Raw genomic sequence first — 1,081,547 nt, 5'->3', positions numbered from 1 at the left:
GCAAATAAGACACTGCCAGAGAAGGTGGGAGTTTTGTTTGGGGTGGGATAGGTATGTGTGGCTTGATACAGGAAAAGAGGAAGCTAAGGCAGAAAAGAAACCACATCTCAGTGATCCAGAGAACTTTGGCTAAGAAGAGAATTGCAGAGGAATGGGAGGCTGTGGTCCTGGGAGAGAAGTGGGAGAGAAGAGTGGAGAGGTAAGATCCTCCCCAAACCTCTGATTCTACATTATTCTTGCTTATTCCTTGTTATTTCCCCTAACCTTTTTATTCAGAGAGCTTCCACATAACAGGGTAAAAGTTGTATCTAAACTTGGGCTGTTGTTAACTTTAACCTAACATATGTAGTTTCCCTTAGGATTTCTACTTACAAATGGAATGCATAGGATGTAGAGCAGACAAGGCCATCCCCCCAAAGTTATTACAGTCGTTTCCTTACCTAGATGATCCTCAGAATCCCTTTGGGTGCTTTACAAATATATAGGCCCCACCCCTGGAGGTTCTAGTTTAGTAGGTCTTTCATGGGACCTGGGAATTTGATATTTAAAAAACTTCACCAGTGGTTCTGATTTAGGGTTAGGTTTATGAACCACTGATACAATGCAGAGAGAGTGGACTGTAAATGAGGTCAGATCTGGTCCTAGAGCTACCACTTAGTAACTAAGTAGCTTGTGTGATTCTGATAATGTTACTTAACTAACTTCTGAGCATTGCTCTATTTATTTGCAGTGTTGAAATAGTTAAATAAGGTGTAATATTAAAGTATCTTATAATTAATGCAAAGCAGTTATTTTTATATGGGCCTTTACCATTACATATATATATATATATATATATATATATATATATAGACACACACACACACACACACATATAGCTGTACATATATATGTACAAGCTGACCACGTGGGTAATCTGGCTGTCCTTTGATGTCTAGGTCATCCCATACTCACTTTTATCATCTACCTTTTCCACTTTGAATTTGGACAAGTCCAGTTCAAGGCCTGTAGACCTCACAGCAGCTGTGAATAAGCTGGTGATGGCTTCTTCAGCCTCTGCTCAGCTTTATTGGATATAAGTCATTATTTCAGTCAACACAGCCATCTTTGGTACCTCAGATACATTCACAGCCATAATTCTACCTATTTCTAAAAATTTTATTTATTTATTTATTTATTTATAGCTGCGTTGGGTCTTCGTTGCTGCACGCGGGCTTTCTCTAGTTGCAGTGAGCAGGGGCTACTCTTCGTTGCAGTGCGTGGGCTTCTCATTGCGGTGGCTTCTTTTGTTGTGGAGCACAGGCTCTAGGCACGCAAGTTTCAGTAGTTGTGGCACGCAGGCTTCAGTAGTTTTGGCTCGTGGGCTCTAGAGCGCAGGCTCAGTAGTTGTGGCGCACGGGCTTAGTTGCTCCGTGACATGTGGGATCTTCCTGGACCAGGGCTCAAACCTGTGTCCCCTACATTGGCAGGCGGGTTCTTAACCACTGCGCCACCGGGGAAGCCCATAATTCTACCTATTTTTTGAAGTTGTCTGAATTACAGTTGGTAGCAGTTGCTACAATGTGAGTATAACTTCTTCCCTTGCTCCACTTTCCATACCCCACTCCCCCTACCCATGATGCTGAGAACAGATCTGTAGGAATAAAGAGGAATAAGAGAACCAGACTGAAATCTCAACAGAAAAAGTTTACTGGGGGCTTCAGTAATGACTAGAGCTAGAATGACTACCTCCTTTTTGAAATACTTCACTTGCTATAGACATGTATGGAATGGGGAAGAAGACAAAATTTGAATCTACATGACTTTGGTATTTTTGGCTGCCAGTATCCAATCCCGATTTTCTCGATAATTCCATCCCTGCACCTTGCAGTCCATGCTTCTAAGGAAGTTAACTTTCTCCTCATTCCTGTCTTTCTGTGCCAGCTATGTCTCAGGCCTAACTAATGAACATGGTCTCTTCCTCTCTGGCCATGATGACTTATTTGAAAATGGTTCCATAACCTATGACAGTCCTATCACACTGCAAACCTGGACTTCTCAGATGGTTCAGGGAAGAGATGTGCTCTTTTCCACTGCATAGAGACAAGAGTGCATGTGGCAGCCATCTTAGGATCACAAAGGTAGTTTTCTCAGAATGGAGCCAAATTTGATAAATCAGTGCTGAGAAGTAGAGACAGTGATTGTGTCTTGGCCACAGTGCTTTGAAAAGATTGAGCCTTGTTTGAAAACACGATTTACTTTTGTTTCTTACTGGTTTAAAGACAGATTATGCCAGGTTTTCTATTTTCTGTCATTTACAGTGGATAGCATCTTATATACAAATATTTATACAATTTCTTTAAGAGATGTGGGTCATCTGAATTGAAGTACTGAATGCTACCAAGGAACATAAAACACTTTCAAAAGCCAAATGGTCAGGTATAGGATATGTAAGGCATGCCTTAAAACGGCATGTGTGGAAAAACCTACGCATAAGTAGATAGGAAGTGGATGTTATTATTTTGGCTACATTAATATACATATAGTTCATAGAAAAGATAAGGGATAATTCTACCAGAGTCCTAAAACCTCACTTTAGGTATGAAGTTAAACCCTGTGCACAAACCCTTGCCAAAGGATAAAGACAATTTGGAGAGAATTCAAAATAACCATGATGGGGAGGAGACTGCAATATGTCTTATGGCGGTGGGTGAAAGGAAATGGAATGTTTAACTCAAGTTTCAGGGGACACAGGGCAATTGTCTTCAATTACTTTAAGATATGTGTAGTAGACATTTGGTTTTTGGCAACTCAGTGTCACGACTTCACATAACAGCCATATGTATTTGGTGATTCATTTGTTCCTTCAAATTTATCTGAAATTAGTGCTGCCCCTGGACTATTAAATTACATCATTCATTATATTTTCATTTTTGCTTAGGTCAGTTTAGCTGAGTTTTTTGATTTGCAATTAAGAGTTTTAACTAATACAAAATGTCATCTCTAAAAAGCATTAGATCTTTGAAGTCCCTAAGGACAGACCAAAATGTGTAAACTACACGCTAGAAGTCTTCAGTTAAATGGCAGAAACAAATTTTATTTTTTTAATAAATTTATTTTTGGCTGCATTGGGTCTTCGTCGCTGCGCGCGGGCTTTTTCTGGTTGTGGCAAGCGGGGGCTACTCTTCGCTGTGGTACGCAGGTTTCTCATTGCGGTGGCTTCTCTTGTTGCAGAGCTCAGGCTCTAGGCGTGCGGGCTTCCGTAGTTGTGGCTCACGGGCTCTGGAGTACAGGCTCAGTAGTCGTGGCGCACAGGCTTAGTTGCTCCGCGGCACGTGGGATCTTTCTGGACCAGGGATCTAACCCGTGTCCCCTGCATTGGCAGGTGGATTCTTAACCACTGCACCACTAGGGAAGTCCCAAATTTCTAAGAATAAGGACTATCTGAAGACAAAAATTATCGTTTAGGAAGATAATTCAACCTTCAAATTTTGATGGTTAATTAATAAAGGTGAATTTTGAGGTCTTTTTTAAACTGAAGAGTCTATGAAAGTATCTCTAAATAAAGTTTAGGAAGGCAAGCACAATACTGACAAAATTTAAAGTTATTATAAATATTAATTTTAGTTCAACTTATATAGTTGTATTATTCATATGCTGATTTTATACTTTCTTAGTGTTATGCTTCTTATATATTTCAATATTTTAATATCTAGTGGATTTTAAAATCACTTAATAGACCTTAAAGTCTAATGTTTAAATAGAGAGGCTTGTATAGTTGTATCTTTGTTTTGATATCACAACGGTAATTTTATCGCATATGAAGTCTCTACTTGGGAACATAACCTTAATCGTAACATTATTCCCAATGGGAGAAAATGACTTGCTGCAAAATAAGCTATTTGCTGCAAAACAGGACAAATGCTTCTACTGATAGGTTAGGACTTCAGTCCTGAATTACTGAAATACTTAAAGATCATTCCCTTGCCTGTTCTTAATTCTTGAATAAACAAGTGAAATCAGCGAAATAAATAAAACCAGCAGGGAGATAAGTAAAACGAACCTTAAAAAAAATTTAATTCATGAGATACACTGCAGTATTTATGTATGTTTGAATATGCTGAGAAAAAAATATCTGGAGGGATACCTATCAAATTATTAACAGTTTACCTTGGGCATGTGGAACTGGGGTAGGGCGAAGGAAGTGCTCTTTTAAATTCATATACTTTAGTATTGTTTGAAATTTTACAATGAGAGTTCACTACTTCTATAATAATCAAAACTATAATAGAAATTTAAAAAATAAAAATAGTAACAAAAAGTAAAAAACACAGTAGTTTTAGGAGGTATGGAGAATATATACAGTATATATTACAGTAGTTTTAAGAGCTACATTGAAGGTATGGAGAATTAAATCATATGGCATATTTTTCCACTAACACTGTGGTGGTAAATATAATTGTGTAGTCTATAATCAAGGAAACAACATTAAAGAAGCCACTTTTAGCAACATCCCGATTTAAAAAGTCCTCTGGGGTAAAAGCCCTTAAGCAGTGACCCTTCAAAGTGGATATTAAAACTGAAAACAGGGCTTAACTATTCCTAGAGGATCTACAGGAAAACATGTCAATCTGAAAACTTCAGACAAAAGGAAAAGCTTCATAGAAGTAACTTTGGAATACTAAAACAGTTAACCAAAGGCCAGAAATTGTGTGGATGAGAATTCCAACCAGTCCAGACCCAAAACTAAATCACTGAAATCTTGGTAATCTGGGGATGTAGGTTAGGGGCATCTACTTTACCCATTTGTTTATCATTTCTCCCAACTTCTCAATTGGTCCGCTTTTTATCTCAATGATTTTAACCTAAAAATACTGCAATTTTAATTGGAAGGAATAAAATTAATTCCATCTAGATTAACTTTAGGTTTATTCTTCTAGTTAAAAGAACTAGAAAAATTTGAAACTAATGATTTTCCATTATCCATTTTTTTCCTCATCACTATTTCTAGCTACTTAATGAATATTTTGGGAGGTAATACTTTGGATTTCTCATGGGTCCCTGAAGTTCTGTATATGGGGAAATCTTTTTTCTCATGTTCTAGTGTTTTCTCCTTTTATTGAAGTCATCAGGGATGACAAACTTCTATTATAAACTTTTTTCTTCCAACAAAGAGGATTCTTTAGGTAACTATCATGTTGATGGTTAAATATCCTCAAAGTTGGAACATCTGTAACTAGAGGTTTCCGTCTTTTGCAAGCTACATAGTTAAGTGCTTAACTAATATAATTTTGCACTCCTTAAAAGACTGTTCCTGACGTAGGTGTCAAAGGCATGTGTAGGATTATACTCGCAGCATAAGGAAGTGATATGGAAAACTTCACAAAATCTAATCAGAAAATTATTATAAATAGCAGAGATAAAGGATATAAAGTCATAATGACCATACTTTATAAAGTTACAACAGCTGGAATTTTGCTGTTTCTCAATGGATTACTGTATTTTAATTAAAAAAAAGATTCATCATAACTAAATATATAAAGTATTTAGCATGATGCCAGATACAAAATAACAATTCAATAAAACTTAGCTCTATAATGAACAATGGATTAAAACAATAAAGAAAAATATAAGAAACCAAAATGGAGGAAAAAAGCTTAGAACTAATTTCCTGGAGTATGTATTTAAATGGAAAGTCGAAGCTCACAGAGAGCAGTAAGAAATTCTGCATTTTCTGGATCTATCTTTTGGGCCCTTTCATAGTACTCAGCAGCTTGCCTCTTTTCTCCCTCCAGCTTGTAAACAAACCCTAGGGCACTTAAACTCTGCACATCTGAATCATTGTGACCAAGTCTCTTGGAAGCCAATTTCTTTAGAGCACTTGTCAGTTTAGTACGCAGAGATGACCTGTCTTTGACCTTTAAGGCTTCTAAATAATGGTGGATGGCAGTATTTTCTGATTTACAGTGAAATTCCTGAAAGCGGCCATAGTGGTAGTGGATCTGATGTTTGTGGTCATCAGTTATGTTCTCCAGACGAAGAGCTTTCTGAAAAATGTCTTCAGCGTTGCCATACTGGCCTCCCTCAGCATACATGTTGGCCAGGTCCGTGTAGGCAAATGCAAACATAGAATCTCGCTCCACAGCTTCTTTGAAATGAAATATAGCTGACGTAATCAGCTCATCAACTTTCAGTTTATCCTTTCCTTTAGGTCTGTTGCGAGTGGCCTTCTTGATTTGGATCATTTGTGCCCTATAGCAAAGTCCCATTTGGTGATGCAGGAAAGAAGAGGTTGGTGTTGCCTCTAAGGCCTTTTTCAAAAGTTCAAGAGCTTTGTCCCAGGAATTTTTTCTCCTATAGAATTTGGCTGCATAACGAAGAACGTAAGGTTGGGATGATATTTGGTCCAGGATTTCTTCAATATACTTTTCCCCTTCGGCTTCTGCATGTACATCTTGAAGCTTCAGCGCCAGAAAAACCTTAATATAGGAATTATCTGGGTTCAGGGTAACAGCTTTCCGCAGGGGGCCCAGAGAAAAGCTCTTTATAGAGCCTTCTCTGTCAGAATCATCCAGGCGATACACCGTGATGGCATAGCCGATGTTAAATTCTGGATTGTCGGGTTCTGCTTCCAGAGCCTTCTCAAAAGCTGCTTTAGCCTTTTGGTAATACTTTCCTCCAAATTTCAAGAGTGCCCACCCTTTCTCACAGTCAATCTCTGGACGCTCCAACTTGTAGTCAGAAGGACTGGACAATTTCTTGCAGACGTTCCTTACCTTGTCTATATACTTCTGAGCTTCTTTAAGCTGGTCCATGTGATAATAAACCCAGGCGTAGTTTCCCCAAGTGACCAGACTTTGTACTTCTTCTTTGTCCGAGTGTTCTCGCTGTATTATTTCTTCTGCTTGTTTCAAGCACTCTAGAGCATCTTTATTTTGGCCCTTCAGGTGTTTCACATAGGCCAACAGGTTATAAAGAGTGAGTCTGGATTTTGTGGTAAGAAATTCAAGCTGTTGCCCAATTGTATCTTCTACATCAAACAGATCAATGTCTTCCTTAAGTAAGTTCCATGTGAAGTGACATTCTAACTCCAACAGAATGGCCTTCAATGAGTCCTTAGGAATTTCACTGTCAAAGATAAAATCCTTTTTAATTTTTGAAGAAATAAAGGAAATAATAAATTTTTAAAGCTTAAACAGGTTGTTAAGCAAAGAACTGTATTTTATCTATTTGATCTTACAGTTAAAGCACTAGGTTTCTATAACTCTATACACAGAGGAAACTAGTATAGTTATGTCCTAAAATATTTCATTAAATTCACATTATTTATTGCAAAACCAATTCTGGAGAGATGACAGCATTTTCTATGTTATAGGGTATCTATTTCCTTTTGGCAGTCACTAACCCACAAGGACCACCTATTTTTAGAGAGGGGAATTTAAAATATCGTATTTACTAGTTCTGAAAATTAATAATAATAGATATATACACAGTTAATAAACAACATAAAAATTTCTTTTCTGTATTATGAGTAGTGAAGGGAAAGAGGAGAAGGTGAGAAATAAGAAAAATAAGTACACTGAAGGAGAGAGAAGCCACATGAATATATAATTTTTGCAGAGAAATAAAGAAACAAACAAAGGAAACCCCACAGAGAAAAAAAAGACACAGAGTCAGAAAGGAACAGGAACAGGAACACCAAGAGACGGGAAGAAGTATAAGTTTGAGATATAACAAAGATTTAGAGAAAATGGGGAAAAAGCAAAGGCAGGGTTAGTAGGTTTTGATGTTATGTGGAATATCCTTCTGACCTTTAGGATTGTGGGCATAAATAAAGGCTACCACCTATTATTAACTTAACATTACCCTTAATGTTCACTTCACAAATATTTGTTGAACTCCCTTTGTGTGAAGCACAGTGTTATCTCTGCAGGGCCTAGTTTCATCTCTGAAACTAGGAAGCTGAAAGGGAAAGGAAGGGACAGGAAGTATTTATTCATTACCGAAAGACTTTTATGTGCAAGATGTTCTGAATAACCCTGGGGATGTAACTGTGAATAAGACACAGCCCTGCTTATACAGAGCTTATAAGTACACTAAGTACACAGTCAATTACAACTCAGCATTCCAGTAAAGTTCCATGGAAGTGACTCAGGAAGGGCACATAGTCCAGTGTTGTGGACATCTGGGGCCTTCATTTGGTGGAACATCTCCCCCTACTCTCAGTCCCTGTGATCTGAGACAGGCTGTCTACACTTTCTTCCAGTCTGTAGGAAAGCACACATATTCCAGCCATTCCTTGGACCCAGTGATATATTCAGAGATAACCCAATTAAAATATAATTTTGCTGAAATGGGGCTTTGCTGGAACTCTCTTCCAAAAATTTTAAGCTTGTAGAATATAAGCTGGAGTTGCTGGTGGCCATCTTTCCAAACTCTTGGGGACAGCCTGCCTGAGAAAGAATCAAGCATAGAGGAAAGCAGGGCTTAGACAGGAATAAAGACAGATTGCTTGTGGTGCTGATTAAATACCTGGATCACCCACCCTATCCCTCCCTGGACCTCTACGTTTTTAAGGAAATAATCTCTCTTTTCGCTTAAGCCAGTTTGAACTGGGTTTCTCCTGTCTGCAACTGACAAAATCCTGATTAATATACCTAGTTTTGCTGATGGTAGTGGCGAGGCAGCCAGGAAAGACTTTCTAAATCTACAATCGGCCACAATTAAGGGTTGAAAGAAATTTACAGAAAAAAAAAGCTACTTAAGGCTTCTCTCAAAGAGGGAAATATTCTAATTATCGGATGAATAATGTACAGTGTGTGTGTATTTCCCTTTATGCTGTGCACAGGACTCTCCTCCTTATATGTATGTATGCATATTTGTATAAATGTTTACGGGAACTATAGTATTTCTATCAAGAAACATTTATTGGGGACTTTCCTGGTGGTCCAGTGGTTAATAATCCGCCTTCCAATGCAGGGGATGCGGGTTCGATCCCTGGTTGGGGAACTAAGATCTCACATGCCACGGGGCAACTAAGCCCGCACGCCGCAGCTACTGAGCCCGCACACTCTGGAGCCCACGCACCACAACTAGAGAGAAACCCGCACGCCGCAATAAAGAGCCCACGTGCCACAACGAAAGATCCCGTATGCTCAAACGAGGATCCCGTGTGCCGCAACTAAGACCCAATGCAGCCAAATAAATGAAAAAAAGAAGGAAACATTTATTGATCACCTCATGTCATACGTGCCAGGCAATATGCTGGTTGTAGTGAATACAGTAATGAGCAAGATAGAAAAAGGCCTTTTCTTCATGGTAATTCTATTATAGGAGAGGAGGGAACAAAAGGGGTTGACAGAAAATAAACATGTAAACAAATCAACAGACAACATAATTCCAGACAGTAATAAGTGTTAAGAAAAAAAAAAATCAGAGTAATGGGATTATGTGGTGGTGGTGGTAGTGGTGGTGTACTTTACTTATGATTGTCAAGGAATTCTTTTAGTTGGGGCTGACCTGTGCACTGCAGGATATTTAGTAGCATCCCTGGTCTTGACCCAGTAGATGTAACTAGCATTCCTCCGGTGGTGACAGCCAAAACTGTCTCCAGACATCACCAAATGTCCCCTGGGGGAGCAAAAATCACCCTGGTTGAGAAGCACTGGCTTAGACCATTCTGCCCTCAGATCTTTTATGACTTCCTCCTTTTCATTGTTGAGATCTTACTTCAACTCAATTGCCCCTTTCTAATCTTAATAATCAGTAGGGGAGCAGATAAACCAAGAAATCTGGTGTCATGAAAGCCTAAGGAAGAAAATGTTGATTTCGAAAAAAGAGAGAAATGTTTAATGTGCACAATGATCCTAAGAGGTTGAGAAAATGAGGACAGAGATCACTGTTTGGGGAGGAGTAAAGTTGTGGGGGAACTTGTTGTTTTAACAGAACGGTAGGGATGAAAATATTACTGGGGTGGGTTGAGGGGATAATGGGAAGAGGAGAAGAAGTGGATATGGGGAATATAGGTCACTCCTTCAAGGAATTTTACTATGAAGGGAGTAGAGAAGAAACAGAGGCAAATCTGAGGAAATTGTCAAAAATTTTTTCATATTTTTAATGACTTAATGATATGTCAAAGGGAAATGATCCAGTATTAAGGGAGAAAATGATTCTTGTGGGAGAGATGGGGATAATTGTGAGAAGGACGGAATACGAAGCAGAGTGAAACTATACACTGTTAATACTACTCAAATCTTTATCTCCAGCCCCAAACTCCTAACCATGGTTACTATGCCCTTTACCATCTGGCCCATGTCTACTTCTCTAACCTCATTTTGTACCACTTTCCTCATGCTCACTGCACTCCAGTCATACAAGCCTTTACAAAATTTTATTGTTTATTATTTCTTATGCCAAGTATGCACCTACGTCAGGGCATTTGTACCTGCTTTTTATTCCCTCACTCTGTGAATTCTTCCTAAGAGAGTACTAGGGTTTACTTATTCTCATAATTCTGGGCTTGGCTCAAATCTCAGCTCTTGAAAGAAGGCTACCCCTGACCACTTTAGCTCAAGCTGCATCTCCACCTTGCCCTGCCATCCTACAGTCTAGTCTATCACATTTTCCTATTCTTCACAGCACCTTTATCAATATTTTCTGGGAGTTGGGAAGGAAGAGAAGAGTGCTTTGAATCAAATATGAGATTGAGGTTTTAAAATGAATTGGGCTGGGTCTTTAGGAACTGGAAAGAGGCTGTCCTAATAGCCAAAAGTGGCAGAAGAGTCAGAGAACTGGACTAAGTACACAATTAGCAGTAGTGACTAGAAAAATAAAACCACTTCATATTTATAATCTAATCATATACTTCATGACATGTTTTCTAATTTTATAAATACTAAATTTAAACATTAATAGCTAACTTAGTATTATATTTAGTAGACATTTACATTCACTTATAATTACTAATTTTAATTTTATAAATTTTTCGTATTTATTCTCTTGTGTGGTCTGTATATACATATAAACACATATATACAGGTCCCACATTTTAGTGATTGTAGGTTCTAGACCAGAACTTTCTAACAGAACTTCCTGCCACGATGGGAATGTTCTTATCTGTGCTGCACAATGTGATAGACACTAGCCACATGTGACCACTGATCACATGAAATGTGGCTAGGATGACCAATGAACTGCTTTTTATATTTTATTTACTTTTAATTAATTTGAATAGTCACGTATGACTAGTGGTTACTGCATGGGACAGGACAGTTGAAGACACTGGGCCTATACAGCTTAATGTATAAAAAAGCCTCAAGCCCAACAGGCTAGACCTCTACTCTAACTTGAAATTTTCCCTATTTTATTCACAGTGAGGGCTAAATTAAATGGCAAACAAGGATATATATGAGAAAACAACTTTATGCATAAGACCTAGGTTCACTACAGATTCAGCTCAATAGTATAAATGTTACACGTGTACAATATATTTCTAGAATCAGATGAGAGGTCAAAAAAAACACCCCCCAAAACCATTCACTTGCCACACTGCACATGTCAGGCAGTCTGCCAAGCACTTTACACAAATTACATTTAATTTTTATAACAATGTCTTATTATTTTCACAATTTTATGGATGAGGGCTGGGAAACAGAGTTTAAATTACATGTCCAAGGTTACACAGCTATAAAGTGTCCAAGCACAGATTCAAACCTAGTTCTGCCTGACTTAAACAAAAGGTTATGCCTTTTAACCATAATGCTATACTACCCCTTTCACATAAAAATTGGAGTTGTTTTTAAGAATAGTTCGCTTTAAAATATAGGATATGTCTAATGTATGTAAAATTCACTTTGCCTGGGAAGGACTTAAAAGAAAACAAGAGATTTTAGGGCAGCTTAAAGAGCAGGTAAGAGGTTGTGTAACTGCCCATTGGAAAGGACATGTCAGACAGTTAAAGGTCTCAGGATAAGAAAACAATGGTTTCAAATACGAGCCCTCAATCTAAAGTCATAGCATTCTGCATTGTTGGAGCTGTTTTGAGATGGAGCTGCTTCTCACTAGGACACGCTGTGGAGGGGCAGAGAGGGTGATTAATGATTCTTTCAAATAACAAAAGAGCTGGGTGGAAATGTATTAAAAGTGATCTGAAGGAAGGACAAAAATCTTAGTTATCAAAGATATAATTATCATCATTATTCATGTAAGGGAATTAAAATACCTTTTTTTCCATAATCCAAAGATATGCTGATGATCTTCCAAGGTATTTCTTCTATCTCTGATCTCTCCCCTGAATTCCAGACTTATCTAACTTTTAGTTTACACCTTCAATTAGAAGTTCAGTTGGCATCTCAAGTAAATATAGAAATTATAGAAATCTGGGTTCCTTGAGCCTGTTCCTCCCTTGGTTTTCCCCACCTTGTTCGGTACCTCTTAGTTCCACAGGCCAAATAACCTAGGAGTCATCTTTGATTCCTATTCTTCAATAGGAAGTCCTGTTAATTCTATCACCCAAATACATCTCAAATCCATCCACTTTTTTCCATTTCCACTGCTAGTCTAGGAAAATAGGAAAGACTATTACCTTTCCTTTGAGCTGTGGCAAAAATCTGGTCTCTGTTTCCACTCTTGGTCCCCATACAGTATTAGTAAACTTTTAAAAATGTAAACCAGATTACGTCAGTCTTCTGGTTTAAAATCTCCCAATAGCTTCCCAACACCCTTAGATTTTAATCTAGCCTTTGCCATGTCTTACAAGTCCCTAAAGGAACTGGACTTGTCTACCCACCCAACCTTGTCTTCTCCTACTCTCCTCCTCATTAACTGTGTTTTAGACATACTGACCTTCTTCCTATCTTGAACATATCAAGTTCAAGGCCTTTTACACCTGTTGTTTTTACTCTACTTAAAAAGCTCTGCTCCTAAATCTTTGTATGACTAGCTCCTTCCTTTAACTCAGCTCAAATATTCCTTACCCAAGAGGCCGCCTGTGGTAGAGCTATCTAAAATCACCCCCTCCATTCTAGGTCACTCTCTTAGCACTATTTTATTTTCCTTATAGCTGTTATCACTTTCTGAATTATGTTGATTATTTACTCATTCATTCTTGGTTGTCTATTTCCCCCATTTAAATGAGAATAAGGACCTTACTCCAGTTTTATGTTTTTCACCTCTGTGTCCCCAGCATCTGTGATTTCAGGCATATAAGAGAAATTCAATAAATATTTGTTGAGTGAATGCAGTTATATACTGGTAGCTTCTGGCATTTCCAGCCCAGAGGCATGAGCCTAGCATTAAAAAAAAAAAAGCACCTGAATTTCAGATGAGGGAATTCCTGCTAGCTCTTCCCATCTTGCTAATGGCTCCAAACTTTCTGCCACTTCAGTCTCCCCTATCCAACATGGGCTTACCAGCCCTCTGCCCAACCACAGAGTAAAATGAACATCTGCCTCTGCACAAGGACGATGAGGACGGAGGGCTGCCCCAGGCATTATGATGTGGCTGTGAGATCTCCAAGGGACATTCAGTTAGCCGTGTAAGTGCTTTGCCCACACTCTGGAATTTATGCACAACTGGACACTTATGACAAGTTTTACTTTTTCAACTATGTCTACTTAATTTTTAAACTTTGTCTCTGGGGAGCTGGCAGAGAGAGGCTATTGTGTCTCAAGAGGCAACATCTATCTTCAGGTAATTTTGTGTGTGTGTGGGGGGGGGTGTTTTTTGTTTTTTGCCAGGAAGGAGTAGTCTTTCATTTTTCTTGGGAGACAGTTAGTGCCCAATGGGGTCCACCCCTCTTCCACACCAACCTGCATCTACATACTGTGCACCCGCCTTTCCTTCCCTATTTCTTCAGGCTCCTTCCTGATACTTCCCACCTCCCTCCCTTCTTACAAATGGTAGAAGTGAGGCATTTATTAAATATTTTTAGTCAACATTTGCAAATATTATGTGTCCCCTTCTACAGTCCTAAGAGATGGATGCTATCAATTTCTACAGGTAAGAAACAGACCCACCGAACTGAAGAAACTTTGCTTTGGGTCACCCAACTCGTAGGTGGTCAAAGTCAGGATTTAGAACAAAGGGCTCTACGGGCTTCAGGGGCCCAAGGTCGGAATCTCCCACTCCTCAGCTTCCCGATGGAGACCGTTAACTACCCACGTGCAGGGCAGGGGACCGGATTACATGGGTCAGCCTAGGACCACCCACCACACGCCAGTCAAGGAGACGAGAAAGAAAGCCTCATAAAACGGTGGATGGGGTGGAACTAGAGCAATCTGTCCACGGTACAAAGGAGGGGGAGAAGTCAGACCCAGGAATCAGAAGGCAAAATGGCAGGAACGGACGCGTGTGACGCCGGGCGCTGAGGCCTGCGGGGACCGGCCACGCAGAAGCCGCCCGCACCGGTCCGGGGCCGGCGACGACCAAAGCCGCAGGGAGGTGACAGGCCCGCGGGAGGCGTCGCCCGGCACCCCCAGCCCCGCCGCCCCCCGGCCCGACAGTCCCGACCGCGGACGCCCGGGGCTCCAAAGAAGGGTCCGCTCGGCCACCCTCCCCAGCAGGCCCGCCTTCAGCCGTCCCGGGCCCGGACGGGGATCCCGGGGAGCGCCGCCAACGCAGATGCCTGGCGGCCGGGCTCGGCCCCTTCAAAGGCCGCAGCGCTGCGCTGGAAATGGAATACGCGAGAAACGCGGGTGTGCCACAAAGGCCCCACGGAGTTGGGGAGAAGAAGCGGGCAGAAGCCCTCACCTCATGGTGCCTGGGCTCTGAGTCCGTCTTGGGAGGCGCCGGTCCCCTCCGCTTCTCCCCTCAGCGCTCGGCTGCTGCGCGGACTGAGCGGCCCCGTGCGTGTGCGCGCGCGCGCGAGCAAGATGACCGCAGCGCTACTCCGCGCGCGCGCGGGGGCGTCCGCTTTGTTCAAGGCAGGACCCGAGCGGGAAGAGGAAACTAGAAAGTGAATCTGATCCCCGACTAGGCGGAGTCCAGCCCCGGAAAACAGAAACTTCTGGAAGAGCTAATTGAGTGGGCCCCGGAGCCGGCTGAGGAGTCTCAGTGAGAGGTTTGCGCAGCGCGGGGTCATTCGGGGTGGAATTTACAGCTGGGCCTCGAGACTTCGGTATTGGCTCTCACCTATCTCGCTGAGGCCACTTGCCTCAAGATTAGCTTTCTTGGGGGTGGTTGTTTGTTGTTGTTGTTGTTTTAACTAAAATGACAGGAGATTGCTCAGCGTTATTTTGGTTGGGTGGAGGCGATGCTCTTTACAGCTTTCTGCGTCCTAGGCTGGAACTCAAGTCTTGATTCAGCCAACACAGGTGCAGTGCCGTGCACTTGTGCCATGATTTCCATTGGGTAAATCTAGAGAAACTTGGGGGCCAAAATGTGTATACATTCAACATTTTGGTAGCTATTGCCGAATAGCTTTGAAAAGATGTTTATACACCCCCCACCCACAATTGTATGAAAGTTCCCTTGCCTTCCATGCCCTTGCCAACCGAGCTTCCTATAATAAGGTCCCAATAAAGATGAGGTGGTATTAGGAATCTTAGCAGAAAATAGCGAACGCCAATACACTAAAAATTTTGTCCCCTTCGAATTCAATCATTCATTTCTTCAACAAGTTTTATTAAATAACTCCTAAGAGCCAGACATTGCTGAAGGCCCTGTCAATATAGCTGGGAATAAAAGAGGCAAGGGGCAAGCCCTACCCCGTTCACCATCTTCTGCATTTTGTTCCTGGTTGTGCACAGAGAGGGGAGATAATTCTCAAACTTTGAGAAAACGTGTTCATCATCGAAACGTTTCAAAGGCACCAGCTTATCACTTTTATACCATCCTAGTCACTTTGCTTTCAAATGAATGGGCAGTGATGTACAGTTTTTACTGTGTGGTCACTAGTTTTAAAAGTGCTGACTTTTTCATTCAGTTTTGCTGGAAAAGGGGCCTGTAGATAAAGTCAGTTCTTGCTTCCCCAGAATCACGGCAAACATGGCTAACAGTGTAGGTACAGAAGTGTAGTTAGTTGTGCGTTTGTGATTTTATTGCTCTCCTATTTGTTTGGAGATAATTTTTAGTGTGAGAGGTAAAGATAAAGAACATATAAAACATTTTTTGTTAGGTGGTGCTATGGAGAAAAAGCAGAGAGAAGGTTGGAGTGCAAAGTGTTTTGCTGTTATAAATACCTTGGTGAGGGAAGGTTTCACTGAGAACGTGACAGTTGAGCAAAGATCTGAAGGGGGTGAACGAATGAGCACTGTAGATATGGGGCTAAGGAAGAGCGTTCCAGGCTGGGGGAACGGTAAGTGCAAGGCCTGGAGGTGCAAGCATACTTGGCAAGCGCAGATGGTGTGGTTGGAGTGCAGAGAGCAGGGAAAACGTCCTAAGAAATGAGGCCGGAGCGGTAATGTGGATGCAGTGGGTGTGTAGTCTGTTGTAATGTTTAAGTGGGAAGCCACATTTTAGAAAAAGTACTGAATGGTTTATTTGGAGGTAGAAAAATAAGCCCAGAATTTCCTCCTTCCTAAGGATGTAGAACATTTAATAGAGCTCTGTTTGAAAAAATTTCCAGTGCGTAGGTAGTGTTTTTTCTTCCTTGTTCGTACTCCTTTCCTTTCCTTTCTTTTAGCTGTATCTGGGCCAAGAGATAGTCTTTGCTTATTAAGGTTTGCGTGGACAGCAACTAAACAATCAATGATAAAAACCAAAAGGGAAAAAAGGATCCTGGTTATCATCTTATATTGTTTAGGAATTCAAATTCAGAAAGACAAAAACCGTCTATAAAAATTTTAAAGGAATATACACTTTCAGGATTGGGAAGAAGCAAAGACCCGACTGTTGAGTAGGTGTTGAACATGCTGAAAGTACTGGATGGAATTTGAATCTCAGTCTTTTTTTCACAGACTGTTGGATTGGGTGGATTCTTGGGAAAATTAATCGTGTATTACCTTCTGAATTTATTCTCATCAACCTGTGAAACACAGCAACTAGAGAAAAAGAGAAATAGAACATGAAACATGGCAGCTGATCAAAAATCTGCTTGGGAAACTGAAACTTAAGTAATAACTCTTCCAAGAAATAGATATAAGCCAGAGTTTCTCAACCTTGACACTATTGACAGTTTAGGATGTTTAAGCAGCAATCTTACATCTCTCCACTAGATGTCAGTAGCACCCTGCAGTTGTGACAAATGAAATTGTCTCCATATAATGCCAAATCCAACTTTTTTTGTTTTTTGTTTTTGTCCCGAGGGGCAAAATCCTCCTCTTCCCTCTTCCCCACAGTTGAGAATCATGTAAGTAATACCCTCATGTATATACCTAATTTATTTGAATTAGTCTTCCAGCACAGCCCGAAAGAAAGAGGAGGTGGACTTTAGGTAGGAGAGGGAAAGTGGATACAGATGAAGGGAAGTTGGGGGTGATACTGGAGTTCAAGAGATGGCCTGGGTGAGAGGATTGATATCCAGGGGAATAGCAGTAAAGGCCTACTCCCTTCAGCATGGGCTTCAAAGTGGAGGTGCCTGTATCACATTTGGTCTGGCTGGGGACAAGATACAGAGCTATGGACACAGACTGAGGGTGGGCAGTTCAAGCTGGGGCAGGCTGTAGGGTAGAGGCTTTTAGTCCCAATGCAGTTCCAGCTCTAGCAGCATCGTGAGAATGGAGACATTGGTGGCCAGGATGATCCTCAAGGAGGCAGAGCCAGTGGTGGTGGGTAGACAGCAGTTAGCAAGGACTTGGGCTGGGGCACCTATAATAGTAGTGAATGGCAGGAGGTATGGCTTGGCTTGATTCAGGGTACATGAGAGACCCCCGCTGGGCACCTGGGGGGAACTCTAAATAAGGACACCGACTGAGGTTCTGTCAGTCATTTCCATGGGAGTAACAAGCTCCTGAAATTCAGCTGTCAATCTAAAGCCATCAGTTACCGCTTGGTAATCCCTGGATATATTCATTTGTAAGCTTGGCAATAGTATCTTTAGTACCAAAGAGCATCTGTTTTCCTGGATTTGCTGCTTGTTGTTTTCCTCTGCAAACATCCAGGCTGTCACACATTTTAGTTTTACTGAGCTCCGGGAAGTGCAGAGATCTCTTCCAGAGTTGGGAAGGATGGGAGAGAGAGGTGGTATTAGGTTATAAGTTATACACACTTAAGTAAATGTGATCTCTGAAGGTTGTCAAACACATCTCACACAAACACCTTACATAATCCAGAGATTTATTTTACTTTATTTATTTTATTTTATTTTATTTATTTTATTTTACTTTATTTTAATTTAATTTATTTTATTTTATTTTTAATTTATTATTTAATTTTTAATTTATTTATTTTATTTTTAATTTATTTAATTATTTATTTTAATTTATTTTATTTTAATTTATTTTAATGAGCTCTGCTTTCTGGGTACAAACGATGTATAACAATACCTGGGAAAAACTGCCTAGTTGAGAATTGACCACTTATCCAATAATTATTTACTTTTAATATTTCTGACTCGGGGAGTTGGCAGTGAGTTAGACTTATTTTAGTACCTTACAGCCTCCTCCCACCAACACAAGCACTTTAAGTTATGTTTTTGTTAATCTAATAAATCTCTTGTTTTAGTGATAAGGAAATTGTGAAGATTGCTTCTATGTAACTCTGATGCCTGCCCCTCAATGATATAAATTTTGCTCACTTCATTTCCTATAGAATTTCAGTAGAAATCCAAAGCCTTGCCCAATATTTCTGGGAATCCCCTGGGGACTTGTATTTTCTGTGGATTAGGGGTCCGCACCAGGAAATACAGGCAGTCTCCAGAATCTGGAAAAAGGTACCAAAAGAATTGTCCCCTAGAGCCTCTGGAGGGAATTTGTGCCAACACCTTGATTTCAGGCCAATGAAACCAATTTCAGACTTCTCATCTCTAGAACCGTAAGATAATAAATTAGTGTGGTTTTAAGCCACCAAGTTTGTGGTAATTTATTAGAGCCACGACAGGAAATTAATACATCCTCCCCCCCAGACACACACAAGAATGAAAAAACAATAACATTGCTTCCTTAATTTTCCTTTTAAAAACATTATTTGTTGTGCATTGTCTATCAATAAAATGTCATAATCAAAGATGATTGCTACAGACGGTCTCTCAGATCCTTTAGCATCCTTTTAATATTTCTTTTTTCTTTTTTTTAACATCTTTATTGTTAAAGAGTATAATTGCTTATTGCTTATTGTTAAAGAGTATAATTGCTTTACAATGGTGTGTTAGTTTCTGCTTTATAACAAAGTGAATCAGCTATACATATACATATATCCCCATATCTCTTCCCTCTTGTGTCTCCCTCACTCCCACCCACCCTCCCTATCCCACCCCTCTAGGTGGTCACAAAGCACCGAGCTGATCTCCCTGTGCCATGCAACTGCTTCCCACTAGCTATCTGTTTTACATTTGGTAGTGTATATATGTCAGTGCTACTCTCTCACTTCGTCCCAGCTTACCCTTCCCCCTCCCCATATCCTCAGGTCCATTCTCTACATCTGAGTCTTTATTCCTGTCCTGCCCCTAGGTTCTTCAGAACCATTTTTTTGTTTTAGATTCCATATATATGTGTTAGAATATGGTATTTGCTTTTCTCTTTCTGACTTACTTCACTCTGTATGACAGACTCTAGGTCCATCCGCCTCACTACAAATAACTCAATTTCATTTCTTTTTATGGCTTAGTAATATTCCATTGTGTATATGTGCCACATCTTCTTTATCCATTCATCTGTCGATGGACACTTAGGTTGCTTGCATGTCCTGGCTCTTGTAAATAGACCTGCAATGAACATTGGGGTGCATGTGTCTTTGAATTATGGTTTTCTCTGAGTATATGCCCAGTAGTGTGATTCCTGGGTCATATGGTAGTTCTATTTTTAGTTTTTTAAGGAAACTCCACACTGTTCTCCATAGTGGCTGTATCAATTTACATTCCCACCAACAGTGCAAGAGGGTTCCCCTTTCTCCACACCCTCTCCAGCATTTATTGTTTGTAGATTTTTTGATGATGGCCATTCTGACGGGCGTGAGGTGATACCTTACTGCAGTTTTGATTTGCATTTCTCTAATGATTAGTGATGTTGAGCATCCTTTCATGTGTTTGTTGGTAATCTGTATATCTTCTTTGGAGAAAGGTCAATACCAGCAAATGACTGAATCAATAACACTTCAAACAAAATGGCATAAAACAAGAGAAACTACTTGGCACAGTTTGACAATGAATTAAATTTCAAACATCTTCATGGGGAAAGCTGACCTTTAATTGACTGTGTATTTGTTTTACTGTCTTTCTCACTAGATTGTAAGCTGCATGGGGTTTGGGGAAAATGTCTGCTTTGTTTCACTGAAGGGTAGCAGAATATGCCACCCCCAAATATGCCACCTTGCCATAGGATTATTTTGAGCTAAAGGCAGTTGAAAAGAAGCAGATATAAGGAAAGCTGTCTGCTCTCCCCCGTCTTCCTGAAAAAAATGTCTCTCCTCCTCTACCGGGAAGGAGAGAAGTTGATCACCTGAGACAACTCTAGTCCCTAATCAACCCAGAGACACAAACAGAAAAATATACATAACAAACCTGATAAGCAGGCTATTATCTTCCATTAGTTTCCCTCATATATTTGCCTTCCTATAATTTGCCACTTAGAAACTAAAGTTCTTTGCCTTTGCCTTATCACTTCTCTAAAAATGTATTGTTTGTTTGTTAGGATGCTATGTAAACCCACCCCTTTGAATTACTCATCACTGGGTACTCCCCTGGGTATGCCCAATGCATGTGTTAATAAACTTGTTTGTTTTTCTCTTGTTAATCTGTCTTTTTTCAGTTTAAGGCCCAAGCCAATGAACCTAAGATGGGTACAGGAAAAAGAATTTTCCCTCCCCTACATCACCATAGTATTTTTGGTATCTAGCACTGAAAACTATTTATTGATAAAATGAATGAATTGAACATTTTATTTTACGTAAGTCCAGTGGGTTTTTTTTTAATAGATCTTTATTGGAGTATAATTGCTTCACAATACTGTGTTAGTTTCTGTTGTACACCAAAGTGAATCAGCCATATGCATACACATGTCCCCATATCCCCTCCCTCTTGAGCCTCCCTCCCATCCTCTGTATCCCACCCCTCTAGGTCATCACAAAGCACCGAGCTGATCTTCCTGTTCTCTGCAGCTGCTTCCCACTAGCTATTTTACAATCAGTGGTGTATATATGTCGATGCTACTCTCACTTTACCCCAGCTTCCCCCTCCCACCCCATGTCCTCAAGTCCATTCTCTATGTCTACATCTTTATTCCTGCCCTGCAACTAGGTTCATCAGTATCATTTTTTTGTTTTAGAGTCCATATATAGTTAGCATACAGTATTTGTTTTTCTCTTTCTTACTTACTTCACTCTATATGACAGACTCTAGGTCCATCCACCTCACTACAGATAACACAATTTCATTTCTTTTTATGGCTGAGTAATATTCCATTGTTTATATGTGCCACATCTTCTTTATCCATTCATCTGTCGATGGACATTTAGGTTGGTTCCATGTCAAGGCCAGTGTTTTACTTGCTACAAATCTACTCAACAAACTTTTTTTTTCTACTATATAACATTCACAGAGAAATGGTTCTTCTCTCTCTTCCTCTCTCTCTTTCACACACAGAGACCTGTATAGTCTGTTTCACTATTTTCCCAATACAACCAATGTTTTATCAGGTTTGAGTAACTGTTCAAAGATTACATCATTGCAGTGAATTACATGTTTCTGAAAGCAGCAAGCAGAAAAGATGATTAGTATATGTTGATGTAAAATCAAATGATATGTAAGAGTGGTCCATATTTCAGTGCGTACAGGTCACAAACACAGAGTTCTCCAAGACAGGATCCAGCCTCAGGGCCTGCTCGTAGTACTCCAGGGCTTCATTCATTTCTCCTTGTACTTTGTGGATGAACCCAAGGATGCACAAGCTTTCTATATCGGATGCATCTCTCTGAAGTTTCTTTAAAGCAAATTTCTTCAAAGAACTGATACTTTTATTCCTTGCTAATGATGCCATTTCTATTTTTACTGCTTTTAAATAATGGCTGATTGCATCAACTTCAGATTTTTTGTGAAATTCCAGAAATTGGCCATAGTGGAAATGTACCTGTTGCAGCATATATTTGCTGAGTGATTCCATGCATAACACCTGTTGATAAGCATCTTCAGCTTTTTTGTGGTCACCTGCTTCTGTGTACATTTCTGCCAGGTCTATGTAAGCAAACTCAAATGTGGGCTTTTGTTGCACAGCAAATGCAAAATGAGATATGGCTGATTGTATTATTCTGTTGATGTTTTCTTTATCCTGTCCTTTAGGCTGCCAGTTTGTAGCTCTCTTTATTTGGATCATTTGTGACTTGTAGCAAAGCCCCATCTGGTGATGCAGCGTGACAGAGGAGGGTGTTGCTTTCAAGGCCAGTTTTAAGAACTGAAGAGCTTCATCCGGAGAGCCTTTTCTTCGGTAAAACGTGGCAGTATATCGGAAGACATAGATCTTTGAGGACCCGTTGGTCAGTGCTTCTTTAATGTATTCTTCTCCTTCAGCTTCTCGTCCTACACCTTGAAGCTCCAGGGCAAGGAGAGCCTTAATATATGCATCTTTTGGGTTTAGCCTGACAGCCTGTTGTAGGGTATTCAGACAAAATTCCCCAGTACGCTTTGCTGCTTTGTTAAAGCTCTCCAGGCGATAGACGGTGATTGCATACCCAGCGCTGAATTCAGGGTTTTCAGGGTCCACTTCCAGAGCCTTTTCAAAGCAGACCTTGGCCCGTTCATAATTCTTTCCTCCACATTTCAGCAAGGCCCATCCTTCCTCACAGTCCATATAAGGACACTCCATTCTATAGCTGGAGGAATTTGCAAGCTTCCTGCGAGTGTTCTTCACCTTGTCCAGGTAAATCTGGGCTTCTGCATGTCGGCCCATGTGGTAATGCAGCCAGGCATAGTCGCCCCAGGTAACCAGACTTCTCATGTCTGAGTGGTTGGCATGTTCTTGCTGGGTTAAGTCTTCAGCTTCTTTCAAACTCTTCAAGGCTTCCTCATTCTGGCCTCTCAGGTGTTTCACATAGGCCAGTAAGTTGTATATTCCCACTTTGTATGTGTTGTCTAGGAACTCAATCTCCTCCAAGACCCTGTTTTCTAATTCAGGTATTTCAGTGTCGTCAATGACCAACTCCCATGTAAAGTGACATCTCAACTGTTCCAGTTTATCCTTGATCTGATCTTCATCAGCATTAGTACTATAAAAACAAAAGCAGATTTTCTTTGTTAGGTGACAAACAGCCAATAGAAATAAGCTAGACAAAACACTGCGTATTTAGAGCTTAGCCTTGAAAAGGGCACGCCTGCTTTGATCTTCCTCTGAGTTCCTGTATTTCTAAGATCCCTGTGGCCTTTAAATGCAGTTTGCTTGGCTTCATACACTGGCCCCAGCACTTTCTACCCATGCAGCCTCTCTGTGCTTCAGAGTCTCTTTTGTAAAGTGGGGAAAATAATAGACTTATCACACAGGATTTGGTGAGAATTAATAAGCCTATCTATGGAAAGCACTTAGAGCATACAGATTTCATGCTATGTAAGAGTTTCCTAGGAGACTGGTTCAAGATGGCAGAGTCGAAGGACATGCGCTCACTCCCTCTTGCAAGAGCACCGGAATCACAACTAACTGCTGAACAATCATCGACAGGAGGACACTGGAACTCACCAAAAAAGACACCCCACACCCAAAGACAAAGGGGAAGCCACAGTGAGACGGTAGGAGGGCCACAATCATAATAAAGTAAAATCCCATAACCGCTGGGTGGGTGACTCAGAATCTGGAGAACAATTATACCACCGAAGTCCACCCACTGGAGTGAAGGTTCTGAGCCTCACGTCAGGCTTCCCAACCTGGGGGTCCGACAAGGGAGGAGGAATTCCCAGAGAATCAGACTTTGAAAGCTAGCGGGATTTGATTGCAGGACCTTGACAGGACTGGGGGAAACAGAGACTCCACTCTTGGAGGGCACACACAAAGTAGTGTGTGCATCAGGACCCAGGGGAAGGAGCAGTGACCCCATAGGAGACTGAACCAGACCTACCTGCTAGTGTTGGAGGGTCTCCTGAAGAGCCCAGGGACAGCTGTGGCTCACCGCGGGGACAAGAACACTGACAGCAGAAGTTCTGGTAAGTACTCCTTGGCGTGAGCCCTCCCAGAGTCTGCCATTAGCCCCACCAAACAGCCGGTAGGCTCCAGTGCTGGGTCACCTCAGGCCAAACAACCAACTGGGAGGGAACTCAGCCCCATTCATCAGCAGACAAGTAGATTAAAGTTTTACTGAGCTCTGCCCACCAGAGCAACACCCAGCTCTACCCCCCACCAGTCCCTCCCATCAGGAAACTTGCACAAGCCTCTTAGATAGCCTCATCCACCAGAGGACAGTCAGCAGAAGCAAGAAGAACTAAATCCTGCAACCTGTGAAAGGAAAACCACATTCACAGAAAGATAGACAAAATGAAAGGCAGAGGACTATGTACCAGATGAAGGAACAAGATAAAATCCCAGAAAAACAACTAAATGAAGTGGAGATAGGCAACTTTCCAGAAAAAGAATTCAGAATAATGATAGTGAAGGTGATCCAGGACCTTGGAAAAAGAATGGAGGCAAAGATCGAGAAGATGCAACAAATGTTTAACAAAGACCTAGACGAATTAACCAACCACTAGAAGAATTAAAGAACAAACAAACAGAGACGAACAATACAATAACTGAAATGAAAAATATACTAGAAGGAATCAGTAGCAGAATAACTGAGGCAGAAGAACGGATAAGTGACCTAGAAGACAGGTTGGTGGAATTCACTGCCATGGAACAGAATAAAGAAAAAAGAATGAAAAGAAATGAAGACAGCCTAAGAGACGTCTGGGACAACATTAAATGCACCAACATTCACATTATAGGGGTTGCAGAAGGAGAAGACAGAAAGAAAGGACCCAAGAAAATATTTGAAGAGATTATAGTCAGAAACTTCCCTAACATGGGAAAGGAAACAGCCACCCAAGTCCAGGAAGCGCAGAGAGTCCCAGGCAGGATAAACCCAAGGAGAAACACTCCGAGACACATAGTAATCAAATTGACAAAAATTAAAGACAAAGAAAAATTATTGAAAGCAACAAGGGAAAAACAACAAATAACATACAAGGGAACTCCCATAAGGTTAACAGCTGATTTCTCAGCAGAAACTCTACAGGCCAGAAGGGAGTGGCACAGTATATTTAAAGTAATGAAAGGGAAGAACCTACAACCAAGATTACTCTACCCAGCAAGGATCTCATTCAGATTTCATGGAGAAATCAAAAGCTTTACAGACAAGCAAAAGCTAAGAGGATTCAGCACCACCAAACCAGCTCTACAACAAATGCTAAAGGAACTTCTCTAAGTGGGAAACACAAGAGAAGGAAAGGACCTACAAAAACAAGCCCATAACAATTAAGAAAATGGTAATAGGAACATACATATTGATAATTACCTTAAACATGAATGGATTAAAGGCTCCAATCAAAAGACACAGGCTCGGTGAATGGATACTAAAACAAGACCCATATACATGCTGTCTACAAGAGACTCACTTCAAGCCTAGGGACACATACAGACTGAAACTGAGGGGATGTAAAAAGATATTCCATGCAAATGGAAATCAAGAGAAAGCTGGAGTAGCAATACTCATATCAGATAAAATAGACTTTAAAATAAAGAATGTTACAAAAGACAAGGAAGGACACTATATAATGACCAAGGGATCAATCCAAGAAGAAGATACAACAATTATAAATATATACACACCCGACATAGGAGCACCTCAATACATAAGGCAACTTCTAACAGCTATAAAAGAGGAAATCAACAGAAACACAATAATAGTGAGGGACTTTAATACCTCACTTACACCAATGGACAGACCATCCAGACAGAAAATAAGGAAACAGAAGCTTTAAATGACACAGTAAACCAGATAGATTTAATTGATATTTATAGGACATTCCATCCCAAAACAGCAGATTACACTTTCTTCTCAAGTGCACACGGAACATTCTTCAGGATAGATCACAACTTGGGTCACAAATCAAGCCTTAGTAAATTTAAGGAAATTGAAATCATATCAAGCAATTTTTCCGACCACAACGCTATGAGATTAGAAATCAATTACAGTGAAAAAAAACGTAAAAAACACAAACACATGGAGGCTAAACAATAGGTTACTAAATAACCAAGAGATCACTGAAGAAGTCAAAGAGGAAATCAAAAAATACCTAGAGACAAGTGACAACGAGAACATGACAATCCAAAACCTATGGGATGCAGTGAAACTAGTCCTAAGAGGGAAGCTTACAGCAATACAATCCTAACTCAAGAAACAACAAATATCTCAAATAAAGAATCTAACTTTACACCTAAACGAACTAGAGAAAGAACAAACAAAACCCAAAATTAGTAGACCTACGGACCTATGGACAAATTTAGTAGAAGGAAAGAAATCATAAAGATCAGAGCAGAAATAAATGAAATAGAAACAAAGGAAACAATAGCAAAGATCAATAAAACTAAACGCTGGTTCTTTGAGAAGATAAACAAAATTGATAAACCATTAGGCAGACTCATCAAGTAAAAGAGGGAGAGGACTCAAATCAATAAAATTGAAATGAAAAAGGAGAAGTTACAACAGACACTGCAGAAATACAAAGCATCCTAAGAAACTACTACAAGCAACTCTATGCCAATAAAATGGACAACCTGGAAGAAATGGACATATTCTTAGATGGGTATAACTTTCCAAGACTGAACCAGGAAGAAATAGAAAATATGAACAGACCAATCACAAGTAATGAAATTGAAACTGTGATTTAAAATCTTCCAACAAACAAAAGTCCAGGACCAGATGGCTTCACAGGTGAATTCTATCAAACATTTAGAGAAGAGCTAACACCCATCCTTCTCAAACTCTTCCAAAAAATTGCAGAGGAAGGAACACTCCCAAACTCATTCTATGAGGCCACCATCACCCTGATTAGAAAAACTGCACAAAGATACTACAAAAAAAGAAAATTACACACCAATATCACTGATGAATGTAGATGTAAAAATCCTCAACAAGATACTAGCAAACAGAATCCAACAGCACATTAAAAGGATCATACACCGTGATCAAGTGGGATTTATCCCAGGGATGCAAGGATTCTTCAATATATGCAAATCAATCAATGTGATACACCATATTAACAAACTGAAGAAGAAAAACCATATCATCATCTCAATAGATGCATAAAAATCTTTTGACAAAATTCAACACCCATTTAGGATAAAAACTCTCCAGAAAGTGGGCATAGAGGGAACCTACCTCAACATAATAAAGGCCATATATGACAAACCCACAGCAAACATCATTCTCAATGGTGAAAAACTGAAAGCATTTCCTCAAAGATCAGGAAAAAGACAAGGATGTCCATGCTCACCACTATTATTCAACACAGTTTTGGAAGTCCTAGCCATGGCAATCAGAAAAGAAGAAAGAAATAAAAGGAATACAAATTGGAAAAGAAGAAGTAAAACTGTCACTGTTTGCAGATGACATGATACTATATATAGAGAATCCTAAAGATGCCACCAGAAGACTACTAGAGCTAATCAATGAATTTGGTAAAGTTGCAGGATAAAAAATTAATGCACAGAAATTTCTTGCATTCCTGTACACTAACAACAAAAGATCAGAAAGAGAAATTAAGGTAACAATCCCATTCACCATTACAACAAAAAGAATAAAATACCTAGGAATAAACCTACCTAAGTAGGTGAAAGACTTGTACTCAGAAAACTATAAGACACTGATGAAAGAAATCAGAGATGACACAAACAGATGGAGATATATACCATGTTCTTGGATTGGAAGAATCAATATTGTGAAAATGACTGTACTACCCAAAGCAATCTACAGATTCAATGCAATCCCTATCAAACTACCAATGGCATTTTTTTCAGAACTAGAAAAAAAATCTTAAGATTTGTATGGAGACACAAAAGACCCCAAATAGGCAAAGCAATCTTGAGGGAAAAAAACGGAGCTGGAGGAATCAGACTCCCTGACTTCAGACTATACTACAAAGCTACAGTAATCAAGACAATATGGTACTGGCACAAAAACAGAAATATAGATCAATGGAACAGGATAGAAAGCCCAGGGATAAACCCACACACCTATGGTCAACTAATCTATGACAAAGGGGACAAAGATATACAATGGAGAGAAGACAGTCTCTTCAATAAGTGGTGCTGGGAAAACTGGACAGCTACGTGTAAAAGAATGAAATTAGAATGTTCCCTAACACTATACACAAAAATAAACTCAAAATGGATTAAAAACCTAAATGTAAGACTGGACACTATAAAACTCTTAGAGGAAAATTTAGGAAGAACACTCTTTGACATAAATCACAGCAAGATCTTTTTTGATCCACCTCCTAGAGTAATGGAAAGAAAAACAAAAATAAACAAATGGGACCTAATGAAACTTAAAAGCTTTTGCACAGCAGAGGAAACTACAAACAAGACAAAAAGACAACCCTCAGAATGGGAGAAAATATTTGCAAATGAATCAACGGACAAAGGATTAATCTCCAAAATATATAAACAGCTCATACAGCTCAATATCAAAAAGCAAACAAACCAGGCTTCCCTGGTGGCACAGTGGTTGAGAGTCCGCCTGCCAATGCAGGGGACACGGGTTCGTGACCCGGTCCAGGAAGATCCCACATGCCGCGGAGCGGCTAGGCCTGTGAGCCATGGCCGCTGAACCTGTGTGTCCATAGCCTGTGCTCCGCAATGGGAGAGGCCACAACAGTGAGAGGCCTGCGTACCGCAAAAAAAAAAAAGCAAACAACCCAATCAAAAAATGGGCAGAAGACCTAAATAGACATTTCTCCACAGAAGACATACAGATGGCCAAGAGGCACATGAAAAGTTGCTCAACATCACTAATTATCAGAGAAATGCAAATTAAAACTACAATGAGGTATCACCTCACACCAGTTAGAATGGGCATCATCAGAAAATCTACAAACAACAAATGCTGGAGAGGGTGTGGAGAAAATGGAACCCTCTTGCACTGTTGGTGGGAATGTAAATTGATACAGCCACTATGGAGAACAGTATGGATGTTCCTTAAAAAACTAAAAATAGAATTACCGTATGACCCAGCAATCCCACTACTGGGCATATATACCCAGAGGAAACCATAATTCAAAAAGTCTCATGCACCCCCATGTTCACTGCAGCACTATTTACAATAACCAAGTCATGGAAGCAACCTAAATGCCCATCGACAGATGAATGGATAAAGAAGATGTGGTACATATTACTCAGCCATAGAAAGGAACGAAATTGGGTCATTTGTAGAGACGTGAATGGACCTAGAGATTGTCATACAGAGTGAAGTAAGTCAGAAGGAGAAAAACAAATATTGTATATTAACGCATATATGTGGAATCTAGTAAAATGGTACAGCTGAACCGGTTTGCAAGGCAGAAATAGAGACACAGATCTAGAGAGCAAACATATGGACACCAAGGGGGGAAAGTGGGGGTGGGGGGGTGGCGGGGTGGGATGAATTGGGAGATTGGGATTGACATGCATATACTAATATGTATAAAAATAGGTAACTAATAAGAACCTGCTGTATAAAAAATAAAGTCAAAGCACAGGTTCCTGAGATCACACAGCTGCATGAGTGGCAAAATCAGGACTCAGGCCATTAAAAAAAAAAAAAAATGTTTCCTATTTTTGTAATTAGGATAGAGACCAGTAAGAAATGCAGAGCCTTAGGAAACATTATTGACCTTAGGAACTTAGTCTGCAGATTATGCAACAAATTAAGACCACCTAAAAGCAATAATATTTGGCCCATTTATTTGGAAATAATAATGGATTCACAGAAATTTGCAAAGATTGTACATAGGTCCAGTGTATCCTTCACCCAGTTTCTCCCAAAGATTATATCTTATCTAACTATGTCAAAACTAGGAAATTGGCAGTGGTACAATATGCATACAGTTCTGTCATTCTATCACATGTGTAAATCCATGGAACCATCATTTGATCAAGTTAGAGAACTACTCCATCATCACAAACATCTCTCTCATGCTGTTTCTTTAGAGTCAAAACTGTTGCCTCCCTCCATTTCCAAACATTTCTAGCTTCTGGTAACTACTAACATGTTTTTCATCTCTATAATTTTGTCATTTCATGAGTGTCATATACATGGAGTCATATATTATGTAATCTTTGGAGATTGCCCTTTTCACTCATCATAATGCCCTTGACATACATCCAAGTTGTTGAGTTTTATCAACAGTTCATTCCTTTCTACTGGGGGGTCATTTGCCATGGTATGGGAGTATCACAGTTAACTATTCATCTGTTGTAGGACATTTCAATTGTTTCTGGTTTTGGCTTATTACAAATAAAAGTGCTATGAAGAGTTGTATACAGGCCTTTACATGGACATACGTTTTCATTTCTCTGGGATAAATGTTGAGGAGTGCAATTGCTAGGTCATGTGGTAAGTGTATGCTTATGTTTTTAAGAAGCTGCCACACTGTTTTCCAGATGAATAGTATCATTTTTCATTCCTACTAGTAATGTATGAATGATCTAGTTCTTTGCATTCTTACCAGAATTTGGTATTTTCACTTTTTTTTTTAATGTTAGCCCTTTTAATAGACATGTAGTGGTATCTCCTTGTGGTCTTAATTTGCATTTCCCTAATGGCTAGTGGTGTTGAACATATTTTTATGTGCTTATTTGCCATCTACATATCCTCTTTCATGAAATATCTCTTCATATCCTTTGCCTATTTTCTAATTAGGTTTTTTTTATTGTTGGGTTTCAATAACTCTTTATAGATTCTAGATATGAGTGCTTTGTGATGTTTTCAAATATTTTCTCTCAGTGTGTGGCTTGTCTTATTATCCTTTAATAAGGTCTTTTGAAGAGCAAAAGTTTTTACTTTTGATGAAGTATAATTTATTGATTTTTTTTCTCTTATGGGTCATGTGTTTGGTATCATGTCCAGGAACTCTTCACCAGGCCCTAAGTCCTGAAGATTTTCTCCTGTATTTTCTTCTACAAGTTTTATAATTTTACATTTAAATCTGTGATCCATTTTGAGTTAATTTTTGCATAATGTATGAAGATTAGGTCAGTGTCTCATTTTTCAGCCTATGGATATCCAGTTGCTCCAGCGGCATTTGTTGAAGACTGTTCATCCTCTATTGAATTACTTTTGCACCTTTGTCAAAAATCAGTTGGCTGTGCTCGTGTGGGATTATTTCTGGGTTCCTTATTCTGTTCCACTGATCTGTGTGTTTATCCTTCCACCAATACCATACAATCTTGTTTACTGTGTGTAATCAATCTTAAAACTGGGTAGGGTGATTCCTTTCTATTTTTCTTTTCCAAAATTGTTATTCTAGTTCCTTTGCTTTTCCATATAAATTTTAGATTAATATTTTCTATATCTATAAAAAATCTTGCTGGAGTTTTGATAGGAATTTTATATCAGTTGGGGGAGAATTGACATTGTTGCTATGCTGAGTCTTCTAATCCATGAACATTCTGTATCTGTTTATTTAGATATTCTTTAATTTCTTTCATTAGCATTTTAATAGTTTATAGGCATTGAAGTCCTATGCATGTTATGTTAGATTTACACTTAAGTACACTTATGTGTTTCTTTTTGTGCAATTTAAAATTATATTGTGTTTTTAACTTAATTTTTACATGTTCCTTGCTAGTATATAGAAATACAATTGACTTTTGTATGTAAATCTTGTATTCTGTAACCTCGATGAACCCACTTTTTAGTTCTAGGAATTGTTTTATAGATACCTTGGGATATTCTATGTAGACCATCATGGCATCTATAAATAGGGACAGTTTTATTTTTTCTTTCTGATCTGTATACCTTTTATTTCCTTTTTTGCTCACTGGAAAAATTTCTTTAGCTATTCCTTAAGGGTAGGTCTGTTGGTGCCAAATTCTCTTAGCTTTCCTTCATTTGAGAATGTCTTAATTTCCTATTTATTCCAGAAGGATATTTTTGCTGGATATAGGATTCTAGGTTGAAAATTCTTTTCTTTCAGCACTTGAAAAATGTTATGCCCCTTTCTTCTCAACTCCATGGTTTCTAACGAGAAATAACTTGCCATTAGACTTGTGTGTATGTTTTTCCCTTCCTTATAGCTGAGGTGTCATTTCTCTCTACTGCTTTCATGGGTTTTCTTTTTGTCTTTAGTCTTCAGAATTTTAACTGTGACGTGTCTTGGATTTCTTTGGGTTTATCATCTTTGGACTTTGGTCAGCTACTTGAAATTAGAATCACATTGGATAATTTCTATCATTCTGTCTTCAAGTTCATGAATTCTTTCCTCTGTCCTCTCCATCCTGTTTTTGAGCCCACCCACTGGGTTTTCATTTTGGTTATTGTACTTTTCAATTCTAAAATTCCCATTTGGTTCTTCTTTATATCTCCTTTTCTTTGCTGAGACTTTTTATATTTTCATTTGTTTCAAGTGTGTTTGCAATTGCCCATTGAACCATTTTTACGATGGCAGCTTTAAAATCCTGGTTAGACAATGCTAATATCTGTGTCATCTCAGTGTTGTTGTCTGATGATTATTCTTTCTCATTCAAGTTGAGATTTTCCTGGTTCTTGGCATGATAAGCAATTTTTAATGAAAACCTGGGCATTTGGGTATTATTATATATTATAGGACTCTGAGTTACATATAAATCTGTTTTAGCAGGCCTCCTCTAATACTGTTGTTCTAGGGAAAGGGGAAGGACACCTCATTCCACACTGCCAGATCAAGGTGGAATCCTGTTTACTCACTTGTCTTTCATTAACACTTTATGGGGAGCCTGGGCTCCTCATTACTGCTGGATGGGGGTGGGAGTTCAGGATCCCCCAGGCCTCTGCTGATACCACCCTGGCTTGAAGGGGTAGGTGTGCCTTGTTACTCTTCTCCATGTGGCCTTTACTGATGCTGGGAAGGGAGGTGAGTGGGGAAGAGTGACCTTATTACCTCTGGATGGTGGTGAAAGTCCTGAACTCCACTAGGCCTCTCTGATACCACCTCAGTGGGGAGTGGGAGGATACCTCATTACCACTAGGTGGGGGCTGATGTCCACACCTCCTTTGTGGTCTTCACTCCCTCACTGCAGAGAGAGGGACTCTTGTTACCACCCTGGTGGGGATGGAAGTCTTTGCATTCCACTTGCCCTTCTCTGGCATCATCCATGGGGGTAGGGGGAGGGGGAGAGTTGGGATGCCTAGCTATAGCCTGGTGAGGGTAGAAGTCTAGGCTACCCACTCAGCCTTTGCTGGCAAAGTTCGGAATGGGGCTTTAGTTTTTATTTGATTTTTTCCTGTGTATTTGGCTGGAGTAGAATGGTTGTTCATAAATTTTTTGTCTTGCTAGGCTGTCCCCTCCTTGGTCCTTTGGCTAGAGATAGCAGGCTTTTCATGGGACTTTTCTGTCTATGCCTGCTGGCATTTCTAGGTTGCTGGCTTCTCCAGCACTCAGTCTGGGATATATGCAGAAAAGAGGAATATCCATATACAAGAGAATGAAGTTGGACCCCTACCTTATACCGTATACAAAAAATGAAATCAAAATGCATCAAAGATCTAAATGTAAGACCTAAAACTATAAAAATCTTGAAAGAAACAGGGAAGAAACTCCATGACATTGGATTTGGCAACAATTTCTTGGATATGACACCAAAAGCACAAGTAACAAAAGTAAGAATAAATAAGTTGAACTTCATCAAAATTAAAAACTTTTGTGGCTCAAAGGGCACTATCAATAGAATGAAGAGACAACCCACAGAATGGGAGAAAATATTTGCAAATCATGTACCTGATAAGGGATTAATATCTAGACTATATAAGCAATTCCTACAACTCAACAGCAAGAAAAAAACAACTGATTAAAAAATGGGTAAAGGACTTGAATAGATATTTCCCCCCAAAGAATATACAAATGGCCGGTAAGCAGATGAAAAGATGTTCAACATCACCAATGTTAGTGAAATGCAAATCAAAACCATAAGATATCTCTTCACACCAATTGTGATAGCTGTTATCAAAAACACAGAAAATAACAAGTGTCGCTGAGGATGTGGAGAAATTAGAACCCTTGTGCACTTCTAGTGAGAATGTCAAATGGGGCAGCTGCTGAGGAAAATGGTGGTGATTCCTCAAAAAATTAAACATAGAATTACCATATTATTCAGCAATTCCACTTTTGGGTATATACCTAAAATAAATGAAAGCACAGACTTGAGTAGATATTCATAGCATTATTCACAATAGTCAAAAGGTGGAAGCAACCCAAGTGTCCATCAGTGGAAGAATGGATAAACAAAATGTGATCTATACATACAATGATATATTATTCAGCCTTAAAATGGAAGGACGTTCTGACACATGCTTCAAAATGGATGAACCTCGAAGACATTATGAAAAGTGAAATAAGCCAGTCACAAAAGGCCATGTGTTGTATGCTTCCATTTACATGAAATATCAATGATAGGCAAATCCATAGAGACAAAAAGCAGATTAATGGTTGCCAGGCCTAGGGTGAAGGATGAGTGGGGAATGGCTGCTCAGAGTGACAAAAATGTTCTTGAAGTAGATAGTGGTGATGGTTGCACAACACTGTGGTTGTATTAAATACCACAAAATTGTATACTTAAAAATAGTTAAAATGGTAAATTTTGTCTTACGTGTATTTTATCACACAAATAATCATATTACTAACTTGAATAGAAATTCTACAAATTATATATGTCTGTGTGTGTATATATATATATATTTCTAGTACATGTTGAAATAAACACAAAAGCATTAAAACATAAAAGCTAATTACCATGCCATCTGAAATGAGCTCATGAACCTCCACTGGTACCCTTTAAGAAACATTTGTTTAAAGATTAAATAAGATATCATTGAATAGAGACTCTGGTTCATGTCTCAGCTCTATCACTTATTATCTGTGTAGCCTCAACATTTCTTAATTTAAAATTCGTATTGCAAAATAAGTATAATAGGAGTACCTGCCTCATAGGTTTCTTTTGTAAATGTAGTAATTTACGTAATACTTTGGAAGCCAGGTTGGCCCTTGATAAGCATTCAGGAAGTGATATCTACTTTATCATTATTATTACTATTTTCTTAATTATCAGTGATAGTCCACTCTTATCTGTCTGTGGACCAAAGGAGGGGAGAAGGGTTGATAATAGGCCCATAATTATATGCATTTTCTGAAGCTGTTGCCCCTTCAAAATTTTGCCCACTGGAGCACTGAGGGGGAATTTGCAGGTTGATACAAATTAATGTTTTTTTGATCTGCTGATATCAAGAGTTATTTGAATGAAGATTCAGTTTGGGTAATATAGAAATGTTCACATTAGGCCCTTTACCTAAGGAAGATGAGGGAGTTCCCAAGCACAGAACTCTAGCCAAGCCAGGAGGCTGTCAAACATCTGCAGACCACATGGCTTCCCCAGAGGACACGTAATCTGCTAATCTTAAATCCAGTCAGGTTGAGAAGGCCCAACATAGGAACCCGGCAGTGCAGATAGTGAGACCAGAAGCCAACAGAGAAAGGTCTTATTCTCTAAGCAGTGAGCTTCTCCTACTCTTCCCACACAATATTTCCCTCAAGACATCTGAGCCATGACTATGGCTCACACAGCTGTGTGGGTCCTACTTTTTTCCCTGTTGTGGAGCCAGAGAGCAATATTTCTATCCAGACAAACTGTCCATTCCCTCCCTAGGTCAGACAGAAGTGAGGTTGGTGAAAAATTACTTCAGAGATTGGGATCATTTTCTCCTTTCCTCCCTTCCCATTTCCCTCCCCTTCTTTGGGTTTTAACATCTTCCTCAGGGAGTTGCTAAGAAAAATAAAGATGTCTGAACTAATAAAACAGTTTATGTGTGTGTATGAATGTGCATGTGTGTGAGCACACACGTGTGCGCGTGCGCGCGCGCACACACACACACACACACACACACATTCAGTCCAAAGCAGATGATCAGATAGAAGAATAAGGGAATGTCATCACTGAAACTAAGTTTGTTGAGATAGTATGATTAACATTTTTTCCAGAAACTTTACACAGAAAGTAGAAAGTGAAATTAAAGTAGGCAGAGCGGTAGAAAACGAAACTTAAACAGTTATTGCTTCCTTTGTTCTGTATTGAAAACGGATTGAGAAAAGGCTGGTGGAAAGCAGTTTTATTGATGTGCTAATTCCTCTCTCAGACTCCATAAGGCCTTACAGAAACCCAGGAACCAAGAGATGCCAGTAATGTAGAGTCCACTGAACCTACAGCCAGGGAGACCTGTGAAAATTGGCTCTGTGAACTTGCCAAGGTCATGCCCCCAATCTGTGCCTTGTTTGCTCATCTGGAAACAGAAATTCTTCTTTTTATGGTATAAAATTCTGCAAATCACTAAACTAGAGCCTTAACTCAAATTTGTTCCAATTCTCTGAGAGGTTGTATCTTACTAATTATTTTGTGCCTTTGCATACCCTTCTTTCTGGAGAATGGTCAAGGATAAAAAGAGTTCTATAACTTCTTCTTTATTCATAGGAACAAAGAAAGTGTAAGTGCTAGCATCTTGAGACATCAAACAAAACATGTTGGGCCTTAACGAAAACATTTCCTTATTCTTAATGCTCTCTCTTGTAGTCATCTAAAGTGTTCTCATTAACCAGACATGATTACCATACCTGTGCAAGAGAGTATCCTCTTGGTGCCCGTGGCATCCAGTTCTACCCCATCCTGACCCATACAGTCTTCTGTAGTCGTGGTGCTTGTGTTAAGAGGTTGGGAAGAATAAGTGCTGAGACTATGGTCCTGGGTACAGATTACGCTCCTATTACTGGTGTTCTCTGAACTCTTGTTTTCCCTACTTTGTATTGGAAATTGCCCTACTCTCCTGATACGTGTAGTAAAGTGGTGATTCCAGCAGATTTTGCAAAGCAAATTTCTCCCCAATCACAGTTAATTTAATCACTGGAAGGCCCCTTATTGAGAGGAGACAATTAGACTTGCTTCCCTGAGAAGCTGAATCTGTTGAGCTTGGCATATATATATTTGGCTACCATTGTTAGCTATGTTTTTCCATGGCACCTGACAATAATAAAAACAGAGGAAGTTTATTCACAGAGAAGAATATCAAGTGGTTGAGAGGAGTGAAACAGAATTTGAGATAAGCGATGGAAGGTTTTGATGACGCCTTCTGTCCATAGCTTCACCGTGAAGAGTCAAGGGGCAAGGAGTATCTTATGGGATTTCAGGGTGTGTACCGAGTTGTATGAACCCAGATTACCAACGACTGTGGACCTGGGACCATACTGAGGGTTGTTCCTAGTGCTGCAAAAACCCAGGGACTGGCAAGGGTTTGGAACCAGATCTGCCTCCTACCCTAAAGGAGAGCGTCAGCCCATTGTTACCTATCATGAAGGTTGGTGGCTGGGTTCTCGATGACTGCGTAGAAAAGGGAGAGTTGAGGGAGGTAGCCTCATTTTTAGTTACTCTCCTGTATATAGAAGGCTATGAAATATAAAAACCTACTCCTAATGAAGTGGCCAGGATTCTGGTCATTACTTTTGGTTTCAGATTGACAGAAATAAACAATCCACCTAGTTCAGAAACGAAGGAAATATGCCAGATACCAAGAAAGCCTCCTGATCTTTGATCACTTGAGCAGAAGGTAAAAGTAAGATGCTCTGGAATAGAGAGCTCTCTGATGCTGCAGAATGACACCTCAGTCAAATTCCAACTCAACTGTAGTTCATGGAACTTGAATTTAAATACTTAGCAACTACCTGGCACATAGAAGCATGCAAATAAAAGGTGACTATTGGGAGACTGGGATTGACACATATATACTAATATGTATGAAATGGATAACTAATAAGAACCTTCTGTATAAAAGATAAAAAAAATAAAATTCAAAAATTTTAAAAAAAGGTGACTGTTGGTGGTAGCAGTAGTAGCAGCAGCAGCTGCAGCAGTATTTTCAGTCATCAAGTTTAAATAGTGCTTTCTTTAAAAAAAAAAAAGCTTCCTATACTTTTTCTTTTAAAATAAGAAACAGAAAAGGAGCAGCTGCAAGAACGTTTTCCTCTTAGAAACACTTCATCAGACACCCTGTCAGATCCAAAAAGTTTCTGCTCAGCCCCTCCTGCCCAGCTCATCTCCCATGCCAGCCCTCACCAATGCTATAAGCTTCCACTGAGACATCCTGAACTGGTTAGAAAGTTCTACACAAATAAAAATTTCTGAATAAATAATACAGGTTTATCTGTGTATTCTGATAAATGTTCAGGCTATAAGCAAACGCTGAAATAAATGAATTAGAAAAGCTCTCTTTTTGGGGAGCAGGGTGTCTTTGGAATCCTTGTGGAGAAAAGTAGTTGGGTTTGTAATTTTCCAATGTACTAGATAGAATGTAGAGAAGCAGACGAAGTGTTTATCTTGTCATTGCCATGAACTTGCCAGCAGTTCTGGTTCTATGGGGCTCTGGCTTGGGCTGATTAGGTATTCAGAATCTTGCCTACTGTCTCTGTGGATTAAACAGAGCTGTGAGCAATACAAGACAGAGCAGTAGAGAGGAAACAGCCAAGAGTGTGTGTGTGTGTGTGTGTGTGTGTGTGTGTGTGTGTGTCCCCAAACATGTGCTTACAGTTAGGAAAACAAAACAAGAACTGGAGAAAATGATGCTTATAGAAAATGAAATTTCAGCACTATGCTGTAAGTCCATCCCCAGGAGTCTAGGACCAGCTAGCTCCCTGAGTGATTGGCCAACTATGATAAGCTACTTCACCTCTATAAGCCTCAATTTCCTCAACTGATACATAAGTGATTTGGAATAGATTGTCGAATCTCTACCCTCACTGCACACTAGAATCATCTAGGGAGGCTCCAAGAATAATGCCAATCAGGCCCTGTCCCAGACCAATTGAATACACCCCTGGGAATGGGCCCCGCGTCTCAGTATTAAAACGGAATGCTCAGGTGATTTTGATGTGCACCTGGGCTGGAACCAGGACCTTGATGATCCCTGGTGTCTGTTGTTTGACAGAAATTCTCTGACTGAGTGATCTGGGACTCAGTCCCTGGACCTACTTCCCTTTCTGTGAGTCCCGGGTTCAGTCTCTTCATTACTCTGCGCCTTGTTTCCCCACCTGCACGGTGGGCAATGAGCTCCTCAGTCTCTTCCTGATCCACAGGATGGATGGAAAAAGAATGGGATTCTGAGTGCTTTGGCCACTACCAGAGGGGAAGGGGGATCGGGGGAGGGCAAAATGGGTAAGGGGGGAACTCTGTGGTGACAGATGGAAACTAAACATTTGGTGGTGAGTACACTGTAGTATGTACAGAAGTTGAAATATAATATTGTACATATAAAACTTATATAATGTTATAAACCAACAACAAAAAAATGTGTGTTCCTTTTGAGATTATTTCTAAATACTTCTGATCACATCCATGGAGAAGAACTCAGAGACAACAGAAGTCCTTTGTAGTGAATGGTCTGATGATTTTCACATTTTCTCATGGGTTTTCAAGGGTCCACTCAGCCCACCTTAACCCACAGTTTGGCTTATTGCAACACAGTCAAGTACTGAGTTTTTATCATTTCCTCCTTTACATTTCAGGCTTATTTTGAAATAATTACAGACTCACAGGAAGTTGCAGGAAGAGTCTTGTGCAGCCAACCCCTGACCCCCCCAGTAGCAACATCTTGTGTAACTGTAGTACAATATCAAAACCAGGAAAATGACATTGGTACTGTGTGTATATTTTAAAGATAAAATATATTATGATTTCATCTTACAAATTCAAATTTACAGGATTTTTACTTAACCTAATCGATCCTACATCTGTGTATTTTTTCCTCCCAAATTGAATATCTCTTTTCTATGTGATACCAGCGTACATATGATCTATTCCACAATACACTGACAACAGTCTCAGAATAACAAACTCAGAACACCTTCAAAATGATTGCTGAGTAGAGTTTAGCGGTTTTGTTTTTGTTTTTGTTTTTTTGCTGTTCTTTCATCGTAAGATATAACCTTCTAAAGATGTAGAGTCGAATTACAATGTATTAAAAAAATCACTTGGAATACTTCTCTGTGCGGTTTTATCCTTTATCTCACATATATTTTGGTTCATTTGCCTCATTTTGATTTACTTCTAGAATACTTCTTTTTTTTTACTTTTTTATCCTAACATTTTATTATGAACATTGTTAAACATAGAGTTCAGAGAATTTTCCAACAAACACTAATACACTCACCACCTAGATTCTACAGTTAACATTTTACCATATTTGCTTTATTACGTATCTATTCAGCCATCAATTTCTCTATCCACCCATGAATTTATCTTATTTTTTTGTTGTGTAAGAAGGTAATCAGTGCAATTAATTGATAAAACATTTCAGCATGCATATTGTTGTAACTTTAGTCAGACCTTGTTTACAAGGAAAAGACGATATTCCTGCTCTAGTAGTTTTCTTCTGGTTAAATCTAATAAATCTGCTCTTAGTTTAGTATCAAAGTTGAAATGGGTGTTACTTGTGTGTTCCCCAGGTATCATCTGAATGACCCCACTCAAAACTCCCTTACCCTCTGCCATTGGTCAATTCCAGCTCTCAGGGATCAGGTAGCATAAGTCAACCTTTTAATTCCATGGCCTGTAGAAGTAAATCCACCCCCACTCCCAATATTTAAAAAAATTCTTGGTAGGGTTTATATTCCCATGGCTTCCTTGCCTCAGGTCTTCTACTGCTATGTAAATTGCCTCTGTGTTTTTCTACTTCTACCCAAACAAAGAATATACAAAAAGCATACAATCTTTTAAAAATCTCACCAGTAAAATACATGCAGAGACTTTATTAGCTTATTGAGTTGTTAACTTTATTGAATGTTTTTGGAGAAAATATTTTAGGGAGAGAAAGGAGAAGATTATATCACATACCACAAAGCAAACACTTAAAAGATACATGAAGGTATTTGTGTCATTTTTAGCTTGCACATCCTAAACAGGTTTTTCCCTTACTTTGCCTTTTCACAGTACATTTTAACTTTTCTTAGGTGTGAATAAATGTCCAGCCAAGTGTTTGGAGCACATAGGTCTCTCATGATTGCCAGTAGCTGGACAAATGTAAATTTTAAAGTTTGAATTTATTTTGAGGTTATAGACTTGGCTCACTAACCAGCAAATCTGGGAACTCAATCACATCTGAACCCTGTTTTCTAAATCAGATATTTGTGTCTTCAATTAGCAACTCCCATGTAAAGTGACATCTCAATTGACCCAGGCTATGTTCCATGAGATTTCCATTTGATTCATCACTGTATTTGTATTTTTTAGGAGGATTCAATCTAATGGAAATGAAGCCAGTACTTTGAATACTCAAATATTATCCGTCCCCCGTGTCCTTGCCTTCTTTATCTGTTGCCTCCCAGGATTCTATGGTCACGTCATTAGGACAAAAAGCACGTTGGTGTAAAAACCCTGAGGAAATGCTAATTACTTCATGGTGCCAACAGGCAGGTAATATGAAGTCTAAAAGGCAGCTGGAAAGAAATTAATTCTGCTAATGTTAAAATGATTTCAGCATCACCCTCAACACTGCAAACCCCTTCCTTCCTTCTGCCCCCTCTCAGCATTGTAGTACACCACTAATGCTGTCAGAAGAAATGTGGAGAGAGGGTTCACAGAAGTGTAGATTCCTAACTCATCTTTTCCATATTCCCAACACATAAACATGTTTTGGTTTTCTCACTTCCCAGGAAGGGTTCTGAGTGAAACATGAGAGCCAAATATGCAGGGCCTAGTAATTTGCGTTCTAATAGAGCACTCAGGTCGGGTGTGGTACAGGGAATATGCCACGCAGTTTGAGAGACTCTGTGACACTTACTCCCTGTTTATAGTTCACACGGGAAGTCTAGCAGGTCGGTAAGAAGACGGTTCACGTAGACATATCCCCCAGTCCTGTCAGAGCATATTTCAAGGCAAAAGCGACTTCATTATGAAGTTTCATAGTGCTGAACTAATCCTTAGCACGTTTGCTGAGAAGTAAGCGTGCTTTTAAAATAACCACAGCAACCATAACAAAACACACAAAGCTCTGATTTTGTCCTTTCAAATATAAGAAACAAAAGGGGGACCGGGACCTGCAGCAACTTTCCTCCAGGCCCCAGCTCTCATTGACCAGATTTTGCCTGAAAGGATCTGAGCATGCCCTCCTAGGCTCTCTCAACATCCCTTCCCAGCTGCCAGCTGCCAGCTCTGCTGGGAGCACCTCCCTCAGCACCTGACTCTGTAAATCGGGAAGAGCCACAGAAATAAAAGTGCATGAATTGGTAACATAGATCAGATAGATGATTAGTGAAATGCATATTTAATCTACTAGCAAAAACTGACTCAGCATAATTCAGGAAGTTGCACTCAAGAACAAGATTTGGGAGAGATTCTCAACTTCCTATCAGAGAACCAGGGAACATTTACCTCATGATGGCTATTTCCCTGCAATTCTGAAAAGCTGGGGTTCAGGCAGATTTTATTTTCTGCTGTGGGTTGCAAGCAAATGCAGAGGAGGTTTCCACTCAGGATGCTAGCTGTTAGGTCTGTGCTTTTATAAAATAGAAAAGGAAAACAAAACTGAGGGAATGCTATCAAGATTCCTGCTGAGGAGAAACTGCAACTGAACATGCAGAGCTGAGCTCAATTCTCCACTGGGAGTACCATTCTACACAGATTCTGCAACTGTGCTTGAGAATTTGAAAGAAGGCATTGTCGATGCCATGCACATTATAGGCCCTCCTCCCAGAGATTCAGATGCAACCTAGGGGCGGGCTTGGGCTCCGGACTCTGCATTTTAACAAGCACCCTGGAAATTCTGTTGCAGAAGTCCCTGTATTGTGTTTTGAGAAGCATAGTCCTGGAGGTATTTTGTTTTCTGTTTTGTTTTGTTTTTTTTGGCAGTACAGTATGCGGGATCTTAGTTCCCCCACCAGGGGATTGGACTCATGCCCGCTGCAATGGAAGTGAAGAGTATTAACCACTGGACTGCCAGGGAAGTCCCTGGAGGTATTTTGAAAAGCAGTTTCCCATTTACTTGTAGGAGATCATGTAAGTATCAAACAGTGAGTCAGACATCTAGAAGAAAGGAAAATAACCACAGAAAGCCTGGACTTCGGTTTTCTCTTTGACCAGCTCTGGGGTATTTCTTGAATCACATCACAGCCTCATTTCCTCACTTCTAAAATGGCCTGGAATAAATTTCCTTTTTTCTTCCATCCAAATGATAGGAAACTGTGCTGTAGGGAGATGCACTTTTACCTTCATCTCAGGTGTGGCTCTGGGCACTCTAAGGACTGATCTTCCCTCTCCAAATAGGGACCCGAGGGTCCAGACCTCCCAGTCCCTGCCCCTCCTCTCTAATGTGAGCATAATTAAAAGCATTAATACATTTCACCCGTTTGGCCTTTGTACCCAGAAGAAGCCCAGCCCTGGAGTTTGGCACCTTAGTAACGACCCTGCTCTGACACACTCTCTATATGACTTCTTGGCCAAGTAATTTGCCCTCTGAGGCCCATTTTTCTCATCTAGAAAGTGAAGCTAATAAAAAATAATAGCGTTCCCTTCCTAGGGCTACTGGGAGGATGTTGATAGCTAATGCGTGTAGAGCCCTGGACAGAGTGCACTTCCAACTACAAGGAAACTGTTACTGCCATGATAACTGGCATATCAGTGTTATCATTTTAAGTGAATTCTGAGTGTGCAAAGGGGCCAACAGATTTCCTCAGTGGATGGGGCAGAGGAGGGCACTCATTAGCCAGCCAGCAGGTATGAGGTGTTTCCCCAGGTGGCTTCCCCGTTTGGAAATTTTTAGCACAGCCGAGAAGGAACAGCCTAACTTGCCCCTGTCCCTACAGCCTCTGGGAACAGGGCACCTTGATGTGGGCCTCAGTCCAGCATAGTCCAGAGAGCCTCCCTCAGAATTCCTCAGGTCCGTGGCTCTGGACACACCCAAGCACAGATCACTGCCAAACTTCTTAGGCAGACTGGCTACCAAGGCACTGGGCAGGGCTAGGTTTTTCTGGTCAACTCACTCATGCAGACATGATTCACATCACTCATGCCTGGGAGCCCATCACATAGGGGAAGTGACCTGAGGCATTTAGCAGTGAATTCCTCATATCCACCCCATCCCCAGATATAAGCCTGCAGAGCATTTGGGAGCCCTTGGGTCGCCCTGTCCTCATTCCCTGAATGGTCACTAGGGTGCTCCCTCCCCAGCCAGTCAACCCCTCGATCCCTTCCCAGGTGTTTGATGGGAAAGTTTTCCTTTTCTCTCAGCTGTTTTCTTCCTGAGGCTCTAACTGATGTTAGAACTCAAGCAGGTCTATATGAATCTTTGAAAATCAAATTTACTAAGATTATGCTTTACATTTAATAAAATGAACCCATTTAAAGTGTAGTTTGATGAATTTTGACAAACATATATACCCATGTAACCACCACCACTATCTCTCTATAGACTATTTGCATCATCCCCTGTGTACCCTCCTCGTCAAGCCCAGTCTCACCCTCCACCAACCCCAGGCAACCGTTGCTCTGCTTTCCTTCATTAGAAATTAGATCAGTATTAGGAAAGAGAGTAGGTCATTATGTTTTGAAGAGAAATTATTTTCTGCTGCTCACAAGTTCTCATTACAGCAATAAAAATAAACTCCCAGCTTCCAGTTTGTTTTCCTATAAGAAATGGGAAAAATGTCCATCTGTAAGGATTGTTTTTTCCACTTCTCACCTTGAAGTGATCAAACTTTCAGGGCAAAATTACCAACATGAGTTGCCTTTTTACTACCAATTTCATCTTTAATAACATCTGCTGAAAAGAAATGCTTCCTTTTAAAATGACAAGAAGAAAGCCTCTTAGTTCTTTCCAAGAAAACAACAGAAAAAACCTCAAAAGAGTAATTTGCTTAGATCTGACTTTGAACCAGCAAACTTTGTAGCTGATTGGATCTAACCACTCCTGCCAAGCCTCCCTCACATCCGGCTCCTGGCTCCCAGCTCCACCCGTGAAGCTTAGGGAGTCGGAGTGCACACACCAGAAAAAGTCACAGAAATAAAAAGTACCCATATTGGTAAAGGCATGTTTAGTCCACAAGCAACAGGACAACTCTGGAACTTGCCTGCACCCAAGAAGCTCAGCTTACAATTTGGTTTCAAGATCGAGGGTGCTTGCAAGGTATCTCACTGACCTCATGATGGTGATCTGTTCTCTGCTGTTCTGAAAAGCTGGGGTCCAAGCTGATTTGCTCTTCAGAAATCTTTCACGTCTGCCTCAAGTAAATACTGAGGGGGCTATAAAAGAGGGATGTGGGGTAGGGAGAATGCATCAGCTGATATTTTCTCCCAATCTCTGAGTGACTGCCTTTATGAAACCGAAGAGGATTTGGAAAGTGAAACTGATTTAAAATCAAGAGGAGGAAAAAGAAACTTAAGAATCTGTCATGACTCAGTAGAAGTAAATCGTTTAAAAATCATGACTGGGGACTTCCCTGGCGGTCCAGTGGTTAAGACTCTGTGCTTCCACTGCAGGGGGCGTGGGTTCCATCCCTGGTGGGGGAACTAAGATCCCACAAGCCTCGGGGCACAGCAAAAAAAAAAAAAAAAATCGCACTCCCAGGAATCTGACCCTAACTCTAGGGTGGGTCCCAGGAAATTGCTTTTTTAATGAAGTCTGTAGGAGATTCTGGTGTAGGGGTTTCTGGGAGCACATATTGTGAAAGACTGCTCCAGAAATATGTTGTAAAAAGTAACTTCGTCAAGTCAATTTACTTGTGGGAGACAATTTGCACCTTGAGACCTGGATTTAATTCTGTGTGTTATTTACTAGCTCTGGGATTATCCATGAGTCAAATCACTGAGCCTGATTTTTTTTCCCCCATGCTAAATGTAAGAAGCCAAGCCCTGGGGTAAACCCTGAGCACTTTCAATCTCTGAGGTCTAAGGCAATCGTTCAGTTCTTCCAGCTATAAAATGGGAAATAGTAACACATATAATATTGTTGGCAAGCTGCCTAGCTGATAAATTTACATATTTATGCTTTAAGCTCTGAAGGAGTGATAATACCCTGAGAGATTTTTTTAAATAAAATTTTCTATGATGTAAATATCCGTGAAAATATAGGGAATATAGTTCTCATGGCTGATTTGAAGATGCAAGAATCGTCAGTTGCGTAGGAGAAAGGCTCCCTCCATTCTGAAGCTGCAGAAGGTGAGAGAGAGAGATGCTTGTGTAACAAAACTGACACCTGTTTGTCTTTTCCCAACAATGGGAGCACCATAAGATACTTCGAGTTCAGAGACTGTGTTATGTCCAGCCAAAGTAACCTGCAACTGGGAAAGTCTATAATTCTGTTGGTTGTCTGACTTAACTATTTGTTATCCTGGTAGTGATAAAGTGACATCCCTTTATATCTTTTATAGTGTCACCCAGGTAAGAGGGGCCCCTGCTTTTGGCCCACATACCACAGACACACAAGATGTAAATTTGTGAAGGAACACATGGCATCTCTGTTACTGAGAATCCAGTGCTTAATCCTGGCATAGCGAGACTTGAAACCTTAAACGTCCCACATGCCACAGACACACAAAATGTAAATTTTTTAAGGAACACATGGCATCTCTGTTACTGAGAAGCTGGTGCTTAATCCTGGCATAGCGAGACCTGAAACCTTAAACATCCAGCCCAGGGAAAATGTGTCTCTATCTCTTGCCTTCTTTGCTCAAAGAGAAAGGAAATTGTGTCATAAAAATGTCTGTGTGGTGAGGGTGCTGATTTTAGGGATAGACACTGCTTTGAAGTGCGGAAATGATCGGAAGTGATTAGATCAGAGAAAAGGCAAAGTTACTGAACTGGCCAAAGCCTTCCTCTCAGCCTGAATGCAATAGATCTTACATTATGAAGTTATTTTCCAGTACAGTTGCACCAGCTGCCCATTTCTTGCTGCTTTTCTTGTTCTAATTCCTGGCTTACGCAGCACTCATGAATTAGCATGGTATTTGCAACAGCTGCCTATGGTAGTTGAATAACATTCTGTGTGTTAAGAAATTCATAGTGTGCTTAAATTTGTACACATGTACATTTAGACTTACACGGTGAATCACATTTTCTTCTGCTTTTAAACTCTTCCTTTGTGCCAATTTGCTGATGAATGGTTCCTGAGAATGGGTATTTAAAAATAAAACAAGTGGGACCAGATTTTCATACCCACACCCTACTCAGAAAATAGAATATAGAATTTCTCCAGCATGTCTCTTGGGTGCAAAAGTAATGATGGTACTTAAAATGTTAGTAATAAGAAGGGCACAACACAGTGCCAACAAACTTAGAGGTTAAAAATAGAAGGTGATGAAAGGAAAGCTTGCTTTCTTTATATACATTTATAACAAGAGTAGTCATTCTTTTTTTAAATAGCCATATTGAAATATAATCCACATACCGTACAATTCACCCATTTAAACTATACAGTTCAGTAGTTTCAGCATTTCACAGAGCTGTGCAACCGTCACCACAGTCAATTTTAGAATATTCTCATTACCCCAAAAAGAAGCCCTACCCCCCTTTGCTGTCACCTCCAGTCCTTCCATCCCTCCCAGGCCTAGGCAACCACCAATCTACTTTCTGTCTCTTATAGATTCACCTACTTTGGACATTTCGTATAAATAGAATCATACAATATGTGACCTTTTGTGACTGGCTTCTTTCATTTAGCATAATATTTTCAAATTTCATCCATGTTGTAGCATGTATCAGTAAGGACTTTATTTTTATTGCTGAATAATATTCCACTGTACGGAGATACTTTATTTAATACATCAGTTCATCAGTGGATGGATCCACCTTTCGGCTACTGTGAATACTACTATAAACATTCATGTACAGATTTATGTGAATGTGCGTTTCCATTTCTCTTGGGTATATACCTAGGAATAAAATGGCTGGGTCCTGTGGTAATTTTCTGTGTCTAACCATTTGAGGAGCTGCCAAACTGTTTTTCCAAAGGCACTGTACCATTTTTACAGAGAAGATTTTAGTCAGTTTCCCTCTTTGTGGCCTCCCAAGAAGGTATAGATTACCTTCTTGGGAGGCAACTATGCTGTAAATCATAAGGAAATTTTGTAATTAGTCAAAGCAAGTTACTTCTCCCCAAAAGAGCTGATGGGGGAAATGGTGGAGGAAGGGAGGGAACAGGAGTACATGGTCTCTAGTTGGAACCCACATTTTCCACACTGGCATCCAGGGTTGACCCTGCACATGGTAGGGACCCTATCTGCGTTTATCTTCAGGATTCTCACACGTCCATGCTTCCAGTGGCCCCGGACACACATTGTGCAAGTCAGCTGACATGAAGTGGAAAGAAAGATGGAAGTTCTGTGGAAAAGGGGGCTGGGGGCAGAGGCTGATGAATCTTTTGCTGAGGACTCTGAGGCTGAGGAATAATAAGTATCACTTAGAACCCAAGCAGGATGAGAGAAATTCTCCTCATGCCTTCCTGGGCATCAACACACTTGAGAACGTCTTTGGCAGGGATATCAGTACTCCCCAGGTGACAATCAGATACAGAGAATGACGAGCTGTATTGAAGCAGTTTTGTGGGCAGAGGACATTGTGGGTGCTGGAGCCATGCAAGAAGCAGATGTTATCAGATAAGTCTGACAGACTTGTTCATCCACACTTAGGAGACACCTGCTGGGGGCTTGTTATTTATCTGGTGAGTATCTGAGGGGAGGGAAATGCACTGAGAGATACGGTTAAGAGCCAGGGAATTACAAGTCATTCCAATTAATGTGGCTCCATTTGTTATTTCTGGATAGTGAGATTTCAGGAAACAAGAGCTACATACATAATTGTTTTGATTGTTTTCGAATCATGTCTCTTAGCTTTAAGTCCTCGAATAAATATTAAGTGTAATGTGACATACATCTCTTCCCTACCCTTTCTACCTTTTTTCGTTTCGGGCTCCTGTTCCAGCTAGGGTTTTGGTGGCATGACATGAAAGGACAAGGTCACGTACACCTGGGGTACCTTCTTTAGCACTCTGCAGGCACCGATGGTCCTCTCTCAAGGTCAGCATGCCTGCCCATCTTACCCTCCACTCAGGACACTCGCAGTTTTTCTCCCCAGGCACCAGATCCGATAATAAGTTACTCAGGCCAAGTTAGCTAAATCTTCGCCTGCAACGGACACTTGTCCAAGTCAGTGCCATCGAATAAGTTTACCTTTGCGGCTGGTGTGAATTGTATTTTCCACCGGAGGCCTCTTGAGAAACAAGAGAGACTTCACGGCGTCCTGTCTCTCTCTGTTCTTTACTTAACAGAAAAAATTCTCCCACGTGTGTTTAGATTGCCTCCAGGGTGGGGCCTACCACAGAATTGGAGATACTCCTCCTTTCTCGTAATGGACATCAGAAGAGGAGAGAGAATGTGGGTGGAAGCACAAGATGTTAACAAGATCTAGCAGAGAGAAGGGCAGCAGGCCACCTGCTTCCCTATGGGGGCAGGGTGTTTATGTACACGGGGTGCTTGGTGGTGGTGTCAGGGTGTAAGCTGAAGCCCTGGACTCTTACAGCTGTAGAAGAAATGGTGGTTCTATTCAGTGGTCATGAAGTTAGACCACTCTGTGTTACATGGAGCCAGTTCATGCTCAGTGTAACATTGTATTTATCAGTAGTGGAGTCTGGAAGATTTAAGGTACAGTAAAATTTCAGAAAAACCAGAACACGCCTTTATGTCCCATCACACCTAAGTGATTTATTAATTAAATCGATGACTTTTTCAGGCATTCACGCCATGTATACTGATGATCTCAAGTGCACACCACGCTGTTTTTAAAACAAAAAATATTCACTATACTGTGCATTAAACCTCCAGGTCTTATTTATCTACCAGTTGGAAGCTTATACCCTTAAACTACATCTCTCCTATTCCCCCCCACACCCCAGCCCCTGACAACCACCATGTAAATTTAAATTAATTCCAACAGGCAATCATTTTGCAACCCAGAGGGTGACGGGTGGTCTCATGCTGGGTCAGCTGACTGTTTTGATTCACACCAACCTTGATGTCTGTCCCTGGCCATTCAATATTTACCCAGAAAATCCCAACTGCCCCAGGCGTACCATGACTTTTGTGGTTTCCCTCAAGATTTTCAGGGTTAAATGACGTTTTATATCACCTAATATACAATATTTCTAATGGGGGAAAAAAACCTCCATTATTATTTCCTAAGACCTTTCACTAGGTCCTTAACCACCAAATAATTCCTCTGTCCAGCCGCTTTCCTATCATCTTGAACCTGCGCTCATCAAAGCATTTTTGAATAAAGCAAGTCTTCATGTTATAAAGAAATTTTCCCAATAGTGGCTAAGAAAATGAAATTCTCTCCGTATGATTATAATCTACAATGACAACCCAGCATTCTTCTCTCCTTCTCTTTTGTCTACTCTTTCCCCATTCCTACTGGTAAGACATTTTTCCATATAAGTTTTAAAGAAAAGTATTATTTTGGTTTCTAGCATATTGTACAGAATCTACTTTTTAATCCTTCACATGCTGTGTTATGATTACGGGGCGGGGGGCAGAAAGGAGGTGAAATCTCCCCACATGCCTCCTGAAACTCTTGTATTGTGGTTGCCTGACCCCATTTCTTTTAGATATGTTCCTTCTAGATTTGACCTGTTCTCTGCTCTCTTTTTCTAAAAACTCTCCTCCCCCTTCAGTTAATGGGACAGTTGAACTCATGTTGTTTGTAGAGTTTGTAGAGACAATCCTAGATGGAGGCTTTTCTGAGGAGATGGGGGGAAAAGGCAGAAGGTAGAGAGAGAGGACAGCCAGCCCTCTCTAGGCTTTGGTCCCCCAGCCTTTGGATGGACACAACACATTCGTGTCTATGCAGGGTGTCGGGGAGGGGAAATTTCGCCTTACCCTTTGGGGTTCCTCTGGCTGATCTAATAATTAAATTGACACAAGACAAATGAACAGGAGAAAATCTAAGTTAATTTCATACATATGGAGTCTCATAGATACAGCCTAAGAAGTGACCAAAGCAAGCAGCTTTTATATCTTTTAGGCAAAGAAATAATAAATTTGTGAGGAATTGACAAGGCAAAGAAACTTGGGCTTGGGGACTAATTAGTGGAGAATCTAAGCAGACCTGGTTTACATAGCCTTCTCAGCCCTCAATTCCCTATCTCTGGCGACAAGGATGTCTCGCCACCTCCTGCTACAGTGAGGGTACCTTTCACGTGGGAGATTTATTTCCTGCTTTCAGAGGAGGGTCAGCGTGTTCTTCTTGCACTGGCTGTTTTCTCAAGCAACAAATTCAAAATAATCAATATGCCACTGGCATATTTTGGGGCAGCCTGCGTTGAACTGTATCACAGGGCCAATCTGTACAGGATCTAAAATGACTCCAAGGATGGAAAAAAACATTGCTAAAAAGGACCACAGCGTTACAGGTGTGAGGTATCTGACTGCTTTATAGAAACATAGAAAAAAACCCCAAGACATCACCCCACAGAGGGAATGTCACAGTGCCAACTGCTCCCAAGAGGTCAATCGGGAAATAGCCCCTTTACTGAGCCCCAGGACCTGCCCCCAGTCTAGTCCCCCTCCCAGAACTCCCTGAGCAATTCAAGTGTTAACACTTGCCTAGCAGAGTTTCTCCTTAACCCTGATCCAGTACTGTGGCCAGGGTCTAAGTCCATGCCTATCCCATACCAGTTGTTAAATATTTTGAATACCAACTTGGTGGAAGGGTGTCAGCTCCCTTCCAGCAGTAGCCCTATGGGTACCACATTCCGATTCCTTATTCCTCAGCTAAAGATGCTAAAGGGATGAGGTTTCCAGAGTCCAAACCCCTCTCAGAGTTTTTCTCTGCTGGCTGCATTTCTCCATTCAGTTCCTGAAGAAACGCCAAGAGATGCAAAGCCTTGGGATCTGCTCCGTTTTTTGAGAGCTTGATTTTGGCAAATTTTTGCAGTCTGTTTTACATTTTTTCTCTCTCCTTTGACTCCTGGTTTATTTTCACACCCGTCGTAAAATGGTGGATGGCCTTGTCTTCACACTTCATTTGATACAGCTGAAAGTTGCCATATCGCAGATGGAGCGCTTGTTTGGCTACAGGAGGAAGCTCTTTGCTGAATTCTTTTTGAAAGTAATACTCTGCTTCTTCATACCGACCGGCTTGTGAAGAGAGGCAGGCGAGATAGAAGCAGATGTGGAAGAAATTTCCATCGCTCTCATCAGCTCTCTTTAAATGACCTAGAGCGTGTCCTATTAGTTCCTGTAACTTCTCCCTTTTCCCACCCATTTTCTGTATTTCAAGGACTTTGGCCCTATAGTAGCACCCAATGTGGCAATGCAGGTAGGTGTTGTTTGGCACGCATTTTAGAGCCTTTCTCAGGAGTTCTATAGCTTGGTCCAGGTCACCTTTTCTTCAATACAGCTTTGCTGCCCCACGAAGCACATGTGTTGCCAATGGGGCTTTCTCCAAAGCTTCTTTGACTAACCTCTCTCCTTCACCTTCTTTATTAATCTTTTGAAGTTTCAGGGCCAGGAGGACTTTGACATACTGGTTGTCAGGATTCAGCTGAATGGCTTGCCTCAAAGGGTCAACGGGATTCTGAGACGGTGGCCAGTTATCCAGACGGTAGCTCGCGATGGCCCGTCCAGAGGAGAATTCTGGGTTCTTGGGTTTCTTTTCCAGAGCCTTCTCAAAACACACCTTGGCCCTTTCATTTTGGTTTCCTCCACACCTTAACCGTGTCCACCCTCCCTCACAATCCATCTCAGGACTCTCAGTTCTGTAGGGGCTGAAATACTTCCGGCATACTTGTTGCACCTTGTCTACATAAACCTGAGCTTCTGAGAATCTTCCCAGGTGGTAGTAGACCCAGGCGTAGTTCCCCCAGGTGACCAGGCTTCTGATCTCTGCCTGGTCAGCGTGCTCTCGCTGGATGAACTCTTTAGCCTGCTGTAAGCATCCCAGGGCTGCCTTGTGCTGGCCTCTGCAGTGTTTTATGTAGGCCAATATGTTGCACATTGTGGCTTGGAATTCGCTGTTCTGAAACTCAATCAGGTTACACACTCTGTCTTCAAAATCATCCAAGGAATTTTCTCCCTCTACCAAGTTCCAGGTGAAATGGCATTTTAGTTGCCGTAGGCTGCTGTCCAAGGAGTTCTTTGTGGTCTCTCTGTGGGGGGAAAAAACAGAAAGATGAACACTCTGAGACATAGCACAGATTCACCAGACAAGAAATGGGGAGCCTGACAAATAGCATTCTCCTTCTCCTAAAGGGTGTCAACCCCAATCAAAAAAGAATATTCTATTGGAAGACTGGGATTGAAACATATACACTATTGATACTATGTATAAGATAGACAACTGATGGGAACACACTGTATAGCACAGGGAACTCTACATAATGCACTGTGGTAACCTAAGTGGGAGGGAAGTCCAAAAGGGAGGGGATATCTGTATGTGTCTGGCTGATTCATTTTGTTGGGCAGTAGAGGCTAACACAACATTGTAAAGCAACCATACTCCAATAAAAGTTAATTTAAAAATTTTTTTTTAAGGAATATCCTTTCCAGGCTTCCCTGGTGGCGCAGTGGTTGAGAGTCCGCCTGCCGATGCAGGGGACATGGGTTCGTGCCCCGGTCCGGGAAGATCCCGCATGCCACGGAGCGGCTGGGCCCATGAGCCATGGCCGCTGAGCCTGCGCGTCCGGAGCCTGTGCCCCGCAACGGGAGAGGCCACAACAGTGAGAGGCCCGCGTACCACAAACAAACAAACAAAAGTGATGAAGTAAATGCTCCTTTGGGATGAGTTGAGAAAACAAGAAGTGAGGAGATAGTTCCTCTGAGAAGTTTCGCTGTAAAGGCAGGAAGTAGGGTGGCTATGGCTGGAGATGGCTGAGGGGAGATTATTTTTGAAAGTGGGTGATATTAGTGAATGTTTATGTGCTGATGAGAGTGATGCAGTAGGGATGGAAAAACTGATACCAAAGAGCTGATAATTGCTGTAGAGAAGTCTTTAACGAGGTGAAATGGGATGTGAACTAGAACAAAATTATGATGCTCAACCATTTTTTTTAAAACACTAGGGATAATTCATCCAAACTATGGAGGGGAAGGCAGGCTGAAGGCATAGATTTAGGCAGGTAGAAGATTTGGTAGTGACATGTGAGGGTGGTTCTTTAAGTTTGCTGCTTAGGGAAGGTACACCAAAATGTTAGCAATACTTTTTATCTTTATTTATTTCTCTGTGTTTCCTTCTCCTCTACCTTTAAGTTTTTGCTTTTGAGCATGCATTTTGTAAACCAAGAAATGTAGGCATTATGACTCCATGGAGTCAGGACTCGATAGTTTCCACTTGCCCCTTCAGATCCACTCTGCAACCTTCCCCACCAGACTGTCACCATCAGAGAGGGAGCTCCATGGTCTCTGGCTTCCCAGTGGGTTTGGCCAAAGGGAGACACAAGAGCTCAGAGGGAGGGAGTGGTATCCTCGAGTATTCACTTCTGGGGCTTCCACCCTGCAGAACGTTCCTCTCCTGAAGCCCACAGGTGCTGTCAGTTGGCCTTCTGTTTACAATTCTTTTTTCAGGTTCCTATAACTTCTCCTTTCTCTTGCGGCTTGGGAACCTAGTGTGTTATTAGCCCCAGGGTATTACATCATCTCTTCTTATCTCTGAACCCAAACCACTTCTTATTCAACTTTCTTTAATTACTCAGCTTGAGTTCAACATCAGTTTCCTGCCAGGAACCTGATTTACACAGAAAAAGAAAGGAAACCTTAAAAACCAGGACTCAGGACCTGAGAACTAATTGGCAGATGAAATTAGCACATTCTTTTTGTGACCTTGTACAAGTTGTTTAGCCTTTCTGAGCTTAGATTTCTTATATCTTTTGTGAGGATTAAATGAGATACATATGAAGTGCCTGTAACATTGCCTGGCACATGGAAAGCATCTGAAAATGTTATTTGTTACTACTGTTATCATTATGGGCAACAACAAGCTACATTAATCAAGTGAGGCCATTCACAGGGATCATCTTATTTGATATTCACAACAGGCCCAGGAGGTAGGTGGTCAATAACCCATTTTCACATGAGGAACTGAAAGAGCTAGTTTCTTACACAGTATCACACAGCAAATACACTGCCATTTCAGCCAACCAAATGTGTGTGTGTGTGTGTGTGTGTGTGTGTGTGTACAGGAAAAGAAACGTCATTGTTGAGCAATGCATTCTTGATTTCTGGGATGATGACAGAAGTTGTAGCACCAGAAGCCTCTGCTAATAATAGCAGCAGCACCAAGAAATGAAACCATTCTGCATCGATCCTCAGGGAAGTCACCTCCCTTCCATCAGACATAGAAATGACAGTTCTTGCTGGGAGCCCCAGACCCCATCCTTACCCATAGTCTCTTGTCACGGTCCAAGGATCAGGGGAAATTTTCTTCATCTTGCCAGATTTCAGTAGCATAAACAGTATTGTTGTTTGAGTCAATGAATACAAGATCCAGGATGCTAAGGGACAGACATCAGTCAAAAATGATTTTTTTTAAAAAATCCCTTTATTGCCTAATTAAGAATCTATGAAGACATGATCTGCCCTGGTTAGCTGTCCAACACAGAGGTCTCTCTTTTTAACTTGTGGGCTGCTTCTGGGGACTGAGCAGAGCAGAGACTTGAGCATCCCCCCTTTTAAGAGGACCCACACCAAAGGCTGCCTGGAATCAGGCACTGTGGACCTATCCTATGTCCGTGGATATGGTCCTTTCCCTCAAGATCATCTGTCTCCTTCTCTAATTATCCCCAAATGACTGGCAATGACGACATCCATATATGTCTCTCATTTTCACTTGGGTTTCCATTCTCTCTTCTCTAACAAAGACAGTTCAAAGCAACAAGTGTGCAAATATTCTTACAGCAGAATGCAAGACCAGAGGCAATCCTTTGCTCTATTTTAGATTCTTGTTATTATTTAATTAAAGTATGTCTCATAGGAAGCATTGAAACATTTCAAATAACCAAAAAGTACCCCAGAGGGTGTCTGCACTTTTGTCCAGGGGTCCCTGGCACACCATCAGCAGTTTCTACCATCTGGTGAGTCTCAAGGATCCCAGGAATGGTAATCACAGCTATAATAATGTTCTCTAGCAGAGATTGCTAACATTTTTAAAGGGCCAGATAGTAACTATTTTCAGCATTGTGGGCAACACAGTCTCTGTCTCAACCCCTTAACTCTGCTGTTACACTACAAAAGCAGTCATAGACAATACATGTTCCAGTAAGACATATTTATGAAAGCAACTGGCAGTAGGGTGTTAGTCCTTGCTCTATGGCCCAATACATTCTTCATATTCACAGAGCATCTTGAGGAAATGGCACATAGTGTTATTCACTCTACCTCCTTTTACTTCAAATTTCTGTTATTTTTTTTTAATTTATTATTATTATTATTGTGGTATTTTTTGGCTGCGCCGCACGACATACAGGATGGTTCCCTGACCAGGGATCGAACCTGGGCCTCTGCAGTGAAAGCGCCACATCCTCACCACTAGGCCACCAGGGAACTCCCAAATTCCTGTAATTACAACAAATGACCTACAGGAATATCTCATTGAACATCCCAAACATACCATCTCTGTCTATACATTGGCTAAATCTTTTGACTAAGTGATCGATAAAGTCCTGACAATTGTGGCCTGGTCCTCTCCTTAGCAGGCTCCTCGCTGCTCCCCACTTTACAGTATTTTTCCTAGCAGACTTCTTTCCTGGCTGTCAAAAATGTGATCTGATTGATACTTAGGTAAATTGGGGCAGACTTGGTTTCTTAAACAGGAAACAAAAAGCAGTAACCATGGAAGAAGTCTTGGTGGCAAAACACTTGCTAGGGTTTTACTAAAAGGTGCAGAGTGCTGTGAAGATTTAAATGAAGAAGTGATCACATAAAATTCTCTGAGGCATAAATGGTTAGAAGACTTGCTGCAGAAGCAGCTCTTGGATGCTTGCTGAGGGATGCTGGAATGTTATTGAGGTGGGAGCACTGCTGGAGACTTCCAAAGACTTACCAAGTAATACAAGAACAGTGAAGGCTTTATTGGGCAACAGAGAGCATTCCATTTGATGGCATGTCGTTGTTTAGAGCTAGAGAGAAGAGTTGGAGGCAAATGTGGGAAGCCTTGAATCAAAGGCATTATAAGAGGATTGTCCTCTCTAGAATGGGTATTATGGTTACGCCAAGATGAGCAGAAAGTTTCTTCTTGAGTATCAGCTCCCATGAATTGGTAGCTGATGTCGCCCGTGGTCACTGGAAGGAGTAGTGGTGTATTGATACATACATATATATATAATAACAGCATTATTCCAGTGGTATATTTCTAGCATGACACAATAACCCAGCCAGATGTTTTCCTTTCCCCAGATTTCCAGGTATAGCTGACTCACCCCTGTCAATCCACCACAGACTGTCGATGTCCAAATGCCTGAAGTCCAAAGCTCCAGATTTCTGCAGCTTCACGTGGGTTTCTGTGTTCAGGGCCTCCTGAGTTCCCTCTTCCCAGACTCCATGTTTATGGTGTTTTGACCTAGATGTGAAATTAACACCTCCGCACAGCACCCCTAAAATACCCATTCACACAGTGCAACAAACGATTTTGCATTTGTTGCCAAAAAAAAGCCAGGTCACCCAGCTTCCTCCCAGCTCTGAATCCCTTTTGTCAGAGGACACCCGGTCCCCACACCCCATCTCTTTCCTTCCTGTATCCAGGGACAAGATGTCCTCCCACTCTGAACACAGAAAATGAACCAGTTTATTTTTCTCAAAAAAAGAAAAAAAAACATGAAGAAAGAAAATAGAACCCCACACACACAAAAGGAATTGAGATGCCAGTTGCTACTTTAAAAAGGAAAAGTCAACTCATTCCACACTAAAATGCTAGGGGAATCCCAGTGTTCTGAGACTGTGGATAAATTTTCTTTGTGGTTTTCTGTATTTTCTTAATTTTATGAGTAGTCCTTTTCAAGAACTACAAAAGAAAAATGGTGTTTTTCAAGCACTCACTTCTGAAGGGGCTGTGGAAACCTTTGCGGGGAAAGAAGATGGACAGGCCACCACCGCCCAGCTCACGAGGGGCCAGTGAGGTGGCCAAGCCCGCCCCCTAGTGGGGAAACCTGACAGCGCTCTCCACCCCTCCAGGGTCCGTTAAAATTGTTCTTGCAGAGAAAGCTCCTTGACATCCGTCTTGACAATGATTTTTTTGGATATGACACCAGAAGCACAAGCACTAAAAGCAAAAGTAAACAAATGAGACTACATCAGGACATGAACACTACATGACACTGTCCTTCTGTTGCTTTCTTCTCTCTTCCTTTTCTAATTTCAGTGTGTTCACTCTCCCCAAACACTCCTAAGGGTGAAGGCGGTGTGTGGAGCCCTGCAGATTTCCCCACTCTGCCTAACACAGCGCCTTGCCCATGGTAACCACAGTACTTGATTGAAAAGCAGAACACTTCACCACAATTAAAGGTGACCCAGTGGGAGTCCCTATCCCCAGGATTCCTAGCTGCTCTTCCGGGAGAAGCTGCTGGGTGAGTGGAGACCTGAGTGTAGATGCTGAGATGCTCCCAGATACTGGACACCTCCTGATTGACAGGCCTGACATGGCTAAGAGAGACTGAGGGGAGAGAGGAGGACCATACGACCACAAGTTTTTGATGCAAATAGGATATGATAGCCTTAATAGGTTCTAATCTTGGAGATTTTTTTCATTTGTTTGTTATCCACATCTATGCAAAGTAAATTCTTTTTATTGATCAATTTCACTAAATTATAACAAGTCTTACAAGTTCTTTTCATTGGCTTTGTAAAATAAGCTTGTTTTCAATGAGTTCCAGCAATGACAGGCTTTCAATAAGTGTAACTGGTTTCATACCCCTACTGTCACCAGTGATTCCCAGGTCATTCCAGCCTGGAGTCAAAACCGGCATCTCCATGAGAGAAACAGAAGAGAGAAGTAAAACCCTGTTTCTCTGGCTCCATTTCCACCCACAAGAGCAGAATCCAGCCCTGCCCTAGTCTACCCCCAACTCCCAAATATGTCTGGGAGCTCCATGGAATCTCCATGGTGCTTCTCCTCCCTGCTTCCCATGCCACTCCTGTCACTGCTCTCTCCAAAGCCCAAGCTGAGCCTGGTGTCCTTGGCCAGGCCACGTGCTCCCCAGTGAACTGGCAGAAAGGTTTGCCTTGACTCCCTGCATGTAGCTGGGTTACCACATATGGAAACTGTAGTGACAGAAGAGCTTTAATGTACTTTTACCTACACAAGTAAGAGCCTAGGCTGGGCAGGAAGGGAAGGCAGATCTAGAATGAAAAATACTCCCCAAACCTCCCCTCCCTTTCACACTGAGTCACGTTCCTCACACCAAATCTGTGTTCCCATTTTCTCTTCCGTTACCTTAAAATCTATCCAAGACACTCCTAGTCATTTCTGCAAATGGCCCCCAGAAGGGCACCACCCCATACAGCGACACACCAGTAACAATTAACCCCTGAATGCCCCCAGTGGCATGGTGGGGTCAGACTCAGCTTAGTACCACTTAAGTTTTTAAGCCACGATCCTGCTTCTCTTGCCTGGACGCACACACACTAATCATACACATCAGCCCACACACATACACACACGAGCACATACACATGTACACACACTGATTTGTCTCCTATTTGAAATATTTCTATCTCCAATCACTCTTTTTTTTTAGTTTTTATTTTATGTTTTTATACAGCAGGTTCTTATTAGTTATCCATTTTATACATATTAGTGTATACATGTCAATCCCAATCTGCCAGTTCATCTCACCACCACCCCCACCTCCCCCACCACCACTTTCCCCCCTTGCTGTCCGTATGTTTGTTCTCTACATCTGTGTCTCAATTTCTGCCCTGCACACTGGTTCATCTGTACCATTTTCCTAGGTTCCACATATATGCGTTAATGAACGATATTTGTTTTTCTCTTTCTGACTTACTTCACTCTGTATGACAATCTCTAGATCCATCCGCGTCTCTACAGATGACCCAATTTCGTTACTTTTTAATGGCCTAGTAATATTCCATTGTATATATGTACCATTTCTTCTTTATCCATTTGTCTGTCGATGGGCATTTAGGTTGCTTCCATGAACTGGCTATTGTAAATAGTGCTGCAATGAACATGGGGGTGCATGTGACTTTTTTTGTTTGTTTGTTTTTTTGTGGTACATGGGCCTCTCACTGTTGTGGCCTCTCCCGTTGCGGAGCACAGGCTCCGGACGCGCAGGCTCAGTGGCCATGGCTCACGGGCCCAGCCGCTCCGCGGCATATGGGATCTTCCTGGGACACGAACCCGTGTCCCCTGCATCGGCAGGTGGACTCTCAACCACTGCGCCACCAGGGAAGCCCTGCATGTGTCTTTTTGAATTAGGGTTTTCTCTGGGTATATGCCCAGTAGTGGGATTGCTGGGTCATATGGTAATTCTATTTTTAGCTTTTTAAGGAACCTCCATACTGTTCTCCATAGTGGCTGTATCAATTTACATTCCCACCAACAGTGCAAGAGGGTTCCCTTTTCTCCACACCCTCTCCAGCATTTGTCGTTTGTAGATTTTCTGTTGATGCCCATTCTGACTGGTGTGAGGTGATACCTCATTCTAGTTTTGATTTGCATTTCTGATAATTAGTGATGTTGAGCAGCTTTTCATGTGCTTCTTGGCCATCTGTATGTCTTCTTTGGAGAAATGTCTATTTAGGTCTTCTGCCCATTTTTGGATTGTGTTGTTTGTATTTTTAATATTGAGCTGCATGAGCTGTTTATATATTTTGGAGATTAATCCTTTGTCCATTAATTCATTTGCAAATATTTTCTCCCATTCTGAGGGTTGTCTTTTCATCTTGTTTGTAGTTTCCTTTGCTGTGCAAAAACTTTTAAGTTTCATTAGGTCCCATTTGTTTATTTTTGTTTTTCTTTCCATTACTCTAGGAGGTGGATCAAAAAAGATCTTGCTGTGTTTTATGTCAAAGAGTGTTCTTCCTATGTTTTCTTCTAAGAGTTTTATAGTGTCCGGTCTTACATTTAGGTTTTTAATCCATTTTGAGTTTATTTTTGTGTATAGTGTTACGGAACGTTCTAATTTCATTCTTTTACATGTAGCTGTCCAGTTTTCCCAGCACCACTTATTGAAGAGACTGTCTTGTCTCCATTGTATATCCTTGCCTCCTTTGTTATAGATTAGTTGACCATAGGTGTGTGGGTTTATCCCTGGGCTTTCTATCCTGTTCCATTGATCTATATTTCTGTTTTTGTGCCAGTACCATATTGTCTTGATTACTGTAGCTTTGTAGTATAGTTTGAAGTCAGGGAGTCTGATTCCTCCAGCTCCGTTTTTTTTCCTCAAGACCGCTTTGTCTATTCAGGGTCTTTTGTGTCTCCATACAAATCTTAAGATTTTTTGTTCTAGTTCTGTAAAAAATGCCATTGGTAATTTGATAGGGATTGCATTGAATCTGTAGATTGCTTTGGGTAGTATAGTCATTTTCACAATGTTGATTCTTCCAATCCAAGAACATGGTATATCTCTCCATCTGTTTGTATCATCTTTAATTTCTTTCATCAGTGTCTTATAGTTTTCTGCATACAGGTCTTTTGTCTCCCTAGGTAGGATTATTCCTAGGTATTTTATTCTTTTTGTTGCAGTGGTAAATGAGAGCGTTTCCTTAATTTCTCTTTCAGATTTTTCATCATTCTTGTATAGGAATGCAAGAGATTTCTGTGCATTAATTTTGTAACCTGCAACTTTACCAAATTCATTGATTAGCTCTAGTAGTTTTCTGGTGGCATCTTTAGGATTCTCTAGGTATAGTATCATGTCATCTGCAAACAGTGACAGTTTTATTTCTTCTTTTCCAATTTGTATTCCTTTTATTTCTTTTTCTTCTCTGATTGCCATGGCTAGGGGTTCCAAAACTATGTTGAATAATAGTGGTGAGAGTGGACAACCTTGTCTTGTTCCTGATCTTAGGAATGCTTTCAGTTTTTCACCATTGAGAATGATGTTTGCTGTGGGTTTGTCATATATGGCCTTTATTGTGTTGAGGTAGGTTCCCTTTATGCCCACATTCTGGAAAGCTTTTATCCTAAATGGGTGTTGAATTTTGTCAAAAGCTTTTTCTGCATCTATTGAGATGATGATATGGTTTTTCTTCTTCAGTTTGTTAATATGGTGTATCACATTGATTGATTTGCATATATTGAAGAATCCTTTCATCCCTGGGATAAATCCCACTTGATTGTGGTGTATGATCCTTTTAATGTGTTGTTGGATTCTGTTTGCTAGTATTTTGTTGAGAATTTTTGCATCTACATTCATCAGTGATATTGGTCTGTAATTTTCTTTTTTTGTAGTATCTTTGTCTGGTTTTGGTATCAGAGTGATGGTGGCCTCATAGAATGAGTTTGGGAGTCCTTCCTCTGCAATTTTTTGGAAGAGTTCGAGAAGGATGGGTATTAGCTCTTCTCTAAATGTTTGATAGAATTCACCTGTGAAACCATCTGGTCCTGGACTTTTGTTTGCTGGAAGATTTTTAATCACAGTTTCAATTTCATTACTTGTGATTGGTCTGTTCATATTTTCTATTTCTTCCTGGTTCAGTCTTGGAAGGTTATACCTTTCTAAGAATTTGTCAGTTTCTTCCAGGTTGTCCATTTTATTGGCATAGAGTTGCTTGTAGTAGTCTCTTAGGATGTTTTGTATTTCTGCGGTGTCCACTGTAACTTCTTTTTCATTTCTAATTTTATTGATTTGAGTCCTCTCCCTCTTTTTCTTGATGAGTCTGGCTAATGGTTTATCAATTTTGTTTATCTTCTCAAAGAACCAGCTTTTAGTTTTATTGATCTTTGCTATTGTTTTCTTTGTTTCTATTTCATTTATTTCTGCTCTGATCTTTATGATTTATTTCCTTCTACTAACTTTGGGGTTTTTTTGTTCTTCTTTCTCTAGTTCGTTTAGGTGTAAAGTTAGATTGTTTATTTGAGATGTTTGTTGTTTCTTTAGGTAGGATTGTATTTCTGTAAACTTCCCTCTTAGAACTGCTTTTGCTGCATCCCATAGGTTTTGGATCGTCGTGTTTTGTCCTTTGTCTCTAGGTATTTTTTGATTTCCTCTTTGATTTCTTCAGTGATCTCTTGGTTATTTAGTAATATACTGTTTAGCCTCCATGTGCTTGTGTTTTTTATGTTTTTTTCCCCTGTAATTGATTTCTAATCTCATAGCATTGTGGTCAGAAAAGATACTTGATATGATTTCAATTTTCTTAAATTTACTGAGGCTTGATTTGTGACCCAAGATGTGATCTATCCTGGAGAATATTCTGTGTGCACTTGAGAAGAAAGTGTAATCTGCTGTTCTGGTATGGAATGTCCTATTAATATCAATAAATCTATCTGGTCTACTGTGTCATTTAAAGCTTCTGTTTCCTTATTAATTTTCTGTTTGGATGATCTGTCCATTGTTGTAAGTGAGGTGTTAAAGTCCCCCATTATTATTGTGTTACTGTCGATTTCCTCTTTTATAGCTGTTAGCATTTGCCTTATGTATTGAGGTGCTCCTATGTTGGGTGCATATATATTTACAATTTTTATATCTTCTTCTTGGATTGATCCCTTGATCATTATGTAGTGTCCTTCCTGTCTGTTGTAACATTCTTTATTTTAAAGTCTATTTTATCTGATATGAGTATTGCTACCCCAGCTTTCTTCTGATTTCCATTTGCTTGGAATATCTTTTTCCATCCCCTCACTTTCAGTCTCTGTGTGTCCCTAGGTCTGAACTGGGTCTCTTGTAGGCAGCATATATATGAGTCTTGTTTTGGTATCCATTCAGTGAGCCTGTGTCTTTTGGTTGGAGCATTTAATCCATTCACGTTTAAGGTAATTATAGATATGTATGATCCTATTACCATTTTCTTAATTGTTTGGGGTTTGTTTTTGTAGGTCCTTTTCTTTTCTTGTGTTTCCCACTTAGAGAAGTTCCTTTAGCATTTGTTGTAGAGCTGGTTTGGTGGTGCCTAATTCTCTCAGCTTTTGCTTGTCTGTAAAGCTTTTGATTTTTCTGTCAAATCTGAATTAGATCCTTGCCAGGTAGAGTAATCTTGGTTGTAGATTCTTCCCTTTCATTACTTTAAATATATTGTGCCACTCCCTTCTGGCCTGTAGAGTTTCTGCTGAGAAATCAGCTGTTAACCTTATGGGAGTTCCCTTGTATGTTATTTGTCATTTTTCCGTTGTTGCTTTCAATAATTTTTCCTTGTCTTTAATTTTTGCCAATTTGATTACTATGTGTCTGGGCATATTTCTCCTTGGGTTTATCCTGCCTGGGACTCTTTGTGCTTCCTGGACTTGGGTGGCTATTTCCTTTCCCATGTTAGGGAAGTTTTCAACTATAATCTCTTCAAATATTTTCTCTGGTCCTTTCTCTCACTCTTCTCCTTCTGGGACCCCTATAATGTGAATGTTGTTGTACTTAATGTTGTCTCAGAGGTTTCTTAGGCTGTCTTCATTTTCATTCTTTTTTCTTTATTATGTTCCATGGCAGTGAATTCCACCATTCTGTCTTCCAGGTCACTTATCCATTTTTCTGCCTCAGTTATTCTCCTGTTGATTCCTTCTAGTGTATTTTTCATTTCAGTTATTGTACTGTTCATCTCTGTTTGTTTGTTCTTTAATTCTTCTAGGTCTTTGTTAAGCACTTGTTGCATCTTCTAGATCTTTGCCTCCATTCTTTTTCCAAGGTCCCTGATCATCTTCACTATCATTATTCTGAATTCTTTTTCTGGAAGGTTGTCTATCTCCACTTCATTTAGTTGTTTTTCTGGGGGTTTATCTTGTTTCTTCATCTGGTACATAGCCCTCTGCCTTTTCATCTTGTCTGTCTTTCTGTGAATGTGGTTTTCGTTCCACAGGCTGCACGGTTGTAGTTCTTCTTGCTTCTGCTGTCTGCCCTTTCCTTATGCCTTTGTTAAATCATCCTCCAAACTCCAGAACTCCATACTCCAGAGGCCTTCCTTTCCACATGCTGCCTCTCCCATTCTGTGCAGGCCCTCTCCAATCACTCTTGATGTTTCTATTTGTCCCACCTTCCTGACCTTTCGTAGGATGATGGAAAATGTATTTGTACAGCATCAGATCACATAAGTAGAGACCCTCCAGTTGATATTTGTCCCACTGTCACAACTCTCTGAACAAGCCAGAAATAAATCATTAGATCTTTTGGTGCCTCTGAGTTCATCATAAAAGTAGGAGAGTGGAGGTGGGAGTTGGGGGAGATATATTGAGAATAGTGACAGAGAGAGAGAGAGAGAGAGAGATAAATGAAGACTGAGAACCAGTTTGGCCTGAACTTCAAATCCGTTGAAAATATGGTGAACATGCTCCAAACCATTGGATTGGTTGAGCCCAGGCACAGTACTCCCAAACTTGGTGTAAGACAGAAATCCCCAAACAACAGAAATTTGTTCTCCACTGTTCTGGAGGCTAGAAATCCAAAATCAACGTGTTGGCAGGGCCACACTCCCTCTGAAGGCTGTAGGGGAGAATCCATTCTTGCCTCTTCTAGCTTCTGATGGGTCCTGTGTTACTTGGTTTGTGGCTGCATTACTCTAGTCTCTGCTTCTGTCTTCATATGTCTTCTTACCTGTGTGTCCCTGTGTCTTCTTTTCTGTCATAAGGACACTGTCATAGGATTTAGGGCTAATCCTAATCCAGGATGATCTCATCTCAAGATCTGTAACTTAATGAAAGATATAAATAGTAGCCTCATTGAGGGTGTACTACATGCCAGGCACTGTACGCATATTTTCCTTGTTTCTCACAAGACTGCAGCCCTGCAATCAGTTCTGCAAAGTGGGTGTTATTAGTCCCACTTTACAGATGGGAAAACCAAGGCTCAGAAAAGTTGCTCAAAGTTTTAGAGATAGAACAGATCTGACCAGGTTTAGACAGCATACCCCTTGATTGTCACATCCTTGTTGCCAATTCCATTCATTCCACAAACATTTATTGAACGCCTACTGCATGTGAAAGCCATTCTAGGGGCTGAAGATACCTAGAACAAAGGACAAAACAAAAATCTCTGTTTGTTCAAAGTTGAAATTCTAATGGGAGATACAGACAGGAAGCAGATATGTAAAATATGTAGTATTTTAAGTGGTGACATAGCTATGGAAAAATTATAAAGCAATATATGTACCTTGTCAAACATATCAACTGTAACAAGACGTCTTTGAGATAACCGGGAGACTTGAATATATACTGGTATATGATAATGTTAGTTTCTTAGATTTGATAATGGCATGGTAGCAGTGTCTCTAAAATACATTTATTTAAAGATGCAGACTGAAGTGTTTATGTATAAACTAAGATTGCAAAAATGTTGCAAATTATTGATATTGGATGATAGATACATGAGGAAGATACTTTAAAAATTTTTTGTAAGTTTAAAAAATTTCCATGATACATAGTTTGGAATAGGGGTGGCAGATAAGACATGCAATGGGTTTTGTAAGACCAAATAGGTAAATCAGGGAAGGTCGCACTGAGAAGGTGACATTGGAGCAAAGACTTGAATGAGGTTGGGGAGGAAACCATATGGATCTCTGAGAATGGTCCAGCCAGAAGTAGGAGTTAGTACAGAGCCCTGAGGAAAGAGAGAAAGAGAGAAAGAGTGTGGAAAGAGAAATGTACTCCAAAGAAACTGGGCAGAACTGTGAATAAGAAATCAAACTATGATACCTGCTAGTTTCCCTTCAGCTTTAGAGTTATTAATAATGTTCTTTACTGTGTCTTATGCAACAGAACATTTCAGACAGTATCATAATGCCAATTAAGTTGTGACATTATTTTGAGCCGAATCATTCAGGTTTTAAAGGATATTGAATATTTTAAGTGTAGACATTATGAGGTTTTCAAAAGCCAGAAATGATCACACCTTTCCAAACTAGAAAAGCCCACTGAAGCATACTACAGGTTTCCATTTCTAATAAGGTAATGTCACTTGCTATAACCCATACAAAAAGCTCCCTGAGGCCCTTAATATTTTTTTTAAAAGAGTAAGGGGGTTTTGAGATCAAAAACTGAGAAAATCACAATGGATTATCCCCAGTCTTGTTGGTAGATTCATTTCTTCCCATGACCTCATGCAAAACTATTGCTTTGGAGTTCCTAGCACTTATCCAAGTCCCTGGCTGGGCCTAAATTGTCAGTCCTTCTGGCTCAGGAAGCTGCTTTTCAGTTACCTGAGAGACTTTGACCAAAGGTACCCTGTTTCCTCCTTGGCATTTTTGTGTATTTCATTTGTTACTTTCTTTTTCTCACTTTTTTCTTTTTCTCATTTTTACTTTTTATTCTCTTTTTTTTCTTTATTCTTTTTATCACTCCTTTTTCAGTTTTTCTTATTAGTTTAGTTTATTTTCATTTTTGTCTGGCATTGTGTTTTGATTCAGTCATAAAGACCAGTTCATGGGGTGAACTTCGAACTGGTTTTCTTTTGATTTGGACCAAGCTTCTCACCAGCTCTTCCCAGATGTAAGCCGACGTTAGGACGCCTCGACTCCAAGCGCAGCAGTGAGTCCAGTGTGCTGCGGGGCCTCTGAGCCGTCTCTGTTGAGAAGAGACCCAGATTCACATGGCCTCCACCAGACCCTCGAGACCGTTGGCAAGGGAGACTGGGCTACGGTGAAGTTGGCCGGCACATCCTGGCTGGGAAAGCGAGAGCCGTGAAGATCGTTGATGAGACTCAGCGGAACTCCTCCAGCCTCCGGAGACTGTCCCGCAAAGCAGGAATCATGAAGGTTTGGATCATCTCAACATAGTGAAGTATTTGAAGTGACGGAGGCTGAGGAAACTCTCCGCCTTGTTAGGAGGACGCTAGTGGAGGAGAGGTGTTTGAGTACCTCGTGGCTCATGGCAGTAGGAAAGCAAAGCAGCTGAGAGCAGAGTCCACCAGGAGGGTATTGTCCACAGAGATTTAAAGGCAGAAAACCTGCTCTTGGATGTGAACATCACACTTTGGCTTCAGCAACAAATGCACCTTTTACAACAAGCTGGACACCTTCTGGGGTGGTCCCCCTCATGCTGCCCGGAACTCTTCCAGGGAAGAAGCACAGGAAGTCACCCTGTCTACACTGGCCAATGGATTCCTGCCTCTTGATGGACAGAACTTCAAGGACTGCCAGACGGGTACTAGGACAGAATATATTATATTCTCTTCTGCATGTTTATGGAATGAAAATCTGTTTAAGAAATCTCTGATTCTCAGTAAGAAGTAAGAGCAAATCATGAAGGATCCGTGGATTACTGTGGGTCATGGATATGAGGAACTAAAGCTCTACATGGAGCCGCTCTCTGACTACCAGAAACCCCCAGCAGACTGAATTCATGGTATCCATGGTTACACGTGGAGACAGAGATCCAGGACTCACTGACAGGCCGGAAAGACAAGGTAATGTTCCAATATCTGCTCCTGGGTTATAAGAGATCTGAGCCAGAGGGCTACCGGGTCACCCTGAAGCCTCAGCCTTCAGCGGATCTAACCGCAGCGCTCCTTCCCCGCCCCCAGGAAAGGCACAGGGTCCCCGCCAGCTGCAAGCAGCACATTCCCACCTCTAACTGCTGCTCTGAGAACACTCCGCCGGGGAGGAACGCAGATGTGGCGGAGGATCAGGGCGCAGGGCGGAGGCCACAGCACAGCCAGCGAGCGGCAGCGGAAGAAGACCGCCTCTGCCGCCCACCCCCAGCGCCCTCTCCACCGGCACAAATCAGAGCAGGAATCCCCCGCGCTGGGAGAGCGCCAGCCTCGGCCAGCCTCCGTGCGGAACGGCCAAGGCAGCCTAACCGTGCGGGTCCGGGGCCCCCTTGGCTTCGGCTTCGGCCACAGTCTAACCCGGCCCCGCCTGCACCAGGAATCCAAGTGCAGCCCACGGGGACCTCCGGCCCCGTCCCGCGGAGAGTACCTGTGAGGAGCCCAAGCCCAGCACAGCCCCCACCTGTCCCCGAGTCCACCCGTCTACCTGCAGGGTCAGTAGGGAGTGGAGCCCCGGCTCTGTCCAAAGGGAACTTCTCCCACAGGGGCAGCCCGACAGGTGCCAGACCCAGACATTCTGCCCTGAGGTGAGACTCCAGCCTCCGCCAGCGGCAAAAGCCACGATCGGCTCCACCGGGAGCTTCTTCAGGAAGTTCAAGTCGAAATCGAGGTTTGCCGGAGGAACCTGAATGAAGCTGAAAGCCAAGACAGAGGGATGACACTCCTCACTCACGTGGTGAGCAGCCGAGGCAGAGATGAAACGTGAGCCGCGCTCACTACACTTGAGATGGACGATGGAGACCACGAGCTCCGTGGAGCGGGAGGAGAGGATGCGGGGGCAGGAGAGGATGCGGGGGCAGGAGAGGATGCGGGGGCAGGAGAGGATGCGGGGCAAGGCGATGCTCCACGTGAGCAGCTGCCGGTGCAGCAGAACCAGGACCAGCCGCTGTGCGGGCAGCCGGGACTCGCGAGCAGGGAGGGCGGCCTCCCGACCTAGGGGATTGAAACGCGAACCCCCATCTCCACGCCTCCAGAAGCATCGCCTCCAGAACCCCCGCCCGGGGATTAGAGGAGGCCCTGTTCCAAGTTGAGGCCGCGCTCCCCCACCTGGAGCCAAACCGCAGCCAGGCCCGGCGCCTCCCTGGAACCCTGCTCTTCTTCTTTTCTACCTGCTGGGGAGGCGCGATGCCCTGTAAGATAAACACAGGCGACGCCAGTGAGAACACACAGCTGTTTACTCAGAGGTGCCCAGAGGAGTCGCCACCATCACTTGCATTTGGCGGGGACCCCAGGCAGACAGAGCAGTGGGAAGCTCCCAGGTGGAAAGGGAAGGCTCCAGGAGCCCAGACTGGGGGCTGCTGGCACCGGGAAGCTGGAGGAGGACTAACTAAAGATGGACATCTTATGTGATTGGTTTAAGAAACGTATTTGGCTTTCTCTGCTTGGACCTGAGTTGGAAGGGGAGTATAGATGTGGGGAGGAAAAAAAAAAAAGGAAGCTGGCAATCATTGACCCAAGTTCTGATGCCTGTTGCATTACTGGAATAAGGAGCCCAAAGTGGTGACTTAGGTATTTCAGCTTCCAGGTTAAAGGAGCCACAGTCAACGTAGATCCATTAATTCTGGACATCTTTCCTTCTTGGAAAGATTAACATGCAGGTTAACTGTTCAAAGCTCTTCCACTGGGGGAAATTCCCATAACCACTGTCCTTTGGAACCACCCCTAAATGGGGCTAGAGTGCTACAGTTGTCTACTTTGGGGAGGTACCAAGCATATCATACAGAACCATGTATAAACTGGTCCAAATAATCTCTTCCTCAGTCAGCTAGTCACATGGAACTCCCCATGAGGCCATAGGTGAGGACTGAGAGCGAAAAGGCAATGTAGAAAGAATATGGGTCATGGGAATCTTGCTTGTGGGACTTCCTTGCGTCTTTAGGTCCTACATGGGCTCAGTTTCATCTACAGAACTTCTTGATGATGGAGAGCTCCTGTGCACACCCAACTTTATAGTTTAATTGGTCAGGCTACACCCAATTCATCATGGGTAGTCAATCACATATAGCTTGATGGCCTATTGTCAAGTATTCATTCAATCTCTACTAAGAGTCCTGAACAAGCCAGACACTGTTCCTCAAAGGAGAATAGTAATTCGCAGAGGATGACATAGCTATGCTCCAAGATCCTAAAGGTGTGTTCTGTGATTCACCTGACAAAGGCTCCATAGAGCATCACTATCTGTCACAGGCACTTTGGGCCTCTCAAATCTGTTGGGTCATGTGGCACAAGTAGCAGAGCAGCTTGCCTGCAGCTCAGACCTGTTGCAGACCCTTCTCTTGCTCTGTGGGCACTCAAAACTGGCAGCCTTTAGGATAATTCAGAAAATGGGTCAAAGTAGCAGGCTCAAACGGGGTACACATTGTCTCAGACTCCAAGGAGGCCCACTAGGCTTGGTACCTCTTTATCAGTAGGAGAAGGGAGCAGATGCAACAACTTGTATTCCACATTGGAAAGTACATGTCAACATGCCCCAGACACTGGACTCCTAGAAACGTCACTAAGGTGGCAGACCTCTGAAATGTTAAGGGGCTTATTTCCACCCACTGATATGCATGAGTCTTATCAAGGTGTCTAGAATGGTTGCAACTTCCTGCTTACCATGTCCAAATCAGCAGCATACCATCAGCATCACAGTGGACCAGCATGATGTCTTGGGAAATGAAGAAATATCAGTCTCTGTGAAGGAAACAGTGACAGAGGGCTGTATCCCTGAGATAAGATAGGGAAGGTGAATTTCTGGTCTGGCCAGCTGGAAGCAAACTGCTTCTATTGGTCTTTACTAACATGAATAGATAATACAGCATTTACCAGTTGCATAGCTGCATACCACCTGCCCCAGAATGGGTCAATTTTCTCCAACAATGAAAAGCAGGAACAGCAGCTAAACTGAAGTGACCATCTCATTAAGTTGACTAAAATCCACTGTCCCCAAGATCCATCTGCCCTTTGCATAGACATAGTTAAGCAATCCTTTAAAGAGAAAGAAATTGGCACTGAGACCACACAACGAACAAATGACAGACCAAGAATTCTGACTCCAAAGTCTAAGCCCAGGTCCTCACATCTTAACACCTCAGCAACTCTGTAATCACATCCAGTCGCCATCACAAATTGGACCTGCAGATTCATTACTAGGACTTAGTCTCAATTTTTGGTAAAGAAATTTTTAAAAATTCGTCCTCTCTCAAATATGAAATAGATTGCAAAATAGGTGCCCCAAATAGGATCCAATCCTGCAATAACTGATCTCTGATGGAAGTTTAACTCGTGACTGGCTTTCTAGATGGCGGTTTTGTAATGAATCAACATCCTTTTTTTTTTAACATCTTTATTGGAGTATAATTGCTTTACAATGGTGTGTTAGTTTCTGCTTTATAACAAAGTGAATCAGTTATACATATACATATGTCCCCATATCTCTTCCCTCTTGCGTCTCCCTCCCTCCCACCCTCCCTATCCCACCCCTCTAGGTGGTCACAAAGCACCGAGCTGATCTCCCTGTGCTATGCAGCTGCTTCTCACTAGCTATCGATTTTACGTTTGGTAGTGTATACATGTCCATGCCACTCTCTCACCCCGTCACAGCTTAACCTTCCCCCTCCCCATATCCTCAAGTCCATTCTCTAGTAGGTCTGTGTCTTTATTCCCGTCTTACCCCTAGGTTCTTCATGACATTTTTTTTTCTTAGATTCCATATATATGTGTTAGCATACGGTATTTGTCTTTCTCGGCAGCGATGGGCGCGAGCGGCGGGACTGCCGGGGGACCGAGTTGTACGTCGCCCTCCAGCCTCGCGCCCGTGTACCCGCTTGGAGCCCCAGCTCCTGGGACTCGGGCCGCCGAGTCCGGCAGAGCTCGGGGAGGCGCTGAAGCGCTAGGCGAGGCTTTGACAACTACAAGGTCACTTACAAATTGCCCGCCGAGGGTGAAAAGAGCTTCAACTCTGTGGCCAAATTGCACAACGTGAGGAGCTTGGAGGAAACACGAACTGTTTCATCCCGTAGACCGTGCACCAAGGCGAAAAGCCACTGCGGGAGAGGATGTGGACCCGGCTAAGGCCCAGAATTCTGACAGTGATTCGCGACATTTTATGACCCGTTCCTGGCTGTTCCTCCGCAGATAACAGCAGGTCATCTAAAGCAGCCTCACACAAACAGGGACCACTCGTCCCCTTCACGAACGGTGGAGAGACTTCAAAAGCGAGTCCTCAGCGGGAGAGAGCCGGCCTTCCAGCTGCAGGGCCCGCGCGCCTTCCTCTTCCGAAGCTAGTGAGTACCTCCCTCAGCATCGACATTCAAGTGAAGCAGAAGATACTCCAGCTCTGACAACCTGTTTATTGATAGGTTACAAAGGATCACAAGGTAAAAAATCACTCAGAGGAAAACACAAGTACTGTACCTGTGGCTAGGCGTTCACAGTGGAACTCAGAAGGAGCCTCATTCATGGAAGTGCTAGGAATTTGGGCCAAAAACCCAGCGCCCTCACCACAAAAACTTAAAACAAATGTATTCCCTTTTGTCATTATGCGAGAAGAGAGCCTCCTGTTTCCTCTGAAGAAGGAGGCACAAGGATAAGAAGCATCTTAATGGCATCACAGCAGCTGGACATCTACCACGTCACTGTACACCTACACGGCTGCTTTCCTGGAAGGATATTTGGTACTTCAGAAAGAGCAGAAACAGTTGTGAGGAGATGCAAGCCAAGATCCCAGGACAAAGATTAGCTGAAAGACCGAACATTAAAATGCATACCTATAATCCAGAGGGTAGACTTTGGGGGAAATACCAAGAAGTAAGGGATGAAGATGGTGATCAGTTCTCTGATGATGTATTCTGAAGACGGGCATTAGGATGTTCTCCTAAATCTCTCACTGTTGAGATGTGGTTGTCTTATATCAGACTTTTGAACAAGTATCAAGACACCAGACACTTTTGAAGGCAAGAATTTTATAAAGTTACACTAAGGAAACTATTGAAAAAATGCCCAGTTCATCTGTCAGAAGATGACCTTCATGTGCTTGAATATTGTGTTTAACCACATTGTATTAAAATTTTGCACTGTATCATGCATTGGTCTGAGTATTGCTTATAATAGAGTGCTTTCTTTAAGCCAAATGAAAGCAAGTGAGTCCTTTTTGTCTTATTCTCATCTCTATCAGATATTACTTATTACCTGTCTTTCAGGGAGATACTTAGTTGTGCCAGGAGTCACCTAAAATGAATTAGAAAGATATAACATCCTGCTTTTTTGGATAAAGAAGTGAGCAGTCTAGAGAATTTTATGCATATTTGCAAGGGGTTATTGAGATATTGGATGTGAAGTACTTAGGAAGACACTTACAGGAAATGCTTAACAAATGTGTTTCCTCCTTCTGCCTTCCCTTAGGAAGAATGTTATCTTTCATCTTGTTCGGAATAAGGAGTACTTTTAGCATGAGCTAGAGGTGAAGGGTCTTTCTAGGTGACCAGAATTTCCTGGAGCAGCCTGGGGTCTAAGAAAGGTCTAAGATGATGCACGGAGGTGAAGGGAGTACCCATGCTTGTGCTTTTCCTGTTGAGTTCTTTGATCTAACAGGGGATATGTTCATTTACCGGATGTTAACGTTTGGAAAGGAAATATTTTCAAAAGCTACGGTTGAGGGACTTCCCTGGTGATCCAGTGGGTAAGACTCTGCGCTACCAATGCAGGGGGCCGGGGTTCAGTCCCTGGTCAGGGAACTAGATCTGCATGCATGCTGCAGCTAAGAGTTCGCATACTGCAACTAAAGATCCCGCGTGCTGCAACTGAGACCCAGCACAGCCAAAATAAATAAATAAAGTGCTTACCCATTAAAAAAAAAAAAGCTACAGTTGAATTATTGTCTTGCCAATATGTCACTTTAAATTTACCCCCAAAGAGAGGGAAACCTCTAGGCTGCAGAAACCTCAGTGTCACTTATACACACTTTCATGTCATCTTAAAGGATTGTATGGTTGTCTCCAGAGAAGTTAACACTTACATTACCAAAGATTTGTTTGTCTAATATGTTGGCATCTCTTCTTTTCTGAATTAATTTATTTTTATTTATTTATTTTTGGCTGCGTTGAGTCTTCGTTGCTGTGCGCGGGCTTTCTCTAGTTGCGGTGAGTGGGGGCTACTCTTCGTTGCAGTGCACGGGCTTCTCATTGTGGTGGCTTCTCTTGTTGCGGAGCACGGGCTCTAGGCGCGCGGGCATCAGTAGTTGTGGCTCACAGGCTCTAGAGCGCAGGCTCAGTAGTTGTGGCGCACGGGCTTAGTTGCTCCATGGCATGTGGGATCTCCCTGGACCAGGGATCGAACCTGTGTCCCTGGCATTGGCAGGTGGATTCTTAACCACTGTGCCATCAGGGAAGTCCCTATGTTGGCATCTTTAAACAATGTTGAAAGAAGAATAAAATATTAGAACAAATAAGAAAAATCCTTAAAGGAGAACCTTTGTTAGACCTATAAATTTTATTTCAAAGACTTTATCCTAATGGAATTACCATGCATAATAGCTGATATTGTTTTTTTTATAAATTTATTTATTTATTTGGCTGCGTTGGGTCTTCGTTGCTGCACGCGGGCTTTCTCTAGTTGCGGTGAGCGGGGGCTACTCTTCGCTGTGGTGCACAGGCTTCTCATTGCGGTGGCTTCTCTTGTTGTGGAGGCTTCTCTTGTTGCGGAGCATGGGCTCTAGGCACGCGGGCTTCAGTAGTTGTGGCTTGTGGGCTCTCTAGTGCAGGCTCAGTAGTTGTGGTGCACGAGCTTAGTTGCTCCGTGGCATGTGGGATCTTCCCTGACCAGGGATCGAACCCGTGTCCCCGGCATTGGCAGGTGGATTCTTAACCACTGCGCCACCAGGGAAGTCCCTGATATTGGTTTTTAAAAATGGAAATAACTTAAACATCCAACAAAGGGGATTTGTTAGTAAATTATTGTACCTCCAAATGACAAAATCATACATGCAACCATTAAAAGTGATTTTTAAAATGTTGAATGACATAGAAAGATTTCCAATATTAAGTGGGAATAAAGTAGACAACTAAATAATATGTATAGTATGAGGCCATTTTTGTAAAATTAGGTATGCAGAGGAGAATTGTGTTAGATATATACACACGAAAGTGGGAATTATATTGAACCTATATGATAACGAAAAGCCATTAATAATAAGCAAATAAACTGAATTTATAGAAAGGAATTTACTGTAAGGAAAAATGTTAAAAAAAACAAACAAACAATTAACCAACATTTATCGAGTGCTATATGCCAGACCTATTATAAGTGCTTTTTTTTTTTAACATCTTTATTGGAGTATAATTGCTTTACAATGGTGTGTTAGTTTCTGCTTTATAACGAAGTGAATCAGCTATACATATATATATATCCCCATATATCTTCCCTCTTGTGTCTCCCTCCCTCCCACCCTCCCTATCCCACCCCTCTAGGTGGTCACAAAGCACCGAGCTGATCTCCCTGTGCTATGCGGCTGCTTCCCACTAGCTATCGATTTTACGTTTGGTAGTGTATATATGTCCATGCCACTCTCTCACTTTGTCCCAGCTTACCCTTCCCCCTCCCCATATCCTCAAGTCCATTCTCTAGTAGGTCTGCATCTTTATTCCCATCCTGCCCCTAGGTTCTTCATGACCAATTTTTTTTTTTTTAGATTCCGTATATATGTGTTAGCATACGGTATTTGTTTTTCTCTTTCTGACTTACTTCACTCTGTATGACAGAGTCTAGGTCCATCCACCTCACTACAAATAACTCTTAAGTGCTTTTACACATTTTATCTTGTCTAAACTTTGAAATGGTCTTAGACACTACTAATTTTATTTTAGAGATGCGGAAACAGGCAGAAAGAAGTTAAAAATCTTCCCCAAGTTTGCATAGCTAACAAGTTGTAGATACTGGCTTGAACTTGGGAGGTCTGATCCCTGAGTCCGCATTGTTAACCACAATTCTGGCCTTCCTCCTACTTCCCTCTGCCAGCATAGAGTGTAGAAAGATCATGTGAACATTATCTTGAATTTCCCCAATCTAGCTCCATTTTTCATCTTTTTCCATCCTGCCCTGTGAAGTGGAAGGATTATGGAATAGACTATATTAACAGGCTCCTATGTCCTCCAGCTACTGATTGAGTTTTGTCAATGGGGAGCACTTTGGAGAAGAAGGGAGAGAGACAGTGATGGTAGAGGGTTTATTTCTCTGGTTCTCTCCCTGCTGAGAGGCTAAGTGCTATGTCAGTCTACTGAAGGGTACTGTTCCTTTCAAGGGGCCTTCGATGAGACTCTTTCCTTCTGTTTTCCAGTAGCCATCTCATCTCTTTGGGCCTAGTGATGGCTAACTGCTGTGCTGTCTTGTGATTCCCCTACCCAACAACTGTTAAATAGTCCCTTTGTAAATCAGCTCTCTCAATCATCCCATTTTAAGTGTCCTAGTTAGAATCCAAACTGATACAAGTCGTGATACCTGTTTTCAAAAACCTGACATTGAGCGTTTCGGGTATACACCACATGAACAGGAAGGTTTAAGCTAGTATAAGAATAGATCCTCTGTAGGAGTAAGGTTGATGGTTACAAACTAAGATATTTTAAGTTGCACGTTCATGGCCACCTGCACATTATTCTATTCTCCATTCCTTATTTTCCTCTTTTAGACAGATTAGCTGTAGAGATATCTGTAAAGCATGCTGCAGGGTGATCAAAATGCTCTCTGAAGTTTTGCAATCTTGCTGTCATAAGTAATTATATCAAAGTAATTCTCACAGCAGTTTTCAGAGCAATTTACAGACCTTGTGACACACATGGTCATCGAACCATAGAGCATTTTATAGACAGCTCTTCATCTGGAACAGATTTATGAGGTCATTAGATAGGCCCCCTATAGAAACTGAGAAACAGAAAATAGAAGCTGAGACAGACTTGAGTCAAAACATTTGTATAAGGCTTCCCTGGTGGTGCAGTGGTTGAGAGTCTGCCTGCTGATGCAGGGGACATGGGTTCGTGCCCAGGTCCAGGGAGATCCCACATGCCGCGGAGCGGCTGGGCCCGTGAGCCATGGCCGCTGAGCCTGAGTGTCCGGAGCCTGTGCTCCGCAACGAGAGAGGCCACAAGAGTGAGAGGCCCGCATCCCGCAAAAACAAAAAAAACAAAAACAAACAAACAAACAAAAAAACAGACTTGTATAGACTCCTTATCTTCCACTCAAGATAACATAAAGCATAATATAATAACACAGTTCTTTCCCTGCTTTCTCAGTCCTCTAATATTGAGGCCCTTCTCGTTAACTGTTGAACTATTTCACAAGTCTGAGCAGAACAGACATTTGAGGACTTGCAGAAAAGGTGTGTCTATAGTCAAGCATCACAAGTCATGACCGGGTCACTCTTCCACTCCCTTGAGGCAGCTGCCTTCTTCTTTTGTACCCAACATGATTGATGGTGATAACATATAAAAGTTTCATAAAAACAAAAAATAAATATATATTTTTCTAAATTTGAGGCAAGGAGAGAGGCTTTCATTTTCTGCTCTGACAGCTCAGTTCTGACTCACATAGGAAGGGAAAGGGTTGGAGGAGGAGGTGGAGAATAAGGAGAAATTCTAGAAAGTTGCCTACACAAAAAAGGAACAAGCCAGCAGATATAAAGGTACAGAACATCTTTTAAAGCTAATGCTGCATCTGCTAGTTCTGTCTATAGTTGCTTCCTTAACTACATTCAGATCTGTGCTTTCTATAAAATGCAAATAAATTCTGCAATACTTGGAAAGACTGATCTTATGAGAGTAACTGTTAGACTGGCCTGGCTGTCTACAATTGGTTGGCACTTAGTATTGACACTGATTTCCATATTCCTAGGGTTTACAGGGTAACCAGGATCTTGTGGGAGAACCCAGCACTGCTGACCACTGTGGCCTTTCCTCAGGTCTCAGTCTGCTCCCTTTCAGGCCTTCTTTTCTCCTAAAGATCCCAGGGATTTAGCCTGGTTCTTCTCTTCTTTGGAAGATTCCTTCTCTGTAATGAAACGAATGGTACAGACAAAAAGTGTAATTGCCCTCTCTCTCTCTACTTTAATAGCTCCTCTGAGTTTTTTTTTTTTTGTTTGTTTGTTTTTTCATTTGTCTGTTTTTTGTTTTGTTTTGAACCATGAATCATTTTTAAAATGATATGTTATAGAACTCCAACAGAAATTTGTGGATTATAATGTTACAAGGGGTATAGAAGTCACTGCAAACAAATTGTTTAAAGACATAAGCACAATTTCATTGTTTTAAAATATCATGTAAGTGTATCACAGAACAACCACAAACTCAATAATAAGCAATATTAAAATAAAACAACAAAAGCATTTTCAAATCAGTAAAAGCCAAAGTTCTCGCAAGGATTTATGTAGCCATACATGATGGACTTCCCCATCCTTACCTCTACCCCTGCCACCCTCTGAGTCTCCACCTGGAAGGCTCCCCTGTCCCAATATTGACAGGGCAAGCTCCCCCATTTCCTTCAGGACTCAATTGGCCCCTTCTTTGTGACAAAGTGAAAAATGGCCGGCTGGCAGTTAAACTATTAAGAGGGAATGGAATAGAGAGCCCAGAAATAAGCCCACGCACCTATGGCCAATTAATCTATGACAAAGGAAGCAAAAATATACAATGGAGAAAAGACACTTCAACAAGTGGTGCTGGGAAAACTGGACAGCTATATGCAAAACAATGAGATTAGAACATTTCCTCACACCATATACAAAAATAAACTCAAAATGGATTGAAGACCTAAATGTAAGACCTGAAACCATAAAACTCCTAGACGAGAACATAGGCAGAACATTCTTTGACATAAATCATAGTAATATATACATATATTTTTAGATCTGTCTCCAAAGGCAAAGGAAACAAAAGCAAAAAAGGGGGAGGGGGAATCTAGTTACACTTAAAAGCTTTTGCACAGCAAAGGACATCACTGACAAAAGAAAAAGACAACCTATGGAATGGGGAAAAATATTTACAAATGATATGACTGGCAAGGTTTTGTTGCCTTTCTCCTGAAAACCTTCCAATGGCTTCTTATCTTGGTCAGAAGAAATAGCAGAGTCGTTACAATTGGCCCCCAAGGCACCTCTAGGACTTCAGGTTCTACCACTCTCACCACGTGCATTCTGTTCCAGCCATGCTGACCGAATTTCGCTTACTAGAACCTAGTAAGAATATTCCTGCCTCAGGACCTTTGCATTTGCTATTCTCTCATCTCAGAATACTCCTTCCCCAGTATCCACATGGCTCTGAGTCACCTCCTTTTTGTTTGTGCTCCGGTGTCACTTCATCAGAGAGTCCTTTCCTGATTACCTTGTACATAACATAGCACCCACCTTCTTTATCCCTTTAGTTTTTTATTGCTCTTCATAGCACTTTCCATTACCTCATTTTTTAATTTATTCATGGTGTTTCTTCCCATTAGAATGTAAGCAGGAGAAGAGGGCTCTTGTTTGGCTACTATACCCCTAGTGTCTTAATAATGCTAGGCATCTTAGCAATAAAAATAAAATGTACAGTAAGATTACTTTGCAGCAGGCACACCGCTAAGGGCTTTATACGTAGCATATAATTTCTTTTCATCTGTAGAGCCTATGTTTTCCGTGCTAGGCGCAGAGAGTGGCGGCCCTGCAAGAGCCCCTGGGGCAGAGCCGGGGGCAGCCGCTAGGAGACCGGGCGGGTGCGGCCTGCAGGTGTAGCTGGTAATCGACTCCGCCGGGGAGGAGGCCGCAGGGCGCCGCACCTCTTGGTCCATGGCGCATGCTCCGCTTCAGCGGAGGACCCTCTCAGAAGCGGCGGCGGCGCTAGGCCTGGGCGGTGTCTCCGCGGCACTTCCCGGCGGCCGGCTGCTCTGATTGGGGGCGCTGGTAGCCGGAGGCGGGAGCTGGCCCTGGCGTCCAGCCGTCACCGCCTCCTCCAGGTCCCAGCCGGGGACCCAGTCCCGCGAGCTGGCACTGCGGCTGTGGACAGCGGCCCGGGAGGATTGCTCCAGGTGAGTGCCGGCCCCGTTGCGCTGCCAGGTGCGGGTGCCGCAGCTTCGGCTTCCCCCCACGGGCTCTGAGGCCAGGGCCCCGCACCGCTTCCAAGGCTCATTCCAGCCGGCCCTGAGCCTCCGCACGCCGGCAGGACTCTCTGCGCTGGTCTCCGGCGCGTCTTACCTGGAGCACCTGTGGATGCCTCTTCTGCAGGTGGTCGCCCGAGGCATCTCGCGGTGACCCAGGAATTGAGGGCTGTCTTGAATTTGCCTGCTCTTTCCCAGGTGCCCTCGGGTTTCCTGGGCAGGCGCGGTCACCTCTGGGCTGCAGCGACACCCAGGATTTCTGATTCCCAGCTTCCCTCACCTCCTGCCTCCTTGTCCTTTACTCCTATTAACTCCCCCAGGCAGCCTGCAGACCACTCTAACTTGTTAGTCAAGGTGTGGTCGATAACGGTTTGACATCGGTCCTGGTGAATATCTTGGCGATACTATTTAACCAGTTGGCATTTTGCTTCCAGTACTTGGGTGAGGCTCAGTTTCCTGGAAAAAGGACCTAACGGTACTGCAGAGAGTTGTCGGAGGCGTAATTAACATAGTAGGTCGGAAGCGCTGCCTGCGGAAGTCTGGAGCATAGCAGGAGATTAAATGGGAGCGGAAATTATTAGTGGTGTTGTTATTATTAGAAAGCTGAATGACAAGCTGCTTTGGAGCTTTTCTTCAGCCACTGAACTCTGGACTGCCCCAATCCCATTTTTCAAAATCTGTCTTGTGCACCTACACTTTGCTAGGTCCTGGGGGTTCAGAGTTGACTCAGATGCTGGCTCTGCCCTTGGGCTGGGGTAAAATGAAGACAGACAAGTACTTAATTGGATTGTTACAGTATAAAAAGGGTTGAGATAAAAGTTGCTAAGAGAGCCCAGCAAAGCACATTGCATGCATCCTGGAGGAGGCTTTTTCTCTTTTGAACTTCTCAATCCTCATCCTTATGACAATTACTGGACTAGTAGGTTGAAAAACTAGTGTTTTGTTGGAAGGAAAAATCAGCTGGGTGACATTTCCAGTTGAGTGGCTTCAGCTGTTATCTTCCTGGAGCTTCCATTGTGGACAGCTGGTCCAGGTCCCGGAGGATAGGCCTGAGTGGAAACGCAGGTACTGCCAGAGGCTTCACTGTTTCAAATTGTGGTTACAGACTTTCACTTTTCTTTTCAATATACTCCTTATTCCCGAGAAATAATGGGCTTTTGGAAGGTTATATTTATAATAAAAGGTAGCCCGGAACTGTACAGCCCTTCCCAACCACTGTAGAGAAATACAAACTTATGAGTAAGCACAGTGGGCTTGCTTTGCCAGTAGAGACTCAAGATAACATCCCCTCCTGTCTAGAATTTCCAGGTTCACCACTGCTGGGAGAAATCACTGTAGCACCATCAAGAGATGCACCGACAGAAGGGAGTCAGTTCACTTTTGCAATCTTCTGAGAACCAATTTCTTAAGACTTGTGGAATACTCAGTTTAAGCCCAAGACTTAAAAACAGCTGTATTAAAAAAAAAAAAACAGCTGTATTGTATTACTGACGTACAATAGCAGGGCATATTTAGAATGTACAATTTTATGTTTTGATATGTATACACATGTGAAACTGTGATACGTTCAATATCATTAACCTGTTCATCACCCCCAAAAGATTTCCCTTTGCAATGCTTAGCTCCTGGCCCTCGTCTCCCCAGGCAGCCATTGATCTGCTTTACGTCAATAGAGATAAGGTTGCATTTTCTAGAGTTTTATAGACATGAAATCGTACATATTTATTTATATGGTCTGGCTTCTTTCACTCACCATAGTTGTTTTGAGATTCATCCATGTTATTTTATGTGCATTCCTTTTTATTGCTGAGTAGTGTGTATATATCGCAATATGTTGACCCACTCACCCATTGGGGCATTTGGGTTTTTCCAGTGTTTGGCTGTTGGGCAAGTCTTTGTATGGGTATACACTCATGCATCTTTTTTTTTTGTTTGTTTGTTTTTGTTTTTGTTTTTGCGGTACGCGGGCCTCTCACTGTTGTGGCCTTTCCCGTTGCGGAGCACAGGCTCCGGACGCGCAGGCTCAGCGGCCATGGCTCACGGGCCCAGCCGCTCCGCGGCACGTGGGATCTTCCCGGACCGGGGCACGAACCCATGTCCCCTGCATCGGCAGGCGGACTCTCAACCACTGCGCCACCAGGGAAGCCCCGTTCATGCATCTTTTTGAATGATTATATTTATTTTGAAAAATGTGGGGGGCCTGGGCTGTTGTCCCAGCTTTGCCTCTAACCATCTGGGCGTCCTTGGAAGAGTCACTTCATTTTGCCTTTCACATCCATCTTCAAGGTCTTTGCTACACTATGATTTTGTGCCATCACTGCCAGAAACTAGATGGTCTTTGGTGATGGCTGGAGGGTCTCAGAAGCAAAGAGGGGTGGTCTTCTTTCCCTCTATTGCTCTTGCAAGCTCTCTTTTCTTTCATGACACTTTTTCCCTTGGGTGTAATTTTATGCAGGAAGGGAAGTGAATAGCTAGTGGGAGCAAGAACTCATATTGCTGAACTTAAAAGGGTTTAAATTACAATTAGGAAAAGGTGGGAGGTTAACAGGCTCTGGAATTTGGGGGATCTTCCTTTTTCTCAACCTGTTCTCTTCTGAGTCCTTCTTTCTGCTATTTCTCTGGGAACATTATGTTTAACCACCTGGTGAGGAGGTGAGTGGGTGTTCTGGGCTCCAAATGTCACATATTAACTGGGGGTGGCGGGTGGGAGGTTTCCCAGTAAAAGAGAATTCCTCAATTTTTGCTTCGAGGTATGGCTTGAGTCATTTGTTCTATATTTGCCCTTTACCTAACTTTTACCTGACCTAAACCTGGTTCAGAACTTTGTATGGGAGCATTATTTACTAACATAATTTTGTGTAGTAAAACTTTGTGTAGACAAGTAACAGCAGACTGTTTTATACAGAATGAAAATGTGGCTCTGGTGTTTGGTGGTCTGTTTGGTCCTTGGGACCCTGCATTCCGAGGTATCTAGAGGGAATCTGGCACCTGTGGATCCTGAAACAAATATGAATGTGGTAAGTTTCTCAAAGTCATCTGTTTTTAAAAACGCATCTGTGATCAATGTTAATTATTTTCTGAAATCCAGTTATGTACCTACACGAAGCCACAAACTCTATTCTCTTTATATCACATTATGTTTTTCCTGTTCTCCGAATCTTAGATTCAGCTAGCTGGACTTTACCTAAAAGGTAATGTGTATTTTACAAACCTCATTTGCTGTTAAAACATATACTTCTTAGTAAGATAAGTGATATTTTTATACATTCATTTCATTTTTAAGTCTCACTGAATTTGTTTAAACAATAAAAAAAAGTGTCAAAACTTTGAAAGAATGTTAATACTCAATGTGCTGAACAAGGACGGATTACCAATGTCCATAGTTCAATACAAAAATCAAAGTATCTGAAAAAAAATTTGTTAGAACAAATAAGCAAAAATAGTCCCTCGAGTAATGAAAACATTTCAAAGTTATTAATCTTAAGTAAACAATTAAATCTGGCGATACCTTATTTAGGCATAAAATATCAGGAAAGTACATGTTGCTACAGAAAACAGCAGCTTTAAAACAGATGATGCAGTGACGCAACTGAAGAATCAGGCAACCTTGGAGATGGAGATAAATTTATAGTCAGCCAAGAGAGTATGACCTGATATCTGGGTCTTAAGGTTACATTTTATTTCTTGTCCCAGATCTTTTCTTTTTAAGTTTTTTTAAAATTGAAAGCATTTTTATTTTAAAATTTTTTTCCTGTAAGAATGATAAACTTAAATCCTTTCAAGTGTTTGTGGTAGAGAGAATAATGAGTACTTATTTACACTAAGTCTTCTGGATAATTGAGTTATCCATATGCCACTGAGCTCCCAATTAACAATTGCCCCATGGATTAATTGGTACAAACTGTTAATGTATAAAATAGATAAACGAGGATATGTTGTACAACACAGGGAATGTAGCCAATATTTTATAATAACTATAAATGGAATTTAACCTTTAAAAATTGTGAATCACTGTGTTGCACACCTGAAACATATAATATTGTACATCAGCTATAACCTCAGTTTAAAAAAAAAGAAAACAAAAAACAATTAATTGCCCCATGGATCTTTCCTTATGGAGTAGTGAATTTGATCATAATTCCTTACTTTTCCTCTTTTCCCTCCAGTTTTATTGAGATATAATTGACATATAACATTGTATTAGTTTAAGGTGTACAACATAATGATTTGCACTATGTATATATTGTAAAATGATTACCACAATCATTTAATTAATTTATTTATTTAACATCTTTATTGGAATATAATTGCTTTACAATGGTGTGTTCGTTTCTGCTTTATAACAAAGTGAATCAGCTATACATATACATATATCCCCATATCTCCTCCCTCTTGTGTCTCCCTCCCACCCTCCCTATCCCACCCCTATTTACAATAGCCAGGACATGGAAGCAACCTAAGCGTCCATCGACAGATGAATGGATAAAGAAGATGTGGTACATATATACAATGGAACATTACTCAGCCATAAAAAGAAACGCAGTTGAGTTATTTGTAGTGAGGTGGATGGACCTAGAGTCTGTCATACAGAGTGAAGTAAGTCAGAAAGAGAAAAACAAATAGCGTATGCTATCACAATCATTTTTTCTTTTCTTGTTCAACTCTACCTTGACATTCTAGTGTAGTTTTATTCGTCCATTGGTTAAAAACAGATTAATACTTTTTATGCTTCATTTCCCGGGATGGGGTCTCTTAAAACAAGGAAAATGGTAGATTACAGTATTACCTGGCATATCTAGAAAAGAAAGAAAGAAGTGTTTATTTGTACCTGGGAGCCAGGATGGAAACAAAGAAGCCCAAAGCTATGGTAAAATAAAACACACTTGGCGTAGAACATGTTAAAATGGTTTAGCTGAACATCTATGAGTAGAACACAGAGGTGAAACAAGGGGAAGATTTACTTTTGCGATGGGATGTTGGCTGCTAGATTGAGCAGACTGCAATTTCAGTAACAATTCATTTCTTAAGGAAAACCTGGAGAATGTCATTGACACTTTGTCTTCTCCTTTGCTCCACAGAGTGAAATTATCTCTCACTGGGGATTCCCTAGTGAGGAACACCTAGTTGTGACAGAAGATGGATATATTCTTTGCCTTAACCGAATCCCCCACGGGAGGAAGAACCATTCTGACAGAGGTATGGGTGTTTTCTGTGGTGAGAAAGGAAAGCTCTGAAAATTTAACAGCATTGCTGGAATTTGGTTCTTTTTTTATGTCAGTAACCAAGTTCAGATTTAACTTGAAAACATTGAAATGGGATTATTTTTTAGACCAAAGTACTCAACATGTTACATTTATGCAAGGTGTATAAAAAACACTTCTTTGGGCTTCCCTGGTGGCGCAATGGTTGAGAATCTGCCTGCCAATGCAGGGGACACGGGTTCGAGCCCTGGTCTGGGAGGATCCCACATGCCGCGGAGCAACTAGCCCCGTGAGCCACAGTTACTGAGCCTGCGCATCTGGAGCCTGTGCTCTGCAACAAGAGAGGCCGCGATAGTGAGAGGCCCGCGCACCGCGTTGAGGAGTGGCCCCCACTTGCTGCAACTAGAGAAAGCCCTCGCACAGAAGCGAAGAGCCAACACAGCCATAAATAAATAAATAAAATTAAAAAAAAAAAAGGCAAAATTCCTTTAAAAAAAAAAACACTTCTTCTTTTAAAGAAATAAGGACAAGAGTCATCTAATTTCATATTTCGCTTAAAGGTTCGAAGGTCAGGTTTGTTTGAGGATATGCTAAAATCTCTGCTTTGTTTGTTATAAGGAAGCATTTCATTTAATAAAATGGTTTGAGCATTAAGTAGATAGCTCTTGCTGATTGAAATTACTTAATTTTTTGAATAGGTAGTGTATTCCCATAGTTCAAAAATCAAAGAGGATAAAAAGATACACAGTGAAATACCTCCCTCCCATCTCATTCTCCACCTCCCCAGTTTTTTATGTATCTTTCCAAAATCTCTTTATTTTAAATTTCTTTATCTCTAAAAAAATCTCTTTAGAAGCAAACATAAATTATTCTTTTTCCTTGCTTCCCTTTTAATATAAAATGTGGCTTATAATGCACATTCTTTTGTTCCTTGAATTTTTTACTTAATATTTTGGAGATTTTTCCATACAATACAGAGAGCACTTCATCATTTATCTCTGCTGATACATAGTATTCCACTGTATAACTACCATGATTGATTTAACAAGTGTCCTATTGATGGGCATTTAGACTATTTCTAGTCTTCGATTAACAAATATTGCTGCTGTAAGTAACCTTGTATGTGTGCAAGTTTATTTATAAGATACATTTTCAGAAATAGAATTTTTGGGTCAGGATATATGGATTTGTGATTTTGATAGATATTGTTAAATTGCTTTTCATGTGGTCTTGTTCTGGTAATTACTCATAAGCAATATATGAAAGTTCTTATAGTTTTGGCTTAAAATATATACATATTTTTTCTTTTTCTTATAGCTCAAGCAAAACTGGTTTCCAATGCGGATTGAGGAATTTCTAGATAGATTACTTGAAATTGTTAGATATCAGAATAAGGATCTGATCCTTAGTCAATCATCTCTCCAGATGTAGCTTATTTTTTTTCTTTTAACATTTTCTGATTTTAGAAACTTAGGAAATTAAGGTGAGATTAAGGTAATTGGATAACTGTCTCTTCTTCAATTAAAATTTTATGTGAGTAGAAAATTTTTATTCAAAGCAAACTTAAAAGCCCTCTGTGTTAATGTGAGCTTTGTATCATTATCTGTTTTTCTCTTAATATAATCTGATTTATCCATGTTGTTCTGCCATAAATTCTAGCTATAATGAGCCTTTCAGTAATGTTACCTGGTCAAGACAGCCAATGCTGTTTTTGAAATTTAATTTCTAACTCTTGAGAGTTTTATGATTTACAGATCCTGTTAAAAGCATGTTACAAAATGAGCAATGAGTTACAGCAAGGGCTTCTATTTTTTCTTCTGCTCAAGACACACAAAACATATTTTATTTCAGAGTGAACATATGATCTTGATTTCCTTCCCTTTTTTAAAAAGAAGTAAACCCTGTATACAGATTTCGGATACCATATAAAGAAAAATAGGTATTGATATTATTTCTCTTAAAAGTGGTTAGTTGACTAATAATTAGTAGTGTGAGCCATTGTTAAAAAAATGCAGGGAACCACAGTAAAAACATGCTTAGAGAATGTGCCTCCTTTCTTTTTCTATATCCACCTCTAGGCTTCTCTTTCCTACAGCAATTAAAGCATATAGTGCCAGATGCCCTATGGTATGTATCTCAGCCACTGCAGGTGAAGGTGCTATGCCCTGGGAAGTGAGCATCCTTTTTTTTTTTTTTTTGTGGTACGCGGACCTCTCACTGTTGTGGTCTCTCCCGTTGCGGAGCACAGGCTCCGGACGCGCAGGCTCAGCGGCCATGGCTCACGGGCCTAGCCGCTCCGCGGCATGTGGGATCTTCCCGGACCGGGACATGAACCCGCGTCCCCTGCATCGGCAGGCGGACCCTCAACCACTGCGCCACCAGGGGAGCCCAGCATCCTTTTTGATTTGCTCTCAGGTGGTAGGAAGAAGAATCAGGAGAAGTCTGCCTGCCCCTAAATACTTCTGTGCTTTCTCCTCTGTAGGCCTTGGATTCTTCATCTGTAAAAACAGTTGATTGGCTGGGATGATCTCAAAGTTCCCCATTAGTCTTTATCACTCTCTGGTTCTACGGGTTATATTCTATATTCATTCATTTATTGGCAGGGGTGTGTGGATTGGGGCAGTGGATACCCTTGGTTTTCAGAATGGGGAACAGACTGAATGCACTCTAAACCAAGTCTGGTGATAGCATTAAGTCCCCACCCTTTTCCCCTGTAGAGGATCAGTGGTATGTATATAACACCTGCTGTGAGCTAAGCTCAGAGGCGAGTTTTGGAGGAAATCTGTGACAAGTGACTTAGTTATCTAAAGGAATTTGTGATTCTCCTGAAAACTGCATAGGTGTTTCTCTGATGGTTTGCATTTCCATGGTCCAAGGCAGAGCACGGAGCTGAGGCTCTGCACTGTCCTTCACTCCCATTCAGGAGCAGTGTTGTTAGTGGTACTAATTTGGCTTATTTAAGCCAGATAGACAAAAAGAATACACACAATCCTTCACACCCAACATGGAACCCAGCTCATCCATGCCCCTTCCCCTCCTGACTCCCCCTCTATTAATCACACCCTTGTCCTCCTGGACCTAGACCAGAAACTGCATAGTCACTCTTGACTCCCATCCTGGAGGAGCTGTCAGGTCCTCTCTAGGCTCCCCTGTTATAAGGCTTCAGTTCAGCCCTTTCTTCTCTTCGCCAGGCCACCATCGTACCTTATGCTCTTGTGACCATTTACTTGGCCATCTGAAATAAGCTTAGAACCTGAGAGAGAGAAAGAATTTCAAAACAGGAATAGGGAAATTCAGTCTGCTTATCTTTTAAGAAATTAATGCTTTTAAGAAAATAATGCCGTACATCTGTACTATTTATAAGTCATTACAAGATATGTTAAAACATTATTCATTTATCAAGGATGAAGTGAAGCTATTCCTCTTACCCTTCTTAATGTAGTTTTTCTCAGTTTTTGTGTTCTTCTGTGATGCTGTGACCTTACCCCTGGGTTCAGGGGTGCTAACAAAGGCATTCTTGTCTGTGGATACTTGCTAAGTTGGAGTTTCTGTGAGGGGGCTAGAGCTGGGGATCTCCTATTCTGCCATCTTGCCGATGTCACCTCCGTTATTTACTTATAGGTACCACATTCCTTGTGGAACCTTAGTTTAAAGCTGTGTGGTGAGGGCTTCCCTGGTGGCGCAGTGGTTGAGAGTCCGCCTGCCGATGCAGGGGACACAGGTTCGTGCCCCGGTCCGGGAAGATCCCACATGCTGCCGAGCGGCTGGGCCCGTGAGCCATGGCTGCTGAGCCTGCGCGTCCGGCGCCTGTGCTCCGCAACGGGAGACGCCACAGTGGTGAGAGGCCCGCGTACCGCAGGGAAAAAAAAAAAAAAAAGCTGTGTGGTGAGCATCTTTAAGTCCTGTCTCAGTGACCCCCTCTGATTGTATGTAGAGCCTCACTTGGGAATCACTGGAAGTTTTTTATGATCACAAGACTTGGCCACATGGCTCCTCTACCCATGCCAACTGCTCTCCTTTCTGCCAACCTCCCTGTTCTCATCCGTCTTACGTAGTTTTGCAGGATTAAGCTTCGTGGAGCGCAGGTATAATTATATGATATGGCCACTCAGCAATCTTCATGAGCCTCATAAATGAAGATAACACCATTCCTTAATATTTTGTCCTAGCTGTTGTCTTTACTGTTCACCCTCATTTTATACAGCAGTGGACCTTTGAAGTTCACCATGGATATGTGCAAGAACTTCATGATTCCTCAAACTAGTGATTACAGTTACAGGCTGTGATGTCTACAGTGACTTCCTCTGTAGAATGGGATAGAATACCTCTTTCACAAGGTTTATGAGGAGTGCTTGAGAACCACTGGTTGCCAGCTGTGTTTACCCATCATCTAAGAAACATTTATCATTTATCAACTGCACAGGTTTAAATTGGCACCATAGCCAAATTGCAAATGGTATAACTGAAGTTGTATCTGTGATAAGTATCAAAGAACTGCTCTCTCACATGCTGAAATCCAAATGAGTTATTTCCCTTTTGCTAAATTCTCCCTGGGCCTCAGCTGGTGACACAACCCTCTGGATTGGTGTTCACCCTGCCCACCATCTTTATTTCTATGCATTCCTAAAAACATTTTATTTTTTTCTGTCCTTCCAGCCCCACCCAGCTTAACTGCCAACTCTCCATGCTGCTTGAGCATGAAGGAGACACACTTCCTCCAAACTCCCAGATGCCTTGCTAACACCCCTCCTGAGGTGTTTTTCTTCCTCTGCTTCGGGGTTAACTCACGTGTGTACTTCCCTCTCCCCGCCATCCCTCCCTGCAACCACTCTTTGAAGGCAGAGGCTGTGTCTTTGTCACCTCTGTGTTCCTCACAGCAACCAGCAGCACCAGGTTGCCTGCGTGGGTGGCCTAATTAAGAGATATATCGGGCAGTCTTCAGAATTGGGATTCTGAAGTGCATGAAGGCAATGGATCCTCTCTCTAGTAAAATAAAACAGACATTTGTGCACACACAGATTTTATATTAAGATGCAGAGGTTGTGTGGACTCAGTAAAGAATCCCCTGATTTATTTTTATTTAAAAAAATTTTCTTTATTGAAGTAGAGTTGATTTACAGTGTTGTGCCAGTCTCTGCTGTACAGCACAGTGACTCAGTTATACACATATAGACATTCTTTTTTCATATTCTTTTCCATTATGGTTTATCACAAGATACTGAATATAGTTCCCTGTGCTCTACAGTAGGTCCTTGTTGTTTATCCATTCTAAATGTAATAGTTTGCATCTGCCAGCCCCAAAGTCCCAGTCCATCCCTCTCCCTCCCCTTCTCCCCCTTGGCAACCACAAGTCTGTTCTCTATGTCTATGAGTCTGTTTCTGTTTTGTAGACAGGTTCATTTGTGCCATATTTTAGATTCCACATATAAGTGATATCATATGGTATTTGTCTTTCTCTTTCTGACTTACTTCACTTAGTATGATAATCTCTAGTCGCATCCATGTTGCTGCAAATGGCATTATTTCATTCTTTTTTATTCCATTGTATATATGCACCACATCTTCTTTATCCATTCATCTGTCGATGGACATTCAGGTTGTTTCCACGTTTTGGCTATTGTGAACAGTGCCACTATGAACATACGGGTGCATGGATCTTTTTGAATTATAGTTTTGTCCGGGTATATTCCCAGGAGTGGGATTGCTGGGTCATATGGTAATTCTATTTTTAGTTTTCTGAGGAACCTCCATACTGTTTTCCATAGTGGCTCTACCAATTTACATTCCCACCAAGAGTGTAGGAGGGTTCCCTTTTCTCCACACCCTCTCCAGCACTTGTTATTTGTAGACTTTTTAATGATGGGCATTCTGACCGGTGTGAGGTGGTACCTCATTGTGGTTTTGATTTGCATTTCTCTAATAATTAGCGATGTTGAGCATCTTTTCATGTGCCTACCGGCCATCTGTATGTCTTCTTTGGAGAAATGTCTTATTAAGGTCTTCTGCCCATTTTTCAATTGGGTTGTTTGTTTTTTTGCTGTTGAGTCGTATGAGCTGTTTGTATATTTTGGAGATTAAGCCTTTGTCTATTGCATCATTTGCAAATATTCTCTCCCATTCCGTAGGTTGTCTTTTCATTTTTTTATGGTTTCCTTTGCTGTGCAAAAGCTTGTAAGTTTGATTAGGTCCCATTTGTTTATTTTTGTTTTTAATTCTATTGCCTTGGGAGACTGACGTAAGAAAACAGTGGTACAATTTATGTCAATGTTTTGCCTGTGCTCTCTTCTAGGAGTTTTATGGTGTCATGTCTTGTGTTTAAGTCTTTAAGCCATTTTGAGTTTATTTTTGTGTATGGTGTGAGGATGTGTTCTGACTTCATCGATTTACATGCAGCTGTCCAGCTTTCCCAATACCACTTGCTGAAGAGACTGTCTTTTTCCCATTTTATAATCTTGCCTCCTTTATCAAAGATTAATTGACCATAGGTGTGTGGGTTTATTTTTGGGCTCTCTGTTCTGTTCCATTGATCCATATGCCTGTTTTTGTACCAATTCCACACTGTTTTAAAGAATCCCCTGATTTAGGCAATCCTTTGTCTGTCTGGTCAGACCTCTACTAATTAGGAAGCTTGAAATGTGTATTTAGAAAACTGTTAGTGACCTGTGGAGTGTATGTGGGCTGTTTCTCAATGTTAAGCAAACTTCTCTATCAAGTGTTGAGCTACCCCTACTTTGCACTAACTCCAATAAGGGAATTGAAATTCAGAAATCCATCCTTTATAGGGAAGTGGTTATATTTTAATCTGCTCAGCCTTATTTCAGAAAGTCACGGGATGCTGGCACTAGAAGGATCTCAGAGTCCTGCCTGGGCCGGCAGTTTGGAGAACTTGCATTTTTTTTTTTGCAGTACGTGGGCCTCTCACTGTTGTGGCCTCTCCCGTTGCGGAGCACAGGCTCCGGACGCGCAGGCTCAGCGGCCATGGCTCACGGGCCCAGCCGCTCCGCGGCATGTGGGATCTTCCCAGACCAGGGTACGAACCCGTGTCCCCTGCATCGGCAGGCGGACTCTCAACCACTACGCCACCAGAGAAGCCCGAACTTGCATTTTTAACATAACTCTCTAGTGGATTCCAAGGGAAAATCCTTGGGTTTGGGAACCCAGGTTCTAGAGCAACACTCTTATTTTACTGGGCGTGACTGTTAGGTTCAAAGAGGGAAGGGGATTTGCTTTAGGTCAAAAGTTAGTGGCCCAGCCAGTTTGACTCCGGGTTCAGTGTCCTTTGAACTGGAGTGTGCGGCCTTACGTAGTAAGTATTGAGCAACTTGATCCTATGATAGTCAGCGTATTTATTTGTTGGTTAAAACAAAGAAATAGAGAAAGGCCTTGCCTAAAATACATAAAATAGCAACAGTAACAGCGAGGCCGACTTACTTCTGCCTAACTAGGAAATAAACTGTAAAATAAAGCAATCATCAAAAAAAGCACCAACCGTGGAACATTTATGTCTGAAAAGCAGTATGTGTCTGATGGCCTGGTGAGTGAGTTCATTCTGGAGTGTGAGTAATTGCCTTCGTGCACAAACAGGGTTTTTGAACTTTGCCGTGGGGTTGCCCATTGAACTTTTTGAGTCATAATTGAAAATTCACAACGTGGCTTGTGAGTTAGGTTTCGGGGGGAAAGACCATCAGGCTATGGTTTAAAAAAAAACCTTGGTTTTGACTATACGTTTTAGGTTTCTGACCAATTTCTGGGTTTTCTGTTCTTCTCTTGTACGTGGTTCCTAAGGAAACCATTTCCTAAACGCAGTGCTCTAACAAGCTAAACAGAGGCCTTGATCAGCTGGGATGTAATTCCTCGCCTCCCAGTGGCACTGGACAGACGTAGGGCCATTAATCAGTGCCCGGACTTGTTGACTCTAGCTCCCTGAGCTCACTCCCAGGCTCACTTGGACCTTGATGGTACACGGGGCAGGGGGCTGTATTCAGACCCTCTGCATAACGGAGCATCATGAGGCAGCGTCAGCTGCATAGCACAGCTTGTCTCGTATTGGCCGGTGGGAGCTGGGGCTAAGAGTCAGAGTGGAAGGGAGGAGAGCGCTGTGCCCGGCACCCCTCCCTCCTCCAGTACTCCCTCCCTGCCTGCTGCCTAACCTCGATGTCGCTTCAGGGAGGAGTTCCCCAGCTCTCACACCTGCTCAGGCTGACCCCTGGCCACGTATTCTCATCGCTCTTTGTGTGTTTCCTTCATGGCAGTTAAGACAGGTAAGACAATAAATAATAGCGTATTCTGTCAGGGGTGATGCTTATAACCTCGGTCCTCCCCACTAGACCATGAGCTCTCAGAGAGCCCAAACCTTTTCTGATTACTCGATGATCTCTCCCGCCCAAGGCTTCAGTCTACCTGCTTCTACAGTCCTGGTCCTCCTGGGGACTGGGTTGACCAAAGCATCCGCACTTTCTAGTGTTCCTTGCCCAAGAGCACGTTGAATTAAGGATCCTCCTGAGCTCAGAGGCACCGTGCCTCTGTTTGAAGGCAGGCTGTGGTAGCAGAGAAGGGCAGGGGAAGCAGAAAGGCAGTTTGGCATGGAGATAACAAGCACTTTGGTGTCACGTAATCACATGGTTCCCAGTTCCACCATATACTAATTGTATTTGCATCCTTGGGCAAATCATTTCTTTTTTCTATGCCTCAGGGTCCCTGTCTGTAACGTAGGAAGGATAACATAAATGGCGTAGTGCCATCCTGGGTACACAGTAAACTCTAATTAAGGCAGTGCCCTGGAAAGTGCACATGGTATATGTGGGGTGGGTATCTCTGTGTGTGTGAATATGCGCTGTTGGGTGTTTTTTTATTTCTTTCCTTCCTTTATTCCTTCATTATTGCTTTCATTCATCAAATTTGCCTGGAGCGAGCACCACGTGGCAGACTCAGCATTGGGTGCCACGGAGGCTGCAGTGAATGAGACGGACCGATTGCTGCCTTCTTGTTGCTTAGCGATCAAAGTGACCACCACTGCGGCTGGTGGGGCGAATGGCATCCCGAGGATGGGGTGTTTTTCTTCCCTGCTCTGTGATCCCGGCACTATTGTGTTTCCTTCTGCCGCGGGTCACCCCCTTTCCAGCAGGGTGACTGTGAAATGTGAGTGCAGTGATCTGGGCAGTGGCAAGGTCTGCATGCCTTTCTGAACGCTTCCTGTGGTTGGGCCGTGTGCTGCACTCTGTGTGAACTGTCACATGACTTGTCACACAGCTTGGATGTAAGGGCTCTTATTACCCCCTGTTACAGAGGAGGAAACCAAGGTTACAGAGGTTAATTAACTTGCTTATTATAAAGTAGCTGGTGGTTGGTAGTAGAGGCAGGATTCCCATGGCTTGTGATGGCATGTCTGCCCCTTGGGCTCTTAGCACTGCAGCAATGTCTCTGATCAAGGGACAGCGTGCAAAGTGCTTGATTTAGATAACCTGCGTACCAGCTTCCATTGCTTAAGTTCCTGGTGATGAGTGCTTTGGAGATAAGCCTCTCCTTATTTCTCCCTCCAGTGAATATAAGGTGTTGTGGCCGAGCCTTCCCACTAATGTTATTTGTTGACAGTGTTTTGGGCTGTCTTTGAGGCCAATTCTTCAAATTAGAATTAGACTACAGAAATTCACCCAGTCGTCCCCTGTTGTGGATAAATAAAAGTCTGCTCTTGATTATTCTGGAGTCGGAGGCCCTAGAGCTGCCTTCAGGGGCCTCTTGGATGCAGGACCCGGGATCTTCGCGTCTGGTTGGCCTCTTCTCTGGGCCAGCCTGGTGCAGCAGAGGACTGGACATGCTCCCCTTTTAATGAATCCACTTTGAGCACAGCTATGGATGGGCTACGTCAGAAGAGCTGAGGGAGCTTGCCGAAAATAAATATTTCCAGGCTCCGTCTCTGGACTTCCTGATTCCCTAAATCAGGACCAAGGGCAGAAATGTGCGTGGAGTGCCCCCAGATGACTTTGAGATGTAGCCACTTCTAGGAAATAGTGCTTGGCTTGATTTGAAGTGGCCACGTACAAACGGCATATTTATAAGCGCTCCCCCTGTCCCCTACCTCTTTATTTTTGAATGAAGTTTTCTTTAGAGTCATGGTTACAAGCAAGGACTTTAGCATGTGGCTGACTTGGGTTTCAATTCTGGCTCACTGCTTAGGTGATTGTTTCAGAGCAGGTTACCTATCCTCTCTCTCCGGGCATCAGTTACCTCATCTGTAACATGGGGGTGGATCTTAACAGCTCTCTTGGCAACACTGTAATCCATGTGAAACGTGGTGCGTGATAGGTAGCTGTTACTGACGAATAGTAATAATAACAACAAATCCACCAGGTGCCACAATGCTGGCTAGAGTTTGTCTTAAGTAGTCGGGGCAGATTCAGGAAGCCCGCTGGGCCCTGGCTCTTTGGGTGATCGACAGCCTGTCTTTGGCGTGGTTGAACCAGCCCTTGGACTTTGGCTTTGTGCAGTCCCATGGATGGCTGCAGGGAGGTCTAAAGTGAGGGGTGATCCCGACTTTGCATTACTCAGTATGGGGTGAAGGGATGCATGTGCACCATAAGCCAGGTCCTTGTTGCCATTTTGTCTAGAACCTGCCTTTGCAGAAGGAGATGGGGGGCCCTTATGCCACTTACAGCCCGTCTTCTAAGCTTTTCTAGAAGATTTTAGGTCATGCAGGCTCCTGCCAAACTAGCAAGCAGCCAGGTCTCTCTCTTCTTCAGGCCCAGGAGACATCCTGCCCGCCTCTGAGTCCTGGTTTGGGATTGGTGGCTGTGCAACTCTGCACAGGTTACTTAGCCACACTGCCTCAGAGTCCTTATCTGAAAAATGGGGGTGAAAACTCGTCCCCAAATGTATTAGTTTCCTACTGCTGCTGTAACAAACTACCACGAACTTAGTGGCTGAAAACAGCATAAATTTATTACCTTACTCTTCTGGAGGCCAGAAGTCCTAAGATCAAGGTGTTCGTAGGGCTGCCTTTTGGAGGCACTTGGGGAAGATCCATTCACTTGCCTTTTCCAGCATCTGGACGCTGCCCACATTCCTCGGCTTCTGGCCCCATCCTCCATCTTCAAAGCCAGTAGGGTAGCATTTTCCAGTCTCTCTCTGATTCTGACCCTCTTAGAAGGAGCCTTGTGATTATGCAGGGCCCACCGGATAATCTCGGATGCTACCCCATCTCAAGATCCTTAATCACGTCTGCCAAGTTCCTTTTGCCATTAGCCTTTTCTCGGCTAAAGAATGCCACTTCATGTTGTCTTTCTTCACAGAGCTTGCATTCTAGTAATGATTTATTACATTTGTACATTTATTATTATTGTGAGTCACTCTTATTTATCAGCCATTGTACCATCCCCACTTTAGAAAAGGACATCGATACTCCAGAGAGATTGAGTAAATTCTAAAGGGTTACATATCCAGTAAGAACCAAAGTCTATTTCATGCCAACGCGCTGATCTTTGTGATCTCCTCCTCTCTTCCTCCTTCTTTTGGTTCTTTGTTGGACCTCAGCTGATGTCTCACACCATTTTTGAGCAAGGTGGAGGCCTGTCCAGACACCGCCCTGGTAGAGAAGGCCAGTGCTTGGGAGGCAGGAGGAACTTGCCCGTGCACCCAGTCATCTTCCTCTTGTGAGGCTGTGGGCTCAGCAGATTCATTTTTGGAGGCTGAGTAATCCCCTCCTGGCTTCCACCCACGTTTGGCCCCATCAGGCAGGCAGCGCCGTGGCGGCCTGTCACCGGGCTGCATTTCTTTGCTGGCTCTGTGCTAACTACGTAGGTGACTGTGAAGAAGTCACTTGCCCTCTCTGGGCCAAGGTACTTTTAGGCCTTTCCCTCAGCCCCCAGCCCTCGTACAGCCAGTTTGGACAAGCTAATTGCAGGGCACAGCAGGAAAGGCAGCCCTTGTCCTGACCTGTTGGTTTGTTGCTCAAAGACAGACCAGGCTGCAGGTGCTGGAGTGTGTGGACTAGGCTGGTCCTTGGAAGAATTGCCTGAGCGGGCAAGGTTGCATATCGCGGCCTGGCCTCCTGTTCTCTGTCTCCTCCATCCATCTACTAGAGATTCCTTTCTTCCAAGCACTTGGTCCAACTCCCTCCAAAATAGCGTTCTGTCTTTGGCTTGTCATTCCCTGAGGGCCTCTGTATGTTGTGGAATGACTCTCTGTTGTTAGCCTTTCCCATAGCTGTACGTTGTAGAATGACTCTGTTGTTAGCCTTTCCCGTAGCAAAACCGCTAAGAGCATGGACCCTGGCATTAGCCTTATGTAGATTCGAACCCCAGCTCCCCCACTTTTTAGCTCTTATCCAATCTTGTGCAAATTACTTGACTTCTGTTAGCCACAATTTCTTGTTCTGTTAAATGGAGATAGTACTAACTTCATAGGATTTTCAGCACAGTGCCTTAGAGCACAGGGGTGCATAATAATATAGCTAGCTGTTAATTCAATCGGCTTCTCTCAGCAGGATGAAAAGAAATCTGATTAAAGTAATTCACTGGCTCTCTCTCGCCCTGTCACAGAGAGAGTCATGGACATATACACACTAACAAACGTAGTAAAATAGATAGCTAGTGGGAAGCAGCCGCATAGCACAGGGATATCGGCTCAGTGCTTTGTGACAGCCTGGAGGGGTGGGATAGGGAGGGTGGGAGGGAGGGAGACGCAAGAGGGAAGACATATGGGAACATATGTATATGTATAACTGATTCACTTTGTTATAAAGCAGAAACTAACACACCATTGTAAAGCAATTATACCCCAATAAAGATGTTAAAAAAAAAAAAAAGTAATTCACTGGAAGGTGTGAATGGCAGTAGGTTTAACCCTCCTAGAGAGAAACTTCTTTTTCCTGCAAATCCTTAAATCCTTGATTGGTGGCGGGATGGGAAAGATGACATAATGCCTTCCTTTCTCCCCACTCGCCCCCTCTTAGGAGCAGGTGGGAGAAGCTGGCAGACATGTGGGTAGGCCCGTCACAGTGCCCTTGTCTATTCTGCTGCCCTTTTGCATTCGCTAAATGCCAGAGGGAAGGGACAAGCAGTTTAGCACCCATTTTCCATCCCAGGACGGGATTTGTTAATATTTTCTCTTTGTTGGTGGCCCATCGTGTCTAATGGAATCACGGGCATGGGAAGCCCAGTGGGTTGTATCCTCTGCAGCTTCCTCCTTAGAGGCCCCTTTTGTTCTGGGAGGAAAGGGAGCTGGCCACACCTGCAAGGATGTGCAGCCCTGAAGGAAGTCCTTCATATCCCCTCTATGCGCAGGTCAGACAAGGCACCATGCCCTCCCAGCGGTTCCCCAAGCTGCCTGTGCATCAGACTCCTGTAGGGAGCGTTTACATTTTACAGTACACTCTGGGGTCCCATCGGGCTGAGGCCTGGGATGCGGTGCCAGTTCTCTGCCAATCCAGGCTGCCGTTTCTTCACCCGAACCCTTTGTGGGGCAGTCTGTCTCTTACTTAAGAACCGGCTCGAATATTACTCCCCTGGCTGAGTACTTTTCTCTTTCCTCTGGGCTTTCCTGCGTGGTGGTCTGACCTTTTCCACACTGGGCTAGAAGGTAATCGTGTGTCTGTCTCCTTCACTAGAATGGAGCTCCGTTGGGGAGGGAGCATGGCTTACCCACTTTCGTGTCCCTGAATCTAACACAGTGACTAACACATAGTAGGTACCAGGACGGGTTTATACAAGATGTAACGTGTGTTCTGAATCACTCGATTTCTTTTGACTTCTAGTGCACTGCTTATTATACAGTAGAATTCTCAGTAAAAACTCTTCCGATGAATGAGTAGGACGCAGCTGAGAGGCTGAGGTTGCTGAAATGCCGTTTCTCAGCATGTGCCTTTCCATGCCAGCCCCTTTCCTCCCCTGCTGGCATTTCCCACGAGAAAGCCGTGGGGTCTGCCATATGCTTTGAGTTCTTGGCCCAGATCCTCCAGATTTGGAAACACCTGGCTTTCCAAGAACAGATTCACTGTTTTCTTCCTGGGTGCCACCTCTTCTGTCTGTTCATTGAGCTTTTCATATTCAGCTTGAAGTGAGGGATGGGGGAATCCCAACACACAAGAAGAGAATTAGAAAAACAAGCGACTTCGATCCGCTCCCTTCCCCCGTGACAGGTGTCTTAACAAATCACTGAGTTTTCTCCACCACCCCTCCCCCGACACACACTGGATGGCTTTGCTGTCACCCTGGGGTCTGCATGGTCTGGTTGTGCGCGCGTGTGTGTGTGTGTGTGTGTGTGTAGGTGTGTTCTCTTTGTCCTTGTGCAGTTACTTTCATTTTGTAGGTACCCAGCTGATTGTGGCATAGAGTTAATGGATGTCCACAGATTACCCTTTAATGTAAACAGTTTATTTAAATTCCAAAGTAATTAAACATATTTTCTTTGTTTCTTTTTCTATTAAACAGAGACTCTTTATAACCTGGATTGCAGTAGTGGTTGTTTTAGGCAAAGCCAAGTCCATGGAAGTTCAATGTACAGGGAGAATATAGGAACTTTGGGAAACCCTTCCATGGAGTGTAGGGCGAGGGGTCTGGGAATGTTTTAAGCCTCGTGCAGGGGTGAATGGTAGGTACGGGCTGCAGTGGGGGTATTTGCAGGTATTGTTGGAAGCCCCTCAGCCACCATAATTGGCACACGTGCATGGTGGGCACACATGCATGGTGGGCACACATGCATGGTGGGCACATGCCTGAGTTGGCCGCCTGCACTTTCCTGGGCTTCACGCTCACCTCCTGGGAAAGTGTTAGTGGCTCCTAATTGCCTGTGGGAATCCAGAAGTTATTTGTTGGTGATGCTTAAAGAGTTTCCTGGTATATCTTCAACTTGCCAACTCCTAAACTTCTCCCTTGAAGCCTTCTGTGGGGTTAGGGAGGGAAGTGCAGAGAGATTTCAGGGGAATTTGACATATTCCCCATCTAGAAAAGGTAGGCAGAGAAAAACAAATACCGTGTGCTGACACATATGTATGGCATCTAAAAAAAAATGGTTCTGAAGAACCTAGGGGTAGGACAGGAATAAAGACGCAGATGTAGAGAATGGACTTGAGGACACGGGGAGGGGGAAGGGTAAGCTGGGACAAAGTGAGAGAGTGGCACGGACATATATACACTCCCAAATGTAAAACAGATAGCTAGTGGGAAGCAGCCACCTAGCACAGGGAGATCAGCTCCGTGCTTTGTGACCACCTAGACGGGTGGGATAGGGAGGGTGGGAGGGAGATGCAAGAGGGAGGGGATGTGGGGATATATGTATACATATAGCTGAAACTAACTTTGTGATACAGCAGAAAGTAACACGACATTGTAAAGCAATTATACTCCAATAAAGATGTTAAAGAAAAAAAAAGAAAGAAAAGGTAGGCAGCTGACTCCTGGTCCCTGAAAACTGGCACCTGACCCCCCTTCCAGCTCAGTCCTGGCCTGGCTGCCCCACTCTCTATCCTGCTCTCCCCTCCTCGGTTCTCCCACCCCCACTGAAACCCGTCCGTCTTTCTCAGGACTCTGCCCTGTGAAGTTGGCTGCACAGCCTCAGGTTTCACTAAGTGTCTGAAGAGGCACAGGTTGGAACCAGCACAAGGAATCTGGCCCCCATCGTGCTCTCCTTCTGCCTCGCTCTAACTCTCCTTTCCCCAGCAGGGGCCACCGCAGTGCCCACGCTCCTTCTCTCTGACTGGTGACCAGCAGCAGCACCTCTTGGAACAAGGCAGTCCTGCCCCACTGCTCCCCATATGTTGCCAAGGTCTTTTCTTGCTTAGCCTGACTTCCTGGTCTTTTAAGGTCCAGTCTTCTTCCTCATGGCCCAGCCCCAGAGCAACTTGGGTGTGTGAGAAGTGTCTTAATGTGCCCAAGGAAAGCATACAGCTCCCAAGCGCCCTTCACACAAGTACATATAGTACAGTTACCACGGAATGATAATGCTACCTCAGTCTTGTTTCTGTTTCCTTATTTGCTTTGTGATCTTTTGTGACTTTTCTGATTAGCAAGATATCATGTTTGTTTTGAAGCTTAGTGCTGCTAACTCCTAAACATGATTGCTTTCCAGGTCCCAAACCAGTTGTGTTCCTGCAGCATGGCTTGCTGGCAGATTCCAGTAACTGGGTCACAAACCTGCCCAACAGCAGCCTGGGCTTCATTCTGGCAGACGCGGGTTTTGATGTGTGGATGGGGAACAGCAGGGGAAACACCTGGTCTCGGAAACACAAGACCCTCTCCATAGACCAAGATGAGTTCTGGGCCTTCAGGTATCTTTGAATTGATTATGACGGGGGGGTCTTTTTCCTTGGTACCCTCAACATAGACACTGGGGAGGCAAATAGACAGGAAACTCAAGATCATATGATGGGAAACTAATGGTTTATGAAAGGTTTTATGCCTTGTTAGGAATTTAATAAATAGCAGTAAGGTAAATTATAAATAAATGATTACATTTATGGGTTACATTCAATAAGGGATTTTTAGTTATTTTGACATTCCTGGTGGTGCGGGTGTCGCTGTGTAAATTGTGTACCATACCCTCTCCCTTCCTCCATAAACACGTCCTGCAAGTATTCACTCCTCTTATTTCTAGAAGTTCTCCTCTTCTCTCTCTTACTTCTGGCTCTACCAGTTGATCACTGCATGATATTAGGCATGTGGCATAAGCCCTGTGTCTGTTGCCTTTTTGTAAAGTGGGGATAATAAATACCTTTCTCATAAGGTCACTGGGGGCTTAAAGGAGAGGATACAAGGAAAGAGGCTGGCACAGAGCCTGGCACAGCGCAAGTGGTGGTTACAGTCAGTACACATGCGTACAGGTTCAGGGCTGTGTCTCTGTACCAGGCATTAGAGAAAGTCAGCACCATGACTCCTTCAGGCTTGCTTCCCCATTTGTAAAACCAGAACCTACCCGAGGCCGTGAAACACAGGAATGAGAGCTTCTACCAAAGGCATCTCCAAGAATATACTCGTTGTTACACTGTTTGTAATAGCGAGAAATTGGAAACTACCAAATGCCCATCAGCAGTGAGTGAACAAATAAAGTGTCATGTATTTACACGATGACCAGCCGACAGCTGTATGTGACGGCAAAGATGAAGTCAGATGCAGAATGATACACGCTGTTTGATCCCATTCATAGAAAAGTTCCCACATGGATCAAACTAATTTAGGGCTTAAGAAAGGAGGATAGTGGTTATTTGGGGAGGCATGGTTAGCAAGGAGCCCAGGGAGGCTTCTGCAGCGCTGGTAACGTTCAGTTCCCTGTGCTCAGGGCTGGTTTACCCAGCTGTGTTCAGTTTGTGATAACTCGTCAAGCAGCACACTTGTATGCTGTCGTAGTTGCATGCAATGTCTCAATGAAAAATTTCCTTGTTTGGATTACAGTTACGATGAGATGGCAAATTATGACCTACCAGCTTCAATTAACTTCATTCTGAATAAAACTGGCCAAGAGCAAGTGTATTATGTGGGCCATTCTCAAGGCACCACGATAGGTATGTATAAAATAAAGATGGGAGGTTGATATAATGTTTTATTACAGTTTGTTCCTTCTTAAAAGTGAAATATAAAAAAAATAATGTTCAGATAGAGTTTTGTGTTTGTTTTTTAATGCCAGGCAGAAATAATGAATAGGGCAAAGAATTTTGGTAATATTGAGTCTTCTCTGGAAATTCAGACAAACATAAATAGATGAACATGGTGTATGGTTCCCTTGATTGAAGGAATCAATGTAAACCACAGCCTATTACATATTTTCCTAGTTAAGTGATACGGGGATGTGAGAGAGTGGAAAACAGGAAGTTGTATAAGTGCAGAGACTTTTATAAAGAAAACAAGGAAATACACTGATTTTTTAAAGTGAAGTGGAATAAAGCTAGCTCCAAGGATGCCATAGTACACTCTATTTACAAATAATTTTTTAAAGTCATATATATTTTTAATTTATGCTGATGATAAAAGTATTATGTGTTCATTGTAAACAGAAACAGAAAAGTTAGCAAAGTTTTAAAAAAATAAAAATTGCCAGGAGTTCTCTGGTGGCCTAGTGGTTAGGACTTTGAGCTTTCACTGCCTCGTCCTGGGTTCAATCCCTGGTCAGGCAACTGAGATCCTTTAAGCCACGCGTCGTGGCCTACCCCCCGCCCCCCCAAAAAAAATGATCGTAATTCGAGCAAACAAGAGCTCCTCTGATTAGGGACTAGAGACCTGTCCCGTAATTTATTTAATTCCCCTGTTAGTGTTTCCTATGACTCATATCTTTGTGTTCCTATCACACAATCTTCTTAGAATACATTCCTAGAAGACAGCTATGATGTGAAAGGTATGAATGCTTTGAAGTGTCTCCTTATGCGTGGTTAAGCTGCCTTGTCCTCACTACCACTCCTCTTGGTCACCTTGAGAGCCTTCAAGCAACAAGTAACATGGACGTAATTGCCCTCCTTATTGATGGACTTAAGCATTTCTTGCATCTATATTCGTTCTTCCATGACTTGTCCATTGGTGTCCTTTGCCCCACTGCTTTCAAAATTGACATTCTGGGGCCAAGTTTAAGGCAAGAAGTGACCTGAGAGGAAGCTAAAAGATATTTTAAAGCTAGAGGATTCTAAATGTGTAAGTTCCTTTCGAGTCCTTGGCGACTGCGTTGAGCACCTTCGTACATCATTCTTGGTGATGGAGGGTGGGGGGCAGTAGGGGATGGACACAGTGCGGTGGAGCTGTTAGGAATAGTCTTCGATTCCCTGGCTTACATCATTAAAGGAACGGAAAACATCTTCTGGTTCTAGCAACCCGGATTTCTTCCAGTGCATATGTAGGCTGAAAATCAAAACAAGCACTTAGCAAAACTTGATTTACTGGTTTAACCAAATTCAGTGTTTTTGCACGTAGGAGTTCAGAGGCCCTTGTTTCAGGAGTTTTGCCTCCTGGCATTGCTTGCACAGGTCTCAGATTGCCACTAGAAGGCGACACGCATGCCTGCCCTTGCCTTTTCAGAGAAGAGTCCCAGAAGATGGAATTCTCTTATTTTCCTTTTGTTCCCACAGGTTTCATAGCATTTTCACGGATCCCGGAGCTGGCCAAAAAGATTAAAATGTTTTTTGCCCTGGCTCCCGTGACCTCAGCCCAGTTCGCTACTAGCCCTCTAGTTAAATTAGGACGATTTTCAGATCTTCTCATTAAGGTACTTGGATTCCCCCCACCTCCACTCCCTTCCCTCACAGATTTCCTTTCTGGTTCTGAAGAATTGGCCTTTAGAGGAAGAAGGTGTGTCTTCCTCCCCTGTGTTTTGCTATCAATGGAACAGTGGGTTTTCCTCTCTCTGTGGTTTTTCTTTCCCCTTTCACCCCTACTTCCAGATCCAGGGGAGCCAGGGAAGGTGTCCTTAACTCCACACTGGAGCTCCCTGTTCTCATGGCTAACACGTCAGTGCAGATCCCCACCCACCTTACAAAGAGAGCATAGCTTAAACTTTAAACCTCCCTGAAGTTGCCCTTTATTCCATAGGGTGGGTCTGTGCCTAGGAGTAGGCAGCAGATGGGAGACAGGCGATGTGCTATTCCACATGCCCGACCCTGACCACACTGAGGGTGATCTATTATATTTTATTATATGGCCCCTAAGCAGAGGCCAGTAACTTCATCGGAATTCAATGTGTGAACCCTCCAGGATTTGCTCAAGGAGGAAGCAGGTTTTTTTTGTTTTCTTTGTTTTTTTGCGGTACGCGGGCCTCTCACTATTGCGGCCTCTCCCATTGCGGAGCACAGGCTCCGGACGCGCAGGCTCAGCGGCCATGGCTCACGGGCCCAGCCACTCCGCGGCATGTGGGATCTTCCTGGACCGGGGCACGAACCTGTGTCCCCTGCATCAGCAGGCGGACTCTCAACCACTGCGCCCCCAGGGAAGCCCAAGAAGCAGTTTTTATGAGGAGTTGAGAGCCAGCTGAGGCCAGATGGTCCGTTACGCACGCACTATGTTTTATGTATGATAGGTGTGTACACACACATATGAAATCCTATACAGAAATATATACTTAACTTATACATATCTCTTGGCCATTTAAGAAATACGTTCACAGGACATACAGACTATACTCTGACCTCAGAATCTGACTCTCACCTAAGATGGGATTCTCTGTACCAGTGATCAGACAGGCAAGTAAGATGTGGGCCCCTCTAACCACATTTATTTTAAATACCTTGGATAACAGAACCTTCGATTTTCATTATAAACAATTCAGAGATTACAAATAAAGTACCCTTCAACTACCAAGGCTTCTCCTAGCGCCTTCCTCAGAATTAAGCACCGTGCTCAGCCTGGGGTCTTTTCCTATAGACCTTGTGTGTGAATTTGTATACCTATATAGGTCCAGAGAGAAATGTATTGTTTTGTTTCACTGTAGACAGTATCCAACTATGTAACTTGAGTACCTTGATAAAGACCCTATTTCCAAATAATGTCACATGCTGAGATACAGGGAATTAGGACTTCCACATATCTTTTTCGGGAGGGACACAATTCAACCCATAAAACTGCCTTTGTAGGCATTTGAATTTTTCACTCTGCTTGTCCCTCCAGAGGGTAGGCATCGGCGAAAGTGTAAATTATAAGGAGACAAATTTGGGTTCACTATAAAGAAGATCTTTTTCCTAGTTCCTATTACACATGTACACGACGATCTGCCTTGAGGGCATAGTGATTGCCCCAGAAATACTTGAGCACAGGTCCAGGGGCCATTGGTCAGGTCTGATGTACACCAGGAGTCAGCAGATGTTTTCTGTTAAAGGTCCAGATAATAAATATTTTTGGCTTTGTGGGTCATATGGTTTCTGTTTCAACTACTGAACTCTGCCTTTGTCTTCTTTTTTTTTGGCTGCGTTGGGTCTCCGTTGCTGTGCGTGGGCTTTCTCTAGTTGCGGTGAGCGGGGACTACTCTTCGTTGCGGTGCCCGGGCTTTTCATCACGGTGGCTTCTCTTGTTGCGGAGCACGGGCTGTAGGCGCGTGGCTTCAGTAGTTGTGGCACATGTGCTCAGTAGTTGTGGCTCGCGGGCCCTAGAGCACGTGGGCTTCAGTAGTTGTGGTGCACGGGCTTAGTTGCTCCGTGGCATGTGGGATCTTCCCGGACTAGGGCTCGAACCCATGTCCCCTGCATTGGCAGGTGGATTCTTAACCACTGCACCACCAGGGAAGTCCTCTGCCTTTGTCTTATGAAAACAGCCAGAGACAATGTGTCTAGAGAAAAGCATGGCCGTGTTCCAATAAACTTTATAAAAACAGGCAGTGCTGGCAGAAGAGGCATGGGGAGTTATTGTTTAAACGGGTACAGAGTTTCAGTCTGAGATGTTGAAAGAGTTCTGGAGATGGATGGATAGCAGTGATGGTTGCACAACAATGTGAATGTACTAATGCTTCTGATCTGAACCCTTAAAAATGGTTAAAATGGTAAATTTTGTATTAAGTATTAAAAAAACCCCAAAGGCAGTGGGCAGGATTTGGCCCACTGGCCAATAGCGTCGGATCAGATGTATGTGTCCTAAGCAGACACATTGCTGACCAACCACAGTTTCAACTGTTTCTCAGAAGTCACTAGCAGGCAGATGAAACTTTGGGGATGGCCCTGGGATCAGGGATCATTCAGGCCCCCTCCCACTGTAAAAGTCTTCTGTGGACCTATGTGATTTTTTGCCTTCTTTTTTTCGTTTGAGACTTTAAATACACGTCTGTAACATCTGCTATTGCCTTAGTAAACGTATCACACAGGTGTCCTAGTTTGAATGCCCACTGGTTGCCATTTCTCTTCTGAGGCCATCCGTGGACACGGTTGGCATGTGTCTGCTTGTGAGGTGGGACGTGGAGGGCATACACCAGAAGGAAATGCTGAGATATTCTTTTTATTTTGCAGGACTTATTTGGGGTTAAAGAATTTCTTCCCCAGAGTATGTTTGTGAAGTGGCTGAGTACACATGTTTGTACTCATGTCATTCTGAAGGAGCTTTGCGGAAATGTCTTTTTTGTTATGTGTGGATTTAATGAGAGAAATTTAAATATGGTATGTATGTTTACAATAACACTTGCTTTAAACTGTCAGTGATTTTATTTTATCTGTGAATGTGCTTCTTTGTGTTGGAGGGTATGGGAGAGGCAGGAATGACCTCATTAGAGCTCTAAAGGCTCTTTCATTTAACGGGTATAAGAATCCACCTTGGCAGGTACCTGGAACACCATTTGCGGCTAGCCTCAGGCCAGCCATTGTCAGCTTCCTACATTGTACCTATGTGGAAACTATGGAATGAGGGAGATCGGTCATCATTTAAATTGCAATATTTATATTTATTATAGTGATCTTTTTCTTCAAAATAATTACTATAAATGTGTTTAAATTTGGAATGGCCATTTACACACACACACAGGCACATACCCACCCATGTATATATACATTTATTTATTTATTTTATAAAATGTAAACCCTTGGCCAGCAATGTGCTGGTGTTTCTAAATACATTCGTAGTTTGTCATGTTGTATTTTGAAAACAGGTCTTAAAATTCTGGAATGAAGGCTCTAGGGAATTTTTAAGGGATGTTAATTTTTCTTGTTTCTGATGAATAAAAGCAAGGTATGATTGTTATATAAAATTTTGGAAATTCAGAAAAATATGAAGAAGAAAATAGAAATGAGCAGTAATCTCAACCAATACAGCCGCACGGTTACCATGTTGCTGTATATCCTTCATGTGTATTCTGTGTGTGTATGTGTGGTTATTCATATTTTTACAGGACGTATTTGTAGTCAAAGAATTTTTTTTCCTGCTCTTAATCTCACGTATTTGAGATTGTGGCTCTGTAGTTTTTAATGCTTCAAGGTGCAAACTGTGTTTATTATCAATGCCTCCTTCAGGCTGTTTTCATTCTTTATTTCCATGTGTTTATTTTGCAGTCTAGAGTGGCTGTGTATGCCACACACTGTCCTGCCGGAACTTCTGTGCAAAATATGTTACACTGGAGCCAGGTACGCATTCCAGGAGTACAGTGGGGGGTTTGTGGAACATCGGCCTTAGAAAGTTCTGTGCATTCCATGAAGCAAATAGAAAGGTAGTCTGCTTACACATCTGAGCTGCTTTCCTTCCTGAGTCCTGGGCTCCTGTCACTATGTTTATCTCGCTTGTGTTATCGTCCCTGGGGCAGACTGTACTACGGTATGAGTTCACCAAACAGCTATTGGGGTTGACTTGTTTGTTCTTTTCTTCCCCCTCCCCTCTGTCAGTTTTTCATTGAGTTCCAGATTTATTTTATTTCTGTGTTGCTCCAGAAAGCAAGATTTTAGAGCAGCTTTGGAGATAGAAGCTGCTATTTCAGCATTAACCTATGAACACTGTATGCCTGAAACATCAGTGGAGAAACAGAGCTAAATCAGTCAAGGATATAAGTAAGAGACACTAAATTTTAAAATAGAGTTTTGATTGTATGATCACACATCACGAAAGTATGCATGTTCATTCTAGAAAATGTATAAATTACATACGAGTATAATAATAAAAATTCTCATAAGGTGAAAAATAAAATTGTTCTGTAATCCCACACAGAGATAGAGAATGTGTACCAGGGATATAAAATGTCTCTGCATTCTACTCCATATCTCTTGCTGCGTATCATTTCAGAAAGAAGTGGTTAAAGATATAGATAGAAATCATAATTGTAGAAATAGGTTGTTTACTTTTCTTCTTACTCTTTTATAGCTGTTTTTTTTCACCTGACAATATGTCAGGGACTTTTTCTACCTCAGGACATGTTTTTGTATAACTTTTCCCCCCAAATTCTTTTTAAATATGAAATAACTCACCATTTAAGCATCAGACCAAGATGCAGTGAGTGCCTTGGATAGCAATCTTCAAACAACTGGCAGTCACTGCCTGTATCAGAATCATGTGAGTTGCCTTTAAAAGTACACTTTTTAATATAATATTATTTTTAAACAGTAAGGGATATTGGGTTTGTGGTAGAGCTGTTGGATTAGCTACAATCCAGGCTTTTAAACACAAAGACTCCTGTGTCCCATCCCTAGAGATTCTAATTCATTCAGAATGCAGTGTGTATATCTTTACTTTTTTTAAACATCTTTGCCGAGGTATAAGTGACATACAATATTTGAAGTGTACAATGTAGTATGTTTTGCCATAGATATACACCTGCAAAGCCATCACCACAATCAAACCAGTGAACGTATCTGTCACCCCCAGAAGCCCCCTTGAGTACCCCCTCCACCCTCTCCCATCTGCAGCGACCCATCTGCTTTCTGTCACTATAGGTTACTTTGAATTTTCCAGAGTTTTGTCTAAATATAATCATACAGTATATATTTGTTTTTGTCTGGCTTCTCTCAGCATCATTATTTTGAGATTCACCCAAGTTGTCATGTGCATCAGTACTTCATTTCTTTCTGGTGCTGAGTGGTGAGAATTTATATTTTTTTAAAAATTCTGCCCATTAGATTCTTCTGCCCAACTGGATTTGGGAACCTCTGATCCGGGACATCACTGGTGCTTTGGTATCCTTCCTCAGTTGTCCCAGGAACGCTGTCAGTTGCGAGTGCTATCGGTTACCTCTCCTTGGGCTTATCCCTATGGAACCAGGCAGGACCCGGCCTGAGGCTTTTAGCCCCGTAGTGACTGTAAGGCCTAGTGTTAAGCGTCAGGGATTCAGTACCAGAGTTTGGCCTAGAAGAGGGGCATCTGGAAGGCAGGTAGCTCATGACATGCTGAGGAGCACACCTTTACTTCTGAAGGGATGTCCCGAAACCTTCAGAAGTCCTCAGATGTTCACCCCCAAGCGTCCCCTCAGTCCCCTACTTTTCTCCCCAGACACTTCTCCATCTAGAGCCGCTTGTTCTCTCTGTATGCCCTGCCGTCAGAAGAGCCTTATCTTTCTGAGCATTTTTACCCTCTTACCTAATGGACATTTTCCAGTAAGGTCCAGTTTCTGTCACCTCAAGAGTCAGCGCTCCCCTGTGTGGAGGACGACTGAGCCGAGCTGCAGGCTGATGCTGAGCGGCCCACGCTGGCAGCCCCATGCCTCAGCAGAGCACAGGGGACCGCCAGCCCTAGCCTTTCAGGTACCCTTGGGAATGTGGTGCATGTCACAGCACGGTAGTCCTCCAGCCTTCTGTGCTGCAGGCCCCCACTGGCGCTGGGTTTGCCTAGAGCTCTTGGATTGCCTGCAATCCAGGCTCCTGCTCTTGTTCCAGCCCTTTTTCTTTGTGGTACGCAGGCCTCTCACTGCTGTGGCCTCTCCCGTTGCGGAGCACAGGCTCCGGGCGTGCAGGCTCAGCGGCCACGGCTCACGGGCCCAGCCGCTCCGTGGCACGTGGGATCTTCCCGGACTGGGACACGAACCCGTGTCCCCTGCATCGGCAGGCGGACTCTCAACCACTGCGCCACCAGGGAAGCCCATTCCAGCCCTTTTGTCAAGCAGCTGACTGGGGTCAGGGGCTGCTGGCTGTGGATCAGAGCACTGCTCTCAGGCCCAGTGGTGACCACGTGGTTTTAGGTCCTCACTGCATTGCAATGTGCACCACCAACGTTTCTGAAGGCCAGATTCCCTGCAGCAGTCAGCCCTGCCCTTTGTTCTTCTGCTCCCTGTGTCATCCCTTTGTTAAGAAAATGGTTGCTTTGTGCAGCTGTTTCATAGGATCTTCTTGACTCTCCCTCCTCTGGGCTGTTGGCCAAGGGCTGCCGGCCAGGGACTGCCACTCTCTGCCTACCCAGGACGTGCTGGGGCAGCAGCCCTGGTCCCTGCTGGGAGAGGCTTCCACTGAGGGTGTGCGGGGCCTGGATCCTGGCAGGCTTGAGGGCTACAATTCAGATGTGAAGTTGGGAGGTTTCCATGGCAGGAATTTGGGGGTGCCCTTAAAGGCCGTTCTATTCATAGTAAATTTTGAAATGGATCTTTTGTATAAGTAATTAGCATTCAGTTCTCGAAGTTCGAAAACTTAGTTCTTCACTGGTTTGTTTTAATTTAGCTTAGAAATCTTCTTCTTCTCTTATAAGCCTCACACGTTTCAGAGACCCTCCGGAATCTCTAGCCCCTTTGCCAGCTATGCCCAGAGCCCAGCTACTTACTCCTGTTTGAAGAAGGCCGGTCCTAACATATCTTTACAGTGCTGTTCAGAATTACTTAGGGTGCTATAAAAAAATACAGTTGCTTGGGTCTACCCAAGACTTGTTGAGAATCAGAATTCCTGAGGGTATGGCTCTGGGATCTGCATTTTAATAAGCACCTTGTAAGATCTGATGTTCTCTATCGTTTGAAACCTGCTGCTTAAAAAAAAAATGCAAAATATACATTAGCTAGGCTCTTCAAAACACTCTAAGAGACATTTAGTAAAATTTTTGTTATACATATATGTTCATTATGAAATTTTAAAAATATGTGAGTACAAGAAGAAAATACATTACCTGTATGTCTACCACCAGGGATAATAACTACGATTAGTATTTGCGTATTATAGGGGAGGTAAAATTTTTCCTTTACTCTCTTCGGGTTTCTGACTGGGACTGACATAGGACAAATTAACTGGAGAAAAGCGTATGGATTTCATTTACGTGTACATGGGAGCCCTCACAAAAATGAAGACCCAAAGAAGTAACTAGGCCTAAGTGCTTATATACTAGGTTGAACAAAGGGTAGCAGTTTTAGAAAAGTAACTAAAATATATGGGGAGACTTACAAGACATGAGAGTTATTTTCACAAGGTCTTTTTGTATAGATTTCTGTCAGCCTCCTCTTTTAGACTCTGGTGATGAGCACGCTTCTTCCTCCTGGTGTAGGGAGGGCTTCTTTCACATGGGAGTTTTGTGTTCTCCTTTTAGAAAGAAAAAGGAAGGTCAGCGTCCTCTTCACATCTTCTGTTTTTCAAGTTCCTTTAACTCAAAATAATCATTATGCCAAAGCGGCATATTTTGGGGTGGCATGTCCTGAACTCTTACACTGTAATCTTATAATTTTTTTTGGTATAATTGTTTCCATTACAGAAGGAGGATTATGCTACATGCACTTTTTAATAATTTTATTTTTTATTTGATCAAACAGCATTGTATTTCTGAGGTACAGGCTAAGTTGCTGTATCAAAGACCCTAAAATACAGCATCTAAATAAATAGTTTCCTTCCTCAGAATCCAGTCCAGACATCAGTGGCACACAGTTGTGGAGGAGTTGTGACCGGTTTGGGAAGTCATGCAGTGACCCAGTCCCCTCTGCACTATAGCTTGGCCATCTCTGGGGCGCTGGCCTCTTCTGCCTGGTTGAAACTGGGTCACGTTCATGGCAGTTCCAGCCCCCAGGAAGAAGGCACATGAGGGATATGGTTCCTACCCTGGCAGCCATGTGCTTAGCAAAAACTTTAGAAATTTTATTACTGAAAGGAAGAAGGCAGGAATGGGTACTGGGGGGCAGATAGCAGCCTCTGCCATGATCAGAAATGCTTTTCCAGGTCAGTAACTACACTTAAAAATATTTGTAACTGAGGACAACTTTTTATTGTTCGAATTTATTATTATTATTATTACTATGATAGTTTTATTGGCAATAAAACATTCTGGGATAAGTATTCTTGAATTAGAGATCTGTCCTTATACATTAGGCAGATGACTTCCTTAGGATACAGTCTTAGTAGACTTAGTGATCAGAGGGTAGGCATCTCTTTAAGACTTCCAAATATGTATGGTACTTTAGAAAGGTTGAACCTATTTACATTTTCATTACCAACAAGATGTTAAAATAATTTTTTAAATAGTTTAAAATTAACTTAAACTTAAAATATTCATATGTGGATAAAGGTCAGGTGGAAATGCTTATAATATTAGGAGAGACTTTAAAAACTGTCTCTCCTAGTATTATAAGCATTTTCACCTGACCTTTATCCACATAAGATTACCACTTAAGTATAGCCATAGTGCATGTTCAATTTTACTTTCTGACTTTTCTCCACTTAGTATTATTTATAAACAGTTTTTCTTTCTATTGTATTATATTTGTATTTACGACAGCGGCATACCATGTGTATATTGATGTAATATAATGTATTTAACCAAGTATCTGTCATTGGATGTTAGCTTATTCGCAGGTTTTTGTTACTATGAATAGTCTTCTTCACATTTCCCTCCTTCTGAGATGCCCTTTCAAGGGCGTAGTTTGAAGTCCTATGACGCTGAGCACAAAAGTCAAATCTGAAGTTTAGCCTGAACTCTCGGCACGTCTTTCCTTTGTTTTTACACTCACTCTGGGTGCTTTATATAAAAGCCAAAGACATATGTGAGAAAGTGACAAGCTGGTGTCTGTCTATGGGGGCAGAACAACTTGCATTGATATATTTTCACTGGCATTTAGAGCTAGGGAAGAGATGCACTAACAGGTGCTGTAAATTCATATCTTATTGTGCTTGTTAAATGTGCTGCAGGTATTAATATCTGTCATTTGCAATGGCAAATGCAGATGCTAAACATTCCCCCTGTAGTACCTCATCTCACACTGTTGTTTATTGTATAAACCAGTAGACTTTTATGCAATTGATAAGAACTGAAGCCAAAGGCAGTTGTGACAAAGAATGCCTAGGTTTTTCCTGTTTACCAGACGCCACCCTCTGGCCAAAGCTTATTAAACAGTTTCCAATTCATTTGGTTCGCCAATTTTGGATTTAATTCTTGACATATTTTTAATTGGGGGATATAGAGGAGGTATGGATTTGCATTATTTAAAAATTTATGAATAAGTGACTTTTTGTTCATATTTTTCTATCATGCTATCCTAAATAAGCATACATTTAAATTTCATATACAATATCATTTCATGGCTCTAGTATCCTCAACTGATTAGAATTGTTCAGTGTACAGTACAATTTGGTGATTTTACTGGTACTGGTACTCAATAAAAAGTGTTAAATGAATTAAATTCGTAAAATATTAAATAATATAACTAGTCAAATTGGATGGATATATAGGAAATATGATGGAGATTATATGTAATATAATTACATATACAATTAATGTATTTACATACTAATATAAATACACATTAATATATTAATCCATTGTTATATGTAATATGTATTTCTTTCCCAAGTGAGATAGTGAACTCTTTGGAAAAGTTTAAGATTCAAATTCCAATAAAAAAACATCAGCGTAAAGTTTATCCAACGGGTGCAATGCTGATCCAGGATCATTTACAGCACATATGTGTAGCTGCTTTATTGTGTCATGTAATAGCTACTTTCCAATCATACAGTGAGAAATTGAGTCATTTAGGAAAGGAGAGCAAAATTATGCCGTTTTATTTTAAATTGCAGTTTGGAAATTAAGAGTGAATCTGGGTATCGGTGGAAACTTGGTATCTGAGGGGGTGGCTTAACTCTTGCAACCTGTGATGCTATATCAGATTTCTGTGTTAGATAACTTTATTTCTCCCCCAATTATCTTCTGTCTAGCTTGTTAAATTGCAGAAGTTTCAAGCCTTCGACTGGGGAAGTAGTGCCAAGAATTATTTTCATTACAACCAGGTAAAGTCTTCAGAGTCTTTAGAATTAAAATGGGCCCTGAAAACTCATCAAGGAAGCCAGCCTGAGTTATGAGGATTCTGGCTGGGTTCAGGTGCCAGGGGAAATGGTCGGGAGGGTTGACTAGGTAGCCTTTGTTTCCCCCCAGTCAGTTCTAGAACAACCTAAGCATCCTGGTTCGTGCTTTGGACCTTGTCCTTTCCCTGGCTCTGTATAGTCATCTCTGTCATCGGTCATGGATAGTGATCAGGCAGGCACACAGACCTTAAGAGTCAGACAAGCCTATAGGGCTGTTATCTGGTGGTTGGGGGGCCTTGGCCAAATTACGTTGCCTAAACCTTTTCTTCCATATACACATGAATTGACCACTTTTTGGGTGCTAAGGGCTCTAAAATGGGAGGCACTCTGCTCATGTTTTTCTTATTTAATTCTCAGAATATCCCTGTGACATAGATGTGATGATGATTAAAGAGGAAGAAACAGAGGCTTAGGGAATTTCTATGACTTGGGTCACACCCCAGAGGGAAGGGAGGTGTGGATATGACTCCAAAGCCCCTTCCCAACCACTTGGTTTGGTTCTACAGCTTGGCATCAACTACCTGGGAGAATGACGCCTTCCTCCCAGGGGATGAAACTCGTTACCTTGCCCAACACAGGGTGACAACTCGATAGCTAGCAGTGGTAACGGCTAGCATTCTTTTCTTGTGGGTTAGGCTTCTTTTTGTTCTGGTAATAGCAACCTGAAAAGTAACTAGAGTGATTTTCAAACTTTAGTCTTTGATTCTCAGATCAGATTGACTAATCAGTGTTTACTGGGGATTGTATTTTTGTCAATTAAAACAACAAAGACAAAGCTTTCTATGGGTTTTCATTACAGAGTTACCCTCCCTCTTACAATGTGAGAGACATGCCGGTGCGGACCGCTGTCTGGAGTGGGGGGCAGGACTGGCTCGCAGACGTCAGCGACGTCAGTGTCTTACTGACCCAGATCTCCAACTTGGTGTACCACAAGCACATTCCTGAGTGGGAGCATCTCGACTTCATCTGGGGCTTGGATGCCCCGTGGCGGCTCTATAATGAAATAATAAGTCTAATGAGGAAGTATCAGTGAACGCCAGGCTGGAGACATTTACTGTCAAGTCATGTTAAATCTGTTTGCTTAATTTCTCTAAATATACTTGTTTTCCTTTCCCAGGTGTTTCGTATTTTTATATTCAAGAAAATGATGCCGTTGAAGATGCCCAGTTCTCTCCAGTTAGGATAAGAAACGCTTTTGCTTTTTTTGTTTAATCAAACAAACTGCCCGCCCACCTTTGATCCTCTCCCATGGGGAGGAGAGTGGTCTTAAACCTAAGGAGGGGTGGGTGGTGGTTTGGAAATCCGCAGTTTCCACTGAGCGAGGCTGTGAGTGGTGTCTGAGCCCTGATTAACCCCATTTGCAGGTAGTGGCTGCAGGTGCGACCCTGGATTCAAGGACTGTCCATCCAATGCTCTCCTTGGACAAATGAAGCAACCAAAGCTGGCAGAGACAATGCCATAGGGCTCCCAAAACATAGATTTAGGAGTCTAATGTGATCTCTCCCACTACTCTGTAAGCTTGAAGATATATCTTACTTATCTCTGTATGCCCAGAATCTAACACAATAACCTGGAATATTAGTGAGTTAATAAATATATGCGGACTGACAGAATGTGTGACAAGCGATGGACTTTGTCATTTAGCTATATGAAATTAGATGCACAAGTAACATCTGGGCGGGTCTGAAGTGGAATCTGATTTTTCATGGCAACTAAAGTGAAATCATAAAGAAAAGAGTAAAACTGTACTAGATGCGAAGGATCTACGTCCCCAGGAGGATGCCACTCTCCCCACTGGCCTTATGTCCCCCTCAAGAAAGAACAATGCTTTCTCCTTTGACGAAGGCAAACTGGTTTGGCCAACCAGGTACAAGATTCTTGGGTCAGGGCCAGAAAGAACAGGACAGTGAGTGGCTGTTTTTGTTTGTTGTTTTCCAGCAGCAGTGGGAGAGAGCTCATCAGAGAATGGCTTCTGTGTCCTGGGTGACTTGGTTTCCCTTCTTTGGTTGCTGCCGTGGAGTCTCCTTCAGATGCCCTTGAGAACTTGTGGTCAGTCAATCTGCCACTCAGACCACGGGAATGAATGAGCAGGGGCTACATTCTATAGAGTCCACCTGTTGGAGTGTTTTTCTCTTCACCTCCTTCCCAAACTGTTCTTTGGGGATTTTTCTTCAGTATGTGGGCCAGTCCAGAGGTGGAGATGTTGCATGGTGGTTTTTACTACAGTTGGGCTACACGGTGCATTTGCCTTTGTTGCTGGCCTCTTGCTCCTGATGCAGCTGTGTAGGCTCTTATATCCTTACAACCCTAGCTGCATTCATGTAGCTTTATTTTACCGTTGGCTGACAGTACAGAACAAGATTGGACCTTGTACCTTGAGAAGTCCTGTAACAGGTTGGGAGGAGTTCTGACTCTCTTCTTTTCCACTGGGTTTGCTATATATTCTTTTGAGCAGAGCACAGAGATCTCCACAGACCTCTAGGGCAAGGAGAAGACTAGTTAATATTCCGTCAACTTGGAACTCCAAGATCTTGTGTTTACTTGGGTAAAGCCACTGCATGAAGTCACAATTGAGAATGAAGTCATTTTTTTCATTCGCCATAAGGGGGCGCTCTTGGCTCTGCTTCTTAACCTTTTCTGGGCTAGGCAGAGAACTTTGCTGATTTAGGAGGCAACTGGTAATTTGAGGACTGATAAGACCAACCATGTCTGTGGTCATTTCTGTCCAGGATTATAACTAATTCTTGCCTAATTCGTAATATCTGAAAAATGTTCTCAAAGAATAACTGTGCCCCAAATGGGACATGAAAATAAAAACTTGCCTAATAGCTAAGAGTGGTCAGAACCTCAGACATGAGGAGGAAGTGGGGAATGCTTTAACCAAGGCTTCACACTTATTAAGACTGTTGATATTATCTCCAAACAATGATTATTTTGTGTTTGTGGGTATGAAATGTGTTAATTTGTTAAATGTATGCCTTTAAAGTATCCTGTAATTTTAACTCGTCATTTTTTTTTGATATATGGAGAGATTTTCAAAATGTGACCCCTGAAAGACAACATCAAGTTATCATAACTCTGATTTTAAAAAGTTTGTCAGTGATTCATTCAAGAGTATTTATTGAGTATTTATTGTACTGTGCAAGGTACAGATTTCAAGATCAATTCCAAACTAAACAAGTAAAACCTTCTCTACCAACTTGGTTTAGTAGTACTAAAACAAATACTTTGCATTTTTACACTGTGCCTTCCGGGGTTTTGAAGCCTTCTCATAAGGCTTTGATCTTTACAGCACCCCTTTGACGGGTAAGGTGAGTATTTTCTCTGCTTTACAGGCAACGGTATGCCTTTTAATGGGGATGATTTTATATGCTTTAAATATTTTAAGCAGGTTTTTGAGAGTTCCAACAATGTTAGTAGAAGCACCCACTTACATGTGACACAGATGGATCAAAATATAAAGAGAACACTTTTAAAACCAAGTATGTCTCAGCATCTGTGTCAAATAAGGCCATCAAGGACTCTCTTGGGGGAGCTTATACCCTCCCCCCACCAAGTTCTTCATCAGCATCCCCTACTGTTTTGGTGTTGATAATTATTGTTTTCTGAGTCTCTTGTAAACTGCCCTATAAGTGGAACTTCGATGCCGCACTCCAACACCAAACTCCTCCTGTAGAGGTACCTACCTTGAAATTGACACTGACCAAGTTCTGCTCTCAGTTTGGCTCTTACTTCCTATTGAACCCTAGCTAGTCTTGACTTTTCTGAGACTGAGTCTTCATGTTTACAAGGAGGGATTAGATTTTGATCTTTGAGTTTGCTCCAGCCTCTATGAGTTTTACGTGTTACAGCTGTAAAACGTTAAAACACTTCTCATCTCTGATACCCAGGAATAATCGTTTCGGCTAGACAGATGCCAACACAGTCTCACCTAATTATGGAAAGAAAAAATAATCGTAAAGGCCATGCAAAAAAAAGAAATTGTGTCATTGGTAAAGGGTTTTTCCAGCTACATCTTCTATTTTTTTCTTGTGGGGAGGTGGGGGCATTACACGTTGTCTTTTGGTGAGTTGGTACCAAAGAGCTTTGAGATTGTGTTAAACAGGCACAGACCCGATTGGTGTACTCTCAGAAGAGTGATTGGATCTCTGTCAGAAAGACCACGCCAAGATAAAAATACACAGAAGTCGAAACCAACTGGAGAAGCACAAGAAATAGTGTGGCCAAAATCCTAATACCATCACAAGTCAGTAAACACCCCCTTCTATGGAAAACCATCCCAGTAATCCCAGTAAGTAAATAGACTTAAATGATATCAACCAGTGCCCCAGAAAAAATTCCTTTTTAAGCCTCTATTTAAAGCCAATATCTTCTAAAATGAGCATTGAGTTCACAGATATCTTTTGAACCTCATATGATGCTTGACACTGTGGGAAAAAAATCCTAGACGATAGACTCTGTGCCCTAAAAAGACCTATTCATCTAGCAAGCCATTAACTAAATTTTGTGTAAGTTTAAAGTGTTTAAAGGTGCATGTTTGCCAGTGCAGGAAGTGGCATTACTTAAGGCTAAATAGGGCTCAATTTTATTTGGGTCCATTAAGTGGGGTGCTGGTTTTGATTGGTCAAAATGTTGTGCCTACTATTTCAGCATCCTCTGTGAGAGAGAGTGGACAACTGATGAGATTTTAACTGACCACTTTCCCCGAGACAATTGCATTTGTAGATAGGAGGACACAGACTTCTGTCCTGGGGCGGGGGGTGCTTCATGGGCTGGAAAGGCAGAGAAGCTGGTGGCTATTCTTCAAAGTGCTGCTGCGAGTAAGAGGGGAGAGCCTGGGCCAAGCAGGCAGAAGCTGTGGCTTCAGGTCTTGCTGCTCAGGGTTTTATGGAGCATATTCTAACAGGCTTAGGGATAGAGGATGGAAGAACCAAGTAAGGAAAAGAACGTGATGGTTGAGGCTGGGGTCTCAGAGGAGGCAGTCCTGATAGCAATCTATTAGCTAAATCCAAATTAAGCAAATGAAGCCACCTACTTAAATCTGAGAGATTCCAAAGCATTCAAGCATGAAAGCTGAAGCCAAAGAAAAGAACAGCATGTGCTGAACGGAAATTTGAAGGTTGACTTAATGTCTGTGGAGGGCAAATCTGAGTGACATCGTACTTCTGAGCAGAATTCATTTGGAAGTGTGAGAAAGTGAGCTTTGATGGTCCCTCTGGAGCACTGAGGAGCCCAAGAGTGAAGGCTTAGTAAATGGCATAAGAGACATTCAATAGTGTGGTGTAATTCTCAAACTACTTCTTAAAAATCACCCCCCCACACACACCCCCAAAAAAGTAAAGGAGAGAAAGCCCTCCTCTTCTCTCTGAGTTGCTGCATGAGTTATACAAAATTCAAAGGTAGGGTGATGTCTGCCAGGAATGGGAAAGAAGTGGTGCCTGGGTTGTCCTAAAGGTGAACTGCAAAGAGCAGTGGAGGAGGGGGAAGATTGAAGAGGAGCCTAGAAAGGACAGGCTGTCTAACTGGGAGAAACCCCCCCAGCAGGGAAGCCAAGGGCCTGCATGGTACCTGTCTCTGCTACCATCCAGATATCCAAGCAACATTAGAAAATTCACCCCCTTTCCTTTTTCGCATTGGCTGTCAAGAAGCTCAAAGCTGCTTCTGAACATTTATCTGATCAAGACACAAGCAGAATATCGTAATATTCTTATGGCCAACTGAGTTTAAAAAAAATAAAAAAGGCTGCAGTAGGGCCAGATGCTGGGGGTTCCAGAGAATGGGCATCTAAGGAATATCCATATTCCATTAGTGGCAGTTCAAGGAGGTTCTGAATTATGAATTGACCTGTTATAGGGGTGTGTGTGTGTATACATACACATAAAACATCCCATATATATCTTATATATTAATATATATGTTATGAATTGGACTATTACATATCATCTATTTTGGGCCCATATATTGGTCTATATTTTTGTTGTACTTATTTCCTCATAGTATATGGCTTTTTATCTTTTATTTCTCTTTACATAACTTTATTTGATGTTAAATGAAAACTTCCTCAGTTATTCTTTAGGTAAAATGTGGAGTACACATTTAAAATAATATGTCTCATTCTGTAACTCTGTTCCAGGCACTATACTTTTCCTTCTGTAAGACCATGGCAATAATAATCTTGGCCGTGTGGCAAACCCTGCTCTTTTAAGGACTGGATGAAATCACTTCAAGTAAAACACTTAGTTAATGCCTGGCAGACGTTACATAGTAACTTTAACATTATTGTTATTGTTTTCTCATTTAATGCTTGCAGTAGCCTCATGCGGTGGCTACTATTGTTATTTCCCTTTGGAAAGGAAGGGGTGATAAGAATACGCAAAGCTTCATGGAGAGAGGCTCTGGCCCCATCCTCATTGTGAGGCAAGAAGAGGCAAAGCTAGGGTTAGGAGCGATCCCTGGCTTCGAAGTTTCCGTCCCAAACTTCTATCCTCTAGGCGCCCCTTGTGTCTGGCTCCCGGGGTCAAACGCGGAGGTTGCTTTTCATGCAAGTTCTGGGGTCACCCCCTGCCCCCGCCCCGACCCAGCACAGCTCTCTTAGTACCGAATTCCTCAGGCTCAGTCCAGGCCAGTCGACTCCAGCTGATGGTGGAGAAACGCAGAGGTGAGCGTGGCCTCGCCGGTGGGCTCTCTGAGCCTGGGATGGTTTGGGGAAATAGGCGTCAAGGACGTGGGGCAAGTTGGCTTCGCGAAGCCAGCAAGGGAAAGGTAGGGAGGGCGTGACATCATCTGTTCAATTAACAGCCTCCCCTGAGGCTTCCAGAATGCAAAAATATTCCCTTGATTCTCAAAGTGGGTGGTTTACTGATTTCACTGCTTCCACCCCAAACTGAGATGCAGCGGCTTTTAGCCAGATCTGGGCAGGCTCTGGATGTTAAATCCAGCCCTTGACTTATTTTTTTCTTTTTTTTTTGTAAAGTGAAGGATAACAGTCGCGGTCCCCTCTCATCCCTCCGTGCCTCCAGGTTCCCGTCGCTGGTCTGGGCGACCCCGGCGCGCCGCGAAGGGACGACCCGCCCGCCAGGTTTGGGGGCTTCTCCGGGGGAGTCTGCGTGAGGTGGGATCTGGAGCAGTCCGCGAGCTGGCGGGCATAGCTCCTCACCGGAGACACTGAAACTGGAGGAGGTTCCCGTCCCGCCAATCTGATTTCCTGCGCTGCTCGCCGCCGCGCGCCGCTCAAGACCCGCGGTTAACTGCAAAAGGGTAGTTTGCTGATCACTGCTGGTTAGATCAATACGGCGAGAGCAGAAAGAAAAGATCCGAAATACGAAAGGTACGTGGCTTTTAAAAGTTTTTTAATGCAGTTACACTTGTATCTTTATTAAAACACATAGACGCAATTTTACGTATGCATGAAAAAACACAAGTAATTCTGCACTGGTTGCAAAGGAGCTCTTTCCGGTGATGATGGAAATATTCTTCATCTTGTTTGGGAATGGTGATGATCCATGAATTGAGTTGTCAGAACTCGTAGAAACTCTACACTGAAGATCTGTGCATGGTATCGTGTGTAAATTGTACGTCAATTAGAAAATCAGAACGTAATCTTGCATGCATAGAAAGTACTGCGTGCCGTTGCGTAACTGCATACATGAATGCCGATTAAATGCAGCTGTAGATGAGTATTTATAGCAACTAAGCGCAACTCTGTTGGATTATTTAATTATGCAAGCTCCCCGAAGCCGGGAAGGGGAGAAAAACGGCGGCTGACATCACTCGGGGCGGGGCCGAAAGCCCTAAGAAAAGTCGGTAGGACCCGAGCGGCAGCCGCAGCCAGACACCACCTCATCATGAGCAGCCGCAACGGCTCCGAGCTCCACGTCCTCTGCAGCTCCGGCCAGCTGTTCTTGCAGCCCCTCTGGGACCGCCTCAGGACCTGGGAGGCCCTCATACAGTCGCCCTTCTTCCCCGTCTTCTTCTCCATCACCACCTACGTGGGCTTCTGCCTGCCCTTCGTGGTGCTGGACGTCCTGTGCCCCTGGGTGCCCGCGCTACGGCGCTACAAGATCCACCCGGACTTCTCGCCGTCGGCTTGGCAGCAGCTGCCCTGTCTGGGGCAGACGCTCTACCAGCACGTGGTGTTCGTGTTCCCCATGACACTGCTGCACTGGGCGGCCAGCCCCGCCCTCCTGCCCCCCGAAGCCCCCGAGCTGCTCCAGCTGGTCCGCCACGTCGTGCTCTGCCTGCTGCTCTTCGACACCGAGTTCTTCGTGTGGCACGTGCTGCACCACAAGGTGCCCTGGCTGTACCGGACCTTCCACAAGATGCACCACCAGAACTCGGCCCCGTTCGCGCTGGCCACGCAATACATGAGCGTCGGGGAGCTGTTTTCCTTGGGTTTCTTTGACATGATGAACGTCTTGCTGCTCCAGTGCCACCCGCTCACTGTCCTGACCTTCCACGTGGTCAACATCTGGCTGTCGGTGGAGGACCACTCGGGCTACGACTTCCCCTGGTCCACGCACAAACTGGTACCTTTCGGGTGGTATGGGGGCGTGGAACACCACGACCTGCATCACTCCCAGTTTACCTGCAACTTCGCCCCTTACTTCACACACTGGGACAAAATACTGGGAACTCTGCGGTCTGCTAGCGCCAAGTGACATGCAGGCACCGCTCCCGGCGTAGTAGTGTGTGCTGTGGTGAGGGGTGGGTGTACCTCAGACATTGTGCATTTCACCCTTGAATCGGGAGAGACGCCCTTGAGGTTGCTTTTTTGTTTTATTTGCTGGAAACTTACAGAGAAAATCTGATGTATTTTTCACAATCTAGTAATTTATGTAATGTTTGTATATCAACAATTATATTTTTGATGTGGAATTTCAGCTCACTTCAATAGCCTTGATATCTGGGTACAAAGTATCCAAAATCAGTGGCGTATTTAAATAATCTCTGAAAGGGTTTGTTTGAAGAACAAGGAGTTTTACTCTGTTTGAAGGTGTCCTAGAAGTAGGCTAGAATAATATATTTTTATGGAGAATCTGATCTGTGACTCTGTAAACAATGAAACATGTTCCTGCTGGACAGTGACTAAGATTATTGTGCCTTTTTTCTTTGTTTTCATAGAGCTGTATATTTATATCGAAGGAAACGTTATTTATGCTTGAAAAAAAGTTTTAAAAAAGGACATAAACCAAACAAGTACTGGCTTCTGGCATTTTCACTGGCATTTTGACTGATAGAAACTGGAATGAGAAGAGGGAGCTGGGATGGCAGGTGCTCTTCAGAGTCTGCGTCAGCCCAGCTGTGGGAAGAGGAATCTGGTGGTGGCAGGTTTGGGGGAGGGGAAGCTTGTAGGAAAGGAGGTCAGAGAAGGGATCTGTTTGTTGGTTTGGGTCTAGAGATTTCACAGAGGGAAAAACACTGTTGTTCTGGATGTGTTTTAGTTGATTTCTGTGTAACAGAAAACTGATAAAACTTACTCTGTAAAGTTTTACAGAGAGATTAACACTGGGCCACCATTGCATTATTTGGGGGGGAAAGGGTGGTGTTGGGGGATGAGTAGAATTAGTGAAGTGCCTTGCTTTGCAAAACGGGTAAGTCAAGTGTGTGCTTTAAAGGGGCTGATAGGTAGGGGAGGGATTATGAGTGAGCCCCCCCTTTTCATAAAGCCATCTAATACAAATGACCATCACACATTGTCTCTGCAATCTGAGATTTTTGTATGTTCACTTTTCTTTATGAAGACTTACATGCAAACTGCATACTCGTTTCTCAAAGAAAGAAAAAAGTGAAATTTGGCCCTAGATCCCTAGTTCCTCACTTGCAAAAGGAGATTGATTGTGTCCCAGATGTTCTCATAGATTACTTGTGACAGTAAATGTGCCTATAACTGACTGCACACCTGTCACCCATCAGGTACCCCATTCTGCTGCTGCATAATTGTTTTAATTTTATCTTTGGAACACCGTTTAGATAGATAGGGTAAAGGCAAACAATCAAGACACTTTAGACAGAAGATCTAAAGAGAGGCAGCTTTGCATGGAATTCTAGGCTCATAATATATGCACCAAACTATCTTGTTTAAAGATGAAAAAAATCCATCTAAAGACTTGATATCCATACTCTGCCAAATGAACCTCCCTAGAAATATGTTGCGGTGCTCCAAACCTTTGCAAGATGCAATCAGAGTGCCTGGCTGCCCCTCTGATTTTCTCACATTCCCTCCCAATGGGCGTGCCCTCTTGGCTTCTGCTGAAGTCACCTCCTCCTCTGTCCGCAGCAGGACCATGCTGGGACTTAAAGATTATATCAAGAATAAAAAGTGAAATTCGCAAGCACAGGTAGTGAGGGGAAAATGCCTCACTGGAGGTAGTGTGTTATTATCATGAGCCAAACGGTGAGCAGAGAAAGAAAAGGGGGATGAACAGGCTGGGGTAGAATATATACTATTAGTTGCTTTGAGCAGCTTTAGGCATGCAAAAGCAGTCTGCAAATCTTGGATAATGACAATTTGTTACAGCTCCCTCCCAGAGAATTTTTGAAATGGGTCATAATGCCTCACTGTGTAAGGGAATTTCCCATTTAGGACAAATTGTACACGTGGAAATTACTTGGGTTCAGAACACTTTCTCAGAGTTGGATGTCTTAGCAGTTTCTGATACCTTGGGGGGTGGAACTAGGGGGGTGAAGAGGATGAGCAATTTCTTGGATAGTTTTGAGAGAAGAAGAACAATGATAACGAAATAATGCACATTTGCATGAATTTTCTCACATTGTTTCACTTGTTCCTTACACTCTAAGGGATGTAGAGTAGTTATTATTTTTTAAATTTTAATTATTATTATAATTAAAATAATATAAAAATATAATATATTTTAATATAATATAATATATATAATAATATAATATAAATTATATATATAATAATATAATATAAAAAATAATTATCATTATTTTTTCATGATATGGATGGAGACTTGGTATCTGCACCGGTCAAGTGACTTGCTCCAGATGATAAAGTACTAGGATTTGGAGCTGGTTCTTGAACTTAGGTCTTGTAGTGTATACTGTACCTGTCTTTGGGTGGCGCTTATGGTAATCTTCACAACTGCCAGTGAGCTACAAACCCTGCAACACCAACAAATGGCCTCCCTCTGCTATTCCTCCCCTGTCAAACACAGCGTCCGCCATGAATTCAAAGCCTCTGCTTGGCAGGGGAGAAAGCCAGATTAATCTCAGCAGGGCTTGGGAAAGCATGAAGCAGGTCAGAGGCTCTGTTTTCTGTACCCTCGTTGCACATCAGGGAAGAGTACACATGCTGAAGCCAGATTGCCCCGGGAGGGGTGTGGGGGGAAACTTGACTTGGGACTTAACAAACTGAGTGACTCTGGACAAGTTACTTAACCTCTCTGTGCTTGGCTTCCTCATCTGTAAAATGTAGTTAATTATAGAACCTACCTCCTAGAGCTGTTGTGAGAGATTTTGAGCTACTCTGTGTGAGTGCTAGGTGGGTTGGAGGTCTGGACTGTATTTGTGTTTGCTACAAATGATGCTTCACGATGTGAGCTCCAGGACTGTACCAGGATCGTAATCTTCTGTCCACACAGATGTTTGAGCTCTCCTGTCTACAGGGAACCAAAAAAAGTGTTGGAAAGAGCCAGAGGTCTGTGTTTGTCTGATTCTGTTTCCTCACCTCTGAGTCATCCCACTCCCACCTCTTCCTGAGACTTTCACTCCCTATTCACTGCTATCTTCCTAATGATCAAATCCAACGATTTCCCACCCTTGATTTTCCATCTCCTTGGCTTTTTTTTTTTTTTTTTTGCAGTACGCGGGCCTCTCACTGTTGTGGCCTCTCCCGTTGCAGAGCACAGGCTCCAGACGCGCAGGCCCAGCGGCCACGGCTCACGGGCCCAGCTTCTCCACAGCATGTGGGATCTTCCCGGACCGGGGCACGAACCCGTGACCCCTGCATCGGCAGGCGGACTCTCAACCACTGCGCCACCAGGGAAGCCCCTTGGCTTTGTTTTTAAGGTATTTGTTTCTGCTCACCAGCCTCTTAGAATGTGGTTCTTGCTTGGTTTTAGTGACGCTTCTCTGTTGTTTTCCTTCCCAATTCTCCAGCTGTTTCTCCTTCCTTCAGTGGCTGCACACTCTCCTCAGCAGGGAGGCCAGCCTCAAGGTGCTTCTCATTTTATTAAAAAGTATCTATGTTGTGTGTAATGACGATCCTTCCTACCATCTTCTGGTGCACCCTCTAAATTTCTGCTTGCATTGCATTCCAGTGCACACGTGGGCACTTCTACGTGCACAGGCCATGTGAATGTGTATAAGTGCACGACATATGTATACACACTGTCTATGTACCTACCATGTACAAACTATATGTCCACACACTGTTATACGGACACAGACATGCATTTGCCCAGTATATATGTGTATGTGAACATACACAGTATATGTATGAACACTATATATGTACAAACATACTTTATACACCCTATACATGTATATATGTACCCATAATATATATACACTATATATATACATGTTCAAACGTGACATATATGTGTACATATATAGAGACATTATATACGTACATCTACCATATATTATATATGTGTATGTAATATGCATATGTATATGTATATATACAGATATATGTGTATATGTATATATATACATATGTATATTCAGGTATATGTGTATATATACGGATATGTGTATATATATATATATACTCCTCTCTCTAACTACACACACACACTACTATTTCGGTCCTGTTTAACATTCATCTGTGCCCCTAGTACTATGCCTCGTTCTTGATAAATACTGGTTCAGTGTTGTGTGAATCCTGGAAGCAGTAGAAACACAGATTTGCCATTAATCATGTTTTTCTTCATTTATTCCATCTTCCATCACTAGTCCATCCTAGCTTCCTAACTAAGGCCATGCCCACAACCCATAATCTCTGTTCTAGAGAAGTTCACAGTCTACTGGGAAGGAGCATCAGGCAAGCAAATGCATCTAATCTAATGTAGTTAGTGCAACACTGGGGGTGTGTTAACAGGTTGTTAAGGGAGCCCAAAGAAAGACAGGTCCTTTGAACACTAGAAATCATGAAAAATTTGTATGCATTCACTGGGCGGGGTAAAGGGCATACCTGGAAGAAGAAACAGCACGTAAATCAGAGAGGGATGAAATAACAGGATATGCCAGAAACATGGTGGGAAGCTCCAAGCACTGGGCGACCAAGGAAGGAACGTCAAGGCGTGTTGTCTCACCACTTGACAAGCTACTGAAGCTGCTTTGAACCGCTTGCTCGTTTGCCTATGTCACAGGGATTTGGGAGATGGTGTGGAAAATTGCTTTGAAATGAACATTAGGCCTTGCTATTATTTGTTGTTTTATAATGAGTACATGGATGAATTGAAAACTGGACTTGGAAATGACATGCTAATAAGCTTAGGTTGTATTTTTTAGGCAATGGTGGGGGACAGGGGTGAGAGTTCCACAGACCTTAAGCAAAGGGGTGATGTGATCAGATCTGGTGGAAGAAGTTAAGTGGCAGCAGAGGATGGTAGTGGTGATTCCAGTTAGGACCGTTGCAGGTTCTGCCTGGATTCTAATCCTGCCTCCACCATTTATGAACTTTGTGTGTTTGAGCAGATTACTTCATCTAAGGCTCAGATTCTTCATCTGGAAAAACAGGGCGATAATACCTACTTGTAGAATTATGGTGAGGAATAAGGAGGATATTTAGAGAATTTAGCACTCTGCCCCACATAGAGCAAAAACTGTAAAGAGTAGCTCTTTTGTTAGAAGTTGTTACAAAAGGGTTATAATTGCAAGTGTGAGATGATAAGCCTGCAGCAAAACAAGCTGAGAGAGAGGTGGAGACTGAGACATAGATTTCTCTTTTAACATAAAAGTAACATACGGTCATGGAAAAATTTCAAACCTAGAGAACAGTGTAAGGTAAAAAGTAACAACAATCCCCATTCAATGAATTTACTTCCACCACAGATATAATCAAAGTTAACCCTTTTTTGGATGCCAAACGGAAAGTCAGTCATTCAGTGTCTTTTTCTCTCTTTCTCCCTCTCAGCTGGGATGCATTAAGTGGTTTGCATTGAATGAATGCATTAAAATAAAAGGAAGTTAATGTGAACAGAAGTTCTCTGGACAAAGGCCCAAGAGCATTTCCTCCTTCTAAATATCTTTTGCTTATTTCTTTTTTCTATTCCTTTTGATCACTACTCAAAACAAGAAGAGAAACTCAAGTTGTCTCTCTTCACAGTGCACAGAACTGCCCGGGGCCAGAGGAAAAGCGAGGTTTTCCTTGCTTCCCCTTCTCACGCCTAGAGCGTTTCTTTGGTGCCTCTTACCGTGACTTTACTTTCTGCCTTCCAGCGAAGCAGTTGCCTTCTCTGCCGGGGAGAAAGGTCTCTGAAAGAAGAGGTCATGTCTTACAGATCTTTGATTCCTTCAAGGATCTTGCACTTGAAAAATGCTCAATAAATGTCTCTGGAGGGGAGGCTCCAGGGCTTGGAGGCCGAAGAGCCTGAGGTTGAGCTGCCTGATTTTCTGTTTGGGGAGAAATCATTGAATCACGCTGAACATCAGTTTCTCTCTCTGTGAAATGGGTGGAGGTTGGAGTGATAATAACTGGCATTGCCTACTTCCTCAGGCTGCTGGGATGCCCCAATGAGATAGAGCAGTGAGTGGCTGAGTGGGTGTGGGACGATGTGGACCTTCGGCAGCTGGGAGGCACCAAGGTGCTATGGCTGCCGTCTCCCTCCATCTCTGCCACGACCACACTCCTCCAGGGATGGAGGGCTTCCTCCATCCAGCCCCTGCCTCTTGCGCTCCATACCTTCTGTGACTTGTATTCCCCTCCTCTGCATGCCCTGGCTCTTGCTGCCCTGCTGAATCTCAGGAGAATATAGGAAGAGAGGCGAGCTTCAGAGGGACCAGGAGTGGAGGAAGCTGGCCCCAGGGTAGCGCAGTTTGCAGAAGTAGCCGGAGCGGTAGTATTTGTCCAGAGTCAGAAGTCGTGTCAACCTGAGACACGCCAGGAGAGGGCTCTTCTTTCTGTACCAAGGACCGGCTCCAAGCCAGGAGCTGCAGCCTGCTGGATAAGTGGGATTTGGCCGCAAAAGGCTTTTGAAAGAAGCCCCTTGGAGTTGGACAGTAACTGAAAAGAAGTCACCCTTCACTAGGCAGTTTGAGTTCCTTGTCATGAGGTGAAAAGGAAGAGTGACCCACGCTTGGCAGTGGGTTTGATCTGCCTGAGATCCAGCATCGCCTAGGGAAGATAGCTCACATGCTGACACTGTCAAGCTCGGAGATTCTACAAATGCTAAGGCTGAGACACCACTGTCCAGTTTCCCTATTTTATGAATAAGGAAACTGAGGCTCAGAGATGGGAAGTAACTTTCCCGGGGTCACACAGCTGGGTTAGAACTCAAAGACCCGTGCTCTTCCTGCTTTTCCCTTCTGCTTTCCTCCCACCCTCTGGGTCCTCAGAGCCACTGGGAGCTGTCTCCTGCTGAGCAGCAGAAATGCAGTTAGGGGACACTGCTTAGGAATTGTTGTGATCCATATTCTTCATTAATCATTTGCATAAACACAACATAAACAGCTCTGCTGATTTGTAGGAACTTGAGTGAAGCATTTATTTCAAATTTTGCTGAGGTCTGTTTTGCATACCTTCATGCAGAGCTGGTGTGAACTTTTCTTTCATTCCTGTGAACTCTGAAAATCTTGTTTTAGAAAATGTTTAAGAAAGCCTCCATGCAATGGACTACAACTCAGCAATAAGCAAAAATGAACTCGATGCATACAACAACAAAGATGAATAATTATGCTGAGTAAAGGAAGCCAGACCAAAAAAATGTGTACTATATGGTTCCATGTATATAAAATTCCAGGAAATGTAAATGAATTCATATGACAGAAATTCATATGACTGCAGTTGTTTGGGGGAGGAAGAGTGGCTGCAAAGATGGATCACTAAGGGGCACAAGAAAACTTTTAGGAATGATGAATATGTTCAGTACCTTTGGTTGTGGGACTGGTTTCATAGGTGTATACATATGTCAAAATTTATTGAATTTTATACTTTAAATATGTGTAGTTTATTGGATATCAGTTATACTAGATGATGACGATGATGGTGATAAGTTAATCCAGGACCTCATGTTTTTTTGTTGGTTTTGGGTTTTTTTGGTTTTGTTTTTTGCAGTATGCGGGCCTCTCACTGTTGTGGCCTCTCCCGTTGCGGAGCACAGGCTCCGGACACACAGGCTCAGCGGCCATGGCTCACGGGCCCAGCCGCTCCGCGGCATGTGGGATCTTCCCGGACCGGGGCACGAACTCTGTCCCCTGCATCGGCAGGCGGACTCTCAACCACTGCGCCACCAGGGAAGCCTTCAGTGTAGTTTTAATATACTATTCTTTTATTATGAGTGAGGTTATGTATTCTTTCATAGGCTTGAAAGTTATTTGTATCTTTATTCCCATAAACTGTTTGTATTCTTTATCCATTTTCTCTTGTGTTGTTGTTCTCTTTCTTAAAAATTTCTGGGGATTATATATTTTAGAGTGATTAGGCTTTTGCTGGGATGAATCGTTAATAGTTTTCCCAGCTTGTTAATTTATTTTTTGATTTGTTTATGGTGAGTTTTACCCAAGTAAAGTCATTAATTTTTTTTTAAAGAATTGAACTTAGTTTTTTAATGGTTTTTTGATTTTGAGTCAAATAATAAAGGCCTTCTCCACTACCCTAAGGTTATAAAGAATTCTTGTTTCTTGAGGCCATTTGTGGTTTAATATTTTATACATATATACATATAATATACACTGACATTTTGTGAGAGGTGAAGCCAATTATAGTTTTTTCCCAATAGCCATGCAGTTATCTGGACTCCACTTATTGAATTCATTATTTCTTTTATTTGCCTGTCAGCCTATTTAGTACCTGTTAGTTATTGGAGCTTCATAATATGTTTTATTATCTGGTAGGGCTAGTCACCTCTCATTGCTACTTTTTTTTTTTCCCCCCAAAGAATTTTTAACCAGTCTTGTTTGTTTATCTTTCTTTATAAAATTTCAAATGATTTGTTCTGGGTCCCTTCAGTCTCCCCCAAACCCCGTTGGTTTTATTTACTGCTACTACAATAAATTTATAAATTAGCTTAATTAGAACCGATATCTTTATTATGTTGAAACTTTCTATTAAGAACATGGTGTAGGAGGACAAAATTTGCCACCCCAAAATGTCTCTTTGGCATGTGGATTATTTGAGCTGAAAACAATCAAGGCCCAAAAGACTCAGGAAGAAACTTCAGTCTTCTAGTTCACTCTATGTCCTACTGTCTCTGCAGTCCCAGCAAACACTTGTTTACCAAACTTTTCTTCTTCCCTCTCCATGTGAATTACCTTCCTCCTCTGTGATGTCCTAAACCACTGCCCCCAAGGTTCCCTTTTGTCTTTAGCTGAAGATGGTATATTTCAGGTGAGGGTTTCAGCCATTTTGGTGAGTTACTCCATTTTACTGGGTCTTTTGTTTGATTTTCTCCTGTTAATCTGTCTCTCATCAGTTTAATTCTTAGACCAGCCAGAAGAACCTAGAAGGGTAGAGGAATGTTTCTTCCTGCCCAACAATGGTATGTCTTTCCAGTGTTTTACATCTCTCTTTACATAGAATTGATGAAATAAAAATTCACATTTTAAGGCAAGACAAGAAACATTTAAACATAAAGCTTTTTTCTCTGCCTTTTGGCCTCTTCCTTCCCCTCTAGTGTGCATATCATGCATCTGCATTATGTGTTAACCAGACCTCCCCAATGGCAGAAATACCTACTCAACCATAAAGGTCAATTTTTCTTCTTCTGGCGCCGACCATGTAACTCCTTAGAAGATAAAATTCCTTTCTCAGTCTTTTAAGGCAGGATGACCCAGTCCTCATCTACATAAAGTTCACCAAAGATATATGTGCAGACATCTTCAGCGAACTTTATGCACAATGCCAGTACATCATTCCCCTTAAAGATAACAATTGGGGGCTTCCCTGGTGGCACAGTGGTTGAGAGTCCACCTGCCAATGCAGGGGACACGGGTTCGTGCCCCGGTCTGGGAAGATCCCACATGCCGCGGAGCAGCTGGGCCCGTGAGCCATGGCCACTGAGCCTGCGCGTCTGGAGCCTGTGCTCCACAATGGGAGAGGCCACAGCAGTGAGAGGCCCGTGTACCGCAAAAAAAAAAAAAAAAAAAAAAGCAATTGGTGCAGAACAGATGGGTCAGACTACCTGGGAAGAAACCGTGCAGCACCTAATGGAAGTTCTTAGCTTAAGTACTTACTTGTGACCTTATAAATGTACTCTGCCTATTTTATAAGATTATTGTTTCTTGCATTACCAAGTGTGTGACTGAGCCTCAGATAAAATCAGTGATGACTTGATACAATTGATCAAAAATATAGTTCTATGAAATTAATGATTATAATAGTGTAACTCTAAATATGGGCAGAAGCAACAAGAGGAAACCGTTTCCTGGACCATAACAGACTAGTAAGACGGGTGGCCCAGAGGCATTTGGTTGCTGTTAACAGGGTCTAGACCAGAGTGCACAGTGAGTGGCCTATCAACGAAATCCTCACCTGACCTGGGAATGAGCATTCCTAGCTCCATGAGACAAATTGGTTACAAAATGCCTCTCAAACTTTGGTTGAAATTAAGACAGAAAGAGAAGGGATCGTAGAATAAAGAATGTTTGCCACTGTCCAGTTCTACAAGATGATTCATTAGTCACTGAGTTGCTGACCTACCATATACCCTAACAGGAATTCAGGGCAAAGATCAGGATGAGGTACTTTGTTGTCTGGGAAAACTGACAGAACTGTTACTTAGATAATTAGATATTTCTAGAAGAAGATTTTGTAAACCCCGTTTCTTGCATCTTCCCATGCGCAGAAAAGCCCTAAAACCATTAACCAAGGTATCTGTTCCTTGAGAAGAGCAGTAACTTTCCACCGAGATGTGTGCTTGACTCACGCACTCCTTCACTAAAATCACATATTTACTGGACCGCCTTTTACCTCTTCAGAACAGTTCTCAGAGCTCTGTGAGAGACTGTCTCCTGGGTTATAATCCTCAGGTTGGCTCAAATCAAATGTTTCATTTCTTTCTTAGATTGATGACTGATGAATTATTTTGTTGACAAGATCATACACAATTTTTGTAATCTTATTCCTATTTTACCGTTTCTTTTGCTACTTTTAATGTTTTTTCCACCTCTCTTTATATCTTTCTATGAGTCTTGTTTGTATTGATGAAAGATACTGATTTTTAAACAAATGCATCCCCATCGCTGTACCAAATTCTTATTCTTTTAGTTTTTTAATTTTTATTTATTTATTTACTTATTTATGGCCGCGTTGGGTCTTCGTCGCTGTGCGCGGGCTTTCTCTAGTTGTGGCGAGCGGGGGCTATTCTTCACTGCAGTGCGCAGGCTTCTCATTGCGGTGGCTTCTCTTGTTGCGAAGCACAGGCTCTAGGGCACACAGGCTTCAGTAGTTGTGGCATGCGAGCTCAGTAATTGTGGCTTGCGGGCTCTAGAGCGCAGGCTCAGTAGTTGCGGCACATGGGCTTAGTTGCTCTGTGGCATGTGGGATCTTCCGGGACCAGGGCTCGAACCTGTGTCCCCTGTATTGGCAGGCAGATTCTTAACCACTGTGCCACCAGGGAAGTCCCTTATTTCTTATTCTTAAGCATGCATTTGCTTTTCAATTTATTCTCTTAGGTTTTTTAATATTTACAATGATATTATCTGCAAGTGACTATAGTTTTACCTCCTGCTTTCTAAATTGTCTGTAATTTTTCCTTGTATCATGGATTTACTGGTACCTCTAGTAAAATATTGAATAATAGTGGTGAAGGAAGACATTCTTGTCCACCTGCTGACTCTTGTAGGAAGTTCTCCAGTTTTCCTTACAATAAGCATGATACTAGTTGGCCTGAGATAGATTTTCTTTTATCGTATTGAGGAATGATTCATCTTTTCCCATTATTATTATTATTATTATTATTTTTAGTATTTATTTATTTATTATTTATGGCTGTGTTGGGTCTTCGTTTCTGTGCGAGGGCTTTCTCCAGTTGTGGCAAGCGGGGGCCACTCTTCATCGCGTTGCGCGGGCCTCTCACTATTGTGGCCTCTCTTGTTGCGGAGCACAGGCTCCAGATGCGCAGGCTCAGTAGTTGTGGCTCACGGGCCTAGTTGCTCTGCGGCATATGGGATCTTCCCAGACCAGGCTCGAACCCGTGTCCCCTGCATTGGCAGGCAGATTCTCAACCACTGCGCCACCAGGGAAGCCCCCATTATTATTTTTAATAAAGAAAGGTTATTGAATTTGTCAAATGCCCTTTAGTGTCTACAGAGATGATATGACCTATTAATGCGATCTATTAAAAACCCTTCATTAGTGTGATCTCATAGTCTGATAAATTAAATTAATAGATTTCATCATCAAACTATTCTTACATAGCTGGAATAAAAACTGTTTGGTACTCTTGGTATTATTCTTGCAGTATGCTGCTGGATTTGCTTTGCCAACATTTTTTTTTAGAATTTTCCCCCAATATTCATTACTGAGTTTGAATATTGTGGTGTGGATGCATGTCAGAATGGGGGAGGGGGGAGCAAGAGGAAAGAGAGAGAGACGGGAGGGAGAAAGGCAGAAGAAGGAGGAGACAGAGGAGGAGGTCAGTCAGGAGGTGTTTATCAAGTTTTTGTATTGAGGTTACATTCATTTCATAAAAAGAATATGAGAGCTTCCCTTCTCTCTCTGTGCTCTGAGACAAGTAACATTGAAATACCCTGCTCTTTAAAATCATTGTACCCTGTGAAATGTCTGATCCTGGTGTATTTTGGGATGGAAGGTAGAGCAGTTCTTCTCTGCTTGCTGTATGCATACCTATCAATTTCCTAAATTATATTTTAAATTATATTTTCCTAGAAAAATACTCATTTCAGCCATGTTTGCAAATTTATTTGTATTAAGTTCAGCAAAAAAACTTTTTTATGATTGTCTTATTGTTTCTGTACTTATTCTTTCTTATTTTGTATGTCAAACACCCCTTCTTATTTGGAAGGAAAGTTTGAATGGTTATAAAAATTTTGGTTCCCATTTTCTTAAACATCTTGCCATCTTGCTCTACCCTATCCTGGAGTTGAATGTCGCTATGGACAAATTTAAGGCCAAACTGATTTTTTTCTCTCTTAGGAACTTGATCTTGGCTGGGATGTCTGAAAGGATGTTTATCTTTCAAGTATAATAACTTTATTAGGATATGTCTTCACATCCAAATAAATTCTGAGTCATTTTCCAGGGCATATGGTATTCTTTCAATATGAAGATTTGGAACTTCTTTTATTTCAGGAATTTTTTTTAATTATAATTTTTATAATATATCTTTGTAAATATTTGTTCTGATCCATTGTTCCTGTCTTCTTTGGATTTCCTTCTCCTATTTCTATATCTGTTTATCCCGCAAATCTTGTTGAAGACAAGGGATATAGCGTCTGCCTTTCAAAGTGAACTCTTCTCTTTTAGAAAATTTATTTGCTGGCACATTCTAAGATCTGCCACTGATCAGCCTTCCTACAATTCTTTATGCTTCCTTTTGTGTGACTTCTTACCGACCTCATGTATATTTCAAGACCCTACACATATGGAGTGTTTTAAAATCTCCTAGTTCTACTGAAAAGATACTTTTGTTGTTGTTATTCTTGTTGTCCTTTCTCCTCCTCCTCTTTTCTCTGTGTGATTTCAGGAGTAGAAGAAAATGCTGCCTTAACAATTCATTTTCATGTGGCAAAATTATATTAATTAAAAATACAATATACATACAATAATCTTCAAAACTCTCACCGCTGTGGCCTCTCCCGTTGCAGAGCACAGGCTCCAGACGCGCAGGCTCAGTGGCCAGGGCTCACGGGCCCAGCCGCTCCGTGGCATGTGGGATCTTCCCGGACCGGGGCACGAACCCTGTCCCCTGCATCGGCAGGCGGACTCTCAACCACTGTGCCACCAGGGAAGCCCTACTTTTCCATTTTAATCTTCTAGGGACATTTGTTGATAATGATGTGTCTCATATTGTGGCCTCTAACTTCACAAATTTCTCTTTTCTCTGCTTTCCTCCTTCTCCTCCTTCTTCTTCTTCTAAATCTTGTGTTCTGTTCACACCCTTCAGCCACATAGCCACTGAGATCTTGACTTTGGAGTAAGACAGACCTGGGTTCAAGGGCAAGTGCTTGCAGTCCTGACCCCTTACTGTCTCAGCTCTTCTTAGCCCCTTTCTCCTCTCTCCATCATCAAAGGCACCACAGTAGACATGCTATGTGGTTACCACTGTTGTTTGGTCCGCCCAACAGTCATTCCCATTCCTTTTGGTTCCATGCGTACCTCTCACTATGAGGTTAAAAAAATTCTAGATGTTCACCTCTCTCTTTCTCTCTCAGCTGCTGCAAGTTGTTTTTCTAATAAGCTGATCATGCCAGAGATGGGAACTCTCTGACCTTTCCAGTAGTTGTTTTAACTTACATCCAAATTTTAAGAAAATACACAACCCATGTATGATTTCAATTTGCCTTACTCTTTTGATCCTTGTTTTTTATTGGCAAATAAAGGGTGTTATTCCTCTTCTTTTTGTGCAGTAATTACTCGAGAAACTCTGTTCTAGTCAGTGGTAAGTTCAAGAAGAGAAGGATATGAGCCCTAGAATTTAAAAAATCAGAGTTAACCCATTTCCTTTGGAATCACCCACCAGCAACCCTTCAGTAACTCATCAATAACCATGAGGGCTTTGTTTTCAAACCCTCAAAGAGAAAGGGTGGGGAGAGGCGGGGATTTAAAACACCAGAACTGGGTGCCTGCAGTGGGTGTGGTGGATTCCTGAAGCCATTTAGTTACATCCGTTTTCTTCACCTTCTCACCCCAGATGGGCTTGTGCTCTGCTGTGATTTTATTTCCAAAGGCTCCTGCATCCATGCTCTTGCCATTGTTGCAGATTTCTGCAGAGAGGAATCCCACAGGCAATGATTGTCCTAAGATGATGGAGGGGGAAAGGCAAGAGCAGAACTTACTCTGCTTTTCTCCAACTGATCTTTTCACAGTGCCAGCCACCCTCCACCGAGGCTGTAGCCATTACTCAGTGCATTGGCCAAAACACACACACACACACACACACACGCACGCACACACACCAGTTCAAAATAGTCTTCCATCTCCCAAGGGGCTTCTTCTCTTCTGCTCTGCTCCTCCCCCTTTCTTCCTCCTCTACTCCCCTCCCCTCTCTTCCTCCTTTTTCTTCATCTCCTCTTCCTTTTTAGCCTCCTTCTTTCTCCTCTTTAATTCCTAAAGTCTATATATTCTTCTGTAGAAGAATATATAGTTTCTTTGGGTCTGATTTTGCTGAAGGAGCCAGCATCCTGTGAAAATTCACCATCTTTGCTGGCATCCTGCCTATTATGGTGACAGCAATAATTAGGCTGTCTGGAGTGTTGTTTACTTCAGTGAATATCACGCAATCAATCCTTTGAAGATCAGTAGAGTTTTGAGCAGTGTCTCTGCAAACAGTAAAAACATAACTTTTGTTCTGTTTCTTTTTTCTGGCTAACTTCACTTGTTACATTTTACTGAAAAAGTCCCTGAGGGATATTTGACTTTGTTTGGAACTACTGCTGAAAAATGTAAAACAATAATGTAACCAAAGACTTCAGTTAAGTCACAGAAAGCTCTGGCTACTTAAGAGGTTGTGATAGTTAATTTTATAAGCCAATGGTGATAGTTAATTTTATAAGCCAATGGCTATGGTGCCCAGTTGTTTGGTCGAGCTGTTGCTGTTCAAGGTGTTTCGCAGATGTGATTACTACCATCACTTGACTTCAGGTGAAGGAGATTTCCCTCCATAGTGTGGGTGGGCCTCATCCAATCAGCTGAAGGCCTCAGAGCAAAAACAGATTTCTCAGAGAAGGAATTCTGTAACATAGAAATCTTGCCTGAGTTTCCAGACAGCCAGCTTGCCTTACAGGTTTAAAACTTGGTAGTGTCTACAATCACATGAACCAATTCCTTAAAACAAAGCTCTCTCTATAAATACCTACATACAGGTAGCTCCTGCTTTTCAAAAGTTTGCTTGATGCCACTTTGCTCTTGTGGAAGACCTACATTAGAACCTGTAGGTTCAAACGAAATCGAAAAATTTTTGCTTTTCAGAAAAAAGGCAAAAAGTAAAAATAGTGTTCAGCGTTTGTTTTCCAGTTATTTTGGAGAGGCAGTGCACGGGCAGGGCAGTGGGAGTGGTGTCACCAAGCTCCTTTCCCAGGAACTACACTCAGCATCTCAGCATACAGCCACCATAGCTTTGAACTCTGTGAACATCTGTGCTTTATCTCGATTTATTTTGTGCATCTGTTAACAAGATGTGTCCTAAGGTAATTGCTTCTTCACTGTATGCCATTTTGACTCACAAAAGGTTTCACAGGAATGCTCTGCTTTCAGAGAGCAGGAGAAACCTGTATCCTGTTGGTTCTGTTTCTCTGGAGAACCCTGACTGATACAGAGGTCATATCACATCTTTTCTTGAAAGTGAAAAAGGCTTTTAAATCAAAGTTGGTTAGATAAATTTCTCAGGTGTCAGTTTACCGGGGGTAAGTAGAAGCAGGTGGTAACTGCTGCTTGATTAGACCTGCCCCATTAGACAGAGGCATGATAGAATAGCTTCCTTTGGAGCAGAACTCAAAACCAAATTTACCCGAGGTAAATGGACACTTAGATGGGAAATAATGAGGTAATCAAATGCTTTTTCCCAGAAATATATATATGTTTGTTTGTTTTTGCCAAAGTGCACATCTCTTGAACCAGAGCCAGCAGCCCTTTAGGCCCTGCACGTCTTTAGCTGTATTCATTAATTCTTACATTCATTCATTCATGCTTGAAACATTTACTGAATAGGGCAGGGACTCTCTCTGTCCTGTTCACCACTGTATCGCCAGCATGTAACACAGTGCCTGGGATGTGGCAAACATTCATGGAGTTTTTGTTGACTGAATGATAGACATCTTTTTTTTAACATATTTACTGGTGTATAATTGCTTTACATTGTCGTATTAGTTTCTGCTGTATAACAGAGTGAATCAGCTATACATATACATATATCCCCTCCCTCTTGCGTCTCCCTCCCACCCTCCCTATCCCACCCCTCTATGCGGTCACAAAGCACCGAGCTGATCTCCCTGTGCTATGCGGCTGCTTCCCACTAGCTATCTATTTTACATTTGGTAGTGTATCTATGTCCACGCCACTCTCACTTCGTCCCAGCTTACCCTTCCCCCTCCCCATGTCTCCAAGTCCATTCTCTACGTCTGCGTCTTTATTCCTGTCCTGCCCCTAGGTTACGTGTCAACTGAATGAATAATTAAGCTGGAATATCTGTAGAGGGTTTTCAGCTTCTTTGCTCCAAGTCGCCTTCTGTTGTTAAGTATTCAGGATGACCCGCCTTGTTCCCCGCAGTAGAAACCCTTCAAGTCGAAGGCCCTGGGGTCCCATCTGCTGCCTAATACTGACGCCAGGTTTGGGTCCAGGTTTGAAAAGCGGTGCTTAAGCAGGTTTAATTCAGCAGCTTGTTCCTGTGCATGCCCTGCCCTTGGACTTCTGTGCCTGTAAGAGGGCATTTGAAGTCCACTTGGTTAGGGTGTGCTTCCTCTCTTTACCACGGATGATTAAGGCCATGGTACAAAGGCAGGGGTGGTGCAGTATAATGTCCTGAGCTTTGGGCTCCCTTGGATGTGGGTTCAAATTGAAGTCCTGCCTTGAGCCCTGGTTTCCTCATCCGAAGAAACGCATGTGATAAGACCCCTCTTGCAGAGTTGTTGTTCTAAGTGTGCTTTAACACTAAAAAGCACATAGGGGACACTCAGTACATGTTGATTCCTTCCTCATTCTGGGATCTAGGTCTATCTTGCTTTTCCTTGTGCTTACAGTGAATGCCATGACTTGGCAAGCCAGTGTACATCTGCGGGGAAACATTTTCTCACTATCCAAGAAAATGTTGAAACTGGGTATTATATTCCAAACATGCCACAAGAGACGTTGTTTCAACAATTTATTCACAAGCACTTACTGAGTGTTAAATTTGCACCAGACACTTCAATGCACTAGGGATTCAATGATGAACAGGAAGAAAAGTTCATGCTTGCGTGGAGCTTATGTAATACAAGGAAAATTAAAATGTGTCATTAAAATATGATAGAGAGGGCTGATGGCTGGTTTAAATTTGGTGGTCAGGAAAGTTTCTCTGAAAAAGCTTCATTTAACCTGAGATCCTAGGAACAAGAAGGAGGCAGTCATGTGATGATTAGAAAGAAGAGGATTCTGGGCAGAAGGAATCACTCCTTCAACAACCTAAGATATGTTGGTGTGGTTAAAGAACAGAACGAAGGCCATTGTGAGTCAAGAGTAGTAATTGAAGGAAGAGCCTTAATGCACTCCTGTGCAATGTGAATGTTCAAAAGGGGTGATTTTGTTTGCAATATTTCTCAAGTTTATTGGACCAGAAAACCATTTTTACATAGGGTATCTATTAACATTTCTTGGGAAATAATGTTCCTACACCAGTTTCTGATTTATTTCTGCTTCTAGACTTCCCTGCCCTTGATCCAGTTACAATTCCGACTAAACATTATTTGGAGAGAAGTCATGCGATGCCAGGCGTTGAACAGATTTCTTGTCTCTCCCTATGGCGGGTGCTAGTCCCAGTTTTCCTAGCTGAGAGTTCTGAGGCTCTGGTCTGGTCCAGTCAGGAGTCATTACAGGCTCCTTCCACAAGTGCACTGAGAAGGCATCTTTTCTTCAGTAACAGCAGCCTCTAAGGCTTTCTTTCCAAGTATAGATTGCTGTTCATGTTTGACTCCTGTGATTAATTTGAGGGATGCCTGGGGAAGGTCTTTGAATTGAAAGAGTTTTGATTGAGGCCATGGTAATCTACTTCTCTCCTTATCTCAACCCCATGCAACTGTCCAGACTCATTCTCACAGTAATTATCCTAACAGAGAAGAAGATTTACTGTTATTCTTGTGTAAGTAAAATGGCTATTTAAGTTTAAGTACAAGGTATTTGCAGATGAAGAAATACATCCTCCACAAAAGCTATAATGCCACAGTTAATAATGTTGTACCTGGGTCTTAAGCCAGGACTTTTAATTCCAAAGTTTATTTCCCTTTACACTATACTCTGCTACCTTCCTAAAACTTAAGAGTTCTGTTACCAGTGAGACTCATGGTCTATCCCTAGTTTGCAAACTCTTTTTTTATGCCTCCACATTCCTTATATGTCCAATACATCCACAAGCAGTAACTTCTAGTTATTTTTATTTTACTATTTTCATTACACAAAATAAAGGATGATGGCATGCTTTCATGCCGATTTTATTTGTGAAAATAAATGTTTATTTCAAGTATGAAAAGTAATGTTTAAACATTATCCAAAAATTCTGTTCAGTTCAACAAGTATAAAGCAAGACTTCTGACAAAATTTCTGATACAATCTCACCAGGAAAGCATGCCATCATCTTTTATTTTGTGTGAAATGTGAGTAAGCCCCTATTGACAATCCCTGGTGTATCCAGTCCCATATTCCATTTCTCTGCATTAAGAGATGTGGCACATGGGATCTTAGTTCCCTAACCAGGGATCAAACCCGCTCCCCCTGCAGTGGAAGCACAGAGTCTTAACCTCCGGACCACCAGGGAAGTCCCAAGAGATGTTTAAAGAGAAGATACACTGTGTTTCTTGAAATCAACCACCAAAGGAAGTTGCTGTTTCTCCCTCAACCCCCATCCCACCTCACCTCAGGAGCTTCTTGTAGACTCATCAACTGGGATCAGGGCTGATACATTTATTTCCTCCAATCTCTTCTCGAAGGAAGTTATCTTTTTTCTTGTGCCAGTGGCTTAGGGCTATAAAATATCATACACTTACCACCTGCCATATAAAAGAGCTCTCTGTGAAGTAGGAGAGTGTAATCTGGCTTCTTATGACTGACCTCTAATGGGTTGTCAGTGCCCTGGGAATTTTAAACATACTTAACACTTTTGGGGTGTCTGAAAGATGTTTGGTCTATCAAGGTTGTTTGGGGAGGCAACTGGCTGCCTACGAAGAAATCCTACAGGATAAAATTGAATTGCAGGCTCCATGAGAACAGGATCTTTGTCTTGTCCATCACTGTTCTCAGAACCTGCCATGATGCTGGAAATACAATGCTTGTATTTGCCAAGTCAAATTTTTGCCAAGTCAAAGTGAGTCACCATCGCACGGCATCCAATATGCAGCCCAGACTCTGGTCTTAAACTGTATACCCAGACTCTTAGCTTTACTGACAACCCCCATGGATTAAGTAGCCAACTTTTTATTTAACAAGCGGGGGACATCCCTTGCCCAGGATGCAGTTTCCAGTATTTTGGTATCTAGGGAGCTGACCTAGGTGCCAGGTGGTTGCTTGTTTAATTCTGAGCCCCCTTAGCTACATTGACCCTAATGAGCCTCCTTGCCTCATCTGTGCTTCTCCAAACTGCACTTCTCTAAATTTTCCAGCACATTAGTTGTTACATTCTTGCTTTACTTGAATTGTAATCCCTCCTTCATCAAGATAGCCGTTCCCACAGAAGTAGTTATTTTTATGACTTAGAATATTTTTTTCGTCTTCATCTTAAAAGTGAAGTTCATCCTCAAAGGGCAACTTAATTTCCCTTATTTCCTAGTCCTTGGGGAGAATGGAATTTTTGCATTCACGTATCTCTAAAATCACCCTGAAGAAACCACCAATGTTCTTCATTTTTGGCATTAAGCAGAGACCTTTACTTATATGGTTTGTTTCTTGGCTCTATCATAGCAAAAATGCTAATTGCTTCCTCATTTATTATAATTGTTCTCAGGTTTTTTTTTTCAGGATTTCAAGTCTTGATTCTTAGTATCTTTCATGCTTATAAGAAAGCCTTTCTCAGGAATATGAGATTCACGTAGGAGAATAGGACATGCTGCTCTATCCTCTGAGTCATGTTGGCCATGTTGTGTTAGAACAGCCTGAAGACATTTGGAGAAAATGAAAGAGTCTATTTCATCTATCTGAGTCATTCAAGCACAGACTTTTTTCCCATAAATTTAAACTCAAGCTAAGGTGCCAAAGTTCATAGAGTTTCACTTGCCTAAGGGTTCATGTTACATACAAATTAGGCTAAACCATATTAAAAATACAATTTTCAACTTAAACTCAGCAAACATGAATGTAAAGCTCTTTCTGTATGTAAATGGAGGACCAGAAAAGGACCTTAGAAGTATGTTCTCCTTAGGTGCAGAATAGAGTGATAGGTTAGTCTCTTCCATTGAAGTATGATGTTTGTCTTTACACACTTGAGTTGTTGGAACCAAGTGTGGGAGCGAGCTTACACTTACTCTTTTATATTATATCCCTTAAATTTGACCTTTTCCTCCAGTGGACTAGGATCTTTTTGGATTCTACTCAACTTGGCTTTTTGTCTCCTGTACATTTTGATAGGCAGGTTCTCTCTGACTGCATATTAGTCACTGGAGAAGAAGTGTAAAACAGGATAGCAAGGAGGACAGGTCCCAGTAATGGACAAGTGTCAGTGATAGGGCTCCTCAATTCTCCTACATCTGTAGAGCAACTGTTCCCTCCCAGTTCGTTCTTCTTGATCCAGCTGTCTGAAAAAAAAAATAAGAAAAATAAACCCTCTGTGCAACCAAGAGGGAGAAAGCAAACAGATGTTTGTTGAGTGACTGCTACATGCTAGGAGCCTACTGGTCTGGAAGCTTTATGCTAATTGATGTTATCTAATAGCATCTTCGTTACAACCTAAAGAAAAATGTGTTATTATGACTACTTTATAGGCAGGGAAACTGAGGCTACAGGAAATGCAATAATTTGCTAAAGCCCACTTGGCATGTAAGTGAGGGAGCTAGGATTCCAACCTAGGTCACCAGGTGCCATATTGGTCCTCTAGCTCCTTAAGTTTCCTCCCTTCAAACCTCATTGTCCCTCAAACTCTTCTGAGGGTGTGATCTGCTCAATTTCAAATTCAACATTGAGTTTTTAGAATTTACCTTGTCCATCCTCCATTCTTGTAGCACTTCTTCCATTCTCCATAATTTCTCAATAGTGTATAAACACCAGTTCAATAATTACATCTATACTTTCTTTTAGCATCCTGGGACCTATTTCAACTCCGTTAGAAAACTTGGCTCATTTTGAATATTTATGTGCTTTCTAAAGGCCTTAAACCTCTCTTTAGCCATTTTTCTTCTATTTTCCTTGCCTAAAAATCCTTCTCTTTGAAAGAGAGAAGTAAAATCAGTGTCAGTAGTTTCATGGTCACTTCATAATCTTTTCCCATTTGCCATGTGTCTCCAGCTGAGAGGCTTACACTTTTTTTTTTTAGTATCTTCTTGTTCTAAATACAACTTTAAAGGCTCATTTGAGGACAGAAACTTTCTGGAATATATTTTGGCACTTCAAGTGTGATATACCCTTTGATCAAACAATATCACTTCAAAGGTTGGTCAATGAGATAATCACACATGTGACAAGCTTTCACTTCAAGGATGTTCATTGCAGTGTTACGTATAATATTAAAAAATTACAAACAACTCAAAAGTTCAATAGTATGATATTTGTTAATTAATATGGTAAAGCCATAACATAATAATGATCAGTAATTTAAATTCACTTTGATACTTGATGACAAAAGGTAAGATATACAATGTGTTACTGGATGAAAAAGAACTTGAAAAGCTATTTAGAATAAAATTACATTATTTGTAAAAACGTACATAGAAAGAAAACTTGTAGGAGAGACATCAAAATGTTCACTGTGGTTATTGATGGGCTATAGGAGTGTGAGATAATTTTGTTTTCCATTTTGCTTATATGCATATTCAAAATTTTCTATGAAGAACTTGTGTTACTTTACAATTAATAAAATTTGTTTTAAAATTTATTTTTAAAAAGAAATTTCTTTTTTTTTCCTGAGCTTTAGCTTTTTGAGACTCTTCTTAAGAAGTCCATTATGTACCTTTGACAAGCATTTTCCTTTCATATTTTCTACCTGCCCTCTAAAATAAGAACATAGTAAAGAGCTTCCTATCTAACCCCAGAGCTTTCTTTAGCTGCCTTCTCCGTTATTTCTCACATGACTTTATTGTCTGAATTCCCTTAAGAATGTTCCGTCTTGCTAGAACAGCTTACATTTCAGAGTCTCAGGTCATGAGATTTCCCTATCTTTCGTTCCCACTTTATTTTTTGGCTTTTTTAAAAAACACACTTTATCTTTTAGAACAGTTTTAGTTCACAGCACAACTGAGAGAAAAGTACAAGAGCATTCCCATATACTCCCTGCCTCCTCACCCAGTCTCCCCATCCATCAACATCCCACGCCAGATTGGTACATTTGTTACAATCAGTGATCTACGCTGACACATCATGATCACCCAAATTCCGTAGTTTGCATTATGTGCACTCTTGGTGTTGTACATTCTATGGGTTTTGCCAACTGTATAATGACACGCGTCCACCATTATAGTATCATACAGAGTAGTTTCATTGGTCTAAAAATCCTCTCTGCTCTGCCTATTCATCCTTCCCTCCCCTCACACCCCATGGTAATCCCTGATCCTTTAATGGTCTCCATAATTTTGGCTTTTCCAGAATGTAATAGAGTTGGAAACATAAAATATGTAGCCTTTCAGATTGGTTTCTCTCACTTAGAAATGTGAAAATGAGGTTCCTCCATGTTTTTTCATGGCTTTCTAGCTCATTTCTTTCTCGTGCTGAATAGTATTCTGTTGTCTGAATGTACCACAGTTTATTTATCCATTCACTTACTGAAGGGTATCTTCATGCTTCCAAGTTTTGGTAATTATGAATAAAGCTGCTGTAAGCATCCAGTTTAGGTTTTTGTGTGGACATAAGTTTTCAGCTTATTTGGGTAAACATCAAGGGGCATGAGTATGTTTAGTTTTGTAAGAAACAGCCAAACTATCTTCCCAAGTGGCTGTACCATTTTGCATTCTCACTAGCAATTAGTTCTTGTTGCTCTACATCCCCATCAGCATTTGGTGTTGTCAGTGTTTTGGATTTTGACCATTTTAAAAGGTGTGTAGTGGTATCTCATTATTATTATATTTGCAATTCCCTAATGAAATATGATGTTGAACATCTTTTCATGTACTTAATTGCCATCTGTATAAATTCTTTGGTGGAGTGTCTATTCAGGTCTTTGATTCATTCTTTAATCAGGTTGTTTGTTCTCTTATTGTTGAGTTTTATGAGTTTTTGGCATATTTAGGTAACAGTCCTTTATCAGATATGTCTTCTGCAAATATTTTCTTCCAGTGTCTATGACTTGTCTTCCCATTCTCTGGATAGTGTTTTTGCAGAGCAGAAGTTTTAAAATTTTAATGAAGTCCATCTTACCAATGATTTCTTTCATGGATTGTGCCTTTGGTGTTGTACTGAAATACCATCACCATCCCCAAGATTATCTAGATTTCTCCTCTGAAACCTAGGGGTTTTATATTTTTACATTTGACATTTAGGTCTATGATCTATTTGGAATTAAAATTTGTGAAGCGTGTAAAGTCTGTATACGGATTCACTATTTTTTGCTAGGTGGATGTCCAATTGTTCTAGCACCAATTGTTGAAAAGACCATCTTTTCTTTATTGTATTACTTTTGTTCCCTTGTCAAAGGTTAGTTAACTATATTTATGTGGGTCTGTTTCCCCTTTGTGGATAATTCAACCTGGAAATAGCTTTCACTTTCTTTAGTTTTACTTTCTTTGAAGCTGAAACTAAGCTTCAAAACTAAGGTCACAAATGTATTCAGTTCTCTAATTTTGGCTAATTTAATCAGATATCCAGATAGGAGAGGTTTTCTGTTGCTACTATATTTCATTCTGTGCTGATTTAGTTATCTTTGTCAGGAATACACTTTTATGTCCTTTGTCTAGTAAGTGGGAATTCTAGAACTTATTCACTAATCATTATTTCTATACTTTCGCATTTTCTCTAATTCCCCACCATCAGATTTATGCATTTCTTCTGGGTCTACAAACATTTATAATTTACCATCTTTATATCAGCACCAACATCTTTCAGAGATTGAGAGAGGCCCAAGCCATTAAAGTATTTTTGAAGTTAACCGATTATTTAAAAATGATAAAAAATAAGAATACAGTGTTAAAAATCACGGTATATTTTAATTATATATTTTTAAATACAGTTTTTCATAGAGAAAAAAATTCAATTTAATTACTAAATAATAATTATAAGATTTTATTTAAAATGTTAATTCCTATCATGATACTCAGTTTGTCTGCCTAGTCGCGAGGATTGTGGGATCTTAGTTCCCCGAGCAGGGATCCAACCCGGGCCCCCTGCAGTGGAAGCGCAGAGTCCTAACTGCTGGACTGCCAGGGAATTCCCCTCCTTATCCTCCTTTACTAAGATAATAATTTTTTTTTCAGAGCTGAAATGAGACCAGCTGAACAATTAGATTTCTTGGCAGTAAGGGGTGGTCTATGACAGTGTCCTATTCAGGGGAGATAGCAGCCAGCCCTGGGGGAAGGAGTCCCCTTCTAAATAAAACAAGCAGCAACCTTTGCAACTGGCCTGCAACAATCCTCATCAGACCAATGCTTCTGAAAAAGGAATATTCTTCTTCTATTATTGCATTTTGAGTGTGAATTCCATTTAATAAAATAGTATTGATTATTGATATTTATCGTATTAGGCTTGCGTCTTTATGTTAAGAACTCAAATGCACTGTCTTTATGTCCCTTGTTCTGTGCCTTAGCAGACGGACATCTGCAGCGGGAGGATGTTTCTAACTCTATTCGTTTTCATTCGATAAATGCCTCCCAGTGATTTCTTTCTGTGGTGACTTCCTAGAGTTTCTTCCACTGATAACCTCCTTCTCCATGAGTGACCCTTAAAGTTCTCCACACCACCATCCTCAGCCTAGATTATATAGCCCCTTCTTTATCCTGTAACACAGAAGATATAATGACCAGAATCTTCTTTCTCTCCTTTTTTTCCCCCTTCTCTCCTTTTCTTTTAAAACTCTTCTCCTGCATTTCCCTGTTAAATTTTTTTTCCCATTCTTCTTCTATTTCTGGTATTCATTTATAGGAGTCACCAATCCCTGGCATAATCCAGGGAAAACTCTCCTAGGCTCAGATGGCTCAACCCAGCCCCCAACTCCCATCGGTTATGCGCTGGCTGCAATGGCTCTTAACAGTTAGTTCTTCTCTCTACCAGGTTCTACTTGGCTGGTGCCCACACCTGTCCTCTGCCTCCTGTACTTTCTGGGATGCCTCCTTGAGAGTCACGGGCAGCCCTCTGCCCCTTCTAATCACCTTGAGTAGCCATGATGCCTCCTTTCCACCATACCCTTCCCTCTCACATAGACAAAATTTATTTTTTCCTTAAACTCTCTTTAAGGTTGGCTTTGCAGACATATTATTCCCAGAGAAGTTAAAAGACTCCTAATACCACAAAGTTACTGGAAAAACCACAGGTAGAATTTCCAATCTAGAATGTTTGAATAGATGACATGAAACCAAACTTAACATTGCTACTGATTCAAATTCATGTCTGTGCAAAGCTAGGCAATTATGTATGTTGGGAAGCTGACAGAGCAATGTTGGGACATGCTATCTGGTGAGCGGCCTCTCTCGTTTGGTTGCAAGTTTCCACTTCCTGACAAGTCTTGTTTTGCTGCACAGCTGGTACAAACGCACAGCAGGGAGCCAGGATAAGCAGAAAGCCAGAACATACAGAAAAATATAACTCATCTTGCAGGTGGTGTTAGTTTTTCAGACACCTACTCACTTTTTCCTTTCTGCACCTAGGTTAGAACCTATTTGTCAACCTATTGGAGAGTTGACCACCAGCCAGATTGCAATTCCGATCCAATTTGCAGAGAGTAAGTCTTGATTACTTGCACAGAGGGAAGACGAGTGTCGATTTTAGCTTCTCAAGGCCACACATAGTTTGTTGTCTAATTTATGTAAAGGAAACCACTAAGATTGGACTTACTAGAAAGCATCCTGGGTGGTTGCCCCTGAGTAGTGCCAAGCTGTGACCCTCACTTCCTACATATACCTCTCCCAGGGCCAGTCATGCATCTGCTACCAGCACTAAAGATATCAAGGCTCTGGTTTAGGTCATGCATATCTTCAGTCTTCAGTTCATCAACTCTGGACTCAATTTCTTCATCTTTGAAATGAGAATATTACCACTTATCTTGCAAGATTGTGCTAAAAATTAAATTATTTCAAAGTATACGTTAGATGTACAACAGAAATTCTATTCATTATTTATGGAATATTTATTGAGCATCTACAGTGAGCCAGACACTATACTAGGGATGGAGTCTCTGTCCTTAGAATGCTTATAGTAATCTAGTGGAGGAGACAAAAATTTTACAGATAATCTTACAAATAATGCTATAATTACAATAAAAACTAAGAAAATAAACAGGATGCTATGTTAGTTCCTGCCATCACTTAACCCTACGTGTGGTACAATACTGGAAATCAGCAGTTTTTAATATAAGCAAGATAGAAAACATTTTAGCATCCATTTCTTAGTAGAAAATTGGAGCTATTACATAATGGGTTTTATGATATATACCAGAAAAGTTGAAAGAGTTGTCCCATAGATAATAATTTGTTTTGCCTTAATCTTCTCAAAAAGGAAATGAAAATCAATCCAATTCAAACCAAACAAGCAAAGCAACTAACTCAACAGCAAATCCATCAACCAACAAACATAAAATAATTAAACAGCAAGAGGTTTCTAACATTACAGAAATTGATTGCAGTGACACATTTCAAAATAAAATAATAATAATGAGAGTAGCTGATATTTATTCAGTTCTTCTCATGTCCCAGTCCTGTGCTAACTGCTTTCCTGGATGCCCTCATTTATTCTTCATAACTCTTCCAGGTATGCAGTGTAATATTCACATTTTACAGATGAAAGAATTACAAGTTAGAAAATAACCTGCCAGGAGTCTCACTGTACCAGAAAGACTGAGTTGGGTCTCCAGTAAAGATCCTTGTGACCAAAAACCCTTGTGCTATTAACCATCACACAATAAAGCATTTATCTAAAAATAAAATGATTGATGAACCAATTTTGGAAAGAATTAGACTCTCAGACCATTCATGAATAAATTCCAGGTAGGTAAAATATCTAAATAAAAAATACAAAACTCCATGAAAAGATAAAATGTAGAAAGTATTTTTATATTATTAAGGGTGGAGAAGGCTTTGCTAAGTATGGCATCAGCCCATAATTTATAAAAGAAAGTAAAGACTGATAGGACTAATTTAAAATGTTGTTAGGGCAAAAGAAAACACAAACAAAGTTAAAAAGGAAACAACAACTGAGAAAAAAATTTGTAATCTAGGTAACAAAGAGTAGAGGTCTATAAAGAAATCAATAAACCAAATAAAGAAAACAAGTGGAAAATAAATAGATTAATAATATGAATATAACTGTCACGGTAAGATTAACTTTACTGATCATTAAATAGCAAATCAAAACTGTAATTATTATTTCTTAAATATTTTCAAATTAAAAAATTCAATCAAATGTCAAACACAAATAAATACCAACAATTTGTCAAATATTAAAAAGCTATTATAATTTTAACTGTTTCATCTCTTGATCTCTTTTAGTTCTAAGATGTATCCTAACAAATATTTCCACATCTGTGCAGAAATTCAGGTATGAAACTTAAATATTACATTTCATGAAATAGAGAAAAATAGAAAAAACTACTGTCCATGTAATTTAGTGGAAACAGGTTCTTCAGGAAGAATGCAGGTGTTACCATATGATGGACTTGGCAGTTATTAAAAAAATGTTGACCTATATATTCTGATAAGAAGGGTATGATTTGTTACAAAATAGGAAAGCACATTGTTGAACAGTATTATTTCATTTGTTTTATAAAACTGTATCTCTGTATACACAGAAAAATAGCTGAGACATAAGTACTCAAATATTAGTAACAGTTACCTCTAGGAAATAGAAAGAAGAAGCTTCAGTATCTACTTTTGTATTGTTTAAATTTTCAACACACACACACACACACGTATTTCTTCAAAAGTTTGAGACAAGTCAGAAATAAAACATTTAGTCATCTCATAAAGTACAAAAAGAGATTATTTATTTAAGATCCAACTGACCAAAATGTGATTTTATTCTAAGGATGATGGTTGGATGGTCACTTTCATTCTGCTGTAGCTATTTTGGGGAATCTCTCAAGATTGTTTTCTTTTTCTTTCTGAGGATTTCAGTGGTTCTTTCTGGATTTTTTCCCCCTGGAGGAAAGAAAAAGACTGTTCTATCTAAGTGGTGATGTGGACCTGTCTATTGGCTTGGAGAGGTAACCAAGTGTAAGCAGCACCTTTGTTCTCACTGCACACACAGCCGCCACCCTCAGTGCTGAGGCTACTGTTTACACATAGGACCACGTCTCTAATTCTTCACCTTCATTAACTCCCAAAGGAAATCCCAGTTCTTGTGAGCAGCTCCCAAGTTTTTTAACTGCCAAGCCTGAGACAGAAGAGTTGTGCCTTTTTAAGTAGATAATGTTGTTCATTAAAAGACAACAGAATTTGATCAACTTTGGGCTGGATGGTCATCAGCTGGGATAGGAGGTTCTGATAACAGCGGGGCTATCATTCACACTGGCCACAGGGGCACTCATGGGATTCCTAAACGGAAGTCATTAAAAACTATCTCATCATTAAGTTCAAGATGTTAAAAGTAGCCTATGAAATGGAAAAAGTTAATGGAATTTGGTTAGAATGAATGCTGAAGAGAGATGATTAATAAGTGAATCCTTCCTTCCTTCCTTCCTTCCTTCCTTCCTTCCTTTCTTATCAATTGAACAAAATTTAAATACTTGCTTAATCTTGCAAGAAAATATCTGAGGTGTGCTCGGACACACAAACGATCAGGCGATATTTCCTTAAAGTTTTCTTGAGTCATCCCTCGCACCCTCAAAGTCTTTTCAGAAGTCTCCTTTTACTTACTTTCCATTGCTCTCCAGTTGTTCTGGCCTCCAGCATGATGTTTTCCTTCCTCCCTGCCTGTCTTCTTTCCTTGCTTAATTACTAAATGTAAATTTCACCTTACTGTTAATTATATAAGTAATTCCTATAGAATTTACATGATATAAATTCAAATAATTCAGATAATCAGAAGGTCCCTTTGGAAAAAAAAGTCCCCTTGAGCACTGATCCCTAGTCTCACTCCCATTCCCAGAGGTAACCATTGTTATTAGTTGATATGTATCCTTCCATATCTTTTCTTCTACAATTACTAGGTTGGATCACATGAAATTGTTTTTTTGTTTTTGTTTTGTAGAACACAGATGGTTGAATATCAGCAATTTTATATGATGTACCCTTCTCTCTCTCTCTCTCTTTCTCTAGATATATGTATATATACACACACACATAGACACACACGGAGGTGTAGAGTAATATTTTGTGGATTAAAAAAACATTAATAGGGCTTCCCTGGTGGCGCAGTGGTTGAGAGTCCGCCTGCCGATGCAGGGGACACGGGTTCGTGCCCCGGTCTGGGAGGATCCCACATGCCGCGGAGCGGCTGGGCCCGTGAGACATGGCCGCTGAGCCTGCGCGTCCGGAGCCTGTGCTCCGCAACGGGAGAGGCCACAGCAGTGAGAGGCCCGCGTAACGCAAAAAAAAAAAAAAAAAAAAAAAAAAAAAAAACATTAATAGAATCATTTCATACTATACATATTTTATTGCAATTTTTCACATAGATCCTGGAGATCTTCTAGGTCCATGCATGTAGCTCTACCCTATTCTTTTTAACTGCAAGTAAAATTCTTTAGTATAGATCATTTATTTACCTTTTCCATTCCTCTCTCTCTCTAACTTATCTATTTATTTCTTGCTATTATAAATCCTGTAATACCTGCACATGCCTCTTTGCTTATGTGAGAATATTAAACATTTTATTTTTGAAAGCAAATGTCTATGTAAGGAAACAAGTTAGGAATAAGTTTGGTATTATTCCAATAGAGTCAGTGCATAGCATGGGGTTAGAGTAGTCAATATTGGGTCCACTCTTTTATTTTTCCAACTGGAAAATTGGAGATTTAAGCTTGAGATAGTGGTGGTAAGGTGAGTGATACTTTGAAATTCTCTTTGTCTAAGAGTGTCCTATATGGGTTCAACATTTTTCAGTCTGGCTTTGAGGGTCTTCCAGTTCTGTGTGTCTCCTCTGCTATTTGGCCCTTAGGAAGTTCTCCTTGAGGTCGCAAGTGGGTCATCCTTTTTATTGTAAACACAGAAACAGAATTTCAACAGCCAGATTCTGTGCTTCTTAATTTACTAATCTGTTCCATGGTGCCATGGGGTTTAAAAGATGTAACCGTATGGCTCCAAACTTGTTTACCACCAATGCGCTCCCCTCTTTGTAGTTTTCCTAACTATGGACCTCAGAACTTAAAAGATTTCCTTTTGGCCCCCAAATAGCATTTATTAATCAATACATTTTATTTTGTAAGTATTTACCACAGATAGAGAAATATATCCATCATTTGAGCCGCATGAGGGTACAAGTGTGGTTGCACTGAGTTACTATGATTCAAAGTGAGGATATCTAATATTTGAATCTGTCTCAGACCCTTTTTGAAGGTTGATGTATCATTTCATTAGGCTATTCGAGAGACTGAAAAAAGATTTGGGCCTCGTTACTACTCATATAAAATGAATAAAAGCCAGGGAGGGGGCTTCCCTGATGGCGCAGTGGTTGAGGGTCCGCCTGCCAGTGCAGGGGACACGGGTCCGTGCCCCGGTCCAGGAGGATCCCACATGCCGCGGAGCGGCTGGGCCCGTGAGCCATGGCCGCTGAGCCTGCGGGTCCGGAGCCTGTGCTCCGCAACAGGAGAGGCCACAACAGTGAGAGGTCCGCGTACCGCAAAACAAAAACAAAAACAAAAACAAAAGCTAGGGAGGGGCGGGGGGGAGGATTCACAATGTCTAGTATAGAATCTCACTCAAAGAAATAGTCTGCCAAATGAAAGTGATTCGAAGCATTTCAAATGTTTATTAGAACTTCCTGTAGAACATCTATGAGGACTCAATTTATATCCTGTGGTAAGATTCTCATTTCCCATTCCTTCATAAAATTCTTGTTTCTCATCTCTCTTGCTCTCAAGATCTCTGTCAACCTATCACTACCATGGAGATTCTCTGTTTACCTTTCAATTTCACTTCAATAAAAACTTCCTCCAAACCCAGCCTTGCATGGTTCTTGACTTCCTGCCCTGCATCTCTCTCTTTCATTTATTTTTTACCCTAAAAGTTGCCCTCCTTCTCCTGTTACCTGATCATCTCAGACTTCTAAGTTAAGACATTCTTGATTTAGAAGATTCTCAGGGTGGAAGAGAGGAAGATGTAGGAAGCAGAGAGAAAGATGGCTCCTCCGTCTCTCCTGGAGGTTGTAGTTTTAGGAGAAGAAGCTGGGACATGTGAGGCTGTAGTGATTCTTTAATTTTTAGTACCTGAAAATAACGTGTGTAATAAACTTTTTGACTATTTTCTTGGCGCTTTGGAGGAAACAAACAGAATTCTATGTGTATTCTCTGGAAGGTACCTAACCATTTCCTCCTTCTTGATCTGCCAAAGAAATACTGTGTGTTTCCTAGGAGGGCAGGGCCAACCTACTTCTGCAGAGGACTTCGGGTTCCTTCTTGGGGGCAAGAAGAAGAGAATGAAAGGACTAGTGACTGTGGAAGCTTAAGCTTCTGGGCACAGATTGATGAGAAACTGAATGATGGTTTGGGGTCACTGCTGGTATTTCTCTTACCCTTGCCTCTGCTCTGTCTGAAGTCCTAGGAGAGAACTGTTGGAACATGAGAAAACAATATTAAAACTTTTATTCTTAGTAGCTTTTTCATCTCAGTCTTTTTAGTTTCTGTTTTGGTGTGTGTTTTCTAGTGTACATAATATATAGTAATAAAATGGTTTACAAATGTAATAACTAAATATGTTCATGTATATATACTAGGGGTGCTTGCTCAAATGTTTTTACCCATAGAAGCATACTGTCAAAAAGTGCGTTTGTCCATTTATTCATTATTGAATTCCTGCTGTGTGTCAGTATTTCCTAGGTGATGGGGATGCAACAGTGAACAAAGTTTAAGAATTATTGCTTTGTAGGGATGGTCCAACCACCCTTCCATCAGTAATACTGATTAATAGTTCAAGCAATAACTAACGAGACTCTTGCTTTCAACTACTTTTGATAGATGGATTAGAAACAGAGTCAACCCCAAACTGCATGAAAACTGTTAGAAAATGTGAGTGAAATCTCCATGAGAGAAAGCATCTAAGTCTAAACATTTGGATTTGAACAGTGTAAATAGAGGATCACTTCCCTTCCCAGAAGAAAGAGAAACCTAAGAGTAAAGGGAGGGAAAATGCTCAGAGATGTTCAGAAGGCTGTAAGCTTTTGGACTGCAGAGTGGGGAGAAATCTTCCTTCTAAATCTCCTTTGGCATCTGTATCAAAGCACAAAGCAAATTTATATAAATTATTCTGTCAAATTACACTTGGTGCAGGCATACTAAGTGAGAGAAACGGGATTAAGCTATTTCCATCCTTCATCTCAATACCAGGTCGCTATTATTATTCCAGTTCTCTAGAAGAGAGCCCTGAGATTCAGTTAAACAAACTTCCCAAGACCCCGGCAACTAATTAGGGAAGGTGCCTTTACACCCAAGTCTGATGCCAAATCCATCTCTTCCCCATTATGCCGTTATCACCCAAGGCACAGGGAAAAGCTGGAGGGATTAGAACAGAGATGGAGAAGGAAATCCAGAAGAGGCAAAAGCAAGGAGCATTGTGATTCCTGATCCTTTTCCTCCTGAGATGTCCTCTTCTTTTCTTGTTTTGGTCCTTCTTGTTTTTGGTCCTTACATAAGAATAGACTTCAAAGAATGCCAGGAATATTCACAGTTAAGTTCATGGTTAGCATGCCATAAAATTTATAAGGATACTGTATGGTGAGGGGAGGGTTTTGGGGGGCCTGTGGATGTGCTGTTCTGGTACAAATGATGGGCTTTTTGGAGTCGGGCTTGCATTGGAATCCTCATTCTGCTGCTTACTGATTATACAAGTCAGAGCCTTTCCTTTACCATCTCTGAACCTGAGTTTCCACATCTCTGAGATGGAGCTAATTTCACTTACCTTACAGAGTCACTGATAATGTGTGCCACTTGGCCCACATCAGAGCTCTTTTCTTCTTCCCCAGGGAAGCCAATCCATGTGCTTTACCACTGGAGTGAATAAGCAGCCATAGTCCCACAAAGAAGGTTTCTTTTACCGCAGTCAGAAACAAGTAGCCTGTCATAAAGGCTTGTAAGCTTTGCCCTAAGCACCCGGGTGTATTATCGCTAATACTCGCAGGAGCCCTCTAAGTAGTGCTGTTATTTCTGTTTTAGAGATAAGAAAAGTGAAACTCAGAGAAGTTCTGATTGAACACTGGAAAATGGCAGAGCTAAGAGTAATACTTCTGCATAAATTCCGCTCCCATTCACCAGCCCTAATCCTGCGGCTACAGTGACGGGAGAGGCAAGGACATTGACTTCTAACTGTCTAGTCAGAGAAAAGAATCAAGCATGTTTCCTGATATTCTAAACCAGACCTTATTTTTTAGGGGAGCCATGGAACGTGATAAGGCTTTACTTCCTATGCTCGTCCCGTGGGAAGACTATCCTCAAACTGGAGGCAGAGGAAGGAGGGGGTGGCAGGAAGGAATGAAGCAGAAGCATTACACATTTCCCTTTTAGCTCTGAATCAAATTCTCTGAAACAGGACCACTTGGAAGCACGACGCCTCACGCAAGATGTCATCCTGACACTTCCTTATTGTTTGACTACGTTTTAACATATCTTGGTAGAGAATGCAGTCCTGTTCAGGAGGAGAGCACTGAGTCCCCCCAGACACATCAATTACCAAAATGAAAGCTGAAGAATTAAAGCGATCATATAAAACTCTTTCAAAAAGAAGCAGTCTATGACATTGATTAATAGTAAGAGAAATCTCTTACCATTGGTAAGAGATAGTGTTGGATAGACTAGCATTCCGCACAGCTTTGCAGTTTACTAGCTCTGTGACCATGGGAACTTGTGTTCCTGAATTCCTGTTCCTTCAACTAGAAAATGGTAGCAGACATTCATTCAGTGATTATTGAGCAACAACTATATGCTATGCACTATTTTAGACATGAGGGATATAGTAGAGAACAAAGCAAACAGAAACACTTGCCTCTCAGAGCTTACCTTCAAGGCAAGGGAGGGAAATAATAAGTAAGATCTATAAATAAAGATACATTAGAGGGTCTTCCCTGGTGGCGCAGTGGTTGGGAGTCTGCCTGCCGATGCAGGAGACACGGGTTCGCGCCCCAGTCCGGGAAGATCCCACATGCAGCGGAGCGGCTGGGCCTGTGAGCCATGGCCGCTGGGCCTGCGCGTCCGGAGCCTGTGCTCCGCAACGGGAGAGGCCACAACAGTGAGAGGCCCGCGTACCGCAAAGGAAAAAAAAAAAAAAAAAGATCCACTAATGAGGTTTTCAATTTTGGCTGCACATTTATGTCACCCAAAGAGCTTTCAGAAATACTGATGCCTGGGTGGCACTCCCAAAGATTCTGATAAAAATGCTCTGGCTTGTGGCCTGGGAATCTGTGTTATTAGAAATTCCTCAGGTGATTTGATCCAGCCAAGGCTGAGAACTATTCTCCCAGACAGAGCCACAACTTTCTAGCCCTGTTCTCTGTATGCCTGGCCTGCATTCCATGGCCAATGGACATGTTAACAATGGGCTATGGTCATCAAATAATAGGATGAAATAAACATTTTGCCTTGCGTGGAGCAAAGGGAAAGTGTTCCTTAATATGGTCCCTAGGGAATAAGACTAATTATTGGAATTTTAGGCATCTAACTGGCTTGAGGCAACCAAAACAAAACTACTCATTATTATTTTCTTCAAAATGGAAGAACTGATTATTCTTTTAAAGCCAACCTTCTTATATCTGCAACTTCTGAGATCCATTGATTACTGAAATGATGCTCTATTTGCTTTCCTAAACTTCCGGAGTCTATGTTATGATTAGGATTCTCAAATTTGCTTTAGACTTGGGAGTTTATTCTTGAATCTTCCACCCACCATTTTTATGAGTTTGGGCAAACACTTAACCTCCCTCTTTTAAAAAAAATGTTGCTTTTAAAAAAAAGTTTCCAGGCTTCCCTGGTGGCACAGTGGTTGAGAGTCCGCCTGCCGATGCAGGGGACACGGGTTCGTGCCCCGGTCCGGGAAGACCCCACATGCCGCGGAGCGGTGGGGCCTGTGAGCCACGGCCGCTGAGCCTGCGCGTCCGGAGCCTGTGCTCTCGCAGAGGCCACAGCAGTGAGAGGCCCGCGTACCGCAAAAAAAAAAAAAAAAAAAAGTTTCCATTTTTTTTAAATCGGGAGAATTATTTTAATCATTTCTGCCTTACTGCTCTCATAGTATTGTTGGATGAGACTTTTAAATTATAACAAAACATGAAACTGGTTACAGGACACCCAACCCTCTCAGAAGCTCCCTAATTCAATTTCATGCAGCCAGGTGGTGTACCTTTATGGAACACTGACTACACCTCAGCCACTACTTTATTTTATTTTATTTATTTATTTATTTTAACATCTTTATTGGAGTATAATTGCTTTACAATGATGTGTTAGCTTCTGCTTTATAACAAAGTGAATCAGCTATACATATACATATATCCCCATATCTCCTCCCTCTTGTGTCTCCCTCCCTCCCACCCTCCCTATCCCACCCCTCTAGGTGGTCACAAAGCACCGAGCTGATCTCCCTGTGAGCTGATCTCCCTGTGCTATGCGGCTGCTTCCCACTAGCTATCGATTTTACATTTGGCATCGACATATATACACTATCAGCCACTATTTTAGAAACTGGATTACAAAGATAAATAGGTCCCCACCCTTACTGCCAAGTTGTTCACAAATGGAACAATAGACAGGAAAACAATGGCAATACAAGATGGTATCTGCCAGACCAGCGTCTTTTTCTGACACAATGGAGTGACGGGAATGTACCCTGAGTTTCTTTGGCAGCGTCACTGAAGTTTCCCATGGACGCCTGTTCAGAGGTGGTAAAGATTGATCTGATCACACTGATCTCACCCCACACACTAATTTGAGTGCTGAAGCTGAGCTGCAGTCAGTATACTTTTCTTTTTTCCTATTATCTACCTTATCTGGAGGGGATTTTTCTTCCACCACTGTGTTTTCATCAGAACCACATTGCAGTTCTAAACCATTATCTAATTTTTTAATCTTAGATACTTTAAACAAACTAGCAATGTCTTTTCTGGCAGGGATAATGACTTCTTAAAGCAGAGGAGGAGGGTATGTGACCAAATGCTCTCTCTCCTTTTCTAGGCCATCTCATTCCAGGATGTTGTCTTTTGGCTTTCAACCCACTCTACGAGTGGAGTTTAATCAAGCCAGTTGTGCTTCCACATAATAAAAGATAACTGTATTAAGTATAACAGACCAAACAGTAATAAAACTTGTCTAGAAGGACTTTATTTAAAGACAAGCTATTACATAAACAATTTATAATTCTCCACAGAATTTAGTTTAACTCTCCTTGGAGTATCTGTATGAGGTATAAGGTTGCTTTCATAAAACTTGTTTTTCAGATATTGATTTGAGATTGGGGCCTGTGGGATGTCATTTGACTAGAAGACTCAGATATAACTAAAGCCTAGCTTCTAAGTAACAGAGATTGAATTATAGTTGAGGACCAAGGGCATAGCACTTCTACGTACAAACATTTATTATAAATCTTAGTGATATAAAGGATATGTAGCACACAATTTACAAATAACAATAAAATATACAATACCCTTTTTTTCGGGTGTACAGCAAAGTGATTCAGTTATATATTTTTTTCAGATTCTATTCCGTTGTAAATTCTACATAAGCAATTGATTCTCAAAGAATGCCTTCAATGATTTTGGCTGAAACCTTGTAACTCTAGTCCAACTATAGTTACAACTGACAAAGTAATGTAGTTCTGATAGGGATGCTTATTGATACTTTCATAGGTGTTAATGAGTAAGGTGAAAATGAAGCAGCAAAGACAAACACTGGAACCTCACTCATTCATCAGTTACGTGATTGATTTCATTGCTGAATTGGATAATAGTTTTAGAACACTAGAAGAATAATCCTCAAATTTTGATACTACGCATAATATAACCGTTATGATGCTGTTTCAACTTTTAAGTTGAATTTGCAATGTTAACATTTCTCCATTGTTTTCCTAAGTCTAGACCAAGCAACCAAATCTACTCCACCATCCCCAAACACCTTGATTTTACTTAAAAGAATATTTTATTGGAACACAAGCATACTCATTTGTTTCCATGTTGTGTACGGCTGCTTTTAAGCTGTAGCCTGAGTTGATTAGTTGTGACTGGGATGGCTTGTAAAGTCTAAAGTGTTTATAATCTGGCTCTTCACAGAAAAGGGTCACTGACCTCTAGTCTAGACAATCAGCAAAACAGCAAATCACACACTGTTCTGTAGTGTTTGCCAATTTCCATGTTGTAAGACTCGAAGGCTCATTTCAAGCTTCCAACGTGACATCACTGAACGTGGAGCTGGGAAGAGATGCACAGTAGTGGCACATGATTATATAATACTTGTACTGTACAGTTAAAATTGACATAAAGAATTTCAAGGGCATGGATAATCAAAACATACAGTAAAATAATTAGGAAGTGATGAGTTTCAAGTTTATTATCTTTATTTTTAATATAATTTATTTAATTTCAAGTTTATGTAATTTACTCAAGTTTAACAGCTGACTTGCTAAGTTCCTGAACATTTTGTAATGGACTTTCAGGATCTGGTATGAGATGACTCCAGCACACCATTGTAAATAGCACCCTTGTGCACGGTGCGGAGGGTAGGGGTGTGTTCTACATTTGTCTGGCTAGTGAATAGGAAAGACTTCAAAAGGGGGAAAAGGTGGAAGTGTAGCATGGGAGATCCTTGAAGAATGAGTAGGAGTTTGACTGAATAAATCATTTTTATAAACATTTACTGAAAACCTACAAGTATTGGTTCAGAGTTGGAGCTACAGGGCTGAGGAAGACACAGACTCGGCCACAGACTCCACAGCTAATGAGAGAGGTAGTCATTCAGTCAGTTAATCAATAGTTTCTCCTACTGTGAGCCCTGTGCCACAGATTTAATAGTCAACAAGGTATCGCAAACATATAATTATGATGCAAAGTTAAAGGCTAAAACAGAAATATGGAAAAAATATCCGGAAAGAGGGAGAAGAGGTTTCATAGAACATTTAGGGTGGCTTCCACATTTGCATAACACTCTTTCTTTCCAAATTAGTTGTCTCACTGCCTCAGAAAACGCTACGGGCTTCTTATCTTTCGTGTTTTTTACCCTTCCTTTGACCTGGCTTCTCTTACCCTATCTGCCTTTCCAAATCCAGCCATCCCTTAAGACTCGGTTTAAATCTGACCTCCTTCAGACCATGGTTCTATCTGCCCTCTCTGAGCTTCTGTAACATTTACTACCTGTAAATTCTCTTGCATATTTTTAAAAATTTATTTATTTATTTATTTTTGGCTGCATTGGGTCTTTGTTGCTGTGCGTGGGCTTTCTCTAGTTGCAGTGAGCGGGGGCAACTCTTTGTTGCAGTGAGCGAGCTTCTCATTGCAGTGGCTTCTCTTGTTGCAGAGCACGGCCTCTAGGCGCGCAGGCTTCAGTAGTTGTGGCACGGGGGCTCCAGTAGCTGTGGCTCACGGGCTCAGTAGTTGTGGCTCACGGGCTCTAGAGCGCAGGCTCAGTAGTTGTGGTGCACAGGCTTAGTTGCTCCACGGCATGTGGGATCTTCCCAGACCAGGGATTGATCCCGTGTTCCCTGCATTGGCAGGCGGATTCTTAACCACTGCACCACCAGGGAAGTCCCTCTTGCATATTTTTAAAATTGTTAACTATATGCATCAGTATAAGGTGGAAAGAGTACACCACAACCACAATTGACAGGAGAGTCAGTGAATTTCAGAATTACAGGGCCATATTACCTAAGACTGATGGAAAGAACAAACTTGTAAATTTTTGCAGTCATGAGCCCTTTTTATTTTAGTGAATATAAAATTTGATAGAATATGAGCAAAAAATGGCAAGGTATAAAGTATTTTTTATAAAAGTGTTTGAGTCCAGAGGAAAGCCACATAGTGGAAAGAAAAATAGGTCTTACCCTTAGATGGATGTGCATTCAAATGCCTGCCCTGTCATTTCTTAGCTGAATGACTTTGGATGAGTTATTCAACCTTTTTGAGACTTTATTCTTTTACCTGAAAGTTGGTAAGGGTCCATCTAACTCACATAATTATTGTGAAGATTACTTAACCACGACATCCTTGACACTATGGATTAAATGTCATTTTTCTGTCCTTAGCACCTGGCACTAAGTTGGTCTGCAATATCTATTTGTTGAAAGAATGATTGAGTCAGCCATTATGAAGTAATTTAAAAATATCATTACTTCTCACTGCAATGAAATATATCCATAGACATTTTCTTCATCCATGTGACCAAACTGACAACTTACATTGAGAATTTATGAAGGAAATAAAAAAAAATCCACTCATGTAAAAGGAGAAGTGAAATTAAGTACTCAGTGCATTTGTTAACATGATCCAGTTCCTTCTGTGGTCACTTACTGTAGGTATGTCTGTACCATTTCCTAAAGTCTCAGTTTTCCATTCTGAACAAAGTACTTCAGTTTTCCATTCACTGGCAATCCTACCCTTTCCAGGTTATTTACACCTGCAGAATTTCTAAGTGCTAGACCAGTCTGAATTGCCTTTGGTGGGCCCATGGTATTCTCTTCTAGGTTGCTGGTTTCTAGAGTTGATATGTGTATCAGAAACACAGAGATGTACCAAAAGCAGTCATTATAAGGAATGAAGCCTGTTATATTTTCCTGTTTAACATCTTTACTTTATCATCAAATTTTAAAAGCTGACAGTGATTTACTGATTCAGGGCTAGGATTAAGTCACCGTTCCATATGTGGTAGGCAGACTAATGCTCCCCCCAAAGTGTTCACATCCTATCCACAGAACCTACAAGTATGCTACCTTTCATGGTAAAAGGGGCTGTGCATATGTGATAAAGTTAAGGGTCTTAAAATAGGGAAAGTATTCTGGATTATCCAGATGAGCCCAGGATACAGTAAGTCCCCTACATACGAACCTTCAAGTTGTGAGGTTTCAAAGGTGTGAACATGTGTTCACATGTCCAATCACGTAAGTTCACATGTCTGGCGTACATTGTCACTTGCCTGCATCCTCTACAAGTGGTTGTGCTTCTGTGTACTTTACTGTATAGTACTGTATAGAGTACAGTAGTACAGTATCTTTATTTCCAGCTAGATCTTCAAGAGAACGACTTCATTGAACTCCTTGCTATGCAACATGAGGAGCTTACTAATGAAGACCTGATGGAATTGGAGGCCCAGAGGAAGGACGAAGAGAGACAAGAGGAAGAAGAAGTAACTGAAGTACCAAAGAGATTCACAATGCAGGAAATGGCAAGGGATTTTCTTTATCTGAGGAGGCACTGTTAGTTTTTGAGGCACAGAACCTGAATGTAGAACAGTACATGAAGGATGCAGTAGCCTTTCAAAATGCAATCCTGTGCTACCATGTTATCTATGATGAGAAAAAAAGAGACTACCCGGACATCACTGGATTGGTTTTCCAAAGGGTAGATAGAATTGAATCCGGCCAGGGACCAGAACCTGTGCCATCCACGTCAGGCGTGAGTGAAATTGCAGCTCGTCCTCCGTCTCCCACTGCCGAAAATCCTTCAGCTCTACCACCTCCCATCTCCTCTCCCCACTCTAGTCAGTAACTCTTCTTGCCTGTTCACTTGATGCCAGCCCCTGTATGCCACCTGTTGTACTGTACTATTGTATTTTTCAAGGTACTGTACGGTACAATTAAAAATGTTTTCTTTATTTTTGTGTTTGTTTTTTATGTGTTATTTGTGTGAAAAGTATTATAAACCCATTACAGTACAGTACTATATAGCCAATTGTTTTAGTTGAGTACCTAGGCTAATGTTGTTGGACTTAACGAACAAACTGGACTTATAAACAGTCTCTCGGAATGGAACTCATTCGTATGTGGGGGACTTACTGTAATCACACAGACCTTTAAAAGGTGGAAGATAAAGGCAGAAGAGTCAGAGAAGGAGATGTAGGGGTGGAAGTAGAGGTTGGAGTGATATGATTGCTGGTTTTGAAGATGGAAGAAGGGGCAACAAGCCAAGGAATGTAGGCAGCCTCTAGAAGCTGGAGAAGGCAAAGCAACGGATTCTTTCCTAGAGCCTCCAGAAAGAATAGAGCACTGTGTAAACCTTGATTTTAGCCCAGTATGCCCCATTTGGGATTAGTAATTTCTAGAGCTGTAAGATCATAAAGTTGTGTTGTTTTAAAGCCACTGTGTTTGTGGTAATTTGTTACAGCAGCCATCGGAAGGTAACACATCATATCTTTCTCCTACCCAGTGAATTATACTGACTCATTGCTCCCTCCCTTACCAAGTGTCGAGCCTTCTGCCTTGTCTCCCAGGGCCTCTTTCATCTGAACCTACCTCTCTATAAAAGCCTGAGCACTATTTATTTCTTCTAGTCAAATCAGTGCCATTATGGTACCTCTAAAACCCATAGAACACAATACATGAAAACACACCACACACACACACACACACACACACACACACACACACACAGAGAGAGAGAGAGCCCGTTCCCGAATAGTTTCCTTCTCTTTACACATCCAAATAACCAAATTCTACCAGTTCTTCCAGCCTCATATCTGTTCCAAAAAGCCTTTCCTATTTCACCCTCTGTTACTGATCACTTATAACTGTTCTATGCAGTTTGATATTTGATAACCAAAACTATGTGAGAGGAAAAAAAAAAAAAACTGTGTGAGAGGGATAGGACACAGGCCTTATTATTCTCTTACTACAGAGCTAGATAAACAATCAAACTCAAAAAAACACTTGTTGCCCTAGTCATTCTTCTGAGTGAGCTGAGCTGTCAAACCTTGGTTTTGGGGTCCTTGTTGAGCCTTAGATCCTATCAAATTGTTAAAACTTCAAATGTCATAAAACTAAGTATTGTGCTTTCTAAATCCATCACGTCACAAAAGTAAGTATATGGTTTTAAAGAATTTTGATTCTTGTATATGATTCTGAGTGGTGGCCCAGGCTGTGAGTTTCTGGCTAGCTTGATAACATGGGAAGTCCAAAGTCATGCACCAATTCTGTACACACTGTGCCACCAAAAATATTTGTTCTCTATTCTGTCTGAATTGATTGCATCAGGCTTGTTATCTCCCTAAAACTGAGTGGTAATCCTAATCTGGTTTAGTGTTGACTTGCAAAATAGCGCCAACTGATTTTGCTTCTGTAAGTAGCATTTTCCTTATTTGGAATGATGTTCTGAATATACTTGCATAACTATTTCTCTCTCTCTCTTTCTCTCTCCCTCTTTATCTCTGTTTCTCAGGAAAGTCAAGTATCATGTTCCGCATTCTTTATTTATATCTCATCAGTATTTTCCTTGAAATCCGACGTTTGCAGATGTGAGGCATGAACCTAATACTTTACTGTTGATGGATGAATCCTTATAATAGAATTATTTTTCAACAGAGTAAAAATAAATGAAGTGGAGGCGTTGGTAACAGTCCCTGCTGACTACCTCAAAATTCTTACACGAAACACTTCCTCTATGTGACTCACCGAATGTCTTTGCTCAACTTCAGCTATCACCATTTGGGATCCTACTGTCTCTAAAAGAGGAATAACTGCAGAAATTTGCCTCTTATGATGAAACAAAACTCTCCAGTTCTGACCTGATTGGATCAGTCATCTTCAAAAAGCATATACAAAGGAAGCCAAAGGTTTTAATTAGTTAAAATGATTCTGACTTCTTTAGAAGGCAACAAATGTTGCATTTGATTCAAAACAATTCCTGTGTTTAAAGAGCAAATGAGAAGATGAACAGTCTAGCCATTCAGAGATGGAATGACGAAAGGCAGCCCAATCTCAAGGGGCCCCTTTACTCACCTACAGAGGGACTGCTCTCACGGAGAGCTGAGCGGGTGTGTCTGTGTCACTGGATTTGAGGATGGAAGGAAGGGACAGAGGGAGTTCCAGAGTTTTGCATGTGGACCTCTGTTAAGCCTCTTGCTTATAAGTGACAGAAACTCAATTTAAACTAGGCTCGAGAAAAACAATTTTGTAAGGGTTTATTGGATATCTTAGTCAAAAAAGTCAGCGGTAAGATGGATCAGACCAGCCTGAATACACTCAAAGGTATATTAAAAGGTATGTCAAAACAAGGTATGCATGCTTGCCAAGTCCTGGAATACATAGTCTTGGGATACACACGTATTTCATTTGATTGGGCTCTTTCTAGCTTTCTGGATACTAATCGTTTCATTGTCTGGATCCCAGGGCTTCTCTTTTATTTTTAAGTGCTACTCTTGTCAAAACAAGACTCACCCCATATTCTTTCAATACTATTTTCTGACTCATTTTCCTTCTCCTCTCACTCCAGACATTTGAGTTCCTTTGCCCTTCACCCCTATTGTTCTCTATTCTAGATTTAAAAATTTTTATTTTAATCTTGAAGATTAATAGATTCTTTGGGGAGGGTCATTAAAAAATCATTTCCTTTCAGACTTGACATGGCTTTTTATTCCCAAGTCCAGAAAATTTCAAATTGTGCTATTGTGTGTGTGATTAGCAACATATTTACTTATCTGTCTTCCCCAGTAACTAAACCAGTTTCCTTGAGGACAGGCGGTAGGCTTTCATCTCCCTGTTTCTAGAGGCTGGCACAGTTCCCAACACAAAGTAGGAAGAGTTAACTGAATGAATAAATTTCATAAACATTCAGACACATTCGGTAGAGATCTATCTGTTACATTTGTTAAAAAATTGGCGGAATAAATTGGTGAAAAAATAGTGAAATTTTAATATGGGCATATTAGGGTTCAGTTAAGTCTTGGTACTTATTTACGGAAAGACCTTTGTTTGCGTTATCCCTTAAAGCCTGGATTTTCATTCCGATAGCTCCTCTACAAATAGTAGAAATTTCTTCAATGTGCAGCTCAAGTGCACCTAGATTCTTCCTTGATCACTCCAAATATAGGTGGTCTCTCTTCCTTCTTTGAACTCCTATCGCTCCTTGTACTCCTTTTGTGACTATTACCAACACATCAATGAACCTACCATACTGCCCTGGATTCCTGTCATCGGTGAACTCACTTTATTATAAATTTAAGATTGTAAACTTCTTGTGTAGCACACAGATCTGTTTAATTTACTTTTGTAGCCTGTCTCTCCCCAAACACAGAGCTTTGATCTGTGTTAGTGATGAGTAGATGTTTGATGAATATATAACATCTAGTTAGATTTGTTCTGTTACCCAACTGCACCCTAGGCAACTGCACATATAATACTGCTTCCAGATGAAAAGCGGTGTTGAATTTGAGGAGGGCTTAAGTTTACTCTTACCCTTTCATCTTCTGAAGATGATAGTGTATGCTAAATAGGGTTCTTTATCCCTTGAAAAGTCTATGTTATTTTCTCAGGTACAGCTTCTGTCAGAGTCAGATGGAGATCCATTAGCCAAGGTTTTATACTCCAGTTTGGAAATTTAGGCAATGTCTATCCAATGCTTAGCAGTATAAAGACTGAGTTTCTGGCAGGAAGCTGGATGTCTTCCAACAAGGCTTACTCGTTGAGTTTTCTGATGTTCAAACCAATGTTTTGGTGTAGCCATAGGCTTGGTGGACACACCTAACTTATGCTCTTCCTCTTCCAGAAGCTTTTACCTCTCTAATTAGCTGGAATAATAACATGGGGGTTAGGAGACATAATATATAGATTAAGAGCACACACTCTGGAGCTAGACAGACTTGAGTTCAAAATTTTACTCTGCCACTCACTAATTGTGTGACTAAGGATAAATTACAAATCTCTACATGCTTCAGTTTTCACATCTCTAAAATAGAAATAACCTAGTACTAATTTCATGGAGTTCTGGTAAGGATTTAATGAGATTATTTATGTAAAGAGCATAGGACAATGCCTGGCACTGTGTAAATACCCCAAAATTATTTACCATTATCTTAGTCAAATTTAGGCAGAGCAGAGGGTTAGAAATGAAAGTTTCTTGAATGTCTATCACATTCCAGCCTCTACACAACGCTCGTGCATAGAATACTTCATTTGAATTTTCATTACCAGAGGAAAAAATTTTCATTTCCTGTAGGTTTTCATAAAAGTTATCCTTTTGGAGAATTAAACATCCTGTGCCATTGGAATTACATTTTTTTTTTAGACAAAAGTACTTTCCTCCATTAAACATTAAACATATCCTTTTAGTATCCTCAATTTACTTTCTGCTTTAAAAATTACTTTAAATTAAAGAATTAAATTTAAATTCGAATACATTGGCACTAATAAAAGAATTTTTTCCACTTTCTATAACTGAAATACATGAAAAGGAATTCTCTCTTAGGGCAAAGGCACATGACTCATAGCCAGATTTCCCTTTTGAATTTCTAGATAAAGTTTCATATGTATGGTATTAATTAGTTATATTTAGAATTATTTTTGAAGTTTCACACTTTTACATCTTGGGAGTTTAAAGACTTGAAGGGCTTTGTCCAGGACTAGCAGAAGACCTATTATATTAGGAATGGGTTCATGTCAGGAAAAGGAACTGGTAGAAACAAATCATGACTCTTTCTTTATAGGAAAGAAAGGACAGTTTGTTGTGAGACTAATTCTAAGGAATTAGGTGTGGAAAGGCAGAAGGGAAATAGGGGTGATATCCTAATCTGATGAACAATCTACCACATCAATTAAACAAATGCAAGGTATAGCAGGGAATCCTTTAATGATGATAACTATCCTACATGAACCAATTTGTGTATGTATGTTGGGAATAAAACAAAAAATTCTAGGAATACTAGAACTACAGAGACTTAAATCCGATGATTTTTTTTTTTTTTTTTTTTTGCGGTATGCGGGCCTCTCAGCGCTGCTGCCTCTCCCGTCGCGGAGCACAGGCTCCGGACGCGCAGGCCCAGCGGCCATGGCCCACGGGCCCAGCCGCTCCGCGGCACGTGGGATCCTCCCGGACCGGGGCACGAACCCACGTCCCCTGCATCGGCAGGCGGACTCCCAACCACTGCGCCACCAGGGAAGCCCTAAATCCAATGGTTTTTGTATTCAATATTATTTTTCTGATTATTTTCAATTCAATAAAAACAAACAAATAAACAACAAAAGCAATTATTGGGCATGATCTTATGGCAGACATTATTACAAGGTTGAGGATATAAAATTGAATAAGACATAGATAGACATCGCTTTAAGAAAGCTTGCAGTCTGGTGGTATGAGGGTGATTCTCCCCCCAAGTTCAGTGGGACAATTATTTTTGTAAGATATTAATAAAGAGTTATACCCTAGAGATATAAACAAAATGCTATATGACTACAGGGACAACTTTCAGGAAAAGAACTTGAAGCTCCTCAGTGACAGAATGGATGTATTATTCATCTTCATATCCTAAGACCAGACATGAAGAAGGCCTTCAAAAATGATCATTGAACTGAAGAGAGCATTGGCAGTGAAGAATGGATAGTTAGAGATTTAGGGGCTAGAGATTAAGGTTAAAGTAAGATTTGGATGAATCCTTCCACTTAGCATTCTTCCTCATGGGACACTTGAGAGCTAAATGGAATAAAAAGGCTACTATATTAATTGCTTGGTAAACATCTTCTCAATAATTCTGTGAATACATGTTTTAAGCTCTGTTTTACAGAATAGGAATATGAGGCCCAGAGAAGGAAATGGCATGATTATTAAGATCAGAATTTCGGGCTTCCCTGGTGGCGCAGTGGTTGAGAGTCCGCCTGCCGATGCAGGGGACATGGGTTCGTGCCCCGGTCCGGGAAGATCCCACATGCCAGGAAGCAGCTGGGCCTGTGAGCCATGGCCGCTGAACCTGCGCGTCCGGAGCCTGTGCTCCACAACGGGAGAGGCCACAGCAGTGAGAGGCCCGCGTACCACAAAACAAAAGAAAACAAAACAAAAACAAAAAAAACACTAAAGGCTAAGGAGTTCTTGGGTGATCCCAGGGTTGTCTTTTGGAATCATGGCTTTGATATTTAAACAGAGGTGCATTTCCTTGCCACATCTCTGGTGACAACATTTCATCACACAGAATCCAGCCAGGTGTATGCCTTCACCATGACAGCCAAAGTGTTGGACCTGAGGGTCCAACATGGGCTGTGATGGTCTGCAGATTGTTATAGAGCTTCTAGCTGTCAAGGTGGTCACTTAGGGCAAAGAACCAAACTGAAAGTGACAATCAAGGCTTTAGACACTTACTGTGATAGCACAAGCAAGAGGCCCAAAAGAGAAGCACTGGCTTCCCAGTTTTTCTTTTTTTTCCCTGGAACGGTACTGGGCACGGATCAGGTGACATGACATGTAGTACAGATGAGAAGAGTTGTCTCACTGCTGAAGGACCCTAAACTAAGGGGTTCTTCTCTTCATGAACCTGGGGGTCAGGGGTAGGAAAATGGGGAAGAGATAGGAGTGGAAAAATTACTGGATCAGAGTGGAGAAAAGTGCCCGGATAAGGAAGGCACCTAGGAAGTGCCTCGGCCGAGGCCCCAGTAAGGAGACGTCTGGGCTGGGGATGCAGATGTGAGTATAAACGTGGTTGCCCTGGGGGTAAGGCGTGAGGCCTGCGTCCTTGACTGCAACTCCCTTCAGAAAACTGCAGTGCGTTGGCTGAGCACCTCATTTAGTGTGGGGAGGACGGCTACCCCCAGGAAGCCTGCCGTGCAGAGCTTCATCATCATCTGAGGTTTAGGGCCTGAAGGACCACACGTGGGATTATCGTCTCTGGCTGGACTCCCCAAACACTGCATCAGTGATGGACAGGAGTTGTGGAAGGTACTCTGCAATAGGCAGTACAGCCCTTGAGGGAAGCATCAGAAGAAGGTAAATGCAGCCTCACATGAGAATAAGAAGAATGTCTAAGAAACTCGTGAGAGAAAGGCCAGAAGTGGGCATTCTTTCCAGCCTTCGTGTACAAACCTTTTATCAAGGACCTGGAACCTTTCTTGGTTGAAGGCAGGTACGCTTGTGCTGGTTCATGGTCTTTTTGTTTTTTACCTGACAAAATAGGAATTACTGGTGATCAGGTGAACCATTGGTATAGAGAGTGCTCTCAGTCATTCACTGGAAACCCTAGTCAAGGCTACATGCTGCCAGAAACCATAGACCGCTGGGTATTGTAGTTCCTGATCCTAAGGAGAATGATTTGGGTTGTGGTAAGGACAGGTCCCAGACTTGCCTGGGATCTGTCTTCGTTTGAGTACTCTTTAGAGCAAACCCAGAGATAAGGATTTCAGTGTAAATTTGTTTTGAAGGTGATCCCAGAAAGCATGCCAACAACATGAGGAAGGCAGACAGGGTAGGGAGAAAAACCAGGGAAGGGTGAGTTCATCATCAGGTGATGGCTAAGGGTCACTGGGGTTCAATCCCACAGGGGACCCTCTGAGAAACTGTGCAGAACACACTTCAGAATTGTCCAAAGAGGGACAAGGAATCTTTCCTTCCTCAATAGGCAAGAATCCTTCCTGACACCTTACTATTTGGCATTTCCTGCCTGTTCTAAGCACAGGCTGAATATAAGTTGAACAGATGCTCTAAGGTATAAAGCTTCAGGAAACCATTGCTCTGAATGGAAACTGTCTGCAGGGGTCCTTCATGAGGAGCAATGTACAGATAGCATCTGCCATAGGGTACCTGGCCTTGGAGATCGAGAAACAAAGGCTGTCAATTACTCCATGACTTTCCCGGTCCAGCCTTAAGAATTATAAGTCGTCGTGACAGTGTAAATGACTGTGCCTTTTTGGGATAAAACCTGGTAGCACTGCAAAAGTTATTGGTGGTTGGTGATGTATATAGTTACTGGGATTTGTATGCTGGCCACATATGCAGAGGAAAGGGAAAGCCTTACACAATTGTTAAGACTTCTGTGAAGAAACATACCACGAAATGCTATGAGGTGCAGTTTGGGAAATCAGACCCAACTGGCACTTGAAAGGATCATATGGCTACTTCTCCCTTCAACGTGCCAGTGATTTGGCTATAAATAAAAATACTTCAAGAGGAAGAAGAGAGAAAAAATGAAGCAATGTTAGAGAACAAGACCAAAGAGGGAAGTCAGGTTCGGAGATGCCTATTTCAATCCAGTGACCGGAGGCTCCTGTGAGTGTGACCCAACTCTTCAAGTTGGGGCATTCCCAAATAGGATCCTAGGGATGGGAGATGGAGACCCCAATTTCGGTCACGGGCACCAAAATAAGTCAGAACTCATGCCTTTTAATTTGCTTCCAAATTCAAAGGGATAAACAGGAACAGTGTGCTCTCTAGCACAGTAAAGCCCAGTATGTTTGGTGTGGAAACAGCAGACAGTTAAAAAAAAAAAAAAAAAAAAGAGCACTGAATGAGGTAGAAACATTTACCCAACTGTTCTGGTTGTTAAAAGGAATAGCATCTTGTGGCAGGTTGTATATGTGAAAGAAACTATTTTGTCCCTCAAAAAAAGACCATGAAATGCTGCAGGGGGTGGGAGTAACTGCATCCCCACGAGAGAGGAGCTGAGGTAGGGAGGGCCACCCCTAAACGATGCTTCTTCCAGATACGAGGGTCAGTGGCCCGCAGCAGGGCCTTGGCTGTGAGGATATAAATGTGGCAGAAGAAATTCAACCTGCCTTTAGGTCACTTGGGAACCTCTTCTACCTCAATTGATGAAATAACAACTCCCCACTCCTCAGCCTCTGAGGGGCCCCACTAACATGCACTGGTGCCGTCAGCCCCATGTGTGGCTAGGTTAGAGTGGTGGTGACCCACTTCAGGAAGCCGAGGAGATACTGTCCCCCCGTCCAAGCCACAAGGCTGAGTGAGAGAATGGCCCTTCCAAATGTTCTACAGTTGTAGAAACCCCAGAGGATGTCTAAGTTTTAAATTAATAATTATTTTCAGAGATGGGTAGCCTGGGAGCTTATGGACTTAGCATCCCCCCAATTTATGGTTGACGGTCTTTTACTCAGGCTTGTCTCGTATTTGAGGAATTACCAAGCCTGCCTGAGCTGAAACATCTAAATTATGCAGGTGGATGTGTCTCGTAGACTCAAGCTGAATCTTGTTTTCTGTCCAATTCACAGAATTCTTCTCCCATAGGTAAAAGGGAGAATCAGGACCATCGATATAAAAAAATCAACTAGATATTGTTGTTAGGATCATTTTCTGTGTGTTCTTTCCGGACAGTAAAGTTAGAGATTAACCTACAGGTTTACCTGGATGGACAAAAGGTTGTGTTCAACTGCTTTGTATAAACAGCCCAAACTCCTCCTTTAAGAAGTATATCTAAATGATTTGTATTTAGTTGGAAAATCATTTGCTCCTTTCTTGATAAGGCAAAATGCCACATTTCCTTGAAAAAACAAAAGAATATTCTTGGTACAGAGGAAATAGGTACTAAGAAAGTGTTCTGTTCTGCTTTTTCGAGTCCAGTTTTTCCAGTACCGGAGAACTGAAGGTCCTGTAATTAGGGAACTAAGCATCAAACTAATTGTAAAATATGTGAACTTAAATCAAGCAGTGGACCAGAGTTAGACTCTTAGAAACATGATCATAGCCATCTGGTGATGGTCTCTCTGTTGTTCCTGAGTTCTTAATTGGTTCATCTGATTTAAGCATTGCTTGTCCTTTCTTTCCTAACAATACCCAGACCAAGCAGCCAAGTACTAACAGAAATCGGTGCATCCCCAAATACCTCAAATCCTTGTATCAAACCAATTGCGGTTTCCTGAATATTCTATGTTTTTTCACATCTCCCGGCTGTTCCTTCTGCCAGGAATGTCTTCTCTCTTCTCACGCCGACTCTCTAGAAGCTGACTGATTCCTCAGGAGTCGGTTCGAGCGATACCACCCCTGTCATTCCCTGAAGGAGTCTCTGTTATGACACCTATTACCTGATATTCACAGTTATTGAGGGATTTCTTTTGGTGAGTTGGCTGTTAGATATTTTCTTCTAGGCGAGAATTTCTCAAAGTATAATTCTTGGATCAGAGGCATCAGAATATCCGGTGACTGGAGCAAGTCACCTATTCCTAAGCCCCACTCCCAACATTTTCAGTCAGAATCTCTGGGATCTCTAGAGAGTGAATCCCAGAATCTGCATTTTTACTAAGCTCCTTAGGTGATTCTTAGGCAAATGAAAATTTGAGAACCACTGGAATATACTATAAGAACAGTAAAGACTACATTTATATTCATCTTTGTGTCCCTAGTTTCTAGCATGTAACCAGGCATGCAGTTGGAGCTTAATAAATGTTGAGCAATAAATAAATGTCTGATGAATACTGATTCTTCATGCCTTCCTGCATGTTTTCATTTAGTCACTTATTCATTAACCAGTTATTCAACAAATATTTATTAAGAGCCTACTATAGGCAACACATTCTTCTAGGAACTAAGACTATAGTGGTGAACAAGTTCCATTCATCCAGAGTTTATTGTCACATGATTTATTCAAAAATCTATGTTACTGTTGTCAATTGCACAGACAACAAGATCCTTATTCAGATGTTACACTGGGCCTCCATCATTACATTTCCACACTTTAGTTCTCACTTTACACAATGCCTGCTCCTGTTCTTGTCCTTCAAATTCTGCCACCACTTACACACTGAATTTAAGTTTCATTTCTCTCTCGAAGCCTTCCTCCTAACGCCTTAGTCCTATGTTTATTTTTCCTCTTCTTGACCACTCAAAGATCTCTCCCCTCAACTGCATTAACAACTGCTTTAGCCATTAATTTTTTTAACACCTTTATTGGAGTATAATTGCTTTACAATGGTGTGTTAGCTTCTGCTCCACAACAAAGTGAATCAGCCATATGTATACATATATCCCCATATCTCCTCCCTCTTGCATCTCGTTAAATTTTTTTGAGGGAGGATGTCCCATGTTATTTTCTAATTGTGCCATGGATCTATATCATGCGACTCTCACATGAGCTTATAAATGCCATGAATGCGGGAGTCAGACTGTATCTTTTCCTGAATGTTTCATGACACTCCGCATTTCATTTACTTTCCCACTTCCGCATTCAATCGACAAAACATCAGTGAGCACCAGCTACGTGTGAGACTCTATTGGTCAGGCCCTGAGAGCACAAAAAAGCTGGGGACGTCTGCATCAAGAATTCCCAGTCATCGGGCTTCCCTGGTGCCGCAGTGGTTGGGGGTCCGCCTGCCGATGCAGGAGGCGCGGGTTCGTGCCCCGGTCCGGGAGGATCCCACGTGCCGCGGAGGGGCTAGACCCGTGAGCCATGGCCGCTGAGCCTGCGCATCCGGAGCCTGTGCTCCGCAGCGGGAGGGGCCACAGCGGTGAGAGGCCCACGCACCGGAAAAAAAAAAAAAGAATTCCCAGTCCTGGGAGCAGCAAACATGTTGGGAAAGAATTACAATCAGTGGACAGCTAGAGTGGAGGTATTAACAAAGAGCTCTTAGCATCACCAAGGGACATAGTAGATGCTGACTCAGTAACCATTGATTTGAATTGATGGTACACAGAAGCAATGATTTCGTATGATTTAATTAAATGAATGCACTTTCAATTGTTTTATGCTATTTCCGTGCAGGTTTTTGCATTCATATGTATTTACTAATGTTATGTTATTCCTTGACCCATCTCTGCCTGGAAATACATTACCTTTTTCTTCCAGCGCTTATCTCAAGTTCTATATGAGCATTACCTTAGGAGCTTTGAAGAAGAAGAGGAGGAAGAAGAAGGGGGAGAAAAAGAATAAGAAGAAGGAGAAGGAGAAGTCAAAACATGAATGCCCTAAATTTGGACTTCACCCAAACCAACTGAACCAGAATCTATGGAGCTGGCACCCTGGCATTGGCATTCGTTTTTTTGAATTTTTGTTTTTTAAAGTTCTTCAAGTGATTCCCCTAAGTAGACAGGTAGCCAGCTAATGCTAAAGGTAAATATTTATATTAATAGGTGTTTTTTGGCTGCAAAGCCCATATTAGATGTATTCCACCACACCTCAGCAAATAAATAAGTCTGAAAAAAAAAATTCCATAACCCCCTGAGTGATGAGTGTCTGCTATTTCTACAAAGAGTAGAGATGAGGAAGAGAGAAATGGAGGGTAAAAAGGGATTGGGATCAGCAGCAGATGAGGCGAACGTAGAAAGGGGTGTAGGGTATGAGGAGACAGAATTGTGTCATGTGACTTTCACAAGCCATAAGTAAGCCTGGCTCTCCCTCGACAAAAATATGTACACACATACATATGTGAAGACACAAGCATGCACACACATGCACACACACATGCACACAGCCCTCCACTTGGCTTGCTTTTATACTTTTGTATGTGGCTGGAAGCAGAGTGTCCTGAGAGAGAAAAGCAAAATAAAAGAGAAAGTGATACAGGCTATTCTGTCATATAGTTTGTGAGGTTTACCTTTCACTGAAAAAAAAAAATTCATTTGACTAACGAATTCCATGCTTCATCTTGAGTTGAGGCGGTCATCCTAATTATAAAAGAAAATACAAATAAATTAGTACTACTAAAATCAATACATTTAAACAATGTTCTGTCTCCCAATGTCTTATACAAATATTTACTGAATGAATCAGTGAACTCAAGCGGAATAACATTAATATAAACAAACTTCTTTTCTGTAATGGCTCTTGGGTAGATACTAGCCTCAAACAGCAGTTTCCAAACTTTGCTGTACATTAGAATCATCTGCGAAAAACCCCAGGCTCAGGTCAAATCCTGTATCAATTAAGTCGTAACGTCTGGAAGTGGCAAAGAAAAGCCTGGATATTTTTTTAAGACTCCCAAGTAATACCAGTGAGAGGCAAAATTTGAGAACTACTGTCCTACTAGATTTTTAATGCATAAATGAAGAATATTTAGAGGATAATTAATCATAATAAGTAAATATCTTTTTTGGGTACATCATGCTTGGATTTCTAAAGGAATGAGATTACATGATCCTTTAAGGAACCAGTCTTATATATATCTACCTTTGTATTGAGTTAATCTATGCATGTGAAGGGTAATTTCAAAAGAGTGAATGATTCAAAAATGCTTAGGTGTGCAGTGTATGAGTTTGACCATGATTTAATATCTAGCATTCTTATTAGGGTTTCCAGAATCTAGTATTCCAAAGAGTTTGTCTTTCCACAGTAAATACCATCTAATGACAGGAGATGGAATCCAGAATAATGCAAGGAGGTAGAACTCATTGGAAAAAAGTAACAGTGGAAGAGTATAAACGCCAACTTGCAGGAAAAAATTATGAGTTTATTGCAGTCTTAGGAATTCAATAGCAGAATATAAGATGACACATTATGTTCTGCACTGTCACAGACCCCAGGACATGGCACTTATGTAAGTAAAAAAAAGTGGTAAGGGGGAGCAAGTGAACTTATTACCTGATCATGTACTACTATTCACCAAGTTTTATACATGTCATCATAATTAATCCTGCCATAGACTGTGTAAAGTTGATATTATCGTCTCCTTTTTCCAGATGAAGAAATTGAGGCTCAAAAAAGGTTCATTTTCTAAGGTGATGAAGCTATCAGTGACAAAGCCAGGATTCAAATTCAGATTGACCTGGCTCCCGGCTTCACAACCTTTCCATTGCACTGAGCCATAAAATACGGTCTTCTCTTCCATCCTCTCTCTCCTGCTGTATCTTACCTGGATTTATAGCTGGTGTGCTCTGCAGCAACAGGCTGTAACTTTAAAAGAATGCCAAACACTGTTCTAAGAGATGTATATGTATTAACTCAGCAAGGTAGGTAGTAGTATTATTCTCATTTTACAGATAAGGAAGCTGAGTGTGGTAGATAAAATAATGCCTGCCCCAACGCAAGGTGTTTGTGCTCTAATCCTTGGAATCTGTGAATAAGTTACATTATGCAACAAAAGGAATTTTGCTGATGAGTATTGATGCTAACAAATGGGAACTGACAGCATCCGCCCCTGAGGGCTGCCTGGTATAGCTGGGTGGAGACAGGCGTGTGGGAGAGATTTGATCTCCCACGTTTGAGGAAACTGGAAAAGCTTAACAAAAAGCTTGCCCTGATTTCAATGAACTCTAATGACTGGAGAAAATCAGAGTCTCTGATGCCAGCATCTCCCAAGATGAAAGCAGTTTAGTCTTAGAACGTTCTTCCGGAGGCCAGAGAAGATGTTTGTTCCCACATTTCCAGAAACACTTAGGGAGAGAGGCTGTCTTCAGAGCTGTGTCCCTTCTCGGACGCTTTTAGAACTTCCACCAGCCCCAGCTGAGGGCAGGTGGCGAGATCCTGCCGGTCTTTTATGAAGCGTTGCCATGACTCACTTCTGTGCTCTCAGCTGTGCTCCAGCTGCTCTACCTGCGTCCTTGACCGCATCATTAGCTTTCCTCATTCATGAGGGTTGAAGATGCACCAGCCTCTCAGCTCCCACTCCACTCTCTTTGCATTATATCATCTTATTGGTTTATGGGGAGGATGCTGTCTATTTCACTGAGACAAGTCCATTCTGCTACTCTGTGCCATCAGCTGGTAGCTTACGTTCTGCTTGTAGGCAGGGTGGAGACCCTTTTGCTTTGTGTAGATAAGATGGCAGTGCAATTACTCAGGTAGCTCCCTCACTTCAAAATTCCTTGATATTCTCTATGCAGTGGCCTTTGTTTCCACCTTGCTCTATGTACCTGTGGTCATACCTGTCCTTTACACCAACTGGGAATGTTCTATGGCAGAAATGAGTGTGCCATTCTCTGATCACAGCCTCCTTTTCCTTTCACTCCCTGACTCACGTGACACCACTTTAATCGAGACTGCTATTCCTTCTGCCAGTTCCTTTTCTCCCCATATGATGGTGAATTATGTCTCACGTTGACCTCACTCTTCTCTATTTATTCCTTTATTCTCATTTCCTAGCATGTCTTTCCTCTCCTCTTTCCCCAGTCCATAGAGGATTTTCTTGGTCTGGGAGATTATAGGAGAAGGAGAAAACAATTCCTCTATTTTCCAAATCTTTCAGTTTCACCACTTCCTCTCAGTTTTTAAGTTCACAGCCCAGAGACGCTTCTTTGGTGGTTTTGCCCTGAGACCTTCCCCTCAGGAAATGGCTGACACATAAATGGTTTCCTGAACAAGGAAAGGGCTGGGCCAACCTCAGACTTTGAAGGGGAGGGGGTGTAGGAAGTGGGGCATACATCTATTAAGTACTCTGGAATAAATTTCTGCCACATGTGCAAATAGCTGTAAGACAAAGTGACACGTGCTATAAGAGAGGCATGAGAGAAACCCAACTGGAATATTACTGAGGGAACCAGGAAACATTTACAATGATGTTTTTAACTTACGTCTCCTAACACTCACCCCATGCTACATATTAGGTCAAGCTTCAAGATTAACAGGCACACTCAAGGGTAAGACTAGGGGCCGCTGATTCACCTAATGCAGATTTATCTTCCTTTTTATTGATTGATTTGGTGGTTCGTTGATTTGGGTCTTTGTCAGAGAGTGAAGGTGCCTTGTGTATTTAAAATTTGCTCATCAAGCTTCCTCATAAGCCTCTCTAAATGGATGGAATGTCAGAAGACATTTTTTGAACAAATTTATTTGGAGTTGACTTTTCCCTGGGAACTTGGAAATTGAAGTTAAATTTAAAATTAGGCTTAGGGGTTAGACATCTTGGGAATCTTGTTGAAGGGGGATACATTTTTTTTTCCATTTCTTCAAAAAGAATTTGATTAATCTGCTCAAATAACGTTTACATGATTCCACACATGTAGAGGGAAAATGGGAAATGCACTAAATCATCTCGATGTTTTCTTGGCATGGAAAATAAAATCTAGATTTATTTAAGCATCTGGATGGTTGAGAGCACTCACTATTGAGCTCCACCCCATGGATAGTCACAATTATTCAGGTTATTCTGTCCTTTTACCACTATTTCAAATTATATTCAGAGCCCAAGAAAAAGGGACAAAAATGTATTAAGAGCCTTCTTCATGATTACAGTGGGTATAACTTACTTTATTTTTTTTATTTTTTATTTATTTATTTTTTACAGGTAAAACAGATAACTTTTAATGAAATGGGTGAATTCCAAAAGGGTATAACTTACTTTAGGAAGGGGAGAAGATAGGATGTCTGTACTTCTGACTTTGCATCGATGCACCCGGGCCACTTTTTGTTGCCAAGATTGGTTCCCAGCTCTGCTTTTGGAGACTTTCCCTTGTGCCCCCTCCCCCTTATTATTTATTTATTTAAAATTTTTGGCCTCGATGATCCCAGCTTCTTGATCTTGGATGTCCTTTTTTGGTTCAATAATTTCATTTAAAAATCTAGCCATAATGATTTTCGATCATTTGTTTGTTTTGGTCTGACCTGAAGCCATTCTGATGCCAACCAGGGTTCTTGGCCTTCCCCAATCAATAGAAATTGACTAGAGGCCAGACAAGAAATTCAGCCAAGGCTTAACTGGGGGTCCTACAGCCACAGAAGGGAGCAAATACAAGTAACAGGTTCCCTTGATCACTCCCTGAGGTGGGTGGGTCCAGCTGCTTCCTCACAGGGAGTGAGGGTAGGGGTGTGTCCAGGGGTGGGGCCGGAGGGGGCTTAGGTGGTCTGCCCACCCCTCTGGTGGTGTTGAGTGCAGGGGGCATGCACAGTACCCTGCTTTTGCTCCCAACACTCAGGTTTTGCTCCCAGCTCTTCAGAAGTGGCATTTGGGTTTTTTGGTCTTTTTGTACCTTTTGTCCAGAATTTGCCCCAACTGTGCATGCACGCAGTTATTTTTAGTCCCTTATAGTGTCATTGTATTTTGTAGCTTGAGGAGATATTTGTCCAGGTGCAAGCATCGCAGCAAAGGGTCCCAGGTCTCAGGTGCCAGCCTGTCTCAATTCCTCCGTGTGTGTTGCACACACAGACAGTTCCATGGGCAAGGCCTGCCCTGGGGTGGGCCCAGGAATAGATTGAACTGTGCTTCCAGGCCCACCACAAATCATTTTCAGCTCCATGGGGGCAGCTCCTTGACCATGTTCCAGGCCATGAACCACACCCATGAACTGACTTTCACATGTTAGCTATTGTTTAACAGAGAAAACTGAACCTATGAGTGTGGTAAAAAAAAGTGCAAATTTATGTCCACTTCTGGGAAAAATAAGTCATAGCATGCACACTACTGAATATAGGTCAGTGTCTGAACTTTGGGGTTTTCTTTAATTATTGCTAAAGGAAAAAAAGGAGTAAATTATAAGCTTTAAATTATTTTTTAGGGGCTAAAAAGTTAAGATGCACATAAAAGCACCTCCCCAATGTAAGGAAGTGACATTGATTCTGGGAGGAAGAGAAGACCATCTTCCTAGATGTTTTAGACGTGCTAATTGCTTAGATGTGCATGTAGTCTAAGTTTAGCGGTCATGACTTTCACCTCTGGTTTTCAGCCGGAGACAATGACTATCCACAACGTGTAGTAATGAAAATTTTGAATAATATGGTCACTCAGCTCTGGAGAGCCTGGCCCATTTCACAATCTGAGCAGCTTAAGTATCCAATAGAAGGTAAGTTCTTCCAGGGCACAAACGGATTCTATCTTGGTTACAGTTGTATCCCTGGCACCCAACACAGTGTTTGACACGATAAATGCTTGTTGGAAAGAAAAGTGAATGAATCTCACTCTCTGCTCACTACTCATCACTATTAACTCTTGTCACCAAATAAACGACCTGTTATGAAAATGGTGATGGGGTGAAAGAGAAAACTTGATAAAAGCAATTAACCTTGTTGTGAAACTGCCCAGGAAACCAAAGCTACTCCATGGAAATATGACGCTGCAAAAAGTCCACATTTAGACTCTATGTTTAGACTCTATTTATGAATTTGTCATAATTTATTCAAGATTTTTTTTCTCTGGATGCCTCCTCTGTGATAGATATTACACTAGAAAGTGGGAAAACAATGGTGAGTGCATTGATGATCTGTTATAATCTAAAAATCAGCAGGTCACGGATTTCTTCTTTGCTTAACTTTATACCCGAAGGTTGTCTTCGCGTTTGCGTTGGGGTAGGAGTTGGGGAATGGGGCATGGGTAGAGCTGGCAAATGGGAAAATCTTTCCAAATATTGCAGTTTATCTGTTCAAATGCATTCGTTATCTGCGGTAGAGACACATTGGCTCCCAATGAGATTTAATTTCTAGAGAACACAGATGGACTTGTGAGTTAAGCCTGGTGGGAGTCAACTGAACACAGCCCTTTCCTTCCTTCAGAGAAAAGACAAAGGAGGGAGAAGAAAGAGGAAAAAGGGAAAGAAGAAGGATAAGAGGAGGGAGGGAGTGGGGAGAGAAGAAGGAAGAAAACCACAGAAGGGCAGAGGGAGAGAGAAAGGAGCAATGGCTTTATTTCAATAGGTCAAAATTCCCACTTTCTTCATTTCATCAGCATCACAGAAACCTTTTCATTGTGCTTCAGGAATCAGTATTACAACTGACCATTCATCTGGAGCAAAACCAGAAGTCCAAGTGAGCCAAGATCATTTTCTGCACTATTTTTCCTCAGAATTATTTCTCATCCTCCTGTTCTTTTTCAGTTGAGTGCTCAGCGGACTTTCCCTCCACCACCCACCAGGCTGCTTATCTTCATGGAGAGGCCTTATTGCCCTTGGTGTTTGTCTTTTCTCTGTCTCAGGAACAGCCACCTTCCCAGGGGGCTTCCCCTTGAATACTCTGCTATTTCCCAATCCTTTACAGAGAACTGAGCTTCCTCTTTTGAACGAAAGGCGAACAAGTTTATTCCCTGTTTTCCTTCATTCTTTCTCCTACTCCAAACAACCAGAAGCAACCCAGACTATTTTTTAAAATAAGTAACAATTTACATAAGCAAGGTATAACAGTAACTGAGATGTCAGCTTCCTAGAACTTTTAGTGCGCAACCTGCCATTTTGGGAATCCATGTGACTAGGTCATTGGTGTAACCAATATGAAAGGAGGCATAAAACGCTTAAACTAATATTTCCAGGGAGAATGGGAAACCAGCAAAGACTCTGTGATTCCTACCCAATTTTAGGTATGACACAAACTAGAAATTGCCATTTTATTAAAAAGCCAAGAGCTTGTATGCAAGTCCACGCATGGCTGCTTTGAAATGTGGTTATAATGGTGATCATTTTCATTTTGCAGAGTATATGGAAGCAGAATAAACATTCTTAAAGCTTAGCATCACATGAAACTCTGCTGTAGCCAGACACTAAGCATGCAGATGCTTTATTTCTCATCTGGCATGGCTGTGTCATTTGTGGAAGCATTGAAATACTACCTTTATAGCTTGGGTAGGTAGATACTGTCCTGAACCTGAATCCTCCCATCATCCCGCCCCTGCAGCCCCCTCCCCAGGACCTTTCTCAGAATTTCTTCATAATCCAGTGTCTAAAGAGATTACATCCAGAATAACAAGGGACACCCAGATCTGGGCTTCAGCACCACGACCTGTGTCAGGTTGTTGCCTGAACTATGCTGGTTGTAAAACATATTTGAATGTTACCCTTGAAAAGAATTATTTCAATGCACATGGCTTGACCAAAAATAGAGAGAGAGAAAATACAAAGAGGATTAGAAGAAAGAGAAGCAGAATTATTATAGATGAAAAAGGGATCATTTCCAAAGTTGGAGCTCTCACTATTTCCCACTCATGAGGAAAAGGGGTCATGCAATTCCAGAGCCAGACTGCATATCGTTTGTTGTCTTTTTAAAATAAATGACAATGCTCCAGATATCACTTACATTTCAGAAATAATCTCATAATTTGCCTTCCTCCAAAGTGAGTTTGTCTGCTCACCGCTGGATCCACAGAGCCCAGCGCAGGCTCTGGCATATAATAGGTGCTCAAAAAGTATTTGTGGAGTGAAAGCAGCTTCACGTGCATTATTCCGAAGGGTGATCTCCCAGGGCTTTTTATAGTCTAACAGAATAAGAAGACATTTTATAACGTAGATGAGATACATGTTTATTCAGTAATCTATTTAAGAAACAGTTATTGTTAATTTACTATAGTATGAGTGCTGAGACTAAAATGCGGGGCAAATTTCATTCACTCCTTTTACAGATGACTTGCCCACGTTTATGTGTCTAGCAAGTGAGAAAATAGAACTGGAGCTTCAGTCTTCAAGTCTTTTTTGAAAAGTGGCTGTATGTATCATCTGCCTATTTATGTGTGCTCAACTTCATTTGCAAAGGTAAGACATACTCTCTACATAGGTAAGTGATAGGTTCTGAGTGCTTTTTGTTTGTTTGTTTGACTCTAGAGGTACAGAGCTGTAAGGAACAGATATATTCCTGGCAAGTAAAATGTACACAGAAATGTTATGAAATGAGTCATGTTTTTAGTGTAAAAGAAAAATGCCCTTTTTGCAAAGATGTTGTGCCTTGTTTATCTTTTGATCCTCAACACCTGGGACACTAACATGAAGATGCTCAGCAAATTACTTAATTAAATAATAGACACCTGCTTTCATGAATGAACCAGGATTCCCAAAGAACCTTCTCTGGATGCTTCTAGCCCCTGAATTTGGGTATGATTTGCTCTGGTTGTGAGAAGTGGAGGGTGTAGGTATCAGGACGTGAACGTGCTGATCGGAGACATCACTGCGCCAAACTACATGTTATCAATGTTATCAATTACCTTTCAACATTTACGGCAACTCACTGAGCACCTTGGGCAGAGCAGGGAATGCAAAGATGATGCAGACTGAACCCATCCTTCAAAGGGTTTATATTTAGATGTTTTATACTGACTTAGGTGGTGAAGTGTGGACTAGTGATATAATAGTACTCAAAGAACACCATAGAGTTCCATAGTTTTCAATACCTCTGAGATCCCACTCCTTTACAAGAATTTTGGTTCAGATTCTCTTGAGGTATAAAGAGCTTCACTGAAACTTCTTTGGGACAAGGGAAATGCAATAAATACACCGTGAGGACCCCTGAAAGAGGCTTTTCTTGTGCATCTTTCTTCCAAAACACAACCATTCATTAGAGAAAGAAGCAAATCCCATGATACATTCAGTCCTTCCTTGTCCCATTCAGAAATATAAGGGAAAACTTAATTTTACTAGCAGCCATGTGATCTCCTTCCCTGGTCACTATCCCTCAAGCAACACTTCCAGATCTACTCTGACCTCCACCGTCCTCTCCAGCTCCAAAAATTTACAATGCCACAATTCCAAGCAAACTTCTGAAAAACAGAAACTCTGAAGTCTTAGCAGAATCCTTTCCTAAATGAAACAACGCTTATGAATGCAGTAGAGAGTCACCCTCAAAATCATTTATTCTCCAACTGAAAAATGTCACACTGCATTTCTTAAAGTAACTCACAGTTTGCAAGAGAACTTTTTACATGTTATTCATGCTTTCCTGCATCACATTCTGGCCAGAGTTAGAAGTGATCAAGGAATCATTTTCTTCTCTCCCTGAAAAATTCATTGGCCCATGTCCCTTTTTTCTATGTCTTTGCTAGCACTACTGGATGATTATCTGAACACCAGCTGTGGCTTCCTTTGAAACTTTTTGGATGTAACTATAGCAAGTATGAGTCCAAACGAAATTACCCTTATCTTCTGTTTCCTGTCCTCTAACCAAATGTTTTGACCATGTGTTTAGCTTAGAAGGGAGAAGCTGCTGTTTCACTCGTTAATAATGCATTTTTGCTAGGATCATAGCAAGTGTTCCCAAGGTTCGTGAGACAGTTTGCCAGGTGTCATGTGCAGAGTCGTTGTCTCCTTTCCAGGGATGTGATGCAAACTTGGCTCTTGAATCATGTATCTTTTTTGAAACAATATTTTTAAATTTAGGGAAACAGATGAAAGGGTACATGTCATTTCAGTAAATATTCTTTTTCTTTCCTCTAACCCCAAACAATAACTTAGTGTGGAAGTCCCAGGCCAAAACTTTTACCCTGAATACCCCTGCATTAGGAAAAAAATCACGATATTGTGGCAAATGTTTAAGGTTCTAAAAATCTTGCCCAGGCATCCGTGTCTACGATGCTGTCCAATATCATAAGGCTATGACGCTCTCTTTGGCAAGGCTCTTTTTTATTTGAGTCAGACTCATGCCTTTTAACCACCAAGATGTTCTCCTGATGGCCCTAACCCTTGGACTTAACCCACAAGAAATCATTGCGTTTTCTCCCGGATGTGACATTTCATTTCCTTTTTTTTTCAGTTTCTTGAGTCCAGCTACCCATCTTCTGGGTCTTTCCCCTACTCTGCTCTTTGAATGATCTGTAACACTTGCTGTCCTTGAATTTAATGACAATAGCTACCATTCATTAAACTCTTCTCTGGAAGAGTTTAGCACTGGAGGTTAAGATCATGGTCTTGGGTTCAGATTATCATGTTTCAAGGGCTGAGGATGCTACACAGTAATGTTGGGACTCTGCCACAGTTTCCTCATCTATTAAATGAGGCTAATAATTCTATTTCCCTCAAAGTACTGTGTGAGAATTGAATACATAATACATATAAAGTATTTTACTGGCGGGCAGTAAACCATGTTTAATGTTAGCGTATTATTATTACCATATTCAGGCACTGTGGTAGGCAGCCTCTAAGACAGCCCCACTGATCCCTGTCACCCCACCTTTATGCCCTTATGAAATCTCCTCCTCTTGAGTGTGAGATGGACCCAATAGCTCACTTCTAACAAACAGAATATGGCTAAGTGATGGTATATCACTTCTGAAATTAGATTATAAAAAGACTGTGACTTGTCCTGAGCTCTCTCTAGCTTTCTCTTGGATTGCTCACTGTGAGAGATGCCAGCTGCCATGTTATGAGACAGCCCTCAGAGAGGTTCATGGGTGAGCTTGGAAGTGGAACCCCCAAGATGAGCCTGGAGGTGGTTGCAGCCTTTGCTAACATCTCAATCGCAGCCTTGTAAGAGACCTGGCTTAGCACTTCCCAGATTCCTGATCCACAGAACTGGTGAAATAATATATGTTCCTTGTTTCCAGTTGTCATGTTTTGGGATACAGTGACCCTGGAACATCACTGGGGGTTAGTGGCATCTACTTTCTGCTCATTGGAAAACCCGAGTATAATTAATAGTCCTCCTTATCCATGGTTCTTCCATATCCACGGATCGTGTGGTGCTGTAGCACATATTTAGTGGGGAAAAAAAATCCACGTATATGGCTGCTGAGCCTGCGCGTCCAGGGCCTGTGCTCCGCAACGGGAGAGGCCACAACAGTGAGAGGTCTGTGTACAGCAAAAATAAAAAAAAAAAAAATCCGTGTATAAGGGGACTCACGCAGTTCAAACATGTGTTATTCAAGAATCAGCTGTAATTTGTTACACAGCAATAGGTAACTAATACAAATACTATGATAATCACGCCACACAAAATATCTCCTTTATCTTCACAACCACTGAAAAGGGTACCCAATTTATAGATGAGGCAATGGAGGGTCAGAGAAATTGAGTCACTTGGTCACACATAGCCAGTACTTGTTGGACACCACATCTGAATACAAATCTTCCAGTCTGCTGTCTCATCCATTATGTTCTTTCTTTTTTTTTTTTAATTGGGATGTATTTGTTTTACAATGTTGTGTTAGTTTCTATTGTACAGCGAAGTGGCGTCCCCTGTGCTTTACAGCAGGTTCCCATTAGTTATCTATTTTATATATATTAGTGTATATATGCTAATCCCAATCTCCCAATGCATCCCATCCTCCCCTTTCCCCCTTGGTGTCCATACGTTTGTTCTCTACGACTGTCTCTCTATTTTGCCTTGCAAACAGTTTTATTTGTACCATTTTTCTAGATTCCACATATACATGTTAATATACAATATTTGTTTTTCTCTTTCTGACTTACTTCATTCTTTACGATGGTCTCTAGGTCCATCCAAGTCTCTACAAATGACCCGATTTTGTTCCTTTTTATGGCTGAGTGATATTCCATTGTATATATGTACCCCATCTTCTTTATCCTTTTGTCTGTCGATGGGCATTTAGGTTGCTTCCATGACCTGGCTATTGTAAATAGTGTTGCCATGAACATCAGGGTGCATGTGTCTTTTTGAGTTACGGTTTTCTCTGGGTATATGCCCAGGAGTGGGATTACTGGGTCATACGGTAATTCTATTTTTAGTTTTTTAAGGAACCTCCATATTGTTCTCCATAGTGGCTCTATCAATTAACATTCCCACCAACAGTGCAAGAGGGTTCCCTTTTCTTCATACCCTCTCCAGCATTTACTGTTTGTAGATTTTTTGATGATGACCATTCTGACCAGTGTGAGGTGATACCTCATTCTAGTTTTGATTTGCATTTCTCTAATAATTAGTGACACTGAGCAGCTTTTCATGTGCTTCTTGGCCATCTGTATGTCTTCTGTGGAGAAATGTCTATTTAAACCTTCCACCCATTTTTGGATTGGGTTGTTTGTTTTTTCGATATTGAGCTGCATGAGCTGTTTGTATATTTTGGAGGTTAATCCTTTGTCCATTGATTCGTTTGCAGTTATTTTCTCCAGTTCTGAGGGTTGTCTTTTCATCTTGTTTATGGTTTCCTTTGCTGTGCAGGAGCTTTTAAGTTTCATTAGGTCCCATTTGTTTATTTTTGTTTTTATTTCCATTACTCTAGAAGGTGGGTCAAAAAAGATCTTTCTGTGATTTATGTCAAAGAGTGTTCTAACTATGTTTTCCGCTAAGAGTTTTATAGTGTCCAGTCTTACATTTAGGTCTCTAATCCATTTTGAGTTTATTTTTGTGTATGGTGTTAGGGAGTGTTCTAATTTCATTCTTTTCCATGTAGCTGTCCAGTTTCCCCAGCATCACTTACTGAAGAGACTGTCTTTTCTCCATTGTATATCCTTGCTTCCGTTTTCATAGATTAGTTGACCATAGGTGCGTGGGTTTATCTCTGGGCTTTCTATCCTATGCCATTGATCTATATTTCTGTTTTCATACCAGTACCTCATTCATTATGTTCTACTGCTTCTCCCCTGAAGCAAATCAGTTCTTTCAGTTTTTCATTCCTTCAGTCAACTAATCAATCTATCATTCAACAATTACGTGCTGGGCACCTCTTTGAGGATTAGAGTGATGAAAAAGATCGACAGGGTTACTGCCCTCATGGAGTTCGCAGCCCAGTGAGGAGAAGTAAAAGACATGTAAATAATAAATTCACATCATGGTAAGTGCTATGGCTGATGTAAACAGTGTGACAGGACAAAGGTCAATGGTGGGAGGGGAGAGAGAACTTGGACTGGAAAGCTGGTCAAAGCCTGACATCTGAAGGGTGAGATCAAGCCAGCCTTGGGAAGCCTTTCAGAAAGAACCATCTAGGAAAACGGGCCTCTTGCTCTTTCATTTCCTACTCCTTGGTTTTCCACTATACCTTTACTGGTTCTTACGACCTCCAACCTTGGAACCTTACCAGACTCACCTTGGAGTTGCTTACTGCTTGGAGTCATATTATGTTCTTCCTAGATGAATTCAAATTGTTCACATTGGCATCAGCCCTTCAAGGTTGTACCATATTCTCCTTCGTGAATTTGAAAATATTTACCCAAATTAAATAGACCACCATATCCCCTCAAGCTTGTTTTCTTTCCACATGTGCCAGCCCCCAACTTTATATTGGCGTTGTCCCTCCACTCATAAAGGGATTATCATTGTAATTTTACAAATGTAATATGTGTTGCCTGGCACATAGAATGTTCTAGAATGACTTGTTAATGTTTGCTGTATAGTCATTAAAGTCCATAGTAATAATATTTGAATTATAGGGGGAAATTCAAGTATCTATTAAGTAGTAAGAAATAACTCCTTGTTCTCATGGGAGCTTACATTCTGGCCAGAGTCCTAGCTCTCATCCTAACTATGAAGAATAGCATATTAATGAAGCTATATTTTAGCTAACATTCCATTTCCTGAACATAGTCTTTTCGAGTGGACAGTTTATAACATAGACTGTTTGAAATATGGATGGCTTTTATTTTAATCAATTTGAAAATGCTAATAAGTAGGACCCATCCTACATATTGAAGATGAGAAAAGCTATGAGGGGCTGGTGGAGGAGACAGTAGGAGAAAAAGGCGGGTAAGAAGAGAAAGGATAGAAGGAGCAGTGATCCAAAGGGAGCTTGTCATGAATTATATTCTTGTATTAACAGCTGCAAAGACAGATGAAGTGGTGCTTAAAACAAAACGTGGATGCCTTCAAAACAAATTTTAAATATTGGCTCAATAAAGAAAAATTGGCACTTATTTGCTGCTTTAATATTACTCATGATTTTCATGGAAATTTGGCTACAAAATTCAAGCTTAAATTGTACACTCAACATGGTCATTCCTTATGTAGTAATTAAAGCCCTTTTAGCTGAAATTGAATCTATCCTTGCAATATCTTCTGTTGGCTAGAGTACTAAATAGAATGAGTATTGTCTTTAATACAAATTGAGACCTTAAAAAAGGTTTATAAATGAGACTAAAATGTAAGCAATCTGGTCTGAAAATAACGAGTAAGGTAGTGCAGCTGTTTAAGCAGCTATACTACATGGAGTCTACAACTGGTCTTTTAATTGCTGGTTAAATAACTCAATGTTAAATTTACTAAGGTGATTTGTTTAATCATGGCCGAAAACAGCTCTGACTGAAATGGTGGCACTTTCAGTCTCATTCAACAAATTTACCTTCAGTGAACTTACAAATTACAAGTGAATTATTGAGTTTCCCACAGGGAAGTCCCATTACGCGTGCATCCTAAGAATTCAGACATGTTTGAAGGGATCTCTTTCAATAAGCAACAGTAAATTTTTCCTTGAACACTGCATGAGATGCATCTATTTCACAATTTAAGGTTTACCTTTTAATCAGACTTATCAGGCTTCTTTCATTGACTGTATCAGCAAATTAAGAGCAGGAAGGTCTGTAACTGAGATTTTTTTTAGAATCATTTGTGATAGAAATTGACCTTTTTTTTTTTTTTATGTCGACAAATACAGTTGACCAAATGCAGATTTAAAGAAGGGGCAGGGTTCCAGAATTATTTAGAAGTTTTATTTGTAAAAGTAGAAAATCTTCATGAGGTTATGGAATGATTATCAAAATATTAAGAAATAGCCTCTTTTGGTCGAACAGTAATGTCTGATGAGAATCAAATAAGTCTTTGTTAGACCGGGAATGAGTTCGTGCTTATTCATCAGCTCTCTGTCGTCTGGGGACCAACCTTTCTAAAGTTGAGCATTTCCAACTTCCAGGCAGGTGTTGAAGATACATTCTTTAACCATTTCAAAGAGTTTTCCTTTGTGCAAATTATTTGTCTTTTCTGAGGCTTGGATTCAAAGCAGATTTTAGCTACGTTATTTCTATGCACTGTCAGACAGAAGCAACCCACCCAGACTATCAATTTTTCCTTACCTACGAAAGTAAAAAAGGTGTTGTTTTAATCATTTATAACACTCATGTTTAATCCTCACAGCCCAGTGGAGAGGTATTATAGCCATCATTTTACAGGTAAGGAGACCAGGGTCATATAGCTTCTAAATGATTGAATTGGAATTAATCAAAAGAAATGACAAAATAAATGGACCTAGAAGGTATTATGCTATGTGAAATAAAGTCAGACTGAGAAAAACAAATACTGTATATTTTCACATATAGGTGGATTCTAAAACACAAAACAAATGAACAGATTTAACAAAACAGAAACAGGCTCACAGATACAAAGAACCAACTAGTGGTCGCCAAGGGGGAGGGAGGTGGGTCAAATAGGTGAAGGCGGGCTTCCCTGGTGGCACAGTGGTTGAGAGTCCGCCTGCCGATGCAGGGGACACGGGTTCGTGCCCCGGTCTGGGAGGATCCCACGTGCCGCGGAGCGGCTGGGCCCGTGAGCCATGGCCGCGGAGCCTGCGCGTCCGGAGTGACGGGAGAGGCCACAACATTGAGAGGCCCGTATACTGCAAAAAAAAAAAAAAAAAAAAAAAAAAAAAAAAAAAGGTGAAGGGGATTAAGAGGTACAAACTACCATTATAAAAAAAATAAGTCACAGGGGTGTGACGCAAAGCACAGGGAATACAGTCGATAATACGGTATGAGCTTTGTATGGTATGTAATCTATAAAAGTATTGAATCACTATATTGTACACCTGAAACTAATATAATATTGTAAGTCAACTATATGTCAAAAATTAAAAGATAGAGAAATAAATAAATAAAGTTAACATACCCTATGTTAAATATCTTATAATGACAAAAAGAGAGAAAGAAAAAGGAAAAGAAAGCAAAAGAAAGAAGAAAAAGAAGTATCACAATGGTTGAAGGTGCTGATTCATCCAGTCCTAAATGTAGACCAGATACTAAGTACAAGGGATACCCCGGACTTTCCAATTTTCCAAGGGTGATTTTTGAATGTATTTATACTTTTAAACCTATTTACTTATTCATTAATTCATTCTTTGTTTCTTCTTCTCTTTTCTTTTATATCCCTTGAGTGTAACAGACTCCTTGTATATACTGCCTGCTGTGACAAGTTGTCCTTTCTTTTATTTGTCCCAAATGACTAGTATTATATCTTATAAAAATGTCTAACTCTCCTCTTTGACAAGGTTTTGAGTGATTTGTCTAATGATGTGGTTAATTTCAACTGCGTCATCCATGTTCTTTCATCTGGGTTTTTTGGTCTCTCACGAACAGTTCTTTGAAATTCTGATTTCACACAGCCTTGGGCTAATACTTGAAGGTTTATTTAGTGCAATAGAGTCTCTTCATTATCTAGTCTGTTATGGTTTTTTTTATTAGAGTATAGTTGATTCACAATGTTGTGTTAATTTCTGTTGTACAGCCAAGTGATTCAGTTATACATATATATATATGTACATTATTTTTTAAAGTAGTTTTTCTGTCATGGTTTTTGACCAAAGTCATACTGTACTCAGGCTTTATCTTTCCAAAATAAAAGTTTGTTTTTTGTAGACTAGCACAGTGCCTAGCATATAGTTAGTACTTAACAATATTAAATAATATCTTTATGTTCATTATCAATCAATCAATCAGATATGTAGTAGGGATATGCCAGGAATATGCCATGTGCAAGATGTGGCACTAAGCCTTGTGTAGACAGAGATGAATAAAAGAATACTAACACCCTTGTGGATTTTTTAGTCTAGAAGTGCTATCCAGTAGCACTTTCTGCAGTGAAGGAAATAGTGTATACCTGCACTGCCTGCTACAGTAGTCTCTAGATACATGCAGCTATTGAACACGTGAAATGGGACCAGCATGACTAAAGGACGGACGTTTAAATGTCAATTTAACTTAAGTAGCCTCATGTAATAGTACAAATCTAGGCCACAGAGACAATATATAAACAATCTTAATACAGTAAATTAAGTGCTATATTAGAGGTATATAGAGATTGCTACGAAACAGGCAGAGGTGACTCTTCTGGGGAAAAAATCAGGAAAGGTTTTATATAAGTGATGACATTTAAATTGGGTGTTAAAGGATGCATGAGAGTTTGCTATGAGGAAAGGTGGAGGGGAGGGCATTCTGGACACAGGGCACTCCATGTATAAAGGCAGAGAGCCTAGAAAGGGTCTGGCATACTCAGGATACTTTGAGTTATGTTTATTTAACTCTAAAAGCAATTAGAGTTAATGCTTAGCATTAGAGTCAATGCCCATTTTTAAACAAATCTGCAATTTTTTTACCTACTCGTCAATATAGCAGTCTTTCTACATACAGTTTATTCTCAGCCTATGTGTTTTACAACGAGAATAGGTTCATAGTCAGCAGATTGGAGGGTTCCTCCACTCTTCAATCTTCATTCTCTCCTCCAAATTATTTTATGAACAGGTTAAATAAAACTGGCCTCAGGTATGATCTTTATGGGACTCCAATTCTTACCCTTCTCTTTATTTCTTGTTGCTAAGACATTTCCTTGCTTTTTCCATAATGTGATTTCATTGTACCTTCCCTTCTCAATTCCCATGGCCAAATTAATAATATGGCCTCCTTTGATTATGTGAACATCATTTTATCTCCACCTATACCCATATTTATTCCACACCTCCCCAAACATAGCAGCTTTGAGATTTTGGGATGGTTTACCTTATACCAAATTCCGGACTGTACTCTGGTTGTACTAGATCAATTAGATCATTGCTATCCTCTTCAGCATAGCTCTTGCCTCAGAGTCAGTCTCTCAGGTCCAGTTGTGGTACTGCCTAGGACTTTGGTGTAATGATGTTGGGAAGAGATCCTCTTTCTGTCTTTGTATGTGAACCAGAAAGCATGTAGCCGTGATTCTGCTGGCAGTCATCTTAAGGCATGGAGGAGGGCATTGCTGAAACAATGTGCCTGAAACCTGACTATCCACACACACTGAATTTTCCTTTATCATTGGGCAGTTTTAAGTTGGTTTTTTTATTATTATCAACAATGCATCCTAACACACACAGCTTCTTAGCTAGACTAACCTTTATTTCTTGACTGACTTCTAGATAAGTTCCTCTAAGGTACTTAGGGTATTGATCTTCTCTATCTTGCCTATTTCATCCTTGAAATAGGCAAGAAGTTTCAAGATTAAAAGATTAGCAAGCTCAAATATTAAGACATCTCTTATTTCAATACTTACTTCTTGGCCCCGTTTCAGAACTAGAGAATCTAACAGATGCAAGAGATCCCAAAAGTCATACTGATCAGCATGGTTGACTTGATAATTCATGACTCCTGACTTGGTCTAAGGCTGGTAACTTCTCCTCTTTGGCCATGGACTACTCTAGAAGGAGAATCTGTCCACGTATGATGCCAGGTTTTAAGAACTATTGGAGGGTTATCTTAGGTGATGGGGCACAGTTTCATGACATAATACTATGAAATAATGGCAAATATTTGCATAATGCCTACCATGTGCTAAGCACTGTTCTAAGCACTTCATTAACTCATTTAACTCATGTAATCTTCATGACTACACTGTTAGTATATACTATTATTTCCACATTTTCCATATGAGGAAACTGGGGAACAGGGAGGCTAAAACACTTGGGCAAGGTGAGACAGCTAGTAAATAGGAGAATCAGGAGTCAGATCCTTGCAGCCTGGTTCCAGACTCTATGCTTAACAAGTACCTCAATATAGTAAAAGCAATTCTTTTATCAAGTAATGATAAATTTATAGAGGTACCATTGGAAAAGCCCGTAAATTTGAGCTTTTCTGATCTCCCTAAAGGCTTTGTGGTGATCCATCCACTCACTCTTTTTCATTGCCCTTGGGAATGACCAACATCTATGTACAAAGTTGCTAGCAAACATTAAGTGTGCCACTTCTGGACAGGAAGAGTATTACTTTGGGAAAGCTACCCAGCTCATTTGTGGCTTCAATACATCTGAGCCTTGGTCTCAAAAACTGTAAGCTATGACCAATAGCGCACAACTATACTATGGTCAAATGTGTCTGTACTTTGTGAAGAATATGTAGGCAGCTCATCTCTGTGGAAGTGTGATTCTTGATCCTAAAAATGACTTCTCCAACTATACTTCTTCAGGGCAAGGATGATATATCATTTTCCTTTATAGAAATCAGTTTGTTTCTAAATACACATGTGATTTCCATATAATAACTACACACTCAGAAGAATGCCTAATATAAAAAGGCTGACAATACCAAGTGTTGATGAGGATGTGGGTCAATCAGAATTCCCATATACTGCTGATGAGAGTAGATTTTGGCACCGCCATTTTGGATGGCTGTTTGGCATTATCTGCAAAGATAAAGATATGCTTATTTTTTAATTTTTAAATATTACTTCTAGGTATATAAACAACAGAAATACATACATATGTTCCCCAAAATGCAAGCACTAGAAAGCTTTTTACAGCACTATTTGTAAAAGCCAAAAACTAGAAGGAAAAAAAACCCCAAATATCCATCAGCACAGTAGGCAAACCAACTGTGATATATTCACGCAATGAAATACTACATTGATCTACGGATATGTGCAAAAATATGAATCAATCTCACAAACATAATGTTGAGTAAAAGAAGCCAGACCAAAAAAAGCATATATACTATATGAGTCATTTTGTATAATGTATAAAAACTGGCAAAATTTCTGTGTGCTATCAGGTTACCCTTGGACGGGCAGAGCTGCGGTGGGGGCACCAGGGGGTTTCTGACATGCTGGTTTTGTTTTGTTTTTTAATTTGGGTGCTGGCTGCACGGGTGTAATCAGTTTATTAAATTCAGCTGAGCTATACCCTTATGATGTACACACTTTTTTGTAGGTACGTTGTATGTCAATAAAGATTTTTTAAAAAAACGAATTACACCCATGCAGTTTCCCTGCATAGTCTGGTGAATAGTATAGATGTTCAGTGTTTCAAGACAGTGAGTGGGTTTGATCTTCCTCGGAGAATGACTCTTGATTCTGGGGAAAAAAATGCCTGGCCAGATCCCATAACCCTTTAACCAAATAGACCCAAATAAACCAAAAGTGAGCATTTAAAATATAACCAACGTACTTTTCAGATTTGTAAAATGTTTAGATTAAAAACTAAACAGGATTTTCAAATAGAAAAATTGTCCTGTTTTGACCTTTATATTAATTTTCTGGATAGTTGGATTTGGAATTGCAAACTTTTATGTGTTCATTTGTGGGGAAAAAATGTGTTTGATTTGTTACGTGCTAGTGTTCCTAGCAGCATAATTTGGAGACTGTGTATGTTCTGAAAAATATACGTGATTAGTTTAGTAAAATTCTAGAGTATTTGGGCTTTTTCAAACCAATAAAAGAGACATATATTGATAAATAATTCAGGTTGACCATTCTCTTAGGGTTTTGTGAATAATATACAATATTGTGATCAATGTTCAAGATGCCATTTTTCTTAGGAGTTCAAATTCAATTGCCACAAGATACCATTCTGGATATTTCATATTCTTCATTTAATTTTTACTGCAACTACAGATATGGGTATAGATATTTATTCCCATTATACAAGTAAGAAAACAGAAGCCATTGAAATTGTCTCGTCCAGCTAGAATTCTGACTCCAAATGTAAGACTTTTCCATCCTACTAGTGACCCTCAGAGATTGTCTTCTTCTAGAGACGTCACTGCTAAGAAGTCTAGGAGACAAGAAGCCTTATGCTGTGCTCACCAAGGCACCATCCTATGCCCGTAAATCAGCATATGTTAGGCTAGAAGAAGCGGGTATGGAGAAAGGAATATGGGCCTGGGAAGGAATATGGGCAGACAGAATTTGCCAAGCATTTCCATTCCTTTCTATTGAGGATGAGGTCTAGGCAAACAAAATCCAATGCAAGGTTTTTTTTTTTTGTTCTTTTCCCGACTCAGACATGATTTTGACTACCTTAATGCAGGGGATTCTAAAAATCCTTTCTCTTCTGCACAAAATGTTAAGAAGGAACAAACCACGGGGCCCCTTTTGTCCTATGGTCTTGACCTTGTAATTGCTAAAGAATGTGTTCATATTCCTTGGTCACAAGCTCTCTTGGAACTAAAGGGAGAAGAAATTAAATTCTGTAAACAAAGTTCAGAAAGACGCCGTTTGGTTCCAGGAAAGAATTCACTTCGGGTCTGCATTCAATCAGGGTTGAATTGGCAGCTGCAACATCTTTGGGAAGCCCCTGAGTAGCTTGGAGAACTGATGTTACATAAAAGAGTAATTTCTGTCATTTGAATTAATTAATGTTTGAGTCCTCGGGTGGTATTGTGAGAAGCAAAATATTTATTAAAGACTGGCTTGTGTATGTAAGGAAAAACTAGACCCCGGAGACAGTAACAATAACAAAAAAAAAGAGTAGTGATCTCGACTCTCCTCCTATTAGAGAAAGAAGAAAAAAAAGGCCATTGGGATGACAGACATTTTATTCTTTATGCCTTTTTCTTTAAAAGAAATAAACTGGGACGTAGAACAGCAGGATCACTGAGGTACTATGTCATTTTGCCCTTGATCTCTCCTTAGCTCTTAGAATAGTAGCTCTAACTGCTATTTCCGCTTTGAAATATCATTCTGCGTGAATTAACTTATTTAACTGTGTGTCTAGTGAAACTTTTCTCTATCTTCTGTTTCGCTCTTTTGAATTTGAATTGAGCAGTGGCTAGACTTTGGTTTGAAAGGTCAGCCTTCAAGAGGCTTTTAGAGTCCTTCTAGACTCTAGGACTAACCTCTAAGTAACTACCATAAAAGCTGATGCCAAAAAGCTTTCCCAGAGAGGGGTCATGGTTTCTGAATTTTAAGTCCAGGCCTATCATTTGACCAAAAGTTTTTCTGGTTTGTGCCTTTGCTTATATTTGGTTGTCTACTTCAAAATAATTAAATAATTCTAATTGAGCCAAATTGAAGTACATCTGGGGAGTAGCTGCCCATTAACTACTCACTGTGTGAATGAATAAATGAATGAACTGCCTTACCTACCTAAACCTGGTTCTGTCTCTGGAACTGAGAAAGAAGGCTTGACATTGACCCTTAATTCTTTGTCGAAAACTTGTATGCAGCACCCAGATCTCTAGTTATTTTCATCATGAGTATTTCTCTGAAATTTCTTCAATGAAGGGATGAATTTAATGAATATGCAACCAGCTCATAAGAAGGGTAACAAAATAACAATCCATTAGCCAAATCCAGCCCCAAAACACTTTTTATTTGACTTACACAGTCTTTTTTTTTTTAATTAAAATTTAGGAATTGGGAGATTTTACCTAAAAATATAGGTTCTATCTCTTCTTGCAGTATGACTATATCTCTTGCAGCATCACATGGTGGACCAGAATATCACTCACTACCTGTTTTAGACAAGGCATGAGCCCTACGCTTTGCTACAGTACATGTCTGACCTAAGAGGAGTTGCCCTGAATGATTGTATTTGCTCTGTTAATCTTCAAATGTATAGTAAATGCGTATTTCCCTGTACCACAAATTTAGACTGAGAGCTGTATAATTTTAGAAAAATGGAAATGAGCGTGTATTTTTCTCTTAATAGGAAAATGAGGTTTTTTACAGAAATTTAATCATTTTTAATCTGCCTGGCCCCTTTGGGTATTTGATTTTACAACTCTTGCCTTACTGTCTTTTTTCTGTGATGAAGATTCTACGCTTTTCGTTTCTCAGAGCTTTACGAAAGCCAGAAGAGAGAGAGGGAGAACTGTTGTTTTCTGTAAAATAAATCTTTAGTATTTTTATTTTTCCTATCAGTGTATATCTGAATAGTGATAAACTCAAGCTGTAAGCTTATCAGAGACTGCTGACGTAGGGGTGAAAATCAAGGAGATGGAGTCCTAGACAGGACATGAACGAAGCCAGTCCCTGGCGTGAGGACCTGGGCTCACGTGTGGGGCTGAGCCGAGTTGGAGGCTGGCAGGAAGCTGTGAATCGGAGCGCAAAGATCAGAGAGCAGCCAAGAGGGGCCAAGTCCAGCCCTTACTGGAAGAGCCAAGTCAGAGCTCAGGAAACTCAAAGAGGAAAACATGTTTGGAACCTGTGTCCTGCCTAGGTTTCAAGACTTGAGCACACATAGAAACTTGAGGCCAGGTTGGGTGGCTTACCTTTAATCTTTAAAAAAAAAAATCGTATTCTAACACCTTTCCACCAAATAACTTAATATGACGTAGAAATGGTTTCTTTAGCAATTTTTCTTAAAGTATACATTTTATGAAAGCGTAACACATACAAGTGTGCAGTTTAAGGACTTCTTTTTATAAGTGAACATACCATGTAATCAGCATCCAGATCAAAAAATAAAACATTGCCAACACCTTCATGGTCTTCACAGACATTATCCTTCTAAGGCTAACCGCTAACCTTACATGACACATAGATGACTTTTTCTTGTTTTGTAATTAATATGTAACTGGAATCACGCAGTACATACTGGCTTTTTTGGTTCAATATTATATTTGTGAAAATCACACATTGTTGCACATAGCCTTGTTTTACTGCTGTTGTATGAAAACACCGTAATTTATATATTCATTCTATTAGATGTGCATTTGAGTTGGTTTCCTTGTCTTTTTCATTTTAGCCATTCATGTAATTGTGAATTGGTACTTAAATTGTTTTTAATTAGCATTTCCCTAATAACCTGTAAAGTTGAGCACCATTTCTTATGTTGATTGGCCATTTGAGTACTCCCTTTTAAAAAGCATTTTTTCATGTCTTTTGTCCACTTTTTCCTATTACATTATTTGCTTTTTTCCCTTTCTATGAGTTTTAAAAATATATGTTTTCTGTATATGAACCCTTTCGTGATACCTGTTTTGCAGGTATCTTCTCCCATTCTGAAGCTCGTCTTTTCACTAGTGATGTCTTTTGATGAACTGATATTTTAAATTATAATGTAGTCCAATGTATCTGGGTTTTTTTTTTATGGTAAGTGCTTTTTAACTTATTTTATTTAGGAAATCTTTGCCTACTTCAAAGTCATAAAGACATTCTTCTATACTTTAAGCTTGAAGCTTTAATTATTTTATCTGTCATAACATCTGTGTATCTGGAATTAATTTTGTTTACAGTGAGAAGTAGGGGTGAAATTTTTTGTCATATGGCTATCCACTTGACACAGCGTCATTTATTAAGACCAACCTTTCCCCAGTGCACTGCAGTAATCAAGTGACCATATGTGATTTGTTTCTGGACTCTCCTTTCTGTTCCACTGGTCTATTTGTCTGTTCTTGCACCAGTGCCCCGCTGAAACTGATTAACTGCTCTATAACAAGTCTTTGTATCTAGTAGTTTAAGACCTTCAGGTTTATGTTTCTTCTGCAATATTGACTTAGTTATTCTTGGATCTTTTCACTTCTCACATAAATTATACAGACATCTTATTAATTTCTATATGTCCACACACACACCGACTTGCTTGGAATTTGACTGGATTTGCATTAAATTTATAGATCACTTTGGGGAGAAGTGACATTTTTACAGCAGTGAGTCACTTTATCCATTAACATGATTTCAGTACCTGTTTTTTAGGCCTTCAGCTTTCTTTCAAACTTATTTATATTTCTCAAAAAGACCACACCGTCCTTCTCACAAGATTTTATTTTTTATTTATCACTATTTTATTAATATACAGTTTTCTGATTACCTACATAATAATTATTCAATGTACAAAAAATGTTCAACTACAAAAAAGGGGAGAGAAAATCAATAATTCATGATTTCTACCTTCTGGTAAAATCACTGTGAATATTTTCATGTAAATATCTTCCATATATGCCATAAAATGAGGACCATGCTATATATAATCTTTTCTATCTTCCTTTGTCTCCTAACATATTTCAGAGATATTTTCTCCCTTGAATAAATTTCTATATATTATATAATAAATTTATATATAATAATAAAATTATTATATATGATAAATTTCTATGACTTTAAAAATAATTAAATAGTACTCTTCCAACATATTGGCATCAAATAAACAATTTAACAGAACCATTATTATTGGTAATTTCAGGTTTCTTTGGATTTTTTCTCTGTTCTGAATCATACTGGAGCAAACATTCTTGTAAATTAATATTTGGTTTTATGCCTGACTCTAGGATTCTATGAAACTGTTGGGGTCCCTCTTGCCAGGTGTCCTCATGAGAATGAAATCATCTTTAAACCCTACATGACAATCTCTGATGCACCACCAGCTTGCCCAGGGAAGACAGCATGACCTGGGAATCCAACTGCTTCCTTAAGATCATCCAGGTATTGGATGATTATCCAAAATGCTTCATTGTGGGAGCAGAAAATGTGGGCTACAAACAGGCATAGCCAAACCACACGCCCCTGCATGTAAAGACTGTGGTGCTGATGGGCAGGACCGCATGATGTGGGAGGCCGCCGAGGATATCTGGCAGGCAACCCATCCTCCACGTCTCCTGTCTTCACTGACACCAAATGGTATTAAACCACATTTGGTAGTTTCCCACAGAGACATCTGGTGCATTTCCCCAATGCCCTCAGAAGCTCCAGAAGTGGTATGCACAGAGCCCCAGAGGACATTTAGAAGACATTGCTTCACAGTGAGTTTTCCCCCGGTGTGTTTCTCATACTATAGGAACTTCCCCCCCACCCTTCCTCTCTTCTTTATGCCTCTCCTCCTTTGAGGAGGAAAAAGCACTGGAGAGGGCAAAGGAAGTGGGCAAGCCAAAGTCCTACAACTGCTGTGGTCAAGTGTGTCTGGTTTTGTTTAGAATCTGGTGTTCATCTCTGTGGGAGTTTGATTCTTGATCCTAAAATTTACTTTTCTGGTTGCCCTTCATCAGGGCTAGGGTGACAAGGCTTATCATTTGTTCAGCACTACTCTTCTGGGAGTGATTTACCATTTATTTGTATCCCATTGTGAAAAATCATTCCAGAGAGATTTGTCTGTAATGGCATATAGGTTTAATGCCTGTATCAATTCCTCTTGTTTGGTAATGGGTAACTGGAGAACTAGGTGGAGAAACAGATTCCTAGTTTAGAAGAAAAGAATGCTAGAATAGTTTACCAATATTCATTAGGAATGTGTGTGTTGGGGGGAGTATGTTTCTGAGTCTATGTTCTCATTGCTTAGGATGTTACATTAGGGAAGGTATAGGAGGCTGCTGATAATGACCATTAGGAAACAACTAGAGGTAAAAATTAGTTGAAAAGTATTAGCAGAGAGCTCCTGATTGGCACCTTGGCTGATGGGTCTAAATAATGTTTCCCTGAACCAACCCATTTCTCATCCTGTGAGAGGGCTTTTCTCCCAGCCCTAAATATGTGTCCTTAAATTGCTCCTGATTTTTTCATAACTTCACTCTCACTTTCACCTCTACTCTCCTCTCTTCTAAGAAGTTTTTTTTCCTTCAAAAACAAAAACAAAAACAAAAACAAAAACAAAAGTTCCTTTAGGGCTTCCCTGGTGGCGCAGTGGTTGAGAGTCCGCCTGCCGATGCAGGGGACGCGGGTTCGTGCCCCGGTCCGGGAGGATCCCACATGCCGCGGAGCGGCTGGGCCCGTGAGCCATGGCCGCTGAGCCTGCGCGTCTGGAGCCTGTGCTCCGCAACGGGAAAGGCCACAGCAGTGAGAGGCCCGGGTACCCGCAAAACAAAGTTCCTTTAGCAGGAGGATTTGCAAATAATAGTAACTGAATTCAATTCAGTGCAACATATTAAGTCTTCAGTTCAGTTGAGGGCCACCAAATTCCTCTAATGATAATTGTTTCACTGAATCACATGAGGTACATATACAAGCAAAAACACAAAAACGGTCACTTACTTCCAGGGGGGTTATCACAATATAAACTGAGTATTGGAGATGACTAATACTATGATAAAAAGAGTTAACAGGGAGGCCACTTATCAAGAACTGTGATGGATCAGAGCTTTCACCCTCCTTGCAAGCTAACAAATTAGTCTAACACAGTTTCATGGAAACTGTGAATTTCATGTTTGTGTCACTTCCTCTTGCCCAGCAATTCCCACAGAGGTGACTGGGAGAGACCCATCTGGCTGCTTGCTTCATAGCTGAGGTCCCCTTGAGTTTAAGGAACCTGAATCTAGTATGAAAGTACTACTCCCTCCTCCTCAGAGGGAGACATTGTATCTATCTTCCAAGGCTGCTTGCTGTATAAATATCCTTAAAAAGGCCGCCAGAAACAAAAGGACGCTTTGTGTCCCACTCACAAGACATGCAGAATCACAAGAGACCCATGGAGAATTAGCTCTGCCTGGAAATCAAGGAGGGCTTCCTAGAAGAGTTGTCTAATTTTAACAATAAATAGGAGGTCACCAGGCAGAGAAGTAAGAGAAAAGACACTTCAGAGAGTGGAAACCGAGTGAGCAAAGACCTGGAGCAAAGACCTGGAGATGGGATGAGGAAAGTACCAGGACAATTTCCAATGACTAGGGACTAAAGTACTTTTCTCAGCTTCAAAGATTTAATCAAATTTTGATCATTATTTAAATTTATTTTTGCTCTAAGTTGATGTAATCATGATCCCAGGTATGTTTGTGAGACAGATCATTGAGTTGAATGCGCTGAGGGGTGGGGTACAGGTCAGGATACAATCTGCTGGGATAAATATATTTTACCTTCTGGAGCCACACAGAATAAACGCCCCTCCACTCACCCCAGATTATGACAGCAGTGTTACAGCTATCTGAAGACAGCTCCTTCCCCAAAGCCTTCAGCATCCTCAGGTCTTTCAGCCACCCCACAGATGTCATGGTTTTTCAACTCTTCCCCAACTTAATCTTTTTCTGGATATATCTCAGAACACTCTAAGAGTGTATCATCTGGAACTGGACAGAATTTTGGGGTCCTGAGTTCATCTTTTAAACTGCTGAGTATCTAAATTACTAACTCCATTGATTGCTTCTGGTTCTACTAGAATTCATGTTGCCAAAGCAACCAACTGAGCAGTAAAGGTATCATCCTATCAGCCCAATTGGTATTATATGGGGCTTTTGGACAAACCTGGCCCTGCGAAGGAAGGTGCTGACCAATCTGGAGAAAAGAAATTTTGGGAGCCTAACAAACTTTCCTGAATTGGGGCCAGAAGACCATCTGCATCAATATAATGGGGAGGGGGGGAGAGTCGTGACTGATAAATGCAGATTTCTGGGCACTACCCCTAACAAATTAGTCTCCCAGCAGATGAGACCTGGGAAATCTGCATTTTTAATAAACTCCTTTGGTGATATTTATGCACTCAAATAATTTTATACACTTGAATATTTTTATGCACTAGAATATTAGAAAATTCCTGCTTAAGAAAGTCCTTAGGAAATGAGTCATTTTGTCCTGAAGGAGTTAATAGACCTCCTTCAGGAGCCAATGCACTTCCCAGCCCAAGGGAGAAATTTCCCACCTTTTCCTGCCAGTGTGTCTCCAACATCCCTCAGAGGAAAGGATAATTTATTCTCCTAGCTCATTATTAGGGGCAGAGTGGGAGCAGAGATTGTTTCCTTTTGTCCTGAGGGTGACTCACACAAGTGAGTGTACCCTGTGTTATGCAGCTCAGACTTGATAATCCTCAGAAGAAGTTCCAAATGGGTATTGTCAGGCTCAGTGTAAGGCACACATAGGTCATAGAGGTGAACAATACATGGTGCGCTTGGATGTCTAGAGAAAGATACTAAAAATAAGGCGGCGGGCACACCAAAAAACATGCATCATAATTAGTGCCGTGAATGAAATAAGTGGAGTACAGTGAGAGAAGGAATAAAAGATGAACTGGGCTTGTTTTCCTTCAAAGGCAAAGAAAAAATGTAAAGAAAACACACTACGTCTATGGGAAACCAAAAGGCAGGCATATGCCAATGATATGTCCTGAAATATACATTTTCTGTTATATATGGTTACATTTAACACATTATGTCTTTTAGTCCTTACAATAATTCTTCTAGGTTAGATCCAATTACACCTGTTTGATAGATGAAAAAACTGAGAGCAGGAGGGTTATTTAATTTATTCCACAAATTTATTCCAGGCATGGCATCATATAACCTGTATGATTAGGGTCCTATAACAAGTTTGTGTCTGGCCTCTGACTTCAAGATGCAGACTTTCTGTGATCTCTAGTCAAATTGCTCATAGCATGTGCCAAAGTATAAACGTGAAAATGTAAGTTACAATATAACTTAAATGTAAGTATAATGTACTATATAAACTAAAATATGAGTTATTCCCCTATAAGAACTGTAATAAAACATTCATGTACTCGCCACTTTCTATCAAAAGTCAATGACAAAGAAAGAATTTTGAAGGCAGACAGGGAAAAAAGGCAGTAACCTGCAAAGGAAACCCCATTAGGCAATCAGCAGACTTCTCAGCAGAGACTTTACAGGCCAGGAGACAGTGGAATGACATACTTAAAATACTGAAAGATAAGAACTGTCTGCCAAGAATACTCTAACCAGCAAAGTTATCATTCAGATATAAAGGAGAAATAGTTTTTTGGATCTGCCTCCTCAGGCAAGGGAGACAAAAGCAAAAATAAACAAATGGAACGACATCAAGCTAAAAAGCTTCTGCACAGCAAACTATCAACAAAATGAAAAGACAACCTACTGAATGGGAGAAGATATTTGCACATCATATATCCAATAAGGGGTTAATATTCAACTATGTAAAGAATTCAAACAACAACAAAAAAACAAACAACCCAATTAAAAATGGGCAGAAGATTTGAATAGACATTTTTCTAAAGAAGACATACAGATGGCCAACAGGCACATGAAAAGATGTTCAATGTTACTGTATTAGGGAAATGCAAATCAAATCTATAATTAGAATTATAAAGGCTATTGTCAAAAAGAATAGAAATAACAAATGTTGGAGAGAATGTGGAGAAAAAAGCACACTTATACACTGTTGCTGGGATTGTAAATTGGTACAGCCACTGTGGAAAACAGTAAGGAGATTCCTCAAAAAATTAAGAATAGAACTACCATATGATCCAGCCAATTAATATCCACCTCTGGGTATTTATCTGAAGAATACAAAAACACTAGTTCAAAACAACATACACACCCCTATGTTCATTGCAGCATTGTTTACAATAGCCAAGAGATGGAAACAACTTAAGTGCCCATGGATAAATGAATACAGAAGATGTAGTTAGTACACACACACACACACACACACACACACACACACACAGAGTAGAATACTACTCAGTGATAAAAAAGATAAAATCTTTCCATTTGCAAAAACATGGATAGACCTTGAAAATATTATGCAAAGTGAAATAAATCAGATGGAGAAAGACAAATACCGTATGATTTCATTCATATGTGAAATATAAAACAAATAAATAAATTAACAAACAAAACCAAACACATAGATACAGAGAAAAGAGTAGTGGTTACCAGGGTGGGCGAGGTGGAAGGGGGAAGGCAAAATGGGTAAAGAAATTCAACTGTTAACATGATGGGTGGAAAATGTATACAGAAGTTGAAATATAATGTTGTACACATGAAACATATAATGTTATAAACCAATGTTGCCTCAATTAAAAAATAGGGGAAATGGGGTACTAGGTATATGGAAACGCCCTGTATCATCATCTCAATTTTTCTGTAAACCTCTAACTCTGTTCTAGAAAACAAAGTCCATTAAAAAAAATGCACTGTCTTCCAAACACAAAACTTTCAAAAATGGAAACACTTCCACCAACTATTCTGATGGAAGTCCAGGTCCAACTGGAAAACTTATGTGCTATGATTTGAGAGTGACTCCCAGGAAGCCTGTGCCCCCAAACTATTATGCAACGAGCCAGTCACTTCATTTCTTGAGTTCCTAAGGCCTTTTCTTTTTCTTTTTTTTTTTTTTTGCGGTACGCGGGCCTCTCACTGCTGTGGCCTCTCCCGTTGCGGAGCACAGGCTCCGGACGCGCAGGCGCAGCGGCCACGGCTCACGGGCCCAGCCGCTCCGCGGTATGTGGGATCTTCCCGGACCAGGGCACGAACCCGTGTCCCCTGCATCTGCAGGCGGACTCTCAACCACTGCGCCACCAGGGAAGCCCCCTAAGGCCTTTTCTTAATTTGAGATATAAATACCTTGTGTGTTTGGAAGCCTTAGAGGGAGGTAGAGAAGAGGGATAGTGAAAAATGTGGAATTATACCATTTCTCTTTTTGTTCTCTGGGTGGTGCGTTTTACCTCTATCACAATTTGATTTCGTAAAACTGAAGTTAGAGCTTCGCCTTCCCCTTTGTATTAAAACAGTTTTGTATCTGTCAGCCCAAGCTAATCTTTTCCACCTTCCTCCTTCTTGCTGTGTTGGACTTAAGTTATGCTGGGGTTTGCCTCATTTGTTGATGCTGGATGTTGGATTGTAGCAGTGAGCTGTATTCCTAGTGCCAAGAATTTGGGAGTACTGTAACTGGGCAAAACATTTGTTTCTATTTTGAAAAATTTAAATATAGTATAATGCAATATATATGGTACAGATAAATATAATACAATATTACACAGTGTGATACAATAATAAAACATTCATGTACTCACTACCTAAGTGTAACAAATAACAGTTCTTGTAAGTGTTTCAAATATTTTAATAAAAGAAAAAAATTAAAAATATATGCCCAGGAAAAAACTATAAAAACTACAAAAATTCCATTCTAAGAATTCTGTATTGTACCTTGAATATAGTAGGAAGTTAAGATGTACAGCCTCAGCAAAAGAAAAGTACAGTACAAAGTTCTGAGAAAAAGGAAATTAATAGAAATCTGTACCCTTAAGAGGAGGGGGAAAATATCACAAGTTTCCTCTTATAGTGTCAGGAAGTAACTTACCTCAAAAAGGATACAGAAGGGAAAAAGGGAAAAAAAAAAGATACAGAAAGACTAAAACACAACCTTGAGTTTATCTTTCCTGGAAAAATACAATCATGTACACACACATACACACACACACACACACACTAATTTGTCTCAGGGTTTTTTCTTTCTGGAACTTCCAAAATCACTGAGAGGTCAGATTTACTTTATTTCTAATTTCTTTGCCTCTTACTGTCTAAACAACCATCACCTTATCATCTGCTATCATATTCCTTGATTTAGACAGTTGAGTGATCTATTACATAACTCCATAATGCTGTTAGTTCTTATCACTAATCATTTTGTTTATAATTTTATAACTTATCTCCCCAAGTGGATTGTAAATTCTTTTTTTTTAAACTTATTTATTTTATTTATGTTTGGCTGTGTTGGGTCTTCGTTGCTGTGCGCAGGTTTTACCTAGTTGCAGTGAGTGGGGGCTACTCTTCATTGCGGTGAGCGGGCTTCTCATTTCAGTGGCTTCTCTTGTTGCGGAGCACAGGCTCTAGGCGCCTGGGCTTCAGTAGTTGTGGCTCACGGGCTCAGCAGTTGTGGCTCACAGGCTCTAGAGAACAGGTTTAGTAGTTGTGGCACACGGGCTTAGTTGCTCCAAGGCATGTGGAGCCTCGGATCATGTGGGATCATGTGGGATCTTCCTGGACCAGGGCTCGAACCCATGTCCCCTGCATTGGTAGGCAGATTCTTAACCACTGGGAAGCCACCCGGGAAGTCCTGGACTGTAAATTCTTGAACAAGAGCTTGGTGTTATGATTTTGGAGTCCCTGAGCTCAGTGACTTGAGAAGTTGTGCACCTTGTAAATCTTCAACAAGAACATGCTGCTTGCTTGAGTGAACTGGTATTTTTAATGTGTATAATTAGTGGTTTGTTTGCATTTTTCAACTTCATTGAAAACCTCAATGAAGGTTGCATTGTGTAACCTTAGCAAATGCCCTCTATTCCTGAGACCATCACTAAATCCTATTAACATTTTTTTTTTTTTTTTTTTTTTTTTGCGATACGCGGGCCTCTCACTGTTGTGGCCTCTCCCGCTGTGGAGCACAGGCTCCGGACGCGCAGGCTCAGCGGCCATGTCTCACGGGCCCAGCCGCTCCGCGGCATGCGGGATCTTCCCGGACCGGGGCACGAACCTGTGTCCCCTGCATCGGCAGGCAGACTCTCAACCACTGCGCCACCAGGGAAGCCCCATATCCTACTCTTTGGAAGGAAGTCACCCTAAACAGCTCACACGTAGAGATTAGGGAGTATCTGCATCAATTATTTGGAAGTTTTCTGCATGGGAGACTTGTCTCTTCTCCCTTCTTTGTTAATTTAATCAAACATTTGTTTATATCAGTATGGACTTGTGGATATTTCTTTTATACTTTGGGTTATAATCCAATACTATGTTATTTTGTTGCTCAAATTGTTCCAGCTTCGGCCATTGAGAGCTCTTTCTGTTGGTTCCCTGTGGTCATATATTCTTATGTAAGTATGACTATCTTATTTGGTATTTAGAACATTGTATATGTCATTTAAATTTAAAAAAATTTGTTCTAATTAGATATATTTATGAGAGATAATTTTAACAATACAAAGTGCATAGGAAGCTAATCACACAGAATATAGTACTCAGAGTTAGAAGTTTTAGCATATAAATTTATATGTTTATATGAATATTTAGAGATCTTACTGATAACTTAAGCTTACTTAACACATTCTTTGGCCTTCAGAAGAATACAATATGGAAAACTTCTTGATGAAAGAGAATTTTTGTCTCTGAATAGTTTACTAGTTTCTTCCCAATTAAAAAAGGAAATAGAATGATAAAGGACTCAAATCAATGTAACTTTTTTGTCATAAAAATAATTTTGCAAGTTCCTTGGCAATTAAACTTATGAGCTTCTTCTTTGTAATTCATACAGATCAGTACCTGAGGTTATATATAGAACTAAGCCATTGTTGGTATAGAGCTACTTAATAGACTCTTACCACTAGGATTATTATGTTATACTCAAAAAATGGTGAGGGATTCAAACTAGTTAATGGAATGAAGAATGTGGTGCCAGAAACACATTTCAGTACTGAGAATAAAGTAGAAATAGAATAGAAACTTCCAAACACTGCTAGTCCCACATTTCAGCTCTTTATCCCCTAAATTTTATTAATATGTTTAATTTAGTCATGTGCGATATTACTTTGATTCCAATTGTACTGGTTAACTTATTAAAGTAAAAATTTAGAAACCTAGTTTTCTTTAAGACTTTATACATCTTTTGTCAATCTTGTATATTTACTAATTGAGTACAGGTTATGTAAAACAAGAGCTATTATTTCTGGGGGAGGTTTTGATTAACGTTCGATAACCTCATTTCTAACATATTAAATTATCTACAAACTTAGTAAATTAAATTATGTGACATTTTAAATGCATTTATAATTTTTATATTCAATTTTCTTGTTAAATACTTCAAAATTTGCAATAGCTTTTGGTTTCTGGGTCGACAATTGATAACTTGAATACGATTATGTGTCAGTCAAAAGCTTGGGACCAGTATGAAGAACTGGAGGCTACATAATTCTAAGATGAGTCTTCTTGAGCCACAGACAGAAACACTAACACCCTCCCACTCCACCTGCCTACACACACATTCTTTCTGAGTTTTTATGAAGGCAATGGGAGATTCCAAGTTAATACTCATTTTATGAGATTAGTTTTAAAACCCTGACCTCTGGGTTCTTTCAAATTTGTCACATGATATGGTTAGATGATACTCTGTAAACCCTTCCTAGGTTGTTTTATTAATTAATTGGATGAAATAAATCCATAAATCTATTTAATGTTTGAGTATATTAACCACAACTCTAAAGTCATTTTAATGACAAATATTTGTCATCTTCTCCTTTTATTCACTCTTTCAAATCATTTTTTTCACCTCTACATTCAGAATTTTTCCTTTCCCATTAAATTGATTTGATTTTTTTTCATTGTAATTAGAGTATCTTAAATTGAATGTGCATTATTAACCTCCTCTGCCCTATGAAATTTTTTGTAAAATAGCTACTTTTCACTAGTGTCCATGAATATATGTTGTTGTTGTTGAATCACAAAAAGAACTGATAATCTCTCTCATGTGGTTAGAGCTGTGTTTCTCCTGGGGAATTTGTAACATCTGATTTAAATCTGACAGAATTCTGTCTCTAGACCACCTTCAGACTCAAAACTGTAATGTAGATTCCTGCCTACCTGCCCTGCAAATTGCAGGCATGTCAGCCCCATGATTGCATGAGCCAATCCCTTAAAACTCTCTCTCTTATTATATATATCTTGTTGGTTCTGTTTCTGTGGAGAACTATGTATGACAAATACAATTTTTTTGTTTTATTTTGTGTTTTCTTTTGTTTAGGATACGAGGTGCAATGTAGAAATGACTCTATATGATTGCTAAGGCTAGGTTATAAAGGCGATGGAACTTCTCCTTGCTTCTTTTGGAGTGCTTGCTGTTGAGAGCCAGTGACCATGCTGTGAGGAAGGTAAATCAAAAAACTGCATGTTGGTGTTCTGACCAGAGTCCAGCTGAGATCCCAGGTGGTAGCCAACCTCAACCACCAGACACAGGAGGGAGAGAGGGAGGGAGCAAGTGAGCCATCTTGTGGTTCCAACCCTCAGCCACTGAACTGCACTAGTTTATACTGCAGGGAACAGAAAGACACTACTCAACTCTCCCTAGCCCCAAGCTCCGCCTAAGTTGTAGATTTGTAAGCAAACAAAATGATTATTGCTGTTTTAAGCCATTAATTTTAGGCTTATCAACAACAATTGATAACTGAAACACCTTGTCTGTGAACATGAGGATCAGCTTAGACTAGGTTTTACTACAGGAACGACTCCCCAAATCCCAGAGACTTAGTAACAGCAAAAGTTTACTTCTCGCTCATTTCACTTGTCCATTGTGGGTCAGCTGCAGTTCTACTCCAAATAATCCTTGCTCTGGACCCAGATGAAAGAGCAACCTCAATCTGCAGCATAATGATGTCATAGTAAAGGGCAAAAAGGAAATGAAGGAACCACACTAGGGCTCTGAAAGCTGCTACTCAGAAGAGGCACATATTTCCACTCACACGTCATTGGGCAAAGAAATCAAGTGGCCCAGACTGACAACGTTTCAAATGGGGCAGGAAAGGGTGATCCTCCTGCAAGAAGGAGCAGAAGTTGTATGTCCAGCCACACTGGGGCCTGCATGCATCACCCTTTCACAGGGAGGAGTGGGGAACACTCTGGACAATGATGTGATCTGCCAGAGTGAACATCCTTATGTAGGAGAAAGAACGGTAAAGAGTCAATGGTTAGACACTTTTTAAATCTAGTTTCCAAAAAAACATTGCTCAAATATCAACACATTTCTTAAAACGTTGCCCACTATCCCAACCAGCGTGTAAGATTGTTTCCCTGTTCTCATAGCACTTAGTATTTCCCTCCTCAATATTTATAATACTCTTGTAATTACTCCATACTGGTGGGCAGGTGGTCACACAATGAGTTTAACCTGAAGGCTTTCTCTAAAAGACGGTGAGGAATTATTGAGGATTTGTGAGCAGAAGAGCAAAGCAATCTGCCTTATATTTTAGAAAGACTGATCTGGGGACTTCCCTGGTGGTCCAGTGGTAAAGAATCCACCTTCCAGTGCAGGGGCACTGGGTTTGATCCCTGGATGGGAAACTAAGATCCCACATGCCGTGGGACAACTAAGTCTGTGTGCCACCACTGTTGAGCTCGCGCGCCTCAACGAGAGAGCCTGTGTGCTGCAAACTACAGAGCCCATGCGCCCTGGAGCCCTCACACCACAACTAGAGAGAGAAAACCTCACTCCACAACCAGAGAGAAGCCCGAGCACTGCAACGAAGAGACCACGTGCCGTAACAGGAGATCCTGCATGCCTCAACGAAGATCCCGTGTGCCGCAACTAAGACCCGACGCAGCCAAAAAAAAAATAAGGAAAATTTTTAAATGAAATAAATAAATATTAAAAACACAGTGTTTAAAAGAAAAGAAAGAAAGATGGATCTGGTGGCAATTTGGAAAATGGGTTCAAGTAGGGTGATACTGGAGGCTGGCTAACCAGCAACTCTGAGGATTTTGTCTAGAAGTGTGGTGAGTAGAGGCTGAGTAAATTGATAATGGGACAAAGACCAAGGACATTGTTAAAAAATTAGTAATAAGTTCCATTGACTCGCATGGGAGATAGATAGGCTGTGGGAAGTGAGGGAGAAAAAGAAGATGATGATGCTTGAGTTTTAAAGCTTAAATGATTTCTCCTTAAGACAGAACAGCTGGAATGTTTCCTTTCTATTGTTATCATTTCCGACTTTTCCAGAGAACCTGATCTGCAAAAGTCTTCCAGGAACTTATGTTCAGGGCACGAGTTTTCTACTAGTTTATCAATGATTGTGTCATAGCTCTTAGATATTTCTTACTCAAAATCTACATGAAAAAAATTCTTAAAAGAAAATTCTTACACCAAAAAAGGAAGAAATGGCAATAAAATTTAGAACTGAACTCTGCTGAAATGTGTATCTGAGAATTCCTGGCAAGGAAGGATGTGAAGCCATCAGAAATGATGCTGTCTACTGCTCCATGACAAGTCATGAAAAGACACAGAGTGTTGCTCAGCAGGCATCTCTGTCTACTTGGATGTTCTCCAATTGAGTGGCAAGGAGAAACTATCCTTTGAGGAAAGAGGAGGGAGAGAGGATTTATCTGCCTAGATTCCTCCCAATGGCTGTTTTCCAATGGTCAAAATTTTCCCCACAAGGAGAAAATGCCCCTGTACTTCTGGGTTGTGTCATCTAGTCTTTTCAGTAACCTCTTGGGATGCTAGACTCCAAACCCTGATATGGGGCATTCTGTCTAAACCCAGAAATGATGATCAGAACCAGAAATGCCAAGAGCGCGGGTGGTCAGTCAAGGCTGAGTCAACACACTCAGTGCGAGTTACCGGGTGGCCTTAGGTGGCAGATGACAGGGATAAGCAGAGTTTAGGGGACTGTACTTGATAGGTGGGGTAGTAGTTGGGGCCCTGGGAGATAGGCGGAGTTGAAGGAATCTGAAAGGACTCAGAAGATTTGTGCTCCATACATAACCTATTCTTCTTATCTATGTCATTGCTGCACACTAAGTGCTCTGTTCACATCATCTAATCTTTTTAACCTTATAGACATTTTACAGGTGAGGAAATTAAGATCCAGAGAGGTTACATGTGTTGGCCAAGGCCACACTGCTAGAAATGCAGAACGATTTGGAAGGAATTTACGGGTCACAGTACTAAACTGGCAGGCTTGGAGGAAAGCTTCCTGCACTTGACTGTCAGCGTCGTGAAGTTGAGACCTTGTCTGTTCTGTTGCCACAGATGGTACGTGTTCAGTTAGCATTGCTTAAATGAATTTAATAAACAAGACACTCATTACTAGAAAAAGTATTATATTTGCAATTCTTTCTCCTTAACTTTCCTGTTATGTAATTTTTCAAAATCATAGGATTCTGGGCCCTTTTTTGAATGCCGAAAAATATAGTTTAGAAGAAAAAAAAAGAGAGTCTTAATTATATACAACGTGAATTTTCATTGGTAGGAATACTTCTCTCACCTACAGTATATTATTTATGGAAAAGTGCTCACCTAGAGCAGAATGGAATCCCCATCTCATCATTTAGAAACAAATTGTTAAATTTTAACAATATACCAGCAGATTTTCTTTATCTCAAATGTTATACTTTAAGCATGTAACCTTAACTCCTATATAGTAATCAGTCATCAACAGATAAAAGCCTTTGAAGCACAACACTTAGTAAGTTATTAAGATCCCATAGCTTTGAAAGCCCATAATATTACAGATATTTTGGGTTTCCCTTCTTTGACAGCTATAATTAAGTTTGTGTTTGATGATAGTTTGGTGAAAATTGAATACGGAAACATTATTTAATAACACAGCATCTTGAATAGCATATATGTCTGCCAATGACATATATATTCTGGGTCTAATATCAAGAAAGAAGAGGGAGGGGCTTCCCTGGTGGCGCAGTGGTTGCCGATGCAGGGGTTCGTGCCCCGGTCCGGGAAGATCCCACATGCCGCGGAGCGGCTGAGCCCGTGAGCCATGGCCGCTGAGCTGAGCCTGGGTGTCCAGAGCCTGTGCTCCGCAACGGGAGAGGCCACAACAGTGAGAGGCCCGCGTACCACAAAAAAAAAGAAAGAAGAGGGAGATAATGTATAAAATGTGGTTTGCAGTTACATGGCTTTTTTATTTCTCACAAATGTAAAAACTGATCCTAAAATTTATATGGAAATGCAAGAGACCTCAAATAGCCAAAGCAATCTTGAAAAGAAAGAATAAAGCTAGAACTCGTATTTTCTTGTTTCAAAACGTCCTGGCATAAGGATAGATATATGGATTGATGGAGTAGAATTAAGAGTTCATATATAAACGCTTATATTTATCGTCAATTGATTTTTGACAAGGGTGCCAAGGCAGTTCAATGGGGAAAGAACAGTCTCCTCAACAAATGGTTCTGGGACAACTGGGTATCCACATGCCAATAAATCAAGTTGGGCGCCTATCTCACACCATATAACAAAATTATCTTGAAATAGACATAAACCTAAAGGTATAAAACTATGAAATTGTTAGAGGAAAACATAAGTATAAATCTTTGTGACGTTGGGTTAAACAATGGGTTCATAGATATAATACCAAAAGCACAAGTGACAAGATAAGAAGATAGATAAAGTGGACTGTATTAAAATTAAAAAGTTTTGGACCGCAAATGATATCATTAAGAAAGTGAAAAGTCAACCCAAAGAACAGGAGAAATATTGCAAATTGTATATCTGTATCCAGAATGTATAAAGAACACTAACAATTCAGTAATAAAAAAGACAAATAAGCCAAAAAAAATGGGCAGTGGAGATGAATAGGCATATCTCCACAGAAGATGTACAAATGGCCTATAGGCTCATAAATGATAAGTCGACATCATTAGTCATTACTGAGTTGCAAATCAAAACCACAGTGCGATATCATTTCACATCCCCGTGGGATGGCTATAATCAAAAAGGCAGACAGTAACAAGTACTAGGGACAATGTGGAGAAATTGGAGCCCACATTCATTGCAGCTGAAAATGTAAAGTGGCATAGCCACTTTGCAGAAAAGTTTGACAGTTCATCAAAATGTAAACCATAGAGTTACCATATGATCCAGCAACTCTAGGTATATACCCAAGAGAAATAACAACATATGTCCACACAAAAACTAGTACACGAATGTGCATAGCAGCATTATTTATAATAGCCAAGAAGTTTAAGCCACCCAAATATCCATCCACTGATAAATAAACTGTGATACATCTATACAATGTATATTGTATACAGTATTCACCTGTAAAACGGAGTGAAGTACTGGTACATAGTATAACATGGATGAACTTTGAAAATATTATGCTAAGTGGAAAGAAGCCAGTCACAAAAGGTAACATATTGCATGATTCCATTGACATCCAAGGTCCAGAATATAGAGACAGAAAGTAGATTAGTAGTTACCTAGGGCTGGAGGTGGGGAAATGTGGACTCATTGGTAATGGGTATGGGTTTTTTTTGGTGAGGTGATGAAAATGTTCTAAATTTAGATTATAGTGATGGCTGCACAATTCCATGAATATTTTAAAAACTACTGAACTACACACTTTATTTTTTTTAACATCTTTATTGGAGTATAATTGCTTTACAGTGGTGTGTTAGTTTCTGCTTTATAACAAAGTGAATCAGTTTTACATATACATATATCCCCATATCCCCTCCTTCTTGTGTCTCCCTCCCACCCTCCCTGAACTATACACTTTAAATGGGTGAATTGTACAGGGGTGTTGAGGAGGTGGAGGGAACAGTTAACTTCTCTGAGCTTCAGTTTCGTCATTTGTAAAATACTTAGTCCATACTTTTTTTTTTTTTTTTTTGCGGTACTTGGGCCTCTCACTGCCGTGGCCTCTCCCGTTGCGGAGCACAGGCTCCGGACGTGCAGGCTCAGCAGCCATGGCTCACGGGCCCAGCCGCTCCGCGGCATGTGGGATCTTCCCGGGCTGGGGCACGAACCCGTGTCCCCTGCATCGGCAGGCGGACTCTCAACCACTGCGCCACCAGGGAAGCCCCCAGTCCATACGTTTTTGTTGGAGTGAAGTGAAATGCCTGATGAGCATCTGGCCCTTGAGAAGTGCACGGCAATCAATACTCTTCAAGGAGGTGATTTGTAACCCATTTTCAGCGTGGATTTTAGAGACGATGATGAACAGGATGGGCTGTTTCCTAGACAAATTTACATGCAACCTCAATTTAATACATAATTTTAGAGGATTCAAGGCTCCTTGAAGCCCATCTACAGGTCCTCTAGGTCAGTATTTCTCAGGGGGTCTTCACTGGAATTCACTAATGGGGAACCACGTTAGGAATTCAGATGTCAGCTCTGCTCCTCCGCATTAGAATCTACACGAGAACAGTCCTCTACGTTTTAAACTCACCCCACAAGGTGATTCATGTGCCCTCATTACCATACAGATTAAATGACCACAGTCAATATGTCCTGCCTGACATTTTGGGTTATTTGCAGGAATAAGAGAATGCAGCCCATGTGCACTCAGAATGTGCTTTTATGTGATTGGCTTGTCTTTCCCACAAGACAGCAAGCTCCCGAGTACTGGAAACTCTGCCCAGTAGCCTCCTTCACATACCCACCCAGCAAAGGTGCTGTGACCTGAGTGAGTTCGTCACAAAGAAGGCTCACTGCCTGGTGTTACAGGAAAATTAGCCCCGTGTGATGGCTTCAATTAGGGTCCAGCAGACACTGTCATTATTTGAGTTTGTAATACCTATTTTGCAATCCAATTCTCGGAAACATAAAACATCTGAGATTTCCTAAGTTTCTCTATGAACATCAAATAGCTCCTTATTTAGTAAAAGTTACAAAGTCAAAGATACAAAATCAGCAGAGATTAAACCAGCTTTTGATTTGATGGTGCTTAAACCTAACTTTCAACAAATGTGTATGTACTTTATCTGCATAGGAAATGCCTTAAAAAATAACTTTTGTTTCATATATGTGTGTGTGTGCAAAAGAATAATCCCACATCATTCCAATGCTCACTGCCCGGAGGTAATCATGTTTTAATTTTTCATGAATATCTGTTCGTATCTATATAGAGATACATTTAGATATGGAAAAATACACAGTCGGACATCATTTCCTTGAGAAGCCCTTCCCTAATCTTCTAGCCCCATCCCAGTCTAGATTAGGTTTCCCTGTTACACCAATTCATAGCACCTGTACTTTTTTCTTGATATCCCTCATTAGAGAAGAAATTATTTAGTTAATTAGTATAGATGTTTTCTGCTATATATTTCCACCATGAGATAAACTCAAGAATATATATATATTCCTGAAATATATATATTTCTTGAGTTAACAAGGGGTAATATTAAAGGTCTGTGTGTATGTGTGTGCTTCTAAAGCCAGTTAGCTGCCATCTCAAACATTTTGTCAGGAGCAATCATGAAAGCATCACATGGAAACAAAGAATGCTACTATAGCTCTCATTAGGAACCACTGCCTTTGGTAGACTTGAAACAGAATAGGGAATTCACACATACACACACACTCTCACACACACACACACACACACACACACACACACACAGAGTTTGTGAAAAGCGGTATGAGGCATAGAGGATACCTGGCTGAATTCAGCCTGGTCTGGTCATCTTTACTGAGTGTCACCGAGAGCCTTCTCTAGGTGGGGGCAGGCACCCTCTCATCTAACTCTAAATCTTATGTCAGACCCATGTTGGTTTTCAATGAAAGTTCATTAGGCTTCTGGTGAGGGTACTAAGAGTTCCAGGAAATGACACTGCTCATTATTTTAGAACTTTCTCTAGAGTATAAAAACTCAGTCTCAGTTGTCAGCAGAAAGATGTATACATTTGTACAAAGCTTTAGCTTCTTAAAGCCTCAGTTTCTTCATCCTTAAAATGGGTGTAATAATACCTACCTCAAAGTCTGGGAATAACATGCATTGATGGAGTTAAAACTGAAAAGGATTCTTGAGGGGCCCATTGATATTTCTCCATAAATAGAAGAGTAAGACTACCTCGAAGCTCTCCACATCTGAGACCCTCCATCCTCACTCCCTGCAGGAAAACATTTCACTGAACTTCCCTACTGAAACATTTGCTCTTATTGACAGTAAGGGCAGAAATTGAGGTAAGGCTATGAAATGATCTATCAAAGCTATTACCATTGTCACCTTATTCCGGATTTTTAAAAAAAATTTTTTACTGGAGTATAGTTGATTTACAATGTTGTGTTAGTTTCAGGTGTTATTCTAGATCTTTACCCAAAGAAAACTTGCCCTAGAAAATAGAAGTCTGACAATCATTGTATATGTCACCTTCTGAAGCTGAAGAAATCAGAAAAGCCTTTGATTGTTACTATCAGATAAGAACTAGCTGGCATTACACTTCCTTTTCTGACTGTGCAGAATTAAAATATGCAACTTCACTTGAATGTTTTTTGGAAATACTGCTTCACGAAAGAAGCTGGACATAAAAGACCACACATTATATGTTTCCATTTATATGAAATGTCCAGAAAAGTTAAATCCTTAGGGACAGAAATCAGACTGGTGGTTTCCAGGGGCTGGAGGGAGAAGACGGGGAGAAGTGACTCCTTAATGGATACAGGGTTTTCTTTGGGAGTGATGAAACTGTTTTGGAACTAGATAGAGGGGGTGCTTGCACAACACTGCAAATGTACTAGATGCCATTGAACTGTACACTTTCAAGTGGGTAATCTTATGTGAATTTCATCTCAATTAAAAACAAAAAGGGAGGGGTGAAGAAAGGGACTTTCCAAATGCTGTGTTCTTAAGAAGTCCTGTCTCAGTGAAAAGATGACTAAGGTGTGAGGCATAGGTCAATCCCTAGAACAGCTGGCAGAGTGAAGAAAATGCCCAAGGGCAGAGTGTACTCTGCACAAGGACTTGGCGGGATGGGGTGTGGAAAGTGCTGCGTTGAGATCCCCCCTCATTTACTGATTCAGGGTTCCACCAATTCAACAAATGGTCCTTACAAAGACCAAGTGCAACCAAGTCCACTTATTGTTAATTGTGTGTCTCCTGTTGTTAGAATCTCAGCTCCAGAGTCTCTGGATATTTTATTAACATTTTAGTGAAAGGCTTAAAATGGTGCTGGCTCAAAAACAGTTGCTCAACAAGGATTTTCTAGAAGACTAAAAATTCTGTAGTTCTGTTTAAGCACGTTCCTTTCTGTAGCAGTGTGAAGTCTGAACAAGGTCCAAGTGAAGCAAAATTCTATAGCCCTTTCGGAAAACTTCGCTATCTCCTGTTGCCTAAGGTGAAACTAGAAACACCCACGTCCAGGTGCTGGGGTTGTCATGTCTGAGCTATCCCACCCTAGCCCCGCACCCAAGGGGCCAGACTGCATAGCTCTCCTGCTCTGTTCATCCTTTGAGTGGGACCTTCTCTGCTGGGGCAACAGCCCACTGGAGGAGTATCCTTGGAAGAGTAGGGGGGCCGAGGCTTTGCGTAGAAATTGTGAAAATGCTGCCAGTACTGGTCAAAAAATCCTGGTGGTCTGTGATAGTCATAGTGATAGAGCACTCCAGGAGATTCCTGAAACTTCATTGCTAAACTTCCTGCACATCTGCTTCTCTCGGCAGGGTGAAGCCCATGATCCAGCCATTACCAGAAGGCACTGGGTCAGTTATTTGGAAGCAAAGATAAGCCCATGGGAGTCCAAAAGCAAAGCTAAGACAATTCTGTTGAGTCTGTCAAGTCCTGTTACCCAAATATACCCATAAATGGGGTAAAACTTTTAGGGATGCTCTACAGACTGTCCTAGATCTGATTATCACACAATAAATATTTCCAAATACTTGCTGTGAACATGAAAGGATGAACAAAATGCATATTTCTGCTTTGATTAATCTATGAGGAGAGGGGATTTCATAAAATTTTATTCAAAATAGAAAATAATACGTGCCATTACAAAGGGAGTTAAGAATAACTTCTGTGCCTTAATCTCTCTTTCTACTCGTATGTATTTGTATAATGCGGTTTCTTAAATTACGGTCCAAGGGCCTTCAGCATGATGATTATCAAGGGTGCTTGGTAATATGCACATTCCCAGGCACGGCCCTGGATCTACGGAACATCTCTGGGAGCAAGACCTGGGAAATATGCAGTTTCAAAATTTCCTCAGGTGATTCTTATGCACATTAATAGTTAACAACTCGTTCCATAGTACATTATAATTTATTACACTTGCCCATGTATTTTCTTCTTGTTCCTCTCCAAGTCACAAGAAGGGTAAGCCAGATGTGTCTTTCATCTTCTAGATGAGGAAACAGAAACTTGGAGATGTTCAGTTCAAGGTTGTAAGTTAGTTTGTGGCAGAGCCAGAAATTGAACTTGGATTTGCCTGATTCCAGACTGCGTCTTGACCTACTACTCCAGGCTGTGCTTGGCCTCTACTAGGAAAAAAAAAAAAAGAATCAAAATATGAGATGACTGGGATATGTTTTGGTAGGGATAAGTCTTTTATACAAGGAGGGCAGTTAGTACTAGGAGAAACACTGCCATCTTGTGGCCAACTGAGAGCAAAGTGTAGCCTTGTTATTTATTTATTTTATTTTATTTGAATTAATTAATTAATTAATCCTCTATGTAACTGAAAACAACTTGAGTGCTAGTTGTAACTTAAAAATGTAAAACAAAACATTGTTTCTGATCATCTAATGACAAAATTGGGGCCTTGGGGTTAATATAGAATTGTAAGTGCACTTCTTGAGGGCCACCGCCTCTCAATCTGACCAAACAGCAGTGACACACAACACATTTTAAAAGGAAAACTAAAAGGCACAGCCGGGCTAAAGAATAAGAAATCCTTCCTTGCTAGAAGAATGGAAAACAGCAAGATAATTAAAGACCTGGACAGAAGCCAAAGCCTTGTGAGATCAATGCCTGGAAGGAAAGCAGAGTTTGCTGCTGGGTTTAGCCAAGAATAAATGGGCCCACCTGAGGCAGAGGACAAGAGCCAGTCTCCCTTCTTAAAATCGGGGACTGAGGCAGAGCTTTCTGACTGGTGAAAGACAGCTAAACAGAACTTCTGCCAAACACTGCCTGGGACTATGGCTTATATGCTGCTGTGGGGCTTGGGATCCGGGAAGACCTAGGCACAACCTCATGACATAGAACTGAGCCAAGCTGCCCCCAGATACATGACTGAATATGTGACAGCCCCAGTGTCACCAAGGGCTGTGAGTTGCAAAACGCATCTATAAATCCAGGCTCAGAACTGGGGACTCTGAAAGCCCTGGTAAAAGAAGCCACAAAACTACTAGATAGAGGTGAGTGAAGAGAAATAAGAAAAAAAAAAATCTATTATTCAAGATGAACCTACAGAGTTCAAAAATACAAGAAGAAAATCACACCAGAAAAGCCACACTACAAAATCAGCATGAAATCACTGCAGTTAAGGTTAAGATAACAAAGCAATTCTAAAACAGACTTTAAAATAACTGTAAGATCCTGAAAGAGATAGACGGTAGAATAAAATCTATTGAACTCTAATAAATTGCCAGTGAAAACCAAGCAGAAATGAAACAGGTACAAGTGAACGTGTGAAAGAAGCCCTTAGAAATGTTAAGAATGAAAAATGTAGACAACGAACTATATACCTCAGTGGATGTAATACTCCAGCCTGATTAGTAAGAAAGAAAAGAGTTAATTTGAAGAGAATGAAGAGGAATTCCCCCAAATGCAATATATAGAGACAATTATACTAAAAAATTAAAAAAATAAAAGTAAGAGACCTGAAGAATAAGCCAAGAAGCTTCGCCAGATAATACTAAGAGTTTCAAAAGAAACTCTTCTGAAAGAGAAAATAGCTGAGAATTTTCCAGACAGGACAGAAGCTACAGCCCTATCTTTCTGATTAAAAATTTACTCTTATTAAATAAGTTCAGTAAAAATAAATCTACATCAAAGCTCGTTGTAGTGAAACAGCAGAACACCAAGGAAAAGGTAGGGGAAACTTTAAAACGTATCAGAATTTAAAAATAAACATTACCTTTGAAGGAATGATATTTAGACCAACAGCAGACATTCCATCAGCAGCGATAAATGTAAGAAGACAGTAGATTAACATTTTCAAAGTGATGAGGGAAAACTGCAAGTATTCTGGCATAAAATTCTATACTCAGATACATTACCTTTCAGGAGCGAGGATGGACAAAATTCTAAGTTGCATTGATTATATACCTTATCCAGACAGCTCTACAGAAACTGATGATTCAATAGCTAAAAAGTTTCTGATCAAATCGACGTTGGGAGAACTCCGTATGCAAACCAATGAGGAAGACCAAGATGTCTGAGTAAGCAAGTCTCACCATATGATCTACAACCTCTTTCTACAAATAACCTTTTTTCTACAGCTCACGGGTGACACTCTTACCCAGGATGTCCGCCACAAAGAGGACCAGACCAGGTTCACCACAATAAGGGTGATCTTGAACCAAGGGCCACCTCAAGCTCTGGATCATGGCTGTGATTATTGGGAACAGTCACACTCAAGTGAAACTATGAGGGAAAAAGCCATACCACCAAGTCCCAAGACCTTCTCAACTTCCCTCGTCCTCCCAAAGGAACCTGAAATTCTCGGATTGGAACTTACCAGAATAGGTACAGGATGTTCTCTAACTCAACTTCACCTTGCAAAGTACAAGGTGAAGATACTGTGGATTCTGTTCTAGACCACCGCAATAAAGCAAATATCGCAATAAAGCGAGTCACACAAATTTTTTGGTCGCCCGCTGCATATAAAAGTTATGTTTATACTATACTGCAGTCTATTTAGTGTGTAATAGCGTTATGTCAAAAAAATGTACATACCTTAATTTAAAAATGCTTTAGTGCTAAAAAATTCTAACCATCATCTGAACCTTCAGCAAGTTGTAATTTTTTTTGCAACAGTACCATCAAAGATCACTGATCACAGATCACCATAACAAATATAATCATAATGAGAAAGTCTGAAAGATTGCGAGAATTACCAAAATGTGCATGAAGTAAGCAGATGGAGAAAAAAATGGCGCTGATAGACTTGCTCGATGCAAGGTTGCCACAAAACCTGTTTGTAGAAAACACAGTATCTGTGAAATGCAATAAAGCGAAGCACAATAAAATGAGGTGTGCCTGTAGGACTTCCGCTTCTGGCCGTGAAGATTAACTAGTATCAGACTTGCCCCCCTGCTGTCTAGAACCAGAAAACCAGGTAACAGATAGTGCGGACTATCCCTCAGAAAAGAGAAACTAAGGAGGTGATCTCTATGACCACTCAGCCTTCCTGCCCACAAGCCCTTTCCCGATCCTAGTACCGGAGGAACTCTAAGCAGAGAACAGTCATCTTGTCAAGTTGAGGGGCAGAAGGTTAAGTTTAGGAGGCGGAGGCTGCCAGGCTTTTCGGAACAGAATACTGAAAAGAAGGAAGCTACACAGAAAAAGAGTTCCAGAAATCGGTACAGAGATTCTCTGGAGTCTTTGGATGATACTACGCGCACATGCAGGGATAAGACTCCAAGACCAGCAAAGAACAGCTACAGGTGCTGTAAGCAGAACAATTCCCAAGGCTGACATAGGAGTAGCAGACTGTTGATGCTCCAACCAACCAGAGTGAAGAGATCCCATTGAAAAGCCACAGAGAGTACTGGACTTTAGTAGTAGGGCTAAACCAGCCATAGACTCACGGTTGCCAGATCTGCCCTAACAAAGATATAGACCTGAACTATCAATGCCGTAACCAGTCCAAACTGAGATGTGCTTGTAAGTATAAATAAAATACAAACCAGATTTTGTGGGCTTTACTATGAAAGAAAAATGTAAATTATATCATTAATAGTTTTTATACTGCTTACATTTGAAATGATAATACTTGGGAAATGATGGGTTAAACAAAATATATTATTAAAATTAAGTTTTAAAAAAGAGAGATAGTCCAGTGGTCACTACGTAGCCAGAAATGGAAAGTATGCAGGAAGGATTATTTCAAAATCCCCAATTTAGCTTTCTTACCAGTAAAACCAACCCTTTGAAATATTTACTTTCTTAACCACACGTTCAGTGCCTGATATATAATCCTGTTATAGTAAATCCTCACATAATAACTAATTACGTGTTTAGGAGAGGGGTATTTTTGAGAGTAACAGCCTATGGAGGAAATTATTTAACTACTAAAGGGCTTTAAAAAGGAAATACCTCCTAAGAGACCAAAGGAAGGATGAAAGATTTATAAACAGGTTACATTTAGCAATAGATGGAAAAAAGAAAACAAAAACAAAAAGCAAGGCCCCACCAAAAAAAGAGATAACCACAGATACCAAAAACATGATTTTAATTAAATAGTTTTACCTATATTTTCTATTTCCAAACATAAGAGGAAAACACCTTCCCTCAATGGAAGCTCTTTAGGTAGTTCTGAGTATCTGTTTCAGCTTATAACTGTCTTCAGCTTACAACTATATAAATATTAATAGTATTTATTAACATTCACATTTAGTATAAACTTTCAAAAGTGTTTAATGTAAAAGTAAGGAAGTGGTAGTGGGGAAAGGGGCTTGTTTGTCTAAGAAGCTACAGGAAATAACAAGAGCAATTCCTGAAACCTGACATGATTTCACTTTTGCTCTGTATAAGCTGCCTTTGCATCAAGAGAGAACACATGGGGAGTTACTGAACATTTTGTGGCGGGTGGAGCAAAATAAGAATCTACCTTATCAGCTTTGGTGGTAGACATGGGTTCGTGCTATGCCACAAAGCTACCTTCCGTAAGACCAGTTAGTCTCTCCAAACTAAGCTAGGTGTTTCCAAGGGCAGTCCCAGCTTTGCATGAATCAGTTAAGTGTTTCTTAGGCAGTCCTTCCAAGTCTGGGGGTGCACAGGCCACCAAGACGCACATCAAGGAGAAAATGGAGAGGTGCCAATGATCTAGTAATTCTTTCCTGATCAAAATGTTTTGACACCTGAGAAAGAAGTGGATTATTTTGATCCAAAGTGACAAACAAATATAAAATAGCCAAGCATTATAACTGAGTCTGCATTTTCTATGTGAATTCAAAATTGAAATATTTCACCATGAAATGCCAATAATCTGTGCAAAGACCTTTGAGGTAGAACTTTATTATAGTCTACATTCAGATGTATGTGTAAGTTTTCCCTGAGTACGCTCCTCTCAAAACTGTAAACAAAATTTACAAATATGGTAAAATCTCTAGAATTATCAGTGGAGCTGGGGAGGTAATTTAGAGCCAGTTGATTGTGACAGGACAACAAAAGATCACATCTACTGATTTATGGAATGAGGTCAGCCTGTGGATAGGCATTTGTATTTACATATGTTAATTACATTCATACTTACAGAATCATATGTTAGATACTTGAACATGATCTGAAATCTTTTGTCCTTTGCATACGTTCTTTTTTGCGCACTTGACATGCCCCTGTATTTACTCTTAACTGTGTCCGTCTTCCCAGCTAGATTTTAAACATCCTTGAAGGCAGAACCATGAGATGCTCAAAGCCTGTAAACATATTAGCTCTACAAATCTAATAAATGAAAAAAGAAAACACACCCCGTAAAAAAAAAAAAGCCAAGCAATATTTATAGCTTGCAGCTACCCAGAACTTATTCGAACATTAATCTTTCTTTAGTATATTCTTAGAACTGAGTTAGTTGTTTTTCACTTTAAGCCAAGCTTTCATTTTCATTTTGCAAGTCTGCATTTTCATGTTCACTAGTAATGTCCTTCTGGACTATATCTTGAATTTTCTCTGCAAGGGCATGAAGTTTGGCTTTTCTGAGACTTTTAATCAAAGTGCAATATGCATCTTTCTTCCCATGACTTTGATACCAATTACGGAGCAGTTGGACTTTCTGTTCAGCTGTATCTTGGGGATTGTCGTGCTTGATCTCATCTATTTTAGTTTCCTCCATACCATTCTTCCGAACAAATTCTTTAACTTCAGTTATTTTCATTTGTTCAGCAATACTAATGATATGTTTTCCCAAGTCAATGTCTGAAAAATAGAGAATAGTCTCTGAAAATTTGTTTTTCTAAACAAAATTCCCACTTCTGAAAACCATGTTTATTTCTCCTCTTACAGTACTTAAGAATATGGGTAAGTCCTAGAGATCTAAAGAGCCAGTCAGGGAAAAACAAAAACAGAAACAACCTTGAGTTCTAATCCCCATTCTTCCTGTGTCCCCAGTAATTTGCTCTATTACCTGGGCAAGATACATAACATCTCTGTGCCTTCTTTTCTCATCTATAAAGTAAGAGGGCTGGAAAAGATCACCTCTAACGTCCGTATGGATTTGATGATCAATGACCCACACATCTAAAAGGCTGGCCAAGAGTTTATATGACCATCTTATCACTGACTCACAGGTCGAAGAACAGAACAGAATAGAATCATGAATGTTGTTACGGAACTAGGATACACCAATAATAACTGAGTCTACAATTCAGATTAGCCTCCGAGTCAATGTAGGCAGGAGTTCTATACTACACCTAACTGCTTGTGAAGGGAAATTAAGCCTTCAGAATACAGCATCTTGTTACCTGAGTATTGGTTATACATTTAAACTGCTTAATAAACCCTTTTTGGTGAGCAGGAAGAACTGGAACCTCAAGAAACGGCAAGACCCCACTATATGTTACTGAAATTCACAAAATTATTTAACTCTAAGATTAGCCTGTGACTCCTAAGGAAGCCAACTCGATGAAATAAAATGATAAAAGTTTTACCTGTGAAATTCACTGGCATCATTTCCTGGGGAGAAAAATAATGGAGGGAAGGAGAAAGATAAAATATATTTAGAATACTCTAAATGTAACAGAATACTCTAAACGTAATAAAATACTCTAAATGTATAAATTTAGACTAAGTGACTAAGGAGGATTCTTTCACCATTCAAATTTTTATTCTGAAAGTTTCCAGCCTAACCAGAAACTAAGGAATATTGGCTTTTTTTTTTTTTTTTTTTTTTTTTACGGAGGCAAGGAACCTAAGTAATTTGTGGAATGTGCTGAGATTATTCTTTATATAGACTCATGAAAATAGACATAATAACCATAATCATTCTAAAATTTTCTTTACTGTAACTATTCTAATTTTTGACACGACAACATAGTTTAAGTTGGAATGATTTTGTACCATATTGATTTAAAGAACCCTAAGCCTCACTGGCCCCAAATGAGAAAATCGTTATTCATCAAGTGAACTGGTTACTCTCCCCAGTGTATCTTTTGCTATATGTGTGTGGGGGTTTTTTTTTTTTTGGCCGCTCTGTGTGTGGCTTGTGGGATCTCAGTTCCCCGACCAGGGATTGAATCCTGGCCACGGCAGTGAAAGCCACTAGGCTACCAGGGAACTCCCTCTTTTGCTATTTGAAATGCTTTGATTCCATGTTGTAAAAAGATATGGTGACAAATAAGGTAACAAGTGTCTGGAGAGAGCTGAGTTGTACCTTTACAATGGCTTTAAGTGTTATCTCTGTGCCTGGACTTGGATACGGAATCCCTGCTCTGGTAAAGGATGTCTCTCTGCATTTCTCTTCAGGATAATACCAACACGAAACATGGAAGCTTGGCCACATCCTTTTCTCAACTCCCTTTGTGTAAGTGAGAATTTATTACTAAGAATTAATTCTTGTTATTTGTATAGAAGCTTCTTATCAACTGGGAACCATATCTTAATTCATTTTTGATGCCCCTCTAACCCATGCACACACAGGCATCATAAATGTTTGTTTTTAAAAAAGTAAAAGTAAAAAGCTGAAGGACTACCTTCTCTATTTTTTTAAGAAGGCTGATGCATGTTTCAACACTTACAGTATTTGAGGCTATAGATTTCTGGTGACCATTCTTTCTATTCCTGCGCCGTCTTTTCACCTCTGAAAGATCCAAGAAATTTCTATCAGACTCAGGTCTCAGCCTTGTAGGAAGCATGTGAGAATATACTCTCATACTAAGAGAAGTGTGAGAAGAAAGGAAAAACTCATTCATTGAAATTTAAAGCAACCGAGCACCATAGAGGCAGATTCGTCCTGATTTTGAAAATTCCATCCCACCGAGTCAAGTGGTCTAGAGATACGCCACACCTTAATGGAGCCATCCAGTTACCACACACTGGCCTAGCCTGAAGCTGGCTTTTGACTTATTGTATGGCCATCACCACTCCCTCTCTCTGGCTTGAAGCTGGGCACAGAAGCCATAGGCTATGGAAAGTCGACATCAGTTTGCCATGAAGTGGCATTCAATGCCCCAAAACTCAAGTACACACACTCACAAATAATTCAAATATATATACTCAATAAGTGTATGCCTTGAAGTCAGCATGAGGTGGAAGAAAGAAATCTAGAAGTCTCCAAGCACAATTTAAGTGTTTATATTTTTAGTTAAACAATCTCTAATGGCAAGGCAATCTCTTTATCTTCAGCTGACCTGGAGAAATAGTGATTTGTTCCAACAGAAAAAGAAAAATTGGATGTTTCAGAGTTATTGAAAGTTGGCATCACCATGTGTTGTATGAATGATCTAAAGGGATTTTTCTAGAGTAATTATAAGTACAGCCAATTTTGGTTTACGTGCTGACTTTACTAAGTAACCCTTGCATAAAAGGTATTGCCACAGTATTTTAAGTTAAGGTGGAGAAATAATCAAAAAGCATGGAGTCTGGACAAGAGAAAGGAGGCACAGACAGGGGTGAATTTATCAAGCGTCCCCTGCAATGCCTTCGCTCCTTGAATTCTCTTTGTGCATGGGATGATCTCAATGTAGACTGAAGGACTACTTCCGATTCTTGGCCAACTCAGCTACTGCCTAAATACAAATACCCTTGTTCATGGGGAGGGTGGGAACACCCAATCAGTGCCCCAGAATGGTTGCTCAAAAACAGTAGCTGAGAGATAACATCATCTGTTCTTACCAGCTCTCAGGGGTGCATTTAGAAACAGCAATTTAACACCATACCAGAGCTGCCTACCTGGTAGGAGCTTTCTTTCTCCTGGTAGGTAGGAGACAGGAGGGAATTCTTGTGAACAACTACTTCCCAAGTTACTTCAATCTACAGTTTGAACAAAGTAAGAACTTACCCCTGTATATTAGTGCAGATATTGGAATGAGGATCAGGGGGGCCCATAAACTGTGTAAGTTAGATCTGGATCCTGTAGATTGGAAAACTGGACATGGTAAATGAAAGTAAGCAATTTTTAAGATTAAAACGAAGTACTCTCAAAGAATCAAAAGTTTTGGATTGGCTTTTCTTCATGTTTTACAGTGGGGTTGGAAGAAAGGAGAATATAATCATAAAAAGAAATAATCACCTTCTCTGCATTTGGTGTTGCTGGTCGGTGTGCATTTCTCAATGATTCCATGTTCACACCTAGAAAAAAATACAGAGGGAATTCAGAAAGCCTGGTGGACTGATTCCTTGATCGTTTTCAATGACACACTATAAATCCAGGGCCATTTTATTCATTTTTGCATTTTTGGCAAACATATTCCCTCAAATATTTCTAAATTAGCATCTACACTGGTGCAAATTCATAACATAATTTGGTTGTTTAGATGAAAAATATCCCAAAAAATGACTATGGTTTAAAATGCCTTGAGGTAAAAGAAGGTATTGAAACAACAACATAGAAGAAAAAGGATGAAATAGACACAAAAGTAAAGTTTAATTTGGTCATAAACTGTGCTCTTAAAATCATAAATTTCCAAAAGCAATTTCCAAACTGTCCCATAGAACAATAAAATGGCCAGACAATAGCTACTGCCCAGGCTGCTGCTTAGGGAGTCTACCTAGGTGGTCCTTAAAGGTTACCCATTTTAGCATCAAGTGGTGATTACAGCACTCAAGAGGTTCCTGTGGGATTTTCTTCAGACAGCCAAACACTGACAAATTGTCTGAACTATAACCTGGCTCTGCCTATTACTTAACTAGGTGAGCTTGGGCAAGTCACTTAACCACCATGAGCCTGTTTTCTCATCAATAACAAGGAGATAATATTACTTGCCTCAAAGGGTTACTGTGAAAAGAAAATTAAATCAAGATTATGAGGTATTTAGAATTATTATTATTTTACCATTATTTTACTACATTAGTTCCCCTCCCAATCCCCACTTACACTGTCACCATGACCGTACTCTCAGACACTTAGGCTAGAAAGGAGAGTCTAGGTTAACTGCACATAATTTAACATTTTCTAGTAAATAAGAGACATAAGGCATTGTGTCCCTACTTTTCAAGTCTACTAAGTGAACTCCTAAAAATTTCCCAAGGTGAATTACAAGTTTAAGGAGAGGCACATGAATATAATCCTAAATATTTATATTTATACAAAACAACATCTTACAAAGCGAAAGCTGTTTTTACAACACATATTACCCAGTCTGATCTTCACAGAAATTAGGCTGATAAGACAAATGAATATTATCTGCATCTATGAATGAGGAAACTGAAGCTCAGAGAGGTTAAGTGATTTGCTCAAAATCACCCAATTAATCAGAAGAAAAGTGAAATCTATAATCAGGTGTTCTATCTTTGGGTCAAAACCAAGCTCTTTTAGCATGAAAGACAGGCCTTTCATGATCTGATCCTGGCTCCTTCTCAGTCTTTCCTACACTCCAGCCAGGTCGTCTGTTCTCCAGAGCTTCCTTTTATCTCTTTGCAGTGGCTGTTCCCCTGCCTGGAATGTCCCTTCCATCCGTGTACACCTGGTAAGGCTCTTTCTTTCCTTCAAGACTCAAGCCATGTGTCATATCTTTACCCATCTCCCCAGGCAGAGTTGAAAGCTTTTCCTATATAATTCAACACCCTGAGTACAAGTCTCTTCTTGCCAGGTGGTGTGAACACAATAACCACTGCTTTTCTTGACACTCTCTGCCTCTAGCCTTAGACCTTCAAAGCCTGGCCCATGTCTGTTCATATCGTTGGCTTGAGCAGCCAGCACAGTATCAAGCACATAGGAGGTGTTCAATAAATGTTTAGATATAGGATGTTTGGGTGAAGAAATGGTTATCTACTTGCTTGGAGGCTTCCCTTTAGGAAATCATTCTCTCTCAAGATATACCTAGTGTTTTAACCAGAGAAAGACTAAAACTTACGTGGTACAAGGGTTACAGTGTTCACACAGAGATACGTTACAAAAAAAGTTTGGTTTACATCTGCACTTGGTATTCTGGGTCCGGGTACAGTTTTTTTCCACTTCTAGGCCTAGAAAAACAATTTGCAGACTATTAATTAGAGCAGCTAGTTATAAATGGACAATGAAAAGGATGGGCAGGAGCTGCATGGATTTTTGAGTTCCAGCGCTTGTTAGCAGTCACACCATCACACCTTTAGTAACACAACTAGCATTTAAATGCCAAATACGCAACCCCAGGTTGAAAGAGTTGAAATCGTTTAGCAGAGTTTTAAGTAAACAGACAATCCAGCAACCTAGACAACCCCACCTGTACTTAAATGGCTCCCTTTTTCTCATCTAGAGCCTGGCTACTCCAAGTATGGCTTAGAGACCAGCAACATCAGCATCACCTGGGAGCTTGTTAGAAATGCAGAGTGTCAGGCCCTGACCCAGACCTACTCAATCAGACCAATGCCAAAACCCTCACTTAGAGATTCTGATTTTATTGCTCTGAGACGGGACCTAGGTGTTGGCATTTTTCGGAGCTTCCTGTTTGATTCTAATGTACAGCTAGGGTTGAGAAACACTGCTTTAGAGCCTAAATAGGGAGAAGAAAAGCTTTACATCCAGAGAGTTCTTGATGTCTAACAAAACTGGGAATACTTCCGTTTTATTTTAATCTGAACCCTCAAGATAGATTGGGATATTCATGAAAATTCAGGTCCCCAATTGGAATTATCAGGACAAACCAGATCCCCAAAGAAGGGGGAGCAAACCACCCACCTCTTGGGTTCCTCTGTCCTTGTATCTGAAGGAGTCTGAGCTCTTTCTGGCTAAGAACAAAAGCCATTATACAAGCATAAATCAAAGCAGGAAAAAAAAAGTCCCCGCAGTTTTGATTGGAGCTCGTGGACCCTGTTCACCATGTTTACGTTTAGTCATTCTCCTACATCTGGGAGAATTGCCTAGACTTGACTCATAAATGTCACTCAGTACCTGGTCCTGCTTCACCCCAGCCAGGCCCATCCTGTCCCTCCTGTATGCTGACATAGTGCCAGAATAGGTCCCAATTTCAGACTGTATTATACATGGTGATACATGCAGTACCATGATTGGTCCCTTTTGATTGTTTATTAAGACACTTACCATGTTCTCCATCACAAACTCTACATCTTCTGCAGTTAAAAGAATGATGGTTCTTGTCTGTGTACTCCACCCCCTCTGCACAGAGTACACATTCTGGTTCACCTCCATCAATTTTGCAATCATCACTTTTCCGTTTGCCTGCCCAAGAAAAAAAATGGAGCAAGTGTTTAAATGCAAGGTAGTCATGCAACAGCAAGGGAAGTCTGAAGGGATGATAATAAAACAGGAGTGGAGGGGCTAAGCTAATGAAATATAAATATAGTAGGGGAGAAAGTTGTTGTAAAAATCGTGGCAAGAGACAGAATTTGTCCCAAGACAAAAGCTAAAAGAGTCACTAAGGAATATGCCTACAGAAGTAGGATGATTAAAAATAGGAGCATATAAAACAGAGGTTAGAATGACCAAAAAAGCACTAGAAGAGACGCCTTTACCAACTTTGGGGGGAGGAGAAAAGAAGGTTGCTAGGTATATATTCATGGTAGAGATGACTGCCACTGGCCACTGAGGTTACCTAGTTAATTCTTGTTTCTCTGACTTATTTTACTTTCCAAAGTCCACAAATCCTGACAAGGACAGTATTGTTTAAGGAAGAGAACATTTGAAGTTCTAAAGACTTTGGTCAAATATTTAATAGCAACAATATCTTTAACAAAGTGCTTAATCTGGGACTTCCCTGGTGATCCAGTGGTTGAGAATCCACCTTCCAATGCAGGGGATGCAGGTTCGATCCCTGGTCAGGGAACTAAGATCCCACATGCAGTAGGGCAACTAAGCCTGCGTGCCACAACTACTGAGCCTGAGCACTACAACTAGAGAGCCTGCATGCCGCAACTACAGAGCCCTTGTGCTGCAACTACTGAGCCCATGTGCCACAACTAGAGAGAAGTCAGTGCACTGCAACAAAAGATCCCACGTGCCTCAACTAAGACCCAACACAGCCAAATAAAACAAAAGAAAACAAACAAAAATAAGTGCTTAATCTCTCTAAGCCTAACTTCCTCATGCATATGATGGAGATAATCATACTTCTCTTGCATGACTAACATTACTGCACAGGACCTGCCTAGTAATTGCTCACAGTTCCCTTTTCACTCCCCTTTCTTTCTATTCCTTTGCCGTTAAGGGACAGAATATGTTATGATGTGCAGGCATGAACGTATTTACAACAAAATTTATTACCAGGTTTGCTATCTTAATACGCAAAAGTTTAAATCATGTTCGCATTTACTTTTATTTACTTTAAAAATAAAATGAGTCATTGGATTTCTATTAGTAAGTATTATACAACAATGCCTTCTGGAAAATTCATTTATTTAAGAAGTGTTTATTAAATACCTATTGTGTGCCAGGCACTTTCTAGGAGCTGGAGATACTGCAGGAAATAAGACAAAGCCTGGTCTCCAAAGGCTTCACATCGTCAAGGTAGAAGCAGGCAATGAACAAATAAATACAAGACGGCAAGTGGTGATTAGTGCTGTGGGGAAAGCTAGTTTAGGGCAAGTGAATAGAGAATGAAGATGAAAGAGATAGAAAATATAAAGGGAAATCTAAGAGAAAAGCCTGACTAGTAACTGTAATTATTATGTTATAACTAATTTAAAAGAATAGGCAAAATCTAATCTGCCCCCCTCGCATGTACAGCAAAAATAATTTATGCTCTTTCCCCAGGTACATGACTTTCTTAATAACCTCATAGCATTCTTTTTTTTTTGTCTTTTAAAAGAAAATTTATTGTAACATTTCAGACAATTACTTTACATGACTGTTCAGAAAATATTCTCATTTTAGATCCCATGACAACAACAAAAAAAGATTAGTAGAACAACAACAAAAAAGATTAGTATACAGAGAAGGTGAAAGAAGGAACACTGGAGATCTATATTAAATTTGAAAAGAAAATTCCTCAGTAACAGTAGCTCCTTGCCATTCATGAGCAATATGTTATAAAACCAACACAAATACTCAGTTTCACTTATTCCAGTACAGCATGTAGTTTCCATCCAGAAGAATGCAAGTAAAATGTACGTGCACCCATCAGATCCATAACAATTCTTACAATGGTAACAATAAATGATAATATTAACACTCATTAAGCCAAGGACTCTGCTAAACACTATTAACACATTTCCATTTAATGTTCACAATAATCATAAAAGGTCAGAACTATTATTATGTCCATTTTACAGTTAAAGAACCAGACTCAAAGAAGTCAAGTAACTTGCCAAAGGACATGAAGCTTGTTAATAGCTAGGAGGACCAACCATCCCTGTTTGCCCAGGATGTGGGACTTTTAGTGCTAAAATTGGGGACGTCTCAGGCAAACCAAAATATGTTGGTCATCCTCTAAGTGTCAGATGGAGGATTTGAAAGCAGGGACTGATGCCAGAACTTGAGCTATTAAACATTATTCAATATCTGCTTGGTAAAGATTTCAGCTACCATGTTACAAACTAAGACAAAACTTTTGAAGTGTTACCACAGCTGGTAAAGTGTAGGAGTTTACATTCCAAGACTGGAAGCTCCCTGAAGTCAGGGGCTCTGTCCTGTTTCTCTGCCTTCATCTCACAGTCCCCATGGCTTGTCTGCTGCACTGGAGAATGTGTGCCCTGGGACATTCTTCACTTGCTTTGCCTTTTCCTTTTTAACACTGTCCCATAACTCTCTCTCTGAAGTCAAAGCTTCCCCATTTGCCTTCCTGGGATCACTCTATGGAGGAATTATTTACTTGGTATGCCCACTCTGGATGCCAAAAACCTAACTGCAAATGGTGATTAGTACACAGTTCAGCACATTACAATGTCTTTACGTTTTCCCTAATTTAGGACTTTGAAAAGGATTAGTCAATGTGGCAGAGATTCCTGATTGTCACCCAATATCCATTTTCCCTTCTCCCATAGGAGTAGGATATTTACCAGGGGACATGGCTGCCCTGAGTCAAGACTACATCTCCCAGCCTCCTTTGCATGGCCATGTGACTAAGTCCCAGCCAATGGGATGTTAGCAGAAGTGTCCAGTAATACCTTCCAGGATGTCAGGATGTTTCCCAGAGCTGGTGTGCAGTTTAAGTCTGAAGTTTCATCTGCTGTATGTGCATGAACAGCAAAAATAAGGTAAGCTGCCTCTCCTAGGAACATGACTTTCTTAATGATTTCATAGCATTCTTTTTGATAAAACAAAATACTACATAAACAAATTATGAAATTTAAACATATACAATATTTTAGTAAACAAAGGCAATGATAGGTCAATAGAAAAAAAAATACATTGTGGAAGCTCAGAACCAAATTTAAATACAGTGCATAAGGGTTCTATACCATTGCAGCAGTATGTTTAAGAAAACCGAGCCAAAGTACAACTTTAATTGCTTGTCAGTGGAATTATACTGCTTTCTAAGTGAATTGGCCTCTTTAATGAATTACCTTGCAGAATGTGCCTGGCACAATGCCTACAGCATGACAGGGATACAATATCACAAGTTCTTTCTTTTTTCCAATGTATACAACCTAAATTTATCAAAATATTTAAAAAGTAGTTGTTTTCTTGAAAATAATATTTTAATATATATTTGTTTCTGAGTATAATAGTACATATGCTCATTGTAGAAAATTTGGAAAATTTAGGAAAGTGTAAAAATCACCTATACATCAACCACTCTGAGATACTGTTTTCATTTTGGTGCATTCCTATGCATATAAACACACACATATATACATGTGAGTATATGTGTGTGTGTGCATATATATGTGTGTATGTGTATATATATATATATTTATATATATATATAATGTATGCAGTGTACCATAGAATCCTTCTTATTGGATATGGTGATGTGATGAGGACTTTTTTGATTAAAAATGTCAGTTCACATAAGGGATCATTGAAAAAAATACTGTCAATATTTCAATTTATAAAATATAACTATATAATTATTTGCCACTCTTGTGATGTAGAAACAAGTTATTAGAATTCTACAGTCTTTCTCACTTAAGTCACATCCAAAATGCATCGCCTATGATTTCCTTTTTCTTTTTTGGGGGCAAAATCTGACTTCATCTTTATTTTATTTATCTATTTATCTTTGGCTGCGTTGGGTCTTAGTTGCAGCACATGGGATCTTCGTTGCAGTGCACAGGCTCTGTAGTTTGCAGCACACGGGCTCTCTAGTTGAGGTGCATGGGCTCCGTAGTTGCGGCATGTGGGCTTAGTTGCCCCGTGGCATGTGGGATCTTAATTCCCCGACCAGGGATCGAACCCGAGTCCTCTGCATTGGAAGGCGGATTCTTAACCACTCGACTACCAGGGAAGTCCCTGATTTCCTTTCTCCCTTTCTTTCTTTCTTTTCTCCTCCTTCTTTCTTTTCTTTCTTCCTTTCTCTTTGATGGAAAGAAAACTTAAAGACACCAATAATCTGTATGAAAGGCGTTAACATTTTTGTGATTTTTCCGTGTATTTTGCCTCCACCTAATACATTAACATTTTTTTTAGTAACCCGACTTTACTGAAATTCTCCAAAGCATTCAAAATAATTTTCATAGAAATAAAGTCTGTTTTTTCTGTGTATTCATATATTGGTTTATGTAATATTTAATTAAATTACATATTAATATCACAACACCAATGAGCATAAACAAATTTGGAAGCAATCTGAATATTGATAAGTTTAAATTTTAAAAAAAAAGGAATAGAAGTGGAAAGAGTGTTTAGTATATATTGGACACCATCCAGGATCTTTTAGAGATGGAGCAGAGAGAATTAGTTAATCCAGCCAGCAGATCAGTTAGAAATCTCTTAAGGGAATTTATATACATTGAGGCTTATATCAGAAATATATCAGAAAACATGACTTTGATTGATACATAATATTCCAGTCTTTGAATACTCCAAAATTTACTTAATCTTACATCATTGGGTATCATAGTGAAATGTCATGCATACAATATTTTCTTTTATTTTTGACTATTTTCTTAAGACATTTTTCTATAAACCTATTACTGTATCAGTGTATTTTCAAAGTTTTGATCCACATATCCAAATTTCCTTCTTAAAAGGTTTTTTAACAATTTACATTCCAAGAATGACATATGAGAGTTATCTCACAAGCAAACTCACCAGGACTGAGATCACTTCTAAAACTAAAATAAAACAAAGCAAAACAAACAAACAAAAAGCAAACAAAGTCCTTAACAGTTTGATATTCAAAGCTTATTATCTTCTTTTTAATTTGCATTTTAGGTTTTAAAAATAAGAGTAAAGGTCTCAATTCACAGGAAAAATAGATGGTGTTTAGCAAGTTACAAAAAAGCCAGAAAGCCATTCTTCATTCTCATTTGGAGAAGAGTAAATGTGAATATGCTTAAATGTAAATGGGTTAGATTATAAGAGATTTTCCATAAGGGTTATTAAAACCTGGAGAGAAGGCCAAGATGGACTGTTAGAATCCTTTTATAAACAGGGCCCGTGCCTGTTTAGCAGCTAGAGTGCTGGAGGCCTGGAGAGCCAAACATGAAACTTACCACCGTCCTTTATGGTTCTATTAATCTATCGCATATGCCCATGTGTTGTTTTCCTTTATCTTCCTGTTTTCCTTCACAATGCAACTGGGAGATCCATATCTGTATAAAATAGTAGTCAACTCTACTCCATGTTGAAAAAAAAGTCTGCCCAATTGCATTTTGCTTAGCTTCCAATTTGCTACTGTTTGAAGGATTTCCAATCTGAAATTGGTTTTCATTTCAAAAATACTGATTTTAAAAAATGGTTGGTTTTTCTCCATTGCTTTCCTAGCTTATCTAGTTATTTGGTTGTAAAATGCAAATGTATTTTGCAGGCTTCAGTGCTAGGACAAACAGCTTTCTCAGAGACTTTCTGATCGAAGGGAAGTGTTGAGACATCTCTTAAGGATAGAAGTCCCTTGCTTTCAGAGCTCCACAATTATTATGATATATTCTCATCAGTCTGATGTGCTAAGTTTTAATATCCACAAATTAGTCTGCTTTTGCTATTGAAAAATGGAGCTAAATAAATAAATCCTCTCATTTCTGAGGTACATGTCATTTATAAATTATATTTACTTATTCTCACATCAAACCAGTGTGATAAAGATGACATAAGCTGGTCTTCGGAAAATAATGTCATATTTTTTTTCCTTCCCAGTCAGGCCATAATGCAGGAGAACTAAACGCTATAAAAACACTCTCTTCATTATTATTATATGCTACTCCTCACCCTGATTTTCATTCTGATCGCTAGACTTTTTTTGTATAACATACCAGGAGGACACGGCTGACAACAAAATTCGTGCTCACGATACAGGCCTTCATCGCAGCTCTCCCTTTTAGTAATATTCTTACTCAATTTCAGCATCTCAGAGTTGCTATCAGCCACATGGGCATTATCACCTTTAGACAATGGTCCAGCAATGGAGGTAAATATCTGTAAATGAAAAACATGAAGAGAATTTTACTGACTTCTGAACTAAGCAACTTGGTAAACAGGTGTAAGTCGCCCCAAATGGCTGTATTTTATTTGCCATGCACAGGCAAAATCAACGTGCGTTCCATCCTTCCACTGACTCATCTCCAAAAAAGGAGCAGATCAATTGCATGACAGTCCAGACCTCGGGTTCTCCAAACTACCCGAGAAACAGCATCACGGATGGTAGGAGCCACAGCTCTGGGCTCAAAAGTCACGGCTCCCACTTAGCAGCCCTATGATTGAGGGGAAAGTCACTTAAATTCTCCACGTCTCTGTTTTGTTATCTATAAGGTGGACATAAGCTCTTCTTCATAGGTTTGCTGTGATGATTAAATAAAATAATGCACTTCAAGTTCTTAGCACAATTCCTCACACATAATAAATAGGTGGCTGGTAAGCAGTATTATTATTATTATTAAGTTCCAGTGAGGGACAACATAGCAGAGTAGGAAAAAACATGAAATTTCAAAACGACTGTGGTTTGAATCCCAGCTCTGCTGCCAACACTGACTTTGGGCAAGTTAAAGGGCCTCACTGATCCTCAGTTTCCTGATCTGTAAGTGACAACAGTACTTTCTGTCTTGAAGGGTTATTGTGAGGATAAAAAGTGATAATTTCTCCCAAACCTGGTACTTAGCTTACAGCATGTTCCGTTTCTTCCTTTTTTATATATAGCAATAGAATCTACAGTTTTGATGAACTCCTTCCTGGTTATCTAACCATACAATAAATCCAACAGGATTTTCTTCACTTTTATTCAGGAAAAATGAACTTCTCTTAATAGAGAACCAATCTTTATTATTTGTTCCTTTTTTCTGGAGACAAAACCCATAGGTCCAAGTGACACTGTGTCAAATTCATCTTAGTTAGGCTTGAGTTCCTTAGAAAAATGAGCCTCTAAAACGTATGGAAACATTTGGAGGTAATGTCTGTTTGATTCCTTTCTCAGGTTTTCTAAACATTTATTGTTTGTCTCTCTAAATACAAATACAAATAATTTTTCATCTTATGTGGAATATGTAAATTCATTGCTAAGCATCAAAAAATTTTAAACTACTGGTTCTGAGGATTTTTCCCTCAAGGTCATTTTTCATAGTTTTCATGGTATACTTTTTCCTTCTACTTTATGGCATCTTCTGGGTCAAGGGAACTAAATATTCTTCACGTATAAATCACTGCCACAGGAGTCCCCACATCTTCCCTTTTAGCCCTTCCCCCTTTGTCACCAAAGCCTGCATCCCTTCTAAGTCACAAGATACCATGGGACCTCCAAGGAAGGAGGGACGAAGGAGATGCGGTTGCCATTTTTTCCTCCTGGGATGGATGTATTGATGTATTGAAAAATACATTTCTAACATCCAGACTCCAGGAGGGAATATCACACCAAAATATCAAGAAAATACTTATCCAGGGTCACTCATGAGCAAAAGGTAGAGAGCTAGGACTTGTCTGAGTCTCCTCACTCTTATTACAGTGTTTTTTCCCCTACACCCACCTCACCATAAAATACAGCTTACTTCCTCTATATGAACAATTCTATGTAAAGAATAATTGGAAATGGTAAACAGATCAGAGGAATTATGCCTAAATGTACTGGCTTCACTATCAAACCACTGCCTTTTCAACCCAACAGACATTTCACTAGCACCTTCTATGTGCCAGGTTCTGTGAACACAGAGACAAGTAACATTGATTATAATCGAAAATCAATGTTAAGTTTCCAAAAGCAGATTTACACATGGGCATATTATTTGTAATGTATTAATCATTGGGGGATTTTTTAATGTTATATTTGCATGACTCTTACTTTTTAAAACACATTTGAATCTATGATCTGCTTCTAAAGCAGCTTTGAACAAAAAGTATTTATTAGTATCAGTTTCTCTTTTCAAGATGACAGTTCCCCACTTCTTACCTTTTCTACAGAAGGTCATCCTGTCATCCTGTTAATATTAGTCCCTCTTCTAGATCAGAGCATCAATAGCTAATGAACAGTAACTGAATTGGGCACTTTAGGAAATAATAATGTGATTGAAATCACACCAAAGGGTTAACTGCTAAGATGGGAAGGGCTTTCAAATGAAAGTCATTCACCTTTTAGGATCCTTATTCTATAACAAACTTTGTTCTATTTGACAGTCAGAAATTAAATATACTAACCATGTAACATTCCAGACATTGCCAGCACATGAAAATTCTCAAACAAATGTAAAAATCTCTGTAGCTAGAAGAAATCAGTAAGTCCTTTTTGCAAGAGATAATGGAAAACAGAATCTAAGCAACCAAACTGAGTAGACGCAACTCCTTTCTGTTATCAGCCACCTCTGTTGCTGGGAAGAGGGAGTTAACAGTGAGATGTTACTTGCTCTCCTTCTCTTTCAATTCTGGTTTCTCACCAGAAACTGAAGAAAATGACACAGATTTAAACTCAAAGAGATCTGAGTCAAAATTGGGTAGCCAAAATTGACAAGTCAAAGGTGCTCAAAGTTGATACCCAATAGTGTGTGGATGTGTGTGTGTGTGTCCCCTACAGCTATAGGTCCCATCCTTTCCTTGGTAAGCTAATTTCATCCAGCAGTCATGTGACAATATTACAAGCAGGTCCACAATTCCTGGTTTAAATGATCAAGCACTCAGAGAGTGCTTAACATTTATGTAATGTAACATTTATGAATTGTTACCTTAGTGTTATTTCTAAAAAAAACTGTGCATATACTAAACATTCTGGAGATGTCTAAGAGAAATGTACTTTCTAATTTTGCTTTAGTTTTGAAGTTTTTGACTGGAAATCAAAACCCACTGTTCAAAAATACATTCAGAATTTGAGAAATGTGAATCTTGGAGTAGAACAGTGAAAGACATAAACAACACTGGCCACGGAGCAGATACCAGCGCCAAACTCATCTCATATTTGATCACACCTGCTTCACAGAGCTGAATTTCTGGAAACATTTCCTACTTAGTTCAGCATCAAAGAATTATGTCAAGGATAAAAAAAGAAAGATGGGTCTAAAGAGCATGTTCTAACTCTTACAAGATATTATGTAAGCAGTGTTCCACACAGCTTGTGTTTTTTTAAGTTTTTGCATTAGCTCAAGTTTGTAGTATGCAAAGATTTAACCCAAACTTTCCAGGCAGAAACTGGGGTGTTTTTGACTGTGACAAGGCAGGAAACCCACAAAGAACTAAGTGATCAGAATGCTCAAAAAATTTTTTTTTCAAAAAAGCTGAAAAGGCCAGAAAATCAGTTAAATCAAAGATGTGAAAAGTGGATAAACTAAGGCAAATGATAACCAAATGGGAAAAAAAGGAATACAATTAATTTAAAATTTCCATCATGACAAAGATTAAAAAGTCAGAGAGACCTCAATTTTATATTCTGCTGGGAATAATATTAGCTAACACATTAATCAATTACTTAAATGAGTAAATACTTTGTTGAGTACCTACTGTGTGCCAGACAGACATCCAAGAACAGAGCAATAAACAGATAAAGACTTAGCTCTCATAGAGTTTATATGTAAATGAAGTGTACTGTATTAGTCAGGGTTCTTGAGAGAAACAGGACCAATAGTGCTTGTGTGTGTGTGCACACACACGTGTGTGTGTGTGTGTGTGTGAAGAGAGAGAGATTGATTTATTTTAAGGAATTGGCTCACACAACTGTAAAGGCTTGGCAAGTCCAAATTCTGCTGATGGGGTAGGCCAGTATGCTGAGGAGTCAGGGAAGAGCTGCAGCTCAAGTCCAAAGGCAGTCTGGCAGAACTCCTTCTTCCTTAGGGAATCTCAGTCTTCATTCTATTAAGGCATTCAACTGACTGAATGAGGCCCACTCACTTACAGAGGGTATCTAACTTACTCAAAGCTTACCAATTTAAATGTACAAATCAACCAAAACAAAAAAACAAGCAAAACTGTCGCAGAAACATCCAGAATAATGTTTGAGCAAATATCTGGGTGCCATGGTCCAGTCATGTCGACACATAATATTAAGCATCATGTGGAGGGAAATGATAAAGAAACAAAGAAATATGTCAAGGAGGAATAAGTGCTATTTAAAGGAATAAAGCAAGCTTGGGGGCATGGAGAGTTTGAAGGGTGAGGTAGTGATGTTTTAGGAAGAGTGGTCTGGGAAGGCCACAGAATAAGAAGACATTTGGGCAGTGACTTGTTGCAAGTGGATGACCAGCTGGGAAGGGCTTTCCAGGCAGGTCACACCTAGAGGAACTTGGCTTAGCCCAAATGGGGACATACCTGAGGACCTCAGCAAAAGCATTATTAGCAGCTAGCTATTAAGAGAGTTAAAGGTAAATGTCTCCTGAATCACACTGGTAATTAACATGTTGACCACTGAAGCCACAGTGGGATCATACAGCCAATCAGAACCATAGATGCTGCAGTCTCGTAGCATCCTGGAACGTCAAAGCAGAAAGGGACCATATGAGCATCTGCTCAGCTTCAATATAGATTTTAAAAATGGATCTCCTTGCATCTTTCATTATCTACAGGATTTTAATATTTTCTGCAAATCAGAAAACTTGCTTCTCTCTCTCCTTCTGAATTGTTTGTGAAAATGTTAAGTCAGGAAACCAAACCCTAGACATTTGCCTAGCTTTTTACAAAGTTCATTCACACACATCACCTCGTGGTCATCGCAATAAATCTACACATGAGGAATTATTACGGCCTTATTTTATAGCCGAGGAAGCTGAGCACAGAGTATATGAAATGACTCGTCCAATAACCCACAGTTAGGACTGGCCAAGGGAGGACTCGACAACTCTGGCCCAAACACCTCTGGGCTGTTTCAGGTTTACAAATTACTGTCCTAGTTGCTTTCTCCACGTAGGCACACAAACAACTCAATTTGTTTTCAGACAATTGTTCGCAAGACGCCTGTGTGTTAATTATACAATGAACCTTCAAAGCAAATGCATGTTGAAGGTGGAGGCAGTCTGGCAGGAACTTCCTGGAACCCAGAAGTCAGTCCCCTGCCCTCTAGTCTGGGAAAACTGTAGCAGGACTGTCCAGGTTGCGGTTCTGGCTGGCAGGGAAGGTGAAACTTCCCAGCCCTGGTCTGCAGCTTGAAAGGAAGGGGAGTTTAGGTTTCCCTTCCTCCAGCCTGAGTGCCATCACACCCACTGTGAGTCCCTTGCAGGGGTGGGGATCTGCAATGCACAAATAGGAATCAGAAGTCTTCCTATCCTCCAATCTTTGCATTTGCTCCATTTGAAACTCTCAGAAACAGGGTGACGTGAGACTTTGTCCCTTGTATCAGATGATGAGAAACTGAAAGAACAGCTGGATTTTTATTAATTATCTGCAGCAGTGATGAATCACTTTTCATAGTCAACCTGGTTACTACGTAGAAGAAACAAAGCAGGAATGGAGCAGGAATGGCCAGACCCAGAAACTGATGGCTACCCTTGAGGTATATCACTTCACTTTGACAAGCTCTCCACACTTTCCCAGGAATCATAAACACCCAAGATTTAACATGGCAATTACAAATAGAGTAACATTGCAGTGACTGAATTAAACAAACTACTGGAAGAAACTGAGAATCCCATTAGCATTACTTCAAAGAAGCAGTGCGGCAATTGGCCCTAAGAGATGAGCTAGGGTTTGAAAAGGAAGTTTAAAAAATCACCTTTTTTTCTGTTCTTAGTGAAGTTCAAAGCAAACAGGAAAAGAATTTTAAAAAGCAGAGGCAAAAAAAAAAAAAAAAGGTGTCTGGTGGTGAAAAATGGCAGCAAGAATAAGTAGACATCTCTGGAACAGTCAGCGAGATTTTTCAATACTGAGCACACACTTCAGGCTGATTATAGATATTCAAGCTGACTAGAAGCTCTCCAGTAATCATGGTGAAGAGTTTTAGAGATGACCCAACCCAAGCCCTTCACCTTATAGGAGAAGCTATGCCCCAAACGGGTGGTGGGGTGACTGGTCCATGTCACACAGCTAGCTCAAGAGATTCAGACTCCTATGGGCTGAATTGTATCTCCCTCACATCCATATTCCTATGGTGAAGTCCTAACCCCAAGTAGCCCAGAATGTCACCATGTTTGGAGATAGGGTCTTTAAAGAGGAAATTAGTTAAAATGAGGTCCTTGGGTGCACCTTAATCCGATATGACTGGTGTCCCTATAAGAAGAAACTTGGACACAGGCACAGACAAGGGGAAGATGACGTGAAGACACAGGGCCATTGACAAGCCAAGGAGAGAGGCGAGGAAGAGATCATTGCCTCAGAGTCTAGGCTTCTTCTAACCTCCAGAACTGAGAGAAAATAAATTTCTGTTGTTTAAGCCACCCAGTCTGTGGTGCTGTGTTACGGCAGCCATGGGAAATGAATACAGGCCCAAACCACCATCTCTTGATTCCCTCAGATTCTGGATTTGAGGGAGGTCAGTGGTGCATACACACTTGGGAACTCCTCATAGCTGAGCACTAGGATTTCCCATCTTGAACTATCACTGAACTAAACAGACAAGAGATGGCAAACAGTCTTCAGAACCGGAATCATCAGGGGCCCCTAGGAACCTGAACTTCTTCCCAGTCTTACAGGCCCCACTAGGGGGTTGAAATCTCACTGTCCCCTACTGTCCAGGACACAACTGGAACAAGAGGCTAGTTCTGGTCATTCGCTCTTTAGACTTTTAATTACTTATCAATACTTTAGGAAAAAGGAATTCTAAAAAGACCATTAATAGTTCACCATTTCCGATTGTATAATGCATCTCGAATATATTTGTGTAAAGGGTAAGGAAATAGTAATGACATTTTGTAGTAGGTGCATTATTGAAAAACTGAAATAAAAACAAATAAAAGAAAATTTTCTATATTAAAGAGATAAGTGAAGATCCCGTTCGTTCTTACTTTTTTCAAAATGAGTAAATAAAATTACACAAGGTAATCTTATTCCAGTAATGTTTTCATTCTTTCTTAAGGCTAGTTTCTTGGGAAGACCAGGAGAGAGATAGCTGAGGCAGTGGGAGTACGGGACTGGTTAGACCCCTGACTGAATCAAGCCATAAATAAAACAAAATGAGGAAACCCAGAGAATTTCATCTGGGATTAGATTTTGAGTTTAGTGCTAGAGTTAGAAAAATCATTTTCAAAACCCTGAAAGACATTAGAATCATGTAGTGATGGATTAAAAATTTAAAAAATGCTTAGGTCCCAACACAGACCTAAAGAATCTGGATCTCTGAGAATGGGGTCTCCTTATGATTATGTTCTGTTACTTAATATTTAATAACCCTGGTGGTTATTTTGATGCTCCTCCCAGCTGAAGACCAACTGGAGGAAGCACAATTTGAGGTTAGCAGGCGACCACATTTACATGTGAGAAGATAAGAGTGTTACAGAGTAACAGCATCTGTGCTCTGCACTTGCAAATCAGAATTTGACTTTTCATGGAGAAATAATGACCCTTCTAAAAATAAGCCCGAAAAGAAAAGAAGTCATCTTTGGTGGAGGAAATGGGTGATGGGAGGGCTACCAAGTCCTAAACTAGAACCCTAGAGTCCTTAAATGCCCAGAGGGGTCCCAGGGCTATCACAGGAGTAAAGCATCCAGGTGGAACAGACAACAAAGTGTAGGAGGGGCTGGTCAAATGGAGAGGTGCACGTGGACCAAAGGGGCAGCCATTTGATCCAGGGGAGTGGGGGTCAGGTGGCATGTGGGTCCAGATCTTCCAGTTTTCAAGAGAAACCAAAATCTTCCAACATTTAAGGGGTGGCAGCTAATATTAAAAATATATACCTGCACACATACATACTGTTTGTGTCAGTACTGTGCAGGGTAGACAAAACATAGCCTGGGGCAGTGTAAGCCCAATTTTTGAAATCAGGCCTAAATCCACACAGACATCCATGTGAAAAAACAGTCCATCAGGAACAAGGATCCTTTTGTGAGGATGGCTAAAAACCATAGCTCAATCCTCAGCAAGGGGCAAGAGCCTTACACCACAGGTTCTGAGTTCATTTTCTCTCTCTGTCTCCCCTCTTTTTTCTAAGATCTCTGACCTCAGAAATCAAAAGTGTTGATGTTTCTCACATCTTATATTTTTATGGCCTCCCAGAACACAGAGGAGACTAAATCCAGAATGCTGCATCACTTGACTGTAGGACAGACTGACGTTAATGACTCCGAAGCAAAGTTTATTCTAATTTTCCAAGTTTATCCCAGTTCACAGCTTAACAAAACCTACCTACGGTAGGCTTGCTTGCCTCGCTGGGCTGAGTACATCTGACGATTGAATCTGTAGTCAGATTTGCTAACTTACAAGATTGGCCTTACTCAAAATGTACAATTTCATACGAAAGTCACTATCATCCCGCACTTAGTGGATCTCGGGCCAGGTGTCCAAGAGAGCAATGGCTGCTGTTTCTAACTGCCCAAAGATGGGGATGGCTTGGTCGCACAAAAGCTCATTCCAAATCAGAAAGGGAGCTGTGATCAAAGAGGAGAACTAGCCCATTTCCTTCTGAGGAAGGTGAAGTTAACAATCTTACAATGATCAACTTTCTAATTTGGGCCTTACAACTCATAGTCTCACTTCAAAGAAAATAGTATGAAAGTAGGCAAGTACTTTTGAATTATTTGTTCCTGTTTAAGACTGAATGGAAGATAGTTAATTGGTGTTAGGAGTCCAACTACATAAGAAGCTAAAGATACATTGTTTTATTTCATTTTGTTTGTTTATTTATTCATTTTATTTCTTTCATTTTAAAGCAAGGGTCTTCCAGAAAATGAAAGGACTTATTAGCTAGTTAAATGCTGTTTTCCCACTTTTGTGAATAGATACACACACACAGCAAAAAGAATACAATACTATCCATTAAGGTACTTACAATGGTCCTATAAATAATTTTTTGGTAATAAGCTATATACGGTATTATCTTTACATGATTACTTATTATTTTTCATCATAAGTCAATAAGTCTTTAGTACCTATTACAAAACATGTGCTCATTTAAGGGACTTTTGGAACCTAAGATAATTCACCAAAAGGCACTTAACTCACTAGGGGTTTTCAAGTGGGGGATTTCCTTATTCAGGTTTTTGATCATCTCTTAGAAAATGATTACTCTGTCCTTGGCAGTTGTGGTAGCCTTCAGAGAGATTCCTTTGAACTACTGACATTTCCACCACTAAGAACTATTTAGAAGTAAATTACTTGTTTAGTGTCCCAAAGAAACTTACTTAGAGACAACATCCAAATCCTGAGTCCTCTTTGTCTTTCACCTTTTGCCTTCTCTAAACTCAACGCAAGAATAAAAATTGCTTTTTCTAAATTAAACTCTAATTTTGCCACCAAGGGTGGTAATTGTATTATGGAGACAGACAATAGAAGATTTTTCATTCACCCAATTGTAGCTAGTCATGAAGGACCCAAAGATTTCCATATATCAATTTCATTTTTCCTTTCCAATCTTGCCATCTTTTATAAATTTCTGTTTTTCCATCCTGGTTGTTAATGTTTTAAATTACATTTCATAATTTATTTTATTCGTAAGAATTTTCAAGTTTTTTATGATTTAAGGAAAACCTGTTAAAAACAACAATAAACAGAAACACATTGCAACCTATTTCATGTCTCTTAGGCTGGTTTAAGAAAAATTATTAAATTATAAACTAAACAACTGTCCTTTATTTTGTCCCTGAAACTCTTCTGTATGATTACTTATAAATACACCGACTTCTTTTTCAGCGGCCCTCTCCTTGTCCTCGACCATAATTTTGAGAAGTGCTCTAAGAAATAAAGGAGAGGAAAATGGCTAATCTAGTAACTGCCTAACCATAGACCTAAACAGTACAAGACAAAGCCTATCAGGACTATGTGCTATTAAAAGAAGCAGCAGCAGTCCTCACAGCTATTTCTCACACAAATTTCTAAAGTAAGTTTGCCTCTTTTTCTGTATCCTTTAGACACTTGTGAATTGTTTGGGGCTTTCAAACTTACTTATCGTAGGTCCCATGGAAATGACACCCAGAAACTAGGGGAGAGAAAACTAACTCCAAGAGGGAAGAAAGAAGGGAGGAGAAGCAAAGAGGTAAAGGATGGGATATTTGCTGACCATAGATTGCGCTAGACACAAGAGGACTGGAGGAAGAAAGAGGAAAAGAGAAAATATGGCCGCTCCCTCCCATCCACTTCCAGCCCACTGACATGATTAAACCAAACTTGCTTCTGTGTTCCATGTAATTAGCACTCGAGCCCCCATTTAATTTATTTGCACACTAGTAAATAAAGCCCTACTAAGTGCGAAGTCATAAAAGCAAGCATTTTCTAGAGACACACAAGGTGACATAATGGTGTGGAAACTTCTTTAAGAATAGAGGCGTGATATTGTGCCAGTGATGGGGGCAGGGCAGCATTCTGTGTAACTAAATTTAAGAGTCATATTAGAAAAGAGAAATAGAGGATATACTACAAAATGCAAACAATGATTATCTAGGTGATAGGGTTATGTCAGATTTTTTCTTTTTACACCTCTGTATTGATAAATTTTATTTGATAAATGTTAATTTCTTAGGCCACATATCATATATAACAGTAATAAGCAAATTATGTTTAATATATATTATAGATATTATAACATGTATATATAAATAAATATGTATGTATACATACATGCATATATGTGTGTGTATGAATGTGTGTGCATTCTTTCAGAAAAGCAGTTTCCTTGGTGCTTTAAACATGCACCTCTGGTAAAGATGCTATAGTATAAAAGTTAAGCATAGCTCTGGGCCTTGATAATTTTGCTACACTTATTAGTATTGTTGTTCCAAGAGCTAAGAGACTGTCAAAGCAACTAACACTGCAATAAGGCAGTGGTTAATGATAAGGAAGAGAAGAGTGTGATCTGAGGTTGTATAAATGGTTTCTCAATTTTGAATCCTAAATTTTCTCGAAGAAAATTCCTAAAGGAGCCCAAATATTGTACATTATTTCTGAAAGGATCAGGGAAATTTTTTTTTTTCCAATCATAAGATTGTTCCAGACATCAGTGCTTTCTTCCTTTCAACTCTTGTCATCTGGACATCAGGTGCAATCAACGAACCGCCCGGGCTTTGGAACTGGATCTAAATTAAATCCCCGCCCTGCCGCTTACTGTTTGGACTCGGTCTAATTACTTAAGCTTACTGAACCCCATTTCGCCATCTGTAAAATGGAGATGAGGACATCTTCCTTCCTGCGCAGCTGCGAATGAACTGAGATCACATTCGTAGACATTCTGATCACAGTGCCTGGCACTTTGATGGGGACCAACAAAGTAAGAATCCGTTGGCTTTCAGAGAATTCGGAACTCACATGAACCTCTGGAGGCCCAGTGTCTTCGATCAGCCATCACCACGCTGGCATTGCTGAGGCAGGGACTCTCCAAAAGAGGTGGCCGCTGCTTAGGCTTCTAGGCCAAGTACAGGCTCCCCAGCGCGTGCGCGGTGGCAGCAGGTACCACCGCCTGAGCAGTGAGGCCCAGGTTCCCTACCGCCCCGGAGTTCAGCAAGCAATGAAAGATAACAAGAAAGAAAATGGAGAGAAGAAAATTAAAAAAAAAAAAAAAGACCAAACCTGAGATAGTGACTCACGGTCTTAAGGAGAGGGATTACCGGAAGGGAAACAAAACAGTTTCTTTTTCTGTGTAGCGATAAGAAGGTAAACAAGTCTCTTAAGGCGCATTCAGCCCCAAGATAACTTTTTCAAGAAAGAAACGGTGCAGTCCAAAGCCTCAGGTTTAACCACCGCCTCGGGGCTGATTTATTCCCTAAAGTTGGGAACTGCCGGAAAACCTGTATTACCAGTGCAGGGAGTGCAGGTTCTCACCGCCCCGCGGCGCGCACATCCACCAGCACAGCAGCGGTGCTTCGGCGTGACTTGTAAGGACTTGTCCAGAAGATCCCCTCCAGTCTCCGGTCCCTCCAGCGACACTCAAATCTCGCACGCCCCGGCCTGCCCCCCGCGCCCACCCCTCTCTGGGCCGCGAACAGCGTCCCCGGGGAGCACCCGGAGCTGTTCCGCCTGCCCCGCGGGCTTACCGCTCTATATCCAGCCCCAAGAAAAACGAGTTCCCCGGTTTCCTGAGATCCCGCCCTCAGGGAAAGTCCTGGCAGCCCTGGTGAGCCAGCCTGTCAGAGGCCGGACAAGCCCGCCGCCCACGCGCGCGTCCCCCTGACGCCCCCGGAGCTAGTCCAGCGCCCGCCCAGTGGCCGAGCTGGGAGAGGCTCCCGCCCGGGCAGGAAAACACTCACCAGTGGCCAGAGAACCCAGATCTCGGACATGGCTGTGGAGCAATCGCCAAAGTGAATGAGCCTCTCCAACTGGCACCCGAGCGGGTCACACACCCCGTGAGAAGTGCCAGCCCCGCCGGGCCCCTCCCCGCGCTCCAGCCAGCCTGAGAGAGTGTTCCCGCCGGGACCCGCCCCGGGGCGCTCACGCACAGTTACTCCGGTAGCGCTTTTCTCTTTCTCCAGCAGCGTCTCCGAGCACCTGCGTGTCTCTTCTGAGAGACCCGAAAAGACTTAAAGAAAGGTCCCCGGGCCCGGGGGCGGGGGGAGCCGAGGTTGGAGGAGGAAGCTTTGCTGCGGAACGCCTGGGTGGGGGAGGGCGCCGTCGATTCAGCCTGCGCGCGCACGGGGCGGGGTGGGGGGGTGACGGGGTTGTAGAGCCGGGAGTGGGGATTTGTTACACAAGCGGGCATTACCCGTGGCGGGCGTTTCCGCAGTCGGCTGGCATGCTTAGCTCAGGTGAGGATCTTGAGAGCGGGCTTGATGTACTTTCTAAACTCTTCCGCAGTTTAAACTGGGAAGGCTGGGGAGGGCTGGGGTGCAGAGCGCAGACATCCTGCCTCCGTGCAGAAGCCTCGGCTAACTGCTGGGATTCTCAGAAAAGACCCAGTCTTCCCTCAGCTCCACGTGTTGTGGTGGTGACCTGAGAGGCTCACAGGAGTCCCCGGACTAGTGTATGTAGTGAGAGTTACCGAACGAAAAGTTTCAGATATTGTGCTATGGGGATTCCGAAGAGGACGGACCCCTTACCTTTTATTTCTCAAGAGGCGTACAAAGCTAACTCCCAAGACAAATCACACAGCTCCAGCTGTGTTAGAAGTTCACAATTACTTCCCCTCCTTTGTTACTCATTATTTCCTGGCGAATTTTCTTAAAAAAAAAAAAAAAAGTAGTACTTTAGTGCTTTGGTTAACAGCTCGAAGTCACTATTGTTTTGGAAAAGTTGATCTGTCTGTTTAGCCAGTTCTGCAAGAATTTTACAGAAGAAAGTTTGTATAATGACATCATCAAGGAGCATGACTCTGAAAGTAGTTCCTAGGCTGGGCACCAGTGAAGCGGTATTTCCTCGGCATCCTTCACTAAGCTTTACACCCTCACTCAGGTACTCTTCTTCCTTCCCAGATGGCTGTATCCCATTAGGAACACTCTCCTTTCCCTCCCTTTGCCTGGCTCATTCCTCATCCATCAGACTCCCTCTCTGTGGACATTTTCTTCTGGTAGCCTTTCCAGGCTCCCAAGTCTGGGTGAGGTCACCCTCCTAAATGCTTTCACTCACCTGGTGTTTTGCACTGCCCTCATGGCCCAGTCTTGTAGGTATGGATTTACCTGTCTCTGCTCATCTCCCTGCAGATTGATAGTGCTGTGAAGAAGACCCTGGCTGGCCAGTCCGGTTCCTAGTTCCCAGCCCAAAACAGACACAAAAAGAAGTGAATGGTGGGGGGCTGGAGCCAGGAAGTTGGGGGTGTGTGTGGGATGTGGAGAGACTGTGTATTATCTTTGCAACTTTTCTGTAAACCTAAAACTGTTCTGAAATTTAAAAGTTTATTGAAATTAAAAAAGAATCATAAAAGGAAGGAAGGGAAGAAAGGAGGGAGGAAGGGAGGGAGGATAGAGAGAAAGAGAGAGACAGAGAGAACAGTTGACAAAATCAGCATCTCATGAGTGAATCATGAGCCAGCAACTTTTACAAATGGTTCTTCCTTACTTAATATTTACCATTTTAACCCAGTGAGGTAGGTGATTATTAAACTTACTTTATAAATAAAGAATTGTAGCCAAAAAAGTTTAAGCAACATTGACCATTTGGTTAGTTAATAAATAGCAGATCCAGGAATTAAACTTCGATATTCTTGTTCCTGAGGCCCTGCTCTTTCTAACCCGCTCTGCCCCCCTCCACCCAATTACCCTCAAGTTCAATGAAATAATTATAGATGCTTTGTGGGGAGGAATGTGTTTCATGATGAAATGATTTTAGAAAATTCTGGGTTAATTTAAACAGGTCTCTTAATCCAAGACTTCTCAGAGCCTTCAATATGCTAATATGCACTGTGACTGTCTAAGAGGGGGCTATGATATATACTGTTCCCCAGCCTCTGTCTTCTTTATAGAGTCCTTTGAAGAACACCTTCTGAATGACCACCTTAGGAACGCTGGTGTTCTGCGAGAAACAGTTCAGACATCTCTAACGGTTATTTTTATTTAACAATGTATTCCTACGGGCCTCCAAGCCTTCAAGGGCAAAGAAATACAATTTTGATAACAGAATTTCTGGCACTCTACCAGATGCGGGAGATACTCTGGACAACCGTCCTGATTTTACTGAAACCACACCATATGAGTTAAAGCCTGTTCTACTCTAAAGATATCCTTGCCATTGAACATTTCCTTCTGAATAACATTTAAACACACATCTGCCTATTTGAAAAAGCTGGGAGGAAGAAAACCCCCAATACCTTTTTACCATCAAGACTACTTTTATTTCTTCTCCACGAATGTTTTAAAAATTGTTATCAAAAAAACTGCTCTCACTAAATGGCAACAAATTGATTTTAATAATCCCCACTTGCAGTGCACATTCATGATTGTTTATCCTACATCTTTCCCCCTTCTCCCTGGTAACAGCATCTCTAAGTTGCCTTTGTTCCTCTTCCCTCTTCTTAGCTATTTGATGTGGGTGGTTGTACTTGTCAGGATTCTCTAGAAAAACAAACACAATGGGATATATATAGACAGATATCAAGATCTATATAGCTAGATCTATCTATTTATCTATCTATCTACCTATAGATGATAGATAGATAGACCTATGTGTATATATATATAGAGAGAGAGATGTAAGGCATTGTTTTATTTGATTATGTAGGCTGGCAAGTCCAAAATGTGCAGGGCAGGTTAAGCAGGCTGGAAACCCAGGGAAGAATTGCAGTTCTCGTCCAAAGACCATCTGCTGGCAGAATTCCCTTTCTCTCAAGAGAGGTCACTCCTTTTCTTAAGGCCTTCCATTGACTGGAGGAGGCCTACCCACACTATGGAGGGCACCTGCTTTACTCAAAGTCTATTGATTTAAATATTAATCCCATTCAAGAAATACACCTAGAAACACCTCAGATAGTACCAACTGTTTGGGTACTGTGGCCTAGTCAGAGTGACACATCATCCTATGTGTCAACATAGGATTAACCATCACAGTGGCATTGACACCAATCCCAGGGCCTGTGTGTGTATGTAGTGAGGGGAGAGGAAGACAGGGAATCCCAGTTGGTTAAGGCAACCAGCATATCACATTCTGTCGTGAGCTTTCCTGGAAACAGTGGGACACAAACTCTTTTTGTTTTTTCTCCACTGCATTTGAAGTGGGAATATTTGAAGTGTGGAACTGGTGAGGTGTTCCTGCCAGAGCTGGAGACAGAGTCAACCCACGCTGAGAGAAAACCACCCTGAGAGGCTGAGCCTAGGAGTGTCGCCTGAGTCCTGGATTGATTTAGTCCTGAAATTGAAACCTAGACTACCCACAGTTACCTGGCTCAGTACATTCTCAGTGTTTGCTTCTTACAGCTAAAAGAATCTTAACTACTATGTCATCAGAGCTTATAATCAGTGTAAGAAACTCTCTGTTATCAAAATTAGTTGTTACAAATGGACTGTTGCAGTTTCAGGCTCAAGTAAGGATAAAGGCCTAAATAAGCCTGCAGAGATGGCCGAAGATCTAGTGCATCACTTCTACCAAAGAATTTTTCTATAGCTAGAGGGCACCAGATACCACATCAGCCAAGTGATGAAGAAAATTGAATACTGTTTCCATCCATGGATAGAAATATATTTGAGTTCTTGGGAAATGGAAGAAAGAAGAGGGAATGTTTTGATTTGGGTATGTAATCTGTGAACCTGATCACTGAGACATTTTCATCTCCCAAAGAAGATCTTATTTCTCTCAGAGTTAAAGAAATGACGTATCCAAAGGACCTAGCACACTCAATAAATACTACTTACTACTTTGGCACTGCTCTTCCTAAATGAGGTGCCGTCACAGGACAGGTTGCTAACTGGGGTCACAGTTCAGGTAGAAAGAAAGACAAGTTTAGTAGCTTACAACCACTTTCCTGTATTATTTCCTATATGAGTGTGTTCATGGGCCCAAAGGTACAGGAAGGTACTTTTCCTTTTTCTCCAAGGAAAAATGCTTGGAGCCTGGCTGACAGAAGCTGGAAAGCTTGGCCCTGGGATGTGGAGCAAGTTACTCAATCTCCCAAAGTCTTCCACCGTGAAAACTGGTATATTAACCTACCTCTTTAGCAAGAACTTGAAAAAGACAATGGATTAGAGAGCATTTAGACTGCAGTGACTAGGACGCAGAGAGCACCCTGAGAAGCCAGTAGTTGGAGAAAACAGCTCTTCTGTAGGGCCTGAGTTTGTAATCCAGTTGGGCACTCCTCCCCTGAGTGCCCTGAAAGCACAGATTTTCTATGAATCCACACGCGAAAAGTGGGCCCGGGCCCACCCAAGGTGTTCAGAACCGACACACGAAAAGGTAGGGACCACTTTTCAAGAAGTGCTAATCTGGGGCAGATGAGATTTAAGGCTTATTTTAAGGCTGTATTTCTTAAGCCTCAGTCTACATTTTGCCATATCTGTGGTCCACTTGTACTTTCATTTAACTAATATATATGTTTAAGTCAACTTGCTTTGTTTCTTAAGTAATTTATTTTTAAAAGCAAAGCATTACTTTGTAACTATAAATGGAAAATCAGCATTCCTTACCAAAGGTAGAAGGTATCCATAAAAATAAATACACAACTATTGAAACAAAATATTTGCCTGCGTACCACTAAAAATGTTTCCCAAACCACCTGTGGTAAGGGTACCACTACACTTCTGGAAAGGTTGGCCTAAGACATGAAAGTCTCTGCTTTAGCCTTCCTCTCTGCCTCCAGAATGACAGCCAGAGAAAAGACCAGCAAACCTGGACCTCAGGCCCATCTCTAGGTAATGTCAACAGCAAGAGATGTCAGAGCAGCATGGGGTTAGGGACAGTCATTGCCTGTTAAGCCCCATCTAGTGCTGGAGGAGTGTGATTGGGGGCAACCCTCCACCAGGGCACAAACCTTTCCCTATTAGAACAGGCTGAGTGACAGATCAAGGGAGATGATGGATGCGGAAGAGGGGAGGGTTACAGCAAGTCCTGTAAAGCTAGAGAGAAAATGCAGAGTGAGGTATTAGAGGAGAGATGATAGGGGAACAGGAGGCTAATTTAGAGCACAGAGCACCTGGAGAGAAGGAAGAAGTAGATGGTTTTCTGCAGAGGATGGCCTTAGTCAACTAATACAGAAGAGTCAGGAGGATAGACCCGTGGATTTAAATCCTAGTTCAGTTACTTCACTAGCTCTGAGAAGCTTTGCATAATATTTAACCTCGTTCGGCCTCAGTTTTCTCACCTGGCAAACCTAAGTGCTTGCAGTGATAATGATTTGTCTGGGAGTTGGTCTTGTATTTTGTAATATTATTTTAATCTTTGCAATGTGCAAATGTCCTCTCAAGACTACGTGATCACCAACACCTTTCGTAGGTAACAACCTATGTGGCCTTGGCCCAAAGTTACCAACATTGGTGCCCTTTTATTTATCTGTACTGCTTTTCCTTCTTCACCAGGTCAGAGAGCATAAACATTGCCTGCAGCCCCTCATCTTGGCTTCTCCACAAAGGAAACAGTATATTTTAAACTTTTTGGAAAAGAAATAAAAAGAAATCATTGGCTCAGGCTCCTCGTTCTCATGATCATCTATTGTTGGCTCTGATCAGGTCTCTCTCTTCATATGTGACTTGACCATTTAGACAGGCCCAAAGGTTTCATGAAGAACTAAATGCAAATTGCATGCCCAGTTTGTGCTATGTCTGTGGTTCATTTGCTGGTTCAAGTCCACCAAATGGGTATTGACAAAGAACAAAGATCTTAATAACTTGCTTTGTGACGTGCCTCAGTGATTATTACAAAGTTGTTCAAACCCATAATGAGAAATGCCCAAAAAGGGAGGGTGTCATGGATATATGATTTAAAATTGTTTTAAATTTCTAAGCATCCTCTCCTCCCATATACACACCACCTCCTAGGAAGGATGGTTCTCTAGAAGACTCTCCCAAGTGTTGTAGTGGGTATGAGTCTGCTGGGTTTGGAGAGGCTGAGACTGAGCAAAGATACAAAGCAGGCATCGCCCACTCACCTGGCTTTGAAATCTTGGAATTTCCAAGTCATCCAAGGGGCTTTAAAATTTTTCTTCAAACTTATTTTTATTTAAACCATGAAAATATGTTGGGGAGAATTGTTTAAGGAGAAAGGAATGTGAAATCCAACAAAACTAAGGTATTATTCATAATAATATCCAATAATATTAATTAGATTTTTTTAACATCTTTATTGGAGTATAATTGCTTTACAATGGTGTGTTAGTTTCTGCTGTATAACAAAGTGAATCAGCTATACATAAATAGATGTTAATAGTAATGTCTAACGCTTAATAATAACTAATCTTAACACAGACATTTGTGCGTTCTTCGCCTTCCTATTAACTCATCTAAGCCTCATAACTACCCCATGAAGTAGGACCTGTTACCATCCCATTTCATAGACAAGAAACTTGTTATAGCAACTTACCCAAAGTCATACGGTTATGTGGTAGCCGAGGTGAAGTTCTGAAGTCCATGCTGAATCTACTTCCTCTTCAAACAAGTTACATCAATGGCCTTATGATCAAGACATAAACTCTCTAAGCAAGTACAGAACCTGATTGTTTTGTGGTTCCGTTGAACACACGGTTTCCCATTGATTAATGTCATACTTTTATCATTTTATTTTCTTCAATTTCAGGCTTTATTTCCTAAGACTTCATGAGTTAAGGGTACTCTTTATTGTACTGAGCGATTCTACCAAGTAAGAAATTTTGCTGTCTTTATATCCATTCGCCCCTTCTAAGAATCATAGCTCTTGTCCATGTCAATTGGATTGAAATGAAGACTGTGATGATTAAGATTGTGTGGCCATAACTCCACACTCGAACTCAATGCTTTCCAAACCTTCATATGGAGATAAATCTCCTGGTGATTTTATTAAAATTCAGATTCTGATGCAGTAGGTCTGAAGAGGAGCATGAGATTCTGCATTTCTCACAAGCTCCCACAAGATGTAGATGGTACAGCTGGAGAGGACCCTTGCGTTGGCAAGGTAATCAGCTCAGGGAAACCAGCCATCAGTCCAGTTGTCTGATCTCATACAGATACAAACAAGCTGACTCCACTTTTAACATTTTGACCAGGTGTATTATTATTTGAGGATTTCTTTTATGGTGTTAGGTAGGGAATGTAGGGAAGTCAACAAACCAAATAATGTCATAATAAACGTATTTTTATCCGGTTTCCATTTAGCTTATTCTTATACTCCCTAGGCCAAATTTTCACTTAGCAGAAACAAGTCTGCCCTGACTACATAAATAAATAGTTTCTATCAAGAGAAAGAAGGGAAAAAAAAAACTTAGTTCATTTTCAAACACACTGAGCTTTTATTTCCGTGAACAGAAAGAAAACTGGCAAGAAGCCTGCTGATCCCCTCAGCCAATCAGAATAATATGACCATAAATGTCCATAAATTCCCCCCTCAGTGAATCTCTGCCTTCTTTATTTCTGTCATGGGGACATGTATCTCACAGTTCGGTGCCACATACTCTGCCTTTTATGTCTTACTTTCCCCTTCTCAAAAAAAAACAAAAAACCCACATTGGATCTCCCATGTAAAAATTTTTTTATGTTAAACTTAGTACACGTGCAGCTTTTGATTACCTTTTAATGATAATATCTAACACATTTAGAGCATTTAATATGAGCCAGGTACTATTCTAAGGGTTTTATAAATATCATGTCATTTAATGCTAATAAAAATCCCGAGAGAGGTCTTTCTTATACCCATCATATAGGTGCAATAAAGTGAGGCCCCAAGTGGTTAAGGATCTTGCACTTGTCACATAGTGAGTAAATTGTAGAGCTGGAATATGAACCAAACAATTGCTTCTTACATTTAACAGTGTGCTGCCCTCTTCCTGAGCCAGCACATACTAGCTAACTGAGCATTTGCTATGCATCAGACCCTTTTCCATATATTATCTCATTTAATTCTACCCACATCTACAAGGAAAGACTAACTTTTTAAAAATTTTTGATTTATTTACTTTTATTGTATTGGAGTATAGTTGATTTACAATGTTGTGTTAGTTTCAGGTGTACAGCAAAGTGATTCAGTTATACATATACATATATTCATTCTTTTCTTATTCACATAAGCAGGTACCTTGATCAAATTCTCAAGTCAAGTAAGGGACCCAGGTCTGTCTGACTCTAAAGCCTGTGCTCTTTGCACAATATCTTGATATCTACCACCTTTTTAGTGAATGAGAGTTTGCCTCTTGCTTTTTTTTGTTGTTGTTGTTAATGTAGGGCCAATTGGAAACCTTTGCATACACCAGAGCACAGACTAGAACATATATTATCTGGTTCTGGGACTCTTTCTGAAAGGGTCTAAAATACCTTGCCTAAGTTTTTCCTACCCTTTTCCCCACCTCACCTTTCCTACCTCTCTCACAGTTCCCTCTTCCTATGACCTCATGTCTCTCATCTCTGCCCATCTACCTCTTTGTGGCCTTATTAACAAAGTAGACATTGGATGGAATTGGAAAATATCCCTCCCTTGCTTTCGCTTGGGGCTTCCCCACAGTGTGGGATTGCATCTCTTCATTTTGCTTTCTTTTCCTTAGATACTAGTCTAGCCCTCATGCAAAATAGAATTTCCTATCTTCTTTTCATGTTTGTCAGTAGAGCGAAAGTTCATAAACCACAATGATGAAGGATAAAGCATTGGCCAATTTCTTCAAAAGAAGCATTTCCTCTCTCAGCCCAATGATTGACACATTACTAACATTTATGAAGAGTTTAACTGCACTAGAAAGCGTTTTATGCACAATCTCATTTGATCCTAATATCTTACTATTTAAGATTATCCTCATTTTACAGGTTAAGAACCTTAGGTGTGGTGAATTTAAGTAACTTGCCTGAGTATCGCACGCCAGTGTATGTTAGAGCTGGGTTGGACCACCTGTCTTACCCCTCTGTCAACTGACCCCACTCCCTCTTTGATGGTGTATTGTCTTTTGCCCTTTGCTTTTGCTGACTTCCTGGCAGTTGGCCTCCCCACACCCTCTCCCCACCCTGTCATCAAACTGCCCCTCTGGAAGGACCCTCTTCCTCCACTTTGACAATCCAAATCCCACTCCTCACATAAGAAAAAATTGAAAACTCGTAGCCTTCCCTGACTTGCTTCACCCCATTGGGACCTTTCCAAATGTAGAACTTTCTCAGCACTTTCTTTTCTTTTTCATTGTTTTATTTATTTATTTTTAACATCTTTATTGGAGTATAATTGCTTTACAGTGTTGCATTAGTTTCTGCTGTATAACAAAATGAATCAGCTATATGCATATGTATAGCCCCATATCCCCTCCCTCTTGCGTCTCCCTCCATCCCACCCTCCCTATCCCACCCCTCCAGGTGGTTGCAAAGCACCGAGCTGATCTCCCTGTGCCATGCAGCTGCTTCCCACTAGCTATCTACTTTACGTTTGGTAGGGTATATATGTCCATGCCACTCTCTCACTTTGTCCCAGCTTACCCTTCCCCCTCCCCGTGTCCTCAAGTCCATTCTCTACGTCTGCGTCTTTATTCCTGTCCTGCCCCTAGGTTCATCAGAACCAGTTTTTTTAGATGCCATATTTATGTGTTAGCATACAATATTTGTTTTTCTCTTTCTTACTTACTTCACTCTGTACGACAGACTCTAGGTCCATCCACCTCACTACAGGTAATTCAATTTCATTTCTTTTTATGACTGAGTAATATTCCATTGTGTATATGTGCCACATCTTTATCCATTCATCTGTCGATGGACACTTGGGTTGCTTCCATGTCCTGACTATTGTAAACAGTGCTGCAATGAACATTGTAGTACATGACTCTTTTTGAATTATGGTTTTCTCAGGGTATATGCCCAGTAGTGGGATTTCTGGGTCATATGGTAGTTCTATTTTTAGTTTTTTAAGGAACCTCCATACTGTTCTCCATAGTGGCTGTACCAATTTACATTCCCACCAACAGTGCAAGAGGGTTCCCTTTTCTCCACACCCTCTCCTGCATTTATTGTTTGTAGATTTTTTGATGATGGTCATTCTGACTGGTGTGAGGTGATACCTCATTCTAATTTTGATTTGCATTTCTCTAATGATTAGTGATGATGAGCATCTGTTCATGTGTTTGTTGGCAGTTTGTGTATCTTCTTTGGAGAAATGTCTACTTAGGTCTTCTGCCCATTTTTGGATTGGGTTGTTTTTTTGATATTGAGCTGCATGAGCTGTTTGTATATTTTGGAGATTAATCCTTTGTCAATTGCTTCGTTTGCAAATATTTTCTCCCATTCTGAGGCTTGTCTTTTTGTCTTCTTTATGGTTTCCTTTGCTGTGCAAAAGTTTTTAAGATTCATTAGGTCCCATTTGTTTATTTTTGTTTTTATTTCCATTTTTCAAGGAGGTGGGTCAAAAGGATCATGCTGTGATTTATGTCATAGAGTATTCTGCCTATGTTTTCTTCTAAGAGTTTTATAGTGTCTGGCCTTACATTTAGGTCTTTAATCCATTTTGAGTTTATTTTTGTATACGGTGTTATGGAGTGTTCTCATTTCATTCTTTTGCATGTAGCTTTCCCAGCACTAATTATTGAAGAGGCTTTCTTTTCTCCATGGTATATTCTTGCCTCCTTTATCAAAGATAAAGTGACCATATGTGCATGGGTTTATCTCTGGGCTTTCTATCCTGTCCCATTGATCTATATTTCTGTTTTTGTGCCAGTACCATACTGTCTTGATTACTGTAGCTCTGTAGTATAGTCTGAAGTCAGGGAGCCTGATTCCTTCAGCTCCGTTTTTCTTTCTCAAGATTGCTTTGGCTATTCGGGGTCTTTTGTGTTTCCATACAAATTGTGAAATTTTTTGTTCTATCTTTGTGAAAAATGCCATTGGTAGTTTGATAGGGATTGCACTGAATCTGTAGATAGCTTTGGGTAGTATAGTCATTTTCACAATGTTGATTCTTCCAATCCAAGAACATGGTATATCACTCCATCTGTTTGTATCTTCTTTAATTTCCTTCATCAGTGTCATAGTTTTCTGCATACAGGTCTTTTGTCTCCTTAGGTAGGTTTATTCCTAGGTATTTTATTCCTTTTGCTGCAGTGGTAAGGGGGAGTGTTTCTTAAAAATTTCTCTTTCAGATTTTTCATCATTAGTGTAAAGGAATGCAAAAGATTTCTGTGCATTAATTATGTATCCTGCTACTTTACCAAATTCATTGATTAGCTATTTTAGTTTTCTGGTAATGTCTTTAGGATTCTCTGTGTATAATATCATGTCATCTGCAAACAGTGACAGCCTTACTGTCTTCTTTTCCAATTTCAATTCCTTTTATTTCTTTTTCTTCTCTGATTGCTGTGGCTAAAACTTCCAAAACTATGTTGAATAGTAGTGGTGAGAGTGGGCAACCTTGTCTTGTTCCTGATCTTAGTGGAAATGGTTTCAGTTTTTCACCATTGAGGACAGTGTTGGCTGTGGGTTTGTCATATATGGCCTTTAGTATGTTGAGGGATGTTCCCTCTATGCCCACCTTCTGGAGAGTTTTTATCATAAATGGGTGTTGAATTTTGTCAAAAGCTTTTTCTGCATCTATTGAGATTATAATATGGTTTTTATCCTTCAATTTGTTAATATGGTGTATCACATTGATTGATTTGCGTATATTGAAGAATCCTTGCATTCCTGGGATAGACTCCACTTGATCATGGTGTATGATCCTTTTAATGTGCTGTTGGATTCTGTTTGCTAGTATTTTGTTGAGGATTTTTGCATCTATGTTCATCAGTGATATTGGCCTGTTGTTTTCTTTCTTTGTGACATCTTTGTCTGGTTTTGGTATCAGGGTGATGGTGGCCTTGTAGAATGAGTTTGGGAGTGTTCCTCCCTCTGCTACATTTTGGAAGAGTTTGAGAAGGATAGGTGTTAGCGCTCCTCTAAATGTTTGATAGAATTCGCCTGTGAGCCATCTGGTCCTGGGCTTTTGTTTGTTGGAAGATTTTTTGTCACAGTTTCAATTTCAGTGCTTGTGATTCGTCTGTTTATCTTTTCTATTTCTTCCTGGTTCAGTCTCGGAAGGTTGTGCTTTTCTAAGAATTTGTCCATTTCTTCCACGTTGTCCATTTTATTGGCATATAGTTGTTTGTAGAAATCTCTCATGATCCTTTGTATTTCTGCAACATCAGTTGTTACTTCTCCTTTTTCATTTCTAATTCTGTTGATTTGAGTCTTCTCCCTTTTTTTCTTGATGAGTCTGGCTATTGGTTTATCAATTTTGTTTATCTTCTCAAAGAACCAGCTTTTAGTTTTATTGATCTTTGCTATTGTTTCCTTCATTTCTTTTTCACTTATTTCTGATCTGATCTTTATGATTTCTTTCCTTCTGCTAACTTTGGGGTTTTTTTGGTTGTTGTTCTTCTTCTTTCTCTATTTGCTTTAGGTGTAAGGTTAGATTGTTTATTTGAGATTTTTCTTGTTTCTTGAGGTAGGATTGTATTGCTATAAACTTCCTTCTTAGAACTGCTTTTGCTGCATCCCATAGGTTTTGGGTCATCATGTTTTCATTGTCATTTATTTCTAGGTATTTTTTGATTTCCTTTTTGATTTCTTCAGTGATCTCTTGGTTATTTAGTAGCATATTGTTTAGTCTCCGTGTGTTTATATTTTTTACAGATTTTTCCCTGTAATTGATATGTAGTCTCATAGTGTTGTGGTCAGAAAAGATACTTGATACAATTTCAATTTTCTTAAATTTACCAAGGCTTGATTTGTGACCCAAGATATGATCTATCCTGGAGAATGTTCCATGAGCACTTGAGAAGAAAGTGTATTCTGTTGTTTTTGATAGAATGTCCTATAAATATCAATTAAGTCTATCTTTTTTAATGTGTCACTTAAAGCTTGTGTTTCCTTATTTGTTTTCATTTTGGGTGATCTATCCATTCGTGAAAGTGAGGTGTTAAAGTCCCCTACTATTATTGTGTTACTGTCGATTTCCCCTTTTATGGCTGTTAGCGTTTGCCTTATGTATTGAGGTGCTCCTATATTGGGTGAATAAATATTTACAATTGTTATATCTTCTTCTTGGATTGATCCCTTGATCATTGTGTAGTGTCCTCTTTGTCTCTTGTAATAGTCTTTATGTTAAAGTCTATTTTGTCTGATATAAGAATTGCTACTCTCACTTTCTTTTGATTTCCATTTGCATGGAATATCTTTTTCCATCCCCTCACTTTCAGTCTGTATGTGTCCCTAGGTCTGAAGTGGGAGTCTTATAGACAGCATATATATGGGTCTTGTTTCTGTATCCATTCAGCAAGTCTATGTCTTTTGGTTGGAGCCTGCCTTCTCCAGCTTAGGGGCTCTGGAAAACCCTTTCCTGCCCCAATCCACAGTTGTCTGAGAAGAGCTTAAAAATCAGACTCCATCACTCTGGAATATGTCTACTATTTGTCCCTTTTATGGATAAGAGTAAGCAAAGACAAAGTTTGTCATTACATTTTGCTGTGTTTTGGTGGTAAAATCCCAGTGTCAGACACAAATTCAGACATATCTCTTTGTCAGGTTTTTGGATTCATAAATACCAAGTGGAAAATTCTAAAGCTGCACAAAGTATCTAATTTCAGGACTATCTAAATGCAATATTAATATTCTGGTATGATGTCCTTCTTCCCACCCCCTAATACTCACTGCTAGGGCTGAGTTGTTTTTAGCTGGAAATAGCTCTATTCAGATGGTCCCCGCATTCCTAACTGAATGCCCTCTCTTAGGAACAGGGACCTGAGCTCCAAGGAAACCTTGGGATAAAAGTGGGGATGGAAGTCAGAGAACACTCAGCAATTTGCTGCATTCAAAAGGGAACTCAGAGGAGAGGACAGTCAGGTCAGCAAGACTTTTCTGGGATTTCAGAGTGTTTCTGGAGAGTGGAATAGGATGTGGAGATTGGAGTGATGCTTCTTGGAGAAATAGATCTACTTGAATGGAGTGGTGACTTTGCCTGTGAGTGGAGAAAGAGCTGGTAAGCTGCAAGCTTTACTTTTTTACATAAAAGTAAAAATTTTTCTTAAGCATCGTATCCTGCAGTTTAACATTAAACGTGAGGAATTTATGCATTCCCTGAATACTGAAAACACTGTTCTATCACTAGAAATGCATTTAAATTCATCTTTCTTTAGTTATTAGTGTGGTCTGCTATCAGCATATTTTGCATAAAGTGCCTATTTCCTGAAGGATTAGAGGCATTCATTCATCATCAAAGTCCAGGCAGAGTTGATCATTTACCAACATTCACGTGAGAGACGTTTACTGAGCACCTGCTATGCCCTTGGCACTTAATAGACACTGGAGATACCGTGGTGAACAGTCAGGGTCCCTGCCCTAGCCTAGTGAGAAAGGTGGGTATAATGAAAGAATCATACACTATCACAAATACTGATAAGTACTACGAGGTGAAGTTTGAGTGCTCTTAAATTACATACTGAGATCTAGTTGGGAGGGAGTGTGGTGTTCAGGAAAGGCTTCCAAGAAGTTGATCATCTCAGAGATCTGAAAATTCTGAGTGGGAGTAAACCAGCCAGAAAAGGATGATGAGAGATGAAACCAAAAGGTCTGAAAGTTTCCTTTGCACAATAAGACAATACGCCATTCTGGGCGGGTTGTTTCCCTTCAAATAGAGACATCAAAGTCATATCAAGGCAGAGTGACGCTCAGGTTACAACATGTGTTTAGGCACAGTTGATGCCCCAAACATACCAGAATGTGGAAATATTTGTTTCTTACAAAGCAGTTTTTTTTTTTAAAAAAAAAAAAAAGATGGAATATTGACACTAAAGTCAAGAAAGTTTTTCGGGAGATGAGAGAAGTGGCAGGGCAAACAAGGCATTGGAAAAAGCTATTTTAATTTTATGGAAATAATGTGTCCCAATTTCCCCCACTCCCATCACTTAGGATTACACTTGTTGATTCAACCATCAAGATCCTACTTTTAAATTGTCTTGAGTACCGTTCAATGCGAGGGAAAAGATCTTAATGCAACGTAGATAGTAATTTTCCAAGCCCCTACACCTTTATGTTTTCTGGGATGTTTCTTTTTATTCAGAAGGATCTTCTACCCAGACACATTTTCCATCTGTATGTAGTCTGGGAAAAAAATAAAACAATGTGGTGTTTTACCACCAAATGCCAAACCCATATAAAGTTCTGATAGACAGAAACTTTTCCTTCTGTATGTCTGGGAAATCTTCCATCCACATCCACTTTCCAAGAAAAAGACTTTAAAAGGGGTGAATGAGGTATAGGGGTCTGTAGAATTTCCACAACACATACACATTTCGTTACTAGAAAAGAGGACAGAAATTCCTAAATCAGCAGTTGCCTGAAACATTTTTAGCAGAGCCTCATTCCAGGCCAGCCAGTGAGAATTAAGCAGGAAAAGACTTTGTGACTCAGAAGCTGCCTTCCCTTATAAAGTCAAGGTTCTCCCGAGTGGTATTTTGACTACTTTTGGAGGAGGGGTTGCCTGCATCCAGTTCTCTGAAGAAGCCAGAATTTTTTGTTCCTCTCTACCAAAAAAGTACTCCATCAACAAATATGTGCGCAAGATACAGACCCTGCCTGCATTCTTTCAGGTCAGCGGAGTGCCTGTAATACCAGCATCCGCAGCTGGTTTTTGGGTAAAGTCTTCGTTGTCATGGGTTCAGGAAAACAAACATGTTTTATTGCTCTATTAGGAATTTTAAACCCAAGGTGACCAAAGACCCTGCCTGAAGTCTTCCTGGGTTCCTGTGCCTGTGAGGAATCACCTACATTACATATAAGAAAATTACTGCAAAATAAAGAATTTCATTAATGCATAGGTGGGACCATTATGGAAACATAATTAAATATTGTGATTAGTCAGATAGTCTGGATAAATGAGAGTTGCTAAATCTAACATATCTGAGTTATAAGTTTTCAAAGACTTACATATAGATTTATTATACAACATGCAAGCTGTCCACAAATAATTATCTATACAACCCTACTGAATTGAATACTTTATTTCTGAAGAACTGTCAGGACCATGCCACACCTTCAGGTCACAAGTGAAAAATCTCAATTATTGTTATATGTTACACCAAAAAAAAAATTGTTATTTGGACACTATAGTTTGAATTCTGGATAAAATATAAGAGTGCAGTATGATGATAATACCAACAAAATCTTGAGATTCATTTAAAAACCTCAAATTTATATTTATTTCTAGTAAGGTCCCAAGTTAGGGGATGGGGGAAGACTTGTCAACCATCTTCCTATTTTTTAATTTAGTGATGATTAAAATGGGTTCAGAGTATAACCTTTAAAAATTGTGAATCACTATGTTGCACACCTATAACTTACAGAACATTGTACATCAATTATACTTTAATAAAAGAAAAAGAATAAATGCATAAGGTAATCAGATATATCACCAGAAAAATAAAATAAACTGGATTCAGGGATGTGAACTTCATGGCTTCTGGACTGGCTGAAGTATTCACAGAGATTCAGCCCGTTTTTTTTTTTATTGGCCTTTACAAGACATGGCCTATGATAAGAAAACTATGAAACAATTTGTTCTACTTTATACATTTATCTTTAATCTTTGAAAGTTTAAGATACAAGGGTTCTTAGGCTTATTTTTGTTTGTGTTTGAAGGTTGCCAAGATGAGCTGCATTTGCAATTTGGGTTCAGGTAATGTGGAGTGTGATCAAATGCATGTAAGAATGGAACAGTGCTGAGGAACATTCTATTGCAAATCACCAGAATTCAGTATTCCGCTGCGTTCTCCTGTCAGTACTCACAACAATTTGATGGAGTAGATGTTATAATATTACTGTTTTACAGATGAGAAAACTGAGGAGCTGAGATGCTGGATAATTTGCCCAATGACTCAAATTAGGTTGAGTTTGAGTCACAACTGCCTGGTGTTTGAATCCAACTTAATTCCGAAGCCCATATGCTTTCTCCTACTTTATGAAGCTTTTCATCACATACAGTGAGAGTTTTGGCCTGTTCCAACTATCTCAAATTCCAATCAGGTTTTAAAGAATTGGGAGTTCCTCAGCCTGAAATTACCCTATAGGGTCTCAATTTTGTTGGAAAAGGAAGTGAATGCCTTGAATTCCAAATTGTAGCATTTAGACTTCTTGAAGCATCCAAAGATATCTCATGGGACCCTTCCTGTTCACTTTCTTTTCTAGGGACTAAAAGTGTGTCTGATGCTAGAGAGAGAGTGTTGTGTAAGCTCCCGGCCGATCTCAGCACACAGCCTGCCCTCCCTCAACGCCAATCAGGCCACATTTGCTCTCTATGGAATCATCTCACTCAAACCTTAGCATCATCTAACAGAACCCTAAGTTTCCAAAGCTTCCCATGGCACTCTGGACAACAAACATTTAAGCATCTCCCGACACCTGATATTCAGCTGAATTAATCCTCCTTTAGGTGACAGCTTATAATATGCCCCCTGGATTAGCATTTTATAGTTTTCAAGACACTCGAGCAGTTTATGTCTTTCTGTAAAGTCTACCAGCTCAGGAACCCGGTGCAGTGGTTGAGCCAGTATCGTTGTCATTTTGCAAATGAGGAGACTGGGGTGCAAGTCATACACAGCCAGTGGATAATAAGGTACCAGGTCTTGGGGCAGAATTTCAGCCACTGTATCTGGGTCACACTTTCCTTCTGTGAAAACTATCAACCTCTTTAGCCTATTACCTCATAGATGCCACCAGGCCAGTTTATACTATATATTTTCAGATTTAATATTTCAATCAGAGGTAAGTGGAAGTAAAAAGGACATTAAAATATATAGGCCCACACACTTATAGTTATGGATGACGAAACCAAGGCCACAGGGGTTAGTGAACTGTTCAAAGCCACGCAGACACTTAGTGACAGAGCCTAAAATAGAGCAAAGCCTTCGGGTCTTGCCTAGTTGCCTTCCCCTGTCTCTGTGTCCGCTCTCTGGAGACATGTGCCTGGGACCTGTAATCTAACTAGAGATGACAATGATAATAATGAACCGACCTACACAATTTTCCTATACTTTTGATAGTTCTATGTCACATTATCTCCCTACACTCTGCTCCAGTGCTTCTGGGTTGCTCTTGTTTAAATGCACATCTTCAAGCCCCACCCCAAAGCATCTGTTTCAGGTGAACCCCAGGAATGTTCATTTTGAGAAACTAATGAGTAATTCCAATGGCTAAGGTTTTATAAACTTAGGCCACGCTTTAAGAAACTCTGCTCTAACTCACTATTTTCAACGACTGGGTTGGGAAATGCATTGGTTAACTACATTTAAGCCTTACTTTTTGTAAGGCTGTCCCAGAGACCAGTTATAATGGTGGTCAGTAATCGATTAGCAGAAAGTCAACCCAAACCAGTGGTGTATCATAAAATAGAGACTCCTCCAATGAGTCTGTTGTTCCTTTAGTAAAAAGTTCCTCTGCTCAGAAATCCTGGGAAAATCTGCCCCTTGCAGCAGAAGTGCAAAGAGAAGCCTAATGGCCACCCTTGGCTGCTTTGCTGAGTAACCTGACCTCCCAAACTGTGTGGTCCAGCCTGCTTGGCCGAGGGCTCTGTTCTGGGCATTGGTGTATACTGATGCAGCTAGTGTGCCTGACCTCCTAAGGCTTCGATACTAGACAGCCACACTGTTTAAGAGAAGGAGGGCAATGCTAGAATGTTGTAATAACCCTGAAATGTGCTAAAGAAAGCCTAGAGCCAGAGCACTTCCTTATCGTATGCATCTTATCTGTTCTTTTCTTAAAATACATTAGGAAAACTTTCTGAAAATAACAATGTTATTTTCAATGTCTGAGATGGTCATTGCCACTCTTTTAAGGTTTGGGAGAAATAGGAAGTTGCTTAACTGCATTCCTGAGTTCCCACTCTGTGTGGAAGGGCTCTGTGCCCTCAGGGAATAACGAACACACAGGCTGCCTGTAAAAGTTGGCAACCTAATGGTGGGCGCAGGGCACACATGAGAAAATGTAGAGGCTTATAACAAGGAAAGGTAATGAGGGAATCACTGGAGTGATAGAACATTCTCCACGTGGAAAAATTAATCTAAGAAGCTTTATTTGAGCAGGCTTTTGAAATAAGGCAGGAACCTGATTTAGCAGAATAAGAAGTAGGAAGGTATCTCAGGCTCTGGAAATTGGATGCATGAGGGCTCTGAGGCAGAACGGCCTAAATTTGAAGGAAAGGGGAAACTCAGGACATTAAAAATGTTTGTAAAGCTTGAAGTGGAAATTGCAAGGGGGCAGCAAATGGGAGGTGTGGAAGGAAGCCTCCTTTGAATGTTCTCGCTCTCCTGATAGTTGAATTCTTACAGCAACATAGAAGGAAAGAGGTCTATTGGTACAAGATATATAGATACTATACGTATATATGAAATATTCCTAATTGAGACCACCTCCTTCACTGGATTTGTTGCCCTTTGGCCTGCTCTTCTGTGTATCATGTAAAGTATTGTTTTAAACAAACCCTTGATAGCAATCCACACTTCTGCTCCTCCCCTTTTAAAATTAATAATCTATTGAAATACTGTAGGATGGAGTCCCAGGGAGCACTGGAATTGTGATTGGACTGGTTGTTATTATTTTGTACCTCAGTTTACAAACTGAAGTCCCCCAGAAAGGACTTAACCTCCTTAAATTTTTTCTTAATGTGAATTAATTGCCATCGTTGAAAAATCAGGGGATTGTCCATAAAAATTGCAATTTGCCTTCTCTTAAAAAGTGGAAAACCAAGCAACTCTGAACTAGCATATCAACAACAGATGAGAGTTGAATGGGGGAGGACCCCTTTACAGGATACCTGGGTTCCCTGTTCATCAAAGTTATCACTTGACTTTTTCAGTCATTTTTGCCTCTCTAGGCATTTAGATTTGCAAAACTTGCTGTAGATTTTGGGACATAGATGACCGACACATGGCAAAAATGTCATATATAAGATTGTGCACACCTAAAAAAATTAGGAAGTAGAGAGGTCAATCAATGCAGAAGTTGTTCTGTTGTTAATTCTGTTGTTCATACCTTCTGCAGCATCATCAGTAAAACCTAGTCTCAAAGCTTGTGATTTTTATGGACTGGTAATGCCTAGTACTTTCTCACTGAGATTTAGCAAACACTGTCTAAAGATAAAGGCAAAGAGGATATGGAAGAGAATGTCAGAACTAGAAGAAAACCGAGAGGCAAAAGAGCTCAAACTTTCATTTCAGAAATAAGTTCTTGAGATTCGGCGATGCAGAGATCTTGTCCCCAGTCACAGTAGCTTCTTCGTGGCAGAGTCAGAACTGTGGAATTCCCATATCAGAGGTCTTTCTTTTGCACTGTGGCTACTCCCGGCTTGCCTGCACTAAGTTTTCTTCTGAAGTGTGTAAATCAGCCACTATAAGAGCTGCATGTTGCGTATTTGTAACAGGAGATATTATTATTGATCTTTCTCATTTTTTAAGGAACAGAGGTGGACAGTATCATTCATCCAAGAAACTTAGTATGGTGTCACTCATACTGCAGCGAAAGACTGGAGAGCCAAACAGTAAATGGGTACTTAAAAATCTCTTCAAATTTCCCACATAGTACAGGAATCCATTCTACAATAGCCCTGAAACCATCTGGCTTCCAATTAATTCATTCAATGGACAAGGTGTTCTCTACCCCATAAGGCAATTTGTCCTCCGTGCTATTGGGTTGTTAGAAATTTTAACCTAAGTTTCTAGGTAAGGGGGAATGAAATCTGTTTTCTCGTAGATGTGACCCATAGTTGCTAGTTATATTTTCTCAAGAAACATGTAGACACCCACTCTCCTCCCTGATATCACTTCAGGCCTTTAGGCAAACCTCACGTCTCCCCAAGAGCCTTTCTTTTGACTAAGCGTTCTTGGGTACTCAGAGCCATTCCTGTCTGTGGCCAGACTTCTGGGTCACTCACAATCCTCACCATCATGAGGATTCTCACCGGCCATTTCCTTGATAATTTACATGTAACACTCTGCCGATCAATGCCTTGAGAAACCAACAGGTTGAGTTTCTAACTGCAGTTTGCTAAAGCCAAACTGGGATCCAGGTTGCAGAGACTTTCTCTGGTTTATAAACAGCAATAATAAAAGACTTTCCTCTTGGTGTAGCAGTTTGTTACTAGCTCAAGGCTTCTGTTAAGGACAAATGAGTCTCTGAATTACCTTTTACACCATAAACTCTCTCAACAGTTCATGTGCCCAAACTCTTGCTATTGGTTTCATCTTCAGCTTGCCTTCCCTGTATAGTTTTTCTGAAGTCAGTGACTTTCATAGATGTACTTCCCAAGTAGGAGCATGGTTGCTTCTCACCTGTTGTATGTGTACTACGGCCTTCAGATAACTTTGGGAATGACTCCTTCCTCTAAGAATACAGCTTACCTAATCCTTTGCTTTAACCTCAGGTCCAAAGTCATACACACTTGTATTTGAATCCTAAATCCGTCACTCAGTAATGGTGTGACCTTGGGTTAAGCTCAGCTGCAGTTTCCTAATTTAAAGAATGGATATATTAGTAGTACAACTGAAGCCTGATACATGCCAGTAGCTTAATAAATGTTCGTCATTGTTGTTGTTAATGCTATTGTAGCTCTGAGGTGCCCTGTATTGCTCGTGTGCCACGTGACCCTCTTCCCACAGCCTTATATATCCCAGGATCCTGGGCCCCCATGATACCATTCCTCTGGTTGACATAGCTGATACTTTCTCTTCTTTAGCTGACTCCTCAGCAGTGTCCAGCACTCCCATCCAAAGTGCTGTAAATATTCTCCTTGGTATGGCTTTTTTCTCCTCCAGCATGCTGGGTTCCAATTCCAAAACACTCCACGCTGGTAATATCAACAATTCTATGTTTATCCACTGTTTTGTGTCTAGAGGATCCAAGACTCGGTTTCTAGACTAAATAAGTGACTATCAGTCAGTCTCCACAGAAGTCCAGCAAATCCAACCATCCACCACGTCATCCACACTCAGACAATCAGAGAGTCATCAAGCTGGAAGGAACCCCAGGACATCAGGTGATTCTGCCCTTCGGCCCAGTGATTCCCAAATTTCGGTTTGGATAAGCATCATTGGAGGTCCTATCAAAAATAGATTTCATGGGCTTCCCTGGTGGCGCAGTGGTTGAGAGTCTGCCTGCCGATGCAGGGAACACGGGTTCGTGCCCCGGTCTGGGAAGATCCCACATGCCGCGGAGCGGCTGGGCCCGTAAGCCATGGCCGCTGAGCCTGTGCTCCGCAACGGGAGAGGCCACAACAGTGAGAGGCCTGCGTACCTCAAAGCAAAACAAAACAAAACAAAAAAACAAAAACAAGAAACATTTACTGCATGTTTTAGATTCTAGGAATACAAAGATGAAATGCATTTAGTCTTTGCCCTCTAGCCTGGAATTTAGGTGCACTGTAGAAGAGCAATGCTGTGGGTCCCAGAGGAAAGGTGAACATGGTATGGTATGGGCAAATGGAGGAGGGGCACTTAAACAAAATGGGGCTTAGTGTCACCTAGCTGAGTTGAGGAGGTCGCGTAGAAGAAGAACTGGATGTGTGGGAGGAGTTAGAGTGGTAAATGGGGAAAAACTGTTCCAGGCAGAGGAACAGCAAGAGCAGAGATCCTAAGCTGTGAGCTAGTCTGATTTGTTAGTGGAAAAGTCCATTGTTCAGGATTATTGGGGCAATGTTGGAGCATACTACTTCTGAGTGGGGGTAGATAAGGTGGAAGATACAGGCAAAACACAAGTGCTGTTAGCAGAGGGATATTAGTGTCCTTCTGCTCCAGGAATTCAACTCAGCTTGTGGAGCTCTCGATCCTTCATGATTAACCCTAATCTCCCAAGTTATCTTTTGGTGACAGCGAGAATATTAAAAGCTGTTCTGCCTCCAAAATCTAACAGGGTGTTATTCTGCAAGCCAGAATGCATTTTCTTCTTTTACAAATAAAATAAAATATAGTAAAGCACTGGAATCATCTTGAAATACATTATATAGTCTAGACACTCTGAGAAGCTTAAAGGAGTGCACAAGTTTATTCCACTTTCCTAGTTGGCCTTTATGGCATTGTGGACAGACAGCTTTAGGGTTTTCTGATCCCTTTCCTAACACAGGACTTGTGCATTATCTCTAAACGTCTATTGGATGTTAGTCAGTATATCTAATGTCAACGCCATTGGTGGAAATTTTCTTTCTATCTGAGAAACTGTTACAAATGTATTGATGTGCAACAGGAAATACATTTGTGTGTGATTGAATAAACATATATGATATGCAGAATAATGGCCTCCCCAACACGTCCATATCCTAATCCCCCAAACCTGTGAATTTGCAGATGTGATTAAGTTAATCATCTTAAAATATGAAGATTACCCTGGATTATCCAGCAGGGCCCAATGTAATCACAAAGGTCCTTCTAAGAGGGAGGCAGGATGGTCAGAGTCAGAAAGAGAGATTTGAAGATGCTACAAAGCTGGCTTTGAAGATAGGGGAAGGGGCCACGAGCCAAGAAATGCAGCGGCCCCTAGAATAGAAACGACAAGAAAACACATTCTCCCCCAGAGCTTCCAGAAGAAAGATAACTATCTTGATTTTAAACCAGTGAAACCTATTTTGGACTTCTGACCTCAAGATCTGTAATATAATAAATTTTGTTGTTTGTAGCAGGTTTGTTGCAATTTGGTAAAGCAGCAAAAGGAAACTAACACAGAGTGTCACATTCTTTTGGTTAAACGTTTAAGTCTGTGCTTGTTTTTTTGTCTGATAAACTGTCTCACCTCTAGATCTAACTTTCGCTCATAGAACACTGGATGATAATAATAGCTAATAATCCCATAGTATTCTCCACGGGCGAGGCAGTATTCCAGGCACTTCTCATTTATTAACTCTTCACATCCCACTACCACCTTGTGATAAGATATGATTATTAACCCTATTTTCATATAAGAAATCTAAGAGTCAGAGCGAGGACACGTTATGGTTACCAGGGGGGAAAGCTGGTGCGGGGGGAGGGATAGTTAGGGAGTTTGAGATTGACATGTACACACTGCTGTATTTAAAATGGATAGCCAACAAGGATCTACTGTATAGCACAGGGAACTCTGCCTAGTATTCTGTAACAACCTAACTGGGAAAAGAATTTGAAAAAGAATAGATACATGTATATGTATAACTGAATCACTTGGTTGTACACCTGAAACTGACATAACATTGTTAATCAACTGTACTCCAATATATAATAAAAAGGTTTTTAAAAAGGGAGAGAGAGAGAGAGAGAGAGAGGACACAGAGCTAGTGGTAGCTCTAGAACTTGAACTCTGAATCAAAATCCCTTGTGTATTGCTCTAAAATTTTTTGCCTTTGTACAAAGACAAGGACTGAAGGCTGATTTTCACTGCATTTCCTCCTTATGCTTCAGGTTGTTTCTCTCACATTTAGTGTGCCAAGTGTCTTCTCTTATGGGACATTCCTTCAAACTTCTCAGATTTTGAAATAAATAAGAGCACTGTGAAAATAAACACTATCTATTGAGTATTAGCATATCCCCCAAATACCTGCATTTACCTTCCCATAGGAGGTGTCAGATCAAATTAGCAATAAAAAACTTCTGATTTGCTCAAGCAAAGAACAGAACGGAGTCCAGCAAATCCCTGCAGATGTGGCTGGAATGGCCATTGTGCCAGCATGGGCTGGGTGAGTTTGTCTGCTGGGGCTGTCTTAGGAGAACTCAGCCTTTGATTCTGACAATTCCAGAACCTGGAGAATTCTGAGAATTAGAAACAGAAAGGATGCCTTGCTCTCACTGAGTCTCCTCAGGCAAAATGATTTCTATGAGCTGAACAAAATAGTTAATGAGTGTGATCAGTCTAGAGAAAACAATTTCTACAGCCCAAATTTTCAACTGCAGCAGAAAATCATTTTCCTTGCCAGACATCCATATTATATGGCTGTTTGCCAATACTGACGCGGCCAAGTGAAATCCACATGGTACTGGGGGTAAAGATTAATCAAGAAATCATTAGGCAATTAGTGAGCACTCACTGCTTGCTCAGCTCTGGACTGAGGATTAAAATTGTCCCAGATCTCAAGGAATTTACAATAAATCATCATTGGATAATGCTACCAAGATGGTGTGTGCTGTTTGTAGAACCACACGTCTGGGCATGATTCTTGAATGTGCTTATAGCCTGGAATTTATTTTATAGTTTTCCTGAATGGCAACCAAGTCATCAGACACTACTGTTTTTCTAATTGCTCCATAACTTCTTGGATACATGGCTGAGAGCTGCAGAAGATATCTGGCCACTTGACTGGAGATGTCTCTGTACACACACACATACTCATCCAGCACTGTTTTCTCTCACTGAGGAGACTTGGATGGGATATGAAAGTATAAATCTCAAACCCAGACAATGAGACCATTTAATCACTGGTTCAGAAATTTATTTTCAGTTAGAGGTCCTCCCTGGTTAGTGTCATAAATTTTAAAAAAGAAGGAAAGGGGCTTCCTTGGTGGCGCAGTGGTTGAGAGTCCGCCTGCCGATGCAGGTGACACGGGTTCGTGCCCCGGTCCGGGAAGATCCCACATGCCGCGGAGTGGCTGGGCCCGTGAGTCATGGCCGCTGAGCCTGCGCGTCCGGAGCCTGTGCTCCGCAACGGGAGAGGCCACAACAGTGAGAGGCCCGCGTACCGGAAAAAAAAAAAAAAAAAAAGAAGGAAGGAAAGAAGGAAGGAAGGAAGGAAGGAAAAAGGAAAAAAAACTTGTAAGAAAAACTGAACCTGAATCATCGTTTTGTATGTCTGTTCGTGTCGTCATAGTCTGATTGCTATCAGGGCTGTGAATGCACACTGGTAGAATCAAGGGAGAAAATGACATAAGAATCAGGAAGGGGAACATCAAAACTCTTATTTTCGGTATTTAAAGAAACATTCACTACATAAACTGTCAGGGACTACACAGACACTGCTTGAGACAGAAGTGGGAAGAGGCAGGATCCTACCTCTGCTCAAATTGCCCTCCCAATGAAGAAAATATGGAATTTTTGCTTCACGTGTTCCCTGTGATAAAAACCACTAGATTAATTCCAAATGCCCAACTTTATGTTATATTGCATAGTCTTCAAGTTTGAACATTCACACAATTGTGTTTTCTGGTTGACAAAAACTAGAAACGGTTGACAAATCCTTGAAAAATACAGAGCAATCTGTTATCATTTAGTCTTAAGCCATATAAAATTACATAATCATCGATGGTGCAATGTCTCAAAGATAAATGTGTGCGCGCGTGTGTACCATAAATCAAATGGGTCAGACACAGTAACATGAGTGAAGGGCTGGCCACAGCCGTAAAACAGAGACATTCATCCTGGGATTTTTCTCATATGTCAGCAGAAATGCTCATGGTAGCTGTCAAAAATATTTCTACCATGAGTTTAGTTAGAACCTTGGCTTGGCAAAGAGGAACAGGCAAATGTAAAACCATTGAAGTTATTTGTTGTCACCTGGGAATGAGAGCTTAAGGTCAGACTGGTGTTTACTCACTACCTTCCTCTGAGGAATGCCTGGGTCACCTGTTATCTGTCACCTGTCAGGTGCATCAGCGGGGCAAGAGGAGGCTCAGAGAGGCTTCCCTTAAACACGCCCTTTGCTCTCAGACTGCTTCTGTGACAGGTGCCTGCATGGACTCTGCTTGAAGGACAGCCCCTATCATGCTGCTACATCGCTCAGGACAAATTAGCAGACACAGCTAATGAACCAGGGCACCAAAACGGTCAAGGTCGTGCTGACTTCCAAGCACCTCTGTGAAAACACGGGCCTTCAAACCTGTCTCCACTTCAATTCCTACTTCCATCACCCCCCACCCCGCCCCAGACTTGATTCATAAACCCAGCACTGACGACCACAAAGTTCTCACTCCCTCTCTAAACTTATGGACCATTGCAGCATCTCTTTCTTCATTGCAGACCCCGCTTTTAGGGGAATTTTTAAAAGTCCCTGCTCCTCATAGGCAGCTTCTTTCTGTGCTCGGTTCATGAGGAAATGACCCGAAATGCTAGCAAGACAGCCGGCTGGCATCTCCTGAGGAATGTGCGAACCGTGCCTGCATCTGCCCCATGAGGCTCACTCAGTATCTCTGGGCATTTCAGCAATTGTTCTGAAGGCTTGGGGTGTTTATCTCCCACAGGCAGCTGAGCTGCCTGCCTTTTCATGAGCAGAGCAGTGGAATGCGGTGGAAGAGACCCAGACCTCCGGCCACCCAGATTAGAGAGTTTTGTGCTGAGGTCCCTATATGGTTGTGTTAGACTGAACGGAGGGCTGAAGCCTGTCTTTGTTCCTTGTTTGGGAAGCAAGTGGGAGGGGAGCAGACCAAGGAGCTATATAACCCTTCAGCGTTCAGCTTCCCCGAACACCAGCCAGAGGAGAGGAGCCCAGCCGAGCACTTTCAGGGTAAGTGGCACCGGCCCAGGGATGTGACTTAGATTCCAGCGGCTCTGACATTCCCCAGCATAATCAGATGTCATCTCTGGGGATTCTGGCCAGGCTCACACACTCTGAAAGTTTTGAATGAAGATTGTACTACTAACACGATTGTAGCTTTTAGCTCTAATTATCTAACCTTAAAATCCAAGCTAAGACGCAGCCTGGTGTGGGAAAGGGTGGGGAGAGCAAGACGGAATGAAATCTATGTGTGTCACCTGCAACATCTGTTTATACTAAACCAACTGCCCGGGTCTTGCAGTGCATTTCAGAGACGCAGTCAAGCTGTCTGCAGTAAGTTACATGATGATTTATATTTAGGCACTGGAAACTCCAGTATCTGCTTGTGGTTCAGATTTGGTGTGGGGATTTTTCACTGGACTGTACTTTTGGTGCAGCTACGGTGTCTGGAAGTGGATTTTAGAATTGAACCGAGGTTGCCTAGCCTTTGATATTGGCTCTTTGTGTATTTGCATCTGGGCTTCTCTGGCTCTCATTGGTAGTGTCTTCTGTGGGAAAGTCTCTTGAGTGTAACTGTGAGCTTACACTTCAAGATATACGCGTCTCAGTGAAGTAAGCCAGAAAGAGAAAAACAAATACCGTATGCTAACAGATAGATATATGGAATCTAAGAAAGAAGAAAAAGGTCATGAAGAACCTAGGGGTAAGACGGGAATAAAGATACAGACCTACTAGAGAATGGACTTGAGGACACGGGGAGTGGGAAGGGTAAGCTGGGACAAAGTGAGAGAGTGGCATGGACATGTATACACTACCAAACGTAAAATAGATACCTAGTGGGAAGCAGCCGCATAGCACAGGGAGATCAGCTCGGTGCTTTGTGACCACCTAGAGGGGTGGGATAGGGAGGGTGGGAGGGAGGGAGACGCAGGAGGGAAGAGATATGGGAACATATGTAGATGTATAACTGCTTCACTTTGTTATAAAGCAGAAACTAACACACCATTGTAAAGCAATTATACTCCAATAAAGATGTTAAAAAAAAAAAGATATATGCGTCTCGGTTGGTTGGTCGTCTGCAGCAGAGCGCAGCAGGCGCCCCGCTGAATCTCTGTGAATAAAGAGAGAGGGAGCCGGGTGTGCGTCTGACAGCTGTTTGCGTCTCAGCCTGTGCGATGTCTGGTTTGCATTTCTCAGCCGGGCGGGACCTGGGAGCCAGCCCTGCCACCACAGGCTGCTCTTTGCTGTAAATCAACAGTTGGCAGCTTCAGCCCGGACTGGAGTTTTCACACTGAGATTTTCCTTCCATTTTGTGATTCATGACTAAATATGGTTTGTGTTTCAAGACTGTCGAGCTGGGACCTGGAGCGTTCCCCTCCCACTAACTCCTCATTTTTGGCACAAGATGCACTCGAGTCGGTTAGAGCAAACCCCCTGACCCGGGTGCTGTTCCAAAAGCAGACATTCGAGTGTGTTTTACCTAATTAGGAAATGCTTTGCTCCAAATCCAGCTGCTCATCAGGTTAGGTAAGAGTTGCAAACCACTGAGCTGGGTCCTTTCTGGGGACACAGATTTCTCTAACGACAGTGCTCCTTTTAGAGATTTTAAAATTCTTCCTGGACGTTTTCTTTCTTTCTTTTTTTGCCAAATAAAAACACATTTACCAAATGTTGAGATCTTTTTATTTTCCGCAGGCTTGCTGATCTGAGCGTTAAGTCTACTTTGTCTGCAGTGCATTCTAACACTCCCCCAAACCCTTCCTGCCCCAGGAAAGGGTTACTAAGGACATGTGTATTCACAGTGACCACACCATCACATTTTTAGAGCCTCCTAATTCCAAATATTTTATCCTGTTTTCAGCCCTTACTTTTGTTTTGGCAAGTCTGCTTAGCACATCCAGAGAGGCCGCTGATCCAGTCTGCTTAGCACATCCAGACAGCCTCTGACACATGCCTCCGACGCCGACTGCTTTTCCGCCTTCTCTCTCTTACATTTCTCATCTCTCTTTTTGCTTCTTAATCTGCTAGGAAGGAAGCCAAATCACATGACTGCCAAACAGAATTCAGTGTCTGGAAAGGGAAGGGAAGGGTGGGAAAAGAAAGCGTAGGCCATTGATAAACCTCATTTTCCATTCTCACAAGTAGAGTCCACAAGTTGAAGGTTTCTGTGGTAGGCCTAGAGGGAGTGTGGAGAGAAAGCAAAGACTAGAAGTGAAAAGATCTGGGTAATGATAATCATCACATAATGATGCTAAAAATTTTAAAATAATATTTATTCATAATGTATATGCCACCATAAATTATTTTTAATGCCTTTTAGAAAATCTAATCCCCATAAGAACTCTATGGGCTACATACAGATTTTACTGCTGGTTCATAGATAAAGAAACTGATTTAGAGATGTTACATAACTTACTAAGTCACATAGCTTCTAAGCGGTGAAGGCCACACTCAAATCCAGAGTGAAACTCCAGAATCCAAGCCCATAATCATCACGTGCTGTGATTTTTAGTGTCCTAACTCTGCCAGTTTGGGATCTTGGACAAATCATTCCAACTTGAGTCTTGATTCCCTGGTTTGTCAGTTGGCGATAACAGTACGTGTCCTGGATTTTAAGATATGTTCTCTCAGTTGAGGTTCATGCTCTTTGCAAAGGGTTATGTTGTATGAGACACTGCCGTGGAAGTTCTAGGCATTTGGAAAGACAGAGCATTGGTTTCATGGGAATGGTCTAGCACAACTCAAACTGTAATAGCTTTTTTTTCTTTTCTTAGGTCCCAGAAATTTCCTTAAAAGAGTTACCTTTTATATCTAGGCCTGGGGGTGCAATGAGTTCACCAACTGAGAAGACTCTTCCTGAACCTTAAATCCTATCATCTCAAAGTCAGGCAGAGAACTCTGGGTGTCCTTCTCTTTAAAAACTATTTTTCACCTAATTCTGCTTAGAAAAGGGAAGGGGTCTAGATTGAAAGCTGAAGGGTAGCCAAGGGGACCTGATCTCTGGTTCAACTTTGCCCGTAAGGCCCTGTGCGCCCTTGAGCAAATCACTTCCCCTGAGTTTTCTCATTTGAGAAACGAGGGCATTAAATGAAAACGTTCTCTAATAAGCCTTCAATTTCCCAGATCTCTAAGTTGTTACTTGTGCTCCAGCCTTCCAAATTTTGCCGTAGGATACAAGCTTAACAACGGGATATTTGAAATATTGCTTTCTTACTAAAAGAATACATGCTCAATTTATTTAGAAAATATTACAGAACCCAGGGATGATCATTTAAAACACCTAGAAAACCCACCACTTCACAAATAACCCCCATCAACATCATGGTAAATATGATTAATCTTCTTCTAGTGCATAAAAATACATTTTTAATGGGATCGTACAATGTTAATTTCTCTAACCTAGTATCACATAAGAATATACCTGTAACTTATCCTTTTATTTATCTTTTTTAATGGCAACAAAGCATTCTACTGCATGATGTGTAAGGTTTTGGATTCACCCTGGCTTGTTGGACTTACAGGGTAGCAGTGGTTTTTATTAATGGAGTAACTGTGGTCCCTAAAATTTAAAGCACCTTCTTAGAAAGTTTTGATTGGTTCTAATGTTTTTCCAAGGGTAAAATTTAAAGTCTTCAGGATCCAAAAGAGAATTTTCTTTTAAACATTTTACATTAAATGTCTCAATATATCCAAATTTTCACATGCTGCCCATTCCTCAAAATCTACGTTTTTGAAAAAAATTTGAAGTTATAACATACCTAGAAAAATGTGAAGATGGTTGGATACAGACAGCAAATTCCAGATACTTCTTTAACAAATGACTTGTCCCTGTGAATATCTGATCTCATGGTCTGATATTCCATATGTGCTCTGCAGTAGTTCATTCATTCACTTACTTAGTCAGTCTTGAAAGTGCTTGTGAGCACATGTGACGTGCCAGCCACGGTGCTAGAGACCTGTTGTATGAACATGGAAATCAGAGTTTTAGTTATAAAAAGTTTTCAGTCTAATGAAAGTACTTTGAGGTAAATGCTGTGTTAGATAAGAATCAGCAGAAGGCACTCTAGGAGTGCACAGGAGGGGTCTCAACCCAGCCTCGAAGGTGGGAGTGGTCAGGTTAAGTGCCAAGACTGTTGGATAACAGCGGGGTGGCTTCCTCCCTGTTCCCTGCAGGACCCTGTGTCGCAGCTCCAGCCAAGATGTGTGAAGAAGAGGACAGCACCGCCCTGGTGTGTGACAATGGCTCTGGGCTCTGTAAGGCTGGCTTTGCTGGGGACGATGCTCCCAGGGCTGTTTTCCCGTCCATTGTGGGACGTCCCAGACATCAGGTGAGGAAAATTTTCTCTGGAACAGAGAGAAACAAGGCTATAGATTTGGTCCCTCTATGTCTCTGGTACCCGTTATGGGTATTCATAGATTGTCTGTTGCTCTCTGCCCGGGAATTATGTAACCATGTTAAAAATGTACCTCTGATGATTGACGTCTAGAAATAAGTACCAATTTAATACACAATGTTGATAGATTATCTATTGGGTGTCTATCAGATACAAAGACTGGCTCTTTTTCGTAAATCCTTTTTGTCTAAATGTAATCATTGTCATCAGCATCAGAAACATTTATGAGTTTATGAGTTATCTGATGTATTCCATAGCTACTCTTTGGAAAGAAACTAAAATAAAAGCCCAGGTCACTCACTCTCACAGAACCTAATGTTAGATGAAAATCAGCATTGTTACCAAATGTAATTTTCCATCTGTTAGCTGTCAACAAAATACATGCGGACAGCCACACGGTAATTTTACATAGCATTATGTAGAAACAAAATGTGGATGGCAGCCACAGGGTAAAAACTGAGAGTTTCATCTCAGAAATTCTCCTTCACAGCAGAAATGTATTTTGCACATGGAGCCTATCTGATGGATATTTAAGCTTTCAATTTGGCATACATTCACAAGAGCAAATAATAGAAACCTCTCCCCATGAATGAACTCTGTCCCTTTGTTGAACTTCTGGGATGGAGATATTTTGCATAAATCACTACTTATGGAACTATAGTAGCCACGACTGTTTTGCAATTTTAAGTCACTCCAGTGCAATTTTAAATTTTAGTAATGAGAATTCTCTCTTTTTTAAAGCTTCACCATATTGATTAAAAAATACATCCCACTACTTTAGGCAGATGTCAGTGTTGATTGGTATGAATTTATCTATGAGAAATCAAGCACAGAGTGATCATTTGTAGAAAAAATGTTTTTGCTCATAACGGTTAGATATACTCTTGCGTAGGTGGCAAGTTCAAAAGTACAGTTTAAAGGATTTATAAGGGGCAAAATGCCATTTAATTAATATGTAAAATTTTACATATCCATTCAACAAATAATGATTGAGTGCCGAATGTGTGCCAGGCAATTTGTCATAGTGTAGAACAAGACAGATACAATCTTTGCCTTAAGAGAGCTCATCAAGCGATGTAGAAGATAAATGACACAAAGTTGCCTTACCCCCAGGGTTCTCTGCTATTTGAGAGAACTAGTCAGGCCTGTTTCCAATCAACTAAGGCTGTTTCGTAAGAACTTAGTGACAGTAGGATTCAGCAAATCATTGTTGGTACCGGAAGGAACTTTCTATCGCAATGATTTAACCCTTTGTGTTTGGACTGTAATCAGTTCACAAGTTCTGAGAGAGGCTGGCTCGTGATGTGTTGAACCTTTTTTAGGGGGTGATGGTGGGAATGGGACAAAAAGACAGCTACGTGGGTGATGAAGCACAAAGCAAAAGAGGAATCCTGACCCTGAAGTACCCGATAGAACACGGCATCATCACCAACTGGGACGACATGGAGAAGGTACCGGGAGATTCATGCATAATTCCTGGGGCTCCTGTTTCCAAACATCTTGCTACTGCTGGGGAAAAGAACTGGCTCACTTTGCCCAATTGTACTTTTACTTGTTGATGTTCCTTCTAGATTATTACTAACTGGAAAAAAGAAAATCCTGAACTGTTTCTTTAAATAAAAAAAAAAAAGCAAATCCTTTGCCTAACAGGGTTTATAAACCAATTAGAGTGAGCTAGCTCTGCAGATGAGAACAGTAGCCCTTAGACAATGGTGAGTATTAATAGACTTGCTCAGTCCACTGGCTTGCCCTCAAGGACAAGCATTATATGAGTAGCAGCCAGGAGAACAAAGGGTTGCCTTCACCCACCCATTCTTGAAAGTTTTTCATTAACTCACCCTAAACATTTAAAATATATATATATATATTTTAGTTTTCACTATAGAAAGCTATACATTCATACATTCCTGAATGTTCCTCAACATATTGAAGCCCAAGCACATGACAAAAATTTTTAAATAAATATTTTTAAAAGTATCTCCCTGTGTTGCCTTAAGTGAAGTCTTTATCTCCCAGACCCATATAGAAGAGCTAATGAGGAGAAGAGTTAAATCCTAGGATTTTGATGTTTGTTATTAGGCATTATGGAAACACAAGTGATCAGAGAAAAAGCAGAAGAAATAATGAGAAAGTGACTTAAATTTTTAAAATGCAGCAAATATATTAGAACCAGAACATCTGGACTTTTATATATCTGTCAGCTCCATACACACACACACACACACACACACACACACACACACACACACACACACACAAACTCTCTCTCTCTCTCTCTCCCACTAGTGTAAAAGAAAATAGTGTTGCTAGGATTTATCAGTAATAATGCTGAAACTTCTGCTTCTCTACAAAAATTGTGTTTCCTTAGGTTTACTGAGTCTAAGATTCTGGATTTGTTTAAGACTGCAGTTTTCACTGTGAAGAAGATATTAATAGTAGGAAAATACTCTTTTAAGAGATTCTCCATGGAGCTGGCAGCGTCTCAGAGGGACGCACCTGGAGAAAGATCCTTGGAATAAATAAAGCATTCCATAATTTTTAAAATTTAAATTCAAAGGGTCTTCGAGAGAGAGAGAGAGAGAGAGAGAGAGAGAGAAGAATAAGAGAGAGAGAGAGAGAGAGAGAGGGATTGGGTGGTTTTTAAACGATGCTTCAGAGTATCCGTAGTATATAATACGATCGGTAGAATTTCTTTTCTTCATTTTTTTTTTTTTTTTTGATTTCTTGAACACTGTGCTGCTTTTACTCCATCAAAGGAATAGAACTTTCAGGAGTCTCATTTCCTTTCTAGAAACAACAAATTCAAAACCAAAGTAACTGCGATAAGATAAACACTCTTTAAAGTCGATCTAGCTTTTATTAGTGTATGAGCTTTCGCTAGCAGTTCTTGTTTTATTTTGTTTTAATTCTGAATGAATTTAATATTTCTGGTGCTAGTGGAGAATTTTCAGGCTTTTAAAAATAACTAGTTAACTGAACCTTTTTCACAATGGTTTGCTCTTTACGGCATCCAGGGATTAAAGGGGATGCTCACAGGGAACTCTACTTAATACTCTGTAATAACCTATATGGGAAAAGAATCTGAAAAAGTATGGATATACATATATGTATAACTGAATCACTTTGCTGTACATCTGAAACGAACACAACGTTGTGAATCAACTATACTCCAATATAAAATAAAAATTAAATTAAAAAAAGAAACAGCTCAAAAATAAAAATAAAAAAGAGGATGCTCAACCATGAAGCAAACACAAGTATGTCCAAAGTACATCGCACGGACATGCTAGAAATAGACACTGGCTTTTTTTGGAAACACCTGAAGGCCAAATGTCTGCCCATGAACGAAAAGTCCAGAGTGTGCTGACCAAGGCAGGCTTCTCTCAGCCCTGGGGAACAAAGAGGGGAATGGAGTGGAGGAAAATTTCCCTCAAATATTAAAAGTGGCAATTAGGCAATTAGGTCAGCTTCATTCAACCTTTCATATATTCATTCATTTGTCCTTTTACTTGCTACTCTAAGTCATTTGCCCATGAATATTAACTAAAGTGGAAATAGCAGGTAAAGAAGATATTGTTGAATAATAGTAACATTTACTCTGGGCTAAATAGCAACTCTAGGGTTCCCTGACTTAAGTCTCACAAAGACATACAAATTTTTTTTTTTTTTCGGTATGCGGGCCTCTCACTGTTGTGGCCTCTCCCGTTGCGGAGCACAGGCTCCGGACGCGCAGGCTCAGCGGCCATGGCTCACGGGCTCACCCGCTCCGCGGCATGTGGGATCTTCCCGGACCAGGGCACGAACCGGTGTCCCCTGCATCGGCAGGCGGACTCTCAACCACTGCGCCACCAGGGAAGCCCACAAATTATTTTTATATTACCCATGGAAAGATTGTGGCTGAGAAGGGTTAAAATTTGCCTAAGCTCACATAACCAAGAAGTGGTTAAGCCAGGATTTGAACCCAGGTTTGATGCCAGAGCCTGTACCCTTAACCACTACTCCATCCTGCCTCATAGGCCTGGGTTTGCGTTTTTGCTCATTCACCTACTAGCTGTGAATCCTCAGCAAGTTATTTACAGTCCTTGAGTTTCAGTCTCTGCATCTGTAAAACGGTGGACACATAATGAGTACTTCTAGCATTTTATTTGAACCTGGTTCCCTTAGCCCATTCTGATGGCGTTTTGAGGACTGCAGTGCCCCTACAGCGTCACATCATTGTGCTTTTCCTCGGTCCCCCTGCTAGATCTGGCACCACTCTTTCTACAATGAGCTTCGCGTTGCCCCTGAAGAGCATCCAACCCTGCTCACCGAGGCACCCTTGAACCCCAAAGCCAACCGGGAGAAAATGACCCAGGTAAATATGCACTCCAGGGCCCAGCACTTTGGTGTCTGGGGAAAGTCCTGTGTTAAAGGGGTTGTGCAGGACAGCAGCGAGAAGGCCCACCAAACAGTCCACTCACAGGCTGATAACTTTCCAGAATTCCGAAGGCCAGGAGCATCCTGGTGGCGCTGACATCCTTACTGCAGGAACAGCCCCTTGGTTCCAAGAGCAGCAGGAAATTTCCAAGATTTAACTGAAAAGGTGACATGTTTAGGTTAAAACCTTCTAAGGAGAAGTCATTTCAAAGGGCAGGATAACATAAAATGGGGAATTTTGGTTCTGGAGTCCAACAGATCCCGGTTTGAAAACTCGATCTGTCACTTAATCAGTTATGTGACTTTAAAGAATCCACTTAGTTTCTCAGAGCCCCAGTTTCCTTGTCCATATGTTGGGAGTAATATTAGTACTATTATTTTTCAAAGGATTGATGTGAAGATGAATGAGGTAAATGCTAAATGTGTTTCATGGTACCTGGTATGATAACCTTCAACAAATAGTTATTATTGTCGTTATTGTCACTTGTCTGAAGCTCAAAAGTTTTGGATCAGGAGACCATCCATTCCACCAGCCAGACAAGATTTCCAGTTTGGATGAGCTGCTAAATAAATACACCTAGTGTCAATTTCATGCTTGCTATGGTTAGGCACTGGGCTAAGCATTTTATACGCATTGTCTCTTTAAATCTTAACAACGTAAAGCAGGAGCTATTCGTATGCTGATCATATAAATGAAGAAATCGAGGCTCAAGGACATTAGGTGATTGTCCCAAGGTCACACAGCTAGAAGTGGCAGAGCTTGGATTTGGCCCATGATCTTTTGACCTCGGAGAATAATAAATGTAAACACTGCAGGGTCTTTTTCTCGGAAGAGTTCTAGGCGCTACACCAACACACTAGCAGCTGTTCTCTACAGGGGAACGTCTGTGTGCCTGGGAAGTGCTCATGTAGCAAGAGATGTTGTTTCTTATGGGGGCTATTTTTCCTGTGAATGGTGAAAAATATAGTTGGGAATTATGGCCGTCTAGCAAATGATGCTAGATATTCACTCTGGTGAATAGACCAGGGAGGGTTTTGCAGATGGAGAAATGGTGGTCTGTGGGCATCTCCGTGGGCACAGATTTCTAATGCTTGACCCAGAGGGACTCTCGTTCTAATCGTGTCCCTAGACTGCATGAGCTGCCACATTGACATTCATACTTGGTCCTCTGTTACCAGCAGGCGGTTCTTTTCTTCCAGGAATCAGGGCTCCTTCACTGCAGCCAGAGTGGCCTCAGATTCTAGGGCTGCAACTACATAAAAAAGTGGAACAGATTAAACGAACCTCAGACCACAGAACAGGGCTCATTCAACCAGTCTGAGCTTCAGGTTTAAAAGGCCTTTTTCGGGAATTCCCTGGCGGTCCAGTGGTTAGGACTCTTGAGTTTTCACTGCAGAGGGCCTGGGTTCAATCCCTGGTCAGGGAACTAAGATCTGCAAGCCGCGTGGCCAAAAAAAAAAAAAAAAAAAAGGGGGCTCTTTCATACACCAGAGAAGTATAGATGCTGTCTTTTGTTTCTTTTGGCTTTGATAACAGTATTAAGTCCTGGGCTGTTCACACTGGAGGACACTTAGAACCCTTCTCATCCAAACTCCTCCTCCATTTGTAATCAAGAGACCTGGAATGAAGCCCACGTTATTCAGCTGTTAGTTTGGTGAATTCTCCCAGGTCATGTTCAACTCAGGGCCAGGGCCAGGGCCAGAAGCTAGACCCTCCTTATACCTGTCTGGTCATGTATCCCCCTCTCCATGCCATCAGGCCTCTGGTATAATGGTTTCTTCATTTACACCTTCATTTCTCCTTGACTAGTAACCAAGGCTGCCCTGGCCCTCCTTTACCTTAGTTTCCTCTACCCAGAACCACGTGGGCCCTCTGCATTCCTCAACAAGATGCTGTCTTGTGCATTCTTGGTAAGACTGGCAGCATCACTAACTCAGCTCTTTGAATTGCTTTGCAGATCATGTTTGAGACTTTCAATGTCCCAGCCATGTACGTGGCTATTCAGGCGGTGCTGTCCCTCTACGCCTCTGGACGTACAACTGGTAAGTGGTTGGGAGGGGTGAGAGCCTCAGTTAAATACACCATCAGTTACAGGATTTAATGGTTCATAAACATGCGGGTTGTGATGGATTGGGGTTTAGTTCAAATTGACAGGGTTAATTCCAACCCTCAGAGGTCTTCTTCTCACCTTTAAAATTAAGTCCTTTAACTTGTATTTCCAGGAAGACTTCTCCTATTGTTTCCCTCTTCCTGTTCTTTCCTTTTTTTGTCTTTATCCAGCCTTGCCCCACTTCTCCTATCAAATGCCTTCCTTCCTTTCAAATAAGAGGCTTAGAGATTCCCCTTCTACTAGACCAGTAAGTGATCACATACCAGCTGCCCTGGTGACTTTTATTGTGTACAACTGTCCCCCAGGCATTGTGCTGGACTCTGGAGATGGTGTTACCCACAATGTGCCCATCTATGAGGGCTATGCCCTGCCCCATGCCATCATGCGTCTGGACCTGGCTGGCCGAGATCTCACCGACTACCTCATGAAGATCCTGACCGAGCGAGGCTATTCCTTCGTGACCACAGGTGAGGCCTACGGGAGATAAAGGGAGGGGGTGTAAGGGCGCGGTGTTCTTCCGGAACTTGGTGATTATCCAAGGAAACAATGGGAGGCAGCCTTGCAGGTATCAAGGCCTGATTCTAATGCCCAGGGCAAAGCAGTGCGTATTTTGCTACGTGAAATCGCTAAACGATTACACTATTTCTTCAAGAAGAGCAGTTATAACCATCTGGTATTATGAGCTAGTCAGAGCTGCACTATTTGAACATTTTTTAATCCCTTCCTTTCACACATAGAGACTGAAGTTGGTATGGCGTGGTGACGGGCAGTCTTTGGAGACATCTCAGTAGGACTTGGGTCCCAATTCTGCCACTCACTAGCTGTGTGACCTTGGACTAGATGCCCAAGTTCACTAAGCCATAGCCTCTTCATCTGTAAAATGGGAGTAATCATAGACCCTTTCTCACAAGGATGTTGTGAGTAGTAAATGAGATCATGCACGTCGAATTCCTGGCCCTGAGGAAGCATGCAGCACTTGTTAGTGACTATTAATACCAACCTGCAGGCAGCGACACATTTGTCTTCAGACTATAAACTGGTGTTCTGCTGCCCAGAGGCAGACTATACTAGAGATGTCGGGACGTTCTCAGTGCCCTTGACCCTGGCCGCCCGCCCTCCCTTGGCCAGTTTGGTCTTGTCCAAATGTTTAGGTTTCTGGACATCCCTGAGGCTTATTCTAGACTCCAAGTTTGAGCCCTGAAGATGTTAAACTCTCCTTTTGCAGTAGGCAGTTGAGTGACTTCTGTTCCTCCTCTACTCCCTATGAAGAATTCCAAGATGCTTCCAGAAGGTTCCCAGGGGCCCAGATGGAACCAATAGCTTAGAACTTCAGAGGGCAGGGGTCTGAAAGTGGTCTGCCTGCCCACTTCTTCCAGGCACCACTGGGCCTTCTCAACTGGGACTTGTCCCGAGCCAGGGCCTGCCTTTTTCTGGAAGGTGATGAATTTTCCAAGGGTTTGAGCTAGAATCGACCTGGCCCAGATGACACGGGTCTCTGGAGCTTTTGAAACTGTAGGGGCCTCTAAGGGGGGGCTTCGGCACGCGTCTTCCTGGTCAACTGAAAATCCAATATAACAAACTGTTATAAAGCACTTATAATGGAGATTCATTAGTTAATCGTGCAAAAAAGTTAATGTATTAAGGCTTTCCTGCTCTTTGCCTGTTTCTAGCCAGCTCATTTTCATCCTGTCCTGAACTTTCCAGACAATATTTGCTAAGAACCTTCTGTGTGAGGCACTCCGCTGGGAACAGAAGCGGTTCAATAGTGGATTTGTAACTTAATTGCCCTGATGGATTTGGGGGTGCGGAATGTAATGTCAAACTTATACACTTTGTGGATGGAGCCTGTATTGCAGGAGAGCCTGCAGTAGGGCAGGTGGATTTTGTGTGTGTGTGTGGTACGCGGGCCTCTCACTGTTGTGGCCTCTCCCATTGCGGAGCACAGGCTCCAGACGCGCAGGCTCAGCGGCCATGGCTCACGGGCCCACCCACTCCGCGGCATGTGGGATTTTCCCAGACCGGGGCACGAACCCGTGTCCCCTGCAACAGCAGGCGGACTCTCAACCACTGAGCCACCAGGGAAGCCCGGGCAGGTGGATTTTTACCGCCTGTGCAAACCATGTTTGTATCTCGCTGACAGCTGAGCGTGAGATTGTCCGGGACATCAAGGAGAAACTGTGCTATGTAGCCCTGGACTTTGAAAACGAGATGGCCACTGCTGCATCCTCCTCTTCCCTCGAGAAGAGCTACGAGCTGCCTGACGGGCAGGTGATCACCATCGGTAACGAGCGGTTCCGCTGCCCAGAGACCCTGTTCCAGCCCTCGTTCATCGGTAGGCAGCACACCCTGCTCCTGCTTCTGGGGAGACCACCCTCTCCTCCTGCACCCAGCCAACCCTCAGCCCCCAGCACCCTTCTGTGTGTGGGGACATGTGACAGGGGCCACAAAACCAAGTGCATTTCTAAACCAGGGCAAAGGAAAGAATGTCACATTTTTAAGAGTTAAGGAGACCAGAAAAGGAGTTTTCTTTTTAAGAAAACATTGTCTATGTTGTAGTCAAGCCCAGAGCATTCTTGGTGCGTGGTTTACAGTGAATGAATCAGATACTCTCTGTGCTTAGGACACAGTGGAGCCGCCCGATGGATGGATGGGAAGGATAGGTTGAATGCTGAGTTTGGGAATAACAGGGGGAGAGAAAAATGGAAATGCCCAATCCTACATTAGCACTGACCTTGGGAGATGGGTTAGCATAGATGTTTACAGAGGGCAGGCTCTGGGAGGGGTGAGCCTGGGTTTGAGTCTTAATTCTCTATTCATGACCTTGGACCCTGAAGTCTCAGGGTCCTCCTCTGTAAAATGAGGGCTGTCATAGAGGACTGTCATCCATATTTCATAGGGTGGCTGTGAGGATTACACGAGCTGTGGGGGGGGCACTTAGCCCAGGACTTGGCCGAAATGAGCATTCAATGCTTATTAGATATTGGCTGTAATTAATCACTAAGCGTTATTAGTATTGCATCACAAAACTGCAAAGATTGAAGAAAAGCGAGTCTTTGTCCGAATAAAATGAAGCTTTTTTTTTTTTGGATGATTCAGCATCATAAAGCTTTGAGGAGTAAAAACAAGGCAGCAGCCAAAGAGAGACTTGGGGAAAGTTCTGAGCAACGGCTGCAACATTGGCTCAGCATGGAAGCTTCTGCTGGCAATCTGAAGATTTTGCTTCTTATTTGAATCATTTATAGTAGTGAGTCTATTAAAAATTAGGGATACGATGTTGTAGCGCCCCACCCTCCCAGAGATGCTGAGGCAGGGCTTCCTCCCTAGACAAGAGGTAGGAGGACATGGGGCATTCGAGGACCTTTCAGTCCTGAGATGGCTGGTTCCCAGAGCATCATGCCTGCCTAGCTTCGGTCCAGTGTAAGATCATCCAGTTGCTCGCATCGTCTTCCACGTCAACCTGGGCTTTATTCACCACCCAAGGACCATGGCCTGTGTCTCTTTTCCAGGGATGGAGTCTGCTGGCATCCATGAAACCACCTACAATAGCATCATGAAATGCGATATTGACATCAGGAAGGACCTCTATGCTAACAACGTCCTGTCCGGGGGCACCACCATGTACCCCGGCATTGCCGACCGCATGCAGAAGGAGATCACGGCCCTGGCGCCCAGCACCATGAAGATCAAGGTACAGTTTGGTGACGGACCCATGTATGCTGCTGGCAATGCCAGCCCTACAGCCAAGAGGTGAAGGACTCTTCAGAGGCTGCCTCTTGGTCACACGCACTCACGGGTTTTAGAGCTAGGCAGTGGTTAAAAGTCCACAAGTCCCATACTTTAAACGATATAGGTCAGTTCAGTTCATAAAGAAGTTGAATTATCTTGTACAAAATTTAATATGTACTTATCCTTGTCAATCAGCTACTTTCAGCAGCTGCAGTGAAGGTCCATAGAGCCCCCCACGTGTCCATATCTCACTAAAATACACATTTTGTTGTTTTTCCTCATCACAAAAATAGTGCATGTCATGTGTAGAGCATTACAAATATTACAGATGAGCCAGACTTATTTCTGAAGAGGTGTAAACCCTTTAGATTCAATAGTGTATACTCCTCCTCTGGTACTAAATGTGACTCCATCTCAGTGGCCAGGAGTTAGAATTTTATCTTCAACTCTCTGTCTGACATACCCTTTGATACAAGTGCTCAAAAGCGCAGCATGACCCCAGGATGACCAAGCTCAGTCCTTGAGCCATCAGAGCCCCTACACTGTGTGAGTTTTGAGTCACAGTCAAAGAAACTCAGATTAAAAGGCCATCATTCTTTGGAGGCAAACTTACACGTGGCTGGTGACTTCTCAAAGGCTGTTATCACTCTGAAATCAGGAGGCCAGGCTGGGACCTTCTGATCCACGTCCCAGGGAGCAGGAGAAGGGGCCCCCTGGGGGCAGTTCACACACACGAGAGGTGTTCAGACAAGTTCTCTGTGATTTGCACTCCTTGTTTGAAAGGGTCTGCAGCTAACATGACAGGGAGGGATAGACGGAAGCCTGCTCTCTCTCCACCTTAGAGGCTCGGAATTCTGCGGGTTAAGAGGAGAGAGACTGTTTTCTGAGGATTTGTGATTCTCGGATGCCCCGCCGATGGGCACTTACCACCTCATCTTCCCACCCTGGAGGGAGGGACATGAAACCAGCTGCTAGGGTTTCTGACAAAGACAACCTAGGTTGGGGGTATATGACAGACACTCAGCTAGAGTTGGGTAGTTTCTAGTTCTTCAAACTTGGAGCGTTGAATAGAAATGAAGGTAGAACTTTGAGCTCCAGTGTGATGAGAGCAAACCATTAAAAACCTGGCACAGTAAGATGGTGACATTAGGGGAAACTGACACTGAATGGGGGTGGGGGGTGGTCTATAGGAACTCTCTGTACTGTCTTTACCACTTTTCTGTAAAACCAAAATTATACAAAAATGAAAAGTTATTTCTAAAACAAAACAAAAACATACCTGGGAGAGGTCCAGGTTTGCATACTGGGTCTGATACGTACCAACCGGTGTGATCAAGGTCAATTACTTAAACCTCTCTCAGCCTCTGTGTCCTCCTTTGGAATATGGGAGTAATTCAGTACTTACTCTTCAAAGTGGTTATGAGGATTAAATGAGATAGTACATGTGCTCGGCACATGGTAAGTGCTCGGTAAAGATCACGTACTTGTATTAAAAATAAATGTTCAACCAGAGCTCAAGGGATAAACAGAAATTAAACCCTTTCACCACCGTTTCAGAAATACCTTATCTGTTGGCCGAAGTGTCCATATTCATTTCTACCCAAGTATCCAAGTCTGATGTGGAATTTGGAATTACTCAACTATAGCTATGTTTAGAGTTGCTGTAGGGAGACATACCCTGCTCTTTGAGCCTAAACCATTCATTGATTTAAGAAATGTCAACATGTCCTTACATGTCAGGCCTATGCAGTGGGTAGGGCCAGCCAATGCAGCCTAACCCGGACCTATCCCAGGGGAATGTTCATCCCAGTGGGGGACGCTCGGGTCCCTCTGTGTTAAACAGTGCATCTCAGGGTACTTAATCAGGTCTACAGTAAGTTCCTGTGTGGTAAGCTCTGGCACAATCAAAACTTCTCCTCGAAGTTGCTGGTGTTTGTGTCCACAGAGCGTATGTGTCGTGCTGAGTGCTGAAGAACAGCTTATGAAAGTCGGGGACATTGTCAGGGCTTAAGTGGAGGCCGTGCAGGATTTGGGGCCAACTTTCAGTTTGCCCAGTATTAGACTGAATGCAGCAGGGGTGTCATAGATGCTTTGGAATAGATTGTGTAAAAAGAAGCTGGGAAACGAAATGTGCTCATTGAAGAATATTTAAATCCACAACTTATTCACACCCCATGGGTTAGGGTTCAGGTTCGGGTTCAGCATCTAACAGCCAAGACTGTCCCTGTTGCCCATGAAGCTTCAGCAGGGGTCACCAAATTCGGACCGTGCTGGAATGCCCAGGCCCCGTTCTAGTGCATTAACGGCCCTTCTTCCTCATCCTGACCAACAGATCATTGCCCCTCCCGAGCGCAAATACTCTGTCTGGATTGGCGGCTCCATCCTGGCCTCTCTGTCCACCTTCCAGCAGATGTGGATCAGCAAACAGGAGTACGACGAGGCCGGGCCCTCCATCGTCCACCGCAAATGCTTCTAGAACACTTCCCTGCTCTCTGTCTGTAGCACACACTGTGAATGTTTTGTGGAATAATGCCTTCAATTCTTTTCCAGATCATTCCTAGCCAAAGCTCTGACTTGTTACCTATGTGTTTTTTAATAAACCTGAAATATGTTACCTGTAACCTGTCGCCTTGGCCTCTGATCAGCACCGGGCTGATCACGTTATTTGTTAGGCTGACCTCACCCATTACAGAGTGGCTCCCTCTAGTGGTACGGCCGAGGACATGACAACCAGGATGTGTAAGCTTCCCAGAAAAGGGTGGAACCACATTAACACGGGAAGTGCCAACCAATGCCGTAAGTGGGAAGAATTTGAAAACACACAGGAGATAAACATAAACATGGGTTAAAGTGTATCAACAAGATAATCCACACTGACTCACAACTTGCTGAGTCATTATATAACGTTGCTCTCTATAACTTCCTGACTGGTAGCCTGGTGGGTGAAAATAAAACAACAACAACTCTGCGTGTGTATGTGTGTGCTTGTACACACACATACATACATATATTATACATGCACATATATATGACTTTTTATATATAACATATTAAACTTAAATATATATTAAAAGAAAGTATGACTTAAGTTTACCAGGGGAAACATAGATTTTTAAAAAACAGAAACAGTGCTCTAAAATCTCACTACACATCTAAATCATCTGTTTCCCTTCTCCTAATCAATATCTGTCTCTGAAAATGATACTACAGTTACTTTCACACCAGAAGGGATGGGAAAAATAACAATACTTTCCAAGGACCACTGGTGTCAATCATCACCACTAAGGGATTCACACATATCTTCACTCATTTGTTCTTCAGAACACTTTGGGGAAAATATTATTATCATGTCCATTTTATTGTACTTTATTTTGACATTAATTTTTTATTGAAGTATAGATTTACAATGCTGTGTTAGTTTCATGTGTACAGAAAAGTGATTCAGTTATACACACATACATATTTATTTTTTCAGATTCTTTTCCCTTATAGGTTATTACAAAATACTGAGTAGAGATCCCTGTGCTATACAGTAGGTCCTTGTGGGTTATCTTTTTTTTTTTTTTCCCGGCCGCACCACGCGGCATGCAGTATCTAGGTTCCACGACCAGGGATGGAACCTGTGGCCCCTGCAGTGGAAGTGTGAAGTGTTAACCACTGGACCACCAGGGAAGTCCCGGTTATCTATTTGTTATATAACAGTGTGTGTATGTTAATCCCAAACATTTTATAGAGGAAGAAACAGAAGTGTTCCCTTAATATCATTATATAGGAGAGCTGCCAACTTCTCTTTTACCCAACTGGCCCAGGAGGTACAAAGATGTATAAAAATACTTTCCCTGCCCTAAAGCATCTTTGTCTCAAAGCACTTTTCTGCCCAGGCTGTTTAGCATCCTCGCAGCTCCCCGGCTGGGTGCCACTTGTCCTCCTGGGTGTAAATATCTGAGTGCGGTCAGCAGCCACTGGCTGTCCTTGGGAGTTAGGAGGTGGATCTCCATGGAAGCATCTCACTGCAGAGACCTCAGAGTCAAAGATTTAATGCCTGTTTGGTCCAGAAAATCCAAGCTTCCCCTGGTCTCCTCTTCCCTGTAGCTTCAGCCAATTAAGATTAATACTACAAATAATAAGAGCTGGCATGTGCTGAGTAACTGTCATGACCAGATCCTGCCAAGCCTTTTATATTAGGATCCCATTTTATCCTACAACAGCCCTATGGATTGGATAGTCTCACGGCCTTTTTACGGACGGAGCAACCGAGGCTACGAGTGGTTAAGGAACATACCCAATGTTATACTACTGGCAGAGATGGGACTTGGGCTTGCTTCCAAATCCATACTCTTAGCCTTGAAGCCAGCATTTCTCAGAGCAGGTCACAGAGGTCAACCTCATCGGGACCTCATTTTAAATGGACAGATTTCTGGGAAACCCAAAGCCTGCCAAACTAGGAGGTCTGAAGCTGTGGCTGGGAACTTGAGCTCTAATCAGATTTCTCTGGTGATTCTTCTGCACGTCAAAATTTGAGAACCACTGTTAACGTGCTATGATTGAAATTTTCCAGTTGCAAGTTTATGCTTACCAGGCAAGGCACTCCATGCCAACTAAATTGAAACTTAAGGATTAGTGTACAAATACTTGGAAACAGATTACTTTCAAAATTGAGGCAAAGATCACCAAGCATTCCCGTTGTAGTCCCTGCAGGGTTTTAGGTAAAGCGAACCAAGTTGACTGTAGTGTTGTACTTCACATTCACCACCAGAGGGCGCGAGCTCTCCGGTAAAGAAAAGGACGTTTCGAACACTCTCATCTGGAAACTGGCGTGGCCCGAGGCAAAAATCAGGAAAACCTGAACCACCCACCGAATGTGCATTAGTGAAATGTTCTTTCCTTGTGAGCACCCAGCCGCAGTGCCTAGGCACCTTCTCCCAGTCATAGATCAGTGACTCCTCCCCTTCATGCCACAGATGCCCATGACTTGGAGGACTGGACAGGTGGCAGCATCTCTCGATGAGCCTCACATGAATCTCCAGAGGAGGTAAACCCAGCAACAGACAGGTTTGGCTGCTTCATGAGTCCTCTTCTCTCCCCTAACAATAGCAAACCAAACTCTATCTGACACTTCTCCTATGACCACCAATTTTCCCAGAACGGGCCCATAGAGCCCCTGAAGATGACATGAGTTTTTAATAACATTGATCCACATCAGGCAACCTTTGCTGCGAGCATATGAGCAAAAGGAAGCACTATTTTTTAAAAACGAATAATTCTCCGTTGTCTGTGTGGCATCATTTGTGTAGTCAGGCCGAGCTTGAGTACTTTTAGCAGGATTTCAAACAAAGAACAGCCTGGAAAAGAATCTGCAGTTCCTGCAAGGGAGGGGGCTGTCTGGGCCAACACAGTCACTGACTGCAACTAAGCTTATTCAAAAAGATCGGACACAAGAGGGAAGACATATGGGAACATAAGTTTATGTATGACTGATTCACTTTGTTATAAAGCAGAAACTAACACACCATTGTAAAGCAATTATACCCCAATAAATATGTTTAAAAAAAAAAAAGATCGGACAAAAAAAAAGAGAGAAGGAGATGGGACAGCTGGGGACGTGGTTCTTCTGCATCAGAGTAGGAAAACCAGATGTTTAAGTAATGTTTATTCCTGGGACAACCAAGTCAATTCAGGTAATGTTTGAAGGGCATATACTAGAGATACAAAGAACAAGGTTCTGTCTGCATGGGACTTACAATCTGTGGGGAAAATGGACATTAAACAAGTAGCTAGGGTGCATCGTGAGGATTACAAAAGTGGAAATATACGGGGTAGGAGCTCTTATGACCTCAGGGGAGGCCTCCCTGAGGAAGTAGTGCTTAAGCAGAGGTTTACAGAGTAAGAGATAACTAGGAAAAAAAGCGGGGGGGGGGGGGGGTAGTGAGAGGATTGAGGCTGGACAAGAGGAAGTAGGGCATATAGGGAATGTGTTCCAGGCAGAGGCCCAGAGATGGGACAGGGTGCTGCAGAAAAGAGAACACAAAGAATTGAACCCACACATAGACTTTAGAAGTACGACTATACTTGACTATAATTTTCCAAAGTAGAGTTCATAACATTTTCTCTGTGAAATATCTGTCTTGAAATCAGACACCGATTACAAGCTATTAAGGCAACGCTGAGTGAGAACTTTGTTATCTCTGATTCGCTTGCCATTCCCGAGCATTTTCTTACAGGTTAAATCAATTCCTCATCTCAATTTCAGAAATGTATCTGGGAAACGAACACCCTAAAACCACCATCTCTCACTCTGATTTGTTCCTGATGGCTCCAGCTATTCCTGACTGTTCTTTACGTGGCAACTTCATGCCCCTTAAAGATGGAAGGGAATATAAATGATTACCATTTGCCTGATTGGTTTTGTAACATGTTATCTTCAAGGAAAACAGATGATGACACAGGCTCCTCTGTAGCATAGTTCATGACAGTTTTCAGTGGCCTAAAGCTCAGGGGTCCTTAAGCAGATTTCCTCTTGTTGGAGAAAAAGCACTGTAGTCACACCAAATTAAAAGATGTCCTTTTCACATTCTCATATTCCTCTTAGATCCCGTCTTCTATTTCTTTCCCTCCTCATTCAGTTTTTGAACCTTATTCCTCAGTCCTCTCCTTGGATCCCTTCTTTCCTCCCCCACTTTAGATCTCTCTGCATCTGCTACAAAGTAAAACTCCTTAAGAAATGGGCTAAAATCATTTAACTTCAACCTTCCTTTACAAAATGGCATCACCTAATATATTAAGCAGGTGAATCGTATCCTCCAAATTTAGAACTAGCCCTCATTCTTAAAAACAGAAGAAGTTGTGATTTCAGATGGATGTTCTGATGTAATATTCTTGTGAATTCATACACCACTGCATTTAATGAAAAGCAAAAGTAGTATTTTAGAGCGCTATCACTGTGGCTCTAGTTGGTTGCAGCCCAAATAGTTGACCATCCTTGATAAAATAAAATTCTGCTTCTGAATTTGGTTCTAGTGAACTTGATAAAGGCCTGGGACTGGTCACCCACAACAATAAGACTGTGATGAGAGTGTGTTCTAGAAACCTCAGGCGCCTTCATCATCACCTCTGATTTTATTATTAAAAGTTGGCTTTAAAAGAATTAACTTAATAATGTATTGCTCTGTCAAAACTACAATGAGATATCACATCACACCTACTAGGATGGCTATAATAATAAAAAAATAAGTGTTGGCAAGGATGTGAAGAAATTGGAACTTTGTACATTGTTGGTGGGAATATAAAATGGTTTAGCTGTTGTGGAAAAGGTAAGCGTAGAACTACCATGTGACCCTGCAATTCTACCGCTAAATATATACCCAGCAGAATTGAAAACATACACTGAAACAAGTACACGTTTGCACTTGTACAAACAAATAAGTACATGCATGCTTATAGCAGTGCTATTCACAATAGCCAAAAGGTGGAAACAACCCAAATGTCCATTGATGAATGAATGGATAAACAAATTGTTGTATACACATACAATGGATGAAAAGGAATGCACTGATATATATGTTAAAATGTGGATAGACCTGTAAAAGTTTACGTTAAGTGAAAGAAGCCAGACTCAAAAGTTCACATATTTTATGATTTCAATTATATGAAATCTCTAGATAGAAAAACCCATAGAAACAGAATGCAGATTGATGATAGCCAGGGGGTGGGGGAGGGGAATGGGGATAAATGGCTTAATGGGTAAGAGGTTTTACTTTGGAGAGATGGAAATGTTTTGGAACAAGAAAGAGGTGATGGGGCTTCCCTGGTGGCGCAGTGGTTGAGAGTCCGCCTGCCGATGCAGGGGACAGGTCGTGCACCGGTCTGGGAAGATCCCACATGCCGCGGAGCGGCTGGGCCCGTGAGCCATGGCCGCTGAGCCTGCGCGTCCGGAGCCTGTGCTCCACAACGGGAGAGGCCACAGCAGTGAGGCCTGCGTACCGCAAAAAAAAAAAAAAAAAAAAAAAAAAAAAAAGATAGAGGTGATGGTTGTACAACACTGTGAATGTCCTAAATGTCACTGAATTGTTCACTTTAAAATGGTTAATTTTATGTTATGTGAATTTCACCCCAATAAATTACTTTTTAATAAAAAAATTAAGATTATGTATTGCCCTGGAAAAAATGTCAGTAAGTACAAAGCTTTATTGCTGAAAAAAACCTGCTACATCGGTTAATTCACACACCTCATTTCTGTAGGTAATGAAACCTCGCCCAAAGTCAAGAATAGAGTAAATTCCTTCTGGTTGTTTGTTTTTCTTGTTCATCAGCCTTTATATTAGGGGGACACAAAATGGAGCTTATTTTTTGAACAACCTATAAATGCTTTTTCTTGAAAAATTGAAGAGAGGAATTTTAAACATCCTCTTGGGACTCAAGAATACAGATTCACCACTCATTACATTGACACGTCTGGGACGCACCCAGATCGTGACTAATTTGAGTACACAATTTTAGTTTTTCACGGTCAATGCTGGTTAACTCGATGCAGATGAATAGTTAATCCTCCTTGACAGAGGTAAAACAAGACAAAACTAAACTAAACTATTTGTCTCCATTTGGTTTTAGAATGTCTTTTGGTCTAGATAATGCCCAAGACATTGACTTCAAACAAATTAAGTAAAGCCGGTCTGCGGTCTACAGTATTCTAATTCTACCCTCTCTCCCCCAGGGTCCTTCTCCATTTTCCTGTTTTCTCTCCCTCATCCTCTGCATCTCCCCAGACTAACTAAACTAATATTTTTGTCAGCTGCCCCCAAGAAAAATATATTCTTGCCTCGTGAAAAGCCAAGATGCTAGAAAAGGAAACAAGTTTCTTAAAAAAACAGAAGAGTTCTTTGCATATTGGTGTCTTCACAATAAACAACAAGCTAATGTCTTCTAAGAATAAGGAGCTGAAAGTTTACCTTTCTTCCTTTATCTCTGCCAAATACATGACATTTCTCAAGCATCCTTTTCACAGAAGACATTCGCCTGCTAGAAAATTCTGCAAGACATGCTGGAAGAGAAACGTCTGCTTTCCACATTTGGGACAACTGTAGCTGGTTTTGCAACAGAAATTTCGATATAAATCCAAACCATTATAATAAGGCAGTTTCCAGCACGACCAAAGTGGGTGCAGCAGGGGATGAATTGGGGGGAAAAATACTGAACCAATTCTAGGATGTGGCCTTAACTGATACTGTATCTCAAATATAATGCCACTTTTTCCACAAGTAAAATTCTACTAAAAAGAAACCAAGAATAACTTCAGTAGCTGAGAATAATCCACAGACATCCTGCTTTGCTCCAAGGTCTATGGAGAAGAGAACGATTTCTGCATGACAACAAAGAAAGTCATTTCCATTCCATCTCTGAGAAAAAAAGAAAACAAATTCAGTAAATATTTTTTGAGTATTATATTAGTGTGCTAGGGTGGCCATAACAAAATACCACAGACTGGTTGGCTTAAACAACAGAAATTTATTTTCTCACAGTTCTGGAGGCTGGAAGTAAGAGATCAAGGTGTTGGCAGATTTGGTTTCCTCTAAGGCCTCTCTCCCCATAGACGGCCATCTTCTCCCTGTGTCATCACAGAATCTTCCCTCTGTGTCTGTGTCCTGATCTCTTCTTCTTGTAAGGACACCAGTCACATTGGATTAGGGCCCCCTCTAGTGGCCAAATTTTAATTCAATTACTTCTCTAAAGGTTCTTTCTCCAAATACATACACATTCTGAGGTACTGGGGGCTGGGACTTCAACACGTGAATTCTGCGGGGGGGACACAACTCAGCCCATAACAAGTACATACCAGGTGTCAGGCACTGAGTACAAACAGACCAGCATTCAAAACCAAAGGAAATTCTCAATACTCTGTAATGACCTATATGGGAAAAGAATCTAAAAAAGAGTGGGGCCATATATATATATATATATATATATATATATATATATATATATATATATATATATAACTGATACACTTTGCTGTACAGCAGAAACTAACACAACATCGTAATCAGCTATAGTCCAATAAAAATTAAAAAAAAATACAAAGGAAGCTCAGGCGTAATTGGTTCATTTTCTACAGAAGCACAAATCTGAAAAGAAATGAACTAGCTTTGCCTTCGAAGGTAAGGAAGTGGCAAATGGGGCTCTGGAATGGATTCATATTCAAAAGAGGGAGCTGCACTGCCTGCTGGGAATGAGATCTTCCAGAGGAAGCTCTTCCAGGGAACGTCTATGGTCACACACCCACCCACTCACGCACACACACACACACTCACACTCATACGGGCCTCCACGGTGACTCACGTGGGCTCTGCTCCCGGCCAGCTCAGCCCTCCGCGGCGTGGCCACATCTCTGATGGTTCCTCTTTCAGACACAGAACATCAGGAACTCATTCTTCCACGCAGAGCGAGTCATAGGTTTGCAGCCTCCAGGAGTCCTTCAGCTCTGTGACAAGGTCCTCCTGGGAAGTCTGGTTAGTTGGGTTTGCACCTGGCAATAAGAAAACCATACGCCCTTCAAGAGCAGCTTTTCAAACTTCGTCTCAGGCCTGAGATTCTGCATCCCCTTGCAAGGGAATAAAAATGCCAAGAATACCCCACTCCCTTAGGGAATATGATATATCTTTTTAATGAAAAATGAGTTCCCTTCTAATTCGCTGTTCAGAAGCGATATAATTGGCTCTGAATGCTCAGAGTAGCTCTTTCTATTCTCTCCAGAAATCTAAGAAGCCAAATGTTCTTGGCTTTCAATTGAGTCCTTTCTATCTCTAGGTACCATTCAATGCATCGTTTTTTCATCAGATAGATACCTCTCATTGGACACCCTCTTGGTCTACTACTGTATCTTTGGTTTCCACTCTCAGGATATCATTCATTTCTCAATTCTTCCTAGTCCCAACAGTCATTGTTACTTGAATAAATTACATAATCTTTTCCTGTGATCAAGTATGTCAGAATATCATGCTGTCCTTAAATGCTAAGACGTCGAGGACAGCGTCACTCGGGGGAAAGTGGGCTGTCCGTGGAGCCAGGCTCGCAGAGCTAATAAATATGCCCTTAGCTGTGGGAGACTATAGACTCAAGTCCCCGTGCATTGGGCAAGCAAAGCTCTTGCTTCTGGAGTCTGGGACCTGAACTCTCCAAGCCTACAAGTTGTCATAGGCAGAAACGAGTCACTGAGCTGCCCACAGTAGGCTCTTTATGAATGAGAACTAGAGTAGAAGCTAGGTGACATGATACCTGTATCAGGGAAGAGACAAGTGGGAGCGGAATGTTATCTCGTCCAAGCACAGAGTGCAGGGAATATTCCTCCTAGGAATACAGAAATCCTTGAACTAAAAAGTGGATGCTAGTACATGCAAACAAGATCATTTAGGCAACTCAGATATAATGCCAGGAGGACAGCAAAGTCTGGGAAAGCTGAGGTTGGCACAAAAAACATTGCGAAGAGAGAAGGTTAGATCAGATTAGATTGACTTCCATTCTCTCCTTTTATTGGGGCTACATTTTCTTCATAATGTTTTCCTACCAATTCAACTTGCCAACATACTCCGTCAGTCCCCCATTCCTTCTATTAATCTATTATCTTTTCATCCAGGTAAATGCCTTTATTATCTGGGTACCAGTCACAAATTCCATTCCAAGCCTTGGTCATATTATAACTCGGTATTCATGATACCCTATTCAGTTTAAATATATTTTTCTTCCTATTCCCTGTGCCTTGGTTTATATAGATACTTTAATTATGAATGTTCTTTCCAAATGATTTTATTTATTCTTTTTGGTTGAGAATTATCAGTATTTCCTATACCTCATTTTTTCTCCCTGTCATCCCTATTGACTTTCACAGAAATAGGCTTTACATTTCCATCTGAGCCTTTTTTTATTCCTCTCTCAAGTGTCTCTGCTTTTAGTCCTCTAAATCAAGTTAATGAATCATCGGCTATCTCAGGTCCTCTGACACCTGATCCCTGAGTAGCAGCTCAGGGCTCTGGTCTCCTACACTAAGATTGACTACAGACTCTGAGCCAGGATTCGCTGACACTGAAAACACACGATGGGCTCAGCTGTCTGCAGCCGTGTTTCTTCTCACATCCTTCTTTGACCACCGCAGGGAAAAGTCTCAGAAACGTATGGCCTGTCTTGGAAACCCCCTGGTACTCAGAATTTCTTATGTGGAACTACATTTTACAGGAATAAAAATAATACAGCAAAACATCTAAAGCTCTGAAAACACATGCAGAGACCTCTAAAAATACAACAGTATAACTTTTAAAAATTGCGAATCACTACGTTGTACACTTAGAACTTATATAATATTGTACACCCACTATACGTCAAAAAAAAAGTTTAAAAATTCCAGACATATTGTTGTTTGCGGCACAATTTATTATCTGGTCATAGTATTTGGGCACATTAATAGGTATTGATTTAACTCCATTGTAACCTCTCTTGAGACAAAGCAACCCAAAAAGAAAGCTTCAAAATGTGCAAAAGTAATAAATATCAAACTTTCTGATCTAAAATGTATAAATATAAAATGTCAGTCATTTCCGGAAACATCTTAAGAAAATCCAGCAACCACAGGTCCATGGGTAAGTGTCTGGCGTGGACGGTGCTAATCTTCGGAACATATCACCTCAGATCCAGTACGATTATTTTTATGTCTTTTACCAACACATGTTTGCATATCTAGGAAAGAAAAAATTGGCTTTACCTCATGATGTTTAACATGATTCTCTTTAGGGAGGGAGTATGGATTTCCTAATATAAAATGTTTCTAATTTTAAAAATATTTCCACTCAGAACAAATACAATCGTATGTATTCATTTTCAACAAGAAGAAAATGTTTACAAAAGGTGCAAGTAATTTTCATTTTAAATAAATTCTAAGTTCAAAATACTTTCTCTGACGTCACAGCCAGGGAACAGCCAAGCAAACAGAAAGGACTCAAATAATGTTACTTTGGGGCTATACAAAGCTAATCAAAAAAATAGGATTACAGTTTTCATTGAACTGTTATGAAAAACTAATTTGGCCATATCAAGCAGAAATAATTCAGGACACATTTAATATCATTTTCTTTAATAATCGTTTGCTTGCTGGGACCCTGGAGAAAACTGTTAATTGTTTAAGTATCACACAGATATGTAAATGGAAAGGAAACTTTATGTATAATCAACTCTGCTACAGAAATACTGTCATTCTTTTGTAAGTAAAATAGTAATGACAAGAAATCAGAAGAAAATACAAAGATTGCTTAATTTTATGATAAGAAAATTCCAAAGTAAGCAATAAAGTGTTTTATCCTATATTATATTGCTACTATTTCTCTCCTTAAAAAAAAAAAAAAAAAGAGGCTTATGTGTTTTATAGCTGGAAGTCTCTACCTCTTAATCTCCTTCACCTATTTCACCTGCAAACCCCCTTCCCTCTGGCAACCGCGCATTTGCTCTATTTATGACTCTGTTTTGTTTTGTCTTAGATTCCACATATAAGTGAAATCGTATGGTACTTGTCTCTCTCTGTCTGACTTATTTCACTTAGCATAATACCCTCTAGATTCATCCACATTGTTGCAAATGACAAGATTTCATTTTTTTATGGTTAATATTTCATTGTGTGTATGTATATATCTCACATCTTTTTAAGCCACAGGGGTGTAATATATAGCGTAAGGAATATGGTCAATAATATTTTAATAACTTAGTATGGGGACAGATGGTTACTAGACTTACCATGGTGATCATTTCATAAGGTATGAAAATGTCACTATATTGTATACCTGAAAGTAACATATTACATCAACTATATTTCAATCAAAAAAAAAAGGAGGGGGTGAAAAATAAACACTATGTGCAAAAAATAACCAACGTTGTCTACTCACACTGAACAGCCTGGGGTCCTTGGTGTGTGGATGAAAGCCCTTCTTTTTACAAGCGGAAACCTCAAGCATGCCCGCACTGGTGAGCCTGAAGATGCCGGTGCTAAGTTTCAGAGTGAAAAAAAGGTACAAAAATTAAGGATCATTTGGGCTTTCCAGATGCTTTAATTTGAATGGTACAAGCATACATATTCTTCAGATGGAATGGAGAAAGAAACGACACACTAAAAATTTTACAGTGATTTTTTTAAACTAGTGTTGTGCTGATGGCCTAGAGGAAGACTGAAGAGACCAATGCTACTGCCAAGTGCCTGAACCGCTGTGTGAGACCTTGGGAGAAAAGCTGAGACCCCACAGGAGGAAATTACAGGTGATGGATATTTCTAATTTCTCTAATACATGCATATCTCATTTTATTGTACTTCACTTTATTGCACTTCGAAGATACTGCATTTTTACAAATTGAAGGTTTGTGGCAACACTGCATTGAGCAAGTCTACTGGAGCCATTTTCCAGTATTTGCTCACTTCACATCTCTTTGTCACATTTTGGTAATTCTCACAATATTTCAAACTTTTCCATTATTATATTTGTTATGGTAAAGTGTGATCAGCGATCTATGACTCGCTGAAGACTCAGATGATAATTCGCATTTCTGAGCAATAAAGTATTTTTAAATTAAGGTATGTACATTGTTTTTTTAGACATAATGCTACTGCACACTTAATAGTCTGCAATGTAAACATAACTTTTATATGCACTGGGGAACCAAAACATTCATGTGACTCACTTTATTGTGTCAGTTGCTTTATTGTGGTGATCTGGAACTGAACCTGCAATATTTCTGAGAAATAAATAGTATTTATAGCTGCAGCAAATATTTACTGAGTGCTGGCTGTAGTGCCAGGCACTATGCTAAGCCCTTTATGTAGACTATCATCTAGTTTCACCTTCACATCAATCTGTGATGGATAAGTATCCGGGATGAAGAGACTGAGGGTCACAGTGGTCAGGTATCAAACCGGGATCCCAGTATCAGTTTGTCTGATTCCTCTGCTCATAATCGTGCTATGATAGTCACTGTCCTCCACATTTAGGAAAGTTTTGGAGATAATTAAGCTAAGGCTGGGAATTTCCTTCTCTCTTTTTTTTTTTTTTTTTTTTTTTTGGGCCAAACGATTCAGCATGTGGGATCTCAGTTCCCGGACCAGGGATGGAACCTGTGCCCCCTGCAGTGGAAGCGCAGAGTCCTAACCACTGGACCGCTAGGGAAGTCTCCAAGGCTGGAAATTTTCTCACAGCAGAAATCATACAATAGAACTAAGATCTCAGACGGCAAACTGGAATAACATCTGCTTTATCCACTTCAAGGTCATGTAAAGAAGGAAAACCAGTAATTCTACCACGGAGAGGACCTTTAAAAGCAAAAGATGTCAGACCTACAAGTTATGGAAGCCAGCAGGCACCAGTCTCTTTTTCCCAAGGGCATGGTTTGCCTACTTATCCAAGTGCTACAACCTGGTGTGTGGACACACTTGAACCTAGCAGACCCAGACAAAGCCTTACTTGAACCCTCTCAATAGCCACACTTACTCTTTATGCTTCGGTGAACAGACAATGGCAATGGCCTCTGGCAACATGAGCTGATAAGAACAGTGAGTGTGGAGGTCAACACTGGATAAGAACGCAGTTTGGGTTGGATGTGTCTATAAAAAGAAAAGAGGACACTCTTATTGGACAATCCTATTGGACAATCAATGGCTGAGTGCTGGCCAAAGTCAGAGCCCATGCCAAGAAAAAACTCTAGTTATTTGCTTTTTCTTTTTTACCATCATTAATCAAATGAGGATTCTGAAAATGTCTTGCTGACATAATCCTTCCCTTTATGCAACTATAGAATAACTACAACTTTGAGAAGAGGCTCTTGGGAGCGTTTATGTACTTTCTGCTTATTAGGATAACATAAAACTGAAAATTTGCCAAAGCCTTTACATAGATCTTCATTTAATCATCACAACTCATCTGGGAGATATTTAGATAGATATTTACAAGGAACCTGAGACTCCTTTAAGGAACTTGCTTGCAAGGAGCACAACTGTGACTGGAAACCCAGAGACACTTATATACAACACCGTGGACATAAAAGGAAAAGTTTCGCTGAATGTTCCACACTATGCTGTTATCCCTTCATGGATTCCCCATTCCCTACAGATGAGGGAACAGAGCTCTCCAAGGTGTTGAAGATGTTTGGGACTCATCTCGCATGACGGGAGGGAAGGGGAGACTATAAATTAAAAGAGCTGTCTTCCAGGTTTGGGGCTATATACAGACCTGTGTTTAGGAGAGACAAACACATGCACCCACATGATTTGTAATTCACAGTAAACCCCAACCACCCTTGAAAAAGGGATGCAACCACTTAAATCATGTTTCCAACATCCCCGTCATGCTGGGTCCTGGCTCCATCACTCCCTAGTTGTATGACACTGCAAAGATTCCATAACCTCCTCATGCCTATTTCAGCAATTGTAAAATAAGGATAATAATCATTTTCTTCATGGGATTGTTATGAAACTTAAATGAGACAATCCATGTAAAATTCTTAAAACAGTGTCTAGCACAGAGATAGGAATCAAAATCATTAGCTTTTATGATTGCTGTTGTTATTGCTGTTTTTATTGTAATGTTGTCATTTTTTTAATTTAAGTTTTATTTTATATCGAAATATAGTTGATTTACAATGTTGTGTTAGTTTCAGATGTACAACAAAGTGATTCGGTTATACATATACAGATATCCATTCTTTTTCAAATTCTTTTCCTATATAGGTCATTACAGAATACTGAGGAGAGTTCCCTGTGCTATACAGTAGGTCCTTGTTGATTATTTTATATATAGTAGTATGTATGTGTTAATCCCAAACTCCAAGTTTATCCCTCTCCCCCTTTCCTCTTTGGTAACCATAAGTTTGTTTTCTATGTCTGTGGGTCTATTTCTATTTTGTATATAAGTTCATTTGTATCATTTTCTTTTAGATTCCATGTATGTGATATCATATGATATTTGTCTTTCTCTGTCTGGCTTACTTCACTTAGTATGATAATGTCTAGGTCCATCCATGTTGCTGTAAATGGCATTATTTCCTTCTTTTTCATGGCTGAGTAATATTCCATTGTATATATGAACCATATCTTCTTTATCTATTCCTCTGTCGATGGACATTTAGGTTGCTTCCATGTCCTGGCTATTGTAAATAGTGCTGCAATGAACATTGGGGTGCATGTATCTTTTTGAATTATGGTTTTCTCCAGATATATGCCCAGGAGTGGGACTGCTAGATCATATGGTAGTTCTATTTGTAGTTTTTTAAGGAACCTCCATACTGTTCTCCATAGCAGTTGTACCAATTTACATTCCCACCAACAGTGCAGGAGGGCTCCCTGTCTCCACACCCTCTCTAGCATTTACTGTTTGTAGACTTTCTGATGATGCCCGTTCTGACTGGTGTGAGGTGATACTGCATTGTAGCTTTGACTTGCATTTCTCTAATTTAGCAATGTTAAACATCTTTTCATGTGCTTTTGGCCATCTGTATGTCTTCATTGGAGAAATGTCTACTTAGATCTTCTGCCCATTTTTTGATTAGGTTGCTTGTTTTCTTGATATTAAGCTACATGAGCTGTTTGTATATTTTAGAGATTAATCTCTTGTCAGTTGCTTCATTTGCAAAAATTTTCTTCCATTCTGTGGGTTGTCTTTCCTTTTGTTTATGGTTTCCTTTGTTGTGCAAAAGCTTTTAAGTTTAATTAGGTCCCATTTGTTTATTATTTATTTATTTATTATCTTTTTTTTTTTCCATTACTCTAAGTGGTGGATCGAAAAAGATCTTGCTGTAATTTATGTCAGAGAGGGTTCTGCCTATGTTTTCCTCTAAGAGTTTTATAGTATCCCATCTTACATTTAGGTCTTTAATCCATATTGAGTTTATTTTTGTGTATGGTGTTACAGAGTGTTCTAATTTCATTCTTCTACATGTAGCTGTTTTACACTTTTGCCAGCATGTCTTATTGAAGAGACTGTCTAATGTTGTCATTATTAACTAGAGAGCATAGGCCCATAGAAACCGCTTCATGCCTTTACACATAACTATGATCTGTTGAAGAAATGCAAGATTTCAAAACCCCTTTCTACTTTATTTAATAAAATGAAGGTAAAATCCATTGATATCTATTTATAGAAAGATAAATGTCCGGCAGGGAAAAAATAACTATTGGTCTGCATAGACCTAGATCAACTGAAGAACAGAAATTAACTTTTAAGGCCCAAATCTTTAGTGAGGGCATGAGTGGGAGAGTCTGACTGCCTGTTACCTGATTCAGTGAAAACCTTCTATTCATACATAGAGCCTTCTATGCCTTGATGAAAAAGTAAGAAGTGTTCAAAGAAGCTCTAGTGCTATGGAGGCAGCAAGCAGATTGTCAAACAGATGAATCACTTTCCCTTCAACGTATTTCCAGACTGAATGCACACCGTTAAGACCTTCTGTTGTTTGTTTGTTTTTTCATTGTTTCTGTTTTGTGTCTTTGTGTTGCACCTTAAGATATTCTGAGTCCTTCATTTCTGCCAAGAGGAATCACTCCAGCTCCAATAAGGACAGCTCTCCCATGGGAGAATGGTGCTCCAATCCCATGCCCCCATTCTATGGAGATAAAAATGATGATGATGATGGTAATGACGATGATGACAACATCAGCAGCTGATGCCATTTATCACAATTGAATAACATGCCAGGCACTGAACTAATCACTTTTCCATGAATTAATTTTACAAGATGAGATGAGTGCTGTTATTATCCCCATTTTACCAGATGAGGAAACTGAGCTAAGCAGAAGAGTAAATAACATGCTTAAGGGCATAGAACTAGTTAAGCTGAGACGTCTAAATTGAAATCCAGATCCGTCTGATTCTGATTCAACCTTTCTTTCCTATGACCAATTTATATCCAAAAAATGTTAGCTCTGGAATTTGTTGCTATCGTTATGCCAATAAAGACCATCACAAAAAGTCATTACAACCACTGAAGTTTAGAAATACAACATGTTACTGATTTCATTGAACCACAACAATCTGACATGGTAAAATTTAAAAGAAGCAAAGTCTTAGGATTCTAAAATTATGCTAAATTCATTATTTAAATGATTTCATTGTTGCATATATTATATGTACATGTCATAAAGGAAAATCTTTTGTTTCTGATCTGGGAAATGTTTTATGAGATAAACTAACACTGACTTTTCAACATAAGCGTAGTTTAACTGTCATTCTTTCTCAGTTTATGTTACAATTGCTTTGCTACAATTTGTTTTCCTTTAAAATGCATTCTTGTTACATCAAACTAAATAATGCCTTTAAAATGACCCAATTTCTAAGCAAACGGTAAGGCGCATACTGGTAAGGAAAACAAACAGACATACAGAAAATTTTTGCAAAGTCTTCATTATAAATAATTTCTTGTATTTGAGAGGTGATTTATAGTTTTCAAAGGGCTTTCACATCTAGTATGTTGCTTACAGCTCACACAAATCGGTGAGGGAGAGAAGGCATTCATTAGCTCTACTGGATCAATGAGGGAACCTGGAAACAGGACGCTAAGAGTCCTGATCGAAGGACTGTACAGGCACACAGTAATTTGCAGGTGGAGCTAGGACTAGTCTCCTCTGCCCTCCTGAATTACAAAAACCAAAAGCTTGGTGATTGTGTGTGTGTGTGTGTGTGTGTGTGTGTGTGTGTGTGTGTTGAGGTGTGGGTGAGGATGTGTGTCCTGCCCCTCCTCAATACTTCTCTATAAAGCAAGTAAAATAAAAAGTGGCTCCTCACTCTTCAGAGGCCCTTGGAGGTCCCTAGGATGTGCCCTGGAAACCCTGACTAGCATCTCATGCCGTGAGATGACTTGTTCCTACCCCAGGTCCAGATGTGTGAGACTGAATGGAAAAATGTCCCCAGATAGATGAAACCATGGATAGGAAAAGTACACAATCATCACCAAATATCATCAGCTACAATATTCTGAGCTCCTAGAAAAAATGTGCTAAGAAGTTCACTGACATTATCTCACTATCACATGAAGTCCATTATTATGGTCCCCATTTTATGGATGATAAGCTGATGCTTAAATAACTTGCCAACATTCCTACAGTGAATTCCTAGCAGAGCTGATATTTAAACTCATGTCTTTCGATTTGTAAGCCCTTTCCTGCTCCTATGGTGGCCTGGTGGATGTTGGAACCCAATGTTTTTGGCCCTACTCCGTGGCTGTTTATACAGCGACGCATACACCCTTGGCCTGTAGGGGAGGTGAAGTGGAGGGTAAGGTCCCTATTTGATATGTACAAACACCTTTTTAAAAGAGACCTTTTCAGAAATTTTCTTAAAATAATTTACTTTAGACCCACAGCCATGGGAAAGAGAATGTTAATAATTGTCTAATCGTATTAGTTAAAAATCTGCCTAGGTCTCCATTAGACTACATAAAATCATCAAAACAAGTCAGCTGATTTCCAAATGTTTATCTCTCTTTCAACTTGGGATGGTAGGAAAGAGCATGCTATAGCCCTCCCCAAATCTGGATTTGACAGATGTAGACACGGCCTAACATTGAAGAAAATGCTTTAAAACGATGACATTTATTCCACTTGAAAATTTTAAAAATAAGACACTATTTCTTAAGCTAAACTTCCTCCAGAAGGAGAACAGCCCGCCAAAAAATAAATAAATAAACTGAAACCCCAAATGTGAAACATACATGGATCCACCCCAGAGTGAGGAGATTGTGTTGATCCTGAACACCGAATAATTCTTCTACATTCTCCACGTCACAATAGTCTGGTCCTGCAGACTGTTTTGGCACGATTAAGTGGGTAATAGTAAATTCATTATGCGTCTGCAAAACAAATAGCAAAGAGAATAATAAGCACCTGACAGGAAAAAAAAAGCCTGAGTAGGAAGTATAATGTTTTAACAAGACTAGAAAGGGCCCACCACTTACATCATCATCCTCTCACCGCGACCCATCACAATTCAAAAGCAAAGCCCCACACCTGAACACGGACCATCTGCCCAAAATTTGAGAGTCAGTTGTTTGGAGCCTGAAACCCATTTTCACAATATAAAATGTATCATGAATAGGAATTCGCATCCTGGGCCGGTCCCTGGAAGTTTAGCTAGTAAATAATGGTGTGTTACAGTACATCTGCAGTGGAAAAAATCAGAACAAAACAATAGCAGGTTTATTTGGCAGGGAGATGCTAAGTAAATAATCTTGTGGTTTTACTGAAGGACATTTCTAAGGTTTGTGAAGGTTGATGGTCTTGTTTTTAGTTTATTGTTATTTAATTTCGCGTGAAGATTTACGACTTTCTTCTACTATGGGGGGAGGGGTTGGGGGTGGAATTCACTGGGATTTTCCATAATTAAGGTAATGTTTTGGATTGGCAATTAGATAAAGAGAAAGGAAAAACAAATTGCCCCCCTTAGGTAAAAGATAAGAGTTGAAAGGAAGAGGGCTGTAAAGTAGTGATAGGATCCTCAGAAAAAAGAAGTTTGTGTGCTGAGGAGCTGTCCATCCTTGCCCAGCGCCATCTTGTCTCTAGTCTTAGGGCACTTCTGCAAACTGGACCCTATTCCTTTGGCCTTGATTACAACACTTCTCTCCATCCCAGCTCCTCCTTTCAAGGCTAACTTTATGTATTCTAAACGTATGTAGTATAAACATCGGCTTTTAAGGAACCCCTTCTTGACCCTCCCAGGCAGGGTTTCCCAGTTACACCTTCCCATGATACCCTGCACTTCCACTGAGAGCACCCAGCTCCATTTATAATTAATCATCTCTCTGGTTCTTTATAAGCATCACACGGCAAAGACTGAGGCTGTCGTAGGTGATTGAATGCCTGTCTGATGAAGGAATGAATGAAGAATGAATCAATGAATGAGTGAATCAAACTAAGTACAAAATGTGGTGTTGGGGAAGAAGCGTCCATAGCATACTGCCCCCTGCAGGGCAAAGAAGGTGGCTGTGGGGAGGAGATGGCAGGTCACTCTCCTTTGCTTGTCTCCTGTGTTTCTTCTGCCCTGGGGGAAACGTGATGATGCAACACTGGAATACAGTAGGAGAATGTGTGTTGAATGAAACATCCTATTCAGTTAAATAACAGTTTCCAAGTAAATGTTTAGGGATGAAAATGTGTCTGGACTTAGAAACATAAACGGATACCCCACAGAGGGTACAAAGGCACTTCCAAAGAAACATTGTTCCTCTTTCTTGAAGTAGGAAATTAAATGTATCTTCTCTCTTTTATCTCCTTCTAGTTTGATATTGTCTTTCATCACTTATTTCTGATAAAATCTTCCATACTTAAATATGACCTGTGCTATAAGATTGCAGTTTGTTGAAACTACTGCCTTAAAGAAAACAACAAAACCCTAGCTTTATTCTGCATGTATCTGAAAAAGGGTGGCGAGATTATACCTACCACAGACAAAAGCAGGTTGAGTTAATCATAGGAATATATGTGAAACTAACAATTGCAACGGAAATTTGATTCAGGAAACTAGATGGTTCTGGAAATCTGAAAGCCACCCTTTTTCTAAACAAAGATTTAACTTATGGTTTGATTAGTTAGTTCTTTACAATAAACTTTCATAGTATCTCTGAAATTTTACAATCCATTTTCTAGAAGGATAATTCCATTAATAATGACAGTAGTTTTATGAAATTAATCTATATTAAGTTAATTTCATAATGTTTACAAAACTTAGGATGCTTTTGCTCTGCTCAGCTTATCACAAGAAAGCCAGCTCTACTGAAAGTATCCTGTGCAGGGAAGATATGAAACAAACACCATACCAGTTTCCCACAGAGTATTCCACAGGTTTCTATTCCTCTCACTGTATTAGATTCTGCCAGGAGCAGAAATCTGTGGCAAAGATCTCTTGATAAAACGACGTATCTCAGTCCTTCAACCACTAAATCTAAGAAACAGAAAAGGGAGAAAAGACAAAAAGAAGAAACCTTACATCCCATCCTTCAAAACTGTTTTTAGCAAGTGACTGCAGGTAAATATAAATTTCAAAAATGAAATAATCAGGTGCTCCACTTTCTGTATTTCATTTTAAAACTTGTAAAAGTGAACATTGACTAGAAGGAAGGTAAAATTACCCCTTGCATATAAATTATTCATATACAAGTGGGAAGGTGCAAGCACGTTTACATCTTTGTGCCTTGTATCAACTATTTACATGTACGTGTGTGTTTTCTTTTGGCACAAAGCGCACAGGCTGCATAGACTACATCTCATATTCTATAAGTGGTAGGATTAATCTTTTTGTGTGTTTGCCATGTGTTACTTATATCTTATGAAAGTTGGTGATCATTAGTTAAGAGCACCATGTTTTTTGAGATTATTGGCAGTAGAGTAATTTATAAAATGGTTGCTTATCATAACTCTTTCAAAATAAATGGAAATATAAATTCCACTTAACAGTGTCTGCTGGGAAATTTTCCCGTTTGGTTTTGGAAAGCTGCCAGCACTGATGTAGCAGTCCAGGCAGCACTAACTTTTGGCAGAAACACATAACCCCTTTGGAGGTTAACACCCATGTGTACAGATCCTCCTGGGCCAGGGCAACGCTAACTATTTAAATTTAATGACTGAACAAGGTTCTGAACAAACAAGTTTTCCAGCATCTCCTTTCCTCTCCAGTGTGTTTACCTTTAGGATTCAGTGCTTCTTGGTCAAAATACGTGAAGGAAAAAAAAAAATGCTTGGAATTTTTCTCTCTTAGGATCTCTGTACCACGATCAAATACAGTGCTGTTTATCATGGAGCCTCTGTTCTACCAGGGGGTAAATCACGTTTCCGGAATTCTGAGGTTACATATAGCAAAAGTCAGGTGATATTGTCATTCACACCACATCATGTAGGGGAACTACCACAACTAACAATAAAATGAGGGGACCCCTCCCAGATGTCACAGAAATATGGTTCCGTTAGAGGAGATTCCACGTCTTGTGGGGTGCATTTCCTCACTTACTCTGAACAGCACTTAGAGTTGCAGCTGGCTTTAAGGCCCTGTTTACGGGAGGCGAGTGGCCAGCGTAATTGGTTGCATCACTTTTATTAGGCTGATCTGCAAATACATTCAGCAAGGAATTGTTCTGGTGTGTGGAAAAGCAGGACAAAGCACTCCCATCAATCTGCTCTGACTGCGCTGGAGTTTCCTGGCTTCGCATCTGACTCCGGGCTAATTCTTGCTTCTTGAGCTGATCTTCGAAAAACAAGAACTGCTCCGATTCTAGCTGCTGCTGGCGCATCTGAGCGATCCGCTTCCTTTCTGCCTCTATCAATCTCTGATGCTCCAGTTTTTTGAGAATTTCAGCTTTATATTTGTTCTAAAAAAATGTGGTTGCCAGAAGAAAAGGTTAGTTTCCAAGGCAAAAGCATCAAACTGGGATTAGACAGTTTCAATCTTCTAGGAGACGGAGAGACACAGCTAGATACTGCGATATGCCCACAGGGACACTCCTGAGACTGCCAGGAAAATATGTAACATCGTGGCAAAAGCCCCTTAATCTGATTACAGGAGCAGTTCTAAATCCACTCATATTTTACCAGAGACGGGCCAGGACAATCAAGTTCCCTCCACCCTCCGGTGCTTTTAAATATTAGTAATCAAAGTCAGGATTGTCTGCACAGCCTGACTGATCAGACCATACCTCAGAAATAGTTATATCACCCTGGACTGCACTGTCCAATATAGTAGCCACTAGCTACATGTGACTACCTAAGTTTAATTCAAATGAAATGAAATTAGAAATTCAACTCCTCAGTTCTCACTAGCCACACGTAAAGTACCACGGGCTAGTGCCTCCCGTATCAGAGAGTGCCAAATAGAGCATTTCCGTCATCATACAAAGTTCTGTGGGACAGTGCCACCCTAGAAGCTTTTGCATTTGACTCTATAACTCATACTGCTGGAACTTTATGGAGAAGGGGGAATCACTAACAAATGGTTCTCAGAATGTGGTCCAATCAACTCTATCAAAACAAACTACTAGGGCTTCCCTGGTGGCGCAGTGGTTGAGAGTCCGCCTGCCAATGCAGGGGACGCGGGTTCGTGCCCCGGTCCGGGAGGATCCTGCATGCCGCGGAGTGGCTGGGTCCGTGGGCCATGGCCGCTGGGCCTGCGCGTCCGGAGCCTGTGCTCCGCGACGGGAGAGGCCACAGCTGTGAGAGGCCCGCTTACGGCAAAAAAAAAAAAAAAAAAAAAAAAAAAAAAAAAAAAACTACTAGGAGTTGTGTTAAAAATGAAGATTCCCAAGCTCCCCAGTCTTAACAAAAATATCCAGGCATTATTAGGTCAAAGAATAAATCTTTAACAAGCTTCCCAAATAATTCTGATGAAAACTAGACTTTGGGAGCTACTATAAGGCAGGGGTGAGGTGGGGGACAGAGCTTACAGCAGTGTAAGCTGACATCAAAACAGCTTACACTTTGATATGCACTCTGGGTCTTGTTATAGAGCAGACTGGCCTTCAGCGGGTCTGGGGTGGGGCCTGAGAATCTGCATTCCAACAGGCTCTCCGGTGATGTGAGTGTTGCCTGTAGCAAAGGCTTAGCAGTGTGTCTGTTCATCTGTCCAAGGCATAAAGCCTGCCATTCCATCCCCCAAAGATTTCTACAGGTCATATACTTGGGATCCTACTGTGGACTAGGAAGTAACTGGTGCCACCAAAGGCAGACCAGGTAACAACTGCTGAGGCCGCTCCTCCCAGAGCGCTCCTGAGAGGACCAGCATGCACATTGCTGAGTAGGGAAGGGAGCTTAACTGGGCTGTTAAATTAAATCCCTTCCTGCTGTTCTGTCCAAGCCGCCAAAATCACTTTTTTTTTTTTTTTTTTTTTTTTTAGTTCAAATCAAATCATCAGTAACCACACTGGAGGAAATCTTCTCATCTCAACATTCCTTCTGTCACTCAGTGCAAACAGCTCACTCAAACCTGCCTTCTAGCTATACCAAAGGAAGCAGAGAAGGCCTGTGACCACACTCCGAGGTAACAAGATTGGACTGAACTGAGAGTCGGTAAAAGTGACAACTTCCAAAGCACATAAACACATAGCCAAACAAAAAAGCAAAACAACCTATATCATTATGCTGTAAACATTAAGAGTTCAAGTGTTGAACTGGAGTATCTTACAGACTGACTGGTCAGCTTCTTCTTTCAATGCCCTTCAGTCTCAGACATCATTTTCATTTTCACTCTCTATTTAATAAGAATCCAGGAGCCATCACCCCTTGGTGATATGATTACATTTCACTCATATGGTTAGCCATTATTCCATCTGATGTTATACTGATTACAATATTAAAGAATCAAATTCACACTTCCAAGGCATACGTAATTAGACACATCAGAAACTATATACTGTTCTCCCTACCGCTCTTACTGTCTCCTTTCATTGCTAAAACACAGCCATCTGGCTCAAGATTACATTGGCAAGAGTTGGTCAAAAAGCTCTGCTTAAATCACTGTAAGAAGTCTATTTCCTAATGCTTCACTTTATTAGATGTTGACAGGAAATAAAAATACCACAGCCTTGGTGCAAGTGCTTAACCAGGATATCAACATGAATTTTTTATGGGTTTTACGTCACTGTATTTTTAATTTTTAATTTGAATGCATACGACATTTGAAAAACTCATTAAAATGAAATTCAAAAAATATTTGCACAGAAAACATTCATGCAATAAATGTATCAACTGAACTTACTTCGCTTTGCAAATATTCTTGGTATTCTATGTTATATTTCTTTAAAAGGTCCTTTTTCAATTCATCTGTCCTTGGGAATGCAATCTCCTTCAGTTTCTTTTAAAAAATATATATATACATATTGATTAGTGGGATTTTCAGTATAGTCAGCTTTCAGATCATCAGCTGAGAAAGAAAAACAGCTGGTATGTGCATTAGAAATCAAGACACAAGTAACCAAAGATGATCGCGGAAAAATCAATCTTTTCTAGGGCTCCAAAATATAACTTTTCAGTAGAGAAGAGAAAAAATTATCCCCTTTGTAAGACCTTTATCGACTTCACTGGTTAGATAAGCATTTTGTTTAGTAGGTACCTCATTTTTAGGTAGTGGGTTTGTAACCGCACATTCCATGGTAGGTAAATTTTATGGCATCATAGTTAGAAGGGACCTCAGAGAACACCGTAAGTAGGGATCCCTAGTCTTAACAGACTGTAAAAAGGAGCTAAGGCACTTTTTATAAAAATATAGATTCCCAGGCCTAACCCAAGACCTACTGAGACAACATGTTTAGAGAAGGGTTTGGGATCTGGATCTCAAACAATTTCCCAGTGATCATAATTTAGGAAAATCTGATACAGTCCAAGCACCCACCAGCCCCGCCTTTGTAGAGATGAGGAAACAAAGGCCTAGAGGGATTGAAAGGCTTGTCCAATGTCATATACCTAGCTAATGGCCTCATTAGGACTAAAACTCCTAACTCTAGCCAATCTTTTGTCATCCATCCATCCATCCATCCATCTATCCATCCATCCATTTATTCAAGCACAAACAGAAAATGTATATGCTTTTGGAGAATTCTTTCCCTACAAGTAAAAATAAGAATAACCCTAAATTAGAGTAAAAGATTCACCTTGGCAGCCTAAGACCTTGGTTTCCATACAGAATTTTCTGAGTTTACGTGAACAAGAGAATTGAGGGGAAATGCTACTCAAAGGCCTGATAATGAATGACCCTTCAGATAGTGTAAAGAAATTTTAAAATGTAGATGACCATTTGACAAAAATTTGTGTTCTGCTTACAGACACCCCCAGGCCTGACATAGCTGGTAAGAAAGCTTTTATTCTGTTATGTGGTAAAAAGGTTTTTGAGAGTAATTTAAAATGTCATACTGTGATTGACTTTGTACATTGTTTTACCTTCCATCATATAAAATCAATCCAAACTACTTAAGACAAATGGAAAACATTTAAAAATGTTATCTAAAAGGATATATTCTTAGCTAATGATATTTGGAACTATATATGCAGCAAATGTTGATGGTAAATAAATACATTTCAACAACCTTCTTTTTCCTTTGGAATATTTCAGGCCACTCACTAAACACTTTGTTGTCTCATAGGCTAGTACTATAAGAAGAAAATGACTAGAACTTTGTGGCTGCCTTAATAATCAACACTGATATTCAAATAGGTTTTGGGTTCAGAATTGTATGGAATAATCAAAACCAGCCAAAATGACTGTCTCAAATAAGTATGGGGAAATAGACAACCATTCTCTCAATCTCTGGGAGGAATCATAAAATAATTCCTTCTTCACGTCTTAATATGATTAAGTACATTCTTGATCTTTTTCTTTTTTTTTTTTTTTCTCGTTTCAAGTAGACATCCCACAGTAATGATGATTAAAGGTCTAGGAAGAGATCGAAACATCATAGCTAATGGAATGAATCTTTTGTGCTTAAACTCTTGAGAGGATGAGACAGAGGAGGAGAGGAAGGGGATGAATCAATAATGGATACTTGTGGAACATTTGAACTCCCCGGGGGAGAGTCTATCCCACAATACCTTCATAATATCCTGCTTTTCGGGTACTGCACATTGCTGGTAATCTCGATGGTTAGGAAGCTTTTCTACAAACAAACTGCAGAAAAAGAAAACACGTCCTTAGCATTAAATGACAGAAAAAGCTCAATGATGGCTTCTAATTTGAGAATGAGCCTCCTTTTCAAAAAGGACATGGTTAATAACATTATTTAACCTATATTCTTTCCATTTGCCTTTCCATCAAAGGTTGGCCCAAGTATGATTTTGGCATTACAGGGTAGTTAACTGTAAGCACTGAGGTTAAGAGAGTTAAAGTTGGGATGCTCCCTGAAGAGACCACATCACTTTGGTTTTTCTGGGGTCTTTGGCACTATATCCCACTTGAGCATCATTTTACTTATGTGTAGTGCTGGCAACACTGAGGATCACGTGAAAATTTAAGAGTTTGGAAAGATGGATGTAACCCCTTCTCACCATTGAAAGACTCAAAGGGCCACTGATGAATCAGTAGTGCCATGGTGTCTATGTTAAAAACTCTTAAATGAAAATTCATAACTCAGAGAAATGTCAGCCAGAATCCTTAATGGATTAGGAGGTGCTAATTAAGAGTTAATTATTTTTCATCACCTTTTGAGGAACAAGGGACAATAAAAATGAAGGGAAATCAGTACAGCAAACCAGATACGTTGCTTCCAGGTAAAGTGAAGATATTACTTCCACGAGGGCAGGAAATTCTGTTTTTGTTTTTTCCTTATTGATGTATTCTTAGCCTGTAGAATGGTGCCCCTCTCATAATGAATGTTCAATAAATATTTGTTAAATGAATGAAAAGCTCTTAGAGCAAATAGTTTTTGATCAACTAATATGTTATAACTACTGATGTTCTGTTGTTTACAAATCACACATACATTCATCATCTCATCTATAGAATACAGAGGAATGGTATTATAACTCTTATCTCTCAAATAAGAAAATTAAAGCCTAAAGAAATTACATAAGGTGTGTCAGTTGCCTAGGGCTTTTGTAAGAAGCATAAAGTCGTAGACATTTAGAGTTGAAGAGACCTCAGAGATTTTCACCCATAAGTCTTTCATTTATGTAGATGAGGAACTGAACTCACAGAGGAAAACTGAATTACCTATGGTTATATCGTTAATGACAGGAGAGAATTCAAATATTCTGATTACTCAGTAACTCAGAGAGTGTAGTGGCCCTTTACCACACTTACGTGTGTGTGTGCAAAACCCAGAAGGTGAAAAAAATATTATCAATTAGTAACTTATAGTTCAGAAACTAAAATGGAAAATGTGTGCTATCAATGACAGTTTATAACGTCCAATTTCATGGTTATTGTTTAACTTTATAGAAACTTGATTTTTCCCAGGTAGGATGAATGTTGCCAACCAGTCTCTAAATTTCCAAGAAGTTAATTAACTTGAATAAAGTGCAGAGCCCACTTTGCACACCATATTAACTGCCTTTAATTTCGCCCATGGTAGAATCATGGATGCGGTATTTAAAACAGTTGATCTTTTCAGCTTCTCAAATGTTCTCAGGTTAAGTCCCCAACTAAACTAATACAATTAATCAATGTGTGATTTCCAGCTAAAACAAAAATAAGGGGTTCAGCTCAGATGAAATAATTTTTGGTAACAGGAGATCCTCCCAATCAGTAAGCTGGCAAATTGGTATAGAAAACCCAAATCCCATTTCTTTTAGTTCAAACTAGGATATCTTACTAACAAATATCTATCTAATGTGAAGTGTGATTTTTTTTTTTTTTTTTTTTTTTGCGGTACGCGGGCCTCTCACTGTTGTGGCCTCTCCCGTTGTGGAGCACAGGCTCCGGACGCGCAGGCTCAGCGGCCATGGCTCACGGGCCCAGCCGCTCCGCGGCATGTGGGATCTTCCCGGACCGGGGCCCGAACCCGCGTCCCCTACATCGGCAGGCGGACTCTCAACCACTGCGCCACCAGGGAAGCCCGGTGAAGTGTGATATTTTTACATGGCTGTTTTGATGGAGCCACTTTCACTCAATATTTTGGAAGCTCTTTTATACATACAATTCTTACACAGCTAAATAATTGCCTTAAAAAAAATACTAACTACAATGTGAAACCAACTACTACACTCTGTCCCGGAATCAGTTCCTTCCTAGGATCGTCAATTTATCCCCTAGTCGCAACCCATCAAATTAAATATTTAAAATGTTAATGGCACATTCCAGGTATTGTAGATGGAGCTACAATATGATGTCTGCTTTCATAAAGCTTGCATTCCTGTGAAGGAAGAATGACACAAAACAAGAAATTTTATTTGTGAAGAGAGGGAAGGGGCATGCTGGTTACTGCGCTGGCCTGTTGAAAGGTGTCTGACATCCCTAAGCTTCGCGACATCCCTAAGCTTCGCCCCATCCCTGATCGTTCATCCCTAAGCCTCAGAGATGGTGTAAGGCCGCCTTTGAGTACATTACTTGGTAACTTAAAAACCTGGACATCTCATGCTTTGGGAGATTGTAAATTCAGTCTGAATATGAAAACATGCCGGCATCTAAGCGGTCTCACCAAAATACCATGTAAATATTTTCCCCAATTTTCTCACTTTGAAGACCTCCAAAATAAAACACTTACGTTATAAATTTATTATAAAGAACAAAAGCATTTTCCAAATTTCCTTCTTCCAAATACACGGACGCCATTCTCTCCATTTCTACTCCGGATCTAAAGTAGCGGCGCGGAGTGATATCTTCATTGATGGTGATATTACAACCCAGCTTGCTTAGGGCGCGGACTCGCTCTTCTGGGCTGAGGGAAACATCCCTGTGGTCCGGCATGGCAGCTAACTTTTTCTGCAAAGTCGAATTTGAATCTCTGGTTATAAGAAGAAATGAACATGACTGAAATTATACATGTATTTTCTGTACTAAATACCTGACATCAATACCTAAGGAAAGTTTTTCATAAAAGTTAATGGTACGATAAAAATAATTCTTTTTGCTTAAACGTGTGGTCTACACACCAAAAAGATACACATCTCCAGGGTAAACATACACTCTTTTGGACTAAGACCTCTTATAGGTTTCAGCTACAATTACGTGGCAGTTTCTGGGTATGCAAATGTTTTAGGTCACTTTAGGTAAAATATCATTGACCCTTATATCCTCATGGAAGCAAACCAAGAGATGGATTCCTACCAGGGTAGGGATCATGTCATTATACTTGAAGGGCCTCCAAGAGATGGCTTGGATTCGAAGTTACTATCAGGATTCAATTCTATTCCAAAACACATCTGGTTTTATGAGTAGCTTTCAGGGCCTCCCTGTATCTTTACCAAGTGAATAAAACCCCACCAGTAATTCCAGGAAAAACTTTTTCAAACATATGGCCATTCCCCCCACCCCTTTTTCAACATAAAGACACTCTCAGAGCTTGACATAATAGTAACTACACCATTAATTATTCCCTGACTGAGAAAATAATAATGATTACTAAAAAAAAGTCTGTGATATTAATATATTTGTATTTTATTAATAAAAACAACATCTATACACATCTGAAAAACATGGAACATATACATTCAGGATAATTGTTCAATTCTTCAGTAAAAAGTCAGTGCTTCTGAAAGGTGAAAAAGCCAATTTTTTTCTCTTAAAGGCAGTTTCTTAGCCTCAGTGGGACATATAGTCTCCATGGCAGCTACTCAGCCCCGCTGGTGTGAAAGCCGCCATAACCCCACGTAAACAAATAATCCTGACTGTGTTCCAAAAATATTGTTATTTGACCACAGGTAAATGTTTCAATGACATCATAAAGTTACTGGAAAAAAAAAATCTATGGAAATTAGGACATTTTCTAAAGCAGACTTCTAGCCTCCTGTGTGCACAAAAGTAACTCGTCCGTTTTTTATTACTATACAGTCTACCCTGAATTATAATTATTTGTATACAAGTTTGTTTGTTTGTTTGTTTTACGGTACGCGGGCCTCTCACTGTTGTGGCCTCTCCCGTTGCGGAGCAACAGGCTCCGGATGCGCAGGCTCAGCGGCCATGGCTCACGGGCCCAGCCGCTCCGCGGCATGTGGGATCTTCCCAGACCGGGGCACGAACCCGTGTCCCCTGCATCGGCAGGCAGACTCTCAACCACTGCGCCACCAGGGAAGCCCTGTATACAAGTATTTTTGACTCCTTATGAACTCCATGAGGGAAAGGAATCATTTTACACTCATCTCTGTCCTCTGGAATGTAGTATATTCCCTGCAACACAGATGATAACCAATAAATGTATCAAATAAAGGAGGAAGAGAGACAGGGAGCAACATGATTATAATTAGATTATCTTTTTATCTGAAGGAAAAAAATAAGATTTATTTTCCCTTTATGGGAATGGTGCTGCCTTTCCTAAGTTTAAAATTGATTTCAGAGATAAACTGGGAAATAGCCTAAACTCTTCATCAATCTGTAGTGTTTCATTTGCATATGAACTTCTTAGATGTAAATAAATTTTCCAGAGGAAAAAGCCTTAGTGTTCATTTTTACATTGACATGTCCACTAAAATTTTAGTTATTCCTACATAATGTTCTAGAAAAACACACAAGGCACTCCATAAGGATGACTCCTTCCTCTGCAGAGGTGGAAATGGGTCAGCCTTTATTATCCCACAGTGCCTTGACAATATGGGGTCAGAAAGTGAAAAGTTCCTACAATTTTCTGCTCCTCAAACATACTCTCAAAAGCAACTGAGCATCTGTGAAGGACTTTTTCCTCAGAGAGAGAACACTAACCTATTTCAGAGCAAGAACCAGGCTCTATTTCTTTATGTTCTGGTGCTAAGCTTTGTGTGTGTAGGGTATTCAGTATACCGCTGCTCCCAGGGCTACAGGGGTAGTGAGTGGGTTTGGGAGGGTCATCAGGAGGAAGGGGAGGGTAATGACAGCTTTCGTTTAGCAAGTCCCAAGGACAGGCTGGCAACATTAAAACTACGGTTTCCAAAAGTTGTAAGGCACAAAGTACAAAAACAGGGCCATGGATATTATATAACGTTCCTATATTCACATTCAGAGACTGATCTGGGACACACAATAAGCTCATGGGATCCCAAGGCCCCTGTTATTTCCTCTCCAGCACGTTATTTCTTCTAAGATGTAGCTCAAGAAGGTGTGTACTATGTTGGCTGTAAGGGGAAAAGATGAAAAGGATGAGAGTTTCAAGTATTCACACATTTACACAAAGATCCCAGAGCAGCATCTAGGTGTTAAATAGAAAGTTATTTCCTCGGTCATTACCACACAAGGTAAGCCTCTAATTTTTATCTGGGAAGAAGCTGAGGCACAAAGAAGTTGAAGTACCTGCTACAATGTCATCTGTGAAATTCTTCTCCCCGGTGTTGTGCTAAAGGACTACACTCCTGGAATCGAACCAGATAAATTAACATTTCACACTTTCATGGAAAAAAAAGCATTATTTTTAATTCTAGCAAAGATGGGTTTATTAATCACTTCCTCAAAGGAGAGGACCACACAGATGGATGAAAACGGCAAATGCTCAACTTCTTGAATTGTGACTCATTTCACATTCAGTGTGTTTCTGTTCTTCTTTTTGGGTTTTCAGACCACATGTAAAATATTGGTTGGTGCCACCTACCAGGGAATTCACCGTTAACGGCTGATCCATGTTGTCCTGTCTACAAAATGATGGTGTTTATTGTTTCTTCTCAATCACTTCATCTGTTTCAAAGACAAAAAGCAGAGCTAAGGTTATTTCTTGAGAACTCAAGTCTCAAATCCCAAATGCCAGGCTTATTTCTGCCTCAGAAAATATATGAACAAATTGAAAGAACTTATATTATCTGAGACGACTGGAAATCTCTTCCTGAAAATACAAAACTGCAGGTGGTTATAAGGTTTCTTGAAGCAGACTTTTAAAACAGGAAGTGTGAAGAGAATTAGTTATTGCCTAGTACCCAGTATGAATCTGCTGGGTGTTATCTTACTTAGAATACTATGCAAGGTTATAAAGTGGATTTACTTGCTTCGAAAGGAGAAAGAAGGTCATTGTGATTGAGAGCATGGACTCAGACCTGGAGCCCATCTGGGCTTACACTAAGTCTTACTGGCTGTGGTAGGTAGAATTCTAAGAGAGTGCTGTGATTCCCGCCCCTTGGGATCCACAGGTTTGTGTAATCCCCTTCCCTTGAGTGTGGCCAAGACCTATAACTGGCTTCTCATCTCAGCAGAACATAGCAAAGGTGATGGGCGATTACTCCCATGTTTATTATATTCTGTCACATGGCAAAGACGAAGAGATTCTGCAGATATATTAAGGCCCCTAATCATTTGAGGTTCAGTTAATCAGAAGGGAGATTATCCTGAGTGGGAGACCTCTCCTGCTGACCTGGAAGACTCAGCCATCCTGAGTTCCACAGCAGTAGGGAGATGAATTCTGCCAAGAATGACGTGCTCTTGGAAGAGGACTCCAAGCCTCAGATCAGATCCTTACCCTGGTCGACGCCTCCATTGCTGCCTTGTGAGACCCTGAGCAGCGGACCTAGTTGTGCTGTGCCTAGACTCCTGACCCACAAAACTGTGAGATAACAAATGTATGTTGTCTTAACACATGAAGCTTGGGGTGATTTGCAGTGCAGCAATAGAAAATGAATACTCTAGCTGGGTGACTGCAGGTAAATATCTAACCTTTCTGTGCACCTGAATAAAGGGGGAAAATAAGAGTACCTATGTCGTGTCATTGTGGTAAGGATTAAATGACTTAGCACATAAAGTGCTTAGAACAGTTCCCAGCACATAGTCAATATCATATCAATGTCCACTATTACTAGAATCTTGATTTTGCAGTTGAGGAAACTGAGGCTCAGGGATGTTAAGTGAATGTACCCAAGTTCAAATAATCACTCGATAAATGTTAGTCTCCTTCCTTTGTATGCTAGTTTAGGTCGAGCTCTGCATGATCACTTCCCACTTCTAAATTTATGTCGGCTTATATATTCCACTAATCACTTATGCGACGCTGAACACATATTTTCTCCTCAGTTCCTCATTCATGAAATGAGGCGGTTAAGCTACACTCTTTCAAGTTACAACATTCTGTGATTCTCAAAAACTTCAGAAGTAGATTATTCAATCCTTCCGTGCTATTTTCTGACCTGAATCCATGGCTGGACAATCCTTCCAAGGAAAGTCACTTAGTGTGTTCTGATCTTTCCCCTTCATCCTCTCCAGTGATCCCTGGAGTACACATCAAGCTGTCGGCCTGCAGGTTGCAGAAATGCCCAAGAAAGAAAGGACCTACAGAGAGCCCCAGTCACAGTGTAGTTTTAAAATCCAAATTAATCCTGGGACCACTGAATGTAGGCAATCCCTTTGGGGGAATTACCACTTCTCGGTGAGAATAAAACGGAAAAAAAAAAAGACGTTAAAAGAGTTAAGGAGACAGAACAAAGAGGCTTATGGAGAATTTGAGGCTGGGTGGGGAGAGAACAGGACAAGGAAATACTAGGTACTCATTGATTAGGGTCTCCTAAAAGCCAAAGATGAATTCTTTTAGGGGTTACTCAGATCCTTAAACAGAGCACAAATAATTTAAAAAGTTGGAAACATTAGCACAGCACTTCTAAAATCATATAACCCTGAGACTTGTTTAAAATGCAGATTCCTGGAACTCAAAAGGATTTTGGATCCCCTAGTTTTAAGCCCACCAATAGCATTGTTAGGATGTGGTGCAGGTGATTTTCATACATGAGACTTCCAAACAACGCTTTGAAAGACACTGCATCTGAGAATGTATCAAGCAGGATTCTTAGTTGCAAGCAAAGGCACTGACTCTTGAATCCACAGAATGATAATGGAAAGGTCACAAATTTCCAAGGCCAGAGAAATTGGGCCTGGAGGCTACATACCCAGCAACATGACCCCAAATCACACAGCAGCACTGGTCTGCTGCCTGTCACTGATGGGCAGGGGAGCCAGTGGCTTCCATCACCGACACCAGCTGCTGTCTGGGAAACCACCTGTGGAGATGCCACATATTTTTTCATGTCACTAGTTTCTATTTCAAAATATGAGATGGAGGTGCCTGACTGGCAGAACCTAGGTCACACGCCTGCAGCCAGGCTGCAAAGGTGGTTAAAAACGCAAATATCTAGCACTTCACACTTCCATACGAGGCAAAGTGGGATGTGCCAGGTGAGAAAAGGTAGATTCAGGGCTGGGCGGCCAAAAACAATGGTAAGTGCACAGAAAAATCAAACTTTTCCACAATGAGCTTCTAGACATACAAAATGCTTAATTCAATATATCTTGAACACCAGAATTTATTAAATTCCTATAGATGAAAACCAATAGTTAAATCTCTCTTTAACTCTATTAACTCCCACACACAAATTTATTTATAATTCAGAAACAGAAACCAACTCCCCTCAAATCTAATAAGAAAGAAGTTTATACATTGGTCAGTTAACTGCTTCTTTTTGGACCATTAACTACTCAGTGGCAGTGGTCCTACCTTAATTCCTTTATTTTTCAATCTGCAGTCCTAGCACTTATCCCCTGCAATATAAACAATTACCCATGTCAGCATAAACAGGTTATGTTCTCAAGACCAGTAGATGTCAAAGTGTGATACAGCATCCCCACGGGGTCTGCAAGGTCAATATTATTTTCGTAATATTACTAAAACATTATTTGCTTTTTTTTACCATCCATCTGTATAGTGGAGAGTTCCATAGGGTACAAGTTAATGGCTATGCTCACTTGTATCTTCTTGTAAATGTCTGCTACAATTTTTAATATGATAAATATAAATAGATATAATCCACAGAAACAAAGCTTTTTAGTGCCCTTAGTAATTTTTAAGAGTGTAAAGTGGTCTCATGACCAAAAAATTTGAAAACCCGCTGCTCTAGATCAACTACGCAAACAAACAAAACAAAACCTCGCCATGCTACTTCAATCTAACCAGAAATACAGTGGGCCATGAGAATCTAAAAGATGAAAAAATAATGGTCAAGTATCACCTTCCATTTGTACTACTAAGGTCTCACTAAAATAATTAGAAAACTGAGGGCACAATAAGAGATACCTTACCTCACAGAACCCAAGACCCACAAGAGCAAATGTGGCAGACTGCTATATAATCTGCAATACTCATTCTCTTTTTCTAATATAAAAATATAAATTTTTAGTTGATACATAGCCTGGATGTCTCTATGCCTCAACTGCCCCCAAGGAAATATGGAAGCAGCTCTATGATTCTGCCCTTTAAAACCAGCATCAAGTAATGCCAAGAACAATATCTAATCTGTTAACACAGTGTTTCTTTTGTGACCTTTTTAGCCTAAATTATTAATTCCCTTAATTTTCCTTCTCTTTCTTTTTTTTTTCTTAAATACTTTTTTTTGGGGGGGCAGGGGTGCTAAGCTCAGAATCCTGACTTACTTGCATACACAGAGCCAGATTTTCCAGAATACAAAAGACTAACCAGGCAGGAAAGAGTCTCCTGAGAGACCGGGCACACAGGACAGCCAGTGAGACCACCGCCCAAATGTGTCGTTTTCTCACTGGTACTCCTTTCAGGCTGAGTGCTGTAGGGAACTGGATAAGCAGGGGCGGCAGATGAGAGAGGCCAGAACACCTCATGCCACACGCTGCAGTCTCATTTCTAATTGGCCAAAAGCAGCCTTTCTTCTCCCCACTGGGTTAGAGTTCAGGTTTTCCTGGAAGAACATGGTGCAATTTACTTAGCTGGAGATAAAGCAAATGATCATAACCTAGACTGTGGGCTGCAGTGACCTAATCTGATTTAGATAAAAGGAGGTTAAAGGGTCACTCCCATGCTTTAAATGACAGAGGCAGAAAGGAGTATCTCCTGAGTGACAGGAGGCTTACAGATTGGGACTTGCTTCAGGAAAAAAAAAATGACCTAAGCTCATCCTTGCTTTTCATTTGGAAGGATTCAGATGTTAAAACCAAAGATTATTTTTTTATACTCAAGAGATTATTTTTATACAATATTTGTAAATCAGAAATTATCATCTGCTGTGACCCAGATGATAACATTATTTGTACTAAAATATTGAAAAATATGAAACTTGATCTGAATATTAGAAATAGCTTTTATTGTCTTTTTTATATACTTGTAAGTACTACATGTGAGTACCTGCTAGGTATCAGGCATTTGTCTCTTATTCCTAGAAGGATATCCCAAGTTAAACATACCTCAGCAGTGTGGTTAAGATTAGATCAATCAGCAAGAATGCAGTTGCTACAGGAAAGATTATTAAATAAAACACCATGCCCAATATAGGTTTTGTATTTGTTGTTTTTTTTTTGCGATACGTGGGCCTCTCACTGTTGTGGCCTCTCCCGTTGTGGAGCACAGGCTCCGGACGCACAGGCTCAGCGGCCATGGCTCATGGGCCCAGCCACTCTGCAGCATGTGGGATCTTCCCAGACCGGGGCACGAACCCGTGTCCCCTGCATCGGCAGGCAGACTCTCAACCACTGCGCCACCAGGGAAGCCCCCAATATATGTTTTAAATTACTTTTAGGTAAGTCTAGGCTACCCTGAGGGCAATCAAGTTGCACTTTGGGCCAGAAAAGAATTATTTCTCATAGTGCAGTACAATTTTTATTCTGACACCAGGTGAGATGGTTGGGCACCCTTAACCCAGCAGCTCAGGGTTTGGGGCTGTATATGTGTAGGAGAAACCAGCTTCTACCACTTGTGAGGTGGGAGTGCTATGGTGTCTTATTTAACCCTTTTGTGTACTTTATCTTCATCTATTAAATGGGGGGAAATAACACCCTTCCAGAAGAACTCAGTGGAAGCTTACATGAGGTTAAAAAAAAAAAAAAACACAAAAAAGAGAATTTCCTGGCGGTCCAGTGGTTAGGACTCTACGCTTCCACTGCAGGGGGCATCCACTTCCATCCCCAGTTGGGGAACTAAGATCCCGCATGCCACGCAGCATGACCAAATTAAATAAAGATCATTAAAACACACACACACAAATTCTATTACAGTTCCTGGCATGCAGTAGAAAACTCAAAGAAAATCAGTCCCTTTTCACATCAAATGGTTAGAAAAGTAAGATGATGTACGTAGGCTTCTATTATACATAGCAGAGATGACTAATGTTTAACTACTTGCTTCATTGCAATTAGTCTTTGACAGTCGCTGTCAGTTGTCTATCCAACAGCCGCCCACTATCCCCACCCCCGCTTCTTCCTGCCAGCAGGGCCCAGCCTCACTAGAGATATTCATGTTTCCAGACTCCCTGGCACTCAGGACTTGACTAGTTGGCAAGTGACCAAATCTTGGACAATGGGACCAGAAGGGAGAAATCTATTGGGAGGACTCTGAGATACTTTCATCTCTAACACAAAGAGATAGTCTGGAGAATATGTGCCTTTTCATCAGCTGGACATGTGTCTTCATGTAAGACTTGAAATGCAGCAGCTGTCTTGCAACCCAGACGGGTCAAGCCTAAGACCCAGCTGGATGGCAGAGGTGGAGGGTAGAGGGAGCCTGGCTCCTTGCAGACACTGTTGAGCTGCTGAGCTTACCTTGAAACCATTCTCCTCTGAACTGTTACTGTGTAAGACATAAGTACCATTGTTTAAGGCACTCTTAGGATTCTGTAATCTGCTGCCTAATTGATACAGGATTCCTCTGGCAACATAAGGAAATGTTTACCTATGTGAATCCAATGGTGAAAGTGGTAATTCTGAATACTAATACTAATATTAAGAAGAAGAAGAAGAAGGGGAAGAAGTTTGTGAGATTTAACAATTTTTGAAGGAAATATTTCTATAATATTACATTCTTCTTTGATTAAAATATAAATATTATTTAACTCTTTCTTCATGATTCAGTTTTATTTCAATGTACCTGCCAACAGCAACGCTTCCCTCCAGTTCTAATTTGCTTTCATCTAGAAAATCACTTAAAAAACAACTTCTTTACTAAACTTCTCTGACTTCACTCTTTCTCTCCTTTTAGTCTATCTTGATTACTGATAAAATAATTTAAATTTATTTGTAAAATTAAAGTTTAACTGGACATGGGTCTGAAAGGATCTCCTGTGAATAAACTATATGCTGATTACAGTGACTGCTACCTGATTTCTAATTTGGCTGCTCAAATATCATTTTTCTTACCTTTTCTTTCCTCTACTGTCTTCTACATAAGAGCAAGTTGAGTTCTGGGCAGGTGAGGTAGGACTATGTATATCACCTTTAATTCAGCAAAAGAGCTATCGTAATAATAATTATATTATTATGATAATATAATATCATATCATATTATAGTAATGGGTTACTAATTATATACTAACCAAAAGCTTTCCTTCCCTGGTTATCTGAAGTAATGCATTGACCTCCATTCTCAGCCCCCACAACCGCCTTATCAAATAGGAAGCAGTTGAGTCTAGAGATTAGACATGCAGCCTCCAGGGTCAGACCACATGGGTTCAAAGCCTGACTCCAAGCAATAACTGCAGAATCACAACTACCCAGACTGCAAAGTGCGGTTGATAACAGTAACTAAGGAAAGACCTGTTGAGAAGATGAAGTGAGAAAATGCTTGTGAAACCAACAGCGAGATGCTTGGTGTCAGGAAGCACTCAGCAAATGATAATGACCATTATCTCCATTTTACAGGGGAGGAAACTTGAGCCTAGACTAGACAAGCAACTTAAGTAAGTGGTGGAGCAAGGACTCAAAATTAGGTGTGTAATATCCCAGAGTTCATACTCGTAGTCACACAGCGATACTCGCAATTAATATTTAATAGCTGATGGTGAAATCAGGGGAAGGTCAAATTCTTGGACTTTGGACAAGAGTGATAGGATTTATTGCAGAAATGAGACTTCAGTTCAGCATTACATCTGTTTCATAGTCTTCCGGCCAAAGAAATAAAAGGGCATCCATTCCCTCCACTTGCTTCTTAGGCAGAGTGATGCGATGTCTGTGGACTGACCACCTGGAATATGTAGTGAAGAAATTCAAATGCATAATTATTTGACCAAGACACAGTTTAATTCAAAATATGTGCTGGTTTTTAATGTAACTTCTAAATTGTGGTACTCAAATTACTTGGCCATAAAAAAGAATGAAATAAATGTCTCTGTAGCTACATGGATGGACCTAGATATTATCATACTGAGTGAAGTAAGTCAAAGACAAATAACATATATCACTTATGTGGAATCTAAAACATAATACAAATGAACTTATTTATAAAACAGAAACAGGGCTTCCCTGGTGGCGCAGTGGTTGAGAGTCCGCCTGCCAATGCAGGGGACACAGGTTCGTGCCCCGGTCCGGGAAGATCCCACATGCTGCAGAGCGGTTGGGCCCGTGAGCCATGGCCGCTGAGCCTGTGCTCCGCAACGGGAAAGGCCACAGCAGTGAGAGGCCCGCGTACCACAAAAAAAAAAAAACAGAAACAGACCCACAGACATAGAAAACAAAGTTATGGTTACTGAAGGGGGAACGGGGGAGAGGGATAAATTAGGAGTATGGGATTAACAGATATATGCTACTATATATAAAATAGCTAAACAACATGTATTTACTGTATAGCACAGGGAACTATAGCCAATGTCTTGTAATAACCTATAATGGAAAAGAATTGGAAACAATATATATATATGTATAACTGAATCAGTTTGCTGTACACCTGAAACTGACACAATATTGTAAATCAACTATACTTCAATAAAAAAATAAAATAAATTCTGGTATTCAAAAGGCATTTCATATGCTCACAAGTATACTAATTTATGATTCTGTTGTACTTTTTAAATGAGGTGCTTCAATTACTATCTTCATAAAACAATTAAAAATTCATAAAACATTTGGAAAATGAATTTGAAGTGTTGGGGAGAAATTCAGTTAATTTGCCAAGATAGATTCATATGAGCTTAATTGTGTTATCTTGCTGTTGAAATACTAAAATTTCATGGAAATTATGCATTCTAAAGATAAGCCACCCATAAGCCACTAAACTCTAACATCCACTTGAACATACTTCCCTTTTTATTGCAATTTGCTTTTAAGAAAATACTATCCAAGGTAACACTCTTGCACTGTTGGTGGGAATGTAAATTGATACAGCCACTATGGAGAACAGTATGGAGGTTCCTTAAAATACTAAAAATAGAACTACCATATGACCCAGCAATCCCACTACTGGGCATATACCCTGATAAAATCATAATTCAAAAAGAGTCATGTATCACATGTATCACATGTATCATTGCAGCACTATTTACAATAGCCAGGACATGGAAGCAACCTAAGGTGTCCATCGACAGATGAATAGATAAAGATGTGGTACATATATACAATGGAATATTACTCAGCCATAAAGAGAAATGAAATTGAGTTATTTGTAGTGAGGTGGATGGACCTACAGTCTGTCATACAGAGTGAAGTAAGTCAGAAGGAGAAAGACAAATACCATATGCTAACACATATATATGGAATCTTAAAAAAAAAAAGGTTCTGAAGAACCTAGGGGTAGGACAGGAATAAAGATGCAGAGGTAGAGAATGGACTTTAGAACATGGGGAGGGGTAAGGGTAAGCTGGGACGAAGTGAGAGAGTGGCATGGACATATATATACTACCAAATGTAAAATAGCTAGTGGGAAGCAGCCACATAGCACAGGGAGATCAGCTCGGTGCTTTGTGACCACCTAGAGGGGTGGGATAGGGAGGGTGGGAGGGAGACTCAAGAGGGAGGGGATGTGGGGATATATGTATATGTATAGCTGATTCACTTTGTTATAAAGCAGAAACTAACACACCACTGTAAAGCAATTATACTCCAATAAAGATGTTAAAAAAGAAAAGAAAATACTATACACAAGTTATCTAATTCAATGAAGCATAATGAGTCAGAAATACATTTTTTAAATAACATCATCTTCTTGCCTGCCAGATGCCTGAAGCCCAGAGATGAGGTCAGTCCTTGGGCATTATTAATCAATTTTATCTAATTTTCATAAATTTCCTAAGGGCAGTGCTTGAAAGGCATGAATTTAGTCCAGCACTACTTTCTTTCTTTCTTTCTTTCTTTTTTTTTTTTTTTTTTTTGCGTTACGTGGGCCTCTCACTGTTGTGGCCTCTCCCGTTGCGGGGCACAGGCCCCGGACACACAGGCTCAGAGGCCATGGCTCACGGGCCCAGCCGCTCCGCGGCATGTGGGATCTTGCCGGACCGGGGCACGAACCCGTGTCCCCTGCATCAGCAGGCGGACTCTCAACCACTGCGCCACCAGGGAAGCCCCAGCACTACTTTCAAAAGCAAAAGCTGTCCCAGAATACCTCTCATACGCTGCTTCTCCAGTGTTCCTCAACCAAAGGAAATATTCTAACTGTTCAACATATTTCAATAGACAGCTGCAGTCACATTTTTGGTTTTGAACTAGACAATCTCTTCAACGAGGTGGACAAAACCAAAACAGGCTGTGTCCCTTCATAACTTTCCCTGGCAGGTTACTTTTAAATGTTTAAAGAGCCCCCTCCCTATACTGCCAAAGTCGTTAGCAAGTGGCCATCCACTGTTTCTCTTTGTTCGCCCCACTCACTTCCTTCTTATTTTCCTTCACTGCAGCTTATACTCCTCTACTCTGATGTAAAGTTTCCTCTGAGTGTGGTTCCTGGGCCACCTGCACCATAATTACTCAGTGGAGGAGGAGGGTGGTTGTTAATAAGAAACAGATTTCTATGCCCCATCAAGTCAGAATTTCTGCCAAGGGTGCCCCACAGAGCTCTATTTTTATCAAGCAGCCTAGGAGATCTTTATGCACATTGAAACTTGAGACTCACTGCATCAGATAAAACTGCTCTAAGACAGTTACAAATAACCCCCTAAATACCTGCCTTGATCCGCTGAACAGTACCTACTTTAGAACAAACTCCTGCTTTGCTCTAAATGAAGTAGAGGCATTTCCTTTTCCCTCCCACTTCCCTCACCTTGCATCTTACCTATTAATTTTCTGTCTTTTAACATACTTTTATTCCATGGGACACATTTCTTTCAAGGCTTCATTTAAGGCTTAATCTGAGCACTGTGTCTACACTCCATCCACTTTCACCAGGGTATCCGACTGTGATTTCTCACTCAGTAGTTCCAAGGCTAATAACTACTGTATATCTTTCCCACAAGTATCAGCTCCAAGTAAATTCATTCATTCATTCATTTATTCAACATTATTTATGAAGCTCCTACTTCCTGCTAGGAACTAGTGAGCAAAGACACAGAGGATATTGATCTTTTGAAATTTACCTTCTGCTAGAGGCAGGAGGTTGAGCACAGAGGTACTAAGATACTAAACAACTAACTGCACAAATATATCATTAAAACTGCAGTAAGTGCTACAAATACGAAATACAACAGAGGTGGTTATGCATTTTTTGGCAAAAAAAATCTCAGAAGTGGTGGTGTGTCCTTCTCAGTACATCAGGAGACACTGATTTACCCTGTTATCAGCGATGTTTACTCTGATCACCTAAGTTATGTCTGCCATGTTTCTCCCCTGTAAAGATACTATTTTTCCTTTTGTAATTACAAAGTGTCTTATAGGGAATTACTTTGCCAATATGCAAGTATACTTTTGCCCATTCATTTTAGCATCCAAAGATTATTCTTTTCTGAAGTGATTATTACTGTGGTGTTTGAAAATGGTGAATTTTCTATTTCTATCCTTCTTTCTATATTTATTAGTTTAGTTGGAGCTTTTGTTGAAGGTTGTTTAATTTTTTGTACAAAATTTTAAAATTTTAGGCTGTCAAATGGATCTATTTTTTTCTTTTATGATATCTGGATTTTTCATCATTCTTTAAAAGGTCTTCAAACTGACTGATGATAAAAATTTTTTTTAAATATGTCTACCAATCTTTTCTCCTAGTAATTTTATGGTTATTTTTGAATAAATACCGTTGATCTGTGTGGAATTTATTTTTATGTAAGTAGTATGACAAGGATACAGATTGTTTTTATCATTAGGCAAAAAGACCCTGAATCTCTTCAATTTTGCTTAGCTTCTTATTTAATTCTCAACTCTGCTCAATAAGGTGATCTGCCCAAACTAGGAACTAAGTACATATTTATTAAATTGAAGTAGTCTGTTAATTGTACCTCAATGAAGCTGAAAAATAAAAGTCTGGGAGTGATGGATAAACTTACATAGAGAAGAGATATCGGCAATTCAGAGAGGAGGCAAGTATGCAACTGTGTTTGAGATACCCCAGGACTGGACTGAGAGTGGTAAAAAGAATGTAGAAGGATAAATAGCTATTGGGAGCGATTCTGAGGGGAAAAAAAACATAGAACCTGGAAGTTAAGTGGACAGACAGGGATATAGGAGCGTAAGTAGGCAAAGATACTGCAAATGTTGGCATCTAAGGGAAGTGGAGATGGTGATGCTTCTGACTTCAACAGAGAAAACTTCTCCTGTATCTCAGTGAATGGCATCAACACCCAATTACACACAACCTGGCAAAACCTGGAAACAGTCACCATGCATCTTCTCCCTCCCTCAACTCCACATCCATTCTACCACTTATAGTTGCTGAGTCACCCTCCAAGATATCTCTCAAATCTGCATTTTCTAACCGTCTTTCCTTACAGTACCCAATCCGTGTCACCCTTTACTCTGTCTGCATCGCTCGAATAGCCTTCTAATTGGTCTATTTGTTTCCATCATGCTCCCCTTTGTTTAATTCTATATACAACAGGTATGCTATTCAGATATTGTCATTTCTTCACTTAAAACCCTTTAATAGCTTTCCATCACTGTCAATATCATGCATCTTTAATAGGTCCCACAAAGCTGGGTCTGATCCAGCTGCCAACCCACCAGCCTTCTATTCACCCTCATTTCACACTTCTACTTCCTCTGTATCTTTCCAGTGTTAGTTTAAGCTTCTCTTCCTCAGGCAGATATTTTTGACCACTTCCAAACTAAGTCACACTCTTGGTCATATACTCATGAAGAAATACCATACAAACCCAAACTGAGGGATTTTCTACAAAAAAAAACTGGCCAGTGTTCTTAAAAAGTGTCAAGATGATGAAAGACAGAAAGACTGAAGGAATGTTTCAGATCAAAAGGGACTCAGGAGACATGACAAAAAATGCCATGTGTGATCCTGTATGGGGTCCTGGACCAGAAGGAGGACACTGGTGAAATGTGAATAAGATCTGTAGATGAGACAATATAGTATTGTAACAATGTTAGTATCCTGATTTTGATAACTACCGTGATTATATTAACTGTTAATATTTGGGGAAACAGGTAAAAAGGATATACAGAAATTCTGTGTACTATTTTTGCAATTTTCTGGAATTCTGAAATTATTTTAAAATTAAATATTTTAAAAATGTTCAGTTAGTACCTTAACAATCCCTTCAACAAGTAAAATGACAACAAAAGGAAAAAAGTTTGCATCATATGCAACATATATAATATTGATTATGTCTAAACTATAGGGCATATTTGCAAAACAGTAAGAAAGAGATACAAAGTTGAATAAAAATCGGCAAATGGAATGAACACGTCATGAGAGAAATATAAATGGCTAAGCAGCACGTGAAAAATATTAATTTCACTAGTAATTAAGAAACTATGGATTTGAAATGGTATTTCCACTTATTTGATTGATAAAATTTACATGATTGGTCATACTTAATATTGATGAAGACTGGAAGAGAAATTGGCAATTAAAAAAAATAATACGATTCCTGTTGACCAAGCAATTCTAAGTTTCCCCCATAGACTGTCCTGCCCAAATAATACACTAATACACACACACACACACACACACACACACACTCTCACACACACACTTGCTCCCACTTTAGCATGGCTTAAAAATATTACAATTTTGGAAATTAAAATACACAGCCATCAAAAGGAGGTTATTTGAAATAAAGAATCTGTACAGGAAATGAAGCCATTAGAAAAGACTTACATCTATACGTGCTGAACCAGGAAGTTGTCCGCGTTACAGCATTAAGTGAAAAAAAAAGCAAGTTGTAAAAAGCATATAACGTATGACTCCCACATATGTATTTAATGTATGTTGGCATTTGCAAGAAAGGTATCTGAACAACATGCACTAGATTTTTCTCAGCTGTTCTCTCAAGGATGAAATCATGAAGGATTTCATATTTAACTTATTCATTTCGGTACAATTTGTTACAAGTATGTATCACTTCATTATGACAAATTATACTGTTTTTAAAGCCTATAAATTCTCAGTAGGTAGCTCCAGATTTGAAGCCTAGCCCTGCCAGTTTCTAGATGTGTGGATTTTGATCAATTACTCCCTGAGTCTGTTTCCCTTGTCTAACGTGAGACCCTTGCCTCACAACGTTATGAAGGTAGTGGTAGTTGAAACAGTTATTCAAGGGCTTTCTAAACCCAGAGAGGCTATCTGGCCTGATGACTGGGCAGCCTTGGTGTCACACCATAACATGCAGCTGCTGGAGAGCAGTTTATTGGCTATAGACCTTCAGGAAAACAGCACGGGAGAACACTGCTGCATGAACCCTTCAGTCAGTCCTGCCAAATTCAAAGCCCCAAGTGCTCACCCTGCTCCCTTCTGCCTTTCCTTAATCCTCTCTTCTGGACCACGTACCATGTGTCCCTAGCACAAGAGTAAGGTTTGTTTGCATCAGGTTAGTCCCCTGCTCAAAAAAGCAACTGATAACCTAGTGTCTACCCGAAGAGGTCTAAACACCCTTGCTGGCCCTCAGTGCTGTGCACTATTAGACTTTGCTTTCCACTGCTTCCCAATATAGAAGTCTTGCCCTACTTTTCTTTTTGATCAAACCCTCTCTGCCCTATCCCAACATCTGTCATTCAGAAGGAGGTGCAACATTCTTTCCTGCCAACTCTGTGGTTTTCTGATTTCTTCCACCTGAAAACAGGTATTAATAAGAAAATTAAACACAGTGTTGGGTGCCATTATAAAAACTCCAAGGCAGCCTTGATGGCTATGTTATTCCATAAAAATGTATATGAAAATCAGAGGAATAAATGCATCAAGCTTAAAAACAGAAGCACAAATTTGCATATAAAATTAGATTTAGCTCCTAAATACGTTTTTCTCTAAGTATGGTTTATTGACCACCTGCATCAGAATCCTCTGAAAAGGCTGTTAAAAGAAGGCTCCCAGGCCCCGCCCAAACTTACTGAATAATAACCTACGGGGGTGTCACGGAAGTGATTCTGGTTTTTTGAGACTAGTTTGAGATGCACTGCCCTAGTTACCTTTCTAAGTCTTTCAATAATATTACACTTGACAAAAGACAAAGAACCTTGATGCCATAAGAGTGTGATGGTCATTTACATTTCTTTCAAAAGCCACATTTGAATTTCTTGAACTTTTCAATACTTGGACAAAAAAAGTTCCACACCCACCAATGATTGTAAGTGATTTTCATCTTTTCTTTTTTCCTTAAAGTACTATATTGATTCAGTAAGGAGTTTCTCTGCCCCATTTTTACAAAAACAGGAACATATGAAGGATTTATTCCAGGCTTCTCTTTTCTAATCTCATTCCATCTACCACTTCCAATTGTTCCTCTTGTTAAAGAAAATTTATCCTGTGGAACAGTTTATAAACCAACCTCTCAAGGACAAAACAGATTGGAAAAGGAACTGAAGTCAATCTATCAGAAGATTGAAGCATGAACCCACAGGCATAAAGGCCTCTCCATATTTCTTCTCAGTGGTTGAAATGCATACTTCCGGTGTTAAAAGACAGGGCTCCAGCAACAGGTTAAATAAAATTATAGGGTCCTTAGATGAGCTGAATTTAAACTTGATCACCATCACTGACTGCAGTTTTCTTTATGCCTTTAATGAAAAGGTGCACAGTTGATTACTGTCCTAGCCACTCAAGTTTGAAGTAACACTCCCAAAAAAGACCCACAGTGGAGTTTCCCCGAGTACCTGCAAAGGCAAAACAGGCAGGCAGCGTTAACTGGGGACTGGAAGGGTTAAAAATGAGTCATCACTGGCCTCCTGTTTCCAATAAACCAGGGTCAAATCAAGTCAAGCAATCAAAATGAATAATTTGTGATGAGTCCCTGAACAGCTATCTCTTGTATGAGGCTGGGCTGAATCTTTGGTTCATTTACGGTGAAAGCACTGAAACCTAAGTATAGCAAAAGTTTAAAAACAAAAGACCAAATTCACCAAAACTCAAACTTAATCAAGTTTAAACTCACAAAATTTTAAAATAGTTCCTTTAAAAGAAACTGGACTTTAGTTAAATAATTATGAAATTTGCACAAAAGGGTAAAATCAAACAATGCAGACTGTATTTTTAAAAATGAGATTTAAAAAATTTTCCTCAACTGAATAGTATCTGTGAACTTTACACAAGACCAAGAAAATTTTTTGCCTCCTTAGAAAAAAATAATACTAGTTACAGATTTCTGAAATTTATTTATGAGAATAAAGAATTATAAGGACTAATGTAATGTTAAAATATTGAAATCAGTGATGATATACTCCTTGCTAAAGAAGTTCTGGAGGAATGCAGAATTTTTGATTCTTTGTTGCTACAGCAGTCTTCCCACCTATAATTAAAATCTGGCCTCTTTTTTTTTTTTTTTTTTTAATTGAGGTATAGTCGAAGTATAATATGTTAATGGCAGGTCCAATAATAAAAGCGCCTGGCCTTTTATAATTACACGTAATTATGTCAAGTCAAAGAACAGCTAAAATTTACTCTGCTTTTACTCTATAAAATATTCTGAATAAAAATGGTTATGAAATGTCATCATAACTTCACCATGGCTTCTGAATGGGAGATATATAAGACTCTGAGAGTGTGGACAAAGGTGGATGGCATAGAAGTTTTTCAGAATACTGATACCTTTCCAATAATATAATGTACACATAATTATTCGTAACATCTCTCTTCTCCAGTGATTCTTTACATCTAACGTAAATGTCTCCCTAATATGTGTTATACAGTATATATTATATTACATATAATATGTAGTATAATGTATATATTTTATAATACATACCTTATATATAATGTATACATTATATTATGTATACACGACATACACTGTATAAAATGCATCTAATATATATTATATAGCTAAATAATATTACATCACACAATATATATAAAACATATAATGTATATATTATACATTATATTAGGGAGACATATCCTGCTGCCTCCAGCGAAGGATCACTAGGTACAAGGAAAGATATTACAAATGAATATAATATGTATTGCATATGTCAACTGTTAGGCAAAAACAAAAAATAACCTACTTTTAAAGCATATGTGAAAACACAAATTGGACCCCTTCTTAAAGTATTTAATGAAACACATTTACAAAATACCCAAGCATCAAGGAAAAACAGCAAACGTTTTGTACAATAATCTGGGTACTAATTCTATCTATATAGGAGATGACAATCTCTGCAGTGGAAATGACTGGAGCCCTGGATCTCATTAGGACAAGCCCCCACTTTTCTCTCCCCAGTCAGTGTCCCCAGCACCTGGTATGTGATCAGGGATACACACAAGTTAGGCAAGCAAACACCGGAGTCGGATTGTCTGGGTTTGATGCCCAGCTCTATCACTCTATCCCAGCCTATGGCCCCGAGTGAATTACCTGGCCTTTTTGTGCCTCAATTTTTTAATCTGCAAAATGGCACCTATTCCATAAGGTTGTTTTATGAATTAATAACAATGGTAACAACTAATACATGTAGCAGTTAACCTTGTGCCAGACACTTCTCAGTACTTTTCATTTATACCTATTTATTCATTTAATCCTTCCCCAAACCTTATGAGACAGAAACTAATATCCCAATTGAAAGATGAAGAAACTGAAGCTCAGAGAAGTTAGTAACTTAATCAAGGACCCACAACTCGTAAATGGCAAAAAGAATTCATGTTCCCAACCACTCCATCACCCTTGAGATAACAAATGTAAAGGCTGAGTACAGTGCCTGGCATATAGCACATGTTTAATAACTAGTATTTATTAATAAGTATTTGTCAAACGTTTGCAAGATTCTGAGGTTACACCAGGGCTCGGCAGGAAAGAATGCTGTGATCAACTGGTGAGGTGTTCCGTGGATGTGGAATACGTGTGTGATCACACTATGCCCCAGGTTTACGATTCCTCTTCCACATAAAACAAAGAATCCTGATGTCTGGCTGTCTGAAGTTTTCCCTTCTTCATCTCAGTGTCTCTGGGATCTTATGTCAGGCTGTCATTATCTGACATCACATTTCACCTCCACTCTCTCCTTCTGTTAACCCACTCACTCCCCATCCAACTGCCAAAGTGCTCTTCCGAAAAGATGCTTTCATTACATACTCCTTTCAAGGAACCTACCTTGAATTGGCTACTTGATCTAAATCAAAATTCCACCCCCTTGCTTTCAAGGGACTTAATGAGACATGGAAGGAACATGCCTTTAACTCTAGTTCAAGGGCTCGGGTGCCTACTTATCAAATGAATACTTGATAAGAATGGCCATGTTTCATTATGCAGAGAATAGCAGTAGTGTTTGTGTTACTTCACAACAGTAATAAGCAATTTTTAAATTTTATTTATTTTGGACACCGCCCAACAGGAAAACCTTTTGAAATGTTTAAGGATCTCATTTGATTTTTATTCAGGATGAAACAAGCTTGATTGGAGGACAAAAAGGGAAGAATATCAGAGAAAAATCTGCATTATTATATGCACCATAATGTTAATATCCAGACAAATTTCAGTCAGCTTTCTAATCATTCATCCTGAAATTAGATCATGAATCATAATCACAGGGTAAACCTCCAATGACTGGGGACGTTAAGTCAGAACTATTTAAAAAAAAAAAAAAACGGAAGGCATAACACTCTTCATATTCAAGATCATACAATGCACTCATTTATTTTGAAAGGCTAGCTAGAGCTAATCAAAACATACGAATTACTGGTGTTTATATCAAGGGGCTGCTTTTAATAAATAGAAGTTACTAAGTAGCCAGTGGTCTGAATTAATGTCTGTAAGCCAACCACATCAATGGACAAACATAACATGGATTTAATTTAAAATTTAGAAAGAAAATCAAATATGAACTTTGAAGACTTAGCAATTTGCCAAAAGTTTAACTGGCTTTTCTACTCAACATGAGGAGATGAAGGATTGTACTAGAAGTTCGTCTAATTTGCTTAGAAATGCAACTAATTTCTGACAAAAGGCATATCCAGATGTAGCTACATCTAGATCGTTCCTGAGTTGAACATTACGATGTCAACTCAGGATTTCTGAATGTACACTCAACACATCCAACTGGACAATTCACATGTTCAGATAGCTGAAATAAGCAAGTCAGTAAGTACCAATACAGTGGTTTTTTCTTTGTTTGGTTTTGTTTTGTTTTAGCGGGATCGTTATTGTTCCTTCAGTTGAGGAAGTTGGTCTTAGTTGACTATATCAATTGGCTCCAATTTAATGTTTGATGTTTGATGATTCATATAAAGTTATGGCTAAAAATAATCAATACTAGAAGAGGTGATGTAGTAAGGTTGGGAAGATTCTAGAATTGGTATTCATTTAACAAATATTTAATGGGCAGCTGAGATCCATTAGCCCTCAGGGGTAGAGAACTGACTCTCACATTTTCAAGGATGACCATGAGTCATTTCTCGTAGTTTCAATTGAAGCTACTCCTAAAGCTTTCACAGGGGAGAGAAAAAAATGCTAGGATTAGACAGAATCACAAACCCAGTGGTTTATAAGTGTGTCTAATTGGTAAATGTATCCTCCCTGAAGGCACATGGCATTTTCTGGGCAGCATCTACTATTTCTTCTACCCCTCCGATCCTGAGCAAGAATTACCAGGTTTTGCTTCTCTATAAAAGGCAACCTCGCTCTCTGGATTGTAGCTGTAAGTAGTCTTGGGAAGAGTCCTTAAAGGAGGAATGTGATCGAACTGTGTTAAGACCTTTGTGCCGAAAGTAAACAGAGGTAACTATTACTAACAATTCTTTATTTTTTATCAGTCCTTCTCAGAAGCTAATCCCCAAAACAGTCTCCTCTCCAGGAAATAATCTCTCTGCTGAGGACACCCTTGGGACCACGATGCTCCCACTTCTCCCTCCAAGCCTTTCAATGGGAATGAGTCCTATAAAACAGAGCAAAAGTATGCAAGAAACTGGCCCTGAAGACCACAATATGGGTAAAGGACTTGGATTCTCTGCCTGCTGATTTAAATGGTGCTTATGTTACAAAAGACTGTAAGAAAACACGTTTCTTCTTAAAATTCCCAAGAACCAGCTAATACATAAATTACAGGTGAAGTAGTATGTTCAAGAGCAGATTCCCAAGAGGCAAGCAATTTGCTGTATACACGCTTGAACAGAAAACAAGCAGCCTGTTCATTTTCCAGGGAGATTCTAATAACATTTCATGCCTTTGAATGAAGATGTAATGGAGCAAACGGTAAACAAGAGGTACCTACTTCCCAGTGCCTTCCCAAAGGCACTGACTCAGTATTAAAAAGAAACATAGATATTTACAGTGTAGCTATAAAATGTCTACAATAATAGAGTCACAGAGTACATTTTTTATACGTATATATTTTAAAACAGAGTACCTTTTTGAAGTTCAATTTAGCATCCATCCCACAAACATAAGACTGCCAACTGAAACAAGATCTGGAAAAGCATAGAAGATAGTGGCTTAAACTCTGTGTAAAACAACCATAGAAAACTACTCCCCGAAACTTGAAACAGAAAATCAAACATTCACGTGTAATTGAACGGCTGGAACAAATCTGCCATATTGACCTTGACAGGGCCTTGAATCATGAGATCATAAATCAGCATCCTGGTGATATCCATTATAAACTTAGAAATGCCTTAAAACCTAAGACTTCATTTTATTCTCAGTGATTAGCAGGATGTTTGGAAAGCACTGTGCTCTCTGGAGCTTACTTTGAAAGATTCAAAGATTCGAACACCGATTTCCAGAAGGCCACCCCCAAGCCACCCAGACACTTAAGATTTTCTTCAATCCTCTCGATCAGGTTCTGTTTCCTGAATTACTTATTGTTTATTTATTTATTTTCAAATTTCAGTATTTACAGCACCTTAGGCTCTTGGCTATCAGCGGTGTGGCTTGTTTCAGAGAGTTCTGGAAAATTATGTTTTAGTGACATTCCACTTCTTTGTGTGTTTCATTAAAGGCTCTCCGTGAAGGCTTTTAAATTATTCAGGTGAGGGAAAATGCCTTATGAGTGGCTCATAAACGGCGTAACAGTAAGCATCATCTAGAAAGGCATGACACACGGTCCTGCAAGGACGCCTGTTTTTCCAACCGCCGCCCCTTCCCTCCCCACACCACGCACCCCCAAAGACAATGCGGGGGGTCTCTCTGAACGCCGACACCATCTCCGAGGCCGCACCCCAAGCCTAAACCAGAAACACCCGCGTGGAGGTAGATCACTGCGGGCGTCCCACCCTGCCCCCAGGAGCCACGGCTTCCTGCTTTCCCCATCAAGGTGAAACTAACCCCTCGGAGCCCGCTGGGGGGCGGACAGAGGCAACGCAGGTTGAGGCAGCCGACCGCAGGACTCGCAGGAAGGAAGTGAGCGGCCGCAAAGCGCATTTTCCTCCCGCGGAGCAAGCCCGGGACAGGACGTCGCCAGCGGAAGAGGGGCCGGCGCGCGCCAGGCCACCGGGCACACGCGTCCGCCGTGCACACTTGCCTGTGCCGGTGCGCGCACACACACACAGACACACACACACACGCGCGCGCGCGCGCGCGCGCCTACTCACCAGCAGCCCCTGATGTCCGGAGCCCGCGTGGGATGGCGACTGCAGCGGCTGTCCCCGCGCCTGCCGTGTGGCCTTGGCATCCGTCTGGCCGCTGCAGCCCGGGCCGCGGTGGCTTTTGCTAGAAGGCACTGCAGTAGGGTGATAGGGCACCCAGCGAGCAGGCGCCTGCTCCCTTCACTCTGCCGACCCTCCTCCGCTTCTCTGCGGACTGATGGACCTTTGCTACCTTCACTCGTTTGGCTTCTGTGCGTTCCTCTCTTCCTCCTCCCCTTCGCTGCCGTAGCTCCCCAGCGCCCAGCGCAGAGAGCTCCCTCGAAAACCCACGCGCAGGCCTGGCGATCCCGAGCCTGCAGCAGCCGTCCCTGATGCCGCCGCCGCCGCAGGAAAATAAACTGTCACTGCGATGGTCCCGGCCTCCTCTGCCCCGGCCCCTGGGTGCCGCCTCCGCCTCTGCCTCCGCCCCTTCCTCGGCGGCGGCCTCCCGTGTTCCGCAGAAAACGCTCGCGGGTGGAAGCAGGTCCCCGCGGTTCGGCCTAGAGCGAATGTGAAACAATCGGGTGCGACTCTCTCTTCTGAAACCCTGCCCGTCCCCTTCTCAGCCCAGAACCACGTGAACTCTCATTTCGCTCCACCATCAGTTTCACTGAGGGGGACCAGAGTGGGTGCCTTTTAAGTGCACACGTGAGGTGATACAGCTGGATTTGACCGTGAACTCGCATCGCAGTCAGAGGAAGGATAGGGATTTCGTGAAAATCCCACTTACACCGTATTAGGAATTCCACCTTGCGATTTATCCATAACCCCCCACACACCGTGAAACAGTTTAGTCCTCTTCCCCTCTCCCCGCTCTGTGTCCTGGGGTAACGCAGGCTATTATGATATCTTTGGGATATTATATTATTATCATGTGCAGTATATTTTTAGTATGGTCCTGGCACTGAGCCAGGCACTCTACATGAAATCTTATTTCATCCCCTCCACAGCCCTTATAAAGGGTACTCTTACTTTTCCCATGACTGAGGCACAGAGGAGCAAGGTAATTTGTCCCAGGTGACCCACCTGGAAAGTTGTAGAAGTTAAGATTTAAATTCTGATCAGACACCAAAGGCTATTCCTATTGGCTTTTAATGTGTAAATCTCTGAATGTGTAAACATTATACAAACACTACTACTTCTGAGTGAAATGCAGACTTTTTTTTACTTTTTCTGAGTTTGGTTGGGAGGTTACTTCCAAGAGAGGGAAGTGACTGCAGAGAGAGGAAATGGAACATGAACTTTTTCTAACCTGCTTTTCTTCAGGAGACCAAACTTCTAGCCCTGGTTCTGTCACCAAATGAGCTGTTTGGCCTAAGGCATTTCACCCTCTTAGGCCTCATCTCCCTGCACTGGTTTTTGAAATGGAGAGGTCTGGCTATTACAGGCAGCCTGCAGCCTTGATTTTTAAGAAGCAGTGGTATCATTGTTTTTTCTAATTTTGAATTTGAGTCTAAATTTTAACAAAAATTCAGACTTTGGGCATGTGCTGGAAAGTTGGAAGGACTGGCAACTTTTGCTTCATGGTGGGTTCTAGCAGCCATCAGCTAGAACTAAGTAGTAGGTGTATCCTTTAGACTGGGAAGATGCTCTTCAGTTTTCCCCAGTTCCCACCACTCCTATATGCCCCATCCCCTGACATTGAGGATATGGTAGACTTTTGAGTGTGTAGTTCAGAACTAGATAATCTCATGACCTACTAGACAATCTAAAATTCAGTGATAATTAAGAAGATTAATCAGGGGCTTCCCCAGTGGCCCAGTGGTAAAGAATCCACCTTCCAATGCAAGGGAGGCGAGTTAGATCCCTGGTTGGGGAACTAAGATCCCACATGCTGCAGGGCAACTAAGCCTGCATGCCACAACTACTGAGCCTGCACGCCTCAACTAGAGAGACCACGTGCTGCAAAACTACAGAGCCCACATGCTCTGGAGCCTGCGTGCCACAACTAGAGAGAGAAAAACACGCATGCCACAACTAGAGAGAAGCCCGTGTGCTGCAACGAAAGGTCCCATGTGCAGCAATGAAGATCCCGCGTGCAGCAACTAAGACCCCAGGCAGCCAAAAAAAAAAAAAAAAAAAGATTAATCAGATTCCTAAAAAGTATTATGAAACAAAGAATGCACATAAATATTTATAGTGGTCATTGATCATAGTCTTGTTGCCTAGAATCCCAAACTCTCATAAAAGGCAAAATAGCTCAGCACTCACTGTCTCCTCCCCTTAGCAGCTAGCATCATGGGACCTAAGTTCAGCCAATCAGAGTCTCCTACCCAAGTCTCTGAATCTGCAGTCTGATTCAAAGGGACCTTTTAGAAATAATACCATTATCTGTGGAGTAGCTGTCGTGCCCATAGACAGCAGTGCCAGCAGTCAGAGGTGGGACTGTCCAATGGCAGTACCAGTGGTGTCCTAAGTGGGCTGCTTGGGTGGTGTGGCCTGTTCTGATTCCAGCTACCAAGCTGCCCTGCCTGTTTCATGAGCCGGATTCTCCAACCTTTCTGTCTCTTTGGTATTCTATGTAATGGCCTTCCAAGACATTTCTCTTCTGCTTAAGTTAACCAGAATTGGTTTTAGTGTTTGCCATGAGAACTCTGACACAGTGAGGTTGGGTTGATCCAAGCTCTGCCTCCCTTTCATTAACTGAATTAGTGAAAAGTGGGCACAGAAATATTTATACATCTTTTATCTTAGAGAATTTTAAAGTGTTCTATAATTTTGCTTGCACTTTTAAAGATTCTATTTCAATATAAATCCCTTTAAAAGATAGATTTTTTTTGCCTTTATCAATTATATTAACAAAGATTGTATATAAATAAACATTGCCCATCAATACTGGTGAGGATGCAATGAAATGAGCCCCCTCATCTGGTGGTATAATTTGGATACGCTGCCAGGGAAGGAATTTATCAGTATGTTAACAGAAGCTGTAAAATACACACATCCCTTTGCCCAAAGTAATTTCACTTCCAGGAAGCAATGTATCCTAAGGAAGTCTGAAATGAGGAATCAGATTTTTCCACTGGGATATTTATCACCAACTTTGGGCATTAGAGTTATGTTTATGATGAAGCTGCTTATGATACAATGTTAAATAAATAAGAACGATACAAAACTGCAAAAACATATAATCTCAAATAGGTAAAAACACAGGGAAAACATCTAGGAGAATTTATTAAAATTATCCCTAGAGATTTGTTATAGGCAATTATAATTGCCTTCTTTATACTTTACTGTAATTTAAATTTTCTATAAAGGGCATGATTTCATCTTCTTTAAGGAAAAAAAGATTTAATAATTAAAAATAAACAATATTGGAAGCCAGAAAAATATAAGGTTGTATCTATCACAGTGCCTCATTCAAAACAGGTACATAATAAATGTTTGAGAAAAGGACAAAGGTAGGAATAAAGAAGAGAGAGAGGAAAAAATGAAGGACACACTATTTCACAAAGAAGAGTGATGAATTAAGGGACTCCCCTGTCTTTTGTTTAGTTGATGGTACATATAGAAACAAGACATTACATTCTAAATTGCTTTATTAAGTAATGCTGCATTTGAGTATTTCCCAAATGTGATAAGTGGCAAAACATTAATACCTTTCTCACTGTATAAGTAACAGGGAGTCAGCACTCAGAATTTTCTCCCGTTCCACAACATCAGAGATAGATCTGTTCAGAGAAGCTGGATGAGCACAGGGTGCTGGTATTCAAGAAAAAGAGGCAACCTCTTGCCTCTGATTGGCCATCACATGGAGGTCTGCCACTCTCCTTGGGGCACCCAAAAGTCCACGAGTTTGGAGTAGTCTTTATTCTCCCCATCAGTCGACATCCTAAGAGAATCTTATTTGTTGGAACTGACAGTACCAGGAGAAAGTAGGCAGTGTTGAATTTACATTGATTGAGGAACTGAAATTAATTTGTACCCTCCTGTAATTGTTTGGTGTTTGCACATAAAATGGTGCTCCTTGGGGAAATAATCGCCCTTACAGGAGGTCCTTGCTGAGACCAGATGGACTGGAGTTCTTGTTCTTTGTTTCACAGATTTACAGTTTCCTGGCTCTGGATTATCTTTAAAATCAAGGGGGAAGGGCTTCCCTGGTGGCGCAGTGGTTGAGAGTCCGCCTGCCGATGCAGGGGACGCGGGTTCATGCGCCGGTCCGGGAAGATCCCACATGCCGCGGAGCAGCTGGGCCTGTGAGCCATGGCCGCTGAGCCTGCGCGTCCGGAGCCTGTGGTCCGCAACGGGAGAGGCCACAACAGTGAGAGGTCCGCGTACCGCCAAAAAAAAAAAAAAAAAATCAAGGGGGCGAATGAATTAAAATACCCAACTCATTCTATTAGAAGAAAAATTCATCTCATAGGTTGTGTACTTAAAAGCATGTACCTCAGAAATTACTATATTCTTAAAAACATGTGTTCTTAAAACTCTGGGGTTTGCTTTTGTTTATACCAATAATTCTCAAAGTATGGAAGTGACCCTTGAAATCTTTTCAGACAGTCAAAACTATCCAGTCTACTCAGCAAGGTCAAAACTGTTTTCATGAAAACACAAATCCATTCTTTGACTTTTTTTTTCATTCTCTCATGAGTTTGCAGTGGACTTTTCCAGAGCTACATGGATGATATCGCCACAGCTAGAATGCAGGTGCAAGTGTGAGAATCCAGTCATCTCTTATGAAGCCAGATGTGAAAGAGATTTGTAATAATATAAAGCTGTGCCAATTTTCTCACTAGTTTTTGTTGTGTCTGGGAAAAATATCATTATATTGTAATGGAAATGAGATGTTTAGTTTAACGTGTAATCAGTTTATTATTTTTAATAGATTGATAAATATTTTAAGTTTCTCTATATTATTTTCTAGTATAGTAAAAAATGGATAGATATAACTCACTTAAATGAAAGCTCTCTAGAGTCCATGATAGTTTTTAAGATTAAGACTGTATAGGTGCACACCTGAAACTAACACAACACTGTAAATCAACTATACTTCAATAAAAAATAAATTTAAAAGAAAAAGACTGGGGGCTTCCCTGGTGGCGCAGTGGTTGAGAGTCCGCCTGCCGATGCAGGGGACGCGGGTTCGTGCCCCGCTCCGGGAGGATCCGACATGCCGCGGAGCGGCGGGGCCCGTGCGTGAGCCATGGCCACTGAGCCTGTGCGTCCGGAGCCTATGCTCCGCAACGGGAGAGGCCACAACAGTGAGAGCCTCGCGTACCACACACACACACACAAAAATAATAATAATTTAAAAAAAGAAGAAGACTGTATAGAATCCTGAGACTAAAAAGTTTGCAAAAACCACTAATCTGTGCCATTAAGGAACTAATAAGCTCTGAATAACCTATTTTTTCCTCAAACCTCGTTGAGGAATTATAACTGTGGCAACTAGCCTGTGTCAGCAAATGCAGGAAGCAAGTGCTTCAAAAAATGGAAAGTGCAGGCACGTTTGACGTTTTCCACTCCTGAGATTTATTTTGCTGCTCTCTTCCTGTTAATTACTTAGGCTTGGAGAATTCTATGTCCATTATGTTCTCATATCCAGCATACTGGATATGAGGTGAGGTTTCAGAATTCCTGGAACCTCATCCCACTGAGCCTAGTGTTTCCATCAAAACGTGGGAATGTTGGCCATGTTACAAAGGTAGCTGGGAAGCTCTTAAGGTAGTTATGAACCTGATAAATATGAAAGCATTTTGGAAATTACAATGTGCTTTACAGATATAAGGCTTACTACTATTTAACATTTCAACAACCAGACAGACATTTGATGAAAATGTGAACTCTCTCTTCAGCTGACATTATTTAATCTCTTGGATTTAGGTACATAAGATATTGATAAATGCGGAACAAATAGTAGTAGCGTTTGGAGCAATAGATTTTTTTCTAAAGACCTTTTTTTGCAGTCTGACTTACAGATAAAAAGGATGTGTGGGGAGGGACAGACAGGTGGAGCGAGAGCGGGAAGGAGGTGATAGAAAAGCATCTGACCCTCACCCTCACTGTCAAAACATATACTGTGATGGTCACATCTCCCCTGGGGCTACTTCATGCAATAGAAATCCTTCTGTGGTAAGCTTTGACTATTATTTAACAGCTATTCAGTAGGTTTGAGCAGAAACAGTGCAAAACACACAAGATAGCACTGTACTTGTTATTTAAATTTAAAATGTCTTTGGTCAACAGAAAAAGAGTACCTTCTGTTTATAGAAAAATGTGCCCACTGGAGTTTTCACTGGACTGAATAATACCTTCCTAAAATACAACTATTAAACTTATCTATTGCTGTGTAAGCAAAGACATGACCTTTTCCAAGGACAAATAGTAAAAATAGCAGATCTCTAAATATACATTTAGGCATGTGCTGCTGGGCTTAAAGCTTAGGCTCATAATGTAGATAAACACTAATATCTTTGTCTGCTCGGGCTGCTGTGACAAAATACCACAGACTGGGTGGCTTAACAACAGAACTTTTTCTCATAGTTCTGGGAACTGGGAAGTTCATATCAAGGTTCTGGCCGACTGGGTTCCTGGTGAGAGCTCTCTTCCTGGCTTGCAGACACCCACCTTCTCACTGTGTCCTCATATGGGGGTAGAGGGGAGAAAGAAATCTCTCTCTCTCTTCCTCTTCTTATAAGACCACCAGTCCTGTAGGATTAGGACCCTACAATTATGACTTTATTTAACCTTAATCACTCCCTAAAAGTCCTGTCTTTAAGTACGGTCATATTGAGTCACATCTGGGGAGACCCAATTCAGTTGCTAGCAACCTATTTGCCGTTTGAAGTAAGTCCAAAATAGACCTTGAATGAAGCCACACAGTTTCATACAAGTCTCATCAAAACTGCAGGGTTCTTTGACTCCAAGGCACAAAATAATCATGACTCTGTCATTGTCATACACTCATTTATTCAGTTTCTCTGACTAAATGTCAAACTTTGCCATCACAGGTCACTCTGTCATAATCCATTATGTTTTCAGAGACTCGAATAAACACAAAACACACTCTGCCCTCCAAAAAGGGAAGGGAGAAATTCTAAGAGGTTGTTGTTATTGCCTTTCTTTGACTTAGTCATGTTTTTTTACTCAGAAAGATCTTTATCGTTCTTTGAGGTGGAAAATAGGGTACATTTTCCTGAAGAAGCAGAGTTTTCAAATTTGAGAATCAGAAGTTACCACAGATATCACCTAGTCCAACTTTCTTACTTCACAGAGGAGGAAACTGAGATCGTGAAAGTGACGTCGACTTGTCAAGGTCACTGTAGACTGCAGCACCACAGCCGCGTCTTGAGTCTGTTCCATTACAGTCAGGAAACGTGGTTAGCTCGCCACTAGCTAGTGTTGTTGGATTTTACCTTTACCGACTGTACATTCCTTTCCCAGACATGATGCCAATTGGTTCTCTGAACCCTGTGAAACCAGAAGGCCATATGTGAGGCCAGAGGGTAAAGGGTTATGCTTCTAGAAGGGGTACAATCTAAAAGTGTGGAGGACAGAAGACTGCAAATCTGCAAAACATATGACAGTAAGGGTCAGAATTAAAGTGGAACTCAAATGCCACATAGAAACAAATGGGTATCTGTTACATAGTATAAAGGATAAATGAATTTCTGAAATTGGATATGAAGTGGCAGGGTAGTTGAGCACAAAAAATGGGTACTTTTAGTTGGACAAATTGTAATCAAAGGCAAGTTGGTTAATTTCTCTAAGCCTCAGTTTCTTGATGGGTAAATATAATAGAATTTTTTTTTTCTTTTTTGGCTGCACCACAAGGCATGTGGGATCTTAGTTCCCAGACCAGGGATTGAACCCGCGCCCCCTGCAGTGGAAGCACAAAGTCTTAATCACTGGACAGCCAGGGAAGTCCCAATGGAATTCTTATGAAGAGTAAATAAAATCGTATCTTTAAAGCATCTAGCACTATGTGTAAGGCAGGAAGGGGTTGAAGGAGGTTTTGAAGCCTGGACTACAAAAAGAATGGTGTTATTGTTAACCTAAAGCAATAAAATAGCCAGTTATTTTTATGGTAAAACGGGTTTACTTGGGAGCAGCAAAGAATTGCAATTCAGGACATGCAGCTATGGCAAACCACATGCAAGTCTGATGAAGCAAAAGAGAGGAAACTCTACTTTTATAGAGGAGACTGGGAAGGTGGGAGGGGCTGTTATAAAAAAAGAAGTCCAGGGCTTCCCTGGTGGCGCAGTGGTTGAGAGTCCGCCTGCCAATGCAGGGGACACGGATTCGTGCCCCGGTCCGGGAAGATCCCACGTGCCGCAGAGCGGCTGGGCCTGTGAGCCATGGCCGCTGAACCTGCGCGTCCGGAGCCTGTGCTCCGCAACGGGATAGGCCACAACAGTGAGAGGCCCGCGTACCGCAAAAACAAAACAAAACAAAACAAAAGTCCAGTGGAAGAGACTGGGAGGAGTTCAAAGTACAGTGGCTTTTCATTGGCTGAGTTGTGACAGTCTCTCATTAGCTGAGCTATTACCAGGCAAGGAGAAAATTTTCCTTCCTTCTGCTGGTGGTAGTAAAGTACTGTCTTTTCCCGCCAGAGGTGCAAGGTACGCCTCTTTCTGTTGGAATCTGTATTTTTTTTTAAATATTTATTTATTTGCACTGGCCCTTAGTGGCAGCAGGCTCCTTAGTTGCAGCACGTGGGCTCCTTAATTGTGGCATGCAAACTCTTAGTCGAGGCATACATGTGGGATCTAGTTCCCTGACCAGGGATCAAACCTGGGTCCCCTGCATTGGGAGCACGGAGCCTTAACCACTGCACCACCAGGGAAGTCCCTGTTGGAATCTGTATTGATGGCAAGTGGTATGTGTGGGAGAGCTCGCTCTTCTGGCCCCTCAATTCAATTTTTGTGAGATTTCCCTTTATTATTTTTCACATTATTACTGCTAGAAAAAAATCAAGCAATAATATAGGCTATATGAGATGGTGATGTGTTGGAGATGATGAAGAGCAGTCAAGTGGAAATGCCTAGTAATCCTGGGAAGTTAACCTTAACGTGTAGATTTGGAGGACATTTGCTGAGTGGTAATAAGTAAAAGCCAGAAAATGGATGAAAGCCTCAAGGATGAATGGGGAAGGCCTGGGCACCACGGATTGAACCTTAACAAATGTCCACATGTACTGGGCTGCAGAAGGAAGAAGAGCCAGAAAAGGGCAATCTTAGAAGAGAGCCAGGCGTAACTGAGTGTGGGGAATATTAATTACAAAACCGCCACCCTTTACTGGCCCTTCTCTGAGCCAGGCCCTGTGCTGAGTGATTTGCTTACATCACCTCACTTTATCCACACAACCCAGCAAGGTAGGTCATATCATCACCTTCTTTATTTCCAGGTGAGAATATGGAGTGATGCAGCCATGATGAGAGCTGGCATTCTGAACCACAGGGACAGAGGATCTCAAGAAGTAAGGGATGGTGAACAGGGCCACATGCTGCAGAGATGGCAAGGAGAACAAAGTCTGAAAGAAGGCAATTGGATTTTCCCGTTTATGTCACTGGTCATGAAGAGTACATTTTCAGAAGAGGGGTGGGCACATCCACCATGTTACAGGGACGTGAAGAGGGGGTATTGGGAAAGGAATGGGGAGCCAGCTGTGCACCAGTTACCCCAAAGGAAAGCAAGGACTAGATTGGTAATCAGGGGGTAACAAGAGCCCAGTAGCTTCTTCCTCCAGGCAGGGAAGCTGGTGGCAAAAGGAAGATAGAAGACTGTGGAATATGGACAAAGTTAATGAAGACAGTAAGATCCTGAAGGATGGGATCAGTAATGCAGGCGTGAGGACTTGTTTTCAGAACAAGAGAACAAAACTTCCCATGTTCTACTGCCTTGGAACTCTTTCTTAGCACACTCTTGTATTCAAAGAAACATCCATTCAGCATCCAGGCTTTAGATAGCAAGTTAAAACTTTGCTGTGTGACCCAAAGATGCCAAAGGACTTGTTTTCATGGCTAAATGGGTTTTTTTCCCTCATTAATTAGTATCTTGTTAATGGCAGTTACTCCAGGGTTTTTGTTGTGTTCCTTTTCTACTCCAAGCCCCTTGTCTGTATTGTGAAATCTACATAGCTTCCTAGACTCTTTCCAATGACTTATTCTCACATTATTCAGATTCCCTACAAGGAGAGACCAGGAATTAACCTATAAGCAAGAAGCCTCTCACCGCCTCCTGCTACCTCTCCAAGTCCAAGAAGAGAGCGGAAAATTGAGAACATATATGAACATGTATTCTTGTCACATGCAAGTCATCTGTGGCAGAAGGAAAGGATGAAAAGAAAAGTATAGGGTCGAAGGCCTGTGGTATCCATCCCAAAACAAAGTTCTTTGATTTAACATCCCATCAGGTAGAGGCGCTTCAGGGAGATAGGAACAGACATCAGCCATGCAGTAATTACTGACCCCTGAGTGTTCAATTATAGGTTTCCAGGTGGGATCTAAGGAGTTAAGGTTTGAGTGGAAGACCCTTTACACAATCTTGGTTCAGCATTTTCCTCCGTACTTGGATCATCAGAACCATGAACATGGACCATGTCTGCAAAAAGTGAGGACATTTACTGCAATGATTAAGAGAAAGGGCTTTGGAGTCAGCAGACCTGGGTTTGAATCTTAATGCTGCCACTTTGCAGCTGTGTGACCTTCGAGCCGTGAATTAACTTCTCTGAATGTTAGTTTCCTCATCTATAAAACAGGGATAATAATATACTTCAAAGGGAGTTTGTAACTATTCACTGAGCTGTTGTAGTAAAGTACTTAGCACAGTGATCAGCACCCTGTGGGCCCTCAATAAATAGTCACCAATACAGTTGGTAGTGAAAGAGGAGTCCCGGTTAGCAGGGCAGTCAGATGGGCGGAGTCAGATGGAGAGACATCCCTGAGCCATCCTGCAAGTTCTTTAGCCACAGAATAGTGTGTGTATGGAGTGGGGTCTGAGGGCTGGGGGCACAGAGTCTGCCTATCTACCTACAGGCCATTTAGCATGCAAATATCTAAGCTTACTTTCCTGGAAAGTGGTGTGCTCTACTTGTAAGCATTTGGATACTCTTTCAGCCCTGATATCTGAGCCCAAAAGAGATATCTGCAATGCAGGCTAGAGTAAGGAGTCAAAATGCATCTGTCAGCAGATGTTTCATTAAGATCTGATTCAACTTGATTAAAATCGGTATAGACTTAGCCTAAGGAAGCTGTTGCAATAGGAATAACTACTCTAGCATTGTGTCAGTGCCTAGAGAATGATTTGAATTCTGGAAGCTCTTGGATGACAGGGGATGGATTTATATGCGATTTTTAGTTTCTTCTTTTTTTGTAGTTTTTCTAATTGTATGATTTTTCTATTTTTTCAATATTTCTGCCAAGAACACCTATTACAAGTATAATAATAAATTTCTTAAAGGTATTAAGGAAATACATCTCTCTCACTAAACACACCAGTGTGAAAAACCAGTCTGAAAGGGGAATCGGGCCACTCTGTTCAAGATGGTTTGGAAGGAATTCCCTGGCGGTCCAGTGGTTAGGACTCAGTGCTTTCACTGACGGGGCCAGGTTCGATCCCTGCTTGGGGAAATAAGATCCCACAAGCCAAGCGGAGTGGCCCAAAAAAAAAGAAAAAAAAATGGTTTGGAGAGGAGAGGGCTTGGAGGTAAGCATCTGGGAGTAAGATGGAAAACTTTGGATTTATCCCCAATATGTTCTTTCCTTTTTTTTTTTTTTTTGGTCTTCCTGGTAATGGAAAAGAAAATCTGTCACTGAAGGACAGGGATATCTGAAGCTGCCAGAGGGGTTGAGGGTGGAGGGTGAGGCTGGGATATAGCCTTTGTTTCAGGAGACAGACCTGGTTGATCGGAAGGTTTTATAAAAGCTAAGGCCTCCAGTGAGTCTTCTGCTGAGGGTATCTAGGCTATGCCCCTGAGGCCCTGCCTTAAACTAAGAACTCCCAGTGGGTTCTTTATAGAGTAAATCTAGGATGAGACTGAGGCTTGGCTTAGATACCCTTGGTATCCACATCTGCTTGCATACTGGCCTGTTTATGACGATAACACATTCCTCCCCTCTTACCCCAGGCTTGGTAGGATACAGTTTGTGATGGCTAATGTTATGTGTTAAGTTGATGAGGCTTAGAGATGCTCAGATAGTTGGGAAAACATTATTTCTGGATGTGTCTGTGAGGATGTTTCTGGAAGAGATGGCATTTGAATTGGTAGCTTGAGTAAAGAAGATCACCTTCACCAATGTAAGTGGGCATTATCCAATTCAAAGAGAGCATGAAGAGAACAAAAAGGCAGTGGAAGGGCGAAATTGCTCCCTCTGTTTGAAATGGTACATTCACCTTCTCCCGCCCTCAAACATAGGTAGGTGATCCCAGTTCTTAGGCCTTTGGGCTTAGACTGGGACTACACCATCAGCATTCCTGGGCCTGTAGCTTACAGATGGCATATCATGGGACTTCTCAGCCTCCATAACAGTGGGAGCAAACCCTCCCCATAATACATCTCTCTATATACATCTCTCTATATCCTCATTGATTCCATCTCTCTGGAAAACTTTGACTAATATACCATTTAACCAATTACTCAACCAACATTTTGAGGCAAACTGCACACGATCTGCTTCTTATTATTATAAAACTAGACTATTTCTAAAATAGAGACCTCAAAGAGGAAAATAAAAATCATTGGTGATCTAACTACGCAGAAAAAACCAACACATTGTTCTATTTGTTCTCAGATTCATCTATACACACACACACACGTGTACGTGCATATATACACTCCATATATCACTCTATATACTTATTTTACCAAATTAGTATTAGAATATACATTAGAGTATTTTAAATAACCTTTTCTTCTTGACATATTGTGAACATTTTCCCACATCTATGTTTTTTTTGGCAGTGCCACATGACTTGAGGGATCTTAGTTCCCCGACCAGGGATCAAACCCAGGCCCATGGCAGTGAAAGCACAGAGTCCTAACCACTGGAATTCCCCCTACATCTTTAAATATATTCCTAAAATATAATGTTTACATCCAACTATGTCAGCTCAACAGATCATTACTGGATGACTTTTTTTAATATATTTTTTTAATGTTACATTTATTTTATTTTTATTTATTTTTGGCTGCGTTGGGTCTTCGTTGCTGCGTGCGGGCTTTCTCTAGTCGCGGCGAGCAAGGGCTACTCTTCATTGCAGTGCACAGCCTTCTCATTTTGGTGGCTTCTCTTGTTGGGGAGCACGGGCTTCTCTCTAGTCGCGTGGGCTTCAGTAGTTGTGGCTTGTGGGATCTAGAGTGCAGGCTCAGTAGTTGTGGCACACAGGCTTAGTTGCTCCGCGGCATGTGGGGTCATACCGGACCAGGGCTCGAACCCATGTCCCCTGCATTGGCAGGCGGATTCTTAACCACTGCGCCACCAGGGAAGCCCTACTGGATGACTTCTAAATGCCTAGCACCAAGAGAGATGCTTCAAGAGTCTTGATTCTGTCACTTACAAACTCTTCACCCTTAGATAAGTTACTGAACCTCTCTATGCCTCAATTTTCAGATCTCTAAAATAGTAATGATAATAATATCTACTTTGATGTTTGTGTGATGATTAAGTAAGACAGTGCCTTTAAGGTATGGTTCCTAGCGTATAGCAAACTCTCAGTCAATATAAAATAACATTATTACCATTATTAATAATGTTATTTAGCTTGTTCTGACCACACTTTTCAATGACATCTGTTATCCTGATCTTGCACAGCTATTCCATTTCCCAGCAGGAATTCCCACATTCTTTTCTCTTCTTCGGGGTCATATAGCTCCAGGACACATAAGTGCCCATGTTGGTTTAGAAAGAACCAGCACAGTCTTCACTTACATCAGGGCACATAAATCTACCTTTACCTTTTATCATAGTCACGTACACTACAGTTTACCATCCCATTTAAACCTAAAGAAGCCCTTCAATTCAAAATTACTTTTGGGAAGAGATTATTTTAACAACAGACTATGTATATAAAATGAAAAATAAATTAGAAAGCAACTTAATATCTGAAAACTGTTTCATAAAACTGTTAACTTTCCTCATCATTTGGGCAAAAAGGTAGGACATCTTTAAGAAGCACTGGCACTTTAAGAAAAAAGTGATGTGAACTAGTGGGAAAATAACCAAGATATAAATGAAATACACATTGTAATTTAAGGTGTGTGAAAATATACATACAGGGAGAACTAAAGAGCTTGGGAAAAATGCATGTAGACACTGATAATGAATTTTCTCTGGGTGACTTTTAAAAAACTGGTTTCTTTATTTTCCAACTAAAAAAAATAAGCAAGTATTACTTTATTGCTTCAAATGAAATATAGCAAATGGTATGTTTTTAAAAGAAATAGAAAGGGTATTAAAATTTATAGCGGGTAGGATTCCCTCCTTCTTTTAAAATTAAGCAGTAAACCAGAAGATGACTTCTAAGGCCCCTTCCTTCTCTATCAGTCCATGATTCTTTAAATTAAGAGGGAGTATTATGTGACATTTAATTAACTTGAAATGTAGAGTTGGAATATAATCAAAGTAGCTGGTCTTGGAGGGAAGATGATGCAATATACACAATCCTTCTTGGAAAATTGTTAGAAAAGTATTTTTCACTATCAAGACAATAGTGAAACTTTGAATAACTTTTTTAGATAAGAAAGTCAATATCAAATTGTGAACTGTTTGAGAAGTAAACCTTCAAGCCTAAGTTTTTTTTTTTTTATGATTCTCAGCAATGATAGTATATGCTAATCAAGAAATATTAAAACTAAGACCATTATTCAACAATCAATAAACAAAAATTATAACCATGAAACACTATCTTAGGGAGCATTGCTGTGGAGAAAGAGAACAATTGAAAAAACTCATCAATGGTCCTCATGAAGCTGAGTTTCTCTATATTCTTGATTAAGACAAAATCTCTAGGGTTCTAGCAATTTGCAGGCCAGAGATCCAGCAGCTTCAGAAACTGTATTATCCGGGGATTTTAACTAGGTCCAGGATCTTGAGGTGATACAGATACCACTTCCTTTTTTCTTTAAGACTGGACCGAGGAGAGAGCTTATACCTGCTTTGGGGGATTAGAAGGCAGATGATTTACCCAACACCTAAGAGACTAAATGAACCAACCAAAATAAAGGACCAGAAATGGTTATGTATAGGCATTTTCTCACCACTTCTTTAATATATCAGTCAGCATTGATAGGTGTGAGTGAAAGAAATCAAGCAGAAAATATTGGCCAGAGCTCACTAACTGCAGATGGGTCCAAGAATCAGATTTGGAGACAGTGCAGCCTGGGCCAGTGCTGAAAATAATGCTGCAGAACTGGTCTGGTAAAGGTACCACTGACACCATTGTTCAGCTGAGTCACTGCAATTAACACCCCCAGTTCCATCAACACTGGTCCTTGAAGTGTTAGAAGACACTTCTTCATTGGCGTCTTGCATTTCTGCCTGTCTTGCAAGCAGAGGCACTGGTTGCCTTCGTTTCAGATTATCTTTCAAGGATGTTTGCACAGCAGAAGCCTTAGAAGAGATAGTATTTCCCTCCAGAGCAAAGAGTAGACATGCTCACTGCCCATTATAAAAGATCCAGGTTCTTCTCCTGTAACACAACCACTGCGTGTTCAGGCATCTATCTGGCCCATTTGCATTGCTCCCATGAAAATTAGAATCAAGTGCATATGCTAATATTCATCCAGCTTGATGTGCCATGATTAATAGAGTCCCTTTGTCTTTGACCAAGGGTTTAGTGTCTTCTACTAGCATCCACCCAACTGTGGCACGTGAACCTATTAAAGTAGGGCAAAACCTCATACCCATCAGTTTTTGCACCTTGCTGCTAGAATTACTCCCATTGCTGTCTTAAGAAACTGTAGGCCACCACTAGAATGGAAATGGCAGTCTCAGCCTTTTTTCTCTTCCAAACTTCCAATTCTAAGCTCAGGTGACAGTTGTTTCTAATCAGTGGACCCTAGGTCATATGTCCATGTCTGAGGTGAACAGGAGTCCAGGAAATCCAATATTTGTCTTTCTACAGTTTTCACAGTGGGAAGGTCTCCAAACATAGCTTTTAGGAACACAGGAAAAAGTACAGACAAGTATTCACTACATCAGTAGTTATTCTATATTTCTCAAATTGATACACAGCAGGAATTCTTAGGACTCTGTCCATGGTTAGATCTAAAGAAAGAGGTCTATAATATCCCTCAGGGAAAGGCTTTAAATTCCATGGCTCTTGGCAGTGATGTTTATGACACATGGCAAAAAATACACCAGATGGCACTCTAAGTGGTAATGATACTTCTGCTTTCTTCGAACTGTTTTGGATGATTTGGGGGATTTTTTGTTTTGTTTTTATTTGTTTTATGACTTGTTCATAGAAAGGCAAGCCGGGATACACCAGAATCCTTCCAAGAGAAGAAGAGAGATATGGCCAAATTCCAGTGTTTCCTTTCATATATCTCAAATAAGATGGTTTCCTATGGAGCCATGGATTATTCAGAGCTAGGATGAGGCAAGTTACAGGTGACCAAGGCCTGCCAGAACCATAGGTGGAAGCCAGTCACCACCACTTGGGATAACAAGGAAAGAGGCAAGACTGAAGATGGGAAGATTCTCTAAGAGAACAGCGAGTTGCTAGGAGTGGGCAAGCAGCACTGGGGGAGAGGGTCCTAGAAGATCATATTTGTTACGTCCCTTTATCATGTAGAAGCCTTGACCTTGGTGTATGTATGTGTGTTTTATTTTTAATTTTAGAGTAGCATACATACAGAAACATGTGCAGATCATAAGCTCAATTAATTATCCTAAAGCAAATATATTTGTGAAATCATAACCCAGATCAAGAAATAGAACATTGCAAATACCCCAGAAATTCTCTCAAGTGCCTTCCAAATTACTCCCTTTCTCTTCCCCAAAGGTAAACACTACTCTGATCCTGACATCATATATTAGCTTGCTCTTTTGAATTTTATAAAAATGGAATTATAAGTATATACACTTTTGTGTCTGACTTCTTTGTTCAACATTATTTTTGTGTGATTTATCCATGTTTTTGCATGTAACAATAGTCTGTTCCTTTTTATTGCTGTGTAGTATTCCATTATATTACCATATCAAATTTTATTTATCCATTCTACAGTTGATGGAATTTGGGTTGAGTCCAACTTTTGTCTATTATAAATAATGCTGCTTGAACATCTTTGTATGTCTTTGGTACTTACATTTTGCTTAAGTATATACCTAAGAGTAGAATTTACTGGTCATGGGATAGTCATGTGCAGAATTTTAATAAATACTTCCAGACAATTTTACGGAGGGGCTATAGCAATCTATACTCCCACCTGCACTGGGGCTAAACTTTGAGGGACATCAAGCTCTGAAGCTGTATAGAATCTTCCATCTTGGATCATCATATGTCTTTGAGTCGTTAACAGAATTTTGGATGGAATGTAGGTAAATGTTATTTATATACATAATGTTTTATTAATCCCAGAGCAACCCTCTGAGGTACGAACTGTTAAAACCTCCATTTTATAGGTGAAGAAATAGAGGAATAAATTCCATGAGGCCAGAGACATTATCATTCTTTTCTGCTACTGGTTTTGAGCATTTAAAATAGTGCCTTGGGACTTCCCTGGTGGCGCAGTAGTTAAGAATCCGCCTGCCGATGCAGGGGATGTGGGTTCGAGCCCTGGTCTGGGAAGATCCCCACATGCCATGGAGCAACGAAGCCCATGCGCCACAACTACTGAGCCTGTGCTCTGGAGCCCATGAGCCACAACTACTGAGCCCCTGTGCCACAACTACTGAAGCCCGCGTGCCTAGAGCTCGTGCTCTACAACAAGAGAGGACACCGCAGTGAGAAGCCTGTGCACCGCAACGAAGAATAGCCCTTGCTCATCGCAACTAGAGAAAACCCAGGCGCAGCAACAAAGACCCAATGAAGCCAAAAATAAATAAATAAATAAATTTATTAAAATAAAATAAAATAGCGCCTTGCACATGGTAGGTAATCAATATATATTTATTGACTAAATAAATAAAAGTAATATGAAGGTTTTTTGAGCAAGTCAATCCATCTCTGAGTCCAGAGCATGTGCTCTTAACTTTTACTACTGAAAAGAGATGCACTCCATTCAGTGATCACACTAACTGCATGTCACTGTATGGCTCTACCGACGGCAAGATGCAAAAAGAGCTACTGAACCCAGAGATGAAAGGAGGTTGGAGGGAGGTAAGATTTATCAAAAGAGGAGTCCAAATGTTTTCTTCAATCTTTTGATCCCTGATATTTTTGATGCAAATGTATCACCAGTCATTCCAACAAGCATATCTGACCCAGCATCTAATTCTGGCTACACCGTATAACTAACCCAGCTCTTAATGTAAGGAATCAGAGAATCAGGAGCTGGAAGGAACATTTAGGGTCAATGAATTACCCTGCCCAAAACTGGTTTCTTCTAAATCAAGCCAGGCCTATCCTCTTCTGGAGTCCAGAGAGCTCATATTAAGTGCATTTTGCCATCTTGCATTCTCCCTTTGTTTCCAGGGGAAATTCTATCTATGGAGAAACTCTGACTATATACACTGCAGTCATATTCCTATGTTATGTAGTCTGATTATAAGGAGAGAAGTGGGAGGACAGAGAATACTAATCAGTGGAAGCAGTCAGCTTAAAAAACATGAATTTCCAGTGAAAACAAAGTAGCAAAGAATTAGAGATCAAAACATATTAACTAATATTCATATCAGTTATGAATTGTTGTGTTCATTGTTTCAGTTATCTCTTACAGTGTAACAAACCACTCCAAAATTTACTTAGTGAATCAAAAAAACTTATCTCATGATTCTGAGAGTTGGCTGAGCTCTGCTAGGAGGTGCCTTTATCTCACATTGTGTTTGCTGGGATCACTCATGTGGTTGCATTCAGCTGGGAGCTCCTGGCACTGGAACATCCAAGATACTGTCACTCAAATGTCTGGTGCCTCAGCTGGGTAGCTGAAGCCACCGGAGGTTGGGTGGGATTCTCTCTGCGGCGCCCCATCATGTGGTAGTCTAGCCTACGTTGTTGGGTTTTTTTTTGTTTTTCTTTGCGGTACACGGGCCTCTCACTGTTGTGGCCTCTCCCGTTGCGGAGCACAGGCTCCGGACGCGCAGGCTCAGCGGCCATGGTTCACGGGCCCAGCCGCTCCACGGCATGTGGGATCTTCCCGGACCGGGGCACGAAAGCGTGTCCCCTGCATCGGCAGGCGGACTCTCAACCACTGCGCCACCAGGGAAGCCCTAGCCTACGTTTTGTAAACATGGCTAGATCCCAAGAGAAGGTGAAAAATAAACTGGCCTAGGTACAGAATCGGCATAGCATCCCTTCTGTCACATCCTGTTAATCAAACAAATCACAGGGTTGTCCCATATTGATGGGAAGAGCAATATGCGTGCACAGGAATGGGAGGAACTGATGACTGTCTTTACAATTTCCTACGTTTGCTATGATTCAGACACTTCTAATCATTAGCTCATTTAATTTTGATGATTACCTTTTCAATTCTCTGATGAAGAAACCAGTAGTCAGAAAAGTTGTCTGAAGTCATCAGCCTTTTAGTAACAAAGCCAGGAATAGAACCTCTGTTGCTTAGATCCCAAAGCCCGAGTTCATTTCAATTACGCCACAGCATCTCTCATTTTTGAAATATTTAGTTAGGACACCATTTCGGCATAAACTTAAACAACTCTGAACTCAGAGACTTGAGAAATAATCTTGTCTAGCCCCTTCACTTCACAGATGAGGAAAGTGAAGTCTAAGTATGTTCAAATTCACATAGAAAATCAGAGCAGGAATTGGAAATCTGGTGTCCTAACATTTCATACCACCGTCCAAGCCAAGGTCCAGCACTGTCCTTAGGGGTTGGAAGCCCATGGCAGTGCCTGCTGTGTGAGCTCACCAGACTACCCAGCTGTGTTGACTGCATTTCCCCATTCTCTCGTCTGAGTGTTAGGGGCTGCCAACTGTTGGGCTCCAAGATGTGCTCAGTCATGCAGGAGGCAGAAGTGAACCAATAGACATTTCTCACCTGCCCTATGTGACAAGGAGCTACAGGGAGAAGAGGAGCCGTGAGGCGAGGGGCTGGGAAATTGTATAGGAAACCTGACCCTAGCTCCTAGCTAATTCAGCCTTCTGTTTGACCACCTGAAAATGAGGCTGTTAGCCTCAGAGCTCACGTCAGGAGGGCCTGCTCTGAGAGGGGAACATTCTAAGAGTTGTGGATTTCTCTTCTGACTATTTATTTGGTCAGAGTTAATAAGGCCTGTGTTGAAATGCAACAGGACAATAGCTGGTTGAGTTGGATTCTTTTTTTTTTAATTTAATTTGTTTATTTTTGGCTGCATTGGGTCTTCGTCGCTGAGCGTGGGCTTTCTCTAGTTGCAGCAAGTGGGCTTCTCATTGTGGTGGCTTCTCTTGCTGCGGAGCATGCGGGCTCTAGGCGCACGGACTCAGTAGTTGTGGCTCATGGGCTCTAGAGCGCGGGCTCCGTAGTTGTGCCGCACAGGCTTAGTTGCTCCGCGGCATGTGGGGTGTTCCTGGACCAGGGCTCGAACCAGTGTCCCCTGCATTGGCAGGCAGATTCTTAAGCACTGAGCCATGAAGGAAGTCCCCGAGTTGGATTCTTAAAAGTTCAGGGAATCCAGGCTCATGACAAGCAATATGGAGTTTCTGTGGTCTAGTGGTGTCTGGGGATCTGAACAGATGTTTGCTCACAAACATCTGGAAACCAAAAAACTGTCATAACGGCAAGAAGTCTACTTGCCTCTGAGGTCTAAAGCACGTTAAGATCAAATGCACTACAGTCTCTTAGAGGTAGCAGGAGAGCACAGTAGCTCAAGGGAAGGCTTTTGGCTATGCTCAGCCACTTGCCGGCTGCTGGCTTTGAGCAGGTAACCCTACCTCTCAAAGTCTTAGTTCCCTCATCAGTAAAAATGGTGATAATACTACTAACCTCATAGGGTTATTGTAAAAGAGCACTGAGTGAGGTAATGTTGATGAGGTTCTTGAGGTCTGCCCAGTAAGCACTCAATAAAGGCTAGCCATTATTTTTTATTATTATCTCAAGGGATTACTACAGGGATTGAACTTGACAATATATGATAAGCAGCTGACAGTGGGCTCAATCCATGGTAAGTGCTAAATAAATGAGAGCTGTTATCTTTGATATCAAGGAAATGCTAGGTAGTCACTAAAAATGATATTAAAGACTATTTAGTAACATGGAAGGGTGTCAATATGTACTGTTGAAGGGCAAACATAAGATGCAAAAAAATCATGCCAAAAATCTCATTTTTTTCAAATAAATAAAGTGTACATTTCCATAGGAAAAAGATTGAAGGGTATATACCAGAAAAACACTTTATTATAAACTAGAGCCAACCAAACAAAATCCCATAAAAACTTGAGACTGCATTTCATAGGCTTGGAGCTGAATCTGATCCAATGAACATTAGGATCTCATAAGGGAGTAGACATAAATCATCTCTTTTTTAAGCCCCGAAGACGTCAGGAATAAAAGAAAATTATAGGTCACACAGTAAAGTGGGCTACATTCTTCATCGTGGGTCAGAGTGGTAAACTCACACCCTGAAGTGTATACCTCGTCTCATACTGTGCAACTGGCTTTACTGCGAAATTGAAAGAGACTTACAATTTAAGTCATCCAGCAGATTCTTGAGTCAGTGGAGAAATAGTGGAATGTTTGCAGAAGTAGGTGGCTGTATCTTGAAACAGCCATCCAGTGTAACAGGATTTGTCAGTAATATATTTACTTCCTAGTTTTATTTTCTGTTTTTACCAAGAAATAAAAATTAACTCTCTTGTCTCAGATATGTTAAATTATCTAACAAAATTAAGAAACAAAAATCTCAGCATTCCAATGACTATGGGACCACGAGCATGATATTTACTCTTTGTGTTTCCATTAAAGCACATGATAATAACTAATTCTGTAAGCACATGGTAAAGGATGACACAGAAATAGAACACACTGTGGAATTAATCATTGCGTAAGAGCTAAACCGTTAAATAACCTATTTTAAATTTAAACTTGCAGTGCCGGTATTTTTTTTTTATTTTAAGGGTTGGCTGACCCCATTTCCTTCTCCATTACCATAAATTTCTGTATTTACTGGAAAATTCAAAAGTGATTTCAAATCTGACAATATTTTTTAATTCTTGAAGTAAAAACCCTATATTAGTACAAAACAAGAAGTATTACTGCTGTTTGGCTTCTGAATCCTGGACTTAATTTTAAGTGAACAAATGATATAAAAAGCACTGACAGAACAAGAGAGAATTACAGAATGAGATGGCAGGGCTCCAACGCATAAAACTCAGAAACACAAACATTCTGATTAGCAAAAGTACTTATATGATTAAATAGCAATTCTTAGCATTAAAAAGGTGCTCAAATGAAAAGCCAATGTCCTTGCGTTAGTTAAAGAAGAAATAACCCTATACAACCGAGGAATTTATACAGGCTGCAGATGAGAAAAAAAGTCTATAATAGGTATCTAAACTCTCTCATTTCTTACACTGAAAACTACTGGTGATATGCTAATAATTCTCAAAATCTTTATCTCTAGAACAACTCTTACTCCAAAGTTCTGAAACCACATAACAAACTTACTTTTGGATATCTCTCCTTACCTGTGCTACACTTGTGTCCCTTACTCACATCTTATGCAAACTGGAACAAATCATCTCTCCCCAGCCCTTCCTTAGTCTGACTCCTCTTCCAGTGTTTTGACTTTCAGTGAAAGGTATCAAAATCTACCAGATTTCCCAAGGAGCAAACATGCATGTCATCCTTGATATGCTATTTCCCATGTATCTTATGTCAGAGTAAGAATTCCTGCTATTTCTAATGTCTAAACATCTCTAGAATATTATATCAGCCAGGGTCCAGTAAGGAAAACCACACTAGTTATTTCAACAGAAAGATTTAATATAAGGACTCAGTTCAGTGGGTGTTGGACGGTTGAAAAGGGAAAGAGAGAACCTCGAGGTAACGGAGAGAGGATTGCAGGGGGCAGCCACCACTTCTTGGACTGGAGAAGCAGAGAGCAGAGATTGGGGTTATCAGAATTTAGGAACTTGGGGGAAGGACCCTGAAATTCTTCGGACCCAGGCTTGAAGAGGGGCCACTGTCTGGCTGTCGCTAATGCTGCAGGAGCTCAGCAGAGGAGTTGCATCAAGTTGGCAGTGGGAGGGGAGACAGCTGGTGCTGGGGCCTCTCGGGGGATGATTAGGCCGGTTCAGGCAGTGTGAAATGAAGCTGGACCAAGGGACTTCCCTGGCGGTCCAGTGGTTAAGACTCCACGCTTCCACTGCAGGGGGCACGGGTTCCATCCCTGATCGGAGAACTGAGATTCCACATGCAGCATGCGACTGGGCCAAAATATCTAAAAAAAAAAAAAAAAGTTGGACCAATGGCTGTTTCTAGGGTGAAAAACTATTGCTGGGCTTAAACTGATAGGATCAGCAAACATGGAATGAGCGGCTCTCTTTCTCCTTCCTTAGCCTGTAGTCTCCTTTGAGGGCTCCCTATTGGGAGAACCTAACATGAGGTCAGTGGGGAGAAAAGAAATATAGTCCACAGAGAGCTAGTGTCAGCATCACAGAACAAAATATAAACAAGTGTGTTTGGTGCCGGGAGATGGTAGCTGTCAAATGACGAAAATAAAACCGTTTAGTTTTATGTCCTTTATTTAAGGGGAAACAATCAATGGATTGGAGGAGCACAGTGCCTCAGAAGCAGTGGAGTACTCTTTCCAAGGATGTTTGGGCAGGAGTGAGTTGTATAGGTTGTTAGAAGCAGCAACACAGAAATAGGGCATGATTGGTTAGGAGGTTGGAGAGTTCTTCATAAGGCTACCAGGTCAATTAGGGCATAAGGAAAATGTATTTGTCTTAAATTGATTACCCTGGGGTTGCATATCTGACCTTATTTAGAACAAGGATATCAGAACAGATTCTTGGTGTTTGAGGACTGACTGGCTGGAAATACTGTGTTTCTGGTCAAGCAGAGCATTTACAAGGACACGAAAGTTATGTAAGTTTGGGTTTGCTGACGTGGCACCCTACGTCCTTCAGAGTTCCTCCTTTTCTCTCCATCCCCACTGCTGCTCTTCTGCCTTTGTGTGGTACCATAATCTCTCAGTTGACCTAATGCAGTAGCCTCCTAACTGGTCTTGCTGTTTTCTCTCTTGTCTGCCTCAAATCCACTCTCCACACATTGGCCAGAGTATTGGCTTTATTATATAAATGAAATTCTGATCATGACACTCCTTTAATCAGATGCTTCTAGTGGGAGCCATTAGACAATGTGGTGAGTTAAGATCCCTAGGTATGCTCTACTGAACCTCTCTTGGGGGTCAAGTCTTTGGGCTACACCTTGAAGGAGCCTCTTTTCCCTCACAGGGAGTTAGGTGCTGGTCAGCTGGGGCTGGCTATAAACACAGCCATAGGAAATGGACGTCTTTAATTTTAAGCCTGTAGTGTCTGACTCAAATATTATTTCTTGATAGATGTTCATGTGTGAAAATAGTTTCCTAGAACTTTTTCTCTTCTGTTTTTGTAATTATGGCTCAGTTTGCCATCTAGTGAACCTTAAACAATTTAAAAAAATTATCTGTTTCTCAGACCTCATTAGGACAGTGTTTCACCATGAGGGGTATGAGAACACGCTAACCCCAAATATGTCTCTTTGGCATATGGATTATTTTTTTGAGCCAAAGTCCATTGAGAACCAGCAGATGCAAGACAAGATTTAAAAACAGGGTACAAGTTTTCCTTTTGTAAAGGAAATTTATATCTATAAAGGAAATTGACATTAGTAGAAGACACTGAACAACTTGTAGCAATAAAGGGGGCATTGACTTAAATCTGCCTGACAAACTTTATTATTCAACCCTTGTTTACCTCACTTTTCCTGCCACCTCTCCATAACTTGCCCCCGCTCCCCTTCCAACCTTCCCCAGAAGCCCCAAACACCTTTCCTTTAGCCTAAGATGGTATCTAGTCGTAAATTCTAAACACCTCTTGGAGTTCCACATCCCCTGAGTTTCTCTCATGTATATATAAGATATATATGCTAACAAAGTTCCCTTTGCTGTTCTCTTGTTGGTCTGTCTTTTGTTGAACCCCAGCAAGAACCTAGAAGGGTAGGAAGAAAAAGGTTTTCTTTCCTCCTCTACGACTATATTCCATTCTCACAGTATAAGTGATCCAAGTCCTCTTTCTTCACCTTTAATTCTCCTGTTGGTCTAGAAGAGGTTTTTTCTACCTTAGCACTACTTTGGGCAGGATAATTCTTGTCTGTGAGAGGCTGACCTGTACACTGTAGGACGTTTAGCAGCATCCCTGGCATCCATCTTCTAGATGCCAGTATCATGCCCACACCTGGTTGTGACAACCAAAAATGTCTCCAGAGAGTGCCCTGTATTTTTATTTGCTAGATCTGGCAGTCTTACCTGGGGAGAAAAATCATCCCTGGTCAGTGTTCACTGGCCTAGAGACAAGTGTTTCGCCACTTGCAATGAATCAACTGCTTTTTTATTACTTTGTTTTTAGTGTCATCCATCCATTCAAACATTTCATGTTTCACAATTATAATGAGTATTGTGCCTTTAGAACCAGACTGTAGGGCAGGAAAAAGAATTTTCCCTCTACGCTTCTAGGTTCTATGGCTGAGAATCCGCCTGTAATAAAGACAGATTAACAAGAGGAAATCAAACAGAAGTTTAATAACATGTTTACCTCATGTACACATGGGAGAGACCCAAGAAAACTCTTGGAGATATCCAAGCCACCACCTTAAATACCTCCTTCAGCTAAAGAGAAAAGAAGATGTTGGGGGAGGGGCAGTTATGGGAGGTGACCAAGAAAAGCACAGAAAACAAGGGTAAGGGTGTTATGCAGATCATTGGGTTCTCCACTGATAAATTTCCAGAAGTCATCCTTTTCTTCCTGGTACAGTGAGGGAGACACTTTTACAAATGGAGAATTCCCTCATAAATGTAAATCTCCCTTACAAAAGGGTAAATTCTACTGCTTTCAGAGATCTGCAGTTTTTCAAGAATAATCAATTCAAAATAATCCTTTTGCTAAAAAGACATATTTTAGGGTGACACATTCTGCTACCCTTTGTCAGGAAGGAAAAAAACCTTTCCTCTACCCATCTAGGTTCTTCTGGTTGGTCTAAGAATTAAATTGACAGAAGACAGATTAACAGGAAAAAATCAGATTAAATTTTGTACAGATAGGAACCCAACATACATGAGAGCTTCAGTGACAGAAAAGTAAAATAAGGTATGTGTGCTATCCTGAGCTAGGGAATGGGACAGGGGCCTGGGGCTTCCAAGGACAGGAAGTTCACTCATGGGATAATAATAAAAAGAGGACATGTTTAGTAATTAAATATTTGTCCTGCCATATTAATTGGGCCACTTAGATAAAATTTACCTCCAGTAATAACATTTTTCTGGGAAAAAACCCCAACTTAAGTTCTTCTAGGTAGTTAAGGGAGGGGCAGTAGTTTCCCTTGAACCCACAGGATCTTGATTGCCTTTAGTTCGAAATAATCCTCATGCCAAAGTGGCACATTTTGGGGAAGCTTGTCCTGAACCCTTACACCTTCAAGGGAGAGATGCAGAATCCAAACAGAGGAGTTGCGGTCCTGATAAGAAATTAGAGAAGACTCTTTTTTTTTTTTTGGCCTCACCACATGGCAGGCGGGATTTTAGTTCCCTGACCAGGGATTGAACCCGTGTCCCCTGCAGTGGTAGCGCAGAGTACTAACCACTGGACTGGCTGACAGGGAATTCCCTAAAGACTTTTGAGTTCAGTTAGGGTGAAAAGAGTTTGCAGAAACTACAAATTAGTTAGAAGAGGTTACAAAGAAAGCTAAAGGGGATTACGAGAGATTTGCATAAGAGAGTGAAAGATTTAAGTCAGTGGGAAAGACACTTAAATGTCTTAGGAAATAAAGAAATGCAAAATGAAACTAAGCCAAAGAGGAAGTCAGCTGCAATCTTAGTGGGTATTGCAGGCTTCCGTCTCCAACAGAAGAATTATCTAATTCTTAAAACTCCTGGGAGGTTGGCCCCAAAGCTAAGTCATATATACATATAGGCTCATATATATAGGCTCAGGCCTTGGATCCTGGCACCAAATCTTGGCCACAAAGAACCTTAACTGATCACATCAGTTTGCTTGGGATGGTTGAACGCTTTCTCTCACGGGTGTGTGCATGGGTGTTTTAATTCTGGGAAAGTTTAGCACTTTGCTGTGATTGTGTTAAGTTCAGAGAAAATGTGTGAATATTTGGTATCATGTTTGGTATATAAAATATCTTGGATGTTTAAGAGACTTGGCATGTTAGCACGTTTGACCAAGTGGCCTGGTGTTTCCATTTAAAATGTATAAGAGAGTAATTGATGTATAATAGAATAATTGATTTTAGACTTATGATTTTAAAATGGAATGTTATAAATTGACTAAATTCGAAAACAGTATCAGAATGTTTAGGATGACTTAATATTTATTATATTAGAGTAAGTTTAGTTTATTAGATTTACAAGATTGTTTAGCTGGGAAAATATTACTCTAGGCTCAGAATTAAAGTGCTTATAAAGGAAAATCAAATATGGTAATACTATAAGTGTAATTTAAACCTTTTAGTATAATTGAATTCACTAGAATGTAAATGGGACTGATATTTCAAAAAGTTTAGGTGTTTTTTTGGTAAGTTTAGGTTTTTTTTTTCGGTACGCAGGCCTTGCACCACTGTGGCCTCTCCCGTTGCGGAGCACAGGCTCCGAACGCGCAGGCTCAGCGGCCATGGCTCACGGGCCCAGCCGCTCCGCGGCATGTGGGATCTTCCCGGACCGGGGCACGAACCCGCGTCCCCTGCATCGGCAGGCGGACTCTCAACCACTGTGCCACCAGGGAAGCCCAAGTTTAGGTTTTTTAAATTTGAGTTGCTCAAACTTTACTCAAAGATGCCCTTGAATGTGATTATGAGCACATTTATGTATATAAAATACTATAGCTCATAAATTGACTTTATTATTTTAATTAGTCTATATTAATAAAAAATATCAAGGAATAATAAATAAACTTATGTGTGCATAAAGATAGCAATAATCCATCCGTTTTAAAGATTATTTTTCATGAAGGTCAAGTCCTGTGCAGACATATATGGTTCTAACAAGCGAGTTTGTTTGCACTTAGCCTTTGGCAATAGCCACTGAAAACCAGATTTCAATTAGGAAATGTCCTAAGCACAATATCCTGTTTTGAGCCCTGAGTCCTTTCTGCCCGTGTGAGAACTTTTCTTCCCCCCTCGTCTTTGCTTCCTTTTTTTCCACATGTCACCACTGGCAGAGTAGGTATGACTCAGAAACCGGTTCCTCGGGGTTGTAACATTAGATGATGCGCAACTTGGGTGATTCATTACACAGTAAACTAATGCCCTTGTTTCATTGGGTTGGGCTCTCTGGAAGGTGTGTTGCTGTGTAGGTGGCTGGAAGAACACTCACAGGTGTGGAAAGAAAGGACTTGCCACCGACCTGGGCTTCTAGGGACCTTTCTCTTGACTGGGAAGGATTTTGATGTTAATTGAAAATACCTCCAGAAGATTCAAGAAGCTGTGAAATAAGTCTGTGAAGGACCAGCATGGGAATCCTATACTCTGAGGTATGTAACTTCTCTGGAAATAAGATTCCCAAGATGTTAAAAATCGCTCATGCTTTTCAAATGGAATTTCCTATCCCCATTAATGCCTCCTTTTCGTCTAACTTTCTGTAAGAGCATTAAGTTAAAACAAAGTCCAGTGTGCTCGTTTTTTTGATGTTTTAACATTTTAAGGCAAATTATTTTGCAATCCTAAAACTTTAGCTAGATAGTAGCTTGTAGAGAGCCATATAGTATACATGTCATGATGTCCAGATGTTTGAGGGGGTAATCTGGATCTGTAAAATGAAATTTATGAAAAGAGAGTTAATGGAGTTGTGTTTTCTGATGTCAAACATCTAGAGGACAAGTAAAAATTGTCTTCAACTGGATTTTCTGAACAGACTAAAGATAGCCTGGCTCTTTTATGGAAATGTGTGTATAGAGTAATGCCTTTCCGCTTGATATTTGAAAGGAGATTTTCACCTCTAACAATTACTAATAAAGTCTATCCCTGTATAGAAGAAGGATAAAAACAGAATGTAGTTTTGATATTTTGAGATTTTTCTTTTCACAGCTGATGGATACAGAAATGCTTTTTCCTGTATTGAGAGTAACGTATTAGAATCAAATAGATTGTTAACAACGTTTCAAAGGAGTACAACAGGGTGATGTTTCAACAAGAGTCCAAGAGGTGTGATGACGTTATTATTCATGATTTGCTCCCTTTCCTCTCTGACACAAATAACTGGTCGGTCTGCATTTCATTGCAGATGCTCAACAGAACCTCTCTGGGTGCTTCTTCTAATACTAAAGGCAGTTTCTCAGTGTTGGCAGTTATGTCTAATGCCAGGGGTGTGTGTGTGTGTGTGTGTGTGTGTGTGTGTGTCTTTCTGTAGTCAACTTTTCTTTGATTAGTTTATATTTCTAGATATGTCTTGCCCAATGACTTTAGGCTAGTAAAGAACTCACATATATGAAAATGTCAACTCATGTAATGTTCTAAAATACTACTCTGCCCTTTTTTTTTTTTTTTTTGCGGTACGCGGGCCCTTCACTGCTGTGGCCTCTCCCGTTGCAGAGCACAGGCTCCGGACGCGCAGGCTCAGCGGCCATGGCTCACGGGCCCAGCCGCTCCGCGGCATGTGGGATCTTCCCGGACCGGGGCACGAACCCGTGTCCCCTGCATCGGCCGGAGGACTGTCAACCACTGCGCCACCAGGGAAGCCCCTCTGGCCTTTCTTAAGCCCTAGATTGCCTAAGCACCAGGAAGTGGAACTTGTTGAAAATGCAGTTTCAAGGGCCCCTACCCCAGAGAGTCTGTTTCACTCAGTTTGAGGTACGGTTCAGAAACCTGCTTTTTAGCGGAGCCTCCCAAGTGATTCTGATGTAGGTGATCAGTTTACCACCCCTGGGAGAGAAACACTGCTCTCGGCTAGTGCTTTTCAAATTTAAATGTGCATACAGAGCACTCAAAGATCTTGTTCAAATGCAGATTATTATTCTATAGGTCTGGGTGGGGCATAAGATAATGCATTTCAGCTCTGCAATACGCTGCTGGCCCTGGACCATGCTGTGTGAAGCCAGACTGTAGTCTACAGTCTAGGTCCTGGAAATAATTACTTAAGGAAGTCTTTGCGTGTAATTGTTTGTTGATGGGGTGTGGATTTGGCAAGTGGTTGAGTCAAGGCAAGGCATTGATACTTATAAGTATCAGTGAGAATATCCCTGGAAGTGGAATGAACTTTACACTTTTCAGATATATTGAGGACAAAGCAAGGTGGAATCTACTATGATATTTGAAAGCAAATACAACAATCACACACACACGCATACACACACCCCTAAAAGACCCTAACTTATCTAGAAGCTCATAAGTAATTATTCAAAGCTCATAATTAACATTGAATCAAAGATAGTGTCAACTAAAATAATATATGCACAACCTAAAAATTGAGAGTAGTGTTTTATTCAGCGGACACACTGAGGACTTCAACCCCGGGAGGCAGCATCTCAAATAACCCTGAGAAAACTGCTCCAAGGAGGCGAGGGTGAACTAGGACAGATAGGAGTTTTGCAGCAAAGGGCAGGTAGTAGGAAGAAAAAGTTACTGTTAATAAAAGAAAACTAGATATGTCAAGCTAAGGAATTTACTGCTTTTCTATGTATGGGAAGATGCAAGAGTCTGGGCTCACTAAAATCACTCCTTTGATGTGCACCTCAGCTATATGGGGCCAGGATCCTGTGTTTTCATATCCTGAGCTTCCACAGGGCTCACCTTTGGAGTGGCTGCAGTCTGATGGCTGCTAGATGGCAGGTATTCTTTGTTTCCTTCCTAAATTCCCTCGGGGCTCACCGGCTCACGTTTGGCGGCTGGTGGTGACCGCAATTGCTGATGACTGTGACATCCTTTGTTTACTGATATGACAGGCAATATTTTATTTCTCAATAATCTTAAGTAGTGTTGGGATAAATGGTGTTTCCATGCAACTCAGTATCACAAGTGATACTACTTTGCGTAACTCAAAGAGGTACTTAGAACTTGGGCTCGCATAGCATCTTAACAAAAGAAAAATAAATTTTTAGAGGAATGGCAAGACAAAGGAAAAGTGCTTTGAGTTCCTAAGGCAGCAAATTGAGGGAAGGCAAATATGTAGGGGAGCTAATGGAAGACAAGGGCTAGTTAGAAATGTTACTCTGTAGATTACTTCGGTGACTTCTCTGGGCTGACAAAGGTAATTTTGTCCTTCCTGGTAGACAGAGAAGGGGCAACACCTTCACATATTTATGTCCTGCTTTTAGCTAAAGAGGGGGAAGGCAGAGAACATTCTTTGTATCTGCTTCTTCTCAATTGCCTTTAGTTCAAAATAACTGTTACGCTAAGAGGTGTAGATTGGGATGCATATTCTGCTACCCTCTGGAGGCTTGCATTGCTAATAGTTATGCTATTATATATATAGCATATATATATATTTATTGAGGTATAATTGACATAACATTATATTAGTTTCAGGTGTACAAAGGAATGATTCAATATTTGTATATACTGCAAAATGATCACCACAATAAGTCCATTAACATCTGTCATCACATATAGTTACAATTTTTTTTTTTTTTTTTTTTTTTGCGGTACGCGGGCCTCTCACTGTCGTGGCCTCTCCCGTTGTGGAGCACAGGCTCCGGACGTGCAGGCTCAGCAGCCATGGCACATGGGCCCAGCCGCTCCGGGGCATGTGGGATCCTCCCGGATCAGGGCAGGAACCTGTGTCCCCTGCAACGGCAGGCGGACTCCCAACCACTGCGCTACCAGGGAGGCCCACAAATTTTTTTTTTTTTGATGATAACTTTCAAGATCCACATTCCTAGCTGCTTTCAAACATGCAATGCAGTATTATTAACTACAGTCACCATGCTGTACATTACATCCCAATGACTTATTTATTTTATAACTAGAAATTTGCACCTTTTGACCCCCTTCACCCATTTCTCACACCTCCGACCTGCTGCCCTGTCTCAGGCAACCACCAATCTAGTCCCTATATTCATGTGCTTTTGTGTGTGTGTGTGTGTGTGTGTGTGTGCTTGTTTGTTTGTCGTTTTTCATTGTTGTTGTTTAGATTCCACATAAAAGTGAGAGCACGTGGTATTTATCTTTTTCTGTCTGACTTACTTCACTTAACATAATACCCTTAAGGCCCATCTTTGTTTTTGCAAATGGTAAAATTTTGTTCCTTCTATGGCTGAATAATATTCCATTGTGTATATGTACCACATCTTCTTTATCCATGTGTTCATCGATGGACATTTAGGTTGTTTCTAATATATGTGTAAGAAAGAAGGAGAGAATGAGGGGGTGTCCCAGAGTGGGTCCTAACCTCTGCAGTAGAGGATATGCTTAGAGCTCAGTGAGAGAACTAAGCTTGGATTGATCACCCCCAGCTATGCAGGCCAGACGTTTAAACAGGGCTGATTCATTTAAACCAGGGATCCCCAACTCCTGTTAGGAACCAGACCGCACAGCAGGAGGTGAGCTGCCAGCAGGCAGGCGAGCGAGGGAAGCTTCATCTGTATTTACAGCCGCTCCCCATGGCTCACATTACTGCCTGAGCTCCGCCTCCTGTCACATCAGCGGCTGCATTAGATTCTCATAGGAGCACGAACCCTACTGTGAACTGCACATGTGAGGGATCTAGGCTGTGCACTCCTTATGAGAATCTAATGCTTGATGATCTGAGGTGAAGCTAGTGCTGGGGAGCAGCTGCAAATACAGATTATCATTAGCAGAGAGGTTTGACTGCACAGAGACCATAATAAATCAATTGCTTTCAGACTCATATCAAAACCCTATCTGTGAGTGGCAAGTGCCAATTAAGCCGTATCTTACGGAGCAGACTGGACATAAGCAACACACTTCAGGTGTCATTGTCTCCCATCACCCCCAGATGGGACCATCTAGTTGCAGGAAAACAAGTTCAGGGCCCCCACTGACTCTGCATTATGGTGAGTTGTATGATTACTTCATTATATATTACAATGTAATAATAATAGAAATAAAGTGCACAATAAATGTAATGTACTTGAATCATCCCGAAAACATCCCCCCCTCCCCCGGTCCACAGAAAAATTGTCTTCCATGAAACGGGTCCCTGGTGCCAAAAAGGTTGGGGACCGCTGATTTAAACCCTTATCACACATACCTGTTCATACTATTTACAATAATAACAAGTATTTAATTAGGCCTTTATTATGTGCCTGGCTGTGTTCTAAACATTTTAAGTGTATTAACTCGTTTAATACTCACCCAACCATATAAGAGAGTCACTATGATTATCCTTATTTTACAAGTGAAAAAACTGAGGCAAAGATAGTTTCAGGAACTGGCCTAGAGTTATGCAGCTAAAAAGTACTTACTGGCTAGAGACCTGTGTACATTCAGGGAAGTTGTGCTCATGTCCTGATGAACATGCTAAGTTCTTTCCCTAAAGCTCTCTCAACAGGCATGTCACCCTCCATAAATAAGCCGGTCTTAACCACTCTGCTCTTTTGCCAGCACTCTTCCCCACGAAGTTACACTATTGTCCTTTTCCCTTTGTTAGAAGAATAGGGTAAACTAAATCCAGGTTCCAATGAGGTACATTTTACTCCCAACCTGTAGAGAAGTGTTGCACACTGCAAAGTATTACAAAAATTAGAAAGAAGGAAGTTGTATAAGAACTTAAAGAGCTCAAGAATTTGTGCTTAGGAGATCTACAGAATCTTCTCCAGGCTCTTGTCCTTGTCAACTGGGGAAACAAGGCCTTAAAAGGAATATCTAGAAAATTATATTACAATCATGTATCCCTTTAAACTTGGGGAAAGTCTAATGTTAAAGTTACCTATGAACAGTGGTACCCACACACACACATACACACACTCTTAATATTAATGTTTTAGGAATATATCTGTTTTTCAGACAGGAAGATGTTACCATAGAAAAAGAGCATATGGTTTAAAGAAGAAGGGGATCATATTGAAATATACAGTGTCCAGAGAAAGCAATTTAGGCTGAGCAGGGCTTTTTGGGAGAGCTGGTACCATCGAAGAGGAGAACTCAGGGGGAACAAGAATAAAGATGCAATGAATGGGAAGGCCATTGGACTGGAAACCCAGGAAACCTAGAATTTAGTCCCTATTGTGCCAGAAACTCGGGGCAATTGGGATAAATCACTTAACCTCTTCTGGTCACAGTTTTGATATATAAAACAGGATAGTTGGGTGAGATCCGGTTCAGCATGAAACATTGTGTCCTTCCATGATAAGGGAAAAGGAAAGGCAAAAGCAAATGAAAAAAATGCCCCCCTCACAATCTCTATCTACTTAGTTTGTGTATTGAATCCTTTGAAGATTTTGGCATTGTATATTTATTTATTTATTTATTTATTTTAAAAAATTATTTTATTTTATTTATTTTTGGCTGTGTTGGGTCTTCGTTGCTGTGCACAGGCTTTCTCTAGTTGCGGCGAGCGGGGGCCACTCTGCACTTTGGTGTGCAGGCTTCTCATTGCGGTGGCCTCTCCTGTTGCGGAGCATGGGCTCTAGGTGCGCAGGCTTCAGTAGTTGTGGCCTGCAGGCTCAGTAGTTGTGGCTCGTGGGCTTAGTTGCTCTGCAGCATGTGGGATCTTCCCAGACCAGGGCTCGAACCCGTGTCCCCTGCATTGGCAGGCGGATTCTTAACCACTGCACCACCAGGGAAGCCCTGGCATTGTATATTTAAAAAAGAGTACCAAATAGCTTCTATCCCAATTGATTTCTTGATTCTTTCCTTGTATATTTTAAGTATTTTACAAGTGATAATGTGGTACTAAATCACATTTTAAAAAGGAAATGATAACTTCAATGTATGAACAGAAACCATCACTAAACATTTGTAAATATTTATTCATTCACTCAGTCATCCATTTATTTAATCAACAATATTTATTGATCACATACTATATTCCAGGCACATGTTAGCTCCTGGTACATAGTGATAAATGAATAAGAGTAGATCTTGACCTCTTGGAGCTACCAATGTAAAATGAATATACAAATTAAAAAAAATAATTGTAAGTAGTGAAAGAGAAATCAAGGAAGCAACAGGATAAAGAGAGAGTATATAAGAGGGGTGTGTATATGTAATTAGATTTGACTTGAAAGGCCCCAGTGAGGTAATGACATTCGAGCTGAACTCTGAGGAATACGAATCTAGTCTTGGGAATCTTGGGGAGCGTGTTCCGGACAAGGGGTGTATGTATGGAGAATCTGAAGCATGGGAAGTTGGGCCAGTTGGAATAACTGAGTGGTATATGAAAGGTATGGGTGAGAGCAGTTCATCTAGGTACAGGCAGTAAGAAGTTTTATTGTCTATTCCAAATTTAGAGACTAATATTACTGACTAAAGATAGATTTGCTTTTTGTCATCACGGTGCTCCAGTAATTCTAAATAATGTCAGTTTAACATGGTCATCCTCACCCTTGGGCAGCCATTGTTTGGCAGAAAGTCCTGGAGCCCAGGAGGCAGTGAGAGTGACACTACTGCTTCCTCAAAGCCCTGCATTTACCTCTTTGGTGGTCTGAGGTAGTAGGGAGATATCAGGGCCTCCAATTTGCTAGATCAAGCAGCTAGAAGCCACCCTTCCTCTGCCCTTTCTCCTCATGATTGGAGGCAAAGACTTTCTTGCCCTGCCCTGGCCTCAGAACTTCTCAGGTCTCAAGTGTGGTAACGAAGCTTCTTTAACTTCCTGGCCGTGAAGACATCATGTTCTCAGAAAGACCTTGTTGGAGAAGGAATAGAAAATAGGTAAATGTGTGTCCTTCCTTGATTTCCCCTTCACTGTTACTATCCTCATAATCCAACAACTGCTGGGACTGTCCTTTATGTCACATAAAGGCTAAGTGGACCTAAGACAAAAAAAAAAAAATTCCTGTGCCTTTTTTATTTATCTGAAAGAAAGAATTTACTAAGAAATTTAAATCACATTATGTGAAGAAATGAGTCATCAGAAGGAAAGCCTTGAGATTTATTGTACGAATAAAATAAAGCCTTCATTATCATTCCCTAAGATTTCCTAAGTTGAAGAGGAAGAAAACATCTTCTTGCCTTTTCTGGGAAGATATTTCATTAGTGTACACGTTTATCTTGTACACTATCTGAACCGTGTTGCATCAAAAACCACAGATTCTCCTCAGAAATTGTGAGGGGACATTTTATTGTCTTTTTAATTTATTTATTTATTTATTTTTGCGGTACGCGGGTCTCTCACTGTTGTGGCCTCTCCCATTGCGGAGCACAGGCTCCGGACGCGCAGGCTCAGCGGCCATGGCTCACGGGCCCAGCTGCTCTGCGGCATGTGGGATCTTCCCGGACCGGGGCACGAACCCGTGTCCCCTGCACCAGCAGGCGGACTCTCAACCACTGCGCCACCAGGGAAGCCCAGGGAACATTTTAAATGGGGGGAGCTTCCGCATGGAGATGGTTAATAAGCAACTTATCAAGGCAGAGTTCCAAAGTCTCTTTCTTTAGACTGACAATTAGGGAGGATCCACTATACTTCAGGGGAAGCAATACTGAAAGTGGGGATGGTGGGGAAACTTTGCTTTTCAAGACCTCTATTACAGTGCAAGCAGCTCAGATTCCTCCATGGTACTAAAATAATGTGAAATATTTTTCCAGCTGTGATATCTATTTTACTTGGAGCAGTGTAAGACACGGTTATGTTAAATAACCCATACAGAATAGTTTAGTTAATCATCAACAAACTAAACGTGTCTTGTGCTCCCCAGAGGCACTTAAATTTTAGGGCCTGGAAAAGGGAGATACAAAGTGGGACTGGGGTGGGCCTCTAGCACCCAGTTATCAGCTATTTTGAAAGCCAGGCACGTACCTTTCCTCTTCTTCTGGCTGGTCTATGAATTAAATGGACAGGAGAAAGATTAATAGGAGAAAATCAAACAAAATTTTAATAACATGTATACTTGGGAGAGACCCAGGAAAACTGAATAACTCACCAAAATGGCTGAAACCCTCACGTTAAATACCATCTTCAGCTAAAGACGGAGAGGGTGTTGGGGGTAGTGATTTGGGACTTTGAAGGGGAGGAATATAATTCACAAAAGATGAAAAAGCAAATGTTTGGTAACTAAATGTTTGCTGGGCCTGCAGAGACAATGGGACACAGAGTGGACTCTGATCTTTAGGCCCTGCTGGGTTTCCCCCATACTCTTTGCAGAGATCTCTGCTGAAAGCTCTATTCCAGAACAGGGCTCCCTCACCCCCACTTTTTTTTTAATTGAAGTAGAGTTGATTTACAATGTTGTGCCAGTCTCTGCTGTACAGCAAAGTGAATCAGTTTTACACATGTATACATTCTTATTTTTAATATTCTTTTCCATTATGGTTTACTCCAGGAGATTGGATATAGTTCCCTGTGCTCTACAGTAGGACCTTGTTGTTTATTCATTCTAAATGTGATAGTTTGCATCTACAAACCCCAAATTCCCAGTCCATCCCTCTCCTCCCCCCCCCCCCGCCCCTTGGCAACCACAGTCTGATCTCAACCAACAGTCTGTGAGTCTGCTTCTGTTTTGTAGACAGGTTCATTTTTGCCATATTTTAGATTCCACATATAAGTGATATCATATGGTATTTGTCTTCCTCTTTCTGACTTACTTCACTTAGTATGATAATCTCTAGTTGCATCCATGTTGCTACAAATGGCATTATTTTGTTCTTTTTTAATGGTTGAGTAGTATTCTATTGTATATATGTATCATGTCTTCTTTATCCATTCATCTGTCGGTGGACATTTAGGTTGTTTCCACGTTTTGGCTGTTGTGAACAGTGCCGCTATGAACATAGGGGTGTATGTATCTTTTTGAATTATAGTTTTGTCCAGGTATATGCCCAGGAGTGGGATTGCTGGGTCATATGGTAGTTCTATTTTTAGTTTTCTGAGGAACCTCCGTACTGTTCTTCATAGTGGCTGCACCAACTTACATTCCCACCAACAGTGTAGGAGGGTTCCCTTTTCTCCACACCCTCTCCAGCATTTGCTATTTGTAGACTTTTCAAAAAACAAATTATTTATTTATTTGGCTGAGCCAGGCCTTAGTTGCAGCACACAGGATCTTCGTTGCCGCATGCAGGATCTTTTAGTTGCGGCATGTGAGATCTTTAGTTGCAGCATGCGAACTCTTAGTTTCGGCATGCAGGATGTAGTTCTCTGACCAGGGATCGAACCCAGGCCCCCTGCATTGGGAGCTCAGAGTCTTAGCCACTGGACCACAGGGGAAGTCCCTATTTGTAGACTATTTAATGATGGCCATTCTGACCGGTGTGAGGTGGTACCTCATTGTAGTTTTGATTTGCATTTCTCTGATAATTAGTGATTTTTAAAAATTAATTTTTATTGAAGTATAGTTGATTTACAATGTTGTGTTAGTTTCTGCTGTACAGCAAAGTGAATCAGTTATACATATATGTATATCCACTCATTTTTAGATTCTATTCCCATATAGGTCATCACAGAGTATTGAGTAGAGTTCCCTGTGCTATACAGTAGGTTCTTATTAGTTACTTATTATATATAGAGTAGTGTGTATGTGTCAATCCCAATCTCCCAATTTATCCCTCCCCCAGTAATTAGTGATGTTGAGCATCTTTTCATGTGTCCACTGGCCATCTGTATGTCTTCTCTGGAGAAATGTATATTAAGGTCTTCTGCCCATTTTTCAATTGGGTTGTTTGTTTTTTTGCTGTTGAGTCGTATGAGCTGTTTGTATATTTTGGAGATTAAGCCCTTGTCAGTTGCATCATTTGCAAATATTTTCTCCCATTCTGTAGGCTCTCTCTTTTTTTTATATGATGGTTTCCTCTGCTGTGCAAAAGCTTGTAAATTTGATTAGGTCTCATTTGTTTATTTTTGTTCTTATTTCTATTGCCTTGGGAGACTGACCTAAGAAAACATTGGTAGGATTTATGTCAGAGAATCTTTTATATAAATTCTTTAGGCAGCTGAGGGGGAGGTAAAAAGACTTTCTGAGTCTTCAGTTTCTTAAAAATAATCAGCCTAAATTAATCCTCATGCCAAAGAGGCACATTTTGGGGTGGCAAATTTTGCTCCCCTACATCATTAACCCATTCATGTATTTAAACATAACTGCTGTTTATTGAATATCTATGTCTATCTATTTATTGATGATAAATACATGTTAGCATAAGGCATGAAGATCAAACCTCAGACTTTCTGGCAAAAAATTCAGCTAATGTAAAGTTCTCTCTATCCTGAATATTTATCTTTCCTCCCTTGCTTTGGCTTTAGAATCAAACTGTCATTGTTTAGTAAGGTTAATTCTTCCGACTTTTGTTCACTATCCTATCATCTCTTCATTCTCTTTCGGTAATTATTTATTTGATAACCACCTCTGCCCATCTTCACTGGCTGCTATGTTTTTTAAAAATAACTGTAAGAATAGCTTACATTAATTGAGGGTTTATTATGAGTCAGACCTGAGTTATGTGCTTCATCTATACAGTCACGCTTAATCCTTTCTGTAACCTGATAAAGAAGATGTGATTATTAAATGGAGAAAGAAACTGAGCACAAATTGTTTAAGTAAGTTGTCCAAATAACATAACTGTTTCGTGGCAGAGTTGAGATTGGAACCAGAAAGTTTGTGTCCAGTGCCTGTATTTATAACCACTTGAAGCCACCACTTTGCCTATAAACATGCAGAACTTTGGCTGGACGCTGCTACACCCCTCTGGGTACTCACTAGCTCCCGCTTAGCTTTCACTACCAAACTTACCACGAATTCCTCTCTGATCACACTCCAATTCTTCATAGACCGCGAACCCAGGCCCCTGTATTCTGCCTTTTGTCTGACACTGTATGAAATTCATCTCTGAATGGTCATGAGTGATCAAATCCAGCAATCTTACCTTGCACTTGATTCTCTTAACTCTATCTTCCTTCTGGAAACTTTTAAACTTTTTTTTTTAGCAGGTACTGCTAAGCACAGAAACTGTGTGTCTAGGAAATAGGCAGCCTAAGAAAGATGGAAAAATAAGGTCAGGTTAATATTGGAAGTAATATTGCTCAAGTGGGATTGAGAAACACTCCAAGACCCCGTGCGACTCTTGCAGGAAAACTCTCCACTTTTCCTCTCCTCTTATGCTTAACTCTCAGGGAAGATTTTGAGGCGCCCGAGCAGAGCGAGCTTTGTGAGGTGTCCTGTGTGCATGTGGGCCCAGTGTTGCCAAATCTTTCAATTTTTAAAGAGAATCTGGAAAGCCAGATCACTACATGAAAAACTCCAGCTTTTGAAATACTGTAAGTTAAAATGCTAGGAAAAGAAGAATTAACAATTTGTATGTGATGTCTAAGTAAGCCAGGAAGGCATTTTACTTTTTAGCAGAAAAATTAACCCTATAGCCGCCTGTTTTCAAGTTCTGCGTAGAAGACCATCAGTTCCCAAGTGCTAGCCCGTGAGTAGTAGTCATCAGTGGCAAATTTTCATTGGTGTATGTGAAATTTTTTAAAAAATGAAGTAGATTTTTGCATAGAGCTAATTCTAACAGACTTTTTCCCGTCCCCTCGGATTATAGACTTACGTTGTCAGTGCCTTTATGACCCTGAGCTGCCCCCTAGTGGAGACAGCGTTTATAACAGCATAGAACCTTTTCAGCTGCTTTTACCTCATGCAACAAAACACTATGTGATGTCTAGTAATTTAATTTAATTTTCTAACTTTTAAAAAAAACTTTGCCTCCTTTGCATCTGGACCATGTCTTTTTCTGATTTCTCCTGCAACCGGTCTGACCATCACTTCTTTACCTCTTGGCAGATATCGCTAATTAATTTAATTAATACTTAATAAGCAATTATAAGAACCTCCATAAACTGAGCATCATCCGTGTGTCAGGTATTCTAAGTGCTTTTGTATACTGTCTAATTAAAATCAATCTGAAACTATTTAATGTGTGCCTACCATGTGCCCAGCACTGTGTTATATATATGTTGGGGCTATGGCAGTGAATGGAGTGAAGTAGCCTCTATTCATGTGGAATTTATAGCCTGAACTTCAGTGCTTTCCCTCACTCACTGTGGCCTCAACCCCTCCTCGTTCACAGTAGCTTTCAACACACAATTATAAATAATTAAGAAAAGAGGTATAGTTTTGTCAGTTGCTGTGAAGGAATGCTGGACTCAGGAAAGACAGATAAAATGAAAATAAGTTTTGACATGAAGGATGAGCTAGCAGTTAGCCAGGTGAAGAGAGAAGTGAAAAAGTGGCTGTTTTTTTGGTTTTTTGTTTGTTTTGTAGAGTAAGGGCAGAGGCCCCAGTAGAAGAAACTAAACATGAGATATTGGAAAAAAGAGAGAAATCCAGGGCTTCCCTGGTGTTGCAGTGGTTGAGAGTCCGCCTGCCGATGCAGGGAACACGGGTTCGTGCCCCGGTCCGGGAAGATCCCACATGCCACGGAGCGGCTGGGCCTGTGAACCATGGCCGCTGAGCCTGCGAGTCCGGAGCCTGTGCTCCGCAATGGGAGAGGCCACAACAGTGAGAGGCCCGCATACCGCAAAAAAAAAAAAAAAAAGAGAGAGAGAGAAAAGTCCAGAGGGAGAGAAGAGAGGGAAAGTAGGCAAGATGATGTCTGCTCAGATCGTGCTGTTAAACTCCCATCGTGCTTTGCAAAATTCCTTATAATGCTTTCTAAAATAAAAAGCATCTAGTTGCAGCTAATTGCATAATTCGTTATTTGTATATTATTTGTCTAAAATAGCTCTTTCCCACTGTGCAGATTTCCTTGAGTACAGGGGGCCGTGCGTCTTTGTCCCATTACTTAGTGTCCCATTACTAAACTCCTCTGATATGCAGATTTTGTCTTGAGTAGAATCCTGCTTTTCTAACAGGCATCATTTATCCATGAACTCAACACACACTTTCCTTACTGAGTTGGCAATATTGCATCCATCTTTTCACTAATTCGTCCATTCAGTGAACATTCCTGTGTGCCAAGCAATTTAGGGAATAGTAAGGGATCCCTGGTGGCCCTACCCTTGTTCTAGACTTATGGCTAGACATAACTGAGACCCCAAATCTCATCAACAAAGCAGTAGATTACAATTGGGAAACACGGGATTTTAAGGTGTCGGGTGATTTTTTTTTCTTGGTGTGGTTTAATTATTCCTATATTTCAAAACCTGCTTTTGTTTTCCTCTCCTCAGCCCATCTGCCAGGCAGCCTATCAGAATGACTTGGGTCAAGTGTGGCAGTGGGTGAAGGAAGACGGCAACAGTATCAACGTTCAAGATGGCTTTAATGGAGACACCCCTCTGATCTGCGCTTGCAGGCGAGGGCACCTGAGAATCGTTTCCTTCCTTCTCAGAAGAAACGCTGATGTGAACCTCAAAAACCGGGTGAGGCCATGACCATGGTAGTTCCTTTCTCCTCGCACCAATGGAAGCAGTGGATGTCATTTGCTTACTGTTTGTAGCTCCTAACACCAACAGTTTTGGGGGGCCTTACTTTAGAGAGACTGACACACACTGAGGCCATATTACCAGGCTAAAAAGCAAAATAAAACATAGGTCAAAAACAGACATATTTTGTGGGTTTCATGTCTGATTATGTCCTTGTATTTCTAAAAAAAAAAAAAAAAAATGGTTCACTCATTTGTCTGGATAGAGCGTCTTCCTTTCTTTTCCTCCTCCCCCCCCCATGCTTTTCTTTGCCCTTCCTCTCTCCCTACTCCTCTTCCTCACTATTACAGAAGTAAAAGGAAAGATTTCCTGGAGAACAAGTATTGACCTGGTGGTGCTATTTCATTAGTTAGATTTTTACCTACTCTGTCAATGTTCTGATCTCCAGAAGGTCCTATAATTTGCTTGTGGAATAAAAGAATTTCAGTGAGAAATTTGCCAAGAACAAATATGCGCACGAACCAGAGGCTACTTGAAACCAGACAGAAAGGCATGAAGAATATACTTACATATGTATTATTAGCTGACTTGGAGTCTTCAGAACTAAGGAAGAGCAGGACGTGCCGTGAACATCCTTTCAGAACCCCTTGGGAACATCCAGTGTCTGCATCATAGTAAAGGCAACATTTAAAGTACACTAAGTAAATATAAAAAGTCACTCTTTGTAATAATTATGAACGCCCTGTACCCACTCAAGTACATTCAATGAGGGAAAATAGCCTGTAGGGCCCCACTTCTCCCTTCCAAGTCAGTTTAAAGTCTAGCTCATTGGGAGTAATAATATATTATCAGAAAATGGATCACTACTGGACTTTCTTTTAATTTTTTTATTTTTAAAATTTTATTTATTGGCTGCATTGGGTCTTCATTGCTGTCCGTGGGCTTTCTCTAGTTGCCACCAGAAGGGGCTATTCTTCGTTGTGGTGCACAGGCTTCTCATTGCGGTGGCTTCTTTTGTTGCAGAGCGTGGGCTCTAGGCCCGCAGGCTTCACTAGTTGTGGTACGTGGGCTCAGTAGTTGTGGCTCATGGGCTCTAGAGTGCAGGCGCAGTAGTTGTGGCGCGTGGGCTTAGTTGCTCCGTGGCATGTGGGATCTTCCTGGACCAGGGCTCAAACCCGTGTCCCCTGCACTGGCAGGCAGATTCTTAACCACTGTGCCACCAGGGAATTCCACTACTGGATTTTCTTGTTTGTGCTTCCTATTTTTTGTGGGTTGGGTTTAAAAGCAAGTCATGGCTGTGTTAATCTAACAGATAGGCTGCTTAGTGGAGTGTGACATGATTGCCCCAGCACCCAGCTGAAGAACCAGGTGTCTGGCCTTGTGGTGAGATGGGGTGGCCAAGACAGATGTCTCTGGGTTTGTGCCCTCTCAGGAGACTTGCTGGTTAGGAAGCTGAGGGAGGGAGATGTTTGTCAACACAGGGACAGGGCTGAGGCGGCATGCTTATCTCTGTTTTGCAGAGAACCTGAGCCAGGCTGCTTATGGAAATCCTGGGAAGGACTTCAGTGGATACCTTAGCAGAGATTTTATGAGAAGTGTTTGGTTTGCAACTGTCCATTTAAAAGATATTTTCAATGGTTTTTAAAGGTTTAATCTTTTCCATTTTCCCCAATACTAATCCTTGTACATTAATAATCTGAATTGGTGCTTTCCCGTTTCTTTAGTCTATATTTGAGTTCTCTTCAGAAGTACTAAACAGAGGCCTTAAAAGCAAGCAAACAAAAAGCTCTGGTGTTGGTACAGATGTACATACATGCCTAACAGAGTGACGGATTGTATGGAAAGCAAATTAAACTAAAACATAGAGATATCTTTTCGTTGTGTTGTTTGTTTGTTTGTTTTGGTGTGCCAGATTGACCAGGATTAAGACAGAAAATCTAATGCTGATCAGGAAGGAAGTTTAAATCATTATCATTTTACCAGAGCACAATTTAGCAGTACAGTGTGAGGGGCATCAATGCCTTCCTTGTATTCCAGGAATTCTATCTTTTGAAACTTATGCTAAGGACACATTTAGAAATGTTGACAAAGCTTTATACATGAGGATTCAAGCAATGTTATTTGTGAAAATGAAAAGTTAAAATTACTTGAAATGTTCAACAGGTAGGGTGTGGCTAAATAAATTCGAACAGCTCCATAGAACAGTAAACAGTGCAGCCATAACAGTTACATGTTTAAAAATATTAAATGGCATAGGAAGATGCACATATTCTACATGTTAATTGAAAAAAGAAAGCAGGTATAATTTTGCATGTGCAGTATGATCCTACACTGAAAAATTCCACATATATGCATTTTAAAGACTGGAAGAAGATACAGCAAACTATCAACAGTTAACTCTGGGCTGTTGGATAATGGGTGATTTTAAATTCTATCCTTATACGCTTGTCTAGTTTACAAAATTTTTACAGAGAACAAAGATACCATTAGAAAAACAAAAATATTCTTATTTAAGAAGAGTAGAAATGAACTTCTCTTTTCTTCCTGACTTTCCTCTCTTCTCATTGATTTGTTTGGAATTCCAGTCACCATAGCTTGTTTTGCATTACACTTATTTGTGCGTGTTTCGGTCTACCTTTGCTTTGATTATGAGGCCCTGAGGTTTTATAACCCCCGCAATTCCTAGAAGCTTAAATCTGTCACCTGATAATTATTCATGTATTTGAAGAATTAAACTGAGTTATTTCCATTCATCCGGCACTGCTTGTGTTCATGTAGGAACATGGAAAAATTGCCATGTGGTTAAAATTTTCCTATAAACAAACCACAAAATAAATAATTGTGTACCATAGATGATTAAGGAGTAACTATAGGTTTTCATACTAAATTGTCCTATGTTTATATCTCCATGTATTTTTTTCCCCAAACCAAAATGAATGTGAGAATCTGTCTTTTGATGATTTGTAAAATGTACATTTCACTTGTCTTTCTATGGCCCAACTTTTCCTTTAGACTGTACTGTGTTCAATATTCTGGTCAATGGAATTCTGGGTTTATTAATTAGATTTATTCCACAGAAAGAGATGCCATGGATACCACAAAAACAAAAAGTGTGGACTAAATTTTTTGATAGGGTAATCTAAAAATATGCAATTTAAAACAATATTTTATTAATAAATAGTCCTTTTCTTAATTTTTTAGAAACAGAGAACCTGCTTGCATTATGCTGTGAAGAAAAGATTTACCTTCTTTGATTATCTACTCATTATCCTCTTAATGCCTGTCCTGCTTATTGGCTATTTCCTCATGGTGAGTACAACACTCGTGAGAGCAAAAGATAAATGAGTACAAATGAGTAAGAGATCGACAGCATGAGTCATTAAATTTTGCCAAGTTGCTGAGATGTAAATAAAAAGTAACAAAGTAAGCTCTTCGTTTGTATTCTACAAATGGCATCTCTAACATACATGCAATGCTATGACTGAAGTAAAGCAAGAAGAAAGGTAGCCCGGTAAATCAGTCAATGGTAAAATCATCTGTGCAATGTTTATTAGGAAAAATAAATTAAATTTGTTTAAGAATCTTCTGAAGGAAAAGCAAAAATCCTGAATATTAAAAAGAATCCCCTCCCTACTATTTCTTTTCTTTCTTTAAAATTTATTTATCTATTTATCTATCTATTTATTTATCTATCGATCTATCTATTTATTTATTTATTTATTTATATGGCTGCATTGGTCCTCGCTGCTGCACGGGGGCTTTCTCTAGTTGCGCTGAGTGGGGTCTTCTCTTCACTGAGGTGCGTGGGCTTCTCACTGCAGTGGCTTCTCTTGTTGCGGAGCATGGGCTCTAGGCGCTCGGGCTTCAGTAGTTGTGGCTTGCGGGCTCTAGAGCGCAGGCTCAGTAGCGCACGGGCTTAGTTGTTCCACGGCATGTGGGATCTTCCTGGATCAGGGCTCCAACCCGTGTCCCCTGCACTGGCAGGCGGATTCTTAACTACTGTGCCACTTATTCTTCCATTGTGAAGAATAAGTCATTAATCCAATAGTGACAGAACACATGTGAAGTTCCTATGAGGTAGTTGGTAGAGAGAGGTGGTCAGTGTTAGGAGAGCCCAGAGGAGAGGGATGTCACCTGGACAGGTAGGTTAGGGACAGTCTCCTGGAGGGAGAGGGGCCTGGGCTGAGATATTAAAGATGAACTTACCAGGCAAAGAGGAGAGAGGAGGCTTCTAGGCAGAAGAAACATTCAGGGCAGCTCTTCTATGGCACGGGGGAGCCTGGTGGGAATGAAAGACTAACCGAGGCCAAGGTGAGCCGGGGCTGTGGATGAGATGCCTGGGGCCATAAGCAGAGGGAAAAATATATGGCACCTTGTCACAGGCTGAAGACTTTGCTTTAGCCCCTGGAGCAATGGGATGATAGAAGGGTTTTGACCAAGGAAGGGAAAGACCGGCCACTGGACTCCATCCTCAGTAGGATTTGGCAGGAGTGGGGTAGGGCCCCAGATTTTGCATTTTTAAGTCCCAAGGTGCTGATACTGTTACTCCAGGGCCACACTCTGACAACCATGGCTTTACCTAATTAATATTAAAGAGCAGTGAGGAGGTGGGGGAGAGTTTAAGAAAGATGCATAGACGCGTAGGGGTGTTGGGATTAAAATGAAGCCTATTGATTGGAGTAGTCCAGACGTAAGAGGGAGACAATGTTTGTAAATAAACCTCTCTTGTTCTTGTGCTTGCTGTTTGTCATAGGTATCAAAGACAAAGCAGAATGAGTCTCTTGTACGAATGCTACTTAACGCTGGTGCCGAAGTTAATGCTACAGATTGTGTAAGTTTATATTTTTAGTCACTTTGAAATAACATTGCAAATGGTATTTGTGGGTAGTGTACTTGTCAACTATAAAGTTGCTCGCTTTATTTTCCGAAACACTTGTACATTTAGTTTCTGCTTCCTTCCCCTCCTTCCTTCTTTCCTTTTTACTGCGGCAGGCAACCTTGATATTGTTTATATTCTGTCACTGAACTCATGGGAATAACATTTTTATTGAATATAGAACATTTTTAAAAGAACTGCCCCGCCACTGGTGGGGAGTTAAGAAAAATGCAGGCTCTGATTACAAAATTCCAGCGTCAGTAGTTAAGCTGGAGTCAGAATGCCTATGTGTAAACCTAGGCTTGCCACTTTTTACCTATGTGAGTTTTGGCAAGTTTTAAACATACTGGACTCTCGGTTTCCTCATCTGTAAAATGGGAACATCACTAGTCCTTACTTATAGGGATCATACGGTATTTGTTTTTCTCTTTCTGACTTACTTCACTCTGTATGACAGACTCTAGGTCCATCCACCTCACTACAAATAACTCAATTTCGTTTCTTTTTATGGCTGAGTAATATTCTGCTGTATATACGTGCCACATCTTCTTTATCCATTCATCTGTTGATGGACACTTAGGTTGCTTCCATGTCCTGGGTATTGTAAATAGAGCTGTAATGAACATTTTGGTACATGACTCTTTTTGAATTATGGTTTCCTCAGGGTATATGCCCAGTAGTGGAATTACTGGGTCATATGGTAATTCTATTTTTAGTTTTTTAAGACACCTCCATACTGTTCTCCACAGTGGCTGAATCAATTTACATTCCCACCAACAGTGCAAGAGGGCTCCCTTTTCTCCACACCCTCTCCAGCATTTATTGTTTGTAGATTTTTTAATGATGGCCATTCTGACCGGTGTGAGATGATGTCTCACTGTAGTTTTGATTTGCATTTCTCTAATGATTAATGATGTTGAGCATTCTTTCATGTGTTTGTTGGCAATCTTATAGGGATCATTATGTGAAGCGTTGGGCAGAGTGCCTGGCACATAGTAAGTGCTCAATGAATCCTAACAGCTGCTGCTGCAGCCAAGATCCCAACCCACTGGTGAGAAGGGCCCCATCTGCAAACTAAGGAAAGATAAGGACAAAGGTCAAAGAGAAATCCAAATGACAGTAAGAACAGCGATAACAGGAGTACCATTGGCTAACTTCTCCCTGTTTATAAGGTTTTGTCTTCACCTTTGGCCCCAAACCTTTGCACTCATTTTCTTCCCTCAAAAGTTTACTTGCATGAAATAGTTCCACAAAAATGGTTTTCAGACTGTTTGTTTGGCTTAGCTGTACATTACAAAATATGAAAAGTGCTTGCTAAAGAAGCCATATGCTGCAGTGTGTAAGGATTCCGACTGATGTCGATCCTCTGTGTTTCAGTATGGCTGCACTGCGCTACATTATGCCTGCGAAATGAAAAACCAGACTCTCATCCCTCTGCTCCTTGCAGCCCGTGCAGACCCCATGATAAAGAACAAGGTAAGGATCTTTGGACCTTGGTCTGAGGTTCTTCTATCATCATAACCTTCTAACTCTGGCTTTGTGTTGACATAAATTAATTGCCTCTGAAGTTGTTAAGAGCAAATCAATTGTCCTCATTAAGGAATCAAGTTATCCTATTAATGCTAGAACCGAATGACAGTCAACATCGTCTGTCATTCGGTTCTAGCATTAATAGGATGACATTGTCATTGCATTGACATTTGACTTTCTTGGAGATAAATAGCTATGATTTCTTTTTCTCCTCAGCATGGTGAGAGTTCCCTGGATATTGCACAGAGATTAAAATTTTCCCAGATTGAATTACTGCTAAGGAAAGCGTCATAATCATTATGACCTCATATGAAGAAGTACAAAAAGGACTGGATTCTATTTCCATCTTGGACTGTTGGTCTGTGGACCACTCAATCTGGAGGTCACCATGGTATGAGGATAACTATGGTTGCCATGGGTAATGTTTTGGAAGAGCTTTGTATTTCTAATGTTTTTTTTTGCTCAGTGGAGTTCACTGTGGTCAAAATCCTTCTAGAGGAAACACTAGAGCTGTCGGATTCTCCACTGCAGTCAAAAAAGGGTGATGTTTCAAACTCAGTCTCTCCTAAAGGAGAGGATCAGCGTTATCCATGTTATCTGTTTTCAGTTGTGTTGCTCTTATAAAGAGGCTGTCCCATCCATATCCTGCCCCAGGAGAAAAACTGTTCTTCTGAGGCTCCTTTGAGGAAGAATCAAAGCACGCACATTTGTATAGAATGGTGTGCGTATGTGTGCCGGTTTAGAGATTCGTATATAAATATTCCAGCCTCAACAAAATCGTCTATCAGTTGTCACCACAGATATTGGCAAACGCTACAAGTCAGAGCCTTGTTTTCCTTTCCAAGGAGCCAGTGTACCAGCATACCTCTAGATGTTTTGCTATCAATTTACAAATAAGAGCCGTCTTGATTTTGAAAAACATTATGTAACTATCAAGTTGTTTATTGAAAAATTGCTTTATGATTCTCTTGTGAATGCAAAGCAGTTACTAATCTTGTTAGTACTGTTTATTTTTTATTCATAAAATTAAAACTATTACTGTAAATTATTTGTATAAAGTAATTCTTTACAAGAAATAGAGCTATATGATGAGGTAGTGTCTGGATTATACTTCTAGAGGAGAGATTGTGAATATCAATATATCTCTCTCAAGTCCTTTGTCAGTGACACAGAGCAGAAACAAGCACATGTAAAAATGACTGAGGGGGCTTCCCTGGTGGCACAGTGGTTAAGAATCCGCCTGCCAAGGCAGGGGACACAGGTTCAAGCCCTGGTCTGGAAGATCCCACATGCCGTGGAGCAACTAAGTCCGTGCGCCACAACTACTGAGCCTGCGCTCTAGAGCCCGCGAGCCACAACTACTGAAACCCGTATGCCTAGAGCCCGTGCTCCGCAACAAGAGAAGCCACCGCAGTGAGAAGTCTGTGCACTGCAAGGAAGAGTAGGCCCCGCTCGCTGCAGCTAGAGAAAGCCTGCGCACAGCAACAAAGACCCAACTCAGCCAAAAATAAATAAATAAATTTATTTAAAAAAAAAAAAACAGACTGAATTTTGCAAAGCAAGACTGAATCATGAATATTTTTAGACATGGACTAAGCCACACCATGTGGTAACAAATATAGTCTAAGAATGAAAGATTTACCATCCTTGAACAGAACAAAGGTCTAATAAAAATCAAATCCAGGAATATTTATTGAACTATGCACAGTGTCTTAAGGTACATATTTTGTGAGGGAAGTAGTTGTATGTAGATACAGATTCTGAAGCCCTTAAACATCTCTTTCTACATTATTTAAGATCCATTCACATTGAACTGAGTTATCAGGTGACTGAGGATTGAAAGAAAAAACAAGTGAAACGTCACACATCAGTATACTTTCAACACATTGCCAGTATACCTTCACTTTGGTGTCAGAGTTTCGCAAAATTACCATGCCATGTAATTTATAAGTGTTGTCTTTGAAACTGTGTGAAAATTGGACAATTTTCTAAAGAAATAAATCCAGATTTATAAATGAGTTGGGTGATTGTCTAATAGTACCTTTGTCAAGATCAAAGCATAATGTTTTATTATGCTCATGACATTTTAAAACTTTCTTCCCAGCATTTAATTTTTGAAGACAGAAACCTGGGCCAGACATTTGAAACCAGAAGGTCTCCTAGCGGCAAGCTGTAAACTCTCAAACAAGCTTGGACTAGAACCTAGGTACTGAAATACACATGCATGCTTTACGCAATGCATATTGCATTAATTAGAAAACTCAAAATACCCTACAAAATTATCTTCTCTGACACTCAGCTACAAAACTTGGCCTTTTCATCTCTATTTGTACATTGATTTTTCTTTTTCTTTTTTTTTAAAGATTTTTTTTTTTGATGTGGACCATTTTTAAAGTCTTTATTGAATTTGTTACAATACTGCTTCTGATTAATGTTTCAGATTCTTGGCTGCGAGGCACGTGGGATCTTAGCTCCCCGGCCAGGGAATGAACCCGCACCCGCGGCATTGGAAGGCGAAATCTTAACCACGGCACTGCCAGGGAAGTCCCTTCTTTTTCTTTTTTGGTTAAAGCAGCTTGGCTTCCTGAGGTAGTGTTATGTATCTGTAGCAATAAGGTGAAAACATCTAGCTTATTTTGTCAAATTCAACAACAATCCAGAGGTTTAAGGTCTGTGACCCCAATTTGTCATTTTATTTTATTGTTCCAAAAATGTGGCTCATAGACAAAAAAATAAATGTTTTAAGGAAATTTACCTGAATGACATAAAGAATGTCTAGATAATTTCTAGCTGTCAGGTAAAACCTACCCTTCAAGACGGCAGAACACATAATAGCACATGAAAAGTGTGTTCACCCAATGAGTAATTTAATTAATTGAAAAAATTAAATGCCAGTTTTAGTGCCAAATGTAGAAAATCTAAAGGAATGTATACTGTATTTCTGCCTTCCCTTCTACTAATATGGTAGGTTTCCAATGCTGGAAATCTTTAAAGTCCTCCGTTCATGTACGCCGGCCCCATCTTTCATGAGGTTTTTCCTAAGACTTGTCATTATCAGATGCTTCACAAGCTGACACTGACAGTTCCCTAGGAAATACTTGTCTCTTCCTGCTTCATCAGATGTATTATTTCATTGTACATACGGTGAGGAGCATCCAGACCCCAGATGAAATCCACGTGAGCCCATTCAGGAATGTTCTTATGGTAGATGATGTTGGTCGCCTCGGAGAGCAGTATTCTCACGTCTTCTGGATTTGAAAGCCAGTCCTGACCCCCAGTCCACATTGCTGTAGGGACCGTCATGTCTCTAACTTTGTACCTTGCAGGAGCTGTCTAGAATAAAGGAATAGTTTTTAACTGTAGATAACATTTGGACTTCCAGACTCATAATTTACTTTTCTAATAAACACAGTAAATATGCCTTGTGTTGTAATGAAAGGTGCGTGGGCACTAAAGCCATATAGAACTGCATTAAGCGTTTCTGCTCCAACCTCTACTTGAAGGAAAAAAATTGACTTAGCCTCACTGAACCTCAGTTTCTTCATCTGTGAAATGGGGATGATATCTGAAATAATTTACTAGATTAAATGAGAAAAACATCTCAATTGCCTAGCACTTTAGGCGTTACATGTTCAATTCTTTTCCTTCCTATTAATAAATATTTAACACACAAAGTGCCTTTTAAAAGTTAACGCTCCTATATTTTTCAAAGATAATTTCACAAAGTTTCATGAGGCCAGATTTGGAGATACTCTACAGAGAAAGGCAAGAGGATGGAACCTACTGAAAAGGACTTGGGTGTTCACAGGGGTTTTCTGTCCTAACAGAAAGCCCTTGGGGCACACCCAGCTTGACTGTGTCTCCAGAAACATGGGGAAGTCCATGGCACTGGAACTCAGGGAGTTGGATCAAGAGGAGATAAAAATTAGATTCGGAGTCCAGTCCCACATCACCCAAAGAAGGTTATCTAGGATTCCTAATTCTTGAGAACTTCCCTTATTCAAACAGATCTGCTAGATCAAGTTGGCTGACTGAGAGCCCTTGAGGTTAACCAACACTCAGAACTTTCAACAGACATGTCAAGGTCCACTTCTCACTCAGGAAATCCACCTGGAAGCCGGGGTTCCAATCCCGGCAGTCCTTGTTTCTCTTTGTGGCTTTTAAGAATTTGAAGTTATAGCGTCTGATACTGTGAGTTATAATAAGACATATGTATGTGGTCTTCATCCACATTTGTGGTACAGAGCTCCTAATAACCCTCGGAGTTTCCTAAGTGACAGGAGCCATAAAGGTGTGTTTTGTGACTTTAATGAGGTGATTTTTTGAACAGGATGGGGGCTGAGCTCCAGAAGTGGAGCCAAGCAAGTGATTAGAGAGTTGGAAATTTCAGTCCCATTCATGACCTCTGGAGAGGGGAGATGGGCTGGAGATTGAGTTCAATCGCCAGTGGCCAATGATTTAACCAGTTGGACCTCTCTAAGGAAGCCTCCACAAAACCGCAGAAGGACAGGGTTCAGAGCCTCCAGGTTGGTGAACACGTGCAAATGTGGGGAGAGTGGCCCCATGGAGAAGACATGGAAGCTCTGCTCCCCTTCCCTTGCTCAGTGCAACTCTTTTATCTGGCTGATCCTGAGTTATATCCTTTTATAATAAACCAATAATCTAGTAAGTAAAGTGTTTCTCTGAGCCAATCTAGCAAATTAATCAAACCTCAGCCTGAGAAGGGGGTCATGGGAACCTCTGAATTATAGCCAGTGGGTCAGACACACAGGTGACAGCCTGGGCTTGCGATTGGCATCCGAACTGGAGGATAGTCTTGTGGGCCCGAGCCCTCAACCTGTGGGATCTGATGTTATCTCTGGGTAGACAGTGTCAGAATTGAGTTAAACTCTAAGTCACCCAACTGGTGTTGGAGAATTGCTTGTTCATGTGGAGAAACTCCCCTCCACACACATATACTGGAATTTGGTGGTCAGAGTAGAGTAACTTAGATACGAAGTTTTTTATAGAGTAACTTAGATACGAAAGGTTGGAATATTCGATGGAGCCTGTAATATGTTTTTCTCATCTAACAGGAGAAAAGACTGAACTGAAAGTCAGGTGTAGCTCTGTGAGTCTATGACACCTTTTTGCATGTGTGTTTTCTCTTTCTTTCCATGACCATTTTCTGGCACCTGCTCTGCACAAGTCACTTTCTCTCTAACTCATGACCTTAAATGTTAATAAATTAAATCTTATCTTGGAACTAGGATGCTTTCTCTAAAGATATATTTTAGGAAACAATGAAGAAGGATCTTAAAAATGTAGCTGGTACCTGTGATTGAGGGTTTGCTATTCAGAGGCACGACAGTGGTCTGTCCAATTTCCGAGACTTTTATATCTAGATATACAGAAGTACGTCTACAGAAGCGGATGTTAAGTGTGATATGAGACTCTCAAAGATTAGCCTGTGTGTGTTTTCTGCTCCCTCCAGCTTTATGTGTGTAGTCAATATTTGCTTACATTCTCACACAAGCTAACCAATAATCTTCAGTGAAGGTTTTATGCTTAGAAAAGTTTAATACTCATTTCTAATTCTCCATAACTTTTGTTTTAAATTTTATTCCACAACATTGGTTACACACATAGATTTTCTTGGGTAATATTGTTTTATATTTTTCACTTGCAAATTACAGATTCATTAAAAGTGTGACCAGGGAGAACTCTTACATGTAATCTAGTCCAGTAATTTTTATTTTAAAGAGAAAGAGATTGAGCCCTGAAGAATCAAAGCAGCCTAGCCATGATCATACAAATTTGTAGTGCAGAGGCAAAACTAATAGAGTAATTCTCACTTGTCATTAATACTCTTTTTACTGTACCATGAGCCAACCTCACCCCTGCCATCCGCATTTGTGGTTTTCTTCTGTTGTTTTTGTTGTTTTTAATCTTGAAAGATCCTCTAGCAGCCACCACAGACTACACCCTTCCCTTCACTAAATCTACCCAGCTTGTTCCTAAGAAGCCCCGTGCCTTGTTCATGGAGGCAGCCTCATCAAAAAAGTCCTCCTACTGCATTATAAAAGTGGTTCTCTTTAACCCTTAAAAGTCTCTTGGCTGGGCTTCCCTGGTAGCTCAGTGGTTGGGAATCTGCCTGCTAAGGCAGGGGACACAGGTTCAAGCCCTGGTCCAGGAAGATCCCACATGCCGTGGAGCAACTAAGCCCGTGCACCACAACTACTGAGCCTGCCCACCACAACTACTGAGCCTGCGCACCTAGAGCCCGTGATCCGCAACAAGAGAAGCCACAGCGGTGAGAAGCCCATGCACCGCAACAAAGAGTAGCCCCTGCTCATCTCAACTAGAGAAAGCCCTCGAAGAGCAACAAAGACCCAACACAGCCAAAAAAAAAAAAAGTCTCTTGGCTAAGCTTTGAACTTTTCCATTTTCAAATGAAGTCGAACCAGAACTAATTACTTTTTACTTGAATTCTTTCTTTTTCATATTCTTTTCCATTGTATTCCCTGTGCTGTATAGTAGGACACATTGTTGTTTATCCATGCTATATATAATAGTTTGCATCTGCTAATCCCAAACTCCCAATCTATCCCTCCCCCATCCCCTTCCCCCCTTGGCAACTACAAGTCTGTTCTCTATGTCTGTGAGTCTGTTTCATAGATAAGTTCATTTGTGTCATATTTTAGATTCCACATATAAGTGATGTCATATGGTGTTTGTCTTTCTCTTTCTGACGTACTTCACTTAGTATGATGATCTCTATTGTCCATCCATGTTGCTGCAAATGGCATTATTTCATTCTTTTTTATGCCTGAGTAGTATTCCATTCTACTTGAATTCTTGTATTTTACTCCTATTTCTAGAATAAACGGCCAGTATAACTTCCCTCTCACACATTTCAAAAGGATATATTTTCAGCAGATGGTATTTGCTTTCGTTACCTGATTTCCTTTTTCCAGATTCTTGGTCTCACTGCCCCAGTCAAATGCCTGAAGTTCCCCAGAATTCACTGCCTAAAAGGAAATAAAAATTTACATGACATTCAAATGTGTCACGGGATAACGGTGGAAGGAGGGGTGAAAATGTGCTACCAAGTCTGCAATTGTGAGGGAAGCAGAGAACAAAGGCTGAGGCTGCTCTATGGTTCAACTTTAGGATAATCTTCGGGAGAGTGTAAAGGCAAGAATAAGGTCCTTTCAGGGAGAAAAATGTGCTATAGAAATACTTGACCACCATATTATACAACTCCAAAAAGTGTATCCCCATTGTAGTCTATGTAGGGGGATATCCTGCACAACTCTGTAGGCTACAATGGGAGAGCAACCCCTAGAGTTGTGCAACGTGGTGATTCTGGGAGAAGATGACCAACATTTAATCCAGTGTAGAATTCTTGTTTGGTTTTGATTATAAAATCTCTCTCTCTCTCTCTCTGTGTGTGTGTGTGTCTCTCTCTCTCCCTCTCTGTCTCTTTCTCTCTCTTTCACACATGTACTAAAACATAACAATGACATTTGAAGAAAAATTTGACTAGGTTCTAAGTTGTTAGAAAAACAGATAGAACCAATATTTATGATTCATAGGTGTCATCATCACTATGAAAACTTTTTGCTCGAGTTAAAAGTCTCCCCCTTTTTTTTTAACAAAGTTGTAGTTTTAGTAGGCGAGAATCTAAGGTTAGTGATGCTTAGCTCTCTGTCCTATGTACATTCTTATTTCCACAGCCAATTGGGGTCACTCTATAGTATCATCTATAATGAGCAATATTAGGTTCAGTGCTTCATCACATGTGAAAGAATAATTAGCAGTCACATTGTCCTTGAGCTAATTCTGAAGGAACCCACCACACAGCGCCTAGAGACAGTTCCTGTGACTGGTAATCAAGACATTCCCTCCTGTGACCTCAGGTGAAATCTGCAGCACAAAGGACTCCTGTGAAAATCTCCTTGGGTAATTAGGTCCACATGTGCATTTTTATGACTACTTGGCCACACTGTCTTGCTGGAAGAGCCGAAAGGAGAATGTGGAAACGTGACCTCCAGCCTCATCTTTGAGATGGCTAAAGACTGAGAAAGGTCTCACTTGAACCATCTGAATTCACACTTTTAAGGTCCACTAGAGATGTCCTAGGGCCAATCCTTTCCTCCCATATCCTGAAAAGTTTCAGTGTTCGAGATCAAGCTCACAGTCGAAAAAGCGTTGACAGAATCACAAGTTATCTTGGAATAAATGTGAAATAACCCCAGGGCTGTCCAAAGGGCCTCCTCTAACTATTCCAGGCAAACTGCACAAAGACCCTTAACAAAGACCACAAATTCAGCATCCTTACCTGGCTCCAGTGCAGGATATTTTGCACAGATGTTCCAGCAGGTGTGTGAGCGACATATACATTTGCTTGGCTCTGTAATAAAGCATGAGTAGTTTGTGGGACGTGGAAAAACTCACAAGATGTGCACCTTGTCAAGACCAAATCTGCAGGTTATCAGACTAAGAAATGGGAACATCATTAAAGTATCAGCAGTTATCTATGAAACAGGAATATACACATGCACATAAGTAAAAAAATGCCACTAAATGTATCCTATATTCTTCATCAGAGAAAAGCTTCTCATTAGACATCTTGACTTCGTCTTTTAAAAAACTTCCTTAGATTAATTAAAGATGAAGGCTCAGGAGCTGGGCCTGTATTCAAATCTCACCTCTGCTATATAACTTTTAGGTGAAATTGGGAACATTACTTAATCCACTAAGTCTAATCTATAAAGTGGGAATATTGATAATACCTGTGTCATAGGGTTGTTACGGGGACTAACAGCCTGGCATATAATAAAATGCTTATCAAAAGGTAGCTATTAATCATATCATTAATTAAAGAGAAAAAAATCCTCAGGAATTAAAAACATGCTCCTCCAGCTGTTGGCAGATAGCTCCAACTATCTGGTGTCCTTGGGGGTATTCCTCCCTCTGCAGAGAGCTGCTCTGCCCAATATCTCCCGATTACTGGTGTTGTCTGCATTAAATGACTAGTTGATATGGGGGTATAAAGACACAGCGCTCTGATGCTAACTTGGGACAATTCTGAAGGGTCATCCCATTTTCATAGGTCCCTAGAGGATCAACTGAGATTCCCACTGGGACTGCATCACAGCTGGACTTTTTTTTAATCCACCAAATCCCATTTCCTTCCCTTCTCTAGATGTTATCCCAAGGACCTAACCCCAAATCATTCTGCACATGAATCTCCATCTCACAGTATGCTTCCTGGGGAACCCACTGTCACACTCACCAAGTCGTAGCTATGCCTTAGCCAAACCGAAACTCCCAGACAGCCTATCACAGGACTTAAGCTACGAACTGGAAGCACCCGAGTAGGAAGAAGAAGTAAGTGACGCATGGCAGTTTTCTCTTTTGACTTCTGGGTTCTAATCATATTTTTTTGCATCTGTTGATTCACTGTAGTAAAGCTGCTTTCAGACCTCTTCGATCTTTAATCTATGAAGTTAATATGTAGTCATGCCCTTGTGTTAACCTTGACTCAGACCATGTTGAAGCATTTTCCACATATTATTACGATTTGAAGAAAACGGAGCTTCTTGGAGTATCGTTTCTCTAAGTCTTCCCTGGCATTAGCTCACCCTCAAGGAGTGAGACTAATAACTCCTCACTTTGCTTTGGGACAGTGAGAATTCACTAGGCTCTCACTTACCATGTTCATGTTGTTCGTGTTAAATCCTCCCAGGAGTAACATGATGTTGCTACAGATCTGATCAATAATCACCTGGCCGCAAAGGTAAATAACAAACAGTCTGAGAAATCTGGTCTGGTAGAGAAATTCTTTTTTACCAAACAATCCCTGTAAAAATATGAAATGGAATAGTCATTACATTACAGTCAAAAGAAGTGTCTCTAACGTAAAAGTGTATGTCCTAGCAAATGGGTTGGAATACTCTTGTGCATAGACAAGGAATTTTCTGAGGAGTCACACACCTTGATCATCACATCTGGCAGCAACAAAAATTTGGCCCCAGGGCTTTTTGCATGTTTAACAGTAGCTATGGGTGCTAAAGCAAAATACATTCTTATTTTCTGAGCCAGCTCTGGCATGGTGGAAAACGCAATAAAGCCTGCAAAAGAGAAATATGTCAGCATGGATATTGAATATCCTAGAACTAATAAAGTGCTTATTTTACTTTTATCAAGATATTTCAGCAATTACATGTGACTGTGTTTTAACTCTCCTTTGAAACTATAAGCTCCTTGACAGGGAAAAGCAACAGCAGCAACAAATGCTCTGTGTTCCCTCTGACATTTAGATACTTGCTGCCCAGTACTAGGTTCTCAGTGAATTATTAAATTAAATTAGTCAGTCCAATAACATGGACTTTGAGAGGTAACTATATGTTAGACACTTTGCAGGAGTCTTTCATGGTTCTTGTTTAATTCTCAGATTCTTGGGGGTATTTTTTTTTTTTTTTTTTTTTGCGGTACGCGGGCCTCTCACTGTTGTGAGAGCACAGGCTCCGGACGCTCAGGCTCAGCGGCCATGGCTCACGGGCCCAGCCACTCCGCGGCATGTGGGATCCTTCTGGACCGGGGCATGAACCCGTGTCCCCTGCATCGGCAGGCGGACTCTCAACCACTGCGCCACCAGGGAAGCCCCTTGGGGGTATTTTTTTTTTTCCTTGGGGGTATTTTTAATAAATCTTTACAGTGAGAGAAATCGAGAGTTAAAGAAATAGTCTTGTTTATTGATAAGAAGTATGTTCTGTAACATAATGGGTGTTGAGATAGCAGAGTTTTGCTTGTTTTCCTGGATCTCTAACTTTTCTGGAACCCAAATTGGAACATAATCTAGTGGACAAGTTGTCTAATGAACTGGATTCCAACTCTTATTTCTGCCATAGACTAGGTATGGGACACTGGTTAAGTCAAGGTATAGGCTTCTATACCTGTAAAATAGAGACTAATTCTCCCAATTACAAAGGGACAATCTCTTTGGAGCCTTTGGGAGGAAAAGGCTATCATATACAGCCAGGGCATGCCCACTATATTTGAAATACTATGTGTCTATTTCAAAAGAGCCTGTGCACTCTCTGTTTAAGCTGATATTTGCAGGTTGTGGAGAAGACCTAGAAGACCTAGAGAGAAGCTAGAATCCCGTGACCCTGAAGGGGTATATCTCCGGATAAGGCCGGATCAGAGAGAAGCGTGCGAGGCCTGATCCCAGGCTTGGCTGTGCGCCATTTGCTCACATTTCTTCTGAGTATACAAACCTGATTTTTTTGGAACCTACCCATGGTGGTACCCTGTGAATAGCCGACATAATAGATATTTTCCTGGCCCGTTTTCTGCAAAATAAAGTCTATGACTGCAGGAAGGTCAAACCTAGCCATCTCATCATAACTGCAAGGGGAAAAGACAAAGTTATATGAAAAATTATAATCAGAACAAACAAAAGCAGCCCCCATGGTTTACAAACAATGCCTTGAATTGTTGACCCCATCAGCTTGTTACTGTGCCCCTTACAAGACTCAGAATGGACTTGTTTCAAACCTGTGACGCATGGGTGCCTCTGGGGTCACAGGCTGTTAGCAAACTGCTGTTTTCTCTAGATATTATCATAGAGAAATAACCATCTTAATGAACATTTAGTGAGCATAAGCTCCACCCGCTGGTGGAGGTGTCCTCTTATTCTATCAGCAGAACAGCACAGGGCCATTCAGATTCTTTATATGAAAAGTATTAAAGATGCTGCAGGGGCCTTTCTCTGGTGAAATGGATAAAGAGAAAGTTGAATATCAATAGGTAATTTAAATAAAAACACTAAAAAACTTTTGTAAGAGTGTGAGAGATGTGTTAATCAAATTGATGGTCCCTAAGGCTTATTAGTTCCTCATATATTTTTAATACTGCCTGGCCTCGTCTCCTTCTGGGGTTACTAGTCCTTTCCTTGTCATCACTCAGGGAAGAGTTAGTCCCAGGATATTCATCTGAAAGGAAAGGAACCTACACTTCTCCCATTGCAGTCTCAATCACCTAACACCAACCACTATTCTCATCCCATTCACCAGACTATCCTTCTACTTGGGGAACCCAATTTACATAATCCAAAGAATCACTAGTCAGTTAAGCCAATTGGGAGATATTACGTTGGGATCCTGATGAGCCAACCAAAGTAAATTATCTACATACCAGAAGCCGTAATTCTTTTTTTTTTTAACATCTTTATTGGAGTATAATTGCTTTACAATGGTGTGTTAGTTTCTGCTTTATAACAAAGTGAATCAGCTATACATATACATATATCCCCATATCTCCTCCTTCTTGCGTCTCCCTCCCTCCCACCTCCCTATCCCACCCCTCTAGGTGGTCACAAAGCACCGAGCTGATCTCTCTGTGCTATGCGGCTGCTTCCCACTAGCTAGCTATTTTACGTTTGGTAGTGTATATATGTCCGTGCCACTCTCTCACTTCGTCCCAGCTTACACTTCCCCCTCCCCATATCCTCAAGTCCATGCTCTAGTAGGTCTGTGTCTTTATTCCCGTCTTACCCCTAGGTTCTTCACGACATTCTTTTTTTTTTCTTAGATTCCATATATATGTGTTAGCATACGCTATTTGTCTTTCTCCTTCTGACTTACTTCACTCTGTATGACAGACTCTAGGTCTATCCACCTCACTACAAATACCTCAATTTCATTTCTTTTTATCAGAAGCCATAATTCTTTACCCAGTTCTCCCAAAGCCATCCATGTCCACCTCCACTCTCAAGATTTTCATATACCTGAAAGCCCAGAACTCATCTTGGTCTATGGAGAGGGTCTTGTGTTTCCGAGACCAGGTGTTTCCCCTGCTGTTCCCCATCCACACATCAAAACCCGAATCTGCCAGAATGAAGCCCAGGCTGTTGTTGGGCAGGTTGGAAATCCAGCTGCTAGCATCTCCAAGCAGGCCATGCTGCAGTAACACCACAGGCCTGGGACCTACAAAGAAGGGAATTTCAACAGCGTGAAATATTCTATGCCTTTCTCGTTATCCCTTAAGGTGCGAAAGATTTCAAGTTAGACAAACCTGTGTTCGAATCTTGATTCATCTGCTTGTTAGCTTGATTATCTTGGCCAGTTACTTAAACTTTCTGTGCCTTGATTGCCTCGTGAAAAAAATAGTATTTTTGTTATGATTAAATAAAATAATACACAAGAAGCAGATGGCACAACGTATGGACACCAAGGGGGGAAGCGGGGGTGGGAGTGGTGGTGGTGGTGGTGGGATGAATTGGGATATTGGGATTGATGTATATACACTAACATGTATAAGATAGATAAGTAATAAGAACCTGCTGTATAAAAAATAATAAAATTTTAAAAAAAAGCAGATGGCACAATGCCTGGCACAGAGAAAGAATCAATAAAGTTTGGCCTCTATTGTTGCTTTTGTGTAGTTATTATTATTACTAGACATGTCTGGGATCAGAGAAAATTGGAAGTGCCCCAGGAGGTAGTATAATATAATGATTAAGATAATTATATATGATAATCATAGCTACTATATATTAATAAAAAGAAATTATGTTATTATATATTAATATATTATTTATATATTATAGAATTATACATGAATATATGTGTATATATTAATGTTACAATATAAATAATATATACTATATAACATTTCTATTAACATAAAATTAATATACAATATAAAATTAATATATATTATATAGTATTATAGAGTATATATACTTATTGACATACTGTTAATATACACACATATATACACACTTATAAAAATACATATATACACAAATATATTTAATATATTATATATTTGCTATATTAATAATAAATAAACATATATTATATATAATTAATATTGCCATATATATACAGATATGTGTATATATATGTGTGTGTATATATATTACCACACATATACATATATATGTGTATATATGTTAATATTACCATATATATACATATATATGTGTTTGAGTGTATACATATATATGTGTGTGTGTGTGTATATATATATATATATGTATATATATGTAATGGTTTGATGATTACGGGCCCTCATGTGAAAAGGACCCACAAGCCAACCTGATAAAATAAAAGTTTAAAAAGTATTATTTTTTTAAAAAATTATTTGTTTTGTTTTTGGCTGTGTTGAGTCTTCATTGCCGCACGTGGGCTTTCTCTAGTTGCGGCGAGTTGGGACTACCCTTTGTTGTGACGTGCAGGCTTCAAACTGCGGTGGCTTCTCTTGTTGCAGAGCACGGACTCTAGGCACAAGGGCTTCAGTAGTTGTGGCTCGCAGGCTCAGTAGCTGTGGCTCACAGGCTCTAGAGCACAGGCGCATGGGCTTAGTTGTTCCGCGTCATGTGGGATCTTCCAGGACCAGAGCTCAAACCCATGTCCCCTGCATTGGCAGGAGGATTCTTAACCACTGAGACACCAGGCAAGTACGTAAAAAGTCTTTTGTCACAAGCTTATAGACATCTTTCAGTTGTTTTCAGGATGAATTTCACTGGCCCTCTTTTTTTTTTTAACAGCTTTATTGGAGTATAATTGCTTTACAATGTTGTGTTAGTTCCTGCTATATAACAGAGTGAATCAGCTATACATATACATATATCCCCATATCCCCTCCCTCTTGCATCTTCCTCCAACCCTCCCTATCCCATCCCTCTAAGTGGTCACAAAGCACCAAGCTGATCTCCCTGTGCTATGTGGCTGCTTCCCACTAGCTATCTAGTTTACATTTGGTAGTATATATATGTCCATGCCACTCTCTCACTTCGTGCCAGCTTACACTTGCCCTTTCCCGTGTCCTCAAGTCCATTCTCTACATCTGTGTCTTTATTCCTGTCCCACCCCTAGGTTCTTTAGAACCTTTTTTTTTTTAATTCCATATATATGTGTTAGTAAATGGTATTTGTTTTTCTCTTTCTGACTTACTTCACTCTGTACGACAGTCTCTAGGTCCATCCACCTCACTACATAAAACTCAAGTTCGTTTCTTTTTATGGCTGAGTAATATTCCATTTTATGTATGTGAGCATCTTCTTTATCCATTCATCTGTTGATGGACACTTAGGTTGCTTCCATGCCCTGGCTATTGTAAATAGTGCTGCAATGAACACTGTGGTACATGACTCTTTTTTTTTTTTTTTTTGTGGTACGCGGGCCTCTCACTGTTGTGGCCTCTTCCGTTGCGCAGCACAGGCTCCAGACGTGCAGGCTCAGCAGCCATGGCTCACGGGCCTAGTTGCTCCGTATCATGTGGGATCTTCCCAGACCGGGGCACGAACCCATGTCCCCTGCATCAGCAGGGGGACTCTCAACCACTGCACCACTAGGGAAGCCCCATGACTCTTTTTGAATTATGGTTTTCTCAGGGTATATACCCAGTAGTGGGATTTCTGGGTCATATGGTAATTCTATTTTTAGTTTTTTAAGGAACCTCCGTACTGTTCTCCATAGTGGCTGTATCAATTTACATTCCCACCAACAGTGCAAGAGGGTTCCCTTTTCTCCACACTGTCTCCAGCATTTATTGTTTGTAGATTTTTTGATGATGGCCATTCTGACCTGTGTGAGGTGATACCTCATTGTAGTTTTGACTTGCATATCTCCAATGATTAGTGATGTTGAGCATCTTTTCATGTATTTGTTGGCCATCTGTATGTCTTCTTTGGAGAAATGTCTATTTAGGTCTTCAGCCCATTTTTGGATTGGGTTGTTTGTTTTTTTGATATTGAGCTGCATGAGCTGCTTGTATATTTTGGAGATTAATCCTTTGTCAGTTGCTTTTTTTGCAAATATTTTCTCCCATTCTGGGGGTTGTCTTTTATTCTTCTTTATGGTTTCCTTTGCTGTGCAAAAGGTTTTAAGTTTCATTAGGTCCCATTTGTTTATTTTTGTCTGTATTTCCATTTCTCTAGGAGGTGGGTCAAAAAGAATCTTGCTGTGATTTATGTCATAGAGTGTTCTGCCTATGTTTTCCTCTAAGAGTTTTATAGTGTCTGCCCTTACATTCAGGTCTTTAATCCATTTTGAGTTTATTTTTGTGTATGGTGTTAGGGAGTATTCTAATTTCATTCTTTTACATGTAGCTGTCCAGTTTTTCCAGCACCACTTATTGAAACGGCTGCCTTTTCTCCATTGTATATTCTTGCCTCCTTTATCAAAGATAAGGTGACCATATGTATGTGGGTTTTTCTCTGGGCTTTCTATCTTGATCCACTGATCTGTATTTCTGTTTTTGTACTAGTACCATACTGTCTTGATTACTGTAGCTTCGCAGTATGGTCTGAAGTCAGGGAGCCTGATTCCTCCAGCTCTGTTTTTCTTTCTCAATTGCTTTGGCTATTCGTGGTCTTTTGTGTTTCCATACAAATTGTGAAAATTTTTGTTCTAGTTCTGTGAAAAATGCCATTGGTAGTTTGATAGGGATTGAGTTGAACCTGTAGATTGCTTTGGGTAGTATAGTCATTTTCACAATGTTGATTCTTCAAATCCAAAAACATGGTATATCTATCCATCTGTTTCTATCTTCTTTAATTTCTTTCATCAGTGTCTTATAGTTTTCTGCATACAGGTCTTTTGTCTCCTTCAGTAGGTAGGTATTTTATTTTTTTTGTTGCAATAGTAAATGGGAGTGTTTCCTTAATTTCTCTTTTATATTTTTCATCATTAGTGTATAGCAATGCAAGAGATTTCTCTGCATTAATTTTGTATCCTGCTACTTTACCAAATTCATTCATTAGGTCTAGTAGTTTTCTGGTAGAGTCTTTAGGATTCTCTATGTATAGTATCATGTCATCTGCAAACAGTGACAGCTTTACTTCTTCTTTTCTGATTTGGATTCCGTTTATTTCTTTTTATTCTCTGATTGCTGTGGCTAAAATTTCCAAAACTATGTTGAATAACAGTGGTGAGAGTGGGCAGCCATGTCTTGTTCCTGATCTTAGTGGAAAGTGTTTCAGTTTTTCACCACTGAGAATGATGTTGGCTGTGGGTTTGTCAGATATGGCCTTTATTATGCTGAGGTAAGTTCCCTCTATGCCTACTTTTGGAGAGTTTTTATCATAAATGGGTACTGAATTTTGTCAAAAGCTTTTTCTGCATTTATTGAGATGATATATGGTTTTTATCCTTCACTTTGTTAATATGGTGTATCACATTGATTGATTTGCATATATTGAAGAATCCTTGCATTCCTGGGAGAAACCGCACTTGATCATGATGTATGATCCTTTTAATGTGCTGTTGGATTCTGTTTGCTAGTATTTTGTTGAGAATTTTTGCATCTATGTTCATCAGTGATATTGGCATGTAGAAAGCTGGAGTAGCAATTCCCATATCAGATGAAATAGACTTTAAAATAAAGACTATTACAAGAGACAAAGAAGGACACTACATAATGATCAAGGGATCAATCCAGGAAGAAGATATAACAATTGTAAATATTTATGCACCCAACATAGGAGCACCTCAATACATAAGGCAAATGCTAACAGCCATAAAAGGGGAATCAACAGTAACACAATCATAGTAGGAGACTTTAACACCTCACTTACACCAATGGACAGATCATCCAAAATGAAAATAAATAAGGAAAAACAAGCTTTAAAGGACACATTAAACAAAATGGACTTAATTGATATTTATAGTACATTCCATCCAAAAATAACAGAATACACTTTCTTCTTAAGTGCTCATGGAACATTCTCCAGGATAGATCATATCTTGGGTCACAAATCAAGCCTTGGTAAATTTAAGAAAATTCAAATTGTATCAAGCATTTTTTCCAACCACAATGCCATGACAGTAGCTATCAATAACAGGAAAAAAAACTGTAAAAAATACAAACACATGGAGGCTAAAAATTATGCTACTAAATAACCAAGAGATCACTGAAGAAATCAGAGAGGAAATCAAAAAATACCTAGAAACAGATGACAATGGAAACACGACGACCCAAAACCTATGGAATGTAGCAAAAGCAGTTCTAAGAGGGAAGTTTATAGCAATACAATCCTACCTCAAGAAACAAGAAAAATCTCAAGTAAACAACCTAACCTTATACCTAAAGCAATTAGAGAAAGAAGAGCAAAAAAAAAAAAAAACCCCAAAGTCAGCAGAAGAAAAGAAATAATAAAAATCAGATCAGAAATAAATGAAAAAGAAATGAAGGAAATGATAGCAAAGATCAATAAAACTAAAAGCTGGTTCTTTGAGAAGATAAACAAAATTGATAAACCATTAGCCAGATTCATCAAGAAAAAAAGGGAAAAGACTCAAATCAACAGAATTAGAAATGAAAAAGGAGAAGTAACAACTGACACTGCAGAAATACAAAGGATCATGAGAGATTACTACAAGCAACTCTATGCCACTAAAATGGACAACCTGGAAGAAATGGACAAATTCTTAGAAAAGCACAACCTTCCAAGACTGAACCAGGAAGAAATAGAAAATATAAACAGACCAATCACCAGCACTGAAATTGAGACTGTGATTAAAAATCTTCCAACAAACAAAAGCCCAGGACCAGATGGCTTCACAGGCAAGTTCTATCAAACATTTAGAGAAGAGATAACACCCATCCTTCTCAAACTCTTCCAAAATATTGCAGAGGGAGGAACAGTACCACACTCATTCTACGAGACCACCATCACCCTGATACCAAAACCAGACAAAGATGTCACAAAAAAAAGAAAACATTGGCCCTCTTTTTGAAGAGACGGTTAGAAATCTTTTTTTCCTTCATGGCTGGGAGATTTCTTCCTTAAAGAGACCAACGGGTGCTGCAAGAACAACATCAGACACTAGAGGGGAGTATTCGGCACCGACTGGACCTTAAAGGCTGATACCTTGAACTCCAATCGCCTGGGCAATGAGTGAACAGTCTAAATAAACAGGACGTGAGAAAACAAAACTCCTTCCATGAATAGGCGCTGCAGGTGACCCCTAAGCTTATGAACTGCCACAGTATTCCGATTTGTGGAGCTTAGTGAAAAAGTTCTCTCTGTGTCTCCAGGCTATACATGTATTTATATAAAATTCATTCATTCATTCCACATATATTTATTCACACCTGCCATGTGCTTGGCACTCTTTTAGGTACTTTTTATAGCCTTGAACAAAATCGATAAATTTTCTGTGCCTTCTGAGTTTACATTCTGGTTGGGAGAGACAGATAATAAACAAACAAGCAAATATCTATCATATCAGTGGTGCTATAAGGAAAATTAAGCAGGATTAGGGGCTAAATTTCAGTAGCTGGCAAGGGCTTACAATTTTGAATAGGGTGGTCGAAGGAAGAATGGGAAAGAGAAGGCCTGAAAGAGGGGCCAAGGCAAACTGCGTGGATATCTGATGAAACAGTGGTGCAGAAGGAGAACTGCAAGTTCAAAGGCACTGAGATAAGGGCATGCTGGACATATATAAGGCATGGCTGTTCAGCTGGTGTAAAAATAGCTGGTTTTCAAAAAGCTGCACAAATATAAATTGGAATAAAATAGAACCCTGCAGCTTCTTTATACCAAAGCCCAATAGCATTCACCCAGCATTTTCTGGTCCTAGGTAAGAGCATGGGCTACACTGGCTGACAAATCTTAATTTGAGCGCAGATTTTGCAGCGTACTAGCAAGGACTAGCAAAGACTCTCTGGGCAAGTTACTTAACTTCTGTGAGTGGCAGTTTCTCAGGATTATTGTGAAACTTATATGAGACTAATACAAATAAAGCACTTAGCACTGCACCTGGCATACAGAAAGAACGCAATAAAGAGTTACATTATCTGTACACATGACAGATAATGTAGTTGCTGCTATAAACATAGAGCTAGAGTATTAAAAGGAATAGAGCCAAATAGAGATGAAGGATGGGCGATAGTGTACTATTACACTTTAATAGTAATGAATTTCTTAAAAGCCAACAATAGCCAAAAATCCCATACAGGGAAAAAACAGGATTATATGGAAACACGTACCAAAAATTTTAAATGTACACATAGTGCCCAATTCTTTAAAAGACTTTAGTGAAAAGCTGGGCAATGTCTTAAATATTTAAAGGGCTGTCTGGATGGGGAATATAGAGTGTGCTGGGGTGGGCGTCAGATGCCATGGCAGAGTCTGCATTCTTCATGAGCAAGGGTTGGCGTCATCTGCTTAAGAGATCATCAGTGGATATTCTAGAATATCTATATTGGAGGGGTTTGGGGAATGAATTAAATACTAGAAGGGATCAAGAAATGAGCTTTTCTTGAAGGTGTTTTTTGAAAAGCAAACACTATGTTTATTTGAAATAATTGGGGATAGGGCAGTGGTGATGGGGACGGTGAGGTAGCTGAAGGCATCTTTTGGCTGGAACAATGGGCCCAGTCTGTACCAAGAGCCCAGGCTCCCTCTACACACTCAAATCACAAGGAGGTGTTTAATGTAGGAAGGATTGCTATGTTGGGGTAACATAGGGTGAACCATACCTGTCTTCTTAAGTGGCACTAGGCCCTGAGGAATCCTGTTAACAGAAAGGATATACCCATCTTCTGTTGCAACTTCATACTCCTCACAGGGATAACCTTTATGTTGGATGATTTCACTCTATGGAAAAAACACAATTTTTTTTGAGTTCAGTTCTGTATGGTTATGTTCTCAATGATTATAAGGTAAAAAGTAGATTCCTTGATGCTGGAAGAGATAGACAAGAAATTCCTTGCTTTTCACTAGCTAATTATGTTATTGTAAAAAAAATTCGCAAACCCTCTCCAGTGCTCATTTTCTTTGTCTTTAATGTAGAGATTGAACTAGAAGGGTAGTTCTTAATGTGGGCTCTGGACCAAGAGCATAGCATCACTTGGGCACTTGGTAACAATAGCAAATGGTCAGTCTCCACTCAAACCTATTGAACTGGGAACTCTGGGGCTGGGGCCCAGCAATTTGTGTCTTAACAAGCTCCTTAGAAAATTCTGATGCACTCTAATATTTGAGAACCACTGGAAAAGAACACTGATTCCAAAACCTGGGTGTATGTCAGAAACATCTGGGACACTTAAACATAGATATTCCTGGACCCACTTCGGGTTAGGAATCAGGGAATTCCAGTGCAGCCAGAGGGACAGGACAGCTTATGAGAACCCCTGGTCCATGTATTCCTTAAGGTTCCTTTCAGCTCTAAAACCACAGACTCAAGAGCAGTACAGTCATTCCTCAGTATCTGTGAGGAATTGGTTCCAAGACACCCCATGTCTAGACACCAACATCTGAGGATGGTCAAGTCCCTTACATAAAATGGGGTAGTATGTCAGTCCTCCGTATTGGCGAATTCCGCATTCACGGATACGGAGGGTTGACTGTAGTTCCTAACACTTTTAGGTTAAGGATCCCTCAGTGAATTTGAGGAAAATATAGAAATGGATATACACATGAACACATTATATACTTTCAGTGGTTTCAGATTTCCTGTTTCCTATATATGGACTCCTGGTTAAGGACCCCTACTCCATACAGTTGTTACATACAGAAACTCTTTGTAAAATATAAAGCTGCTGGTCTTCCCTGGTGGCGCAGTGGTTGAGAGTCCGCCTGCCAATGCAGGGAACACGAGTTTGTGCCCCGGTCCGGGAAGATCCCACATGCCGAGGAGCGGCTGGGCCCGTGAGCCATGGCCGCTGAGCCTGCGCGTCCGGAGCCTGTGCTCCGCAACGGGAGACGCCGCAACAGTGAGAGGCCCATGTACCATAAAAATAAATAAATTTTATATATATATATATATAGCTGCTGCGATCTCCTCAGTATCCTTAGTTTCTGTCTACTGTAGTTACTTAGAGAAGGAGGGAATTATTTCTATTAGCTGCTGCTTTTAAAGGAACAAAAGAGGAGAAAGCTAAATGCCCAGTGTAGTATACAAGACAAAAGGGCATAATAGTTAAGAGAAAGGCCCTGGGGTCTCACTGCTTGGGTTTTTAAATCCTGGCTCTCACACTAATGCATAAACTAACTGTGTGATCTTAGGAAATTTAGTTAACTTGTCCCTATTCCTCAGTTTATTCGTCTGTAAAGTAGGTATACCAGTGGTTTATACTCCTTGGGATTATTGCAAAGAATGTAAAAAGATAACGCACATATGACACTAACAAGATTGGCTGGCACGTGGTAGGGACTCAAGGAGCATTAGCTACTACTATAATTAAAAATCACCCCCACCCTCCCTTTCAAGTAACTCCTATTCACCTTTCAGAATTCAGGTTAAGAAACCTTTCTTCAGAAAAACTTTCCTAAATTCCCTAAGTCCCCCTATTTTATGTTTTCTTCTTTGATTTCACTTCTCTTGTGATTAGTTTTGAGTGATTAGGAATTGAGTGTCTGTCTTCTCTGCTGGATTGTAAACTCCATGAAATCAGGGCACTTAGATCTCTCTGTAACCTCAGTGCATAACACAGTATCAGGGCCAAATAGGTGCTCAACTAACACTAGCTAGAAAAATACCTGAATGAGGACAGTTGTATACCAAAATACAGAATAAATTATATCCATATATATTAGTACTCAGAGTCAAACCCATTCAGACTCTGAAGCACTTTTTATTCTACTTCATTTAATTTATATGAGAGATTACAAGAATTTTCTATCTTACTTTGCCTCTCCATGTATGACTGCTAAATAGCAGAGTGAATTCATTGGATTTTAGTCTTAGAGCTCCTGAAGCCCAAACAGTGTGTAGGTGCTGGCCACGCCCAGTGGGTGAGGCCCAGGGAGATTGGCTCTACCTACAACTAAAGAGATCCCCTTCACTTAACGACCTAGAGGGATTTGTATGGGAACTTCTCAGGGCCAGAAGGATGGCCCTTAAGGATCTACACCAATTTGCTAACTATCTGGACAAACCATCAAAAGACAGTCAATCGTTGGAATGGTCAAAAGAAACCTGATATTTGGCATTCATGTAGATGCAGAATATTTCTATAGCCTGTCAGAGTTTTAGAATTCACTCAAGGAGGCTTCTGTAAACAAGGTCTTAAATCTGTATAAAAGCATGTTAAATCTATGATAAATGTATGGAGCATGAACATTACACAAAGTCACCTCACTCAGGTGGAGGTAGCCTCTCCTCCCCTGGGAGGGTTTATTGCATAGTTGTCACAATTATAAGCTTTGTGTTCTGGCAGACTCGGATTTAAATTCTAGATCTACCACCTACCAGGGGTGTGGCCTGATTTGAGTTGTTTAACCTCTTTAATCTCAGTTCCTTGATTGGAAAAATGCGTATGGTCCTATCTATGGAATAGGGCAGTGAAGATAAAAATCAAAAGCTTTTTCTGACCTATTGAGATGATCAAAAAAAAAAAAAAAAAAAGAGAGAGATAAAATCAAACAGTATCTCTACAGCTTTCATCACAATGTCTGCTATGGGATAAATATGACTATATGGTGGACATTGTTACAATTCAACTAAGAATGTGAAAGTAAGCCAAAAAGTGTTCTCTGAGATACCTAGAAATTTCACTTCATTCATGAAATTTACTCATAGGAGGACCTCTCTAACATTCATAGGGGTCCTTTTACTTCTAGACCACAGAGTTACCAGCTCAAACCAGGATTAGATAGATTAGGGTGGCACAGGGTGTTACTAGAAGTGACTGTCCTGAGAGTATGAAAGGAGATCTAACATCTTTCTAATATTGGAAGAAGTAGAAAAAGAACAGAAAGCACAGACAACGTGGAAATAATCATGGGTCTGAGCTTGACCCAAGATACTGCAATGATTTAACCGCTCCTGGAATGAGCCTAAGAATTCAAGAAAAAGTTAAACTGTGTTTGAAGCTCAAAGGGATTAAGTCATTTGCCTAAGTTTACTGAAACTGTTGAAGATGAACCCATGTTTACCCACACCCAACTTAGTGTTCTTTCCAATACAATATGTTAATTTACAACTATGTTCTACTAGCAGAAATCACCACCACATATAAATATAATATATAATGCAGATAATACACAGAGACAAACAATAACATGTAAGGTACTTTGTTTCCCCCCAAAATATGGAAAATCCCAACTTACAACATTCATGAATGCTTCTGGGTCCACAGCTTTAGCTGGCATATGTCCCGAATTCACATTTCTCTGGAACAAATGTGCCACCAGAATCAGAAGCCAATCTCGTTTCTGTGTGAAACAACCCACTCTCTTGACAAGATTTTTGACATGGTCCAACATCTGCACTTATCTGTTCTTGGTAGTATAACAACTGATTCTAAAGTCAGAAGAATCTGTAGGTTTAAAAACTCTTTCATATATTTTCCAGCTGTAATTGCTTCTCCAAATTCCGAAGCAAGGTAAACAAGTTTGGTTGACAGGAACAAAAGAACATAAAGTAGAATTGGAACAACATCCAGGATGTCCCAATACTGTCTGGCTCCGCCCACTCCCTCAAACAGCTTGGTGTGTAGAAAGAACTTTCTTTGATGCAACCTGGAGTTATGTGATATGATACAACTCATAAAATCCCTGTTCATCAACAGGTAATATGCACCATAGGAAGCATCATTTTCTTTTTTTCCTAGTTCTTTAAAAAAAAATTGTTTTCTTGGAGTATAGTTGATTTACAATGTGGTATCAGTTTCAGGTGTTCAGCAAAGTGAATCTGTTATACATATACATATATCCACCCTTTTTTAGATTCTTTTCCCATATAAGCCATTATGGAGTATTGAGTAGAGTTCCCTGTGCTATACAGTATGTCCTTATTAATTATCTATTTTATATACAGTAGTGTGTATATGTCAATCCCAATCTTCCAATTTATCTCCCCCCTTTATCCCCTGGTAACCATAAATTTATTTTTTACACCTGTAGAAAATTGTAACTCTATTTCTGTTTTGTAAATAGGTACAAATATCATATGATATTGCTTATATGTGGAATCTGAAAAAAAGGTTACAAATGAACTTTTTCTAGTTCTTATCTATCTTTTATAGGTAGAAAGGTATGAAGTCTGCAGAAAACTTTACGACCCTTTAGAGTCACAGTCTGGGGCTTCAATGATCACTGACCTTTGGCTGAAGGTCAATGTAGTGATAAGCATTTTTACTTATCAAGAATATCAAAAAATTTTAGGACATTTTCTATTTTTAGTTATGGGTAAGAACATTGATTGGAAGAAAATGAATCTTCCATGTTTAGGCCATTTCTAGGTAGCTCAGCTAAATAGACATGAAACGTTTTATTTGGGTTTGTAATCACTAGTTAATTGCTGAGAGATTACTTTGATGGATACCTGGTCATTAAATCATCTGCAATAACTAAAAGGAGTTGCAGCCTAGTTATTTTCATGAACTAAATGCCCCAATTCAATCAACTATGTGGCCATGTGAGCAATTCCTTAGCCTCCTAATATTTAAGCAGGCCAGGAGAATAGTTATTGTCATTTTAAGTAAAGAATGTGTTAGAATTTAAGAAAAAACACTATTTAAAGTAAAATATTTCTTTACTTTTACATCAGCTCTTCAGAACTGAGCTACCAGCAGCCACACTAATTGAGAGACTTTTGGAATGTGGGTTGGTGAAGGAGGTGAAGCCAGAACAGGAATGGTGAGTCTGTGTGTAGACAGCCGCCCACACTCTCAAGCCTCACCCACCCTGGGCCGCCTGCATAGATGTCATGAGGTGAGCTTGCAACTCTAATCTGGAGCAGTCTCAACATTCCCACCACTAGTCATCTGATGTGTGCTAAGGAGTAGCGATCTGACCTACTTTAGGAGAGCAGAGGAAGCCTTTGCCCAACACCTGGCAGAGCCCCAGGTCCTCAGCCCCCACTGAGCTCACTCCGAAGTTATGCAAAATAAAATTTGGGAAAAGAACTTGGGCTCCCAGTGTTGACATTTTAGGATTGTACAATGTTCATCAGCCAGACATATACACACTACTATATATAAAATAGGTAAATGACAAGGACCTACTGTATAGCACAGGGAGCTGTACTGACTATCTTGTAAAAACGTATAATGGAAAAGAATCTGGAAAAGAATACATGTATAATATACATATATGTGTGTGTGTATATATATATATATATATATAACTGAATCACTTTACTATATACTTAAAACTAACACAACATTGTAAATGAACTATACTTCAATTAAAAAAAAAGTTACATAGCCAGAAGGAAAGAAAATCTCATTCTGCCCTTTCATTTTCATTTGGGAAGATATGTTAAAAAGCCTTGCCCAATATTACGTAGCTAGATTGTGGCAAGACCATAACTAAAATCCAGGTGTTTTAATTCATCATTGAATATTATTAACGCATTTGAATAAAATGTAACATTTCCATGTTCTGCATTCAAGGACAAAGGCTCACCTACGATCGAAAGCAATTACATCAGTTTCTGTGAATTGTCTCTTTAAAAGTTCTCTCTGGATTTAAAATTCAAAACAATTCTCAATAATTTCATTATAAATTTGGGACATATAATCTCACATTGTTCCAATATATTCAGGTAAGGTCAACTCTCACATAATGTACATGTGAATACTGTATAGACGTATTATTGTTGAAAGAACTGATGCCAAAAAACTGATTAGTTCTGAAAAACTCCTAGGTTTTTGATAGTAGGACTACTTCCCTTCAACACGGGCTCTTTTACAGCCTTTAGAAACTGTGCCCTCCCTACATACAAGCAAATGTAGAGAAAATAGAGTTCAATTTGGCTATCAAATTCTTGGGTGACTTTATGAGCTCACAACTGTCATTTTGGAAGCAAGAAAGTGACATGCAAGGTCCAGCTCAAAGAGCTACATTTTGAACAAATATGAAATAAGTGTAGCTCTTCCACACTGCAGAATTTTAACAATGCCCTCAACGCCTGAGCAATCCACAGCTTGTGGAAATTATCATTAGAGAGAACAGGGGATCCAAATGTGCCAGTGTGACCTCCAACTTGGAATTGTTTATCTTGTTTTTGTTTTTTGTTTTTTTTTTTTTGCGGTACGCGGACCTCTCACTGTTGTGGCCTCTCCCGTTGCGGAGCACAGGCTCCGGACGCGCAGGCTCAGCGGCCATGGCTCACGGGCCCAGCCGCTCCGCGGCATGTAGGATCCTCCCGGACCGGGGCACGAACCCGTGTCCCCTGCATCGGCAGGCTGACTCTCAACCACTGCGCCACCAGGGAAGCCCTGGAATTGTTTATCTTGAGAGATTTATCTTTAGAAGGTTCTATCAAGGAACGCTGTGATATTTTAAAATGGTTTTTTTGCCATCTCAATACACAAAGGAGGATCTGAAGTACCCTGAAACTAAGAAAATACATCTCCCCTAATGAGCACTATCTATAAATCAGTTGAATATCAAAATTACATAAAAAAGGACAGGTCAAATAGGAGAGAGATTAAGGAAAAGCTAAGAAAAAAGTGAATAGAGGATCATTACCTATAGATGTACTGTGTGTAAAAATTATAAAAAATTGAATCAGTTAAACAAAACAGGACACCCCGACCTCCACACACACACCAGTAACACAAGAGTATAAAAAAAAGCAAAACTGGGAGTGAATTCCTCTTTTCTATTTGAGTTGCAGGTTAAAGGGCTCTCAAGTGCTGCTTTCCCCCAAGGTTGAATTGAGCTTTATTAAAACAATTCTTTCAGGTTCTATAATCCAAAACCTCAAGTCCAGTGAAGACTGTGCCGTGGAATCTGCCTGAAGGTCCAAGTCAGTGCTCTCGTCAGAATCACTCTATGATCAAATGACCAAAACTTTTGTACAAACGGATGCCCTATTCCTTCTCTCAATATGAATTATCTCACAAGAGACTCAGGGCCATCAGGCAAATGCTCTCTTTGTTTATCTGCCCTCCCAGTTTGTTAGACATACCTAAAAATATACGATTGTCATTTTGACACCAGTCAATATCTCTCAGCTGCACTAATCAACATGTGATGATTCTTTTTTTAAAATATAAATTGTTTTGTCTTAAAATAAAGTTATTAATCTCTAAAATAAGTTGTAGTTAAATTTAAAAAATTTAGATCTTTGGGAAAACATTTTAAAGATTATTGAAAAATAAGACAACAGAATGTACTTATGTTTATGCTGAAGGACAAGGAAAACTACAGGATTTTAAAATAACCACGGCACAATGTTGAGGTTGCTGGTATTATAGAAGGTATAACCTTTGTAGGTGAGTTGGTTTCTAAAAACACAAATATTCATATCTAAACTTATCACCTTATGAAGTTCTAGAAAATTCAAGAATATACGGTACTGGTCCATTAACATCATGATGTTTCTGGGAATTTATCCCTTTCTTCTAGGTTATCCAATTTGTTGGCATGCAGTTGTTCATAGTAGTTTCATGTGATCCTTTGTATTTCTGTGGTATCAGTTGTAATGTTGCCTTTTTCTAATTTCTAGTTTTATTTATTTGAGTCCTCTATCTTTTTTTTCATAGTCTAGCTAACAGTTTGTCAATTTTGATTATATACTCAAAAAACTAATTCAGTGTTCCATTGAGTTTTTCTACCATTTTTCTTTCTTTTTTTTTTTTTTTTTTTTTTTGCGGTACGTGGGCCTCTCGCTGTTGTGGCCTCTCCCGTTGCAGAACACGGGCTCCGGATGCGCAGGCTCAGCGGCCATGGCGGGAGCAGCCGTTCCGCCGCATGTGGGATTTTCCCAGACCGGGGTACGAACCCGTGTCCCCTGCATCTGCAGGCGGACTCTCAACCACTGCGCTACCAGGGAAGCCCCTATCGTTTTTCTTGTTACAGTTTTATTATAACGTATCTTGGAGAAAGTCATTTTGAATTGATATTTTGGGGCAAACTATTAGCTTCATGAACTTGGATGTCCAAATTGCTCCCCAGATTTGGGAATTTCTCCTTTTTCTTCTGGGACTCTAGTGATGTGTACATTGTTTCCATTAATTTATCCTGTAAGTCCTGTAGACTCTCTTTGTTCCTTTTCTTTATCTTTTGTTTTCTGTTCCTCTGACTGAATAATTTCAATTGATTTGTCTTCGTGCTCATTGATTCATTGTTTTGTTTGTTTCAGTCTGCCTTTGAAATTCTCTATTATTCAGTACCAGTCATTGTATTCTTCAGCTTCAAAATTTCTGTTTGGCTCTTTATATGTTTTCTATCTCTTTGTTGAACTTCTCATCTTGTTCTTGTATTTTCCTGATACCATCAAATTGTTTATTTGTGTTCTCCTGTAGCTGAGTATCTTTAGAACAATTGTTTATAATTCTTTGTTGAACAATTCCTGGTTCTCCATTTCTCTGGGGCCAGTTCCTGTAGGTTTACTGTATTCCTCATTCTTCGTGATCCTTGTGTAGGTGTCTGTATTTGGAGACACACAGTCATCTCTTCCAGACTTTATAGTCTGACTGTGGTAAAGGAAGACTTTTACCTGTGGATGGGGCATGCTGAAGTGTGCTATGGCCTCAGGTCTAGTTGTGCAGCGCACCAAGGGCAGGAGTGTGTGGTGGCACCAGGGAGTGATGTCTCGTGGGCTCAGATTGCTGGGATCCACAGCATCGACAGCTATGTGGTCCTTGGTGAGTGCTACAGGGCTCACAGTGACTGCAAGTGTTCTTGGGGCCCTCAGTAGTGCCTTCAGGTCCACCAGCTAGGGATCGGGGACTGATTGCAGACACACACATCATGGTGGGGACTGGGGAGAGAGAAAGAACCAGCCCAACTGTGGGCACACTGGCTCTTGTGGAGTCATGGCCCTCTGTGCTTTGATCTGACTTTTGTAAGGTAAGCCAGAGTGTGTTCATCAACTAGTGAAACTATGAAACCTCTGATGTAGAAAGCAGCAATCGTATCCCCCACAGACTGGTCCAGGTGTGAATCCTGACTCCGCCCCTTCCTGGCCCTGTGAGTTTTGTTAAACCACTTAACCTCTCAGAGTCTCGGTAAAAATGAGGTGTTATCAGGATAAATGGGAAAATGTATGCAAATGGAATAAGCACATAGTGGGTGCTTAAAGAACTGTCTTTCCTTTCCCTTTATCTTTTCTTCTTAAAGGGTCCTGTGATATGGACACAAGCTTGGTGGCTTAAGTTTTCAGATTTAGTTCTAAACCAGGATTAAGTCATAGTTTGTTAGAGCCCAAATCATACACTTCTGAAATCATTTAGTTCAACTTTACCACTTTTCTTAAAAATTTACATAGTATGTGGAATACTTCAAACACTATGAAACACATAGAATGAGATGTACCTCCTACTTTTCTTCTTGGAATTAATTCCCATTGATAGTTTGATGTGTGTCTTTTATGACACTTTTTATAAGTTTACAAATACAAAAGTATTCATAACATGCTTTAATGGGGAAAATGAAGGCTACTACATAGTATTTATTGACTATTTTTTAAGTTATAAGCAGACATGAGTAGAAATGAGACCAGAGAAAAATCTATCAAAATACTAATCAAGTAGTTTTCTCTGGGGGCTGAAGTTACTGGTTAGTTATTATTTTCTTTGTTAGCTTTTCTCTATGTTTAAAAATGTCTGTACTAAACAATTTTACTTTTACAATGGTACAAAAACACAGTAAGTCTTTTTTTTTTTTAACTTGAGAAAATATTCCCAAACCTATTTTAATCTAAGAGAAAGGCAGTGTAATTTAGGAGCAGAAGGAACTCTAGCTAGACCTACGTCATTACAGAGTCCATTCACTGAAGGAAGGCTGATTCAGGCATGCTGTCTGCTCAGGCTCAGGTGCTACAGTATAAAGGGAGGCCAAAGCAGAGGATGAAGCAGGACACCGACCACACAGAGCTTCCCCTATAATCAGCTACCATTTTAGTAACCAGCTTCACTGCCTCAGGCCTAAATTCTTCTACAGTTGCTTTAATCTGTGGCTACCATTTTCCCCGATGCCCTAGTGGAGTTCATTAGGCAGTGTTTCCCAAGTGTAGGTATACACCACTGGGGCTATGGAAGATTTTAACTGGTACATGTGCATGGTATTAAATAACGTTGAATCACACGATGTGAGGGTTAGTCTCTATATTAGTTTTCTGCTGCTGCTGTAACAAATGACCACAAACCTAGTGGCTCACAATCATATAAGTTTATTCTCTTACAGTTCTGAAGGTTAGAAATCTAAGATCAGGAGGTTGATAGGGCTGTATTCCTCCTGGAGACTTCAGGGGAAAATCTGTTTCCTTACCTTTTCTGGCTTCTAGAGGCTGCCTGCATTCCGTGGCTCCTAGTGTATCATGTCAACTTCTGGTTGTTCCATTGTCATATTTCCTTTTTCTAACTTTGACCTTCTTGCCTCCCTCTTATAAGGACCTTTGTGATGACATTGGACCCATGCAGATAACCCAGAATAAACTCCGCACCTCGAGTATCCTAACTTAATCACGTCTGTAAAGTCTCTCTTGCCATGTAAGGTAACATATTCACAGGTTTCTGGGATTAGGACATGGGCATCTTTGCGGGGGGCATTATTCATCCTACCATAGTCTTCCTCTCAAATTTCTTTCAATCTTTTGAGTGCATCAAGAAGAAAGTCTAACTTTGGTTTATGTCTTTGTTTCTAGCACTCGCTAATCTCTCTTTCAAACAAAGAGCACATATTTAACAAAAAGAAGGCAGTTCTGAAACTCAAGTGTCCTGACTAGTCATCTAATTTATTATTAATTATCTCCTTTTTATTGTTTTTATGCTTATGGTTATCCTCAAATTTTGGCAAATAATACTTTTTCCTCTCATTTTCAGTAACTGTAGAAAGTTTCTTTTAAAAAGTTATTTAATTAAATAGGCAAATTGATTTTGAGATTTTTAAATAAGCAGTATTATAGGTGGCATACAGATGGGGCAAACATTGTGAATGAGGAATGTGAATGACTAAAGTTTGGGAAATATTGCCTTAGTAGAACACCACCCTACTTAAAATTAGGGAAGAATCAGGGAATCCAGGGATGACTCTGCCCCTCACTTTGTTTTGCATAAGGCCTCCTCTGGTGAACTGACAAAATTTCCTTTCTGCCTCTGTTGACAGTTGGTTCTGTAGATGGTAGAGGGTGAGTCAGCAAGACAGGGAAAAAAACCTTCCTTCTCATTCATGAAGAATGCAAATCTTCACGGAAAATCTGTGGGATATCATGCATTGGGCATCGGATCAGTGCAAATCTCCTTGCGAGTCTTTCTGAGGGGTAAAGGAAAGTCCCTGCATGCAGGTGGTCTTGCTTTGGTCGATGACTATAAATCAGGGCAACTTAAGGTAGGAAAGGGCCAGGTCCATAGGACAAGGAGCAATAAAGAACTACAGAGTTTAGACAGGGAGATGTCTAAACTCAGCTTGAAGGTAGAGGGGATGGGTGAAAATGGAACAGAGGGGGAATGGGGAGGATCAAGGAACTCTTCATCGTGAAGACAGTTTTTCTTCAGGGACTTTACCAGGAATTTCCCCAGGAGGCATTTGAGGTGGCGGCTTCATCATTGTCAACACTTTAGGTTTTCCCTTGATGTCATCCTCAGTATTAGAAAAGTTTCCTGAGTACCTTGCCAGACTTGCTCATAATGTGCTGATACAAAACTAGAGTTTAATTTCCTCTTTGTTAAAATCATAAGATATCTTAGATTATGGGTCTTCTGTTATTAAAAGCTTATAAAAGTTTTTTCTTTGCCTTTTATGTAATCTGCCTAAGAAGCAAAGATTCTATGTCTTATTAAATATTTCCTGTACTTCATACTGTCGTTATCAGATCTTTGCTTACTTAGAAAAACTAAGTCTTTTCAGTAAAAGAATGGTTTTTTAAGAACTTGTAATTTTCTGTATTTGCCTTTCAAACCTTAAATAACTGGCTATACGGATACGCATTACACCAATGTCACGCCTCCCCCCAAATCTATTTAAAGAAATTACCTAGTATTAAACAATTTTAATAACATTTGCATTTCCTAATTTTCCATCATACATGTATATTATTTTTATAGTATGAATAGTATTGTTTCATTATAACTATAAACATAAAGTTTATCACCACATAGCCTTATGATAAGTCTTGTACAGTATGTAGTTAATAATTTCCCCTTTGCTCCACCCCAATTCTGATTTGCTGGATTCTGTTTCCAATGTGCAGAGCTTCTCCATCCCACACTGTTGATGACACGCTTTGACAGTCTGGGACCAGGTATTCATTACCTATAGCAGAGTTTCCAGGAATCTTTTCTTGGGGGAGGAGGAAGTGTCAGCGTGTGGAAGATATTTTTTTTTTAAAGTGCTAATTTTGATGACGCTTACTGAGGATGCATAGTATTCCAAATAAATTAACTTTCTCAGCTCAGTTGACTGGTTTGGTTAGGAGAGCAGTTGGCACACAAAAAAAAATTGGTGCTTTTATTAATACTTTATATAATGTTTTTAATGATTGCACAATATTGTTTTCATTATGATTATTATTTGGATTTGGATTGGCTCTGTGGGAGATGTGATGATGCTGATGAAATTTTTGTTTGTTTTATTTTAAAAGTGACTGAAGTTCTGATGGGACTAAAACCCTGTCACACCTTGACACTGGCTATGGAAAGTATTTCTTAACCTATCAAGAATACCAGCGATCTGTTTTCACTCTACCCCAAAGCACTTAAATCACGTTAGAACTCTAAAATGTAATAAGAACCACATCAATATCTTGTAATCTCTAAATGTCAGATTAAAATATGAGTGGAGAATGGTGTAGTAAGTCAATGGAAGCTTTTAGAGAACTGATATTTCCCCCTAGGTCCGTATACATGTTAGAGATGGTATCAGCACAGAATTCAGCTTTGGGTGAGACTAGGAGTTCATTCAAATTAATGAATCCTAACTGAGCGCTTTCTGTTTTCAAGTCCCCTTGCTGAAAGCAATGAAAAGTTAAAACATAAAGCTAAAACTTGGAAACAACTTAGAGGTACTCCAGTGGGTGAATGGTTAAATAAACCATAGCTGATCCATACTGTAGGATATTACTCAGCAATAAAAATGAACAAACATACAGGTTAACAATTTGGATGGATCTCAAGGGCATGGCTTTGAGAGAAAAAGCCAACATCAAAAGGTCACACATTGCATGATTCCATTTATACAACATTATAGAGATGAAGAACAGATTAGTGGTTGCCAGGGGTTAGGTTCAAGGAGGGATGGGGGGTGATGGGAGTGGTTGTTGACTATAAATGGATAGCATGAGGGAAATTTTTGTGGTAATGGACAGCTCTATGTCTTAATTGCAATAGTGGTTACACAGCCTACACATAAGATTACACTGAACTGTACACACCCACACACACGCTTACATGCACACGTGCACACGAGTGCATATAAAACTGGTGAAATCTGAATAGACTCTGGATTGTATCAAGGTCAGTTTCATGGCTTTGAGAGTGTGCTATAGTTATGTAAGATATTACCTTTGGGGGAAACAGTGAAGAGTACGTGGCACCTCTCTATACTATTTCTGCAATTTCCCATCAATCTATATCATTTCAAATAAAAAGTTTTTAAAAAGTTAAAAGATAAGAAAGACGTCACTCCTGTCCTCTTCCTAAAATTTATTAGGAAGATAGATTTACACAAAACTCTTCCATGCGATAATTCTGGAACATAACAAAAAAGATTTATTAAGAGGCACTATTAATTTTGGAGCATGAGGTTCAGGAAAAGCTTTTCAGATATGGTGGTGTTTTGGCCAGACCTTGGAAGATGTGGGTAAGCTTCCCATGGGAGGAGAATGGGGAAGTGGTTGGAGCTGAGCAAGGCCCTTGATGGTCAAATATCTTCCTAGCTTTTGGATTAATGAGTCTCAGAAAGCCATTATTTTATTCTGGTTTCACCTCTCTGAAACTGATTACACTTCCTGAAAGACATTCACCAAAGAATTTACATTTGACATGAATTTGCATTGATTGAAATTAATGTTATCACTTACCTGTTCCATTAAAAAATATCAATGAGACGTCTAAGCTTGGGAAACTATAGTAATATAATGAGCCTGTTACGGGGTTGTGAGCATGAGTTTCTTGCTTCGCATAAATGCAAGGTTAAGACAAAAAGGAGAAACGTTGCCAAAATTTCCATAAATTTGTATTACAAAGTCTGTAGCCAAATTCCTCATCCGTGGTGGATTGCTAGACTCTATGCCTACTTGTAAGGATACTGATATTTCGGATAAAACAATGAAAATGTGTTATAATTGGCTTGCCTGGAAATCTTACACTCATCTCAATTTTTTACCAGCTTTATTGAGATACAGTTGACATTTAACATTGTGTAAGTTTAAGGTATACATTGTGATGATTTGATATGCCTATATATTGTGAAATGTTCACAAATAAGGTTAGCTAACACATCCTTCACCTCACATAATTACCATTTTGTTGCTACAGTGAGAACATTAAAGCTCTGCTCTCATATCAACTTTCAAGTGCACAACACAGTGTTGTTAACGATAGTCACCATCCATGCTGTATATTAGATCCTCAGAACTTGTTCATCTTATAATTGAAAGTTTGTACCCTTTGATCAACATCTCCCCATTCCTGCCACCCCTCAGCCCCTGGCAACCACCATTCTACTCTCTGTTTCTACGGGTTTGATGTTTTTAGATTTCACACATAAGTGAGGTCATACAGTATTTGTCTTTCTCAGTCTGACTTATGTCACTTAGTATAGTGTCCTCAAGGTCCATCCATGTCGTCACAAATGGTAGGATTTCCAAAAAGGCTGCATATTATTCCATTGTATATACATATATGCACATATATGTATGTGTGTTTGTATATATGCATACATACATACATCACGTTCTCATTACCTAAGTGTCATAGTCAATAGACACTTAGGTTGTTTCAGGTCTTGGCTATTGCAAATAATGCTGCAATGAACGTGAGTGTACAGATATTCCTTCAAGGTAGTGATTTCATTTTCTTTGGATGTTTACCCAGAAGTGGGATTGATAGATCATATGGTACTTCTATCCACTCATCTCAATTTGAAAGTTAGAGTTTGCAAAACAAAAAATTTAAAAATAAAAAACCATTTTCCCATCTCCTGCCTTAATTTTCCAAGTAATTTTAGTCTAGAGTAATGCAAGTATGACCTCTATGGTGTTCCATATACCATTTGAGCCCAGTTGTACAAGTATATGCTGCAGTGTGGGTTTTGGGATGTCAGACTTCCTGGGTTAAAACCATGACTCCTTCACTTACACAATCTTAGGCAAATTGACTTTTATGCCTCAGTTTTCTTTGTGTCTCAGTTTTCTCATCTGTAAAGACGACCATACCATAGTACTATCTCATGGGGTTATAAGTTTTAAAAGAGATATTTTAGGTAGAACTCTTAACCAAGAGTAAACTCTCAGTCTGACCTATAATCATCAATATACTTGCTATCATATGCAGAGCTAAAGTATAAAATATGTAAAAAAGCAGTAGTATTGGTAAGAGTGGGGCATTCTTCTATATGTCTCAGCTTATTGATTTAAAGTAGAAAAGCTTAAATTAAAAAAAAATTTTATGGAAATATATATAAGAGGAAAAATGCACACATTATAAATATAAAGCTTAATAATTTTTTATTGTGGTGAGAACATTTAACATGAAATTTACCCTCCTAACATGTTTTTTAAGTATACAGTACAGTATTCTTATCCATAGGCACAATGTACAGCAGCTCTCTACACTTATTCATATGGCAAACCGCAGCTTTATACCTGTGATTAATAACTCCCCATTGTCCCCTACCCCCAGCTCCTGGCAATCACCATTCTGGTCTCAGCATCTATGAGTTTAACTATTTTAGCTACCTCATGTATGTGGAATCATGCAGTAGCTGTCTTTCTGTGACTGCCTTATTTCACTTAGCATAAAGTCCTCATGTTTCATCGATGTTATTGAATATGACAGGATTTCCTTCTTTTTGAAAGCTGAATAAAATTCCATTGTGAGATATCTATATCTACATCTATATCTATATCTATATCTATCTATCAATCACATTTTTTAATCCTTTCATCTGTCGATGGACATTTAGTTTGCTTCTCTACATTGGCTATTGTGAATAGTGCTGCATTGAACATGAGAGTACTGATACCTCTTTGATATCCTGATTTCATTTCTTCTGGATAAATGCCCAGAAGTGGGATTGCTGGATTATAAAGTAGTTCTATTTTTAACTTTCTGAGGAACCTCCATACTGCTTTCTATAGAGACTGCACCATTTTGTATTCCCACTAACAATGTACAAGGGTTCCAATTTCTCCACTTCTTTGTCAACACTAGTTGTCTTTTGTTTTAATGATAATGGCCACCCTAACAGCTATGATTTGTGATTTCATGTCAACCAACGAAGTTAAAAAATATTTTCATCCAAAATTAAAATTCTACATGCTCTTTGAACCAGAATTACTGGTTCAAAGATAATTTATCCTCTAGGTATAAATGATATTTGTATAAAGTATAAACTGATGTTTGTACAATATTTTCTACAACACTGTGTGTAATTACAAAAAAATCCTAATTCATCTTAATCTCTGTTAATAATGAATTTCCATGTAACCTTTAATAGTGTTCCATATGAACTGATGGGGAATGATCTCCAAGATATACTAAGCAATCAAAGCAAGACGTGGAAAAGTATGAATAGTACAGTACATATAGGAGAAAAAACTACATGGGTATCTGTGGATCCATTAGAATATGCATGGCATAGTCTGTAGAAGGATACACAAAATATTGGTAAGAGTTATGTGTCTTTGAAGTGGAGAGTGTATGACAAGAGTTGGGAGAAAGAGGAAGACTTACTTTTTATTGTATTCCTTATTTTTGTCTTTTGAATTTTATGCCTATATATGGTAGAATGGAGTATCTTCCCCAGTTCTGCACTCCTGTATAATAGCATTGTATATCCACACTCTCTGCCATGTGGTTTGCAGCTTCACACTGCAGGTGAAGCAGACTATTCTACCCCACTGAGGTAAGGCTTGGTCATGTGATCTGAATTAGCCAAAGGCATGTGAACAAGCAGAGGTTCAAATATGCTAGCATGATCTAGCTAGCCCTTTTGTGCTCTTGGCATCTGTCATGCAAAGAACATAACCCTGAGAGCTGCTAGTTCCAGAATGAAGAGAAGATGTAGAGCAGACCTGGACCCAACCCACAGCTTTGAGCCAAACCCAGGTGATTTCAGTGTAAAATAGAATCACACCAGCCAGACTGTGGACTTGTGAGCATAAAAAAATAAACGTTTGCTGTTGTAAGCCACTGAGTTGTTTATTACAAAGCATTGTTGTAGCAGTAGCTGAATAAGACAAATCCCATAGGAGCTCTCTTAACTGACCCCCACTTAACCAGATTCTTATATTAACCAATGCCTTCTTTTCTCTCTGTAAACATATCAACCACCGTCCAATGCCTCTTAAATGTTCATAACTAGTAGGCTAATCTATTACAGCCACATCCTTCCACTCCTTCCAGTTGAGTCATATGCTTACTAAGAGTTAGTTTTTCCCCTAGCTTGTAACAGTAAAACAAACTCCTGGAATACTTTAATTTGGTTAGTTTTCCATTCTGCTAATTTTTTCATGCTTGATGTGGGTCAGGCTTGTTTCATAGCTTGTCTATAGATGACCATATGACTATTGCCCTAATTGTGATTTCAAGAAAGCCACAAGATCACAGCCACCCAAAACATATTGCCACATGACTCCCTTGACAAGGTTTATCTAGGCCAGGGGACGGGGAGTGAGTATCATTTGCATGAAACCACTATATATATTTGAAATAAGAAAGAGAAAGGCCTCTTTTAACTCCTCCCTGAAGTGTACAGTTAGCAGAGAAGAGTTTACTAGGGCTTAGATTTAAAAATAGACCTAGCCCTTGACTGAGGGGAAGATTCTAAGATTTCAGATGTGGACATTTCCGAAAGAGCAGCACAGTACAAATAATTCCTAGCTGGGATGCCGTGATAAGGGAACACCTCAGCGACAGCAACAAGGTGAAGGATGCTGGAGTAGACCTCATTGCTGATTAGTATTTTGCCCAAAGCCTCTTATGGGCTTGGAAACAACTTTTAACTGAAGAGTAGATGTATTGCAGTCAGGGAAATGACTTCATCAAATCTATGATTTTACTGTACACCCGTTGAGCAGCATCGAGGCCCCAGATGAAATCAAAGTGGTTCCAATCTGGCAATAGGTTGAAGTAATGGAGATTCCTGATTTGGGGGAGTACCCTGGTTACATCCTGGGGTGTTATAAGGACATCACTTCCACCAACCCAAATAGCAGTAGGCACTTTCATGGCAGTCAGGTCATATAGTGGGGGACGACTCTATGGAAGAGAGAGAAAGTACATTCATGAGAGGAAGCTCCTCAGAGCAACAACTGACTTCAAATAAATAGAGACTACTGAATATTTACTATGACCACAGGAAGAAAGCATGCAATGGGCTCTATATTCAAGGAGTGTGAAGGAACAAGGCAAGATGGCTAAATAAACTTTTGTAAACAAAGTAGGGTATATTCAATGCTATAAAACATTTGTCTTCTTTGAAGACAAAGAAGAAATTATTTCCAACTGGGGCTTCATATAAAGAGCAGTCATTTGAAATGACTCTTGAGGAATGGTTGGATTTTACAGACAAGGATGAAGGTGGCAGGCCTTTCCAGCAGGCAGGAATAACATGTATGCCATGGTCAGGAATGCCAAGCTGTCCAGTGTACCCAGAAAAGAAAATATGTAAGGGAATACTGTAGGGTATACGATTGGAGACAGTCAAGGTCTAAATGAAAGGCTGAAGCAGCTAGGCATCTTTCAGAAGTTTTGAAGACAAGGCAAGGTCATTTCTCAGAGCTCTGTCTTAGCATGATTGCATAGGCATCAGTTTGTGGGATGACTTGAAGAAGAAATAGGTTGGAAATGGGTCCTGAACAAAATCTAGACAAGCAGTTTGGATGACCCACATAAGGGGGTAACTGAAGCCACAGGGATGGCTAAGTTCTCCAAAGACAAAGGGGAGAGAGATTTGAAGAATTTTGGAGGAATTCTGACAATTTGAGAGCAGTGGGGGACAGAGAGTAGCCAGTCAGAGGACAAAGGGAGCAATCAAAAGGGGAAGGAAAAAAATCAGAGATGGTTATATTACGGAAGTCCAAATCAGGGGGGTGAGTTGCAAGGAGACTGTGGTAACTAACACAAGATATAGGTGAGAATAGGCAATTATATTTGGCAATTAAAAGCCACAAGCAACTTTACATAGAGTAGCTCTAATAAGAAGATGAAGACCAAAACTACATTTTCCAGGGTTCAGGAGTGAGTGGAGAAGTGGAAATACTTCTCCACTTCGCTTTTAAATATTAAAAAATGTTGATAAAAACAGAGTGATGGTAGGATGACTTGATAGAATTGATGGGTTGAGGGAAGGTTTTTTTTTTTTTGAGGGAAGGTTTTTTATTTGTTTTTCATAAGGGATAGGGATTCGTTTAAGATAATAAGAGAAGCCAGTAAGAAGATATGAGAAGAGATGGGGTCGAGGGCACAAGATCAGGATAACTTGCATAATAAGAGGACCTTCATTTTCTGAGAGTGAAAGGAAGGAGAGAATCAAGAAGACAGAGATTTTAAGATGGATTAGAGGGAAGTTAACAAATTTCATTCGTGCAACAAATAAGTATTAAGGGGCCAGTAAGTTCCACATACTCTGCCAGGTGAGACAATACTGGTGAACAAAAGAGAAGGAAATTCCTACTGTCATGAGGCTTACATGGGTTAATCCTCTTATTCTTAAAAAAACATAGAGTGGACACAGAGATTGTGCTGGGAACTTAAGGAGAAGACAAACTGTTGATACTTCTGAATGTAATGAAAATTGACTTCCAATGATCTAAAATTACAAACAAATAAAACAGGATTGGCCTGGAGTAGGGTAGGAGCAGCTAGCTAACTGTGTGTAAATTCTGAGGACATTTACACCCTCAATACTTGTCATCATGTTGTACACTTCAATCTTAAATATTTTTTGGTCAGTTTTACCTCAATAAAGCTGAACTTGACAATAATGGTCTTACGTGTGTGTGTGTTTTGTTTTATTTTTTTGTAAATGTAAACAATATGTAACATGCTCATTACAATAATGAAAAAAGACAAATGTATGTAAAATCCAAAATGAGAGCCTCCTTTTCTCTTTCATGTCCATCCACTTCACTCTTCCTTTCTTCCCCTTTTTGAAAGTTATCACTTTAACATTTGCTGTTTATTTATTTTATGGCCTTTTTCTAAGCATTTGCAAATATATGCATTTGTAAATATACATTGTCTGAGGAGCAGGAAAAAACCTTTGCGGGTAATGAAAATATTCAATATCTTGCTTGTGATGTGGCTACATGAATGAATATATTTTTCAAAACTCACTGAGTTAGACACATAAAATCAGTGAATTTTACCGTATGTAAATCACACCTTAAGCTGATTAAAAATAATAATAAAATTATATATAGCTCTCTTTGTCTTAAGGGCTAGTAGAATCATTTCTCTAATAATTCAATCCATTACTGAGAAATTGACTGGTCTGATTGACTGATTTGATGTTCAGAAACAATTTCATCAATCTATGTTTGCACTAATAGCCTTAAATATGTCAGTCTGGGAAAACATCAGAAAAACGTGCTTAGTTCATACTGAGAAGCCCAGCCCCTGACTTAGAGAAAGGAAGGTGGCAGCAGCATTGATTAAAAGTATACGAAGCCTAAATGAGTCTATAAATTTTGGTGCATAAAGTTAGAGGGAAAAAGTTGCCTTAAGATTCAACACTGCATGGGTGGAAAATTCTCTTAACTTTTACGTGTAATCCTAATTTTCTTCTGTTGCTATCAAGAAGCGTGTATTCATTTACTCTGTAAATTTTTATAAAGCAATGTTCATTATTATGCAGCCATTAAAAATAATGTTAAAAAAACCCCTCAGTAACATTGGTTATGTTTTGCTATGACTGTAAATAAAAAAGCAAGATTGAAAGTTGTGGAAAAGCAGTGATGTTGAGATTGGAATAAATGTAATAAAATATCGATACATCTACTATAGTTATCTCTGGGTGGAGGGATTATAAATGACTTAACTCCCTTAGCATATAATTCTTTTATTTCTAGATTTTCTGAAATGAATACATATTAAAACTAGACTTGAAAAAAAACTCTATCAACCAATGTGAATGAGACCTATTGCCAGCTAGGATTCTTTTTACTCTCAAATAATTTATCATTGTAAGTTTTCAAAGCCACCCTCCTGGGGTCACTCTGAATAGCTCACCTGATTGTAATGATGCATGTTCTCTGCTTCACTTCCCCAGTCATAAGCTCTGAATTCATCAGATCCGTAAAGCTGAATTAAATGTTTTATAGAAAAGTAATATTCACGGTAAGAATCATGATTGTTAACAGCAAATCTTAGAAAAGCACTGTACGCTGGGAAGAAAATAAGGCTTCGGGATGAGCAGAAAGATATAAATAAATTTTACCAGTATGAAAAACAAGGTCGACAGAAAGTGATGCAATGATCTCCTTGGTTTGAAGGAAAAGCTAGTGGAAAACCAAGCCTCATTAAGGGGAAATCAAATCGCAGGTATTTCTCTCTCTGGGGAAGGCTCAGTTCTGAGGCTCTCCCAGTTTACCTTTTGTTTCAGCTCAGGGCCTATTTTACAAGCTCTGATTTAAGATGGGGTTCATTTATGTCACCGACTTGGTCTGCCCCATCCCTTGTTCTTTCTCTTAAAATCCAGGGAAATCAAACCATAAAGATGGTGACAAGGGCAAAAAGGAAGCCAGCTGCTAAGTTTCTTAGAACAGACATGCTAACTCTGTCCTTCCCTTATATAAAGAAAATTAAGGGAATAGTTTTCCATGACAAAGACCCTACCTGTTTTATATGCAGGATGTTCTGTATTGACGATCCAGTGGGAGCATGGGACATATACACATCCATCCGGCTCTGAAGGAAAAAGGACACTTACTACAGCATTAACCACCCAATGAAAAAACTATGCCTTTCAGAAGCAGATCATAATTATGCTAAGAACTAATAAACAAATATTGCGGTTTTGAAAGTGGCAAGGAAGAATCATCTAGATAATTGCAAATTCATGTCAGGCACTTGAACGTGGGTGAACCATGGGCTGACTGGTGGCATGGGCTGCTTGAGAGCAAACTTGCATCAGCTCTGAAGCTGTAGGATAATTTCCTTATTTTGAAGCAGAAGCAACAATGGACATCACGGAGCAAAGCAACCAAGAAAGGTACTCTGTGCAAGTGTGTGTGTGGGGGAGCTGGGTGTGTGTGTGTGTGTACAGATGTGATGGTCACAGATCAATAGATCAAAAATCCTGGAGTTCAGGACCTAACTTTGTTAATGATAAGCTTTGTGACTTTGAGCAAGTTATTTATCATCTCTGAGTTTCTGTATTTTCATCTATTAAATGGACATGCTAAAAATCATACTACAGTTTGCTGTGCTCTTGTAAGGATAAAATAAAATACTACAAAAAAAAAGCTAAAAATCAGTCACTTCCATGTGTACTGTACTTTAGTCTTCATAAATATAATAGAGATGAAAATTGTAGACATAAAATAGTACTGATAATTGTATGTCTTAGAATATAATGGAACAAATCAAGGAAACTATTAAAAATCTTTACTTTTGAAGAAGCAGGCTTTGAACAATTGTTCCTCAAGGTTTTTGGTCTAACACAACTTATCCTCTTGAAGAATGGGGGTAGGGTGGCTGGCCAAGAAAAGCTATTTTGGAACTAGCTTCACTGTAACAGTCTCACTGGCTGCCATCTGGAATATGACAGAGATAACTACTCAACCACACGGGTCTGTAGTCTGAACTCCTCGTCCTCCTTAAATTCTCAGCAACAGGAATCAAGGAGTTGATGAAACAGGACTTCTGCTCTTTCATAGGAAAGGGATTACACTCCATTCCATTCTGTCTTGTATGTTCCAAGTTAAATGATGAATTTTATTTGAGGTTAAATTCACACAACAAGTGAAGGCATACATGGAATAAATTTAATGCTTGTATGTACTTGTTTTCTATGATTTTATTTTATTTTTTAATGCACTGTGTTGTACTGAAATAAAATCAAGTTGACTGTAGTAAGTGGTAGCTGATTGTGAACATGTGAAACCACTACCTATTGTGGAACAACTATTTTCTTAAATTTGGCCAGGTATGAAAAGATGAAGCTGCCTATTGTCTTCCTCAGTCTTCACAGTCATGGTCCATTGAATATCTAATCTTCTATGCATAGCAAATCTCTGCCCTTAAGTTTAGAATACCACATTAATTTATGTAGTATAATAGATACATCAAAATTAATCAAAGAAAAGCTGGAATTTCTAAAAGCGTCGAATGGCCCCAGAATCATTATACATACCACGTTCACATTTTTCATGTTGAATCCGGCCCATAAAGACATAAATTCAATACATATCACCCATAATATTTTATTGTTGCAGATTTTGGTAGAAGGTGACTTGCCTGTTTTATCTCCTAAAAAGAAACCTTTGGTACCAAAAATCCTCTGTAAAAATAAAAAATAATTATTCTTTTGAGGACCATTTTCAGACTTCTTGACATTCCCTTCATCCCAGGAATGAGAATTCTCGGGGCTCTACTTATATTTTTATATTTATTTGCTGTTTTGGTCAAGGAGACCAAGTCATTCAGGAAAAGTTACTATTTATGAATCGGTCTCCACCCAGCTAATATCATCAAACATAATTTACAAGGAGACTGCAGTAAGGACCCTCAACCTCAAATTAGCTAATTTCTCCACAGTGAAGCTCTCCCACATTCTGTCCAATCAGCGATTGCCTATATTTCTCATTAAATGGCAAGAAAGGTAGAGCAGTTTCTCCTTAAGGTCAAATATTGCCTTGAATAGGAAGGAAAAGAAGGGTTTTCCCCTATTACCCGTGTACACATCACGTTTCTGGTAGTGTTCCAGAGTAGCCAGCTTTTATGCTGAAAGGTAGAGGATGGAGTACTGAAGGGAGGGTGCCACTGGACAGAAAAAAAAATGATGTCTTGGGAGGCAGCGTAGTTAAAACTTCTAGGGCTTTTGGAAAAGCAAGCTTGGGTGGGCATCTCTGACGGGAGGACTGGAGCTTCTAGGGGCAATGGATATTATGAAATGGTGGGTGGGCCAGAGAATGGGACTTAAAGTGGCGGGAAGTTTGACAGTAGAGGATAAGAAACTGAGATAAGTCAGGGACAATATGTGCCTCAGACCCGACCTATGTAGGCAAAGCCACACATATGCAAAACTGGTGTATTTAGAAATAGATGTGTCTATCTCTGAATTTAATTCAACTAATTTGTCTGCTCAACTCTGCCCAAATGTAGTAAACATCCAAAACTAACTGATGTCAGCACACTTTAAAATAGAACTATCACCTCCTAGAGAACGGACTTGAGGTTATGGGGAGGGGGAAGGGTGAGCTGTGACAGGGCGAGAGAGAGTCATGGGCATATACACACTAACAAACGTAGTAAGGTAGATAGCTAGTGGGAAGCAGCCGCATGGCACAGGGATATTGGCTCGGTGCTTTGTGACAGCCTGGAGGGGTGGGATAGGGAGGGTGGGAGGGAGGGAGACGCAAGAGGGGAGACATATGGGAACATATGTTTATGTATGACTGATTCACTTTGTTATAAAGCAGAAACTAACACACCATTGTAAAGCAATTATACCCCAATAAAGATGTTAAAAAAAAAAAAATAGAACTATCAACGACAAAAAAGGGAAGTTATATCACTTGAGCTTACTAAACAATACCAAAAAACTACTATCAAACCAATCATTAGGCCTCATGGAAGTTCTTCCTTGTGTTAGCTCACAAATACTTTTTTTCCCATTTCTACCTCTTCACCTCAGACCAGGACCTCACTATATATATGAATTATTGTGATACCCTAATTGGTCTCCTTGACTTCATTTTGGTCAAAATTTATTCTATCCTTCTCTCCAAATTTGAGGGGCAATCTTGATAAAATACTGTGTTCATTGTGGCAATGACCTTTTTAGAGAAACAAAAAGCAAACAGAAAAAAACTTTCAAAGAATAAAATCCCAAACTCACAATTGACCATCAACTACTTTTCCAACCATTGGAAAATAACCAATAAATACTTGAATGAATAATTCAGCTGTAAGACATTTACTCTTTGGAATCTTAGCTTTAGTAAATTAGAGCAAGCTCCCATATGGGAAGGGTTATATTATTCAGGCTTTTCTAACATCAAAGTCAGGGATATCAGTGATCCCATGTAACTTGGAAAATGTCTTCCATTTGGGCACTGTGAATTCACTGACATGCCCAGGGGAATAAGAATGGAACAAGGAAACTTGTGAGTAGATCTTAAACTGACACGGCAGTCAGCTCAGTTAGAAATTCTGATTTATACTCAGGTCTGTTAATAACTGAGTATATAGTGAATTGCATATGGGAGCTGTAGACATTGTGGCATAGACAAACACACACAAGGACACATCCACTCCAAGCACATGATCCCAGAGTCTGGTTTCTACAGATTTCATCTAAATGTGCTACTTTTGTTTCATAATAGATTTTAAAAGAATAAGGATCTATCATCCAAAAGGAGATCCTCATATACTTTTTGGCACAAGGAAGAGCCTACCTTGACTGAGGAACTTGGAAGTAGGAAAAAACTGGTAAAAATGCCCGTGGGGTATTTGAATGAGATCACAGGACTCAAGGCAAAATTCATTTTGATTCTTTGTGCCAGTTCAGGCATGGTGGCAAAGGCTGCAAACCCTGAGAGAACAGGAGACAAGACGATCTTGTAAAAATTAGAAGTATTTAGGCAATGTTTCTACTAACAAAAGTGGGACTCTGCTTTGTCATTTTTATCCTTTTACTGCACTCATCTTGGAGATGAATTGGGAAACTCTTCTAAGTTATCCTGCAGAGTTAATCTGCCTTCAGCCCTCTCTGCTCTCAAGTCTCCATTTTTCTCTTATTCTGGACAATTTAACTGGGTTGGGGAAAGTGAAGGATACGTTGCTGAAGCAACTCCTGCCGAGTAAACTGGGGACACCTTCACTTCCCAAGCGTGGGGTAAGTGCTGGCAGTATTGTCACTTTACCACCAACTCTGAGATGTCAGAGTGAGTCACAGAGCCTGTAGAAATAATCAGTTTGTGGGAGGTGAATCAATCAGCTCTTTCTGCACTATCGTCCAGTTATCCCACAGTTTTTCTTTCTCACAGTTGATGAGATTTCATTGCTCTCAGTGCTTCATTGGATGCTTACCAAAACCTCTGGAATCTTCCCCGCATCCGAAAGGGAACGGGCTTTCCCTCAGTCCACCATGGTCCCAGTAAGGACCATATGTCTCCACTTGCTCTGACTGTTCAGGAATAGCATTGCATCCATATCCAGCACTATGAGGATGAGGGTGGGGGTCAGCCTCACACACGAAAGGCTATGTGGAGGATCTCCGTGTTTGGGATCCCCGAGGTACTTTCCTGGGCCCCCCTCCACTGTGTGTGTGTGTGTGTGCGTGTGTGTGTGTGTGTGTGTGTGTGTGTACGTAGCCATAGCAGGGGTTTTTTTCTTCTGAACTTCTTGTTGAAATATTGAAACTGTCTTAGCCAGAAAAGGAACTGGCTGAGTAATTGATACAAAGACTGAAACAGGCATAATTGTTCCCCCAGAAGATGTCTAGAAATGTGTGGAGGTGAGTTTTTTTGTTTGTTTGTTTGTTTGTTTTTGCGGTACGCGGGCCTCTCACTGCTGTGACCTCTCCCGTTGCGGAGCACAGGCTGCGGACGCGCAGGCTCAGCGGCCGTGGCTCACGGGGCCCAGCCGCTCCGCGGCATGTGGGATCTTCCCAGACCGGGGCACGAACCCGTGTCCCCTGCATCAGCAGTTGGACTCTCAACCACTGCGCCACCAGGGAAGCCCTGGAGGTGAGTTTTTGATTGCCATGCTGACTGGGGGAGCCCAAGTGTTATTTAAGGGGCTAGGACCTGGCTTGTTAAATGTCCTATAGAGAGTGGGTCCTTCCCACATAACAAAAATTTCTCTGCTCAAAAGGCAAATAGCGCTCACTGAAAAATGTCATGCCCTAAATGCAACGCAGGGCCCTGATGATGAAATTTACCGTTTTCTCTGCTAATCAGATATGAGAGCATATCTGAGTCCTCTCCACTTTTCTAGACGCCACTCAAGTCATCCTTCTCCCTGCAGTTTCTCCACGGCGCCCAAGCACCCCGTCGGTGAAGGCAGAGTGACCTGGTTTGAATTAATGTGCCACCGTTTATGTATTAAGAGACCTTGAAGGAGCCACTTAATTTCTTTGAACTTCTGTTTCCTTTTCTATGAGATGGAAATAATAATGGTAGGATTGTTCTGAAGCTTAGACAGAGATTGTAGGAAAGGTCCTGAACAGAGGACCCTAAACATAGTAAAGGTTCCTAAGTGTTAGCTATTATGGTGTAATTATTTTCCTGTTAGTGACAGTTTTTTGGGGGGTGGGGTTGGGTCCCCTTATTAGTTCTTTGATCCTCTTTTAGTGTATTCGCTCTCATGTTCACTGCCTAGTCTAAATTTGTAAGCTGCCTATCAGTACAAAGCACTGGTAAACACCTATTTGCTCTTGATGATAATGGTGATAATAAGACTACTGTAGGAATATTTATTGTCTCTTGCACAGTTTCACCCAAACTAAAATACTGCATTTTCATATAACCCAGTCTCTTAAAACTGGAAACTTTAATGGAAGATTACTAACAAATTTATATTTTTAATAGTATGGGTTCCTTTAAATTTTTATGTGGAGCTAGACTATTGATTTCTTAGAAAAAAATCTAGGAACCACACATTCAAAGTACATTTCCTGGACTTTAAAAAAAATCTATATAGTGCTTACAATTAATTGCTACTCCATAAATATTAAATCATACACTAAACGGATAAGCCCAGTTGATTTACTGTAGTAAGCTTATGTGGTCTGATTCACAAACAAAATGTTACCACATCTTTTCAATTTGTTCAAATATGAGTATAAGCCTCTCTTTTTTATTTTTTAAAATTCCATGTGGGTTGTGAGGAAGGTATGATTGATGCATAGTTAACGTTCTTCAAGGATATTTCATGGCATTTGGCTTTACTTTTTCAGCTTGGAGGTGATCTAGAGACTTACCCTTTGGAAATACCTGTTTGGATTTTGAGCACACATTATTCCTGGGAAATTACGTCACCATTACAAATGTGTTGCGGTGACCGGAAATAGATGAAAGGCTCATCCTACATACTCACAGTCTCTGGAATTCAGGTTCACAGCCACTTAGGGAACTAGGGTTATGTGCCCAACACAGGACAGAGAATTAAGGACACTGTAAATGTAAAACAGTTACTCTGTTCCAATTCAAAGGTGAACTTTTGCATGGCTCTGACCCTTGTAAAGTGTTGACCCTTGTAAACATACCTATTGTAGTACCAAGTGAATGTCCAATGAAATACAACTTCTCTTGACCAGTTTTGTTTACAATGAAGTCTATTATTCCTGGGAGATCGTATTTGGCCATTTCATCAAAGCTGAAAAATAAAACAGGGACTTATAAATATTCCCAACTAAGTTCAAAACTCAGAGCACTTGCTTGTTTATTTTTTACACACAGAATTCTGTGCTGTCCACTTACATGGTTTGTATTTCATTATTTATTCATTTACACATAGGCTATTGTAGCTTTTCTTTGCTGCACTTATATGTGTTACTTTCTATTAACAGGAATGATTTTGAGACTTGTGTAAACTACATTATCTGAAGTTTAATCTTGTCATTCTTCCTTTTCGTTCCCTTCTCTTGCATTTCTTTTGCTGTCCTTTCCCTACCTGGTTTGCATGCCTCTACTTCAGTCTCCGCCAGGGAACTTCAAGACTCTTAGGGCCACTTAATACCCGGCTTTGGAAACAGAACTGGTTGTAAATCATGATTCTACCATGTACTAGCTGAGTAACTTTTCATAAGTTACTTAAATGCTCTGAGCTTAAGTTTCCTTATCTGTGAAATGAACATGATAATACTATACGGCAGGGCTGCTATAGGGGTTGGAGAGTATTAAAGGAATGACTCTGGCTGCTATCAGACACTCAGTCAGATGTTACTATTATTAATATTTCTGTCCATATAGAGATATATTCAATATATACCAAAATCCTATAGTACCAGTTCGACCAACATTAATGCAAGAGAACAAAAAAGGCCTAAGTAACATATAGTAGAATTCAGTACCTCAGGAACTAAGGGCCTGCTTATTAGAAGAACATGAGAGGAAATATAGATTGGTACTCACCAGTATAAGAGAACGGTTGTGATGCCTTATAGTAAATAAACTCCAAGCTCCCAGCTGAGGACCAACCGCACAAAATATTTCCCAATGCTTGCCCTGGGGCAAAAGGTCGGACCCTAACGATTTCATCTATTCTTTCTTTCCTTCCACCTTGTCAGTGGGCACTGAATATTTCATTAACGTGGTTTTGCTCTAGCAGCAGGCTTTAAACCAACAGGGAGTTTAAGCCTGAGAAAGGATGTCCACTGTTGGCATCAGCCTGTCCTTTGGTGACAGCAGAAAACACTTTCATTAAAAGAAGCCGTCAGCATATCAAAAGATTCTTTTCTCTTGCCTATTAACAAGGTTAACAAGGTTTTGTTTTCCTGAAAATGGTATTCTATACATGCTCGACCACAGTTTCTGTAGGTAAAATATGGCACTGATACACATCTTCTTTGCAAAACTGATTGGCTGTCCAAGAGAAAAAACTTGTAATAGCATCACTAGGATAAACATAAGCTTCATGAGGGCAGAGACTTTGTCCACTCTTGAATGCTCAGGGCCTAGAACAGTGCATAGAGTAGGCACTCAATAAACACTGGTTGAATGAGTGCATACTCTGGTCACAGGAATTTCCTAAGCTGTCCCTTGGGACATACTTATAATGTATAGTATTGGATAGAATTGTATGTTAAAATGACCCTGTTGAGATGATATAATTCGTTTGTGGGAGAATCAATGGAAATCAGAGCTTCTTGCTGTTTATTTCCTTCGAGATGTTAATAGAAATTACGAGGAGCTGTGTGACTCCAAGTATCATGCATTATTGTTAATACCACCCACACTATTATATTTAAAGGACTTGTCTCAAATTGCCTTCGTGAGCTTTCATAGATATAGTTTACCTAAAGGCCCAGAATTCCTCTTCATTCACTGAGAGTGTTTTGTGTCTCCTTGACCAAGTGTTGCCCCGACTGTTTCCCATCCATACATCGTAACCTGCATCTGCTAGAAGGAATCCAAGGCTGCCATTGGCGTAATTCTCAAGCCAGGAGGCACTGTCTGCAAACAGAGCATGCTGCAAGTATACAACTGGCTGGGCACCTGGAAGGAGGGAGGAAGGAAGAGAGAGAAATTTATAATAAATAGAGCATCTCGGGAACATGATAGAAACACACACACACACACACACACACACACACACACACACACACACTGGGAAAAGCAAAAACCAAAAACAGCATTCACTTTTCCCCTTGTCATTAGTGTAGAGTGTTGTAATCACAGAACAAGTTTTTTGAGCACATACTTTGTACCTGGTGTTACGCTGATTGGTTGACATGCATGAGCTTATTAAATTCTTACAATAACTCTATAAAGTAGGTCCTACTTTGAGGATCCTCATTTTATACATGTGGAGACTTAAGGTAGTTAAGTAACTTTCCTAAGGGGTCATTCAGCTAATAAGGTACATGGGTAGGACTCAAGCCTGGTTTTGTTTCGTGCCAAAGCGTGTGCTTGTAACTGCTCTGCACTATGTATTCACTTTTACATGTATCTCCTGGGTTTGACTTACAGAGAGATGAAGATGCTCATGTTTGATGGAGTCTTATGCCTCCTCCAGGAGGAGCGGGAGGTGAGCATAAATGTACAATGACTATTTCCTCACCAAACTTCCAGTCAAACCCCCAGCCTCTGCCCCCTGAAGAGTATTTGAAAACTATAGCAGTAAAATCAGCTCAACGCCCTCTTGTGAACTCTCAAGTTTCTGAGGAAAAGAACCAGGACAGAAGATTCTATAACTTAGTAGTTAAGAGCACAGGCTCTGGAGTCCGGCTTTCTGGGTTTGAATTCTGGTTCTGTCATTTGCCATTTGTGTGACTTGAAGCCTATTACATAACCTGTTTTACCTCAGTTTCATGATCTGTAAAATGGTAACTCTTAATAGTGCCAACTTCATAGGGTTTCTGGGAGGTTTAATTCATTTAATTCATTTAAAGCATTTAGAAAGATACACCTAATAAATGTCTTTTAACTCCAAATCTTCCCCAAATTCTCCCTCCTTAAGTAAAGCCTTTCTTGTAAAAGTTTTCTCCTTTTATGTTTCATAGCACCTCCCTACCCCACCCCTCGCCATGCCTAATATTGCAAGATTTAGCGAAAACCAAAACAAAGATAAACAAAACAACCCAGGATGCCCTGTTAAATTTGAATTTCAGATTAACAATGAATAACTTTGTCATATAAGTATATCATAAAGTGAGATTTACATGAAAAACTCATCTGCTGTTTATCAGAAATTCAACTTTAACTGGGCATCTCATATTTTAGATAGTAATCCTACCCATGTCCCACTCGCAGTTTTTCTTGTGAAACTCTTGAATTCTTGAACTACATGACTTTAGCTGCCTCTGAATGTGGATGGGAGATGAGATGATTCATGGGGGGGGATGAGATGATTCATGGTAAATGGTCTCATTTACCATGAATCATCTCATGGTAAATGATTTGGTAGGTAAAGGCCACTGGGCCTTTGCAGATATTTTGCTTGCTCTTCTCTCTCCCTCCTCAGGGACTTTGCAGTTATATTTCACCCCCCCCCCATTTTTTTTTTTTTTTTTTTTTTTTGCGGTACGCAGGCCTCTCACTGCTGTGGCCTCTCCCGCCGCGGAGCACAGGCTCCGGACATGCAGGCTCAGCAGCCGTGGCTCACGGGCCCAGCAGCTCGGCGGCACGCAGGATCCTCCCGGACCGGGGCACGAACCCACGTCCCCTGCATCGGCAGGCAGACTCTCAACCACTGCGCCACCAGGGAAGCCCTATATTTCCCCTTTTAAAGAGTGTAATTTGTCTGCTTTTGCATGGCTCGTTCCTCATTCTAGAATGGAGCCTTAGTAACCCCATGCTCTTTCATTGCATAAACTGTCTGTTCGTCAGGTCAAAGCATACATGAATGTTAAAGTTTTCCTTCCTGGAAAAAGTTTCAGAAATGCCACTGTCATTTAATTGGGTTTTTTTAATCCTGCAGAGGGAGGCCTGTTGATTCTAGAGGGGGCAGGAGAGACTCTTTTGGGATACCCTGCAGCCAGCTTCATACAACCCAGCCAATCTCTTTCCAACAGTGAGGAAATCCACTATTCGGAATACAGCAATTTTCCACATGAGAAATCAGTAATGAGCTAACAAAATGTAGGCTCCACCTCTGCATTTACTCCCTAAGAAGAAAGCCTGATGGCAGTCAAGAAGATCAGTCTTGCTCTTTGTAATTGTAGGTTCTTGCCTGTCTTCAGAGAATTGGAAAAGAATGAGACTCCCTGTTAACAATGTAAAGACTAATCCAAAATTCAAACCAATTTTGATAAATCAGTCATTGTCTTAATGAACAGCCAGCAATAAACTTTAGTCATATGCAATTCTCCTTCTCAGGAGAGACACATCTTCCACCTGTGCTCCTATTGTCTCTTCGTCCATGGGGGATTCTGTTGACACTGAGTATGTACCCATCTTGAGTGGTGACTTCGTACTCCTCACTGGGGTAGCCATTGTAGGTGATGATTTCACTCTGCCCAGTAAAAATATGAGCGTTAGCTAAACATCTTCTCTAAAGGTTATCGAAAGGAACTAGAAAAAAGCAACTAGTGTGTGCTTTTTGGGGCAAATTATCTGAAATCTGTAGCCCCAGGTAACTGTAAAATTAATTTACTGCATAAAGTCTTGATAGAAAAATAAGTAGACTATTAGAAAATGTCTGCTAGTGTAAATTTTTGGGGGGGTTGGAGATAATATCTAGCATTGACCCACTCTTCTGACAAAACTATATTCTCAAGTCATTTGTCTTTTTTTTTTAAAGTATATATATATATATTTGATTGAAGTATAGTTGATTTACAAAGTTGTGTTAGTTTCTGGTGTATAGCAAAGTAATTCAGTTTTATATATATATATACACACACATATATGTATTATATATATTCTTTTTCATATTCTTTCCATTATGGTTTATTACAGGATATTGAATATAGTTCCCTGTGCTAGACAATAGAACCTTGTTGTTTATCCATTCTATATGTAATAGTTTGCATCTGCTAGTCCCAAACCCTCCCCTGCCCCACCCCCCAGCAACCACAAGTCTGTTCTCTACGTCTGTGAGTTTGTTTCTGTTTTGTAGATAAGTTCATTTGTGTCATATTTTAGATTCCACATATAAGTGACATCATATGGTATTTGTCCTTCTCTTTCTGACTTACTTCACTTAGTATGATAATCTCTATGTCCATCAATGTAGCTGCAAATGGCATTATTTTATTCTTTTTTATGGCTGAGTAAAATTCCATTGTGTGTGTGTGTGTGTGTGTATACCACTTTTTTTAAACTTTTTGTTTTATATTGGAGTACAGTTGATTAACAATGTTGTGTTCATTTCAGGTATAGGACAAAGTGATTAAGTTATACATATATATGTGTCAACTGTCTTTTGAGACCCCTCTTGGTTTAAAGATAATAAAACCATAGTCCAGTAGAGGGCAGTCCTATATATCATCCAGAGGGCTTAAAATAGAAATTCTTAATATTCTTAAAAATGTAAATTCAAAAGAGGAAGTTATCTATAAAAAATATAATTCTGCTTTATATTGCTAGAAAGTATTACTTATTCAGCCAAAAAAGAAGATCTACCTAGCTTAACTCTTGGAGAACTGTTAAAAATCACCATGTTTTATGTTTTCTTATCAGAGATTTTTCTGCCATACAGGAGCTTTAATATCTCACAATCAATTAATCTGCTTTATTTGATGGTCTTGGGAATTTTCCATCACTTACAATATTCATCCACACTTCAGGATTTGCTTCTTTCTCCAAATTAAAGAATCCGCCAGCATTTAAAGTTCCACAAATCAAATAGGTTGTTGTTAGAAACAGCCACATCACGCGAATGCCTGGCGTAAAACATTTAATAACCACAGATTAATGTCATATGTCAAAGCAGATTCACGAAATTAAAATAGAGAAAGCTGAGACAGCGCGGAAGGGAGCAAATACAGTGAGCTAACTCCGAGCACTATTCATCTATTTTTTTCACATAGAAATTGCCCTGACATAGTCCACTTCCAGAAATGAAATGAATTCAATCTAGTATGAAGCCTTATTTTTTGTTTTATTTTAATCCAATCTTTTCAATTAATTTAAATCTTTGCTCACCTGTGAGTTGTCAGAACACATGAAGATTCAGAGGACAAATTTCCATACCATGGCAAAGCTAAAAGTGGAGTTATCCTCTAGTCTCATCCAGCAACCCACCAAAAAAACAAGAGCCATGAACAAGGAAGCTTCAGACAGGCTTATGATCAGTTTTAAGTGATGTGATTATTTTTCTTGTGGACACCCAAAGGCAAATTTGGCACATTTAAATGTGCAGTGTCTCTTCCTTGGCATGGCTTAAAAGCATGTCTCCTCAAACCAGCCTGACCATAATCTCCAGGCAGATTACTCATCATAGGGGAGTTGCAGTCCAATGCCCTGAGTTCGAAGTCCAGCCTCACCATGAACAAGATTTCTGACCTTGGGTAAGTTATTCAGTAGCTTTGTCTCCTGGTTTTCTCGCTGGTAGCATTAGGATAATAATGTAACTTACCTTACAGGGCTGTAGGGAGGATTAAGTGACACACAAAGCACTAAGCCCAGTGTGAGTTTTCACTATTTTTTTAAAATCTAAGAATGAACAAGAGAATAACATCAGAGAGGCTTTACTGTAACAAATTAATGACAGACTTCTAGAAATTCAGAATTTACTTTTGAAGTTAAATAGCTTTCCATAAATTTGCTATCTGGATGAAGACGATTTTACTTTTGTAAATGTTATATAATTAAAAACATTTAGAAACTAATAACTATTTAGGGCTTAGCTTGTGTCAGACACTATTCTAAATGCTTCACATTGTGTTATTTAAACCTCAGAGAAATGCCATAAAGCAGCTACTGTTATCATTCTCGTTTTTGTCAATGAAATTAACAATGGCTTAGAGAGATGAAAGATCTGCCCAAGGTTACAGAACAGAGAGGTGACAGAACTAGGACAGGAACAAAGGCAGCCTCAGCACAGAGCCCTTACACCTGGCTACCACTCCCAACCTGTCTCCCGATTGTGATAAATTTTGGTCTTACCTAGTTATGTGAGCTTCCCTTGTTCCTGAGGACTCTTAGTGATGAAGAACTTCTGAACTTTTGCATGTGACAAATGAAGAATGAGATACGATTGCAGTTAGAAACCAGAGACATGAGAGACAGGAAGCCCATGGAAGTGAAGAAACCCTGGACAGTGACACATGCCCAGGGACAAATAACCAGTCTGACTGAATCCTCCACGTTTCCACTGAGCGTCTGTCACCGTTGGGAGGGTTCAGCCACATTTTCAAAACAAGGTGTCAAAAGTGGAAGTATGTACTCAGTATCCTAAGACAAAATCAGACTTAACAATATCTATCTTCTCAACACCAGAGTTCATTATTAGAGTCGACTGAAGCAATGTTTGTGAAACTACTGATGTCAACCATGTAATGTGCAGGAAAGTGATTGATTATAACTCCGTTGAGAAGTTGAGGCCAGCCTGACTCACTTTTGAGGCCAAAAAGGGTTTGGAACTAGTAGAGGAAACAAAATCCTTAGGCCATAGGGATTCGACCTGCTGTTAACTTTGGCATAGAGACCTGAGGAGAATGAAGACATTTTAGCTCTAAATGTTGCCAACAAATTCTGGCTCCCTGTGCACTGATGCCGAATAGAAATATGGAGACAGAGATTTGGAGGATAAGAAATAGAGAGGCTTTTTATTTTCCTTGCCAGGCAAAGGGAAGACACAGTAGGCTAGCACCTCAAGAACTGTGCCCCCTTTTCCTGAGGAATTACAGGGATTCTTATAGGGAAGTTTTCAGTCCGAAGTGAGTGATAAAGATCAAAATGGTGAACGTCTAGCAGTCTTCTTCTTGCATTATTTCAAAACAGTCACTGCTGGAGTCGGGCAACCCAGTAATTGGGTCCGGTAGTCTCTGGATTAACAGTCTGCGACCTCCTTTCTGAAATGCAAACAGCTACAAGGGGTGATTTGCTACAAGAGATTACAGGGGGAGCAAATACCAGGGGCAGAATGCAAATTGCCTAAATTACACAGGATTAGAGGTGACAGGTTAGCTTTGTGAAGGACAAATCTAACTACAGACGCTACAGATTAGTAACAGTTAAAACTAGGATTGATTAACTCAGGCCAGTTTATGTTTCTTCTCTAGCCTGTTCACTGGTCCCTTTATTTTCCTTGTTCTCAGGAGAGGGAAAACTTCATTTCTATTTTTTGCTGCAACATAAGCTCCACCAGAAATACTGGATAATGGAGGCAGAAATGCCACCATTTTCTCCTTCACAATTTTTTTGCGGTACGCGGGCTTCTCACTGTTGTGGCCTCTCCCATTGCGGAGCACAGGCTCCAGACGCGCAGGCTCAGCGGCCATGGCCCGCGGGCCCAGCCGCTCTGCGGCATGTGGGATCCTCCTGGACCGGGGCACGAGCCCGCGTCCCCTTCATCGGCAGGCAGACTCTCAACCACTGCGCCACCAGGGAAAGCCCTCTACTTCGTTTTTTTATGCCGGTAAAGCCCAAGGAGTAACTGAATCTCTTTCATCTCCCAGTGGGAAGAAGGGTCAGTTGCTACCCAGCATGAAGAAGTTTCAGTTCTATTAGTCTGGACTCAACCCCTTGCAAAAACAAACATTCATATTTGTCCAAATCCTAAGATCGGTTCCAGTTGAGCCAATTAAACAAATATGGAGTGAAAGGAAGCACTCAGCTTGCTGGAATAGGTGGAAAGCTTATGTACCAGTCCAAACTCATTCTGTCTTTTTGATGAAAGACGAACCACGCTTTGCCCTGAATGACAACGCGCAAAGGTATGTGTCAATGGCAGAGGGGTGTGGACTTGCCTGGATCCTCTCATGGGTGAGGACTTTAAAAACAATCCCTTCCAAGAAAATTTCAGTGGACTCTTTGGAGAGTTCTAGGAAGCACAATGTTAAGATTATTAATGTTGCTTTGTTGTCATGAGTTTATGTGGAAATAGAATGACTATAGTTAAACTTCTCAGGGCTTTATGGACTGTAGACTAGCTTAAAACTCAGAAGAATTTCTACACCATTGCCTTCTCATAGTCTTACTCAACTTTGAGGTTTATCTAAATAATCTGGAGAATTCTTTCAATCTGTTTTCTTGTACAGACACAGAGTTGTCTCAAATAAATGAAGCTAGTCTTTTCCAAATGCTTTCCTCATTCTTCTTATGTAACCTTGCTATTTGAATAAGTAGTCAATATGTTGAAATGAATTAAAACAAAAGACATTGAAACTTCTTCCTTCGTGCTGCGAAATGTAAAATGATAACTCCTATTCTCTAGAGGGTCAAATTTTCCCTGCTTTTTTTTTCTTTTTCATAAAACTGGATGATCTTAGAACTGGAAAGGGATCTTGAGCAAAATGTAGATTAAGGGACAACCTTTCAGAAGGCCTGTGGTATTTCTGATATCTTGACCCAAGGATCATATCACAAATTGTTAACGGTGGCTGCCCAGTTCATTAGCAAGATGGCTGAAAATAGACTGTTGAACATAAATCTTTGAACTTGGTGTCTTATTTATGAAAATGATTGTTATTTTCTTTCCAATGCTCTAATTCAAAATACATTTGCTATTACAATGTCTCATTTTTTTGTTTACTAGTTTGCTTCTTTCTCCCCAAAGACTGCTTTTCCTTAACACATGACTTTGTATCAAAAGGGGCATAATTTCCCCTTGAAAACAATGTAATTAGGCTATAACCAACAAAATAGAAACTAAGGAGAATTTTGGAAAAGAAATAATTTAAAATCTTACACCTTTGAGACAAATTTTGCCCTGAGTAAAATACCTTGCATGAACAGGAACATGGAACTTGTCACTTGTCCACTAGATAATTTATCTAATCCACTATGCATCCTAAAATTCAGACAGGGCTCAAGAAAGCCATAAATGGGGTGTGTGTGTGTGTGTGTGTGTGTGTGTGTAAAATGATAGATTAGCACACTTTGGCTTTAGAAAAGGCACTTTAAATTACATTTAAAAATTTTGTTTACTCATAAAGCAAGGTTGGCAGTGTTTATGATATCTATGAGAAATGATGTTTGTTTTTCAGATTACCTACTAGAGTAGAACATGTTCTCTTCAGGGTTGGTGTCAATGAATCCCCATTTCAGCTCCACTTTATTACACCCGCCTTCAAACACAGTATGGCTATGACAAAGAGGCACAGAGAGAAATGGCAAAGTTCTATCTGTCATAAATGACTGAAATATTAAGGTTTTTGAAAAGAGGCCATAATAAGCTAATCCAGCGTACACCCATCCCAATCCAAAATGCTCAAAGGAAAGATCACTTACGTTTAAAGAGAAGTTAATACCAAAAGCCAAAAGTCCAGGAGGTTGTCTTTAAGGACATCCAGGTCCTGGAGTGGCAGGATCAGAACTTAATTGGTGGCCAAGGTCAAAGCTTGTGAGAATGGAGAGGAAGGGTCCTATGACTGAATAGAAGGAAATTTATACCATCCATTCCTCCAAGTAGGTTTAACTGCTTAACTGCTTACTTAATGTGCAGAGTTTATGTATGGTATGCTCTACAGCTCATTTTGTATTTGAATTCCTGTAGGAGGTATATTCAAATAGAGATTTTCTTTTTAAACACACACAGAATGCTTACCGAGAATTCCAGTTGAATCTAGTTTTAGATATATTAATAGTTTCATCAATTTATGTAGGTAAATAAATGATGATTAGAGTATGTAAAAAGGTAACACTGGCTATTTTGATATATGCTCCTGTTTCTTTCCTGAATTTTTATTTGGTTAAATTACAGTTAAATTACCTCAAATCTCCCCAGCACTGCTGAAAAATGGGTAAATGGCTTTTAATATCATAGTATCTGTGTTTCATCATTTTCCTAATCACCATCAACATCAAAAATTTGCTGAGTAAATAAATGAATTAGTGGGTAAATCTAGGCGTCCAGAGAATGTTGCTTAGTTACTGAGGAATGTGATAAAGTTATTACTAACAATTCTTAATTATTTATTGAGTATTTACTTCATGTCAGATGTTTTACTTTGAGACACTGCCAGCTTGGCTGCAAACTCTACTAGGTCTCTTTCCTTTTAATTATGTTTCAAAGGACATTTTTCTTAACATCAATATATAGTAATTAATAGTAATTTAATATAAATATAGTAAATTTTATACAAGCTACATAATAAATTTTACAGTAAATTCATAGGAATGAACAATCTTGCTTTGTGCTAATCTGGAATAAATCCGCTATTATTCATAAATTGCATTGCACACTAATACAATAACAGATTATTACTCAATAATAATTTTTCTGCTGTTCAGTCTCCAAATTATCCTTAAACTTGGTAAGTGCTGTGGCACAATCTGATCTCTTTCACACAATCTATATTCTCTCATTTTCTCTATATATTTAGAAAAATCTTATAAATGCAGAATTATTTAAAATTTTCTACAAATAACCAGATTTCTTTGGGGATAATTACCTTTACTCTTTTCTCTGTACCAGTGCTGTTCAATAGAAATGTAATGTGAACTACATATACAATTTAAAATTTCTTACAGCCACATTTTTTAAAGCATAAAGGACAGATGAAATCAAATTTTTATTTATAATTCATTTTATAAATAAAATTTAATTCTATTTTTATTTCTTTTAAACCAATAGATCCAAAATATTATCATTTTAACATGTAATCAATATTATTATTAATGAGAGATTTTCCATTCTTTTTTTTGCACTAAGTCTTTGAAATCTGAATATTATGTTACAGTGATAGCACATCTCCATTAGTATTAACCACATTTCAAGTGCTAAACAGCCACATCTGACAAATGGCATGTATTGGAGAGTGTAGCTGTGTGCTCTCAGCCTTATGCTGCTTTTTCTTTTTGTTGTTGAAATGTTTCTTCAACCACATTCTTTATTGTTTCATACAGTACTCATCCCAAATATATAACTTTGTATCATAAATTGACCTGAATTGAATATCTGCCTATCAAACTTCCTACTATTTGAACCATCAAACGTACCTTCTCAAGTGCTTGACCTCTGCTCCCCAAATGAGCTTTGAGTTCTTATTGTCCAGCAAAAAGACATATGCACAACTATTTAGCTATAGTCCTTTATCAAAAGCATGATATCCACCACTGTTCTTGAAGTTGCTAAACCTGGAAGGATGGCTTGTTACACTGACTCTATCCAATAACAAATGCCAAACTATTATTTAAAAGTTTTTTTTTGATGATTTAACATTTCCTAGAGAAATGTTAAATAGAGAAAATGTCACCAAAATAATTGTTATTTTTTAAAATCATTTACACGTTCGACAGCTTCCTGGATCTAATGCTTCTGAGAGTGTTGATTGAATAAAGAGCAACAGATACATATGTGTATAAGTAACATAGCAGCTTACTTGAGAGATTTTGCTTTGAGACCATAGGTATCAACACAAATTGTCCCCAAAAGAGCGCTGATTCCTCAATATTGAACTATTTGTTCATGGTTAGTTCAATAGCCACATAATAGCCCAAGCTATCTTCATCACTAGCTGGACCACTGCAACCTTCCAACTAGATTCCCCACAACCACCTCATTCATTCTCCATATTGTACCTATTGTCATCATTTTATTTTATTTTATATATATATTTTTTAAATTAATTAATTTATTTATTTTGGCTGCGTTGGGTCTTTGGTGCTGTGCGCAGGCTTTCTCCGGTTGTGGCGAGCAGGGGCTACTCTTCGTTGCTGTGTGCGGGCTTCTCGTTGCAGTGGCTTCTCTTGTTGCAGAGCATGGGCTCTAGGCGCACGGGCTTCAGTAGTTGCAGCACGTGGGCTCAGTAGTTGTGGTTCGCGGACTCTAGAGCACAGGCTCAGTAGTTATGGCGCACGGGCTTAGTTGCTCCGCGGCATGTGGGATCTTCCCGGACCAGGGCTCGAACCCTTGTCCCCTGCATTGGCAGGCGGATTCTTAACCACGGCGCCACCAGGGAAGCCCTGTCATCATTTTAAATCACAGATCTGATTCTGTTTTAAGCGCTTTTGAGATTAAAATTCTTTAATGGCTTAACATTCAAAATTCTGTGAGTGGCTAGAAAGGTGTAAAACTAGGCTCTACCTCTTCAAACTCATCTCGTCCCATTTCCAACCTGGCTCCCTGTGCTTCTTTAGTTTCCTTTGGTAAATCTAGCTCCTTGCCACCTGAGCTAGCCCCCTGCCTGTAGTCCCATCTGGCAGATTTTACAGATCTCAGCCAAAATTTCATTTCCTCAAAGAATAATTCCCTGTCCCCCTTGATGAGAGTGGTCTTCTTATTGGTGGATTCATTACAATTATAATTAAAGATTTCATTATGTGAGTAAGCAGCTGTAGAATATCTGCCTTTTTCATTAGTCTGTAAGTTCCACTTGGGAAGGAACAGTGTCTACCTTATTATTCTTCATGTTCTGAATGCCTAGCTACTTCATAATAAATACTCACAACATTATAGCATAAAGATTAAGAGCTTGGCATCTAAAGTCAAGATTCCAGAATTAGAGAATGATATTTTGGGGCAAGTGGCCCAATATCTCCAAACTTCAATTCCTCAATCTATACAGTAGGGATAAGAAAGGTACCGTTTTATAAAGCTATTGTTAAGATTAAATAAGATAATTCGTGTAAAGTGCTTACACTGTTATTTCCTTATGGAAAAAGGCTCGGTGTACTTGAATGATTGTGTAGGTGATGATTTTTGTTAAACCACATACTTCCTCTGTGTTTTATTCCCTTGCACAAGCAAGTAACATTTTTATACTAGAACTTCCCACGTGTTTTATTAAAGGGAAAGAATGAACTATTTTGGTAAAAAAAATTGATATAGTTCTCGTAACAATTATAGTTTTAAATGTAAATTATAAAGACATGCTTTGGTTTATGCTTTGCAGCTTCCTGTAAGCTTCAGTTATATGACTCAGCATGTGTAAGTGCAATTTATTTCTAGGACACTGACAAGGTCAAGCGTTGGGATTGGCCAGTCTGGTATGCTGTAGTCACCGAAGAGGTGCTTTCCTGTGAAGCCCTTCGGTGCCCTGCCAGCCAGCATTCCCCTGTCAAGGCTCAGATCTTATTTAATACCCTCCGCCTCACTTCTACAGCCCCTTTATTTATGTATGCTAGGAAAATTTTGAGAAATGAGTCTTAGCCAAATATATATTAATTACATGTGTTAAAAGTATTCCAGTTTCCATAGGACCCAATCAAGTGTCTGGAGGACAAAGATGGCATTCCCAGCCACTCAACAACTATTTTTTGATCACATCATTGGATAAAATATTAGAGGTTATTTAACTGATTGTGTGAATAAATGGAGAATAATTGTCTAACAAATACTAATATTCTGGCAATACTGCATTGTGAGAAGTAGTATAGCATCATGGTTAATTAACAGCACTGGCCCCTATAGTGATGCAGCTTTGGAGTTATTCCCCCCCCCAAAAAAAGTGGGTCTACCACTTCAGGAAGTTATTAACTTTTCAAAGATTCAGTCTCTTACGTGTAAAATGGAGGCTACATGGAGTTCATCTTCAGGACTATTAGGAGAATCCAACAAGATAATGTATAGAAAGCACGTAGTATGATGCCTGGCAAATGTTAAGTGTTTCAAAATAATAGGTAGAGATGATTTCTATTTTTAATGTTATTCAGATAAATATATCAAAGTCTCAAGAGGGCAAGAAAATAGGACTTATGATTAAATATGACTTTGCATATGTCATTTAATGTCTTAGAATACTTAATTCCTATGTAAATTAAGTTACTATTTTTCCGTATGGGAATTTGTTCATGAATAAAATTTCAAGCAGTTATCTTTATATAGCATTTTATAAAAATATTCATTAACCTCTTTCTATGTAACTGGCATTATGTTAAATCTTTTTAATGCATTATCTCATAACAACTCAATAATAAAGGTACTAACATTATCTCCATTTCACAGATAGGAAAATTTGGATTAGAGTGATTAATTAACTTGTCTATGGATATAAAGATAATAATGGAGCTAGGAGCCAAACTTAAACAGTGTGACTTCAAGGCCCATGTGCTGGGCTATGCAAATATGATTCATGTACATCTTTGGTCTCCATAACAGAAGATGGGGTAGGCAGAAAAGAGTGTCACCATTTTGTAGAAAAGGAAATTGCTGGAATCAGTGATAAATGATTTTTTCGGGGTCACATGGCTAATCAGTTGTGGAGCTAGATCTGGAACTTCCAATGGCTAATGCTAACATGAGCATTTATACATAGCCATTCCTTGTTACCTCTCAAAAATAAAAAGGAAGGTAATTATAGCTGTGAAAGCACTTTGAATAGAACATGAAGTGGTTCAGAAATGAGAGTGATTTTTGTTATGATTATCTTTATAACTATTGGTATTATCCTTGATGTCCTTTAAAGGAAGGGCTAACAGATGAACAAATGAACAGAGCTAGTTCATTTCACTAAGTCAAATGTATCCATCTAACACCATATTGGTGTGCAGGACGCATTGGTTGGAACCAACGCTGAAAGGACTAGATCTGGAGGATGGAACTTAAAAAGTGTGAAATGTTCAGCCTCATGGAGGAAATCTCAGGTCTGAAGACAAAGGAAAGGCCTTTTCTTACAAAGAATAGTGACTTTCCAAAATTTCTGATTCTACTAAATATAGAAAGGAGGATTGTTATGCTGAGGGTTGGGTAATTCTCCAGTGTTGCAGGACGGGCTTCATTGATATGAATTACATTGGGTAGGGTCAAATGCATGACTCTGCTCCTTAAAGTGTTGTGACTATGGAAAAGCTATAACAACACATCTATCAACAGATTGTCAGATAAATAGCAACCAGGCTGCCAGACCTGGCTTTGCTCTGGGCCAACCTGGTTTTGACTCAGCTTGGGTAGCCTGTTTCACATACTCACCCACATTCCTCTTCTGTCCTGACATTACCCATCTCATACCCTGTCCCTGTTTCTGGTTCAACCACTCCTTTCTGTTGCTCTGGTGATTTTGCTTTAGTGTCCCTATTTACTATAAAAATGTATTAAATTCTGGCCTTACCCACTGTACAGAGCCTCAGAAATTCTCTAACAAGCAGGACCTTGCCCAACCAGGACAATCTATGTTGGGTTTCCTCATCTATATCTTTAGGGGGAACAAAACAAAGAAGTAACGAGTTAGAATTTGGATTCAGGTAACTCTGGGCTCAAGATCCAGATTTGATTCTAATTCTTAAATATTTGACCTTAGCTAGTATTTAAGTCTTCTGAGCATCAGTGGTATTCCTTAAAATAAGATAAACATGGTACCTGTATCACAGAGATGTGGGCAGAAATAGATGGCTTTGGCCTTGCCTTTGATAAATGCTAAACAAGTTAACCAGTGCCAAATAATGTTAGTTATTTTTATTACATCTCTGTTGGGTTGAAATTCCCCAGCATATTTTCAACTCAATATAAATTTAAAGGGTAAGAACCATGTTTTCCTTGTTTCATCAGATATCTCCAGCCTCTAACACACAAAAGGTGCAGAGTAAATTTTTTTATATTAACGACTGGTAAGGATTACAAAGACACCCTATCACCAAGGAGACTGTGACTCCCCAAGTCCTGTGCAAAGTGGGCTTATAGTGGAACTGAAAAATGGTTCCATGTTAAAGTGTTCTCCCCTCTAGAAGCTGCTAGTTCAGATTCCTGAACATGAAATACAAAATCAAAGTAAAAGTATTAAATTGATATGATTGGTGAGAATGATGGTGATGTACCTTGAGACTCCTACTGAAAATAAATTATAAATTAAGATAGAATATTTTTAAGATGTAGGAATAAAAACAAGAAAACCCTACCTGATTAAGAAATACAATGTTGTAGGGGGGAGTGACCCAGATAGCCGAGTAGGAAGACCCTGAGCTCTACTCTTCCCACGGGCACACCAAAATACAACTATTTATAGAACAACTGTCAATGATAATGACCTGAAAACTACCAGAAAATATTTTCCACAAATAAAGATATAAAAAAGGAACAAGACAAGAAGGAGGGGGGAAGATGCAGTATAGTCAAGGCCTGCACCCCTGGGTAGAGGACCCACTTAAAAATATATTAAGAGGGTAAATCTCACGTTGTGTCCTTACTACAATAATAAGAAAGAAAGAAAGAAAGAAAGAAAGAAAGAAAGAAAGAAAGAAAGAAAGAAAGAAAGAAAGAAAGAAAGAAAGAAAGAAGGAAAGAAAAAGAAAGAAAGAAAGAAAGAAAGGAAGGAAGAAAGGAAGAAAGAAAATGCAAAATTGACTCTTAGACAAAACACTGAGAGAATGGAGCATTAGCGATCTGCAAAACAAGAAATATTCAAGGAAGTTCATCAGGACAAGAGAAATAAGACACAGAGAAATAATGTAAATAAGAAGCTGGGTTTCTCAAGCTTCTAACCAGAGGTACAATAATAATAATGATATTAATAATAATTTATTATTAATAATAATTGTAGTAGTTTATTACCATTGTGGATAACAAATTACCACAAATTTAGTGGTTTAAAACAACATATATTTATTATCTCACTTTCCATGGGTCAGTAGTCCAAGCATGGCATAGCTAGGTCCTCTGTTCAGGGTCTCACCAGGCTGCAATTCAGGTGTTAGACAGGCTGCTTTCTCAACTGGAGGCTTTACTAGGAAAGAATGGGCTTCCAAGCTCATCCAGGTTTTAGGCAGAATTAATTTTCTCATAGGTGTATGACTGAGAGTCCCAATGTTTTGCAGGTTATCAGCTGGAGGCCACCTGCAGATCCTAGAAGTCACACACTGTTCCTTCTCATGTGGGTTTCCTCAACATATCTGTTTGCCTTTTCAAGCCAACAAGGAGAATCTCTTGCTCCAGTCTGCTAAGATGGATTCTTACATAATAGAGTGTAATCAGTGGGTGACATCCCATCACCTTTGCCAATTCTCTTGTCTAGAAGCAAGTCTCAGGTCCCTCCCATACTCAAGGGGAGAGGATTACACAAATTCATGGACACTGGGAGGTGAAAATTATTGGAGGGGTCACCTTAGGGTCTGTGCTCCACATTCTTATGACAAAAACCTGCTTCCTTAGGGAAAGGAAAATATATTTAATTTTGCAAACATTCCTCCATCAATCTAATTAGGTCTTGGTAAACTTCATAGGGTGCATCCTGTCCAAGGTAAAAATCCACATGATTGTAGTGTGGAATCAACTTGAAATAGATAAGCCTGGTAATTTTAGGAAGTAAATTCTCAACATCTTTGAGATCAGCCACAGGGTCCTGTCCACCGCTCCACACTGCTGTTGGAACTTCCATCTTAGAAACGTTGTATAGGGGAGGTGTACGCTAAATAAAATTGAAGAGAGAGAAAAATAGTTTTCACAGAAAACCACACTATAGAAGTAACGTTAACTGTCAGTTGTTAAGCAAGTTCTTCAAATGCTAAAAATGTGCAATTAGTACATACTTAATGATATATAAAATTAACATGTTAAAAATACTTGAAAGTACTTTTGTGCTATAATATGAATTGTGGATTAAAAAAAGACAATCATTATATTCCTGATTTTCACTTTTGGGAAAAAAGAAAAGAATCCCAGAGTAAGAGAGGCTCTCATTTCTATGGGGGACCATCTTTCTAGTAGCACTTGGGTTGAGAGTGTATCCATTTCAAACAAAATATTGGATAGGATAAATATAAATACCCCTTCTTATATGCAGAAATCGGGGCTCAGTGGAGTTAGTAACACTTGAGAAGACTCTTTAGGGGGCATTGAGACTAATGTACAAAAAAGACATTTGAAAATAATGTTTAAAAGGAGCCAACCCGTTACAGAGAAATAGAGTGGCTATGATGCTAATCCCCTGGCAAGTTTCCCTTCTTTCTGGTAACACAACCTTTCTTGTGCTGATTCAACAAATCCCAAAACCCCAGTTCCAGAGTGGTCCAGGGTTATCAGTCCTGGTCAATTAGTCCTTCATTCTTCTGGCCGCAGTATAATTGTACGAGCAATGGGCACATTACTAAAATTGGGTCAGAGTTCTCTCGGGAACTTTTTACCAGAGCTATTGAGAAAATATTGCCATTTTCTTTGAGTTTGCAGTTAAAAAAAAGCTTCATGATATGCATTTTCACTATTGTAGTTATTATGGTGGCACTGAAATTGATTTTTTAAAAGTTTCCAAATTTCCGTCCATATCCTTGATTTGAAAAACCCATGTATCTTTGATGACTATTTGTTTAATTTAAGCTCAGTCTATCAGCAAGAGGCCAAAGCCATCATTGGATTTCCTTACATACTGAAAATAATAATAATAATAATAATAACAACAACACCTATTTGCTTTAATATAGAGTTTTTGCTCCAAAAGTCTTCATGTATAATGTCAAGAAATATTTTGACATATCATTATCTGGCAGATAGGACTGCTTCTCCTTAAAGGTGATATTCCTGTCTGGAATATCTCTAATAATTCATGTACTTTTAAAAAATGACTAGTAAATGACATCCCAAAGAATTATTAGGAAAATGTTAGTTCATTTTATGAGAGACAGTTAAGAAGCCAGAGAATATGCTTCAGAAACAAAATTATGTATCTTTAATTCTTTCTTTAAAATATGGTCTTAATTAAGTGCTGAGAATTTCTATTTTTTGAAAAGGAATAAGTGTAGTGGAAGAAGAACGGACTTTTGATCCACGAACTCCTGTGTCATATTCTGGTTCTTTATAAGCTAAATAATTTTGACAATTTACCTAAAACTCTCTGAGCTTCTGGAAGAATAGAGACAATAATATTTACCTTGGAAGGTCATTCTGAGGATCAAAAATAATGTTATGGCACATGGTAAGAACCCAATAAACAACATCTGATCTATACAAAATATCTGGCATAGTGAATGGGGCCTAGTAGGTGCTTGATGAGTAGATACTATTTTTTAAATTCACTTGCAGTATGCAATTGTTTGATTATTGTTGATATTATACCTGGTGGAAGTGCCTCATGTTCTGATCAGGGTTTCCCCAATCAAAAGCTTGGAACTGACCAGAATTAATAGCCTATAATAAGATAAAAATAATAAACATGTTAAAATGATGCAAGAAAACAACATACATTTAAAGACAGTTAACAAAAAATTTATAAAATGGTTTGACATAATGTCCCACTCTTTAGCACATGAGCTAAAAGTCAATAAAGTTTAATAAGTCAAATAATAAAAATGATAAAAATTGATACTAATTCACAGAACTGACTTACAATCCTTTCTTCCCCTCTATACTTTTCCAACAAAAATCCTCAAGCAGTGATGGCTTTAAATATTACAATGTTGTATACATAGAAAATGTTTGAAAGATGCTAAATTGAATGATTCTTGAATATCCTGGCTTCAGGAATTTATATATATATATATATATTTTTTAAAAAGGCACCAACTATACATTTGCTACATTAAAAAATGACTGCTATTATTATTTAAAAACTTTATGCCGTATCATTCTTGTCAGATGGTCTAGGATATTATGATTATATTCCTTATTCTTAAACTTTTTTGTTACTTTTGAAAGGAATGCTCACTCAAAGAACACCCTCAGGGCTTTCTGAGGTATAGCCTCTGTCTGTCTGTCTCCTGTCTGTAGAGCCAAGCAGCCCGCCATGTTGTCAGTAATTTGGCCATGGACTGAGTGTCTGAGACAGCGTATGTAACCTGTTTTCATTTTAAATTTTAGACTTCAGATATTAGAGTAGAAGCATTAATACTTCTAGGGGATCCTTTTTCTGTTATTTGCTACCCATGTTGGATTGAGGAGACAGATAATTTTTACCTTTACCTCAAGCACTTCATTAAATTATTCTCAGACTACTCCAAGGATTTTTTTTTTCCCCTTAATTTGAATCTCAGACTTTTTTTCACATTGATTTCGTTCTGATTTTGTGTTTGAAATGGTTCCCATCGTGATTTATATTGACAGAGGCAGTAGTCTGCAGCTGTTGAAATTCTGTAGGTTTTCAGCAATGAGAGGCAATAGAGTGTACAGTTAGGAACTTGGGTTCTAGCATCAAACAGACCTTGTTTGAATCCAAGCTTAATGGATTATTAAGTCTGTGATCCAGGCAAGATATGTAACTTCTATAAACCTATTGTCTCATCTGTGCAATGGAAATGACAATAACATTCTTCTTATAGGGTTGTGAAGATTAAATATGGTAATGCATAAAAAGCATGTAGCACCTGGGAATGGTCAAGAAATCACTCTTTTTATTAATATTACTACCATCATCACTATCATCATCATCTGTGCCTTAGCTCTCTACGTAACTTATGACCAAGTGTTTTATCTCCCCACGCCCAGTTATTTCTATTCTGAAGAGAACTTTCTGTCAAAGGAGAAGAGATATCTTTAAGAAGAGTCAGCTGTGAGATGTGTAAGGGGTTGGTTATGACATCTGTAGAATGGGAAAATCAATGCCTTCATTGAAAGATTGTTATGAGAATTCATAAGAAAGAATGAGACAGAATTAAATCGTATATTTGGACAACAAGGACACATAGTAAGTGCTCAATAAATGTGAAATTGAAGTTGTATTTCCTGGAAAGGCATGCCTATCAGAGTCTACCTGTTTCCTCACCAGTAGGAGGCTCTGTGTCCAGAATATCTTTCTTCCTGTAGGAACTTGAAGGCTTATCTTCTGGGGGTGGAACTCTTCAAAGAATTTCAGAAATCCTCAACTAGTATTTCAGACTATCTATAGCAGTGATTCTCAACTTTAAAGCATGGAACAAATTTATCAGGGTGTAGGTTAAAATTCAAATTCCTAGGGATCTCAGATCCCTATTAAATGTTTTAAAGTATTTAAAACTCAAAATGTGTAATTAAATATTAAAACTTTGGGAAGACCTTTCTCCCCATACACACACTCATACATACTTGGCTCAGAAAGCTATACCAACAGAATTTGACTTGCCAAATATTGAGTAATATAGTAACAAAAAAAAACATAACCCTTAAACTGAGAGTAAAAACAGAAACAATCTATTTTAATCCCTCTCTAACATTTAATTTCCTCTGAATTAAGCAATATTTCCACACTCTGAAATCGCCCATATCCCAATTAGAGGATAAACAGATCTTTTTGGAATAGCCTGTATCATGTTATATAAAGCTCTATTAGAGCTAATGATTTTGCAAAAGAGGAAACACAAGCTTTTCCTAAAAAAGGCAATTCAGAGTAATCTAAAGGTCAGAATTTAGTCAGAATACCTGGGAACCCAAACACCAGATACAGAGGACATGGAGAATAGACGTGAGTAAAGGAAATCAACATGAGTTGATGCTGATTCCAGAAACATCCACCGGACAGTAGCAGAACCTGCAAAACCCTGCAGCGAGCTCTCTTGGGAGTGCTCCTCAGGGATCTTGCAGAGATATGTGCGTGTCATATCAGGAACAGGGAGCACGTACCTGGGCCCAGTGCAGCATATTCTGAACAGATGTTCCCGCAGGGCTTTGTGACAAATAAACATCTAAGCGACTCTGCAAAGTAAAAAGATTCTTACCTGAAGGCTAATCATATAATCACAACACAAGTAAATCTGAGTATTTTTTTCTCTCTCTTTCTCTCCTCTCTCTCTCAAGGAATAAACATGTACCATACCCTCTAAAGACATATTAACCAAAGAAGAAGCCCATCTTTAAGAACTTTTTTCTCCCTCATTTCCATACTTCTGTCCTGGGCGTATCTTTGTAAAGCCCACAGAGGGCATCCTGCTGGTCAAAGACAAAAGGTAATGTACCTTTTCTTTCCAGCCTCACCTCAGACAGGTCTAAGAATATAGACAGTCAAGAGATAAAATCCCCAGTGATCTTCTCCTTCACCCTGTGACAAGTCCTAAGGGACATTCCCAGAAAGTTGTTCATCATGAAAGATTGAGAACAGATCTGAATGTTTTATCATGCCTTCTTAAAAATTTGGTAAATGTTCTGCAGGACTCTTTGACAGTTTGTGGGACATAATCCATCCAGTATTTAAACCTCTATTAATGATTAGATTTCTTTTTGAATCAAAAAAATCTTAATTTTTAAATATTTCCAACAGCATTTTGTTTGCTTTAGTATACAAGAGAGTTATTTTCCACCAGAGTGAGTATCTGAAAGATCTTGGAGCTTTAAAAAATATAGCTACTTATGAGCTACGCAAACCTATGAAACAATACCAAAATCTCTAGGGTTGAGTTCTAGACATGTGTAATTTTTGAAAGCTCTACAAACTTTACTTATGTATCCCTGGTTATGCTCCACTAAAGTAAACATCCTTGCAGGCACAGTAATATTCTATAATCCAGTCCACAACAGCGAGAGAAAATGGGCAATCTGACTATATAAATGTACAACGAGGGCATCCAACGAATGTTCTAGGATGTCATTTTGTGAAGTCTTTCTTTAGCAAACTCTTAGGCCATGTTGAGAGGGTGTTTTTTGAAATTGTCTCTATTGAGTTTGCTTAAAGGTCTTTTTCCTTAGCTCTACATGGTACACTTCCATCTAAGTGAAAGGCAAGCATGGTTTCCCTAGTAAATTGAGAAAGTAAGAAAGTCATGTGAAAGGCAGTGGCTAAGGCATGCTTTGCATAAACAGCCTTTTATAAATCTTGCTTGAAATCAAGGAAAATATTAATCACCACTAGCCACTGAGGGAGGCAAGGGTCTAGGCAGAAGTCTGTGAGACAGACGGAGACCAACTTCAACTTTGTCCCACCCCTGGTTTCAAACCTGTCTGCACTCTAGCTGGGGACAGTAGCTTCGTCTTTTTCTCCCTCCCACCCCTTCGGGTCAGTTAGAGGTAGCTAAGAAAGGAAAGGCTCTCAGTTAAGTTGGAAAGGACTTGATAAGAACCTCAACAATTATCCCTCTCAATATCACTTGAACAGTGAGTCTGTAGCTGTTATTGAAGAGCCATTCCTTTACCCCTTTGGATAAAAGACATAAGTCGTTCACAAAATGACTATGTCCAAATCACCTATGAAAGTAGAAAATTGGTTAAAAATTAGATGGCTGGGCTCACTCCCTGAAATTCTGCGTCAGTAGGTCTGAGATAGGGCTCAGGCATAGCAAGATAAATTTCAAAACCATAGCCTAAGTGAAGGACTCTTTAATGGTGACACTTTGTCCAACAACAAGAATTGGTGAGAATTTTCAGCGGCAGAGACTACTCAAATCCTCCTATTAAAGCAGGTGGACTCTCAGCTTTGGTTGGAAGCCGTAAACATGCTAGCTACATTCCAGGAGACAAAAAGGAGACTTTGAAATGTGGTTTCCATGCAATGTAGAATGAACTCTCCTTACCTCTGTGCAACAAAACAATTGCTTTCCTGGATCTGACTACTTACACGTACCATGTTTAAGTTTTTTGGGTCAAATCCACTCCAAGTAAATAGAAAGTTGCTGCAAATATGATGAAATATCTTCTGGTTACACACCTTGGTGGCAATGAATCGGTCAAAAAATATGTGAGGATAGAACATCTTGTCACCAAACAACATCTGCAAGATCGATTTAAGACACCATCAAGCTTTTTCCCAAGATCTTTTACTTGGAGTGTTTTTTGGGACTTCCCCTAAAAAACTAGTCCCCGTAGGAAATTGGTAAGCCTTTGGAGTCAGGTTGCCTTGGTTTGATTCTAGACTCTGTCTCTTATACCTTAGGAAAGTATTTAATTTCTATTATTTAATAGAAATTAATTGAATAGAAATTAATTAAAATCTATTAAATAAATTTAATTTCTATTATCTTGAATTTCTTCAACTATAAAATAGAAAATTAATATGCACTAAGTAGAACTGCTGTGTAGATAATAGGTCACATTTAAAACGCACTAGTGCAGAGGGGAGTAGGCAAAATAGTGGAGTAGGGAGACCCTGAGTTCATTTCTACCCACAGGCACCCTAAAATCACATGCTGTGATCTCAACCACTACACTATACTGTCCTTGATAAACTAGGGGGCACCAGAGAGAAATTTAACCTACTAGATTAAACCAATCAATCAATCAAATCAGCTCTTGCTGTATCTGTGACTGAGGAATGACATGAGAGACAAGCCCCTAAGTTAAAAATGAAGACAGCAGGGTAGAATGGCAGCAGAGTGAGCACCCTGAACCCTGTTGGCAAAATTGTACATCATCAGTAAACCTACATGTGTACCTCGAGCATTCCTAGATGTTTGTAAAATGTTATTTGTCTCAAGCTGTCTTCTCTGGAAATCAATGGAAATAGGGCTAGTTTTAGTAACTACAGATTTAAACTTGGGGGAAAGTTGTCACATACCTTGATTACTTTTCTGGAAAGAGTTGTTAATTTTTTTATAGGAGTTTGGGTGTATTTCACAGTGGTGACTGGAGCCAATGCAAAAAATATCTTAATCCTTTTGGCCAGCTCTGGATTAGTAGAGAATGCTATGAAAGCTGAAAGGGAAGAAGATACTAATTCATAGATTTAGAACAATTCTTAATTCACTTTAAATTATAGTAAAAGTAGTTCTATTTAAAAAATAAAACAAAGAAACTCAGAGTAAGTACCATTTTTAGGGAAGGATTTTTGAATTTCTGAAGGTGGAACTGGCTAATTCGGAATAAAGTGAGTTTCCTGTCCCTGAAGGATGCAAATCTACTTATAGAGAATGTTGCAGAAAGGGTTCAAACATACAGTGTGGGGGCTTCCCTGGTGGCGCAGTGGTTGAGAGTCCGCCTGCCGATGCAGGGGACACGGGTTCATGCCCCGGTCTGGGAAGATCCCACATGCCGCGGAGCGGCTGGGCCCGTGAGCCATGGCCGCTGAGCTTGCGCGTCCAGAGCCTGTTGCTCCGCAACGGGAGAGGCCACAACAGTGAGAGGCCCGCGTACCGCAAAAAATAAAAATAAAAAATAACATACAGTGTGGGGCATGTCTAGGTAAACTCCAAGGGCCATTCTAGCTTGACGATAGTCTTTGGTATCAGACAAAACTGGGCTATAATTTTGGCTTCCCATTTGCTAGCTATGTGAAAACTTGGTCAACTTAACCTCCCCTGTATAAGTCTCAGTTTTCTCTATCTATAAATATGGAAAATAGAATCCTTATAGAATAATTCTTTTGAAGGTTAGATTATATATATATATATATATATACACACACACTTTCTAACTGGCTTTATCACCATTAGAAAGGATTCCTAAGTCCAGCCATTTGTAAAATATGGATGACAATGCTCTCAAATAACTGGTGTAAATGCTGTTGGTATTGTCAAGGTCTCTAGCTGAACAGAGAACAGTGAAGAGAATGGAGTGCCTTATGGCACTGCCAACGTAGCCCACCCACACACATCTAGCCTATCCCAGCACCCACTGGGAACTGACTAAAAGTCGCACTGGCTGTGACATATAATCACTGAGATTTGTAATTCTCTGCTTTTTTTTTAGTGTCCCTCACTAGACTGTGAGCTCTTTAAGGGAAAGATACATACCATATTTATTTATCTTTTGTTCCCCAGTATCTAACCTGGTGTCTGTCAAGTGTTGTTGGGTACACAAATGAATAGATAAATAATTGTTTCTCTTTCAGGCTTATCCATCAATCTCCAGATCTAGTCCTGGGGGGAAAATCCCTAAGTCATCCACACTTTATTTATTTCCTCTTTAGAAGCCAGCCAGACAAGATTGTTTCCTAGCTCAGAGTCCCCAAGCTAGAGACTGCACAGAGGGAAGAAATCCTGACCCCTTTGGTGAATATGAAGAAGATCCCCTGACACTCTCAGATCACACCTGCCCCAAACACACCAGTGGTGGTGCCTTGGGAGTGGCCCACATAGTAGAGTCGCTCCTGTCCAGTTTTCTCTATGATAAAATTGATTGTGGCTGGAAGGTCATATTTAGCCATCTCATCCAAACTGCCAAAGAAAAAGAACAACATTGGAAAAAAAACCCATCTCATTTTTAGGCTTGCAATACTTAAACATATTCATTGCAGACCTAGATGTTTAGCTTTTGTTAAATGTAATACCGGAATCAATACGTGATATCATGCGTCTGTGCAACTTTTGAGGATATCACCTTGATTGCAAGAATAACTTTGTTAAGAGACTGAAATCAGAAAAATCTGACTTGCAAAAGCCTCCAGAGGCTTTTCACTTAATTCTATAGCAGATTTACCAAACTCCCTTGAAAAGAAAAGTTACCTGGAATGCTTATTTTAAAAACAGAATAAAACAAAGAGACTTGCAGACTTCAGCCCACACAGACTGAATCAAAATGTCCAGGGAAGAGGCCTGGTCATCTGCATATTTATCAAGCGCTTCAGGTGCTTCTTTCCTGTATGTAGTTGGGAAAACACTCATCTAGGGAATCATGATGTTATTTGCAATTGTGCTATGACACAACTGCCCTGGAGTGTGGAATTAGGGAATGCAAATTGGCTTCCCAGAATGAGGCCAAGGAACAAACAGCTTTAGTGACCTTCAAGGAATGGTTCTTAGCTCCACTACAGGTGCCGGGTTTGCCTCTGTGACTCAGCTGGCCTAACTTGTAAGGAAGACAGCGTCCACAGGGGCTGCTGGCAACTCAGCTCCAGGGACAGATTTCAGCACCACCAGCCTATGGAGGGTAGAGTTCCTTTACTACTCAGTGAATTGGAGTGTCATCTATGCTAAAGGGCTTGGCTCATCTTGGCTTATCATGAATGTCTGTTTCCCAGGATTTTCAACCAGACCCTTGTTTCTGGTCCCATTTCTTGATCAGTTTCATTTTTCCTCTTTAGTAAGGGTACCAAGTAAATTTCTGGGGTGCCCACTGACAATATGATGGTCCTGGAATTAACCTTTCTAAAGTTGACCTTTACATTTTGATTTTTTTTCTTGCGTATATACTTTACATACACACACACCAAGTGGAGTATTTAAAACAACTCTCGATGCAATAATAAGGGCATTTCTTCAGAGCTTGTGAAGAAAACCTGCGTAGAAAAAGAAATGTCCATTTCCTTCTTGTAGATTCCATAGTGTGCATTTGGACGGAAAGGGAAAATTCAAAGAGCAGTCATCCATATAAATGAGCAACGTACACACTTTATTCATTGGTAGTAGTCCCCTTACCTGAAGGCCCAGTATTCTGGTGATGTGGTTGACAATTTCACGTGTCTTCTGGACCAGATGTTTCCCCGGCTGTTCCCCATCCATACATCATAACAAACATCTGCCAGAAGGAAAGCCAAGCTGTTGTTGGGCAGGTTGCAAATCCAGTTACTGGCAGATGCAATTAAGCCATGCTGCAGATACACAGCAGGCTTTGCAGCTGCAAAATACAAGTAACAGGAGGTTTTTTTTTTTTTTTTTTTTGCGGTACGCGGGCCTCTCACTGTTGTGGCCTCTCCCGTTGTGGAGCACAGGCTCTGGACGCGCAGGCTCAGCGGCCATGGCTCACGGGCCCAGCCGCTCCGCGGCATGTGGGATCCTCCCGGACCGGGGCACGAACCCGTGTCCCCTGCATCGGCAGGCGGACTCTCAACCACTGCGCCACCAGGGAAGCCCCGTAACAGGAGTTTTTTATATGAACTTCCTTAGTGCTTACAAGAAAATTCTTTTTCCTGACTCCCTGCAATACAGAAGGAAAGTTAAGAGATGAAATTTGGCACCAGGCAAGCCGAGGTTCTAGGGTTTTGAACTACTTCTGAAGCTGGGCAAGTTATTTATCTTCTCTGTGTCTTGTTTTTCTCTTTGCAAAATCGGAATTATGTGCAGTGTATTGTATTGTTATACAGCTATTGGAGTCAGATTGCCCTGATTTAAAATCTCTTCTGCTACATGTTAACCTCTTTGTGCCTTAGTTAACTTATTTTGTAATGGGGAATAATAAAAATTGCTATCTTATAGTGTAGTTATAAGAATTAAATTAGAATTAAAATACATAAAATTCTGTCCAGCACAATAAATATCTGCTCTACAATTATTCACATTAAGGACATTTTATTTCTCAAAAAGCATCTGGTGACAAAACTAAACTTTTTCCAAGATAATAACAAAGACAATAAAAGTGCCATTTATTGAATGTTTCCTGAATGCCCGGCATTATGCTAGTTAATTTGCATTGTCAGAAAGCAAAATGCAAGGTTTTAAGTGAAATTTACACAAGGTAAAATTGTTAATTTGACGTAAAAATCCTACTCACAAGTAGAATTGGAACAATTTGACTAAAGAAAGAGAAAAAAAGAAAGAAACGGGGAAGTGGTGCTGAAAACACAGAGAAGAGAAAGAGAAGTGACTAGGATATTTCTGTCTTTTATAAATGGTCTGTGATGCTGTGTTGGTACCCCAGGACTTTCCCTTAGGTCACCTTTGGAGCTAGACCAGTTTCCTGAGATTGAGTAGGCTAGATTGGCCTCTCAGAAAGCCTCCGCCGTCTGGAAGTGAGGATAAAGTTTATATCCATTAATCCATCTTTTGAGGAAAAAGAGAAAGAAGAGGTGTTACTAATTCTGCTAAATTACAGCCAAAGAGCTGTCACGATCCATAGCCCCTTTCTAATCTGAGCCCTTAGGCAGCTTCTCATTGCAGAGACAGCTTTCATCGCATGCCTTTTGGCAGCGACCCGGCAGAACTGATAAGATAAAAGTTTGTGGAAACAAAGTTCTTGTGAGTATTTCCAAAGGTAATGGAGTCATTTTAGGGGATGGTCAGTTCTATAAAGTGAACAGCACCACCTCTCTCTCTTTTTTAAAATCTAGATTGTCTCTTTAAATAACTAACCCTTCTGATACTGGAAATTTTCGTGATACAATTCTCCAGAGAAAAAAAGGAGCTAAGAAATGAGAGAAGAAAGCAAACAGTTCTTGCTAAGTGGATTCCTCTCTTCTCTATAGGTATCAACCTATATGGTAGGGAGCTAGAAATGGCTCTAACTGCACTGAAGTATAGAACTAATAGGGTTAGATTTACTTTAAAAAATAAAATCCCAGTGACTTGCATAGAGAACTAATTACAAATGAAATAATCCCAGTGAGAAAGTTGTTGTGGTAGCTGGAGCACAAGATAATGGTGAAGTTGAAGCCTGGACTTGAGCAATATTGAAGCTGAGAGTTTTCAGATTAGAGAGAAGTTTGGAAGGCAAAATTGATAAGTCTTGGTTATTGGCTGTGTATAGGAAGTGTGGGAGAGAAAAGTACCAAAATGACCCTAGAGTTTTGGTTTTTAAGCCTGGAAAGTGGTATCTCTAGAGTAAGACCAAGTTTTCTTTTGTTTCTGTGTTTGTTTGGAAAGAGGACAAAGTGATGGAGGAAAGGAAAGAGTAAATAGTGTATGTGAAAATGCTTTAAAAACTCCAAAGTGTTACGCAAATGAAATAGTAGAGGTGGTGGTGATGATTTGCCTCCACTTATGGAAGAGAATAGGCTCTATTTCAGAATAAAAGCTTCCCTGCTGCTATCGTCGCATCCAGGAATCTCTCCTTAGGCACTATTGCTTTCATAATGAAATAAATCCCACCTGTTCTTGGACATGCTCTTCCATGAGGAATCCTGTAAATTCCGAGGATATAACCATCTTTTGTCACAATGTCGTATTTTTCATAAGGATAACCCCAGTAGGAAATAATCTGGCTCTAAAAAGAGGAAACGGAAAGGTATACTTCATGATGTAATCTCCTGATTTTTATACCCACATTTCAATATAGTACTTTAAGTCACAACCTACTGTTCATCTCTGTATCGGAACAGAATGTAGCAGGAAAATCAGGATAACTTGAGGAGGGTTTTAAAAGGAGGATGCATGCAAAGGCATGGGTAAGGCAAGGTGGTGGGTTTCCATACATGCTGGTTTTCTTGGCCTGGTATTATTAATGCACTCTAGTTCACTCTCCAAATGTTTGATGGAAAATGGCATGTTCATCTTACGAAGGAAACCATACGGCATTGTGCAGAACCCTATGGCTAGTAACAAGTGAGTTGTTATCAACCTTAGACCTGAAGGGAGATGGGAGAGAGTGGTTACAAGACCCTGAATGAGAAAGTCAAGTAAAGAGGACCATATTGAGAGGGGCTGTGACCTTTAGCAGAGGGAGGCAACTTGCCCAAGATGACCTTATGGGCGGAACCAGGGCAGTAAACCATCTGGTCTCACTCCTCTCCCACCTTCTGATCTCCTGCTCAATATGTCCATTGGCTGAACTGAACTGAAAACCAAAGGTCAAAGGAATTTAACTGACCTAGTTCTTACAGGGCAGAAAGAAAGGTGTAAAGACTAGAGAGTGGATCTAAAGGGGTAAAAACAGAAGATACCTCATCCACAGATATACAAGGAAGAGGGGAACTACCGTTTATTGGTCATCTTCCACATAGAAGATGGTTAATACCCCTTGTTTTATTAATCCATATAACAGGTCTTTGAGATAGAATTATATCCATTTTATAGTTGAGAAAACTGAATTTCAGGGAGAATAATAATCTGTCCAAGACTGAACACTAGGAAGAGATAAAGACAAAATTTAAGTCAAAGTTAGTTTAGCACCAAAGCATATGCTTTTATGATAGGATTATGCATTTTCCCAGGCCGGGCACTCACAAGAGGTGTGCACATATTGTGCAGCTATATAAAGCACTGGTTATGAGAGCCCAGACTCTAGAGACAAGCTGTATGGCATTGAATTCCAGCTCTTCCTCTTATTAGCTGTGCAGCTTTGGGCAAGTTACTTAACTCCTTTGTGCTTCATTTACTTGAACTGCAAAATAAAGATAATAATAGTATCTCTTCACAGATATGTTGTGATGATTATACACACAGTAAGTGCTCTATAAATGTTTATTATTCTTCTTATCATTAGAGAATAGCCAAAAAGCAGCCAGACCAGGGAGGAAGAAAGTGTCTGTGAATGTGGAAGGAGGAGGAAAATATTTTCATGGAATGTGAGCTCAGTACTGTGGTAGAAGCTTAGGAGTACCTGCTGGATACTTTGGAGAGAGAAACAAGAAGAGACACTAATTAAAAAGCATCGACAGTTCCATTCTTAAAGTTCTAATACAAACTTGGGTATGGGTGAGGACTTCAGGGTGCACAACGTACACAAGAAATTGTACATTTCCATTGGAATGAAGCATTTAGCAAACATTTGTCATTTGTCTTGTTTTTGTTTTTTGCCTAGATCTGTTCCGTTTCACTTTATTCCAGTCCACTTCTGGTATGAATTCCTGCATGTTAAGACACTTTTGTTTATAAGCAACCCAAACCAAATCTGGCTTACTAAACTGAAAATGTACATGGATATAGTTCACAAATTAAAGGAACTGCTCTAGAAAGAGCCTCCGGAAGAGCTCAAGTATACTCCGTAGAGATCATCAGTAGGAACTCATGAACCTTCTCTTCAGGAAACCACCATGAGATGGTAGTTCAAACTACCAGGAAAGGAAGTATTACTGCCCCAATTTGGGTCAGGTCTTTCAATTCTTTGGTTAGTTAGCTATGCCAAGGGACAAGGGAGGAAACACAGATTTAATCAGTTTAGAATTTTTAAAAACTAGACAGGCATACCAATTGCATCTAAAATGACAATAGCTTAATAATTCCTTCTCTTAGTTTTTTTCCTTAATGAGTGACTTACAATATTCATATTAGCTTCCGGATTTGTTGAGCTTCCTTCATTTTGACTACCATATATAGGTCCAAGAAGAAGCATCCAGCATGTTGCTGTTAAAAGCTGCCACATTTGGAATCTGCCTGGGAAAGGAAATATTAATATATTTGTCATCAAAGAGAATTCTACAAGTGAAACTCAGTGTAATCTTTCTATAACACTACTGAGAGAGGGAGTAGAAAGATGTTTCTAGGTTGTGTCTTAACAAGTAATATACTTAATTATTCAAGACTCATCCCATGAAAAATCTGAAATGGTGAATTTTTAGTAAGAAAAAAATGAAAGAAGAAAACGAGGAAAGAAGAAATGAAGAAACCAACATCAATTAAATCTCCAATAGATAATCAAACAAAAGGAGATTTATAATTCACAGAAAAATGTAATGGCAAATGTATTAATCAAAGCACCTTTAGTATCTCTAGTTATCAGATAAATTAGTACTCTTCTGATGGTGGGAGTGAGCATTGGCACAACCTTAATGGAAAGAGATTTATTAACATGCATTGTGAATTTTAAAATATTTATACCCCTCACTCAGTATAATTCTATTTCCAAAAGTCTATCCAAAAGAAAAAAATATATATACAAGCATCATTTATAAAATTATCCCTTATTGTCTATCTTAACATAGGGAAATTTGCCAAAATAAGACATTGATAAAATAAATTATGGGGAAAGAAGAAAGGAATTATTCAGCCACCAAGTATTATGTTTTTGTGTGATATGTGAATTCCTATCATATAATATTAAGGGCAAAACAATGTCACTTGTACATACATTTTGATAACAAAATATAACGAGAAAAAAAAGGACTAAGCATCAAATTTTAATTATGGTTATATCTAGGTGGTAACTATTTGGGTGATTATTTTCTCATTTTTAAAGAATTCTCCATACTTTCTAATTTTCTATATCCAGTATTTATTTATCATAAGAAGGAAGTTATTTTTCAAATAGAAAATTGTGAAAATTATGGGGGGAAAAAGATGACATGTATTCCTCATTTGGCTTTTTTTTTTTTCCTCATTTGGCTTTGAAACTACTTCAGTTTAAAAACAAACAACTACTTTGTTGTAAGGCAGAAGCTAGCACACCATTGTAGAGCAATTATACCCCAATAAAGATGTTAAAAACAAACAAACAAACAAAAAAAAAACAAACAACTGCAAAAGTAACAGAGGGGGACATTTTGCAGGAGACTTCCCATTAACTACTATATAAAATGAAGATCTTCAAATTATGTTAGAAAACACGCTATCTGCTAATCTGTTTTATTTTCCTCTAGAAAGAGATAAAGACAAAATTTAAGCCAAAGTAAGTTTAGCTCCAAAGCAAATGCCCTTATGACAGGATTATGCGTTTGCTTAGGCCAGGCAAATAAGAATTGTGTATATACGTAGTCTTCTCTTGGTATCCGGGTGAGATCAGTTCCAGAACTCCCCCACTTTCCTCCCCCATGGAAACCAAAATCCACAGATGCTCAAGTCCCTTATGTAATTGTCATAGTATTTGCATATAACCTATCCACATCCTCCTGATATTTTAAATTATCTCTTTATTACTTATAATATGTAAGTATTATAATGCAATGTAAATGCTATATAAATGGTTGTAAATATAGTGTAAATGCTATGTAAATAGTTGTAACACATGGAAAATTCAAGTTTTGCTTTTTGGAACTTTCTGAAATTATTTTTCTGAATATTTTCTATGTGGAGCTCACAGATACGAAGCGCTTAATGTCTACTGTGGGGTTCTGTAAAGCAGAATAGTCACTTCTCTCTCTTCTCTGTGCTTTCAACACCACTTCCCCTACTTCCTTTTTTTCTTTTCTCTTTCTTTGTCAAATTGCTCCAATTCTACATTTTGAATAGATTTTTATATCAAATTAACATATAAGAGAGATGGCAAATCTCACCCTGTAGGAAATGGAAGGATTTTTCAGACTATGCTTTCACTATTCTGTTACAGAAAATTCCATGAGCTCCTCTCTTGGATTTATCATAATCTCTGTTGACTATATGTATTAACATAATTAATTTATACCATAATTAATATGATTAACTATATATGAATTAGGTAGTACATATGTAATTTTATATTAATGTAATATATTTATATATAACTAATATTGATTAATATAGCCAAATTCTGGTGAAACTCTATTATAATATGGTAGTGATAATAATACCACCACAATAATTATTGTTACTATTACAACTTGTTTTGAGCACCTATTATGTGCCAAGTAAAGTATCAGACATGATTGTGATTATCTCATTTTATTCTCAAAATAATCCCAAGGGATAAGAAATATCATTCCAATTTTATTTCCAATGAAACCTGGTCTTGAGTTCAAGTCATTTGCCTGAGGTCAAAGAGGTAGTGATGGAGGCAGGATCTGAACTCAGGTTGTCTGACTCTAAAGGAAATGCTCTGAATCGTCATGCTCTTAACCACTCAGTCCATTCAGAATAGACATACTAGGGTTCTCTGCTAAGCACCTGGTTAGTGTTACCTGTGGCCTATACACCACAGCGATCATAATCACCATTAAAATCAATATAGACTTTTAGAACCCACCCCAGCCAAACCGGATGAGCATCTATGGGGGTGTGGCCAGGGATCTGCATTTTAAACCCTCATTTCAAGGGATTCATGTGCATTCCCAACCTGTGAAAGACAGACTGACTGGATTCCTTGAGAGGAGAAAATGTTTCATTCTCACTTTTGTCTCTCTGAGACCCAGCATGAAGGTTTTGAGAAATGAAGTATTATTGCCTGCCATATCAGTAAACAAAGGATGTCACAGTCATCAGCGACTGCAGCCCTTCAATGGCAAGCAGGTGAGTCCTGAGGGAACTCAGGAAGGAAACAAAGAATACCTGCCATCTAGCAGGCATCAGACTGCAGCCACTCCAAAAGTGAGCCCTGAGGAAACTCAGCATGTGAAAACACAGGATCCTGGCCCCAGATAGCTGAGGTGCATATCAAAGGAATGATTTCAGTGAGTCCAGACTCTTGCATCTTCCCATAAATAGAAACGTTCTAAATTCCTTAACTTGAGAGGTCTAGTTTTCTTTCATTAACAGTTTCTTTTGTTCCTACTACCTGCTCTTTGTTGCAAAACTCCTATATATCCTACCTCCCCCCTTGCCTCCTAGGAGCAGTTTTCTCAGGGTTACTTGATATGCTGCCTCCTGGGCTTGAAGTCCTCAGTATGCCCACTCAATAAAACATAACTCTCAACTTTTAGGTTGTGTATATATCTTTTAGTCGACACTTCCTATAAATGTTTGCCAAATAGACAGATGGATGAAAGAGAGAATGAGTACATCATTTAATCTTAAAGACTATCCCAAATTGACTCACTATTTTGTATCATATCTTTCTTGCCTGCTTTCATTTTACCCCACTGCATTGCTACTCTCTTTTTGACAGCGAGAGCTGATTAATACCTTAGTTCAGGTCTGTATATTACAGGAAGGTAGTAGGGCAATTTAAAAAAATTAGTCTTTTCTCTCAAGACATTTACAATTTAGATGCTCCAACATCTGTTGAGTGATTGATACTTGAGGCCTCTGGGTTACAATCATTGGCAAGTGACCCTGGGACCCCTGAGTTAGAGCAGATCTGACCCTCGAAGGGCAGGCTGGAGAGCTTGTGTGGTTTGTAATGATGCAGGGAGGAGGGCTGTGTGCTGCTTATAGGAAGAGCTGAAGTCTAGTCCCCAGCGATGGAACAAGAATGTGTACTAGTCATGACACTTTGTATTTTGCAGCCATGACATAAAGCCCATTCAGCTACCTTTGTTTTGTTCTTCTGTGTAATGGATCTGGGTGTGGAAAGGTGACACACCCAGGCAAGAGGTGTCTCTGTGTTATATTTTCTAAAGAGTAGCATGTTCTAACCAAACAGGCTTTGTTCAAGCACTTCTCACCAGGGCTGTGCTTACCTGTGCTTTCTAGGCGTGTGTTTGTAATAGGGAAGAACAAATCTGACTCCATGTTGGATCTGTTTCTTTTACTTTAACCTTTGCTTTCTGTTGCTTTTGTTGCAAGTTACTGTAATCACTGAAAGGATGTTGTCTATAGCTATAAGCATGCATAATGACCTGTCTCAGGGAACCCTGCCCCCTCTGCCTGAATGTTAAACTAAACTACCTTTGTTCACCTCACAGGGAAACATCCTGACCCTGCCCACCTGTGAATGGCTGCAGGAAAGAAGAAATTAACACATCCCCTCCCTGAGTCTGGTGAAACCAGGAGATATTATGCAAGACTTATGGCCTTTTTACTTTACCTGCTCACCTCCCCCATCTCTGTTCTATAAAAGAAGCTAGCATCCAGACCCTGGTAAGATGGTTCTCTAGGACTCTAGTCTACCATCTTCTCAGATGCCTGGCTTTCTGAATAAAGTCGCTGTTCCTTGCCTCAATACCTTGGCTCCCGATTTATTGGCCTGTCGTGTGGCGAGCAGTGAGCTTGGACTCTGTAACATGTTTACCTGCTCTGCCTGATCCGAGCCTCACAATATTTATTATCATTGTTGGGTAAATCCACCTGATTCCGGCACTTCTACTTAATGATACTCCAACAATCCTCTAATCTCTTTGACCTGTTTCTAGGATAGCTTCCTGATGAATGCATCCTACATTGACCTCCTGCTGATTCACACTAATGTATATATGGATGTTTGACTAAGAAGAGAGAAGACGTCGTAAATTCCAGGGGACTTTTAGTCCTTAAAGAGGAGACCCTTATCTTCAAGAACCCAGACTAAATCAATATAGATTTATTTATTATAGGTTTATATATATATCTATATATATAATCTACACAGACTATATTGCTTTATTACTCTAAAGCATTTCACATTGCTTTCCTATAAAACATGACTCTCATAAGATGCTATTTGTAAAAAGAACTCATGGAAAACATACATTACAATATTTAGACATAAATATATGTTTTTTAGACTATATATATGTATATATACAAGCTATATACATGACTTGCTTGGAGAGTCTTAAATTACAATATCATAATTAAGGCTCAATATGGTCCTGCAATCAAGACTCTGTTTAACTTATTTAATTTACTTTTCCATAGTTTTATTTGCTCTTAGAATTTTATCATTTGAATAACACCAATTAAACATAACTTGACCCATATTTTCCAAAGAATACACTTGGGAAATTCTAGTTTGATATTTATTTCTTTTTCTATTCATTATACACTGTGATGAAAGTGAATTAAAAGGACTTCCCTGGTGGCGTGGTGCTTAAGAAACCTCCTGCCAATGCAGTGGACACGGGTTCGAGCCCTGGTCCGGAAGATCCCACATGTCACGGAGCAACTAAGCCCGTGTGCCACAACTACTAAGCCTGCACTCTAGACCCCACAAGCCACAACTACTGAGCCCACGTGCCACAACTACTGAAGCCCATGCACCTAGAGCCCATGCTCTGCAACAAGAGAAGCCACTGCAATGAGAAGCCCACACACCACAAGGAAGAGTAGCCCCTGCTCGCCGCAACTAGAGAAAGCCTGCAGGCAGCAACAAAGACCCAACACAGCCAAAAATAAATAAATAAATTTATTTTAAAAATATTTAAGGAAGAAATTGTTACAATTAAGAAAAAAAAAACACCAAAATACTAAGAACAGTGTTGTTATATTTACAGAGTTTTTAAGAACATCCTTATCTTATGTCCCAGAGGTTCTGCTCAATAAGTTTATACTAAGAGGATAAATTCTCAGTTTGAATGTGGAGGAGAGCCCTTTGTATAAAATTACTTTAATGCTTGTTATTTATCATAAAAAATTAAAAACAGATTTTTAGTTATAAAGTGTTGCTTAAATAAACTATGTTAATTAACTTTTGTAGATAAAGCCATTAAAATGTATATGAAGACTATATAATAACATGAAAACAAACTTGTAATAGTATGTTAAATGGGGAAAAAAATTATTGTTTGGAGGAAGGGTTAGTCTTCATGCTAGGGTATGCAAAGACTTTCCACAAATACATACACACATAACTAGTTTTTAAAAAATCAAATTCTAGATCTTTTACTCTCATATATATTCTCTCCTAAAATTCATATGGCCCGAGATTTCTAACTTCAAGGAGGTTCTCGTTTTCTAACTACTTTACAAAGGTAAGGTGAAGCTCTCTCCTCTTTTGAATCTTAACTATGGTGAATTGTCCCAGGTTGTAAAAAATTCCGAGGCCCCTCACAAAGGAACACTTCACAATATTGACATGGGTATTGGGAAAAGGAGAGTTTAATCAAGTATCAATCCTTTTTCAAAAGCAACTATCTCTGCAAATCTTGTAGTTTCTAATTCTTTGCTTTCAAAACACTGAAAAAAGATCTACTTGAGTTGTTAGGAGGTAAATCATTAAAAATTGTTTTTGCAGATGCATCACTGTGATTTGTGATACAGAGCTTCGAAAAGTTCAGAGCTGAATGGCATTAGGTAAACATGGTTTTTCAGCAATTTACATCTGTCAAATAAATGGAAAAGAATTGATTCTAAATTTTGTGTCATCTGTGAATAAATAATAATTGTCATTGGGTGTATGAATTAAAAGGAAATGTTTCATTCATGTCATTAAGAGATTCATTGCTACTAAAATTTGATTTTAATGCTTAATAATTATTCATTGAACTTTTAATATATTTATGATCCTTTGACCAACTGTATTCTAATAAAAATTACAAAGACAAATCATTAAAAAATTAAAAGAAAAATGCAACCTTATAAGAAGTGAAAACAATTTAAATTTTAATGTATATCCACTTTTTAGTTCCAGAGAAGAAAGATCAATTGATCAATAAAAGACTTTTTAAGCATATAAATAAATGACACTAGAATATATATTTACGGAAATATATAAAACACCTGTAAGAAAAAAGTGGAATGGAAATATGAATTCAATAAGAAAGCAAAAGATATAAAATTTTAATCCATTAATTAAAATATTTTTTCAATGGATAATCTTGGATATTAAAAAACTACTCTATTGAATATATTTTTTAAATTGTATAACAATTTCAATTTAAACTGGCAATATTTGTGAGGTACCTTAAAGTACATTCTTTGAAACTATTTAGAATTATGATAAAAATTTTTCATACGTCAGCCTAAAAATATGTAAACATTTATAGAGTTTTGCAAAATTTGTTTGGGCCTATAGTAGTAAAACCAAATTTTAAGCAACTACAATTTTATTTTTTGAATATCTCAAACAAATAAGCAAATCAAAAAAGTATGATCTTCAGAAACTCTGGAAGAATTACTGCAAAATGATAATGGTTATATCCAAATAGTAGGAATAACAATTTTCCTTCTTCTACTAATTTACTTCTTGGTTACATATTTTCCTCAATGACTTTATTAGTTTGAATTATTCTCACAATAAAAATATACTAAAATATTTATTATAGTGAATATTTATGATATAAAATATAATAATATACTTACACTAAATAAGAATACTTAGAAATAATTAGCTGTAAATTTAAATGCAGTGAACTCTGAATAAAGGTTCTAGATGCTTATGGGGCAAAGTCCACAAGTTTTAGTATTTCCACCTTGTTATAACCATTTTGGCAGTTCCTCATAGTTTTTCTTAATAATGAGATTTTTGTCAGTGACACAAATAACTGGGTTTGCCAGAAGCCTGCTGTCTGTCATTTAAAATATCTTGGCCTCTGACACAATTTCTCTTTCTAGCTGACACTTTTAATCTAAAACTGATTAGGGTGTTTACAAACATTTAGATTCTGTCTTGCCCTTACCTCAGCATCCTTCACAAAACTCTGATATTCTCATCTGTTACCAAAGTATAGTGACTCACAAGGTTACACAACTATTGGTAGCAAAGTTAATCAGAATCTAGATTTAAATTACTTCTCTGTTTTCTGAATTCCCCCACCCACAGAGTGAAGGAGTTAATGAATCAGGAAGATTAATGAGGCTATGAACAAGTGAAAGAAAGGAAATGATTGCACAATCAGATGTCCAGGCCTGAAAATTTCAGATTTGAGGATTAAGTATTTTTGTGTCAAAGGAAGAAGGAGTAGGCAGCTGTGATAGGATCTTCAAATAGCACTGAGAGACTTTTTAGAGCCCAGAGCTATTGCTCTGTGCTCCAAGCCCAGAGGCATCAGAAGACAAAGGAGTACCAGGGTGAATGGGGAAGAACAGACACAAAAGAGAAAAGAAAAATAAATAGCAAATATCTAGAAGGCACTAATTTTCATGGCTCTTCTACAATATTAAGGAAGAAGCATTTGTTCTGCTTGGCAAAATAGCCTCTGAAAGATTGCTGCGTTAAAAATTTTAATATAAAATAAATAGCAAAAGAAAAGCTGTGGAGGAAATAAAATTTCCTTCAATTTTTTTTAGACGTAAGATAGGCCAATGAAGAAATATTAAAGCAAGCTGCTTTATAGTAAAATGACTCCTTTAATATCATATTCCTATCCCCAAATTTAATTCCACACTATCATATTTCCTGCCTGAAGTGTTGTGTGCTAAAATGACTATATATTTGATATATGTGATTATATATCTTTTTCAGACATGAGGAAAATCTGGCGACAACTTCTTTCTTAATTCTGGAAACAGAAAATAAAGAATAAGTATTAAAAAAAAAAAAAGGGCTTCTCTGGTGGCGCAGTGGTTGAGAGTCCGCCTGCCGATGCAGGGGACATGGGTTCGTGCCCCGGTCCGGGAGGATCCCATATGCCGCAGAGCAGCTAGACCCGTGAGCCATGGCCGCTGAGCCTACGTGTCCGGAGCCTGTGCTCCTCAGCGGGAGAGGCCACAACAGTGAGAGGCCCACGTACCACAAAAAAAAAAAAAAAAAATTTTTAAATAATAATAATAAAAAAAAGAATAAGTGTATTGTAAAAGCAACCAAACAAAAAATAACAACCTTTTGACTTTGATATATAGAATTAAAGGACAATCATTTGATCTCTCAACGTCTTGGCCGGGGGAAATTAGTCCATCAGGTTGGCTCATCCTCATCTCCCTAGACTTGAATGCAGGTCTGCAATTATGAGGACTGGAAGAGCATGTACTCTTAAATAACATCAACATTAATATGAACCACTTTTTCACACAACACTCAGCAAGGCTATTCATTATGAAGCAGGGGGAAGGAAACTGCAGGTACTTCACAAATTATAAGGGTCTATCAGCAGGCATATCACTTAGTACAGTGATTCCTGCCAATTCCTGCCACATTTCCCTGCAGATGACCTTGCTCCTAAGAAAGAATATTCAGGCTCAAGGCCATTGGAATGAGACAATAAAGGGCTTTTTGAAAACGCTAAACATTTTTAAAAACATTATTTAAATATTATTTCCCAAAGTCCTAGATGCAATCCCAAAGAAAGATCTCTTAAATTCTTAAAAGTATCTTTCACTAGTATTTCCAGGTATCGATATGTGATATCACCTCTCACTGAGATTCAAAAATAGCAACGTCTGCTTTGTTAACTGCTACAGCTTTCTGAAAGGGAAAACTCATCTTAACATGCCTGGAAAACTCTCCAGTATATCTTCTCCATCTGGAGTGGTCACATTCTACTCTTGCTATGTTTTGCTATCAAAACACGATGTTCCTCACAAACAAAGTTCTGTACCTCCAAATATTTTCCATGTCTCACAGACTCTGCAAATAGATCAATAGTCATTACCCAATCTCTGAAGTCTCCGGGCATCTGTCTTCAAGTCCTGGGAGCTTCAGATAGATTTCAGCTCCTTTCAGAGACAGCTGTCAATAGAGCATGGTCTGTTTGATACAGCCCAGAACGTGTTGCAACCAGGAATTTCTCAACTGGAGGCAGATTAATCATGACTTGAAAACCAGAAATTTCTCAACTGGAGGCACATTAATCATGACTTGAAATGCAACACATGCTACCCAGACAACATTGTTAGGTGAGTTCTTAGTCAGTGATGAAAAAAGAGTTGTAACGGACCAAAGTCCCTGCTCCTGCCAAGCCAGTCCCTGAGTTGTGTGCTTCAAGGGCTAAATGGATTGAAAGCTTCTCAGCAGAATGTAGACTCTCCATTCAGAAAATGATTTTCACCCAACAATGGTTGCAATGACCCAGTCATATAAGCATCTCTATAAAGCACCTAAACCCCCTGCATCACCCAACTACAACACCTGTAATGCTATTCATTCCCAATTACTGTTTTAGCTTTCCTAAATTTTCTCTACCTTGTTCTATAAATTGCATATTAGAACTGGCAGGAAACACAGAACATGTTGTTTCCAATCCTTTCAACTAGAACCTAGAAAAACAATGTCTCATTTAAGATCTCCACCTAGCTAAAGGCAAAAAACAACCAAACACGAAACAAAACAAAACAAAACAAACAAACAAGAAGAGTTTTTCTCTTACTCTCTAACCAGTCTCTTTCCTACCATGTAAGCAGCCCCTGTGTCTGCACTGGGCAGAGGAGGTTTGGTGTTAGATAACCTGTAAAAAATTTTAGAATTGCATAGATTTCTATTTTCCACTTTCATAATTACAAGAGTGCAGATCTAATTTGCTTAAAATAAACCAACCAAACTGCTAAAATGATCCAAAATTAACATTTGACATGTGTAAAATCATCTGAAGAGGAGGAAGAGAATTCCGGAATTATTTCCTGAATTTTCATCATTGATTCAGGAATATCTATGTCAACTTAACTCATAGGAGATGGCTGCAAATAGTCTCAGAAGTTGCATTTTGGTCAGGCAGCCAGAACTTAGTGGGAAGAGGCTGATTTAAAACATCTTCAAGTTTTTCTAGATTGTATCAATTTGTAATTAGATTGGAGTCGATTTGATTCAAAATTGTAGTTGGAATTGCTTTTGTTACTCTAATAGTTTCAGCACTTTAATTAAAATTGTTTAGAGATTTATTTGCTTTATTAGAAAAGTTTTGTACCCCTATGGTTTTAACAGTCAATTACACTTTCAAGTAATACCTTCTGCTAACATGTCATTTTGAGTCTCTAAAAGAAAAACAAAACCAAATGGAAAGATAATACATATGTTGGCAATTCATAAGCAACTGGAATCCAGTCTATGCTAGAAAATCAGATTATTCTTGAGCAAAAGAAATGGGAAGGTAAGGTTTCCAAGTATTGCATAGTTGATGTTGAACATCTTACCAAAAATTTTCTGCAGTGCATCCTTTGGCAAAGGAAATCCAGATCATTGTCATTAGGAAATTTTTATAGTGAATGAGTTATTTATCCATGTAAGGGCACTCTACTGTTTTGTTCACTCTTATCTCGTATAATTTGCCTTTAATCTTTGTCTCCGATCTCCACTCCTACATTTTCAACCTCCGTTTTATGCAAAAGAGTCATTGTAACATAGCATTGTATATGAGCTTTTCATATGGTATTTTGTAATAAATCTCATTCTGTCCCCTGCTTTTCTTACTCTGTACTATGCTTGTGAATGGGATGGGCTGCAGTGTCCAGTTAAAACACCTGCATGCTTTGGCATATCATGAAGTGAAATCACCTAGGATTTTGCAAGCCCCAAATATCTCTTCTTTAAATTTTATAGGGGCATTTTTATAAACAACTTTCCTTTTTGATGATAGCCATTCTGGCAGGTGTGCAGTGATAGCTCATTGTAGTTTTGATTTTCACTTCTCTGATCATGAACTATGTTGAGTGTGCCTGTTGGCCATCTGTATGTCTTGTTTGGAAGAATGTCTGTTTAGGTCTTCTGCTCATTTTATTTTTACATCAGTTTTTTTTTTTTTTTTTTTGGATGTTGAGTTGTATAAGTGGTTTACATATTCTGGATATGAACCAGTCATATCATTTGCAAATATTTTCTCGCATTCAAGCCTATGATGACTGTCTCTCCTTTGCCCACATCTATCCCACTTCTTCTTTCCTAGCTTAAAGTGCAGCCAGTCAGGAAATCTCTAGATCTTTAGCCTTCCAGGTGGAGTCAGACATCAGGCTGCTGTTTCCCAAAGTGCAGGGTATATACATTACCCTCTCCAAGTTGCCCTGTTGAAGTTCTTTCCTTGGTCCTGAACTGAGAGACAGGCACTTACATCTTTTAAAATGTGTTTTAAGGTTATTAATTTTTTAAAAAGTGTAGCATAGTATAAGAATTGACCACAGATTTACAAAGCAGAACAGACAGACTAAAAGCAATTATAAAATAGAAAAACATAATGTATAATACATTGTAAGATATGTAATAAAAATAATATACATTCAGTGGAGAATAAAAGGTACATGTATGTTAAAGGCTAAAATGGCAAAACAAATTGGATAGGTCTTGGGATCTTAGAGGAAAATCATCACACTTAGAAAGAATCATTATACAACATTCTCAAATTTTGAGATGATAGAAAACCTATCCAAAATTGACACTGAGGGGGAGAAAAAATACTTTTCCCTCTAACCTTGTAGGTTCCTGGCTGAGAGACCCCTGTAATAAAAGACAGATTAACAAGAGAAAAAACAAACAAGTTTCATAACATGTATACCTCCTGTATACAACATAGGAGAGACCCTGGAAAGCTGAGTAACTCCCAAAATGGCCCAAGCCACGACCTTAAATACCACCTCAAGCTAAGGACAAAACAAGATCTTGGAAGTGGGGAGGAATTATGAGAGGTGAATAGCAAAACACAGTAACAAGGGGAAGGTAGTTATGCACAGTTAAGTTGTTGTCTTCTCCATACCTAAGAGTGTCTAGAGATTTAGAGTTATTCTTCTCTTTCTAGTACTACAGAGAGGGAGACTGCCTTACCAATGGAGATTTCCCTTATAAATGTAAATGTCTCGTACAAAATGGTAATTTCTACTCAGTTTTTAGAGCCTTTCCTATGTGTACTGTTTCTTAAAAATAATCAGCCTAGGGCTTCCCTGGTGGCGCAGTGGCTGGGAGTCCACCTGCCAATGCAGGGGACACGGGTTCGTGCCCCGGTCCAGGAAGATCCCACATGCCGTGGAGCGGCTGGGCCCGTGAGCCATAGCCGCTGAGCCTGCGCGTCCGGAGCCTGTGCTCCGCAGCGGGAGAGGCCACAGCAGTGAGAGGCCCGTGTAGCGCAAAAAAAAAAAAATAATAATAATCAGCCTAAAATAATCATTATGCCAAAGAGTCATATTTGGGGTGACAAATTTTGCTCCCCTTTGACACCGTTAGTCACAAATCAGAATCTGGATTTGGGCCCAGCTCTAAAGCATATGTTCTAATATTCTGCCTTGCAATAAAGAAAAAAATATATGGATTAAACAGCGGGGAAAAAAATCTTCTCATGAGCCTATGTTTATGTCTTCTGTATAAACTAACCAAGACTTTAAGATCAGTATGCATTTAAAAATATTTTAATGGTCAAAATACTTTTATTAGGAGCTCAAATGTTTGGCTGTGCTATTTGGCTCAATCACTTCAGACTGACAGCACAGTTATCCCCCAAAGTGCTCCGTAATCAGCCTAAATGCATTTCCCTAATTGTGGAATGCACTGAGTTCAACTTTAAAATACAGGAAGAACTATACCTTGGATCATTTGCAACTTGGGCTCAGGAAATACTTTTGAATGAGGACATTTGCCTTAATAACTTGAGAACACATAAGAATGACTTTGTACTGGAATCTTGCAGCAATTGCAGAACAAGTGGCAGGTATTTTTAACCACCTTCCTATATCCCTGATGATCAGGGCTCCTCTGGAAAGATTTGTCTTTCTGATTCCACCATGCTGTTTATTCAATGGATATAATAAAGATTCCAGAAAGAGCGTTTTTTTTTTTTTTTTCAGAAAGAGCTTTTAATTGTTAATAAGAATAGTTGGCTCATAGGTGATGTAAATGAAATCAAATTCTGACATGGGTAAAGGAGTAACCAAACAAGTCCAGGAAGAAAAGCTCTTCATTACATCCTAATTATTCCTGAAAGCATATCTCGTTATTTTGATGAGAGGGTGGAAATTCAGGGAACGACAACAACTTCTTAAATATTGTTAAAAACAAAATTTAACTGAGTAAATTTGAAGATCTAATTGGGTTTATTCAATGATTTATGAATCAGCATCATCTTCCCTAGAAAATAGAAAGGATCTCCAAAGAGCTGCAGAATGGGAAATGCTTTTAAGGGCAGAAAGGGGATGGAACAAGAAAGTCTTAAAAATGAAAGAATTATTTCCCCAGGCAAGGCCACTTTCCTTTGGGGGAAGGCAGGGGTCTATCAGGTGGATTACCTCATTAATGCTGGCCATGTAATTCCAGATGGTCTGGTTAAATTTCACATTCCTGGGAAAGGTTGAAACTGCAATTAAGTCTTAGTTTGCTGACTGACATGAGACTTGGCACAAGTGACTTCATTTTGAGCCTTTTTTAAAAACACTTCCCGACTTTTGATCAGATTCTCAAACGAATTGAGAGATGTGATCAAAATTTAAGATACCAGTGCCACTTGCAGCTACTGCTCTGGAGTTCTCCCAGTTTTTGATGATCCTCAGTGTGGTATTCACAGGTCATGGCTTTTTTTGTTGAATCTCTGTTGTAGTCCCAGGTCACAGTTTCAGGTTGACTCTTGTTTTAGTTGATCATTCTCTTCATTCCATTTTTGATGTTCCTGTCTTAAGGAGACCATATGCTTCAGCTTAGTGGCTGTAACATGCATTTAAAGCCTTTGAAAGAGTACATTGCACCGGTAGAACTACCATGATTATTATAAACAGAATAATTCCTGATGTCTGGAGTGCACTTGGAGGCTATGGTTGCCAAGACCCAATCCAATCAAAATCAGATAAGTCAAAGAAAGAACCCACTGAGGGAGTAGTCTTTTTAAGCTAACTGGTTTGCTCAGTGATCTTATGTAACTGAATTTCAACATCCCCAGAAGTGTCAATCCAGGTACAGCAGGCGATATTGATCACAGCAGAGACAACTCTTTGCTCAGCTAAAAGATAATTCAGGGCTAGGGTATTACAAGAACAACTTTGGCCAGTGAGTCTAAGGATTTTCGATGAGCAGCTATTGTTTTAACTATCACCAGTACTTTCAAGAGTTAAGGAAGGTTTCCTGATTATAGTATATTTGCAGGCATACCTCAGAGGTATTGTGGGTTCAGTTTCAGATCACTTGCAATAAAGTGAATATTACAATACACCAAGTCACATGATTTTATTTGCTTTCCCAGTGCATATAAAAGTTATGTTTACTCTATACTGTAGCCTATTAAGTGTGCAATAGCATTATGTCTGAAAAAAATGGACATACCTAAATTTAAAAATCTTTTATTGCTGAAAAGTGCTAACCATCACCTGAGCCTTCAGTGAGTTGTAATATTTTTGCAATAGTAACATAGTTTCATTTTAGGTTATGGGAAAAGGCCAAAAATTTAAATGAAATTCTTTTAAATATCGTGTCAGTTTTCAGCTGGGACAAATAATAAATATTTCTGCAGTATTGAGCAACTTTTTTTTTGAATTTTATTTTATTTGTTTTTTATACAGCAGGTTCTTATTAGTTATCTATTTTATACATATTAGTGTATATATGTCAATCCCAATCTCCCAACTCATCAACCCTGCCTCCCCTAGCCCCTGCCACTTTCCCCGCCTTGGTGTCCATACGTTTGTTTCTCTACATCTGTGTCTCTATTTCTGCCCTGCAAACCAGTAGTATTGAACAACATCTTGAACTCAAGTGATATCCCCAGTAAGGGTGCAAAAGATATTTTATTTTCCTCTTTCTACCTGGTACTACAGACAGAGATCTGGGAGAGCTGACTCTGGTAAGAATTCTAACCCTTTGCGAGCTTCTGCTAGTTTTCCCAGGATACCATCTGCAGCTTAAGTACCCACCAAAATTTGGAAAGGTTTTTTTTTTTTTTTTTTGTGGTACGCAGGCCTCTCACTGTTGTGGCCTCTCCCGTTGCGGAGCACAGGCTCCGGATGCGCAGACTCAGCGGCCATGGCTCACGGGTCCAGCCGCTCCGCGGCATGTGGGATCTTCCCGGACCGGGGCACGAACCCGTGTCCCCTGCATCGGCAGGCGAACTCTGAACCACTGCGCCACCAGGGAAGCCCTGGAAAGGTTTTTTAAATTAATTTTAATTTTAGTTTTCTTTTGACTATTTCAGGAAATAACTAGCAGTTTACTAGAAAATCCTTCAGAGTCCTGTTGACCCTTGGAGGGACCATACAGTGGCTGTCCTTTAAGGTTAGATATGAGGGTGCCTTTAAGGGTAGATATGACTGTCACTAATTAGGCGACCTTTTATTTACAATATTGTGGTCTCTTTATAATGGAAAGACAATTTAGACAGAGAATTACTGGAATGTGTACTCAAATGAAAGAGGAGAGAGGAGAGCAGTAGGAGTGACGTCAGTCTCTTGTTTTTTGTTTTGGGTACTTCTTGTGTCTTTAATTTTCATTAGCCTTTGCAACAATTTTTTTAATGAAGCAATTTCAATTATGAAGAATCCCATTCAGTTTGTTACTTTGGGAATCTTATTTTCAAGTGTGCTTTTAAAATGATCTTATTTAATTGGAATGTTCCTCATAACGGCCATGGTAATCCCTGAGGGCTGCCGGTAGTTTGGTAGGACCCTTAGCTGCAAATAAGGAGAACCCATATGTCTGTCCAGCCACATCTTGGGGCCCCCAACCTGATGGTTACCAAGCTAAGTTCTGAGGAAACAAAACAAAGATCTTGTCTAAAATCTGATGCTCTGAGTAAGATTTTGTCACTTTCATAGACATTTATACCTTCTAGGACCATAGTTCTTAGACATAAAATAAGCAGGTGTGCTGGAAGGTGGCATGCTTAACTCTTGAGAATTTAAGGGTCCCATCTTTTATTATTTATTTATTTATCTATTTTAGTGAAGTTTTGGGGGCTCTCAGAGCCAAACTGATACTTAAAAGGTATGCGCTACTGGGCTGGAAATTGTGTGATGTTTTGCAGTGTAACCTGTTGCACAAAATTTTTCTTGAGGTTGGTGGGTTACCTAGTGTCAATCTAGCCCACTCTGTGACCAATATATCCTAACACAGGAGTCTTTAGATTAGGTGGTGAGTGCTCTAACAGCTTCTAAATAGTCAATCCATGCTCATCAATTTTTGTGGCTTTTTGGGTTTTAAGATTCCCATTGGCAGTAGCCTTTAACTATACAAAAGAAAGCAAATGAACATGTGCATCTTAATATATCAGGTAACCAAGAGATGTTGCTACATCCTGGCCAAGAGAAGGCTCTGGGTTTACCACCAACAACTCCCACCATGGAAACTTGGACTGGGGAAAGGATGGATTGGGGACTGCGAACTGGGGTCTCTACATTAATGGGGAACTGTGAACTGCCACTAACAGTTTCCAAGTGGATCTTGGGACAGAATTAAGGGCTAAGAGTTTTCATTAATTAAATTACAATTGTGATCTGGAATAAAGGTTAAGGGCTTGGGCTCCAATCAGAACCATCTGTCAGCTCAAGCTGACCTGCCCTGTGTTGGAAAGTCAATTAAATCAGAAGCTCCATGCAAAGAGAGTGGACCTCAGAAACGAAAGGAACTTACATACGGCCCTTGGAAATGGGGAGAAGACAAAGAACTCAAAAGGGTTCATGGGTGCCATATCTGTGTTTAACAAAATCTGTTAAAAAAACAATATTCAACTAAGTAAATTTGAAGATTTAATTGGCTTTATTCAACAATTCATGAATTGAACAGCATCCCATCTAGGAAATAGAAAGGAGCTCCAAAGAGCGGCAGAAAAGGAAAGGTTTTTATAGTCAGAAAGGGATTGGGGCAAGGAAGTCATAAACAAAAGAAAGGATTATTTCAGGCAAGATGATCTTCCTTTGGGAGATGGCAGGGGTTTATCGGATGGATTACCTCATTAGTGCTGGCCAGGTAATTCCAGACTGACTGGTTAAACGTCTTATTCCTGGGTGAGGCTGCAACTGCAATTAGGTCTTCGTTGCAGACATGGGGCTTAACACAACTGACTCCATTTTGAGCCTGTTGCTTCTTTTTTAAAAATGTACAGGCATACCCTTGTTTTATTGCACTTGGCTTTATTGTGCTTTTCAGATATGGTGTTTTTTACAAATTGCAGGTTTGTGGCAATCCTGCATTGTCAGATGATGGTTAACATTTTTTTTGCAATAATGTATTTTAAAATTAAGGAATGTACATTGTCTTTTTGGATATAATGTTACTGCACACATAATGGACTACAGTATAGTGTAAACATAACTTTTTTATGCCCTGGGAAACAAACAAACAAACAAAATGTGTGATTCACTCTATTGTGGTATTCACTTTATTGCAGTGGTCTGGAACCAAATCCACAATATCTCTGAGGTATGCTTGTATAAGGATATTATTAATATTACAGGTCTGTCATATCATGAGGGAAAAGACTTTTTTAAAAGAAACTCAGAAATCAACTTGATTCTGATTTAGGAATTAAGCCTCTGTTGGTTAAATCAAAAGCTGGAAATTGTGAGAGGCTTCTTATGTTGGATTCAATCAGGAGAGATGGAGTCAAAAAACTAAGGGTTCAATAGTCCAACTCTAGCATGAGGTTGAGGATGAGCCTAATAGTATTGATGTTATATGGTAGGAAAATGTGTTTAAGAGGGGCTGGGGAGTGGAATTTTGTTAGGAGTATAGCACTTGCATAGATTGAACTTAACGTGGCCATTTTTGGAAAAAAATAAAAGGGAACATTAAAAAGTAAAATGGGATTATAAATTGGTTATACCTTGCTGTCTTAGAGGAAAAGGATCGCACTTGGTAAAAGAAAAGAATTAATATAAAGTATTCTCAAGGATGGATTATATTATTGGGATTGGAGAATACCATCAGTAAATATATGGCAAGAAAGAAATAAGAAAACAGGAAGGAAGAACTGGGATAAACAGTGTCTTGAGATACTTATAAACCAAATACAGTGTACAGGAGTGTTTATGTCCTGATTTGGACAAACTAATTGTAAAAAACACATTTATGAGACAATCATGGAGAGGTGAACATTGCCTGAATATATGATAATATTAAGGAATTTTTGATTTGCTTGGTGCTTAGGTGTGATATTGATATTGTGGTTATGTTTTTAAATTGTCTTATGTCTTAAAGTTATATAATAAGATATTTCTAGATGAAATGATATGATGTCTGGAAGTTTGCTTTTAAACAATCTGTTGGGCTTCCCTGGTGGCGCAGTGGTTGAGAGTCTGCCTGCCTATTCAGGGGACACGGGTTCGTGCCCTGGTCCGGGAGGATCCCACATGCCGGGGAGCGGCTGGGCCCGTGAGCCATGGCCGCTGAGCCTGCGCGTCCGGAGGTTGTGCTCCGCAACGGACAGGCCACAACAGTGAGAGGCCCACATACCGCAAACAAAACAAAACAAAACAATCTGTTGCTGGGTGTGGTGGGATATAAATGAAACAAAATTGGCTATATACTAATAATGATTTATGCTGGACTATAGATATTTGGGGGTTAAAGTATTTTCTCAGTTGTTACATTTGAAAACTTCAAAACTAAAATTTAAAAAAATAACGAATAAGAGATGAAGTAAATCAAACTCAGAGAATTGTAAGTTTCTGTTTTTTTTTTTAATAAATTTATTTATTTACTTTTGGCTGTGTTGGGTCTTCGTTTCTGTGCGAGGGCTTTCTCCAGTTACGGAGAGCGGGGGCCACTCTTCATCGCGGTGCGCAGGCCTCTCACTGTCGCGGCCCCTCCCGTCGCGGAGCACAGGCTCCAGACGCGCAGGCTCAGTAGTTGTGGCTCACAGGCCCAGTTGCTCCGCGGCATGTGGCATCCTCCCAGACCACGAGCTCAAACCCATGTCCCCTGCATTGGCAGGCAGATTCCCAACCACTGCGCCACCAGGGAAGCCTTGAGAGAATTGTAAGTTTTATATTAAGTTTAGGAATAAGTGCTGTAATGATTGTTTGCTATTATATGTGATTTGCTATTATACATGTAAATATATGTTATTTATATGTTTGCTATTTATATGTGATTTTAAGAGAATCTGGCACATTAAAGAAATGGACAGATTAGGCACATGGAGAAAAATGTGTTCAATTCTTTGTTACACAAAATTAGTAAAGGCATTAATTACAGATGCACATAATGATAAGCTTCAATAATTAAAACCAAAGCTCCTATGTTTCTGCCTGTGCCATGCAGAAGAGAAGATATAAAAAGAAGCAAACTGGGTTCCCTGAATTTATAGACTTTATAAACATAGAAGAAGTGATTAAAAACACGTCAAACATACCTACTGTGCAAAACAAAATGGTAAGAACCATAACAGAGGTAAAAATATACCTTGTAGCATGGTATCATGTGAAAGATTTATTTGTATTAGGACTTGATTTGGAGTGTAGAATTTGGTTGTGTGGAATATTGAACAAACTTGGGTTTTCGAGTCAGGCAGAACTGAATTAAAATTACCTTTCCACTATTTGCTGCGAGATTTTGCACACAAAATTTATCTTCAGCATTCTTACTTCTTAAGATTGGTATAATATTGTCACTTTTGTAGTATTTTTGCAGGAATTGTGATGCCATTATCAAGTATTAATACTTAGCAAAGTGCTTATTTTCCCTACCTTAAGTTTGTGAACTTCTCTAAAACTCAATTCCTATTTTTTAAGATAAATTTTCCACAATTTTTACACAGGGTCTTAACATACTACATAAAATGAGCATAACCACTATTGATAAAATGTATATACCCTGGATTAAGAGGAAAAACAGAAGCAAATTTCCAAATCTTCCCTCTAGTGTCAAATTTGGGTAATTGCATAGTTCCTACACATTTCTTCTGAAAATAGATTGTGAATATGAAAATACTATTTTAAATAACAGTAAGTGTTTTTCTCTTAAGATTAATAGCTGCATGTTCCCTTCTGGCCACTTAAGGAATTTATTTCATAAAACAGTTAAATTTTAGAGCTGTAAAACAAAAAACACTGCCAGATCTGCAGGAATTCTCATGTAACCATTAAGCATATTTTTATATTAATGGCATAGGTTTCCGGATCTGTGTGTAATCTGAAATATCTAAATACGATTGAGGCAGGAGATAGACGGGCCCCAAGCTAGGCATTTACAACTGGCCTCCCGTTTACATTTCATGGGGCAGGAAAAAGTGGGCTTCAGGTTGGACAGCTACAACTAGTCTCCTGTTTGCATTTCCTGAGACAGGAGATAGGTGGGATCCAGGTTAGACATTTAAAATCAGCCTCCTGTTTGCTCACCGAAATGGAAGTAACAACAGAAGCAGGTTAAATAGCCAGGCTTTGTGTCCTGTGTACCTCTTAAGAAAATAGTCATGGCAGGAACGAGAGGGGCTAACCCTTGTTTGAGTAAAGGACCAACAGGTCCCATCCTTGGGGCCAGGGACACACTGCACCTGTGCATAAAGGCTGTTCGGGGGTCAAAAAGGAGGGGGCACCACCCCATAATATGTGATGCTAAGACCATCCCTTAGACCTCTGGGCTGGAATCCATCTTGGAAAAAAGTTGTGCACGCATGTTGGGGAGGCTAGGGCGGGTCAGGTGGAAAAAGAAACCAGATAATTGGCCAAAGGTAAACAAAGAACCAGAAGAACTGACCTATATAAGTGACTTAACCGCCTCTTCACTGCGCTACTCCTTATTAGGACGGATGCCCACACCCTTTCTCTCTGGGTGTGCATCTCTGCCTTGCTTCTGTCTTAACTAAACAAGCTGTTTCTCTGTGTGCTCTCCCACTTGTTGTTGCGCTATGTCTCTAATAATAAATTTTGCACCTGTTTCTACAGATTTTGCCTCCTTGAGAAATGCATTTTTCACTGGGGGCAAGGGCCAGAGGGTCTGGTGGCTAGGATTCCTGGTTTTCATCCAGGCTACCCAGGTTCAATTCCTGGGCCGGGAAATAAGATCTGCTGCCTTTCCGAGATCATTATTATGTTATTTAAAACTCAATTTTGACTTCAAAATGTTTTTATAGGTGAAGAAACCAAGAATAGGTTATAGTAGATGGAAAATGATCATCACTCTTGAAAGAATTTGAAGAGGTTCAGAACAAGCCTCCCCAAATATGCCACTTTGTTATGCAGACTATTTTGAGCTGAAGGCAGCCACACCCAGCAGACTGTAACAAGGTAAAACAATTTAGATAGGGGGTCTAACTCAGAAAGAGAGCTATTACCAAGAGATAACTTTTTATCTGAATGATCTATCTGTGTGGCAGGACAAACATCAAATTACCAAACATCTGCCCTCCTTGCCCTGTGAGTCACCTCTTCCCGTTGAAGCCCCAGGCCCCTATCCTGTTCCTTAGCCCAAGATAGCATATAAGCCTCAATTGTCTGCCTTGTCCTTCGGTTTCATTGTCTTTGTGGGGTCCCCATATGTACATAATTAAATTTGGTTTTCTCCTGTTTATATGTCTTATGTCAGTTTAATTATTAGACCAGTCAAAGAACATAGAAGGGTAGAGGAAATTTTTTTATTTCCTGCAGTTCTGTGCTTCAATCAGTGCATCTTGTAGTTATAGACTGGAATGTCATTATATCAACTTTAGGCATGAAATTACCATTAAGATCATTAAGATAATATCACAGGCAAAAATTTTTCTCTTTTATTTCAACTGTTTCTTTGTTTCATATCTGGATAAACTGAAGTTGATAATGAAACCGAGCAGGACCCCGTGGGGCTCCTGGGCATGGAAGCCTTTCTGTACACCATTTCTTGTTTGCTGGAAATAGGCTTTAGCCTCCATGACCTTCCCTGAGTTCCAAAGGGCAAGTTCAAACAGTTGTTAATCAGGGAAGGGAGGGGATGCAGAGACAAGGGAGGGGCAGTCAAGAAACAATAGTGCAGCCTTGGGACAGGATCCTGGTCCTGCCTCAAGGGATACATATAACAATATCTTTGAACTCTTCTGCAGAACTAAAACCCTGAACAAATGGAAGATGTTAACTACTTGAAGCATTCTTCATTCCAGAGGGAAGGTCACAGCTTGATAACCTTGAGAACCACAGAAGCTCATCAGGAGACCACCTGAGTCCAGATTAAAGGAGTGAAGCCCTGCAGGCACCCTGATCCTTATCAGCAACCCCGCCCTCAAACCATTGCTATAAAGCTCCTCACCAAATCCTCCCCCCACATCTGGACACACAGTTTTGAGGGCACAAGCCCACTCTTTCCCCCTTTTGTAACCAAGCGGGACCCTATGGGGCCTTCCCGGGACAGGCCTTCCCCCGTATCCTCTGTTAGCTCCTCTCTGAAGTACCTAGATAATAGTATTTGATGCACAATTCCTGAGTTGTTTTGCAGATGTGAACCGCCCCCCCCCAAATAAAATGTAAGATGTTAACTACTTGATGACCATGAGCATATAGCCCCAGGCCTCCTGGAACCTAAGGATTGATAATGTTAACCCCTGTGACACCACCCTGTTATCTCACCATCAGCCAATCAGAGAATTGTGTCCAAGCTGATCCCATACCCTGCCACCCGCTTCCCTCACCTAAAAGTGCTTTGCCGAACCCCTTCGGGGAGTTTGGGGCTTTTAGGGCATGAACCACCCATTTCCTTGCATGGCCTTGCAATAAACCTTTCTCTGCTCCAAATTCCTACGTTTCAGTTTGTTTGGTCTCAGTGTACATTGAGCACACGAACTTGCGTTAACACTTTGCCTGGCAAAGCAATAAAGTTATTCTTTCTACTTCACCCAAAACTCTGTCTCAGAGATTCAATTTGGCACCGGTGCACAGAAGCCGAGTTTTCGGCATCAATAACAGCTAAGGTTTGTCTGAAATAGAAGTATAAAAGCCACAAAGCTGAACCACATTATAAGATATGAGAAGTGTCTCTAATAAGAAATAATGTTACTTACCAGAGTCAATGACAAAGATTACAATAGGTATAAGTATTTAGAAATGTGAGTTTCTGATTATAAAGCCTAGCCAAAGGAAAGCAAATCAACAACAGCATAACACAAGGTGTCTTCTTAATAGATTTAGAACAGAGATTCTCAAAGTAAGTATTTGTGGGTTTTTTTTTTTTTTTTTTTGTGGTACGCAGGCCTCTCACTGTTGTGGCCTCTCCCATTGCGGAGCACAGGCTCCGGACGCGCAGGCTCAGCGGCCACGGTTCACGGGCCCAGCCTCTCCGCGGCATGTGGGATCTTTCCGGACCGGGGCACGAACCCGTGTCCCCTGCATCAGCAGGCGGACTCTCAACCACTGCGCCACCAGGGAAGCCCTCAAAGTAAGTATTTCTGACCAGAAGCATCAGTGTCACCTGGGAAATTGTTAGAAATGCAGATTTTTAGACTCACCCCAGACCTACTGAATCAGGAACACTGGGGTTTAATCCTAGCAATTTGTGGTTGTAAAGGCCTTTCAGGTGATTCTGATGTACACTAAATGTGGATGTTGAGAGACTATTCTCCAGAGTATTTCTGTACGTCTCAGATCAGTTTTTTCCAGACTTTTCAAGGATGTTTGTAAAGCAAACAGCCTGGAAACACAGAAGTACTGTCTCTCTCCAGGGTAGAGGGCAGGTTTGTTCTTGACGAGTATGATAAAGAAAATGTCTCTCTCTGTGGGCAGAGACTGGACAGGTTTGCTAACAGCCGCCTTTATAAGACTGGGGGCTTCCTAAGCATCACTGTGACATAGATACACTATATGTCCAATGTTCATCTAGGCCTGCTTTCACATTATCCCTATGGATCTTGAAGATCGAGGGGAATGTGAAGGTCATGAAGTCTGTGTGTTACGAGTAATAGAGTCTTTTATCTTTGAAATGGGGGTTTCCTCTCTTCTGCCAGCATCCATGAAATTGTGGCAGGTTACCTTGCCAGCTTGCAAGACTAGTCACATCTGTGACAGATCAGAGCTACTGGACCAGGACACTCAAACACATTGGAATTCTTTCACTTTAGTCAGTTCTCTGCTCAGGTGTCACTTCTCAAAGAGACCTTTCCTGATCATTCTATTTAACATAGTGCCTTGTGTGCTTCCTACTCACCTATCTACTGTATTTTTATTATCAGTGGTTCTATTAACCGATAACATAATATACATACATACATTTATCTGTTTATATTTTATCATCAACCTTCACCACTAAAATATAAGTTCTATGAGGGCAAAAGATTTGTCTTTTGTTCTGCAACCAGAACAGTGTCTAGCTTGATAAATATTTATTAAATGAATATCAATATAGTGTATTCTATACAACTTAAGCTTACTAAATGGATATAAATATTTTCCACAAGAAGGGCAGATATACTAGACCAAGAAGTTTTTTTAAAATATTGAACCCAATTGATTAATTTTACCCTGTTTTGATAATAAGTTCAGCCATATTTTATATCATTGCTTGGACAGGCATTTAGCAGAAGGCATATAAAATAACTCTGGGATATCATTTCCACATCTTCTCACCTCTTTTTTTGGTTTGAACTTGCTCTAGAGCCAAATCATTTGCAGATCTTCTAATCTTTTGATTTCCTTTGGTGATTTGAGCTGTTTTAAATTCAATCAGCCTTTAGAATTCTGAAGAATAGTAAATGTATGCTATGAGATGTTTCAAAGTGAAACGTGTGAAACATAGAGTCCTAAACTCATTAAAATGAAAAATCTAAAGCTCTCAGAAAGGGTATATTAATGCTTCAGTGATTAAAATTGTTTGGCAGTATATTTATTCAAGGAAAAATAATTCTTGTTCTGACTGTGTACCTGGCTGACTGTGTACTCATATTCTCAGCAAATCATGTATGTTTGTGCATAAATGTGTGCATAATTTTATATGTATAATATTATACATGATGTATTGTGTATATACTTATACACATAAAATATATAATATGCATTTGTAAAAATATGTATGTATACCTGTACATAATGGACATATATTCTTCAGTGTTCTATAACCTAATCTAACATCTTTATGATGAAGACATAAGGATTCACCAGCAGAGTCACCCGACTCCCAGTAAATAATCCTGTATCATAAATCTCCACCTAGTAGGTATTGGCCTTGCTATAGTGACATAAGTTGAACAATAAAATAGTAAGCTAAGTAATCTGGTGCTACTGAGTGTGCTGACATACATGGATTGTGTTCTCTCCAGTAAGGAGCAGTAGATTGTTGGGACTTGTAGAGAGACCCTGAATTAAGGACATTTAAAAAAGCATAAGTGTTTCACTGAAACCTCAAGCTCACAGATACGGCAAGTTAAGCAGCCCTGGTTTGGAGAGCCAACTGGATGATACGATAGATGAGATGAAAACTTTGGAAGAATGAGTAGGCAAACCGCATGAATATGAGAAGAAGAAAGTATTTTTCAAATGCTTTTTCAGTCTCAGAAATAAACCTTGAAATAATTAGATGAGGGTTAACATTCAGAGAAATATAATTCATTAAGCTCCAAAATGTATAGTAAGATAAAATCTTTAGATGGAAGCTAACTGGTCCCTCAGATTGGGTCTAACTTGGATCCATAATTATGTGTCAACTTTGGCTTTCTGTGTTTTTTAATATGACTTCAGTACTTAAAGATAGTCGGGTTTGAGGAACTGCTTTATACCAACCAAAATCACAAGAAGGGCTCAATGAACCAGAATATCAATGCTTTATGTGTGCAGAGAAATTACCTGCTGTTCAGTAGATCATACACTTAATATTGACTGTTCTATGAACTTCTCACTTAGTAGGTTAGTCCAGCTTGAAGCTAAGATTGTCTGGTATGTAAGAACAACAAAATTAACTTAATAGATAGTGCCTTGGAGCTATAAAAGTAATAATGGGTCATATTGGTTGAGTGCTATCATGAATCATACACTAATTATATTAAACTCTCTGGCACAGAGTAGCCATTCAATACATAGCCGTTCAAAATGAATATGGAAATCCTCACAAAAACCCTTTGAGGTTGAAACATAGATCCATACTTACTGTAGAGCTTACTATGACATCTCCTTTTTATGATGCTTTGACTTGTTTTACAGTTTATTTCAGCTATAATTTAATATCCTTGATGAGGTTTTGGATTTACTGCTATTATGAGCAACCCATCTGAAAACTACTTAGGGTGGGGTTATTTAAGCAGACATTTCATCTCATCTATATTTTAATTTGCTTTCCTAAGTGCTATTTTCAAAAGGAAATTCTACAGTGGCATCCTCCTTGTATGCCTTAAACATTTTTCCCTGTTTGGCTAAGATTATATATGGCTTTTGCAATCTGATCTCTTTGAGTAGGGCTACAACAATGACCAACTGAGACACAACAAAGCAGATGAGGATGAGGTTTGCATCTGAAAGCACTAATCCCTTCCTGTACCTTCTTTTTTTCTTTTTTTTTTTGAATTTTATTTTATTTATTTATTTTTATACAGCAGGTTCTTATTAGTTACCTATTTTATACATATTAGTGTGTATATGTCAATACCTTCTAATATTTTCCATTCTTTACTTTTCTTCTCACCTCTATTCCTTCTTTCTCATTCTAACATCTATCTAGCTACTTCTACTTTCTTTCACACTAGCAGAGAAAGCTCACATTCAACCGGCATTTTTCTCATACTAGATATCTGTGTAGAGCCTAGGAACTCAGATATCCAATATTACTCCGAATAATGCTTTAGAAAAACCTCAGCACCACCTCACCCCATTGCCTCCTTCAGATAACTCTATAAATATTTAATTTGAAAGTACAACAGAGCTATGTACATCAGCTTTGTGCAGCAGAAAGAGAAGAGTACTTGGGCTAGAATGTGTGGATTTTAACAATGCCAGTTGTACATCCTTTATTAAGGTGCTCAACCTTTATGAACTTTAATATCCTCAATTGGAAAATGATGGGGTTAAACTAGGTAATGCTTAGGCATCTTTTAATTTTAGAATATCTTGACTTTTAAAAATGTGAATCGTATTATATCTAGTAGGCTTGAGATTACAACACAGTTCTCTGTTCAGATATATTGGTCTTCCTATGAGTTATGCACAGAGCATGGATACATACTTGTAAACCCAAAATAAATTAAGAATTTTGGAGGGGAATGTGAGCAACAGTATGATGGTGCAAGTTAAGAGGTATATATGAGGCACAGCTTGGGGGGTGTGCGTACTCAAGGCATCTGGTAAGTAGAAGCCAGGGATGATGCTAAATATCATCCCAGGACAATAAAAAAATTATCTGTCCAAAAATGTCAATAATGTTGAGGTTAAGAAATCCTTTACCTCCCACCTTCCTGAACTGGGGGTTGCCTGTTGCTCCCTAAGCTACCCTTGTTCTTTTCTCCCTAGAAAGGGAAAGTGAGCTGACCTCAATTCAATTTACAGTCTAATTTGCCTTTTCATGGAGTTTAACAAGCAAAAGAGCAAGTGATATCCCCATAGCACAGATGGAGACACTGAGCTTTAGCAACAACAGACAATAGGAAGAAAACAATTTACTCAATCTCAAGTGTGCATACGAGGTATCAATACTCGACCCCAAGACTGTCTTTTGGCAACACCCATGATTCATGGCTCATTATCTACCTGGAGTTTAGAAGATAAACTGAATGGGAGGATTGGAAGGGAAGTTTCACCTCCCCAAGACTGTGTTCTCTCAAGAGTTTCTAGATAAATTTTCAAGTGAAAACAATCTAATTAAAAAAAATTCTTTTCAATTAAAAATGACCAATGAAAAGTTTGTTGATGCTAATATATTTTGAAAGTCAGAATTACAGAAAGAAACATTGCATTTAAAACAGTACAGAAAACTATGTGGAAGAGAATAAATCATTTTGGGAAAAGTACATGAATAATTCTTTAAATCCAGCACTACTTTTTATCTTCTGCCATCATAGAAATGATTTCATTGTAAACTTCTTGAGGTGCATCCATTGCCCAGATAAAGTCCAAGTGATTGTAAGTAGGAATTTCCTTGTGGTAAATGAGATTAGACAGTTTTGGAAGCAAAAGACCAACATCCTGAGGGTCAGCCAACAGGTCATGGTCACCACTCCATACTGCAATTGGTACATCCATGGCTGTCACATTGTAGTTGGGAGGTGTGGCCTAAAACACCAGAGGAAAAGAATCAGAGTTTTAAGAATCAGAGTTTTTATAAGTAACTGCTCTTGAAACTCAATACTTACTCAGTGGGTAGATTAGATACCATTAACCTAGTTTTTTAAAAACTGAGATATAATTGATATATAGCATTATACTAGTTGCAGGTGCACTACAATGATTCCATACACGTATACATTGTGAAATGATGACCACAATAAATCTAGTTAACATCTACCAGCACATGTAGTTTTTTTATATATATATTTGTAATGAGACCTTTTTTTTTTTTTTTTTGCGGTATGCGGGCCTCTCACTGCGGAGCACAGGCTCCGGACCCGCGGGCTCAGCGGCCATGGCTCACGGGCTCAGCTGCTCCACGACATGGGGGATCTTCCCAGACCGGGGCACGAACCCATGTCCCCTGCATCGGCAGGCGGACTCTCAACCACTGCGCCACCAGGGAAGCCCAATGAGCGCTTTTAAGATATACTCTCTTGGCAACTTTCAAATATACAGTACGGTATTATTATCTATAGTCACCATGCTGTACATTACATCTCCAGGTCGTACTTATTTTATAACTGGAAGTTCATACTTTTTGACCACCTTTACCCATTTTGCCCACGCCTCTGACAACCACCAATCTGTTTTCCGTATCTATGAGGTTTTTAAATTTTTTTTTTTTAGATTCCACATGTAAGTGACATCATACAATAGTTATCTGTCTGTGTCTAACTTATTTCATGTAGCATAATATCCTCTAGGTCCATCCACGTTGTCACAAGTGGCATGACCCAGTTTCATAAGTAAATCTTAACAATTATTGCTCAGAGTTACCTTTATCCACAGAGGAACGTGGATGCAATGTTTTAAATCAGTGCTTCTCAAATTCTAAAGGCCCTGTGAATCACTAGGAGATCTTAATAAAATGAAGAATCTGATCCAGTATATCTGGAGGAAGAGCCTAGATTCTGCATTCCCAGATGATGCTGAGGCTGCTGGTCCTGGACCATGCTTTGAATAGGTGGGCTTTAGTATATGTGCTGCCGAAGTGAGCACATGAATAGGTGGGCTTTAGATAATAATTCTTACAAAGTAAAAACTTAGATTTCGACTCAAGCTGAAGGAAGTGAATGTGACTGAATTTTAACTGTGATAGATAGTTTCTATACAAATAGTTACTCAAAATGTCCTGAGTCATTTATTTTGGCTTTGTATGGCCTCCAGTATAGTCATTCCATAGGTAATCATTTCATTTAAGGAGCTGTATTTGTTAAATACTTGCCTGATTTTACTAAATATATGTTCAAATTCTGAGAAAATCTATCAGTAGCCCCATTTCCTATTTCTACAAAATCTCCATTCACACAAAGATTTTAAAGAGATTCATAAAGCAGGCCAAGGGGACAAGAGAATCACTGCTAACTTTCCCACAGTTCACAGAGAATTTTGTTAGTTTTTAAAGATGATATTCTCAAGAATTCTAATATGAATATTTTCTTTATCCTTATGTAATAGCCAATTCACCAAAGAAAAATATTTTATTATATGCAATTTTTCATAGTATTTTAATACTTTACTATATTCCTTTATATGTTGAAGAAAAGGGAAAATTGTGGAGAATATCTATAAGAATAAACCTACTTTTCTTTACTCATATTCCACTATTCAAAGTGTTTTCCAGAACCTAGCTTCTGGCTCTTAAATTAGTGTCACTCCCTCAGTCAGTTGAAACCATCCTGAGTTTGGCTTGGTTGAAGGGAGAATGGAATTGGGAGTGGGTGTTTCATGCCCCACTTGGCCCTTCAAGACGGAGTCTCTGATTACTGTTATTAGAGCCCAGTATAAAGATAGAGTCTGTGTCTGGGGGGTTTGAGGTTGTGATGGTTGGGGGGAAAAGTCTTTATAACAAATGTTTGATCTGATTGTGTTCAGAAAACCTCTTTAAAGACATCAGAGATGTAAAAACAAGGAGGCTGGGCCATCTTTTTCACACAAAAGACATTGTGGTGAAAAGATATAAATCCCTTGTAGATATTGAGTCATTGAAGCAGACAAAAATTAATAGGGTTGTTACTTGGTTGGAAAATTGGACGTGGGGTGAAGTAGAAGGGGAAAGAATTACCAAAAAAACACAGAGCAATTCTCTCATTCAAAATTAGCCTGTGACAATCTGAGAGTTTATCCTGAGCTGACATTACCCATTAATTACTGTCAATAACTCCCTGAGTCTGGGTGGAGAGATGAAAAGTTATTGTCTCAACTTATATTAACTTCAGGTACGATGGACTCCAAAGCCTGGCTTCTTTGTACTACAAGTAGGAGGAATGCTCAGTATATCTACCTGCGTACAAGGCTCTTGTCTGCTGAAAAATATTTCCAGCCTTGAACTGCAAGCATACCATCCTTCTTTTATGTCTGGGAATATGGTGAGAAAACTTCTCTGGCCATCAACAAAGGATAGGAAATTGTTTAAGAAGACCAGAGATTCCAGCTCTATCCCATGAACAGTTAGAGTTATTGGTTTAGGGAATTCCCTGGCGGTGCTGTGGTTAAGACTCTGCACTGTCACTGCCTGGAGCCTGGGTTTGATCACTGGTCGGGGAACTAAGATCTGGTAAGCCTCGCAGAGCAGCCAAAAAAAAAAAAAAAGAAGTTATTGGTTTATTATAACAGTTAGTTGCACTTTGGAAAGGAGAAGACAGCATGCCGGGGGTCTGGGATACAGGGCAGATCTGTCTAATGCAGCGAGGGGTGACAAGATCGAGAAGGTTCTCACTGCAGTGGTGTGGTACTTTGAGGGCAGCTTGAATGAGCACAGACACTGGAGCGTGAAGGCTCAGTGGAAGAATTAGAGACCAGTGTGATGTTCCACATGACAAAAAGACTCAAAGGATAGAGTCATCTACTTTATAATTTCCTTAAGGCTAGGTCTAGGCAACAGCATTCCTTTGGAAAATACCTGCAAAGTTATCGTAATTTCATCTTTAACTTTTTATATCTTTGTCTTTCAAAATGCAAATAACCTCAACTTAAGATGCTTACCTGGTTATAATGCAGTATGTTCTGAGTTGGGGTTCCCCAGTCAAAAGCTTGGAATTTCCCAGACTTAACAGCCTAATGTAGAGAAATTAAAGACACAAGGAAATTAAAAAGTCACTTGGCTATGTAAATAATAAAATGCCAACTTTTCCAAGTAGTTTACTTTTAATTTAAATATTATTTAAAAATTTTTTCTCATTCCAAAAATAGACTATTAATCCTCCGCAACAATTTATTCAATTTAAATGCAGCTTTGCTTGAAATAATTTCAAGTCATAATCATCATTTATTTCTTGTTACCCAAAGCACTTGTTTTTTGTAGGATTTTCATTCACACGGATTGATAGATATTTTCATCTGGTAGTCACGTGCCAGAAAAATTCCCTTTTAGAAGCATTTGACAGAATATTTTAAGACTGTGCTTTAGGTAAATTGTTAATGGTTTAGGCCCACAAAAAGTTTGAGCAGCTTGAAATGATACCTGACTCCAGTGGAGGGCGTCTTGAACTGAAGTTCCTGCTGGATTATGTCCTAGATACACATCTAAGCGAGTCTAGAAAGCAAACACACAAGCACACACATGCGCACTTAGATGTATGTTCAGTTTCTCACAAACATCTAAGACTTAACTTTTTCTGATCTAGATCAAGTTTTATGGGCAGCATTACTGGCAGGATACGAGCAAAAAAGTTGTACATCACTTTATGGCTTGCAAACTGTGATTATATGGGCTAATTTCGAGGGTATATAACAAAACTAAACAATTTTGAGGGAGAATAGGTGTCAGTGTATCATACTATTAGTAGCAAAACATGATATACTATGAGCATTGCTTTGTACTATGTTCTATATACTTTACATATGTTAGCTCATTTAATCTTCACAACAACTCATTTCATGGATAAGGAAATCAAGATGGAGGAGTTCAAGTGCGCTGCAAAGATAGGATTTGAATTTAGGCTTTTACCCTGAATCCATATTCTTAACTACTTTCTGATACCGCGTTTTGTCATATGTGCTTTTAAACATCCACTTGGTGCAAAGCAAATGAAATAGAAGGTAAAGAGTGTGGACAAGATCTTACATAAATGCTCTGAAACAAGTTTTAGAAAGTTTATGGAGATGACTATCAGCATTAAAAATATTTAAAGTAATATTCAATATCTAGACATATTTTTCCTACAGAGGAACCTGACAACTTGGTTCAATGCCTCCACTCACAGAATTTAAATGTCACACCAATTATTCAGGTGATCAGAAGTGAGTAGGGAGTTTTTTGTTTTGTTTTGTTTTTCCTACAAGCTGTTTACTTCAGGGCACAGTGAGGTGATGGAAGAAATGTGGAGGCAACAAAACTGCGAGCAATGACTTGTGATTTCTCGTGGGCTTATCTGCATATCATGGACAGAATTCTGAAGTGACTCCTGGTTCTAATAAAGTACCATTCCTAATTGATGATGAGACAAGTAATCATGAGGGTTGCTCAAAATATTCAGAATAGAAATTTCAATGCATACAAACCATGTTCAAATTTTTCTTATCAAATCCAGTCATGGCAAACAAGGCATTCCTACAAATGACATTCAGCATCTCACGGGAGCACACTTCAGCACCAAGAAATTTTTCCAAATAATTGTGTGGGTAGAACAATTTGTTACCAAATAGAATCTGAAAAATAAAAGCATCATTAAAGATTTGCAAATAACAAGCTGCAGAAAAGACATTAATTTGTCTTGTTTACTGGTACAAATGGGAATAGACATTATATTTTCATACTTCTATATGTTGTCTTAAGAGGTTTAAATACTCTCTCTCATTGAATCCCCACAATAAAGATATGGAATGGACAGTGCAGGTATGAGTATTGAGTATTAATTGCTGCATTGAGAACTGCATTGGGTGCTGAGAAGTATAAGACACAGAGTTACAGTCTAGTTGGGGTCATAGGAGTTAGGGAATAAACTCATAAAACAACATGGCAGAATATCATAATTAAGTGCCAAGATGTGTGATTTCGGCAATAAATAAAAAAAAAAATCAGGAGAGGAAATGGTGACTTCTAAACCATATTTTCAGCAAAATCTTTAAGAAGACAAAGAGGCTTGGTAGTTTAAAAATTGAAAGGACACACCCTAATTGTTCTTAAAATAAGTAGACACTTTGTTATCCCCATTTTATTTAATTTATTGAAGTATAGTTGACTTACAATATTATGTTAGTTTCAGGTATACGACATAGAGACTCCATATTTTCAAAATTATACCCCATACAAAGTTATTATAAAGTATTAACTCTATTCCTTGTGCTATACATTATATCCATGTGACTTACTTATTTTTTAACTGGTAGTTTGTACCCTGTTATCCCCATTTTATACGTGAGAACAGAAGGCTAATGAATAGTCAGGATCTTGGTCTAGTGAGAACTGGATTACAGCTAGAATCTTGATCTGAGCCTCAAGCCTCTGACCTAAGGTCTAATGCTTTTTTAAAAACCTCTCTCTACATTGCCTGTCAGAAAATCTGAATATGAGTAAGAAACAAACAATTTCTGAATCAATGCAACCTGTAAACATACTCAGGGTCATCACACAATTTTACATTTTGAGTAAAAGCTTTACAAATGTAGTTGGTCTGTAGGTAAAATCTCTTAGATTTTAGGCATGCGTGTTAACTGAGTGAAAAAAAAAAAAAGAATAGCACTCAACCACAGAAGAAAATGGCATCATTAAATTTTGTAGCCTGAGGTAAACTGTTCTCCTAAAGGAGACTGTGTATGTGTGTGTATGTGTTAGTTTCGGTGGGTGGGAGAAGTCAGTGATTAAACACTGGAAAAAGGAAAGATTATTAATTCCCTACCATGTATGCCTCCATAATATTTACAGTTTATTGAAATCTATGCTACTGCCCTATGAAATCCCTATCTAAAGAGGAAGGAACTCTTAGGAAAAGGCTTGGAAAGCCAAGGATATATGATAAGTGGTCTCCGAGTCCTTGCCTCACTTCACCTTTGCTATCTTCCCCCTCTCTCTCCTTTTCCCTTTCCTTCCTTTTCTTTCCTATCCTTCTTCCCACTTTTCTTGGACCAGGTGGTTTAGGCTTCTCATTTGACTCTTTTGCTTTTATTTCCCTTTCCCTGGTCTTGGGGGGGAAATCACAGCCTTGAAGACCTGTGTGGGTGCTTAGTAAAGAAACATCCATGGAAGGAGCAAAAACTCTCCCAGGCATTGCTAATCCACACAAGGTAATCAAGAATAAAGAAATCGGTGGGGATCTCATAAACTCTAATGGGGATTCAACCATGGTCAGTGCTATTCAAGAAATAATATAAACATGTTAATTTCCATCCTTGAATATAAACATGATTGTCCACCAGGGGTTTGTTCTCTTTCCATCACTTTGAAATACACGAACAATTTAACATCTTAGACCCAGTTAAAGGGAATCACATACCTTGAAGAGGAAGGGAGGAATGAGTGCAAGTTTATTCAACAGACTTTTGGTATACTTCACTGTGGCAACTGGGGCTAATGCATAGAAGGCTTTGATTTTTTTAGCCAGCGTGGGATTTGTAGAAAAGGCGATAAAACCTGAAAAAGAACAACAAAAGGTGAAAGGTGTGTGTGTGCGTGTGTGCTTTACAATGTGACATTACTTTGGATTTACTACGGGTGCCATCTGGGACAACCTGAAATCGACAGAATGATCAGATTTTAGTATATTTGTTTTATTTTCATAGATTCTCTCTGGGAACATGAGGGTAGAACTTTTTGAAAGTATAATAAACTGTTTTATCTGATTTTAGAAAATAGGCCTACTTTAGAACAATCATGTGGTAACAAAAACGTTATATTACAACAGGTTTGGTTCAGTTTAAAATGATCTAATCTCATAACAATGAGATAATTAACATTTAATATGAGTAGGGTGTATACGTGGAAAGGTTAAAGCACAAATTTGAAATGTGTCCAAACAGAGTCTGAAACCTGGTTCTGTGATTTATTAGCTTTGTGACATTGGAAAAGTCACCTAAACTCTAAGAGCCTTAGTTTCCTCATCTAAAAATGCATGTAATAATGAATGCTTCCTTGGGTTGTTTAGGAAGTACTTGAGGTGAATCATGTAAAGTATTTACCAGGAACTAGTCACATGGTAAATGCTTGACAAATGAGAAGCCGAGATAATTCCAACATCTATATACAATAAACATTCTCAGCCCGTCTGCTTTTAATTGTTTTCAAGAACAGTAGCATATAAATAGACTTATCAACTTAAATTCTTTTTTTTTTTTTTTCTGCGGTATGTGGGCCTCTCACTGTTGTGGCCTCTCCTGTTGCGGATCACAGGCTCCAGACGCGCAGGCTTAACGGCCATGGCTCACGGGCCCAGCCGCTCCGCGGCATGTGGGATCTTCCCGGACCGGGGCACGAACCTGTGTCCCCTGCATCGGCAGGTGGACTCTCTACCACTGCGCCACCAGGGAAGCCCTCAACTTAAATTGTTTACAGTTGAATTACATAGGACAATCTCTCCCTACTGTTAATAATGACATATTGACAAGACTCAATAATGCCCTGAAACAAAATTTTTCTGACTTATACAATGGCCTCAGTTACATAATATCCAGCCTGATCCCAATGGAGGAAGAATGGTCTTTCCAAGAGCACTCTGTTTATTAAGGGATTCTTTCTCTGGTTGCCTAACTCTGCAGACATCAGCCAACAGATCACCCAGAGTAAGCAAGAATCACACGCAAGGAGCCTGAGTGGGTGTCCACGGGTCCACATAGTCAGGACAGGTGACTTCTCAGAATAAACTTAATCCCACTTTAGACACAATTCTATCAAGGATACTTATCTAACTTTCAAGTACACAGCAGATTGATTGGAAGATGTAAATTAGAAGGCAGAAAAAAATTTCCTAAAATTTATGAGTATGGTGACATAATGACAAACTATCCAGTGGTGAAAATGAAGAATGAAAAGAAGTTCAAATGAAAGAAAGGCAAAATTTAAATACTCAAGAGACTGGTAGGTTGGAGTTATTTTGTGTCAGGACAAGCAGTTCTATTGATATCAATAACTCCTAAGGAAATTGTGGCATTTCAGCTAAATGCAATCATTTTATAGCCCTATATCATTGAAAAAAAGTTAAGCTATGTTCAACATGTTCTATTTAAAAAAGCATGGGCATCGGTCATAAGTTGAGGTAGATTTCCATCCAAAAGGGTTAAATTTTGGATAGTTTGGGAAACTAAAGGAGTAAATTTTAGGAATCTAGAAGATTTCTCACTTTTTAACAAAGAATTTGAATCCGTGGTTAACCATGTGTTTTGTTGCTGTTCTTCATTGCCCTGATTTCTCTTCGAGTCCAAGGCATTTATTCAGCTGAAGCTGCAGGGAGACTTTTGATTTTGCATTTGCTCAAGAGAACCCAAGGTCCCTTCCTGGGCCATCCTGCATTGAATGACTGGTCAACAAATGGGTAAAGGACCAGCCAGCTAGTCCCACTGATGAAGACTCTGAAGAGCCATGTCATACAGAGCTGGCTGAGGACTTTTGGGGACTGCATCACTGCCCAACTTCTCCCTCTGCCTAGTCCTGCTTTTTTGCCCTTTCCTCTAAAAGTGCTTTTATTAAAAAAAAAAAAAAATAGCACAAATCCTCATCTCCTTGGGCCCATAACATATTACACAATGACAGAAACATTGGGAAGCTCTTCCTCACTGACCCTTTTTTCTGTCTAAAATTCTACCAGTGGGATCCATGCTTTACGATGAACAAGCAGTGGGAAGAGAACTTCCACAGGCTTCTACCAAGTATTTCATCCACTTTCCTGAATATGCCCATATATGGACATTCGGATTGTTTAGAATTGTAGTAGGAAGTAATGTCACTGGCTGACAGTGAGGATCAACATAAAAAATACACCATTATTTCTCCCATATAATCCCCTATTCCCCCTTCTGCTTTCATCCTTTCTCTTCCCTTTACAGTTTCTCTCATGGTCTCTTAAATTTCCTTGATTATGCTTTTGTCCCAACCATTCCACCAAAGTTGCTGTTAGAAAGGTTCCCTTATAGCTTCTAGGTTGCCAGAACCAAGGGTCAGTTCTCAGACTTCATTTCACACGATTGATCAAAGCCTCTTCCACAGTTGACTGCAGTATTTTCCTAATAATACTTTCTCTACTTGCCTTCCAGAACACTAGACATTCCTGGCTTCCCTTACACCACAGTCACCATTATTTTCCAGTTTAGTCACTTGATTCGTCCTCATCTTCCAAATCAATTGTGGCCCAGGCCTTAGGGCTTGGACCCCTCCTCTTTTCTGTCTGAGCTCAATTCTTTGCTTATTGCATCCTGTCTCATGTACTGATGATTCACATTTTGTATTTTCAGCCCAATCTTCCCTCCTAAACTCCAGATTTGTATCTACAGTTGACTGCTTGACGTTCCACTTGGATCTCCAATAGCACCTAACACTTGGGTCCAGAACTGAGCCCCTGCTCTCCCCACCACCTCAGCTGTTCTTACTGTCTCCCTCGTCTTCGCTAATGGCATCTCCATCATCCCAGTGCTCTGGCCATAAATCGTGGTGTCATCCTTGACTCCTCTTTCTCTTACACTCCATATCCATTACATAAGCAAATTCTGCTGGTCCCTCCCACCCCCCCACCCCCATATATAGAAAATACGTCTAGAACCTAACCAGGTATCTTTACCAGCCCCTCTTCTGGGTCACTATCATCTCTCCCCTGGGTTACAGGAAGAGTTCAGTGACTGCTTTCTCTGCTCCAGCCCTGTTTTCCTTCAACAACCGGAAGGATCCTGCTAACAAGTCAGATCATGTAACTCCTCTACTCAAAATTTCTATGGTTTCCTTTTCACTCAGAGAGAAAGCAAAAATCCCTACAACAGCCTCAAAAGCCCTGAAGAGTCGGCCCTCCTCACCACTCCCACCCAACTCATCTTTGTCTCTCTCAATCTGATTCATCCACACAATGAACAGCCCCATTGCTCTTCCTTGAATGTGCTGCGTGTGCTGTAGCATCAGATCTTTTGGGCTATCTGTTCCCTCCTCCTGAAATATCAGTCTTCCAGGTATGAGCTTGGCTCACTGACTTCCTTCACGTTTACTTAGAAAGTATTTGGTGGTGTTCCTGGTATAAAATTTCTGTGTACCCCTCTGATGCTCCCTAATCTGACCCCCTGATTTATTTTTCTCTTCATAGTATTATCATTATCTAGCATAGTACGTATTTTACTTTTTAATTTTTATTATTTTCTCTACCTTCTCCTGCTAGAGTATAAGTAGTAGGAAGACAGAGATTTTAAACTATTTCATTTTTGCTGTATTCTTAGGATACATTATAGGTGCCCCATAAATATGGTTGAATGAATGGAATAAACTGAGACCAGAGCCTGTGTGGTACAAAGTTTCAGAGCATTGGCTTGGGCGTCAGATTTCCTGACCTGGTATCTGAGCTACCCTATTTGTAATAACTGTGTTACCTTACACGAACTATTTATTTACCTGCTCTTTAGTTTCACTATATATACAGTAGGAATAATAATGGTCTTATATCACTGGGTTGCTGTAGACATTATATAATGAATGGAAAGCAATTAGCATGATGACCAGCATGTCTGCATAACCACTGGAAAGGGGTCTGTATGAACTAAACTACCTGCTAACTGCTGTTACCTACCAATGGTGGTGCCCTGGGAATGGCCAACATAGTGTAGCTTCTCCTGTCCAGTTTTACTTAAAATGAAGTTGATTGTGGATACAAGGTCATATTTAGCCATTTCATCAAAGCTGCAAGAAAAAAAGACAAAATAAAAATGAATACATTTCCTTGCTCTACTTTCTATAAGTCAACCTATTTAAGGTAAGGTTTCCTTTGAAAAATAGAAAACTAGATTCTCTAAGCATTGTTGCTTATAGACTGTTAGTGAGTGTCAGGGGCTCTTTGGGGTGGCTTCTCATAAACAGCTGACATCATTTCTGAAGCACAGCACATCATTTCTGAAGCACAGCTACAATTTAATCCAAACACAATAGTAGCTGTAGCTGGGGAATACTTCTACCCTTGAACCTGAATGTCAGATTTAATAATCATTTGTATGTTGTGTTCCACTGCCATGTAATATGAACAGAAAAATCAGCCAGAAAAACCCTTTGAAAACGAGAACAGGCTATGCCACTCCCCTGTTGAAAACTTTCCAGAAGCTTCTCATTACACTTAGAATGAGCTCCAAGGCCTTAACCAAGACCTATGCAGCCTGGCCTGATTTGACCCTTGTCAGCATCTCTAGTCTCCTCTCCTCTCACTCGCCCTCTTCCTCGCTACACTCGGGACACACAAGCTTCTTTCACTTCCTGGAACTTCTAAGAGCACCTTTGCACCTCATCGTCATCAGGCAAATTCTCTTTTCCACTTCCATTAGTAATTTCTAGGAATAAGGCACAAGAGGGCCAGTGAGAGGAAATCTTTGATAATCTCCCCATGGTGTCAGAATTTCATTATCTTCCCCACCCCCACTTGAATACTGATGATGACAGGTGCTGTTCATGAACCCCAACTGGGTTTAACCTTCTAGTAATCCTTGTGGATGTTCCTTCAGAATCTGCTGGGGGCAGCAAATTTCCTTGCTTCAGTCATTTCGCTCATTCCTTGTGGAAAAGCATATTTAGGGAATCCTGTAACAATGGTTACTGGGATCACAGACAGTTTGGAGGAAAGGCTACCCTTGGAATGAGGTGTAAGGAAGAATCCAAAAATGTATTAGAATGAAGATGACATCCTTCTCCTCCTATTTGGAGTGTAATTTGTTAAAATGAGGCTAGGCTGGAAGCAGTGAATACCCATGCTTTTTAACTCAATATTTATTTTCAATCGTCCCTTTTCTTTACCTGAAAGCCCAGAATTCAGCTGAGTCTGGTGAATAGTATAAATTTTTCCTGGCCCAGGTATTTCCTCTGCTGTTTCCCAGCCACACATCATATCCAGCATCCGCCAGGAGGAAGCCCAGGCTGTTGCTGGGTAGGTTGGAAATCCAATTTGTGGCCGATGCTAGGAAACCATGCTGCAGAAGCACAGCAGGTCTCTGACCTAAAGAAGATAATTGTTAAAATCTTTATAAACTCACTCCTTATTCTCAGATAAACATGAAGATAGAAACAGGCTTTTATATGAATAGAATTAAAAACGTTTGCTTGGTGAGGTGAATATTTCTGAATACGTGATCTTAATTGTGGTGACAGTTTCTCAGATGAAAAAACATGTCAAATTGTACACTTTAAATATGTGCAGTTGATTGTATGCCAATTAAACCTCAAAAACCTATTGAAAAAATTATATTCTAAGGAAATTCAGCATTATGTTAATTAAGTGGGTCTTCTATTCAGGGGCCCTGAGTTTCCACCCAGCACGACAAACTAAAATCATGGGCCAGTGTGCTTCACATCAGAGAAACCAATGTAAATCTGGTATCACTCAGACCCTCAGCTTAATCTCAGAGACCAAGGTGGTTCAGGTTTTTTTTTTAGTAACTTAATCTAGTGTTTTATGATTAGAATATTTTTGACTGGAATGTATTTGATTCAGGATTTGAGACACCCATTTTTTCCCCTCACACCAATCCTACCCAAATGATTAGCATCATTCTTCCCATGAGGAATCCGATAGAGCTGAAGGATGTAACCATCTGCAGTTATAACTTTATGCATTTCACTTCGGTAACCCCAGTAGGAAATCATCTGACTCTGAATGCAGAAAAGACAAAACATTTAGCTTCATGAGTATACTTGGCCACTTTGGATTCTTAAAATAAAATTTCTTATTGGTTGGGGTAACATGTACTTTGTAAAGAAATCTTTCAGACTTTATAATAAATCATAAAGGATTAATGAGAGCAATGGTGTCAATATCTTTGGAAGTGTTTTTTAAATATTAGTGATATGAATAACTTACAATATTCATGTTGGCTTCAGGGTTCACCGCTTTTTTTCCAAGGAAACAAAATGAATTTCCAGACATGTGGATGAAACACATTGTTACAAGTAGCCACCACATTTTCAACCTATTAGAGGAAAAAAGTTATTGCATGATGTTTGTGTTTAAGGAGAGCCTGAGAACAAGGACTCGCCGCAGAGGGATCAAGGTTGGCAGATGGCAGGAGAAGCTGTGTCCGAGGATCCAGTGCTTGGTATATGAGATCCAACAGGGTCTTGTCTTCAGAGAACTCACCACATCGTGAGGGGAGAGACAGATGTGTAAAGAATCCTGCAGTGGAGTACATCATGTGCTCAGATGAAGACCAAAGCCCAGAAAAGGGCATGTCCAGTCCAGGATCCCTCATCAAGGAAGGACTTTGATTTCTGTCTGGAACCTGTGGATTCCCGTGTGATCAAAACCACGGGAAGGACACTCTCAGGCCTGCCTGTCACAGGGAGAGGGCTGGGGAGCTGGGGCATGGGGCGGGTGGAGGGCAGGAGTCCAGCCCCACATTGTGCCCCATCATAATGGACTCAGCAGTGTAGTCCTGTCTGCTCACCTCCCCAGGATTGTCTGTCCTTCCAACCCATTTCTCAAACCAGGTTTCTAGCCTTAGTCATGAGTGTCTGCAAAATCTCTACCTGAGTTTCAAAATGTTGTACCTTCACTTTAATAATAATCTAAACAAATTGACAGGAGAATAAAAAAATTTGCATGTAGTAAATGTTACGATATAACATAAAGTCATGATATTGAGCTGCCTTGCTATTTGCTTCATAGATTTTCCATTTATTACCTTATTTGTCCTATTGTTCTCCTTGTTTCTCACCACTTTGTCAATTAGTAGGTTTTTATAATACTTCTGCTATTCTGGTACTCTATTCAGCTTTGTACATGATTCTATTTTCCCAAAGGACCTTTTATTTATCAACCTACCCTTGTAGCCTTGATGTCAGAGCTACCATTTACCATCTGTTTTGGTTTGAGTTGGTTTCCCCCTGACAACCCGAAAAATAGATATGTTCAGGTCCTCAGCTCAATACCTCCGAATGTCACTGCATTTAGAAATAGGGTTATTAAAGACATAATTTAAGTTAAGATGAGGAAATACAAGACTAGGGTGAACACTTAATCCAATATGAGTGGTCTCCTTTTAAGAAGATAGCCATGTGAAGACAGAGACACACTGAGAGAATACCGTGTGACAATAAAGGCAGAGATTGAAGCTATTCAGCTGCGAGCCAAGGGGCAAAAGAGTCTGCTGGACAACCGCCGGAAACCAGGAAGCAGCAATGAAGGATTCCTCCACATGTTCCGGAGGGAACATGGCCCTTCAGACACCTTGATTTTAGATTTATAGACTCCCCAAATGTAAGACAATAATTTTCTGTTATTTTAAGCCACCCAGTTGTGGTACTTTGTTCTGGCAGTCCTAGGAAACTGATACACCATCTGTCAGAAAAGGGAGAGAAAATTAATACCTGGAATGATCGTATTTTTTGAAACTGTGAATAAAACAGGGAAGTCTGTCTGTTTTGTACGTAAGAACTTCCTTTAATTCCCGCAGAATGGCAGACTAAATGTTACTCAGATGATGACAATACAGAGAAATTTTTATATTATTGCCTTAAAGTACCTGGATTCAGAGATGACCTAATAAATAACTCTTGTTCACTCGCTATACTACACATGATGCATACTACTTAATCAATGACCATTGCTCTGTTTTGAACTTCTAGGTGTCCTGATTCCTCTCAATTCCTACTGCAAAGATCTCCGTCAACTTTTCCCCTCTCCCTAATGGATACTTTTCCTAAGGGATGCCTGCACTAGCATAATCCTGCTCCCACCCTGACCTTGGAAATGCTCCACTGTATTCCATTTGCAACCTTGTAATGTTTTCAAAGTTTCAGACTTTTATTTTCCCCTACTCTCTATTTGAAGCCATCATATCCAAATGTGGCTGTAGTTTCCACAGCTGCAGTCTTCTGCTCTAAACTTGACATGTTTATTCGACAAGGAAAAGGTTAGCCTGAGGGATACATGAAGGAATGGCATGTTCTCTGCCTTCAAGAGACTTACAATGTAATGATAGTTCAGCAGTACCAACTCTTTATACTTGCTCTCTTACCTGTACTGTCCATGCATTTCTCATTCCCTTCTACTTCAGGTCTACTCAGGACCTATGTGCTTGCTCTTAAAATCCCATAGATAAACTGCTTTAGATATAGTCAAACAGAAGGATGACTAGGTACCAAAGCAGCTATACAGCACCCTGCTCAATCCTTGGCTCCATAAACATTTGCTGCTCAATAAATGAAAATTAATTATACTATTAGTAGTACTCCTGAAACCTAATAAGTCTCTTTGTTAGCCTCCTACTTTCTAACTAACAGCTAAAATTAAATTTAAATTGACTTACCCCACTATTCCTAACAGCCGCCTATGGCCCGTTATCTTTTATCAAAAATTAAAATAAAAATTGTTTCTCATTCACTATATGAACCTCAGCAAGGCTTATTAGGATTATTTGTTCCCTAAGAAACAAATTTGTGTATGTTGTTTTGACCAAGGTTGTAAAAAGCTCAATTCAAAGCTCTCAGGTTTTGACGGTAGAGGAAGACTAGGAGAGAAGGCAGGAAGGAAGGTAGGAGGTAGGGGTGAGAGGGGGAGAGTGAAGGAGAGTGATATTTATATAAGATACTAGGATTGGTGACTGTGAGGGACCTAATCTGGCCAAGTCTGCCAAACTGGCCTTTTTTCATAACTATAAACACCATAAACACTCCTTGAATGTTATTTGAATTACTAAAATAAATGATTTTTTCCAAAATACCCCACATACATTGTTAATAAATACTGAATAGTTAATAAATACTGAATATGTTTTCAAACTCCTTGCCACTTCCCATAGAGATCGTGAATAGAGTACCATTCTACCCATATTGGTTTGAGAAACAGTCAGGTTTGATTTCAAGTTAGAAACTGCATAGTGAGGAGGTAGAGCCCGTTGGTAATACAGCTTGTTCTTGTCATACATTCAGAGCATTGCTTGTTCTTTCTTTTTTTCAAATGTCCTGAAATCAATCACCAAAGGAGAAAAAGAGAGAAGAAACTTCCTAGAAAAAAAATTTTATATACATATAATCAAGGTTAAAAAATTCAATGGAAGATTATATTTTACCTAAGGTAGAAATAAAGTTCACAAAACATATCAATATATTAATTTTGAAGTATATTAAGTCAACTTTATAACACCAGAGAGTCATACTCACTGTCACCACACTGAATGCTTTCTTGAAGGTAAATGAAAAACTTAATTCTCTTCTTCCTTCTCTCTCTCACTAAATACCCATATATATATAGGCGTACATGTGTGTGTTTTGGGTGACCTTTCCTAAAAATGTGAAGTCACTGCATTTCCAGTGAACTCTCATATTTGCCAAATGGCAAGTCAAATATTGCATAAGCAGTAAATTCACAAGAGGATATGGTTCCAATATGTCCTTAGAGATTCATTCTTTTTGATTTGTCACCTCCTGAAACTGCCTCCAACATCCTCATTCTCTGAGTTTTCTTGATTCTGGCAGGAATCAATTTTTTCCCCATACTTGGGTAGGAGCGCTTGAACCCATAAAGAATCATATTTACCTTAAAACAGTCAGTATGACCCCCTGGTATACTTTTCAAAATTTGAGAGAAAAACAACTTTTATCAAAAGGTTTTGATGGTTGTTTTTGCCTAAATTATGAAATAACTAATACAAAGTATTGCACATGTGAAAAAATGAAGTTTTATTTATTTATTTATTGAAATATTGCTTTATTAAGAACACTTAATAGGAGGTCTACCACCTTAACCAAAATGTTATGTGTACAATACAGTAGAGGGGCAGCACTGGTATACTGGGATCCTCTCTAGTGTGTTCAAACTCGTATTTTTCTTTTCTCCAGTGGTGTGCTGGAATCTCCCTTCCAGATGGCTGGACTTCTATAAAGCCTTTCTCATCCACAGGTGTCGGACCACATCGGCATTCCCCAGGTTTTCCTAGTTGCAGCTATGAAGAGTTGGGACAGTTTCAATGGCTTCTGCTGGTTCCACAGCCCATACGGAGGTGTGTCTGCCTACCAGCTGCACAGGTGGGTTAGACTTTTCTTGGGTTGCTGGTAATATGGTACTGGATTCCACAACTCCCAAAGAGATTTTCTTGTTTGTGATGGATATTGATTTTTAGTTGTTAAAAAGGGGAACGAAAAGAAGGGACATTTTATATCACCTTGATGCTGATGTCACTTTAGTATTGTTAAAATGTCAACTTTTCTTAAATTTTTCTAGTTTTTTCTATGTTCAGTAGAATCCCAGTAAAAATTTTATCAAACTTTTTGGTAGAAATTGACAAGCTAATACTAAATATAAAAAACAAAGTACTAGAATATTCAAAGAAAATAAAAGAAAAAAACCAAGTCAGAGTATTTCTCTCTGATTTCAAGACTTAAGTTACTGTAAAGGTACTATAAGCAAGACAGTGTGGTAAACAAAGTATTTCTATAACCATACAATGGAATTCTACTCAGTAATAAAAATGAGTAAACTACTATTACATGCAACAACATGGATGAATCTCAAAATCATTCTATGGAGTGAATAAAAGAAACAGGCATCCAAATCATAAAAGAAGAAGTAAAACTTTCACTATTTGCAGATGACGTGATATTAAATATAGAAAACCCTAAAGACTCCATCAAAAAAATTAGAATAAACAAATTCAGTAAAGTTTCAGAATACAAAATCAATATACAAAAGTGTTACATTTCTATTCACTAAAAATGAACTGTCAGAAATGGAAATGAAAAAAAAAATCCCTCTTACAATAGCATTGAAAAGAAGAAAATACCTAGAAATAAAGGTAACCAAGGAGGTGAAAGACCTATACACTGAAAACTATAAGACATTAATGAAAGATATTGAAGAAGACACAAATATACATCAAGATATTCTGTGCTCATGATTGAAAGAATTAATATTGTTAAATTCTCAATATTACCCAAAGCAGTCTGTAGGATCAATGCAGTCTCTATCAAAATTCCAATGGCATTTTCCCCAGAAATAAACTATCCTAAAATTTGTATGAAAACATAAAAGACCACAAAGAGCCAAAGCAATCTTGAGAAAGAAGAACAAAGCAGGAGGCATCTCACGTTCTGATTTCTAACTATATTAAAAAGATATAGTAGTCATAACAGTATGGTATTGACATAAAACCAGACACATAGATCAGTGGAAGAGAATAGAGAGCCCAGAAACAAATGCACACATATATGCTCAATTAGTTCACAACAAAAGAGCTAAGAACATACAGTGGAAAAAAGAGAGTCTCTTCAATAAATGGTGTTGGAAAAACTGGATAGCCACATGCAAAAGAATGAGACTGGACCACTATATTATACCATGCACAAAAATTAACTCAAAATGGATTAAAGACTTTAATGTAAGATCTGAAACCATAAAACACCTAGAAGAAAAATAGGGAATAAGCCCCTTGACATCAATCTTGGCAATGATGTTTTTGTATTTAACACCAAAAGGGCAAGCAAAAAAAGCTAAAATAAACAAGCAGAACTACATCAAACTTAAAAGCGTCTGCACAGCAAAGGAAACCATTAACAGAATGAAGTCAATCTACCAAACGGGAGAAAATATTTGCAAATTATATCTCATAGAGAGTTAATATCCAAAATATATAAAGAACTCGCACAACTCAATAACAAGAAAACGGTTCTTGGCCAGAGGACCTGGATGGACATTTTCCCAAAGAAGACAAACAAATGACCAACAGGTACATGAAAAGGTGCTCAATATCACTAATCATCAGGTAAATGTAAATTATAACCCCAATGAGATATCAACTTATACCTTTTAGAATGGCTATTATCAAAAGACTAGAAATAACAAGTTTTGGCAAAGATGTGGAGAAAAGGGAACACTTATGCACCATTGGTGGGGATATAAATTGGTACAGCCAGTATGGAAAACAGTAAGGAGGTTTCTCAAAATATTAAAAACAGAAGTATTAATGATCCTGTAATTCTGCTTCTGGATATTCATCTAAAGAAAAGGAAAACAGGGCTTCCCTGGTGGCACAGTGGTTGAGAGTCCGCCTGCCAATGCAGGGGACACGGGTTCATGCCCTGGTCCGGGAAGATCCCACATGCCGTGGAGCGGCTAGGCCCATGAGCCATGGCCACTGAGCCTGCGCGTCCGGAGCCTGTGCTCTGCAACGGGAGAGGCCACAGCAGTGAGAGGCCCGCGTACCGCAAAAAAAAAAAAAAATAGCATCAGTTTAAGAAAAGTTCGTTTCGACTTCACAACTTATAGTTTAGTAATACCATGAGTTTTTTTTTTATCATTGCCGTCAAATCTGGAAAGCCCTCTGTCAAGGTTTTGTCATATGTGTGCTTCAAAATTTCAGGACAGTTCAAGTCACCCTAAATACTTAAGTACTCTCTAAACTGACTACATTTTTCCTAGAAGCCTTTCAAGACTGTTATAAATAATTTACCTACACAGAAATTACTGCAAACTACAAAAATATATTACCCTATATTTAGACTATATATATTCTCAGCTAAGTGTCCATAGGCAAATTCCAAAACTTCCATTGGCCATGCCAGCACTAGCAAACCAAAGGGGAACAGTGACAAAGAGGAAATGAGAGTGGAAACATCCAATGGTCCTCATCAATTGTGGTTACTATATATTGATTTTCAAATTTTGTAAAAATATATCACCTTGTGAGTCAGAGAGCCCTGGAAGGGACTTATGCAAGTGAGGGTTTTGAAGCTTAAGTTTTGTGACTTTCACAGTCACTCCAGGTTGGCTTGGAGAGGAGCAATCAGATTTCGAGAGGAGCAGGGGAAAAGGTGGATCTGAGAGAACTGAATGATCTGAAAGAAAATATGTAAATTTAAAATACATGCAATCTATTATAATGGACAAATGTTACCATCCTGGAATAAATTTATTACTCTGTATTGGCCTCCACCACCTTCCTTTGCCCAAACACTCAGGAGTGTGTGTGTGTGTGTGTGTGTGTGTGTGTGTGTGTGTGTGTGTGTGTATGTGTGTGTTTGTGGAGGTGGGGGGGCGCCTCAGGTGAACGTTGCATCCGTAAATTGAAAATAAAGAAACTCTGTTTTCTTTGTGCTTCTGAATATAATACGAATAAACGTAGGACATTGTTTTTAAAAAGACAAAAAAATACCTCTGTGTTATTCAATTTATATAAAATTATAGCAGTGAAAACTGATCTATGATGACTAAAATTAGATCAGTGTTTGGCTGCAGACAATTATAAAGGGATAAATTAGTAAGGAGCATGAGGAAACTTTTTGGGGCTGATGACAATGTTTGGTATCTTGATTAGGATATTAGTTTTCTGGATGTATACATGTAGTAAACTCATAAAACTGTGCCTTTTAAATATGTGTAAATTAATACATATAGCTGATTCACTTCGCTGTACAGCAGAAACTAACACAACATTGTAAAGCAGTTATACTCCAATAAAAAAAAGAGAAAAAAATGTATAAATTAATGTATTTCAATTATATTTCAAGGTAGACAGAATAAGGGAGAGGCCTTTTTTCAGAATGATCTTTGCACTCATTCCAAAGGTGTAATTCAAGCAGATGGGGTGGGTGTTATGAAGCTTGGACCTTGGTTTTATCTTTCTTTGGAATTCCTGGTCTTGATCTTGTTTTTCCTGAATCAGTGCCTATTGATACCATCTGACTTAACTGGCCCTAGCAGAGGCATCACTCACTTGGTTTTGAAGATTATGACCCCTCCCACTCTCTGAAGTTTATCTTAGCATAACTCCTAAACATCTATTATGGTGATCTTTCTAGACCTAGTTTACACATGACATATTTTCATATAATCTCCCAATATAAATAGACTACATTTTTCATGAAATCCATTGAACTTATTCATTCTTTTTTTTTTTTATTCATTCATTTTTAAAAGAATAAGCCTACGGAGAAAATATTTTACTGAGCCACAGATAGCAATATACCTATGAACTCTAAAGACATTATAGTTTGTATTGTGTGACTTGCAGATACATTATAATGGTAATTAATTTAAAGTTCTGTCAAGGAATAAATAACGTGAGAAAACTATTATTTTGGGAGAGAAGTTAACATATCATTTTTTCATTTATCCATATTCTTGTTTATAGAAGAGATGCTTAGCAGAAAGGTGAGGTGTGACATATATGTCCTTACAAAATGCTAGACCTGTGTAATCTGCACTACCTGGTATAGAACTCAGTATTGTGGCCTGATAGTGCTCAGTAGATGAAGATTAAGTTGCTTCTCAGATTTAAAAGTAGTATCTGGAGATTGTAGTTAACTTATCTCTGACCTAATATATCTATGGCTGTCTGATCCTATACTCAAGTTTACTCGGTGTACACAAGGTACTTTGCAGAAATGAATATTTTAATATTTCTGCCTAGTTAGTACTTTCTGAGCAAATAAATCTTCAACTTGAATTAAAGGACAAGCCTTGGAAGTTAAAAAGTGTTAGACCTAGAATGATTTGCTCCCATTCAAAGAGTAATAAATCTTATTTCCCTGGAATCAGTTGCTTTCATTCTGTGGTAGGGACTTTCCCTTTTCTCTTCCTGAGAAAATTTGTTCACATTCAAAGACGGATGAAACTCTGGGTCATGGAGCCAGCCATTTACATTCCAGTGGAGCAGTTTTCTTTCCCTCTCCCAGGAGGTGAGGTGGCAACTAAACAACTGTCCTATTACTATTTAAACTGCTGGATTCATAAGTCTAGGGTTCTTCTCCTATGGCACAAGAGAAATCCTTTGTGCCATGGGCCTAATCATAATACAGCTTCAGAAGGGGAACAGATTGAGGCATGAGGAACTGATGTGTTTATTGCTACAATAGTCTTGCTGATCCAGAAACTTTACGTTTACTTGTAGGATAAAATAAATGCATAAAGATATTAAAAACTTATCAGGATAGTTCCAATTAATATCTAGTCAGAAAACAAGTACACTAACAATCACTTCCATAGTTAAGTTCAATAGACGTACAATTTTCAGATTTCCAGAAAATGCCGACTAGGGAAAACATTGTAGTATGTGGGAACGACCTCACTGTATCTCAGTGAGATCACGTGCAATTTTTCTAAAGAAGCTATTGCCATACAAAATAAACAAATGGATTACCAGTAATATGAAGAGTCTTTGTACTGTGTAGATTTGGACAACAGTGTCTTTAGGAGCTAAAGGTTAGGATGCTCACAAACGCATGGAAATATCCGGGAGACTTTTACAACTGTTCAAACAACTACTGAATAGCTAATAAGAGTTCCTGCCAGTGCTGCCATCCATGGGGATGCATAATGCGTGAAGTGCATCCCGGAGCTGTTGAAAGAGGGAACCAGAGGTAGGGAAGAGTAAAATAGAAGGTGACATAGAAAATACAAAAGGTTGAAAGGTGACATAGAAAATACAAAAGGTTGAAAGGTGACATAGAAAATACAAAAGGTTGAAAGAAAATTTTCCAAGCACCTGTGGGGCAGGGTCTAGAAAAGTAAAATGAAATGTTCTCAACTGCTTTAGTTAAATAAAAAGTAGTTAATGACAATGCGATACAAGATAATATTGTCAGCTTATATAACATTTTGGCATATCTGATATGTTTTGACATGAATTCTTTGTTGGCAGAGGTGAAGTTACACAATCCCTTTGGGAAAAATGATACCTAACTGAATGTAAGAATAAAGATATAGTATGTATGCAATTCGAGTGTTTACATTTCATGGGACATAGTTACAAGTTAGACAAGACCTAATATTTGTGGCCCATCTTGGCTAAGTTTTTATCTTCCATGGACAGATGGTGTTGGGTAGTGGAGGGCAGAGTGGAAAAGGAGGCAAGTGTCTCAGAAAGCAAGGAGACTTAAGGTGGACCCCTGATGGCAATCTTCTCCAGGCCCAATTTCTTCAAACTGAGAAAAGGAAACATGTATAAACCAATGAGGAGATTCTGGATTTTTATACATGGGCTTAAAATCCTAGCTAGCCATGGGACCCCGAATCGCTCTCATGGCTACATAAGGTAGAATGGCCAACCAGCACCAAGTGATTTAAACCATTAGCTTGGATCTTGATGTTTTTGGTTTTTAAAGCTAGACCCTTGATGTTTGGCCTGATAGCTACACACGCTTGTCCGATCCATTACATTAACTTCACAAAAAGACAACACCACATTTGGGCTTGATTTAGCATTTTATGATTGAATTTTACTAGTTTTATAGCACAATTTCTATAGGAATAAGCTTTTCATTGTCCTAACATTTCATGATAAAGATATGATTGTGAGTTGGTGTATTTAAGTGAATTATACTGATATGATATTTTAACTTGATATATTTAAGATACATACTTTAAAATATGTAGGGAATGATTTGAAATGAATAAAGTTATATACATTTGAAAGTTTTTGCCTACAGCAGTGCTGGGGAAATTAGTTTTATGATGTGTAAAAGTCACTTTAATTCATTTCTTATTTCATTATACAAAAGTTTTTAAGTTTTTTTTTTTTTTTTTGGCTGCATCACAGATCTTAGTTCCCCAACCAGGGATCAAACCTGTGTCCCTTGCAGTGGAAGAGTGGAGACCTAACCACTGGAGCACCAGGGAATTCCACAAAGTTTTAAAGCTTTATTTACTCAGAGAAGAGAAGGAAGGGAGGAGAGCAAGGATAAGGAAATGAAGAAATTTTGAAATTTTCTTTGAAAAGAAAATGGAAGAAGAAGTTTCCAATTAATATTTTTCCTTCCAGATCTTTTGAGATATAATTCATATATAGCACTGTGTAAGTTTAAGGTGCACAGCATAATGATTTGACTTACATGCATCATGAAGTGGTTACCACAATAAATTTAGTGAACACCTATCAACTCCTACAGATTCAAAACAAAAGAAATAGAAAAACAAATGTGCCTTGTGATGAGAACTCTTAGGATTTAACTTCTTAATACTTTCCTGTATAACACAGAGCAGTATTAGTTATATTGATAATGTTTGGCATTACATTCCTAGTATTTATTTAGCTTATAACTGGATGCTTTTCCCTTTTGACTATTTTACATTGTTGGCGCTTACTCAAGCAGTGCCCCAGAAGCAGCCCAGACTTCTGATGGCAGCAGGGTGCCAGATTTTCCATGACTGCCTTGCTGTAAAGCCCCAGCCCAAGCAACATGGGCACGCTCACTCCACTCCACAGCGCAGCACTAGATCTGGGGCAGTTCTGACTAGGGAAATGATGTGCTCGTGGGCTGCATCTGAGCAGAACCACAGACACCTACACAGGCAGATCATCAGACCTCTGTAAGCACACACACTCCAATTGCTTCAGCACTCTTCTCCTTTGGGGCAAAGGTCCCAGTACAGGGAGAAGAAAAAACACACACTTAAAGGGGACAAAACCAGCTCAAGCCCAACCCTCAGCAACTTGAGAGTAGACCCTGTCCCCGATAGGGCAGTGACAGCCACTGAGCAGAGAGGAAGTCCTGCTTCATTCTCTACACAGCCTTTAGCTTCTCTATCACCAGCCACACACGGTACCAGGGTGATAACTGCCAGCACTTCCTGAGGAAAGATATGACTGGTGTCCACATCAAATCTAGCTCTCCCACCAAAGGCATTGGGCACATGCAGTCTGCATATAGGTACTCCCACATAAGAACACTCCCTCAAGACCACAGTAGGTAACTGTTCCCACAAAATTCATAGAGACAGAGAAAGTAAGGTAAATGAAAAGGCAGAGGAAATATTCACAATTGAAAGGGCAAAGAAAACCCCTGAAAAAATAATGAAACACCAATAAACAATTTACAAGATAAAGAATTATCTTGTGGTAACAAAAATGCTAACCGAATTAGGGAAGAGAATTGATCTAAACACAGATCTTTTTTTTTTTTTTTTTTTTTTTTGTGTGTGTGTGTGGTACGCGGGCTTCTCACTGCTGTGGCCTCTCCCGTTGCGGAGCACAGGCTCCGGACGCGCAGGCCCAGCGGCCATGGCTCACGGGCCCAGCCGCTCCGCGGCACGCGGGATCCCCCCGGACCGGGGCACGAACCCCTGTCCCCTGCATCCGCAGGCGGACTCCCAACCACTGCGCCACCAGGGAAGCCCCACAGATCATTTTAACAAGGAACTAGACAGTATTAAAAAGACCCAATCAAAAATAGATGATTCAATATCTGAAATAAGAAACACTATAGAAGCAATGAATAGCAGACTAAATGAAACAGAACACATAAGTGATCTGGAAGATAGAATAATGGAAATCACCCAATCAGAATGGCAGACAGAAAGACAAATGAAAAAAAAAATGAAAGCAACATATGATATCTCTGGGATAACATTAAATATGCCAACTTTCACACTTACAGGGGTTCCAGAAGAAGAGAAAGAAAAGAGTATCGAAAGTATATTTGAAGACATTATGGTTGAAAACTTTCCAATCTTAAAGAAGGAAACAGATATCTAGGTCCAGGAAGCACAGAGTCTTAACAGACACACACCAAGACATATCATAGTTAAAATGGCAAAAGTTAAAGACAGAATTCTAAAGGCACCAAGAGAAAAGCAAAGAGTCATATACAAGGGAACTCCTGTAAGGTTATCAGCTGATTTCTCTGTAGCCTCAGCAAATTTAAGGGGATTGAAATTATATCCAGCATTTTTTCCTATCACAATGGTATCAAACTAGAAATCCATTACAAAAAGAAAAATGGGAAAAGAAGAAACACATGGAGACTAAATATGCTACCAAAAAAACCCACAATGGGACAATAAAGAAATCAAAGAGGGAATAAGAAAATACCCCAAGACAAATGAAAATGGAAACTCAACACTTCACAATTTATGGGCTGCAACAAGAAGTTCTAAGAGGGAATTTAATAGTGATGCAGGCCCTTCTTCATAAAACCAACAAAAATATCTCAAATAAATAACATAACCTTACACTTAAAGGAACCAGAAAAAGAACAATTAAATTTCATGTAGACAGTTTCCATCTGTAGTATATCTATAATAAATATCGCTCTATTCCTATTTTATAAATCAATAAAAATGTTACACAAACAAGTTTTAACTTCAAACATTCTTGCTTCAGTTGGCAAATTCTATACGAAGCTGCATTGGAAGGGAACTTCTAGATCTAGACAAAATTCTAGTTTGAGAAGAACACTAAAAACAAGTCCCCTTAATTCTCAGAAGCCCTATATTATGGTTAGTGCCTTCAGAATATCTTCACAATTCTACCAATTACTATATATTGAATATATAATGTAGGATAGATACTTTCACAATCAGTATTAAGTTGCATCACACAATGCAGCTTCTTTGAGGGTATTTGCATATTTCCTGTGAGGATCTATAAAAATTAAGACTCTATCATTTTGGAAAGGCTTTCAACACCTGAGTCAGTGGCAATGACAAACAACTTGAATTTTTCTGGCAGTATTTTCCAGTCCTTTCCAACTGATATTATAAACCATCTATTCTTTTTCTCCTTCTTTTGTGGGATTTTTTTTGTGGAATGTTCTAAACCTTGATAACTCTACTGTTTACAGTTCTCATGTTTTGCTCTCTTCCTTTTCCAGAGCTCTTCAATAGAACTTTCTGCAACAAGGAAATGTTATCTATCTGTGCTTTCCAATATGGTACCCAGTAGCCACATATGGCTATTGAGTACTTGAAATGCAGCTAGTGAGACTGAGAAACTGAACATTTAATTTAATTTAATTAATTTCGATTTAAATTTAAATAGCTACATGTGGCTGTTAGACATCTACCTTACTGGACAGCTCTCTGCGACAGATAAATGAAAGAGACAAAAGTATTTTGGTAAGTCAGATTAATCTTGGGCTTTGAACACATGAGGAATGACTCAATCCTACAGCATCATATGTTAATGACTCAGATTCTTTTAGATCAATTTATGACTGAAAATGAATGCAACCCTGGCAGTCAATAAAACATATCTTTTTGGCTTTTGACACTTTATGTTAATTACCAACTGGCAAACTTCTCTCTGGAACTACTGGTCCTAAGGCAAGCATTATCCATAATAAAAAATGATTCTTAAAATTTTTTCCTCTTTTCCATATGAGAGAATACTAATATATTCAGTTTCTTCAAAACAGGTCCTGGTTCATATAGAAGGTGGGACAGGAGAAGTCCTGGTCCAGTCCAGTCCAGCCAAGAGGACTAACTGAAAAAGTTCTCATTTGGCTTCTTGGCCAGAAAGTATGACAAGCATCTTTACAGTCCTTTTTCCAGACACCGTATCACTCCTCCTATCCCCAACCAAAAAAGCATATCATACAACTCAGTTCATTCCTGCCCAAATATTTCAAGATTGTTTCATTGCTAGTAAGACGTATGTTTATGTTTCAAAGAGCTCTCTTCTTGTCAAAAATATCAAAATCACCATGGCATGGAAAGCATCCATGAGATGAATAAAATATTTTGTTAGTACTCGCACTTTTTTTTTAACATCTTTATGGAGTATAATTGCTTTACAATAGTGTGTTAGTTTCTGCTTCACAACAAAGTGAATCAGCTATGCATATACATATATCCCCATATCTCCTCCCTCTTGTGTGTCCCTCCCACCCTCCTTATCCCACCCCTCCAGGCGGTCACAAAGCACTGAGCTGATCTCCCTGTGCTATGTGGCTGCTTCCCACTAGCTATCTGTTTTACATTTTGTAGTGTATATAAGTCCATGGCACTCTCTCACTTCATCCCAGCTTACCCTTCCCCCTCCCTGTGTCCTCAAGTCCATTCTCTACATCCATGTCTTTATTCCTGTCCTGCCCCTAGATTCTTCAGAACATTTTTTGTTTGTTTGTTTTAGATTCCATATATATGCGTTAGCATACGGTATTTGTTTTTCTCTTTCTGACTTACTTCACTCTGTATGACAGACTCTAGGTGCTGGGGTTTTTTTTGGTTTTTGTTTTTCTCCAGTGGTGTGCTGGACTCTCCCTTCCAGATGGCTGGACTTTTACAAAGTCTTTCTCAACTGTGGGTATCTTCCCAAGACAGCATTCCCAGGTTTTCCCAACCTGGGCTTAGAGAGACTGTGGAAGGTTTGCTGGCTTCTGCTAGTTCTGTAGTCCATATGGAGGTATGTCTGTCTATTACCAGATGAACAGTGGGTGGGACTTCTCCTGGGTCCCTGGGTCCCTTGTGCTGGATTTCACAACTCCCAAAGGAGTATTTTGTTTGTGTGTGGGTGCCATTTGTTAGCTGTTAAAAAGGAGGACAAAAACGAGGCATATCTTTCACCACCTTGATCCTGACATTACCTCAGTATTTTACGAAGTCAATTTTCCTCAAATTTTTCCATATGTTGAATATTGTCACAGTAAACATTTCAGCAGACTTTTTGGTAGAAGCTGACAAGCTAATACTAAAATTTATATGAATGACGAAGAACCTAGACTATTCAAAAATTTTAAGAAAGAAGAATAAGTTGGAGGACTTTTCCCTGACTTCCAGATTTAATCAAGTTACTGTAATCAAGAAAGTGTGGTAGGGCTTCCCTGGTGGCGCAGTGGTTGAGAGTCTGCCTGCCAATGCAGGGGACACGGGTTCGTGCCCCGGTCCGGGAAGATCCCACATGCCGTGGAGCGGCTGGGCCCGTGAGCCATGGCCGCTGAGCCTGCGCGTCCGGAGGCTGTGCTCTGCAACGGGAGAGGTCACAGCAGTGAGAGGCCCGCGTACCGCAAAAACAAACAAACAAACAAACAAAAAACCAGAAATGAAACTCTGCCATTTGAAGCAATCTGGATGAACCTAGAGCAGGGGCCCCCAACCCCCAGGCTGTGGACTGGTACTGGTCCAGGGCCTGTTAGGAACTGGGCCACACAGCAGGAGGTGAGTGGCGAGTGAGTGAAGCTACATCTGCCACTCCCTATTGCTCCCCATTGCTTACATTACCACCTGAACCATTCCCTCCCTCACCCACCGCCCCATCTGTGGGAAAACTGTCTTCCATGAAACCTAGAGCATATTAGGTTTAGTGAAATAAGTCAGACACAGAAAGACAAATACTCTCTGTTATCAGTTACATGTGGAATCTAAAAAATAAAACAAACTAATGAGTATAATAAAACAGAAACAGTATCACAAATATAGGGAAAAACTAGTGGTTACCAGTGGGGAGAGGAAAGGGGGAGTGGCAAGATAAGGGTAGTGGATTAAGGGATACAAATTACTGTGTACAAAATATAAAAGCAACAAGAATATACAGCACAGGGAAATATAGCCATTATTTTGAAATAACTTTAAATGGGATATAATCTATAAAAATATTGAATCACTATGTTGTACATCTGAAACTAATATTGTTAATCAATTATACTTCAATAAAAAATTATCTAAAGATTTTCTATAATAAGGTGTGAAACTTTCATCTTTCATATGCTCCAAAAATTTGTTTACTATTTGTATTTTGTCTTGTATATTTTGAACATAATTTGTAAATGATTATGTATTCGATGTTTTTCTCTTCAGTTCCATTTTTATGTTCAGTTTTATTTTTATGCTTAGGAATGTCTTGTTAGGTTACATATGTTCATCTGTATCTTCTAGTTCTATTATCTTTTATTAGATATATGCAATATTAATCTATCACCAACTTGATGCCTGGTAATTGCTTCATGATGTGTACATAAAGTAAAACTTCTAATTTTTAATGTTTCCGTTGTAATTGGCTACCACTGTCAACTTTCTTATAATTCTGATAGCTATTCAAGTTTCTCTGGTTTCCAGGTAATAGTTTATCTGCAATTCAGGGTAACTTAGTTTTTTTTATCTTTTAATAGTTCAGTCTTATCCTTGCTTTTTATCGTTTCCTTGAGAACCTCTAGGGCAACGTTAGAAAAAACAAAGACTAGTGGTAATGGCATGAATCCTTGTCTTGCTCATCTTCATGTCCCTTTATAGCATTTGGAATGTGTTTTGACATAAAACTTAATATCTACTGAAGAGATGAGTGATGTAAAATTTTCTGGTGAACCAAGTATCTTTAATTTTCAACGACTTGGAATGTAGAATTTTTTGGCCCCCTTTCACAGATGGCGAAATTGAGGTTCAAAAACGTTATATCCCTTACACAAAGCCCGAGGGCTAGTTTAAGAAAATCTCTCCCAAACTCTTTTCCTATTATGTGAATAGTGGCCATTAAGGTCTATTGAAAAAAGCTGGCTCTGGCATCGCTGGTAAGTTCCGTTCGGACTTAGAATACTAAGCTAGCGAAGGTTCCAGCAAGGCATAGCTACCCTAGTAAGTTACCTTGGGCTGGGTCTCAGCAGTAGTCAACACCAGCCCTGTGGCGAGGCGGGGTCTCACACTCTAACCTACATGATTTACAGGTTTACAGGGGGCGAGGGGCAGGCTGGAATTCACAGCTTATCGGATGGGGCCAGCCTGTCTTGGAAGCCAGCTGCTGGCCCTCAAACCAAGGGGGAAGCCAAGGTTTGCTGGTCTTCAGCGCTTATCATCCCCTCAGCCCCGGTCGCCTCCTCTCCGCCCCCTGCAGGCCAGCCGAGGAACTGCTCAAGGACCGGGTGGGGCCCGGAGCGCGGAGCCGACATCTCTAACCCGCTGAGCTTTGGCTGTTCCACCTACTGCAGGCTGGCCACCCCGCCGCGGAGACAGCGGGCCATGGCGCGGGTGCTGATCGTGGGCGCCGGGCTGACGGGAAGCCTGTGCGCAGCGCTGCTGAGGAAGGCGGCGACCCGTCCTTTGCACCTCGCTGTGTGGGACAAGGCCGGGGACTCAGGTGGGTCGTCTCCCGGCCGAAACGGGGGGGAAAAGAAGCCGGCGGGGACCATAGCTTCTGAGGTGGCGTGGGCCCTCCCGGGGTAAGTCTGTGAAGAAAATCCAGCAGCTCGGCGGGCGTCTGGTCACGTGATCGGAGACTTCCGGCGCCCGTAAGGCCTGAGAGGGCGCGCGGGTGGAAGCGGCGACCCCGGCTGGGCTGGGGGGTGGGGCGGGAGTGCCGAGAGCGCTTCAGAGGGCGGCCTGAGCGGCCTGGGAGGGATCCTGACTGGAGTTTGCAAATCCTGGGCCTGCCGCTGTCGCTAAGAAATGGATTTTTTTCTTGGCCGCTCTGTGCCTTGGAGGCTTATCTCTAGATTGTGAGAATCCTCAAGTGCTCATTGACCAAGACTTTACGAAGATTTAGTTGACAGCATCCTGTCCATCTCCTGAAATCTGACTGCAAGAGGGAAAGCATTCGTTGATTCGTTCATTCTGACGTTTCATTCATTATTTTGTTTTCTTTTGTCCGTTCGTTCATTCCTTTTACTCAGATAGGTAAATAGATGCCTCAGTCACAGTGCTGAAGGTGGCGCATTATTCATGTGTTCTTTTAAAAAAAAATCTCACACTCAGTGACCAAATTGTCTCTTAATTACTTCCTGACAATGTTAGATGACAAAAATCTTCAGTATAAAAAAACGTTTTCTAGATGTCTGTAATCTGGAGAAAACAGAATATTTAAAAATATATTAACTATTATGAAAGTAAAAAATTTTTTAAAAAAATTTAAAATGTTTCCTAAAATAGTTCTAAGTAATCTATTTGTGGTAACCTGGGGTGAATAGCGTCAACTGCAAAAGGTTCATTCTAATGCACTAAGACATTTTCCTGGGGACTAATTCCAGGGGGAAGAATGACCACAGCCAGCAGTCCTCATAATCCACAGAGCACAGTGGACTTGGGTGCCCAGTACATCACCTGCACTCCTCATTATGCCAAAAAACACCAGAGGTGAGTCAGGTGAAAGGGGTGGAATCAGTCTTACTGGTTGTAGGATGTAAAAAGATACAAATCATCCATTTTTAGCAGGGTTAAACTTTGACCCTTGTAATATAGTGAAATTTTATTATCATCATTGATCATATTAGCAGTAAAAGGTTAACCTGAGTAAAGCGGGGAGATTGTAATACATACCTCATCCAATTGTTGTGACCATCAGATGAGATGTTGCATGGAACATAGTAAGGGCTCAATAAATAAGAGTTCATATGTTGGTGCTGAGGAAGAGGACAGATAGCTGTGATGGAAGTCAGTCTTAACCAGATTTAAACCTGGTGTATTGAATATCTTTCTTTTTATTTTCACTGTCTTTAATTTTGAAATATAGGAGAAAACAGACCTTTGACTAAGATTAGCAAAAGACTATGGATTCTCAAAACATTTCCATTCTTCACCTGAATTATAGTTTTTATTAACATAAAACATATGTTGAGTTGTTCATAGAAGATTTCTAGTTATTATTTAGGATTGTAATCTCTAAGAATTCTTGGAAGAGAATATAGTATTTAGAGCTAAGTATAGCTTATAGTTATGTTATACATATTGATTTATTTCAGTTTTTATGATGAACTGTTAGCTCCTGGTGTTTTGAAGCCTCTGACCTCTCCTATTGAAGGAATGGTGATAAAAGAAGGAGATTGTAACTTTGTGGCACCTGACGGAGTTTCTTCAATTATTAACCATTACTTGAAAGAATCAGGTGAGAAGAGAATTTTTTCTGCCTTCTTTTAAAGTTAGCATTTTAAAATAAAAGTTATACACATAAGTAAATATTAATGCTATAAAGAAAGTTATAAAATAAAGTAAATGTTCTCCTACTCACCACTCAATAGCTAGTTGTCTTCGCCTAAAGTAATCATTGTTTCCAATAATATGCTTCCAGAAAAATGTTTATGCATCTATCTATTGTTCTCCGTGGCTGTCTCTATTTACCTATTCATATATTTGTATATATTCTTTTTTAAAACAGAAACGAGATTATTTTACATAAGCCATTCTATACTTTTCTCATCTATGTTTATAATAAATCAATATCTCTATCTATGTCTATATATATCCTATTGGTTCTATTTCTCTGGAGATTCCTGACTGATGCATAATCATAGAGTGAATCATATCTTGGGTCTATTTTCATATCAGCAAATTCAGTGTGCTTCATTCTTTTCAATGCCTGTTCAGTATTACATGGTATGTGTGTATTGTTATTTAGTTAACTGTTAACTTTCTGGTAAGCATGTGGATTGTTTGGGGGGGATGAGGGGTTGTTTTGGTTTATGCTAATACAAATATTACTGCAATGTTTAACCCTGACATACTTTTGAAAGCATATCTGTAGGATCAGTTCCTAGCAGTACAGTAGGTGTGTCAATGGTATGTGCATTTTTTATTTAACTAGGTCGTGCCATCTCTTCCTCTTAAAGAATATCTCATCAATAGTGAAGGAGAACATCTCTTTCCACACATCCTGATATTATGGAAATTTAAAAGTTTTGCCCATGTGATGGGTTAAAATGGTATCTCCTTGTGTTTTGATTTGCATTTACTTAATTATGAGTGAGTTTATGCATCTTCGTTTTGCTAACCACATCTGTGCTTTTTTTTCTTGTGAATGTCTTATTCATAACCTTTGCCCATTTTCTATGAGGATTTTCATTTGTTCTTTATGTTTATTTTATAATATGTTTATTTTATAAGTATTTTAAAATGGACTTTTTTGAAAAAGATGATAAATCATCTTGGATGATAAATGATTTATTTTTTAAAACAGAAATAAGCTTCTTGATGAATCATAAATAATTGCCCAACTGAAGAGCACTGAGGAAAGGTATAAGGCTGAGTATTTGTTTTGTTTCATAAGCTATTTCTAGAATAATTACTGTTTTTTTTGGTCTCCTTCATCAAATATTACTAATTGGGAACCCTGAGAATCCTTGATACTGGGCATGGGAGGGGCCAGTGAGATTGAATATACAACATGAGGACATAGTAAATACCATTCTGGGTGAAGCCATTTCTCCATCTAGGATTTAGTCTATGATGGTGTATTCATCAGGATTTTCCAGAAAAACAGAATCAAAAGGATATATATATACGATATATATGATAAAGATTTATCGTATAGAATTAGCTTATGTGATTTTGGAGGCTGGCAAGTCTGAAGATCTGCTGGAGACCCAGGAGAGTTGATGGTTTAGTTTCAGTCCAAAAGCCTGAGACCCCAGAGAGCTAAAGGTACTGTTCCAGTCCAAAGGTTGGTGAGCCTGAGACCCAGGAAGAGCAGATGTTTCAGTTCAAGTCTGAAGGCAGGAGAATAAAACAATGTCCCAGTTCAAAGGCTATCATCTTCGAACTGAACAGAACAGAACATAGGTCTGTTTTCATTTATTGTCTCATGTGTTCACATTAAGCTTATTACAAAGAAAACTGCGTTTATTGACATCAGTTTTACCTACTGCCTGTCTTACTCCTGGGAGGGTCAGCCTTTCTGTTTTATTCAGGCCTTTGATTGATTGGATGATACCCACCTATGTTAGGGAGGGCAACCTGATTTATTCAGTCTACCAATTTAAATATTAATCTCTTCTAAAAACACCCTCACAGACATACCCAGAATAATGTTTGCCAAATATATGGGAACCCCCATGACTCAGTCAAGTTGACACATAAAATTAACCATCACAGATGGTGACACCATTTGGACATTTTGTAGAATGTCACCATCAGCTTCATATATTGCCACCATACAACTTTAAAAAAAATCTCATTTCCATCATGATTTTTACTTAACCCAAATTAGATGTGCATACTTACTAAAATTTCCAAGTACTTACTAATTATATTATATATCTAGCCATCCATGCATGCATACATCCATTCATTCAATAAACATTTACTGAGTGCTTACTATATACTGTTTTAGGCACTAATGATACATGAACCAAAGTCCCTGCCTCATATAGCTGAGGGACACTCCTTGAATATATTGTACTTACACCCTTTTGTGTTACGTGTTTGGGGGAATATATGCTTTATTTTCCAATTTTGCTTTGGAAACTCTTGGCAGAAGAGGTCATATTTAATTATTTGTAGCTCAAACAGAATCTAATAGTACCTTGTACATAGTAGGTAGGTATAGTGATATAGATTTAGATTTCTAAGATATATAAATACACATATATTCATTCTAATTTAGCCAATTCTTAGTAAAAACCTATTTATTCTTTCAATTTTTACAGTCTGTTCAGAGTGTGAGTACTTTAGATTTTCTTATCACTATGTAAAATATTTATTTCAAAAGTAACTTTTAAAAAAGAATTACATACTACTGGTAGAAAATTTGGAAAATACAGAAAAATAGCAGGGGAAAGTGTCACTATGATATATAAATCAACAATAAGTCCATTTTGTGACATACTTTCTGCTTTTTTTTAAAATGAGTTTTTATATAATTGAGTTCAAGGTCTACATATTTTGAGTGTATATAAACTTTTTCTTAGTTTATTTAAATATTATCTTTGTACTGCTTCAAGAGGTCTTTCCACCCTCTACCCAGATCCATTATTATAGGCTTTGTAGACCCTATCTATACCATTTAAAATTTTATAATTATATCCATTTAAGCATTCTTTAAACTTCTTTAAAGCTTTCTGTGCTATAAATGGTTTCTATCTTATTTTAGTTGTTTCCACAATATAAGTCGAGAGAGTCCCTGTAATCAGAATGACCTGGATTCAAATTCACATTCTACCACCATTTCCTAGCTATGTAATATTAGGAAAGTTTTAAAATCTATACCTTGGTTCTTTCATTGGAAAAATGAGAGCAATAACAGTACCTAGTACTAAGTTTTGTGAGGAATAAAGGATATAATGCACTCATTGTCAATTTAAGCAAATAATAGGCCATGCACATAGAAATCTCTTGATAAATGTTAGTTTAAAAAATAGTCTACTTGAATGAAGCTGACCTTTGCATGTGCTCAGCGCATAAGAATCCAAATTGCCAAGTCATTCCAAAAAATACTCTACATTTTGGGATCAGTTGAGTTCACAACCCCACAGTCTGATGGTCCAACCAGTTTTATTTAGTTTGGGACTAGACTTCCAGGGAAATTATCTGTATTGGGTATGTCTAATCAGGTATGCTTTAGAATAGGTTCAACTCTCTAAAGCCAATATTTAAGTAGACCAGTTTCCCAGAATAAGTAGTAAAGGGCAGGAGGAAATAGGCACATGCCTCTTCACCTTATGGTCTGTTCTCATTTATTGTCTCATGTGTTCACATTAAGCTTATTACAGAGAAAACTGAGTTTATTGACATCAGTTTTACCTACTGCCTGTCTTCCCAATTAATACAATCTTCTTGAGTAAGTAAAATGTGCTTTTTCTGTTGTTTTACTTTTTTGGTTGTCATTGTTGGGGGTGGGAGAAATTCAAAAGAACAAAAGCTACTCTATCATTTGTTAAGTGCTATTTATCTGATACTATGTTAGGCTCTTAACGTACATCATTTCTAATTCTCATATAGCCATTCAAGGTGGTTATCATTCTCCCCATGTGCTAATGAGAAAAATGAGACTCCAGGAGGTTAAGTACTTTGCTTATGGTGGCTTAACTAGTAAGTAAGAGACCAGCACTCTCTTTAAGCTGACCCTGTTGTCATTTCCTTTTAATGATCTCATGGAGGACAATGAAAGGGTCTCATACCTATGATTTAACATCTTTTCCTTTCCAGGTTTTCCCCTACAGTATGAGAGACTGCTCCCATCCTACCCTGGTTCTACATGTCAATGGACACCTGGCTCAAGAGAACAAACTCATAGTGCCCTTCCCCTAGTCCCCCTCTTTCATTGGTTAGTCCCTGCCCCAGGGGGAAGGGGCTACTAAGGAGTAATGCCATTTTACTTCTTTATGCAAACAGGAAGATCAATCACCTGCTGGTTCCTGCCTATGACCTTTAGACAGTGATGAACCAAGTCCTTTTGCTTTTGAATAAGGCCCATGTTATTAAATCATTCATAGGAGGATGAATTTAGTTTCCAGGACAGGGTGAGCATCTTTTATTTAGTTTGGCCTACCATAGGAAGAACTGTTGCTGCATTTATTTGTTTTTATTTTACTGTCTACTTCAAAAGGGACATTGACTAACAATCAAAAGTCAACATGGGCAATGTAACTTGTCAAAGTTGACAGGATCGATTTATTAGAAAAGATGGTTTACTTTGCAGATACTATCAGCTAGTGTGATTTCTTTCTAATAATATATAATTTTTATCATTTTCTCCCTTTTAACTTTTGTGTTTACTTTCTTTCTAAAATTGATGTAAGACAATTAAGGCTGGGCAGTTCTGTCTCAAAATTTCTCCTAGGCGGGTGATCATGGCACTCATCCGTAACAGTGTCTGTCAGAGAGAAGGTAGAAGATAGCCCAGGAGCCTTGGTTAAGCACTCTGCAGTTTAAGCAGTGCATTTAGTTAGACATTGCTTACATCTCTTCAGGTCCATCTCAGCAGTTCTGAACTGAAACCTTTTGTAGGAAATTATTGGAGGAAAATGAATTTAGATTCTCTCTCTAAAATGGAAGAAGGCAGGGGATACACATTGAATAAATAAATAACAGAAACATATTTGCCTTTGTAAAATGGCTAAAACTTCTTTGTGTTCTGATATCTTTGTAGTTATCTGCAGACTTTTTTATTTTTATGAAATATGTGCTGGGGAAATAGCAGTAAATAAAACACATGGACCTTGCCTTTGTTAATATAGTGTAGTGGGGGGAAAAGACAAAAACTAATTTCACACACATAAAAAGGGTACATAATAAATGCTAAGAAGAAAGAGTGAGAGCCTTGTGAGAGAGCTATAATAATAGGACCTAAACTAATGTGAGTTTGAGAGGAGTCAGGTATGGGAAATGTGTCAGGGAAAGCATCTCTGAGGAGCTAATGTTTCCATGGGTACCTGAAAGGTGAGCAAGAGTGAACTAGGCCAACAGCTGAGTGGTGAGAATTGCATGCAGTGGGCATATCAAGTTGCAACTGTTCTAAAGTAGGAGGAAGATGGTGCATTTATGGAATGAAAAGGTCATCATGACTGGAGCGTAGTGAATGAGGGAGAAAACAGTAAGAGGTGAAGTTTAAGAGTGAAGCAGGAGCTGGATCATAAGGGGCTTTGTAAGCAATGTTAAGATTTTATACTTTATCCTAAATGCAGTGGGAAACCACTGAAGGATTTTATGCAAGAGAGGGACATGGTCAAATTTACTAAGCTCAGATTGAGAGATATTATCTAGTTCTCTAAGCGTTTAAAAATGATTTTCCAGAGCCTATAGATTTGGTCATGTGGTCCTTTCAAAAGTTACTAGTTACTTTCACAAGGAAATGCCACTTTCCCTGAAACTGACTCCTAGCAATTGGACAGGAAAACTTCCTGGTTAGTCAGAGCAGCTATACCATTGCCCCTAACTCTTGGAAAATGCTATTTTTTGAGTGACTTTGCCAGTGGTGGTGTTAGATTTGGGTCTATCTATCTACCCCAGTGGTCTCACACTTTAAAGTACATAGTAACAAACCTGGGGGCTTGTTAAATGCAGGCTACTGGGCCTGATCCCCAGATTCTGATTCGGTAGGTCTGGGTTGGGACCTGAGAATTTGCATTTCTAACAAGTTCCAAGGTGCTGCTGGTGCTGACTGATATACATCTTGCAGAACACTTTGGGACCCCTGGGATATATGTCCAAGACGTTTGACTGGATATGGAGAATTTCTAGTTAGTGGACTTCAATTCTGTTAAACACACACACCTACTTACCACCAAAAACAAACCCAATGTATTGCTGTTTTCAAAGGGAATATTATGTGAAAACACAACTGAATGAAACATATAAAGTCAGTTGACTTAGTTGAGGTCCCAGTCAGGGCCAGGACTAGAGTGAGGTAAGTGAGGGGTGAGACATCCTAAATCAATAGAACAGAGGGAAGTGGAGCCATTCTGGTTGGAGTAAAGGGGATGGTGGGTGTGAGTTGAAAGCTCCAGTTATTTGTGCCTTCCCAGAGGAGGGGCCTTAGAGAAACCCTCAGGCAAGTTGAAGCACTATTTAGAAGCCCTTGCTCTAATCTTTGAGCAGAATGATGCTAATTGCCTCAAAGAGATTGACCCCTGGGCCTCGTTCCTTCTACCATATTTGCATTTGATTTAAAAAAGTTGTAATTACTATGTTGTAGAGTTATTCAAGGAAATGTGAAAGATGTAAAGGTATATGAGATCTGGAGACTTGACATGGAGGAGCCCGAGAGAGTATTTTGGGATAGATAAGACACACCTAAAGCATAGAGATACTTTGGATCAATGTCAGAAGGAGTGGTAAAGGCAGTGATTGTCGAGATGAGAAGGATCACATTGAGCTGGAGTAGCCGCGGACAGGAAGCTTCATGGCAAAGGTTGGATTTAAGCTGGATGTTTAGTGGCTAGGAGCACGAGGTGTCCCATGCAGTGATGGACAGGATCTTTCATTGTGCTTTTTCCCCCTTATTCCATTTTTATTTACTTCTTTTCTATTCACGAGGCCAAATAAAAGTAGATTTGCTTTAACATCAAATTTTTCTCACAACTGGAATGTGAGGTAAGTACTAGTATACCAAGGAGACTTAATGATCCAATTATATTTTCCTATCTTTCAGTTTATGGTTCATAATTCATTCTCTTAAACAAATATTGATTAAATACCTAGTACATGCCAAGTACAATACTTTATATGCTATATGCTATATATAGAAAAGGCAGGCATAATTTGTGGCTTATGGAGCTTACAAATTAAAAGGGAAGAAAATATTAATCATATAACTACTCAAATAATTATTAAAATATCTTTGTGATAAATGCAAATAAGGGAAATGCTATGAGAGGATATTCCAGATTGTATTTCTCTTCATTTTGATTCTTTGTCATAAAGGTAGTTGATCCATCGATGAGACTTGGATTTCTCTTCAGAGTTTTTTTTTCAGGTTTAATAGGGAATATTGATACTTTTAATAGGTAATATTGCTCTTTCTTGGTATTACTAGAGAGAATTCTTTATAGCTTTACTAAGATGTATACTTGCTCTACAAAGATAATGAACTTTAGAGTCAGGTGGATGTGGATTTAAATCATGGCGTGACATTTCTAAATCTGTTTCCTTATCTGGGAAATGAATTGGTATAATGTATATCAAGTGTTTGGCATAGTCTTGACATACAGTAGATGATTAATGAAAGATATCTATGGTTTCTATTATTATTAATTGTAGTAGTATTATTATTTTTTTCCCAGAGCAGGCATTGTTAGGGAGGTCCAAGGGTGCCAGAAGGGAGGGATTCCCATTAAACGAGATGGAAAGTAAAGAAAGTGAAGCCCAGGGGCTGTACAAGAAGAACTTTTCCATTTTATTCATCTGAGTGGATCCAGTTTGTGACTCTTCTCTTCCCTCTCATTCGTATGGAAAATCCTGATTATGTGAATATGATTTTGCTTTTGGAACAGGTGCTGATGTCTACTTCAGACAATGTGTGACCCAGATCAACCTGAGAAATGACAAGTGGGAAGTCCTCAGGGAAACAGGCTCCCCTGAGCTGTTTGATATTGCTGTCCTCACGATGCCAGCTCCCCAGATTCTGCAGCTTCAAGGTGACATCGTCAACTGTGAGTCTCAGCCTGCACTGTTTACCTTAGGGAATGGGCTCCCTTTGAGAGAGCGTGAATTCAGTTTAACTGACTTAGCAAAGGGTCTATTAGGGATTCTACTGATTTGCATGTTTTAAAAACTGACACTATGGTCTGGTTCATTATATTAGTCTAGGTCAAATTGAAATCCAGAGTTTTAAAAACCCAGTTAAAAATGGAATATTTCTCTTTTTTTCCTTGCCTTTAAGAAGTAAGTATTTTTGATGGAGATGTAGTAGTTTGGCCCAAAAGAAGAACAGTCTCTGTGGCCATTCTGGAAAAAAGAAGGTTTTTATGATATAAGCATTGATTGTGTGACAAGCCTGGTAAACCTTACCGTGGATCGTTCTTGAGTGTGAGTCTCATGTTCTTCCCTGATTGTGATTTGTTGACTCACCTTTCACCTGGCTTCTCCCACCTCCTTTTTAAAAAAACAACTTTGAGACTAATTCACATACCATACAACTCATCCATTTGAAGTGTATATTTCAATGGTATTTAGTATATCCAACGACATACTGCAACCATTCCCACACTCAATTTTGGAATATTTTCATCACCTCAGAAAGACACCCCATATCCTAAAGCTCTCACCTCCGTCCCTCCATCCCCCATCTCTGCCTCCAACTCTAAGCAAACAGTAATCTATTTTGTCTCTATAGATTTCCCTGTTACCTGGATTCTTAAGAAAAGCTTTTCTATAGCTCTGCTTTGTATCTACCTATGCCAGGTTTAACTGATTATTCTCCTCCCTTTCATCATGTCCGACTGACCCTGACACATCAAAGTCATTGATTTCTGGAGGATACCTCATCTTGCTTTGAAGTCCATGAGTTATAGCAAAGCAGAGTCTGGTGATGGTGGCAAGGCTTTGGGAATGTGACATGCCTGTAGCTTTTGACTTGGTGGCATGACTGAAGGTGATATTGGATTTGATTGAGAAATAGCCTTTTATGCCACTGTTAGAAAGAAAACTGGTAATGAATATCATTTATAGATCCTAGATTTAGAACTGTAATAGAGATTGTTCTCTGAGGAAGAATGTAGCTGCATATTACATCTTGAAAGCAGTTTGACTATCAGTTCTGCCATGCAGTAGCAATATATAGCTTCTTTTGTTGTACAGTCTGAGACATATAGAAAGGATTGGAATGTTTATTAGATAGCTATAGGCAAAGTAAAAAACGAATTTCAAAGATCTCTTTCATGAGTCTACCTCTAGTGTGTTGCCAAAGTCACTTTAAAGTAGGATAATTTATTGCCTCGGATTCTGTAATAATTGGATTGATTTTGAGAGTGTTAAATAACATACTGTAACTTAACTAAAACACAGTTATTGGTTAGTATATTCAGTGGTACTGTAAATTACATATTCCAATTTTTAAAAGCTACATAGTTTTGTATGTGGAGACCCTTCAATGTTGCATTTTGAAGGTATTTCTCAATATTTGTATTGAATGACATATAAAATATAATACCATGGCATAGACTGAGTCCTAAGATGTTTAAGGGCCTGCTAATTAACAATGTTATTTAGATCATCTTTATCCTTATTTTTTGAGTAGCTGAACTGTGTTGGTCTAAGAGAGATAACTTAAATTCTTCTACTATTATTGTATTTCTGTCTTTCCTGGGGTTTTGGGAAACAAATTTTGCTTTATGATTTTTTTTATACCACATTATTTGATTCATAATATTTCTTCATTAAAATTTACCCTTTAACTTAAGTTCTTTCTTTAGTGTCATTTTCATTTTATTTTGCTTTCGTATCATTCTTGACTGATAAATGAGATGCTCATTGTTTTATTTTCATTTGTCTGGTGCATCCTTTTTACTTTTAGCCTTTCAGAGATATTTTATTTTAGAAGTACCTCTTTTGTATTTGGTTATCTTTGAGTCAAGTAATTTCATAAAGATATATCTTATTGTTAATAGTTTTGTGTCAGTTTTTCATGAATCGTGTTGTGCATTTTGTATTTGAAGATTCAGCTTTTCCCTTATTTTCAGCTGTTTCCTTCTAATACTTAACACAACCATCTATCTATATCTGTTCCATTTATTATGATCTCAGAGTATCTTAAAAACTTCAAAGTATCTCCCTTCCATATCTGCTGTTTGTCTCAACTCACTGTCAGTTTTGGTCTTTGCATTATTTTTATTTTCTATTTCTAGCCTTCCTCTATGTCACTCATGTAGTTTTCAAATGTGTTCCTTTTGCTCCGTTCCTTGAGATTGTTTCAAAGAGGTCATATATTCCTTCACTGTTTTCAAGTCATTGCCTAAGTGTTTGTTGAACTAATCTGCTTCCTGGAAAAATTTTTCTGCTATGTATTTTTCATCAGCTCATTTGTTAGGTTCTGTATGTTCTGTTGTCTTCCTCATTTTCTCTGCATAGGTCCCTGTCTAATCATTACTCATCTTTAAATGGGGCCATTTCTGTCAATTTGTGAAGGAAAGTGTTGTTGCAGAGGCCAGACATTTTGGTCAAAGTATATTGAATAAAATTTGTAAATATTTAGCTGTGAACTATTAAATGCTAGTGATCATTAATATATTTACTAACATGGGAAGATTTAAAAATATTTTTAATTTAAAAAAGATAAAAGAATGCATTGCTATTTCTTTTCTATCTACCCAAAATAGTTTAATAACATTGTTATTGCTTGAAGATGATTTTCATCTTCTTTGATACAATTTTTTGAACTGTCGTAACTTTAAAAATAAGGATAGTTTACTCTTACTATAAAAAATGATAATGGTGACACCATTTGAAAAAGTGTATCGTGCTGAAGAGGAAATAGATCTTTTTTCCTTTTCTTTTTTAGTGGTGGGATATGTAGGCTCTTTATGATGAAAAAGTTTAAGAATGATTGACTTGGTACTTTTGACTAAGAGTAAGGATCTTTGGGGGGTTTTACTGGCTCAGTGCAGAATTGGACCTCATGCAAGCAATTCTTTGTTTGTTTCGTTGTTATGAAATAACCCATTTTAGCAGTAAAGGTTTAAAACAGAATGTCCTAACATGACCCTTGAATACCTGTGGGTCTAAAACAAAGGGATTAAAAACATATGATTTCTATTTATCTTATAAATCTCAATAAGGACCTCAGTATGAGGAATTAGTGTCATCTCTCTGTTTCTCAAGAACCTTAAATACACTCTTGCTTGCTTATTAGACATCTTCCGTTTCTGTGAAAGACCTCCATTTACAAAGCTATCTATTGCCATCTAGTGGACGCAGTATATATTGCAGTTCCCCTCCAAATTTTTTTAACTAGAGAGAACTATGAAGATGACCGAAATATAGGCTGTAAAACTATCTGTAATATAATTCACAAAACTCCATTCACACAAGGAAATAAATTTAGGTCCATGATAATTAACTTACCCAAAAGTTCATAGCTAATTAGTGACAGAACTAGGGCTGTGCTACAGGTCTCACATTCATACAAACTATAAGCAGCCCTGTGTCTTTGGCTTTCTTTGTGCTCGTCTTTTCATTCTCTCTGTCTCTCTTTTTAAATCATGTCTACCCCTTAGAATCAATATAGTACCATCTCTTACATGAAAGACTTCCCTTTTGATTACAGTGTGGTCTGGATTTTCCCTTATCCATCCTCCCTTTCCCTATTTTCCTTTTTACAAAAGAAACAGAACTAGGTTTTTTTTGGCAATTACTTATTACACTTACTACATTCTCCCAGTTAGGAGAACAGGGAAGCTTTATGAACTATATAGTGAACCTCTTATGGTTCATGATTTGCCATCTGGTTCTATAACAGTGCTACTCTCTATATATTAATATTATAAAAACTAGCTCACTTAATCCTCACAACAATCCTAATTACTGTTATTTCCATTCTTGGTGGTGATGCTGAGATATGAGCCTTAGTAGTGTGACTCCAGAGCCCATACATGTAACCACCGTTATACACGGTGTCAGACTACCCTAATACTGATTGTTTCATGTATTTGTGAGTTCCCACAGTGTCCCGCTCATTTTTGATCACCATGTTTTTCAAACTTGCCTAATGAAGGTTGAGAGTTGAAAACACTTAAGGGGCACCTTTGAGAGGGTTTTGATTGCTAGGGTTTGGGTCAGGCCCAGGAATCCATACCTTTAACAAGCACCTTATGGGAATTTTTTCCTCCCAGTTAAGGCTGTTTGGGACATTCTGCCTTATCATTATACTCATCAGATTTTATTATGATTCTTATATTCCGGTAAGTTTCTTTCCCACTAAACCATAAAATCCAGGCGGAAAGAGCTCCTATAGACCACCGCATCCCCACCCAGCATCAAGTACCAAGGTGCATGCAGACCCACACACTACTATTATTGTTCAGTCAATATGTGCCAAATGACTGAGCATCTGTCTTGTTTCCCAACTTGATTATAAGCTCCTAGAATTCAGCTAATCTTAGAGTCTACTGGTCCTGGCTTGGTCCCTGAGTCACGGTACTAGGATGAAAGCGTGAACCTTGGATGGATCATAGAATTTTAGGACTAGGAGGAAGCTTGAGGCTCCTTGCTTCTTCCACCCCGATGAGGAATTTAAGACAGCATCTGCCCTGTACAAGTTCATACAATTTATTAGGGGCTGGACAGGAGAAAGTATGGTCAAGAAAAAAGCAGGCGCCTTTCAAATATCATTATTGTCTTGATTACATGTTTCCTACACACTTAAATAGAGCTCTTCATCAACTGTAATGGAACATCTGGGCCTGAAATCCACAAACCTGACTTTCCTGCCATAGTTCTTTCATACTCCTGCTAGGAAAGTGGCAGAGGCAGTGGAAAGGATGTGGGGTAAACAATGTATGGAAGATTTCTTTCCTCTACATCAGACTGCCTCTGACATGGGGCTCCTCAGGTTTTCTCCCACATGCTTATATTAAAGGAATGCTTTTTTTTTTTTTTGCGGTACACGGGCCTCTCACTGTTGTGGCCTCTCCCGTTGCGGAGCACAGGCTCCGGACGCGCAGGCTCAGCGGCCATGGCTCACGGGCCCAGCCGCTCCGTGGCATGTGGGATCTTCCCGGACCGGGGCACGAACCCGTGTCCCCTGCATCGGCAGGCAGACTCTCAACCACTGCGCCACCAGGGGAGCCCAGGAATGCATATTTTTAAAGGTCTCCTAATGAATAATCTTCCTTTATAGTTTGGTATGCTATCTCACATCCTTAAAACCAGAAGGCTAATTTTTTTTTTTTTTAATGAAACGAAAGGAAAGAAGGAAGGAATGAAGGAAAGGGAGGGGAAAGGAAGGAAGGAAAAGAGAAAGAAAGAGAGACAGAGACAGAGGCAGAGAGACACAGAGAGAGAAGGAGACAGACTGGGTCTGGAGCTGGACTCTCCGTGTGAGAGCCACTCCTCCTATCCCCCTGTAGACTCACGTGCATTCCTGCTCTGACCAGATGAATCCACAGAGGTGAGAACCATATTCATCTGAGCAGAAGCATGTCAGTAACCCTCCGGGGAGAAAATGTGCTAGTCCTGCCCTACCCTCACCCCGTAAAACACTGCTAATTTTGGACCAAAGCCCTCAAGCCCCCTAACATTACTTCAGAAAGCAGACAAAAGTGTGGTCCATGCTGAGCATGTGGCCACAGATCAGGAGAGTTGCCAAAAAGAGAGTTGAGAGAGGCAAGGAGAGTCATCTAGCTGGCCTCCTTTCTAGAGGAATCCTGGTCTCCTCTGGGTTCCACACATTCTTCATCTGTGCGTTTACTCACGAAGCTCCCGTTGCCTAGAACAATTTGACACATCCTTTTTGTTCTCTGTCCTTCAGGATTCAGCTCTGGGCCTCTGAGTTCTTCAGAGCTTCCTGGGGACTCTGTGCTTCAGGGAAAGCATTCAGAACCTTCTCTAGCACTTGGGCTTTATACTACTTATTTAGCGTTGGCTACTCTGTGGAGGGAGTGAAGAACGTAGACTGACAAAGCCAGGATTCGTAACCCAGCTCTGCCACTTACTGTCTGGGTGATTTGGGGCAAGTTGCTTAACCTCTCTGAGCTTCGATTTCCATGTTCCTAAAATGAGGGTAAATAACATTATCTAACCACATAGGATTACAGTGAAGATTACATGAGGTAATCTGAGTAGAGGATTTAGAAGTATTAAAGTTAATGTTCCCAGTAACTTTTTAGTGTTTGTGACTTTTTACCATTAAGGAAAAGGTCTGAGATGTCTATTTAAAGGGTTGTATGCTTGGTGTTGGGGATTAAACAAAGGTGGCTATTTTATTTTCAGGGTTTTACAAGTAGGATACATTACAGACATATTCCTTGTTGTGAAAGAACATGACAACTGCCTTGAAAACTCTATATTAATTAACTTTAATTAACGAACTGATCACTTTTTTAAGAGGAGTAAGTCATTATTGGAGCTTTTTCACAAGTCAACAGCGACATTTTTATGAAAGCCACCTCTTTTAGAGGGAGGTACAACCTCACTCCCTCCTTCACCTCTTCACCCCACACCCCCAAACCTGTACCAGAGTAAGAGAATAAACACCTTGTCATAACATCTACCCCCACCTGCGTGACTTCCATGCACACTGTTCATAGGATCACCCATACCTCTGAGGAAGCATCATTATGGGAATATTTCTTAAGTGTCCCCATGTTCCTGACATTTTTCTAAATGCTAACTCAAGTAATTTAGAAGATGCCATGCCCATTGGCCAGGTGTTCTCATGAAGCTGTGTGTGGGCACAAAAATAAGAGATGAGCTTTACTTCTGACAAGTGTAAAACTTCTGTGTTAGGGGAAACTGATGTGAAAGCATTTTTATAAGATGATGTGGTCTGAGCTCTTGGTTATGAATAAGCAAATGGTAGTGGGGAGATATCTCTGTAGATGATTCATTATTATCAGTCAAATGTGTGCCCACAAAAAGGCAGCCAGAAAAATCCTAGTAAGGATTTTGGATATCAGTAATAAGGATATTGGAAACACAGTGAGAAACATTACTTTGCCCTTGTGCAAAACAATGGTGTATTTGTATCCAGAATATCGTATGGTCATCTTGAGTTAAAATTTACAACACTAGGGTACAAAGGATCGTCTGTTCCTTCATTTCTCTAAATATACAGATTATCTGCTTAGAGCATCTTTTTATCCACCTGATAGGAAACCCACCCTCAGTCATCATTAGAGCTGCCTCCCTTCCCTTTGGGATCACACAGGAGCCCCAGGCTTTTGTAGTGCCAGAAAACAGGGGAGGTGTGGGGCGTAAGTCCATAAGGTTGCCATCATTATTGCTTCTCCTCTGCTGTGTGGGGCGCGGCCAGCCCTGGTCCTCTGACATGGGTTAGACACATTGCCTTGTGTGGACTCAGGGATGCCTTTCTAGGGATAACACTGTACTGACACTGAGATCTTTCCACTGCTCTCCAGGATGAGAGACATGCTTCAAAGGCATTCTGCAGCAAGATCCCAGCTGGGCTGGGTATACAAGTGAGAGCCAGGTCTCTCTCTCTCTCCCCCAAACCCCTGTCCCTTAAACATTTCATCTCCACTCCCTACCCACTCCCACTTTCAGGAATCCACTAGCTGAATACACCTTAAGACTCTGAAAAAGAAAGACACTTCCCTTTCGCGTGTCTGTATGTGAGGCGGGAGGCATCCCAACCTTTAGAAACACAACAGTGAGCATCTCTTTCATAGATTGGAGGGTGGAGAAAGGAGAGTTGATTTTCCCTAAATGACTTATTTTGGTGAGTTCTTTAATTTCTGGTTGCTATATTATAGCAAAGATGTAATAAACCTATAGGTCTCAAGAATGCAAACTATAATAACTAAAGGATGCATACATGAATATAGTCTAAAAGAAATGAAAAATCCTTTATCTAGAAATATAAAACTCCACAGCTGTACAATGGAGATTTACAATGGCAATAGAGATATATGTATACATATACATGTATATTTAATTATAAATTAGGAGAATCTGAAATTGTTATTAAAATTCTAGAATACAACCACCAAAGGAAGAACAGAAACCTTCAAGCCTTAAGGTACACAGTTTTAGACTAAGGAAATGCCACTTTACTTCAGAGTACAGAAGTTTTCAATCCAATAAAATATTATTTATTTGACTGCATCTAAAAAATGCTTACTTGGCTTACATTTTAAAAATTGAAACACTTGTTCGCCTGAAGTGTAGTCATTTAAAAGTTTCAGTAAATTCACAGATGGTAGGTTTTTAATGAACTATTAAAAATCCTAGGGGTACATTTTTAACTTTCTAAAGATGTCCTAGTAAATAACCACTTTCTCAGTAGTCACCTATGTAACTCTCCCCCTCTTTTCTCACATCGGTGCTCTAGCAAGCAAAACAGAGCTCCTCAAGCTGTCACCTCACTCTGTTTTCCTTTCTAACCTCTGGCTACATACTCTGGTTTCAGATATTCTACCACCAATTTGCACCTTAATACTGTACTTGACATACACAAAATTGTTCAGTATCTTTCTTCTTTTAATGTTATGTGATTTTTATTTTATAATTAATACACTTTATTGATGAAAAACTTGAAACTAAAAAGAAAATAAAATGCATTCATAATTCCAGCCCCATGGATCTTAACCCAGTTTATATATATTTCTAGGTATTTTTAAGGTAGAAATAAAATATTTTTTTTACTTTATAATATCTTAGGAAAAATTTTTCAATGCCAGTGAATGTTCACATTTGTCATAATTTTTACTATATAGTGTTCTATTCTTTGTATTTACCTTTATGTATTAAACCAGTTTGCTGAACATTTAGGAGGTTTCCAAGTTTGCAAAGTGTAGCTTTGATAGTGCAAATCTGAAACAAAAATTTTCTGCACTAAACTCCATACTGGATGCAAACAGTTATTTTCATATAGAGTAGAATAAGGTCCTCTTGATGACTTTTGTTCTAAGTTTTCTTTGTTAATCTAATGTTTTATTTCTCTCTGTGTGCCTTAGAATAAGGTTTCATTAAAAAATCCTGTTGGAGTACTGATTTGAATTGCTTTAAATTTGAGTGTTAATTTAGGAAGAATTTATGTCTTTACAGTACTGCATCTTCTCATCCAAGAAAGTCAAAGTTCTCTATTTAGGTATTTTTACATCCTTCAGAAAAATTTTGTAGCTTTTATCTTAAGAACTTACACATTTCTTATTAGGCGTATTGGGGAATCTTTTATATTTGTAGAGATTGTGAGTAATATCACTTTTGTTGTTTTATGTTTATTTAGGTATTTACAGAGAACACCACCTAGCTGAATTTTTAAATCTAACATGAAAAGTCTGTTTCTTTTGATAGGAGAATTCAACACTTTTACATTTATTGGAATAATAACTATATTGTATTTATCCTTCACATCTATGTCTACTTACTTATTTTACTTTTTTTTCCACGTTTTTCCACTTTCTTACTTGCCAGCTTTATCAAGTATTTCTTATTCCTTTCCTCACATTATTTATAGGATCTACAGTGCTTTGTCATCCCATTAATGGTCATCTTCTTATCCCTTACAAACACACTTAAATTTAAACATATTCCATCTCCTTCCTATTTCTCTCTACCTCATTCCACAAATATTTTTTGAATGTCTACTGTATTACATTTTGTTGGGTAAGTTAAAAAAATTAAGTAGTCCTACTTTTTCCTCTCCCCAAGTATATTTTTTTTATTACTTTAAATGACAAAGCTGATTAGTAATCTTATAAAAAATGAAGGAATCCAAAGGTGAATTAGTAATTCATTCCCTGTGCTGTCTTCCTTTCCCACTCCCTGGAGGTAACTGATGTTAACAGTTTAGTGAGTGCCCTTCCACACCTTGCTTCAGGCATACGGGCACCTTCTAAATGTATTGCTTTGAAATTGGCATTTTAAATTAATTCCTTTGGATAAATACTTCTAATTTATTTCTGTTTAACAGCTGCATGATTTTCTCTAGTTTGGGAGTACCAGAATTCAGTTTTTCATCTCATTATTTATTGATAGCATTCATGTGGTTTCTCTTTTTTTCCTATTTATTCCTGTTTATTGCTAAATTGGGTGATAAAATACCAACATTGGAATTTGGGGGTCAAAAGCTCTGTATGTTTTAATACATACTGCCATATTACTTTCCAAAAATTTTGTGATGATTCTCATTCTTAATGTTTGAGAATGCCTGTTTTTCTATATACTCATTTGCACTGGACGTTTTTAATGTTTTATTAATCTTTTTAAGATTTCTGCCAAATTGATAAATGAAAACAGGTACATCATTCTTGCTTGAATTTGCATTTACCTTGACTGAAAGTGAGATTGAGCCTCATTTCTTAAGTTTATTGGACATTTAGATTTCCTCTTTTGTAAATGTCCTGGTCATTTCCTACACTTTCTTTTCTAGTGGGCTATTTGTCTTTTAGGAGCATTTTATATATGAGACATTAAAGTTTTTCATATGGTATTACAGATATCTACCAGACTACCATTTATTTGTATTTTGCTCTTGTTTATGTCATTTGCCATAATAATTTGTTAAGATTTTTATTTAGTCAAGTCTATCTTTTCTTTTATAGATTTCCTGGATTTCCTGACTTGCTAAGAACTGTTTCTCTCACTCTAAAGTCATATAAATATTATAAATTATATTTTAATAAATTTAATTCTTATGCTTTACATTTAAATCTTTATCTATTGACATAATATGTGTTTTAGAAGGTATGAGATATGGATCTAGCTTTGTGGGCATTTTTCCCCATAGTGGTACCAATTTTACCAGTACCATTTATTTAATAAGAGTTTCTTTTTCCCACTAAATTGAAATTCCACATTTGCTATATGATAAGTTCCTTATATACTTGCATCTGTTTCTGGATATCTATTCTGTTCCATTTATTTACTCCTTTGCCAAACCATCACTATTTTCTTTATAATCACTTTGTGGTCATAACTCATTTTTGAGGAGTCTGAACTATATGGGTGTAAACATGAGGAAGTTTTATTTTTTCCTGGAACTGCCCTCACACTTCCCTATTTGAAATCCGTGTCTTTCTAGAGAGTGAGTGCCTTAATGACATCTTGATCATTTGCTCCAACTTTCTAGTCACTTTTGGCCGTTGGAATAGTCTCATTTTGGTTTTTAAGACACAGCTGTGTTTATTTTTGAACTTCAGTGCCAGGTAGACCTGTATGTGGTACTAGGGGTTTGTGGCAGAGTGAATTGTGGGGTCTGTTTTATACACACACCCCTTCAGTCTCTCTTTGAATATCTACCCACCCCCACCTTCAGACTAGATTCTCCAGGAGACATTGATTGCTCCTATGACTGGCAGCTTGTTGGTGGTAAGAAGGTAGCCTTGGCTTCCCTGCACTTCATTCTTGTTGTCTGATGCTTAGTGTTGGTTCCATGTAGACAGTGTGTGGTGTGTTTTCTTGGCCCAGTGGGCAGATTTCAGCTTCACACTGAGCCTTTCTGGGGCTGTTAACAAACCCCTCCTATAGCCTAGAGGCAGTGAAGTCAGCACACCAGCAGAGCTTTGCCCCAGCCCCTGTAGGTTCTGCAGTTCAGCAAGTACGTAGTCGGAAAACATGGTCCTTGTCAAACCTTCCTGGAGCTCCCTCCCCAGGGTTTGTTTCTGAATTATCCTCTGGGGACTTCCTAGGAAGGGGAATCACCTCCTCCCAGCTCACAGGATTTGGGGAAAAAACTTATCTCCAGGAATATGACATTCCTGAGAGAGCTTTCATATCCCCTTGAGTCTTCTTCCTATATTGACTGGGTAGTGGGGCTCAGAGCAGTAAGGCCAGTTCTTACTGGTAATTTCTCAGAACTCTGAGAGCAGATGGCCAGGTCCTTCTCCAGTGGCTTCTTTATTGCTTTTTATCCCTAACTTTACAGAGAGCCAGGATAAAGGAGCAAAAATACTATTACAGTTTTAATGTCTGGAAGGCAAGAATTTCCTTACTATGCTTTTATTAATATATCCCAATTTAATAATAACCATGCCCCCATCAAATAATTTGCTTGTTGACCTCCCTCTGCCCCACTTTAGCCCTCTGCCCGGCCTTCAAATTCAATTTAAAACTGCTTCCACAATAATATCTTCCCAACCACCAAGACCAGGCTATTTCTCCCATTACGTGTTAGCCTAGTTTCCTGAGCCTCATGTTTTAACACTATCACAATTGTAATTAACTAATGGCTTAATCCATTGTGCAATGTGTGTCTTTCCTGGTAGAATTTAAGAATATAAAGCATAAGAAGACAGGAGCTGGTTCTGACTTACCTACTGCTTGTGAGTGCCTCACACATGTACACCTCAGTCTCTATTTACTCAGTGGATACTGACCAGTCTGAAATACATCATGAAGGACAGGCAGAGGGAGAGGAAGAGGAGGCTTTGGAGAGAAAACAGGTCTTAGCAAAAAGTTGGAAGTAGAAACACTTGTTTTATATATTGGAGCCTGAAAATAGATTGGCTTAGTGGGAGTAAAGGCTTTGCAGTGGGGAATTTGGGGGAGATAAAGCTGGAAATGTGGATTTGGGGCAGAATGCAGTGAACATTTGTTGAACAAACAACAGAGGTCCTAGTTCATCAAAAAATATGGCATCTACCTTTTAAAACCTGACTAGATACATTGAGATGGGAAACGACTTTACCTAATTGGATTGGGAGGAAAAAAACATTTGAGGACTTGGGGAACACTGTTCAAAAGGCTTCTAATCTTAACACATACACTCTCCTTAAACAGACACTTAACTTAGAACTTTGGTAATCTATACTACAAAAATGCATAATTCAGAACTTATTATGTACCATAGAATATAATGATAAAATATTACTCATAATGAATACCTTCAACCTTCTTCCTAGAACTTCTAGAATCTCCCATCATCCTTGATGGAATAATGAGAACCAGTTCTTTTTACTGAAAGAAGTTTAAATTCTTCATTCTTCCTTGAGATTTTGATGAAAAGATTTTGATTACAAGCACAGGAAACAAAAGTCCTTTATTCATCGAATAATATGCTTAATTGCTTTTTCCAGCAGACCATCTCCATAGGAGGGGAAATAATTCAATTTCTAAACTTCTTTAGATATTAGCTGTTCTGTTGGGCTTCCTGCAAGCTTATGAACTGAGATCTCAATTTTAGACCAAAAAAATAATTATTACTATTAAATTCCTTTTATTTATTATATCTTGATCTTCACCTTTCGTATCTGCCTCATCTACTTGTCCTTATTATTATTTAAAAAATATTAGACACGGAGAGTTGGTTCCACTTAATCTTATATTCTCTCTCTAAGTGCCTGAGAGGGAACCCAAGCTAATCTTTGCCTCTCTTCCACCCTCCCAAAACTTGAGAATCAGCAGAAATGGCAGAGACTTTCATTCACCTTGGAGCTTAGAGTGATCTGGCACTGATATTATCAATACTTGTGCTTATTACACACTCCAGGTCCTGACAGGACAGAGGGAGTTTTCCTACTTAAATGTCCTTCTGAGGAACGAGTTACTTGTGTTGGGAAAAAAAAAAGAGCAAGAGAATTAACTTCGTGATGATGATGATAACCAACATCAAACAGAGTTTTTGTGAATTTCTATTATTAAGCATTTTACCTACAGTATATCTTTTACTCTTTACAGTCACCTTATGAGCATTATTTTATCCCATTTTATACAAGGGGAAAGTGAGACTCAGGGAAACTAAGATAACTTGTCTGATGTCACATAGCTTTTGGGTGGCAGATCTGGAATCCAGATTTTCTCTAGGCTCTAGTAATTGGGGCAAGGTACCTTTTGGCCTCTTTATCTGGCACTAATGTGTATGATCTCCCCATGCTTGATATAAATGCATCTATGATGTAAATATTTGGACTTTTTTGTTCTTGTACACATGCTGTCAATAGATGTATGATGTTTGAAACTAGGCCAGAAGGTTGCTTCTCTAAAGGAAGAAAAGATTCCTTCTTAATGCTGTCTTACTGCTGTGTACTTCCTTCCAAACTTAGAACTCTATTTTTCATTCAGAGTTCTTCGATAACAGAAAGGCTTTAAAAAGAAATGTCAAAACTAGAGATGGGGTGAGATGAAAGAGCAGAGAGCTATAATTCATTGAATTGCGTCATTATCACCAACTGAGTCACCAACTGAATTGAATTAAACTTTTCCCCATCTGAGCTGGCAAAGACATTTTAAAGAGAGAATAAATTTGAGAACTAAGATTCTTAGCTTTCTGGCTGACAGAGACATTTTAAAGAGAGAAGAAATTTGAGAACTAAGATTCTTAGCTTTCTGGTAGAAAAATCTGAAGATTCAAATAAAATGTGCTAAACACAAATAAGAACGTATTACCACAATCAACTACTAATTTTAAAACAGGGAATTTTTTTTTTTTTTTTTTTTTTTTTGCGGTACACGGGCCTCTCACTGTTGTGGCCTCTCCCGTTGTGCAGCACAGGCTCCAGATGCGCAGGCTCAGCGGCCATGGCTCACGGGCCCAGCCGCTCCGCCGCATGTGGGTGGGATCTTCCCGGACCGGGGCACGATCCCGTGTCCCCTGCATCGGCAGGTGGACTCTCACCACTGCGCCACCAGGGAAGCCCAAAACAGGGAATTTTAAACATTTAAGATTAAAAGAGAGCAAGAGAGTAATAGAAGAATACCAACATTCTACATTGGATAATGTTTTTCTCAAATTTGTTTTTCTTTTCCACCAATGTATCTAATTTAAGAAGTTTCTTATTCTGTTGCATCAGATCTATGAGATATGGCTATCTGCTGACCAGACATTCTGGTCTTCTATCACTCTTCTGAAATCTAGTTTCCAGAGTCTGACATTTTTCATTCTGACCTGAATGTTTGCTTCTAGAAAAGAATGAGAGGGAGAATCTAAAAAAATACTTGAGTAGCTAGCACAGAACATTTTATGTTTACCAGTGTAGAATTCTCTGTTGGTTTGAAGAAGCTATTTAAATATCAGTCTCTCCCAAAATTTCTTCCATGAAATAGACAAAGAAAATTACTATATCCAAGGCAGAGTTTGCTTTCCATTTCTGTGAGCTCTTATAATTTTACTTGCCACAGGCATATGAGATTATAAAATTTTATTCCAAGGAGAGAAATTAAAATTCCAGTTTTATTTTTTTAAATGGCAATTGTAATATTTTATTCAGATGTTGAATTTATTTTTTCATTATATAAATATTTATTGAACATCTACTGTGTGCTAGAAACTGTTCTAGACACCCTGAATACAGCAGTGAGCCAAACAATAAAAGTTCTAAGGAACTTCTGTTCCAGTGGTAGGAGGCATAATATTCTATAATATTCTATTCCAGTGGGAGGAGGAAAAATAAGTAAAATATCTATGTGAGATAATAGTAAGTACTGGGAAAGAAAATGAAGCTGCTATATGGAAATAAAAAGTGACCAGGAGTACTTTTGTGTATAGTATGAGCAGACCTGTGACAAAGTGATTTTTGAGCAGCAGAGACTTCAAGGTAGTGAATATATGAGCCGTGAGATTACCTGGAGGGATATCCTAGCAGAAGTAGCTGCAAGTAGAAAAGCCCCAAGGAATGAGGAGTTTCACAAGGGGGCCATTGTTGCTGGTTTACAGTGCATAAGGAGGGGCAGTGGTAGGAGGTTAGAGCAGAGAGGAAGCAGGAGGCCCAATTATATAGGGCTTTGTGGACTGTGATAAAGACGTTGGATTTTACTCCACATGAGATAGAAAGCCATTGAAGGAATGACGTGATCTAACTTAGATTTGAGGAGGTGTTTTCCTGCTGTTGTGTGGAATTTAGACTGTAAGAGAGTTGAGTTGACCAGATGGACTGATACTATAAAAATACAGGGCAGAAATGAGGGTAGCTTGGGTTGTAGCAGGTGGTGTGTTGAAAAATGGTTGCAAGCCAGATGTACAATAATCAATAGTTTTTGCATCAGTTCTCTTCCTGATATAGGATCTCAAGTGTTCAGATAGTTAGGGAGAAAACTAAGGCTTCAGTGGTGCCAAGAAAACGTTTGAAGGAAGAGGAAGTGATAAGCTATACAAATGCTGCCTATAGTTTCATGTAAGAGTTGGCCATTGGATTTAGCAATATGGAAAGCATAGGTGACATTGACAGTAGTAGTTTCTATGGGGTATTAGGAATGAAAAACAGATTGGAGAAGGCTCAAGAAGAAACAGGAAGAGAGGACATTGAGATAGTGGGTGAGACCAGTGTTTCTCAATTGGTTTTTTCATTATCATCTCCCTAAAGAGTTTTTTAGACACTTTCTCCTAATTGTCCTCCACCCACCCCAATGGAATTATAATATCATAGATATACTTTATATTTGCTACATATTTTATGTATATATATATGCTTTATATATATATGCTTTATATATAAAAAGAGTAAGAATTGTTTGTCCTTCAAGAGTCAATTTTTGCCCTTTGAGGGTGATATTACTCCTACTGAGAATGTCATGGTTTAGACAATCCTTTAGAGGAGTTTTTCTGTGAAGGGGGACAAAGAATTGGGCTGGTAGCTAGAGAAGGAGGTTGGATCATGTTTTTATTGTTTTATATTTTTAAGATGGGATGCATTATAACATGTTTGTGTGCTGTTGGAAAGAATATAATAGAAAGGGGGAAATTGATGTTGTAGACCACGATTTGACAGTTACAGGAGTCATGGTCTTGAGGAGGAGATAGAGGATGGGGGCTTAGATGGGAGCCAGACAGTTCTCCCACTATAACAGGAGGGAAGTCAGAGCACATGAGCACAGGTGGGGACGGGATGATATATTTGGAGATGAGAGCCTGTGGATGTCCTTTTCTGAACGATTTGTTTTCTCAGTGAAAAAAGAAGCAAGATCACCAGCTGAGATTGGGGAGGGGCAGGAGGTTTTGAAGGTTTAAAGGGAGAGGAGAGGTGTGACATAGTCATCTAGGGGAGTGAACTGAGCAGAATGAAGGAGGGTAGCCTGGCAGCATTAAGATCCACTTGAAGTTAGTGATTATGACTTTAAAATGAGACCAGTGAATATTTTTTCCCTCTAGCACTTGATCTCCTCTAAGCACATTAGATATTTTAAGTATTTGAATTAATGAATAAATGACTAAAGTGAGTGAATACTGAGTTTATGCTGTTGCTACCTAAGATTTTTTCAATTTACTAAACTGACATGTTTTTAATTGGAATGTTTTATACTTGATTTTGTTAAAATTAAGGCCTTTAGACAAGAACATAGTATAGCACACCCTGGTTCAAGTTTTCTGACCGAAGTAGCTAAGATCAGCAAGGATATTTAGTGCCTTTGTTTTAGCTGATGCTGTTGCTGAATATGGGAAGAGGATGTAAAAATGACAACTTGTTTGAATCTCTTTCTAAATATATTATTTTTATAAAAAGGAAACAAGAAGTCAATGGTAGTTTCTTTGAGGATGTGGTAGTCATTTGCTAGAAATTTCTGAAATTCTGAACTATGCTTATTCATTCATCCCTTTATTAATTTAACAAGCATTTTCTCAGAGTCTCCTCTTTCATCAGCCACAAGAAGAACAAAACTGAATATAACATGATTTCTACCTTGAAGTACATTACAGGCATCTGGATGTTTACTACTTTTAGAAGAGGTGTATATAATTTACTTTAGACTACAAAAGATATACTCAAACTAATATATTTAGTGAACATGGTTCCTATGTAGTACCACATGCAATTAGAACTGATAAAGAATGTAATGATATTTGTAAAATAAAAAATTCAAACACATTAGTGAATTCAATACATTATCTATAAAATCTGTTTAACAGAAAACAGCGTGCTCACAGAGAGTGCTGTCATGACTACAATTGCGTGCTTCATAGAATCTTAATTAGAAATTACTAATTCTTAAAGAATTACTAATTCTCAAGATTGTTATACTTTCCTTTTTCAAGATCAGTTGGTGCTTTTGAAGAGTTAACAGCTTCATAAATTTGGCGTATGATTCATTCTTCTGTTGGGGCCAGGCTGGTGCCCACAGGCTGCAGGATACACAGATGAACAGCATGTGGCAGTGTTTAAATGCTGTTCGGAAAGCCAATGCCACAGGCCTAAGACAATTTAGAACACTTCTCTGCAATGATTGCACATGCATATTGGGATTATATTTTTCTTTTATATTGCTATGTGTCATGCTTTGTTTGCCAAACAGAATATAGAAAATGAATAGGCAGTTTTCTGGCACAAGTCTTAGTAGATAAATTGTCAGAACGAACTCTGTTGCTTAAGAAAAGCATAAACATAATTTAGTCACTGGATGTGGCTGTATGTAGGTTGTTGCTGTGGGGAATTTTGGTTTGGCCAGAGTGTTATTTTCTTTGAAAATTTTGATAGACTGAGGTTCTCTTTGTTTTCATAATACTCCCATTCCACCCCACCCACCAAAAGAGCAAGCTATCCAATTACTGAGGTTACACTTGTATAAATGTAGTTGCCCAAATCTAACATAATCATGAGTTTATCTTGTCATGACTTAAAATTATAGATATTATTTGAAAAAAAGAGAATTAAGCTCTTGATTCATTTTTTAAATTTTTTTTTTTTTTTTTTTTTTTTTTCGGTACGCGGGCCTCTCACTGTTGTGGCCTCTCCCGTTGCGGAGCACAGGCTCTGGACGCGCAGGCTCAGCGGCCATGGCTCACGGGCCCAGCCGCTCTGCGGCATGTGGGATCCTTCTGGACCGGGGCATGAACCCGTGTCCCCTGCATCGACAGGTGGACTCTCAACCACTGCGCCACCAGGGAAGCCCCATTTTTTAAATTTTTACAGAGAGTTTTCTTTCATTTGGACTTTTTTCCCATATATAATGGAGTGAATTTTAGGCTACCCCCAAAATACAGATGTGTGTTTGTGTGTGTGTATGTGTGTGTGTATATATCCTCCTCATTGCCCTACACACTTTAAGATAATACTACTCGTAGTGATTGAAATCTTTATATAATAATATAATGGGGGAAAAGCTCTATGGATAGACAGTAGTCATTATCAGACAGTAGATGTATAAAGATATTTTTAGTTGGTGACTATTGTCCTTATGCATGAATGTTCTCGTTACTCTACCTTTTATATTTACTGTCATCCCAAAGACTTTGCTTTGAGACACTGTGATATCTTATTGCCCCCATTGCCAATTGCTTTCCAATTAACTCTCATACACATACATCTAATGAGCACTCACTGTATTCCAGGAATTGTCCCATTGTCCCAGATTCTGAGTTCACCTAGGTTAATGAGCCCTAGCCCCAGTTCTTAAGGAGCTTATAGTGGGAATATTTGTTGCATTTCTCTTCTCGTTGCTTCTGAAATATGTATTTTTTAATATATAATTAGGCTTAAGAGCAACTTCTGACCATTTCTTCTGCCCTTCTTCCTAGTCTGGGCTCTGCTGCTTATCTATGTGTCCTTGGGCTCACTACTTAACCTCTCTAACTCCCTGATTCCTATTCTATACAATTGAGGTGATAATTCCTACCTCATCAGGGCACTGGGGGAGATTAAATAAGATAATGTATTAAAGCACCTAATAAATTGCTGGCACACGATCAGTGGTCAATGAAAGGAAACTGCTGCTGCTGTTGTTTAACTTGTATTTGTCACATGTCTGGCACTTATTGCTAAGGTTTAGTTCCCTTTCATTCCCTTGCTGTTATCCGTTCTTCAAACATTTGGCCAGTGGGAATTTAAAACTAAAGTAAATAGCAATAGGTCCAATTTATGAGCAACTTTTATGTGCTAGATATTTTATATCTTGTCAATAATCCTGAAAACAACCCAGTATTATTATTCCTACTATATAGGAGAAGACAAGGGAGATAAAAATTACTTTTTTAAGTGATGAAACTGACCACGCACCCCACGCAACCCAGCCAGCTCGTGGCCTCCTGAGAGCAAGCTGTGTGGCTGACAGGGTCTTGGTGCTCCGACCAGGTGTCAGGCCTGAGCCTCTGAGGTGGGAGAGCTGAGTTCAGGATATTGGACCACCAGAGACCTCCTGGCCCCACGTAGTATCAATTGGCAAGAGCTCTCCCAGAGATCTCCATCTCAACACTAAGACCCAGCTCCACTCAATGACCAGCAAGCTCCAGTGCTGGACACCCCATGCCAAACAACTAGCAAGACAGGAACACAACCGCACCCATTAGCAGAGAGGCTGCCTAAAATCATAATAAATTCACAGACACCCCAAAACACACCACCGGATGCGGTCCTGCCCACCAGAAAGACAAGATCCAGCCTCATCCACCAGAACACATGCACCAGTCCCCTCCACCAGGAACCCTACACAACCCACTGAAACAACCTTACCCACTGGGGCAGACACCAAAAACAACGGGAACTATGAACCTGCAGCCTACATAAAGGACCCCCCCAAACACAGTAAGTTAAGCATAATGAGAAGACAGAGAAATACGCAGCAGATGAAGGAGCAAAGTAAAAACCCACCAGACCAAACAAATGAAGAGGAAATAGGCAGTCTACCTGAAAAAGAATTCAGAGTAATGATAGTAAAGATATCCAAAATCTTAGAAACAGAATGGAGAAAAGACAAGAAACGTTTAGGACCTAGAAGAACTAAAGAGCAAACAAACAATGATGAACAACACAATAGATGAAATTAAAAATTCTCTAGAAGGAATCAATAGCAGAATAACTGAGACAGAAGAATGGATAAGTGACCTGGAAAATAAAATAGTGGAAATAACTACTGCAGAGCAGAGTAAAGAAAAAAGAATGAAAAGAATTGAGGACAGTCTCAGAGACCTCTGGGACAACATTAAATGCACCAACATTCAAATTAAAGGGGTACCAGAAGAGGAAGAGAAAAAGAAAGGGACTGAGAAAATATTTGAAGAGATTATGCTTGAAAACTTCCCTAATATGGGAAAGGAAATAGTCAGTCAAGTCCAGGAAGTGCAGAGAGTCCCATACAGGATAAATCCAAGGAGAAACAGGCCAAGACACATATTAATCAAACTATCAAAAATTAAATACAAAGGAAAAATATTAAAAGCAACAAGGGAAAAGCAACAAATAACATACAAGGGAATCCCCATAAGGTTAACAGCTGATCTTTCAGCAGAAACTCTGCAAGCCAGAAGGGAGTGGCAGGATATATTTAAAGTGATGAAAGGGAAAAACCTACAACCAAGATTACTCTACCTAGCAAGGATCTCATTCAAATTTGGCAGAGAAATTAAAACCTTTACAGACAAGCAAAAGCTAAGAATTCAGCACCACCAAACAAGCTTTACAACAAATGCTAAAGGGACTTCTCTAGGTAGGAAACATAAGAGAAGGAAAAGACATACAATAACAAACCCAAAGCAATTAAGAAAATGCTAATAGGTACATACATATCGATAATTACCTTAAACGTGAATGGATTAAATGCTCCAACCAAAAGACACAGGCTTGCTGAATAGATACAAAAACAAGACCCATATATATGCTGTCTACAGGAGACCCACTTCAGACCTAGGGACACACACAGACTGAAAGTGAGGGGTTGGAAAAAGATACTCCATGCAAATGGAAATCAAAAGAAAGCTGGAGTAGCAATTCTCATATCAGACAAAATAGACTTTAAAATAAAGACTATTACAAGAGACAAAGAAGGACACTACATAATGATCAAGGGATCAATCCAAGAAGAAGATATAACACTTGTAAATATTTATGCACCCAACATAGGAGCACCTCAATACATAAGGCAACTGCTAACAGCCATAAAAGGGGAAATTGACAGTAACACAATCATAGTAGGGGACTTTAACACCCCACTTTCACCAATGGACAGATCATCCAAAATGAAAATAAATAAGGAAACACAAGCTTTAAATGACACATTAAACAAGATGGACTTAATTGGTATTTATAGGACATTCTATCCAAAAACAACAGAATATACTTTCTTCTCAAGTGCTCATGGAACATTCTCCAGCATAGATCATATCTTGGGTCACAAATCATAAACCATAAACAAGACGAAAAGACAACCCTCAGAATGGGAGAAAATATTTGCAAATGAAGCAACTAACAAAGGATTAGTCTCCAAAATATACAAGCAGCTCATGCAGCTCAATATCAAAAAAACAAACAGCCCAATATGAAAATGGGGCAGAAGACCTAAATAGACATTTCTCCAAAGAAGATATACAGATTGCCAACAAACACATGAAAGGATGCTCAACATCACTAATCATTAGAGAAATGCAAATCAAACCTACAATGAGGAAAACAAAACAAAGCAAAAACTACAATGAGGTATCACCTAACACCAGTCAGAATGGCCATCATCAAAAAATCTACAAACAATAAATGCTGGAGAGGGTGTGGAGAAAAGGGAACCCTCTTGCACTGTTGGTGGGAATGTAAATTGATACAGCCACTATGGAGAACAGTTTAGAGGTTCCTTAAAAAACTAAAAATAGAACTACCATATGACCCAGCAATCCCACTACTGGGCATATACCCTGAGAAAACCATAATTCAAAAAGAGTCATGTACCACAATGTTCATTGCAGCTCTATTTACAATAGCCAGGACATGGAAGCAACCTAAGTGTCCATCGACAGATGATTGGATAAAGAAGGTGTGGTACATATATACAATGGAATATTACTCAGCCACAAAAAGAAACGAAATGGAGTTATTTGTAATGAGGTGGATGGACCTAGAGTCTGTCATACAGAGTGATGTAAGTCAGAAAGAGAAAAACAAATACCATATGCTAACACATAAGTATGGAATCTAAAAAGAAAAAAAAATGGTTATGAAGAACCTAGCATCAAGACAGGAATAAAGATGCAGACCTACTAGAGAATGGACTTGAGGACACGGTGGGGAAGGGTAAGCTGGGAGAAAGTGAGAGAGTGGTAGTGTATATATAGACATATATACACTACCAGATGTAAAATAGATAGCTAGTGGGAAGCAGTCGCATAGCACAGGGAGATCAGCTCAGTGCTTTGTGAACAGCTAGAAGGGTGGGATAGGGAGGGTGGGAGGGAGGGAGAGGAAAGAGGGAAGAGATATGGGGACATATGTATATGTATAACTGATTCACTTTGTTATAAACAGAAACTAACACACCATTGTAAAGCAATTATACTCCAATAAAAATGTTAAAAAAAATCTACAAACTAACTGCTGGGGAGGGTGTGGAGAAAAGACAACCTTCTTGCACTGTTGGTGGGAATGTAAATTGATATAGCCACTATGGAGAACAGTATGGAGGTTCCTTAAAAAGCTAAAAATAGAACTACCACATGACCCAGCAATCCCACTACTGGGCATATACCCTGCGAAAACCATAATTCAAAAAGAGTCATATATATACCACAATGTTCATTGCAGCACTATTTATAATAGCCAGGACATGGAAGCAACCTGAGTGTCCATCGACAGATGAATGGATAAAGAAGATGTGGCACATATATACAATGGAATATTACTCAGCCATAAAAAGAAACAAAATTGAGTTATTTGTAGTGAGGTGGATGGACCTAGAGTCTGTCATACATAGTGAAGTAAGTCAGAAAGAGAAAAACAAATACCGTATGCTAACACTTATATATGGAATCAAAAAAAAAAAACATTGGTTCTGAAGAGCCTAGGGGCAGGACAGGAATAAAGACGCAGATGTAGAGAATGGACTTGAGGACACGGGGAGGGGGAAGTGTAAGTTGGGATGAAGTGAAAGAGTGGCATTGACATATATACACTACCAAATGTAAACTAGATAGCTAGTGGGAAGCAGCTGCATAGCACAGGGAGATCAGCTCCGTGCTTTGTGACCACCTAGAGGGGTGGGATAAGGAGGGTGGGAGAGAGACGTAAGAGGGAGGGGATATGGGGATATATGTATACGTATAGATGATTCACTTTGTTATACAGCAGAAACTAACACACCATTGTAAAGCAATTATACGCCAATAAAGATGTTAAAAAAAGTAAAGTGATGAAACTACCTGCTAGAAGAATGAAAATACTGACTCCAAAGCCTATCATTTTACTACCACACATCCTTTCCAAGATCCGTTCTAATTCTGAATGCTTTAAAAATTTTTTTGTGAAAAATGGATGTGCATTTTGATCATAAGCAGTAGAAGTTTTCATTTGAGCACAATCTCAAACTCTCAAAATCTGGATGCCCGATGATGTCATTAACAAGCTAAGATATAGAGATCTACATTTTTATAAGTAAGTATGACTGATAGTCCATGGACAGACCAAAGTTCCCCCAAACTTCTCAGATCTTGTCGTCTGCATCAGTTAATTTTTCTGTGTCATCTGAAAGTAGAATTCTTTTTAAGGGGAGGGATACTGGGGAGAGTGCTTTCCTTCTTTAGGCTTTTGGAAATATTTTTAAAATTTTGATAAAAATTTATCACTGATTTTTAATAAAAGACTTGTTTTGATATTTTGACTTTTCTTTAATCATAAGTGGTAAACATTGACAATCTGTGCTTGCTTTGGTAGAGTAGTTCTCTGTCTTTATTTAGTGCTTTGTGGTCTCTGGTAGCTTGAGGACATCAGGCATAAAGAGATGATGCAATGAAGGAGATGTACAGCTGGCCCATATGGCTCAGTTGCTGAGCCATTGCCTTCCGAGTTCAGTGTAGCAAGAGTTCCTGATTTGAGAAAGAGGAACTTATGGGTATGTATTTTCCATGGAGAAACTGAACAAACTCTTAAATTGAATTAGAATAATTAGAATGTAGAATTCTATGTAGAATTCTCAGTATCAGCTTCTAAATGGTTACTTTGGGCGAATGCCAGTCTATCTGGACTTCATTTTCCTCCTCTGTAAAATGAGACCATTGACCTCTAGAACTCTAAGATCCCTTCTCAATCTAAATCTAATCCAAAATGATTCTGTAAAAAGGCAGATGTGTGTGTGTGCTCACTGTTTGACATGTGAGTTATTTGAACATGAGTTCATAGAATATTGATGTCAGAAAGTATGTTTAGAAAATGTTAATGTGGGTGAGTGAGAGAGAAATACTTCATCATTGCTTACAAACACCTTGGTTAACAAGCTTGCACCTTTCCTGAGCACATTAGATTTTGGGGGAGGAAAAAAAAGGCTTGTATTTAAACCAAGGTTCAATTATTATTATTATTATTTTAGATAATGGTTAGTTTGCCTTTTTTATCCATTAAACTTGAGTTTCTTGAGTCTTATACTATCTCTGCCACCTTACACTGCCCCAAGCAATATTTCTTGAATGAATGAATTAATCGAATTATAAAATTCTCAGTGTACCTGACTACCACTATGGACAACTGTGAAAAAATAAGACTTCAATTTGCACTCTCTTTAGCCTCAACTATCTCATCACCTACTATGTACCTACATTATGTTGAAGGGAAAAAAAAAATCAGTTACCAAAGGAAAAAAAGAATCCTCTACTTACCCTGTTCCTTCACTGAACTCTCATTAAAGAAAAGCAAACTACTATATTTTTGATGGCTAGCTGGAGTTTTATAAACATAAATAATTTTTATTTCTATAAGCAGTTCTACTTGTACAATGAAACCACTGAATGAAATACAGCAGAAATTTGGGTAGGGCTTTTCTCCCATTTGCAAAATGGTATATCCAAAGCAACAACGAAACATAGCAACAACAACAAAAAAAGAAAATGTTTGGGAATTGTGTGTGTGGACGGGGAGGGATGGGTGTGACTGGATATTGTATTGAAGGAGGAATGGAATTTAAAGACGTTGTTATTTGGCTATATTCTGAAGCAACTCATGAGTTTAGAACCAACTCTAACAATAATCAGTTTCGGGCTTCGCTGGTGGCGCAGTGGTTGAGAGTCCGCCTGCCGATGCAGGGAACACGGTCTCATGCCCCGGTCCGGGAAGATCCCACATGCCGCGGAGCGTTTGGGCCCATGAGCCATGGCCGCTGAGCCTGCGCGTCCGGAGCCTGTGCTCCGCAATGGGAGAGGCCACAGCAGTGAGAGGCCTGCGTACCGAAAAAAAAAAAAAATAAGTTTCAGTATTAGTTGTTTTCAAATCTGATAATGTTTTATACATGAAGAAGTTTAAAAACTGGATTTCAATTTGCAATTATACAAAATAAAACAAAACAAAACACCATTTCTTTTTCTGGGCCTTAATCTCCTTAACCATGACATGAAAGGATTGGGATAAATGATGTTTAAGGTTCTTTCAGCACCAAACATTCACTGATTTTGTAAATCAGTTGATCAATTGGCTGTAACACTGGCTTTCCAGCTTGACTCTAGAGTGGCATTCATTTCTCTACCTCTTTAAATTCATCTCTCCTACACTGCTTTTTCACTCCCTTCTGTTTATCTCCTCTAAACAAGATTTTTTTTAGTCCCCTATTTTGTAGCTTGTATTATGAAAAAAAATTAAATAATAGGCACCTTGGATATTTTTCAAATATAGTTTTACATGATGGACAATATTTTTTATTTTGTTATATATGGGACCAAGTTTTAGGAGATGAGATAGTATCAGGCTACAAGTATATGACAAAAACTCTAGCTTTTCCTGTGTTCCTGTGTCCAAGTGTGCATGGGAGCATTCACCGGGATTTTTCACATTGAATACAATCTATTACGCATTTAATACACTGAATCTAATCATTCAGTGCTGCCAGTATCTCTCCCCTAATTGTGAAACTAGAGTTATGCCATACATTCATGTGTATCAGTTCACTCTCCTTATTAATGATTCTGAATAACCATATCTTAATGCATGATTGATGCTATTAATGTGGCACCTTTTTGACAGCCAGGAGTGTGCCTTTATTCTTGTATTCTGAAGCCTAGCACAATGCTAGATACTATAGGTGTGTTAAATGAATGCTTCTATAATGTTGATCTTGGAATGTGTAGACTTTTAAAAATATATAATGTTCTCATAAATATGTAGGAATGTATTTATAATGCTGTAAAAATGTAATAAAACTAGTTATCTCATGATGTGTACCTAAGTAATTTTTAAAAATTTACTTAGTTTATCTTTTAAATTAGTTAATGTTGGACTCATTGTAGTGATGCTGCCTCCTCAAGCATTTTCAGAATTCTTCTTCCACGATTGTAGTTTTGCCTACTCTTATATTAACTTCGGAGGTAATAGGTCATCACCCTTTGATATTTCAAGACAGGCCCACAGTCTTGACTGATGACTAAGTAAAGTGAACTTTTCCAAGCCAGGGGAAACTGGTTTTGGGTCATAAATAAAATATGGTTGGAAAGTAATAAGAGAAATTTTGTTAGAAGTCACAAAATCTGAAATGGAGATTATGCCAAGAAATTCCAGAAATGTTTTGAGGATTCTGGGATTAGGGAGTGTATTGATAAATATACTTTGGCTTTTGGAGACATTTCTCTGGAGGCTTTGTTTTTATTTCCACAATGTTGTTCATAGTAGCTTACTCATAAAATTTTTTTAAACTTCTAATGAAATGTACTATATAAATTATTGAAATTATTGGAGGGGGGACTGACACGATATTTAACATTTATCAAATGTCTGTATTTTGAACACACATATTGTATGTCATATATTTAAATATAGTCTCTGTCCTTAAAAACAGCACAGTAAAGAAGAGTCACAAAACAATTGATCCAGGTATAAAAAGAAACAAATGTTTATAACTGTGTAATTTATCAGGGCTCAGAAACTTACCTTCCTCACCAGTCACTCTTCTGTATTCAAGTATAAGGAAATTGTGAGCCAATGTGATCTGTTTTAAGAGATTTGGAGATATTTTAAAATAAGGTAGTTAATAAGAAAAGGAACCTCATTCTCTGATTCAACTTTAAATTTTCATGATCATATTCAATATTGCAGTTCTTAGTTTCTCAGGCTACTACCAAAGCATATGATGGTTATTTGGAATTTGCACTAAAATCTCAAGTTATTCCTGGTAAAACTGGTGTCCTACGTAGGTAACTCAAATGATTCCATACCTTCAACATGAGCAAAAATTTTGAACTATTATAACAGTTCCTCTGACCTGAAACCCTGAAAGAAAGATCTAAGTATGTTTAACAATAAAAGATAATATAGGTATTTTGATATTATATACTTCTGATATGACAGTGTTTTAAAAATGGTAAGTAACTTAGTTTTTGGGTTTTTTTTTTTTTTAGTAACTTAGTTTTTACAGCAACATTTAGAGATAGGTACAATTACCCCAATTTAAAGATGAAGAAATTGAGATTTAGGTAATTTGCCCAAGGTGACAGAGTTAATGAGTGAGCTGGGATTGGAACACCAGGCAGGCTGAACCCAGGGGCCAGGCCTTAACCACTACACTGTACTCCTTCTCACTATTCCTGCTTTTTATACTGCACAAATGAACCATGAGTTTACAAGTATAGTAGAACCATGGTAGAAAGGCATGATGGACAATCTTTCACTTCCCATATTTTGATATCCAGTGTATTAGGCAGAAAATAATGACCCCTTAAAGATGTCCACTTCCTAATCTCTGGAACCTTACATGGAAAAAGGGACTTTGCATATATGATTAAGTTAAGGATCTTGAGATGGGAAGTTTATCCTGGATTATCTGGTGGGCCCAATGTAATCTCGGAGGTCCTTACAAGTGAAAGCTAGAGGGAAGAATCAGAAGCCAATAAGGAGATGTGATGACATGAGCAAAGTTCAGAAAGATATGATTGCTGGATTTGAAGATGAAAAGGGGCTACAAACCAAGGACTGTGGGCAGCCTTTAGAAGTTTGAAAAGGCAAGAAACAGATTCCCCTCCAGAGTTTCAAGAAGGAACACAGCCCTGTGGACACCATGATTTTAGCCTAAGATCCATTTCAGACTTCCGACCTCCAGCATTGTAAGATAATACATTGTGTTATTTTAAGCCACTGTGTTTGCAGTAATTTGTTACGGCAGCAAGAGAAAACTAATAAACCCAGTAATTGTTTTCATTAGTAATAATGTTTTTCATGAAACTAGCTCATCTAATCTAAGAATGATAGTCATATTGAACATCATATCCATTTCTAACTGAATACTCTATGTAGGAATTAGAGGAATTTGCCTCTCTTCTCTCATAAATAATTCCAGTTGACTGCTTTCTCTGAAAGTTTGGAATAAGTAATCTTTACATCCTTACAGTTTTGCTAGGTGAAGTTCTAAGAGTCTAACTTGTTTAAAAGAACTTTTGAGCAATTCACTTGCAAATGACTAGGAATTTACTTAGGCATAGACCTTGAATAAGATAATTCTCTTGCCCCTTCATAGAAGATTACTTATATTCTAACCCATAATTGGAAAAGCCAAAATTGCTTTGAAGTTTCAAAATGCTGATATTTTAGAAAGATATTTACTTTGAGATAAAATCTACTTTATCTGCAATTAGTTTCACTTAGCATGTTGCAAGGATGTGTCTGTTAGTAAATTTTGTAAAAACCCTACTAATTATTTGAAGAGAAGAGTGCTTTTCAAATTCAAAAAGTTCAAGATAGCATACCAGTATTAACATGCACGTGCCAGGACAGGCAGATGGAAGGAAGCCCTTCCATATCAACTTCTGCTTTGAGCTCAGTGATCATGTACTTGGATCATTAGTGTTCTCATAAACCAGTGTAAAAAGAGGAAAAACAATTTAAAAGTAAATAGGAAAAGGAAGTCTTGAACTAAGGACTTGATATCTCTGAAGATTATCTCAAGGTGTTGATATCCCCTGCAGGACCATTGCTTTAGAATAATGAAATGAAAAAGCTCACACTCACTTCTCCTCAACCTTTCATTCTCAACACACTAATGCACACAGCCACATACAATAAACTTAGTTCAGTAAGTATTTATTAGACATCTGTTGTTGGTCCAGCATAATCCTTCTATCATTCTTTTCTTGTCATTTACATGGTACAGTCTGTTGTCTAACCATTATTTTTGTTTCTTGGTAAGCAATCAGTTTATGATTTGAAAATTCTTGTTGTCTTTGAAGTAATATTGTTGGATTTTCTAACACTTATTATCCTGAAATTTTATTTAGCCTGCTCAATAATAAGTTTATGACTAGTTAAGAAAGATTTCAACATTCTTTGCCTGGATAATTTCTTGTTTAATCATTGACATATGACATAAATTTTCTGATTCATGGATTAGACTACAAAATTTCTATTTAATCCCTAACATAAAGCCAATAACCGAATATTTTTAACCACTATCATTATCAGAAGTTTCTTTAGTGGTGGTGTTCATTGACTTATTATTTCTCATATGAAAGTAAGAAAAACTGTGTCTATCTGCAATAAAAACAAAGGTCAATGATTAATTTTTTTACTTAGTTGCTCTCAACTTAAACCAGTGAGCTCTATCTTTAACTGTTGAGAGTTTTTAAAAGTCACCATTCTTTATTTTAGAATTTTATTCTTTTCATATCTGGTTCAAGTAGGTGGAAAGATCAGCAAAGCATGTTTTTTCCTTTTATAACAATTTAAAATGTTCTGACCAAGCAACAGTGTCAAAATAGTCCTTTGCGTTTACAAATGACTTCACAATAGGTATATATAAAAAGTGAATATGAAATTTGATCTATTAATATGAATATGCCACAGACAGATATACTTACAATACTTGGATAATTATGTGGTTGGATTTTAGTTTTCATTCTTGATGTGGAAGTAATTGCAGAATTTTTCTGCCATTAAAATACATAAATATTGAATATATTCTCCATTCTTTATAATTACTTCTCAATGGCATTGTACTTATCATATATATTTTTTCTCAATACCACCCCCAAATTTAGGACACTTCCTTTCATGTGACCATATACGTAATTTTTTATTTAATAATTATTTATTGAATGAGTGAATAGGTGATTGAAATTTTTGAAATACTTCAGAATGATCATCTTAGCTAACTGTTATCATTTATTAGTGCTGCTGATAAAGAAATTTTTATATAAAATTTCCAGTTAATCGAAGTGTATCCATTTGAGTATTTTTTTCCTGAAACAGCAAGTCTCATATTGTCTCTAATTAGATATAGACATAGATAGATGTATCATGGCAGAAACTGACAAAAACTGATTTTTTTGTGGTTGTCAGGATATTAATTTATTGTTTTGAAACAAATTTTCTATTAAATGCTACTTTAGTGAAACAGCAGGATTGTATAAATTAGTAAAATCATCCTCAAAATGTTCTAATGTGGTATAGATGAAGAAAGAAAAAGGAAAACACCAGTATTAAATTTCCTCCTCATAAATGGGCTTTCTATTCTGCCATCGACCTTTTAACCATCCTATGTCCAATACCACACTTTCTTAATTACTATGGATTTACAAAGTGTAAAACTCTAAATACCTGATAACATCCATCTTCCTTCTTGCTTGATACAAGTCATCTTGACTATTCTTGATTCTGCCTTTGAATACCAATTTGTAGGCTTTTTCTTAGAACTTCATTAGATTTGTAGATTGATTTTGGGGAGAATGGAAAAACTGATGTTTTTGACAAAATGAAGTTCCTGGGAACTAAAGTGTCAGCCCTTTAACAGAATAGCAGTATAATGCTGACTTGTGCTGTTAAATTTATACTGACTCTACATTGTTACTTTTCCCTTCTTAAAAAAAAGTCTTTCTCTGTTTACTTTAAGTTTTTGGTGAGTGTTCTAGAAAAGTGAAGTTTGAGATAAGATACAGGGTGCCTCTTAGTGGTTTACTGCATTGAAAATAGAGATTATGTTGTGAAATGCTTGAGAAACAATGAGTTCGGACGGACAGCTCTAGCTAATAAGAAGGGGGCTTCTACAGTCAGACGATGCTGCAGCAAAGGACCTTATCAGACAAGGTGCTAATGGTAGAGACCCAAAAAAGCAGAGGTATCCAGGATAGCACACCCTGGAGTGTTACTGCCTTTATCAGACAGCTGCCAAATGGGGATTAACCAGTCACGACCGACTGTATAGGTCGTGAGATTGGAATGTTAATTCTGCATTCTGCACCGTACATCACAAGCAGCATGCTTATTTAAAAAAATCAAACTCAAAATTCTGTCTTCTATATAAGAGTATCCTTTCCGTGGTGATATTTCCCACCTAAATCATGAAAGAAGACTGAAAAGTCACCATTCATGTAAGTACACTTAAGGAATGGAAGGCTTGTCTCATGGAGTGGTGTATGTTATTCAGGCATCCATGGTGGTTTGTTATTTCAAAATTAAGCAAAGCAGAGCATCCATTCTTCTCAGAGTTGTTTATTTATATGCCACATTTGACATTTTAAGTTGAAGTCATTTCTGGATTGTCAGAGTGCAGAAGGACCCTGAAAAGATTCTTGTAAATCAAAACTTTTAGTTTGATAGCAAAATAATTAGACAAACCTTGTCAGGTTTTTCCCTGACTGTTGTGCCTTGAATTTTTCAGACTTAACAGAAAATAAATATTTTGGATAAAATGCTATCTCCATAATCACACTATTAATATCCGCTAACTTTATCCAATTACAAGCAAAACTCTTACGGTGTCTCAAACAAAGCAAATAATATATATTTTATTTAGGGGGGTTTAATTCCTTTTTGGTCATTCAGATTTCATATGATCAGTTGGCCACTGAGACCTATTTTAGGAACTGGTTCTCATGTAGATTAGCTTATAGGAACCCAGTGGTTAAGGTGCCTTCTGTTGTCATTTGAAGCCATTGAAAATCTTTGCAGTTGGCATGTCTTGCATTTTATTATGATTAATTTATAAATATTTTATAAGGTGTATAAAGTGTTTTCGTGTAGTACCTTTTAACCAATTGTTTCTGATAAATAAATGTCTTTGTGAATTTTAGGTTTGCTTTTCCAGAGACATTTTATCTAAACTTCTTCATCTCCTATGTGTTTTTCTTAACTAGATACAATTTCTTAAAAAGATAATTTGGATTGTACTAGGCAGCCACCAGATGACCTATTGGTCCATCTGAATTTTAAAATATATAAGGAGAAAGTATGAAGTGACATTTAAGAAGTTTCAGAAGAAAATGGGAACTCCTAGATAACCAGTTTTAGAAAGTTTTTAAAAAAAAAAATATTGAAATGAATTTCTTCACATGTAGGGTTTTGTTGTTGTTTTTTTCTTTCTGACAGTTATTAGTGTCTGGATTTTCCACTTCACAAATGACAGGAGAGAGACCTTGGGCAAGACCTAGGGTGGGAATATGGGGAGCTGGGTATGAGAATGGGGGAGGGGGTAGAGGATGGAGGGAAGGTGGGGGTTGGGAGAAACCTGGCAGCCACATCAGTTCATCAAATATGAGGAATTAGGCTGGAAATATTGAGCAAAAGGATTGTATAACTGAGACTTGAGGATAAAGGGAACATACGTTGGGTCAATTTAAATAAGTCCACCTCTTTTAAAATCAGTTTTAAAAGACTCCTCATGGAGTTGTCTGTGTCATGAACTAGACTTTGCCTCAGTTTGGGGGTAACTTTGTCTTCATCATTGTGTATTAGGAATGGAATGGTTTTATACCACTCAAGGGAGATGTTCTTGCAGGTCCTATGAGAGCTCAGAGCACTTTTATTATGTTTTATGATTACAGTTGGAGATGCTGTTTATCTTACTTCTTGTAAAACTCAGAGGGAAGCCTTCCAAGGGCTTTACTTCTCTTGGGTCCCTCCATAATCAAATATGCTTCTTCAGCAGTAATTTTAGCATCTATTACCATGCTTGAGCCTTTGGCAGCCCTGCAGCCTCGCAGCTTTGACATCACTTGTGGTTTGCAGAGCATCATGCAGTGCTGTCTAGTGCTCCTGATAATAGTTTCTAAATGCATAGCTGATTTATACTGCCTGGAATTGTCCCATCTCTTCCTAGCAATTGAATTTGGCAAATTAATCATTTAACCTTTTCTGCCCCATGCCCAGGCCTCACTATGAGGTCATTGGTGTCACACTGAGTAAAGCTTCACATTGACAGAAGAAAGTTTGTGCTGGATTTGTGAATGTCACCCTCTCCAGAAGATGTACCTGTTGTCTTTTCAAATGAAGAAATGAAAGCAAACGGGAGCATATTTTTTCAAGTGCACTTAATGAGTCCACAACAGAACTGAAAAGGGAGATCCATGCCCCTCACTCCCAGTCACATGCTTGGCTCCTTGGGCTTCCTTCAATTCTCACCAGAATTCCTGTGCCTGCAGCATAGAATAATCATGCTTGAATGTAGCCTCAGGCTTAAGTTCCAGAGCTGATTCCAAGATGCTAGGTTTAAGGACTTAGGGCAGAACTATAAAATGAGCCTGCATTAATCTGATGTGCTAGCTCTCCATTCACTGTAACCTTGGATTTTTATGTCACAGGGATCCATCTTTAATCAAGGCTTGTAATTAAGCAGAAACTCAGTGGAAAGACTTTGATAGTCCCATGACTGGTTCCCCAAGCAAAATGCAAAGGTGTCTCTCCCCAGTTTAGCCCCCCTACCCTCAGAAATGGCTCATTATGTCCTTGGGTGAGCTGTGGAGGGTTCCATTTAATACTCCTATCACTCCTACCCCTTTGTCCCTCAAACCTCCCCCCCTCACCAGATAGACACTTCAGCCGCTGAGCCTTCCTCCTCCATAAAGTATCCTCAAGTAAACATCAAAGGTAGGAAGTTCTTGTTAGTACTATATGTTGACTCAAAGTGGCACAACAAGTATATTTCTCCTTGTCTCGGGTCAACTTGACCCACACCTGGATCTGACCAGGATATAGAAATATAAATTGTAAGGCCGAAGAAGGAGCTGTTGTTAGGGTCAGTTGTCTTCTCAAGCTAAAAAAGGTTAGAATTATTTTCTTTTGTAACCATAATCTTCCCACGCTGATTTCCTGATTTCTGGTGCACCATAGTACAATGTGTTCTCAAGACTAATTCTTGGAACAGTCTAGAAAGTTTCATGTGCTTCTTATTTTGTTGCTACTTGTCGAAGTCCAAAGGGGTTGAATGTGTCAGACACAGTGGGTCATTTGTATGACATACTACATATTAATAAAAAAGGATATGTGGGAATTCGAGGATATGCTTTATCATGTTTCAGCATTTAATTTCAGAACATGGCCAAGTATCTGTTTTCATTGAGAAAAGCCAGAATTCGCCAAAATCAACATGAAGCAAATGAATTGCATTGTGATGAAAAAGAGCTAAGACGTACACAGACACGTTGTTCCTTTCAATTGTTATCGAAGTAGCTTTGTTTTTTTAAAAAAGTATTAAATTTTTTTTTTTTGTGGTACGCGGGCCTCTCACTGTTGTGGCCTCTCCCGTTGCGGAGCACAGGCTCCGGACACGCAGGCTCAGCGGCCATGGCTCACGGGCCTAGACGCTCCGCGGCATGTGGGATCTTCCCAGACCAGGGCACGAACACGTGTCCCCTGCATTGGCAGGCAGACTCTCAACCACTGCGCCACTAGGGAAGCCCAAAGTATTAAACTTTTGATTGCAATTTAGAAAACTTAGTTAGAGAATTCAATTTGTGTATTGATTTATAGTGCATTCTGAAACTGCTCACAAAGTGTAAATATTCCCTCTCTGTGTAATGGAAATACTCAGACTACAGTTTTCACAGTCAGCAACCTTATCATGGGAGGCAACTGGTAGAAGTTGGCATTTCTTTTATTGAAACCATATTCTAGAATTTTACTTTCAAGCTAGTTAAGAAATGCAGTAAGAAGAGACCTGTAGTGACCACACTATATCAGAATGTGATTCCTGATCATGAGAGAGCAACCTGTAGTTTCTAAAACTCTGTTTCAGATTGAGGATAAGAAATTATCCTTCTGTTTAGCAAATTACCACACACATTGCTTAATCTAGATTTGACATGTGAAGAAACTATACGTGGCATGCATACAAAGTAATGAGACTTGGTTTTTAAGTTATTTATATATACTTTATTAAAAAACGTGTGTTGTCCTTGAGAGAGTTCCTCTGGAAATTTGTACTTGTTCCACAATTCTCAAAATACTTTTGGAAAGTTCTTTTTAAAAAGTTCTAGTCAATTCTTTTAAATAAAACTAGAACAGAGTATTTTTTTGAAGCTGCATGAGAATGGATTTGGGAATTTGGAGCCACCCTGGAAAAATTCTTCAAATTGCTGTTGCAGCCACACATTCTTTTAGATACACACCTATTCTCTAGCCATGGCCTAAATAATTTTTGACTCCTCTAAAATTATTTTCACTTTCAAAGGGAAAAGATTTGCTGTCCTCGCAGATATTCAGAAAATGAGCTGTGTTCTCTAAAAGCAATTCCAGAAGGGGACTTTTCAAAATGTTTACAATAATAGTAATAACTTGGTATAACAACATCACTTTTGAAACAGCATAATTGTCTGTATGTGTTAGTTCTTACATGTTTGTTGACAAAATATAATACTTCATAGTCAACATGTCCAATAGTGACTAGTGGATGCCTTGTTTTAGAAAATTTTCACTTCCTTGAACCTGAATACAACTGCTGTTCTGATAGCCTCCATAATAGCTTATGAAATGCTTGTTGTTGACTTTTGGAGGAGTATGTGATCTTGTAATTTTTTAGGAGTCATGATAGCATAGCCTAGCATAACAGTTCCACAGGCATTTTTTAAAACTACATCTTTTATTAGTAAAAATGTGTTGTTAACAAAGTAAGACTTCACAAAATAGGAAAAAACCTATATTTTGAAAACCAGATAATTACTTGAAATACTTTTTATCACAACATAAATTTCATATTTGAAATTATGTTGACTTTATTTTGGTGGAAGCAGTATCTAATTTAACTCATCTTTGTTAGTTTGTGGCTTATATTGTTAAAATAATAACACAGTATTTTGTCCGTAAATGGTGGTTAAAAAAATCTATTGATGGAATAAATGAATGTGAGTATTGAAAAATTAGATTATGAACATTTGATACATTATAATAGCTTGACAGGTATTTAAAGGTAAATACAGGTTTACTTTAGTAAATCTTTATTTTAAATGATTTAACTTTTGAGTATGTTACATTAACTCCAAAGTTATGAACCTGAAGTTAGATTCAAGAAAGTGTTAGATGTGTTCATGTTTAAAAAGCAAGTTAGATATTTACAGAGATTAATTCATTCAACACATTTTACTTGAGTAACCATTGTGGTTCCAGATGTTCCACTAGATGCTGGGGATTATGTGGTGGAAAAGCAGGTAGCACCCCTGCTAGATGAGCTTATACTCTAGTGACTGTAGGGCTCTGGAGAGAAGAGACCAAACTAAAAGTTTTTGTGGTGACTCCATATTGCATGGAAAAGTTCTCATTCCAAATCTCTGGGTTCTGTTCTTTATTTTGAAGTGTGATGCATTTGGACTCATGGTCTTTAAAGAGCTCTCAGATTAGAGTTTATGCTATGGTTTTCTGAATTCTCCATTGTCATCTTAATTGCTATTGCCCTATTCCCCAAATTCCTAGTATTTTCAATATGTATGTGAGTACTATATGTGAGAGCATTTTGTAGATTGTCAATTTTTTTAACTGTAAGGTAGTGTTATTATTCAACAAGAAAGCATTTGAGCTGTACCTAAAAACAAAGTAAACACTCACACAATCACACAGTTTTGCAGATAATAAGAAAACAGCTAATCTGAAGGTCTTTTTTTCCTCCAGTTTAAAAATTAGAGGTATTTTTTGCCTGACTTAGCTAGTTAATTTATCAACTGTCTACATCACTTAGTCTTTGTAGAAACAATTTCTAAATCCCTTGAAACTATATTTATGTTCACTATGGTTTAGAGCTACACTTTCTGGCGGGCATAGAATGTGTCACCCCATTAGAGACTCTCAATATTGTTTATGGAAGTAGAGAAGAAAATGAAATCATAAATCTGGAAGACACCCTATTTGGCCACCGCCTTTGGGGAGAAGTAATTCCAAATAATTAAAAAGGGCCAGTTAACTTTTTTCTTAAACATTTTTTAACAAGGAGATGTTATAATTTACCTAAGTAACATAAGTCAGCAGTCACATACATTTTCTTCATACATTTTCTTAAGTCAGTTCCTTCATGTGGAAAACAAAGGAAATGACAGGATAATGTCTAAAACTGTCTCCTAAATTTTTCTATTATTTTTTAAATGCCTCGACCCATAGTTAAGCCCTCTTAAGGATAAACTGCAACTGAACATGCTCAAAACATTTAAAAAAAGGAAATCAGATTTTACTAGCATTGTTTTTCACTAGGAATGAAAGAGTATTTTATTCTTTCTTTCAAGTTCTGCTTTCTTTAGACTTTTCTGGAAACATCTCTGAAGACAGGCATTAAAAGACATTTTGAGGAGAGAGAAATGGTGATCAAATACAATCATGGCAGAAATGTCTTTTCTAAGGGTTAATGAGGTCACATTGTTTGTTATATTTTTTGAAATCTTAGAATAGTTGTGGATTTTTATTCTGACGACAAAGTGCAGCTGTTTCTAGTCAACTCTTTTAAATAAAGTTATTTCTTAAAATCCATTTCAAAATCAGCAAACTTCTGGGCCCAGAGTCAATCTTGCCCTATGTGGATGCCAGACACTTTCATTAATTGTGAAAGTCACAGGTTAATCTCCGATGATAAATTTTTTTTCCAGTCAGAATCACAGATGATTCTGTGATCATACAGTTGTGCTACATTAACCATTTCTTGAATGTAAGTTACATTTCTCTCCTACTGAAACTCTCAAGTGGCTCAACTAGTACATCATTCTTTTCTCCTCCAAAGTTTCCTGGGAAGCCTAGATTTGGAAAGAGTTCACCTATAAAATTGTCGTCATCAACACCATCTTTTTTTCCTGCCTTTTTAAAAAACTTTTTATTGAAATGTAATATACATCTAGAATAGTGCACATATGTTAAGTACACATCTTGATGAATTTGCAGATGGAACATACACACATATAACCAGCACTCCTATTAAGAAATAGAGCACATTAGCACCCTGAGAAGCCTCACTTGCATTCCCTTCCAGTCACTAACTCTTCCATCTTCCCAGTAGCTGTTATCCTGACTTCTAGATTTTTTATTTGCCTGTTACGTGCTTCATTTAAATGAAATGAAACAGTATGTGCCCTTACAAGAGTTTAGCTTCCTTCACTTATCATTACTTGTTAGAATTATCTTATTAAAATCGTTCTATCTTACTGCTCTGTAGCATTACATTGTGTAGATATAGCACACTTTATCCATTTCACTGTTGATGGGCATTGGGGTAGTTTTCTAGTTGATGCTATTACAAATAGTGCTCCTATGAAGAGTCTTGTACATTTACTTGGTGAGAAATTGATATATATACATAGGAGATCATCAACATATTTTAATTTCTCAATTTTATTGATGAAAAATTATATAACTGAGAATTTCTGAGCAGCATGAATGAACCAGAGGTACCATGTTGAGTTGGTAGAATTTTTTTCTAAATCACAGAAACTTAACATTTTAGTTACCCAGCCCTCTTGGTTTCAATCAAGCTAGTTTCATTTCTGCCCTTTTCACTGACCTCCTCTCACCCTGCATACCTACTAATACACATTATATACTTATGCTTACTCCTCCCTCTTTACTTTACTTCTGTCTCCTAGAATGGTATAGTAATTATATGATACTTATAGTAGTAAATAAGAGCAGCAACTGTTTATTGAGAACTAACTGTGTGGAAAAACCACTGCTATAATATTTTTTACAATTATTTTATTTTACCCTCACATAATACTTATGTTATATAGATAATATTGTTGCAATTAATAGTATTTTTTCAAGTAGATTGAAATCATATCAACCACAATGGTATGAAACTAGAAATCATTCACAAGGAAAAAAATGTGGAGATTAAACAGCATGCTACTGAAAAACCAATGGGTCATAGAAGAAATCAGAGGAGAAATCAAAAATACTTAGAGACAAATGAAAATAGAAATATGACATACCAAGGCCATAGTAAGCAGCAAAAGTGGTTCCAAGAGGAAAGTCCATAGCAATACAGGCCTACCTCAAGAAATAAGAAAAATCCCAAATAAACAGGCTAACTTTACATTGAAAGAAACTAGAAAATATAGAGTAAGCAAAGTCAAAAATTAGTAGAAGGAAGGAAATAATAAAGATCAGAGAGAAAATAAATGAAATAGAGACTAAAAAAAATTAGAAAAGATCAGTAAAATTAAGAGCTGGTTCTTTGAAAAGGTAAATAAAAATCAATTGACAAATCTTTTGCTAAACTAACCAAGAAAAAAAGAGAGAGGACTCAAATAAAATTAGAAATGAATGACAAGTTAAAACTGATACTACAGAAATACAAAGGATCATAAGAGACTACAATGAATAACTATACACCAACAAATTGGACAGCCTAGAAGAAATGGACAAATTCCTAGTAACAGACAATCTTCCAAGACTGAATAATGAAGAAATAGAAAATCAGAACGGACCGATTTTTGTAAGGAGGTTGAAACAATAATAAAAAATCTCTCAACAAACAAAAGCCCAGGACCATACAGTTTCACTGACAAATTCTACAAAACATTCAAAGAAGATTTAATACCTATCCTTCTCAAACTCTTCCAAAAAGCTGAAGAGGAGGAAAACTTTCCAAACACATTTTACAGAGCTAGCATCACCCTGATATCAATATCAGAGAAGGATAAATAAATGAATGAATGAATAAATAAATAAATAAAAGAAAATTACAAGCCAATATCCTTGTTGAGCATAAATATAAAAATCCTCAACAAAATATTAGCAAACTGAATCCAACAATACATGAAAAGGATCATACCTCACAGTCAAGTGGCATTTGTTCCAGGGATGCAAGGATGGTTCAGCATCCTCAAATTAATCGAGGTAATACATCACATTAACAAAATGAAGGATAAAAATTATATGATCATCTCAGTATATGCAGAAAGACCATCTGAGAAAATTCAACATCCATTTATGATAAAAACTCTCAACAAAGTGGGTACAAATGGAATGTATTTCAACATAATAAAGGCCATATATGACAAACTCACAGCTAACATCATACTCAACAGTGAAAAGCTGAAAGCTTTTCTTCTAAGATTGGGAACAAGACAAGGATGCCCACCTTCACCACTTTCATTCAACAGAGGTTTAGAAGTCCTAACCACAGCAGTTAGGCAAGAAAAAATAAGTCATCCATATCAGAAAGGAAGAAGTAAAAAATTGTCATCACTTTTTGCAGCTGACATGATACAGTATACATAGAACCCTAAAGACTCCACCAAAAAATTACTAGAATTAATAAATGAACTTAGTAATGTTGCAGGACACCAAATCAATATACAGAAATCTGTGGCATTTCTAGATACTAATAATGAACTATCAGAAAGAGAAATTAAGAAAACAATCCCATTTAAAATTGCATCAAATGAATAAAATACCTAGGAACAAATTTAACCAAGGAGGTGAAACTATAAAGACACTGATGAAATAAATTGAAGACACATATAAATGGAAAAATATTTCATGATCATGTATTGGAAGAATCAATATTATTAAAATGTTCCTACTACCCAAAACAATCTACAGATTCAAAGCATCCCTTCAAAATTCCAATGGTATATTTCATAGAACTAGAACAAATAATTCTAAAATTTGTATAGAATGTCAGAATATCTCAAATAGCCAAAACAATCTTGAGAAAGAAAAACAAAGCTGGAGATATCATGCTCCCTAATTTCAAACCATACTATAAAGCTATAGTAATCAAAACAGTATGGTACTGGCATACACAAAAAAAGACACACAGATCAATGGAACAGAATTGACAGCCCAGAAATATACCCACACATATATGGACAATTACTTTGTAACAAAGGAGCAATGAACATACGATGGAGAAAGAATAGTCTCTTCAATAAATTTCATTGAGAAAACTGGACAACCACATGCAAAAGAATGAAACTGGACCACTGTCTTAACCATACACAGAAATTAACTCAAAATGGATTAAATACTTGAATGTAAGACCTGAAGCCATAAATTTTCCAGAAGAGAAAATAAGCAGTAACCTCATTGACATCAGTCTTAGCTATGTTTTTGTGGATCTGACTCCAAACATAAGGGAAACAAACAAAAAAATAAACAAATGGGACTACATCAAACTAGAAGGCTTCTGCGCAGCGAAGGAAACCATCAACAAAATGAAAAGGTAACCTACTTAATGAGAGAAGATATATATCTGATAAAGAGTTAATATCCAGAATATGCAAAGAACTCATACAACTCAACAACAGAAAAACAAACAATCCACTTAAAAAGTGAATAGAGGATCTGAATAGACATATTTCCAAGGATGACTTGCAGATGGCCAACAGGCACATGAAAAGATGTTTAACAACACTAATTATTAGGGAAATGGAAATCAAAACCACAATGAGATGCCACTTCACACCTGTTAGAATGGCCATTATGGAAAAGACAGGAAGTAGCAAATGTCTGAGAGGATGTGAAGAAAAAGGAACCTTCATGCACTGTTGGTGGGATTGTAAGTTGGTGCAGCCACTACAGAAAACAGTATGCAGATTCCTTAAAGAAACTTAATACCAGAACCAGCAAATGCCCAGCTATTCCACTTCCAGGCATTTATCTGAAGAACACAAAAACACTAATTTGAAAAGATATATGCTCCCCTGTGTTAATTTCACATTATTTGTGATAGCCAAGACATGGAAACAATGTAATTGTCCATTATTGGATGAATGAATAAAGAATATGTGGTATATACACAGAGAAATACTACTAAGCCATAAAAAAATGGAGTCCTGTCATTTGTGACAACTTGGAATGACCTTGAAGGTATTATGCTAAGTGAAATAAGCCAGATGGAGAAAGACAAATACCATACTATTTTCACTTAAATGTGAACTCTAAAAAAAAAAAAAAAGAACCAAACAAAATTAAACAAAAACAAACTAATAGATTCAGAGAACAGAGTAGTGGTTACCAGATGGGAAGGGAGTTTGGGCGTAGGAGAAATGGGTGAAGGAGGTCACTGTATGGTGACAGATGGTATCTAGACTTGTAGTGGTGATCACTTTGTAGTGTATACAGATGGTGCATTATAATTCTGTACACCTGAAACTTACATAAAGTAATAAAATTTTAAATTATGAAGTGTTACAAATATGCAAAAAAAGAACCAAGAACCATATAGCTAACATTCATGGACCGAATTCTCAGATTTAATTTAGGTAAAGAACCTGCCATTTTTGTTTCAAATTTTTCCTGTCCCCAAAATTTAGAATTAGGCGACTTTCTCAAGTCACACTACCACTATGTGACAGAGCTGGCATTTGAGCCCAGCTGATATTTGACTCTTCATTCGTGTCTCTGTAAACCTCTGCCCTCTCCCTCTCACTTTTTATTTATTTCAAGCTCTCACCCCCTTCATGTGCTCTTCCTTGCATGATTCTGTCTTGTTTCTGATCCTCTCTAAGAATACTAGCTGACATTAATTCATTCAGAAAACAAATATTTATGAACCTTTTTTAAGTTCCAGGAACTATACTAATACTTTTCCATACCTCATGTAATTTCTACTACAGCCTGCAAGGGAGGTACTGGTATTGACTTCAGTTGACAGAAGAGGAAACCACAGTTTAGAGGTTGAATCACTTGTCTAATACTATAGATCTTAGGTGCCCAAGCTAATGTCAATTTTAGATGTGTCTGGCTCTAAAGCCAATGCTTTTAATAACCTCTAAAAGTTTGTTCATTGGAGAAGGAATTTATTTTTCATTATTTCTTGTAATTGTAGGTAGTATGCAATTCCAGCTCCTCTCCCAAGTCTCTGCCATCTTTTATTTTACAAGTGAGTAGGTTAATGTCCAGAGGGGTTAAATGGCCATTACAGGGCCACATGGCTACTCAGGAGACTCAGTGACAGAACCCATGCTTCATGGCACCTAGTCCGGGGCTTCTCTGTCACATAATGCTGCAGGTCTCCAGCTTAATGAGATAAGTCTATGAGCAGGTCCATTCAACAAATTTAAACCTCTTTTATTAATCCTCAGGTAAAACCATTCTCTTAAAGGCCATCCCCAATGACCTCCTCATCATCACATTTGAAGTTTTTCTCAGTTTTAGCCCTCCTTATTTCAGTGCCTCCTATATGAAGCTCATCTTCCCTTGGCTACTCTGGAGCTGAACTCTCCTTGTTTTCCTTCTAACTGTGATCACACTTTCTCTCTCTTCTTTGTTAACTGTTCCTCTTCCTTCCTCCTAAAATATAGGCAGTACACAAGGCTTTGTCTTAAATCCCCTCCTTTTCTTTGCTCTCTCTGTTACCAATTTCATTTACCCCAAGCCTTTCTGTGCAGTAGACCCCAAATCTTTATTTTTAACCCTGCTTTCTCCAAGATTTAGACCTGGGGTTCAGGCTGCTTGGGAATTCAACTTGTACAAAGATAATTTCAGCATCTGCTCTCCTCGCCAAACCTGTTCTTCCCTTTATGTGTAGTGCAATGTCATCCCATTGGCTTATCATTCTCTCTGTCATGGCCCCCTGTATTGCTTACCTCTTGCCTGTACTTTTATAGAAGCTCCTTAAGGGATCTTTCTGTTACTAGTCAAATCCTACTTCACCTCAACAACTACAAGAAGTAAAAAAACCCTGCAGAAAACAGAAATTTGTGGAGGTTAAACAAAATGCTCCTAACCAAAGTAATCTTTTTAAGAGAACCTCGGATTATTTTGTTCTCCTGTGCATATAAACTTTGAAGGGTTCCCCATTGCATACCAACTAAAAGTGGGCCCTCAAAGCTCCTTTATGTCTGATTTCAACTGACCTTTCAGGTCAAATTTATCTATTTCTTTTCCTTCTGACATATCTACACTTTTCCATTTCTGTGTCTTTTCCTAACTTTCTTTCTTTCTATAGAAAGCATTTCCTCACTTCTGTTAAGACCCAGTCCATCCTTCAAGATCCCCTCCTTCTATCACTTCCTTATATCCTAAGCCAAAGGCAAAACTTGGTGATCCTCTCTAACCAAGGATGATTGGTACTAGGGAAAAGGGGAATCCATATCAAACAGGGACCAAAATTTCATAGTAAATAAGAATTAAAGGGTTGATTGGGATTTTAACTTGAAAAATGAAACTAAAAATTATAAACTTATTTTTCTTGTAATAAATAAAATTTAGGTTATAATTGAAATTATGTGCTAATTTTTGTAATGTACAAAGAGCACTTTTTGTGGTATCTTTGTCTGGTTTTGGTATCAGCATGCTGACCTTATAGAATGAGTTCAGAAGCATTCCTTCCTCCTCAATTCTATGGAATAATTTGAGAAGGGTAGGTGTTAATGCTAATTTAAATGTTTGGTAAAATTCACCTGTCAAGCCATCTGGTCCTGGACTTTTGTTTGTTGAAAGTTTTTGTATTATTGATTCAATTTCATTATTGGTAATTGCTCTGTTTATATTTTCTCTTTCTTCCTGATTTAGTCTTGGGAGAGTATATGCTTCTAGGAATATATCTCTTTCTTTTAGAATGTTTATTTTAGTGTCACGTAATTGTAGTAATTTCTCAGGATCCTTTGGAGATTTCTGTGGTGTTGGTTGTAACTTCTCTTTCATTTCTGATTTTATTTATTTTGGCCCTCTCTCTTTTGTTCTTGATGTATCTGGCTAAAGGTTTATCAATTTTGTTTATCTTTTCAAAGAACCACTGGTCTTTTCTATTATTTTTTAGTCTCTTATTTCATTTATTTCTGCTCTGATATTTATTTTTCGTTTCCTTCTACTAATTTGGGGTTTTGTGTGTTCTTCTCTTTCAAGATGTAAAGTTAGGTTGTTTATTTGAGATTTTTCTTGTTTCCTGAGGTACGTTTGTATTGCTACAGACTTCTCTCTTAGAACTGCTTTTGCTGCATCCCATAGACTTTGAATCATTTTGTTTCCATTTTCATTTGTTTCTGAGTATTTTTTAAATTTCCTCTTTGATCTTCAGTGAGCCATTGGTTGTTTAGGAGCATTTTGTTTAGCCTCTACATATTTCTGTTTGTTTTTTTTTTTCTTGTAGTTGATTTTCAGTCTCATACAGCTGTTGTTGGAGAAGATACCTGATGTGATTTCAAACTTCTTAAATTTATTGAGACTTATTTTGTCACCTAGAATGTGATCTATCCTAAAGAATGTTCTATGTGCACCTGAGAAGAATGTGTATTCTACTGCTTTGGATGGAATGTTCTATATATAGCTATTAGCTATTTGGTCTAATGTTTCATTTAAGGCCAGTTTTTCCTTATTGATTTTCAGTCTGGATGATTTGTTCATTGATGTAAGTAGGGTGTTAAATTTCCTTACTATGATTGTGTTACTATCAGTTTCTCCCTATATGTTTATTAATATTTATTGTACATATTTAGGTGCTCCTGTGTTGGGTGCATGTATTTGCAATTGTTATATCTTGTTGTTTGATAGGTCCCTTTCTCATCATGTAGTATACTTCTTTGTCTCTTGTCACTGTCTTTGTTTTAAAGTCTACTTTGTCTGATATAAGTACTGCTACCCCAGCTTTCTTTTCGTTTTTCATTTGCTTGGAATATTTTTTTCCATCCCTTCACTTTCAGTCTATGTGTGTCTTTATATCTGAAGTGAGTCTTTTATGGGTGGTGTATATATAGACCCTGTTTTTTATCCATTCAGCCACTTTGTGTCTTTTAATTGGAGCATTTAGTCCATTTACATTTAAAGAATTATTGATGGGTATGTACTTATTGCTCTTTTGTTAATTGTTGTCTGGTATTTTTATATTTCCTTTTGTTCCTTTCTTCTTTTGTTCTCTTCCCTTGTGATTGAATGACTTTCCTTAGTGTTATTTTGTATTCCTTTATTTTTTGTGTATGTGTATCTATTATAGGTTTTTGGTTTGTGATTACCATGAGATTCATATATAACATCCTGTATATATATGTGATTATTTTAAGATTATGGTCCTTAAGTCAAACAAATTCTAACAACCCTGCATTCTGCCCCCCAATATTCAGTGTTTTTGACATATTTTTTATCTTTTTTGTTTTGTGTATTCCTTATCTACTTATTGTGGATATAGACGAGTTTACTACTTTTGTCTTTTAACCTTCCTACTAAATTTCTAAGTGGTTTACTACCTTTACTGTATCTTTGCCTTAACCAATGAGATTTTTCTTTTTGTAATTTTAATATTTCTAGTTGTGGCCTTTTATTTTCTGCTTAGAGAAGTTCATTTAACAGTTTTGTAAAGCTGGCTTAGTGTCGCTGAACTCTTAACTTTTTCTTGTCTGTAACACTACCTCTCCTTCAAATCTGAATGATCGCCTTGCCAGGTAGAGTATTCTTGGTTGTAAGTTTTTTTTCTTTCATCACTTTGAATATATTATGTCACTCTCTTCTGGCCTGCAAAGTTTCTGTTGAAAAGACAGCTGATAGTTCTTTGGGAGTTCCTTTATATGTAACTAGTTGCTTTTCTCTTACTGCTTTTGAGATTCTCTCTTTATCTTTAATATTTGCCATTTCAATTATAATGTGTCTTGGTATGGACCTCTTTGGGTTGGTCTTATTTGGGAATCTCTGTGCTTACTGGACCTGGATGTCTGTTTCCTTTCCCAGGTTAAGGAATCTTCAGCTATTATTTTTTCAGATAAGTTCTCTGTCCCTTTCTCTCTGTTTTGGAGGGACCCCAATAATGTGAATGATAGTGTACTTGATGTTGTCTCAGAGGTCTCTTAAACTATCCTTTTTTTAAAAATTCTTTTTTCTTTTTTCTTTTCAGCTTGGGTGGTTTGCACTACTCTATCTTCCAGTTTGCAGATTCATTCCTCTGTATCATCTAATCTTCTGTTGATTCCTTCTCATGTACTTTTCATTTCAGTTATTGTATTCTTCAACTCTGTTAGGTTCTTCTTTATATTCTCCAACTCTTTGTTAAGCTTCTCACTGTGTTCATCCATTCTTCCTCCAAGTTCATAGAGCATTATTATGATCAATACCTTGGACTCTTTATTAGGTAGATTATTTATCTGCATTTAGTTTAGTTCTTTTTGTAGGGTTTTGTCTTGTTCCTTTGTTTGGAACATATTTCTCTGTCTTCTCATTTTGCCCAATTTTCTGTGTTTGTTTCTATGTATTACATAACTTGGTTACATTTCTCAATCGTGGAAAAGTGGTTTTATATAGGAGATGTCCTATGGGGCCCAGCAGCACACTCCCCTCTGGTCACCAGAGCTATATGTTCTAGGGGTGCCCCTTATGTGGGCTTCATGGACCCTTCTGTTGTGGCAGGGCTTACTACTGTGGGAGCAGTGTTATGTGGGGCTGTTCCCTGGCCCAGTTGGCTGCCAGATCCTACAAGTGCAGTGGCTGTTGGTCTGCTAGTGGGCAGAATTGGCTTCCGGTGTGACTGACTGTGCAGCCTGGAGGATTGTGGGGCTGGCACTGGTCCACTGGTGGCAGAGCCAGGTCCTGAAATGGCTAGATGCATAGTTTGTGAGGTCCTATGGCTGGTTTGGGTAAGCGCCTGGCACTAATAAGCTAGAGGGAGCACTCCAAAAGGGTGCTTGCTAGTACCAGTGTCCTCATGGTAGAACAAGCTCCCAAAAGTGAGTGCTGCCAGTGTCTGTGTCCCCAGGGGGAGTCCTGGTTGCCTCCTGACTCTCTAGGAAGTTCTCCAACATCAGCAAATGGGTCTGACCCAGGCTCCTTTTAAATTACTGCCTCTGCACTAGTATTCAGAGTGTGTTAGATTTTGTGTGCAACCTTTAAGAGTGAAGTCTCTGTTTCCTACAGTCTTCCAGCTTTCTTATATGCAAGACCGGCTAGCCTTCAAACCCAGACATCCTAGGGTCTCTTCCTGGTGCAGGACCTCCAGGCTGGAAGACCTCATGTGGGACTCAGACCCCTCACTCCTTGGGGAGAACCTCTGCAATTGTGATTGTCTTACCTTTTGTGCGTTGCCTACCTCAAGGTGTGGGTCTTGACTACACCATGTCTCTGCCCCTCCTACCTGTCTCATTATAGTTCCTTCTTTATATCTTAGTTGTGAAAAATCTTTTCTTCTAGTCTTCAGGTCATTCTCATAGATAGTGACTTAGTAAATAGTTGTAATTTTGGAGGTGCCCGTGGGAGGAGGTGAGCTCAAGGTCCTACTCCACCGTCTTAGCCACTGCTCTGACAGAATCTGTTTTTGACCTTCATTGGCAGTGGTTGAGGTGTTATGATCCTTTGCAAGATTATGAAGATGAGGTAGATTTAAACAAGGGTTAAGGTGCTGCTTCACTAGATTCATTGCACCTCGGTAAGCACATTCACTTGGATTTCACATCATTCCACAAATCTTGTTTGGCTTCTGTAGGCGTTGGGCCAGATTTTTTAGTGAAGGTCATATTGTGATTTCCTAAGAGACTGAGGAGACCTGGGCAGCTAATGCATATTTGTATTATTACTAGGAAGTATTATAATCTCTAGTGTCTGCTAAAACTGTGATTTAATGTTGCAAACAAGTAAAGAAATATACCAGACCATATAATGTTTTTACTAGCCTAGTTGTACCCCACAGCAGCACTCTAGTCAAATAAATAAAAAATAATATTCTTTACCACCCACTTGAACTGAATTATTCTTCTTTGTGGGTAAATATTTATTTGTAAAATCTTAATAACAAACCTGAATATCTAATTTAGTAAGATATAGTGACCTAGAAGCCTGAGGATCACTTTCTTCATCACAGGATCAATTTGAATGATAGTAAGTGTTTGTGTGTATGTGTGTGTGTGTGTGTGTGTGTTTATAAATATAGATAGATATAGGTATATAACTGTACATCTAAGCTATTGCAAGTTCATGGAGCATTATTTGTGAACCTAGTTCTGTATTAACAAAAAAATTTTTTTTAAATAAAAATGAGGCCTGCTAAAAACCTGTTTAGAGAAAATACTCTCCCTTTAGCTTTGAATGCCTTTAGGCATTGCCATAGATTCAGCCATCTGAACTGTTTTATTATTTAGGTGCTCTACATGCAGTTATTTAGGGCTTTCTTAGGTCCTTTATAAATGTGAAGAAAGTTTATTGTGTTGTGAAAAGAAGAGGTTCACAGGTTTCCTTCTGTTCTGTAGAATATATTTCATGCCGGCGATGATCAACAGGAAATTTGGGGTTGGAATATAGAATGAAAAAATTAATTATGGCTTTAAATCTTTGATTCAAGTATCTCTTATATACACACACATACATATAAACACAAATACACACACACACACACACACACACACACAGAGCAACGTCTTTTGCTCCTTAGATGACTTAGACAAGTGAAGTTTCTTCTTGCTATAGTTTTTATGTGGAGTTTAGATGTTTCTTGTCATTGTGTTGCCAGATTGGGGAAATAAACTGTTGTGTGATCTGCTTTGGACTAGGGCAAGGAGTTTTAGTTCTTGAAGTGTACTGAAAGGTTAGATACAGCCAGTATTTGGCACAATATTATATAGAAAGCCAATATTGTATTGATAAATCTGAAAGTGGTCTAATCCAGTACTGTTTAGTAGAACTTTGTGTGATAATGGAGATGTTCTGTATCTCCACCATCTAATGTGGTTGGCACCAGCCACATGTGGGTATTGAGCACTTGAAATAGTGTGACTGAGGAACTGAATTTTAAATTTTGTTTAATTTCAATTAAATTTAAATAGCTAATACATAATAGGATGTTCTTTTACAATTGCCTGAGAATATAGGTAACAGAGTAAAATTATTTTGAACTTTATAAAACAGAAAATTGCCAGTAGCTTGACTATGACACAGGTCATTCATTCACACATCTATTCACCAAATACTAAGTACTTACAATATACTGTACTATACTTAACTATATTATGCTAGATATTAAGGTAAACAAGTTTTCTGTTGCTAAATTGGACCCCAAATACATGGAACCTTTTTAAGATTACAACATATATGTGAAATTGACCAACTGAGGTTGGAGGGGCAAATGGTTCTATTGCTGTTACAGAACAGGATAGAAAGAAGAACAGGGCACAGGAAACCCTCAGGGACATTTCCTGCATCCAAGGAAAGGGGACAGAAGCCAAGACACCTAAAGAATTTGTTTTAATTAATCAGTTTGAAGAAATGATATATGGTCAAAAATTACCATAAGATAGAATTTAAAAAGCTAAAACAGAAACATGGGCCAAAGCCAAGTAGAAATTATTGCAAGATTAGCACATCCCAGGAAGCTGCTGTTCAACCAGGATACAGCATTATTCCAAAGTACAGCCGAGTGACCATAACCCCCAAGTGAAATGCATCTAGCAAGCAAATGTAGGTCGAATGAGGTATGAGCTTGCTACTCACTCACTCCCCTTATGTATTGTCCTGGCTCAATAGAGAGGGAGGAAAGGGCGAATTTATAATTTGAATAGTGATTCTGCTATTCTGCAGGTGATTCTGAAGCCACTCTTGCCTTGAGAATCATACAGTAACCACAAAGGACCTTCCTTGGCTTCGTTTTAAATTGAGTCTGTGACTCAAAAAGTCTAATGACTCATGAATCTGAGATTCTGGAGTCCGAGAAAGAGATGGGAGAGAGTCATCTTTCATTTTGTTCCTTGTAATTTTCTAAATTCAGAGGGAAGGATGGACTGAAGCTGAATGTTCCTGAGCTTAGAACCTGATGTAAAGTGATCCCTTCTAAAGCAGAAAAGAATTGGAACAGGGCAATAATAAAAATGCCATCATCTAGTCATTTTGCTTTATAGGCTTACACTGACATTTGAATAATTCCTTTCAGAAGAGTTGTAACTTATTTTCAGGAAGTCTGCAAACTTCCAATTTTGTAGAATAATGGCAAGTAGAGTGTCCTTTTACCCTTGGCTAGGAATATAGTTAACTGAATAAAGTTATTTTCTGAGTTGCACAGTAGGACATATGCAGAGCAGACTTACAGCTAATAAGTGGCAACATTTTCTTTAAAAAATATTTTATATGATTTAAGGTTCAGAATTCACCCTCTTAAGAATCTTAAGAAAATTCCTTCTCACATCTCTTGATGCCTAAGTGTATGGGAGGTGATTTTGAGGACTATAAAGCTAGCAAAGGATTTCTCTGTTTATAGAATTTCTCCCTTTTCCCTGGACAGTTGTTTAGATACATAACTGCACATTCCCTCCCTAAGGAGGGGCCAGAGAAAGAGAAATGCCACTGCCTGTTAGGGTCCTCTCAAACAGTACACTGCAGCCCCTGCAGGGAGGAAGTTCTTTGGGGAAAAACCAGTGGTGCAGCCTGCTTTCCTCCACTGTGGAAGCTCATTTTCTCTTGTCCTGCCTACAGGGAAATAGAACAGCTGCTCGCCACATTGGCAAAATACTTGAAGACTGTTACTTGCTTATCAGCCTTCTCTTTCTTAGGTTAAATAAACCACATTTCTTTGTCTTTCTGTTTGCGGACAATTTTCTTATCATATTTTATTCCTTTAATCTCTTTGATCAGTCCCCTTGGGATTCCTTCCAAATCCTCTATAGATGTGTTCAGGGCCTAAAACTGAAGCTAATCAGTACCTTTATTAAGGCTTGCCCAGTGCTGAGCCTAAAGGGGTAATTATCCTGTATTTCCTATCAGTAACATGCTGAAAATACTCTTGTACAAAACTTGGTTTTTAAATTATAGCATAGCATCATTGGCTCAGATTTAACCTGCAGTTTTCATAGGGACTCAGGTTTTTTTTGTCATGGATATTCAATACCATTGCTAAATCTTTACTGGTTCAGAGTGGTTTTACTTAGAAAAATCTACTCTATTCAGTCTTTATTGTTGCATCTATTGGCCAACTTCTACAATATTATTGCCATTTTGAATTTTATTCAGTATTCCAATTTCTACACCCAGTTTGTGCTGAATTAAAGCTTTGCACATTTAATCCCTCACTTATTCCTTTGGCATATGTTTATTAAACTCCTATATTTCAGGCACTGCCTGTCCTACCATGCACATTTTTAATGTATCGATAAATAAAACTTTGTTTCAGCCCAAGGCAAGAGTGCATTGGACTCATTTTAGGGAAATGCAATTAATGAAGTATAAAAAACCCCAATCAGAAGAAGAGTCTTCAAAGACAGCATTAGGGTGATGTTCTGGTTTAGTGCCAGCCAGTGAACTAAGCCTGCTAGAGCTTGTTTGAGCCTTTACTCCAGGGTAAAAATGAAGCAACAGTTACTGCTTCTTGTTCTGTTTAACAAGAGTCACTCTTTAATGTCCACTTTTTGGCTAAAATCTGAATCTCCTTTTTTCACTTTCCATTCTGGTGACTGTGGGTGTTCCCAGGGTTTATTTGGTTCTTGGTGTTCAGTTCTCTATGTTCTTTTCTTTGGTAATGTGACCCTGTGCAACAATTTTAACTCTTTTTCTCTGTATTTATGTTTATACCATCTCTATTAAGCTCCAGTTCTATATCATTAGCTACCTCAAACACCATTATCTGAAATGTGTTTTATCCCAAATTTAGTACATTTTATTCTCTCCCAAATTATTTGCCAGTTCTGATAGCTGCATTTCTATTGCTGACATATACATCCTCCACTTAAAACCTCATTTTAAAAATTCTGTCCCCTTTTCCTTCCATTGTATCCTAATAACCTGTTTTGACATCTCCCTTCATTAGTCCAGATTACCCATTATGGGCAGACAATTTCATCGTATCACACTTCACACTTCTCAAAAACCACCAGTGGGTCCCCATCATCTACAAGATAAAGTCCCAAAATTTTAAGACACACAAACCCAGGAACAAGGCAGGGTCACAATATTAAACACAATTATTTTACAATCCTGCCTCTGTCACTGCTCCTACCCTCCTTCAGTACCATCCAATCTATTCCCTAAAAGCCAATATCTTTGAAGTTGAGACAAGAAAAACAGAGTACCTGTGGTTAGGATCTGAACTAAAAAAGGCTAACTTAGGAATAGGATGATTTGGACAGAAAAAAATTTAAGCACATTTCCCAGCAAGGCTTGAAAAAGACAACACAAATGGACAGGAAATAAAGATACCCATGAGAGAGAACAAAAAATCCTAGCAAAGACCTTGATGGACCTTGATGGAGGCAGAAGTGAAGAACAGATCCATAGAAGAAAAAAAAGAAAAACAAACCAAAACTCCAGGACTGTCTGATAAGTTAGTAAAAACCGATGTTTACATAGAATCTTAGCTTCTGATAACCCACCCCTTACTACAGCTCTCCCAGCTTTGTTTTCTTTTTTTTTTTTTTTTTTAAATTAATTTTATTATTGTTTGCTGTGTTTGGTCTTCGTTTCTGTGCGAGGGCTTTCTCTAGTTGTGGCAAGCGGGGGCCACTCTTCATCGCGGTGCGCGGGCCTCTCACTATGGCGGCCTCTCTTGTTGTGGAGCACAGGCTCCAGACGCGCAGGCTCAGTAGTTGTGGCTCACGGGCCTAGTTGCTCCGCGGCATGTGGGATCTTCCCAGACCAGGGCTCGAACCCGTGTCCCCTGCATTAGCAGGCAGATTCTCAACCACTGCGCCACCAGGGAAGCCCCCAGCTTTGTTTTCAATAGGCCAGTGTTCTGGGGACATAATTCTACTGTGGATTCAGAACTTTTCCTCCAGATGGAAGTTTTTCCTGTATATGTGTTCAGGAAGATATTTATTCAGGGATGTGGCTAGTTCATATTCTATGTATGAGATATAGAGGAAGGCAAAGAAGATTGTAAAGTGCCCCTTTACCACTGCAACCATCTTTTTCTTTTCTTATCTCATATTCTACGAACCACGTTGATGTAGGTATCGTGGTGGTCCCTACTCTGGACCTAAGCCAGGCCCATCACAGACAGTCTGGGCACATCTGTTGGACTGGTGCAACTGATCAGCCAGAAGACAGTTTATAGGAGAGACTAAATAGAACTTCTGGAGAGAGAACGCCTTTGCAGGGAAGATGAAGTTAGACAAAGTTAACCTAGTAATAAAGCTTTAGTAATTGTTAGGAGTGATACTTCTGAGAATATTGTGTCTATCATTTGATTCATCTACCAGCCATTCCCACTTAAATTCCCATGTGAATCGTATGGAGACATAGGCAGGAGGGACCTACAAAGAGAAGCAGAGAGCTCCACACTAAAGTCCTGGAAGCCTTTGGAACAGTACTTCTTCTGTACTCACATGGAAAAATCAACACTGAATCAGAAAATGAGACATCCCCAGCCACCCAGCTGCTTTTCATGCAACACAGAGTAACTTCTACGTGTTATGAACTTCAGACAGCCCAAAGCAACTTTAGCTTCAGGAGCTGGCTCACTGGCAGGAAAGCAACAGGAGATGGTGGTATTCATTGGAAACGGGCACAGTACTTGGCAGAGGCAGCAGTGTCCAGCAGGTTATGGTGGCAGATCAGTCATCTGTCAACCAGAGGCAGCTGATAAACACATTGACACATCATGGAAGACCTCAGAGGCCTAATTCCAGCTATCATGAGGGTGAGGGTTATCCAAAGCAGAAGAGGAAAGTGCCAGACCACATGTAGTAGCTGACAGGGCTTGTTCAGGAGCACCCATGAGAGAACGCTTGGAGGTCCATAAATATTTGCAAAGGGCTTTGCAGGGCATTAGAGATTATAGATACTTTGTTTTAATAGGTAGGGTCAGGAAGCAGCACAATGTGAATTCTTAAATTTCTTGGGCTTAGAGAAAGGCTTTTTCCCTGGGTTTTTTTTTTTTTTTTTTTTTAAGATTTGTTAAATCTTGAACAGTGATGTTTGAAATAGTTAAGAGAGACATAAGGTGTGCTTTAGAAATAAGATATGCCTTTATTGTTTTCATAAGTTTAAAAAAATGGTAACTGGGCCTATGTAAGCATTGCTCCAATGTCTACTGCCTACTAAATGAGATTATGTGAGGGGGTGGGAGTAATATATATGAAACCCTTTTATACAGTGCCTGGAACTTAAGTACAGAAGATATTAGTTTGCATAGACTTCTAATCTTCCCCTTTCAAGATGTTTATAATTTAGGAAAGGATAGGGATGGAACATTTGCTAGACTTGGAAAAGAACAGAACTTCGAGCCTGAATAAGCATCAGATTCACCTACGGAGATTTTTAAAAATACAAATGCCTGCCCCAGACCTCCTGAATCAGGGTCTCTGGCTGTGGGACCCAGGTACTTTTTAAATGCTCCTCAGATGATTCTGATGAGAAGTAAAGCTTATGAACCACTGGTTGGAGGCTGGGCAAAGTACTGATTTTCTGCTTTATAAAAACAAAAGCCAATCAATCCTTTATAAAAGGCTTATCTTTGCTTTCCTTAAGGATGTACCATGGCCAAATGGAAAAAGTACTGGGTTGGGATCTAGTCCTAGATTTGGCTCTGCTAATGGAGAAGGTCACTTAATCTCTTTTATCTCAGTTTCTTAGCTGCTTATGGAGACTCTGATACTGTCTGTCCAGAGCTGTTGTGAGTATTAAACGAAATGAAGCTTCTATACCATAGGAGCTGACCTGTACTAAGTAGGCAATAAATCTTAGTTCTTACTTGCCCTTTTTCCCTCTCTCTATGTAAACAGTGATTCTTCAAAACAGGTACTTTAGCACCTCAGTTCACAAACTAATGGGGGAGATGACTAACAAACCAATTACACAAATATTTTTCCAATTACAATTTTAAATGACATGTTATAAGGATCTCTCGTAAGATTTTCTGACCTAATTTACATAGTATTTTAGCGTTCTGTTTCAGCTATGATTTTTTTTTCATACTGATGTATTGAAATAATTTTTTCTCCAATGTTAATACAGGAAAGCTTATTCTAGGGAATAGATATGCCTTATCCACAAGTATAAATGACAGATGCACACTATTATTTTGCCTGTGGGTTATATTATACATATGTATGTTACTTACTGTTATGGATAAATATGTATACCCTTAATGCCAAGCTTTTTGAAAGCCCTTTTTCACGTATTTTAATAAAGAATCTAGATTTTAAATTTTATGTAAGCTGTTGGATTAAAAAACAAAAGGACTGGTTCTCATTATGGTCTAAGTTGGCTGAAAGGGCAATGAAGAAATGTCCAGAGTCAGTTCTGTTTGGCAGCATTAAAAAGAGAAATGTCTCCTACCATGTTTTTAAAAACAGCTTTCAATTAATTTTCATTTGGGATTAGGGTCTGTCCTAGTTATATACTTCAGCAAATTAAGGTTTATAACAGAAGAGTTTTAGTATCTTAACACCATTAGGCAGAGCTGTAATCTGTTCATTGTTTCCCATTGTGTAAAATTCAGTGTTCCTTTTCAAATGGCATGAGAATTGCCTCTCAAAATCTTCTGGCATTGATAATCAAGTTTTGTTAGGTGGGAGAATGTTTATTCAGTTAAAAATTATATGACTCTCTTTGGCTTTTCACTTTTCATAAGTAATTTAGGCCTTCAGCATTTGTGTCTATAAGAAGTCTATAAGAAACCTCTTCACTGAATGGTGTAAGTGCCCATGTTGAAAGATTATTTCTAGATTACTAGTAAAAAATATTAGAAGAATAAGGACTGGCTTGTGGAAATCACAAAAATTTATCAACCTATGTTATGTATGTATGTGTAAAACAGAAGGCCATTCACTCAGTTTACTTCATATATCATAAGATAAATATTAAAGTGAACCTCTGAGACATCATAAAAATTAGCACATTCAAAGCATTTAAATTCTCAAAGCATTGTTAAAACATTAAACCTTTTAGATATGTTCTCAGCTAAATATTATTATCCCCATTTTATAGCCAGCGTTATGGACATCCAAGGGCAATGTCAATTTTTGTTAATAAACGCAACATCAAAATGTGTATGGTTAAAAAAAAGTTGATACATTTATTCTTTCCTTATTATGGAAAGTCTGTTTGTGATAAAAAGGAGTTCTGTACATAGGCAATAGATTTATGAACAATGAATTCATAACGATTTCCCAGATGTTCATATTTAACTAGCTACCATTATGAAAGGCACAAGGCTTTCAAAGGTTATCTTCCTGATTAACAGCTTTCACCATTCCTGGCTGGGTGATTTTATAGTCTGTCAGGGACATTAACCATGTCGTCTCCTGGTCATAGCTATCATAATACAGACAGAATATAATTTCACACATTTCAATCATATTTTGAGATGAAAACCAGACATTACTTGATTTCACTTAATGATTTATATACTGTCATAGATATATTGACTTACCCAAAATATGAAGGGAAATAGACAGTTTTTCAAAGTTAGCATATAGTTTTTAATACAAAAATATGGCCATGATAAGAGATGAAACATACGACCACAAAAAAAGCTCTCAAGAACTTCATGTTCCATGATTAATTTTTCCTTTTTCATAATGCCATTGAGTATGCCAGTGTGTCAAATTTCATTTTCTAAGAAAAGTATCTCTTTGAAACTAACTCAGTAGTGAAGAGGGAAACACTAAATCATAAAATGCCATCCAACTTTATAGACAGACTAAAAATTATAGGGATTTCTCAACAGTCCCAACAATGCAATATTGCTGTGAATGCATGTGCCTCCTTAAGCTTGAGTGGCTTATTATAATCAGACTAAATTCTCACACCATGTAAATCCATTATAGTTTATGACTTAAATCCATGAGAATTATAACTGAGAGAGCCTTACCCAATCAAGATCAAATTTAATTATATGTTCACATTATAATCTAGAGAACAGAGGTTTTAATTTAAAACCACCCTCTCCTCTTTGTTCTGAATGGAAAATAAAGAATCGTTTTTTTCTCAGTTTGACATACTTGCCAGGACATATGAATCTTTCATATGCCTCTAATGCACTACACTTAGATAGACCCTAACCCAGGCATCTTCCCTTCTATGTCCTCTAACCCTCTGTATTTGTTTTCTAGGACTGTGTATTAGTTTGCTAGAGCTACTATAGCAAAATGCCAGAGATTGTGTGACTTAAACAATGGAAATTTATTTTCTCATAGTTCTGGAGACTACAGGTCCAAGATCAAGGCATCAGTAGGTTCTCCTGAAGCCTTTCTCCTTGACTTGTAGATAGCCACCTTCTTCCTGTGTCCTCACACGGTCTTTCCTTTGTCTGCATGCGTGTCTGGTATCTCTCTGTGTGTCCAATTTTCCTCTTTTTATAAGAACACTAGACAGATCGGGTTAAGGGCCCACAGTAATGGCCCCATTTTACCTTATTCACCACTTTAAAGGCCCCATCTCCAAATAGAGTCACTTTCTGAGGTACTGGGGGTTAGGGCTTCATTATATGAATTTGGAGGGGTACAGTTCTGCCCATAACACCTTTTATGTATTGCTCCCACTCTCCCTGCTCCTTCCTCTTTTTCTTTTCTTACTTTTTTCCTTAAACATTTATGAGCACCTACTCGTATGCCAGGTACTTGGCTAGAGGCTGAAGATACAATGATGAATGAATAAATAACAGTCTTTTTCCCCAAAGATCTAGAGGGGAAAGTAAGAAAGTAGTTAATTACATTACAGAAGGATAGTGTTCTGATCAGTGTGCACATAAGGCACTTATTTAGGGAATTAATTCACTTAATTAGGGCATTAAGGTAAACCTTTACTGTAGAAGCAGTCTTCAGGTGAGTTTTGAATGACTAGTAGAAATCAGCCAGGAGAAGAAAACTGAGAGAATGCTCCACAAAGAAACAGCATGTACAGAATCCCATAGGTGGGAAAGACACAGGACACCTAGACCCTGAAAATAATTCAGTAGAGTTTGAGTGAAGCAGTTGTGAGACTGAGGCAGTAAGTAATACTAAATCAGTATTAAGTACTGCTTGGAAGTAAATTAACAAAATAAAGTTATGCTTGGGAAAATAAGTCATATTAAAATCAAAATAGAAATGAAAAACTTGAAAAAAATATTTGCAGCTTATAGTACAAAGGGCTGGTTTCCTTAAAATGTAAAGAGGTCTACTAATCAGTATGAAAAGGCCAGTAATTCAGTAGAAACATACACAAAGGACTAGAGAGTTGAAATAAAAAGAAATATGAGTGGCTCTTAAACATATGAAAAAAAAGATACAGTATAAAACTACAAGATATTTTCACCTTTGGTATTGGCAGATATTTAACAATTTGATAACGTATTATAAAGGTAAAGAGAAATAGATACCTACATTTCTGGTGGAAGTGTCAATTGTTACAATCTCGACAGAGGAAAGTTTGGCAATATCCCTCAAAATTATAAGGACAAATTTCTAACAGTTCAATTTCTAATTGAAATATCCACACAAATGTGAAATAGTGTTTATACAGCTTTTCACTGCAGCACTAACTCTAATAGCAAAATTTTAATATCTAATAATAAATTTTACACAGTAAGTATTTCGAGGGAGGTGTGATGATATCTGCAACATATTCTGAAATTAATAGAAATATAGGAGGGATGGATAGATATGTGATAACACAAGTGTATAATAAAATATTATTTATAGAATCTAGCTGGTGGGTGTATGAGTGTTTACTGCAAAATTAAACTTTTGTGTATGTTTGAAAACCTTTATAATAAAATATTTGGGAAAAAAAGATTGCTAGTTATCTTCAAGTCTATCCATAGGGGAATGGCTTATCTAATGATGGTGCATCCATACGATGGAACACTAACTACAGCTATTTAAAAAAGGGAAAGACAGATGTTTATGTACAGACAGGGAAGACTCTCCAAGATATCTTATGAAGTGAAATAAGAAAGATGTCAAAGACTGTGTATGTACACCGCCATTTGTGTATAATATCTTAAAGTATGTGCAAAAAATTGGAAAAAAATATAGCCTCTGTTAAGGGACTTCATCTGAGGGATGGGATGAAAGGGAGATCTATTCTTTCATACATTTCTGAGTTTTGAGTCATGTGCATTTACTATCTACTCAAAAGTAGAGTTTGAAAACATAATAGATACTTTTGATGTCTTACTTTATATAATTCTCACTGCCATCCAGCAAGGTAGGCGTTATTGTCACCATTTGCAGCTGAGAAAAAGAGTTTCTGAGAAGATCAAAAATTTGCCAAGGCTGCACAACTAGTACCTGAAAAAGGCACAGCTGGGACATAGGTCTATCTAATTCCAAAACCTTTGCCTTTTGCACTGCCAAGTAGTGCAAGGAAGAACTGCATTCCAAGCAGAGGAGACAGCCTGAGCAAAGGGCACAAAGGTGGGAAGGGAAGTGCTCACTGGAGAACTCAAGCAGTACAGAGTAGCTGGAGTGCAGAATGCATTGTGGAGAGTAGTGGGAGAGAATGAAAATGAAAATGACAGGCTGGATTATGAAGAAAACTTAGATGCCACATTAAGAATTGTGAACTCTATCTTACAGACATTTAGGAGCCATGGATGATATTGAAGATGAGTTTCTTTTTGACCATGTATGGGGAAGGATAGAGAAGAGTAAAAAATGACAAGTTCAGACAACGGGCTTAATGGGGAGCTTTTGTTACCCATGTTACTTTCTGAGCATCAGTCAAGAAATGGAATGGAAAATGTTTTGTGAACTGTAGAGCACTTTCATTATAAATTGTCATGTTTATATTTTATATGCACATATGAAGAAAACCTTATTTATATGTAATAAAAACCTCCCAAATAGAACTTCCACTGACAGTTTACTGCAGCAAGAATTATGGCAGAAGGGGACTTGTTGCTGACATAAAAGTATGCAAACACTTTCTTCTCTAAATCTCACCCTCCTTTAAAAAAGAAAATACTAATAGCTAATAAGAATAGTCAGCACTGTCAAGGGATTGCTACGTACAGGATTTTCCCACCTTCTTTGTTACAATATTGTATTGTAAATATAGTAATAATTATAAATATTCTATTTAATATTAAATATTACAGAATTAAATATTATAATAAATAATATAAATGTTATGAATAATAAATGTAATTGTAAATGCTATTTAGTGGCAAAATTTCCCTTGTATTTTTCACTATTTTAATGCATGCTATAGTACTCATTTGAATTCACTTAAATATAGTATGACTGATTTACATTCAAGGATGATTTTGCCTTGTTATTTACAAAAGTAAAAAATTGAAAATAATCTAAATATCCACAATAACAATTTGATTAAATAAATCATTGTACATTTATACTATGGGATATTATGCAGGCATTAAAAATATGGTTTCAAAGAGTGTTTAATGGCAAGTGAAAAAAATAGGAAACAAAATTTTATCTAAAGCATGACTATCAGTTTGTCAAGGAAGTCAGTGATCTATCTCTAGGTTGCAAAATCCAGCTATCAGTCCTCAGCCTTCATCATACTTGACCTACCTGGGGTACCTGAGTGTAGATTACTCTCACTCCCTCCTTCTTGAAATACTGTCTTCACTTGGCTTCCCAGACAACACTCCTTTCATCTTTCTTACCTCTTTCTTACCTTTTATCTTCATGTCCTCTGCTCATTTTCTCTGATCTTCTCTAGACCTCTAAATGTTGGAGTGTCCAGGACTCAACCTAATGTTCTTCCCTTCCCCGTCTACACCCTCCTCATCCAGTTTCATGACTTTAAGTCCCAAATGTACATCTTCAGCTTGGATCTCTCCCCTGAACTCCAGCCTACTTGGAAACTCCACCTGCTTGTCTGATAAGCACCTCAAATTTAACTCATCCAAAGTAAACTTCTGATTTTTCCCTTTGCAAACATGTTTCTCCCACAGTTTTCTGCATTTCAGAAAATGACACTACTATCTAACTCCAGTTGCTCAAGCCAAAAACTATGGTATTATTCTTAACTTTTCTCTTTCACACCCCACATCTTGGTCACTTAGGAAGTGAGGGAGCTGATGCAATCACTCCTGGCCTGTGTATCACTGAGAAATGAGTCTCCTGAGAAATGAGGGCCTCAACGTCTCAGTGCAGCTAAAGGCCAGGAACCTACCAATGATTGGCTTGATAGGGAGGGAGGGAGATAATGCCCTAGAGAATCCACATTTTATTTTTATTATTATTTTTTTTAATTTTAAAGATCTATTTATTTAACCCAAAATATCTAAAATATTATCACTGCAGCATGTAATTAACACAAAAAATTAATAATGAAATTATTTGCATTCTTACTTTTGGTACTAAGTATTCAAAAATCTGCTGTGATTGCAAAGGATGCTTTCATGTTTTCTGACTGTGCAGAGCATTTCAAATGCCCTTGTTGTGTATGGGGAATTTCTTTCCTTGCAAGACCCTCAAAAGAGAAGCTAGAAAACTCTGTTCTCCAGGCTCCTTTGAGTTTCTGGAATAGGTCCAGGCTCCAATAATGAGAGGTACTCATATAAGGTTTGAAGAGAGAAGAGGGAGGTGTAGAGTCCGTTTTGCTCGCAAGGATGGTGTCATTGTCCAGTGTTCAGGGCTTGTTTGGTACAGATGTAGTGCATGTGCTGGTTTCTGGAAGGAAACTGGCACCTCCAGCTGGGCGGCACCAATGCAGTGGTGGTGGTTTTTCATCAGGCCAGTTCTGCAGCTTAGCTTGGGGCATTGTTCCTGGAAGGCTAGTCTGCAGACTCTTTTTCCACCACTCCTACCTAGTGAGATATATATAGATAGATAGATAGATAGATAGATAGATATATTACATCTTTATTGGAGTATAATTGCTTTACAGTGGTGTGTTAGTTTCTGCTTTATAACAAAGTGAATCAGTTATACATATACATATGTTCCCATATCTCTTCCCTCTTGCGTCTCTCTCCCTCCCACCCTCCCTATCCCACCCCTCCAGGTGGTCACAAAGCATCGAGCTCATCTCCCTGTGCTATGTGGCTGCTTCCCACTAGCTATCTACCTTGAGAATCCACATTTTAGAATGGATAGATTTCTCCCTCACCCTAATCTGTATGCTTATGTTTCCTATTGTTTCCATTCAGAGCCTCAGTTTTTTCATATGTAAAATGGGCATAATAATTGTATATACCTCATAGTCTTTTTATGTGGATTAAAGTTGTAAGTGTATGTTAGGTGTTAATGAATATTGTGCTTGGCACATGGTAAGCCTTTAATAAATATTAACTTGCTTATCTGTTATTTATTTTCTTCTTGGATGATACAGTATATCCTCTTTATTAATAGAGATGTTGCTATAATTTGATCCCTATGGAATGAAGCATTTTAGGGACAGGAGAAGTTTGGCAAAGCTTTATTCTGAAGCTGCTTGTGATGTGAGTCAGTGGAAAGTTTAAATAACTAAAATTATTTAAATTAAAATTTTAAATAATTTCTTGCTAGTTTGAATAATTGAAAAATTTTAAAGGTTTCTTTTCTCTTTTTCTATGCTATTTTTTTAACCTGTTATTATCAGGATGGTTAGAATTATCTGCCCAAATGTTTTCTGTTATAATTTTTTAAATGTGGTATTTTCTATTCTATTACACCATACAGTTGCTTATTATCCCAAGCGTGCATTCAATTTATATACGTACCATGCTATTCTGTTGGGGAAAACATAGTCCTTCACTTAAAAATCTGACATAAACTTGACATACTTTCATGAAATGTGAAATGGTTGAGACTTCTAATCCTAAATTATTCTCTAAATGTTCATTTATATTAAAAGCCTCAGTAGGCACATGTACTCCAAATGTTAATATCCTAGGGGATTACTTACATTGGCCATTTGGACATAGCTAGAAAGGAGACTATGAAAAATTTATTAGCATTGGAATGGGGTTTGATAAGTCATCTTGGCAGAAATATTCCTAAATTGTTCTAGGCAGATGGGTATCACTCTTGTGTTTTCAAAAATATTTGAGGAAGAAAGATTATATCACCAATTGGCATCTATTTTGGTATTTAATAATCATAGTTGTAAGGATATTCTTCCTTGTAGGTGTTACTATTTAAGCCTCCTTACTTTTATATAATTGTGTCCTTGGTAGAGAACAGATCACGTGTATAATCACGTTTTGCATTTACTTTTGAGTTGTACCCTAATCCTTCATTTTTTTAACCTAAACTGTTTTTAAACATTCAACTTAACCATTTTGTGGCATTTTTGAAAAAGGCAATCAATTTTATATATTTCATTCTGAGTTCAGAACTGGGACTAGAATTGCTCTTTTTCTTTTTTTCTGCCTTCCCTTTCTCTCTTACTTTGTCTCTTACTTTCTGCCATTCATTCTATTATTCAACAAATACTTTCCCAATGTCTACCCACACCAGCCACTATGCTAGGTGTTGAGAATGCAGTGAGGAACAAAATATATGGGGTCTGTTTTCTCATGGAGCTCACAGACAAAAGCAATTCTGTCTTTTATTTAGGACAATGGGCAAAAATTGCCTGTCTTTGTTTGCCAGTGTCAAAGACCAGCTTGTCACAAAAATCATGATCATATAAATAGAGAAGAAATTGGTGAGTCCACCTGGTCACTCATCAGTGTTGCGACATTGAACTTTAAAGTTCTGCATTTGTTCTCCTGGAGGCCAAATAAGAACCACAGAGGAATTTAGCTCAGGAATACAGGAGGAGAACTCTACAGGGGCAATCTTAGAAGAGGTGTAAGAGCCATCTCCCCTCCCCCCCCACACACAAAATTTTAAAAAGTGTCTTGCTAAAGGAAAAACAGTCATTCGAAAACTATTGCATCCTGAAACCCAGAGGGAAATATGCAGTGCCTTTGAGAAAGGATGGAGGAGAGTGATAGTAAATCAGTAAATCAACAGTTATATTTAGGGATTAAGCTGAGAATGGGAATATTTGACATTATCCATGCCAATGTTTCTTTAAATTTCTGCATAGTTTTCTTCTATGTAAACATTGTCTCAAAGGGACATTCCTAGACAGGGTAGAATACTGGGAAAGCAGTGGAGGGGAATTTAGGAAACAGGCTTTGACCAGCAGACACAGAGTTCCAAGACTGTGGTCTTTTAACTCCCCACCCCCATGGTTACTACAGCCACTATCATCACAACCACCACCATCACCCACAATTCACAAGCTACTGGTGGGGAAACACTAGTAGAGGTCATTAGGATTGTATCAAATAATAACGGTAAATAATAAGAACAGCAATATACTGAATACTCACTATGTGTCAGACACTGTGGCAGATACTTTACATTATCTCATGGAATCGTGAGATAATCATGAGATAAATATCCCCATTTACAGATGCGGAAATAAAGGCATGGAAAACTGATGTAATTTTCATTAGGTTACACAGCTTGTAGGTGGTGGTGGAGTTATTCAAACAGAGGCCTGTCTGTCTGCATAGAACACGGTCTTAGCCACAAGGCTACAATTTCTTTCTAGATCCCTGTTTCACTTGAGAACCTTCACTCAAGAACTCTCAATTTCAAGCTGTTCACCAGTTGAAATTTGCACTTTTCCCCAAGTCTGATGGATATACAGCTGGCAACTGACGACAGGACAAGAGACTTAATAAAAGGCTTCAAAATAGTTCTTCCTTATAGTATAGAGACCATTCAAGATTAAAATTCAGATTTTCAAAGAATGGTAATTCACTTTGCAGCTGCAACTGCTATCCATTAACTGATTAACTCCTCTCACTATTGACTGTTTACTCTATTTTAAGGTTGCAGAAATATCCAGTAATCCTACAGTTATCAATTGTAGAGACATTTGATTTACATATAATCACAGCTCAAAATCATGCCTGTGGGTATAATAAGTGGTTACATTCTTTTATCAGTGGATTTAGTTTCCTAGTGGCCAATATTTTTTTTTTTTTTGCGGTACGCGGGCCTCTCACTGCTGTGGCCTCTCCCGTTGCGGAGCGCAGGCTCCGGACGCACAGGCTCAGCGGCCATGGCTCACGGGCCCAGCCGCTCCGCGGCATGTGGGATCTTCCCGGACTGGGGCACGAACCCGTGTCCCCTGCATCAGCAGGCGGACTCTCAACCACTGCGCCACCAGGGAAGCCCAATTTTGAACTCTTAATGTGTGCTACATTGAAATTAAATATTCATTATGATCTTTTGAAGTTTACGTTGGAAGGTACTTCAAAAACTATCAGTACATCAAATTACAATGTATTGCTTCTCTTTTTAAAAATCTGATAGTGGTAATCCATGGTGAATTTTGCTCTTTTCAATTGTTTCATCAGTGCAGATGTTAGCAACTCACATGGGACAGCTAAAAAATTCTTTCTCATAAAAGCTATAGAAGAAAGTCAGCCGTAAATCATATACTTTAAATATGGGGAGAGCATCTTGCTATGGATAGTACAGTTTCTCAAGAACAGATGATTGTAAAATGAAAGGTTTAATACTTCCATTAACATAGCACTTTCCTTATTGATTTGTTTGCAGTTGATTGGACCCCTTCTTTTAGGGATGTCATTTAGGACTTACTGTCTTGTATTTTTCAATAGCTTTTTTAAAGTTCCAGGAAAAATATCCAAAGAAAATATTATACTCATTTCTTGTGTGTGTGTGTGTGTGTGTGTGTGTGTGTGTGTGAGTGAGAGAGAAAGAGACAGAGAGAGAGAGGCGGGGTGGGAGGTAGGGAGGAGAGAGAGAGATTGGGGCAGGTAGGCCCTCAGATTACGCATTCACATTTAATTGCATTTCATATTTCATCTTATAGCTCTTGGACTTGATTGATGGTTAACAGTAAACATGTATAATTATTCTTTCATGCAACTTAGCCATTGGCAGTGATTTTCATAGCAGTAATTTAACTGCTGAGGCTGCAAGTCAAGATTCATCAGTTTTATTAGGATGCTGAACCTTAAAAGCTTATGGTTGATGATGTTATTAACTCTCTCTGCATTTCCTCTGTAGTAAAGGGGAAAATTGGAAGTGCAGCACTTTTTAATATAGTCCACGTGTGGGTGGCTATAAAATATGGGGATGAAAACTATGTCAGAGCTGAGTAAGTGACTAACCCACTTATCTCAACTCTGCCACTTCAGTTGTCAAGCATTTAGTTGCTTCAAAATACTTTATTTCACTTTGTGAAAATGAATTTATGGAATTGTTTTGTGTGTTGACTTTTTTTGTTTTTAGAATACTCACCTTTCTTATGGTTTCTAGACATATTTTTTGCATTAATTTTTCTCCATCTTATTATGAAAATGTTCAAAATTACAGAAAAGCTGAAAAATAGCTCAATGACATCTATATACATCAACTGTTACCATTGTTTCAGATTTATTTTCTCTTTTTATATATAGATAATTCCTGTTTATCTTGTATTTGTTTATTTTTTACTTGTTTTTGTTTATTTTTCCTGAATCATTTGAAAGTAGGTTGATAAGTTGCAGACATCATAACTGGTTATTTTTTATTATTTTAAATTCACGACCCAATTAAAATTCATTGCATTAGGTTGTTAATCTCTTTAGCTTTAATCTTAAAGTTTCCTCCTACAACCCCTCCTGGACTCTACTTTTTTGTTATTTGCACTTTGACCTTTTTGAAGAGTTTAGGCCAGTAGAAAATTTGATGATCTGAACTTGTCTCACTGTCTTCTCATTAAATTCAGGTTAAACCACTGGTTCTCCAATTTTAACATGTTTCAGAAACATCTGGAGGGCTTATTAAACATAGATTGTTTGGCCTACTTCCAAAGTTCCTGATTCAATAGGTCTGTGTTGGACCTATTTGCATTGCTAATGATGATGCTAATGCTGATGCTGCTGGTCTAGGGACCACACTTTGAGAACCACCAGGTTAAACATTTTTGACATAGATGACCTGTGTACTTCTTAATTGCATCACATCAAGGGCACAAGGTGGCAGGTTGTTCCTCTGCCAATGATAATTTGATCATTTGGTTGGTTAAGTTGGTGACTACTAGGTCTCACCATTGTAAAGGATCATTCTTCTTTGTACTTAGTTATCTATGGAATAATACTCTGTAAGTAATAAGTAATCTGCAGGGAGAAACTATGAATTTCTATTCCTAAATAGCCTGGTTTTAGCATCTAGTGATGATCCCTGTCTGAATCAGTTGTCACTATTCTATTATTCTTTAAAGAAGAATAATATTGTTTTTCTTCCTCCTTCTCTCTCTTTCTTCCTCCTTCCCACAGACATACATACACATACAGTTTCTCTTTCTCTCATACTGTTTCTCTGCTCTCTCCCTCACCTTTTCCCTCTTTACTTCTCCTTCCCACCTGCTTACCCCTCTTCTGAGTTTCACTATGGTTCAAGATTTTTAAAATTCAATATGTTATGATTTATTGCCATTGTTATTATTTTTGAGACTCAAATTTTCCCAGGTTTATCCAGTGATAACCCCTTCTGGGCACTTTCTTGTTGTCTGGCAAAAGATGTTCAAATCTCTCCTTGTACTTTTTCTGCTCTAGACCTGGAATCAGCCATTTCTTTAAGGACAACTAGTTTCTTTTTGTTGGGAATATTATTTAGAAGCCATAGTCTGGGTCCTGGGATTTTTTAATTACTACCAGGGTGTCATTGCTCCTACACCCTTTCAGAGGACAGACCTAAGATTTAATTTTTTAAGAAGTGATGAATTCAAATGCAGCACCAGAGTTCTTCCTCATCTTCCTCCAGTCCCCATTGGTATCCATAGTCATCCACAATAACAACTCTGATTCTCAAAAAAAATTTCAAAACATTCAAAAAAATTTTTTAATTTAAGTATATGCATAAATATTTGCTCATTTGCTCCAGTCCATATAAAATAAATTGAGAATTACAGTAATAATACTTCAACCAACAATAGTAAAACTACTAAGAAAATTAGATTTCCTTGTAATTTTTTTTGTCCTTAGAATTTACTAGAGTATATATAGTCTGAGGGCTGTGTTCAGAAGTTTCTTAAATTATTTTTCTTTGTGTTTGTGTTATCAATTTGATATAGTTTATTTTAGTTGTTGCTCTTTTTATTCTATTTCAGGGTTTGTTTTTCCGACTGTTTTGATTTAATTTTATGTTTTGAATATGTAAACTATTTACAAGGTGAAAGTCAAAATTATGTAAAAATCAAAAAGCTTCAAACCCATTTGTATTCATTAGTTTCAGGTTTATTCTTCCTATGTTTCTTTTGACAAAAGTAAACAAATATGTGTACATTTACTCTTCTTTCTTATGCAAAAGGAGCATATTATACACATTCTTTGGCATCTTTTTTTTTCATTTAACAATATATTCTGGGAATCAGAATATACCAGTTCATAAAGATCTTCCTCATTCTTTCTCAGAAGTACATATATCCCATTTTGCATTATAGATAATTCAATCAGTGTCTTGTGGATGAGCTTTTAGGTTGCTTCCAAATTTTTGCTGTGGTAACCAATGCAAGCAGCTTTTAGCTGGCCTTATTTACGGTCTCTCATGATGTTGCAATAAAGCTATGGACCAGTTATTTTATGCTCAGTTGAGGTTGGAGAATCCACTTCCTAGATCACTTATATGGTTGCTGACAAGCCTTTATTTCTTGCCACTTGGGCCTTTCCATAGGCACCTGAGTATCCTCAAGACATGACAGTTGGCTTCCTTCTCCCCTGGGCCACTTTCTGACATGATAGCTGTCTTCCTCCAGAATGCAAGGCAGAAACCATAGTCATTTCATAAGCTAATACTGGAAGTGTCATCTGGTCATATCTGGTATATTTAATTAAACTAGAAGTAAGTCACTGGGTCCAGATGACACTAAAGGGACGGTGAATAAGCACCACCTCTTGGGGGGAGGAGTGTCAAAAATTTGTGAACATACTGATATTCTTTAAACTACCACATTGTCTGACAGAGACTTCAATCTCAAAACACTTTTTCTGTGATAGCACTTGTACTATATAATGTCACAATTGTTATCTCATTTAATCCTAACAACCATCTTGTACTGCTCCAGAGTAGAACTACACCTCTATCAAATCTCAGCTTTATAGTTTTAATGCTTTTCCAGGTTATAAATTAATTTCTATGACTATTCCCAATATAAAATTTCAGTAGATCATCTTACATATCTGTGCTATTCAGTACCTTAGCTTTTGTTGTAATGTTTTAGGACAATGATAACAAAAAAACAAACAAACAAACCCTATTTAGAGTGGGAAGAAATGGGTGGAGTGATTGATTTAAAAGATTGGCTGTAAATTGATGATTGTTGAGGCTGGATGATGGAAAGATACTTGAGGGCTCATACTATTATACATATATATGTGTTGTGTATGTGTGTGTGTGTTCCAATAATGAGAAGTAAAAAAAAAACAAAGAGGGGAGGAGGAAAAAAAGAAAACCTACCTCTTTTAATTTTCTGTTCTTCAAGATTTATTGCAGTAAAGGAATATAAGTGTTTTTGAACATTAAAACAAATTGACTAGTTCTTCTGATAACTATCAAGTTTTCTGCTCATCAGAAGGAACGTCAAGTTCCTAACGTGTAGCCCTTCTTCTGTGAGAGAGTTCTCAAACTTTACTCTATGTAAGAATCACCTACAGAGCTTGTTAAAATCTTCCCAGGTCCCCAAACCAGCAATTATAATTTAGAATAAATCAGTGGAATAAAAAACTCTTCATTTTAAGCAAATACTTCTGGTGTTTCTGATTCCAGTGATAGGTGGACTCCAATTTGATATACACTGTTCTGTGGATTTATAGTGAGGGCACTCTTATGAGTAAAGCAGTATGATAGATAGAAAGATGAAGTGATGTTCTCACACTATACTATATTTCCTAAAGGAACTTGCAAACTACTAGAGCAGAAAGATATGCACAAAGTGTTATAACAGGAGTATCAATAATTGGGCTGATTCCGCATTATGGTACCAGCTCTCAGCAAGGAATGAAGATCATATGGGAGCAAATTTCCTGTCTGGATGAGCAGAATATAACAAGAGCTTTGAAAATATAAAGGAATATATCATTGTTTGCTTTTCTAAAGATCAGATGTTTCAAGCTAGTCTTGTCAAGTGCTGAAAATCATTCATTTTTAGATGACTGCTCTGATAATTGCCAGGGTTTTAGGTTATTGATTAAAGAAATCCACATGCTTTGACTATAAAATGTGCAAATGACGAAGGTAGTTTAAAAACTAACACCTTGTAGCTCACAAGATCAACTCACTGAAATGTCATGGTAGACCTTAGAGAAGCTCAGGAATGTGATGGGCAAAGTCAGTTTTTTAATTCTTCAGCTCTGCTCAGGAACACTGATAGATAGACTATTAAGAGCCTACGCTGCTGAGAACCCAGCTGTTACCATTGGGTTGCCTCATTCATCAGTTAAAATATATTTTGTGAATAGGATTGTATGCTACTAGGCATAGTGGTGGAAGGCATAAGGGTTTGGGGAGAAAACTAACATTTAATTGAATGCTGTGAATCTTCACTTTTCTTCACAACCAAATTATGAAATAGGTATTATTCCCATTTTAATGATAAGGACACAGATTTAAAGGTATATATATATACCTTTATATATATAAATCCATCTTGCATCGTCTCCTGAGTTAAGACCACAGTGTCGCTATATAGATAGCTGTTTATGTAGGGTAAGGGAAAGCAAATGTAATTCATCTACTTTCTAGACATGGTTATACTTTTATTACATATCTTCTACTACTACACTGCTTGTGAGTAATCTCTTCAAGGGATGAGTAAGATCATAGGAATAATATAACAGTCAAGCTAAACTTTTTGAAAAGGGTGGTGATTTAAAATATGTCTTTGGATTAAACACCAATGAATGAGCATTATATTTTTCTCAGTTTCAGAGAAATACCAACACTAAGTAGCATGATTTGCTTGCCTTAGCTTGTATCTGCAGTTTTGAAGAACTGCTTTTATCCTGAATGAAACTAAACAGTGATATAAAAGTTGGAGTGCAACTCTAAAAAACCCAGGCGACTGCAGTAGTATTAACCCATTGTGAATTCCTAAACAATAGTCCAGAACTAACTCTCAAAGTTATCCAGAGAAAAGTTTACTTCTAGTTTAGAAAATATAGACCTCCCAAGAGCAGATGAGTTCATTCAGCTCTAGAACATGTCTGACATAAGTGCTGGAACAAGTTATATAATTGTCTTAATTCCAGTGTTCCAAGTGAGACACGTGGCCCTGCTCACTGTCTCTAGCGGAGTTAGCGTGGGAGATGATTCCTCCGGTGAAATAATGAATCAATGGCCTCCTGTTCAGACTACCGCAGGAGCTAACATGTATTTGAGAATGAGCTCTCAAATTTCATGTCCCGTTAGTCAAAAGTTCCATTTGGTGCATCAACAGAAATGGCTGCTCAGAAAAACACTATTAAAATTGTACTCTAACCATAACCAGAGCTTTGCTCTCATTAAATCTTTACAGGTTCATTGTAAAGGATATTTATGATTATACACCTTCGTAATTCTTTCTGCATGCCTCTTCCTGCCAATAGGAAAATTTCTAAAAACTTGCATGTCTTATAAATATATGCAGAAGGTTATTACTCCCTCCTTCTGTTTGACACTTGTCTTCAGACTGTAGTACATCCTTCTTGCTTGTCTGCCTATTTCTTACATGTACTTCTCAGGATCTCAGCTGGATGATAAGCAGGGTTCCCTGAGGGCTTCGGGCATATGAGGACATATGCGCTAGGACAGAGCTGGAAGAAATTGATTGCTGAGATGGTGGGGGAGGGAAGGAGCCTAAAAAGCTTCTTGAGGAATAACTCAGGCCATGTCCACTTCTGGGATTCATGTCTGTCTAGTTACTGTGGGGGTGGTCCAAATAAATCTATTTGCAGAGCAGCTGTGAAACCTCCTGTGAGGGGGTAGGAAAGGAGGAGAATACATCCAATGCTCAGCCCTGAGTAAAAGGCCAGCCCTGTCAAAGCAGTCACAATAACAAATATTTTTTGTAAGAGCTTGTAACATATTAGCTGTTACAAACACAGGCTTGAGTCCTAGGGGCAGAGAGAGAACTATAAGGAGATGCTGAATGGCCATTTTCATTAAATTTGGAACTCATTGGAACCAAGAAATCCTGCTTTAAAACCCATCTAACAGTGTTAATCAAATAGGAGCCTTTGCATCCCAGGGATCAAGACAGTCACTGGCAGGGAAATGTAGTGCCCAGCTAAGGAACAAAAGAAATATTGTGCTCAGCAGAGCAGTGCAGACTGGTGAGTGCCTTGCTGCTGCTGCCAGATCTAGTGAGCAACAGTGGAATCTTCCACATGCGTTGCACTTTTACCCTCATCTTCTAAAAGGAAGGACATCCTTCTGCAGAACCACACTACCATTGTTAAACCGGCAGTCACTCCATAATTTCATCTAGTATTTTGTCCATATTCAGATTTCCCCAATTCTCTCAAATTGTCTCATGGCTGTTTTTTCCCGGGATCCAATCAAAGTTCATCAACTGTATTAGTTTGTTCTTTCCAGAGAATTTTTCATTGTTCATTTTGAAATAATTTCAAACGTAGAAAAAAAGACGCAAGAATAATGCAAAAAATCCCTGTATATCTCTCACCTGGATTTTCCAAATGTTAACACTTTACCACATTTGTTTTATCAATCTCTGAACTGTTAGAGAGTAGGCTGCAGGGTGATGCCTCATATCCACAAATATTTCAGTGTGTACTTCCTCAAAACAAGGACATTTTCTTACATAGCTGTAATACAATTGCCAAAATCAGGAAATTAACATGGATACAATATGATTATCTAATCTACAGACTTTATTAATATTTTGCCAATTGTCTCAGTAATGACCTTTATAAAAAATTTTTTTTTATTCTGCTCCAAGATTCAGTCCAGGATCACATGTTACATTTAGTTGTCACATCTCTTCAGTTTTCTTTAATCTGGAATGGTTTCTCAGTTTTTGTCTTTCATGACCTTGATATTTTTGAAAAGTTGAAGAGTTGTGAACAGCTGTGATACAAAGTGCCTCTTGATTTTGGTTTGTCTGATGTTTCCATATGATTAGATTCAGGTTTTGCATTTTGGGTTTGGATGTGATATTGTGTCGTTCTCAGAATATTATGTTTAGACAACACATGATATTGATTTATCCCATCACTGGTGATGCTAACTTGATGGTGTTAATTGGTGGTGATCACTTGGTTCAGGTACTGTTTGTCAGATTTCTCCACTGTTAAGTTACTATTTTCCTCTTTGTAATTAATAAGTAATTTGTAGGGAGATACTTTGAGACTATGTAAATATCCTGTTTCTTAACCAACTTTCCACCCACTAGTTTTAGCATCCATCAATGATTCTTGCTTAAATCATATCCAGATAAGTTTTATTCCTTTGACCAGGACTTTGTTCTCTCCTGAATGGCCTCACAAACACTATTTTATTTTATTTTTTGGTTCTTTCATTCTGCATTTATTTATTTATTTATTATTTATTTATTTTATTTTTTAACATCTTTATTAGAGACAAACACTATTTTATAAATCGACTTTACTCAGAGTTTCTTCCAAAATCCTAGTTGGCTCCAAAAATCTTTTTATAGTAGATTAAGAGTCTAGGTGTTGTTGTGTCTCTTCCTCCTCACACCTTCCCTTTGGACAGGTGCTTCCTCTCTCCCAGAACTTTTACTGGCATAAGCCATCAGTTTGTTATATAAGATATTTCGCATGACATTTCTGCTTTGTCCTAGTTTTTCTCCTCCCTCTTCCTGGTTTTTGACAAAAAAACCCTTTCTTTTTAATGCCCACATCCTCAAATATGTCTACTTCTCTTTCTCAAGTTTAGGGCTTTGACATCTTTCTTTGTAAAAGACTTTCCTGTTGTTAGTTGTTGTTTTAAATCCAAGGTTTTATTCTCCAAATCTGCCATTTTATTTATTATATCCTTTTTGTGTCTCTCCCATTTTAACTTTTGAAAATTACCTTCATCAAGCTATTTAAAGTCTCTTTCAGTGTGGGCTACTGGAATTTGAAGCCTGCTTCTCTATGGTTGTTCCTACTTTTGTCTTGAAACGCTAAAACATGAAAATAAGCTAATTCTGTACTGTTCTTGTCTGCTTCCAGCAAACTGACTTGTGTTCTTTTTCTGTATTATTCTTTTTTTTCCTTCAGGTTGTGTTTCTCCAATATTTTCAACAAGTTCAGTTTGTCTTTCAAAACAGCTTTGAACTCACTTTTTAAAATTAATTTACTCATTTTCCATTTACCTCATATTCTGTATCCTCCCCCAGCCTGTGTAGCTGCTAGCAGTCAAGTTCATTCTCACTGGGGCTCATTATATAGCCTATTCATTTTTCCCTTCCCTTGCATTTTCATTTTGATATGTTTCCCAGGGAAGCAATATATTCAATTTGAGATTCTCAACCTTTAGTGTACCTATTCTTTCCTCCCTTTTAGAATGCCCCACAGTTTGGCCATCTCCATAGCTATATCTGTATTCCCACAAAAATTCCATATAGTTGCCCTCTTAAAAAATACTAGGTAAATTGTAGTTCTCAAGCTTGAACACTTCCCGAGCTGTACACCATAGGGAAATTCTCTTTTGAAATTTTTTTTGAGATCCATTTCTTGATCTATTTAGCATGTATTTGCCTCTCCCAGCTTTAACCTTTCTCTTCCGTGAAATCAAGTATTCTTTAAAAGGAATCCAGGACACTTCCCTGGCAGTTCAGTGGTTAGGACTCCGGGCTTCCAATGCGGGGGATGTGGGTTCGATTCCTGGTTGGGAAACTAGGATCCCACATGCTGCATGGAGTGGCCAAAAAATTAAAAAAATGAAAAGGAATCTAGTTTGTTGTGTGTTGCATGTGGCAAAGGGAGGTGGCACATGATCATAGATAGCCTTTGAAAGCTTTGAAATTGTGGCAGATTTTAGTCATTTTTCTTGGGAGAGAGTTTATGGTTTCATCAAATTCTTAAAAGCATTCTGTCTCCCGTTCTCAAGTCCTGGCTCAAGTTCATATTCTCTAGTCAAAAAGTCAATCGGGCTATTTTTTTTCTGCATTTCAGTACCTAAAGAAGTAAATCATCAGGCCACAGAGTCTTCCTTCTCCTCTGCTATTCCTGAAGTGTGCACTGGGTTTAGCCTTTGCTAGGTTAATGAAATTCTAAATAGTTTTCTCGGAAGCTTTGGATCCTTTTCTCATAATATAATCCACCAAGGGATCCCAGATGTACAATTTGAAAATCCTATCAATTCCTTAATTCCAGGGGTTTTACTTACTGCATTTAATTCATGCAATATAGTTTGTAATCACTCTGTCTATGGGGCAATTGCCCTCTGCTTTCATAGATAATTTCAAATAGTTTTTCCTTGACGTGTACTTCCGGGGTACTTCTCCCGTTCCAGAAGCTGCATAAATGTTCTCTCCCCTCTTCCTTCTATCCCCTTTGCCTTCTGCACCCCATATGGAAGGCAAAGTAGACAAGTTAAAAATGTTTGCCTTCTTTCCCTTTTTGTCTTCTGCATCTCCCATCACAACTTTTTAAAACTGCTTTCCTCTGTCCTGCCCCAGTTTTTCAAATACACTCTGCCTTTCTTCCTTTCAAAATTCCCACTTGAAGATGACACTCATCAAAATCCTAAACCAAAAGAAAAAATGCTAAGGTACACCCTCTCATTTCCACTCCTGTTGCCCTTGATCTTGAATTCCTTTGTTAGTTAGGCTTCCCCCTAACTAAATCCAGACCAAGTTTTTCTCGCGTTTCTCCCCTTTTCTTTTCTCTACTCCTTCCTAAATACCCACTTCTACCCATACACTGCCCTCTCTCATTTCCATTTCTACATTCTCCCCTTCCTCCCCAAATTTCCCTCCTCTCCATCCGCCACTGGTAACCCCTTTTGATTTCCCTTCTTTTCTGTATGCTCCACTCACTTAAATGAAGATTATTTATTTTGACACAATGTCTGGGAGGTAGTGAGAGCAAATGTATTATATGCTACATTTTACAAACATAATAACTGAAGTTTGGAATGTTTAACTTACACATCTAACACAACCAGTTGTCTAAGACTTACAGACCCAAAGCTCCCTTGTCACACTCAGTTTATCTAATGATCTCCCCTCCTTCTTGGGTCTAAAGAAGAATATAACAAATTCAAGCTATTAACTATTTTTCTCAAGTCATACCAACATCTGTGTGCATCTTTCTCAGAAAGATAAATTTTATATTTTTGCAATAAGTAAAACGTGCAATGATTGAAAAATCTCTATACAAAATCTTTGTCCAGAATTTGTAACAGTTTATTGTCTAACGTTGCTTCTTAAAAACAGAGCAGGATGTTTTAACATATCTAAAATTAGGTAGTGGAAATAGGATTCTATCTGTTGTAGGAGAGGTTATTAAAAAAGTATAGAACACCTTCCCCAATAAAAGCAGATGTTGAATTGGAGGCAAATCTCAATGTCTAACCTGCAAAAAGTTAAGGCAGGGTGGGGGCGGGTGGGCGGCAGGGATGTGTCCAAATTTGTTCAGACAAAGAAAGAAATTGGTAATATTTGAATGTTGCTTATTATTCTCTTGAATATAGAATATAAGTACAGCAGAGTAACTGTTTAGCTGGTTTCCAGAAATTTCCACTTGATTGTTTAATTTAAAAGAATCAACAGTTAAGTCTGGCCTAGAGAAAAGTTCATTACTGATTTTGATAGGCACCTATCAGAGTTGTCCCAAATTACACAGCTAGTAAAGCAATGGGACCGGGACTTGGGCCAAGTTCTCCAGTCCCAGATCTAATGGTCTTCTGATAAATTCCCATCATCATTGGTAATATTAGCCTTTGAAAGCAAGTCTCTGTCAGGCTAGCTTTTTTTTTTTTTAACATCTTTATTAGAGTATAATTGCTTTACAGTGGTGTGTCAGTTTCTGCTTTATAACAAAGTGAATCAGTTATACATATACATATGTTCCCATATCTCTTCCCTCTTGCATCTCCCTCCCTCCCCCCTCCCTATCCCACCCCTCTAGGTGGTCACAAAGCACCGAGCTGATCTCCCTGTGTTATGCGGCTGCTTCCCACTAGCTATCTATTTTACATTTGGTAGTGTATATATGTCCGTGCCACTTTGTCCCAGCTTACCCTTCCCCCTCCCCATATCCTCAAGTCCATTCTCTAGTAGGTCTGCATCTTTATTCCCGTCTTGCCCCTAGGTTCTTCTGACCATTTTCTTTTTTTTTTTTAATTCCATATATATGTGTTAGCATACAGTATTTGTTTTTCTCTTTCTGACTTACTTCACTCTGTATGACAGTCTCTAGGTCCATTCACCTCACTACAAATAACTCAGTTTCGTTTCTTTTTATGGCTGAGTAATATTCCATTGTATATATGTGCCACATCTTCTTTATCCATTCATCTGTCGATGGACACTTAGGTTGCTTCCACGTCCTGGCTATTGTAAATAGAGCTGCAATGAACATTTTGGTACATGACTCTTTTTGAATTATGGTTTTCTCAGGGTATATGCCCAGTAGTGGGATTGCTGGGTCGTATGGTAGTTCTATTTTGTTTTTTAAGGAACCTCCATACTGTTCTCCATAGTGGCTGTATCAATTTACATTCCCACCAACAGTGCAAGATCCCCTTACCTGACTTTTGTGTGTGTGTCTACTGGGCATATGTGGGGTAGCTCTTGGCATTCATTTTATACTATAACGACAAGGTATAATCAGTGTTATTTTAGTTTAATTTTAGAATCAGCGGTCAAGACATTGTCATCTAAATGTCTTTCAGGGTTTTCCATCTTGCTTGTGTTCTGCTAGTGTTCAGAACTGTTTGGGAATATTTTTATAACCCAGTCGCCAGCAGCGGTAAAAGGCAACATGAACAAATATAACTTTGAATGACTTCACCTCCTGCATTACACCTAAGGAGACAATCAGGGTAGTTGAGATTTGTGCCTTTCAAGTTGTTGCAGTTATAACAAAAAGGGAGGGCAGAAAACAGGACAGGGGAAAGAGAGAGAGAGAAAGAAGGGAAATTATTAACCCACATTTTTTTTTAAAAGACCTAAATTCATAGATATAACCCTGCAATAAGGTGGTGGTCTTGTGCTGGTTTGTAAATTATAAGAACAAGTATAGCACTCATCATTTAAAAAATAAAGAAATGTTCAGCGGAAAAAAAAACAATGAAAAACTTACAAATTAGAAAGATCTAGGGAAGAATAGTTTGCTGAGTGTTAAAAAAAATCACAGAATAATTGATGTCATATTGTAGCTATTTACTGACTAATAACTGATGCTCAATTTACATGCTTCCCTCTGTTCCTATATATAGTTTCTGTTAACATCAAAAGATACTCTGCATGATATGGGGAAAAACAAGATTATAATATGCTTAAGCCTTTATTAAATATCCATTTACTACATTTCTTATCTAATTTGCCAGGATATCAGAATATACACCATTGGTGAAAAAAAATTATAATAAATGTAACTCCCATTAAATATCCATTTATCATCTCTCCTGACTATTCATCAGATTATCATAATGGTCTATTTAAAGCTGGCTTGCAAAAAAACACATGTCAGGACCAGAGATGACTTGTGCTGGTGAGCTAGTGAAAAATAAAGGTCCATTACATTGATTTAATTTCTTACATAACAGAAAAAGTTGACTAATGTAATATGTCAGTTATTGTAAGTGACACTTGTCCACAAATGTTTTAGGTTATGAAATATATTTAACTAGTTTCATACTTTTATTCTCTTTCCAAATTTAAAAATCCTAAACTCAAAACTTTATACAGGGGGAAAGGGGACTGCTGTAAACATTGGAAGAGAAGAGAAAATATCATGTCTTTAAGTTTGATCATTCTCCTTCTTTCAGGAACCATCTACAGGTAGTCTTTTAGTAAATATTTGGGGATGATGAGGTTGAAAAAGATTAGGTAACTGCACACCCACAAAACTTGGGAGAAAAGTCATGTTGGGAAAAAAAAAAACAAAAAGCAAGTCAATATTTTACATTTTACTCTTGTGAATACATTAGCAGCTTGCATGCCATTTCCCAGAGCTACCCCTAATGGCCGTGTTTTGGACTTTTTCTGATGTTTCTTAAGAGGACTAGATGCTACGTCAAACGTTACTTTCTAAAATGAAGTAGAGCATCTTTTCCCACAGTGTATCCTAGGAAATGTTCTGCAGGCTGGAGGATGATGGGACTGGGAGTCGAGTTCCTGATAAAATGAGATTGGGAGGTTCTCACACAGTCTGTTTTCCTCTGGACATACATAATGCATGTTTATAAAATTCTTCTGTATGGCAAACTATTTAACTTTGTTTATCCCAACTCTTCTCAAACCTACTTTTTTTTTTTTTTTTTTTTTTTTTTTTTACCATTTTAACCTTTTATTTTATTTTACCTTATTTTGAAAATTCTCTTTTACTCTAATACCCTTTAACATCTCTAAGAACTAGCACCCTCACTTTAGGAAACATTGGACTAGCCTTCATTGTCATGGTCCTTCATTGCTTTCTTTTCACATCATTACTACCTCTTCAAGATCTGCGGTGCTATCAGTGATAATTGTAATGGGTAGTTAATGCTCCTTTTCCTTCCACATATTCCACAGATGCAGGGGGCTGTCAATATAGTACTCTCAGCACTGCTTGATTATGATGAGGAAATACTAATAAATGAATAGTTTATTAATAAAAAATTAGTTGGATACCTTTAATACAGTTTTGAAATACAGGCCAGAGTGCTAAATAGGCTTTCTGGGAATAGTTAGTTAGTTAGTTAGTTAGTTAGCTCATGTGTATTCAAGAGACAATAGAAACTGATAGAATAGAGTCCATTTCAATCCAATTTTGGGGTTCACAACAAAGGAAAATATTTCTAATAAGGTTTTGAAATGCCCCAGGGTTTTGGTTGTTTTTTCCCTCCTATTTTAGGCTTTAATATGTTACAACTCCTAGGCGGTTTGCATGCTGTGGCCTAATCATGTAGCTTTAGTCACTTCATGAAATTTTACAAGAAAAACAAAACTTAAAATTTTGAAAATCCCAGTTTTAGGTAAAAGAGATTGATATTTTGATGCTCTATGGTACAACCTTAGAATTCTGAGAATCTGAAAAGGCTGTGCATCAAAATAAATAAAGTTTAAAAAATAAATATATCATATTTTTAAGTAGGTTGTTACTGTAACTTGCAGTCCATAAAGTTATTTTTAGGAGCGCTAGAACATATACTCCTGGAAAATGTATGTTTATATTTGCTACAGTAAACAGGATTCTTGACTTTTAAAAAAATAAACAACTTTCTGTATTATCTGATCTCCTTTAGTAACTTATCGTCATAGTTGTGGCTAACGTTCACTTTGTGTGCACACAGTTCTTTTATGTTAAGATTATAGGAGCTCCCACTCATAAGCTTAAAAAGTTATAGATGAGAAAGTCCTTCAGTTGAAAATTATGCAATAGAGAATTAGCTACAACTAAAGCAACTGCGTACTACATGTACTTCTTTTAAAATAACCTCAGACTATTTGATATTTAATAAACTTAGAGATCACATTGTGGAGAATTATCTTGAGGCACTGCAAAGTAATTGTACTAATTCAGTTTCTAAAGGTAAATGTTTTGCTACAGCTTGCTCCAAAATCAGCTTAAACCATGTCTTTTGGATGACTATTAGGAGCACAAATTGAAATTACCATTTCACAACATAATTTTTCCCTATAAAATCTAGCCAAAGGGCTTCCCTGGTGGCGCAGTGGTTGAGAGTCCGCCTGCCGATGCAGGGGACACGGGTTTGTGCCCCGGTCCGGGAGGATCCCACATGCCATGGAGCGGCTAGGCCCGTGAGCCATGGCCGCTGAGCCTGCGCGTCCGGAGCCTGTGCTCCTCAACGGGAGAGGCCACAACAGTGAGACGCCCGCGGACCGCAAAGAAAAAAAAAATCTAGCCAAAAATCCATACAGAAAGTTTAGTTTCAGAAGTTTTAAGAGACTTCTCATGTTATTCTAATCAATATTCCAATACAGCTGGTCCCTGTAGCCATACAATGGACAGCCTGCTAGCAATATCTCACCTCTAGTTGCTCAATACAGAAAATCAGTAATTCATAAAAGAGTCTGTAGTTCAATCAAGGCCAGACTTTTGAATTTTCTTTCTTGTCTCACAAGAAATTACAGCCTGAATACCCTGCTCTGATGTAAAAGAAACTAGAATACAAATTGATGGTCTTAAAATCTCAGATGATGAGCTGAGTCTTACAGATCCAACAGGTATGACTGGTTGAATTTGCCGACATGAGCATCTGTGCAACAGGACTAATGCATGACGTGGCCCTCTCTGCAAGAGGTATCTGTTCTTGCGAGAAAATGGGGAGCTCAAATTGATGAGGTCCTTGCTATTAAGTTCCAATTTAAATCACCTTGGGAAACATAGGCTCCGCATCCATTTTGGCTTTCTACTTGTTTACACAAAGGGAACAGATTCAAAGGACTCGAGTTCTAGAATTCATACTGGCCTCATCACAGGGAGCTATGGTTTGATGTTCTTGTTCCCAATTTATTGCCAGGGTCCGAGAACCTGGGTACCATGGTGATAAAGTGCCACTGAAATACATAGGTAATCAGTCAGTGTACTGGAGGATTGATTTCTTTCTTTTCTTTTCTGACAGACAAAAGCAATCTTCTTAGAAGCAACGGGAGTAAGAGGACACTTACCATTTGTTATGAGAATAGTAATGATAAAGGCAAAGATGCAATTTAATTAATAACTTCACCTGGGCAGTGACTAGCTCCAGGGAACTGAAAGTATTGGAAACCCTAATTGACCTCTCCCATAAAGAACACAGGCCTCTCTTTTCCCATTTTTAAATTGGAAGATATCAGAAAGACAAATCATTTGCTCTCAAGCTGACTTCTGATCCATAATGGAATTGTGACCAGGACTTAGAACTCTCAGATTTCAAGGCAAGACTGCTGTATACATTATGTCTTATTACATATAATGATCCTCACTTTAACCATTTGTCTGTCCTGAAGGGCACATCGCAATTTAAAAGAGGCCAGGCAGTCCAAACTGACTACAAAGATTTTTTAAAAAATCTTTTAAATATTCAGATGCATACACTTTATTTTAAATGTTGGCTACTTTGCCATTCGCAACTATGACCCAAATTCCTCCCTTAAATGTTTTAATTGAAGCCAAATTACTTCACTTTCTGTCTTTACATAAGAATGTAGCACACTCATTGCTATGACAGTAATCACAGAAAATTTGGCTTCTGGTACTTTTGCTCTCTTAGCCTTCAACCTCTCTTTTTTCATATTTATTTCATTTTTCATTCCACTTTCTCATATTTTAATATTATAGTTTCTCTAATTTATTCATTGGTCTTTTCTTTAAAGTTATCTCTGAAGTTTTTAACAGGTGACATGTGGCCATTTTTTTCCTTAAACAAATTTATTGAGGTGTATTTGACATACAGTAAACTGTACATATTTAAAGTGTGCAACCTGATGAATTTTATATGTATAAATTTTATATACAAAAGCACTTACGATAGTGATTATACCCATAATTCCCAGAGATTTCCACATGATTCTGTGTAATCCATTCCTCCTCCCATCCTCCAGCCCTTGCATTCCCAGGCAACCACTGATCTGCTTTCTGTCTCTATAGATACATTTGCCTTTTCTAGAATTTTATATAAATGGAATCATACAGTCTGTACTCTTTTTTGCCTGTTCTTTCACTCAGCATAATTATTTTGAAAGTCATCCTCATTATTGCAGGTATCAATAGTTCATTCCTTTTTAATGATTATTAGTATTCTATGTATGGGTGTATAGTAGTGCATTTATTCATTCATCTCTTGATGGATATTTGGGTTGTTTCCAGTTCGGGGTTATATCAAACTGCTATGACCATTTGTGTGCAAGTCTTTGTATGAATATGAATTTCCCTTTCTCTTGGATAAATACCTGGGAGTGAAATGAGTCGATCATATCTTAGGTGCATGCTTAATTTTTTAATAAACTGTCTACTGGTTTTCTAAATTATTGTACCATTTTATATTTTCACCAGCAGTGTATGAGAGTTTCAGTTCTTCCACCTTCCCTCCACCTTCTTGCCAACCTGGAATATAGTTAGTCTTTTTCATTTTAGCCATTCTAATAGGTGTGTATCTCATTGTGATTTTAATTTACATTTGCCTAAAGACTAATAATGCAGTGCATCTTTTCATGTGCTTATATGCCATCTGTATATCTTTGGCAAATGTCTATTCAAATCTTTTGTGCATTTTTTATTTGGTTGCTTCTTTTCTTATTTTTGAGTCTTGAACTCTTTATATATATATTAGATTCAACTCCTTCATTAAATGTATGCCGTGTAAATATTTTCTCTTAGCCTGTGGCTATCTTTTCCTCTCCTTAACAGTATCTTTTGAAGAGTAGAAGTTTTTTCATTTTGAAGGAGCGGAATTTATGAATTTATTCTTTTATAATCATATCTTTGATGTCACAAAGATTTTTCTCAAACTTTACTTCAAGAAATGTTATAGGTTTTAGGCCTATGATTCACTGTGAGTTAATTCTTATATCTAGTATAAGGTATGGAACAAAGTTCATATTTTACATATGGATATCTAGTTGTTCCAGAACAACTTATTGAAAAGACTATTCTTTCTCCACTGACTTGCCTTTGCACCATTGTCAAAAATCAATTGACTGTATATGTGTGGGTCAATTTCTGGACCCTCTATTCTGTTCCATTAGCCTGCTTGTCTGTCTTTACACCAGTGCCACACTGTCTTCATTACTATAGCTTTATAATAAATCTTGAAATCAGGTAATGTTATCCCTCCAGCTTTGTTCTTCCTTTTTGAAGTTGTTTTGTCAATTCTGGGTTCTTTGTATTTCCAAATAAATTTAAGAATTAGCTCTTCAATTTATTCCAAAAAAAACTTGCTGTGATTTTGGTTGGGATTTTGTTAATCTATAGATTAATTTGGGGAGAATTGACATCTTAACAATATTGAGTCTTTTGACCCATGAACAAGCATCAAATAATAAATGCTTAGGGATAAATCCGACTGTGTGTGAGATACATACACTGAAACCACAGAACATTGCTGAGAGAAATTAAAGACCTGAATACATATATTTCAACTGGCCATTTAAAAAATTTGTCATGCTTTATTTACCTTGTGTTTTTTTTTTCTCCCTCTCTGCTTGTAGTCCAACTTCAAAGAAATTAAGATATAATAACTTTAAAGGTGTGCTATTTGTCTCTACCTTCAGTTACTAATGAAAAAATGATTGATGGAAAGTTTAGAAAAGGGTTGTTTATAAATAAATTATTCATAGAATCATTAGCTGCTGTATGTATTATCTAGGCACTTTGTTCTTTCTCTTCTTCAATTTTTTTCTCTACTTCTGGCACTTTCACTTCTCATTAGTGTCTTCTGGGGTAGATAGGAGAAGAGAGAAGAAATGAGATGAAACTAATAAATTCTTTTTTCCCTGTTATTAAAAGCCTTTATGGAAAAAGAGATTGAATGCTGTGTTTAGGGATTTCACTTATCTTTCCTGTCCCCATTCTGTGCCCCACATTTCCATAGACGAGTGATGATTGGCAATAGTAGGAAAGTACAAATATGTACATTTAAATATCAAATGCTGCCTTCTAAATTTGTTAATGTGTTTTATCAGTGAACACTCACAACATATGTGAAGTGCATTTCTCAAGAGTGAAGCCTATCTTTTTGAAGAAGATTTGTCATTATAATAATGATTTAGAATTTTGAAATTTGTTAAATTATCTAATAGAGTTCGCTTGGTAGCTGTTGAGATTAAAACAAGCTATTACTGAGAACCCTCATAAACTTTTATGTTATTCATACTTAGGATTAATAATTCTTATGAAAATTTGCTTTCAGTTCACATCTTATAAGAGAGTTGATATAAGTTACAGCTGATGTGTGTGTTACCAAGACATACTTTTCAGAATTGTGAGGTATAATAAGTTGAATATTATTTATGAGTATCTTCAACAAGGCATAATTAAAACTACGTTGCTCTTGATAAAATAAAGAATACATATGTGATACAGCATCCCTAATTATCTTTTTTATATTCATTTAATTGTTAATTTGCAAAATTAGGTAATTTGCAAAAGATTCTCCATTATTACCACCAGTTTGTAAAGTTCTTGTGTAACTTAATTTAGAGTAAAATTACTTGCACAGTATAAAATATGAAGGTTATTTTTTCTTATTATGTAGTGTGAGTTTATTGATTCTCTAGGAGGACGGGCTGTGAACAAAGAGAAGTAAGCACAGAATGGAACCTAGAACTTGCCAAGAAAAATTGTATTTGGTCTTTGAGAAACAGAAATATTAAAAACATAACTGGAATAAAAGAAGAAATAGTTAAAGAACACCAAGATAATCATTTTGCAATATATACATGTATCAAACCATCATGTTATACACCTTAAACTTATACAATGTTATATATCAATAAATAGGTGGAGGGGAGAGTACCAAGAAGGATTAAATTTATTCAAATAAGCAGCTTTTGTGATGTGCCTTATGTGACATTTAGGGAACCTATAAATGTCATCAGGGAATCAGTAGCTATCATTTTGAAAAATCACAGTTAACAGGAAATTTTTCTACATAACCTTTAGGAAATGTATCCATCTTAAAATAAAGGAAATTTAAAAGTGAAATTCTGCCAACATTCACTGCAAACCTATTGTGTTTTAAGTGCTGGAATACAGAGATGAAGTAAAAGTCCTGATTTCAAGGACTCCCAGCTGTGGCGAAGGGAAGAGCTTGGCAAATCCTCTTCCCAAAAAAATCAATTGTAAAACTGGACAAAACTTGTAAAAAACAAACAAACAAAAAAAACTAACAAGAAACCATTTGTTCTGTAGAAAACCAAAATCATATAATAATCTGAGAAGCTTAATGCCTGAAAAACTATTGAATGTTAGATCTATCCATCAGAAAATAGAAGCTTTACTAACTCAAGGTGTTTGAGCACAACCTCAGTCCAATCATTGGCTGACCATTAAATTATTCAGTCCCAAGGGTGACTCCTAGGGATCTAGGTTTAAAAGTTAGAACAAGAGTAATAAAAGAAAACTGAGCAGGGACATCAGTGCCTGCTCTCCACTGGGAGATAGATTTCACAGATTTAGCCCAGGCAAGTTGCTAAACAAAAAATAAACAACAACAATAAAAAGCAACAACAACCACTGCCATCAGGGGGAGAAGTCAGAATCCAGAGTTGCTGCAATATATTATCTAAAATGTTCAGTTTTCAGCAAAAAGTTAAAAGACTAGAAAGTGTGACTAAGGAAAGGAGCAGTCAGTAGCAATTGTCTCTGAGTATCCCCAGATGTTGGATTTAGTAAACAAAGACTTCAAAGCAGCTAAATGAAATCATTTTTAAAGAATAATGGAAATTATGACAATATGAATCAAGTAATAAATCTCAATAAGTATGTAGAAATTATAAAAAGTAAAAGATTCAAATGGAAATTCTGAAGTTAAAAGTACAGCAACTGAAATGAAAAATTCACTAAAGTGACTCAAGAGCAGATTTGAGATGGCAGGAGAAAGAATCAGTGGACTTGAGACTGATCAATAGAAGTTATCCAATATGAAGAACACAGAGAAAAAGGACTGAAGAAAAATGGAGAGTTCCAAATCAAGATGGCAGAGTAGCAAGATTCTGAGCTCACCTCCTCCAATGGACACACCAGAAGTACAACTATATCCAGAATAACTCTCTCTGAGAAAGGCCTGAAGACTAGCAGAGCAGATTTTCTACAGCAAAGGATATAAGTGAAAGGCCACAAAGGAGGAGAAGAGATGCAGTCTATTCAGAATCCACATCTGCATTGTGGTGACCTACAAGCAAGAGGGATATCACAACCATAGAGGGCCTCCCTGAAAAGTGAGGGATTCAAGCCCCACATGGTGCTCCCCAGCCTAGGGGACTTGCACCTGGAAGATGAGCCCCCATAATGCCTGGCTATGAAAACCAGCAGGGCTTATGTCTGGGAGAGATGGAGGGGTGTGGGAAACCAAGACTGTCACATACAAACTCACTGTCTCCAAGTTCCAGCACAGAAGCAACAGCTTGAAAAGCACTTGGGTCATACAAGGAGATTCCTTGACTGATATTAGGGTGGGTACCCGAGGGGCAGGAATCTAGTGGAACTTTCCCTGGAGACATAAGCCCTGGTGAGTGCCATTTTTTTTGTACTTTCCTTCCACCTAGCTGACCTGGCATTGGCAGGCACCATTTCTGTCACTCTCAGTCAACCTACCTAACACCATGTGCCCCCCCTGGCATTCCCATGAGGACCCAACCCACCCACCCTGTCTGGCCCCTTCAAAGCAGCTCCAGGGAAACAGTAAAAAAGTAAAAAAAAAATTTTAAGTGAAAAAAAAAAGCAGCTCCAGCCCCACCCCATCTGGTGGTGCCCTTCCAAAGCAGTCCCAATCAGTGCTGGTCCCCCTCCAAAGCAGCTCCCACCTTGGGGCTAGACACAACCTATCTTGACAGGCAGCCTTAGCTGGCACCAGTGCCTTTCTAAAACAGCTGTCACTTCAGGGGGCCAGTCCTGCACACCAGTGTGCCTACAACAGTCTCAAAAGGCCTTGCTGCCAGTTGCACCAGGGACCAGCCCCACAAATCAATGCACTAGCAGCAGTCATGGCTGGACCTCCCAGTCAGCTGTGCTGGGGGCCTGCCCTGCCCAACAATGAACGTACAGCAGTCGCAGCCCAACCACAACAGAAGGAGGCATGCAGCCCACACAGAGGATACCCCTGGAACACCTGGCTTTGGTGACCACAGGTGATTGTGCCACGAAGCCCCATGATTGTGCCATGGAGCCCCACAGGACACCTTCTACATAAAGCCACTCTTTCAAAACTGAGGGATATAGCTCATATACCTAATACATAGAAACAAATACAGAGAGTTAGGCAAAATGAAGAGAGAAAGGAATACCTTCCAAACAAAAGAATAAGACAATACCTAAAAGAACTAAATAAAACAGAGCTAAGAAATTTACCAGATAAAGAGTTCAAAATAACAGTCATAAAGATGCTCACAAACTCAAGAGAAGAATGGATTAACTCCTTGAGAACTTCGACAAAGAGATAGAAAATATAAAAAAAGAGCCAATCAGACTGAAGAATATACTAAGGGAAATGAAAACTACATCACAGGGAATCAACAGAAGATTAAGGACACAGAAGAATGGATCAGTGATCTAGAAGCTAGGGTAGTGGAAATCACCCAATTGAAAAAGAAAAAAGAAAAAAGAACTTTAAAAATGAGAATAGTTTGAGGGACCTTTAAGACACATCAAGCATGCTAACATTCACATTTATAGGGGTTCCAGAAGGGACAGAAAACCTATTGAAGAAATAATGACTGAAAACTTCATTAACCTGGTGAAAAAACAGACATCCAGGTCCAAAAACCAGAGAGAGTTCCAAACAATATGAAACCAGAGACCCACACTGAGACACATTGTAATTAAAATGTCAAAAGTTGAAGAGAGAATCTTAAAAGCAGAAAGAGAAAAACAGCTAGTTACATACAAGGGAACCCCCATAAGACTATCCACTTATTTTTCAGTAGAAACTTTACAGGTCAGAAGGGAGTTGCATGATATATTCAAAGTGCTGAAAGGAAAAAATTTACTTCCAAGAATACTCTACCCAGCAAGAGTATTATTTTGAATTGAAGGAGAGATAAAGAGTTTCTCAGACAAACAAAACCTAAAGGAGTTCATATCACTAAACTGACATTACAAGAAATGTTAGAGGGACTTCTTTAAATGGAAAGGAAGAAGCCATAATTAGAAACAAGATAATTGTAAAAGAACAAATCTTACCGGTAAAGGTAAACATATAGTAAAGGTAGTGGGTCAACCACCTATAAAGCTAGTATGAAGGTTAAAAGAGAAAAGTAGTAAAATTACCTATATCTAAAATAATTAGTTAAGCAATATACAAAACAAAAAGATGTAAAATATGACATTAAAAACATGAAACTGGGGTGGCGGTAAAAATGCAGTGCTTTTAGAATGCACTTTAACATAAACCATAAACTTAGAATAGACTGCTGTATACATATGTTGTAACATATGAACCTCATGGGTACCACAAATTAAAAACCTAAAACAGATAGGCAAAAAATAAAGAGAAAGGAATACAAACTTAACACTAAAGCAAGTCATCAAATCACAAGGGAGGAGAATGAGAGAAGAAAGGAACAGAGAAGAACTACAAATAAATGGAAAGATACTATGTGTTTATGGATTGGAAAAATTAATATTGTTAAAATGTTCATACTACCCACAGCAATCTACAAATTCAATGTAACCTTATCAAGATATCAGTGACAGTTTTCACAGAACTGGAAGAAATAATCCTAAAATTTGTATGGAACCACAAAAAAACCCCTGAATAGACAAAGCAAGCTTAAGAAAGAACAAAGCTGGAGGTAGCATGCTCCCTGACTTCAAACTATATTACAAAACTATACTAATGAAAACAATAAGGCTCTGGCACAAAAACAGACACATAGATCAATGAAACAGAATGGAGAGCCAAGAAATAGACCCATACTTATATGATCAATTAACTTATGACAAATGACCCAAGAACATGCAGTGGGGAAAAGACAGTCTCTTCAAAAATGGTGTTTGGAAAACTGGATAGCTGCATGCAAAAGAATGAAACTGGACCACTTTATTATTTCATATACAAAAATACACCCAAAATGGATTAAAGACTTAAATGTATGACCTGAAACCACAAAACTCCTAGAAGAAAACATAGGCGGTGTGCTCTTTGCCTTCAGTCTTAGCAATGTTTTTTGGATCTGTCTTTTCAGGCAAGGGCAACAAAAGCAAAACTAAACAAATGGGACTATATCAAACTAAAAATCTTTTGCACATGAAGGAAATCATCAACAGAATGAAAAGGCAGCCTATTGAATGGGAGAAGATATTTGCACATGATATATCTGGCAAGATTTTAATATTCAAAATATATAAAATACTCACAGAACTCAATATCAAAAAAATCAAACAATCAGATTTAAAAATGAGCAAAGGGATTTTGATTTTCTGAGGAAGACATACAGGTGGCCAACAGAGACATGAAAAGATGTTCAACATCATTAATCATCATGGGAAGGCAAATCAAAACCACAGTGAGATACCTCACATGTCAAAATGGCTATTATCAAAAAGACAACAAATAGCAAGTCTTGGCAAGGATGTAGAGAAAAGTGAACCCTCGTGCACTGTTGGTGGGAATGTGAATTGGTGCAGCCACTGTGGAAAACAGTATGGAGGTCCCTCAATAAATTAATAAAACTACCATGCAATCAAGCATTTCCACTTCTGGATATTTAAAGAAAATGAAAACTTGAAAAGATGTATGACCTTTGTGTTTTTTTGCAGCATTATTTACAGTAGCCAAAATATGGAAGCAACCTAACTGTCCATTGGTAGGTGAATGGATAAAGAAGATGTGGTATATATAGACAATAGAATATTACTCAGCCATAAGAAAGAATAAAATCTTGTCATTTGTGACAACATGGCTGAACCTAGAGGGTATTATGCTAAGATAAGTAAGTGAGACAGAGAAAAACGAATACCATATGATTTCACTTATATGTGGAATCTAAAACACAAAACATACAAACAGAACAAAACAGAAATAGACTCATAGATACAGAGAACAAACTGGTGGTTGCCAAAGTGAAGGGATTTGGGAATTGGGCAAAATAGCTGATGGGGATTAAGAGGTACAGGCTTCTAGTTATAAAATAAATAAGTCATGGGGATATAACGTACAACATAGAGAATATAGTCAATAATATTGTAATGACTTTGTATGGTGAGAGATGGTTACTAGACTTATTGTGGGGATAAATTTGTAATGTATATAAATGTCAAATTACTATGTTGTACACCTGAAATTAATATAATATTGCATTTCATCTATGCTTTAATAAAAAGGAAAAAAGAAGATAGTGCAGTCCAGTGTGGTAGATTTCTCAGTGTCTAAGTGGGAACTTGAATGCCATATTCAGAACCCAAGTACTGGTCACTTCCCAGGGCAAATCCTCTTTCTCATGGCATGGATAATGCAATGTTTAATACTACCTAAAATATATTTTTCCCTCATGTGATTTCCCAAAGACAGAACATAAAATTAAATTTCATGAAACTTAAAAAAAAAAGGAAAAGAAAAATGAGGAGAGCCTTGGAGATCTGTGGGACATCTTGAATACCAACATACATGCAATAGGAGTCCCAAATGAGAGGAAAGAGAGAAAGCAGCAGAGAAAGAAGACATTTGATGAAATAATGGCCAAAAACTTTCCAAATTTGAAAACCAACATTACTCCACAGATTCAAGAAACTCAATGAATCCTATAAGGAATAAACACAAAACCATACACACCTAGACACATCATATTCAAACTGTTGAAAGCCAAAGAAAAAAAGAAAAACTTAAAATCAGTAAGAGAGAAACAGCCCATGACATGAGAAGAATTAATGCAATTAATGCCTTACTGTTCATTTGAAAGAATGGAGTCCAGAAAGCAGTTGAATGATATATTCAAAGTGCTGAAAGAAAAAATGCCAACCAAAAATTGTATATCCAGCAAAACTAGCCTTCAAAAATGAAGATGAGATAAATCATTCCAGATTTAAAAAAAAAAAAAAAAAGACTGAGAGAACTCATTGCTAGTAAATCTGCCTTACAAGAATACCACAGGACAAGAAATCTTGTCAGCTAAAAGGAAGTGACACTAAAAGATAACTCAAATTCACAGAAAGAAATGAAAAACACTGGAAATGATAAATATATGTTAATATAAAAGGCTATATAAGCATATTTCTACTCATGACTTCTGCAAAAGTCGTAATATTCTATAAGGTAGTTATTATACTATACTGTTTCATTTACACATATATGTATACATTCATATATATGTAATATATAGGACAATAATAGCACAAGAATGGAGAGGGAATGGAACTATAAAGGAGCCAATTTTCTATATTTTACTCACTTATTAGTAATCTGCAGTTGACTGTGATAAGTCAAGATGCATATTGTAATCCCTAGAGCCTCCATTAAGAAAATAACTCCAAATAAAATCATTAAAAAAAATCAACACAGAAATTAAAATAGTACTCTAAAAATACACTTAACACAAAAAAGGCAGTAATGAAGGAATAAAACAAAAAAGACAGGATACATACAGACAACAAATAGCAAAATGAAAAATGTAAATCCACCCATGTTTATTAAATGTGAATGGTCTAAACATCTCAGTCAAAAGACATAGATTGTCATATTAGATTTTAAAAAGTAAGATCCAGCTATATACTCTCTACAGAGACACAAGTTAGATTCAAAGACAAACAAATCTATTTAAAGTAAATATGTGATTCAAACCCAGGTACTCTGGCTCCTCACTTGGCTGGAGAGATAGAATCTATATAGATAGATAGAAACAATACAAGGTAATGTAGTTAAAGCTATGTGAAGTCAGGAAAAGGGAGAAGCCAGTTTGCACTTGTTTAGACAAGTAGTTCCAGCATTCTTAAAGAGATGGCCTGAACATGGAAGGGAGTACATTATAAGTGAGTTGTATAGGAATGAAGAGAGCATATTTGGAGTGAACAGTTCATTCATTCATACAATAAGCATTTATTAAGACCCTCCTATAGGCCATGTACTGTGCCATTTGCTGTGATATGAAAAAGCAGCAGATAGGAGTTCGACAAGCACAGAGAATGACAACACTGGGTGATAAATACTATAGAAGAGGAGTCGAGGAAGGATCAATTGTGCAGAGGATAAGCTGAAGTTCACAGAGGAAGCCTGTTATTCCTGGGTCTTAGTGGAGAGGTACAAATGAACCAATCCAAGAAGGGGCTGCAGGGTAAGTATGAGAGCATGTGAGAATAGTCACATGGTTCAGAGTAATGGAAGTGTTACCACAGAAGGTAATTGGAGGTAATTAGGGATTTGCAGCTGGAAAGGCTGAGTTGAGGATGGATGAGGCCTGCATACTGTGGGTTCATTCTTTATTTGGGGGAACAGTGGAGAGCCTTTAAGGATACCAACCTGCCCTGGAATGCTTTGATGACTAGAGGCAGGTAATGTTGGGGTGAAGTGAGACCACATGTAAAGGGATCTTTAGTGACAGAGTGAGTTATTTGGACTTGAGATGACAGGAAGTGAGGAACCATGTCATATGATTAAACCCAGCCATATAGTTAAAATCAGCAAGTGGGCCTGAGGTGTTGATTTCATAATGGCGTGATGGCAGTGGGAATAGAAAGGAAAGGAATCTGACCGGAGTGTTGACAATATATTGCCAAGTATCAAAGACTGATTGGATATAAGGAATAAGAGAGAGGGAAGAGTCAGATGACCTCATGTTTTCAAGCCAGGGACACTTGGAGACTAGGAAGACTGTGGCACTGGAAGCAGACATTAAGAAAGGGGCACAAGGAATGTGTTTAATGGGAGAAAGTAAATGTTTTTTTAAATGTTTGGAAGATAACATGAGAGCCTTTTGGAATAGATTCTAAAGTCTTTATTGATAGTGGTCCTTAGTCCACAAAGAACCCGAGGCAGCTGATTCTCAAGTTTTAATGTTTGTAGGTTTAAAAAAAAAAGATAAAATCTAACCAGGATAAACATTAATCTATCTGGGCCACATGGCCTCATAAAATTCCATGCATGCATTCAACATGTATTATGAACTCCTAGAGTGTATTACCTAGTGGATGGTGGCATAGATTAGAAGCAACAGTATGTGTTCTAGGGTTGGACAGAACTTGGGTCATATCCCAGCCCCTGCACAGGATAGCTGTGTGAAGTCAGCAAAATACTGACCCTCTCTGACCGCGAAATTCCTCAGCTGTGAAACAGAGACAATGGCAGTGCCCACCTCATAGGAAGATTGTGGGAATTAAGTGGGGCGATGCATATAAAACCTTTAGTCCAGTGCCAGGCACACAGAGGATGATCAGGGAGGGTGAGATGCTGCTGTTATTGTCTGTCATCATCTCTGAATCCCCTTTATCTCCGTCAGCCCTGTCATCTCTATCATCAGTATCCCTGTTCACCATTTTCCTTTCCATCACTGTTATCATTGTCATCCCTGTGGTCACCATCATCACCATCATTTTTAGCCTCCATGGTGGAAATTCCTCAAGGTGATAGGCACTGCTTTGTTGCTCTATTAGTTTTTCTGTGAACAAATACTGAATATTACTATTTAAGAGGCAAATCTAGACATGGAATGTCCCTGAATTGTTGCTGTCAGTTTAGGCCACACTGCGCCATTCTCCTGTTCTTTTCCTAATAATAAATAGTTATCATTTAATGATATTGATACAAAACTAAAATTTGCTTAAGTTATTCTTGTTTGGGTTAATCCAAAAATTTGAGTTTCATGTATATTATAGTAAGTTAACTGCTGCAAAAAAGTCATACTATTATTGCAGTCAACCTTTTTGTGGCAAAGGAACACAGCATAAAGCACTTACGGAGACATATCCCTTGTTCAAAAAAGATTTAATTAGATGTGAATTCCGGCAAACCTTACTAGTTAAGGAACGACATTGCATTTGCTGTTTAACCATGCCTTGGGCTTGCATGTTTTGTGAACATCAGTACCCTAGCAAACACAAAATGGAGAACTGGCTTCTCTTACTCACCTCTCAAACCATTTATGTAGATTTTTAAAAAATAGATAATGGAAAGAATTTGGCTATCTTTTCTTTATTGCTGATACCTACATCTATAGGGGAATGATTCATGTTTAGGATGCATTCTTCTCAAACAATAATCAATTAGGGTAGTTTATACTGTGTCCAGACTTCTGCTTTGAAGTACTACAAGACTGTTGATTTAGAAAGTGGCTTTGATGAACATTCCTCAAGATAAAAGCATGTTGCTTTTCAGTATGTCACCTACTCATTTTGGACTATGGGGGAGCTTATTTTATGTACTCCCTTGTCCTCTTCCTAGCTATATGCATTCCAGCAAGTTTAAGGGTGGTATACAGTGAATGACTCAGCTGCTTCTCTGTGGAATCCATGGACCAGTGCCCACCTGCAAACATTTTGCTACCAATCTAGGATAGGATAAGTCAGAGATTGAGAGTAAGGGCTTAGAAATTTTCCTGGTAATTTGACATTGCAATGACATCCAAACATATGCCTCTGTATTTAACAAAAATCTTAGTCACCAATTGATTGGAAGTTTTAAAAAATGAAAAACTGTAACAACAACCAAAACAAAGACAGAAACTAAATTCTGGTCCTTCACCACATTGGTCAACAGAACACTAGTTCTGTGGGATATTAATAGGTATTCCATAAAAAGTGCATACTACCCTTAAATAAGTTTGGGAAGAACTTATAAAATAAGTCTGGGTTCTTCAGGACTCCTCAGGGACTGCATTGCAAACCTCCTGGGTAGGAGAAGGGTAAGCAGAGTCTCTGATCTCATAAAACCCTGGATTTGTAGAGTATCTGCAGAGTGTCCTGTAGAGAAGACTATGAAAAAAATATTCCATAGCTATTTTTAACTTTTCAGTTATTTCTTACACAGCTTTAGTACAGCATTATGATTCTCCGAACTTGATTTTTTTCCTTATTTTTTAACTTTTGAAACATGCCCTATACTGTTACCACTGTAGTCAATGTTACCATTTTTCTAATATCATGGGTTTTTTTCTTTTAGTTAAAAAAATATATGACCGATTGGTCAAGACAAAGCCCCACCTCCTAGAAGTCAGAGACTACATTTTTCTTATGATTTCTGGATCATCACAGAGAATCTGGAATGAACCTCTGCAGTTTATGTGAGGGATGACTTGAAAATTATTGTATTGGAAAATTCTTCTTGGCATAGAAAGGTAAAATTAGGATCTGAAGGGACATTGGAATAAATCAGACATGAAAAGGTTTTTTAGTGCTACTCATGAAGGTAGAGGAAAAACGAAAGGGCAACTGAGGGTTAAAGAAGTCATTTAAAAGTACTTAAAGAAAATGTAGGGACCTTATGAAACTTAAAAGCTTTTGCACCGCAAAGGAAACCATAAACAAGATGAAAAGACAACCCTCAGAATGGGAGAAGATATTTGCAAACAAAGCAACTGACAAAGGATTAATCTCCAAAATATACAAACAGCTCAGGCAGCTCAATATCAAAAAAACAAACAACACAATACAGAAATGGGCAGAAGACCTAAATAGACATTTCTCCAAAGAAGATATACAGATTGCCAACAAACACATGAAAGGATGTTCAACACCACTAATCATTAGAGAAATGCAAATCAAAACCACAATGAGGTATCACCTCACACTGGTCAGAATGGCCATCATCAAAAAATCTACAAACAGTAAATGCTGGAGAGGGTGTAGAGAAAAGGGAACCCTCTTGCTCTGTTGGAGGGAATGTAAATTGATACAACCACTATGGAGAACAGTATGGAGGTTCCTTAAAAAACTAAAAATAGAACTACCATACGACCCAGCAATCCCACTACTGGGCATATACCCTGAGAAAACCATAATTCAAAAAGAGTCATGTACCACAATGTTCATTGCAGCACTATTTACAATAGTCAGGACATGGAAGCAACCTGTGTTCATCAACAGATGAATGGATAAAGAAGACGTGGCACATATATACAATGGAATATTAGGCCATAAAAAGAAATGAAGTTGAGTTATTTGTAGTGAGGTGGATGGACCTAGAGACTGTCATACAGAGTGAAGTAAGTCAGAAAGAGGAAAGCAAATACCGTATGCTAACACATATATACGGAATCTAAAAAAAAAACTGGCTCTGATGAACCTAGGGGCAGGACAGGAATAAAGACGCAGACATAGAAAATGGACTTGAGGACACAGGGAGGGGGAAGGGTAAACTGGGACCAAGTGAAAGAGTAGCATTGACATATATACACTACCAAATGTAAACTAGATAGCTGGTGGGAAGCAGCTGCACAGCACAGGGAGATCAGCTCGGTGCTTTGTGACCACCTAGAGGGGTGGGAGAGGGAGGGTGGGAGGGATGCGCAAGAGGGAGGGCATATGGGGATATATGTATACGTATAACTGATTCACTTTGTTATACAGCAGAAACTAACACAACATTGTAAAGCAATTATGCTCCAGTAAAGATGTTAAAAAATATAAAATAAAAATTAAAAAAAAATAATGAATGGAGTAGAAGCATCCAAAAAGAAACTGTAAAAGTGGTCTTTGAAAGGCTATCAGATATCAGCTCTGAGGCCAAGATCCAGTGCCAGGAACAAGTTATGGGGACGAGATTGCTTCACTTCCTAGTAGATTGGTCTCCCTTATTAAACCAGCACATCTTTCAAGTCCAGATTCTTTTTTTTCTCCTGGTTTGATAACATTAAAGCAGCTCTGTTGCTTGCTGGCCATTGCTTTGAGAGTGAGGCGCTAATAAAGTGTGGAATAGGTGAAAATCCCCATGAAAAGTAGGCAGACTCCACAGCTTCACGTTTGGAAAAGCCCCAGCGGAACGCTAGTGATCTCTTTTCTTTCTGTGTGCCCAAGCCTGCTGGCTTCCTCATCACATTGCTTCACATAGCCGCCCTTTCTATACTCTTAAGTCTCAGCCTCATTTTCACCATTTTCTTCAAATATACACAGCGTTTTCCTATCTTGGGGGGCGGGGCGAGGGAAGCTGACAAATCTACGCTCTCTAGCTACTTTTTATTTCCCACTTTCTCGTTTTTGCAGAACTTCTTAAACAAGGTGTCTTATTTCCTTGCCACCTCCCCTCTCCTTAGTCTCAGGCACCTGGCTTTAATAACAATAATGACTGTAGGAACTGTGGCTGGCTTGACTGAGGGCTTTACTCTGCACCGGGTTCAGTGCTTAGTGCTGAGCACACGTTATTTCAGTGAATTCTCACAATAATCGTCTGTGTCAGGTATTACCCCTATCATAATTGTATAGATGAGATGCTCAGGCTTAGATGAAGCAACACAGCCACTATTGACCGGGCTGGGATTTAGCCCAGGTCTGACTGACCTCAGTGCATTCTCTTAACTACCTCTTTGTTTACTCAGAAGTGTCAGGAAAATGCTCCCAACTGAAGAGGTATTATTATAACCCATTTAAAGCACTTGCTCTTAACAAGGAGCATCACATTAACAAGCACCTCCTTGGGGGCATTTGCAAATTTGTAGACATTTGGTTGTCCTGAAATTGGAGTTGGGAATGCTACTAGTATTTAATAGCTAAAACAAAGAGTGTAGTGGTGAGAACTGTCCTGCAATGCTGAGAACCACCTCATGCAACAGAGTTATCCTGCCTCACATGCCAGTGATGCCCCATTCAGAAACGATGATAATGGATGAGAATCTAATAATGGATTCAGAAAGCCTAAATAACTTCCCTGAACCTGGAGCCATAAATCAAACTGATATCTGTCTGGCTCTAAAGCTTATGCTTTTTTCACTCTATTCAACACAGTACATTAAAATATTATGCATAATTTGATTTCCTCTCAGAATTATCATATTTTATATGTAACATCTCAAATATAATTTATTTAAAGAATAGTTAGCTAATTTCCTGATTGAATGTTCTTTTAATACATTTAATGGAGACAGCATGTATCATAGTGTTTGCCAGATTTTCAGAAGGATGCTAAAACTCAATGAGAGAAACCATCAACATTATATTAAATGAAGAAAGCTGCCTTATCTGGAGCATGCTGTCTTCTTTACTGTCAACCAGGAGTGGAAAGGACTCATTTAGGAAAAGAAAAAAAGGGGGATGGGGAAAGCTAGGTAAAGAGGTTAGTAGAGAGGAAAATATATATACTTGGATTTTTATTTAATTAGTCTTATATACCAAGCTCTGAGCTGTCACTTGTAATCTTTGCTGCTTCTTTTTAAAAAATCTTTTTCATAAACATACAAAAGCGTTGTCCACATTTAAATAAGATTCACATATAAAGGCATCTTTTAAATGTGCTTATTTCCAAAATATATGTCTTATTTTTTTTTGTAGCAGTTTTAGGCTGTGCTGGGCAAAAGACCTTGTTACACTTGCTAAAGGAGAGTTGTGCTTTTCATAATCATAGATTGCCTACCTGGACCGTACACTTGAACATGCCCAAGTCTGCACAATTTAGCCATCCTTTCCTAACATCAAGGCCCACCACCATTTTTTTTGCCACCCCAAAAAAGTGCAGTAGCAGTTTCAGCCTCATTCTTGTACCTAACTTTGAAACTCCCATCCTGAATTGCCTGAAAGAAAAAAGTGTCTGTTTCTTTATACCGTTTTTTCCCCTTCCTATTTTCACAACTTGAGATATATTTAAAATCAGATATACAAATGATTTTCTGGGAACTGCTGAAAACAGAGAATCTCGAACTTTAGTTATGATAAGAATATCTGGAGAGCTTGTTGAAAATGCAGATTTCCATACCCTGTCCTGGAGAACTGAATTTAGTAGCTCTTGAAGGGCGTAATATGCTTTGTCAGCAAGCTCCCCAGGTGATGGAGTGCAGGTGATTCATGGACGGTACTTTGAAGACAATTGGTTTAGCATTTAGTAGGCCCTTGATAAATAGCTGTCGGATATATGAATGTATCTGAAGGCTGTCCTGACATCCTTATTTCTGTCAACAGAGGCTTTTACCTATAAACACATGAACTTGCAGTCCTAGAAGATGCGTTAACACTACTTCCCCCTTACTTTGTCCACCTGTTTTCATTGACTCTTGAAGTCTTACTGTGGTTGCTTCTCACTGTTTCTTGCACAGGTCCTTTCCATCTCCATGGCTATCACACTGCTTCAGGACCTCCTATTTCTGGCTTGTCAAAATATTCCCTGGAATCCAGATTCTTTTTACTCCAACTCAGCTTTTAAACCACTATCAATTAATAGTCCCCAATCCCATGCTTATCTGCATTGAAGACTCTTGACCCAAGCTACATTTCCACTTAACCTCCCTCTGCTCTCCTTCTCTTTAACCATACTAGTTTACACTCTTTTCCTTAATCGTGGTTTATGCATTTCCATCTCCCTATCTTTGCTCATGCCCTTTCCCCATGGGCAGAAAAGGGTTAACTCAGCAGGCCTGGGTTATTCAAACCATGCACCTTCCAAAGAAATGCCTGTCTTCAGTTCTAGTCCATGGCCAGCTTCTGGGAGATAACCTCTGAACCCCTGAAATTTTCTTCCTGATAAGTGTTTTTGTATGCCTAAGGCCTTGGACCCTACTATATTTATGGTAAAAACCTACTTGTATGCCTGAGGCCTTGGCATACCAGTTTGACCAGATAAGTGTATCCTGACAATGTGATTTATGGTGAAAACCTGTTTTGGCTATAGTGGGTGGCTAGACTCTGAGTAGCTGAGATCAGTCAAGTGGGCTCTACATGTCTATTGTGACTGACCCCCAGTAACAATCCTGGACACCAAGGCTCAAGTGAGCTTTCCTGGTTGGCAACATTTCACATGGGTTGTCACATGTTGTTGCTGGGAGTATTAAGTATTTGTCCCCATAAGACTCCCCTGGGAAGGACACCTAGAAGCTTGTACCTGGTTTCTCCTGGGCTTCCCCCCTGTGCCTTTTCCCTTTGCTGATTTTGATCTGTATCCTTTGACTGTAATAAAACATAACCCAATAATATAACAGCTTTTCTGAGTCCTGTGAGTGCAGATGGTGTTGAGAACCCCTGACACACCCCCATAGGACTGCCTTCTCTTTTCTGCCTCACCATAGCCTAGTCATTTTCAAGTGCCTGCTAAAATCCCTTCCCTGCCACATTGCCTTTCCAGAAAGGCAGGCAGCAAGTAGCATCCTCTGCTGGTGATAGTGCCCACTGAAAACACTTTTCTGAAAAGAAATTTGGCAGTGTTAGAAAAACTTAAAATGGACATACTGTTGACCCAGCAGTTCCACTTTTTGGAGTTTATTTTATAGAAATCTTTACACAAGGGTGTACTGAATGTGTTGCTGTCTTGTTTGCAGAAGCAAAAATCAGAAATAACCCAATCATCCATTGATGGCAATATTAATAGAATAATCCCTTAATTATTACTAATCCCAATGATAAAGCTCCCATTTACTGAGCACATTCTGTTCTAGCCCTGTGCTAAGTGCTGTACTTACAGTATTCCACTTAAATTTATAGCAAATCTTCCATGTAGGTAAATTATCCCCACTTAGACAAACACTGATGCACCTAGAGGTTAAATGAGGACACGTAGCTAAGGTCTGTATGACTCCATCCTTACAATTCATACTAGGCTAATAAACAGTTGTTAATGAGCCCTGTATACTGGCATGGAAGGATGCCTATCATATATTATTAAGTTTAAAATTAAATTATGAAAATATTGTATAATATGTTACCATTTTTGTAAGCCATATCTATATATACACACATTTGCATAGGAACTAAAAAATGCAGTAAGATTCATTAATTTACTGAACAGGTAACAACTTCTTTTCTCCTAATATGCTAGAATGATGATTACATGATAGACTTGGCTACCCTCACGCAAGGGTATGAAAACAGGGAAGACAGGGATCTCAAATTAAAAATAAAAATTGTGTGCCTCCATTGGTAAAAGGGGAGGTACTCTTGATCCTAAATTTTGGGCAAAAAAAGTATTACTATGTTAGTAATGCTACTAATATATTTATGAAAGGAAAGCGTGCCTGCATCCTTTCACAGATAGAAGCAGACAATGTATTAAATATCATTATACTTTTATATATAAATATACATAATTTTTTAGTTGTAGATAATTTAGAAAATTTTATTAAACATAATATTTTAGTTGTAGAAAATGTATAAAATGAAGCAAAGCACAAAGAAGAAAATAATGGACTGATCCATTATTTTCTTAGAGTAGCATTTCTTTTCTGTGTTCTAAAAATGAATCTTATCAGCAGACATGCTAGCAGCTTTTCTCAAAAAAGAAAAGAAAAAGCAAAAAAAGAAAAGTTTTGTTGTTTAAATAAATTTGACAGACACTGCATGTTGCATGCTCTCCTTGTTCTAGTGGAAATGTGTTTATTAAATAGGACCTGAAAAAAAAAAAAAAGCCCTTCTTTATTCAGTATTTCTTGGATTATGTGACCATATAACTCCTCTTGACTGTCTATACCCAGGAAGCCCACAGAATGAAAGGTAACTATTGCCTCTTCTTCTATCTTAGCAACCTGGTCACTGGCAGCAGCGATTTTCTCATCTTTGTCCAAAGAGGAATCAAGAGCCTCAGTTTAGTTGTCCCAATATTTGAACATTCAAGATGCCCAGGAATGATTCTAATTGACTCTACCTGAGCAACATGCCCCAAAGAGCCACTATGGAAAAGGAAATAAGATATCTTGATTGACCAGCCTGGGACATAGACTGAGTACTGTGGCCAGGGCACTATGCTCTATGATGGCCAAAATGGCAAGAATCACAAATATTAGAGTGGTGAGAATTAGTTGCCCCAAGACAAAGAGAGGAGGGAAAAGGTGACAAAATACAGGATGTCTAATATGCTGTCTTACTCTCTTTTTCTGTACTTTTTGACTGAAACTCCTTGTGGGTTTTATAACAACAAATATTGTATATACATACCATATATTTATTCTCACGTTATATTTTTTCAGTTAATATAGCATGAAAATTTATTTTCCATTGACATTATTCTTCAAAAACATGAGCTTTTAGAGCTGCATATAGTCCATGTTGTGAATGAACTATCCTCAGTTTTGGTTTTAAAAAGTTCTAGGTTGCACATTCAGCATCAGGATTTCTTCTTGGTTCAACTCAACATTCAGACTCACAAGGCCACATTTGACATCATTCTACTCCAAAAGGTATAGGATAGGAACAGGGCTTGCTAGAAGGGCAGTGATGGTCATCCCTTTCCTATAGGAGTCCTTAGTAATTCATGTGCAAAACGATGAGATGCACATTAGGTAAGTGTGGGATCTGTCCTGGTTTAAAGGCCTTATTCCCCCCTAAAGAAGCCAGTAGCTCTTACAGCAAATCCATTGGGATAGGTTTCAGGGGCCTTGTAAAGGACACGTTCAGTTACAAGAGCCACACTCGGGGAAGCTCAAAGCTATGGTTCCTATCAGTTATTTATAGTTCTCCTAGTATAGGTGCCACTTACCTGTCCAGGGTCAGTTTTCCCATAAGTTGTGTTGACTAGTTGTCAACATACTTGACATGCCCCCTCATCAGGTTACCAGGTGTTGACCTAAAACAAATAGACAGCCAGTTATTTCTCCAGCAAAAATGAGTTTGTTTGGAATAAGCAGAGAATTGCAGTTCAGGGTCTGCAATCATGGTGAGGCACGTGTAGGGCCCTACATAGCAAGGGAAGAACTCTTTTATAGAGGGGAAAAGGAAGTTGGGAGGGCTAGGGTAAACAAAGAGTCCATGGCTTTTCCTTGGCTGAGTCCTTGCCAAAAAGGAAGAGGAGTCTTTCTTCCTGTTGGACTCTGCTATCATTACAGGGTATGAGGACCCCCCTCTTTTGGTCTCCCAACTGTATTTAATTTAGGTTTCTGCTTATTAATTTTTTACACAGGTAACTAAAGATCAAATTCTCTTGAAGAAAGGGGGAAAGCTTTTGTTAACCATTTAACCACAGACATTCTTTTTTGTTTGGTTGGTTTTAGAGGGGATTTTTGTTTTTTGGGGTTTTTGTTTTGTTTTGTTTTCCATTAATAGGCTATTTTTTATTAATTTTTATTGGACTATAGTTGCTTTACAATGTAGTGTTAGTTTCTTTCTTTCTTTTTTTTTTACATTGCTCTGCAACTTTATTCACCCAACATTGTTACTGACATCGATCCACATCCACTGTAGAAACAGATCCACTTCAATCTTAACAGCTATGTGGATTCTACAATATGGCTGAACCATAACCTAACCAGTCCCTATTAATGCACATAAAAATTCTCTCTCGTTTTTTTGAAATTAAAAATTTTTTTTAAATTTTATTTTTTTATACAGCAGGTTCTTATTAGTCATCCATTTTATACATATCACTGTATACATGTCAATCACAATCTCCCAATTCATCACCCCCCCAACCCCCAACGGCTTTCCCCCCTTGGTGTCCATACGTTTGTTCTCTACATCTGTGTCTCAATTTCTGCCCTGCAAACTGGTTCATCTGTACCATTTTTCTAGGTTCCACAGATATGTGTTAATATACGGTATTTGTTTTTCTCTTTCTGACTGACTTCACTCTGTATGACAGTCTCTAGATCCATCCACGTCTCTACAAATGACCCAATTTCGTTCCATTTAATGGCTGAGTATTATTCCATCGTATATATGTACCACGTCTTCTTTATCCATTCGTCTGTTGATGGGCATTTAGGTTGTTTCCATGACCTGGCATAGTGCTGCAGTGAACATTGGGGTGCATGTGCCTTTTGAATTATGGTTTTCTCTGGGTATATGCTCAGTAGTGGGATTGCTGGGTCATATGGTAATTCTATTTTTAGTTCTTTAAGGAACCCCCATACTGTTCTCCATAGTGGCTGTATCAATTTACATTCCCACCAACAGTGCAAGGGGATTCCCTTTTCTCCACACCCTCTCCAGCATTTGTTGTTTGTAGATTTTCTGATGATGCCATTCTAACTGATGTAAGGTGATACCTCATTGTAGTTTTGATTTGCATTTCTCTAATAATTAGTGATGTTGAGCAGCTCTTCATGTGCTTCTTGGCCATCTGTATGTCCTCTTTGGAGAAATGTCTATTTAGGTCTTCTTCTGGGTTGTTTGTTTTTTTAATATTGAGCTGCATGAGCTGTTAATATATTTTGGAGATTAATCCTTTGTCCGTTGATTTGTTTGCAAATATTTTTTCCCATTCTGAGGGTTGTCTTTTCGTCTTATTAGTAGTTTCCTTTGCTGTGCAAAAGATTTTAAGTTTCATTAGGTCCCATTTGTTTATTTTTGTTTTTATTTCCATTACTCTAGTAGGTAGATCAAAAAAGATCTTGCTGCGATTTATGTCATAGAGTGTTCTTCCTATGTTTTCCCCTAAGAGTTTTATAGTGTCCGGTCTTACATTTAGGTCTCTAATCCATTTTGAGGTTTTTTTTGTGTGTATGGTGTTTGGGAGTGTTCTACTTTCATTCTTTCACATGTAGCTGTCCAGTTTTTTCAGCACCACTTATTGAAGAGAATGTCTTTTCTCCACTGTGTATGCTTGCCTCCTTTGTCATAGATTAGTTGACCATTGGTGCATGGGTTTATCTCTGGGCTTTCTATCCATTGATCTATATTTCTGTTTTTGTGCCAGTACCATATTGTCTTGATTACTATAGCTTTGTAGTATAGTCTGAAGTCAGGGAGTCTGATTCCTCCAGCTCCATTTTTTTCCCTCATGACTGCTTTGGCTATTCGGGGTCTTTTGTGTCTCCATACAAATTTTAAGACTTTTTGTTCTAGTTATGTAAAAAATTCCATTGGTAATTTGATAGGGATTGCATTGAATCTGTAGATTGCTTTGGTTAGTATAGTCATATTCATAATATTGATTCTTCCAATCCAAGAACATGGTATATCTCTCCATTTGTTGGTATCATCTTTAATTTCTTTCAACAGTGTCTTATAGTTTTCTGCGTACAGGTCTTTTGTCTCCCTAGGTAGGTTTATCCTAGGTATTTTTGTTTGCAGTGGTAAATGGGCGTGTTTCCTTAATTTCTCTTTCAGGTTTTTCATCATTAGTGTATAGGAATGCAAGAGATTTCTGTGCATTAATTTTGTATCCTGCAACTTTATCAAATTCATTGATTAGCTCTAGAAGTTTTCTGGTGGCATCTTTAGGATTCTCTGTGTGTAGTATCATGTCATCTACAAACAGTGACAGTTTCACTTCTTCTATTCCAATTTGTATTCCTTTTATTTCTTTTTCTTCTCTGATTGCCATGCCTAGGACTTACAAATCTATGTTGAATAATAGTGGCGAGAGTGGACATCCTTGTCTTGTTCCTGATCTTAGAGGAAATGCTTTCAGTTTTTCACCATTGAGAATGATGTTTGCTGTGGGTTTGTTGTGTATGGCCTTTATTATGTTGAGGTAGGTTCCCTCTATGCGCACTTTCTGGAGAGTTTTTATCATAAATGGGTGTTGAATTTTGTCAAAAGCTTTTTCTGCATCTATTGAGATGATGATATGGTTTTTCTTCTTCAGTTTGTTAATATGGTGTATCACATTGATTGATTTGCATATATTGAAGAATCCTTGCATCCCTGGGATAAATCCCACTTGATCATGGTGTATGATCCTTTTAATGTGTTGTTGGATTCTGTTTGCTAGTATTTTGTTGAGGAATTTTGCATCTATATTCATCAGTGATATTGGTCTGTAATTTTCTTTTTTTGTAGTATCTTTGTCTGGTTTGGTATCAGGGTGATGGTGGCCTCATAGAATTTGTTTGGGAGTGTTCCTTCCTCTGCAATTTTTTGGAAGAGTTTGAGAAGGATGGGTGTTAGCGCTTCTCTAAATGTTTGATAGAATTCACCTGTGATGCCATCTGGTCCTGGACTTTTGTTTGTTGGAAGATTTTTAATCACAGTTTCAATTTCATTACTTGAGATTGGTCTGTTCATATTTTCTATTTCTTCCTGGTTCAATCTTGGAAGTTTATACCTTTCTAAGAATTTGTCCATTTCTTCCAGGTTGTCCATTTTATTGGCATAGAGTTGCTTGTAGTAGTCTCTTAAGATGCTTTGTATTTCTGTGATGTCTGTTGTAACTTCTCCTTATTCATTTCTAATTTTATTGATTTGAGTCCTCTCCCTCTTTTTCTTCATGGGTCTGGCTAAAGGTTTATCCATTTTGTTTGATAAGAACCAGCTATCAAAGAACTAGCTTTTAGTTTTATTGATCTTTGCTATTGCTTTCTTTGTTTCTATTTCATTTATTTCTACTGTGATCTTTATGATTTCTTTCCTTCTACTAACTTTGTGTTTTCTTTCTTCTTCTTTCTCTACTTTTTTTAGGCGTAAGGTTAGATTGTTTATTTGAAATTTTTCTTGTTTCTTGAGGTAGGCTTGTATTGCTATAAACTTCCCTCTTAGAACTGCTTTTGCTGCATCCCATAAGTTTTGGGTTGTCATGTTTTCGTTGTCATTTGTCTCTAGGTATTTTTTGATTTCCTCTTTGATTTCTTCAGAGATCTCTTGGTTATTTAGTAACGTATTGGTTAGCCTCCATATGTTTGTGTTTTTTACATTTTTTCCCCTTTAATTCATTTCTAATCTCATAGAATTGTGGTCAGAAAAGATGCTTGATATGATTTCAATTTTCTTAAATTTACTGAGGCTTGATTTGTAACCCAAGATGTAATGTATCCTGGAGAATGTTCCATGTGCACCTGAGAAGAAAGTGTAATCTGCTGTTTTTGGATGGAATGTCCTATAAATATCAAGTAAATCTATCTGGTCTATTGTGTCATTTAAAGCTTGTGTTACCTTATTAATTTTCTGTTTGGATGATTTGTCCATTGTAGTAAGTGAGGTGTTAAAGTCCCTCACTATTATTTGTTACTGTCGATTTCCTCTTTTATAGTTGTTAGCAGTTGCCTTATGTATTGAGGTGCTCCTATGTTGGGTGCATATATATTTATAATTGTTATGTCTTCTTCTTGGATTGATCCCTTGATCATTATATAGTGTCCTTCCTTGTCTCTTGTAACATTCTTTATTTTAATGTCTATTTTATCTGATATGAATATTGCTACTCCAGCTTTCTTTTGATTTCCATTTGCATGGAATATCTTTTTCCATCCCCTCACTTTCAGTCTGAATGTGCCCCTAGGTCTGAAGTGGGTCTCTTGTAGAGAGCATATATATGGGTCTTGTTTTTGTATCCATTCAGGAAGCCTGTGTCTTTTGGTTAGAGCATTTAATCCATTCACGTTTAAGGTAATTATCGATATGTATGTTCCTATGACCATTTTCTTTATTGTTTTGGGTTTGTTTTTGTAGGTCCTTTTCTTCTCTTTTGTTTCCACTTAGAGAAGTTCCTTTAGCATTTATTGTAGAGCTGGTTTGGTGGTGCTGAATTCTCTTAGCTTTTGCTTGTCTGTAAAGCTTTTGATTTCTCCATTGAACCTGAATGAGATCCTTGCCAGGTACAGTAATATTGGTTGTAGGTTCTTCCCTTTCATCACTTTAAGTATATCATGCCACTCCCTCTGCTTTGTAGAGTTTCTGCTGAGAAATCAGCTCTTAAGCTTATGGGAGTTTCTTTGGTGGGGCTAATGGCAGATTCTGGGAAGGCTCATGCCAAGGGGTACTTTCCAGAACTTCTGCTGCCAGTGTCCTTGTCCTCACAGTGAGACACAGCCACCTCCTGCCCCTGCAGGAGACCCTCCAACACTAGCAGGTAGGTCTGGTTCAGTCTCCTATGGGGTCACTGCTCCTTCCCTTGGGTCCCAATTTGCACACTACTTTGTGTGGGCCCTCCAAGAGTGGAGTCTCTGTTTCCCCCAGTCCTGTCGAAGTCCTGCAGTCAAATCCCGCTAGGCTTCAAAGTCTGATTCTCTAGGAATTTATCCTCCTGTTGCCAGACCCACAGATTGGGAAGTTTGACGTGGGGCTCATAACCTTCACTCCAGTGGGTGCACTTCTGTGGTATAAGTGTTCTCCAGTTTGTGAATCACCCAACTGGCAGTTATAGGATTTGATTTTATTGTGATTGCACCCCTCCTACCATCTCATTTTGGCTTTTCCTTTGTCTTTGGATGTGGGGTATCTTTTTTGGTGAGTTCCAGTGTCTTCCTGTCGATGATTGTTCAGCAATTAGTTGTGTTTCTGGTGTTCTTGCAAGAGGGAGTGAGAGCACATCTTTCTACTCCGCCATCTTGAACCAATCTCCATTGTGTTAGTTTCTGCTGCACAGCAAAGTGAATCAGCTGTACGTATATATATATATATCCCCTCTTTTTTGGATTTCCTTCCCATTTAGGTGACCACAGGCCCATAGACATTCTTAAACATAAGTTATTGTCCAGATATGTGATTGTTTCCTTAAATAAATTCTAGAAAGTGGGAATACTGAGTCAAACAGAATGAATAAAAATTCCTGATACATACAACTAAATTATTTTTCATAAAGGTACACCAAATCAAAATATCATTGATGATATACTTTTCACATTTGGGACCCATATGACTTTCCAGCATTATTTCTGGCACTTTCTTCCTGAATGTAACTTTCCCTCCAGCTCCATTAGCCTCTTCACCCATTTCATTTTCTTTAACATTTCTTGCATAGCCTGGTCCTCTGACTAGAATGTTCTGTCATTTCTCTGCCTAGTGCCACCTGGTTTACCTTTCGAAGTACACTAGAAGTGTCCCCTCCTCTTGAATTTGTCCCCAAAGACTGTTTCCCCTCAACACTTTCCTAAGTAGAATTCTTGACTCACCCCTCTCATGCCCATAGTTTTTGTTCTGAAGGCTACTTCAGTGCTTTTCAGGTTGTATTTATTGTTAGGTGTATATATGTCTATTGTTTATAGTAGAATATGAACTCTCTGTAGCTAGAAACTGCATTTGCAATTCTCCAGTTCAGAGCACTTTCAATAGCCTATAATGGCCTTTTAAAAAATGTTTGTATTTAGAAGAGTATGAGTTAATTTGACAATAAATATTTATTGAACAGTTACTATAGGACAGGCACTGTTAAAAGTACTCTATCCTCAGCATCTAGAACTGTACCTGCACATTATAGATGGCCAATAAATAGTAAATACCAGTTGAATGAGTGAGTGAATGCAGATACAGCACTGGATAAGACAAGGTCCCTATTAACCTGAAGTATAAATTTTAAAGAGTGAAGAGAGACAATAAGCCAACAAATAAGAAAGTTATTAGATATAAGATGTGCAATGAAGAGAATTAAAATGAGGAAGATGTTATAAAATGCTGGGTGGGCACTTTAGAATTGGTAGTCAAGGAAGGGTTTGCTGTGGAAGTGACAAGCTGAGATCTGTATGCTAAGGAGTAGTTGGCCATGCAAAGATTTGGAGAAGGGCATTCCAGGCATAGGCAAAATCTAGTGCAAAGATCCTGTGATGGAAAGAACCTGGCATATTTCAGGTAATGACAAGGAGTGCTCTGGAGGTGGGGCAAAACAGAAAAACAGAGATGATTTTCAAAATATGTAATGACTGGTACATTATAAACATTGATGAGTCATAACTCGTTTCAGCCACTGGCTTCCCTTCCCTTCTCCCCTCCCTCCCATTGTCCTACTTTCTGGCTCTGTATCTGTCCTGTATCCAGAGCTCAGAAAGCTTTCGAGACACCCATCTCAGTCCTATCCTGCTGTTCTCTTCCAACTCCTAATCAGATGAAGAACACTCCCTATCTACTATTTTTATTTCATAGAATGTAAGGCAGGTCATATTTTTAGTGAGTACTTTGGAATTCTTGTAAGACTGACTCTCAGACTGTCAGGAGGTTATTTGGAGTGGTAGTAGTAAAAGACAGTGCTTCCTAAACTTTAGTGTGCAAACAAATCCCTGAAGATCTTGTTAAAATTCTGATTCATCAGGTCTGGGGTGGGGCCTGAGATTCTGCCTTTCTAATAAGCTTCCAGGTGATGCTGAGCTGCTGGTCCATGGTCTCCCCATTTAGTAGAAGGACATAGAGCAGTCTTGGTTGCCCCTTAAAATCCACTAGGGAGCTTTTAAGTCTCATGACCCTTAGGCTACACTCTACGCTAATTGAATCTGAAACTCCAATGTTGGAACTCAGGCAGATGTTTTTTGTTTTTTTTTTAATTCCCCCAGGTGATTCTAGTATTTGAGAAGCACTAGCTTAGGACAGAAGGTTGGTAAATATCTTGCCCAGTCTCTTAGGTCTCAGGCTAAATTCTACAGTTGTTGATGAAGTGTCAGATGTTCTTTCAGAAAACAGACCTCCTAGGAAGAGTAAACCCTACCCTGTCAAAGTCCTAAAAGGAGTCTAAAGACAGTTAAGATTTAAACTTTTATTAAATTTTGTCCTTCTTAAGAGTGTACGCGTGATTTCTCCCTTAAGAGCAAGCAGGACATCTTTTTTGCCCTTTGGCCGTCCTAATTTAAAACTGTTATTGATGCCAACTTCTCTTACAGGAACTTTTCTTTTCTGAAACCTTTGGGCAAACGGAGCCTATAAAGTAAAGAAAGGAGGGCCCTGCTCACTGGCTTTTGCCATACAACCCAACAAAATGAAATTATAGAGTCTGAAGTTCGGGATAAATATGGTCACCTCAAGATGGTGTTGTCTCCAAACTCCAAGCTGATGAAAAAAATGATACCCTATTGGAGCCCAGTGTAATTAACTCTTGGACAGCATTTACATTATAAACCTAAGTTTTAAAAGGTTTGTTACTCAGCTGTAAAATTTTGCTCTAGGCTATGGCTTGGACATAGGTAATTTCAGCTTGAAAGAGGTTTTAAAAATAAAAGGACATTTTTTTTCATTGAGCAAGTGAAGTGTGGTTTTAAGAGGAATGAAATATCTACTATGCTCAGGCATTCTTTGCATCTCTCTCTATTTGTTCTTCAAGTGCTCTTGATTTCTAAGAAATGAAACCTAGTCTGTTTGCATATTTTTAAACCAAATGTTTAAATTATCAAATGTTTGGTAGACTCTTGGAATTAAGGAAATGCATTTTGAGAGTCACAACTCAAGAAGGAATAAAAATGTTCTTTGCTATTTTTTATGTGCAGAACTAGGGTGGGACAGAATTCTGTTCTTTGAAGATCCTGTCTGTTGCACAGTTTTTAAAAGGTGGGCTACAAAAGAAGAAAGCTGAATTGAAAAACAGAAAACCTATTCACTATTTGTAGGCTTCCACTGAAAATTTCTTACAGAGTTTCTAAAATGTCTCTGTCATAAGTACGTGTTAAGATAAATGTTGATCAATTTCATGACAAAATCTTGATTTCTGCTTATTGGTGTTGGGGACTTTTTCTGAGATTACCTCTCCTCATTTTCAGAAAGGAACTGTTTCCTCTCTCTGGTTTAGATTGTTCCTCCAATGGCATACTGAGCAGGACAATATTAGACTTCTCACAATACATCATCTATTGTCTCTCATTAGCATCCCATCTGCTCATACTGTTTCCTTTTCCCTATCTTTTTTCTCTCCCTTTCACAGTGGATGCAAGCATCATCACTTTTACCTCCTGCCTGACTGTGGCATAGCAAAAACCCAGTTATACACTGGTGCCCAGAGTAGCTCTGCCCTAGGGCTCTAAGTCTAGAAAATTTTCTGATTTACTGGTCAGTAGTGGTCAACCCGAGGCCCTATAGGATTTCATGCATCCAAAAAGACCTTACATAAGTATGACTGAAGCAAATTACTCTTTACTAATATATGCTGTAATCATTAAAAGTAATATTTCCTTTGAAAGAGCAAATATAAAATCATGACACATAAAGATCCCATAAGCAACCACCAATAGAAGAAAAAACAAAAGTAGGCATGAACTTTAGAAACATACATTAGGGGCTTCCCTGGTGGCACAGTGGTTAAGAATACGCCTGCCAATGCAGGGGACACAGGTTTGTGCACTGGTCTGGGAAGATCCCACATGCCGCAGAGCAGCTAAGCCCATGTGCCACAACTACTGAGCCTGCTAGAGCCCGCGAGCCACAACTACTGAGCCCATGTGCCACAACTACTGAAGCCCACACACCTAGAGCCTGTGCTCCACAACAAGAGAAGCCACCACAATGAGAAGCCCGCACACCGCAACTAGAGAAAGTCTGCGCACAGCAACGAAGACCCAATGCAACCAAAAACAATTAATTAAAAAAAACCATACATTAGGCTCTTTGTCGGTGATACGAAGGAAACCAAGGTGTTCTGGGTATTACCCAATTTGATTGGCCATCTTTATTCTAACTAAACCAGTATTGCCTCACATTTTATTTCAGATGTCACCTCTAGGGAATGACACCTGACCATCACCCCACCCATTCAATCTGGACCAAGTGTTCCTCCCTCCTCACTCTTTGTACTCCCTCTGTATGTTCCATGTGGCTCAAACATAACTCCTCAGAATTCTGTCTGTCTACTCTCCTACTAGGCTGTGATGCCTTTGGGTTTAGAGACTATGTATCTTATTCATTGTTGGAACCCAAGTATGTAGCACACTGCCCTAGCACCATGTTCAATAAATATTTGTTGTATAAATCAAAATTAATACATGAACAAAGTGGAAGCATAGGGACTTGAACCTAAATAACAACTCTTGAATTTATTTGCCATTATTCTTTTTGGTTTTATCTGAATATTTGGGGAAAAAAATGGTCTTGTTTTATTTGACAAGGACATTGTCTAGTAGTAGCAATAGGAGCAGAAGTAGTAAAGCTAACATTTATTGGATATTCAATTACCAGGCACTCTTCGAGGTGATTTACCTACATAAACTAATCTGATCTTCTCAACAGCCTATATGATGGATTATATGGGTATTATATAATATTTCACTGCTGCTATCATCCATATTTGACATATAAAGAAATTGAGCTACTTGCTTATGTCATCACAGCTAGTGGTTCAAACCCAGACATCCCAATTTGAACCACCTTTAGGTACCATGCTATGTGGATGAGATGATGAGGCCCACTTGTGGCCCTTACCTATGAGTGTGTTATGGTTGAGTCTGTTTTCACATTGGGGACTGCCAGTCTCCAACATTGTGTTTGGCAGCCACCATACTCCCATACGAAGGCAGTTTCTCCTGATCTTGGTTTCCTTGTAGTGTGCACATGTTTTTCTTTCAGTTCCTCACTGTTAAGTGTTTTATGACTTGGGGATCTTGAAGAGGCAGCTGTATTGTTAATGTAAGCCATTACCACAGAGGTTTCTGCTCTTTTTCAGAACCTCATAATTTGTTAAACGTTCTGGTTTGGGTTTTCCTCACATCTTATTGCTGACAGTTTTAGCAGTATATGCCAACATTATCGGCTGTCTCCAGGGTACTGATTGATATATAAAGGTTTCTGTAATTGTCTAAGATCATTTGCCACTTTATGTAGTACAACTTGCTCACTTAGGTACACTCTGCTTCCAAGTGATTTTTCTGGCCCCAGTGGGCTATAAAATCATCTGATACTGCTGTAACTTTAAAGACAACAAAATACTAGCTTTGAATCATTTGCTTTTGTTAACTCATATTTTAAGGTTGCCTTTGTACACTGAGGAGGGGGAAATGATAAGCAGGGATTCTTTTGTTAAAATGAAGAAAATAAAGGGATATTTTTCTCGCCATCATTTACTTTCCTTGCTGATGATATCGATTTGCAGTGCCTTTCTTATGAGCTTTCTGTTAGTTCTTTCTCGTTTTGAAGCATATCCACTTCCAATAGAAATTTTTGCAAACTGTGGGTCATGGCCAATATCAAAAGCTACTCTGACCCAAGTTTTTCTTGATCTGGTAGCTATTTGAAAATTAAGCACTGGTCCAATGCCACACAGTTTGTTAGGGCCAAAACTGAGGCTAGACACTTGGTCTCCAGACAGCCAGTTCAGTGCTCTTTCTATTGTTCCACATCCTCAAAGTTTATTTGTTTGAAATAATGGTCGATATTGTACCTTAGGAGGAAAAGTTAAAGAAAAATTTACTTTGTAAAAGCCAATTATTTTGAGAGCTCAAAGCCCTCACAGACTTAAGTTTCCAAAGAATAACACACACACAACCACAAGAGTAGCTTTCCAAGAACCTAGCAGGAAGAGATATAAAAACTGTATTTAATTCTCTAGCCAAATGCTAGACTGACCTAAAATTAAAATTTTAAAAAAGTATATGTTATATATTTGAATGCTTTTAGGGAGTTACTAGGTAGAAAAACTGGAAAAGGAGTAGTACTTTCTTAACTCCTTTAGATTTTTTTCTCAATTGAGTTAATGTTCCAGTATTGTATAGAATCCAGTTTAAAATTTTTATTGTTCTTCACCATGTCCCTAAAAAGAATTTATAGTCTGTATTAGTTTGTTACAGCTACTGTAGCAAATTACCACAAACTGAGTTGCTTAAGTAAGAGAAATTTATTGTCTCACAGTTCTGGAGGCTAAAAGTCCAAGACTGAGGTGTCAGCAGGGTTGGTTCCTTCTGAGGGTTGTGAGGAAGAGTTTATTCCATGCCTCTTCCCTAGTGTCTAAATTCTTTGGGCTGCTATAACAAAATACCATAGACTGGGTGGCTAATAAATAACAGAAATTTGTTTCTCATACTTCTGGAGGCTGGAAAGTCCAAGATCAAGACACTGGAAGATTCAGTGTCTGGTGAGAGCCTACTTACTGGTTCATAAACGATGGCTGCCTTCTCACATGGTAGAAGGGTCAAGGGATCTCTTCGAGGTCCCAAAGGCCTCACCTCCTAATACTGTACTATCACCTTGGGTGTTAGGATTTCAACAAATGAATTTTGGATGCAGGAGGAGGGACAAAAACATTCAGTCCATAACACCTAGCTTATGGTGGTTTGTTGACAATCCTTGGTATTCCTTTGCTTATAGAAACATCACCCCAATCTCTGCCTTCATCTTCACATGGCTTTCTCCCTGTGTGCATGTCTGTGTCCAAATTTCCCCTTTTTTATCAAAGGACCCCAGTTATATTGGATTAGGGGTCCACCCTATTCCAGTATGACATCATCTTAATAAATTACATCTGCAACAACCCTATTTCCAAATAAGGTTACATTGTGAGGTTAGAATTTCAACATGTGAATTCAACCCGTAACACTGTCTATTTAAGAAAAGGTTAATTCTTTGATTAGTTACATCAAACAAGAAAAACCTAAATATAGGCAATATGGTTTCCCATCTATCAAGAAAAGAAAATACAAGTGGCAAGTATTTACTTTGAATTATTCATTTAATACCATTAAATCCATCATGCACTTTTAAATAAAGTCCCTATAATTCAAGACCACACTACCTGGAGATTAAGAATATAATAAATTGTTTCATCACCTTGAGATACTACCTTGATTTTTGCAGGCTTTCCTCTCGTCTATTTTTTTTCTCAGCAAGACAAATATTTTCATTTACTCTGAGTTAATTTATGATAAGTTCTTGATCCTCAACTTCCAACTCCAATTTATTTAAAAGGTTATTTAGAAGACAGCATTCTCTAACTCCTCCCAGGCAGGTTATTATTCCCTTCTCTGTGTTCTCACAGTATTAGGTACATGCCTCCATTGTACAACTGCACTCATTAAAATAATTTTTTGTTTGTTTGTTTTGATGCCTGACTCTGCTATTAGACTGTGAGTAATTTGAGGACTGGGATTGTCTATCTTATTTATTAAAGTGTATTATTGGGTTTCCCTGGTGGCGCAGTGGTTGAGAGTCTGCCTGCCGATGCAGGGGACATGGGTTCGTGCCCCGGTCCGGGAGGATCCCACATGTCGCAGAACGGCTGGGCCCGTGAGCCATGGCCGCTGAGCCTGTGTGTCCGGAGCCTGTGCTCCGCAACGGGAGAGGCCACAACGGTGAGAGGCCTGCGTACCGCAAAAATAAATAAATAAAATGTATTATTTGTTTCCCCAGTAACTGGTACAGTGTCCGGCACATAATGTTTGGAATATTTTAAGCAGGCAATAAAAGCTCACTAAGATGGAATCAACATAGAAGAGCTCATAGATGCATAGCATTTTAAAACTAGAAGTGATCTCACTTCAAATTTTATCTAATATTGTCTATACACCTAATATCTGGTCAACATTTTATCAACATATGTAAATATAAAGTAGTGAATATTAACCCAAATTAGAATTTATCAAGCAGGTATTTTCAAGGATTATAGAAAAACTAACACATTTATAGGACAATCATTATTTGACAAATTCTCAGAAGTATAAAACATACGATCTTTTGAAACCCTGTGAAAGTTTTTTTTAAATCTAAACATTAAAATTTGATAGAAAGTATTTCGAATTGCTTTAGATTTTAAAACTTTTGGGAAGTCTTTATCATGCTGATTTAGTTCCAAGTAATAAATAATATTTATTAGAGTATCTCCCAGCTGCTACTTTGTAGCTACCTGAGGCAATAACTTCATCTTTCTTTGGCCTTTGTAAAATATCAAACCACTAGTTGGCATCCCTTTTAGCTCCAAAATTCTACTATTCAAATATATATCCTATAACTATATATTGTGTACTTGCTATATTCCTAGCATCTGACAAGATACTGGGATCTTGATTGAAGGATGCAAAAATGAATGAAACACATTACCTCCATGGAACCATAAACTAGTCCAAGACGCATAAGAATGTGAGTATTACACAAAGTAAGTCAGTCCTGTAAAAGGCACAGAGATGGTGGTGTAGGAAATCAGAGAGCTCTTCTATGTGCCTGGGAAAGCCAGGGAAAGCTTCACAGGGACCACGAACATTTGAGCAATGCTTTGTGCTGTAATTATTGAAAGGTTACCTAAGTAAAAGAGAAGATGACTTTCATGGAGAAAGCCTTGTAGCTTAAAATTTGGCAGACACTTTAATGAGGTGGTCAGACCATCCATTTTCACCCCCACTTGACTTTGAATTTGCAGAGCCCAGCTGAAAGCACGTGAGGGCCTCCTCTCACTCCTCAGTCTGAGAACAGGCAACCCTCCCTTCCCCATCTGAGCTCTGGATAGATCCAAGTCTTGAGGGAAGAACCTAAGTTTAGAAGTTCAGGATCCAAGGAAGGCTTTTGACTGTTGCTATGACCTGCAAGCTAAGGGCAGACTGGCACCATGGAGAAGCATTTCAGAAGCTTTCTAAGGAAGATGGGGGGCCGTCAGGGCAAGTTTCTTTGTACAATAGGAGCCATTTCTTCCCTCCCATCATTAAGTCTCTCAACCCTTCTATAGACACAGGAGTTACCAGATCTTCGATTTCTACCCACTTACATTTTCTCCAAAATAGAAAGGCCTCTTTTCCATAACAAGAGAAAAACGGCCCAAGTCCTTTTGCTACAGAGCAGGAGCAAGGCTAGCGTTCCTCTCCTGCTTCAGTTGGATCTCAGTGTAACATGGTTCAGGATCACTGGTCACCATGATGAAAAATGAGGTCAAACGGAAGTGAACCCAGAAACTGTCAGAGGAAATAGAAGGGAACTTCTGTGTATTTAGTAGCTCTAAATGTCTAGGTGATTTATTATTCATTCATGCTCTCACTCAACCAGTATTTTTGAGCAGCAACTGCATGCCAGGCACTGTGCTAAGCCCTAGGCGTAGAGCATAAGCAACATAGAAACAGTCCTTTTTTCAAGGAGGCTTCATTCTGTGGGAAGATGGATAATAATGAGATCGTTACAAATTGTGATAGGTGCTATGAAGATGATAAGAGGAAATGTGATAGCAAGCCAAGAGGCTGAGGATGCTTTAGATGGGTAACCCGGGAGGGCTTCTTGGAGACAATGACATTTAAGCTGAGACAAGAAGGAAGAGGAGTCAGCTATGCAAAAACGTCAGGCAGAGGGAACTACAAACATAGAGATAGCATGAGCTATTTCATTTATGCCTTGTAACAAATGCTTGAAGTAGGTATCATTGTTCTTCATGTAGCCAGAAAGAAAATGGAAGTAAGAAAAGAAGAAAAAATATACTGATCAGATTTCTCTTTTGTCTATTAACGAACAGATTTCCCTGGAGGGATGCTTTTCAGGCATTTTTCCTGGCCACACCACTTTCTTGTAGGGTTACAAAGTTCTTCTACCCCTCTGACCCTCAGTTTCCACTTCTGTAAAAGAAGCATAAAAACTCATCTTTCAGTGGGATTTGGTGAGAATTAAATAAACTGGTAAACGACTCGGCACCATGCAGAACTCAACAAATGCTCCCTCCGTATTTGCTCGTTCCCTTTTTGCCTTCAGTTTCCAGTGCCAGGCTAAAAGATACCAAAATGTGTCTAGGATGTGAGGTAATTATTCAGTGGCTAATATATTTCCGAGCTGGGAATTGTAGAGGTCACCTCAATTTCAGTTCTGCCTAACAGTGTATTTAGTACTGTGAAATGTCTGAAGTGATCCAGTGCCCTTTCATCGTGAGCACCGTTATGTCGGTACACAAGTGCCTTTCAGTGAACAGAGGGCTGGCCTGAGAGCTGAAGTTGGGCTGGAGAGAAGTCACTGGTACATCACATTCTGTTGGCAGGAAACATTATTTGTCCTCCTCCCAGCAGTGTGGAAACAGAGAAGAGTAGGCCCCGTCATTTGTTTTCCTTTTCAGCTATCATCACTGAAAACCTTGAGTTTCTTAACCATGTCTTGGGGCTCTGTTGATTCTAACTAAAATTGATTAGCAAGCTCCCGGGATGCTTGGACCGTTCTAGTAGCAGAGGTACACACAGCAGTTCTGCTCTGGCATAATACCGAACAGACAAAGAAGAGCAAACTGCTCCATTCATATAGGCTTAAAATTAATGAATTGCCTCTCTTCCTTAGTCCTGACATTTCCAATAAAAAGTGGTGGGTTTGGTCTCATGGCTTTGTCTCTAAATGGAACACTGAATTTACCCACTGACAGACTTAATGACTATAAACATCAGAACATGTTTCCATCAAAGGACATAACTGCTGGAAAATAGGGATGCTGTAAAATGCATCTTTTAATAGCAAAATTTAAAAAGGAAAGGAAAAGGGAGGGGAGAACCCCTTATCTACTGCAAATCTTTCTGAAAACAGTAATTTCCCCTTCTTCTTCTCCTACCTCCCCCAACCTCTACCCTCACCACCAGATCCTCTCTCTTCTCTATCCCTACCATCCAAACAGCAACAACAACAACAAAGTGAAAGAAAGAAAGATTCACACCATAAGTTTCCATTGAACAGTGAATTTCTGGTATATGAAAAAATATTGGAAGCATTAAGTTGAAGTTCTAGCTCTGCGGGCCCATGCTACGGTGTAGTCTTTCCTTCCTTCCTCCCTCCCTCCCCCCCTCCCTGTCTTCCTCCCTTCCTTCCTTCCCTCCGTCCTTCCTTCGTTTTTTTACTCCTCACTCAAAAAGCCTTCTGCTGTTCATTTTTATAAGCCATCTTCTAGTGATCCCTGGAGAAATGTGCCCTTTGGCTTCTAGCCAGAGGCTCATCTCTAAAATATAAACCTGGGCAAAACTAGAATTGAGGATCACATTTGCTCTTTTCAAAGTGAGATTGAGGACTGTTATCATGGTTTTTTTCTCTATCTTAATCAATAGAGAAATACTGTTCTTTGAAGTCTTTGTGCAGTATTCTATAGGGAGAGAGAATGACAAATTAGACAAGGTCCCATTTTCCAGAGAGTTTTAGCACACTGAACTCAAGGTGTCTATATAGAAAAAGAAAATTAGCCAACCAAGTAGTATGTCCTTGCTGCACAATAAGAATTCAGCAGAAAACAGAGAACTGTTCCCAGTGGTTCTTGCTGCTGAGTAAGGCTGGGAGAACTCCTGAGAGGCTGGCCCTGGGGGCTGGGTGGGCATGGTCCTGGGAAGTGTTTGGAGATGGAAGGATGGAGAAGAACAGAGAGGAGGGAGAAGGTCTTAACAGAGGAGGAAAGAACTGTGTGCAAGGAGGGCCTTTGCTTCATAAAAAAGAAGCTCCGTGCTCCATTTGGTATTTGCCAGACAGAATTGACAAAAAGAGCCAACTGTTTCATATGGCACGTGGTAGATTTTGCTAGGTCTGTGCTGCACATGTGCCTGGCATTTGCAGAACGGAGGTGGCCGAGCACCTAGATGGAGAATTGTGGGGCAAGACCAGTGAAAACAATTTGAAACCCATTTGGCTAATATGCCATGCTGGAAGGCAAGGCTAGTCCAGAGGGGCATAGGGGCCCCTCTTATGCTTACCCCATAATGGATGTCCTGGGAGGACACGCTCCTTAAGGGGGAAAAGGATTTGGGTGGGGAATCAGGATACCCAGAAGGCTACCATTCAGGCTGAACGGTGCATATAAGAGGGCATATTATCTTCAGATAGTCTGGCTGGCCCCAAAGTCTCCAGAATGGAAGATGAGCACACTGATTGCCTGTGCATCTGTGGTAGGGCACTCAACACCAGCAGATGGCATGCCTCCTCTCCACCGCCTGCTGCCTCTGAGGTCAAATCTGGACGCTGTGTTCACAAAGACATTTAGATATTGAGGACTGACAGTTAATGGAGGAATTTATCCTAATAAACTGCACCCGCTGGGTCCAAGTTAAAAAATAAACCCTCTGCTAAAAATCACAAAATATCAACAGCAGAAACCCCATAGATCCCACATCCTTTTTCTTGTAATGGACCTCACACCAAAGACAATGCATTACATTGGTCTGAATGCCACTGCATTCATTCAGCAGAAAATTCATTAGGTTTACTGTGAATGTAGGGCTACAGCAGGCTGGATCGGCTTTATTATGCAGTTGAGGCAGCAAATGGTTTTCTTTAATGATTTGCATCATCTTCATCTTCATTGTTCCTGCCCCCTGCTGATGTTCTCCTCCTTGAGGTGGACCAAGGCTTCAGATAATGAGCTAACATTTAGTATTATGATTTTGTCACACTTTATTACCTCCTTTAGCTACATAAATCTCCAAACTCTTTATAAAAACAACCGTTACATGTTATGTTTGGTGGGGGCAGCCACTGGAGTGTGTAGTATGAACCATGTCGCTCAAACAACAGCATAAATGAGGATGGCTGCCTCGAATTTAAATTCTTCAAGCCGCTGCTGCACAAATTCCTGGGTAATGGTGGGGAGGAGAACGCGGAGTCTTCACAGGTCTTCAAGGATTTTAGCTAGAGCCGGGATTTTTCCTAAAACTTGTGGATTATTTTTTAATGTGGGTGGAGGAGGAAGGCTGCCTTTATTTTCTATTCTGCTTTATCAAACCATTTAGAAGGCTTATGCTATATAAATCCTACAAGTATGACTCAGTAGGATCTTTCCGAAAGCCACTGATACTGAGCAGAACAGCAGTGAGAAAAACACTTTTAAATCATAAGAGTTTACCAGTAAACCTTGTAATGGACCTCACACCAAAGACAATGGTAAACCTTGAGACCTCCCACTTCTCTTGAGGAACCAGAACTGGCAGAATATCTCCCACCTTGATTTTTTTTTTTTTTTTAAGCAAGGCATCTTAAACATAATAATGAAATAATTGATGGATTTCTGGTGGCTTCGAGGCCACTGTGTTACAGGACTCATCCAAGTCCCCACTGGGGTTGGTTCCAGGCCTGGTCCCTGCTGTACACTCAGGGTGTGTTGTTGCCATTCTGTGTGAATGCTGCCCTTAGCATTGTGTAGTAGGCATCCCTACCTATGATGTAGCTGGCAGGGGACCTGGTTCCTTCAGCTGGTTCTTCTCAGCTCTGCTGGTAAATAGCTACTTGACCTTGGGAAAGCCATAGAACCTTAGTCTTGCCTTACCAATAAATAGTCCTTATAGTCCTTTCTATTTCTAAAGTTATCTCATACTCACTTTTTATTCTCTGTCTCTCAATATTTTTGTATACAGATTCCATAGTAATTACCAATTTAGTATATTGTAAGAAATATATATATATAATTATATCTCATCAAGGGAAGATGTAATAGAAACAAAAGCAAGCTGGAAATGTACCTCAGGAAAACTGTAAGAACTTTAATTCTGCTAAAGAATTCGGGTGCTTATTGAACCCTCTTGGAAACACAGTTTGGGATAAGTTGAGATTTAGTGCCTAGCATGGGGAGAAATACTGTGGAAATAACCATTCCTAAGTTACTTAGTTGAAACAGGAAATAAGAGAGTCCCCTGGCAGTAAGACAAACATGATGCCCTTTCCAAATCTTAAGAATTTTGATTAGGACTAGTTTTATCAAAGAATGTTCTTGCTGATTTCTTGTACATCTTCTTCCATCCCTTAAGCCCATCAGGTAAAACTGTTTAATGTTCACTGGAGCTAAAGCCCCTTGGGAGCCTTTCACTAGAGGTAAATTAGAATTCATTTTAAAACAAAAAGACTAAATGATGAATGGGTGTGCATTGGGATAAAGTGATTTGGGGAGTTTTTTGTTTTGTTTTCTGGAAGATAACAGAATTGTTGGGAGACACTTGTAACAGAAATGTAAATACCATGTTAACTGTCTGTTCCCACTTTTTTCCTCTGTGAAAATAGAGAAAGGAGAGGGCTTAAAGTGAATTATAAGGCCATAAAGTTAGAGGTAATTACAGGAACAATTGCCTCTCTGAATAGGTTTTAATAGCCCAGAACTTGTTGCCCTACAAGGTTTAGAACATATAATTCTATAGATTTTTCTAGAAACCAGAAGATTTTTCTCCCCTCTGCTTTGTTTGCACTCTGTTCTTATCAACCTGCAGCATTCCCGTTTGTACCTCCCTCCCAGGCTAACGGCAGTGCTCTCTCTGTGTCTCCATCCCACTTTGTAGGTACCACTCTTATAATACCTTTAAAATCATATGGTAATTTTGTATGTTTTCTTAGCTACTAGTCTGTGAACTCCTTGAGGACAAATGCCATCCTGTTTATTTTTTATTTTCTCAGTTCCTAAAATAGTGCCTGACAGATAACAGTACTGAAGAAATATTTGTTGAATTGTATTTGTATAAATCAAATAGTTTACATGCAAGAAACACGTCCAGACTTAACTAACTCTCAGGGAAATAGGCACAGGTTATCTGTGTTCCTGGCTTCTCTGCTCTCCATCAACCTCCGGGTACACCCCCACCTTTATCCCCACACTTTGGAACAAGTTCTACTTCTTGCTTATTTGGTCACAGGGGAAAGAAATCTGATAAACCTATTCATATTGAGCTGTAATTGACCTTAATATGTTTCCCTTGAGTGACTTAACCACCTCTGTTTATTTGAGCTCTGAGTAATTCTGGGTTAGGCTTTATAACTTTCAGTAAGGAGTTGACCTTGTGGGAGGTTTGAAGGTTATAATCATATACCTGACCTCTCTAAATTCTAACCATTGAAAATAGATCAAAGAGCCATGTGGATATAAAAGCATTATTAATGAAACCCCAATAGACTCCTAAAGAACAAAGTCCCCAGCTGAAGTGGGATTAGAGAACGTCTTAAACAGGAAGCTGAAGTTGGTGCCTCATATTTCCCAGATATCAGTGCAGCAACCACCTATAGGAAAAATTTGAGCTACAAAATTGACTCTGAATGTACTTCCTCCCATGATGCCACCAAAATGTTACTGGAAAAAGTCACCAATGGCCTCCTAATTATCAAATCCAATACGTATTTCTTTGCCTTTATTTTAATTTATTTCCAGTTGTTATTTGGCTCTGTTGAGTACTCCCGTCTTGGATTTTTCTCTACCTGGGCTTCCAGGATAATACCCTTCCTTGATTTCCTTTTCTCTCACCAACCATTCTTTCATGGGCTCTTCTTTCTCTGTTTACCCCTAAGAGTTGGTGTTTCTCAGCGTTGGTGTTGGTGTTGGTGTTGGTATTTCTATGATAAGCCATCTTCTCTTCTTACTCTATGCATAATCCGTTAGCAGTTTCATCTACTCCCATAGTGTCTACTCTTGTCTATATGCCATCATGAAATCTACATCACTAATTCAAACCACTATCCATATTCCAGATCAATATATTCTTTCTTTTTTTTTATTCCATAAATATTTGTTGACAAATTGCTGTGTGATAGTAAATAGTGGGGATACAAAGATAAGAGTCTCTGCCTTTAGGAAAAACTAGTAGCAGAGGCAGCCATGTAAACAGAGTAGAGTGGTAATATTCAAAAGAATATTTGGGAAGCATTGAACAAGTAAACTCAAATCAAACAAGGAGATATAGAGAAAGATCTTAGAAAGAGCATGTGCTTCAATGACACAAATGCTGATTAACAGTGAGCATGGTTATTGATTCAAGTTTCCTTTCCATCCTTTTCTTCTCTTTCTCTTGGGTGATGGATGATCTGAGTTCCAAGGAGGGTATTGGTCTGCAGGCCTCCTCTTTCCTCACTGAACTCTGGGGGTTTCATTTGGTCTGTGTTGGCCTCCTCTGATATTCATGGTCCTCCCATGACTTCTAGTCTGATAGCCCTCTCAGTACATGTGGACCTTCCACAAAGGGCTCTGAAATCTCTCAGCTGGTCTCCCTACCTCTTGTTGGGGTAATTCAAATCCTTTAACCTGACCTCAGATCCATCTGCATGGACACTATCTCACAGATGGCATGATAGGGTGGGAATTTTCTGATATGCACAGGCTTCCCAGGCTCTACCAACTTATCTTCTGTCATGTAATTCTGAAAGTGTTCAACCTTGGATGGGTGACAGAGAACAGGCATCCCATATTCATGTCTAGCTTCTCTCCTCTCTTCTGCCTGTCTCTCTCTAAGCCCCACCCTTTATCCCAAGAAAGGTGTTGATTTCTTCTTTCTGTCCTTTTGCATCAAGTCTGTAGCTTTCCCTACTATAATATTCTTGATGTAACTTATACATTTTAAATCTTCCAGACTCTACTGCAACTTACAAATATATATTTTTTCCTCTCAAAAGGCCCAGCTCTTCTGAATCAAAAGCTCTTTGGCTTTCAAAACTGTTGACTCTAATTTCAAGGACCTATTTTGGAACTCAAAGCCAAGAATTGCACTTTTTGTTCTTGATGTTGCCTTTGTGTCCTCCCTTCCCTAAAGCACAAAACTTCAATCTTCTTTAGTTTATTGTTAGAAAGACCAAAATTTTTTTAATTAAGTAAGAAAAGGAAAAATGCAGTGGATTTCATAATATTATTTTGCTACACAAGTGGCCCATACCAACTTTCCATATTTAATTATATGCCCTTCCATTTTTAAATTGTCTTCTAATTTCTTGACTCAGTATTAAATTTTTTTTTAATTATTTAGGGCATAGAATAAGGCAGAAAAGTCTTTTGTCTTCCTCAGAGCACCTGGGTTTATTCATTCATTCATTCATTAAGCAAACATGTATTGAATACCAAGAGCTGTTGACAAAAAGGTGAATGACAGTTCCTGTCCTTCATGAGTTCATGAGTTACTAAAAATCACTGTTAGGTAGTAAAAGGAAAGTGGAAAGTAAACCAAGATGACTCAGAGGAGAAAAATATAAATCAGAATGAGGAATCCAAAACAGCTTCCTAGGGGAGGTGACACTTGAGCTGAGTTTTAAAGGTTCAGTGAGTTCAACATGTCAAGGAGAGTTTTATTCCATCCATAGGGATCTACATGTATGAATAAATGGGAGCATAGTTGGGAATTACAACTATTTAATTGTGCCTAGAAAAAGTAAAGAGTCTTTGGTGATCAGAGAAGAGAGATTAGTATTCAATAAACAGTTTAAGAAGGACCTTTTATGCTTAATAAGAATTTGAATTTAACTTTGAAAACTGTGAAGAATTATAAAGAACTTAACTTTGCAAACTATGAAGAAAATTATTTCTATAAAGAAATAAAAGGATTTAAGGATTTTTAAGGAAATCCTTAAAAAGGATTTTAGAAAGGTCACTCTGGCCACAGTGTCGAAAATGTAGAGAATGAATTACATTTTTAGGTGGATCTCAAATTAGGACAAAAGTTATAAGATTACTGCAAAATTTAGATGAGTGGTAAGAACCTGAGTACAGATGCCGAAATGCAGAGGGGAGGATATGGAAGATGTATAGCAGGTCTAATCTTCAGGCCTTGGAATTGGGAGTTGAGGAAAAGGAGGATGATGCTGAAGTTTCTAGTCACTCAGTGATTATGAAAATAGCAGTTTTAATCTCTGAATTAGGGAAGGGCAAATTTGAGGGGAAATATCAAGTTCAGATTTGGCTGTCTTAAATTTGACACATCCGAGGGACATGAAGTAGAGGTGTCTAGTGGAGAGCTTCACATTAGGATCTGTGACTTAGTGGAGCTGGAAGCATTGATGTGATTGTTAGAGGCATGAATTTGGGCAAGATGATCTATCAGGAGGAATACGAAAACATGGAGAAACAGAAGGCGAAGAAGAAAATCCTGTGGAACATGGTGCAGGCCAAGGAAGAGGAGCCCTCAGAGACCAGTAAAAAGGAGCTAGTGGGAGGAGAAGAGAGCCAGCAGAGACAAGCACAGAATCCAGGAGATAAAAGAGATAAGGAGGAGGGCTAAGTCAGCAGGTGCTTATGATGTGGCTCCTGTAAATTAAGGATGGAAAAGTAATGGGGGAACAAGTGGAAAGTATGAACACAGAACTCTGTGGCTTAAGGAAAGAATAAGTACTGAGTTCTGCTTTTTCTAGAAGATTAACAAGAAAGAAAAGTCAGGGTGATGTATCAATTGGGGGGGGTCGTTTTAAACCAGATTCTGAGGTGTTAAAACCAAGTTTTGATCAGGTAAATGTCCAATTATGACATGTAATATAAGGGAAACTCATTTTAGTAAGGCATATATACAGACACCCTTCCTAAATGAATAATGTTTTTGTATAATATATGTAAAAGTTACTTAAGAGAGAAATGTCCTGGAGCAGTAAACTGTTTGTTTTCTCTGGATGTCCTTTCAAAAAACAAAAAACAACTAAACAACAACAAAGTCCTCCATAAAATTGTATTAGCCTACATGTTAAAAGAATTATATCCCCTCCTCGGTTTTATATCATATGACTGAGGACCCAGGAGGATCTCTGCAGAAGGGCTTCTGAACAGTTAACAAACTCCAAAGAAATGTTTCCAGCCTCTTGTCATATTATGTGAGCTTGTCATTCCTGTGGCAGAGAAGCTTTTGCGAGGGTATCACCGTAGGGTATAGTAACCCTGCCGCCTCTGCCTCAAAGGAGCTATTTTCTTCCCTGCACACAAAAAGTTCGAGTTGGCTGCGTGGGTAAGTGAGAGCATCACAGCCGGGAGCTGTCCTACTCAGGAGCCCCATTAAGATCTGTCAAGGTTTTCCATTTCCTTTCTATGTTTATTAGTCATGGAATAAACACAGTAACGTTTGAATACAGCCATTGCATCTCTAGCCCATCTTTGATGTTTGTTTGATTGTATTTACTTAGAAAATGACTTCTTCTCCATGAAACATATACCCCTTGAATTACTTCACATACTTGGAAATGCACCCCTCACTGCTGTGCCCACCAAGCAGGCTGTGACTGAACACAGCACACCTATGCTTGACAGTGGAAATAGAATTGATTCCAAATATCCCAAATCATGGAATGCCAGGCATTCCAGAGTTAGCATTTCCTTACCTTCTCCATACAGAGAGGATAGCACTGAATGCTGCAAATATGCTGGGAGACTTTTAAGACCCATAAGCAATTTGCCTTTCAGTATCAACTTTTTTTTTTAATCTTGAGAAAATGCCCACTTCCCAGCACTCCACTCCCTCCTTAATCACCATGATCAGCATAGCAGGATTTCAGTGAATCACCATCAACTTTTATATAAGTAGGCGGGAAGGAAGAGCTCACTCTAAATTAGTGCTGCCTAGATAGGAATTTGGAAGGTTTCAAAGGGAAAATTCAAATGAATTTTCTGAGAAAGAAATTGTTCAGTCTGAGGGTTTGTAAATTGTCATAGTTTCCCAAAAGTACATTACTAAACATGAAAAAGAAGAATTTTTCCTTGATTTGTCAATTCATAAGTCATCATGATATAACTCATTTGATCCAAAGGAAAAATAACACTGAAGTATTCATATTTGTATTATTTATACCACATGATTGTTTATAAAAACAAAGTGATTTTCCTTCTCTTAACTCAGAATTCCGTAAAAGAGGTTATTTATGCTAATTTACAATTTGAAGAATTGTCATCCTTAGATCATGTATACTGATGATTCCCTACCAAGCTTCCACCCCTCCTTCCTTCTTCCAAACAGAACCTGAATTTTTTCAGGTATCCACCCCTCCCCCAAGCAGCCCAGGAGACTGAAGGGAAGCTAAACACATCCCAAGGTCCAGAGACAGTCTTGAATTTCTAAGCTAGGCAGGATCAGATTCTCCTGTAATGACTGTAATAAGTCTAGTTAGCTGGTCATGTGACCTAGTTTCAGACCACAGGAAGGATTTTTATTGCATAGTTGGGGCAGGGGTTTTCTTTCTCACGCGAGACATGAATAAGGAAGTTATGTAGTTCTCATTGCTAGGAGCACATATCTAACAAGGAGGAGAGGAACCAGCCTTAGGAACAAGTCAACACCAGATTATAGAGGAGACGGATAAAAGGAATTTAGCCCAGGGGGATATGGTATGGCTAGTGAATTAGCCAAACATGAAATCTTTTCTCCTTGTGGGCTTGCATTATGTGAGATAATTTCCTTATTATTTAAGTCAAAGTGAATGGGGCTTTTCTTTCTTTGCATCTTGAATAATACTATTATGATTAACATTTTATATTCATGTCTGGGCAGACCCTGCAAATAATTGAAATCCAAGTCGGTCTAGGTACTTTGATTGGAAGAGTACCAGCTACAGATTATCTCTCCTACCAATCTAACACCAGACCTGCAATCCTGGCCCTTAATGACTGCTTTAAGCTAAAGCACTGTGTATCCATGGAGGTGTTTGTTAGGATGCCAACAGGACTGACATCTTAAACTGGGTAGTCAAATGGAATCAAAGTTTTATCAGAAAGTAGGGTGTGGGAGTAAGAATTGGGAAGACTTCCAACAGTGTCCAACACAGTCTGTTATCCTGGGAGCTGGAAGCTGGTATGTTGGGTAAACTTTGAATTGGATTTCCCCCTAAGACATAAACCTTGGATACAATAATTGCAGCAATTCTTATGATAATATCTTGATTCTAAATAAATTATTTCAAATTGTAAATTTTTCTAGTTTTGAGTAACACTGTTGATACAAAAATTAGCCCCATCAATTATGAGGCTTTAAACACAATCTTTTATTGATATCCTTTCTACATGCAGATGTTAATGAAAGGCTGGTATAGCTGGAGGACTGATAGGCAGGTAGGCAAGAAGATGACTGTTCCTGTCTTTTCTCTTCAGGTCAATTGATGCTTCTTTGTACACTCACAGATTGAAAGCCAATAGTCGTATCAGTTTCCCACAAACAAATTTTCCTTGTTACAAAAAATAAAGCTCAAATGCATTAGTTTTATAGTTAGTATTTTCTCAGGCAGGGCCTAACATGCAATTTTCACTCTTGTTCGTGAAGTCATTTAGTGTTGTAAATTATACATTAGCCTCCAAACTGCTGTAAGCATCACCTCTATTATTTGTGTTCTTCATCAATAAATTATGCCATTTCAATAATATGCAAATTTCTTTCAACATTTTTGGTCTTGAAATTACAAACCTCAAGCTTGTATAAATAATATATGGAAATGGAGATGGTATCTGCAAACTGATTTTATTATTGGACACTTAATGATAATGAAATATAATATTGTGTTAAGTGAGTTCTTTCTAAAACATCTAGAAATGGGTCCCAAGCTGTCCTGCATATCTCTCTTGATATAAAGTTATTTAGGTATGGGGTAAATGATAGAATTCTGAGGGACAAAGACCAACTTGAAGCCCAAAGGATAGTTTTAAAGAAGTAACTCTTAAAAAGCACTTAGTGTGCCTGCATTAGGGGTTTGTGAATGCATAAAATGGTCTGCAGCCTGGCAGCATTTCTCACAAGCAAACTGAAAATTACTTTGGTGCCAGTATCCATATTAAATGATAGAAGCTTTAATTGATTAAGAAATTGTGAGTGGCCTTGTCAACCTTGATGGAAATAAAATATAAAACCTTTCTACTCTGTGGAATTGCTATAGGGCAGAGGCCTGAAATTTTTGTTCTAATTCAGAACCATCCTGGGAGACACATCTGGTCCAAGGTTATCTGTGATCCAAAGAATCCACAGGATGTTTTGGTGGGCAGGGAATGAGAAGCCATAGGATGAGTCTAATGCTGGCCTTCTGGGTGGCCTCTGACAGACGTGGGGCCTCCATCTGGCCCCTGGTACCATCAGACTTTTGAGCCCAGAATGAACCTACAACATCAGCCCGGTAGATGCTCCTCCCTAAACATCAGGGGAGGAATTCCTCTTTATATTCCCATTCCCCTTTCCTTCTTGTCCTCACACCTTGCTTCCTACGTTCCCTCACCTAAACTATCTAATGGGTGTCATCACCTTGCCCCAGGAGCCTGGCATCCTATTTCTTGGCTGCTTTCTGCCTCTATCTTCCTTTCAATGTCATCAGCTCTTAGAGTGTTATATCTAGGACCTTGCAGAGAAATCAACAATTGAGACCTCATTTTAGTGATAAAATAATGTAATAACAGTGGTAAAATTAGTAACTAAGAATTATGTGGTATGGTTATAACAACTATAATAATAGTAATAAAGTAGCTCTTTATTGTAACCTTCCTATGTGGTAGCCACTGAACTAAGCAATCTTACATGGTTTCTCTTGTTTAATCCTCTAATAGGAGCCACTATTATTATCCCCACTCTGTACCTTTTTATTCATTTCCTTTTGCATTGAAACTGTGTCCCTTTTGCTTTCCAGCCGTCTACAGAGACATATTTTATGTTTTCTGGAAATTTTTAATTCCACATTCTTTAATTATTTCATTTTTATAATAGTCTCTTCTTGTTTTATGGTGCTGTTATCTAGATTCTCTCTTAGAATGTTATGTTTATTTAAGTATTGAAATATTCTACTGGTTCTATTAATTCTGTTTCCTTATGTACTTTTGGGGGGTATAACTTGTTGACCTTTGTTCATATTTTTCATGTTGCTTTTGGTTTACCCCAAGTATTTACTAATTTGTTTCTTATTTGTGTTGACACTTTGTGTTTGAAAATCTTTTGGGGGAGGGTTGAGGGAAGAAGATACAGGTTCTAATTACAGGTGCTCTTGAATGAAGGGGAAAGGAGAAATATATGCTCATTGTAGTGTGCTGGGAACTTTCTTTCTGGGCTTGGGGTTGCCTTGCCCCTCTTAGAGGTCTCTGGTTATCTTTGGTCGTGCCTGTCTTCCAAGTCACAGGGCCCTTTTTCACTGTTTCAGCAAATGGAGGATTTGAGGTGGGGGAGTAACAAGATGGCTGATCAGAAGTTAGTTTGCAAATTACTCAGACATGCCTCTGCTACATGTATCTCTCTCTAAGCACAGAGCACATTTTTTAACTGCTCTCATCTTCACAGGGTGTTCTCCTCATATTTGGGGGCATAGTTTCCTCCAATCTTAGTCTCTGATTTCTAACTTTCAGGAATGCTTGAAAATCTCTAGCTTTTTGGTAGCACAAGTCCTTATTTTCCAATGCTACATGGTTTTATAATTCTTTTTAAAAATACCTTTTCTGTCATTTCGTAGGATTTTGTATAGGAGGCAGTAGGATTCCTGGATTCTATCTACCATTTCGAACCAATATTTACTCCCACTTCACAGATGAAATAACTATAATTAGCTTAAAGAATGCAGATAAAAATCTGAGATCCTATCTATTCTGATCAAGTCCTCTGATGCCAGAGCCTGTGTTCCCAACAAATATGTACTCTGATTTTCATTATAGGCTTTGCAGTTTATATATAATCACATTCAATAGTTCATTTAGTTCACACAGTATAGCCTGTAAGGTTTTATGACTATTGTCTCCAGTTGATTGATGAGGGATCAGACTCAGAAATGTTAAGTGACTAGACCAGGAACTCACAGCTAATAGTGGCATGTAGCAAATATTTCTACATGTGCAGCAAATAATGCTTGGTACATAATAAGAACTCAGGATAAAAGAAAAGCTTTATCCCCCTGTACTCCAAGACCTCACAGAATAGAACCTGAAGCAGAACCCAGCTTTCCTAATTCTCAACCTTTCTAGGTACCTTTATACTAAGCCTCGCTACCTCAATTTCCTTGGTCCTGTTATTAGCCCTTTTTCAAAGTCATCTTGTTAATACATACACACACACACACACACACACACCCTTACTCTATTGGAGATTACAAATGGCAAGACTTGGCTTGTTTTTGATATGACTACATCCAATAATGCATTGATGTTTTATGCAAGTATACATCAAAGAACTAGCCCTTAGGTTTGCAAAAGATTTCCAATATGGGCTCAAAGCTCCAAAAGTTTTGCATCTTCATTTTAAGGTAGTTCTGCAATGTACTTGGAAATAAAAGAGAGAGAACTAGTTGTATCAAAGAGAAAACACTGACAAATCAGAAGTTTATAGAAGAGTCTAATCAACTGGGGGGTCTAGTAGACCATGCTGATTTTTAATAGTGCTAGTAGACACTTCAAATAACACAAACCACATTGCACTGAGGACCTCTAAGAGACTGTTATTGTCAACTGGAGAAAAAATGGAGAGCCTGTAATGAAACAATTATAAGCACACTGCATTACATTATTTTGATTTGGGTACTGTTACCTAGATCATTGTACTCTGGGTAGGAGAGTATGAAAGCAGAAAACATTAGGTATCAACAATGAGTGGCATCACTGAAGTGAAATTTCATTGCCTCTGCATAAAGAGGTTTGATCTAAGTCCACTCTTTCCCCTTCATTAGCTCATTAGCTATTGTTGTTAATAATACTAGTAATAACAACAACTACCATATGTTCACAGGGCTATTGAGATGAATATCTGGGCTCCAAGAAGGGAATTTTATCTTATTCATTACATCCCTACTGCCTTACTTCTGTTTTTGCTCTAATGTAAAACAAAGGAAGAAAATAATAGAAACAATACTTTACATTTGCTATTGCTTAATTTATCATAGCTGTCTATAAAATTTCCTCTTTTAATGCTCATCAAAACATTGTAAAGTAAATATTATGATATTTAGATTATAGCTAAAGTATGATATTTAGTTATTAGAATAAGGAAACATTCTGAGAATTAAGTGACATCCTGTGTAACACAAACACAGATTAAGTGTGATGAAAGGAAAACTCATACTCCAGTTATCTGTCTCTGAATCTGCATGCTTATGCCACACTGCCTTGCTTCTCCAGCAATACTTAGAAGAACAAGTCTGGACCACTGGGGTTTTCTAATACTAGTTTTCATCCCTCAGATGAAGATGTTCACCTTATAAATATATGGGTCTCAGGATTCACTAACACCACAGGACTCTTGAAATTTCTCTGTTCTGCCCCCAACTCAACTCATCACACCTATCTGTATGTTCAGCAGAAAATCACAAAGATACGTAAAATTGCATCTAGTGTTTCTCCTTATTTTACTGAAATAACAATTTCCTTTCTGTGACTACTAGATTAACATGACTTTTTAGTTCATTGTTTTCAGTGTCAGGTATTAATGTTTTGCCTGGGTAAACACAATTTCTGATATTCAGAACTTATCAAGAAATTCAGCATGGCATCACTAAGAGCTATATATTATTTAAAAAGAAGAATTTTCAGCTGGTTCCAAAATCTCACTTCAGCTCTGTACTGGCTATGATGAATTTGGTTTAAAAGCAGTAAAGTGTATTCTGGCATTTTGGCTCCATTTAAAAGATTATGAATTGCAGACATTCATTTTAGCATGATCTTTTCAGTCCATTCATTTCAGTACCTCTTCAAAAATTGAAGACAAGACACATACCACAGACTTTTTAAAGGGGGTCAGATTTATATGCTCCTTGGTATTTGAAGTGAAAACTTTTGACTTTAAAAAGTGCTTTACAATCCCTAAAATAACAAAACCAAGAGTTATAGCCCATAATCCAACAAAAGAAATGAAACAGGAATCATAAAAAAAAAAATTCATTTAATCCAGAAGAAAAGAGAGAAAATAGAACAAAGAACAAATGAGAAAAACAGAAAACAAAGAGCAGGTGAAAGACCTAAATCAAACCATATCAATCATGACATTAAATGTAAACTGTTTAAATGCCCTAATTAAAAGCAGAGATTGTTATATTGAATTAAAAAAATCAAGACACAACCATATGCTGCCAAAAAGAAACACACTTCAAATATAATGACATATATATATTAAAAGTAAAAAGGATTAAAAAATATATGCCATGCTAACACTAATCAAAAAAAGCTGAATGGCTATATTAACATTAGATTTCAGAGCAAAAAATATTAACAGGGTAAAGAAGGTTATTTCATAATGATAAAGGAGCCAATTCAAGAGGACGAAAGAGTCCTAAATGCACATATACCTAATGAGTTTCTAAATACATAGGGGGAAAAAAAAACTTGGTAGAGCTGCAAGGAGAAATGGTGATCTCCACAATAATTGTCAGAGATATCAATGCCCCTTTGTCAATAATTTATGGAACAGAGAGACAAAAAATCATCAATGATGTAGTACACTTGAATAATACTTATCAATCAACTTTACTTGACTTATACAACACTCCAGTGAACAACAGCAAAATACATTCTTTTCACATGCACATGGAAAATTTACTGAGATAGACCCCATTCTGGGCCATTAAAATATTTTCAGTAAATTTAAAAGGATTCAAGTAATCCAAAGTGTATTCTCTGACTACAGTGGAATTAAATTAGAAATCAATAACAGAAATATCTCTGAAAATTGTTCAAATATTTGGAAACTACATAACACAATTCTGAATAGTCCATGGATCAAGGGAAAAATCAAATGGGAAATTATAAAGTATTTTGAACTGAATGAAAAAATACAACATATAGAATGTGTGAAATACTATTAAAACCGTGTTTAGGAGGAAATGTATAGCACTAAATGCCTAAATTGGTAAAGAAGAAGGTCTAAAATTAGTGACCTCAACTTCTACTATAAGAGGCTAGAAAACAAATAACAAATAAAGCCAAAGTTAGCAGAAGAAAGGAAATAATAAAGATCAAAGTGGAAATTAATGAAATAGGAAACAAAAACAATAGAGAAATCAATGAAACCAAAAGTTGGTTCACTGAGAAGATGAAATAAAATTAATAAACCTTTAGCCAGACTGATCATGAAAATAAGAAAGACATAATTTACCAATATCAGTAATTAGAGTGGTAACATCAGTACAGCTTTTACAGATATTAAAAGGATAATAAAGAGATATTATGAACAACTTCTGCCTGTAAATGTGACAACTTAGATGAAATGGACAAATTTCTTGAAAGAAACAAACTACCAAAGGTCACTCAAAAAGAAATAGAAAACCTGAATAGCCCTAGATCTACTAAAAAAATTGAATTTACAGTTTAAAACCTTCTCATAAAGAAAACTGCAGGCTCAGATAATTTCACTGGGGAAATTCTACCAAACAATAAGAAATAAATAGCAATCCTACATAATTCTTCCAGAAAATTGAAGTTGAGGAAATAGTTTCCAACTCATTCTATGAGACCAGTATTATTACCCCAATGCCAAAACCACACAAAGACATTGAAAGAAAACTACAGACCAATATTCCTATGAACATAGAAACAAACATTCTAAACAAAATTATAGCAAATGGAATCCAACTTTGTAAAAAAAAAAAAAGGATCATGACCAAATGGGCATTATCTCCCGAATGCAGGGTTGGTTTAACTTGCAAAAAATCAATGTAATTCACTATGTTAAGAAACTTTTAAAAATCTATGATCATCTCAATAGGTGCAAAGAAAGCATTTCACAAAATTCAATATCCATTCTTGATAAAAACTCTTAGCTAACCAGGAATAGAAGAGAACTTCCTAAATCTGATGATGGTGTCTATGAAAAACCTACAGCCAATATCATACTTCATAATAAAAGACCAAATGACTGCTCTCATCACTTTTATTCAGCATTATACTCAGGGTTTAGCCACTGCAGTTAGGCAAGAGAAAGAAATATGAAGTATCTAGACTGGAAGGAAGTATCTAAATTTAAAGGAAGGTATAGGGCTTCCCTGGTGGCTCAGTGGTTGAGAGTCTGCCTGCCAATGCAGCGGACACGGGTTCGAGCCCTGGTCCGGGAAGATCCCACATGCCGCGGAGCAACTAGGCCCGTGAGCCACAACTACTGAGCCTGCGCGTCTGGAGCCTGTGCTCCGCAGCAAGAGAGACCGCGACAGTGAGAGGCCTGTGCACCGCGATGAGGAGTGGCCCCCGCTTGCCACAACTAGAGAAAGCCCTTGCACAGAAACGAAGACCCAACACAGACAAAAATAAATAAATAAATAAAAAGGAAGGTATAAAACTGTCTTTATTCACGGATCATATAAGCATCTAGATAGAAAATCCAAAATCTACAAAAACAGAGAGTGAGTTTATTAGCAAGATTGCAGACTCTAAGATCAATATGCAAAAATTAATTATATTTTTATATACTGACAACAAGCAATCAAATTTTTAAAAAATTAAATAATACATATACAGTAACGTTAAAAATAAAAAAGAAAACACTTCAGGATATATCTGACAAATGATATGCGAGACCCATACACTGAAAACTATAAAGCATTGCTGACAGACATAAAGACTGAAGTAAATAAAGAGATACACCTTTTTCATTGATTGGAAGACTCGGTACTTTCCCTACATTGATCTGTAGATTTAATGTAATCCCAATCAAATTCCCTGTGCGATTTTTGGTGGAAATTGACAAACTGATTCTAAAATTCATGTGTAAATGCAAAGGACCTAGGATAATGAAAACGACTTGGAAAAAGGATGAAGTTGAAGAGCTAACATTACCTGATTTCAAGAATATCATAAAACTGCAGTAATCAAAACAGTGTGACATTGGCATGAAAATAGAAAGCTTGTCAATGGAACTGAATAGAAATAGTTCCACACATACAGACAGTTGACTTTTTTTTCACACACACACACTGTATTTTATTTTTACAAGAGATAAATAAACTGACACCAAGCATTTTAAATGGATGACCACAACAAAAGCAACAATGATTGCAATTACCAAACACGAAACACACTCATACTATGATAGACAATTGATTTTTGAGAAGGATTCAAAAGCAATTCAGTGGAGAAAAGATAATCTTTTCAACAAGTTGTGCTGGATCAGTTGGATGGCTATACACTAAAAAGAATAGAAAAGAAGAAGAACTCTGATCTATATCTCAAAACATATAAAAGATTCACTCAAAGTGGATTATAGACCTACATATAAAACCTAAAATTATAAAAAAATTTTCAAGGAAAATATTTGTGGCTTGAAATTAGGCCAAGATTTCTTAGATGTAACACCAAAAGCATAATCCAGAAAAGAAAAAATTAGTGAATGGGACTTGAGCTTAGCAAATGACTCTAACCACCCTTGTCCTTCTTAGCCCTGGAAGACAGATCAACTTGAACTCAAGGTTCATTCAACATTCTTGTTTAGGAAACTGAAATTGACTTACGTTGCCTAAGAATCCTTTTTCTTTTTTAACTTTTAAATATAGCAGCAATGCTTGACTTTTGCATAACGTTGTTAAAGTTACAGATGGGCTTTCTATATATCATCTTAATTATACAGCAACTTTTATAAAGAGGATACTCTTATTATGCCCACCTTACACATGACTAAACTGAGGCTCAGAGAGATTCAGTTACTTACCCAAGGTTACATTGTTAGAAAGTGGTAGGGCCAGACTCTAACACAAGTTCCCTGATCTTGGAGTCTGGTTGTTTTTCTACTGTCTCACTTTGCCTCTCTATACAGAATGGTGAATTTGTCCCTGATTTTTAAAAAGAAGCCAGTTTTTGCTAGAAGAGAAGATTAATGACAGCATCAACTCTCTTGAGACACCAGGATATTACTTAGTGAACTAGATATCTATCCTTTATCTTTCAAACCTATCATGGCTACCGTCCATGTTTGTAACTATGGCTAACGGGAAAAGATGCATGACCAACTGCCCCTTCTATCTTGTATAGAAATAAATTTGCCTTAGCCTTTAATGACACTTTGCCACTCTGTACTCAGGTTGCTGTAAATTAATGCAATTCCCAAAGTGACTACCAAATGCCCATGGTGTAACCTCTTCACCCAGTAGGAGCTGACCCGATATTCCTCTGATGTTGTCTAAATAGATGACTCACTTCAGGGAGCCTCCCTTTGAATTCAGTGCTCTTGGCATTTGCCCCAGTTCTGTAATAGCCACATACCCCAGGGGTAAAGTAATGGATCTCTGACAATCTGGCTGTCCCCTTTATTTCTCTTTCACATTTGTTTACACATCTGTGACTGTCCTCTGAGAATGGCACAAAGTAGAAAGGATAATATCCACCCACTATCCTCTCTAAGGGTCAAAACCACATGAGCGGTCTTATCAGTCTCAGTCAGATTATTCTTCAGTTGTGCTTCTAGACACGGATAAGCCATTTGAAAGCCAAAGTAGAGTGTCCTTAACAGAATCAAATTTAGACCAGTATACTTACTGCAAAAGACAATATTTGAGAAATGTAAATGAATAAAAAGTGAGCCTTTCACATTATAGCCAAGCATTTAACATTTGGAAGGGGGGATGCATTTTATAAAGCTATCCAGAGAAATGCAAAATTATATTTTCTTAATAGTAGTAATCCTAGTCCTTTCCCTTGGAAAACAAATTTAATATCATACGTGTGTGGCATCCAGAGAAACAGAAAGGGAGCAAGAGGTTGGAAAACTATGGTTGGAAGTAAAATACTTTACTTCCAGTGTCTCATGTACATGTTTTGTCTGACACGAGCAACAGTTTTTATCCTTTTTGATTTGCATTATTTCTGCCTATAAACCTCTCTATTCTTTCTCTATTGTTGTGAGTGTTTTTAGTCTTTATAACAATGCTGGCAGGAACAGAGAGTTGGTTTCTCTTCTTTCTCCTAGTAGAGGCCAACGTAGTTAAAAAGAGAGAGAGAGGGAGAGAGAGCGTACCAAGGTGTTGTCTAAGTTGCCTCTGCCACTTGTTAATTGTTTGACCTGGGCAGGAGGAATTTATTTAACCATGCTGAAGTTCAAGTGTTTCATATATAAAATGAGATCACAATACACATGTCATTGTGAGAACCAAATGAGTTACTGTAAAATGTGTAAAATGACAGACATGTAGGAGACATCCAATAAGCATAATTTTTAACTTTCCCCTTAATGAATTTAAGAATATGACTAATTTCTCTCTGTTCTATACCTTTGTTGAGGCATGTATCCTTATTTGGATCAAACAGTAAATAAATTCTTATTTGGGCATCAGAAATTTAATAGAAATAGTGCAACCTCCAAATCCTGTACTTTTGATGATTATGGTTCTTTGTTTTGGAACTTGAAATAAGGTGTGATTTTCAGTTCGGTTTCTGGAACTTATAACTTAAAATGTGTCAGGTAGGTAAAATTTCTTACTTTAAGAGAAAGAATAGTTCATTGATAAATATTTAAGTATTAGATATTGGAAGGAGGGCCACAATTTTCCACACTTATGGTAGAGGCAGAGGTATGGATTGTCCCAAATGGTTCCCAAATAGTTCTTCTGGTTCTAAAATGCCATAAAGAGCCAGTTACCCTTATCCGCTCAGTGCCATGTCCTAACTCCACTCCAGCACAGCAGGGCTTCTGGCATCCTAACAGATTAGTGGACGAAAGGCAAACCCAGCAAATCAACAAGGCCGATAACCTGGACATATAATTAATATGTAGTGTGATGGTAAAGACTAGTCAGACACACCTGTCTTCCAGTCCTTGCTAACTGTGTAGATTGTGATAAAGATTAAACAAACCTCTTTCTATGTAATAGGAGTCTCTTCAGTTTTCATTGTTGTTGTTGTAAAATGGAGATAATAATGGTACCTGTGTGGAGTACCAGGCACATATAGATGTTCAATCAATATTAAATACCATTATGAGTTATCTAAAAGAGACCATTCCCTGTTTACATTTAATTCTAACTACAGTGTTATAAAATGAGAAAATGTAAAAACAAAACAAAGCAAAAACTATGGGCTGTCACATCGATTTGCTCCACCCATTCTAACTTTTCTTGGGTTTAAATGATCTTTATTTGATATCCTTCTGAAGCGCCCCCCCCCCCCACCTTCCCCTGCACCACCATTACCCAGTGGGATCTTCCCACATGTGAGAAAGCTGTAGGGCATACTGCTTAAGAACACAGCTGAGTTTGAATCCTAGCTCCTCCTCTTATTGACTTTGTGCTTGGGGCAACTTTATCTAATCACTAGGTACCTATAAAAAAGGATAATAATAATACCTGTCTCCTGGAGTTATTGTGATAATTAAGTTAATACATGTAAAACACCTAGAAGAGTGCCAGGAAAGTAATATGTGTTCGATAAGCGCTAACTATGATTAAATGCTAGCAATTAGGAGTAACAGACTGTATTCATTGTTTCTCTTCTGAAAGCACCTGTTTATTCTGGGGTCCTGACTTTCTATTGTGAGGACTTTTTCCCCCTTGATCTCTTTTTCTTCTTTTTTCCCAATAATAAAAGAAGGAGGGCAAAGTGTTATCTATATACAACATACTGGCCCCATATGTTGTCAGTACAATTGTACTCTGTTGAAGGTATAATGATGAGTCCCTCCCTGGGCTTCCTTGTTACTCACATGAGGTTTCATTAAAACAGGGTTTTCGTAAATTATCAAAGGTACTCCAATTTTGACCTGGCTACAACTTTCAACCTGGGTTGTAATTCACATGCATTTCTCTGTATTCCACGTTAAACTGTCATCTTATTGAGGTCAAAGGACCATATCCTAACTTCACTGTATCTACAGCACCTAATGCATAGCCAGAAATGTTCAGTAAACTGCCACATAACTGAATGAATGAATGAATGAATGAATGAAGTCACATTCAAAGTATAGTATGCTAGCCCTCTGTTCAGCAACAGAGTAAATGTCCAAGTAAGTTCTGGGGTAATCCTGGAACTTTTAAATTTTCAGGGAAAGTCTCATGTATTCTATTTTGGGACTTCCCACCTCCCTAGTGTCACCATTCCTGCCATAGTTTATTGTCCGCCACCCCCCAACATAATTTGTGTTTTCCTGTCTCTGTGCCTTTACTCTCACTGTCCTTTCTTTCTGGAATGCCTTTGTCTCCTTCTCTACTTATATGAATCTCAGCTCACATCTCACGTGAACATTTCCTTCTCTATTCTAAGTGTACGTTGTTTCACCTTCTTCTGACCTACTATAGCAGCTGCTGTCTAAACCAATAGCTGTCACTTAGTATGTACTGTTGCATATTTTTAGTTATCATTTTTCAATTAAAATACTTAACCAGATTTTAAATCCCTTGAAAGCAATGGCCGTGTCTTACCCTTCTATACCTAGCACTGCACCTCCCGCTTGGTGCAATAATAAATAAATAATTGCTACTGGGGTGACTTGGTCTATACCATCAGAGAGCAATGCAAAATAAAACTAACTCAGCACAATTAAAACATTAATTTGTCAGTAAATAGGGAAATTCGATGTGCTGAAACACATCAGGACAAAGATGTAAGTTGCAGGTAGAGTTTCATCTTTATTAGTTCCTTTTGATTCTGTGCTTTCTTTTTACTTGGTTTGATGCATCTTTTTATTTTTGTTTGATTCATGCTTTGGGGCAAGCATAGTGGGGTAAGGGCATTTAACTTTAAATCTAGTTGCATGTGCTAACAAATAAAAACTCTACTGCAGAATTGTTTATTTTACAATGAAACATTTCAAAACAAAACATGAGCCAACTGATGCCTCTCTGCCATCTGTTCTGAAGAAATGTGGGGAGGGTGTAGATGGGGGTGAAGTGTTATATGCACAGTTCCCTCCTCCTCTTCAAACCTGTCAGGAACATAGTGCTAATGACTGTGGCGTGGATATCACCCAGATTTATCGTGTGTGGCAATATATTTGAGCATCCTGATTATCACAATACATGGAGCTACCAAATCCAAAGCAGTGTAAAGAACTGTAAATAAGCAGGATGCTAGAAGATCATGTAAGTTCTTGTTCATATTTTAAATCCTGGTCAATGAGTCTTCCTCAAACGCAGATGAAAGGAAAAGCATTACCAACCATTGCTCCAAATCTCAGAGCAGCCACAATGATAGCTGATCCGTGCCGAGGACCAAGGTTGTCTTTGACACTGGACACTTCTTCTGCCCCAGTTGCCAAGAGCATCTGGTCCCATGCATTTTCCTTACTCTGCATTCCTGCATTAAATTTTTTTATATCTATTCATTGTCTGACTATTACCACCTGGATAATGTGTCAGCATTGCATGGAGCTAGATCAGCAGCTTCCTTCACTCATCACCTTATTAACATTGCCTTTGATTGTATATCCACCGAGGAAAGAATAACATCCCATTTGTTTTAGGATCCGACAGAACACTTTAGGACTGGTGTGGGCTGCCTCAAGTCATCAGCTAGGCATAGAGCCATCTCCTCCAATGAACCTCTACCTCGGTTCAGTTTGGCACGCTGCCTTTTTTATGGCCTGCATCTGAGAGACTCACTGTTCATGCGCTTCCATGAAACTGCCTTAATGCCATCTATCCCTTTCTTCTTTCCATTAGTATGAAGCTCTCTTCCCATTCCTGGATTATCTCCTTTATTTCTATGATGAACTTTCAGTTTTTCTCTGCTTACTCTAGCCAGTCTTCCAGGAGCATCACAGAGAACCGACATTTTGCCCATCCATCTTCTATCTCCATTTTCCATCCATTCATCCATTCGTTCATCCTTCCATCAACTTATGTAGATTGACTTGTTGTGTGCCAAGCACGATTATATGTATTGGGTAAACAAGACAAGTTCCAGCACTCATGGACCTTCAGTTCCAGTGGAGGGGGTCAGAGAGTAAACAAACAAATAGACAAACACATATGTGCCAGGTGGCAATAAAAGCAATGCAGGGAAATAAAACAGGGTAAAGGAGAATGATGGGTGGTTGGGGCAGGAGGTGGGGTGTTCAGGCAAGGCCTCACATGGCAGATGAGAAAACAGACACAGGAGGGACAGGTAATTGGCCTGGGGTCACACATTTAGTGGGTGGCCAAGCCAGATTCAAAACCAGGCCACCTGGCTCAAGAGCCTGGACTCTTTACCAATGTGCCAAGCTGTGCTCTTGATCCTACGCCATCCTATGTTGGATAGCTGAGAGTATTTCCAGGGGAAAGTCCATACCTGCTGTAGGCAGCACTGCAGTCCCAGCAGGAATTCACATGCAAGAACCCAAGGAATTGAGGAGAATGTGCAATACCGATGCACAGCCCAGCTGACTGAAAACAGACTAAGCAACAAATAAGGTTTAACAGATAAATACCAAGATTGCCAATACAGTCATCTCATTCCCTTTATTCAATCAGTAGGCTTTGTGAGCATTTACAAGTCTCAGTTTGAAATTGTTGTATACGACTTAAATCTATTACAATTATCTATTACAAATCTATTACAATTACAAGCAATGCTAATTTCAGGAGAGTCTTAAATCCATAACCTCAGGATCACACTCCTTGTTCAATAAGGCAACTCTCTCAGTCAGTGTTCCTTCAGATGTGGCAAATACTAAGTAATTAACCTTAACAAAGTCAGTCTTTGTCCATTTCCACAAAATTAGTTTCTAAAGAAGTGTTAAGAGCAGTGGTTGCATCACAGTGCCTATTAATAATACTCCTGGGCCCAAATAAATAGAGCATGTGCTCACGGCATAAGAGATCTGGAAAATGCTGACAGGTTGCATGTCAGCGTGTGTGTAGCATAAATGCAAACTCAACGCAAGCATAATCATGCTGTCTTTTTACAACTCAGGGTCATCAGCAGTGCTATTAGGGAAAATAGAAATTAGATTTATGTAAAATGTTCTGAAAGCGTGAAAAAATACAAATATCTTACCTTAGAACTAGTATTCTGTGATTTGGGATTTATCACCAAGGTTCCTTGCATTTTTGAAAAGTGTCCCCTTTATAAAAATCTACCTAATTGGAAAAATGGCCATACAAAACAAAAAGGAAATCATTCCTTTCTTTGCCTTTTTTATCTTATTTTTGTGGGATTTCTATCAAGCATCTCACTTAAGGAATGCTAAATTATGAAATAGGAACAACTTCAAACCAAAGATCAGCTATATGTTCTGACATTTAGTGACAATTAGTAAACAGAACCCTGATGAAGCTTAAATTAGTTAATGCTCAGAATTTCCAGATATCTGGAAGAAAGTGTAAGGAAGCAGCACACTTCAGCAGCAGATGTTCCATTAAAGGAAATCCGGGCCATCAAAAAACTCCATTTCCAAATCCTTGAAACAAATACTAAAAAGGCCATATATATTTTTAGTGACTTGCTATATGCTGTAGATTTGTTTTGAAACAGTAACCATCTGAAGTAAAATTATATACCTCCTGGAAACTACTTTTTTCTTCTAGGCTTCTAATTCGTATGTCCCATCCTTCAACATAAGACAGTTTTAAAATCATGAGTGTGTTGAGTAAGGCAAGGTTAGCAGAAAACAAGATTAGATAGCAAGGAATAGTGCATTCTTATTCATCCTATAGGAAGACCACCTTTAATATTTGGAGCTATCATTTAATATTTAAGTGACTGTTTCAAATAGAGCAGAAGTTAATAAAATAAAGGTAGAGCTTTTCCCTCCAGAGCTTTATTCTCATCAAGAGTTAGCTACGTATGAAGGACAGTAGAAGTGTTGGGCTTAGAAAGAGATTTAAAAAAAAAAAAATCCTGCCTTTGAGGAACCAAGTCAAGATGAAGCGAAAAGACATGTACATAAAAGATTAATTACAATACAGTGTGACCTTGTGTAACAAACAGTAAACAGAACAATGATGTGTGGGCTTTTGTGAGGTCTTCTTAAAGGAGGAGGAGGGGAAGATGAGGAACATTCTGGGCAGAAGAGTGGCCAGCAGCAAAGGTCAGAGAAAACATGGTTGAGGCAAACTAGTGGACCAGACTGCCTAGAACAGGAAAAATATTGCAACAAAAAGTTATTTCTAGGTTGTATGAAGACTTAACTGCCAGGCTAAGAAATTGGAATTTCCTTCTGTAGGCAATAAGGCAGTCATTGGAGATCTTGATTAATCTCACGTGTAATGGGGGCAAAGGAGTATACATATTGTATCAGCTACAGTATGGATTAGAAAGGAGGGTGCTTGGAGGCAGGGGATCTAATTAAGAGGCTGCTTCACAACTCCAGATGTGTGTAGACAGCACAGTCTAGGGAGATGGCAGTGGAACACATGTGGGAAACTTTTTGAAGGTGTGGAGACTTTCTGGAGAGTTTCTGCATGAGAGACAAGACTATATTACAAATGACATATTGTTAAAGCTTATGTAACCAGAAGTCATTTGGATCCTTAATTGTTAATGCTTGCTAGTTTGATCAAAGCTTTTGTTTTTCTTCCAGAAGTAAATGAAGAGTAGCTTCATTTTGTTCTAAGTGAGTAGGCCTTTGCACAGAAAGGACAGAATGCACAAAATCACGAGATATGGGTAAAATATCATCAGCAATATTAATAATGCTTCCTGTCCACCTGAAACTCAGAAAAGGGAGGATCCTTAGAGGAAAAGTGAAGTTCAGTTACCTCTCCAGGCTAATAATATTGGCTCTATAAAATAAGTGCCTACTATATACCAGGCACTCTTGTTAGACATTATCTCATTTAATTCTCCCCAAAATCCAATGAGATAGGTTTAAACTGCCATTTTACAAATGATGAAATAATGAACAAATGACGATAAAACCACATATCTAGCTAGGGCCACACCAGGACTTTCCCTGGCTCTAAATCTGATGCTCTTTCCATTAAGTGGCACACGTGCAAGAGGACAGAATCTCAAGGAAGGGAAAAACACTTCTTCAATTTAGGAAAGGGAGAAATTAATCTTTTTTCAAAAGGCATCTGAATATTTTAGTAGGCTTTTCTCCCCCTTCTGATTGCTACATCTTTAAAAAGGCAAAAGAATAAGAAGGAACAGAGAGGGCAGACAGCAGAAGCAAGAATAACTACAGTTCTGCAGCCTGAGGAATGAAAACCACATTCACAGAAAGATAGATAAAATGAAAAGGCAGAGGACTATGTACCAGTTGAAGGAACAAGATTAAACCCCAGAAAAACAACTAAATGAAGTGGAGATAGGCAACCTTCCAGAAAAAGAATTCAGAATAATGATAGTGAAGATGATGCGGGACCTCAGAAAAAGAATGGAGGCAAAGATTGAGGAGATGCAAGAAATGATTAATGAAGACCTAGAAGAATTAAAGAACAAACACCTAGAAGAATTAAAGAACATACAAACAGAGATGAACAATACAATAACTGAAATGAAAAATACACTAGAAGGAATCAGTAGCAGAATAACTGAGACAGAAGAACAGATAAGTGACCTGGAAGACAGAATGGTGAAATTCACTGCCATGGAACAGGATAAAGAAAAAAGAATGAAGAGAAATGAAGACAGCCTAGGAGAACTCTGGGACAACATTAAACTCAACAACATTTTCATTATAGGGATCCCAGAAGGAGAAGAGAGAGAGAAAGGACCCAAAAAATATTTGAATACATTATAGTCGAAAACTTCCCTAACATGGGAAAGGAAATAGCCACCCAAGTCCAGGAAGCACAAAGAGTCCCAGGCAGGATAAACCCAAGGAGAAACATGCTGAGATACATAGTAATCAAATTGGCAAAAATTAAAGACAAAGAAAAATTATTGAAAGTAACAAGGGAAAAATGACAAATAACATACAAGGGAACTCCCATAAGGTTAACAGCTGATTTCTCAGCAGAAACTCTACAAGCCAGAAGGGAGTAGCACGATATATTTAAAGTGATGAAAGGAAAGAACCTGCATTAAGAACCAAGATTACTCTACCCAGGAAGGATTTCATTCAGATTTGACAGAGAAATGAAAAGCTTTACAGACAAGCAAAAGCTAAGAGAATTCAGCACCACCAAACCAGCTCTACAGCAAATGCTAAAGGAACGTCTCTAAGTGGGAAACACAAGAGAAGAAAAGGACCTACAAAAACAAATCAATAACAATTAAGAAAATGGTAATAGGAAGATACATATTGATAATTACCTTAAACGTGAATGAATTAAATGCTCTAACCAAAAGACACAGGCTCGCTGAATGGATACAAAAACAAGATCCATATATATGCTGTCTACAAGAGATCCACTTCAGACCTAGGAACACATACAGACTGAAAGTGAGGGGATGGAAAAAGATATTCCATGCAAATGGAAATCAAAAGAAAGCTGGAGTAGCAATACTCATATCAGATAAAATAGACTTTAAAATAAAGAATGTTACAAAAGACAAGGAAGGACACATAATGATCAAGGGATCAAACCAAGAAGAAGATATAACAATTATAAATATATATGCACACAACACAGTAGCACCTCAATACATAAGGCAACTGCTAACAGCTATAAAAGAGGAAATCAAAAGTAACACAATAATAGTGGGGGACTTTAACACCTCACTTACCACAATGGACAGATCATCCAGACAGGAAATTAATAAGGAAACGTAAGCTTTAAATGACACAATAAAACAGCTAGATTTTATTGATATTTATAGGACGTTCCATCCAAAAACAGCAGATTACACTTTCTTCTCAAGTGCACATGGAACATTCTCCAGGATAGATCACATCTTGGGTCACAAATCAAGCCTCAGAAAATTTAAGAAAATTGGTATCATATCAAGTGTCTTTTCTGACCACAATGCTATGAGATTAGAAATCAATTAGAGGGGGAAAAGGTAAAAAACACAAACACATGGAGGCTAAACAATACATTACTAAATAACCAAGATATCACTGAAGAAATCAAAGAGGAAATCAAAAAATAACTAGACAAAACTGACAACGAAAACACGTTGAACCAAAACTTACGGGATGCAGCAAAAGCAGTTCTAAGAGGGAAGTTTATAGCAGTACAAGCCTCAAGAAAAAAGAAAAATCTCAAATAAACAATCTAACCTTACCCCTAAAGGAAACAGAGAAAGAAGAAGAAAGAAAACACAAAGTTAGTAGAAGGAAAGAAATCATAAAGATCAGAGCAGAAATAAATGAAATAGAAACAAAGAAAGCAATAGCAAAGATCAATAAAACTAAAAGCTGATTCTTTGAGAGCTGGTTCTTATCAAACAAAATGGATAAACCTTTAGCCAGACCCATGAAGAAAAAGAGGGAGAGGACTCAAATCAATAAAATTAGAAATGAAAAAGGAGAAGTTACAAAAGACACCGCAGAAATACAAAACATCTTAAGAGACTACTACAAGCAACTCTATGCCAATAAAATGGACAACCTGGAAGAAATGGATAAATTCTTAGAAAGGTATAAGCTTCCAGGACTGAACCAGGAAGAAATAGAAAATATGAACAGACCAATCTCAAGTAATGAAATTGAAACTGCAATTAAAAAATCTTCCAACAAACAAAAGTCCAGGACCAGATGGCTTCACGGGTGAATTCTATCAAACATTTAGAGAAGAGCTAACACCCATCCCTCTCAAAATCTTCCAAAGAACTGCAGAGGAAGGAACACTCCCAAACAAATTCTATGAGGCCACCATCACCCTGATACCAAAACCATACAAAGATACTACAAAATAAGAAAATTACAGACCAATATCACTGATGAATATAGATGCAAAATTCCTCAACAAAATACTAGCAAACAGAATCCAACAACACATTAAAAGGATCATACACCATGATCAAGTGGGATTTATCCCAGGGATGCAAGGATTCTTCATTATACATAAATCAATCAATGTGATACACCATATTAACAAATTGAAGAATAAAATCCATATGATCATCTCAATAGATGCAGAAAAAGCTTTTGACAAAATTCAACACCATTTATGATAAAAACTCTCCAGAAAGTGTGCATAGAGGGAACCTACCTCAACATAATAAAGGCCATATATGACAAACCCACAGCAAACATCATTCTCAATGGTGAAAAACTGAAAGCATTTCCTCTAAGATCAGGAACAAGACAAGAATGTCCACTCTCGCCACTATTATTCAACATAGATTTGTAAGTCCTAGCCATGGCAATCAGAGAAGAAAAAGAGATAAAAGGAATACAAATTGGAAAAGAAGAAGTAAAACTGTCACTGTTTGCAGATGACATGATACTATACAGAGAGGATCCTAAAGATGCCACCAGAAAACTTCTAGAGCTAATCAATGAATTTGATAAAGTTGCAAGATACAAAATTAATGCACAGAAATCTCTTGCATTCCTATACACTAGCAACGATAGAACAGAAAGAGAAATTACGGAAACAATCCCATTCACGATTGCAACAAAAAGAATAAAGTATCTAGGAATAAACCTACTTAAGGAGATAAAAGACCTGTACTCAGAAAACCATAAGACACTGATGAAAGAAATCAAAGATGACACAAACAGATGGAGAGATATACCATGTTCTTGGATTGGAAGAATCAATATTGTGAACATGACTGTACTACCTAAAGCAGTCTACAGATTCAGTGTGATCCCTATCAAATTACCAGTGGCATTTTTTACAGAACTAGAACAAAAAAAATCTTAAAATTTGTATGGAGACACAAAAGACCCCGAAGAGCCAAAGCAGTCTTGAGGGAAAAAAACAGCGCTGGAGGAATCAGACTCCCTGACTTCAGGCTATACTACAAAGCTATAGTAATCAAGACAATATGGTACTGGCACAAAAACAGATATATAGATCAATGGAACAGGATAGAAAGTCCAGAGATAAACCCATGCACCTATGGTCAACTAATCTATGACAAAGGAGGCAAGGATATACAATGGAGAAAAGACAGTCTCTTCAATAAGTGGTGCTGGGAAAACTGGACAGCTACATGTAAAGGAATGAAATGAGGACACTCCCTAACACCATACACACAAAAAAACTCTAAATGGATTAGAGACCTAAATGTAAGACCGGACACTGTAAAACTCTTAGAGGAAAACATAGGAAGAACACTCTATGAAATAAATCACAGGAAGATCTTTTTTGACCCACCTCCTAGGGTAATGGAAATAAAAACAAAAATAAACAAATGGGACCTAATGAAACTTAAAAGCTTTTGCACTGCAGAGGAAACTACAAACTAGACGAAAAGACAACCCTCAGAATGGGAGAAAATATTTGCAAATGAATCCATGAACAAAGGATTAATCTCCAAAATACATAAACAGCTCATGTAGCTCAATATTAAAAAAAAAAACAACCCAATCAAAAAATGGGCAGAAGACCTAAATAGACATTTCTCCAACGAAGATATACAGATGGCCAAGAAGCACATGAAAAGTTGCTCAACCTCACTAATTATTAGAGAAATGCAAATCAAAATTACAATGAGGTATCACCTCACACCAGGTAGAATGGGCATCATCAGAAAATCTACTAACAACAAATGCTGGAGAGGGTGTGGAGAAAAGGGAACCCTCTTGCACTGTTGGTGGGAATGTAAATTGATACAGCCACTATGGAGAACAGTATGGAGGTTCCTTAAAAAACTAAAAATAGAATTACTGTATGACCCAGCAATCCCACTACGGGGCATATACCCAGAGAAAACCATAATTCAGAAAGAGTCATGCACCCCAACGTTCATTGCAGCGCTATTTACAATAGCCAGGTCATGGAAGCAACCTAAATGCCCATCGACAGACGAATGGATAAAGAAGATGTGGTACATATATACAATGGAATACTACTCAGCCATAAAAAGGAACGAAACTGGGTAATTTGTAGAGATGTGGATGGATCTAGAGACTGTCATACAGAGTGAAGTAAGTCAGAAATAGAAAAACAAATATCGTATATTAATGCATATACGTGGAATCTAGAAAAATGGTACAGATGAACTGGTTTGCAAGGCAGAAATAGAGATAGATGTAGAGGACAATCGTATGGACACCAAGGGGGGAAAGTGGCGGCGGGGGGCTTGTAGTGGTGGGATGAATTGGGAGATTGGGATTGACATATATACACTAATATGTATAAAATTGATAACTAATAAGAACATGCTGTATAAAAAATTAATTAAATTTAAAAATAATAAAAAGGAGGAACAGGAATTAAAGCTGGAAAATAAAGACAGTGACTTGGAGAAAAAGAAAGTGTGAGCCCAGTCTTCTTTTCCTCTGTTCCTCTCACCTCTTACCCTCCATGAAGAGGTTAGAGAGAGTTCTGGATGGTCAGTGGAGTCCTCAGATCCTGAGAGAGTGAGCGGCCCCACCACAGACCACTTACGTGTATCTTCTGGCAGTAGCGATGTGACTGATCTCTCAGGCAGAATTCTTGCATTATGTTCCCTATTTGACAGTGCCAGTTCTGAGCTTAGAGGTTTTAGAAGCAGCAGTTTGCTTGGAAGGAAGAGCTAGGAGACCTCCTTGAAATTCCATTTGCGTATCAAAGGCACTGTATATACTTAGATGGCATGTCTGTGGCTGAGAGGGGGCCGCTAAAGCCCTATTCTGAGCCACATTCACCCTGCAATAGACTTTAGCAAAAAATCTAAGGAACTGTCAGACTTACAAGGAGGCCTAAGTAATCTCCGTAACCCTGACACTGTTCCTTGAGGTCAGCCAATGTGGTGTCTGAGCAGCTCTGCTTAAGCTGAGACTCAGCCATCAGGGATCAGCAGGAGAAAGTAAGCCTGCCAGCCTCTTAGAGTAAAGTCATTTAGAAAGAGACTGTCACACAAAGTGAAGTAAGTCAGAAATAGAAAAACAAATATCGTATATTAATGCATATATGTGGAATCTGAAAAAATTGGTATAGCCAATCTTATTTACAAAGCAGAAATAGAGACACAGATGCAGAGAACAAAAGTATGGATAAAAAGGGGGAATGGGGGGTGTGGGATGAATTGGGAGATTGGGATTGACATATATACACTATTGATACTATGTATAAAATAGATAACTAATGAGAACCTACTGTATAGCACAGGGAACTCTACTCAGTGCTCTGTGGTGACCTAAATGGGAAGGAAATCCAAAAAAGAGGGGATATATGTATACGTATAGCTGATTCACTTTGCTGTACAGTGGAAACTAACACAACATTGTAAAGCAACTATACTCCAAAAAAATTTTTTTTTAAAGATAAAAAAATAAATAAAAATAAAAGAAAATTTGTTTTAAGGGGACGTCCATGTACTTAAGAACACAGACCTTTCCATAAAGGCTCCTTCTCTGGGTCTCATAGATTATCTGCCTCAGTGCGTCACTCCTAAAGTTCTCCATTACATTTGTAAAGACTCCTTAGCCCGGGAACATAAACCCAGTGTGTAGTTTATGCTTTGGTGTATATGCATATACCTGAGAGTGCTCAGCAAGAACTAGTAGATGGTGAAGAAACTCAGACATTATGTCCTCCAGGAAACCTTCCTGATTAACCTTCTCTTTCACCCCCACCCAGTACCAGATCTGGATTAAGTGCTCCTACTCTGTGACTCTAAGTAGCCACAGCATTTTCTTGTCCACTGAATTGACACTGTAAAAGAATTAACTGAGCCTGAAGCAGACAAGCTTCTTAAAGAGGATGAAGAAGAAAATAGGGAGAACAAGAAACTTGAGAAGGAAAAGGAAGAAGAGAAAGCAGAAGAGAAACCTTCAACATCTACAGAGAAGGAAAAATTCATTCAAGTCATTGGAGTATATGAAAATGTCCATTCCCAACCTCTAACTGGAACAGATGTATTGTCTTCTCGGAGAGAATCAGCTAATGAAGGTACATTGCCCCAAAGTATCTTGATGCAGTGGGTATAATTGAATGCACGCAGGAGAAGTTGATAGAGGTTGAAACCAGAGCCAGACAAGCAGAGGAGAAGTTTGATGATGTGTATGAAAAACTTCATTATATGCTTAATAAGAAATAAAGAACTGGAGAAAGAGCTAGAGGAAATATTGATGAAGTATAAAAAGAAGGAGTCTGAAGGAGAAGAAGAAGAAAAAGAAGAAGAAGAAATCAGGTCAATAGAAAGAGCCTCAAAATCTCCAAAGAAAGAGGTACAGTGCAAGGAGGGTTCTAAATCCAGAACTCGGACTAAAACCACTTACAGGATGAAACCCTAATAACAACCATAGGACACTGGGCTTCACCATGGCTCCTGTCACTGTACCCACCCCAGATATCTCTGCACTTTTGAGTGACATTGTGGCGCAATTGAAGGGGCTCCCTTTGCAACAGCTACCAGAAAAGCCATGACAGACAACTCAGGAACATCTTCTCTTTAAAAGTCACAGTAATGGCTGTAGGGAATCACTGCATTAGCTTATTTTCAAGATTAAAAATAGTTTGTGCAAAGATTAAAAAAAAAAAAGAACTAGTAGATGGAGATTTTTAACCAACTTAATATCCTGGTCACTTGAACTGCTTGTGCAATTCCATGAGAATCCTGCTAATGGAAACAGAATATGGAGAGTGTACGTTTGATTCTTACCTTGAATGAGAGCCTTTTTAGCCATTCATTCAGGATATTCCTTAAGACAGATTTTGTAAGCCTTTGGTGAAACAAATACCATCATTTTAGATGGCCAAAGTTGAGGACATACTGCTATTTTCAATAATGTCTTAATGAAATAAGTGTGCACAGACATGGCACAATATGGTGGACTAACAATGCATGCTTTCTAAATACCCCCCAAAATAACTATCTAGTTTTTTATTTGGCTGCCCCATGCATCATGTGGAACTTCCTCAACCAGGGATCGAACCCATGCCCCCTGCAGTGGAAGCACAGGGTCTTAACTGCTGGACCACCAGGGAAGCCCTAATATACTCTAAGCTTTGTGCAGTGTTATAGTGAGCAGAGCTCAGTGTTAGAGTTGGATTCAGTTCTCAAACATGCCACACACCAGTTGAGTGACCTGGGAAAAGTCCTTTTACCTCTGAACCTTTATGTCCTCAACTGTAAAGCAGGATTAATTATGCCTACCTACCACAGTTGTTGCAAGAAGAAAATGAAATAACATGTGAAAGCATCTAGCACATATAGGCATGAAATAAAGGAAATTCTGATGAATCATTAGCTTCATCAAGACAAAAAGGTGGCTACCTATTTCTGCATCTCCAGCAAGGAATTAAAAAAAAAAACCTCATTGTTTCCATTCTGAATTTACTAGTTGATTGAGGAAACTTAGCTTCATTTTTTAAGGATATTTTCATGTATTTTAAAAGTCCATGGATATCCACTTCAGATCACTAACTCTAAAAGGGAAAGTGAGTAATTATACAACACATGAATATAAAACTGGATTCATATCTGCATCTTAAAAAGAATTTGTCTACAGTACATAAAGTTATGTGGGCAACAAAAAGCCAAAAATCATAAAGATTCCAGAGAAAATGATTTGCTGAGGTCCTAAGCTTGAAATTTCATGAAGTGAAAATGAAGAACATTTTTAATGCACTTTCTTTGTTCCTGTCTCCAGGGGAGATATTGAAATTATGGCTGAAGTCCTCAGAATTGCCATAATAATGTAGACATTTAAAGGGCTACAATTCATATTTCAGGAGCTGGCCTTCAAGTCATCTCAAGAAACAAGAGGATCGTTTTATTCAGTACTGTTAGCACTTTGACCTTTTTGGGAAACATGCTGTATTATGTTTCACGCTGTTACACTATTTGTTAATTTGCCTGTCATATTAACATAGTAGACTATTTACAGCTGTTCTAATGTAAAGTTTTACTACTAATAATTCACCATAAATGTGGACTCTTGTCAGTGAAAAAAATAACTACTTCAATAATCAAAGGCTTTTAAATCTAAATTCCAAGTTAAATATGGTATATTATACCAAGATTTTCTACTTATAGAAAGCATATAAGAAGAAACACCAATTTAAAAGGTTTGGGAAATATCTTCTCAAACCACATGTACAAATCCAAGTTTTAAGCTGTTAAACAATACTGCATTCTTTAGACCCTGCTGTTTAAAAGTCTTTGGAAATTTTAAAACACATACAATCGTGATTCAAAAAGTACAACTTCCCCCAGAAGAATTCAGCAGAAAATAAAAATAACCTAGCTGAGCTCCCACTCCCCTCTCCAAACATATCATAAAGCCTAGGAAGGCCAGATTCTCGTCCTATATAATTCCGTGAGAATTCCCACAGGGAGATATGTGAAAGAATTCAGAAACCTCCCTTGCGGAAATTCTCATAGAGCTATATAGGATGAGAATCTGGTTTATAAACAATAAACATAAAATTCTTTAAGATATGATCTTTGCCCTCAGTTAAGCCCCAGATGTTAACAGGGATAAGATAATCTTGGGGCTTCAATACACCGCTTCCTGGGTTCCCAAGAATTCAGTCGGTCATTCAGCAACTCTACTGCCATAAAGAGACATAAGGATATTTGTCAAATCGCCCCATTGTTTTTTTATCCAGTTTTCAACAAGGTGGGAGCTAGGAGACATAGGACATATCAAATTTAAGCAGAAGGGTAATATGATTATATTTGCCAATGAAGGTTTTCTTACATTACAAAAAACGGCACAGGCTTGTTGTAAAACATTTGAAGAATACAGGTAGAAATAAAGTTAAAAAAAAGTTATCAAAAAAAATTTAATAGACCTTGCCAATTTAACATAATTCTCATGTTTCTCTTCTAAGAGCAAAGAGAAAAAATGAGGTCAGGTTATCAGGTGGCAACTGAATAATTTTGAAACCTTCACCTACTTAGAATTCACTGCAGCATTTTCTCTAAGGAAAAGAGAGTGGGAGTTTTTAATGTGCCTCAACTTATAAGATAGAGTTGCTCTGATGCAAATACAGAAACAAAAATCAAGGTCAGGGTTATGGAAGGGCAGAAATAGGCTTTGTCATGCTAACCATGGTCCGAACACTGAAGGTCCAAGGAGAGGAAGGCAGGAGGAGCCCCACAGGTTAGATTTACAGAAGAGTGCAGAAGTCAGGTCAGCCACAGGATGGGGAAACTTTGAGGACTAGAACTGTTGCCATTGAAACCTTATTAGTATGTCCTTCTCTTCCACCTGTTCTTGATTTTCAGATTAGCCAATTCACGTACATTCTTGTCTGGAAACAAGAACAGATGACCTTTATAGAGTGTAATGGGCTAACACTAACTGAGTGCTTACTATGTGCCAGATTCTATTCTAAGGTTTGTATGTGCGCATCTCATTTAATCCTAACGAAATTACAGCAACTCAGTGAGACAGGACTACTATTATTCTCATTTTACAGATAGTAAAACTGAAGCTTAGAAAGATCAAGTAACTAGCTCAATCATATAACCAACAAATGTATATGAAGTCAACTTTTATTCTTTAAGTATTTCCATAGGCACAGAAACCAGTGACACTGTAGTCACCTTATTGATGGAATTGGGGGGAAAGGCCATTCAAAAAAGTACAAATCAACTCAATCTAATAAATGGCATGGTTGAGATTTTGGATATACCATCAATCCAGACAATCCAGTCAAAATCTATCTTTTGAACATAAACACAACCTATGCACTCTTGAATTCCAGTGCTTTCAAATGCCATATACCCTTTCTCTGCTTCATAATGAGCTCTAGTTATTTCCAGCCGGGATTATTTATTTGGAGAGAGGTGAGAGCTGACATCATTAACAGGCAAAGAGAAATAAATATTTTACCATCTCATAAAACCATCTATTATGGGTTCATTTGCCCATATGCTCTTGAACTTTCACCCTGATCTTCTGTTGCCTTTCCAACACCATGGAAAGTAGGGCCTTTTTAACCATGCCCGGAGCATGATCTGAGTAACTGCTCACACATACTTTTTACTATCTGTGTGCTTTCCATCTGGTACTTTGGTCGGAGGCAGCCTCGAAAACTAGAGATTTGGGGTACTTCTGCAGTCTCCTTTCTATCCATTTCTCCCAGAGTTCTAGCCACCCACAGCCTGATTTTCTGCCTGCCCTTCTCAAAAGCATTCCTCCCTGCCCAAAATCAAACTTCAATGTATTCATTGCACTAGATCTAACAGGCACAGAAGCAATCTGGTGAGCTAATCACAATCAATTTAAAAGATAAATTTGGTTAACTAAATGAATCCCTAATGGGTAGGTTGATTGGAGGGGTCATTTCTGAGCAAGGGAGTCTTTTCAATACTTACAACTCCTAACCCCCACCCTATATGTCATTAAAATAAGAGTTAACAAGGTCCAAAAAGTTGCTAGTGACTGCATTTGACTAAAACTTCAAAAGAGCCTTTCTGCTTTTTTAATTTTCCCGTTCATACAGTAAGCAAAATGCACACATATATTTCAGGATTTCACAGAAGAAGGCATCATAGTCAATGCTGAACCTCTAAAATCAAGTCTCAAATAGTAACCTTAATCTTCTTCAAGAATCTGATGAGGGGTATGTACACGCACACACATGCAGATATAGCATTTTAAGATCCCATGAAGTAAGCAGTTGTAGAGCAAAGAAAAGAAGTGGAAACTATGCCCTGAACTAGTCTTTAAATAACAACCTCATCATTTCCAGCTTCAGTTTCCTCATATGTAAAATTATGCAATTTGAATTTCCTTATCTCTTTTTTTAAACTTTTTATTTTATATTGGAGTATAGTTGATTAACAGTGTTATGACAGTTTCAGGTATACAGAAAAGTGATTCAGTTATACATATACATGTATCTATTCTTTTCCCATTTAGGTTGTTACATAATATTAAGCAGAGTTCCCTGTACTATTCAGTAGGTCCTTGTTGGTTGTCCATTCTAAATATAGCAGTGTGTAAAGTCAGACAAAGAGAAATACCATATGATATCGCTTATAAGTGGAATCTAAAAAGAAATGGTACAAATGAACTTATAAAACAGAAACACCCTCACAGACTTAGAGAATGAACTTATGGTTACCAGGGGGGAAGAGATAATTAGGGAGTTTGGGTAATGTCCCTTCAGCTCTAAGAGTTTTTGACCACCTTTTTTCTGATGCTCATGGAAAGCTTTTTATTACACTCCTGGAGTAGTAATGATACATTCTCTCAAGACAAACTTAGATTAACAGAAGACCCAACTGTAAGCCTTCTGTGTATCTTTCCAAATGGATTCAGAATACTTGCTTCATGGTAACCAGACATCAAAAAATAAACTAACAGAACTAAACTCCTTACAGTTTCTTTAAAGTGGAAGGTGTGTGTACATAGAATCAGCCTAAATAAGAAAATGACATGTTATTTGTATCAATTTCTGTAGATAGAAAGTATTTTCTATATCTTTAATTTTGGTATAGATGTGACTGTGGAGACTGTTTTCCTTTGCTATGAAATATAAAATGAGAAGATCAAAATAAGGTCAGAATTCTCAGTTGCTGACCTATTAAACTCAAATTATGAGTAGAGGATATTGACATGGGAAAACTTTGTAACTGTCTGCAAAAGGAATAGAAAATAGAATGGGTCAGATCTGACCAGATAAATTGTCTGAAACATATCTGAACATGAGAATTGGAGACAAAGCAAAAGAGTCTGATTTGCCAACCAAAAAAACCACTGAAGCACCGAAAGGAGCTATCTGAAAGAGGAAGGAAGAGGCTCCTAAGGTTAAATGGAAAATATGCCCCCCACCATTTCACCTCAGTGATGCTTAAGAGTTTGGGCCAAGCTCCAAATAGAGCAGTGAACATTTGGTCAGCTTCTTGGAAGAAGACCATAAATACAAAGCAGAGATGGTGTGAGATCAGGTTGATGTAAGATCAAGTCAGTATAACACCAAGTAGGTGGAAACCCTTAAACGTGGGCTCATTTTAAAGTGAGGGAAGGGAACACACTGCCATTCACTGCTGTTTTCACAGTGCCAAAAGCAATGTTGGTACACAGATACTTAGTATTTGTAGAATGAATGAGTGAGTGAATGTCAGGCAATATTGGGAATGGAGATATAGTTTGTATGTGAGGAAAAAACTGCAGGTCAGCAAAAGCTATTACCAGAACTGTAACATAATATGTAGATTAGTGAAGGGGAGTGGAGCAGAAGAAGATCAAGGAAAGAAAAAGACACTTACTGCCAGAGCAAAAGGATTTGGGAGCATTGTAACTGGAAGCATTTGAATGGGAACCAGGGTGATCTTTGTCTTCAACCTCCACCGTGGTACATTATGTGACCTCAGGTGAAGGATCTGGCTTTATATTTTCTTCTTAATAACAGGAGTTGACATTTTCTCCCCCCTTTAAAGGAACCAAAGAGATTCCTCAAACACCGTAGTGAATGAATATTCTTCTCTGGGGCTGGACATCATCAACAGATCTGTGTCCAAAATATAGACTTTATTTTACTTTTTAAATTAACTTTATTGGAGTATAGTTGCTTTACAATGCTGTATTCGTTTTTGCTGTATAGCAAAGTGAATCAGTTATACATATACATATATCCCCTCTTTTTTGGATTTCCTTCCCATTTAGGTCACCACAGAGCATTGAGTAAAGTTCCCTGTGCTATACAGTAGGTTCTCATTAGTTATCTATTTTATATATAGCAGTGTATATATGTCAACCCCAATCTTCCAGTTCATCCTACCCCCCTTCCCCCCCTTGGTATCCATAACTTTATTCTCTACAGCTGTGTCTGTATTTCTACTTTGCAAATAAGTTCATCTGTACCATTTTTCTAGATTCCACATATAAGCGACATTATACAATATTTGATTTTCTCTTTCTGACCTACTTCACTCTGTATGACAGTCTCTAGGTCTATCTACATCTCTGCAGATGGCACTTTTCATTCCTTTTTATGGCTGAGTAATATTCCATTGTATATACATACCATATCTTCTTTATCCATTCCTCTGTTGATGGACACTTAGCTTGCTTTCACGTCCTGGCTATTGTAAATAGCGCTGCAATGAATAGTGCTGGGCATATACCTGGAGAAGACCATAATTCAAAAAGATACATGCAACCCAAAACATAGACTTTAAATATTTCTAGTTTTTCTTCAGAATCAGTTGTAAAGAAGAAAGTTTATTCATTCCACAGACACTTAGAGAGCACCCACTGTTTAACAGATACCTTTCTAAGCATGGGTAAAGATTTTTATATGTCAAGTAGTTCAGCAGTTTGAGGTATAATCTACAGAGAGTAATTGGGAAGCTATAGAATATTTAAGATTATTTTCATTATTGCTAAGTGTCTTGAGAGAGTGGTTCTTCCCATACCACCTCACCCCTCATCCATCTCTCTTCCCTGTGCCATCTGATCTCAAGCCTCCTTGCTCCAAGGAAACTACCCTTCTCTGGGGTCATCCATGACTCTCTAATCCTTTGGATGTTGTTCAGGTCTTTCTTCTTTTAATTTCTGTTGAGGCATTTGATATTATTGATCATTCTATTTGTCAAAACTCCCACCTTCCCTGGTCTTCTTATCAATGGTGTAGTATTTCCTAAAACTTTATAAAGTGAGCTTGGAGCCACAGAGATAGGAGTGCAAATCTCATGTTTGTCATCTTGTAAACCTGAGCAAATTATTTAACCAAGTTAGTTTCTTCGTCTGTAAAATGAGGTGCTTGTAGTTTCATTCAACATCCTCCTTATTTTATTGTTGTAAGGATTTCATGAAGATAAAGCATCATGCCCGGTACATACTAGAATAATAAGATCAACATAAGAGTTCTATTTTCGTTCCCCTTCCCTCCATCTGCACTACTACTATCTTACTTCAGGTCCTTCTCATCTCCTCCCTGAAATATTTGAATGGCCTCTCAACAGTTCCCCTGTCTTACATCTCTCATTGATTCCATTTTATTTCTCACTTGCAGACTTTCTGAAATGCAAATCTGATCATACCACATTCCTTCTTAAAATTCTTCAGTGGAACAAAGTCCAGACTCCTAAGCATGGTGTGACCCAGGTTCATCTCTCCAGCATCATTAACCATAACAGCCTCCCACACCCTTCATTTTGGCCATGTTGAACTACCTGTAGTTTCCAGAGCACTCTGTATGCTCACACACCTCTATGCCTTTGCACATGACTTTTGCTCTACTTGCAAAGACTTTTCCCTCCTTTTCTGCCTGGATAACTTCTGTGTGTTCTTCAAATTCAGCTCATCATTACATCTTTTAAAATTCTTCCTAAAGCAGATAGTTAGTTCTCCCTCTGACGTGCTTCAGTATTATCTAATTCATACATTGTGTTTTACCTATTAATTTTGCTTATTTGTCTTCCTAACTGAGTATGCACTCCATGAGGGACTGTATCTGTGTCCCATTGTTTTCATAGGGCCTGGCACCTAGAATGATCAATACATGTTTGTGGACCTAATTACGTAAACAATGAGTTTCAGTGTTTTGGCAGGAATGGAAGTGAAAAAAAAAAAAAAAGGAAAGAAAACAAAGCATGGACTTTGAGCCAGTATGAAGTATGTATGTGAAAATGCATCAACCAGGAGTAAGTAGGCAGATTTGCAAAATCAACAATGAAGGTGGTGTGAAACAGAATTAGAGTCCGCCTAACAACAAACACACGTGCAACACATATTTTCCCCATGGTCCAGTGAGGAGACAAATTCTACCTTTTCAAAAGCAAGGAATGAATAGGGGTATATATAAGTTCTAGAACATGGAACAATGATTAAATGTTCATACATAAATTATTGGGAGCACTTATATGTGGAATCTAAAAAACCTGAACTCATACATACAGAGAACAGATTAGTGGTTGCTAGGGCGGATGGTGGGGTGTGGGTGAAATGAGTGAAGGTGATCAAAAGGTACAGATTTCTAGTTATAACTAAGTCCTGGGGATGGAATGTACAGCATGGTGACTGTAGTTGACATACTTTATTGTATATTTGAAAGAAGCTAAGAGAGTACATTTTAAAAGTTATCATAAGAAAAAAAATTATAACTATGTAACATAACCAATACTAACTAAACTTATTGTGGTAATCATCTCATAATTTATACATATATCAAATCACTGCGTTGTACACCTAAAACTAATACAATGTTATATACCAATTATATCTCAAGAAAACTGGAAAAAGAAATTTTAAGAGAAAAAAGTCTTTGAATTTTTACTCCTATGCCCTTAAATTTGGCATAGAACCTTTTCTGTATTCTCCACTGTTTCATGAATATTGCCATTATATAGACCAAAAGTTGGCAAACTACAGCTTATGGGCCAAATCCAGCCAGGCTCCTGCTTCTGCAAATAAAGTCGTATTGGAACACAGACACACTCATTCATTTATGTATTGTCTGTGACTGCTTTCATGCTAGAATGTCAAAGTTGAGTCCTTGCAACAGAGTCTGTATGGCACACAAAGTCTGAAATATTTACGATCTGTCCCTTTACAGAAAAAGTTTGCTGACCTTTGATATGGCAGTAGATATTAAGACAAATATCAATAAGTGAAGCCTGCTCTTTAGAGTGCAGAACCCAGAGCTACTGCGCTGACAGACTTCCAGGTAATTTCTCTTAAAAAACAAAAGCTAAAAAGTTTTGAAAACAAAAAGCTGTCAGTTATCAAAAATGAATTTCAACTCCACCAGCAATTTTTCAAACAACTAACTGACAGAGTTCCTTCAGTTTGGAAGCTTAAAGTAAAGGGCATTTTATATGCATAGTAAGTGATTAATTTGACTCTGTTGCTTTATTTAATCATTTGAATATCATAAGTGACATTCATTGTCAGATATAGGGGAGATGGCCTGCAGTCTAGAATTGATTTCTTATAAGAAAGTGGAGAGTGAGATACAAAATCACTAAGTCAGAGGCTCTAATGACTCATAAAATCTTTCTGGGCTCTATTTAAATCATTTGAAACTGAAATTAATGATTCATATATGTGATGGCTCTTGCAGAAGTAAGAAAGGAATTGTGATTCATCTAATATTAGTACATGAACTTTGTTCTTATGGTACAGGGTGGAGAAATGCATTTCAAATGCCTTGAGATGCGTGTTCTTGCACATGTTCTTTTTCCTGATTTTGGTTCCCAAATGGAAAATAAGGCTAATTAAATTACTTCCTAATCGCATTACTCTGAAAATGTTCACAAACAATACCTGAAACTGAGAAGTCATTCCTGATCCCTCTGATTGGAAATGGTGGTATCAGTGAACATTCAACAAATGACTAAATGACCTTGTGTATAGATTCTTGTTTTTATCCATACCATATGTGTAAATAATTTTACATAGTAGATAATTTCTTGAACCGTTGAACAATTTGGTGTAAAGTAACATTTTTGTAAATTGAATTTTATTTTATTTATTTAAATTGTATTTTCAGAAATGGGTCTTCACTATGGTTTTTTCTCCTCAATGCATTATCAAAACACACATATACATGCGTGCACACACACACACACACACAATTAAAACAAATCGCACTTTTCATAAAGAAATAATTTACCAATAAGCCAACTCAAATCCTTTTTGGAACAAGGAAAGTTATAAAAGTAACTATTGAACAATAAGCCAAAAAGAATTTTCCAAATAAAAAATTTACATTATGTAAAACACCAAATTGAAAATTCAGTATTATTCAGTATCTAAAATGTGGAAAGGGAGAAGTTTCATCTCACTGCATAATGCTTACAGATTAAAGAAAAAAGAAATGGAAAAGAAAAACTTTCACATCTAAGTGAACAACTCTTTTCCTTGTAAGTCACCACGATTATCTTTTTAAGATGTATTTTGGCCACTTTCCAGACACCCTTACCTGAGGTGCTGAAGGTATAGTTTAAACACATTAAACAATTGCATTTATGTGATATGTGTACATCTCTTTAACAGCTGGCCTCTTCTTTCATCTTTTTTGAGCTAGCACTGGAAGTAGGGGGCAGAGGTAAAGGCAAGTATGAAAAAAATTCAGCAAAGCAGTAGAGAGGACAGAAGAGCCAAAGTTCATACTAATAGCTATTTCCTTAGATGGAAGCATTTTATGCTGTGTGTTAACCAAGTCTGCAAGTCAGGTCACCAATGTCATTCATGTTTTGCCCACAAAAAACTAGATTTCCCTGTATTACAGAGTCAAATACTAAAACTGAAATCAGAGTGCTCTAAAAATGACTTTCAAAGCAGGGGCATGGCTGTCCTTTTTAGCCCCAATAATTATGATCCCCTTGGTTAGGCCAGCAGCTGTAGCAGGGCAGTGGTAGGCACCATGAAGACTAGAACTGTGCATTTGCATTTTGTTCCTAACACTTAATAAATATTTGTTGACCTACTAAAGAAGCTAAAGTTGGCCTTTCTTCATTTATTTACACTAACTCCTGCTATTTTCCCTCCATTTTCCTCTTATGATGATGTCACCTATTATCTTTTTTTTTTTTTTTTGCGGTACGCGGGCCTCTCACTGTTGTGGCTTCTCCTGTTGCGGAGCACAGGCTCCGGACGTGCAGGCTCAGCGGCCATGGCTCACAGGCCCAGCCGCTCCGCCGCATGTGGGATCCTCCCGGACCGGGGCACGAACCCATGTCCCCTGAATCGGCAGGCGGACTCTCAACCACTGCACCACCAGGGAAGTCCAATCACCTATTATCTTAATTCTCATGCCCCTCTCCTCCTCTGCACTAGTAGTATTTGTTCTCTCCTAACACATCAGTCATATATAACACAGTCATCTCTCTTTTTCTTACCCTCTCAGCCATAAAGGAACCTAAGAGAGTGTAACTATAGAAAAAAGAATCACAAATCAAACTAAATCAGCAATGAAAACCATAAACCAGCCTTTCTGTGTTGCATTTTTATAACAAAAGTTTTTTTTTCACATGTACAACATAATGATTTGATATTTTCATAGATTATACCCCATACAAAGTTAATATAATATTATTGACTATATGCTCTGTGCTGTGCTGTACATTACATCCCTATGACTACGTTGCATTTTTTCTTGGGGAGAGGAACTAGATACTCAAGAGGATGGAGATTATGTTCTTTTATTGGCAGTGGGCTGGCATATTCCACGTGCACCTAGAGCTAAATAAGAACTTTTTGATGTTGACAATTATGATAGTTCAAGGGAGCAGGAAATTGAAAGAATCAGAGAAGGAAATGAGGCCTGATCTATGTCTGCCAGATTTGTATCTGCAGTCCACACCAAAGCAATTATTTTCACCCACATCTATGAGATTTGGAAGTAAATCACTAGACATGCATCATTTAGTTATCCTCACAACTTCAAGAAGCCTACACTAAAATCATCTCAAGGTAGTCAGTCGCCTTCCCGGTGCTTAAAGATCTCCAGAGAAGAAACATTTCCAATTTCCCAGGTGCCAGGAAGTTTTTCCTAAACCTAACTATAATTCTTTCTTCTGTAATATAAGCCCTGACTCTGCCCAGCTGACTAAAACAGCTCCTTATCTTCATCTGGATAATATTTCTTTGCCTTTTTGAAGGTTGTTATTATAGCTTCCCTCTACTCCAGCATTCTTTTCCCTGGGCCAACTGATCTTAGTTCCCTTAGCTTTGCCTATTTCGTAACCCTTTCAATGCTTGTATGTTTGTGTTTTGGATAATCCCAAGTATACTGGATTTTACTAAAATTACCCAAGAATAAACTAGATGGAATTGGGGTGATGCTGAGTTAAGTGTCCAGGTTACCTCATGGTTTCTCTTTACTACGTTACTTATGTACCTTGTGTTATCAAGCTTGAGTTTTCCATTGTAGCACCAGTTTGCTTCTTCCTGATAAGATCAGAATTTGTTATGATCTTCAGATTTTTCTCTTTAAACTTGAGTTGAATTTTCCCCTTTCTCTAATTCAAAATTATGCTTCCTTCTCTGGGTAAATTACTGTTCCATTTTGAATATTATTTGGCCCATGACTTAAGGGTTTAGAAAATAGTTTTAAACTCCTTCCTATCTGTTTTAGGAAAATCCTTTCATACTTTTTCAGAATAAAATGTCCAAAAAAGAAAAATAGAGATAGCAGAGGTCTGAACTGCAGAAAAGGTTAAGTCCAACTCCTTCATTATACAGATGATGAAACTAAGACTTAGAATGATTAAACAGTTTGTGCCAGGTCACAGAGATTCCCAGGGGCAGAGGCAGGGTAGAAACCAAGGTCACACAATTCTCGGTTGCATGCCCTTTCTACAACTCGCTGAAGCCTTTAAACCTGCCTTATGTTACACTAACAAAGTTTCCAAGTAAGATTGCCAAATGAGAAAGGTATGGAAATTGTAAATTTGAAGGAATTTAATAGAAAATTGCTTTTATTGTAAATTACACAATGTTACTAATGAATAGTATAGACATTACAAACTAGAATTCTATCCTATGTTATACTGGAAGACTTTATGTGTTTCAGTTAGCCAGAAAAAAAAAAAAACTACAAGCACTCTTCACTTAATCAAAATAGGTTCTCCCCACTGAACTTTTATTTTTAAATTTTTATGATATAAATCTGCAAATGTATATAAATGTAGAGAGTGTAGAAGAGTGAATCCAGATTCAGCAATCATTAGTACATGGTCATACCTGTTTATCTAGTTCCCCATGTCCCCCACAATTATTTTATGGAAATCTCAGGCATCTTGTTGTTTTATCTGTATTTCAGTGTGAATTTCTTTAAAACCATAAACACAATAGTTAAATACACCCACAAATATTAACAATAATTTCTAAATATCAACTATCCTGTCAATAATTAGTTAATATTATCAAATAGCTAGTCAATATTCATATTTCCCTAATTTTCATATCTGTGTATGCGTAACAGTTTGTGTGTTTGATCGAGATCAAAATAAGAGTTTACACTATAACTGCAATTGCAATATAAGCAATGGATTTATATGTCTCTTAAGTTCCTTTTAATCCTTTCTTTTTCTCCCTTGCCTTTTTTTTGTTGAGGAAACCAGGGGTTGTTTATTCTTTATAGTTTCTACAGTCTGCATTTTGCTGAATGCTTCTCCATGGTGTTACTTAACATGTTCATGTGAAGCCAGTATTTCCTATAAATTGATGGTTAGATAGAGAAGGTTGATCATATTCAGATCATACTCAGATTCATATTTAGAGAAGATCACTTAGTAAGTGATATCGTATTCTTCTATCAGGAGGTAAGCTCTTGTCGACTATTAATGATCATTGCCAAGATCCATTAATTCATTAGAGATTTTTAAAAATGTGATATTTTAGTCTATTGGCTAGATTATTTCTAAGGAAAATTCAATTCACTAACTAGTGGACTGCTCATCATTACTTGTGTCAATATCTCTTCAATAATTGCTTATCTAAACCTTCTTCTCTTAGACATTACTCAGTAAAAGTGTAGGTAATTAATATTTTCTGAGTTCTCAAATGTTCATCACAGTTTGTATATGGCCTTTTTACTTGAAAATCATTTTGGCTGGTTATAAAATCCGTGGCTCACATTTTTCTTCCTTTGAGTGTTTTAACGTGATACCCCATTGTCTTCTGCATAAAATATTGCTATCAAAGAGTCTGATAATAATCTGAGCTTCTTTTCTTTATAATTGACTTGGTCTTTTTGTTTGGATACTCAAAAGATTTATTTTTTTAAAGAAACTTTTAGCTTTAAGACGATTAAAGTCCCAAAGTTTTACTAGAATATATCTCAGCAATGGCTGTTCTTGGTTGATTGTTCCAGGGACATGATGCACTCTTTCAATACATAGTTTTGATCATATTTTTTTAGAAAAACTATGTTTAGTATTGTTCTATTCGTTGCTCTGGTTTTCTTCCTCTGGAACTTCCATCATATAACTCTCTGGCCTGTTTGTATCATCTGTAGGGAAATTATTCTGCCTCTTCTCATTTGTCTTATAATGACGTTGTATGAACAGTTTTATTCTGCTGCTTAGTTTCAGTGAATGAGATTTCCTATACTTTGAGAAGGGAGGTGTGAGGCAAAATAGATTATGAGAAGCTCCTTCTTTTGAAAGGTGTGATCAAAAATATGTCCTCATACTTTCTGAGATCTGCCTCCTCTGCTCTCTATCCCACTTTTGACTGGCCCTTTTGTTTCCTCTATCCTTTTGCTCCAGTGTGTTCAATGGGTTCTCCTCCCAGAACTTTCTCTATAGTGTGAGACTCTGTCTTATTAGGTAGCTTTGGTTTGTTAATTTTGAGAATTTATATGGCCCAGACGGGTCCATCACCTTCAGATCTAGTGAATCACAGATGCTTTGCACTCACTATGAATTGGATTATGCAGAGCACTCTCCCGGTTTCACCAGCCATATACGAGGATGTGTGTGATACTTTGTCACTTCATTTTGTTTGAGATATTGTCTGCAGGCTTTTAATTTTGCTACCCTACTTGTTTTATTTTTATAGAACATAATTACTTCTGTGCTGTTTCTGCCCAGAATCCTCCCTGCATTATCTTTTAAAAAATAAGCAAATCAACATCAAAAAGGTGATGCAAAACACCATCTTATATGGTATTTCCTAGGGCCTGGCCATATTCAATTATATCTCTGACACCTTTTATCCTATAGCAGAACTGTTAGAGAATTGCTCATGATAATCATGATACTTGAGCAATGCAGAATCCTGAATTATCAGGAAAAAAGAATCTCTGCCTAACTTTTAGTTTACTAGAGAATTCATTCAATTAGACCCCCCCATTCCAGTGGTGTTTTGACAGTCTGAGACTGTGAATGCTAAAGGTATTTGAATTCTGTCCAACTATTCCAATATTTTCTGGGACCAAATTCCAAATATATGATTAAAAAACCTGTCTCAATATTTATTATGGCTAATTTACTGAGAATGGATAAATTATTTGGTATTACTATATTTAGAAAGAATTTATATCCTTCTGGTTTATGGAAAGCATGTTGATTTTTATTTATGTTCTTGTTGCATTGATTTTTCAGTTTATTTTCTCAGAATAATCAGAAGTACACTTCTGCTAACTGATGTCTCTCCTAAAGATAAAATTTACCTTACAAGTCAATGGTAGTCTTTGGGTGATGGGGAAAGAGGGAAAAAAGTTGGGGGGAGTCCTGGAATTTAACATCTAGAATAATTTGAATTCTTGTTTTCTGAAGGAAAGTTAAAACATTTTGTTAAAGGACAGGATTGAATGCTATTTAAATATGATAATATTCAAGAAGTAAAATTCAAGAAATTATATTAAATAGCACACTGAGAAATTTGATTTACATATCCATATTTGTAAAAAAAAATCAAATGTTCTTCCAAACAAATCTAGGTCACATAGAACCATTGGGATAACTCTCAAAAATTGAGAGAGCAGGATATTTCCACAAGCAGCAAAAGTCCTGAATGAGTAAAATTTAATTCAAGCCTGTTCTTAATGAGCAGCGATTACTCGGGTACTTACAATGACCATTGATAATCAACTGTTAACTCATTCATTCAAAATACATGTGTTTTTATGCCTTTTATATGCCAAGCATTTTGCTTAACACATATGTAGATTAACATCATATTGTCCCTGCTTTAAGAAACATGGTCTAGTAAGATAACCAAATATATAAACAGATTAATAAAATACCAAGTGATATGTGTCAAAACAGAAGTGCTATGGCAGTAAAGAGGATAGAGATGTCACTTTTTCTTAGAGAAGCTGTGAAAGGATTTACAGAGAGGTCATTAATAAGGACCTGAAAGATTGGGAGTGTGACAAAGAGAGGAGAGTATGTTTATGGAGGGAGCAATATACACAAAGGCATGAAAGGATGACAAAGCATGGCATAAAGTTCAGTGTGGCTAGATCAGAGAATCCAAGGGTAAGAGATAAAGCTGCAAAGGGAGGGTGGAGGAAAATTGAGATTCCTCTACATCATTCTAAGGAGCTGTGATCTTATAGACTGGTGGTTCCTAATTCAATCAAACCCTTTAGTATGCTGAATAATGGACACCTAAATATATCAGGTTCTAATTGCTGGAACTTGTAAATGTTATAAGGAAAAAGAATTTTTGCAGACATGCTTAAGTTAAGTCTTTAGATGAAGAGGTTACCCTGAATTATCTGGTGGACCCTAAATCAAATCACAAGTGCCTTTATAAGAGAGATGCAGGGGCAGATTTACCACAAAACACAGAAGAGGAGGAGGCACTGTGACCACAGAGGCAGAGATTAGAGTGATGCAAGTTTAAGTCAAGGAACATTGTGTTGGCAGCCACCAGAACCTGAAAGAGGCAAGGAACAGCTTCTCTCCTAGAGCCTCTGGAGAGAGCACAGCCTTGCCAACAACTTGATTTTGGCCCAGCAAGACTGATTTCAAACCTGTAGCCTCCAGAACTGTAAGAAAATAAAGTTCTGTTATTTTAAGCCACCAAGCTTGGGGTAATTTGTTACAGCAGCCGTAGGAAACTAATATCCACCCAATGTCCTCTTTTTTTAATTGAGATATAATTCACATATCATAAAATTCACCCTTTAAGGTTTACAATTTAGTGTTTTTAGTACCTTCACAAGGTTGTGTTTTGACTTGCAACCATCACCTCTATCTAATTCCAGAACATTTTCATACTCTGAAAAGAAACTCTATGCCCATTAATGGTCACTCCCCATTCCCACCTCTGGCAACTATTAATCTTCTTTCTGTTTCTATATGTTTTCCTATTCAAGACATTTTATAAAGTGGCATCATATAATTTGTGGACTTTTGTGTCAGCCTGTTTTTCATTTAGTAATATTTTCAAGGATCATCCATGTTGTAACATGACTTCATTCTTTTTTCTGGCTGGATAATATTCCATTCATCAGTTGTTTATCATTCATCACTTGATCCACATTTTGATTGCTTCAATATTTTGGCCATTATGAATAATACTGCTATGAACATTCATATACAAGTTTTTGTGTAGACATATATTTTCAATTGTCTTGGGTACATACCTACAAGTGGAATTGCTAAGTCATATCTAACACTATGTATAATTTTTTAAGAACTGCCAAATTGGTTTCCAAATGCATTTCACCATTTTACATTCCCAACAGCAAAGTATGAAGGTTTCAGTGCTGCTACATCCTTGTCAATGCTTGTTATTGTCCCTTTTTTATGACCATCCTAGGAGGTATGAAGTGGTATTATTCCATTGAGGTTTTAATTTGCATTTCCCTAATGACTAATGATGTTGACATCTTTTCATATACTTATTAGTCATTTGTACATCTTCTTTGGAAAAAATGTCTACTCAGATCATTTGTCCACTTTTTCGCTGGGTTATTTATCTTATTATTGAACTATAAGAGTTCTTTATTTTTTTAAGATAAAAGTCTATCATATATGATATGCAAATAGTTCACAATTCTGTGTGTATCTTTTCACTTTCTTGATAGTGTCCTTTGAAGCACAAAAGTTTTTCATTTTGATGAAGTCCAACTTATCTATTGTTAGTTTAGTTGCTTACACTATCAGCGTCTAACAAACCATTGCCTAAGCCAAGGTCATGACGATTTATACCTGTGTTTCCTCCTAAGAGTTTATTGTTTTAGCTCTTACATTTATATCTTTGACCTGTTTGGGGTTAATTTTTGTATGGTGTGAGATAGGGGTCCAATTTGTATTAACCATGTCTTTTATTTTCTGTATTCTGATGATTCAACATCTGGGGTCTTGCTGATCCTAGAAAAATTGCCCCACCCAGGGTTAGCCAATTCTTAGAGATAATAAACAATTCAACCCTGAGTGTTCCTTTCAAATGCAAACCAACCAATCCAAAGCCCATACATTCAGCCACATCTTTCATCAGACTCTCACACTCTGGGCTACTATTCACCTGTCTTAATTACCCCAGGGCCATGTACCATACAATTTAGGGACAGCCCCTGTGCCCCAGAGCCTGCTAAAATTTTTCAAATTAGCCAGTTCTAAACCTGTTTATCCTGGTTTACCTGTTACTTACCAGAGAAACCACAATAAATGGTCTTGCCCACAATTTCCCCCTCTCCCTCTACCTCCTGACTGAACTTGATGCTTCCTCGTGTGGTACCCCATAATGTAGTATGCCCATTTCTCTTGGGATCTGTGAGTATAACAAACTCTCTGTTGCAGTCATCTCCTGATCTGTTGGTCTTGCCATACCTAAATAATAATAAAACCTATATTAAAACACAACTTCATTTTTTTGCATGTGGATATCTGATTGCCCCAACACCATTTGTTGAAAAGACCATTCTTTCTCCCATTGAATGGTCTTAGCACCTTGTCAAAATCAATTTGTCATAGACATATGGATTGATTTCTGGAGCCCCTGTTCTATTTTACTGATCTATATGTCTGTCTTATGGCCAGTACCACAGTGTCTTGATTACTGTAGCTCCATAGTAGGTTTTGAAATTGGGAAGTGTATCCTCTGTTTTTTTTCTTCTTTAAGATTGCATTGGCTATTCTATGTCCCTTGAATTCCCATATGAATTTTGAAGGAGTCAGCTGAGACTTTGATAGAAATTATATTGAATCTGTAGATCATTGATTTTCTCTGTCATTTTTCTATTGTCTATTTTATTTCTACTCTAATATTTATCATTTTCTTCCTTCTTCTTTCTTTGGGTTTAGTTTGCTCTTCTTTTTCTAGTTTCTTAAGGTGGAAGATTAGTTTATTGATTTGGGGTCATTGTTCTTTTTAATATAGGGCTTTACAGACACAGATTTCCCTCTAAGCACTGCTTATCTGCATCCCATAAAGCTGGAAAAGTATTTTCTAATTTCCCTTATTTCTTCTTTGAGTCTTTGGTTATTCGGGTGTGCGTTGTTTAATTTCCACATATTTCTGAATTTCTGTCTGTTATTGATCTCTAATTTCATTCTATTGTGATCAGAGAGCATACTTTGTATGACATCAATCCTTTTAAATTTACTGAAATTTGTTTTATTGTCTAACATAGGTCTATCCTAGAGAATGTTCCATGTGTACTGGAGAAGAATGTGTTATTCCACTTTCGTTAGGTGGAGTGTTCAGTATGTCTCTCAGGTCTAATCAGTTTATGGTGTTGTTCACTTCCTCTATTTCCTTAATGATCTCCTGTCTGATTATTCTATACATTACTAAAAGTGAGATATTGATGTCCCTGACCATTATATCTCCGTTCACTTCTGGCAGGTTTTGCTTCATGTATTTTGGTACTCTGTTGTTAGATGCATATATGTTTATTATTGTAAACATCCTTCTTTGTCTTTAGTAACAGTTTTTGTCTTAAACTCTGTTTTTTCTGGTATTAGTATAATCACTCCAGTTCTATTTTTGCATAATATACCTTTTTGCATCCTTTAACTTTCTACCTGTTTGTGTCTTTGAACACAGTGTGTCTCCTGTAGTACAGTGTGTCTCCTGTAGACAGCATAGAGTTGGATCAGGTTTTTTAACCATCTGACAATCTTAGGCTTTTAATTGGAATGTTTAAGCCATTTACACTTAGTGTAATTACTGAGGTGGTAGGATTCACGTCTGCCATTTTGCTACTTGTTTTCTAATGTCTTTTTTGTTTCTTGATTCCTCCATTACTGCCTTCTTTTGTATTAAGTAGATATTTTCTAGTGTACCATTTTAATTCTCTTGCCGTTTCTTTTACTATGGTTTTTAAAAGTTATCTTCTTAGTGGTTTCTCTGGGCTTACAGTTAACATTTTAATTCATAACAATCTAGTTTGGATTAATACCAGCTTAATTTCATTAGTACAGAAAACTTTCGTCCCTATATAGCTCCATTCTCTCCCCCTTATTTTGTGCTGTTACAGTCATACAAATTACATTTTACATTGCATGCACATAAACACAGATTTAGAATTTATTGCTTTATAAAGCTATCTTTTAAATCAGATAAAGAGTTACAAACAAAAAAAATATTTTATACTGTCTTTTATATTTATCTATATAGTTATCTTTACCAGTGCTATTTATTTCTTCATGTGGATTTGAGTTAGTGTCTAGTGACCTTTCATTTTATTCTGAAGTATTAGTATTACTCATACTAATAGGGCAGGTCTTCTAGCAATGGATTCCCTCAGTTTTTTGTTTTTCTGAAAATGTCTTGATTTCACCTTCATTTTTGAAGGATAGTTTTGCTGAATATTTAATTCTTGGTTGATGTACTTTTCTTTCAGCGTTTTGAATATGTCATTGCCACTGTATTCTTACTTCATGGTTTCTGATGAGATATCAGCTGCTAATATTATCGAGGATCCCTTTTACATGGTGAGTCATTCTCTCTTGCCACTTCAAAGTTCTCTTTGTCTTTGTATTGCAGCAGTTTTATTATGATGTGTTTAGGTGTGACTCTCTTTGATTTTATCCTTCAAGTTTGTTGAGCTTCTTAGATGTGTAGATTAAAGGTTTTCATCAAATATGGAATGTTTTTGACATTCTCTCTTTATATATTCTCTCTACTCCTTTCTCTCCTCTCTCCATCTGTGATTCCCATTATACATATGTTGGTAATTTGATAGTGTTTCCCAGGTTTCTGAGGCTTTGTTTATTTTTTCTTTATTCATTTAACTTTCTTTTCCTTAGACTTGAAAATATCAGTTGACCTATCTTCAAGTTTGCTAATTCTTTCTTCTACCTGCTCAAATCTTCTACTGAGCCCCTCTAGTGAAAATTTCACTTCTATTATTTTACTTCTCAACTCCAGAATTTTCATTTGACTCTGTTTTAGAATTTCTGTCTCTTTATTGATCTCCTCTATTTAGTGAGAAGTCATTCTTATGCTTTCCTTTATTTCTTCGGATATAATTTTCTTTAGTTCTTAGAACACAACTAAAATAGCTGATTTAAATCTTTTTCTAGTAAGTACAGTGTCTGGGCTTTCTCAGGGACAGATTCTGTTGACTGACTTTGTCCTCTATGTGAGCCATACTTTTTGTTTCTTTGCATGTCTCCTAATTTTGTGTTGAAAACTTACATTTTAAATAATATACTGTGACAACTCTTAAAAATCAGATTCTCCCACCTCCCAGTGGTTTTTCTCAGTTGTTGTTTGTTGATTTTTCTAAACTAACTTTTTTACTGTCTGATTTCTTCATCATGGGTGGCCACTGGAGTTTCTGCTGGCTAGCTTAGCATTTGGCTTATGATTGGACAAAGATTTCCTTAAATGCCTGGAACCAATGAGTCCCCCCAGGCTCTGTGTGTGTTTGGGAGAATCTTCAACACTCTAACAGGCAGTGAGCAGCTCTGCCTTAGCTTTTACTTCCTGTTTTCACAGAGCCTCAAGGTTAGGCAGAAGTGAGAGTTAGATTCTTTTCAGCTCTTTTCTGAACTTAGCCCTGGATATGGTCACATCTCTATGCATGTGCTTGGCCTTCTGGATTACTAGGAATATGTCTGTGCTCTTCAAATATCCCAATGCACATGCCTTTCCCTAGCTTTTCATTTTAAGCTTCTGTTATTTGCCCCAATTATTATCTACCACATCTCGCAGCTGTAATGTTAAACAATTGCCCCTGACTCTTTCTACAAATAATAGAAAACTATTTCTACTGAGAAAAAGACTGTTTACAGTGAGTGGGTAAGCTCTGAGTCAAATTAAATATAGACAGTGTTCTGGTGGTTCCAGGTAACTATCAGACAGGTCAAATAATGACAATTTTTCTGGGAATGGAGCTTAGAAGGAACTCTAACCCTGTATTGCCCTCCATTGGTTGCCAGGCTGCTGGTTTTTACCATGATTGCAGGCTCTTGGTTTTCAAGATTATTGCAGAGCTGGGAAGGGGTGTGATGGGAATAGAGCAAGGTAAAATCAGACTAATCTATTTTTACTGATATTCAGCCATTTTCCTTGAAGAAGAGATCCTCTGATTGCTGCAAGCCTGTGGTTAATTCCCAGAGTTCTGAAAAAAGTTTATTCTGACAATTTTTGCCAGTATTTTCATTGCTTTTATAGAGGAGAGGGTTTTTAGAGTTCCTTATTCTGGTATTTTTCAATATCACCCCAACATACTCTTTTTTTTTTTGAATTTTATTTTATTTTATTTTTTTATCCAACATACTCTTTTTTAAATTTATTTTTTTTAATTTTTAATATTTTTAACATCTTTATTGGAGTATAATTGTTTTACAATGGTGTGTTAGTTTCTGCTTCACAACAAAGTGAATCAGCTATGCATATACATATATCCCCATATCTCCTCCCTCTTGCGTCTCCCTCCCACCCACCCTATCCCACCCCTCTAGGTGGTCACAAAGCACCGAGCTGATCTTCCTGTGCTATGCAGCTGCTTCCCACTAGCTATCTAGTTTACATTTGGTAGTGTATATATGTCCATGTCACTGTCACTTCGTCTCAGCTTACCCTTCCCACTCCCCTTGTCCTCAAGTCCATTCTCTATGTCTGCATCTTTATTCCTGCCCTGCCTCTAGGCTCTTCAGAACCATTTTTTTTCTTTTTTTAGATTCCATATATATGTGTTAGCATACGGTATTTGTTTTTCTCTTTCTGACTTACTTTACTCTGTATGACAGTCTGTGGGTCCATCCACCTCACTACAAATAACTCAGTTTTGTTTCTTTTTATGGCTGAGTAATATTCCATTGTATATATGTGCCACATCTTCTTTAGCCATTCATCTGTCGATGGACACTTAGGTTGCTTCCATGTCCTGGCTATTGTAAATAGAGCTGAAATTGACATTGTGGTACATGACTCTTTTTGAATTATGGTTTTCTCAGGGTATATGCCCAGTAGTGGGATTGCTGGGTCTTATGGTAGTTCTATTTTTAGTTTTTTAAGGAACCTCCATACTGTTCTCCATAGTGGCTGTATCAATTTACATTCTCACCAACAGTGCAAGAGGGTTCCATTTTCTCCACACCCTCTCCAGCATTTATTATTTGTAGATTTTTTGATGATGGCCATTCTGACTGGTGTGAGGTGATACTTCACTGTAGTTTTGATTTGCATTTCTCTAACGATTAGTGATGTTGAGCATCCTTTCATGTGTTCCAGCATACTCTTTTAATAACAAATAATGTTTAATGGTACCCTTTACTTCCTAAAATGAAATTGATGGATAATATAACCTACCAATACACATAACTTCAAAACTATCAATATAATTAATTATAATATAACAAACATATGAATAATAGAAAATGCTTGGCTACAACTACACTAGAAGATATAATGAAAGAGTCAAACACACCTCTTTGTACAATCATTTTGAATTGGATATTACAAACAGAAATGATTATGGTTGTGCTCTTAGAGTACTCACATACCACATATAACCACTGATATTACAATTTTCAAAAATGCTGAACAATTCTTTATAAAATTCCAAACAAAACAAAGTACAGTCTTTCCTCAATTTACATTGGACTAACATTTCCGAAAAATTCAGTGTATATTAAAACCTTGCATATTGGTGTTTTTATGTAAAACTGAATTTGGTCCTAGGCTTAGATAATTACATACAGGTTTTTTTTTATTAATGTACATGAATGGTTGGTGGGAAAATCTAGCATGATGTGGAACTGCTCCTTACATCCTTGGTCACTACCAACTGAATGTCAGTAACAGCCACATAATCATTTATACACTTTGAGACACCCTCCTGAGAAAAATGGTTCCCAAACACCCCCTAGGGGGCAGTACCACTCCTTTGTAAATCACTGCTTTAGAGGATTTAGTAGCTGTTTTTGTTTTTGTTTTAATCTGATATGCACAAACTTTCAAAGAAAGGTCCCCAGTAAGAAAAGCATCAAGCTGATCAAATACAAGTGTGCTATATTCACAATTCACTGTTTACTCTGCCCTACATTCTACCTTTCAGGAATACTGAATGCTGAAATAATCACTAAATAATTTGCAGACACTTTGATGGATTAGATGCACAAACACTTTGTTTTCTTTTTCCTTTTTAACTTTTATTTTAAATGAGAGTTTTATTTAGTACATTCAGATGAACAAATATAGAACTGATTTATGTGGAATAACACTGTTTCCCTCCATCTTAAGACCCTAAGTCCTCAGCTAAGGGCTTTGTAATTCCATTGACATCTTTTTATAATTGGCTGGTACTCAGATGCCTTGAGTAGGGTTCCTGTGATATGTAACCCAGATTGTCTCCAAGAGACCTTCACTTTGTCCCCTTGTGGAGATAAGTGAGAGCTACTTTATGAAGGAGTCACTAAATTTCACAGTCACAACAGTGTCAAGGAACCAACACTGTAACCCTTGCCATTTTTGATGGACACGTTACGGTTTTATCACCTATGATGAGGAATCTAATAACAAGAGTCCTATGAAATGAATCTCCACTGGTTCTCAGTAAAATGCAACCAAATTCTACTTCCCTTTTGGGTTCATGACTTTTTATGAATATTGTTGCAAGTGCTGAAATAGCTACAACTTTCTTTTGACCTTCTGAATATAATACCTAATTAGTCAGCTTCCATGTTGCCAGGTGATGTGAAATGCTGTAGCTCTGAGCCTTCATTCTAATGGAATTGGAATTACATACATTTATGTAATGGCCTTTCCTTTGCAACCCCTGCAGTCTGTATCCCTGAATTTACAAACAGATATTCTGAGACATGTATTTCTTGCAGTCCCTCAATAGCAACAGAACCCTTCTTATAGTTTGTGGACATTTTTATTTAGAATTGCTCCTTTTCTTTAACATAGAGGGATGCATTTTCACTAGATAAGGCTGTAGTTTTCTTTTCTTTTTTTTTTTTTTTTTTTTTTTTTGCGGTACGCAGGCCTCTCACTGTTGTGGCCTCTCCCGTTGTGGAGCACAGGCTCCAGACGCGCAGGCTCAGTGGCCATGTGGGATCTTCCCAGACTGGGGCACGAACCCGTGTCCCCTGCATCAGCAGGCGGACTCTCAACCACTGCGCCACCAGGGAAGCGCAAGGCTTTAGTTTTAAAAATGTCCAGATTGGATTCCACCAGAGGGCACCATGGTAAACTTCATTTTCAAAGGGACCTGCAGTAGGTCAGATAAGAAAGTCCCCAAAACCAGAATGTTGAAACGAATGTAATTAAAGCAGCAATATATTGACCAAGACATTGATTCCACTGTGATTTTAAAATCTCTATAGAATGATTCATTTTGCTAAGATTGTGTTCATCATTTATAGGCACAACTTTTCCAAATCAAAAATAGACACAGGCTTTATCATGGCCAATGTGAGCTCCACAAATTGTCAGGAAAATGGCAGTTTTCTTGACTGTTGGGGAGTGGGGACCTCTACTTTTCTAGCTCTAAAAAAGAATGAATGCCTTTCAGCCCATGAATCTTAGGAGGCAAACCAATTTCACACTTTCCTACATGCTACAAAATAGTTGTCTTTGGTAAAGCACCAATTTCAGGATGGATTTCAATTGTTTACTACTAATAGACCTTGGGAATGAATTTATAATATCCTTCAAGTCCCAACCCAAATAGGATTCCATTCCCTTTTTCAGAATTCATGGTGTTGGGATTCCACAAAACTTCCCAAATGATGGCAGCTGTATAAGTGCTCACACCTCCAACAGGAATTAACAAATAACAGGGCACAAACAGGAAACACAGTGTACCGTGCCCATGGCTCCATGAGTGCATAGGTGATACGGCACACAGGGTATGTTAATTCCCTGATATTCATTCATTCAGCAAACACTACCTGCCACATGGTACTGTTGTGGGCTCTGGGGATACAGTGGTGAGGGAAATCAACTTGGTCTTTGCCTTAATGGAGCTAGGTGACGAGTAGGGGGAAGACATATAAAAAGAAGATGATAAGCAAGGAATCAAATAAAAACATATGTAATTTCAGGAGTCACCAGAAGTTAATAAAAAGGTACTATGACTGAGAAGGAAGGGAAAGTCTTACTTAGACAGGCTTGTGTGAGAAGCCCTATCTGTGTTGGTTACATGAAATAGGAGAAAGAGCCAGCCATTGATGATATGGAGATAGGAAGCAGCAGTATTGAAGGCTCTTCAGCTGGAAAGACTGCAGTATGTTTTAATAACTGAAATGAGGCCTCAGTGGCTACAGTGGTGAGTTTGCAGAGTGTTGCACAGTAAACTGGGGCCAAATCATACCAAGGATTTTGAGTTATATTCTCAGGGCAAATTTTAAGCATGAAGGTGTCATGATCCAGAGAATGGGTTTGAAGGGAAGGGGACACAAGTTGGAGAAGATGGGGTGCAAGAAATTAGAGAAATCAAGTAGGAAGGTATTGCACTGGTCCAGGAGGAGAAAATGGTGGTGACTGTAGAGATGGATAGAAGTAGCCTGATTCAAGATACATTCTGGAAATTGAATCTACATGGCGGATCAATTAGATATGGGGACAAAACAAAGACAAAGATAACTTTCAGGTTTTTAGCTTGAGCAACTGGTAAATGTGGATGCTATTTACTAGGCCCAAGAAAGGAATGGCTTTCAAAGCAAGAGGTGGGAAGTAATAGGTACCCAATTTCTACATGATAAGTGCAAGAAGACAGTGATACACCCTACTGAAATAGATTCAGAGCTGCCCTCTGAGCTCTCAAGACACAAGTCTCATTTGTACCACTATTGTCTCCTCTTCCAAATACCCAAGATATGATCCCTATGTCTGTGTTTTCAAGGTCTGAGGTTTGAGAACAGTCCCCCCACCTCCATTTACCTTTCCTACTAAACTGCAGGCTGATGTGGCTTCTGATTCCTTTTCTACATTCAGAGCATTTACTACTCTCTGTCCTGCAGGACAACTTCAAATCATCTCCACAACACCTGTGTGGCACCAAAAGTGTTGATTTGTGACCAGAAAACTGCCACTATTTTTCCGAGTAGCTGAGCTACCTAGGGCATGCTTTTTAACTTCTGGGAGCCCTGCAGGTCTTTGAGAAGACCATATCAATGATTACATGTAAAAGCACTTTGTAAACTTGTAAGCAGCACTATAAATAGGTGTTGTTCTTTTTCTCATTTTAATCTCAGTCATCACCTCTGCTACAAATAATCTGCCATTCATTTTGCCCTGTTCTCTTTCCTTTCTTCTTGCCTGCTTCTTCTGTCTCTTGTCCCTTCTGCTACATAAATTGCTTTCCTGAAAAAGGCTGGTTATTTGGAGACATCATCACCAGCCAATCAGAGCTCACCATTCCTTCTGGCTGGTAAGCCAATCAGATGTAACCTCCAGGTCTCTTTTCAGTGTTGCTAGGGCTTCAGGTCTACTTCTAAAAGCTGACTTGCTTGCTTTCTGCTGGTTCTCATTCTCTCTCTCTCTCTCTCTCTCTCTCTCTCTCTCTCTCTCTCTCTCTCTCCCCCCTCTCTCTCCCCCACTCTCCCTCGCCCTCGCCCGTTCTCCCCCTCCCTGCTCCTGTCTTTCCTCTGCATCCCTCTCCCCACTCCCCGTTCAGGGTTTGGAGCAATTCCAAATACTTAAGCCTTCCGGAAGTTTGGGTTATGGATAAGCAAGATTTGACTGTATTTTTTTCCCTTAAGAAATAGAGAACTATTCCATGTTCAATATTGTAGCAAGTATTTTAGCAGCTTAATGTCCCTTGGCTACATACAATTTAGTTTTGTTTATGGGAGCTTTCGGTGTACAAATCAATTTTAATTCAGATAGACTAGAGCATAAACTGGCATTAAATTTGGGAGTGAAAACATATCACTCGAACCTCATTGGGCTTCACGAAATACATTCACAATATTTTAAAGCTCTTACAATTTTTAACTGATGACAGAAGATGATAAACACATTGTGCTTATCATGCTCCTGTTTCTTCAACTTTCAGTGCTGGGATTATTGAAGAAAACCATGGATAGCAGTGATTTGGGAACTAATACCTAATGGCTAAGTGGGTGTTCTCTCACTTCCTGTTTATCTTTGGAAGCTAATTAACATGGGAATAATAGCTAGAAACCCTCCCTTTTTAGAGGATCTGCTGGTCCATCTTTAAATGCTGTATAGCTGGGATGTTAAGAAGATTCCCTTAACACAGAACAGCTCTGCTTTCTAAAACCCTAAAGACGTTTGATAAGGAAAAATAACTAACAAGTGATGTCTTTCTCATAACCTTTGCTACCTACTTAAAAACTGAAACAGTACAAGAATTTGCAGCTTAAAATGACCAGAGAAGTGGCAGAAAGCCAGAATTCTGTCAGAGCCGGCTTAGAAAAGCTTAATGATTAACAAATGGGTCACTGCCTTCAGGCTCTGACCTTTAGAGCTAACCAGTTTTAGCCTTTTGGTTAGGTTCCTTCAAATAATTCCGTATCAAGGAAAAAAATACTCCCTGATGGCATAGTACCACCCATCCAAAAAGGAATTCTTAGGCAGCCCACGTATTCGGTGAGTAGCTTTCCTAATACCATGTAGTTGGTCCTAAGCACAGCATTAATAACTGTTAAATCATATTTTTTGTTAGAGTTTAAGGAAGGCCCTAAGCGCTACTGCATATCCTGCAGGTGAAATGTACGAAATTCGGTTAACATGGTAACGGCTCTAAAAATACCTAGGCTACAGTTTAACCACAGAGTTTCCTCCTCAACGTAAAAGAGCCACCTTCACGAGCTGTTCGAAAGTGCAACAAAAGCAATCTCTGTCGGACTTTGTGCAAGCAGGCTACTAAATCAGGCCTGGCAATCGGCAGCCACCCTGCATCAAAGTAATAATTAAAGTTTTGCAGACCAGAACAGCAAAGCACAACCCAGCGAAGAAAAATGTTAAATTGATAAGCCTTTTCTTTCCTCCTCCAACCTGTTTTCTCTCTCCCTCACCCCGCCCCCACCTCCAGGTGGACTAAGCGGGGCGTGGCAGGGGTGCAGTGACAAAAGAGTCACCGCACTGTAACCGCAGGGCCCCGCCCGAAGGAAAGCCTGGGGCAGAGGGACCCAAGGGGACAGTGGGCCGGCTGCCACGGTTTTCCCAGCAGCCTCTGCTCCAGCTCCCACGGAGCCGCGCGCAGGAGGCAGAATCGGTCACATGGGGGTTCCCGTCTGGGCCCTTTGCTTGGCACAGACAGAGAGGGTGGGGTCAACATTTTCCTTGAAGCTTTTGCAGTTAGAGACTTGGAAACACAGTCGGCTCTTTTGAATTCTGGGGGTGGTTGGCTGTGCAGGGCAAGAGGTTTCTTACTAAATTCTGTCGTGTCTAGGCTGCCAGATTTAGTAAATAAAAATACCTGGCACCCAGTTACATTTGAATTTTAGATAAACAGTTAATAATTTATTTAGCGTAAGTATGCCCTATGCAATATTTGGGGTATACCTATACTAAAAAAAAAAAAAAAGAAAGAAAAAGAAAAAAAATGGCGTTTAGCTGAAATTCAAATGTATCTGGATGTCCTGTATTTTATCTAGCAGCTCTAGCAGGGTCCTTTCATTTTTTTCCTTTCCAATAGTCTCCCAATCCTCCAACACCCAATCAATAAGATGGGGGTTTTTTGTTTGGAGTTTTTCACTTTGGTTGATTTTGTTGTTTAGTTTTGCTTTGGATCAGTTTAGAAAGGCCAAGGGAAATGAACTAGCATTTACTGAGTTCATTCTTATACCAAGCCTTGTATTAGGTACTTTGATGCATAATTTTTTTTTTTAAATCCTCACATCATTCCTGAATGGTAAATTACTTATAATCTACATTTTACAAAGGAGAATACTGAGGATCAAAGAGGTTGAGTGACTTGGCCAAGGTCACACAGCTAATAAGTAGCAAAGGTTAGAATAAGCCAGGTATGACCCCAACTGGCTTTCTCAACGACTTTAGTATATCTGCATTAGTCAGATTTAAATGTAATGTTTAATTTTTGCATGTTTATAACATATTAGGGTTTCTTTTCTTGACAAACCTCTGCCAATAGCACAGATTCTATAAGTGAAAAGCTCTAATTGCCAGCTGAATTGGGAATTATTCTCCATCAGCTCCTTCTAAAGAATAAACTATTTTATTGATCTTTTTCCTGTTATTGGACCTTCAGTCCATTTCTGACTGAAGTAATTAATTTAATGACATGCTAAAAGAATAGCTGTCTCCACTAGAGCTATTCTAAGGGCTTTCCATATATTAATGTAATACTTAAATCATTCCTATGTTTTAGGTGATACTGTAGTTATAATCTTCATTTTACAGATGTGGAAACTGAGGTTTAGAGATGTTAAGTAATTTCCCCAAGGTCACACAGCCTAGGCTTTGCAGCCAGGAACACCAAGTTTTAATCATGGTTAATTCAGTTATTAGCGTACACAACATTAGGAAAGGCTCCATGCCATAAATTGGAAATAATAGTGCCTCTCTCACAAGGAAAAAGCTTTGTACATAGTGAGCACTCAACACACATGAGCTTATAAGATGACTTTGAGAATTGTCTTTACTTGGCACTTGTGACAAGAGACATAAGAGAATATTCTAGGTCAGGGATTGGCAACATTTTTCTGTAAGGGCTAGAGAGTAAATATATTGGTCTTTGCAGGCCAAGAGACAAAATCAAGCATATTAGTTAGGCAGTTTCATAACAAGAGAAAGAACAAATTTCCACAAATCTTTTTTTTTTAAACTGAAAATTTAATAATAACAACTGAATACAATTTTCTGTAATATAGGTCTCCTAATGAGAAGAAGGGAATTCTTTTATTGTGGAGGATGGATATCATTTCACTTAATTGGGGTTCAAAGTTAAGTGTTTCCTGTCATCAGAATCAGTTGCCCATGTCCATCTGTTAATGCTGATTCATAATGAGGTTTTACATATTTCATTTTTGAAAATGTCTTTTCATGCAGATAGGTACTGCCAAATAGTAATATCTGTCTATGAGCATATGATTTTAATTGAGCACATTCATTGCTTGGAAGGCATTTAAAGAATTCTATCCGATTTGTCTCCTGATATTTGCCTTTTAGCATGTCATTAAATTAATTACTTCCAATTGAAGGGGAGGTGGAAGCTCCTCGATTGCACAGTTAAGTAGATTTTGAAATATGGAAATTTCATTTGCACTTGCATCAAGGTCCAAAAAAATGCCGCTGGAACTGTAGTTTGAACTCAGAAAATGTATCTGGTGCATATTTATGTGGAAATGGAGGCCTTGCTTTTTTTAACTTTTGACAGCACAAGAAGTGTATAAAGCAGCTTGACATTACATGTGATTCAAACAACATTAATTGTTGTTGAAATGACTACAGTATAAGTTTTACTTTTAAGTGCTGATTTGCCTTGTAATTTTAGGTTTTATTTGTTAAGAAGCAGTATCAATTCTTCAACAAAAGCTTATTTCCAAATCCATTCAATGTCCAATGATAGTAGTTGATGGTAGCACATACCATTTACAAAAATTTCAACCTTGGCCCTCAAAAAAAATCACAAAAAATTTACTACTGCTCAGCAATTAATCTGCTATATAGTATAGAAATAGCAGATTTAGATTCTATTCTGACAAATACAGAATTTATAATGGTTAAGCCTACAAAAATAAAGGAAGCTCACCATGAACACTGTTTCAATTATACATGGTATATTTAAATATTTTCCACAAACCACTGGCTTGTGAATAATACAATGAATAGCCATAGGTTTAAAATGCCTTACAAGTTCATAAGCTTTGTAAATTTATATAACTAAGCCTTTTTTCTGCTTAAAAACCGATATTTTTACCACCATCATTTGGAACACATCTTAGAAGATTCTCCTTCAGGTCGTACTGAATTAGTGTTCTCTCAATTTCTTCAAAAATATTCTCACCTATAGTTTTTATAATGCAGACAGTTCATAGAAGATAATTGTTCAGTATCTTCAAAGACAGGACTGACTCTTTAAATAAATAACAACTGAGCAGTATCAGTAACGTATGTCAATTCATCAAGAGCCAGGCAAAACCACCCAAAATCATTTGCGTTGTTTTTTTTTCTTTTTTAAATATTTATTTGTTGTCTTTATTTTTTTGGCTGCGTCGAGTCTTAGTTGAGGTATGCAGGATCTTTCATTGCAGCGCAGGCTTCTCTCTAGCTGTGGTGCACAGGCTACAGGGCGCGTGGGCTCTGTAGTTTCGGCATGTGAGCTTAGTTGCCCCACGGCATGTGGGCTCTTAGTTCCCCGAACAGGGATCAAACCCGTGTCCCCTGCAATGGAAGGCTGATTCTTTACCACTGGACCACCAGGGAAGTCCCTGCCTTGTTTTTTAATTGACTATTGATGTTGCTCCCAATATTCTGAACTCTTCAAGCAACTGTTCTCCCTGGAAAGCCAAGCCTTAAACAAGTTTATTTTGTCTAGACAATTTCTCCAACTGTTGCAGTCAAACACAATTTAATTTACTCACCATTGGCAAATAGCTTTCCTTGCTTAGGAAGCAAAGGAGACAGTCAGAAACTTGCTTTGGTTGAAGCCTCATTTTCACTTTTAATTTTTGTAAAAAAAGGAAAAAAAATTCTGCTGTGATGAGATATTCCATCTAAAATTCTTTGATTTTATGACCAATTGCTTTCCTGCGAGTTGTGATTAGTATTTAAATCTAGTATTGCCTAAGTATATTTTTTAGCATAGCTGTAGTATCATTCCACAATAAGCACAATGCTTTGCCATCTAATTTGATAACAGAATCATCCACACACCACTCTACTTGCCATTTGAAGTTGATATTTCTCTTCTTATTTGGACATGATGAGTATGCAGTGGTAATTTAAAAATAATAATAAAAGATGTCACAATACAGCATGGCACTTAAAGTCAAATCATAAGTACATCAGTGTGGTTTGTAGTGCACCTAATCAGCACCACAAAGTGATAAGAGCAACCTATACCAACTATGTCACAACAGTCTACTTACTGTGCCACTGTAGGAGGAAAGCAGCAGTGAACAATATGTAAAAAAATGAGCATGGCTCATTCCAATAAACCTTTATTTATGGATACTAACATTTGAATACATATATTTTCGTTTGTCACAAAACATTATTTTTGTTTTGATTTTTTCAATCATTTAAAAATTTAAAAACCATTCTCAGCTGGAGGACCATACAAAAACAGGTAGGGGTCAGATATGGGCCATGGGGTATCTTTTACCAATCCCTGTTCTAAGTAACTAAATGTTAAAGTTAATTTAAAAATTTGATGCAAAATTTTCTAAAGTAGATGATAGATACATGATCTGCATTTTAAAACGGGCTCTGTTAGACATATACTAATCTTTCTTTTATCACAGAAAGTTAGTGTAGAGTAAATATTAAGAACAAAGGCTTTGAACTTGCTCACTTAGGGCTGAGCCTTGCTCTGACATTTGCCACATGGGCAAGGTCCTTAATATATTTAAATTTGTTCATCTACATAAATGGGCAGATAATTAGAATTCTTAACTGAGGTCATAAGTAAGACACAGAGACCAGTATCATCACTACTACTTAACAGGGTAGAGGACTTGGTCACTCAAAATGTGGTCTACACCACTTGGCAGCTCATTAAAATCAGAAGCAGCACTTTAACAGGATCCTCATGTGATTTTCATGCACATTAAAGTTCAAGAAGCACTGGTAAAGGAGACACTAGCCAATGCAATCATGCAAAGAAAAGAAATTGAAGATATACATTTTGGAAAGGAAGAGGTAATCCTATCATTATTTGTAGATGACATGTTGGTCATTTATAATTCAAGAGGACATTTCAAGGGGAATCAACTGAAAACCTATTACACTAATAAAGTAGTAAATAGAAGAAAAGAAAGCTAAATATAAGAAATATAAAATATATTTTGATACATATATGTATAAATACACACCTACACAATTCAGTATTTTTATTATACTATAACAATGACCAATCAGAAAATATAATACTTAAAAAAAAACTTCTATCCTCAAGAATAACAAAAACAGTAGACTACCTAGAAACAAATCAAACAAGGGATTGTACATGACTGGATGAAGAAAACACTAAAACTTTACTGAATGACCTAAAAGATGACCTGGATGAATAAGGAAGTATACCATATTCATGGTCAAGAAGAAACTCAATACAATAAATGTCATTTAACCCCACATTAATCTATAAACTCAGAACAATTTTCTTAAGACAGTTGGCAAGTTGTTTCTGCAATTCATCTGAAAGATGAAATGTTTAAAATTCACGAAGAAATTTGGGTCAGGAGGCATGGGGAGTAAACCAGCCTAGGTTACTTGCTCTGTCAGATGTTAAGACATACCAAAAAGCTATAGAAATTAAAATAAAATGGCATTTTTATAGAAATGGTCAAATTGATCAGCGAGTCAGAATAGAGTCCAGAAACAGACATATGTTTAAGAATTTAGTTGATAAAAGAGGCATTCCAAACCAGTGGATAAAGAATGGATTATTTAAATAAATGATATAAAGACAACTGACTATCCACTTCAAAGGAGCTCAATTTCCCCTACTTCATACCATATAAAATAATAAATTAAAGATGGATTGAAGTGTTGGTCATAATTCAGAATCTTGTAATAACCTATAATGGAAAATAATCTGAATATATATATAAATATGCAAAAAATATTCAGATTATTATATAATATATATAATATATTATATATAAATATTAAGATTGTTTTCCATTATAGGTTATTTTCCATTATAGGTTATTACTATATATATATATATAACTGAATCACTTTGCTGTACACCTGAAACTAACACAATATTGTAAATCAACTATACTTCAATTTAAAAAAAGAGTCAGGGGCTTCCCTGGTGGCGCAGTGGTTGAGAGTCCGCCTGCCGATGCAGGGGACATGGGTTCGTGCCCCGGTCCGGGAAGTTCCCACATGCCGCGGAGCGGCTGGGCCCGTGAGCCATGGCCGCTGAGCCTGCGCGTCCGGAGCCTGTGCTCCGCAATGGGAGAGGCCACAACAGTGAGAGGCCCACGTACCGCAAAAAAAAACCCCAAAAACTGGCCATTTTATTAGAATATGAAAAATTACTAATTTTGCACACTCCACTTAAATAGCTATACATTTTCACATTTAAGTAAACAAAAGCAAAGAAATTCTCTGTCCTTAATTTAACTCACTCTTCAACATTAGAGCATATGCACTACTGAACATAAAATTGCATTTTTTCCCCGTATTTTATAGTTGGAGTTAAGTTTAGAAGTGAATAACAAAAATGGTTTGTGTGTGTGTGTGTGTGTGTGTGTGTGTGTGTGTGAGAGAGAGAGAGAGAGAGAGAGAGAGAGAGAGAAAGAGAGAGAGAGAGAGAGAAGAGAGGGGTGAGAGGAGAGAGAGAGGAAGAGAGCGAGAAACATGCAGAATACACCTTATTTTGTATTTGAGCTTTTTAAAGAATTATTTGAATTGTATTCAAGAAAGCAAGAAACTCATGCAGATAATTTTATGATTTTAATAAGCCATACAAATATCATTTTGCTTCAAGAGAATTTTCCTATATAAAAGAGTTTCTTAAGTTTAATAAATGATTTGTAACTAATGGGTTGCTATTTCTGGTGAAGTTTAAAGTATTATGTTGTTTTTTTACCTGTTAAGTGCATTAGCATATAGGGTAGTATTTTTACCATGACTATTAGAACAGAGAAAATTTTTTTCCAAAAAGAAAATGTTTTGTGTTCTTTACCAAAGCCATCTGTGTTCTTTTAGTATTATTAATGTGAATGTATGATTTTATGTTTATTTACGGTACCTGTGATATTTACATAATGTTAATTGTATAATTAACTACACGGTACATAGCAGAAGATTTGCATTAATTTCATACAACTGGATTGCTATATATACTGTTATGCAAATTCATAATCCCACCATGATTTTGGTTCTTGGCACCATAGAAATAAAGGCAGGGGATTCAGGGACTAGCAAAGAAAAATGAAGAGTGCCTGCTTTTTCCAGCCATCCTGGAGTAATAGCTGGAGCTGCTTTCCCCTCAATATCATCTCTTTGACACTTGCAAGAGAATGACAGGTTACTCTTTTGCACTTGCTGGTAAAATACAAATACCAAGCTAGCAAATTAAAAAGTTAAATTTCTTGGAGTGACATTGATTCATCTATATTACGTATAAGAAATAAATATTTTATTCACTGCATCATTCAATTCAATTTCTCAATATGCATTACTCGAAATAGAGGTGAATTAACTTTTTTATGGGCTGACTATTCTGATTTTCTCCTTTTGTACCATGTCCCTGCATCTTCAAAGAGGACAACCTAGCATAGTAAAATTGGTACTGAGTGAGAAACCAGAGCGTAAATCAGTTCCCACTCCAGGCAGTTCTTAGTCTATAAACTCTCTGTTGGTAATCTGGTTGTTTTGAATTAGGAATGTGTATTCTTATAGAAACAGTGTTCTAATCTGCTATCTCAGTCTTGCCCACAAAAGCTTATTTACCATTAATAAAATAGAAATACTATTCATTTGCTCAAATAAAATAGAGAACAATACAATTGTTCTATTTATATTGGACACTGGTTATTGAGAAAAAGCCAGATGAGGAGGTAGATGGAGTCATTTGTGAGATTCTGAAGAGGGCTCCAGGGAACTCTTACAAGTTAGATCGTTTATTACTTCTAATATCTCTACAAAACATGTGGCTTTCCTTATCCTTCCATCACCAACTATTAAAGCCATTTTCAATTTATTGAAAATGGGGCTCAAGGAATTATTCTGTTCTGTTATTGTGGTAGTGGCCCATGTCTTGTTCATAAATAGAATAGAAGAGGAAGAGAAGAGAAGGCACTTGGTGACCTAAGAAGAGATTACAGGACAACTTGGATGAGGAAGAGGACTAGTGGGAGGAGGTATTTGGGTTTGTAGTAGAGGAAAGGAGGTGGCAAGTGTAAGCCATCAGGTGTCCATCTAACCAGGACAGCATGTTTGCTGCCTAAGCTGGAGGTGAGGGTGAGGTGGGTAGGTGGAAGCATGGAAAAAGGATCTACCATTGAATTCTCATATACATGAGATATCCATAACCTAGGGTGAAACCAGATATGTCTGAAAAGATTTCAGCAAGTAATCCAATAATATTACCCTAAATTTGCTTGTAATCAGTGAGACCAGCTCCATTTTAATGTCCCTAAGCAGACACAGGTGTGGAGAAAGAGTTGATCTTTGGAATTTGCTCTTTAAATAATACAATAAGATCCCATTTGTCATCCCATCATGGAGATCATGCCCTAGCAGATGTACACATTTACCTGCAAGCAAAGAGTAAACAGGTATTTGAGGACAGGAAAGCAAAGGAGGAATTTATGTTTCTGACCACAAATGGTAGAACCATGAGTCTGGAATATGTCATAAGAAAGAAGAAAACTACCTACTGTGTTCCAGCCTATAGAGATACTTTGGTTAACTGTATTAATATAAATTATATACTAACTTTGATTAATAACAGATACCTAGTAAAAACCCATACCTAGTAAAAAATTTTTTTAATAAATTTTATAAAATAGTGCTTAAATGAAGTTAAGTTATAGATCAGAAGCAAACACCTTGAGGCTATACAGTTGGCTATAAAAGTTATATCTTTCCAAAGATGAGCTAGGAAAAATTCTGTTTTCTTCCTTCCTTGCTCCCACTTCTAAATGTCCTTTTAACAACTGTATCTTCCTATACTTTCCTGTACCTTTCTATATCAGTTAAGGCTATCTTGTTAATCCCTTTCCCTGCGACAAGAACAAGAACAATACTTGTTATTATTACTTTTTATTTGTCCCTATTTTGTGCCAAGTGTATATATAATTTTATAATATTTAGAATATAAAACTTCTAAAACTTTTAAAAATAATATTTAGAACAAAATTTCTAATCTTCATAACAACCCTTTAAGCTAGGTCATACCACTACTTAACAGATTGAGGAAACTGACGCTCAGTAAGGAGAAATATGTGTATCACATTATATTGATATGCACTTATTTATACACAGAAGGGTTTTTGCTGAGGCTCAGAAATGCAAGTGTTCAATTAAGGATAACCTCTGTCAAATCTTTCATGTTAAACATTCGCAGTGATGTGAAGGTAAGATGAGAAATAGGGGGAAATGATTGAAACCTGGCAGTAAAAACTTAAATGGGAACAAAACAAAGATAACAAAGAAAAATGAACAATATTTTACCGATAAATTAACAAAAAAGCTTTTAAAACAATTGTGCTTTTCATCAAATTGAGATTTTTGTTAGTTATGGGAGTATGCTGGTTTTAAAATAAGTAAAATGCTGTAGGCTTCCACTAAATGAAGTCTGGTGCCACTTACAGTTTTTTTTTCCCAAGTCCACTTTATTTGCTTTGGCTTTATCTAATCATTGTGGGGAGTTGTTATTATGTAAACAGAAAAGATGCTAGCGGATTTGGAAAGTACAAGGTGAACATATTTCCGAGTGTCCTAGAGCTTACACCACCAGACTCTGACATTTTGCCTTAATACTGAAGATTCCAGATCCTAGCAAATATTGCTTTCTAATTTCTAAAACTATGAAAGTTTTGAATTACAATATTAATTCTCCAAGTCATTGCCCCTGTATAAATTAACTCTAGCCATAAATATAAAAATATATATCTGTATAAAAATATGAGGTGACATGTAATAAAGTTTTTACTATTACGAATTTTAGAATGACTATATTGCTCATGAATGGCATGGCCATAAAGTAATTAAATGGATAGGCTGGGAAGAGCAGCTGTAAAATATGTATGATATTCTGTGACATTTTGTATAAGAGTACACACAATGCTTTATTATTATATTCTTTCTCATCTGAAACTCAGCACTTTTCCTACAATAAGAATGATGGCATAATAATCTAAAAATTTAGAATGTATGGAAACAAGGCAAGCATTTTCCAATCTTATTATTGTGGTTTCCAGACTTACTGTACGTGTTCTGCAAAGAGAACAGGAAAAGCCAATCACATTTCTATTCTGAAATCCAAAAAGAAGGTTCCCAGGGATAAAATTGATAATAACCAGGGTAAAATTATTTAATGTCTCAGTCCAAAATCTATCCTAGTCTTCTAAGTGTTCTGTTAAGAGGTATTTTATGGTGACTGGCATAGTGCCAGATGCATAGTGGACTTACAGTAAACAATGCTTGAGTTAAATAATCCCACGTTCTTTCAGGAAACAGCTTCTACATTAAAAAATGTTTATTTTTCTAATCCCATGGTTAGAACTAGTTGCTATAGAAAAAACTGACTATCATTTTAGTTTCACAGAACCTCCATCCAGAGAAAGAGGAGGGTGGGTAGTGAGTTTGTGAAACAGCAGAGACTTCATATGATTGCAAGAAAGTCAAAGACTTTATGAAGAGCCAACTACAGGCACATCTGTATAGCTAAGTGCTCTTTTTCACAGAGTGGCAAGAAAGCAGAAACAGAGACCAGAGAGAAAACAATGTTTTTTTGTCCTTGACAGATTGTTCCTTATGATTAGAGAGATGGGAAACAGCAGGGATTAAAAGTCCCTCCTGGATCACTGGGGAGAGGGGAGGGAACCTGATTCATCACCAGTGCTGGTAACAGCACTAACAGTTTGGGCTTTCGCTTTCACAGTACTGCAGAGACATTTTATAGCAGACGTGCCTATTTAATCATGGAAGCCTAAGAACTTGCTCCTAAAATAATGCCTTGTTTATTTTTATTTTTACCACAAAGTAAGATAAAGTCACGATCAATTAAGTGTTATTGGATCTTAGAAACTTTAGTATCTTTATGTCTCAGTGTTTTATGGAATTTTTTTTTTTACCAAGGCAATAAATGCGGTTTATGACTTCTTTAAATTTACATAGTATTCCAACATATTAATACCCTGTGAACTTCAAAAAACCAAATACATTTTTAGTGGTATACCTGGTCACCAAAATGAGGGGAAGGAAACTTTACAATTGTGAGAAGTGCAAATGTTCTCATTAAGGCAGTATTGACCCAGACAGCCATTTAGTATCTATCCCCTCAAATACCTCACAACTCTGGAATGCCCACTGGGACAAATAAACGTCAGCACCTAAATTCTTACATTTCCTTCACTTTCTGATTCATCTGGTGAAGTGCGAGTAGGAAGTATCTTTCTTTTCTTCCCTTTTTAATGCCACTTAATGCATTGATTTTAGGATCCCACAAAATTTGGGAAACATGATAAACTTCTCTTCCTAGATATGAACTTAATTGTCCTAAGATGCCTATGATTTTTAATGTGTTCTAATGACTTCCAGAAAACAGCAACATGTAGCTACTAGATGGAACGCACCTGTTAAAATTTGTATTCAGATAATGATTAGCATATTCCCTAAACACGTGAGTATGAAACCAGCTTAATCTAAAATTTTTAATCAGTATATTTTTATTAAGTGACCAAAAGACAATACAGAGAAGTCTATTTGTTTGAAACCTTTCATTTTTATATAATCTTGGGATAGGATTAGGATTAAGAAAATGTAATGCCGACATACTAGAATAATGACACAAAATATGGGTTTTCATTCCTTTCAAAAGATAAATCTTTGAAACAGTCAGCATTCTAAATTAGATAGCTAAGGAAGCCCACAATTTATTTTATTTTTCAAAAACTATTATCTGAAATGGTTTTAGCATCTTTAATACTCCTTACTTTTCAAAGAAAAGCTTTGGTTTTTTTTACCCTCTGCTCTGAAAAGTGAAGTGTATCCAGTATGTATACTCCACTTACCAAAGGGATATCTTTAGTATTATCCTGATATGCTTGAAACTTAGGATGTTGCCTCTAAAGGCTTTTTAAAAATTTTTTATAAAGTATGTTACACATATAGACACCTCTAAAGGCTTTTAAATTCAAGAGCTATAGTGTTGGGTTTTTGCAATACACTTATTTGCCAGGCGTTGTGCTAAGCACTTGATATTATCTCATTTAATTTTCTTAACAATCCTTTAAGGCCAGCACTGTTATCATTCTCATTTTATAGGAAAACAGATGCTTAGAGGGATTAAGCAATTTGACCAAGATCACACAGATTCTGTGTCAGAGCCAGAACTCAAATCCAAATTTTTCTGACTCCAGAGATACCTCTCAGGATGAAAGAAATATTTCCCTGGGGAAATCCCACATAGATATAACTGCTGAAGTCTGTCCCCAATAAACCTTAGATTTATTGCTTGAGAAAACTATTTTTGATAATGTGCTTCCAGGAGTTATGACTTCTATACCTACAGAGTCCACGTGAACATTCAATTTATTCCAGGTGAAGTGAAACGAGACTGGCTCTGGGACGCTTGTACACGAGAGGGGTGACTCACAAATGGTGAAAGTTCACACTCTACTGGCCTGCTAGGAGAACTATTCATGGAAAATGGGTCTTTCAACACTATTTCTACAACCACTTTGAGTAAAGAGAAACCAGCTACTCTGGCTAAAATACTATTGGTTTCATGTACCCACAGAACTAGATGGTCTAATATTAGGAATTGAATTTGTGCATAAAACTTGTGGACATTCTTGGAATTCAGTATAAAAGATACAAGCAATAATAAGCAAATCAAGAGCAGCCAGTATCCCCTGATGCAGAGCTTAAATAATTATAATACAAATTGACTTCCTAACTTCAACTGTCCCTGAGCTGAAATTCTTTATATATGGTAGCAAATTGGGAAATTAGCAATCCTCTAAAACTGGCTATAAACAACAAAACTTCTAAGAAGGAGGTTACTGCTTTTAGCACAGAGTGACCATCAATGTGAACATTTACCATGAACTACAATATTGATAATGAATGCCAAGTTAATGCTAAAAGGTGTTTGTTTTACTATCGATATTGAAATATTCATTGTCATGTCAAAAAACATCAGCCTTTGGTAAGGAGAAATTCAGTTGAGAGCAGTACTTTTTTATGAAAACACAGACCTTCAGAAATGAATGAATGAATGAATGAATGAATGAAAGAAAGAAAGATGAAAGAGAGAGAGAGAGGGATGGAGGGAGGGAGGAAGGAAGGGAGGAAGGAAGGAAGGAAGGAAGGGGAGAAAACAGATTATCTAAATAAATATTATGATATCATATACAATACTAGAAATAAACAACACATAGGAAAAATTTTATAATGTACAATAAATGGAGAATCTCTATAACATATCACCCATTGATAAAAATCAACTTAAAAACATGAAGAATTTAATAGACCAATTAGCAGAACAACATGAACAGATTTTTTTCCAAAAGAGACTATGTGCACTAGTAGATATACAAGGAATGTTTAGTCTCGTTGGTAAAGAAATATATATTAAAACTAAAATGAGATCTGTTTTTCCTATTAAGTTATCAACAGAAAAGGTAATAATCACAGGCAAGGAAACAGTGAAATGGGTCTTTTATACACTGTTGTTGGAAGTGTAAATTGGTGCATCTTTCTGAATGTCAATTTAACAGTAATTCCACTTCCAATATTCTGTCTTAAGGAAATAATCAGAAACGTAAATAAAGATCTATGCACAAAGATGTACATAACAGCTTTAATTATAAGGGACCAAAAAGGAAACAAATGTCCAACATTAATGAAGTGGTTAAATTCAAATTACACAACATCCATTCCTTAAAATTGTATGGGGGCATTAAAAATTATGTTTACAATGAGATATTTTGTAAAATGCAGTATGTAAAATTGTATGTACGATATGGTCACAGCCATGTTTAAGGAAAAAAGTCGGGAAAATACTGAGAAAAAGTGTCAAAATATTGATAGCTGTTTCTCTGGGTAATGAGAATATACTGTTTATTATTTTCCCTTTTGCCTCTTTATACCTATGTGTACTTTCCAAATATTCTAAAATAGATATGTATTCATCAATATTTATGGAATGCCCACATTGCATCAGTCATTGTCCTGGGATCTGGACACACAAAGGTCATGAGGCACAGTCTTTTTCCTCAAGTTGCTTATAATGTAGTGTCTTATTTTTATCTTGTAACTTTTAAAATTATAGAACAACAAAGTTGTTGTTTATTAACTAGGGTAGGTGAGAAGTAGTGTCCCATGTATTCTCATTTGATCTCTTTCCCTCACACCACCTTTTCAAGCCAACAGGAATTCTGGCTGATTTATCTTCAAAATATATCCAAAATCCTATGAAAGGTAAACCAATAAAGCTCTGAGAGAAAATAAATAAGAGAATATCTTCAAGACCCTGGAGTAGGCAGAGTCCTTAAACAGAACATAAATGGGCTAACTATAAATGAAAAAATGGTAAATTGTACTAAATTATAATTAAAACTCTGTTCATCAAACTGCACTATTAAGAGAGTAAAAAGACAGGCTACTGAGGGGGAAAAAGCTTTTATAATTCACATATAAGACTCATATCCAGAATATATAAAGAACTCCTACGAAGCAATAAGAAAATGGCAGATAACCCAAAAGAAAAATAAGCAAAGATTTGAACAGGCAATCATAAAAGAATATCCAAATAAACATGGAAAAGCTTCCAAATATTAGTCGTCATGGAACACAAATTAAAACCACAATGGGATATCACTACATCCCAAATTAAAAAGGCAGATTGTAGCAAATGTGGATGGAGATGTAGAGCAACTAAACTTTCATACACCCTTGGTGGGAGTACAAATTGGTACACTTTAGAAAACCATTTGGCAGTAGCTACCAGAGCTGAACATAAGGAACCCCACGATCCAGGAATTCCTATACTAGTATACACCCAAGAGAAGCACATACATATGTTCTTCACAGTACCTTTGTAATCACCCAAAACTGCAAACAATCCAAATGTCCATCAATAGTAGAATGGATAGATACATATAAGCAATACTATCCCATAAGGAGAATTAAGTACAACTACGTGTAACAGCAATTAAAATATCACCAGCATGATATTGAGTGAAAGAAGCCAGACACAAAGAGTACATACAACATCATTCTGCTTATGTGACATTCAGAAACAGCTCAACTAATCTATGGTGTTAGAATTCAGGATTACTGATTAGCCTTGGCAAGGAGTACCTGTAAAGGAGGAAGAAGGTAGCTTCTGGGGTTCTGGTAATGATCTGTTTCTTAATCTGGCTGGTGATTATACTGGTGCATTCACTTTATGAAAATTCAAGGCCTACTTTTCTGTAGTTATATTAAACCTCAATTAAAATTACATTATATATATGTATTGTGTGTATGTGCCATCCGTATATATATAATACATGCACACATATTTATAAAATATATAATTCAAAGGTATGTATTTATACATGCATATGTGTACACACACACACACATGCACATACAGACACACATATATTACATCCAAAATGTAACCACTTCTGACCTTCTCTACTGTTACCTCCCATCTGAGACTACTGCAATAGCTGTTTGCCCCAGTTCCTCTCATGCATCCCTGCAGTCTTCACTTATAGCCAGAATGATAATTTTTAAAGCAGAAGCCAGGTCATATTTGTCCTTGGCTTATAACCAGTAGGAATGGTTCCCCTGTCAATCAGAATAAAATCCTCAGAGGAGACATATATCCCTGACAGCCTATTTAAAGTAGCCTCACTATGCAGACCTGTCACTCTCATCCCTTTACCCGGCTTTAATTTTCTTTATAGTTCTTATCACCAACTGACATACCATTTACTTAGTTATTTATTGATAATTGGTCTCTCTACCACTAGTATGTAAGCTATCTGACAGCGGGAACTTTATCTTTCTTTATTATATCCCTCACATCTAGAACGATCATCTAGATGATCATCATCATCATAAAGTAGGCAATGAACGAATGAATGAGATCATCACCAAACCACATAGGAAATAAGGCAGAATATGTATGTCTAGCCCTCTTTTATATGTTAGGAGACTAAAAGAATAAAATTACATTAGAAAACAAAAAAATGAAATTACTCACTTGATGTTATTGAGGAGTACAGTTCCGGTCTTCTGTTTTGCTCTCCCCCCCTCTTCCTTTCTCCCTCTGTTCTTCCCCTCCCCCATACCCACATGTACATACATGTGTGCACACACAGGCATAGGCACAAGGAGAATGGGATAAGGACAGTTCTCCTAACTGACAGAAGTATGAATGTAAGCTACCCCATTCAATGCAATTTATAGCCACTTTATTTACATCAGATAGCCATAAAATATATTATTATATAAAAAACATATAAAATATATTATATATTTTATATTATATATAAAATATATTTATATAAATAAAATATATTATACACACACAAACACACATACATGTATTATATATATATATATATAATACATGTATGTGTGTTTGTGTGTGTATAATTACAGAGATTATATAATCCTAGTGGTTCAGAATTAAATGAGGATGACGTCCTGGTAAAGATTCATTATATTGGAATCAGGCACTTTTACATGAGCCTTATTTTGTGGATATATGGCCCTTTTGAATACACAATAGTAAAGAACCTATTATTTTTCTTGCCAGAATATATGTATCCATGACCTAGGGCTGCTCCCTCCAGCATTTTGCATTAAAAAATTTTCAAACAAAATAAAACCATTTTGTTAGGTCCTGCAACAATGATAAACTTTCTGGGCCCTGAAGGTAAATTTTTTTGTAAATGAATATGTTCAGAAGTTGAGATTGTTTGAGTCAAAAGTCTCACCTCCCTGTTCTCAGAATGAATTGTAGAGCCCCTGAAGCAGACAAGGGTGTTTAAGGTTAACCTCTGTTTCTATATAGATATCAATTACCTTTTCAAAGTCTTCCCAGTGGGATTTGCCACTTGGCAGCTTGTCTAAAAACTAGCTAAATGTGCAAATGTGTGTGGCGGGGAGGAAAAGGTCCAGTTTGGTTGTCAACCTAGTTGACCCTTCGGTTTTGGTAAAAAGAAAAAAAAAATTTTTTTTCAAAAAAGAGTTTTAGGCCCTTTCAGTTGCCAAATAAGTGACTTCACTGTTTTGTAGGTTTATTTTTTTTAATTGAAAAAATGGGAAACTTAGTGATAACCCCCCAAATATACAATACGTGCTCAACTGCTAGTGTTAGTCTCCTTCACCTCCTCCAGCTCAGAAAGCAGTAAGCATAATATCAGGCCCCATAACTCTAAAAGTAGAGTAAATAATAAAATGAAGCCCAGGATACATTGAGTGTAACAAGGCCAGTGTCAAAAGATCATTTGTTCATCAAGTAGATAAATCTTTTAATAAGACAGAAAATGATGGTTAAAGGGAATGGTGGCTTTTACTTCTGAGTGCAAAATAACCATTAATGTCAGAAGAGAAAGAAATGCTAAAGTTCATTTTGAAGCTCAGACTAACTTACAGATCAGGAGGGGAAGTGTGGAGTAAAGAAGACGGGCATGACTCCGATGCGGGAATTCTAGCTTCATCTTGACCGCACAGACTTGGAAGCTGTGTAACCTAGGGAAAATTACTTAACCTCTCTGAATCTCAGCTTCACAGAGATGTAAAATTAGAATGGTAGATCTTGCAGGGCTTTTGTGAAGATTAAATGAGGTCTTAGTTCTAAAAATGTTTTGTAGCCAAGAATATGCTGTGATAATGTGTAGGATTATTACTGTGCTTAAATAATTTGAGTATCCTTCATGTTTTCTCTCTTCCTCCTAAAGCCACTTCTCTAAGGTTTAGCTAAAGTGACCCCCATCCTTGAGGTTTGCCAATCCCTACTGATTTAGATTAGGATATTTTTCACCAATTAAATGAGAATTTTTCATATGCTCCATTTCTGAACTGGCCTGACTTAAGCCTTCAGAATAGAACTATTGCCTTCTCTGAAACCCAAATTATTAATGTGGTACAGGAACAAACAGCTCCCTGGGACCCTTAAAGGTAGGAAGACTGGAGATGGAAATTAAAACGTGAGGGAAGTCTTTTCATTCTTCATCCCAGGATGGAGCATTGTCCCATTTTGCTAAATATTTTTCTCTCTATAATAGAAAAAATCATTAATGAACACTTATCATATGCCAAGCACTGTGCTATGCATTATTCATGTAATCCTCACAACAGATTAATGCATCCTGTACTATTTTTGCCACTTAAAGACAAAAGGACTGTAATTAGAATAAGTGGCTTGCCCACGGTCACCTACCTAGTACGTGGTAGAGTCAGGATTTGAACCCAAACCTGCCTAATTCCTTTCCCAGTCTTTCCATTTGTTGATTATTTACCTCCTACATTTTAACTAACTTTGCCTTTCTATCTCTTTATACTCTCATCCTTTGTATTTCTGTAATTAATAGGGTAGAGGACTATAACAAAAAAGACTAAGGTATGGTTCCTGTGCTCAAGAAACTATGATAGTCCACTGACAGGAAGATGACAGGCAAACAAATGACTGTATGACATGGAAGAACTTAAAGAAGTCCATAAGAGATGGAGCATTAGTCTCCTCATTGGTAACATGGGAATAATATTCTACTTTATACGGTGGTTGTTAAAATAGGGTGAAATGCTTGTGTTAAGTGTTGGCAAAAACCCTGCTCAGTGTATGGAATCTATAATGTTGCCAGCCAGTCCCAGGATAATAATTAGGACACAATGCTAGAAAAGCAACTTGGTGTCAGATTTTGAGAGACTTAAAGGCCAGTCTAAAGACTCTGGACCTACAGCTTGATGAAAACAAGTATGCCAAGGACAGTAATCACTCTGCAAAGAAATTAGAGCTGATGCTATTTTACATTACCTTTCAAAATTCATCATAAGTGAGCTGGAGTCGGTAGAAACAGTTGGAACTGGTTTAAAGGAGTTTTGTATTTGATGTACTAAAAGGAAAGATGATAATTTAAAGTTTGATGCCCTGTACTTTTTCTTCCACAGTAATTAGTGAATGCCAAAGGCAGCAACTGGAGTCTGTGAGCTACTCCTCTCGCTACGCGCTGGGCCTCTTTTATGAAGCTGGCACGAAGATTGATGTCCCTTGGGCTGGGCAGTACATCACCAGTAATCCCTGCATTCGGTTCATCTCCATTGATAATAAGAAACGCAATATAGGTCAGTACCCCCATTATTTCCCTTAAATACAGTAACAATGGTGGGTGTAGATCATGAAAAATGCTGTTTAATTGAGTGTTGCCATTCTGAACAGAGCAAGCATTTAACTCCAAGCCACAGGGGATAAAATTTAATGTCACATTTGGCCAATAATAAAATACACAGTGAAACCAGCAAAGTTTTTCAGAAAATCATTCACCACATGGTTTGTATTACTGAGTTTATGAAAATAGTGTCAGAAGGTTTAAGATTTCAAAATGGCCCAAGTTCTATTGCTTTAATATGGATCCATCTATATGCAAATTTATCTCATCATTTATTTCTTGGTGGAGTTTGCTTTTGTTTTTAAAATTTGACGAGTGCTGCTCTTTCCACTTCCCAGGCTAGATATAAAAAGTGAATTTTACTATGTTATGAAAATCCTTCACTTCAGTATAATTGTATTTATTTAATTTTTACCTGGAAAACTACATAAAATTACTTTGTATACAATGCAACTAAAATAATAGGTAAAATGTTTCATATGAGCTTTACTAGAATGGGATAAAGTCTACACTCCACCTTCTTTGTTGAAGATAGTTATTAAAATTAGATTTGAGTTGCAAGAATAAACATAACTGATTCATTTCATGCACAAAGGTGAAAGTATATTCTTATTTGTAGGACTGTAGTGATTGCTAAGAAATTGCTTTTTGTGAAATAAACGTTAATGATCTAAAATGACTAAATTCTTGAAAGGAATAGTCACTGCAATTTGTTACGGTGTTTTATGGTGCAGTGATGGTTTCATCAAGCATTAGTTAGAAGTCTTGCCTGATAAAATCACCAACTAACGTCTCTTGGCTTGCCAGAACTTTATAATGATAGAACTGGGCTAGAGTATGGTTTTTATATCAGAGCACATGATCTTAGAAAAATGTTTCTTTTATAACTTAAAACTCCCTAAGGGCTGGACTGTTTATGTTAACATGATACCACATATATGTACAATCAGCAGTTCATGAAATGCCCTGTAACAGCAATGGACTAACCATTTTTAACTCGACAACTGCTTTGTTCTGAGAAAAGGAAAATAGCCCTTGATCTTCTGTTATATGTCATGAATTAGACATTATCCTTTGTGTATTGCTTCATAAGATATGACATCTGTTAGGGTATATTTAGTAATACATAACAGAAAAACCAATTTCAACTTGTTTAAACAACATATGGACATTTGTTATATTATCTGCTATGGACTGAATTGTATCCCCCCAAATTCATATGTTGAAGCCCTAAACCCCCAATGTGATTATATTTGGCGACAGGGCTTTTAGGAGGTAATTAAGGTTAAATGAGGTCATAAGGGTGGAATCCTAATTATAAGGCTGGCCTTATAAAATGAGGAAGAGAAAGAGAGAGAACTCTATTCTTGGGCATACACCAAGGAAAGGCCATGTGAGGAGAGTGAGAAGGTTAAAAGGCAGGCCGTCTGCAAGCCAGGAAGAGAGTCCTCACCAGAAACCAAATCAGCTGGCACCTGGATCTTGGACTTCCTTCTCTGGAACTGAGAGAAATAAATTTCTTTTGTTTAAGCCATCCAATCTATGGCAGCCCAAGCTAACTGATAATATTATCTAAAAGGAAGAAGTTGGGGAGACTTCATGACTGATTGATTCAATAACAGAGCAACATCTTCAAGGACCTAGGGTTTATCCATCTCTGCTCTCTTCCACTCTTAATGTTGACATCCTCAGAGGACTGGTAGCAAGATGGCAATGACTATTGGAGTCACATCCAGACCCAGCAACATGCTTAGGAAGAAGACGGACTATTACTATCTCAGTCCCTTTCTGAGAATTAAGGAAATCTTTCCAGAAACCCCTCAACTGACTATCTTGTATCTCATAGGTCATAACTGGGTTACTCAACCAGTCTGAAACCAATCACTGGCAAGGGGGGTGGGACTACCATTACAACCTTAGACAAATCAAGATCTACTCCTGGAACTGGTATCAGGATCATCTTCCCTTTAGTCATATGAGGGTAGATACCTGACTAAAATAGGGTTTTGTTAGGAAGAAAGGGGGGAATAGTGGATGCCGGGTTGGCAACAAATAATGTCCATTATCTTCAAGTAGATTCGCATCTTATGTGAGAGATAAAATTGTAAAGTTGGCACAGAAAGAGAAGAATCATGTATATTCAAAATTATCTTTGAAAATATCTTAAAACTACGTGACATTTTGGAGACTAACATAACGTTCAGTAAATTCAGCATAGCATTTTGTGAGCATTCAATAGACTTCAGTTTATTCGGGTGAGGCCAGATGAAATTGTTGGTTTGCATTTATGGGACAGTAATATCTTCTACTATGAAAGGCACACAGGAAAGAAAGAAATAGCAGTCATATCTCCTAACAGATTAAATCGCTGTGCAAATGGAGTGGGATGGTGAGTGAAAGCACCCACACTACTATGTAGTAGCAATTTATAAAATCAGAGTTATGCAAATTTGAAAGAGTACAACATAAAAATATTAATAAATTCTCACAAGATTGTCAGCTTTTGAAATAATAGAAATACGAAAAGAATCTTTTTTTATATTAACAATCACACAATTTTAAATCTTGAGGGCCAGGTGAATTGGGAACCATGTTTTTGCTACAGCCCATGGTGGTGCCACTTCAGACAGCAAAGAAATACCTTCCTTCCTTTGTCAGTTTTATGAAAAATTAATTTTGGATTATGCAAGTTTTAAAATGTAAGAGACCCCCACTAATGGCATTCCCTAACATAAAATCTAACTAACTGCCTTGCATTTAAACTATTTTTTCTCACTATCTGGGGCCAGGGTGCTAAGTATATCTACTTGAATTCACATAATATAAATGTCCATATAGTGTAACTCCACTGTATTTTATTGACATTGATATTTAAGTAGGCCAGTAAGAATTGTCTCTTTATGTTACTAACACTACCCAACTCTACCATTTATTTGGGGTGTTCTATTGAAACAAGAATTAATACTATAAATACACACAATCAATGAAGGGAAACATTTGTGTTCTGTCAGGTAGGGCAGCAACAAGACAGAAAAAGGGTGGCAGAGCTGTCCACAAAATAAAGTCTGTTGTCAAGTCTTGAAGAGAGCCAGAGGATACAGGATTAGTAGCCCAAACCAGACAAAGGTCAAGGAGTAATTATTTGTCAAATGTCAGGAATAGACAGTACACAAACCAGAAACAAAAGTCTCCTTGGGCAGAGGGGCTAAATTCCAAGATGTATTAGATTCATACCAGCGATTATGGGTATGACCCAATACACTTAGGCTTGTGCTTTCCAAAATGTGTTCAACGGAACATCAGTTCCTTGATATGCTCTTTGTGAAGGGGCTCTGTCATCAATAAGTTTGCAAAATGCTACTGACTTTACCGCTATTTTAGAGAATCTCAGGGCATATTATCCTATTAAAAGATATTGCTATAGAGAAGACACCTTCTCATTTTATTTAATCTAGGATTTCCCAAATGTACTTGACCATGGAATATTTTATTTAGGCACCAAACCTGCTAACATCCCACAGAAATTGTTCCCCAAGACACACTTGAGAAAGCCTGACTTGATGTCACCGTTTATGCTTTGTACTTGGGCAGGAATTGTAAGCCAGATGAGAGGATGGGGAAGTCTAGTCCTGAAGTCATCAGTGGGAAGATACTGAGTTTTTTTAGAGGTGGAAGAAGACTTTTTGCAGACGAACTCAAAACTTGGTAGGGTTATAACTGGAGACAATTTAGGTTGAAATAAGGTCTGAAATAAGGTCATGTGAATTATCATTAACATGGATAATATTTTAAATTATCAATAAGATCATCACTGTGGGAAGAATTTGGACTTTAAAAGACTCAGATTCAAATTCTGGCTCTGAAACTTGCTAATGATGTGATCTTGTATGACCCTTGTTTTGTAACAATAGGTTTTGTAACAAACACAATCAAAAATTTTAATGGCCTGAACATAACAGAAGTCTGTTTCTTCTTCACATAAGACCCAAACAGGTGTTTATGATTGGAAGGTAGGTTTCATCAAAGAGGTGATTCAGAGACCCAGACTCCTTCCACCCTTTGACTCTGTCAGCTTCCTCAGGTGGCTTATAGAGTCACTGTGCTCATAGGAATCAAACAAGTGGATGAGGAAAAGAATGGAGGAGAGCACATAGGATATTTTTAGGGTTAGGCTTAGAAATGGTACATATCAGGAGGGGTCACGTTTTATTGATTAGAACAGTTATGTGGCCATACCTATTTGGAAGGAAAGCTGGAATCGTAGTCTACCCGTGCATGTAGGAAGAATAAAAAGTGGGTTGGTGAACATCTAGCCAGTTTCTGCTGGAGCACTTAGCATAAGTCCTTCTGTGAAAGAGGCAGATTAGATCTACATAGATGATAAATAGATTTCAACACAGGTGCCAATCATTTAACAGGTAATCATCACCTGGGGCAAAAACTAAGAACAATTCCAAGACTGGGTCTAGACTCAGTAGAAGAGGATTCTACCAACAATTGGCAATGTCTGTCATGCAGAGGGCATGGGGAGCAGTGGGACAAGTGAAAGACATTTATCTCCTGTATAGGGAAAACACTCCTGTGTGTTCCTCCTTTACTCTCACACTCCTACCACGCTCACAACACTTCTGACACCAGAAGTATGGATTTTCCACACCTCAAGGAATTCTGCAACCCCTGCTTGGTGCCCTGCAATTCAATTCAGTTCTGACACTATCTCTGAGGAGTTAGCAGCAGATCCCACAGGCAAAGGGTCCAACCCCACAAGACTGCCTCCACTTCAGATACCAATTGCAAGTTTCAAGCTGTCGTCTGTACTTCTGACTAACCAACTATAAACCGGTGTTCCCATGACCCCTCCTTGTGTTTGATAATTTGCTAGTATGGCTCACAGAACTCAGGGAAACACCTATTTACACTTACCAATTTATTGTGTAATAAAGGATATGATATAGCATGCAAATTAACAGCCAGATGAAGAGGTACATAGAGGGAGGTCCAGAAGGGTCCCATGTGCAGGACATTCTGTCCCTGTGGAGTTGGGGTGTGACACCTCCAGGAAGGATGTGTTCACCAGAAGCCCTCTGAACCCCATACTATTGAGATTTTTATGGAGGCTTCAACATGTAGGCATGATCTGTCATTAACTCAACTCTAGCCCCTCTCCTTTCGTGGAGGATAGAGAGTGGGGCTGAAAGTTCTAAGCTTCTAATCATGGCTTGGTCTTTCTGGTGACCAACCCCTATCCCCTATCCTGAAGCTATCTCGGAGTCCCCCAAGAGTTACCTCATTAGAACAAAAGACACTTCTATCACCCAGGAAATTCCAAGGGATTTAGGACCTCTGTGCCAGGAACTGAGGGGAAAATTATATATATATATATATATATATATATATATATATATATATATATGGTTTTACACACCTCCCAAGATCTCTGAGATCCTTCCCAACATCTTAAATTTGGAGTCAGACTGGCCAGGAGTCAAACTTCCTATATTGAACTCAGTTCTACCACTTACTAGCTGTGTGACCTTGGATAAATTACTTAAACTCTCTGTTTACTGGTCAATAAAATGAGGAAAATAATACCAACTCTAAAGGGTCGAAGATGAAATGATTTAAACATATAAAGAGCTTCACATAGCACTTAGCAAATAATGTCAGTATCTATGGTGCCTAATATTATAATTAATAATTCCAGTCTTTAATTCAGATATTATATTCTCCAAAGCAAAAGGCATAAATATAAAAGCCTGACTTAAGTGAATGCAACCCTACATTACCAGGACAGATAGGAGTCAGGGTGGCTTAAATAAATAAAATGTATAAGTAACCCTCAAAATGATTGGTCAGAATTTTAGCATCCTTCCTTGTTCACCATCTAGAAGAGTGTTAATGATCAGTACAATCACTAATAGGCAGCAATCTGAGGAGATTAATACAATCTGCAACTCTAGAAATGTGATGGCCAATGACCATAATTACATAGCTTTAAATATCTCATTAAAGAAAACAATCCGACTCATCCAAAACGAAAACAAGTGAACAAACTTTTGCATCACATGGAATTTATATGTTCAAGGATTGTATTGTTAGGATCCTTGAGTAACAAACACTAATATAATGCATAATGCCTTTAAAGGCTCTTTTACAAAAGATGCAGAAATATTATTCCGTATAACTGTTTGTTACATCAACTCTTTATAAAAGATAGGAGCATAATATGAAATTCTGTAAATAATTGGGATGGGCCTGGGGCCATAAATCCAGTCACCTTGTCTTCACTTAGGGGAGTACATGATTATTCCAACTAAGCGATAGCCATGTAATTGACCACACAAAATATCTGCTTTTGGATTTGAAACATCGTGCAATTACTTGTCCTTAAAGTTGCAGAAAATGCAATCCAGATAGGTAACACTTTATAAGTTGAACAAAAAAGGACTAGGGAGAAGAAAAAGGGACAAGGGGGAGAAAAGGAAAGGAAAAGACCTGGGATGATGAAAAACTGTCAGGTTTCCAGTTCAAGCTATTTCTTTAAAATATCAACTCCAGAAACAGAGCTTTCAGATAAGACAGCAATCATCATCTTAAAATAACAAGCAGTAACCAGTTACAAAATTCATAATATTGGTTTTTATGTGTTATAGACATAGTCATTTGTAATTCAATTATGTAACTGACGCTGTCCATATGAATCTGTTAAGGCAATTTAATAAACAGCAGTCAAATGCTAATTACAAATATCGATCTCACTATTACAGTGATGCCACAGTATGTTACATGATTGTAATATCAAATCTTTTTCCTTGCTCTCTCAGAAAGGAAAAAAATATATATGTGTGTATGTGTGTGTGTGTGTATACGTATATATATACACATATGTATGTCTGTAATGTATAAATGTACTTACATAAAACATATGTACATATGTATACATAAAAATGAATATCATATGTTGTCATTTAAAGTAATAGGCACAAATTATAAAATAGATTACTCTTATTTCACGTAATATTTGCCACTTTTAAAAATCGGTTTTCTTTAGAAAATGAGATAACAGTCCATTTTGTAAGGAGAACATTTGCACATAAAGTAAAAACAAACAGATCCCTTCAGCCTCTGGTTTCCCTATCAAGCTATCCTCAATGGGAAAGATTTACATCCACGATAACACTTGTCCTCCCACTTGCCAAGCAAGTGAACTCAGTCTGAAAATCAATGCCAGAGACAGAGGGAAAGTGGAAAAGCAGCTAAATATGTAACATCAAAAATAAACCTTTAAAATATCCTAAGGAGTATATTACTGGGAAAAATATATATCTTATGGAAGTTTCCTTCAGAAAAACTGAATTCACAAATATTTTATTTATATGTTTTCCATTCTCAGTTTATTCGGTCAAATAATTATTTACAAATATGTATTGGATGCTTCTGTGTGCTGGGCACTCTGCTTGGAAATGAGGATTCCATAGTTTCTGCCCTCATGAAACATAACGTTTATGAAGTCTACTCAAATGAGAAATTCTGAAGGAAATTGATAAATGAGGCTCTGTTGGACTAGTGACTTGGAGTCAAGTATGAGTCCTCATAAATATAAACAGACGCATTGAGTATAGAGAGCAACAGCTCACATGTATGATCAAAACTGGGGAGAGTCATGCTGCCTCATGACGATATAATGATCTTTTAAAAGGATGCTTTAGACCTGGGTCCTTTTGTCAACATGAATCTAATAATCTTCTTTCTTCAGGTGAAGAAATGAAAAATGGGGACTATGGAACATTTAAATCCATGAAAAAATCAGAAACTTTAGCATAGCCTATTATTTAACTTTCTCCTGGGGCTGCTAAAAAGTTTAATAAATACAAATAAGTTGTGAAATGTCCAAGAAGCAGTGAGCAAAAGGATAAAGAAAGTCTAGAGCCTACAGCTGCCTGGCATTTCTGTAATTATAAACAATTCCAAACTGCAGATGTGTAGAGCATCCACACTAAGAAGTGAGTCTTGAACATTACATCTGCAAGTCTCCTCTTGTGCCAACATTCCACCTTTGTGTTCTGCCTGCCCTGCCCTCTGAGAGTGGTATTTTCACTTGTGGTATTGGCCTAAACGTGTGGCTGTCAGGCTGAGATTTACGAAAGATCTTCAGGTTGTCCAAGAGTTTCTCCAGAACACAAGAGCCAGATGTGTTGGTGACTGAGTGCAGTTTGGATCCACTATTAGGGGGAGAAGAGGGGAATGAGAATCAGATGACTGTTTATGATGAATAAATGTATGGATCTGAAATTTACAGGGTATAGATGAGAACAACAGAAAAACTGAGAGGCTGCCATCATTGCTGCCAATTTAGAAAGGCAATAGCAAGGGAAAACCCTCTGTTGGCTTTGTAAGGAGGTGAGGAAGGCCAGTCTATGTCAAGGAGGGAAAAATCAGCAGAGATGCACAGGTAGGAACTGCCACAGTCCCTCTGACCTCTTCACTAACAAAAGTCAAGTAACTTGGTATGTAGCTATCGTGTAATGAAGGCACTGCTGTATTAAATGTAATGACGTCTAATTTTTGCTATTTGTAATTATGATTCCTTTAAGTGATGGCTCTTCTGTCTGCCAAGCACCTAGGAGAGATTAGATGCCAGTCTGAGAGTGAGAATAAGGAGAGCTAAATTGTCTTGCTTAACTGAGGAAAAAATTTCAGACACTCTGAGACTAAGGGGAGGTCGAGGAGCAGAGAAGGGAAAGAGGAAAGGGAATACTACATAGAGTAGTAGAGACTCTGGCTTGACCTGAGGGATTGCTGTGTAGACTTGTAACTTGTTTGCTACATAATTTACTTTGTGACCCTCCTCCCACAAGTCCCTACCACCTCAGTATAGTTCTGGATTGAGCAATTGTTTTAAATCGATGGGTGCTTTTTATTGGAGAGTTATTTTGTAAATCAACATAGTCCAGACACTTTTTGGAGTATCTAGGGTGAAATTATTAGGAACTTTATGGTTTCTTCACATTAGTTCCTGTGCAGAGATTTGGAGTCTGCTGTCTCTATGGAGAAACCTCACATCTGTTTGAGAACCTTATTTTGAATGCAGACAGAACTCCTCACCAGCTGGACCTCAAGTAAAGCAAGCTCAACTTACTGTTTCCATAATACCTGCAACCAGGTCAATCTGTTGAGGGAGCTGGAAATTGGGAAAATGCTCTCTCTATGGGACTGAACGTTTTGAAGTATCTTGAAGTTAAGTCCTTACTGCAGCCTGAAGTGAAGCTGTCAACACCCTGGGTTTTAAGCCAGGGCTCAAAATGATGTGCTCTGCTCTGCTTCCCAGACAAGGGCCTGGTTTTCATCATTCTGGAGGCATCTCAGAACCTCTGCAGATTGAGAATAGTCTTGTAAAACTGTGTAACTCTCAGATAGCTTGTGAGCCTCAGGTCCTGGGAGACAGTAAAGACTTGTTGAACTGGATGAGAGCTTGACAAGTCTTCATTCTGGTCCATTTTTATCTGGGACCACAACAACACTATACCAAAGAGATGGAAACTTTCCTTTGCCTAGAGCTCCCTCAGAAAAGATTTCACCATTTTTCTCACTGTCAAGAATTCTTCCTCAGATCAATCTGAATGTCTCACGGGCTAAAGAGTTGATATGCCCTGTTTGCAGAGCTGCTGCTTTCTCCAGATTAGCAGCTCTCTCCTTTAGCAGGAATACATGCCTCTATCACACATGCTATCCATGAATTGATCCCTCTTATCTCCATCAAGATTGAAAATATAAGAGATAGACTCTAACATCGTGGCATAACAGGAGTGTGTATTCGGTGCTCAGGAAATATTTGCTGAGCCAGTCGTCCTTTATGCAGCTCTGAGATGCCCTTCCCTTGTTCCGAAATAACATTGAGAATTAACACTTCAGCACTGGTCACCCACTTAGCAGGCAAGGAAAAGTAATGGTAGTCAGCAAATTGTTCACCCCTAAGACAACCTAGGTATCTGTTACTACTGCCCTCTAAATCATATAAAATGAATGAGCTCTCTAGCTGCCAAATCTGCAAGCTGTTGAAAAAACACATGTGAGCTATTGGCGATTAGAAAGATCAGAAGCCTCTTTTGGAGACCCTGTCCCATGCCCATTACATGGGGAATACTTGACTACATAGTATCAGAGGTGTTGCCAGTAAGACCTGGAAGTTTTATCAAGCTGTCTTCCCAAAGAGATCCAAGTATTCTTGGTAACAAGTATACTGTGGTCTCTAGGGAATATGCATCTGCTTTGAATGATGCCCTGTAACACAGACCTTGATTTCTAAGGTTACACTTCAAAGGATCCCACCATTCTTTTTGTGAAAGATTTTTTTAAATACTTGGTTGAAGAACAACTGTGCTCCAGCTGAGATATTTAACTTAGAAAATATGTGAGAAGCTCTGCAAATGTGCCATTTCTCTTCCATGGTTTAGCAGTTATCTCTTTTTTGTATCTCAATGGAATTAAAATGATATCTTGCATAGGAACCCTGCCACAAATGATGAGTTCATATTAACCCAAGCTTGGTAAGTGGTGAATTCCTTATTGTATAATTCATGATTTGGTTTTTATTATCATGGATGGTCAAAAGTAACCAGTGTTATCAAGTATGGTTCTGTTCCATGGTTCCATGGACTTTGCAATCACACAAACCTAGTTTCAAATTATAACTCTATACTTAGAATTAGGTTGAACTATATTATATTGCTGTCTTTGTAATTTAAAATGTTCAAATACCAGCATTTTCATGTGATTCAACCTAATGGCTCTGTAACCATGAGTTAAGTTTCTCAGTCTCTCTGAGCTTCACTTATCTGTACTGTAAGGTTAATAGTGTCTCCCAGAAATGTAATAAGGGTTGAATAGTATATCCAAAACTCCTAGCCCCATGCCTAGCACACCGGAGGCACATAGTAAATTCTGTCTTTACAGTTGTTGTCACATAAATTATTTTATGGTTTCAGTCTATCAGCTATATAAACTTTTTTTCATTTTGAGAAAGAAAAAAGGGAAGGATAATGCCAATAATGCAAGTTTAGTTAAATTATATTATCTTCTGTTAAAAATAAAAACACTTACACGTTAGGGTAGTTAAACAATATCTCATTTCCCGAATAAGGTGTTAAACTCAGAGAACATTAAATTAAATGTGGTTCTTCTTTCTTTTTATGGAATCTCAAATCCCTTTTTGAATAATTCCCCCAAAATTTACACTCCAGCATATCCGAGAGGAGTTAGATACTATGAAGTAAGTTGTCAGCAAATCAAAGCTGAGACTAATTCAAGAGCAGGTTTCAAAGTGTGACTGCAGAATCTCACCACAGGAAATCGCTTCATTGTGCTTCATAAATACTTTATATCACTTAGCATTTTTAACTCTGTCCAGAATCACCAATCCATCATTTTGCCCAGATGTGACATTACTGAATCAATTTAGCCTAAAGAGTCGTTTGGTTTTATTACCAATGACTTTCTTGTTATTAAGTAAGCTGAGAAGGCTTTGATATGCCCTTTAAGATCGTATGTGGACCCTGCTATTTTTAATAATCATTGCCCCTACAGACTTCATATATGTGCTCATTTAGATAATGAGAAGCATCTACATGTACTGCACAGGACCTTGAATTCCCTGCATAATATGAATGAATATTAAACATCGGAATCTGAAGAGAATCTATTGAAATTCCATTAATATTTATAACTGCTCTGTGGGACTAGGGGAATTCTTCAGTATAAAATATTCCAAATTCATGTTTGTAAGAATGAAGCATCCTTGAATTTAAAATATAGTTTTCCTCACTGAAATAGATTTCTATTATACATATACCTAGTGAATTCTTTGTTGTTGATATTCTATATCCCTATTTAAAAGAGTCAGGAAAGGCATTTTAGAACCTTGGGCTCATTTGAACCTAATCCACTCTTTTATTAAACATAAAATGCCTGTTTGTTCCCTTTTCCACTATCTATATTCATAATATTGGTTTCTTAGGAGTAGCTCACAATATCATAAAGGATATTGTTAAAAGGATTATAGTCCCTTTGATTTAAGAACTTTGGCCAAAATACCCAGATTCAATTTTTTTTTCCTGTCAAAATATAACAGGAAGGATAATTTCACTGGTCTTATTAGTAAAGGAGATAAGAATGTCTACAGTAAACCAGTAAATTTCCTCTATCAAAAGCACCAGAAATATTTTGACACATCATAAATAAAAACTTCATCTGATTAGTCTCAGTCTTTCAAATTCAACATTTTATAATGTCAAGGCAAAACTTTCTCTTTAACGCACCAAATGAACTAGAGCAAAGTATTGATATTAGGCCAAATCCTCCAACCCAGAGATATATTTCTTCTGGTCATGGTATCCTTTTGAGCAGTTAAAAGTCTAAAGCTGAACCCAATTACGCAACTACAGTGATAAAGTGATATCCTTAGAGCAGACCAGTATGCTTGCCCAGTTTCAGGAAAAGAGTCCAATCATAATACCACTCAACACACAAAATTTCATATAGGGCATGATGCTGAGTAGGCCAGAATAACGATGTATAATAAGGGATGACTGCTTATTGCTGGTGAGTGTTGGGAAAGTGGCACATTTTAGTTGACTGTCATCATAGAAAACCAGGGCTTTCTTACACACTGTGGAAGAACTCCAGCGAGGTCTGGAACACCAAGTGCGAGTCAGGACAAATCCCCTGCTCTGGGGACCTGGGTAGGCCCAATTAGAGGACTATTGAAACTCTTCCATCTTTCCTTTTGGCAGTGCCAATAAAAGCTGCAACAGGCTGAAAATTTCCTTGTGTCTCATGATAAATAGATGTTTTCCTAAAACTTGGGAGGTCTTAGCCAAAGAAAAAACTTCTCCCAAACAGATCCTGAAATATAAGCAGTCCCACTAAATGTGGCCCCATTCGCTAAATGGGTAGAATCTATGGAATTTTTAAAGGAATTAGTGCAAGGAACTTGGAGGAAAGATTATTCCAGCCCTGGAAAGCAAGTAGAATTCAGAATATGATTGCCAGAGTTATTTTATTCCTTTTTAAAAAATATATATAATCAAACTTAACATGTGGAGCGCTGGCTCTTGATTGCCTGCCTTGGAAATTCAGAACTTGTTCTCTGTTTCTAAAAATGGAGCTACCAGTCTCCTAGCTCCTTGAGCCCCAAATCAGGAATCATCCTTGCTTTTTTTTTCTCTTTCATTGAACTCACTTCTCTTCATCACTGCTGTCACAACCCAAGCACCATCTTATTTTAACTAGTCTCTCCATACTTGCCCCTTTCCAGTTCATTTGTCACATCGCCAGAATGATCTTCTTCAAACACATCTGTTTATGCCATTTGCTTTCCCACTTAAAGCCCTTTATTGCTTTCCCTTTGATTATAGGATTAAATCTCAGATCCTTATCATGACCTACAAGATCCTGAATGATCTCATACAGGGGCCACAAACTTTTTCTATAAAGGCTAGCTAGTCAATACTTTAGACTCTGTGAGCCATACGGTCTCCTGTTGCAGCTTCTTAGCTCTGCTGGTGTCACACAAGATATAAACATTATATAAAGGAATGGGTGTGACCATCTTCCAGAAGAGCTTTATTTACCAACACCAGTGGAGGCCAGATTAGTTTGCCAGCCCCTGCTCTAGCACATGCCTATTTCACTAGCTCCTTCCTCCCTTCCTTACTTGGCTCTCCAGTCACACCTCTCATTCCTGCCATGGTTTTTCCCACTCAAGACCATGGTCCATTTTGTTCTCTCTGCCTAGACTGTCTCAGTTTAAATGTTACTTCCACAGAGGCCATTCCTGAATTCCTAATTTAATTAGGTTTTCCTATTATACTCTTCTTTAACACCTTATATTTTAATTTTCAGTAACTACACTGATTTGTGTAATCATTTGTTTAATGTCTCTTTCACCTTCATATTGTAAGGTCCATGAGTGGAGAGACTGAATTTGCTTTGCTCCTCTTCGTATCTCCAGCACATGGCACAGTGCTTCACGTATAGTAATTTCTCAATTAAATGTGTGCTAAATGAATAATGAGTTAATGAGATCTAATCAAAACATGACAAAGGAAAACAAAAGATAACAATTTGGGCTCAGATCTAAAATATGAAATGCTTTAAGTCCATTGATCTCCAAGGTATATCATTTTTAAAGTTCTACACCTGAAATAAGGGATGTGTAATTCATAGGCATACCTCAGAATCTTGGTACTACAAAGGCATTTGTGGTTGACACATTGTGGCTTTTACGCAAAGTCGCATGCAGGTTGGGCATCTCTACTTCATCTTGTAGATCTGCTAACTGAAGCATGAGCCCCTAAAGTCAGCATGAAGGTTAAGAAAGAAATGGAAGGCACATAATAGCTCTTAATAGCCTTGGACTAGATGGAACACACTTCACTTCCCCTCATGTCGACTGACCAAGACTAGTTACATGGCTCCAGCTTAACTGCCACATAGACTAGGAATTGTCAGGGAGCACATGGACTATTTAGTGAGAGTGAACTATCTCTGCCAGAGAGCGTAAAAAATAGTTCAAATATATTTCCTAATATTAAACAAAATTGGCTATATGAAGGTACTATAAACCACACATATTGGTATACTATAGTTGATATATTTTACCAAATTAAAAAAGCTTTTCTTAAATTTTAATTTACCTCATTTATGTTAATATTCTCACTTGTTAGTAATCTTTAGGGTCTTACTCTCATGTCTCCCCCAGACACTTTTCTACAAAGACTTTTAATGTGTAATAGAGGAAAATGCTCATTTTGTAATAATTTCATTTTATGACCATGGTTTTTCTATATAATCTATAAGTTTTGGTCATTTTAAAAGAATTCTATGGTACATTTCCTCTCAAAAGTAAAATATTATAGTCCAAAACTTGACTGTAAGGGAATGATCCTTATAAGAAAAGAAATATCTATATGTTCTCTTTGCTCCCCAAATTGTCTGTCTCCACAAGTTATTCATCAGTCATACACTCGAATATTTATTGCATTTCAGCTATGGGCCATTGTTTTAGGTGTTCAGGTGAATAAGACAGCTCTTCTACTGCTTACCTTTGCCAGGGAATATTTAAACATATTCCAGCATAATGATAAAAAGTTAGAATTCCTTATCAGCAAAATTTCAAGTGTTTAATCTGATATTCTCTTGTGTCCTTGTTATTTTAGTTCTGCAAATGTTTGTGGAATTGAAGTATCGATATCTCTGTAGGACACTGTCTTTTCATTTGGTCAGTATTCCTAGTCAGGTCTTTAGTAATCCTTGAGTTACACTTACAGGGATATAAAAATATACCTTGTTTTAAAGGGACAGTAATAAGCTCTGAGGCCGTATCTGCTCCATTGAAGAAGGCAGAAACAATTCTCTAGTTTGAAATCAGTGTCCTGGGTCTGTCCTCCTTATTTATATGGGCATACCTTGTTTTACTGCACTTCACTTTATTGTGCTTAGCAGATATTTTACTTTTTACGAATTGAAGGTTTGTGACAACCCTGTGTCAAGCAAGTCTATCGGTGCCATCTTTCCCAATAGCATTTGCTCACTCTGTGTCTTTGTGACACATTTTGGTACTTCTCATAATTTTTCAAACTTTTTCATAATTATTATATTTGTTATGGTGATCTGTGATCAGTGATCTTTGATGGTACTACTGTAATTGCTTTGGTGTGCCACAAACTGTGCCCATATGACGGTGAACTTAATCCATAAATGTTGTGTGTGTTCTGACTGCTCCACCCAACGGCCATTCCCCCATCCCTCTCCCTCTCACCAGGCCTCCCTATTCCCTGAAATACAACAATATTGAAATTAGGCCAATTAATAAACCTATAGTGACCTCTAAGTGTTCAACTGAAAGGAAGAGTCACACATCTCTCACTTTAAATCAAAATCTGAAACTGATTAAGCTTAGTGAGGAAGGCATGTCAAAAGCCAGGAGAGGCCAAAAAGTAGGCCTCTTGCACCAAACAGTCAGCCAAGTTGTGAATGCAAAGGAAAAGTTCTGGAAGGAAATGAAAAGTGCTACTTCAGTGAATACAAATGATAAGAAAGTGAAATAGCCTTGCTTCTGATATGGAGAAAGTTTTAGTGGTCTGGATAGAAGTACAAACCAGCCACAACATTCTCGTATGCCAAAGCCTAATCGAGAGCAAGGCCCTAACTCTTTTCAATTCTATGGAGGCTGAGAAGTGAGGAAGCTGCAGAAGAAAAGTTTGAAGCTAGCAGAAGTTGTTGATTCACGAAGTTTAAGGAAGGAAGCCATCTCCATAACATAAATGTGCAAGGTGAAGCAGCAGGTGCTGATGCAGAAGCTGTAGCAAGTTATCCAGAAGATCTAGCTGAGACAATGAATGAAGGTGGCTACACTAACCAACAGATTTTCAATGTAGGTGAAACTGCTTTGTATTGGAAGAAGATGCCAGCTAGGACTTTCATAGCAAGAGAGGAGAAGTCAATACCTGCCTTCAAAATTTCAAAGGACAGGCAGACTTTTGTTAGGGGCTAATCCAGATGGTGACTTGAAGGTGAAGCCAATGCTCATTTACCATTCTGAAAATCCGAGGGCCCTGAGAATTATGCTAAATCTATTCTTCCTGTGCTCTATAAATGGAACAATGAAGCCTGGATGACAGCACATCTGTTGACAACATGGTTTACTGAATATTTTAAGCTCACTATTGAGACCTACAGCTCAGAAAAAAAAAATTCCTTTCAAAATATTACTGCTCATTGACAATGAATATGGTCACCCAAGAGCTCTGATGGAGCTGTACAATGAGATTAATGTTGTTTTCATGACTGCTAACACAACATCCATTCTGCAGCCCATGGATCAAGAAGTAATTTTGACTTTTGAGTTTTATTATTTAAGAAATACATTTTGTAAGACTACAGCTGCCATAGATAGTGATTCCTCCAATGGATCTATGCAAAGTAAATTGAAAACCTTCTGGAAAGGATTTGCCATTCTAGATGCCATTAAGAACATTCGTAATTCACGGAAAGAGGTCAAAATATCAACATCAACAGGAATTTGGAAGAAGTTGATTCCAACCATAGTGGATGTTTTTGAGGGTTTCAATACTTCAGTGGAGGAAATAACTGCAGATGTGGTAGAAATAGCAAAAGAACTAGAATTAGAAGTGGTGGCCGTAGATTTGACTAAATTGCTGCAATCTAATGATAAAACTTAGAGGAGTTGCTTCTTATGGATGAGCAAAGAAAGTAGTTCCTTGAGATGGAATCTACTCCTGGTGAAGATGCTGTGAAGACTGTTGAAATGACAACAAAGGATTTAGAATAGTACATAAACGTAGTTGATAAAGCAGCAGCAGGGTTTGAGAGTATTAACTTCAATTTGGAAAGACGTTCTACTGTGGGTAAAATGCTCTCAAACAGCAGTGCATGCTGCAGAGAAAATCGTTCATGAAAAGAAGAGTCAATTGATGTGGCAAACTTCACTGTTGTCTTATTTTAAGAAACTGCCACAGCCACCCCAGCCTTCAGCCATCACCCTGATCGGCCAGCAGCCTTCAGCATTGAGGCCAAGCCCTCCACCAGCAAAAAGATTACAACTTGCTAAAGACTTAGATGATGGTTAACATTTTTTTAGTAATATGGTATTTTTTAAAATTGAGATATGTACATATTTTTAGACATAATGCTATTGTGCACTTAATACCATGGTATAGAGTAAACATAACTTTTATATGCACTGGGAAAACAAAAAATTTATGTGACTCACTTTACTATGATCTTCACTTTATTGTGGTGGTCTGGAACCAAACCCACAATATCTCTGAGCGATGCTTGTATAGCTTGCCTAAAGGTACTCCTCTGGAGAGATCTGTCTCACAAAACCAGATCTGCTTCCTCCAAATAAAGGCAAGAGCCTAAGGAATGATGGAGAGGGATGGATTCAAACATGAATTCTTGACCAAGTGGAAATCTTCCCTGACACAGAACCTCCTGAGACACTCTGCCACAGGGATTCTGTTGATCTGCAAGGATTTTTCTTTGCCATGGAATCTAGAAATCTTGCCTCCTTGGTTTTCCATAATGGAAGTCTTTAAGAAATTGCTTTCTCTGAAAAGGTCAGAATTATTTGAACAAAAAAAAACAAAACTGGAATTTCCAATTTAGTAGTTAAATGTGATTGGAATAATCAGGAAGTCTCATGGGGGAAAATGTTATCTAAGACCCTCCATAATGTAGAAATACTTGTGAGTCTTGAGCTCTGATTTCCAAAATGTATATCTGGGTTTGGGGGGAAAACATGAGTCTGCCCCACAGCCTTGAGTCACCCTCCTCTTCCCTCTTGCTATATCAGTGTATACATATTTGCTTGTATGTGTGCTAATTATGTCTCAAATTACAAATAAGAAAATGTATTTCTCCTCTATTACAATATATTTGTACGTAGGAAGCAAAGAGAACTTTTCTATAGCCTGAATTTAGAACAGCTTATGTCAGGAGTTTGAAAAATAACAAAGAATGAAAAGAAAAACCGGAACAATGTTGTTCAACCTTTTTAAACTCCATACCCATAATCTTTATTAAGACAGGCACTGTGCTAAGTGCTTTTATGTTTGTTTGTTTGTTTTTTACATTTTATCTTTACAACAACTCTCTGAGGTAAATATTATTATCCCTGTTTTTATAAGTGGAGAAACTAAAGCTTAGAGAAATTAAATAAAACGATGACTTCAGCCTGAGCTTTGTTTATCTCTGAATCATACTTTTTTGATCAAAGTAAAAATCTCTGTGCTGGAGAGACTAATAAAAGCTCCCCATGGAGACTTATCTCTTGCCCCAGCACCTACCCTAGAACACAACGAGGTTGACTGATACCTGGAAACTAGATTCTTTCTCATATTATTCTTTAACCTATACTTTCTGTCATTTGTATATTTAAATTAACAGTGGCTTTTAAAATTCATTTCTAAAGATGAGATAATAACACCAAATGTGTTATTTGAAATTTTACATGTTCCGCTCACCCCCTTCCCAGATTTGGGTGAGCCAAATTCTCAGTGCCTTCCTCTACCACCAGCCCAACATTGAGAATCCTGGGAATGAAAGAACCTTGGAAATCCAGTTCTTCTACCATCACTCACATGACAAATGCTATTCATACTCATGACACACTTCATGAGGATAGCTCAAGTTATCAGGAATCTCAAGAGGCCTAGCGTTCTCACACTCAAGATCACATATATCAAAATACACGTAAGCAAAAGTAATGTTATTTTCAGAATAAACTTGATTCCAACTTAATATATCTTTAAAAAGAAAAATATTCTCAATCCTGGATATGTTAATTTAACTATTGTTAGTTACACATGATTTTCCACAGAGCTGTAACATTTGTGAATTTTTATCTGTTTCAGTGTGTGAATTGAGTATCTGTGGTATGTCAAGAACTGTTCTAGGTAGCAGCAGAGCTGAATCCAGACCAAGGAATTCTTAAACAATGTAGTGTGTTTTCTTACCATACTACAAAATAGCTCACTGGATTTAAACTCAAAAATGGGATGGAAATTAAAGCCCTAAAATCTAGGGCAAACTCAAGGCTTAGAAAGCTCAGATGAAGAGAAGTATTTTCATCACATTGGTCCTATGGATTCTTAGTTTTAGTCTCTTCTTTGAGGACCAGGAATTTCTGCCCTAGTGACAGCACGGAGTGGTTAGAGAAAGGATGAGCTTTACTTCTCAAATTGTCACCACTACCTGGACCTCCATTTTATAGTCACAGAAAATTAAAGCTGAAAGGGATCTGAAGATAATAAACTTTTATAACCCCTTACTTCACATATGAAGAAACTGAGGCCTAGAAGAAGGTTGTTTTTTTGCTTTGGGTTTTTTTTTTTCATAATTATTGGTCAAGTTTTCTAAAGAAACTGCTAAAATCTAATCTTCTTTATATATTGGAGATATAAAGTAAGATTAAGGGCAGACAGGAGGAGAAAAGAAGAAAGAAAGGAAACGCATTTGTAGGAACAAGCATACATGTGCTAGACTTAGTACTAGATCTTCACACATTTAACTTAGTTTAGGTTACAAATGACATAAAACCCAATTTGGTTCGCTTATCCCCTCCCCCCCAAAATAGGAGGGGGTGGAATTTATTGGTATTGTTCCTGAAAAATCCAGGAGTAAAGCTCCAGACATGTCTGGATTAATTCAGTCAACATCATGAAGACTTAGTTTCTGTCTATTTCTTGACTCTACCTTCTGCTGGATTGGGTTCATTCATAGTAGCAAGCATTTCAGTGCCAAGTCTTAAAAAAAAACAACCTGTTTCCCCAAAAGCTCAACACTAGTCCAGGAATTGAATCTCACTGACTTAACTGGCCTGCCTTGAGTTATGTACCCATTGCTAAATTAATCACTTAGGAATGGATTAATTGATCAGTTTAACTTCCATCACCTTTATCTGGGCTGAAAGTGGGGGAGGGTTGATCTTCTAAAACAAAAATTTAGCTACTGCTGCCACAGAAGAGCCATGCCCCTCTAATCAGTAGAATTATCCCCAGTAGCTCATCCTAGCCCCTGTTCCCACCCTCCTGACCCCAACCCAAAGCCTCAGGCATTCAGTCCTTGTAGGTATTGAGGAAATAGGCAACATGTTTATTATTCAAGTAGTTTGGATTACTGGTGAATGTTATTTACTTTCTCAGCTGGCTGGAGAAGGCAAACATACTCTTCTGTGAACAGTTTTCCATTGTTTGCTGGAAGATTATTTCCTGAATTTGTATACATTTGTTTATACTGGAGCTATAGGGAAACATCTTCTGAAACTGGAAGTATGAACTTTTGGGGAATTCTCATTTTATTTTCAATTCATCGTGTGGGGTTTTACACACTTGTTTATATTTAACTAAATGCCTATCAGAATGGTTACCTTATACAGAATTGTTTAGAGGATGTCTGTGTGTCTTTTTAAACATAAGAAATCCAAACATATGTAGCCTGGGATAACAAGGATTACAAACATACATGTGTATCAGTTTTAAAACTTTCCTTCTTAGCCTCTATTTAAAATGGCAAATGCATACATCCCTAGATATATTAGTAGCCACAGGCCTAGAATAAACAAGTCAAGGACCAAAAGAAGAGAAGAAACTAATAAGTATATTAGTTTTTTTTTAAGCTAGTATTTCCAACTCAGTGATGGAGAAGTCCCTCCTGCAGATAAAGTTGGAGGTAATGAAGTTGCTCAGGACATGAGTAGGGCTCTTGTAAGTGAATTTTGGCTTCTGTAACTTATATACAAGAAATAGGTTTGAGATGGTTATTAAAAAGCAAATAAAACCTGGAGGTGGTCCCTCTGAATAGTGAGGCCTAGTTCCTGATTCAGGGCCAGCAGCAGCAGACACACAGAACAGCAGACACGCTGCCAGGGAGGTGGAATGCCAAATGGCAGACTGTTAGATGCTTGTTTGGGTTGGAAGGGGAAAGAGAGACAACAGGAGCACGTATCTCTCCATCTCTATCTCCTTTTCCCCTCCCCACTCTTTTTCCTTCCCTTTCCCTCTGCTATGCTTTCATCATCAAGAGTGAGTGACTTTTTTTTGCTGGACTTACTGATGCGACTGACTTACTCTCCATTACATTTGCTGCTGGGCTCCGGAGCCATATGAAGGAGTTAAATTACAATAAGAGCTCTCCTGGCTAGAGGGCAAGTCTAGTTAAGCCAGTTCCACATTGGGAGGGAGAGGGAAACTTACCACCAATACCACTGCCAGGAGGAAGGAGAGCTGACCACCCACCCTTTCAAACTGTGTGGCTCTCAACGCCTGGTCCCTTTTCTCTCTTCCCAGGAATCTGTTTCCTGAACTTAATTTGCACGCACTGTCAAGACCATACCAGTTAGAGATAATGGCTCTCTAACTGTTTTGCCTAGGTGCCATTTCCCCCACTAAGATGTAAGCTTCTGAAAGGCCCTAACCGAGTTTCTCTTGGTACCAAACTGCACTAAACACCCACATGCTCATTTGATTGAATCAGTAATTAAAGAAACATTTTTATGCATTTTTTGATCCTCTTGGTCTGCAGCTATAGTGTCTGCCACTCCTTAAGTTTCTTTAATCCTCTACTTCCCTGTCAGAAATGGAATCTAGAGCTGGTTTTAGGGGAACCCAACTTCTGCCCCTTGATAGATATGGCTAAAAACAAAGTTTAACGGATGGAAAATGTCTCTGAAGTATTTGCATGTAAATAAGGATGTCTCAGTAAGTTTGAGCTTGCTATATGAGTGTAGAGTGTAGATTCCTCATATAATTTTGGAAGAAGGTAGTCAGAAATGGTGACAAATTTGGGTCAGAAGTGGGAAGGGAATATTCTAATTTAAAACTGTCCACATATCCAGTTTTCTAAGACAGTGTAAAAATGCATTCTTCCTCCATTGCTTTGTTAAGTTTGTTGTCCTATACTAAATACTTACTATATTTTTAGGACTTTTTTCCAGAGAGATGTATTCTGATTCATTGACTATTACTGTCAGCCAGTACTAGGCTGATTTGACTGCCGTGTCTTTATAATGCATTTAAATATATGGCAAAATAAGTCTCCATTCACTGATCTTTTTTTTTTTTAATTTTTAATATTCTCATTGCCTTATTTTTCCTTTAGAATCAATTTTTTTTTTTTTTTTTTTTGCGGTACACGGACCTCTCACTGTTGTGGCCTCTCCCGTTGCGGAGCACAGGCTCCGGACGCACAGGCTCAGCGGCCATGGCTCACAGGCCCAGCTGCTCCGCGGCATGTGGGATCTTCCCGGACCGGGGCATGAACCCGCGTCCCCTGCATCAGCAGGCGGACTCTCAACCACTGTGCCACCAGGGAAGCCCTAGAATCAATTTTTAAATTCCAAAAAACTTGTAGAGTTAATTAAGAATTACTTTTTTCTTACTAGTTATTGTTGGTATATAGGGAAATCAATTTAATATCAAATTTTTAAAATTAATTTGATGGATTTTATGTTGGCTTATTATTATTTTAAATCATGATTTTCCTTCTTTCTATTAATTATAAATTTTATTTTTTATCTTAGTACATTAACCAGAGCAATGTTAAATATCATTGGTATTACTAAGCATCCTTGGTTTATGCTGATTTTACTGTGAAAAATCTATATTATTTCATATTAAAGTATGATATAGACCAACCGCTTAAGGAAGATATTCTGTCTCATTTTGAGAAAGTCACTTTTTTTCATGTTGTATCTTTTTTCCATGAATTGATATTAATTGTTAATGGATGCCTTTTAAATACATGTTGAGATTAGCATGTTTCTTTTCATTGTACCTATTAATATGAAAGAACATACCTATTAACATTAATAGAAGAATGATCTATAGTTTGGTGTGTGTTTATATGTGTAAATGTGATGTGTGTGTCTGTAATCAACATTATACTAGCTTGACAATTTTAAACAAATCACAAGTAAAACACTTAAGACCTGGAGTCTTTTTTTGTTTTAAATATTTATTGACTGTGTTTTCAATTTCTTTTATGTATTTTAGTTTATACTGATTTCTTTTATATTGAGTTAATTTTGGTAACTTTTTTTTCCAAGAAAAATTAGCCTGTTTCTTTTAGATTTAAAACTTTATTCACATGGACACGTACACTTCTTTGGCTTTAAAGAACTTATCTGTATCTGCTATATCCTATCTGGCAGAGGGAGACAGTGGGGATGCTTGCCTATCTTTAAGTGGTGTGGAAAAAAACAAAAAAGAAATAAAATGTCTCCCCTGAAATGCCAAACCACATATCCACCTTCAGGCAGATTTGGTGCCAGAATTCATTCTTCTAGTATGTTCTAAAAATCCAGTTAAAGTAGTCATATGCAGTATCACCTCCAAGGTATCTGGCAGAAATGAAAGTAACTCTCCAAAGGAATAACCTTTAAACTCAGGCCTCAAAGAATTTCTGAGACAAAGTTCCTAGGAACTTTAGGCTCACCATAGGAACATGGCTTACAATAGAAAAAAAAAAACACGTAAGACACAAGGAAACACACCATCATGAGCAACAACGATTGATTGCACCTATTAATATGAAAAAATGTACTTATTAATATATATCTATTAATATTAATAGAAGAATGTTAATAGATTGGTGTGTATTTCTAGGTCTACAAAAACACTCAAACTCCTAAAGATTGCAGATTTTTAAATAACTAAAGATAATATAGTATATTGGTTGTGTTTAAAGAATTAAAAGAGAGTACTGACAATGTGACTAGGGAGAAAGAAGCTATCAAAACTGATCACGCAGATTTGAAAAACAGAATTTTTTAAAATGAAAAACAAAATAAATTTGAAATTAAAAGGACAAATTAAACATCAGAATAAACACATATATAGGGAGAATGGTGAACCGAAAGATAAATCAGAAGAAATTACATGGAATCTAGCATAGAGAGGGAAAACATTATAAAAAGATCAAGACACATGAAGATAGAATGAGAATATCTATCATATTTCTAAGTAGAGTACTGTATCTACCAGACAGGGACAATGGAGAGAACTAATGGCTGAACAATTTCCAAAATTAATGACAAAAATGAGTCTTCAGGTTCAGAAAACACAATGAAGTTAAAGAAAGTAAGCAAAAAGAAACTTAAAACCTCAAAATATTCAAGTAAAACTGCAGAACACCAAAGGCAAAAAGAAAACAATATAAGCATCGAGATATGAAAGAATTACCTGCAATCAAATTGAGTTGACTTCTTGACCCCCACCCAAAACTGTAGACTAAAAAAAAAAGAATGCAGTGCCCATTTCATACCCATTAGGATAGCTATTTAAAAAAATAAAATACCAAGTGTTGGCAAGGGTGTGGAGAAATTAGCACCTTTATACATTGCTGGTAGGAATGAAAAAATGATGCAACTGCTGCGGGAAATGATATGGTGATTGATCAACAATTTAAACATAGAATTACTGTATGACCCAGCAATCTCACTTCTGAGTATATACCCGAAAGAAGTGAAAGCAGAGACTTGAACAGATAATGGTACACCCATGTTCATAGCAGCATTACTCACAATATCCAAAAGGTGAATGCATTGACAAAATGTGGTATATACACACAATGCAATATTATGTGGCCTTAAAAAAGAAGGAAACTCTGACCCCTGTTACAACATGGATGAACCTTGGAGAGAAGTGAAATAAGCCCATTACAAAAGGACAAATATTGTATGATTCCACTTATATGAGGTACCTAGAGTGGTCAAATTAATAGGGACAGAAATAGAATGGTGGTTGACAGGAGCTGGGGCAAGTGGGGAGTGAGGGATTACTTTCTAATGCCTATAGAGTTTCAATTTGGGAAGATTTTAAAAGTTCTAGTGATGGATGGTGGTGATGGTTGCAGAACAATGTGAATGTACTTAATGCCAGAGAACTGTACGCTTAAAATAGGTTTAAAAGGTACATTTTATATTATATATATTTTACCATAATAAAAAAAGCTGCTGTGCCTCTACCCAGGAGTAGTCTGCCACTCTTCCTGGGGTGTTAATATAAGAATCAGTCTTAATACTTTCAGAGAAGTCAACTCTGTCATCCCTTTCTAAAGCTGTTCTTACCACAGCACAGAGGTCAAAACAAAAATATTATCTAGGGGTGCCTTATGTTTGTATAGCACTTTATATTTGAAGAAGGCTTTTATGTATCCAAACCCATTTAATCTCCAAACCCATTTAATCCCGTGACAGCCTTATAAGGTAAGTAGTATTACACCCCTCTAATTGATGGAAGACAGTGGAGCCTAAGAGATTAAGTTGTCCAAGACCACTGGGCTATTAAGGATGCAAAGGTTCAAATAACTTATCTTCTGACTGAAGCCATTGATCTCCCAACATACAGAAATAGTTGTCAACTTACTATGAACTTTACATTTAAAATGCCAAAAGCAAAGTGCTATGCTTGTTAAACTGAATGAAGAAAAGAAAAAGAAAGATAACATCATTACGTTCTCAGGAACCAAGGAATAATGATTACACTGAGTTTACGCTCTGAATCCTATTAACATATTTGTGGCTTTTTATATAGTGCTCTAGTTCCAAGCCTTGGTCACGTTTAAACTCCAGTTGGCTATTTGTAGTTTTGCACTTTAGCTTCTGAAAATACCCTTTAATTTTGGGGTTGAGGGTCTTTCCCTTAAAACTCATTGTCTTAGGTTGCAGCTGTTCAAATTTTAATTGAAATTCTCAAAAATTTTTGTCTGATTCCAATAAAAACAAGTAGCCAGGTTGTTCTCTCATTGTTATGCAAGAACTGTTTCATTTTTGGTCTTAAATTTCCTTTTTTATTGCTCTCCTTGGAGTGGATGGCTAATGTAAATGGGAGAAACCTGGCAACGCACCATCACTACCCTTAGCAATTATAGGAGCTCCCCGCTAGAACAAATGGCTGGGTCAGCGCAACCTCACGCACACAGCTGAGTTTGTTTCCCTTTGAAGACTGCCATAGATAAGTCAACTCAGAACCCCAACTCTCCTGCTTCCGAATGCTGACCCAGTAGCTTTCTCTGTCTCTGGGAAGGTTGGAAACCTCATGGAAGAGGGGTGACCTTTTTGCCACCCCTTTCTGTGAACAAGCCTCCCTGAATGTATTAACTGACAACATAGATAACACTCCCTGAGGCAGTATGCAGTAGGTTTCTCACAGTGGTGGTATTCAGTGAAAGATTTGAGATTTTGCACTCCCGTGTGGTACCAGTAAAGTAGACACTGGCAAGTTAAACACTGAAGGTTCAAAGAGAGGGTCCTCTCTTTGCCCTTTCAAGTTGTTCCAGCTACTGTGAGGTGAAAACTGGACAATCTTCTTACCATTGCATTTACAGCACAGATTCTGAAGTCAGATCTCCCACTTCATATATATTAAAATGTTTGAGAACACGCCACTTTAAAGTGCTCACAGCATTTTCTCTCAGAAGAGAGACCCAAATTCTTTTACAGTATTTTGCTGTAAAATTCATAAGCCAGAGCGCAACAGGAAAATGAAGTACTTTAACAAAAAATTAACTCACACCTATCATTTGGACAACACCAGGAGAACTTTTCCCTTGGGTATATCTGATATATTGCTTTTATTCTCATAGCTTACATTTTTTAAGCACCTCCTCTGTGCCAGAAACTGTGCTAAGCACTTCACACACATTATGTCGTTTAATCCAGACCACAGAACCGTGTGGTAGATGCTAACTTATTCTCATTCTACATACATACACAGAAAGTAAAGAGGTTGAGTGGACACAGAGCAAGTAAGTGGCTTGTTCTGTGTAAAATTACTTTTTCTGTGTAAAGATGTACAAACCTATCTCAAAGAGATTGTTGCCTTTTATAACAACCCCGAAAAGAACTTCATAATCCCAATTTAAAGAATTTTCAGTATCAGTCTTCCCAACCCCTGTCAGTAGCTTATAGATTTTAGTATTTTCTTCTTTCAGCAGGGGGGAGCACCAACTTTCATATTATAATTTCATGCGTTTCATATCTATTTTGTTTTCCCTCAACTTTTCTCTTCTGCATGATTTAAACAAAAAATAATAACAGGAAATCTTGGTTAACATTCCTTCCAAGGTTGTATTCTCTAATGCCTCAGTCACTTTGCTTTCAATGTCAAACTTTATTCAATTTTCTATATTCTACTAAAGAGTGAAAGATATGAAGCACTTGTTATTTTTCATTGTGAAAATATAGCCAAAAAAATTCAATGGCAAACAAAAAAGGAAAGTATCTCCATGTTATGAATGAAGCAGACTTTTTTTTTTAATGCTGCTTAAAAGATGAAGAACATTATGAGGTCAAGCTTGTTTTGAGAAAGGTGTTTTTTTAGGTATTTTATTCTGGCATTTATATAATTTCAACAAGATATTTTTGCAATCCATTTAACATAAAATTAAGAAGATGAACATCTACTTCGTTCTCAGAATTTAAAGCGAATATAGGCTATGTATAAGAAATGGTTCCTGGGCTTCCCTGGTGGCGCAGTGGTTGAGAATCTGCCTGCTAATGCAGGGAACATGGGTTCGAGCCCTAGTCTGGGAGGATCCCACATGCCGCGGAGCAACTAGGCCCGTAAGCCACAACTACTGAGCCTGCGCATCTGGAGCCTGTGCTCCGCAACAAGAGAGGCCACGATAGTGAGAGGCCAGCGCACCGCGATGAAGAGCGGCCCCCGCTTGCCACAACTAGAGAAAGCCCTCGCACAGAAATGAAGACCCAACACAACAAAAATAAATTAATTAATTAATAAACTCCTACCCCTAACATAAAAAAAAAAAAGAAATGATTCCTGCCCTGATAAGCTTATGATTTAGTGGTTGAGAGAGATAAACATGCCAATAAATTTAATTATACCCAAGGCAGTACATATTAGGTCATTTTACCTTCCTTCAGGTTCTTTAACAAGACCTGAAAGTGTGTTCTCTAAAACGCATCTTGAATCTGTCCTCCACATCAGTGAAGCCTGATTCTGAATTTCAGAAGTAGCCTAATTTTATGCTTCAAAGATTAGAATCTGTTTTCCCTTCATTTATTGTCTGATTATTGTGATCAACTCTTAAATCCGGATTGAAATGCTGAGAGACACTAACATGTTACCCACTTTAAGGTGTATCTTTATGTTCCTCTTACACTAGAGTCATCGGAAATCGGGCCTTCCCTTGTGATTCACACCACTGTCTCGTTTGGAGTTACATACTTGGAACATAGCACTGAAGATGTGCAGGAGTTAATCTTCCAGCAGCTGGAAAATATTTTGCCTGGTTTGCCTCAGCCAGTTGCTACCAAATGCCAGAAATGGAGACATTCACAGGTAATCAGAGAATCCAGTGGTATGTGCAGTTTTCTCAATCAGACCTGACTTTACTTTTTCTCATCCTTTGACACTCGCTAGTAAAAGAAATTAACATGATCTTGGGAGCAAATATGTGTTTGCCTAATAAAGAAGTTTACATGCAGGTTTTATTATCCCGTTATTTCTCAATAAGAGATACATATAATTTTCCCCGATGTTATGTTCAAATTCTAGCATCTCAAGACTTATATACCCTGAAGATCTGGGGTTTCCTATGCAGGCAAGGCAGGTTATATATCAAAATGCAGCTGTTTCTCTGGGGTTTTTCTAAATCAGTACTGTGGTTATATAGAAACCACTATAACCTCCCAAATTTTTGCAATATGTCGAATTAACCTTGTAAGTGTATTTTGCTACCACAATTTTCATTTTTATTAAGTTCCCACTTTGGTTTTGACTGCTGCCAGTAGAGCTGTTTGGGGGAGAAAGATGAATACCTGCAACAGCTAGTTGAGCTGTTTTTTAAGGGTTAGATAAACCTGCTGATCGCTCTCCTAGTTCAAACTTAAAATCTCTTTACACTAAGTAAATGTTGACTTTTTTGAAAATCTCTGCATACTCCAGCAGAAGTTTGTGAGTATTCATAGAAAAAGTCTTTTGATCTGTAAACTCAGTTGTGAAGTCATCTGGGGACAATGGAGCAAAGGACAGAAGGAGAAAAGAAGCGGTGACTTGTCTATTTTTTCCTAAGATTTCTGAGCACATTGATTACCTGACTTACCAGCACTATTGATTACCAAAGCTGTGAAGCCTTTAGAAAAAGTGGTTGTGAGAAATTGCAGCAGATTTTGTTTATTTTAAAGGACTTTCCAAAATCAGAGGAAATGGTAAATTACTTCCTAAAATATTGCAGCAGGTCTATGTGTTTACCCATATCTTCTCAAGTTAAATTATACACTGAACCTTCTGGGAAAATATTTACTTAAACACATCATGGTCACTTTAAAAGACTTTACTTTTTCCTTTTAAAACAATTTTTAAAATCTCAATAGCTAATGTCTTTAAGTGATATTTAACTTAATCTTAAGTTGGCCTGAAAAAGAATACAAAGAAATAATCTTGTTGATATAATTTGAAGGTAGATATATTACACAGCAAGTCACTTCGCAATTTATATACATTCTTTTAGAAGAAATGATAGTTTCTGAGTTTCTTCTTGTGACTTCCTCAAAATAATTTAATAAACTGAAAAGATGGGTTAAAATCTACTTATTTCCTAAAATTTAATGTGTTAGTAGAAATAGATTTGACTTGCCCACAAAATGACTTAGTCAAAGTTGTGCAATATCACAAAATTTAATTAAAAAAATCTTTGAACACAAAGTACATCCAAACTCTAACAATGATTTTTATTACAATTTGGATGTTCTCCCTTGAAATTATCCCAGTACATTTAAAGTCATGAAATCTACATTGGCTGCAAAGCCTGAAAGGGAATAAGATGTCATTCAAATTTAGAGGTTTGTATTTTCCACTATTCATAGTACCTTGACCAACATTCTACAGAACATAACGTCATTATAGCAGAGATCTTACCTACATTGTTCAATAGAGAGAGTGAGAGAGAGAGATCTCCCATATCACCTTAGGAGAAAGGCTAATTAGTGACAGGTCCAGAGACTTAATAACATTTAGCTAGTTAGTGTTCAGTTATTATTCCTAAGAGAACGCTTCTCCAATGTTTTTAAAAGGTTCATCTTAACCCTTGAAATTTAACATAAATGTCAATTCACCCTTTTCCGTTGCCATCCCAGGACACAAGCTCTACCTGAAATGAATTCATGAATGTTTGTGTATAAATATGGTCTAATATAGTGCTTAAACTGAAGAGAAGAATGGTGTAGAAAGAGGGACAAAAAAGAAAGAACAGCCAACTGATTTTGAAGTTTCCCTCATCTCTGATTCCCCTTGCAGGAGAATCCTGCCCTTTATTTCTTCCAGCCTGGGTCTCACCCTTCATTCCTTTTCCTCCTTCCTCTGTCCTGCTTCACCCATACCTTCTCCTGTTCTTCCCTCTCCACCCGCTTCCTTCCCTTCTTTCTCACTGACAAACAAGTGATACAGCCCTTCAAACCCTCATTTTATAAAATCCTAGATAGACTACAGGACTGGGGTCCCTGCCTCAGGAAGCAGTGGTTGGTATGGATTCCCTATCCCAGGCCTCTCAGGCTGGACTCCCCATCTCCATGCATTTTATTTTTCTCTTCTTTTGTATCGCCTACCCTGCATCCTGGCACTCAGTGACCGTGGAGGGTAGGGAAGAAAAAAAGGAAGAGAGATCACAATGGTGAACACCCACATTGCATAGTGCAACAGGCCTGGAGCTGGGCGATTCAAAGATGTGATCTCATTTAACATCAAAAGTAGCCTTATGAGGTTGCTATTTTTAACCCACTACAGCGATGAGAAAAAACAAAGCCTCAAGAACATGAAATAAATTCCCTAAGGTCCCTAGTAATGACAAAACTAGTCTACCTGCCTCTCAGGTCCTTCCCTCCTCTTCACTGACCCTCTGTTTTGAATGGCTGCTGTAACAAATTACTGCAAGTTTGGAAGCTTAAAACAACACAAATTTATTATCGTACAGTTCTGGAGGTCAGAGGTTCAAGATAGGTCTCAGTGAGACCCTCAATGAGGGTCTCAGCTAAAATCAAAGTGTCGGCAGGGCTGTGTTTCTTTCTGTAGGCTCTAAGAGAGAATCCATTTTCTGGCCATTTACATCTTCTAGAAGCTGCCCCCAATCTTTGGCTTGAGACCCCTTCCTCCATCTTTAAAGTCAGCAACAGCAGGTCAAGTCCTTCTCATATTGCGTCACTCTGACCTTTTCTCCTGCCTCAGTCTTCCTTAAAGGACCCTTGTGATTACATGGGACCCACCTGCATAATCTAGGACACTCTCCTCATCTCAGGGTCCAGTGACTGGCAACATTAATTCCAGCTGTATCCTTAACTCCTTCTTGAGATTTAACACTTACAAGTTCTAGGGGTTAGGATATAGACATCTTGGTGGCGGGAGCCTTATTTCTGCGTAGCACACCCTTCTTTCCCCCAGAATTCTTTGGTAGATTCCTTTATGAGGCAGTATCTCCCACTCCTCTCATAAAACCTCTGGGGAGAGCACCAGCCCTTTAAAGCTTTCAGAGCAGCCACTTTAGGAACCGGCTGCTCTCTGAAAGAGGTAAGGGAGTGCTTTGTGGGGGGGGGCAGTTTTCTGTTTCCCTGATGATGCTCTTTGTGCCTTCTGCTGCCTCTAATGTCATATATCCACAGTGGCAGCAGGGGGGTGAAACATGGTTGTTCATTTATTCATTTGGTTAGTCGTTTATTCCATAAGCATTTAACGAATGCCTAGGACATGTCTAATACTCTGCCCATGGAATCCTAGAGACTAATCTTTGCTGAAAGCCTTCTCCTAAGACACTAAGTCAAATTTTTTGCCTTGAGTAGGATAACGCTGCTTTTTTGTGGGTGCTGCTTTTAAGGAAAGAGGCAGATCAAGAAAGAAGGCGTGTTTTAAAGACTTGGGAGCTGCTCTGTGCCTCCCATTTGGGGTTTGAATAAAACACTTGAGTAGGTGGTTCAAACAAACATAACAAAGCAATGGCATTTTTTTCATGATTCTCAGTTCCTCCCTTTTGCAGATATTTGCCTTCCATTATTTAAATGTTTATCCAGTTAATATAACTTGATGCCTAGGCTGTGATGCATTGAATTAAGATTTCTGTAACAAGTATGATATAGTAATCCATTCAGCAGAAGAGTAATAACTGATAACACCTTTCATGTATATTGACAGGGGACACTTAATCAGTTTGATAACCCTAATACTCTCACCATTATTATTCGCTATGCCTTCCTTTGTTTCAAGTCTATCATGATGCCTTTCCCAAACTATAATAAATGTATGATTTGCTTGCGAGTTTAATGCTGATTTTCCCCCATCTTTCTGTAGTTCCTGAAAATTTCAGTGGCTTTTTCTCTCACTTAGCACATTCATGGATTACCTTATTTTTAAAAAATCACTGAATCTATTTCAAATACCAAGGAGATCAAGAGAGGAGTTTGATGGGGGGAGGAGAGTCAGGTGGTAAATGAATACCTTGGTATCTTTGGCAAAAATAAATGGATTTGGATTAGACTATTAAGCTTCTGCTGTAAAGTTAGAAATTAGTTATCTTCTATAGTTACGTTCTTTTCACTTGGTCTTTTGCCCTGAGACTGTACTTTCTCTCTCCTCAGTGGCAGTCCTTTTATATTCTTTAAGGAGAAGGATGATGAACTCTTTAAGAATCTGATCAAAGCTATGAATATGAAGATGCTCATCCTTTCAAAATATACATGTACACATAAACACAAAATTGCATCTAATTATGAAAATTTATCAATATAAGCAACCTAAAAGTCCTCCCATGAATCCAGCATTAAGGACACCTGCTGTAAATGTTATACTCTATAACCCAAACAAATCAAGAACCCCTCATTAGCCCAGTCTTGTGTTGTAGTCTAAGAGACAAAATTCAACAACCAAAAGGAACGTAAAGTAATTCTCATCTTTACCAGTATCTTTTATAGAACTTTAAAGAATATCCAAAATTCATCATCCTTAGCAGTACTTTTTGAAGTTTCTCTTCTCATTCCTTGTATATCCCACTTCTAGAAGCTCCCTCAAATCTTTTTGCACCCTCAACTCTAGTTTTCCAGTTTTCCCTGATAATTAGCCATGCAGGCTTATCTCTTTTTTTCTTTCCTCTCTTCAGCCTCCCATTCACATTCCTCACTTTTGACTCTATCTCTTTTTTTCCCCCCTTAGATAAGTAAATCCTTTTCAATGCAAATTCCCCATTTTGGCTTCCTCAGGTCTTCCCCAGTTGATTACCTTGGTTGACATAGTACTGCCCAGGAGTCAGAAGGAATAAAAGAGGAACAGGAAATGTGCAACAGCTTAAGGCCAGAATTTTCTTTAGAGGTTTGTGTTTGGTGTCTGGAGGGGGATGTGTACACAGAAAAGCCTGAGGTCACCCACATACTTACATTATTCCCTCATGAGATTAATTTCTGGCCGGTAGTGTCTGATTTCAGCATTGGAAGATCAGGTGGTAATTGATATTTCCATTTTTTCCTTTTCTTTCTTATGTATTTTCTATTTTATCCTCATTTTCTTCTCTTAGGCAGGTTGCAACTGAAAAGCAGGGACTGACTGATTGTATGAATATACCAAAATTATGAATCCAAATGACTGCCCCCTTCAACACAGTCAGTCACCCTAATGAGCCACACCCTTATTTTAACAAGGTCAGGCATCTCTTTCAGAGCCAGACACATATTCCTCAGCATGTAATCAGTTGAATCATGTCTTTGAAAGCTGAGCTTGAATTTAATGTTTTAGAAACAACCAAAGTCATTTGGACTTAAATCTTTTTAATAAATGGATGACACATCTTGACAATTTTCTTAAATGTTTTTATAGAACTAAAGAAATATAGCTCTTTGTATTTAATCTGTTTTAACGTGTCTAGTAAGCTGATTCTAAAAGCTGCTACCCCTAAAAGACATTCGCCAGTGCATCACTACAGTTTTAACCATAAGGCCTTCTAGGATAAGTGCTTTGAAAGACAATAATCAGTTGTGTTTATCAGTTAAATACATTAGATGTTTTGTTTTGTAATTTATTTCTAGGATAAAATCATGCTCTTTTGGTCATTCTGCCACTAAGACTTTTCTCCCATATTTGTGTCTTGTAATTCCTGGATTTTTGATAACATGGTGTGATTATGATCTTGGACTTTGGAGTCAGACAGACAGTCAAACCTCAGCTCTCCCTGTGCCTTTGAGCAAGCTAGACTGTAACTCTAAGCCTCAGGGCCCCATCTGTAAATGGTACAACTGAAGCTCCCTCATAGGGTTGTGGTCAGAATAAAAGGAGAGAACACAGTAGAAAAACTAGCACAAAGCAAGTTACTACAAAACTAGCACGAAGCAAGTTCTCAATTAATATTATTAAACAGGGGTAGCAAGAGGAGGAGGAGAGGAGTGATTCCATGGTTATTTCTTAGTAGATGAGCTCTGTGTGTCTCTTGCTCTCCTTTCTGGTACCTCTCTTCATGCCCACATGCTGTCCTACTTTTTTATTTTTTCTTACTCTCTTCTCTTTTCAGAGTCTCTGTCTTTTCTCTTTGTTTCACATACACAAATAGTTCTGGACAAGGATATTTCAGAAGGACTGACTCAATGCCAGGGGCTGTGACACTAAGTCATACCATAGGGACTGTTAACATCAGACAAGATGAGATAAAAGTGGTGTATCCCTGTAGACACAAGGACAAGGAACTCTTGTCAGTTTTTTTCAGCTTATAGATTTTCAGCTTCTTGCCATTCATTCCGAAACTATCTTGTATGGTAATTTAACACAATTTATGACATGGGTCAAAATTTCCTGGCATGAAATTATGGCCACAAGAGCATTCTTGCCTATGTGCTGTAAGTTTATGGTAATATGGAGAGCCAAAACAGGCCCTTTGGGATCTATGGACTATGGCATGACCCAATCTACCAAGAGCAGGAAATTTAACAGGTGTCAGTCCTGAGCATTCCTTTGAGAATTCTCACCTCTTTCTCACTGGCACAGAACTAGCCAGTTGCTTCACTTTATTCTGAGGTAACTACATATGCATGAGATCATCAGCTGAGAAATCCTGATCATTGAATTAGGGATGTTCAGTCACAGTTTAATTGAAGTTTATGGGCAGATATTTCCCCTTTTCATAAAATTCCATATTATATGAGCTAGTCAACGCTTTAACACATATGAATTTAATTAAATCATTTTTTTTCAAGTACTCATGACAGGAACTTACCCTGCCACGTAGTCAGCATCACACTTTTTCAAAAAAGCTATTTTGAACAGCATTACTTTACAGAAAACTTTAAAAAGGAGTCTGTGTCATTTTTCCTGTACAAATGCAAAATATATTCATCTGTGCCCAGTATTACTACTGAAAACTGGGTGATGGATGTTATTATATGGGTGTGGACAACCTAAAAGAAATAGGCCCTTTCCCATAAAGGGAAGTCCACTTGGTCTGTTTAGAGTAGACATCAGTATTATGCTCTAAAACTAACAAGCTGAACTAAAAAGTTCAGTTAACAAACGCTATTTATACCAACATTAGAAATTAATAATATATATTCATCTTTTCATTTAGCATACATTTATTGAGTTCCTACTATGTGCCAGGCATTATACTGGATTCTAAAGACTCAAAGACAGCTCCCTTCATTCAAGGACCTTCCCATATAATCGATAAGGCTGACCAATAAGCAGGTAATCATGATATGGTACAGTTTGTTTTAAGAAAGGGATACACAATGGACTGTGTGCACACAGAGCGGATTTGAGGAGAAAGTGGTAATAAATAGCTTCCTAAACGAACATGTTATTTGAGCTAAATCCTACAAGATTAAGTCAGAGGGGCAAAGGGAATGATGTTGGAATGATGTTCTAACATTGTGTACACTTTCCCAGAGGCAGGAGAGTGCAAGATACATTCTTGTTTTTCATCTTGATCTTGCCATCATCTGTTATAGCATTCATATAAACCATGACAATCTACATCATCATTTTATTAGACAGTGTATATGCATAATCATTCTCTCTCTCTCTCTCTCTCTCTCAAAAATGCCATTTATTAATCCCCTACTCTGTGTAGCTCACTAGGCTCTGTATGTAACTCGCTTCATCTCTACCCTGTGAAGGTTTATACTTCTTCCCCATTGCATAGGTCAGAAAGTTGGGGAGTTGAGAGCTCAGTGCCTTGTGTGAGGTTCTTCCACTAGGACGTGGCAAATATGTAATTCAAACACAGGTCTATTTAAAATCTAGTGTTTTTAAACACTCACTCTACTGATGGTAATTGAGATCTGGCTTTCCTCCAATTATGACACATTTTCTACCATCATTCTGTTGGCTGCTGTCAGTTAGAAATAATAATTAACGTTTATACTCTGATTTTAGAAAGTACTTTTATACTTGTTTTCATTTGATCCTCACAACAATTCTGACAGATCAGGAAGCATCTTTGTTTAAATGAGGAAACTAAGGTTCAAATTGACTGGTTTGCCTAACATGACGCAATGAGTGAGCAGCACAATAGAAACTGAATATGTTACTTTTACATTCAAAAGTCCAAGTTTCACACTGTATACAAAAATTAACTAAAAATGGATCATAGACCTAAATATAATACCTTAAACTATAAAACTTCTAGATGAAAGCATAGGAGAAAATCTTTACAATCTTTGGTTTGGCAAACATTTCTTAGATAGCATGCAAAAAGCACAAACCATAAAAGAATAAATTGATAGGGCTTCCCTGGTGGCGCAGTGGTTGAGAGTCTGCCTGCCGGTGCAGGGGACACGGGTTCGTGCCCCGGTCCTGGAAGATCTCACATGCCGCGGAGCGGCTAGGCCCGTGAGCCATGGCCTCTGAGCCTGCACGTCCGGAGCCTGTGCTCCGCAACGGGAGAGGCCGCAACAGTGAGAGGCCCACATACCACAAAAAAATAATAATAATAAATAAATAAATAAATTGATAAATAGGGCTTGATCAAAATTTTAAAAATGTTTTTGAAAGGCAGTGTTAAGAAAATGAAAAGACAAGCCATAGACTTGGAAAAACATATATCTGATAAAAGACTGGTATCCAGAATATATAAAGAACATTCACAAATCAGTAATAAGAAAACAAATGGCCCAATCATTTAAAACTGGGCAAAAGATTTGAAAGAGCACTTCACAAAGGATAGGTGTGAATTTAACCATGGAGGTGTAAGAGTTCTACAATGAAACCACAAAACATTGCTGAAAGAAATTAAAGAAGACTTAAATAAATAAATAAAAGTTATCTCATGTTCATAGATCGCAAGACTTAATATTTTTATGATGACAATATTATCCAAAGTGACCTACAGATTTATTACAGTGTCTATCAAAATCCCAATGGCCTTTGCAGAAATGGAAAAGCTAATCCAAAAATTCACATGGAATTGCAAGGGACCCCAAATAGCCAAAACAATCTTGAAAAAGAATAAAGTTGGAGGAGTTACATTTTCTGATTTCCAAACTTACTGCAAAGCTACCATAATCAAAACAGTGTGGTAATGACATAAGAATAGACATATAGATCATGGAATAGAATCAAGAGCCCAGAAATAAACCCATACCTGTGGTGAGTTGATTTCTGACAAGGTTCCCCAAAACATTCAATGGAAAAGGAATAGTCTCTTCAACATATAGTGCTGGAACAACAGGATATCCATATACAAAAGAATGAAGTTGGACCCTTACCTTACACCACATGCAAAAATTCACCTAAAATGGATTGAAAACATAAATATGTGAACTAAAATCATAAAACTCCTAGAAGACAACATAGGTGGTAAATCTTTATGACCTTGTATTCAGCAGTGGTTTCTTAAATATAAAACCAAAAGCATAAGTAACAAGAAAAAAAAGTAGGTAATGTGGACTTCATCAAAATTCAAACCTTGTGTGCACAGAAGGATTAGCAAGGAAGTGAAAAAACAACCCTAGAATAGGAGAAAATATTTGTGAATCACTTGTCTGATATGGGTCTACTATTCAGAATATATTAAGAACTCTTATAAATCAATAGCAAAAAGCCAAACCGTTCAATTTAAAACTGGGCAAAGGACTTGAATAGACATTTCTCCAAAGAAGATACAAATGGTCAACAAGCACATGAAAAGATGCCCACATCATTAGTCATTAAGGAAACACAAACTAAAACCAAATGAGATACCATTTCACAACCACTAAGATGGCTATAATTTTTTTAAAAAACGAAAAATAAGTGCTGCTAAGGATATAGAGAAATTGGAATGCTCGTACCTTGCTGGTGGGAATATAAAATGGTTTAGCCACTGTGGAAAACAGTTTGGCAGTTCCTCAATAAAACAAACATAGAATTACAGTATGATCAATCTATTCCAATACTCGGTATAAACCCAAAAGAATTGAAAACGTGTTCACATAAAACTGTATACACAAATGTTCACAACAGCATGATTCACAATAGCCAAAGGTAGAAACAAGCCAACTGATGAATGGATAAATATAATGTGGTATACTCATAAGATGGAATACCATTCAGCCATAAAAAGCAATGAAGTTGGTACATGCTACAGAATGGGTGAACCCTGAAAATGTTACGCTAAGTGAAAAAAACCAGACACAAAGGCCTCATCTTGAATGATTCCATTTATGTGAAATATCCAGAAAAAGCACATTCATAGAGACAGAAAATAAATGTTTGCCAGTGACTACTAATGATAAATTTCATGTTACATGTATTTTACCACCCACAAAAAAAAAGAAGAGATGTGGATGGCAAGCAAGCACACAAAAATATGCTGAACATCATTGGTCCTTGGGGAAATGCAAATTAAAATGATAATGAGATACCATGGCACACCTACTAGAATGGCTCAGATCAAAAATTCATCCCCAAATGCTGGCGGGGATGTGGAGCAACTGGAATTCTCATGTATCACCGTGGGAGTGCAGCAGGGCATGGCCCCTTAGGAAAAGAGTTTCACAGTGTCTTACGAAGTTAAATATACACTTACCATATGACCCAGCAACCCCACTCTTAGGAATTTACTCAAGAGAAATGAAGTCATATATCCACATCAAAACTATATGTGAATGTTTGTAGCAGCTGTATTAATAATAGGCAAAAACTAGAAATATCTCAAATATTAATTACCTGGTAATGGTCAAAACTGTTGCACATCCATAAATGCAAAACTACACTGTAATAAAATGGAACAAACTGATAATATTTGCAATAAACACGAGTAAATCTCAGAAGCATTATCTACGTGAAAGAGTCCAGACTCATTGGCTACATACTGTATTATTCTATTTGTATGACTTTCTGGAATAGGCAAAACTGTAGGGACAAAACACTCACGCCAGGGGCTGTGATTAGGTGAATGGGGTTAACTAAAAAAAGAGGCACAAGGGAATTTGGGGGAGGCCGATGAGAACGTTCTCTATATTGTTTTATAGTGGTAGTTACACAGCTGTGTACGTTGTCAAAATTTATAGAACAGTACACATAAAAAAGAGTGAATTTTACTGTGTGTAAATTATACCTCAATTAATCTGACTTTAAAAACCACTTGTTTTTTTAACCTCCACTATTGTCTGAGGAGCACAAGCATTGACCCTTTTATTTTCACAGTATTAAAAGTAGAAAGAAGGTTGTTTCTAGACCTGAAGATCAAAATGGCTGCAGTCTTTTTGCCATAATTTCAGAACCCAACCAAAAAGCTATTGGATCTGTTCAACATGAATGAGGACCAGAAAGAAATAATGGCCATGCTTCTGGGTTGTCAAGAAGAAGGGAAAGGGAGTGGGAGAAGGGATGAAGAAGGATTGAATTAGTGGGAAATTAAGCAGCTATTAACTTAAGTGGGGGAGAAGCAGTGATTAGACTCAGCTGAGTAGGAAAGATGATTTTTTTTTTTTTTTTTTTTTTTTTTTAAGCTTCTCTCTTGACTCAAAATATAAAGCATTTTTGGCCCTCTACATCCTTGGAGCCCAAGCAATTGGATCCTTTGAGAGATTGTGATGCAACATTTATATTTAGATGAAAACAAAAGGATTCAAGTCTGTTAAATCACCTTGTAAGTAGGAACTGGTTTTTGTACCCTCACACCTTATACAGTGCTCGGCAGCTACCAGGAGCACAACAAATATTTGAAGAGTTAATGAATGTATATACTAAAACTTGCTGAAGGACAGAACGACTTTCTATTAAATTAAAAACTTTAAAGGGAAATGTAATACGACTGTTGTTTTGTCCATTATTACTGCCACAGTACTATAGAGAAAACAGTATCTCATTCTTTATTGTGTGCTTGTTCTGAATAAGTCATCAAAGTAGACTGCTCCAGTGTTTTCAGGATTTTAAAAGACAGAACAGGTCTAAAAGAATTCAATGTAGACATCGCCAATTGAATATACAATTTCAGCAAACTCTGTCCTTTGCAGTTCAAGCCCGCTAAAGTGGCTACATGGATCATAGAATTGATTTGTGGCACATTCTGCCTGCATCTACCCAATGTTTTATTAAAATAGAATAGACAAATACCAATAAAGAGAAAAGCTACGCTGAGAATTGACCAAACCACATCACTTTCTTCACACCTAGGGTATTGCAACCAATAGTAATTTTACAGCAGCTCTCTGTGTACCAGATACAGAGCTCTGTAGCCAGAAGCCCAAAATACAAGCAAACCTTTCCCTAAAGCACAACAAAGAAACGGGTTTATGAAATCACCGTTAAATATAATAGAACACTGGAGAGATGAGTAGAACAGAGGCAAGATAAGATGATGCACATAACACATAAGAACCAATTTAAAATGTACCATCTCTGCAGGAAACCAACCATGTGTTGATAAAGCTCTTTATGAATTTAAGTACTATAACATAATATAGGATTGAGAGCCTCACACACGAGTGACCAAAAGAGGTACAATACTTTTTAAGGAAATATACCTAAAAATAGATTAAATGGTATCATCAGCACCCTGAATGTATCATTATTATCCCAGTTCTGAGTATCACTTATCTTCAGTAATATGCGGTATATGGTTAAGAAATAATCCTTATCAACACTTTTCTTAAGAATGTAACAAATATATTCCATATGTCTGTGATTTCTGGCTGTGCCACAAAAATCTGCACATGGAGAGTTGACTCTTCTAAGAAAGAATTTTTAAAAGATAAAATAATTAGACATAAATTGGCTAGGTCATCCAGAAAAATTGTGTTTTTTATCCTTTGTCACACCTGTAGCTTTCAAGAATGTATTTACCATCTCTGAGGGAAAAAGTTATTTAAAGGATTATTTAGACTTTATGTCTGTGCAGGCTCAGCGCAGTTTAGCTATAATCTGTGGAAATAGCATAGACTGTGTCACTATGGTCTCCATCTTTTGAAATAAAGGCAGACATCTGTATATCCCTTTATACACATGCATAGGCATTCACACATACGCACTCATCTAGTTCTATTTTATACCCCTTTCAAGGTATTCTCTATACAATGGCATTTTATGAGATGAGGGTTAATTTTCTGGGTATGAAACCATCTTTACTACCTATCTGAAGTTCAGACTGATTCAAATATTCCTAGTGCCTTTGCCTGGACTCCACAAAATGTGAGCTAGAGATAGAGAATTCAGCTTTCCAGGAGTGATGACGTAAGTGTCAGCGCAAGGATTATGGACACCAGAAGAGTTGTTTCCTGGACAATGAAGTTGCTCAAGAAAGGAGTTAGAATGGTGAGGTGTGATGACACAGAAGGAAAAAGAAAAATTCAGAGACAGAGAAACCAAGGGAAGTTATTTTCATAGAGAAAAAAATTCCACCACATTTAAAGACCACTTGAACACTGAGAATTTAAAGCTTTCAAAAGTTTGAATTAGTTTTTTGTTCGCCCGTGTACATACATCCTTTGAGCAAACATTTATTCGATACCAACCATGTACAATGGAGATGTAAATGGAAATGCTGGAAATACAAGAATGAATAAAACACAGTTCCCATAGCTTTCTATTTCTGAGGACTCAAAAGGCTTTTAAAAATCAAATATCTCTTACCAAGTTGTAATTTGGTGCGTTAAATGTAGAGGAATCAACGACATCTTACTGCCTTTTCATCAAACTCCAGAGGGACCTTAAAAAAAATAAGAGAAAGAGATAGGCACATTACATTTTTAATTTGGCCAATAGAAAACATTTTGTACTGTTAAAAAAAATCTGTATTCAACTTTCATTTCTCATATCTCCCTTTCCTGTATCACAGAAATTTACTTAGGGGTCAGTAGTATTTTTCACTATTGACACCACACTACAGTCTCATCTTTTTCAGAGTGCCTGGACTAGTTCCCCATCTATAAATATGTAAACAAACATTTCCATTGACATCAGCATAAGTTATGGTCTCTCCTTCATTTATTTACATTTCTCCCTGTTTTTGTAAACAGGCATATATAGATGCTTATAATCAATGCCTTGGGAATACGGTAAGAATGGGAAGACGTAAACAGAGAATCAATACAAACCACATTTACCTTCTAGGTACTTGCAATTTGGAGGTAGGTATGTATTCCACATTTGATTAAGTCTTTTTCCCCCATTCCTATTTTTCTCCACACCTTTTATGATTACTACCTGAAAATTTCGCTTCAGGTAAACAAACAAAATGTTTTACCCCAGATTCTAGGTCTATCTAGATTAATATTTGTATAAAAGGGAGGTTGTGCAAGTTTCTGGGAAATAAGTTTTGCACAAGATTTTATTCCATTTTTTAAAATTACTCATCCACTCACCAAGTCCAAACTTAGGTTGTCCAGTGTTACCTGAGATTACTGATAGTTTTTCAAAGCCGACCTTTGCTTCTCCCCAACCCCTCTTTTATGGGCAACATTCCTCAGGCTGACAGAGACTCTGCTCTGAGCCACATCAGGCACCTCACCCCAGAGCAGTGGTTCCAAGCGTGTTTACTTCATGGACTAGTAAAATCCCTCTAACTATTTGGGAACCTATATAATATTGCTATCTTTTTATTCTGCAGTTAAGAATTTAAAAAGTAAAACAAAGCTACAAGAATTTAATGCAAAGAATAACCCACCCAAAAATATGTAGTAAAGATATCACCTCATAACAATTTATAAATAGAATACATTTTTCTCTATTAAAAAGTTCATAATTCTTATTTTTTCTCTTCTTGCCATAGATTGACTTTTGGGAACCACTACCTTTGAGCTTTGCATAGGGGCTCTAAAAGAATAAGTTAACCAAATATTCAATTTCTGCTGTTTATGTACTATGGCATGGGTTCAGGTTTACACTGGCAGCAGAGTAGAGGAAGTGAGGAAATGTATGAATCAGCTCCGTACCATCTCAGGCCTCCTAGCTATCCATATTGCCCGTGTGGTCAGTACCTCACAAACACAATGGACAGGGGAAATGCCAACACAAAGATATTATTACTCAGAGCTTACCCCAATCAAGTTAGTGTGCAACTAGGAGACAATAAGATTTCCTTGAAATCCAGGGACAGTTTAAGGAAAGTCACCCTCTGACATTGGAATTGATTAAAAACCGATTCAAAAGATGTAGTGTGTGTATCAAGAGCACAAGTGATGGTTTAGACATCCCCATCTGCTGTCAAGACTCAGGCATACCCAAGTTTAAATAAAGTGACCCTGAAGAATGTAGAGCAACATAAGCAAACAATACAATTACCTACAGTCTTTTATAACACCAGAGCGTTTTTTTAATGTGAATTCTTTCAAATGCAATTGAGAAATAGGAGGGCAGTAGTACCACAGGGGAATCGTATTGGTTTTGTACATGTTTACGTTTTCTCACAAGTAAACAAATATTTGCTTCAGCAAATATGAAAATCTTAAGAAAAAAACTGAAAATCTCCAGAGGTCTCTTCCTTTAGTGCCATAGTGGCCGCTACAGAGGCCTCAAGAACCACTGGGTTTTCCACCATGTTATGCTCTTCAGCAAAAGTGTAAGTGCTGATGAAATAACATTTCCCCTTTGGTAAAATGATGGACTGATGAAGAAGGCTATATCCTGGATATTTTTAATTTTGGTCAAATTGGTCTCTTTTAGAAGCAGCTTCCCCTCAGGACCTATTACATCTCAAAGGAGGAAGCATAAGCCCCAGAGTTTAGGCTGCAAAGATGTCCCTAGATTTAGAGGCTGGGAAAATGTTATTCATCTTGCTAGTCACTTTACTTTATTGTTTTTGTTAGTGCTTTCAAAGTTCTTTAGGTTTTGAATTACCTGCACCAACTCTATCTTCCTACAAGCCCTGATACTTGTAACACACAGTTTTATAGAACTATGGTTGTAGCCAAAATATATGTATTTTATTTTCACCCAGCAGTCAAAGACCCGATGTGACCCATGGAAGGGCAGTGGTCTAGAAGGAGGTTACTAGAAGGTTATTAGAAGGAATTGGAATTGAGCTTCCAGCATCATTAGAGGAAATGGCTCCTGATGTGATTCTAATTCTTGGCATTGAAATATCTCTGCTTTGGACAAAGGCAATGCATCAGACTCTCCTGGCTTAACGAGAAAAGCGGGGAAAAAAACAGTAAAGAATATTTAATTCTCTTATTTCTAATTACGTGTTTGCTCTGCAATCTTCTAGTCCAGGATTGGTATATAGGATTCCTCTCAAGTGCCAACTCCAATTGACTGGTAGTGGCTGCCTGAAGCGATGAAGTGAGAAGGATGCTGAGGCCACTTCTGGGCTCAGTGGAGAAGAATGCCACAATTGATTAGTGATGTCTGTCAGGAGATACCGCACATGTGTCACCCCTATAATCTATGTTACAGTTGAGGAAATTTGCCTACTAAGATGAATGGTCTGGGCAGACAACAAGATTCGGTTCTGGAATCGGTAAATTTACCTTTGCGAATGAACAAATCGATTTTGTGATAACCAGTCCATCTCTGTCAGTTTCACCTGAGGCTGCTCATTTGGGTGAATTGAGAAAATGGAGGGTTTAAACCAGCAATGCTGAAGACCTTAGAAATCCTGACACTGAGATGCTGCTTGCCTGAAAAGGCCCTGCTTAAAGGATCCTGCCATTCAGTATCTTTGTCCTACTTATGCATTTACTAACTAGTAAGTTAGTAAATGCATAACAAGTACTTCTTCTCTTACCCTATTTAATATTTGCCGTATTTTTTCAATTGTAAGATGCCATCAAATCGGTGTGCACCAGGAGACAGTCAGGATGTAGTGTTCACACATGTGAATGGTTATTTTTAGTGGTCTAACAGTGGGACCACCACCACAACCCCTTGATATTTAAAGTAACAAATAATTTAAGGACCATTTGAGAACAGAATATGAGCCTTGGTTCCTCCCTAAAAACCTTTCTTTCCCACTGAAGAGAAAGTGCACAATCAGAACTTGGAGAACAGGTATCAGCGTCTTGGAGGAAAACCCCAGAAAGGACAATTCAGTGGAGCACCCTTGTAAGAAACGGTGCATGGCCAGCACTCAAGGCTGCACAGAGGACAGATTGTGTGGGGAAGAGCATATGGACATTGACACCCTTAGTGAAAGCATGCTTCACAGAAGTCAAACTCTGAATGTGAAGATTCTGGAAAAGCTAACCAACTTATTCCTCTTTTATTTCCTTTTTATGTTTGCAAAAGATCTACATGTAGATAATTCTAAAAGAACTTCTCTAGTAAGTATAAAATAAAGCTTTGTGTCATGCTGACACCATTTTAAAAAATTTCTCATTGGTACTTAAAATACTGATGATGCCTTAGCTTCAATGAAATGCAGTATAATCTACATCCATAACCAGCTGTAGCAAGCACCTGATTGTTCGTAGGTTGTCTAAGTTCTCTCAAGTTAGCTGCACAGCTAGGATTAAAGCTTATGAGACCTTAATTCTTGCCTAGGTCACTTGAATATCACCTAGTGCCATATTTCAGAAAGTAAACAAATGGGTTGAACGGCCAACTAGAATGGGTCACCCTAAAATAGAGCCACCGTGTGGGCCAAATCAATGAGATTGTTCTATGGGTAGACTCTGACAGTCCAAGGACAAGCTTTAGCTGTCAACATAGGTTTGAAAGAAAGAAGGTGCATTGTCATGTGTGTCACTGAATTTTTTTGCTAACCATCAACTATAATTTTGTGGAAATACCCATTTAGCCTACTTGTCTGCCTCCCTCTTTCTTTTCATCTTTAATTTCATTCTCACCCCCAAGGGACTATTTTTGTGTGACTTTTCACAATTAATAATCATTATAAAAAGAAACTATTAGGTTAAATCATACAAAAGTTGACAGTATTTTACCATTTCTGACCTACAGAATCAGCAAATTTATGTAGTTTAATTTAATACATGACATAGGAGACATTCACATACAGCAGTTCGCAGAGACATTTATCATTACTGAGAGCCTTCTAAGTACAATAGCTCTTCCATTTGAGCTTCTGCCAGCTCTGCGGGAGCCACTGAACAACACTTCTTGTGTAGCTGGTTCCCTATGAACACCATTTGATCAACTATGTGTACGATATTCTGTCTTTTTTTAAACTCAATAAACATTTATTGCACACTTCATGTGGGCTAGGCACCATTTTCAGCCTTGGGTACAAAGATTAGTGCATCACAGTGTCCTCACTTTTCAGAGCATGCAGTCTAGGAAGGGAGACAGGCATGGACATAATTACAGTGCAAAATAGCAAGTAACATAATAGATATAAATAACATGCTGAAAAGGCACTTACCCTGCCTGGCAGAGCAAGAAGACCTCTGAGCAGGTGACATTTGTGCTAGTTCTTAAAGGATAAGCAAATTACTTGGCAGGAAAGACAGGGAACAATACAACATCACTAAGCAGAATGACTTGTTCAAAGTCACAGAAGCACAACAAAGGAGGATGTGCTTGAAGAACCTTAGTTTGAATGTAGATAGGACACATGGCAAAAGTGAGAGAAGCAGCAAGAGGGCAGGCTTGGATGGAGGTAAGATTGGGTTATGAAGGGCCTTCCGTGGGGGGCTGAGGAGTTTCCAGTTTATTCTACAGGTGGAGAGGAGTCACAAGACACACATGGGTTTAAATCTCTTAGCTATAAAACTGCTTTTTCTGCTTTGAATTTGTATGTCCAGTCCAGTCATCACCTAAGTATATAGAACCATTATATTAGTGACCCACAGTATCAGCTGCTGCAGTCTGAGTTCTTTCTTACCCGCCCTGGCACACATGTGAGCCCAAGCATCCTGGATTTCCAAGGGGTTGTTTCAGCCCTGACATCTCTCTTAAACACAGTCATTGAGCTGTGGTTCCTCACTGTGGCTGGAAGCATAGCCAAAGGCTGCATTACTGTGAGAGATTGTGGCTTTGACAATTACGTGCTGCTCCACTGCAGGGCTCTCTACTTCACATGGGTGAAGGAGGCTGCCAACACACCCTTCATGTTTTCATATTTTCCTCACTGGGTAATTGTAAAATGGGCGAATCCACCTAAATGCAGCGAGATTGATTTCATCCCGACTGCAGACTGGCTAATCAGTGGCCCAGTTTTCCAGCCGTGTGATCTGGCATCTGGCACTTACCACTCATCAAATGAAATTACACAGCACCGATAAATGACCACCTCACCCCTAGGCAGAACCTTTTTCCTTAAGCTACCTCCTGCTTAATACTTGTCTAATGTTTAACAGTGCCATGGTTTATCCATACAGGGATGTCAGCCAGAATGTATCAAAACCTTACTACAAGTGGAGATTTATATATGTGTGTGTATAAACATAGACACACATGTAGGTATATGTATATGAATATGTATGAATGATTTATCCCATTTATGTGAATTTTCCAGATGACTATTAAACATTTTTGTTTTATTTTACTTAAATTAAGTCTTTATGGAAACATTTCTGAAGGGGTTGGAGGGGCGAGTTCAGGAGTTCTGCTTTGTTTGAATGTTTGTTCACCTCTGAGATTTCTGTCCTCAGGAAAGTAACAGTCTTTCTGAGTCTCAGCTTTCTCAGCTATAAAATGAGAATAATAGCAACTACCTCATAGGTTGCTGTGTGAATTAAGTGGGGTGTGCGTGTAACGCATTTGCTATGCAGTGAACATTCAAGAAATGCCAACAATTAATACTTTATGCATATTAGAGTTGATTCTGGAATATTGGGGCCTTCATCATGAGCATTAATGATTGCAGGAAGACTAATAGCTAGTACCCTTGGGGACTATTAAGAGCCAGAAAGTTATTTGCCCTCCACTAAATGACCCCAGACTGCCAGGCTTTTTCCCAGCCCTGTCTGGTTTTCGAGTGTTCCTACAGCATCCCTTGCTTTCAGACTACGAATTGTCATGTTCTAAAATCGCTAATATATAGGAGCCCAGCAGTTTCCTTTCTCCCTTAGTGTTTCACCGACAAATCAAATCATCCAACTTGTTTAAATTCCATCTAAAGCAGGAGATTAAAAAGCTCCGATTGAACACCCAAGTCTGTGCTTCAGTGTCTGTACTATGTGCTATCTATTTTAGCCACTCAAAGGTCTTTTCTACCCAAGGCTATGGAAAGACAAATAGTACACGATCTCACTTACATGTGGAATCTAAAATAGTCAAATGCATAGAAGCGGAGAGTAGAATGGTGATCGCCAGGGACTGGTGGGAGGGGAAAATAAGGAGATGTTGGTCAAAGGGTACAAAGTTTCAGTTATATATGATGAATCAGTTCTAGCAATCTAATGTACAGCAACATGACTATAGTTAATTATACTGTACTGTACACTTGAAATTTGCTAAGAGAGCAGATCTTATCAATTACCTTGACTATGGTGATTATTTTGCGATGTATACATATAATACAACATCAAGTTTTACATCTTAAATATATACAATTTTTATTTGTCAATTATACTTCAGTAAAGCTGGGGGGGGAAAGAAATTATGATTCAACATAATAAATTAAAACTATGACCTAATTTTCTTAAAAGATTATCTGCTATGTCTATGATAGATGATATTGCTATCAAGTGACCTCCAGAAAAGTGAGGGGATACTTTTAACATTTTACATTTGTATCTGACACAGGTCTTTAAAGGTCCATATCTTAAGTGATTCAAGAAGGAAATAATTGTACCACTTCTTTTTTTTAAAGCAAAATATGGCATATAAATAAAAATATCTATGCAAAGTTTTTCTGGTTTTAAAAAATTATAAAAGCATATACTAACTCAGCCTATCAAAAACCTAAATCAGCTCCATAATCCAAATAGCGTTTATACATTTCTTGATTTTTTGGTGTGATTTTTAAACAAGCAAATCCTCATGGGCCTTATTCTATTACTCTTCATGAAAACACTGTATAAGGGAGACCAGAACTGCCACGTTGTAATCTATGTGAACGGCGCCCCCTGAAGTTGTGCGGGAAAGTAGTCCCAAGTGAGACTGCCTTTATAATAGCTTTGTGTAATTTGGTTTTTTAGGGAGTTTTTGGTGCTTCAGTAGCCAAACCACCAGTGTCCAAGATAAATACATTCATCTCCAGCTCATTCCACTTGCTGCGAATGCTTGTTAGCAACATACATTCCAATTTAGAGAATAATTTTTCCAGGAAATAACCTCTATACCTTTTTCATCATTTCAAATATTATAAACCTGGTTCTACAAAATAAAATAAGTCCCAGACTTCAGCTGATTCTCCCTACTTTTGGTGCATATATAGTAAATTCTAAATTCTTAATAGACTTTATTTATAAATTTTGTGTTTTTAAAATTTGAAACACAATATTCCTCTTATTTTGCCTCTCAGTTATGTCCCTTCCTCCTGTCAGCCCTCTCCCCCAACACACACACACACACACACACACACACACACACTTTGACCTCCACAGATTCCTAAACAGTACCCATAGACTGTGATGTTTACACATGCTTCTCCTTCTCTTTGGAAAGCCCTATACCTGTTTCCTCCCCTGGCAAACTTTTATGTGTCCATCAGAACTCACATGAAGTGACCAGTCATGCCCCTTTGAAGCTTTCTCTGTCCTCTGTCAGGTGTGCTGGCCTCCTCCCATGTGTTCTTATAGCACATCGCCTTTCACTCTGTCTTAGGCCTTAGACACTCATATGCCAGCAGTCATGCTGAACTGGAAACTCCTTAAGGACATGACCCTTTAAATCTCTTTTGAATCTACCTTGTCTGGCACATAGCAGGTCCTCAATAATAGGTGAATGATTTCATGAATTTTGTTCTCCCTAATGAAAAGATTAACTGTACTTTCAACTAATTTAGCAGATCATGACCTATTAATTTTGAAGTTCAATACACTTCTGGTTATCTTATCAAATAACTGAAAAAGTAAACATTTAAAAATTTCAATGTAAACACTTGGGCGAGAACCATGCAATTCTTCAGCTCTTCCAGGGAGACCAGATATGGTTACATTTGCACAGAGGAGCAATTTATGGAACTAGTTGGAATTATTCTATGTTTTCAGGCTATCTTCTTTACCAAGATTGAAAGTCAGTACATAATTGACAATAAAAGGATATGGTGTTCTAATTAGTGGGAATAAAGGAAAAGAAGTCCTTGCCCTTGTGACTGATTGGTTTAGGAAAATGTTTTCATTCATAGAGGAAGGAGGAGGTCCTCACTTTTTTTTCCTCCCCGTGGTGAAAAATTTCAAGCTGAATGACAATTAGCACTAATCTGGAACTTTATAAATTGTGATGTAGCCTTGCTAGTCAAACTGTGAGTGTATATTGTTTGCACTTAATCCTTAACTTAGCCAAGGGGCCTTGGCTTAGTTTTCCATCGCTCGTTGTGAAACACCTTGATTTCTCCAGGTAGAGAAACGTTCCCCAGGTGGACATTGACGTGACAGCACAACAGAGCACAGAATGTCAATTTCAATTATTTTTTTAACATTTTCAGGTTACAAATGCTGCTGCCAACTCTCCCGGTCAAATGACTCTTCATCTCAAACCTTTTCTTGTGTGTGGAGGGGATGGATTTACTCAGTCCAGCTTTGATGGCTGCATCACTTCTGCCTTATGTGTTCTGGAAGCTTTAAAGAATCATATTTAGCACCTGTATTCTTATTTTTTACATGTACTTTGGGGTTTTCACAATTTTCTGTCATTGATTATTTTGTTTTATATTTTGTTGAGAGAAATTACCGGAAAATTGTTCTTTACTGATTGTTATTTTTCATATGGAGTAAAAAATCAATTTTATAATTTCAATAGTTACAAGTCATGCTAGAATGAAATTCCTTGTACTTTATACTTTTCTCCACTTTTCTGAATTGCCATGTCTACTCCTTGTTGGAGGCAAAGTAGTGCTTAAGAAAAACAAATGACTCTCCCCCCAAATTATGTCAAATCAAAGTAACAGTTCATGTTCAGAAACTTTATTATTCTTTTGAAAATTTCAATCCCAAGTGAAGAATAATCATTACCAAGGCCTCATTATAAATCTTCAAGTATGTCCTTGATTCAGTATTTTTACAAATTGCCAAACTACAAGATTCCTCCAAACTGTGGATAACAGAGTGTAATTTTTGTTTCTCATTTCTCTTCCAAGTTATTAAATGATCCTGAATTGTAGGTCACATATGTCATCATCTCTAAGAACACAGTTTGGAGGGCAACTTGACTGACAAAGAAATGCCTCTTCAAATTTTCAGAAAATAACCAGATTCAACTTGACTTTCCAAGTCACACAGTACTTTTTAACCTCAGGAAAAAAAAAATCCAGTCTTAATAGGAAAGATAAAAATTAAAGAGAAACTGAGAGAAATTATATTGATCTTTACCTTTTGCTATCTCCTGTCGCTAGTGCTGTTACTTTTATGTCCTCTGCAGTATGTGCTGTGGCATTTAGACTCTGTCAAGTTTAATGAATTTAATACAAAAAAATTTACTGAACCAGAAAATAGATGCACTTAAAACAGTTCAATATTTGCCAACTTAGCGGTTCAGCATATCACCCACATGCTTCAGTGACAACCCCATGACTTGCTGGCTGGAGAGAAATTGATCCCCCGCCTTCCAAACAAGCTACCTGTTGCTAATTTGGAAAGTGAAATGGTGAGTTCCATTTTGCCATTTTGAAAGGAAAGAAATTGTTGCAGCCTCTCAAACTGAGAAAAGTTCAACCAAAGACTCCTTAGCTTGGTAGTATTTAAAATCTCACACTTACGTGCCCACTATCATACATACACACACACAGGCACAGGCAGAATTTGTTTATGTAACTAGAGTGGGTTTTGTGATTCTATGAAATGTCATTATACATCTCCTATCAGCAGTCAATTCATGGAAAACTGAAATGCCTACATGTGGTTAACATCACTTATTTTTGAAAGCATAGAAAGGAAAAGGGAAATTACTGTGATCTCTGGTATGATATGATAAAAATATTGAGATTTCTTTCATCATTTTGGCCTATATTTGATTAACATTTGTCTTTATTCTGGTTATACCCTTAAAATATGGTAAAATAGTACATTCAAATACATTAAGTAACTATTCTGTTTTTAACTAATATAATTCTGGAGCCATTTGAGTGAAAGCATACTGAAGATTTAAAAGCAATGTTATATTCGTCTGATGAGTGTATATACTCCCAAGAAGAGAGAGAAAATGATTTATAAAGGTGGAGTGGGTTACCTACAGAAATTATTCTAAGCCATTACTGACGAGTTTTAATATCTATTCATTCGAAGTGTGTTTCCCTAATAATTGTGCATCTGCTTAAAGAAGACTAGGGCAATACGAGAATGCACTCAACACTGCTTAGTATGTAGATCATTGTTACTTTGCTAATTCAATCATTTTGAAAATTCATTTTACATTTAGATCCATCTCTGATAGAAACAGACCAATTCCCTGATGCTCAAATAAGGAAAGAAAATGTTTCAAAAGTTTGTTTCTCTATTTTCATTTACCTCTTCCTCTTTAGAAATTGAAATGGATATGGGAATATCTTGTGCTAGAAGCCATCAAGCCTCAGATGGCCAGGATGCCCTAAATGACCCAGGGCAAAGGCAGCTAAGTCCCCTGAGAAATAGGGGTCAGCACCTTTTGGCAGAGTTACCAAGGTGTATGTATGTCAGCTCCACAGGACCACACAGCACCACAGTACTGCCAAACAAGAACTTTTATTAAACCAGCCAAGGAAATCTGCTCTGTTTTGAAAGGAGCATATTCAAGTGAGAAACGGCTTGAGCAGTGGGATGATTTAATACTTGTTAGCTGATAAATATAGACTTTGCTGGAATAAAACTTTATGATGCAGGGTTGAAAAGCTTAATTACTAAACTGTCTATACACATCTTGCTCAGGCAGCGAGGGTGACAAATTATAGCAGTCAAATAGTATTTTTCACCTCTGGCATTTCTGAAGGGGAAAAGTATGCCTAAAAACATCGAGAAAGCAGTAATAATCCCAGACCAGATATTACTGAGGGAAACAAAGACACGTCATTGAGTCACCAAGTCTTCTGTGCAAAATGCCACCATCACCACCCCTCCGCCTACTTACTACCTTGTTAAGTAAAAAGAACAAGGTCAATTTTACATTTATCTGGCATTTTATACATATATATATATGTATTTCCATCCTCCTAACATCTTGTGAAATAAACAGAGCAGAGAATTCTTATTCACATTTGACAAATGAGGAAACTGAGGCACAGAGATTGGCCAACCAAGGTCACATCATCAAATGCAGGACAAGAACCCAGGCCTCCCATGACCCATTTCTATTTACATGGCACCATGCCGGTGCCAGATGAACATGATAATTAAAGCTGAACTGAAATATTAGTTGGAGGTGCAGTCAGCACCATGTGGTCCTCTTACTGATGTTTCATTTCAGAGAGCTAACACTAATCCTGATGTGATGTATACAGGAATCTAATATAGAATAAAGTCTCCGTAAGTACTAGCTAAGTGATTTACATTCCTGTCATCTTCATTTGCTGGTTTATTTCCTTCTTTGGGGGGCACTTGCTGTGAAAAATGGCTGTATCCTAATGACACTGAATTTCAACCCAGCAGTAGTTGGTTAACAAACAGGCTTCCTCTGCATTCAGCGTTTCCTTCTGTATTCCTCTTTGTCTCTCTATTCCCTTTGTTTCATTCTCTCCTCTATTAATTTCTACCATTTCTTTCTCCCCTCTTATTTTTCCCTCCCACTTCTTACCCTGTGTCCCTTCTTAGAAATCTGGAATATAAATGCGATCACATTATGACTCATAGCATTTGAAATTTTTTGCTTTAATATAATCTCTTTTCTCTAAAATTTAAAGCAGCCAATGCTGCATTTTATTCAAGTTGATAGGATAATCATTATTTTGATTTTTCAAAAGTAATGCAAGAATTCAAAACTATCTGTAGCTTTCAGGGATCTCAGTGCTAATAACCTGAAATATATATGCAAATCATGGTATCAGGCTCTGTGGTGGACACAATGGAATATAATTAGCCATCTCCACCTAAAGATGCTAGTTAGGGGAAGACAAGTCCCATAGAGTAGGAGGCATGGTAAAGGTACATGTTGGTGGAATCGCAGATAGTAAATAAGATGCTGTATCTCATGAAACTGGGAATCCTAAGAGAAAGAACCATGTTTCCTTGGAAGAGAGAGGGTCTCCAGACAGAAGCAGAGCTCCATCAAGAAAACACTTTCGACAGCATCCCTCCCCTCCACACCATAGCTGGGCAGACCTGGCTGACTCTAGGAATCCAAACTGTATCAGAGTGGTCAGGACAAGTGAGTACTTTCTGTGGAGAAGGCTCAGTGAAACACAGAATGTAGTCTCTGGGAAAAGGAAAAAGCCTTGGCAAACCTCAGACTAGCTAGTTCAGGACTGAGCTGCTAGAATCCAGTCTGGAATGTCCTTGTGTTTCAGCCAGGTAAGCCAGGGAGGGTTGAAATGGTACTGTGTCCTGTGTTTCCTTCTCAACAGACAGTAATTACAGTCCACTTAAGAGTTCATAGCAGAATCCGTCAAATGAACCTGCTAAGGAAAAAGAATTTCTAAAGAGTGTGTTAATTGAAAAGGCACGCAGAATCATAGAATCCCGGAATGTCTAAATTTAGAGCAACTTGGAGACCATTTAGACCAGTTCTTAGCCATTTTGGATTTTGAACCTACTAGAGAAGCTATGGAAAGCTATAAGATTTTCTCCTAACAACAGCAACAAAAATAACGATGCACATAGAGCCTGCTGGCTAGCTGCCTGTTTTTGTAAATAAAGTTTTATTGGAACGTAGCCTTGCCCACTTGTTTGTGTATCATCTGTGGCTGTTTTTGCACTACAACAGTAGCGAGGGGTGTTTGCAACAGAGACTGTATAGCCTACAAAGCCTAAAATAGTTCTATCTCGTCTTTTAAGAAAAACTTTGCTGACTCCTGTTTTAGGGGATTACAAACCCTCCAAAATCTATTTTTAAACACCCGGAGGTCTATGGACCTCAGATTAATAACATCTAAATCTCCATCCCATTGCTTTATGTAAATATAGGCATAACTTAGATCCACACATCCGGTCCATTGTTCCGTGATCCTCTGCCCCATTGTAAATCCTTTAAGAGGAGCAGTACCGCTTGGCACTTAAAAACACATCCCCTGGAGTTAAACAGATCTGTGTTTTAATCCAGACTTTTGCTCCTCATTGTGTGACCTTGCAGTTAAATAGCCTCACAGCCTCCTTCATCACTGAAAAATGAGTTAGTGGTAGCTGCCTCCTAAGATTGTTCTGAGGCTTAAATATATATAAAACCTTAAGAGAGTACTGGACACATACTAAGTGCTTAATAAATGATAGCAATGATGGTAGTGATGATGAAGGGAAAGAAGAAAAGGGAGGAAGAAAGTATAAGCAGATCCTCCTGGTGCCTCTGAGGCCCCTGCGAAGGCCAGTTTCCTCTGCGTTTGCGTAGGACAAGTAGGAGAGTTGATGGTAAGGAGAGTTTGTCCATTGATTAAATGATGGTGAAACTCGGTAACAGCTCTAGGTTTCTTCAAAACCTTCATGAAACAGAACAGCAGGGGCTACCTGAACCCAGCTGTGGGCCACTTTCTTTTTTCTTTTTTTGGTAAGTAGACGCTTGGGGAAAAGGTGGTTTGCTCTAAAGTGGTCCTTGAAAAGAAACCAGGGCTAGGTCATTACCAGGAGTAAGGATGAAGTAAACTAGAAGCATTCTCTGCAATGAACGCTTGGATTGGATTCTGCTGAAGATTATTTACTTAAATCTCTGAAACGCTGTGAAAACTGGGAGTGAGTTAGTTCACATTCTTGACATGTTTGGCTAAGGATGCAGATTCGTTTCCCGTCCCTGGCCTTCATTTTAAAAAGCCCAACTCCTGGTAAGTTCTATGACATCCCGAACCTACCACTTTCTAGATGTGTAATCTTGGACCAGTTTCTTATGTCTCTGAGCCTCAGGAGCTTCATCTATAAAATGGGGATACTAATTTTACCTGCCCTGGGGTTATTCTGAGTGTTATGGAATATACTATGTAAAGTGCTTAGCACTGTGCTCTGCACATAGAAAATAACAAATGTGAGCTGTTATTAGTACTATTATTGTTAGAGAAATATGACTTAGGAAAATCATTCCCTCTCATAACCATCACTGCACCTCTAGGTAGCTTTAAATCTCGCTAGGAAGCCAGTTCATTATAAACTCAGTGGGGACTGTGTTGAAGTGCCACTGTAAGTTTGGCCTTAGTTAGAGTCATTTTTCCTCAGAAATTCTTACTGACCCTTGAGTGAATGAATGAATAAATGCTTTATGGTTTATTGTAATGCTCCTTAACATACCCTGCACAGGATCCTGTTTTTCCTCCGCCAATCTAGTCTCCCCACTCTTGTGATACCAATCACATGTGTATTGTACTAACTGGTTCAATATCTACTTGCCATCCACAGAAGCAGGGGGCCGGGCACATAGGAGGTACTCAGGAAACATCTGTTGATCCAATGAATGAATGCATTCAACTAATGAACATTTCTTATTTTAATTGCATCAAGTACCAAAGTAAAACATTGCTGATACAGAATCATCCCATAGAAGAAAAATGTACCAATCTTATCCTCAGTAGAGGAGATAATTACAACAGTACCTACATTCTCCCTGTTTGGTCTCTATTCAGTCAATAGGTGATCTCAGAAAGTCCCTACTTTATGCTGCCTCCCACTATTTGGGAAGTCCTTTCTGGAGGCAAGGAGAATATGGGAGAGCTGCTCTACCATTTGAAACTGCCTAATAAACACCTGTACTTCACTTATCATTTTGCCTCTTGTTTAAAGATTTCTGCCTATGAAGCCAAAAATTTGAGCAAAGAAATGCACCAGACTAAAGAAGCCTGATGAGTCTTTTGTGTTTTTTATGAAAAGCTGGAGTCATATATATTGAAATTTGTTAAAAACTAGACAATTGAATTACCTGGAGAGGGAGGTTAACTGAATTTCAATTTAAATCATTATTAACTAGAAATCCTTTCTTGCATCAACTTCTGCATTTCTGTCTTTCCTGAATGCTTGGTTCACTTCTTTTTTCTTTTTTTTTAAGTGCCTCTGGTATACATGGCATATTAAAGTTGAATGAATCTTGCAAAGCCTTGGAATCAGGATTTCTTTAGAATGCAGTAAGCTCTATGGGGACAGAGTTTTTTGTCTTTTTTCCTTCACTTTGGAATCCTCAGTACCCAGAACAGTGCCTGTCACATATTGAATGAATAATCCAAGAACATTCAGACCATCAGCAATTAGGAAGCTGTGTTATATAATTAAAAGATGTAGCAAAAGAAATGAAAAACTAACAGCTTATGAAGTCTGACAAGAGACAAAAAAATGAAAATGAAAAAGCTTTCAAGTCTTACTTATTAATATGTAAGTTCCATAAAGACAAGAATCATGTCTAACTTGTCTAAAATATATCCCCAAAACCTAGCACAGAGTAGGTCACATAGTAGACACTGAATAAATTTTTGTTGAATGGTTAAATGATGTAAAAAAGGAAAGCTTAAGTGAAAATGAGCACTACATTCTAAAAAATCCAAGAGAAAGAATCCTAGAAATATAATACTTAAGTGGGCCCTCTCTGTAGTTGGTGTGTTTGTGATGCACACATGTGCCAGAGTGGGGAGGGGAGGACATTGATGCTTTTCCCTGTGTAAACAGTCAGCATAGCTCCTGTGGCAGTATGTTCTGCATTTGGTTTATCACCTCCCAACAACATGTTTTCAGGGTTTCTTGGCTCACATTTTTATTTTCTTGGTATTCTTTTTATTAGAATTGATTTAAAGGTGACAAGAGTTAGATCTAGTATAGGACCCACTTCTACAAGACAAGTCACCAACTTCAAACTCACACAGTATATTTTAACCATTCAAATAAACCATGTTTATTTACCCTTTGGAAAACAGTTAAACTATTTACTGCAAACCAAAAGACTGTCAAAAAATAAAGTGTCAATGATACAGAGGCCATTGTGGAGAAAACAAAAACTGGCACGTGTCACTTCATTGAGAAGAGTTTATTGTCTGGGGTGAACAGCACTCTGACAAATTAGCTCTATATTAGAGGAAAGAGCTAAAAGAATGTGCCTATAACCAGGGTATCTGTTCATTTAATAAACTATATTGATAGTAGCAATAATGAAAACCTTATAATTATTTCAACAGATGCTAAAAATTGTCATAAAATTAACATATATTACTGATAAAACCTATGGTAAACTCATAAAAGGAGGATGCTATCTTAGAGGAATAAAAACTATTTTAGGGCTTCCCTGGTGGCACAGTGGTTGAGAGTCCGCCTGCCGATGCAGGGGACGCGGGTTCGTGACCCGGTCCGGGAAGATCCCACATGCCGCCGAGCGGCTGGGCCCGTGAGCCATGGCCGCTGAGCCTGCGCTCCGCAACGGGAGAGGCCACAGCAGTGAGAGGCCCGCGTACCACAAAAAAAAAAAAAAACTATTTTAAAACTATAACAGACATCACAATTAAGAACAAATTACTAGAATCATCTACATTAAATTGGGAAGACATCAAAGATCCTTGCATCAATGTTTTTGAAATTCCTAGGGAATGCATTAAGGCATGGAACCTATTTAAGAGATGTGAACATTGGAAAAGAAAGGCAAAATGGTTACTAATTGTTGTCAATATGATTATACTCCTAGAAAACTCAGGTGAACTAACTTTTAGAATTAATAAGACACTTCTAGTCACTACTAGAGAGGCTGAATTATAAATACTCAAAGCTCAATAATTTTTCTGTATGCCATAATAATCGATGCAAATGTATCTCTATATATTTTTATTAACAAACATAGAATACAAAGGAATATCTCCAGGAAGATATATACAGAATTTATACAAGCAAACATTTAAAAATTTTTAATGATATTTTTAAAAATTTGAATAAGTAGAAATATATACCATGTCCCTGAAGGGGAATACTGAATATTATGAATTTTTCCTTTTTCCTCTAATTAATCTATAGATTAAACATAATCACAATGGGATTTTGTTAATATGAAAAAATAATTCTAAAGTTCGTCTGGAAAAAACTGACAGGTGAATGTAACTGATAAGTTTATGAGCAAGCAGGTCATAAGCACTGAACTTAGCTATTAAGACATATTGTAAAATTAGATAAATAAAACAATTCACTATTGATTCTAGAATTGACACAAATCAATGGAAATAATGGCTATAAAAGCACTTAGTGTGATAAAGGAAGCATTACAAAACTAATGAGAAAGGAAGAATTATTTAACAAATGATTTAAGGAAAATTGACTATTTGGTTAAAAAAGAAGAAAGAAAGAAAGAAGAAAGAAATCAAATGTGATACTATTCTTATACCATATATTACAATAATTTCTAGATGGATTAAAGAGGCAAATATAAACAAATATACATTTTCTCTTTAAAAAAGAAAGGAAAATTTAGGTAAATATTCAAAACCCCCAGAAAACAAAACTAAAAGTTTACAGACCAATTATAAAAAAACACTTGTAAATGGCTCATAGTAAAAGTATTAATATCCCTAATATAGAGAAAACTTATTTACAAATGTTAAAACTTTGGCTCAAATTTTTTAAGGATTAAAAAAATTTAAAATAGCTTTTAAAGTATTAAAAGCACTAAACTGAAAAGATATATGCAGCCCCATGTTCATTGCAGCATTCTTTACAATCCAAGATATGGAAACAATCTAAGTGTCCATCAGTGAATGAATGGATAAAGAAATTGTTATATATATATATATATATATTTGTCCATCTCCTATTGATGGACATTAAGTTGCTTTAATTTTTTACTCTTGCAAACATTGTTATAATAAATGTCCTGCGCATGTCTCTTTGTACACTTGTGCAAGAGTTTTTATAAGGCATAATGTTAAAATGTATTAAAATTGTGAGTTCAAGGGAATCCGTTATATATTTTTTCTACTCTGTATGTTTTTAATAATTTGAAAATTAATAAAAAAGAAATATTGTGAAGAATACCTTAAAGCCAGCTGATGAAATTTTCCCATAATTAAAATGGGTACATCCAGGTTGGGATGCGGTAAGAGACTGGGGAGCCTGCTTGGTAGCAGGTCCCCAAGGAGGTAGCAAGACCACTATGGCGCCAGAACCCAACGCATTTCAAGTCTACACATGTTCCCTGGAAGCAAAGAGCCATGAAGGGTGTAGACAAGGAGCTATCACAGGCATTTCTGGTGACCTTGATATTACTTGACAGTCCTCTAATATCCTGGCACCAAGCACTGGTATGATTCTAGGAAGTAGGGAGACTCCCCCTCCAAATGACTGAGATTGAATTTCCCATCTAGCTGCTGGAAATCAGGGCAGGCTGTCATATTTTATTTGATTAAAGAGAAAAGAACTACAATGAGACACCACTTCCAAGCCATTAGATGGCTATTATCAAACAACACACAAACAAACTAAACTAAAAAAAACAAAAACAAAAAACTCCAGAAAATAACAAGTGTTGGTGAGGATGTGGAGAAACTGAAACCTTTGTGTATTACTGGTGGGAATATAAAATGGTACAGCCACTGTGGGAAATGGCATGATGGCTCCCAAAACATTTAAAGAGAATTACCGTATGATCCAGCAATCTTACTTCTGGGTATATACCCAAAAGAAGTGAAAGCGGGGACTTGAATAGATATTTGTACACCCATATTCATAGCAGCATTACTCACAATTGCCAGAAGGTGGAAGCAACCCAAGTTGCTTACACACAATGGAATATTACGTATCCTTAAAAAAGGAAGGAAATTCTGACACATGCTACAACATGGATGAACCTTGAAGACGTCATGCTGACTAAAATAAGCCAGTCACAGAAGGATAAATGCACAATTCCACTTATGTAGGTTTCCTAGAGTCAAATTCATAGAGACAGAAAGTAGTATGGTAGTTGTCAGGGGCTGGGGAGTTAGTGTCTAATAGGTACAGAGTATCGGTTAGGGAGGATGGGAAAATTCTGGAGATGGACGCTGATGATGCTTGCAGAATAACGTGAACTTACTTAATGCCACCGAACTGTACACTTTAAAATGGTAAGTTTTACGTTGTGTATATTTTACCACAGTTTTAAAAAAGAGAAGAATAAATTGATATTTATTACATGTAAAAAAGAGGGTAGGAAGGTATTTACAAACCTACAAGAGAAGCATGAGGCCCCCTTTCTCCATCAGAAAAATAGATTCAGTCTATTTCTTTACCCCTTAACATCCTATTTAACAGAAATGGCCAAAAAAAATGGGAAAAATACACACACACACACACACACACACACACACACACACACACACACGAATATGCTCTGCCTGGTAAGTAATCTATATATATATATATGTGTGTGTATATATGTATGTGTTTATATATATATATATATAAATAGATAAAAATCATGTTCAGCCTCATGAGTAAACAAAGGAATGTAGGTTAGAAACCACAGCAAAATCCAAGTTTTAACCTATCAAATTGACATCTTTAAAAAAATACTAACTTCTAAAAAGAGATCAAAACTGTTCGAAGTTAAAATTTTCACAACCTCTGCATAGTAAGTTGGCAATACATGTCACATTTTTTAAGTATGGTTTTTGACTCAATATTTATACTTCTAGGAATCTAGCTTAAAGAAATAATCAAGGATGCAGACAATAATTTGTAATATGTTTATTTCAGCATTGGTTAGGATAGTGAAAAACTGGAAACAACCTACATAAACATTAATAGGAAATGGTTGAATAAATTCCAATAGATCAAAACAGTGGAATTTAATGCAGTCATTTGAAAATGTGCTCTCAAAGCATACTTTCCTGTCTGGAACAGTTCTATGATATAATGTTAAGAGAGAAAACCCAAAATATGTAACGGTAGAACCACAATGTATTATGATCTTCATTCTATTAAAACATAAGGTGTGTGTAATGTGCGTTTATATATATAAATTATATATATACACATATGAAGGCTATAGGAAAATATAAAAATCTTAACAAAGTTCTCAAGGTGGTGAGATTTTGAGTGACTTTTATACTTTTTCTGTATTTTTACAAGGAGCGGACAGGCTGCCTACTGACCTTGTTTTAAGGTACTTCAGAGGGCAGAACCAAGACCAGTAGCGTTAGAAAAGCAACTGAAGCTGAGATGAGAAAGAAATTTCTAAGAAGCAGAACTTTCCCACGTGCAGCAGACCTCTGGGGGCTTCTCTCTGCCATCCTGAGAAATGTGATCGCTAAGTAGAGTACTCTACCGTGGGGAGAAGTCACAGGAGCTGTGCTTCTCAGCTCTGGCTGAGCCATCACCAGCTGGGGGAAGGCAAGGGAGACGGGGCTTGAGGAGGTAGAATGCAGATTTCTGGGCCACACAACCCCCCACCTATCTGAATTGAAGCTCCAAGGCTGAGCTTTGGAAATTTGCATTTTCTTTAAATTTCTCCAGTGGTTTCAGAGGCGGCTAGATAATTTCTGCACTGGAGAATCCGCAGATTAGAAGATTTAAGGTTGCTTCCAGTGTGGGAACTCAAAGCAAGTCTGAGACTCAAAAGTCTGGAGATTGTCTGATTATTTACATTATAAAACCAAGGAGAGTAGTACAGATAAAAAGGGAAGTATGCTGGATGGGGCTGGGATGGAGAACGGAGTCACGTGAAGATCACCACTGCCCAGTGTTTAATAATTTCAGCACTTAACCTCCAGTCTAGGGGCCCCTCACGTTGTAACCCGAGTAAGAGAATGTTCTTCTTCTTAGAAAAATACATGCTGAAGTATTTAGTAGTAAAGGGGAATTTTTTGTCTACAACTAACTCTCACATGGTTCAGAAGAAAAAAAAAATTAGATAAGGTGATGAGAAAATGCAGATGTAGCTAAACTAGAAATTTAAGTAAAAGATAAATGGACATCTCTGTCCTATTTTTGAATCTTTTCAGTAAGCTTGAAATTTTATTAAAATAAACTGTTAACCCCCTGCCCCCCCAAAAAAGATAATTAAAAGACAAAGCAAACACAATGGTAATCCCTAGGCCACTTCAATCTAAATCACTAGGCATGCTTTTGCATTCATCTGTTTATTCAACCAACATTGATCAAGGGCCTGATCTGTACTAGGCTCTGTATTCAACCACGGGATATATACCAGAGACCCAAACACTTCCCTGCCCTCACACTGGTCACGTTAGAGTTGGGTTAACATAAAATGCAGATTTGGAGGACCCCAGACTGAGTGCATTAGAATCTCTGGAGAAGGGCCCAGGGATCCGTATTATATAAAATCTCCTGAGATGTTGCTTATATACACTAATGCAGTGCTGCTTTCCAAAATATGGGCTTTGACCCATAGTGGTTTATAATAGCAATTTAGTGAGCCAAGATGTTTTTAAATTAAAGGAACAGAAAAAAAGAAAAAGAGAAAAAAACAGAAAGAGAAAGTAAGAAGGCTGACACACAGTAAGAGGCACTATTATTTCATAAAACTTTTGCTTGCATGCCCTGGGTCACTAAGTAAACTGGGTTTCATGTAGAAGACCGCTGCTGGAAAATGATATACAAAATATATCACTTCTCTTTTCCTCTCTAGCCCCTGAACCCAACAGTTCTCCCTTAACCCAAGCCTGGGTGTGCTGAGATGCTGGGGCACATCCACCGCCTTGAGAAGCATCAGGCTGCTCTGGGCATTTGACTCACTGGCCACATTCCTGACGTAATGGCGCTTCCTTTTCCTTCTGCATGGAGCCCAGAGCCGCACTCTCCCACAGACGGCAATGTCTCCAGCATGTCACATCGCTTTCTTTGAAGGACCCAGCATAGCACAGCACACTGTCTGTCCTGGCACTCTGTGGCAGAGGTAGAGCCACTGCAAGAAAGGAACTTCTGAGACCAAATGCTGCCACTTGCTGAGATGCTTTTTGGGGGAATAAGAACACAGGTCATAACACAACCAATTTTCCAGGCCAAAGTGCTGGGTATTCAATTCAGGCCCCTTGTGTCTGGTTGAAACCTATGCAGCCCATACTTTCTGACCCAGATGAGAGAGAACGGTTGTCTTAAATCAAAATGAAATAGGATGGGGTTAGCAAACCCATATGAAATGCGCTGAGGAGTCCTCTCAGGGACCTGAGAGCCTGCTGAACTGACCAGACCAGGGATGCTCCTGCGGTTGACTTGTGAGCTGGCCACGCAAGTTTTGGTTGTCACTAAGAAGAGAAATCCGAAGGCTAGTTCAGCATAAATGGTCCCCTGGCTGCACTGAGGGCAGTCACAGGTGAGTCATCAGCAGTGTGGAGGCCTGAGAAATGCTGTTTTCATCTCCGTCTCATGGCGAGAGGAGTATCTCTTCAGGAACTGAAAAATGGAATTACTCAAACTAAAAACTGCTGACCTCACCAGGACGATTCCTTTCCTGACCCGAGTCTGGGAATTGCCGTTGGTAAACCCCCCAAAATGAATTTGCTCATCAGAAAAGGGCAGAATGAGATACTCTCAGATACACTTGGTGACATGTTCACAGCCTTAGAAGCCAACCCTTCCCCACCTCAAACCAAAGCACTGAAATGCTTGATTCTGTGCAGTTGTGGTAGAAATGCCCTCTATCAAAAGCAGGCTCCAGTACCACAAGCCAAAGATAAATAACAGAGGAAATCATGGAGACCATGACCTCTTGGTGACCCCTTGGAGCTAAATCTTCGCTAGACCTCAGAATATCAAAAAGGCCACCAGCCTGCCAGCCACAGTTTATGTGTGAGCAGCCTGGAAGCCATCTCCGCCTGCAGAAGACCGGCTCTCTAGAAGCGTGAGAAGAGAAATCTCAAAGGAATTTCTTGTTCGATTCCCCAAAGCAAGGGTCTGTTGTTTAGGTGAAGAACCCCCTTCTGAGAAATGAGCTCATTCCTGGGGCTCTGCAAGGGTCACCCTGAAAAGGTATTTGCCTGGGAGTTGTGACGGCGCCTATCTCCCATCCAGTGTGAGATATTAGTATTTGAAAAATGTGTTCTCTCACTAACTAGCAAAAAAGTGAACCTCAGGATCTCACAAGGGCCTTCTTCCCTGGTAGATTTCACTTATGGACGCAAATCAGCAAACATTACAGAGTGTTTGCTAGCTGCCAAGGATTGTGCAACCTTCTCCGAGGATGCTGAGAAGAATCGGACTCGAGTTGCTCTTGGAGGGAAGCACTGAGCGGACGGAAGCATGGGGTCCCCTCTCGAGACAGTGTCACAGCAAAGACACTCCTGGCTACCACTTTTGGTTTAGAAACCTCGGAGGCACAAGACAGCAACGGATCTAAAGGAAGCCAGTATCTAACAGCCAGGGAGTGGCCCCGAATTGCTCTTGGAGTGTCTGGCCTGAAGACTGAGGCAAAGTCAGCTAAATCTTCAGAATAAAAGGTGTGGAGAGAAGCTGGAAGACAAACCTGACCCTGAGTCTAGTAGGAAGGAGACCTTGACCACAGGAGGGATTCAAACAGATGGAATTTGCATCTCTTGGTTTTTAGAATCACCAGGCAGTACAAAGGTCAATTAATTGATAGAGATTATATACGTAGACATAGATGTCATTGAGTTTTTTGTTTTTTACCCCTCTCTCCTCTTGTCAAAGAGGTCATCTCTCTCCCATAACCTAAAATGGCCTCAAAGTTTAGAAGGCTTCTGGGTCCTCTTCTCAGAATATAAAGGATTTGGGTGAAATAAGTGGATTTCCAAGTATGCTTTAGTCATGGAAGTTGTTATTCAGACAAAATCTTCTATTGTCTTGTAAATAAATGAATCGCATACAGGAAGAGCAGCCTTCAGGTGGAAACAGGACTCCCCCTGGGTTCCTCTGAGAGTTCCTCAAAGTACAGTTTAAACCATGACTAAGAAGGACTTCTCAGATCCTTGCTGGCCGATTCTGGAACTTTGTGACCCTGTGGCAGATGCCCCTCAGAATTTGTGACTTCTGTCCTTGACCCACCATGGGGCAGTCGTCCAAATGGCTTATCTAAACCTTGTGAACCCCAAGTGTCCTATTTCAGCAAATCCACCCTCTAGAAGTGAGCTCGCCCAGGCCTTGGTTTGATGATGGGTGAGAATGACCACTCAGAACTAGTTAATGTCACTGTCGCTTTGGTTTTCTGCCACCGCAACAGACAAGCAATAAAAAAATATGAAATTAAGGGAGAAAAAACTAATAAAACTCTTTCATGCACAGGACATTAGTTTAGTATACTAATTCTGTTCGCATGTAAAGAACCTGCTCTCAGGAATCCCATTGTAAATACTCCTTTGTTCACAGAACTGTCAATTCACACCCACTCCTTGTGAATGCTAAACTACAGTCTTGTGCATGAAAACATTTTATTCAATCTCATGGTTATAAAATATTCTTTAAAGTTGCCAAAGAAATCTGATAGGTTTGATTCACCTGGATTTTGCTTTTTCCCCCAAAGAGGATATGCCTCCTTGTGTTTCACTGATCTTTTATTGTGGACTCCAACAATTTGCTGACTCCAGTGAACATTTGTCAATTGTCTCCCTAACACCTATTGCCTTTCTTTCCAAAGACTTCTTTTGGATACCTTCTCTTTTCCTATCCTCAGTCCATGTGGTCCAAGATGGGGCATCACCACTATGCCTGACTTAATCAGTGCTTCACGCTGTGTTGGCCACAGAAACTGGATCGAGGTAAAATAAATATGAAATAAACTCATTCCATCAGACTGAAGCTTGGGACCTTGCAAGAGTTTTCCACTGGACTTGGATTTGAGAAGATCTGACACCAGAGCTTCTGTAGCCATGCCACTGTAGAGGGCAGGTCTAGGAAGCTGCCAGGACCCCCACAGGAAGGTCAAGAATAAAGCCAACACACTAGAAGGTAGAGCCAAGGAATGGAGATGAACTGACACCTGAAGCCATCATCTGAGCCCGAATCCCTCCCTGGCCTTTTTAGTTACGTGAATCAATAAATTCTTATTTGGCTTAAACCAACCTGACTCAGGTTACGTCACTTGGCACATAACAAGTTCTCATTTATGCAATGACCATGGCGCTATTCCTAGAAAGGAAGAATTGTTGCTTTTTCTGATGTATATATGTTTAGTCCACCAACATTACTTATTACTAGTAGCACGGTAATTCCTACTTATTGAAGATTTTTTCCCCTAGGCACTATATCTACAGCTTTCCACGCATCAGCTCATTGGTACTATTATTATCTCCATTTTACAGATAAGAACACTGAGATGACCAATGTGATAATAGCTTGAAAGTGGCATTGGGACTTCCCTGGCTGTCCAGCGGTTAAGACTCTGTGCTTCCACTGCAGGGGGCATGGGTTTGATCCCTGGTCGGGGAACTAAGATCCCACATGCTGCACAGCGTGGCCAAAAAATAAAATAAAATAAAATAAAAAGTAAAAAAGCTTGAAAGTGGCAGATATGGAATTTAAACCCCAATGTGCCTGACCCCATGGCCCATGACCACCTATTATGTGGTAGGCACTGTGTCAGCACTAAGGACAGAAGTGACATATGTTGTCCTTGTCCTTTAAGGAACTTTCAATGAAGTGAGAGAGATATACAACACGTGGGGGCTATAGGGCCAACCTGCTCCCCACCCCTTTTCATACTAGGGCCATATCTAGTCCGTGGCATTTGCTTTTTTCTCAGCCAGACACGGTACCACATCCCTGAAGCAGGGGAGGGCATTTGGAAATGTATGGAAAGTTCTCCATTGTCACAATGACTGGTTGGCAGGGGCACCACTGGCATTTAGTGGACACAGGCTGAAAGGTGCAGACCTATTCTGCCCAACAAAGAATAGTTCCACCCAAACTGTCAACAGTCCCCTAGACGGTGAAGTCAGATATTGAAATAATCCAACCTAGAACTGGTGGCAGGTAAAAAAGAGATGCAATTAGGGTTGCTTTAATAGAAAAATCAAAATAAAGTTCAAAAGTCTGTGAAAAGCACATACTAAAACAAAGTGTCAATCTGTAGTGCGTCCTTTGACCACGGCCAACCATTCATAGACCCTTTTCTGCTTATAAGCAAATCTTACAGCAAAGTTTCTCCCTCTGATGATAAGCACATAGAATTCCTTCCTTCCCAAGATATCTAAGATCCAGATTTCCCTGAGAAGAGCCAGCCCTGGCAGGCTCTCATCCTTTCCAAGTGTGGCCTCTGAACCCCTTACAAAGACATTGGTCCTGTCTGCCCTTCTCCGTCTCCGTTTCCAGATTCTGTTCCCCTCTTCCTCGTCACTCCTTCTCATGCCTCCCTCCCCTCATTAGGCATCTTTTAAAAATGTACCCAAACCCAAAATGTGGAGGTCTGACTATATTGTTCAAATGTCTACAATGTGTAGGTTACACGTTCTCCCTAGTTAGGGTTAGCGTACGTGTGGGTAGTGTTTTCCTTCAGGAACCCAACCACTTCTTGTGTTTTGCAGCATCGCTTCTGTGTGGCTTCTTGGGTTGGCAGCAATGTGTATCTTCAAACATCTGCCAAACTACCAGGGTCTTCACTCTTGTGAGATTTTTAATTCATTAAACACAGAATTTATGACCTATCAGTTTGGCACTCTGAAAAGCAGACACTGAGATCCCATGAGATGTAGAAAGGAAAATGCCTGTGAAGGGCATAGAGTACAAGGAGCAGAAGCAGGTGTGGAGAGCTTTCAGACGACGATGCTGGTCTGACACCTTGAAAGGAGAGAAGGAAGGAGGAAGACTGGGTAGTGCAACCTTGAGATTATCTCAGGCTGGCCCTGTGAGCACCAGGGCACCAGAGCAAAGACCGCCTGCCTGGTAGAGGAAGAAAGGGCTCAGGCAGAAACGGCCCAACTCCCGTGTCCCCAATCTGTTCAGTTCAGCAACTGACCACCAGCCAACTACCTTCCTCGCCGCAGGTTCTCCGGAAGGCAGATCCGAGTGGTACCCCTCCTGGCAGCCACATATGGCATTGCGGGGATGTTAAAAGTGGAAGTCAGTTTGGCATAAGGTGTGTGGGGTGTGTAGTTAAAAGAAAGAAGATTGCCTTGAAAGTAGGGGTCTGAACTGTGACATGATAAAACCATCAAAACCAGAATAGGATCTTTCCGTCTGGAGGACCAGGTCTCACTCGCAACTTCTAGACTGTTGGCCTGGTTGAAAGAGGATAATTTCACCACTTTAAAAAGGAACAGAATTGGAATGCCAAGAGTGCAAAGTATTCTGGGACTGCTGGGCATCCAACATGCTGTGTTAATCATAAAGGGGAAAAGCCCTCTGTTCTGGCCAGCAATCAGGGGAGTTATTTCGGGAGCAGCCTCATCAGTGACCCAGACATTTCCATTTGAGTTCCAAAGCTCTGAAGAGCATAAGCCTTGAGATTCCTTTCCACTGGCCCGTGTTTCTTTCTCCACAGGGCTTTTTTGCACAAATCTGCTACAAATTCAACGTTCACCTTCTCAAGGGAGACTGCAGAGAAGCAGATCTTTGTCATCAGAGACGGTGAGCTTTCCTGGGAAGTGACTTGTCTGCCCATTCAAGGGACCTCACGGCTCACAGTCACCTGTCTTAACCAGCCTCATAAAAAAAGCATTCGGAACGCTACACACACCAGATCTTACCAGCCCATCTTCTGTCAATAAAATGCCCCATATCAGAAAGCCCAACAAATGACAATCATTTCTACAATTTTTATGATGCCTTCTATGTGAATTTCTCTAACCTGAGCCATTGGATGCCTGAGAGATGAGGGAAAAGGGATTCAAAGAAAAGTATTGCATGATGCAAACCCTAATGGGATGACAGACCAATTCTCTACTCAGGTAAACTCAGACCCCCCTCTTACTCAAAAGGAAAGATAAACCAGTTACAGTATCCAACATTAATTGTGCACTTCTGCATGATCCCACTTAATATTTAGACCAACCCTATCAGGAAGGTAGTATTTTTATAATCCTCTTTGGAGAAATGAGGAGATCTAGTCTCAGTGTGCTTAACTTTTTTGCCTGAACTAACCCAGGGAACAAAAGGCTGAGCTGAGACTTGAACCCAGGCCATTCTGAGTCCAGAGCCTGGACCCTTAACCACACTTCCCTATCTCCCAGTCATTGTGGATCAGGGCTGATCCAGACTTTGGGGGACCCTGAGCTTACACGTTTGGTGGGAGGCAGCCCTCTTTAAGAAAAAGAAAAATGTATATGAAAACAAAAGTCAATACAGGGCCTTAGAAGGGGTCCATGCAGGTGAGGGAGGCGGAAGCTTAAGCTCCATTACCTTCCCAGGAAATCCGCTTTGGTTGTGATAATGCCATCATTGCCAACAATGTAACCCTGAAGAGTAATAATTATTCTTCAAATGCAAATATATGAAAATCTGGTTGGATTAGGATTTTAGGATTTACTTTGGAAAACAAAGCTGTTCTGAGTGCTTAGGGACCCCACCTGCTCCCTTCCCAACCACCATATAATTCCTCTGCATCTGAGTCATACCCCACCTGCTCAGGTTCTCTCCACATTATCCTTGTATCTCTATTGATCTGCCTCACTTTCAATTTCTTAGTAATAATTATAATTATAACTAACATTACTAGAGGTGAGAGGCACTGCTCTAAGCAATTTTCTCATTACTTGTTAGAAACTTTTCAGATGAGGAAACCGAAACCCTGAGAAATTCAACAGTTTGTCTGTGAAAGCTGCGTTCTTAACCATTACGCCAGAGGGCTTCCAATAGCCTAGGTCAATCAGACGTTAATGCAGGCAGACTCCACAGAGGCCAGAATGAAGTACAATAATTACAATGTCTTGATAAAGTACCAAATATAAGGCTAGATGCTCTGTAAGTCACAGACTTAATGCCTTGATCAGAATCCCCTTTAGGCACCTGTGAACAGTGCAAGATCAAAAATATATTTCAAGTCGAGTCAGCAGTTCTGAGACATACAAGACCTTGAAATATGTGATTTAATTGATTAGAAAGACATTTTTTTCCCCTGGGTTGCAATTGCTGAAACCCCAAAAATAAGCTTGGCAGTGCCTGAATTTACATATTTATCATAAGTTTTATACTTCTTTCGTCATTATCAAATTACCCATACCAGAAAGTTGTGCTTCCCCTGAAAACGGGTCGCCAACCAGGAACCGTGCCTGAGGAAACTAGAGAGGTTGTGTCAGATTATCTGGTCAAACTGGCTTGGCAGTATTCCTGGGGCTGAAGCACCATGGAGAGTGCATATCTGAGTCACGTTCCTCGAACTTCAATGTTTGAAGGAAGCTCAAAATTTATGTAGTTCAAACCCCCTTCATTTACAGATGAAGGCAGTGAGACCCTGAAATACCAAAAGTCACAGAGCTAAGGAGCATCATTCATTCAGAAAACTAATTGAACTGATTATGGGGCTAGGACAGAGGACTTTCCACTGCCCCATGCTGCCCCATGGTTAAGACATACCATTGGGCACAGGATCAGTAATCCTGTGATCTTTTTTTAGAAAAATTTCTATGACGTACACATGCAAGGTTTTCATTGGTCTGGGCTCTGCCTGCCTATCACCATCATCTCCTGCACTTCCCCAGTATGAACCCTTCTTCTTTATATTTCCCAGAAAGTACTCACTATGTGCTCTTGTCTCAGCTCAGGCTGCTGTAATGAAATACCACAAGTTGGTGGCTTATAAGCAAAGGAAATTTATTTTTCATAGTTCCAGAGGCTGCAAGTCTGAGATAAAGGTGCCAGCATGGTTGGGTTCTGATGAGAGCCCTCTTCCAGGTTGCAAACAGCCGACTTCTTGCTGTATCCTCACAAGGTGGAAAGAGGGGGCACTAATTCCATTCATGAGGGCTCCACCTTCATGGCCTAATTACCTCCCAATGGCCCCACCTCCAAATATCCTCCCCTTGGGAATTAGATTTCAACACATGAATTTTGGGAGGGGGACACAAACATTCAGTCCCTAACAACTCTCTCTGCTCTGAGCCTTTGTGTAGGCTGCTTTCTCCATCTGGATTGCCTTTCTTCCTATTCACCACCATAGGAATTCCTTCATTTATCAAAATTCACAGGTGTCACCTTCACAGTGAAACTTCCCATGAAGACTGCACATTCCCCACCCATTCATCCAGAAAGGATTAGTTTGATCACTTTTCTATTCTCTCAATGCACAGTTCTCAGGGCTTTTAGCACTTGCCACATTTTATTTTGGCTCTTGGTTTAATTTTATTCCCTCCATTTAACTCTGAACTGCTTAAAGTCAGAGACCCAATGTTGGTCATCTGTTTAATCACTTACTGCCTAGGCTCTAGTGGGTACTAAAAATACTGTAACAGTATCAGTAACATTCAATCCCTACAGTAATCCTAAAGGGAGGGTGTGGTAGGGGTGGATACTACCAGTGCTCACCAAGGCTTCTGGTTCTCTTCTTAAATTTAGACATGGCCACATGACCTGCTTTGGCCAATGAAATTCAAGCAGAAGTGATATATGTCACCTCCACATAGAATTACCCAGGAACAGGTACTCTTTTCCCCTGCAATGGTGGGCCCTAAAGTCTTGTGTTGGACAGGCAACATCATAAGATGGGGAAGCTTCAGTCACCCTCTGCTGACCCACACTGGACATAGATCATAGAGAAATAGATCTCTGTGGTTTTAAATTACTGATATTTTGTATTTGTTACTGCAGCATGACTTAGCCTTTTCTGACTAATACCAAGAGGGTCTAATATTATCCTCTTTTTATAAATGAGTTAAGGTCACCCAGGTGGTAGGTGGCAGAGTGAGGATTCGAACTCTGCTAGGTATAATGTTAGAGCTTGTCTTCCAGACCACTAAGGAATAGAGAAGGAGAAAAGCAATCAATCTTCTTCCACACTGAGCATCCCAATTGTTGCTTCCTTTCCAGCTTCCAGCCATTGTCGGGAATTGGTAGAGCAGCTATTCCTTCAGGGGGTATCTAAGCAAGTTCTCCCCTACCTCCTTCCCATGTGCGGGAAACTAGGGGCACCCACAGTGCTCTTCAGCTTGAGAGATCTGTGCTTATCGGTAACAGAGCAACAGAGGCTGCACTTTATTTCCCCCACTTCCTCATGACCTCTATGCCAAGGATCCCTAGGTCTCTGGCGAAGGGATGAGCCTGTCTTTTCCAACATCCAGACATCACAAGCCCCTAACACTCCAAGGTAGGAGTACCTCTACAGAATTTGATCAAATGGTTCCTATGATGACCTAATGGCCAAATCTTAGGCCTGGGATTTATTACTAACCATCACCTTAACTCACCTTGCAGCTTTGAGTTTATCACTTTCCCCATTATTTCAGTCTGTCCACTTGTAAAAGAGAAGAATGACCATTTGCCGTCATCAAATAATAACTGTGCTTTGCATGGAAATGAGCAGTCCTGGTTAGCACACATATCAGGGTTACACAGTCAATATTAATTATCTCATGTATTTCTCACTATGGCCCTAGGAGAAAGGCATTATTATATCCTCTGTTTATAGCCATGGAAACTGAGGCTCAGAGAAATTAACTAATTTACTCAAAGGTATCAAAACAAATGAGTTATGAAGTCAGGGTGCAAACAGGACTTTAAAGACTGTTCTTTCTACAAGTCAAATTAGGTTTTATTTAATAGGATCCAGAATGCATAGTTTTAAACATTTATCTTCGGTGTCCAAAGTCCTCTGAAAATGTATGCCTAAAAGACTCTCTTACAGTAATTACCGTTAAAGTCACAGTCAGTCAATGATATTTATAAACTACCCTTTATGTCCTACCAAGAATAATGACAATAACATTTTACATTCCAGACTCCCTTTCAACTTCTCAAAGTACTATCCACATCAGCTGATGCATTTTATTCTCTCAGAAATACTATGATTCCTGAGAGATGAGGTCAAAGAATTTGCCTAGGCAATGGTAAAGTCTCCTGACTCTTCATCCAATGAAATTTCTTTTGGGAGGAGGAATGTGTGTTTATGCATGTGTGATTTAATTATTCTATTGGATTTTTTTAGGTAAAGGAATCAGTGTTTGTTGTAACAAACCAAACAGTACAGATCTGATTTTGAAATGAATCACATTCCTCATTCTTCTTCCAATCCCACCTTCCCAAAGTTATCCATGGCAATGGATTGGTATATAATCTCCCACTTTCACTCCAGACGATGAAAATCCACGGTTTCTAAGATAATATCATAGACCGAGTCATGTAGTAAAATGCACGTCCTCCAGGAAGTCAGGAAGTGTGATTTTGATAATTTTTAGCACAGGAATCCATCTGAGATGCCGTCATTGACCCTAGAGTCTATTGCTGCATCCCCTACTCATCTCATGCCTGAATCCCTCTTCCTAGCTCCAGGCCTCTCAGCCTAACCACTTACAAACAAGGCTCCCAGGATTAATTGGCACTTGTGGAGTTTGGTATGTTCCCGGTTTCTCACCCACTTGACATAATATGTGTTCATCCTTGTGCATAAAAATTATGAACCAAACCCACTCTGTCACCCTAGCCAGCTGCCCCTCAATTTCTGCTGAGGGTATTTTGTGGTGTCTAAAGATGACTTTACAAGAACTTTAAATTAGGAGTGAAGTCTTGGTACACACAGGGACATCTAAATAACTGATTCTGAAGTGCAAAATCCCTGAACGCAGCAGATCCACCCACTAATCCCTTCCTGCCACTCTCCTGACAGTGTAAGAGTGTCTCTTGGGCTCTGTCCTAAAATTGGTTTACAATCGTTTAACTTACTCTCACATCACATCAATTTTGACATTATAATGTGATTTACATTGATTTGAGGCTGCCATCAGAGTGAGCTCATAACTATGTCAAAACCTCTGTTGAGTAAATAAAGAACTGATTTTGAATGTGGAGAATGATGGAGGATGGAAAAATCACGGAAGGGGACCAGAAACAATGCAAGCTCAGTAGGGAAATTTTAGACATCAAACATTTTTTTTTTAACACAAAATACCAAAGGTCACTAGTCTCCCACATCAAATACACAGACAATTTTTTTTTAAACAAATCCATTTCAGTCTGAGTCTTGAGACAAGTCTAAAATATATGATTCTGCAAAGAAATTTCTAGGATAATTTTAAATTTGTTGTTTTTTAAGAACGAAGGAGGAACTGTTTGGGATGGCGGAGGAGGGAGTGAAGAAGAATAGCGCCATCTTCCTCTCCATCCTCCTTCAGCACGGGGACTTCAACCTACCCAGAGACGTCGACATCTAAATAACTGATCCTGCAAAATCCCAGAATCATACTCACTTGCAGGCCTAAGATGCCACCAGAAGGGCAAAGCAGGCTCCAAAACGTGGCATTGTGCCTGCTTTGAAAGAGCTAGTAGCCCCCTCTGTACTCATTTAAGGCTGCCTGGAGCACCCATACTTCGCCCAAAAGCAACTTCTGCATCTATCTTGGCAACAGTTCAACAAGGGGATGAGGTTTGGCCAAAGGTGGGTGGAATCAGCCTGAACATGTTCCTTCGCCCGTATTATCCTGTCTGAAAAAGGCAGATGGAGACGGAAGGCTTTCAGGCTGAGTTCCCGCCGACCTTAACTGGAAGAACTTGCGCTCTTTCACATCTGCAGCTGTGTCCTCCTCAGGGAGTTGTCCAACTAAAAGTGATTTTAAACATCTGTCAGCTAAATCAGAGCTCCAGATTTAGCACTCAGGAACATTATGTGGATTTGTGATGCTCGCTGGAGAACGCTGGATACATAAACCAAGCTCACATGAGACAGCTGGGTGGTACTCTGGTTGGTAATTTCATCTATGACACATTTAATTTGCCTGCACATTTATGAACGTTATGTAAAGGGAAAGAGTGACCATTTCCCTGCAAAGAGCTTTCGGAATTACTGCAAGATCAATAGCCAGAAGGGAGAGTCTTTACACTGGAACACTGACTGTATTCTGATCCAGTCATTTGCCTAGAATTAAAAGAAAAAAAAGTCTCAACGGGCTCGTTTTGTCTGAATTTCCTGACACTCTTATTTTCTGCCCTTTCTGGTGCAGCTATAACTTTGCTCCTCTGTACCCAACCTGGAGGAAGAGAAATTCTGCACACAGTCATGATTCCTAGTTGCCATCGTTGAAGATGTCAAGCATGGGAGGACCATCCTCGCCCTCCATCGGATGGATGTTTCTGAAGAGATGTACTACTGTTCAGGAGAACTATGAAGCCAGGGCTTCACTCAAACACTCTCTCTTTGCTGAGGCAATACTCCTGGATGATTGGCTAGAAATCCTTAGTGCATTATGGGGCTTTGAAACCCATCCTGTCATTTCCTGAGATCATGGTGCCCTTGAAGGGAGACAAGGGGAGACACAGCCTTGCAACTCACTATGGGTTCCCAACAGATGACTGATCACAGTGGACCACAACTTGTGAATTTGCTTTGCTTAGGTTAGTACAAAAGCTCACGGCCTCCAAAGTCCATTTCTCCATTAAGCCTTCCCTAGTTCCTCAGACAGAGTTACTCCCTTCACTGAGCTCTCAAGACAGCCTGTGGGTGCCTCACATCTGGTATGAATGTGTGATTTTGTTAGGCAGTGTCTTCAGATGCCATTGTGATCTCTAAGGAAGCAGAGATAGCGTTTAATCTGTCCTGTTTGTACTCCCAATATTAGGACAGGCCCAGAGACTGGGGCCAACTGATATTTTGTAGATAGTGAATAAATGCACGAGGGATGGGCACTAGTTTGAACAGCTTAAGAATATACCACCCAGAGGCAAGGAAAGGTGGTTCTGGTGTGGGGTTGATGGCATGAGGAGAACCCTTGCAAATGTACCCTAGGTAATCCACACATGGATAGCACCTGTATGCAGGGGACTGACTCAACACAAGTTTCTCTTGCTGTTGGAGAGAGGGTAGCCCTCTCAAAGGTACCAAAGTCCAGGCGAGGACAGCCAGGAGCTAGGACACAGGAAGAGGAGCGCCATCTGCATGGAGTTGTTTGAGGGGGCTGAGCAGGGAGGGGCTTCTGCCTCAAAATGTCTTCTTTCTGTAAGTAGAGTGTTTGAAATGTATTCCTGAGGGCATTTTGGTTCTTCCTTCTATTCATCCCACCTCCAGGATGACACACTTACCTTAGGAGGTCACTTAAGGTAATAGTTAAAACCAAAGACTGTAGCACCAGACAGATCAGGGTTCAAATCCTGGTCCGTAATTCACCAAGGTGTACTATCCTGGGAAAATGACTAAACATCTCTGAGCTACCTCATTAGGTAGCTGAAGGGATTAAACGAGCCAGTGTGAGTAGAGTAGCTGGCCCATGGCAAATGCTCAATGTAGTCAATAATATCATTACTACACTTAGTTTGGACTCTTTCATTTGCAAATGATTAAGAATGAACCTGGGGCTTCCCTGGTGGCACAGTGGTTGAGAATCTGCCTGCCAATGCAGGGGACACGGGTTCGAACCCTGGTCTGGAAAGATCCCACATGCTGCGGAGCAACTAGGCCCATGAGCCACAACTACTGAGCCTGCGCATCTGGAGCCTGTGCTCCGCAACCAGAGAGGCCGCGACAGTGAGAGGCCCGCACACCGCGATGAAGAGTAGACCCTGCTTGCCACAACTAGAGAAAGCCCTCGCACAGAAACGAAGACCCAACTCAGCAAAAATAAATAAATTAATTAATAAACTCCTACCCCCAACATCTTCTTAAAAAAAAAAATAAAAGAATGAACCTGGCTTAATAAAAAAAATAACAGGTGTGTCTCACAGAAACCAAGGGCGGGAATGTACCTGGGCCTCAGGATACCTCTTTCCTGGTCTGCACATTTGCTCTATTCTCCTCTCGGCTTCTTCTCTTCTCAGGTTCACGTCATTGGTGGAAAAAACCCACCTCTCAGCTCCTGAGCTGACATATTGCAGATTCAGGTCCCTAAAAAGAGACCTACACAGGTCTTTTTTCCTGGCCTTAATTTCACGTTTCTGGGGAAAGACTCTGACGGACTCACCTTGAATCTGGCTCTAGCCCTGCTCACTCAGCCACGGCAGGGCTGAGGCGTAGGTCAGGCATAGGTCACAGCTATACGATGGCCTCCTCTACCTGGGGCCCACTTTATTGGTAGGGATGCTGGCAGAGAGGGAGGGCAGTCAGGTATGGGGGTTAGAAATCACCATGAGATGTACAGCCTATAAAAGGTACCTTCAAACTACTATGATGATGAAAATGGGGCATTTAGAAATGTGAAGAAATGTATGAAATGTCCTTCTGTGTGAAAAAAAACACAAATATTGCATACATGTTATAAGCATAACTAGATTCACTTATAAATGTAAAGATCTATAGGGAACGTAAAGAAATTGTCTTTATGTTGCAGTGATGATTTTTTTAATGCCCCTTAATTTAGTAACAAAACTTTGTTTAATGTGGAAAGCTCCTAACCCTTGAGCCAGTTGCCACCTAACACCTTAGCAAGGATTAGTTGACAACTGGCTTGAGAGCCAGGCCACAGGGGACAGATCCAGGCCTGGGGAAGAGAAGGGAGGGAGCAGGGACGTGCCAAGGGCACTGGAGACAAGCTTCTTATTCCTCATGGTGTATGAATACTGCGACCAGACCCTCTCTTCCTGGAAAGGCAGATGCCTGGCTTAGAATTCTGAAGTCTCCATCGTATTTTCACAGGACATCAGTGAATTTCAGGCCCAAGACAGGGCAGCTACCAGAAAACTCCTTTGGTAAATAAAAAGGCATCAGAAACATTGTGAAACGCACCACATGGTTTTCAGGGCAAGGCTGGTGCCAACTTCTAAAGACCCTACAGACCTCTAGAAACATTTCTATAGCAACAAATATGTCCACGCTCACCCCAGCAGCTTCCGGGCCCATCTGGCACTCTGTCCCCGGGTCCCACCCCTGGACCCAGTGAGGATAACCCTGGAAAAGTCTCTCCATTTCGGCTTTGGCACCCTGCTTCCTCAGCCTGAATGTCAGTGTGCTGCTGCCCCTAGCATTTCCCCCAAGGACTGGGCAGGACAGATGGTCACTGTCATGTTAAAGCCAAAGACTCATGAAGCAACATTGAGAGCACTGTGAGAGCTTCACTCCTACCCCAGAGACAGACCCCTGAGACTCCTGCCTGGACAGTGCCCCAGGCTCTGAAATGCAGTGGGCAAATCACATCCACAGCCCGAGCTGCAGAGTAGAAACATTGTTTTTGAAATTGCTCAAGTTGGCTGCCCTGAGACATTGCCCAAATGTTTCCTTAAACTCTGCTTTTATCTTCAGCAAAACTATATAAGGCCAGAGCTCCAGAGAAATTCACTGCCCCCTAAGGAGCGAGTATTCAAGGCCCAAATTAGAAGATCAAGCTAGAGACACTTCCTTTCTGTTTCCACAACTATTGTCTTTTTTTTTTAATTTTTATTGGAGTATAATTGATTTATAATGCTGTTAGTTTCAAGTGTACAGCAAAGTGAATTAGTTATACATATACATATATCCACTCTTTTTTTAGATTCCTTTCCCATATAGGCCTTTACAGTGTATTGAGTAGAGGTCCCTGTGCTATACAGTAGGTAACTGTATTAGTTACTGTAGTAACTTATACTGTAGTAACTTATTAGTTATCTATTTTATATATAGTAGTGTGTATATGTCAATCCCAGTCTCCCAATTTATCCCTCCCCCACTCATCCCCTGGTAACCTAAGTCCACAACTATTGTCTTAACTGAAACCCTTAATATCACCGACTTCTGCAATTTCAGCAGTGTTTATCTGTAGCCTGAGGCCTCTGTGTCCTATGGAGTGTAGACCTGCAAAGTTATCTATGTAACACATTTATGAAAGAGGCATCCATTCACAAAGGTCATCAATTAATTGAGCACCTACTCTGTGCCCAGGAGTGCACTAGGAGCTGAGTATAAAATGGTGAATAAGACTCAGTCCGGCCCCAAGGTGTCTACAGTCCATTAAGGGAAAAAGATACCTACAGAAGCAATGACAGAACAAGATGATAAATGCTCGTGGGACTAAGGACAAAGGACTTAGTGCATCAACAGAAACTTAACAGGATCTTGAAGGGTCAGAGAAGGTTTCCGAGAGCAAAGACTAGATCTGAGGAGTCCTAAAAGAAATTAAGGATGTGGGCAGAGGAAGATGGGAAACAAAACTGTAGCCCTAGACCCTCCAGCCACAGCCTCTGACCCACCACATATCATGAAGCCCAGGGGTGAGCTGAGTTTGCCAAAGTAAAACAAGCCTATACACCTCCGTGGAGAGCTGGATGGCGTGAGGAGCTGGACACTCAGGAATGAAAACAAAAGCTTTCCTTCTTCCAGGAATTATTACCAAATCTGACTTTCTGATAGGCGGTTTAGAGAACTTTCTGCCAGAACAAACTGGTCAAGTCAATCTGAATAATTCATCGAATATGCAGAATACCTACTGTGTGCCAGGGAGCAGGGGGAGTAGGATAAATAACTCCTGCAAGACCAGAGAGAGAACAGAGGCGAGGTGGGAAAGCGTCCGGGGTGGAGGAAAGAAGTAAAGGAAGAGGTACTGGGCAGGCCAGGTGACCCAGCTGCTGCTTACGAGTAGAAACTCACTGGCTGATTTTTATTTGACGATTGTTGACTAGCAACCTCATCTCTGTCAAGATGAACAGGGAAAGGGCTTCCCTGGTGGCGCAGTGGTTGAGAGTCTGCCTGCCGATGCAGGGGACACGGGTTCGTGCCCCGGTCCGGGAAGATCCAACGTGCCGCGGAGCGGCTAGGACCGTGAGCCATGGTCGCTGAGCCTGTGCATCCGGAGCCTGTGCTCCGCAACGGGAGAGGCCACAACAGTGAGAGGCCCGCGTACCGCAAAAAATAAAAATAAAAATAACCGTTTCAGATTTCTCATTGTACACATAAGGAAACTGAGGGACACACCAGTTGAGATGAATTGTCCAGAATTCCGCTGCTGCTCATTCTTTCATGTATAAATTCATGCAGATATTACTGAGCGCCTACCTCATGCTGGGCATTGTGTATGATGCACTGGCAAGTGCAAGTACTAGAAGGCAGTTATCCGGACTTCCAGTCCAGTGCTCTCCTTTTATAACCTGGAATTTACGTTTTTGGTCCTGGGTAATCATGGAAGGGTGATCTAATCTCTAGATAGCAATCTATACCTTCTCTCTGACTATGGAAGCATTTTGATCAAAGGCAAAACATGGAGGAAATATTTCGACCTCAACAGATAAAATTATCATGAATTTTAGGTTACAGCTTTTAAAACAATCAAGGTTGGCAGAATGGAGCAAATCAATGTGCAGTTTGCTCTTTTAAGCTCTGAGATTACTGTCTGTTTTGTTACAGAGTCTAACTAGTTAACAAACTTACATGCCTCTTTCACAAACTGTATTTTTAGGATGATGATCTCAAGCCATTAAAGTTTGGGTTAATGAAGTTATCTGTGGATCACTCCCAGGGAACTTTAAATCAGAGGACACAGATGTGTGGTCTCAGCCAGAGGTTATATTTGGTTTGGCTGGCAGAGTGTTGGCCCACACAGCAGTTTTTAAATTTTTGAATTACTTCATAGGACTTAAATATCAGGAGATTATTATATACAAGTTAAGATTCTAGCTTCCCCTACAAAATCAGAAGTTCTTGAAACACCAAGCCACAGTCTCACTCACTGACAGCATGAATTGACAAGGGCTGTCTACGGGGTAGCCTATTTAGACAGGAGAACACTGGCCACAGCCCCCCTCACCCCTGATCTCCTCTATAACTGCCTGACTCACTCAGACACATGCCAGGCCCTGCTGGCCCTTGAGTTCATGACCTCTGCTTAGTATCAGGGGTCAAAATCTTTACAAAGCTCTGTGGAGGCTTCCAACCAATTTTCTCCAGGTGTTGAGTGCAAAATGATTTTGGTGATCAGTGGAGTTAGAGGAAAATATGCATTAATTCACTCAACAAACATTATTGTCTACTATGTTCCAGGTGTGTGCTAAGAATGAAGGAGTCTCAGATAAATAAGACTCAGTTCCTCCAGGAGCCCATGGACTAGTGAGGGAGAGAAACATGTACGTGATTAGTACAGTTTCTCCAAATGTTATGGTGAGTCACGGTAGCACAAAGGTGGGAGCGACCAATTTTAATCAGGGGAATTTACAGAATTTTAGTAGAGAACATAACTGCACTGAATGTTCAGGGTCCAACCAGGAAAACAGAAAACATTCTAAGTAAGGAAAATGGAGCAGTTTGCTATTGTAAATCGCTAACCCAGGAATGGGTGGTTTTAAAACATGGCCCCCAAGTTCTTTGACCTTTCTCTCATTGAGGGATGTGTCCCTGCCACCCCCCCACCCGCCGCCGCCAACCCTGTTTGAATCTGGGTAAACTTGTGACTGTTTCAGTGAACAGAGTAGGAGGAGTGTGATGCTGTGTAACTTCAGAAGCTAGGACACAAAAGGGAGCTTCTGCCTGATGCTAGATGGAACACTCTCGTTGGGAGCCCTGAGCCACCGTGTAAGCGGACTGACTGCTCTGAGGTTGTCTTTAAACACAAATTTCTTATCTTACAGTTCTGGAAGTCAGAAGTCTGAAATGGGTGTCACTGGGCTGACATCAAGGTATCAGGAGGACTAGGTTGCTTTCTTGAGGCTGCAGGTGACACTCTGTTGTCTTACCTTTTACAGCTTCCAGAGGCTGCCTGCACGCCTTGCCTAGTGGCCTCTTCACCCACAAAGCCAGCAAGGGCAGGTGGAAACTTCTCACATCGCATCACTCTGACAGTGACAATCCTGCCTCCCTCTCCCACATTCAAAGGACCCTTGTAATTTACATCGGGCCCACCCAGGTACTTAGGGTAATCTTACTTTAAGGTCAGCAGTTAGGAAACTTCTCCTTCTTGCCACGTCACATAACATACTCTCAGGCTCTGGGGATTGGGATACAGACATCTTTGTGTGGGTCAATGATGCTGCCTACCCCAAGAAATTCTTGTGATGCTTAGCTTTATAGATCAACTTGACTGGGCTAAGGGATGCCCAAATAACTGGTGAAACAGTATTTCTGGGTGTATCTGTGAGAGTGTTTCTGGAAAGGGTTAGCATTTGAATCAGAGGACTAAGGAAAGAACTGCGCCCTCGTTGCCCTCAGATGGGCATCCTCCAGTCTGTTGAGGGTCTGAACAGAACAAAAAGGTGGAGGAAGGGCACATCCCCTGTCTTCGCTTAAGCTGAGACATCCAACTTCTCCGGCCCTTGGACATCAGTCCTCCTGGTTTTCGGGCTTTCAGCCTCAGATGGGGACTCACACTATTGCCTCTCCAGTTCTCAGGCCTTTGGACATGGACTGAATTGTTCCGCCAGCTTTCCTGGGTCTCCAGCTTTCAGATGGCAGATCGTGGGACTTTCTGGCCTCCATAACGACGTAAGCCAATTCCTATAATAAATCTATCTATCTATCCATCTATCTATCTTATTGAGTCTGTTTCTCTACAGAACGCTGACGAGTACACTTATTATGTACCATTGTTTTCACATACTTCACTTAATCCTCACTACAACTCTATGAGGTAGGTGTTCTTACTGCCCCACTTTTACAGATGAGAAGATTGAGGTTCAGCGACGATAGTTGGCCCAAGGTCACACAGTAAATGGCAGGCGGGGGACTCCATGCCAGGCCTGTCCAGCTCTGCTATTCATTTCTACAAACTCACCATGTTCTTCCTACCTCGAGGCCTTCGTATATGCTGTTGCCTCTGTTTAGCACCCACTTTTCCCTTCGTCACCAGGCTACCTTCTACTCATCCAACAAATTCAACTCACATGCCACTCAATCAGGGGAGCCTTCTCTGTTACCACAGAGGAGGCCAAGTAGTTCCGTTGGGTGTACCATAGCTATGCTTGATCACCTGTGTACATTTCAGTCTTTTCTTAGAATTAAATCCCCAGTCTTTATCAGGGCCTTGAATCAACCAGCCCCTGGCCCGTTCCAGCCTCATCTCTCCTTCCACTGTCTCCCTTTGCTCTCCTCACTCCGGCTGTATTCACCTTCCTTCACCTCCCTGAACTCATCAAGCTCTTCCCGAGCTCAGGACCTTTGCACACATCTTTCCTCTAGCCTGGTTTCCAGCTCCTTTGCTCGGGTAATTCCTCACTCTTCAGGTCCCAGCTTTACACAGGCCACTCAAAAGTGAGTTAGGGCCTGCATTACGCCCTCTAATGGCTCCCTGTATTTCTCCTTTGTGGTGCTCATCGTGATTGTAATTACATGATTATTTGGGTTATTTCTGTGCTTAAAACCATCTCTGCCATGATACCAAACTCCACCGCTTCAGAGCATGTTTGGTAGCATCTCAATGAGTACTAAATTAATTAAATAACAGTGTGTGAGCTTGTCCTGGCTGTGGATGTGAGGACATGGGAAACACTCAAATGACTTCTCTTTAGAGATACTGGAAAACTGGAAAGTGGCTTTGCCTCTAATGTTCAGAAGAAGTCCATGACTCTTCTTACCCCACTCTTTATGAGCACCGTTGGTCAAAATCAAAGACACTTGGATGGACCACATTTCTTAAAGAAAGAGCCATGTAGGAAGAGGATAAATACACCTGTTCTTGGGTAGCTGCTCTTGTTTCTCAGCAGTCTTTCTTTCACGAGGCCAGCACTGATAAGCGCAGCCTGGAAAACAAGCACATTAGGGAAGGTGGTCTCAATCATCAGTGTGCACCAGAATCACGCGGGCTTCATCCAGGTGTCATCCTGGAGATTTCCAATCAGTACTTTGCAGTGGGGTCAGGAAAATTACGTTTCCAGCAAGCTCCCACCAGGTGGCTGGGTGCCGGTCTGGCTAGTTTCTGGACCACATTTTGAGAAGCAGTGGTGAAGCATTCTCAGACTTCCGTTTCATCACCTGAAGCCCAGGATCACTGCACTAGGAGAGAGCCTGGAGCGCTGTATTTTTACCAGGTCGCCGAAGTTTCAGAAGCGCTGGCGCTCAAACTTGGCTCTACATCGGGGAGGTTTTAAACACCGCTAATGCCAGGGGCTCAGCCCTGGAGATCCTGATTCAACTGATCCTGGAATCAGCCTGAGCATCAGAAGGTTTCAAAGTCCCTAAGTGATCTGAGTGCATATGAAAGCTTGAGAACTCTTGGCCGAGAGTAGTCCTTCTCAAACGTTAATGGCCTCAGAGTCACACAAAGGGCCTTTTAAACCACAGAATGCTGGCCCTGCCCTCCGTTCCTGATTCCGTAGGTCTGTGTTGGGGCCTAGGAATGTGCATTCCTAACAAGTTTGCAGGTGTTGATGACGTTGCTGATCCCGGGACCACACTTTGATAACCACTGATCTAGGGAAGGAAGACAGAGTAAGTTGACTGGGCCTGTGTTTCCTAGACTTGAGTGGGCATAGAAATCAGCAAAGGTCTTATTATAATCTACGTTCGGCTGTGGCAGGGTTGAGGGGTCGGGGTGGGGAGTGAGGAGTTGCAAGACTCTACATTTCTAACAAGATCCCAGGTGATGTAGTCCACAGCCAATAAGCAAGACCTGAACTGTTTGGGTCCTAGTCCTGGGAGAGCATGGAGCCCGAGCCTAGGCAGTTTTTCTGGCGATGCTTCCTTGGGCCATGCGATGGGCTTTGTGTCCACAGCCCCAGGTATTAAGAAAAAGATCCTTTGCACACCCTTGCTCCCTCCCCGTCTATTTCCCTCTGTGACTGCAGGAAAAGGAGTCTGACTGAGAGTAGGATTCATGTGTTCCTATGTCCCTGCCCCCCCGCTTCCCAAAACCATTTTAATGTCACATTATTTGCAACAAAACAATACAAATGACAGTTATTTGGGTCAATTGCTTACCATTTTTGCCTAATTACCATGCAATCAAAAATTAGTCAAAACACATGTCAGATTAGCTTCTGTGAGCTTTATTTGATTACAACAATAACCTCCACTCTGTATGCTAACCTTCATGGCTGGTTACACATGTAAAATGGTTGTCTGCTCACAACTTCAAAACATCCGAGGGAACACTGGGCATTAGAGACATGGTAAATTATCCAATCTGTTGGTTTCCTGCAGTAAGGAATGGTTAAAGCTGTGATTGCTAGTTTAGGGGGCCTGTCTATATTCCTACCCTCTTTACTTCCAATGTCCTAAACACGAGAGGGGAGTGGGGGAAGAGGGGTAGGAATAGGAAGAGAAAAAATGGGATTTAGATAAACGTGGTAAATCTGTTCTATTACCTACATTACACACTGGGTGTGTTTAAAAGAAAAAAAAAAAAAAAAAGACCAATCCAGAGGAATTGCTGCAAATCACACAACCCTGATTACATGGCAGTATTCCTGGTGGGAAAGCCAGAGTAGTGAAGGATGGACTTTAGCATGTACTATGCATTTATTTATGGTACAGCACATCATCAAACACTTCACAGGCTCTAAGCTGGCAAACCAGAGGCCTTTGAAGAGAAATAATGAGCTGAGAGGTTCACGACATGCTATTAAAAAGTTTGTGACTGGATTCGGAAAATCAGATGGGTCTCCAAGGAAAGGGACAATTTCTGAGCCATTGCACTTAGAATATTTTTTGAGCTCCAGAGCAGATATTTATGAGAAGAGAGAGTTGTTTTTGTCTCCGATCCAGGTTTGGACTCTGATGTACAGCAGGGAAGCCGCTTCGCACTGCAGACCTGAAGTTCTGGAATATCCATGATGTCACCTTTTTCTACTGATCTGCTACCACTGCACAGAGGCACGCTATTAGCTCTGTGATGTTTTAGCTTAATTCTCCCACATGTGGGTTGCAATTGCAGCCAAAACAAAGTCGGCAGGGGATTTTACAGCCCCTGAATTGCTCAAGGTGCTGCTGGCTCGGTGAGATCAGGTCAGGACGCACGCATTATGAGCGAAAAAACAAAGAGAAAGAAGAGGCCCCAGGACAGTGGGATTTCCGGTTGCCTGGTGTGTGATTTCCAAATCAAGCCTTTGGTCTTCCAGTCAATGATTTGATGTTCTGTGTTTTCACCTTTGAGATTTTCAGTGCTTCTCTGGCAGATGTGATGGGAGAAAGCACCCTGTCTTGAGCGGTGAACTGTGGATGGAATCCCTCTTACTGAATTAGAAAGGAGACATTTTAGGATACGAGCTCATGAAAGAGAAGAGTTTTGAAATGGAAAAAAAAAAAAAAAGTACACACACACACACACACACACACATACAGTAACACATAACTAGGCCAGCACAGGATGCATTTGTGGTTAAGCCATCTTTCCCATTGCAGATGACACTTTAACACTTTGATTCCCAGAGTCCTCCTGCACACACCCAGCAGGAAGAGATGCCTCGGCAGCTGCCACCCTAAAGCCAGGCTGCGCCAGAGACGGAAGGAGGAAGGTCTGGCTGCACGTGATCACCAAAGCCTTCAACTTGAGATCAGTCTGTGACTCCTTCTCTTCTCCCCACCGGCAATGTCGTGACATAAATGCGTAACCCTCGCTCCCGGAAGATCTTCCGAACGATGGGACAGAGCAACCACACCAGGAAAGACTACTTGTGATCATTAGGGGAAGAAAAGGGGGGAGTGGGGTGGGTAAACTGTTAGGCTAATCAAAAGCAAATAACTGTTGTTTTTTCTTCAGCTGTCTTCGCAAAAGTCACAAGGATGATGGTACATTTTCAAGCCTGCTCCAGCCAAACTCTGAAATATGCAAGTATTGGTTTCGTATGCGCAAAGCTGCTCTTTTTTTTTTCTTTTCTTTTTTCTTTCACTGTGGGAAAATGAACTTATTTTCAGTCACCCCTGACATCTGACCACTCGACTGATCACGAGGACACTGTGGTAAACCACAGCTCAACTTGAAATGATCTCTTTCAGGCGCGGTTCCTGTATTTTGGACGGCACCAGCCCTGGCTGCCCAGCTTCAGTTTGCCTCTATGGGGGTTCCATTTTCGCTTTCCTCCATCGACTCAAAGCAAGTGGTCTTATTCTAAAGTCTTTCAACTGGGCTCATCCTCAAAATAAGCTGAGTACAAAAAACGACACCAGTTTTCCCAGCCAAAGCCCTAAAAGTGGCCTATTTATACATTGTGTTCTTCTTTTTCAAAAGGGCAGGGGGCGGTGAAAACTTTAAACATCCTGGAAAAGAAACCAAAAAAAAAAAAAAAAAAGCCAATTCTCCTGATTAATATCAGGATGATCCAGCAGGGTTTATACATATTCCTTCTGTTTGAATCATCTTGTTTTTTGTAGCTGTTTTACACCTCCAGGATCCTGCCATCTGCCCACTCTAAAGAAACGCAGCAAAGCATTCCAAAAACAATGGCTGGAAGGAAATCATTTTGAACAAACCCAAGAGATGGGCTTGTCTGCGCCCTTCTGCTTATTGCTACGCTCCCTGGAGGAGTGTGGGCTGGACCCGAGGCTCATGCTGCGTGGGTCTCGTCTCCTAATAGCCCCCCTCCATCCCCTCCACCCCGAGCCCTGTCATGCCATCGGGCTGACAAGAGATCTGGCTGCCCTCCTGGCTGAGGAAGGAGGGGGAGGAGGGGTGGGCGGCCCCCTGGGCAGCTCTGTCCTACTCGGATCTGGTGTGTGTCACTGGAATGACAACTTGCAGAAGGCTGGAAGCCTGTGGACCCTACAGCGGGCCCGGTCCCCCTCACTCTCTTGCTACCCGAGACAAGAGTTAAACAGGCCCAAAGAACACGCAGAGGCCATCGGGACAGACGAAAGCAGTCTTTCGTTTTGCTCACAAAAGCCTGGGAAATCTAAAGCTTAGCAAAGGCTTTATCAGTCCTGGGGCTGAGCCAACAAGCAAGCTGAAGTTCAGTTGGCCAGGCCAACGCAGCTGCTGGCTATCCACGCTTCCCACGGGGACTTTTCTTCAGCCCGTGATTTAGACAGTGAAGGGACGGGTAAGGTGCATGTAGCTGCCGAGGGTGACTGGAGAAACGAAGTGCCTTGCAGTTCCCGAGCAGTTTAGGTGGAGCAGAGAGTGCAGAAAAGGTTTTCTTTCCAGCCGCAAGATGAGGTGTCAGTTAAAGGGCTGCTGGCCTTGTGGAGAGGTTATTACTTTAAAGGGATATTGGCAAATGCTTCTGGCTGAACATTTAGGCTTGGTTACTTGCCTTTCCCCCACAGTTCATAGAGGGATAAAGATATTACATGAATTGGATTTTTCTTGTGAATTAAAACATCGATGTCCTGACAAGTTAGTGCTGAGCAGGCAGAAAGGAGGGAGAGGACGAATGCTTTGCCTTCCGCGCAATGCAAAAAAATGTTCCCAAAACAGCATCATCCCACTCATTGTTCAAGGTCACCAGACTGTGCATGCTCAAAACGGGACTCAAGACTCCCAAATCCCAGTGTCTGATTAATTGTCCTTTGACTAAAACAATGAAAATAAAATGGGTTAGCAAAAGGTATTGCTCCAGGCCCAAAAGTTCAGAAAGCAAGCACACCCTCAAGGAAAGTAGGATTTTCTTTAATTAGGCTGACGTTGAATGCCTCCTTAATAATGCTGTAAATGTGAAATTGTCATTGGCACGGTAGGTATATTGGTGATTTTTTATCATGCCAGTTAAAAGGTAGTGAGTATCACTGTGCTGGGTTCCTGGCACTGGGCAAGGCATTTCCCCCACATTATGTGATTTAACCCTCACAAGTACCTGGGGGGTATCATGGCCACTATTTTACTGATGGTGCTAAAACTGATTATAGTTCTTTGCTTGATGTGTAAGTGGTAGAACTGGGATTCAAGTCTAGGTTTCTAACTTCCGTGTTTCAGAACCACTTAACTGCCTTTTTAAAATAGCATCTTATTTTGTGTATTCATATCTGGGTCGACTACTGTAAAGTGTAAGTTCCTAGATGAGAAAAACTATGAGCTGAAGCAGAGCTTTCTTTGAATTACCTACTTGCCATATTTCGCCTAAATATGAAGGTAGTGGGGTTGGTCGTGAAATACTAGCATCCGTCGCTTTTAATTAAATAGTGCACATGTTCGTAAATAAACTCTCTGTGAGGAAGACAATATATACCCTGATATTTCAAATGCATTGAGATGTCCAGACATAAAATAGTTTGGGTCTTATAAGAGGAAAATATTGGTTTGAAAAGTTGGAAGGTTAAAGATGTTAGTCCACAGGTGACTCGGTGCTAAGTGCACATTGACAAAGCAGGAAGAGGGAAATTAATTTAGTTAGCATCTAAGTTGGAGGATGTGGATGCCAACCTCTCTTAAAGTAGAGGAAAAAGACATAATATCATCTTTTCTCTACATTTTTCTCTTTCTTTTTGAAAAAAGGAAAGATATGGGGATAGGAAAAGCAAGTTAAAAGTGCTAGTAACACACAGATGTAGAGAACAAATGTATGGACACCAAGCGGGGGAGGAGGGGTGTGATGAACTGGGAGATTGGGATTGACATATATACACTAATATGTATAAAACAGGTAACTAATTAGAACCCGCTGTATAAAAAAATTTAAAAAATAGAATTCAAATATTCCAAAAAAAAAGTGCTAGTAATAATAAAGATGAAAAATGGATTGCACCTGCCCTCAGGGATCTCACGGTCCAGAAGTGGAAGCAGACACATTAACAAAACAGTATGAGAGATGAAAAATAGGAACAGGTACAAGGCACAGAAATAGGGTAGAGGGGACGCAATTACCTAGAGAGAGAAGGAAAAGGTGAGGAAAAGCGTCACAAAGGAGGAAAACTTGAGCTGGAATTTAAAGACTTTGACTAAGTGCATAATGGAGGGAAAAAGAAAACTCTGTACAAAGGCACAGAGCATGAAATGAGCTGACATTTTGGGGCCCAGAAGGAATCTGATATTGCTGGAGGAGAGAGCAGACAGGCTAAGTGTGGAGAGATGAACTGGCGAAGTAGTTAGGAGGCTGGGTCTAGAATGTGGTGTGGTGAGCCACTGATGGGTTTTCAAAAGCGGATTTGAGTTTCCAAAAAGTTACTCTTGCGGTGCTGTCAAGAATGAATGGTTGGTCATCTGATCAACAAAATGAAAAGCCAGTTGTTTCAAAAAAGTAATTAAATAGACAAACTCCTGCATGATTGGTTTTTTTTTAAGAGGCAGAACTAAACAGTACTAGATATGAACAGGGACATTGAAGCAGAAAAAAGTAAATATTTAAAAATCATAAGGGAATCACGTGAACAACTTCAGAGCAATATATTTGAAACCTTAGATACACCATACAATTTTTAGACAGCATAAATTATGGAAATAAACTTGAGAAGAAATTGACACTGAATAAACCCATAACCAGTAAGGGGAAAAAATTAACTCCACAGTCAAAAGTACACCACAAAGACTACTAGCTCCAGAGGAGTACGTGGACAATTTTTTCCCAAAACTTCAAGGAAGAAATAATAACCCCTCACAAATAACCATTCTAGGGAATAGAAAATGAGAGAAAACTTGCCAACATGTTTTATAAAGTCATTATAATCCTGATGTCAAAGCCAGAGAAGGACAAAATAAGAATCAATCTCACATATGGACAAAGAAGCAGAAATACTGAATAAATGTAAGCAAGAAATCCGAAATAAGTGTGTATATATAAATGTCATATAAAGTATATTTTACATGGCATGCAAGAATTGTTTAACATTAGAAAATCAATCTTATAATTTATCACATTGACATATTACAATTCATAATGGGAAACATTCAGGGAAATTCGACACCTGTTCATAATTTTTAAAAAAATCTTTGCCAACTGGTATGAATCATAGCTCCATGACTTATTCGTTAATAAATTTTAATTCAGGTAAGAAAATCTAAGCTTTGTACAAAAAAGGAAATGAGTGGATGAGAAGAGGAAAGAGAATGGAGGCAAAGAGAACAATTATGAGGTCATCATGACAAATCCAGGTATGAGACACAGCCTTCAGAGGCTGGAGGAAAGTCCTGATGGTAGAGGCAGAGGGGAGAGCAGATTTCAGCCATAGTTAGGAGGAAGACCGATAGAAGCTGCTGACTGACTGGGCGTGGGAGGAGGGTCGTAATGAGGAGACAGGCGTTCATTATGACTCCTGGCTTTCTGCACTAGGTGGCTGTGTGGATGGTAATTCAATTACTCAAAATTGAAAATGCAGTTTGAAGATTTGTCTGAAATTAGCAAGTCCTCTTGCATGAGGGTAAAATAACTAAGAGAACTACTCAGCAGCCTGAAAAAGAGCTTTTGCCATCACTGGATTTCAATTAATAGCAGGACAGAGAGAGAGAGAAAAGCATTACCTGCTTTTGAAGCCCACGTTAGAGCTGGGCCTGGCAAAGTCGCCACTTGATAAACACTTACTGAATCAGGCCAAAGCTACCAGCCGTTTACAGACTGTATGAATGAGTAAGAAGCTGAGGCTGTGGGGTACCCAGCATCACAGCAGGCAAGAAAAAATAAAGTCTACCTTGGAAGTATATAATTAATCTAGGGTTAAGAAGTACCTAATAATGGTAATATTAGTGATACAAATATTTTTAACATTGAAAACAGAGCAAAGAGGGAAAGATATTTTCATTTTTCTTAAATCCTGCTCTATCATATATTCCGTTATGTTTTTATAAATAATTATTACATTTTTGAATTAAAAGTTAAGCTTTGTTCACAACAGATTTAATTTGTATAGAAAATCACAGAATGTAATACTTTGGTCCTCAAGGATTCCCACGTGCCTGAAGCACTGTGTCCATATGCCGGCAGCTACAAGAATTGCCTTTTTCTTCCCTCTTCATTTCTTCAATTTTCCCTCCCAACTTGTTAATATCTATGTATGTCCCAGTCAGTATGCTGTGATTTGAATCATATCAAAATCTATAGAAATAAACCAAACTAAATCACCACTTTCCTATGTATATGCAAAGTGTCAGGAAAATCATTGGTTAAACATCCCACTGTTCATTCTTTTCCCAGGCTGGATGCAGTGGACCCAGTGGACAAGACTATAGAGCATGGAGGGCCACCTTGAAAGCAGTCACAACCTACAGAAGGCAGCATCAGGCAGCTGCCAACGAGTTTTGTTAAGAGTAAGATCAGGGTTTCCCTACGAGAATGACGATGACTTCACTGGGCTTTAAGGAAATTCATTCAGGTGTGGAGTTGGGTGGAAAGTGCCAGAAAAGTATGAGTGACCCAGCTAGAGTTTGGTAATTATTTCATAACTGCCTGGTGCTTAAACCTTTGGGACACCAGATCACAGATTGTATTACCTAAGGACCAAACCCAGATCAGAGGGAGAATGTACTAGAACCCTTTGCCAGGAGCAATCTCCTGCTGAAACCATCCAAGTGGCAGGATCCACAGCAGGACAAAGGAACTTTTGAAAGGGACTTGAAAAAGAGTTCAGTTACTCTGTGGTTAACCCATCAAAGCCGTCTTCCTGTAACCCAGAGGACAGCAGGCCTCGACATGTGCCGGCCATTTGGAAAACAGAGTCATATGGAGTAGATCAAACATTTCAGGAGAGCCCCTTGCCTTGAAAACACGGACCCTTATGAAAATCATTAAGCAATTGGTTGTTATTTATTTGCTTACACTGTGCTTCAGCAAAGCAAGCAGGAAGATGAGGATAAGAACCACTGAGCCAGTTTCAGAGGCCCTAGTTCAGGAAAGAAGGATTCCCTTACACCCCTGATTTTAAAGAGCCTTTTACGAAGACATCCTACCACACGGCTGGCCTAGGGAGGCTGTCTTGGCTCCCTTCGACTGTGTATTAGGTTAACAACCACCTCAAGCTTCTTAGAAACCTAGAAATCCCCAGGCTGTTAGAGGAATTCCACAGGGCTAAGAAAACGCTTGCAATCTCAGCACTGGAAGCAGAAAACTATTTCCAAACATCGTCCTTTCTCACTCTGTGGCACTCTGTGTAACCCACTCCCAGCCTCAGAAAACCTGGGCGGCTCCACAGCACACCCGCAAATCTGTCCTTCTTAATGAGCCAAGCACTCTTCGTTCATGGCTTGGATCCGTGGACCTGGGAACGAACAAGGAGCAAGTCCGTATTTTCACTTGGGGAGTTACCAGGTTATTGTGCATTGAGTTCCTTCTCAACTGAAGTAATTCCATTGTCTGATGCCTGGAACTTTGCTTGCTTTGAAGTTTAAGGAAGTAGCCCCTCAAGATTCATCCGTCTCCTAGCCTCAACTTCCCTTTCACTCAGACGCAAAGTGCTTGTGAGTGGAGAAGGGCTCAGCAGCATGTCATCATTCTTACACTTTGGGCTTTCAAGTGATCTGTGCTCTGGGGGATGCTGAATGCATCGCCTCAGAGGCTCTGGGAAGTGGGGGAGGAGGCTGGCTCTTGGAAGCTGAACTCAACTTCTCCCAGAACATTACAGAGGTTGAAAAAATCTGTCCTCCAAATATTCAACACATATGTTCTGAAATTCATTAAGTTCCAAAATTAAAAAACAAGTTTAAAAGATCCAGCATTGGTTCTTGTACAAAGCAGATACTCAAGGAATGCTTGTTGACTGAGGAATTTGTTAGCTGATAAATATGAGAAATACAGTCTGTTTTGTACCACATGGCAGCTGAGGTTGCTAGGAAGACATTTGTCCCTGGCTTGTCATTATACAAGTTTTAGAAAATGAATTGCCTAAACCCTACCTGTGTTTGAAGAACAACTTCCCTGACAAAGCCTCCTCAATACTCTCTGCTTTGTCATTTTTGGAGGGGACAACTATCACTTGGCTTTGAGTTGTTAATTAACTTTTTGGTATCTTCCCAACTTCATGGTCCCCAAAGGGAAAATTCTGTCTTATTTTTCATTTACGTAAATTTTGGAGGTAACCCCCTCAGGATCCAACATGAGTTTCTGCACAAAGTACATACTCAACAACTGTTTGTTGACAGATCGATTTGTTCATTAATAGATATTAAAAATACAGTCTGGTCTGTACCATATGGCAGCTGAAGTTGCTGTACACAAAAAGCGTCATTCTCTGCTACTTTTTTATAGACCGTACTTAGAAGAAATATTTTTTAGAAGACCTTTTCTGTGGTCTCAGGTTAGGTTTAGACACCAGTATTTAAGAGGGAATAATGTGTTTTATGCAGTAAAATAAGACAGCAAGTATACAAATATTGCAACACTGCAGTGACGTTTTCTGTTGACAGAGATGTTGATTAATTTCTAGTAGGCCCATGACAGCCATTTCTGAGGAGCCTTAGTTATGAGAGATGCTCGGTAGATGAGCTAATCAGGTTTTTTTAGAGTACAAGATCTAGTCTTGATGCTTTTTGTATTAAGAAAGAAAGGAAGGGAGGGGGAAGGGAAAGAGAGAGAGAGCAAGTGAGGAAAAAGGAAGGAAGGAAGGAAGGAAGAAACTCTGTTAAAATATCCACATACGTGATTTAACCACTTATTAGCTAATAACTTGTACACATAACAAGTATGTCAATATAAGAAAGTTGAAAGGAAAAAGAAATTCCAACCCTAGAAGTATAATTTGGGGATCTTTCCCCCACTTTGCCCAATGCCATCGTACTTCCAGGCCTAAGGAAAGCTCATTCTGGGAGTCTACCTAAACTCTAGAACTTCTAAGTATCACTCTTCTTATCAGTGCTTCAGATCGGGATATTCTTCCAATAGAAGTCTGGGAAATAGGTCTTTACATTCACTTGCACGTCTTATCATTGGGACAATAGCCTCCCCACAGCAGGTACTGGCTCCTTTCGGTGGACTCTGAAGGCATCGTCTCATTTAATCACTCCATGGAGGCAGGAGCTGTCTCTTTTATTTGAGGAAGGCTGATACACGAGACGTGCCCAATACCTATTTGTCGAGAAAATACATTCTCCTATCAGCCCTATGAAGTAGCAGCAGGAGGCCAGTTTACTGGATGGGGAAATTCAAATGTGAAGGGAACAAGTCACTTGCCTGAGATCTTCGCAGAGCCTGATTTGTACCACTGTCTCTCTGACTAGCCTCTGTGCTGACCCCTCCTGCGAGAAGGCAACCATCTACCTTGGTACCCACCCTCATCAATGTATCTGGAGGGCTACTTTCAAGGGGATCCTTTCCTTTTGCTGGTAAGTTAAAAAAAAATGAAAAACTCCTTTGATCCCTTGAAGATGATTAGCTATAAAGAAAGCTAAACCATCGAGGCCTACACGATATTGTTTCCCTGGGAAATTTTTTTTTTCTAAATCGGGAAATGGTTACTTAGGCCCCCATAAAGCCAGCTCAGAGCTCTACTTCTCCTTCCTCTATCAAGACTTCATTGACTTGGAAAGTGGCTTCTGCTCCAAGGACTGTGCCAACAGCTTTTACAGGCTGCCAAAACTCTCCACCTCTTTCTTAAAGGAGCCAGGGCCTTTCTTTTCTAGAACTTTATGCCACAATTAAGCAAAACCCAGCCACTTTCAAACAATGTTATACCACAGTTTCCTTAAAATATATTAGAAACCTTCCTATATCTTATTAAGGTATTAAAGTATAATATATGTGTTCAGTAGCAATCGTCACCTACTCTACTGAAAGTTCAAAAAACTCTAAAGAGGTGGACAAATATTGATCAAGAACTACCAAAAACTTACTATACCTGATTTCTTAATTAATATAAATGTGCTATATTTATACATACAGCAGCCCACAGTGATAACAAGAGCTCAAAAGGGCACATAACTCCCAAAACCAAAACCTGTGTTTTAGTGAAATGCATTACAAATAGGATTCCACCTGTGCAATACTTTTACAATATAAATTTAAAAATAGAGAAATTAGCTATCTATTAACCCATATTGGTCATTTTTACTGAATCTACACATTGCCAAAAATTGTATCTCAATGAAAAAAACTTGAAGGAAGAAAAATAATAGAGAAATTGCTTTTTAATGTCAATGGAAGAAGACCTGAATCTGAGTGGATGGGTGGATGGGGTGGATTTGTATAAATTGACTTGATCATATTCTTTTTTTAAAATTGAAGTATAGTTGATTTACAATGTTATCTTAGTTTCTGGTGTACAGCAAGTGATTCAGATATATATATATATATATATATATATATATATATATATAGTCTTTTTCATTATGGTTTATTACAGGATATTGAATATAGTTCCCTGTGCTATACAGTAAGAGCTTGTTTATCTATTTTGTATATAGTAGTGTGTATCTGCTAATCCCAAAGTCCTAATTTATCCCTCCCCCACTCCCTTTTCCTCCTTTTCCCCTTTAATAACCATAAGTTTGTTTTCTATGTCTGTGAGTCAGTTTCTGCTTTGTAAATAAGTTCATTTGTATCATATTTTAGGTTCCACATATAACTGATATCATACGATATTTGTCTTTCTCTTTCTGACTTACTTCACTTAGTATGATCATCTTTAGGTCCATCTTGACCATATTCCTTTTGGGTTTTTTTTTGCAGTACGCGGGCCTCTCACTGTTGTGGGCTCTCCCGTTGCGAAGCACAGGCTCCGGATGCGCAGGCTCAGCGGCCATGGCTCACGGGTCCAGCCGCTCCGCGGCATGTGGGATCCTCCCGGACCGGGGCACGAACCCGTGTCCCCTGCATCGGCAGGCAGACTCTCAACCACTGCGTCACCAGGGAAGCCCTTGACCATATTCTTAATCTTGCAGTTGAGATGATAACATTATTCAGGAGGCTGCCATTCATTCGTCGTACTGAGATACGGTATACAAACCACACAGCACCACGTGTGGCGCGTGGGCTCGGTGTTTTGTTCTAGCCAACCATGCCAGTTACTGATACCACCAAGGCTACTCCAAGAGGAGAAAACATGATAATAAAATTGGTCAAGCCAGTCTGCTTTTAATACTACCCCTGGTATGACCGTGCTTACTGTTAGTGGAATTCATTTTAGATCTGTTAAGAATGAATTTATTTCCATATGAAATACAATAAAACACCAGTTTTCAAATATATCTTCTCCATGCCCGACTTAATGAAATCTCACCCATCCAGCAGGCTCGTTTTGAATGCCACCTCCTCCATTGCATCTTTCCTGATCTCTCTTCCACGCAAATGTTTTCACTCTCCCGAACATCTTAAAAACTTTGGCTTTTACCCCTCTGAGGATACTTTCCCTGCTCTGCATGTCATGTTACTGTCTCTTTGCCTGATCCCCAATTAGATTTTGAGTCCCTTGAAAGCTGGGATCAGTCTTATCTTTACATTTTCTACAGGCTGAGCACAGGGCATTGGACTTAGAAGCTCAATAAAAATGTGTTGAGCTGCAGTGAATTGTGACCCACCCTGGCTACCAGGCTCTTGGCCAGCTTCAGCGTGCAGAACACAATGGCTTCTTGTATTCGCTGCTGCGCACACCCACATACATACACTAAACACCTGGAAACATGGCCACTTAGTTGCTTGGCAAACACTCTCCCTCCCAGGGTGTCTTCCCTTTTGAAGAGGCTGCTCTGACAGCTGGGCTGCTGCCGGTTAGAAGGGGCACTCCCTGGAATGGTCCAGCACTGCAGCAAATGGCCAAGTTCACTGTGCCAGGAACCAAGAAAAGAGAAGGGTCCAAGTAGGAGAGTCTCAATGCCAAGAATGTGCTCTCAGATTTATCACTAAGAGGGAAGCAGGGAGCATCGCAAGAGAGAAACCGATGTTGAATTTGCACCGAAGCCTCTTCCCTCTCCCGCCCCCTTTTCCTTCTCCATCCTCCCATTTCCCTCTCCTGTACCCGGTCCTCCATTGTCGCTTGGTCTTGCTGAGCTTGGAATTCATCCCTAATACCGAGGAAGAGGCCTCCGCTCCAGTGAAGTGAGGGCCTTCTCCCACTTCCTCTGTGGGATGCTCTCCCAAGATGCTGTGGCAGCGATGTTGCTGCTCTTTATTAAATACAAATTACACTGAGAAGCTTCCAAGAACTTGAGTGGAAAGTTGATTTCCCCAAACCCTCCAGGCATTTCCCAGATCCTGAAAGGATTATTAGTCTTATTGATTGTCATTATTATATACAAAGCCTACATCAATTTTTTTAAGTTTCCTTAAAGGGACAACATAGAATAAGCATAAGCATGCAGCTTCCAGAATGCGTCCTTAGATTCTGACATAACCTGTCGGACTCTGGTCGGCCATCAGGGCAGCAGGGAACAGGCTTCTCCCTGAAGTTCAGGCAGGGGTGGCAGATTTACCAAGATAAATACAGGACACCCAGGTCAGTTTGAATTTCAGATAAACAATGAACAATGTTTTAGCATAAGTATGTCCCAAATATTGCATGGGACATACTTATAATAAAACAATATTTGTTGTTTATCTGAAATTCAAATTGAACCGATTATCCTGTATTTTATCAAGCAACCTTAAGCCCAGGGAGAGTCAGGACAGTAAAGGGATTTTCACCAACAAAAGCTTCTTTTAAAGCCCTGGCTGAATGGCTTTGGACGGCATTTCAATTCAGGCCCTGCATTTTCCCTGGAGTGTGAGCTCAATGTCATAGAAAAACAATTGGGAAAATGAACATTCAGTGAACATTCCGCCCCTTCCTTGCCCTCAGCAGCCTGTGGCAAACTGCTCCCCCTCAACCAGCTGGGGAGGAAAAGAGCTCTCTCTTCTAAGATGGCTTTCCCCTCCCCTTTTACATATTGGCTTGTTTCTTAGATTTGCTGGAGAGCTGCTTTCGCTAATTGCTTGCAGACTGCGATCCAATCAGGCTTGCCAACTGTGGAGGCAGTGTGGAGCGGCTGAGAGGTAAAGAGGAAAGAGTTTGGAGTCAAGAGGACTTGGTTTGGAATTCTGGCTCTGCCACGCCCTGCCTGGGACACATCGGGCAAATTGCTTAACCTCTCTGGGCCCCAGTCTCCACATCCGTAAAATGAAGGAACTCACAGTGTTGACGTGAGGGTGACATGAGATTGGAGCATGTACAGTGCTCGTCACCGTGCTGACACATAGTAGGTGCTCCTTTAATATTAACTGTTGTTATTATTGTATCTCTTTGGCATGTCACACATGACAGGTGACACCTAGAATTGAGTCTACTCAAGCCTGGGACTTGGAAATCTGGGAATGCAGATTCTAGAAGGCCGTTAAACCCTGTACACCTGGAAAGGATAACTCATTTGAAGGATGGCGCTATCGCTCTCCTTCAGCACCCTGCCCCATTCAGTCTGGTAGACTGAACCCCTCTGAAGCCAATGATCACATCACCAAATGGATATGAATTAGGTCACCACAAAAAGGTATTGGGCGTCAGGAAGTCTAGTTGAAGAAGTGGGAATAAGAGAGAGAGAGGAAGAAAGAGAAGAGGGAGGGAGAGGGAGAAAAAGAGAGGGGGAGAGAGTGAGAAGGCGAGGCAGGGAGAGAGGGATCTCATAGACCTCTTAGGAGCAATCAGTGGAATTATCTCTATAACTATTAGAACAGTGCTGAGACGTAACCATAACCACAGTTTAACAAATGTTAGCTCTTATTATTTGAGATGTCTTAAAGAGTGGGTAGGACTTTCATAAATAGAAAAAGGGATTTGTAACTTAGAAGATAAATAAAGTTATTATGAGGCTGACCTTAACTGTGAGAGTGATAAATTTGGACTTGGTTTTATAGGCAAGGGAGCTGCAGAAGACTTCTGAGCAGGGGCTGAGACATTATTCCTAGTAGATGAATGGTGGTGAGAAAAGAGTACTCTCACCAAGATGTGTAAGATGGACTGGAGGGGAAAAAGGGTACAAGAGAAGGACTGGTGTAAGCAGGAGGTTGTTAGAAAAAAACAGATGAGAATAGGAGAATGAAGGGGCAGGGGAGGGGACACCCAGCAAAGGAGGGGACGGGGAGAGGGGAGAGAGAGAGAGGGAACTGCAGAGATCGAACATACAAGTTTGGCTACCAATTGGCTATCACTGGTCAGGAAGAAGAAAGAGCCAGTTTTCGGACTAAAAATGTATTGATTGTTGCCTTTAGCAGACCCTGTTTTTTGTCTATCCCACATTCCCCATCTCTCTTCCCCTCCTCCAATTTTGTTCAAATATTCACCCTTCTCTAAGTGGCCACTGCTTAAGAGAAGATGCACTTATCCTCAGCCCCAGGGGGTGGGTATTGATTTGTCCAAGACAAAATGTAGTCCAAGGCTCCATTTTCTTCCCAGTGATTGGATTAGGCATGAGCATATGGCGAAATTCTTGGCAAAAAGAAACAAAGGAGTGGAAACAGCCCAAATGTTCATCAATTAGGGAATGAATAAACAAATGTGGTATGTCCATACAGTGGAATACTATTATTCCGCAATAAAAAAGAATGAGATCCTGATTCATGGAGGCCCAACGTGGATGGGCCTCAAAACATTATGATAAGTGAAAGGAGCCAGATACAAAAAGCCACATATCGTGTGATTCCATCTGAGCAAAATGTTTAGAATCAGCAAATCGTAAAGGCAGAAAGTAGGTTAGTGCCTGTCAGGGGCTTTGGGGAGAGGGGGACAGAAGGTGATTGTTAATGGATACAGGCTTTCTTTGGGGGCAATGAAAGTGTTCTAAAATGGATTGTGGCGATGGCTGTACAGTTCTGTGGATGTACTAAAAAACACGGAATTGTACGAATTATATGCTATGCAAAGGATATCTCAATAAAGCTGTGATTAATTTTTTTAAACAACCAAAAAGGAAGACTGCTAGGGAGACTTCTGGAACAGATTTCATTGCTCTAAAACACACACACACACACACACACACACACACACACACACAAAGTAAACTTGGCTTCTCTTTCTGGAGGCCAATGTATGTGAATATGATCATTAGGGATGTTATAATAGTCTCCCTACCAGGAAAGGAGCCGCAGAGCAGGTCAGTGCCAAAAGAAGCCCCTAGACTTCCCATTACTTAAGATAATAAATTTTCTTATATTTTAGACTAGTTGAGTTGGGATATTCCCTCACTTGTAGCCACAGCATTTTAACTGATACAGTTCCATGAGCAGGAAGGAGAAGGGCTGGTTTAACAGAGAGGCTGTGAATTTACATTAATTTGCAAGTGTAATCCAAGTGAAAGTTTCAAATGTAGTTCAAGATCTGGAAAAAGGGATAGATGGATGGATGGATGGAGGGATGAATGGATGGATTAGCTAGGAGTTCCATGCTCCGAGCTAAAGGCTAAATAAAGCCCCAGGGAGAGCACAGAAAGAGTGCAGAGAAGAGTCTGAGCTGTCTGGACAACCTCCACTGAGCAGGAGAAATGAGTGAAGGAGACAGAGAAAAAGTATATAGAAAGGACATGGGAAAGTTGGAAAATCCTGCAAACACTATCATGCAAACTAAGAACAGGCTTCAGGAAGAAGGGGATTAAAGTCTGGGTCAACTTCTACAAAGAAACCAAGGAGGAAATAGCAGGGAAAATATGGTTAGCTAGATAAGAAAGAGACCATTTTAAGAAAAAAAAAATTTAAAAACAACAACAACAACAAAATATAGTTTTAGTGGAGTGATGGCGACAAAAGCCAGGTTTTAGAAGATGTGGGCGGGGACGACAGTGAGTGGACAGAGGAAGTAGGTGGCAGCAGTGTAGGTACATCCTTACAGAAGTTGGGTGGTTGTGGAAAGCCGCTGAGATGTAGGGGCTGTGTGTTATTACAGCATGACCTAGTCCTATCCTTGCTACGGATAGTGCAAAGGAAGAAAGCCAGGAAAATGGCAAAAGAAAATCATTAAGTTCAAGAAAGGATGGTTTTGGTTTTGGTTTTTCTTATTTTTAGGGCAAGTGAGACCCAAGCATATTAGTTAGGGAAACAGAAAGAGTCATTAGAAAGGAAGCACCTGCAGGTGACAAAGCAACGTCCCAAAAGGGCAGAGAACATGGCAATGCTCAAGCCCAGAGGTGGGTCTTGCCCTTCTTCTTCCAAGAGAGAAGTGAAAATCCAGACCCAGGATGAGTACCTGGCAGTTTGGGCTGGAGAAGGAAATCGAGAGAGTCCACTCACATCAGCCCATGCACTTGACTTCTAAGATGGGCAAGAGGAGGTTGAGTTTAGAATCCTCAGAGTGGAGCAATTTCAAGGAATGACGAGTGTCTATGACTGAAATAACCATGCATGCAACGATCGCCTTTGTGTGTCAACCTCCTGGCAGCTAGCCATGTAGGATGACTGGCAAGGACGGCTACAGAGCGCGTGGCATTCTTCTGGTTTAAATTCAATAGGCATTTCTTGGACAGAATCATCACTATTTAAGAAGTAAAACAGTCATTCCCAGAAAGGGTTAAAATTGTTTCTTCCCAGTTCTAGCCTAGCTCCCAACCCCCACTGTTTCCCCAAGTCCTTTAAGGAAATTAGTTATTCCATTGACAGGCCAGTGCTGGTCCCTCGCTGAACAGCACATGCTGTGCTCTCTCTGTGAGTGCACTCGTGGTGAACTTTGAGCCACACATCTGCTGCAGAGAAGGAACTCTTATTCCCAAATGGCTGACATTAGCTGAAGATTCTGGGTTCATCTCCACCGTAGCATATTTTTATTAGATAGACTGCTGGAGAATCAGAGGAATAATTTTAGTCACTATGTCTATACCTCATTAGGATGCACCCCCAACTATTGTTCTTTTCATCACCTTAATGTCATTCTCAGACTGTTTCTGCAAAGTGAATATTTGGATGAACACCGATGTCCATCTTCATTTACCCCCAAGCCATTGGCGTATCTGGGCTAAGGATGTATTTTCATAATGTCACCACTCCAAGCCTCTTTCTTTGATTTGAAGCAGTGGTTGGCAAACATTTTGTGTTAAGGCCCCGAGAGCAAATATTTTAGACTTTGTGAGACATATGATCTCTGTTGCAACAACTCAAGTCTGTCGTTGTAACACAAAAGCAGCCAGAGGTAATACCTAAGTGAATGAGTGTGTTTGTGTTCCAATAAAACTTTATTTACAAAGACAGGCAATGGGCTGGATTTAGCCCATGGGCTATACTTTGCCAGTCCTAGATTATTAGCAAGAAGACTTCAGGTGAACAGACAGGTAAAAACCAGTATCTTTTCATGTGTTCATCTCCTAGAAGGAAAAAAAATTCCCTAAAACATTCTGTCGGACATTTTATTTCTTTTGCAGGCAGCAGTATGGCATTTCCCCCTTTCTAATATATGGCATCTTAAGTTTTTAGATTCCCTTCCCACAAAAAGTTGAGAATAGCAGTAGAATTTAATTCAGGGAAGAGAGGGTTAAGTGGTTAAAAATTGGAGGGTGAAAGTATCACTTATCTGCAAACACAGCCTCCTCTTTAGAAACTGATTTACCCAGACACTGAGTTGATTATAAGAGATGCAGAGTAAAAACAAATTTGCTGACCTTCATTTCAGAGATCAAAGGTTAAATTCATACCCTCTAGGATGGTTCTGTTAAATCACTCCCAAGCTGCCTGGTGACATATTTTCAAAAAATTTTTCTCTCCAACTTTATCAAGTGTTCTTGTGTTCTGGAAACATGATTTGAAGTCCTAGCTGGAGCTGGGACCTTATGAATCTTAAATAGCTGAAATTCTTCTCCAACTGTATCCAGAGATATATAGTTAGTTGGGGTAGACATTACTTGCAGGGGTTAATACCTCTGAGTCTAGTTTTACTTACCAAAGATTGATATTCTATTTATCTAGTATTATTTGTTGAAGATTAAAATTAACATTTTACACTGGATAACCAAGGGTTATATGAACCATGCACAGATAAAAAGCTAAAATTGTCCACTTTGATGTCCTTGACTTTGGGCTGAATAAACATGTCTTAAATTATAATGTCTGTCAATGACTGAGTGTTCCCAACTTCTTTGCCACTAAGCAGTGCCTCAGAGCAGAATTCCAACAGTTCAAAAATTAGGAAAACTTTCTGCACAAATTAGTTGAACTCCAAAACACTTTTTTTAAGTAAAGCAAATTTTCTGTCTCTTCAACTGTAAAGTCATACAAAACCTTTCAACAGCAATGGTTTACAAAATTCACTTTATGACAAAGTTTTGTCAGTCCATAGTAGGATGAAAAAAAATAGGACACCAGTGTATTTTGTATAGCTAAGTGCATTTAAAGGACCTTCCTTTAGTCTATTTTTGTGTTAAATACTGAAATTTAATTAATTTTAAATAATTAGTTACTCAGTAAAATAATGTTATTAACCCTTTGTTGGTCCTCGGTTGTTTTAAACTACAATTGCTGTGTTCTGAGTTGTGGCCCTCCAAAATTCATATGTTGAAGCCCTAACCCTCAATTTAGAGAGATTATTTGGGAGGTCTTTGGGAGATAACTAGAGCTAAATGAGGTCATGATGGGATCAGTGGCTGTAGAAAAAGAGGAAGAGTGAGAGATTTCCCTCTCTCTGCCATGTGAAGATACAGCAAGAAAGTGGCCATCTGCAAACCAGGAAGAAGCCCCTCACCAGGAACCACACTGGCCAGTACATTGATCTTGAACTTCGCAACCTCCAGAACTGTGAGAAATAAACGTCTGTCGTCTAAGCCACGCAGTCTATGATATTTTGTTATGGCAGCTCCAGCCGACCAATACAACAATTCTACAGTGTAATAGTAGAGAACTAAGAAGATAGAGGATGTTAGTAAAACTTTAATTTCTAATACTTGCTGGCTCCATAGACAGTAACAAATTTGGATTTTCTTTCCTACTAAGTTCAGAGAGTGTGTCATTGCTGGCTGATCTCTAACAATCTGGATTGTAAAAGCTAAGCTGGATAACTTTTTGTCTTTGGGGAGCATGTGTGCACACTCAGAGAGAGGCCTCATCTCTGATGTAGGAGGAGGCAGGTATCAGGATACCTGATTTGTTGGGTGGAGAAACTGAGAATTGATTTTTCCAGCTATGAGAGACATGAAAATTAAACCCAAATGTCCTCACAGATGGGATTCCACTCACACATCACACACTTCCTACCATAGCATGAAGCACACCAGTGACAGTTTAGTCACTGTAGTTTCCAGTCAGATACCCATCAGGTAACTTGGGAGATGTTCTGTATCCTCTTCCAGGCATGGCTTCTTAGTCTACAAGTGGAAATAATAATATATCCAATCTCATAGGGTGGTTAGGAATTAAAGAGAACACATGTAACACACTAGTTTAGTTACTGGCATAAAATGAGTGCTCAATAAATGTTTTGTGCTATTATTTGGGTTATATGTTAAAAAGAGACAAAATGGCTGATTTTATTCATGGAATTACTTTCCCAAATTTTGAAGCTATAATAGAAAATAAAGTTATCTAGATCTTTATCAACTAGAGTCAGTCAAATGGTTGGAAACCTTCCACCTGAGACTTTGCTATTATGTGCGTGTATGTGTGTGTAATCACAAAGGATGATAAGAAATTGCTAAACTATTTTATTGAGAGGCAGAGAAATATCAGATGGGATCTTGACCTCAAATTCTCTCCTGCTGAAAAGCTACCAACAATAAGGGCGTGATAAGGAGAGCTGACAAAGGAAGACTTATTACCCCCTGAGGATTTGGCCCCAATCTCCCAACATGTGGGCTCAGACCTACGTACCTGTGAGGATTTATTTTGCCTGGGATGGGGAGGCCTAAGAGACCCCACCTCTCCTCAAATATCTCCCCAATACAAGACAGCCCAGTGTTAACAGTTTTAGCCACACAGATCACCAAGTGAGAGAAGCAGTGTGGAATATAAGCAAAAGGGCCAGGACTCCCACGTAGAAGTCAAGCATTTTTTTTGTTTCCTTATCACACAAAAACTCCACCTAGCTCATCATGACTCTGCAAAACTCTTCCTTCTTGGAGTTGAGTGAGTAATGACTGGAAGCAAAGGAGGATCTTAATCTTCCTATAAAGTATACATTTTTCACTTTGGGAGTGGGGTTGAGGCAGCACCGACCTAGGTGAAAACTGTTGAAAGCAAACACTCTCTCCAGGAGCAAAAAAAAAAAGAGTGGACACAGTCATATACATAAAATTCGCAAGTAACCTGTTGGGGAGTAAACAGATCTGGAGCCCAGCTGTGAAATTCAGTTAAGAACCCTGGCCTTATTGTTATTTTAAACAAAGATTCATTGAGCACTGAGTGTCAGGCACCATGTTAGACACTTTTATATCTTTACCTCTTGACTTTAGACCTCAAAACATTTCTTCTTTGTAAATACTATTGTCCCCATTTTACAGTTAGGGAACTGAAGCAAAGAAATGTTAAATGACCTGCCCAGTTCTAGGTTTTCATAGTAGCTCTGCCATGTACTACCTGCATGACCTTGGGTCAGACCAGTTGTTCTTACTCTTTTTTTTTTTTTTTTTTTTTTGTGGTACGTGGGCCTCTCACTGCTGTGGCCTCTCCCGTTGCAGAGCACAGGCTCCGGACGCGCAGGCTCAGCGGCCACAGCTCACAGGTCTCGCCGCTCCGTGACATGTGGGATCCTCCCGGACTGGGGCACGAACCCGCGTCCCCTGCATCGGCAGGCAGACTCTCAACCACTGCGCCACCAGGGAAGCCCAGTTGTTCTTACCCTTATCCTTAGTTTTCTACTCTATAAAACTGGGTTAAAGTAGTATTTATTGCTGATTACTGTGTGTACTAAATTGTATGTACTAACCTCAATTGTTGTGTGACTTAAATGAGATCATGCAGTGAAATATTTTGCACAGATTCTGGAACATGTTAAATGTACAATAAAACATCACATTAAAGAAAGAAAGGAAAAAAACCCTCACCTGATCATTGGAATGAACCCCACCAACCTATACGTCAGCCAGAGAAAGCTGTATGATACCAACCAAAGCCTCTGGATGTAAGGAGCAAAAATCCACTCAAAGTAGCCCAAGGAAGAAGGAGGGTTATTTAATGAATATTTTACCCAACAAATAGAATATCATACTCTGCCAAGACATGAGGGCAACTTATGGAAACTTATGGACTCTTAGGACAAGAAGTCCAGCCAGACCTCCTAGACTGGAGTTGGAATCTGGGTTCGAAAAATTGTCCCTCTGTTTCTCAAGACCTACACAGTCTTTCTCATATCTTCTCATACCTTCACTACCCTTTTTGTCTCTACTCCATTTTTCTCTCTTTCTCTACTCACCTTTTTTCTCTGCATGCTCATTTTGAACGTGGCCCAATGTCGCTATCTTAGCTCCGATCTCCATGTTCTCCCTACTCAAGTATTTACACCAGCTGGAATCCTCCTCTCTGCGATTGAAAATATCTAAAGAAAGGGATCTCGTTGGCTTAGCCAGCTATGGCTCCCCTTGGGGTCACCTCATCTTAATCAGGGAAGCCATAGGATGATGAGAATGGGGGCTCTCAAGTGTCCAAACCCAGCCCCCCTCATCTCAAGTCATGGTGGGGTGCCATTTTGGAAAATGGGTTTATTGTATGTCCTGGTCTCCAGGAGGAATGAGGGATGAATCGATTTTGGTCTCTTGCAAAATTAGTCCCACCATGGAAAAGAAAACTAAAAGTCATGTCTACTCAAAAGGTACATGTTCCTTTATTTTTTTTAAAAAAGGCAACATATAAATTCCTGGTTTCACATTGTGTCCAAGTCTTTAGGGAAACACGTCCAACAGTGGTTTGTTCTTGTTTCATACTTGTTTTATCTTATTTGGCAGCAAAATGAACATTGCGTTTCAAATAAAAGCCCAGTTCTATCCCTTATACATTTCATTAAGCATTAGATGCTGTTCCGGTCCTCTTTTTCCAATCATGCTCAAGCATGTTTTGTAGACTCCTTTTGTGGAAATATTTTGGTTGGAGGATTTGAGGAAGATAAAAGGCACTCATCAACTCATTCTTTATATTAATATATTAATAAAATTGCCTTTTCTCAATGCTATTTAGAAAAATAAACTGCTGGGAAACCTAAAACTGAACTATGCTTCTGGAGAGAACAGGAAGGAGAGAGAATAGAGGAGATTGTGGAGATGGGAGTCTGAGCATAGGCTCTGTGCCTCCCATACAAGCTGTGTGTCCTTAGGCAAGTCACATAACCTTTCTGGGCCTCAGCCTCCCCTCATTAGTCATGTAGGGGTGAGTGCCTTGGGCCTGAACTCACAAGTTTGTTTGATGACACAATGAGATAAGAATGATGTGTTCTCACAAAAGTACTTTTAAGATTTGTGAATATGCTTCAAAAGAGAGAAGATTCTAGGACTTCCCTGGTGGCGCAGTGGTTGAGAGTCCGCCTGCCGATGTAGGGGACATGGGTTCGTGCCCCGGTCCGGGAAGATCCCACATGCCGCGGAGCGGCTGGGCCCGTGAGCCATGGCCGCTGAGCCTGCGCGTCCGGAGCCTGTGCTCCACAACGGGAGAGTCCATAACAGTGAGAGGCCCGCGTACCGCAAAAAAAAAAAATATATATATATAGAAGATTCTAGTTAAAAGAATAAAAATTTCCCGAGCCCAGAAAACTGAGCAGAGCTTCCTCCCTTGTCATGTGACTCCCTTCAGCAGTTTCTGGTTGCCTTAAAGGCAGATGGATTCGGACCCTTTGTACTAAAATCTGCCCTGTTCAGTTCCCCACTGTCTTGTGGACAGATCCTGTCATATCCAGGTCCCTGACGGTTCTTGGATGAGTCCCTCCAAAGGTACATGTTCACCTCTGATGGTCATTTAAAAACTCAACCAGTCAACATACATCAGCAGCTGTGTTCATCAGGCATTGTGCTAGGCTGTGATTTTACAACAATAATAATACAACAAGAATATATCAGGTGGTCTTCTAAGCGCTTACATCAATGATCTCATCTGATGGGCACCACGAACCCCAGAAGTATATACTATTATTATTTCCCTGTTTAATAAATTAAGAACCGAGGCAGAGAGAGGTTAAGTAACTTGTCAGAGGTTAAACAGTCTGTTATCTGTGAATCCAAAAGATAACTAGAAGCTCCTCCCTGACTCCAAGAAGCTTATAATCCACTAGGAGTTTTGTATTTCACATCGCACTAACCATAACATAGAATGACACATCCCAGCCTAGTGCTGCGGGCAGAGGGAACTCAGATGTGGGCTTAATGACTTTTGCCTATTTCTATGAGGGGGGCTCCAAGAGAAGTTAACAGCTGACTTGAGCCTTAGGCATTGAGCCAAGCTGACCAGACCTCTCTTGTCACCAGTCACTCGGACCTACCCACCCAGGATTTTAGATACGATTCCTGCCATAGCTTTCAGTAGCCACATTAGCCTAGGTCTCAGTGGATTGAGGGGGGGAAAAAAAATCTCAGTTGAGTGGTCAAATACTTAATGCTTGATAATACCACAAACTATCCACCATCCAGCTTTCTACCCACCATGCACTTGGTCCAGGTAACTTATAAAAGCCGAGACCCTAGAGATCATCTAGTTCAACCATAGCAAATAGACTTCATTTCATGTGCCAACTCCAGTCCACTGAGGGTTGCTGCTGGAACACTGGGTGTAAAGGAATCCTGAGGCTGTCAGGGATCAAAGGAAAAAGTGCCTCAGTTGATTAGTGATGTCTGACACGGGCCCAGGAGCAGAGTATGAAGGCACGCATGCAACATGTATACCAAACTGAATCTAATCCAACATGTTTGTTTTATAGAGGAGGAAACAGGACTCAGAAAAGAGAGATGGAATGCCTCAGAATCACTTAGCAGGTTACTTACCTGGTTTCTAGGGCTCTTTCCGTAACACCTCAACTCCTGACAGTGATAACTGGTGCTCACAGGATCAGCACCAAACCCAGCAAGAAAATTATATTATGTTTAGTACAGTATTTGTGTTAAGTGTATTTCATTCTAATTCTTTGAAAGCTGATGATCCGTGTAATGTAACCCTATTCATCAGAATATCTGATTATTCAGAGCATTCCCTGACTTGGCTGAATAATCGCAAATAACCCTCCCCCAGGCAAGTAGCAATTTGTTCCAGACAAGAGGACAGAAGACAGGTCAAGGTCTTCCTCCGTTTTCTAAAGGGCCACTGACAAACGTTTATGTAGCGATACTGTTTGCCAGTCTGACCTGGGCTTGTCAGTAAAACCTGACAAAATAAAACACATTTGAAGGAATGATGGCTCTCTAAACAGTAAGCTCAGCTAAGTTAAAAGTTGGTGGCCAGATTTCATCATTTCTAAACATTCCTGAAGTATGAGCTAATCAAGGTGTGAGCCCCAAGGGAGAAGTAAGAATAAGGGAGAGAGGAAGAAAGGAGGGCATGCCCATCAGGGGAACTGCCTTCCCAAAGGTTTGCTGGTAAAAACGAGGGGATCCCCTTGGTGGGGAGTGAGGTCGACCCCGTTAGAGCATGGAGTATTGGAAGCAATTGAGAAGCTAACGCCCTGTGGTGAAAATGGAGCCTGGACTTTGTAGTCAAATGGACTCCCAACTGAATCCCGACTCTGCCGCTTACTAGTGCAGGATCCCAACATGGTGTGCTACCTCTCAGAGCCTCGGTTTCCTCATCATGCATCTTCCAGGATGGTATAAAATTGATTGAAATAATTATGTCACACACGAGTGCTTAGAATTTAGTAGGAGCTTGATGAATGGCCAAGTAACTAACTAACATGCTGGCTTATGACATTTTGTACGGAAAACAATACTGCAATACTGGGCCAGGAATGAGGATCCCTGAGTGCTGGTCTCAGTTGTGCTACAAACAAGCATAGGGACCTTGGACCCTCTGCCTTGCATGCAGTAAGCACTAAATAAATCTTTGCAGAATACATGAATGAATGAATAAGAAAATCCAAGAAGGATTTTACATATGTGTTGGGCCCCAGGTTTTTCATCTATGTAAGAAGACTGGCTTCTCAGGTCCCTTTAAACAATAATGTCTTTCAACCTTTGCATTTCTCACAGATGCTCAAGTCCACTACGAGTTGGGTACTGTCCTGGCCGAGACTGAAGTCCCAGGGAAGATCATAGAATTCAGCACTTGACCTCAGCTGTCCCTGGGCTAAGTCCCCCCTGAAGATTTGACCCTGACCACCCAGAGATCCTGTAAGGCTCCCCTTCTTCCTGAAGTTGACTCCAAGCGAATGAAAGCAGATTTTCAAACAAGGGATAACCGAAGGCGAAAATGAGACCTAGGGGTGCATTCCAGCCTCTGCTCATGCATATCAATTGCTGTCACCAGCACTATTCTCTTTCTGGGCTGTCGGCCCCCTCACCTGTGAATCAGGGACCATCAGGTGGAGGGCTTAGGCTGCTTGGCCGCCATGAAAGTCAAGATGCTCCATCCACCCGTGGCTCTGATTTCCAACATTCATGTGGAGAGCCAGCTCTGTCAGTGGGAAGGGAGTGGCAGGCAAGGTTTGCTAAGCCATCAGGGTGCCAGCTTGGTTCAGGGACGGCTACACTTTCCCTGGCTTCCTGTTCCCTGGGGGAGATTCCCTTGAAGGGTGGGCTCAGACCCAAGAAGGGGACAAAGGCACTCAGGAGCAGGGAGACAATAACATTCACAAGATGAGAGTTCAAAAGGAAATAGCACAAGCTGGAAGTAATTGATGTGTCTTTAATGTTTCAAATATGCCTGCTTTTGTTTATTTTTTTAATCTCAACAAGTCATAGACACCGAATGGTAAATCAGATTTCTGAACCTCCCCCACTTTGGTACTCCAGCTTTAGAGGAGCTTTTACACAGCTTTAAAGATAAAAGTTCATGGGGGGGGGGGGGGGCCTCCCTGGTGGCGCAGTGGTTGAGAGTCTGCCTGCTGATGCAGGGGACACGGGTTCGTGCCCCGGTCCGGGAAGATCCCACATGCCGCTGAGCGGCTGGGCCCGTGAGCCATGGCCACTGGGCCTGCGCATCCGGAGCCTGTGCTCCGCAACGGGAGAGGCCACAACAGTGAGAGGCCCGTGTACCGCAAAGAAAAAAAACAAAAAAAACAAAAAAAACCTTCATGGGGCTTCCCTGGTGGCACAGTGGTTGAGAGTCTGCCTGCTGATGCAGGGGACATGGGTTCGTGTCCCGGTCCGGGAGGATCCCGCATGCCGCTGAGCGGCTGGGCCCGTGAGCCATGGCCACTGGGCCTGCGCATCCGGAGCCTGTGCTCCGCAACGAGAGAGGCCACAACAGTGAGAGGCACGCGTACCACAAAAAAAAAAAAAACACCTTCATGGGGCTTCCCTGGTGGCACAGTGGTGGAGAATCTGCCTACCAATGCAGGGGACACAGGTTCGAGCCCTGGTCCAGGAAGATCCCACATGCCGCGGAGCAACTAAGCCCATGCACCACAACTACTGAGCCTGCGCTCTAGAGTCCGTGAGCCACAACTACTGAGCTCACACGCCCAGAGCCCATGCTCCGCAACAGGAAAAGCCACCGCAATGAGAAGCCCGCGCACCGCAACAAAGAGTAGCCCCCACTCACCGCAGCTAGAGAAAGCCCGCACGCAGCAACGAAGACCCAACACAGCCAAAAATAAAATAAATAAGTTTATAAAATAAATAAATAAATAAAGCCATGAAAATGGTTGAAATAACCTAGGGAGCTAGTAGACAAATAAAAAAAAAATTTTTTTTAAAAAAAAGATAAAACTTCAGAAGGCCCTAGTTCTTTGCCCAGGAGGCAGGGAAAGCAGCCATCTGACTGCGAGAGGGAAGGGGCAAAGACTGGCTGCTCAAGCCTCCTTGAAAATGAGGCTGGAACCAGGACGTGGAATGAGGTAGGAACCAGATGAGCTTGCGGGAGCCGATCAAAGCAAGGAGTCGGGAGAACAGAGAACTCGAGGGGCTAGCTTGTTATTAATGTTGTACTGATAAAAAATCACTAGAGGTTTCTAAGTAAAGGATGGACAGTAGAAATATTCTGCTGATGAAAGATGTTTCTAGTATCTTTTTTTGCTGCAAATTAAAACAAGTGGTACAAAGGGCACACTGACCTACTAGTAGCTCAAATTCAGATTTCGAAATAGCAAGGTTGGGGGTAGGTTGTAATTTTTCTAACCTGTTTTACTTGAATCACAAGAATTTTTTAGTGCTATCAATGCCCCTCAGTTATGTATTCATTTACTCAATAATTTAAAAATATCTCCTGTGTGATCATTGCTCTGGGAGATACAAGAGAGGAAGAAATTGATAGTCTCATCAACGTAAGTATATAAAAATGTGCTAAAAATAAAAAGAGAAAAAGGGCACAATTAATTGTCCAAAGAGCTGTGTCGATACTGTACAATGTAAGCAATCTGTTGACGAAAACCCTGAGAGTTGGGGTGGTCTGGACAGGGCAGGTAGATGCAGGGGGGTGAGGGGTGCAAGGGAACATTCCAGCCCAGGGGAAGAGATGGGCAAAGATTCGGAGGGAGGCATGAGCAGAGTGTTTGAAGGATGCTGGGGTTGGGACACTGGCCTGACTGAGATGGAGATATTCAAAACTCTCCTGGAAACAAAGAAGAGTCCCTGCCAACCTTCGAGACAAGGGTTCACAACTTTAAATGGTGATTTAAGAAGACGTATCTGGCAGCAACGTTTGGAATGGTCAGAAGTAGGAGAATCGAGGAAGGAGAGGTCAATTGAGGGCCATGATTGTGTTGCAGAGTCAGAAAGACAGGACGGCTGGGTCAGGCATAATCTCGCATAACAGTGGGTTCCCACTGGCCCTTTCAAATATTCCAGGGCCCAGCCAGCTGTCCAAGCTGTCCAAAGAGCGAATTGGACACCCGCGTTCCAAATCCCCACGTGTGCCAGGAAATGAATACTTCTGGTGCCTAAGAGGAGCCTGGAGAATAGAACAAAACCCCAGGAAAGTGTGCTTCCCATCTACAGCCCACATCGCCAGCAGCCCGCCCACCACTGTGGAAAGGCGGGATTAATGAGCTGCAGATCATCCAAGGCCAGGCCTTATACGATTCAGTTTTCTTGGGAACATCTAAGGTCTTATGCTCCCGCTCTAATCCCATACGCCATCCTTAGCTTATATTTTGACAGGCACAGGGCTGGTGGCTTTAGCCAACATCCACTTGAGGATGGAGGAGGTGCTGACTTTAGTCCCTGCTGAGGGCTGGTTGTAAGTGGCCTGGGTACCCATTCCAGGTGGCATCCATTAGCCCTGGAGCCCAGATCTCTGGCACTATTCACAGTACAGGAAACCAGAAAATAGGGTACCTTTTTATTTTTTTCTCCCCCTTTTTAAAATTTGAAAGCAACAAGAGTTTTTCTCTAATATCCAACTGAATTAAATTTCTGAGTTTAAAAAAGTCATAAGAATTTTTATTTGATCTATAACTACTCTACTCCAAGAGCATCTTCTTAACTTGGGTTTCTCTTTATAGCTGAGCCCATCTATTTTATTTTCCTGGATGGCCTGTAATTTATTCTATTATTTATTACTATGTTCCTAGTATCCCCTACTCTGAACCAAAGGTTTCTTGGCTTTCTATATCAAATACCACTCATAGAGTGAGGATCGCTTTCTACCAGTGGGAAGACACGATTTGGGGGGGGGGGTTGTTATCTTTCTTTTTTATTGAAAATGTTGAAACATAAATCCAAATCTTTTTAATATTTTTACGCAACTGATGAAAAAGCGATTTCCGCCAACTCTATGAATCCACACCCTTCCAAAAGCCCTCTAATTAACTCAGTGCCACCACATCACTCCTGTTCCTGACTGTCCTGTATTGTTTGATGTACTTTTTGCCACTTCATCCTTATTTTCTGGGCACTAGTAACGTGGGTGTTATCTCCCAAATGTCACATCTTAAGAGCACAGCCCAGCAGGGGCTTGGAAGTGTTCTAAATGTCTTGTTTAATCATCACCCCAAATGGATGTTTGAACATAAATCTGTTTTTCCTCAGGACAGATCTTGCTCTCTCTCACCCATCCCCCTAACTGGAAAACATTCCCAATTGGAACACGCTCTCATCTTAGTTACTGTAGCCTCCAGGCCTCCTGGGTCACTAGAATGCACAGAGTCCATCTCTGTTACCCTAACTAATGCTTGGGCAGCAGCCTACATAACACATCTTTCTCTGCCTGCTTCCCTCCAGCAGTGGGTACCGAGCAGCTCAGGATTCTGACGTTGGATTTATTTCCAGATAGAGAAATTGTGTTCTAGAAGAAGTATGATGGGCACCTGCGTTTTTATGGCTGCTGTTGTTTGGCTGGTTGGTTTCTTGCTTTGGTTTCCCTTCTTCCTGACTTTCTTTTGGAAAACCATCATTCTACACATTTCCAGAATTTATGGTTCTGGAGGGATTCAACCCACTCCCATGCTCCAGAGGACAGTATACAACAAAGGCCCGGCCAGTTCTTTCCCTCAGTTTCAGTAACTGACTTAGGAGGTGGGTGTATTACCCAAGGCAAGCCAAGTGTCATTCTCAGGACTTTGGCTAGTACTCTTAGGAAAGAGATACTGTCTTTGTGCTGGATTTGAAAGCTGAGAGAATGTGAGTATGAGGCCTCTCTGGGCCCTCCTGTCATCTGGAGTACTAAGCCAAGAGAGGACAGCAGAGATGAGAGGCAGAGAGACCCAGATGTCTGATGACATTATTTGAGCCCCTAGACCTAGCTGTGCCTGAAGCTGACGCTGCTGAACTTGGCAATGATGTTAGCCGAACGAACTCCCTTGCTCGCTTAAGGCAGTTTGAGCAAAGCTACTCTCCTGCAAGAGCCTTTCCCATCTGATGCCTTGGTACTTTGAGCCTACTGTTAATGGAATTCTTCCTGGTCATAACAGTGTGCTGAAGTCCAGGAATGGATTGATTCATCCCTGTTTATCCAGCAATTAAGACACAAGATAGAAATATGTAGCTTTCGTGAACACTACAACCATTTCCGACTCATCTTAAGCAAGATCCTTAATCTCTTCCTTACCAAACATAACAAAGGAATGATCAAATAGCAAAATGTACAGATGGCTTGCCTGTGTGAGGACTGACATAATGAAGGGTCTAAATGTGAAGAGCAGCCACATAGGACACATTACCTGCCACCCAAGTGAAGCCTCTCTCTCCAGAATGGGTCAATCAGGGCCAGGGAAAAGGACTTCCCAAGGCAACGTTATTTCTGTTGCATAGACCTAAAGACTAGTCTATCAGTTAACAGGAGCCAACCAAAAATCGTGAGCTTTGAAATTAGGCAGACTTGTATTTAACTCTCAAGGCTTGTTTGTAACTTACTCGTTGTGTTACCTATCTCATAGGTTGTTGACGATATTCAATTAAATTATGAATCTTAGTACCTTCTCTGGTCACTAGCACAGAGTCGGCAATCAATAATTGGTAGCCATCATTAGTATAATTATTAGTAATAGCAATTGTAATAATAATAATAATAGAGGCAGTAGGAGTTTTCTCATTTCTATTTAAATTTCTATTTAAATTTCATGTGTGTGGTATAACTGGAATTTTAGGCCTATAAAACAAAATTAAGAATAATTACCATGGATAAGTTTTGGTGTTCTCTTAGACCAGCATATAAGGATGAGGGGAGCAAAGAGATGGAAGAAGAATGCTCTGGGTCAATTGTGTGGAGGCCAATATAAAGTACCTTGACTAAGTCAAATTTCTCAAACACTTTTATAGGATTTTTTTATGCTAATCTCTGCTTAGTCTCAATTCAGACAAAATGTCACATTTAAAATAATGCTAGCAGATCTCTTTAACAGTTGAATTTTATATAATCTTTATTAAAAGATAAAAGCTAATATATTCTACTCATTTGTTCAGCCTCTACAAATGGCATCTAAAATGACAAATGAACTTTCTAAAAGAAGGATTTTGGAAATATAGTCTAGACTACCCCATTTTTAAAATATGGCATAATGGAAAGAAAACTAAAGCTAAAACTGAAAAGAAAACTGAAAAACAAATTCTGCCACAATGAAGAAACAGAAAAACAAAGTAGTGACAATGAATGTAAAAATAATATACACATGTTTATAATGATGGTTCATTCAGACCTTGATAACTGGGTTTTAAGTGGTTTTAGAGGGTCGGCTCTCCTTTAAAGCCAACCTGGATTCTTTGTGGGTAAAGGAAAGAGAAAAAGAGGCTCCCCACTCCAGCTGGGAGTTGAGGTGGGTAGTTCTTCTGTTTTGTTGTGTTTAGGACTCTTTACCAGGACTGCCACACCAGGATGTTCTACACTAACCAGCGTAAGCCTAGCCAAAGCGATGGGTTCAGGATGAGTATGTGAAAAAAACTCTGGTTAATGATAGGTTCAGAATTTTATTGAACATCTTGGGACACTTTTTTCCACAGGACCTGAAAATTAGAGGATGTATCTACAATACTACTGCCAACTGCTACTACTCCTGCACATGAAACATGGGACGAAAGCAACTAGCAGGAGGCAGAGCCCAGAAATGGAGAGAAACTGAGTCCTGAGAATCCCCTGTGAGCCCTGAATCAAGCTGCGCCCTGCCTTCCTCCTTGAACTTTCCAGGTTAGGTCAGCCAATAAATTGCCTTTTTGTTCAAGCCAGTTTAGGCTAGGATTTTGTTACGTGCCAGCTAAAGTGACCTAACGCTATAAAGATCTGGTATCAAAAACAAACAAACAAAATCAAGAAACAGCTAAGTTTAAATGAGGCATCAGCAAATCAGGAAAACTTCTAGGATCGTAGCTGAGAGATTGAGGCCCAGAACAAAAGCCTGTTGAACCTAGAGATTTCTACAGGTTGATTCACAAACTCAGGATGCACCTTCAGATAAAAATAATTAAACATCTAAAACATCTGATTTCTGCTGTGTGGCCACGTCTGTTCAACTGGGGAGTTTCTAGAGAGAAACTAGGAAAGGTATCAAACTCCAAGCTGGTGGCTCTGGCAGGAAAATGGATCAGGGACTGGGAGGTCTCTTCAGCCAACTGGCTGAGGAGTCAGCCGTTTTACAACATCTGCCCTGATCGGGAAAAGCGATGGGGTATCTTGCTAAATGTTGAACAAGGAAGCTTGCAACAACTGCATTATTTAGGGCTTCTGTGACTTCAAGTAAGAGGCTTTCCCAAACTTGGGAAGGTGCCTTTAGGTCCAAAAATAAAGGGGTGTGACTCTGCTAGCACACAAGCAGAAAGAACTCAGACAAATGAGGAATTGTAGTTTTATGAAACAGGGACTGTACAAAGCAGATGCATTAGGAATTTGGAACCAGCATAAGACAGTACATTGTTTGTTCAATTCCTGGTAGAAATCCTGCCCCCCAAATTATTTTTAATCATATATGGCAAATTCTTTGCCAAAAAAGAGCTTTGATGCAATGCTAGCATAAAAATCACAGCAAGCACAGTTCAGAAGAATCTTGGAACTCAGAAGCTTCACTACCAAACCACAGTTAGTCCGGTGCCTGTTCCTGGCAGCATGGAGTGCAGGGTGATGGCAGACGGAGAGCTGGGCGGGCAGCAGGGGCAAAAGACAAACTTTTTCTTTACGTTAAGAACTTTGACTTAGGGCTCTAACATTCTTCTGATTCATGCATTTTGGAGTATCTGGTGCCATTTAATTCTGCTTCTACTGGGTAAACATTAGAAACAGTTTAAAAACCAAGACAGGATTAACTCAGAATTAACACATTCAAACACCAAGGTTTAAGTCCCTTGGGCAAGACATTTGCTAACTACAGAAGGCTAGCGCTCCATCTAGGAAGCCAAAGGAATCAGTCCGCACCTTAGCTCCTTCCCAGGCCATAAGATGGCTCACCTGGGTACCATGGGCTCAACTATGCTTATAGCAGAAAAACATTTCCAGTACATTCAATCCTCATTTTTTATGGCAAACAGGAGAAGTGGTCTGGCTCTGTGATAAAAAGCACAGTACCCCAAATGAAATGGATAGTTTAGTAAAAGGCAAAAGGTCAGCTCTCGGATAGTGCATTTAATAAGTATATGCTGAGTGAATGAATAAAAGCACAAGGTAATTAATAAATGAATGACCGAACTACCAGATTGGTTGGTTGTGTCGTTTGAAGTGAAACCTGAAAGAGAACCACCTGGAGAATTTTTGGAAGTGGAGTAGCAATACAGTTGGTCAACAGGACAGATATTTATGTTATGGTTCATCCACCTGCACAAGATGAAGTGGGAAATACTGAGGGGGAGGAAGGTAAAGAGATGTATCAACATGATTTCCGCCCATATTGCTCGCCATCCGCTTGAGAAAATAAATATGCTAAGGAAACAAGAACTGACATTGTAAATTGATTTTCTTTGTGAAATAAGGGGGTGCAGAGAAAAAAATCCTACAAGCATTCATACAGGTACTGGGGTTGAAAATTAGAGAAGACTTCACATAGAGAGAGCCTCAGTGTAGTAGAACTTGAATCTGTGGATAGAAGGAGCAAGGCTTACCTGGCAGGGAACGTAGAGTGTGACTGCAATCGTGTGACATATTTGGGACCCGCCTGACATCTAAACATCTCTAATCTGTCTACATCTCTTGCTCTCTCTACTCCTGGTTCTTACAATTATCTCTTGTCTGGATTGTAGCCTGCAGTTGGGTTTCCAGTCCCTTTATCTTGCACTCTTCTGATCCACTGTCCTCAAGGGAGCAAGAATAATCTTTTTAAAGATAAATCTTATCAGTTTTCTCACCTGTTTAAAAGGGTTTAAAGTGGTTCCTCACTGACCTTAGATCAAAGTCCCAACTCACTAGGCTTTCAAGTCCAGCAGGATCTGTTTTCTGCCCCCAATCCTGACCTTCCAGCCCTACGCCACTCTGCCCTCCAGCTACACTGAACTTCTTTCAATTCCCAAGTGTGCTATGGTCTCACCTCTGGGCTTCAGACATGGTATTTCTCACCAAGAAAACTTTTCCCCTGGCTCTCACCTGGCTGACTGCTATTTACAGGTCAGATTTCAGCCTAGATAGCAATTCCTCTGTAGAGTCCCTTGGCCTCAGCATCCACGTTCTGTCTCTCCTATGTTCTCTGATAGCCCCCCGTGCTTTCTATCATAGAGCTTGTTGCACTGCGTGATCATGTTTATTGTTCCATTTTGCTACTAGCCTATGAGCTGCATGAGAAGGAGGACCAGTCTTCTCTGTGTTGCCACTCTGTTATCCACACATAGTACAATGTTTGGCACTTGTTAGATATTCGATAAAGTTTTACTCAGTGGATGGATGGATGGATGGATGGATGGATGGATGGATGAATCAATTTTATACAAGCAAGTTAGGAGGGGATTGAGGATTGTGGTAGGCCTCGAAGGATAAGCCAAGGCTTCTGAATTTTACCTTGAAAGCAACGAATTATTAAACAATTCTGAATACAAAGTGTGACAAAACAAGAGACGATGAAATTGATATTCACAAGAAAAAAATAGGTACAACTGATTCTATAGGAAGGGAAGGTTGGGGAATGAAGGGAAAGAAGTCAATGGTTTCATTTCAGAAAATGAAAGGTTTAAAAGAAGGAGGCATGAAATCAAGTGCATAGTCTAGAAATGCTTCTTAGAGGAGTTATTAATATTTGAGGATTTTCAGATTGAGCTCAACTGAAAGTTCGTCCTTAGAACCAAACATAGGCCATCCTCCCTCTCTGCCACGTCATGAACACCAGCACATGCCTCACCCAGACACACTCACACACAGAAAAAGGGAAATGTGAAGTCTTGAAGGCAGTTTGTAAATAACCCCTTCCACACGGGGTGAGCCAACTTCTTTGGGGACAGAGAATGACAAAGATTCACAGTTGAGTAGAGGACATGGACACACTTAAGCCCGTCTCCTCTCGGATTGGAATGCCAGCAAACATGTAAGCTGGTCCTCAACGTACCCAACCCACAAGGCTCAGCTGGTCCTTCTCCACAAGATTAAAAAAGAAGAAAAAAATTAAAATGTTACCATTGTTCTATTATTATGTGCGTGGTATGTGCCATGTAGGCAGAGGAGGGACAGAAAGACCAGCCAGTCTGCAAATACTGGAAAGGTCAAAACAGCCCAACCAGCTACCATGAATTGTCTTAGAATACATGGCCTAGGTGATCCCCTAGCCTCACTCTGTGTTCAGTCAAATGTTATTTGGATTATAATATTAAACTAGGACTAACATGACCCACACTGTTAAGATTACTAAAAGAGTGGAAAATTGCACAACGGGATATTTTTTTTTTTGTCTTCTAGCCCGAGGGTCATAATTTGTAGGGATCACTGTGCTGGCTTGGATACTGAGTATTTACTAAGCGTTGACAGCTTCTTCAGTTCTGTGCAAGATGGAAAAGAAGTCCCAGTCCCTCCTCAGGGAGTGATAATATAAGTTAGGCAGGCAAAGAATTCAACATAATATAGATAAGGTGTGGTTATAAAGTAATGACAGGGAATCTTTTAAACAAAAATACCAGAACTTACTGTTCAAGAGAGCTGTTCTGCAAATCCGTCACCTTGGGGTATGGTACAATTAGTTCAGAGATGTGTCTATTGCTCAAACATTTTTGGAAGGCTTCTTCAGACATTGCGATGTAGGGTGGTGTAGTTAAGGAAGCATAAACTTTGAATTCTGACCATCACCAGCTGCACGAGCATAGTCAAGTTTCCTAACCTATCAACTCCTTAGATTTTTTACTCTTGTAAAATGGAAATAAGCTATTACACTACAGTTTTAGGAGGATCAATGATATAATGCTAAAAAGCGCCAGTCTTAGCATGCTGGCCACCAAAGGCAGCCATTCCTTGCGTCATCTAAGTTCAGTTTTAGATTGATAGGATAAAATCAGTCTTGTTAGGTAATCATGGAGTTTTTCTGACTAACAGCAGAATTACTCAGCTTGATTACTCCTTCAGACATCCAACTTAGTTCCCATATTAGTTTCCTAGGGCTGCTGTCACCCAGTGCTACACACTGGGTGGCTTAAACAACAGAAATCCTCTCACAGTTCTGGAGGCTAAGTCCAAAATCAAGGTTTCAGAAGCAAGGCCATGCCCTTTCTCTAAAGGCTCTAGGGGAGGATCCTTCTTTGCCTCTTCCTAGCTCTGATGGTCCCTAATAATCCTTGACATCCCTTGGCTTGTAGACATAGCTCTCCAATCTCTGCCTTCATCATCACATGGCATCCTCCCTGTGCATCTCTGTCTCTGTGTCTCTTCTACTCTCCTTATAATGACTCCCGTTTGATACGTTTTAGGGCCCACCCTAATTTACTATGACCTCTTCTTAATTTAACTATACTGCAAATACCCTATTTACACATAAGATCACGTTCTGAGGTTCCAGGTGGATGTGAATTTTGAGGGTTCACTATTCAACCCATAACAGACCCCAAAATCAAACTCTTAAAAAAAAAAAGAGTTTTACATTCTTGAGGACCTTCAAAATAGTCCAACGCAGGTTTTACAAAAACTAGCAAAAAAGAAGAGTTCCAGACATGTTTCAGAAAGTGGAAGCTGGCCCCTTTATTGAAAAATATGACGTGGCCACCATCGTGATTAATTTAAAGCCATCATATCTGACTCTGTGTATACATTCTCACAATTTAAGCTTTAATTAGACCACTGTTTTGTCCCTCCATGAGTGTGGAACAGAGAGTGTACTCACGCATGCTTCTGCCTACCAACTGACACTCATTTCAAAGGGACTAGAGCTATTCACTCAAAAAGAATAAAATAATAATAACAAAAAGGGTGTCTTCTAAATTTCATCTGGCCAGAAACGGATTCAAGCTGAGTTACTCCCTTTTCACTTCCAGTCTCCAAGCTTTGTGTTACACCATTTGCACTTGTAGAAATATCACACACTTCTTTAGATAGGCAGCATTTATATGTGTTTTGATAGAAACAGAACGTCAAGGATGTTCTCCAGTCTCAGATGAAATCCCTTAATTTAAAGAAGGCAGATTTTAGATGGAGGCAGATGCCTAATGAAAACCGAGATTACTGCAGGGCTCTGATTTTCAAAATGATGGGAAATTTCCTTTCAGCCAACATGGCAAGATCAGCTCTTAAAAAAGAAAAATAAGGATGTAGAAACTTGAAGGTAGGCTCCATGAGGAATGAATACCCAAAGATGGTAAAGGTCCGAGACTCTTCTGAAAGAGAAACCCAGGAGTAAATCAGCACCCGAGTAAATAGGAAGTGGTCCCTTGAGGAAGTGTTACATAATTCCACTATAGACAGATGGAAAGCACACTGGGATTCGAGGGAGTTTCAGTCACTTAGTGTGCTGTTAACCTGTGGTCTACACCAAGTTCTGACATCAAAGGACTGAGCTGTATCTGGCTGAGCAGACACGATGACCCCATTCTGGGGTCTCCAAGTCTGCTGAGGCAGCTGAGCCATAAACAGAAGGCATAGAGCTCAAAAAAAGGGAAGTCCTAATCTGGCTCTGAGTTCTGGAAGGGTTATAACTATCGCTCAGATCAGCACAGGGATTCCTGAGTTCCCTGTGCCAAAATCTAGGGAACACAAGGCGATTTGTCAGAGGCTCTAGTGAAGCAAACAGGTATTCTAGAAGCAGCAATGGGGACTGTGGGACACTGTCAGGCCAATCGAGTCCCAGCATGAAGAGACTCTCCATCCAAGGACTGACAGAGTGTCATACTGGGAAATGCCCTGCTCAACTTTTAAGCCCTGTGATTTTAGCTATGGAAGACAGAAATGCCTTATCAATTCTTCTTTTCTTTTAATAAAGCATTCCTTTGATACTGACCACTGTTATTTATGAGCTGAAGAGGTGAAATCAGCCTCCTGAGCAGGTAAGGGAACAATTGTCTCAGGTCGCAGGTGGGACCCAAGACAAGTGTTTCAGCCTCAAAAATTCCCTAATTCCCTTCTGTCTTAGTGACCTTTGACACCAGGCTTACACTTGAAAAACTTATCTAAAGGGGACTTAATCTGGGGAGCAAGGAGAACATGTGCAAACTCAGATGCCTGCAAGAGGCATGGCAGCCTAGGGATCTAGAGTTGAAAGCCTGCGAAGGCCGAGCAGGCAACCTCGATAAGTGAAGCAGAACTAGTTTAGTTCACAGTGAACACAAGAGAGACATCCTGTCAAATGAAAGCCATGGCTCCCCTGCTCTAGCCTGTTGGTGTCCTGTTTAGTTTGTAATGAAACCCAATATCCAAAAAATTTAGATGTAATATGCCAATTTTTAACAGCTATATTGCAATATAATTGACAAATAATAAATTGCACATATTTAAAATATACAACTTGATAAGCACGTCAAATGAATGGAAGATGTGGTAAGTATATATAATGGAATATTACTCAGCCATAAAAAAGAATGAAAAACTGCCATTTGCGGCAATGTGGATGGACCCAGAGAGTATTATGCTAAGTGAAATAAGTCAGACAGAGAGAGACAAATACTGTATGTTATCACTTAAATGTGGAATCTAAAAAATAAAACAAATGAATGTCTGTAACAAAACAGAAACAGGCTCACATAGCTATAGAGGGTTGGAGGTAACTAGTTGTTACCAGTGAGGGGAGGAGGGAGGGGCAAGATAGGGAGTAAGAGATATAAACTACTCTGTATAAAATAAATAAGCAACAAGGATATATTATACAGCACAGGGAAATATAGCCATTATTTTGTAATAACTTTAAATGGAGTATAATCTGTAAAAATATTGAACCACTATGTTGTACACCTGAAACTGACATATTATAAATCAACTATACTTCACTAAAAAAATAAAATAAAAATAAAATATACAACTTTATAAGCATATATGTATATGCTAAATATTTAACCTTTTAGAAAACTACCAAACTGTTTCCAGAATGACTGTTACCACTTTACATTCCTACCAGCAGTGTATGAGAGTTCCATTGCTCTGCATGCTTGCTAACACTTGGTATGGCCAGTCTTTTTAATTTTAGCCATTTTTTAAAAAAAATTTTAGCCATTTTAATAGCTGTGAAGTGATATCTCATTGTGGTTTTAATTTGCATTCCCCTAACGACCACTTCAGTTGAATACCTTTTTATGTGTTTTTTTGCTGTCCATATACCTTCTTTGGTGAAGTGTCTATTTAATCTTCTGCCCATTTATATTGGGTTTTTATTTTTGTATTATTGAGTTTCGAGAGTTCTTTATGTAATCTCTATACATGTCCTTTATCAGATATGTGATTTTCAAATATTTTCTCCCAATCCATGACTCATCTTTCATTCTCCTAACAGTGTCTTCCAAATACACAAGTTTTTAATTTTGCCAGAAAAAGAACTTATGTTTTTTTTCCATGGGTCATGATTTTGGTGTTCTATCTAGGAAATTTTTGGCTAGCCCAAGGTCATAATGATGTTCTCCTGTATTTTCTTTCTTCCCATTTTAAAAGGCTGGATGAAAGTTCTCTGCAGACCAAACAAAGCACATCTATGGGTTCCATGTAGCCTGTGGGTCACCTGTTTATAACCTCGTACTTATAGCGTGATCCCTCAGATCCCAAATTTTATATCATGCAAGGCTAACAAATCCCTTGCTGAACTTTTTCACAACACATCATCTCTCACAAGAAATTGTGATAAGTCTCACTCAGGGTTGTCTTTTCCTTACACAGAAGATCAATGCCTTCTTTTTAAAAAAATATTGGATGTCTGAATACTTTTATAGAGTAATGAGAAAAACAGTAAATGATGGCTTAGCTCTGAATTTGAACTAGCTTGGACACTGGTCAGATGAAAATGACCTTCACTAGCACAATGTATTAACAGTCTACCACATCAGCCAACCATTGCTGACATTTAACTAATGAGAAAATCGTGGAGAGAAGGGGGTTAAAAGAAAAGGGGCAGAGGAAAACCAGACTTTTCCGCTTAAATTTTGCTTTCAAGTAATCAGGGTCAGTGCCAGTTGGGGCCCTTTATTCTTCAATGCTATCTCAGAACTCAAAAAGATGATTTCAAAAGCACTTGACTAATTAAATGCTCTTTCTTTAACACAGGCTCTCCCGCGTAGTGTTTTTAATATGTTGGAGAAGATAAAATTCTGGCCCTGGGCAGATGCTAGAAACATTTTTGTATAGTTAACAGAGAAAGAGTGTTCTTAGCCCCTCTGGCATTGTTCTGGAAATCCACACATGATGCAGGAAATTAGTTGTCTCACATCCAAATACTGTTCACGAGAACAGTTTTTTAAAATGTAATCAGATACCACGAAAATTCAGGGTGCAGTTCAGAATGTGTGATGTGTCCTGAGAGTGCTGGGGCTTAAGAATGTCTCTGGGTGGATGGGCAGACCACAGGAGAGGGACAGCGGGAAGTTAGCAGAGACTTCTATTGGGAAAAAGCTTTGTTGGACCCTCTGAAACCACTACAGCATTAAATGTCAGGAACTCAAAAGGAGCAAAGACAATTATTGAGCCCCAGTGCTCTGTACACGCATAAAATTTCTATTACAGCTGAGATGCCGATTTGGACCAATGACCGTAAAACTTGCAAAACTTACATAGGTGACTCTGCTACTCTGTTGATTGTTTCAGTAATGGTTCAAAAACAGTCCTGAACTCCTGTCAAAAGCATTTTCAGAGAAGTGAAAGTTTTCCATTGCCCTTACAAGAGAATATTGCCTCTGAACCCCTTTCATCTCCTCTTCCAGGGCATATGTGGTATTCTCAAAGCACTAGGACAGTTAATCCTTCCTCTGAAGCCATTCCATGCTGTTGTGCTTATTTTACAAAAAAAGAAGAAGAAAATTCAGAGGACCAGCAAGAGGTTAAATGCCTCGAAACTTCCAGTGTATCAACAGTTCAGGCCCGAGTACCCTGTGGAACCTCACATCCTTAAATTTGCACCAGCGATCAAGTACCTCGTATTTCAAGGACCTTTATATTTCTTTGTATTTTTTTTTCAGTCTTTAGTACTACTGGTCCTTGATCAGTTCATCATGGCCCAAAATGAAGCTACTGCTTCTTTCTTTTAATCCAAGGTAGGGAAGGTTTAAAATCTGAATAAACATGAACTGAGGAATAACTTTCCTAGCAAACTCCATTACGGCAGAACTTGAAGATATTATGAGATCTGTTATCTTAAGGGTTTCCTTCATATCCTCACAGAAAGAATTATCAAAAAGCAGGAATTTTGGACATTGTTTTTCTGAAGTATGTGGAGGGATGATAGTTTGGCTAGGAAAAAATTTAACTTCATTTTATTTAGTAGAAAACACATTGCCCACTATGGAGAAAGGCAGCCGTTTCAGGTTAGTTTACTTTATATCAGTTCCGGGTGACTTTGTCTGGTAAGGAAAGCACAAGCTTTGGAATTTATAGCAAGTTTGCCACTTGCTGTCTGTGTGGCCTTGAGCAATTATTCTGCCCTCTCTGAAATTCAGCATCGTCACATACAAAGGGCGCTACTGACACGCAGCCCAAACGGTTGCTGTGAGGATTCAATGAGCTTCAAGAGCGGAGCAGGTACCCAGGCTGCTGTCATGGCTGTTATGCATCTGTTGTCAAAACACTGTAGATCCTATCACAGCATTAACCATCATATTTTATAATTATTTATTTCACCTCTGATTTCTCCTAATACCCTGTTAGGGAAAGGACCATGTCTTATCGGCTCACCTTTGCATTACCCACCTGACACAGGCCCAGTGCAGAAGAAGCATTCGTTAAATATTTTTGGAAGAAGGAAAGAAAGAAGGAAGGGAAGAATAGGTTGATTAGAATAGTGATTAAAGGATTAAAAGTATAGACTTTGGAGTCAAACAGGATTTCAAATCAAAACACTGCAACTCACCAGCTGGCTGACTATGGGCATGTTATTCAACTTTCGTCTATGGAAAAAAGATAATAATATCTACCTCAAAGGGTTATGATAAGGATTACGAGATTAATTTTGCAGAGGGTTTAGCATAGTTCTCAGCCCGTGGTAAGCACTCAATGATCACTATTCTCATTATTATTGTATAGTTTAATGGAACTCATCTTAAACCTGATTGACGCTTTGTGAATGCTTGGGTAACAGTTGCCTTGGTCCTTGCTGAATGAAACGAGCATGGAAATCATGAAGGAAATACCTTCTGCTGTCACTAGAAATAAGTTGTAAGTAATCAGTGCTCTCCTGGTGCTGCACACAGGAGAGGACGGGCTGCCACTGTCATCAGCAAGCCTGACCCTGTTGGGAGCGTGGAATTTTAACCGATTCAGACAGGCATTTGAACAGCACTTATCTGTGTGTTCAGGGCACAGGGCTAAGGGTTCTGAAGCTTTCAGAGATAAATCGCATTCTGCCCTCCAGGAGCTGGCAACTCATAAATCATTATAAAGAGAGGCAGACGGTGATCAAGTGTTCCAGCAAAAGTGCAGATCATGGTCTGGACCCAAGGAGTGGGGAGGGGTGATCTCTTAATTGGGAAAATGGACTCTGGGTTCAAATTGCTGTCTCGCTATTTTCTGGCTGGGAGAAACTTCACTTCCTCATATGCAAAGTGAGAGTACTTGGAGTATCCACTTCATAGGATGGTGGTTAACACTAGATGAGATAATGCTTGTGGCTGGACATAACACCTGGTCAGTGCTCAATAAATGTTAGCCATTATTGTTGCAGCTGTTTTTATTACCCAGCTACTATTATTTTAACTTGATAACAGTAATATTGCTATAGGTATTAATAGGGTAATAACACTACTAGCATACTAAAACTAGCATATTATTATATCTCTATAAAAATATAGTTAATGTTATAATATTAATCAGTATAATAATATTACTACAAACTATGTATATAATATATATTATATATATAATAGTATAACAATATAAACTATAAAAAGCTAACAATATAATAATACTATTTGTAATGCAGTAAGTGCTTCATGGAGAATCTGGCGTTCGAGCTCCATCTTGAAAAATGGATACATTTAAGCAATATTTGGCTATTTCATTATGTCTAAGGAATGAAAGGTGTTTTTACCAGATGCCTTTCCAATTGTGTAATCAATTCTAGGTTTTCTATTCTGCAATGTGAAGGACCACTTGCAGAAGGCTCCTTTACTGAAGGGTTAATGAGGATGAGGCCTGGAACTAAAAATTGTCAGGGGTGAAGGACAGAAAGGAACGCACGTTCAGCACAAATTCCCCAGGTCACCCCTTTCCCGTATTTTCCTATTTTGCCTCACCCACCCTGACATCCCGCAAGAGAGCAAGGGCAGGGCTGATCAGAGCACTCCACACACTACAAAATATTCGCTTCACAATTACTATATTATTAGTATTTATGTTGAAAACAAATTCCCCTTTGGGACTCCCGCTCAGCTCTATTGGCACCTGGTGGATCCTTTAATATTTAAGTTCCTCCATCTTCAAAGATCCACATCAGAGTCTTTCCTGAGGCTGCGGACTGTAGGTTCTTGCACCTGGGAATTTCCCTTGTGGCCAGAAAACCCGAAGTGGGGAATGTTTCATGCATAAAAGAAATGTTAAAGGGAGACGATAAGGCAAAGTGGAAGGGGGTGAGTCTTGAGGTCTAAAAACCACACATAGAGAGATTTAAATTAGTCTGCCTCCACGCCTTTCCCCCATCCCCATTACAGGTTTATAAAACGTGCGTGCGTGCGCATGCGCACATATACACACATGCACATGCAAGCATTAGGAAGGGAGGAGTAAATCAGAGCTAAAATTTGCATGGACTTCTCAGAAAATGTTTCATGAAATTTGTTTGTAAAATAAATCTAACGCAGCCATTCTCAAACTTCAGTGAGCACAAGAGCCACCTGGAGAGCTGCTGAAAATTTATACTTCCACCCCCAGAGAGCCCGATTCAGGAGGTCCAGAACGGAGCTCTGGAATCTTTATGTTTAACAAGCATCCCATGTCATTCCAGTGCAAATGGTCCTTGAACCACTCCGAAGAATGCCAGTCTAAGGTTTATGTTTTTCTCTCTTTATATTTTTTTTTCTTTCCTTCTGTTCATTGGGGGGATAACTTTTAACTCTTTTCCCCAATTTTCCCACTAAGCCTGAGTCCCATCATTTGCACAGCTGGGTTTTTTTTTTTCCAGTTTTGGAAACTGTTTAGTCTCTGAAAGGTAAAGTCCCTTTTCATTGAGTCAGGCTGGGGCAAGTGTAGTGGAGACTGCTTTATTCTGGATCTCAGCTAGAACAATGACAGAGAATACCAGAAAGATTTTTTCTTCAGGAGTTTCTCCACCAAGAGCAGTTTAAACTGAGGGAAGTCAGCTGAACTGGGTCTCCTGTGAGCTGCCCCTTCCCTGTGAACTTACAAGCGACATGTTTAACTTCGGGACAGAGCACATGGCCACAGAAACACAGCTGTGTGGGCCGGCGTGGCGGGGGTGGGATCCAGGGCTTTGACTTGCGACACATGAGCAGCTGTGGAAAAGTGAGGGACGAACCTGAGGGACCCAGGCACCCAGTCACGAGGCAGATAACGTAGCAGCCTGCCCTCATCCTGCTGTCCTCGGGTTTGCCCTTTCTTGGCTTTCGGGGGAACGGCCCAGGTTCCTGTTCTGAAGGAGGGAAACTTGACAATGTGAATTACAGTGTCCTTTCTGTCTACATCTGAGGTTGAATAAGCTCTGCTCCTGGATGAGGTGAAGGAAGAATAAAGGTAGGTTTCTGGGTACCCAGACTAGACTATGGCCCCTCGGGGGGAGCCCTGCCATGGAGCGCAGGCACTGGGAGGGGGGAAGAGGGTGATGAGAGATTCTGAATTTAGTGGCAGCAGTAAATATCCTCATAAGAAATTTGATGACCAAGAAACATTCTTATCTGGGAAAGTTGTCACAAGGCTGTTAGAACAGCGGTTAACACCCTTGCTCTACCACTAAGTGGCTATCAGCCCTGCTGTTTTAACATCTATGGATTTCAGTTTCTTCTGTGAAATAAAGGTATTGGAACTGATGATGTCTTTGACCCCTTCCAGCTCTAACATCCAAAGAATGATAGTATATCCAAGATATGCCTTAGAAATTTCTTAGGATTCGCTACAATGATCATTAGCAGTTGAAAAGTTGGTTATCTATTACTGTGTAACAAACTACTCCAAAATGTTGTGGCTAAAAGCAACCTTTTCATTTTGCTCCCAATTTTGTGGGTCAAGAATTTAGGAAGAGCTCAGCCTGGTGGTTCATCTCTGATTCCAGCTGGGGCTGGAGGATCCATTTCTGAGATTCTGAGATTCTCACCCACCTAATAGATGCCTCGGTGCTCTGCTCGCTCACTCTCTCTCTTTCTCTCTCCCTCCCTCCCTCCATCTCTCTCTGTCTCTCTCTCACTCCTTACTTGGCAACTCACCCTCCAGACACTCGTGTGCCTCCTGCTTCCCACAGCCTAGCAGCCTCAGGGCAGCCAGACTTTCCACACGGGGCCTTGGTGTTCCAACAGACCAAGTCTGTAGGTGCTGGTCCTCTTAAATGCAAAGCCCAGAGCTGGCACAGCATCACCTCCACGTATTTTATTGGTCAAAACATCATAAGCCAGTGCAGATTCAAGTGGAGAACTAGAACCCTCTGCTCCATGGGAGGAGAATCAGAAAATGTCAAGCTATCTTCAATCTGCCACAGTCAGCATGTAAACAAAAAAATCAATTTCCAACATGATTAAATCTACCCAATGGCAATGACTCCAAAAATAAAAATAAAAATAAAAAAAGTTTGTTCTTTCACAAAGCTGCAAAGATTCAGCTTTCTTAAAACTAGAGGGCTGTTTTGGATATCCAATGATCGTTCTTCATACTCAGAAAAGAAGCTGAGTGCTGAGGAAGCTCAGGTTCATGAAGACACTGTTTCCAGACCAAAAGCTATATAAAACTAGAAACTGATATCTGTGAAAAAAAATTTTTAAGTTTTAAAAACAAGCAAAAAAAGACTCATTTTAGTGTAATTGACTTTTAGCTTTGATACTGCTGAGTTCTTGGCTGCTTCAGAAAGAACAGCAGGGGAAGGGCTAAGAAGTATCCAGAAACTCAATCTACAAAGCATCGTTACTGAGGACCACTCCATGGGGCCTGGGGAGAAGCTCATTTCTCAGTGCTCTGCTTATGGTATTCAGTGTGACACAGATGCCACCCTTGCAGTCTGCACACAAATGGGTCTTTGTTGCTCTGGGTGCAGCAAATTCTTTACCATGAATAATCTACTACAACAAATGCTCCCTTTAGTTCCTTCTCAGTCTTAAGAGTATCTGAGCTCCCAAGAGAAAAGCAATCAGTGCTCAATAGAATAGTGCTCAATAGAAACTTTAAGCATTGCTATGGGAAAGAAATGCAGTGGCACCATTTGTCCTATAAGTATGGCACAAGGAATGAATGGATGAATTTTGGACATAGACACAAAATGCTACAGCAATAAGGAGGCAGCATGCTGGAATCCTGAGGCATCTGGGCTCTGGAGTCACCTAGGCTGGGAACTGCATCACTTTCCAGCCAGGACACCTTGGACCAATAACTAAGCTTAGCTGCAACTCAGTGTCTTCAGAAGTAAGGAAAAGACCACAATAGAAAGGTCTGCCTGGCAGGGCTGCTTGCTGAGGGTTAAATAAGACTATGCCTGCAGAGCATTCAGCATGAAGTGAACACTTGATATGTGTTTATACTGTTATTGTTACTATTATTACCACATCATGGACTCACACACACTCATACTGCTCTTCAGGTGTGCAGAGGAGATGTAGTTTCTTAATTTTTTCATTTCTGATCTAATATTCCTCAGGAGTTCCCCCACTGCACTGGGTAGTTGGAAGATTTTAAACATGTCAGTGAATGATGTCTCAATCTCTTCCAGTTTGAATTCTTTTTGGGTGACGCCGTCTTGTTTAGGTCATCAGGGATGTCGTCCCTTCCCAGTGCTTCTCACCAAAAATAGAGTCAATCTAAATGGGAGGTGAGGGACCCACAGCCCTGCTTTGGCTCCTGCTTGTCTCTGCAGTGGGGTGTGCCTTGTCTGCAAAGCATTGGCACCTAGTAAACATTCAATGTCTATTATTATCATTGTTGCTGCTGCTGACCAGGACCCACTGACCAGAAAAGCTAGGTCTACTGCTTGACACCACTATGAAGGAGTTTACTGAGTAGGGACTACTAGGGAAGGAAGACACGGTGCTGACATGCAATATCAGACCCAGACAGACAGGCGCTGGAAAGAACTCAGGGAAGGAGCCCTATTTGGCAGGAAGTAAGAGGTAGGTACCTTATAAAGGGTCACCAACATTGACAAGAAACAGCATTCATTGATTTATTCCACAAACTTAATAGCTGTCATTTATTTAACACTTACGACGTGGAGCACTTTATGTACATTGTCTCTCCTTTCTCCCAACTACCTCAACGGATGGCAAAATGTCGATTCAGAGAGGTTCAGGGGCTCAAAGTTACCCAGTGATTAAGTGGCAGAAGCTTGACTTAATTCCAAGACTGGACCGTCTCCTGCACAAGCTCAATGCTGTGGACATAGAGATTGGAAGCTGTAGTCCCTTCCCCTGAGTCATTCTTCATTAAAAGAGGAGCAGGTCGCTAACAACATGTTGTCACCAAAGTCAACATATAGAACCAGCTCTTGCAGCATTCTGAAGGGGCCAGAAAAAATTATCCATTCGCCCTTAAACACACTAAGCTGAGAATTAATGCATGAACTGCGGAGATAAAGGGATTAAGGTCATTGCTTAACAAGTAATTCACTCCAAAATTCAGCAGATTAAAGCAATAATCATTTACTCTTGCTCAGAGGTCTACAGGTCAGCTGGGTATTGGCTCGTCTCGGCTGGGCTCAGCTAAGTGGCTCTAGATCCAGCTGCACTTGGCTCTGGACTCAGGTTACCTATGCATTCATCCAGGCCTCAGGGAGAGGCGTAGCAGCTCCCTGGGGAAATCTCTTCACATAGAGATGGGAGCAATGATGCTTCTTAAGGCACAAGTGCAGAACTGGAACATAGTCCCTGTCACCCACACTCCATTGGCCAAAGTAAGTCAACAGCAGTGGAAAAGTTCACTCTGCCTTTTGTGGGAAGGACTACAAAGCCACACAGTGAAGGGTGTGGACAAGAATCAAGGCCAATAATTCTGTCTACCAAAGACATTTTCTGACTTTAATGGGGAGTGGCTAACATAGAGGGGGTGGAGTGGGCAGAGAGGATCTATAAAATCCCACTAACTTTTAAAAGATTTGCCAGAAAAATTTGCCTATGAATAAAACACATTTCCTCACTTCTCCAAGGGAGATAATGAAAGACAAACCCTCCCACCGTCCCACTTTCCTTTTCCTTAAAATGTATACAAAATTGTAGGATGCCAGAATATTAGGCAAGCCTGGCTAAAAAGAGAGATCCCTCCAGTCTCAAGTTTCAACCATCTATAAAAGCAGCATTTGGTAAACGGCTGTGGAAAATGTGTTCTTCTACATTGGGGTCTCAGAGTCCCCGTTTGATGTTTTATCTACACCCCTATAACCTGCAAACACCCAGACACCAGCCTAACTGCTTGACAAATAGGAACAAGCATGCTAATGAAACAAAAAAGGAAAGACCCTAGAAACATAAATCTGAAAGGACTGGGGCCAGGTTTTATTGCAGAAGTCAGGGTCAGCCTCTGGTGGTATCCCATTACTGGATATCGCTGTATTTACATTTCCTTGTGTTGGCTCTGCAGTTTTAATGACGGGGTTGTTTTTGAACTAGGGAGCTACAGTTCCAATAGAAAACTGGATTGCTCTGTCTTTTCAATAGAGATCTCCCCCGGCATCACTTTCTGTTTTTCTGTCTTATTCAGATAAGCACCACAATACCGATTATTTCAGTTCCCAGGGAGCAAGGACACTAGGAAAACACTTTCTAGGGGTCCATGCAGTGTCTGGGTACACCCCTGCTCCCCATCTCTTACAGACTGTAGGAAAATCCAACATCCAGGTGTCTTTTTGCCCCGAACCAGAGGGCCTACAGGGTTGTGCAGCCCTGAATTCCAATCATCAAGGAGTTACAGATTTCCTACAGTGGGCCTGGCACTGATACCAGGCAAGGGAAGGTAGCAAAGAAAGACAAAGGTAGTTACAGAAAGCAGTTACAATCTGTTTCTTAGGTTCTGAGCTGCTGTGACTTTAGTTGCACTACATCTGGGGAACTGGGGGCTAAGAGTTTGGGGCTTTGCTTATAAAAACACAGACCCAAATCAGATAACTCATTTAGAAGCAATTAGAACGCATTTTATCCTATTCTTTGGCCAAAGAGCACCTTATCTGAGCTTTTTCTTTTTCCTTCTAAGTCTCAAAAATATCTCTTCCTGGGTCAGAAAAAAGAAGAAGCACAGACCAAGCAGATTGGAAAAGGGAGTGGCAAGGGCACTGGATGCCCACATTGTGCAGAAGGGAACTTGGATCCAACACACACCAGGTGTCAGGGGTGGATAGACTCACTCAAGTGTGCCCGACCAACCTCACATTCTGGTGAGGATGATTTCTTTTTTCCAGGACATACGGATTGTATTAGGAGGCAGTTAAGTTAAGAGAGAGAGGGAAAAAAAAAAAAAAGAAAGAAAGAAAACAAAGTTAAGGTACAATATTTTTTATTATATTGAGGCCAAGTTCCATTTTCTGTGTGTGCTATTAATACGCTGTCCCTAGTTATTTAAAAAATAACTATTTTTTAAGATAAATGAATAAGCAGTTGTCTAATACACTGGTTCTCAAACTCTTGGGTGTATAAGAATCCCCGTGGGAGTTGTGAAAAATCCAAATTTCAATAGAGTAGGTCCAGAGAATAGCCCGGCAACCTCCGTTTATAATCCTCTGTCCAAGAGATGTGGTTCATGATGAGCAGGACTCAAAGATGCTGATCTAACTTCCTCTCTGGTTTTCTTTGGTTTACCCCTATGTCACTTGGATCATGGCCTATTTCTGCCTGTACCAGTGAATGACAGTACATTGCCTGTTCCTGCTTTTCAGAAACCATTTGCCTAACCCTGGTGACATTCATTCCCAGTTTGGTTCAAGATGAGCAAGATATCACCTGAGTTGTTAGACAGGTAGACATGAGCCATTTTATCCCAAGATTCAGAGTAAAACATTGGAGACCTCTAGATCAGTGATCCTCAACCAGGAGTGACAATGTCTGGAGATATGTTTGGTTATCCCAATCTCAGGAGGAGGGGGTAGTTAGGAAGGGTGCTACTGCATTTGGTGGGTAGAGACAGAGATGCTGCTAAACTTCCTGAAATGCACAGGACAGCCATCGACAACGAAGTGACCCCACACAAAATGGTAACCATGCCGAGACGCAGAAACTCTGCTTTAGACCCAGCGATTCTTCAAAGGGAATGTGGAGAGTTTACACCCCTTCTCCATGTGCTCAAAAGGTATATTGAGCCCAGATGGTAGAGGGTCTTGAATGCCATTCTTAGGCATTTAAACACTGTTTTATATTTAGTAAGCTTAGAAGAATAAAGAAAATCACCTGTGCCTGCAAAACAATTAGCCCAAAGGAGATTAAGTCATAAGTCAAAGAAAAATAAATGGCTCCCCATAGACATATGCATGTTGAATTTTGACACAAAGGAAACTACAACATAGTAGATCAGTGATTCTAAATGATTGATTTTAGCAGATATTTTTAAACTTGTTCAGATGTGGCTAGAGACATGGGTAAAACCACACAGTCCGTGCCCTCAAATAAACTATTTTCTATGAGTGGAGATCATGTTGACACCAAGAGCCATGATGTAGAGAGAAATGGACTCAAAATGGAGCATATGAAACCGCAGTAAATAGAACAGGGAATCTTGAATCTCCTGATGGGCAGGGGGTAGGTGAGCATAAGAAGAATTGGGGAAGCAGGTATGATAGTTTTTAGTTTGGTCTTAAAAATAAGTCTGAGTTTGACCAAAGACACAGAAACAAGGTTATTCAAGCAATGATTCAGAGCCAACAAAGTACTGGGTGTTGGTGGGGGTGGTGATCCCAGAAGAGTGAAGATGAAGGTCCCATTGATATGTGAGGGAGAGAAGTGAGGTTGGCCCACTTTGGGAAAGTTTTGACTGCTTGGCTAATATATAGGGCTTTATTCTGGATGTAATAAGGGGCCACCCGAGTCCTAGATCCTAGGAGGCTCTAATCCTTAATCTAATCTTTTTTTTTTTTTGGCCATGCCACGCATTGTGGGATCTTAGTTCCTCAACCAGAGATGGAACCCGAGCCCTCGGCAGTGAGAGTGCAGAGCCCCACCACTACTGAACCGCCAGGGAATTCCCCCTAATCCAATCCTTTGGGCTCTAAACAGTTCTTGGGCAGAGTTAATAGGCATATGACTTCAGGGAGGTCTAGCCCCACACCTTCACCTCCTGCTCAGTATCCGTTTTATAGCTGCAGACTCAGCTTTCTGGGGGGCCTGTTGAATATTGAGCTGGGTGACAGGTAAGAGCATTGGGCTGTTTGCAGGTCATAGCAGGAGTATGGGGAGAAGAATTTCTAGCTTATACAAAAACACCACCATCCTAAGCATCATGGAGCCAGATTTCCGACTCTTATTAACCCCAGGAGCTCACAGACCACCTTTCCCTCTTAACAAAGCCAGCACTTTGCTATCAGGTTGGGGATGGTTAGAGATAAGTTCACTGGGCCATGTAATTGGGCTGAGGCAGTCTCTTTAACTCCATGTCAGTAGAGACTCTGATGTTTGGTTGCTTCCTTCAACAGGGCGCCTCCATCTAAGCTATTCTCAATCTTTAAAGTTGGCAAAGTAATTATTCAAGTAAAAGTATAAATACAAAAGGCAGATTGTATACAAATATGAAAAGAATAAAGAGAAGACAGCACAGCAAGTGGCAGGCATCCCCCTGGATAAGGAGAGTCTGAGGACCAGACCAACAGAGGAGACCTCTGATGAAGGTTGAACAGCTGGGGCGCTAATTCCATGTATCTGGAGCCACATTTCAAATTGTGTTCCGTGAGACGCACTTGAGTTCCTTGAGACCATAGCAAGTGTTTCATGAAAACAACTCCATAGTCAAGTAAGCTTGGGAAACTCCAAATAACACCTTATGCCTTTCACAGTCTCCAAGGAAGTTTCAAAATTCTCCTGCAGAGCAGCACACTAAATGTTTTAAGTACTAAAGGAAAAAAAAAATGTGTTCTACTTTGATCAACCCAGATTTTCCAAACGAATTTATTTACTTGGAGATATTTTTATTTCTCTCTTTTATAATAGCACACCTACCAACATTTCATGGGCACTGAGCTATTCAACAAGCACTTAACCATGTACTGGGGACGGTTCTAAACACTTTACAAAATATTAGTTCATGTCATCCTTGAATCATACCTAAAAGGCAGATAGGATGGGTTTATTTTGCAGTTGAGATACACAGTGAGGGAGCAGGGGGAGCAGGGAAGGAAATTTGCCTGTGTCATCCAGGCAACAAGGCTCCACAGTGTGAGTTTTCAAACCAACACATGGAACGTGACTGCAACACTATGAGAGTAGATATTAATTACAGGAAAAAGAACTGTAAAAAATACAAATACATGGAGGCTAAACAATACGCTACTAAATATCCAAGAGATCACTGATGAAACCAAAGAGGAAATCAAAAAATACCTAGAAACTAATGACAATGAAAACATGACAACCCAAAACCTATGGGATGCAAGCAAAAGCAGTTCTAAGAGGGAAGTTTATAGCTATACAAGCCTACTTCAAGAAACAAGAAAAATCTCAAATAAACAACCTAACCTTACACCTAAAGCAATTAGAAAAAGAAGAACAAAAATCTCCAAAGTTAGCAGAAGGAAAGAAATCATAAAGATCAGATCAGAAATAAATGAAAAAGAAATGAAGAAAACAACAGCAAAAATCCATACAACTAAAAGCTGGTTCTTTGAGAAGATAAACAAAATTGATAAACTACTAGCCAGACTCATCAAGAAAAAAAGGGAGAAGGCTCAAATCAACAGAAATAGAAATGAAAAAGGAGAAGTAACAACTGACACAGTAGAAATACAAAGGATCATGAGGGATTACTACAAGCAACTATATGCCAATAAAATGAACAACCTGGAAGAAATGGACAAATTCTTAGACAAGCACAACCTTCTGAGACTGAACCAGGAAAAATAGAAAATACAAAGAGACCAATCACAAGCACTGAAATTGAAATTGTGATTAAAAATCTTCCAACAAACAAAAGCCCAGGACCAGATGGCTTCACAGGCGAATTCTATCAAACATTTAGAGAAGAACTAACACTTATCCTTCTGAAACTCTTCCAAAATATAGCAGAGGGAGGAACACTCCCAAACTCATTCTATGAGGCCACCATCACCCTGATACCAAAACCAGAAAAGATGTCACAAAGAGAGAAAACTACAGGCCAATATCACTGATGAATATAGATGTAAAAATCTTCAACAAAATACTAGCAAACAGAATCCAACAGCACATTAAAAGGATCATATACCATGATCAAGTGGGGTTTATCCCAGAAAGGCAAGGATTCTTCAATATACACAAATCAATGAATGCGATACACCATATTAACAAATTGAAGGAGAAAAACCATATGATCATCTCAATAGATGCAGAAAAAGCTTTCAACAAAATTGAACACGCATTTATGATAAAAACCCTCCAGAAAGTAGGCATAGAGAGAACTTACCTCAACATGATGAAGGCCATATATGACAAACCCACAGCCAACATCATTCTCAATGGTGAAAAAATGAAACCATTTCCTCTAAGATCAGGAACAAGACAAGCTTGTCCACTCTCACCACTCTTATTCAACATAGTTTTGGAAGTTTTAGCCACAGCAATCAGAGAAGAAAAAGAAATAAAAGGAATCCAAATCGGAAAAGAAGAAGTAAAGCTGTCACTGTTTGCAGATGACATGATCCTATACATAGAGTATCCTAAAGATGCTACCAGAAAACTACTAGAGCTAATCAGTGAATTTGGTAAAGTCGCAGGATACAAAATTAATGCACAGAAATCTCTTGCATTCCTACACACTAATGATGAAAAATCTGAAAGAGAAATTAAGGAAACACTCTCATTTACCATTGCAACAAAAATAATAAAATACTTAGGAATAAATCTACCTAAGACAAAAGACCTGTATGCAGAAAACTATAAGAAACTGATGAAACAAGTTAAAGATGATACAAACAGATGGAGAGATATACCATGTTCTTGGGTTGGAGAATCAACATTGTGAAAATGATTATACTACCCAAAGCAATCTACAGATTCAATGCAATCCCCATCAAACTACCAATGGCATTTTTCACAGAACTAGAACAAAAAATTTCACAATTTGTATGGAAACACAAAAGACCCCGAATAGCCAAAACAATCTTGAGAAAGAAAAGCAGAGCTGGAGGAATCAGGCTCCTGGACTCAGACTATCCTACAAAGCTACAGTAATCAAGATAGTATGGTACTGGCACAAAAACAGAAATATAGATCAATGGAACAGTATAGAAAGCCCAGAGATAAACCCACACACCTATGGTCACCTTATCTTTGATAAAGGAGGCAAGAATATACAATGGAGAAAAGACAGCCTCTTCAATAAGTGGTGCTGGAAAAACTGGACAGCTACATGTAAAAGAATGATATTAGAACACTTCCTAGCACCATACACAAAAATAAACTCAAATGGATTAAAGACCTAACTGTAAGGCCAGACACTATAAAACTCTTAGAGGAAAACATAGGAAGAACACTCTTTGACATAAATAACAGAAAGATCTTTTTTGACCCACCTCCCAGAGTAATGGAAATAAAGACAAAAATAAACAAATAGGACCTAATGAAACTTAAAAGCTTTTGCACAGCAAAGGAAACCATAAGATGAAAAGACAACCCTCAGAATGGGAGAAAATATTTGCAAATGGACAAAGGATTTATCTCCAAAATATACAAGCAGCTCATGCAGCTCAATATCAAAAAAAGCAAAGAACCCAATCGAAAAATGGGCAGAAGACCTAAACAGACATTTCTCCAAAGAAGATATACAGATTGCCAAGAAACACACGAAAGGATGCTCAACATCACTAATCATTAGAGAAATGCAAGTCAAAACAACAATGAGGTATCACCTCACGCCGGTCAGAACGGCCATCATCAAAAAATCTACAAACAATAAATGCTGGAGAGGGTGTGGAGAAAAGGGAACCCTCTTGCACTGTTGGTGGGAATGTAAACTGATACAACCACTGTGGAGAACAGTATGGAGGTTCCTTAAAAAACTAAAAATAGAACTACCATATGACCCAGCAATCCCACTACTGGGCATACACCCTGAGAATACCATAATTCAAAAAGACACATGCACCCCAATGTTCACTGCAGCACTATTTACAACAGCCAGGATTTGGAAGCAACTCAGGTGTTCATCGACAGATTAATGGATAAAGAAGATGTGGCACATATATACAATGGGATATTACTCAGCCATAAAAGAAACAAAATTGAGTTATTTGTAGTGAAGTGGATGGACATAGAGTCTGTCATACAGAGTGAAGTAAGTCAGAAAGAGAAAAACAAATACCGTATGCTAACACATACATAGGGATTCTAAAAAAAAAATCGTTCCGATGAACCTAGGGGCAGGACAGGAATAAAGATGCAGATGTAGAGAATGGACTTGAGGACACGGGGAGGGGGAAGGGTAAGCTGGGACGAAGTGAGAGAGTGGCATGGACATATATATACACTACCAAATGTAAAATAGCTAGCTAGTGGGAAGCAGCCGCGTAGCACAGGGAGATCAGCCTGGTGCTTTGTGACCACCTAGAGGGGTGGGATAGGGAGGGTGGGAGGGAGACAAAAGAGGGAGGAGATATGGGGATATATGTATACATATAGCTGATTTACTTTGTCATACAGCAGAAACTATCACAACATTGTAAAGCAGTTATACATCCATAACGATGTTAAAAAAAAAAAAGAATCCTATGCCCAACCCATTCAAATCACAAAATGTTCATAGCATACAAGGGAAACAGAAAAACCTTATAATATATGGAAAGTAGAAAACCTCAATATTCTAGCATACAGAAGAGGTCCCATTTTACTACGCGTGGGTTCACACAACATTTGGAACAGGAGCAAGAGGGAAAACAGTTAATCCACCCTTGAAATTCCACTTCCTTTGAAAAATCTTCCCTAATCTCTGTAATCCACACAGACCTCCCCTTTATGTGCCTGAGTCTCTAATGGCTCTGCCTATGTCTTGTCTGCTTGGGTCAGTCGGGCTGTAGGCAGCAGGAGACATGGCTCAAGTCTCAGTCAGGTCACCAAGATCAGAGCAGATGTTGAGTGAAAAGCCCAGGGGGAGGGAGAGAGAAAGAGAGAGAAAGAGAAAATGAGGCACTTCCCCTCTATGTCAGAGCAGAGGATGGGTGGAAAACCCAGGGAGACAAATGAATCTTGAGGAGTTTAGTGTCTAAAATGGAAGCAGGAAAGGTCCAGAGCAGGTCAGAGAAGTTGAAGAAAGAGTCCCACAGAACGGGAACCTCAAACTTAGGGCCGATCCCAGGGCAGAGGCCCTTATCCCTCTGCCTTTGTATGAAATCATTCCTGATATCATTTGTTCATCCCTGGCCCACAGAAGGAGACAGACATCGGCATCATTACGGTACTTTGAATGTGGGGAGTGCTGGGTGCCGTGTTAAAGGCGCAGGCAGTCAGTATTTTAAATATGCCCATCGCGCTTGATTGGGACACCTGTAAAGGTGCAAAGAATAAACAGAGTGAAGTAAGTCGGAAAGAGAAAAACAAATACCATATGCTAACACATATATATGTAATCTTAAAAAAAAAAAGGGTCGTGAAGAACCTAGGGGCAAGATGGGAATAAAGACACAGACCTACTAGAGAATGGACTTGAGGACATGGGGAGAGGGAAGGGTAAGCTGGGACGAAGTGAGAGAGTGGCATGGACATATATACGCTACCAAACGTAAAATAGCTAGCTAGTGGGAAGCAGCCGCATAGCACAGGGAGATCAGCCTGGTGCTTTGTGACCACCTAGAGGGGTGGGAGGGAGGGAGATGCAAGAGGGAGGAGATACGGGGATATATGTATATGTATAACTGATTCACTTTGTTATAAAGCAGAAACTAACACACCATTGTAAAGCAATTATACTCCAATAAAGATGTTAAAAAAAAAAGGAAAAATAGCAGGCTCCTACCATATCCCTAAGTTTCCAGGTCCTAAAAACGTAAGTGTGAAACTACAAAAACTTTATAAAAGAATAAACAGAAAAACATCTCTTACACCCTAAGAACAACACAGATACCATAAACGTCTATCCCCCAGGACTTCGCTGCATTGCATGCCTGGTCAAGAGATGAACAATTTAAAATCAGTCATTCATTGTTTCGATGCCAAAACTTTTGCTCCAGTCAGTCACTATGAAATTGTCATTCAGTCAACAAATATTTACTGACTGCCTGCTATGCACCAAGCACAGTGCAAGGCTCTGTGAATGTGGGGGAATAAAACCAAGAATCAGTCCCTGACATCAGGAAGCTTCCCATCCAGCCTAACGCAAATTCCCTTCCTTCCTTCCTTCCTTCCATATACTTCCATTGTCTTGGAAGAGTAATGTTCATAATTTCAGGTTAAATCTCATCACAAGTTTTCTCTATAGCAAAATTATTACTACAACTCCTTAGAGACCCAAATTGTTACTTTTCTTTGTTGGTCAACCTAAAATACATAGTAAGGATGTTATTGACATGTTATACTCATGTTATTGACACTTCAAAATCACAAGTGAAAAATGTAAATAATTATAAAGTGAAGGACCTAAGAAAATAGTAGTCAAATGTTAACCTCCCTTAAAAGCTTTTAAAGTCATATATGAAATGTTTTTAAAAATGTATACTATTTTATCTCTCTCTATCCACACACATTCATCTAGATAGATACATACATACATACATATAGGTGGTTTTCTTTGTGTCCTTGGAATGTACATCACTACCCTGAAAGCTGAGAATGTTAGAACTAAGAAAACTTGGGAGATGATGAAACTGAATTTCAGATAATCACTTAGTCATCGTCAAACACTCAGTTTAAGAACTAGAACTCATGTCTGTTGACTACCAGCAAAGAAAAGTTTCTATCGACATCATTTTAGGGGATTATTCAAATCTAAAAGCAAGACTCTGGCACCAGGAAAAGGTACAGTTTTGCTTTCATAGAGCAACTAAGAAGAGACTCCAAAAGTGTGATCATTTTAACTAGCAAAATAAAGGTCAAATGAACAATGAATTCTAAATTATTCTACTTATATTGTTCAGCTGGTGACTGTTGTAATAATTGTCTCTTTTGTGTATTTCCTAGAATTTGGAGTTGGCTTTCTAAAAAGCTAACTAATTCATTTTTAAATAAATCCAAAAAGGAATACAAATTAGTGTTGAGACTTTAATTATGTGAGACTTCAGCCACTGGTTGTATTGTGTGGACCTTTTACATAGTGCGACCTTGTAGCTCTAGTGCCTTTTAGGGTTTGGTCCAGAGGGAAAAGCCATGTAAGCACAATCTCTGCTTGACAGTCACCTTTGATATAATACTCTGCTTGTAAAGTCTGATTTTAAAAAATAGATATTGTAGTAGAATACATCTGACCTCAGAAATGTCATATTAACAGCTTAGTAAAAAAAAAAAGTCCCTAATGCTGCCATGGTGAGAAGGGATGTTTTCAAAGATGCCATGGATGAATAATTTATCGAAAAGAAAAAGTGAAATCCACAGAATGTCAAGCAAATTGAAGTGCATTTTAAAAGACTTTAAGATAAAGAAACAGCAGAGGATTTATTTTTAAGTAAAGAAAAAGGCCTGTGACCAATAGAGGCACACCCAATATTTCAGGGCCAGTATTGCAAGGGTGCATGTTTGTTTTTATGCAAATTTAATACCAAACGTACATCTTATTGTCCATGTGAAAGGACTGGCCAAGATTTTACAAACTTAACCCTGTGTCCTAAGAGTGAGAAGGTGAGAAACAGATCAGAAAAAAAAGTGAGATATTAGTCATAATTATTCAAGTTCCCTTACAACAAGAAAGTTATCTCAGTCCTGTGTGTTTTAGACTGAATAAGCTAGGTTGTGCTGTGATAACAAACACTTCCCTAAATCTCAGTGGTTTAGCCCAGAAAGGCTTACTTCTCAGTCCCACAAGGCCTCTGCCTGCCTGTACAAGGGTCCTCCAAGGCAGCCTAAGACTCAGTCTGCTTGCATCCCATAGCTATGAAACTGGGAACACATAGTTTTAAGGTCACCATGGCAATGGAAGAGAAAGCTCAAGGAAGCACATCAGCTTTTTAAAAATTATTTAAATTTTTTTATTTTAATTTTTTTATAGAAGTATAGTTGATTTACAATGAATGTTTCAGGTGTACAGCAAAGTGATTCTATAATATATCTATCTATCTATATATATATATATTCTTTCTCAGATTCTTTTCCATTATAGATTATTACAAGATATTGAATGTAGTTCCCTGTGCTATACTCTTTTATGTATAGTAGTGTGTATACGTTTATCCCAAATTCCTAATTTATCTCCTCCACGCTTTCTCCTTTGGTAACCATAAATTTGTTTTCTATGTCTGTGAGTCTATTTCTGTTTTGTAAATAAGTTCATTTGTATCAGCTTTCAAATGTTTCAGCCTATGGGCCATCTACCTGCAGGGGGGCTGAGATGTGGGGAGCATGTGTATCTACAATGAGGAGTAAACGTCTGTTTCACCCTCTCACCCTCATCTGCCTCCATCAGAATGTAGGCTGGGGGAAGTTGAAGGCTAACCCCCCCTCATTCTCCTCAGGAGGTTTTCTCCAGCCCCCTCTTAACTTGTTATATAGACTCTGATCTGTGCTAAGAACTGATTAGTTCATACCCACAACAAATTCCTCCGGAGTCCCTTTACCTTCCTGGGATGCTCAAGTCCTCTTTCTTTTTGAAGAGCCTTCATAGCAGACTTCAGTGTTTCTCAGCCTGTAAAAGGATCAGGCTCCGATGTGCTGGCCTGCTGCCAGCTCTTGCGGTGCCTACACATTTCCCAGCTCCGGGGACAACGTGGTTACGCAGCTATGAGACTTGAGTGCACAATGTTGTAAAAAGAGTTTTGTTCTTTTTCAAGCAGTTTGTGATGTGGCATTACTTTCTGTTGCAGGACGTGGTTTTGCTTACGTGAATTTGATAATTCTCTCTAGAAAAAATACCTGAACTGTGCAATTCTGCTTTCACACCTAAGAGCATCCGTAAAGCGAGGTTGCTAGAGCCACTGCCACCCTTGGAAAAATGGGCATGGGAATATTCTGGGCTTCAGATCTTGTTCGTTTTTGTTTAAACTGCTCAAAAAAAAAAATTTTTTTTTTTTTTTTTTTACCATGGAGAAATCTCCATATAGTATTTTCCAATAGAGGTAGCCAAGAACATATCCTAAGTGGGAAGCATTACATTTGTTACCATTTAGCACTGATAACACTTAAACATGCATGTGATTGCCGTACCCAGCAGTGTAAATTCATGCGTATGGCACTAGATGGGGTGTCTTGGGTTCCCTTCCAGCTCCCAAGCACTGTCATCACGCTGTGACCTTGACTGAGTCACTCATCATTTTTCCTCTGGGTTTTCATAATGAGGCGAGAGATGAACAGACATGACATGTGTAAAATACATGTTCTTTGAGGAAAGGGAGGGTGTTATGTGAATTTAATAGTGAGGTGTGAGTGCTTGGCTATGCATTTATACATCATATCATTTATGGAAGATGTTAACTCCATCCTGATGGTTTAAAAATATGGGATTAGCAGAGTTTACTGTGACTCTTCTGCTGAAATACATGATCTAACATAACTGCTTCCATTGCCTGCAGCCCCCAGAACCCCTTATTTAAGTTCCTAGTATCTGCTCGTTTATTAAAAAGTGATGGCTTTTTTTCAAGTCTGCTTAAACCCTCTGCCTTTGTGTTTGCCAACCAAGCTGGTGAATGTTCTCATTTCATTTTAACAGCTGATCTAATTTGATTTATTTACTTTGGGATTCCTCAAACTGTGACTTTCCTTATCTTCTCTGGTCTTCACTTATAATCTCTGGACTTGTTACATTAGAAATTCACAGTTCAGCAATACTTCCCAGGAAAGAAGAGCTTGGAGACTTGTTTCCTGGAAATATTAACAGACCCTTGGTAAGAAAAGACTTCCACTAAAACTGATTAGTAAAATCGAGACCAGGAGATATTTTTGGCTACGTTTTTCAATGCACCTTTTTTATTTCCAAGGATGTTGATTAAATTTTTATTGGTTTTGGAGTCCAATGATGCAGACTTAATACTGTATTTTTTTAAATGACCTCTCATTGCTAGCTTAAGCCTGACATTTCTTTTTTCTCTAACTTATTACATAACAGGTCTCAAAATATCTAGGATAGCACTAACATCAACATATTTGATTGAGTCATAGGGCTTAGTCAAAGAATGTGGCCAATGAGTAAAGAAAACAACACTCAATTTACATTGAGTCCTTATGTGACAAAATAAGATGTGAAAAGTAAGTTGGAACCACATCACGGGAAATACTGAGGACCAGGGTGAGGAGTGTGGAATATGTTATGTAGAAGGAGATCCTTTAGAAGCTTTGAGGCAGAGAGAGCATATTGTCTAATCTGTGTTTTAACAAAATAAACTTGCCAGTATTAAGAATGGATTGAAAGAATAATATAAAAGAGGAAAGAAGACCATTAAGGGCGTAATATTTTAAATGAGATCGAAGCTAGTCCAGTGACAGTGAGAATGAAGAGAAAGGGATAGAATGAGAGATATTTCAAAGGTAAAATGATCATATATCTTAGTGACCAATGGAGTGGAGATGATAGGGACTTAGAAGGTGAAACTGATAGAGACAAATGATTAATTAATGAATGTGAGTGATATTAATGGCAAAACCAGGACTTCTAGATCCCTTCCTTCTCTAATACATTTTTGAAGGCACGTCCAGTCTGAATTTATGAGCTCTTTGACAAACTCTGTCTCTATTATTTATTATACAACCTTGGCCTCATTGACTATATTGCTGATCAGCTGATGCTGAAGGAAAGGCAGAGCAACAGGAGATTTTAAAAGCCTAGTTCTTCCCTTATCTCCATAGTCTCAAGACTGAACAAGGAGAGGGCACCCATCCACAAAGAATATGGAGTCATTGAAAACACTCTGCCTTTTCTCCACAGCCTCTGAGCATTGGTACCCTGGTGGGAGACCTGGAGGGCTTCAGGGCCACAGAGAGAGACTTCTCAAAGCAGATGTATGGTTGCAACAGAGACTTCCAGAATGCTGAGCTTTACAGATAAACTTAGATACATTATTGATTGCTATTTGAATCCATATATCACTAGATTAGCTTGATGTGACATTCATAAATAATAAGAACTTTATAGTATACCCTCAACTAGTATCTGAGCAACTACAGGGATGTAGGATTCAAAGCTAGTCTGTCCAAATCCAAGTCTGTGTTCTTGCCACTCTACTAGGCAGCCTTTCCACACTGAACTTGCTAACGGTATCATTTCCGAGGGCACTCACTTGCTGGAGTCCCAATTAAAAAATAACAAAAACGTTCACTGTTGATAAAGTTACTTCTCAGAAATGAGTTTCTGGTGTGGCAAAAGCAATACTTATTCTACATCATGGGAAGTTAAAATCACACACACAAGACTATATTACAAAGCTACAGTAATCAAGACAGTACGATACTGGCACAAAAACAGAAATATAGATCAATGGAACAGTATAGAAAGCCCAGAGATAAACCCATGCATATATGGTCACCTTATTTTTGATAAAGGAGGCAAGATTATACAAGGGAGAAAATACAGTCTCTTCAATAAGTGGTGCTGGGAAAACTGGACAGCTACATGTAAAAGAATGAAATTAGAACACTCCCTAACACCATACACAAAAATAAACTCAAAATGGATTAGAGAACTAAATGTAAGGCCAGACAAAACTCTTGGAGGAAAACATAGGCAGAACACTCTATGACATAAATCACAGCAAGATCCTTTTTGACCCACCTCCTAGAGAAATGGAAATAAAAACAAAAATAAACAAATGGGACTAATGAAACTTAAAAGCCTTTGCACAGCAAAGGAAACCATAAACAAGACGAAAAGACGACCCTCAGAATGGGAGAAAATATTTGCAAATGAAGCAACTGACAAAGGATTTATCTCCAAAATTTACAAGCAGCTCATGCAGCTCAATATCAAAAAAACAAACAACCCAATGGAAAAATGGGCAGAAGACCTAAACAGACATTTCTCCAAAGAAGATATACAGATTGCCAAGAAACACATGAAAGGATTCTCAACATCACTAATCATTAGAGAAATGAAAGTCCAAACTACAATGAGGTATCACCTCACGCCAGTCAGAACGGCCATCATCAAAAAATCTACAAACAATAAATGCTGGAGAGGGTGTGGAGAAAAGGGAACCCTCTTGCACTGTTGGTGGGAATGTAAATTGATACAACCACTGTGGAGAACAGTATGGAGGTTCCTTAAAAAACTAAAAATAGAACTACCATATGACCCAGCAATCCCACTACTGGGCATACACCCTGAGAAAACCATAATTCAAAAAGAGTCATGTACCACAATGTTTGTTGTAGCTCTATGTACAATAGCCAGGACATGGAAGCAACCTAGGTGTTCATTGACAGACGAATGGATAAAGAAGATGTGGCACATATATACAATGGAATATCACTCAGCCATAAAAAGAAACAAAACTGAGTTATTTGTAGTGAAGTGGATGGACCTAGAGTCTGTCATACAGAGTGAAGTAAGTCAGAAAGAGAAAAACAAATACCGTATGCTAACACATATATAGGGAATCTAAAAAAAAAAAAATCGTTCTGATGAACCTAGGGGCAGGACAGGAATAAAGATGCAGATGTAGAGAATGGACTTGAGGACACGGGGAGGGGGAAGGGTAAGCTGGGATGAAGTGAGAGAGTGGCACGGACATATATACACTACCAAAGGTAAAATAGCTAGCTAGTGGGAAGCAGCCGCGTAGCACAGGGAGATCAGCTTGGTGCTTTGTGACCACCTAGAGGGGTGGGACAGGGAGGGTGGGAGGGAGACAAAAGAGGGAGGAGATATGGGGATATATGTATATGTATAGCTGATTCACTTTGTTATAAAGCAGAAACTAACACACCATTGTAAAGCAATTATACTCCAATAAAGATGTTAAAAAAAATTACACACACACACACACAGAGAGACAGAAACAGATAGAAAAAGAGAGAGATGTACCCCCACTATACACTACTTATATATAGTTCTGAGTTCTGTAAATTAAGTGTGATGTTACATCTTACGGAAAAAATCCGAATGAACTTTTTGGCCAACCCAATAGATTCCCCAGAGACTTTCAGTATTTTTTAAAAGAATACTGAAATGGGTCCTTTTATAAAATGAAAATTTTTTATGTGGCTACTACATTATTTACTGTGAATTATTTCAGATATGAAAATAGCTTAGTTCTAAAGTTTTATCCCCGTGCATTCTGTATCCAAAAGAAAAAAAGTGTGATCAGTGTGTGCTTCCAGAAAAGAATAAACAGCCCAAATGAATGTTAAATACGTGATCTGAAACCAAATGCTGATTCAAACTTTAAGCTATCCCAAACATGAAAGATGCGTGCTGGCTTAGACCTGGGACCACGGCTGAGGTACATCCAGTGACCTTGGGGGGATTTTTGTTTTCTAAATTCTTCATCCAGATGAACAACCACCCAAATGACAATTCTGAGTTCTGATGTGGTTGAATGTATCTGAGGGCAGTCACCCTTGAGGCTCATAAAAGAGGCAGTTAGTCTATGACCAACTCTGACTAATATGTATGGAGAGAACCCCAGAAAAGAAACATCCTTCAAGTTGTTTGCCCAGTAATGGATATTTGACTTACCCCCCCACCCTTCCCTAATGCCAGCATAAGTGGTATTTGAAGAGCAAAGCAAATTCCGTTTTGATTCCAAACTTCGGTCTGATGCACTTGGACTAATGTTCCAAATTTAGGGAGCAGCTTCACCATAGAGACTTTCTCAAACATCTCTGGAGTTGGCCATTATGCCACTAAGGCAGCAGGTATTTCAATCTGCACAGACAACACAAAGGCTGCTGTGGCCAGCTAAGAAGAGAAAAGAGTTATACTTGTATACACTGGAAACCAACAGCTGGAACCAATAGCTGAAAAGAACGGTGGCTTCCTTTAGCCCTTTGCTCCATACCCAATCAGAAAAGCATGCTCTTTAAACTTGACAAGGTTCTTATTGCACATCAAAAGCCTGAAATTTTTATATACCGCTGACCCAGTAGTTCCCTTTTAATGAATGTATCCTAAGGAAATAATCAGAGGTACCTCAAGGTTTAGCTAGAAGGATGTTCACTGCAGCATTATTTCATTAGTGAAAAATTGAAAATGACCTAGAAATACAAGTGGTGTAGTGGTTTCCTACTGCTGTTATAATGGATTACAATAGACTCAGTGGGTGAAAACAACACAAATCTATTGTTTCACAATTCAGCAGGTGCAGTGGGCTTGGCTGGTTCTCTGCTTCGAGTCTCATTGAGCTAAAAATCAAGGTGTCAGCGGGGCTGCATTCTCTTATGGAGGTTGTAGGGGAGAATAGGTCCCTGTTTTCTTGCAATAGTAGGATTGAATCCCCATTTTCTTGCTGGCTCTCAGCTGAGAGCCATTCCCAACTTCTAGAGACCAGCCACATGGCCCCCATCCTCCACCTTCAAAGGCAGCAACAGTGGGACCAGTCCTTCTCATATCACATCACTATGACCTGTGCTTCTCCCTCCCTCTTGCTCTGAGAAAGGCCCCTGTGATTACATTCGGCCCACCCGATAATCCAAGATAATCCCTCTACCTGAAAGTTGGGAACCTTAATTCCATCTGTAAAATTCGTTTTGTCATGTAATTTAACATAGTCACAGATTCCAGAGATAAGGTCATGTTGATCTTCGGGGGCCTACCAAAATAGGTATCAGTTGAGTAATGCATGGAACGTGCACGGACTTAAACAGAGTATCAATAAAAGTAATGGTGTTGAAAAATATCTAATGGCATGGAAAAATGCTAAGTGAAATATTGAAAAACATTTAAAAAAAAACAGGCTGCCCAACAGTATGGATGGTTTCATTCATTTTTATAGAGTAAAAATAATCTATAGTTTGATATGTCTATGTATCTGTTCCTATCTCTACAACTATTCAATATTTATATATCTATCTAGGTGGAAAGGTCTAGGCAAAAATGTTGAGTGGTTTTTGAGGTTGACGATTACTGGTGAATTTTTTAAGGTTAACATATATTTTTAAACTTATCTAAAATGCTTAAGTATATCCTCTACCCACCACCACCCTCCATACACACACAACTTAAAAATTAAACCTTTCTCTTACAAGCTGAATGCAGTATATAGCCCTTTGGCCAGCTGACTGACCCACCCAAAACGCGAGAAAATGTTTCTCCTAGATGCAGTGATATTCCCATTCTCACGGGACTCAACTCAGTTCCCGTATGACAACCCCAATCCCACACAGCCGGCCCTAACTCTGAGACATCCAATATCTTTATCCCAGTGGCCCAGTAGCCATTAAACCAAGTTATAAGAGAAGAACCTCACTGACTTTCTACAGCTGCAATAATATATTATTGTTCAATGTCATCTCTGAGAAATTTTCTGACATGGTGTAGCCTGAGACTTCCATATGTCAATGTTGGGTTTGGTTTAAATTTCAGATAGCTAAAAATAAGTCTTTCTCCTCCTTTTGGTTTTTAAAGTGTAAGCAGATCTAGCTTTTGATGTACAAAGCTTATAAACGAAACAATTTGCTGTCCCCACCCAAAGACAGCTAATGCAATTCCAGAAAGAAGAGTCTATCTTTAACAGTTTACTCTACGTTCTAACTGTGGTTTCCGTAAGAACACACTGTATACAAACTTTGTTCCTAAGGTTATTTCTGTTGGTGCCAAATTGACTTCAATTCACAAAAATCATGTGGTGCATTCCCATGAAACTTGGATGTTTTTGTTCTGAAGAAAAACAGAGGGTTTTTTCCCCTTCGGCAACTATTCCTGTTTATGGAAGATCCACTTCCACCCTGGGGATCATACTTAGAATCAGTCAGCAAGTGTGGGCTTAATTCTTAGAAGACCTAGCAAAGACCTTTGACCTCAACTCAAACTCGACTGCAGACTATGTCCAATAAGTAGCAGACTGGTGGAGCATCTTATAACATTATGATAAAAAAGTATGTTCTTTCCTACCAAAATCCTAGGGTTCCAAGATCCTTGGGTCCAAATCTTGTCTCGTCTTTACTACCTGCTGTACCATGGGCCAGTTATTTAACCTCAGTGTGCCCCAATTTGTAAAAGGAATATAATAATATTACCTACTTCTTAGAACTGTTGTGAGGTTTAAGTGAATTAAACATATAAAGCATTTGGAACACTGTCTGGTATGTGATAGTAATAGCACTTGTAAGAGAACCGTGTAAAGGAGGCAGCAGTACTATTTAGGATATTATCAGTCAAAGAAAGAGGGAAAGAGAGAGAGAGGGAGGGAGGGAGGAAGAAAGAGGATAAGAGAAGAGAAAAAGAAAAGGAAAGGAAAGAAAAGGAAAACGAAAAGAAAAGAAAGCATCCTTAAGAGAGTCATGACCATTTATAAAGCGTGCAAGAAGTTAAAGTCCTGCTGACTAGCCAGGCCCCCTTCTGCCTCAGGGCCTTTGAGTTGGCTCCCCCTCAACCAGGGGTTTCCTCACTGAAACAGTGGCACAGTCCACTCCCTTACTTCCTCCAGGACTTTGCAGGAATAATAACTTCTCAGGGAAGCCCACCCTGATCACCCAATTTAAAATTATGCCTCCACCCCCAGCCTGGCACTGCTCATCCCTCTGGTCTGTTTTCTTTTCTTCTACTGATGTTTAACATTCTATATAATTTATCTATTGTGTTTACCCTTAAGTTCCAGAGGGCAGAGATTTTTGTCTGCTTCTTGCTGCTGAATCTTCAGCACCTACCATAGGACCTGACTCATAGTTGATGCTCTATAAATATCTGTTCAATGCCTAGAAGGCTACCTACCTTCAAGAGAGGAAGCTTCTTCTAAAAAGGAGGGGTGGGGCTTCCCCGGTGGCACAGTGGTTAAGAATCTGACTGCAAATGCAGGGGACACGGGTTCGAGCCCTGGGCCGGGAAGATCCCACATGCCACAGAGCAACTAAGCCCGTGCACCACAACTAGTGAGCCCGTGTGCCACAACTACTGAAGCCTGCAGGCGTAGTGCCCATGCTCCGCAACAAGAGAAGCCACCGCAATGAGAAGCCCGAGCACTGCAACGAAGACTAGCCCCCGCTCACCGCAACTAGAGAAAGCCTGCGCACAGCAACAAAGACCCAACACAGCCAAAAATAAATAAATAAATTTTAAAAAATAAATAAATAAATAAAAAGGAGGGGTGGATATCACAAACTTCAACTCAGAGCTCTCAAGCAATCTGCTGAAAATCTCAGTGGGAGTCCTACACTGTCTCTCCCCTGATAAGGTCCCCAGTGGAAGTTCTAAAGGGACCGAGTGAGGCAGAACCGTGAGTTGGATGTTGGGAGACCACGCTCCAGTCCCACTGCTGCCCCTAACCATCAAGTCACTCTAGCTTCCCTTGAGGGGAAAATAAGCAATTGGATCAGCATTTAGTTAACGGCCATATGCTCAGACTTACTTCAGTCGCCCTTATCAAAGCCTGACTGGAGTCAGCAAAGCAAGTTACATTTTCCATTTTACTTGTGGCTACAGCATCCTGGTGACGTACATAGAGAGACTGCTCCAAGCATCCCAAGATGTTAATTATTGTTTTGTGTAAGATCTCTCAAGAAAACCATAACAGAACTTTCTCAGTTTAGTCCAGTGACTGACAAATTTAGCAGTAAAATATCTTTTTGCATTTCTCTTCGTTTAAAAACTATTGGATAAAATTTTCTGTGAGGAAAGAAAAATGACCTATTTGCCTCTCCCTGACAGAAGTAAAATACTGGCTTATAAGCAATAGAGGCAGAAAGGGGCCTGATGACACTTAGCATATAAAAATTACCCTCATCTTTGAGCAGAGAGTGAAGGTCACGTTGCCTCCAGTTTTCAGCTGCTAAGGCAATATTAGCATTTCCACTTCCTGTCTGGGTTTTCTGGGCTGTTCTGGGAAATGGAAGGCCCACAGGAGATTTAGATTTTATCTTCTCTCCTCATCTGCCCCTTGAGATATAGATAAGATTTGGCTTGAATCTCTAGTGCAGAAGCCCTTCCGAAGACTTCTGTGAATTCACGGGCTGGGCATGCTCTTGGTTACTGATTCTGTTTCTTGGGGTTCAGTCTAAGCTGCTATAATAAAAAGGCTTAAAACAGCAGTGGCTTAAACGAAGTAGAAGTATATCCTCTCTCAAGTAATGGTCCAGGGGTTGCCAGAATAAGGAAGGTAAAGCCACTCTGCCATTTTCAATGCATGTGCTTGAGTTCAAGGTGACTAGTCCAGTTCCTGCCACCACATCGGCATCCCAGGCAGCAGGAAGAGGGAAATGACATGCTCATGCCTTACAAAGTCATGATGTAGAAGTGGTACATATAATGTCTGCTCGCATCTCATTACCTAGAACTTATTCCATTGCACAACTGGCTGCAAAAGAGGCTTGGAATTGCATTTGTTACCTAGGCTGTCATAGGTCTAACTGCAAAAAGGACATTCTATGAGTCAAGTGAGGAGAGAATGGATGATGGAGGACAGCCAGCAGTCTCTGCCCCGGTCCCCATCTCCAACCACTCCAACATCCACTCACACCCTTCTTCCCACAAATAGCTTGGGACTTGCCCCATCCCTGAGGGATTCAGCCTAGTGTTCCATCTGGTTGCTGTTTCTAGCTCCAAGTCTGGGCTCTATCCAATAGGAGCAATCTTTTCCATGGTCAAGATGTAGCTCCTCGGGTTCCGCTAAAGTTCTATCTGCCTCTTTCATACACACACACTCACCCTCTGCACAGTGGTAGAGTAGAAACTAACAGACTGCAGTTTAAAACTCCCATTAGGAAAAGGGAAAATGGAAAAACACAGCAGCCACTTGTCCACAGCAATGACCAAAGTTCCCCTCCCCTGACCGAATAAATGTCCTTGATTTGATCCTGCTTCTGCCCACTAAGTTCTTCCTTCTCTGTTATTCTGAAACGAGTGTCGAAGAGCAGACCTTCCTTGGGAGCTGTACAGCTTTTGTAATTCACTTCCTGCTTGGGACGTATTTGGGGGATTAGGGCTGTTTTGAGGAATGGAAGAATTACATGCTTTTGGCTGTTTGGTTCCAGTTGATTCCATGCATATGTAACTATGGCCAAAGAGCTCATCCAGAGTTGTGGGGTTTTTTTAACTGATCTTATACTCATCTTTGTGCTCCACCCCTGTCTCTTTCTCTCTCTCTGTGTCTCTAATTTTAGCTCCCTTGAAATCATCTGAAACAATATGTTTCAGTGGGATAGAAAACCCTTCATCAGATTTTGGCTTCTGAATCGTCTCCCACTATCTGGATGAGAAGTCTTCCTGGGATGTGATTGGGAAGTCTGGGGGCTATTATATTATCACCTGCCAAAGCTGCCCCTTTAGAATGTGAGTCACTTTTTGTAATTAGCCTGAGGTCATCAATCTAGAAGTAGCGAAAGGTTGGTTGAACACATCAACATTCTGAGTTTTCCCAACCAGTTTCACTAAAATTTCTGGATCTATCACCAACCATTTTATCTTCCAAGGTTTCACTGTAGACAATTTCCCCAAATATTCTGCCATGGCATAACACGAGTCACCAGACTTCTAGTTTGCAATGTTTTTCTTTGCCTCCTGTATCTGATCACTAGCCACTTATTTTTGGCTTTGTTATGGCAGCGCCCCTTCTGATAGCACATTCTGTATTGGGTAGGATATAGCATAAGCTGCTGTCACAACAAAACCCAAAGCGCAGTGGCTTCAACAAGACAGATTTATCACATTTCAACAATTTTAAAATAAAATTCTTTTCACTTTTAAGCAATTCTGAAGTGGGAATGTGTCTTATAATCAATAGCATCTTCACATTGTGTCATAGCTTAATTGGCTATGTGTGTTTTTCTTCTTGAGTAATAGGACTTCTGCAACTGATGATGTCTCAGATTGGATTTCTCTCTCACAGAACAGTCCAGACATTGACAATCCAGGACGAGCAGAGCAGTGCTATCACCCTTAACGTGGGACTCCCCTATTTGGGTCTGAGGTGGGTGTTCCAACTCTTCCAACATTTACTAGCCAACAAAAATGAGGAAAGAGTCAGGGAAGTGCATGTTCATTCCTTTTAAAGACACAACCTAGAAATAATACATATTATTTCTACCCCACCCATTAGCCATCCATTAATCACATGTTCATACATAACTTTTAACAAAGGCTTAGAAATGTAGTCTCTACCTGGACAACAATGCTCCCAGCTAAAGTTCAGCAGGTTTTTTTAATGATAGGAAAGAGAAAGAATGGATATTAAGAATGAACTAACAGCCTTTACTGTACCTCTGCTTCCAAATTCCTATTTCCACAGCTAATGCGTTATCTCCCAACTCATTATTTTATCAAACTCAATCAGTTCATTGATCCCCCAAATGCCTTCACTCAGTCAATCTGCATCTGGGAGGTTGACTTTATGAAGCCATGGCTTTGGGGAGGCAAGATTTCTATCACGGCAGCAACAGCAACTTCAAATTGGATAGTAGACATCTCTCTTCTTATCTTCCTGCCACCCAACAACCGCAGGGCTGGAGCCTCTTCCAATCTCATGGTCTTCTCTCTCCTCACCCTCTCTGCTCCCTCCTCCATCACCACTCTCTCATTCTTCAGCCTGTGTCCAGGGTAGAGCAGGTCCGCTCTCTCTTCACTTTCCTTCGGCCCTTTGAACCTATGCCCTCAAAGTCTCACTTTCATCACTGACAGCACCAAGAATTTTTCCTAAATAACGATAGATACCCTCCCTAAAAGGAATTCTGATGGAGTCACCTGTAAAGACAATAACATTACCATAATGCTTCAAAAGACTATTGGGGACCCAGGGAAGGATATCAAAGTCAAGGTCAGATGCCTAAAATTCTACCAGATGGCACCTGACACAAATCTAACAGAGAAAGTGGGATTCAGCAAATCCATAGAGCTGAGCTTTGTCTTAACACTTTGTGAGTCATTCTGAGAACAAGTCCACGAAATGATACTTATTTTCTGCCTAGTTAGCCCTCTAACGATATAATCTTCTATATTTGTCTACCAATTTCCTCACTAAGGTCTTTAGCAATATCACCACCATCCACACACTGATGAAGGTATCTGCTCAGTTGTAAAATCCATACAGCTCTTCCTTAGATACCAGTAATGAGGTATCGATGAGCCCCAGTTTCAGAAGGCAACCATTTATCTTTCCCCTTGTCTTTCTAGTGCCTATGCCAGCTATTTATATTCTCTTTCCTGGTACCTGGGTGTCTGCTATTTGTAGTCTCTCTTTCCCCATTTTATCTGAACTGAAAACATGTCCGTCGGTGCTGGCATTAATATGCCCAAGATTCATCCAGCATGGGGCCTGATATGATCAATGATTTCCATCCGGCTTTCCCAGCATCTGTAGCTCACTACCAGGCTTGGGGATTCCAAGTAGGACAGAACTCAGATCCTGCAAGCATCCTGGCACAGACACGGTGGGTTCTAGCATGCCTCCAACAATGATGTGTAACTCTGGGCATCCGAGGGGTGGTGAGAGTCTGGTGGCCTCATGCCACTCATTGTCTGCCTCCAGGTTTGGGTCAGTTCCTGTAAGTTTGGGTCCATTCGTGTAATGGCTGAATCACTCTGGTAACAGCCCCTTTTAATAAGAAGTAGACTTTTTACGTTTTTCTTTCATGGAATTATATGTGAATGCCTCATATGGTCAAGAGAAAGCAGCTCTGCACGCCTATATTTAAATGCTGCAAATAATTCCCGCTCACTCTAACTCTATCCAGATGTGGATACTCCGTGCCCATGTAAATGAGATGGCTTGCTTTCTTTTTGGTCTTGTCGAGAATCTGCATTCTGACTCACACAGGAAAACAAAAAAATGGAAAGAATGTGCGGCAACTACACACAAGACATGCTATTTTAATAGTACAAGCTCTGTTGAAGGGAAAATCAGTGCTTTTGTGCTGCAAACAACAGCATTTGCATTTCAAGGGGCTAGACACTACAGCTCAGTAAGGACCATGCCAACAATGGCCTTTCGTCCTGGGTGTCAGCTCTTCCCATAGTTGGATTTCTGCTTTGGGTTCTAAGTATTCTTGACTAGGAGCCACATCTGTTCTGTGCCCCCAGCCTGGCTGCGGTGACTTTCTCAAAGGGAACAATTATTTCGAGATAATGGGCTCTCTGTAGTGCCTACAGCATTTTCCATGCTATGCCTCTCTCTCTCGAGCAGTGAACTGCAGTCAGGCAAATGTGGGCACCCAAAACTCGGAACACAAAAAGCAATTCACATGGCCCACCATGTTTTGTGCTCCACAGAGTGTCTCATTTAAAACACAACCCACTAAAGACCCATTTCACTAAACTGGGCTCTTACAAAATGGAAAAAATAAAGAAGAGAAGGGAAAAAGGCAGCCCATCTCCTTTTGCCGTTCTTGAGTCATTTACTGATGGATCTTTGGAAAAGCTTGTTCTGTGACTGACAGAGTCAAACTAATCTTCAATCCACCTTCACCCCAAACTCATCCTCCCTTCTTTGAGACAGCAGAGGGTAGAAGACCCACAGATGGTGGCGGTGCCCAGAGGCACCGGAAGTAATGACCCCGCCTTTTCACGGGATGCCTTCAGAGCTGCTCTGCGAGGTTCACTGCAGCTCTGCTAGAAACCCACCCTCTCGCCACCATCGCAGACACTGCTCCAGTCGGTCTATGACGTTTGACATGTGTGTTCATTTACCCTGAACTAAATGTGAGGCTGAGAAATGGAATTCAGAAAAAATAGAATCAATCACCACTGAGACTCACGTGTCATTAACCATAAATTCCTTAGAACAATAAAAGCACGTGATGCTGGCCCAGCTCTTCCAGTTTACAGCGTGCTTTCTTGGGCAACCTCACGCATGATCCTCGCAGGCATTCTGTGAGGCAGGCAGGGCAAGCTTACTACTCGGGTTTTCCAGGTGAAAAAAAATGAAACACAGGGAAGAGTGTTAACTCCCCAAGATCTCAGAACTCACAAGAAGAAGAGAGGAACTCAGCGCAGGGCTTCTGGTTTCCAGCCTCCAATTACTGTCACCACATTTTAACCAGACCGCCCCAGAGTCATTATCTCTACCTTCCAATTGTCTAACTTGTTAGTCTCCCAAAGGTGGAAATTTTGGGCCTGGCACTTATCTGGGAACAGGGTGACCAGCTGCCCCAGTTTGCCTGGACTCTCAGTGCTAAAACCAGGACTGTCCTGAGTGAACCAGGAGAGTTGGTCACGACAGCAGGCAGGACTTCCAGCCCAAGTAGGGCCCGTGATAGCCATGCTCCCCTCCAATCAGCAGACTCCATTCTCAGGCCATGTGCACTATTTCCAGAGGACACCTCTAGCAAATGCTTCCAGAAAGATGAAGAAATTCAAAGGGCCTGGTCCTTTGATGGGACACACAGGAATCCTTCAGCAGCCCTGTCCTATGAAAGCGCCAGTTCCAGACTATTCACGGGACAGTGTCTCTGCCCCTCAGAGTGTGTCTGGCACAAATAACTCTGAGCCCATCTTTCCCAGGCTGTCAGAGAACAGTCCTCCCACCTGGCTGGACCAAAGCCCAGTGACACCGTGTGACCACTGGGGTGGGGCGGGGAGGGTGGTGGCGGTTGACTAGGAAGGAAAAAAATAAGAGACTTGCTTGTGACTTTTTCCCCCAATGACCCTGAGCTTTTGAGGATTGTTCGTTTTGGTGACTGAGTTACTCTACCAAAGAGAGGACTGATGCTAACAGTTTTATATAATTTCTGTGCACTAGATGCCCTTCTGCTCAAAACAGAACAGGGCCTGTATTCTCTACACGTTTGATACTAAAGCAAGCCTGATGTCTGGCCAAATGCGGCAATAGGTATCAAAATCCTTAAAAATGTTCATAGCCTTGGGCCTAGAGATTTCACTTCGAGGAATTTTAGCTTAAGGAAACAATCGGGGACATATAAATTAATATGAATACTCTTAAGATCATCAGAGCAGGGAGATCATCTTGCCATGCTATGTTTACTGCTGGGGGTTCAGGAAGGTCTGGTATGTTTGGAGCACTGGTAGAGCTGGCTGCAAGAGAACTGGAGCTGTGCTCCCTGCTGGGGATCAGAAAGAGCTGGGCTTGTCTGGGTACACTGGTCGAGTGGTACAGAAGTTCAGGTTGAGGGTGGTGAGAGAGGCTGAAAAGCATCCTGGGAAGCAGCTCAGCCAGAGGGAAGAAACCAGGCAGGTCAAGGTTAGCCTAGGAATAAAGGCTTGCACCTTCAAGGGGTATAGAGATGCTGAGGCAGAATGAAGGTTATTATCTAACATCCATCCCCATCCAGTCCTTAGAGTCATACTGAGGCCCAGGAAGAGGGAGGGTAGAAGGGAAAACAGAAAGTAATTTCACTAAACTCTGAGACACTCTGGGGCCCAAGGAACACTGCCTCGGGAACTTTTGCGGAGAAGGCATGTCACGTAGATGAGAGAGTTGCTCTTCCTATTCAACTGCAAGACCCTGCACAGCTTTGCTACCATGAGCACTGTGGCAGCCATTGGCCCTTCTACATGGCTTGAGAACTGCAGCCTCTCCCGCTGCAATGGCCAATCCATATGGGTTTGACATATATACACCAATATGTATAAAACAGATAACTAATAAGAACCTGCTGTATAAAAAATAATAAAATAAAATTCAAAAATAAATTGTTGTAATCCATATGAGTATATGTACTATATATATATATACACACACATATATAATACACACAGAAACACATATATATGTCCCAGACCTTACCAGACAAATAAAAGTAGTCATCACCAACACCATCATCAATTTATCTCCCTAACTCTCCTATTAGAGTCTGATTTCCTTGGGGAAAGGGCACTTTTTCTGCCTTGTTCACCTTGATACCTTAGAACCTAGAAGAATATCTGGCTTATAGTATGCATTCAATAATATTTATCAGATAAATGGATGGCTGTCACAACCCAGATCCTTACCAGGATAACACCTAGAAATTAGACCCTCTTAAAATATTCCCCCATAATTTTAGCAAGTTTCCAAAATAGTGTCTCATGTATCCCACCATCAGCATCCTCCTAGCATTCAGCATGCTGGTCTACTTGTCAATGCCCTCTGACCATGAAACATCATTGTCACCATTGCTCACAGTCAAAACCCCATCATCTGTGCCCAGGATTCACTTCCAATCCTCAGAGTGCCAAACTACTGCCGGGTTTGAGCCAGAGCTTGAAAAAATGTCCTCCTCTCCAATTGTGGACCACACTTTGTCACTAGGGCCCAAAGCAGCTCTGGTTGGCCCAGAAATTGACAGTCTCTGTTGAATGGTTCTGTGATTTGGGACCCTCAGCCCTCTAACCATAAACGTTCAAATCCAGTAAAAGGTGGGCAGGGATAAGACACTATATTATTCATACCAGCTTTTTTGCTCTCTCCATCAATCCAAACTCTCCCTTTCTCACCATAATAAAACAAAATTCCCCTTGCATTATAATGTGCAAATAGACTCCGAGGGAAGGGAGAGGTGGGGTGGGGGTCACATTTTTAGCACTTACCGCACCTGGTCCTCAGTTCAGCCAGTCCAGCAAGACTCAAGGTGAGATGGAGAGTTAGAGTTGGAGATGGTGGAGTTCCAGGGGACCATGAACAACAATCTTCTTTCCTGCTGACTTCTGAACCGGGTTGGAGACAACCTAGAAGAGGAAGGCAGATGAAGACTCAACTCCCATCCTTCTTGCTGCAAGTCTGAGCAAAAACTAATTCTCATTATGGTGGTTTACATCTGCTGGTAAACAAATTTCTTAATCCTGAACTCCTAACCAGCATAATTTAACCACCCAGCCTCCCCATGGACCTCCTGCAGACCTACCCCTATGCTTGCTGAATGATTGAGAGCAAGCAGGACCCCACGTCCCTGGCAGAAGCACACTCTTGCATATATACGGAGCTATATGAAAGGTAAAGACCTTAAGTCAACTGTTATTATTCCCGGGTCATGAAATTATGGATAATTTTTAGTTTCCTCCATGAATGCATTCACGTGTACGTGTGTGTGTATGATTTTTCACATTTTCTATATGTATGCAATTTATTTGAAATCAAATTGGAAAAGAAAAGTAATTATTCAAGGTTATATTTCAAACAAAATGAAGGAAAGAAAAAGAAAGAAAATCTCACTTCCAGACAGTAGCTGAGATGGCCATGAGATTTTCTTTTTCTTTCCTTCATTTTATTTGAGATATAACCTTGAATAACGAACTCAGCTACTGTCTGGAAGAAATATGCACTTTGACACCTGATGACATTGCACCTGGGTTGGTGGCCCACTTATATCATGGAAATGAACTTTAAGCCTCGGGTGCAGAGAAGAAAGATTGCTCAGAAAATGGCAAGCTAAAGACAGAAATCCAACAAAAATATGTTCACTGGAGCTCTCTAAAGACTTGCAGAGGGCCCACTGACCTCCTCTAACCAGTTATTGAAGATTCCAAGAAAAAAAAGTTTGCCAGACTGTAAATCCCTAGAGAGATGCTTCCTGGGTATGAGGATGTGGGGTTGCTGGTGGGGCAGGGCAGGAGGAACCTGAAACAGTGCCTCAGAATCACAGCAGCTCAGAGCTGGGAGAATCCATGGGGAAGGGAGAGAATCTGGCGTTCAGCCAACGAATTCCACTGTTGAAGAAAGAGCGAATGGAATGCCCAGTGATTTGATGAGGAGGCCACGATGCTTTAGTAGCATCAGGGCATCTTCCACTTTTCTTCCCCTTTGCTTCAGTGACAAATGATAAATGTCATGTGGCCAATGAGTAGAAGAATCAAAATTATAAGAATCAAATTGTAAGAAAGCTGTCTGGCCTTAAGAACACCCCTCTTCATAAAAACAACCAGGTGGTCCATGCAGGTTGCAGGACCCACACAAGACAGCCAAGGAGTAAAGAGTTACAGCCTTTTCCCAAAGTATCATCAGTGGGGCTCTACCTCCATAGGATAATAATAGGTCTGATATGGGAAAAGAGGGGTGGGGAGTGGCTTTGAGAAATATTGGGTTAAACAACATTTTAAATGAGTCCTGACTGCTAACAGCTTTGTGAATTTGTCTGAAATACCTTCGACCATAGAAACTTTACTCATCTTGTAGGAATAATGTTGTACAGATGTAATTCGGATAATGCTAGGATAGAGGGTCACCGCCTTAGGCAAAATCCATAATTTATTTGGAGCAATCATGCCTAGGGTGTCCATGGCTGTGGCCTTCAGTCCTGTACCCTGAGTTTTTCCTGAGATAGTTAGAAACCCTACTCAGGAATGCTCCTGAACAGTAATCTGCTATTTGAGAACCACATGTCTGTTTATTTTTATTTTGCTAATTTTCTTGCTCCATCATCTGTGATTCAAAAATTATTTTTTGCACTGTAAAAGATATAATGAAATATCTTCCTTAAAACTCCAGCATTATTTTGATCACAGTCTTCTGTTTTGATGAACTATGGCACTGTGCCAAAGAAAGCCAAAAAGAAAATCAGAGGATTTTCCTGCCTGACAGAGGATCCTCAGCAGGAGAAGAATCAAACCACCTCACCACGAACAATATCTGTTCAATCACTTCTAAACGACAGCACGGCAAGAAAGTATGAGCTATTGATTTTTTGGTTTTGGTTGTTTTTATATTTTTAAAAAAAGTTTTCTTTGTCAAATTGGAGTTTGAAAAGGCATCTGTCACTGGGATGAAGCATGGTACCTTTGGATATCACTTTGTTTGAAGTAGGCGGCAAACTAAACACTATATAGATATACGATCTTGTACGTGGACCTTGCTATGAATAGGCTATTTTCTTAGCAGTTCCCAAATATATAATAAAGAAGTAAACTAAAATTTGATCTAAATTATTATTAGAATCTGCAAAGCCAATAGCTAAATCTAGATGCCAAAAAGAGTCAAGGCCAAAGAAATAATACATATGTAGGTCACAGACAAACTTGGTCAAGAGAGTGTCACTGAACCACTGAATGACAAAATACTTTGTTTCAAACTTATCTCTACGTATGGTAATATTCACGATGAATGTGACTAAAAATATATGTAGAGCAGCCTTACCAAAGTTCTTAAGTCATCCAAACGGTCAGAAGTGTGCCACTTCTAGTGAAGGCAATTGAAAATTTAGAATATACAACCTTTGATATGAGATCCTTTTCCCCCTGCAAGAAAATACCCCAATCCCCACCCCCAAACGAAATGGCCAACTCGTGGTCCTACAGAGAGAGAACCCAAGGCCAATGGCTCCAGTGGCCACAAAGAGGAGGGATAGCTGATTGTTTGTGTGCAGGTATGTGTGTAAAACACACTTTAAACTCTACACTTCTACAGTAAGGAGAACAACTAACAGACTGCTTTAATATATGTCTCTACCTCCAAAAGCTTTTTTTTAATTTTTGTTTTGTGTTCCTTAAATAACATGTCCTGCCATTCTCATGGTCATCCATAAGAGAAGATTGGTTCTAATGGTCTGCAAACCCTCTGTTTCATAAACAGCAGCCTGTCTTAGTAAGTGCTTCCTCAAGAATGCATAATCAAAGAAATCTTTATCTTTGAAAGTAGAAATTTCGATAGAACAATAATTAATTTTTTAATTTTTTTCTCCCCTGCTGTGAAAATTAACCTGCATTTGCTTTTTAGAAAGGGCTCTGATTTTGCCTGGGGCTGGGCCAGGGTCTGCACTGCATGGAGGGCTGGAGGTGGTAGCTCTTTAGACACTATAGGCTGGAATAGGAGTGATAACGGAGGAGAGCTGGAAGGGGAAACAAAGCAAGGTGGGGGGCACTCGGAGAAAGGGAGCGTTAAGTCTAACTCTGTTCCCCCATTCTTCTATATCCCCTTCCCCATTGAGGCTACAGTTCTCAGGTTCTAGGTGTTTCCTGAATTTCAAGCTCTGGCCCCTTCATATAGTCACAGAAAAAAAATTGTTTTCATTTACTATAAAGTGACAATACTACTTCACAGCAGATATTTCATACAAGGTAAGGGGCATCTGTAGGACTTTGAGAGTCAGACACACAAAGGAAAATAGAAGGACAAAGAGAGAGTTAGCAGTGTGAGAAATCATGCCCACAACTCTGGAAAACCTTCTACATTAAAAAAAAAAAAAAATCGGGGGTAAAGAAGACATACAGATGGCCAACAGGCACGTGAAAAAACACTCCACATAGCTAATTATGAGAGAAATGCAAATCAAAACTACAGTGAGGTATCACCTCCCACCAATCAGAATGGCCATCATCAAGAAGTCTATAAATAATAAAGGCTGGAGAGAGTGTGGAGAAAAGGGAACCCTCCTATACTGTTGGTGGGAATGTAAACTGGTGCAGCCACTATGGAGAACAGTATGGAGGTTCCTTAAGAAACTAAATACAGAGCTGCTATGTGATCCAGCAATCCCACTCCTGGGCATATATCCAGAAAAGATGAAAATTCTAATTCCAAAAGATACATGCACCCCAGTGTTCATAGCAGCACTATACACAATAGCCAAGACATGGAAGCAACCTAAGCATCCATCAACAAAGGAATGAATAAACAAGATGTGGCGTGTGTGTGTGTGTGTGTGTGTGTGTGTGTATATATATACACATATACACAAAATCGACTGTTACTCAGCCATATAAAAGAATGAAATTAATGCCATTTGCAGTAACATGGATGGACCTAGAGATTGTCGTACTAAGTGAAGTTAAGTCAGACAGAGAAAGACAAATACTATATACTATCACTTATATGTCGAATCTAAAACAATAATATAAGTCAGCTTATTTACAAAACAGAAAAAGACTCACAGACATAGAAAAAAAACTTATATTTATCAAAGGGGAAAAGGGAGGGGGAGGGACATGCTACTCTATGTATAATAAACAACAAGGATTTACTGTAGAGCACAGGGAACCATACCTAATACCTTATAATAACCTATAATGGAAAAGAATCTGAAGCTGTATACCTGAAAATAACACAATATTGTTAATCAACTATAGTTAAATTTTAAAAAAATGTTTTAAAAGCATAATTTCCTCATAGGCAATGTTGCCTGTGAACAAAGGCAGTTTTACTTTTTCTAAAAAAAAACTAAAAGGAGGAGGAGGGGGTAAAGGAAGGGAACGAACCTCCAGAACAAAGATGGGCAGAGGGGTGTTGGGGATCCAGTTGGGATGGGTTGAGGAAGAGGAGCTACGCACAGGTCCCTGAGACCTCAGGCTGGGGCTCTGAGGCTTCAGAGAGCAGACCAGGCTTTGGCCTTGATGACGCAGGGCCTAGGAGCAAGGCTGGTGAAATGGGACCCAGCCGTGGACCATTCTGTGGGGAAACTGGTGGACTCACCTAGGGGTGACTCATGGGGATGGCTGAGATGGTCACCTGTCATGGGAGGAACATGAAAAGGGCCAAGGTTTAGCAACTAAACATGAGTATGAAGTGACTAAAATGAGGGCATGGGAGAGAGAGCAGAAAAAGCAAGGAACAGGCCTGATGGGGAACAAACAATGCATTTACGGAGAAGGGGCCCAAGTGTTATATGGGCACCCTGGACCTTTGAAGCCAGTTAATCATTCCTGAAATTCCTGATCCTGGTGGCCCTCTCCAGAGGAAGATAAGACCTATCCTCATCTGTAAGAGTAATAATCTCCTTTGCTGGTCATTTTATTTGCTGTGATACCGTGCCCTAAGCCTTTGCCCTCCATTAAATTGCAGCATTAAAATTATGTAAGATTTTAGGGTGCTTCCGTTCATACAAGGACAAGTCAAAAGCCACGGTTGCTGTATTTACATAACACAGATACATTTCAAAAGAAAATATAAGCCATACTCCTGCATTTTGCAAAAGCAATCCCATTGAAACATAAAGATGTTTACACAGTCTTTATCACGCTGAAGATGTTTTCATTTTGTTTGGTCCATGTCCCAAACTGTATTTTGTTTTAGACTTCTGCTCATTTTCTTTTGTTTGTGAAGGGCTATGTCAGGCCGAGTCTCCATTTCCTCAAACACTCTGGCTCCAAATGAATTATTGATTAGAGAAAAAGTAATGCTATCATCTAGATGCCTTGCTTTCTTCCATGGCTGCAGCTGTGTGCTCACCACCAGCTCTCCCTAACCTTTGTCTGAAAAGCAAATATCAAGTTAAAAGAAGGAGGGAACATAATGTGGAATGGTGGGCTTGGAAGGCAAATGGTGAAGGTATAGAGCTGATGGCATCCTATCAAGGCGGTGATGCAAGAGGAATTGGCCGTGGCAGTCAGAAAGATCCTCTAGCAACACAGGCTTCCATGGGTGACGGTTGGTAAAGGACTGACAGCATCAGAGGTTTGGGTTGGTGGAAGTCCAGAAGGGCTAGAAGAGGAATCAAAAGCACAGCCCTTGATTGTAAACTTGACTGTGGCTCTGAGCCTAAATAGAAAATCATGCTAAGAGTTTGGGAGAGTCTGTGTGAGATATAGTAGGAAAAAAAGTAATATATGTTTACAAGCTAGATAAACTTGATTAAGACTGAGATGCTCTTAGACTGAGTCACACACCAGGGCAAAGATGACTAGAATTGACCATGGGAAGAAACAGAAGTAGCCAGGAAGAAACCTGAGGCTGAGGATTTTTTTCCTTGTGTAGGGCAAGCATAACCTAGGAAACAGACATTTTGCAATAAAAGGGCAGTCCAGAGATGAAATATTCACAAATCCTGAAACTATTCCAACAACCCTAAGGGGCGCTCATCAGCATGGTACTTCCTACCTAAGAGGATCAGGCAGCAGTTTTCCATATGAGATGGGGCATGGGGAAGGGAAGAGAAAGACAGCAGCCACTGGGGATCTGTGCGAGGTGTCATCTGAGTCATTTTGATCCTTGAAGCAAAGTGGCTACATTTCCCAATGATAAAGGAGAGAACAGTTTGGATGCTTCCTTTCCAAAGATCAGGGGAAGCATTTCTCCCCAGTGAGGATTCAGGCCAACACAAGTGATATATCAAGTATCAGTGATGTCGAAGACTCAAATCCCAGCAATGACCTCCAGGATCCTACAGCCAAAGACGTCTGTGGTCCAGAACCATCAGAAAAAGCAGCATAAGAAGCTTCTAAAGTCCACTGTGGTGTGGAAAGAGGGCCAGGTAGGAAGGCCAAGTTAGGAAGATGAAGGTGGGAGGTGGACTCCACTGTGGTCCTGTAGAATAATCCTAGAGAGAATTAGCTTCATATCTTTCTAAGACGTCTTCAGCTTCCAAAACACTTCTGTAGGCATTATCCCACTTAATTTCTGGAATCAGAGGGCCATCTTCAAATTTAGGCTCCACCAGTTCTTAGCCATGGTGATCTTAGGCCAGTCACCTCTATGAGCTAAAATATCCTTATCAGTTAAACGGGGATAATAAAACTATTGACTTCCAAGCATTAATGTAAGGATTAAGTGAGATGATATATGCCAAGCCTTTCACATGGTGCCTGAAAAAAATAGTAAGCACTCAACATGTTTGACCTACTTTTTAAAATTATCCACAAACCTCACGCTAACCCTGTGAGGTGCCCAGGACAGGTATTACCATCCTCATGTTACAGGTGAGGAAACCAAAGCTCAGAAAATGACTTGCCTAACACTGCAATGGTGTAGCCCCTCAAAGAAAAAGAATAGGAAGCTTTCTGCACAATCAAAAATGAGAGCACTGGAGACAGTGGCACCCTGGCATTGTGTATCCATGTGCTTGCTTCCCATGGCATCTGGGGATGGGTCAGAGGAGCAAATGAGTTTCAGATTTTTAAACCAAAGGAAAATTTGACAGAAAATCTTCCAGCATTTTCTTTGCATCTCAGACGCAGGACCATTCTGATTCCCATTCAGAAAGGTTTAAGTTTTAAGATCAGGAGGATCTCAGGAGACAGTCCGGTCCAAAACGGGAGGGAAGGATGGTGCCCATGGGAGGAAGATGTGCCACCATGGAAGCCTGGATGCCCTTGATCACACACGTGGTGCTGGTGAAGACCTCCTCTCATGAGCCAGCAGGGCCAAGTGCATGTGGCTGAGCTTTGAAGTTCATACCGAAAAACACTGACTTTCTGGAATCCCCATGGACTGACTCATTGTGGAGAGAGCTGAGGACTTACTCCTCAAAGCAACCAAAACTTTAAAAAATATATTTCTATCACCCTTGTAACGAAAATCTGTTAATGGATCACAGCTATCTGGGCTTTCTAAGCAGGGTACATTGAGTATAGCTCAACATCTCCTTGACAACTCAAGGACATCACCGTGAATATCCATTATTATCCCAGCTTGTATACAGTCATCCTCTTGGGATATTTTGAAGCATAGTATAAAGGGGTTTCCACCAAACTAAATAGTTCCAGATTATTGGGATTTCTCGGTGCATCTCTGTGCTTCTTTTAATATTATTTTTGCCTTGTCTCTTACCATGAGCACTTTTTCCTTTGCCTGCCTTTATCTGTCTCCTGTTTTCTCCAAACCCCTTTAACCTGCCTTTTCTCATCTACTAAAGACAGCCATGCTCTGTAAAATAGGTTGTAAAATAAGTACAAATAACACTTTTAAAGGGTAAATTTTATGATATGTGAATTATATCTCAATAAAGCTATTTTTAAAGTGAACTGCAGACTATAAAATCTTACGAAAGGTGAGATATCACATCACTCTTTATATTTATATTATATTTTTATTTAAAAATAAAAAAGCACAAATAGGCTCTGAGTGAGGACTCAGAATTTTTTCCACAAGTAATAAGCCTGAGAGTTAAGGTACGGTTCTTGAAACATCTATTTTTGTTTATTTGACTTTCTGGCATAGTTCTTAATCCTATAAATAAAGTTAATTTTAGTGAGATGTAGTATGACTCTAGATTTTTCTTATCAAAGCCTCCTCCCTTTTCTTTTGTTCATTCATTTGGCATTTTTAGTAGGATGGCCTACTATGTGCTAGGCCCTAGAAATGAAGAGGAATCTCTAAGTGACTTAGATCTTCCTTGCATGGATTTTAGGTGTAAACCTCTAGGAAGTATGAGCTTTGATGCTTCTTTGATTTGCATTCCCATAATATCTCTATGACTCCTAAATCCAATCATACCCCAAGGAGGCATCATAACCAACCCACTGGGAGGCCAGCCCACTGCTGGAAAGCTGGTCCAGAGTGGGGATCCTTGATCAGAGGAGAATGCTGAGAAGTGAACGAGAGCTACTTTCACTTGTTGCATTCTCTAGTATTTTTCCATGGAGCACCTAGAACTGTGTCACTCAAAGTATTTCTCAGACCAGCAGCATCAGCATTACCTGGTAGCTTGTAAGAAATACAGAATCTTAGACTATACCCACGACCTATTAAATTAGAATCAGCCTTTTAAAAAGATGCTCAAGTGATTCATTTAAAGTGCCAAAACACCTGGCGCTTTACCCACTGCAGTAACCACATCTTTCAGAGCCCTGGATGAACAATGCCAAACATGAGAGGCCACCACTTGACACAGGGGCACATCCCATTGGCCAGCAGGCAAAGATGCTCTCGATGATGCCAAGCAGATGTTCAGCATATTTGTTGAGCAGTCAGAGACCATTGCTGTTCTCTTCACCATGCCTGTCAGGTTCAATAACTCTTCTCCAATGACTCATCTCTTCATACACATGTGTTGTAATTTTCTTTAAAGACCAGCTTGTCAGCAGCATTCAAAGCTGGGTGCTTTTCCTTTGTTGCAAAACTTCATCCATATTCCTGGAAACACCCCCCAGCTCAAATTCAACTATAGTCTTCCTGACACCACTTCATTCATCCACTCATTCACTTGAAAAGCACTTACTGAGCAGACTATGTGTCAGGCACTGCCAGCATCTTCTGCATTTTCCATTCAGTGACCACCATGTAAACCACTTGGTTTCAACATTTTACATAAGACTGGAAATATATTTTTAAAGTGTGAAATATGGCTTCTATCCTTAATTAACTAGTACTATAATTGAGTAGGAAAGATGTATAATTTTGAAATTTATGGAGAACAAATTTTCAAAAACACAAAAGGATGCTATGTGCCGTACTGGAACCAGCACTGAATGTGCCTCAGTCAGGAGACCTGCGACCAGGTTCTGGTTCTTCCACTAACCTACTTCAGATTCTTTGACAAGCTTTTTTGCCCCTCTAATCTTCAGTTTTCTCAACTACTGAAAAAAGGTGTTGGACCATCCGATCTAAAAAAATTCCTCCTTGTCTCCAATACCCAAATGCCCAAGGATGGACCCTAAACTACATACATAAACTCAGAGTGAATTCAAGGTAAGAAAGCATGGGATCAATGGGAGACTGTACGTTATCATTATTAAGAGTTCTGGCTTTGATATCAGACAAATCTAAGTTCAAATCCTTGATGTGGTATAAGCTTAGCACACTTGAGGCCTTTGACAAGTCACTCAATCTTTTTGATCCTCAATTTTCTCATTTGTAAAATGAGGATAATCACAGGATTATCGTGAGGATTAAATGGATTAATTCATGTAAAGCCCTCAGCACAGTGCCTGATGTAAAGGATGTGCTAATAGATGGTAATGATAGTGTTGATGGTGATGATCGTTGTATTTTCAGGGTCTTTTGAAGCACATGTCCTTTCCAGTAAGGATAAACTTCAACACTAGGTTGGGGGAACTGACAGGATATGGGACAAACTACAAGGAAACCGACCAGCTGGCAGCAGAGAAGCTAAAGGAAAGAACGATAAGAGGTAGGGAAGATGGGAATGCAGGTAAGCTGATGGACAACTTTGTTGACCAGAATGGATGGGGAAGGGAGGACTTGGTTTGATAGAAAGAGCTGGATGTGATGGAACGGTGCTTGAGTACAGTGGCTCTGGCACCTCTGTGCAGTCAAGGAGTTAAGAGACTGAAGGAAGGGAGACCAGCCAGGTGCCTACTGGGTAGTGACTCTTGGGTAAAAGGCTGAGAGCTGGAAAATAGGGCAATAAGTCAAGAAGGAAAAGCAATCCTCTAGAGGTAGCCAAGTGTCTCTTCAAAGATCCTCCCCAAGAAACTCCTCTTTGTCTTACACACACACATGTTTAGCATTTCTTCCCACCCCAATTGAAACTGGAGGAAACACAGGACTGTGCCCATGTGTGTGAAGGTATGCGAGAAGCTGAGATCACATCCTGTCTGAGTTCTGAGTCAGAGAATCCCATAAGAGGATATTGAGGGTTACTAAGCAGGCCATGCCACTTTCAGCCTGGCTGTAGTCAGAGATCTGGTTGAATAAGAATAGGGCCCAAGCCCTCCAGGCATGGCAGAGCCTCTGCAGCACCATGTGGTTACTATTACTGAGACTAAACAGTGAGCTGAGTGCTTGTATAGGCTGTGTCCATCCTCAGTCTCCTTCAGAGTCTGCACCCCAGGGCTGTCCAGGAAGAACAGAGAATGCCCAACAGAGCCATGGGAGGCAACTACTGTTCCCTAGAGACACCCCAGAGGTGGAATTAGGAAATAACTTGGTCTAATTACAGACCAAATTGACCAGAAATTTGCCCCTGGGGCTATCACTTGTTGTCCCTTGGCATGCTTCGTTTGGACTTGGTGCATACTGGGATATATGCTCTTCTCCACAGCTTCCTGGATGGCAAACACTGCCCTGGCTGTGTCAAGAAACTGTCATGGCATAAACAGAGATGTGCCTGGAGAGGTGGGACAACAGAGGGAGGACAATTAACATTCCCCCCTGACACATGACCCACACTTCACACTGGGGTCAAGCCTGACTTCATCTCCCACAGCCCAGTTATCTTCTGCCAGAAAAAAAAAAAAAAAAAAAAGATGTGATGGGAGATGGGAGCCAGCTCTCAAAGGAGCACATATGGCTATGTCCCCAAGACCATAACCAGGTGGAGAATTTACTGTAAAGAACAGAATGGTTCCTTTGAAGTCATCACAGGAAGAGCCTCCTCAATCCCTTTCTTTCTTGGCCTTAACTCACGTATTCAGCAGCAATTACTGAGCGCTGGCTGTATCAGCCATAGTCCTAGATGCTTTTATGGATTCCACAAAGTCCCTGATCATCTACGCAGTAAGTGCTGCATAGGGGGAAAGAGAAGACTTCCCCGAGGCAATGACATTTGAGTGGGATCATGGGTGATGAGCAGTGTGTCCCATCCAGAAGAGGAGTCCAAGGCGGGGGCAGGGGGAACTGCCATCTGAAAGGCCTAATCGGAGATAGCCTGTTGCTTTGGTGGCAGGGGAGGGAGGTGCCCTCTGCTGCTCGTACAACCCAGCAAATATGGTGTTCTAGCGAGTGGAGCTCCATCCTTCCAAATCTCAGCTCAGTCTCCCCTTCTCCCATCCAAATGTTCCTGAAGGTACCTCCCACAGTCAAAAGCAGCTGATTATCCTTGAAGTGAGGATCTCTTTGTTCTTAAATGGCTTTCCTTCTCTGTTCTGTTTTGGTCCGACCCCTCCCTAGATCACAGCCCTAACACTAGCACTAATAGCACTAAAACTTCAGCACTAACAGCAGCAGGAACTGAGACCTTATTTTCTAGATGGAAACTTGGGATCAATGGTCCAACTCAGTAATACGCACAATGGTGTGGTCAGAGCCTAAGGGTCCACAGTGATGCCCACGAAGCTGCCTCAGGAAGCATGATAAAGTCCGCAGGGCCGTTTTTCTTCCAGAGCAGCTCTATTCCTATCCATCTTTTGAATTGTGCCTCCATGTAGGAATCTTCAAAAGGAGGAAGGGGCTGATGTATCCCCTCCTCTACTGCGTATGGGTTGAGTGCACAGTGCCTAGTGGTAGCACATTCTGTCCTTGGAACTATAGATCCAAAAATGGGTAAGACTCAGATCTTGCCCTCAAAATGCACTTAAACAAAAAGACAAACAATAAACTTTTACAGTCTCCCGGGAAGGCAGCTACATAAAAACAAGAGTACTTAGAACACAGACCATAAGCCAGACTATGTAAATTCTAAGATGTGTGATCATGGACAAATTACCGAACTCTCCGTGCCTCTGTTTTCCCGTCTATAAAATAGGCCCAATAATTGTACTTCCCTTGTTGGGCAGTTATATGAATTTAGTAAGTGAATATATCTAAGGCACTAGAATGTCTTAGGAAAGAGCGTGACATGTATAAGCATCATGTAATGTTTTAAAAAGAACAATAATGAGGTGAGTGCCTTCATATGCCAAGTGCTGAAGGGGGAGGGGGGCATGCTCAGAAGAAGGAATAATTGATTCCGTCCAGGGAGTCAGTTAAGACTAAAAAAATGTGATATTGGTTCTTGCTCTTGAAGTTTGCCGGGCAGAAGAGCAATGGAAGGGTTCTCTGGGTTTAGGAAACAACACTGGCAAAGTTCTTACAGGGCATGTTTTCTGATTTGAGATTGATTCCCAGTAAAAGTCTTAGAAAGCTATCAACATTGAATGAGGCTGGGCAGAACATTTCACAAACTATCTTGCAGCAAAGTGTACAGAATTACCAGACAGTGGGACAGTGATAGGCTGGTAAATGTTTAACCTACTGGGAAGTGAGGGAGGCCTGATTTGTAGCATTTGCTCATTTCTGTAATATAAATACTCCCAACATAGTTGATTTCAAGCTATCAGTGTTGTCAACAGACTCATAAAATTCCTGAAGATTTAACACTCGGCTTTCAGGAGCCAGTACGAGCAGGCTCCAGCGCACCACGGCATCAGAAGCTCTCTGAGAAATACAGGGCTTCGGTTCCCCTTACTTGGTGCCACGGAACAGTGGAGAGGACAGATCTGACGTTCTGCTCAGAGCACTGCTACGGCAAAAGTCTCTTGAGGTGGCCAAGCCCTCCTACTCACTAACCTTTGTGACTACTGAATCTGGCATGAGTTTTATTTGCCAGAAACAGAATCTACCTGGCTCATTTAATCAGGAGGAAGATATTTTGAATTTTATTTTTTTAAAGGCTCACAGAAGATCTGGGGTGTTAGAAAAGCCGATCAAGGTTAGGCATCCAATAGCATTGCCCAAGACCAGGATGAGAAAATCCAAGCACTGAAAGGCAGGAACTCTGCTCAATCCCTGTTGTAGGACCCTTCCACCAGCCCCGAAGCCACTTCTGCATCAGGAATTGCATGTTAAGACCCCCTAGGAAGCTGTCGCTTCTGCTGCTGCTTCCACAGAATGCCAGACACCACTGCAGCAAAAAGGAAAGAACCGCACTCAGACCAAGTCCATTTGTTCTGTGTTCCCTCCCCTCCAAACGAATGACTCTACTGGGAGCTTGGGATCGGCAGGACGTGGGTCCCACTCCGCATGCTAGCAGCACTGGAGTCTGGGTATGAATTCTGCAGCTACTGGGGTAAGAAGATTCCTAACAGGAGCATTTCCCCAAGTCAGAGAGACAGCACAAATTTGGAGGGCAAGCGTCCTCCTTGAATTCCACTGAGATTATTTTCAAGTTCTTTTCTGTCTTGTACAGAAAGGTTTCCCCTGAAGCCATGCTACCCTTAACTTCTTTCTACAAAGAAAAAGGTCACCTGCTAGGGGAGAAATGTTACACATTATGACTACGTTCTTTCAGACAATAGAGAATTAGGTGCATCCCACTGTGTGTTTCTACATAATCACACACAAAAAAAATATTACAAATTCTAGCACTGTGTAAATATAGCCACACTTTGGAATCAGACAGACCTGGTTACCTAGCCTCTCTAGGCCTCAGTTTTGTCATCTGTTGAATGAGGATGATAATAATAATACCCTACCCCTTTGGTTGTGGTGAGGATTCAGTGAAATCTGCTATGTTAAGAAACCCATATCACAGTGGAGCTCAAAACCTGGTAAAACTTTCTGTAAAAGGCATTATGGCCTGGTGGAAAGGGTATGAATATTGGTGTCAGACACACCAAGTGATGGATATGACTTAAGCCCCCATTTTCTTGTCTGTAAAATAAAGACAATAATAACTCCTGTCTTACAGGGTTGTTGTGAAGATTAAAAATAATGTGCCATGTCTAGCACAAGACGTAGCTTGTAATAACTGCTCAATTAATGATAGCCATTATCAATATTATTACCATTATTTATGTCATTATATGACACAGCCTAAGTGAGAACATCAGCTATTCCCAACGTGACTGGCCTCTCAGAAACTAGTGGGTATCTTGACTGAGAATTTAAGAAATGGCAAAGAGTTCTATATAGATTTTTTAATCATCATTTGTGTCATGCACTCTGGTTTATAAAGCATATTCACTATTTCATCTGCACCCCATGCCAGTCTTATGAGTCAAGCAGAACAACTCTATGAGATAAGTATTATTACACTACTTTGCCTCAATGTCAGACGAGTCTGCCTCAGAGAGGTTAAGTCACTTGTCTAAGTCACACAGAAAATTTGTGATAAAGCCAAGGCCAAAATGGAGGTCTTCTGGGTTTCTGTGGAGTGTTCTTTCCACCACTTTATGCTGGAAACAAACTTCATCGGTTTGCTCTTCCATTTATTCAACAAACTTTTATTTATTATCTTTTGTATATCAGTCGCTATGCTAAATAGGTTCTGTTGATCCAAAGATGAATAAAAGAAAGTACTTCCCCTCTAAGACAATTTAAGAAAATACCCCCCACAAACACCCAGGGAATTTAACAGAAAATACTTCTACCAATTATATGACCCTCAATGTTTTTAAAAATTGTATTTGCAAATAAGATGATCAAATTTTAAATGGGACAACTGCTCTCACTTGAGCTATAGCATATAAAATTAATATAATAACATTAAAAAGTAATATTAAAATCATTAAAGTGAGTTTTTTCAAAGAATTACTTTTCAACTGCTAAAATTTGTTTTGTTTGTTTTAAGTTGACGTTATTGCTAATAAGACCAGCCAATGTGCCAGAAGGAATCTAAATAGGATGCCAATGCATACTGTTCACAACACAGATTCAGAATTAAAAACTCTTGGCCTTTTTTGGGTCCAGGTCTCCTTAGACAGTTTTCCCTCCAGCTTTGCTTTGACCCCAGCCACTGTGAGAAGAGGATATAAAACACTGTGGGTTCCAGAATGTTCTGTGCCCGGAAGATCTCCATTCAGAATTTTTGGCCAAATGTCCCATTAATTCCCCTTTGACTAAGGCACTTTGGGGTCAGATGAACTTGGGGTCTATGAAGATTACAGAAAAGGGACTGGGTCCAGAGTTCACACCAAGGCTACATGTTTTTGAAATTTGGGGTGAAGCCAGACTCTGCTGTAGGGATTTAGGAGGGAGCTAGCTCAGGGAAACCTTTCCCTAATGAAAGAATTTTGCAGTTAATATTGTTGTTGTTCTTTTTTTTTTTTTTAAACCAATAATAATAGTGCCTGCCACTTAATGAGGGACAAGTATGGGTGAGCACTTTACATATACTGTTTCTTTTTTAAATTTTATTTATTATTATTAGTTATTTTTTATTGTAGTATAGCTGATCTACAATATTGTGCTAGTTTCAGGTATACAGCAAAGTGATTCAGTTATATATATATATATATTCCTTTTTCCAGTTCTTTTCCATTATAGGTTATTACAAGATATCGAACATAGTTCCCCATGCCATACGTCAATCCTTGTTGTCTATACACATACTCTTTCTAATCCTTATAAATAATAATGTTGCAAGGTATTATAATTTCTATTTTACAGATGAAAAAATTGAGGCTCAGGAGGGAAGTAATTTTTCCAAGATCACATAATAAGAGGCAGAAGATGACATTTAAAACCAACCTCTATATTATTCCACTTTTCTCTGTGTCTCTGCTACCTCATCTGACATCTTCCCCACAAAACAACAAGACTAGTCCTCAAATATATATGGCTATACAGGAAATGTCAACTGCTGGTCTAAACATATTTACTAAACATCACCTAAACACCCAGCTCTATATTAGGCGCTCAGGAGTTGTGAAGAATTCTTGTTTTGGCATATTTCTTGACTTAGGAAAAATTTGCCTCTGTATCCTTTTCCCGCATTTTCCTATGATCTATTTTTCTAGCCACTAGACATAATACAAAAAAATTAGAATCTTCTATGGCTTGGAAGAGCTAAATGAAAGACTTTGCTCAATCAAAAATCATAATGATATCAATAGTCCATTTGAATCTCATGGATCTCAAACAACATAATTTGTGTCACAGTGACAATTTTTAAAAAGTGTCTCATTGAGAAAATTAAACCACTGCATTTGTATTATATTTTTAAAGAATTACCAAACCTTCCCCTACTTTATTTAACATTGCAAAGTTTGCTGTTGAACTTCCTGTGAAAAATACCCTGAGACACTTTGCCAGAACTGGCTGTAGATTCGTACTATCATGAGCAGGGCAGTTGAATTGCACTGTTTGGTGACGCTTAAGAAGAGGGAGAGGGAGAGCGGGGGACAATATGGGGGTAGGGGCAAGGAACAGTATTTCGAAAAAGCACATTCAATATTATAATACAATGTTCTATTTAGAAAATAAAATACATTGCTTTCACAATACAAACTTTGAAAGTAAAGCTTGACAATAACTTCTTTGCTAGCAGTGCATGAGCGTGAAAAAGTTGGCCTAAGAAATGCTACTCCATATATATATATGATTAGGAACTCATCAGCTTACCCCTCAGTCTTAATTCCAGAGCCAAGTTCTCAAATCCATGCAAAGACTTGTTCCATTTGCAAAACTCTAAGTTGTCATTTCAGTGACTGGATTTCAGACACTTGTTTGGTTTTGTTGGTTTCATTTTTATCTTCCTCACTTAAAGGAGAAATAAACCAAAGCTTTCTTCTCCCTAAATGGCTTGAGAGGGAGAAAAATATGAATAAATTATGTTCTAATGGATTACTGAAGATTCCTACACATCCACCTGGATTCCACCCAACTTTTGAAGCAAAAAGCATAGGGCATTCCCACTTCATAAAGCAAGAATGTCTGGTTACTCTACTTCTGATTTCATGTAATTGAAAATAGGTCCTAGCCACCAACTACTCTGGGTCAGGGTTCATGTGCTTTCCTCCCTGCCACTCTAGCTCCATCACTGAGGAAGAGTTTCAAATGGCCAACTCACCATCTTGTAAAGATTCCTCTTCACCAGCTCTGTTAGAGTGGAGCCTCAGGGAACTTAGGATACTTCCTAGTTTACAACTAGTTTGTTCGACTACTGGCAAAAATCAATAAAGTACTAAAAGGAAGGAAGGAAGGGCAACAAGGACATGTTTGACAAGGTGTGTAAATCCACTTTTCTGATGGCAAAGGACAATGAACAGGATTCATAGCAGCAAAAGGATAGTGACCAAAAGTTAAGACAGGACATATCAAGGTAGCTGAAGAGCATGAGATCCAGGCCTTTTATTTAGGAGGAGAAACAATATTTGACATTTTCACCAGTATTAATTTGTTAGATAAGCAATTTCAATATATCATAATACTTATGATTCCCTTTGGCAGTGTCCTGATAATATTTTAATATATCAAGACCTCTAAGGGGTGCTGGTTGGGGTCGTTAAGGTGGAAGGTGAGGGTATAATGGAACCAAACTTGTATAGACCACTCAGGGTCCAAACAGGAAGCAGAAAGCAATTCCTCATGCCACAAGGAAAATGTCTTCTGGGAGATGGATGGCCCAATGATACCTGTGTAATTTTAAGCATGGCTCTTTTTTTATGTGTTTTATATATTATGAATCCATCTAAGACTTAATTTGAAAAAAATATCTCCACTGCTGAAAAGGAATAAAGTTAAAAAATACTAGATGAGGGCTTCCCTGGTGGTGCAGTGGTTGACAGTCCGCCTGCCGACGCAGGGGACGCAGGTTCGTGCCCCTGTCTGGGAAGATCCCACATGCCGCGGAGCAGCTGGGCCCGTGAGCCATGGCCGCTGAGCCTGCGCGTCCGGAGACTGTGCTCCGCAGCGGGAGGGGCCTCAACAGTGAGAGGCCCGCGTACAGCAAAAAAAAAAAAAAAAAAAAAACTAGATGAACACCATTACAACAGAACAATCTTCTTCTTGAGAACAATTTTTAAAACTGGATAGAACATTAAAACAAAACGTTCCATTAAAAGTATTAAAGAACAGGGAGGCCTTCAAGATGGCGGAGGAGTAAGATGTGGAGATCACCTTCCTCCCCACAAATACATCAGAAATACATCTACATGTGGAACAACTCCTACAGAACACCTACTGAACGCTGGCAGAAGACCTCAGACCTCCCAAAAGTCAAGAAACCCCCCACGTACCTGGGTACGGAAAAAGAGAAAAGAATAAACAGCGACAAAACGATAGGGACGAGACCTGCACCAGTGGGAGGGAGCCGTGAAGGAGGAAAGGTTCCCACACACTAGAAGCCCCTTCGCTGGCGGAGACTGCGGGTGTCGGAGAGGGAAAGCTTTGGAGCCGCGGAGGAGAGCACAGCAACGGGGTACGGAGAGCAAAGCGGAGAGATTCCCGCACAGAGGATCAGGGCAGACCGGCACTCATCAGCCCCAGAGGCTTGTCTGCTCACCTGCCGGGGCGGGCGGGGGCTGGGAGCTGAGGCTCGGGCTTCGGTCGGAGCTCCGGGAGAGGACTGGGGTTGGCGGCGTGAACACAGCCTGCAGGGGGTTAGTGCGCCACGGCTAGCCAGGAGGGAGTCCGGGAAAAAGTCTGGAGCTGCCGAAGAGGTAAGAAACTTTTTCTTGCCTCTTTGTTTCCTGGTGCGCGAGGAGAGGGGATTAAGGGCGCCGCTTAAAGGAGCTCCAGAGACGGGCGCGAGCCGCGGCTATCAGCAAGGACCCCAGCGACGGGCATGAGACGCTAAGGCGGTTGCTGCCGTCGCCTGTGCAGCCCGCCACTGCCAGGGTCTCGGGATCTAGGGATAACTTCCCCGGGAGAACGCACGGCGCGCCTCAGGCTGGTGCAACGTCATGCCGGCCTCTGCCGCCGCAGGCCCGCCCCGCCCTCCGTGCCCCTCCCTCCCCCCCGGGCTGAGTGAGCCAGAGCTCTCGAATCAGCGGCTCCTTTAAGCCCGTCCTGTCTGAGCGAAGAACAGACGCCCTCAGGCGACCTACCCGAAAAGGCAGGTCCAAATCCAAAGCTGAGCCCTGGGAGCTGTGCGAACAAAGAAGAGAAAGGGAAATTTCTCCCAGCAGCCTCAGGAGCAGCGGATTAAGTCTCTGCAGTCAACTTGATGTATCCTGCATCTCTGGAATACCAGAATAGACAACCAATCATCCCAAAATTGAGGCAGTGGACTATGGGATCAACTGTAGACTTGGGGTTTGCTGTATGCAATTGACTGGTTTCTGGTTTTATGTTTAGCTTAGTTTAGTAATTAGAGTTTATTATCACTGGTAGATTTATTGATTTGGTTGCTCTCTTCCTTTTTAAAAATTTTTTTTATACATAGATTTTTTTTTCCTTTTTCTCTTTTTGTGAGTGTGTATGTGTATGCTTCTTTGTGTGATTTTGTCTGTATAGCTTTGCTTTCACCATGTGTCCTAGGGTTCTGCCTGTCCATTTTTTGTTTTTTTACTATAGTTTTTAGCACTTGTTATAATTGGTGGATTTGTTTTTTGGTTTGGTTGCTCTCTTCTTTCTTTTGTTTTTCTTTTCCTTTATTACTTTTTTATTTTTAATACTTTTTTTATTTAATAACTTTATTTCTTTTTATTTTATTTTTTTCTCTTTCTTTCTATCTTCTTCCTTCTTCTTTCTTTCCTTCTTTTTCTTTCTTTCTTTCTTTTTATCTCCCTTTTCTTCTCAGCCATGTGGCTGACAGGGTCTTGGTGCTCCAGCAGGATGTCAGGCCTGTGCCTGAGGTGGGAGAGCCAAGTTCAGGACATTGGTCCACCAGAAACCTCCCGGATCCACATAATATCAAACAGTGAAAGCTCTCCCAGAGATCTCCATCTCAACGCTAAGACCCAGCTCCACTCAACAACCAGCAAGCTACACTGCTGGACACCCTATGTCAAACAACTACAAGACAGGAACACAACCCCACCCATTAGCAGAGAGGCTGCCTAAAATCATAATAAGGTCACAGACACACCAAAACACACCACCAGATGCAGTCCTGCCTACCAGAAAGACAAGATCCAGCCTCATCCACCAGAACACAGGCACTAGTCCCCTCAACCAGGAAGCCTACACAACACACTGAACCAACCTTAGCCACTGGGGGCAGACAGCAAAAACAACGGGAACTACAAACCTGCAGCCTGCAAAAAGGCGACCCCAAACACAGTAAGTTAAGCAAAATGGGAAGACAGAGAAATATGCAGCAGGTGAAGGAGCAAGGTAAAAACTCACCAGACCAAACAAATGAAGAGGAAATAGGCAGTCTACCTGAAAAAGAGTTCAGAGTAATGATAGTAAAGATGATCCAAAATCTTGGAAATAGAATGGAGAAGATACAAGAAACATTTAACAAGCACCTAGAAGAACTAAAAAGCAAACAAACAATGATGAACAACACAATAAATGAAATTAAAAATTCTCTAGAAGGAATCAGTAGCAGAATAACTGAGGCAGAAGAATGGATAAGTGACTTGGAAGATAAAATAGTGGAAATAACTACTGCAGAGCAGAATAAAGAAAAAAGAATGAAAAGAATTGAGGACAGTCTCAGAGACCTCTGGGACAACATTAAATGCAACAACATTTGAATTATAGTGATCCCAGAAGAAGAAGAGAAAAAGAAAGGGACTGAGAAAATATTTGAAGAGATTATAGTTGAAAACTTCCCTAATATGGGAAAGGAAATATTCAATCAAGTCCAGGAAGCACAGAGAGTCCCAACAGGATAAATCCAAGGAGAAACACGCTGAGACACATATTAATCAAACTATCAAAAATTAAATACAAAGAAAAAATATTAAAAGCAGCAAGGGAAAAGCAGCAAATAAAATACAAGGGAATCCCCATAAGGTTAACAGCTGATCTTTCAGCAGAAACTCTGCAAGCCAGAAGGGAGCGGCACGACATATTTAAAGTGATGAAAGGGAAAAACCTACAACCAAGATTACTCTACCCAGCAAGGATCTCATTCGAATTTGACGGAGAAATTAAAAGCTTTACAGACAAACAAAAGCTAAGAGAATTGAGCACCACCAAACCAGCTCTAGAACAAATGCTAAAGGAACTTCTCTAGGCAGGAAACACAAGAGAAGGAAAAGACCTACAATAACAAACCCAAAACAATTAAGAAAATGGGAATAGGAACATACATATCAATAATTACCTTAAATGTAAATGGATTAAATGCTCCCACCAAAAGACACAGACTGTCTGAATGGATACAAACACGAGACCCATATATATGCTGTCTACAAGAAACCCACTTCAGACCTAGGGACACATATAGACTGAAAGTGAGGGGATGGAAAAGGATATTCCATGCAAATGGAAATCTAAAGAAAGTGGGAGTAGCAATTCTCATATCAGACAAAATAGACTTTAAAATAAAGACTATTACAAGAGACAAAGAAGGACACTACATAATGATCAAGGGATCAATCCAAGAAGAAGATAGAGCAATTGTAAATATTTATGCACCCAACATAGGAGCACCTCAACACATAAGGCAAATGCTAACAGCCATAAAAGGGGAAATCAAAAAACAAACAAACAAAACAACTGATACTAAACTTTCTTTGGGTTATTTGTATGGAAATATGTTAATATAAATGTTTCAGACATTACATGAAATTTCTAAAAATCTTATAAGTATAATAAGTCATAATTCTAATTATTACTTTAAAATGTATATCTCAGAAATAACTAAATTTCCTTGTCAATTGCATTATTATGAACTTTCATCAAATCTTTAACCATGGTCATTTTTAAGTCTTTTGTCATTTACAGAAAGTTCTGGGTGTACTCTGATGCTTTTGCAAATATGTTCCTATAAAAGGGTTTCATCTTCAAGGAATTCATGGAAAAGACTGACAAGTATAGGTTTCTGGTAACTGACTATACTGCTGAACTGAATGAATAGGCATTTTCAGAACTCTAATGGAGAACTGATGAATTCATGAAAGTGCTAACAAAAGATCAAGATAAAAAAAAATTAATTACATGGGACTGAGTGAAATGAAGAGGATGATTATAATTTTTGTGACTTTCTGTTTGAATTAAAAAAAAGGGGGGAAATCAACAGTAACACAATCATAGTAGGGGACTTTAACACCCCACTTTCACCAATGGACAGATCATCCAAAATGAAAATAAATAAGGAAACACAAGCTTTAAATCATACATTAATCAAGACGGACTTAACTGATATTTATAGGACATTCTATCCAAAAACAACAGAATACACTTTCTTCTCAAGTGCTTGTGGAACATTCTCCAGGATAGATCATATCTGGGGTCACAAATCAAGTCTTGGTAAATTTAAGAAAATTGAAATTTTATCACGTATCTTTTCCGACCACAATGCTATGAGACTAGATATCAATTACAGGAAAAAATCTGTGAAAAATACAAACACATGGAGGCTAAACAATACTTAATAACCAGGAGATCACTGAAGAAATCAAAGAAGAAATCAAAACATACCTAGAAACAAATTACAATGAAAGCACCACGACCCAAAACCTATGGGATACAGCAAAAGCAGTTCCAAGAGGGAAGTTTATAGCAATACAATTCTACCTCAAGAAACATGAAACATCTCAGATAAACAACCTAATATTACACCTAAAGCAATTGGAGAAAGAAGAAGAAAAACCCCAAAGTTAGCAGAAGGAAAGAAATCATAAATATCAGATAAGAAATAAATGAAAAAAAAATGAAGGAAAAGATAACAAAGATCAATAAAACTAAAAGCTGGCTCTTTGAGAAGATAAACAAAATTGACAAACCATTAGCCAGACTCATCAAGAAAAAAAAAGGGATAAGACTCAAATCAATAGAATGAGAAATGAAAAAAAGAGGTAACAACTGACACTGCAGAAATACAAAGGATCATGAGAGATTACTGCAAGCAACTATATGCCACTAAAAGGGACAACCTGGAAGAAATGGACAACTTCTTAGGAACACAACCTTCCAAGACTGAACCAGGAAGAAATAGAAAATATAAAGAGACCAATCACAAGCACTGAAATTGAAATTGTGATTAAAAATCTTCCAACAGGGCTTCCCTGGTGGCGCAGTGGTTGAGAGTCCACCTGCCGCTGCAGGGGGCGCGGGTTCGTGCCCCAGTCTAGGAGGATCCCATGTGCCATGGAGCGGCTGGGCCCGTGAGCCATGGCCGCTGGGCCTGCACGTCCGGAGCCTGTGCTCCGTGGAGGGAGAGGCCACAGTAGTGAGAGGCCCGCATACCTCAAAAAAAAAAACAAAAAATCTTCCAACCAACAAAAGCTCAGGATCAGATGGCTTCAGAGGCGAATTCTATCAAACATTTAGAGAAGAACTAACACCTATCCTTCTCAAACTCTTCCAAAATATAGCAGAGGGAGGAACACTCCCAACTCATTCTATGAGGCCACCATCACCCTGATACCAAAACCAGACAGAGATGTCACAAAGAGAGAAAACTGCAGGCTAATATCACTGATGAACATAGATGCAAAAATCCTCAACAAAATACTAGCAAACAGAATCCAACAGCACATTAAAAGGATCATATACCATGATCAAGTGGGGTTTATCCCAGGAAGGCAAGGATTCTTCAGTATACACAAATCAATCAATGTGATACACCATATGAACAAATTGAAGGAGAAAAACCATATGATCATCTCAATAGATGCAGAAAAAGCTTTCAACAAAATTGAACACGCATTTATGATAAAAACCCTCCAGAAAGCAGGCATAGAGGGAACTTACCTCAACATAATAAAGGCCATATATGACAAACCCACAGCCAACATCATTCTCAATGGTGAAAAACTGAAACCATTTCCTCTAAGATCAGGAACAAGACAAGGCTGTCCACTCTCACCACTATTATTCAACATAGTTTTGGAAGTTTTAGCCACAGCAATCAGAGAAAAAATAAAAATAAAGGGAATCCAAATCAGAAAAGAAGAAGTAAAGTTGTCACTGTTTGCAGATGACATGATACTATACATAGAGAATCCTAAAGACTCTAGACTCAGAAAACTACTAGACCTAATCAATGAATTTGGTAAAGTAGCAGGATACAAAATTAATACACAGAAATCTCTTGCATTCCTATCACTAATGATGAAAAATCTGAAGGAGAAATTAAGGAAACATTCCCATTTACCATTGCAACAAAAAGAATAAAATACTTAGAAATAAACCTACCTAAGGAGAGAAAAGACCTGTACACAGAAAACTATGAGACACTGATTAAAGAAATTAAAGATGATACAAACAGATGGAGAAATATACCATGTTCTTGGATTGGAAGAATCAACATTGTGAAAATGACTATACTACCGAAAGCAATCTACAGATTCAATGCAATCTCTATCAAACTACCAATGGCATTTTTCACAGAACTAGAACAAAAAATATTGCAATATGTATGGAAACACAAAAGAACCTGAATAGCCAAAGCAATATGAGAAAGAAAAATGGAGCTGGAGGAATCAGGCTCCGAGACTTCAGACTATAATACAAAGCTACAGTAATCAAGACAGTATGGTACTGACACAAAAACAGAAATATAGATCAATGAAACAGGATAGAAAGCCCAGAGATAAACCCACACACATACGGTCACCTTATTTTTGATAAAGGAGGCAAGAATATACAATGGAGAAAAAGTCTCTTCAATAAGTGGTGCTGGGAAAACTGGACAGCTACATGTAAAAGAATGAAGTTAGAACACTCCCTAACATCATACAAAAAAATAAACTCAAAATGGATCAAAGGCCTAAATGTAAGGCCAGACACTATAAAACTCTTAGAGGAAAACATAGGCAGAACACTCTATGACATAAATCACAGCAAGATCCTTTTAGACCCATCTCCTAGAGAAATGGAAATACAAGCAAAAATAAACAAATGGGACCTAATGAAACTTAAAAGCTTTTGCACAGCAAAGGAAACTGTAAACAAGATGAAAAGACAACCCACAGAATGGGAGAAAATATTTCCAAATGAAGCAACTGACAAAGGATTAATCTCCAAAATTTACAAGCAGCACATGCAGCTCAATATCAAAAAAACAAACAACCCAATCGAAAAATGGGCAGAAGACCTAAATAGACATTTCTCCAAAGAAGACATACAGATTGCCAACAAACACATGAAAGGATGCTCAACGTCACTAATCATTAGAGAAATGCAAGTCAAAACTACAATGAGGTATCACCTCACGCCGGTCAGAACGGCCATCATCAAAAAATCTACAAACAATAAATGCTGGAGAGGGTGTGGAGAAAATGGAACCCTCTTACACTGTTGGTGGGAATGTAAATTGATACAGCCACTATGGAGAACAGTATGGAGGTTCCTTAAAAAACTACAAATAGAACTAACATATGACCCCGCAATCCCACTACTGGGCATATACCCTGAGAAAACCATAATTCAAAAAGAGTCATGTACTACAATGTTCATTGCAGCACTATTTACAATAGCCAGGACATGGAAGCAACCCAAGTGTCCATCGACAGATGAATGGATAAAGAAAATGTGGCACATATATACAATGGAGTATTACTCAGCCATAAAAAGGAAACAAAATTGAGTTATTTATGGTGAGGTGGATGGACCTAGAGACTGTCATACAGAGTGAATTAAGTCAGAAAGTGAAAAATAAATACCGTATGCTACCACATATATATGGAATCTAAAAAGGAAGAAAAAAAATGGTTCTGAAGAACCTAGGGGCAGGACAGGAATAAAGACGCAGACGTAGAGAATGGACTTGAGAGGGGGAGAGGGAGAGGGGGAAAGGGTAAGCTGGGACGAAGTGAGAGAGCGGCATGGACTTACATATACTAACAAATGTAAAATAGCTAGTGGGAAGCAGCCGCATAGCACAAGGAGATCAGCTCGGTGCTTTGTGACCACCTAGAGTCGTGGGATAGGGAGGGTGGGAGGGAGACGCAAGACGGAGGAGATATGGGGATATATGTATATGTATAGCTGATTCACTTTGTTATAAAGCAGAAACTAACACACCATTGTAAAGCAATTATACTCCAATAAAGATGTTAAAAAAAAAAAAGAGAAGTATTAAAGAACAAACAAAAAAAGTAACAAATTCCTGGGACAACAGCTGGGATAAGGCAGAATCCAAAGAGATAAGCCCAACATTCAAAGTTGCTTAATCCTAAGGCATTTGCCAAATGTAAAGTAAAAGCTGTAAATCCATCCTGGAGTTGTGGTGGATTTGTGGGTGAGATAGTTAGAAGTCAAAGTGCAGAGCCTTCCTTGCACACTGTCAGTGGGAATGTAAATTCATGCAGCCGCTATGGAAAACCGTATAGGGGTTTCTCAAAAAATTAAAACTAGAGCTGCCATATGATCCAGTAATTCCTCTGCTGGATATACATCCAAAGTAAATGAAATCACTATCTCGTTGAGACACTTGCCCTCCCATGTTCACTGAGGCATTATTCACGATAGCCACAATATGGAAACAACTTATGATATCATTCTGAACATAGAAAACCTAAAAGAAACTGTATTTATATTGTAAGAATTAATAATAGGATACAAAATCAATACACAAAAATCATTTGTATTATTACAGCCCACCAATAAAAACTAGAAAATAAAATTTCTGAAAGATACCATTTATAACAGCATCAAAAGCATCAATTTCCTAAGAATAAATCTGGTAAAAATGTGTGAGACTACTATGGGGAAAACTAGGAATCTTTACTGAGAGAGTCATTAAAGAAGAGATGGTCCATGTTCATGAATGGGAGAACTTATTAAAAAACGTCAGTTCCCACATTGCTCTAAAAGTCATTGTTATTCCAATAAAAATCTCAACAAGCTATTTTTATGGTTTTAACTAGCTGATTCTAAAATTTATATGGAAATGCAAAGGAAAAAGAAGAGCAAAAACACTCTTAAAGAAGAAAAACAAGGTGAGAGAATTAGCTCTACCGGTTACCAAGCCGTAATTTAAAGACAGTGTAGTAACCTCATATACTATAGTAAATAAGAGAGGGTAGTATTGGCCCAAGGATACATAAATAAAACTACAAAACAGTAGAATTCAGAAATAGACACATGCATATATAGATCTAATGTATGAGAGGTGGCACTGAAGACTAGTGGGAAAAGGATGGTCTTTCAATAAATTGTAATGGGACAATTGGGTATTTGTGGAGAAAATTGCCAATGGACCCCTAACTCACACTGTATGTAAATGTCAACTCCAGGAGGATTATAGAGCTGAATGTGCAAGACAAAACTATAAAGCTTTCAGAAGAAAATAAAAACGATCTTTGCGACCTTGGGGTAGAGAATGATTTCTTCAACAAGATGTGAAAAGCAGTACCCATATTGGGTATTAAACAAGTAATTACATAAATATATACAAAGTGTGTGTGTGTGTGCATATACACACACACACACACACTTAGAACAGTGTTTGGCACTTGGTAAGCACTCAGTAAAAGTAGCCGCCGTAATAATAACTTTCATTATTGTTATTATTAGGCTGTGATTCGTTCCTCCTATGATATCAGATACAAAAATCCCAAGAAAGTGTATCAGAAATTACACAGTGATTACCAGTTAATTCAGCATCTTGTGAGCTTCTGATGACCATGAATATCTTGGTTAAGTCAGATGTCCCCGACCCCCCGCCACACATTTTCTAAAATGGCAGGTGCCCACTTTGCCCACAACTGAACCATTTAAACTGCCACATCTCAAAGGCAGGCAGGCAACCCAAAGATAACATTCAAGCACCTTTCCCCACCATAGTTTATCTTATTCTAAATGATATAAAAAGGCTCTGGGAAGCAACCTAATCAAGAACAATTTAAATTTTGCAAATGGACAAAGAATTTCCAGTGTAATCCTCTAGGTCTCATTATAATAACCATGGATGGGGACACAGTTACAGCCCAGCCTGTACACACACTTTCAAAATATCCTCATCTGGGAGTTAGACTAGATGACCACCAACATCCCTTCTGATCCTAGAGTGTTAGAATTCCATTGGCTAATAATACATTTAAAATGTAGGAAGTCAAATTGAAAACCATCAGCAAAGATCCAGTTACAGTGTTTACTCAAAACTTTGTAGTGAGTGTCAAGGCTGGAACTCTCTATTTCATGAGCCACTTTCTTTGCCTTGATCTGAGGGCTTTCCTCTGATTAATTTTCTTCTTAACACTGGCTTAGACCCACTTTCCTGAGGGGGTTTGATTCTTAATTTCCAATTTGCTCTAATAAGCCACTCTCCTGCCTCTCCAAACTCGTTGAACCAAATCTGTGCCTCCTCTTCTACAGAAATTACATTGCTGTTTGGTTTTTGAGTCCCCAGTTTTTTCAGATTGCAATTACAAGCTACCCTGGACCTTCTCCATTTTAATTCCAGCCTCCGTTTAAAGAAAGAAGGAAGGGTGATATTTAATCCTTCCAATGAACATATTGCAAGAGCAATCACTTCATGCCTTCAGTCTGTGTGGGGCTAGGGGAATACTAAGGGGCCACATGACATCATACGGTGGCTAAAAAGGAACACTGGGAGCCGTGTCACTAGGGACAGTCCCTGCAAAACCAGAATGTCTAGTCACTTTGACCTACAGCAAAAAGTATCGAATAACTAGGACAAGTGCTAGTGCAAACAGCTGATCAAGTCATTAAACCCTAACGCGGCCACTGGGTACTCGGGGCCACGTTCAAACCAGCCAATTAAAGAAGCGATCTGGGACAAGAGAGGAGTTGAGCTCTTTCCTTTTCCTTTTTAGTTTTTCTTTTTCTTTTTCTTTTTTCTCAGAAGAACCTGAGAACATGGGTGATGAAAGGGACAGCAATCTGGCCAATTGGGGGAATTCCCGACTTAGAAACTCAGCAGAATCTTTTCTCCCTAAGTAAGGTGAAACCACTCCTTTGCCTCTTGAGCCACTGCTGCAGGAAACCAGACGCATGGCAACCTCCTGGGGGAGGGCCTCCTTCCTGCCAGTGTGTTTATGGTTTGCATAAAGAACATGATAGCACTTTAATGGGCAAAAGAAAATCCCTGGTCAGCAACCAGGCGGCCTCCTGGCCTTCTATCAGAACAGTTGTGCCACAGAGCAGCTGACAAGTAAGAGCTCACCCAGCTGGTCTGGTGAAATTATCAGGTAGATCAAGATGGCGATCAAGAAAAATAATAGAAGAGTCACTGACTTTTCATTCATTATATTAATTATAAAATTATATTAAAAATGTCATTTTATAATATATGTTCATATTAACAAATGGTCTTCAACATCTTTTTAAATAACATATATTTTTCAATGTTTAGTTTCTATTTTGCTTGAGGTATTTTGTACATATGTGCCTTGTGATTGCTGCCGCTTTAAAGGATACAGTACTCTTTGGGGGGATGAATCTGTTTTGTTTTGTTTTTTAATGAAATAAACCTATATTCCTGATAAAAAGAAAAAAAAGAAAAAGAATACAATAGCTATTATTTTTGCTGCTTTGACTCTGCAGCAGTTCCTATACTAAGTACCATATTAGCTTATACAATAGTCCCAGTAACCCTAGAAAGAGCTTCTATGAGTATCCCCATCTTTCAGATAAAGAAACCGAGGCTTCGAGGTATTAGAAAATTAGCCCAAGGTCACAGAACTAGAAATCTGCTGTGTCTGATCAACAACACACCCACTATACGTCCCTCCTCTGCAGCATCTCTGCCCAGACTTTATTCCTTTAACTTCCTTCAGAGCGACTGTATTAAGATGCCCTTGCTTATAAGGCACAAGAGTCAAGATCTAATAACATATTCTATATTTATTTGAATAAATGCATGTAATTTTCAAAAGTTAACATATCATCTCATTGGGCCCCCACTACATCTTATTGGGTAGGTAAGACAGGATTTGTTTATTTGTTTTTAAATTCCCTTTGAAATTCTTTTCAGTGACTAAACATTCCCAATAATTAAATTTTTAGAAATTTCTTGCAAGACAATTGTCAAGATAGAGTAAGTCGACAAATTTACCCATTAGTGGAAGGATAACAGACCTGCCATTTGTTTGGAGCAGTCTTAACAGAGGCTGGGAGAGGAAAATGCATTATAAAACCACAGGGAAGAGCCAGCACCACCCCAAGTAGCTCAGAGACTCTGGGGCACAGGGAAATTTTCTGGGTGTTTCCTCTGCCTTGTCTCTACAGGCTTTTGAAAGCTAGGACAAAATAAAATAAGTACTTCCGAAAGATAGAGCCATTTGGGAAGTTGACATTTTCCCTAAATTCCAACTCTCCTACTATTTACTCCAATTCCTAAGTAATGGCATAAAAATGCAGTCTCTGTAGGCACCCAGAGGAGTGACCATATCCCTGCTCCTCTACTCACTAGCTATAAGACCTGTAGCAAGTTACTTCACCAGTCTGAGCCTCAGTGTTTTCATCTGAAGAATGGGGATATTTGCTGAGAAAATTAAATAAGATTAATGCATATTAAGTGCTTGGCATAATTCTTATGAAGCACTGAAGGACATAATCCTCATTTATATCACTAATTAACTTTAATATTTGTTATAAATTTGTGAATAAGACATATCTGGTACAAACTTATTCATCACCTTTCCATCAAAGCTGGCCCTTTGGTAGCCCCTATCTCTGAAAGCTACCATGCCCTACCTCCCAACTACCCACTATGTCAGGTTCTAGGAGAGTCATGCCTTACCCTCTCCCATCATGCAATTCATCACTCAGTCCTTTTGGTTTGATCTCAGTGTTATTGGCCAAATCCATCCCCTCTCCCTTTCCATGCTTTTACAGTGTCTCATCAGGAAGATTGCTGTAGTCTCCAAAGTGATTTTGCTAATTCTGGTATTGCACACTCTGTTCCATATTCTGAGCCAAAGTAACCCTCTAAAACACACATCTGATCATATTACTCCCTGCTAAGAGTCTTCAGTAACCCCACATAATCTTCAGGATAAAGTGGAAACTCTTTAGCATATATAGAAAGCTCCACATGGTATGAGCTCTGGTGAAACTCTACTGGCTTGTTTGGTTTGTTGTTCCCCTCAAAACTTCATTTCAAAATGTATAGAATTCCTTAAACACATGTTGTTAAAAGCACTTTATATACATATGTGTATATATACACACATATATGTGTATATATGTATATATTCCTTTAAAACTCACGAGAGCTCTTTGAAGCTGTGGCTCTTAGTATTCCCTTCTGACTTAGAAGGAACCTGTGTGCCAGCTCAGATAACTAACTTGCCCAAGTCACACAGCTTGACGTGGCATAGCCAGAATTTGCACCAGGCACAGAGTCTGTGATCTCAGTCCCTCTACCATCCATCTTCCCCGAGTGCTCTCTGCCAGCAGGGCCTCTCCTTGACAAGCCCCTTCTCACATTCACACCTCAACTCAGGAAACACCTCTTCTGTGATGCCGCTCCTGGATTCCACCTTAGAACAGACCACTTGGAGTGTTGTGATTCTTCTGTGTCTTGTATAGCTGTCCATCCCAGTACCTGTCATTCCTTAGAATGCTTCTGTATGTATAGGCCTCTCTCCCCTACTAGATTATAAATCCTAAAATGTGGGAAGATTGTTTATTATTTGTACCCTCAGTGGCTAGCACAGTGTCAAGCACATCTTAGGTATTTAATAAATGTTTGGGGGATAAGTGGTGGAATGAATGAATCAGTGGAATGAACGAATGAAAAGTCAGTAAAACAGTGGGCATTATAAAAAGTTTCTGTTTCTGCCTTTTAAGAAAAATATTAAATGGGAAAAGGTTCAATCGGTATACTAAGTTTGGAAGGTGAGGGGGAAAGAATAGGGGTGGAAAGGACGTGGTCTTTAGGCTCATGGAGGACATGGATATGGTGAGGGAGCACACATTCACGGAGGAATAGAACACTAAAAGCCAGAGCAGCAGCCCTGAAGCTTAAAAGTCTCACTAGGACAATCACATTGAGCACTGCTTTCACAGGGAATGAATGTATGAATCCAAGAGCTGATTCAAGCTGAACAATGCAAATAGGCTTTTTAAAGGTTGAAAGCAATGCACAGATGACTGATACAAATCCCATATACGTTTCCATTTCACTCGACTGATAATTAAGGAGCACCTACTCAGAGGCTTGAGATTGAAACACAAACATGAAAAATACAGCTCCTAAAACACAACCGAACAAAATCTATGGGATGCAGCCCAAGCAGTTCTTGGAAGTTCATAGCGATACAGGCCTTCCTCAAAACACAAGAAAAATCTCATGGGGATACATGTATATGTATAGCTGATTCACTTTGTTATAAAGCAGAAACTAACACGCCATTGTAAAGCAATTATACTCCAAAAAAGATGTTAAAAAAAAAAAAGAGAAAAATCTCAAACAAACAACCTAAACTACCCCCTAAAAGACTTAGAAAAAGAACAAACAAAGCCTAAAGTCAGCAGAAGGAAGGAAATAATAAATATCAGAGAGGAAATGAATAAAATAGGGATGAAAAATATAGCTCCTGCCCTGAAGAAGCGTATAGTCTAGTGGGAAGACAGATGTAGCAATCACTTATACGGTGCTTCTCAAACGATCAATGGTAAGGAATAGCTCTTTTTATTATTTTATTTCCAATGTGTTACAGATTGATACTTTTGAAAAGTACAAAAAAAAAAACTACTAGAAAATAAAATTTTTTAAAGATATGTAAAATAAGGCCCCAAATTTTTAGAATTGAATCAATAATCTTAAATTACTGTCAAATTGCCGAACTGTTTCTAAACAATTACCATCAATTTCTGTACTTAGCTCATGATGGAGTGGTAACAGTTTGCACACCAGCAGTGGTCCACAGGCCACAGTTTGAGTTCAGTGACATGTAGTACAAGTTAGCTGCTTTAAAGAGCCTCCTATGGGAGAATAGGACGGGAAGTTTTTAAGGCAACTTCAATTATTTGGGAACCAAACCCTCTCAACATATGTTCCCCAAACTTTACCCCTCAGACTAAAAGATTCTTTTCTCTTCCTCTGCAGGACCTATTTTCTTAAAAAGGTAGCCTACATTTGCTGCCTCATCACCACGCCAGAGTTGTTTCATAGCGCAGAACAGAAAAGAATCACTGCACTTTTTCATACTTTTCTTATAGCATTTATATCCTGCAATGTGAGATAGCTTTTTATCTCTCCTTTCCCATTATATTTTAAGCTCTCAAGGACAAGAAAGAACTTGATCATACGTACCTTAATATCCCTGCAGCCTCTACTAAGAGCCTTCAACATGCTGAGTACTCAATGACTACTTGGCAAGTAAGTGCAAGAAATGAAATAATGAATAAGCAAGTAAACTAGCTACTGCTCGATGCCTCCAAAAGCATATTACTGAGATGTCCTAGGTTTTAAATTTTTATTTGATGCCAAAGGTTAATGATTCCCTTTAGACTAAAGCTGCTGGAATCATTTAATTTTTCTATACTTGATCCACATGTGAAATTCCAACCAACATCAAATGAAAGTTTGATTAAACAGACCAGGAACAGCATGTGTGATAGATGTGAATTCCCCCTAGGGCAGGATGTAGGTCTGGAAACCAGAAGACTTGACACTACAGAGCTGAAAGTTCTTGAAAAGAGCCTATATCCTATGCCTAAAGAAAAACAATGTATACTTCATGTCCCAGAAAAGAAACCGGTCAAGTTCAGAGACATGGAAATACCTGGATCAAGTCTCCAGGTTTTGAGCCTTCCTTCTTTCCTCCATATTTCCCACTCCTTAATTTTTTTCCCTCTTAATTTTTGTATTCATTCCCACCATAAGAAAAAAAAAATGGAGAATTTAGTGGTGCTGCAAAAATAGTCCTAACCGAAGGAGACAAAAGGACAAATCGGTTTCAGCTTCCAGAATTATTCTAGCTTCTCAGAAGCTCTTGCTGCCCTTGAAGCTGCTTTCCTGGAGCAGTGAAGATTCCTGGGATTCTGCAAACAGCTAGAGTTATCTGGTGAGTGATCAGAAGACTCCTGGGAGGAGGCCCAGCTGGGATTTCTTCCAAACCGTGTCTGCACCACCTGTAACTCTTCAATACATATGCTTGCCAGAAGATTGTCCCAAGTCTAGGGGGATGGGGAGAGTTGCCATTCCAGAAAGAACCACCAGCCAGCTTTGGCAGAGAAGGGCGTCCTTGTGCATTGGGAAGGAGTCAGGGCTTCCAGCTAAGGGCGCCTCGCCAGCCCTGGTATGCAGTTCTGGGATCTGTGCCCACCGAGCCTGCCCCAACTTGCCCAGGAAAGAGAAGCCAGGGAGAGATGGGAAAGGTGTTCTCTCTCCCCACCTCCCTCCAGTTCCAGCCAGCTCCAGGCTCCTTTGAAGTCTTGGGCCAAAAGACATGGCCAGTACTGATGCTGAGGCTTTTTTCAGTGAGCCTCTGGTATTCGAGTCCCCCCCACCCTTTCCCTCTCTCTCTCTCTCTCTCTCTCTCTCTCTCTCTCTCTCAATTTCTCTCTGGAAGGCAAACCACATAAATCAAAAAGCGCGGGCTTTGGAAGCAGATAAACCTTGATTCAAATCCTGGCTGGGCCATGCACTGGGTTTATAAGCCCAAAAATGTTATTCAATTTCTCTGAAACTTGGAGTTCTTATTTCTGAAATAGCAGTAATATAACCCAGAGTTTCTCAATCTCAGCACTCCTTACATTTCAGACTGGATACGTTTTTGTGGGGTTGGGACAGCAGGGTAGGGGTGGGGTCTGTGCTGTGCATTATAGAATGTTTAACAGCACCCCTGACCTACCTATTAGATACTAGTAGCACTCTCCCCCGCCCAGCTGTGACAACCCAAAACGATTCCAGACTTTGGCTAATGTCCCCTGAAGGGCTAAATTGCCCAGTTGAGAACCACTAGCCTCATCTAATCCTTAGGATTGTTGTTTTATACATATTATTGCAAATACAGAGTACGGTACCTATGAATGAATGAAAAGCACCCCAGAATTATTCATTCCCACAACAGATGCCATCGCTGCCCCTCCTTAGCATCCACCTCAACTCACTGATGGCCGCTTCCCATGATCACCTGGACCCTCTGGCCTTAGGAGTATGGTTAGTCCATGAACAGGGCAAACTGGAAGTTGATGTCCTTGCAAGCAGCCCTTACCCACTGAGAGGCTAGGAGTTGGTGAAATAAACACACCAGCCTCCTAGCCCTTTAGTTGAGACAGTTGTGTTCTACACTGTCTCCCCGAATTCCCCAGTGGGCTTAGACTCCACTTCCCAGGGGGGCAGCTGGCTATATAACCTCTTCCCTGTCTTCACTTTCCTAAGTGAAGGTATGTCCTAAGGTCACTTCCCAGATTCTTTGTACAACTTCTGTCTTGCTTGTGTTTCTATCTTTCAGTCACCTATTATATAAAAACTGTGACTTTTATTTCTATAAATGTCCTCTGCTTGCTGATTCATCAGACTTCTCATGAGCACCTACCCAGGTCACAGTGTTTCAAAAAAATTTTTAAGTACTGCAAATAAGCTACTGTCCTACTCTGGGGGCTGCTGAAAATAACAATCAACACATCCCAGACAGTCTCCAGGCAGGTAAAACAATGAGCCTAGGCTTCTCACTTCTCACTTGGCCTAAGCCCCATCTACCCCCCATGTTGCTGCCACACAGTTTCTTCTCAAATGCACATCATATAGTGTCTGCCACGAGCCCAGCAGCCTCCACTGCTGTAAACTCAGGACCTGAAACCACGCGGCACATAGTCAGTACCTGGTAATATCTGCTGAATTACTGAGTGAATGTCATCCTCATGCTTAAAATCTTTGGATGCTTCCCTACGTTATCAGTAAAGGATAAAGATCAAACTCCTTCAAATGGTACACGAGGCAGGGCCTTTGTGACTCGGCCTCTGCTTCCCTCTCCAACTTCATCCCTCACCACTTATTCATTCAACCTTACCCCTAAATACACACATGCACTGTACATTTGCCATCCCATACTATTTGTGGTTCTTACAGAGGTATGTTCTTTTTAGGGCTGTGCTCTTTGCATGTGTTGCCCTCAGTTTGGGATGCCTTTTTCAGGTCTTTTCCCTGTTGACACTATTACACTATTGTACTTTGGGGTTTGCTTATTAATCTGACCCACTAGAGAGAATGCTTTGAGATAAGGGGCCATTTCTTTAATTTGGAGGTATCCCCAGTGCCTGACACATTTTACATGCTGAGAAGATAAACGCTTGTGCATTAATCAAAGGATTTGATTGTTCTCAGTAGTAGTAATTTTAAAAAGCTTTAGCATGTGAATTAATTAGGATTCTCCAGAGAAACAGAACCAATAGGATATATATAGATATATAGAAAGAGATTTATTCTGAGGGATTGGCTCACATGATTACAGAGGCTGAGAAGTCCCACCATCTGCTGTCTGCAAGCTGGAGGCCCAGGATAGCTGGTGGTGTAATTCCAGTCCAAAACCAAAGGCCTGAGAACCAGAAGAGCCAATGGTATACATCCTAGTCTGAGTTCAAAGGCTTGAGAACTGAGAGTGCTAATGCCCAAGGGCAGGAGAAGATGGATATCCTAATTCAAACAGAGAGAAAATTCTTCCTTCCTCCACCTTTTGGTTCTGTTAAGGCCTTCAAAGGATTGGGTGATACCCACTCACGTTGATGGGAGAGATCTTCTTTACCCAGTCTACTGATTCACATGTGTTTCTCCTTCCCAAACATCCTCACAGACACATTCAGAAATAATGTTTTACCACCATCTAAGCATCCCTTAGCCCACTTGAATTGACACGTAAAATTAACCATCACAGTATGTAATCTTCATTCCCCTATATCAGCAACTAATTTTTACATAGAATATTTGGTAAATCCCAGGGATTCCCTGGCTGCGAACCAGAAAGACAAACCACAGGTACATGAACCACAATTATCTAAGCCTCTTACTATTATGGTTTAGTTGTACTAATTGTGGGAAGAAACTACTGCCTTGGCCAAGGAATAATGTGACCTGCCACCCAAGCCCGTAGAGAAGGCTCAATGTATGAATACAAACTCCTCCCACAGGTGGGAGGTTGTCACAAGAACCCAGAAAAGCTGTTTGGAAGTTGTGTTCTTCATTGAACTGAGCTCTTGCAACCTAGAAGAACATCTTCAAGATGGGATGTTTACAAATTCCACACCAGCTCTTAAATCTTAGAGCTTGCGGTTGGGACTAGCAAGCTGGTTTCATGGAAACAGAAGGTAGAAAACAAGGGCAGAAGAAGAATGTACTTGTTCTGCTCTAAAGGCCTAATTAATTCTACATCCAAATCCTCTTCAGAGAGAAGAATCTAGCTGGGACAAAGTGACCCCTCCTCACTTCCCTATCCCAATCTTCCACACTCACCTTTCTTAAACAAGGCTGGTTGAAAAGTCTCAGGGTTGTTTTCCGTTCTGAAACAACCCTGAGACTTGAATAAAATCTAATCATATGAGGAAAAAAATCATAATGGCAATGAAGAACATAATGAAAGGGGAGTTTTCATAATATTGATTCAATCGTGCAACCAGCAAGCACAGAGTGTCTACTTACGTAAGCATCTCATACATCACGAGGGGCTTCTTTGTTCCTGAAAATGATAATATTTATAAGGGGCACATGCCCACCAAGGCAAAGTGCGGGAGTCAAATGCTGAACACGATCTCTGAAAAGTAATAGACATTCACGTGACACGAAATCTCCTGAATCCTGTCAGTGGGATGATTTAGGTTTCTCCTGCTGAGCTAAGAATCAACCAAAATTTATTTTCAACAAAGTAGGAGACATAGGTCTTCTACCTGGACCGCCTGCCACTTTTCTTTATTTCCAACTTCCTAACCTTTGAATATCCTATTGACACCCTGTTTATTTCACAAAAAGAGACCTTCTACCACTACCTAATGCCCCCAGTTCTCCAAGCCCTTCACTCATTGGACTGTGTGTAACCCCTTACGGAAACCTGAATGAAATATGAATGCTGTCTTTTTCTTCCTCTGTTTCCACTCGACAATACATGATAACATATGTCATCCCAACTGGACTTCAGCAGTGTGATCTAAATAGCACAGGGGAGTCACCTTAACTCAACAGACAGTTATTTATGATGATATTCCAGGAGCTGGTCCATTCAAGACCATGAAAATTCCATGTGGAAATAAATGCAGAGACTGGAACTTCCTCAGAAAAAATCAGAGAACCACCAAATGCCCAAGCTGGAAGACATCCACAGATACCACAAAACCAGCTAACTCCCCTGATGGTTGAAGATATCAATACTTCCCTAAAAGTCAGGGAAGATACTTGAGATGTTCAAGTCCCAATAATAGGGCAGATGAGCCACGCCAGGACTCAAGTTTCCTGACACTCACACCATGCTCCACAGTACCTGTCATCAAGTCTTCCCAGTACTAAATCCCTCAGTCTCCTGAACAAGCTGGCTTGGCATTGGTGGCCCCAGACATTGCCAACATGTTTTAACCAACAGATAAGACGATCTCCGGGAAGAGTTCGATGTCCTTTTCCTTGCAAGTACTAAAGCATCCCTTGTTACTTTCCTACAATAAATCCATGTGGGCTTTATCAGGATACTCAAAAAGTTTTTATCCAGGACCTTACGGATACTGAATGAATTAATTAGGGACAGAGTAGAGATTAGATCCTGCTTCTCCTGACTCTCTGTATAGCATAGATTCCACTCTTTTGAAGTTTCCCATACCCCAGTGTTCTGGCAGAGAGATCTCAAAGAGGAAGTGATGCACTTCCACATTCAAGATTCAAATCCATCATTCTGAAGCCAACATGCTATATATTACCTCTCCTACATGCCTAACATTAGCCAAGACAATTTCCTTCAGCTGGAACCTTCCTGGAACCAACTTTTCCTGCTAAAGACAAACATTAATCTAGCTAAAGTAACTGCTACTGCTGTTATAAAAATACATTATTACTTGTAGGGCTCCACAGAATAAGAGGTCATTCTTTTTTTATGTGCTGTAGTAACAAGAATGTGTAAATGTCATTTTTATTTTGACAGTATTTCAGAGGAAGGCATTAATGCCACATTCTATCTAAATAGGTTTTTATGAAACCAAAGACCAGTGCCTTTCCCTATTGGATTCTCTTGATGGACAAAAGGCTCCAAAATCGTTTTAAAAAATAATGCCACCATGACCCTCAAGGAAAAAAATTCAAATTCTGACAGAAAACTATAGGGTAAGGAACTTGGCAAAACTGCGTGAACAACACTAGTGATGTAAGCTTGGTTTTACTTTACTTAACTCATGTTTCTGACACTCTCCTTCTCAAACAAACTCCATCCCTGACTAATAATCTCAAATTCTATGTGGTTTTCTTACTTTCGTGTATGTCAGGCCTCGTAGGTGATGAAGAGTCCAGCCTTTACGCAGTTCAGCAGGTGAATTTAGACAAATGATACACCCAGAAAGACGGTCCCTTCACCAAAAAGAGGAAAAGAGAAAATGAAGAAATGCTGTACTTATCTTGAGCCGCTAAAGAGAGTATCAACTAGCACAGCCCATTGAGAAAGTGCATTGGTGAAACCAAGTCAGAGCTGAAAGATTTTCAATCCCTTTGACAGTCAATCCTGGAAATAACTCCTAGAAAAATAATATGAGTAAAATGTCCATTGCAATGTTAACCAGAATGGGGAATGGGCAGGAGGGGGTAATTTTTATGCGTGAGAAAATGAAGATGTCCATTGCTGTGTTGACTAAAACAAGAGAAGGGTTGTGAGAGAAAAGCTGGGGAAAAAACCCTTCATGTCTCAACAATAGAGATATAATTGTAATAAAACATAGTGTCCATTTGATTAAATATACAGCCTTTATAAACAATAATTATGAAACCTGTGTAGAAACCTAGAAAAATATTTTGAATGAAATATTAGAGAATACAAAATAGTATCATCTTAGTTTGGGCTGCTATAACAAAATACTGCAGACTGGGTAGCTTTTTTTTTTTTTTTGCGGTACGCGGGCCTCTCACTGTTGTGGCCTCTCCCGTTGCAGAGCACAGGCTCCGGACACGCAGGCCCAGCGGCCATGGCTCACGGGCCCAGCCGCTCCGCAGCACATGGGATCCTCACGGACTAGGGCACGAACCCGCGTCCCCTGCATCGGCAGGCGGACTCTCAACCACTGCGCCACCAGGGAAGCCCTGGGTAGCTTTTAACAAGAGAAATTTATTTCTTACAGTTCTGGAGTCTGGGAAGCCCAAGATCCAGGCGCCAGATCCAGGCCGCGTTCTGGTGAGGGCCCTCTTTTTCATTCACTGGTGTCACCTTCTCATTGTGTCCTCACATGGTGGAAGAGCTTAGGGATCTCTCTGGAGCCTCTGTTATAAGGTCATTCATGGGGACTCCACCCTTATGGCTTAAGCACCTCACCAAGGCCTACCTCCTAATACCATAACATCAGGCATTAGGATTTCAAACGTATGAATTTTGAGGAGACACAAACACACAGACCATGCAAGTATGGATATTTCAATTACAGTAATTTGAAAAGAACACCATTGCCCTGCTTAAAAGCCTTCACTGACTCCCTACTGCCACCAAGTTTTAGCACAGCCTCCTAAAAATGGCCATCAGGTCCTATTTTGTTTGGTCACCCCACTCCCTAACTGTCTCTGACTATTTAGAGACCTTAGAAATTGCCCAAACGTGTCACCCTTCAGCAGTCAGCTGAGGCATCACTTCTCTGAGAGTTTTCCATGACCTTCTTTACAACAAGACTCCCCTTCTCAGCATTTTCACACTGCACTGCAATTGCCTGTGCACTTTTCAGTTGCCCCAAGAGGACGGAGAGCTTCTTTTGAACTGAGATCTTGTCTACTTTACTCATAGCTCTATCCTCACCTAGTGCCTGGCATACAGAGGGGCTCAACGGATGTGCACCGGATGAATGGATAAATAAAAGAATGATCAGTGAGCGAATCAGCGAAGAAATCAATCAATAAATAGCGTTGCTACTGGCCACACTGCTGTCTTATTTGCATGAGTAATGGAATACGTGCACATGCTCATGCAGTGCAGTGAACAGCAATAAGAAGGAAAGATGAAACATGAAAGACTGTGGCATTGGGGCAGGCTAGCCTCTCTTCTCCAAAATTGTCTTTAATATGGTGGGAGGTTTCAGGAGGTAACAGCTTTACTGAGATAAAATTCACATACCATACAACTTGCTCATTTAAAGTATAATAAACAATAGTTTTTAATATATTAACAGAGTTGTGAAAACATCACCACAATTAACTTTAGAACATTTTCATTACCACGAAAAGGGACTATAAACTTTTTGACTATCACCTCCCCCACCTATCCCCCCTTACTCCCCAGCCCCAGGCAACCACTCATCTACTCTCTATCTCTATAGATTTATCTATTCTGGGCCTTTCATGTAAATGAACTCATATAATATGTGGCCTTTCGTGTCTGGCTTCTTTCACTTAGCATAATGTTTTCAAGTTTCATCCATGTGGTATCATGTATCAGTACCTCATTCATTTTTATGCCTAAATAATATTTCACTGTATGGATATACCATAATTTGTTCATCATGCATCAGTTAATGGATATTTGGGTTGTTTCCACATTTTGACTATTATGAAAAATGCTGCTATGAACATTTGTATACAAGGTTTTCAGTGGACATAATAGTTTTATTTCTCTCGAACATATACCAAGGAGCAGAAGGGCTGGGTCCTGTGTTAATTCTATGTTTAAATTTTGAGGAACCACAAGGATGTTTTCCATATTGGTTGTACCATTTTACATTCACCCCAACAGTGTTTGAAGGTTCTGATTTCTCCATGTCCTTGCTAACATTTATTATTTTGTGGGCTTTTTGATTATAGCCATCCTAGTGGGTACAGAATGGCATTGTAGCTTTGATTTGTATTTCTCTGAAAACTAATAACATCGAGCATCTTTTAATGTGCTTATTGGCCGTTTGTATATTTGATCCTATGTTAAAAAATGTTTAGAATGAAAAAAATTTCTTTCTAATAAAAATGAAGTGCACTGAAGATTTCTCTTAGCCTGTGGTAATAAACACCAAAAGAGAAAAGCACAAAAAAGATTCCATGACTCACAAGAAAGAAAGATATCACAAGACTGCCTTTGGGGATGAGTGAGGACTTCAGTCCCAGGGTCAGATGGCAAGGCTTCAGTCCTGATTCTGGGCAAGTTACCCAGCCTCTCTGAGTCCTGGTTTCCACAGCTATGAAATGGAATGCTAATAATACCTACATCATAGGGCTGGTGTGATAATTAAACAAGTGTACATAGACCCTAGCACACAGTAAACACTCAATAAATGCTTGGTGTAAGAAACAAGGTTCATTAAAATGAACCAGTTTTTTTTTAACTCTAGGATTTCTAGAAGGCTTTATTATGCAAATATGCATTAAGACTCTCAAAGAAGAATTTTGTTTCCCAAATGTAATTGACCATGGAACCCCTTTTTCATAGGTCATGTGGCAGGGCAAGTGGTCCAGTAACTCACTTGAGGGAACACGAATCCATCCTCTCTCACTTTACCCACCGGGAAGCTGAGGCCCTCAAAGGAGCTGGCCCAGGACACTCGGCTACTTGATCACAAATCCAAATGGAGAAGCCGAGTCCCCTGCTCCTCCCATTCTTTAGTGAGACTCTTTCCATGAACCCATCACCTTGAGAGTGAGGAAAGAAAAAGTCCGATGTCTGCCCACCCCACACTCCACCTATAAGTTTCATCAAGCTCGGTCCTCACCCTCTCAGGCCCATCATTACCTTTTCATGGGCTGGAGCAAGAATACAATGGAGAGCCCCATATCACATGTCTAAGTACATAACAGGCATAAGTAAGCATAACAAACTGCTGAAGAAACTATGTTCTAACCCCCTGCCTTAGCAAATAGACCTTCATAATGACCTGGAAGGCCAAGTTCAAATTTCGAACTCCTCAGAGCTCCTCAGTGAACATGAGGAGAAGGAGGCCCCTAGCCCAAGGCTCTGTCCCACACTGTGAGACATGTATACAGACCCCTAGAACCATATGTCCAAGCTTCACCCAGAGCCCCCTGCCTTAGCTGCCTCTTGACACCCCTCAGAACTCGGGGGGTATACCAACAGCATGGCGGACCCTCAGGATGTCAGACCCAGAGGAGAAGCCTGGGTGCGGAAGTGGGTTTGGGGCTGTTTGGGCAGGAATTTGGGGTTCCGGCACCTGAAGTATGGAGGGGCATGGGCTCTGAGTGGAATGGAGTTCCTCAGCCCTGCAGAATCTCTGCCCTGTGTGGAGAGGTGGATGCGAAGAGGCCAGTGCAGGTGGAGCCCAGGTGAGGGCAGTCTGCTCGCTCCACCCTACTGAATGTCACCAGGATTGTTTCAGAGAAGATGCCTGAAAAGAAACCCCTGAGAACATGAGCGTGCCTCTCCCCTCCCTGAAACATGGGCTTTTTAACTGAAATAGCCCTCCAGCCCCATCGAGGATGGCCATCCCACAGATTCCTGAGCAGTGGCACCAGGAATTCTCCACGTGACACACCGAGGCAACAGGAAGGACACAGCAAGGTGACCTGGGGAGCCTTTTCTCAGCCCTCCCCTTAGCGGGGAGGTAGATTTGGTAGATTAGAGAAGATCAGTAAAAACTGGAAGGAGACTCAAGGCTCACATTATCTCTGGATGGTTTGCTCCATGTAAATAATAAGAACTTTATGGTAGCAAGCAGATTGTACATTATCATTAGCATGATGTCAGCCTGCTTTATGGCTCCTCAGCTAGTTGAAAACATATTTTTAGTTCTAATATCAAAACCTGTCAGAGTTTGTTTTGCTAACACTAACAGAATGATACAGGTCAGATCAATTATTATGAAACATTCAATTAAGAAAGTACCATATGTGGCACTATGAAAAAAGACTGTGACTGCACATGTGGCTGGAAAGGAGTGACGGCACCAACACCACCCTGCCCTTCAGTCCTCGTCACTGTGGCCATATCAGAAAGGAAAACACCTTCCTCCTTCTCCATGCCAGGCTCACGCTCCCTTCTGTCCCCCAAAACCTCCTGCTCTCTTCCATCACCCCAAACCAGGGCACCTGGCAACCAGTTTAGTTGTGTTGTCTGCAGAGGATTTGGTGAACAGGGCTTTTGGTATCCCAGAGCACTGAGAATTTTAAACAGAAGACAAGGAAACATTTAGACAATTAAATATAACGACCCAAGTTTACCTGGATGCCCTAACTCTTGCCTGCTGCGTAAGCGGTCAGGGGTTAGGGAACCAGCTCTGGGATCCAACATGCTGGATTTAGGTCCCTTTACTACTTCATGTGTTGATGAGGAATTTACTTAATCCCTCTAAGCCTCCGTTCTCTTATCTAAAGATAGGGATCATAACATCAGCTCCCTCTTGTATCTGTTGAGCAAACTAAATGAGATAATGCATGTTAAAGTACTTAGCATGGTGCCTGGCAAACAGTAAAAACTCAATCCATATTAGTTATTATCTTTAGTTTTCTGTCATTGACAGGCAACAGGTGTGGTGGAAAGGCTCACAGTTTAAGGCAGGAAATCTGGACCTGCCACGAGCTCTAAGACTTTGGGGTAGTCAGCTCACCTCTCTGGACCTCCATTTCCTCATCAACAAATGGGGAATAATTGTACCCATCTGGCAGAGTTGTTTCAGGCTTCAGTGGAATACTGCACGGGGAAAGTGTTTGCAAACTATTATGTGATATGCAAGCATAATTAAATGTAATCATCTCCAAGCCAGCCCTGAGCCTCTGGAAGCACTGGGCAGATGCCATCTATGTGAGTTTGTTCAGAAAATGAACTGTCCAGGCAGTTGAGTAATACCTAAAAGCATCCTAAGAGTCTAACGATGCAAAGCAAAAATGAGGCACAGAAACGTGGAAGCCTGAACTCAGAAGGGTCCGAGATACACAGCAGAGTCCGGTTCAGAGAGGAATTGCCTGACTTACTGTACTTAATAGCTTAGCATCTTTCAAATAGATTAGGTGTAATTTTTTAAAAAGTCCCCAAATTGACATGCAATAGCATGGCTTCCTGTCAAGTCTACAATGGTTCTGTCCTTGAAATCCTAACCCAAGAGATAAACCAGTGCGGGGCTGCTGAGACGCACCACGATGGCAGCCATTCCTGGGCTGGCCAGACCTGGCCTCAGAGTTTTGCTGATTGAGGCAGCCAGTGATCTGACCACTTGGCTCAGACTGTGGAATTTTTCAGGCTTCTGGCCCGCAGCTCTTGGCTAACGACTATGCTGTCTGCGGGCCCTTCCAGCCTGGTCGTTCTCCAAGGCAAAGTGAGCTGATTATTTACACGCAACTCTTCCTTCTTAGCCTCTGGGGCCCCGGGTGTGTTCTGCCTTTTTTTAGCCTGGGTCTCTTACTTTAGGAAAGCCTCGGGGACATACAACACAGGACAATGGAAAGGGGGAAGGCGTTTTGAAGAAAATGAAAGGCAGTCGGAGGCAGCCTTTGCGGCCTGACCCCGCTCTCCCTCCGCAGGTGACGGAAGAGGAAGGGCGGCGTCAAGGTTGCGCCAGAGCGGTTCTGAGGCCGTCGCAGTTTGGGGAAGCGGCAGCTGGCAGGGCTCAGGGGAGCCGCTGCAGGAGGTGGCCTCGGCCGCCAGGGGAGACTCAGCGTCAGCAGGCACGGGGCCGGCAGGGTCCTGCTCCTTTGGTGTCCTGAAGGGACTGTAGGCAGTGTCACCTGGGGCAGGAGACGCGACCCCCGCGGATGGAGACCAGGCCCTGCAGGGGTGGCGCTGGGAGTCCAGCCTCGCCACCACGCTCTCGTCTCCACCTCGCTTTCCTTTTAGCTGTGGCTGAAGATACAAAACCGCGATTCAAACGAAAAACCCCTCACCTCACATGCGTAATTTCAACATTTTTATTCAACGTGGGGGGATGGGGGGACCGTAGCTTAGCAAGCACATCCCTTGAGCCTCCTTCTGCCCTCACTGCTCCCTCCTCTGGGCCCTTTCCTCCCCGCCTGCACCCTGGAAGCTGCTTCCTTCCTTTCTCCTTTCTGGCCTCTTGCTGTGCTCTCTGCTTTCCTGTCTCAGACCCTTTCCCTCGAAATCTCTCCTCTCTGTTCCCCGCTCCCTGCTCCCCCCTCTGGCTCCCCTCTCTCCCCTCTGCTCCCCCTTCCCTGCTCCCCCTTCTCTGTTCCCCCCTCCCTGCTCCCCCCTCTCTGTTCCCCCTCCCTGCTCCCCCCTCTCTGCTCCCCCATCCCTGCTCCCCTCTCTGGCTCCCCTCTGCCCCCTCTGCTCGCCCTTCCCTGGTCCCCCCTCACCCCCCTGCTCCCCCCTCCCTGCTCCCCCCTCCTTGCTCCCCCCTCTGGCTCCCCTCTGCCTCCTCTTCTCTACTCCCCTCCCTGCTCCCCTCTCTGGCTCCCCTCTGCCCCCTCTGCTCCCCCTCGTCCCCCTGCTCCCCCCTCTGTTCCCCCTCCCTCTCTGCTCCATCCTCTCTGCCCCCCACCTTTGCTCACCCCTCTGCCCGCCACGCCCTCTTCTCTGCTCTCCCTCCTCTCTCAGTCCCCCCATTCTCTCTCCTGCTCTTCTAGTCTATATTTCCTGTCCCCAGCCCATCTCTTCGAAATACCCTGATGGGGACTTTCTGATTTCTCTGTTTCTAGCTTCTAGGACTTTAAACATAGTGTAATCTTACACGTAGCTGTCAAAAGGCCTTGATGCTGGTGGAGAAAGTATAAGGGAGGGGATGTGGTGGTTCGAGTTTAAATAAGGAAAATAAGTGTAATGATAAAATAATTTTATTTAAATTTTCTAAGAATACAGATTTCTTCTCATATTTCTCCGTAGTCTCTATAGAGCCTAGCATTGTGCCTAACACACAAAAAAATACTAAGTAAATATTGGTGGAATAAGCCAATGAATGAATTGAATGAACAAATACTGAAACGAAATGTGGTTTTATTTCGTTTGAGCACATGCAGCCACAGTGTCAAATGAACCAGAGAGCAGACATGCCCCTCTTTAGAGAATCTTGAAAATCCTCTAGTGAAAGGACATATTCACTAACAATTAGCAGAAGCATTATTAAAATGTCAATGCTGCTGCTAAGGTTTGCCCTCTTCCATGGGCTAACATTTCCCTTGTTTACATTACTAATTTTCTTGGCAAACCCTCTTTTATAAATACAGGTAGAATCCCACTCCACAAGTTATGTACACAAAGCCGCGGATTCTGCACATGTCCCATGGTGACACTGGATTACTTTCCCCATCCTCTCCCACCCTCCCTGCAAGTCTGTCACATACCCTCTCTGCTCAGCTAGGTTGGTCTGGTCCTCGCAGCCCTCTGATCACCTTCACATACTCTCCTCTGCTCTTGTCTGCCCTGCCCTCTCTCCATCACTGAAACGGTCTTTATTGAGCACCTACTATGGGCAAAGCCTCATACCGGGAAACACATCCAGGAGAAGACACAGCCCCCAAAACAAGTGGCTTTCCAGCTCCCTCACATTCCACCTCCTCCAGACCCCTTTTCTCATCATTTTCCAGAGCATACATTGTCTATACCGGGACTTTTGGCATTTAAGCTTTCCAATCTCATTTTCTGTCTGCTCCATGTAGATGGCTCTTGATTTCTTAATAAGATTCACCGTAGTAGTACTGAAAAGCCTTTCTTCCTGTTCCCCACAACACATCTGGCCTTCTGCTGGGCATATACTTGAGAATGACTTGTTGAGCTGAATGAAGTTGGTCACAACAGATTTTCTGTCACAGACAATCCTATGCAGCAATTTTTTTCCTCTGATTCCGGTTTACACAGAGTCATTCTGCCAAAGGAAACCTCGACTGGATGCTCTTTGCACCGCGGTCCAGGAGGGAAAGAACTGACATCCAACTGACCCACTAACATTGCTTTATTCCCCCGCCACTGGGGAGAAACCCACCTCCCTTTCATGCTCTCCCTCCTCCCCCAGACGGCTCAAAGAACCTAATCATCATCTTCTGAATCCTCTGTCACCCTCCACCCCCTCAGCAAATGCACATACCACCTCAAATACTGAACCACAACTCAGATTTTTAAAGTTCAAGAGTTAAGAAGAACTAGCAATTGACTCATTTCTCCTTGATTCAAAGAGCTGCGGGTTCTCTAGGGCCGCCCTGACACCCCTTATGTGGGCCTGTTCCTGAAGCCAGGGCAGTCCAAGGGGATTCCTACTTGCCTAACCAAACTGAACAGAGGACCATAAATTACACGGCCTTGATGTGTGACCTTGAGCCAATAAGTCATTTTACTGCTCTGGGCTCAGGATCCTGCAGCTACAAAGTGAGGGACTGCTTCTGCACAGGTTCTCCATGGACCCCTGAGCACGCACATTCCCTGACTCGAATTTCTTTCTCCCTCCTGGGCTCCCTCCCCAGCACAACTTGCTCAGAAAACAACACCAGCCCCAATAAGTCCTCTGCCACCCGCTCAGCTCTTCTATTGCCAGGATAAAAGGTGGAACGGGGCTTCCCTTCCCTGGTGGCGCAGTGGCTGGGGTTCCGCCTGCCGATGCAGGGGATGCGAGTTCGTGCCCCGGTCCGGGAAGATCCCTCATGCCGCGGAGCGGCTGGGCCCGTGAGCCGTGGCCGCCGGGCCTGCGCATCCGGAGCCTGTGCTCCGCAGCAGGAGAGGCCACAGCAGTGAGAGGCCTGCGTACCGCAAAAAAAAAAGGTGGAAGGATGCTACCTTTTTATTAAGTTCCAGGCTGAGAAAAGCTCGTGAAACCTGCTAGCTCACGCAGGATGGAAAGACACTCCCAGTAAAAGGGCAAACAAGCCCCAGGGGCTCTCCGCTGTCCTGTGAAGATAAAACTACTCCAAACACTTTGGATGTTTGATTTCTGCAGCTCCTACGGATCCTCAAGCCATATATCATCTCAGAGCAGAGCAGTAATAGATAATGAGGGGCCTCTAAAAGGCAATGCCGGTTTTGGTGGATTCCTCCTTTGGATGACACGCAGGGATGGCACACAAGTTCCCATTGGCCTTTCCTTGGAGAATTCACTTTCAGAGGAGGAGAAAATGCTGTTTTAAGCACAACTGCCTTCTAAGGAGAGTGGCTCTTAATAAATAGGAAACCCTTTGGGTCCAAGGAGTACCTTGATGGGTTTGAATATGAAAAATGGGCTGGGAAAAAAGTGTGGGAAGAGAGCCTGGGGCAGAGCTGAATTGCTCTGCATAACTAATAAGAAAAATTGGAAATTGTGAGGAGAGCGCAGGAAGGAGGGGATGAGAAAAAGAGAGAGGTCATCAGAATGGGTAAATCTGGAGTTCTCTGTGGGTGGAGCGGCCAGTCAAAAAAATCCCAAGGTGTCCAGAACTTGGATGTCTTATTTCCAGTATGTAGTTGTAACCTGTTGCGATTAAAAAAAACAAAAAACCATCTTCCTCTCATGTCAGCTGTAAAATCTCCTCTACAAATTTCCTTGTGTGAACAGGGTTTTTTGTTTATTTGTTTGTGTTGGTAGAACCCAGGGATGAGATTCAAGTTCAGGTGTGAGTCAAATGTGGAACAGAATAACAGAAAGACCAGAGCCACAAAATAAGAAAGAAGGAGTTAGAAGCCAGGGGTAAATAGAAGAAAATAACCCCCAAAGAATCTGGAGAAATCACTGGACATTCACAGTGTATTGGATTGGCGATTCAAGCTCATCTTTTCTAGATATCGATGGGAAGGAAGAGTCCATGCATGTGATTGGGGGCAGGCGAGGGAGGATGCATGCGCACACAGGACGGGAGAAGAATGAAAAGACTGAGAGGGAACGTTTGACCAGGTCTGGGCTCAGACCCGGGAAGCCCGGCTAACAATGACCTGCACCCCCTCCCCCCCCTCCCCCGGAATCTGAGGGCTCTTCCCTGAAGAAGCTGAGCAGGTAGAGTCTTGGCTGCTGGTTGGGAAATGAAAAGTCTTCATCAGGAGAAGAGGCAGCTGCTAGCTGCAAGGGGCTGTGGATGTGCACGTCCAGTGCTCTCTAAGGTGAGGGAAACTGACCAGGTGAGTTTGAACAGATGAGGGATGAATTTCTCTTGATGGTTCAATGCTTTTACGTAGAATATTTGGAAACGTCTAAAAATCATGGCACCTCAAGGTGGAAGACAGCTTTCCCTTATAAAAACAGCCCCTGGGAAAGCTATTAGAGTATGTGAATATACATTAGGAAAAACTGCACCAAGAAAGGGAGAGAGCAGGGTTGGATGGTGGGAAAGAACCAATTTCCTGGCAACGAAAATATAATCCTATAGAAAAATGCATGCTAGCCATGGAAATAGACCCTTCGATAGATTGTAATCTGGGAAGAAAAGCGAACGAGGAGGAGTCCAGCACAACCTCAGACATACCCTTCTGGCCTCTTTAGCTTCCACCTTTCCATGTTTTGTGAATTCAGTTTCATTCATTTTTTCCATGTATATTTACTGAACACCCCATACAAGTCAGGCATTTTTCTCGATGCTAAGGATACAGAGATGAAACAGACAAAGCCCTGCTCCTATAGACTTAAGTCAGACAATAAACAAGGGAAAGTACAGGAATGAATGAGATCGTTTTAGATATCGCTAGCCTATGAGTAAACTAAAGCGCAGAACCGTGATGGAGAATGACGTGGTGGAGGGACTTCTTTAGAGAGAGGCCTTTCTGAGGAAAGCTCATTTGAGCTAAAATATGGGCAATGAGAAGGAGCCAGCCTTGAGAAGATGCTGGAGAAAGGCATCCTGAGCAGTGGGAAGGGAGTGCAAAGGGCCTGGGGAGAGCAGAAGGGCCTGAAGCCGGAGGAGCATGTCTGGAGATGGGGGGAGATGGGCAGGCAGGAAGCCCAGGGGCAGGTCCTGCGGGCCCTTGAAAGCCACGATGAGGAAAGTCAAAGTGGGCAGCCATCTGGTACACTGTTGTGGAGAGGAGCCTCTTTCCTGAGCTGGGAGGCCATTTCTCCAAGGAGAGAAACATGGAGTGAGCAGGCTCAGCCCACAGGGAGACAGCTCCAGGAGCGGTGCTTACAGCGAAGAGCCACCAGATGGCTCCGTGAGAAGACTGCCCAGCGCCTTCTCCTGCCGTTGCTGACGCCTTTCCTGTCTAAGGTAGAAAAGCACTTTTTCCCACCAAGCAAAAGCTTCCTTAACAAACAGTCACTTTGCCTTTTTTTTTTTTTTTTTTTAAACAAAAGGAACGAAGAGTAACCAGTACAATAGCGTGGTCCGGGTGATTTTGCATCTTTGCATCCTACTGGCTGAAAGAGGCAACTCCTACTGCCCAGGGCGCTCCTCAATGATTCATTCCCAAGCTCCCACTTTTTCAAAGCACTGTGCCCACCCCAGCTGGTTAGGTCGCTTTCCATTCCAGAGAGACAACCCTAGAAAAAAAAGGAATGCCGGTAGCCCAGGCTGCAGGCCAAACTCCAACTCTTCAAGAAGCAGATTTGCCCAGGAAGTAATGGTTCTAGGACTTAAGGACCTCGGGTCATGGCGTGTAAGAGAATGTGGGGCTGGAGGGGACAGAGGAGCAGAATGAAAAGGACAGGCAGGATATTTGCCATTTTCACCAAGATTTCCTTGCAATGGTATGCTCTTTTAAATAAAGGCAAGAATTGCTCCAGACCTCTTAGCAAGCACCAGCCCTAGAAACAGAGTTGTTCTATGTGAGTGAAGAGGCGTCAGTGACCAGCATGCAGGTGGCACCAGGAAGCAGATGTCTGCAGGACTTATCAGTGAGTCAGCTGAATCCAGCAAGGAGCCGCGGGGCTCAGGAGCCTCTCAGGAGCTCTGAGGGATTGAAAGGGAATAAATAGTCAGCCTCTGGCTCTAATCTAAAGTTGACATGGGAATTCTTACTCAATGAAATTCTTTTTTTTTTCTCCTTCTGTTGGGACTAGCCTGTCCCTCCCTTGAATTCCAGTGGTCCCTGATACATATAGTAGTGTTTGACCTATGTCCCTCAATAGATGGGGAGCTCCCTAAGTCCGGCCCACGCGTCATCCACATTTGTGTCCCCTAGCACCTCCCACAGAGACTGGGAGATAGATAGATATAGATATTGATATAGATATAGATAGAAAGAGAGAGAATTTGTTTGACAATATTGTTCTCACCTCTGCCTGACACAGGTACACACACACACACACACACACACACACATTTAAAGGATATATGTGTCATGATCTAGCAACTCATTTTCACAACTCCCATTGCAGCAAATTCAAAGTAAAGAAGTGATCCTGGGACATGAAGCTGTATGATGACTTTTCTATCTGCCTGACCAAAAAAATAAAAGCCAGGAAGGGCTCTTGATGAACTGCTTTCAGCAGAGAGGAAGAGAAGCCTGCTGTGCTAGCCCATCATGTTTTCATGAACGGTCACGAGTGCCTTTTCTCCAGCAACATCTGGAAGGACACTCCTCTAAGTACAGCTCGCAAACTGTCACTGTTGAAGAAATGTTCTTCCTGCCCCTGCTTTGCTGGCAGTACAGGGTGTTTTGGGCAAGACTGGCACCCAGAAGAACCTTGCATGGTGACTTTAAGAACCACAGCTGGCTAAATCTTCCTGTGGCATTGCTCTGATCACATATTCCCCCAAGACACACGGCTTCCAATTGCCGACACATTCAGTCAGAATTCACTGGCCTGGAAGTCAGACCATCTCAGCTTAAACCTCCTCTTCCCCGGGAAAACCCCCCTGGATTCCCTCACACCCAGTAGCACCCACCATCACATTTCCATAGCACTCTGAACTTCCAGCCCTTCCACACCCTGATAACTGCTTAATTGAATTTGAATTATATATTTATTTAACGTCACCAGAGCAAGACTTCTGAGCCTGGTGTGTATAGACACCAGGTCTTTTTGTTCAAGCACTCAAAGTAGTGGCTGGCACCAGGTAGGTCCTCATGAATATTTATGACTCATTCAGCAACTGGCTGACTTGATACTCTGGTCTCAACTTACCTTCTTGGCTTCATCTCCTGATTCCTCCAGACCCACACTTACGTTCCCTCTAAATTCAGTATTCCCTGACATCTCTCTTTAATTTCCTATCTCTGTGACTTTGTTCATGCAATTCCTTCTTCTTGGATAATGGATATTATTTCCATCCCATTTAAAAACAATCAGAATCAGAGAAGACAGAATATCAGAATATTTTTTACTGAGATATAATTTCACATAGTATAAAATTCACCAGTGATTTTTACTATATTCACAACCACCACCACTAATTCCAGAATATTTCCATCACACCAAAAAGAAACCTGGTACCCTTTAGTCATCACTCCCCATTCTCCTCCTTCCCCAGCTTCTGTCAATCTCTAATCCACTTTTTTTTTTTTTTTTTTTTTTGGTACACGGGCCTCTCACTGTTGTGGCCTCTCCCGTTGCGGAGCACAGGCTCCGGACGTGCAGGCTCAGCGGCCATGGCTCACGGGCCCAGCCGCTCCGCGGCATGTGGGATCCTCCTGGGCCGGGGCACGAACCCGTGTCCCCCTCATCAGCAGGCAGACCCTCAACCACTGCACCACCAAGGAAGCCCTAATCCACTTTTTGTCTCAATGGATTTACCCATTCTAGATATTCCATTTAAATGAAATCATACAACATGTGGCCTTTTGTGTCCAACTTCTTTCGCTTAACATAATATTTTCAGGTTTATGCATATTGTAGCGTGGATCAGTACTTCATTCCTCTTTATGGCCGAATAATACATGTTCCATTGTATAACTACACTACATTTTATCTATTCACCCATCAGCTGATGAACATTTGGGTTGTTTACACTTTGGGGCTGTTATGAATAATGCTGCTATGAATACTTGTGTAAAAGCTTGTGAACATATGTTTTCAATTATCTTGAGTTTATATCTAGGAGTGGAATTGTTGGGTCATATGGTAACTCTATGTTTAACTTTGTAAGGAACTGTCAAACTGTTTTTCCAAAATGGCCGTACCATTTCATACATTCACCTGCAATGTATGAAGATTGCAATTTCTCTGCATCCTTGCCAACACATTATTATCTGTTGTTGTTGATGATGATGATGATGATTGCCCAAACCAGTGGATATGAAGTAGTATCTCACTGTGCTTTTGATTTGCATTTCCCTGGTGACTAACGATGTTGAGTATTTTTTCATGTGCTTATTGGCTATTTGTTTATTTTATTTGGAGAAATGTTTATTCAAGTCCTTTGCCATTGTTAATTGGGTTATTTGTGTTTTCACTGTTGAGTTGTAAGAATTCTTTATATGTTCTGGATACAAGGTCCTTATCAGATCTTTGCAATATGATTTGCAAATATTTTCTACCATTCTGTGGGTTGTCTTTTCACTTCCTTGGTAGTGTCTTTGAAGCACAAAAGTTGAATTTTAATAAGGTCCAATTTATTCTTTGGTTTCTTGTGCTTTATAGTACCTAAGAAATCATTCTAATCCAAGATTACAAAGATATGCATTTTAGGAAGTGTTTTTTTCTTTTAAGAGTTTTATACTTTTAGCTGTTATATTTAGGTCTTTGATCAAATTTGAGTTACCTTTTGTAGATATATGGTGTGAGGTAGAGGGTCCAGACTAATTCTTTCACTTGTGGATATCCAGTTATCTCAGGACCATTTTTTTAAAAGATTATTCGTTCCCTTCTGAATTATCTTGGAAAGGAGAAAGGAGAAACATTTTTAAAATAATCGTGATCTAAGAGTCTGCCATGGTAAAGACAACTACCACCACAGTCTGAGGTATGGTAGTCAGGAACGCAGAGATTGACTGGGTTATTTTAGGCAGAACCTGCTATGTAAAAATTCCATAAGCACCCTCTCATTCCACCTCTTTCTATATATACCAGTGGTTCTTAACCTTGTTTAGGATAAATAATCCAATGAAATTGTGGACTGTTGCATACACATAATATTCTGCTTTAAATATTAAGGAGCTCAGCCCACAAAGCCCATCCACAGACCCCAAGCAAGGAATCCCTGCTCTACTCACTTTCCCACAAAGTTCATCTACTGCTGAGGCTCTAGCCCACACCCCACAATGCAGCTGACTCACTATGTTTTTGTTTATTTGCCTGTGTGTATCCCTACCCTCTCCTCTGAACTACACATTTCCACCTAACTCCTAGATGTGTGCACCACGTCCCTGGGCATCTCAAATTCAGCACACTCAACTCGTCATCTTCCTTCCCCCAGCCCAGCTCATACCCCAACTTCCCCTTTTCTGGTCACAGAACCATTCTTCCCATCACCCAGCCTCAAATCTCAAAGTCACCTTCATTTTTTTTTTTTTTTTTGTGGTACGCGGGCCTCTCACTGTTGTGGCCTCTCCCGTTGCGGAGCACAGGCTCTGGACGCGCAGGCTCAGTGGCCATGGCTCACGGGCCCAGCCGCTCCGCGGCATGTGGGATCTTCCCGGACCGGGGCACGAACCCGTGTCCCCTGCATCGGCAGGCGGACTCTCAACCACTGCGCCACCAGGGAAGCCCCACCTTCATTTCTTGTTCCCCTCAGCACCCCTCCTCCACCATCCAATCCGTGTCCGGGTTTGCATAATTGTTCCTTCATCCTGACCACCTATCATCCCCTGCCTGGTTGATGCAGTAAATGCCTCTGGCCTTGCTTGCTTCTTTCTTTTTTTTTCTTCCAGTTTTGTTGAGATATAATTGACACACAGCGCTGTGCTGAGTTCAAGGTGTGCAGCATAATGATTTGACTCACGTACATCATGAAATGATTATCACAGTAAGTTTAGTGAACATCCATCATCTCATATAGATACAAAATTAAAGAAATAGAAAAAAACCTTTTTTCTTGTGACAAGAACTCAGGATTTACCCTAACAACTCTCATAGATGACATATAGCAGTGGTATTTATATTAATCATGCTATACATGCTTACTTATAATTATTTTTGTTCAAAAATATGCTTCAATCCATGGTAGTCCTTTGTCGCTCCAGTCAACAATGATTGGCTAAGGGGTACAAGAGCTTAAATAAGTCACATGTAAGAATGACTCTCAGTCTTCAAGGTGGGGCTAGAATTAATAAACAGATTTTTACTCAGGTAAAAATGAAGACATAGGGACATAGAGATAGAATCCCTGCCCTCAGGGACCTTACAATTCTAATTACTAAGATCAGGACCCACTCTACCCACAGCAGTTTGTTCACTGGCCTGGAGGCCTGTGAGTTCTTGAGGAAGTGCCTATGTTAGGGTTCTTTAGCCTCTGAGTTTAGGGGAGGCCCATTTCTCCAACATACTATTCCCCTCCCAGATGGCAATGACATGGAAGCCTATGGAAGTGGCTTTGGAGTTTGATCACTTCTACCACTGTCTGGAATCTCATAATCCTCAAACTTCCCTTTGACATGAACTAAACATGGTTCAGTTCTGCTTTCTCTCTGTCTCAAAAGTACTTCGGGATGGGGAAAGGGAGTGATTATAAATAATTGTAATGTGTTCTTTTGCAACAAGAGCATAGCGATACAAACTATTTCAGCTATTGCAACCTGCATTGGACCACAAGTACTAATTTAATACTTGCATTTATGCAGCATTTTTGGATTTACAGTATTCTTTCACATACATCCTACGAGGTAAGAATTATTGCTGTCAGTTTGTAGATGAAGAAACTAAACCCCTGAGAGTTTGTGTGATTTATCCAAGATCACACAGCTAATGAGGTGCTTTGTCCTGGAACTTTGGGGAGGCTCTTTAAAAAGGAATAGACAGTGGAGGTGGGGAAGAGACACCTTTTGCCTTTCTCTCTTCTTCCTACTTCTTGCCTGGAATTCAGACATTACAGCTATAATTCACGGAGCCATATTGTAACTTTGAACTTGGAAGCCAGGCAAAATGAATGGCAAGGCAGAAAAACAGAAGCAGCCTTGGCCACTGACGTCTTCTTGCAACATCAGACCAGCCCCAAACAGCCTTCTATTGGCTTTTTTTTTTTCCTTTTAATGTGTTTAAGATACTATAGTTGGGTCTCTGTTTCTAGTAGGTATAAGCTTGCTTAGGTGCCAGACAGCATTATCTATAATTGCGCAAAGCTGTTAACAATCACCAGTAGGGACGTGGTTTAGCAAATGATGTTACATCGTTATAATTGTGCCTGGGAGCCATTCTCTCCCCATTCCTAAGAGGAACCCCTACTATCCTTTCCCACGTAAGCCATTAAAATGACAATTATACAGAATATATGTGCAAATTCCTAAGATGTACCTAAATAGCATATACCCTATGATTGAAATCATGCAAAATATCTGTATATGAAAAGACTAAAATCTAATATATGACATAAATATATGAAATAAATTTTCTAATATATGAAAATAGAAATTTAAGTGGACAGAATCATGGTTGATTTTTTAATCCTATTTTCAAAATTGTCTTTAATATTGTTGCCTTATCCTTTGAATTAGAGCATTAAAGGATTTTTTTTAAGTACTACGTTCTCCAAATCATCACCTTTGTTATTTAGTTACTACTAAACATACTTTTTTTTTGCCCAGGAGACATAAGAAAATATAGCTATTGAGTATATGAGGCTGTCTATCCCTATGATGATACGCATTTTAGTAATAGGAAGAATTATAATTCATGTTCACATTCTTAAAACAAAACTAGAGAAGCAAGGGCATCTCCTTGAATTTGGTAAATTCCTAAGGTTACCTGAAGAGGGCCCCAGGGTGAGCGAACATATTCTTTAGGCCTGTGGTGGGATCACATTACACAGGACTGACCACGCCAGGCCACAGTTCTATTTCTTCAATCAAGAGCATGTGGGAAATGAGACTCGTTTCTAATGTCTGTCCTTTAATCTCAATTTTTTACTTCCCTTTAGTATAAACACTCATTGGGGATAATTCAGGGTTCTCTAGACACACTCTCTTGGTTCGATGGTGTTTCCGATTTCCTCAGAGAACATTATACTTGACACTTGCTTCCTTTCTGAATTCTTTGTTCTATGTCATGCAGCTTCTCATGGGATTTATTCTCGCCCTGTTCCATATAAAGCTGCAGGTGGTATAGGGCAATCCATTTTGTTGGAGGATATGCCAAGCTTACCTGAGCATTTGAGTCAGAGAAAGGTGAGGAGGTAAGGAGGGGTGGAGGGAAGTGGGCATACACTTGTTGACCACATCGAGTGTGCTACACACCATCTTTTTCCTGAGCCTTTACTTACATTCTCAGGTTGACTCCTTCACAGGACACATCATGGAATTATCATCTCTAATGTACAAATGAGAAAGTTGAGGCTTTTAAAATTAACCAACTAGTCAAGTGCACACGGTTAGGAAATGGCTGCAAAAACAGGTGAGTTCAGCTGTTTCACCCCAAAGTCAGTGGTCTTTCCATTATGCCTGCAATGGACTCATCAGCCAGCCAAGTGCACTAGAAACTTTCAGTATATTTTCTAGTTTAGATTACTGACTATTTACGTAAGGAAACACACTGTATTTAAGTAAAAGGAAGAAAGCTGCTTAGCCATAGGAGGCAGCACGACACAGGGACTCACAGACTATCTCTGATGCCCAATTGTCAGGTTTGAATACAGACCTTGCCACTGCGTGAACTTGGGCAAGTTTCTTAACCTCTCTGTGCCTTGGGCTCTTTATCTGTAAAATGGGAATAAGAATATCCCTACTTATAAAGTTGTTACGAGAATCAAAAGAGAAGGTAGTTAGAACATACATAAAAAACTACCTTCTGCGGAAGGCTAGCTCTGAGGGATACCGGAGGAGGGAGGCAAAAGCAACAAGAGGAACAGGTAGATTCTAGTCCAAAAGCTTGAGGAGTGTGGCGGCTGTGCCGCTCTTGGATATTTACAATGTCGGGTAATTAATCCAAATCCTACGTTACAGAACTAGGATTTACTTTGCATGGCTACTCTTTCTCCAAGTGTATGTGAATGCTGTACCCCATGACACCTGACCCTGGAACAAGTCTTCTCACTTTGGGGAAAGCTGCTTTAGGAGAGCAGGTATCTGGCACTCAGCAACTTCTCCCCTCCCACAAACCCAGTGCGACAATCAAGGGGACTTGAGAATGCTCTGATCCTGCTACATCTTTTTGCTTGGTGTTTTAAAGACTCAAGTGGATTGTTCCATTGGTAATTTGCATGTCGTTCCCACGATTACATTTTGAACTAGATGAGTAATATTTAGAAGTAGAAGGCTTTCCACTTCTAGTTCCTCTCCTTGTATGTGAGGTAGGCAGTTAATTAACCTGTCTGGGTTGAGTCTTGCTTTCTACCAGGTGCAGAACCATTCATCAAATGAATAATTGCTACATCTTTTCAAATATAGCCAATTGCATTTCGCTAGAAATGTCTTGTCCAACCTCCTCTCCCACCCCGCCCCCCAAAATCCCAAGAATAATTAACAAATTCAACAATAAAACATATTTACTTACAATTAGAAAACAAAAGACTGAGTATGTCATTCTGCCTGCATGGGTGTCCCACCAGCCTTTGAACCTCTGTTATATAGTAGCCTACGAGGGTTTAGCTGAAAACCAGAAGACTGGATACTAAAGTTGCATGTGACATAGGTACATAGGAAAAATGGCTACATCTCTAAAAGGACATATTTTCTACTTTAGCTAGAAGAAGGTGCCCCGGAGAAAATAATAAAGTGATTTAATCATGAACAGTTGGACCAGGCCTGACTCTGCAGTAGCAGATTTCATGAAACAGTAAAAAAAAAAAAAAAAATTAAAGTTCATTAATTAAGGTTACCAACATTTGGTTTTGTCAAATAAAAATTAAAATAAAGAAATGTTATTATCTACCAGCACCACATTTCAGTAAAGAGACATTTTACTAATATAGAAATAAGAGGTACTTAATTTTAGAATAAAAGACAGTTCTTAAAATTGAATACATTTAGTGATGTGAAAACCTCACTACTTTGCCTTACTTTTCTCACTTCCTCATGCATCAGTGAACTCTATCCCATACTGACACCAGTCCAGGGAATAGTATTTGGGAATGACTGCTCTAGTGAAGAGTCTTCTTCTGGCTCATTCATGCGACCTGGGGCAAATCACTCTGCTTCCCTGAGGGTCAGTGATCACCCATGAAATGGAAATAATGTGTGTTTGCCTGACCTACCTCACAGGACTGTGGTCAAAGACACAGTAACAATACGCAAAATGGCTTTAGAAAAGGTGAAGAACTATACAAATGTTCCGGGTTGTTATTCTTTCTCAACTTAAGTTATACACTTATTCCCAAACTTCTGGGATTAGACGATTTCACTATAAAATTATTCATTTCAGAGACACAGCAAATGCCAGACGCTAACACATTTTCTCCACTAAGAATATAAAACATGAATTGATAGTTTACTGTGAATACTAGGAACACCATTCAAATATCGTCCAGTATTAAGGGATATTTGTTTAGGTCCATCCTTAGACTCTGGGCAGATTCCATCTAAACCAAGTCACATGAATGGGAGTTGCCACCATTTTAAAGATTTCAACAGAAGTTTCACAGACTCAAGATTCAACACTTCACAGACAACATATTTTATTCATCTCTGTATCCACAGAACTGGGAACAATGCCGGGAACATAATGGGGGCTCAGTGAATGCTGAATAAATGAATAAACCTAGGATCTGGGCCCTGAGAAAGCATTTTTCAGTTTATTGCCCTAGTGTCCTCACCAATAAACTGGGAAGAAAACTACTAGCCTAACTCCTGGGGTGGTTTCAAATATTTTGTATTAAAAACAACTAAAAAAAGTATATGGCTGATGGGAATGTAAAATGGTACAGCCACTTTGGACAAACAGTTTGGCAGGTCCTTAAAAAGTTAAACAGTAGAATTACCATATGACCCAATAGTTCCACTCCTAGATATATACCTGAGAGAACTGAAAACATATATTCAAACAATAAGTTGTAAACAAATGTTATATCAGCGTTATTCATAGCAACCAGAAAGTGTAAATGGCCCACATGTCCATCAGATGGTGAATGGATAAACAAAATGTGGTATATCCATATAATGGAATAGCATTTGGCAATGAAAAAAAATGAAGTACTGTTACATGCTACAACCTTGGAAACATTATGCTAAGTGAAAAAAGGCAGACACGACAGACCCCATATTGTATGATTTCATTATATGAAATGTCCAGGACAGACAAATCCATAGAGACAAAAAATAGATTAGTGGTTGGCAGGGGATGAGGGGGTGGGGATGAAAACTGCTAGTGGGTATGGCGTTTCTTTTTGGGGTGATGGAAACGTTCTGGAATTAGATACTGGTGATAATTATACAACATAATAAATATACTAAAAACCACTGAAGTGCACATTTTTTAAAAATAGTTGTGACTTTTTTTTTGAATTTAATTTTATTTATTGTTTTATACAGCAGGTTCTTATTAATTAGCCATTTTATACACTTCAGTGTATACATGTCAATCCCAATCTCCCAATTCATCACACCACCAACTCATGACTTTTATGTTATGTGAATTATATCTCGATGTAAAAATATATAAATATAACAGGCTGTAAGAAACAGGAATGTTAGGAGTGATGAGGGGAATTATATTTTCTCGAATCAGCCTTAAAGAAATTAGTTCCCAGTTATGCTTTCTCTGCTTTAAAAAGGGTCCTCATCTGCCAGAACTATTTATTTAAACTTGTGTCAGTAAATTTATTCCTTTCACAGCACCTGGTAGATAATACGCACTCAACACATGGTGGATGAATGAACGTATATGAGAACCCCACATTCAGTTTCCTAATAGACAAGATTTTTTTTTAAATACGTTACCTTAGGACATAGCAGGAAAGCCTGGCAGACTTTGCTCCCCAAATCAGAAAGAATCAGTATAGTAGCCCAACTCAAAACTGAATTAGCACCAGGATCTTTGACCAGAGGGATCTTGAAGCTAAAGAAGTTCAAGAGAGTTTTACTCAATGAATGATTTGAAGCAGGAATACCAAACTTTGAGATGCCGTCAGTTATATCAAGTAAAATCTTAAAATCTAAAAGTTTTCAAAATAAAATTAACTGGACTTCCTTACATGGTTAAAGTTAATGTATTCTCTATATTTAGGCAAAGAAGAGAATAGCACGGAGCAGGCTAATTATAGCCAGGAATAGAAACTCCAAAAAGATTTGGCATAACAATAATGAAAAGACTCAATCAGCTGAGACTTGTTCAGTCCTCGTGAATAGTTCCAATGGCCCAGTGAATTGTGTTTCTAATGGATACCTGAGCTGGGACTGCTCGGTTCCAGCACTTCACAACCCATATAAACTGAATCCTTCATTTACAGAGGAGGAAAAGAAGATCCAGGGACACAAAGGGACCAGTCTGAGACCATCCTGCTGGTTAGGGTCCGAGATGAGCTTAGAACCCAAACTTCTTGATTTCTGGTTTTGTCTTTTCCCACTGCTGAAATTCTATACATTGTGTTGTTCTCAAACCACATGGGACGCGCTGAGAAAATTTTGGAATTTTAATGCGGCGAAGGTGACCATAATGGGTTTCCTCCAGAATCACAAATTTTATAAATACCGTAAGTGAAGGTTTGGCCCAGGTTCAAAAGAAAAAAGTATTTCCTACTTGCCCATAGGCTCCTCACCCTGGCCTAGATGCTTGGAACTATTTGAAAAGTTGCCATTCTTCCCATAAATTTAGCTATCCCCTTCAGGTGGGCAAATCCATCCTTGGGCACACAACTTCAGTGAATGCCACTCATTCTTCGAGTTGGTGAAGGGGTGGGAAAAAGCCAACTTTGACTTCAGGCTTTGCCAAGAACAAGTCATATAATTTATAGCAGAACTAAGGAAGGTATAATCTGCAAATTGGCTGTGTATTTACTTTTCTAAGACATAAGTGAAGTGTTCTTGGGAGGTAACACCACATGGCAAAGTGTAAGCCCTTTTGGAGGCAGGGGGATAAAGAAACAAGTTCATGAGAAGAAACTGCAGAAGCCAACATGGAGGGCAGTGGTTGGTTTTGCCTGCCCATCCCCCAATTCACCTTCTTTTGGTAAAAGTGCCCTAGTTGCTCTTTGAAGAATACCCACCCCTCTCGGTCCATAAAATTTGGACAGAACTAAAATTTGCGCCCCCCTCAACCCCCATCAACTCAAAGGGTGGTCGTGTGGCTGAGACTTGAGCAGTCAGAATATTCTATCCCCCACCAGTTGTGATGGGATCGAGGATGGCCATGTGAAAAACCCAAGCCAATGAAACTCTACTGCTGAACTTCAGCGATGTTTTGGGAAAGAAGGCTCTCTTGTCACTTAAATCACCAACTGTGAGATGCCACCAGAGGCTACCACACGGATTACCTCACGGTAGGTGAAGGCAACACAGAGCAGAGCACAGCCAAGTGACGGTGATCAAGAGCAAGACGGGCAAGAAGGAGACCCAGTGGAAACCTGTATCCCGCCTACCTGGAGCGAGAGATACCTCTGGGCTTTAATCACATCGCCTTTTTGCTTACCCCAGCTTAAGTTCGGTTTCTGCCATTTGCAATGGAGACGGACAATACCATGCAGTAGTGATACCGCAAAGTGCAGAAACCAAAGTGTGGGTCCTGGTTCAGCCACTTTCCAGTTATGAGACCTTAAGCAAGCTGCATAATCTCTCTGCGTTGCAGTTTTCTCGTCAACAAAATGGGGGCAATAATATGGGCTGCTGGAAGCAATGAGTCAATAGCCTTCGCAAAGCACTTGTTAGAGTTACTGCTGTGTTGTTCATGTCCAACAAATGTGAGCTATAACTTTTAATGAACAAACTATAATGAAAACAACCCAATGCCTGCTACCACAAGTTTAAACTTACTACAATATTATTTCATTTTCACTAAGCTTCACTAGCACACGAGGGAAACTTGGCCTTTAAGTAGTTTATCAAAAGGAGGCACAGAAATGGACCTAAATATCGTTTTTATCCTATTTTCTCATGTTTCTAAAGAATTTGAAATAACATGGAAAAAATGCTTGTGGTAGCATACTAAGAGAATAAAGACTGCTATAATATAGCCCATGTTCTTTTTGGCGACTATATTCAAAAGAAAAAAGCAAAACAAAATCTTTAAACCTGTGCATCAAAAATCCTGGGAGAAGTTGCAATAAAACAAGAGAATGAGATTGGTATTACAATTAATACCTGATATTTAGATTATTTGTCTTCTATTTTTCTCTGTTTTCCAAGTATGTCAGTGAGCATTGACTGTACTTCTGCTTTGAAGTTTTCACTGGCTGTGTGTTCCACAACCACATCATTAGGCTTTTAGAATGTTGGTTTAAGAAATGGAGAATCGCAGACTATTAGATGTGAAAGAAACAACAGAGACCATTTTATGCAACTCTCTCATCTTACAGAATGGAAAAACTTGTCCAAGATCAAATAGCTAGACACTGGCAACACTGAAATTACTGCCTAACATTCCTACTAATTCAGAAAACTCCTTGAGGGAGATACTGTTGATTGGACCACATCACCTAGGTTAATTCTACTAAACTTTCATGGCCCCATTTAAATATTACTTCCTCCAAAAACCTTTCCCTGGGCATCAACTAGAAGGAATCCTCCCAACTTTTAATTCCCAGAGCACCTGGTTTTTACTTTTATTATTGCAATTATTATTCTACAAGTGTGTATGTCTTTTTTTATTAGTCAATAAGTTCTTTGAAAGAGGATTTGTGTCTTTTTTCCTATCTGTACCTTGAGCATGTGACACCATGCTTTGGCACACAGTAACCACTTGATAAATGGCTACTGAAAAACAGGCTATTGTATTGCTTTAGGACCTATTGAACCCAACTGGCTTAGTTTGGGAATAGGACTGAATTGCATAGACAAAGTCATCATCATAGGATCCTTCCTGGGTATTAGGAAGACGGTAGTCCTAGCCGCATTGCATTATGACTAGTTTTGGCCATAAGACAGTAAGCAGAAGTGACGTGTGTCACTTCCATGCTCCAACAGTGAAAAGCCCTTGTGAGATCCTTCAGTTATACGTCCCCTTATCTCAGCATCCCAAAAGCCACATGCTAAGAAGAAGGGGCCATAAAAGGAAGCAGTCATCACATGGAGGAGAGCTACACTTCAGAGTCACTGGACTTGGATCAGGCTTTGTAAGAGTGAGAAAGATGTCTTTGTTACAGGTCACCAAGATGTGAGGGTTACTTTGTTGTTGCAATATAGTCTAGCTGGATAATAGCCAGACTAAGACGCAGATATTGTGGCAGGGATTGCTGGTGGTAACTCATTATTTCTATATTTCTTACTAACTGAATCTTGGGTAATATGCCTAAGCTGAAAAATTACGTTACATTACATTACATCACATTATATTACGTTATATTATATATCAGCTCAGGGTGGCCAATGGGATATAAGTAAAAGTCATTAATAAGATTTTCAAGAAGTCCTCCCTTATTTCCTGATAAGAACTCATATGTAATGACTGGAGCTTCAGCAGCCTTCTTAAATCATGAGGAGCCCTTAACAATAGAAGTCACAAACTAAGGGTGGTGGGGCAGAAAGACAGAATGAACCTGGTTTTCTGATGGCACTGTGGAGTTGCTGTACTAAGCAAAGACTGCCCTACCTCTGTGCTTTTGTTTAAGAGAATCACATGCTTATATGTTTAAGCACTGTAGCTAGATCTTTGTTACTAGCAAACAAAAGTAATTCTTAATTGGTGCAGCCCTTATGTCACGTATTCCAAAATAACATCCTTGTACTGAACAGTATGCAAGAAGGTAGCAAAGAAGCACTGTTTAACACCTAACACAAGTTAGGGAAGAATGGCATTCTATTCCATTTTGCTTTGATCTTCTGAGGAACAGAAAAAAAAAAATGACCTCTCATTAAATCTTTTATTTTTTTAAATTTATTTTTGGCTGCGTTGGGTCTTCGTCGCTGTGCACGGGCTTTCTCTAGTTGCGATGAGCGGGGGTTACTCTTTGTTGTGGTGAGCGGGCTTCTCATTTCAGTGGTTTCTCTTGTTGCAGAGCACGGGCTCTAGGCGCGTAGGCCTCAGTAGTTGTGGCACGCGGGCTCAGTAGTTGTGGCTTGAAGGCTCTGGAGCGCAGGCTCAGTAGTTGTGGTGCATGGGCTTAGTTGCTCTGCAGCATGTGGGATCTTCCCAGACCAGGGCTCGAACCCGTGGGCCCTGCATTGGCAGGTGGATTCTAAACCACTGTGCCACCAGGGAAGTGCTAAATCTTATATCTCTTTTTAAAATGCTTTTTTCACATTAGCAAATTCTGAAGGAAGCATAATCAAAATTACACTTTCCCAACATAATCATAAGTATCTTAACTGTGAAAATATGTGAAGGATGAGGTTTAGTCAATTTTTTAAATGAAAAAATATTTCAGACGTAAAAATGACTTGATATTTCACATTAATAAGAAAATTTTTAAATGGGAGGCATTCTTCTGGGGGAAGCTGAATTTTGAGAGACTAGAAGAATTTAAGCATTGGAGATTTTAAAAGCTGGTTCAGTGAAGCTTTTTTTTTTTTTTTTTTTTTTTGCGGTATGCGGGCCTCTCACTGTTGTGGCCTCTCCCGTTGTGGAGCACAGGCTCCGGACGCGCAGGCTCAGCGGCCATGGCTCACAGGCCCAGCCGCTCCGCGGCACGTGGGATCTTCCCGGACCGGGGCACGAACCCGTGTACCCTGCATCGGCAGGTGGACTCTCAACCACTGCGCCACCAGGGAAGCCCAGGGAAGCATTTTTTGTTCTTCTTATCGCTAGTGATTCTCTCAGGGACTCATTCACATTTAATAAAGTTTCATTATGTATGTGTCTGCTGTTACTTTAAAAAGAACTGACATAAAAATTACAACTGACTCCAAAGCAAAGACTTAATATTCAGAATCACCAAGAACTTCTTTTCTGCATTTCTTTCTGGACCAAAATGTTAGCTCACTTCATCTCAGCTACACATGCCTCTCAAAATCTGGATTTTTATAAAACAAAACAAAAACAGTTTTTTTAAATTATGCAACTGCTATCCCCATCAAGTTTGCTTATTCAAATTGACACTAAAAACCATAAAATCTGTCCCTCTGGTAATGGGTACAAACTGCATCTTTCTAAGTTCTGTGACTCTGCTTTTTATAAGATTAGGAGACGTTCCTCACCCTTCCTGACCAATGGGGAATCTGAAATGGCCAGTATTTCCAACATCAGGCATTTCAGGCCACCTGAACTAGTGACAACTATAAACACAGGGCAAGGAACATGTGCCCAGAAGAAAAGATTTCATTATCTGCCTTTAAATATAGCAGAGCAGAGTATTCCTTTCCAGTGTGAAATTTCTCAGGAAGTCTTTCACCCACCAGTTTTCCTAGAAAACATTGTAATGCATGTGCCCTTTTACACCCTATCTTCCCAGTTGTCCAGAGCTGGGCTTTCAGGATAGAATGGGAGTATGACCAAGCAGCAGTTATTTTAAATCTTCTTTTACTGAATATGACAAAACATCTTTTCACTTGGAACTGCATTGGTTCTTAAATAATCCTTATTTCAATACAAAGCTTTTTAGACGACAAAGGTTATGAGTGCCAGCATTCATCTAAAAATTGGAAAGCCTTGGGTGGCCTTAATAGTTTTTACACCCAACACTGGATTGCATAGAAGGGTTAAAAGTTAAGAATAAAAACAGAAAGGCCTGAATTCCACTGACTACAGCTGCTACCAGCTGTGTGAACTTGGGCAAGTTACTAAATCTCTCTTAGCCTCCGTTTCTTCACATGTAACATGGAGGAGATAGTTCCTACCTTACGTGGTTACTGTGAGGGTTGAACAAGACGATGCAAATAAAGCATTGAACACAATATCAGCACATAGTAAGCACTCAATAAACATTAGCTATTGCTAAAGTATTCCTCTTTCTCTTTAGCTGACAACTCTGGGAAGAATCACTGAAGGACAAATCCAGAAATTCTTGGAATTAGTGCCAGACACAGATACTAACTGGGGCCTCTGTGGGTTTTGGCCATTCTGAGCAGCAGCACTTGGTCCAAGTGGGTAAGCCAGGCACACAGCCGGCAGATCTGGGCTCTAAGATCCACCCGCAGGAATTTTAAACTACATTTGGCAAACCGATGCCTATTCTGCGTCTACATCTACCATGCCGCCCAGAGTGACTAAATCCTTTACAATAAACTGTTCCAGATTGCAACCTTTTTTCCCCTACCAGGCATGCATAAAAATGAATCCATATGTGTATACGAAGTAGCAGTTCCAAAAATAATGGTGACTTAAAATACTGTGAGACTATGGGAGAGAAGAAATTTTCCTGAAGTAGGATGGTTAGGGAAGCCTTCACTAAGGAAATGAGATTTGATCTGGGTTTTGAAGGATGAATAGGAGTTAGATATGTGGATTAGAGAGAGAGGAGGCCTCGAGTAGAGTAGAGCACGACAAAGCTACAGAGGCAGCAATGAGAAAGTGGGGACAGTGGGCAATGAACAGAGCTGAGAGGCTGTGTAGGGAAATGTGGGGATGGGACAGGAGGCCAGCTTGTGATGATATAAAGAGCTGAGGACCACTGAATAAGAAAGGGACCTGATAGGGTCATATTTATCTTTGTGTCCACAGAACAGTGCCTGGCACAGAGCAGTGCTCAGTAAATACCTGTGAGTGAATCAGTGGATTCGGGTTCAAAAGCTTTTGCATTAAAATTTTTCCCTTGGACAACATCTTAAAATTATGTTAAGCACTTCACACAGTATTTCGTGAAAAACTGAGATTCAGAAAACAAGATTTTACGGCTGGTGTCATGCTGGTACTGTACGTGAAAGCTTTCACAAGGGCTGGTGTAGAGCCTTGTGCCTCAAAAAACATCTACGTCAGGGTGGCCTGGGCATAGGGTCCAGGGAACCGCATTCTAATTTGCCCAACAAGTCATTCTGATGCTTGCTGGAGCTTAAGAATCACTAGCATAGGGGAAAGGGAAAGGGAAGCTTCTAGATCGCCTACCTTCACTGCTTTTGACCCACTGCAGCAGAAGGCAACCTAAGATAAGTGGTTAAATGTGAGAACCCTGGAGCTGGACTGGCTCGGTTCAAATCCCAGCTCTTACTAGCTACCTGTGCTTGGGCAAGTCATTTCACTTCCAAGGCATTAAATCTCTCCAATATTCCCCTATCTAAAATAGAGGAATAATAATAGTACCACTTCATGGGGTTCCTATGAGAATTATGGGCGTTACCATAACATAGAACAGAGTTTTTCCACTTTGTCTCTGTGACAGTTGGGTAGGATAATTCTTCGTTGTGGACCTGTCCTGTGCATGTAGGACATTTGGCAGCATCCTGGGCCTCTATCCCGTCAATGCTGATGCATCCTCCTCCCACTGGTGACAATCGAAAATGTCCCCAGATATTGCCAAATGTGCTCTGGAGGGCAAAATCACCCTGGGTTGAGAACCAGCGACATAGAACAGTGCTATCTCCTGAGCATTTGCCAGAAGTGATGTTGATATTTGATGGAACGTCCATTGGCTCATAATTCTCCCAACAACACAGAAAGTTAGGTACTATCTCCAGCTTTATAAGGGGTCAGAGGGGTAAATACATGCCTAAATCACTCAGCCAGTGAATTGTGGGAAGGAGCTCCAATCAAGGTCAGCCTGACGGTCAGTCCCCAGCTCTTTCTGAGCTGCTAGTTAATCAGGGCTTCACAAGGCGGCTGATGGGGCAACTGCCCCTGTCGCACTTTTCTCTAATGCCAGAAAGAAATCGCAGTCACTGGCACCCTGTATCCGAGCATCACAGGAATGCACCTCTCTCCTACCCTGAATCCTGAAAGTCTGCCATCTGTGGATTTCATCCATGTCAGTCAAGGGGTAAACTCCAGTTCACAGGAACTAACACCTCCCACTCACCTCGCTGTCTGGGTTAGGGCCCTGTTCCATCTGTTACAGGCGGTCACTCCCCACTGCCCGCCCCCCCAGTCCTCTTTGTCTCCTGTGAATGTCCCCTCCTGGGACTGGATGCTTCCACACTTCTGTTTCCGTTACGTAAACACAGGAATGGCATGCAGAGGTGCACTCTATGGGGACGGTTTCTCAAATGAATGAACGGCCTCCTTGTCCATCAAATCTGAGATACATCAGGGTTGGCCTCTGCCTCACTCTGATGTTCTATGAGCTCACGGAAGGTACTACAGGCTTCCAGGGGTTCATCCAACTGGCTTTTCTAAACCTGGCCAGCACGTGGAAGATTCAGGTGAAGTGTCTGAGTCCTTTAAGCAGGCGTTTCGGCTGAGATTGTTTAAAGAATGCCCGGCCAATATTGTGCTGAAAAAATCAGGGAGCACCCAGAACAAATAGTTTTAACTCTCAAAGATACCTTCCCCTTCTAGTTAACTACGTTTCAATCTATTTCATCATGTACGATTGAAGAGCTCTGGCATTGGTGTCAGATGGATGTGGGTTGGAATCCCTGCCCCACCACTCACTAGCTATGTGATTTTGGAGCAACATGTCTCACTCCTCTGAGCCTCAATTCCCTCATCTGTAAAATGGGAATCTGAATAACTACATCACCGTGTTGTTGTGAGGTTGAAGTGCATGGAAATACCTAAAATGTTTGAGACAGTGTCTGGTATACAGCGAGCACTATTATTGGTCATAATGTTTGTATTGTCTTCCACAATCAGAAAGAATTATTTCATTGTAATAGGATGTCAAAATAGAAATGTGCCCAAGGCAAATTTCAAAGGGAGGTACTAGATAAAATGCACACGATGAGTTCAAAAGAGTGTTGCTACTCACTACCTGCACCACTAAGTTCATCGCTATTATAAGAACACTAGAGACGTGCTTCACAGGATGCAGAGATAATCTGCAAATGACAGTTGGACTGTGCTGACACTGGGTAGTGGAGAGAAAAAAAGGCAGAAGGAGAAGATTACAGACCCAGATTTCACACGGAGCCCAGGCAGCCGGCGAGAGAAAGGTGTGAGGTGTGATTTGTGACCTAGTGCTTCCTGCCACAAAGCTGAGAACCCATTTTCAACAAGCTCTGTGGGCACGGCACCCACAGTCTCCCCTTCTTACCCCCAAACTGGACTCTCAGATGCTGTCGCCTGGAGCTGCAACAGGTAACTTGGTCAATTCTTCCTCTTAGAGCCGGTCTCCTAAAACCTCGGTATTAGAGGTCATGTAGAGTGCAGCCCCTCAGGAGCTGTGAAATAGAAACTTTCAAAAGATAAGCTCATGTTGAACTGCACAACTTGTGTCATTTCATAATTCTAAACTTTCATAACCTGCATTTCCTGGGTGTAGCTGTCATGACGAAAGTGCCAGGTAATTTGCTCAACACGGTGCTAGGAAGGACTCAACAAGGTTCTTAGGTGAACTGAGCCAATCTCTGAAGAATACACCGAGCTTCATTTGGAATCAGTTTAGAAAAGCAGGGGTTGGGCTTCCCCGGTGGCGCAGTGGTTGAGAGTCCGCCTGCCGATGCAGGGGACACGGGTTCGTGCCCCGGTCCGGGAAGATCCCAGTTGCCGCGGAGCGGCTGGGCCCGTGAGCCATGGCCGCTGAGCCTGCGCATCTGGAGCCTGTGCTCCACAACGGGAGAGGCCACAACAGTGAGAGGCCCGCGTACCACAAAAAAAAAAAAGAAAAGAAAAGAAAGCAGGGGCTGCCTTTCACGTCCTCGAATATTCCCTTGACTCTCCACCTCCTCCACCTTGCTATCCCCTCCCAGGGTGCCCTACACCCACCTGCCTCGGAGGACCCGCTCCTATTTCCTATAGCTGGGGACACTTGACTATCTCCTATCTTCCATCTCTCTTGTATCTTCAATCAGATTATTTCCCCCATGACCTGGAAAAAGAGCTCAGATCTCCTCTATTCTAAAAGTAAAATTAAGGGGGAAAAAACTACCAGGAAGACTTCCTCAGCCCTACCCTACCCTCAAGTACATCCAATTTCTCATCTTTAATCCTTAATCTTTAATTTTCTCATCTTTAACCAGTGATTCACGAATGCTGCTGTGTGGACTGGCTTCGTTTGAACCACCTGTGGAAACTCAGTTTCATAGGCACAACCACTAAAGATTTGACTCACAAGGTCTGACGTGGGGCAGAGGAATTTGTATTTTTCAGGTTTCCTCCAAATGATGAGGCTGTTCAGCCAAGTTTTAAAACCACTGGTTTATCCTCACTGTATTTATTTCATCACCACCCACTCCAAACACCCGCCAAGCCGACCTGATCACAACCGGTTTCTCAGGAGTTGGCCATGACTTCTAACCGCCATATGCAGTGGGTTATTCTCAGGGTTCATTCTTGGCTCGTCTGTGGCAGTCAAGGCGGAAACAGGGCTCCATTTTCTTGACATTCTCTTCTCCCCTTTCTGTTGTGAACCTTCTAACAATAGTCTTATCACCGGGGCCATTAGCCCACGTCTTTTGCGACATCCACTTCCTCCTTTCACCCAACACGTGAGCGTAAGCAAGACTGAGATGATGGCTTACGGCTGCTCCATCTTTGGAGACCTCATTCAGTCCGATCGCGCTAATGAGGCTTGAATGTGACTTCCGCGTACTCTCTCCAGCTCTGACTGCCCTCTGGAGCTAGACGATCACCTTCATCTCTATTCTCATCCTTCAACTGGGCAAGTCTCAAAGTCATCATTTCCCTAAAAGTAATCACCCTTCCAGAAATCCCCGCTGCAGTCAATGGCATCTTTCCTTCAAGAATCTCTCTTCACAACCTTGCAATGTCTCTCACTTTTCTTCCCTTTTCCCCACACACTCATGCTTTTGACTCTCTCTTTGCCATATTCACCAGCATTACTTCTTGCACATCTGCCCTGCACCCGCAGAGCCTTTACCCGAGCCATCTCCCACTGCCTGGCATTCCCTCCCAACTCTCGTCTCCATTTCTCTAACCCCTGGACTTCCTTTAGGTCCCAAGCCAAATGCTACCTCTTTCCTGAAGCTTTTATGTCAGGTCCATTCTAGTGCATGGAGATGCCTCCTTCCTCTGGCCACCATTAACATGTATATTCCGTTCTACTCAGGTAGCGCTCACCCCTTGCCGCCTGGTAATACTATTTCTCGCTTACATTTTGTCCCTGCCACTGGATTACGAGGGTTTTTGGAGGGCAAAGACTCTGTCCAATATCTCTTTAAACCCCACCTTATAACACTATTCCTACATTTAATAAATGTTATTGACCGCAATTATAGAAACAAAAGCCTTTTGCCCCCTCAAAGCAAGAAGAAGCCTAGTTATTTGCGTGAAAGGTAGAAGGCCAAAGGACTGAATTTCATTCAGCAGCCAGGACAGCTCACGCATCCATCGCCCTGTTGGCAAAATATGCGTAAGTGCTTCTCCCTTTATTCCAGGCTCGTGTGTCCAGCCATCGTGTCCCAGCTCAGCAGAACGGCACCTGGCGTCAAGGCAAACACCCATCCCAGCTGTGTGGGGAAGAACTGAGTCCCAACATATCTTATGGCCCAACTCCTCCTTCCCAGCTGGCTTAATATCCTGGAGGGACCCACCCAGCTGGGCAGATCCTTCTCATTTCCTTTCTCTGCTATTCTTCATTGATGCCGAGCTGAAGGACTAGGTCCCTGTCATTAATTTAAAACAGGCGAACAAACTCCAGAGAAAGGCATGATTGTGTTCCAGGTGCCTCTACAGAGGGTCAGAAGAGCAGAGTGAAGGGCAGCTGCTGAATCTTAAGCATTGTCCCAACCACTGGAAACCATTGTCAACTGGTCCAACTGCCTCTAGCATTGTAACATAGCTTCCTTATGAAGAGACCCCGGTGACGGAAAGCAGGAGTTGGTTTTCCAACAGGATATGTCTGTGCTCCCTCCCACCTCCTCATGACATATCCCTGCACATGGGCAGAAGAACCAAGCAAAGTTAGTGGTTTGTACTGTGGCAGCTACATAAATAAGATATGTCACAGCCAACCCAATTTCCAATCCTCTTGTAAACAGCAAAATAGTACCTTTAGGTAGAAGCTTTCTGGTCATTTCTATCTAGTCTTTTTCTGTATTTTGTTCTAATTTTCCTACAACCTTCTGGCATCACCTATGCAATAAATAATAAAATGCAACATTGTAATAATTGGAAAAGACGCATACACATGTGGAGAAATCTTTTCAGCCATTAACATCACTTATTCTTGTTGAGTCAGACGCTTCCGTTTTGGTTTGGGAGGTTTGCGTACCATATAAGGCCAGGGCAACCTGCTGCCCTGGGTTCTTGAACGTTCTATAACCATGAATGCTAGGGAGTGAGGTGTTGGTAAACCAGGGGCACAAACTGCCCCAAGCATTTTCCCCAGCAAAAGTACTTTCAAGCTAAAGTGATTCAAGGCAACTGCGATCCCCTCTAAGACATTTCAAACAGATCGGTTCTGCATGCTGGGCTCATTCTCTCAACCTTAAAATGTCATCTCGTGGATATTTTGTGGAAGGAGAGACTCTGACTAGGGCATGTGCGTGGATGCCTGCCTGCTTTGATCCCCTAATTTAGACAGTGATTAGGGGAAAGGAGAGAAATGAGTCAGATACATTTCTAGAGGACTCCTAAGTTATTTAAAAGAATGAAGTGGATCTCTAGGTTAAAGCAGAAATCAATGTGAATGGTATGATCCCATTTTTCTTAAAAGAATAAAGCTATAAATTTTTTATACGTAAATGCATAAAAAAGTCAAACATAATAGAGATTATCTCTTTCTTGGAAAAGGACAACTGTGGTGTGGTAAGTGGGAGTGTTCATTTTGCACTATATGACCTTTTATAAGAAGGATAAAATAATGGTTTCCTTGTATAATTTGAGAAGTTAAAATATTATTTAAAAGAGGATAAGAAGTATCTAATCAAGGGTAATAAATATCCTAGGTACCTTTCTATCTAGGCCTGAAAATGACTACGATAACTTTTAGGTAGGGAGAAAAAAATGACTTCAAATAATTGACTTTCTTTATCCAATCCACCAGCAAATCCATTTGACTCTTCCACAAAATATATGTAGAATTCAAGTGCTTCTCATCACCTCCCCTGCTCCCCTTGTCTAAGCTTCACCATCACTCACAGGCATGATTGCAATGGCCTCCTGACTATTCTGTCCTTGTGTTTGTACAATCTGTTTTCCATACCACTGGTCCTGAAAAATGCTCCCCCTCTGCTAAGAAATTTCCAGTGGTTTTTCATGTTATTCAGGGAAAAAGCCAGAGGTCTAACAGGGAGTGCAAGGCCCTGTGAGCCTCCGGCTATCTCTCCAACCCCATCTCCAGCCACACTGACCTCTCTGCTTTTCCTTGAACACTCTAGGTACACTCCTGCCTAGGGCCTTGGTACTTACTATTTCCTCTGCCTGAAATGCCATCTCCTCAGATTTCCCCATCATTTGTCCCTTCACTTCCTTCAGGTCTCTGCTCAGATGCCATCCTCAAGGCCCTCTCTGACCGTCCTAAGCATTCCCATCTCATTTTCCTGCTTTATTTTCTGCTACCATCAAACATACTATGTATTTTACAACTTACTTTGTTTATTGTCAGTCTCCCCTTACTGGAATAAAAGCTCCTTTTAGATGGAGTTTTTTGTTGTTGGTGGTGGTTTATTTGCTTGATTGTTTGGGTTTTTTCCAGCTTTATGGAGATGTAATTGACATATAACATTGTGTACATTTAAGGTATAAAGCATGTTGATGTGATACACTTATATACAGCAAATGATTACCAGCATAGCATTAGTTAACACCTCCATCCCGTCATATAATTACCATTTCTTTTTTTGTGGTGAGAACATTTAAGATCTGCTCTTTTATTTACTTGCTTATCTTTAATCAGTTTAGTTTTTGCTGCATCCCAGCATCTAGATCGTTTCCTGATCCTTATTAGGTGCTCAGTGATGTTTTGTGGAATGAATAAAGTTTGAGTGAGCCTCTTTAAAAACTGTATAGCCAGGCGCGGTGGCGCGTGCCTGTAGTCCCAGCTACTCGGGAGGCTGAGGCAGGAGGATCGCTTGAGTCCAGGAGTTCTGGGCTGTAGTGCGCTATGCCGATCGGGTGTCCGCACTAAGTTCGGCATCAATATGGTGACCTCCCGGGAGCGGGGGACCACCAGGTTGCCTAAGGAGGGGTGAACCGGCCCAGGTCGGAAACGGAGCAGGTCAAAACTCCCGTGCTGATCAGTAGTGGGATCGCGCCTGTGAATAGCCACTGCACTCCAGCCTGGGCAACATAGCGAGACCCCGTCTCTAAATAAAACAAAAAAACAAACAAACAAAAAAAAAACTGTATAAAAACCAAAAAAAATATTTTAATAAGAATAAAAATGAAAACAGATCAACAAAAAATTATGTAACCTGTAATAAATGATAGTCATTCTAGTAGCATAAATAAATAAAGGAATACTCATTCAGTCTCAAAAAAAAACAGGGGGAAGGACCTGAATCTGACCAAGTCATTCCTCTTACAACATTTAGGTGACCTCCCTGTTGCTCTTAGGACAAAGACTAGGGTCCTCCTCCAGGACCTCCAGGCCCTTCCGATCTGGCCTGTACTCATCTGTGCATCCTTTCTGGGTCACCTCTCTCCAGCCACCCTGACTTTCTGCCTCTCTCTTGAAGACACTGTCTTTTCTGCCAGGAATAGGCCCTGCTCCCAGATCTTCACAGCCTGATCCCTTCGGGGCCCAACGGAAACGTCATTTTCTTAAGGAGGATTTCCTGAACCTCCAGACTAGATTAGGTTCCCTAAGGGGCTCATGGAGACCTCTGCTTTCCTTCACAGATGTCATATTGTTAGTAACTCATTATTTGTGTGAGTCCACTGAATGTCTACCACTCCTAGACACTAAGGTTCATGAAGGCTGTGACCCTGTCGTCCTTTCTCATGGCTGAAGCAGTCCCCAGAGCTTAGCAGGGCTGGTCATAGAAACCGGCTTCATAAATATTTGTTGAATGGATAAGTGGAGTCATGCCTGGGTGGATAGACGCTGTTTTAGCCCAGGGGCGCCCAGTTCAAATCTCTGCAAGGTCCCTCTGGGGAATGTGGGTCATTCTGAGAGACAGATGGGCCGTAAACAGTGATCCTCTTAAAAGTGGAGGGCGAAAAATGTGTATTGTTGGAGGGAAGGCCTTCATTCACAGGGCTTGTCAGCTAGGAGGCAACTCCATCAACAAAGGACACATGCACTGCTGGTGGTGGGCGTGGGAATAGGACCTCTGCAATCCCAGGGCAATGGCCGCCCTCACTGGTGGGTCTAGTCCTGCCCTGTCCAATACAGCCTAGCCACAGGCCACATGTGACTAGCGAGCCCTTAATATTTGGTCCGTGGGACAAGGAACTGATTTTTAAGTGTTATTTTATTCTATAACTGATATTTAAATTTAAAACTGTTATCTGAAAAAATTTCAGTATGTTTGTAATAACTTGGGTAGATGAAACTACTCTTTTAACTATAAATTTTACGAAGTCTAAACATGGATTAAGTATTCCTTAATGAAAATTTAATATCTCATTTGAAGTGCAACAGACACCAAAGTTCAAAGATAGTACCCCAGAATGGTGAAATTTCTCATTAATAATTTGTATACTAATTACATACTGAAAAAATATTTTAGAAAGATTAGATCAAATAAAAAGCATTTTTAAAATTAATTTTATCAGACTCCATTTCTCTCTTCAGGGTGGCTGTTCAGAAATGTTTAAATTGCATATGTGGCCTGCATTCTGTTTCTTTTGGACACCGTTTCTCTAGACTGCTGATTTAGAGAAAGAAAAATGAAAGAACATATTCCTTTCAAACCAGAGCCCATAAGTTTTAAACAGACATCACCGTGGCCCATATTTGGAAGGAGGAGACAATTGAAAAGAGGATCTTCCTTCTTTACATGAAAAAATTATCGCACTAAAATGTGAAATGGTAGACACCCGCGTTATACCAAGCATTGTGACAAAGAAGCAGGATTTATCTTCTCCCACAGATAGCTGTGATGTTCCTCACTGCAGTATTTTCGACCATGAGGGAGTTGTAGATCGTGGAGACAGCCTCTTTGAGACTGAGCTGGCCTGGCATATCAGCGAACCCGGTAATGAAACGACGATAGTAACTATAAATTACTTTGTTCGCCTGAAGTACCTTTCCTCCATGGATCTTGCAAGCTTTCACAAATGCTAATTAAATCTTTCGCAATCGTCTACAAGGTCAAAATCTCACTTCGTTTTTTTGACTGGTGAGAAAGCAGAGTGGTGATTTGCCTAGGGCCACAGAACAAAGCCATCAAGACTAAGAAGGCCAGACGCACAGTCACTTTGCGGGGCTGCTCACCCAGCTTGCTTCTCTGAAGATGCCAGCCATTTAATCCCCAAAATTATTCTCTCTTCCCGGAGGGCCAGCCTCCACTACCTCTGAAATAGCCCCTTCCTTGTTCAAGAGGAGGAATTGTCTCAGGTAAATGACAAAAAACTGATTTTACCACGTACTGCTTCAATGGAGAAGAAAGGGTTGAAAAACAAAGTTTCGGCTGGTGAATTTTTACTGTTTCTTTGTAGACTGTGTGGTTTGGAGCCTTACTGCTCAAAACATGGTCTGCTGATCAGCAGCGTTGCCATTATCTGCCATCTTGTTAGAAATGCAGAATCTCAGGCCTCACTCCAGACCTACTGAGTAAGAACGAGCATTTTCACAAGCTCCGCTGAGATTCAGGTGCACATTAAAGTTTGAGGAGCACTGTCTGGGGGACTTGTGTTATAATCCGAATTTCTTTACTGTAAGCGATTGAAAGAAATTCACTTGCACTCTCCTCTAAACATCTGTCCCTTTCTCAATCTCATTCTCTCTCTCTCTCTCTAATACACACACACACACAAATTTCTGCAGAACTACTTCTTTGTAAGGCTCTCAGTTTCCCTCTCCAGTGACACCAGTTTGCACATCGGTGAACATCTCAAGGCGCCGAGTTATCTTCAACTTTAGGCAACCTTAGCGCTCTAGTCCTCAACCATTGGACTGGGAGGGTTGTGCAAACTCAAATGCCTACAGGGGCCACGCAGGTCATGTGGATGGGTGTCGAGAGCCATGTTTGTTTTAGAAAGGAATCTGTGTGTGAGTGTGTGTGTGTGTGTGTGTGTGTAATGTAAGACAATTCTATTCTTTTTTTAACCATTTAAAAAAATTGAGGTATAGTTGATTTACAATGTTATGTTAGTTTCAAGTGTACAGCAAAGTGATTCAGTTCTACATGTATAGATATTCTTTTTCAGATTCTTTTCCATTAGAGATTATTAACAACATATTGAATATAGTTCCCTGTGCTATACAGTAGGTCCTTGTTGTTTATCTATTTTATACGTAGTAGTGTGTATCTGTTAATCCCAAACTCCTCATTTATCTCCCCATCCCCCCGCCCCTGCCCCTATCCCCTTCGGTAACCACAAGTTTGTTTTCAGAAAGGAATCTTCATTTGTGTTCTTTCAGTTCGGACACATTTGGTTTGCTTATAATAAGCCACTTAGAGTCATCGTTCCTGTCACAAAGCAGTATGCTCATTGTTGATTTTCATAAAACATGGTCTTACCTTTTGCTCTCCATTTTTGATAGAAAGAGAAGGTACAAGAAATAGTTTATATTTCCCTGAACACTACTATACCAGCAAACTAACAAGACCAGCACAGCTTCCGCTGCCCCCCTGCCCACTCCCCGGGAGTGGAAGGCCCTGTGCAGATGGCGAGACATGCTGGTGGGAAGGGGGCAAGCCATCGCTGCTCCAGCCATTGTCTCCGGGCAGGAATTTGGGGCCATTCTACCGGATCCTCCCATTTCTTAAAGAGAAGCCGGAAATCTGGATTTTTATGTGAAATCTCCCATTTTTTAATGTTGGCAATTAATTCAATTGCTTTAAACATTGTGCGAGCCAAATATAACATATCTGCAAGCCAAAATCTACACCCTCTGGACTGTGGTTTCCATGTCTCTTAGAGCAAAGTCTCAAAAGAGAGCATGTTACTGTTTTAGTTTGGCGTAGATGTCCACCCATGGTCCTATCAAGTGGGGTCAAGGTGTGGAATCAACCGGAAGAAGCATAGGCTAAGCCCACCCTTCAGCAGGGACTGGGGGGCAGGAGGCTGTTGCCAAAGAAGCAGATGTGAGTTGGGTGGTTACCCCAACATGTATGTTACATTGACAAATATATACATATAAGATTCTGGGGGGCAATAAGCTATACACTTTATTAAAAGTCAGGCATATTGGGGTATACATTCACGCTTTTTAGAGCGTGGTTCTGAGTTTAGACATAGGTAGACAGTCTTATAATCGTGACCACAATCAAGATATAGAAAAGTTCCGTCACCCCCCTAATTTCCCATATGCCCCTCTGTAGATAGCCCCTACCTCTAGCCCCTGGCAACCACTAATCTATTCTCTGTCCCTATAGGTGTGCCTTTTTCCAGAATGTCATATAAATGGAATCATACAGCTATAGCTTTTTGAGTCTAGCCTCTCTCACTCAATATAATGCATTTGAGATTTCACCACATTATTACATTTATCAGCAGCTCATTTCTTTTTATTGCTGAGTAACTCTCCCTTATATGGATGACCCACCATTTGTTTACTCACTCACCAATTGACAGATAGTTGGTGACTGCAAATAAAGCCACTATAAACATTCACATGGAAGTTCCAGTGTGAAGATAGCTTTAATTTCTTTGGGGTAACTACCTCGGAGTGGGATTTCTGGGTCTTATGGTAAGCATATGCTTAATTAAATAAGAAACTGCAAACTTGTTTTCCCAAGTGGCTGAACCATTTGGCATTCCCAGCAACAGTATTGGAGAGTTCTCATTGCTCTGTGTGCTCTGCAGCACTTGTCATCGTCGGCATTTTGTTTTTGTTTTATTTTGTTTTGTCTCAGCCCTTCTAATAGGTAGGTGGTACACACCCCTCTTTGATGGACTGTGCCAAGCGTGTAGACAATGATCCCCTAAATCTGTGGTCTCAGCATAAGCAGCTAAACGTTATCTCTGATATAATGTCTTATCCTTGTACAGACCAACCTATCCATCTTTAGTACATTCACATGTGTAATAAGGTAAGTGATTTTTAATTCTGCCAGACTCAGATCTCCCTGACGTGACTTATGGCTATTCTGCTACCGAGCCTTGAGAGATTATGGGTAACCGCCAAGAAAAAAAGATGACTTTGAACTGCTCTTTCACCAGTTAAAAATAATACTGAAACCAAATGTAAACATAAAAGAAGTGGTCAGATTCAGGTTACATATTAACGGTGTTTGGTCAGGCTGGAGCAAGGCGCAGCTGTAGAAAACACCTTTCACTTATCACTGTTTCCAAACCTCCCTACCTGGACGAGACTTGACTGGATTTACAAGAGATCTTTTGAAAAGATGCAGGGAAGACAAACAGCACACATTTCCTGGCAATAAATTTAAAAGGTTGCTAGAACATTCCAGAGATTTTCGCTCTACATTCCTCTGGCCAACACATCTGCAATCTGCCAATCCTTAAAAATCAGTGTTTTTGCATCTTAATCTCACAAACATCTTTGAAAATACCTTCCCTCTCGGTCTCCATGTCAGACAAATCCAGCTCTTTCCATTTTCTAAAACCACAGAAATATATTGTTGCTTAATTCATGCAAGACTGAGCTCACTGAAATGAAAATAATTTTTCAGATAGTTTGTTTGGCCCACTCTTCCCTACCAGATGATTCCATTCTTGAAATGGTCCTGTGATTTTATTCTCTCATTACAGAGGTGTCCAGCAAAATAAAGGGGCTCATTTCAGAAATTATATAGAAGCAAAACTATTACTCTAAAAATAAGGATTTGATAGACTGTGTCATTAACCCCAATTCCTCACCCCTCCCTGTATTCATGTGCCTTTTGCCATGTTCTTCCCACAAAGGAGCAAGTATATCTTCCCTCCCATAGACTTTGGGTCCAGCCATCTGACTTTCTTTGGCCTATAGAATGAATCAGAAGTGATGGTGTGCTGAGCATAGGCCTTCAGAGGCCTCATGCGTTTCTGCTCATCTGTTCATGCTCATGAGATGAGTATGTCCCAAGTAGCCTACTGGCCTCAGGAAGACAATGAGAGAGACATGGAGCAGAGCTCGGTCAGCTGCTGCAACCCAGGTGACCCATAGACCTACATAGAGAAGCAGAACTGCCCTGTCAAGTCCAGCCTAGACCAGCTGAACCCCAGCCAAGCCTATGCGTGAGCCATAATAAATGTCTATTTCAGCCACTGAGCTCTAGACTGGTTTGTTAAGTAGCCAACTGATATATTCTGAATTATTAAAAGAAAAATAATACCAGCTACTTAATATCTTTAACTCTGCCTATTTTCCATAAGGAGTGAATTTGTAAAGGAAGAAACTTGGGAGAGGTCCCAGGTTAGCTGGAAGAAATCCCTCATAGCTCCATGTAGCCCTGTTCAGCAAGCCAGTCAACACTTCATCTTCATCGTTGCTGATGCATGGGGACAGGATGTGAAGTCACTACAGTACCATGGACCACTCCATCTCCAACACTTCCTCTTTATTTTCTCATTTCTCTATGGCAGAGGTTCTCAACTAGGGATGATTTTGCTCTACAAAGGACATTTGACAATATCTGAAAACACTTTTGGTGATCACAGCTGGGTTAAGGAGAAGGTGAAACTGGCATCTAATGGGTGGAAGGCAGAGCTGCCTTTAAGCCCCGCAATGCACAGATCAGCCCCACAGCAAAGAATAATCTGACCCAAAATGTCAATAGTGCCAAGGTCGAGCTACTCTGTTCTATGGTTTAAGTTGAAATTATTTGATGTTTCCCCCTTACAAAAGTATATAAGTGTGAGTCTGAGGAATTGTATGGTAAAAATGTATTAAATATATAAAAATTATCCTTTTTTAAAATTCAAGCCAACTTTCTGTATACAATGGGCAACACATATAAATGCATACTTTCTTCAAAGTATAAATGACTCTTTTCCATAAATGTCCTGAGCAAATAATAATTGAGTAAACAAAACTTTCTTTTGAATATTTCCAATTATCCAGAAATAATTACTAGTACCTCAATTTAGCTGTCAAGAAAATTCCACTTCATTCCAAATATTTTTGGATAAACAAATAAACAAAGGCATCCATTCCTGATCGGGTCCCTCCCCCCAACCCCACCAGGGGCACTAGAGTTTTAAAATGTGGCAGTCACAATGGCTGGGACACGAGGCCATTTTGAGTGAAATTGCTATATTACGACAATATCCTTTAATGTTTCAGTAAGTAAATGCTATTAATGACATCCTGGGGAGACCAGCTTACTATTGAATTCTAACCTCAACATCTGGGTCTGTGTGCCAAGAAGAATAAACCGCTCCCCAGAATCACTGAGAATTGATAGGGGTTGTCGGGCTGGTGAATCAACTGTGGTTGAAACATAGGTGTGGAATAGTACATATGCGGCTAATTCTGATGAAATTCTGTATCTGGCTAGGATGTCTAAAATAATGACGCTGGTAAGGCTGAGAGAGACTCATGAGATTAATGATTGAAGGTTTTTAATGCATTGATGTGTTTGGTAGGTTTTGTGCATTTTTAAAACTACACAGAACTTTAAAATAAACTGAGGATGGTCTGCTCAAGATTTGAAAGGATGAAGATAAAATAAGTCTGCTGGAATAGCATTTCAAATCATGAACAAAGGATAAGTTTACAGAGGAAGAGCCATAAAGCCAGAATTAAGCTGAAGGGCCCCCAAGGAGGACAGGTGAGATCAGGGAATTACCAGGAACTATGGTTGGTGTGGTCATTCCTCAGCCACATTCTGTGACAGAACAACATTTGATGTACAGTAGAAGCTAGCACAACATTATAAAGCCATTATACTCCAAAAAAAAAAAAAAATGAATTTAAAAACAAAAAGGTAGTGGCCAAGGTTTGATTGGTTTGAAGAATCAAGGCCACAGGCGTAGCCTAACTTAGAACTGAGGCTGGACCTTGGGATAATATTTTTACAGAGCCTGATGATCCTTAACTTGTGCCAACCTTAAATACACAAGTATTGCTAACCTGACTTGACTAGGGAACAAAAGTATTCAACCTAAAAAGTGACAGCACTTTAAATTGTTGGTAGCATATGCTCTAGCAGTAGATTTAATCTATGCTTCACAAAGCTATGAGATTCAACAGAGACCCACACCAGAAGGAAAGAGAGAGAGAGAAGCCAAATGTGTGGGTATCAACTCGCTACCCTCACTTCAACCAAGAAAGGCTCCACCTTTTTCTGTTTTAAACATTGGAGCTTCTGTCTAACGTTTAATCTGAAAAAGTAGATTCTGCTGCTGAAACAAAGCTTGGGAAGGAATATTGCTGGAGAATGAAAGAAGTCAAACTGTGACCCCAGGGTCAAGAGTCTTTTAGACAGAGGCATTGGAAATTTTTCGGAGCAAAGCAACACTATGAAAAGGGAAGCAGGCCTGTCTGTTGGGAGGCTCCTCCTTGATTTCATTCATGTTGGGGGACCCATATAATTTATTGTCCTAACTGGGATACTTTTGAGAATGAAGTTGGTTTCTATGAAAATTTACTGATTGAGACAAGAGGCATAATCAACCAAGACAGCCCTGGGCAAACCAGAATGTTTGGTCACCCTAATTAAAGCAGCTACTGGCCGTATTGACACAGGCCTTAGTGGGAAAGATAGACCCATTTCTAAGTCTGTCATCAGTGTGAATTGCTGTCACATTGACCAAAGAAGATGGTTCCAATAAAGAAGTTAATTTGTACAATTGGATTGAGCATACATACCAAGGCTTTTTTTTTTTTTTGTCCACTAAATTGGAGAAGAGAGAGGAAACCTCCTTAAAGTTTCTATAATATTAATGTCATAATTTTATATTATAGGCCCTCCCCTCCCCTGACTTTGAAAGCACACAGAGCAGATTATTGAGGACTGTCCAACTGAAGTCACTAAAATGACAAGGAAACTTAGTTGCTGTGCCACTGTTCATGGATAGTCCCCAGGAATACATTTGGTTACACCATTAACCAATCTCTAAAGCACATAGAATGCTGCTCTGACTGTGGATGTGTATGTTTGTACCCGTCCTCTTTACCACTGCTAGCCATCCCCATATCCCCAACCCCAAAGCCATTCAGATTCTGTTTGGGTGATAGTTAACACGTCTAACCACTTCACCAAAAGACCAACAAGAGGAAACCACCAGTGAGAGAGAAAGTTAGCTTATTACAAGTGCTGGCCACCTCACACCTTGTGTTTGTTCACTGAGTTTGCCAGAAATTTCCCTTTTGACAGCCTAATTTACAACTTTCTTTGAGCTGCCAAATCATCGCCCAGTAGACTTCTCCTATTACTCCTACTCTGCTCGCCATCTATGGCCTTCTCATGGAGCACTAAACAAAAAAGCTCAGACCAAGCAAAAGTGTGACCCACATCAGGCACAAATAATCTACCTGTCACTCACCGGCCACACTTGGCAGTTGGCAACAATAATGTGGGCGGCCAAGTAATTATAGCAGGGAAGTTGGAAGAAGAAATTTATGAGTTTCAATCTAAATGCTTGGCATGCTGTATCACTAGAACACTGAGCTCCTAAAAGTCGGGAACAGAGAACTGTAAAAATTGTGTAGATTAAGGGCTCTGAATTACATATTAAGGGTCTCATCATTGTTAAAAACTATTTTACTTACTAGGCATTTATCGTTCCTTGCCCTCAAGTGGTTCCTGGATCTCTCCCTGAAGAATTTAGAAACTGAGGAGGAAGGATAAAAACCAACAAGCCACCAGCACCAGACCCAAACTCCAATTCAAATATCACTACCAACAGTGATACTTGACCGTCACATGACCATCTCCATGTGCTGGAATTAGAGTTGGTTTTTATTTACTTCCTGCTGGCTTTCTGTATTTTCTAAATTTTCTACTATAAACACATATGCCTCTTATAATTAGAAAAATATAAATGTTGATAGAAAAAGGTTGTGGAATTAGAATTCAAATGCAGGTCTGTCTGATGACAAAGCCCACTCCTCATGACCTCTCTATCATGTCCTTCTTTTATACTCTTATCTATTTTATTTTTATTTACTAAACAGATAAATCGAGTTGAATGTGTGCCAGATACTTTTCTAAGCATTTTAAAAGTATTAACTTGCTTAAGCTTCACATCAACCCTGTGATATGGATACCATTCATATTCTCATTCTACAGATGAGAAAACGGAGGCACAGAAAGATGAGGTAACTTGCTCAAGGCGGCACAGCTGGTGAGTAGCAAAACTGGGATTCTTCCCCTGGCAGTCTGGCTCCAGAGTCTATGATCTTAAGCACGCTGCTAAGCTGCCTCAACCTTCTCCTACTTAAGATAGATGATCTCTGGCCCTCATAGTCTTTTCCAACCTGACCAGGCCCCCATCGCCTGTGTCAGGGCAGGGCAGTCAGGCCAAAGGAGAATTTTTCATAAGAGATGGCCTAGCCAGATTACTAGTGTAATCGCTCTAGCCTCAAAGCCTCACGATGAAAAGCTTCAGATGAAATCAACTCCAGTCAGCGTCCATGACAATGAGGAATAAAAGCTCTGAGGATCCTGCTGCCTGAAAAAAAAATCACCACAGCATCATTCTTCTCAGCTCATCCAGCACAAATTTAAATTCAGATCCTTGGAAGTGATTTTGCCTCCCTGACTGGTCCCTGGCTTTCTGTTTTTCTTAAGTGTTACCTTCTCAGCCCACTCCTCCCCGCATCACACACAGGCCATCCACGTCCATCTCCGTAAAGGGACTCACCCACACTGAGCCAGACAGCTGACCTCGCTAGACCCCAGATTTTCATCTGTAAATGTGGGGGTTTGAACTGAGGATCTCCAATTAGGATGCCACCTGGCATTTGTATAGGGATTTATGGTTTGTAAGCTACTTCCATGTCCATTACCTCGTTCTATCTCCCGATGACCCCAGATTGTAGACACAGTAGGAAGGTTACCCTCAATTTCCAGGTGAGAACACTGAGGTTCCTCTGTAGCAGAGAAGAAAACCCAGATCTACTGATTAGAAGCCCAAAGCTCCTTCCTCTTCACCCCCCAGCATCCCCAAGGGCCCTTCCAAGCTCACTGTCTGTGCTTCTGCACCTGTCTCCTAGGTCCCTGGCCCTCACTAGGCAGCGCTCTTTGTAAGCTGAAGCTACCTGCTGCAGCATCCTGGCTCCCAGAGACAAGTAAGGCTCACTTGGGACCTGAGGACCACGGTGATGAAAGTTCGCCCTTTAATTTTCATGCCCATGAGTCTGGAGCATCAGAGCCAGCCACTGAGACCATGAACAGATGTCAGAGTTGACCTGGGTTTTCTGGGAGTCACATCTGGCTGGCCTTGCCCCAGCCTGTTACTTCCCTCCACAGCTGGTCATCATGGAGGCGGCAGGCCCGCCTGCGGGGGCCGGTGGGGGTGGGGTGTGGTGAGAGAGCTAAAGGATTATCTGGGTCCTGGATTGGCTCACCCTCTGCCTTTCATCTGTCTCTTTATGGACATCTGATGTGTTATCTACACGTGCACTGTGCCACGCATCTTTAGCTTTCCGGAACGTCCTTAGCTACATAACGGGAGTCCTTGGCTGAAGAAGAAACAAAACTGACGTGATTCAAAATGAGTGGCAGCCAGATAAGTACTGTATGAAGGCTCACAACACACAGAGCTTGGGGCTAAAAGTGTGCACCCTAATTAGAGTAAAAATATACCCCACTTGCCTGAAACGGTTCTAATTTACACCTGCTGTCCAGTTGTAAATTTTAATAGCAGCCTCTTTCGCTCTCAGAAGTTTCCTACTTTGGACACTAAATTATATGAATACATTATCTATGATGTAAGATCGAAGACCACCAAACTACGGAATCTCTAAGCGGGAAGGCGTGTCAAAGACCTTTAAGCTGAGCATCCCTTCCAGTGCTTGGAATCCCCTCTTAAACACAACAGACTTTAAGCTCTATTAAGCAGTGCATTTGGACCCACAGCTTCATAAAGATTTTGAAGTCACTTCATATGTGTCTGTCTTGTCTCAGTAGTTTATAGCATTAGAAGACATCATAAACATTAATGAAGGAGAGAATGATACCAGAATAACTTGGTCACAGATGATGCAGAGATATTTAGCAGAAAGGAGAAGGGAACTAAAATTCCTGAGGGCCCACTATGTGTGGTACACTGAGGTAAGAAAAGGTAAATCTCTCAAGATTCTATAAGCTAACAACCATCAGCAGGACTGGGATTTTAACTCTACTCTTTTTTTTTTTAATTCAATATTTTCATTTATTTATTTATGGCTGCATTGGGTCTTCGTTGCTGCACGCGGACGTTCTCTAGTTGAGATGAGCTCTTCATTGTGGTGCACTGGCCTCTCATTGTGCTGGCTTCTCTTGTTGCAGAGCACGGGCTCTAGGCACGCGGGCTTCAGTAGTTGTGGCACGTGGGCTCAGTAGTTGTGTCTCACGGGCTCTAGAGAGCAGGCTCAGTAGCTGTGGCACACGGGTTTGTTTGCTCCATGGCATGTGGGATCTTCCCGGACCAGGGCTCGAACCCGTGTCCCCTGCATTGGCAGGTGGATTCTTAACCACTGCGCCACCAGGGAAGCCCTGAATTCTACTCTTTCTGACCTCGAAGGCCATGCATGTTGTTCCTAGTAGAGGCTGTGGCCTCCCACTTGGTCCCCCTCCCCATTTCCTCTCTCCATTTGTGCTTGAGGTGGGAAAGCAAAAAGTGTCAAAGAGAGTTTTCACCTCTTATGCCAGGCAACCTCTCCCGCAATCTGCCAATTCCTGAAGAACACACTTCTTCGATGAAGGGCAGAGACAGAGCACCCCGCTGAATAAATTCTGTTACAACCTACCTCCAATTTACAAGTGTCTGCTGTGGGCGCAGTCCAGATGTCATGTGAAGTGACACTGAATGGTGAACAAAGTTATTAAATAATTTCAGTGTTCTCCTTCTTTTCGAGGGAAAGGTAAGGGCTGAGAGAAAGAAGGAGAAAGGGAACTTGGAGCTGCTCTGGTGCCCTGGAGTGACATTGCAATGGCCTCATTTCCTGCCTGGGCTATCACTTCAGAGCAATTGTTTTCTTCTGTGAAGACACTTCAAAGATTCTCGGAGACAGATGCTCTTGTGACTGGCCATAGCGAGTAGCAAAAGGCTTGGGGAGGATGACGAAGCATTTCTCATGCCCCGTAGACTGGGAAGTGCTTCACAGCCATGTGGCAGATATGAGTGGGCAGAGCAGCTGTGGAACAGTCCCAAATGAGGTGGCGAAGGAAGCAACAAGCCAGGGGCCGGCTGCAGTGGCAGCTTGCAGAGGGTCACAGGTGAGGCCATGGCTGGGGGTGATGGAAAACTAACATCATCCCATTAAATAAAGTCTGAGGAAACTATGCGGAAAGCAAGAATGAATCGAAACACTGACAGCCACTAACTTTAAGTTCAGCTGTGGGTGTGCACGTTCATCTGTGTGCTCGTGCTTGCAGTTTCCTGTTATATTGTTTCTACACATAATTGCAGTGTGCCCACCATACAGTGGTGAGAGCTACAGGCTTGGTCTCTGTCCTGATGGAGAGTATGGTATCAGGGACTCTGTAAGCTCTGCTCCTCGGTGCCAGGTTTTGAGGCAATGTGGCCTAGTGGAAAGAGACAAAACAGCTCAGTGACCATGTTCAAGTTTTTTCACACCTATTTGGATCTCAGGTAGGGTTTTCCAAAGCGCAGTCCTTGTAGTATTATTATGTAGTGAAGACGTTTTGCTTTAATTGTTTTGGAATTATTTAATGTGTGAGTATCCCATTAGACCCAGTGTTTTCATGGACTTTGTGGCTTAAGCAAGGCTAAATAAAAATAGTGAATCATTTTTTTTAATTAAGTGAGTCATAGTGGAGGTGGTACAAAGAAACAGCAAAAATTGTGAAAAGACAACTCGAAGAACTGATGTTTTCAAATCCCTAGGATAATGTGTGTGAAAATAAAAATGCATGTGGGCCATAGATATAGAAGAGGTTGTAGTTACCCCTCAGTGGGCATTTGCTCCCTCAAGCATCCAAACAACATTGGATGAAGAAACGATCTTGTAAAGAGCACTGCTTCCTATGCCCTTGCAGACAGCTTGGCCATCGTTCAGAGGCACTGTGTGCTGATGCCGTGGGGAACTAACAAAGAGTGAGACCTAGTCACTGGCCCAAAAAGAGTATAATTTAGTAGGAAAGAAAAGACGAGCAGACAAATAACTGTAAAATGGGATAAACCCCAAAGAGGAGGTACAAAGTCCCCATAGGAGGTGCTCAAAGGACGGATAAGTCACGCCTGCTGGACGAGGTCAAGAAAGACTTCATGGAGATTTGAGATGGCATTTGAGATAAGCCTGGAAAGATGGGTAGAATTTCAATGACCCAAAAAAGAGAGGGAGGGGGATCTGGGAGACATTCCAGAGAAGAAGAAACACTTGAGCAACGGTACGAAGACTGGGAAGTGGTATCAGGATAGCAAATCCCTTTTATTTTGCTGAGATGTAGAATACAAGTCAGGCAGAGGATGAGGTGGGATTATAGTATAACAGGCCTTGAACCAGACTAAGGATGTTCTACTTCACGTAGTGGAATAGGATTGGGGGTAATGGAGAGTTTAAAAAGTGATTGGATCTGCACTGGAGAAAACTAAACCTGAAAATGGACTGGAAGTAGAGGTTATCATCACCCCAGCCCTGGTTATTGTGATTGACTAGGAGAAGCATAATAAAATGTGAGTTTGGAGGACCAAAATGATGACTTTTCAGAGAGACAGTCCAGGACCTGGGAATTGATTACAGGAGGAGATGTGATAGGAAAGATCCAAGGAAAACTAGATTCCCTCCTATTCTTCTGATATATGTTAATAATCTATTAATTGTATTATAATAAATATGTTAATATGGTATAATAATACTATCTTACATATCATATATGTACATACATGCATATTTGTGTATATATAATATATAAAACATTTTATTTAATATAATACATAAATTATATATTACACATAATGAACCATTGCCACTTGGTACATTTAATCTTGAGTTTTTGCTATGCTTGGATTTGCATGTGTGAATATGCAGATAGCAAGCCACCTATTTTCTCTTCCAAGATAAGGATCATCTTCTTGGTCTTCTGTTCTTTTTTACTTCCCCTGGTCTCTTCTCCTGGACACCTTTCTCTCTTGAGGCTAATGTGGTCCCCAAAGGCATTTATGTTTCTATTACATCACTTACAAGTGTTTGCTTTGGCCTACAACTTTAATATATGTAATGTTTATATATATTATAGAACACATTTATATATATTTTAAACAAACTTTTGCAGATGTAGTTAAAGTTACACACCCTGAGAAGGGAAGAGTATACTGGATCATCCAGTTGGGCCCAACCTTATCACATGAGTCCTTAAAAGTGGAGAATCACTTCTTTTTCCCAGCTGGGGTCAGAGAGAGAGAGAATGAAGACAGAGCCAGGGTCGTGGAGATGTGATGTTGCTGGCTTTGGAGATGGAGGAATGTGGGCAGCCTCTAGACACTGGAAAAGGCAAGGAAATAAATTCGCCCCAGAGCCACCAGAAGGATGCAGCCAGAAGGCACACAGATATGATGCTGCCTCCCTGGTCTGCCTCTTCCACTACTAGTATGGCTAAAGGCCTGAGGAAGTCACTCAAACTCTCTGAGTCTCCTTGGCCTCAACTAAAATGGGGGTGATGACTTGTCACGGAGGTTCAGGAGGTACAATCAGATCTCAAATCCATTGTCCCATGCTTCTCACGCACAGGCCAGTCAGTAGGAAGTGTCAGGGCTTCTGCAAAAATAGCTAATTGAACAACACTTTATCAGACCATGTTCCTTCTCTGTTCAAAACCTCCCAGGGGCTCCTCTTCTTACTTATAGAACAACCTAAAGGCTTCCCCTGTTCTCAAGGCCTTCATGACACAATCTGACCCCACTTCCTCTCTGACTGTATCTCTTTCTGCTCTTCTCCTTGCTGACTTTGATCCAGCCATACTGGCCACCTTGCTCTTTGAGGGGGCACACCAGGCATCTACCAGCCTCAGGACATTTGCACTTGCTGTTTTCTCTGTCTAGAATCCTCTTCCTCCATATCCATATGGCTTTCACCCTCAACTGCTTCAGATCTTCACTCAAATATTACCCTCTTTCTGAGGCCTTCCCTAATAGCCCAACTTAATATTGCAGGACCCCCAACCAAACTCTCCTCATCCCCTTCCTCTACTTTAGTTTCCTCCACAGCATTTCATCTTTTAACATAATACATATTTTATTTATTCTGTTTACAGCAAAACACATTCCATGGGAATGTAAGCTGTATCAGGGCTCTTCATGGGAGACATAGAATAGGTACATCATAAATATTTGCTGAATAAACAAATCAGTGTGTACACAAATCTATCTGTAATCAAGAAATAAATATCAGCATTGTCTCCCATTAAGGACATCCCCTTTCACTTTCAGATGAAAAATGAAGTCAAAAGAACGGTAATCAACTTGTCATTGAACAAGGAAGCTGCAGCTAAGATCAAGCCTTTGACTGGTCTTGTTGAGCCCAACCAGCTCAAAGTAGGAGTGGAAACATGATCAAGGGTCGCAAGACCCAGCTCTTGTCTCCTGGACAGAGAGAAACCAGAGAGAGCCGGCCTTCCGATTTCCTATCCTTCCTGGTTTCAACCAGTCTCTAAAAACCATAAGAACAGTTTGTCTCAGTATTTCAGTACTTCCGCTTCCAGGCCCAGGAAAGAGCAGGAAGTGCGGGGGCGTGTGAAAATTGAGAGAAAAGAAGAATTAAACCTATTACATGTAAAGGGCTCAAAGACTTCCTCTGCAGCCTCTCACAGCACATGGGTTTTAACGTGCTTTCACTGAGCCTAGGGGGACCATTCTCAGGCAGAAGACCAAAACCCAAAATGCAAGTGTTGGTACTCATTCATCCAACACAGACTTACTGCAGGACAACTTTGTGCCCAGAGGAAGACAGATACGATCCTTGTCCAAGTGAGCTTACACTTCACGGGGGTATGATTTAGAAGGATAAACTCATTTCAGGATCTACCTTCCCAATAGCCATGCCGAGTAGGCTGAGTTTCTAAAAGGGTCCCCAAGGGGTGCCTTAGACTATGAGGAATTGTATGTAGGGTTTAAGGCAAACTTTAGAATAAGGCCTATGAAGGCTCTAGTCTTGGCTTTGCTACACTTACTAGCTAAATGTAAACTCCCTAAAGGAAGGACTGTGTTTATTTCATTTACCACTCTATTCCCAGCACTTAGCATAGCACCCAATACTCTTAACAAATACTTGCTGCCTAAAAAAATTAAACTCTCAGAGCCTCCATTTCCTCGTTTGTAAAATGGGATTACAAAACCCAATTCGTGGCTTCCCTGGTAGCGCAGTGGTTAAGAATCCGCCTGCCAATGCAGGGGACACAGGTTCGAGCCCTGGTCTGGGAAGATCCCACATGCCGCGGAGCAACTAAGCCCGTGCACCACCAACTACTGAGCCTGTGCTCTAGAGCCCGCGAGCCACAACTGCTGGGCCCGTGTGCCACAAGTCTAAAGCCCACGAGCCCTAGAGCCCATGCTCTGCAACAAGAGAAGCCACTGCAATGAGAAGCCTGCGTACCACAATGAAGAGTAGCTCCCACTCATCACAACTAGAGAAAGCCCGCGCACAGCAAGGAAGACCCAACGCAGCCAAAAATAAATAAATTTTTTTAAAAAAAAACCAAAAACCCGATTCGTGAAGTTACGTGAGGATAACATGAAACTGAGTATGGCAGTGCCTGGTACATGATAAGCATTCATTTAAATGAACTGCCGTTTGGGTGGCAAGGGTGGTGGTCTGATGGCAGAGGACGTTTAGTTAGCTCTGGGTAAACCGTAGCACATTCCTATCCCTAAAGATTTGTTCTATCTGGAATCTTGGACTAAGCATGGGCTTGACGAGTTGGATCTCAGGGTGATCCATTTCTGTTAGAAAAGTCCTGTTCAAATTGAGCCAGAAACTCTGGAAAGGGGAAGGATGTGTTTTACATCCCAGCTACTGCGGTGGCTGGCAGCAGAACTGAAAGAGCGTGACTCAGCACAGCCCACATGGGGGGCTAAGGCCCCTCCGTCTCTGCTGTGGGACTGGAGGGGGGAGGGGTACCAGGCTTAATTGCATCTGATAAATGGATTGCAAAGAGCAAGGGCAGGCAATTGGAACATTTTCCCAGCCATTCCTCTGTTAGATTCTCAAAGCTAAAAAAAAATGCTAAATGTCCTTTCCCTAACTACCTATCTTCACATGCAGCCCAGCTAAGTTTCCCTTGAAGTTCACTAGCCCACTTCCTTAGTAGGTCTACAGGGCCATCTACCAACCTGCAGGGGTTAAATGAAGACCGAAGGCCTTTCTAGAAGATGAAAATCCTAGGATTCCTTCAAAGCTTTGGAGGTTCAGCTCAGAATCTCCTTGGTTACAAGGAATGGGTCTCAGAGCTTCAAGCTGAGCCCTACTTTTTGGAAAACTGTTCTCTTTCTAATACTTCTCATAAAGGTCCTAATATAAATGAGATATCTTCCAGGAATAAAAGCAAATAGCCTTGAGCTGGATGCCAAAGACATTTGTGAAAAAGATGCACAGGAATAGGATAGGAGCAGCCTTGTATGCAATAATCATTTCAGAAGTGCTTGATGATACACGTGGGTTTCGTCTCAGCAGTCGAGGTGGAAATGGGGAATGTCTTCTCAAAGAAATAGAAAATGCAATGGCAATGATTTCAAGTCATGGTTGATATTACCGGATTTAACCATTTATGTTACCTTTTCCTAATTTTAGACACCTAGCTTTAAATGAACTGCTCTAGGGCTTCCCTGGTGGCGCAGTGGTTGAGAGTCTGCCTGCCAATGCAGGGGACACGTGTTCGTGCCCCGGTCCGGGAAGATCCCACATGCCGCGGAGCAGCTGGGCCCGTGGGCCATGGCCGCTGAGCCTGCGCATCTGGAGCCTGTGCTCCGTAACGGGAGAGGCCACAACAGTGAGAGGCCCGCGTACCGCAAAAGAAAAAAAAAAAATTAACTGCTCTAATAAAAAGGAGCAATTTAATTAGTAATGGGTAATAAGTTCTTTTGATTTTTGCAAGGACTGTGGTGGAGAAGACTCCTGAGTTCCACTGCTCTAAATAACCAACTATTCCTCACTGTCCTGTAAAACCGCCGCAGCTGTGGGGGGAGAAACATTTTAGGAACAGTTCAGAGCAAAGTACCAATTGAAAATCTTCTCACAAGGCAAGCAGCATCCTTCACTCCTTCATCCTTTGACTGAGGCCCTACTGTATGTGACTCCCTGTGCTAGGTATTGGGAATACAGGGTGACTGAGGAATGGGGCCCCAGCCCGGTAAGAGGCCTCTATGTAAGCAGACAAATGCAATGAAATATCATGTGTGGTACCCAAAGCATATGAAAAGTGATGAGGTTTGGGGGAGTCAGACTGCATCTTAAAGGATGACTAGGAATCTACCAGCCTGAGAAATGATGGAGCAGTGGGCCAGATACACAGGCTCTACTTCCTTTGGGGCTTTGCTTTATGGATTAAAGCTGCCTGAACCATGTAAAGGGACCCACAGTTACCTTCAGAAGGGAGCAATGATGTACCTTGTCCTCAGGTCTTTACTTTTGCTTCTAGAGCTAGAAATACGTTTTCTCAGATGTCTCTTAGGTGAACCTTCCAGGCAGCTACCTCTGGGGCCATTAGTGCTACAACTGGACAAGAAGAAATGAAGGTGTGAACACTGCAACAGCCTTGTTGTGAGCAAGGTGACTTCACCCCTCCCCCCACCTTAGGTTTGAAATTGAGAAACCCAGAGATGACTACAGCCCTAGGCCACTGTGTGCAAAAATGGGAAATGTCACTCACCAGGTCCTCCCCTGTGTTTAACCAGAATTGTCAGCCCATAGATTCAGGAACTAAGTGGCTTGATCATTTTGCACGTAAGCCATATGCATTGGTCCAAAGTAGACCAGTGAGCAACAATTCAATTTAGTGTTCACTGAACCCTCTGGTTTGGGAAGGAAATTGCTGGTAATCAATTGCAGCAAGCACACAGGCTCAGGGCCAGGAAGAGAAAAATCACTTTAATGGGCAAAGCAGATGTTGCTAAACTCATTGCAAAAGTGAGATGGGCACGGAGCCAGGCCTTGCATGAGAGATGCTGATCTGTCCTTCTGAATGAAGAAAGCAGAGATACTTCAAAACAGGGGTTCTACGAGGAAAGCCAGAGGTCCGTGTCCCCGTTAGATTGAATAAAAGGAAATGCAGAAGTGCTCTGGTGTCCCATACACCATAAGACCTAAAGCTGTTAACATCTCATAAGGATTTTAAGCAAATCCAGAATACTAGCTAAAAACTACCTGAGGAGTCTTCATTCTGTTCTCAGGTGACTATGGAATAATGGAAAGAATTATTCAATCAACTGAATTATTCATTCAATTGATGGGGGAATCATCAATTCGTTGATTCCACCATCAAGAAGTTGTATGACCTTGGGCAAAGTTCTTACTCTTTCAGTCTCAGTTTTCTCAGCTATGAAATGGGATGAATCTGACTTATCATCTGAGACCAGCTGTGAGGATTATTAACATGTCTGTAAAGTACAGTAGAGAAATGCACTTAAGCAATAACCTGTTTTCAGAGCCCTGACAAGACTGGTGCTATCAGGATGTGGGAGAATTAGTTTGTGATGGAACGGGGAGGTGGAGGAGGGTGAATTTCTGGTCCAACAACATCTAGCTTTGCCACTGCCTCTCAATGATGGATTACTTCACGGACCGAACATTTATTTGTACGTTTCAGTGGATAAACTATCTCTCAAGCATATAAGAGTTCAGAGAGTACAATATCAAGGCCCAAGGAAGGTCACCATGTATACCAAGAATGTTTTCATAAAGTAGCTTGTAATACAAGCCCCCTAAAGAAAGAGTCGATTCTGATTCCCCAAATTTGCAACGTTCCTCATTTACCTAATTCGCACTCATTCTTTAAGGGTGAACCAGACCCCTCCTCTGAGAATCATCACAGACTGCTTTAGACCTCACCGTCTCTACCTGTTCAGACATTGCCCCGTTTTTATCAGCTGATTTAAACCCCTCACAGAACAAGATAGGTTCAATGTCAGACTTATTCATTAAAAGCTTTAAATGCTACTTCTCAGTTCTTTGTCCTGCGGTAGTCAACTGTCTCACATTACTCTTTACCTGAATTGTGCTGATCTCTTCTAAATATTTTGTAACTTCCTGGAGTTCAGATATTGATCATAAACTATTTAAAATCTCCAAACCAGAAGACAGAGAGACTAGAGGCTTCCCTTAAATTGACCAGCTGTGTTTTTTCTCACCTTTTCTAAGCCTTACTTCTCTCATCCATAAATTGCAGGTAATGACAGTGCCTTTCTCCTAGGACTTGTGTGGGGATTATAGAAACTCAGTCCTACACAGTGCTTAGCACTAGCGTGTTAGCTGAGTGGAAACAGTCACTCTTTTAGAAGCTTCTTCACCCAGAGGGACTAGCCCACGCCTAAACACCTAGAATATCAACTGCATTCACATCCTCTGAGATTTCCAGGCCATTTTTATAAAGTAGCCCCCCTTCAGGAAGCTGTGTCCCGCTGAAAATTGGTTTCCAAGTTGCCCTCAGCTTTAGAATGTCCCTGATAAGTAAGCAAAGCTGCTGAGGGACTTTGGCAGTGAATTTCTGGGGGCTGGTGAGAGGAGGATGTTTACCAGAGCGCAAAGGCCAGGTCCTGAGCAGAGAACATTTTGGCCCAGATAGAGCTCAGAGAAGGCATTTTTGCCAAGCACAGACTCCATTCTCAGGTCCTAAAGTCAGCGTCAGAAACTAAACAAACCTTCCCGGGTTCACATTTGTTTACTTTTGGCAAAATGCAACTTCCTGTTTGAAAGGAAAGGGGCAGTAAAGCTTTCTATAGCCTCTTGGACATAAAGTCTCCCCTCGAAACAATTGATCTGTTAAGCATAAATGAATCAAACCCACACAATGGGGATCTCCCTTCCCCTCAAAATATTCACGTTTTAACAGGGAAAGCGCTCAGCAAAACCAAAACAAATATTTTTTCAACTGTTGGCCCATGAGGATTATTTAGGCCGTTTCTTCTTCTAAGAGCAAGAAAAACAGACATCAGGAGAGAGCCAGGCTACATGTGCTGTGTCAGGAAAGTCACTTCGACACACTTGGGGGTTGAGATTTTGGTTACACAGAAAGTCAGAAAGTTTAAGTTCCCACAGCCACTCAAACCACATTCCCCAACATGAAGAGAGATCACTAGCTCTTTCATGATGTGACTACGTCCCCCGTCACGCCCTCCAGGGTCCTGAAATTCCCTTGGATCGTCCCATGCCCTGCCCTTGGGTTTGAAGGCCGACTGACAACCCCTCACAAATCTACCACAAGCCTTTTACAAGAACCTAGATTACTTACTCTGTGTATATGAGGGGTGAGTGGGAGTGTCTGTAATTAATTTTTAGAGCATCTAGCAAAGTTAGCATCAACCTTTGGTTTATTTATAACCCAAGCACTCTCTATAAATCTTGGATCTTTTTGTCATAAAATATTAAATTTGTAAGGGACCTTAAAAATCATCAGGTTAACCCTTCCACACTCATCCATATACAGACACATAAATAATACAGATGAAGAGGGAAGAGGTCTGGAGAAGTTTCCTCCCTGGATTGTAAACTTCTTGTTCCTTAGAGCAAGAACTATTTTATGTACTTGTGTTCTCCATCAGAGTTCTATGACCACAGTAAAGACAGGAAGAAAGTGGTGAATGAACAAGTCCCCGTCTGCAAATCAGGGGCAGCACACGGGACTTCTCAGCTCTGTGTGGTCCCCAGAGCCCTACCTCTTGTGTATCCACTAGATTGTAAGCTGCTTGAGGGCTGGGGAGGTAGCTTATTGTTCATTTGGACCATAATATCCTAGGCGTTGAACTTTGCAAGCACTTGATAAAAATATTTTGAGTAATGAATTAGTGACTGAGTAGATGAACACAATTACATGAATGAGATCACTAAGCATCTTTCTTGAGTGATTTCAGTATCCTTCCTGAAGGTGACATTCTTTCCTCCTCTAGGATGCTGGATATAAGGAGAAGTAGATTTGTACATGTTCCATGCCTCCTTTAAACCCTTTCCTTTTGGTTTAGATAATTATAAAAGTGAGAGGCAGTTATGACTGGAGATCTCACCCCGCTACAGTATTGCCAGGTCTCTTCCCACAAACTAAAGCTAACCAAATCCATCATCTACTTAAACTTTTAACGAAAGGTTTGGCCCATGTCTCGGCCCATGACCCCCTTATCTCTGGTTCCCATCTGCCAGTCTGTCTTATCTGTAGCCTTCCGACCAAGTGAACTTCTCCAGGTTTGGGGACTTAGTGAGATCTTTCATGACCTCATGCTGGCGGGCGTGCTGAGGTCTAGAATATACTGCACTAACCATGACCACTACCATCACCATAGACACCTCACCACTACTACCTTCCTCTTTATTTCACCCCAGCTTCCACCACGAGCTCATTCCAGTTTTAAGAACACGCTGTCCTTTCCTGCTCAGCTTCTGATGTAAGCCTTTGGGTCTCTAGTCAAAGCTACCCTCCCCATCCGAACCCTGCTTCAGCGGAATTCTTGGATTCTACACAGTCTTTGCTTTCATCTGCCTGGCTTTTCCAAGGTGCTTCCTTGACCGACAACCAACCTGTGCTCTGAAATTACTCTTAAAAAGGCTTCCCTCTGGTCAGATAATGAATCTCATTCTGCTGCTCAATGAGCCTTTCTACGTGGGATAGAGCAAAGTTTCCAATTTTTCATTTTTTCAAAACTAGATTCCTTTTTCTAAACACCCTCTGTTTTCTCCCCGACCCCAGTGGGCACAGATCAACACTGCCAAGCGTTCTGGAACATCCCCTCAAAGTCAAGTGCCAGGCCTGGTATGGGGAATTCCGGAGGCAGACATGACTCCAGTCCTTGGAGGATAGATCTCATCACAGAGGGAAAGCAGCCTACACACAAAAAGAGAAACAACATCCCAATGCAAGATATATAAAGTGCCAAATGGGTGGTACAGGACACCACTGTGCTGTGCAGAAGGGAGATGGGCCCAGGAAGCCCACTTTGTTGACAATGCTTTGCCCTCCTTGTTCTTCCCACTGGCTATTCCTTCTCAGTCTTTTTTACAGCAAGTGTTCCCTTCCTGGCCTCTAAATGTTGACATGCTCTGGGTTTAGCAATGGGTCTTTTTCCCTTCCATCTTTATACTTGCCTGCTCTGGGAAATCTCAGCCATTTACATGACTTTAAATACTACCTCTATGCTGACAACTGCCAGATTTCTATCTCTATCCCCAGACCCTTCTCTGAACAACAGGTTTGTATAATCAGCTATTTGGTTCACAGCACCACGTCGACATTTTACAGACATCTCAAGCTTTACATATCCAAACTGAAGTCTTGGATTCCATCTCCCTGTCACTCTCTCTCTCTCTCTCTCTCTCCCTCTCTCTATCTCTCTCTCTCTCTCACACACACACACACACACACACACACACTCACACACACACGCAAACACATACACATACTGATAAACACCACCCCCATTTAAATTCTGTTCTTCACCCTGTTTTCCATTTAAATAGCTGTTCAGGGAAACAAAAAAACAGATTAAAATCATCTTTGATTCTCCTTTCTTGCTTCCCCTACATCCAAACTGAATCAGTTAGAAATTTAGGAATTTATAAAAATTTAGTAATGTGTAAATAATATTTAACTTGCAATGATTTAACCAAATAGGAATTTGATTATACTTTTCAGAAAAAAGTCCAAAAATTGGCAGTCCAGGGTGCGATGGCAGCTCTGAACATCATCAGAAATCGGGCTCCTCTCTTCCTGTTTCTTTCGTGGGTAACTTCATCCTCATCTTGTTGCCCGGCCCCCACCCCGCCTCCCCCCCACACACCCCCCTCCCCGTCCTCCAAGATTACGGCTCCACCTCAGAATCTGCCATCCAGGCAGCAGGAAGAGGGAGGGCAAAGGGAAAATGTCATTCGGCGATTGAATTCATTTCCTTTTAAAGAGCTTTCCCAGACTCCCTGCCCAGAAATTTCTTCTTGCATCTTTTTGACTAGAACTATATCACATGGCCACCCTCAGCTGCAAGAGAAGCTGGCAAATATAGATTCATTTTTTATGTTAGGCCCATTGTCACCCCAAACAACATTTACATTATAAATGTTATATAGTTTATATTATATAGCATTATATTAGTAAGGAAGAAGGGGAGAATGGATTTGGAAATCAATCTGAAGCGTCCGCCACAAAATCCATCAGCAAGCTATTATTCCTACCTCTAAAATATATCATAAATTCACCCTTTTCTATCTACACTGTGCCAGCAACATGATCCCTCCTACCAAGTTACTGCAATAGCCCTTTAAGTTAATTTGATTCTCCATCTGCTGACCTCTACTTCTTTTTCCACTCAAGTCAGAGTAAGCCTTTAAAAGCATATATTGGATCATATAATTCTTGTGTTAAAGTAGCTGTTACTTGCTACTTCAAGTAGAATAAAATCCAAGTACCTATCATATCCCACTGGCCCTATATTATTTCATCCTTGCCTACCTCTCTAGTTTCCTTTTGTTGTCCTCTATTCATTCACTCAAACATATTTTTTGAGTGCCTACTACATATAAGCACTGTTTTAAGCACTAGGGATAAAGAATTGAACAAATCAGACAAAAACACCTTCCTTCATGAAGTTTACACTCTAGGGGAGGAAGACAGATAATAAACAAAATATGAAAGTAAGATCGTATGTTGGGTGGTCCTGGGTCATTCACTCTGCTCCAGCCTCACTAGGCTTCCTTAAGTTATTCCAACTCTTTTAACTGAGGGTCTCCTCTGCCTAAAATGCTCTTCCTTTACCATTCCCAAACCTTCTACATTATCCTTTGGGTATCAGCTTAAAGGTAGCTTCTCCAAAGAGGCTTTCTGACCACTCATTCTAAAATAGGACCGTCTTGGTATTCTCTTTCAAAGCTCCTATCACCTTTTGAAATCAGATGGATGGATGGATGGGTAGATAGATAGGTGTGTGAATTCATATGTTTAATTGTTCAATATCTGTCTGTCACTGACGCTTAATTTTTGTAATTGCAGAGATCATGTCTACTTTGTTCGTCATCCTAGCCCCAGGGCCTAGAAGAGTCAGTTCCTAGTATATGGAGGCATTTAATAAATATTTGTTGTTGGATGAATAAACCAGTGAATGAGTGAAGTGGATGTGATATGTATAAGCCTTTGAAAGGCAATAGCAGTACCTTGATAAGCAGAGAGAGAGGAAAAAGGTTTTTGTAGACAGAGGGAATTATGTGCACAAAAACAAAGAGGCAGGAATGGCTTGGTCTGTTTTGCTGGGCAATTAGCCATTTGGGGCTAGAATTAAGGGGCATGATGTTAGAGGGATGGATTGGAGACAGATGAAGGAATGTCTCTAACGCTTGGCCTTATTTGGGGCAGCATTAAAAATAAACAAATAGAAAGCAAGCTCACCTTCACAGAATAGCGCCATATCTCTTTGGGACAACCACCCCCGACCCCGACCCAATCCAAAGCCATTGCAGTAAGTCACTCAGAGAAAACAAAAGACAAGAGAAGTCCACAAACTTGGGATTACTCGCTGGTTGGCATACAAATCACCTCTTTCCTGTTAACCAACTTTACATTTTAGAATTTTTTCTTTTTGATTATAAAAGTAATACATATTTATTATAGAAGATTTGGAAAGCACAGAAAAATATAAAATAGAAATGAAGTATCACTACTCTGAACGTTAACGTAGGCTTTCACCGACAAAGAAGTTGCTGGGAAACTGCGTCATGGCCCTGCAGAGTATACTTGGGGGGCGGGGGGCCAGTGGCTGTGGAGAACATGGGGGCAACACCAGTGACTAAGCAGTTGGGACAACCACAGGAGGAATTGCTAACTTTGGATTCAGTGAGTCTTTGGTGTCTGACATTGAAAAATCATGTTACTCCTTTACCCTCGGTTTCCTCATCAGTCAAAGAAGGAGTTTTCTGATCCGTGGTTTTCAAAGTGTGTGCCTTGGAGCTTTGTGGAGCCCTTTAGAAAGGTGAGGGCAAAGGCTTGACCTCCTCACCTCTCCTCCCGGCAGCAGAGATCCACAAGTACCTGTTTCTCATATTGGCTTTTGGCATAAGTTTTATATATTGGATTTTTGTTGTTGTTGTTTATTTTGTTTTACTTTTAACAACAGATAGGGGGACTAACACAGGATTGCAATTCACCTTTCCAGATACTCAATAAAGTTACTTCGAGCTCTAACTTTTCATGATGATTCTAATTCCCTTCTGGTAGAAATCAATATAGACATGAACTGGATGCAACTGAAAACTCCTTTTGCTATGGGCCTAAAGGAACTTCCTAAAGATTCTAAAAGTATCAAGGTGTTCTAATAGAATAGCATATATCAGCTCAGCTACAGCAGTATATGAATTTAGACAAAGTATTTAACCTCCCCATGTGTCAGTTTTCTTATCTGTAATGTGGGGGTCATGTCACCTACCTATTGAACTGGATACAGGGAAAATGAAATTACAGCGCATACACAGAAATGCCTAGCACACACCAAGAAATATAGCAGTAGCTTACATTTCCTGACTTCTTTCTATATGCCAGGACCCATGCTACATATCAAATATACAGTCCATCATTCAATCTGCACACAAGCCTATGAGATAGGCACTTTTTGTATTACCATCTATTATTGTTCCCATAATAGAAACTGAGACTTAATGAGGTTAAGTAATGTTTTAATCAATTTTGCACAGAGCTTGGATTTGAACCTAGGTAGTGAGATTCAGGAGGCTGTGCTATAAAATGAATCATGGTCACAACAACAATATTAACCACAGCTCACATGTTTTGAGTGCTTGCTTGATGGTAGACACTGTTATGAAAGCTTTGGCTCATTTAATCCTTATGTCAATCCAGTGAAGCAAGCCCTGCTTTTACAGATTGGGAAACTGAGATGCGGAGACGCTAAGTGCTATCATCTCTCTGCTGACTTTTTTAAGTTGATTGCTTAGAACTGGCTTCAGTTCCTCAGGTAGTTTCTCTACTGGACATTAGAAGCATATACGATTGTCTAATTGATCCTTCTGAGAGCATGGGAAAAGAATTACCCTCTAGAATGAAAACTCCCAGCGGAGGGAGTGCATTCACTCAGGATTTACCACAGTGAAGGGTAATCGTCCAAGACTCCTTTCCCTCCCACTCTCCATCTCCATTCAATTACGAGTCCTGCAATCTCACCTTCTGAATATGTCTTTAATTCCTCCCTTCCTTTCCATCCTACCCTGACCACTTTAGTCTGGGCCATTTTGTCTCTTAATAGCCTCCCACCTAATTTCCCTGCTCCAGTCCTGACCTCTGCCCTACTCCTGTTAAACCCGCCCTCCACCCTGCAATTTCCCCATTAAATGACCTACAGAATAGAGTCCATGCCTTCACATTGGTCTCCAGCCTCATTTCCTAGCTTAAAATATATATTCTAACATCAAAAAATCACTCATGGTGGGGAGGGACTGGGAGTTTGGGATTAACAGATGCAAACTAGTATACATAGGATGGATAAGCAACAAGTTCCTATCGTATAGCACAGGGAGCTATATTCAATATCTTGTGATAAACCATAATGGAAAAGAATATGAAAAAGAATGTATATATATGTATAACTGAATTACTTTGCTATACAATAGAAATTAACACAACTTTGTAAATCAACTATACTCAATAAAATCATTTTTTTAAAAAACACTCATATTGTCATTTCCCACCTCCGTGTCCTTTTACATCTCTGCGTTGAACTCCTTTCCCATCTTTCTGCGTGTAACTAACTCTTGCTCTTTCTTTTGCGGAGCACAGGCTCCGGACGCGCAGGCTCAGCGGCCATGGCTCACCGGGCCAAGCCGCTCCGCGGCACATGGGATCTTCCCAGACCGGGGCACGAACCCGCGTCCCCTGCATCGACAGGCAGACTCTCAACCACTGCGCCACCAGGGAAGCCCTGCTGTTCCTTTCTTGTACAGCCAGATTAACCATGCTCCTCTCTGCCAGGCTCCTCATGAACCTTGCGTTCTCAGCACGTGACGCTGCAGGTATGTTTATAGTCTGTCTACTCCACCACACCATCCATTTCCTGAGGGCAGCCACAGTGGTGTTTTATTCTTCTCTGTGTCCATGACCCTCAGTACAGTGTGTGCATATGGTAAACACTCGATAAATATTTGTCTAAAAATCAAACCAAGGCAGGGAATGAGAGATTGTAATGTGCAGTGTGTAAACTTGTTAGTTATAAGTAATATCCAGGGAATGCTCCCAAGTTTGAATAATTCTATTAAGCACCTAACATGAGCCATTTGCTCTTTCTTTGTTTTGTTTTGTTTTTTATTTGACAGAGGTTTTTAAAATTTTATTTTATTGAAGTATGTTTGATTTACAATGTTGTGTTAATTTCTGCTGTACAGCAAAGTGATTCAGTTATACACACACACACACACACACACACACACACACACACACATATTCTTTTTTAAAATTCTTTTCCATTATGGTTTATCACAGGATATTGAATATAGTTCCCTGTGCTATACAGTAGGACCTTGTTGTTTATCCATCCTACATATAATAGTTTGCATCTGCTCATCCCAAACTCCCAATCCACCCCCCACCTCCCTCCCTCTTGGCAACCACAAGTCTATGAAGCATTTGCTCTCCAAAGCACTCTACCTTATTTCCTTTTCGAGATAGTCCTATGAGTTAGGTGCTGTTACTGCCCCCACTTTATAGATGCAAGAGCTGAGAGAAATTAAGCCACTTCCTAGGGTCACAGACCTAGTAAGTAGTAAGAATGTGGTTTGAATCTGATTCCAGGGTCAATTCTCAACCAATAATGACAAGTTTATAATGCCAACTGAAAAACATCTATCATAAACCCAAGGCAAGAGCTGACAGTGCTGCAGACAGGAGACCAAAATAAGGGTGTAATATCTGTCTTAGAAAGAGAACCAAGAGAGATTTATAATCAGCATAAACTGTCAGGGCACAGCTGGTATCAAGAAGAGGGTCACCCAGCTTACACATCTACATGTTGCTCTGATCATTGAAAATGAGTTGATGCTATGGCCATATCCATTTAAGCCACTGTTTAGCAGTTAAAAGGAAAGGGCTTGGAGTCAAACAGCCCAAGGTTTCAACCTCAATTCCATTGATTTTTAGCAGGAAAAGAATGATCCTCTTCAAGCCGCTATCCTCATCTTTGAACTACGGATATTGATACTTAACTGGTTTTGAGGTTTAAAGGAAATAACGTTAAGTATCTAGTGATGTGCCTGACACAGAGAAGGCACTCAAAATAGCTACTATTATTACTGTGAACTTTACTATTACCATGCAAGCACCAAATCAGAAATCATTCCAGGAAGGGGGAGGTCATACAATATACATGGGTGCTGGGAATCCATCCCTCCCTCTGGGGGTGGCAGTCCATCAGGATCTGGGAAAACATCCTAAGAGCTGTCTATAGCCAGAGACTACTGATGGCACGTTCTTCGAGTGGTGGGAACAGCTCAGCAGTGTTCATGATGTAGTCTGAGAAAACGGCCCTGGAAGCTTCTAGTGTCACATTTCTTTTGATTTCATTTTAAAAGCTAATGGATCAGAAATGTAGGGATGGGTCAGAAAATGAGGTCTTTTGGGATTCTCCATCTCTTCCAGAACCTGGTCAGAACATCGTTGAAGAATAATATTCCATCTAGCCCTTGAGAAAGGTGACGTTTGCATTCCCTGAGGTCTCATCACTGGTATTGATTTGATCAACTGCTGATAAACTGGGTCTTTTCAATTCATTTTTTGCTAACAAGGCATTGCAGGTGGTGAATTGGGGTGCTGTTTAAAAGCCTTATTCATGAACGACCACTCAAGAGTCTCTTTTAACGATCTTGACTAGACCAGGATTGGAATAAGTTAAAGAACTGATAAGAAAAGGCTGAAGGAGATTGCCCAGCCATCAACCTCTGGGGGTGCTGAGAAGGCATCCCACCACCTACAGCTCCCTCGTCCACATCCTACTCAGAGGGTCCTTCTACTCCTCCCTACTTATCATTCACCCCACTCCGCCTCTCCTGCTGCCCACGTCCAGAACACCATGCTGTGTGAATGCATATAGGCCAGGACAGTAGAAAACTATGTCCCAAAGGGTGACTAAACTCATCTCACTCCCTGCTTTACCATATTTTTTATGAGAAAATTCCTTTTGATCCATTCAGGAATGCAACATTTGTGTATGTCAAGGAGGATTTGTACACTTCCTTGACTCAACTGTAATAATTTTAAAAAGCTAATATTTCTGGAGGGTTTACTGTGTTCCAGGATCTGTCTTGAGAGCTCTTAACATATTTTATATAATCCTCAGAATAACCTCATGAGGTAGGTACAATTATTATCCCCATTTTATAACCAAGGAAACAGAACCTGAGAGATAATAAGTAACTCATTCAGTCACACAGCTAGTAAAAGAAGAAAGTGTTTTTTAAACTTAGATATGCTAAAGTCTACACTAATACTCTTAACCTAGAACCTTCTACTATACTCCAGTGCAAACTGTTTACTGACTGCCCCATAACAAACTACTCAAGGGGCTCTGACATCAGATTCTGTGACCATATCTGAGAGTCCTATATCTTTTTAAGATAAATTCAGAAAGACAAACTCTTCCCAGGTGGCCCTTTCTCTTATAAAACCTGTACCAACAGCCTAAAACGTGCAAGAAGAGCATGGGCAGAAGACCCCAGTGGTCTGCCCTGGGCGCCGGGGCATGCGTTGCTCTCTAATTGGCCTCAAGGCCGAGCGGCTGGGCCCGTGAGCCATGGCCGCTGGGCCTGCGCGTCCGGAGCCTGTGCTCCGCGACGGGAGAGGCCGCAACGGTGAGAGGTCCACGTACCGCAAAAAAAAAAAAAAAAAAAAAAGTAGCTCTCTACAAACCACTTCTTTGTTTTTAGTCAGTTTTTGCCTATAGGGAAAGAGGCTGAAATACACGATTGTACGAATTGCTAGGAGGTGGGGATCTTGATGGAAGCCAAAGAACTAGAGGATGGATGGATGGATGGATGAATGGGCAAGTTACTGAGGCCTCTGAGCCTCAGTTTCTTCATCTGTAAAATGGGAGTGAAATACCTACCACCTGAGAATGGGTGTAAAATGCTCAGCAGGGTGCCTATCATATAACCGTTACTTTTCAAATGTTAGCTAATGTCATCACCACCACACCTACCACCAGGACCACCAGCGCCATCATCACCAGCAGCTACAGCAGCAACATGGCATGCTGTCCATATAGGGCCTCCAGAGCAGGCCTTCCCAGAATCTCTGGAAATCTGATCCCCAGGCAGCTCATTACTGCTTGTCCTAGGACTCCTCAGCATGCTCTTCCCCAGTGTGGAGAAGATCCAGTCAGGGACAGAGTCAGAGGAAATAATTAAGAAGGCTGAAAGTGTCCACCAGGGAAACAAATTAAGTGTTAATTGAAGCACATTGACAATCCCCAGAAATTTTAAATTGGTTGGACTCCCATTGTGTTATTCAAGTGTTCCTTAGAGATGCTAATCCACCCCATGGAGACCCCTTCACAAATGGCAGGTGCCAACAAAGAGCCTCGGTTAAATCCACCTTAAGAGAAGTATTCAGGAATGGACAACCCCTGGGCTCCTCCGAAAACCAAGTTAAGATTATTTGTCCCCTACTCAATTCATCTTTCACCCCCAAACACATTCTCTAGGAGCAACCTTCCTCTTTAGAAGTTCCTCTCTTGGGTTTTAGAGAACTTTTTGGCTTGAACTCTTTCTAAAATTAAAGCCAACTGCTCTTGCTGTCAGATGCAGTGATATTTCACTCTGGCTGGAGCTGACTATCAGAGACGCATCCCAAACCACATAAGTTCTTATTGTTTAAACTGTCTTAAGCAGCTGTTAAAACATACCCTAAGATATCAAAGCCACCCTAATTAACTTCCTGCTTCTCTGGGACTTCAAAGTCTTTCCAAAAGTTTAAAATAGGGTTTTTATAGAGAATTTGACCTAATATTTAAAGAAAAATTTGCAAGCTTGCCCAAGAGACTCCACTTCTCCTTCCCTTTTCCACCCCCCTTCCCTCCCTGCCCCACAGAATCTTAGAGTTCTGCTACTAGCAGTGAGAATGGAGGAGAAATTTTAAAATCTGCCGTAACCAAAAAGGTGAATCTCTTGACGCGCATCCACGCTATTTCTCAGGTGGGTAGTTGACATCCTGCCTGAATGGCTTTCCCTGCTTCTCAACCTGGCAACACTGTCCCATCCTTCAAGACACAGCCCAAATGTACCTTCTCTGGGAAGTGCCCTTGACTCCCCAGGGTGAGGGTCCCACTCCCCTCTCTGGCACCCACACAATCCCCAGGTCCCTATTTGGCCCTAATTTCGATGGATTGGAATGCATCCATTTACGTGTCTGTCACCCTGTCTAGACCGTGAGGTTCACAGGGCAGGAACTGTTTTGTGTGAAGCTTTGTGTTCCCACAGCTTCACCCGGGGTTCTGCGTATCCATGGTCAGGGCTCCATATATGTCTGATAAATGACTGAATTCCAGCTCATTCTGGGGAAGGTGGGGTTGCATTTAATTGATCCATCCCTTACTCATTTTGCTCTCTCTCCCTAGGTTTTCTATAAACATCTTAACAAAGGTATTTTACCTAGTGATTGCTGCTCTAAGAAATAGTCATAAAAACACCCCAAACTTAGAAATAAGACCCAAAAAAGAGGGGGCGGCACATCTTTCCAAAGCCACCAAGGCCCCTTTTCTAGGAGAATGCACTCAGTTCATCTTACGATTTACTATTGACTTAAAGGTCCCTGCCTTCGTGAAGAAAATCTTATAGATTTTTATCTGGTGGAGATGCAAATAATCTCTGTCCGGTGGAACAGATAACCCTTAAGATTTATGGGCTGTGGAGCATTAACCAGTTTATATCTAACCCAGTAATCTTCTTCTAACATTTCTTTATTAACTTGCCTGTAAATATCCCCACTTCTTAGACAGTTTTTGAGCAGCTCATAACATCTTATTGGTTCCCTCATTAATTAACGAGTTAAATAAAATCTTTGATTTGTGTTCCTTTTATGTTTCCTAAGAGTCAAAATTTTATGTTTTTGAAAATCATTTTTTTTAACATAGGGGGTAAGCCAGACCGACAGTGTAAAACCAAAGGTCAACGGGACGGGTCGCATAGAGCGACAGAGGGTTTGGGGCTGGAAGTGGAAGAACCTGGCTCTGCTGGGAACCCTCTAAAGCTTCTGGAACCTCCCTTTTTCCACTCTTGCCTTCACCCTCATCCATTCTCCACACAGCAGCTGGTGCTCTTTCAAAACTGTAAGAGAGATCCTGCCACACCCCTGCTTCAAGCTCCCCAGTGGCTTTCCAGCACTCAGGATAAATTTTACGCTCCTTTTCTCGACCTAAAGATGCCATGTGATCCAGCCCAATGGCTAACCCTCCAAACTCATCTCAGGACTTTCTCCTCCTCACTCACTTTGCTCCCACTCGTCTCAGGTATTATTTGCTTTCCTCAGACATACTTGGCTTTCTCACCTTCGGGCCTTTGCACTTGCTGTTTCTTCCACCTGAAAATCTATCCCCATCCTCCTTTCTTCACGTTACTGGCTTCTTCTTTTGATGTTAACTTAAATGTCACCCTCCCAGAAAGGTCATCCCTGCCTACCCTTTCTAAAGCATATCTACCATTATTCTCTCTCTCTCAGTACCCTGTTCTTTTTCTTCACAGCACTTCTCAGGATGAGACTATATTATGTACTGTCTGTCTCTCAGACTATAAACACTACATCGGCAGAGACTGTGTCTCTTGTGTTTGCCCTCGTGCGTGGCACGTACTAAGTGCTTTGTACCTATGTGTTGAATAAATGAACATAAAGGCACAAGAAATCCAGCTGGCTCCAAGGAAAAGTGCCTGCCCTTCACCGTCTGTATACATTTCTGAACCAGTACAATGCAAGTTTCACAAGCTTGAGCACATGTTTCAAAAGACTGCAGTCAAGAAGAAAAATTCCCAAGCTCACAACGCATCGCATGGACTCACAGCTACTTTCAAGAACGGCGCTCCTCAGAAATACTTTGCTTCAGGAACTTGTAATAACAGGTCTTCTCACCAGCACTTCATTTCCTAACTCGAATAGATATCAAATCTCTTCATGAGAAAAGAACAGCCCTTCCTACCAAGAATTAAATGTTACCCAGAAGCACGGGGGCATCTGTACCCAAGGGCTAGGTTTAAAGCAGATGAAAGAAACAACCAACGGGAATTCAAGAATATTTCAACAGCACAATGGGGAGAGAAAACCCCAGGCTGCGCTTCAGGGCATCAGATTACATGGCTCCCTCTAAACAAGCCTGTGTTTCTTAATCAGAGCCAAAGGGCGCAGCTCCATTTCCAGGGCAAACCAGGATTTTACAGATTCTCTGATCACTCCTGCCAGGCGCTCCAACCACTTCTGCAAAATGGTCCCTTCTCCTTCAAGATCCTCCCATTGACCCCTGGGCTGTGCTGTTGGGCTCATGTGGAAAGACAGCCTTCAACAGGCGATGCTCCTTAAGAGGTGCTGGTTGATGACGTGCTGGTCTGCTTTCTCACTTTTCATATCAAGGATGTCACACAGCAGCCAAAGAGGTCATGGCAGCAGAAAGCTGTTTCCTGGAAAGGTATCTGCTGGTGGAAAGGCCAAGAAAGTTTTCGTTCACCATGTAGCTGCCCCCCCCACCACTGATTTGCCTTGAGATCAGACTCTGCTGGAAATCTGCCCCCTGGACGTCCTTCCCCTAAAAGGCTCGTGGCCAACTGTATCACTAAGGCAGGGGTGCCAACACAGTTGCCTCGCTTTGGGGTGAGTGTTATCTTGTGATCCAGGATAGGTTTATGATGGGCGGACAATGCCTTTTTCAGTGTTTTCCTTTTTCAGGTGCAAAAGGCATTTTTCTGCTCACCAGCCAGTCTGCCTACAATCAAAGGCCAAGCTGTAGCCTTCACGGCTTCGGCTGGGACCCACCCATGCAGGCTCTCTGCTGCCCAGAACCCTCCCGTCCTAACCCAGGAATCCAAATTGAGAGGTTCTTATCACTCGGAGACCAGTGCCTCCAAGAAGCCGCTCTCCCCACCCCCAAAATGCATTAAGCTCAAAACTTCTTCAAACTCCAAAAACTACACACATGAACTTGTTACCATGCTTTGTTTAATTTTTTTTTCCCTCAGAAATATTCTTGTGGCCAAAAATAGAACATTTTCCATTCTGAGGAACAAGCAGCATCCATGGGAATTAAAGTAGGGCTTCATGCCTCTTCAGAAAATTCCTGCCAAACACGCACACGCATACACACACAGCCACTCGCAAGTTCTAAAAAGCTGCTTTCTGTAGGTGCAGCGGTGGTCAGGAGCCAAAAGTCCTCTGTTTATTTTCTATCCAAGAAAGTTACCAGAAAAGAGAGCTAGGGCACCTCAAGGACGCTTTATAGGAAAAGTCTAACTTAATCCAGTGTCATGATTTTGAAAATGGCCCCATTGTCACCCCTCCTCCCTCCCACCATCATCCCAGAATTCCTCTCAAGACTTATTTGTCTAAAATTCCAAAGCTTGCCTCAGAGCAAAGTTCACGGCCTTTATTCCAGCCAGCCACTGTTGGATAACCAGCCACGAGCTCTCTCTAAAGTCATTCCTACCATAGGATCAGAAATAGTAAATTTAGGAACATATGCTCAGGCTTCAATACTGAACAATATGTGCTAATGAAGGCAGATGTGGGTAATGTCAGAACAACAGTAACCCAGAAAATTATGCTACCAGCACAAGATACGGGAGTGTTTTGTACACTCTGTTCTCAAAGTCTGTTATTCTCAGCATCGCTGTGACCCTCTTTAATGGAACTTACATGGCTCCAACGACATTTCATATTTTTATATGTAAGCCGCTGTACACCTTCCTAAACATGGGAGTAGGTTAGCTATCAGATCTGTAGGGGCTGCGTTTTTATATGCAGCTGGTAAGCATTTGGTCACTGTTGAGATAGAGTCCTTTAAAATAATGATCTATGGCTGACACCAAAAGGAGGAAAGCCAGTGAGTCAATGTAGAAAGAGTGAAAGAGAGGCCAAGGCGCGGGGAAAAGCATGAGATACGGGAGGAAAAGAGGAACTGGGAAACAGAGAAGAATCAGAATGTCAAATATGAATTGTTAGTAGGTGGAGGCAAACAAAAGCAGGTTGATTTATCCAAGACGGGCCATGGGGAGACAAGAATGGGGAGACAGAGAGAGGCAGTGTTGCCTAATGGTTAAAGGTCAGTTATCCACCAGCTAGATTACATGGGGCCAGTTCATCACTCTGAGCCTCAATTACTTCATATATTAAGTGGGGATAATAGCATCTCATGGAGGCACAAGCAGATTAAATGACTTAATATATAAGATACTTAGAAAAGTGCTTGGTGCTGAGTAAACATTCAACAGCTGTTGGCCATTTTTATTAGTGAAAGAAAAGTGTGACGGATTTACACGGGAGAACATTTGCTTATGAGTTAGACCTCCATTTACGTTGTCATTGAATTCTGCTAGTAGACACAGAAGCACACAAGTTCTGAGGGAGCTGTGAGCCCAAGCAAACGTTGCCAATAGGAGGAGCTTCAGGATAACAGCCCAGATGCTAATGAGCGCTTGGAACAGTGAGGGAGCCCCCCGACATTGACCGAGAAGGGATTCATGGCTGCCAATGAGTCACCACCATTCCTTTTAACTTCATTAGTTCATTCACTCAACAAACATTGTGCAAACATCTCTTGAAGCCTGCACACCATTAGTCTTGCCCCAGCTTATCTTTCTAACATCAATGTGAGCCCCTTCCCCCAACTTCACCATCTTGTAGCTGCACAGGATAATTATTCAATATATGTGCTTTACAATCTTCCCCCTGTGCCTGGGCTCAGCCTGGATTTCTCTTTCCCTTTTCTTCAGTCTAGCAAGATACTAGTCATCCTTCCAGGCCAAATGTTGTGGGGAGTTTGTGTGCCTTTTTTTTCCTTTTCGCCCACCGTCCAGGATGGTAAGGAGAGGATGGCTCTCCCTCACCTCAGGCGCACCATAAATACACTTACCTTGTCGTGGGTTGGGCTGTGTTCCCCCAAAGACAATATGTTGAAGTCCTAACTTGCAATGCCTCAGGATGTATGACCTTGTTTGGAAACAGGGTCTTTAGAGGTAATCACGTTGAGATGAGATTATTAGAATGGGCCCTAATCCAATAGACTGGTGTCCTTATAAAAAGGGGAAATTTATGGAGCTTCCCTGGTGGTGCAGTGGTTGAGAATCTGCCTGCTAATGCAGGGGACACGGGTTCGAGCTCTGGTCTGGGAGGATCCCATATGCCATGGAGCAACTAGGCCCGTGAGCCACAACTACTGAGCCTGCACGTCTGGAGCCTGTGCTCCACAACAAGAGAGGCCGCCATAGTGAGAGGCCCGCGCACCCCAATGAAGAGTGGCCCCCGCTTGCCACAACTAGAGAAAGCCCTCACACAGAAATGAAGACCCAACACAGCAAAAATAAATAAATTAATTAATAAACTCCTACCTCCAACATCTAAAAAAAAAAATGGGGGGGAATTTAAACACAGAGACAGACTTGCACAGAAGGAAGATTATGTGAAGAAACACAGGCCCAGGGATGGGGGCATGCCACATGAAGGTGGAGGACTGAAGTGATGCATCTATAAGCCCAGGAATGCCAGAGATTGCCCGCAAACCACCAGAAGCTGGGAGAGAGGCATGAAACAGATTCTCCCTTACAGCTCTCAGAAGGAGCCAACCCTGCTGATGCCTTGATTTTGGACTTCCAGCCTTCAAAACTGTAAGACAATAAGTTGCCCAGTTTATGGTACTTTGTTATGGCAGCCCCAGGAGACTAATAAACACCTCCATCACAGCAGGTGTGCTTGGTTTCCAGGTAGTCTCCTTGAGGTCAGGGACTGAATCCTATTTGACTTTGGATCCTCAGGCCTCTTACAGCATCTGGCAGGTAAAAGTAACACTTGAAGAATCTACAGTCTAGAACTGCAGGCAGCAAACCACAGCTCATGGGTCAAATCCAGCCCACTGTCTGTTTTGGTAAATAAAGTTTTATTGGAACACAGCCACACTCATTCGCTGATGTTTTGTCTATGGCCAATTTCACACTATAACCACAGAGTTGAGTAGTTATAACAGAGACCATATGGCCCACAAAGGCTAAAATATTCACTCTCTGGTTCTTTACCCCAAAAGTTTATTGGCCCCCTATTCTAGAAGAAAAGAAACATAAATGAAGCATAGCAAGGGGTTAAAATTAATGCTAGAATAATGCACAGATAGTACAGAAAAGGGGATGATGGGTTGAACCAAAGTCTTCATAAAGAAGGTGACATTTGAAAAGTGAGAGAGATTTTACTCAGAAAAGGCAAAATACTTAATTTATTCACTCTACTGTGCTGCCTGGACTGATCAGTTTTGCACTGGTAGTTGCATAATGATTAAGGGTTGGAGTTGGAGTTGGAGCTGGTTTGGGGCAAAATTATGATGTTCTGTACACATTGAGCTTGACTTGCCAAGAGGAGGTTTGCCATTCATCTGTTTAAATTTGTTTTTCAAGGAAATAAATTCAGTTTTGAATTAGTAGCACACACACACACAAACACAGTTTGAAACGAGCCACTGGACACTGCTAAACAGTCTAGGTCAGAGGCACAGATTTTGGTTGAACTCAATACAATAAAGATAAGTCATCATTGGAGGAGAAAAGATCACTCTGGAAAAGAATGGGAAATAAGAGGAAAAGATGTTTGCACATGAAATTCGGGGTAAACTTCAGAACATAAGTGCTAGGCAAAAGAAGAGAGAGAAGCCCTGAAGGATTTGAGGAGAAGCAAAACAGGAAGCACAAAGGGAATCATGTCCCTAAGGCCCAGGGAAGGGAGGATCCGGCAGTGTTAAATGCTGCCCAAGGCCAGAAGGACCAAACTATCCAATTCGGCAACTAAGAGGCCACATGGACTGGTGACAGTCATTTCGATTGCTCATCACTGGCCCAAATTATCTTCAGACTACATCATGAAGAAGAGCACACTTCAGTTATTGTCAAGAGAAAATAAATAAATAAATAAAGAGTGTTAAGAAAAGAAAAGAAGAAATAAAGAGATGAGAAAACCACAGACATTGAAGATAACTGGGCTGAAATTAATCCTTCATAAAATCTAAATGTTACAATCTCTCTATATAGATTCTATCCTTTATCTAAATTCAGCAGGTCTGAAAGTTGATCAAATGCTAGGATCCATTCCTTTAGACAGCCCAGCCAATGAAACAACTGACTTAAAACATACCAACAGGTGTTAAAGTAATCGCAGCTACAAATGACTGACCTGCTCTGTGCTGGGCGCTATGCTAGTTACTCTACAGGGACTACCTCATTTTATCTCCACTAGAACCCTATGCAGTGAATATATAGTAAAGTAGAATCTGTATTTTTTCTTAGTACATTAGGATATTGGGGCTTAGAAAGGTCACACAACTATACACCATTCTGGGAGGAAGCAAGAACAGAGGGCATGAGAGAGGGAAGAGGATTGAACCCAATATTTATTGAGTTCTTAGTCTGTGGAAGTATTTTATTAAGAATTTTACATACTTTGGCTCATTTAAGCTTCACAATAACCTATGTGGAAGAGGGGATGGTAAGGAAATAAACTTAGAGAGGTTCAATATGGTGCCAAAGGTCAAATCTGAGTGAAAAGCTTCTTGGTTTTACAAAGAAATCCTTCAGAATTCAGAAATAAATTATTTATTGAGTTATTTGAAGGTAAGAACAGTCTAAGTCCATGTTAAAATAAGGCAAAATAACTCCAGGTGCCTTCTAAGACATTTCTGAAGGGCTTCTCTGATCATGAAGGATAACAGAACCCCCAGCTCCGGCAGCCCCACCCCCAGAAGTGGGAAATGCCTGGAAGAGGCTGCAGTGGCTTTGAGCTCCTCCTCCTTGAAATAAGGGATGGAGTCTCATGACCCTAAAGTTCCTTCCAACATTAAAAGTCAATGTTTCCAAGCACACAATAGCATCTCACAAGTAGGGAGTATTCAGTCAATGTTTATTAAACAAGCAATTCAACTGAGACTAAGAAAGACCCTAGTAAAGAATTTTTGGAAAACTTTCCAATTATCAAAAATCCCTTCCCTGTTTTTGGAGGACTTTATTCTGCAAGGTTTTCACTCACTGCTTTATACAGCTCTCAATGCAGTACAAGATTGCTGGTCTATGCCCTCTCCCTGCCCTCATTCACACATTCATTCCACAAACAAACAAACAAAAATCCTTCTCTGAAAGGTAGGTGCTACGTTTTAGTCAACAAGCAGAAGATGATCTTGAAATAACTGAGCATACTAAAAAACAAAAGGAAAGCCTTCTGCTTAAGAATGATTGATGTTCCTAGTACCTCATGGAAGACAAGGAGATAGATTAGTTGTTTTCTTATCATGGTTCTGCTAAAGGATTTGGGTTCTTTGTTGTTGACTATGGTGAAAGAAAACCCTCTACTCTGCTGGTAGAAGGGCTCGCTGCTTCTGGAAAGTAATCTGGCAATTCTTATCATGAGCCTTAAAGTAAGTCAAACCCTTTGACTGCAGGATTCTCCTTCTAAGGATATAAATTTAGGAAAATCACCAGAAAAGCAGCCTGAGAGAATAGTATGGTTTATTCCTTAATCTCTGGTTGTACAGTCCCTGTATTTGAGTGCTCACCAGTTGTGGAATTTTAGATGAGCTACTTAACCTCTCTGTGCCTTGGGTTCCTCATCTACAAAATGGAGATGATAATGGTCTCTGCATTATGGAGTCGTTAGGAGGATTAAATAAGGTATTAAATTTAACATTCTTTACACACATTTTGTCATTTATTCCTCATAAAAGCTCCACAAGGAAGGCAAGAAAAATATTGGCCTAACCTGGTCACTAATAAGCACACAATTAAATATAGGCTCTTCTTTTGATAACCATGTACATTACAAGGAGACAAAGATGTTCATCGCAATATTATTTACTAGAGTGAAAATTTATCAAAAATTAAATGTTCAACAACAAGAGAACAGGTAAATAAATGATATTCCCATGTGATAAAATAAGCAGCTATTTAAAATGCTTTCCCCCCAAAAGTTAATGAAATGGGAAAAATTCAGCCAATAACATTAAGTGAAAAAGTGGGCTGTGAAATTGTACTCACGGTGTGATAGCAATTTTGAAAGGACGTTGTAGTGGATAAGGCAGTCTTGGCCCAAATCCCTTCTTTGGAGCACGTAGCCCTCCCCAGCTGCAGCAAATATAACTGCAGATAGCTCACAGCTGCATCCCTCACTGGGAATTGTTCTTGGCCCTGGGAAATAGACTCATCCGAAATTAGCCCCCTCCAGGGGGCCAATGACTTGCTGATGCAGGGATACAAAGCCCACCCACCTGCCTCCACCTGGAACCTTTCTGAAAGGCTCTCTCAGCTCCAGCTCCCCCGCGTAATCAGCTGAGTCTCAGTAGCACCTGCATCTGGCATCAGATTCCCCCTCTGCAGGGTTAGTCTTCACTTTCTTACAGGGATGTCTCCAGAAAGAACCCGTCCGATAACATCCATGTAGCTTTTTTTCTCTGAGTCTGTTTCCAGGGAACCCCATCTAAGATATTTTTACATCAAAATATTATGAGGGAATATCTCTGAGTGATGAAATTCCTGGATTTTCCAAATTCTCTATGATGAGTCTGTATTACTCCTTTTAAATGAATAAAATGACGTTGTTTTAAAAGAGGCAGTCTCCTCCCTGGAGTGTGGAACTTAATTAAGCCCATGAATTTCAATGCACAGATTTTATTTTTCTTCATCTCAGACTTGGATTATCTTTTAAAATATATAGTTTTTATCGTATATTAACACATATATGTGGAATCTAGAAAAATGGCACAGATTAACTGGTTTGCAAGGCAGAAATAGAGACAGATGTAGAGAACAAATGTATGGACACCAAGGGGGGGAAGCAGTGGGGGGACAGGTGTGGGATGAATTGGGAGATTGGGATTGACATGTATACACTAATATGTATAGTGTAGAGATGATAGATAACTAATAAAAAAAGATATGAAAAAAATTTTTAATATGTAGATATTTAAATGATATCATTAGTAAGTAATGAGCTTAGATTAAATACCTAGGCACACACTTTGTGGTTGCTTTTTATAACATCTTTATTGGAGTATAATTGCTTTACAATGGTGTGTTAGTTTCTGCTTTATAACAAAGTGAATCAGCTATACATAAACATATATCCCCATATCCCCTCCCTCTTGCGTCTCCCTCCCACCCTCCCTATCCCACCCCTCTAGGTGGTCACAAAGCACAGAGCTGATCTCCCTGTGCTATGCGGCTGATTCCCAGTAGCTACCTATTTTACATTTGGTAGTGTATTTATGTCCATGCCACTCTCTCACTTTGTCCCAGCTTACCCTTCCCTCTCCCTATGTCCTCAAGTCCATTCTCTACATCTGCATCCTTATTCCCGTCCTTAGGCACACACTTTGGAGTATATAGTGCCTCAACCTGGCCAACAAGGAGGTTGACCTATATATCCCAAGGATGCTGCTGTGGCTTAAAATGTATCTCCTTTCTCTTGAAGAACGCCTTCATATATTGTGCTATTTACTAGTCACACAGAAGAATCAGCCTCACTGCTTTATATAAGTACATTCGTGTTTTATTTTTATTAATCTTGTCCATCTGCCCACTCACCTCACTATGCACTCAGATTTGGTTCTGAATACCAATGAAAGGCTTAAAAGATGCAATTCTTCCTCAAAGGATTAAGATTTTTTTTTTTCATTGAGGATATTCAGAAGAATGTGCCGGAGACTCTGATGGCAGTTTCAAAAGAGGAGGCCTTAAAAAATCTTGAGTGATGATACATCCTTGGAATAGGTGCTCAGCCATCTAGATTAGCTCCTTGGAGAGGAGAGTGCTTTGAATGAATCCGCTTTGGGTGTTAATCCTCCAGATAACTTTTAAGAGTCACTTTTATGTTCAATGTAATCCTTTAGTTCTAATACCAGACGTTGTCTATCAACAGCTTCGGTTAAAAGATAATAGTAAAACTTTAGAGGTAAACTTTTGAGTCAGACTTTGTACTTGTAGGCACAGTACATCTCCTCCTATGGATGAATGCCAAATTGTTATAATGAGGCCAAAAAAGCCATCAAGATCCATAGAGACTGAAGAGAAAGAAAGAAAGAAAGAAAGAAAGAGAGAGAGAAAGAAAGAAGGAAGGAAGGGAGGAAAGAAAGAAAGAAAGAAAAAAAAGAAAGAAAGAGAGAAAGAGAGAATGAAAGAAGGAAGGAAGGAAAGAAAGAAAGAAAGAAAGAAAAGTAAAAAAGAAAGAAAGAGGGAGGGAGGGAGGAAAGGAAGGAAGGAAGGAAGGAGGAGGAAGGGAGGGAAGAAGGAAGGAAGAAAGCAAGCAAGCAAGCTTGTGGAAAACTTCCAGCCAAACAGTACATACTACCCTCAGATAAGCATTACTATAACAACTGATAAATGGGGAAAGAACAGGGCAAAGCTTTGGGCTTTACATTTTTTTGTATCATCAGTTTTACTCTCATGAAAATGTACAATGTTCTTGCATCAGTAGGAATCAGCGTTTTTTTCCCACCAGAAATGTCAAGTACAGCCCAATGTAATATAGGCTAACCAGGCAAAAGACTTTCCATATTGAGAGAGGAGACCCTACGTGGAGTCTAGGAAAATAGCTTGTTTTTAAAACGGTAGTCTTTCTAGTGATCTCAATTCTGGGAGTCTATCGCAAGAAAATAATCAGAAATGTAGGAAAATCTTCATGCACAAAGATGTTATCACAGTGCTATTATTATTTATAATAACAATGGAAATTTGCTAAATGCTTAATACTAGGGAAATGGTTGAGTAAACTGCTATATTTAATATTTCTGAAGACTTTACAATAATAAGGAAAAGTAGTCATAGTGTTGAACGAACAAAGCAGGATATACGGGTTTATGTCAGATGCAAAGTAAACTGCATGAAAAATACACACAACTGAAGTAAGCAGTAAACATCGACTCGAAGAAGAAACAACAAAATGTCACCAATGAGTGGCTGTCTTAGGATAGAGAGGTGACACATGATTTTTTTCCTTTCTCTAACTTCGCTGCATGTTACTGATTATAATGGGACAAACTTATAAACTTTATAACAATAGAAAGAAGAGAAGGAGAGGGGAAGAGAGTAATTATTCCTCCACCCTGGCTTCTGAGGCAGTTAGAGAAACAAACTCTGAGGCCTCATTGAAATCAGGCACCAGGCGGCTAAGACGGAGAGCAGAAAATCAGCAATGTAAGAAATGGACCTAAGAGAACACGTTAAAATAAAGGTAAAAGGGTAACCACAGTGAGAACTTGCATTAGGATAATATTTTGAAATGTTAGCCATGTGATTTTCTTGTTTTTTTCCCAGACTTTTCTTCTATTCAGTCAGCTGTGTTATTGTGAGACACTTGCTCAGAAAGTAGGAAAAAAATCACACATCTGTTCTTCCCTTGGGTTTTAGAGCCCAAAGCCTCCGCGGAGCTGGAAGAGTTTGGGGCATGAAGCGAGAGAGGCTTGCTGGCCCTCAAGGCTAGAAAGCATTGCCCAGACTAGGATGAAAGGGGAGTTGGAACAGAAGCTAAGAGAGCTGAGACTCTCGTGGGTCCCCAACGGTAGGTCCCACAGCCCAGCCACCTCCCCTAGTTGTGCAGGAATGCGTAAGGAAATGCCACAAAGTCCACACAGGCTCGAGGGCATCTGTGTTCTTTTCCCAGGTAGAGCCAGGAAGGTTTCAAGGTGCCAGAAGAGGAAAGGTGACGTGGCAGGTATACACAGCCCCAAGCAGCTGCTGGGTTTCCTCACTCTGAAGTGATAGAGAAGTTGGATTCCTGCAGGTCTAAGAGAAGCTTGGGAGGAGTGAAGTCTACCCAGTACGCACCACTTAGCAGGATGCGAAGGGACAGGATACTCAGGATACCTCTGGAGCTCTCTCGTGCTCCAGAGAGCCCACTGAGTGGCCCAGGGCCTTAGCGGCCTCAAAGAGTTTCTGTGTCCAGGGAGGTGTGGGCCAAGCCCTCCTGAGCCAGCAGAAAGAGCCATCTAGCTCTTAAAGGGCCCTGAGATGAGAACGAAAAGGAGCCAGCAATGATCAGTGTGGCCTGATGACCAGGATCAGACAGAATGGTCATCTCGGTGGCTGCCAGCGCAGAGAGAAAATCATGCTCAGCAAATGCACTGCCCCCAATCTAGATGGTGGCAAGATGTCAACCCCCAAGAAATGCAGTGTAATCATGGGCAGGGGGGCTGCTGAAATGAATGAAATTTAATTTCTCATACCCAAAGGAATAAGAGCTCAAATGAGAAAGTAGCTATTTCATTGATACCAAAAAGCCATCGATTGTAAAATGCATCATTAACTTCTGTGTCATGAAGAAAGAAAGATGCCAATTAATCTGTGAAAGGATGGTTTCTCATCACTTAGAATTTTTATTTTATACTTGCTGAAAAAGCTCTTCTAGATTTGTTGGGACATAGACTTTTATTATGCACCATGCTTGTGTATATATAAAAAAGAAAATAAATTAGTTAAGAAATTCCTGAAATGATCTTTGCGTTCAGCGTCTAACTCTTCTGAATCAATATGCATATTTTTCTGCACAATATTGTCCTCTGTGTTGATGATGGAACATTTCTTACAAATGCCCCCACTATTGGCTCCAGGTTTTCTTCAAGATGTTGCCACCCATTCTAAAATGTGTAATGTGGGTGCATTCTTGCTTGGCACGTACTAACAGGCAATGCCTTTTTATACAACTCAGTAACAAAATATATCACAGTTTCATAAGCTTGCAGTAATCTACCTCTATTACCCTGTATGAGGTTGTTGCTTTACAGTGGTTCCTCAAACATATAATTTTCTTTACTGATATCATATTTATACCCCACTGCTCTGTTTCCAAACCTTTCCATTAACTCTAACTTTTCATTTCAATACTGAAATTTAGGATGATCTTTTTGAAAAATTTTCAAAGAGCAGCTAAACTCAACTTGGGTAATACCAACAGTGCATATAATTCAACTGAAGGGACAATAATACAAGTACCTATGACTAAGTTCAAACATGCACAGGTTAGCACTGTCACCTGGCCAACAGCGATTCAAAGATGCCATCAGTTATGAGATCCTGATTTCAGGGCTTCCCTGGTGGCGCAGTGGTTGGGAGTCCGCCTGCCGTAGCAGAGGACACAGGTTCGTGCCCTGGTCCGGGAAGATCCCACATGCCGTGGAGCGGCTGGGCCCGTGAGCCATGAGTCTGAGTCTATGCGTCCAGAGCCTGTGCTCCGCAACGGGAGTGGCCACAACAGTGAGAGGCCCGCGTACTGCAAAAAAAAAAAAAAGATCCTGATTTCAGAGTTGTTAACATATGAAAAGCATATATTAGAATTAATGAAGTATGCTTGTAAAATCAAGGTTTGCCCATTACACAGATGCAAGGCCCTCCCATCACAGCACTGGGAGATTACACTTGCAGTTTCAAAGCACCCAGCTAAGAATACACAAGCAGGCTGGCCACAAGGTAAGGTCCAAAGTCCTTAATGTAATGCGGGCTTCTGCTATCTGGCAGGAATTGGTTAAGCAGGAACAGCACCCCTGAACTTCTGGCCTGAAGAGGAAGGTTTTATGGTTTCACAGAGGAAGTGTCACAGCATCCATTTTTCTGTACCTTCAAATCCATTTTCAGCCTGGCCCTTAATCAGGCAGTGAATCTTCCTGATAAAGAGCAGATTATAACCTTCCCTTTATGGTATGACTGGAGTGCAGTATACAAAAGAAAACAAAACAAACAAAGTGACGGGCAACGGGAGTAAAAGGGAGCATAGACATGTGTTTAACAGCTTGGCCTTGGAGTTCAACTGACATGGGTTTGAGGTCTGCTCTTATTTACTGTATTATAAGTCACTTAACCTGTGTGTGGCAGAGATTAGCCAGATACTTCACTAAAATCATTTCCTCTTCTTCCTGGGCATATAACAAGACCACACAGCCCAGCCCCCGTGCATTTAGATGGGACCATGCAATTGATTTCTGGCCAATGGAATTTAAGCAAAAGGAATATACCATTTCTAGGCCTGACATCAAAGCCCTTCTATTCCCCTCTCCTTTCTCTTATCCATTGCCACCAGATTCAGGGGACCTACGAGAGGATTCTGACGCGCTAGAGGATAGTGGCACCTCTGTATGGAAGGATCCTGAATCCCTGAATAGCTGTGTGGGGTAGACACCCTTGACCGCCACACTACATGGACAGTAACGTGAGCAAAACATCAGGCTTTGCGTGTCATAGCAGCTGTTCCACTCTATTTAATACATGCTGTCTTCCTCCGTGTCCTCTTGCATGACAGAGATTAAATTAGTTACTTAAAGGAGTTGGTACAATCCTGCTACACAGTAAATACTAAGTAAATTGTGACTATGTTATTATTGTTGGGGTCGTACAGGCAGGAGGCTTTCTTGCAGCCTATAGTAGAGGGAAGTAAAACTTCTATAAATATCAACTGATACAGACTGTATTTAAAGTGAAATTTGAGCAATCACATTTTCAGAGACTGAGAATAATCTGCAAATAGTAATAAAGATCCTGAAACGAGGAAGTGACAGATTCCGAGCAGGCATTGCAGGTCAAGGACCAGTGTCAGACTCAGAAGGAGGGCAGCAGGAGATGGGAGAAGAGGAATCTGGATCAGGCCGGAACAGAAACTGCTCCCCTGAGCCACACTGGGCCATGGTTCTCAGCAGCATCTCAGGGAGGAGGAAGTGGCCATGGTCATCAAGATTCTACCCCTGAATACATAATGATTGCATGATTCCATCATCCTCATTTGATTCCCTTATTGTTTCCATGATGTCCTCAGGTAGCAGACCCCACCAGGCACAGCTACCGGGACACTCCCCCACCTGCACTTTGAAGTCAGTTCTGGTAAGTAACGTGGCTTCTCCCTGTCCAACAAGATTTATTTCCAGCTGTGTGTGTGCAGTGCATTCTACTGGCCTTTGAGACTTTCTCCAGTTACTCAGTCTTGTCATTTGTTCATTCACTCATTCATTCAAGGAACATTGATTGAGCACCTGCCATGTGGCAGGCACGGTGCCAGCTACTAGATATACAGCAATAGCAAAACGAATACATGTCCAATTACATATGTAGAAAAAGTACTCTGAACATGAATAAAAGGAAATCACTAGGTTCTGATGGGGAAGAACAAGAGGGACTCCATTTAGAGAGATCACCCAGGAAAACCTGCCCGAGGAGATGATAATTAAATCAATGTGGTACCTGTACCCACCTCCCCTATAGACTGTAAACGTCCTCGAGACAGGGATTCCCACAGCCCTTGGCAATGTCCCCATGCATAATAGGTGCTCATTAAATTTATAAATGAGCTTTTTCCTCTTCTAGAGAGCATCAGCCCCAATCTGAGTTTTTGACCTTCTCTTCACCCTTCTCCTGCTGCCCATCTATTGCTTTCTGTTCATCAGCAGAGCAAGCTTCAAGGAGATGCCCATATTTTTCTAGGTTCTTATTCTTTTGTAAGACTTGCCCCCGGGCAGACAAGCCTGATCTCTGTGGTATCCATAAAGCTACAGGATGTTGGGAATAGTCTTGATAACTGCCATTGCTCGGACCCCAGTCTTTGACGGTGGCTCAGGCACCCAGGATGGCTTTCAGGACTGTCTCCTCTTTAGGAGCGCTGTCTATGGCTTAGTCTCTCTTTATCCACTCTCTTAAAATATAGAAATACAACCGTCAGAGTCATGATTAAAGGGAAAAATCAAACAGTAATAGTGCTCCAGAGACACTGAGAGTATTATGAAAAGGAAGTGTTCAAGTGGAAAATACTCAGCTTTGGAAATAAAACTGTAGGCATCTGAACTTAAGTATGGAACCCAGTTAAAAGATGTGAGAAATGGTAAGAAGCTCTTTTGCCATTGAGTCAAGTCTCTGGCAAATGATCCTTGATGAATCCAAATTTGCACAGGGATTAGAAACTTTCCATGCGCTTGTATTTCATCAGCTGCTTTGAGTTACTTTTAAAGAAATGCATTTTTAATGAGAAATTTTTGACAGAGAATGCAGTGCAGATGTAATTCTTTGGAACAATTATTTCCTTTGTTGGTGCTTTTTTCCCCCCACAGTACCCACTTGCAATTAAATAAAACAGTAATTAAAACTCTAAATTCACTCAGCATTACTGTCCCATCGGTCACCTTCAGGGATCCTTCAAATGTCATTGTGGAAAGAATGTCTTATCGGAAATGAAATGTGCTAAGACAGAAGGCCTTAGATTTTTCTAGTTTGGAGTCATAAATATACAGCAACATTTTAAGGGATTTGAAAATTATCAGTGAAATAAAAATCCAAGGCTACAGACCATAGGATAGCTTAACTCTCTTAGAAAAAAAATGACCTTGTTTTGACATTTTTATACAAATTACATACACATTGAAGAATTTAGTGACATATAAGTTACAGGCATAGACCCACACACTCCCCCCAGTGCAGACATGAAACATTCAGTCTAATTTAGCCATGACATAAGTGTATCTGAGTCTTTCCCTAAGACAGGGTGTGCTCAAAATTGTTGTTAACTCATCAAATGAGTCTTTGAACCTTCTTAAAGTGATTTAAGAATGGCCTTCCCTCCCATTATTTCCTCCTCTTCCCCATCTCCCCTACTGCTTCTCCTCTGGAATCTCCCACTTTCCTAAAAGGCACCATTGTCCTTCCAACAGCAAACACAAGCAACTTCCAAGAGCAACTCAGACTGCTTCTTTTCATGGCCCATCTGAGCCATTGGTCTGTAATATTTTTCTCATCCTCTCCCTTCTTATTTTCTTTTTATTAAAACTACATTATTCTCTTATTATCTTTAATCTTTAATCATTTATCTTATTATCTTTATCTCTTATTATCTTTAACCAGATCTCCTGACTTTCACTTCCTCCTCACACCAATCCTCACAACCATTGCTTCCAAGTTAATATTCCTAAGAGCAGCTGCTGAATGACTCTCCTGTTAATGAAACTCTAATGCTCACTTTGCCTGCCTAGGGCACATTGCAGGATTTAGTGTCCATTTACCTTCCTGGTACAACATGCATCTTCCCCTTTCATGTACACTTAGCACCCAGGCTAATTGACTTGTCCTTAGTTTTCTGTATACATAACATACTTGACCCTCTCCACATCTTCAATCATGCTATTTTCTCCACGAAATAGCATTCATCTGCATGTCCAAATCTTACCCACCCTTCGAATCCCAATTTGAGAAAAGCTGCACCACGAATTGGGCCTTGAAGGATAACTGCAGGCCCCACAGGAATCCTAGAGCATTCAGAAAATTCCTGGCACTGACTTCTATCACATTCAAGCCTTCTCTTTCTCCACTGAGTTGAAATTAGAATTATTTTCCTAATATGCCCTCTCAATACAATTAATTCTTATCTTTTTTTATTCTGCTCTCTGTTTACCAGAGAATAGAGTGGCATTGTCACCATGAACAGTTCTGGGGGTATAAGTGGTGGAGGTGGGTACACAGTCTGCCCAGCATCATTTGTAAATAGTCATGCATGATATGAAAGCATTAGATGAAACCGCCTTAAGGGCCTAGAAAATCGCCAGGCCTCGTGGGCAAGAGTGTGGAGAGATCTCAGCCCAGGCAGTAAACCTTGATCCTCAAGGTCTGGACATTCTCAGCCTGCACCAAAAAATTCACTCTCCAATCCTACAAGTTTCCTAGGAGGTGGGCAAATTAGGAGCAACTGTTTAGGGATAAAGATAGAGTTTTAAAGGTTCTACTGCCTGCCTAAATGTAGACTTCCTACATTGTCAGGGTTTTGGGCCAGGTCTTTCGATTGCAATAATCCTATAGCTGATGCATATAAAGGATGAGTATTATAAGAATACATGGAGATCTCATAGAAACCCAAGAACAGGAAACTACATAGCACATCCTGTACCTCATGAGAAACAGAGCTGGGAACCATAAGGAACCAAGGTCACTTTATTTCTTGGGACTTACCTGCTTTTCTCAGCACATCTGTTCTTTGCTTCTCTTTTGCCATCCATTGTCCTCTGTTTGCTCAGAGTCTTTTCTCTCTCATCATTTTAACTTGTACTTGGCTTCTTAAGACCTCTCTTGTCCCAGCTTGACCTGTGATCTTCATGTCCATCCCTAACTGGCTCAGTCTCTCAGTGCCCCAATTCTACCTTACTGAGAGGGCAATGTGATTCACCCAAAAACACTTTGATCAAGGTCACTGGCTAGCCTAAGTCAGATACCACTAACCTGCTATGTATTTATGCGATAGGGCAGTGGTAATGGGGACTAAGCACATAATAGCTCTTACCACTTCCTGTGAGAAGCTTCTCCTCTTAGAATGGAGTTGTGATTAAAGCAGGGAATGAGCCCCTTCAATTGGTAAAGGTCTGCAGTCTAAGGGTCATATTAAAGTTTCCTAGATTTCCCTTCATTGAGCATGTTTTTGGAGTGTGAGACACCCTGAATACTCTCTCACAATTTGGAAACCTAGCCTACAGGCTCATCACTAAGGCCTGTTGTCTTACCTTGTAGTTCAATGCTAAGAAAGGCCTTTACAATCACACACTCATGGGAAAATGAGTCACCTTCCATGACTCTGTGGAATACTTAAGAAAATCTCCCCCACAGATAATTCATTAACCTTGTATTTAATTAGAAAGGTCTGGGATGTAGCTTCAGGAAATCCTTGTGAGCACAAGCGATAATTGGGCACATTTTCCGAACAGTGTTCATAAGAAAAGCATTTACACATAGACATGGAAAATCCTGAGACTTAGTTCTAAAAGTTTAGCATTAACAAAAATTGTCAAATATGAAGTATTTCAGAATCAAATCCCCTACTCAAAAATAAAATGGGAAGGGGGACAGAAGCTACATTGGAGCGAATCTTAGTGAACTCGGCACCTGCATCCCCTTTGGGTGTGTTGAACGGCAAAGAGAAAACCTGTGACATCTGTGCCTGGTTATTTAGTTTGTAAAGAGCCAGGGTCATGCGTTCTATCTTGTTCCCCAGTTGGCTTCATCTTGTTCAATGGCCGCAGCATGTACCTGGCACCCTGGCCAGGAAGCTGACTCTGCAGGCCCTTGTTCTTTGGGGCTTTAGAGTGTTGGAGAGTGATGAAAATTTATCGCCATGACTGAAAAAAACCAACATGAAAAGCACCTTCAATCCATCTGTCTTGCCATCTTCACTGGCAGGAGACACCCCTTCACTTGTTAGGGTCTTGCTGTTCATCCTGTTCTGCAATGACAATAGGAGAACAATAAAAGAAAATCAAGGAAAAAAGAATGTCAGTGACCTCCCTCAATTAGAAGTACTTTTTTCATTAAGTCAAAGGGGAAAAGATTGACCTTCTGAATAAGTCAAAAGGAATTTGATAAAAATTCAACATTGATACCTAATTTTTAAAAAATTGCTTAGTTAACCTAGAAATAGAGGGAAGAAAGAGATATAACCTAAACAAAATAAAGAATATCTGTATAGGGACTTCCCTGGAGGCACAGTGGTTAAAGAATCTGCCCACCAATGCAGGGAACACGGGTTCGAGCCCTGGTCAGGGAAGATCCCACATGCTGTGGAACAACTAAGCCCGTGCACCACAACTATGTGACCTGTGCTCTAGAGCCCACGAGCCACAACTACTGAGCCCATGAGCCACAACTACTGAAGCCTAGAGCCCATGCTCTGCAACAAGAGAAGCCACCGCAATAAGAAGCCCGCGCACCGCAACGAAGAGTAGCCCCCGCTCACCACAACTAGAGAAAGCCCATGCGCAGCAACGAAGACCCAACACAGCCAAAGATAAATAAATAAATAAATAAATAATTTTTTTTAAAAAAAGGATATCTGTACAAAACCAACAGCAAATACTATATACATGGTGAGGGAGTGAGTCCCATTAACATCAGAAATAAGAAAAAGATGCCCTCTCTAATCATGAGCATTTAACATGGTCTGGAATTTCTAGTTAGTGAAATAAAACAATGAAAAGAAAAGTAAGATGTATATTTTGGTAAGGAGATAAAATTGTTCTTTGCATATAATATTATTGTTTATCTAAAAAATTAAAACCAATAAATAAAGCAACTATCAATCTTAAAGAGAATTTAATAGGGCAGAAAGTTACAAAATAGGCATAATTTTTCCCCCTAAATACAGCAGCAACAATATTGGAATTGGATCAAGAATACAGATGACTGTTGACCCCCCCTCACAAATTTTTTTAATAAAACAAGGATAAACCCGATGAGTACTGAAAAATTGGGGCAACTCATCAGTGACTAGAGAAATCGTGAGTAATTCTTTGAAAATAAAAACATAAGATAAAATACTGTAAATAGTAGAACAGAACACATGAACCTCAACTAAGATTGAATAAACACAAATTGCAGAGGTGGTCTTGGATCAACCAATATGTGGTTAATTGATAGGCAAATTTCACTTATGAACTGATACAAAGAGAGTATCTGAAAGTTGAATCCAGCAGAATATTAATAGCATAACATGTTATGACCAAGTAGAATGTATTCTATGTTCTATGTAGAATATATTCATGAAATTCACTACAATAACAGATCAAAGGAAAAAAATACATGCAGTTTAATATATTTTAAAAAGCATTTGTTAAATTTCAATACATATTCCAATTTAAAAAGAAAAAAAAAGCCCAGAAAAGAAATAAAAGGAAATTTATTTAGCTTAAAGTTTAGACAAGTATATAGCAGAGCCTATAGAAAGCACTATATTAATGCAGAAAGAAACATTGAAATAATTCCCATTAAATCAAAAAAGATCAGAAAACATGCTATCACTGCAATTATTAAATATTTTACTAACAGTATTAACAAATTAAACAAGATAGGAAATTTTGGAAAAGGAAAAGACATATAATCATTATTTGCAGATAATATGATTGTCTACATAGAACCCAAGGGAATAAACTAAAAAATTTCCAGAACTTATATGAGGGTAGATACGGCTAGTACAAGATCAGCACACAAAATTTATCACAATCTGTAATAATCAGTTAGAAAGTTAAAAGAAAAAAAGACACCATCATAACAGCAACACACGAAAAACCCAACAAGAAACATTCAACAACAGTATGAATAGGATAAACAAAACCTAAATAAGTGGAGATATACCATTGATTTAAATGCAAATATACAGGGTTTTTTTTTTTTTTTTTTTTTTTTTTTTGTGGTACGTGCGCCTCTCACTGTTGTGGCCTCTCCCGTTGCGGAGCACAGGCTCCGGACACGCAGGCTCAGCGGCCATGGCTCACGGGCCCAGCCGCTCTGCGGCATGTGGGATCCTCCCGGACCAGGGCACGAACCCGTGTCCCCTGCATCGGCAGGCGGACTCTCAACCACTGCGCCACCAGGGAAGCCCAGCAGGGTTTTTTTAAGTTAATTAAAATTCCAACAAAATCTTTTCTGGAACTGACAAACTGATTCCAAATTTTATATGAAGGAAAATGAATGAGAGAAGCCAAGGCATTTTTAAAACAACAGTGAGGGATAACTTGACAAACACTAAAAAGCTAAGGTAAGATGTGTTAGTATTAGCTAGTGAATAGAGAGATGGCTCACTGAAGCAAAAAATTCAAAAATGCTGTGTATGAGGGAATTTAAAATATTATAAAGGCAGCATTTCAGATCAGGGGGGAAAGGATAGTCATGATATTGTGAAAAATGTATATTCATTAGATTGCTACCTCTTGCCATGCTAAAAACAAATTCCAGATAGATTATTAAAAAATACAGTATTTTAAAATAAAATTTAAGTTTAGAAAACAGAAAGTATCTTTTTATAATATTATGACAGAAAACCCAGAAGCCAAAACCAATGGCATTTGACTGTATAAAAATTTTAAACTTGTATAGTACTAATAGACCACATAAAAATGTGAAAAGACATTCAAAAGACTGAGAGACCATAAAACCAAAAATGAATTACTACTCAAAATTCAGAAAAGCAATTACAAATAAGTAAGGAAAAGACAAACAACTCACTTGAAAATAAGAAAAAGATTAGAACAAGCAGTCACATAAGAAGAAATACAAACATATGAGATTTGCTCAACTACACTAGGCATCACAACAATGAAACCCAAAACAATAAAAACATAATTATTTTCCCTCAGATAGAAAGAATTAAAAAGATTAATAACATCCAATATCAGCAAAACTGTAAAGAAACCTTATTATTGGAAGTAAAATTTAAAAACCATGACAAAATCCTTTTGCAGAGCAATTTGCAAACATGACTAGCATTTCCACAATTGTAAAAACACAAAGAAGCTTGAATAAAGATATTAATTGAAGTATTCTTTAAATCATAGTGCATCAGTTCAGTAGACTCGAGTCTGCTGACTTCACAGGCACTGTTCTTTTCTGTTCCTCACAGCTAAAAATGGAGTTCCTAGAAGGCCAGGGCATTGATTTTTCAGCTTCCATTGCTGAGAGTCCAGATCTAAGAGGCACAGAAAACAGCAAGAGCAGAACTCACCACCTGCCCCATTGCCCAGACTCATTACCCAGGTTGAATATTCCAGGGGTCAGATCAGAGAGCCTGTGTCAACCAGCTGGCCCCAACATAAACACTACGATGAGCAGGTAGAGCTGTCGGTCCTACTTCCAGTGGATGGAAAGAAACTGGAAAGTGAAGATCTGCACTATCTAATGAAATTCCTGGCTGTGGGTCAACTCAGTTTAACAAGTATTTACCTAGACACTACATGGGGTTAGGCACTGGGGACATATGGATGAGTAAGACACAATTTTTGACCTCTAGGAATTTATATCTTTGTTTTTGTTTTCTACTCCAGATTCTTAGTTATCATTATGATTCCCTGGGCAAAAGCTAGTGACCCTAAACCAGTGGTTCTCAAAGTGAGGTCCTGGGACCTCAGCAGCAGTAGCATCTCCTAGAAACTTATTAGAAACACAGATTCTCAGGTTCCACTCCAAACCTCCTCAATCAAAATCTCTGGGGGTGGGGTCCTTCCAGTGATTCTGATGTACACATAAGTTTCAGAACCATTACTCTATATTAAGCACTAAACAATGCCCAGATTATTTTCCTTGTAAAACTTTTGCATAAGATCACTAGTGAATACAAAAGCAACCACTGTATAATTTGGATAAGCTATCTGATTATAAAATGGTGACTCAGGGCTCCCCTGGTGGTGCAGTGGTTGAGAGTCCGCCTGCCGATGCAGGGGACACGGGTTCGTGCCCCGGTCCAGGAAGATCCCACATGCCGCGGAGCGGCTGGGCCCATGAGCCATGGCCACTGAGCCTGCGCGTCCGGAGCCTGTGCTCCGCAACGGGAGAGGCCACAACAGTGAGAGGCCCACGTACAGCAAAAAATAAATAAAAAAAAGAAAATGGTGGCACATATTTTGCACATATGATTTCTGGTAACATCCCATTATCATAGAGTTATCCTATATAGAATGTTCCTGTAGCAGAAACATATATTCATTTACTGCTAGATCAATACATGGTTATTTTTTTGATCTCCTATGATTTATCTGACACTGTAGATGTTGCAATGAACAATTTCATGCATATAGCATTTTTTTTCCTGATTAATTCCATGGGATAAATGTTCAGGCATGGGATAACTGTGTGGGGAAGAAAAGAATAGGAACATCTTTATACATGTTGCCATGCTGCTTTCCAAATGGGTTTGTCCTCAAATGATACCAGCTGTCCTGTGAATGTAAGTTTCATCACCGTCTTCGGGCATAATCATTGCATTTTTGTGTGTTTAAAATGTTGCCTCAAGGCTGCTCTATTCTACTTTCTTTGTTTTCTAATGAGATGGTAGATTTTTCCCATGTGTTTCTTTAATATTCACATTGCCTCTTGTGTGACTCATCTGTGGATTATTTCTTGGTTATCAGAGATATTGCTTTAAAAAATACTCACTTAAGAAGTTCTTAGTGGAGTCAGGAAATAGAATTGTGTTCCAGGTATGTTCCAAATATATCAGAGTGTAGAATTAAGCATCTAAATGATTAGGAATCCTTCATCTGAGCCATTGATAGAGATTCAATAGAAGTACTTTTTGAGTTTTCTCAGGGCTGCTGTTACTCATATGGAGTACTATGTATTAGGAAAAAAAAAAAAAAGGTGTCCTTCTTAGGGTTGTAGTACATTCCCTGGCCCTGGGCATGAGCCTTGATGAACAGAGGGTTTCAGTCTCCATTGGCTCCCTAGCCCAGGCACACTTGAACAGTGAATAATCTGTTTGACCTTATCCTACCACCCTGAGCCTGTCACTTTGAGTTCCTATGTGAAACTCTTGATTTTCTGAAAACCAGACCGAGGTAGGAGGGATCCTGCCATTGCCTCATTTCTATGGCCTCAGCTTCTTCTGGGTGGCTTCAGGTTTGAGAAGTGGCCCCACCACTTCTAGTTGTCTTTTCTGTGGTTTGGAAGGAAGCCCTGTGCTTAAGCAGGTTGGACACACTAATGAGGACCCAGAAGTTGGAGGGCATCTCCTACCACGGCTCTTGAAAGGAAGTGCTGTGTGTGTCACTGTTTCCATTAGTGAGAAGGGAGAGCATATTGCAAAGGCCATTCCGGTATAGTCAAAGGAGTTCTCCTTCCCGTCAACTGTGGCATGTTCAGAGAACTTTCCATCTCTATCTTGCTTCGCCCCTGACCACTGACATCTACTAACCGTCCTTATTCTTCCAGATGTTGACGTTCATTTGTACCCTCAGCCCAATGTGCACAAGCCTTCCCTATCTTAAAAGAAATATCCGTTCCTCCTGTCAACACATCCTCCAGCTACTGCTCTTTCTCCTTCTTTGGACAAATGAATTTCTAAAGGAATCCTATACAATAGTCTCTACTTCTTCACCTCCCATTCACTATCAGCCACCAACCCAATAATTCCTCTAGAACTGTTCTCACCAAGGCTACTAGCTTAACTCTTTTAGTCCTTGTGGAATTTCTTGGTTTGTAACATTTATGAAAATTAATAAAATCACTTTCAAGGACTATATTTACCATTTAATTGCATTAGGCCATGAGTCTTTCAAGAAGAAGTCCTATTTGGAAATCCTTTCATGCCTTGAGAGGATAAATAAAAAGAAAAATATCACCTTTGCCACCTCCAAGTCTCACAAGCAGGAAGGTCTCTAAAATCTGGACACAACAATAAGTTATCTTTTGTGCAAACAAAAGAAAGGATATAAAGGAAAAAAAGTGTTAGAGAAAAATGGGGTACCCCAAAATATATTGCTTCTCCACTGACTTCAACTGAAAGAGAACAACAGTTCACTGTTGGGAATGTACAGATGTTTGACCACAGGAGAAGTCCAGGCAGAGACAGCACTAAGGAATGATGGTTTCTATGTTGTGATATCAAAGTTTTCAAATTTGACTACTCAGTGTTTAAATTAAAAAATAGTAATAATAATTACATTTAAAAATAAGAATTCAAATTCATTTTTATATGCCAGAATTCCATTCTGTGATAGTGTATTAGTTTTGGCCAAATACTGATCTTAACACTAGGTCAGTCAGCAAAACTGTCTATTAATAAGCCCTCTTCTTCTGATGACTCCTTCAACATTGATGATGTCTCTATGAGAAATACAGGGAGGAAAGAGACATGTAAATAACACTGCAGTCATCAAAAAGCAGACTGTGGTACAGTACAAATAACCTATTTTCCTCAACTAGTAAATGTAATCCTTAATAAAAAAATTTAAAACAGAAGGGTGAACCGACCCACAAATTGAGACCTGATTGTTATATCAACCAATTGCAATATACAGACCTTAGTAGGCTCATGACTCAAATAAATAAATTATAAAATAAATAAATATATATGTATATTGACATAAATATACAAAAAAATCAAGTAAATTTGAATGCTGACTAGATATTGGACTTTATTAAGAAGGTATTGTTAATTTTTTAGGTGTGAAAATAGTAAGAGGCTTTATTTTTTTAGAGATATCTATGGAAATATTTTTTAAGAAAATGATAAAATGTTGAGGATTTATTTCAAAATAATCCAGGCAGGGGGAATGGGATTAGAGCATGGAAGAAACGAGATTGGCTGTAAGTGCTATGGTACCCAGCCTCCAATATAACCCCAATGAACCCCACCTTGTGGTATTCATGCTCTTGTGTAATCTCCTACATGGAATAGGGTTGACCTGTGTTATCATAAGATGTTGTGGAAATGAAGGTGTCTGAAGAAGAGCTCACAAATATAGCTTCTGCCTTGCTATCTCTAAGATCACTCACTTTGGGAGAAGTCAGCTAACATGTTAGGAGGACACTTGGGCAACTCTGTGAAGAGGTCCACATGAAGGGAATCCAGGGTCTGCTGCCAACAACCGGCACTAACTTGCCAGGCATGTGAGCGAACCAACTTGGAAGTAGATATTCAAACCCCAGTCAAGCCTTCAGATGACCACAGTTCCCATCTGAGCCACATCCACACAGCGAAGCCGCTCCTGGACATAGGACCCACTGAAATAATGTGCAATAATAAGTGTTTATTGTGTTAAGTTGCTAAGTTTGGGGGTAATTTGTTATGTACAAGAGATCACTAGTAAAAGTGAAATTATTGAAGTGTGGTGATGGGTGCACAAGGAGTTCATTACAGTCACTCTTCAGTATCTGTGGAGGACTGGTTCTAGCACCCCCTGCAGATACCAAAATCCATGGTGTAATATTTACATAGAACCTATGCACATCCTCCCATATACTTTAAATCATTTCTAGATTATTTATAATAACAGTGAAAATGCTATGCAAATAGTTGTAAATACAATCTTAATGCTATGTAAATAGTTACTGGCACATGGCAAGTTCAAGTTTTGCTTTTTGGAATTTTCTGGAATTTTTTTTTAATATTTTCCATCCATGGTTGGTTGAATCTGCAGATGCACAGCCTCAGGATTTGGAGTGTTGACTGTACACCATTCTCTCAATTTTATACATATTTGAAGTTTTATAATAACTTAAGGTCAATATTAAAAAACAAAATATTTCTGTTTCATAGAAGTCTATTATCTATCCTCTCTCTACACTGTACTTTTACATTTAAATGAATGATTTCACACCTTTATCACCTCAGTCTCCCAAATATTTATCTAAATTCCAGACTTCTGCACTAAGCCAGTTTCATATACCTAACACTTAAGACAAATCAAAATCTCTTTTTTTTAAAAACCAAACATCTCTTTCCCTCAAACCTGCTCCTCTTATGGTATGTTCCATCTTCATGAATGTCACCATTGTCACAAACCTAGGAATCATGCTGGACCTTGTCTCCACTCTCAACCACTTAGCCAACCACTTTCCAGGTCCTGCTTGCTCCATGTCCTAAATAGCTGCTTGTTATCACCCCATTCCCCCTTCTCTATCCCCTGTTCTTAGTTGAAACTTTCATTTTCTCACACCAAGATTTTATCTCACTCTGTATTATTAGTAGACTAAGTTATGGTAATAGATCCAAATACACAATGACTCAACGTCACAAATGTTTATTTCTGGCTCACAGGACAGTCCGAGAGTGTGTTTCAAGATAGTAAGGAGGCCTGTAATGATGGCAGCAGCAGTGTCTTCATGACTTGGTTTCCAAGGTCTCAACTGAGTCCACCAGTAAGAAGAAAAGCATAAAACCCAGTATATGTGAGGTTTAATGGCCTGACCAAGAGGTAGCACAATTAACTTTTTGTACACATTTCACAGAATAAGGACACACAGCCACACTAACTGCAAAAGAGACTGAGAGATGTGGTCCGGCTGTGTAGCTAGGCAGAAGAAGCACATTTTGGAAAGCAGCTCTTCTTCTTTGCCAGATATCTTTTATTTTTTCACCTTGCTACCAGGGCACTCCAACATGGAACTTAGATAATACTTGTTGAGTGGGGGAGTGAGGCAGTGAGTAAGCAAGAAGCTATTAAGAAGCTGTGAAGATTCTCCTCAAAATTCTCCAATGGCTCTCCATCCATTATAGGGTAAAAATTGTAACTTATCATTACATCAAGGCCCCTACTGCTCTGCTTCTGATTATCTTCCAGCCTCATCTCACATCACTCATTCCTTCTCCCACTTGTATTCAACTAGATTGGACCATTTACCATTGCCCAAATTAGCCATGCTCTCACATATGATATGTATACGTTTCTTCTCCTTTTACCACCCACAAATCTCCCACTCATCCCTCATGCCTCAATTCAAGAGTCATTTCCTCTTGGAAGCCTTCACCAGTACCCTACCTCCACTTCTGCGCCAGGCAGAATGAGAGGCTCGCTCCCGCTTTAGCTCTTTAGTTCCTTGCAGTGACCTCTACTGTGTGCTTGCACAACCTGCCTCTCCTCTAGGTAGTGAGTTAGCTAATGGGGAAAGCAGTGCCTGTGCTACTCACTCTCTTCCTATTAGTGATGGGGCAGCAACCATTTAGGCGGTTTTAACTTTCTCCATTTCAAATTCCACCAGCTTGTAGAAGTATAGCCAAAAATAAAAAGCAACACATAGAGAAAACATCAGAAAGGTAAATACAAAGTTTCCTCCTCCTTTTGGGTAAATGGCACCGCCATCACAATTACCCAAGCCATGTGCGTATGTCTGTATATATGTATGTACACATATATAATCCAAGGGGGATTGCCTGATCTCTCCTCATCATTTACATTTAAATCACCAAATCCTATACAGCCTACATCCTTAATATCACCAAGTTCCCTTCCTCTCTGTGTGCTCCACCCTGGCAAGTTCAACCCTTCTCCCCAAGCTCTCCTCCTCCTAAAGGAACTTCCTCTCGTCCCTCTCTCACTCTACACCACCTTTTCACGCTGGTGCAGATCTGGGCAGGAAATTTCAATGACACTCTCGCCAGTCCTAGCTGATGCTAACTCTTGGTCCTAAGCACAAGGAGGTCCTGGTCAGATCTCAGACTTTTTCCAGCCTCAACCCCTGCACTGATGCATCAATTCCCAGTGCACTGATGCTCTAACTCCGCAGAGCTGTCGTCAGTCCTCGACTCTAACATACGTTTTTTACCCGTCCAAGTCTTTTCACCTCTCTTTCAAAGTGCCCTTCCTCCCCTTCCACGCTCCCCCCCCCCAAACCCGGCCTTTTCCTACCATAAACTATTCATCATGAAGTGGCTCAAATAATATCATTTTTTGAAGCCCTCCCCACCACACAGAGGTTCGTACAACCTGTTCCCGTAGGATTTGCTTTCGAGAGCTACGTCAGCACTGATCTCATTGTAACCATTGTTTATGCATCTCTCTCCCAGTGCAACAGTGACCTCACTTGTCCCCTGCTCCACTCTATGCTGCAGAGAACTGCTTTCTCCAGGTTCCCTTTCCTCTAGCTCTGGATTGCTTTGGCCAGTGGAAGACACGTGTGAAAGATTAGGAAGCTAGAAGCTGGGGGGAACCAGAATATTCCTCTCCCCTCCTCCTTAGCTTTCTGTGATGTTCCTGGAAATGTCTCTAGCTGCTCCCCACCAGTCAGGCCCCACCATGATTCTTGCCATGGTTCTAGCCCCCTCCACACAGTCCTCCTGGGCTCTGGCAACACTGCTCTCCCCGACCACACCCCACTACACCCCTCCACACCCATCCCTCCCATCCCCCCTACCCCTGTGCCTCTGCCCTAGGGCAGTAGCAGTTTCCTACTCTTACTATTCCTTCACCATCCCCTTTGCCATCCCAGTTTTTCCCTGATCATGTAATCAATTCCCTCTAATTTAAAACGTAGTGTGAGTCTGTTTTACTGAGTGGCTCTGACTCATATATACCACCTCTAAATCAAGGTCCTCCAAGCAGGAACCATGTATGCAACCACTGTTTAATACATGTTCATTTAAAGAATGAGCAGAGGGAATTCCCTGGCAGTCCAGTTGTTAGGATTCCATGCTTTCACTGCCCAGGGCCCGGGTGCAATCCCTGGTTGGGGAACTAAGATCCCACAAGTGACGCAGCGTGACCAAAGTGGGGAAGAAAACGAGTAAAGCCCTATTAAGCTATGTCTTAAATTAAGCAATAGTTATACACCTATAACTCAATATATTAGAGAAAAAGAAGGAACCATATCCCTAGACGTTTCAATCAGACAGGCCAAGAAGGAAGGGCCCTATGTAGGGCCCTCTACAGGAACAAGAACTGACCCTGACCCCCGGCCTTCTTCACTAAAATCAACCAGTATTCCATTAAAAAGTTTCAGCCACAAAGTGTGGCATTCTTTCCTTGTGGTTCACATTACCCAGAAGCCTCTGGTTTCCTGGAATTTGTATTGAGTAGCAGCTGTCAAAGATGATAATATTTGCCAACAATCCCTGTGGCACTACTTAACATTTTTCTGAAACAAAAAGGGGATTATTTTGTCCATATTTCTCATTTCTACAGGCTTTTGCATATATTGGTTCTTCCTCCTCTGGCATTAAATAGCAACATATTCCCATTAAATCATGAAAGTTACATTATTGTCTTTTAAACATCAGTTGTCAATCAAGGTTGACAAACAAGCTCTCTGACATTCTCATGAACATCTTACTCAGCCTGTGAGTACAAATGTCTCACTGATTTTGAGAAACACTCGTCACAGGCAGGCAGGCAGAAATAAATACTTGAGAATTTCATTTTTACCAACTTCCCATAATCACCTGTTCAATTCTATATGCCTGCATTGTCATCCCAAACAGTAATCTTTGAAACTCTCTAAATTATGCTGTGATCATTGTTGATCTAATCAAATCAAAATACTCACTGCTGACTTGTTATCTTTTCTCTCTGGTCTTTTTTCATCCTTTTTTGTATCCTAGGAGTGTGCGTTGTAATGCTTCCTCCTACCCAGGGATTAGTATATCCAGATTCTAGCTTTCATGTAACATTTCCAAATGCCAGCAACTCCTCTATGAAATTTCCATGGTGCTATCCTGCCCAGCATAATCTTTCTGTCCTCAATGTAGTCCCTTTTCTAATACCTGATACTGAATTTATAGACATTACTTTATATGTCTTAACTCTCTACTGCACTGCAAGGTTCTTAAGAAAAAAATACACATGCTCTTACTATGTTATCTTTACAGGGTCTATCAGAGTATTGGGTTTATAAAAGATTTTCATTAAGCATTTGTTGAAGGAATACATTTTTCCTGGATATAAATGGCTACCCTAGGTAAACTGTTGCTTTAAATGTTTTAGTGAATAATTGAGATGGATTTGCAGCAAGGTTTTTATAATTATTTGTACAGTATTTGATGTATACAAATGCAATCTAAGTTCCACTATTCTCTAGCTCAGGGATTCTTCTTTGCAGTCGTGACTGGAATGTAAGCTTCTTGAGGATAGAGATGATGTCTCTATTGTTTCCCTCTGTGTCCCTGGGTCTGGTATGTAGTAAGTACTCAATACATAAATGCCAAATTAAGCCTTCAAGATGCGGCTCAATTTCTTTCAAACGCTTTTCTAACCAACTCTGGATTCATTTATGCCTGATGCTACACGTATATGTGTATATGTACATATATTCATACATACAGACACATGTACATATGTATACATATATCCTTTCTTTAGGTAATTCAATATAACAGTTATCCAAAGAAAGCATTATTATCCCCTTTTTACAGATGAGAAAACAGGGTGAGAGACCTTTAAATCCAGCAACAAACGGTTGAGTGGCAGATCTTGAATTGCAGTTCAAGTAGGCCTAATTCCACATGGTTCTTTTTACTACACCGCAGTGTCTCTTGTCATTTCATGAGGCTTGAATTTTTTTTCACTTTCCAAAATCAACAACATAGTAATATAATCCCTCCAGGATTAGCATTAATTTTAATACCTATATTCCTTTGAGATCTATTTCTCTTTCTGTTCTGTACTTTATGGTACATTCTGCTTAGGAAAGTGTTCTCCTATGATAAGAGCTTTCATTCTAACGTTGTACGGCCTTGGCTTCCTTTTCCATATATGAAGTCATAATGTCTTTTTCTTGGACTTCTCTCAATTCTTGTAGCTTAATAAAACTTCCCAAAACACACTAAAGTTTTCCCCCACTCTGGTCATACTTCCTCCTTCCTACTGATCACCTCTTTCTTATTATGGTCCATCTCTTTTCTAATATGTATTTCACTTTACCATAAATTGGCTAGCTCTCCCCTTCACTTTTTTTTTTTTTTTTTTTTTGCAGTACGCGGGCCTCTCACTGTTGTGGCCTCTCCCATTGCGGAGCACAGGCTCCGGACACTCAGGCTCAGCGGCCATGGCTCACGGGCCTAGCCGCTCCGCGGCACGTGGGATCTTCCTGGACCGGGGCACAAACCTGTGTTCCCTGCATCGGCAGGCGTACTCTCAACCACTGCGCCACCAGGGAAGCCCCTCCCCTTCACTTTTTTAATTATACAAGCAATACATCTTCATTGTAGAAATGCTAGAAAATACCTATAAATAAAAGGAAAATATTAATAACTAGAAATCCCACTACCCAGAGAAAAACATTGTTACTACAGCAGTCTTCATCTTGCTTTCTTTTTATCTATTTAAATATATTTGTATAAATATACATATACAGATTTTTAAAAGAAAATTATATTATACACATGAGTCATTTTTCATTAAAAATTTTTCATTTAGTGTTCCATGGACATTAAAAATAAGAGTTTTTTTTGCAAGAAATAAGACTTTTTATATATTTAACTAAATATTATTAATTTATGTTATTCAGTTTTTTATAATCATATATACTTCTGTTTCTTTGGTTAGGTAAAGATTCAGAGGAATATGCTAATGTTTCCCTGCACTATTGTTCTGATCCTTTTCTTCATGCATTACAAATAGATTTAGCATTATATATTTTATCATTATGTTGTTCAATGCATATAATTTTACTACAGTTAAGTATTTATTGAGGTTTATAAGTGCCAACAATAAAACAATAATCCACTTTGTCCTATTTGTTGATTTTTATAAGAATATGAAAACATTCTATGTAAATTGGGAGCCCTGCTTTATTTTTTGTTTTGTATTTGTATGGCATATTTTTGCCAATTCTTACTTTTTTTTTTAACATCTTTATTGGAGTATAATTGCTTTACACAATTCTTACATTTTTAATCCAGCATTTATAACAGTTCCTGGTGCACGGTAGGCATTCAGTAATTTGATCACATGATTGAATCAATAAATGCTGATTAACCTTTGTTACCTCATCTTAGATGTCTTGTAAATAGCATCTTATTTGATTTTGTTTTTTGATCCAACTTAATACTTTTTACCTTAATTAGTGATTTTATCCCATTTATATTTATTTTTAGGTTGTATACATTTGGATCTATTTCTGTCATCTTCTATGTTTCTAAATGTTTCATTACCATTTTCTAACTTTTAGCTGATGCTCTAATATTTTTTCCTTCAATAGTAATTTGGAATATTTTAGTTCTACTTATGGTTATGTTAAAAAAAAAAACTACTTAAATCCATGCTTCTCTTCTATATTCTCAAATGTGTCTGCTCACAAATGAATGGTATCCACTGGTGTCTCCTATAAAAATTATGGACATTGGTATATATATATATATATATATATATATATATATATACACACCCTCTCATCACCTCCCTTCCAGTTGCCATTTAGCCACTTTGGGGGTAGTAAGATCTGGGATTTTTGTCCCAGTATGTTATTATTTATGTTATTTATCTCCCATATGTATTATATTCCTTCTAATAGACGTTGTCCTTTTCTTCTGTGTTCTTAAAGAGCTTCTTACACTTGTCTTTCATTTAACTGATTTGATTCTCTGCAGTATTGATTCTGCTCTTTATTGCTTCTAATGTCATCATAATTTCTCTTATGCTCTTACTTGTTCCCTTACATTTTAGTCTCATATTTCCCTTTTATTCTCATCTTGTTGTCTCACCATATCACCTTTTACAGCTTATTCAAAGGATTCACAATTTCTTTAAGTACCCTGAAAACACTAAGCAAATACTCCCAAAAATTTAATTGTCCTTCCTAAAGTATGCTCATCCTGTGGTCTTGAAATACTATGGTAATCCTTTAATTTATGTGGCAGAATTTTTTTATATATTTCACTTTTGTTTTGTTTCATTGCTGTTTAGTTACTTTTGAAAACATTCATTTAATTGAAAAATGTATTCCCTGGTGGTGCAGTGGTTAAGAATCTACCTGCCAATGCAGGGGACATGGGTTCAATCCCTGGTCTGGGAAGGTCACACATGCCACAGAGCAACTAAGCCCATGTGCCACAACTACTGAGACTGCGCTCTAGGGCCTGCGAGCCACAACAACTGAGCCTGCATGCCACAACTACTGAAGCCCACGTGCCTAGAGCCCATGCTCAGCAACAAGAGAAGCCACTGCAGTGAGAGCCCACACACCGCAACGAAGAGTAGCCCCTGCTCGCTGCAACTAGAGAAAGCCCGCGTGCAGCAACGAAGACCTGACACAGCCAAAAATAAATAAATAAATAATAAAATAAATTTATTTAAAAAAAGAAAAATATATTAATGGAAGATCTTCACAGTTCTGGCACTGGAAGGATAATGATGAAAAGAAAAAAATCCTTGCACTAGCTTACAGTTCATCCTCTAGCGTTAAAGAGAGACTTTAAGTAAGTAAGAAAATAAATATCCAATATGAATTGGAGCAAGTTATCAAAGAAAAAGAAGGGAGTCTTATGACAGAAAACCTGGAGGAACCTACCTTAGATTGGGTGATCCAAAAGACCTCTTGAGAAGTGACTTTAAGATGGGTTTTGGAGGATGGAAATAAGCAATCCGTATGAAGAAAGTGAGTAAGAGTGAAGAAGGTAAAAGGAACAGCACATGCAAAAGCCCTGAGGCCAGAGACACTCTTGCTCTTCTCTACCCTAATCACTCTGCAGGAGATAAAGTTCAAGAGGTTGGCGAAAACCAGGACATTCCCAGTCTTATACAAGCTTGGATGTTCCTGGAAATGCTATGAGAAGTTACTAGGATCTTTAAGGAAAAGGAGCGCATGATCTGATGGATATTTTGAATTCACTGTGGCTGCTGTCTGAAGCATGGGGTGGAAAGACAAAAGTAGAAGAAGGGGACCAGTTGGGAGGCTGGGTCAGGAATCCAAATGAGAAATTATAGTTGTCTGGATTATGGTGGAAGGATTCAAACTACATTTTGGAATTAGAATCTTGGACTAAATGGGCTGGATTAAATGTGGTGAGGAGGGGGTTGTTAAACAAGAGGAAAAAATTACAAGGCTTTAGGCTTCAGCAACTGGCTGGACAGTGCTGTTATTTACTGAGATGTCAAAGACTAGTGGAGGTACAGGTTTATGGCTGAAAATCAAGAGTTTGGGACATGTTAAATTTGTGATGATGCATTTGAAAAATAGACAAGCTTGAGACTCTAAGGAGAGATCTTGGATGGAAATATAAATTTGGAAGTTAGGCTACAGAGGTAATTAATATCACATGAATGGATTAGAGCACATTGGGTAAAGTATAGAGAGAGATGAGCAGGTAGCCGTGCACCACAGCCTGAGGGAAATTTTGGTGTATCATATAGAAGAAAGAGGTGAGAGCAGAACCTGAGGACTGTGAAGTCACAGAAGCCAGGAAAGGAAGGTGTTTCAAGAAGAAAGAGTGGTTGACCTCCATTTAAAATTGCAAAGTAAAGATACTTCTGCACACCTTTCCTCGCAGAACCTTCCTCCAAACAGCAAGGAGAATGAGAACAGAAACACAAATTCAACTTTAATGAATCCTGGAGACATCTGCAAAGCATAAACATGGAAAGAATGGAACAGATATGGATGAATAGTAACCACCTATCAGAACAGTAGCAAGTGAAACTTAAATGCCTATGGTGAAAGATACCTACAAGAAGAAAGTCAGTTTATTCTGTCAAACCCAAAAAAAGGTGCAGGAAGCAGAGTTATCCAGTGTTGTAGAAAGAGGGGTAATACTGAAAACAGAGCTTTGGGATTTTGGATCTCTTGCTCCTCGATATGAATGGACAACCAAGCAATATCTGGAAAGACATTTTTATTAATGTGAACAGATATCCAAACAAACAAAAAGGCACTTGAAGAAGAAGAAAACAATGCAAAGAGCAGATGAAAACTTGAAATTTTTAAAAATGTAATTGCTTCCCTCAGAATGATGAGAATATGTTGTGTCTATAAATCAACAACAGGAAGCCACACAGAAGAAAAATTCAGAGAACAAGAAAGAGATTCTGGAAATGAAAATGTAACTTAAATTCTTTTTTGAAAATCAATAGAAGGACTGGGAAGATAAAGTCAAGAAAATCCACCAGAAAGTAGAACAAGGAGAGAAAAGATGTTTAAATATTAAAGTATCAATCCAGAAGTTCACATATGACTAAGAGGAGTCCCAGAAAGGAAGAAAAGAAAACAGTGGGAGGGAAATTATCAAACACACACACGCACACACACACACACACACACACAATTTTCAGGAGTTAAAAGACAGGAAACTATAAATTAAAAGAGTCTACTATTACACAAAATGAATTTTTTAAAATCCCTAGGGCACATTATAAAATGTTAGAACACCAAAAATAAAAAGAAGATTCTAAAAGCTTCCAGAGAGAAAAAAAAAGTGTCCCACAAAAGAAACAGAAATCCAAATGCTATTGAACTTTACATCAGAGGTGGCACAATAGTGTAAAAGTTGGGAACCTGGCTGCCTGGGTTTGAATCCTGACTCTGCTCCCTACTAGTGATGTAACCTTGCACAGTTAATTAATATTTCTGTGCCTCAGTTTCTCATCTGAAAAATGGCATTAATAATGGTATTTACCTCATAGGGTTATTAGGAGGACTAGATGAGTTAATATTTGTAAAGTGCTCAGAATAATGTCTGGCACCTAATATTTGCAATTTAAGTATCTCCTAAATAAATTTAAAGAAGAAAATTGAACAGGACTTCAAAATTCTAAGGATGAGTTGCTACCTAAAAGTCAATACCTAACTAAAACAAGTATGAAAACAGAAAAAAACATTTTTTCAGACATGCAAAATCTCAAAAAAAATTTTACTTCCTCTGTACCTTTCCCTGGGAAGTTCCAGAACTATAAGCATCACTAAAACAGGAATTAAACCAAGAAAGAGGAAGACACAGTAGCCAGGAAAGGATTGGAAGATAAAGGGGGAAAAGGAATGTAACACAAGAGAAAAGAAAAGGAAAGTCCCGGTATCACCTCAGTATAGCAGGCCAAGAGGGCAACCAGTGACAATCAAAGGAACACCTCCAGGAAAATAAATGGAATGAATAGTTTACAGCCAGATTTGACCATGTGGAAAATTACATTAAAGAAAGGAGAGGGCTTCCCTGGTGGCACAGTGTTTGAGAGTCCGCCTGCCGATGCAGGGGACGCGGGTTCGTGCCCCGGTCCGGGAAGATCCCACATGCCGCTGAGCGGCTGGGCCCGTGAGCCATGGCTGCTGAGCCTGCACATCCGGGGCCTGTGCTCCGCAACGGGAGAGGCCATAACAGTGAGAGGCCCGCGTACTACAAAAACAAAAACAAAAATAAAAACAAAAAAAAAAAGAAAGGAGAAAAAATAGCAAAGGGTACAAGGCATAAGGAAATGGACAAATGAAAACAAACCAGGCAACTACTAACCATAGGAAAAACCAAAAGTCGTATAAGAAACAATCAGGACAAAGAGAGCAATATTTATTTAGTCCAGTGATGCAAATACTTAATACTGATTTAACTAAAAACTGATATAACTGTACCAGGAGGATTGAAAAGGGGTAAGAATTGGGGTATATGTGTAATAAATGGCATCTACCAAATAGGAAGTCAATATAATCTTTAAAATTAAATAATAAAGAGATTGAGTATTGACATATTATTTAGACACATGGAGGTAAATACCACATCGGATATTTGCCCCAAATAGTGTGCACAGATTCTCCTTGAGGCTTGTTGCTCATCTTGAGCACCCCTGACACCTCCTCTTAGATCCAACTGGAAGGCTGACCATGTGTGTTCTCATTACCATTCCAAAAGAAGTCTACAGAAGGCTGGAGAGAATGAGGCCAGAGCCTGCCCCAGGGTCAGATTGGGGTGGCAGAATTTGTCTCTGTTGTTCGCCTTCCATGTTTCTTTCTCTTGTCACAGGAAGGCAATTTTCCATGCCTAGTTTACTGTTTGGCTTGGTAGCCACTCTTGGTCCACCCACTCATTTGGAACAGTGTTCCATCCTCTTGATGAGAATGTAGGCATTTATACCACTCCTGATCTGGAAAGTCCTTATCTGCCTAGATGTGAAGCCCTAAGTTACTGAGAAGATGGATCAAAGGACAATTCCCAACTTGCTCTTGAATCATATTCTTATTATAGCCACACCTCCCACCCTCACTCATAACCTTGATCATTTTAAATTAAGGGGTGCCAGTAGGGTTTCCAGGATTGACCTTCTTCTCTGTCACTTCAGTCTGGTCCCATTGCACCATATCTGATATAAATTCTTTGAATTTTGTGGAATGTGGTTGGCACCATTCCCTGGTTTCAAAACAAATTAGTTCGAGGTACTTTAGTTTTGTTTCTTTAATATCTCTTAGCCATTTCTAATTCTGAGAAAAGCTTCAAAATTTTATATGTAAGCTACCATCTTTCCCAGAAATCTGTCGCAAATGGCAAGGTTTCTCGATTCTCCTAAACGTGTTTAACTCATATCTAAATATTCTTGTAAAATGTATTAAAAATAGACCTTTTCAAATTCACAACCTAAAAAGGACTTATGTTTCAATATATACTACATCACATCACTTGGTCCTGTATTGATTCAATTATATGTTGTTAACAAGGAAGTTTAAACTTCTAATGCAAACAAAAGGTGGTATATCCACACAATGGAATATTATTCAACCACAGAAAGGAGTGAAGTACACCATGGATGAAACTTGAAAGAAGCCAGCTATAAGAGGCCATATACTGTATGATTTCATTGAAATGAAATGTTCAAACTAGACAAATCTATAGGGACATAAAGTAGTATAGTGGTTGCCAGGAGATGTGGGGAAGGGAAATGGGGAGTGACTGCTGATTCATACAGGTGATGAAAATGTTTTGGAAATAAAAAGTGGTGATGTTTGGACAACTTTCTGAATATACCAAAACTACTGTTGTGTACACTTTAAAAGTGTGAATTTTATGGTATGTGAATTATATCTCAATAAAAAAAATTCTCTTGCAATTTCCCTGGGGGCTTGAGACCTGTTGAAAAATTTCAAGCCACAGCATGCATAACTGTATACAAAAAAACCCCACAGAACTACGGAGAAAGTGCCAAGCCCTAAATTACCTATGGTAGAGTTTTATGTACCAATAATGAAATCAAAATATTATTAAATATTAAAACAAAATGGAGTATATGAAATGTGTACAGCGTGCTACTGTTTGTATAAAAAAATGAAAATAGAGGATATATAAGTGTTTTTATATATGCATGAAATATCTTTAGGCAATACATAAAAATTGGCTACAGTGTTTGCCTCCAAAAAGAACTGGCTAAGGAATGTATAACAAGGTGGTGAGACTTTTCACTGTATACTTTATACTATATATACTCTACATAGTATATACTTTTTAAACCTTGTGAATGGAATACTCATTCAAAATAAATTAAAATTAAATTATTTTGCTTAATTATGGTTTACTTCATATTTATAAATGCAGTCTTCAACTATAATTGTAGATTTGTCTATTTCTCCTTTCAGTTGTATTAGCTTTTGTTTCATATAGTTGAAGCTCTGTTATTAGACATACACATATTTAAAGCAGTTATGGCTTCTTGATGAGTTGACCCCTTTTACACTAAGAAATGTCCCTCTCTAACCTTAGGGGTAGGTAGGAAAACAGGAAGCAAGGTACTAAAGTCATCAGTGAAGAAAAGCAGGTGACCAGGAAATTGCAACTTGGAAGAGTATTGAATTGTAAAGTCTAATGCCATAAACTTCAGAGGGGATGTGTTTTTTTGTTTTTGTTTTTTAGGACAGGAGAGGTAACGATGATGAGCAAGGACCATGCCTATCCTACCACCCCATCCCTACCAAATCTTGATCCATCTGAAATGTAAAGGTAAAATCAGCTTCTACTTGAGAGGGCCACAGGGGAAGCAGTGCCTTTTGAGGGAAGTCAGATATGAGTTATACATTACTAAGGACAGTTAATAGCATGAAATAGAAGAATTCACCCAAGCAAGCTGTTGGTGTAGAGAAAAGGAAGAGGGAGAAGTTCAGAACCCTGGAAAACATTAGCATCAAAATCTCATGCTGAATTTTTAATTATTTTGTATTAAAATAACACATGTACCTAACTGTAAACTTCAAATAATGCTAAAAGGTTTATAATGAAAAGGGACAGATGCCTATCTCTACCTCTCTCTGTGCCCTGACCCTCCAGAGGAAATGTCTCAAATCCATTCTCAACTATTCTTGTTTTCCTTGGTGTTTGCCTCCTTATATTTAACTAAACATTATGCTTCTATCTCTTGATTCATCAATGTTAGGTGTTAGGTATTAACAATTGCCTTCCCATTATGGTGGACAGGGACTCAGCTCCCTCCATAGCATCATTCTCCCCACGCCATCACCCCACCCAAACCAACAGCTTAGGAATTTTTGGTAAAATCATTAAACAGTGTTTACATTTTAGTAATGTATAGTAATGCTTCTGAGGAAACTTTGTAACCACACATCCTATTTTGTTCAACCCTTCATTTTTCCTAGAATCAATAATTAACCCCCCCCCCCTTTTATTTTTCGGTACGCGGGCCTCTCACTGCTGTGGCCTCTCCCGTTGCGGAGCACAGGTTCCGGACGCGCAGGCTCAGCGGCCATGGCTCACGGGCCTAGCCGCTCCGCAACATGCGGGATCTTCCCGGACCGGGACACGAACCCATGTCCCCTGCATCGGCAGGCGGAGTCTCAACCACTGCGCCACCAGGGAAGCCCCCAATTAACCCATTTAAAAATATATTTTTTCTTGGCCGCACTGCACAGCATGTGGGATCTTAGTTCCCTGACCAGGGATCGAACCCTCACCCCTTGCATTGGAAGTGCAGAGTCTCAACCACTGAACCTCCAGGGAAGTCCCTGCTCCATCTTTTCATTTGTTTGATTTTAAATGTACCTCTAACACTTTTTGCACCCGATGCCCCAACATCTCTGTCATTTACCTGTCAGTAACTTTTTGAATACACTCAAACACATCTTTTCCATTTTTTTCCCCTGGAGATCTTTCTCCTTGAAGACTCCATGTTTCTGCTTCTGTGCTGCTGTTTCTCTAGGCGTGCTACACAGCTCTTATTTTTAGGACTTCTCTTTGCTGCTCTCCCTCCCCTTTTCCAGATCCCACGTCTTCCTCTCTCTTGGTTTACTTCTGCATTTGAGTGGAATGCGACCCAGCCTCTCCTTACGTACCTCAAAAGGTAAAGTTAAAAGTAAGATTAAGTTCTTCAAGTTATTATTCTTTTGTTAGAAACTCTGTTAGCTAGAACGGCACTGTCCAAAAGAAATATAATGCAAGCCATACGTGTAATTTTAAGTTCTCCAGTAGCCATATATTTCAAAAAGTACAGAGAAACAGGTGAAATTAATTTAATAATATATTAATTTAGCCCAACATATCTGAAAGTTATTTTAACATGTAATCAATATAAAAATTACAGTAAGTCCCCTAATACAAACAAGTTCCGTTCTGAGAGAACGTTCATTAAGTCCAATTTGTTCGTAAGTCTAACAAAGTTAGCCTAGGTACCCAACTAACACAATCGGCTATATAGTACTGTACTGTAATAGGTTTATAATACTTTTCACACAAATAATACATAAAAAGCAAACAAAAAATAAAGAAAACATTTTTAATTTTACAGTACATTTTTAATTTTGAAAAGTACAGTAGTACCGGCTACATCACCGCTGCTTTTCTGCTTGCTTCCAGACATCCTGGGCTTGAAATAAAGATACCGTACTACTGTACTCTCTGCAGTACTATACAGTAAGATACACAAAAGCACAACTGCTTGTAGAGGATGCATGCACACGACAATGTACGCCAGACAAGTGAACTAACGTACGTGATTGGACATGCAAACACACGTTTGCATCTTTGAAAGTTCACAACTTGAAGGTTCGTATGTAGGGGACTTACTGTATTGAGGGGATATTTTACATTCTGTTTCTCACACTAAATCTTCAAAATCTGGTGTGTAATTTATACTTCCGGCAAATCTCAATTCAGACTAGTCACATTTCAAGTTCTCAACAGACACATGTGGCTAGGCTATGGTACTGAACAGCACAGAGCTGGAAGTTACTTATTGGGAGGCAAACTTGGCCTTCGAATATTCCATTCATAAATTCTGGTTACACTCCATGAGCACAACTCATCCCTTTCGGAGGCCTTTGCCTCTTTAGTATTACAGATACAGAATATAGATCTAGAATTGAAGTAACTTGCCCAAAGTCATCCACTGAGTGGTGGGAAAGCCAGGATGAGCACTCAGATGTTCTAACTCCCAGGGCTATGCTCTTTTCAAAACACCACACTGCTTTCTCTCACAAGGTAGACTTCAAATATTTTACAACATTTGAAAATACCCTTGGGCTTCTGTTCCCAAGGAAAACTCTTTTAGTTGTCCTCCATATGTGCCTCTCAGACCAGCCCCTTACCTAACAGAGTATTTTGCATATGGCGGGTGCTCTGTAAATGGTTTTTAATCAAATGAGATTTGTGCATTGTACAAGCAGTACCTATACAAATTATTATTCAACTGTCTTTATGTAGTTATTCAAACATTTTCACATGTATACCTTGTAAAGCATTGGGTCAGATGATCATAAAGGAAAAATGAAATTTAAGATGACCTACCTTGTCCTCATGACATCTGGTAATCACTGAATTATTTTCTAATGTTCTTCAATTACCGGCTACAGAATATGGTATAGTCATTTTTCTGGGAATCAGTGTTAAACACACTGGCATTCATTGCCCAGAATATATCCCTCTGGAGAGTTAAGGCAATCTTTTCTCATTTCTGTGTGTCTGAACTCTCTCCGATTTCCCCTAATTTATCATAAGAGTACTGCCAGTGATTCTGAGACCTCATTTCCAAGTTCCTTCATCACTCTGAAAATTAAATTTTTGGGACCTTTTAGGTAAATGTTCTCTTACTTGCCTCCTCCCAATCAAAGCTCTTACATCAGTGATCCTCAAAGTGTGGCCTGCAGCCCCTGTAGAATATTGAGACCCTCCCTTTCAGGAAAACAACTAACAGCATTTGTTGTCAGTAATAAAATTCAAGCTTTTGAGTAAAAATTAATGTTTTTTAAAACTTACATCTGCCACCATGAACTTGACAGCTCCCCAATATTTAAAGACTTTTCTGATGAGCCCAGAGTGATAATTGCAAACGTGATTTTTTTCTCACATTGTGTAATGAAATGTGTCAACATTTGGAAGATCTACACAACTCAGTGAACCAATATTTTCCAAATAACCCATGCATGATGTTACAAAATCATGCATGGGTAAAAGATCCATTCAAAGAACAGGATAAATCAATGTGTTTGCATTAAACTGAATATAAAAAGTTCACTGAAGGTTTCCAATTCCACATTGCAACTAACCTTAAAGAAATTACAACTTGATGGGCTGGTAGTACCAAATAAAAATATCTACAATTATCTGAAAAGGCTGTTAACATACTTCTCCCTTTCCTAACTACATATCTATGTGAGTCTGTATTTTCTTCACATACTACAACCAAAAACCATATGATAATGGATTCAATACAGAAGCATGTATGAAAATCCAACTCTTTTCTATTAAGGCACGTAACAAAAAGATGTGAAAAACTGTTTTTTAAAATGCATGCTTATCACTAAATTTTTGTTTTGGAAAGCACAGTCATCTGGATTAAAAATGTTATATATGTTAACATGTAATGAGTTTATTATTGTCATTTTTTTTTTTTAAATATATGTTTTACCTCCTAGAGACTCTGTTTGATCTTTTTATTTATTTATTTTTTGCAGTACGTGGGCCCCTCACTGTTGTGGCCTCTCCCGTTGCGGAGCACAGGCTCCGGACGCGCAGGCTCAGCAGCCATGGCTTACGGGCCCAGCCGCTCCGCGGCATGCGGGATCCTCCCGGACCGGGGCACGAACCCGCGTCCCCCGCATCGGCAGGCGGACTCCCAACCACTGCGCCACCAGGGAAGCCCTATTGTCATTTTTAAAATTAATAAATATGTCAGGTAATAATGCTTCAGTTTTATTTATTTTTTTAGCTGTAAAATATCTTTCTTTTTTAAATTGAAGTATATTGATTTACAACACTATGTGAGTTCCAGATCCTGGAATGCTTCACAAATTTTCAGGGGCCATGCTAATCTTCTTTGTATCGTTCCAGTTTTAATATACATGCTGCCAAAGCTAGTACTCAGTTTTAGTTTCTAATATGGTAAATATTAATAAGTATAACCCACACAAACAAAAGCTCATTGACATCCTCAATAAATTTTAAGAGTGTGAAAGAATTCTGAGACCAAAAAGCTTGAAAAGTTTCCTTACCCCACTGTTCTACCCATTCCAATTTGAAGACTATGCCCTCTTAAAGAAATTAAAGGTTTCATTAAGTTGTTATAGGAAGTAACATGTATAACACGGTAGTTAATGGCCTAGGATTGGCAATCAGATTGACCTGGATTTAATTCCTGGCCCTACTACTTACTAGTTTTGCTATGTTCAACAAGTTTTTGAACCTTTCTGTACCTCAATTCCTCGTGTGTCAGATGGATATAATCATACTTCCTACCTTATGAGAACTAAATGGCAAAACTTGTTATCTAGAATAATCATTGCAATCACAAAAATTTATACTAATGTCTGAGAGTAATATGGTGCTACTATACCAATGGGAGGTATTCTAAAGCCTTGAAATTCTCTTCCTTCATCAGAAGTAGTTTTTTCCAAATGAACTGCAATACTATCAGTTTTTCTCCAAACCAACCTAGAAATTTGTTAAGATTTCCGAGTGGTAGCAGCATTAAACATCAAATATTTTTCTGTTGTAAAATCAAAGAGCATGTATTATGCCTACATGATAGGTCGATTTTCTTAGGACATCTCTGTAATAACATCCATATTTGGGAAAAGGCCCAACTGCAAAGGATGAATCAATGAGTTAACATGAGCAGATGAGCAAAGCGATTACCAAGCACTGATTCTGAGGATGAGCTTAGCAGTTATCTGGTGATGACACTCCCATGTTTCAAAATTGCTTTTACTGCAGGTATACAATGTAATAGACCCAATCAGAAAACTTTTCTTTGTCAATGCCACTTTGGACATTGTAAGTCACAGAGCATTTGAAACATGTTTTTACATATTAAGCCTATATAAAACACTATAAAATTGACATAATTATGGTTGGATCTATGATAATACTAATTCTTCACTCAGTGTTATTGACAAATAGCAGGAACTTCTTCATATATATCTGAGGGTGCCCCATGAATGTACTTGGATTAATATCTTATTAAGGCACGTGTAGCTAATTACAATCAGATATAGTTTGCTTTTCAAGCACTCATCTACCTTTAAGACTTTAAAGTCATCATTAAAATCTGACATTAATTTATCTTCAAGTTTGCTGACTCTATCATTTCCATTTTTCTGCTGCCCATCTAGTGGTTTTTATTTTAATATCAGATGGTGTACTTTTTGCTGTAAAATTTCCATGTGATCCTTTTTATAATTTGTTTCTCTGCTGAGAACTTTTATCTTTCCATTCAGTTCAAGCGTGTTTACCTCATGAAGCGTAATTATAATAGCTGCATTTACATCTGATAATTCCAACATCTGGGTAATCTGGAGGCTGGCATCTCTTGATATTTTTTTCTTTAGAAAAAATATTCTTGGTTCTTCCTAGTTATATAATTTTGGATATTAGGTTATACCAACTCTGGATCTTGTTGGAACTTGGGGGAAAACATTTTATTTGTTTTTGTTTGTTTGTTTGTTTAAACAGGCAATCAACCCAATTAGGCTCAGATTGCATATTCTGTCTCACTTGTTGAGAGTGGTGGTTCCGATCTCAGTTTCATTTTCAAAGACTTTGCTATGGTGCCTTGGGTCCATCCTGTGCATGCCAGCTCAGGAGTGAGCCCAGGATGTGTGGAACGTCATACACAGAATTAGATTTTCCAACTGTCAGGATTTCTCTCAGCATCTCTTCAAGATTTTCCCACTTTCCCCAACCCCATGCTCTCTGGCTCAAAGGAGACTCTTTTTCTGGTTCCTCTGGCCAGAAAGCTGGATTTCTCTGAATTTTAGCTAGTCATGTCTCCAGTGCCGTGCAGCTCCACAAGTGGGGCCCACCCTTAAGGCAAAAGCTGTAAGAGAAAAGAGAAAAAAATGGGAAACATCCTCATACAGGTTGCTTTTCCAAGTTTTGACACTCCTTCACAATCTACCTGCCTTTGTTTACTTTCCAGAGTTCTTAGGTACTTGACTTTCACATTTGCTCCAGAGGTTTTTAGTTGTCGTTAGCAAGACAGACAGACTTGAGTGGTTTTGGCCCACCTCAGCTGGAACCAGAAGTTTCCCTGCCTACTTCTCCAAATGTTTATCTTCCACCACTCTCCCTGGTCACTTACTCTACACCAGCCTTTCTCTTCTTAACAGGCTCCTGAATGGCCAAGTTTGCACCTACAGCAAGCCATGCTACTTGCTCTTCCCTCTATGTAAAATCTGTTTCCCCACTCTAAAATGCAAACTCTATGAACTTTCCTGACTTCTACACTACCGTAATTCCAACCGGACACGGAAAGCATGCAACACATACTTGTCGGGTGGCTGGTTGGCCTGCTTAACTGAGAACCAATTACTTTGAACAGTCCGGGTATTCTAGTTCAAGCAAAAATAAAATAAAAGTTTATTGAATTGATTTAATAATAAACTAGTAAATAAAAGAGCTCTCATTCTGAGTCTTGATATGAAAATGCGTGCCAACATCTTACCATCTTACCTGTCAAGAAGTTTGCAAGATATAGAGTTTTCTTTTTCTCTTTTATGGCTCAAACAATTAAGTATTTCTCTTTGCAATTCATTTTGCATGACTTACAGCTGGTACTGAGGTTTGCTTTTCTTCTGTCAGTAATAAAGAATATCTGTATGACTTCATTACGCATTAGTTGTTTAAGCTTTGGGTTTTGTTCACTTTGTAAATTTGATTCTGTTTAACAGGTAGCAGGCTGCCCTGTTCATATCCAGTTCTACTTACTAGTTGTCAGACTTGAGAAATTAACGTACTCTGACCCTCAGTTTTTGTGCAGAAAATGAGATACAACTACCTACCTTGAAGGGTGGGTAAAGCCTGTGAAATATGTACCACAGTGTCTGGCACATACTTCAGACTCAAACGAATATTATTTTCCTATCCCTCTACCAGCCCTCCAGTACTAAGAGTTAGTTTGAGCTCTCCCATGCTTTTCTTCCTGCCTTCGCTTCTTTTCTTACTTCACCTTCCTCTCTCTCTCTGTGCTATTTTATTTTAGTCTCTAGGTACCTGACATCACAGAATTCCCATGAATTTTAAGTACGTGTCTTCAGATTTTCTGAGGTAGAACTGTGTTTAACTTTAGTGATATTTTTGTTTTAACCTTATTGGATTTTTTTTATAGAAACAAAGGCTTAAGTCTTCTCCAAGGACAGCTAAACACATTAAACGATGTCTGCCGAGTCTGGCAAAAGGGACATTTTACCTCACACCTACTATTTTACCAAAGACTAAAACTCATTTTCTCTTTCAAATGTTCATTTAATATACAATACTAATAGTCATAACAAG

General features: G+C 39.8%; 14 protein-coding genes, 4 long non-coding RNA genes and 2 pseudogenes across 56 annotated transcripts; 9 read left to right on the top strand and 11 right to left on the bottom strand.

Annotated features, from left to right (window-relative positions):
• Positions 1 to 4,032: 4,032 nt before the first annotated feature.
• LOC101271793 (interferon-induced protein with tetratricopeptide repeats 5) lies at positions 4,033 to 14,879 on the bottom strand. Its single transcript, XM_004279383.3, has 2 exons — positions 14,728 to 14,879; positions 4,033 to 7,107 (listed from the first exon to the last, which is right to left on the bottom strand). The coding sequence occupies exons 1-2, from the start codon at positions 14,730 to 14,732 to the stop codon at positions 5,664 to 5,666; spliced, it is 1,449 nt and encodes a 482-aa protein (XP_004279431.1). The 5' UTR covers positions 14,733 to 14,879; the 3' UTR covers positions 4,033 to 5,663.
• A 136-nt stretch (positions 14,880 to 15,015) lies between these two features.
• On the top strand, positions 15,016 to 116,918 carry LIPA (lipase A, lysosomal acid type). Of its 3 annotated transcripts, none has more exons than XM_049696596.1 (10): positions 15,016 to 15,037; positions 83,903 to 84,014; positions 86,076 to 86,193; positions 102,258 to 102,456; positions 103,577 to 103,686; positions 105,235 to 105,371; positions 108,091 to 108,237; positions 109,123 to 109,194; positions 115,660 to 115,731; positions 116,606 to 116,918. In XM_049696596.1, exons 2-10 carry the CDS (start codon positions 83,904 to 83,906, stop codon positions 116,837 to 116,839), a joined length of 1,200 nt encoding a protein of 399 aa, XP_049552553.1. In that variant the 5' UTR covers positions 15,016 to 15,037; position 83,903; the 3' UTR covers positions 116,840 to 116,918. The 3 variants fall into 3 exon arrangements, with proteins under 3 accessions (XP_049552553.1, XP_049552554.1, XP_049552552.1); XM_049696597.1 differs by lacking the exon at positions 15,016 to 15,037 and adding an exon at positions 80,616 to 80,925 and having other exon boundaries at positions 83,901 to 84,014; XM_049696595.1 differs by lacking the exon at positions 15,016 to 15,037 and adding an exon at positions 80,777 to 80,928.
• Positions 20,967 to 45,626, bottom strand: LOC101284527 (interferon-induced protein with tetratricopeptide repeats 1). 2 transcript variants are annotated; one of them, XM_012536578.3, is made up of 2 exons: positions 45,419 to 45,626; positions 20,967 to 23,268 (listed from the first exon to the last, which is right to left on the bottom strand). In XM_012536578.3, exons 1-2 carry the CDS (start codon positions 45,421 to 45,423, stop codon positions 21,831 to 21,833), a joined length of 1,443 nt encoding a protein of 480 aa, XP_012392032.1. In that variant the 5' UTR covers positions 45,424 to 45,626; the 3' UTR covers positions 20,967 to 21,830. The 2 variants fall into 2 exon arrangements, with proteins under 2 accessions (XP_012392032.1, XP_049552541.1); XM_049696584.1 differs by lacking the exon at positions 45,419 to 45,626 and adding an exon at positions 24,109 to 24,279.
• On the bottom strand, positions 51,732 to 53,412 carry LOC101284275 (interferon-induced protein with tetratricopeptide repeats 2). The gene is given in 1 exon segment (XM_012536573.3): positions 51,732 to 53,412. A coding segment is annotated over 1 exon segment (1,056 nt). The 5' UTR covers positions 53,268 to 53,412; the 3' UTR covers positions 51,732 to 52,211.
• LOC125960990 (serine/threonine-protein kinase MARK2-like) lies at positions 65,636 to 69,435 on the top strand (annotated as a pseudogene).
• A 2,141-nt stretch (positions 116,919 to 119,059) lies between the features above and the next one.
• Positions 119,060 to 126,017, top strand: CH25H (cholesterol 25-hydroxylase). Its single transcript, XM_033404836.2, has 3 exons — positions 119,060 to 120,097; positions 121,940 to 123,133; positions 123,533 to 126,017. The coding sequence occupies exon 3, from the start codon at positions 123,651 to 123,653 to the stop codon at positions 124,461 to 124,463; it is 813 nt and encodes a 270-aa protein (XP_033260727.1). The 5' UTR covers positions 119,060 to 120,097; positions 121,940 to 123,133; positions 123,533 to 123,650; the 3' UTR covers positions 124,464 to 126,017.
• A 93,883-nt stretch (positions 126,018 to 219,900) lies between these two features.
• FAS (Fas cell surface death receptor) lies at positions 219,901 to 255,082 on the bottom strand. Of its 14 annotated transcripts, none has more exons than XR_007471139.1 (9): positions 254,737 to 255,081; positions 242,269 to 242,431; positions 236,000 to 236,137; positions 234,834 to 234,942; positions 233,051 to 233,109; positions 232,820 to 232,906; positions 231,554 to 231,619; positions 228,437 to 229,761; positions 219,901 to 224,141 (listed from the first exon to the last, which is right to left on the bottom strand). XR_007471139.1 is itself a non-coding variant. In XM_049696599.1 (8 exons), exons 1-8 carry the CDS (start codon positions 254,764 to 254,766, stop codon positions 229,409 to 229,411), a joined length of 1,005 nt encoding a protein of 334 aa, XP_049552556.1. In that variant the 5' UTR covers positions 254,767 to 255,081; the 3' UTR covers positions 219,901 to 229,408. The 14 variants fall into 14 exon arrangements, 7 of the variants coding, with proteins under 7 accessions (XP_049552556.1, XP_049552557.1, XP_049552561.1 ...); XR_007471140.1 differs by having other exon boundaries at positions 219,901 to 224,138; XR_007471137.1 differs by having other exon boundaries at positions 219,901 to 228,686; positions 229,082 to 229,761.
• Positions 255,083 to 282,171: 27,089 nt separating this feature from the next.
• On the top strand, positions 282,172 to 299,713 carry ACTA2 (actin alpha 2, smooth muscle). The gene is made up of 9 exons (XM_004279376.2): positions 282,172 to 282,454; positions 286,619 to 286,773; positions 288,162 to 288,290; positions 291,083 to 291,193; positions 293,214 to 293,298; positions 293,672 to 293,833; positions 295,507 to 295,698; positions 296,873 to 297,054; positions 299,425 to 299,713. Exons 2-9 carry the CDS (start codon positions 286,645 to 286,647, stop codon positions 299,566 to 299,568), a joined length of 1,134 nt encoding a protein of 377 aa, XP_004279424.1. The 5' UTR covers positions 282,172 to 282,454; positions 286,619 to 286,644; the 3' UTR covers positions 299,569 to 299,713.
• A 5,704-nt stretch (positions 299,714 to 305,417) lies between these two features.
• Positions 305,418 to 353,074, bottom strand: STAMBPL1 (STAM binding protein like 1). 12 transcript variants are annotated; one of them, XM_049696588.1, is made up of 14 exons: positions 352,476 to 353,068; positions 351,293 to 351,353; positions 344,628 to 350,821; positions 335,124 to 335,358; positions 331,275 to 331,357; positions 328,266 to 328,483; positions 325,657 to 325,732; positions 323,831 to 323,926; positions 321,095 to 321,452; positions 319,908 to 320,032; positions 317,808 to 317,945; positions 312,599 to 312,711; positions 311,009 to 311,108; positions 309,489 to 309,812 (listed from the first exon to the last, which is right to left on the bottom strand). In XM_049696588.1, the coding sequence occupies exons 5-14, from the start codon at positions 331,302 to 331,304 to the stop codon at positions 309,756 to 309,758; spliced, it is 1,311 nt and encodes a 436-aa protein (XP_049552545.1). In that variant the 5' UTR covers positions 331,305 to 331,357; positions 335,124 to 335,358; positions 344,628 to 350,821; positions 351,293 to 351,353; positions 352,476 to 353,068; the 3' UTR covers positions 309,489 to 309,755. The 12 variants fall into 12 exon arrangements, 11 of the variants coding, with proteins under 11 accessions (XP_033260706.1, XP_049552545.1, XP_049552544.1 ...); XM_049696587.1 differs by lacking the exon at positions 335,124 to 335,358; XR_004476601.2 differs by lacking the exons at positions 309,489 to 309,812; positions 335,124 to 335,358; positions 344,628 to 350,821; positions 351,293 to 351,353 and adding exons at positions 305,432 to 306,881; positions 307,425 to 307,611 and having other exon boundaries at positions 352,476 to 353,069.
• Positions 353,075 to 380,997: 27,923 nt separating this feature from the next.
• ANKRD22 (ankyrin repeat domain 22) lies at positions 380,998 to 403,624 on the top strand. The gene is made up of 6 exons (XM_004279373.4): positions 380,998 to 381,281; positions 395,006 to 395,197; positions 398,402 to 398,509; positions 399,954 to 400,031; positions 401,454 to 401,552; positions 401,823 to 403,624. Exons 1-6 carry the CDS (start codon positions 381,261 to 381,263, stop codon positions 401,898 to 401,900), a joined length of 576 nt encoding a protein of 191 aa, XP_004279421.1. The 5' UTR covers positions 380,998 to 381,260; the 3' UTR covers positions 401,901 to 403,624.
• Positions 388,404 to 389,788, bottom strand: LOC117196430 (uncharacterized). The gene is made up of 2 exons (XR_004476598.2): positions 389,660 to 389,788; positions 388,404 to 388,549 (listed from the first exon to the last, which is right to left on the bottom strand). It is a non-coding gene; the product is annotated as an uncharacterized LOC117196430 (long non-coding RNA).
• Positions 403,625 to 404,276: 652 nt separating the features above from the next.
• Positions 404,277 to 425,810, bottom strand: LIPM (lipase family member M). Its single transcript, XM_004279372.4, is given in 10 exon segments — positions 404,277 to 404,939; positions 408,545 to 408,616; positions 409,930 to 410,001; positions 411,307 to 411,453; positions 411,588 to 411,724; positions 412,894 to 413,003; positions 414,385 to 414,583; positions 422,091 to 422,208; positions 425,665 to 425,762; positions 425,765 to 425,810. Coding segments are annotated over 10 exon segments (1,245 nt in total). The 3' UTR covers positions 404,277 to 404,693.
• Positions 425,811 to 425,837: 27 nt separating this feature from the next.
• On the top strand, positions 425,838 to 435,364 carry LOC117196431 (uncharacterized). The gene is made up of 4 exons (XR_004476599.2): positions 425,838 to 426,125; positions 427,106 to 427,269; positions 427,953 to 428,104; positions 435,092 to 435,364. It is a non-coding gene; the product is annotated as an uncharacterized LOC117196431 (long non-coding RNA).
• A 772-nt stretch (positions 435,365 to 436,136) lies between these two features.
• Positions 436,137 to 458,278, bottom strand: LIPN (lipase family member N). Of its 7 annotated transcripts, none has more exons than XM_033404803.2 (11): positions 458,114 to 458,273; positions 457,151 to 457,660; positions 456,773 to 456,888; positions 455,399 to 455,516; positions 452,860 to 453,058; positions 451,108 to 451,217; positions 448,295 to 448,431; positions 446,029 to 446,175; positions 444,510 to 444,581; positions 443,904 to 443,975; positions 438,159 to 440,930 (listed from the first exon to the last, which is right to left on the bottom strand). In XM_033404803.2, the coding sequence occupies exons 3-11, from the start codon at positions 456,875 to 456,877 to the stop codon at positions 440,697 to 440,699; spliced, it is 1,194 nt and encodes a 397-aa protein (XP_033260694.1). In that variant the 5' UTR covers positions 456,878 to 456,888; positions 457,151 to 457,660; positions 458,114 to 458,273; the 3' UTR covers positions 438,159 to 440,696. The 7 variants fall into 7 exon arrangements, with proteins under 7 accessions (XP_033260697.1, XP_033260694.1, XP_033260695.1 ...); XM_033404804.2 differs by having other exon boundaries at positions 457,584 to 457,660; XM_033404806.2 differs by lacking the exon at positions 438,159 to 440,930 and adding an exon at positions 436,137 to 436,456 and having other exon boundaries at positions 456,773 to 457,660; positions 458,114 to 458,278.
• A 10,344-nt stretch (positions 458,279 to 468,622) lies between these two features.
• Positions 468,623 to 493,597, bottom strand: LIPK (lipase family member K). 5 transcript variants are annotated; one of them, XM_033404797.2, is made up of 11 exons: positions 493,475 to 493,597; positions 483,714 to 483,831; positions 481,607 to 481,721; positions 479,697 to 479,720; positions 479,222 to 479,321; positions 477,912 to 478,021; positions 476,425 to 476,561; positions 475,495 to 475,641; positions 473,565 to 473,636; positions 471,090 to 471,161; positions 468,623 to 469,449 (listed from the first exon to the last, which is right to left on the bottom strand). In XM_033404797.2, exons 1-11 carry the CDS (start codon positions 493,489 to 493,491, stop codon positions 469,210 to 469,212), a joined length of 1,152 nt encoding a protein of 383 aa, XP_033260688.2. In that variant the 5' UTR covers positions 493,492 to 493,597; the 3' UTR covers positions 468,623 to 469,209. The 5 variants fall into 5 exon arrangements, with proteins under 5 accessions (XP_033260688.2, XP_049552549.1, XP_033260689.2 ...); XM_049696592.1 differs by lacking the exon at positions 479,697 to 479,720 and having other exon boundaries at positions 479,222 to 479,420; positions 493,475 to 493,596; XM_033404798.2 differs by lacking the exon at positions 479,697 to 479,720 and having other exon boundaries at positions 493,475 to 493,596.
• LOC125960953 (uncharacterized) lies at positions 483,846 to 488,529 on the top strand. The gene is made up of 2 exons (XR_007471152.1): positions 483,846 to 486,592; positions 487,927 to 488,529. It is a non-coding gene; the product is annotated as an uncharacterized LOC125960953 (long non-coding RNA).
• Positions 493,598 to 512,478: 18,881 nt separating the features above from the next.
• LOC101290327 (gastric triacylglycerol lipase) lies at positions 512,479 to 994,495 on the bottom strand. Its single transcript, XM_033404782.2, has 15 exons — positions 994,259 to 994,495; positions 939,736 to 939,915; positions 922,680 to 922,817; positions 800,653 to 800,728; positions 658,580 to 658,666; positions 581,205 to 581,262; positions 525,865 to 525,973; positions 525,539 to 525,656; positions 524,805 to 525,003; positions 523,597 to 523,706; positions 519,340 to 519,476; positions 517,409 to 517,555; positions 516,369 to 516,440; positions 515,891 to 515,962; positions 512,479 to 512,848 (listed from the first exon to the last, which is right to left on the bottom strand). The coding sequence occupies exons 7-15, from the start codon at positions 525,964 to 525,966 to the stop codon at positions 512,612 to 512,614; spliced, it is 1,194 nt and encodes a 397-aa protein (XP_033260673.1). The 5' UTR covers positions 525,967 to 525,973; positions 581,205 to 581,262; positions 658,580 to 658,666; positions 800,653 to 800,728; positions 922,680 to 922,817; positions 939,736 to 939,915; positions 994,259 to 994,495; the 3' UTR covers positions 512,479 to 512,611.
• RNLS (renalase, FAD dependent amine oxidase) lies at positions 543,585 to 813,860 on the top strand. 2 transcript variants are annotated; one of them, XM_004279369.4, is made up of 7 exons: positions 543,585 to 543,778; positions 544,665 to 544,770; positions 545,376 to 545,518; positions 553,338 to 553,496; positions 757,821 to 757,994; positions 786,746 to 786,921; positions 809,513 to 813,860. In XM_004279369.4, the coding sequence occupies exons 1-7, from the start codon at positions 543,661 to 543,663 to the stop codon at positions 809,663 to 809,665; spliced, it is 1,029 nt and encodes a 342-aa protein (XP_004279417.1). In that variant the 5' UTR covers positions 543,585 to 543,660; the 3' UTR covers positions 809,666 to 813,860. The 2 variants fall into 2 exon arrangements, with proteins under 2 accessions (XP_004279417.1, XP_033260686.1); XM_033404795.2 differs by having other exon boundaries at positions 543,726 to 543,860.
• LOC117196429 (uncharacterized) lies at positions 848,236 to 855,091 on the top strand. The gene is made up of 3 exons (XR_007471149.1): positions 848,236 to 851,135; positions 851,979 to 853,088; positions 854,993 to 855,091. It is a non-coding gene; the product is annotated as an uncharacterized LOC117196429 (long non-coding RNA).
• An 83,549-nt stretch (positions 994,496 to 1,078,044) lies between the features above and the next one.
• Positions 1,078,045 to 1,078,136, bottom strand: LOC117196445 (uncharacterized; annotated as a pseudogene).
• Positions 1,078,137 to 1,081,547: the final 3,411 nt, after the last annotated feature.

The sequence above is a fragment of the Orcinus orca genome, chromosome 14 (assembly GCF_937001465.1).
Source record: "Orcinus orca chromosome 14, mOrcOrc1.1, whole genome shotgun sequence".
In the NCBI taxonomy this organism is placed as follows: Eukaryota; Metazoa; Chordata; class Mammalia; order Artiodactyla; family Delphinidae; genus Orcinus; species Orcinus orca.
Note: the sequence above shows the minus strand (reverse complement) of the source record. Positions and strands in the feature narration are given on the sequence as shown.

What these genes read in the sequence shown, in the direction of transcription:
- LIPK (XM_049696592.1), bottom strand. An exon ending in CCAGAATACTGGGCCTTCAG is followed by an intron (nt 478,022 to 479,221) that starts GTAAGGGGACTA and finishes TTTCTTTGGCAG; the next exon opens with TTTGGATGAGATGGCTAAAT. An exon ending in CTCCCAAGGCACCACCACTG is followed by an intron (nt 476,562 to 477,911) that starts GTGTGTTTGGGG and finishes CTTCCCTTTCAG; the next exon opens with CTTTCATAGCATTCTCTACT.
- STAMBPL1 (XM_049696588.1), bottom strand. Translation starts at nt 331,304, where the DNA reads ATGGATCAGCCGTTAACGGTGAATTCCCTG. An exon ending in CGTTAACGGTGAATTCCCTG is followed by an intron (nt 328,484 to 331,274) that starts GTAGGTGGCACC and finishes TCGACTTTGCAG; the next exon opens with AAAAAGTTAGCTGCCATGCC. An exon ending in CTTTATAATAAATTTATAAC is followed by an intron (nt 325,733 to 328,265) that starts GTAAGTGTTTTA and finishes CTTTTTCTGCAG; the next exon opens with TTTGTTTGTAGAAAAGCTTC.
- LIPA (XM_049696596.1), top strand. Translation starts at nt 83,904, where the DNA reads ATGAAAATGTGGCTCTGGTGTTTGGTGGTCTGTTTGGTCCTTGGGACC. An exon ending in GATGAGTTCTGGGCCTTCAG is followed by an intron (nt 102,457 to 103,576) that starts GTATCTTTGAAT and finishes TTTGGATTACAG; the next exon opens with TTACGATGAGATGGCAAATT. An exon ending in ATGAGAGAAATTTAAATATG is followed by an intron (nt 108,238 to 109,122) that starts GTATGTATGTTT and finishes TTTATTTTGCAG; the next exon opens with TCTAGAGTGGCTGTGTATGC.
- LOC101290327 (XM_033404782.2), bottom strand. Translation starts at nt 525,966, where the DNA reads ATGTGGTGGCTACTTGTAACAATGTGTTTCATCCACATGTCTGGAAAT. An exon ending in GAATGATGCTAATCATTTGG is followed by an intron (nt 525,004 to 525,538) that starts GTAGGATTGGTG and finishes TATCTTCTTTAG; the next exon opens with GTCAGAGACCTGCTGTGCTT. An exon ending in TTCCTCCCTTCCTCTTCAAG is followed by an intron (nt 517,556 to 519,339) that starts GTATGTGATTCC and finishes TTTATTTTTCAG; the next exon opens with ATTCTATTTGGTAACAAATT.
- RNLS (XM_004279369.4), top strand. Translation starts at nt 543,661, where the DNA reads ATGGCGCGGGTGCTGATCGTGGGCGCCGGGCTGACGGGAAGCCTGTGC. An exon ending in GGACAAGGCCGGGGACTCAG is followed by an intron (nt 543,779 to 544,664) that starts GTGGGTCGTCTC and finishes GACTAATTCCAG; the next exon opens with GGGGAAGAATGACCACAGCC. An exon ending in TAATAAGAAACGCAATATAG is followed by an intron (nt 757,995 to 786,745) that starts GTCAGTACCCCC and finishes CTCTTACACTAG; the next exon opens with AGTCATCGGAAATCGGGCCT.
- LIPN (XM_033404803.2), bottom strand. Translation starts at nt 456,877, where the DNA reads ATGTGGCTGTTTCTAACAACAACCTATTTGATTTGTGGAACTTTAAAT. An exon ending in AAGAGACAATAGGAGCACAG is followed by an intron (nt 453,059 to 455,398) that starts GTGGAAGATGTG and finishes CCCTCCTTCCAG; the next exon opens with GTGCCCAGCCAGTTGTATAC. An exon ending in TTCCAAGTTCCTCAGTCAAG is followed by an intron (nt 446,176 to 448,294) that starts GTAGGCTCTTCC and finishes TTATTTTTACAG; the next exon opens with AGGATTTTTGGTACCAAAGG.
- ACTA2 (XM_004279376.2), top strand. Translation starts at nt 286,645, where the DNA reads ATGTGTGAAGAAGAGGACAGCACCGCCCTGGTGTGTGACAATGGCTCT. An exon ending in ACCGGGAGAAAATGACCCAG is followed by an intron (nt 291,194 to 293,213) that starts GTAAATATGCAC and finishes ATTGCTTTGCAG; the next exon opens with ATCATGTTTGAGACTTTCAA. An exon ending in CTATTCCTTCGTGACCACAG is followed by an intron (nt 293,834 to 295,506) that starts GTGAGGCCTACG and finishes TCTCGCTGACAG; the next exon opens with CTGAGCGTGAGATTGTCCGG.
- CH25H (XM_033404836.2), top strand. Translation starts at nt 123,651, where the DNA reads ATGAGCAGCCGCAACGGCTCCGAGCTCCACGTCCTCTGCAGCTCCGGC.
- ANKRD22 (XM_004279373.4), top strand. Translation starts at nt 381,261, where the DNA reads ATGGGAATCCTATACTCTGAG. An exon ending in ATGTGAACCTCAAAAACCGG is followed by an intron (nt 395,198 to 398,401) that starts GTGAGGCCATGA and finishes TTAATTTTTTAG; the next exon opens with AAACAGAGAACCTGCTTGCA. An exon ending in AAGTTAATGCTACAGATTGT is followed by an intron (nt 400,032 to 401,453) that starts GTAAGTTTATAT and finishes TCTGTGTTTCAG; the next exon opens with TATGGCTGCACTGCGCTACA.
- FAS (XM_049696599.1), bottom strand. Translation starts at nt 254,766, where the DNA reads ATGTCCGAGATCTGGGTTCTCTGGCCACTG. An exon ending in CACTGTAACCCTTGTACCAC is followed by an intron (nt 233,110 to 234,833) that starts GTAAGTTTTAGT and finishes ATTTTTTTCTAG; the next exon opens with GTGTGAACATGGAATCATTG. An exon ending in ATCTGCACTAATATACAGGG is followed by an intron (nt 231,620 to 232,819) that starts GTAAGTTCTTAC and finishes TGGATCTTTCAG; the next exon opens with AGGTGAAAAGACGGCGCAGG.